Genomic DNA, 1106815 nt, shown 5'->3' on the forward strand with positions numbered 1-1106815 from the left:
AGTGTGCTCCTGATAGCAGTTGGAGACTGAGTCAGATTTCAATCTGACGTCAGCACTGCATATATCCGTGCACGAGGCTCTGTTCCTCAGTTTTTTTCCATCTCCATAGCAGTTCAGGACTTCACACACTCACAGCGTTAGAAAACCAAACTCCAAATTCAAAGAAGAAAGAAAGAATCTTACGTACAGACAAGCCCCGCTCTCCTGCGGAGATACCTAAGGGTCCCTCCCCCAGTCGAGAATTCCTGAGGTGATTTCCGAGATCCCTCAGAGGTAAGCTTCGAGTCCCGGCGTGGACTTAGCCCCCTGTGAAGGGAGCGGCTGAGAGGCAGCCTCGGTCCGGTCGCTGACCTGGTGTGGACTTAGCCCCCTGAAAAGGGAGTGGCTGAGAGGCAGTGGGTGCAAGACCAAGTGCGGCGGTGAAGATATTCCCCTCTTTCCCCCCCCCCCCCCCCATAGCCGGAGACCGCCTGGCAAGAGACCAGGAAGTGCAGAGACAAGGTAAGGTAGAAAACTTCTCTCTGTCTCTGGTCTCTGAGGCTCGGATAACCGCACAGATCGTCCCTCCGGCGTCTGTCTAATTGGATTGAGCAGCCCCGTCCGGGCTAGACCCTGATCCGGCTCGAGGATCCTCCCACGTGGAGACCCTCCGGGGGGGGGGGGGGGGGGGGCACCATCTTGCTCATGTGGTCGCTGGTACCATTTCCCCCCTAGTCGCCGCTTTGTCCGCACAACTGAGCCGTGCGCACAGCAGTGAGCCAGGCGCATAAAATAGTTGTGCGCACAGCACCGTGCGCAAAGGGTACTGAGCGCTCAACTAGGCCCGTGCGCACAGCAAAGCGCGCATCTTCTCCCAGCATGCGCATATGTACAGGATACACGTGCAAATCATGGCACCGCTGTCCAAGACAGCTAAAGGCCCAGTCCTCTGCCCGGCATGCCACCTGAGAGCGGCACAGCCCGAGGTGACCTCCGCCCTGTGCCTGTTGTGTGAAGAAGCTCGGGGGGAGCCGAGACAAGGTCCCCCTCAGCCTGTAGAGGACTCCGGAGTTACCAGCAAGACTACCCCGGACCTCTCTATTCCTAACTCGGCCCTTCCACAGTGGGGGCCCTCGGGGAGCGCCGCTGGACCCAATGCGGTCCCAGGCAACTTCACCTGGGCGGGATTCTTCACGGAACTACAATCCTACATCCACGCACAGACAGGACCACCAGCGGCACAACCACAACCCCCGCCAGTGGCCCAGAACCTCCTGGCCTCCACCAGATGAGCTGCCCCTGGACAAATACCTCCCCTTAGGGGACACAGATGATTCAGAGGAGGAACCAGAACCCCTGGAAGGGAAACTCCCTCCAGGAATGGAACCGCATTGCACCATGATGTGCTTCTTCCCAAAAGACGAATTATCAGATCTCGTAGCCATGAGTCTGAAGGCATTGGCCATCCCGGACACATGCAACACAGCAGAGTCCAAGGCGAGTCCCTTCCTGGCTGGCCTCCGCCAAACCTCACGCTATTTCCTTACGCTACAGGCCGTACAAGAACTGATCGACCTGGAATGGGACGCCCCAGAGGCCACCTTCGAGGAGGAGTCGAGCCCTAGAAGCTCTCTACCCCTTGGACCCCGTGACGAAGGAACTCCTGAGGTTTCCAAAGGTCAATGCCTTGGTCTGCGCCACCACAAAGCACACCACCATAACACTCGAGGGTGGAGCTTCCCTCAAGAATGCCAATGACAGACGGCAGGAATCCATCCTCAAGCAGTCTTACGATGTATCAGCTATGATCCTACAGATCGCTGCTTGCTGCTCCGTGGTATCACGCGCCTGCCTGGCGATGGCCAGGGACGCAACTATGCCAATCGAGGCATTAGACCCGGCAATATCATTCCTCATGGATGCGACCTCAGACCTGGTGCGCACCTCAGCCAGGAACCTCTCGTTCATAGTGGCAGCCAGAAGACAGCTCTGGCTCCAAAGCTGGTCAGTCGACGTGTCCTCTAAGACGAGGCTTACGAGAATGCTCTTTCGAGGATTACTCCTCTTCGGAAGTGATCTGGACAAACTAGCCGACAAATGGGGCGAGTCCCCAGTACCCCGTCTACCGGAGGGCAGGAGCAAGAGGAACCAACACCCCTCCCCCTGGGCACCCAAGGGCAGAGGATCCCAGCGTTATAGACCATACAAAAACACTTAACAAGCCCCCCGCCCCACCAGCAAGGGGCAGTCCTTTTGGAACAGACACAACAAAAGAGGAGCCAGCTCAGGACCAGGCCCCAGCCGCAACACGCAATGAGAATCAGCAGACCCATTTACAGGAAGATATCATAGGGGGCAGCTTGCCCTTTTCTACCAAAGATGGGTCAAGATAATGTCTGACAATTGGGTCCTATCCATCATCCAAGAGGGATACTACCAGGACTTCCACAGCATCCTTCCGGACAAGTTTGTGATTTCTCCGTGCCACGACCTCTCCAAGAGGAAGGCAGTGGAAACCACACTATCAAAACTACTCGTTCTAAAGGCAATAACACCGGTGCCTCCACACCAACAAAATTCAGGGCACTATTCCATCTACTTCATCGTACCCAAGAAAGAGGAAACATTCCAGCCCATACTGGACCTCAAGACAGTCAATCGCTACCTGAAGGTACCCCGCTTCCGCATGGAAACCCTGCGTGCAGTCATAAGAGTGGTACAACCGGGAGAATTCCTGACCTCCCTGGATCTATCAGAAGCCTATCTCCACATACCAATCCATCACATCCACCAGCGTTTCCTACGCTTCGCGATATTGGGCCATCACTACCAGTTCCAGGCCCTACCGTTCGGGCTGGCTACGGCTCCCCGGATGTTCACCAAGATCATGGTGGTAGTAGCGGCAGCACTGAGGAAAGAGGGAATCCTCGTACATCCATACCTGGACGATTGGCTGATCAGAGCGAAATCGCCAGAGGAAAGCCAGCAAGCAACCACCAGAGTCAAGGAACTACTGCAGAACCTCGGATGGGTCGTCAACACACCCAAGAGCCACCTGCAGCCCTCCCAATGCCTGGAATACCTGGGAGTCCGGTTCGACACCAAAGGGAACAAAGTCATCCTTCCCCCTATAAGGAGAAGGAGATTGATGGAACAACTACGAGCAATGTTGAATTCCACTCTCCCCACGGCATGGGACTATCTCCAAGTCCTTGGACTCATGGCATCAACCATAGAAGTCGTCCCATGGGCAAGGGCCCACATGCGGCCCCCTACAACGTTCCCTACTCTCTCAGTAGAACCTTATGTCTCAAAACTGCTCCGCCCTCCTCCGGCTACTGGCAAATGTTTGGAACCAACTACAGAAGTGGCTACAAGAAGAGCACCTGAGCGCGGGAACAAGCCTATCCCCACCAGAATGGATCTTGCTCACCACAGACGCAAGCCTGTGGGGAGGGGGAGCCCACTGCCAGGAGCTAACGGCTCAAGGGCAATGGGACAAAGAAGAGTCGGCATGGAACATAAACCGACTGGAAGCCCGAGCAGTCAGACTAGCCTGCCTAGGGTTCAGCCACAGACTCCGGGGCAAATCAGTCAGTCATGTCGGACAATGCCACAACAGTGACCTGCATCAACCGCCAGGGGGGAACCAGGAGCCAGCAGGTGTCAATGGAGATAGAACCCCTAATGACGTGGGCAGAATCAAATCTACAAGGGATATCAGCCACCCACATCGCGGGAAAAGACAACGTCACTGCAGACTACCTCAGCAGAGAGAGTCTGGATCCAGAGGAATGGACACTGTCGACAACAGCCCTCCAGTGGATTGTAAACCACTGGGGAACACTAGCCATGGATCTTCTGGCAACCAGGTCCAACACCCAGGTTCCCAAGTTCTTCAGCCGAAGACGGGAACTGCTGTCCCACGGAATCGACGCCCTCATCTAGACCTGGCCTCAGGAGGATCTACTGTACCCCTTCCCTCCATGGCCACTACTGGGCGGAATCATCCGCAAGATAAAACACCACAAAGGGCTGGTACTTCTAGTGGCCTCGGACTGGCCAAGAAGGCTGTGCTATGTGGACATGCGAAGACTTCTGGCGGGAAACCCTCTATGCCTACCTCCACACAGGGATCTACTCCAGCAAGGACTGTTCTTCCACGAAGACTCAACGAAATTCTCGTTCACGGTCTGGCCATTGAGAGGTCTCGCCTGAAAAAAGAGTGGATACTCAGGACCAGTGATAGACACACTGCTCCAAGTGCGCAAGGTCTCCACCTCCTTAACATATATCAAATCTCCTCACACAGATATCACTCACCCTCAACCACAAAAAAACCGAAATCCTCCTCTTATCCAACAAAAACACCTCCAACTCCAGCAATGACAGCCCCCCCAACCAGCCACCCTCCACTCTTTCCGACGAGATAAGAGACTTAGGCTTCCACCTTGACTCATCCCTCAACTTGAAGAAACACATCAACCACACAATCAAAGAAGGTTACTACAAACTAAAAATCCTCAAGAAGCTCAAACCACTTCTTTTCCACCACGACTACTGCACAGTTCTCCAATCCCTCATACTATCGAAGCTTGACTACTGCAACTCCCTCCTCCTCCTCGGTCTACCCACCTCTACCACTAAACCACTTCAACTACTCCAAAACGCCGCAGCCAGATCCCTCACAAACTCCAACCGATCCTCCCACATCACCCCTACTTTAAAAGCCTTACACTGGCTCCCCATCTCACACAGATCTCAATACAAAACACTCACTATATTACACAAAACCATCAACAACCATAAAACCAAATGGTCCAAAAACCCTCCCCAACTTCATCAAAGCCAGAAACGCCTACGCTCCCAAAACACAGGCCTCCTGGTCATTCCACACACAAAACTCGCCCACCTGTCTTCCACTAGACAACGCTCCTTCTCTGTAGCCGGTCCTACCCTCTGGAACCAGCTACCTCCCCACCTCAGACTGGAACCCTCTCTCCAAACATTCAAAAAACATCTGAAAACATGGCTGTTCCAGAAAGCCTACCAACTAGCGACCTAACTCCTCCTCCCCTCCCACCCACTCCTCTGTCCTCCCTCACCCCACAAGAAAGCCTCACCTTATATAACAATTAAGACATTAAAAAAAAACAAAAAAAAAACCCCACCACGTATAAAGTTCTCCTCAACTGTTACTATGTACTTACACTGTCCCTATGTCCCACTTAGGTTAACAGTTTAACAGTGAAACAATGTTTCATTGTTAAACTGTTCCTACGCATGTTTTAATGTTACAATGTAAAAATGGTACGACTTCCGTCTTGCTATTATCCTGTTACAATGTGAACCGATGTGATGTACCCCAACGAATGTCGGTATATAAAAGCAAATAAATAAAATAAAATAAATATATACGAGTATGGAGAATATTCGAAGCCTGGTACGAGGACTGCGACATCCTTCCATGGACAGTCAAAATCCCCATGATCCTGGAATTTCTACAGGACGGCGTGGGCAAAGAGTTGTCTCTCAACCCCATCAAAGTACAACTGGCCGTCCTGGCCAGCTTCAGACCCAGGGTGGACGGCAGCAGCCTAGCGGCCCACCCAGATGTCTCCTGCTTCTTAAAAGGGGTCAAGCACATTCTCTCACCTCTAAAGTGGCCGATACCCCTATGGAATCTCAATCTAGTGTTAGACTTCCTAGCTGGAGCCTCGTTCAGACCAATTCGCGGTCTATCCTTACGGCTCCTGACCTTGAAGACTGCGTTCCTCGTGGCAATCTGCTCAGCCCGTCGAATCTCCAAACCTCAAGTACTATCATGCCGGGAGCCGTTCCTCAGATTCACACCGGGATCCATATAGTTGCGCACTATACCCTCCTTCCTGCCAAAGGTGGTTTCTCACTTCCATCTAAACCAGACTATCTTGCTGCCATCTCCAGACGAGCATAAGGACTCGGAAGACTCACACCTTCTTCGCCACCTGAATGTCAGCAGACTCCTAGTCCGATACCTGGAAAGATCGGCACCTGTACGTAAGACGGACTATCTGTTCGTTCTTCGCAGCGGGAAGAAGCAAGGGGAAGTGGCCTTGCAGGCAACCATTGCTCGCTGGATCAAAGAAGTAATCAAGGCGGCCTACATACATGCAGACAAGCCCCCACCTCTACAAGTCAAGGCATTCCACAAGGGCCTTCTCGAGATTCTATCGCCTGGATGTTCAGGCCAAGGAGGACACAGCATTCGCAAAGGCAGTACTAAATGGACCACAGGCAGCCTCCCACCCGGTTCGGGAGTAGCTTTTGTACATCCCTTCTCGAGAAGGTGTGGATGGAGGACCAAGTTGCCACCCGACAGATCTGTGGGTGACAGCATCTTGGTTTCTGCCCAGGACACTGCCTGGGCCCTTGTGGAGTCTGCTGACATAGGGGTGCACAGTTTGAGTTGTAACCAGTCTAACTGTTATTACTCACAAGATCAGTACCGGACAGCAGTAGTCACATTCTGGCAGCCCCAGTACTGCCTTGGATCAGAAAGGTCTCCCAGTAGGAGAACATCACCAACTATGATGGCCGACCTAACTCTTCCCTCCTGGGCAGTAGCCCTGGGAGATTTGTCCTCTGTGCGAGAGGACAATACATCACCTGGAGAGCAGGTCCTTGCTACATCACTTCCTGCTACACCAGCATGATGTTCTCCTACTGGGAGACCTTTCTGATCCAAGGCAGTACTGGGGCTGCCAGAATGTGACTACTGCTGTCCGGTACTGATCTTGTGGGTAATAACTGTTAGACTGGTTACAACTCAAACTGTGCACCCCTATTGTTTTAACTTTATTAATTGTATATTGTATATATTTTCCTTTGCAATAAAAGTCTCCCATAACTTCCAATAAATGTATTCTTTAGTTGCCAAGGCCTATCTTTACATTCCAATTTGTCCGGACCATCAAAGGTTTCTCAGGTTTATGATTCTCTGAAATCATTTTCAGTTTTGCACCCTGCCATTCAGATTGGCAACAACACTGAGGACCTTTCCAAAGGTGATGATGGTGGTAGCTGCAGTTCTTCAGCAGGAGCGTGTCCTGGTCTTTATTCAAGCCATCCTGCAAAAATTCCAAAATGAGGGGAACCTTAACCAAGGAGGGAAGAGTACCTCGATTCTTACACCAGTCCTTAAACACTCTCTGAAGGATGTGTCCAAAACACATGTCCAAATAAAGTCGTAGCTAATAGCGCTCATCACATGGGGATAAGGCTATTAGCTATTTCCCTGTGATGCAAAAAATTCTCTGCTCATAGAGAAGGTCTAGCAGAATGAAAGTAAAAGGCAGTGAGATTTTGATAGCTAGGAACTTCTGATTCCTTGTCACCCTAAGCTTGTGAACAATGAGAAGGGGTAGAAAGTGCAGCAGCAGCATTGCATGCACACACACACTAACATTCAGATGTTCACTCATACTCTTTCACAAGAGACAGCTCACTCTCCCTCCCACACCAGTACCTGTACCCACTTGCACTCTTTCCTCACCCAAAATGCACCACTGACAGCAGCCTCCCCTGTCAGGGCGGACAGGTCTTCTTCCTCTGTGTGGCCTCAATCGATCTCCTCCTCTTTCCTTTTGTCATGGGGGCCTACGTGCCTCCTCTTTGCAGTCACCTGGAGGAGGGGAGGCAGATGCATCCTGTTTTCATGCCAGTGAGGGTACAACTCTCCTGCTCCTTGTGCGCACAGCCCGATGGGTCTCTTCCTTTTGGTTGTGAAGGCCTGACAGATCTCCTCCCAGCTACGGGTCTGGTACGGTAACTTTATTCTGGTGTCTGCTTATGCAGCAGGACCCAGAGTTTTCTGATGTTGGCCCAGAGACCTGGCAATTCTTTAGAATAGTGGCTCCTAGTCTGGTGTCCCTGAGGCCATTCCAGGGCTTCCTCCAGGAGCAATGCAAGAAAGTTTAGCTGGGGTGAAAAGGAGCAGGCTGTTGCCACGGGCCAGGAAATCAAGAGTGGGGCCTATTATGGCCCCGAAACCTTCACATTGCTGCAGACTAGGAGAAGGAGGGACCGAGAAGGGCTATTCACTATTCTCCAACTGCACTGCCACATGTTTTGCGGAGGTCGGGAATAGAGGGATCGATTGCAACCCTAGTGAATCATAAACCCCACTGCTGCTCTGCCTGAGGATGTGGGCAAGAAAAGGGCTGATTGGGGCTGTCAGAAATGTTGTGGCCTCTGCCACACACTGAGGAAAGCAGAGGAAAATAGGGTTACCGCTGCCATCTGCTCTGCCACTGGCCTGATCAAGGGAGAGGAGAGCTGCATCAGAAAAGTGAGAAGAATGGCTCTATGAAAGCAAGCAGGAAATGGGACTGGGCTGAGAGTATGAGGGGAAAGACGGAGGGGAGAAGGAATGAGACAGGAATGAAGAAATGGAGAGAAAAAGAGGATAAAGGAGACAGAATTCATGATTGACCTGATTAAGGGAATGAGAGAAGATGGTAGTCTACCAGGGCAGAAAAGGAGAGGGCCCCCAGGAATCATGCTGGACAGAGGTAGAGGGAGAATCAGAGGACCACCATGGTCCAGGAGGAAGAAGGGAAAGATGACAGCCAGGGATCAAGAATGAGGGAGGATGGGAGAATAGCAAGGTGTGGCTAGGATATTAAAACCAAAAGATATTTAGGGGGACAGACTAACATGGAACAGCTCCCCTATGAGGAAAGACTAAAGAGGTTAGGACTTTTCAGCTTGGAGAAGAGACGACTGAGGGGGGATATGATAGAGATGTTTAAAATTATGAGAGGTCTAGAACGGGTAGATGTGAATCAGTTATTTACTCTTTCGGATAGTAGAAAGACTAGGGGGCACTCCATGAAGTTAGCATGTGGCACATTTAAAACTAATTGGAGAAAGTTATTTTTCACTCAACGCACAATTAAACTCTGGAATTTGTTGCCAGAGGATGTGGTTAGTGCAGTTAGTGTAGCTGTGTTTAAAAAAGGATTGGATAAGTTCTTGGAGGAGAAGTCCATTACCTGCTATTACGTTCACTTAGAGAATAGCCACTGCCATTAGCAATGGTAACATGGAATAGACTTAGTTTTTGGATACTTGCCAGGTTCTTATGGCCTGGATTGGCCACTGTTGGAAACAGGATCCTGGGCTTGATGGATCCTTGGTCTGACCCAGTATGGCAGGTTCTTATGTTCTTTGAGAAGCAGACTGCTTTGCTTTTTCTAAAATTTAAATTATTTCGTGATTATCACTTTCTATAGGTGTTTGTAAGAATCATACAAGAAAATAAAGTATAAAAGCAAAGCAGGTTGAAGGGGAGGGGGGGCATGTCAGTTTTCAGGGAGGGTAAGGTTCAATACTTTGTGTGTGGGTGATCACTTGTTCACCCCAGGGCCAGTGCAAGGTGTCTGTAGCACCCTAGGCAGACCAATGTAACACAGCCCCTGCCCCCACCCTGAGTTGAATGTGCCCCTCTGAAGGTGATATATAGAGTTATGGTCTCTCTCCCTCTCTCTCATTGCACAAACCTAGCGAGTGCTCTGTGACACCTCTCCTTTCACATTTTTAAAATGGCATACCCCAGCGGCATCCCATCCACTGATGCCATCTTAGGGTCCTGCCTAATGGTTGCACCAGCCCTGGTTTACCCCCCTATAAAAGCTGTTTGAATATTGCTCTTCCCCGCCACTGAGGGAGTAGGGACACTAGGATCAGCATCCAGACTTTTACCGGCAGGGGGAAAAGGAGCAGGGCTAGGGTTGGGGAGGGAAAGTGCATGCAGGGCTTTAATTTTGAAATCCCCATGCAGGCTTTCACCAGGGGCTTTGAACCAGGTACAAAGCAGACGAAAAGGACACAGGAGCAAAAGCACCCCCTCTCCCCTGCCGGCCCCAGTTTTCAGAAGGAAACTGCAGGCAGTTTCCCTTTGAAAGTTAGATTGCAGGTCTGCAGGTCCCGGTGCTGATTTTCTGCCAGCTCATGCCAGGTTGCCCATTGGAACTTTTTTGGATTTGCTTCCTTTTCTCCATTGTAGCTGGAGTGGGAGGTTAAATGGCCGCCTCCTTCAATTACCAGGGCAATTTTTAATTTGCTTGGGAAAGTGCCCTCCCTATGAATTCAGTTTAGATCACATTCAGGCCAATTCAGTAAAGTCCACGGGAGAGCAGGCGAACGCCCGCTCTCCCGGTGCGCGCGAAACACTATTTAAATGAGGCCCGGCGGTAGAAACGGGCAAAAGGAGGCGCTAGGGACACTAGCGCGTCTCTAGCGCCTCCTTTTTGACAGGAGTGGCGGCTGTCAGCGGGTTTGACAGCCGACGCTCAATTTTGCAGGTGTCGGTTCTCGAGCCCGCTGACAGCCATGGGCTCGGAAACCGGACGCCGGCAAAACTGAGTGTCCAGTTTTCGACCCGACAGCCGCCGGTCGACTTCCAATTTTTTTTTCTTTTAACTTTTTTTTTACTCTTCGGGACCTCTGACTTAATATTGCCATGATATTAAGTCGGAGGGTGCACAGAAAAGCAGTTTTTACTGCTTTTCTGTGCACTTTCCCGGTGCTGGAAGAAATTAGCGCCTACCCAATTTCTGAAAGTAAAATGTGAGGCTTGGCTGCACATTTTACTTTCTGAATTGCGCGCGAATACCTAATAGGGCCAACAACATGCATTTGCATGTTGAGGGCGCTATTAGGTTTGGCGGGTTGGACGTGCGTTTTCCGCCCCTTACTGAATAAGGGGTAAGGGAAAACGTGCGTCCAATGGCAGGTAAGCCATCGGCCTGATAGTGAATGATCCTGCGGTGCATCTAGTTATTTCTTTTTTTCTGGCATACAAACATTAAAGAGAGCGTCTGGGGGTCTGTGTTCTCTGAAAGGCTGGGAACCCCTTCATGTCTAGTAGCCGCTGGGACTTTTGTTTTGGCAATCTTTTAATTATTAATATTGCTCGGCTGTGACATCCTGCAGGTCAGTGGAGACAGTCTGCTTCTGTTCTTACACTTTCATGCCCATTTTGTCGACAACATAGCAAGCAAAAACCAAGTGCTAGCACAGGCTCATCACACCTTTAAGAAAGCAATAGAAAGACCAAAAAGGGGAAGACACTGAAAATAGATGCAGTTTTTTTTTGTCCAAGAATGGAGCAACTGGGAAACAAGCTTCACTCCCATCACCTCCCTTGTGCTTAAGGGCTATCACCTATCACATGGGCCACTTCTCTCCCAAACCTGTCCTTTTCTCACACCAGCACAGTCTACTTCCCCAATTTGCCAGGGTTTCTTCTGGCAGAGAGGAGGATAAATCTTCGGCACACTAGGCTCACAGGGGTGGGGACCAATGCATGGTCTCTCTTAAGTTGCTCGCTCAGATGTGCTCACTTTTTTGGATGTCCTCGGTTTAGGGTACAACTGAAACTGAATGAAGACGCTGGACTCACTGGGGCTTGCTGCGCGCGCGCTCAACTTCCACCTTCCGGAAGCGGCCTGAGTCCGCCCACTTCCCCTCCCCTCTAAGGACGCGGTTGTCATGGTGACGCCCAACAGTTTTCGGCAGCCGCGGTTGGCAGCGCAATGGAGGGCGAGGGCGACCCCGGGATGGCGCTCTACGACCTGCGCTTAGAATGGATACGGGACCGGGTGTACGCCGCCTACAGTCTCTCCGACCCTGCCTGCTTCATCGAATTGCTGAACCGGGACGACGGGGCGCCCGAGCGGATGATCCTGCAATTCCTCAACGAGTGCTCGGAGGAGGAAGGGGCCTCCTCCCTCCTCTTCTTCAAGCAGATCAAGGAAGAAGAGGTGGAGGTGGAAGTAGGTAAGAGAGGGAGGTCCATAGGTGCAAGCACGTTTAAGTTAAGGAAGAGGAAATGAAAATATGGAAGGAATAACGGTAGCGTGCATTGCATGGCACTGGATCTTCGTGCATGTTGTGCTGTCAACCAGTCTTTATTCATCGCAGAGACTTACGTTTCTTGCATGAACTTTTGGTATTGCTTTGCATGTTTTCCTCTTTCTAGTCTCTTTACAAATCTATGGCGTGACAATTTTCCCTTGGGCCACTCCTCACAATTTGATTCAGTTCGATCATTCTCAATTTCGCTTCTCCCATTCATTATAGTTTGGCATGTCTTTGTTTTGGAAATAGGTATTTTATGCGCTTTTTTTTTTTTTAATTCTTGCTGCTGTAGCTGTGTCCGGTGGTTGCATTTTCTTATTCATTGTTAAACATAGTATTAACTCCTGTACAGCAAGTGCTGTTGTGATGTGGAATTTCTATTTAATATAATGTGTTTAGTTTAGATTTGGAATTGCCTTTATGCTTCCTAATGACTGAATTGGAGCTGCTGAGTTTGTAACTGCTACTTATATTGATCAATCATTCTCTCCTATAACAAATTGTCTCTATACTTTCTTTCAAATTTGTTTTTATTGTTATTATATTGCCAGCATCATTATTGTATTATCATGTAACTCTAGCTACAACAAAGACAAAAACCAATAAACAATCCTTGTGCAGATACACAAACAGTTATATCAGATAGAGGATAAAACCATCAAAAAGCAAGAACATAGGGAGTAGAAAACAAAAACACAGCAGAAACAGATGCATATATGACCCATGTCTGCTAAGTGTTTTTATTGTCATAATAATTGGATGAGCATATTTGACTGTCTAAATGTTCATAAGAACATAAGAAAATGCCATACTGGGTCAGACCAAGGGTCCATCAAGCCCAGCATCCTGTTTCCAACAGTGGCCAATCCAGGCCATAAAAACCTGGCAAGTACCCAAAAACCAAGTCTACTCCATGTTACCATTGCTAATGGCAGTGGCTATTCTCTAAGGGGCGGATTTTAAGAGCCCTGCTCGCCTAAATCCGGGCGGATTTAGGCGAGCAGGGCCCTGCGCGCCGGTGCGCCTATTTTACATAGGCCTACCGGCGTGCGCAGAGCCCCGGGACTCGCGTAAGTCCCGGGGTTTTCAGAGGGGGGCATGTCGGGGGCGGGCCCGATCCGCGCGGCGTTTTTGGGGCGTGTCGGGAGCGTTTCCGGGGCGGGCCAGGGGGCGTGGCCACACCCTCCGGACCCGCCCCTAGGTCGCGTCCCGGCGCGACAAAGGTAAGGGGGGGGGGGTTAGGTAGAGGAAGGGAGGGGAAGGTGAGGGGAGGGCGTTTAGAGAATTCCCTCCGAGGCCGCTCCGATTTCGGAGCGGCCTCGGAGGGGAACGGAGGTAGGCTGCGCGGCTTGGCGCGCGCCGGCTATACAGAAATCGGTAGCCTTGCGCGCGCCGATCCAGGATTTTAGCGGATACGTGCGGCTACGCGCGTTATCTACTAAAATCCAGCGTACTTTTGTTTGCGCCTGATGCGCCAACAAAAGTACGCCAAATCGCGCTTTCTGAAAATCTACCCCTAAGTGAACTTAATAGCAGGTAATGGACTTCTCCTCCAAGAACTTATCCAATCCTTTTTTAAACACAGCTATACTAACTGCACTAACCACATCCTCTGGCAACAAATTCCAGAGTTAATTGTGCGTGAGTAAAAAGAACTTTCTCTGATTAGTTTTAAATGTGCCCCATGCTAACTTCATGGAGTGCCCCCTAGTCTTTTCTACTATCCAAAAGAGTAAATAACCGATTGACATCTACCCGTTCTAGACCTCTCATGATTTTAAACACCTCAATCATATCCCCCCTCAGTCGTCTCTTCTCCAAGCTGAAAAGTCCTAACCTCTTTAGTCTTTCCTCATAGAGGAGCTGTTCCATTCCCCTTATCATTTTGGTAGCCCTTCTCTGTACCTTCTCCATCGCAATTATATCTTTTTTGAGATGCGGCGACCAGAATTGTACACAGTATTCAAGGTGCGGTCTCACCATGGAGTGATACAGAGGCATTATGACATTTTCCGTTTTATTCACCATTCCCTTTCTAATAATTCCTAACATTCTGTTTGCTTTTTTGACTGCTGCAGCACACTGTACCGATGATTTCAATGTGTTATCCACTATGACACCTAGATCTCTTTCTTGGGTTGTAGCACCTAATATGGAACCCAACATTGTGTAATTATAGCATGGGTTATTTTTCCCTATATGCATCACCTTGCACTTATCCACATTAAATTTCATCTGCCATTTGGATGCCCAATTTTCCAGTCTCACAAGGTCTTCCTGTAATTTATCACAATCTGCTTGTGATTTAACTACTCTGAACAATTTTGTGTCATTTGCAAATTTGATTATCTCACTCGTCGTATTTCTTTCCAGATCATTTATAAATATATTGAAAAGTAAGGGTCCCAATACAGATCCCTGAGGCACTCCACAGTCCACTCCCTTCCACTGAGAAAATTGCCCATTTAATCCTACTCTCTGTTTCCTGTCTTTTAGCCAGTTTGCAATCCACGAAAGGACATCACCACCTATCCCATGACTTTTTACTTTTCCTAGAAGCCTTTCATGAGGAACTTTGTCAAACGCCTTCTGAAAATCCAAGTATACTATATCTACCGGTTCACCTTTATCCACATGTTTATTAACTCCTTCAAAAAAGTGAAGCAGATTTGTGAGGCAAGACTTGCCCTGGGTAAAGCCATGCTGACTTTGTTCCATTAAACCATGTCTTTCTATATGTTCTGTGATTTTGATGTTTAGAACACTTTCCCACTATTTTTCCTGGCACTGAAGTCACTCGGAGAAAACTGTAAGGTATCCAAATTATAAAGCAATATATAGGAATTCTCTGTTTCCACCCAATGTTGATCAGTATTTGGATAATACTAGGCATAGCTGCCTTTAGCTGAGCTGCCCAGTAATAAGTTTTTTAAATTAGGTAATGCATGGCTCTATACTTTGTTTTTGTTTTTTGGGGGGTTGGTTTTTTTTTTTTGTTTTTTTTTACGACGGTGAGGGTATACTACTGTTTACCAGGCCAAAATGAACAGATGGATGTGAAATGCTAACAGAAATTAGGCAGCATAGTAATGGGCGATTTCTGTTACCCCATTTCTTAGGTTAATCCACACCAGTGGGTTATGCACCTCTACCAGCAGATGGAGCAAAGCTGATGTCATGGTATATATACCCCTGCACTGACATCAACCTGCTAGTATTTTCCATCTCCAGTAGATAGTGGACATACATCTCCTTTCTGGGGATTGCTTTAAAAAAAAAAGAAAATGAAAGGGGAAAAGAAGGAAATTAATTCGCCCCGCTATCCTTGGTCCTTCCCTCTGTCCAGTTTTCCTGAGGTGATATCTGTGGATCTCTCTCATTAGAGTGCCTCGGTCTGGTAGCTAGTTTTCCAGCATGGACTTAGTTGTAGAGAGAGAAACAGCTGAGAGGCTAGTGGGCGCAGGATACGAGCGTGGCGATGAAGGCCTTTGCCCTCTCTCCCGCAGCCAGAGACCGACTCTATACTCAGCCGGGATGGGCTGAACTTAGGTAAAGAGTAAAAAAAAAAAAGGAACGATGTTTTCCATTTCTCTTCTGGTCTTTGAGCTTCGGTGTACCGATCTGACGTCCATTCCTGCCTCCGAGGGAGCTTGGGGAGTCATGGCAGCTTGGTGGGTTGAGCAGCCTTTTGGCTAGGCCCCGCTCTCAGACTTTGCTTAGATGCCATGTGGTAGGCTGTGGCAACATTTGCACACTTTTCTGTGCAGAAGTCTGCCACAAAATAGTGTCTGACGGTTTGTGCTTGCGTGCCCAGGTGTGCACTCAGGTGGACGCCTACCTGGACTGCATATTGTGCGCCTATGTTTTGGATGCTTATTGGATAGACCTTGTTTTTAGGCGCCCTGTCCATGCTTGCTTGTGTGGGTGCACAGCTGGGCACACAATCATCAGATGCTTTGGAGCATGCTGCTAATGGGTATTACTTTTGTGCTGTTTGCCATATTCAGGCATCTCAGCTTGGCATTCCCCCTAACTTGTGTTGAGGAGAGTTGTCTCCAGTGGCTTTTTCTGAGCCCATCCTTCCTAGCATGATGCGGGAATGGGACCAGATGGGACCTATGAGAGGTTTCACCTGGTTTTGGGACTCCCCTAACTGGTTCGTCAGCAGGGAAGGCTACTCAGTGGGCGCAGGACCGATGTTCCCTGGTTTTGGAATGGACCATGGCAGCGTTGGTGAGTTACACGTGGACCATCTCAGGAAGGGAATTTCCTTGATGTTGGATTGGTTGGTATTCACAATAGATGTGAGCCTCCGGGGCTGGGGAGGCTCACTGTCAGGAATTGTGGTGCAAGGGTGTTGAAATGCAGTGGAGCGGCAGTAGAACATCAACAGACTGGAGGCACGAGCGGTTTGGTTGGTGTGCCTGCGGTTTGCCGACTGGCTAGAGGCTCGGGCAGGCCTGATAATGTCTGGAAAGGACAATATCAGAGCCGATTTCCTCATCAGGAGAAGCTTGGTCCAAGGAGAATGGGAGCTGGTGGACGAGTCCTTTCTGCTCCTGGTGGACCGCTATGACCTTCCTGATCTAGATTTGTTGGCGAACAGTTGCAGGAAGGACCAAAAGCAATGGGCATAGATGCTCTCATTTAGGAGTGGCCACATAGCGCCCTGCTGTATATGTTCCTGCCTTAGCCTTTAATAGGCAGGCTGGTACAGAAGATTGCAAGTTAAACCAACACCATCCTTTTAATGGCTTCAGATAGGGCTTGAAGGCCGTGATACACTGATCTCCAGAGACTTCTGGTGGGCAGTCCCCTCCAGCTACCACCTCAGATGGATCTGTTATGTCAGGGGTCCATTCTGCATGAGAATGCGTGTCTTACAGTTTGGACATTGAAAGGCTTGGGCTGTTGAACTGCGGTTATTCATCTTCAATAATTTCCACTCTTCTTCTGACCCGGAAATTTTCTGCTTATCTAGCTTATGTAGAATTTGGAAGGTCTTTGAGGCCTGGTGTTCTGAGCGAGGTACTCAAATGCTCAAGATGGATATTCCTTTGATTTTGGGATTTTTATAGGATGGTTTGGTTTAGGGTTTGGCCTTTAAATCCTTAAAGGTTCAAGTTGCAACACTGGCTTGTTACAGGGGATGTGTCCCATTTCTTGTGGGGTGTTAAATATCTTTGCTCCTCGTTGCGGCTTCTGGTGGCTTTATGGAATCTTAACTTGGTCCTCGAGTTCTTGGCAGGTCCAACTTTTTGACCACTGCGTACTCTTTCCTTAGTCTGAAGACAGTTTTTCTGGTAACACTCTGTTTGGCACTCGGGTCTCTAAGCTGCAGGCTCTTTCCTGCCGTGAACCTTTTCTCCATATGATTCCAAGTGTGGTTCAGCTTCGGACTGTGCCTTCCTTTTTTCCCCAAAGTGGTTTTGGACTTTCATTTGAATTAGTCCATTTCTCTGCCTGCCTTGGACAGGGACAGAGATGAAGCTCACCTTTTGTGTTCCTTGGACGTCAAGCATCATTTAATGCGGTACTTGAAGGTGACTAAGACTGTTTGGAAGTCTGATTGCCTGTTTGTGTTTCATGGTGGAGGTAAGTAGGGAGCATCAGCGACGTGGGCCACAATTGCCTGCTGGGTTAAAGAAGTCATTATGGTAGCCTATATGGCTGCTGAGGTTGCCTTACCGAAGCAGATTAGACTGCATTCCACGAGGGCTCAGGCGGTATCGTGGGCGGAGTTTCATTTTTTGCCTGCTGAAATTTGCCAAACAGTGACATGGCCATCTTTGCATACCTGATGCTGCAGGAATCTGCTCACTACTGCCACCTCTGGTGAACTCTACAAGTTGTACAATAAAAACTATCTCTGTGTTTGTGCATCTGAGTCTAGCCCGGTACTGCAGTTCCCTGCAGGACTCCTCCCCATGGGAGTGGCCATCACTGCAGCACCTAAGAATCCACCAAACACCTCAAAACCATAACAAGTGCTTTCCTAAACCACTGCTTTATGCACTTCTCCCTGCAACCAGCTCAGTTCAGCAGTGACAATATCAAGACCACTTTTATCCTCTCTCTCCTGGACGGTAAGGCCCTGGCCTGGGCCTCTCCCCTGTGGGAGCAGGGAGATCTCTTACTACAGGATTTACAGCGCTTTGTGCACATATTTAAACAGGTCTTTGACGAACCCGGCCAGCAAACCACAGCTGCCTCAGACTTGTTCCACCTCCATCAGGGCTCTAGGACCTTAGCAGAATATGCGGTCGAATTCCGAACCCTGGCTTCTGAGTTAGTCTGGTGAGAGGTTTGTCTTCTAAGATCAAGGATGAGCTGGCTGCTCTGGAACTTTCGGAAGACTTGGAAGCTCTTATTGCCCTCTCTGGTCGAATAGACTGACATCTCCAGCAGCGTCTCTGTGAGGTTTGGATGCCCTGCAGACCCATGGCCCAGGCACCTTCCTTCTCCTGGCCCATGATGCCTCCCTCTCTGGTGGAGCCTGGTCAAGGGCCTCATGAAGAACCCATGCAGCTAGAGTTGCCTTTCACCGGAGGAGAGACAATGGAGGCACACGTTAGGCTCTGCCTCTACTGCACTGGGAAGGGCCACATGCTGGCACAGTGCCCAGAGAGGCCAGGAAACTCCAGAGCCTAGGTGTCAGTGGGGAGTTGACACTGGGCTGCGCCAACCCTACTCTTCAATGCATAGTACCCATTACCTTCGTCCTGCCCCACGGCACCTTCGCCACCCTGGCACTGATCGAATCCGGCACTGGAGGGATCTTTATCCTGTCAGACCTGGTTAAACGCCTGGCCTTGCCCATGCTACCCAAAGATCTGCCTCACATGATCTCCTCCATCCATGGGGACCCATTGCCTGGCTGGATCACACGGATCACATCCCCGGTGTGCCTGCGTACCGGAATTTTCCATGAAGAGGATCTCTCCTTTCTCGTCCTTGAAGGCAATCCATCCAGTGTGCTAGGCCTACCATGGCTTCAAACGCACTCTTCCTCCATCGATTGGGAAACCTTGCAGTTTGCCTCCTGGGGACAATGCTGCCAGGCCACTTGCCTTTGAAAGATCCAATGTTCCGAGATGCTGCTCACTATGACCCCCCTGGCCTTGCCTCCTCAATACGCCGCATACTCAGACGTATTTTCTAAGGAAAAGGCCGAGATCCTTCCACAACACCGTCTATTCAACTGCGCCATAGACCTGCTCCCGGGTGCTGGGCTCCCCCCGAGGACGGGTATACTCTTTGTCACTCCCTGAAATCATGGCCATGATGCAGTACATCCAAGAGAACTTGGAGAGAGGCTTTATTTGGCCCTCCATCTCTCCAGCTGGGGCTGGCTTCTTCGTGGCTAAAAAAGAAGGGTTACTCCATCCCTGCATAGACTACTGGGGCTTGAATTCCTTCACCAAGAGGGACCGGTATCCCTTACCACTCATTCCGGAACTGCTGGATCGGTTACAAGGACCAAGGTGTTCACAAAGCTTGACCTCTGGAGGATGTATAACCTGGTCCGCATCAGGAAGGGAAGACTGCGTTCAATACCAGAGATGGCCACTATGAATATTTAGTGATGCCCTTCGGCCTCTGCAATGCTCCGGTGGTCTTCTAGCACTTAATGAATGAGGTTTTCCGCGACCTCCTACACACCAGCATCATAGTATACCTCGATGACGTCCTTATCTAGTCCCGGGACATCTATTCCCACCGACAAGAGGTTAAGCGTGTCCTCCAGTGCCTCCGAACCCACAAGCTATACGCCAAATTCGAGAAGTAGCTTTTATTTTATTATTTTTTTGGGGGGGGGGGAATTTTAAAGTTTTTATTCATTTTTGTTACAAAATCCACAACAATCCAAACATTTGCAATCTGAATAAGTATAATGAACTCAATTAAGACATATACAGAAAACTATTGGAGAAAGGCAAGCATGAGTATATGAATGAATGGATATTCTCCTCCCCCTCCCCCACCCAACAGAACAGAGTCACTTGCCCAGAAAACTGCGTTGTTTAAACATATGTTACCTGAAATATAGAAATATGGAAAAAATGAAACATCAATAGCAGGTACTCAAGTGCAAGCCAGTTCCCCATATTTTAATCTAATCCAATGCCGAAGAATCTAAATAAAGTTGGATATGTAAAGCTAGCTAGTTTCCCTTCACTGCTCGTTCCCAAAATCTATAAGAATGGAGGGGGGCGGGGTGGTGTTTCCCCAGTTGGTTCAAGAATGTATCGCAGGTGTGTTATATAATCCACAAAAGGTTGCCAGGTTTTTAGGAAAGAAGCCATTCAGTTATGTTTAGTGGCAGTCAAGGAAGCCAATCTATAGTAAGAATGGAAGTGTTCCTTGACCTCTGCGATCTTGGGAACTCGATCTGATTTCTAGCGTACAGATACTAGGCTGCGAGCTGCAATAAAGAGCTGTGCACACAAACGTTTTTGAGTCTCAGGAATTGTATCAGGGAAAATACTTAATAATGCCATAGCAGCCGATGGTATCACCTCTACCGCCAAATGTTCGCTAAGCCAGGCAAAGATTGCTTTCCAGTAGGGTTGTAGTGTGGGGCAAGCCCACCAGATGTGTAAATAGGTGCCTTGACCTCCACAGTGGCACCAACAAGTATCGTCAAGCTGGGAATAGAATCTGTGAAGTCTATCTGGCGTAAGATACCATCTATAAATAATTTTATAGCAATTCTCTTGCAGCGTGGCAGATATAGAGCATGCCTTCCCCCCATGTACGGGCTTCCAGTTGCATATGCAGATCAGATTCCCAGCGCTTTATGAATAGACATGGAACCATGTCTAATCTAGTTAAACAGTAAGATTCTACCAGCGACCTACCGGGGCGTAAATAATTGTCTGTTTGCTGTGAGCGTATAAAATGAGCAATCTGGACATAAGCCAGGAAATCACAGCGGGCAAGATGATACTTAGTTGTTAACTGGTACATCGAGAGGGGCATATCCTGGGATAATAAATGTCCAATGGTAGTGATTCCCCTTTCCTGCCAGCATTTAAAATGCGTGTTTTGATACCCACTAGGGAAGTGCTCATTATTGAATAAAGAGGTTTGGTAAAAATACCTATGAGTTCCCACCAGCTGTTTCCTGGTTTGACTCCATATATGCAAAGTGACAGCCAAGGACTAACTTTCAAAAAGGAGATAGGGCAGCTTTTAAACTAGAACAAGGGGGAAAGCCGACAGTCACTCAGCAGTGCATGGTTCGGAGAAATGTATCCTTGAAGGATACTAATGAAACAGGAGAGTTAGGGCATCCCAACAGAGAGGTTCCATCAAAAGCAAACATAGTTCATATGCCTATATGTAAAAAATCACCAAAGCTAATGATTTCCGAATTATCCCAAACAACTGAAAAGCAGGTTGTTAAAACAAGCAAAAACCACACTTTGAAATGTCTGTATGCCAATGCCAGAAGTCTAAGAAGTAAGATGGGAGAGTTAGAGTGTATAGCAGCAAATGATGAGATTGACATAATTGGCATCACAGAGACTTGGTGGAAGGAGGATAACCAATGGGACAGTGCTATTTCAGGGTACAAATTATATTGCAATGATAGGGAGGATCAACTTGGTGAGGGTGTGGCACTTTATGTCCGGGAGGGTATAGAGTCCAACAGGATAAAGATCATACAAGAGAGTAAATGCTCAGTAGAATCTATATGGGTAGAAATCCCATGTGTGTTGGGTAAGAGTACAGTGATAGGAGTATACGACCGTCCACCTGGACAAAATGGTCAGACAGATGATGAAATGCTAAGAGAAATCAGGGAAGCAAACCAATTTGGCAGTGCAATAATAATGGGAGATTTCAATTACCCCAATATTGACTGGGTAAATGTAACATCAGGACTTGCTAGAGACATAAAGTTCCTGGATGTAATAAATGATTGCTTCATGGAGCAATTGGTTCAGGAACCAACAAGAGAGGGAGCTATTTTAGATTTAATTCTTAGTGGAACGCAAGATTTGGTGAAAGAAGTAACGGTGGTGGGGCCACTTGGCAACAGTGATCATAACATGATCAATTTTAAACTAATAACTGGAAGGGGGACAATAAGTAAATCTGCAGCTCTAACACTAAATTTTAAAAAGGGAAACTTTGATAAAATGAGGAAAATAGTTAGAAAAAAACTGAAAGGTGCAGCTGCAAAGGTTAAAAGTGTTCAACAGGCTTGGACATTGTTTAAAAATACAATTTAGAGGCGCAGTCCATATGTATTCCATGCATTAAGAAAGGTGGAAGGAAGGCAAAACGATTACCGTCATGGTTAAAAGGTGAGGTGAAAGAGGCTATTTTAGCCAAAAAACATCCTTCAAAAAATCAAATACCCAGTCTTAAAAAATCAAATACCCAGCCTTATACCTATCACCTATTTCCTTAGCCAACATTTGGCTCCGTAGCATTTACGTTATGTTATTAACCCCATATATCTGTATCCAAGTTCCTGCTACCTGTTCATTGTAAGACATTAACTTGTCAATGTTTCTGTTTAGAATGTAAACTGAATTGATCAGTAACTCTGTTATTGGAAAGTCGGTATATAAAAGTGCTAAATAAATAAATAAAATAAATAAATAAAAATTGGAAGAAGGATCCATCTGAAGAAAATAGGATAAAATATAAGCATTGTCAAGTTAAGTGTAAAACATTGATAAGTCAGGCGAAGAGAGAATTTGAAATGAAGTTGGCCATAGAGGCAAAAACTCATAATAAAAACTTTTTTAAATATATCCAAAGCAAGAAACCTGTGAGGGAGTCGGTTGGACCATTAGATGACAGAGGGGTTAAAGGGGCTCTTAGGGAAGATAAGGCCATTGCAGAAAGACTAAATGAATTATTTGCCTCTGTGTTTACTAATGAGGATGTTGGGGAGATACCAGTTCCAGAGATGGTTTTCAGGGGTGATGACTCAGACGAACTGAACGAAATCACTGTGAACCTGGAAGATGTAGTAGGCCAGATTGACAAACTAAAGAGTAGCAAATCACCTGGACCGGATGGTATGCAACCTAGGGTTCTGAAGGAACTCAAAAATGAAATTTCTGATCTCTTAGTTAAAATTTGTAACCTATCATTAAAATCATCCATTGTACCTGAAGACTGGAGGGTGGCCAATGTAACCCCAATATTTAAAAAAGGCTCTAGGGGCGATCCGGGTTACTATGGACCAGTGAGTCTGACTTCAGTGCCGGGAAAAATAGTAGAAACTATTCTCAAGATCAAAATCGTAGAGCATATAGAAAGACATGATTTAATGGGACACAGTCAACATGGATTTACCCATGTTACCCAATGAAGCAGATCTGTTAGGCCCAAGGGCCTAACAGATCTGCTTCATTTTTTTGAAGGGGTTAATAAACATGTGGATAAAGGTGAACCAGTAGATGTAGTGTATTTGGATTTTCAGAAGGCGTTTGACAAAGTCCCTCATGAGATGCTTCTACGAAAACTAAAAAGTCATGGGATAGGAGGCGATGTCCTTTTGTGGATTACAAACTGGTTAAAAGACAGGAAACAGAGTAGGATTTAAATGGTCAATTTTCTCAGTGGAAAAGGGTAAACAGTGGAGTGCCTCAGGGATCTGTACTTGGACCGGTGCTTTTCAATATATATATATATATATATATATATATATATATATATATATATATATATATATATATAAATGATCTGGAAAGGAATACGACGAGTGAGGTTATCAAATTTGCGGATGATACAAAATTATTCAGAGTAGTTAAATCACAAGCAGACTGTGATACATTACAGGAGGACCTTGCAAGACTGGAAGATTGGGCATCCAAATGGCAGATGAAATTTAATGTGGACAAGTGCAAGGTGTTGCATATAGGGATAAATAACCCTTGCTGTAGTTACACAATGTTAGGTTCCATATTAGGAGCTACCACCCAGGAAAAAGATCTAGGCATCATAGTGGATAATACTTTAAAATCGTCAGCGCAGTGTGCTGCAGCAGTCAAAAAAGCAAATAGAATGTTAGGAATTATTAGGAAGGGAATGGTTAATAGAACGGAAAATGTCATAATGACTCTGTATCGCTCCATGGTGAGACCGCACCTTGAATATTGTGTACAATTCTGGTCGCCGCATCTCAAAAAAGATATAGTTGTGATGGAGAAGGTACAGAGAAGGGCAACCAAAATGATAAAGGGGATGGAACAGCTCCCCTATGAGGAAAGGCTGAAGAGATTAGGGCTATTCAGCTTGGAGAAGAGACGGCTGAGGGGGGATATGATAGAGATCTTTAAGATCATGAGAGGTGTTGAATGAGTAGATGTGACTCAGTTATTTACACTTTCGAATAATAGAAGGACTAGGGGGCATTCCATGAAGTTAGCAAGTAGCACATTTAAGACTAATCGGAGAAAATTCTTTTTCAGTCAACGCACAATAAAACTCTGGAATTTGTTACCAGAGGAGGTGGTTAGTGCAGTTAGTGTAGCTGGGTTCAAAAAAGGTTTGGATAAGTTCTTGGAGGAGAAGTCCATTAATGGCTATTAATCAATTTTACTTAGGGAATAGTCACTGCTATTAATTGCATCAGTAGCATGGGATCTTCCTAGTGTTTGGGTAATTGCCAGGTTCTTGTGGCCTGGTTTTGGCCTCTGTTGGAAACAGGATGCTGGGCTTGATGGACCCTTGGTCTGACCCAGCATGGCAATTTCTTATGTTCTTAAGGACCAGGGAATGCTTCTTACCAGCCGCCAAGTATTACGTGGTTGCCAAGGCATTGTAGCTATCGCCATCGAGCCTACTATTGCTTGTTCAATCTGCACCCACTGCTGGGGGAACCGGTTTCTATTAATATCCAATAAGGCCCGTAGCTGAGGCGCAGCATAGTACCACATAAAATTGGGGACCCCCAGACCACCCTGTGATTTAGATAAATATAATATAGATCTTGAATTTCTGGGGGGACGCCGACGCCAGATGAAATTAAATATCTTTTTCTGCCAACTGCGTAAAATTGGAGAGGGGTTATAAATGGGCAGAGAAGAAAACAGATATAGAAACTTAGGCAAAACAGTCATTTTAACAATGGCTATCCTTCCGAACCAGAAGAAAGTACCACTGTTCCACCAACTCAGGTCAACCAGAATCTTATTTATTAAAGGTTGGTAATTGATGCGGTATAGTTCTGAGAGTTTAGAGGACAGCAGCACACCTAGATATTTGATATGTGCCTTTGCCCACTTGAATGGAAATTTCTCCTTAATATGTTGTATAGTAGGCAGCTCAAAGTTAATGTTGAGCAGCTCAGATTTCTCAAGATTAACCTTGAGGCCGGATACAGCACTAAACTTGGTCAACTCCCACATCACCCTCTGCAGTGATGAAATAGGATCAGTTAATATTAACACATCATCCGCAAACAGTGATAATTTATATTGTAAATCCCCGAAAGTCACTCCTTTTGGGGGTAATTTTCAAAGGAGGTACGCGCATAAATGTAACTACTATTGTAGCAATTTTCAAAAGCCATTTACTCACGTAAAGTGCACTTATGCGAATAAATCCTATGGATGATTCAATGGCATATATTGTAGCAATTTTCAAAAGCCCACTTACTCGAGTAAAACCCAGATTTACGCATGTAAATGCTTTTTAAAATCCGCCCCTTTATGTCTATGGAGCAGGAGCTCCATAGACATAGACATAAAATGGCAGTGGTGAGAGGCTCAAGATAAAGTGCAAATAGGAATGGAGACAGAGGGCATCCCTGCTTGGTGCCTCGTCCTATATCAAAGGCCGGACCATAGCCTTTATTAACTTTAACCCGGGCCTTAGGCTGGTCATAGAGTTTCTGTATCCATTGAAGGAAATATGGCCCAAATGCCATCTTTTGCAGGGAGTGAAATAAAAATGGCCAGTGTACCAGGTCAAACGCTTTCTCAACGTCAGTAGAAAGCAGCACGGCCGGTTCCTTCTCCTTGTGTACTCACCACATTAGGTCGAATACTTTGCGAATATTGTCAGCAGCCATGCGGTGTGGGACAAAACCAACTGTGGGAGGAATTTTATTAAGCCTTTGTGCCAGTATACGGGCTAAGAGTTTAAGGTCTAAATTTATTAGGGAAATTGGCCTATATGAGGCATATTGTGTGGGATCCCTTCCTGGCTTCGCCAACACAGTTATTCCCGCCACATTTGCTTGGCTGGTGAGGCTCCCTTCCTCCCGGAGGCTATTGAAAAAATGGATGAGTGGTTCGGCTACCGTATGAGCACATTTTTTATAATATATGCTGGAGAGGCCATCGAGAATGTTGGGAATTATTAGAAAGGGAATGGTGAATAAAACAAAAAATGTCATAATGCCTCTCTATCGCTCCATGGTGAGACCGTACCTTGAATACTGTGTACAGTTCTGGTCGCTGCATCTAAAAAAAGATATAATTGCGATGGAGAAGGTACAGAGAAGGGCTACCAAAATGATAAGGGGAATGGAACAGCTCCCCTATGAGGAAAGGCTGTTCAGCTTGGAGAAGAGACGGCTGAGAGGGGATATGATAGAGGTCTTTAAGATCATGAGAGGTCTTGAACGAGTAGATGTGAATCGGTTATTTACACTTTCGAATAATAGAAGGACTAGGGGGCATTCCATGAAGTTAGCAAGTAGCACATTTAAGACTAATCGGAGAAAATTCTTTTTCACTTTGGAAATTAGTTGCCTCTGGAATTTGTTGCCAGAGGATGTGGTTAGTGTAGTTAGTGTATCTGGGTTCAAAAAAGGTTTGGATAAGTTCTTGGAGGAGAAGTCCATTAACTGCTATTAATCATGTTTACTTAGGGAATAGCCACTGCTATTAATTGCATCAATAGCATGGGTTCTTCTTAGTGTTTGGGTAATTGCCAGGTTCTTGTAGCCTGGATTAGCCTCTGTTGGAAACAGGATGCTGGGCTTGATGGACCCTTGGTCTGACCCACCATGAAAATTTCTTATGTTTTGATGTACCTCAGAAAGCACCTAATATGAATCATAATAGCCAAAGAAGTATGTGGAACAGACAGGCCCCAAAAACACTGTTGCAGCTAAAGAATAGAACAATAAGAACTGTAAACCAGAACTGAAGGATATTTATCAAGATCTGAGTGTTTGCAAGCTCCTGTGTAAATAAAACCAAGGCAGAGGAACAATGCAGTGACTTCAGCTTATGAGCTTAAGTCAAGGACTGGCCAAGGAAAGTCCAGAGGTCAAAAGAACCTCTACCCTTGGATAAAAGGGGAGCATTCTGAAACAGAGAAAACGCTGATGCTGGCATACAGCCTTGGCCAAAGATGTGGCAGGACCCCCCTCAAAGAAAGGGGAGGGGGGAAAAGACCTGCAATTTGCTAGTACCAGCACCAGAAGGAAGCCTTCCTGGACTGCCCAGCAGCTCTTCCAGTACCAGATCCGGAAGCAAGTCTCTTTCCCAGACGGTTCTTCAGACCTCCAGCCAGAGCCTGCTTCAGAGGTAAAACAGAGAGAGAGAGAGGGGTAAGTAAGTTAGCCGTGAATATTAATACATTAGGTAGGCTAAGGTTTATGGCATGTTTGAAACCAGCCATGGTACAGAACTTTCTTCAGGGTAAATTGGTGCTTAATGGCTAGGATTTTAGAGACAGGAATTGTTATCTTCTGAATGCTACTGTATACATTAGCTGGTTTGTAAAGTGCATTTCAGTATACATTAGCATACAGTGCATACAGTGCATACATTAGCATACAGTGCATACATACATTAGCATACAGTGCATACACTATACATTAGCTGGTTTGTAAAGTGCATTTCAGTGGTTCCTTTGTATTTTGCATTCATACCGGTATTCATACCTGTATTCTTACCTGTATTTTGCTTTTTGTATTTTGCATTAATACCTGTATTCGCCTAACCCTGCTACTTACTTTACACTGTAGTGCAACAATGCCTCCTTTACTCGGAGATTGCACCTCAACCTATCAAACAGGATTCCACCCATATGTTTCCCTTTCACCCACACATCAAACCATACACCACAAAACCCCTCACAACAAAAGAAGACTTATCCCTATACACACCCTCACACGCTCTCAAGCTATCAGCCTCTCACTCATTTCCATTATCCTTTTCAATGCACAATCTCTCCAAAAGAAAACCCATCTTCTACACGATATTCTCACTGATTCTAAACCAGAAATATGCGCTGTCACCGAAACCTGGTTCAAACAACATGACACTCCCCTCATCAACCAATTACCCTTAGATAACTACGATGTTTTCTCAATCCCACGGAAAAAGAAGAGAGGAGGCGGCATACTCCTGGCTGTAAAAAAGGACCTCCAACTTCTGTCCCAGAAATGTGATATCCCATATCAATACGAAATTGGCTTCTTCAAATCAAAATCTCTCCAACTGTGTCTCATTTATACCCCCCCCCCCCGGTCTCCTTGAGAAAGATTCATCACCCCTTATTGAATTCTTTGCAAATGCCCTATCACCTGACATACCCACGATTCTCCTAGGAGATTTTAATTTACATGTGGATACCTCACCACAATCCCCGGCCTGTGAAGCTTTCCTTTCCTCACTCGAAGCCATGGGTTTCCAACAGATAGTGAACTCCCCCACACACAAAGCTGGCCACACCCTTGATTTGATCTTTATCAACTCCCCTATTAGCATAAGCAATCCCCCATTATGCATGGCAGTACCCTGGTCTGATCACTCCCTGATCAAGACTAAACTTACACTTCCTCAAAGTGCCATTTCCATGCCCCTCCAGCCCATATCTTTCAAATTTCGCAAATCCTGCAATGTAGAAACCATAACACAAGCATGCTCAGACATAGACAAGCATATTGACCTATCATCCCCAGATAATGCATTCTCCACCTGGGTTAACCTCACCCTTAGCATTGCCAATAAACACTGCCCCCTAATAACAAAAACTGTCAACCCGAACCGTAGAAATAGGAAACCCTGGTACACGCCGGTCCTCAGAAATCTTAAAATCCAACTCAGATCTGCGGAAAGGTCCTGGCGCAAAAACCAATCCCCCGCAACCAAAACTCTCTACTATCAACGCATGCACGACTATAGAAATTCCATCCTACAAGCTAAACGTGAATACTACGCCAAAAAAAAAAATGGTCTGCAATATAACCCCAAGGCCCTTTTCGCTATGGTTGCTGACCTGACTTCTCCCACACACTCACAAAAACCAGCTAACTCCTCTAAAAATCATTGCAACGAATTAGCACAATTTTTCAAAGACAAGGTATCCTCCATCACGGCACAATTCTCGCACAACAACCTCAACATCTGTCTTCCCTCTATGAACTCTCCAGTCTCCCCTCTCCTCTTTTGAATCCTCATCCTCCCTAGAAGTAGAAACAGTACTAAAGAAAATGAAACCCTCAACACATCCCTCTGAAACCATTCCTTCTAAACTCTACTATCTGTACACAAGGTGATCGCCAAACCTCTATCAATATTCTCAACTGTTTCTCTAGAGCATGGCACTGTCCCGGACTTTCTCAAACAAGCAGTAGTGAAACCGCTACTCAAGAAACCGAATCTTGACCCCGCCACTCTGTCTAATTACAGACCGGTTTCCAACCTACCCCTCCTAGCTAAAGTTCTTGAAAAACTAATTAACTCACGCCTCTCCGATCACCTTGAACAAAACAATATCCTCCCTTCCACCCAACATGGTTTCAGGAAGCATTTAAGTACTGAAACGTTGCTGCTCTCCTTACACGATACTCTTATCAGAGGAACGACTCAGGATCCTCTTATCTGATCGCCATGCTTGACATCTCGGCTGCGTTCGACACAGTCAATCACGATGTCCTCCTCAACATCCTCATGAGTATTGGGATTACCGGCAATGCCCTAGCCTGGATTCAATCGTATCTCCAAAATCGCTTTTTTACTGTCCTAGTGGAAAACAATGTATCTGATCCAATCAGTCTTCCCCAAGGTGTGCCCCAAGGTTCTTCACTCTCCTCTACGCTATTTAATATATACATGATTCCCCTTACTACGCTACTCACTAACCTGCACATCAAGCATTTCATTTATGCTGACGATGTACAACTCATTTTCCCTTTCTCGGACTCTATCCAAACTGCTTTACAAAATTGGGAATCCTGTCTTTCATCCATCAACCAACTCCTAAATGACATGCACCTAGCTCTAAATTCCAACAAGACCGAACTATTAATTATTTCTAATAGGCAACCGCTCCCAGACATCCCATTGCATACTCATCCACCAATTTCCCCTTGCACACTCGCAATTTAGGTGTCATTATTGATAATCACCTTACTTTCAAACCATTCATCAAATCCACCATAAAAGATTGCTACTTTAAGCTTCAAACAATAAAGAAACTCAGACCCCTACTACACTTTACTGATTTCCGTACAGTTCTACAGTCTATTATTTTATCTAAAATTGATTACTGTAACGCACTCTTTCTTGGCATCCCCACAAAACACACCAAGCCTTTACAACTTTTACAAAATGCCGCCGCTCGGATATTGTCAAATACAAAAAAAAGAGACCACATCACTCCCACACTTATCGAACTACACTGGCTCCCAATACAGTCACGAATTCTTTATAAAGCGCTTTCTATCATACACAAGAGTCTGTTAAACTCCAACCTCAACTGGATCAACCCCCCCCTCCTCCCCCGCACCTCCAAGAGACCCACCTGCCCAGCCCTCCAAGGAACTCTTCGTGCCCAACCCATCAAATCCTTTTAAACTCTCCTCCACTATAAATAGAGCCTTTTCCACTTGCCGGCCCCACCATATGGAATTCCCTGCCTCATGATATATGCATGGGAGCATATACCCCTACTTTAAAAAAAAATTGAAACCGACCCCAAAGCCTACCCCATGTCACCCCCCCATTACATAAACTCCTCTGTAATTTATTCACTGATATTTTATTAAGAATGCCTTATGTCTGCCGATTTTTGTACTATGCACTCTTATGTATATAGTTATGGTTACAGTTTATCTATTTGCATCTACTCACTGAACTTTGTTATATGTAAGGGCTCCTCCCAAAAGTTAAATTGTATTATTCTAATTATCTGTTATCTGTAAGGGCACCGCCCAAAAGTTTTTGTTTTTTGATGAACCGATGCGATATAAAAGAGACGTTAAATAAATAAATAAATAAATAAAATAAATAAATGCTAAATCCTGCCAAATCCTGATAAATAAAAGTCTAATTCTGAGGAGAACACGTTGTCTTTTTCTGAACTTAGGATTGTGAAGTGGGAGAGGAACTAGAAGTGTTGTAACAGACATGTCCCTGCACCCCTAAACTTACTTACACTCTCATCAATTAAAGCTTTGTTTGTATCACTACATACAATCTGTGTTGTTTTTTTTTAATTTCATTCTCTGTTGCTTTATGGAACCAGAAGAACTTTTAGAACCTCCAGATGAAGATGCAGGGAGCATGATGCCTGTCTCAGAAATTGATGAGTCAGTTAAAATAGCAGACGAAACATCAGTTACTGCATTAGAGGAAAGTAAGTAGTAGTAACTAATAACATGCAGGCTTCACTGCCAAAAATTGGTTTATGGCTGGTAACAGTCTGACTAAATGGTGTATGTATCTGTCTGATACTTATATTTATTGAAGTTTGTGCAACAGGATTCTTAGATTTTCTTTAATCAGAATGTAGAATTATTACTGATACTTGTATTCCTATTTGTACATTTTTAGAAGGAGACAAAACTAAAGGCAAAGATTCCGAATCTATTGAAATGCCAGCTGAAAATCAACCTCCTGAAACAACTGGTGATATTACAGAAGGATTGAATGATGCATCCTTGGAGGAAGAAATAAAACAGGTTCCATTAACTGTGAGTGCTTTCCAGTTTCCCAACTATATTAAGGGCTTGATTTATTAAGGTTTTTCTCCCATTCTGTATCTATGGGAAAGAAGCTTAGTTAATCAGGCCCTAAATGCTTCTTTACTTACCTTTATTTATGATGTATCAGCTATTCATATTTGATACATTTTAATATATTGAGGGTAACTTTCAAACAACTCGGCACAGTATTTTATAACCTGTTTGTATCAGGTATGCCAGATAATCTATCCCACATAGAAAATGTGTACTTTTTCTATCTATTTTAAAAACATATGCACACATATTTTTCACACAAACAAAAATTGTGACTTGCTTATATAAAACTCTGTTTACACGTGGAAGTTGGTATTTTAAAACATGCGCGAGTAATTGAAATCAATTTACAAAAACTTCACCAGTTCACCCAGTCCTTTTCCAGGTTATCAACACTCTGAACTCCCCACCCAGTTCGTCCAGACCTTCCATTCAACCAACAGTAAATTGTAAATGAGTCTGATATCATTTGCGCAGGATAAATATCAAGTATAAAATTACACAAATAAGTTGACAAATATATGCATGCAAATCTCTTATAAATTAGCAATTTGGCCACTTAACCTCTTGGCCCCACTGAAGACTGCCCCTTTGTTCATGCGTAAATGTGTGCGTGAGAACAAAAATACGCACGTACTTTTGATATTTATAAAATAGCATATAAGCTAGTACAAGCTACTTATGTACATATATTCTGTTTTCTGTGCATAAATGTTTTGAAAATTCTCCCCAGCATGTAGATGGGAAAAGAAAAGTTCTAGTGCATGGATAAAGAAAACGTATTGTACTTCAGCACATGTTTTTTACTCACATCTTATTACACCGGTGTCATAGAGGGTAATTTTCAAAACAAACCTGGCAAGAGGGATAAATCTGGTGCCTCTAGCCTGGGTAATTCTGACAGCAGACACCAGTTCAACAGGCTGGGGAGTGCGTTTCCAAGTACAGTAGATTCAGGGCGTATGATCTCAAACAGAGGCTGTTGGGTCTATCAACAGGATGAAAACAAGAGCAATTTGCCTGGTGTTAAGTCATTTCCAGCCATTATTGAAAGGCAAGGATGTAAAGATTCTATGTGACAATGAAATGGCAGTAGCTTACTTTAATAAACAAGATGGGACATGAAGACAAGCAGTTTCAGAAGAAATGTATCAGCTCTTCCAGTGGGTAGAAGCCAGTCTCCTTCAGATTTCAACATTGCATATCGCAAGCAAAGAAAATCTGAAAGAAGATTTTCTGAGCAGAAACTGTCTGGACTCAGGAGAATGGAAATTGAATGATGAAGCTTTTTGTCTGTTTGTAAGAAGATGGGGCATCCAGAGGCAGATTTGATGGTATCGCACAAAAATGCAAAAACTAAATGTTTCTTAGCGTCCAGACAGATGAATCCAGAACCAGTGGGTTATGCAGCAGATGGAGACTGAACAAACTGATGTCATGGTATATATACTCCTGCAGTGATATCAGCCAAACCAATATTCTCCGGTTCTGGCAGATGGTGGACGTGCATTTCCCTACTGGAGATTGCGAGGAAGGCTGAGCTCAGGTATGTTTTGCAAAAAAAAAAAACCCAACAGAGACTAAATGGAGGGGTTAATTTAGGACTTTCTCCGGTTTCTGTGCTTGGCGCACCATTTCGATGTGTGTTCTTGCTCCCCGGGGGGGGGGGGGGGGGGGGGGTGTTAGGGGAACTGGGCAGCCTGGTAGGCTGAATGGCCTGGTTGGGCTAGGCCCCGCTGTTAACCTGCTTTTTTTTTGTGCGCCACATGGTAGGCTGTGGTGGCATTTCACGTGCTTTTTTCTGAATGGTCAGCTGCCCTCTTCAAGATCGTTATTGCATGCAAGTACGTCCTATTTGTGTCCCGAATTGTGCGCGCACTCTCACGCATGTCTGTGAGCCAAGGTTTGGAGTGGTGACAGTGTGCTTAGCTCTTTGGTGCACAAACTTTGGATGCTTAAATTTTGTGTGTAAAAAATGTATGTGTTTAAATTTTGTTTCAATGAGGCTTAGGCTGGGCACACATCTTCAGTCGCTTGGTAAATGTACTGACGGATTAATGGCGCCGGTGGCTAAGAAACCTAAGCGCTTTTTTCTTTTCACTGCTTGTCATATTAGGGTGTCTCAGCCTGGAGTGCCCTCTAACTTATGCTAGTGCTGCTTAGAGGCTCAGGGAGAATTATCTTAATCTGATTTTAAGCCATCATCAGGTCTTCCCAGCCTGATGATGGCTTGATTAAGGATATGTCAGGAAGGATGCTTGACCTTGGAACTCCCTTGACTGGTTCCTCCGCAGGAAACTGTAGCTTAGGTGGGCGTCGTGCAAGCATCTCCTGGTCTTGGCATGGATCCTTCTGCTTTTCTTGGTTAGAGTGTTTTTTTTCAAGGATTGCAGTCCTTCCTTCAGGCGCAGTCCTCAGTGCCATCCAAGCCTGTCAGTTCAGATCCTCAGGCAGTGGCCTTCCCCTCTTCTGGTAAGGCTAAGTGCCGAAGTTCACCTCAAGCTCCAGGTGTAGCTGACAGGCATCCAGATGGCACTGATGAGAGAGATCCTGACTCCCTGGAGGATGGGGAAATCCGCCCCCCCCCCAGGACTGGAACCATATAGAACAATGTTGCGGTTCTTTCATAGAGATGAATTACCGGCCTTGATTTCCCAGACATTGAAGATGCTGGGAGTCCCTGGGGCAGATTCCATGTCTGAGCCAAAGAGAAATCCCATTTTGGTTTCTTTGCGTAAAGCCTCTTGTTTTTTCCCTGTTATGGAGGCCGTTCAAGGATTGATTGATCTTGAATGGGATGCCCCGGAGGCAAATTTTAAAGGGGGGTCGGATCTTGGAGGCCCTGTACCCCATGGATCCAATGGTGAGAGAGCGTCTGAGTTTTCCAAAAGTGGATGCGCTTGTCTGTGTCATCTCTAAATGGATGATTATCCCGTCAAGGGAGGAATGGCCTTAAAGGAACTGCAACATAAGAACATGCCATACTGGGTCAGACCAAGGGTCCATCAAGCCCAGCATCCTGTTTCCAACAGTGGCCAATCCATTTGAAGTGGCCAATCCATTTGAAGTGGCAATGATATGAAGATAGCTTCTTGTTCCCTGGTGGCCCGCTCTTGTTTGCTTCTCTCTCAGGAGGTTGATGACTCTGGTGTGAATTCCAGGGCAGTTATGGAACCTGCTGCCGCCTTTTTAGCAGATGCAGGCTGTGATTTGGTCTGCACCTCGGCCAGGGGAGTGGTGTCAGTAATAGCGGCCAGGTGTCAGTTATGTCTGAGAAATTAGGTGGCCAACGTGACTTGCAAAGCTAATCTTACGAAATTGCATTTTAAAGGCTCGCTCTTGTTTGGGAGTGAGTTGGAGAAACTAGCCAATAAGTGGGGCGAAACCCTAGCTCCTTGATTGCCAGAGGATAAGAAACAGTCACCGCGCTCCTTTGGTATGAGCGGTCGTCTCGGGGGTTCCAGGCGATTTCGTCCCTACAGAGGTGGGACCTTTCAGAGAACACAGCCTTTTGGCAGGTCTCAGTCCTTTTGTCCCAGACAGCCCAAGCAAGGAGTGGACTCAGGTAGTGGAACCTCCCGAGCATCCCAATGAAGAGTTTCTGACCCACCCCCAGGAATAGAAAGATAGGGGTTGCCTCTCTCTTTTTATTAGAGGTGGGTTGAGATTACATTGGATCAGTGGGTCCTGGAGGTAATATGAGAAGGATATGCACTGGAGTTTTGCAGTATTCTTCGGGACGTGTTCATGTTGTCTCCCTGCAGAAGAAACAGGCAGTTGAGAGTACACTGTCAAGACTTCTCAGTCTGAAGGCTGTGGTTCCAGTACCCACATCTCAAGAAAATACGCGTTGATATTCCATTAATTTTGTTGTGCCCAAGACGGACTCCCTTCGTCCCATCCTGGATCTCAAAGGAGTCACCCATCATTTGTGGGTGACTCACTTTTGCATGGAAACATTGCACTTAGTGATAATGGCCATACAGACGGGGGAATTTCTGACCTCCTTGGATCTGTCTGAGGTGAACCTCCATATTTCTATCCAATTGGAGCACCAACGCTTTCTGTGTTTTGATTTGCTGGGGTGCCATTATCAGTTTAGGACGCTGCCTTTTGGTCTAACCACTGCTTCCAGAACCTTTTCCAAGGTTATGGTGGAATGGCAGTGGAACTGAGGCAGGATGGGATTCTTATACACCCGTATTTTAGACGACTGGATGATTCGGGCCAGGTCTCTGGAAGAGAGCCGTCTGGTGACCCGCAAGGTGGTCTCCTTGTTGCAGGAGCTCGGTTGGGTGGTGAACCTAGCCAAAAGCAGTCTACAGGCATCTCAGTCGTTGGTGTGCGGTTATACATAAAGCAAGGCAAAGTTTTTCTTCTGGAAGCTCGTATTCAAAAGTTGATGGCATCCGATTCAATTCTAAAAACATTAGACACTGGTCACTCTTACATACTTGCCCTGCTTGACATTTCCTCGGCATTTGACACGGTCAACCACAATACCCTCATCACTCGCCTCGCACAAATTGGCATTACTGGCACTGCACTTTGTTGGCTCCAATCTTTTCTGAATGACAGGAACTACAGTGTAAAAATTTGCCGACATGAATCCAAACCCAGAAATCTGCTACAAGGTGTACCCCAAGGATCCTCTCTATCTTCAACACTTTTCAATATATACCTCACTCCACTCTGTCGACTGTTGATGAAACTGGGTCTTCCACACTTCATATATGCAGATGATGTGCAGATCCTTATCCCCATCAATGACTCCCTACCCAACGCTCTCAAAACCTGGGATACTGCACTTGCAGAAATAAAAAATCTACTCACTGAAAACTCCTTGGCAATAAATACTAACAAAACAGAGCTCCTCATCATTACGCCACAAAACAACATCCATTCTATCCTTAATCTTCAATCACACTTTGACCCTCACAATTTACAGCAAGTCCACAGCCTTGGCGTTATAATTGACAAACATTTCACATTAAAAAAATGTATTACTTCCACCATTAAAAATGGTTTCTTTAAACTTCATACATTGAAAAGAATTAAACCCCTCCTACACCCACATGACTTCTGGACAGTACTACAAGCTACTATATTGTCAAAACTGGACTACTGCAATTCCATCTTACTAGGACTCCCAAAAAATTCACTACAACCACTACATTTGCTACAAAATGCAGCTGCATGCTTGCTGACTAACACGCACCGCCACGAACACATTACTCCAGCTCTACAATTCTTCTACTGGCTTCCTGTTGCGTCTAGGATATTATTCAAAGTACTTACCCTTATACACAAGTCAATCTATAACCAAGAAATGCATTGGTTCTCCGATCATTTTACATTCCATACATCAGACGACCAACAAGAAAAATGCACAAGGCTAAACTCTCTATTTCAACACTCAAACATATAAAATATGTCTCAACGAGAGAACGATCATTCATGATAGCTGGAACCAACATCTGGAACAAAATGCCCACAGAATTGCGCCAGGAGCCCTGCCATAGGAAATTTAAACAGAACCTTAAATCCTGGCTGTTTAAACAAGCCTACAATTAATGAACATCTCCCCTTCAGATATTGCTAAATATATGATACTCATACAATTATCGTTCTCCTTTCCAAGCAGACACTATACAATAACTCCAAACACATTCCCTGATCTAAATGTCTGCACTACTTTTACTTTTGTAAAGACTATTTTGATCCTTGGAACTATCCTACAATTTCAGAATCCCAAGTTATTTACATCTCCTGTTATTTATTCCCCAAATTATATATAATTGTATTGTCATATATCCTTCACCTGTTAAGTACGTCCCCTTTGTATTATTTGGATTTTAATTGTTTACTGGTTGTATTTTATATCCGGTATGTTCCATTCTAAATTGTTTGGATTGTAAAGCTTGTTGCTGAATTATTGTTCATTGTAAACTGAGGAGATGTTTTCTAATGTGCCGCAGTATATAAAAAATCCTTAAATAAATAAATAAATATCTGGTGAACATTATATGCCTGACAGTGTAGTCCTATCTGCCGGTGCTCGGGTTGATGGCGGCAACCCTGGAAGTAGTACTGTGGATGAGGGTGCATATGCGTCTACTTCAGCGTTCATTGCTGTCTCAATGGAACCCGCAGTCTCTGAACTATTCGATTCAGCTCCACTTGCCAATGGAAGTCTGCTCTCATCTCCATGGTGGTTGCAAGCGGATCATTTGAGAAAGAGAGTTTTCCTGATGTCGCCAGACTGGTTGGTATTACAACAGATGCGAGCTTCCAGGGTTGGGGAGCTCACTGTCAGGAACTAAACTGCGCAAGGGTGCTGAAATACAGAGAAGTTTCTCTGGAACATCAATCAGCTGGAAGCCAGGGCAGTTCAGTGGCCGTGCTTGCAGTTCAGCTGTAGGGTCAAGTGGTCCAAATAATGTCGGACAATGCAACAACAGTGGCCTTCATCAGTCGGCAGGTAGGAACCAAGAGCCAGTAAGTATTGCAAAGGATAGACCAACTTATGGAATGGGCGGGGGTGCATCTTCAGGAGATCTCAACCTCACAAATTGCAGGAAAAGACAATGTAAGAGCAGACTTTCTCAGCAGGGAGAGTCTGGACTTAGGAGAATGAGTATTGTCAGATGAGGCATTCCAGCTGATAATGGATCGCTGAGGCCTTCCATTTCTAGACCTTTTGGCGACTTATTTATTTTATTTATTTATACAATTTTTATATACAGTTACACAGAACACAAGATTCTATCTTTACGGTTTACATAGTAAAAATCATTATACAAAAGTTAGATAGAGGTGTTTAAACTCATGAGAGGTCTAGAACGGGTAGATGTGAATCGGTTATTTACTCTTTCGATAGTAGAAAGACTAGGGGCTCTCCATGAAGTTAGCATGGGGCACATTTAAAACTAATCGGAGAAAGTGCTTTTTTACTCAACGCACAATTAAACTCTGGAATTTGTTGCCAGAGAATGTGGTAGTGCAGTTAGTATAGCTTGTGGTTAAAAAGGATTGGAATAAGTTCTTGAGGAGAAGTCCATTACCTGCTATTAAGTTCACTTAGAGAATAGCCACTGCCATTAGCAATGTTACATGGAATAGACTTAGTTTTTGGGTACTTGCCAGGTTCTTATGACCTGGCTTGGCCACTGTTGGAAACAAGATGCTGGGCTTGATGGACCCTTGGTCTGACCCAGTATGGCATTTTCTTATGTTCTTATGTTCTTAACAGAATAAATACAATAAAATTCAATAAAAATAATAAACAAAATAACTAAAATCTACTCATTTAAAAATAAAATAAAAATAGTTAAGAAATGAAAATAAGAGTCCTTCTGTCAATCTTCTGTTTCTCACAATGCAAAGGTTCCTCAATTCTTCAGTTGCAGAGAGATCTGAAATCCTTGGGGATTGATGCTCTCTTGCAGGCTTGGCCGGAAGGCAAGCTGCTATATGCCTTTCCCCCTTGGCCCTTATTGGGAAGAATGGTTCGAAAGATCAAAGGCAACAGCGGGACGGTGCTTCTGGTGGCACCGGATTGGCCCAGGAGGCCATGGTATGCAGATCTGCAAAGACTCCTCGTGGAAACCCCCCTTTGTCTTCTGCTGCACAGAAACCTGTTGCTACAGGGGCCTGTCCTTCATGAAGATCTGACTTGGTTTTATTTTTCTGTAAAGCCCTTGAGAGAGCTCGTTTGTTAAAGCATGGATATTCTACTGTGGTGATTGCCACCTTGCTTACGAGCATGAAAGTTCTCCACGTCCTTAGCCTATGTGCAAGTTTGGCGAGTGTTTGAGGCTTGGTATGAAGATCGATGAGTGCTTCCTCATCCATTTAAGATCCTGCTCATTTTGGAATTTTTGCAGGATGGGTTGAATAAAAGGTTGGCCCTTAATTCCTTGAAGGTACAGGTAGCGGCTTTTGCCTGTTTCAGAGGCCAAGTGAATGGTGAATCCTTATCTCACCCTGATATAGCCCATTTCTTGAGGGGAGTGAAACATCTTCGTCTTCCCTTACAGTTACCGGTTTCTTTGTGGAGTCTTAACCTGGTGTTTGCATTTTTGGTGGGCCCTATGTTTCAATTGCTGTGAAGCCTTTCCTTGCGATTACTGACCTTGAAAACGGTGTTTCTGGTGGCGATTTGTTCTATGCGAAGAATTCTGAGCTGCAGGCCTTGTCTTGCTGAGAGCCATTCCTTTGGGTGGCTCCAGGGGCAATACGGTTGCATACTGTTCCTTCCCTCTTGTCTAAAGTGGTCTCAGATTTTCACTTGAATTAGTCCATTTCCTTACCATCTTTGGATAAGGACAGAGATGCGGAAGAATATTGCCTTTTGCATCCCTTGGATGTCAAGAGACTTGTCATGAGATATCTGGAGGTTTCTAAACTTTTAAAAAAGTCGGATCATCTGTTTGTTCTTCATGGTGGGGGGAAGACAGGGTGAACCAGCTTTGCGGGCTACAATAGCTTGCTGGATTAAGGAAGTGGTTACGGCTGCGTATATGGCGGCTGAAAAGCCGTTGTCCACTCAGGTAAGGACTCATTCCACTAGGGCTAAGGTAGTGTCATGGGCGGAGGTTAGATTGTTGTCTCTTGTCAACATTTGCTGAGCTGCGACATGGTCCTCCTTACACACCCTTTTCAGGTATTATCGTCTGGATTTGTAGACCTGGGAGATAGAAGCTGCATTTGCACGTGCAAAGACTATCTTCCCCAATTTAGGGCCGGATATTGCTATGAAAGGAATGAGGGGAAAAAAGCTAGTCACTATGGTAAATAGAGGGCGTAGGAAGAATTAGGCTAAGGGATCTTGCAGAGGAGTGGGATCAAGCGGCCATCTTGGTCGCTGCTCAAGAGCACCCCCCCAGCGGAGTAGGTTTTTATAAATCCTCTGAGTCTCCATTTTGGATTATGAGGATCCATATGATGGGAGTAGTTGTGATTCTATTGAGGAAGGGGAAATTCAGTCTGAAAAAAAGGAAGATCCAGTATTTAGACTCTTTCTTAAGGATGAAGTTGCAGTATTAATTTCACAAGTGATTTCATCACTTAGAATCACAGAAGACAAAATGGAGGAAACCCCAGATTGGAACCCAACTATTAAAGTGGTTCACAAAACATCTAGGGCATTTCCCCTTCATTCTGAAAAGAAGATATGTTAACTGCAAGGGAGTCACCATAGACTGGATACAGATGACCAAAGTAATGATGGTACTAGCAGCATTTTTAAGAAAAGAAGGAATTATCCATATTTGGATGACTGGTTTATCAGAGCAAAATCTTATCAAGAATGTGTTGAAGTATCCAGCAGAGTGGTACAGATTTTAGGGATGTGTGTTCATTGGCCAATTTGTTTCATTCTCCTGAATGGAGAGTAGGTGCAAAACTGATGGTATGCACATATGTAGGTGGATAGCCACCTACATATGTACGAGCTTACTATCAATTCTTGAGATATGCACATACTGCTGAAACAAACTAATTGATCAACGAATGCACATCCCTAATAGATTTTAGAAAGTTTAGGCTGGGTAATCAATTATGCAGAAAACAATCTTATTCCATCCCAGTCTCTTGAGTATCTAATTCAATATCAAGGAAGGTTGTGTATTACTGACTTCAAAGTTGGTGACCAAGATAATCGAACAAGTAAACAAATTCTTGACACAAGGAATCCCAAGAGTATGAGACTACCTTTAAACTACTAGGGACAATGGCAGCAACTCCAGACCTAGATCATTGGACCAGAGCTCACATGCAACTTCTACAGAATTATCTTTTTTTATCATTGATCTCCTGAAACTCAAGACTATGAGTGTCATCTTCTCCTTCCTGCTCAAGTAAGATAAGCATCTGTTTTTGATTATCAGAGATATACATCTATTAACCTTATTATTGTGCTTCCATTTACTACTTTTTTCTTTTACGTTTCTGTTAAGTAACCTTTTTTCAAGTTCCTACCTCTATAGCCTTTGTTAACAATTTTATTATAATGTTCTCTGTATTGATTATGGAATATTTTTTCCTGCTTTTTCTGTTTTATGTAAACCGGTATGATTTGCATTTTAATGTAAGAATGTCGGTATATAAAAATTATAAATAAATAAATAAATAAATAAACCTAAAAGCATCATTGTAGATTTTAGTCACCATAGATGTGAGTCTAACAGGTTGGGGAGTATATTGCCAACATCACTTTATTCAGGGATAGTGTGTACAAGGAAAGAAGCCATTTGGTTAATCAATAGATTAGAAACGAGCAATAAGATTAGCTTTTCCATCTTCAATACATTGTGAAGGGGAGAGAGGTGAGAATAGTATGAGACATTGCTACTGCAGTAGCATATAAACAAAGGTGGAACATGAAGTCAAGGAATATCAGAGGAGACAAATCTCTTGTTCACTTGAGTGAAAAGAAATCTTTCACAGATTTTGGCATCATACATTTGCAGATCAAGTAAATGTTCAAGCCAATTTTCTAAGCAGAAGTCTTCTGGATTCAGGTGAGTGGGAATTTGGTGAAGAGGCCTTTCAAAAGATAGTGAATTGATGGGTCACACTTCAGGTGGATCTTATGGTGATTCGAAAAAAAGCTATCCATTTATAACTGACTCACAGAATCTAAAGGATAGATGCACCAATTCAGTCATGGCCAAAGCTAAATTTAATATATGTTTTCCCACTATTTCCATTGATATAAAAAATAGAGGCCAAGGGAAAGGTGCAGTAATGGAGATGAAATTATTCTAAGCACAAAGGAATATGGGGGTAATTGTATTTGATGAGCTTAAGGTAGTCAAACAGTGGATAAAGCAACAGTAAACGCCAAAAAGATGCTTGGCTACATAGGGAGAAGAATAGTGACCTTCCATTAATATTGAATCTTGGAAGAAAAGACTCCTGGAACCTGATGGTTTAAAGGGTGATCAATTAGGTCTACAAACCATCTTTTCTTCCAAGATCCAATATTAATGAAAGATATGTCTCCATTTTATCTTATAGCATAACGCTTGAAAAATCAAATTTTTATAAAAAAAGGCTACGCTTATCTGTAATTTCTACTTTGTTAAAAGCAAGAAAGAATTCAACATCACTAGCACATATACGTGTATGGTGTTTGAGAACCATTTCAACAATTATTCGGTATCCCCTTGTTGGGGGGATACCAAATATTTAATCTTTTTTACAGAAAGGTTTAGAAAAGGGTCTAGTATTACATTCTTTAAAAATTCAGGTGGCATCAATATCCTGTTTCAGAGGCAGAATGAAAGGAAATTCTGTCCTCATCTCATCCTCCTGTCACTCGTTTCTCCTGTATGGGATCAAAATGTTTGCACCCTCATTTTGAGCAGTGTGTATTGTGGAATCTAAATTTAGTATTAAAAGCATATATCAAACTCTTTCAAACCATTGAAGCATACTACTATTAAGGATATAATATTAAAAACAATCTTTCTGCTTGCAATAACATCAAGAAGATGCATTTAGAGATTTAGGCACCATCCTGTAGGGATTCATTTTTAAATTGTATCCATATTCAGTAACACTTCATCCATTTCCTTCATTTTTTACTAGAAGTGATTCCAAGTTTTTCATTTAAATCAATCTATATCACTATTGGCATTTTTAAAGGAGGAATGTGAAGGAATAAATAAGTGTTTGACGTTTGATGTACGACAAAACCTTATCAATTATTTAGACATTACAAATTAATTGTGTAAATTTGATAAATTAGACATTTTATTTGGAGGTCCACATAAAGGTGAAGCAGCATCAAAAGCTACCTTAGCAAGTTGGCTAGAAAACGATACCTTCAGCATACATACAGTAGTAAAGGGATGTCAGGCTTCAGAAATTATTAGAGCCCAGTCCTCAAGAGCTTAATCTTCTTCTTAGGCAGAAACAGTGGCTGTACATCAGGTTAACATTGTAAAGCTGCGACATGGTGTTCTTCACACTTTTTTTTTTTTTTTTTTATAAAACATTATAGATTGGATGTTCTTGTGAAAGAAAATGCCTCTTTTGGAGCAAGTATTATCAGAGTGGGTTTAACATAATTCCACCCAGAAAAATTGGATTTTAGTACTTACCAGTTACTCTGAACTGGTGTAGCAGGATGAGAAAGGAGGGAGAAATTTACACTTATCTGATCATTTCCTTTCCTTTAGTCCTGCTACATCAGTCCAAAAACCTACCTGGGAGGTAAAAATGTTATTGATTACAGATATTTTAGTTATTGAGCACATATTTTAAAAATTAAAATTTGGCATTCCAAAAGATTTCAGAAATTTTGAAGAGATTCCTCTTCTAAACTTTTCTAGTTGCCTTTGAAAAAAATCTTTAATTACACATTTTAACATAGTTAATTATTTTAAACTTCATAGACTGCTTTATCAGAGGAATACTGGCTTTAACTGCCCTGCACCACATGTTAATAGAGATGTCACAGGAAAACATGTGATCTGCCTCCATTTGCTGGGATGGGAAAGTAAACTCAATCATTCTGGACTGGTGTAGCAGGACTAAAGGAAAGGAAATTATCAGGTAAGTATAAATTTCTCTTTTCAGTCCACCGTACAGCATACAGTGATACAAAGTTAACTCCCGATGTGGTAAGCTAAGGGTATGCCAATGCACTTGAAATTTAAACAAAAAAAAAAAGCAAAAGACATTCTAATCATGTTTTATGCTTAGTATGCATAAAACATGATTTGTGAACTGTCATTTAATGCCTTCAAACTACCTCTGACACCCACTGGGTGGTAAACCCTTGGCCTCTTGAGGATCCCAGCAAGCCTATACTATCTACAGTACCTGAATGTAATCTACTTTGAAGTGCCTGAAAAGTGAAATATAAATTAAACAAATAAAAAGCCTACATAGTCATTGCATCACAACAACGTGACGTCACAGGGGTAGATTTTAAAAAACTGCGCGTTCGCGTACTTTTGTTGGCGCACCAGGCACAAACAAAGTACGCTGGATTTTATAAGATACGCGCGTAGCCCGCGTATCCTATAAAATCCTGGATCGGCGCGCGCAAGGCTGCCGATTTTGGGCAGCTGGCGCGCGCCGAGCCGCGCAGCCTGCCTCCGTTCCCTCCGAGGCCGCTCCAAAATAGGTGCGGCCTCGGAGGGAACTCTCTTTCACCCTCCCCTCAACCTTCCCCTCCCTTCCTCTACCTACCAAGCCCCCCGGCCCTATCTAAACCCCCCCCTACCTTTGTCCACGGATTTACGCTTCCTGGAGGGAGATGTAAATCCACGCGCGCCAGCGGGTCGCTGGCGTGCCGAGACGCAACCCAGGCAACAAACAAGGAAAAGAAACAGGATTTTTACAATTGACATTAATACTTTTACCATTGTCTTGTCTGCCAGATTAAACGCTGCAGTTAATCTCGCTGAACTCAAAGACAGACTTCCTAGGCAGTTACATCAAAACAGCTGAGAGTTTTTTTGTTCTGGTTTCTCTCACTGTCATTGTCCAATCAATACACAGAGCTGTTCAACACTCGAATGTTAAGACTGTATACTCTAAGGCTGGATTTTAAAACCCCGGCATGTGTAAATCCCGGGATGCGTGTAAGTGCCGGGTCCTCAAAAGGGGGCAGTCCAGGGGGCGGAGTGGGGAAACCCAGGACAAGCGCCAGTCCTCGCTGTCTCGGAGCCTTGCGCGCCAGCCAGGTCGGGCCCCTGAAGTAACTTGCAAAATAAAAGGTAGAAAATTTTAAAAATGGGCTTCTAAATTGGAGCGGAATGGGAGGGAACTGGGGAAGGCCACAATGTGTTGCTGCGCGAATGTTGACAAAATTTACCCCACCCCCCCTTGCGCATGCCACCACCGATATTTATAATATGCGCACGCAGGGTAGCGTGCGCACATGGACTCACGCTCATATTTTTTAAAAATCTACCTCTTAGCTTACAACTATACATCCCTAAGCTCAGCTCCCAAATTGTTAGTTTGTAATAAGTATCAACTGTGTGTAAGTTTGCTTTGAAAATTGAATAATTTGTGCATGTAACAGTTCACAAATTTATGCAGGTTATTATAAAATTACCTCCTTAATAAATTCTTTTATTGATCACTACAAGCACTATGTTACAACAGACTTTAAATTCTACTAGATGTATTTATTATATAGAAAATTATTTCAGCCAATGCTAGAGTGATTACTTTTAGGAAATATTATCATATGCTGTTCTTAATATGAATTGAATGTAACAGTTATCAAAGTTGCAACATCTGAGCTTTCAAAACTTTTATATAGATCCTTTCCTTAGATATAATAGTAAGTTTCAAGAAAGGAAATATACTGGAGGAGGTGAGGTAGAGCAGAAATTAACACTGCACAAGTCTTCAGATAGTGACAAGTAGTGAGTGAATTAGCTTTAATTTATAAAAGGTTAGTTATTAGATTGGTATTTTTCTTAAGGACAATACAGCTTATGACCTCTGCTCAGTGTTATACTTTGTTTCTTATCTTTCAGAAAACCATAATTCAGAAGATTTTTCGTACTTTCCTGTATGTGGCTTGTGACAGAGTCCCTAAGGAGTTTATGAATGCTAATGTTTTGTATTTTCTCAGAAATACCAAAGGTATGTTACAATACAATAGGGTTAAATCTCAAGAGTTTAATATCCATGAAAGGTGCAGACTGATAGTACTGGAAAACCACAATTGTCCATGTACAAGTAGGACAATAATAATCTACATAAGTGGGTGATGTCATCAATGGTACCAAGCTGGATAACTCTTTTCCCGTTGATAGCAGGCTGAATTAGCCATGCTGTCATGGGATCTGTCAATCAGGTCCGGGAGGCGGAGCTTTACCAAGCAGAGATTAGATTTTAGCTCTCTGCGGCTGCGCGGGGTTTCCCGTGTTGCGGCTCCGGGTCGGCCCCGGTCACTTCACTCACAGTTGCGCAGTTCCGCTCCACTCCAGCCCTCCCCGGGCCTCCGAGGGCCCGTGCCGCCACGTTTCCGGCGTCCCCACGCGGCGCCCAGGCCTGCCTCCGCTTCCCCTGTGCTGCTGCCGTGCCGCCGAAGCAGCCGGCGTCTTGCCGCGGCTGGCTCCGCCCCCTAGGGGCACGCGCGCGTCTCGGCCCGAGATTTAAAGGGCCAGGCGCGGGGAACCTGCCTCCACCCTCCAGTGACGTCAGACGCGACTGGGCTACTTAAGCCCTGCAGCCCCTCTCCTCAGGGCCTTGCAACGAGGTTCCCAGGTTCGTCCTGCTCCCAGTTGCTGTGTTCCTGCTCGTCGCTTGATCTCCTGGTTTTCGACTTCGGATTGGCTTGTGGTTCTTCCTGGCTCCTGACTCTGGTTTGGCTTCGGTGACTTCTGGCTCTCGACTCGGCTTGGCTTTCGGTACTTCTCTGGCTCTTGACTGGACTGGCTGACGACGATCCTCTGGCTCTAGACGCGGACTGGCTGACGGCGATTCTCCGGCACCTGACCCTGGGCCTGGTGAGCAACGACTGCCGTCGGTAGAGGATCTCCTGAGTCCCAGCGGCCGGGTTCCTACGGGCTCCTCCCGGGGGGACACCGGCTTCCCAGGGTGAATCGCCTAAGTCCCAGCGGCCCGGACTCCTACGAGCCTCCTCTCAGGGGGAGTACAGGCTTCCAGGGGCGAAGATCCTCTTCCACCGGGTCAGCCTCTCCTCCTGGTCCTTGGTCGCATAGGGCCCTTCGTGTCTTCCTCTCAGCTGTCCGCGAGCCTGTCTTCGCCGCCTCCCGGTTGAACCGGTGTCTCTACCTCTCTAAGGTATTACCATCTCCTGGTCCGATCGGCCCAAGGGTCCACGAAGCTTACAGATTGCAAGGCCATGGACCCGGCGGTGACCTTGCCGGTCTCAAGGCTATTCCAGGCCTGGCCCAGAAGTTGCAGCAACAACAGAGCTGCCTCGACACGCTGATGTCGACAGTACAACGTCTGGCAGATCCGTTGATTGGAGCCTCCGCAGCAAGTTCCCGGGCGTCTATGTCCCAGGCCAGTCCCGACTCCGCCGCTCCCATACAGATGCCTGCTCCATCCCGATATTCAGGGGATCCGAAGGCATGCCGGGGGTTCCTCAATCAATGCTACATCCGCTTCGATCTACTACCCGCCCAATTCCCTACGGACCGAGTCAAGACGACCTTTATAATCTCCCTACTGGAGGGGAGACCTCTGTCTTGGGCTTCAGCTCTTGGGAACGACAGGATTCCCGACTGAATAATCTGGTTCAGTTTTGTCAAAGCCTTCCGCAGAGTCTTCGAGCCTTCCGGGCCTCCACGGCCGCTTCCGAACTGCTTCAGCTCCGGCAGGGCAATCGGCCCCTAGAGGAGTACGCCACAGAGTTCCAGACCCTGGCCACTGAGCTGGCCTGGGGGACCGACAGCTTGCACGGCATCTTCATGGAAGGCATCTCTCCTCGTCTTCAGGATGAGCTCGCCGGCCGTGACCTCCCCGACGACCTTCAAGTGCTCATTGAACTAGCTGGGCGCGTAGACCGACGAATTCAGCGTCGGTTCCGAGAGCGACGGCCTACTCAGGGCCAAACCACACGCAGGATCACTCCGCCTCGAGTCCGGACGTCTCCGCCTGCAGCCACCACTCCATCAACCGAGGAACCCATGCAGTTGGGTCGTGGTCCTCTATCTTCTGAGGAACGCCGACGCTGCCGTACCCAAGGACTGTGTCTTTACTGCGGGGGCCAGGGGCATTTTCTGGCCCGCTGTACCGAGCTGTCCGGGAAACGCCCGAACCTAGAGCTCAGCGGGGAGTTGACTCTAGGCAACATTTCACCTAGCTCCCCATGTACCGTTCCGGTACGCCTGTGTCTTCCGGAGGGAGGCTTCGACACCCTAGCCTTACTCGATTCTGGGTCCGGGGGGAATTTCGTCTTCCAGGAGCTGGTACAACAGCTACAGCTCGAGGTTTGCCCGCAAGAACCGCCTGTGCGGGTTTCCTCCATTCAAGGGAACCCACTTCCTGGTATAATATCCACTCGCACCAGCCCTCTGAAGCTTCAGGTGGGAGCCCTCCACCAGGAGGAAATCTCGTTTCTTATCCTGGAAAAATCCATCCACCGAGTCATCCTGGGCCTACCCTGGCTTAGGGAGCACTCTCCGGTGATCGATTGGAGGGTCTCTACAGATTACCTCCTGGAGTTCTGCGTGCCACCGTCATTGCCTTCCTGCCCGCCCGCTGCAAACCCATTTCGCTCTGCACGGCCTCGTTCACAGTACCTCCACAGTACCATGCCTTTCAGGATGTTTTCTCCAAGGAGAAGGCAGAACTACTCCCGGAGCACCGACCCTTTGATTGCGCAATTAATTTACTACCAGGAACCACACCGCCCCGTGGGAGAGTCTACCCCCTGTCTCTGCCGGAAACCCAAGCTATGTCTGCCTATATTAAGGAAAACTTGGATCGGGGTTTCATCCGACCCTCCAAATCCCCGGCTGGGGCCGGGTTTTTCTTCGTAGGGAAGAAGGACGGGTCTCTTCGCCCCTGTATTGATTATCGGGGTTTGAATCAAAATCACTCGCCGAGACCGTTACCCGTTGCCTCTGATTCCAGAGCTGCTGGACCGCCTCCAAGGGGCTCGTGTTTTCACAAACTAGACCTCAGGGGTGCTTACAACCTCGTTCGATACGCCCAGGGGATGAGTGGAAAACCGCTTTTAACACCAGGGACGGCCATTACGAATACCTTGTGCATGCCTTTTGTCTCTGTAACGCCCCAGCAGTATTCCAAATCTTATGAACGAGGTCCTCCGGGACTTCTTATATACGTCTGTTATCGTGTACCTGGATGACGTATTGATCTATTCCAGGATCTCAAAGTCACACATCGGCAACACGTCCGGCAAGTTTTCTTTCGGAAGCTAAGGGAGAACCACTTGTACGCTAAGCTAGAGAAGTGCCATTTCGAACAAGAGGCACTGCCCTTCCTAGGATATATTGTCTCCTCTACGGGCTTCCAGAATGGATCCGGACAAGGATGAGCGCCAGCAAGGGTTGGCCACAACCATCGGGGAAGTGAAAGCTCTTCAGCGGTAGCGGTTTTTTTAGGCTTCGCGAACTTCTACCGCCAGTTTATCCCGAATTACTCTAGCCCTGGTTGCCCCTCTGACGGCCCTCACACGGAAGGGTGCGGACGCCCGAAAACTGGTCTCCAGCTGCCAGACAGTCCTTCCAGGATCTCAAGGAGGCTTTCTTACAGGACACTTGTCTCCGGCATCCGGACCCTCAACGCCAATTTATAGTGGAGGTGGATGCTTCCGATGTCGCCGTCGGGGCGGTGCTGCTCCAGACCTCTCGACCGGCAAGACCCGGCCTTGCTCATACTTCTCCTCCCCGCAAGTTTCTTCCGGCCGAGAGGGATTACGGGATTGGCGACAAGGAGCTGTTGGCCATAAAATTAGCGTTCAAGGAATGGCGGCAGTGGTTGGAGGGAGCCCAACATCCTATCAATCGTATATACCGATCATAAGAATCTGCAATACTTGTCTCATGCTCAGAGGCTGAATCCCCGACAGGCCCGCTGGTCCCTCTTTTTTAGTCGGTTCGACTTCTCGCTTCATTATCGACCCGCAGCCAAGAATGTCCGGGCAGATGCCCTCCTTCTCGCACCACAGAGGTTGACGACACAACGGAGTCCCTCAGTACATATTGGACCCAGCTAAAGTCCTACTGGCCGCCACGGACGTAGGACCTGAGGGGGAGGACGGTGGTTCCAGTCCGTTCCCGGAGGAAGGTTCTGGCATGGGCACACGACTCCTTGACGGCTGGTCACCCTGGGATTTCGCGAACCCTTGAGTTGCTCACTGAATTTTATTGGTGGCCGCGGGTGAAGGAGGATGTCCGGCACTATGTTCAGTCTTGTCCCACGTGCGCTCAGCAAAAGCTGCCACCAGGACGCCCGTGGGGTCTACTTCCAGCCGCTCCCTATTCCCACAGAACCGTGTCCCACCTATCCACCGACTTTGTGGTGGAGTTGCCTCCCTCTGAGGGGAAAACCGTAATTTGGGTCACGATTGACCGCTTCTCTAAGATTGGCACATTTCATCTCCTTTACCCAAGCTACCTACGGCTCCTGAGCTGGCTGACCTCTTTGTCCAGCATATTTTCCGACTACATGGACTGCCCTCGCATATCGCTTCGGATCGCGGTACCCCAATTTACGGCTAAGTACTGGAGGGCATATGCAAAAAGTTTGGGATACAGTTGGATTTCACCACGGCATTTCATCCCCAGGGTAACGGCCAAGTGGAGTGGAACCAATCGGTCTCCTTAAGACTTCTTCTTCCGAGCTTTTGTGGATGAGCTTTAAGACAACTGGGTCTCTCTCCTTCCCTGGGCGGAATTTTCTCACAATCGCCATAAGCACTCCGCTACGCTACAGTCCCCCTTTCAGCTAGTCTATGGAGGGTCCCAAGACCCCCACCGGCCATTACCGGTGACCGTTACCTCTCCGGCAGCACAGCTAACGGCTAGCCAGCTTCACACACCTCTGGATTTCCACGCAGGAGAAGCTCCGCAGCACTGCAGCTCGCTTCAAGACGTATGCAGATCGTCTCGACGGCCTGCTCCGGTATTCTTAGATGCCCTTGCCTTCTGGATGCCCTTGCCTTCGGAACACATGTCTGCCTTCTGGAACACATGTCTTGCCAACATCAATGACTTCCTCACCAACATCCACCTCGCTCTAAACTCCTCCAAACAGAGCTGCTCCTTATCTCTCCTCACCTCCCTCCCAAACCACCGATCTCCAACGATCCAGCTTTCAACGTCATAACACCCCAACCCACAGTAAGAGACCTTGGGTTATCATAGATCAACAACTCAATCTCAAAAAACAGATCAACTCCATCCTCAAAGAAGGTTTCTTCAAGCTCACTCCTGAAGAAACTCAGACCCCTCCTCCACTATCATGACTTCCGCACCGTCGTCCAAGCCACCCTTTCCTCAAAGCTGGACTACTGTAATGCCCTCTTCCTTGGCCTACCCTCCTCCACCCACCAAGCCCTTACAAATGCTCCAAATGCCATCGCCAGGGTCATCACCAACTCAGGAAAGCTGATCACATTACCCAATACTCAAAGAACTCCACTGCTCCCCATCGCATCCCGAATTCTCTTCAAAATTCTAACCATAGTTGCACAAGTCCATCCACTCGCACAATTCCAATTGGTTGGATGAACCCTTTCGTCCTATACGCACTGAACGACCCACTCGCACTGTCAACAAAGGCACCCTCTCCATTCCCCCTTTGAAAAAAGCCCACCTCTCCTCTACTAGGGACCGTGCACTATCCATTGCAGGCCCTAAACAATGGAACACCCTCCCTACCACTCTCAGGCTAGAGCCATGTTACGCCAAGTTTCAGAAAAAAACTTAAAACATGGCTCTTCCGACAAGCCTACCCTGATTAAGTACACCGACTTCTGCAAGTATCTTGCCTACGCCTTGTATATTCCTGTAAATAGTCCGTTGCAGTTTTTATTATTGCTTAATTCCTCCACCTTCCTGCTCTTTGTATACTCCTCCTTGTTCGCCCTCCCTGTTCATTGTAATTTTCTACCTTTAAAGTTACATTGTAAACCGGTATGATGTATGCATACTAATACCGGTATATAAAAGTTTTTAAATAAATAAGCACATTCAATTGCGGACCCCCTCCATGAGATTAGCGCCTCATTACATTGGACCCTTTCCGGTGGCCGAACGCATCGGGGCTGTATCCTATAGATTGCGACTGCCCTCCTCGCTTAGGGATCCATGATGTCTTCCACGTGTCCCTCCTCAAACCGCTGGTACTCTCTCGATTTCGGGCTCCCCGCCGGAGCCCTCCAATAGTTGCCTTGGATCCGGATGTCATCTACACGGTACAAGAGGGTCCTTGGATGTCCGGTGCCGTCGCACCAGCTGGGAGTACCTACTGTCTGTGGAAGGTTACGGCCCGGAGGAGAATTCTTGGGAGCCTGCTTCCCACGTCCTGGATAAGGACCTTCTCGGCAGTTCCACCTCCGCCATCCGGACAAACCACGACCCCTCCGGAGGGGCGTAAGGGGGGTGGTACTGTTGCGGCTCCGGGTCGGCCCCGGCCCTTCACTCACAGTTGCGCGGTTCCGCTCCGCTCCAGCCCTCCCCGGGCCTCCGAGGGCCCGTGCCGCCACGTTTCCGGCGTCCCCACGTGGCGCCCAGGCCTGCCTCCGCCTTCCCCTGTGCTGCTGCCGCGCCGCCGAAGCAGCCGGTTGTCTTGCCGCGGCTGGCTCCGCCCTTAGGGGCACGCACGCGTTTCGGCCCGAGATTTAAAGGGCCAGGCGCGGGGAACCTGCCTCCACCCTCCAGTGACGTCAGACGCGACTGGGCTACTTAAGCCCTGCAGCCCCTCTCCTCAGAGCCTTGCAAACGAGGTTCCCAGGTCGTCCTGCTCCCAGTTGCTGTGTTCCTGCTCGTCGCTTGATCTCCTGGTTTTCGACTTCGGATTGGCTTGTGGTTCTTCCTGGCTCCTGACTCTGGTTTGGGCTTCGGTGACTTCTGGCTCTCGACTCGGCTTGGCTTTCGGTACTTCTCTGGCTCTTGACTTGGACTGGCTGACGACGATCCTCTGGTTCTAGAACGCGGACTGGCTGACGGCGATTCTCCGGCACCTGACCCTGGCCTGGTGAGCAACGACTCCGTCGGTAGAGATCTCCTAAGTCCCAGCGGCCGGGTTCCTACGGGCTCCTCCCGGGGGGACACCGGCTTCCAGGGTGAATTGCCTAAGTCCCAGCGGCCGGACTCCTACGAGCTCCTCTCGGGGGAGTACCGGCTTCCAGGGCGAAGATCCTCTTCCACCGGGTCAGCCTATCCTCCTGGTCCTTGGTCGCATCGGGCCCTTCGTGTCTTCCTCTCAGCTGTCCGCGAGCCTGTCTTCGCTGCCTCCCGGTTGGAACCGGTGTCTCTACCTCTCTAAGGTATTCCATCTCCTGGTTCCGATCGGCCCAAGGGTCCACGAAGCTTACATCCCGCACAGGAAAGTAACAGATTCTCCTAAGTCTGTTCTTTCCGCGCACAGGATCGCACGCAGAGCTGACTTCTCCTCAGCATTTTATTATTTTCTTATAATGTCTAAAAAATTGGGGTTTAAACCCTGTACCTGTGGCAAGATAATGTCAGTCACGGATGGCCATGACCGATGTTACTGATGCCTGGGGCCAGAAAACAATTTAAAAAACTGTGAATTTGTGCCCGAATGTCCCCGAGAGCCCAAAAACAGCAGGCTTATTGGATGCAGGAACTTTTCAGTTTATTGGAGCCATCGGAGGCTCATTCTTCGCCTGGCCCCTCGACAACAACGGCTCCAGCTCAAAAACGAGCGTCGTCCTGGGACCTTCAACCCAATTGCGTCAACTTCTCCATGTGTTGAACCATACTCAAAGACCTTCGGCGAGACAAGTTCTAGTAGTCCTAGGCCACATGGTGGCGGCTATTTTCACGGTTCCCAATACCAGGCTACACATGAGACGCCTACAATGGGGACTAAAACGTCAATGGAAACAACACTCACAACCGTTGACACAGAAGTTATCGTTGACCTCCGAGATGAGACGGGACATAACATGGAGGCTCCTAGACTCCACCCTTTCCAAGGGAGCATTATTCAGTCCCCCTCCTCACAATGCAGTCTTAACCACAGATGCGTCTCACAAGGGATGGGGAGCACATCTCGAGATTTACGAAACACAAGGGTTATGGACAATCTCCGAGCAGAACCTGCAGATAAATTTATTGGAGCTCAGAGCAATTCGAAATGCATTACAAGTATTTCAAGAGCACTTAAAAGGCTGCAGGGTTATGATCTACACAGACAATCAAGTGGCAATGTTTTATATCAACAAGCAAGGAGGGTCCGGTTCATGGTCCCTTTGCAAGGAGACCCTGTCAATCTTCAAACATGCTCACCAGCATTGCATACATCTGCAAGCAACTTACCTACCAGGAGTGGCAAATACAAGAGTGGACAGGCTAAGTTGCATCTTTCATCCTCACGAATGGACACTCAATTCGGATGTAGCCCAAGACATCTTCATTCAGTGGGGGATGCCCTTGATAGATCTCTTTGCAACGGAAATCAATGCTCAAGTTCCCAAATTCTGCTCGATAAACCAAGCCAATTCAGGATCGTTCAGGATGCCTTCCTCATCTCGTGGATGACAGACCTCCTGTATGCCTTTCCTCCCATACCACTCATAACACGGACAATTCAGAAGTGCATAGCAGACAAAGCTCAACTAATACTCATAGCCCCAGCCTGGCCAAGGCAACAGTGGTACAGTTTCCTTCTCAGACTATCCATTATGGACCCAATTCAGTTACCGAATCGCCCAGATCTTCTCTTCCAAGATCAAGGGACACTTCTACACCGGCTACACTCATCTCTCCATCTGACAGTATGGAGATTGAGAGGCTCCTAACAGAACAGGGAGTTTCCACTTCGGCACAATTAGAATCCAGGAAACTCTTAACAAGGAAAAATTATAGCTATAAATGGAAATGCTACTCTACCTGGTGCACTTCCAACATCGTACCACCAATGGATTGCTCACCTGAGCTACTCATGGATTATCTTCATACACTGTACACAGCTGGTCTTGCAACATCATCCATTAGAGTTCATCTCAGTGCCATAGCGGCATATCATAGACCATTTAACAATATTCCTATATCCAATCATCCCTTACTATCCATTTCATTAAGGGGTTAACTCACCTTCGTCCTCCGATCTCTAAACCTCCAGTTCCGTGGAACCTGAACATAGTTCTTGAACAGCTCATGCTTTCCCATGGATGTGGCACTTATTAAATACCTCACATGGAAGGTGGTATTCCTGATTGCAGTAACATCAGCACGACGAGTCAGTGAATTACAGGCTTGGTCCATTATTCTCCATATTTACAGTTTCATCACCAAAAGATGGTTCTCTGAACTCACCCGTCCTTCCTACCAAAAGTGGTTTCTCAATTCCATCTCAATCAAACCATAGAACTACCCATCTTTTTCCCTAAACCTCACGCAAATGATAGGAAAAAATTACTGCATACACTAGACTGCAAAAGAGCTTTAGCATACTACAAAGAAAGAACAAACTCGGACTCCCGTGTTTCTCAACTCTTTATCTCTTTCGACCCGAAGGTGCCTGGAACACCGGTGGCTAAACGCACCATCTCCAGCTGGATAGCACAGTGCATCAAGTTCTGCTACGACAAACAGAACCTATAGCTACATTCTGTTCCTAAAGCTCACCAAGTCAGAGCAGTGGTGGCCTCCTTGGCACATCTTAAAAATGTACAACCCATAGACATTGTAAGGCAGCTACATAGTCATCGCTCCATACCTTCACATCTCACTACTGCCTTGATCAACAAGCAGCCACTGATGCGAAAATAGGGCACGCAATCTTGGAATCTCTATCCTCTTGTTCACGGTGACTGCCACACTGTTAATGATCACGTAAAAATAAAAAAGTGATCTGGAGCTTGGGACTCCCATGACAGCATGGCTAATTCAGCCCTGCTATCAACGGGAAAAAAGCAAGTTTGCTTACCATAAACGGTGTTTCCGTAGATAGCAGGATGAATTAGCCATGCTGACCCGCCTTCCTCCCTGATAGTCACTGTCTTTTCGACTACACTACAGCTTAATCACAGACTGAGGAGAATCTGTTACTTTCCTGCATGGGAACACACGAGCAGCCGCAGAGAACTAAAATCTAATCTCTGCTTGGTAAAGCTCCGCCTCCCGGATCTGATTGACAGATCCCATGACAGCATGGCTAATTCATCCTGCTATCTACGGAAACACCGTTTACGGTAAGCAAACTTGCTTCTCAGAGCTCAGAAACTCTGAAAGGTTTTCTGAACATACACAAGGGTTCCCACACAGCTGCTGCCGCATAAGTTTCCTCAGTGCCTTTTTTTTTTTTTTTATCTTCTGCTTGTGTGAAAGGATGTGTTTTTTTTTTTGCTCTCTTTCTTAAGCCACCTATGTTTTTTTCAAATGGAAAATTTTTCTTAATTATTTATTTCCAAACATTTGATATTCTGCCTTTTTTCCAAAAATGGCCTCAAGGCAGATCACAATCCAATTAGAATAAACATAGGGATATTAATAATAACATTAGTTGAATGGTCGAGTACAGACATAATTGAATCAAATGTCCCAACAAAGTAGACATATCTACTTCTGTCAGTTTATTTCTTTCATTTTCTAAGTCTCTAATTGTTTCCTTTTACCTTTTTGTTTACGAGTCTCCTCTTAAAAAAAAAAAAGTTAATTTGACTTAGTCTCCCAACTTTTAGTGAAAAGTCAGACGCTAACCCTGGCTTCAAAAGGTGTCCTTCGTAGACCTACAAGGTGTCCTTGTTGGATTGCCACAACCAATGAATCCAATATTTATTATTGTCCCATGACTTTCCTAATTGTACTGCTGTTGCTTGGCTGTCTCTATATGCCATTAAGTCCAGAGAATATAAGATGAAATAATTCCTCCATTCTCCACAATTCTCTGGTACAACAAAGAGGAAGTCAGTTGAAAGACCAGAGTGTAAATAAAAAAAAATCGGTCCTCTCAAGCTGCACACCCTGACTTGGACAAATCTTGGCGCAGGCGCTATTCCCCCTTAGCAAAAGAGGGAGAAAAGATGTTGCTTTTCCATGCTGAAGCCTTCAGTGCCAAGGGTAAAATCTACTGGTGCCAAAATTCACCGGTGCAGAAAGAAGTGCTATTGGCACCATCTCTTTCTTGCAGAGTTATTGGAACTGTAAACAAGCAAAGCCACAATGTTCTTAACGGCACCATCAACTTCTCAAGGCCAACAAGAAAGTACTGGCATAGGTCAGCAAATTAAGATGTTACGCTGAATCCAGTTACATTAAACAGACTATGCCAATTCTTGTTCCACAATCTGATAGTTCTTCCACTGGGATTCCCCCTTTCAAGCATGATTCCTTTGTAAGAAAGATGTAGCTAGAATTTAAGAATTGTTTCACTAATATACTAGATTCTCCACTTCTTCCATCCAGCTTAGACCTGATGTTACCAATATTGGAGTCCTTGTTGCTAAAGTTTGAGACTCAGTTGTCTATACTGCCATGTCAGACCAGGCAGGAAATTTTACCACCTGGATCACAAATTAAAAGAAAGTGAACTTTGAGATTTAAAGATAGGACAACTCCAGGGGAGCCACCTATTATGCTCTCTGATTCTGACAAGAGATCTCAGTTCTCATATAATTCTCTCTCATGCTGTTCTGATGATAAGAAATCTACCAGCCTATCATCAGATCTCTCAGAAGTAGTTACCAGCAAAAGACATATACCACAAACAGATGGTGGACTGGTGCGCAAAATACACACAGATGAGGAAATAAAAAATATAATTGTGTGCTGCATTAGCATTTAATGTGGTTGCATATATTTAAGAAATTTTGGTAATTTCAAGGAGATGAGTACATCTCATCATAAATGAGCGAATGGGTTGTAAATGTCTTTCCCTGTATGTACCTGGATCAGTCCAGACCACTGAGTTTTGCCTCCCTTCCAGCAGATGGAGACAGAGAAAAACTTGTAGAGCACCCCCTATTATCCTGGTGTGCTACCTGCATCTGCTCAGTATTTCTCTGTATTTCTCTGTCTCCAGCAGATGGAGGTGGTGCAAAACCTGCAGTCTTCACCTTTGCTTGAGGTGTTGGCAGGTCTCTGACAAAAAAAAAAAAAGAAAGATCAGATAGCAGATCAACAAGGCTAACAGGATTACCCTCCCAGAGGGTAGGCAGGTCCCAGTGGGGCTATCCCTCCTGGTTGCAGGGTTTGAGGAACTAGGGTTGGTGACCCTGCGGGGCTCCTCCACGGTAAGGCAGCAGGGGGGATTACCGGTAGTCCGGTTCTTCCCCCCCCCCAAGGCACAGCCGATTGGGAAACCCCCCCCCCAAAAAAAAAAACAGAAGCAGAGCAGCCTGTCAGTCTTCTTCTGATAGCTGTGTCCTCCGGCTACATTTTTTTTGAAGAAAAAAAAAGGAGGCAAAGTGGGCCAGACGGTCTTGGGGTGGACAGGACATTGTTGGGTGGCTGCAGCGGCGTTTACCTACGGGAGCGCTTTTGTCTGCCTGGGCGCGTGGTTTTCCTCTGTTTTCTCGGCGCCTCCCCCCCCCCCCCCTGTCTTTCATGCCGCGTCCGGCGCGATATGTGGCCTGCGGGGAGTCCACTTCGCGGCTCTCCCGATCGGGCCTCTGTATTCGATGCCTTCCCGGCGGGGAAGGTCCCTCAAAGCTGCTGCCTAACCTGCGTGGAGCTAGCAAGCGGGCAAGCCGGTCAGGGTTCTCAGGCCGATCCGTTCCCGCTGAGCGCAGGAATGGCGGCCATTTTGGAAACTTTTGCCGGCGTGTGGAAAAGAGCCTCAGGGGAGGGGATCTCCCGCCTGATCTATCACTGGTTCCCGGCAGTTCTGAGGACCTTCAGGATCCCTCCCTGGGTGATTTGGCTGACAGACCTGATCCCCTGATGGGGGAGGGGAGTACTCCAGTGCATGCGTCGGCGTCAATGAATGCATCGGTGGCTACGATGCACTCCGACGCATCTAATGACCGCTTGACGCACTCGACACACAAAAAACAAAAATCTTACGATCACGACGCAGCATCACATAAATTGACACATAAACAAATTATAACACCTCACAAGTCTTCTAGGAAAACCAAACACCTATTACCAACTTCTGGGGAAGTCTCCATAATACACTCTGGAGGATCCACATTCTGCTTTCCCCCAGAAAAGCTATCAGTCTCTGATATCCATACTTCAGTTCTCTGATATAGACCTAGAAGACTTCCCAGGGAGCTGGGATTCATCACTGGAGATTACATGCCCTTCCAACAATCTCCCTATCCATTCCAGAAAGACTAATTTCCCAGCAGGAGAACATGGAACAAAGCATAATTAAAACTCCAAACAAAAAACCGTGCAAGGCAGGGAGTATAAAAGTTCCATCTCAAAAAATATTGGCCCAAGAAACAATGTCTCAAATCACACCTCTACTTCAAAATTTTTTCCAAAATTTGCCATTACAACATTGCACACATTCTTCCCAGCACCTTCTGGGAAGTACAAAGATCCATCAATATATAGCTCCCCTTTTTCACTTGTGACGGAGCCAACACCACAAGGCTCAGTTCACTTCCAGCCTCTCCACAGCATGAAACTTTGCCAGTGAATTCTCCTTACATCCCCAAGCAGTTCTACCAGAATCTAGTCTGACCCATCGGAATATCAACCACAACCATCCTCACCACCAGAAGATCTTACTTACTCGAAATTCGTAGAAAAATTGGGTTTCAACTTAAAAATAGAAGCACGGAAACTCTCTGACCCCAGAACTGAGGATTTGGGAATCTTACAGATATTAGATGTTCCAGCTGAACCAACTGCTCTTCCTTCTCACCATATTTTGGAAACTCTTATGGATAAAACCTGGGACATACCATATCTAGTAACTCCAGCTTCCAGGAAGTTGGATTGAAAATACAGGATGCAAAAAAACAACTTACTATACTAGAGTTCAGATTTCGCACAACTTGATTGTCGTAGAGTCAGTGATGAAAAAGGCTAAGAAAACCAAACTATATCCAAACAGTCCACCGGGAAAGAATAATAAACTCTTGGACGAATTTGGATACAAAATCTACCAAAACTCCTTGCTCAGTTCCCGTATCCATCAGCATCAGTTCTATATAGCCCAATATTTATATGAATGTGCCCAACAACTGAAGCCATTCTTCACAACATCACAAGGAGATTTGCCTTTCTCTCAACCATTTCAGGACTTACAAGAAGGTTTATGACATCTTCTAAGAACGGCATATGAAGGTTTCGATACATCACCAGATCATCGGCAATCTCCATATCAGCTAGAAGACTAGCCTGGCTACGTGCAAACAGCATATGAGAAGATGTCCATGACAAACTAGCAAATTTACCATGTAGACCGGGCAATCTCTTTGGTGAGAAACTCAGAGAGACAGTATCCCAAATAAAAGAACAAAATTTAGCAGTCCAATCTCTAACATCTCCTTTGGACACGTAAAACATGTCTAGACGATATTACAGCCAATACAAAAAAGGTTATTACTATAGAAGACCATACCGTTATTATCAGCCGTACTATCAAAATTATAGAAACCACCTTAACAACCAAAACCTCAAGCTTAGCAATCAACACAAAGACCTCACCAGAGAACTCTGAGGCAAAAGCTTCAACCAGCTCAGCCTCAACCAAAACAAACTTTTTAAGACCACCCACCACAACAAGTCAGTGGACAGGGCTAGAATTTCCTTTTTCTTGCAAGAATGGTCCGCAATTACCACAGATCAGTGGGTAATAGATATAGTTTCACAGGGTTACAAACTACAGTTCAAATGTTTCCCAAAATTACCCCATCACGTGCAACCCAGAACAGCTCAAATGCAAAACCCCTTCTTCAGGAAGTGAAGATGCTTCTTCAACAGAAGTGATCCAAACTGGCCCCCTTCTCACAGAGGGGAAAAGGGTATTACTCCCATACTTCCTCATTCCCACAATGTCAGGAGGTCTTCGACCCTTCTAGATTTGTATTCACTCAACAAACATCTCATGAAGAAAAAGTTCAAAAATGACCTCACTAAAGACGGTCCTCCCATTTCTACAAGCCAACAATTGGATGTGTTCTCTAGACCTAAAGGATGCTACACGCACATTCCAATCCACAGAAAATTCTGGTGTTACCTATGTTTCCAAGTTGGGAATCAACACTATGGGGTAGATTTTCAAAAAACGCGAATAGGCGTACTTTTGCTGGCGCATCAGGCGCCAGCAAAAGTACGCTGGATTTTAGTAGATACGCGCGGAGCCGCGCGTATCCACTAAAATCCTGGATCGGCGCGCGCAAGGCTATGAATTCTGTATAGCCGTGCGCGCCGAGCCGCGCAGCCTACCCCCGTTCCCTCCAAGGCCGCTCCGAAATCGGAGCGGCCTTGGGAGGGAATCCTCTAACGCCCTCCCCTCCACCTTCCCCTCCCTTCCTCTACCTAACCCACCTGCCCGGCCCTGTCTACACCCCCCCCTTATACCTTTCTCCGGGGATTTAACGCCTCCCGAGGGAGAAGTAAATCCCCGCGCGCCAGCGGGCCTGTTGCGCGCCGGGACGCCGACCTGGGGGCGGTACGGAGGGCGCGGCCACGCCCCCGTACCCGCCCCCAAAACGCTGACCGACACGCCCTCCTAAAATTGCCAATGCCGCGACGACCGGGCCCGCCCCACGACACCCCCCCTCGGGAGAACTCCGGGACTTACGCGAGTCCGGGGCTCTGCGCGCGCCGGTAGGCCTATGTAAAATAGGCTCACCGCGCGCAGGGCCCAGCTTGCCTAAATCCGCCCGGTTTTGGCGGATTAGGCGAGCAGGGGCCTCTGAAAATCCGCCCCTATCAGTACAAAGTACTCCTGTTTGTACTCTCCTCTGCCCAAGAGCCTTCAAGAAATGTCTTGCTGTTGTGGCGCACTTGAGCTGGAAGGGAATAAAATTTTTTCCCTACCTTGACGATTGGCTAATTGTCTCCTCGAATGTTCACACCCTACAGAATAATTTGGAGGAAACAGTCAATTGTCTGGAAAATCTGGGATGGATCATAAATTACGAGAAATCACAACTTCATCCTTCTCAAATTCTTCAATTCATTGGAGCAAGGATTCACACCCCCTTTTCCAGAGTCTTTCTTCCACTGGACAGAGCACAAACTCTACGCTCCCTATGTCTATCTCTTTGACATCAGAAGTATGCTTCAGTACGTCGAATAATGATGTTGTTAGGTCACATGGCTGCAGTAATATATGTAGTCCAAAACACACAATTACACATTAGACATCTCCAATGGGGACTAAAGCCCAATGGATCCAACAGAATCAACCGATGTCCCAGAGAATTCAAATTTCGACATCTATGAGAAGGGACATTCTCTGGTGGCTGACTTCTTCAGTATTAACCAAGGGCTGTCCACTGATACACCTCCTCATCAATGCATCATAACAGATGCATCGACGAAGGGTTAGGGAGCCCATCTCTCCAATTTAGAAACGCAGGGAGTCTAGTCCCCAAGCAAACAATGTCATCAGATAAATCTGTTGGAACTCACAGCAATAAAGAACTCACTCCTCACGTTCCAATCATGGATATGAAACATACATAATGATTCACACAGACAACCAAGTAGCAATGTTCTACATAAACAAACAAGGAGGGTCAGGTTCCTTGATTCTTTTCAAAGAAGCTGTTCAAATAGCAGAATGGGCAGAGAAAAACAGAATATTCCTTCAGGCATCCTATCTTCCAGGACTTGCGAACACGAAAGCAGATAAACTCAGCAGAATCTTCCACCCAATCAGAGGTGGACAATATCTCCTACGCTGGGATACTCAACACATAGACCTCTTTCCATTGGAAGCCAACTAGAAAGTCAAAGTTTGCTTAATTCTTCCCAGTGCACAGAGGTTATGTCAGGATGCCTTCCTGATACCTTGGATGAATGGCCTCTTATACGCCTTTCCACCAATTCCGCTAACTCTCACGCATAGTACAGAAATGCACACAGACAAGGCAGAAATGATTCTCATCACTCCTGCTTGGCTGAGACAACCATGGTATGCTTCTTCATCTGTCCAAATCCAACCACCAATTCCGTTGGGGACTGACCCCATCTCCTTTCACAGGATGAGGGAACCTTATTCATCCATGTACTCATCTTCTTCAGTTGACGGCATGGAGATTGAGTGGCAAGTATTGAAAGAGCTGAACCTCCCTTCCACTATCACAGATGTATTAATAGCAGCTAGAAAGCTTTCTACTAGGAAAAATTACGCTTTCAAATGGAAACCATATTCTGCTTGGTGCAATCAGCAAGGAGTTAACCCCTTTGACTGCCCCCCACAAATGTTACTTTTGTATCTACATACCTTATGTCTTTTGGGTTTAGCAGTTACAATCTATTTGAGTACAACCCAAGTGCCATAGCAGTGTTATCACTCAACCAAAAAACAGATTCGTCCATCTCTTCTCATCTCCTCATTTTCAAAGTTTATGAGGGGTCTAAATCACATCCATCCACCTCTTCAGAAACCTCAGATTCCGTGGGATGTAAATCTAGATCTCTGTTCAAACCCATGAGAGGCCACATCCTTAAAATATTTAACCTGGAAAGTTCTCTTCTTAGTAGCCATCACATCGGCAAGGTGAGTAAGTGAATTTCAAGCCCTAGTAATCAACTTCCATTCTTCAATTCCACCAATATAAAGTCTTATTAAACCCTTCCTTCCTACCAAAAGTGGTCTCAATCCTTTCACTTGAATCAATCAATCTCGTTACCAGGATCTTTTTTCCGAAACCACATTCTAACGACCGTCAAAAGACTCTTCACACATTGGACTGTAAAAGGGGCCTTGGCTTATTACAAGAGCAGAACTCAATCAATAAGACATACATCTCAACTATTTGTCTCTTTTAACCCAAATAACCCAGGACAACCAGTTTCTAAAAGAAGTCTGTCAAATTGGCTTACAGCTTGTATAAGTTCTCTTACTCTCAGAAATCCGAGACTTTATCAAATCAATTAAACCTCATCAGATCAGAGCCACAGCCACTTCCATAGCACATTTACAGGGCATTTCAATTCAAGACATTTGGAAAGCAGCGACATGGTCTTCAACACACACTTTTACATCTCATTACTGCATGGATCAGCAGTCTGCCGCAGAAGTGCACTGGGATCGGCAGTTTTACAACCACATCCAAAACTGCTAATGGCTGTCCACATTACATAGGTTTGCACTTCATCATATCAAACCTTTACATGTGAGCAACCTATTTGCTTGGGACTTCCCACGCTACATGGCTAAATGAACCTGCTTATCGACGGAAAAAAGCCAAGTTTGTGTACCGTAAATTGTGTTTTCCGTAAGGCAGGGAATTTAGTCATGCAAGCCCACCCACCTCCCTGGATAGCCATTCCTTGTGGCACCTACACTCGCATCTAGCTTGAAAACAATCTGAGGAGATGGTTCAAGGAGTACGGGAACACCAGCTAGGAGAATAAAGCTCCGCCTCATGATGACACGGATGATGTCACCCACGCTGCATGGCTAAATTCCCTGCTATCTACAGAAAACACAGTTTATGGTAAGCAAACTTGCTTTTATCTAGTTAAAGGTTGCAGCTGAATATGTACCCGGGATTAGCGGTCACCACTTAGCCAGATAACTACTTATCCAGCTAAATAGGTGACTAAGTAATGGGATTAGAGGAGTAGCCTAGTGATTAGAGCAGCAGGCTACAAACCAGGTAGACCAGTCTTCAAGTCTCACTGTCACACGCATGTTATAAAATAGGGGCATCTGTGTGTGTGCAGTGGCAACTGTGCACACATGGACACCTGCATGCTGGTCTTAAAAATCTACCTTTAATAATACATACCATCTGAAGATGTGCTACTACCAAACTCAAAGAGTAATGATGGTGTCTATCTCCTTGGAGGTGACACACCAACTACAAAATTAAAGGAAATACTAAAAAATACAGTATGTCACTTTTATACCACCATGTGATAGAGTATATGACAGAGAGTCCGGCAATATAACCAGTCCGCTGTTTCTTCTCGGTTCGTCCAGCCAGGAGACAGCACACTAGTGCTACTACAGACGTCGGAAAGTAAATTGCTGTCCCGTTGGCAAGGTCCATATGAGGTGCTGGAGAAGATGGGCCCAGTGGATTATAAAGTGACCCAACCTGACAGACTGAGGAAGGCCCAGATCTTCCACATGAATCGATTAAAAAAAATGGGTTGCTCTGACTTGCAGTCTGGTCCAAGAAGAAGACTTTGGTCCAGACGTTTCACAAACTTCTGAATCCCATATGGGGACCAACTTTCCACAATGCAGAAAGTGGACCTGGATAAACTAGTGACTCGGAATAAAGATGTCTTCTCGACTATTGCCTGGGAGAACTCACTTAGTTTATCACAATATTATTACAACCCTAGGAGTAATAGTTAACAACGGCCCTGCCGGGATTCCCGAAGCCAGGAGGCAGGAGGTAGAAGCTGAGGTGAAAGAAATGCTTCGACTGGAGTAATAGAGGAATCCAATGGTGATAGGTCCTTGCCTATTGTAATGGTACCTAAACCGGATGGTAGTATCCAGTTCTATATTGACCTCCGGAAGGTCAATGAGGCTTCGAAGCTGGACGCATACCCGATGCCCCGCGTGGATGAACTTATTGAACGCTTGGGGAACTGCTCAGTTTATCTCCACGCTTGATTTGACAAGGGGGTACTGGCAAGTTCCCCTGGCGCCAACTGCGAAGGAGAAGACGACTTTTTCAACACCGAAGGGACACTTCCAGTTTACTGTCCTGCTGTTCGGACTTTATGGGGCTCCAGCTACCTTCCAATGCTTGGTAGACCGCTTACTATGCCCACATCAGGGTTATGCAGCAGCCTATCTTGACGACATAGTCATTTACAGTGGAGACTGGGAGACACACCTAAGGCAATTACAGGCCGTACTTACAAGTCTACGAAAGGCTGGATTGACAGCCAACCCCAGAAATGTAAATTAGGGGGTCAAGAAGTACAATATCTGGGATACTCCCTTGGGAGAGGGAAAGTCCACCCACACACATGGAAAATAGAAACAATTACCCGAGTCCAGTCCCAAAGACAAAGAGTAAGGTGAGAGCCTTTTTAGGCCTCATCGGTTACTATCGACGGTTCATACCAAACTTTTCAGAAAAAGTGGAGCCCCTCACATGCCTATTACAAAAGAAAGCCCCAAAGAAGGTTAGATGGTCTGCAGAGGCGGAGGAAGCCTTCCAGGGTTTAAAGAAAGACATATGCTCGGAAACCTGTTCTACTAAGCCCGGACTTTACCAAGCCCTTTATAGTATAGACAGACACATCAGAGGTGGGGCTTGGAGCCGTCCTCACACAAGAGAAAGGAGACGAAGAACACCCAGTAGCCTTCATTAGCAGGAAGCTACTACCCCGAGAGAGACGCTACTCAACAACAGAGAAGAGGCCTTAGCTGTCAAATGGGCCTTGGAGGCTTTTCGTTATTACCTACTGGGGCCGCCAGTTCACACTGATAATAGATCACCAACCCTTGTCTGGGTCGCTCGGATAAAGAGTCCAATGGGCAGATAATGAGATGGTTTCTGGCACTCCAACTATTTTGACTTTAAAGTCCGACACAGAGCAGGGAAGGCGAATATAAATGCAGACTTCCTTTCTAGAGAAGTCTCTCTTGTACAGGCAGGCGCTCAACTAAGGAAGATTGAGCTGAGGGGGAGGGAATGTGATAGAGTATATGACAGAGAGCCTCAGACTGCCTTAACGGACCGGCTCCAGCTATCTGGCCCGGTCCACCTTAAGACAGGAAAGGGATCCTCGGGTGGGGGCGTTTCACTGAGGTAAAAGATACAAAGGTGAGGCCCTGAGAGAGTTAGATAGGGACCCAGGGAGAAGAAGGAAGCTGTAAAGGAGTGATGTGCTCTTTGGAAAAACTGTTCTTGCATTGTCAGTCTGCTGAGGTAAGCAGCCATTTTGATTCTGTCTTGCTGAACTTTTTGTAATTAAACTGTTGAAAAGCAGAACAGACTCCAGCCTGGTCTGTTCTCTGACCTTCTTCCTGTCTTAGACAGCTCCAAGGGCATCACACACCACTAGATTGATCACAACATCAAAAATTAAAAATCAACATTAAAAATTATAGGAAAATTGGTTCTTACCTGCTAATTTTCGTTTCCTGTAGTAACCAAGGATCAGTCCAGACCGCAGGATTGTTGTCTCCCTTCCAGCAGATGGAGTCAGAGAAAAAAACTGAAAGGCACCCCCTCTTACACTGGTGGGCCACCTTCAGTATAATCCATACCATAGCAGAATGAGAAATATCATAATCTTTAACATAAGAACCAATGGCTATATCAAACCACTTAAGAAAAAAGGAATTGCATAATGTGGAACTTATGTACATGGAGGGATCTTCTTAGTGTTTGGGTAATTGCCAAGTTCTTGTGGCCTGGTTTGGCCTCTGTTGGAAACAGGATGCTGGGCTTGATGGACCCTTGGTCTGACCCAGCATGGCAATTTCTTATGTTCTTATGTCTATAAGCAACTTGAATGCTACCTCGTTGAGAATATTCTGCAGAAGGAAAATGATACCAAGCGGACTCTCCAGACTCCAAGGGCAGGCGTCTGGACTGATCCTTGGTACTACAAGGAACGGAAAATTAAGCAAGTAAGAACCAATTTTCCTTTCCCTATACGTACCAGGATCAGTCCAGACCGCTGCAAGCTACCCTAAATGGGGTGGGACCTGGAGAGTCCCGTTTGGAGAACACTGCTGCTGAAGCAGTCAACATCCGGGTCCCGGATGTCAAACGGTAATGCCTCGCAAAGGTATGTAAAGATTTCCAGGTAGCTACCCTGCAAATCTCCTGTGGCGAGACAAATTGACTTTCCGCCCAAGACGCCGCCTGAGACTGATTGAATGCGCCCTTAGACCATCTGGTACTGAACGCCCAAGCCCGATGTAAGTCAAGGATATGGCATCCTTCAGCCACCTGGCAATGGTAGCCTTAGAAGCTTTCTGTCCCTTCTTAGGGCCACACCATAAGACAAACAGTGTGATCAGACAATCGAAAGGCATTGGTAACCTCCAGATAGCGAAGTAGAATCCACTTCACATCCAACCTATGTAATTCGCGAGCCTGAGGCGAGTCGCCGATCCAAATGAGTAAACACAGGTAACTCCACTGTCTGATTCAAATGAAACCCCGAAACTACCTTCGGCAGAAAGGAGGATACTGTTTGAAGGGAAATTCCCGAGTCCGAAATCTGGAGAACGGGCTCCCAACAGGACAACGCTTGAAGCTCCGATATGCGTCTAGCCGAGTGATAAGCCACCAAGAAAATCGCCTTGAGAGTCAGGTCTTTCAAGGTAGCCCGCTTGATAGGTTCGAAGGGAAGACTGGAGAAGCCTATCAAGCCTCGGAGAACCAGGTTTAAACTCCACGAAAGGACAGACCTGTCTAACCGGAGGATGCAGATGCTTTGCGCCCTTCAAAAAAGTGACACATACAGATGAGTTGTGAGAGAGACGCCGTTAATCTTTCCCCGCAAACATACAAGGGCCGCCACCTGCACCCGAAGAGAACTGCACGCTAACCCTTTCTTCCGTCCCTCCTGCAAGAATGCTAGAATATGTACAATGGAAGCACGTCGCAGGGACACATTCACCCCGCCACACCAGGTGTCAAAAACCTTCCAGACCCGAACATAAGCAAGAGAAGTGGATTTCTTGCGTGCCTGCAGGAGGGTTGAAATAACTGTATCGGGGTGGCCTCTTTTCCTCAACTGTCACCTCTCATAAGCCAGGCCGCTAGACAAAAGCGATCCACTCGATCTCAAAATACTGGACCTTGTCGAAGAAGATTCGGTAGATGATGAGTCGAAGCGGGCCGTTGACCATCAGATTGACCAGATCCACGAACCAGGGGTGCCACAGCCATTCCGGTTGCCACGAGGATAACTGGTCCCGTGTGCATATCTATGTGCCTTAGAACCTTTCCCACCAAGGGCCAGGGAGGAAACATACAAGCAGGATGTCACAAGGCCACAGGAGGATGAGGGCATCGACCCCTTCCGACCCGTGCTCTATTCAACGACTGAAAAAACCGAGCCGCCTTTGCATTTCTCTGGATAGCCATCAAGTCCAGGCGAGGCACGCCCCACTGACGAGCCAGGAGGCCTATGGCTTCCTCGGACAACTCCCACTCTCTGGGATCCAGATGCTGACGACTGAGAAAATCCACCTGAACGTTGTCAACTCCGGCTATGTGAGAAGCCGCCAGACGGACTAAATGGCGCTCCGCTCAAACCATCAGACGGTCGGCCTCTGCAGCTACTCTTGGTACCCCCCTGATGATTGATGTAAGCCACCGCTGTTGTATTGTCTGACAACACCCACACAGACCAATGGCGAACCAAAGGAAGAAAACTGTGCAACGCCAGATGCACCGCCCTGGTTTCCAAGCGATTGACGGACCATTTCGCCTGTTGCCCCATCCAACTACCTTACGCCACCTGGGATTGACAAACCCCTCCCCAACCGGAGAGGCTGGCATCCATCGTCACTATTTATTTATTTAACATGTTTTGTATACCATCATTCGGTTTCGCCATCATAACGGTTTACAGTAATCATAATAGATGGACAGAGTAACATCAGGGTTTTTACAGAGATTATTATAGTTGAGAAACGAGTTAGGTAACAATGGAAGAAATAACAGGGAGGGTGTTAGTTATTAAAAAATGGAAAAGGTTCTTGAGAGGCGTATCGTGGGTTTTGTGGTTTTGCTGAGATTTCATGTGTGGACAGATGGTATCTCTGATTTCTTGGTTTTGAAGTGGGTGGGAGTCGGTTAGTGTTGATGACTGAGAGCGTCTGAGTAGGCTCTGGTAAACAATCAGGTTTTTAACTCTCTCTTTTTTTTAAATGTCTTGGTGTCTGATTGAATTCTTAGATTGAAAGGTAAGGAGTTCCATAGAGAGGGGCTGGAGATGGATATAGCTCTCTCACGGGTTGTTAATAGATGCGTGGTTTTTGCGTGAGGGATTTTGAGGAGGCCTTTATTCATTGAGCGAAGGTTCTTTTTTGGAGCATGTAATTCAATGTGTTTGATTAGCCAGTAGTTTTGTTGTCCTGTGATTATTTGTGTAGGATTGTTATAATGTTGTAGTCTATTCTGTATTTTATTGGGAGCCAGTGTAAAGAGATGAGGGTTGGTGTAATATGTCTTGTTCCTTGGTTCCTGTAAGGATTCTGGCGGCTGTGTTTTGCAGAATTTGGAGTGGACGGATGGTAGCAAGAGGGAGGCCAAGGAGTAGGGCATTGCAGTAGTCCTAAGCTTGAAAAGAAGAGAAATTGCAGGACTGTTCTGAAATCATTCTGTGTGAGGAAAGGCTTAAGACGGCTGAGAGTCAGTAATTTGTGATAGCCTTCTTTAATTTTATTTGTAAAATATCACTATCACCCATTGAGGTTCCTCCAGATCCATACCGCACTACAGGTGGGCCGGAATCAACCACCACTGGAGACTGGACCGGGCAGGTTCCAAGAGCAGTAATCGGATCTGGAACTCTTCCGACTTCGGATCCCAAGGAGAAAGCAATGTTCTTTGAAAAGGCCTCATATGGGCGAAGGCCCAAGGGACTAGTTCCAGAGTAGACGCCATAGAACAAAGCACCTGCAAGTAATTCCACACTTGGGGTAACGGTAGGGACAATAGCTGCCGAACCTGCGCCACCAGCTTGGTGGCCCGCTCCTCCGTGAGGAAGACCTTGCCTATTGTTTTATCGAACCGAGCCCCGAGGAAGTTCAGAACCTGGGATGGAATCAACTGACTCTTGGCGTAATTGACGATCCACCCAAGAGATTGTAGCCGGCGGAGCACTGACTGAACCGCCGCTTTGAACAGCTCCTCCGACTTCGCCCGGCTCAGCCAATTGTCCAGGTAGGGATGTACCAAAATCTCCTCCTTCCGTAGCGCTGCCGCTACAACCACCATCAGCTTGGTGAATACATGGGGAGCCATGGCCAATACGAACGGAAGGGCCTGGAACTGGTAATGCTCGCCCAAAATCATGAACCTGAGATACCGGCGAAAACGCTCGTTGATCCCTACGTGAAGGTAGGCCTCTGTCAAGTCTAAAGAAGCCAAAAATTCGCCCGAGTGGATGGCCGCAATGACCGAGCGGAGGGTTCTCCATGCAAAAACGAGGCACCCAGAGTGCCTTTTTCACTTTCTTGAGATCCAAAATTGGGGCGGAAGGAGCCCTCCTTCTTGGGGACCACAAAGAAGGCCAAGCCTGCGATCTCTGCGACGGCTGCTGGGACGTATAGGAAGGCCCTGCCCTGACGAAACCGGCACTGGCCCCTGAACCTAGGGCAAGCCGAACCAAAGGTCCTAGGGAGTTCTAGGCTTGTCCACCGGTAACTTGTACACTTTGTTTTCGCCTAGGGACTTAAGGGCCTCCAGGTCCTCTCCGAACAAGAATTTCCCCTTAAATGGGAAATTGCCCAACTGAGTCTTGGAGAAAACATCGGCCGACCAGTTGCATAGCCATAGGAGCCTTCTGGCTGAAACTGCAGACGCCATATTGCGCTATGACGCCCGCGGAAGATCATACAAGGCATCCGCTGTATAAGCCACCGCTGCCTCCATACTATCAGCTTGCTCAGCTTCCACCGGAGGCAACTGCTGCGTGGTAAGCATCTGCTGTACCCATCTAAGGGTCGCCCTTTGCATGAGGCTACTGCACACCGCTGTCCGAATGCAAAGGCCGAGACTTCAAAGATGCGCTTGAGAAGGACCTCCAGTTTCCGATCCTGAAGGTCCTTAAGGGTGGTCGCCCCTGCCACTGGGATGGTTGTATGCTTGGTGACAGCCGAGACTGCTGCATCCACTTTGGGCACCTTAAGGACTGCTAAGGCGTAGTCTGGTAAAGGGTAAAGGTTTCACCACACAAAAGCCAACTCCTCTCCTCTCCTAATATATATATTTCATGGGAATAGTTTATGAAATGATACAGCGTTAAGAAATATTTTATCTAATCGCCGGCTACTTGAGCTAAGTATCTCTTTTGGAATTAAGTAACTAGACGTTACAACCAAGGTTACAACTAAGTTAAAGCTTTTAACATTGTTAATTAGCTTTCAGTAATAAAGTGAAAAAAAGACAGTAAATAAAACATTTTTTAAAAATGACATAAGGGAGATGGTATATGATTACAATTATGGTGCCATAAGAGCTGATACTGTCTGAGGCCCTATGTGGGCAGGAGATGGTGGATAGACAATAATAGGTGCCGAGTTTTATGATACCTGTCTCCTTATGTATAAATAATTGAAAAACATTTATAAATATTTTGTTTTTGGGAATAGTGTTTCCCTCTCTGTGATTTTTTGGTAAAGGGTAAAGCATTTTCATAGCACGTCCCACCCGGAGGTTGGCCTTGCATCAACATCGGGTGAAACAGAAAGCCTTCGGAGGAGCTTTAAGTACCAAGAGAACCGGATCCCCTTTGGAGACCTCAGTGCTAGGTTGCGGTGCCTCAGTATCCAGCTCCTCCAGCACTTTGGAAAATCGATGTTCTAGCTCTTCCTTCTGAAACAGCCTAAGAACCCTGGGATCATCCTCCTCCACTGGGGCGGCCTCATCAACGTCCCCATCTCCGTTCTCAAGGAGAAGGTCCTGCGCCCCAGGACCTGGTGGATTTGGAGTTGAAAACCCCAAGGGATTAATGGCATTCCGGCCAGACTGCCCCCTAGAGGTATCCAACCCCCTGATGGCCTGAGGATCTTGGGTGGAGGAGGTACTGGCTCCTGCAACTCAACTTCCGCTTCTAAAAAGGCTTTGTGCATTAGAAGCACAAACTTAGAAGAAAAGGAATGCTGTCTCTTTAAGGCCCCCCCCCGGGGGAGGGGCCATATCGGGAGGAGAGGCAGGGTCCTAGGTCAGCAGGCCGCACAGGGCTCAAATTAGGAGGTGACAGTGTAGGAGGGATCTCCCCTCCCCCTGCAGCCAGCTCCTCTTCCTCCCCTCGTGAGGAAGGCAAAATGGCCGCCTTTCCAGCATTAGACGGGGACAGCCCAGCCCGAGTGCAGCGGGAGTGCAACCTGCATCCGCCCCTCGAACATGCTGACAGGCTTCCTCTGGCACTCCCCGATGGTCCTTCACCACCGGGAGACATCTAGCGCAGAGGCCATCGTGGGAGAGCCGTCGGACCGGCTCTCCGCAAGCGGAGCACGAGGCACCCCGCGGCATGGCAGAAGGTAAGGTCAGCAATCCGGTGCCAAAAACGCCCCTCCGGAGCCCCTGGAACCTAGATGGCAAGAATTTAAACCTCTAAAAGTTTCTCTTTTTTTTTTTTTTTAATGCTGTCAACCAGGGGAAAACTGGCGTCCCTGGGACCACTAACACTGCAGGGCACACCCGAGGAATGCGTACATCTCAAGGTAAAGGGAGGAGAGGGACCGGCACCGGTGAATCTCCCCACTTACCAGTCGGCGGGGCTCCAGGAATGCGGCTATCGGGGCATCCCACCCCAGCCGAGTCTCTACCAAGGTGGACTTGGGAGTCGTATTCAACTTCAGCAAAGAACAGAAGTAACTAACTTTAACTTTTTTTTTTTAATTAGCTTGAGGTAGCCAAGGAATCCTTCAGAAAGAATAGGCTTTCTGGTAAATTTAAGTAAACCCCCCCCCCCCCCCTTTTTTTTTTTTTTTTAACAGGATTAGGACCGCAGGTTCTGTCACCCTCATCTGCTAGTCAGAGAAAATACTGGAGGATCACAGGTGGCACACCAGTGTGAGAGGGGGTGCCTTTCAGTTTTTTTCTCTGACTCCATCTGCTGGAAGGGAGACACAACCCTGCGGTCTGGACTGATCCTGGTACGTACAGGGAAAATACGTTTATTTTTGGTAAGCATTTTTTGTTCTATTATTACCAGTGTTATGCACAATGCCGATTCTGTTGTAGTTTAAACATGATCTATTTCTGTTTAGAAACCATCAATGAACCCAATGATATGACTGAAGCTATTGATGAAATGCCCAAGGTTCTTGAATATGGTATTCTAAATGGACATGCTTTATTGATGCTCAAGCCTGTTTTCTCACAGGTAAAGATGGGGTCTTTCATATAAATAAAAGTTTTTCTGTTGCTGTATAGAAGTGAGTCATAGGCATTTAGAGGGTAAATGTTCAAAGGCATTTCCATGGCTAAAATAAGGCTTTCCCTGAGAAATGGTAGTCCTTACACATGGGTGACATCATCGGATGGAGCCTGACATGGAAAAATTATGTCAAAGTTTCTAGAAACTTTGGCACACTGAGCATGCTCAGAATGCCACTATCCACACATCCTTGCGGGGTCCCTCTTCAGTCTCTTCTTTTCCTTGGAGCTGTTGTCTCGCGTTGTGGAGCTTGTGCTTTTTTCTTTTGGAAAACTACATTCCATGGTTGGTTTTTCGACTTTTCTTGTGCCGAGTCCCTCTTCCTTCTCCCCGGCTTTAGTTAGTTTTTCGTTTGGTGCAGTCTGTTCCCCTTTTGCGGAGTCCTTTGGGGTCCGCCGGTCATCGACTGCTCATCAGTTGTTTTCTTTATCATGGCGTCATCGAGCTTTCGTGGCCCATGGATTTTATAACATGCACGCATGCTGGGAACCATGCGCACATGGATGCACGCACACTTTTTAAAATCTACCCCTTGGTTTGAAAATTGCCACCACACCTTAAAAATAAATAAAGCCACATTTCTGTAATAATTATTGCCTGATAATTGCTATGAAATACTGGAGGCATCATACCATGGGTAGAGACAGGATCAGGTGATATGGGTAGACTAGTTACGCTGAGGTAGTTCTGGTCTTTTGACCTAATAGTGATTGTAGTACAACTTAAAAAGCTCAGTTAGTGTATGCAGATCTTTTAAATGGTTAAAATAAATCTTGTACTCATAACCAAAATTTCTACAAATAAATACATGTACAATACGGTGCAAATGATACAAGTTTGCATCTGGTGCTGAACAAGTCTGAGTGATTGTGACATGCTAAGGAGTTAATTTGCTTGGGTACTAGGAAAAAGGCTGACGGTCATGTGCAATTTTCAGATGACGTAGGAATGGTGTAGTAATCTCCAGATACATTTCTGTCCATTTCTTTATTACAGTAGTACTAATAGAAAATAAACTGAGTTGAAAAATGCAACACATGAAAGATAAAAGCTGAGTACTCCCAATATTTATAGAGCGAAAAGGTGACCATTGTATATAAAATGCAATTACTTACAATGTGTTCTGCAAATATATGAAAAAATATATTAAAAAAAGTTTTTCCGACCTATGATTATATCAGTAGATGCTATAAGCAAACATAAGTCACATACAGTGTGAATAATTGCATCTTCTCCTAGGACAAGCAGGATGGTAGTCCTCACACGTCGGTGACATCATCTGATAGAGCCCGGCACGGAAAACGTTTGTCAAAGTTTCTAGAAGCTTTGACTAGCAGACTGAGCATGCCCAGCCTGCTACGATCCACGCGTCCATGCAAGGTCCTCCTTCAGTCTCTTCTTTTGCGCGGTGCAGTTGCCTCGTGGTCAGTGGAGCTCCAACTTTTTCAAAATTTTCCTCTATTTCTTCAAGTTGTTTTTCAGGTCCTCATTGGGTCCCACTTCACAGTCAAAGCCTCCTCGGTACAGTAGGTCTTTTTCAACCATTTTTTTCCAACTTGCAGTCACTTCCCGATTCCCCACCCCACGGTGTCCGTCGATCATTGACCACATGCAGGGTATTTTTCATGGCATTAACTGGTTTTTGTCGGTGCCTGCAGTGCCCACGGACTATGTCCATCACGGATCCACACGAGGTTTGCATCCTGTGCCTGGGGGCCTTGCACAACGTCCGAGGGTGCCGTCTGTGCGACCAGATGACACCCAAAGGGCATCTGGTGCGCCTCGACAAAATGGAGAAACTTTTCGGAACCCCGAAGTCCTCTATGCCTGCGTTTGTTTCTTCGACGCCTAAGGATTGCGGGGAGCCATCCGAACTGCTCCCCCTCGCGATCACTCTGACTGGTACCTCCAAGGATCGGAGAGAGGGAGATCGATCCTCAATGGGTCTCTCCGCTTTCCCGGACCTCCAGGTCATCGGCTTCCTTGGCACCGGGGAAAGACCGGGCCGAGCACTGGAAATGATCCCTTAAACACCATCACCGATCCCCCTCCAGGCACGGTTTTGAGTCCAGAGTGGCATCTGCGACCACCAAGCCACCATTGAAGCGGCACCGTCCATTTGAGGCCCCATCCTCCAGTGCCCCCGGTAGCCTGAGGTGTTCCCCACCAACCCTAGTGCAGGGCGCTGTGCCTCCTCTGGGACGTGAGGATGAGCTGGCAACGCCTCATCCTCCTCCATCAGTCCTGGCCACCCAGGACTTCAAGGAGGAGTTGGACCGCAGGGTGCAATCGGCGGTGCTCAAAGCGCTACAAAGTGTTGAGCTGCTGGTGCCACTGGCCCCTATATCGGTACCCAAGCCTCCGCCATAGATGTTAGCACCACTGATGGAGTACCTGGACGTCCTTCTTGGCATCCTACTGATGCAACCATTGCCCAAAGGGTCCTCTGCCCAATCGGCCACCAATGCCCTCCACCGGAGCGATACCAATTCTCGGGTCCTCCAAGGAGGAAGATGAAGCTGGTAGGGTGTTCCCTCGCTTACGGTTCCCCAAGCTGTTGCCGGACTCCTCCGGCTTACCATGACCAATGATCCCCCTCCATGTCTGGGGAACCACCGGTGCAGTCAGTGCCCTAGGCCTGCAAAGCCTTCAGAGCCCAGGGCTGATACCCCTCATGGACCTCGCCCTCTGTGTCCTTGTCCAAGTGAGGAAGATGGGCCCTATGACCCCTGGGGTGATAACTCCACAGACTCGTCCTCAGAATACTCAGAAAGCCCTCTCTGGAGGAGTGGTGTCTGTTGCCACCCGAGGACCTGTCTTTTTGCGGGGTTTGTCCCAAGAAGCAAAAAGGTAGGTATTCTAAAAAAGCCGTTAGGAAAACAAAGGGAGTAGATGCCAAGGTCTTTTTCAGTTCTTTATTGAAATGGAGATGTATTTAAATTGTTACAGCCCGACTCTGGCCGAGTTTCGCCGTTCTCACAACGGCTGCCTCAGGGGCTTGTATGTCAATATAGTCTGTATATACGTAATCCGCAATGGCATTGAATCTTATCTCTTTGAAAATGAATCAGAATCTTGATATGATTCTTCTATTGGCTCCTTGCGCATCGCATTCGGTTTAAAGGTCATTACAAGTGGAGACCTTTAATCCGAATGTGATGCTACCCATTAAACACAGGATCTTATTCAAAGCTCTCACTATCATTCATAAAGCGATACACAACACAACACAACACAACACAACATCACGTTAAGGACACAACTTCGACCGCATACATCTTCTAGGCCCATCAGAAGCGCCTACAAAGGCACACTATTTGCCCCTCCTGCAAAAACATTATTAAGGAAGAGAGCACTTTCAACTGCAGGACCTCACCAATGGAATGCTTTCCCCCCCAGACCTGCGCCTCGAACCCAGCCTACCAGAGTTTAAAAAAAAGCTAAAAACCTGGCTCTTTAGGCAAGCTTTCCCACTCACATAATGTAACTAGGTTATCATGATCTGATTCCTTAATTTTCAAGTTTCCTAACCCCTTCTCCCCTTGCCATCCTTCCACACTTCCCCCCCTGAGAATGCGATCCAGCAATCTATCCATTTTATGCCCCCATCTTTATCCTCTTCGGCTCCCCCCCCTCCACCCTGTCCATCTGTTTCATGTTAATCCATCTGGCAAGCCACTGATAATTTGAATTATTAATTGTTATTAATTTGTATTTATTATCAATTTGTTATATTCAGGCTCACTGTTTAACTCGTTATTTGTATAGTTTACGGAGACTCACTGTTACTGTTCCATGTAAAAAGCCCTGGTCAGGCTTGTAAGACCAGGGCAATTTGCCGTTCTATGTAAACCGGATTGATTTGTATCTTATACAGGAATTTCGGTATATAAAAATAATAAATAAATAAATAAATAAAGAATTGAAAAAGACCTTGGCATCTATTCCTTTTGTTTTCCTTTTTACGGAGTTTGTCAGGATTATGGCTAAGGCCATTCCCTTTCAGCTCTTTACGGAGGAGAATGCACGTCATAAGATGCTGGAAGTCTTCCAGTTCATTGACGCTCCTAAGGAAATTGTGGTGATTCTGATCCATGATATTTTTAAGGAACTCCTCCTCCGCATGTGGGAACACCCCATCTCCATCTCCCCAGTTAACAGAAAGGCTGATGCCACCTACTTGGTGCAACAGGCCCTGGGGTTTGATAGGAGACAGTTCCCCCACCAGTTGGTGGTCATGGAGTACACCTTAAAAAAAAGGCCAGGCATTCCTGTACCCATGCCTCCGCTCCTTCGGGACATGAACATAGGGAATTGGATGCAATGGGGTAGATTTTCAGAGCCCTGCTCGCCTAAATCCGCCCAAAACCGGGCGGATTTAGGCGAGCAGGGCCCTGCGCGCCGGGAAGCCTATTTTACATAGGCCTCCCGGCGCGCGCAGAGCCCCGGGACTCGCGTAAGTCCCGGGGTTCTCGGAGGGGGGCGTGTCGGGGGCGTGTCGGGGGGCGGGCCCGGTCGTCGCGGCGTTCCGGGGGCGTGTCGGCAGCGTTTTGGGGGCGGGTACGGGGCGTGGCTACGGCCCGGGGGCGTGGCCGCGCCCCCCGTACCCGCCCCCAGGTCGCGGCCCGGCGCGCAGCAGGCCCGCTGGCGCGCGGGGATTTACGTCTCCCTCCGGGAGGCGTAAATCCCCCGACAAAGGTAAGGGGGGGTTGTAGACAGGGCCGGGCGGGGGGGTTAGGTAGGGGAAGGGAGGGGAAGGTGAGGGGAGGGCAAAGGAAAGTTCCCTCCAAGGCCGCTCCGATTTCGGAGCGGCCTTGGAGGGAACGGGGGGAGGCAGCGCGGCTCGGCGCGCGCAGGCTATACAAAATCGATAGCCTTGCGCGCGCCGATCCAGGATTTTAGTGGATACGCGCGGCTCCGCGCGTATCTACTAAAATCCAGCGTACTTTTGCTTGAGTCTGATGCGCAAGCAAAAGTAGGCTGATCGCGCTTCTTTTAAAATCTACCCCAATGGGAAGGAAGATTTTCCAAGGCGCCATACTGGTTGCCAGTATTGTGGCCTACCAACTCTATTTGACTCTGTACAACTGCAGTCTCTGGAAACGAGTCCAGGATTTTGCGCAGGTCATTTCCCAGCAGCAACAGGAAGCCCTTACAGCCATTGTCTCACTGGGTCTGGAAGCAGGAAAGCATGAGGTGCGTTCCACCTATGATGTTTTTGAAACTGCAGCCTGCTTAGCCGCCGTGGGTATCGGCACCAGAAGAATGGCTTGGCTCCTGGCCTTGGGCATCTGGCCAGATTTATTAGTAAAAATTTGTAACCTATCATTAAAATCATCCATTGTACCTGAAGACTGCAGGGTGGCTAATGTAACCCCAATATTTTAAAAAGGGCTCCAGGAGCAATCCGGGAAACTACAGACCAGTGAGCCTGACTTCAGTGACAGGAAAAATAATGGAAAGTGTTCTAAAGATCAAAATCACAGAACATATAGAAAGACATGGTTTAATGGAACAAAGTTAGCATGGCTTTACCCAAGGCATGTCTTGCCTCACAAATCTTCACTTTTTTGAACAAGTTAATAAACATGTAGATAAAGGTGAACTGGTAGATGTAGTGTATTTGGATTTTCAGAAGGCATTTGACAAAGTTCCTCATGAGAGGCTTCTAGGAAAGTAAAAAGTCATGGGATAGGTGGCAATGTCCTTTTGTGGGTTACAAACTGGCTAAAAGACAGGAAACAGAGAGAAGGATTAAATGGACACTTTTTTTCAGTGGAGGGGAGTGGGCAGGGTCATGCCTCAGGGATCTGTATTGGGACCCGTGCTTTTCAATATATTTATAAATGATCTGAAAAGGAATACGACGAGTGAGGGTAATCAAATTTGCAGATGATGCAAAATTATTCAGACTAGTTCAGTCACAAGCGGATTGTGATAAATTGCAGGAAGACCTTGTGAGACTGGAAAATTGGGCATCCAAATGGCAGATGAAATTTAATGTGGATAAGTGCAAGATGATGCATATAGGGAAAAATAACCCATGCTATAGTTACACAATATTAGGTTCCATATTAGGAGCTACCACCCAAGAAAGAGATCTAGGCGTCATAGTGGATAACACATTGAAATCGTCGGTTCAGTGTGCTGCGGCATTCAAAAAAGCAAACAGAATGTTGGGAATTATTAGAAAGAGAATGGTGAATAAAATGGGAATGTCATGATGCCTTTGTATTGTGCCATGGTGAGACCGCACCTTGAATACTGTCACCGCATTTCAGAAAAGATATAGTTGCGATGGACAAGGTACAGAGAAGGGCAACCAAAATGATAGAGGATGGAACAGCTCCCCTATGAGGAAACACTAAAGAGGTTAGGACTGTTCAGCTTGGAGAAGAGACGGCTGAGGGGGGATATGATAGAGGTGTTTAAAATCATGAGAGGTCTAGAACGGGTAAATGTGAATCGGTTATTTACTCTTTCGGATAACACTGGTAAACAACGTTTTTGCTTCCTTCAAGCTTTTTGGTATTTCAAATAGATTTTTTGATGCTGATACTTCGAAATTTGTACATCACGTAAGGTTTTGAGAAATGGCCAATTTTGTGTTACAATAATTGTGAAATTTTAAAACATCTCACTTATATATATTTTCTTGCTGGACAGTAGTTTTTATGATTTTTAAAATTCATGTCATATTTTTGATGGCCATAAGCAACGTAACATGTAACAGAGACTAACTTTTGTTAGAATTAGTAAGTGTATGGGCCCTTTGGCCGAGATGAGAGGTGGTACCCGCCCAGGGGGAGGAGCCCAGCTGGGCCTCACCATCGGGAGTGGAGTCTCAACTGCGGGATGATATACAGCAGATGTGTAGAAGGAGAAAGAGAGGGTGACCCCGGGAGACCTGCCATGGAGCAGCAGTGCAGACACTGTCGTCAGACTCAGCTCGGAAGACTCAAGTCAGGCAATAGCTGCGGCACTACCCAAGGAGCGGGGGTGCCGGAGGAAGTTACAGTCACTGTAGTACACTGGGTCCGTAGGAATGAACACTCAAGAGGGTTCCTCAGTGGGAGATCACTGTAGTGGTCCGCAGAGCTGGGTACACCGGCGAGGGTTCCTCGAGTAGTCACTGCAATGGTCTGCAGAGCGGGGTACACTGGAGAGAGTTCCCCTAGTAATCATGGCAATGGTCCACAGAGCGGGGTATATCGGAGAGAGGTCCCACATAGATGACACAAACAGGGGTCCACAGTGTGGTACTCACAGTGGCTGAAGATGAGTAGAAATTCCGAGGAAAGCCTTGGGAAGCGAAGCAGGCAGGAGGCCGGGTGAAAGGCCTTCCGAGGACCGGATAGCCCAGAGACGAGGAAGGCCCCCGAGGAGCGGGTACCTTAAAGTCTCACGCCACGGAAGCAGGAACCGGAGCAATGCTGAAAGAGAGAGTAGGTAAATGCAGCAAGTGAACTCGTTGCCAAGTTGCCGACTGTCTGGGCTGGCGAGCTTAAATACCGGAGTAGAGTGACGTCATCTGATGGGGTCGCCCCCGAGGTTCCCGCCATGATGTGGTTAAAGTTGGTTGGGACGTGCGCGCCTAGGGAACCCCAAGGGTAAGATGGCGGTCGGCAGCATCCATGCTGCTTAGGTAGGCCCAGGAACGGAGGCCGGAAGGCCGAGGTGGCTGGCAGAGGCTGCGAGTTCTCCCAACAGACCCAATACAGCAAAAAGAGAGGTGAGCAGCAGCGGTCACAGCCGTCTGTGGCTGCGGAGCGTAACATCTTTTTTTAAAAATACACCAAGAAACTCTGCCTGATCATGCCAGAACTTGCTCAGGCAAGCCCCAGCTCGGCTGCAAGATAAGAACATAAGAACATAAGAAATTGCCATGCTGGGTCAGACCAAGGGTCCATCAAGCCCAGCATCCTGTTTCCAACAGAGGCCAAACCAGGCCACAAGAACCTGGCAATTACCCAAACACCTAGAAGATCCCATGCTACTGATGCAATTAATAGCAGTGACTATTCCCTAAGTAAACTTGATTAATAGCAGTTAATGGACTTCTCTTCCAAGAACTTATCCAAACCTTTTTTGAACCCAGCTACACTAACTGCACTAACCACATCCTCTGGCAACACATTCCAGAGATTTATTGTGCGTTGAGTGAAAAAGAATTTTCTCCGATTAGTCTTAAATGTGCTACTTGCTAACTTCATGGAATGCCCCCTAGTCCTTCTATTATTCGAAAGTGTAAATAACGAGTCACATCTACTCGTTCAAGACCTCTCATGATCTTAAAGACCTCTATGATATCCCCCCTCAGCCGTCTCTTCTCCAAGCTGAACAGCCCTAACCTCTTCAGCCTTTCCTCATAGGGGAGCTGTTCCATCCCCTTTATCATTTTGGTTGCCCTTCTCTGTACCTTCTCCATTGCAACTATATCTTTTTTGAGATACGGCGACCAGAATTGTACACAGTATTCAAGGTGTGGTCTCACCATGGAGCGATATAGAGGCATTATGACATTTTCCGTTTTATTAACCATTCCCTTCCTAATAATTCCTAACATTTTATTTGCTTTTTTGACTGCTGCAGCACACTGAGCTGACGATTTCAATGTATTATCTACTATGACGCCTAGATCTCTTTCTTGGGTGGTAGCTCCTAATATGGAACCTAACATCGTGTAACTACAGCTAGGGTTATTTTTCCCTATATGCAACACCTTGCACTTGTCCACATTAAATTTCATCTGCCATTTGGATGCCCAATCTTCCAGTCTTGCAAGGTCCTCCTGTAATGTATCACAGTCTGCTTGTGATTTAACTACTCTGAATAATTTTGTATCATCTGCAAATTTGATAACGTCACTCATCGTATTCCTTTCCAGATCATTGATATATATATTGAAAAGCACCGGTCCAAGTACAGATCCCTGAGGCACTCCACTGTTTACCCTTTTCCACTGAGAAAATTGACCATTTAGTCCTACTCTCTGTTTCCTGTCTTTTAACCAGTTTGTAATCCACGAAAGGACATCGCCTCCTATCCCATGACTTTTTAGTTTTCGTAGAAGCCTCTCATGAGGGGACTTTGTCAAACGCCTTCTGAAAATCCCAAATACACTACATCTACCGGTTCACCTTATCCACATGTTTATTAACCCCTTCAAAAAATGAAGCAGGTTTGTTAGGCAAGACTTCCCTTGGGTAAATCCATGTTGACTGTGTCCCATTAAATCATGTCTTTCTATATGCTCTACAATTTTGATCTTGAGGATAGTTTCCACTATTTTTCCCGGCACTGAAGTTAGATTCCAACTTGTTTCCATGTAGACGCAGCCTTATATAAGCAGCAGCAATGAGTAGTCTCCTATGCAACGTCTGTGTGAATGAGCGAATTGTACTGCTAAAATTGTTGAGTTTAAAGCTTGTGGATTTAATTTTATATACTTTATGAAATGTCACGCCAATGCCGTAATAGCTGTGACACGTTTTGTTACATCTGTGGTGAGTTTACCTCTGAAAGCACAGAAAAGGAGTATGACTGCACTCATTAAGAAGGCATACGAGTTATACTTCGGGTGCAAAATTGGTGACCAGGACAGAGCATGGGCTCCTCATATATGTTGCGAATCTTCGCCAGTTGTCTGCAAGCTTGGCTGAAAGGTGTGCGACCATCCATGCCGTTTGTCATCCCAATGATATGGAGGGAACAGAAAGATCATATAACTGACCGTTACTTCTGCATGACAAGTGTGTCAAGATACTCATCAAAGAACAGGAAGTTTATTGAGTACCCTAACCTTGCATCGGCAATGAGACAAGTGCCGCATGATGACAGTCTTCCCGTTCCAAAACCGCCAGAGGTGTGAATACTTGATGAAAAGGATGAGGAGGTAGGTGATGATGGCGAGCTGTCGCAGATGGAAGCTGTGGCTAATCCTGACTTTGTTCCATCAACATCCAGCGATCCTCATTTAACAACTCAGTCACAGCTGAACGATCTGGTTAGAGATTTGGCTTTATCAAAGAGTCAGGTGAAGCTGCTTGGGTCAAGGCTGCAAGGATGGAAACTTTTGTCATCTGATACGAAAATTTCAGTATTTCGCAGCCGTCATGAAGATTTGACAAAATATTTCAACCAAGTAGACAGTCTTGAATTTTTGCTGTGACATCAATTGATTGTTTTGTGCTTTCGGATGTGACCATGACCCAACAGAATGGTGACTGTTTATTGATTCATCAATCTTGTTTGAAGGCTGTTTCGCTGCACAATGGCAATATCTATCCATCAATACCTGTCGGACATGCCGTTCATATGAAAGAAATGTGTGAGAACATGCAGCTACTGCTGAACCACATTGAATACTTGAGGTACAACTGGAATTTGTGTGGTGATCTCAAGGTAGTTGCAATTCTACTGGGCCTGCAGCTTGGTTACACCAAGTATTGTTGCTTCCTTTGTGAGTGGGACAGTCGAGCAAGAGATTCGCATAACGTCAGAAAAGTCTGGCCTCTCTGCAAGAAGTTGGTTCGAGGGCAGAAGAATGATCCAAGTAAGATATTTCTTCCACCTTTGCACATCAAACTTGGGCTGATGAAAAACTTTGTTAAGGCAATGAACAAGCAAAGTAAAGACTTTGTGGCAAATGTTTCCAGGCATAACTGACGCCAAGATAAAAGATGGTGTTTTCGTTGGCCCACAGATCCGAGCTGTGATGAAGGACAGCCACTTGATGGTCTTCTGCAAGGTACAGAACGTGTTGCATGGACAGCCTTCAAGAATGTCGTTTGTAACTTTCTAGGCAACTATAAGGCAGCAGACTATGTCGAACAGGTTGAAAATCTGCTTCAGGCATACAGATTGATGAAGTGCTACATGTCATTGAAGATACATTATCTTCATTCCCACTTGGACTTCTTCCCAGACAACTTTGGCACTGTGAGTGATGAACATGGTGAAAGGTTTCATCAAGACATTGTCAAAATGGAGACATGGTATCAAGGCAAATGGAACCCTTCCATGTTGGGTGACTATTGTTGGACTTTCATCTGCGAAGCGTCGGATAGTGATTTCAATGAAAATCTGCGGCAAAACATTTTTAGTTTTGTTTTCAGATGCCAACATTGCCATTATAGCTTATGCCACTACAGACACGTAACAATGCTTAATGTATATCGTACTTTTCTGGCAAACAGTACATGATACAGACATAATATTTATTTATTTATTTAAAAAAAACTTTTATATACCGGTATTAGTATGCATACATCATACCGGTTACAATGTAACTTTAAAGGTAGAAATTACAATGAACAGGGAGGGCGAACAAGGAGGAGTATACAAAGAGCAGGAGGTGGAGGAATTAAAGCAATAAATAAAAACTGCAACGGACTATTTACAGGAATATACAAGGCGTAGGCAAGATACTTGCAGAAGTCGGTGTACTTAATCAGGGTAGGCTTGTCGGAAGAGCCATGTTTTAAGTTTTTTTTCTGAACTTGGCGTAACATGGCTCTAGCCTGAGAGTGGTAGGGAGGGTGTTCCATTGTTTAGGGCCTGCAATGGATAGTGCACGGTCCCTAGTAGAGGAGAGGTGGGCTTTTTTCAAAGGGGGAATGGAGAGGGTGCCTTTGTTGACAGTGCGAGTGGGTCGTTCAGTGCGTATAGGACGAAAGGGTTCATCCAACCAATTGGAATTGTGCGAGTGGATGGACTTGTGCACTATGGTTAGAATTTTGAAGAGAATTCGGGATGCGATGGGGAGCCAGTGGAGTTCTTTGAGTATTGGGGTAATGTGATCAGCTTTCCTTGAGTTGGTGATGACCCTGGCGATGGCATTCTGGAGCATTTGTAAGGGCTTGGTGGTGGAGGAGGGTAGGCCAAGGAAGAGGGCATTACAGTAGTCCAGCTTTGAGGAAAGGGTGGCTTGGACGACGGTGCGGAAGTCATGATAGTGGAGGAGGGGTCTGAGTTTCTTCAGGATGTGAAGCTTGAAGAAACCTTCTTTGAGGATGGAGTTGATCTGTTTTTTGAGATTGAGTTGTTGATCTATGATAACCCCAAGGTCTCTTACTGTGGGTTGGGGTGTTATGACGTTGAAAGCTGGATCGTTGGAGATCGGTGGTTTGGGAGGGAGGTGAGGAGAGATAAGGAGCAGCTCTGTTTTGGAGGAGTTTAGAGCGAGGTGGATGTTGGTGAGGAAGTCATTGATGTTGGCAAGACATGTGTTCCAGAAGGCAAGGGCATCTGAGAGAGAGTTGTGAATGGGAATGACGATTTGAACGTCATCTGCATAGAGGTAGAATTTGAGGGCCGAGGTCTGTGAGGAGCTGACATAGAGGTGTGAGATAAATGTTGAAAAGGGTGGGAGGAGAGGGAGGAGCCTTGTGGGACACCTTGAGACAAGGGATAGAGTGTGGAGTTGGCGTTTCCTATCTTGACGGAGAACTTTCTGTTAGATAAGTAGGATTTAAACCATAGTAGGGCTAGGCCTGAGATGCCTATTTCGGATAGCCGGTTGATGAGGAGGTTATGGTTGATGGTATCAAAGGCAGCTGAGATGTCGAGTAGGGCGAGGAGGTAACAGTTGCCTCGGTCCATGCCTATGAGTAAGTGGTCCGTGAGGGAGAGCAGGAGGGTTTCTGTATTGAGGTATTTACGGAAGCCGTATTGGGCTGGATGCAGAATGTTGTTGCTTTCTAGATATTCTGTAAGTTGGATGTTTACAATCTTTTCCATAATTTTGGATAGGAAGGGCAGGTTAGAGATAGGGCGGAAGTTAGCGGGGTCTTTAGGGTCTAGTGTTGGTTTTTTTAGGAGGGGCTTGACAATAGCTTGTTTAAGAGCATCTGGGACAGAGCCTGAAGAGAGGGAGGAGTTTATGATGTCTGCGATGGGTTTGGATATAGTGTTCGGGATGGAGAGGAGGGATTTTGTGGGAATGGTGTCCTGAAGGGTGGGAAGCTTGGTTTAAGTTTTCTGAGAATAGATTCCACTTCTTTAGCGGAAGTCAGGTCAAGGGTTTGGAGGGTGGGTGAAGTGGGGGAAGGTTGGAAGGAGGGGGAAGGGGAGGTGGATGGAGAAGGGTGTTGAAATCTGCGGAGGATGTTGGTGATTTTTGTGAGGAAATACTGGGCGATTTCTTCGCTCTTAGTGGAGGCATCATTCTCAGGGATAGTGGGCTGAGAGGATTTGGTGAGGTTGGCAACATAATTGAAAAGGGCTTTCGGTTGTACATGTATTGCTGGATCTTAGCTGAAAAGTAGTCTCTTTTTGTTTTGAGGGTGGTTATTCTATATTGGTGAAGGGTAGTTTTGAAACTTGAGGCGAGTTGGGGTGAGGGGGCTTTACGCCAGTTTCTCTCACGCTGCCTGAGGGTATTCTTTAGGGATCTTAGTTCAGTCGTGTACCAGGGTTGATGATTTTTTGTGGGTTGGGTAATGTTACGTCTGGAGATGGGGCATAGTTTGTCAGCAATTTCAAGAGTCATGCTGAGCCAGGATTTGATGGCAGTCTCTGGACTGGAGCAGTCAAGGCTAGTGGATGTGTTGGAAATGGCAAGAGCCAGTTCATCTCCAGATGAACTGGCATAATAAATGCATATTTGTGTCCAGCTTGTTAAAATCTACTTGTTTCATCGAAGGTTCTGGAGGAAACAAAATGTTCCCAGAAAATTTGTTTACCAGTGTAATAGAAGGACTAGGGGGCACTCCATGAAGTTAGCATGTGGCACATTTAAAACTAATCGTAGAAAGTTCTTTTTCACTCCGTTAAACTCTGGAATTTGTTGCCAGGAGATGTGGTTAGTGCAGTTAGTGTAGCTGGGTTTAAAAAAGGGTTGGATAAGTTCTTGGAGGAGAAGTCCATTACCTGCTATTAATTAAGTTGACTTAGAAAATAGCCACTGCTATTACTAGCAACAGTAACATGGGATAGACTTAGTTTTTGGGTACTTGCCAGGTTCTTATGGCCTGGATTGGCCACTGTTGGAGACAGAATGCTGGGCTTGATGGACCCTTGGTCTGACCCAGTATGGCATGTTCTTATGTGGTAGCACAGCTGAAGGGATCATCGTGATACCCTTCAGCAGCTGTCCTCGAGTGCCTCGAAAGGGCTGTCCTCAGCCAGGAAATCCTCCAGGCAAGGTTCTTGAAAACCTTCTTTTTTTATCAGCAGAGAAAATATTACCCTCCGGCCGCTCAGACTCGCCCACCTTGAACCAGTTCCATGGGTCGCCCCGGCCAAGGGCTTTTGAGTGGCTGCGAGGAAGCATAAGTCAGCTGGCAGTTCCCCTGGTGCTCAATTCCACAGTCGACTGCAGGCTCCTCAGCTTCCGCCAGGGGTACCATCTGCTCTTCAGCCAGCTCCCTGAGACCTCCCCTCATGTTCATCATGGGGTTCATCCGCCCATTTGGTCATTCTTAAAATGGAACTCTCCGCCCTCCTTGCAGTGGGTGTAGTGGGACCGGTCCCTCGCCATCAGCAGGGCCAAGGGTTCTACTCAAGGTATTTCTTCATCCCAAAAGGAATGGCGGCTTGTGCCCCATTCTCAATTTTGGGGCATTGAGCAAGTTTTTCATAAGAGAAGAATTCAAGATGGACTCTTTGGGCACGCTGATCCCGCTCCTCCGAAGAGGAGGTTGGCTTTGCTCCCTCAACCTCAAGGAGGCGTACACACATATTGTGATTGTCCCCAATCACAGGAAGTACCTCCGCTTTGTGGTGGGGAGCACACTTTTCCAGTACAAAGTGCTGCCCTTTGGGCTGGCATCGGCACCCTCGCATCTTCATCAAATGCTTAACGGTGATGGCTGCCTACTTCAGGCGTCGCTCTCTCCATGTGTTTCCATATCTGGATGACTGGCTAGTTCCAGGGCCTTGCAAGGCTCCGGCCTTGGGGTTTGTTATCTGACCATGGGGTTTGTTATCAACTTCCCCAGTTCGCACCTCTGTCTGTCCCCACAGCTGGACTTCATAGGCACCAGGTTGGACACGGCGCAAGTGAAAGCTTTTCTGCCCAGAGACCAGGCGATTGCCCTTGCTTCGCTGGCTACCCTCGTCCGCAACAGCGGTAGGGTGCCAGCCTGTCTTCTGCTCTGCCTACTGGGCCACATGGCGGCCTCCGTCCATGTGACTCCCTTGGCCTCCCTCCGCATGAGGAGCCCCCAGTGGGCCTTGCGGTCCCAGTGGCAGCAGGCATCTCAGGATGTAGAGCTTCCGGCCACTCTCACGGACCCTCTGAGGATATCTCTGGCCTGGTGGTAAGCTCTCTCCAATCTGGAACGCTCTCTTCCCTTCCAGCCCACACTGCCCCAGATGACTCTCACCACCCAATGCTTCCCCCTAGAGGTGGGGAGCCCACACGAACAGCCTACACACACAAGGACCGCTGCCGAGGCTCATTGCCAGATAAACTTTCTGGAGCTTTCAGCGATACGGTATGCCTTGAGGGCATTGGAGGATCAGTTGTCATCCAAGGAAGTTCTGATCTGGACAGACAATCAGGTCACAAACAGGGTGGCACAGGCTCATTTCTCCTCTGCCAAGAGGTGGTGTAGGTTTGGAACTGGGCCCTCTCCCAAGGGATGTATCTGTGGGCAATCTACCTATCAGATGACTTCAATGTGCTGTTGGACTGCCTCAGCCAGTCCTTCCAATCACACGAGTGGTCCCTCAACCCAGCGGTGGCAGCAGACTTGTTCCGCTGATGGGGTACGCTGGATGTGGACCTGTTTGCCTCCCTTCTCAACCACAAGGTGAGCAGGTTCTGGTTCCTAGTGGTGGGGAATGGCCATCCGGCCTGCGATGCATTCTTCTTCACTGGGGGCAGGGCCTCCTGTACGCATACCCCCATCTACCACTCCTTTCAAAGACTCTGTCAAAGCTTCAGCAGGACAGGGGGGACCCTCCTGGTCTCGGCAGGTTTGGTTCCCACTTCTCCAGGACCTGTCGGTGCATGCATCCATTCCACTGGGGACGGCGCCCAACCTCCTATCACAGAACCAGGGCACCTTGTGCCACCTGAACCTCCAGGCACTGGCCCTCACGGCTTGGATGTTGAGCACATAATCCTCCAGCCATTACAGCTCTCGGACTGTGTTTCCTGGGTTCTGGTAAGTCCCAAAAACCTTCGACCAGGAAGTCCTATGGCTCAGAAGGGAAGCGTTTTTTCCATTTGGTGTGGAGGGCATGGGTTAGACCCATTCTCGTGCCCTCTCCCCCAGCTGCTGGACTACCTGTGGCACTTGTCCAAGTCTGGGTTTCAGACCAGTTCTGTCAGGGTGCACCTTAGCACTGTCAGCGAGTATCACTGGGGTGTCGCTGGTACACCTGTTTCAGACCAGCCCCTAGTTGGCCATTCATGCGGGGTCTCCTCCAGCTGAAGCCCCCTGTTCGGCCACTGATGGTGCCCTGGGACCTCAATGTTTTCCTGGCAAGACTGATGCGGCCTCCCTTTGAGCCACTGCACTTCTGTGACCTGAAGTTCATCACCTGGAAAGTCATATTCCTGGTGCAATCACTTCAGCTCGTCTGGTCAGTGAACTTCAGGCCCTGATTACGTATGCACCGTATAGGAAGTTCTTCCACAACCGTGTGGTTCTGTGTATGCATCCTAAGTTCCTGCCCAAGGTTTGTGACTGATTTCCATATCAATCAGTTGATTGTTTTGCTCACCTTTTTCCCGAGGCCTCATTCCCACCCAGGGGAACGGACTCTCTACACCCTGGACTGTAAATGGGTTTTAGTCTTCTATCTAGATCGCATGGTGAGCCACAGGCAGTCCACCCAGCTCTTTGTGTCACTTGACTCCAGCAGGCTTGGAGTGGCAGTGGGCAAGCAGACCTTGTCTGGACAAGTGCAAGGTGTTGCATATAGGGAAAAATAACCCCCTGCTAGAGTTACACGATGTTAGGTTCCATATTAGGAGCTACCACCCAGGAAAAAGATCTAGCATCATAACATAAGAAATGCCATGCTGGGTCAGACCAAGTGTCCATCAAGCCCAGCATCCTGTTTCCAACAGAGGCCAAACCAGGCCACAAGAACCTGGCAATTACCCAAACACCAAGAAGATCCCATGCTACTGATGCCAGTAATAGCAGAGGCCATTCCCTAAGTCAACTTGATTAATAGCAATTAATGGACTTCTCCTCCAAGAACTTATCCAAACCTTTTTTAAACCCAGCCTCAGTAACTGCACTAACCACATCCTCTGGCAACAAATTCCAGAGCTTAATTGTGCATTGAGTGAAAAAGAATTTTCTCCGATTAGTCTTAAATGTGCTACTTGCTAACTTCATGGAATGCCCCCTAGTCCTTCTATTATCCGAAAGTGTAAATAACCGATTCACATCTACTCATTCAAGACCTCTCATGATTTTAAAGACCTCTATCATATCCCCCCTCAACCATCTCTTCTCCAAGTCTGAACAGCCCTATCCTCTTCAGCCTTTCCTCATAGGGGGAGCTGTTCCATCTATCTATCTATCTATCTATCTATCTATCTATTTATTTATTTATTTAAAGGTTTTTCTATACCGACGTTCATTAGATACATCACATCGGTTTACATTGTAACATGAACAGTAGCAAAAATTTGCTTTTACAGGGAACATCTGAGTTAAAACAATATAGTTGTGGTTACAGGGGGAAGGGAAAGGGGGAGAGAAAAGTGGATGAAACAAACATGAGTATAGATGGAAGGGTATTAGGAGTTTGAGGGTTGTGGGCTCAGGTAAGGTATATATATAACTGGGTAAAGAGTATATATGGAAAGGCAGGTTACTATTTACAATTAGGGTAAATTATTTATAGAAAAAAGCAGTAATTTATTACATCTTGTACAGGTATTGACAGTTGGGGGGGGGGGGGATAATGGTGTGGAAGAGTGTGTATATGATGGGTTAGGTGTATGCTTGCAAGAACAACCAGGTTTTTAGTTTTTGTTTGAATTTTTGTGAGCTTGGTTCTTGTCTAAGATCGGGGGGTAAAGTGTTCCATAGTCTAGGGCCTGCGATGGAGAGGGACCACTCTTTGGTGGAGTTGTAATGGGTAAGTTTGGATGAGGGTGTGTTTAAAATTGCTGTGTGTTGGGGTCGGGATGGTCTATTGGTGCTAAGGAAGGCTAAGGAGTCGTTAAGCCATTTCATATTTTGGTTATAGAGGGTTTGTGTATGATGTTGAGGGTTTGTATTGGATGCGTTGTTGTATGGGTAGACAGTGTAGATGTTTGAGGGTCGGGGTGATGTGTTCATTCCTTCTAGTGTTGGTGAGAATGCGAGCAACTGAGTTCTGGAGCAGTTGGAGTGGGGCGATGTGGATTTTGGGAAGGCCCTTTATCATTTTGGTTGCCCTTCTCTGTACATTGTCCATCGCAACTATATCTTTTTTGAGATGCAGCAACCAGAATTGTATACAGTATTCAAGGTGGCGGTCTCACCATGGAGCGATACAGAGGCATTATGACAATTTCCATTTTGTTAATCATTCCCTTTTTAATAGTTCCTAACATTCTGTTTGCTTTTTTGACTGCTGCAGCACACTGAGCCGACAATTTCATAGTATTATCCACTATGATATATCCAAAATGATAAAGGGGATGGAACAGCTCCCCTATGAGGAAAGGCTGAAGAGGTTAGGGCTGTTCAGCTTGGAGAAGAGACGGCTGAGGGGAGATATGATAGAGGTCTTTAAGATCATGAGAGGTCTTGAATGAGTAGATGTGAATCGGTTATTTACACTTTCGGATAATAGAAGGACTAGGGGGCATTCCATGAAGTTAGCAAGTAGCACATTTAAGACTAATCGGAGAAATTATTTTTCACTCAATGCACAATTAAGCTCTGGAATTTGTTGCCAGAGGATGTGGTTAGTGCAGTTAGTGAGGCTGTGTTTAAAAAAGGTTTGGATAAGTTCTTGGGAGGAGATGTCCATTAACTGTTATTAATCAAGTTAGACTTAGGGAATGGCCTCTGCTATTACTGGCATCAGTAGCATGGGATCCTTCTTGGTGTTTTGGGTAATTGCCAGGTTCTTGTGCCCTGGTTGGACCTCTGTTGGAAACAGAATGCTGGGCTTGATGGACCCTTGATCTGACCCAGCATGGCAATTCTTATGCTCTTAACTGGCTGGTAGATTGCATTGCCTTCTGCTACGTGCAGGCGGGCCTTCAGCTAACCAGCAGGGTAAAGGCTCCCTATGTGCGGGCTATTGGCAGCAATTGTGGCTCATTTGTTGTGCAGTCCCTGTCACAGAAATTTTGCTGGGCCGCAACCTGGAGCTCCACACATTTGAGGTTCACTACTGCCTTGACAGTGATAGCCGTCAGGACAGTGCCCTTCGGTCAGTCCGTCCTGCATAACCTGTTCCAGACCTGAATCCAACTTTCTCTGCTCGTGCTTCTTGTGGGATCCAGGCCATTTTCCTGTTACCCACAGCGCCGCAGTTGTGTTATGCCCGTTGGCATGTTGTTTGGTCGCTGTTGGTCTCTGTAACTGAACATGATGATCTGGAGCTCTGTACTCACCCACATGTGAGGACTACCATCTTGCTTGTCCTAGGAGAAAGCGCAGTTGCTTACCCATAACAGGTGTTCTCCTAGGACAGCAGGATGTTAGTCCTCAGGAATCCCGGTCACCTCCCCACAATGTTGGGTTCACCTTTGATTTGTTATTTTATTTTTTACTCATCTGTTTTTGCTATATTACGAGATTGAAGGGGAACCTCACCTGGACACATAGATAGTAGCAGACTGGGCATGCTCAGACTGCTGGCCAAAGCTTTTAGAAACTTTGACAAAGGTTTTCCATGCTGGGCTCCATCGAATGATGTCACCCACATGTGAGGACTAACATCCTGCAGTCCTAGGAGAATACCTGTTACAGGTAAGCAACTGCACTTTATATATGATGGTCACCTTTTCTCTCTATAAATGTTGGGGAGTATTCAGCTTTTTATTAGAGTCGGGTCTTATCTTTCATGATTATCACAAAACATAGCAGCATAGTAAATGATGGCAGAAAAGATTAAATTGACTCATCCAGTCTTCCCAGTTACCATTCAGGCAGAAGGGGATGTGAGAAACTTGGATAAATATGCAAAGTAAACAAACAACAAATCCTGTAAAACTTACAGATATATGCAGTAACTTTTGATTGGTCAGTGGAGTATTTCACTAAAAGACATTAGAATGCACTTATGTTTTTCTGCCTGACAATCTAATTTAGTTTCCCAAATCTGTCCTAGTGATTCATATCATTATTTTATTTGTGACATACTTTTCCACCAAGAGAGTTCAAAGCGAGTTTCAGACAGCTAAAGAAAGATACAATAGATCAGTTACAAGACAGTATAGTTCAGACAGTTAAGAAAGAGACAAGTACAATAGGTCACACAAGATACATGTATTAGTATAGTTCATTAGCATTTAAATATAGGACCCCACAGCCAGTTCGATTTTCAAGATCTCCACAATGAATGTGTGAAATCAATTTGCATATATTGTAGACCCAGTATATGCACATTTATCTAATGCATATTCATTCTGGATATAAAAAAAAAAATCCAGTTGACTGTGGGGTCCCTAGGACAAAGTTGGGAAGCCCTGATCTAAGTTCTTGTATTTGTTTGTTTTGTAGGTTTTTATGCCTCTGTTGTCCTATAATCATCACAAAAATGAAGAGGTTTCCCTTCTAAAGAAATCTGAAATCAAACCAGGATCTGAAGAACACCTTGTTGCTATTCCTTCCCAACACAAAGAACATGTTTTAGAGTCACCCAGCGTTCATCTCATAAGGGATGAGTTTTTAATGACCATGCAAAAGTTTTATGACCATATTCAGACAACAATACATCAGATAGAGGGCAAGTCTTTTGACTGCTTTGGTGTTTATGTTTTTTGAAGTGTGTTAATATTATTAAACTCTTAGAATAGAAAATGACAAAAAAGGCCTTTTTGAATAAGGCTCATAATAATAAAATAAGTTATAGATGTTGTGACCAGGGAGGTGGACTCTTGGGCCGGCCGTACGGAGATGAGATGGAAGGACAGGTGGACTCCGCTGAGAGGAGAAGGCTGGGGTGGCGGCTCGGAACCGGGTCCCCACGGGAGGAGCCCGTGGGGACCCGGACCGCTGGGACTTAGGTGGATTCCCTTGTGCCGATGGACAGCAGTGTGAAGACGATCCAAGTATTGGGCAGGCGCCAAACCAGGAGCACGGGAAGACGAACCGGAGTCAAGAACCAGGAAGGCAATCCGAAGGAATGGCAAGCTGGAACCTGGAGCAGCAAACTGAAGCAGGAGTGCAAGCAGGATCAGGAGCGGCAGCTGGAGCAGGAACAAACAGCTAGGTCAGGACAGGATCCGGATCAGGAGCAGAAGCGGAGACAGGAACAAGGAGAAGCAAGGAACAGCAACTATCTACTCACCAGGAGTGGACCCTCGTTGCAAGGCAAAGATCTTCGGTCAGACGCCGGGTTTAAATCCCTGCCAGTGTCTGACATCATCTCTGGGGGCTGGTCGCGGTTTCGCGCCAGAGTCTCTTTAAAAGGTTCCCCCTCACGCGCGGGTGCCTATGGGGGGCGGAGCCAAGACTCTGAGCTCGGCGGTGTCCCCTCTCGTGGAGACGCCGCCATAGAGAGGCCCAAGTAGGCCCAACGGATCCCGGAGTCTGCTGCCGACTCCCCGGGGAGGGAAGAGTTAAGGACCCTGTTGCGATCCTCGCGACCGGGACCGCAACAATAGAGGGGCCAGCCCAATGACTCTGGCAGACATGTGTGCTAATGGGTAAAGATCTGGGCTAAATGTCTGATCCTGGTTGCTTAGGTCAGCTGAGGCTGGGGATGCTGTCGAGGAAGGCCCCCAACCATCACACAGCATTGAGAGCTAGAGACTAGACACCGGAAGGATAATTTTCAAAGCCATTTTCATGGGTAGAAACAGTGCTTTACCTGCATAAATGACCTTTTAGAAAATTGCCTGCCCTGTATGTGGATAAATTAAGCTCATAGGGGCTTTTTGTGCGTGTTTATTTATTTATTTAGTACACATTTTCTGCAATTCTAAAAAATCACTGCAGATTACAATAAAACCTACATCAAAATACACAACAAAAGCAAATGTAAATAAATTTCAGTTCCCAAAATATATTAAAATTTAAACAAACCATTGCTTAAGAAGAAGTATTTTTTACCACTGTGAATTTCTAAGGCAGAGTATTCTAAAGTTCTGGTGCATAAACAGAAAATGCTTTAGAGCGTGTAGAATATAGACGATATTCTGCAATGGAGAGGACAGTAAGCAAACACTGTGCTTGTGAACGCAAGGTTCCCCTAGGTATATACCAAGACACCTTATTTTCAAACAAAAGGAGTCCAAATGAATAGCTTTATGAAGTTGTGTTAAAGACGTAAACTTAATCCTTTGAGAAACTGGTAACCAATGAAAGCTCATCAAATATAATAGCTATGCACTGGAGAGAACATAATACAGATCGCATGACAGCATTTTGGATCAATTGCAAATTCCTTATCCTTCTGCCTACCAGTAAGAACATGTGGGTTATGTCCCTTCATCCATTATCTGAAAGAAGAGTTGTATTTATTTTTTTTTTGGATGACGTATGTCATAAATGGAACCGGTTCTCTGCCTCTAGCTACTGGATGGAGGATTGAACAAAGCTCATCCTGAAGATTTTATTTTTAGATGAGATATTTACCAGAAGATAGCTTTTATACTGTTTTCTATACAGCTGCTATTGCAGATCTGCAAAACATGAAGTAAATATTTAGGTAACCTCATATATAATGAGGTAGATCTTTAAAGAGTACGCGCAACTGGCGCGAACAAAAGTACGCCTGATTTTATAAGATACGCGCGTAGCCGCGCGTATCTTATAAAATCCAGGGTCGGAGCGCGCAAGGCTGCACAAAATCGGCAGCCTGCGCGCACCGAGCTGCGCAGCCTGCCTCTGTTCCCTCCGAGGCCGCTCCGAATCGGAGCGGCCTCGGAGGGAACTTTCCTTCCGCATCCCCTCCCTTCCCCTACCTAACCCACCCCCCGGCCCTACCTAAATCCCCCCCCCCACCTTTGTTGGGCAAGTTACGCCTGCTTAAAGCAGGCGTAACTTGCATGCACCGCCTTGCATCCCCCGGCACAGGCCGCAGTGCCGGGGGACTCGGGACCGCCCTCCCCATCCCGCCCCGAACCCGTCGCCACACCCCCGGACCGCTCCGGACCGCCCCTGACCCCGGATACGCCCCCCGGACACGTCCCCTCCCACCCCTTTTACGAAGCCCCGGGACTTACGCGCGTCCCGGGGTTTTGCGCGCACCGGCAGCCTATGCAAATAGGCGTGCCGGTGTGCGAGTGCCCTATGGGGTAGATTTTTAAAAATGGCGCGTTCGCGTACTTTTGTTCGCGCTCCAGTCGCAAACAAAAGTACGCTGGATTTTAGTAGATACGCGCGTAGCCACATGTATCTGCTAAAATCCAGGATCGGCGCGCGCAAGGCTGCCGATTTTGGGCAGCTGGCGCGCGCCGAGCCGCGCAGCCTGCCTCCGTTCCCTCCGAGGCCGCTCCGAAATCGGAGCGGCCTCGGAGGGAACTCGCTTTCACCCTCCCCTCACCTTCCCCTCCCTTCCTCTACCTAACCCACCCCCCCCGGCCCTATCTAAACCCCCCCCTACCTTTCTGCACGGATTGCAGCCTCCCAGCAGGCTGCTGGCGCGCCGAGACGCGATCCGGGGGCGGTTCCGGAGGGCGCGGCCACGCCCACGAACCGACCCGGCCCGAAACCACGCCCCCGGGCCCTCCCTCAAAACGCCGCGTCCTGCCCCCAAAACGCCGTGCCGATCGGCCCCGCCCCCGACACACCCCCGACTGAAAACCCCGGGACTTACGCGAGTCCCAGGGATCTGCGCGCGCCGGCGGCCTATCGAAAATAGGTGCGCCGGCGCGCAAGGCCCGGCTCGCGTAAATCCAGGCGAATTTACGCGAGCAGGGCTTTTAAAATCCGCCCCTATGGGGGTAATTTTCAAAAGGAATTGCATGCATAAGTGTATCTACTATTGTAGCAATTTTCAAAAGCCATTTACTTGAATAAAGTGCACTTACGTGAGCAAATCCTATGGACAATTCATGGCATATATTGTAGCAATTTCAAAAGCCCACTTACACGAGTAAAGTGTATTTACTCGAGTAAAATCCAGTTTTAAGTGAGTAAATGCTTTTTAAAATCAGGCCCTTTGTGCGTAAATCCGGTAGGATTTACGCGCGCAGGGGTTTTTAAAATCTACCCCAAATGAGTTTCAATAATCCAGATGTGTTAAAACAACAGTTTGCATGACTAACCTAAAATCCAGCAAAGAAAGAATATTCTTTAAAGGTTTAAGCAGATGTAGTTTAAAAAAAATAAACTTTGAGTACTCTCTTAGGTCTATATTTTCTAAAACACCATGGCAGCGTGAATCGCGCGGTGAGGGGGCGAGCCTGCGAAAGCCGGCAGCAATCGCACCTCTGCGGTGCGATCGTTGCCGGCTTTCGCATCCAATAGTGCCATCATAAAAGGTGGTGCTATTGGGCTTGAAATGGGCAGCGAAAAGGCTCCTTACCTTTTCGCTGTCCACGCTGTCTTCGCGGCGTCTGCTCCGACTCCTCCTCTTCCAGGGCAGATGCTGCCCCAACTTCACCCCTTTTTAGCTATCGCACACGAAAAGGGACGTGCAAAATGTCCCTTTTTGCGTGCGCTAGCTTAAAAAAAAAAATGACCCCCTTAATCTGTGCTTTTAATTCTAACCTTGAGGCCAATATGACTGCCAGGTTTCTAGCTTCCTCATGAACGAGGTTAGTCTCACTAGGGAAGTTTTATGGTAATTAAAAACATTATCTGCGGGCCATTGTTTAATAATCATGATTTTACTATTAAATGATTACACTGGAAATTCTCCACTATTATCACTAGGAATATAAGATTGCACATCATCTGCATATATATATCAGGTTTAAGGATTTTAAAATATGACTTAAAGGTAATAAAAATATATTAAATTGAACAGTGGACAAAGAAGACCCCCGAGAGACTCACAAAAAAAAAAAATGTGATGTACCAAACAGATATATCATTACCCATTCTAACCTGTTTTCTGTCTTGTGAACCTGAATCAAACCATGCCAAATAGTTCCCCCAATTCCATCCCTACTAGATGATTAATCAATTTTAGATGAGGACAGTGTCAAAGGCAGAAGCAATATCCAATTGAACTAATATCTCATTATGACTACTATTTATCTAGACTGTGATGTGATGTATATCATCTAAGAAGGAGACTAATAAAGTCTAAACCCCTCGACCCTTATGAAAACCAAATTGCCTCTCATCTCAAACATTGTCCTCCATTAAAAAAATCATCCTACTGAATAAAGACCCTTTTCTATTATATTTTAGCAATTGAACATAAATTTGAAAAAGGGAGCAATTTACAAGTGAAAAGGAGGAACCAGAGGGATCCTTTATTCTCACAGGACAAGCAGGATGTTAGTCCTCACAAATGGGTGACATCGAGGATGGAGCCCTGTACGGAAAACTTTTCTGTCAAAGTTTCAACAAGCTTTGACTGACACTGGCACACTGGGTGCACTGAGCATGCCCAGCCTGCAATTATCCCTGTGAGCCACAGGTGTCTCCCTCAGTCTTCTTTTTTCCGCTCTGCAGTCAGCATAGCGGTTGGAGCTCTGTGAGGATTTTTTAACTAATTACCTCATGGAAACACTTAACTTTTCACTTCAAAAAACACTTTTCCCTGCACAGGTCTCCCTCCGCGTACGTTTTTACGACGCTCGGTGAGTACTAATTCTTATTTTTCGGTCGGTTTCTGTCACTATCTTAAGGCTGTTAACTGACTGAAGCCTTCCCTTCCCCCATTTTTCAGTTAGCTTTCAACAGCTTGCGAGTATCTCTGTGACACTCTGCTTGCTTATGCTAGTGGGGTAGGGATTTTTTTCCTTAACTTTAGGACCTCTGTAGCTTCAAGTCCTTCGTTCCCTGGTACCCTCACGCAGTCGATACCCTATCGCTACACCGGGACCCTCCTAAACCGCCCTGGGCTTTTATATGTCATCAGCGCCCCTCCCCCCACGGTGCCCTGATGCCTTTATCCATGTTTTTTGCTTTTCAGTGCTACCAGGCTTTTTCCTCCTACGCACTGTTTTTTTCCTTGGGCTTCCTCGGTGCCGTCCCTACCCGGATGCATGCCATTGACGCACACGCTGTTAGTCACTGCCATGCATACTCGGGTCGCCGCCACCGCTGCCCGAGACACTTTTTAACGATCCCAGGGTCACTTCATCGATGCCACCCCCCCTTTTGGGGATGCCATCGATGCCCCATCCTCCCCACCGATGTCCAGCCCTTTTCCATCGGTGGGCATCGGTGCCACATCGATTCGTCGGTGGGCATCGATGCCGGATGGTCCCCATCGGTGGACATCGGTGCCGGATGGTCCCCATCGATGGACATCGGTGCCGGATGGCTTGTCCGTCGATGGCATTGGTGCCGGATGGCCGTCCGTCGATGGCATCGGTGCCAGGTCCTTTTGCATCGATGGACACCGATGCCCAGGTGTTTCATCCATGGGCATCTATGTTAGAATGCATCCATCGAGGGCAGTCGATGCCAGGCTGCTCCCATCGGTGAAATTCGATGCCCAGGTGGGTCCCATTGGTGGGTATCCATGCCGGCTCGATTCCGTGGATGGGCGTTGATGCCAATGCCAGCCTTATGGCTGGCATCGATGCCCATGCCGATTCCAGGACTGGCGTTGATGCCGGGATGGAATTCATCGACTGGGAGATCCATGCCATCGATTCCATACGTGTCCATATCGATGCCACCGACACACGTGTCTGGGGCAACCGATGCCATGTACACTTGGAAATCTGAGTCTGTCCAAATCGATACCGTCAACGTCTGTGGCCCTATAGTTGATGCCCGTGGCCATGCCACAAACGGCATAAATGCCCGCCTCCATGCATCGATGCCCTCGACACCTCCGTTTTCCTTCGGTGTCCTTGACGCCCTATTGATTCGACTTCGACTCAGTCGATGCCGGTATCTTTTTCAATAACGGCAATGTTTTTCGATTATTCGATTCCACATCGTTTCAAAGATACCTATGCCACTGCTGTCAGTGCCCGTCACTGTCATCATTCTCCTGGCCAGTCATCGACGATTTTTCATACCCATTTTGATGATATCCTCGAAGCCCCTTAGGTTGCCTTCAATATCGTCAATACCGACATAGCACCGCCACATAATACCCTCGCCTCCTCACATTGCTCCACGCTTTGGGTTCTTTTTTAAGCCCCGTATTAGCTTAAGACACTCCATTGTGTCAGGAGCAGAGCAGGCGTGCTGACAGTTCGTCATCGATCGCCTTCCAGGACGACGAGGGCTTCCATCTCGGCGCTGGGGAAAGACCGGGCCGAGCACCGTGGCACCCATCATCGCCGACATCGTGATCGTCCGCCGCTGACGCCATCCAGCACATCGGTGCCATCCTTCTCCAGGCTGGACAACGCTCGGGCAGAGCGACATCACCACTGCCATCAGCACTGTTCCTACAGTTTTGGCAGTCCTTGGTGATCCAGAAACTTCCGGATCCAAGTCCCGACAGCTTCTGCATTGGCGTCACGACACATCGAGCCGCTGTGACGAGGGAAGGGAACATGAGTTCCGTTAGGGCTCCTCTGTTCCTGGCGTGCCCCACTGTCAAGTGGTGTGGGACTATGGCCATCTGTTACACTTAGCAGTCTAAACGCCACTCACGCCTGGCCTGTCTCCTCTGTACCTGTGCCACCATACCGGGTTTCAGAGCGAGATGGACGTTTACGTCCCCGGCCTTACCCTCGAGGACTCCGGAGACCGTCGGAGTCAACAATCTTCACCGGCTCGTCTTGCGGCGATCCACGTCGGATGGTAAGTACCCGCTTCGGCGGCATTCCCATAGAGTTGTGTTCTCCCATTCGGACCGTGGTTCGAAAAGTTCTGGGTCATGTGCCTTTTAGAACTGTATTAGTGTCACATATCGCTATGTTAGCTATGTTAGCCACAATATCAGGAGAACCCCTCTATCTTCTTGGGATTTGCAGCAGGGCTTCTTCTCTTGTCAGTAACAAGTCCCTGTGCCGACCAATGCTCTGACTCTTGGTTCCCTCCCAACCAAGGTCCAGCTGCATTGGCTGATCTGCTAAACATGAGATTCAGCAACCATTGCCCCATGTACAAGTCCACTTGAGGCCTGGCCACAGGTCTCAGTGTCTCCTTGTACAGCATACAGAAATGCGGGTACCACTTACCGCTCACACACTTGCAGGAGCCTACATGATATCCTCCATTGGGACACCTCCTGGTCTCCCATCTGGTCAGATATCAGAGCGGCCACCCCACCTTGTACCAAGTCCCGGTACACTCCCCCAGGCGCTACGAAGTGCAGAGGGGAGAAGGGAGGGGGGGTTGGGGAGTTTAATTGCACTATTCTTTCTTTTACAGAAAATAGTTACTCTCCGCACACCCTGGACCTAAGAAAATCCAACTTTCTTTAGACGTCACAGGTACAATGGTATCTTTGGTTACCATCACTCCATACTGCAGTAAGTACATTATTTTAATGTTTCTATGTGCTTTATGGTGAGTCAACATTACAACCCCAAGCTCTGCCGCTGGCACCAGCTTCGGTAAGTGAACTGTCTCTTGCATCACTGTTGGTGAATGCTGTTTTCTCTGCGGAGTGTAACATCATTCACTTTCCTTGCATAGACTACTGCTAACCACTTTCAGTACATGCAAGGAGCTCTCACTTTTTTCAGGACTCACTATACATTTACTAACTGGGATTACTGTCACTGCCATAAATCCCTTAAGACAAGAGGGTCTTAAGACTGTGGTGTCCAGAACACTTCTGGACACCACAGTCTTAAGACCCTCTTGTCCAGCATGCGCACAGACATTCTGATACATTGTTATATGTCCCCTGCGCATATTTTCCATAACCTCAGCCTTTCAACTTTTCATGGTTGGGCTATGGGGTTTTTTCCCACTATGCATTTTCTCATAATTCAAAACTGCTATGGGTTATATTCAGTGACATTCTATACTCAATGGACCTAAGTGGTTTCATTGCTTTCGTCCCTGATTCTTATCCCAGTTCGAACTAGGACCTAGTCTCCTTCGACTCATGCTCGCAATTCCTTAGGGTTATAAAGGTTTCTCCTGAAAGCTGTCCACCCATTATGCATCTATTGCACTCCAGCATAGTTTTCTCATAACTTCCTGGACGTTGCACCCATGAGTTATGCCCTTATGCCTTCCAATACTGCTTTTGCAACAATTCTTTGTGCATACAGACAGACAGCATAGGGACAATGTGCTTTCCAACTCATAAGCACGCATTACCTCTTAGCTGCTCTGCTAGACAGCTGCGCAGCTCTACCCTTGGCCCTTGTTCACTTCATGCGTCCTTGGGCCACATATCTAAGAGATTTAATGAACGCTCTATCAGACCTTCTCCACGTAGGTTCTATCCTCTTGAATGGTCTCAATTACATGTGTACAGGGCAAATCTTTTAACGCTGATTTTAAACTAAACTTTCCTCGGCGTCTGCATCATTCCATACGATGCACAGGTTCTGCTCCCTGCACATGTTTCCTATGCGTTCCCTTAGATGCCTTTTCTTCCATCAAAGGCCTCTTCAATATATCTCTTCTGCTGCCTCTCGTAGCCAGCATCTTCTAATGTTGAACTGGGATGGGGTTCAGTATTCTTTTCCCCACTCCCTGACTGAGATCAGTATGCTTTCCCATACTTCTCAATCCATCATATCAGTAACCTTTTATTCTCTCACCAGTCAGTCCCAAATCATAGACTTACTGATGTTCTTAGGTTCTGGTAGCGTCACAAAACCTTCTAAACATAAATCTTGCCGTTTAATATGGCAGGCTTTACCTCCTGACGCTAAAAAAAAAAAAAAAAAAAAAAAGAGGTATTACCCCTTTTACTTTTCCACCATTTTTTTCTTACTCCCTCGGATTCTGTTCTCCAGACATCCTCCACATAGATACCCCTTTCTCTTAGGAGGTGTATCGTTTTGGGAGTTGGGTTCCCGTTTTCGGTAATCCTCTCTGAGTCGGCTTACCATGGATTATCCACTGATCAAGCCGCCTCTATTTCTCTAATCACGGAATGAACATATATATTCTCCTTATAAGTCTCATACATTCTACGTTGAGCCTTTCCATTCCTCTCTTCCACAGTTTGGCAAGGGAACTTCTTTCCCTCTTAATGTCATTCCTGCCAGCAGGGTCCGTGAGTTATGCACTCTTTCCATACTCACCTGACTCCGTTCCTCTGCCACTGAGTAGTTCTACGCATTCAACTTTCTATCCTTTTCAGGTAGATGTTGTATCTCCTTTCCTCAGGAAATACTCTATTAATTTTTCCTAACCTCTCTCTCTCGCCCTAGGGAGAGACTGGGTTTTCCACATTCCTGGACAGTAATGCTGCGCTTACATTCTATCTACATTGCACTGCATTCCATGTGAATTCCACTTGACTCTTTCCTTCATGCAAGGGTCAAGCTGCTACTTCCAGTGGCCACACAGACCTAATCCTTCTGATTAAGTGGTCTATATTTCGCTTTCCTACCAACAAGCAGACATTTCACTACAACACTGTGGGTATCCACATACTGTTGTGTCCGTCTTAGCCTTAACAGCTTCCCTTTGGTTACTGCTGCTTGTACTTTTTTATCAGGTTGCAGCCTGGAGTCCTCTCCATACCTTCGCAGCCTATTATTGCTTACATTTGACTAGCCGGCATGCTCCATGTGTTGGCCAGTCCGACTACTCTTACCTTTTCAATTCAGTACCCAACATCCTTCCACGAACCCATTATGGTGTTGCGGATGCCCTCCGTTCCATTTCCACCTCAGTCGTTACGCCTTTGCGCATCTGCGGTGTATCTGGTGCATTCCCGGGCATCCTCAGCTCGGTACTCACCCATTTGTGAGGACTACCATCCTGCTTGTCCTGTGAGAAAGCAAATGTTGCTTACCTGATGTAACAGGTGTTCTCACAGGACAGCAGGATGTTAGTCCTCACGAAACCACCGCCCCGCCACCCCGCGGAGTTGGGTCTGTATACTTTTATTTTAGTTTCGCTTGCGCTTTTTAGCTATAAGACGAGACTGAGGGAGACACCTGTGGCTCACAGGATAATTGCAGGCTGGGCATGCTCAGTGCACCCAGTGTGCCAGTGTCAGTCAAAGCTTGTTGAAACTTTGACAGAAAAGTTTTCCGTACAGGGCTCCATCCTCGATGTCACCCATTTGTGAGGACTAACATCCTGCTGTCCTGTGAGAACACCTGTACATCAGGTAAGCAACATTTGCTTTATAGGCCTCACTATGGTCTTTTTCAAACTCACCTGAACTGTGATTTCCTGGTGTAGGATGAGGGAGGGGTTGCACTTACATGCATAATTATTTCAACAAAACCCTGCAGATGAAAACTACCCCTTAAAGCTTTGTTTCTGTATACCTTTTACATTGTCATTCACATACACAATTCAACAAAATACCTGATTTATTTCTTGCTCAAGCCATTTACTCAGAATAGAAACAACCAGCCTCTGGAGTGTGGCATCTACAGAAAAAATGTGATTCTTCTGCATTCTGGCAGGTCAGTTCTCACCAGTGGGTTATGCACCATTGCTAGAAGATAGAGACGAAGCAAAAGCTAATCTCACGGCTGCATAATCCTGACTTGACATCAGCCCGCCAGTATTCTCTGTCTCCAGCAGATGGTGGACAGGCATTTCCCTACGGGGAATTGCCTTTGAGTAAAAGATAATGAAAGAAGAAGTACAAAAGGAGACATCATGAAGATGAGACATCCATGTAGCACCGCTTGCCTCCTGAGGTGATACTGTTCAGTCCCTCCCTCAGTAAAGTGCCTTTAATCCATAGCCTGGGTGGCATGGACTTCAGAACATAAGAACTTGCCATACTGGGTCAGACCAAGAGTCCATCAAGACCAGCATCCTCTTTCAACAGTGGCAAATCCAGGCTGCAAGTACCTGGAAAGTACCCAAAAACTAAGTATATCCCATGCTACTGATGCTAGTAATAGCAGTGGTATTTTCCATCCTCTTTCCAACAGTGGCCAATCCAGGCTGCAAGTACCTGGAAAGTACCCAAAAACTAAGTATATCCCATGCTACTGATGCTAGTAATAGCAGTGGTATTTTCTAAGACAACTTGATTAAAAGCAGGTAATGGACTTCTCCAAGAACTTATCCAAACCATTTTTTAACCCAGCTACACTAACTGCACTAACCACATCCCCTGGCAACAAATTCCAGCGTTTAATTGTGCATTGAGGGGTAGATTTTCAAAGGGGTACGCTCGTAAGATAACGGCCGTAGCCCCCGAAAACCTACCCCAACCCCCCCCGCAAGCGCCGAGCCTATTTTGCATAGGCTCGGCGGCGCGCGCAAGCCCCAGGATGCGCGTAAGTCCCGGGGTCTTGCATGGAGGGGCATGTCGGGGGGCGTGCCAGGAGTGACGCGGCGTTTTCGGGGGCGTGCCCGGGGGCATGTTCCGGCCGGGGGCGTGACAGTGGCCCCGGACCAGCCCCCGGAGCGGAACATGGAGCACGGCAGCCGGCCCGGCGTGCGTAAAGTTATGCCTGCTTCGAGCAGGCGTAATTTTCGGGATAGAGGTAGGGGGGAGGTTTAGATAGGGCCAGTGGGGGGTTGGGTTAGGTAGGGGAAGGGAGGAGAAGGTGATGGGAGGGCGAAGGAAAGTTCCCTCCGAGGCCGCATGGGTATTTTTCCCTATATTGCATCACCTTGCTTTATCCACATTAAATTTCATCTGCCATTTTGGATGCCCAATTTTCAGTCCCACGAGGTCCTCCTGCAATTTATCACAATCTGCTTGTGATTAACTGCTCTGAATAATTTTGTATCATTTGCAAAAATTGATTACCTCACTCATCGTATTCCTTTCCAGGTCATTTATAAATATATTGAAAAGCACAGGTCCTAGTACAGATCCTTGAGTCACTCCACTGTTTACCCTTTTCCACTGAGAAAATTGTCCATTTAATCCTACTCTCTGTTTCCTGTCTCTTAACCAGTTTGTAATCCACGACATCACCACCTATCCCATGACATTTTACTTTTCTTAGAAGCCTCTCATGAGGAACTTTGCAAATGCCTTTTGAAATCCAAATACCACTACATCTACTGGTTCACTTTTATCTACATGTTTATTAACCTTTCAAAAAAAGTGAAGCAGATTTGTGAGGCAAGACTTGCCCTGGGTAAAGCCATGCTGACTTTGTTCCATTAAACCATGTCTTTCTATATGTTCTGTGATTTCGATCTTTAGAACAATTTCCACTATTTTGCCTGGCACTGAAGTCAGGCTAACTGGTCTGTAGTTTCCCGGATCGCCCCTGGAGCCCTTTTTAATATTGGGGTTACATTAGCCACCTTCCAGTCTTCAGGTACAATGGATGATTTTAATGATAGGTTACACATTTTAACCCTGGGGAGTATATCATCCGGTCCCAGTTGATTTACTACTCTTCAGTTCTCAATCAGGCCTACCACATCTACTTTTGCATTGCATCCAGAAATTGAAGCTATGATTCTTTCTGAATGGGAGACGCCCTGAGGCAGGCTATAGGTGCCTGAGAATTTTTTAATAAGCTACATCCCAATGCCATCAGAGGTGCTGGATTGCCTTTTCCAACAACCCAAGGTGGATGCAGTGGTGACATCTGTGGCCAAAAGGACTACTATTCCAGTGGAAAATGGTTCTTCTTTAAGGGTTCTGCAAGAAGGAAATTAGTTGGTCCTTAAACGTTTTTTCAAGCAAATTCATTTGTTCTGCAGGGGGCAGATTGTGCTAGCTAGTTATCAAGAGCTTTACTTTGCTGGATTCAACAGATTTCTGAAGATGAAGGGAACAGCAAGGCTTGAGTCTGCGACTATCTATTTATCAGACACATTGTTATTAGGATTTTGGCCAGATCTTTAGCTGTTTCTGTGGGAACAAGATGACTTATGTGGCTCTAGAAATTGAGCTGCAGATATGTGGTCAAAGTCTCAGATTTCACCACAACACTTTTTTTTTTTTTATCCATGTATTTATTCATTATCACTTCAAATATTAGGACTCAACAAAAACGCAACAGTATATCCAACTCTAACTAATACAGCAACTTGCCCTATCTTCCCTCCCCTATCCCTTCCCTTCCATTCCTATCCCAAAATTCTTTGTTATACTGAAGCAAGTGAGGAAATTTTTACCAACGAGATAGCCACTCTTGTCTAAAAGTCCCATCTTCCTGGATCTAACAATTGTTGAATACAATCTTGTATAGATTTAGAGAGTATCCCCAGTAACCTTGCCAGATGCCATGCACCTTTTGCCTGTATCCCATGGATCTACTTTTGCCGTCATGCATTCTTATTGTAGTAGTTAATTAGATGAGACTTCCAGTGTTCAATAGTCGGATTGTCAGAGGATATCCAAACTTCCAAGATGGTTTTGAACAGCTAATAAAAAGGATTTCCTAAGAAATATTTTCTTATATTCAGGTAAATCTTCCAATGAATCATCAAAAAGACCAAGTAAACTTACCATCAGAGACCTTGGGATAGCCCAGTTTAACATCTTTCCTATTTTCTTTCTATAATCTCAGACAAACAGGGATATCTTTTACACATTCCCATATACAGTGAAAAAAGGAACCCTTTTCAGTATCACATTGTAGCGAGAGCAGCTGAGTACGGTCGTTTGCTTGAAAGAGTGAGCCCTTAGGCCACAGTGTGACCTTAGGGCAAAGGCTCCAGGGTTGCAAGCCGTGGGAAGGCGAGGACGTGTCCGAGCACAGGTTGGACAGGCTGGAGACGGGGAAACACTCCAAGTCTCCGCTGCCTATAAGCACTAAGATGAGACCCAGCAATGCAATGCTGGTCTCTGAGCTAACCCTCCGGCCTCTCGAAACCCTTTCGGACCTGCTGTTTGGGAGTGGCAAGCACGTCAGGACAGACAAGGTTGAGGACAGAAGAAAGCGTTGGAATACAGGCATAGCTTGATGAAGGTACTGAAGACTCGGATGAAGCACTGAAGACTAGACGAACATGAGCGCAAACGTGTCATCTTCAACAGTGGAGACCCTTCCTTCTACCACTTCAATTTTGCTTCTGATTTCACCCGTAGTGTCCTTTAGTTGTGATAAATATGATTTTATTATTTCAAACTTGTTCTCCAATGCGGCGACAACCACCTGTGTCAACTTCATAACCGTCTGATGTCAATGTCGAGAACTCCCAGGGAATGTTGGCCATTTTGACTTCTGCTTTGCCATTCTCTTTCTCCTTGCATATTGACTGTGTGGATATCTCTTCATTCCCCTTTTACCACAACATTGTCTAGGTACTAATTAACTTACAGAGGACCTTTAAAGTCCCGTAAAGTTCTTTTTCTAATCATAGTAATTTTTTAAAAAATGGCGTGGCACCCGGAGCTCTAGTGACTGCAACCCACCAGGCTCACTGCATCACGTGATCTCTCACAACACAACAACCCTTTAAGGGTACATATGTCTTTTGGAGAGGACTAGATCATTTGGTAAAAAATCTGTGAGATTCAAGATTACAGTATTTACCTGAAAATAGGGCAACTCAAATTTTTGTTCGGAAACGGGGTCCCCTTAGGTAACAGAGGTAAAGAAAAGACTCGGCCTTCGAACGGCAAGAAGACCATAATCTACTGTAACTGACCCTCTAGTATCACAGAATGCCCAATGAAGCCCAGAGGATTAATTTTCCGGGGGAGTCTATAGGGGGCAGCTACAGGCGCTTTCAGGAATGGATCCATATTACATCAGATCAATGGTTTTGAATATAATTCAAAATACATGTGCCCCACAGTTAAAGTATCTGGTAAGACATTGTTATGAAGTTTCACCTGCCCATTGCCCCTTGCAAAGTGGCAGCAATTCATTTGACATTTGATTCTGTACAGGCAATTTGTTCAGTACCCATCAGAAAACATCGAAAAATGTATAATTCAGTTTATTTGTGATCCCAAGAAGTTGAGTCTTATAGACAATCTTGGATTTAAAAAGGGTGAACCAAAGTTTAGATTCATATAGAACACTTGCTCGGTGATATCTTATATGTGCAAAAAAGCATGTTTTTAGCTTTGCTTGATGTAAAGGAGGCTTATTTTTCATATTACAAATGAACCAGGTTTCCAAAAATATCTCCTTTTTTTGTATAATCAGTCAGTATTTATCAGTTCAAGATTTCTATCCTTGGGTTAGTGACAGCTCCAAGAACATTTACAAAGTAATGGTAGTTGTAGCAGCTTTTTTAAGAGAGGAGAATTTTTGTCACCCATATTTAGAGGATTAGTTAATAAGATCCAAGTCAAATGCAGAGGGAGTCACAGCAGAGTCACAGCAGAGTCATTGCTCCAACATTTAGGAGGAATAGTCAATGGCCTCAACTTTGGTATTGGTACCTTGGGCAGGGCACATATGAGGTCTTTCTTCTAACCAGATAGAAACCTCAAAATCAGGGGTAAGAGGTTTGACTTCCACTGTCCAAAGAGGTGTGAAATTCACTAAGTTGGTGGACCACACTCTGAATTTACAGAAAGGAATGCCCTTGGAATGTCCAGACTGGGGTACTTCTGTGCACAGAAGTTGGTGACTCAGGGCTGCATTGAGCAGCGTACGGTCTCCTTCTAAACATTTAGACAGGACCCTCTACATGATCTCACACAATGGATTGTTTTAAAAAATAGTTGCAATAATCAATCGACATGTTTCACAATGATAACCAGGGTCATATTAATGAACCATTATGCTCAGAACTTTTGGACTCAGAGCAAGAGTCAATGGTCCATAATCATCTCGAAACCAGAAGCATCATGTTAGCACTGTTACATTTTCAAGACCTTCTTCAAGGGACTGCAGTAAGAATTTTATGCAACAATGTAACAGCAGTCGTGAATATAAACCAGCAGGGCAGAACACGGAGTCAGCACATTTTGGAAGAGACAGAGCTTCTCTTTTCTTGGACTGAGAGACATCTGAGCCATTTGTCAGCTCTGCATATTCATAATATTCAAGCAGATTATCTGAATCTCAATGTGATAGACCCTAATGAATGGGAATTGAGTTGTCTCATCTGCAAAGATGGGAATCACATCAGATAGATCTAATGGGAACCAGGCAAAACAGAAAGATGGGAAGATTCTACAGTCAACGCTGAGAGAGAGAGGCAATGAGGCGATAATGCCCTGCAGCAAAGTTGGAAAGGAAACAGGCTAGTATGTTTTTCAACTATGACTGCTAATAGTGTAGGTATTAAGGAAAATAGAAAAGGATGGAGTGTTGATTGTTCTAGTGGCTCCAGACTGGCCATAAAGGCTGTGGTATGCAGATTTAAGGACGTTATTAATAGCTCAGCCTTTACGTCTTCCACAATTCAAGGGTCTATTACATCAAGGACCTGTGGAAATGGAGAATCAAACTCCATTCTTGCTTGCAGCTCGGCTCTTGAAAGGGCGAAGTTAGTTATTCCTTTTCGGTGATTACCACAATGTTGAATTCTAGAAAGAGGTAAAGAGGTACACATCTCTTTTTTATATGAGTGTGGCATATTTTATAGACTTTTGTAGTTGAAATAATTTATTACCTTGGCATGCGCAAATAAGTGTTATTCTTTCAATTTTACAAAGTGGTTTGGATAAGGGATTGGCCTTAAATTCTTTAAAGGTGCAGGTAGCAGCCATTTCATGTTTCTGTATCCTTTATGTATGCTCATACTGTATATCACTTAGACCTATTGCAGTGTTAAGCGATTTAAGAAATTTTAATAATGTAATATAAGGGAAGCCAGAAATTTTCCCATAGGGCTATTTCACATTTTCTCGGTGATGTAAATGTGTTTGGCCACCAGTCAAGTTCATAATTCCACAATGGAATTTAGTATCGTGGGCTTTAGCTAAGCCTCTATTGTTGCGCTTGGTGGCTTGCGGGCTCTATTCGTGAGCTGCCACACTCACCTCCAGCCCTGATCCTGCCCAGATGCTGCCCGACTCTGGGGTAGACTTCTGAAGAAAGACGCGGCTGACTGCTGCACTCTGCTGCCTCTGGCCCTCCTGTAATACCGGCACTGCTCCCACTGTGCAGCATGGCAGGCCAGCATGCTCGACCTGCATTCCAACGCCGTAAGCTCTCCAGGCCCTACCTAGATGCATGCATACCCCTCCTCTCTCTTAAAGGGCCAGTGGCGGGAACAGGAGAACTGCGCCCATGGATGACATCACCATCGAGGGACTATAAAAGGTCTCAGCTGCAGTAGCCCCTTGCCTCAGCAATAGGTCGACTCCGTTGAAGAAGCACTTTGCCACTGCGTTCTGTTTCCTGCTCCTTGCATCCTGGTTCTTGATTCCGCTGTATGTCGTTCCTGGTTCCTTGGCAGTCTGGTTTGTCCTCTGAGTTCTTGTCTTCAAGGTCAATCTTCCCTTCATCTGTCTTCAGCGTCTTGTCTTCTGTGGTCCCTTGTCCTCCTTCCTCCTTCTCGTACCTTGTCTCATGGGATTCGACTTCTGGCTTTGACCTTTGAATCAGACTTCTGGCTTTACCTTGGATTGAACCTTGACACTGCTTGACCTCCACCTGCCTCTAAACCCAGCCTGTTCACTGTTACCAATTGTACTCTGCCTGCCCCTGATCAATGCTTGAACCTTAGCACTGAGTGAACTTTGCCCATCTCTGCCCATAGCCTGAACCGACTCTGTTGCATGCTGCGTGTCCCAACCACTGTTTGACCTGACTCTGCCTTCTTCACTGTGCTGGCCTTCTACCTCTTCTACATGACGGATCTTCACCTCCACAGAGGCCCACGCCTAAGTCCAGCCAGCACCCAAGGACTCAACTGAGGGGAATGAGGGCTGGTACTGGTGAGGTTTCAGTTGGGCCTCTGTTCCATCCAGCGCTGCCTGCTAACCAGTGGGAACCTGCAGGGCTCCTCCCTGTGGATTGCGTCAACTCCACCTTGGCCTGAGGGTCTACTTCCGCAACGGATTGTCGAGGCCATGGACCCAGCGGATGCCTCAGGCCTTCAGGCCATTCCAGGCCTATCGCAGAAGATTCTGCATTGCAGCAGTTCTTAGAGCTGATGGTAGCATCGATGGAGCAGCTCAGAAGCCTGTCTGGACACAGCAGCCACGTCGGCTGCTCCCTCAGCCCTGGCCACATCCGCATCACCTCCAACTGTACCTGTGGCACCCATGCCGCGGTTACTGGCCCCACCCCAGTATGCTGGGGATCTGAAGCAGTGCTGAGGGTTCTTGAACCAGTGTTTCATGCTCTTCTCTCTCCAGCCGACACTGTTTTCCTAATGGATCTGTGAAGACCAACTTCGTGCTCTCCCTGTTGAATGGGAAGGCCTTGGCCTCCCCATTGTGGGAGTGAGCGGTCCCGCTGCTGCAGGATCCACAGCAATTCATCAAAGCCTTTAAAATCATCTTCGACAAACCAGGCTGGTTAGCCACTGTCGGTTCTACCTTCTCCACTTACGCCAGGGAAACTGCACCCTAATGGATTATGTTATCGACCATGGCTTCGGACCATGGCTAAGAAATTGAATTGGGAGATGACAGCATCTGCAGCATTTTCATGGAAGGCCTGTCCTCATGAATCAAGAGCGAGCTGGCACTCGCGAATTCCCAGAATCCTTGGATGACCTTATCGACCTGCTAGGACAGCAACGGGCCAGAGAGTTCCATCCCCCACAGAGACCGATTGTTCTAGCCCCCCTGGTTTCAGTGCCCCCCGTTCTCCACCTCTGGTTTTTAGCAGCAGCCCAGAATTGCCCAGAGCAGCTTGGTCAGGAACAACTCACACCCAAGGAGAGGCAGTGTCAATGCCAGTTGTGGCTCTGCTTTACTGTGCTGGGACCAGGCATAGGTTCGCAACATGCCCTGGAGGCCAGGAAACTACCAAGCCTAGGATTAGGAGGGGAAGTGATCCTAGGCTTTGTGACCCTGTCTCCTCAACTGACCTTCCCAGTAACCATCTCTGAATAGCCAGGAGTTTACTACTCAGGTCTTTGTTGACACAGTCTCTGGGAGGAACTCACAATGAAAGGCCTCATTGACTACTTGCAACTCTTTACTGTTCCCAGGTCATTTCCTCTATCCACAGAGATCTTGCTACCCGGTCAGATCACCCACGCCACAGCGTCCTTGACCATATGCATCAGTCTTACGCGTGTAGAAAGCTTGGTTCTCCACATCATCGACAAGGCAGTACACCCCATCGTACTGGGCTTCCCATGGCTACAGCTCCCCTCTCCACAGTTTGACTGGACCTCCTTACAACTGTCTAGTTGGAGCTCATACTGCCACAGCTCCTGCTTGCAATGTGGAACCACCTTCTCACCTGCCCTTGGCGATCATGCTAGTGGGGCTTCCCCCAAAGTACTCAGACTACACCGATGTCTTCTCCAAAAAGGAGGCTGAGACTCTGTCTTCCCACAGAGTTTATGATTGTGCTATCAATCTGCTACCCAACTCCGAACTTCCTTATGGCAGAGTGTGTCCGTTATCCATCCCGGAAACCAAAGCAATGACAGATTACATCAAGGAAAACCTCAACTGGGGCTCCATCCGGCCCTCTGCCTCGTCGGCCAGGGCTAGCTGCTGCTTTGTCTCCAAGAAAGATGGCTCCTTGCTCCTGTTGTTATGAATTTGCACTGCCCGTGGGTTTCCCCCGCGAGCAGGCTCACTGACTCACCATGCTGTTTTCGCCGACACGGCAGGATGCCACCGTCGGCTTGCCCACGCAGCCCGGAGGCCGCCCACCATCATCCTGGCTTCTGCGGCCGGAGTCGCGGCTGTCTTCGGGGCTGGGACCGCCCCTGACGCCGATTCCACCTTTGCGGCTGGAGGCCGCAAAAGCCCCGGGCTGGAGTAGCGGCAGGAGCCGCCCCCGGGGCCTCCAGCAGTGGCTGGAGCCGCTGCTAACGTTGGGCCTGCGTTCCAGGCTAGCCCTGCCTCGTCTGACGCTTCCTATGCAAGTACGCCGGTGCAGGCTGCTGTCTGCGGTCCTGCACAACTTCCTGCTTCTCTTAGGTGCATGGCCGCGTCTTCCTGCTTCATTTAAAGGGCCAGACCCAGGAAGTGTCTTGGCCCCACCTTGGGACTATTTCCTGTATCAGCCCTATAAAGGGCTGCTCCGTCAGTTCTTCAGGGTCTTGCATCGTCGTGAGTCTTCGCTCTGGAGGCTCCTGCCTGCCAGAGCCTTGTAAGGTCTTCTTCTCGTGGAGCTCCTCATCATGATGCCTTCTTGTTCTACCATGTCATGTCTTTGTGCCTGAGGTCCATGTCCAGGTGTCTTCGTGATCTTCTTCCTCCCAGTGTTCCTGCCTTCCTGGATGTTCTTCCCTATGCCACGCCTCGTCTTCGCTCTCGAGCCTTTTGGTCCGGTAGGCCAGGGGTCCCTCAGATGCAGTACTCCTGAGTGGACTAGCCTACCTGTGGACGGTTGTCCTGTGCTCCTGAGCCGTCAAGTCCCGGATGTGTGTTCCTGTGCTGTCCCGCTCCCGTCGTGGTCCGTGACCAGTCTGCAAGGGCTGTTTAGGGCGCGTAACGGACAGGGTGGTCCGCGACTCAGTCCCGCGGGTGGCCTGAGTAGGGCGCCCTGAGAGACAGTGCCAATGTCCATGCCTCGTGTTACCTTTGTGGATGTCAAGAGTATCGTCTTGGATGCCTCGATCCCATGTGTCTTCGTCCCTGGATGCCGTTGCATCAGCCATGTGTCTTCGTCTAGATGCTGTCGCATCACTCCATAGTCATGTCTTTATGTCAAGGCCCGTCTGCCCTCAACCTCAGGCCAGGCCTGCTGCTCCATGCTGCTTGCAGCAGGTCCGAAAGGGCCCGGAATGGTTGGAGGACCATTCAACTTCCATCATCCTTGGATGTTGCCATGGGAGCTTGCCAGCCTGGCGAGGGCACGATTGTTCAGCCATGCGGGGCCCACCGTCAACCCTTGGCTCGGTCCAGAAGGTCTGGTCAGGCTGAGGCCCATGGGCACACGAAAACACCGTTCTCAACACCTGTGTATTGATTACAGAGGGCTAAAAGTAATTACAAAGAAGGACTGGTATCCATTACCACTCATTACTGAGTTATTTGACCATCTCCAAGGATCAAGGGTGTTCACTAAACTGGAACTCGGGGGTGCTTACAACTTAATTCAAATTCGGCCCGGAGATAAGTGGAAAACTGCATTCAACTCATGGGATGGGCATCATGAGTATCTGGTAATGCCATTTGGTTTATGTAATGCACCCACAGTATTTCAGAAAATGATGAATGAGATCTTCAGAGATCTCCTTTGTTTGTGACATTGTGTATCTTGATGACATCCTCATCTTCTTGAAGGACCTCAGTTCTCTTCACCAAGAGTACTCCAGAGGCTGCGAGGCAACAAACTGTACGCAAAGTTAGAGAAATGCCTTTTTGAAAAGAAAAGGCTTCCCTTCCTAGGGTACATCATATCCAGCCAGGGCTTCCACATGGATTCAGTCAAAGACAAGAGTATCCAGGATTGGCACAACTGACATGTTAGGGTTGTAGACCCTTGAGTCGGCTGAGATGGATGGTGATGCACTGTGGGAACCCACAGTGGACGTTGCAGCCGAGAGGCGGCGCTGAGGAAAGGGTCCTGGAAGGCTTCACCCTTGGAAACCTGCGGTCCCCCTGGGAGGAGCCCGTGAAGACCCGAGCCGCTGGGACTTAGGCGAGATCCTCTGCGACCGAGGACCTGAGGAGATAGGCCTGGGAAGTAGCCGGCACCGAGGTCGATGAAGACTTCACCCTTGGAAGCCTGTGGTCCCCCCCAGGAGGAGCCTGTGAGGACCCGAGCCGCTGGGACTTAGGCAAGGGCCCCCTGGTGGGCAAAGAACCGGATACCTGGGGATGAAGAGAGGCCAGAAGCTGGAGTCTAGCCGGGGGCGGAAGCAGAAGTCAGTGGATGAGCCAAGGTCGGGAACCAGGAGTCAGAAGACGAAGACAAAGCCAAGGACGGAAGCTGAAGCCAGAAGTCAGTGGACGAGCCAAGGTCGGAAGCCAGGAGTCAGAAGCCAAAGTCAAAGCCAAGGACGGAAGCAGAATCTGAAGTCCAGGAATGGAGCCAGAGTCAAAAGCCAGAAGCCGAAGAGACAATCAGGGATCCTGATGCAGCAACTAGTAACTCTAACCAGAGTGAACCTCGTTGCAAGGCAAGGTAAATGTCCTAGCTGCAGGGTTTAAATACCCCTGCAGCGTCTGATGTCATCCGGAGGCTGTCCTGCATCTTCCCGCACTGGCCCTTTTAAATCTCAAGCCCCTGCGTGTGCGCGCGCCTAGGGGGGCGAGGCCAGATGCATCTGATCGCCGGCATCTCCCTCGACGAGGGAGCACCGCAGCAGAGGCCAGGACAGGCCTAGCAGGAGGGAGAGGAGTTCCAGCGGCCCGGACCGGCCCCGAGGTAGGTGGAGGGACCAGGGCACGGCCCGGGACCGTATCAGTACCCCCTCTAGGGTTTCGCAGGATGATCCACATGGAACTGATGGAGGAGGTCCTTGTCCAGTATATTGGAGGCTGGCTCCCAGGAATTCTCCTCAGGATCGTAACCCTGCCAAGAGAGGAGGTACTCCCAACGTCTGTGGTGGAATCGCACATCCAGGACCTCTTTGACTTAGTAGACTGAATCCTCGTGTGTCTCAGGTGTAGCTGGTGCAGAAGTCTTCCTATGGAAGATGGACAGAACCAACGGCTTCAGCAGGGAAACATGAAAGACATTGTGGCCCCTGAGCATAGGTGGTAAGTGACTGCCCATACTCGTTCCATGATGGAGAACGGGCCGACATACTTTGGGGCTAGGCGCATGGAGGGAAGCCGCAAGCGAAGATATTTCATACTCAACCTTCATTTATCCCCAGGGAGAAAGAATGGGGCTGGACTTCGTAGACGGTCTGCGTACTTCTTAGTGATAACTGCAGTGCGTTAAAGCTTCTGTCAGGTAGAGTTCCAGAGACAACGTAACTGTTGGGCCGTGAGTTGTACGGCTGGAGACGGCATTACCAACCGCAAGGGAGGTCGAAGCCGTTTTCCATATACCATATAGAAGGGAGAACTGCCGGTGGCCGAGTGTTTGTGGTGGTTGTACGAGAACTCTGCCCAAGGGAGCAGGGCCACCCAATCATTCTGCAAATCTTCCACGAAGGACCGGAGGAAGGTTTCCAATGTCCGGTTTGTGCGCTCCACTTGGCCGTTAGCTTGAGGGTGGAAGGTGGTCGTGAAGTCTAGCTGGACCCCAAACTTTTTACAAAGCACCCTCCAATATTTTGCCGTGAATTGAGAACCATGATCCGAGGCAATGTGTCAGAAGTCCATGAAGGCGAAAGATGTGATGAGTAAACAGGTTCGCGAGTTCAGGTGCTGAGGGCAACTTAGCAAGGAGAACGAAGTGGGCCATCTTGGAGAACCTGTCAATTGTAACCCAGATCAACGTTTTTCCTTCTGAAGAGGGTAGATCCACAATGAAGTCCGTGGACAAGTGGATCCACGGCTCAGTGGGGATAGGCAGTGGTTGAAGAAGACCCCAGGGGCGGCTGGTAGGAGTCTTCTGTTGAGCACAAGTCGGGCAGGAGCTGACATAGAGCCGGACATCCTTCTTAAACTGGGGCCACCAGTAGAACTCGGAGAGTAATTCCTGGGTTCTTGCTACCCCTGGGTGACCTGTGGTCAGGGAGTCATGGGCCCAAGACAGTATCTTCTTCCGGAGGCGAACCAGCACCTCCGTCTTCCCCATAGGAACCACGTTGGATGCTGGAGAAGCACCTTGGTTGGGTCGAGTATGCACTGAGGTGGATTTGGGGTATCCTCCTTCTCCGCCATGCGAGAGAGGGCATCTGCCCGGATTTATTTATTTATTTATTTATTTATTTAGAAGAGTTTATATACCGGGGTATAGCAGTCTGCCTTCACTCCGGTTTACATTTTAAACAACATATTACAGGAGTAAACAAGAATAGGTAACATTAATACATAACATATTTCTGTGTAATTCAATGAGAAAAAGGGAGAGAGAAGCATAATATAAAAATAAACATAGTAGAAACATCAACAGGTAACAGGCATTGTGCCAACTGGGATTGATTGGGAAGTACGGTTTATAGACGGGGAATTAGCGAGTGTGGGAGCAGTACTTGCATTTTCTTCGGAGTGTGGGCGGGCAGCTTAGTCGTCACTAGATGTGAAAGATTGCCTGAAGAGCCAGGTCTTGAGCTCCTTTTTGAATGATTTGGAGTCATTGATCATGATTAGGTAGTCTGGTAGGGAATTCCATGCTGTCGGACCAGCAATGGAGAAGGCTCTGTTCTCGTGTTAGAGAGCTTAGCTGAAGGGAGAGGGTTAGATGTGGTTTGCTGGTTGTTCTTGTTGTTCGTAGTGGATTGTGTAGCTGGATCATGTTATCAAGGGCGTTGTTTCTCTGTTCTGTAGATGGCATTGTGTAGGATCGTTAATGTCTTGAACATGATTCGTTGTTCAAACCGGGAGCCAGTGGAGCATTCTCAGCACTGGGGATATGTGGTCGGTTTTTTTTTTTGCCGTTAATACCCTGGCTGGCAGCATTCTGCAAGAGTTGAAGAGGCTTTAGGGCCCATTTGGGAAGACCGATCAGGAGCGAGTTACAATAATCGATAGTGTTGAAAATCAGCGATTGTAGGACTGTTCTGAATTGTTGTTGGTGTAGGAGCGGTTTTAGATGTTTCAGTATGTGTAATTTGTAAAAACCTTCTTTAGTTTTAGTTGCAATGTTCTTTTTGTGGTTTAGTTCGTTGTCGATCCATATACCGAGGTCTTTAGTATTGTTCTTCAGTTGGATGTTCGTGTTGTCAATTTGTAAGGGTGGCAGAGGGGTGATTTGGTCAGTGTTGTTCCTTTCGATGAGGATGCACTCAGTTTTGGATATGTTGAGGCATAGTTTTAGTTGGTTCAGCATGTTTCTGATAGCGATGAGGTGTTTAGGCTGTGCGACTCAGGGCGTCTTCGATTGTTGAGGTTATCGGAATGAGGAGTTGAATGTCGTCGGCGTACATGTAGTATGTAACGCCAAGACTTGAGATAAGATGGCAGAGTGGTAGTAGATAGATATTAAAGAGGGTGGCCGAGATGGCGGATCCTTGCGGAACCCCAGTTTCAAGGGGGAGGGGGGGTCAGAAGAATTTTTTTAACGGTTACTTTGAAGAATCTGTCTTTTAGAAAAGAGGTGAACCAGTCCAGAGTTTTTCCTGACAGACCTATGTTTGCAAGTCTGGATATCAGGCTATTGTGGTCTACGGTGTCAAACGCCGCGGAGAGATCTAGTAGAATTAGTAGATGGCTTAGTTTATTGTCAAATCCTCTTATTATTTTGTTTGAAAGATTTAGAAGTAGTAGTAGTAGTAGTAGTAGTTGGTCTCTCTCTACCTTTCTACTATAAATTCATGGCTTTCTCATAACCGACTAAAATTAAACTCTTCAAAAACAGAAATCATATATTTATCCTCTATTACAGATTCTTCAATAGGTCCACCATCACAGCTGATAATAAACAATACCTCTATACCTATAACACGCCATGCCACTAACCTAGGAATAATTATTAACTCAGATCTCTCCATGAAACAACATATCTCTTCACTTACCAAAAAATCCTTCTATAAACTACAACTTTTAAAACACCTCCGACCATTACTCTTCTACCGTGATTATAGAACCATTCTTCAATCTTTAGTATTTTGTGGACTAGACTATTGCAATGCACTCTATTTAGGACTGCCAGATTCCTCACCTCATCCCCTTCAACTGATTCAAAATAGTGCTGCCCGAATATTAACCAGGACCCCTCTACACAACCATATCACCCCAATCCTTCAATCATTACATTGGCTCCCAGTAAAGTTTAGGATACAATTTAAAATTTTGTCTATTATTCATGGCTTGATTCATAACCCAACCTCCACCTGGCTCTGTTCTTTACTGCGATTTACAAACCTACCCGCCATCTACGTTCACTTACCCAAATTTCCTAGATATCCCATCTCCTAAACAAGCGAGGCTAGATGTCACCCGAAAAATGAGCTTTCTCGGTAGTGGGACCCATTCTGTGGAACTCCCTTCCCAACCCTCTTCGCTCAATTTCAAATTCTTCTCATTTCAAAAAATCACTCAAAACCCATCTGTTTCAATTAGCATTTAAAACATCTACTCAAGACCAAACATAAACTCTTTTCCACCATCTCATTTACAGTCCCCATCACTCTCATTCATATCTCCTCCCTCCTTCCCTATTTTTTTCCCTTTTTCCCCATTTTTTCTTCCATTCACCTTATTTTTACTATTGTACCTTTCCTCTCTTTCCCCTCCGTCCCATAACAATAGCAAGTCCCACGGCAACAATTTTTATTCTATTGTTATTTACTTTAGTAGATATTTTATTTATTTCTAGCTGGAATTTGTTCCAGCTATTAATTAATTTTATGTATTTTAATTTTTATTTATTTTTATCATTTCTTTATAATTTTTATTTCTATTTTTATTTTTATCTTTTCCAATGTAAACCACTTTGACAAAACCGATTTTATAAAGTGGTATATAAATACTTTTAAATAAATAAATAAATAAATAAATAGTAGTAGGGTTTCTGTACTGCGATTTTTCCTGAAACCATGCTCAGAATTGTGTAGTATTTTGTTGCTTTCCAGGTGTTCATTCAGTTGTATCAGTGCGGCTTTCTCTATCATTTTAGCAAGAAGGGGAAGGTTCGAAATAGGTCTGTAGTTATTCAGATCGACTTGGTCTAGGTTCCTTTTTTTTAGGATTGGGGTGATTGTTGCAATTTTTAGTTTTGTAGGAAGTATGCCTTCTTCAAGGGATTTGTTCATAATTGCTGCTATGGAGGGGGCTATGATATGAGCCATTTCTTTTAAATCACGGGTTGGGATGGTATCGAGATCATGACGAGCTAGGTTTATCTTCCTTAGCATTTTTTCAGCTTCAATGTTTGTGATGGGATCGAAATTCGACCAGGGTGTTATCTTGGACACTGGCCTGTAGCGGAGGAGAAAGTTGAAGCGGCTAAAAAAGAGGGACCACCGAGCTTTCGAGGGTTGAGACGCTGGGCACGACATAGACAATCCAGATTCTTGTGATCCCTATAAACGATCACTGGGCGTTGGGCTCCCTCCAACCACTGGTGCCATTCCTTGAAGGCCATTTTGATGGCCAGAATTTCCTTGTCTCCTATGCCATAATTTTTTTCTGCGTGTGAGAATTTCCGGGAAAAGTAGAAACACGGCAGGGATCTACCATTGCTGGAAATTTGGCTCAGGACGGCTCCGACCGCCATGTCGGAGGCGTCAACTTCCACAATGAACTGACATTGGGGGTCCAGGTGATGGAGACATGTGTCCTGAAGGAAGGCTGTCTTCAGCTCTTGGAATGCTCGTAGCGCAACTGCAGGCCAGTTTCTAGCGTCTGCCCCCCTCTTGGTGAGAACTGTAAGCGGGGCCACCATCCTGGAGTAGTGGGGTGTAAATTGTCGGTAGAAATTGGCGAAGCCAAGGAAACGTTGAAGTGCCTTGACCCCCACAGTTGAGGCCAATCCTTGATGGCCGATACTTTCTCAGAGTCCATATGGAAACCCATGGAGGACACAATATACCCGAGAAAGGGTAAGGACTCCTGCTCAAATTGACACTTCTCCATTTTGGCAAAGAGCCGGTTATCCCGAAGCTTCTGCAGTACCCTGCGGACATCTCTGCGGTGTGTGTCCAGGTTCTTCGAGTATATCAGCACGTCGTCCAGGTAGACGATGACCGAAGTTTGTAACACATCCCTTAATACCTCGTTCATGAGATTCTGGAAAACCGCGGGAGCGTTGCAGAGGCCGAAGGGCATGACCAGGTATTCGTAGTGGCCAGCCCTCATATTGAACGCGGTCTTCCACTCGTTGTCTGGTCGTATTCTCACCAGGTTGTACGTCCCACGGAGATCCAACTTCGTGAACACCTTGGCTCCTTGTAATCAATCCAGTAATTCCGGAATCAAGGGTAGCGGGTATCGGTCGTGTCATGTAATATTATTCAGCCCATGATAATCTATACAGGGCCTGAGAGACCCATCCTTCTTCGCCATAAAGAAGAACCTGGCTCCGGCCGGGGAGTTAGATGGCTGAATGAACCCTCTGTCCAGGTTCTCCTGGATATATGCGGACATGGCCCGAGTCTCTGGGAGTGACAAGGGGTATACCCGTGCTCGTGGTGGCGTAGTACCCGGGATCAGGTTGATAGCAGAGTCAAAGGGTCGGTGCTCCGGAAGGAGCTCGGCCTTTTCTTTCGAAAAGACATCCATGTAATCTTGGTATTGTAGTGGCAGTGCCAGGAGGGATGGTCAGGAGAGCTACCGAAGGTCGAGGGACAGCGAGCGGTCAGACAGGTGTCAAAGCAAGGCAGGCCCCAGGAGGCGACCTGGAGATTATCCCAACGGATACTGGGGAATGCTTCTGAAGCCAGGGTAGTTCCAAGATAACCGGATGCATGAATTTTTCCAGAATGAGGAACGAGATTTCCTCTACATGCAAGAGACCCATACGAAGCGTGAGGGGCTTGGTACAGCTAGAAATGGTCCCTGGAAGAGGGGTCCCATGAATGGAAGACACTCGGATGGGAGACATTTGGGGTTGGACCCCGATCTGAAGTTGTTGGACTAGATCCCAGAGGATTAAGTTTCCCCCGGCTCCGGAGTCAATCAGGGCTAGTGTATCGAAGTTCCCTCTGGGGAGGATTATAATCACTGGAACAGTACACGGGGAGGCAGAAGTAGTGTTACCTAGGGTTAGCTCCCCGACTATCCCTAGGTCCGGGCTTTTCCTGGCCGCTCACCACACTGAGCAAGGAAATGGCCCTTGCCACTACAATATAGGCACAGACCCTGGACACGAAGTCTTCTTCTCTCCTCCTGAGAAATTGGGCCCCGGCCCAACTGCATGGGTTCTGCATCTTGATTTCCTGGGGAGGCAGAAACATAGAAACATAGAAATGACGGCAGAAGAAGTCCAAACGGCCCATCCAGTCTGCCCAGCAAGCTACGCACTTTATCCATTTTTTTCCCCTTTTTTTCTCTCCCACCTGTTACTATTGGCTTCCAGTACCCTCCAGCCCTAATTCCCCTCCACCAATTTAGAGAGCAGCGCCGTATCTGCATCCAAGTGAAGGTCCAGCTCAATTAGGAGTAGCAACTGCTGTAACAAGCAGGCCACACCCTTACCCCATACTCTTACCCACCCCTGTTTTTATTTTTTTGTTTTTTTTTTTTGTTTTTTTTTTTTTTTGGAGATAGCAGCCCTCCATCCTTCCGCTCCGTGAAGGGTACTGGTCGAGAAAATGTGGTTCCAGAGCTCCCAAGTCTCTGAGAGGACCTCCCCTCCCGGAACCGGCATTGGATACGGCGGTCCACGCGACCTGCCAAATCGATGAGACTGTTCAGGTCGTCCGGGAGCTCTCTGGCCGCCAGCTCATCTTGAGGGCTTGGGGAAAGACCCTCCAGGAATACATCGTGAAGCCTGTCATTCCCCCAGTTCAGCTTGGCTGCTAGTGTCTGGAATTCCACTGCATACTCGGACAGGAGCCGGTTGCCCTGGCGTAGCTGAAGTAATTCTGAGGCGACCGTAGGCCTGCGGGAGGGCTCATCGAAGATCTGTTGGAAGGCTGCAACAAATTGTTCCAGGTTAGCCAAGCGGGAGTCCTGGTGCTCCCATAGTGAAGAGGCCCACGCCAGAGGCTTCCCATCCAACAATGAAATAATGTAGCTAGCCTTAATCCGATCCGTGGGAAACTGAGCTGGCAGTAGGTGCTCACTCACAAGGGGGCTAACACCAAGGTCTGGTCACTAGAGGCTATAACAGTCTTCCAAGAATTGAAGGATCCCTTTCTACAAAGACCCTGCCTTCACCATCTGGATCCTACTCATCCCATTCTCTAAGGATATTCCCCATCCATGCTCTTTCTTTTCACAAAAATTTTCCTCTGCGGAGCGTAATTATGGGATTAGCGACAGAATTGCTGGCCATTAAGCTCACACTTGAAGAATGGTATTACTGGCTTGAAGGAGCTCATCTTTGCATTACCATTTACACCGATCACAAAAACTTGGAACATCTCCATCATGCACAAGAGCTGAATGCTAGTCAGGCCTGATGGCCTCTTTTTTTTGCATGTTTTGACTTTGAACTAAGATACCGACCAGCCAGCAAAAAACATTAGAGCAAACTCCCTTTCCCAGCCCTTCCTAATAGAGGATGCCCCAGAACCTCCCAGACATATTATAAATCCAACCCAGATCCTCCTAGCCGCCACTATGACTGTCCCACTAGGGAAGACGGTTGTCCCATGCAAACTTAGAGAAAAGATGCTAAAATGGTCGCATGACTCCCATATTGTAGGTTACCCTGGACGGGCCCAGACTCTCACTATGATCCAACAGTTCTACTGGTGGCCCCAGATGCAAAGAGATGTCCAGGCCTACGTGGACTCCTGTCTCACCTGTGCAGAGCAGAACCCTTTCTGGGATGACCCTGGGGGCTGTTATAGCCATTGCCAGTCCCAAGGAACCCTGGACCCACTTGTCCACTGATTTTATAGTGGGTCTCCCCCCTCTCTATCAGCTGCACAATCATTTGGGTCGTTATCGACTGTTTCTCTAATATGACTCATTTTATCCTGCTTCCTGGACTAACCATGGCTTTGGAGTTGTCTCGCCAATTTACGCACCACATCTTTCGCCTGCACGACCAGCCCAAGCACATTGTCTCTGACTGAGGAGCCCAATTCATGGCCAAATATTGGCACTCCCTCTGTAAAAAAAAAAAAAAAAAAAATTAACATCTCCCTGGATTATACAACAGCTTATCACCCCCAAGCAAATGGACAGTCCAAGCGGACCAACCGTACTCTGAAGGGTTTTCTTTGAGCTGATGCTAACGGTTGACAGTACAACTGGGTATCACTCCTACTGTGGATGGAGTTCTTGCACAACTCCCACATCTGTATTGCTATAGGATTATCTCCATTCCAAATTGTTTATGGGAAACAACCTTCACTACCACTGCCCATTCTGTTGGCCGTTCCTCACCCATAGCCTAGCTTCAACAACTCTGGGTATGCACCAATAACATGCTACAGAGAGCAGCTGAAAGGGCCAGGAAAACTTCAGATAGGCATTGAAGGCCAGCACTGCAGTTTAAGCCAGGGGACAAGATCTGAGTAGCACCCGACATATCCAGCTTCGGATGCCCTCCATTTGGCTTCCCCCCTCGTTACATCAGACCATTCCCAGTCCTATGCCAGCTTGGCCCAGCAATGTACCAACTGTGTTTATCTGCCACTCTCTGAGTCCATAATGTATTCCATGTGTCACTTTTAAAGCCTCTAATCCTCTCATGGCCATCCTGGAAGCCACCAGAATCCCAAGAAATTACCTCTGAGGATGATGTTACCTATTAGGTGAAAGATATTCTGAACATCAGACAACATGGCAAGAAATGGGAAAACTTATCTCCTGGGAGGTATATGGTCTGGAGGGAAACACATGGGAACCTGCTTTCAATATAATTGGATAAGAGCCTCCTCAAGAAATTTCATGCCGCACACCCCAAGCAACCTAAACCCTCAGGGAGGGGTTTAGAGCAGGGGGTACTGTTGTGCTTGGCTGTTTTCAGGCTCCCCCGACAAGCCACCGTACTCACCTCCGACCTTGATCTTGCCCCGATGCTGCCTGATGCCAGGGGAGACCACCAAAGAAAGACATGGCTGACTGCCGCTCTCTGCTGCCTTTGTCTCTCCCACAACGCTGGCACGGCTCCCTCTCTGCTTGCATGTAGGCCTCCATGCTCGGCCTACTTCCAATACCACAAGCTGTCCGGGTCTTCCCTAGATGCACACATGCCCCTTCCTTCCTCTCTTAAAGGGAAAGTGGCTGGAACAGGAGAGCGGCGCCCACAGATGACATCACCGTTGGGGCACCATAAAAGGTCTCAGCTGCAGTAGTCCCTTGCCTCAGCAATAGGTCGACTCCATTGGAGAAGCGCTTTGCCATTGCATTCCTGGTTCCTGTTTCCTGCTCTTTGCTTCCTGATTCCACTGTGTGTCATTCCTGAGTTCCAGTTTCCTGTTCCTGTTTCTTTGGCACACTGGTTTGTCCTTTGATTTCTTGTCTTCGTTGTCAGTCTTCCCTTCTTCTGTCTTCAATTTCTCATCTTGCTTCTGTGATCCCTCATCCTCCTGCCTCCTCTTTGTACCTCATCTCATTGGATTGGACATCTGGCTTTGACCTTGGATTGGACCTTGATGCTGCTTGACCTCTGCCTGCCTCTGACCACAGTCCTTTTACTATTATTGATTTATTGATTGATTGATTGATTTATAATTTTTATATACCGAAATTCTTACATTAAAATGCAAATCATCCGGTTTACATAAAACAGAAAAAGCAGGAAAAAATATTTCCATAGTCAAATACAGCGAACATTTATAATAAAATTGTTAACAAAGGCATAAGGTAGGAACTTGAAAAAAAGGTTACTTAACAGAAAACATAAAAGACAAAATATTAAATGAAGCACAAAGAGTTGCACGAAGGGGTGCACAAAGGGGAGAGCCCCTTTGTTGCGCCCCTTCGGCGCGCGGCGCGCAGTGCCTGATGGTGAGGCGCTTTTCAACCGCCGCCGGAGCTCACAGTGACGTCGGGGGAGGGGCGTGGTCACACATTGCAGTCACCCATTTCCCTCACCTCCTGATGATAGTTCCGTTTCTTTTTTATTGTACTCAACCTGCCTCAACCACTGCCTGAATCTCAATTCTGAGTGAACTCTGCCCACCTCTGCCCACAACCTGAATCTGACTTCGTTTGCCTGCTGCCTGTCCCGACCACTGCTTGATCTGACTCCGCCTTCTTCACTGTGCTGGCCTGCAACCTCTTCTACGCGATGGATCTTCATCTCCACAGAGGCCCACGTCTAAGTCCAGCTGGCCCCGGTTCCCAAGGGCTCAATCCAAGAGAACAAGGGCTGGTATTGGTGAAATTCCAGTTGGGCTTCTGCTCCAGCCAGCTCCGCCTACCGACGGTGGGGACCTGCATGTTGCATCAACTCCACCTCAGCCTAAGAGTCCACTTCTGCAACATCCATTTGAGCCTTTGAGACTGTCGATGAGGATTTAACTTTAAAGACTTTTTCAAATGGCTATTACTTTAGCCAGATGAATTCTGAAATTGCAGTCTTTGTCATGTCAATCACCTTTTTTAAGGTTTACTAGAGATTTGGTTATTTTGAGGCCAGTTCCTTCTTTTCTACCAAAGGTGGTTTTCATTTTTCATATCAATCAAAGGCTTCTATTGGTAGATGGTTAAAGAATGCAATTTCCTAGGCCTATATGTTACAAGGAAGACACATGCCAGAAATAATTAGGGATTCAAAAAAAGACCTGTTATATGGATGTCAATAATCTGAGTGTACCTTCATACGATGCTGTAAAAAAATACGGCTATCGTGACTGTGAAGCCTATGTGTAGGCTTTAAAAATCATTAGGTACCCCAGTGTTGGAATGCAAACTTTTGTAGTGCTCACTGTCCACTGTGCAATTGTTGCTAAAATGATCACGTGGATACTGTTGCAATATTCACTTATCTCAAAATTGTAGTCGGTCTTGCCTCAGCCGACATCCTGATGTTTCGGAGGCTGGCTCCTTCTTCAAGGGCTGGATATGCGCAAGAGAGACCGGTATTCCAGTGAAACATTAGATGTTGTGACAGTGAATTTGATTACTGTGCCAGCAATGTTCAACTTGTTAAGTTTGTTTAGCGGTCTGTGAAGCTCCGTGAAAAACAAGCGGCTGCTCCCACGACTCTGTGCTGGCGCACTGGAATACCGGTCTCTCTTGCGCATATCCAGCCCTTGAAGAAGGAGCCAGCCTCCGAAACATCAGGATGTCGGCTGAGGCAAGACCGACTACAATTTTGAGATAAGTGAATATTGCAACAGTATCCACGTGATCATTTTAGCAACAATTGCACAGTGGACAGTGAGCACTACAAAAGTTTGCATTCCAACACTGGGGTACCTAATGATTTTTAAAGCCTACACATAGGCTTCACAGTCACGATAGCCGTATTTTTTTACAGCATCGTATGAAGGTACACTCAGATTATTGACATCCATATAACAGGTCTTTTTTTGAATTCATAATTTTTTCATGTTATATTGTTTGGGTTTATAAATTTAGAAATAATTAGGGCCCATTTATCCTGAGCTGAAAAAGGTGCAGTAAGTCCAGTTTTAAAAGGGGGACTGTAAACCACCCACCCTTAGATGGGCTTTAGTGGAGCAGAAGGAAGAGGAAGGAGAAATTATGCCTTAACCTGTTAATCAAACTCAACCTAAAGATAAATTTTTTAAACAAAAGAAAATTACTCGATAGGATACCAGTGACTCTATTCCATCTATGAGGGACTGGATATATCTAAGCTGGACTCCACGGGTGCCACAGGGATTTTCCCCATCAAAAACTGTGTTAGTTGAGGGGGATCAAAAAATACATAGGTATTATTAAGATATTTTACCATACATTCACATGGGAACTTCAGGAACCCCCCCCCCCCCCCAATTAACAAGACCTGTAGTCTCAATAGGAGGAATGCTTTCCTCCTCCTCTGGGTCTCACGAGGGACGTCCGGGAATACTCTAACTGGACTTTAGTTAGAGAGAAGAATAAGAGATTGTATGTTTGATATTTGCTTTAAATAATGTATTTAACTTAACTCTCTATAATTTTCTGTTCAAGATTTTTGTCTTGATATTATTGTAAAATGCATAAATTAAAAAAAAATCTGTATTTACTGTTTAACTGAGTTTTCTTCTTTCATTGGCATTTACTGTGACAGTGCAAGCGAAATTCCTAATTAAGATGGAATTAAGACTTGCAATAATTTATTTTATATTTTCATATGCATTTTTTAAATTGTTTAGTTTTTGCATTTTGTTTTTGGCAGTCAAGTGTTTAAAGTTTATAATATTTATATTTTTTTTATCTTTGACAGTATACCTAGTATACTGGCTAGATGTGTTGTATTCATGACATACATACAAGTGATGTCATTATAAAAAAAAATAAATTAGAACTCTGTCTCCAAATACTGGATGAGAGGATATAACCCATAGGTTCTAGACCGGTAAAGGAAATTAACGGGGAAATCATAATTTCTCCTTTTGAATAAAATGCCAGAAACATGACTCTAAATTTTAGCCTGCTATTGTAGAAATATTATTTTAACAATTTGTTACCCTCACAAGTTAAAAAGACAAGCTTGGAAGTTCAGTTCCCAGCACAGACAAGTCATTTCTTTATGCAGTTTTGATATCAATTTACCTAAAGATCTTACTTTCAATCTGCAGATTTGACATGCATGTTTCCTAACAGCTTATGAATATGTTAAATTTAAAAAAGCAACTCTATGTATCCTGAAACAGATGCTTAGGTGGATTGGTTGTATAATTTCTATAGAACATTTAGTGCTATTCAAAAGGAGATGTTTAATTCATATTTCCCAATTTATTTTAATGTAGGAGAGATTAAATTGGAAATGCCATTTACAGATCGAGATTTAGACATGATTCAAGTTGCTAAAGACTCATTCATGGTTGAAAAATTGGGGCAGAGTGTTATGAATTGGCAAATAAAGATATCCACAGCTATTGAAGAACAGCTGAGTAGAAAAGCACAGGTAATATTAAGTCTGTTGCATAAATTCACATTTAACTTTACAACAAATACTTATGACATTTAATAGCAGTAAGCTTTAACAAGTTCATTCAAATGTATAGACTCAGATATTCAAGATGTTAAATTATAACAGATGGTGGCTTGGAAAATAATTATTGTTTTTCTCTCCCCCCCCCCCCAGTATTAAGCATATTTTAAAAAGCTATTATAATGGAGGGCTGTATTCTGTAAGGGGGTTTTCACATTCTCTGTATGTACCGGATCAGTCCAGACTCTCTGGACTGATCCTTGGTACTACAGGAACGAAAATTATCGACGGTAAGACCTAATTTTCTTTTTTTTTTACACCAGTGGGAGAAATTTTCCTGACTATTTTGTAGTTTAGTAGAGCTCTGAATGATTACAATGTTTATGTATGTGTAGGTCTATAATGCAGCATTGTCTATTTCATTTTTAATTATATTTTTTATATTCATTTTCAGATTGGCTTTGTATTTTCTTATTGAATGTTTTCTGTGCTGCTTAGCTTTCTTATTTGGAAGGCAGTTTAAAATCTAAATAATAAATATATTCTACAAATATTTGATTCTTTTTATCCTCAGGGCTTCGGTCCATTAGCAGAAATTGATTTTTGGCGGGAAAGGAATGCCACAATGAGTGCTCTCAGTGAGCAACTGAAATTGCCCTTAGTGAAAACAGTCTTGGATATTGTAGGGAATGATGACCCGGTAGTCATCCAAAATCTAGATTTGGTTATAACTGAACTCACCAAATACCACGTGGAAGCTGCAGATAACGTGCGATTTCTCTCCACCCTGGAGCGCCACTTGAAGGTCAGTTTTTATCTGCTATTTTCAAAAGCCTTAACCTGCGACAGCTTAGAAATATGCGTTGTGGGCCAAATCTAACTTGTCAGACCAATGTTGAGTTTTACTGAATTGTAATGTTTATTTGTTTAGAATTTAACCCATGGTACTGGGTTTAATATTGTCCTGGATACAATTCCATCACTGATGAATGCCTTGAGAATGGTGTGGATTATCTCACGACATTACAACAAAGATGAAAGGATGGTGCCTCTTATGGAACGAATTGCCTGGGAAATAGCGGAGAGGGTCTGCAGAGTTCTCAACATCCGTACTTTGTTTAAGTATGTAGCACAGGTTAAATCTACAAGCTTTGTTGAAGATTATCATTTCATCTGGTTAATAAACTCGAAAGGTCATCTTATTATTTCTTCTGACCTGGTTAACAGGGAAAACAAAGAATACGCAAAGAACAAGACCCTGGAAGCCAAACATACCCTTCAATTATGGAAAACTTCTTATTATGATGTTCGGGAGCAAATTGAAGCTTCAGGGAGGGACCAACGATGGGAATTCGATAAAAAACGTCTGTTTAATAAAACAGATTATTTGGCTGCAATCTGTCAAGATCTTTTTGATATCTTGCAGGTAACGAAGTTTAACTTTTTTTTCTTTATATGAAATCTTGAGGCTCTGTAAGGAAGATATTAATAAGGACAAAGGATTTTTGGGGGGCAATTTTCAAAACCATATGAGCAGGTGCAACGTCCATGAGTGCTTTTACTTACATATTTTGTACCAATTTTCAAAAGAAAACTATGCATATTCTTTCTCTTGAAAAATTTCCCAGGGATAAAGTACCCATAGAAATTTGCATCTGCTTTTCTTGCTGATATTTTTCCTGGCAAAAGCGATGTGCGTAGTTTTGAAAATACAAAATGATGAATTCTGTCTGCTGAACTTAATCCCACCCTGGGATTACCTCCACAAGAATGCAAATAAGAGTACATGCACTTCTACCTGTACACAGAGTGGGTAATTTTCAAAAAGCCCTTTTCCCTGTACGTGCCCGGATCAGTCCAGACTCCTGGGCTTTGCCTCCCCTTCAGCAGATGGAGATAGAGAAGTTTTAACGGACTCCGTCCTATATCCCTGAGGTGCCACCTAGAGTCTGTCAGTATTTTTCTGTTTCCAGCAGTAGCCACGCGGGTTAAGGAGCTCTCTGGAGGTTCCTAACAGGAATCTTCCTCACAGAACTTCATTCAAAAATTTTCAAAAACTTCTACCCCATAGGGGTCCCCCTATCGATATCCATACTCCGCGGTCGAAAGGTAGGGTTTTACCCTGGTTGCGGTCAATTCCCGTTGAGTTATCCCTTCGGGGCCTACCAGCCATCGACCGCACCATGGCTAAATGTTTGTCGGAGCCATGGCGTCGGGTTTTCGTCGGTGTCCCGACTGTACTCAGACAGTGTCCATCACTGACCCGCATGGGGTCTGTGTTATGTGTTTGGGGTCTGGCCACGATGTCCTAACTTGCACCAAATGTGCCCAAATGACACCGAAGGGCCGTAAGGCCCTTTAGAGAAAATGGACTTTTTCTTTCAATTAAAAACCCTGACTCCATTGATAGCTTCGACATCATCCGAGCCGGTGCCATCGACCTCTCGTCAGCACCGGGATACCGCTGCTGTTCGACTGGTGTCGACAAGTCCAAAAGTGTCGATAGCCTCCTTGCCTCCTCAGGAAAGGACCGAGGAGAACATCGTGAAAAGCGTTGACACCGGCTTCGGAAGGCTCAGTCTGTCGATCCAGGCAAGTCCTAGGCATCGACATCAATAGAGCCACCGACAAAGAAGCCCCATCCAGAAAAGGCCCCATCCTCTTCTGTGACCGGGTCACCGAGGCATTCCCCACCTTCAGTGGTGTTGGGATCTGATATTCCAACTTCTCTGGTGGACCCTCAGGCTATGCCAGTGCTGCCTCTTACTCCAGTGCTGGGGTTCCATGCCCCACGTTTCTGCGAGGAATTGGATCAGATGATCCAAGAGGCCATCAGTAAAGCACTTCAGGGCTTCCATCCTCCATCAACGCTAGTACCGGTTCCCGAGCTGGTCACCGATCCGATTCCCATAGCGCTTGCACTGCTACTGGGTAGACTGGATGCGCTGATTGGTGCCCTGCCTCCATTGGAACCGAGAGCACCTGTGAGTCCAGTACCTTCTACACCGATTCCATTATCATCGGATGATGAAGAAACACAGATTCCCATCCCCCGTCTGTGATTTTACCACCGATTCTTCCATCGATGTCACCGGTCCCTTCGGTGCCTCCTTCAATGCCATCGGTGCCTCCATCGATGCCGTCAATGCCTAGGCCTGGTCCTTCAGGATTAGCACCCTTTCTTCCTGCTGGAGACCCACTAGGTGCTGGAGATCAGCCCTACAATCCGTGGACCGATGATTCATCCCAGGATACAGATGATCTACCATCAGAGCCCTCTCCCCCAGATGAAAGACGACATTCTCCACCAGAAGATCTGTCTTTTATCAATTTCATCAAGGAAATGTCTGAAACCATTCCTTTCCAACTTCAGACAGAAGAGGACTGTAGGCACAAGATGTTGGAAGTACTCCAATTTCTTGATGCTCCTAAGGAAATCATGTCCATACCTATTCATGAAATCCTTCTTGATCTCCTGAAAAGAAACTGGGAATACCCATGTTTCATCCCACCTGTCATCCGCAAGACAGATGCCATATACCTACAGTACCTGAATGTAAACCGGTGTGATATCTCAATTGAGATCAAATGTCGGTATATAAAAACAATAAATAAAATAAATAAATAAACATAACTGGTGAAGTCAGCTCCTGGGTTCCAGAAGTCTCAGTTGGATCATCATTCTGTGGTTGTTGAATCAGCCCAGAAGAAGGCATGACATTCAAAACCTCATTCCTCCATACCTCCAGGAAAGGAACAAAAATCCCTGGATGCTTTTGGCAGGCGTGTCTTCATCACTCCATAAGTGTACCAAGTCACACAGTGGCATAGAAGCCCCCAAAGCCAAACGCCTTCTCCAGTCCTTTTTCTGTCAGGTGGACAGTTCAGATACGGACGGGGTGGATGAGGGCGAGTCTTATGAATTTGTTGCCAGAAGATGTGGTTAGTGCAGTTAGTGTAGCTGGGTTCAAAAAAGGTTTGGATAAGTTCTTGGAGGGAGAAGTCCATTATCTGCTATTAATCAAGTTTACTTAGGGAATAGCCACTGCTATTAATTGTATCAGTAGTATGGGATCTTCTTAGTTTTTGGGTACTTGCCAGGTTCTTGTGGCCTGGTTTGGCCTCTGTTGGAAACAAGATACTGGGCTTGATGGACCGTTGGTCTGACCCAGCATGGCAATTTCTTATGTTCTCCTCTGTAAGTCCCTGGTGAGGGACCAGATGCGGATCAGGATCACCAGCTCCAGCCGGCCAAGCCAGTAGATGCACCTTAGAAGGTTTCTGGCTCTTTAAAATAAAAAAAGAAAAAAAAAAAAAAGAAAATTTACTTGAGATTGTGAAAACAGCTGCAGAAGGCGCAGCAAGTTCCTTTGAGCCTCCCAGAGAGTTGGCAGGTCCTGGTGGGACCATCCCTCCTAGTATCAGAGGCAAAAGGGCAGGGGGTTGAAGACCCGGGGACTGCTACAGCCGGTGGGTGATACCGGGGAGCCTGGCTCACTTACCTGTGGCAGGCAGCTCAGCACAGCCTTCGGAGCACTGTGGGGGGAAAAAAAAAAAGGTAAAAGTGAGTTTTTTTCTGGTTGGCTGGTCCAGCGTTCTCTCCAGCTCCTCTCTGCCTGCCTTACCACTGAGTTTTGGCTCGCACGAATGCCCCTGCCGCCTGGTCTATTTTTGGTGCGCTTACCTCAGCTGATCGGAGCTAAATTTAGCCCGAGGCAATGCCTTGTGTTGTGGCCTGCTCCGCGTGCGGCAGCACATGCACCCGCCTCTCTAGAGCCGGCATCTGTGCAGATTGTGTCTCAGGAGGTGAAGGGACCTCGGGGAGGTCCGCTGAAGGGAATCTCGATGGCAGCTGCAGTTCTTCGTGGCGCCCGGAGCCTGGGAGGCTTACAGCTTGTGGGAAACAAACACAATATTCCCTTTCGGGAATGGTAAAAACAGTGAACAGATAAACCATTCAGCGAAAAGATTTTATTGTAGCATTTGCAAATGGGTACACACAAAAGCTGACACCAGCATGTTGTCAGGATTGCAGGCATACTGGTTATTTATATAGAGGGTCTTATATACTTTTTTTAGTTCCTCTTTTAAGACTTGCGGTTAACTTGTTTTTCTGTGTCCTAGTACATTTGGGGGGCCTTAAGGGGGAGGCTAGGAGAAAAGGGGGGGAGGAAGGAGGGGGCCTGTTGCTTTTTCTATACTTCCCTAAATCTGTTGGGAAAAAAAAGAAGGGGGGAGTATGGGGGCTGCTTTTTACATTTTCTTTCTTAATGCCTTTTTAAATATTGAGGTTACATTAGCTATCCTCCAGTCTTCAGGTACAATGGATGATTGTAACCTATCATTAAAATCATCCATTGTACCTGAAGACTGGAGGATAGCTAATGTAACCCCAATATTTAAAAAGGGCTCCAGGGGCGATCCGGGAAACTACAGACTGGTTAGCCTGACCTCAGTGCCAGGAAAAATAGTGGAAAGTGTTCTAAACATCAAAATCACAGAACATATAGAAAGACATGGTTTAATGGAACAAAATCAGCATGGCTTTACCCAAGGCAAGTCTTGCCTCACAAATCTGCTTCACTTTTTTGAAGGAGTTAATAAACATGTGGATAAAGGTGAAACGGGAGATATAGTATACTTGGATTTTCAGAAGGCATTTGACAAAGTTCCTCATGAGAGGCTTCTAGGAAAAGTAAAAAGTCATGGGATAGGTGGCGATGTCCTTTCGTGGATTGCAAACTGGCTAAAAGACAGGAAACAGAGAGTAGGATTAAATGGACAATTTTCTCAGTGGAAGGGAGTGGACAGTGGAGTGCCTCAGGGATCTGTATTGGGACCCTTACTTTTCAATATATTTATAAATGATCTGGAAAGAAATATGACGAGTGAGATAATCAGATTTGCAGATGATACAAAATTGTTCAGAGTAGTTAAATTACAAGCAGGAAGACCTTGTGAGACTGGAAAATTGGGCATCCAAATGGCAGATGAAATTTAATGTGGATAAGTGCAAGGTGATGCATATAGGGAAAAATAACCCATGCTCTAGTTACACAATGTTAGGTTCCATATTAGGTGCTACAACCCAAGAAAGAGATCTAGGCGTCATAGTGGATAACACATTGAAATCGTCGGTACAGTGTGCTGCGGCAGTCAAAAAAAGCAAAAAGAATGTTGGGAATTATTAGAAAGGGAATGGTGAATAAAACGGAAAATGTCATAATGCCTCTGTTTCGCTCCATGGTGAGACCGCACCTTGAATACTGTGTACAGTTCTGGTCGCTGCATCTAAAAAAAGATATAGTTGCGATAGAGAAGGTACAGAGAAGGGCTACCAAAATGATAAGGGGAATGGAACAGCTCCTCTATGAGGAAAGACTAAAGAGGTTAGGACTTTTCAGCTTGGAGAAGAGACGACTGAGGGGTGATATGATAGAGGTGTTTAAAATCATGAGAGTTCTAGAATGGGTAGATGTGAATCGGTTATTTACTCTTTCAGATAATAGAAAGACTAGGGGGCACTCCATGAAGTTAGCATGTAGCACATTTAAAACTAATTGGAGAAAGTTCTTTCACTCAATGCACAATTAAACTCTGGAATTTGTTGCCAGAGGATGTGGTTAGTGCAGTTAGTATAACTATGTTTAAAAAAGGATTGGATAAGTTCTTGAAGGAGAAGTCCATTACCTGCTATTAATTAAGTTGACTTAGAAAATAGCCTTCTATTACTAGCAACGGTAACCTGGAATAGACTTAGTTTTTGGGTACTTGCCAGGTTCTTATGGCCTGGATTGGCCATTGTTGGAAACAGGATGCTGGGCTTGATGGACCCTTGGTCTGACCCAGTATGGCATTTTCTTATGTTCTTATGTTCTTATTTATTTGAATGCATGTTAATGGTATTCTTTACATTTGTATAAAATCAACAGATTCTTGAAGAGTTTTACAATATATTTGGCCCTGAACTGAAAGCTGTCACAGGGGATCCTAAGCGGATTGATGATGTTCTACGAAGGGTTGATGGCCTTGTTAGTCCTATGGAAACATTGGAGTTTGATCCTTTTAATATGGCATATTCATTACAATGGAAGTCTGTTATGGCAAAGATTAAAGCTGAAGTTGTGGTAAGAATTTTATTTTAATGAATGCTAGTTTCTTTAATCTATAGAATATAGATGTATGAAAAGCAGTTTGAGTGTATACCTGAAAGGTACTTATAATGTAGGCCTCACGGCAAAGGCAAGTCTCAGGGGAGAGATCATGAATAGGACAATTTTCAAAAGCCAGATAAGACCTGTTTGAAAATTGGCCATCCTTAACTGGCTAAAAGAATACATGGGGTTAAGAGGAGGCATTCCCAGGGGCATGTTGTGGGCAGGATTAGGAACAAGCATGCAGACATTGCATTTTCAAATCCACACGTACTAGTTCCCAGTCTAATTTATCCCACACAGAAAGCAGTCTAATTTATCCCGCACAGAAAGGGGAAAGTATAAATGGATTTCCTCCATAGACCAGCATAACAAACAAGCCACGCAATATGGGGGTGATGTTATCTAATCGTGCCGAGTTGGCCTGTGTTTTCTCCTAGCCCAGAAACCGAGTCCCTTCTTGGCCTGTGTGGGAACTCCCATTCTAGCATTGCTGTGCGCCCCCTCTCAATCTTATTTTGACCACTTTGTAGACACAGGCTCAGAAGGGACTCAGTTTCTGAGCAATGCTCTCTCATGTCAGCTGTATTTAAAAAAAAAAAAAAAAAAAAAAAAAAAAAAGTCTAAACTTTTCACATTCCGACAAATAACACCTATATCTGTTTCCAAATCTTCCTTAGAGAAGAAGGGCAAAAGCCTGTTTAAATCTTGTGGTAGATGCCATCATAAGTTGGCTTCAGCAGACCAAGATGACTGGTGCCTTAGATGTCTAGGCCCAAATTATGATAGCTTGTCTTGTGGCTTCTGTGGCAGAATGTCACAGAGGACGCTAGTATATCGTGAACCATCATGACCCGTATATCACTTAAAGGCTCTTTGGAGCTAAACATCATAAAAAGAGGGAACCAACCCCATCTTCAGAAACTTCAGCTTCAAAAAAGTCTTGTGATAGATCTTCGCCAAAGCCCTTTGCCTGGATCTCCTGCACCAAAGTATCAAGGCAAAACGGTCCAAATAAAAAAAATGCGTAGAGCCATCGGCGCCAAAAGATGTCGGCGTAGATACATCCAAGCACAAAGAAAATGGCACAGACAACATTGCAAAGGTAAATGGCACCAAGTTAATGGCACAGATAATCATCGGTGCTGAGAACCACAACTTCATTGGTGCAGACAGAACAGTGCCAACAAACTGAAAGAAAATGGCATAGGAACTAAAAAAAGCTCAAACATACTACAGAATCTGCCTCTAAACCATGTTGTGACATCCCCTGTTTGAACCAGACAGGCTAATTTTTAAATGAGCGCACGTGCATAACTGTGTGCGAACAGAGATACACTTGAATTGAGGTGGCCGCTTTAGGCGGCAAAAGTTTGGGATGGCAGAAAGAGCCACACCCAAAATACCCCTGCAGCAGTCACCTTACTTTGCCTTTCAACTCTTGCATCTAATTGGTGCTTGATAAAAAGCTGGCAGGAAGACTTCTGTGGCAGTGCGTAAAAATGATGTGCTGGTGGGGTTCCCATTCCCCACAAGCAAGATTATCACCTGTGCATTGCCGGCACTTAAAAATGACATGTTTGCAGAGTTCCTACTCCGCACCAGCAAAATTACTACCTGCACGGTGCTAGAACTTCAAAATGACGTGCTGACAAGGTTCCCACACCTTACCAGCAAGACTACCACCCGAGCAGCGCCAGCACCTGAATATGACATCATGATGGGGTTCCCATTCTCCTCCAGCAAGAAGACGACCCATGGGATTCTTCTGATGTTATCCTGCTGATAGGAGGAAGAAATACAGGCCCGGGAATGGGGAAATCCAAAGGGAGGAAGGGGAAAAGGGGTGTGAATGAATGAGGAGCTAAGATAAGGGAGGTGAACGACTGGAAGAGAAGAAAAGGAAGTTGGAGGGAAGGGGAGTAAGCGAGAGAGTGCTTGTGTGCAAGAGAGAGTGCATGTGTGTGTATATGAGAGCATGTGTGTGAGAGAGAAGAAAGTTTGTGCTCCCCCCACTATAAACCCATGATATTCTCAGGATGACTGGAAATCAAAAGTTCACAGGTATGGCGTGCAGGAATTTTTTATTCTTATTAATGTTGATTATTGGGTGTTATTTAATGTTCTGCTGTTTTTAAATATTTTATTGGTTTCTGGGAAATATTTCAACATTTGTATGAGTTTATCAGATGTTTCTCCTAGGACAAGCAGGATGGTAGTCCTCATACATGGGTGATATCATCGGATGGAGCCTAGCACGGAAAACGTAAGTCAAAGTTTCTAGAACTTTGACTAGGCACACCTAGCATGCCCAGCATACGCTATACCACGCATCCATGCGGGGTCACTCTTCAGTCTCTTTTTGTGTAGAGCTGTTGCCTCGCGGTGAAGTGAACTCATGTCTTTTCTTTGGAAATTGCCTCTGAAAACTTTTCCACTGATGATTTACGGGGTTTTTGTATTTTCTCCGACGTGGGTCCCTCTTCAGTTCCCTTTAGCTTTTCAGTCAGGGTTTTCGTCAGTTCAGGAAGTTTATTTTCGCTTCTGTTCCCACTGTGGTGGCAGTGCTTCGGTGCGTGGTGGCAGTTCCTTGGCGCCGCTGACTGTCACTTGCCATCAGACTACTGTAACACACTTTTCCTAGGATTACCATATACCACAATCAGGCCACTGCAAATACTACAGAACTCAGCTGCCAGAATACTTACTGGAAAAGGCAGGAGAGATCATATCACCCAAACACTTGCAGATTTACACTGGCTCCCATTAGAACAAAGAGTGCAATTCAAAACACTATGCACAATTCATAAACTAATAAATGATGAAAATGCTGACTGGCTAAATACTGCACTACGATTACATGTCCCTCAAAGGAATCTCAGGTTGGCCAATAAAGCACTGCTAACCATACCCTCAGTCAAAACAGCAAAATTGACCCAAGTTAGAGAGAGAGCACTATCTTTGGCAGGACCATTATTATGGAACACATTACCACTTGAACTAAGACTAATGAAAGAATTAAAACTCTTCAAAAAAAAAGCTTAAAAACTTGGCTTTTCAAAAACGCATTTCACAGTAAAGACACTGAATAACAACAAATAAATACAGCTGAAAGTCACCTATATATATAAAAAAGTAGAATTGATTATTTTATTATTTTACTCATAATTAAATATTAAATTAAAAACAGTATACACATATATGATTATCCCAACAATCATATAAATGGTAACCCAACCCACTTCTCATTTAGAGTATATTATTGCACTAAGTAACCGTAAATATTGGCACACTATGGATAACTTAGAAACCAAACCTATTTCGTGCCTAAATGTAAATCGTTGTGATGGTACATTACTAAATGACGGTATAGAAAAGTTTTAAAATAAATAAATAAATCATTGCCTGTTGTTTTTCCCCTTTCTGTTCGTATCGGCTTGGCCTTATCCGGTTTCCGTCAATGCCCCCAGTGTCCACGAACTATGTCCCATCACGTGCTCGACTCAACAAGATGGAAAAGCTCTGCGGGTCGAGGAAGTTTGAGCTATCGGCATAGTCGGACACCAATGAATGAGCCACACCGATGGACACTGAGCCATCAACATTGGCAGAGCCTTTGGTCCTGTCAATGCCACTGGCGGATAGGGGCACCAGGACCAGCCCATATCTGTTTCTTCCAGGTCAAGGACATTGGGTTCATCGTCATCGACCTCGGTACCAAGGAAAGACTGGGCCGAGCACCAAGTGAAGCCAAGGATACACCAGCAACAGTCGCCTTCGATGCATGGCGCATGACATGATGCCCTCAAAACAATCCCATGGCAAGGAGTGCCCATCTTCCATCAATGCCGGGGTTCCACGATGGTCTCCACTGATCCTGATGTCAGTTGCTCATCCACCTCTGGGTTCTGAGGAAGATTTGGCCACCCCACTTGCCTCCCAGCCTGTTTTGGCATCTGCAACTTTCAAGGAGGAGTTAGAGTACAGAATCCAGCTTGCAGCTGAGCGGGCCCTGCGGGACATCGAGCCAGTAGTACCAACAGTGCTGATACCTGTGCTCTCCCTGCTAGAACTACTGCTGGAACGGTTCAATGTGCTCATCGGTGTGTTACCGACCCAGTTGGCGTTGGTTACCAGGAGGCGTTCGATGCCCGACAGGGTACAGATGCTTCCTTTGACTGATCCGGTGCTCGTTGCTGGTTCTTCCTCTGAAGAAACTCCATCAAAGCTGATAGAGGCATAGAGGCTTGCAGTCCCCCCGTCCAGCTTGCCAGGGCTGACGCCGGTGGCACTGATGCCGATGCCTCTGGATGAAGGCTGAGCACCTAGGGCCCTGTCTCCTGTGGATTACAGTGAGGATGGGGCCCCGGATGACCCCTGGCAGGATGACTCTGCAGAATCCTTCTGTGAAGACAGATGGTTTCCTCTCAGAACAGTCTCCTCCAGAGGAATGAAGGAGGACTTCTTGAAAGGACCTGACCTTTGCAGGTTTTGTGAAGGCAATGGCTGAGGCCATCCCTTTTCAGTTGATGAGGAGGAGGACACCAGGCACAAGATGATGGCAATCCTCCAGTTTGTGGAGGCTTCGGAAGAGATTGTGGTGGTCCCAGTGCACAAGATCTTTTAAGGAGTTTCTGCTGAGATCTGGGAGCACCCCCTCACATTACTTCCCGTAAACAAGAAGGTGATTTCGTTGTCCAACAGGCTACCAGATTCAGAAAGCGTCAGCTGTCACACCAGTCGGTAGTGGTTGAATCCGCTCTCAAGAGGGCCAAGCTCTTTCGGACCCATGCCTCAGCGTCCCTGGGGAAGGATCATAGAGTGATCTTGGGAGGAAGGTGTTCCAGGGGGCCATGCTTATTGCTCGTGTCACCTTCTACCAGCTCTACATGAGCCAATACTCATGCAACCTCTGGAAGCAGGTGCAGGAGGCGGAAGAATGGCTGCCTCAACAGCAGCAAGACAGCTCTTATTGCTGATGTGTCAGGCCTGGAGTGTGGAAAACATGAGGTTCACTCAACCTACGATGTTTTCAAGACAGCAGTGAGAGTCTCTGCAGCGGCACCCACAGAATGGCATGGCTGCGGGCTTCAGATCTCTGACCGGAGGTACAGGAAAGACTTGCTGACCTGCCGTGTACAGGAGAGAATCTCTTGGGAGATCAGGTGAGGCCCAGCAATTGCAAATGATCTTTTCAACAATTCTCTAATTGTTAATAAAGACTGAAAAAACATGCAGTTAACTACTTGAACAAGAGCTGAAACAATTCACAGAAGTCATGAATGACCAGAAGAATATAGAAGACATATCAGATGTTCAATATATGACTCATTTGACCCATCATCCAGTTTCAACTTCAGGAACAGTAGCAAGAAGGTTAGCATGGATTTGGATTTTCTGTTGCCTGCCTCAATCCCTGCTCGGAACTTGGATTGGTTTGTCTGTTGCCTGCTCGACCCTTTCTTGGACTTGGATTTCGATTGTCTGCTGCCTGCTTCGAGCCTTGCTTGGACTCTGGATTTGGTTTGCCTGCTGCCTGCCTCCTGAATTCCTTTCAGGATCAAGGTCAGTTCAGACCTCGACCCCTGACAACATCCTTCAGTCTCTGGTCAGCCTTCAGATTGGAGGTAAGACTGTTACTCTATTCTATTAGGATCTACAAATCATAACAGTTTGCCTAGGCCATGGATCCAGTAGATCTAACAGCCTTACAAGCTATCCTGGGTCTGGCTTCTCAGGTACAACAACAACAAGGAGTTTTGGACCAAGTGAGAGTTCTGGAAAGACAAGAGCCCATATGGATACTCTTGCCATAGCTACCCCACCGCCGTCTCTGGCTACCCCCTCACCTAGTGCTGTTCTTTGCTTGCCTCCTCCTCCTCCTCATTTCAATGGAGATCCACAACAATGCAGGGAATTTATTATCTAGTGTAAAATGCATTTCTCACTCCAAGCACCGCTATTTCCCTCCAACAAAACAAAAGTTACGTTCATTCTTTCGCTACTGGAGGGTCCAGCTTTAGTGTGGGCATCCCCGCTATGGGAGCGAGATGATCTGTTACTGGATTACCTAGATCAATTCCTTAAAAACTTTCACCTAGTTTTTTGATAAACTGAGATGTTTGGCTTCCGTGGCTTCTGATTTGCTACAAATTCGGCAGGGTTCTCGTTCAGTGGGGGAGTATGCAGTGCAATTTCGAACCTTAGCTGCTGAACTTTGCTGGGGAGAGGATAGCTCACAGCCATTTCCGCCAGGGATTATCAGAATCCATTAAGGATGAATTGGCAAGGCTAGATCTCCTGGACTCCTTGGACGAATTAATCCGTTTGGTAATTCGTCTGGATATTCGCTTTCAGGGAAGGTCTTGAGAAAGAACCGCTCTTGAGAAAGAGGTCTTGAGAAAGAATCGTCTGGTGCATTTAGCATCTTCCTTTCAACATCCTCTCCTCACCACCAAACCTCAGGAAGCACGACCTGTCACCGAGAAACCCAATCAAATAGACTGGGTCAGGATCTCTTCCGAGGAGTGTCAATGATGACAACAAATAATCTTTGCTTATTTTGTGCAGGAGCTGGACATTATGCTGTAGCTTGTCCTCTGAAACCGGGAAACTCTCGAACCTAGGATTGGTGGCAGAGGCCTCCCTGTGTCATGCGATCCCTTCTGCGCAGATCTTAATTCCTGTGAGTCTTTCTACAGTTAAAAATGTCATACATCTGCAGGCCTTTTTAGACACCAGAACTTTATTGAAGAAAGCATTGTTCAGCAATATCAGATTCCTACGGAACCACTAAAAGTGGCTCTCACCAAGAGAAAGTTTGTCTGTATGTGCTACTATCTGCGGTAAACCAGATACCCTGGGTCTGCCATGTTTGAAGTTACATCAATCTCATTAGATTGCACAAATAAGGGATATTCTCACTTTTTTACAGTGTGGTTTGGATAAAGTTTTAGCATTAAACTCCCTCCTTCCTCCCCTCACACACCCCCCTCCCCCCCCCCCCCCCACCAATCACCAACCAACTTACACTTCAAAATGCCCAACCCCCTCCCCCTCCCATGCCTGTCTACTCTGAAACAACTATCAACTCAAAATATCAACCCCCCTCCCCCCAGGAATGTCCCACAGACTCAAGCCATATTTTGAAACCCAATTAATGCAGAATGTTAAGCGTCTATATACCTAAATGATCGTGAGATAGTTATCCTTTACTAGCTTGTTAAATTATTCTCCCCCTGTTATGTTCTCCCAGTTCCACACCCTGTTACAATGTAACCCATTTAACTCGTTCCATGTAAACCGATGTGATAGCATATGTTGAATGTCGGTATATAAAAACAAACAAATAAATAAATAAATTCTTTGAAGGTTCAAATAGCTGCCATTGTTTGCTTTCGGGGGCAAATTAATATGAGTTTGATTTCTTCCCATAGGGATATTTCCCATTTTCTAAGTGGGGTGAAACATACACATTCTCCTATTAGATCTTTTTTTCCTCATTGGAGTTTAAATATAGTTTTGCAAGCGTTAACTAAACCTTCTTTTGAGCCTTTAAGTCAAGCTACTATAAAGGATTTAACTTTTAAAACAGTCTTTTTGGTAGCAATTACTTCTGCAAGGTGAATTTCTGAGTTACAGGCCTTGCATGTCAATCCCCTTTCTTGAGATTTACAAAAAATTTGGTTATTTTGAGGCCAGTTCCTTCTTTTCTACCTAAGGTAGTAGAAGGACTAGGGGGCATTCCTTGAAGTTAGCAAGTAGCACATTTAAGGCTAATCGGAGAAAATTCTTTTTTCACTCAACGCACAATTAAGCTCTGGAATTTGTTGCCAGAGGATGTGGTTAGTGCAGTTAGTATAGCTGGGTTCAAAAAAACGTTTGGATAAGTTCTTGGAGGAGAAAGTCCATTAACTGCTATAATCAAGTTTACTTAGGAAATAGCCACTGCTATTAATTGCATCAGTAGCAAGGGATCTTCTTGGTGTTTGGGTACTTGCCAGGTTCTTGTGGCCTAGTTTGGCCTCTGTTGGTAACAGGATGCTGGGCTTGATGGACTCTTGGTCTGACCCAGCATCCCAGCATGGCAGTTTCTTATGTTTTTATGTTCTTATGCTTTTCATATTAATGTTTTGTTCTACCTGCTTTTTCTTTTCTTTTTTTTTTTATTATCAGTTTATACCTTTTACAAGCATAATCTATCTGCTTTTAACAAGAAGGAGTGTAAGGAAGATTTGGACTCATTAACATTTCTGGATGTTAAGAGATGCTTAGCTTTACCTTGAGAAAACTAAGGATTTTTGTAAGTCTGAGAGATTGTTTGTTCTTTATTGTGGACCATGAAAGGGAGAATTTGCTTCAAAGACTTCGATTGCTAGATGGTTAAAAAATGCCATTTCTTCAGCTTATTTATTGCAGGGTAGCATGTTACCTAAAATTATTAAGGTCCATTCAACACGGGCACAGGCTTCATCGTGGACCGAAAGAAGCTCAGTAAGACTAGTGGAGATTTATAAAGCAACACATGGACTTCTTTCGGGTCATTTGCAAGGCATTATAGGTTGGATCTTCTCACTAGACATGATACCATTTTTGGATCTTCAGTGCCTGCCTGGGGGGTCTGTATGTGTGAGTGAAAATGAATGGGTACCTGCCTGGGTACCTGCCTGTGTGTGTGCGATAATGAATAGGTGCCTGGCTGGGGGGGAGAGAGGGTCTTAGAAGGTCTGCGTATGAGAATTTGTGGGTGTGTATGAGAGCATGTATGTATGTGATTGGGACAGTGCATGTGTGAAAATGAACATGGGAGTATGTGTGTGTGAGAGAGAGAGGATAAAGTTTGTGTGCTCCCCTAATCCTTGACAATCTCAGTGTGATTGGAAAGTAAGGGTAGGTTTTATAACATGCATGCCCCGGCGCACGGATATTTTAAAATTAGGTGACTGGCGCAAGGGGGGGACGGGACTTTTTTGCACCTTCTGCGCGGTGACGCAGTAGGGCCTTCCTCAGTTCCCTCCCAGTCCACTCCAATTAAGCAGCGGACTGGGAGGGAACCTACCTACCCCCCTACCTACCCCCCTACCTAAACTCCTTCCCTCTTCCCCTCTCCTCCCCACCCCCTAAACCAGTGTTCCCTGTACGTACCAGGATCAGTCCAGACAGTAGGGTTATGTCTCCCTTCCAGCAGGTGGAGTCAGAGGTCAAAGTTCTAAGCACCTCCCATATCCCAGGGTGCCTCCTGCGATCCTCCAGTATTCCTCTGACTCCAGCAGGTGAAGGAAGACATCCCCTGCGGTCCTGTTACTTTGGTCAGCTGAGTAAATTTACCTTTATTTGTAGTGAAGGGAGTTTTTTGTCCCTGGCTGATCTTTGACTAGATCTTCTTATGTTTAAAAAAAAAAAAAAAAAGAATTTAGAATTAATTTGATGCTGTGTCCGTTGGCCTTGACACCCGGAAGACTTTAATTATTCCCGGGCAAAGAGGGGATTTACCGGTGGGGCCAGTCCCTCCCCCTTTCAGTGCCAGAGAAGTTTATATGCCTCTGAAGGGAGCTTAGAGATTTTTTGTTGATTTCCAGGGAGGTTTCATTCCCCTGAAGAGAAAGCTCCATTAACTGTATAGCAGTTTTAAAAAACAAAAAAACAAAAAACTGTTAAGTTCAAGGCAAATTTTAATATTGGGAAGGACACAAGACAAATTTATTTCAAGCCTTTCTTTTTTTTCAGAGCTACTTATTAATTTTTTTTTTGTTATGCCACACGGTTGTCGCTGTTCTGCCTGTGGAGAGCCGGCAGCACGGCTCTCCAGAGACAGTCTGTGCTTTCGCTGCGTTTCTGGCGGTGAAGGGCCATCTGAGCTACCTCTTACTGGAAGAAAACGGCAGTTGCCGCGTACGCACGATTTAAATGCTTCACAGCTGATTTCCTTACCTATAACGGCCCCGTCTCCGAATCGTGGGGCAGCGGCGGCCATTTTGAATTTAAACGACGATCGCGTTGGCTCGCGGTCAGACGGAGGGGAGCACATTGAATGTTTATCACCTCCTATTTTAGCCCCAGAGCACTCTAGTTTGAACGAAAATGATAATATTCAACCTTCTTCACCCTCGGGGGGGGGTATTAAAGCAGCCATTTTCATCACAATTTATTTTGCTTATGCATAAGGCATATTTGGAGGCTACAGCAGATACAGAAGGTAATCAGCCACCCTCTGCTAATATTCCTAAGCATGCAGAGGAAACTATGTCATATTTAATTAATATGGGTCAGGATCCTGACTTACAAGACCCACTTCTGGATCATCAGCTGATATTATTGATGAAGAGCTTATGGGATCAGCGCTGGTGGAAGGGGATGATCCCCAAGTACTGCGATTGTTCACAAAGAGGAGTTAGATCCTCTTATTCCTTTTGTACTAGAGGAACTGGCAATTCCAGCACCACAACCAGTAACGGATTCCACTCCTGGGGATCCTGTTCTCGCAGGGATTAGGGCTCCGCCTAAATCCTTTTCTTTTCATCCTAAGCTTTAACAGTTGCTTACTAGAGAATGGGATTTCCCAGAAGCTGGTCTTAAGGTTACTAGAGCTATGGATAAACTTTATCCACTTCCACAAGAATTTTTGGATTTGTTAAAGGTCCCTCAGGTTGATTCTGCAGTTTCTGCTATTGCTAAGCACACCACAATTCCAGTAACTGGAGGCACTGCACTAAAGGATTTTCAGGATAGAAAACTTGAGGTTCTTCTTAAGTGTATCTTTGAGGTATCCGCTTTAGGTGTTTGGGCGGCGGTGTGCAGTAGTCTAATGCAGAGGGCAACTCTTAGGTGGGTCCAACAGTTACTTACCTCTCAGGATTTGCCGTCAGCAGAACTTGAACAAGCCAATCGTTTAGAATCAGCAGTAGCATACACTGCTGATGCTTTATATGACTTGTTACGTACTTTGTCTCGTACTATGGCTTCTGCAGTTTCTGCAAGGAGGCTTCTTTGGCTTCGTCATTGGGCAGCTGACGCAACTTCCAAATCTTGCTTGGGTTCTTTTCCATTTAAAGGATCATTACTCTTTGGGAAAGAGTTAGAGCAGCTCATTAAAGATTTGGGAGATAATAAAGTTTATAAATTACCAGAGGATAAACCTTGTTCCTATCGTTCGTTCAATTCCTTTAGAGGCCGTTTTTGGGGCCAGAGAAGATTCCGTACTGGTAGAATTCCAATTTTTTCTACACGTCAACAGCTTTCAAGGGCTCAGGTTTGGGCCCATTCCTTTTGTGGGAGACGGCCTCACCATTCTAACAGCTCCCAAATTTTTCCATCCTCCAAATCTCCACAATGAAGGTGCGCCAGCCCATTCCTTGGTGCCAGAAATAGGAGGACGTCTCTCATGTTTTCACAGGGAATGGGTCAAAATTACCTCAGACAATTGTGTACTCAATATTATAAAACAAGGCTACGCTTTGGATTTGCACCCCCATTAAAGGATCTGTTTCTAGTATCTCCAAGCGGTTCTCTTCTAAAGCAGCAACTTGTTCGTCAAACCTTACATCGGTTGCAGGATCTAGGAGCTATTGTTCCGGTTCCTCTGTCCCAATATCGAACGGTCGTTACTCCATTTATTTCATTGTTCTCAAAAAGAAAGGAAACATTTCGTCCAATATTAGACTTGAAGGAAGTAAACAAGTCACTTCGGGTTCCTCATTTCCGTATGGAGACCTTGAGATCAGTCATTGCGGCCGTCCACAAAAACAAATTTTTGGCTTCTTTAGATCTGTCAGAAGCTTATCTACATATACCAATTCAAGAATCCCACCAGAGATATCTTCGTTTCATGGTATTGGGCGAACACTATCAGTTTCGGGCTCTTCCATTCGGTCTAGCAACTGCGCCTCGAGTGTTTACCAAGGTAATGGTGGTAGTTGCAGCAGCATTCAGATGAGAAGGGATATTGGTTCATCCCTATCTCGACGATTGGCTCATTCGAGCGAAGTCAAAGACTCTTTGCAAACTAGCGATCCAAAAGGTTCTGCATCTTCTTCATATACTTGGTTGGGTAGTCAACTTCAAGAAAAGTCATCTAGTCCCGACGCAAGTTTTGCAGTTTCTGGGTGCTCGATTCGATACGGCTGTGGGAAAGGTTTTTCTTTCACAGGACCGGATGATCAAATTGATGTCTCAAGTCCGTCTGCTTTTGGATCTAAATTTACCCACGGTATGGGATTATTTACAGGTTCTTGGTTCTATGGCATCTACTCTGGACATGGTTCCCTGGGCTTTTGCACATCTAAGACCTTTGCAAAGGGCGTTGCTTTCCAGGTGGGACCCCCAAGTCAAAGGAGTTTCATCTTCCTCTACCCCTTCTGGAGACGGCTCGGTCCAGTTTAAATTGGTGGTTGATACCACGTCACTTGCAGGAAGGAATGGACCTGGAGCCTCCTCAGTGGATATTAGTGACAACGGATGCCAGCCTTTTCGGTTGGGGAGCTGTATGCCAGTCACATTCGACACAAGGTCGGTGGACCAGCTTCACAGCAAGTGGCCTATCAATCGTTTGGAAACCAGAGCGGTACGACTAGCACTCCGCAGATTTCTACCACTTATTCAACATCAGTCGATGAGGGTTCTCTCCGACAATGCCACGACGGTAGCGTACATCAACAGGCAAGGCGGCATAAAAAGTCGCTCCGTCGCCATAGAAGCAGACATGTTAATGACCTGGGCCGAATCTCATCTCCGCCGTCTAGCGGCATCGCACATAACAGGAGTAGACAATGTTCAAGCAGACTTCCTCAGTCGTCAGTATCTAGATCCTGGAGAGTGGGAACTTTCTGGGAGGCAATGAACATTCTCATTCAAAGGTGGGGGACACCCAGGTTAGATCTGATGGCTACCCGTGTCACTACAAAAGCGGCTCGGTTCTACAGTCGAAGGAGAGAACATGGAGCGGAAGGGGTGGATGCCTTGGTTCTACCTTGGCCCAAAGACATCCTTCTTTATGTGTTTCCCCCATGGCCACTAATAGGAAAAGTCGTGAGATGATTAGAATCCCACGAAGGTCCGGTGATTCTCGTCGCTCCAGAATGGCCTCGCAGACCATGGTATGCGGATCTCATCAACTTAGCGATCGACGGTCCAGTCCGGCTAGGCCACCTCAACAACCTCCTTCAACAGGGTCCAGAATATTTCGACCAGGCGTTTCATTTTTGTCTAGTGGCCTGGCTTATGAAAGGAGGCAATTAAAAAAGAAAGGCTGTCCAGACTCAGTCATTACCACCATGCTTAGTTCGAGAAAACCTTCTACTTCTCTCACCTATGTTAGAGTATGGAAGGTATTTGATGCTTGGTGTAGTAAGTCCGGGTTGTCTTCGCGCAAAGCTATAGTTGTAGACATTTTGGCTTTTTTACATGACGGTTTAAAAAAGGGTTTGGCTTATAATTCGCTCTGCGTTCAAAGTTGCGGCAATAGGCTGTTTACGAGGTAAGGAGAATGGTGTGTCTATTGCTATGCATCAGGATGTTGTCCGTCTTCTCAAAGGAGCCAAACATTTGAAACCACCAATCCGGGCTATCTGTCCATCATGGAATCTGAATTTGGTTCTCCGTAGTCTTTGTGCTCCTCCTTTTGAACCCCTTAAGCGAATAACTTTGAAGGACTTAACGCTCAAGGCAGTGTTTCTCGTATCAATTTGTTCTGCTAGACGCATTTCAGAAATTCAGGCATTGTCTTGCCGTGAGCCTTTCTTGAGAATTTCAGATTCAGGTATATCATTGCGCACAGTACCATCCTTTTTACCCAAAGTGGTTTCATCTTTTCATCTCAATCAATCTGTTGAATTGCCAGCCTTCCCAGATTTGGATAAATCTTCTTCTCAATCACGAGACTTAAAAAGACTTGATGTCCGCCGAGTGCTTTTACGTTATTTAGAGATCACTAATGTCTTTCGTCTTTCTGACCACCTTTTTGTTTTATGGAGCGGTCCTAAGAAGGGCTATCAGGCTTCTAAGGCTACCACTGCACGGTGGTTGAAGGAAGCCATTGCTTCGGCATACATTTGTAACGGTCGTTCAGTTCCTGATGGTCTCAAGGCACATTCGATACGCTCTCAGGCGGCGGCGTCTTGGGCCGAGAGTCATTGTGTCTCATCTCAAGAAATTTGTAGAGCGGCGACTTGGAAATCTTTGCACACTTTTGCCAAACATTATCGTTTGGACGTTCGCGCTCCAGACGTCGACTCTTTCGGCAGTAGTGTGCTGAAGGCGGGACTCTCCGGATCCCACCCTGTTTAGGGCAGCTTTGGTACATCCCTACTGTCTGGACTGATCCTGGTACATACAGGGAAAGGAAAATTAGTTCTTACCTGATAATTTTCGTTCCTGTAGTACCAAGGATCAGTCCAGACGCCCGCCCAGTTTTTTTCCGGAGAGTTCGCTATTAAATACTGTTAATTTCTTATTTTGATTTCCTTTTTATATTTTTCCTATGCAATGATTTAAGAAGCTCTGAATATTGTTACGTTATTTTTTTTCAGGTTATGTATTTGTTCTATTCATATATATCGTTGATCTAGTCATTGATTATCCTTATTCATGAGTTTCTGCTTTGTTATTCAAAATACTGGAGGATTGCAGGAGGCACCCTGGGATATGGGAGGTGCTTAGAACTTTGACCTCTGACTCCACCTGCTGGAAGGGAGACATAATCCTACTGTCTGGACTGATCCTTGGTACTACAGGAACGAAAATTATCAGGTAAGAACTAATTTTCCTATGGTGAACTCCAGTCCTCGAGTGCCACAAACAGGCCAGGTTTTCAGGATATCCACAATGAATATGCATGAGAAAGATTTGCATGCACTGCCTCCAATGTATGCAAATCTATCTCATGCATATTTATTGTGGATATCCTGAAAACCTGGCCTGTTTGTGGCATTCGAGGACTGGAGTTTGCCATCACTGCCCTAAACCGTACCAATCTATTTTTTTTTGTTTGTTTGTTTTGCAACTTACTTCAGGGCCGACATGCAAGTCTTCAGGACAGTGTTCAATGGCGCTGTCTTGGCATGGCCCACCCCTTTAAAGAGGCCCAGCACTTGTGTGCGTACCGGGCTTTACATGCGTGGCCGGACCCCTTTGAAAATTCATGCGGCACGCACAAGGCCCAGCCACATGCATAAACCCTGGGATTTACGCGTGCAGGCCTTTTAAAATCTGGCTTTAAGAGTTCACAGATATGGACAACAGGGGCTTTTTTCATCCATAGTTTTAATTGTTAAGGGTTATTTGATGTGTCTGTTGTTTTGAAATATTTTATTGGTGCTTGGGAAATTTTTAAAAAAATTACTTTAATAGATGATGTTTATTTGTAAATAGTTTTGAAATATCTATTCTTTTATTAATATGATTCTACTATTATAATTGATGTTTTATGTTTCTTGATTTTATTGTTTTATGAACATTGGTAGTTCTGTTTTTCCATTGTTACACTGTAGACAGAGTCTGCCTTCTTGGGGTTTCGCCGCCGACCCGACCTCGTCCCGTGGCCCCACGCGACCTGCTCGACGCTATCGGTGGGGTGACCCATTGGGGTCCGAGCCCGCCACGCCGCGATCCACCTCCGGCCTACCTCCTGCACCTGGCCCGAGACGCCCTGAGGACCGCCCCTGGCGCACATCACATCCGGTCCAGGAGGACCTTTTAAAGTAAGCTGCAGGGGCTTGGGATTTCCCCTTTCGCAGCTGCCGCTGACCTGACCTCGTCCCGCGGCCCCACGTGACCGGCTCGACACTATCGGCGGGGTGACCCATCGGGGTCCAAGCCCGCCACACCGCGATCCATCTCTGGCCTACCTCCTGCACCCGGCCAGAGACGCCCTGAGGACCGCCCCCGGCACACATCACATCCGGTCCGGGAGAACCTTTTAAAGTAAGCTGCAGGGGCTTGGGATTTCCCCTTTCGCAGCCGCCGCTGACCCGACCTTGTCCTGCGGCCCCACACGACCGGCTCGACGCTATCGGCGGGGTGATCCATCGGGGTCCGAGCCCGCCACGTCGCGATCCACCTCCGGCCTACCTCCTGCACCCGGCCCGAGACGCCCTGAGGACTGCCCCTGGCGCACATCACATCCGGTCCCGGAGGACCCTCTATATTGAGCACCCAGCACCTGGCGTCTCGCGCCAAAGGAGCGCGACTAAGGGGCCTGCCCCTTAGTGCGCCCCTTTGTGCACCCCTCACTTCACCTCCAATCCTATTTTATGCCACTGACCTTAACTAATCTCCTAAGGCTTTGTAACTCCATTTCCATTTTGCTCCCCTCCTCCCCCCAATTGCTTTATTGCAACATCTACTGTTGAACTGCTGAGATCCTCCTCGCTCTATATTTGTATTTACCGTGGTCTCATCCTCGCACCGCAACCTTCTCCTTTTCACTGTATTGTATTACTGCAGTATTAATACTACATTGTACTGTATGACTGTTCTGCACTGTGATGCTGTCTCAAGTTTTTACGCTGTAAGGCCGTTACCCCTATCTTTGGGTACCCTACCGTCCTCCCCTCCCCCACCCCCCCAGGTTTGCCCCTCTCCTTCACCACTCCTCTCTCCTTCCTCCCTGGGTGCCACCTCTACCCTTCGTCGATATCTGTCCACCACCCAATAACTACCCCCTTTACTCTTATATTGTATGCACCTCTGTACTTTCCTTTTCCGGCCTAAGAGACTTACTTTAGATACAAGCGCCGTACCGACCTACACTGCTGCCAACTACCCTGACCGTCTCCCACCTAGCCTCAACAATGGCATGCAATTCTGGCTTTCCCATCCTGCGTATCCACTACCCTACACGCAGACCACCCCACCCCACCTGTCACAATTCGGCCATCCAACGCAATTCCCTTCTCCCCATCCTCATCTGCCCGCTCACTCAACTCCTAGGACTCACAACACTATCCATTGTTCTGCTAAATGCCCAGTCACTCACCAAAAAACCCGAAATACTCAACGACTTACTAGTCAACTGCAAGCCAGAAATCTGCGCCATCACAGAGAAATGGCTCAGACACAGATATTGTGCTTCTCAATCAGCTACCCACTCACACCTATGACATCTTCACTATCCCGAGACCCAAGAAACGCGGTGGTGGCCTCCTAGCTGTTAAAAAACACATAAATCTCAAACCTGTAACCATGGACACCCCCCACAGACTTGAGATTGGGCTGTACAAATCCAATGATCTCCAGATCTGCATCGTATATGCCCCCCCCTGATCTCATAGAGCTGAACCCCTCACCACTGATCGAATTCATTTCCAGCAATATCAACATTGAAGCCCCTGCCATAATTCTAGGAGGCTTTAACCTCCATGTTGATGCCTCCCCTCGCTCCTCGTCCTGTGAAGCTTTCCTCAACTCACTTGATGCCATGGGCTATAGGCAAATCATCTCCTCTCCCACCCACAAAGCAGGACACACCCTCGATCTTATTTTCATTAACACCAGCATCCACTCCTCCAGCATGCCTTCATGCATCCCAGTCCCATGGTTCGGCCATTCCATCATTAAAACCTCCCTATCTATAAAGTCATCCAATTTGCACAACCCCTCCACCAGTACCTGAATCATCTTTAGAAAATCCTGCCCCAGCGAGGATCTCATCTCAGCCTTTGCTGGATCCATGCCCACACTTGACTGTTCTACCCCAGATGCTGCCCTCAAATCTTGGAACAAACTCACCCTTGACATTGCTGATAAGTTCTGCCCCATCACCAGACGTGAATTGAACCCCTCCGCAAAAAATCAAAAACCTTGGTACTCCGCTGATTTAAGGCAAATGAAAAACGACCTCAGACAAAAGAAAGAGCCTGGCGTAAAGACCCAACTCATCAAAAGGTGTCCACTTTCAAATCCTCGCTACATCTTTACAGACTCTCCACCCTGAAAGCCAAACGTGACTTCTACGCATCAAGGATACATGACTACAAATACAACCCAAAAGCCCTCTTCTCCTATGTATCCAATCTCACTAAGGCTACGCCCCCTGCTATTGAAGACAATGAAGCCAGTAGCAAATGTGAGGAACTGGCCCTCTACTTTCATAATAAAGTTGCTAACATCCTCCTCAGATTTCCCCCTAATACCCATCCACCCTCTGCTAGCACATGCACTAACTCTGCTACCTTTAACTCCATTGACACTGTCTCTTCCATTGAAATTGCATCCATCCTTAAAAAGATCAAACCTGCGACCCATCCCTCAGACACTATCCCCACCAAAGCCCTCCTCCTGATACCTGACACCATTGCTAAACCCATCACTGACATCATTAACTCCTCTCTCTCCTCAGGCATTGTCCCCGACCCTCTCAAGCACGCAGTTGTTAAACCACTGCTCAAAAACCCTCACTAGACCCCAAGGACCCCTCCAACTTTCGCCCCATCTCCAATCTCCCTCTCATCTCTAAAATTATGGAAAAGGTCGTCAACTCCCAATTAGTGGACTACCTTGAGACGAATAACATACTTCACTCCTCACAATTCGGTTTCCGTAAACACCTCAACACAGAGACCCTCCTTCTCTCCCTCACTGACTACCTCATTCGAGGCATGGACCAAGGACACTGCTACCTCCTGGCCCTGCTACACATTTCGGCAGCCTTCGACACCATAAACCATAAGCACCTCCTCTCCCGTCTATCTGACATTGGCCTATCTGGCTCTGCACTCCTGTGTGGTTCACCTCCTATCTCTCCAACAGGCAATTCTCAGTTAAGATAGGCAATGCAGAATCCTCCCACCATTCCCTCTCACAGGGAGTCCCTCAAGGTTCCTCCCTCTCATCTACTCTCTTCAACATCTATCTCACCCCGCTCTGCCAACTTTTAACAGACCTCGGCCTTAAATTCTATCTTTATGCTGACGACGTGCAAATCGTCATACCCATTCAGGGCTCATTAACTAAGGCACTTGAATTCTGGGGGAACTGCCTCGGAGACTTCAATACCTTACTTACAAACCTCCACCTGGCTCTAAATACATCCAAAACGGAACTACTCCTTATTTCCCAACATCTCCCTATCAAACCCTCCATTGCAAACGACCCTGCCTACAACACCCTTCCATCACTGCACCATGCCAGAAACCTCGGGGTACAGATCGACCAGCAATTGAACCTCAAGAAACACATCAACACAATCCTCAAGGAGGGTTTTTACAAACTCAATGTCATGAAAAAAGTAAAACCCTTACTGCACCCCAGTGATTTCCGCACTGTCATCCAAGCCACACTCTCTTCTAAATTGGACTATTGTAACTCCCTCTTCCTTGGCTTACCCTACTCCTCCATAAAACCTCTTCAAATGCTGCAAAATGCAGTAGCCAGAACCATCTCCAATGCACGTAAATACGACCATATCACCCCTATCCTCAAAGGCCTTCATTGGCTCCCGGTATCATCCCGCATACTCTTCAAAACCCTTACCATTACCCACAAAGCCATTTTCACACACAACTCAGACTGGCTTGATCATCCTCTCCGTCTCGCATGCTCTAATCGCCCTACTAGAACCCCCAACAAAGGGACCCTCCATGTGCCATCCCTAAAGAAGGCACACCTTTCCTCCATGAGAGATCGGGCCTTTTCCATTGCCGGCCCTACGCACTGGAACGCACTCCCATCCAACCTCAGGCTAGAATCATGCCCCTTGAAATTCAGATCCCAACTAAAGACTTGGTTATTCAAACAAGCTTACCCCCCGAACAATTAAGAGCTTCCCTGCCCAATCGTGCCCCATGCCCCCTGTCTTCACCCAATCCCTGTATATAGTTATGTTTTTTAATTTTAATTTAATTTTATAAATATATTAATTGTTTTAATTGTATTGCATTGGTTTCCATGTTGCTTTGTTGCCTTGTGCCCGTTTTTGATCCTTCCATGCTTCCTATTGGTTCTTGTACCCCCTCTCCCCCTCCCTGTTCAATGTATTTTCCATTCTTTTGTTCCACTGTAAACCGATATGATGTTTCGACTAATATCGCTATAAAAAAATTCTTAAATAAATAAATAAATGAATAAATGAGCAATGGTAGTTCTGTTTTTCCATTGTTACACTGTAGACAGAGTCTGGCTTCTTGGGGTTTCCATTTCAGTTTTTGTCTACATATTGCTGGTTCTAATTTGTGATCCCTTATTCTGTATTTGGTGAGGCTCTGCTCTGCTCTGTGCATGTGATCAAGTTGAGATATTCTGCTAGTATATAGAGTCTGTATAGTGATCTATAGCAATTAGGTTTGTTTTGTTTCTCCAGTAGGTGATGTATTGGTATTCTGGGACTCAGTATAATAGTTACAGTGCTACTTTTGCACAGGTAGGATTTGTGTTGTTTGAATCCTTGGTGTTACTACTGTTACATTATGATAGGTTTGCTGTATAGATTTTGAATGTCTTTTTTGCAGGATTTTGTGTTAGTTTACAATGTGTCTAACAGTGGAAGGAGTTTGTGCTGCTATTATTGTGAGGTGCCTACCTGGATGTACTATGGTATCTGCCTATGTTTATGTTTTGTGTGTATCTGATTGCTCCTTTCAGCAACTTGAAGAGAATCAAAACTGGAATTTTGAGCTTCTGACTGGCAGTGTGATTGCCTGCTATTTGGTAAACGGTTCAACAGATGATTGGTTGATGATAGACTTTGACACTACGCCAGGAATCCAGGATCCCATTTTGTGTGTGTGTATTTTGTATGTGTGTAACCCAACGTTGGTGGGAGGAGTTGGGTACCCAACAAATTGTATGGATGGAAGTGGGGGGCCATGGCTCAAAAAATTTGCTCACTCCTGGCAGAGCAAGAGTCTTTTGAAGACAGTAAATTTGGGTTCTGTGTGCTCAGTAACATTTATAAACATTTATAAACAACTTCCTGCTAAAATAATTATGGGTTGCAAAAAAAAAAGTAAAAGATAAAACAGAGCAACTCTTAACCTGGGAGTCTCATCTTGTGTGCTCATTTGTTTTGCTTGTCTACAAAGAAAGCAAAATTGCTCACCTGTAACAAGTGATCTCTGTGGACAGCAGAACAAACAGCCACACAATTCCTCCTTTCTTCCCAGGAAGTTGAAGACAATCTAGGAAATGGACTGTGGGAGAGGTGCGCGGCTGCATTAGTGTGGGCGCTGCATGCATGCCCAGAAGGAACTTGAAGAAGTTTCTGGGTCAGCAGAGAATAAGAACTGACTTCACACCATCAGATGTCATCACTCATCTTGTATAGTTGTTTGTTCTGCTGTCCACAAACAACGCCTGTTACAGATAAGCAACTTTGCTTTCTTTATAATTATTTGCTACAAGTTCATGTTTCATTTCAGTATCCTATCGATAAATATTACTTATCAAGAATAAATGGATTACCTTCTGTTGGTATATTATTAAGAACAAGATTTATTGGGGTTTTTTTCTATTTGCAAACCTCATTTTCCCTCCAGCTTGGGTAGGACAAGCATTCAGTTAAAAAAAAACCAACCCAAAAAACAACCCTGTTATATCTTGACTTGTTTCCTTTCCTTAACAGGCTATTGAAGGAGAAGCCAAAAACTTCATAGATGAGTCATTTAAGACCCTTCGATCTGCAGAGGCAGCTTTTGACATGCTTTTGAAATTTAAACATATTCGCTCCCGGGAGGCCATCAATAAGCAGATGATGAAGAAATTCAATGATATTCTAGCACAATATTGCAAAGAGGTATAGATTCTATATTTGTTGAGTATGCATGACACTTCCCCCCTCCCCACCCTACCACCATTACTGCCTGAAGATTTTTAGTTTTCAAAAACTGAAGGATAAATGTATGAAGACAGTAATGTGGAATTGTAATAATCTGAAGAAGCCCATGAAGTCTCGAAAGTTCCTTTATTACAACATCTTTCTGTTGATCCTTTAAAAGATATACACAGCTTCAAAGACTCTGTATTGGCAAACAAAAATTATTGATGTTATCTGTGTTTTAGGATAGAATAGTCTTTCCATGATTATTCTAGAATATTCATTGAAAATGTATAGATATTTTTCAAGTAAAGAAAATATCAGTTTCCTTTCAGAGGTGTTAGTGCATGTCCTTGTACAATGACAACATCTGAAGGCAAAAAAGAATAATCTGAGTAGAAATAAACCACTGAATGGTACAATGAAGCAACTTGCTCAGGGATTTTCAGAAAGCCAGGGGAAGAACTAGAATCCAAAAATCCTTATGTGCATAGGAAGAGTAATTTTTAAAACCTTTTCCACTAGTAAAACAGTATTTTACCCATGGAAATGGGCTTTTATAAAATTTCCTTCCCTAAATGCAGGTAAACTTACATTCTCTCAGGACAAGCAGGATGGTGGTCCTCACATACGGGTGACATCATCAGATGGAGCCCTGTCTCGGAACACTTTTGTCAAAGTTTCTAGAACTTTGACTGGCACACTGAGCATGTTCAGCATGCCACTAACCATGCAGCCAGCAGGGGGCCCCCTTCATTCTCTTTTTTTTTCCGCACATCAGTTGCTTCGCGGTTTAGGAGCTCTGTGAAAAATTTCTCACAACTTTCCTCACAGAACTATTTGAAGTTTATCTTCTCAAAAAATCCCTCAGCAGGGTCCCCCATCGCACTCCATTCCCTCCGACACTCGGCAAGTGTTTTTTCCGGTACTTGCAGTTGGTTCCCGGCGGCTTACCGCTTCGGTGCCAGACGATCACCGATCGTGCGTCCGCCAAATTTTAACATGGTGACCAGGTTTAGAAAATGTCCCGAGTGTCCGAAGACCATGTCCATAATGGACCCGCATGAAGTATGTGTTTTGTGCTTAGGCCCCTCGCATAACGTTCATCGATGCCCTAGTTGTGCACAAATGACCCCCAATAGCCGTCGCGCTCACCTGGACAAAATGGAGCAGTTGTTTGCTTCAAAACAAACTGCTCCATCGACGCCAATTCAAGCGCCACCCACCGTGGAGGGTCCATTGACCTCGGAGACGATTCGCCAGGAGCACCGTGGACAGAGTGACTATCCGTCACCGACTCAATCGAGGACATTGGTGTCATTGTCCTTGGTGCTGGGGAAAGATGGGACTGAGCACCAAGGGAAACATCGTCACTGGCACCGACGGGCAACCCCGACTGGTGCCGGCACCGATATCGCAGTGGCATCAACTTCCATCAAGCCACCTGCAAAGAGGGTCCGGGGAGAGGAGTCCCCATACTCCTCTGGACCCAGGACCCCTAGGCGTTCCCCACCAATACCGGTGCCGGGCACCAAGCCTCCATGGGTCCCCCATACCATCCCCTGGCACCACTCCTCGAGTGCCTCGATATGCTCATCGGTGCCTTATCGACTCCTCTGCCACCGGACATGGTGACATCGAGTCATCCATCGAGGCCTCCGCAGGTCCTGATTCCAGTACTGGGTTTGTCGGAGGAGGAAGGATAGATTCCCAGCCACGTCCCTCCACGGTTACCATCGATGCCGGAGCCCATGCCAGGGCCATCGGGGCTACCGGTACCCAAGCGCACCTCATCTGCCCCGATTCCATAGATGCCAGCGCTGATTCCATCGATGCCAAGGGCCACATTCATCAATGCCTTCCCGCTCTCTCGGCTTTGGCATGCTTCCTCCATTAGGAGCTCCACTGGGAGAAGGTGAAAGTCCCTATAATCCATAGGGTGATTCATCCTCAGGTGATTCATCACGGACATCTGAGGACCTACTCTCACAGCCTTCACCGCTGGAGGAAAGGCGAAGATCTCCTCCAGAAGACCTCTCCTTTGCCAGTTTTGTCAAAGAGATGTCTGAGACTATAAAATGTTGGAGGTCTTACAATTTGTAGATGCTCCAAAAGAAATAATGGCAATACCGGTACATGAAGTTCTTTTGGACCTCATGCACCACCTGTGGGAACATCCAGGTACGGTACCCCCAGTCAATAGAAAGACAGATGCTACCTACCTGGTTCAACAAGCCCCAGGTTTTCAAAAGAGTCAGTTGCCCCACCACTCTGTAGTTGTGGAATCAGCTCAGAAAAAGGCTAAACAGTTGTGACCACCATTCTTCTGCCCCTCCTGGTAAGGAATAGAAAGCATTGGATGCGTTGGGACAAAGGATTTTACAAGGGTCCATGTTGATATCGCGAATTGCAGCATATCAACTATACATGACTTAATATAATAGAAATCTCTGGAAACAAGTCCAAGAGATTGCGGAGACACTACCACAGCAACAACAAGTAGCCTTGTCCTCCATCCTACAAAAAGGAATGGAAGCAGGTAAACATTAAGTCAGAACTGCCTACGATTCTTTTGAAACAGCATCCAGAGACTTGGCAGTGGACATCAGTGCTAGACAAACTGGCAGATCTACCCTGTACTGGAGACAACCTGTTCGGGGATAAGAACTCAGTGGCCCAGTTAAAGGACCATCATGAAACCCTGCACCAGTTGTCAACTCTTTCCCCAGATGTTCCCTCCGTGGCCCGCATAGAGAACCCAAGAAACAATTCTACAGGCCTTGCAGATATTACCCTTCTGCATCCTGTGCACAACCGGCTTGGGCACCTCAGAGGGAACATGCGTGCCAAACTAGAACATCTAGACCACAGCCAGCTCCACAGGCTGGCCCTGCGTCTGGATTTTGACTCTTTCCCAGAGAGCAGCAGCCATATTCCAGTGGGGGTGGGGCCTGCCTGTGCCACTTTGTAACAAATTGGCATCCAATCACCACGGACTAGTGGGTACTGTCCATCGTAACCCATGGTTACCGTCTAAATGTTTCAAAATACCCCTGGACTTGCCACCCAATCCATCCTGGAGTTGGGACGACCACACAGGAAAACTCGAGTCAGAGCTCTCAACCCTTCTGTCGGTCGAGCCGTGGAACCAGTTCCACCGAATCAGCAGGGAAAAGGATTGTACTCCAGATATTTCCTTATTCCAAAAAAGACTGGTGGCCTCAGGCCTATTCTGGACCTCCGAGCCTTGAATACATTTATTTGCAAGGAACGGTTCAGGATGGTATCCCTGGGCACCATGCTTCCTCTACTTCAACAAGGGGATTGGCTCTGCTCTCTGGACCTTCAAGACACATATGCCCATATTGCGATCTCCCCTCCTCATCGCAAATATCTGCGATTTGTGGTGGGCCGCAGTCACTATCAATATAAGGTACTACCATTCGGCCTAGCTTCGGTGCCTCGAGTCTTTATGACGTGCCTGGCAGTCTGGACTGTGCAGTTAAACAGCAGAGGCATATACGTTTTTCCATACCTGGACGACTGGCTCATAAAAAGCCAGACAAAACAAGGAGCCCTCGACAGTCTCGTTCTCACCATAAAGCTTCTAAACTCATTAGGATTTCTAATAAATTACCCCAAATCCCAATTGACATCGTCTCATCTTCTCTCCTTTATAGGATCAGACCTAGACACGACACTGTCCAGAGCATTTTTACCCAACGACCGTGCGATTATGCTGTCCAACCTTGCCAGCTTTATCTGCCATCGAAAAAGAGCCTCAACTGGCCAGCTACTCAGGTTGCTCAGCCACATGGCATCAACTGTTCATGTCATCGTATGGCACGCCTTGCCATGAGAGTGACCCAATGGACTCTGAAATTCCAGTGGCGACAAGCTACTCAGCCACTGTCGTCTATGGTATACATAACCCTCCAGTTTCGTCTTGTCCCCTTGCCTGGTGGACACACAAAGCCAACTTACAAGTGGATCTTTCTTTCCAGCAACCGGTTCCTCAGGTGACCTTAACTTCGGACGCCTCCAACCTAGGTTGGGGAGCCCACGTCCAAGGCCTTCAAACTCAAGGGATTTGGACAAAAGCCGAAGCGACCCATCAAATCAACTTTCTGGAGCTTCGAGCGATGCGGTACGCCCTTTATGCATTTCAGGATTACCTGTCCAACAAAGTTGTCCTGATTGAAACAGACAACCAAATTGCAATGTGGTACCTGAAGAAACGGGGGCACGGGCTCTTATCTGCCTTGCCGGGAGGCGGCACAGATTTGGACCTGGGCCCTGTCGTATTCCATTCTTCTGTGAGCCACTTATCTAGAGGACATACAGAATGCACTGGCGGACCACCTCAGCTGACGTTTCCAGCCCCACGAATGGTCTCTGGATCCCTTGGTTGCGAGCAGAATCTTCCACCGGTGGGGTCATCCGACCATTGATCTCTTTGCGTTCAGTCAGAACCACAAAGTGGAAAGCTTCTGCTCCCTGCACAGGGACCAGCATGCATCAGCCAGGGATGCCTTTGCCCGACCCTGGAACAAAGGCCTGCTTTATGCATATCCTCCAATCGCTAATAGCAAGACTCTCGTGAAGCTACAACAGGACCGCGGCTTAATGATTCTCATAGCACCCTACTGGCTGCTCCAAATTTGGTTTCCCATACTTTGCGACCTTTCTGTCCAGGACCCTATTCGCCTGGGCACCTCTCTGTCGGCCTGGATATTGAAAGGCTGATACTACAACCACTCAACCTTTCAAGTGACGTATCTCAAGACCTAGTAGCTTCACGGAAGCCTTCCACGCGGAAATCCTACCGCTCTAAATGGAAGAGATTTACCTTGTGGTGCACACAAAAGGACTTGGATCCTTTTTCTTGCCCCACATCGAGTCTGTTGGATTATCTCTGGCACCTCTCGGAATTTGGTCTCCAGACATCTATCCGAGTGCACCTTACTGCCATCTCTGCTTACCATCAAGGAATTGGGGATGCCCCGATAACGGCTCAACCCTTGGTGAGTCGCTTCATGAGAGGCTTAGTACAGCTTAAGCCTCCTCTACAGCCACCGATCGTGGCATGGAACCTCAATGTCATACTTGCACGGCTCATGCACACACCTTTTGATCCCTTGCACTCCTGCGAACTCAGATACCTTACATGGAAAGTCCTTTTCCTAGTAGCCATCACATCTGCTCACAGAGTGAGTGAGTTACAGGCCCTTGTGACCTACTCACCCTACACAAGGTTCCTCCATGACCGGGTGGTTCTCCGCACTTACCCTAAATTCCTTCCTAAGGTGGTAACTGATTTCCATTTAAATCAGTCCATAGTCTTGCCCACTTTCTTTCCAAGACCTCACACTCACCCTGGTGAGCGAGCTCTCCACACCTTGGACTGTAAGCGTGCTCTTGTGTTTTACTTAGACCGCACTACAACCCTCAGGAAGTCCACCCAACTCTTTGTCTCTTTTGATAAGAGCAAACTTGGGAATGCGGTGGGCAAGCAAACACTGTCAAACTGGTTGGCAGACTGCATCGCATTCTGTTACCAGCAAGCAGGCCTTCCCACACAGGGGGACAAGTGAAGGCACACTCAGTCAGAGCAATGGCAACGTCAGTAGCACACTACCGTTTAGTACCGATTGCTGACATCTGCAGGGCTGCGACATGGAGCTCTCTCCACACCTTCACAGCTCACTACTGCCTGGACAAGGCTGGGCGACAGGATTCCATCTTTGGCCAGTCTATCCTAAGAAATTTGTTTCCAGTGTAGGAACCCAACTCGTCCTACCTCAACCCGCTGTGAATTTCAGGCCGCCTCATCCTTGCCAACAGCACTCCAGTTGTTCGGTGCTGCTTGGCCTCATACTTATGACTCAGCCTGTAGCTTGCTATTCACCCATATGTGAGGACTACCATCCTGCTGTCCTGGGAGAACACCTGTTACATAGAAATGAAACATAGAAACATAGAAATGACGGCAGAAGAAGACCAAATGGCCCATCCAGTCTGCCCAGCAAGCTTCACACTTTTTTTTTTTCTCATACTTATCTGTTACTCTTGGTTCTTAGTAACCTTTTGGTTCTATTTCCCTTCCACCCCCACCATTAATGTAGAGAACACTGTTGGAACTGCATCTAAGTGAAATATCTAGCTTAATTAGTTAAGGGTAGTAACCGCCGCAATAAGCAAGCTACACCCATGCTTATTTGTTTACCCAGAATAAATAATTCAGTCCTTGTTGGTTGTTGTCTGTATATAGATCCACTTTTCTTCATTCCCCCTGCCGTTGAAGCAGAGAGTTATGCTGAATATGCGTGAAGTATCAGTCTTTCTCCCCTGTCGTTGAAGCAGAGAGCTATGCTGGATATGCATTGAAAGTGAAGTATCAGGCTTATTTGGTTTGGGCATATAACCGCCGTAACAAGCAAGCTACTCCCCACTTTTTGTGAATGCAAATCCTTTTTTCCACATTCCTCTTGTCGTTGAAGCTTAGAGCAATGTTGGAGTCGCATTAACCGTGTGTATGTTTATTGAATAAGGGTATTATCTCCAGGTAGTAGCCGTCATTCCCGCGAACCACCCAGTCTTCATTCACATCCTCTAGACTTTATGAATCCACAGTGTTTATCCCACGCCCCTTTGAAGTCCTTCACAGTTTTGGTCTTCACTACTTCCTCCGGAAGGGCATTCCAGGCATCCACCACCCTCTCCGTGAAGAAATATTTCCTGACATTGGTTCTGAGTCTTCCTCCCTGGAGCTTCAAATCGTGACCACCTGGTTCTGCTGATTTTTTTTCCGAAGGAAAAAGTTTGTCGTTGTCTTTGGATCATTAAAACCTTTCAAGTATCTGAAAGTCTGTATCATATCACCTCTGCTCCTCCTTTCCTCCAGGGTGTACATATTTAGATTCTTCAGTCTCTCCTCATAAGTCATTTGATGAACACCATCTACCTTTTAGGTCGCCCTTCTCTGGACCACCTCCATCTTGTCTCTGTCTCTTTGGAGATATGGTCTCCAGAACTGAACACAGTATGCCAGGTGAGGCCTCACCAAGGACCTGTACAAGGGGATAATCACTTCCCTTTTCTTACTCGATATTCCTCTCTCTATGCAGCCCAGCATTCTTCTGGCTTTAGCTATCGCCTTGTTACATTGTTTCGCCGACTTCAGATCATTAGACACTATCACCCCAAGGTCTCTCTCCTGCTCCGTGCACGTCAGCCTTTCTCCCCCCATCGAATACAGTTCATTCGGATTTCCACTCCCCATATGCATGACTCTGCACTTCTTGGCATTGAATCTCAGCTGCCATATCTTCGACCACTCTTTCCAGCTTCCTTAAATCCTGTCTCATTCTCTCCACTCCTTCCGGTGTGTCCACTCTGTTGCAGATCTTAGTGTCGTCCGCAAAAAGACAAACCTTACCTTCTATCCCGTCCACAATGTCGCTCACAAAGATATTGAACAGGACCGGTCCCAATACCAATCCTTGCGGTTCACCGCTTAAAACCTCTCTCTCTTCAGAGAGAGTTCCATTTACCATCACACATTGTCTTCTGTCCGTCAACCAGTTTGCAATCCAGGCCACCACCTCGGCACTCACTCCTAAGCTTCTCATTTTATTCACCAGTCTCCTGTGCGGGACTGTATCAAAGGCTTTGCTGAAATCCAAGTAGATGACATCGAGTGCTCTTCCTTGATCCAATTCCTTGGTTACCCAGTCAAAAAAGTCAATCAGATTTGTCTGATAGCATCTTCCCCTGGTGAATCCATGCTGCCTCTAGTCCAGCAATTTTCCCGACTGTAGATAGTTAACTATTCTCTCTTTCAACAGCGACTCCATTACTTTTCCCACCACCGAAGTGAGGCTAACTGGTCTGTAGTTACCATCCTCTTCTCTGTTCCCACTCTTGTAAAGCGGGACCACCACCGCTCTTCTCCAATCACTCGGTACCACTCCCGTTTCTAGGGATCTATTGAACAGGTCACACAGCGGACTCACCAGCACATCTCCGAGCTCCCTCAGTATCGTGGGATGAACTTCATCAGGCCCCATGGCTTTGTCCACTTTGTTTCTCCAGCTCTTCCCATACATTTTCTACTGTAAATGGAATTACATCTACTCCACTCCCCTCCAGTTTCTTGTTTATCCCAGGACAAGCAGGATGCTAGTCCTCACATATGGGTGACATCGGTAATGGAGCCCTATGTACGGAAAAACTTCTTTAAAAGTTTCCATGAAACTTTTGAATGGCACCGGAGTGCCTACTGAGCATGCCCAGCATGCCATGATATTCCCTGCCACAGGGGTCTCCCTTCAGTCTTCTTTTTTCCGCGAAGTCGTTAGCATCGCGGGTTTAATTGGAGTCCTGAGGTGATTTTCACCTATTTCAAATTTTCGGAAAAAATTACTTCCACCGCAGGGGTTTCCCACAGTATCACCGGCGGTAACTTTTTCCGTTGTCGGTTTCCGGCTGGGACCGATATTTTTGGGTTTTCGCCGTCGACGGCTGTCTGGCGCCATGGCCTCCGGCTTTAAAAAGTGCCCAAATTGTGTGAGGACAATGTCGATCACCGACCCTCACTTTGAATGTGTTCTTTGCTTAGGCAAAGATCACAATATCCAAACATGTAAATCATGTGCGGAAATGACAGCTAAAGGTCGTCATCTTCAGGCCGAAAAGATGGAGCAGTTATTCAATATTCAATTGCTTCCAAGGCCTTCCACCTCAGCGCAATCTTCTCCATCCGCTTCAGTTCGCCAACTCATGCTGAAGCAGAAACGTCCGGAAGCGGGAGATGCCTCAACGCCATCCCCTTCGGTTTCATCAAAAGCATCGACCTCGGGGAGCGAAAAGCAAAAAGAAAAACACCGCCACCGGCATCGAAGACGCCAGGTAACGATAACTGAGGATCCATCGTCAGGGCACGGCCTCGCCTGCAAAGAAACCCTGGACGGGGACTGAGGCTCCGAGGCCTAGTGATCCAGGGCGATCCGCACCGATATCGGTGCCGGGCTCCGTACCTCCTCAGGGCTCTGAGGAGGTATCGGCATCGCCAACACCGCCTCCCTCCATAGCTGCTCTGTTATCACCAGCTGTGAGAGTGGAACTTGACTCTTTTATTCGTCAAGCGGTGCAACAGGCTCTGCGCGATGCGACACCTCCATCGATGCCGATTCCACCGAGGGAGCCAGTACCATCGATGCCGCAGACACCGACGAGGCCACGAGAACCGGTCCCGATGCCTACTCCGGTACATTCACCGGTGCCACAGGTACCTCCATCGATACCTTCACCGGTGCCACCAATTCCTACACCGGTGCCCACACCGATACCACCGATGCCAGCACCGGTGCCCAGGGAAGAATTCTCCATGCTACATCCAGTTTTTACTAAGCTGGACACACTCCTAGAGATCCTAACTAATAAATTACCAGGGAACCGATTCCAGGCCCATCTGGAGTGCCAAGACCCCAAGGCCTCGTTCTCCTGTCTTACCACCACAACCTATGCAGCCAATCACTCACCACACACCAAGTGAGATGCCTGAAGACACCGGTTCTGATTATTCTTCGGATGAAGAGATATTTTCAGAGCCTTCTCCTCCTGATGACCACAGGAAGTCGCCTCCTGAGGACCTCTCCTTCACAAATTTTGTTAAAGAGATGGCTGACACCATCCCCTTTCCCATTCAAACAGAGGTGGATGCACGTCAAAAGACCTTGGAAGTCCTCCAGTTTGTGGACCCTCCCAAGGAAATGCTGGCAGTCCCTGTCCATGAAGTTTTCCAGGAGCAGCAATATAGGATTTGGGAGCATCCAGGATCGGTGTCCGCAGTAAACAAGAGAACAGAGGCAACTTACCTAGTGCAACCTATCCCAGGGTTCCAGAAGACACAGTTGCCTCACCAGTCAGTGGTTGTCGAATCCGCCCAGAAGAAGGCGAAGCGGCAAAGGTCACACTCCTCTGTACCACCTGGGAAAGAGAGCAGATTTCTGGATAACCTGGGAAGGAAAATCTTTCAAGGTTCAATGCTGGTTTCAAAGATATCATCTTATCAACTATATATGAACCAGTACCAAAGGAACCTTTGGAAGCAGGTTCAAGAACTCTCTCTCTCTCTTCCTGAACAATATCAGGAATCCTTACAGGACATCATTCATAAAGGCCTCGAATCAGGTAAACATGAGGTCCGAGCCACCTATGACTGTTTCGAGACTGCTGCACGACTATCAGCATCTGGTATTGCTGCAAGGAGGTGGGCATGGCTCAAGGCCTCTGATCTGCGCCCAGAGGTCCAAGAACATTTAGCAGATCTGCCTTGCGTGGGGGATAATCTTTTTGGAGAGAAGATAAAAGAAGCTGTGGCAACCCTAAAGGACCACACTGAAACATTAAAACAGTTATCTTCTCAACCACAAGAGACTCAGCCTTCTACCAGGAAATTTCCAAGGCGTGACACTCGACGGCCTTATTATCGCCCACGTCGATATTACCCCCCATCAAGTAGGCCCAGAACTGGCCGGCCAACACAACGCCAGCAGCCTAGACAAAGGCCTGCAAGGGCTCAACCACCTCCACAAAACTGCCACTACATCTGGTTTTTGAAAAGCCCCAGAGAGCAGCAGCCAGATCAACCCATTCCCAAATACACCAGTAGGAGGTCGAATACAATACTTCCACAGCAATTGGACCTCCATCACCACCGACCAGTGGGTGTTATCCATCACAACTCACGGTTACAGATTGGATTTCCTTACTGTCCCAAAAGAAAGCCCACCACTTCCATCTTGGACAGTAAATCAACATTCCATAATTCTTCAAACCGAATTATCCACCCTTCTGAGAGCCAGGGCCATAGAACCAGTCCCTGGACCTCAAAAGGGCAGAGGATTCTACTCCAGATATTTCCTCATTCCAAAGAAAACAGGAGGCCTTCGTCCCATTCTAGACCTCAGAAATCTCAACAAATTTCTCAAAAAAGAAAAATTCAGGATGGTATCCCTAGGCAACATTCTGCCTCTTCTTCAAAGGGGAGATTGGCTCTGCTCTCTGGATCTTCAAGATGCCTACGCTCACATCCCCATCTTTCCTCCTCATCGCCAATACCTGCGATTTCGGGTAATGGATCAACACTTTCAATACAGAATGCTGCCATTCGGCCTTGCATCAGCACCAAGAGTATTCACAAAGTGCATGGCGGCAGCAGTGGCACACCTCCACAAACAAATGATGCGACTCCCATCGCGAATGCCGGTATATAAGAAATTTAAATAAATAAATAAAATAAATAAATAAAGAGTGCACGTGTTCCCTTACCTGGACGACTGGCTCATCAAGAGTCAATCAAAAGAAGGAGCTCTCACTTCTCTCAAGCTCACTATCCATGTGCTTCACTCTTTGGGATTTCTCATCAACTATCAGAAATCCCATCTGTCACCAAATCATCTTATACAGTTCATAGGTGCAGACCTAAACACTACAATAGCAAAAGCTTTTCTTCCAAGAGATCGAGCTCAAACACTTGTCCTTTTGACTCACAATCTTCGCAACCAAGTCCAGGTAACAGCTCATCAGTGCCTAATTCTTCTAGGGCACATGGCTTCCACAGTTCATGTAACTCCCATGGCCAGATTGACCATGAGGCTACTGCAATGGACACTCAAAGCACAGTGGATACAAGCCACTCAACCAATGTCCACGCCCATTCATATCACACCAGAACTCAGAGCTGCACTCATCTGGTGGACATCAATGAACAACTTGCTCAAAGGCCTACCTTTCCAGCAACCAATTCCACAGGAGACTTTAACTACAGATGCATCCACCTTAGGGTGGGGAGCACACATCGGTCAACTAAAGACACAGGGCAAGTGGACAAAACTCGAAGCCTCCTTTCAGATAAACTTCCTGGAGCTTCGAGCTATACGCTATGCGCTACATGCATTCAAGGACTGCCTATCACACAAGACTGTTCTGATACAAACGGACAACACAGTAGCCATGTGGTACATCAACAAACAAGGGGGGACAGGTTCTTATCTCCTTTGTCAAGAAGCAGCACAGATTTGGGACTGGGCCCTAACACACTCAATTCTTCTACGGGCCACCTACCTAGCAGGCATCCACAACACAGTAGCGGATCGCCTCAGTCGTCAGTTCCAACCACACGAATGGTCATTGGATCCAACAATAGCATCCAAGATCTTCCAACGCTGGGGTCAACCGACAATAGATCTCTTTGCATCCCAGCTAAACTACAAAGTGAACAATTACTGCTCTCTACTCCGGCAGCGGAACAGCCTACCAAAGGACGCATTTGCTCGCCATTGGAATTCGGGCCTGTTATACGCGTATCCACCGATACCACTCATAACCAAAACACTAGTGAAATTACAACAGGACAAGGGGACTATGATAGAGAGAGGAATATCAAGTAAGAAAAGGGAAGTGATTATTCCCTTGTACAGGTCCTTGGTGAGGCCTCACCTGGAGTACTGTGTTCAGTTCTGGAGACCGTATCTACAAAAAGACAAAGACAAGATGGAAGCGGTACAGAGAAGGGCGACCAGGAAGGTGGAGGATCTTCATAGGATGACGTACGAGGAGAGATTGAAGAATCTAAATATGTACACCCTGGAGGAGAGGAGGAGCAGAGGTGATATGATACAGACTTTCAGATACTTGAAAGGTTTTAATGATCCAAAAACAACGACAAACCTCTTCCGTAGGAAAATAATCAGCAGAACCAGGGGTCACGATTTGAGGCTCCAGGGAGGAAGATTCAGAACCAATGTCAGGAAGTATTTCTTCACGGAGAGGGTGGTGGATGCCTGGAATGCCCTTCCGGAGGAAGTGGTGAAGACCAGAACTGTGAAAGACTTCAAAGGGGCGTGGGATAAACACTGCGGATCCATAAAGTCAAGAGGGCCGCCAATGAAGAGTGGGTGACTCGCCAGAATGATGGCTATTGACACAATACCCTTATTAAATAAACATACACATGCTTACTGTGACTCCTACATCGCTCTAAGCTTCAACAGCAAGAGGTAATGGAAAAAAGGATTTGCACTCACAAAGAGGGGAGTAGCTGGCTTGTTACGGCGGTTACTACCCCAAACCAAATATGCCTGATACTTCACTTTCAATGCATATACAGCATAGCTCTCTGCTTCAATGACAGGGGAGAAGAATAACTGATACTTCACACATCCAGCAGAGCTCTCTGCTACAACGGCAAGGGAGAAGAAAAAGGGTTCGCACTCAAAACGCGGGGAGTAGCTGGCTTGTTACGGCGGTTACTACCCCAAACCAAATGTGCCTGATACTTCACTTTCCATGCATATCCAGCATGGTTCTCTGCTGCATCGGCATGGGAGAAAGACTGATACATCACGCATTTCCAGCGTAGCTCTCTGCTTCAACGGCAGGGGAAAAAAAAAAAAAAAGCAAAAAACTGATGCTTCACGCATATCCTGCATAGCTTCAACGACAGGGGTGAAGAAAAAAAGGATTCACAATCACAAAGCGAGGAGTAGCTGGCTTGTTACGGCGGTTACTACCCCAAACCAAATGTGCCTGATACTTCACTTTCAATGCATATCCAGCATGGCTCTCTGCTTCTACAGCAGGGGAGAAGAAAAAAAAAACCAACAAGAGCTGTACAACATAGTCTAGGTAAAACAAATAAGCATGGGTGTAGCTTGCTTATCGTGGCAGTTACTGCCCCTACTACCCCTAACTAATCAAGCTAGATATTTCACTTGCATGCAGCTCCATCACTGCTCTCTACATTAATGGTGGGGGTGGAAGGGGAATAGAACAAGGAGCTAAGAGTAACAGATAAGAATGAGAGAAAAAATGTGTGAGGCTTGCTGGGCAGACTGGATGGGCCATTCGGTCGTCTTCTGCCGTCATTTCTATGTTTCTATGTTTCTATGTTTCTATGTTTCTATATTGGCCTCGACAGGTATGGTTCCCTACACTGCTAGATCTCTCAGTCAGGGATCCAATTCGCCTGGGAGTAGCTCCCAATCTGATAACTCAGGAACAGGGCCAGTTGCGCCATCCCAACCTTCAGTCCCTGTCCCTGACAGCATGGATGTTGAAAGCTTGATCTTACAACCACTCAACCTTCCAACCACTATATCTCGAGTACTTATAGCTGCACTTAGTAAACCTTCCACTAGAAAGAATTATTCCTATAAATGGAAATGGTTTACATTGTGGTGCACTCAGAAAGATTTAGATCCTTTCACTTGCCCCACTACCTCGCTACTAGATTACGTTTACCATCTCTCAGACTCTGGTCTTAAGACATCATCGGTAAGGGTACACTTAAGTTCAATCTCAGCTTACCATAACAAGCTGGGAGATGCATCTATCTCCACACAGCCTCTCGTCAGTAAATTCATGAGAGGCCTAACTCACATTAAACCTCCAGTTCATTCCCCAAGAATACAATGGGACCTGAACGTAGTATTAACTAGACTTATGCGTTCTCCTTTTGAACCCATAAATACCTGTGACCTTAAATACCTTACTTGGAAAACGGTATTTCTCATAGCCGTTACATCAGCTAGAAGGGTCAGTGAACTACAAGCACTAGTCACATACGAACCTTTTACAAAGTTCCTACATGACAGGGTAGTCCTCCGTACACATCCAAAATTCCTTCCTAAGGTTGTCACGGAATTTCACTTGAACCAATCAATAGTTTTACCAACATTCTTTCCTAGGCCTCATTCCCATCAAGGTGAAAGAGCCTTACACACTTTGGACTGTAAGCGTGCGTTATCCTTCTATTTAAACCGCACAACAGCCCAAAGGAAATCCAGTCAACTGTTTGTATCCTATGATCCAAACAAACCAGGTAAAGCAGTGGGTAAGCATACTCTGTCAAACTGGCTAGCAGATTGCATACAGTTTTGTTATGAAAAAGCAGGCCTTACTCTTCAAGGGCGAGTAAAAGCACACTCAGTCAGAGCGATGTCAACCTCAGTAGCACACCTTCGCTCTGTACCTATTCTGGACATTTGCAAAGCAGCAACATGGAGTTCTCTTCATACCTTTGCAGCTCACTACTGCTTAGACAAAGAAGGAAGACAAGATTCAGCCTATGGACAATCCGTCTTAAAGAACTTGTTTCCAGTGTAATCCCAACTCCTTCTACATCCAACCTGCTGTGATTTCGGCTGATTCATTTCGACAACAATACTTCACTGTTACTCACCTCAAAATGACTCAGCCTCTAGCTTGCTAATCACCCATATGTGAGGACTAGCATCCTGCTTGTCCTGGGATAAAGCAAAATTGCTTACCTTGTAATAGGTGTTATCCCAGGACAGCAGGATGTAGTCCTCACGAAACCCACCCGCCACCCCGCGGAGTTGGGTCCGATACGTTTTATTATTTTATTTTTGGCTAAAGCTTATTGCTACAAAACAAGACTGAAGGGAGACCCCTGTGGCAGGGAATATCATGGCATGCTGGGCATGCTCAGTAGGCACTCCGGTGCCATTCAAAAGTTTCATGGAAACTTTTAAAGAAGTTTTTCCGTACATAGGGCTCCATTACCGATGTCACCCATATGTGAGGACTACATCTTGCTGTCCTGGGATAACACCTATTACAAGGTAAGCAATTTTGCTTAACTAGCGACGGTCCTTCTCCAGGGTCCTCTTTAGTGAACACAGAACTGAAGTATTCGTTTAATATTTCTGCCATTTCTTCATCTCTCTCCACACATTGATCCATTCCACCTTTCAATTTCACTATACCACTTTGAACTTTTCTCTTTTTATTTATTTATTTATTTAATATTTTCTATACCGGCTTTCACGACTAGTAGTCGCATCAACCCGGTTTACATTTAACATTTAGTGTAATGAACATAAAACTAGATGAATTGAACTGGTGCAGGAATAGCAGTTACAATAAAACAAGGAAAAATACAACTGTGAAATCTTTTCACTGATGTATCTGAAAAATGTTTTGTCACCTCTCTTTACCTCCTTGGCAATCCTCTCTTCCGCTTGACTTTTTGCTGTCTTGATTAATTTCTTCGTCTCCCTCCGTTCTACCAGATATTCTTCGTTGTGCTCCTCCCTTTGGGATCTTTTATATTTCTTGAACACTGTTCTTTTAGCCTTCATTTTGTCAGTCACCTCCTTTGAGAACCAGATAGGTTTCATTTTTCTTTTGCTTTTCTTTACGTTTCTAACATATAGAATAGTTGCCTTGGTAATTGCTCCTTTTAGATTGGTCCACTGTTGATCCACATCTCTCTCGTTCTCCCAGCCTTTTAGTTCTTCCTCCAGATACTTCCCCATTTCATCAAAGTCCGTGTTTTTGAACTGCAAAACTTGGGTCTTTGTGCTTTTCCGTATCCCTTTTGTGATATTAAATCATATCGTTTGATGATCATTGGTGCTGAGGTGGGCGCCCACTTGGACATCAGAGACATTATCTCCATTAGTGAGCACTAAGTTGAGTATAGCTCCTTCTCTCGTGGGTTCCATTACCATTTGTTTGAACAAAGCTACTTGCAGGGCATCCACTATTTCTCTACTATTATTAGATTCTGCAGATGGGATTCTCCAGTCTACATCTGTCATATTAAAGTCTCCAACGATCACCACTTCTCCCTTCTTTCCTATTTTTTGGATGTCTTCAACCAGATCTCTGTCCAGCTCTTCCTTTTGGTTTGGAGGCCTGTAAACCACTCCAATAAAAATGGATTCCCCATCTTTTTTTAGGTCGGCCCATAGTGCAACTCTGCTTTCTTACCTGTAACAGGTTTTCTCCGAGGCCAGCAGGATGTTAGTCCTCACAAAACCCACCCGCCTTCCCTGGAAGTTGGTTTCTCCATGTATTAGTAATATCATTATCTGAGGGACTCTAGGGGGCAGGATGACGACTACAGCTGCACATGCTCAGTAGGGCATGTTTGAAAGTTCTAGATTCTTTGAGATCAAAGTTCCATGCCGAGCTCTATCTGATGATATCACCCATGTGAGAGGACTAACATCCTGCTGTCCTCGGAGAACACCTGTTACAGGTAAACAACTCTGCTTTACATGACCTAGTGTTGAATACTATCCTCTTGCCTCCAGACCCAATGAAATGGAATCTTTTTTGCCAGCTTTCCTATTTGTCCATATGACCTAAATATGATAAAAGAGCATGCAGTGCACCACATCTAGAGTCAATAAGTAATCATTTCCAAGTCTGTACGCAGATACTTTGTGACCTCAGCAGCTAGGGAGGCAGAGTAAAAGCCTCTGGTAACAGAAATGATATATTTGGAAGGGGTACACTATTAATATTTTAATGGGAGTATCAGGAGGGTCAGAAAGGACCTGCATGATTGGTGAACATAGACATTCTTTAGACACTTACACACCTATGATGTGAAATTTCAAAATGTACCATGTTTACATTTGCAAGGGACCGAGATGACACACAGCCTGAGCAAGTGGCGTTCAAAGACCAAGGCGCTGCATACAGCAGCTGCCCGAGATCTCATCGGAGGAGGAGGAGGATGCACTGCTACATCTTGGGCCATCCATAGGGCAGGAACAGCCACAATCCTGTGGCCTCCCACCTCTACAGCAGCAGGATGTAATGGAGGAGGAACCAGTGGAGGAGGAACAGCAAGCTGGCCGTGAGACCTTAGCAGAGGAGAAGGAGGGTGCAGAACACCCACAGGTGGAGGTCAGGTCTGCAGAGAGACTCCTCATCGAGCTTAATGCTTGAATGCTTGAGGAGGTGGCTGCACTGCAGCCCCAAGTCCATAGCCTGCAGGAGGCCATTGAATTTCAGGGAGATGGCCTAAAGGAGGAGCTGAGGGACCTGCGCCAAGAAATGGCAGAGCAAACCGCTGTCTGGAGGGAGCTGCTCACATGCTTCTCGCTTTGGCAGCCCCAGCCAACACCTGCACCACCAACAGCCCCTCCCCAACCAGTCATACCTTCCTGCAGCCACGTGCCTGAGTAGGCTGGTCCTGCGCCATCTAAAGGGCCTTCACGGAGGCGGAGCACCAGAAACAGCATACCCAGTGCCGCCCCCTCCCCTTAGCCCAAGAACTGGAAAGAGGCATCGCAAAACCCATTAAGTGTATATTATACAGTACATTTATTTTTGTGCACATATCTCCAGAATTAAATATTCCTCTTCCTTCTGCTCCACCTATGGGGTATATCTTCTCTTCCAGAACAAATGGTGATTTACAACTCTTCAGTTTGTCAGTCTGGCCTACTACATCTTCCAGGTTCACTGTGATTTGGTTCAGTTCATCTGAATTGTCACCCTTGAAAACCGTCTCTAGAACGGGTATCTCCCCAACATCCTCTTCAGTAAACACCGAAACAAAGAATTTGCTTAAGCTTTCCATGATGATCTTATTGTTATGCCCATTGGTCGCAGACGGCTGTGACCACTCTTGCTCACCTCTTTCTTTACCTCCCTGATTCCGTGGGGTAGACTGGCAGCCTCCGCCAGCTGCTGACGGCCTGCCTCCCGGCGTGGCACGGACGCCGCCGACCGCCATCTTGCCGTCATGGCGGAACCTCGGGGACGTCCCCTCCGGATGACGTCATCACTCTAGGACATTTAAGCCAGCTGAATCTGCCTACTGACGACTTGGCAAAGAGAACCCTTCTTGCTAAATCCACCTCACTCTCAGAGGACCTGCGTTCCAGTTCCTGCTTCCAGGCATGGATGTCTAGGGTACTCACTCCTCAGGGGCCCTCTCCTCATCTTGGCTATCCGCTCCTCGGAGGGCCTATCGCTTGGGACTTCTGCCTGCCCCGTTCCCCGGGGCTTCCCTGGAACCTTCACTACTCTTTCCGTGAGTACCCCGCTCCACGGACTACTTCCTGTTCTACCGAGGATTCCTCTGGTGTACCCCGCTTCGCGGACTACTACCATCTCTACTGAGGACCTCACTGGTGCTCCCTGCTCTGCGGATCACTATCATCTCTACTGAGGACCTTCACCGTGAGTATCCCGCTCCGTGGGCCATTACCATCTCTATTAAGGATCTCATCAGCATACCCTGCTCTGCGGACCACTACCAACTCAGCTGAGGACGTTCTTCGGTGTATCCCGCTCCGCAAGCCGCTACCATCTCTACTGAAGACATCATCAGTGTACCTCGCTCTGCGGATCATCATCTACTCTATGGAGTATTCTCACTCACTCTGGGTATTCTCTCATCCACGGTCCCTGTGTCTCTGGGTCTGTAAGACCTCCTCTCTGGCACCCCCCGCTCCGCAGGCTATGTCACTCTTTCTCTTTAATAAAGACTCTAGACTAATACTGTGTAGAGATGTGAATCGTGTCCTCGATCGTCTTAACGATCGATTTCGGCTGGGAGGGGGAGGGAATCATATTGTTGCCGTTTGGGTTTTAAAAATATCGTGAAAAATCGTTAAAATCGTGAGCCAACCCCCAACCCAAGTTCATGTTCCTGTTCCATGTAAGACACACATGTTAAGTCACCCCAATGTTATATGTAAACCGAAATGATTAGCAACATTGTTGCTAGAACTTCGGTATATAAAAAATGTTAAATAAATAAATAAATAAATAAATAAATAAACCAACCCACCCCGACCCTTTAAATTAAATCCCCCACCCTCCCGAACCCCCCCAAATGCTTTAAATTACCTGGGGATCCAGCGGTGGTCCAGAACGGCGGCGGTCCGGAACGGCCCCCTCAATTGAATCCTTTTGTCTTCAGCCGGCGCCATTTTGCAAAATGGCCGCCGCAAAATGGCGGCGGCCATAGACAAAAACGATTCGACGCAGGAGGTCGTTCCGGACCCCTGCTGGACTTTTGGCAAGTCTTGTGGGGGTCAGGAGGGCCCCCCAAGCTGGCCAAAAGTTTCTGGGAGTCCAGCGGGGTTCAGGTAGCGATTTCTTGCCGCGAATCGTTTTCCGTACGGAAAATGGCGCCAGCAGGAGATCGACTGCAGGATATTTTAAATTGTCAAAAAATCGTCAAAAAACGATTCACATCCCTAATACTGTGTCTGACGTCACTGAGACCTCGCCTCCCGATGGTGAGGCTAACAGGGCTCCTCCCTGTGTGCGGTACCATCTCTCACCTCTGCCCAGGGCCCACACACTAACTAATCCTAACACTTCTCTTAATTTAAGTGGCCTTTTAACCCTTCGATCATCTAATGGTCCAGCTCTTCCTTATCTTTATGCTCTCTGTGCCACAATAAAGCTGAAACGCCTGAAATAAAAATGTTTTTTTTAACTGAAGAGAATTTTTATGGCTATTTCATGGTTGTGATTTAGCCCATAAACTTGTTTTGCGTCAAATTTATCTTAATGGGCCAAGCTCCTGTGGATTGTTCTCTGCAGTGATGAGAGCCAGGACAGCAAAGCAGCTCACTACCCATCTGATAGGGTTTGTTTTCTCTGGGAGAGCACTACCTGTGTATTTTGAGCAGGCCCTTTTCAAAAAAGAGATCCTTTGCTTAGTCTCTGAGGAGAAATGCTTGTGGAGGCCAAGCTACTGCAATCGATAAGCCTTGCAGTGAAGCGTGCCATTGACAGTTTGAAAGTTCACATTTAACTTGCCATTGCTTATGCTTTATCCTATTTTCTTCTGATGGATCCTTCTTCCAGTTTTTGAATGAAGATCTTTTGGCTAAAATAGCCTCTTTCATCTCACCTTTTAACAATGCCGATAATCGTTTTGCCTTCCTTCCACCTTTCTTAATGCATAAAATATATATGGTCTATGCTTCTAGGATGATATTTTTTAACAATGTTAAGTTTTAAGTTGTTATGGGTGTAGGATTGCGTACAATTAGGGTCCTTCAAAGGGCCTTTGTGCACCCCTTCGTGCAATCCGGAGTGCTAACATTCATATTAATATATTTGTAACCTTTCCCATGTTTGTAAACTGTTATGATGGCTTTAAAATGAAGCCGAATGACGGTATATAAAACCTGATAAATAAATAAATATTAGTGTATTAGTGACCTACAAGAGAATGATCAAACTCTTGGTGAGGTGTGGGAAATTTCTGAGTTTGTTAAAAGGCAGATTATTTATTTATTTATTTATTTTAAGTGTGAAAGTGACACCTGCCTATAAATTAAAGGATGAGCTGGGTTGGGTGAGAGAGGGGTGGGAAATACAAACATACAAACTTCTTTGTTGCTTGACTTTCTGACTACCTATTTAAAACAAAACACATGAACACACTAAATAATATACCCCAATAGTTTACTTCTCCCCAATACCTTTCAGTTTTAAAAACTTCTCCAAGCAGTACTGATTCTTTCCAGCCACCAGTAAGATGATCCTCTCCTCTCAGTGCAAGTAAACCCCCAGTAGCAAGTTCGCGTGTGTAATTGCATGCATGTCAGCGCATAAGTCAGATTTTAAATGCATCATTATGTGTGTACCTATGGTCACGCCCAGACCATGCCCCTTTCACGCCCTTTTTACGCTCCCTTTGTACGTGTGTTATGTTACACAAGTACGCATATATACACGCTTACTTTGTTCTTTTGAAAATACGTGTGCCTCACGTGCGGCACACACATATGCATATGTGGCCTTTTTTTGTGCAAATAAGACTTTTAAAATTGACCTATTAGGGACTTTATGCTTGAAAAGGCATACCTAGAACAGGGTTGGGGAGGGGTTTGAAAGTATGTAGAGAGCTACTTTCAGAAAGATTTACATGCTTAAAACTGGGTGTTATATGCAGGAATTGGACTTTTGAAAATTGTTGCAATATAAGCTACTTTTGTGTGTGCAAATCCTTTGAAAATTATCCCTCTTCTTTTTTTTAATCTCTTCATAAAAGAAGGAATAGAAATCAAGAATTCCTTAAACATTTATCTAGACCTTTTTCAGAGAAAAAAGGAAAAAGTCCTTTCAAATCTTATGAAAGATGCTGGTACAAGATGGCTTCAACTGACCAGCACTGCCTGTGCCTCCAATGCCTAGGTCTGCATTATGATAGTGCCAACTGTGGACCCTCTGGAAAAATGTCCCTGAGGTTGTTAATTTACAGGTACTTGAAGTTAAAATACGAGTTTTAAAGCTCTTCTAAACATAAAAGCTCTAAAAAGCATCCTCACAAAAAAAAAGATCTTTTTCTTTCAACGGAATTGCTGACCTTCAAAAAAAAAAGTCAAGAGGTCACAACAGTGAATAAAGAGAAAACAAAAGACTCCGTGCCAAGCCACTTTATAGCGGCAGCTGAAGGAATGATACTGTGCAAAGGCACAGTGTCATATTTGGCACTGACAACTGGTGCAGAATCACCTTCGATAACAAAAATCTGCACAGATCCAGTATTAGCACTGAAAGCAATTGGCACAGAAACAACCATGCTGAAAACACATGGTGCTGACAAGAAAAATCATGCTGGAAAATCAGCATATGAAGGAAAAACAGCACCAGGAACGTCTGCTTTTACAAGTGGACAGCTGTCTCCTCCCATTTTACATCTGGAAGAGCTCCCTTCCACCAGAAGAAAGGACCAAATCTTCCCTTTCTCGCATTATTGGACTGTCATGTTTTTGTGCAAAACTTTAGATTTTGTAAAAACATACATGAAAGAAGTGCCTAATAAGGAGACGGTATTCCATAAACTAGTCTTGGAAAGTTTGAGAGAAAAACTAAGAACCAAGCTTCCAACTTCCTATTTTGCAGAAACAGAAAACAAAATAATAGCAAAAAGCAAAGAGAGAATCTTTGGAAGAAAGAATAAAATCAGAATCACTGATATACATTCCATCAAATTCTGAAGATTTACAAAATTTGTATGATTCTTCAGTCTATACGTCAATAAGCCAGACTCTTCATTGGAACTGTTGCCAAAACCCAATAGAGCATCAATTCCACTAGAGAATACTGCTTTCCCAACCTTTATTCAAATGTCAGAAGCCATCCCCTTTAGTGTATAGGAAAAAAAAACGAAGAAGGAGTTATCAGTTAAAAGAGTTCTTCAGTACATATGGCCAATTAAACAGTTTAAGGCTGTTCCTATGCACCAAGCATTTATAGATGTAAACACAAAAATATGGAAGATGACTTATTCCATAACACCAGTGGCAAAGAATATGGATATCAAATACAGAATACAAAAAATGTTCAGGCTACAATAAAGTCCAGCTGCCACATGAGTCAATTATAGTAGCATCAGCATTGAAGAAAGGACCCAAGGATACTGGGCAACATAGGAAAGAGAGTTTTCTAAGGCGCCATGTTACAATCCAGAATTGAGCATACCAATGTTATGGTTGAGCGGTGTTTGGGTGGATCCTTGGGTACTGTGGCAAATGACCACGCCCACGGGGAGGAGCCCTGTGAGGAGCCACAGTACTAGGCTAGACTCAGAACGCACAAACACACAGGTCAATCCAGTAAAGTGTGGCCGCGTTTACCCCGCTCCTAACCCGCTTTCTACTCACTTTCCTGTGATCCACAATCCCCTTTAACCTACTCTTACCGCGTCCTTAAATCCCCGGGCAACCCCTTCCGCACGCGGCATGTATATTACATGTAAACGATTGAATTAGTTATTCCCTACCATCCAGTAACGCGCGCCCTGACTATCGCTTTTTTACCCTGCCGTTTTGCCACGCATTTAACCTGCTAACTTTCGCCTTCCCTTACCCCTGCGTTAGAGGCAGGGATAAGGGTAGGCGGCAAACTTTCCCCCAGCCCCCCGCTCACCTGCCCTGGCCGCGTCAATGGATGCTGGTCTCCGGGGCAACCCCAGTCCTCTCCCCCCTCCTCCCGAAGCAACGAAAGTGGAAAAAAAATCTAAAAATCGAAAAGCGAAAAAAAAAAAAAAAGCAACGAAGTGGACGGTCGGGATTGCCAGTCCTCTCTCCCCTCCTCTCGAAGCAAGGCTGCTTTACTTTACTTTACTGGATTGACCTGACACGCTTTGAAGCTTTCCCGTATTTTTTCTTCCCCTCCCTCCACCTTCTTCCAGCACTTTGCCTGTTTTCTTTGGGGGACTCTCGTTTTCACCACATCAATTCCCTGCTCCCCCCAGCAGCTAAGGCCTCCTCCCTCCTCATGTGTAAAGCAACGACTAACTTTTTTTTTCGCAGCCGCTCGAGATTGCCAGTCCTCTCTCCCCTCCTCCCAGAGCAAGGCGCGAAAAGCAGCCTTGCTTCGGGAGGAGGGGAGACAGGACTGGCAGTGTAAAGCAACGACTTACTTTTTCGCAGCCCTCCTCCGAAGATGGACATCGGCTCCCCTGCCTCCCGGAGGTGAAGATGGATGCCTGCACGGGCGAAAGCGGCCCCTGTGCGTGCAATTGGGCCGCTCAAGGCGTGATGTCATGACGTTTGGCGTCACGGCATGTGACGTCACGTCTTGAGCGGCCCAATTGCACGCACAGGGGCCGCTTTCGCCCGTGCAGGCATCCATCTTCACCTCCGGGAGGCAGGGGAGCCGATGTCCGTCTCTGCCGATGTCCGTCTTTGGAGGAGGGCTGCAAAAAAGTAAGTCGTTGCTTTACACTGCCAGTCCTGTCTCCCCTCCTCCCGAAGCAAGGCTGCTTTTCGCGCCTTGCTCTGGGAGGAGGGGAGAGAGGACTGGCAATCTCGAGCGGCTGCGAAAAAAAAAGTTAGTCGTTGCTTTACACATGAGGAGGGAGGAGGCCTTAGCTGCTGGGGGGAGCAGGGAATTGATGTGGTGAAAACGAGGCTCCCCCAAAAGAAAACAGGCAAAGTGCTGGAAGTAAGTGGAGGGGAAGAAAAAATAAGGGAAAGCTTCAAAGCGTGTCAGGTCAATAAAGTAAAGTAAAGCAGCCTTGCTTCGGGAGGAGGGGAGAGAGGACTGGCAATCCTGACCATCCACTTCGTTGCTACTTTTTTTTTTTTTTTCGCTTTTTAGATTTTTTCCGCTTTCGTTGCTTCGGGAGGAGGGGGGAGAGGACTGGGGCTGCCCTGGAGACCAGCATCCATTGACGTGGCCAGGGCAGGTGAGCATAGGAGAACCGTCCACTTCCTGGTACCTGTCATTTCAAATGACATTTGAAATGACAGATACCAGCGTGTCCGTGAAGCGTTAGGCCCGCGCACCCAGGTTACTGTATAGGCGCTGTATAGCGCTCTATACAGTAAAATGGGTTGCGCGGGCCTAACGCTTCACGGACGCTTCTTAGACGCAGCTTGCATTTGCAAGCTATTTACATACAGGATCGAGCGGTAGGTGAGCTGGACAGTGCATGCAGCAACCGCGGGTGCGCCGGGCACTAACGCAGCTCTTCCTACCACTCGTTACTGGATTGACCTGACAATTAGTTCTTTATTATACAGCTTGAAGAGTACCACCAGAGGTGGCAGTAGTGAGGCAGTCTGATAGTTGCAGTCTTAGGGACCTCGGCAGGGGGAGCCCTTCTCACCCGATGGTCTTGGGAGTTTCTGAAGCAGGTTTCCCAGCAAGGAAGTACTGTGGATGAGAGAGACTGAGAGTTAGAGTACTCACTAGGTGTTTGCTGTAGATAGGCAATTCCACCAGGTTGTAGAAAGAAGTGCAGGCACCGAGGCAGGGAGAGCAGGCCCTCGAGGAGCGAGAACCTGTTCCCTGTAAGGCACCTGAAATAAAGCAGAGGGCCCCTGAGGAGCGGGTACCCAGGTTAGCAGTTACCCCGAAGGGCAGGGAGAGAGCTTCCAGCAGCAGCACGGAAGCGGCAGAGTAGCGTAGACAGGAACGGATCGAGTCCAGATATAAGTCCTTGCTAACTCAATGAGCTAGCAAATTAGAATAGGTTATTTCTCACAGGACAAGCAGGATGGTAGTCCTCACAAATGGGTGACATCGAGGATGGAGCCCTGTACGGAAAACTTTTCTGTCAAAGTTTCAACAAGCTTTGACTGACACTGGCACACTGGGTGCACTGAGCATGCCCAGCCTGCAATTATCCCTGTGAGCCACAGGTGTCTCCCTCAGTCTTCTTTTTTCCGCTCTGCAGTAAGCATAGCGGTTGGAGCTCTGTGAGGATTTTTAACTAATTACCTCATGGAAACACTTAACTTTTCACTTCAAAAAACACTTTTCCCTGCACAGGTCTCCCTCCGCGTACGTTTTTACGACGCTCGGTGAGTACTAATTCTTATTTTTCGGTCGGTTCCTGTCACTATCTTAAGGCTGTTAACTGACTGAAGCCTTCCCTTCCCCCATTTTTCAGTTAGCTTTAAACAGCTTGCGAGTATCTCTGTGACACTCTGCTTGCTTATGCTAGTGGGGTAGGGATTTTTTCCTTAACTTTAGGACTTCTGTAGCTTCAAGTCCTTCGTTCCCTGGTACCCTCACGCAGTCGATACCCTATCGCTACACCGGGACCCTCCTAAACCGCCCTGGGCTTTTATATGTCATCAGCGCCCCTCCCCCCACGGTGCCCTGATGCCTTTATCCATGTTTTTTGCTTTTCAGTGCTACAAGGCTTTTTCCTCCTACGCACTGTTTTTTTTTCCTTGGGCTTCCTCGGTGCCGGCCCTACCCGGATGCATGCCATTGACGCACACGCTGTTAGTCACTGCCATGCATACTCGGGTCGCCGCCACCGCTGCCCGAGACACTTTTTAACGATCCCAGGGTCACTTCATCGATGCCACCCCCCCTTTTGGGATGCCATCGATGCCCCATCCTCCCCACCGATGTCCAGCCCTTTTCCATCGGTGGGCATCGGTGCCACATCGATTCGTCGGTGGGCATCGATGCCGGATGGTCCCCATCAGTGGACATTGGTACCGGATGGTCCCCATCGATGGACATCGGTGCCGGATGGCTTGTCCGTCGATGGCATTGGTGCCGGATGGCCGTCCGTCGATGGCATTGGTGCCAGGTCCTTTTGCATCGATGGACACCGATGCCCAGGTGTTTCATCCATGGGCATCTATGTTAGAATGCATCCATCGAGGGCAGGTCGATGCCAGGGCTGCTCCCATCGGTGAAATTTGATGCCCAGGTGGGTCCCATCGGTGGGTATCCATGCCGGCTCGATTCCGTGGATGGGCGTTGATGCCAATGCCAGCCTTATGGCTGGCATCGATGCCCATGCCGATTCCAGGACTGGCGTTGATGCCGGGATGGAATTCATCGACTGGGAGATCCATGCCATCGATTCCATACGTGTCCATATCGATGCCACCGACACACGTGTCTGGGGCACCGATGCCATGTACACTTGGAAATCTGAGTCTGTCCAAATCGATACCGTCAACGTCTGTGGCCCTATAGTTGATGCCCGTGGCCATGCCACAAACGGCATAAATGCCCGCCTCCATGCATCGATGCCCTCGACACCTCCGTTTTCCTTCGGTGTCCTTGACGCCCTATTGATTCGACTTCGACTCAGTCGATGCCGGTATCTTTTTCAATAACGGCAATGTTTTTCGATTATTCGATTCCACATCGTTTCAAAGATACCTATGCCACTGCTGTCAGTGCCCGTCACTGTCATCATTCTCCTGGCCAGTCATCGACGATTTTTCATACCCATTTTGATGATATCCTCGAAGCCCCTTAGGTTGCCTTCAATATCGTCAATACTGACATAGCACCGCCACATAATACCCTCGCCTCCTCACATTGCTCCACGCTTTGGGTTCTTTTTTAAGCCCCGTATTAGCTTAAGACACTCCATTGTGTCAGGAGCAGAGCAGGCGTGCTGACAGTTCGTCATCGATCGCCTTCCAGGACGACGAGGGCTTCCATCTCGGCGCTGGGGAAAGACCGGGCCGAGCACCGTGGCACCCATCATCGCCGACATCGTGATCGTCCGCCGCTGACGCCATCCAGCACATCGGTGCCATCCTTCTCCAGGCTGGACAACGCTCGGGCAGAGCGACATCACCACTGCCATCAGCACTGTTCCTACAGTTTTGGCAGTCCTTGGTGATCCAGAACTTCCGGATCCAGGTCCGACAGCTTCTGCATTGGCGTCACGACACATCGAGCCGCTGGGACGAGGGAAGGGAACATGAGTTCCGTTAGGGCTCCTCTGTTCCTGGCGTGCCCCACCGTCAAGTGGTGTGGGACTATGGCCATCTGTTACACTTAGCAGTCTAAATGCCACTCACGCCTGGCCTGTCTCCTCTGTACCTGTGCCACCATACCGGGTTTCAGAGCGAGATGGACGTTTACGTCCCCGGCCTTACCCTCGAGGACTCCGGAGACCGTCGGAGTCAACAATCTTCACCGGCTCGTCTTGCGGCGATCCACGTCGGATGGTAAGTACCCGCTTCGGCGGCATTCCCATAGAGTTGTGTTCTCCCATTCGGACCGTGGTTCGAAAAGTTCTGGGTCATGTGCATTTTAGAACTGTATTAGTGTCACATATCGCTATGTTAGCTATGTTAGCCACAATATCAGGAGAACCCCTCTATCTTCTTGGGATTGCAGCAGGGCTTCTTCTCTTGTCAGTAACAAGTCCCTGTGCCGACCAATGCTCTGACTCTTGGTTCCCTCCCAACCAAGGTCCAGCTGCATTGGCTGATCTGCTAAACATGAGATTCAGCAACCATTGCCCCATGTACAAGTCCACCTTGAGGCCTGGCCACAGGTCTCAGTGTCTCCTTGTACAGCATACAGAAATGCGGGTACCACTTACCGCTCACACACCTGCAGGAGCCTACATGATATCCTCCATTGGGACACCTCCTGGTCTCCCATCTGGTCAGATATCAGAGCGGCCACCCCACCTTGTACCAAAGTCCCGGTACACTCCCCCAGGCGCTACGAAGTGCAGAGGGGAGAAGGGAGGGGGGTTGGGGATTTTTAATTGCACTATTCTTTCTTTTAACAGAAAATAGTTACTCTCCGCACATCCTGGACCTAAGAAAATCCAACTTTCTTTAGACGTCACAGGTACAATGGTATCTTTGGTTACCATCACTCCATACTGCAGTAAGTACAATAATTTAATGTTTCTATGTGCTTTATGGTGAGTCAACATTACAACCCCAAGCTCTGCCGCTGGCACCAGCTTCGGTAAGTGAACTGTCTCTTGCATCACTGTTGGTGAATGCTGTTTTCTCTGCGGAGTGTAACATCATTCACTTTCCTTTCAGTACATGCAAGGAGCTCTCACTTTTTTCAGGACTCACTATACATTTACTAACTGGGATTACTGTCACTGCCATAAATCCCTTCTGTAACACTTCTGGACACCACAGTCTTAAGACCCTCTTGTCCAGCATGCGCACAGACATTCTGATACATTGTTATATGTCCCTGCGCATATTTTCCATAACCTCAACCTTTCAACTTTTCATGGTTGGGTTATGGGGTTTCTTCCCACTATGCATTTTTCTCATAATTCAAAACTGCTATGGGTTATATTCAGTGACATTCTATACTCAATGGACCTAAGTGGTTTCATTGCTTTCGTCCCTGATTCTTATCCCAGTTCGAACTAGGACCTAGTCTCCTTCGACTCATGCTCGCAATTCCTTAGGGTTATAAAGTTTCTCCTGAAAGCTGTCAACCCATTATGCATCTATTGCACTCCAGCATAGTTTCTCATAACTTCCTGGACGTTGCACCCATGAGTTATGCCCTTATGCCTTCCAATACTGCTTTTGCAACAATTCTTTGTGCATACAGACAGACAGCATAGGGACAATGTGCTTTCCAACTCATAAGCACGCACAACCTCTTAGCTGCTCTGCTAGACAGCTGCACAGCTCTACCCTTGGCCCTTGTTCACTTCATGCGTCCTTGGGCCACATATCTAAGAGATTTAATGAACGCTCTATCTGACCTTCTCCACGTAGGTTCTATCCTCTCGAATGGTCTCAATTACATGTGTACAGGGCAAATCTTTTAACGCTGAGTTTAACTAAACTTTCCTCTGCGTCTGCATCATTCCATACGATGCACAGGTTCTGCTCCCTACACATGTTTCCTATGCGTTCCCTTAGATGCCTTTTCTTCCATCAAAGGCCTCTTCAATATATCTCTTCTGCTGCCTCTAGTAGCCAGCATTCTTCTAATGTTGAACTGGGATGGGGTTCAGTATTCTTTTCCCCACTCCCTGACTGAGATCAGTATGCTTCCCATACTTCTCAATCCATCATATCAGTAACCTTTATTCCCTCACCAGTCAGTCCCAAATCATAGACTTACTGATGTTCTTAGGTTCTGGTAGCATCACAAAACCTTCTAAACATAAATCTTGCCGTTTAATATGGCAGGCTTTACCTCCTGACGCTAAAAAAAAAAAAAAAAAAAAAAAAAAAAAGAGGTATTACCCCTTTTACTTTTCCACCATTTTTTCTTACTCCCTCGGATTCTGTTCTCCAGACATCCTCCACATAGATACAACCTTTCTCTTAGGAGGTGTATCGTTTTGGGAGTTGGGTTCCCGTTTCGGTAATCCTCTCTGAGTCGGCTTACCATGGATTATCCACTGATCAAGCCGCCTCTATTTCTCTAATCACGGAATGAACATATATATTCTCCTTATAAGTCTCATACATTCTACGTTTGAGCCTTTCCATTCCTCTCTTCCACAGTTTGGCAAGGGAACTTCTTTCCCTCTTAATGTCATTCCTGCCAGCAGGGTCCGTGAGTTATGCACTCTTTCCATACTCACCTGACTCCGTTCCTCTGCCACTGAGTAGTTCTACGCATTCAACTTTCTATCCTTTTCAGGTAGATGTTGTATCTCCTTTCCTCAGGAAATACTCTATTAATTTTTCCTAACCTCTCTCTCTCGCCCTAGGGAGAGACTGGGTTTTCCACATTCCTGGACAGTAATGCTGCGCTTACATTCTATCTACATTGCACTGCATTCCATGTGAATTCCACTTGACTCTTTCCTTCATGCAAGGGTCAAGCTGCTACTTCCAGTGGCCACACAGACCTAATCCTTCTGATTAAGTGGGTCTATATTTCCTTTCCTACCAACAAGCAGACATTTCACTACAACACTGTGGGTATCCACATACTGTTGTGTCCGTCTTAGCCTTAACAGCTTCCCTTTGGTTACTGCTGCTTGTACTTTTTTATCAGGTTGCAGCCTGGAGTCCTCTCCATACCTTCGCAGCCTATTATTGCTTACATTTGACTAGCCGGCATGCTCCATGTTTGGCCAGTCCGACTACTCTTACCTTTTCAATTCAGTACCCAACATCCTTCCACGAACCCATTATGGTGTTGCGGATGCCCTCCGTTCCCATTTCCACCTCAGTCGTTACGCCTTTGCGCATCTGCGGTGTATCTGGTGCATTCCCGGGCATCCTCAGCTCGGTACTCACCCATTTGTGAGGACTACCATCCTGCTTGTCCTGTGAGAAAGCAAATGTTGCTTACCTGATGTAACAGGGTGTTCTCACAGGACAGCAGGATGTTAGTCCTCACGAAACCCGCCCGCCACCCCCCGCGGAGTTGGGTCTGTATACTTTTATTTTAGTTTCGCTTGCGCTTTTTAGCTATAAGACGAGACTGAGGGAGACACCTGTGGCTCACAGGGATAATTGCAGGCTGGGGCATGCTCAGTGCACCCAGTGTGCCAGTGTCAGTCAAAGCTTGTTGAAACTTTGACAGAAAAGTTTTCCGTACAGGGCTCCATCCTCGATGTCACCCATTTGTGAGGACTAACATCCTGCTGTCCTGTGAGAACACCTGTTACATCAGGTAAGCAACATTTGCTATACCCGGATGGCGTGATGTCAGCAAGGGGGAACGCCCCCGAAGTTTGCGCCAGGGTTGGAATAAAGACGTGGGTGGCATGCGTGCACCCTAGTAGGTACTTGGGAGGAGCATAGCGGGAGGCTGCACCATAGCCGTTCTGGGGATGCTGGAGATGTCGGCTTGTAGACGCGGCGGTAGCCATCTTTCCTAGATAAACGGGAGGAGCCGTGAATAAGGTGAGGCAAACGGGGCGAAGCCATCTAGCACCAACGGACGCAACAATCAATTACAAATGATCCAGTACTTTTCAATAATCTACAAACTCTAAAGGAATTGCAGCAAATTACCTGAACATGAACTCAAGCAATTTACCAACACCATAGTAGACACAGAAGGCTGTGTAAAGCATATCACTCATTCCATCTTTGATTCTTTTGATACGTCTTCCAGAGTTTCAGTTACAAGTATAATTGCAAGAAAACTAGCATGGCTTTGAGCTTCTGGCATCAGGGAGGAAATCCATGAGAAGTTAGCAAACATCCCATATGATGGTGACAACTTGTTCAGAGAAAAGATAACCAAAACAGTAGAATCAATCAAAGTACTGCTCTCCAGTCATTGCATTTCAAAATGGATACTTCCTCCAGCAGAAAATATCATCAGGACTCTTACAGAAGACCTTATTATTTTCACAAAGGAGAAGATATAATCCCTATCCATATTACAGGCAATGTCCCATGCTAATTCAGCAGCTGCAACAGCAGGAGCAATAGCCTCAAGCCAGGCAAAGCATTTGTGGGTCAACCTATCCCTAAAGCCACATGACAGCCTATACTGAGGCTGCTTAGTCTGTCTCTTTTGTTATTGAACACAACCAACCTACATTCAAAACCCATTCCCAAAACTACAAGTAGGGGGAAGACTGAAATTAATTTGAGAAGACTATGGAATCTCATTGCTATGACAAATGGGTTTTGAAGCTTGTTTCATCAGGATATTTGAGTTTGAGCAATTGTCACCTTGAAGTCCACCTTTTACCAACATCAATATAGTCTACAACTAGTAGTTCTGTCTCAAGAACTAAAATACCTCTTGAAATCCCAAACAATGCAAACGGTCCCATAAGCTCAACAAAGGAGAGAATTTTACTCCAGATATTTTCTAATCCCAGATATTTTCTAATCTTGTATCTCAGGGATTTAAACACCTTTCAAAAGAAAGAGACGTTTCAGATGAGCTCATTAAGTACAATTCTCCCACTGATTCAACAGCAAGGCTAGTTGATCTTGTTAGACATTAGGGATGCTTACTCTCATATCAAAATCAACAAACAACACAAGAAATACTTCTAGATTAATATTAGATTAATATTACCAAAACAGACTATTGCCCTCATCTAGCGGTAGCTCCAAGAGTCTTTACCAGATATCTAGCTGTAGTGGCTGTTCATCTAAGAAACAAAATCTAGCTTTTCCATATCTAGATGATTGGCTAATATCAAGTACTTCTTATGAAAATTCTATAGAAGATGTAAATCAAGTTATAAACACTATGCAGAACCTTGGATTTCTAGTAAATTTTGCAAAATCCAACTTGATTCCAAATCAACAGCTAGAATTCATAAGTGCAAAACTAGTCTTGCTCAAGGGAAAAAACCTACCTTCCCTATCAAAGGGCAACAGAATACAGATCTTAACAAAGTCTTTATTTGAAAGCATATGGATTACAGATCAAAAGTAAATGAAAAATTGAGGACACATGGCTTCCACAGTACATTTAAACTCCTATCATGGTTGAAAATGAGAGAGGCACGATCGCAGCTCGACTGGTGGTAGCACACTGGTGGAAAAGAAAGGATCCCCCTCCTATACATTTAGTGGTTGCCAGGCTCACGGGTATTAAAGCTATGGAGAAAATATCTGCATTCTGCAGGGATGCTTTAGTTAAGTACGGGAAAATATGGGAACCTTTTGACAAGTGGCTTCATATATATAAGTCCACCTGCCGGGATTTTGAGCCTGGGCCTGCTTTAATTAAAGCACGGTCATCTCAGGCATGAGTCTAACCTTCGGTTTCTATGTATATCTTCTTTTTCATTTATTTAACAGCTGTCTCCAGATACAATGATATTTTACTGTTCTTGTTTGATGTTGATACTCAGCTATACCGACTGTACAGTATGATGCTCATTGGTATTGTTACTATTATTAATAGTCTGTTGGGGAGGGTGGGGGGGTAGGGAAGGGAGGGGGTTTAATATGGAAAGTTTGGATTACAAGAATGTCTCGGCTGAAACGTAGCTGTATGATAACGTCATAGCATGTATATTTGATGTTGCCCAAATAAAAAGTTAAATTACAAAAAAAGAAAATGAGAGAGGCACAGTGGCACCTAAAGAAATACTGGGATCAACATGTCCAAAATGTAATTACAAAATACCCATAACAAAGGTTTGTTACACTCACTCAAGTGATTGACAAAAAGAAAGAATCTGATACAAGGGCAGAACATGCATCCTTTACAGATTCAAAAAATATTAACAAATGCCTGGAACCAAGGAATGGGTGCATATGTTGACTCCATATTCACACAAGGCATTTGGATAAAGTGAGAGTTCAGTGCTGAGCTGGACAGTTTACGCCAGCAGCATACGCTTCCAGTGCTACCTACTGCCAGAATAACACTAGAAGCACCTGGGTTTGCATTGTACAGTGATCTCGGGTCTCAAAAATGAGCCGTGATTTCAGTATTGGGTGTCAGGAGGTGACGGTGTGCAGAACAGCAAGGAGGCAATATTCTTTTGTATTAATTGGGGAGGGAGTGGGGAGGTCTGGTACACATACATGTATTCTTGTTTAAATTGGAGGGGGTTTAGAAGGGGTCTTTTTAACATTTGTGCTGGGAAGGTGGAATCAGTTCTGGAGGCCAGTGATTAAGGTTTTTTTCTCTTTAGCAAAGGAGGGCCACTAACTCAATATTTATTGAAAATAGATCGGTTAGATTTAAAGTTATCCTTCACTTTAAGCAAGTATATCAGAGGAATAGTTATTCTGCTGAATATCTGGGACAAGTTATCAGACATCTTAGCCTGATAACATTTTTGCTTGCCAGCTTACTGAATATTACCCCCATAAATTATAAAGTCTTTATAACATTGTACCTTTATTAACACTCCCTATGCTAGCTAAAATTATGGAGAAAATCGTCAACAGACAACTTTCTGAATTCCTTGACGACAACAATATCCTCACCAACAACCAATATGGATTCCGAAAGAAAAAGAGCACCGAATCCTTATTAGCCACACTAACAGACACCATTATCTTCAATCTCGAAAAAGGCCAACCTTGTCTTCTCGTGCTTCTGGATCTTTCCTCAGCTTTCGACACCGTGAACCACCCTAGCCTACTACAACAACTAACAGTCATCGGCATCACTGGAACAGCTCTCAACTGGTTTAAGTCCTTCCTAGAGAACAGAACATACAAAGTTAAGATAAACAACAAGGAATCTCACCCCATCCAAGTCAAGATGGGGGTACCACAAGGATCATCACTCTCACCCACCCTTTTCAACATTTACCTGCTCCCTCTCTGTCATCTACTTACTAACCTCAAGCTCACCCATTTCTTATACGCGGATGACATTCAAATTCTCATCCCTATCACGGAGACCATACATAAAACCATATCCTACTGGAAAAAATGCCTCTCATCCATCAACGATCTGCTAACCAGCCTCAACCTGGTGCTAAACACCAAAAAAACGGAAATTCTCATCATAGCACCAGATCAATCTGCCCCGCCAACATCCAACAACTCTCCAGACACCTCAGGATATTCCACCACACCTCAAGTCAGAGATCTGGGTGTACTACTTGACAACAAACTCAGCCTCAATAAATTCATAAATAACACCACAAAAGAATGCTTCTTTAAATTACAAGTGCTAAAGAAACTAAAGCCCCTTCTACTATATAGGGATTTCCGCACAGTACTCCAGGCCATCATTCTAACTAAACTAGACTACTGTAATTCACTCCTGCAGGGCCTTCCAGCATACACTACCATGCCACTGCAAGGATCCTTACCAATGCCAAAAAAAGGGACCATATCACCCCAATCCTACAGCATCTCCACTGGCTCCCCATCAAATATAGGATCCAGTTCAAGACCTGCATGATGGTTCACAAGGCACTACATAACATCTCCCCCCTCAACCTAACTTTCCAGCTTCAACTACACTCTTCTAACAAACCAACCAGAAGGGCATACCAGAACAGAATGATCACCCAACCTGCAAAATCTACCCTGAGGAAACGCGCTCTATCCACAGCGGGCCCGTCACTCTGGAACTCACTACCACCGGACCTCCGCCTAGAACCGTGCCATACTACGTTCAAGGTGAAACTCAAGACTTGGCTCTTCCTTCAAGCTTTCCCAGAGAGCTAAAGCAGGAAGAACAAACATCCAGCCTTGTCTTACCACAATAATGCAATGCTCACATTGAGTCAGTTTTGTTCCAAGTTGTTATCTAAGTTGATCTTAGTTGTTTCTTAATATAATATATTATACTGTATTATAGTTCTTTTGTTCATTATATTTGATATGTTCCATGTAAACCGCCTACCCGGCGATAGTTATCTCTGTTAAATGTGAACCGGAGTGATATGTATTGTATACAGGAACTTCCGGTATATAAAAACCAATAAATAAATAAATAAATAACATAACAATTGTAAAGAGAATTTTCTTCTATTAAAATAAAGTTGGTAATTTGTTATAAGTTTTTTAAAAATTAGTAATACCTTTGTGGTTTAAAATTGCTTTAACAGCCATCGCGGCACATGTAGGTAGTGATGATATGACACAAAATGTTATGCACTTTGTCTCCATCTGCTGGAAGTGGAATGTAACCCAAACTTCTGGATTGGTGTAGCAGGACTAAAGGAAAGGAAATTAACAGGTACTTTTAAATTTCTCCTTTTGGTTATTCTGAAAAGTAGACCTGCTTTGAGCCATCAAGAACAAAAATTGAGGACCCCTATTTTTTATTGATATTTTTCTTATTTTGCAGGTTGATGTAATTAACAATCTCTTTAACAAACACTGCGAAGATCCTCCTATGTATAAAAATCACCCTCCAGTGGCTGGAGCAATATATTGGGAAAGGTCACTTTTTCATCGTATTAAGCACACCATCATTCGATTTCTAGAAGTAGAGGAGCTGCTACTTAGTGAACGAGGGAAGACAGTATGTACATTTTATCATTTTTACTACTGGGAAAGTGCATCAAAGATGATAGGGTACAATGACTGGCTACTATGGTCCCCTGACTGTGAACATCACCCACTTTGCCTCCTCTCTCTTTTATATCCCGCCAGGCCAGTTTGCGCCTCCAGCTTTTGCAGTCTACTACTCCCACCTTGGAAACAGAGGCACTGCAGAGCATACCTGCTGCAAAGACTTCTGTATTCATCCCATAAATATAGCTTGGCAGAGGGCACTTGTTCTCAGTGTAGCACTCTATGCGTAGCCAGTCAGGAACCAGAGAGATGCCATGCTGCCAGGGAAACATGCTGTGGTCTGGACCACACCTGCCTCAGCCTCCTGCCAGTGTCATCTGCTTCACAGCAATGTAGCTATTCCTTTTTCATGTCTCACAGAGGTTTGGAGGAGCTAGGAGGATATGTTTGGGTCAGAATTTTTACAAAGATTGGTTGGGGTGGGGTTTGTTTCATAGGTCGCTACACGAAGTTGCCAACTTCAAATAGCGTGCACTATTTATGCTTTGCACATGGGTATACAGCCAACAGAACATATACACAAATGCAATGAGCACAAACACTGGCAAATTGCCTTTTATATATAGAGAGATTGTTTACAAAAAAGCTGCACTCTAAACTAATGTATTCATTATATGTATTCATTTCATTATTTTAATATAAAATGCCTCTTTTACATAAACAAATATACATTCCCTGTACGTTCTCGGATCAGTCCAGACCGTGGGTTATGCCTCCCTTCCAGCAGATGGAGACAGAGAAAAACTTGTGGGGCACCCTCCATTAACCTAGTGTGCCCTCTGCGTCCCTTCAGTATTTCTCTGTCTCCAGCAGATGAAGGTTGCAGAACCTGCGGTTCCCATTTAAATGTTAACATTTCAGATAGGAAAGCAGAACAATTTTTCTCCTTTCTTCTCATAATAATTTAGTCTTTTGAATGGATCAAGTTAAAAAAAAAAAACAAAAAACCCAAACAGAAGGAGATTCTATTTTTATATTTTCTCATTTGGCTACTTTAAAACTTGCATTATGGCCTGGTTTGAGATTAGGGCTCTAATTCTCAGGTAAGTCCGGGTACTTTTGCTGTTAGGAGTTTTGCCTGGCTCACAGGGGTGCAAGTTGGTGGTCCAGCCTCTCCCCCTGCCCTACGACCGGCTGCCCTGAGAGGCTTCATTCCTCTAGCGCTTGCTGAGAGGCGACATTCCTCAGCTTTTTTTTTGGGAAAAAACCCCCCAAAAACTTGCAAGATCAGTTTTGTCGTCTTGATTTGTTAGGGAGCGGAGGTTTAGCACTGCTTTTACCTGCTCCTGCCAGGCTCCGGGGGTGTTGTTCGGCCGGCTTCTCAGCCTTCTCCTTTCCCCCATGCCGCGTTTAGCGTGATGTTCAGCCTGCGGGGAGCCTGGGACACAGTTCACCTGCGAAGGAATTTGTACGAGGTGCCTCCCCAGCGGGGAGGGCTCCTCGAGGGCAGCTGATTGGCCTGGCGTGTGCTCTCAGGCACGGCTTCAGTCGGGGGGAGTCAGCCCCATTCCCACTGAGCGCGGGAACGGTGGCCATTTTGAATTCTGGTGCGACTGCAGCCACAGGGCAGCCCAGACGCTGATTTCTCCTCCCCTCCACCCGTGTTAACGCCAGTGGACCCTCCAGCCTCAGGAGCAGACTCAGGACACAATTTAACTGATCCTCTGGCTGGACCCACTCCCACCACCTGCTTTTTCAGCGGATTTCATTCTGTTACTTCATAATGCTTACCTTGCCCGCATTACTCATGTAAGGAAAATGCTGTACCAGATTGTGCAACAAGCTGTACCAGATTGTGCAACAAAGACCTTGGCTGCTTCACCGGGGACACGCTGGCCTGATCAACCAGCCTTACGACCAAGGGAGAGATAAATCAGGCTTTGTGGTAGCAACTGTTGGCAGTTGGCAGCCCTGGCAACTGTTGTGGCAGTGACACAGGAGTAGCAACTGTTAACTGTCACAACTGTCATAACAACACAGGGGTAGCAACTCGTTGGCAACGACACAGGGGAAACCATAGTGATCAGCAACTTTCCTCCTGACATGTATAAAATGCAGAGGGGTGGAACGGCAAGACAGGAGTCTTTTGGAGCGCCGTCGTAGACGTACGATGTGCTGCAGATTCCCCTTCTTCGCCTGATCAATTGCCCAGACTTCTCGCATAGACAGGCTGATGTATGAGGGGTGAGGAAACCTGAATATCCATGGACAGGTATGTGACTTTGTATATATGTATAGAACTGTAAGCTTTGAACCATGACATCATGCAAATAAATATCATCATAGAGAGCGTGTGGCAGTGCTTTTATTCTTGCTCCACACAAATCAGCAGGATGGTTTATCTTCAGGGACCCCTCCCCCTAAGGTGAGAAGATTGGATGTCTCCCAAGACATTTCAGGGGTTCCTCAAGGGTTCTCCCAGGTTCGGGTAGTCTCCAACCCTGTTTTTGCCTGACCCGTCTCCTATTGATCCTGATCCGGACCAGGATAAGAACATAAGAAATTGCCATGCAGGGTCAGACCAAGGGTCCATCAAGCCCAGCATCCTGTTTCCAACAGAGGCCAAACCAGGCCACAAGAACTTGGCAATTACCCAAACACTAAGAAGATCCCATGCTACTGATGCAATTAATAGCAGTTGCTATTCCCTAAGTCAACTTGATTAATAGTAGTTAATGGACTTCTCCTCCAAGAACTTATCCAAACCTTTTTTGAACCCAGCTACACTAACTGCACTACCCCACATCCTCTGGCAACAAATTCCAGAGCTTTATTGTGCGTTGAGTGAAAAAGAATTTTCTCCGATTAGTCTTAAATGTGCTACTTGCTAACTTCATGGAATGCCCCCTAGTCCTTCTATTATTTGAAAGTGTAAATAACAGAGTCACATCTACTCGTTCAAGACCTCTCATAATCTTAAAGACCTCTATCATATCCCCCCTCAGCCGTCTCTTCTCCAAGCTGAACAACCCTAACCTCTTCAGCCTTTCCTCATAGGGGAGCTGTTTCATCCCCTTTATCATTTTGGTTGCCCTTCTCTGTACCTTCTTCATCGCAATTATATCTTTTTTGAGATGCGGCGACCAGAATTGTACACAGTATTCAAGGTGTGGTCTCACCATGGAGTGATATAGAGGCATTATGACATTTTCTGTTTTATTAACCATTCCCTTCCTAATATTCTGTTTGCTTTTTTGACTGCTGCAGCATACTGAGCCGACGATTTTAAAGTAATATCCACTATGATGCCTAGATCTTTTTCCTGGGTGGTAGCTCCTAAAATGGAACCTAACATCGTGTAACTACAGCAAGGGTTATTTTTCCCTATATGCAATACCTTGCACTTGTCCACATTAAATTTCATCTGCCATTTGGATGCCCAATCTTCCAGTCTTGCAAGGTCCTCCTGTAATGTATCACAGTCTGCTTGTGATTTAATTACTCTGAATAATTTTGTGTCATCCGCAAATTTGATAACCTCACTCGTCGTATTCCTTTCCAGATCATTTATATATATATATATATATATATAGATATATATATATCTATATATATATATTGAAAAGAACCGGTCCAAGTACAGATCCCTGAGGCACTCCACTGTTTAACCTTTTCCACTGAGAAAGTTGACCATTTAATCCTACTCTCTGTTTTCTGTCTTTTAACCAGTTTGTAATCCACGAAAGGACATCGCCTCCTATCCCATGACTTTTTAGTTTTCGTAGAAGCCTCTCATGAGTGACTTTGTCAAACGAATTCTGAAAATCCAAATACACTACATCTACCGGTTTACCTTTATCCACATGTTTATTAATCCCTTCAAAAAAATGAAGCAGATTTGTTAGGCAAGACTTCCCTTGGGTAAATCCATGTTGACTGTGTTCCATTAAACCATGTCTTTCTATATGCTCAACGATTTTGATCTTGAGAATAGTTTCCACTATTTTTCCCGGCACTGAAGTCAGGCTCACTGGTCTATAGTTACCCGGATCGCCTCTGGAGCCTTTTTTAAATATTGGGGTTACATTGGCTTCTTGCATGCAAGTGGAAGGGGATGATCCCAGAGTCTTGCGACTTTTTCAGAGAGATGAGCTGGATCTCCTTATTCCCCATGTATTAGCGTCCTAGCAGGGCTACGCCCCCCAGTGAAAACTTTTCCTTTTCACCCAATGCTATTACAGTTGCTGTAATAGCTAGCCTTCGGGTAGGACATGCTATGGATAAGCTCTGTCCTCTTCCAGAGGAGTACCTAGAGCTCCTCAAGGTTCCCAAAGTGGATGCGTCTGTGTTGGCGTTCACCAAGAGGATGAACATTCCTGTGATGGGAGGAGCAGCCTTACGGGACCTACAGGACCGCAAGCTGGAAGTACACTTCAAGAGAATCTTTGAAGTGTCAGCCTTGGGAGTCAGAGCTGTGGTATGTAGCTCCCTCATGCAGAGATCAGGTCTGCGATGGGTGCAGCAGTTGCTCAGTACCCAAGAGCTACCACCTGGGGAAGCTCAACAAGCAGAACACCTGGAGGTGGTGATAGCTTATCGGGCAGATGTGCTATATGATCTCCTGCGAGTTCTGGCTAGGTCTATGGTCTCCACGTTCTCTGCTAGATGCCTCCTCTGGCTCTGTAACTGGTGAGCAGACTCTTCTTTCAAGATGCAGCTGGGATCCCTCCTCTTTAAAGGCAAATTATTGTTTGGCGAGGATTTGGAGCAGATCATCAAATCCCTGGGGGAGAACAAGGTGCACAAGCTTTCAGAAGACCGTCCAAGGAACTTCAGGACGTTCAACTCTTCTAGGAACCGTTTCCGGGGCCAGCGTCGCTTTCGTCAGTCAAGATATGTCTCCCAAAGGCCTCCGTCATCTAGGTCTCAGTCCTGGTCACATTCATTTCGTGGCCGCAGAACCTCTCAGGAGGGCTTGCCACAAAGCTCCACTCCAAAATCAACCCAATGAAGGGTTGCTGGCCCACTCCTCGCCTCCCAGAGTAGGGGGACATCTCTCCCTATTTTATGAAGACTGGGTCAAAATTACATTGGATCGTTGGGTTCTGGATATTCTACAGCACGGTTACGTTTTAGAGTTTGCTGAGCCCCTAAGAGACAGGTTCCTCTTCTCTCCCTGCAGACCGTCGCAGAAGCAGTAAATCGTGTGTCAGACTCTCAGCAGACCTCTCGACCTTGGAGCCATCCTCCCAGTACCACCGAAGGAACAAGGATTAGGCCACTATTCTGTTTACTTCGTGGTCCTCAAAAAGGAAAATGCATTCTGTCTGATTTTGGACCTCAAAACAGTCAACAGAGCCCTCAGAGTTCCACACTTCAGAATGGAAACGCTATGCTCTATTATAGTGGCGGTGCACTGCGGGGAATTCCTGGTGTCCTTAGACCTCTCGGAGGCTTATCTCCACATCCCTATCCACAAGGATCATCAGCGATTTCTCCGGTTCATGATTCTGGGCCAGCATTTTCAGTTTCAGGCCCTGCCTTTCGGTCTGGCGACCGCTCCCCGTACCTTCACCAAGATAATGGTAGTGGTGGCAGTGGCCCTACGGAAGGAGGGAGTCCTGGTTCATCCCTACCTGGACGACTGGCTCATTCGGGCGAAGTCCCGGGACCTTTGCAGGCGTTCAGTTGAAAGGTGTTGCACCTCCTAAGCTCTCTCTGATGGGTGGTCAGTTTTGCCAAGAGCAGCCTTACTCCTTCACAGATGCTGGATTTCTTGGGAGCACGTTTCGATACCAGTGTGGGCAAAGTTTTCCTGTACCTGGACTGGGCACTCAATCTCATTTCCTAGGTACAACGTTTCTGGCGCCTTGCACTTCCCATGGTGTGGGATTATCTCCAAGTTCTGGGCTCGATGGCATCAACTAAAGACTTGGTACCCTAGGCTTTTGTGCATATGCGACCTTTGCAGAGAGCGTTGCTTTCCCACTGGAAACCAGTGTCGCAGAAGTCTCAAGCTCCTTTACCGCTTCCGGAACTTGCCAAGGACAGCCTGGGCTGGTGGCTCAGTCTGGATCACTTGCTACAAGGTGTAGACTTGGAAATGCTGCAGTGGATGATCATGACCATGGATGCCAGTCTCTCCGGCTGGGGGCGGTGTGTCAAATGCAGTCAGCTCAGGGGCAATGGTCTCCGGAGCAAGCGAAATGGCCGATCAATCGCCTGGAAACCCAGGCAGTTCGTCTTGCGCTGAAACAATTTTACCCCCTAATGCGGGGCAAGGCCGGTAAAGATCCTATCCGACAGCGTGACCACAGTGGCCTATATCAATCGGCAAGGGGGGATGAAGAGTCGGCATGTCTCTCGGGAAACGGACAAGCTAATGACCTGGGCGGAACACCTAACCTGCCTGGCAGCATCCCACATCACAGGAGTGGACAATGTACAGGCAGATTTCTTAGGCAGGCAGTGCCTAGATCCTGGAGAGTGGGAACTATCCGAGGAAGCAGTAGCGCTCCTAGTCCGCCGGTGGGGGTCTCCCTATCTCGACTTGAGCACTCGAAGGAATGCGAAGGTTCCCCGCTTCATCAGTCACAGAAGGGAACATGGAGCGGAAGGGGTGGATGCTCTGGTTCTTCCCTGGCCTCACGACATTCTGCTTTATGTGTTTCCTCCATGGTCTCTAGTGGGAAAGGTCATGCGGCGGATAGAGGTCCACCGGGGTACAGTGATTCTAGTGGCACTGGAGTGGCCACGAAGGCCGTGATTTGCGGATCTGGTCAACCTAGCGGTGGACGGTCCGCTTCGTCTGGGCCACCTCCCACATCTCCTTCGCCAGGGTCCAGTATTTTTCGACCAGGCAGATCGCTTCTGTCTTGCGGCCTGGCTTTTGAGAGGCGACGACTGAGGAGAAGAGGTTACCCGGAAGAAGTCATATCTACCCTCCTAAGAGCCAGGAAAACTTCCACATCCATCTCTTACGTTCGTGTGGAAAGTTTTTGATTCCTGGTGTGAAGATATGGGGGTTACTCCTCATTGCGCTTCAGTGGCTCAGATCCTCTGCTTCCTGCAGAGAGGTCTAGGTAAGGGCTTGGCGTATAATTCCCTTCGGGTTCAGGTGGCGGCCCTCAGTTCTCTCTGGCATCACATCCCGACGTCGTCTGGTTCTTGAAGGGAGTAAAGCACTTGAGGCCGCCAGTCCATGCTCTGTGTCCTTCGTGGAGTCTCAACTTGGTGCTTCGTGTTATGTGTGAGCCACCTTTTGAGCTGCTGAAGAGAGCTAACCTCAAAGATTTGACTCTGAAGACCGACTTCCTGGTGTCTATTTGTTCGGCCCGCAGAATCTCAGAACTTCAAGTCTTGTCTTCTAGGGAACCCTATCTTCGTTTCACAGATTCAGGTGTCTCTCTGACCACAGTGCCTTCTTTCCTCCCGAAGGTGGTGTCCGCAGTCCATCTAAATCAGTCGGTAGAGCTACCCTCATTTCAGGAAGAGGACTCCAGAGAGCTTCGGCGGCTCGATGTTAAGCGCGTTTTAATTCTTTACCTGGAGGTCATCAATGATTTCCGTTTGTCGGATCATCTGTTTGTCCTCTGGAGCGGACCCAAGAGAGGAAACAAGGCCTCTAAGACCACTAAAGTTTGTTGGTTGAAGGAAGCGATTTCTACCACATACGTCAGCTCTGGTAAGCGCCCTCTGGAGGGTATTAAAGCGCATTCGCTCCGTTCACAAGCGACTTCCTGGGCAGAAAGCCAAGCAGTGTCTCCTCAGGAAATCTGAAGAGCGACACCTTGGAAATCGTTGCACACCTTTGCGTGTCACTATCGTTTAAATTTACAACCACCAGGGTTGGGCTCGTTTGGCAACCAGGTCATTCGAGCAGGGCTATCCGGGCCCACCCTATTTAGGGAAGCTTTGGTACATCCCACGGTCTGGACTGATCTGGGTACATACAGGGAAAAGAAAATTATTCCTTACCTGCTAATTTTTGTTCCTGTAGTACCACGGATCAGTGCAGACGCCCACCCGCAGGTTTTTAGGATTTTGTCTTGAGCAGTACTTTCTTTTTTGGCACAGCTAGCCAGCTCGAAGACACTACTAAAAAAATGCAAACATTCTCGAATGCTCGGGTTTTCCATTTGCAAGTTTTTTCCTAAAGAAACTTTATTTCGTAAGAGAACATGTATATAGTTACATAAACAGTTTGGTTTTGCTTGATCTATTTTTTCTGCTTTGATATTCTTAATATTGAAGGGACGCAGAGGGCGCACTAGGTTAATAGTGGGCACCCCACAAGTTTTTTCTCTGTCTCCATCTGCTGGAAGAGAGGCATAACCCACGGTCTGGATTGATCCGTGGTACTACAGGAACGAAAATTAGCAGGTAAGGAATAATTTTCTTTAAATTACATGTCCCTGCATATCAAGTCGTGTCAACTCTTTACGACAGGCAAAAGCTAAATATCTAGATGTGGCTAAGAAAATGAAAGAATATGAAGAAAAGAAATATGAATTCTGGAAAGAGTACACAGGGCACTTACTTCCATCCCTGTTGAAAAAAAGCCTGCTTGTTAAAGGTCATATGTTTAGCAGCCAACCTACTCTAGTTGCCTTCGAACCAGTAAGTATAATATGTTTTATCTTTTTTTTTTCTTTTTTACATCCATAAATATATTTTTGCTTTGTGTTATATAGTATTTATTTTCTTGCTATAGAATCAGAAAAGGATTACAAGTTGTATAAGGAAAGAATTAATGCAGCAGCCATAATTTAATTTAAAACACGCCAAGGTTTTAAGTTTTAGAATATATAACAATTTTTGTACCTATCAAATTTGAATTGCCTATTTACTGACTTGGTCCTGAAAATCAGCCTTTCTTTACTTTATTATGATAGAAACAATGTAAAAAAGTGGTTTGCTAAGCATCATGGGCTTACGTAGTATGGAATGCTATCTCCATTATAGGAAAGGTAACCTTTTGAATTAAATTACCCTGATGCTTGGCCCATAAAGCCAGCCACTGCCCTCCTGATCCCCAGGGTATGTTGGCCTCTGAGTCCCTTGACCCACTGTCGCCCAAATTTTAAAAGCCCTGCATGTGTAAAATTTGGGGGCTATGCGCATGGCCGGGCCCTGAGTGTGCATTTTCAAAAGGGCCCGGCCATGTGCAGAAGTACCAGGCCAGCTAAAAGGGGCAGGTGGGGGTGTGTGGTCTGGGCAGGGGGGGTGGGCTGGGACAGCGCCATTAGATGAAGTAAGTTATGAAATAAAGGAAAATAAATAGGGAAAGGGGATTTAGGGGTCAGGGAGGAGAGGGGAAAAAGGAGGCAGAGTAGGAAAGGACACGAGGACACTTTAAAATCGACCTCTGTGGATCCAAGAGCTTACCTTGGCCTGCAGAAAATGTTACCTTGCTCCTGTTCCTTCATTTTGGTCTTGGGAGACCAGACCCCACCCTGCAAGCTGCTGTCCTGTCAGCATTGAAAAAGAGAGCCCAGTGAATATGGGGAAGTCAATGTGTACTTGTGTAAAGAATAGGAGGGTTAGTGAGTGATGGTTTACGGTGGCAGTGAATGACATATTGAAGTGTTGGTGGTGGTGGAGTGCAGTATTCTTCTAACAAGTTTTATGGATTTCGTTAATACAGAGCATAGATCTGCAAGATGCAGATATGGAAGATAGAACTGTCCGATATACAATAAATTTTGCTCCTGAACTACGCGAAATTATCACAGAGACAAAGCACATGGAGCAACTGGGGTTTATTGTGCCGGAATTAGCAAGAAATGTTGCTCTACAGGAAGAAAAGTTTCTGAGGTAAATGTTACATTTTTAACAATGACAGTTCTAGTCACAAATATGTAACTGGTTCTAGGTACCATTTATTAATCATTACTAACTATATTGGTCTGTTAGATACTTTTTAAACCTGCTCTATGATGGGGTATTTTATCAAAATGTAGGCTTATTTTGGATCCTAATTGTTATGCTCAGGCTTGTGGCCCCTTGGCCGACGAGAGGGTGGTATACCTTTCGTAGGGTTCGTAGGTTCTCTCGTCGGGTGGCAAGGCAGAGCAGGAGACAGGACCAGCTGGCTCTTGGCACTGGAGGCTAAGGCTGGCGCAAAGGCGATGAAGAGACGAGATTTTGTTTCCTGTAAACCGACGCGATATCCTAGGATGAACGGCGGTATATAAAACCCATTAAATAAATAAATAAATAAATGAGGCGCTGTGTCTTCACCCCTGGAAGTCTGAGGTCCCCCCAGGAAGAGCCCATAGGGACCCAGACCGCTGGGACTTAGGTGGACCTTTGAGAGGTCAGGAAGACGGTGCAAGGGCTGACTGGAGCTTCACCCTGGAAGCCCGTGGTCCCCCCGGGAGGAGCCCGTAGGGACCCGGGCCGCTGGGACTTAGGCGGGCCCTTGGAGACGCTGGTCTGGAAGGAGTCCTAGGTCGAGTGCCAGAGGTTTGTCGCTCACCAGTCCGAGGTCACACAACGAAGGATTACCACTTGCCAGTCCGAAGTCACATGCCAGAGAATCACCACTTGTCAATCCGAAGTCAGGAACCAGAGAATCACCGAAGGCCGATCCGAAGTCAGGAACCAGAGAATCACCGAAGGCCAGTCCGAAGTCAGGAACCAGGAACGTCAAGACGGAGCAGGAGCAAGGTCCAAGGCTTGAATACTCACCAAAGCAAGCAGACTAGGCAGTGCTAGGGGACATTGCCAAGTCAAGGAATGAGCAGAGGAAGCCTCCTTATATACTTCCTCTGCTCTGGATCATTGGAAGCAGGTGAGTATCATTAAAGGGATCAGGTCCCTTTAAATCAAGCAAGGGGGCATGGCCTCGCGCCTATGGCGGCCATCTTGGATCCTGGCCGCGGAGGAGAGGCTGGCCGGCGCCGCAGAGGGAAGCAGAGGCGCTTCCCCTGCCGGCAGCCCCCACGGAGATCCGTACCGGTGCGGGAGCAATATGGGCCTGATTTCCCCGGCTTCCTCGGCACTGCTGCGGTGGCCCTGCCACCACGGGTGAGGTAGGGGGGGTTGTGGCCGCAGCCATCTGCAGCCACGAAACACAACACTAATCTTAAAAATACACAAGAAAACTGCAGCAAGTGAAAGAATTGGAAAGTAATGAAAGGAGTATATTTATATAGACTCAGATTTAAAATTGTTGCTTAGAAAGCTAGAATGCCACATTTTTACAATAAGAAGTATGTCTTATGTGTTATTTTCAGAAAGGGCATATTAAGGGAAATTATGTGATCCAACATTAAAGGTAGTTAAAGGTTACATTTTCTAATTAAGAATTTGTGAGCTGAATTGGTCCTTGGAGTAAACTCAATTCTTTGTAAGTTGTGATACAGATATGAAGATGGGATCTGTGTGACCACGAAAGCACATGTACCAAAATCTCTTCAGTTCCTGTTCATACCCCAGATCAGTCCAGGCGCATGGGTTTTGCCTCCCTAACAGCAGATGGAGACAGAGAAGAAAAGCTTTACTGTCACTGCTATTTAACCTAGTGTGCCACCTGCAGTCCCTCATTATTTCTTTGTCTCCAGCAGATGGTAGAGGTGTAAAACCTGCAGTCTGGAGTGATATAAATAAAAGATCAAATAAGGAAATAAAGGGTTCCCTGTTTCAGGAGCATTCCTCCTGGATGATGTAAGGTGCCAGGCCCATCTCCCCTGGTTGAGGCAGTCGAGCAGAGTGTTGGTATCCCTTTTTTGGAGGCTCGTTTCTGAATCCATGAAGGTGGTCCAGTTCCCTCTTTGCCCCAGATAGGGGCGGCCTTTCTGCCGCGCCAGAGGGCTGTTACCTTAGCCACCATTGCGGCAGAGGTTCAACAGAGCCAGCAGGTATCAGCTTGGCACATGTTGAGGCTGTTGGGCCACATGGGCTCGACTGTCCATGTCTCTCCTTTTGCATGCTTGCACATGTGCAGAGGCCAATGGATCCTGAGGTCACAATGGCGCCAAGCCACTCAGAGCCTCCAGGACTGCATCTGAGACACTCCATATCTCAGGGACTCTCCTTGACCTGGTGGCAGGCACTTTCCATTCTGGAACGGGGATTTCCTTTTGGAGTCTCCCTACTCAAATTTTGCTAACCATGGATGCATCCATCCTGGGGTGGGAAGTTCATGTAGATGGGCTCGGCACCCAGGGCCTGTGGTCTGCTGAGGTACGTTATTGTTAAATCAACTTCCTGGAGTTCCGGGTGATCAGGAACGCGCCATGGGCTTTCAGAGATTTATTTTATCTATCTATCTATCTATTTATTTATTTATTTAAACTGTTCTATATACTGTTTTGTGGTTTTTTTTTTGCAAAATCATTTTTATTGTAAAGACAAGCATTTCCACTAGCACTGCAACATAATCAAAAACAATAGTAACAAGAGAACAAACAGTACAGTAGTGATGCTGGCCTCCTGTTTAGTAACAATACCCACCCCAATAAGCAACCAGAACCTCCACCACTCCCAACACATTCAAACTGCACAAACCAAACACATCACAAACACCTCATTCAGACAACCACCTCACCTTCCAACCACATTCACGCTCCCCCTAACCCCCGCCCAAGAGCCCTAAAAACATTTAGGGAAAGAGAAACCCTGATCAAGAGAATTTAGTAGCAAGGCTACTCAGGAGTTACTCGCCCTGGGAGAGTTGGTGTACCAAGTTTCAATATATCCTGCTGTAAGCAATTGAGTCTGGAAATCCAAGGTGAGAGAAGAGTAATAACAAGCCCAGCAATCTGCATATCGCTTATCCCTAGGCTGAGGAGACTTGGGAAAATCCATGCGTTCCAGTAAAATCATGTCCATCATGCAATGGTGCCAGGCCACAAGTGAGGGTGCAATTCGCAGGCTCAATCCACTCAGCAAGTATTGTTCTGCAAGCTAGTAGAGAAGCAGTCCTGCCAAAGCGATCCTGTGCCCCCGTACATTTCACAAGGAGTGCCTGCGGTCCTGCCAATAGGAGCACAGCAGACAATCGTAAAGGTATCTGAATACATTTATTGATGCAGGCCAGTATATTTTTCCAGAAAGTCTCCAGGGAAGAGCAGAGAATCAGCCAATGCAACATGGTACCCTCTGTTGTGGAGCATTTAATACATAGTGGAGAGGAGAGACGACCCATTCGAAAACGGCGCAAATCGTCACAAATAGTATGATGTATAATCCGAAATACAGGTCACGCAACCCGCAGTCCTTCAGGTCGTTTATGTAGAGAAGTGAAGCATGAAGTAAGGAAGGGAACTGTAACATCCTTTGCACAAAATGGCGTCCAGTAGCGGGCCAGAAGATGAGATGAGGAGTCAATCGCATATTTGAAATCAATCTACTCCAGCCTGTATAGAATTATGTAAGTACGCACACTCAACCAGTGTTTTAGCAAAAGCAGTTTCGCGTGCATACTCCTCTGCCAGCGAAAAGCCTGCAAGTAGTGGCGAGCTTGTAGGTAGGCAAAGAAAAACTTACGGGGTAACTTGTAATTCTCAACCATAGTTGTATATTGTAACACTTGAGGGACGTCTTCTTCAAAGTAATGAAAGGCATAGCTAAGTCCACAGTGAGCCCAAGTCTTGAAGATGCCACTGGTGGTAATACCAGGCTGAAAATCACAGTTACCCACCAGCGAGGTAAACAATGAGAACAAGTCCGGCAATCTATACAGCCGACGGAGCCACCGCCAGGCCCTGCGGCATGGATAAAAAAACATTTGGGAATATTGAGAGATTGTACCATGGCCGCAGGAGCTTGGACCACATAGAGAGGAGACCAGGGCCAAGTCATACGATTTAACATCCCTTCTTCACAGTAAGTATATTCATCAAGAATCCATTCCCCAATAAAACGCATCTGACAAGCAACATTGTAAGCACGAAAATTGGGCAGGCCCAACCCACCCCGAGCCTTCGGGTGCACCAGTGTTTGATAGGCAATCCATGCACGCTTACCCGCCCATATAAATTGGATCAACCCCCTATGCAATTTATTAAGATCATAAACCTTAAGCCAAAAGGGAAGCATGTGTAACTTGTATAGCAATTTAGGAACAATCATCATTTTAACTAGAGCACAACGCCCTGAAAAATTGAGGGGAAGAGTCTGCCAGGCTTGCAACTGCCGCCCCAAGGATCCCCTATGAGGAAAGACTAAAGAGGTTAGGACTTTTCAGCTTGGAGAAGAGACGACTGAGGGGGGATATGATAGAGATGTTTAAAATCATGAGAGGTCTAGAACGGGTAGATGTGAATCGGTTATTTACTCTTTCGGATAGTAGAAAGACTAGGGGGCACTCCATGAAGTTAGCATGGGGCACATTTAAAACTAATCGGAGAAAGTTCTTTTTTACTCAGCGCACAATTAAACTCAGGAATTTGTTGCCAGAGGATGTGGTTAGTGCAGTTATTATAGCTGTGTTTAAAAAAGGATTGGATACGTTCTTGGAGGAGAAGTCCATTACCTGCTATTAAGTTCACTTAGGGGCGGATTTTCAGAGCCCTGCTCGCGTAAATCCGCCCAAAACCGGGCGGATTTACGCGAGCAGGGCCCTGCGCGCCGGGAAGCCTATTTTAACATAGGCCTCCCGGCGCGCGCAGAGCCCCGGGACTCGCGTAAGTCCCGGGTGTCTCGGAGGGGGGCGTGTCGGGGGCGTGTCGGGGGGGCGGGCCCGGTCGTCGCGGCGTCCGGGGGCGTGTCGGCAGCGTTTTGGGGGCGGGTACGGGGGCGGGGCTACGGCCCGGGGGCGTGGCCGCGCCCTCCGTACCCGCCCCCAGGTCGCGGCCCGCGCGCAGCAGGCCCGCTGGCGCGCGGGGATTTACGTCTCCCCTCCGGGAGGCGTAAATCCCCCGACAAAGGTAAGGGGGGGGTGTAGACCAGGGCCGGGTGGGTGGATTAGGTTAGGGGAAGGGAGGGTAAGGTGAGGGGAGGGCAAAGGAAAGTTCCCTCCGAGGCCGCTCCGATTTCGGAGCGGCCTTGGAGGGAACGGGGGGAGGCAGCGCGGCTCGGCGCGCGCAGGCTATACAAAATCGATAGCCTTGCGCGCGCCGATCCAGGATTTTAGTGGATACGCGCGGCTCCGCGCGTATCTACTAAAATCCAGCGTACTTTTGTTTGCGCCTGGAGCGCAAACAAAAGTAGGCTGTTCGCGCTCGTCTGAAAATCTACCCCTGTGAGAATAGCCACTGCCATTAGCAATGGTAACATGGAATAGACTTAGTTTTTGGATACTTGCCAGGTTCTTATGGCCTGGATTGGCCACTGTTGGAAACAGGATGCTGGGCTTGATGGACCCTTGGAATGACCCAGTATGGCATTTTCTTTTGTTCTTATGTTCTTAAGGTTTCACATATGTTACACTCATAGAGCTTATCCAATTCTCTGGGGATCCTTACTCCTAAATATTTTAGTTTCCCAGGTGCCCATTTAAAGGGGAAGGAGCCAGGCCACGTCTGTGGAAGCCATGAATGTAGGGCCAATGCTTCTGACTTGGAAAAATTAATGCGAAGGCCCGCTATATCCCGAAACTGTGTAAAAATAGAGAGTATTACGGGCACACTCTGCCGGGGTCGACCGACAAAGAGCAGAATGTCATCCGCAAACAAAGCAAGTTTAACCGGGATGTCCACTCAACTGATTCCCCAAAATCCTTTGTCCTGTCGTACTTCTCAGCTAGTGGCTCTATTGCCAGTACAAATAGTAGGGGGGAAAGTGGGCACCCTTGCCCGAACCCCCACATTGCAGTAGGGAAGGAGACCGAATAAACCTCCATTAGATACGAATTTTGGCACTAGGATTGTTGTACAGAACTTGTAGCCCATGTAACAAAGTCCCCAGTTATCTCATATTGCTGCAGCACCCAAACATATCGTCCCAGGATAAGGAGTCAAAAGCCTTTTCGGCATCCAACTTAGAATAAGAGCTTCCTCCTGGGGATAGTAATTTAGGGCAGCAATGAGCCGTCTCACATTTTGCACCCCTTGCGACGAGAAACAAAGCCAGTCTGATCTGAGTGCACCAAGGTGGGCAAGATAATGCTGAGCCGAGCTGCCAAAGACTGCTGCAAGAATTTTGATGTCCACATTTAGTAGAGAAAGGGCCGGTAAGAAATCCCACCTCTTGTAAATCCCTCCCTTGTTTTGGCAATAAAATGATAGTGGAACAATTTTCCCATCCGGTGGGAGATTCTTACTCTGAATGAGAGAGTTATAATATGAGGTTAAAAACTAGTCAATAATGGGAACTTTCGGATTTTTGTAAAAACTCGTACTTAGCCCATCAGGACCAGCTTGCCTTGCCCTTTTTTCAGTTTCTGTATGATAGCAAAATTTCAGAGTCCACAATGGGGGCATTTAATTTATTTTATTTATTATTTAATGTTTTTTTATATACCGATACCCGTTTGCACATCGTATCGGTGGTACATTTAACTCAAACATGGTAGGCAGAGCCTTACATAGAACAGTAACTATAACAATTAAAGTTGCAAATTTAATGTGTGGAGAGTGTCTCCAGGCAGGTTTGGCCAATTTAGATGTTGAAAAAAAGCTTCCGACTGCAATCGAGGGAAAGGTTTAGATGCATATAGCGACTTGTAATACTTTACAAAACTCGCTTCAATATTATGGGATCAGTATGATAGGTACCCTCACTACCCTTAACCCCTGCAATAAAAGACTTGGTTTTGCGAGGTCCTGGTTAAGTTCGCGAGAAGCCTACCCGGAACATTCACATGTTTAAATAATTGATATTTAAAATATCTTAAGGATTTCGACGCTCTCTGGTGCAGAGCATTGTTTAAGGCATTCCGTATCCGGTCAGCCTCTTGCTTGTTGGCTGGAGTTGAGTCGCAAGCAGATTTAACCTGCGCCTGCTTTAACTCTGTGGTAAGACGCAGAATTTCTGCATTTCTATCTGCTTGTACGCGTGGCAACGTAAGCAATAATTTTTCCCCCTCATTACTGCTTTTCCAGCGAGCCCAAAGCGTGTGCGGGTCAATGCCGGGCGTATTATTGAATTGAATAAACTTGTCCCATCACTCTTTACCGTATTCCTGAAAGCGCACATCAGAGTCTAAATCTGGAGGCATTCTCCAAGAAAAAAGCTGCAGGAAGGGACCTACCCAATTTAAAGTAACAGAGATGGGGGCATTGATCAAAAATTGAAATAGGCCCGATAGTGGCATCTGAGACGCGAGAAAAAAACCGCTCGGGCACCAAAATATAATCCAACCTTGAATAGAGCTATGAGGATGAGAAAAAAATGTGAAATCCTGTTCCCCTGGGGTGTAGAGTCCTCCAAACATCTATTAAATTGAGTTCATTACAGAGAAAATTAATGCCTTGATGCATTTCATTACTGCTCGTAGCTCTAGGGGGCTTACAATCAATTTGCTTATCCATGACCGAATTGAAGTCGCCTCCCAAAATGAGGGCGCAATCAGGTAATTTCGCTAAAATACCCACCAATGGGTGAAATAATCATGGGAATAGACGTTTGGAGCATAGGCATTACAAAAGCTATTCTTTGATGGCAGAGTGTCCCCACCACAATGACATAACGACCTTCCACATCCTGTAACACCTCATCCAACTGAAATGGTACCTGTTTGTGCAGAAGTATTGCTACTCTCCTCTGTTGCGAAAAATACGAGGATGAGTCGCAGCTCCCAACCCACTGCCGCTTCAATTTGTTATGTTCCAGCTCCGTAAAGTGAGTCTCCTGTAAAAAGACCACCTGGGATTTGGAACGCTGAAACATGGATAGCAATTTTTTCCTTTTGATTGGAGAATGTATGCCATCCACATTCAGAAAGAGTTATCTTAACCGATACCATGTCAGCTGTTTAAAGGGAACATAATAATAGCAGATAGCACAGAAGTGACAATGACAGTGACGGGACCGAGCGCCCCCAGCCTGGGCGCCCCGCCTCCCACGTCCAAAACAATAGAAAAACTTTCCAGACAGATTTAAGAAACCGAAAGGGCTCCTGGCCGTATCTTTGAACCCTCCCCTCTCTCCCAACCTGTTTCCCACACACACACGGTCTGCATCCATACCCACACATACTCCACGCGTACGGGTCTCAGCCAATCCCATAACTTTTTGCTCCACAAGAGGCACGAAATACCATCTGCCCATAGGGCCATGGGTTTTCCCTCTGTCCCCTCACCCCCCCCCAAGCCTTCGCCGCCACCATCCCCCTTCCTTATACTTAAGGCACTACAGCTGGTGACAATGAAACAAACACTTTGAAGTTTACTAAACCACTGAACCGCCCCTCAAAGAACAGTGAACTGTAATAAAAAAAAAAACAAACAAACTGTGAGGAGACGAGAATTGTACCCTTAATTAGGGGCCGAAAGTCAGTCATAGGGTAACTACAGTGAATTGAAAAACAAAGTCTTTTGCAAATGCAGAGCCAGCAGGCTCACACCTCTAGGAATTTGAAGACCTGACTTGCTGGCGAATTTCAGCCCAGCAGAGCTGCGTCATTCAAGTAGCATTGACTTGTTCCAGCGAGGATATAAAAGAATTGGCTTCCTCCTTTTTAGAGAAAAACAGGGTGGTACCATTGTGCTGCACTCGGAGTTTGGCAGGAAAAAGTAGTGCAAACTGGATCCCCCTTTTGTGTAACTCTGTGCATGCAGGAGACATTTATTTATTTATTTATAACTTTTTTATACCGAGGTTCAGGTAACAGAGTTACTTATCACTCCGGTTTACATTCTAACAGGCAATAAATAATGACAATAATATGTCTTACAAAGAACAAGGAGGAGAACAACTTGGAATAAACATAACTAGGAAAGAAACAAAGTGTGCAGGTAGAAAGAGGTGTCCTTGAGGGGATTCAATCCAAAGGGGAAGTTGACTAAAGGAGGAGGAGAAGGAGAAGATAATAAGGTTGAATAAACATGAGAGTGGGCCCTGTATAGGGACAGTTTGTGGAAGCTGTGAAGCAGCTTGAAATTATGGGAAAGCTTGGCTGAATAACAAAGTCGAGTCTTTTTTTGAACGTGATTGTGCAAAGTTCCAGCCTGAGCTCAGGTGGGAGAGAATTCCATTGCTTGGGGCCCGCGGTGGAGGGTGATCTTTTTCTTAAGGATGTTTTGATAGGAGGTGCCTTTGGCGTACCTCTCTGTGCTAATCTTAGCGGACGGGAGGAGGTGTGAAGTTGAAGAGGAATTCTGAGGTCCAGTGGTGTGTTGTTGTGAATGGCTTTGTGGATGATGGATAATAGTTTGTAGAGGATTCTAAATTTGACTGGGAGCCAGTGAAGCTTCTTTAGAATCGGAGTTATATGGTCCCTTTTGTTGGACTTTGTGAGAATCCTTGCAGATGCATTTTGTAACAACTGGAGAGGCTTTAAGGCGTTGTCAGGAAGGCCGTGTAGGAGTGAATTACAATAATCTATTTTTGAGAAAATGATAGATTGTAACACTGTCCTGAAATCATAGAAATGGAGGAGGGGTCTTAGCCTTTTTAGAACTTGGAGTTTGTAGTAGCACTCTTTTACCGTGTTGTTGATGAAGCCTGTGTAGCTCAGTTGATTATCCATGACGACCCCGAAGTTTCTGACCCGGGGGGAAAAAGTTAGGAGCGCTTGAAAGGTGTGAGCTGTTTAGTGGAAGATTGCCGTCCTGTGTATCAGAAGGAACTCTGTCTTGTCGGTGTTGAGTATCAAGTTGAGGTTTGAAAGGAGGTTATTAATGGAGAGTAGGCAGGAGTTCCAGAAGAGTTACGGTTTTGGCAGTGAATCTGTAATCGGTATGAGGATTTGGACGTCATCTGCATATAAGTAATGGGTAGCTTAAGCTCGAAAAGAGATGACAAAGCGGGAGAGAAGGTAGATTAGATGTTGAATAAAGTTGGGTGGATAACGATGTTCCTTGGGGGACTCCTAGATGGATATGAACGTGGTGGAGACTCTTTGCTGTTGATCTGACTTATAGTATCTGTTCTGGAGGAAAGATTAGATTGAACCAGTTAAGGGCTGTGTTTTTTATGCCGATCTCAGATAATCTTTCGATGAGACACTCATGGTTGACCGTGTCAAAGCGGCCGATATAGTCGAGGAGGATGAGGCAAGCAGGTCTGTTTTTTTTCTAGATTCATCAGGATGTTGTCTGACAGTGATAAAAGAAGTGTTTCGGTGCTGCGGGATTTGCGGAACCCAAGTTGCGCTGGGGAGAGGATGTTGTTATTGTCAAGGAAATCAGAGAGTTGTTTGTTGACTATTCTTTCCAGAATTTTAGCGATGATCGGGAGATTAGCAATCGGGCGAAAGTTAGTTGGATTGTCTGTAGAGAGGTTTGGTTTTTTTAATAATGGTTTTAAAATGGCAAGTTTGAGGGGATCGGGTACAAGACCCTGAGATAGTGAGGCGTTGATGATCTGAGCGATAGGCTTGGCGACGTCTTTGGTGCTTGCTAAAAGAAGATTAGCTGGAATTGCATCAAATGGGTGTGAAGCTGGCTTGAGTTTCTTTAATAGGTTTTCTATCTCTAGAGCGGATGTAGGCTCGAAGTCCTCTAAGCTTTCCGTTAGAAGCGAGGAAGCTGTGGGTAGTAGAGAAGGATTGGCACTGAGCGGCGGTGCGGTGGAGAGTAGATGAGGTTTGGCCGGAACTTTATTATCTGTATGGGAGGCAAGTAGGTTCTCTATTTTGTTCTTGAAGTATGTGGCAAGTTCGGTGGCTTTGTTTGCAGCTTTGTCATCTGGAATAGTTGATGTTGGTGGTTTGGTGAGCGATGAGACCAAGGAGAAAAGGGCTTTTGGGTCGTAGATAAAGTGGTGGATTTTTTGAGAGTAGAAGTCTCTTTTAGTCTGAAGAATGACAACGCTGTAATGGTGCATGAGAGATTTAAAGGCCGATAAGTTGGAAGACGAGGGGTTTTTTCGCCAATACTGTTCCTTTTTTCTGAGTTCACGCTTCAAGGTTATTAATTGTGGGGTGAACCATGGGTTTTTTTTTTGTCATTGTTGGAGCTGATAACTTTGGTTATCAGTCTGCCACTTTGTTTGTGATTTTTGACCAAGAGGATAAGGCAGTGTCTGCGTCTGTAAGGTCGATTTGGTTTAACTCCTAAGATAGGTGAGAGATGAGAGTATCCTGGTTGCATAGCTTTCTGAATTGGACAGTGGATTTCTGTGTTGCATTGGGAGTTGGTAGATGGTTTCGGAGAGAAGTAGAAATTAGCTTGTGGTCCGACCAGGGAATAGGCAGACAAACAGTGAGCGAAGCTGGGGTAAGGCCTTGGTTGATGAAAATAAGATCCAGAGTGTGTCCTGCTTTATGGGTGGGTTCGTTGATGAGCTGTTTGAATCCCATGCAGTTGAGAGTGTTGAGGAAGGATTCGCAATTAGGGGAACGAGGTGAGGTGTCCACATGAAGATTGAAGTCTCCTAACAGGATGGCAGGCACATCAGTGTTGATTTGTTTTACTATGCATTCTATTAATGGAGAAGGGTCTGCGTCAAGGCGACCTGGGGGGGCGTAGGTAAGTCCTATTTGTAATTGGGAGGATTTGAAGACTGAAAATTCGAGAGAATGTGATGAGGTTGTTGAATGAAGCGACAGACCAAGTTTTTTGTTGGCTGCCAGTAGAAGGCCGCCTCCTCTTTTTTTTGGTCTGGGGATGGAGAAAATGTCGAAGGTTTGTAAGGGGAGTTGATTGAGGAGGACCGTGTCTTCAGGTTTTAACCATGTTTCCGTGATGGCACACAGGTCTGGCTGCTCATCCATGAGATAGTCATATAAGAAGTGGGGGGTTTTCTCAAGTGACTGGGCATTTAGTAGAGTTAGGGAGAATAGGGTGAGTCCCAAGAGCTGATTAAGAGGTGAGAGCATGATGGGGATAAGTCTTTTTTGTTGTTGTAGTTGTTGGGTGGTTGATTCGCCTAGTTTTTTTGCTGGGTGTCTCCTTCGGTAATGGATGATTGCTATGGCAGAGTAGAACATACCTGAAATCTGTTTTTACTTTCTGACTTCCGATTGGTCCTGTTATCTGTTTTTGCTTTCTAGCTTCTGATTGGTCCGGTTGTGTGCTGCGATCGGGACGGCGGGGCTTGGATCCCTATTGGGGATCCCTATTGGGGTGGCGCCAACTGTAGGTCGCTGTGGGAGCAGTTAGAGGTGAGCAGCGGAAAGGAACGCCGGGAGGGAGAGCTCGATGTTTAAAGGGCTAACCTGACTTCCTTGGCTTCTTCTCGTCACTTCCTTTGCCTTGTTGCATTACACAAAGCCGGCAACAATGCAGGTGTTGGATGGAGGAGGCTGGGGTCATGCGGTGTTGTATATGCTCTGATTGTAGGTGTTCTTTTCACTTGGAGCTGTGGTAAATTGGGCTGATTCGATGAGTAGGGTAAGTGGGGGTAAGTGGGGGATGGTTGAATGATAGGTCTGTTGCCGGGCCGTGCTTCGGGGCTGCAAGAAGGGGCGCACAAAGGGGCAGGCTCCTTTGTTGCGCTCCTTCGGCGCGCGGCGCGCGGAGAGCGATCAGGGATTTAAATCCCCTCCTTGGGCGCGGCTTGGTGACGTCGGCGGTGCGACTCGATCGGGTGCAGGTTCTTCGTGCGGCCGCGTGGCTGGTGGTGGGCCATCGGGGGTAGGGCGAGAATTGAGGGCCTTACCCCGATTGGTCCCGGTGCCGTAGACATAGCTTTACGCTGTGCTGAGACTGCTGCGGAGAAATCATGCGCTGAGGATGACGGTGCCGGTAAGAGCTGTATTTTGAACAGTTGTTCCATCTTCTCCAGCCGGAGACGACATCCCTTCGATGTCATGGTGGCACACAAGGGGCAAGCCCTAACATCGTGGTTCTCACCAAGGCAGAGAACGCAGTCTTGGTGGGGGTCGGTAATCGACATGTTTCTAGTGCACTTAGGGCACTTTTTGAATCCTGAAGCCATTTTAGGCCGGACAGCCGTTGACGACCAATGATCAGGAACAAAAACTCTGTCAAAAAGTGGAACGGAACCGCGAGAGAAGGAGACTTACCGCGATGGTATACTAAGGGGAGACCCTTGCGGCTGAAGTTTTTCAAAACTTTTTAAAAGTTTAAAGTTGTGGAGAATTCTCCACAGGACTCCTAGGAACCGCGAGGCTAACTGCTCCGCGGAAAAAAGAAGACTGAAGGGAGACCCCTGTGGCAGGGAATATCATGGCATGCTGGGCATGCTCAGTAGGCACTCTGGTGCCAGTCAAAAGTTTCTTAGAAACTTTGAAAGAAGTTTTTCCATACATAGGGCTCCATTACTGATGTCACCCATATGTGAGGACTACATCCTGCTGTCCTGGGATAACACCTATTACAAGGTAAGCAATTTTGCTTTATGAACTTTTAATATACCGACATTCGTAGAACACAACACGCCGGTTTACAATTAACTCAAAGAAAGGAAAATTACATTTAATTGGGGGGTGGGGCGATGGGAGCAGGCAAGAAAAGGGGAGAAAAGAAGGGCTGGGAATGAGGGGGAGTAAGAGTAGAATACTGAAACGAAGTAAAGAGGAGAAATTGGAGAGGAACCAAAATAGCTATAGAAACTTACTATATTTACATCATTGGGAGAGTACATAAAGTAACTGGGCTAACTATATACATAAATATATTGTAAGGCGAGTTCTGCGAGGCAGGGTGGGCCTTGTCTAGGTTTGGTTAGTATCTGGGTAGGCCTATTTGAAAAGCCATGTCTTGATACCTTTTTTATTTATTTTTAATTAATACTTTATTAAAATTTTATCAATTCATTATTAATAAAACATAGGTATTCAGGATTAAACCATAATAAAGAAAAACAAAATCTTTAGGCAATTTTGACAAATGTCAACAACCTAATCTAGTCCACATTATGTTTGGGGAGCGCTATAACAAGCAAAAAATTTCCTACATATAATTCACATCTTGAGAGACATTTAAATTTATATTTTCATCAAAATCTCTGCAATTCTCTAGTTTATCCTGGTATCTGCTCTTTATCTCTAAGGAAAGTTTCCAAATGAGTGGGATCATAGAAAACACATTTATTTCCCTGTATTGTAATACGGCATTTACAGGGAAATTTAACGAAAAATAATCCACCTAAAGATAATACCCTCTCTTTTAACACCAAAAAATGTTTTCTTCTAATTTGAGTGCTTCTTGTTACATCCGGAAATATCTGAAATTTTTTCCCACAATAAAGATAATCTTTGTTTTTAAAATACTTTTGTAACACCATATTCTTATCTATTTCACTATTAAAAGTAACTCTAAGAGTGGCCCTTGTAGGGATATCATCAATTGATGCCTCTAGAAATGATGTAAAGTTTGGGCTGTTACCTTGTATTAAATCTAATCCTTCTTCAAGTTCTAAAGAACTAACTTTAGATCTAAGTATATAAAACATTTTTGACAATACCATTTCTTGATATGAGGAAATTTGTAATACTTCATTCATATATTTCCGTAGTAACTCGGTGACTGATAAGTCTGGTGATGGGAAAGTTTAGAAACCGGAGATTCTTAGATCTCAAAACGTTTTCCATACCTTCAAGTTGTCTAGACATCACCAGACTATCTTTAATAAAGGATGTATTTGCTACTTGTAAATTCACCACTTGTTTATTAACCACAGTATAATTACTTTCAATATTATTTAAACGATTAGAATGGTCTTGGAGTGTATTTTTTGTTTCTGTATTAAAGGACACAAATTGATGCCTTTTTTAAAGTTGTGTAAGGATGGTTCTAGACGGAGATCAGTGGGAAGGGAGTTCCAGAGGGAGGCTCCAGCAATGGAGGAGGGGCCAGCAATGGAGGAGGGGCCAGCAATGGAGAATGGCGATATTAAGTCGGAGGTCCCAAAGTAAAATTTAAAAAATTTTAAAATTTTAAAATTACTTAGTGAATCGTGTGGGAATTACTTAGTGAATCGCACGGGAATAACTAATAGGGCCATCAACATTTAAAATTTAAAATTTTAAAATTTTAAAAATTTAAATCAGTGGGAAGGGAGTTCTAGAGGGAGGGACCAGCAATGGAGAAGGGGCCAGCAATGGAGAATGGTGATATTAAGTCGGAGGTCCCAAAGTAAAATTTAAAAAAAAATAAATTTAAAATTGGCTCGCGGGATGAAAACCGGACGCTCAAGTTTGCCGCGTCCAGTTTCCGAACCTGTGGCTGTCAGCGGGTTTGAGAACTGACGCCGGCAAAATTGAGCGTCGGTTGTCAAACTCGCTGACAGCCGCTGCTCCTGTCAAAAAAGAGGCGCTAGGGACGTGCTAGTGCCCCTAGCGCCTCTTTTTACCGCGGGCCTTCAGGAGAGTGACCTGTGCGCGTGCCGGGAGAACGGGCACTCGCCCGCTGTCCTGCGACTTTTACTCAATCGGCCTGTTTGTTTGTTATACTGGAAAGCTGTTAATTCCCTAATTTGCACAGCCAGAGGCACACAGTAGTATGCATTAGCCAGTGGTTCCGTTTGGAGAATAGTAGCTGGATTTATAACGTTAGGGTATTCTGCTAGCACCAGTTCATTTAGTGCAAGTAAGTCTTGCACTAATCGCCACTTCCCTGAAGGTTTCAAAACTGGGAACAAGGGAGGTGAACCACTAGACTCTATTATACCATGTTTAAGAAGTGATGCAATTTCTGGTTTAATACCTTCCTCTGCTTCTCTGGCTAACAGATATTGACGCCGCATAGGACCAGTACATCCTGGTTTAAATTAAATTTCCACTGAATCTACACTCTGTCTCTACCACTAGGTCTATTATATCAGGAATTTCTTTCAGGATTTGGTCTACATTCATTTGCAAAATGTCCAAATTTCCCACAATACCAGCATTCTATATCTGTTCTCCTATCAGATTCAAAACCAGCTCCTTGTGAAGGGCTACCATACACCTCTGCCATTTATTCCCCTTCTACCTTTTACCATCCCTCTTCCACGGGCATTATTCCCTCTAGGTATAATTGCTGCACCTATTAATTGATTCTGGGGATACCAAGCATGACACCTACTTGTTCCATATTTGACATCATCTGAACTCACTGTAACCCCGGTTATCCCAGATACTTTCTCAGCAGCTCTTCTATCTAGAGAAACTTTACTTTTCTCTTCCTCTTTTCGCTTACTCAACTCCTCCATCTGCATAGAACATAATTTAGTTTAGTTAAATCATCAGCTCCTTTACTCTTTTCTCTAACATACAAATCACTGTAATGACAAGTATTGAGAAACATTTCTGACCCCAGCTTACTTTCCAGCCCTACTATCAGGTCGATACTGTAACGTGCGGTTGAAGATTTCCCATCTGTAACGTGCTGGGAGCGCACAATTCGGACGCATAAGGCAATCTAGCGATACAGTCTCCAGTTTCACACATCCTTAGCGCTTCTTAAAACAGACGCATAACCCTTTCCGCACGCAGCATGTATATGATATGTAAATGAATGAATTAGCTGTATAATGAAGGAATTAGCTATTCCCCTCCGATACTGTAACGCGCGCCCCGACTATCGCTGCCATTTTGCCCCGCGTTTAACCTGCTAACTTACCGCCTACCCCTACCCCTGCGTTAGAGGCAGGGGTAAGGGTAGGCGGCAAGTTTTCCCCCAGCCCCCTCTCACCTGCCCTGGCCGCATCCATGGATGCTGGCCTCCGGGGCAGCCCCAGTCCTCCCCCCTCCTCCCGAAGAAAAAAAAAGCGAAAAAAAAAGTTGCGAGAGAGGGGAGAGGATGGCAATCCTACGCTCGGCGACTTACTTTTGCAGCCCCCCTCCTCCGGACATCGTGGCTTCCCCCGTGCCAGTTCCCCCTCCCCTCCTCCCGAAGCAGGGCGCAAAAAGCAGCCTTGCTCTGGGAGGAGGGAAGAAGGGACTGGCAGTGTAAAGCGGCGAAGCGACTTACTTTTTGCAGCACCTTCCAGACATCGGACGACCTCTCCTGCCTCCAGCTGCTCGCGAAGATGGACGCCTGCACGGCCGCTGAAGACGTGACTTCACGACGTTTGGCGTCAGGCATGTGACGTCACGTCTTCGGCGGCCGTGCAGGCGCCATCTTCGCGAGCAGCTGGAAGCAGGAGAGGTCGTCTGATGTTCGGAAGGTGCTGCAAAAAGTAAGTCGCTTCGCCGCTTTACACTGCCAGTCCCTTCTTCCCTCCTCCCGGAGCAAGGCTGCTTTTCGCGCCCTGCTTCGGGAGGAGGGAAGAAGGGACTGGCAGTGTAAAGCGACGAAGCGACTCACCTTTTGCAGCACCTTCCGGACATCGGACGACCTCTCCTGCTGCTCGCGAAGATGGACTCCTGCACGGCCGCTGAAGACGTGACGTCACATGCCTGACGCCAAGTGTCGTGACATCACGTCTTCAGCGGCCGTGCAGGCGTCCATCTTCGTGAGCAGCTGGAGGCAGGAGAGGTCGTCCGATGTCCGGAGGGGGCTGCAAAAGTAAGTCGCTTCGCGCTTTTCGTGCTCTGCTTCGGGAGGAGGGGAAGGGGAACTGGCACGGGGGAAGCCACGATGTCCGGAGGGGGGCTGCAAAAGTAAGTCGCCGAGCGTAGGATTGCCGTCCTCTCCCCTCTATCTCTCGCAACTTTTTTTTTCACTTTTTTTTTGCTTCGGGAGGAGGGGAGAGGGGACGGCAATCCCGACTTCCTGGTATCTGTCATTTCAAATGACATTTGAAATGACAGATACCAGCGTGGCCGTGAAGCGTTAGGCCCGAGCACCCAGGTTACTGTATAGGCGCTCTATACAGTAAAATGGGTTGCGCGGGCCTAATGCTTCCCTAACACTTTGCAGACGCGGCATGCATTTGCATGCAATTAGAAGAGAGTATCGAGCGGTAGGTGACGAGAACTGTGCGTGCGGGGAACGAGGGTGCGCCGGGCACTGCCGCACTCTTTTTACCGCGGCCTTAGAGTATCGACCTGTCTATTATCTAACCTTTGCTGTATACCTTTAGGTAATGTTTTTCTTAATGCTTGGTAAAACAGAGGTAACATACCAGGCTGATTCATCTTTTAAATCTAATCACATGGGAAGACAGACAGCTACTGGATACCATTTCATTTCTAACTAAAGTAGGAAACTACTGAGAATATTTTACCTAACTTAAAAAGAAAGAAATCCTATTCTGTTCTAACCACTTGATTTTTTTAATCCATTAAACAAAGAAAGCCAAAAGCAGAAAAATAAAAAAGGAAGCTTCTCTTATCTCTATCAGATCTCTGTTTAAACAATTACAAGTATCTGCTTTATTCAAAGAGCAAGGCACTCAGAAACTAACTGCATGTGTCAACTCATTCTGCCATACAGGTTCCTTCCCTAAATAAACAGTATCTATAGTATTTCATTACACACAGATATCTAACAGGCATTCTAGTCTGATTCAGGACCCAAACATATATTATATGCAGAGAAAAGGGACAAGAGAGCCTCAAAGCCATTTACCTTCCTTATCTATCTCACATACAAGTATTTATTTACTCATCGTTTAAAGAAACCAAACCTTATTAGTTTCTGCCCAAATTCATTGCTAGCCATCCAGAGAAAGCTGACGAAACCAAACTTTCTTAAAGAATCTACTAAATTAAATTCACTTTCTGTAATATTTCTCCACAACTTTAATTCCTCATCAGTCTGTTTATACCTTTCAAACAAAAAGCAATTCATTTAAACCAGTTCTCCCCACTGTTTCCACCTGTGCATAAGAATCACCTTGAGCTTTACATGCCTCCCACTTTCTCTTACCTTCCAATACAGTTAACTCCCCAGCTCCCAGTGCCCTTTCAAGTTCTGAAACTTCCATGACAATTGTAATTTAGACCCCACTCACTGCAACCATGGCAGCAATCAGATATAAACAGAAAACCAGATTCCAAACTATACTTTTCCAAAAACTTTCATTTTGTATTTTCCTCTAATAATTGCACAGCCCTGCAAGCAAGGCAAGTACTTAAAACAATGGGCTAACTGTTGCTGTTTTTAAACCTCTTTGTATTGTTTTTTTCAGTACAAATTTATTAACAAATATACAGACAATTGAACCAAAATTACTCTTAATAAGTTTTCATTAAGTATACCAACCATAATCTACAAGTGGGCGTCCCCACAGCAGATCAAAATAAATAGTGCACTTTTTATTTACAGTTGGCCAAAGAACATCTTTTACTTGCTAACTAGAAAATTATACTTACAAGTTGATTATGTAGGCCTGATTAAATACTTGCAAACAGATCTGTCATCCCCTACCACAGTGGGGGGCACTTTCTCTTCTGGTATCACTTTAATAAACAGTCATCCAGAAATCTTCTAGGAATTACTATGCAATAAGCAAAACATCCAGAAATCTTCATCTGGGTAACTTCCTTCAGACGAGAGCCATTTTGTCCAAGTACCAGTATTAGGTTTGAACCTGTCCAGCAGATTCAGACACAAGACTGCCCAATTCACAGTAGCCGCAGCCACCAAGTCCCTGTTCGGGCGCCAAAATGTTAAGCGCCAAGCCATTCTTTATGACACTTATATCCAGGGATACAAGAACACTTTGATTTTGTAGAAAGTATAATTTTTTATTGATCAATATAAGTATTCTTGGGAGAGGCTGGATGCCATTTCTCTGACAAACAGACCACCAGCATCTCATTGTATACATGAACTGAACCTTCTTTTATAGGTAAAATTACAATATAGTACTAGGTTAAAAATTCTAAGAGTGCGTGACTACCCAGAAAATAATTTACATAGATTGTCATGTCAACAGCATGATAAGATTATCCCTAAGCTACCCTGATTATTTCTCCAAAGTGGGGCCCGTTTACCATCACTCTTTAGATAGTCTTTTGTTCGGTTAAAATCTTGCTGGTCAAGGCAATTAACACATTTTAGGCTGTGTTTACAGATGCCCCTGTAGTGAGTCTAGCCTGAGGTTCCAACAGTTTCCTTATGCTTTTGTGACCCTATAATTAGGCATCACAAACTGTCGCCATCTTCAACTGCTGTCCAGGTGTCCTTGGAATTCCTCCAGGCTCAGTAAGGCATCTGAAGTTCATATAGCCAGGAAGGATAGCAGAGGATTCTGGGTCAGTTGCCTTTCTCCATGTTGGTCTCCAGCTCAGGCACACGTATCAGAAGGTACAGAAAAGGGCGACCAAAATGATAAAGGAGTTGGAACAGCTCCCCTCTGAGGAAAGGCTAAAGAGATTAGAGCTGTTCAGTTAGGAGAAGAGATGGCGGAGGAGGCATATGATGGAGGTCTATAAAATCATGAGAAGACAGAACAAGTTAATGTAAATTGGTTGTTTATTCTTTCAGATAATATAAGGACTAGGGGGAACGTCATGAAGTTAGCAAGTAGCACATTTAAAACAAATCGAAAAAAATTCTTTTTCACTCAATGCATAATTAAGCTCTGGAATTTGTTGCCAGAAGATGTGGTTAAGGCATTAGCTTCTCTGAGTTTAAAAAGGAATTTGGACAAGTTCCTGAAGAAGTCCATAAACTCCTATTAGTTAAGTTGACTTAGGAAATAGCCATTGCTTATTATTGGTATTAGTATCATGGGATCTATTTACCGTTTGAGTAATTGCCAGGTACTTGTAATCTGGATTGGCCACTGTTTGAAACAAGATGTTAGGCTTGATGGATCCTCAGTCTGACCCAGTATGGCAGCTTCTTATGGCCTATCTGTTTTTAAACAACTGTTTGATTCAGACAAAGTCAGTTACCTCCAGGGTAGTCCAGTTGCTTCAGGATCTGGTTTGTGATCAATTTTCCTAAGAGCAAGTTTCAGCCCTTTCAGGTTTTGGCGTATTTGGGCCCATTTTGACATGCTGGATGGGACAGTGGTTTTCACAACAGAGAGGGTGGACAAGTTTCAGCGTCAAGTTTGGCAGTTTCACAGGTTACAGATTCCCAGAACTTGGAATTAACTGTAGATATTGGGCTTGATGAAATCAACCCTGGTTTTAGTTATGGGGGCAGGAGCTCACATGTGGCCATTGAAGAGGGCTTTTCTCTCATGGTGGAAAAGTGTGAAAAGTGGAATATAAATCTAAATAATAAATAATAATAATAATTCACACTTGCCAGATTACGAGACCAGACTACCACTTTAGGTGGAGGCGAAGCACAACCTAGAGTGGTGGCTCTTGGTCGACAGTTTGTCCAAAGGTATGAAATTAGGGATTTTGAAATAGCCAGTTGTTACTTCGGATGTGATTCTTGGTGGATGAGGAGCTTATTGCTAGGGTCAGACAGCACAAGCTGCTGAAAGATGGTGGAGGTAGCATTTTTCTTGTTTGGTCCAGGTTGGGAGAACCTCAAGTGTATCTACTGGCTTTGAAAAGGAATATCAGGAGCCTGTGCTTTTTCAGCTGGAAAAGGGCACCAGCATCTGTAGGTCTCAACACTTTCTCTCAGGTGTGGCCTAGGGAGGTTCTGTTTTATGTATTTTCCCCTGTGCTGTTGATAGAGTGGATGTTCCAAAAGATTTAAAGGCATTGCAGATTGGGAGTTCTTGTGGCTCAGGAGGAGACTGGAAGACTTGTGGTTCTGGTCAGAGTACAGAGACCCTTGAAGTACAATTGGGTACAGGTTTTGTTGAGACAGGACTTGGTGGTCTGTGATCAGCAGATTTGTTTTTTGTCTTGCAGCCTGGCATTTGAGAGAAGAAGTCTAAGAAATAAGGGCTACTCGGAGGATGTGGTTTCCACATTGCTTCAGATGAGGAATCACCTGACGTCCTTAGCTGATGTCTGTGTGTGGAAAGTGAATTTTGGTATAACGAGTTGAGAGTTTTTCCATTCCAGAGGTCAATATTGGATATTATGGCCTTTTTATAGAAAGGGTTACAAAGGGGTCTTGCCTTGAATTTGCTTAAAGGTCATGTGGCGGTGTTGTCTTGCTCCAGGGGAAAGATTTGGAATAGTTCTTTAGCAACTCATTCAGATGTCATTAGATTCCTAAGAAGGGTTAAGCAGGAGTGGCTTCCAGTTAGGGGGTTGATCCCATGTTGGAGTCTTAATCTGGTTTCGAAGTCTTGGGTAAGACTCAATTTGTATGCCTTAGGAAAGCATCACTGAAGGATCTTACTTTACAGGCGGTGTTTTTAGTTACGATTTGTTCAGCAAGTGTCTAGGAATTGCAGGCCTGGTCTTGCAGGGATTCCTTTTTAAGGATTGCGGAGTAGGGTTTGTTGATTTGCACATTCCCTATTTCTTGCTGAACGTGGTTTCCAGTTCCATTTGGTGCAATTGGTGGAATTACTAGTTTTTAAAAGAGCAATATTTACAAAAGTTCTAAAGAAACCCATGTTTTGGATATGCAAAGAACTTTAAGGTATTTGAAGGTGACAGATGCTTTTCCATACATAGAAACATAGATACATAGAAATGGCAGAAAAGGACCAACGGTCCATCCACTCTGCCCAGCAAGTTTATGGTAGTTTCTGTTGAGCCATACAAGTCCCCCATTCTTATCAGTTTCGCCCCCATTCTTATCAGTTTCCCAGACTGTCAGTCAGGGCCCTTGTTGGTTGCTGTTAGAGTCCAATTCCCTGTTTCCTTCTGCCGTAGAAGCAGAGAATAATGTTGGAGTTGAGGGTAATGTTGTTGGAGTTGCATCGAGAGTTTCAGGCTTATTGATTAAGGGTATTAACAGTCGCACCAGCAAGCTACCCACCACGTTTATTTTTCCCAGACCGCAAAATTCAATGTCCTAGTTATTTGCTGTCTATAATGAATTCCCTTTTCCTCCTTTCTCCTTGAAGCAGAGAGCAATGATGGAATTGTGGCTTATTGTTAAGGGTAGTAATCGCTACACCAGCAAGTTACCCCCATGTACTCATTTCTTCGTTTCTATCCTTTAGGGATCCACAGTGTTTATTCCATGCCACTTTGAAATCTTTCACCATTTTTGTCTTCACCACCTCCTCCAGAAGGGCATTCCAGGCATTCACCACTCTCTCCGTGAATAAATATTTCCTGACATTGGTTCTGAGTCATCCTCCCTGGAGTTTCATTTCGTGACCCCTAGTTCTACTGATTTCTTTCTAATGGAAAAGGTTTGTCGATTGTGCATCATTAAAACCTTTCAGGTATCTGAAGGTCTGTATTATATCTCCCCTGCACCTCCTCTCCTCCAGGGTATACATATTTAGGTCCTTCAACCTCTCCTCATAAGTCATTTGATGGAGTCCTCCCACCATTTGGTTGTCCCTGTCTCTGTCCCTGTCTCTTTTGAGATACGATCTCCAGAACTGAACACAGCACTCCAGGTGAGGCCCCACCAAGGACCTGTAGAAGGGGATTGTCACCTCCCCCTTTTTTTTTTTTTTTACTAGTTATTCCTCTCTCTATGCAGCCCAGCATTCTTCTGACATTAGCTATCACATTGTTATATTGTTTTGCTGTCTTCAGATTGCTAGACACTATCACCCCAAGGGCTCTCTCTTTCTCCGTGCACAACAGCCCTTCGCCTCCCATCACATACAGCTCTTTTGGATTATTGCACCCCCAGATGCATAATGGACCATTTGTTTGTGCTGTTGATCAGACACATGAAAGGACATGTCTGATTCTAAGGAGTATATCACTAGATGGCTTATAGAAGCTAGTGCTTCTTCATGCATTTGCAGTGGACTAGCAATTCCAGAAGATGTCAGGGTGTACTCTACTAGGGCCTAGGCAACATTGTCAATTTGTATCACCACAAGAAGTTTGTAGGACTTCTATTTGGTCTTTATTCCATTCTTTTTACAGACATTATTGTCTGGAGTTGCAGACTCAGGACACAACCTCTTTTGGTTTGAACATTTTTAGAACATGTCTTTTAGGGTCCCTCCCAGTTTAGAGGTGGCTTGAGTACATCCCCATGTGTCTGGACTGGTCTGGTAAGGATGATGAAGATAAAATTAGATTTCTTACCTGCTAATTTTCTTTCCTTCAGTCCTAACAGACCACCTGGTTTTCCTGTAGCTTGCTTATCTGTGCATATGTTTTTGCAGAATAAAAGTTCTTGAGGTTCCAGTATCTTGAAGTTTTTAGGGCCCTTTTGGTTAGGGGGTCGTATATTTGAGAATTCACAGTGTGTGTGTTACAGTTTTCAGGCTTACCCCTGCTCACACTGTGGGGGTTTGCTTTGGGAAGGAAATACAGAAAGGCTGAAGATGGCACTATTCCTTACATAGGCTATTTCCAGCAAAGCTTTCATTCTTTGTCTCCATCTGTTGATAGGGGAGAAAAACCCAGGAATCTGGACTGGTCTGGTATGATGCAAGGAAAGAAAATTGGCAGGTAAGAAACTTAATTTTTACCTTTCTGTGGATAAAGCACAGTTTTACCTGCAAGAAATGCCTTTGAAAATTACTCTCTATAGGATAATATATCATGCTGTCAATTTAAAAAAAGTGCTTGATTTAATTTTCAAATATTTTTGACTCTATGCATGTATTTGTGCAAATCTTACAAAATACCAGATAATCTTTTGTCTCTTTTCCAAGAGTTCTTTCTTAAGGCAGTTGATGACTCTTCTTCAACTTCAATAAGTTGATCATGACGAATTTCAAATGCACAACAGTGACACCTATTGGTCGGATTCAGGATTTTTGCATACCAGGATCTACAGTCTGTTACCCCCTGTCAAACACTGTTGCTCTGATGACTGAATTATAGAGCATGAAGGATTGGGGTATAAAAATGGGGGTAAAACATCTGAAAGCTATGAATGAAGGCTCAGGAAGCTGTAGACTTAGCTTTGGCTGGGTTCCAGTCCTATGAAAATGATTTTAAGTTACTTCATGTGACCATGATAAGCAGTTTTATCCCTGATAAAGGTTCTTCAGAAACAAAATGTCAACTTCTTGGACTGTTTTGTGTGTAATGAATAACTTTTCTTTACGATCTTTACCAAAGTGCCTGTTATTTTTTTAAATCATATTTTAAAGCTAAATGTTCCAGATATAGGGCTTGATTACATTATAATGTTATAGAATTTTGGAATCCTAATTCCATCCTTTTTTCTAGGTACACAGATGGACTGAAACGTATGTTAATGAGTTATGACAAACTGATGGAATCAATAAATGACGCGGAGGCTCAGCTTCTTGACGAACACATTAAAGACCTGTGGAAAGTATTTCGATCAGGTTACAAACGACTGAACTGGAATTCCTTAGGTATCAGAGCTTATATTTACCAGTATATATTGAGTTTTACCTGGCTTCACAAATTTGTAGGGCAATTTTGTTAACAGCCCATAGAAATTTACAGGCAAATTCCACCAGTTTTCAAAGTGAAATTACACATTTAAGATTGCTTTGGAAATGACTCTGGCAAAGCTACCTATTAATTTATATGGGTACTTTTGCTGAGAAAATTTACATGCATCCTTTTTAAAATGAAAAAGTATGTGCATAAATGGAAAACCTGCCGAGACCCCATCCCCGAAATGCCTTTTTCAAATGTGGGTACATTTATGCACATTCATGGCTTATGTGCTTAGGATTTCTCATTTCTCTGGTGGGCGATTTTGCAACATGTCATTTCATGTACGTTGTTTTATATGCGGAAAGGGCTTTGAAAATTACCCCTTTAGAGAGTAATCAACATAGGTTTTTTCATGCATAAACCTGTTTATCGGCATAAAAACCCCTTTTGAAAGTTGTCCCTGTGTATGCGACCAAGAGTATGCACGCTCATTACAGCTCACCTGCTTTTAGCCACATTGAAAAGGGGTAGGGCTGGGGTAGGGAACGTAAAATATACACTAGGATTTCATTTTGAAATTCATGCATGTACTTTTATTATGCGTACTTTGTGCCTGCAAAGTCTGTGGCTATAAAGCACCTGTGTTCTCCCAGGACAAGCAGGATGGTAGTCCTCACATATGGGTGACATCATCAGATGGAGCCCTGTCATGGAATATTTAATGGCACACTGAGCGTGCCCAGCATAGCACTAACCCTGTAGCCATCAGGGGTCCCCTTTCAGTCTCTTTTTTTCCACGCTGCAAGTTGCCTCGCGGTTAGGAGCTCTGTAAGAAATTCTCACAACTTTCCTCACAGAACTATTTGAAGTTTATCTTCTTAAATTCACCCTCACCGGGGTCCTCATCGCACTCCGTTCCCTCCGACGCTCGGTAAGTGTTTTTCCCGTGATTTGCGGTTGGTTCCCGGCAGCATACCTCTCGGTGCCTGACGGTTACCAACTGCGTGCCCGCCTCTTTTTCGATGGCGACCGGGTTTAGAAAATGCCTCGCGGGTCTGAGGACCATGTCCATCACGGACCCGCACAGTATTTGTGTTTTGTGCTTAGGTCCCTTGCACAACATTTGTCAATGCCCTAGTTGTGCACAAATGACCCCCAAAGGCTGGGGCGCTCGTCTGGACAAGATGGAGCATTTGTTTGCTTCAAAACGTTCTGCTCCATCGATGTAAGTTCAAGCTCCATCGACCTCGGAGATGCCCCGCCAGGAACATCGTGGAGCAGATGACCGTCCATCACCACCACAATCGAAGGCATCGGCGTCATTATCCTCTGTGCCGGAGAAGGACCAGACCGAACATCGAGGGAAACACTGGCACCGGCACTGACGGGCGTCCCCAACTGGAGCCGACACTGATACCGCAGCGTCATCGACTTCCATTCAGCCGCCTGTGAAGAGGGCTCGGGGAGAGGAGCCCCCATCCTCCTCTGGACCCGTGACCTCTAGGTGTTCCTCACAGATACCGGTGCTGGGCACCGAGCCTCCACGGGCCCCTGTGGAAGCTCCGGTGACGCCTAGCCTGCTTCCTACCCCAGTTGCCGTGCCATCCATGCTGGCTTTTCGGGAGGTGTTGGACTGCATAGTCCAAGAGGCAGTGCTGAATGCCCTACGAGGCTTCCAATCGTCGCCGGTGCCGGCCCTTATACCAGCACCAGAACTGGCTCTCTCGATGTTCGCACCACTCCTCGTGCGCCTCGATATGCTCATCGGTGCCTTGCTGACTTAACCTGTGCCACCAGACACGCTGGCACTGAGTCATCCATTGAGGCCTCCGCAGGTCCCGATTCCAATACTGGGTTCCTCGGAGGAGGAAAAATTGATTCCCGGCCAGATCCCTCCATGGGAACCACCGATGCCGGAACCCATGCCAGGTTCATCGGAGCTATCTCTGCCCAAGCGCACCTCATCTGCTCCGGTGCCCTCGATGCCAGCACAGATTCTTTCGATGTCACATCCATCAATGCCTTTCCACCCTCTCAGCTTTGGCATACTTCCTCCCTGGGAAGGGGAAAGTCCCTATAATCCATGGGAAGATGCATCCTCAGATGATTCCTCACAAGCTTCCAAGGAATTGCTCTCAGAGCCTTCACCCCCAGGAGAAAGGCGACGATCTCCTCCGGAAGACCTCTCCTTTGCGCAGTTTTGACAAAGAGATGTCTGAAACTACCTTTTCCACTGTTACAGAGGAAGATGCTTGCCACAAGATATTGGAGGTCTTACAATTCATAGATGCTCCAAAAGATATAATGGCAATACCAGTGCACGAAGTTCTTCCTGACTTTCACCGTTTGTGGGACCATCTAGGTACTGTACCTTCAGTCAACAGAAAGACAGATGCCACATACCTGGTCCAACAGCCCCAGGTTTTCAGAAAAGTCAGCTGCCCCACCATTCTATAGTTGTGAAATCAGCTCAGAAAAAGGCTAAACGATCGCGTCCAATTCCTCTGCTCCTCTGGTAAGGAACAGAAGGCATTAGATGCATTGGGACGAAGAGTTTTCCAGGGTCCATGTTGATAGCGTGAATAGCAGCATATCAGTTTATACATGACCCCAATATAATAGAAGTCTCTGGAAACAAGTCCAGGAATTTGCGGAGACCTTACCACAGCAACAGCAAGAGACCTTGTCCTCCATCCTACAAAAGGATTGGAAGCAGGCAAACATGAGGTCAGAGCTGCTTACGATTCTTTCAAAACAGCATCCAGAGTCTCAGCAGCAGGCATCAGTGCTAGGCGCTGGGCCTGACTCAAGGCCTCAGACCTATGACCAGAAGTGCAGGACAAACTTGCAGATCTACCCTGTAGAGGAGACAACCTGTTCGGGGACAAATCCAGGACGCAGTGGCCCATTAAGAACCTCATGAGACCCTGCGTCAGTTGTCAACTGTCTCCCTAGATGTTTCCTCCGTAGCCCATAGGGGCACATGTAGGGACATCAGAAAACAATTCTACAGGCCATGCAGATATTACCCTTCTGCGTCCTGTGCATGACCAGCTTGGGCACCTCAGAGGGGACATGCACGCCAAGCGAGAATGCCTAGACCACAGCCAGCTCCACAGCTGGCCCTGCGGCTGGATTTTGACTACTTTCCAGAGAGCAGCAGCCATTCTCCAGTGGGAGGCTGCCTTTGCCAGTTTGCAACCAATTGGCACCCATTTACCATGGACCAGTGGGTATTGTCCTCATAACCCACGGTTACCATCTAAATTTTTCAAAAATACCCCCGGACTTCCCACCCATTCCATTCCGGAGCTGGGATCATCACACAGGACTACTCGAGTCAGAGCTCTCGACCCTTCTGTCGGTCAGAGCCATGGAACCAGTTCCACTGAGTCAGCAGGGGAGAGGGTTCTACTCCAGATACTTCCTAATTCCAAAAAAGACTGGTGGCCTCCGGCCTATTCTGGATATCCATACCTTGAACACATTTCTTCACAAGGAATGGTTCAGAATAGTATCCCTGGGCACCATGCTTCCTCTGCAACAACAGGGGGATTGGCTTTGCTCTCGGGACCTTTAAGACGAATACACCCATATTGAAATCTTCCCTCCTCATTGCAAGTATCTGCGATTCGAGGTGGGTCACGGGCACTAACAAGACAAGGTACTACCATTCGGCCTGATTTCGGCGCCCCGAGTGTTCACAAAGTGCCTGGCAGTCATGGCTGCACAGTTACACTGCAGGGGCGTATACGTTTTTCCATACCTGGACGACTGGTTCATAAAAAGCCAGTCCAAACAAGGAGCCCTCGACTCCTTAGGTCTCACCATAAGACTTCTAAACTCATTTGGATTTCTAATCAATTACTCGAAATCCCATTTAACACCATCTCACCATCTCTCCTTTATAGGAGCAGAACTGGACATGACACTAGCCAAGGCATTGTTACCCAACGACTGCACCATTACGCTGTTCAAACTTTGCCAGATCTATTCGCTGCAGAAAAAGAACCTCAGCTGGACACCTACTCAAGTTGCTCGGCCATATGCATCAACAGTCCACTTCACCCCAATGGCACGCCTCGCCATTGAGAGTGCTACAATGGACTCTAAAGCTCAGTGGCGACAAGCTGCTCACTGCTTCGTCCCTGGTACACATCACCAGCAGCTTCGTCTGTCCCTTGCCTGGTGGGCACACAGAGCCAGCTTACATGTGAGTCTTCCTTTCCAGCAACCGCTCCTCAGGTGACCTTAACCACGGATGCCTCCAACCTAGGTTGGGGAGCCCATGTCCTAGGCCTTCAAACTCAAGGGACAACAGCTGAAGCAACCTCTCAGATCAACTTTCTGGAGCTTTGGGTGATGCGGTACGCCCTTTATGCATTCCAGGACTGCCTCTCCAACAAAGTTGTCTTGATTCAAACAGACAACCAAGTTGCAATGTGGTACCTGAACAAACAGGAGGGCACGGTCTCTTACCTGCTCTGCCAGGAGGCAGCACAGATTTGGGCCTGGGCCCTGCCACATGCCATACTACTGCAAGCCACTTATCTAGCAGGCACACAGAATGCACAGGCGGACTGCCTCAGCCAACATTTCCAGCCCCACGAGTGGTCTCTGGATCCCTCGGTCGCGAGCAGAATCTTCCACAGGTGGGGTCAGCCGACCATTGACCTCTTTGTGTCCAGTCAGAACCACAAAGAGGAGCGCTTCTGCTCCCTGTACAGGGAGCGACAAGCACCAACCATGGATGCCTTCGCCCGTCCCTGGAACACAGGCCTGCTATATGCATATCCTCCGATTCCGCTAATAAGCAAGACTCTAGTGAAGCTACAACAGGACCGAGGCTTAATGATACTCATAGCCCCGTATTGGCCATGCCAAGTTTGGTTCCCCATACTTCTCGACCTCTCTGTCCAGGAATCCATTCGCCTGGGCACGTCGCCCAACCTCATAACACAAAATCACGGCAAGTTATCCACTGAACCTCTAGACCCTGTCTCTGACGTCCTGGATATTGAAAGGTTGATACTACAACCACTCAATCTTTCTAGTGACATCTCTCAAGTCCTCGTAGTTTCACGGAAGCCTTTCACGCAGAGGTCTTACCGCTCTAAATGGAAGAGGTTTACCTTGTGGTGCACATAGAAGGGTTTGGTCCCCTTTTCTTGCACCACATCGAATCTGTTAGACTATCTCTGGCACTTCTCGGAATCTGGTCTTCAGACGTCATCTATCCAAGTACACCTTAGTGCCATCTCTGCTTACCATCAAGGAGTAGGGAATTCCCTGATAACGGCTCAACCCCTGGTGAGTCGCTTCATGAGATGCTTATTATAGCTTAAGCCTCCTCTGCGGCCACCGGTTGTAGCATGGGACCTCAATGTTGTCCTTGCACAGCTCATGCACACTCCTTTTGAGCCCTTGCACTCCTGCGAACTCAGATACCTTACATGGAAAGTTCTTTTCCTAGTAGCCATTACATCTGCTCGCAGGGTAAGTGAGTTACAGGCCCTTGTGACCTTCTCACGTACACAAGGTTCCTCCATGAAGGGTGGTTGTCCGCACTCACCCTAAATTCCTTCCTAAAGTGGTAAAGGATTTCCACTTAAATCAGTCCATAGTCTTGCCCACTTTCTTCCCAAGGCCTCACGCTTACCCGGGTGAGCGAGCTCTGCACACCTTGAACTGTAAGCGTGCGCTTGCATTTTATTTAGAACGCACCGCAGTCCATAGGAAGTCCACCCAACTCTTTGTTTCTTTTGATAAAAACAAACTTGGAGTTGCGGTGGGCAAGCAGACACTCTCCAATTGGTTGGCAGACTGCATTGCATTCTGCTACCAGCAAGCAGGCCTTCCACTGCAGGGACAAATGAAAGCACACTCCTTCAGAGCCATGGCAACATCAGTAGCACACTACCGTTCAGTACCGATTGCCGACATCTGCAGGGCTGCGACATAGAGCTCGCTCCATACCTTAGCAGCTCAATACTGTCTAGACAGGGCTGGACGACAAGACTCTGTCTTTGGCCAGTCTGTCCTAAGGAATTTATTCCCAGTGTAGAAACCCAACTCATCCTACCTCGACCCACTGTGAATTTCAGGCTGCCTTATTATTGCCAACAGCACCACAGTTGTTGTGCCTGTTGCACATTTTGAGTGCAGATTGGCCTCCTTTGTTATGAGTCAGCCTGTAGCTTGCTATTCACCCATGTGTGAGGACTACCATCCTGCTTGTCCTGGGAGAAAGCAGAGTTGCTTACCTGTAACAGGAGTTCTCCCAGGACAGCAGGATGTTAGTCCTCATGAAACCCACCCGCCATCCCGTGGAGTTGGGTTTGTTACCGTTTTCTTATTTTATTTTTTGCTCTTACTTTTGCTACAAACGAGACTGAAGGGGGATCCCTGGTGGCTACAGGGTTAGTGCCATGCTGGGCCTGCTCAGTGTCCCAGTCAAAGTTCTAGAAACTTTGAGAAAAGTATTCTATGACAGGGCTCCATCTGATGAGGTCACCCATATGTGAGGATTAACATCCTACTGTCTTGGGAGAACACCTGTTACAGGTAAGCAACTCTGCTTTCTCCACTGCCCTTTCAAATGGAAATTTCGCTTAGGGGTTGGGGCTGCTTCCTTTGAACATGAGCTTGCAGGTCTCCAGGTACAAAGCACCCATAGTATTATAACTTCTAAGGGGACATTGAAAATTGCCTTGTAAAGTTCTGAATTATACACCCCTAGCAACTCTCACTGGCTGGAATTTTTGGAATTGTTTTTGTCAAAGTGTTAGCAAGCATTTATAAAACTTCTGACTGCCTTTGGAGAGGATATATTTATTCCTAGAAGGCAAGTGGCAACACCTGTCAACTTATAATACAAGAAAAACAGCTTCTATAGTTAAACATTTTTTTGTTGGTTTGGATAGACACTTGGGTTGGCTTTCTGTGGAAGTGTTGCACTATGCATGTGGTCCCAGCTTTCAGCAAGCAAAATGTACATATGGGTTAAGAATGTTTGATGTAGTTTCCAAAAGCAAAGTTTAATTTTACAAGCCATGAAAACTTACAGAAGGCTACTGAGATACACCCTGCTAGTTCTTATTTACACTGACCATACATTTTTTATTCTCCATGGATAAACAGAAGTCTGTCACATATCTGAGTGATGTTATTTGATGGCACCATAGCTGTGAAGTAAGGCTTTTATTCTTCTGAGCATGTGCAGTGTGCTACACATGTCCAATAGCTATGTCAGCCCTCTGTCTGTTCCTTTCCATGGAGCCAACACGACATAACTCTGTAGTGGTTTGTGATTCTTTTTGAGGCTCCTTGAGGAAACAAAAACTAAAATTAAAATTAAACAGCCGGTTCCTGTTCATATCCCAGATCAGTCCAGATACATGGATTTTGTTCCCTACTAGCAGATGGAGACAGAGAAGAAAAGCTTTACTGACATGGCTACTAAGCCTAGTGTGCCACCTGCAGTCCTTCGGTATTTCTCTGACTCCAGAGATGGTAGAGGTGTAAAACCTTCAGTCTAGAGTTTGAAGTAAAAAAAAAAAAAAGATTTGAGTACTTCCTGGGGTGTCAGGCTTCAAGAGGGGCCATCTCTCAAATTGAGTGGCAGAGCAGGGGCATTGTTGACACCAACTGGATTCAGTGTATTGATGGTAGGGACACAGAAAGCCAGTGGTCTGGTTCCCTCTGTGTCTTTCATGTGGCCTGCTCTCCTTCTCCCTGTTTTCTGACAGAAAAGGGAAGTATTGCTTCCTATACCTTTTGTTTGCCTGGCTAGAATTGCCAAAACAAAAAAAAAGATTGTCTGTGTGTGGATGAGGCAAGGGGTGTGTGCCCAGAAGCAGGTATTAACTGGCTCAGGGAGCACGGCTGAGGGAGCACATGGCTGCACATTAGGGCTGTGGAGACAACTGGGGTCTGGCACAGATTCACCGCGGGTTGGCCTTAGGCATTGCAAAGCAGGAATGTGCATTTATTTTAAATGAAACTGCAAAACACGATGAATAAGGCTAATTCGTTTCATTTGGGGGGGCCCGAAATGATCAGGGGGGGCCTTCAAATAAAACAAATCTTATTTGTTTGTTTCATTTCTTCTCACAGGACAAGCAGGATGGTAGTCCTCACATATGGGTGACATCATAGGATGGAGCCCAATCACGGAACACTTTTGTCAAAGTTTCTAGAACTTTGACTGGCACCTACTGGGCATGTCCAGCATGGCACTAAACCTGCAGCCAGCAGGGGTCCCCCTTCAGTCTTCTTTTTTCCGCGCAGCAGTAGCAACGCGGGTTAAGGAGCTCCACAGAGATTCCTGACAGGAATTTTCCTCATGGAATTACTAAAAACTTTCATACCCACAGGGGTCCCTCCTTCGAATTTTTGACTCTGCGGTACTCTGGTAAGTTTTTACCCGTTTTTGGTCGATTCCCGTCGAGTTTGGCCCTCGTGGCCTACTGGCCGACAACCGTACCGCAGCTCAGTTTTTTCAGAGGCCATGGTGTCGGGGTTCCGTCGGTACCTGGACTGTACTCGCACCATGCCCATAACAGACCCTCATAAAGTCTGTGTAATGTGTCTTGGGTGCGAACATGATGTCTTGACCTGCACCAAATGTGCCTTAATGACACCTAAAGGTCGCAAGGCCAGAATGGAGAAGATGGAACTTCTCTTCTGTTCTCAGACCCCGACGCCATCTATTGCATTGACGTCGTCCGAACCGGCACCATCCACTTCGCGCCAGTATTGACCACCGGCCGGTGACCGCCCGGCGTTGACGACTTCTCGGCCTTCGACTTCGTCTACCCCTTTCAGGACCGAGGGGATCGTAGAGAGAAGCATCGACACCGGAAGTCTCTGACCATTGAGGAAGGAAAATCATCGACCTCGCCATCGTCCGAGCCGCCATTGAAAAAACCTCGTCCAGAAAAGGCACCAACCCTTTCTGCGACCGGGTCACTGAGGCAACCCTCACCCGGACGGGTATTGGAAGCCGCGACTCCGCCTTTAACGGTGGGCTATGCCTCTGCCTCCTTCTTCCCTTCCGGAGCCGGGGCTGCTTGCTCCAGGACTCCCTGAAGAACTGGACCGGATGGTTCAGGAAGCCATCGATAAGGCGATGCACAGGCTCCAAGGTCCCCCGGCGCCGAAATCTGTGCTGATCGCGGAACCGACCATCGATCCCATTCCGGCAGCATTGGAACCACTGCTCTCGAATATGGAAGTGCTTCTAGCTGCTCTTCCACCGATGGATCCTGGGTCACTGATGGCTCCAGTGCCTTCCCCGCTTACCCTGTCATTGGGAGGGGAAACACCGTTCCGCATTCCTCCATCAGGAGTCCTGCCGATGCCTCAACCATCGATGCTGATGCACCCTTTGGCGCTACCGATCCATCCATCGATGCCCTCGATGCCTTCATCGGTGCCTCCAGTACTTCCCTCGATGCCTTCGGAGCCTAGACCGGGACCTTCAGGAATACCATCGTCCCGTCCTTCTCAGGTTCCTAGTGGGGCAGGTGCTGACCCTTATGACACCTGGACAGACGATTCTTCTCAAGACACCGATGACTTGCCATCGCCACCTTCTCCTACTGAAAGCAGGAAGCGTTCTCCTCCAGAGGACCTATCCTTCATAAATTTTGTGAAGGAAATGTCTGAATTGGTTCCCTTCCAATTGCAGACTGAACAAGATGACAGACATTAAATGATGGAGTTGTTACAATTCCTGGATGCTCCCAAGGAAATAACCTCCATCCCTATTCACCAGGTTCTTTTGGATCTTCTCAAAAAGAACTGGGAACACCCTGGTTCTGTTGCTCCAGTCAACAGAAAAGCTGATACCACTTATTTGGTCTAGTCAGCCCCAGGTTTCCAGAAAACTCAGCTGGATCACCAATTTGTGATTGTAGAATCTAACCAAAAAAGGGCAAAAAGATCAAAACCCCACCCTTCCTTTCCCCCAGTTAAGGTACAGAAATTCCTGGAGCAGGAGGTCTCCCTCCTCCTCCAGTCCAGAGCAATAGAACCAGCACCTTACTCTCAACCAGGCCTAGGATTCTATTCCCGGTATTTTCTAATCCCCAAAAAATCAGGCGGCGTTTGTCCAATCCTGGACCTACGTGCCCTCAACAAGTACCTCCAACGAGAAAAGTTCAAGATGGTAACCTTAGGTTCTTTCCTTCCTCTTCTACAAAGAGGAGACTGGCTCTGCTCTCTCGATCTCCAAGATGCGTACACACACATTGCGATAAATCCATCTCATCGCAGGTTCCTGAGATTTCTAGTAGGCCCCAAGCACTGTCAATACCGAGTGCTCCCATTCGGCCTGGCATCTGCACCACAAGTCTTCACCAAGTGCTTCGTAGTAGTAGCAGCCTTCCTCAGGACTCAAGGTATTCACGTCTACCCCTAACTAGACAATTGGTTGATCAGGGCTCCCACTCAGCAAGCTGCTCTGTCGTCCCTACGTCTTACTTTACACACTCTGACTTCGCTAGGATTTCTCATCAACTACGCAAAATCCTGCTTAGTCCCATCTCAAACTTTATCATTCATAGAGGCAGACTTGGACACCTTGCAGGCAAAGGCATTTCTGCCTCGACAGTGAGCTTTCACTCTCATCTCTCTCGCACATCAACTACAGACTCAGCGCCGCACGACTGCACGCCACATCCTCATCCTACTGGGACACATGGCGTCCTTAGTACAGGTTACCCCAATGGCCCGCTTGGCCATGAGAGTCATGCAGTGGACTCTAAGGTCACAATAGACTCAGTCCATCCAACCTCTATCCACCACTGTCCACATCACCGACTCACTCTGTCAGTCTCTAGCCTGGTGGAAAAATCAGATCAATCTCCTCCAAGGCCTGCCCTTCCAGGCTGCAGACCCTCAAATAATTCTCACCACCTATGTTTCTAACCTCAGCTGGGAAGCCCATGTGGCCGAATTGCAAACACAAGGAACTTGGTCTCCAGAGGAAGCCAAACACCAAATCAATTTCCTGGAGCTGCGAGCAATCAGATATGCTCTCAGGGTCTTTCAGGATCACCTTTCCAATCAGGTCATCCTGATTCAGACCGACAACCAGGTGGTACATCAACAAACGGAGGAATGGGCTCCTATCTACTGTGTCAGGAAGCTGCGCAGATATGGGCGGAGGCCCTCTTCCACGCGATGTACCTCAGGGCCACCTATTTGCCGGGAGAGGACAATGTGTTGGCGGACAACCTAAGTCGCGCTTTCCATCCGCACGAGTGGTCCCTCAACCCCTCAGTAGCGGACCCAATATTCCAAGTTGGGGTCATCCTTGCATAGACCTCTTTGCGTCACCTCAAAACCGCAAGGTAGAGAACTTTTGCTCTCTAACTCGCAGCCAACACTCACAGCCAAGAGATGAGTTCTCCCTCTCATGGGCAACTGGTCTCCTATATGCATTCCCTCCACTTCCACTTCTCTCGAAGACTCTCCTGAAGTTACGTCAGGACAAAGGATGCATGAACCTGATAGCACCTCACTGGCCCCACCAAGTATGGTATCCAATACTTCAGGATCTCTCCATTCGCAGGCATATTCCCTTGGGAATGGACCCGCTTCTGATCACTCAGAACGGCGGGTGCCTACGCCACCCCAATCTTCAGGCTTTGTCCCTGATGGCCTGGATGTTGAAAGGTTGATTCTTCAGCCACTTAACTTTCGGAGACAGTTTCCCGTGTCCTGATTGCTTCAAGGAAGCCTTCCACGAGAAAGTCTTACCTATACAAATGGAACAGGTTTAAGTCATGGTGTTCTTCTCAATCCCTTGATTCCTTTACCTGTTCCACCATGAAGTTTCTAGACTATCTCTGGCACTTGTCAGAATCAGGTCTAAAAACTTCCTCCATCAGAATGCATGTCAGTGTGGTAGCTGCTTTCCATAAAGGTGTCAGGGATGTTCCTATTTCAGTACAACCCCTAGTGACACGTTTTCTGAAGGGCTTGCTTCACCTCAAGCCTCCACTGCGCCCTCCGGCCCTGTTTGGGACCTCAATCTGGTTTTGGGTTGACTCATGAAACCACCATTCGAGCCTCTCCAATCTTGTGATCTTCGCTATCTCACATGGAAAGTGATTTTTCTTTTGGCAATCACATCCGCTCGCAGAGTTAGTGAGTTACAGGCCCTAGTTACTTAACTGCCTTACACTAAACTTCATGTGTGATGGAGTCTAGCAACCATCATATATTGCCACAGTGAACTCTGTGGCTTATATCATCAAGCCCGTGAGACACTGGGCTTGTCTAATCATAGGTTGCTGAAGAACAACAGGTGCAGGCACTGTGTAAAAACTACTATGCTAGCACTTATCTTGTTCCACCAATGACAGGGTAGTATATGCAGTCCTGAGTATATGCTCCGACACTTATGATCACTATTGCCAAGCGCCCCCACCACTATTACCTCTCTCACCAAATCCTGTGCTCCACTGAGAATTAGATCTAAAATTGCTCCCTCTCTCGTCGGTTCCTGAACCAATTGCTCCATAAAGCTATCATTTATTCCATCCAGGAACTTTATCTCTCTAGCATGTCCCGATGATACATTTACCCAGTCAGTATTGGGGTAATTGAAGTCTCCCATTATTACCGCACTACCAATTTGGTTAGCTTCCCTAATTTCTCTTAGCATTTCACTGTCAGTCTCACCATTTTGACCAGGTGGACGGTAGTATACTCCTATCACTATAGTCTTCCCCGACACACATGGGATTTCTACCCATAAAGATTCATTTAGTCTCATGCAGGATGCTTATCCTGTTGGACTCTATGCCATCCTGGACATAAAGCACCACACCGCCTCCCGGGTGCTCCTGTCTGTCATTGCGATATAATTTGTACCCCGGTATAGCACTGTCCTATTGGTTGTCCTCCTTCCACCATGTCTCTGAGATGCCAATTAAGTCTGTCATCATTCACTGCTATACATTCTAATTCTCCCATCTTACTTCTTAGACTTCTGGCATTAGCATACAAACATTTCAAAGTTTGTTTTTGGTTTGTATTTTCATTCTTCTTTTTAATTGATAGGGATAAGTTACAATTTTTTAGCTCAGGTAAGTTTTTAGTTACAGGCATTTGGACTACTTTTCTTATTATTGGAACCTCACTGTCGGGTTGCCCTAATTCTAATGCATCATTAGTATCCTTTGAAATCACCTCTCTCTGAACCATGCGCTGCTGAGCGACTGTCGGCTTTCCCCTTTGTTCTAGTTTAAAAGCTGTCTTGAGAAGGGGATTCCTCTTTCTAAGATACTCCTGAGACTATCCATTTCAACCTCATCACAGGACCCCTCATTCTAAAATCTCCTTTCCTTTGAAAAAGGCTGACTTCCTGTGCATGGAAACCTTTGAAATATTTGAATGTTTTAGCTCCTCTGTCTTGCCTTTCCTCTAGGGGTATACATGTTTAGATCTTTGTCTATCTCCATATGCTTTAGAAGAAAAACCACTGACCATTTTAGTAGCCACCCTCTGGACCGACTCCATCTTGTTTATATCCTTTTGAAAATGCAGTCTCCAGAATTGTACACAGTATTCCAGGTGAGATCTCATCAGAGACCTATACAAGGGCAAGATCACCTCCCTTTTTCTTGTGACCATTTCTCTCCCAAGCAAAGCATCTTTCTCCCAGGGCAAGCAGGATGGTAGTCTTCACATGTAGGTGACATCACTGGACGGAGCCCTATCACGGAAAACTTTTCTGTCAAAGTTTCTAGAACTTTTGACTGGCACACTGAGAATGCCCAGCATGCTATAATCCTTGTAGCCACAGGGGTCTCCCTTCAGTCTCTTTTTTCCGTGCTGCAATTTGCCTCACGGTTAGGATCTCTGTGAGAATTTTCTCTCAATTTTTTCCTCACGGAATATTTGAATTTACTTCTCCAAAATCTTCCCTCACACGGGTCTCCCATCGCGACATCAATTTTTGTCGCTCGATGAGTGAATTCCACCATCTTCGGTCGGTTCCTGCCTCCCCCTTTTTTGGTGTCTGCAGGTCATCGATCGTTTTTAGGGCCTCCCTTTTTTCCATCATGGCAACAGGTTTTAGAAAATGCCCTGAGTGTCCCTGTACCATGTCGATTTCCGACCCACATGATGTCTGTGTTCTGTGCCTCTGCTCATGACACGACGTTCGTCAGTGCCCAAGTTGTGCCCAAATGACCCCGAAGGGTAGGCAGGCTCGCCTGGACAACATGGAGTCCCTTTTCAAGATCAAGTTAACTCCATCGACATCCACCCAGTTGTCACCAGCAGGATCATCGAAGAAACTTGCGACAAACCTCGCCAGGAGCACCAGGGCAGCGGTGACCATCCATTACCGACTCCATCTAAGGCATCCGCATCATCTTCCTTGGTGCCGGAGAAAGACCAGACCAAGCACCAAGGGAAGCACAGACACCGGCACCGCCGCGATTCTACTCCCGGTGTCGGAACCAACATCGCATCGGCCTCGATAGCTATCGAGCCGATTGCGAAGAGGCTACAGATAGAGGAGCCTCCACCCCCCTCTCCAATCGAGAAACTAAGGCATTCCCCATTGATATCGGTGCCAGTTACTGAGCCCCCACAAATTCCTGTGGAGGTGCCAGTAGTGCCTAGCCTGCCTCCCCCTATAGCTGCGATATCTACACCAGCTTCAGGGAGGAACCGGACGGTCTCATCCACCAGACAGTGCTCAATGCCCTATGAGACTTACAGCCATCGATGCCAGCCCCCCTACCGGCACAGACATCGGAGCCGTCGATGTTTACACCGCTGCTCAACTGACTGGATACACTCATCGGTGCCCTACCGACACAACCTAGGCCACCGATGCCAAAGCAACCTGCAAAGTCTCTGAAACCCCCAATACCCATTCCGGGGTCCTTAGAAGATGAAGGCACAGACTCCAGTCCTCTCCCAACACCGATTCCACCGATGCCAGAACCAATACCTGGTCCATTGGGGCTCTTGGGACCGAGATGCCCACGTTTCCCCTCGATGCCTTTGATGCCACCGAAATCCACATCAGTGCCACCGTATCTTACATCGAGGCCATCGAAGGATCCATCGATGCCGACACATCCAACCTTCTTCCCTCCTTCAGGATCTCACCCAGAGACCTTTTCTGACACATGGGAAGATGTTGACATGGACACATCTGTGGAGAACATCTTATCAGAACCATCTCCTCCGGAACAAAGGAGAAAATCTCCCCCAGAAGACCTCTTTGCAAATTTTGTAAAAGAAATGTCAGAGACAATCCCCTTTGACCTGATTACAGAGGAGGACACACACCAGAAAACATTGGAAGTTCTCCAATTTGTTGATGCTCCAAAGGAAGTTATGGCTATCCCTGTCTATGAGGTGCTTGTGGATCTCCAACATCGTCTCTGGGAGCATCCTTGTACTATCCAACCAGTGAATAGGAGGACAGATAAAACCTATCTGGTCCAACATATTCCTGGATTCCAAAAGCCACAACTACCCCATAGTCAGTGGTAGTTGAATCCACACAGAAAAAGGCCAGGCATCTGCACCCTCACTCTTCAACACCTCCTGGCAAAGACCAAAAATTCTTGGATATTTTGAGTCGCAAGATGTTTCAGGGCTCTATGCTAGTGTCATGCATAGCTGTATATCAATTTTACATGACACGATACCAAAGGAATCTCTGGAAGCAAGTTCAGGGAATAGCTGACTCTCTTTCCCAACAACAACAGGATAGTCTCAATGCCATACTACAGAAAGGCCTTGAGCCTGGGAAACATGAGGTACGGGCTGCTTACGACTCCTTTGAAACTGCTTTTCGCTTGTCGGCAATGGGAATCAGCGCCAGGAGGTGGGCCTGGCTGAAAGCATCTGACTTGAGACCTGAAGTCCAAGACAAATTCGCTGACTTCCCATGTACCGGTGACAACCTATTCGGGGACAAAATACAGGACGCAGCGGCTCAACTGATGGACCATAACGAGACCCTGTGTCAGTTGTCCATGATTACTACCGAGGCCCCTTCCTCTGCAAGAAGACCCACGAGAAGGGACCCTAGAAAACCATTTTATCGTCCACACAGATACCACCCATCTACATCTTGCGTGAGGCCAACCAAGCCGTTTCAGAGAGGACATCTTTGACAGCCCAAGCCATCCAGGCCTCAGCCAGACCCACAAACAGGCCAAGCCTCTGGATTTTGAAAACTATCCAGAGAACAGCAGCCACTCCGCAAATCCAAAACCAGACTTGTCAGTAGGAGGTCGACTTCACCACTTCATAACCAACTGGCTCAGCATTACCACAGACCAATGGGTTATATCCATCATAACGCAGGGATACAATCTAAACTTCCTCATAGTAACCCCGGATTCACCACCCAATCCACTGTGGATGCAAAAACATCACACAACCCTTCTAGATTCAGGGCTGTGGAAGCTGTTCCCCGGGCATAGCAGGGCAGAGGGTTCTACTCCCGCTATTTTCTCATTCCAAAGAAATCAGGTGGTCTCCGCCCCATCTTAGACCTCCGCAATCTCAACAAATTTCTACAAAAAGAAAAATTCAGGATGGTGTCCCTGAGCACCATGCTTCCTCTTCTGCAAACAGGAGATTGGCTCTGTTCTTTGGATCTTCAGAACGCTTATGCTCACATTCCAATATTCCCACATCACCGCAAATATCTGCATTTCATAGTGGGACATCAACATTATCAGTACCGGGTTCTGCCTTTCGGACTTGCCTCTGCAACCTGTGTATTTACAGAGTGTCTAGCAGTGGCTGCAGCCCATCTACGAAAGAACAGCATACACGAGTTTCCTTACCTGGACAACTGGCTGATCAAAAGCCATTCCAAGCAAGGGGCTCTCGACGCTCTCAAGCTCACTATCAATCTGCTACACTCTTTGGGATTCTTCATCAACTACCAGAAATCCCACCTGACTCCATCTCACCTCCTCACTTTCATTGGAGCAGATTTGGACACCACAGTCGCAAAGGCCTTCCTTCCCAAGACCACGCATTCACACTTTCCAAGCTAGCTTCGTCTCTGCGCACAAAAGTAACAGCCTCAGCCCATCAATTCCTAACGTTGCTGGGCCACATGGCTTCCACCGTCCACGTCACTCCTATGGCCAGACTGGCCATGAGAATAACTCAATGGACTTTGAAATCTCAGTGGCTCCAAGCCACTCAGCCTCTTTCATCTCGGATTCATGTAACCCACCAGCTACAGTTATCGCTTCTCTGGTAGACAAACAAAGCCAACTTGCTAACAGGTCTACTCTTCCAGCAACCAGTTCCGCAAGTAACTTTAACCACAGACGCATCCAACTTGGGTTGGGGAGCTCATGTGAATAATCTTCAAACTCAAGGTGCTTGGACACAGCTCGAAGCAACTTTTCAGATCAACTTCCTAGAGCTTCGAGCTATACATTATGCATTATATGTGTTCAAGGACTGCTTTCAACAAGACTGTTCTCATACAAACAGACAACACAGTTGAAATGTGGTACTTGAACAAGCAGGGTGGCACAGGCTCTTAACTCCTCTGCCAAGAAGCCATGCAGATCTGGGGCTGGGCCCTTGCACACTCCATGCCCCTCTGGGCCACCTATCTAGCAGGCGTTCAGAACATACTAGCAAATCGCCTGTCGACAGTTCCATCCCCACGAGTAGTCTCTGGATCCTGTGGTAACAACCAGAATCTTCCAAAACTGGGGGTCAACCAATAATAGACCTCTATGCATCCGAACTGAATCACAAAGTGGACAGATTCTGCTCCCTGCACAGACAACAAAACAAGTTAGCCATCAATGCCTTCACTCGCCCCTTAAACATTGGCCTCCTATACGTGTATCCCCCGTTACCGCTGATAGCCAAAATTCTCGTGAAGCTACAACAGGACAAAGGATCAATGGTACTCATAGCCCCATATTGGCCTCGACAAGTATGGTTTCCCATGCTTCTCGACCTCTCGATCATAGAACCCATTCGCCTGGGCACAGCACCCATTCTCATAACTCAGAACCAAGGCACATTACGCCATCCGAACCTTCAGACCCTGTCCCTCACAGTCTGGATGTTGAAAGCTTGATCCTGCAACCACTCAACCTTTTAACTGATGTCTCTCTAGTGCTTGTAGCCTCACGAAAGCCTTCCACACGAAAATCCTATTGTTCTAGGTGGAATAGATTTACCATATGGTGCATGCAAAAAGGTATCGACCCCTTTTCCTGCCCCCCCCCCCCCCCAATCTCTATTAGACTATCTCTGGCACCTTTCAGACTCTGGTCTCCAGACTTCTTCGGTGAGGGTACACCTGAGTGCAGTTTCAGCGTACCACAAGGAAGTTGGGGATGCCCCGGTAACAGCGCAACCCCTTGTGAGTAGGTTTATGAGGGGTCTATTAAAACTTAAGCCCCCTCTATGGCCACCAGTCACTGAAAGGGACCTAAATGTAGTATTTACAAGGCTCATGCACTCCCTGTTTGAGCCTTTGCACTCCTACGATGTTAAATTTCTTACATGGAAAGTGCTCTTCCTAGTAGCCATTACATCTGCTCAAAGGGTTAGTGAGTTACAAGCACTTGTCACATACTCACCCTATACAATGTTCCTACATGACCGAGTTGTCCTATGTACTCACCCGAAATTCCTTCCCAAGGAGGTTACTGACTTTCACTTGAATCAGTTTAAAGTCTTGCCCATATTTTTCCCAAGGCCTCACTCCCACCAAGGCGAGAGGGTTTTACACACCTTGGACTGTAAACGTGTACTTGCATTTTACCTAGACCGCACTGCAGTCCATAGGAAATCCACCCAACTCTTTGTTTCATTCGATAAAAAAAAAAAACGGGAGTTGCAGTGGGCAAACAAACTCTCTCCAATTGGCTAGCAGACTGTATTGAATTCTGCTATGACAAAGCAGGCCTTATTCTCCAGGGACGAATGAAGACGCACTCATTGAAAGCCATGACAACCTCAGTAGCACACTATCATTCAATACCGATTGCTGAGATCTGTAAAGCTGCAACATGGAGCTCTCTTCACACATTTGCAGCACATTACTGCCTGGCAAGGAAGGACATCAAGACTCTGCCTTTGGCCAATCCGTCTTTTTTTTTTTTTTATTTAATCTTTATTAAATTTTTTAACAATTATATCAAGATAATCCTCTTGACAATAAATCAAATACATACATGCATAAATTCTTATAGAGTTAAAGAAAGAAAGAAAATACATTAACCTATGTATACATTTCAAGTCCACTATATGAGATCCAGGTGGTCTTTTTTAAAAATAATCATATATAAATCTAAACTTAGCATCGGCAGGAGCTATTTGTATATATGAGGTGGAACAAACTCAGACATTATCAAGGCTTTGGAGCCAGGTTATAGGTACTCAAACACGCTGTGTTTTCAGAATTATCACACAAAAACTGTGTTAATTGGGATGGCATGAAAAAGAGAAAAGATTTATCTCTAAACTTTACAAAACATCTGCAAGGAAACCTTAACGTAAACGATGCCCCTAGCTGTAAAACCCGGGGCCTTAATATCAAGAATTGTTTTCTCCTTTTCTGAGTGTACTTAGACACATCTGGAAATATTCTCACTTGCATCCCCATAAATTTTTCAAGATGATGTTTAAAATATAACTTCAAAATCCATTCCTTGTCCATCTCCAATGCAAAATTAACTATCAAGGTAGCTGGTTCAGCATGGGCTTGGTCTGATAACTCCAGAAAATCTGTAAGGTTCAGACCAACATCTCCATTTATTCCCTTGCCTGATTCCTTCACTGGGCCAGGAATCCCTCCAGAAGATTTTCTTAAATCATCCCTCAAGGGAATATAGAAAACTCGAGTGAGTGGTGGTATTTGGTCTGAGGATACTTTCAGGATTTCCTGTAAATACTTACTAAACATCTCTCTTGGTATTATATGAGAGACCTTAGGGAAATTAATTATTCAAAGATTCTTATTTTTTAACAAGTTCTCCATATTTTCAATTTTATTTAACAAAGCCAAATTATCTTTTACCATAAGATCTTGCTTGCTTTTCAAAGAATCATAAGAAATTTTCCTCTCAGTCTCTTGGCCATGAATTACTTTCACTGAATTTTCCAATGACTTAATTCGAACTTCATGGTCGTCAGTTTTAAGTATAAGTGGCTCAGTCTGTTTTATCATTAAGTTACCTAGCTCAACCATAGTTTCCCATAGTGATTCTAAAGTTATTTGTCCCAGTCTTTGTGGACAATAAGAAGAAATACTTAAACTTATCTGCTGAGGCATAGATGTACTTCCCAATAAACTCAGCTCCATTTCGCCTCTGTCTGGGCTGCCAAGGAGCGTTTCACGCCGTCCTGGTAGTTCTTTCACGCCGCTTTCTCCCGGAGGTAGACTCCCTGACCGGCTCTCCCCGCTAGCACTTTCAGCCTGCAGGGCTTCCGGGTCCCCATCCTGGTCTCCCTGCAACGTTGGGTTCCTTGGCGCCTGGCCAATCCGTCTTGAAGAACTTATTTCCAGTATAATCCCAACTCTTTCCACTTCCTTCTGTTGTGATTTTCAGGCTGCCTCATTTTCCCCAACAGTACACCAGTTGTTGTGCCTGTTGCACAAGTTGTAAGCTGTTGGTCCTAACAAATATGAGCAGCCTGTAGCTTGCTAATCACCCACATGTGAGGACTACCATCCTGCTTGTCCTGGGAGAAAGCAGAGTTGCTTATCTGTAACAGGTGTTCTCCCAGGACAGCAGGATGTAGTCCTCAAGAAACCCACCTGCCACCCCGTGGAGTTGGGTCCAAAATGTTTTATTATTTTATTTTTCACTCACACCTTTTGCTACAAATGAGACTGAAGGGAGACTCCTGTGGCTACAGGGATTATGGCACGAAAGGTTTTCCGTGATAGGGCTCCTTCCAGTGACGTCACCCACATGTGAATACTACATCCTGCTGTCTTGGGAGAACACCTGTTACAGGTAAGCAATTCTGCTTTCTAGCTTTTACTGTCGCTTTATCCACCCATTTGGCCACCTTAAGATCATTAGATATTATTACCCCCAGATCCTGCTTTTCCTTTGTGCTTAAAAGAATTTCACCTCCCATTCTGTACCCTTGGGTTTTTGCATCCTAAATGCATTGCTCTGCTTTTTTCAGTATTAAATCTTAGCTGCCAGACTTTAGACCAATTCTCGAGATTCACTAGATCCCTTCTCTTGTTTTCCATTTCTTCCTGGCCCTCCACCCTGTTTCAGGTTTTGGTATCACTGGCAAAAAGACAAATCTTTCCTGACAACCGTTCTGTTATATCATTCACAAAAATGTTGAAAAGAACCGGTCCAAAGATCAATTCCTGAGGCACCCTACTAGTAACAACCCCCTCATCAGAGAAAACTCCATTGTTCCACTGCCCATTGTTACCTCCCACTCAGCCAGATTCTAATCCAGTCAGTCACTCTAGGATCCATACCAAGGGTGCATAATTTATTTATCAGTCTTCTGTGTAGAACCATGTCAATGACCTTGCTGAAATCCAAGTATATTACATCTAGCGCTCTCCTTTGATCCAACTTTCTGGTCACCCAATCAAAGAAATTGATCAGATTCATCTGACAAGATTTACCTCTGGTAAATCATGCCGCCTTGGATCTTGCAATCCAGTCGATTCCAAAAATTACACTATCCTCAGTTTTAATAGTGATTCCTTGGTGGGTTCCATGCAGAGAAGACAGGATCTCCCTGCTTCTAGAAGAAACTGCATTTGGGATGTCCTAATCAACATCTGGAAGATTAAAATCCCCAAGCAGCAGCACCTCCCCTTTCACAGCAATTCTGTGAATATTCTCCATTAAATCTCTAGCCATCTCCTCTGTCTGTGATGGAAGTCTATGTATTAGTCTTTATATTGGGAGTGGAGGAGTAGCCTAGTGGTAAGAGCAGCAGGCTATGAACCAGGAGACCAGGGTGCAAGTCCCACTGTCATTCCTTGTGACATTGGGCAAGTCACTTTGAGTCCATCAAGCTAGGTTTAGAGAACATTGTACAAATCTCATCGTTGTCTGAGTTTCCTCATCAAGCTAGGTCACCAACTAGTAACAAAACTTCCCAAAATGTCAACTTGCTGATGAAAGAAGATTCTAGCAAAATAGTTGAGTAAACATACCGGCATTGTTGCAGTCTTAAATCCTGTCTGCCGTCCCTACTTCACTTTATTCCATCGCTGGCTTCCCTTAATCAAAATTCCAGAGATAGCTGTACCAAGATTTCTCAAGGACCACTGTCAAGTTAACCAAAATATACATCCCTCAAACCACAGATAAACACATCTTCAGCAAGCACGATTCGAACCATATAATAGTGGTGGTTAAAATCATGAGAGGTCTAGAACGGGTAAATGTGAATCGGTTATTTGCTCTTTCGGAGAATAGAAAGACTAGGGGGCACTCCATGAAGTTAGCATGTGGCACATTTAAAACTAATCTGAGAAAGTTATTTTTCACTCAATGCGCAATTAAACTCTGGAATTTGTTGCCAGAGGATGTGGTTAGTGCAGTTAGTGGAGCTGTGTTTAAAAAAGGATAAGATAAGTTCTTGGAAGAGAAGTCCATTACCTGCTATTAATTAGGTTGACTTAGAAAATAGCCACTGCTATTACTAGCATCAGTAACATGGAATAGACTTAGTTTTTGGGTACTTGCCAGGTTCTTACGGCCTGGATTGGCCACTGTTGGAAACAGGATGCTGGGCTTGATGAACCCTTGGTCTGATCCAGTATGGCATGTTCTTATGTTCTTATAAATTTATACATGATTTGGCAAGGAGTATGCCAAGTGAAGTAAAAAAATTTGCAGATGACAAAATTATTTAGAGTAGTTAAAACAAATAGATTGTGATAAATTGCAGAAGGATCCTGTGAGATTGGAAGACTGGGCATCCATATGTCAGGTGAAATAAATGTGGATAAATGCAACGTGATGCATATAGGGAAAAATTACTCTATTGTAGTTACACAATGTTAGGTTCCATATTAGGAGTTACCTCACAGGAAAAAGATCTGGGCATCATAGTTGATATTGTATTGAAATTGTCGTCTCAGTGTGCTGTGGCAATCAAAAAAGAAAACGATGTTAGAAATTGTTAGGAAAGGAATGGCAAATAAAATGGAGGATGTCATAATGCCTCTGAGCACTGAGAGGAGAGGATCACTTTGCTGGTGCCGGAAATGAATCAGTAAATACTACTTGGGGAAATGTTTAGAACTTAAACATTTTGGGGAGAAGTAAACTATTGTAGTGTATTATTTAGGGGTAGATTTTAAAAGGGTTACGTGCATAAGGTACGTGCGTAACCCTTTTAAAACACCCCTGTGTGTGCCGAGCCTATTTTGCATAGGCTCGGTGGCGCGTGCAAGCCCTGGGACGCGCGTACGTCCCGGGGTTTTGCTAGGGGTGGTGTCGGGGGCGTGTCAGGTGGGCGGTGCGACGTTCGGGGCGTTCCGGGGGGGCGTGGTGCCGGGCCGGGGGCGTTCCGAGGGTGCGGCCGAGGCCTCCGGAACAGCCCCCTGGTCGGGAGATGGCGCGCCAGCAGCCCGCTGGCGTGCGCGAATTACGCCTCCCAGAGGCATGCGTAACTTTTACAATAATGGTAAGGGGGGGGGTTTAGATAAGGCCGGGGGGGGGGGGGGTGGGTAAGGGAGGGGAAGGGAGGACATAGTGAGGGCAAAGGTAGCGCCGGCGCCATTTTGAAGATTGGCAATACGGCCCGCGTGCAGGAGGTCGCTCCCGGACCCCCGCTGGACTTTTGGAAAGTCTTGTGGGGGTCAGGAGGCCCCCCCAAAGCTGGCCAAAAGTCCCTGGGGGTCCAGCGGGGGTCCGGGGGCGATCTCCTGCACGCGTGAAATCGGGAGCCAGGAACCAAAATGGTGCCAGCGCTACCTTTGCCCTGTCAGATGATAAGGGCAAAGGGCTACCGGCGCCATTTCTCAATGCAGCCGTGGCCAGAGAGAGAGGGAGATCGCGTCGGGACCCCCCACTGGACCCCAGGTAATTTAAAACATTTTGGGGGGGTTCGGGAGGGTGGGGGATTTGTTTTAAAGGTTCGGGGTGGGTTTTAGGGTTTTTTTGGTGTGCCGGTTTTCCCGCGCCCTATTTAACGATACAATACAAATGCCCCTGACGATAAATCGGGGGCATTTGTATTGTATCGTGCACTCTAACGATTTTGGACGATTTTAAAATTATCTGACGATAATTTTAATCGTTCAAAAACGATTCACATCCCTACCCAACATTGTGTAATTATAGCATGGGTTATTTTTCCCTATATGCATCACCTTGCACTTATCCACATTAAATTTCATCTGCCATTTGGATGCCCAATTTTCCAGTCTCACAAGGTCTTCCTGCAATTTATCACAATCTGCTTGTGATTTAACTACTCTGAACAATTTTGTGTCATCTGCAAATTTGATTATCTCACTCGTATTTCTTTCCAGATCATTTATAAATATATTGAAAAGTAAGGGTCCCAATACAGAAGGCAGCAGTCTAGCAGGAATTCTTTTACATCAAGTGTCACATGTATGATTTTTTTACCCATCAGTGAGAAGTTGTAAATGTGCACCTCTCTCAGAGAACGAGTACGATCTCTGGAGGCTAGAGTGTGCAGACTGGTGGAGCTGAGGCAGACAGAGAGGTATAGAGACAAGACCTTCAGGGACATAGGAGCCAAGTCCCAATTTGAGTCTGGCAGCCTGGGTGCTGCCTTGGAGGAGGAAGGTCTCATGATCGGAGAACATCAACCTGGTGCAGCAGGAAATGATCCTGTATCAAGGACCTGATCTTCAGATGGTGCATTGTCTTCTTGTACTGAGTATATGTCTCCTAGGGCTGCTGCCCAGAAGGGGGAGGGTTAGGTTGGCCGGCATAGTTGGTGATTTGATTATTAGGAATGTAAACAGCTGGGTGGCTGGTGGATCACCTGGTAATATGCCTACCTGTTGCAAAGGTGGCGGACCTCACATGTCACCTAGTTAGGATTTTAGACAGTGCTGGGGAGGAGCCAGCTGTCATGGTACATGTAGGCACCAATGACAGGAAAATGTGGGAGGGAGATTCTGAAAGCCAAATTTAGGTTCTTAGGTAGAAAGCTGAAATCCAGAACCTCCAGGGTAGCATTCTCTGAAATGCTCAATGTTCCTCACACAGGTCTCCAGAGGCAGGCAGAGCTCTGGAGTCTCAATGCATGGATGAGACAATATATTTATTTATTTAGATTTATATTCCACTTTTCACAGTACTTCAAAGTGGATTACAAGGAGCGACAGCAGCACTTGAACCTTGGTCTCCTGGTTTGTAGCCCACTGCTCTAACCACTAGGCTAGTCCTCCACCTATTAATGGTGCAAGGAAGAGGGATTCAGTTTTGTAAGGAACTGGGGAACCTTTTGGTGAAGGGGGAGTATTTTCCAAAGGGATGGACTCCACCTTAAACATGGTGGATCCAGGCTGTTGGTACTTACCTTTAAAAATGAGGTAGAGCAGCTTTTAAACTAAATCAAAGGGGAAAGCTGACAGTTGCTCAGCAGCGCATGGTTCGGAGGGAAGTATCTTCAAAGGATAATAATGAAGCATTGGGGTATCCCATCAGACAGGTTCCAATAATAAGAAAAGTAGTCCAAGTGCCTATAATTAAAGACTCACCTGAGCTAAAAGATTCCAGTTTATCCCTGTCAACTGAAAAGTAGAATGTTAATACAAACAAAACACACACTTGCCATTTATAATGCCTTAAAAGCGTTCCACAGTTTTATAGACACCCAGTGGTCCAGTCTAGAGGAAGCAAAACCACAGATTTCCTGAGGATAGGTCAAATTTTTAGATTTTACCTAGAGTTGGTTTTCTGAACACCCAACACAATGTTTTTTTCCTGTCGATAGCAGGGCTGAATTAGCCATGCTGTCATGGGATCTGTCAATCAGGCCCGGGAGGCGGAGCTTGTCAAAGCAGAGAACAGAGCTTTGCTCTCTGCGGCTGCGCGTGTGTTCCCGCGCAGGAAAGTAACGGAATCTCCTCAGTCTGTTTTTTCCGTGAGGGGGATCGCACGGGGAGCTGTTCTTCTCCTCAGCATTAACATAGTAAACATGTCAAAATTGGGGTTTAAACCCTGTCATTGAAGCAAGGTAATGTTTGTCACAGATGGCCATGACCGATGTTACCGATGCCTAGGACCAGATCACAATCGGGAAGATTGTGAATTTTGCTGAAGGATGTCACCCAGAGCACTGAAGCAAAGGGCCTACAGGCTTCTGGAACTTTTTGCCTCAATGGAACCATCGGAGGCTCATTCGTCGCCTGGCCCGCCGATTTCATTGGCTCCCTTGAATAAGAGAGCATCTTCGTGGGATCCTCAATCCTTCACTCTTGGAGGTAAGGAGATGTCAAAACGACAAAGGCCAATGGATTGTCAAAAATCCACAGAGCCAAAAGCACCTCAGCAGGACACATTGGCGCCAAAAACCTCGGCGCCTACAGCTTCTGCGCCTAAGGCGCCTTATGCGCATAAAAAGGTATCGGCGCATAATACTTCGGCGCCTGGAGAGGGATTGGCACACATTTCTATGCACATGGCGCCGACGACACTTGTGCGTACGACGCCGAAGAACCCTGCACGCACGGCGCAGAAGAATGCTGCGCACAGGGCACCAAAGACATTGGCGCGCAAGGCGCTGAAGACGTCCGAACGCACAACCAAGGGTTTCGCTGTGCGCACGGCACCATCCATATCTGCGCGTACGGCACCGACATCACCTGCGCCCTCGATGCCAATTGTGTCTATGTGCACGGCGCCGAAGACATCGGCGCCGATAACCCTTGCACGCAAGGAAGCAGAAAGATATGCGTGCAAGTCTACATCCTCGCATAAATCTAAATCCACGCTTAAGAGACATGACTACTCATCTCAGGTATTACAGAATGAGTTGAAACGACGACGTAGCCCTTCACAAGGGTCTTCTTCAGTTTCTCCACCAATAACTTTACCTCGTTCAGGTACTTCCCTTTCTTCGAGAGCTGATTCCAATGAATTTACAATAAAACGTAGGAAACGATCACTGTCTTCATGTAGAAGTCATACAGACTTGTCGTCTCACTATTATCATAAGCACTCCCACCATAGAAGCACTCCCACTATTATCATAAGCACTCCCACTACACTCCCACCATAGAAGGTCGGCAAAGAGGAGTGCTACATGGGAAATAAGCCCTTCGACTTCTAAATACCACCTCCCAATACCTTCTCACATAGAGAGGTAATACAGGTTCCCTGTACGTACTAGGATCAGTCCAGACCGTGGGTTATGTCCCCCGTCCAGCAGATGGAGTCAGAGCAAACTTCCAGGGGTGCTGACATATAAGCCTGTGCACCCCCTAGGGATCCTCAGTATCTCTCTGACTCCAGCAGATGTGAGTGGGGGAACCTTTGCTTCCCCAGTGTGTGGCTTTTGCTACATTTCTTACTCTCTCCTATTTCTTCTTTGACTGGATCAAGCGGACCTGGGCTGCTAAATTTATTAAATAGAAAAAAAAAAAAAAAAGAAAGGGAAATTTTTTCCTCTCACTTCAGGGAGCCTGGAGCCCTGCCCGGGCCTCCCTGTCCTAGGCAGCTTGCCAGCGGGACTGGGTATGTTTTCTTGCCTACCTGTTTCTCCCTCTTCTCCTCCCTTCCGGCGGTGAGTTTTTTTGTGAAATTTTCTTTACAGGGTCGCCGTCGGACGGCTTAGGTGGATGCTGGTGGGGCCAGCCTCTCCCCTTCGGCGCGCCGCGATTCGCACTCTCTTCCCCTTGGCCCCGCGACGTTTCATTCCCCGGGGCCGCGGCAGCAGGGAAGTCTCATTCCCCTGCTGCTCCTGCGGGGAGGGTGCCTGGTTGAGCCTGGGCGGACGAGCTCGCTCCCTCCGCGGCGCGCAGTGCTCAGCTCCGGCCTAGGGGCGGTCGCTGAGGGGACTCTTCGCTCCGGCCGCGCGCCATGCAGCGCTTTAAGGGGTCTCCCGGCCCCGACCCGGGGCAGGGCGGATCGCGAGACGGGCCCCCCGGGGTTGGCCTCCCCGGGGGAGAGACCGGATCGGCTTCCCCGACTTTTTCGCCGTCCAACTCCGATCGCCGCGGCTCCAGGGGAAAGGCCCCGCCCCCTTCTTTGGCGGGAGCGGCGGCCATCTTAGAGCTGGAAAGCGCGGCTGATTCAGAGGCGGAGGAGTCCACACATGGTTTTTCACCGCGTTTCAGGCCGATACCAGCGCCATCGTCCCCCTCCATCGCTGCGGGCCCCTCCACGGACCTCTCGCTCGCAGTCCCTCCACCGGCAGGGGGGTTTACGGCGGACTTTGTTCTTTTGATGCACCAGGCGTACCTCCAAAGCCTGCAGCAGGCGGGGGGACCCCCAGGGGGTGCTCCAGCGAACCCCACGCCCGCGAAGATTCCCCGACTGATGGGGGGGGGGGCCAACCCAGCGCCATCTGGGAGTGGCCATAAGACGCTCCTGGCTCTCCCACCCAGCGGAGTGGATCCCACGCAGGACCCTGGGAACGATCCGGCCTCCACGGCTGACGATGACTCGCTCCTGGCAGCGCACCTGGAGTGTGACGACCCACGGGTGCTCCGGATCTTCCGTAAGGAGGAGCTGTCGGACCTCATCCCACACGTCCTCCAGGAATTGGATCTCGATCCGCCCGTCGAACCGCCGGGGCCCCCAGCCCCCTCCGTAGCCTCCGCTAGCTCAAAAGGGGACCCGGTCCTGGCGGGCTTACGTCCTCTGGCGCGAACGTTCCCGATTCATGAGTCGTTCCTCCATCTCTTGGTGCGGGAGTGGGACACGCCGGAGGCCTCTCTCAGAGTGGGCAGAGCGATGGACAAACTCTACCCTCTTCCCGGCGACTTTTTGGATCTGCTTAAGGTACCCAAGGTCGACTCGGCAGTCTCTGCCGTCACTAAGAGAACCACAATTCCCGTGACAGGGGGAACGGCCCTCCGGGATGTACAGGACAGAAAGCTGGAAGTCTGCCTCAAAAAGATTTTCGAGGTCTCGGCGCTGGGGGTCCGTGCTGCTATCTGTGGCTCCCTTACCCAGCGAGCCGGGCTTCGGTGGGTGCAGCAGCTACTGACTTCACAGCAACTACCACCGGAAGAAGCGGCGCAAGCGGACCGGCTGGAGGCCGTCATTGCCTACGGGGCTGATGCCCTCCACGATTTACTACGAGTCCTGGCAAGGACCATGGTTTCGGCTGTTTCCGCCAGGCGCCTGCTGTGGCTTCGTAATTGGGCGGCGGACGCTTCGTCCAAATCCAGCCTAGGGTCTCTACCTTTCAAGGGTAGGTTCCTCTTCGGTGAGGATCTTGACCAGATCATCAAATCCCTGGGGGAAAATTCCGTACACAGGTTGCCCGAGGACCGCCAGCGGTCGTATCGTCCGTCTACTTCCTTCTCCAGGAATCGGTCCCGCTCTCAACGGCGATTTCGGGGTTCCAGGTCTCAGGGGCCGAGAAATCCCTCGAACAGGTCGCAGTCATGGACTCGGTCCTTTCGGGGCCGCAGACCACCCAGGGACTCCTCGGCTCCGGGCTCCTCCGGCAAGTCTACCCAATGATGTCAGGCCGGCTCACTCCCCCCTCCCGAGAATCGGAGGACGACTAGCCTGGTTTTACGGGGAGTGGGCCAACATCACCACGGACCAATGGGTCCTAGACATTCTAAGGCGAGGCTACGCTTTGGATTTGCGGTATCCCCCCAAAGAAAGATTCGTCTTCTCACCCTGCGGAGCAAGTCACAAGCGTGTGGGAGTACAAAGCACACTGCACCGTCTCCTAGCCCTGGGGGCCATCTCACCCGTCCCCTCCGGAGAAGTGGGCTCGGGTCATTATTCCATTTACTTCGTGGTGCCCAAGAAAGATGGATCCTTTCGTCCCATCTTAGACCTCAAGGAGGTCAACAAGGCCCTCCGGATACCCCGGTTCCGTATGGAAACTCTTCGATCCGTCATCGCGGCGGTTCATCAGGGAGAGTTTCTGGCCTCCCTGGATCTGACGGAGGCTTACTTACACATTCCGATCCACCCGGTCCATCACCGGCTCCTCCGCTTCAAGATACTGGACCAACACTTCCAGTTCCAGGCCCTCCCTTTCGGGTTGGCAACGGCGCCCAGGACGTTCACCAAGATAATGGTAGTTGTGGCGGCCGCGCTCCGAAGAGAGGGGATTTTAGTACATCCATACCTGGACGACTGGCTCATCCGAGCGAAGACCTTCTCTCAAGGGCAGCAAGCAGTCGACAGGGTGGTCGGCTTTCTTCAGTCTCTCGGCTGGGTAGTCAACTTCGGCAAGAGCAGTCTCCTTCCGTCGCAGCAGTTGGACTTCCTGGGCGCGCGCTTCGACACCGCTCAAGGCAAGGTCTTCTTGCGGCCGGACAAGGCCCAGACGCTCAGAGAGCAAATTTGCAACTTTGCCGCTCTCCCGGTTCCAACAGCGAGGGATTATCTGCAGGTCCTGGGATCAATGGCTTTCGCCATCAACCTAGTGCCGTGGGCCTTTGCACACCTGAGGCCCCTGCAGATGGCGCTACTCTCGCGGTGGAAACCTGTCTCGCAGGACTATCAGGCGATACTACCCCTTCCGCCGGCGGCCAGACTCAGCCTTCGTTGGTGGCTGGACCCCAGGAACTTGGCACAGGGGTGCCCCCTGGAGTCGCCGGAGTGGATCGTGGTCACTACCGATGCCAGTTTGACTGGCTGGGGGGCCGTGTGTCTCCGAAGCTCGGCCCAGGGGCAGTGGACACAGGAACAGAAGACCTGGTCGATCAACCGCCTGGAGACCAGGGCAGTCCGGTTGGCTCTCATTCAATTCCTGGCCCTCATCCGACAGCGGGCGGTCCGCGTTCTCTCGGACAATGCGACCACGGTAGCCTACATCAACCGTCAGGGAGGCACCAAGAGCCCGGGTGTGGCCGTCGAAGCGGCCCGTCTCATGGCCTGGGCGGAGCAGTTCCTCGACCGTCTAGCGGCCTCCCACATCGCAGGCGTGGACAATATTCAGGCAGACTACCTGAGTCGGCAGACGCTGGACCCAGGGGAATGGGCTCTCTCCGACGAGGCAATGTCGCTCATCACTCGGCGCTGGGGAACGCCCGCCATGGATCTCATGGCGACGGCGTGCAATACAAAGGCCCCGCGGTTCTACAGTCGCAGAAGGGACCACGGGGCGGAAGGAGTGGACGCCCTGGTTCTACCTTGGCCCCCTCGTCTTCGGCTGTACGTCTTTCCTCCATGGCCTCTGGTGGGCAAGGTGGTGCGGAAGATCGAAGATCATCCAGGACAGGTCATCCTGGTGGCGCCAGAGTGGCCGCGGCGTCCGTGGTTTGCGGATCTACTCAACTTGGTAGTGGACGGACCCCTGCGATTGTCACACCTTCCGCGACTGCTCCATCAGGGTCCGGTATTTTCGGACCAGGCGGAACACTTTTGTCTCGCGGCTTGGCTTTTGAGAGGCAGAGTCTCCTGCGCAAAGGATACACGGTAACCGTGGTAGACACGCTGCTTAAGGCACGTAAGACCTCCACTTCAGTCGCCTATGTACGGGTCTGGAAGGTGTTTGAGATCTGGTGTGCCGGGCACGGAGCATCCGCGACCACACCTTCGCTCCGTCAGGTCCTAGCCTTTCTTCAGGAGGGCTTGGAGAAGGGCCTTTCCTACAACTCCCTGCGTGTGCAAGTCTCGGCTCTAGCTTCTCTGGCTCGTACCACGGGGCATCCTGACCTTTCGTCTCATCCGGACGTCTCGCGCTTCCTCAAGGGAGTCAAACACCTGCGGCCGCCGGTGCGGCATCCCTATCCCTCCTGGAATCTCAACCTGGTTCTCCGCCTCCTTGGGCAGGCTCCCTACGAACCACTGCGGCAGGCCTCCCTCAAAGATGTCACACTTAAGACGGTGTTCCTGGTCGCCATAGCCTCGGCGAGACGCATCTCCGAGCTTCAGGCGCTCTCGTGCCGGGAACCGTTTCTACGCTTCACGGATTCGGGAGTTTCTATTCGTACGGTGCCTTCTTTCCTACCTAAAGTGGTGTCGTCCTTCCACTTGAACCAGTGGGTGGAGTTGCCGGCCTTCCCGTCGGATGCGCCTCAGGCCCTCCGGCGTCTCGATGTGAAGCGCTCTCTGCTACACTACTTGGAAGTGACCAATGAGTTCCGGGCTTCCGACCATCTCTTTGTGCTTTGGTCCGGCAATAAGAAAGGACGGCAAGCGTCTAAGACGACTATTGCACGCTGGCTCAAGGATGCGGTTTCCTCGGCCTACATCGGTGCCGGGAAGGCGCCCCCGGAGGGTGTCCGGGCTCATTCGTTGCGTGCTCTGGCCACGTCCCGGGCAGAGTCTCAACATGTTCCCATTCAGGAAATCTGTCGCGCGGCGACATGGAAGTCGCTGCATACCTTCTCGAAGCATTACCGGTTGCAACTACCGGTAGGTGATTCGGGTTCCTTTGGAGACAGGGTTCTTCGAGCAGGGTCTTCAGGGACCCACCCGGTTTAGGGAAGCTTTGGTACATCCCACGGTCTGGACTGATCCTAGTACGTACAGGGAAAAGAAAATTATTCCTTACCTGCTAATTTTCGTTCCTGTAGTACTTAGGATCAGTCCAGACGCCCGCCCGGGGTTGCTAAGTGCTGGTCAGACGCCTGCTCGTGTACGTTTTTTACCCTCTGTCTCTCATATTTCTACATCCTGATGTTTGTGTTTGTTACTTCGTTCTTTCACAGTTCGCATTGCAAGTTGCATTGGTTATTTGTGTTCTGTGGTTACAATTTGTTTGGTGCTTGATCCATACTACTTTCCTGTCCAGTATTTCTGGCTCTGGGCTTTGATATTCTCGATACTGAGGATCCCTAGGGGGTGCACAGGCTTATATGTCAGCACCCCTGGAAGTTTGCTCTGACTCCATCTGCTGGACGGGGGACATAACCCACGGTCTGGACTGATCCTAAGTACTACAGGAACGAAAATTAGCAGGTAAGGAATAATTTTCTTTTGTTTCCTCTAACACTTCTACAGATTCAGAGAATTCGAGGAACATAATGGGCGATAAAATACAAAAGGACTGTGAAGTATCTAATACTTCACCTCAGAATGCTCCAATGCACCCTAAAGCAGGTGTCTCACGAGAACCAGATGGTCGTACAACAATGCCCCCTCGTACAAAAGAGGCATTTTATCAATTGTCTCAATCCTTAGCAGGTTTTTATGAAACTCTTCAGTCATCATTCAAAATGACTAACATTGTTGCTGACAATTGTCTGGAACACAAAACGCAGATTAATAGAGAACCGTCGGTGGAGCCGCCGACATCTCCCATAACAAACCGACCAGCCTCGCCAAATTATAAACAGGATACATCTTTAGATTCCCGTAGATGATGATGGGGATCATCATCATCTACGGGATTCCCGTCGGATCCGCAGGAACAACCTCAGGAACCGTACTCCCCTCCGGAAGACCTTACATACCCAAAATTCCTAGAAAAATTGGGTACAATACTGCATCTAGAGGTCCAAAAAGAAGCAGACCCTAGGGCAGAAACCCTTGGTCTCCTAAAGATTTTTGATACTCCAGGGGAACCAACATCTCTTCCACCACAAGAACTCCTGCATTCAGTCTTACAGAAATCCTGGGAAATGCCTTACGCAATTGCAGCCGTTTCCAGGAAAACAGACATAAAATTTCGTATGAGGAAAACATCACCATACTCTCTACCACAATTACCTCATGCTTCTATTGTGGTGGAATTGGCGATGCAAAAATTTAAGAAAGTAAAGTCACATTCCTCATACCCACCAGGGAAAGACAACAAATATTTAGACGAGTTTGGCTGGAAAATATACCATAACTCAATGTTGAATGCCCGAATTATGCACCATTAATTCTACATGGTACAATACCTATATGAGTGCATGCAAGCTATGAAGGGTACGCTTTCCTCGACGGCGGATCAGATACCTCCGCCTCTTCATGACATGGAAGAGTGTTCTCGACACCTTTTGAGGTCGATCTATGAAACATATGAAACATCGTCTAGGGCATCGGCAACAGCCATTATAGCCCGTAGACTAGCATGGTTATGCTCAAGTTTCATACGAGAAGATTTGCACGAGAAACTAACAAACCTCCCATGTACAGGAGATAACCTGTTCGGAGAAAGATTCCAGGACACAGTAGGTAAACTGAAGGAAGAAGCTCTAGCAGTACAATCATTAACATCACATCCTAATTATTCGACCACACGTCGTTGTATGGGATCTACTCGTAGGCAATCATATGCCAGGAGACCTTACCGATCTTATCAGTCTTTTCGTACACAAGCATACCCTTCCTACCAGTGTCCTGCTGAACAACAGAATACCTCAAACCAACGTAGAGGTAAACCACGTAACCAGAGACAGCAGGCACAACAGCCGGCTACTGCAGCAAAAGCGACTTCATCTTTTTAGTTACTCAGCCACCACCACAACTTCAAGCTCCACTCGGCAGGATTCGTTCATGCCTGGAAGCCTGGGAGAGAATAACATCCGGTCAATGGGTTTTGGAGATGGTACGTCACGGTTACCAACTCCAGTTTGTTACAAAACCCATACTGCCTCATCTTTCCACACTCAAGATTCACAACCTCCAACCACAACTGGGGGAGGAAATTGCTTTGCTTCGCAAACACAATCAATTCGACAAATTCACCCAGGCTCCAAATCAGTAGCATTTTATTCCCCATACTTTCTCATACCCAAGAAGTCGGGGGGCCTTCGTCCCATACTAGACCTAAGGGAATTGAACAAATTTCTCACCAAGGAGAAATTCAAAATGGTATCGTTGAAATCAATCCTTCCTCTGATTCAAATCAACCATTGGATGTGTTCCATCGACCTGAAGGATGGTTACACACACATTCCAATCCATTCATCTTCTTGGCGTTACCTATGCTTTCGCTACAGGCATCAACACTACCAGTACAAAGTTCTCCCTTTTGGACTATCGGCTTCACCCAGGGTGTTCACCAAATGCATGATAGTGGTGGTGGCTCATCTCAGACAACAAGGTATAACCATCTTTCCATATCTGGACGATTGGCTCATAATCGGCCCAACTCCCAACATCTTACTAGATCACCTCCATCGGGTGATACAATGCTTACAGGAATTAGGATTAGTGATCAATTTTCAGAAATCACACCTACAATCAATACAGCAGTTACAGTTCATAGGAGCATGCCTGGACAGAACTTCCAACAGGGCATACCTACCAGGCGACAGAATATCGCACTTCCGTCACCTTCTACATACCTTGAACCATACTCAGAGACCATCAGCGAGACAGGTGTTAGTAGTCCTGGGCCACATAGCGGCGGCGATTTTCACGTTTCCCAACACTAGGCTACACATGAGACGCCTGCAATGGGGACTAAAACGCCAATGGAAACAACATTCACAACCATTGACACAGAAGGTTTCGCTGACCGCTGAAATGAAAAAGGATATAGCATGGTGGCTCCTAGACTCCACCCTGTCCAAAGGAGCATTGTTCAGTCCCCCTCCTCACAACGCAGTCTTAACCACAGATGCGTCTCGCAAAGGTTGGGGTGCGCACCTCGAGATTTACGAAACACAAGGGTTATGGACAATCTCGGAACAAAACTTGCAAATAAATTTATTGGAACTCAGAGTGATTCGGAATGCATTACGAGTGTTCCAGGACCACCTGAAAGGCCGCGGGGTAATGATCTACACGGACAATCAAGTGGCGATGTTTTACATCAACAAACAAGGAGGATCCGGTTCATGGTCCCTTTGCAAGGAGACCCTGATAATTTTCGAATACGTTCACCGAAATTCCATACATCTCCAAGCAACTTACCTAACAGGAGTTGCAAACACAAGAGCGGACAGACTCAGCCGCATGTTTCATCCTCACGAATGGGCACTCAATACAGAAATAGCCCAGGACATATTCATGCAGTGGGGGACACCTTCGATGGATCTCTTTGCAACGGAGATCAATGCTCAAGTTCCCAAATTCTGCTCGATAAGACCAAGCCAATTCAGGATCGCTCAAGATGCCTTCCTCATTCCGTGGACGACAGGCCTCCTGTACGCCTTTCCTCCCATACCACTCATAACAAGAACAATTCAAAAGTGCATAGCGGACAAAGCTCAACTGATACTCATAGTCCCGGCCGGGCCGAGACAACCATGGTACAGTTTCCTTCTCCAGCTATCCATCATGGATCCAATTCGATTACTGAATCGCCAAGATCTTCTCTGCCAAGATCAAGGGACACTTCTACACCCGCTACACTCATCTCTACACTTGACAGCGTGGAGATTGAGAGGCTCCTTCTGACAGAACAGGGAGTTTCCACTTCAGCACAATTCATTTTGTTAGAATCCAGGAAACTCTCAACCAGGAAAAATTATAGCTACAAATGGAAACGTTACTCTACCTGGTGCACTTCCAAAGGTGTACCACCATTGTACTGCTCACCGGATTTGCTCATTGATTATCTTCATACACTATATGTAGCTGGTCTAGCAACATCATCCATCAGAGTTCACCTCAGCGCCATAGGCGCCTATCATAGACCAATTAATGATATTCCTATATCCAGTCACCCATTACTGTCTCGTTTCATGAAGGGGTTAACTCACATTAGTCCTCCGATATCGAAACCTCCAGTTCCATGGAACCTCAACATAGTTTTGGAACAGCTCATGCTGTCCCCATTTGAACCCATGGACTCGACACACATAAAATACCTCACATGGAACGTGGTATTCCTAGTTGCAGTAACATCAGCACGAAGAGTTAGTGAGTTGCAGGCCTTGGTCCATTATCCTCCATATTTGCAATTTCATCACCAAAAGGTAGTTATCCGAACTCACCCATCCTTCCTACCAAAAGTGGTTTCCCAATTCCATCTCAATAATACCATGGAATTACCCACCTTTTTCCCTAAACCTCATGCAAATGATAGGGAAAAACTACTGTACACACTAGATTGTAAAAGAGCTTAAGGACACTACAAAGAAAGAACAAACTCGAACTCCCGTGTTTCTCAACTCTATGTCTCCTTTGACCCGAAGGCACCTGGATTACCAGTGGCTAAACGCACCATCTCCAGCTGGATAGTACAGTGCATCAAATTCTGCTATGATAAACAGAATTTATTATTTATTTTATTTTAGGGTTTTTATATACCGACTTTCTTGATACAGATCAAATCAACTCTGTTTACATAGAACAATAGCTCATTAACAATAACAAGTCAAAACCTCAATTAGAGGGGTCAGAGAGGGAGTAGAAAGTAAAACGTTACATTATAACAAGGGTTAGCAACTGGGAATTGGAAGTGAAGAGTAAGAAAATCCAAGTTAGAGAGGTATAAACAGAGAGAAGGGGCTTGAAGCCAACCTCTAGAGTTTAACTCTAGCATTATAACATGATTATGCGACACTCTGCTAGTTTATATGGTAATATGAGATAGCTGAATACAGCTGATCGGATACTATATTGGCAGAAATAGTCTAAGGGCTGGGAAAGGCTCGACCGAACAGCCAAGTTTTGAGTTTCTTTTTAAAAGTTTTGAGGCAGGATTCCTGTCGGAGATCCGGGGGCAGTGTGTTCCAGATGGCGGGGCCTGCTGTTGAAAAAGCCCGGTCTCTGATGTTTAATCTATGTACTATTTTGATCGTGGGAACATGTAGGGATCCCTTATAGGCATCTCTTAAAGGTCTAGTCGAAGAATGTAATTGCGCATTGAATAGAGTTAAAGTGAATAAGGCCAGCCGAGAAGTTGGGTAAGCGGGGAGATCATGACTGGAATGAGGTTTCTATGTGGTTTGAGTTGGTATTGCAATGTTGATTTCATCTTAGTAGGGGAACTGTGGTGTAAGAGGGGTATTATGTATCTTTGCATCGTAGATAAATTGGAGCTCTGGCGTCGTCAATGTTGGCACGTGTGGTTATCCTTTGTCCTTCGCGTGTAAGTGGGCAGGGAAAAGTGAATTTCCTGTAAGTAGACTGTCAATTGACGAGTGCTGGTCTGGCGAGGGGGTGGAATAGAGGGATTTTTCGTTCCTAATGGGAGTGGTGGAGGGTAAGCTTCTCAAGTTGGAAAGTAGTAGTACCAGGAAGTGCTAGGGTAGAGCTTGGGTGGTTGATTTCGGGAGAATAGAGATTAAACTATGAGGCCGCACCACGGGGCTGCACGAAGGGGCGCACAAAGGGGCAGGCGCCTTTGTCGCGCTCCTTCGGCACGCGACGCCAGGCGCACCTGGAGGGCGCGCTGGGATTTAAATCCCCTCCTAGTCGCGGCTCGGATGACTTCAGTGGCGGAGCGACGGGATCGGGTTCGGCCGGCTGACGCTGGTGGTGAGAAAGTTACTGCCTCGTGGCTGGCGGTGGGCTGTCGGTGGTAGGGCGAGCTTTAAGGGCCTTACCCCGATAGGTCCCGGCACCGGCTGCGCAGCCCTGGCTCCCAGCACCTACTTCGGTGAATCGGGCGGCGGTGGATGCTCGTCTCGGCCGGGGATCGCAGCAAAGAGATCGCCTGGAGGGCGTGCTGGGATTTAAATCCCCTCCTAGTCGCGGCTCGGATGACGTCAGTGGCGGAGCGACGGGATCGGGTTCGGCTGGCTGATGCTGGTGGTGAGTAAGTTACTGCCTCGTGGCCGGCGGTGGGCTGTCGGTGGTAGGGCGAGCTTTAAGGGCCTTTACAATTTACAATGACATTCTACTCCTAAAGCTCACCAAGTCAGAGCAGTAGCAGCCTCCTTGGCACACCTTAAGAATGTACAACCCATAGACATTTGCAAGGCAGCTACATGGTCATCGCTACATACCTTCACATCTCACTACTGCCTTGATCAACAAGCAGCTACTGATGCGAAGATAGGGCAAGCAATACTGCAATCTCTATCCTCCTGTCCACGGTGACTGCCACACTGTCAAAGATCACGTACAAACATATATATCATACACAACGTGATCGGGAGCTTGGGAATCCCATGACAGCATGGCTAATTCAGCTCTGCTATCGACGGGAAAAAGTTTGCTTACTGTAAACGATGTTTCCGTAGATAGCAGGATGAATTAGCCATGCTGACCCACCCTCCTCCCTGGCAGTCACCAAGTCTTTGACTACACTAAGGCTTAATCACAGACTGAGGAGATTCCGTTACTTTCCTGCGCGGGAACACACGCGCAGCCGCAGAGAGCAAAGCTCTGTTCTCTGCTTTGACAAGCTCCGCCTCCCGGGCCTGATTGACAGATCCCATGACAGCATGGCTAATTCATCCTGCTATCTACGGAAACATCGTTTACGGTAAGCAAACTTGCTTTTTTCCATGTATATCACAGCGAAGGCAATTGCTGTACTGACAACAATATGCAAATTAATAAAGCTAAAATTATGTCCTGCTCCATTTCAAAAGCAAGAGCGAGGATGTTAATCATTATACTTTTGTTCTTAGGGCTATTCTCTCCTCACAATGTATAACTATACTCAATATTCAACACAAATGAGGACTACCAAACTTTTCTATCTAACAAAACATTTTTTAGAACTCAGGAAATTAGTATCAGAATATTAGTGCTCAGTCGTCTAGGCTCTTGCCCTTACAGGGCTACAACCATATTCATGGCAACAACAGCAACAACAGCATGATTGTTAACCTCATTTATGAATTCCCATTAAAACACAATTTTTTATTTTTACACTTTAATTTACTGTGTCACTTATCTTTTGCTTCTTTTCTTTTTTTACTCCGTGCAGAGAGGGTATATCACTGGAGTACTCAGATTAAAAGAGAACAGATGCCTGTTATAAGAGTTGGGAGTGTTCTTTGCCAGGATCATTAGCTCAGGGTTGAGCAAAGAGATTAGAGTATGGGGTTCATAAATAGCTTAGAGTCAAAAGTCATATGGCTATTATTGCTCCAATAAGAGTACTATGCAACAGCAGTAGCACATAAACAAAGAAAGGGATACCCAGAGCCAAAGAACTTTGGAGGAAACAGAGGAACTATTTGAATGGTTTGAGGAAAATCTGCTACAGCTTTCAACATTACACACTACAGATCAGAAGAACGTGCAAGCCGATTTTCTGGACTGACATACAATAGAGTCAGGAGGTAAGCCATTGGGCGCTTAAGCAGATAATACAAAAATGAGTTGAACCACAGATGAGAAATATTGCAGGGGCCTGCAATCTTTACAATTATTAGATGTCAGGAGATATGTAAGTGAATATTTATAGATGACAAATGAATTTCGTAATTTTGATAGATTGTTCGTGTGTTATTCAGTGGCACATGTAAGGGTGAGACTGTCTCAAAGGCAACTATTTCAGGATAGCATCTGTGCATTTACTACAGGGGCTGCAAATGCCAGAGGGCATCAGGGCTCATTTGACTAGAGCACAGTCTTCATCGTGGGTGGAGAAAACTGGTTGATATCAGTAAGCAGAACTTGGACAACTCCGTGGTTCATTAAGTCTATGGTTCATTTGCCTATCAGTATTGATTGGATGTTCTCGTGAGATAAGATGCTAATTTTGGCACAACAGTCTTAAGAGTGAGTTTGCATTCCATCCACCCATTGTAACAGGGCTTATATACATCCCACATGTTCTTGATTGGTGCCGCAGAAGGACAAGGAAGGAGAAACTAAAACTTACCTGATAATTTCCTTTCCTTTATTTCTGCTACACCAGTCAAAAATCCCACTCTGGGATGTACAAATTGTGTTGTCTATATGAGAATGAGATCTGATTGACTAAATTTTATAATAAAAGGGGGAAATAGTTTGATAAGATTTTTAAATTCTCCAAGGAGTTTTAGGACTAGATTTTTTAGTAAACTTGCTTCTTACAATGTAAGTTGATAATATATCTCAAAGAAAAGTATAGTTATTACATTTTTGTGCTTTTATTGAGATTAGATCAAAATTTTAGATTTCAGTTTTAACATTTTTGTGTTTGCTATAATTTAAATTTAGCTTTGACAGTAGTATACTGGCTATATCTGGTTCCATACATGATATATATACAGGTGATGCCATCCAAAAATCTGCTCTGCCTCTGCTAGATGAGGGGACTAAACCCACTTGTTCCTGACTAGTGTAGCAGAAGGAAAGGAAATTATCAGGTAAGTCTTAATTTCTTCTTTCAGTGTTATGGCATTTCTATCCTCTGCACTGTAAGATGATGTGCATTTACATCCCAACCTAAGATTGGGACACATATCATATATTTAAGTTTGCTATTGTATATTTAAATTTGCTACTGTGTATTTATGTTTGCCTTTTCCTTCATGCCTGGTGTTCTCCTTTTCCGTGCATCTTCCTCCTGCACCTCCCAGTTATTCATGACCCTGTAAACCGGCATGATATCTCTGATGATGGTCGGTCAAGAAAAATAAATAAATAAATAAATAAATAAATGATGTTATCCAGATGTGTGACTGACTTGTTCTCCTATTGATGGAGAACACAAGTTGCAGATAAACAATTTAATTTTTTTATACTCCCAAGATAGCCCTGTGTATGAAATGTATTTTGCACAGTGCCAGATTTTGTAGGATTGTTAGCATTATATTCATTTGGAATCAAACTCATTTAACATAAACAGCATAATTCTGAAAGGGAAGAGAACTGTGTACATTACTACTCACTCTTGTCTAGACAAGAAAATATAAATAAGAAAACGAGTGTATTTGTTTTGAAGGTATTGGTGAGTACATTAATCGCTGCAGCCAAGCCATTGGAAAGTTTGAATCCCTCGTTAACCAGGTTCAGAAGAATGCACAAGATATTGATTCCAAGCTTGCACTTATAGAGTCTGCAAATCTGTTTAAATTCCTGCATATGAAAACAGAAGAAGAGCTGCCTGGTATGTCTGGTAACTTCTTATTCTGTCAAGATAGAATATTCTATTTACAACAATAATCTTTACTGGTCTAGTTATTTAATGTTACTCTAAAGAAAACATCACAGCATATTTCTGATCACCTCTTTAGAAAAGGCTCTCTGCCACTATGTTCAGTTGTTAAATGTACCAATTATTTGTTAAAAGCACTATGCAAATTAAAAAAAACAAAAAATACTGAGGACAACTGTCAAAGCCATTTACCTGAGTAAATTGCCTGTTCTTTGTCCAGCTAAAAGTATTCCTGGGCGTCCCAGGGTACAGACCTTGAGCCAGATTGAGGGAAGCATTCCCAAGGGGCAAGTGGAAGAAAACTTAATTGTTTGGATTTTCAAAGCTATGTGCATTGTTTTCCAACACATTTTGGCCCATAGAAAAAGAAGATGCAGAGTCTGTGGGGACTTTGTAACTGTAGGCAGCTTTCAAAGGGAAAGTATCCATGCCGTTTCCCTTGGAAAATTAGCTACAGGCTACCTGCAGTTTTAGCAGCAATGTGGGCTGTCTAGAAATTTACTGGCATCTGTGTACTGTGATTATAACATTTATATAAAAATCTGTGTTAAATAGTTATTTTGATAGGTTTTAAATAATTAAAGATGCAACAAGTACAATCACCTTTGAATACCTATAGTACTTGAATGTAATCCGCTTTGATGTATGCTGAAGTGCCAAAAAGCAGAATATAAAATTCTAAATAAATAAATAAAATAAATCATGCTATTGGGAGATCTCAGGGAATTCTATATCATGTTCTGAGGCGATGCAGTATCAGAGTGACAAATTATGTTCTTGTAGTGGATAACAAAAGTCTCCACAGAAACCCATTTCAAAGTTGAACTAGAAATATTAATTGTTTGACTTTTGTTTAAACGTCTACTGAGAATGCCTAAAAGCCAATGTCACTGCAGAGGAAGAACACAGTTCATTCTAAAACTGGCTCAGTGCCAAGCATTATAATGTATTATCCCAGGACAAGCACTCTGAGCCTACTAAGCATGCCCAGCATGCCATGATATTCTCAGCCACAGTAGTCTCCCTTCAGTCTCTTTTTTTCCGCCTTGCTGTAAGCAAAGCAGATCAGGAGCTCTGGAAAAATTTTCCCTCATATTTTCTTAAGGGAAGAAAACATTTTTCAGTCACATTTCTTCATATTTGGGTCTCTCTTCGACATAGTCTTGATGAGTACATTTTTTGGTTAGCTCTCGGTTGATTCTGGTCACCCCACTATCGATTCCCACCGGTCATTGACTGTTATTAGGCCACAACTTTATCATGGCCTCCGGCTTCAAAAAATGTCCGGATTGTAACTGGACTATGCCCATTACTGACCCACATTATGTATGTGTTCTGTGCCTGGGATCAGGCCACGATGTCCGGGCTTGTTCAACCTGTGCCCAGATGATACCGAAGGGCAGGCGTGCCCGTTTGGATAAGATGGAAGAATTATTTAAAAAAATCACATTGTCATCGTCAACGTCGTCCCCAAGAGTAGCACCTCCCTCTGTTGCTAAACATTGAGGTGAAAAAAGAACCGATGACCATCCGTCACCGGCACCGTCAATATCCTCGATAGCATCTTCTTCAGCATCGAAGGATCAGCGAGAAAAGAAGCGACATCACCACCGATCCATTGGATAGTAAGGCATCGACATCAGCATCAAAAACCATCGAACCGATGCAAAAGAAGGTCCGCGAACTAGAGCCAACTCCACCGGCTGTACACAAAGAACCGCGGCACTCTCCACTGGGCTCGGTGTCAGAGGATGTGCCACCACGAATCATCGTGGAAGTGCCAATAGCGCCAGCAGTACCTTCCCCAGTGACAGTGGACATTGTCCCAGTTTCCAGGGAAGAGGTGACTAATATAGTCCAACAAGCCGTCATCGAGGCTTTACGGAATTTACAGCCTCCGACAGTACCATCGGTACCGGCACTGACACCGGCATCGACGTTGGACCAGTCAATTTTTCAGCCTTTGCTGAATAGACTCTATGCCTTGATAGGAGCCTTTCCTCCGACACCGATGGCACCGATTCCATCGATACAACAATCAACGCCATTGATGCCGATATACCCACCAGTGGCTCCAGTCATCCCAATTCCTGGATCATCGGATGAGGACGATAGGGACTCTGATTCCGTCCCAGGACCATCGAGCCTTCACCGGCATCGAGTCCCGAAGAAACCCTCGATGCCATTCAAGGATCCATCGATGCCAATACATCCAGGTCCATCGGGTGATACCTGGAATCATTTTCCACTGATGCCATCGAGGCCCATTGATTCCCCATCAATGCCCTCATTACCAACGATGCCAAAACACATACCAGCAAAAGCTGTGTTTAAATCAAAGCATCATATACAGCCAGAGGACCCTGACTCCCCTTATCATCCTCAATATACTCCTTGGAAGGATGTTGATATGGACACAGAGTCAGAGGAACTGCAATCAGAGCCCTCTCCATTAGAGGAGAGAAAGAAATCCCCTCCAGAAGATTTGTCATTTACAAATTTTATTAAAGAAATGGCAGACAAAATTCCTTTTGATTTGATCACAGAGGAGGATACCAGACATAAGGCCCTAGAAGTCCTTCAATTCGTGGATGCACCAAAAGAAATAATGGCAATCCCAATCCATGAAGTCCTTTTAGAACTACAACTACAGATTTGGGAACATCCCTGCTCAGTCCCAGCAGTAAATCGGAGAACAGATGCCACTTACTTAGTGCAACATGCTCCAGGGTACCAGAAGCCCCAACTACCTCACCATTCGGTAGTTGTAGAATCAGCTCAGAAAAAAGCCCGAAAACAAAAGCCTCACTCATCTGTTCCACCAGGGAAAGAGCAACGCTTCTTAGATACCTTAGCAAAGAAAGTCTATCAAGGCTCCATGCTGGTAGCACGCATTGCAGCATACCAGCTTTATATGACACAATACCAAAGAAACCTGTGGAAACAAGTACAGGGTATTGTGGATAACCTTCCACAGCAACAACAACTAGCTCTGGCTACACTAGTTGAAAAAGGATTGGAATCTGGCAAACACGAGGTGAGAGCAGCTTATGACGTGTTCGAAACATCAACTCGTCTATCAGCCTCTGCAATAAATGCAAGAAGATGGGCCTGGCTCAAGGCCTCGTACATCAGACAGGAAGTCCAGGAAAGGCTAGCAGATCTCCCTTGTGTTAGAGACAGTCTTTTCGGAGAAAAGATCCAAGCTACAGTATCTCAGTTGAAAGACCATCATGAGACACTCCGACAACTCTCCAAATTGCTAGCAGACCAACCATCCTCCCTAAGACAGTCAACTCGCAGAGACACAAGGCGACCCTTCTATAGACCTTGAAGGTATTACCCACCTGCCTCTTCAGCACATCAGTATCGTCCATCACAAAGAGGACGTCCGCGTCAGTCGAAACAATAAAAAACCCAGCCACCACCCCAAACTGGACCAGCAGCGGGTTTTTGAACCGAATCAAGAGAACAGAAGCCTCTTTTTCAACCCTATGCCCTCCCTACCAGTAGGAGGTTGACTTCATTATTTCCAACACCAATGGAGTCTCATCACAAAAAACCAATGGGTATTAGCCATACTTAATCGGGGATATCACCTAAAATTCAAAGCAATACCCCCGCATTCTCCTCCCATTCCACTTTGGACAAACATAGTCATCACACCTCAACTCCAAGTAGATCTCTCTACTTTGCTGACTGCCAGGGCCATCGAACCAGTGCCCTGGTCTCAACAAGGCACGGGGTTCTATTCCTGATATTTCCTAATTCCAAAGAAAACAGGCGGCCTTTGCCCTATCTTAGACCTCCGAAATCTCAACAAATTTCTACACAAAGAAAAGTTTTTGAATGGTATCTCTGGGAACCATCCTTCCATTGCTTCAAAAGGGAGATTGGCTCTGTTCTCTGGTTCTTCAAGACACTTATGCACACATACCAATTTCCACACAACATCGCAAGTACCTACGATTCGTCGTGGGAAAGAATCATTACCAGTATCGAGTCCTACCATTCGGACTGGCCTCTGCTCCTCGAGTATTCACAAAATGCCTAGCAGTAGTGGCCGCACATGTACGAAAAAACAGCATTCATGTTTTTCCATACCTAGACAATTGGTTGATCAGAAGTCCATCCAGGCAGGGCTCTCTCTCTGCCTTGGAAACCACAATAACACTATTGCACCTCCTGGGATTTCTCATCAATTATCCAAAATCCCACATCGAGCCATCTCAACTCCTCACATTTATCGGAGCAGACCTCGACTCCACAGTGGCGAAAGCTTCCTACCAAGCGACCGTGCCGACAATCTGGCATGCTTGGCGAACATTATAATTCATCACCAGTTCGCATCCGCCCATCAAATTCTGATTCTCGTAGGACACATGGCCTCAACAGTACATGTTACACCTATGGCAAAATTAGCCATGAGAAGAACTCAATGGACTTTGAAATCTCAATGGCTACAAGCTTTCCAACCACTGTCGTACACAGTTCAAATCACTAACCAGTTACGTCTGTCGCTCCACTGGTGGACAAATCAAACAGCACTACAAGCTGGCCTCCCATTCCAACAGGCAAATCCACAAGTCATCCTGACTAAAGATGCCTCCAACCTTGGATGGGGAGCTCACATCAACAACCTTCAAACACAAGGGACGTGGACTACGCTCGAAAAGCAGTATCAGATAAACTTCTTGGAACTTCGAGCGATACGATATGCCCTTTATGCCTTCAAAGACTGTTTGTATCAGCACAGTTTGTTTGAGAGGCAGACAACATAGTAGCAATGTGGTACATAAACAAACAAGGAGGCACAGGCTCTTATCTGCTATGCCAGGAAGCAGTACAGATTTGGGCTTGGGCTCTAGAGCATTCCATACATCTCCGAGCAACTTATCTGACGGGCATCAAACGGTCGATCTCAGTCGACATTTCAATCCCCACGAATGGTCACTGGACCCACGTTTAGCGAGCAAAATCTTTCAACACTGGGGTCACCCATCCTTAGACCTCTGCATCCAAACTGAACCACAAAGTGGAAAGGTTCTGCTCCATCCACGGACATCGACAAACAGTCCCCAGGGACGCTTTTGCTCGCCCCTGGAATATAGGTCTTCTATATGTGTATCCTCCAATTCCACTCATAGCGAAAACTCTCGTGAAGCTACAACAGGACAGAGGAATAATGATCCTCATAGCCCCGTACTGGCCTCGACAAGTATGGTTTCCCATACTCCTCGACCTCTCAATCTCACAACCAATCCGCCTGGGCACAGAGCCCACTCTTATAACCAGAATCAAGGCAAGTTGCGTCATCCCAACTTGACAACTCTTGCCCTAACAGCTTGGATGTTGAAAGCTTAATTCTACAACCACTTAATCTTTCAACACAAGTCTCTCAAGTTCTAGTAGCTTCACGAAAGCCTTCCACATGTAAATCCTACCACTTTAAATGGACTAGATTTACAAAATGGCGCACACAAAAAGGTACAGACCCTTTCTCCTGCCCCACTTCTTCTTTACTAGATTACCTATACCACCTGTCGGATTCTTGTCTCCAGACATCCTCTGTAAGGGTACACCTAAGCGCCATAGCAGCATACCCCAAGGGAATAGGGGATGCGCCAATAACAGCACAACCCCTAGTAACTAGGTTCATGAGAGGCTTACTTCACCTTAAACCTCCCATTCGACCACCGGTCGCTGAATGGGACCTGAATTTAGTACTAACAAGGCTCATGTGCTCACCGTTCGAGCCTCTACACTCTTGTAAAGAAAAATTCCTTACATGGAAAGTACTTTTCTTAGTGGCCATTACATTGGCTAGAAGGGTCAGTGAGTTGCAAGCTCTTGTCACATACTCACCCTACACAAGGTTCCTGCATGACAGAGTAGTCCTTCGCACTCACCCCAAATTCTTACCAAAAGTAGTAACAGACTTTCATATCAATCAGTCAGTAGTCTTGCCTACTTTCTTTCCAAGACCTCACTCTCACCAGGGAGAGAGAGTCTTACACACCTTGGACTGTAAACGTGCGCTAGCTTTTTACCTGAACTGCACGGTGGTCCATAGGAAATCCACCCAACTCTTTGTTTCCTTCGACAAAAATAAACCAGGAGATGCGGTAGGAAAACAAACTCTCTCCAACTGGCTAGCAGACTGTATTGAATTCTGTTATGAAAAAGCAAAGATTCCTCTCCAGGGGCGAGTAAAAGCACATTCAGTAAGGGCTATGCCCACATCAGTAGCACACTATCGTTCAATGCCCATCCTAGACATATGCAAAGCTGCAACATGGAGTTCCCTTCACACCTTTGCAGCTCATTATTGTCTGGACAAAGAAGGACGACAAGATTCAGCCTTTGGACAATCTGTCTTAAAGAACTTATTTCCAGTATAACTGCAACTCCTTCTACATCCATCCTGCTGTGACTTTCAGGCTGCCTCATTTTTTCCAACAGTGCACCAGTTGTTGTGCTTGTTGCACAAGTTGTATGCTGTTGGTATACTGTAAGGATGACTCAGCCTAGAGCTTGCTAATCACCCATATGTGAGGACTATCATCCTGCTTGTCCTGGGATAAAGCAAAATTGCTTACCTTGTAATAGTTGTTATCCCAGAACAGCAGGATGTAGTCCTCACAGAACCCACCCACCTCCCTGCGGAGTTGGGTCAGATATGTTTTATTATTTTGTTTTTTTTAGCTCACGCATATTGCTACAAACAAGACTGAAGGGAGACCACTGTGGCTGAGAATATAATGGCATGCTGGGCATGCTCAGTAGTCTCAGAGTGCCAGTCAAAAGTTTCTAGAAACTTTTGACAGAAGTTTTCCGTACCAGGGCTCCATCTGATGATGTCACCCATATGTGAGGACTACATCCTGCTGTCCTGGGATAACACCTATTACAAGGTAAGCAATTTTGCTTTATCCCAGGACAAGCAGGATGATAGTCCTCACATATGGGTGACGTCACTGGACGGAGCCCTATCACGGAATTATCCAGCTAATTAGGAGCTAATTAGCTGGATAAGAGTAGCAATGTATCTGGCTAAGTGGCAGCTGCTGAATATCTGGCTACATTCAGTGGTCATCACTTAGCTGGATAAGTGACTTATCCAACTAAGTAGTTAGCTGAATATCTAGTTGGTGAGCATTGGGTAGATCAGGGTGGAGCTACTTATCCGACTAACTTAGGCCTAGATTCATCATTTTGCTATAAATATCTCAAATCCCGTTTTGGGCATATCGCACAGCTTAATGCCAGGAAAAAAGGTGTAGTTATTTCCAGTTCTAAAACAAGTGATAATGTGCGTTACGCTATCGCATGCAATGTTGAACACCCCCTCATTTTCATAAACCCCGCCTAAACTCCACCCCTTTGAATAAATTAGAAAATTAGAAAATTTGCATTCGCATCACGCGATGTGAAAAATAACACATGCATTATGGCGTTATCACGGGCGATAGGGTTCTAATGTTCAAGATAACGCACTATCGTATTTCGATAGATGATGCTGATAGGTAGATAATTAGCGATATTCATTCCCATGAGAGGCTTCTAAGAAAACAAAAAAATCATGGGACAGGAGGCGATGTACTTTTATGGATTGCAAACTGGCTAAAAGACAGGAAACAGAGAGTAGGATTAAATGGTCTGTTTTCACAGTGTAAAAAGGTAAACAGTGGAGTGCCTCAGGAATCTGTACTTGGACCTGTGCTTTTTAATATATTTATAAATGATCTGGAAAGGGGTACGACAAGTGAGACGATCAAATTTGCAGATGAAACAAAATTATGCAGAGTTAAATCTCAAATAGATTGTGATAAATTGCAGGAGGACCTTGTAAGACTGGAAGATTGGGCTTCCAGTTGGCAGATGAAATTTAACGTGGATAAGTACAAGGTGATGCATATAGGGAAAAAAAACCCTTGTTGTAGATACACAATGTTAGGTTCTGTCTTAGCAGTTACCACTCAGGAAAGAGATCTAGGTGTCATAGTGTCATAGGTGTCATAGTGGATAATACATTGAAATCATCTGCGCAGTGTGCTGTGGCGGTCAAAAAAGCAAACAGAATGTTAGGAATTATTTGGAAGGGAATGGCAAATAAAAAGGGGGGATGTCATATTCTGTGTGCACACATTCTGTGTGCAATTCTGGTTGCTGCAAGCCCCGGGATACGCGTATGTCCCGGGGCTTGCAAAAAAGGGCGGGGAGTGGGCGGTCTGGGGGCAGGGCAGGGGCGTGGCCAGAGCCTCCAGGAAGAGCGGCCATTTGCCACTGTGCCCGGGATCGCAGGCCGGCTGTTGGCCGGCGCGCATAAGCTACACGTGCCGGGGGGGGGCGCTAGAGAGCAGCGCTAAGAAATGGCCGCCTAAGCCTTCTGCTCCCTGGAAGCCCTGCTCTTAAAGGCAGTGAACCGCTAGCTTATTCGAGGAAATTTACCCGCAAATTATCGCAAGAGTAAGGCGACAATACCAGGATGGCTGTGAGGCGCAAAACAACGGACCTCAAGCAATTTTCTTTCAGTAAACTGTCGGAGGAGATGCTGGCAGACGCTGAGGCTCAGGCCGCGAATCCTCGTGGTGAGTCGATAGTGATGACGGATCCACCTTCTTCTCCAGAGCCCCTAGGGAATGCGAACAATGGCGCCTTACATCCGGATATTCCCACCAGATCCGAAATTCGGAATTGGTTTATGGAGCTGCGCTCTGACATGCGAAGTTACAAAGCTGAACTACAGGCCCGCATGGAAGAAATGAAGGAAGATCTAAATAGCATGGGGCACAGGGTGGATGAATTGGACCTACGTGTAGAAAACCAAAGCGCTCATATTGACGGCTTAAATCAGTCCACGAGTCATTTAGCCACGGAGGTGGAAAATATGGCAGAAAAAATTGAGGACCTTGAGAACCGGTCGAGGCGCTCTAATCTTCGTATTCGTGGCGTACCTGAGACGGAACAATATTCAGACTGCATGGCAACGGCGGCGGCCATTTGCAAGGATCTTCTTACTGCGCATGGGGCCTCCTTGGAGGAGTCGGTTGCTGCCCTAAAGATCGATCTGGAGCGCGCCCACAGAGCGCTGGGACCCCGCCGCGATAACAAGCCTAGGGATATTATTATCAAATTTCTGCATTCTCGCCAGAAAGAGGAGGTCATCGCCGTGGCCCGGGCTGATCCGCGCTGGAAATGGCATGATTTGGACGTTGCTATCTATAATGATTTAGCGCCTTCGACGCTTCAGAAAAGATATCAACTACGCGAAGTTACAGCGGCACTGCGAGCTGAGGGGATTAAGTATCGCTGGTCCTTTCCCTTCGCATTAATATTCCAGCGTCAAGGCACTACTTACAAATTGAAATCGCTTGGTGAGGCTGCCCGGGTTTTTGCTGATGCGGGCCTCCAGGCTGCATTTACATCTACAGCGACCAGCACTGCACAACCCTCTACAGGGCCGCTCCCACGGTGGCAGAGACTGGGAGCGGGACGAGGGCGTCTTCGACGGCAACCCAGCACAACGAGTGGTATTTTCGGCGGAGCAAGGCTGACGGCGTTCTCCTTGATGTTCTCTTCAATGCCGGGCTCTTTTGCCGCGCCGGGACTCTAGCAAGCCTGCAGGCTGCTCCTCCTGCCCTGTTGACAGCCACAGCGCTTTGTTCTAATTTAGCGCTCTCGAATACTGCTGGCTGCCAGGGGCTGAGTACGCCATTACTACTATGCTCCCTCCTTAGGAGATGTTGACTGTTATGGTTCTACTGTTTGATCCTCGACGTTTCTCATTAATATTCCATGGTTCATGCATGTTTGTAGCTTATTAGCAGAGTGGGGTGGGGGGGGGGGGTGCCGGGTGGGTTTCTACGCTGAATCTACTACCCCCAGGAATTTGATTCGCAAGGGGTTAGGCGAATCGCTTTACTACTTAGTGGTGGATATGACACGATCGCCCATTATACATACTGTCACTGTTACCTTTCATTTTTTGGGTTGTTACGTACACGATTATATTGCTTCACTGCCATTACTTTGTTTGCCGCATATCTTATGTCAGGGGCTGCCTCAGGGGTCTTTCGGTAGCGTTGATGCCCTAATTAATCATTTCTATGGTTAAGATCTTGTCTCTTAACGTCAAGGGGCTCAACACCTACAGGAAACGCTTCCTCCTTAAGAAAGAAGCTCTCAGGCAGTCAGCAGACATACTCTTTATACAAGAGACACACCTAAAACGACGGTACGAACACCTTCTTAAATTTAAGGAGTTCCCGCACTGTTATATGGCGGCTGCGGATAAGCAACATAAATACGCGGGTACGGGGATCTTAATTTCTGCACAGCTTGTATTTGAGTATATTTCTCATGTAGTTGACCCGGCTGGGCGTTTTGTTATCCTGATAATTCAAGTGGGTGCTCAAACATACACTTTAGTGTCTCTTTATGGGCCCAATCGGGATCAGGGGCCGTTTTATGCTGAACTTGGACGCCTGCTTTTGGATCACACGCAGGGGGCACTAATCATGGGGGGAGATTTTAATCTTACACTGAAACAGGAGTTGGACAATACACACCCACAATCACGTGACCTTGGGAAACACAGAAGAGCTCTGCGAGCTGTTATGGAGCGCTGGAGCTTAATTGATGTATGGAGGAACAGGTTCCCCAGGTCCCGCAGCTATACATTTTATTCTGATCCCCATACGAGCTACTCTAGGATTGATTATTTTTTAATCGATAAAGCCTTGAGTAACCGAGTCCGCCGTCCTGAAATAGATGCGATAACGTGGTCCGATCATGCGCCTATTAGCATGGAAGTGGACATGAGCAATGAAGACAGGGGGGACCGCTATTGGAAATTGAACGAATCCTTGTTACAGGATTCTGCTTTTGTCTCCCAGTTTGAAAGTCAGCTGCAGGAATACTTTGCATTGAATGATACCCCCAACACTGCTCCCAGTATCCTTTGGGATTGTTCCAAGGCCGTTGCTAGAGGATTGTTGATTTCACGGTCCTCTACGGTCAGGAAATTGCGGCAGCAGAAAAGGGAGGAACTGGCCCGTCAGCTGCAGGCCCTAACCCGGGAACATATGCTACATCAATCTCCCAGATGCCATCAGAAATTGTTGGCTATTCAATCAGAATTGACTAAACTAGATGAAGGCCATTTAGCACATCAGCTAGATGTCGCGAAACAGGCATACTATGAGGGAGGGGATAAAGCGGGTCGCTTACTGGCTAGGCAACTAAAAGCTAAGGCCGCCCAAACCATCATCCCCAAAATCAAGAACAGAAAGGGAGATATCCTAACCGCCTCTTCCGAGATTCGCACGGCCTTTTCTGATTTTTATGGGACCTGGTACAGCAGTTATAATACAATACAGCAGGCCGATGTCACCAGTTATTTGCAGGAAGCTGCTCTGCCCTGTCTCACAGCGACACAAAAGCGCATATTAGATGCCCCCATTACAGAAAAGGAAGTCCTCTCTGTGATTAAATCCTTAAAGCCAGGGAAGGCTCCTGGCCTTGACGGACTTTCCGGGGTTTATTATAAGAAATGCGCCCATTCGCTAGTGGCACCGTTAGTACGGTTCTTTAATGGCTTACGTGAGGCAGACAACCTCACTTCTCAGGCGAATGTAGCTGGGATAACAGTATTAGCTAAACCGGGCCGTGACCCCACACAATGCGCTTCGTATAGGCCCATCTCATTAATAAATTTAGATCTCAAATTATTGGCACGTATTTTAGCGGTCCGGCTAAATAGCTTCCTCCCCCAACTAGTACACTCCGACCAGGTCGGCTTTGTTCCGCATCGAATGGCCGCGGATAATATACGTAAAGTGGTCGACCTGATGTGGTGGGTGCAAAGGGAAAAAATCCCGGCCGTGTTACTGTCAATAGACGCTGAAAAGGCGTTTGACTTAGTACATTGGCCTTTCCTGTTTAGCATTTTGCAGAAGATGGAATTTGGCTCGTTCTTTATACAATGGATAAGGAAACTTTATGACAAGCCCCAGGCACGTGTGAAGGTGAACAATGGATATGGGGCGGCATTCGGTATTGGTCGGGGAACGCGGCAGGGCTGCCCTTTGTCCCCCCTTCTCTTTGCTCTCTACCTCGAGCCTCTCACTACTGCAGTTAGGCGAGCGGAGGATATCACTGGGGTCCGGCTTGGAGATTCCCATTACAAATTGTCTCTCTTTGCAGACGATGTGTTGTTAATTCTGTCTGATCCGCTTTCCTCCCTGCAGGGTGTTATGCGAGAGCTTAGCAGGTTTAGCGCTGTCTCCGGACTCAAGGTAAATCTTGAGAAATCGGAACTACTTAATATTAATTTGGCTACCGCTGCTGTCCAGCGTCTCAAAGAGAGATTCCCCTTTAAGTGGGCACATTCGCATATTAAATACCTGGGAGTCCAACTGTCCTCTAATTTGCAGGATTTATTCCGCTTGAATTATAGACCTTTAGATGATAAACTTACTGTAGACCTCAGCCGGTGGAATAGCGGTTCCTTTTCTTGGTTTGGTAGGGTGGCTATCGTTAAAATGACGGTCCTCCCGAAATATTTATACCTATTTGCTTCCCTACCGATCTATCTTCCAAAATCCATGCTGCGTAATTGGCAGAAGAAAATCTTCGATTTCATTTGGCGACGGAGACCCCCTCGCATTTCACGAGATATTCTTTATTTATCTAAAGCACAGGGTGGCCTTGGGGTCCCGAATCTGACATGGTATTATGCTGCTTCGCAATTACGGGCCTTGTTGGACATTACTAGGACTAGGTCCCCTAAACAATGGGCTCATATGGAGCAACTTATGGTGGGTCCAATGGCGATCGGCGCAATGCCGTGGCAACCTCGATGCTCCTGGCACCCTGTGCACTGTATACCCTGGGCGCTGGCCACTACTTTACGTATATGGGCCCAAGCGAAGAGGACGTTAGTTGGGTCTCACAGGTATTTCTACCACACGTCACTATATCATAATGTACACTTCCCCAGTGGTCGACAGAACACTCAATTTCTCCGATGGGAAGACAAGGGGATCACGACCATTGGTCACATCCTCTCGCAGGGTCGGCTTCTCACTACGGATCAGCTTATTCATAAATATCATTTAACTGACTGCGATTTCTTGGCATATGCCCAGGCTACACACTTTATTCGTGCACAACAATCGGGCGCACATCTTAGGCCTGGGAGGTCGCTATTTGAATCGTATTGCTTAACTAGCGATTACATTACCGGTTCCATATCCAAATTGTATCAATTGTTCTTTCCGCTGACTAGTGGACAGGGTAAATATAGAGCTATGTGGGAAAAAGACCTACAAGTTACCTTTGATACTGGCTGCTGGCGAAATACGTGGCAGCAGGCTCGCACTTGTTCTATATCAGCAGCCATGCAAGAAAATTGCTATAAAATGATTTACAGGTGGCATCTTACGCCCGAAAAGCTTCATAAAATGTACCCGCAGGTGCCTGATCGGTGTTGGCGCCAGTGTGGACAGACAGGTACTTATCTTCACACGTGGTGGACGTGTCCTATTATTGAACCTTTCTGGGTTGCAGTGTTTGATTGGGTGAACACATTACTAGGGAGGGAGATTCGGGGCTCGGCCACTATGGCGTTATTGAATATATACCCAGAGGATATTCCTTCTATTCAGTCTAAGCTATGTGCCCAAATCTTTATTGCAGCGCGCAGTTTAATTGGAGCGTACTGGAAGAAGGCCTCTGTACCCAGTATCGGCCAGGTCATAGAGAGGATGCATGCTTATTATCGATTGGCCTCTTTGACGGCTCATAAACATAAAAGGCTGGCGGTGTTTCACAAAACTTGGCAACCCTTTATACATTATATCACAACAGTATGAAATGATGTATGGCAGATACAATATGCTTTAATGTTTATATTTATTTGTTTCTTATTTCTTATTACTGATCGTGCACTTGGTGATTGTGTCATACGGGGTAGGGTAAGGGGGGGAGGGCTGGGAACTGGATGGGGACTGGGGGACTGGGAATAATCATAATAATGTCTTCTTTTGCAAATGCCATGATGACTTCTTGTTCGGTTGACACTTGTAGAGTTCTTTCGCTTCTGTATATACAATTTGTCCAGAACAGATGTGTCATGATGCATAATCTTGTTCATAACATGGTTTATTGCGATTTTGTCATTTCAAATGAATAAAATTTAAATTTCAAAAAAAAAAAGCTACACGTGCCGGAAGGCAGGCGCAACTTACCCAACAAAGGTAAGGGGGGGGTTCTAGGTAGGGCTGGGGGGCGGATTAGTTAGGGGAAGGGAGGGGAACGTGGGGGGAGGCGGAGGGAACGGAGGAAGGCTGTGCGTCTTGGCGCGCCAAGTTGCACAATTGTGCACCCCCTTGCGCACGCCGACCCTAGATTTTATAACATGCACGCAGGGACATGGAATGGCTCCCATATGAGGAAAGGCTAAAGAAGTTAGTGTTGTTCAGTTTGGAGAAGAGACGACAGAAGTGGGGATATGATAGAGGTCTATAAAATCATGAAAGGACTTGAAAGGTTAATGTAAATCGGTTATTTACTTTCTCAGATAATAGAAGGTCTAGGGGGCACTCCATGAAATTAGCAAGTGGCTCACTTAAAACATATCAAAGAAAATTCTTTTTCACTCAGTTTGTAGTTAAGCTCTGGAATTTATTGCCAAAGGATGTGGTTAAGGCAGTTAGTGTAATTGGGTTTAGAAAAGGTAGAGATAAGTTCCTAGAGGAAAAATCCATAAACTGCTAATAATAAACAATAGTAGCTTGAGATCTATTTAATGTTTGGGTACTTGCCAGGTACTTGTGACTTGGATTGGCCACTGTTGGAAACAGGATGCTGGGCTTGATGGACCCTTGGTGTAACCCAGTATGGCATATCTTATGTTCTAATATTCTTATGTACTTATCTGGTTATGTTAACTGGATAAGTTAGACCCGCCATAGAGCAGGTCTAACTTACCTGGATATAACTTATCTAGGTATGCAGTGACGCAAGCAGCAGGATTTAGGCAAAAGTCCCACAGGACGGCCAGGATAAGAGAGTCTGGGGCTGGGCCAAGGTCAGGACAATTACCAGGTTCAAACCCAAGGGTCAGGGCAGACCGCAAACAAGGCGTAATCGAGGTCTGTAGCACAGGTCAGTGGCAGGCAGTAGGCAAGAGAGAAGTCTGGGTCCAAAGCAGAGGTCAGTGGCAGGCGGCAGGCAAGAGAGAAATCCAGGTCTGAAGCAGGGGTCAATACCAGGCAGCCTGGTGAGGGACCAGGATGAGGCAAGGGTGAAGGAAGGAAGGACTGGACAGAGCAAGGCAGGCTGGAAAAGGCAAGCCAAGATCAGGAACGCTGGAACAAGGCAGGATCAGTAATGCTGGAGTAACATGCACTGCTGGAAGCAGTAGGACCTGTTGCTGAGGTGATGTGTTGTTGCGGAGCCCATGTTTAAATAGCCCAGCAGGGCTGATGTCATCAGGGGGTGCTGAGAGTGAGTTCCCGCTGTGGGGCCTGGATAAGACCTTAGTGTGAATGCTCGTCTAAGGGGGTTGTCTGTGGCGGTGGCATTGTGATGGTGGTGTATCTGCGAAGAGCATGCTGAAGCGGCATGGAAGCCAGGAGGCTGCTCTTGAATGAGTGCTGCCGTTTGTGGGATGCCCCCATGACCGGCAAATGTTACAGTATTGATGAATTTGTAAGAGAACAATGGAAATACAGCAAAAGTCGCAAAGATTACAAATCAAACTGGTTAAATGTAGTTGAACAATACATAGTGAAATTATATTACATAGTGAAATTATATTATCTGTCAGTGATGGATAAATGATCTGAGACTTTATACATTCTTTTTATAGGTGTCAAAGAATTCTTCGAGAACATCGAATCTCAAAGAAGTAAAGATATAGAATATTTGGTCAGAAAGTATAATGCAATTGGCCCATTGTTAACGAAAATGGAAGGTCTGGTTATGCATACAAATACTGGCAGGCATCCTAGAATGATACAATACTATTTATATTGGGAACGTAAAATTTTTACTGCCTTGACAAAAATGATTCAGAAGTAAGTAGAATTGTGAAGTCTGAAAAGTGTCACTTTACTTTTGGCAATGCAGTGTAATTGCTATGGAGCCGACTGTGTCTTGTAAGATTTGGCTTTATCAAATTCATCAGTGTACAAAATATTAGAAAAGGATATTTGGAGTGAGCAGTGTGTCTACAAGAATTTGGATTCTTAATTCAAAAATAGGACGAGAGGGGTACAGAGAAGTGTGTAACTGGGAGATATGTAAATTGTGACCTGTCTCCTGTTCTTGGTTGTGGAATACATTATTGGCCACATTTCACTATTTCATTCCCTCATTATAAATCTTCCATGATAACATCAGACTCATCTAGAAAAGAAAAAAAGAGGCCTACTGAGAATGCCCTAAAAGCTAATGTCACTGCAGAGGAAGAACATAGTTCATTCTAAAACTGGCTCAGTGCCAAGCATTATAATGTATTATCCCAGGACAAGCAGGATAATAGTCCTCACATATGGGTGACATCACTGGACGGAGCCCTATCACAGAAAACTTTCTACCAAAGTTTCTAGAAACTTTTGATTGGCACACTGAGCCCACTGAGCATGCCATGATCCCTCGAGCCACAGGGGTCTCCCTTCAGTCTTCATTTTTCTGCTCGCGTAGCCGTGTAGCCGCGCGTATCTTATAAAATCCGGGGTCGGCGCGCGCAAGAGGGTGCACATTTGTGCAACCTGCACGCGCCGAGCCCGGCGCGCGTTGCCTGTTCCCTCCGAGGCTCTGTTGCCTGTTCCCTCCGAGGCTGCTCCGAAATCGGAGCGGCCTCGGAGGGAACTTTCCTTCGCCCTCCCCCCACCTTCCCCTCCCTTCCCCTACCTAACCCACCCCCCCGGCCCTATCTAAACCCCCCCTACCTTTGTTGCCAGATTTACGCCTGCTGAAAGCAGGCGTAAATCTGCGAGCGCCAGCGGGCTGCTGGCGCGCCATCACCCGACCCGGGGGCTGGTCCGGAAGCCTCGACACGCCCCCGGGCCGGTGCCACGCCCCTGGGCCCGCCCCCAAAACGCCGCGTCACTCGCGGCACGCCCCCGACACGCCCCTCCATGCAAGCCCCGGGACTTACGTGCGTCCCGGGGCTTGAGCGCACCGCCGAGCCTATGCAAAATAGGCTCGGCGCGCGCAGGGGGGGGTTTGGGGTAGGTTTTCGGGGGGTACGCGTGTATCGTACGCGCGTACCCCTTTGAAAATCTACCCCTATGTCTATCACCGACCCGCATGCGGAGTGTGTTCTGTGCTTGGGTGAATCTCATAATGTGTCCTCCTGTTCACAATGTGCCGAAATGACGGCCAAAGGCAGGCGAGCCCGTCAGGTGAAGATGGAACATTTCTTCCATATTCAATTAATACAGTCGACATCGACTCAGTTGTCTCCGGCTGGAGCGGCTAAAAAATGTGTCTTCGAAAGCGTCGTTCTGACGGCTCCGGTGACCAATTATCACCGACTCCATCCCAGTCATCGGTAAAATCTACATCGGTGCTTGAAATGAAAAGCTCCGAATATAGGGAGAAACATCTCCATCGTCATCGACGGACGTCGACACCCAATATCGCATCGATTCCGGGAACCCCGTTGATGCCAAGAGAACCATCGCCAAAAAGGTCTCGAGTGGAAGAGCCATCGATGCCTTCGATGCCTCTCACTCCAAGGCGTTCCCCACCGGTAATGGTGCCGGGTACTGAGCCACCACAGGGACCTGTGGAAGTGCCGGTTCCGCCTTCTCTGCCACCTCCTATAGCTGCTCTGACCTCACCAGGTATATGGGAGGAACTGTATGGTTTTATCCGCCAGGCAGTTAAAGATGCTCTCCGAGACCTTCAACCATCAATGCCATCTGAGCTGATACCCGTGCCGATGCCGGCACCGATGCCAATGTCTGCGCCGATGCCGACGCCGGACCTTTCAATCTTCGCTCCAATTCTTTCGAAACTCGATGCCCTCATCGGTGATCTCCACATACAACCAACGACACCGAAAATGCCGATCCCAATGAGTGAAGATGATGCCTCCGAGGTTTCTCCCATGCCTGAACCCATTCCAGGGCTGTCTGGGATTTCTCGGCCGAGAATTCCGATGTCTCCATTGATGCCTTTTTCTCCTCCATCGATGCCACCGCAAAAACCATTGATGCCATCAATGTCTTTGTTTATACCTCACTCTACTCCTCCACGATGCCCCTCATCAGACACATGGGAGGAGGGAGATATGGAAATTTCATCAGAAGATGTACTGTCTGAGCCATCCCCACCTGAAGAAAGGAGGAAGTCACCTCTAGAGGATCTCTCCTTTTCAAACTTTGTGAGGGAGATGGCTGATACCATTCCTTTTCAACTAATAGCAGAAGAGGATACCAGACAGAAGACCCTGGAGGTTCTGCAGTTTGTGGATCCTCCTAAGGAGGTTTTAGCAATTCCAATCCATGAAGTCCTGGTCGACCTGCAACACACTGTGGGAATACCCATGTTCAATCCCACTGGTGAACAAGAGGATGGATGCCACCTACCTAGTTCAGCATATTCCAGGTTACCAAAAGGCCCAACTCCCACACCAATCTGTGGTGGTAGAATCTGCCCAGAAGAAGTCAAAGAGGATACGTCCCCACTCATCAACACCTCCTGGCAAAGAACAAAAGTTTTTAGACACTCTGGGCAGAAAGGTCTTTCAGGGTTCAATGCTTGTCTCCAGGATAGCATCATATCAATTATTTATGATCCAGAACCAACGCAATCTCTGGAAGCAGATGCAACAACTGTCTGAGTCCTTACCTCAACAGTATCGACTCAGTAAATGACATCATACACAAGGGCCTAGAAGCTGGCAAACATGAAGTCCATGCAGCCTATGATAGTTTTGAAACCTCACCCAGGATGGCTACAATGGGAATCAGTGTACATGGATGGGCCTGCCTAAAAGCCTTTGATCTCAGGCCTGAGGTTCAGGAAAAGCTAGCAGATCTGCCTTGTGCTGGTGACAACCTTTTTGGTGGCAAGGTTCAAGATGCAGTGGCACAGTTAAAAGAACACTCTGAAACTCTGGGCCAGCTCTCTGCTGTTCCAATGGAAACTCCATCTTCACGTAGAACAGTACGAAAAGACACCAGGAAACCCTATTACCGACCATGGAGGTATTATCCACCATCATCCTGTGGTAGGGCATCCAGCCCTGCACACAGAAGTCAGCCTAGGCAACCAAGGGCACCTAGGCCTCAACCACCGCCTCAGACGGGCCCGGCATCAGGATTTTGAGAAGCCACCAGAGGACAGCAGCCACTCCACCAACCCAATCCTAAATCTACCAGTGGGAGGTCGGGTATCTTTCTTTCAACCCAAATGGTCAAAGTCGACGGTCTTGCATTATCCTTGTATAATAGTTTATTTTAACACCATGTTACAAAAAGTGTTTTATATATTCCTCGTTCTATGTAATGCTTCTCAAGCATTTTAAGTTGCTCTATGTTCGATGTTCTTTGTTCTATGTAATGCTCTTAGGCAAATTCTAATGTTTCACTGTAAACCGGTTTGATTTGCATCCAATGTAAGAAGATCGGTATATAAAAAACCAAAAATAAATAAATAAATATCACAACAGACCAATGGTTCTCTGTACGTACCAGGATCAGTCCAGACCGCTGGGTTGTGTCTCCCTTCCAGCAGAGGGAGTCAGAGAAAAAAAAAATACTGAAAAGGCACCCCCTCTTAACCTGGTGTGCCACCTGCAATCCCTCAGTATTTTCTCTGACTCTCAGCAGAAGGGTTGACAGAACCTGTGGTCCTGATTTTTCAATTTTTTAAAATTTAGTTACATCTTTTTTTAACAGAGTTCTGAGGCTCTGGATGATTTAGTTAAAACCTTTGGCTACAGCAAGTTGGTTGTATAAAAAAAAGCTCAGTGCAGTTTTATTTTCCCAGGCTTTTCACTCAGCAGTGGTAGAGGTAAGGCAGGGGCTGGCAGCTCTAAAAGCCTTGTTCCTGGAGGGCCGTCTTTCTCTGGAGGGGGATTAACCAGTGGGCTGGTCCCTCCCCTCGGCGCCCCGAGGCGAGTTTCCTCGGGTGCTGCAGCGTTCCCAGTGCTCCGGAAGGCCGCGAGTCGGCAGGGTATTTTAAGTTCTTCTTTTTTATTTCCTACTGCGCTGTTTGGACCCCCCCCCCCCCCGGCATGCCACGAGGGCTATCGTGCTCAGCATGTGGGGAGGCGGGGTTGCGCCTCTCGCGGGACGGGGTTTGTGCCCGCTGTCTCCCCAGGGGGGGAGGGCTCTTCCGGAGGTGATTTTGGGCCCATTTTGCCTCAAGGCGCGGAACGGCGATCCAATTTCTCCTCCCAGTCTGAGTCCCGTTTGACTGCGCGATCCAGGGCTCGCCCCCTCGGGGAGCCCGGTCCTCCCCTCTTCTCCTCCTCCTCCTTACCTATCGGATCCCTTAAAGGACCAGTCAGTTTTTTCTTCAAAATTTATTTTACTTATGCATAGGGCTTTTTTGGAGGCGGAAGCTCATCAGCAGGATGAGCAGCCCCCTCCCGCGAAGATTGTGCGGCGGGACACGTCTCTGGATGCCCTTTCGGCCCCTGGGGGGGGCTCCAGATCCTGCTCCCTTGGGATTTTTTCTGGATCCTCTCCTCCAAAACCTAGATGGGGGTGTTGATGAGTCCGCTCCAGTAGAGGGGGACGAGCCCCGGTTTTCTCGGCTGTTTTGCCGGGAGGAGTTGGATCCCTTGATCCCCTATGTCCTGGAGGAACTGGAAGTGGAGGCACCAGTCCCCAGTTCGGAGCCAGTTAAGGGGAAACCAGTACTCTCGGGGCTGGTGCCCTGCCCCAAACTTTTCCTTTCCACCCAATGCTTAAGCAGTTGGTCACTCGGGAGTGGGAATCTCCGGACGCGACCCTGCGGGTGGGGCGGGCGATGGATAGACTCTACCCTTTACCCGAGGAAACCTTGGATATCCTCGGGATTCCCAAGGTGGACGCGTCGGTTACTGCGGTGACCAAGCGGACCACCATTCCTGTTACGGGAGCGACGGCTCTTAAGTAATTACAAGATAGGCGGCTAGAAGTTCTCCTCAAGCGCATTTTTGAGGTGTCAGCGCTCTGTGTTAGAGCGGCGGTCTGCAGTAGCCTCATGCAGCGAGCGACTCTTGGGTGGGTCCAGCAAATGCTCACATCACAGGTGTTGCCGCCAGAGGAATCAGATCAGGCGAATAGGATGGAGTCCGTGGTAGCTTACACAACGGATGCATTATATGATCTGTTGCGGGCATCTTCATGCAACATGGCCACTGCAGTTTCAGCTAGACGGCTTCTCTGGCTCCGGAACTGGTCCGCGGACGTTTCTTCCAAAACTCAGTTGGGCAATCTTCCTTTTAAGGGAAAATTGTTGTTTGGGGAGGAACTTGACGCCCTTATTAAGTCTCATGGGGAGAATAAGGTGTATAAATTGCCAGAAGACAAGCCGAAGTCTTCCAGGCCCTTTGGGGCAGTGTGTTACCATTTCCGAGGACAGCGCAGATTTTGGCAGTCGCGGCCTCCCGCTTTTCCCACCCGACAACAGACTCAGAGGGCTCAGTCTTGGCCTACTTCCTTTCGTGGTCGGATGCCATTTCGGGAGGGAGGCTCTCAAGGGGCCACCGGAGGTAAGCAGTCCCAATGAAGGTGTTCCGACCCTCTCCCCGGTTCCAGTGGTGGGAGGTCGTCTCTCCCTGTTTCTTGAGGAATGGGTCAGGATCACATCGAACCAGTGGGTCCTCAATATCATTGCCCACGGTTACGAGTTGGATTTTGCCCACCCGTTAAGGGATCTTTTTCTGATTTCTCCCGCCGGCTCTCTGGCCAAGCAAGAGGTAGTTTGGCAAACGCTGAGTCGCTGGAAATCCCTGGGGGCTATTGTTCCGGTCCCTCCAGAGGAGCACAGGGCCAGGAGGTACTCTATTTCGTAGTCCCGAAGAAGGAGGGGTCCTTCCGGCCAATATTGGATCTCAAGGCAGTCAACCGAGCACTTCAGGTTCCCCAATTTCGCATGGAGACTCTACGGTCGGTTATTGCGGCCGTCCACTCAGGAGAATATTTGGCCTCTTTGGACCTGACCAAGGCGTATCTTCACATCGGGATATGCGAGCGCCATCAGTGGTTTCTCCGGTTCATGGTCTGGGGGAGCATTGTCATTTCCAAGCTCTTTCGTTTGGCTTAGCGACAGCGCCTCGGGTCTTCACCAAGGTAATGGTAGTCATAGCAACGGCCCTCTGGTGGGAGGGGATCTTGGTTCACCCATACCTGGATGATTGGCTCATCCGGGCCAAATCGGAGAGCCTCTGTCGGGAAGCAGTGAGCAAGGTTCTACTCCAGCTCCAGTCCCTTGGTTGGGTGGTCAACTTTGCCAAGAGCCAGTTGGTCAACTTCCTGGGAGCACGCTTCGATACCTCGGTAGGCAAGGTCTTCCTCACTCGGGAGAGGAGGCTCAAGTTAGTGGCGCAGATTCATCGGCTCATGCCCTCACCCCTGCCCATAGTAGGATTCGGAGGTATCTTTGTGTATGGTGCCTTCTTTTCTACCTGAGGTAGTCTCATCATTCCATCTTAGTTAGATTGTGAAGCTTCCAGATTTTCTGGATTTGGATTCTCTAGGCCTCACATGGGGGAGCTTAGGCTCTTAGATGGGAAGCATACATTACTGAAGTATCTAAAGGTCACTTATGATTTCTGTAGATCGGATCACCTATTTGTAAATCAGGTCACCTCTTTGTACTGTAGAGTGGTCCAAAGAAGGGAAGTAAGTTGTCTAAGGCTACAGTTGTGTAGTAGCTGAAGGACGTGATCAAGTCGACTTATATTTCTAAAGGGCGCCTGCTGCCACGGGGTTTAGGGGCTTACTCAACAGGTGACTTCCTGGGCTGAGTCACAACAAGTGTCTCCACATGAAATTTGCTGGACAGCTACAGGGAAGTTGTTGCACACTTTTGCTAGGCATTTTTGCTTGGATGTCAGGGCTCTGTCTTCCATATGCCTTGGTAAGAGTGTTCTACGAGTGGAACTCTCCAGGTCCCACCCGAGTTAAGGGGAGCTTAGGTATATCCCAGGAGTTTGGACTGATCTGGGTACTGGTTCAAACCTGATAATTTTCATTCCTGTAGTACCACAGATTAGTCCAGAGACCTGACCATTTACTATGGGAGAGAGTCAGCCGTTCCTACTTTTGCTTTGTATATAGTGTGGAGTTGCTGGAGGTTTTCAGTGCTGATCTCTTATGTTAAATTTCGGAACCGGTTTTTCATTGTCTTTTTGGGTAACATCACCTTCTTCCGGCTCGTTGGAGGGGAAGGAGAAGTTTGCTTAGAAATTTGCTTAGAAATTTATGGTTATTGCTGTCATCTTGACTTGGATACAGGTCAATACTGAGAGACTGCAGGTGGCATATGGGGTTATGCACAGTGTCAGTGAAACTTTCTCTGTCTCCTTCTGGCAGGGAGGGAAAACCCAGGAGTCTGGACTGATCTGTGGCACTATGGGAGCAAAAATTAGCAGGTAAGAACCAATTTTCTTATAGATAAGGGGAGTACACACTGGGATTATCTAAGAAAAGGGAAAAAAATGGGAGCTGCAGCCAAGTTAATTTATTGGAATAAATATATAAGGTGAAATGGCCAAATAGTTGAAGATTGTAAGTATTTTATTTTTAATCTTTTGTAGAAATTTCCAGATTTTTAATTCTGCAGTTGTTGGAACTACTCCACTGTTCCAAACTGAAACTATTTTGTCTGCTCCGGAAATAATACTTCATCCTAATGCAAATGAGATCTACAAAATGTGTGTGCAGAGCATTAGAGGTTGTATGGAGACCACAAAGGTAGTGACTCTATAAAACTATTTTTCATACATAAAAGCTTGACCAATAGACTAGGACAATGTATAGTATGGAATTAATATTTTCAGAAAATACATTGCATGATATTGAATCATTGAAATACATATACTGTTTATTGGAATGTGATCTGTGTCATAAGATGCAGCTCCATCTTGTTCTCTTGGTGCATGAAAGGAAGTTTACATTTGTGCCAGGCAGATATTTCCATAGGCCATTTACCTAGATACTAGCTGTAGGACACTGAGTATCTTTTTGTTATATTTCATAAAAACTGAATGTACTTCAAAGTTCTAGTAGCCTTATTAGTCCTATGAAACCTCACATCATTTGTGATACTTTTTATTAGGCTAACAAAAATTGTCAAAGTACGGGACTTTTGAGACCATATGGGTCCTTTCTTCAAGGCTGAAGGAAAGGATCATTTTTTATCTAGAGAATGTTGTGGTGTGAGAATTGAATGTGATTCATTGGTGCAATTGCAGAGCATGGTACTAAGATGCATTACTGTTTGAAGAACTCGTTCCATTTTGTTTCACCAAAGAGAAAATCATAATCTGTTCTTTATATTGTAATATTTATGTAGTTCGGAGTGCATATAGTTCATTTATTTAAACCATTTTATAATCAGTGCATTTGTAAGTATCAGGCCTTTACTAATTGTCCTCTTTAATTTTTTATTGTAAAAATTACAGAACTTTGTACGGTGGATGCATGGCACCTGTATTGACTGTCCTCCACAGCATGCAGAGGAAGATGAACTTGTTATATTCAGCTTCTTTAATGACATTTCACAGAATCCTCAGATAATCGAACAGGCAATTGTCATCTCTCAGAATTTTCACAAACTGCTTACCCTGCTTACAAAATACCTGAACCGATGGAAAAGGTATCGTCCTCTTTGGAAGCTGGATAAAGCCATTGTTATGGAGAAATTTGCTGCAAAGAAACCATCTTGTGTGACTTATGATGACAAGCTGCAGTTCTATACAAAGATAACTAATGAAGTGATGCTACAACCTTTAATAAAAGATGAACAGTGCATTAGACTTCATCTGGCACCACTAGCCTTCACAGTACAGGAAAATGCAAGAACTTGGGTGACTTCACTTGGAAAACTTCTTAATGATTCTGCCAAGGATGAACTCTACAGCCTTCAAGAAGAACTTGTGGTACCTATTTGCTCTTTTTAACAAAGAATATCCTTTATAAAATTGCTCTGAATGAGAACACATTTTGGATAACTAGTGGACATTTGATAGGTTAGCAGTAGGCAGCAACTACTATACTCTTGTTGTATAATGGTATAGTGTGGTACCTCTAGAATTGAAAATGGATATCAGACAATAGACAAAACTATATATGAGTTTCTTTTGACTCATCAGAAACTGCTCCTTTTGGCCTTCTAGCTCACTCGGATTCTGGCCCCATGAGCCTCCCTTTGCAGCTACCCAGCGATTATTTCCCTATTTTATAACAGCTCCCCTCACCAACATACCTAATCTGGTCATTGCAGTGATAGTCTTAGTTGTGCCAGGGCTCCTTCTGAAACGCTACAATTATAAGTCCTGAATCTGGCCACCAAGTGCCACCCGAGAGTGATGATCATGACTCCCTCTTTCTTCCCGTGCCTCTCCCCTTCCTGGGGGTTGTGAAAACTGCCTCTGTAGTATCCCCAGCCCCAGCCTACCTAGAGAGTGTAATATCTGATTTTGGAATCAAGCCAGGGATCTTCCGTATGACAATGCACAACACTGCCACTGAGTCACTGGGTCGGCCCTATATATGAATTCTGTGTTTTAATCATTGGACTAACTTGAAAGAAACAAAGAATTAAACAACTTTTAATTGTTAATTTTGAAATGACAATTGTAGTATCAAAATAGTTCTGAATTTTGCATAGAACAAAGAACTCTATAATACCTGCAAGTCTCTGGTTAATTGAACTGAGAACTTGCAAAACACAATTTCCCTGTACGTACCAGGATCAGTCCAGGACACCTGGGTTGTGACTCCGCACCAGTAGATGGAGACAGACTAAAACTTGTGGGTGGAGCCATATATGCCCCTGTGCCAGTCACAGCCCCTCAGTCTTACTCTGTCTCCAGTAGATGGTGCAGGTCCAGTCACAGCCTCGGCTGCCCTGGGTACTGATAGTCAGTTAGGGGTAGTGTGTTTCTTCATTTTCAATTGTTAAGGGTCTGGTTTGTAAGTTCCAGGCGTTTTTATTTCTGTGTTTTCTTCTGGTCCGCCCTGCCTCCCAGGGGGGTTGGAAGGTTCTGAGGGGACCATCCCCCCCTGGTTGAGGCCGCTGCCAGGGCTGAGGGCCCGGCTGGTCAAGTGGCAGCGTTGGGGGTGACACCGGGGAGCCCGGTTCACTCACCCCCACTGGAACAGGGCTCCAGGACCGTGGACAGCGGTGAGTACTTGTAAAAAAAAAACCAAAAAAAAACAGGTTTACTTTTTCTGCAGGCCGGCTCTCCGTTTTCTTCGCGGCTGCGTTTTCTCTTCACAGGGGAGGGGGGCCGCTTGCCGTGGGGCGCTTTTCTTGGTTTGTTCGTTCTTTTTCGGGGGGTTTTTCGCCGCGATCGCGCCTCATGCCACGCAGGTCGGTCTGCCGAGCATGTGGCTCGGCGCGCGCGCGCGCCTCTCCAGGGACGGCCTTTGCACGTCGTGTGTCCCGGGCGGGGAAGGACCGTCCGGGCCGCGTGGGGGGAGCCGTTCCCGGGCGAATCGCTCGCCGCCGAGTACAGCAGCAGCGTCGGGGGGGCCTGAGGAGCCTTTTCCGATTAGCGCGGGAGTGGCGGCCATTTTGAATTCGGCCCGCGAAATCGCGCGGATCCCAGTAGAAGATGGCGCCCTGCCTCCTCCGCTTTCCCCGAGACCGGGTCCGACGGGGGGGGCCGTCCCAGGGGGGGCAGTGGCCCCTGGGGACGCTAGTTCAGGGGAGGAGTCTTCAGCTTCCGGGTCCTCTTCTTTTTCTGCTGACTTTGCATTGTTGCTCCGCAAGGTCCTCAAGCACAAGCGCCACAGGCGCAGGCATGGATCGGAGGCCGTTTCAGGGACTCACAGGTCGGGGCCCAAGCAAAAGAAAGTCAAGGGGTCCGCGGATACCAGGGTGAGAAGGAACCCACGGGGAGTCCCGCGGGGAGTTCCACAGACCTCAGATAGTGAGTCCTCCGTCTCAGATGAGGTGAGTGCCCACGAGGAGACCCCGCGGGGGACCGAGGAGACGCCAGGGGGCGGTTCCACCCCGCCCAGTGTGAGCAAAGGCACGCAGGCCGTGGAGGGCAACGACCCGAAGGTGGTCCGCCTCTTCCGTAGGGAGGAACTAGCCCCGCTTATTCCAGCTATTCTGGCGGAGCTGGGCATTGCGGCTCTGACGGTGGTCGCCAGGCAGGACGCCAACATGGATCCGATGCTACTGGGGCTCACTGGCCCAGCTGTAGCTTTTCCCTTCCATTTCTCGTCGACGGATATTCTGTTTAAGGAATGGGATTCCCCGGAGTTAGGCCTTAAGGTGACAAAGGCCATGGACAAGCTTTATCCTCTGCCGGAGGACGCGTTGGAGCTGTTACGGATCCCGAAGGTAGACGCGGCGGTGTCAGCAGTGACAAAGAGGTCGACGATCCCTGTCACGGGCGCCACGGCACTCAGGGATATCCAGGATCAGAAGCTAGAGGTACAACTCAAGAAGATTTTTGAGGTATCAGCTTTAGGAGTCCGGGCCACCATTTGTACTTACTTCGCCATGAGAGCCAGTCTGCGATGGGCTCAGGTTCTCACAGGCGGATCGCCTAGAGGCGGCTATAGCATATGGGGCGGATGCTCTCCACGATCTCCTACGGACCTCTGCTAGATCCATGGTCGCGGCAGTTTCGGCGCGTCGTCTCCTTTGGCTTCGTAACTGGGTGGCGGATGGTTCCTCTAAGGCTCACCTCGGTTCTCTTCCATTTAAGGGTAAGCTGTTGTTCGGCAAGGAGTTAGATGATTTGATGCTTTCCCTGGGGGAGAACAGGGCTTTCAAATTGCCTGAGGACAGGGCTAGGTCCCGGCCCTCGTTGTCCAGTAGGCCCCGTTTTCGCGGAAGCAGAAGGTCGCGTCCTCAGAGATCCTCGGGTCCCGCATACCGGTCATATACCGCTCGTACCTCCCAGTGGTTGCAGTCCTTTCGTGGGAAAAGATCCGGGCGACAGGGGGGACCCCCATCGGGCGCCGGGTCCAAGGTCCCACAATGAGATGCGGCTGACCCATCCCTCACCTCGGCCCCAAGCCGTGGTTCCCAACGTCGGGGCGAGGTTAACGTTATTTCTCGAGGAATGGGTCAAGGTAACTTCGGATCACTGGGTCCTCGACGTGATAAGACACGGTTACGCTTTAGATTTTGCTCGCATCCCGTCAGACAAGTTCCTGGTGTCGCCCTGCAAGCGTCCGGAAAAGAGAGCGGCCGTGCTAGGGACCCTCGAACGTTTGGAAGGCCTGGGGGCCATTTCTCCCGTGCCGGCAGGTCAACAAGGCACGGGACGTTACTCAATTTACTTCATCGTTCCAAAGAAAGACGGCACGTCCAGACCAATCTTGGACCTGAAAGCCGGTAAAACAGGTGCCTTCGCGTCCCTCACTTCAAGATGGAGATGATTCGGACCGTAATTGCCTCGGTGCGGCCTGGCGAATACCTGGCCGCGCTAGATCTCACGGAAGCGTACCTCCATGTGGGTATCCACCCATCCTTTCAGCGGTTCCTCAGGTTCTGGAGGGGTTCTTGGTACACCCTTACCTGGACGACTGGTTGATCCGGGCCAAGTCCGAGAGCCAGTGTCGCTTGGCAGTGGACAGGGTCCTCCAGCTGCTGCAGTCCCTGGGCTGGGTCATCAACTTCCTCAAGAGTCATCTTGTTCCCACCCAGTCCTTGGAATATCTGGGGGCCGTCTTCGACACGAAACGGGGCCGGGTGTCCCTGTCCGCGGAGCGCGTATGGAAGCTGCAGTCTCAAGTCAAGCGGTTATTGTCTCTTCGGCTACTGCTGGTTTGCGACTACCTGATGGTTCTGGGATCTATGGCGTCAACGCTCGCGTTGGTCCCCTGGGCGTTCGCTCATCTGCGTCCATTACAATCATCCTTGCTATCCCGTTGGAAGCCGGTGTCAGAGGAATTCCACCTTCCGCTACCGCTAACGGATCAGGCGAGGGACAGCCTGCACTGGTGGCGAGTGTCGGAACACCTGACGGGTGGTGTGTCCCTGTTGGTTCCCGACTGGACAGTAGTGACCACGGACGCCAGCCTTTCCGGTTGGGGCGCGGTTTGCCTAGGCAAGTCGGTGCAGGGCCGGTGGTCCGAGACTCAAGCGCAGTGGTCCATCAATCGGCTGGAGACCAGAGCGGCTCGCCTGGCACTGCAGTCCTTCCTGCCGTTGATACGGGGAAGGGCGGTGCGGATATTGTCGGACAATGCGACCACCGTGGCCTACATCAACCGTCAAGGCGGGACATGGAGTCCGCTTTGTAGCGGTGGAGGCGCAGCTCCTGATCAGCTGGGCGGAAGCAACATCTCAGCAAGATCGCAGCGTCCCACATTGCCGGAGTCGACAATGTGCAGGCGGATTATCTCAGTCGTCATCACCTGGATCCAGGGGAATGGGAGCTGGCGGAGGACGCCTTCCTTCTCATCTGCAGGACGTGGGGGGTGCCCCACATGGATCTCATGGCCCACGTGGCAAAACACAAAGGCTCCACGGTTTTTACAGCCGACGCCGAGAGAGAGGGGCCGAGGGAGTCGACGCACTGGCTCTTCCCTGGCCGACAGACGTCCTGTTGTACGTGGTTCCTCCGTGGCCAATGATAGGAAAGATCCTGCGACGTATAGAGCTGCACCCGTCCAAAGTGATCCTTGTGGCGCCGAAGTGGCCACATCGTCCGTGGTTTGCCGATCTCATTCAGTTGTCGGTGGTCGCCCCCCTTCGTCTCCAGGGGTTCCCGGGGCTTCTTCGTCAGGGCCCCGTCTGTTTGGAGGATGCGGATCACTTCTGTCTCGCGGCATGGCTTTTGAAAGGCATCGCTTGAAAAGCTAAGGTTACTCGGATTCGGTGGTGGCCACGCTATTGCGTTCCAGGAAGCAGTCTACGTCCCTAGCGTATGTCCGAGTCTGGGTGATTTTTGAAGATTGGTTGTCTGCAGCGCAGGGTGGTTCCCACTTCGGCCTCCATCGCCGATTATACTAGCTTTTCTCCAGGCTGGTCTCGCCAAAGGGTTGGCGTGCAGTTCCCTGCGAGTACAGGTGGCAGCGCTTGGTTGCTTGCGAGGTAAGGTTCAGGGGTTTCCCCTGGCCCTGCACCCAGATATTTCCCGGTTTCTTCGGGGAGCAAAGCGCCTCCGTCCACCATTGCGTCATCCCTGTCCGTCCTGGAACCTCAATTGGGTTCTGTCTTCCTTATGTTCGGCACCGTTTGAGCCCTTAAAGCGGTCAACGGTCAAAGATCTCACGTTGAAAACGGTATTCCTGGTGGCGATTGCTTCGGCAAGACGTGTTTCTGAGTTGCAGGCGTTATCCTGTAGGGAACCGTTTTTGCGTATTTCCGACTCAGGAGTCTCTTTGCGGACGGTTCCTTCCTTTTTGCCTAAGGTCGGGTCGGCATTTCATTTGATCAGTCCATTGAGCTCCCCGCTTTCGGGATAGGGGTGTCTTCGGACCCAAAATTGAGAGACTTACGGAAGCTAGATGTCCGGAGGTCTCTCCTTCGCTATTTGGAGGTCACTAATTCCTTTCGGGTGACGGTTCATCTTTTCGTCCTGTTTTCGGGTCCAAAGAAAGGTGCCGCTGCGTCCCGCACTACGATCGCCCGTTGGCTTAAAGAGGCCATTGGTTCAGCGTACGTGGTGCGGGGAAAGCCGGTCCCCGTGGGTCTCAGAGCTCATTCGACGCGGTCTCGCGCTGCGTCTTGGGCGGAATCTTCTCAGGTGTCGCCTCGAGAGATTGGCAGGGCGGCTACCTGGATGTCGTTACATACCTTCATTAAACACTATCGGTTGGATGGTCAGGCTGCTGATTCCGGGGGTTTTGGAGCGGGGAGTACTCCGAGCGGGACTCTCTGCTTCCCACCCTCGGTAACTTAGCTCTGGTACATCCCAGGTGTCCTGGACTGATCCTGGTACGTACAGGGAAAGGAAAATTAGTTTCTTACCTGATAATTTTCGTTCCTGTAGTACCAAGGATCAGTCCAGGATCCCGCCCGCAGTGCTGTTCTGCAGTAACGGAGAGTCCGCTCGTAGTCTCATTACCTAATCTGTTTCTGGTTTTACCCCCTCGGTTAGGGGAGTTCTGTTTCCAGTGGGAGTCTTGAGCTGCTCCCTGTTGTGGTTAGGTTATTTAGCTAGTTTATTGGTTTCCTGTTTTTCTACTTTGACATTTGTAAGACTGAGGGGCTGTGACTGGCACAGGGGCATATATGGCTCCCACCCACAAGTTTAGTCTGTCTCCATCTACTGGTGCGGAGTCACAACCCAGGTGTCCTGGACTGATCCTTGGTACTACAGGAACGAAAATTATCAGGTAAGAAACTAATTTTCCTTTTTTCTAAGAAATTTATAAAGAATAGAAACATGATAGCATAGAAAGACTATATGGGCCTTTCTGTTCTGCCCATCAACATCAATTATTCAGCTTTACAATCCCTACCACCTCCTCGGAGATCCTCTGTTTTTATCACATGCTTTCTTGAATTGATACTGTCCTTGTCTCTACTGCCTGCAGGAGGAGGCTGTTTCATGCATTCACTATCATCTCTGTAAATAAATATTTCCTTGGATTACTCCTGAGTGTACCCCCTTTCATCCTTATCCCATGATCTCTTTTTCCAGAGCCTCCTTTTTGTTTTGAAAGAGGCCTTATCCTGTGCATGGAAACCTTGGAGGTATTTAAATGTCTTTATCATATCTCCCTTATATCACCTTTACTTCTTTAAGTCTGTCTACATATGCTTTAGAATGAAGACCACTGACCATTTTAGTAGCCAGCGTCTGGACCAACTCCAAACAATTTAGATTCTTTTAAAGATATAGTGTCCAGAACTGTAACACAGTATTCCAAATGAGTTCTCACCAGGGTCTTATACAGGAGCAATATCACCTCTATTTTTCTGCTGACCATTCCTTGTATAGCCAAGCATCATTTTGGCTTTTGCCATTGCCTTATCCACTAGTTTGACTACCTTAAGGTCATCAGATATGATCCCTGTCAGATCCCTTTCTTCTTTTGTGCTTAGAAACATTTTACCCCTTTATTGTACTTCTCCCTGGGTATTTTTGCATCGCAAATGTATAAACACCTGCATTTTTTAGCATTAAATCTTAGCTGCTAGCTCCTAGACCATTCCTCGAGCATTGCTAGATCCCTCCTCAGTATCCTGGCTGTCTACCATGTTGTAGATTTTAGAATCATTGGCAAAAAGACAAATTTTTCAAGATAATCCTTCCATGATATTTTCACAAAAATGTTAAGAATCAGTCCATAAACTGTTCCCTGTAGTACTAGTATTCTCCCAGGACAAGCAGGATGGTAGTCCTCACATAAGAGTGACATCATCAGATGGAGCCCTGACACGGAATTCTTTTGTCAAAGTTTCTAGAACTTTGACTGGCACACTGAGCATGCCCAGCATGCCACTAACCCTGTGGCTACCAGGGGTCCCCCTTCAGTCTTTTTTTTTTCCGCGCAGCAAGTTGCCTTGCGGTTAGGAGCTCTGTGAGAAATTCTCACACTTTCCTCACGGAAAAACTCAAAGTTTATCTTCCTATTTTACCCTCACCAGGGTCCCCCATTGCACCCCGTTCCCTCTGACGCTCGGTAAGTGTTTTCCTCGTGGTTTGTGGTCGATTCCCGGCAACACTCTTCTCTGTGCCCGATGGTCATCGACCTCAAGCGCGGCCAAACATTTTTGATATGGCGACCCAAGTTTAGAAAATGCCCCGAGGATCCAAGGACCATGTCCATAACGGACCCGCACGGTTTGTGTTCTGTGCTTAGGACCCGTGCACGAAGTTCATCGGTGCCCTAGTTGTGCACAGATGATCCTTAAAGGCAGGCATGCTCGACTGGACAAGATGGAGCACTTGTTTGGGTCAAAACGGGCTGCTCCATCGACTCCAAGTCAAGTAGCGCCGACCGGAAAGGGTCCATCAACTTCGGAGACGCCCCACCCAAGAACATCGTGGAGCGGATAACCGTCTGTCGCTGACCCCCTCGAAGGCATCGGCATCATCATCCCTCGGTGCCGGAGAAGGACTGGACTGTAGCACCGAGGGAAACATCGTCACCGGCACTGACATGTGTCCCCATCTGGTGCCGGCACCAAGACCGCAGCGGCATCGACTTCCACCGAGCTGCCTGCGAAGAGGGCCGGCAGAGAGGAGCCCCCATCCTCCTCTGGACCTGGGACGCCGAGGCATTCCCCACTGATATCGGTGCCGGGCACCAAGCCTCCACAGGCCTCCGTGGAGGCTCCGGTGACACCTAGTCTGTGTCCTGCCCCAGATGCCGTGCCATCCATGCCGGCTTTTTCAGGAGGAATTGGACTGCATGGTCCAAGAGGCAGTTCTGAATGCCCTATGAGGTTTCCAATCGCCACCGGCGCCGGCCCCCATACCGGCACCAGAACTGGCACCAGCCCTGGAACCGGCACCCTCGATGTTTGTACCGCTCCTCGAGCGCCTGGACATGTTCATCGGGGCCTTCCCGACTCAACCTGTGCCATCAGACACGCTGGCACCGAGTCGTCCATAGAGGCCTCCACAGGTCCCGATTCCCATACCGGGTTCCTCGGAGGAGGAAGAGGCGATTCCCAGCCAGATCCCTCCATGGGAACCACCGATGCTGGAACCCATGCCAGGGCCATCAGGGCGATCGGTGCCCCAAACGCACCTCATCTGCTCCGGTGCCCCTCGATGCAAGCACAGATTTCTCGATGCAAGTGCCACATCCATCAATGCCTTCCCGCCCTCTCGGCTTTGGTATACTTCCTCCCTCAGGAAGCCCACCGGGAGCAGGGGAAACTCCCTATAATCCATGGGAGGATACATCCTCAGATGATTCCTCACAAGCTTCCGAGGAATTGCTCTCAGAGCCTTCACCCCTGGAAGAAAGGCAACGAGCTCCTCTGGAAGACCTCTCCTTTGTCAGCTTTGTCAAGGAAATGTCTGACACTATCCCATTTCCATTGGTTACGGAGGAAGAAGCTCGCCACAAGATGTTGGAGGTCTTACAGTTTGTAGATACTCCAAAGGAGGGCACACAACTGGATGCACTCACACGAACAGACGGTCTTGAAGAGGGCAGTCTATTGCACAAGAAAACGCGTGAAAACACCACCGTGGCTTACCACGCAGTGATCAGTGAAGAGCGGGGCCTAGCCAAAAAAGGCTGCTCAACCTGTCAGGCTTGTCTACATTCCTTAAGTTCCCCCGGAGGCGGGGATGAACGTTGGATCGGCACACTGAGCACGGAGACAGAGAAAGGAGGAATTCCTACAAAAACATTTTTGCTTTACTGAGCTCAGCCCGTCCTGGCTGAGTACAAAATCGGTCTACAGCTTCCGGGGAGGGGGAGAGGGCATATACAGTCACAGCCATGCTCTGTTCCCTGCACCACTTGCCTTTCAGCTGTCTTTTATAGCTAAGTGCATGCCGATCCGGGTAACTATAGACCAGTGAGCCTGACTTCAGTGCCGAGAAAAATAGTGGAAACTATTCTCAAGATCAAAATCGCAAAGCATATAGAAAGACATGGTTTAATGGAACACAGTCAACATGGATTTACCTAACAAATCTGCTTCATTTTTTGAAGGGGTTAATAAACATATGGATAAAGGAGAACCAGTAGATGTAGTGTATTTGGATTTTAAGAAGGCGTTTGACAAAGTCCCTCATGAGAGGCTTCTAAGAAAACTAAAAAGTCATGGGATAGGAGGCGATGTCCTTTTGTGGATTACAAACTGGTTAAAAGACAGGAAACAGAGAGTAGGATTAAATGGTCAATTTTCTCAGAGGAAAAGGGTAAACAGTGGAGTGCCTCAGGGATCTGTACTTGGACCGGTGCTTTTCAATATATATATATGATCTGGAAAGGAATACGACGAGTGACGTTATCAAATTTGCGGATGATACAAAATTATTCAGAGTAGTTAAATCACAAGCGGATTGTGATACATTACAGGAGGACCTTGCAAGACTGGAAGATTGGGCATCCAAATGGCAGATGAAATTTAATGTGGACAAGTGCAAGGTGTTGCATATAGGGAAAAATAACCCTTATTGTAGTTACACGATGTTAGGTTCCATATTAGGAGCTACCACCCAGGAAAAAGATCTAGGCATCGTAGTGGATAATACTTTAAAATTGTCGGCTCGGTGTGCTGCAGCAGTCAAAAAAGCAAACAGAATGTTAGGAATTATTAAGAAAGGAATGGTTAATAAAACGGAAAATGTCATAATGCCTCTATATCGCTCCATAGTGAGACCGCACCTTGAATTCTGTGTACAATTCTGGTCGCCGCATCTCAAAAAAGATAGTTGCGATGGAGAAGGAACAGAGAAGGGCAACCAAAATGATAAAGGGGATGGAATAGCTCCCCTATGCGGAAAGGCTGAAGAGGTTAGGGCTGTTCAGCTTGGAGAAGACGGCTGACGGGGGATATGATAGAGGTCTTTAAGATCATGAGAGGTCTTGAATGAGTAGATGTGAATTGGTTATTTACACTTTTGAATAATAGAAGGACTAGGGGGCATTCCATGAAGTTAGCAAGTAATACATTTAAGACTAATCGGAGAAAATTCTTTTTCACTCAACGTACAATAAAGCTCTGGAATTTGTTGCCAGAGGATGTGATTAGTGCAGTTAGTGTAGCTGTCCTCCGTTTGAGCCCCTGCACTCCTGTGACCTCAGATATCTTACATGGAAAATTATTTTCCTAGTAGCCATTACATCTGCTCACAGGATAAGTGAGTTACAGACCCTTGTGACCTACTCACTCTATAATAGGTTCCTACATGACCGGGTGATTCTCCGCACTCATCCTAAATTCCTTCCTACTGTGGTAACTGATTTCCACTTAAGTCCATCGTCTTGCCCACTTTCTTTCCAAGGTCTCACACTCACCCGAGTGAGCGAGCTCTGCACACCCTGGACTGTAAGCGTGCGCTTGCATTTTATTTAGACCGCACTGCAGTCTACAGGAAATCCACCCAACTCTTTGTTTCTTTTAACAAATACAAGCTTGGAGTTGTGGTGGGCAAGCAGACCCTCTCCAACTGGTTAGTAGACTGCATTAAATTCTGCTACCAGCAAGATGGCCTTCCACTCGAGGGACGAGTGAAGGCACACAGTCAGGGCCATGGCACCATCAGTAGGGCACTACTGTTCAGAACCGATTGCCGACATCTGCAGAGCTGCGACGCGGAGTTCTCTCCACACCTTCGCAGCCCATTACTGCCTGGACAAGGCTGGGCGACAAGACTCTATCTTTGGCCAGTCTGTTCTATGGAACTTATTCCCAGTGTAGGAACCCAAGTCATCCTACCTCGACCCGCTGTGAATTTCAGACTGCCTCATCTTTGCCAGCAGCACCCCAGTTTTGTGCCTGTTACACATGTGTGTGCTGCTTGGCCTGCTTCATTATGAGTCAGCCTGTAGCTTTACTATTCACCCATATGTGAGGACTACCATCCTTCTTGTCCTGGGAGAAAGCAGATTTGCTTACCTGTAACAGGTGTTCTCCCAGGAGAGCAAGATGTTGGTCCTCACGAAACCCGCCTGCCACCCCACGGAGTTGGGTTCGATACCGTTTTCTTATTTTATTTTTCGCTCGTACTTTTGCTACACATGAGACTGAAGGGGGACCCCTGGTGGCCACCAAGGTTAGTAGCATGCTGGGCATGCTCAGTGTGCCAGTTAAATTTCTAGAAACTTTGACAAAGTATTCCGTGTTAGGGCTCCATCTGATGATGTCACCCATATGTGAGGTCTAACATCCTGCTGTACTGGGAGAACACCTGTTACAGGTAAGCAACTTTGCTATCCCCTTTGCTTGGAGTGAATTCCATTTACCACTACCCTTTATTGCCTCCCACCCAACCAATTTTTAACCTAGTTGGTCATTTAGGGCTTAGACCAATGGCGCTCAGTTATTTATGTTGTCTATGTGGAACTGTGTAAAGGCCTTATTGAAATCTAAATACACTACATCTAGTGCTGTCCCCTGATCCAACTCTCTGGTCACCTAGATTCATTTGACAAGACCTACTTCTAGTAAAACCAGACTGGTATTATGCAGGCCTTTTGTTTTATGGACCTTTTACTGTGAATTGGCTTAACTTTCATGTTAAACTGGGAATTTTTTTCACTGTTATTTCCTTTAAAAAAATATTTTCCAGAAATTGTCAGACCAGCTAAAGCTAAACCTGACACTCTTGAAGATCTCAAGTTTGTTCTTGCTACAATAGCAGCTATCAAGGATATGTCTTTAGTGGTGGAAATGAGATTCCGAGACATCCAGGAGAGATACCGTACTTTGGAAAATTACAATATTGAGGTGAAAGATCCTTTGACATCTATCAGTTTTTCTATTTAAGCTATTAAAATACTTTTAGCAAGAGAGAATATATGATTTGTAGAGATGTGAATCGTGTGCCAGATCGTCTTAACGATCAGATTCGGCTGGGGGGGGGTGGGGGGAGAAATCTGATCGTTAAGATATGTGAATTGGAATCGTTTCCGATTCCAATTCACATCGCTAATTTTTTTTTAGGGAGGCCCGCTCCGCTAAAAAAAAGCAACCCACCCGACCCTTTAAATCGACCCCACCCTCCTGACCCCCCCAAAACCTTTTAAAATTACCTGGTGATCCAGGGGGTCCTCGGGGAGAGGAGAGATCCAGGGGGGCCTCGGGGACAGATTTCCCGTTCCCAGGCATCAGCTGTTCTAAAAAAAAATGGCGCCGATGCCCCTCTGCCCTTACCATGTGACAGGGTATCCGTGCCATTGGCCAGCCCCTGTCACATGGTAGGAGCACTGGATGGCCGGCACCATTTTTTTTTAGAACAGCTGATGCCTGGGAACGGGAATCTGTCCCCGAGGCCCCCCTGGATCTCTCCCCGAGGACCCCAAGGCCCCCCTGGACCACCAGGTAATTTTAAAAGGTTTTGGGGGGGTCGGGAGGGTGGGGTCGATTTAAAGGGTCGGGGTGATTTATTTTTTTTTTAGCGGCGCGGGCCTCCCTAAAAAAAGGGTGGGGAGGGTGGGGGAGGCTAAGGGGGGTCGATTTAAAGGGTCGGGTGGGTTTTTTTTTTTATTGGGCCATCGGCGCCATTTTAATTAGTGGCAGCCAAAATGGCGCCGATGGCCCGAGAGCGGGAGATCACGCCGGGACCCCCCCCCCACTGGACCACCAGGTAATTTAACATTTTGGGGGGGTTCGGGAGGGTGGGGGAGGGTAAGGAATTGGTTTTAAAGGGTCGGGGTGGGTTTAGGGGTTGTTTTGGTGTGCTGGTTTTACCACCCTCCCCCAAATAATTCCCGTGCCCTATTTAACGATACAATACAAATGCCCCTGACGATAATCGGGGGCATTTGTATTTTATCGTACACTCTAACGATTTAGGACAATTTTAAAATTATCTGACGATAATTTTAATCGTTCAAAACGATTCACATCCCTAATGATTTGTATAGATAAAGTAATATTTTGCTTAAAAGTATCTAGTAAAAATCAAAAAGTATACTAGGTTGTCATGTTTAGGTACAGATTACCTGACATCCATTTAGCATTTTTTAAATATTGTACCCAACATGTTCGTTACTACTTTTACATTCCTTTTTTTCCATAAATCAAAAGCATGTTACAAGGAAGTAGCCAGTCTGTAAAAATAACAGATGATTAGGGAACTTCATATGTGTATGTAGCAGGTATTTGTATTTAAAACATTTATATCCAGCTGGAGAGGGCAATAATTTTGAAAGCTGATTCTGAGGGTAACATACTTTTTATCCATATAAATTGACTCTTTGAACATTGCCAGTCTTAATTCAGGTAAAGCATGCACATTTACAATGTGCATACTTGTACACATTTTCTTCTCTTTCTGTTCCATCAGTCAAGAATGTATATGGGTTCTATCCCTCATCCAGCATCTGGAGGAAGAGTTTTTTTTTTTCATTTTTTGATGACATCACAGGTATGTCATATACGGAATTGTTATAGCCAGTGTTCTCTGCCTCCAACTACGGTCGTGGACAAGGCACACCCTAAAAATTTAAATTATTTGTTTTTAAAGGATGAAAGTTGATATGCTATAGTTTCTATATCAAGTCTGGAAAGCTGCCTTTAAATTGGGGCCAAGCTCCTGCGGTTCTAATCTCCTGCAGTGAGGTGAGTCAATTTGACAGAGCTAGCTCCCTACCTCTCAGTGAGGAATGAGATTGGGCAGTTGCTTTATTTAAAACAAAAACTCCTATTAGTTGTTTAGCTTATCATTTTTGTTTTAAACCTGATTTCTCTGGTGGCAAACCACTAATGTGGTGCCAGTATTAGAGTTTGCTGTGATGCCCCTGAAGTAACCCCGTGGCGAGGAGTGCCTATCCTCTGATGCTGGAGGTCTGCATCAGTCTCCACCGGTCCTGGTGTCAGTTGCCAGTCCATGTCGGGGATCTGAGGAAGATCTGGCCACCCCTTCTGCCTCCCTGTCCATTTTGGCATTGGCAACGTTCGAGGAGGAATTGGAGCGCAGAGTCCAGCTGGTGGTCGATTGGGCTCTGTGGGGCAGCGAGGCCTATGGCACTGATGGTATTGATGCCTGCACTCCTCCCTGCTGGAACCACTGCTGGAGCGTCCTCAATGTGCTCATCGGTGTTTACTGATCTAGCTGATACTGGTTCCCGGAAGGCCATTGATGCCCGTCGGACACTGATCTTCCCCCGACTGATGCGGTGCTCATTGCCGGTTCTTCCGAGGAGGAAGCTCTGTCAAGGCTGGTGGGGGCACTGAGGCCTGCAGCCCCCTTTCCAAGCTTTGCTGGGGCCAGCACTGGTGCCACCAGTGCCTAGGCCTCTGGTCAAAGGCCAAGCATCCATGGATCCATCCCCTATGGATTACAGCAAGAATGAGAACCCTTATGACCCCTGGCAGGATAACACTGCAGAATCCTCCTCAGAGGACTTGGAGGGTCATCCCTCAGAACCGTCTCTCCAGAGGAATGAAGGAGGTCACCACCTGAGGACTTGATCTTTGCAGGTTTTGTAAGGGCGATGGCGGAGGCCATCCCATTGCAGTTGATGACTGAGGAGGACACCAGGCACAAGATGCTGGAAATATTCCAGTTTGTGGAGACTCCTAATGAGATTGTGATGGTTCTGATACACGACATCTTTAAGGAGTTGCTGTTGATGATTTGGGAACACCCCCTCACGGTTCCTCCTGTGAATAGGAAGAATGACAGGGTTTACCCTCATCTAACAAGCTACTGGATTTGAAAAAAGTGTCAGCCGGCAACCCAAGCAGTAGTGGTCGAATCTGCTCTCAAGAGGGCCAAGCGCTCTTGGACCCCATGCCTTGGTGCCCCCGGGGAAGGACCACAGAGCGATGCATGCTCTGGGAGAAAAGTATTTCTGGGGACTATGCTCATTGCCCGCATTGCCTGTCTTACGATTGGGCAGTGGTCAGGTGTAGTGAACACCACCTGCAGGAGTGACTTCGGATGGAAAGAAACAGGAGTTACAGGAGAGCCTCTGATACTGGATGGAGAGGAATCTGGTGCAGGTAGGAGTGTGTAGGGCTGGGTGCTGGCTGGAACCTGGGGAGCTGAGTACTGGCTGGAAAGATGCCTATGGAGCTGGGAGTTGGCTGGAGGAAGTCTGATGCAGGCTGGAGGAAATCTCTGATATCAGGTGTGTGGAGGTAAGGGTGAGCACCATACACTAGAGCAGCATGGTGGTATGTGTGGAAGTGAGTGTAGGTAAACGTGGTCAGAATACTGGAGCCGAGTGCTGGTAAGGATGGACTCAGGATAACGTGCAGGTAAGTGTGAGACTGACTGTAGGTATGTGTGACTGGACTAAGTGAACCCGGGGAAGCAAGACTGACAATGAATAGACAGACTAACCAGACAGCACTAACAGTGAACATAAAACACAAAAACCCGAAGGCAGCAATCAAGGAGGCATGACACAATATCCAAAGACAGCAAGGTAGGGAAGGCAGGCCACAGACCGAAGGCAGGCAAGCCAGGACACAGAGCCCAAAGGCAGCAGGGTAAGACAGAATGCCAGAAGGCAACACAGAGATATGCCGGAGGCTAGAGCAGGGAGCTCAAACAAGCTCGATGCCGAAGCACTGAGGAATTGGCTAGGCAGGATTATAAAAGAAGTCCAGAACATAGAGCAGATAGATAGGATGGACTGGGCCAGCCAGGAGAGCATGCTCGTGAGGGACCTCTGGTGGTGAGCGGTTGCACAGCAGCCATAGTCTCTACATGAGCCAATACTCTTGCAACCTTTGGAAGCAGGTGCAGGAGGTGGCTGAGTGGCTGCCTCAACAGCAAGACACCTTTCTGTTGCTGGTGCGTCAGGGCGAGGAGTGTGGAAAACACGAAGTGCATTCCACCTACAATATTTTCGAGATGGCAGCGAGAGTCTCTGCAGTGGGAATCGGTATCTACAGAATGGCAAGGCTGCAGGCCTCGGATCTGCGACCAAAGATACCGAGAAGACTCACCAACCTGCCGTGCACAGGAGAGAATCTGTTTGGAGACAAGGTTAGGATGTGGTGACCCAGATGCGAGATCACCATGAGACCCTCCAGCATCTACCCACCAGCACTTCGGGACCTGCCCTCCTCAGCCAGGAGGTCTGTGAGACAGGGTCAGAGGAGGTCTTTCTACCACCAGAGAAAGTACTATCCTCCAGCTCATCATGCCCGTTCACAAAGGGTGAGCTCCCGTGGCCATCCCAGGCAGCAGTGAGCTCCCAAGCCCCAACTGGCACCTCAGCCAAATCCCGGGACGGGGGTTTTGATTGGATCATAGAGAGCATAAGCCAGCCACCCATACCCGAGACACTGGACAGCGTGGTCGGGGGCAGTCTATGGTTCTTTGCGAATCAGTGGCCCAGTATAACCTCGGACCACTGGGTTCTGTCCATCGTCCGTCAAGGGTACCGATTACATCTGTTGGGTTATCATGCCAATTCTCCTCCGTGCCTGTTTTGGGGGCTGCTAATATATCAGAAGGTACTGTTAAGGGAGCTGTCTGCCCTCTTAACAGCGAGAGCGGTTGAGTCTGTCAAATCAAGCAAAGGGGGCATGGATTCTACTCCCGGTTCTTCCTGATTTCAAAGAGAACAGGGGAACTCTGTCTCATCCTAGACCAGAGAGCCTTGAACAAGTTTCTAAAAGAGAAAAGTTCAAGATGGTTTCCTTGGGCATCCTGATTTCCCTCCATCAAAAAGGAGGACTGGCTATGCTCCCACATCGAGATCTTTCCAGCTCACAGAAGTATCTCAGATTTGTGGTGGGGGAAAACAGCACTGCAATACAGATTGTTGCCGTTTGGGCTAGCATCAGCCCCACGTGTCTTTACAAAGTTCCTGGCTATGGTGGGGGCGCACTTCCGCAGACTGGGAGTGCATGATTTCCCCTATTTAGACGATTGGCTGGTCAAGAGTACCTCTCAGGCGGGTGCAGATTGGTCCTTGCACTTGAGCATCTGGGTGCTGGTGTCACCAGGGTTTGTCATCAACTACCAGAAGCCCTATCTCAGCCTGTCACCTCAATTGGACTTCATAGCAGTCCTGCTAGACACGGCTCAGGCAAAAGCCTTTCTGCCATGCTCCAAGGCGCTCACTTTGGTGTCCATAGCAGAGATGACTCAGAGCCAGCAGGTATCAGCTTGGCACATGTTGAGGCTGTTGGGCCACATGGGGGCCACTGTCCATATTACTCCCACTTGGGCATGGTTACACATGCGCAGAGTCCATTGACCTTGAGGTCGCAGTGGCGTTAGGGCCACCCAGGAACTTCAGGTTGCATCTGCATCACTTCGTCTCTCTGGGACTCCTTGTCCTAGTGACGGATTTCTCTTAAATTTGGACCAGGGAATGTTCTTTCCAAACTCCCTTACAAAATTATCCTTACCAAGGATGTGTTAACCCTGGGGTGGGGTGCTATGTAGATGGGCTCCAACCCAGGGTCTGTGGCCTTCCCAGGAAGCACAATGTCAAATCAACTTTTTGGAGCTCCGGGCAATCAGGTACGCTCTATGAAATTCAGAGATCGGCTGTCCAACAAAGTTGTCCTGATCCAGATGACAACCAAGTAGCAATGTGGTATGTCAACAAGCGGGAGGCACGGGGTCGTACCTCCTGTGTTGGGAAGCGGTCCAGATATGGTCCTGGGCTCTGTCCCACGGGATGGTGGGTGGGCCGGCCATGTATCTGGCCAGAATGGAGGAACATGATAGTGGACATGAATGATTCAAGCCTTCAGGCCCCATGAGTGGTCGCTGGACCAGGGGAGTGGCTAATCGGATCTTCTGCCTTGGGAGAACCCAGACGTGGACTTGTTTGCATCCCTCTGCAACAGGAAGGTGACTCGGTTCTCCCTGTACAGTCAGACAGCGAACCAGCCTTGGAGATCTTTGCTTACCGTTGGAGCAAGTGTCTTCTGTATGCATATCCTCTGCTTCCTTAGTAACCTGTTGCATTTGGGCATTGTGGACCCTTGGTCGCTGTGGAGATGACTACTCCCATGGGGAGGGGCCCCGTGGGGAACCATAGCGATAGGCTGAACACAGAGAAGCCAGACACTGGAGATGGAAAGCTTTATGTACTGCTGTAGGTAGATGGTAAGATGCAGAAAGGTAAGATACTGATCCGCAATGGTGCCAATACGTTCAAACAGACTCAGATGATGTATTCTCACCCAGATGTCCTAGATAGCCAGAAACCCGCGGTTGCGGGTATACGCCAAGCCTGGGTGGGTGGAGTTGGAGCACCAGATCGTAGAGGGACTCACGGGAGTGTAGTGCACCGTCCTTCTGGTAGTGAAGATGGTGGAACCGAAGTCCAAGGTGCAGGATTGCAGACTTGTAGGCCCTCGAGGAGCGAGTACCTGGTGGTCCAATTCTGAAAGTAGAAATGAGAGAGAGACCCCCGAGGAGCGGTTGCTTAGCTGAATAACGACACAAGGGAAGTTGGGTGCGAGAGACCCCGAGGAGAGGTAGGTATCTAGAGCTTCGTGAGGAGAGAGATCCCCGGATGGTAGCGAGGCATCTAAGCGAGCAGCTTAGAGTGGTCAGAGAAGCTTAATCCTAAGTCCTTGCTAACTCAAGGTGGTAGAGTTAGTGGAGGCTTTAAATACCCGGATGTATTGACATCATGCGGTGGGGACGCCCCCGAGGTTCCCGCCATGACGTGTATATGAGAGTAGGCAATGTGCACGCGTGCGCCCTAGGAGGCCACAGGAAGAAGCATGGCAGTCTGGAACGCCCATGCAGAGTTGGAGACGCCGAGGGTTTTGGTACTCGGCACCGGAAGCGGCCATCTTGCCCAAGGAGGAGGAAAAGGGAAAAAAAAGAGATAAGGCAGAGCAGTCGCAGCCATCTGCGACCGACGGACGCAACAGTACCCCCCTTCAAAGGGCCCTCTTCAAGACCTCTTCCAGGTGGTCTGGGTTTCCACAGGTCGTGCCAGGTGGAATTGACATACCATGTCTTTGTCAGTGATACTGGCCAGCGGTTCCCATGAGTTTCTCTTCTGGTCCATAGTTATCCCAGGAGATGAGATACTCCCATGTCTTTCCTCTCTTTCGGACATCCAGGATGTCATCCATGGCATATTCGATGTTGTCCTCAGTGTCCAGACTGGTAGATTCTGGTGTCTTTTTGGAGAACTCGGAGAGCATCAGTGGTTTTAACAGAGAGACATGGGAATTCATTGTGAATCTTCATTGATGGAGGTAATTTCAAACTGTATGTCAGATTCCCTAATCGCCGCAGGAGAGCAAAGGGTCAACATAGCCAGGTGCAAAATGTGCTGAAGGAAGTTTTAGACTAAGTTACTTGATACTTAATCAGACTTTGTCTCCAGGTTGAAATTGTGGTGCCTTTCGATGATTGGCATCGTAAGTTCTTTTTGCTTCTGTCCTGCTTTGAGTAGTAACTCTTTGTTTGCACTTCCACAGTTGAGATAGCTCTGCTGCAGTGGTCTGTGTGGCAGGAGAAGCCACTGATAACAAAATTGGCAGAGGAGGCAGTAGCTATCGTTCGTAGATGAGCTGCAAGGGAGAAGATCCCGTAGATGTAGCAGGATGTGAGTTGATGGCAAATTCTGCCCAAGGCAATAGTTCAGCCCAATTGTTCTGTCAGGAATTGACATAGGAACATAGAAATTGTTTTAGTGTCCTATTCATTCTCAGTCTGACCATTAGACTGAGGATGGCAAGCGGAGGTTAATTCCAAGACAATGTCAAATTTTTGACATAGGGCTCTCCAAAACTTTTCAGTGAATTGTACTCTGTTGGATAGGATATGCTTAGGCATGCCATGAAGACGGAAGATGTGTTTAATGAAAAGTTAGCTAATTCTGTAGCAGAGGGCAATCCTGGTAATGCTACAAAATGTGCCATTTGGAGAAGTGGTCAACTGTGACCCAAATGGTGTTTCCATTGGACGGTGGCAGGTCTACCATGACGTCGATAGCTATATGTGTCCAGGGTTCATCTGGTGATGGCAGAGGCTGTAACAAACCCCAAGGACGTCTGGCTGGAGGTTTCTGCGTGGCACAGACAGCACAGGAACCCACATAAGCTTGTACATCCTTTTTAATGGTTGGCCACCAATAGTACCTCTGTACCATAGCTAAGGTACGACTCTGTCCTGGATGGCCTGCCAGACGGGAATTGTGTGCCCACTCCAACAGTTTTTTCCTTAGATTTCTGGCCAGCACCGTCTTCCCGGTGGGTACCGTATGAGTGGCTGCAAGAACCACTCTACCGGGGTCAATGATGTGACGGGGTTCATCTGGCACATCCTGAGGGGAGAAGGAGCGAGACAAGGCATCAGCCCGAGTGTTCTTTTCTCCCAGATGATATTTCAACAGGAAATCAAATCTGTTAAAGAACAGGGGCCATCTTGCTTGACGGTGATTGAGTTGTTGAGCATGTCTGAGGTACTCCAAATTCTTGTGATTGGTGTACACTACTATTTGATGTTGTGCACCTTCCAGCCAAGGATGCCATTCTTCAAAGGCCAGCTTGATTGCGAGTAGTTCTTTGTCCCCGATTCCATAATTTCTTTCAGCAGGCGAGAACCATCTTGAAAAGAAGGAGCAAAGATAGAACACTTTAGATTCACTATACTGGCTTAAAACCGCTCCCACACAAACGTCTGATGCATCAACCTCGACGATGAATGGACGATGTGGGTCAGGATGGGGGAGGTATGGCTTCTTTTGAAAAGCCTCTGTGAGTGTCAGAAAGGCTGATATGGCTTCAGGAGATCAATTGGCAGGATTGGCTCCCTTCTTGGTCATAGCAGTTAGAGGGACTGTCAATGAAGAGTATTTTTTGATGAAGGATCGATGGTAATTGATAAAGCCCAAAAAGCGGCACAGAGCCTTCAAACCCGTAGGTTGGGGTCAGTCCTGGATACTTTCTAATTTCTTGGGGTCCATCTGAAACCAATTCTTAGAAACAATGTACCCCAGGAAGGGTACAGACTCCTTGTGGAATTCGCACTTTCAAGCTTTGCGTATAGATGGTATGCACGCAGATGTCTTAAAACTTTCTTGATATCCTCCTGATGAGTTTGCAGATCTTGGGAGAAGATCAATATATCATCGAGATATACCACTACGCATTGATAAAGTAAGTCCCTTAAGATGTCGCTCATCATATTTTGAAAGACTGCAGGTGTGTTACTTAATCCGAAGGGCATGACTGTTACGGCCAGGAAGTGGACCCTTAGTCGAGGTAGGGTTAGCGCTACCTAGGAGAGAATTAACCCTCTTAGGTCCATACCGTCTGAAGGCAAGGCCAGGTAGAACAGCAGTTGAACCGATACTTCGCCACTGGAAGTCTGTGGTCCCCCCAGGAGGAGCCTGTAGGGACCCGGACCGCTTGGACTTAGGTGATTCGTAGAAGACTGAAGATAGGTCTGGATGCCGGTGCCTCCTGCAGGTCGTAAAATCCAGACAGCTGGCGCCTCCAGCGGGTCGTAATCAGTTCAGAAGTGAGGCTGAAGAATAGTCGGAATCCAGTCCAATGGTCAAAGCCAGGAGAATGGTTGGAAGCCAGTCCAATGGTGAATCCAGGAAAATGGTCGGAAGCCGGTCCAAGAGTCAAACCCAGAGAATCCGTCCAACGAGAGAGGAGAAGCTGTAGCAGGAATCTGAAGAACAGGAACGAGGTAGTCCAACAGCTGGGACCAGGATCAGGGAACTCAGGAACCAAACGGATCAGAAACCACATACCAAGGCAAGGTCTGAGGAGCAGACCTTGCCTTTATATTCCAGAGAACTAAGGGAGAAGTCCCCTGGAGGAGCTATGACAACTTCCTGTCATGGCCCCTTTAAATTAAGCCTTCAGCCGCGCGCGGCTCAAGTTAACCTGGAGGGGGAGAAGTCAGCCCGGCTGGGAAGTAGCCATGTGGCTGGGCCTCAGCAACAGCCACCCAGCCGCGAAGAGAGTGACGAGAAAGGCTACCTGCGCCTGCAGGAGCCTCGGAAGCGACCCGATGCTGCGGGTAAGCGTTCGGCCCTGGCTGTGGACCGCCGCGGCCAGCGGCCACAACAGCTGGCTCCGGTCGCGGACCACCGCAGCTGGCGGCCATAACATGACGACATATTCGAAGTGTCCATCATGGGTGTTAAAAGCAGTCTTCCATTCGTCTCCTTCACAAATACGCACCAAGTTGTAAGCTCCTTTAAGGTCCAATTTGGAGAATATCTTGGCTCCCTGGAGCCTGTTGAGGGGATATCTGTCCTTGATGGTGATCTCATTTAATCCCCTATAATTGATGTAGGGGCATAAGGTGCCATATTTCTTTCCTACAAAAAAGAAGCCTGCACCAGCAGGAGATTTGGAGGGTCTGATGAATCTCTTCTCTAGGTTCTCTTGTATGTAGCTGGCCATGGCTTTAGTCTCAGCTACTGACAGAGAGTGGACTCTTCCTTTGGGAAGCTCTGAATTAGGCTTCAGATTTATGGCGCAGTCAAAAACTCTGTGTGATGGAAGTACATCTGCTGCTTGTTTTGAAAAGACATCCTGGAAGGAGGCATATTGAGGAGGTAAGCCAGGTAACGATGGTATAGTCGGCATGCAAATGAGCGGTGAAACCTCTGTGAGGCTCCCACCGGGACAGTTCCACGTGGCCCAATTAAATTGAGGCATCTGATCTTGAAGCCAAGGCAGCCCAGTACCACAGGATGCATGGCCTTTTCCAATACTAAAAATGAGATGGATTCAGAGTGTAAAGCTCCAGGAAATAGTTCTCCATGGATAGATGATAGTAGCAAAGGCTTAGCTATTTGTGTGGTAGGAATCCAAGCGCTTCAGAACAAAGTTACCTCTGGCACCTGAATCGTTGAGTAGCGAGAGTCTGAAATTCAAGGCTTCCGCAGTGCAGAGATACTGATAATGATAATGGAGGAGTAGGGTATGTGAGGCCTAGGAGACGTCCTCCTGCAGATCCTAGGCCCTTTTAGTTTCCCGGACAGATGGGACCAGTTTGGACGGCTTGGGCCCGAATGGCCACAATACATGCATAACCCATGCATTTGCAAAGACGTCTCTCCTTGGAAGTTAAATGGTGGCTTGGCCTCATTGCATAGGCTCTTCCTCTTCTAAGGGAATTGCCGGTTAGACTGGAAGCAGTAGGCACAGGTTAGGAATGGGTAGCTCCCAACCATGGACTTTCATGGACTCTTAGCCTACTGAATTTGTCTCGGATACGGCGGTCAATTCTCCCAGCCAGTTCCATCAGGGACTCAAGGGTATCAGGCAAATCACGAGCCACTAATTCGTCCTTTAAGCGAGAGTTGAGGCACTCCAAGAATATGGCACGAAGACATCCAGTGTCCCAATGTAGTTTGGATGCTAATGTTTTAAACTCGATAACGAAGTCTGTGAGTGGCTTGTTACCTTGCTGGAGATGAGCAAAGCAGATCCAACGACAGTCTGGCGAGCCGGGTCATCAAAGACAGACTTAAAAAGTTTGAGAAATCCTGATAAATTATTCAGGATAGGATCTTCACGTTCCCCATAACGGTGAAGCCCAAGCCAAGGCTCGTCTCTCTAGAAATGATAAGATGTAGGTAATCTTGGAAGCTTCAGTGGGAAAGAGGGTAGGCTTGTAATGAAAAATGCATGCTGCATTGATTAATAAACCCTCTACATATCTTGGCTTCACCCGTAAAGCGGGTAGGCGTAGATAAGGATACAGTGGTCTTGAGGGTCACCACTGGAGACCAGCACTTCTTTCACAGAGTTGCTGAAGAATTCACATTGAAGCTAAGTGACATTTTTGAAACTTTTTTCTCCTTTTTTTGAAATGTGGTTTTGGGTGAACTGTGCCTTCCTGTTGTTGTGTTTTTCACACCTTCGGATGAGGAGTTTTTATGAACAAGCACAAAATGATAAGTAAACGTTTTTTGAAAAAATAAATAAAAGGACTATAAGGTGGACGGTGGTGCTCATGATTAAATAAAGATTAAGTACGGTACACCTGGATGGTGCCCTGAAAATTTATTAAGCATCAACTTACACCTTTTAAATTTTTGTTCAGAATTCTCTTTGAGACTCTTAAGTTAGTGTGAAAAACGTGGTTATAAAACATTTTGAAATTATTAAATTATTACTTGTGAGTGATTAAAAGATCATAAAATATACATATATATATAAAAAAACAAAAAAAAGGAGTAAATAGTTGTTGGAGTGTGGGTTTGTTTTGTGATTTTACTAGAATAATTCAGTTGAGCATGTAACTGATTGAAGGCAGTAGCTAGGCTCTCCAAAGACTTTTGTTGTTCCATGATCTGCTGGGCTAGGCCAGGAATGGCCTGCAAGGCTGCGAGCTGAGCCGAGCCCATGGAGTTAGCAATCTGTTGTGTTTGGGGCATTGTGGACCCTTGGTCTCTGTGGAGATGACTCCTCCCATGGGGAGGGGCCCTGTGGGGAACCACAGTGATAGGCTGAACGCAGAGAGCAGACACTGGAGATGGAAAGCTTTAATGTATTGCTGAAGGTAGATGGTAAGATGCAGAAAGGTAAGGCACTGATCCGCAAGGTGCCAATACGTTCAACAGTCTCAGATGATGTATTCATTGTTTCGTTCCAATGTAAACCGGGGTGAAGGCATGTGCTAAACCTCGGTATATAAAAGCTTCAAATAAATAAATAAATAAATATTCTCACCCAGATGTCCTAGATAGCCAGCAACCCGCGGTGCGGGCATACGCCAAGCCCTGGTGGGTGGAGTTGGAGCACCGGATCGTAGAGGGACTCACGGGAGTGTAGTGCGCCATCCTTCTGGTAGTGAAAATGGTGGGACTGAAGGTCCGAGGTGCAGGATAGCAGACTGGTAGGCCCTCGAGGAGCGAGTACCTGTGGTCCAATCCTGAAAGTAGAAATGAGAGAAAGACCCCCGAGGAGTGGTTGTCTTAGTTAGTGAATAACCCCGAAGGGAAGTTGGAAGCAAGAGACCACCGAGAAGAGGGTGTCTAGAGCTTCGTGAGGAGCGAGATCCCCGGATGGTAGCGAGGCGTCTAAGTGAGCAACTTAGAGCGGTCAGAGAAGCTTGAACGAAGTCCTTGATAACTCAAGGTGGTTAGCTTTAATGGAGGCTTTAAATTCCCGGATGTATTGACATCATGCAGTGGGGATGCCCCCGAGGTTTCCCGCCATGACGTGTATATGAGCGTAGGCAACGTTGCGCGCACGCACCCTAGGAGGCCACAGGAAGGAAGCATGGCGGTCTGCAACGCCCATGCTGAGTTGGAGACGCCGAGGGTTTCGGCACTTGGCACCGGTGACAGCCATCTTGCCCATGAAGGAGGAAAAGGGGAAAAAAAGAGGTAAGGCAGAGCGGTCGCAGCCGTCTGTGACCGGACGCAACAGTAACAAAGACTCTCCTGAAGGTTCGAGAGGACCAAGGGGCTATGATCCTCATAGCCCCTCATTGGACAAGACAGGTCTGGTCTCCACTCCTGCAGGAGTTTTCCATCCAGAAACCAATCAGTCTGGGGACTTCTCCAGATCTCATCAGCAAGAACAGGGCAGGCTGTGGCATCCCAACCTCCAAGCCCTTTCGCTCACAGCCTGGATATTGAGAGGTTAATCCTGAAGCCACTTGATCTTTGTGAGGATGCATCTCGGGTCCTGGTGGCTTCTAGAAAGCCTTCCACAAGAAAGTCCCTTGGACTGAAGTGGAGGAGAATTTCCATATGGTGTTAGTAGAGGGCCCTATATCTGTTCTCCTGCCCCACACAAAAACTGCTTGACTACCTTCTGCACCTCTTGAAGCTGACTTAAAGATCAGTTCCCATTAGGGTTCACCTGAGTGCGATTGGCGCAAACCACTAGGGTGTGGAAGGTGCGCCCATCTCTGTATAGCCTATAGTTGTCTGTTTCATGCGAGTCCTGCATCAGTTGAAGCCTCCCTAAGTTCTTGCTTATGGTGGTGACAGATTTACATTTTAACCAGTCCAATCATACTGTCAATTTTCTTTTCCAAGCCCTATCTGCACCAAGGCAAATGAGCACTGCACAGTTTGGACTGCAAGTGAGCCTTAGCCTTCTGTCTGGAGCGGACCGAAGCCCATTGACAGTGCACCCAACTTTTTGTTTCTTTTTGATAAGAATAGGTTGGTCATTGCCAAACAGACAATATCCAATTGGCTAGCAGATTGCATCTCCTTCTGTTATGTCCAGGCAGGACTGCATCTTGGGGGTCATGTCAAGGCCCATTTGCGTGCAGGTTCCCATGGAGGAGATCTGCAAGGCTGGGACATGGAGTTCTCTCCACACATTGCATTGCACTACTGTGTGGATAGGAATGACCCACATGACAGTAGGTTTGGCCAGTCTGTCTTTCCGGAATCTCTATTGAGGTGTACACCAAACTCTACTTGCCTAGGGCCCCATTGTTTTGGGTTCAGGCTGTCTCCCCCCCTCTTTACCAACAGCACTGTTGTTGTGCCTGTGGCACCTGGTTTGTGTTTGTTGGTCCCCTTTTGTATTGTGGAGCAGCCTGCAGCTAGGGATTCACCCATGTATGAGGACTACCACTCCTGTTTGTCCTAGGAGAAAGCCAGAGTTACTTATCTGTAACAGGTGTTCTCCTAGGACAGCAAGATGTTAGACCTCAAGAAACACGCCTGCCACCCTGCAGTGTTGGGTTCCCTCCTATTTTTTAATTACTATTTTTATTGTAATTCTATAGTTTGAGACTGTGAAGAGGGACCCGTGTGGACGCGTTTTGTAGGGCATGCTGGGCATGCTCAGTGTACCTAGTCAAAGTTCTAGAAACGTTGTCATAAGTTTTCTATGCCGGGCTCCATCTGATGATGTCACCCATGTGTGAGGACTAACATCCTGATGTCCTAGGAGAACACCTATTACAAGTAAGCAAATCTGCTGTCTGCCATGGTACTATAGATTTGGGAGAGTCCTCTAAAATGTCTCATTCCTCCCAAAAAACCCTCCAGTGAATCTGGACTTCCACCCAAAAGGTCAGTGGTGGCAGTTTTCAGTTTTAATGAGCCATTGAAATAGAATGCTCAATTAGTTGAGCAGTTTAAAAAGGAGAGGAATAATGGAGATGATACCAACATTAAACGCCAGCTGCACAACATGAGAAGTCCCGACGGTGAAGAAAAAGGATAGAGACTCCCCTGATGAAGAAAATGGATTGTATAGAAACATGATCATGTCAGAGACCATTGACATAAGTTAAGTTGATCGGGCGTTATAAGCAAAGTACTAATCTTGTTTGTTGGGAATACAAAGGTGGCATGTAAAAAAGTTGTGGCTGAGAGTGTTTAAAGAAAAAAAAAAGGATAATCAAGGTGGCATGTAAATAAAGCTGTGGTTGAAAGCATTAAAAGTAAACAATAAGAGGATAACTATAACTGTTATTCAGATGCAGTAAGCATTGAAGATGTAAGCAGTGTGGCATGTAAAAAAAACTGTGATTAATTGTTCTTTAGACACGGTAAGCGTTGAAGATGTTAGCACTCATTATATAAATTTAAATAAGATTAAAACCTTGGATAAGATTGAGCTTTTTTAAGCCGATTTTAAGCACATATACACAATTTGTTTTTCATGATTTTTTCACATAAAAATTTTCTAAAAGATTTTCAAGGTAGGATGGAGGTGGGTTTATGATTATAAATTGTAAGATTCTGTGTACAAGGCCGTGGAGGCATGTTACAGAAAATATATGAACCTTCCTTATCCTACTTCACTAATTTTTTCAATTAATTTTTGCATATAATTTTTTCATATGAGTGGGGTACATTTAGTTGTTTTTCGACTGTTAACAGAGACATGGTGGCTATTTTGAAATCACCGTGAGAATCAATGAGTGCTATGAGAGGACGCCCAGCTAGGATTCAGGAGACTCAGAAACTTGTTACCAGAGGGTAATATGAGTTGAGCATTACATAGGAAAGTGTTGCTTCTTCAAATGTTGAATATTCGCCCACATTTTTTAAGTTTGCTTCATCAAAGCTTTCAAGCCTTACAGGCAAAGGTGACACAGGTGAACATTCCCTGCCACGCAAAGCTCTTCCCCTGCAGTTCATGGAAGGCAGAAAAAAAGGAAAATGGTTGCAGATGAGCCTGATATATTTATATAGCTTCTGGAAATTCTTCTTTATTTAAAAATGAGGAGAAGTATGCCGAAAGATCCTTCCAGGAGAGGAAGAGGATTTAGTTAGATTATTTCATAAGGTTGAGATGACAGCATTGATTTTCTCAGATGGCCTTAAGACCACCTGAAAGTAAGGGTTGAGTAGCCTCCAGATTGGGACCCAGTTTTAAAAAGACTTGAAAGGCTATCACTACTTTTCCATTATATACAGAAACATGATTGTCTCCGAGCGGGAAATCTCAGAGGCAGGATATAGGTGCTTAAGAAGCTTTAATAAATTATATCCTTTGTGTTTTGATTCACAGGAATGACTGTTTCAACAACCAAGGTTGATGCAATGGTGGTAGCTGTCACAAGAAAGAATACAATTCTCGTAGAGGGTGGAGCCACCTTAAAAGATCTGCATGATAGGAAAATAGAAATTATTTTAAAGCATGTGTTTTCAGCAGACCCTTTTTTGCTGCAGACAGTGATTTGTGCCAATTATATGGCAAGAGCATTGCTGCTCTGGATTCAACAGCTGACTGAAGAGAATTACTAGGAAGACTGGAATTGGCTATGCTTCATTGTAGATAGTTTATATGACCTTATTAGAGTATCTATGTAATGGGTTGAAACATGGCCACTTTTGCCTTGTAGTCTGGATATCACAAACACACTAAGAAAATAATGAGACCTGACTACAGCTTATGTAAAAGTATGAAGAACTATATTCTTTGTATAATATATGCACAAATGCTAAAGACAAAGTCTGACAAATAACAACAAAATACAGGTTATATTATAAATTCTTATATTCAGTTAGATACCAAAGGTTATATACATACAAAAAGCAATAGCAAAATATATTTACAGTGACACTTCCCTCACACATTCCCAGGTGCAAGACAGTATCAGGAAATTGGGAACTCAGTGCTGGAGATCAATCTCAGGTCTGCAGGATGGCTAATGGCACTCTCCTTACCAAATCTGTCTTCTAGCCTGCTATCTTAACTTTTATGTCTCATTTTTGACTACCTGCCCAGTTATATTTGTGCGACACAGCAACTGTTTTGTTTTCTATCCTAATCTTAGTTTCATGCCAGAAACATCCTTGTAGCTGATCTGTGAGTTCTGCTTGTTTCAACTACTCCCACCTTCTGTGTACATCTTGTGTCTTCACATTCTGTAATTAACTGCCTGAAGGAGGGGAAAGGGGTGCTGTGAAGCAACAGCTGTAACACATTAAGTAAACTTAAGCATAAAGCTACATGCTAATAACTGTAATTCACTATAAGCAAATAATAACTGTATAATAGTTTCTCACAGAACAAGCAGGATGGTAGTCCTCACAAATGGGGTGACATCGAGGATGGAGCCCTGTACGGAAAACTTTTCTGTCAAAGTTTCAACAAGCTTTGATGACCACTGGCACACTGGGTGCACTGAGCATGCCCAGCCTGCAATTATCCCTGTGAGCCACAGGTGTCTCCCTCAGTCTTCTTTTTTCCGCTCTGCCAGTAAGCATAGCGGTTGGAGCTCTGTTGAGGATTTTTTTAACTAATTACCTCATGGAAACACTTAACTTTTCACTTCAAAAAAACACTTTCCCTGTACGTACCAGGATCAGTCCAGGACACCTGGGTTGTGACTCCGCACCAGTAGATGGAGACAGACTAAAACTTGAGGGCGAGCATATATGCCCCTGTGCCAGTCACAGCCCCTCAGTCTTACTCTGTCTCCAGTAGGTGGTGCAGGTCGGTCACAGCCCTGTCGGCCTGATTCTGGTTGTTAGTCAGGTTCGCTTTTTGGGTTTTATTTTCTATTAGGCCTATTTGGTTTTTTCTGTAAATTGGGGTTTTTTGTTTAATTTGGTTAATTTTAGTCCCGGTTGCCCTGCCTCCCTGGGGAGTTGAGAGGTCCTGAGGGGGACTACCCTCCCCAGGTGGAGGCCGCTGCTAGGGTTGAGGACCCGGCTGGACTAGTAGCAGCGTCAGGGGTGACACCGGGGAGCCCGGTTCACTCACCCCTGCAGGACAGAGGGCTTTTTCAGTACCAGGGACAGCGTTTTCTGTAAAAAAAAAAAAAAAAAAAAAAGTGTTTGACTTTTGTTTCTGTCGGCTCTCCCGTTGCCTGGCGTTGCGCTCCGTCCCGTCCCGCTCGGGGGGGGGGGGGGGGGGCGTCGTCGTCAGGGGGGAGGTCGCCGATTTTGCCGCGGTGATTTTTTTTCTTTTTCTTCAGCGCCCTCAGTGTTTTTCGGCGCGTCCTTTGTTTTCCCCGCGATTTTCTCGATGCCGCGCGGCTCGCAGTGCAGGGCCTGCGGCTCGGCGCGCGCGCGTCTCTCCCGGGACGGCCTTTGCTCGGCCTGTGTCCCGGGAGACGAGGGATCATCGGGGGCACCTCGGGGGACCCGTTCCCGGGTTGGCACGATCGCCGTCGCAGGGGGGAGGGGCCCCTGACAGGCCTCCTGGTTCTTTCCCGGTTTCCGCGGGAGTGGCGGCCATTTTGTCCACCGGCCAGGTAGTCTCACGCGAAACGGTGGAGGGCCTCGGTTTTGCCCCCTGAGCTCTCCCTGCAGTGGGGTGCGGCGGGGGAGGCCCCCTCGAAGGGGCCCCGGTCCCAGGGGACTTCGGAAATCGATTCTTCGGATTCGGGCGAGCTCTCAGAGGATTTAGCGCTTTGCTGCGCAAGGTGCTCCGATATAGGCGAAGCAAGCGCAGTTGGGGGGACGCCTCGCGCGCTCGGGGTCCACCGGTCCCCGCCGAAGAAAAGCCGGCCAGGAGGACGGCGAAGGTCGCCCAGGCCGCGGGCCGGAGCAAGCGGATTCCGCGAGGGGTGCCGCAGGGCTCGGAGTCCGAAGAATCCGCCGAGGCGGACACGGAGGCCTCTGAGAACCCTGCCGGGAGCCGGGAAGGCAGCGTCAGATGGCTCCGCGCAGCTCGCTACGGGGAAAAGAGCACAGGCCGTCAATGGGGATGACCCCAAGGTGGTGCGTTTGTTCCTTAGGGAGGAGCTGTCGCCGCTTATCCCGGCCATTCTCCAGGAGCTGCGGATTGATGCCCCTCCGGTGGTGGTCCGCCAGGAGGCAAATATGGATCCTGTCCTGCTCGGGCTCACAGGGCCGGCGGTTGCTTTTCCTTTTCATTTTTCGTCCACGGATATCCTCTTCAAGGAATGGGGATACTCCGGAGTTGGATTTGAAGGTTCAGCAAGGCCATGGACAAGCCTTACCCTTTGCCGGAGGACGCGCTGGAGCTCCTCCGGCTCCCAAAAGTGGATTCGGCGGTTGTCCGCTGTCACGAAGAGGTCTAACATCCCGGTCACGGAGCGACAGCCCTCCGGGATATTCAAGACCGGAAGTTGGAGGTTCAACTCAAAAAGATTTTCGAGGTCTCTGTCCTAGGAGTGCGGGCCGCCATGTGCACGAATTTTGCTATGCGGGCTAGTCTGCGCTGGGCTCAAGTCCTTCAGGCGAATGCAGGTCTCTCTGCAGAGGAAGCTTCTCAAGCAGACAGGTTGGAGGCAGCCATTGCCTATGGGGCCGATGCGCTCCATGATCTGTAGCGCACCTCAGCTCACTCCATGGTGGCAGCGGGTGTCGGCGCGTCGTCTTCTTTGGCTGTGCAACTGGGCAGCGGATGGCTCTTCCAAGGCTCACCTCGGGGCATTGCCATTTAAAGGGAAATTGCTATTTGGCAAGGAGTTAGATGATTTGTTGGTTTCCCTGGTGAGAATCGAGCGTTTAAGCTGCCGGAGGATAGGGCCCGTCCGCGATCTTCCTCTCAGGCAGAGCCCGGTTCCGGGGGCCCAGGAAGTCCAGACCGCAAAGATCCTCTGGATCCTCATATAGGTCGTCCTCCTCGCGAACGCTCAGTGGCAGCAGTCCTTTCGGGGCAAGCGGTTTGGCCGGCAAGGAGGGGCTCCGTCGGGTGCGGGGGCCAAGCCTTCACAATGAAGTCCGGCCGGCCCATCCCTCCTCGTGGCCTCGGCACGTTGTCCCAAACGTGGGGGCGCGTCTCTCCTTCTTTCTCGAGGAATGGGCCAGCATGACGTCGGATCAGTGGGTCCTCGACGTAATAAGACACGGCTACGAGTTAGACCAAGAAAGACGGCTCTTTCCGCCCCATTCTGGATCTGAAGGGAGTCATCAGATGCCTTCGGGTTCCTCATTTCAAGATGGAAACCATTCGTTCCGTGATCGCGTCAGTGCGCCCGGCGAATTCCTGGCGTCCCTAGACCTCACAGAAGCATACCTTCATGTAGGCATCCATCTAGCTTTTCAGCGGTTCCTGCGGTTTTGCATTCTGCGCAGGCACTTTCCAGTTCCGGGCGCTCCCGTTCGGCCTAGCGACAGCGCCTCGGACATTCACGAAAGTGATGGTGGTCGTGGCGGCGCAGTTGCGGCGGGAAGGCCTGCTGGTTCACCCTTACCTCGACGATTGGCTAATCCGAGCGAAGTCTCAGAGTCTGTGTCGGCAGGCGGTGACCAGGGGGTACAGCTCTTGCAGTCCCCTGGGCTGGGTGGTCAACTACAACAGAGTCATCTCGAACCTTCTCAATCCTGGAGTATCTTGGAGCCCTTTTCGACACGAAGCGAGGCAAGGTGATTCTCTCTCAGGAAACGGATATGCAATCTGCAGTCTCAGGTGCTACGTCTTCTGTCGCTACACCGGCCACGAGTCTGCGATTACCTGACGGTTCTGGGGTCTATGGCATCCACTCTGGCGTTAGCCCCTTGGGCGTTCGCTCATCTACGACCGCTGCAGTCCTCATTGCTTTCCCGCTGGAAACCGGTTTCCAAGGATTTTTATCTACCTCTCCCTCTCGAGGGTCAGGCGCGAGCCAGCCTGAGCTGGTGGCGGGATTCCAAGCATCTCTCCTGTGGAGTGTCCATTCTGCTGCCCGACTGGACGGTGGTGACCACGGATGCCAGTCTTTCCGGCTGGGGGGCAGTGTGCCAAGGGAAGTCGGTTCAGGGTCTGTGGTCAGAGTCGCAGACCCGGTGGTCTATCAACCGGCTGGAGACCAGAACGGTCCGTCTGGCGCTGCATGCTTTTCTACCCCTAGTATGCGGACAGGCGGTCCGGGGTATTGTCGGACAACGCTACCACCGTGGCTTACATCAATCGCCAGGGCGGGGCAAGAAGTCCTCTAGTGGCGGAGGAGGCGTGGCTCTTGATGCTCTGGGCAGAGCGGCATCTCAGCCATCTCGCTGCGTCCCACATTGCAGGAGTCGACAACGTCCAGGCGGATTTTCTCAGCCGTCACCGTCTGGATCCCGGAGAGTGGAGCTGGCGGAAGAGGCGTTTCTCTTCATCTGCAAGACTTGGGGAACGCCCCACATGGATCTGATGGCCACGTGGCACAGCGCAAAGGCTCCGAGATTTTACAGTCGACGTCGCGAAAGGGGCGCAGAGGGAGTCGACGCGTTGGTGCTTCCCTGGCCGGCGGATGTGCTTCTGTATGTGTTCCCACCGTGGCCCATGATCGGCAAGATTCTGCGGCGCATAGACTTGCACCCGTCCAACGTGATCATGGTGGCGCCGGAGTGGCCGCGCCGTCCCTGGTTTGCGGACTTAGTCCAGTTGTCGGTGGCCGCCCCCCTTCGCCTTCAGGGGTTTGCGGGGCTTTCTTCGGCAGGGCCCCGTCTGTTTGGAGGATGCGGATCACTTCTGTCTCGCGGCATGGCTTTGAGAGGTACCGGTTGAAAAGAAAAGGCTACTCGGATGCGGTCGTTACTCTACGTTGCTGAGATCCTGAAAACAGTCTACTTCCCTGGCTTATGTTCGGGTCTGGGTAGTGTTTGAGGAATGGTGCGTGGAGCGGGGTCTGAATCCCACTTCCGCTTCTATTTTCTGATATTTTGGCGTTTCTCCAGGCGGGGCTCGCCAAAGGTTTAGCGTGCAATTCCCTTCGGGTCCAAGTGGCGGCGCTTGGGTGCTTGCGAGGTGAGGTCCGGGGAGTCTCTCTGGCTCTCCACCCAGATATCTCCCGCTTTCTTAGGGGGGCTAAGCACCTCCGTCCTCCGTTGCGGCCCCTTGCCCGTCTTGGAACCTCAACTGGGTACTCTCAGCCTTATGCTCAGCGCCGTTTGAGCCCCTGAAACGTTATACGCTCAAGGATCTCACGTTGAAGACCGTATTCCTGGTGGCGATTGCATCAGCCAGTCGTGTTTCAGAATTACAGGCGTTGTTCTGTAGGGAGCCCTTCTTGCGCATCTCCGATTCGGGGGTTTCCTTGCGGACGGTTCCCTCCTTCCTTCCTAAGGTCGTGTCGTCGTTCCATTTGAATCAGTCGATTGAACTTCCAGCTTTCATGTTTGGGGAGTCTTCGGACCCGAAAACGAAAGACTTGGGAAAACTAGATGTGCGGAGGTCCCTTCTTCGCTATCTAGAGGTTACTAATCCGTATCGGGTGACGGATCATCTGTTTGTGTTGACTTCGGGTCCAAAGAAAGGTGCTGCGGTGTCCCGCACGACAATTGCCCGTTGGCTCAAGGAAGCCATTGGTTTCTGCGTATCTTCTGCATGGAAAATCGCCGCCAGTGGGTCTTCGGGCTCATTCGACGCGGTCTCACGCTGCGTCTTGGGCGGAATCTTCTCAGGTGTCGCCTCAAGAGATTTGCAGGGCGGCTACCTGGAAGTCGTTGCATACCTTCTTTAAACATTACCGGTTGGATGTTCAGGCTACTGAAGCTGGGGGTTTTGGAGAGAGGGTACTCCGAGCGGGACTCTCTGCTTCCCACCCTCGGTAAGTTGGCTCTGGTACATCCCAGGTGTCCTGGACTGATCCTGGTACGTACAGGGAAAGGAAAATTAGTTTCTTACCTGATAATTTTCGTTCCTGTAGTACCAAGGATCAGTCCAGGATCCCGCCCACAGTGCTGCGCTATAGTAATGGAGAGTCCGCTCTTTATTGTTTCTTTCACTACGCTGACCCTTCTTGAGTTGCTCTCCCGGTTTGGGAGTCTACGCTGACCCTTCTTGAGTTGCTCTCCCGGTTTGGGAGTCTGGTTTCGGTAGGGGTGTTGGATTTCTTTCGTTTCCCTACCAAGTTTGTATGGTTAGTTATGGTTGCCTTTTTGGCTTTTGTCTACTTTGACATTACGTATGACTGAGGGGCTGTGACTGGCACAGGGGCATATATGCTCCGCCCACAAGTTTTAGTCTGTCTCCATCTACTGGTGCGGAGTCACAACCCAGGTGTCCTGGACTGATCCTTGGTACTACAGGAACGAAAATTATCAGGTAAGAAACTAATTTTCCTTTTCCCTGCACAGGTCTCCCTCCGCGTACGTTTTTACGACGCTCGGTGAGTACTAATTCTTATTTTTTCGGTCGGTTCCTGTCACTATCTTAAGGCTGTTAACTGACTGAAGCCTTCCCTTCCCCCATTTTTCAGTTAACTTTAAACAGCTTGCGAGTGTCTCTGTGACACTCTGCTTGCTTATGCTAGTGGGGTAGGGATTTTTCCTTAACTTTAGGACCTCTGTAGCTTCAAGTCCTTCGTTCCCTGGTACCCTCACGCAGTCGATACCTATCACTACACCGGTACCCTCCTAAACCGCCCTGGGCTTTTATATGTCATCAGCGCCCCTCCCCCCACGGTGCCCTGATGGCCTTTATCCATGTTTTTTGCTTTTCAGTGCTACCAGGCTTTTTTCCTCCTACGCACTGTTTTTTTCCCTTGGGCTTCCTCGGTGCCGTCCCTACCCGGATGCATGCCATTGACGCACACGCTGTTAGTCACTGCCATGCATACTCGGATCGCCGCCACCATTGCCCGAGACACTTTTTAACGATCCCAGGGTCACTTCATCGATGCCACCCCCTTTTTGGGGATGCCATCGATGCCCCATCCTCCCCACCGATGTCCGGCCCTTTTCCGTCGGTGGGCATCGGTGCCACATCGATTTCGTCGGTGGGCATCGATGCCGGATGGTCCCCATCAGTGGACATCAGTGCCGGATGGTCCCCATCGATGGACATCGGTGCCGGATGGCTTGTCCATCGATGGACATCGGTGCCGGATGATTTGTCCGTCGATGGCATCGGTGCCGGATGGCTTGTCCGTCGGTGGCATCGGTGCCAGGTCCTTTTGCATCGATGGACACCGATGCCCAGGTGTTTCATCCATGGGCATCTATGTTAGAATGCATCCATCGAGGGCAGTCGATGCCAGGCTGCTCCCATCGGTGAAATTCGATGCCCAGGTGGGTCCCATCGGTGGGTATCCATGCTGGCTCGATTCCATGGATGGGCGTTGATGCCAATGCCAGCCTTATGGCTGGCATCGATGCCCATGCCGATTCCAGGACTGGCGTTGATGCCGGGATGGAATTCATCGACTGGGGAGATCCATGCCATCGATTCCATACGTGTCCATATCGATGCCACCGACACACGTGTCTGGGGCACCGATGCCATGTACACTTGGAAATCTGAGTCTGTCCAAATCGATACCGTCAACGTCTGTGGCCATAAAGTTGATGCCCGTGGCCATGCCACAAACGGCATAAATGCCCGCCTCCATGCATCGATGCCCTCGACACCTCCGTTTTCCTTCGGTGTCCTTGACGCCCTATTGATTCGACTTCGACTCAGTCGATGCCGGTATCTTTTTCAATAACGGCAATGTTTTTCGATTATTCGATTCCACATCGTTTCAAAGATACCTATGCCAGTGCTGTCAGTGCCCGTCACTGTCATCATTCTCCTGGCCAGTCATCGACGATTTTTCATACCCATTTTGATGATATCCTCGAAGCCCCTTAGGTTGCCTTCAATATCGTCAATACCGACATAGCACCGCCACATAATACCCTCGCCTCCTCACATTGCTCCACGCTTTGGGTTCTTTTTTAAGCCCCGTATTAGCTTAAGACACTCCATTGTGTCAGGAGCAGAGCAGGCATGCTGACAGTTCGTCATCGATCGCCTTCCAGGACGACGAGGGCTTCCATCTCGGCGCTGGGGAAAGACCGGGCCGAGCACCGTGGCACCCATCATCGCCGACATCGTGATCGTCTGCCGCTGACGCCATCCAGCACATCGGTGCCATCCTTCTCCAGGCTGGACAACGCTCGGGCAGAGCGACATCACCACTGCCACCAGCACTGTTCCTACAGTTTTGGCAGTCCTTGGTGATCCAGAACTTCCGGATCCAGGTCCGACGGCTTCTGCATTGGCGTCACGACACATCGAGCCGCTGTGACGAGGGAAGGGAACATGAGTTCCGTTAGGGCTCCTCTGTTCCTGGCGTGCCCCACCGTCAAGTGGTGTGGGACTATGGCCATCTGTTACACTTAGCAGTCTAAACGCCACTCACGCCTGGCCTGTCTCCTCTGTACCTGTGCCACCATACCGGGTTTCAGAGCGAGATGGACGTTTACGTCCCCGGCCTTACCCTCGAGGACTCCGGAGACCGTCGGAGTCAACAATCTTCACTCCCCTTGCACCTAATGCTCCCTCCTCCAGCTCCCCCCCTCTTACTCTTCTGCTGCCCCATCTCCCCAACCCCCACCCACGTTCCCACTGCTGCTCCTCATCTCTCATTCTACCAGTGTTCCTCTTTTCTTCCACAGGTCCTCTCCTGCAGCCCCTTCCCATTCTATCACACGCTGGTCTGCCCCTGCATCCCCCCTCTCCCCTCATTCTTCCATTACACTCCCCTTTCCCTCACTGCTCCTCACCTGCCCAGCACCCTTCAATTCCTTATTCTCCCACCCTCTTCCTCCACCTCCTCTGGCCCTTCCCTTTCCTCTTACTATCCTCTTTCCCCTCCACCCTCTCTCCCTTTGCACTCCCCTTGCACCCAATGCTTGCTAAATGTTTTTACTCATTGTTATTTTAAGATATTTCAGACTTAGGGGTAGATTTTCAAACATATGTGCGTGCGTCCAAGGGGGAGTGAATTTTTGAAATTTCTGCATGGCGACACAATCTGGCCTTCCCCAGTTCTCTAACCCCCTGCTTAACCTTCCTTCCCCTTCCCCTCTCCTCCCCACCCCCTAAAGCTAACCTACCTTGCCAGAATTTTTTTATTTTATTACTTGCTGCTCCTTGGTGTAATGATTCCTGCCCGCCTAGTTTCCCCCGTGAGCAGGCCTCTTACCTCCTGTGCTGCTTGTTCCCCGATGCGGCCGGGAAGCCGCTGAGGCCACGCCACCTGACTTCTGCCTTGTCCCACGGCAGGGCGCTGCTGGGTCCGCCGCTCCTCCACGGTCTGAAGTGCCGCTGTTTCCCTTCTTGAACGGCCTGAAGGCCTGGAGGCCGCCTCTGCCGCCGTGCTGCACTTGTCCGGACTGCCATGGACTTGTTCCTTTTTGGCGGCAGAGAGCCGCGAGTCTGCCTTCTGCCGCGAGCGGCATGGAGCCGCCACTGCTGGGCCTGTCCTGCGGCTTGGGGCCACCCATGAGCTCTCCCTTGCGGCAGGGACGCCGCCATTAGGCTCTTCCTGCTTCTGCCTGCCTCTCTAAGATGACGTCATCTGGGGCATCTTTCTAGTTAGCCCTATAAAAGGGCTTCTTCACTTCAGCCTTTGCCTTGCATCAGAGTTCCCTGCTCCTGGAAGTCTCACCTTCCAGGGCTCCGTCAGGTCTTTGTTCCTTGTTCTTCGTTGGAGCTCCATGTCCTGAGTCTTCGTTGCTTCCTGAGTCTTCGTGCCTTCCTGATGGTCCATGTCTTTACGTTCCGAGGTTTCGTCTCTCCATTGCTTGTTCCAGTTCCAGACTCCTGATGTTCCATTTCCTGATGTTCCATTTCTTGATGTTCCGTTTCCTGATGTTCCGAGGTTCTGCTCTGCCTTCACTTGTGCTGAGTCCTCTTGACTCTCCAGCTCCCTTGATTCACCAGATGACATCTTGTTGGGGTAAATCCATCTCGTCTGTTCCTGTTCTTGTCATTGGAGTTTTGTCTCGGCTGGATTCCCTTCCTGCGCTTGTCCTACTCTCTGCGTGGTCCATGACCAGCCTCTCCAGGTTGTGTAGGGCGCGCCGTGGGACAGAGTGGTCCGTGACCAGCCCATCGGTCCGCCTGTGTCGGTGGGCTGTGTAGGGCGCCCTGAGAGACGGTGCCAATACCTGAACCTTCCAAGCTCCTCGTCTTGTCCAGAGTCTTCCAAGCTCCTCATCTTGTCTAGAGTCTTCTATGTTACAAGGCCTTTGTTTGCCCTCGTCCTCAGTCCGGCCTGCTGCTTCTTGCTGATACCTAGCCGCAGGTCCGAAAGGGCTGGGAATGGTCGGAGGACTGTTCAAATACCAACATTGCGTTGTTGGCCTTCCAGAAGCATGCAGGTCTGGCAGAGGGTCAGACTTTGCCCTCACCCATGCTTGGACACGTCTCGCCTATTCTCGGTGTTGTCTTGGAGTCCTCTGGGATTGTGCCGAGGCCAAAGGGCACACAATCCCCTCAAGATGGGACCACTCTCCTAGCACACCCAGAACAGAATGCAAGGCCTCCTAAGGCCTCCCTAACAGAACACTCGGGAGGAGAAGTAATTTATGCACGCCGGCCAGATGCCAGCACGCACTTTCCCGGGACAGTGGCTAATGGCTGCTGTCCAGCCAGCCTCCATCCCACCACTCCCCGCCCCTTTCTCAGGACCCAGCACTTGTGCACATATTGCCACTTATGCGCATGGCTGGGCCCTTTTGAAAATGCTCGCAGTGCACACAGGGCTCAGCCACACTCATAAGTGGCAATTTATTTGTGTGTGGCCGATATAAAATTCGGTCGTTATTGTTTAGCTTTGGGAATTAATGTGAATTGTATTTCAGTTCATTTTAATTCTGCTTAGATTCAGCTTTTAGGCTGTGGTGTTTCAGATTTAATATTTAGAGTTTTGTTATTTAAGTATTTTTCTAATATATTTTAATTGTTAATTTTTTGGCTTTAACAGTAGTAAACTGGCTGAGTTGGTTCTAATCTGTGTTTATGTTCTACTGATGTCGTTTAAAAAAAAAAAGTTTAGAACTCTGCGTCCATTTGGCTGGATGGGGAGGATAAACCCATAGGTTCTGGACTGGTATAGCAGAAGTAAAGGAAAGGAAATTAATAGGCAAGACATAATTTCTCTTTGGTTCCTGAGCAAACTCTATTGGTAAAACATATTCATGGAATTTGCAACTGCCGCGTTCGGTGAATTGTGGGCCCACACATTTAAAGGGCCAGTGGCAGAAATGGCTAGGTGGCGCCTTTTGATGACATCACAGTCTGGCTCCTATATAAAGCTGCTTCAGATGCCCCTCCAGTGCCTTGGCAATAGGTCGACTCCTCTTGTTGCTTTGCCTGCGTTCTGGATTCCTGCATCCTGCTTCTTGGTTCCTGTCTCTGCTGTGGTGTTCCTAAGTTTTGTTTTCTGTCCTTGGCTCCCTGGCAGTCTGGTTTGTCTCTGGAGCTTCTTATCTGTGGTCAGTCTTCCTCTCATCTGTCTTCAGCATCCCCTCGAGTTCCTGTGGTCCCTCATCTTCCTCTTCTTTGTCATTTTCCTTTGATTGATCTTTTGGCTTTGACTTTGGACTGGACCCCGATCCTGCTTGACCTCTGCCTGCCACTGACCACAGCCTGTACCTCATCTTTGATTGAACTCTGCCTGCCTCTGACCCCAGCCTTGTCCAGACTGTGCTGCCTGTCGCCTTTTCTGATTGTGGTCTGACCTGACTGTGCTTCCCACTGTGCTAGCCTGCCTCTTCTACCAAGCTTCGGATCTTCACTTTCACAGAGGCCCACGCCTAAGTCAAGCCGGCCTCGGCACCCAAGGGCTCAACCTAAGGGGAATGAGGACTGGTATTGGTGAAGCTCCAGCTGGGCCTCTGCTCCTGCCAGCTCTGTCTGCCAATGATGGGGACCTGCAGGGAGGAGCCCTGCAGGTTGCGCCAACTCCACCTTAGCCTAAGGGTCCTCTTCCGCATTAGCACTAATGCGGGAAGTTTGATTATTGCTCCCTCTATGTCTAGATTTTGGTTGGAGAAAAGGATAAATTCTTACTTTTACTTTAATTTTCCTAAACCTTCCCCGAATAAAGGGGCATTCTTTATGGGTTCTAGAATCCCATAACATAGGTATTTGTACACAGATGCAATTCATTAATGTTTTTGATCTAAGTTTTATTTTAGTATTCCTAAAAGATGAGAGGTCAATATTGAGTAATCCAGCAAGCGGGAAAGTTATCATGATAAATTTACTTGGATAACTTTATCAGGATCCTCAACAGAATATACTTGGATAAGTGTTTCTCTGAATATACTGGGAAAAAGCTACCCGGATAAAGTTATTCAGGTAGTTTTAGGAAAGGTATTTTTTTAAACTAGATTTACCCAGGTAACTTTAAGGCACTTACCTCTAACTCGTGCTCTCCGTGGACAGAGGACAGATCGGTTACACATACCCTACCATTTCCCCTTGGAATTATCAAAACTTTAGTTCATTGTTACTTTTATTAGCTATAATATATGACTTAAGGGATTTTACATGGCCACTGGGTATGTATAGTTCACTACACGTGGTCAGAAGAGCTTAAAAGTTTTTACTCAGAGTTGTGGTACTCTTGTCCTTAGTGCCATTGGATGATGTCACCCACAGGTCTGACTGACTTACCTGCTATCCAGGGAAAATAGCAGTAAAAAGTAACCAGCTTAATTTTGCATGGGTAAAATACTTTTTATGTACATAAATTACTTTTGGTTTTCTTTTATGGACTTACTAGCCGTAAGCCCGTAACAACGGGCAACATTTAAAAAAATGTTTCGGTCCATTTCCTTCCCCACTCCCTCCCTCTCCTCACCTCACTCCGCTCACCCTCTCCTCCCCTCCCCTCTCCTCCGCTCACCCTCTCCTCCCCTCACTCTCTCCTCGGCTCACCCTCTCCTCCCTCCTCTCACCTCACTCTCCTCCGCTCACCCTCTCCCTCCCTCCACCTCACTCTCTCCCCTACACTCCTCTCCCCACTCTCTCCTCTCACTCTCTCCCCACTCTCTCCTCCTCCCTCCTCTCTCCCCTCTCCCTCTCCTCACTCTCTCCTCCCTCTCCCCCCTCCCTCTCCTCCCTCCCCTCAGCTCACTCTCTCCTCCTCTCTCCTCCTCTCTCAATCCCCTCCCCTTTCAGCTCATCCATAACCGGCAGACGTGGGGTGTCCCTCTTTCGCGCTCATCGCCGCCGCCGCCGCTCCTGCTTGTCGCCGCCGGTACTGCTACTCCCACTCCTCGCTACCACCGCTCCTGCTCGTCGTCGTCGTTGTCTTCGCTGCCGCCGCTCCTGCTCCTAGCCTCCGCCGCTGCTCCTGGACTCAGCGCCATTTTTATTTTTCGGGCACGCTCAGCTCTGACCGACGTGCCCGCGCATGCGCGGTAGAGGTGCTCTCTACTGCGCATTTGCGGCACGTTGGTCAGGGCTCCCTTATCTAGTAGATTAAGTTTTTATTTTTGACCTTAATTTAATTTTTTTAAAATGAAGATTTACATGCTGCTTATGGTTTTTTTGTTTTATCATATGTTTACTTATTTATGGTTTTATTATATATTTTTATTTTTTTTATTGCTTTGTTTACTTGTAGTAAAGTGATTAATTAAATCAGTAAACAAACATTTTAAAATTTCCTACTATATTGATTATCGAGCAAAATTAAGAACTTGAGATTCACATGACCTCCTTGGTGCCTACTTCATTTATGAATGTTATAATCGCCTGCATTGTAAGAGAATGAATTCCATAGTAGCTCTATAGTAGCAAATATATATATTACAACAGTACTGATATGGAATTAATTAATAATTTTTATTTAGTTTACTAACGAAGAGCGAGAATTGGCCCACAATATCCAGTATATATGGGAAAAACTCTGTGATGAATCTAGAGATTTTGATCATTCTCTTGGAGGTGTCAAAAAGAAGTTTACCCAGGTAATCTATTTATCATACATTTTTAAAGCAGCATTTTAATAAGACTTACCCAGCTTAACATTTTTGGTTTAGGTGCCTTAAACATTATTACATAGATCTGTATACCTACGGATGGTGAGCATTTACCATAATGCAAAAGATGTTTTCCTTCATAGTTGAGGCTACCAAGTCAGAAATTTTTAGTTCACTTCCTTGTGTCTGCCTCTAATTCCAAAATTCTTCCTGATTGTGCTTTGTCTCAAAGATTTTATGGCATTGTAAAATAGTGTCATGTACCCCAGTTTTTCAACATAATAGCCATTCAGTCCATCTAGTTTGAAAGGATGCTTTATATTGTAGTTTAAAAAAGAAAACTTTTAATAAAAATCATGTTTCCCATAGATTACCAAAGACCAAATCAACGACTATCAAGCAACGCTGGTAGAGTTTGCAAAGAGATTTCGTTCAGAAGGTCCAGGTGCTGTTGGCAGTAACCTTGATAAAGGTAAGAAACCCCTTCTAGTATGTATTTTCTGTATCATTACTTCCTAAAGCTGTCCTCAGGGACTCTTAACCCATCTGGTTTTCAAGAAATCCACAATGAATATCATTGTTTTACCCACAGAAATAACTTTTTACATTACCTGCCTGATATGCCAGTAAACTTAGATAAGTATGTCCTATTGGAGCATAAGTTCACGTGGTCTATGTGGAGGTATTCTTGGGGCTGGAGTTGAAGAGGGGCTTTGATTTCCCTGCATACTTTTGGATTACCAACAGCATGAGCATAAACTTCCCCCAAAATGTTTCATGCATATAAAAACAGGTATAATTGTTTGCAGGTAAATTTGGTGGGATAATTTTCAAAGTAGACTTCCTTATCATCCAATCCAGATGCATGGGTTTATACCGGAGAAAGAACACACCTTCCAATGACACAACCATTGGTACTATTATTAGTACGGCATAGCTACTTGCCAATATTATTTGTCTCCAGCAGGTGGTGGAAGGTGTCTAGATTGATACAGCAGTAGAGCTCCTGGAGTTTGGTACCTGACTTGGTTGAGCAAGATCAGCTGTCTGTTTGGGCTGTCTTCAAGCAGAACATAATTCTTCTTCTTTGGGGGACTATAAGTCTTTTGTTCCCTGGCAGAGCAGACTTGAATTGGGATTTCAGAAGTTTTTCTGGTTGAGTTTTGTCCTGGTGCTGTCAGGTATCTTTTGATCCTGATTGAGCATTGGGGGTTTTAGGGCTCTTGAAAGGTTCAGTGGCCCTCCTTTCTCTTCTGCCCCATCCTTTTCTTTATTCTCTACACCCCACACCCAACTTGAGGCTTAATTTGGGGAAGTAGCTGGTGGCTGAATAAAGTTTGAAAAAAAAGGAAGAAAAACTAGCAGCAGCTGGTTTGGCCCCAAGCAGAGAGTACTGTGGCTGTGTAATTTTAGTGGTTCCCTTGGAGGAGGGCTGCCATTTACAGAAAAGCTTCCTGGGTGTATCTGGGACCGTTCCTGTTTCAGATCAGGAGCTGCGGCGAGGTAAGTTATCTTCAGCCTGGGAACCTGTGGTGGTTGGGAATTGTATTTGCTGTCAGACATGTCTGACAGAGGGAGACACTGAAGGGAATACGGGGAGTTGACAGTCTGTGTTGCAGCAGGTTCATTTTGTCCTTCTTGTGATGGGACCTTCATCCCAGGGTCAAGTGAAATTCAGATGAGATTGGAGAGCAGCCATGGATACTGTCAATTTGGCAGGAAATTCTGCCACCTTGGATCTCCCATTGGCTTCCCAGTTGTAGTCCTTGTAAGGGTGGGGGCTCAGGGGATTGGCTCTCAGTCCTTTACTTTGTTCTCTCTGGGTTTTTGGATAGCCTTCTGCTAGAACCCTCCTGCCTTTCCCATGCCCTGTGCATCTCTGCAAGGTAGTTCAGAAAGTATCCCAGGGGATTCCCCTCTGCAATTGCCCCTGAGACTTGGCAGGGGAGTCAGAGCCTGAGAGTTCTTTGGACTGTCTGCAGGAAAGGATTCTTGAGTAATTAAGCTGCTTAGAAAAGAGAAACTCCGCTCCTCCCCAGAACACCATCCAGGAATGCCTCTACATATTTGTCTATATTCTAGCCAGATAAAGAGTTATCTGGCAAGAATTTAGCCAGATAAGTCACCGAATATTGCAGCTAAGCCATTTAGATGGATACATTTTCAGTTATCCATCTAAATAGCTTTTGAATATCTACCTTTTCAGCCTCACACCCTTCCTTTTGGTCTTGCCACTGCACCAAGTCTTTTACCAGTATGATGGTGGAAGTTGCAGTCTCCTTGTGCAAAGAGGTATTATGTTGCACCCAGCCTATTGGCTCATGAACCAAATCATTGCAGGAGGGCCAGGTGGCTTCAGCTAGAGTGGTTTAGGTCTTGGAAGACCTAGGCTAGGTAGTGAATTATTCAAAGAGCAATCTCTTGCCTTCCGAGTCTCTGGAGTATTTTGGGTCTCACTTCAGTACCAAGGTAGGATGAATTTGTTAGTTCTTCAAGATTAGCAGAATGTTAGGAGCTAGAAGGCTTCTATGACTCAAGGATTAGACTGCTGGTTTTTATTCAAAACTGCATCTCTGCAAAATATCTTGCAAAGAAAGTTTATTTGGTGAGATACTTGAAATACTAGTCATGAGTCTAGATCAAAACCACAGAGACTTCCTGAGGATAGGTTAAAGTTTTAGATTTTACAAAGGGTGCCAGAAAAGTTAGAATGAATGTTTTACAAAGAGAGGACCCATACTACCATCATTATTAATATAGGAACAACAAGAAGAATTTAATAAATTGACAAACCCCTCCTTTGTCAACAAGTAACATGTCTAGTACCATACGATTATCTAAAACTACTTCTTTAAGAGACTTGATCTCTAATTGCATTAGTCCCATAATCTCTATTGTCTTGTTCATTGTGATTTTCACAGTGGCAGAAAGATTTTTTAAAGCACTTTCAAGTTCAAAAACTCTTAAACCAGGAAAAACAGTCCTCAAAATACGATGAAAGGATCACAATCCATCTGGAAATCGAATAGGTGACCTGGGCAAATCAGTTCTGACAATGTTTGTTGAAAGAAAACAATGGTACAATGTATCCAAAGAAAAACTGAGCAGTAGTATTGAAGGAAATAGTCTTTACTGCTCCCCATGGTGCAAAGAACCATAGTCCTGAGGTATTATAAACTGATAGTCTTCTGTCATTCACTTTTACCTCAGAGGTGGTGAAGTAGATTTTTGATATGTTCCTTCTGGTTACAACAGGAAGGCCCAACACAGAGCAGCCTTGCTCTTCAATATAAGCCTTGGCAAGCAGAAACATGGGCGGAAGGGGTGTACTCATCATGAGTATAGTTCCCAGTACACCTGAGGTTGCGTCCATAACCAGTAGGGCAGGTTCCCTGAATCATTTTCTAAGCTTCCATAGGGCACAGTTGGCGAATCGCATAGACTGACTGGCTGCTCTTGCTGCGGTCACAACGAGGTAGAGTTTTTTTAAAGCATGGAGGATACCTGGGGCATTTATGCTTATAGTCCCCGCAGTATGAAGGATGTGCCCCCGGGGAGAGCCACCACCTTGTTGTAAATCTTATACAGGTGAACAGTCATGTTTAGTTCATGGTCAAAATATTCATGCACAAAGTCCCATCGTGCAGACAGACAGACGATATTTCACCACACAATAGTAACTCTTTTGTAGGTGATGGTCATCATATCGGTACAGTTTGCCCAGAGAAGCAAAAGCAGGGTCATATCCGTTCCAGTAGCCTCGTGAGAGAGTTCTATTTCCCGGAGCTTTCTGCTGTTGTAGTACTGTAAGCCATTTTTCACAGTGAGAAAGGTGTACCCGAGTAGGGTGTCCTTCTAATTTTACTGCAGAATGTGAGTTAAAAAGTACCAGATAGGGTCCCTTCCACCTGGGGGCCAAGGAGTTCTTCTGTTGGAAAATCCTTAGAAAAACAAAATCACCTGGTTGCACACTCTCAGTGGACACAGGGTACACTGGAGGAAAAGATGCTTACACTTTCTGCCAGTGTGAAGTCAAAACTTTCTGCAACATAAACAAATAATGGTTAAGATATACCTCTTGTGAAAAATTGAGAGCAGTGGAGGGTTTTGGCATTAGACCAATAGCCATTGGTCACCTAGTGACTATCTCAAATGGGGTAAGCCATGTCTTGGAATGGGGTGATGCCTGCAAAGTCATTAGAGCTAAAGGGAGAGCTCGTAGCCAGGTTAAGTGTGCTGCAGCCATGATAATGCCCAGCTTGGTTTTTAGCCTGCCTTTGAAGTTTTCTATAAGGGCAGAGGCTTGAGGTCTGTAAGGGGTGTGAAACTTTAGAGAGATTCCTAATGTCTTACTTAATGACACAACTATGTCATTCACAAAGTGTGTCCCCTGATCACTATCAATTGATTCTGGGATTCCATATCTTGGAATAAATTCTTTCAGTAAAATCTTAGCTACAGAGATTGCATCTGCCTTTATTACTGGAAAAGCTTCTCATTCTGAGAAGCTGCAAATCGTTGTTAGTACATACGTGTAAGACAATTCGATAAAATCAACCTGGATTTGCAAGAAAGGACCCAGGGGCGCTTTAGGTGCACAGGAGTAATGACCAAACCCTTGGAGGCTTTGTACAAATTACATTGCATACACTGAGAACATATGGTAGTAGCCAGGGCTCTGACTGCTAAAACCATCCCCCACCAGTGGTGAAAGAACATAATCACTAATGATGCAGGAGCTGCATGAGATGCCTGATGAAGAGAAAGTAAAATATGGGGCAGTATATGTCGGGGGGGCCACTACTTCATCATTTGGGCCGAATCATATTTGATCTTGTTCCTGATTTTGGATAGTGGCCCCTCCTTTTGCCCACAACTTCCAATAATCCTTATCTTGTGCCTGCCACTGAATCAAAATGTTTTTAATATTAAAGTCTTTGTTTTCTCTATGTGTTTTAGTAAAGGGCATCCTGCAATTCCCACAGTATTGTTAGTCAGAGCTGCATGCTTGGCTGTTTTATCTTGCCAAGTTATTCTTTTTGGTTACAGTTGAATCTTCCTTGCTATGCCCTGCACATTTAACTACTGCCAGCTCAAGAGGCAACAAGATAGCTTCTAGCAAAACTTTAACAAAGGACCCATCCCTAATCATTTCTCCATTTGCTGTTAAAAATCCTCTCTTTTTCCATAATGCCCCATAAATGAGACATAATCCCTTTCCTCTGGTGAGAGGTCCAGCTTCCAGTACTTCTCACTGGATACATACAGCACATCCAATCTGCAGCGAGCCTGTATCATCATGGAGAGCAGAGCTATCTACAAAATAAACTGCGTCAGCATTAGAAAGAGGGATTTTTTTTTTTAAGCCTTCCCGGGGCTGCAATTCATATTCCATTAGTACTGCATAATCATGGCTTGGAATCTCTAAATCAATTATTTCTAATAACAAGGTAGCAGGGGAGAGAGCAGAACAGTGATGAAAGATAATATTCCTTGATTATAAAAGGAGTTCATACTTTGTCATGCGTTCCAATGTTATTACCTGAGTCTTTGCATTATGTAAAACTGTGAACAAAGCGTAATATCTTTTTCCCGTCGATAGCAGGGCTGAATTAGCCATGCTGTCATGGGATCTGTCAATCAGGCCCGGGAGGCGGAGCTTGTCAAAGCAGAGAACAGAGCTTTGCTCTCTGCGGCTGCGCGTGTGTTCCCGCGCAGGAAAGTAACGGAATCTCCTCAGTCTGTTTTTTCCGCGAGCGGGATCGCACGCGGAGCTGATCTCTCCTCAGTTTAAAAAAAACAACAAAAACAGAATTAAAGTATCAAAACCGGGGTTCAACCCTGTCACTGTTGAAAATTAAAATCGGTCAAGGACGGACACGACCGCTATTATAAATGTCTCGGACCAAGTCACCATCGAGACAATTGTAAGTTTTGCTCTAAGATGTCATTTAGAGTATTAAAACAGGGGGCCTACAGGCTTCAGGACATCGCCTGGCCCCCTAACTTCATCGGCTCCATCGGGGAAAGGAAACTTTGCAGTCGGATCCTAAGTCCTCCACTCTAGGAGGTAAGGGAAAGGCAAAAAACAAAGGCCAGTGGGTTCTTCAAAATCCCCAGTGCCTATAGAGCCGCAACATACCTCATCGGAGGTGGAATCCTTGGCGCCGATGACTTATGCGCCTATGGCGCAGTCCACGCAGACTGACATTCCGGTGCCGAGGATGGAGTCTGCGCGCAGCCTAGAACTTCCGGCGCGCATGGCGCAGAGGAACGTACGGCGCCGGAAGAACCTGTGCGTACGGCGCTGGAAGAACCTGCGCGTACAGCGCCGGAAGAACCAGCGCATACGGCGCCGAATACAAAGAGGTTTATGCGCACGGCGCCGCCTACAAAGAGGCTTATGCGCACGGCGCCGAACACATCGGCGCCGATAACCCATGTGCGCGCTGCATCAAGAAGATATGCGCATACAACTATAACTGCGCAGAAATCTAATTCCATGCACAGATATACAAGTGCGCATAAGTCCATCATCGCGCATACCCGCGCATAACTCTACATCCACGCATAAGCATATATACGCGCATAAATCTAACTCAGCGCATAGACCACAATCTGCGCGTGGAAACCATAATTATTCAACTGGAAAATTAAAGATGAGCTTGAAGCGGAAACGATACCCTTCACACAGCTCTTTTCCAGAGACTGGAGTCACAAATACTGATACAGCATCTGATGACTATCATAAGTATTCAAGTCACTCCCACCGTACTAAATTACCAAAGAGGAGTGCTACATGGGAGATAAGTCCTTCGACTTCTATATCATCTCGTAAAACTAATACCTGCAAAAAAAAAAAAAAGTAAAGTAGTGAAAAATTCTTCCTCGAACACTTCTTCAGATTCGGAACCTTTTAAAGGAATACTTCAGACAATAGACTACAAGGACACAGTGAAGTTCCTACAACTTCACCTCAAACAGGTATCGCACAACAACAAGACAGTCGTATGGTAATGCCCTTTCATACAAGAGAAGCATTTTTCCAACTGTCTCAATCTTTAACAGGCTTTTACGAGACGCTTCCATCATCATTTCAGTGACTAATATTGCTACTAAACAGCAGTTGGCACCGACATCTCCCATGTTAAACCAACCAGCCTCACCAACTCATGTCCAGGAGACATCTTTGGATTCTCCTTCAATACAAACATCCCCACCATCATCAGTGGGATGTCTCTCAGATCTGCAAGACCACATACGGGAGCCGTATTCCCCTCCTGAAAACCTTACGTACCCAAAATTGGTCTTCTATAAATTTGATACTCAGGTGGAACCAACATCTCTTCCACCACAAGATATCCTGCATTCAGTCTTGCAAAATCCTGGGAGGCCCCTTATACAATAACAGCCATTTCCAGGAAACAGACGTAAAATTTGTATGAAGAAAACGTCACTATACACTCTACCACAATTGCATCATACATCAATTGTAGTAGAGTCGGCGATGCAAAGATTCAGGAAAACAAAGTTGCATACCACTTTCCCACCGGGGAAAGACAACAAATATTTAGATGAGTTTGGAAGGAGGACATTCTATAACTCGATGTTAACTGCAAGAATTATGCAACATCAGTTCTACATGGTGCAATACCTCGATGAGTGTATGCAAGCTATGAAAGGTACTCATTCCTCAATGACGGAACAGATACCTCAGCTTCTTCATGACATAGAGGAATGTTCTCCACACCTCTTGGCGTCAATCTACGAAGCACATGAAACATCATCCGGGGCATCTGCAACAGCCATTGCAGCCCGCACACTAGCATGGCTACGTTCAAGTTCGATACGTGAAGACTTCCACGAGAAACTAACAATCCTCCCATGAACAAGACATATCCTGTTTGGAGAGAAATTCCAGGACGCAGTAAGTAAATTAAGAGACGAAGCTCTAGCAGTACAATCGCTAGCACCGCATCCTATTTATTCGACTACACGTCGTTATATGGGGTCTACCCGTAGGCAACTATTTGCCAGAAGACCCTATAGATCTTATTAATTTTTCTCGTACGCAGCCATACCCTGCCTACCAGCGTCCTGCTCCACAAAGCAATACCTCAAATCAACGAAGGGGTAAACCATGTAACCAGAGGCAGCAAACACTACAGCCGGCTACTGCAGCAAAAGCGACTTCGTCCTTTTAGTTACTCAGCCGCCACCACAACATCAAGCTCCTCCAGGCAGAAGTCGTGCTTGCCTGAGAGCCTAGGAAAGAATAACATCAGATCAATGGGTTCTGGAGATAGTACGTCAAGGTTACCAACTCCAATTTGTCACAAAACCCATCTTGCCTCATCTTTCCGCACTCAGAACTCACAGTTCTCATACACAACGGGGGGAGTAATTGCTTTACTTCGCAAACAACAAGCAATTCGACAAATCCACCCACACCCCAATTTAGCAGCATTTATCCCCCGTACTTTCTCATACCAAAGAAGTCTGGGGGCCTTCCCCCCATACTAGACCTAAGGGAATTGAACAAATTTCTCACCAAGGAGAAATTCAAAATGGTATCGTTGAAGTCAGTTCTTCCTCTCATTCAAACCAACGATTGGATGTGCTCCATCGATCTGAAGGATGCTTACACGCACATTCCAATCCATCCATCCTCGTGGCGTTACCTGTGCTTTCGCTACAGACATCAACACTACCAGTACAAAGTTCTTCCCTTTGGGCTATCTGCTGCACCCAGGGTATTCACCAAATGCATGATAGTGGTGGTGGCTCATCTCAGGAAACAAGGTATAACCATTTTTCCATATCTGGACGATTGGCTCATATTCACCTCAACTCCAAACGTCTTACTGGATCACCTCCATCGGGTGATACACTGTTTGCAAGAACTAGGGTTAGTGATCAACTTTCAGAAATCACACCTACAATCAACTCAACTGTTGCAGTTCATAGGCGCATGCCTGGATACTACGTGCAACAGAGCATACCTTCCAGTCGACAGAATATCACATTTCCGTCAACTTCTACACACCTTGAAACATACTCAGAGGCCGTCAGCAAGACAAGTCTTGGTAATTCCACATGGCAGCGGCGGACTTCACGGTTCCCAACACCAGGTTACACATGAGACGCCTACAATGAGGTCTAAAGCGCCAATGGAAACAGCATTCACAACTATTGACACAGAAGGTATCGATGACTGCAGAAATGAAAAAAGATATAATATGGTGGCTCCTAGACTCCACCCTTTCCAAAGGAGCGTTGTTCAGCCCCTCCATCTCACAATGCAGTCCTAACCACAGATGCTTCTCGCAAGGGATGGGGTGCTCACCTCGAGATTTATGAAACCCAAGGATTATGGACACCCTCAGAACAGGATCTACAAATAAATCTATTGGAACTCAGAGCGATTCGCAATGCATTGCGAGTCTTCCAAGACCACCTGAAGGGACGCAGGGTCACGATCTACACAGTCAACCAAGTAGCGATGTTTTACATCAACAAACAAGGAGAGTCCGCTTCATGGTCCCTCTGCAAGGAGACCCTGACAATCTTCGAACACGCTCACAAGAATTGCATACATCTACAAGCAACTTACCTACCGGGAGTTGCAAACACAAGAGCGGACAGACTAAGCCGCATCTTTCATCCCCATGAATGGACACTCAATACAGAAATAGTCCAGGACATATTTCTGCAGTGGGGAACACCTTCCATAGATCTCTTTGCAACAGAGATCAATTCTCAAGTTCCCAAATTCTGCTCGATAAGACCAAGCCAATTCAGGACCGCTCAAGATGCCTTCCTCATTCCGTAGACGACAGGCCTTCTGTATGCCTTTCCTCCCATACCTCTCATAACAAGAACAATTCAGAAGTGCATAGCGGACAAAGCTCAACTGATACTCATACCCCCGGCATGGCCGAGGCAACCATGGTACAGTTTCCTACTTCGACTATTCATCAAGGATCCAATTCTATTACCGAATCGTCAAGATCTTCTCAGCCAAGATCAAGGAACACTACTACACCTGCTACATTCATCTCTACACTTGACAGCTTGGAGATTGAAAGGTTCCTTCTAACAGAACAAGGAGTTTCCACTTCAGCACAATTCATTTTGTTACAATCAAGGAAACTCTCAACCAGGAAAAATTATAGCTATAAATGGAAACGCTACTCTGCCTGGTGCACTTCCAACGGTGTACCACCATTGGACTGCTCCCCGGAATTGCTCATTGATTATCTTCATACACTATATGTAGCTGGTCTAGCAACATCATCCATCAGAGTTCACCTCAGCGCCATAGGCGCCTATCATAGACCAATCAATGACATTCCTATATCCAATCACCCATTACTGACTCGTTTCATGAAGGGTTTAACACACATTCGTCCTCCGGTATCCAAACCTCCAGTTCCATGGAACCTCAACATAGTTCTGGAACAGCTCATGCTTTATCCCTTTGAACCCATGAACTCGGCACACATTAAATACCTCACCTGGAAGGTGGTATTCCTGGTTGCAGTAACATCAGCACGAAGTGTTAGTGAGTTACAAGCTTTGGTCCATTATCCTCCATACTTGCAATTTCATCAACAGAAGGTAGTTCTAAGAACTCACCCATCCTTCCTACCGAAAGTAGTTACCCCATTCCATCTCAATCAGACAATGGAATTACCAACTTTTTTCCCTAAACCTCATGCAAACGATGGGGAAAAACTACTGCACACACTGGATTGCAAAAGAGCTTTAACACACTACAAAGAAAGAACAAACTCGGACTCCCGTGTTTCTCAACTCTTTGTTTCCTACGACCCAAAGGCACCTGGACTGCCAGTGGCTAAACGCACCATCTCCAGTTGGATAGCGCAGTGCATCAAATTCTGCTACGATAAACAGAATTTACATTTACAGTCTACTCCTAAAGCTCACCAAGTCAGAGCAGTAGCAACATCCTTAGCACACCTGAAGAATGTGCAACCCATAGACATTTGCAAGGCAGCTACATGGTCATCACTGCATACCTTCACATCTCATTACTGCCTTGACCAGCAAGCAGCCACGGATGCGAAGATAGGACAAGCAATACTGCAATCTCTATCCTCCTGTCCACGGTGACTGCCACACTGTCAAAGATCACGTCCAACCATATATGCCATAAATGACGTGATCGGGAGCTTTGGACTCCCATGACAGCATGGCTAATCCAGCCCTGCTATCGACGGGAAAAAGCAAGTTTGCTTACCGTAAACGATGTTTCTGTAGATAGCAGGATGAATTAGCCATGCTGACCCACCCTCCCCCTGGCAGTCACCAAGTCTTCGACTACACTACAGCTTAATCACAGACTGAGGAGATTCCGTTACTTTCCTGCGCGGGAACACACGCGCAGCCGCAGAGAGCAAAGCTCTGTTCTCTGCTTTGACAAGCTCCACCTCCCGGGCCTGATTGACAGATCCCATGACAGCATGGCTAATTCATCCTGCTATCTACGGAAACATCGTTTACGGTAAGCAAACTTGCTTATCTATGACACATTTGAAGTTTACCTTTTAATACTTTAAGACCTAATGAATGCAGGAAACACATCTCTACTTCAATATGGCCTAGGCAAAATTGGATGAGACAATACAAAAAGAACATTAACAAACTAATGTATCTTAACTTTCTGGGATAACTGTCAGGTGAGGTAGAATGTTGTAAGATATAGTTAATTCTGAATCATTTTTGTGTGATTAACTCTAATTACAGACACTACATTACCACGCCATAGTTTATTCTTCTAATGCTAACTTAGTTGGGAGTTTATTAAATCTTCAGCTCCTTTACTCTTTTCTTTCATATACAAATCACTATAATGACAAATATTAAGAAACATTTCTAACCTGGTGACAAAGAAAAAGGTGTCTGTAAGTTTGGAACCTCCATGCTGATACATCAGTTGTGTATCAGAGAGTACCAGTTGGGTTTACCCAGCCTGCCTTTTTGCTAAAGGTACAGACTGCAGCTTTCCAGTTCTCTATAGATTCATGCAGCTGCTGCACTGTTTGTAATTCTGCTTTCCTTTGTTGCTAATTGGCAAGCTTGTTTAGTAATCTCTTGTGCTGCAAAGTCTGCAAATGAAAAAGAGGTTCTCCAGTAGTTGAAACAAAGCCTTTTTACTATTCCATTTTCTTAAGTGTTTATTAATAGATGGAAAAAAAATATATATAATGTGAAGCAGTGAAAACTGTCAGGGGAACTAGAGCACAATTTATGAATTCTGCTCCCTGTGCAGACATTTGTGATGGTAGTGAGAACTGTTTACATCTAAGCAGCAGCAGATCCTGGGTTTGATTTTGTACAGGACTCATCTGTAAACCAAAAATCTCTATTAGGGGTTAAAACAATTAAAATCCCTGGTACATGTGCTTGCAATTTACAGATAGCTGCTGCATATATCACAATCCTTAATTCATAATTTGAAAACCCAAACGTACCAGAGAAATAAGTTATGGGGGTTAAATTGTCATGCTGAGAAGCAGCCGTTGCCCATATTTCAGACCCATAAATCAATCTTATAACTTAAATCAACAAGAACCAAACTAGGTTCTTTTAATACAAAATAGAATATATCTCCTATGTCTGTTGTAAAGTCTTTTAAGTTTTATTGTTTACAAACTGAATAACTTATTAACTTCTAACCAAATGCAATGTTAGCCAGCCAAAAACCTGACAATACAATCTTTCTAAAAATCTACTAAATTAAATCCCTTACTGTAACCTTTCCTCACAATTTTAGTTCCTCAGCAGTCTGCTTAATTCTTTCAAACAAAAGCAAGTCAAGTAAACCAGTTCTCCCCCACTGTGTCCTGCTGTGCATATGAATTGCCTGGAGCTTTACCCTTCCACCTTTGCTTTACCTGCCAACCCAGTTAACTCCCAGCTCCCAGTGTCCTTTCAGGTGCTGAAATTGCCATAATAATTGTAATGCATTATACTACAGCAGAAATCAGACATAAATAAAAAACCAGATTGCAAGCTACACTTTCCCTTTTTTATGTTCCTCTAATAATCCCTCAGCCTCACAAGCAAGGCAAGGGCTTTAAACCATAGGCTAACTGGCATTGTTGTTAAATTTCCTTGTATAGTTTTTTCCAGTACACATTTATTAACAAGTATACAGACAAATAATTCACAATCTCTTTTAATAAGTTCTCCTTAAGTAAAAATAGTCTACAATGGGCGTCCCCAAAGTAGATCAAAAGAAAAGTTCATTTGGCCAAAAAGAAATCTTTCAAACCAATCTACCATAGCAGAAATTCTTGTTAACTGCCATAACTTTTGTAAAGGTACCTTCAGCTTGAAATACCCCCTTAGTGGCATGATGCCATTTAAACATATATTGGACTGATTGTGGTCCATAATTTTTTCCACATATAATGGGCAGGGGTTTTTAATGGTGGTTCTGGTATTTGTTTGCGGGGTAAATCTCCCATTATTTATTTTTTTTTCCAAGTAGCATTCCTTTGTTGGATTACAGACACTCTCCTCTTGTATCACAAATACTCCATGTATGCAAGGTTTCCAAAGAAATCAAGAGTCCCTTGCTATTCCCTGATATACCGTTTACATTTGTATGGTCTACTTTTATTGTATTTTTGTCCCCCTTTTACTCTTTTTTTTTTTATCATAAGCAGGGGTGCACTTCCCATACTTATCCTAGCCTTTTCCTAGGCTATATTCCCAGGGAATTTGTCTCCCTGTATCCCAGTCCTAGACTTTCCCAGAGAATTCGTCTCCCTGATTTTTGGTCCGCCTAGATTGTCCCAGCCTATTTACCTTAGGCTGTATATCCAGGGATTTTACCTCCCTGTATTTCACCGGGTCCGGTATTTTTCCCAGAACCCTAGGACCCTGTCTATTAAGCAGCTGGCTTTACTGCCCTGCGCCCTGTCATGTAAGCAGCAGGGTTTTTTTCATTTTTAAGTTGCCGACGTTACTGGAGGCTTGACCCTATGCTCTGCCTGTTAAGCTGCAAGCTATTTCTAAAGCTGTGTGCCCTTAAGCTAATGGCTGTGACAGGTAACTTTGTAATGCTGAACACTTTGATATTCATAGGAATACACATGTCTCTTAATAACAGTGCAAAAAAATTGAGTAAGCATATGTCCCTTAAAGGTCTGTATGTGAGTGCAATACAAATGGTACAGCATAAAAAATAAAGAGAAAAAGATTAAAAATACCTTCAGGGATCCTGTGTCCTATATTCTGTTCGAATCAAGAGAGGGACGGACTGTGCATGTCCTGTCCCAGGTCAGCAGGCGTCCTCTCCCCGGCTGTACTGCATCAGGCCAGGTCAGCACTCCCTTCTTTGATTCCCAGCCAATGCACCATCTGTGATGAAAAAGTTTAGCAAAGGACAACAGAGACAGTGCATTTCTCATGAACAAAAGCCTTTATTTCTTATGCGCATAAGGAAGTCAGCTCACAAGCCTAAGATTGAATTGGCTAATCTTAAATACAGTTTTGCCTAGTAATTAAAACAACACTTCTTTGATTTAAGGTCACAAGGTGAAAGGAAACATTTGCTTACTTCTGACATTCCAAAGAGCCCTGGGAATCTAACCTTGATTTTATAACTCTTCATTGTGCTGCCTAAAACTACAAAGTGATACATATGTTTTTCTGTTATCTAAGTGTGAGACAGCTTCAGAGACAGTTTCAAGACCGAGCAGTGCCCCCTGGAGCCCTTTTTGTAAATTTCCACTAAACAGATGGCCCTAATAAATTTTATTATCACACTAGCAGGTCTTGGATATCATTCAAAATGTTTATGTCCTAGAGTTGGTTTCCCCATCACCTAGCACCCAACACATTCATGGATTTTTTCATGTATATCACCAGCGAAGACAATTGCTGTATTGATAACACTAAACAAATTAATAAAGCTGAGTTTTATGTTCTACTCTATTTCAAAAGCATGACTGAGGTTATGAATCATACTTTGAAATTCCAAAAGTTATTTAAAAAAAAGGGATTGGATTCACCCAAGGCATGTTTAAAAGTGAATGGGGGATATACGGACCCGTTTTTAGTACAAAGGGGAACACGTCAAGGATGTCCGCTATCTCCTCTGCTTTTTGCTCTGTTTTTAGAGCCTTTGGCTATAGCAATTCGGACCAATCCTTACATACATGGCATTGACATAGCTGGAGTATCCTCAAAAATGGCGTTATTTGCCGATGATATCTTGTTCACCATCACCAATCCCGTAGAATCTCTACCTGAGGTTATCACTGAGATTTCACGATTTAGCCCAATTTCAGGGTGTCTCATTAATTGGGATAAATCCGAGATTCTAAATCTCACAGTTCCTCTTGAACAAGCTAACCACTTACAAACAGCATATGCTTTTAAATAGCCCACTAGTAAGATCAAATATTTGGGGATCTATTTGGGAAAACTGGAGGAGCTTTATATATTAAACTATACGCCCTTGCTAACTAAAATATACAAGGAAATGGAGGAATGGGATAGATATCATATCTCATGGTTAGGGAGAATTGCAGTGGTAAAAATGAACATTCTACCCCGCATTTTGTACCTTTTTCAGACCTGCCCCTATTAATTCCACAAACACAAATAAAAAATGGCAAACCCGACTGCAGAAATATATTTGGAAGGGACGCCACCCCAGAGTATCTAAGAACATTTTGTACCGATCCAAAGGGCAGGGAGGATTGGGAGTACCGAACCTATCATGGTACTATACATCTGCTCAATTAAGATGTATCTTAGACTGGCATAAAACCCCTGTAACTAAGCCCTGGGTGAAATTGGAACAAGCAATGGTGGGGCGTATGCCTTTAACGGCACTACCTTGGCAGCCTGCCAACACGTGGCTCCCTTTTAATTTGAAGCCCTTACTCCTGCAGACTACTTTATCTATCTGGGATAAATGGAAGACCAACTTGTTGGGCTGTAAGAAGTATTCAATGCTATCTCATCTTTTCTATAACTCGGAATGTTTGCCGGGAATAGGGACACGGGCCTTTGCAACGTGGAAAAATAAGCAAATTCTTACTATTGCTAACGTATGGGGACCCCAGAGGATTATGTCTTTCCCGGAATTATGTAGTAGTTATGATCTTTCCAAAAGTGAATACTATGATTACTTACAAATACGGCATTTTCTGGCCTCTCCGGAGATAAGGGTGAATTTGCAGAAGGGCGTTTCATTTTTTGAAGGACTTTGCAGGGGAGCCAACAAAATACAAAGAGCAGTTTCTAGGATATATGGGTTCCTCAACTCTGACATGACACAAAAACCACATTTTATTCAATCATGGGAGGCAGATTTAGGTAAGACAGGAGACATGGATGAGTGGAAAATCATTTATTTAAGAATGGGAAGAGGGTTGATAGCCTCACATTTAACAGAAAATTGTTATAAATTATTATATAGATGGCATATGAGTCCATCACATCTGCACAAAATGTATCCGACTAAGTCTGAGAAGTGTTGGAAAGGTTGCCAGCAAGTTGGATCGATTATACATATGTGGTGGCTATGTCCTTTTATCCAACAATTTTGTAAACGGGTACACAGTTGGATAACAGAAATGTGTCCTGACGTTAGAAATAATACTGTTGGTAGAACTTTGCTATATGTTACTGAGGATCTGCAACCAATTTCACCAAGAGGCTTAGATTATTTTATACTTGTAGCAGCCCGTTGTGTGGTGGCTAAACATTGGGGAACCATACAGGTGCCTACTTTAAATGAGGTACAGACGAAAGTCTCCATGATATATAAGCTTAGCAAAATTACCGCTTGCAAAAATAAATCTCTATTAGCCTTCCAAAAGCGATGGGAACCATATGTACTGTGGCAGGGTAAGCACAACCTTAATAACAAGGTACATGGGAACGCTCACAGGGTATAGAGGCGTCTCTATGAGGTGGGTACAGGATGATGTTTCACGGGAGGAGGTTCCTCGACAGATGGAGGGTGAGGGTGGATGTTCCAGGACATTATAAGGGGGATTGACTTTTAGAATATAAAGCGACGCTGGGTACCGAAGCTGTACGGTCTGAACTGGGGAGGGGGAGGGGGGAAGGTGGTGGGTAAGGGCAAAGAAATTGGGAAAAGGAAAAATAGGGTGTATTGTATAGGGACAGCTATGATTGTACTATAGCTATCATGTTTTGGTTGTTGATCTGCCATGTGTTCAAATTATCGCAGTTGTTTTCTGTATTGTTGTTCATGTTTCTTACACTCAAAAATATTTCAATACAAAAAAAAAAAAAAAAAAGGGATTGGCCTTACAGACCAATTCTGGACTTCATAAGGGTGAACTACTGCTTACCTTACGCTCATGAAATTTTGTCAGTAAGAAAATGCAGGTATCTGATTTTGCTAGACCTATCACAGAAATAAATTAAAATAGACTATAATACTGAATGCAGAGTTTCCTTTAAAAGAAATGGGGCTAGCAATCTTATTTTACTCTCCTTCTAAATTCAGAATTGAGTTTGCATGGTTTTTGTTTTTGGTTGGTGTCACAAATAAAACTTAATTCTAGGGCCTGATTTCAAAAGCAATTACATATTTAATGCTGGGCTTTATGCATGTAAAAGCACTTTCTCCGAAGGCAAGCAGGATGCTAGTTCTCACACATGGGTGACATCATCGGATGGAGCCCAAAATGGAAAAACATCTGTCAAAGTTTACAGAACTTTGACTTGGCATACTGAGCATGCTCAGCATGCCCTTTACCACGTGTCAATGCGGGATCCCTCTTCAATCAGTTTGTTTCTGCGGAGCTGTTACATCATGTTTTGAATGAGCTCTTGGCTTTTTTTCTCTAAAACTTGTGGGAAACATTTTTCCCCGCATTATTTTTCTTTGGGACTTTGCATTCTATCAATGCAGGGTCCCTCCCAAAGCCTTCTCAGCTAGGTTTCTCTGCATTTTGGGTAAGTTTTCTTTCACATCGACCTCCCCCGTGGCAGCAGTGCCTTGGTACCCACTGGCCATCATAGCCCACAGCCATCGTTGTCATTTTTGTGTCCTTCTTTTTTCATTTCTATCATGGCCACAACCAGTTTTCATTGATGGCCCCGGTGCTCGAGGGCCATGTCTATCACGGATCCCCATAATTTGTGTCCTCTGCCTGGGGGCACCGCATGATGTCCGGGGTTACTGCAAGTGCGCCCAAATGACCCTGAAGGGATGTCGTGCCAGACTTCACAAGATGGAGGAACTGTTCGGGTCGGGGAAGTCCGAGTCATTGACCTCAGCATTAGCGGGTCGGCACCAATGGACCTTGGAGCCACACTGATGGACGCCAAGCCATTAACATTGACAGGACTGTTTGTTCTGTCGATACTGCCAGTGAATAGGAGCACCAGAAACAGGTCACACTCAGTCTCCTCCAGGTCAAGGAAGTTGGGTTCCTCATCTTCGACCTTGGCACCGGGGATAGACCGAGGGAAGGCGAGGAAGCATCGGCACCAATCGTCTTTGATGCACATGCTGGGCACAGGGATACGCCAGCTCATGCTGTGATGCCCCCAAAGTGACCCTGCGGCAAAAAAATACCCATCCTCCAATGATGCTGGGGATCAGCGACAGTCTCCAATGATCCTGGTGCCAGTCACTGATCCACCTCGGGGATCTGACCACCCCTCCTTCCTCCCAGCTAGTTTTTGCTTTGGCATCTTTTGAGGAGGAGCTGGATTGTCGCGTCCAGCTGGCATGGAGCAGGCACTGCAGGGCATCGGTCCTGTGGCACTGATGGCATTGATGCTGATCCTGTCTGTTTTGGAACAGCTGTTGGAATGGCTCAGTGTGCTCATTGGTGTGTTACCGACCCAGCTGGCATTGGTTCCCGGGAGGCCATCGATGCCCAGCTTCCCCTGACCGTTACAGTGGTCATTGCCGGTTCTTCCAAGGAGGAAGCTCTGACTAGGCTGGCAGAGATGCCACAGGCCCGCTTCACCCCCATCCAGTTTTTCCGGTGTCTGCACCAGGTTTGACGGTGATTTGCATCTCTGGACAAAGTCCGAGCACCCAGGCCCCTATCCCCTGTTGATTACAGTGATCCCTGGGGGGGATGATACTGCAGAGTCGTCCTAAGAGGGCTTGGAGGGTCTCCCTTCAGAACCATCTCCTCCAGAAGAGTGAAGGAAGTCCCTGCCAGAGGACTTATCCTTCGCAGGTTTTGTGCAGGTAATGGCAGAAGCCATTCCATTTCACTTATTGACTGAGGAAGATGCCAGCACAAGATGCTGGAGATCCTCCAGTTTGTGGAGCCTCCTAAGAAATCATGGCAATCCCAGTGCAAGATATCCTTAAGGAGCTGCTGTTGAGGATATGGGAACATCCCTTCACAGTTCCTCTGGTTAACAGGAAGGCAAACGATGTCTACCTTGTCCAGAAGGCTACTGGATTTGATAAGTGTCAGTTGCCTCACCAATTGGTCACCAAATCCACCCTCAAGAGGGCCAAGGACTTATTCCTCAGTGCCCCCGAAGAAGGACCACAGGGCATTAAATGCTCTTGGGATAAAAGTGTTCCAGGTGGTGATGCTTATCGCCCTCATTGTCTCTTACCATCTGTAGGCTCTGGCAGAATAAGTCCTGTGAAGAATAGTTACCCACTTTCCACAATGTTACCCCTACATAATGGGCCAGATTTTAAATGCCCTGCGCGCACTGGCACGCCAATTTTGCATTGGCTGCCGGCGCGCGCAGAGCCCCAGGATGCGCATAAGTCCCGGGGCTTCGTAAAAGGGGCATGTCGGGGGCGTTCCATAAATGACGCGGCGTTTTGGGGGCGTGGCGCGGCATTTCGGGGGCGGGCCCGGGGGCGTGGTCGAGGCCTCCGGACCAGCCCCCGGGTTGGGTGATGGCGCGCCAGCAGCCCGCTGTCGCGCGCAGATTTATGTCTGCTTTCAGCAGGCGTAAATCTGCCAACAAAGGTAAGGGGGGTTTAGATAGGGCCGGGGGGTGGGTTAGGTAGGAGAAGGGAGGGAACAGGCAGCGCGCGCTGGGCTCGGCGCGCGCAGGTTGCATAAATGTGCACCCCCTTGCGCGCGCCGACCCCGGATTTATAAGAACGCGTGGCTACGTGCGTATCTTATAAAATCCAGCGTACTTTTGTTCGCGCTCACGCAAAATTATAAATCTACCCAAATGCTTTTTCTACATTGGAGATAGAAGAAACCTCAGCAATAGATTTTGATGTGGTTTCTAAAAGGGAAGTCACCCATTGCACCCTAAAGCTCTGCAACAGAACCAAATATCATAAAAGAAAACTGCTTCTGCTGGGAGACTCAATAATCAGAGGAACCAATTTGGGAGCACATTTTGATGATGACACTATAGTTAAATGCATTCTAGGATTCTCAGCCAGTAGAAATGCAGACCAGATAGTCTAAGTCTTTGAAGAAGAAAGTAGAAACTTTGACAATCAGTGTTATTATCCATCTGAGGTCTGTTGACCTCAATAGAAATGGTGTCCATGAAGTTCAAAAAGATTTCCATAATCTAGGCATGAAGATAAGAAACACTGCAAAGGCTATTGCGTTTTCAGAAGTATTGCCTGTTCATGGAATAGGATATGAGAGGCTTTGCCATATAAATCAGTTAATACCTGGCTCAAATCCTGGTGTACAGAAAATTGTTTTGGATACATTGGAGGCTGGGATCGTGTATGGAGCAATAAAAGGCTATATGGAAAGGATGGCCTACATTTGTCTGCAGCAGGAAGAAGGATGCTAAGTGAGAAATTCAGATCTTACATTAATAGACATTTAAACTAAAGAATGGGGGTGGCAGGAGATGGCCCTTGAAATTGTCTTGTCACCCCCAGGCAATACAAACACTACAGGACATGTGAAGTGAAAATAACAAAATCATTCAGCTCAAAAAAACAGAAAAGGTTCCTAGGAAGTGCAATATAACTAGGCAGAAAATTGGAAAGCTATGACTACAAATGCTTGTAGTTTGGGCAATAAAATCCCAGACCTGCAGGCCTTAATGACAGAGGCGAACTTGGATGTTGTCACTGTCATGGAGACATGGTTCACGGATTCTCATGACTGGGATATAGCCATACCGGGCTATAACTTGTTAAGAAATGACAGAAAGGACAAAAAAGGGGGTGGAGTAGCACTTTATGTCAAAAATAATATCCAAGCAACTGAACTGCAAGGAAAGTGAGGTAGAGAAGACGCATTATGGGCTGTCCTAAAAAAAAAAATGTGATGGTACATCCATTTTTACTGGAGTGGTGTACAGGCCTCCGACTCAAATGGAAGAACTAGCAGAGATATCATCAAAGACATTAAAAAGGTGGGAAAGAAGGGGGAAGTGTTGATTGTTGGTGCCTTTAATATGCCGAACGTGGACTAGAGAATCCCATCTGCAGAATCTAACAGACGTATAGAGATAGTGGATGCTCTGCAAAGGGCTCTGTTCAAACAAATGGTAAAAGAACCCACGAGGGAGGGAGTTATACTTGATCTAGTACTCACTAATGGGGATAATGTCTCTATTGTCCGGGTGGGTGCCCACCTCAGCTCCAGTGATCATCAAATGGTATGGTTTGATATTGCAAATAGGATCCGGAGAAGTTACACAAAGACCTGAGTTTTGAACTTAAAAAAAAACAGACTTTGCAGAAATGGGGAAATAGCTGGAGGCAGAACTTTGAAGATTGGGAGAAAATGGAAGAGGTCAAACAACAGTGGGCAAAACTAAAAGGCGCAATTACAAAAGCAATATATGTTAGAAAAGTAAACAAAAGTAAGAGAAATAAGAAACCAATCTGGTTCACAAAGGAGGTGGCTGATGTAATAAAAGCAAAAGAAGCAGCATTCAGGAAATAGAAAGGATCCCAAAAAGTAGAACACAGGAGGATTATCTGGCGAAACCTAGGGAGACGAAAAAAGTAATCAAGAAAGCAAAAAGTCAGGTAGAGGAAAGGATTGCCAAGGAGATAAAGGAAGGTGACAAAACATTTTTCAGATATATCAGAGAAAGGAGAAAGGTCCATAGTGGTATAGGGAAATTGAATGGTGATAAGGATCACTGGGTGGAGAGAGATGAAGAAATGGCAGAAATATTAAACAAATACTTCAGTTCCGTGTTCACTAAGGAAGACCCTGGAGAAGGACCATCACTTATTATCAAGACTGTAGAAGGGGGTGGAGTAGACAAAACTCCATTTACGGAAGATAATGTATAGGAAGAGCTAAGAAAACTGAAAGTGGACAAAGCCATGGGGCCTGATGAGGTTCATCCCAGAATACTAAAGGAACTCAGAGATATGATGGTGGGTCCGCTGTGTGACCTGTTCATTAGATCCCTAGAAAAGGGTGTAGTGCCTAGTCACTGGAGAAGAGCGGTGGTGGTCCTGCTTCACAAGAGTGGGAGCAGAGAAAAGGTTGGAAACTACAGGCTGGTTAGCATCACCTTGATGTGAGAAAATTAATGGAGACTCTGCTGAAGGAAAGGATAGTGAACTATTTACAATCCAGTGGGTTGATTGATCAGAGGCAGCATGGATTTACCAGGGGAAGGTCCTGTCGAATGAATCTAATCGATTTCTTTGATTGGGTGACTAGAGAACTGGATCAGGGAAGAGCACTCGATGTAATTTACTTGGATTTTAGTAAAGCTTTTGATACGGTCCCACATAGAAGACTCATCAACAAAATGAGAAGCTTGGGGGTGAGCTCTAAGGTGATGGCATGGATTACAAACTGATTGATGGATACAAGACAATGGGTGATGGTAAATGGAACCTACTCTGAAGAGAGAATGGTGTTAAGTGGAGTGCCACAGGGATCGGTGTTGGGACCGGTTCTGTTCAACATCTTTGTGAGCGACATTGCGGAAGGGATAGAAGGTAAAGTTTGTTTTATTTGCGGATGATACTAAGATCTGCAACAGAGTGGACACGCTGGAAGGAATAGAGAGAATGAGATGGGATTTAAGGGAGCTGGAAGAGTGGTCGAAGATATGGCAGCTGGGATTCAATGCCAAGAAGTGCAAAGTCATGCATCTGGGGTATGGTAATCCGAAAGAACTGTATGTGTTGGAGGGTGAAGGGCTGATGTGCACGGAGCAGGAGAGAGACCTTGGGGTGATAGTGTCTAATGATCTGAAGATGACGAAGCAATGTGACATGGCGATATCTAAAGCCAGAAGAATGCTAGGTTGCATAGAGAGAGGAATATCTAGTAAGAAAAGGGAAGTGATAATCCCCTTTTACAGGTCCTTGGTGAGACCTCACCTGGAGTACTCTGTTCAGTTCTGGAGACCGATTCTCAAAGGGGACAGAAACAGGGTGGAGGCGGTTCAGAGAAGGGCAACCAAAATGGTGGGTAGTCTCCATCGAATGACTTATGAGGAGAGGTTGAAGAAACTGAATATGTATACCCTGGAGGAGAGGAGGAGAAGGGGTGATAGGATACAGACCTTCAGATACTTGAATGATTTTAATTATCCATGGTTGTCAACAAACCTATTTCATTGGAAACAATTTAGTAGAACTAGGGGTCACGATTTGAAATTCCAGGGAGGAAGACTTAGAATCAATGTCAGGAAATATTTCTTCACGTAGAGGGTGGTGGTTGCCTGGAATGCCCTTCTACAGGAAGTGTTGAAGACTAAAACTGTGAAGGATTTCAAAAGGGCATGGGATAAATACTGTGGATCCCTAAAGGCTAGATGATGGGAATGAATGAAAAAGCTTGGGGGTAACCTGCACGGAGCGGCAGTTACTATCTTGGGAAGCTTGCTGGGCAGACTGGATGGACTATTTTGGTCTTTTTCTGCCATCATTACTATGCTACTATATGTTACTATTCTGGACTGCTGCTCTCAAGTTTGTTCAGTTCCTAGTTAAGTTTTAGGTTGCTATGGGAGTAGGAATGTGACTACTTAGAGTCCTTTAAATGTATTAGTGTATTCACTATATATCTGATAGTGGCCTACAAGGGAATAATCAAACTCTCAATAAGGTAGATTTTTTTTTTTTAGTATGAAAGTGGCACCTGCCTATACATTAAAGGATGAGCTGGGGTGGAATTTGAGAAGTTAATCCTGCAGCCACTTGATCTTTGTGAGGATGTGTCTCAGGTCCTGGTGGCTTCTAGAAAGCCTTCCTCAAGAAAGTCCTACAATCTGAAATGGAGGAGATTTTCTGTATGGTGTGAGTAGAAGGCCCTAGATCCATTCTCCTGTCCCACACAAAAACTGCTTGACTACCTTCTGCACCTCTCGGAAGCAGGATTAATTTCCAATTCTGTTATGGCTCACCTGAGTACAATTGGCGCACAACACTAGACTATGGAAGGGGCACCCATCTATATACAGCCTAAAGCTGCAGGGCCTGCATCAGTTGAAGCCTCCCCTAAGACCTCCCACTGTGTTTTGGGACCTCAGTGTGGTACTAAGTCAGCTGATGAAAGTTCCTTTTGAGCCGCTGTGCACCTGTGACCTGAAGTACCTGACCTGGATGTTCATATTTTTGGTGGCGGTCACTTCAGCACACAGGGTCAGCGAGGTCCAGGCCTTAATGACTTATCCACTTATACTAAGTTTTATCATGATAGGGTGGTCTTGTGCACGCACCCTAAGTTCCCGCTTAAAGTGGTCCTGGACTTTCATTTTAACCAGTCTGTTGTCATGCCAACTTTCTTTCCCAGGCCCCATTCTCACCAAAACGAATGAGCACTGCCCAGTTTGGACTGCAATTGAGTCTTAGCCTTCTATCTGGAGCGGACAGAAGCCCATAGGCAGTCCACTCAGTTTTTTATTTCTTTTGGAGTTCTCTTCGCACATTTGCATCTCTCTGTTGTCTGGATAGGGTTGGCCGATGTCATGGTAGGAATCTCTTTGAGGTTTAGAACCCAAATCTCCCTGCCTAGGGCCCTTTGTTTAGGTTCAGGCTGTCTCCCCCTCTAACCCCAACAGCATTGTTGTTTTTGTGCCTGTTGGCACCTGGTTGCCTGTTTTTTTTGTTGGGAAGCAGCATGTAGCTGCTGGCACCTGCTTTTTTGTTGGGGAGCAGCCTGTAGCTAGGAATTCACTCATGTGTGAGGACTACCATCTTGCTTGTCCTTGGAGAAAGCAGGACATTAGTCTTCATGAAACTGCCCGCCACCCCATGGAATTGGGCTTCTACTATTTTTGTTATTTTAAATCTTATTCTACGTTATAATACTGAAGAGGGACCCCGTGTAGAAACGAGGTATAGGGCACGGTGGACATGCTCAGTATGCCAAGTCAAAGTTCTAGAAACTTTGATAGAATTTTTCCATGCCGGGCTCCATCTGATGATTTCAACCCATGTGTAAGGACTAACATCCTGCTGTCCTCAGAGAACACCTGTTAGAGATAAGCAACTCTGCTTTCTCCTTCCCTGTAGATACCCAGATCAGTCCAGACTTCTGGATTGTGCCTCCCTGCCAGCAGATGGAGACAAAGAAAGTTTCACTGACACTACATAACCCAGTGTGCCACCTTAGTATTTCTCTGTCTCCAGCAGATGGTAGATGGTGTAAAACCTGCCGTCTGGAGAGAAAAAAAAAGAATTCAATAAAAAGACAATATTTGGATTCTCCCAGGGGTTGTGAGGTTCTGGTGTTTTGGGTTCCGACGGTGCAATCTGGCATTCTGCTCAGGTCCTTTGACCTGGGGGCTATTCTCACTGAGGTTTACACTGGGGGCTACTTGAGGGACTTATCACCTGCATGTACACAGGGCTACCTTGGGGGCTTACCCAATATAAACACACAATTACTGGGATTATACCTGTAGGGCTTATTCCCTACATAAATAGCCACACACAAATTTTAATTCAGTACATCACGGTTCCAGGTACTTAGGAAAGTAAGTTTATTTGAGCAATAGGAGGATGGAACAAATAAAATCAGGTCATACAGAAGAAGTAATGGTAGAGAATAACAATTGGTACACACATATGTTTCCAAAGGATCAGCCTGGGCTATCATGTCCGGAAGCATGCTCTCCCTCTCTCTCTAGCTAAGAAGTAGATTTTAAGAGGCGCACGCGCATGTCCATGTGCGTGCGGTTCCTGGCACGCGCACATGGATGCGCTAATTTAGAACACATTTTAAAATCCACGGGTGCACGGGGTGGGGGTGGGGCAGAGTTTTATAATCTAGACACGGCGACGCGAATGGCCGGTCCCCAGTTCCCTTCCAATTAAGGAGTGGACTGAAGGGAACTTCCCTAATCCTAATCCTATCCTTCCTCCCTCTTTCCCTCCCCGCCCCCTAACTAGCCCCAAATTTTTTATTTTCGTACTTACTGCTCCTCTGGAGCAGAAGTAATCTCCACGCCCCGGCTAGCTGCCGGCGTGTGCTTTCCCGGGACAGCATTGAATGGCACTGTCTTGGCCCGCCCCACTTCCCGCCCAGACCACGCCACCGGCCCGCTCCTTTCTTTGGGCCCGGCACTTCAGCACATAACGGGGGTTATGAGCATGGCCTGGTCCTTTGTAAAATGTGTTGTCATGTGCAAGGACCAGCCACCCGCATAATCCCCCAATCTTACGCATGCGAGTCTTTTAAAATGTATTTGTAAATGCGTGGGAAAAGCAGCGATATTCCCTCCTCCTGAATTCTTATCAGTTTCAGACACAGCTGTGTGGCCTTCAGTCTCTCAGGCTTTAGTTTAAGTTAATTGCTTGCTTTCCTATCATAGATCTATTGGAATAACTATAAACAGAATCTTGCCTGTTCATAAGCATTTTACAGTGCAAAACAGTAAATATGAGTTCCCTCAGAGGTTGGCCTGTAGCCTTCAAAATAGTCTGTGTCTGGGTGAGAACTCTGAATCCACATCCTCAGCCAAAGTAGCAAAAAATGGCTCCCAACCCCTGGTAGGGCCAACCCTCCTGGTTTGAGGCAGACAAGCAGGGGGTTGGTGACACTTCTGATAGCTTGGTCCAGAGGTTCGTGGGGTGGACATCTGGTGGTCCAGATCTTTCATTTTCTCCCTATCCCGAGTCAGCATTGGAACCTGCTGGCAGTTCTGCACTGCAAGCCCAGTAGAGCAGGGAAGTATCCCTTTTATACGTTTGTCCTGGGCTGGGTCACTAAAGTTTGGCGAAAGAAGATGAATATAGCCATTGGTCTGACTCGTTTCTGATAAGCCCTGCAGCCTGTACTCCTAGAGCCGGAACCTCTGCACCAAAGGAAAGTATTGGTTTCTATGTTTCTCACAGGACAAGCAGGATGGTAGTCCTCACATATGGGTGATATCACAGGATGGAGCCCAATCACGGAACACTTTTGTCAAAGTTTCCAGAACTTTGACTGGCCCCTACTGGGCATGCCCAGCATGGCACTAACCCTGCAGCCAGCAGGGGTCCCCCTTCAGTCTTCTTTTTTTCCGCGCAGCAGTAGCCTCGCGGTTTAGGAGCTCTGAAGAGATTCCTGACAGGAATTTTCCTCACGGAGTTAATTAAATTTAAATTGCCCCACAGGGGTCCCTCCTTAACTTTTCTCAGGCCGCGGTACTCCGGTAAGTTTTTGACAGTCTTTCGTCGATTACCGTCGAGTTTGGCCCTTGCGGCCTACTGGCCGTTGACTGTACCGCGGCTCGATTTTTTCTATGGCCATGGCGTCGGGGTTTCGTCGGTGCCCGGACTGTACTCGCACCATGTCTATCACAGACCCTCATGGAGTCTGTGTAATGTGTTTAGGCCGTGAGCATGATGTCCTGACTTGCACCAAATGTGCCCTCATGACACCAAAAGGTCGCAAAGCCAGAATGGAGAAGATGGGACTTCTCTTCCGTGCTCACACCCCGACGCCATCCATCGCATCGACGTCATCGGAACCGGCACCGTCGAAGTTGCACCAGCATCGACCACTGTCCGGTGACCGTCCGCCATCGATGTCTTCACGGCCATCGACTCCCGTTACTCCCCCTCAAGATCGAGGGGATCGTAGGGAGAGAAACATCGTCATCGGCAACGTAAGTCTCGGAATGTCGAGGGAGCGAAATCATTGACCTCGCCACCGTCCGAGCCACCATCGAAGAAGCCCTATTCAGGAACGGCACCGACTATTCCTGCAACCGGGACATCGAGGCCACCCTCACCCGATCGGGGTTTGGGAGTCGCGATTCCGCCTGTAAAGGTGGTCCCTCTGATTGTGCCTCCGCCTCCCTCTTCCGTCACTGAGCTGGGGCTGCTTGCTTCAGGTCTCCGGGAAGAACTGGACCGGCTGGCCCAGGAGGCCATCGACAAGGCGATGCAACGGCTCCAGGTTCCTCCGGCACCGACATCAGCACCGAGAGTGGAACCGGTCACCGACCCAGTTCCAGCAGCGCTGGCACCGCTGCTATCCCGGATGGAGGTGCTCATGACCGCCCTTCCACCGGTACTTTTTGATCCCCAAAAAGTCCGGGGGAGTTCGTCCAATTCTGGACCTGCATGTCCTCAACAAGTACCTCCAGCGGGAAAAGTTCAAGATGGTAACCTTGGGCTCGCTTCTACCTCTTCTGCAAAGAGGAGACTGGCTCTGCTCTCTGGACCTTCAGGACGCATACACCCACATTGTGATATCTCCAGCTCATCGCAAGTACCTCAGGTTTTTAGTAGGCTCAAAGCACTATCAATACAGAGTGCTTCCATTCGGCCCTAGCATCGGCACCACGAGTCTTTACCAAATGTCTCGTAGTTGTCACAGCTTTCCTCAGGAAAGAAGGTGTTCACGTCTACCCCTATCTGGACGACTGGTTTAATCAGGGCCCCAACCCAGCAAGCCACTCGGTGGTCCCTCGATTTGACCCTACACACTATAATTTCTCTAGATTTCTCGTCAATTATGAAAAATCACCTTGCAGGGCAAAAGCATTTCTACCTCAACAACGAGCGCTAACCCTTGTGTCTCTCGCTCACACAGTTGCAGTCTCAGCATACAGCAACATCTCACCAATTCATCGTCCTTCTAGGACACATGGCGTCCTCAGTCTATGTCACACCAATGGCCCGCCTGGCCATGAGGCTCATGCATTGGACTCTGAGGTCACAATGGATTCAAGCTGTTCAGCCTCTGTCGACCATTGTCCACATCACCAACTCACTCCGTCTGTCTCTCGCTTGGTGGAAAGATCAGAACAATCTCCAGGGACTGCCCTTTCAAGTGCCAGATCCTCAACTCATCCTCACCACCGACACTTCCAACCTTGGGTGGTGAGCCCATATGAACGATCTGCAGACACAAGGATCTTGGTCTCCAGAGGAAGCCAAACACCAGATACATTTCCTGGAGCTTCGAGCAATGCGATACGCTCTCAGAGCTTTTCAGGATTGCCTGACAAATCACGTCATCCTGATTCAGACGGACAACCAGGTGGCCATGAGGTTTATCAGCAAGCAGGGAGGCACAGGCTCCTTCCTTCTGTGTCAGGAAGCTGCGCAGATTTGGGTGGAAGCGCTCTCCCACTCGATGTACCTCAGGGCCACCTACTTGCCAGGAGTGGACAATGTCTTGGCAGACAAAACTGAGTCGCATCTTCCAGCCGCACGAGTGGTCTCTCAACCCCTCGGTAGCGACCTTCATCTTCCAACAATGGGGTTATCCCCAGACAGACCTCTTTGCGTCCCCTCAGAACCACAAAGTGGACAATTACTGCTCCCTCATTCGCAGCAAACACTCTCAACCCAGAGATGCATTCTCCCTCTCGTGGGCAACCGGTCTGCTTTATGCATTCCCTCCACTTCCTCTTCTCTCGAAGACTCTCGTGAAGCTGTGTCAGGACAAGGGAACCATGATCATGATAGCTCCTCACTGGCCACGCCAAGTGTGGTTTCCTATACTCCAGGATCTTTCCATTCGCAGGCACATTCCCTTGGGAAAGGACCCACTTCTGATCACTCAGAACGACGGATGTCTACACCATCCCAATCTTCAAGCCTTGTCCCTGATGGCATGGATGTTGAAAGGTTAATCCTTCAACCACTTAACCTTTCAGATTCAGTTTCTCGTGTCCTGATTGCTTCACGGAAGCCTTCCACAAGGAAATCTTATTCCTGTAAATGGAAAAGGTATACGTCATGGTGCTCTTCACAATCCCTTGATCCCTTTTCCTGTCCAATCCCAAGGTTTTTGGACTATCTCTGGCATTTATTGGAGTCAGGTCTAAAGACCTCTTCCATCACAATGCTTGTCAGTGCGGTAGCCGCCTTCCATAAAGGTGTCGGGGATGTTCCTATATCAGTACAACCCCTCGTAACACGCTTTTTAAAGGGCTTGCTCCATATCAAGTCACCTTTACGTCCTCCGGCCCCTTCTTGGGACCTTAATCTGGTTCTCCGTCGGCTCATGAAACCACCATTCAAGCCTCTTCATTCCTGTGACCAAAAATATCTCACATGGAAAGTGATTTTCCTTTTGGCTATCACTTCAGCTCACAGGGTTAGTGAGTTACAGGCCCTAGTTACCTATCTGCCTTACACTAAACTTCTGCAGGACCGGGCGGTACTCCGCACTCACCCTAAGTTCTTACCTAAGGTAGTTTTGGAGTTTCACATTAATCAATCCATCATACTAACTATCTTCTTTCCCAGCCCCACTCCAATCCAGGGGAACAGGCTCTGCATACCCTTGACTGTTAACGGGCTCTAGCGTTCTACCTAGACCGTACAGTTGCCCACAGGAAGAGCACTCAGTTATTCATCTCTTTCCATCCCAACAAATTAGGGCAACCTGTGGATAAGCAGACTCTCTCCTCTTGGTTGGCGGACTGCATATCTTTTTGCTATCAGCAAGCAGGCATTCCTTTTCAAGAACTTGTTAAAGCACACTCTGAAAGGGGCCATGACGACTTCAGGAGCACACCTACGATTGATGCCGCTTCCTGACATTTGCAGGGCTGCCACCTGGAGTTCTCTCCACACTTTCGCAGCCCACTATTACTTGGACAAGGCCGGAAGACAAGATTCCATCTTCAGCCACTCTGTCCTTCGTAACCTGTTTACAACATGACGTACCAACACCCTTCCGCCTGCCCGGTGGGGTTCAGGATGCCCTCTACCAAATTCCACCCCAGTTGTTGTGCCTGTTGCATGCCGTTGGGTACATTTGGTGCATGCTCGGACATCCTCAGCTCGGTACTCACCCATATGTGAGGACTACCATCCTGCTTGACCTGTGAGAAAGCAAATGTTGCTTACCTGTAACAGGTGTTCTCACAGGACAGCAGGATGTTAGTCCTCACGAAACCCGCCCGCCGCCCCGAGGTGTTGTGTTCGTAACATTTTGTTGTTTTATTTTTGGGCACTGCCTGTAGCTTTCAAATAAGACTGAAGGGGGACCCCTGCTGGCTGCAAGGTTAGTGCCATGCTGGGCATGCCCAGTAGGGGCCAGTCAAAGTTCTGGAAACTTTGACAAAAGTTTTCCGTGATTGGCCTCCATCCTGTGATATCACCCATATGTGAGGACTAACATCCTGCTGTCCTGTGAGAACACCTGTTACAGGTAAGCAACAATTGCTATCGTTCTTGGATAGTAAAAAAAACCAAAACAAAAGAAGGAACTAGTTAGCTGAGCTGCAGCAGCAAGGTTCGAGGGGAGGAGCTACCTTAGCAGCTCAGTGATGGGGGTTTTCAGCAGCTGGCTGCACCCTGTTATGCTTGAAAGCCTTTGGATTTTTCAAAAGTCATCTGTTTTTCCACTCTTTTTTTTTTTCATGATTTTTTATTTATAACCGCACATACATAGTTTATTTAGATTCACCTTTGAACAGAGATACTTGCATCTTTGAAGTATTAAAATCATTAGCAAAAGAACATTCATAGTAGCTTTTCTGTTTACATATTCAAATTCTGCTTCTTCGTCTTACCATTTACTCAGAAATAGCATCTTGGTTGCGTCACTTCCAGTACAGACCCCACTCTTTATCATATGGATCAGCTTGGTCTCTTAACATATAGATGAGTTTTTCCAACCTTAATTTTTAAGCAGGAAATTTTGGGAAACCTCTTCTACAAATGAGCCACTGTGAGTCGTGCAGCATGCAGAAAATGCCCCACCAACCTTCGATTCCCTTGCATACTGGATTTTTCATGCCAGTATCGTATAAGAGACAGGGCAGTATTCAGTACCAACTTTTCAACAGAAATTTCCATAATTCAGTCTGTGATTTCTAACTATAGCCGGCTACCTTTAGGACAGCTCTTTGTCGCGACTAGACTTAGCTGGTTAAGTCATCCGGCTAACTCTGAATATCATAATTAGCCAGTTAACTTAGCCGGCTAACTCAGCTCCTCTCAGTCACACCCCTGGACCGCCTTTAACTTATCCAGCTAAATTCTAGCCACCTAATTTATTAGCTGGCTAGAATTTATCCAGAGAAATGCTGACTATAGCCAGGTAAGTCATTTAGATATCTAAATGGCTTTTGAATATGGACCTCTTAATATTTAATGATTTAAGGCGTCATTTAGTAAGCTGCAATAGGGCTATAACACACGTTAAACTGCGTTTATTGTGCGATACAGTCTTATTATGGCGATACCTTGTGATATTCACAAAATTGCTCATTGTTGTGATACAAAATCTGCCCCTATTACAACTAGCTGCTTTGCATTCATTTGCTTCTATAAAATTGCATGATGCATGCAAAGCATCTAATGCATAGTAAATTCTATATAAGTGAAATAACACGATTGACATAGAAATTTTTCAGTGATGTTATTTTATCTACACCTTTTCAGAAAATGTTATTCTACTGTGGGAGCACCGGGATCTTAATACGGGTCCTGATGCTCCCATGCTAGAATTAAAGGGTCATGCGGCTCAACATGACCCATTCCCCAAAAATTAGTTTAAAAAGCCACTAGGAGCTTACTAGACACTCCTCTGCCCACCCCAGGGCCGCTATTTGAGTTAGCCCCACAAACATTTAAAAATAAACACTGCGTGGCGACGCCCCATCTCCCTACCCGAAGCCCCTCCATATGTTTTCAACTACTCCTCCCTGGCCCTTTTTTATTAAAATTCACCACCCCCAAGATCTGCCCCCCCCTCTCAGTCCCCAATAATAGTTATCCCAAGTAGGCACTCCCAAACCCCAAAATTCATCCGGTGGCCTTAGTGACCCCCACTCTGGATCCCCCTGCTTTCCCCAACTACCTTTACAAAGCTCATTGGGGTCAGTGGAGGGCCCAAGGCTCAGTCAGCATCATTTTTCAAAATGATGCTGACTGGCCTTTGCCCCTGTTTGTACCATTCCATTACAAACTTGTGCACATACTGTCTCATATGTGTCTACGTTTGGGGCAGAGATATGCAGTATTTTATAAACTGTGCAACTTCCACTGCATATTATATAAAATACAAGCATAACTTATGTGTGTATGTGCTGCGTTCTGCACATTGTTTAAAATTACTGCATTATATATTATTTATTTGTATTTCACCTTGTGCGCTCTCAAGAAAGGCGTTTTAAAATATGATTAAATAAATGAATAAAAACAGGTAAGGGCAATGTTTTACTTTTTACAGGATTGGAAATCATGAAAATCTTTGAAGATGAACTGTTGAAACATGAGAAAAATCGCCAGGAATTAGCCAATGCGGAGAAACTTTTTGACCTTCCAATCACAATGTATTCTGACCTCCTCCAAGTGCAGATTGAAATGAAGGGGCTCAGGCAAATCTATGAAATTTACAGTAAACAAAAAGTAAGTAGGCTTGGAAGTCATTTTCTTGTGTTAGTAAAGATTTTTGCATTAATCCATTAGTGCAGTATTTGGCATCACAAATATCTCTTAATAAATACAGAATTCCCTGTACGTACCAAGATCAGTCCAGACGGTGGGTTATGTCCCCCGTCCAGCAGATGGAGTCAGAACAGACTTCGAGAGGTGTTGCCATATAGACCAGTGCACCCTCTGCAGGAGCTCAGTATCTTTCTGACTCCAGCAGATGAGAGTAGGGGAACCAGTTGCTTCCCCAGGCTTGCAGAGATTTAGTTTTTGTCTGCTCTTTTCTCTTGCCTATGATTTCATAACAGTTTGGATCAAGTTTTTCCAAAAAAAAAAAAAGAGTTAGTTCAATTTTTGGGGAGGCGTGGTTTACTTCTGTGCTGCCTCCTTCTCTCTCGCTCTCTCCTCCTTCCCTGGCCGGGGGTAAGTCACGGTTGTCTTTTATTTTTCAGTATTTTCCTCTTAGGTTATTTTCAGCGTTGTGCCACGTGGAAGCCGGTGGTGCCGGCCTCTCCATGGTTTCGTCTATAGCCCCGCGGCCCTGAGACTAGTCTTCCCCGGGGCCGCTGCTGCTGCAGGGAGGGGAGATTCCCCTGCTGCCTTCAGGGCGTTTTTTAGTGGGTAGCGCAGGCCGATAGGGCCCCCCCCGCGGCACCTCCTCGTTCGGTGGGCCCCCCCCACGCGGCGTTTCTCTTCCTCCCCCGGCGTCCATGATGCCGCGGCCATCCCAATGTTCGGCCTGCGGCGAGCCGGGGTCGAGGATATCGTGTGAGGGGATCTGCGCACGATGCCTTCCCGGGGGAGAAGGCACCTCAGAGACGATCAGCACTTTTTCTTTTCTCCCCTCACCGTGGCCCAGGCGGCGCGGGCCAGCCACTTCGCCGCCTTTGGCGGGAACGGCGGCCATTTTGAATTCCCAGCGCGCCGATGGCAGGCACACAACGCAGGAAGGTGGGGACTTTCGGGAGGTCTCCCTACCGAATCTGTCCCCGGAGGGGGTCTTCCCGGACCTGGGGCCCTCGGATGGCTCCTCCTCAGACTCCCCCCCCCGAGCATGCCGAGATTTTCTCCAGAGTTCATTTTGTTAATGCACAGCACATATTTACAGGGTTTGGAGGCTCCCGGTGGGCTGCCCACGGGTTCCCCCCCCCCCCCGCCAAAACTCCAAAACTCCTCGTCTTCCGGCTGCTCCACAGGACCCCCTTGACCTGGCGGGATCGGTTTCGGGGGCCCCCCCGAGTCACCGCTTGGGTACATCTTGCCCCGGGAGGGGTGGGGGCGGCTCCGGCTCTGGGGGTGGGGATCCACCGGCCCCCCCAGACCCTGTACAGCCGGACACTCAAGCGGAGGGAGACGACCCGCAAGCGCTCCGCATTTTCCAGAGGGAGGAGTTGGATGACCTCATACCTCAGATCCTCCTAGAGCTGGACCTCGACCCACCGCCTGACCCACCAGCACCTATTGCCCCAGCCGTCACCACATCTTCCAAGAAGGGGGATCCAGTCTTAGCTGCCCTCCGGCCGAGGTCTCGGGCATTCCCCACCCACGATTCTTTCTTGCAGCTCCTGACCAAGGAGTGGGACACCCCTGAGGCCTCTTTAAAGGTCAGCCAAGCAATGGAAAAGTTGTACCCACTTCCTGAGGATTTCCTGGAGCTCATCAAGGTCCCAAAGGTGGACTCGGCAGTATCGGCGGTCACTAAGAGGTTGACTATTCCGTTGACGGGCGGAGCGGCATTGCGCGACACTCAGGACCACAAGCTGGAGATCTTTCTCAAACGGGTTTTTGAGGTCTCAGCCCTGGGGATGCGAGCGATCATGTGCAGCTCGCTCACGCAAAGGGCCAGTCTTCGCTGGGTGCAACAACTTCTCACTTCTCAAGATCTGCCGCCCGAAGAATCCGCCCAGGCAGATCGTTTGGAGTCCGCCATAGCGTACGGGGCGGATGCACTGTATGACCTCTTCCGAGTTTTGGCGAGATCTATGGTTTCGGTAGTCGCGGCTCGGCGCCTCTTGTGGCTCCGTAACTGGGCGGCGGATGCCTCCTCCGAGTCAAGTCTAGGTTCTCTCCCTTTCAGGGGCAAGTTCCTCTTCGGAGAGGATCTGGATCAGATCATCAAGTCCCTGGGGGAGAACGCAGTCCACCGCCTTCCTGAGGATAGACAACGTACTTCACGGTCCTTTGCCTCTTCTCGAACCAGGGCCAGAGCGCAGCGGCGCTACAGGAGCTACAGGCAGACGGGTCCTCGGACACCTTCCTCCAGATCCCAGTCCTGGCCACGGTCCTTTCGTGAGCGCAGGCCTGTGCGCGATGCGACGGGACAAGGGAATCCCCCACCCAAGTCCACTCAATGATGCCAGACTCGCCCACTCCTCCACCCCCAGGATTGGGGGTCGTCTCTCAGATTTCTACGAGGAGTGGATGCGTATCACCTCAGACCAGTGGGTCCTGGACCCTATAAAGAACGGCTACGCCTTGGACTTTGTCCGCCCCCCGAGGGACAGGTTCCTCTTCTCCCCCTGCGGGTCGGACCTCAAGAGGAGAGCGGTGCAGCAAACTCTGGACCGGTTGCAGGAGATAGGGGCCATTTCTCCCGTCCCCTTCGGCGAGGTGGGCTTGGCCATTATTCCATCTACTCCATGTGCAGGAGGCTTACCTGCACATACCCATCCTTCCAGCTCACTGGCGGTTCCTCCGTTTCAAGATCCTGGACCAACACTTTATTTATTTATTTATTTATTGGCGCAAACACCAATCCCCCGCAACCAAAACTCTCTACTATCAACGTATGCACGAATATAGAAATTCCATCCTACAATCTAAACGGGAATACTACGCCAAAAAAATAAATGGTCTGCAATATAACCCCAAGGCTCTTTTCGCTATGGTTGCTGACCTGACTTCTCCCACACACACGCAACAACCGGCTAACTCCTCTAAAAATCGTTGCAACGAGTTAGCACAATTTTTTAAAAACAAGGTATCTTCCATCACGGCACAATTCTCGCACAACAATCTCAATATCTGTCTCCCCAATATCAACTCTCCGGTCTCCCTCTCCTCTTTTGAATCCTCATCCTCCCTAGAAGTAGAGAACATACTAAAGAAAATGAAACCCTCAACACATCCTTCTGAAACCATCCCTTCTAAACTCCTACTATCTATACACAATGTGATCGCCAAACCTCTTTCAAATATTCTCAACTGTTCTCTAGAGCATGGCATTGTCCCTAATTTTCTTAAACAAGCAATAGTGAAACCGCTACTCAAGAAACCGAATCTTGACCCCGCCACCCTTTCTAATTACAGACCGGTGTCCAACCTACCCCTCCTAGCTAAAGTTCTTGAAAAGCTAGTTAATTCACGCCTCTCCGATCACCTTGAACAAAACAACATCCTCCCTTCCACCCAATATGGTTTCAGGAAGCATTTAAGTACTGAAACATTGCTCCTCTCCCTACACGATACTCTTATCAGAGGAACCGACTCAGGATCCTCCTATCTGATCGCCATGCTTGACATCTCGGCTGCGTTCGACACAGTCAATCACGATGTACTACTCAACATCCTCAGAAGTATTGGGATCACTGGCAATGCCTTCGCCTGGATTCAATCGTATCTACAAAATCGCTCTTTTACTGTCCTAGTGGACAACTATGAATCTGATCCCATCAGTCTTCCCCAAGGTGTGCCCCAAGGTTCTTCACTCTCCTCGACGCTATTTAATATATACATGATTCCCCTTACCACACTTCTCACTAACCTGCACATCAAGCATTTTATTTATGCTGACGATGTGCAACTCATCTTCCCTTTCTCTGACTCTATCCAAACTGCTTTACAAAACTGGGAATCCTGTCTTTCCTCCATCAACCAACTCCTAAAGGACATGCACCTAGCTCTAAATTCCAACAAGACTGAGCTATTAATCATATCTAATAGGCAACCGCTCCCAGACATCCCACTTGCTTACTCATCCACCAATTTCCCATCGCACACTTGTAATTTAGGAGTCATTATTGATAATCACCTTTCTTTTAAACCATTCATTAAATCCATCATAAAGGATTGCTATTTTAAGCTACAAACGATAAAGAAACTCAGACCCCTACTACACTTCACTGTTTTCCGTACAGTACTCCAGTCTATTATTTTATCGAAAATTGACTATTGCAATGCACTCTTCCTTGGCATTCCCGCAACACACACTAAGCCATTACAATTCCTACAAAATGCCGCCGCTCGGATACTGTCAAACACAAAGAAAAGAGATCACATCACTCCCACACTTATCGAACTACACTGGCTCCCTATACAGTCACGAATTCTATATAAAACACTATCATACACAAGAGTCTATTAAATTCCAACCTCAACTGGCTTAATCCCCCCCTCCTACCTCGCACCTCCAAGAGACCTACCCGCCCAGCCCTCCAAGGAACACTTCGTGCCCAATCTATCAAATCTTTTAAACTCTCCTCTACTATAAACAGAGCCTTTTCTCTTGCCGGCCCCGCCATATGGAACTCCCTGCCCCACGATATTCGCATGGAGACATATACCCCCACTTTCAAAAAGAAACTTAAAACCTGGCTCTTTCAACAAGCCTACCCCATGTCACCCCCTATTACATAAAACCCCTCTGCGAATTTTACACTGTTATTTTGTTATGAACGCCTTATGTCTGCTGATTTTGTACTGTGCACTCTCATGTATATAGTTATAGTTACAGTTCTATTGCATTGCATCTACCCATTGATGTTTTTTATATGTAAGGGCTCCTCCCAAAAGTTAATTGTATTTTTCCTAGTTCACTAAGTTATCTGTTACATGTAAGGGCCCCGCCCAAAAGTTTTTGTTTATTGTGAACCGATGCGATGTGCGAACGGATATCGGTATAAAAGAGATGTTAAATAAATAAATAAATACTTTGTCGTACCCAAAAAGGACGGCTCCTCTCAGCCCATCCTGGATCTAAAGGAGGTCAACAAGTCATTACGGGTCCTCTGGTTCCGCATGGAGATGCTACGCTCTGTAATCGCAGCAGTGCACCAGGGGGGAGTTCCTAGCTTCCCTGGATCTGACGGAGGCTTACCTGCACATACCCATCCTTCCAGCTCACTGGCGGTTCCTCCGTTTCAAGATCCTGGGCCAACACTTTCAGTTCAAGGCACTCCCCTTTGGGTTGGTGACCGCTCCCCGCACATTCACCAAGATCATGGTGGTAGTGGCGGCGACCCTAAGGAAGGAGGGCATTCTCGTTCATCCCTATCTAGACGACTGGCTGATACGCGCGAAGTCTTTCGCCCATGGACAGTCTTCAGTAACCAGGGTCATCCAGGTGCTTCGCTCCCTGGGCTGGGTGGTGAACTTGCGGGAACACATACGACGGTTTTCTGCGTTGCCAGAACCCACCTCCTGGGACTATCTTCAGCTTTTGGGCGTGATGGCCTCCACCATCGACCTCGTGCCCTGGGCGTTCGCACACCTCCGTCCCCTACAGGCGGCTCTCCTTTCCCGCTGGAAACCTGTTTCACAGGATTATCAGATGATACTTCCCCTCCCGCAGGTTGCCAAGGACAGTCTGCGTTGGTGGCTGGATCCGTCGCATCTGGCTCGCGGCGTCTCCCTCGAGGTTCCCAATTGGTGGTGGTGACCACCGATGCCAGCCTCATCGGATGGGGAGCCGTCTGCGATCGAAGCGCCGCGCAGGGGACATGGTCGAAAGCACAAGTGTCGTGGCCGATCAATCGACTGGAAACCAGAGTGGTGCATCTGGCACTCCGGCATTTCCTTCCGCTAGTGCGGAACCGGGAGGTCAGGATTCTCTCGGACAATGCCACCACCGTGGCCTACATCAATCGGCAGGGAGGTACGAGAAGTCGACACGTCTCGCTTGAGTCAGCTCGCCTGATGGAGTGGGCAGATATTCACCTAGCCCGTCTCGCAGCCTCACACATCGCGGGGGTGGACAACGTTCAGGCGGACTACCTGAGTCGCCAACAGCTGGATCTCAGAGAATGGTCCCTCTCCGATGAAGTGATGCAACTTCTTGTCCGCCGGTGGGGGGCGCCGCACTTGGACCTGATGGTGACCTCCTTCAACGCCAAGGCCCCCCGCTTCTTCAGTCGCAGAAGAGAGCGCGGCGCGGAAGGGGTGGACGCCCTAGTCCTCCCGTGGCCTCCACATCTGCTTCTCTACGTCTTCCCTCCCTGGCCCCTGGTGGGAAAAATTCTCCGCAGAATAGAAGGCCATCAGGGGTCCGTGATATTCGTCGCCCCCGAGTGGCCCCGTCGACCCTGGTTTTACAGACCTTCTACGACGGACCGATTCGACTGGGACATCTTCCACGTCTCCTTCACCAGGGCCCGGTATTTTTCGAGCAGGCAGAACTCTTCTGTCTTGCGGCCTGGCTTTTGAGAGGCGTCGACTCAGACGCAGGGGCTACCCGGAGGCGGTAGTCTCGACTCTGCTGCAGGCCCGGAAGACGTCTACCTCGGTAGCTTACGTACGAGTCTGGAAGGTCTTCGAGATGTGGTGTTCGAACCAGGGCACTCGCCCCACGAGGGCATCGGTACCCCAGATTCTACAGTTTCTCCAGGATGGACTGGACAAAGGACTCGCCTATAATTCTCTTCGGGTCCAGGTGGCCGCTCTTGGCTCGCTAGTACAGCATGGCGGCTCCCTCCTGCTCCAGCCGGACATCGCACGTTTCCTCAAGGGGGTCAAACATTTGCGACCTTCGGTGAGGGATCCCTTCAAGCATTGTCCTGCAGAGAACCTTATCTCCGATTCACGGACTCTGTGCTCTCCCTCTGCACCGTTCCGTCCTTTCTCCCGAAGGTGGTATCGTCTTTCCACTTGAACCAGACGGTAGAGCTTCCATCCTTCACTTCCGATGAACCGAGGTCCCTTCGTCTCTTGGATGTCAAGCGCACATTGCTTCGCTACCTGGAGGCTACTTATGACTTCAGGGTCTCCGATCATCTGTTCGTGCTATGGTCGGGTCCGAAGAAGGGTTCACAGGCCTCGAAGACGACGATTGCTAGATGGCTAAAGGACAGCATTTCTGCATCTTAGATTGGAGCGGGACGAACTCCTCCTCGCGGCATCATAGCTCACTCTACCCACTCACAGGCAGCCTCCTGGGCGGAGGTCCGCTCTGTCTCCTCTCAGGAGATTTGTCGCACGGCAACATGGAAATCGCTGCACACTTTTTCGAGGCATTACCGGCTGCACCTGGCATCTCCAGACTCTGGGCACTTTGGCGACCAGGTTCTCCGAGCAGGCCTCTCAGGGCCCCACCCGATTTAGGGAAGCTTGGGTACATCCCACCGTCTGGACTGATCCTGGTACGTACAGGGAAAAGAAAATTATTCCTTACCTGCTAATTTTCGTTCCTGTAGTACCATGGATCAGTCCAGACGCCCACCGCTCTTGGGTTCTTGGTTCTGCTCTGCTCAGTTTTGTACTGCTTGGGTGTTCTTTCCTCTTCAGCAGCGTACTGTATCTTTCAATTTTCATTTCTATGTTCACAGCTCCCTACAAGTTGGCTATTTTGCTTAAGGGTGACTGTTAATGTTACATTTGTGGTTGAATTTATGGTTAAACATATTTGATCCAGACTGTCCTTTTCTCTATTTGGGCTTTGATATACTTTATACTGAGCTCCTGCAGAGGGTGCACTGGTCTATATGGCAACACCTCTCGAAGTCTGTTCTGACTCCATCTGCTGGACGGGGGACATAACCCACTGTCTGGACTGATCCATGGTACTACAGGAACGAAAATTAGCAGGTAAGGAATAATTTTCTTTTTGTTGTTCTGTACATTGAGGTCTTCCTCCCCCATGACTGGGTACTCTAGCAATGGTTTGCAGTCTATACAAGGGTCTTTCTCAGGATGCTGAACCATATGGCTTCAATGGTCTATATACTCCCAAGAGCCAGATTGCACAAAGCAGTCAGAGGTCCCTGTGTCATCAGTAGAAGCAGCCATAGTCTCGGTCACAGCATAAGAATGATCAGAGAAAGTCCTTGGTGGTGTGGCTGGTAAGGGACAATCTGACAGCGGGATACCAATTTCAAATGCCATTATACCATGTGATCCTTACAGCACATGTGTTCCTCCCGCATGAGACCTATTTTAGCATTAATCTCTGGAACTCAGAGCAATATAGTTGGCACTAATAGTGTTCTAGCATGTCCTGTCCAACCCGACATTGCTCATCCAAATAGGCAGTCAAGTAGCCATATTCTACATAAACAAATTTGGCTCAAGGAGAGATCAGGCACACTGTGTAGTGCATGACATCTTCTCCATACACTTAAGATAGAGTCTTTCTATGTTTACCCACCAATACTGCACATATCCAAGACCCTGGCAAAGCTGAAGCAGGACTATAGAACCATGGTCCTCATAGTTCCAGGCAGGTGTAAGTTTTCACTACTCTTTCAGCTGTCAGTAACAGAGCCAATTTGGATCAAGTCATCACCACTGCTAGTCACTCATAATGAGCTGGGGTGTTAGCTCTGACAGCCTTGATGTTGACAGTGAATGCTCTTGCACGGTGTCTGTCTCCAGCAGATGGTAGATGGTGTAAAACCTGCAGTCTGAAGAGAAAAAAAAAAAGATTAAAAGTCAAAATTTCTGGATCCTCCCAGGGAGTGGTTTTGAGGACCTGGTAGGGCCATCCCCCCAGATTTGAGGTGGAAGAGCAGGGGGTTGTTGCCCCTTCTGATAGCTTGGTCCAGAGGTCCGTGGGGTGGACATCTGGTGGTCCAGATCCTTGATCCCCCACGAGACAGCGGAGGTGCCTGCTGGAAGTTCTGCACTGCAAATCCCAGTGGAGCAGGGAAGCATCCTTTTTATATGGTTTGTCCTGGGCTGGATCACTAAAGTTTGGTGAAAGGAGACGGATATAGGCAGTGGTCTGGCTCTTTTCTGATCTGCCATGTGGCAAGTGCTCCTAGAACCAGAACCTCTGCACCAAAGGAAAATATTGGTTTCTATGTATCTTTATTTGTTCTCAGAGTTTAAAAAAATAAAAAAAGAACAAGGAATTAGTTAGAGGAATCTGTGCAGCATCGGATTTCTGGGAGGGAGTACCTTAGCAGCTCGGGGATCTTGGCAATGGAGTTTTTCACCAGCTTCTCTGCCTGCAGAGGATACCGGGTGTGCGCTTCCTGCTTGCCGTTGAGGTCCTGGTGGTGCTGTGTGTGCGCAAAGGCTGGCATGTCATTCGGGGGTCTGCGTCAAGCATGGCCGCACCAGTAGAACGAGCCTCATGGGTGGAAACAGTGGTCATTTTCAATTCCCTAGTAGCTTCAGTGGGAGAGACAGGGAATTCCCTCCTCAACTATCACCAGCAGTTCCCTGTCCTGCGGAGGCGCAGAGAGGCACTAGCACTGAGAAGGAGTCTCTGGTTCTGGTAGAGGTCTTATGCCAGTTTTAATTTGTTTATGCGCAAAGCTTGTTTAGTGGAACAAGCAGTGCGACGTGCTGGCTTTTGGCCCCAGTCTCCATGGATTTGTGGCTGGTCAAGAGGCCTGAGCTGTTGAGAAGCTCTTCAGACCGTGAATGATTTTCGGTTCTGGTTATTGAATGGATCTGGGCCTTAATTCACTGAACGTGCAGGCAGGCTTTGCTTAGCCGCGTGGTATGGTGCGGCCGAGGTTCTTTTCCCGTGTGAGTAGGAGTGTGTGCTTACTCTCGTCGCATGGTGGTTGCTTGCGCAAGGACCTGTGCACATAAGGCCATGGCCTAGATTTGAGCACATAAGTCTGCAACTTAGACTTGAGCGCTTATTTGCGCAGGGACTTAAGCGAGGTTTTACGTATGTACTTGTGTGTATAATGCTGTGACCTAGAATGGAGCGTGTATTTGCGCTGGTACTTCTGCGTATAAGACTACAACCTAAATTTGAGGATGTATTTGCGCAAGTATTTGTGTGCGCACTACCATGGCCTATATGAATGAGTATTTGCACATGTACTTGTGCGCATATTTGCACGCATTCTGGAGGGGTGTGCACATACGCCCAGGTAGCATTGGTGCGCGCAGGAGGCTGCCTAGAGCCAAAGTACATCAGAGCTAGGCACCCGGGACGAACAGGTCCAAGTGCCTTGCCATCTGTGTGGCTTGCTGTCAGATAGCAATTCAGTCCTCACTCTCTCTCCGTTTATCTCAGCTCTGTTTAGGTGCTCAAAGTGATTTGACAGATTCAGCTTTTGCCCATGTTGGGCCATCCTCTCGGCCTATGTTGTCTCTGGAGGGGAGTGGAGTGGGAGGTGAGGCAATGGTCAGTTCTCCTCCTCCCTTGTTCCTGAGGGCAGAAGCTTCCCCAAGAGAGAAAGGTTGGAGAGAGTAAGGTTGAGCCTTTGGGGTCCAGTATAGATCTATCCTCTTTCTCCTGCATGGAATGTTTCCAGGGTCTGTAGACCTTTCTGTAGGGGCACCAGGCGAAGGCGAAGCAACCTACTATATAGTGATCACATGCTCAGGCCTCCCATTTGTTAGTCACAGTGAGCAAATGCCACAGGGAGGCTAGATCCTAGTAATGTTCAATGGGATGTGGTTCATGAGTCATCAGAGGATTCTGATGGGAATTTGGCTTTCTCACCTCTAGAAGAGGGAGATATTGTTTATGATTGAGAGCTGCTTCGGACTCTGTTCAAATTTTTGGTTCAGACTCTGAACACGCTCGGCGTGGCCCAAATCTTGGCTCACTCGCTTAGGGGTTGATTTTCAAAAACGTGCGTGGGCATCGCTGCGCATATGTTATAAAATATGAATTCTGCACGCAAATGTGCAGCCAATTTTAATCAGCGTGCGCATTTGCAGGTGGGTGTTGTATAGCGCGCGAAATGGGGGGGGGATTTAAAAAAAATACTTGCAGTGATGCAAGTGGGCCTTTCCCAGTTCCCTCCTAGGAACAGACTGGGAGCGAACTTCTCTATCCCCCTAACTACCCTTCCTACCTTTTCCTGTCTCCTCCCCAATCTCTAACCCCTACCTAGCTAGCCAAAATGTTTTGTTTTCAAACTTACTGCTCCTTCCGAGCAGATATAATTTCCGTGCACCGGCAGACAGTGTCTAATGGCGCTGTCCCGGCTGGCCCCCGCCCAGATCCTGCCCCTTGGCCTGCCCCTTTTGGATGGCCCAGCACTTCTGCGCATACCGGGAGGTATGCGCCTGGCTGGGCTGCTTCTAAAATGTGCTTTGTGCGCACATGGCCCCGCCAAGCGCATATCCCCTATTTTTTGCACATGCAGGGCTTGAAAATTTGGGTGTCAGCGTGACTGGAGATCAGTTTTAAGTTAAGTGTCCTGTTTCTTCTTCCCCCATATCCAATTCAAGAGATACTGGATTTAAAGAAGATAAATGCAGCTCTCAAGATTCCGTATTTTCACATAGATACTCTGAGGTCCGTCATAGCAGCGCTATGCAAGGGAGAGTTCTTGGCATCTCTCATCTTGATAGAGGCATATCTGCACATAGCCATCAAGCCAGAGCACCAGAGATTCCTGAGGATCATGGTCCTAAGGGAACATTTTCAGTTTTGAGCTCTTCCTTTCGGCTGGTGATGGCTCAACATACCTTCACCAAGGTGACGGTTATGGGGGTGGCCGCATTTTAAAAGGAGGGTGTGCATCCTAGTCTGGACAACTGGCTCATTTGTGTGAAATCAGAGGACCTCTGTCGACATCCAGTACAAAAGGTACCAATGTGCTTGAAGTCTCTAGGATGGGTGGTAAACTTAGCAACAAGCCATTTAGTCCTATTTCAAACTCTGGAGTATCTGGGAGTTCAGTTCGACACGCTTGCAGAGAGAATTTTTCTCATGGAGAGAGATTGCTAAAATTGCAGAGTCAGATTAGGCTTGTGCTAGAGCTTTCGGTGCCCATGGTCTGGAACTATTTACAAGTCCTGGATTCTATTGGCATCAACATTGGAATTAATGCATTAGGTGTTTGCACATATGCAGCCTCAGCAGAGGGCCCTTCTCTCCCGCTAGAATCCATTATTGGAAGAATTTTATCTTCCCTCTCTGTTAGAATGGTATTCTTGATGGCTTACTCGCACTAGTCTTGAGCGTGGTGCGGAATTAGAGGTTCCGAATTGGGTAATAGTCACTACCGATGCAAGCCTCTCTGGATGGAGGGCGGTGTGGTAAGATGAGTTGGTGCAGGGCCAGTGGTTGAAACAAGAGGCCTCAAGGTCTATGAGTCGATTAGAGATGAGAGTGGTGCATTTTGCATTGCTTGCCTGTCTGCCAAGGTTATGCAGCCATTCAGTAAGGATCCTATCAGACAATGTGATGATGGTGTCCTACATCTACCAACAAGGCAGAACCAAGAATCAGGCAGTGGCTCAAGAAGCCCAGGAGTTGGTTCTCTGGGTAGAGCAGCACTTAGAGTGGCTGGCAGCATCTCACATTGCCGGAGTGAGCAATGTTCAGGTGAATTTTCTCAGTTGGAGAAAGACCCCAGGGAATGGGAGCTAACAGAGTTAGCAATGTGTCTCATTCATGGAAGATGGGGGTATCCCAACCAAAGAGAATTTTAAGGCATCACAGTTTTGCATCTGCTGAATAGAACATGGTACAGAAGGAATTGGAGCTCTGATGCTGCCGTGGACTTGAGGGATTCTTCTTTGTACTCCCTCTGTGGCCTCTGGCGGACAAAGGGTTACGTTGGATAGAGAAACATCCAGGCAATGTGATTCTGATACCTCTAGAATGGCCACGTCAAACATGCTTCCTGGATCTGGTCAACATGGCCATAGACGGCCCCTGAGGTTTAGACATCGGTCGACTGTTTTCCACCAGGGCCCAATATTTTTGGGTCAGGCGGCTCAATTTTGTCTTGCAGTTTCTCTTCTTAGAGGAGATGACTGAGATAGAGGGGATGTTGTGAAGCGGTTATTTCCACCTTATTGCAGGCTAGATGACCTTCTACATCCTTGATGTATGTGTGAATCTGGAGGATCTTCAAGTCCTGGTCTGCTGTTGATGGAGAGCAGCCTCAGCCTGTTCAGGTGTGGTGTAGCATATTTTGGATTTTCTACAGAAAGGTGCTTGGTCAAAGGACTCTTTCTGAGAATCCAGGTAGCGACTTTAGGTCATCTCCGGGGTAAGGTGCAAGGGTAGTCTCTGTCTGTACATCCAGATGTTATATAGTTCCTTTGGGGAGCTAAGAACTCAGATGCAGAACATTTGTTCATCTTGGAATCTGAATTTAGTCCTTAGAGGATTGTGTGAGGCTCGGTTTGACCCCCTAAGGAGAGCCCCGGTTAAGGACTTGATTCTTAAAGTGGTTTTCTTGGTGGCTATTTGCTCAGCCAGGAGAATTTCGAAGCTCCAGGCACACTCATGTCGAGATTCCTTCCTACAAATGTCTGATTCGGGGATATCTTTATTCAAGGTGCCTTCTTTTTTGTTTCAGGTAGTCTCAGCATTCCATCTTAGTTAAGCAGTGGAAATTCCAGCTTTTTTGGATTTGGATTCCTCTTCACCTCACACAGGGGACCTTAGGCTCTTAGATGGGAGGTGTGCATTAATAAGGTATCTAAAGGTCACTTATGATTTACGTAGATCGGATCACCTCTTTGTAGATCGGATTATTTCTTTGTACTGTGGAGTGGTCTAAAGAAGGAAAGTAAGGCGTCAAAGGCTATAATTGTGCAGTGACTGATGGAAGCGATTGAGTTGACTTACATTTCTAAAAGGCCTCCGCACTCCATATCTTCTCAGGCAACTTCCTGGACTGAGTCACAACAGGTGTCTCCGCATGAAATTTGCTGGGCGGCTAGTGAGAAGTTGTTGCACACTTTTGCTTGGCATTGTTGGGACTCTGATTTTCAAATGATTTGGTGAGAGTGTTCTATGAGCAGAACTCTCCAGGTCCCACCTTAGTTAAGGGGAGTTTAGGTACATCCCAGGAGTCTGGACTGATCTGGATATTTACAGGGAAAGGAAAATTGGTTCTTGCCTGCTAATTTTCATTCCTGTAGTATCACAGATCAGTCAAGATTGCCACCCATTTAATGTGGAAGGGAGAGTCCCCAGATTGTACCATTGCTTTTTATATAGTGTGGAGTTGAAGGTTTCAGGTTTTCAATGTTGATTGCATATGTTAAATTTGGGAAATGATTTTTCCAATGTCTTTTTGGGCAACTTCACCTTCTTCTGGCTCATTGGAGAGAAGAGAGTTTAATTAGAAGTGTGCTTAGAAATGTATGGCTGTTACTGTTATCTTGTCTGGGGTACAGGTCAATACTGAGGACTACAGGTGGCACACTAGGTTATGTACAGTGTCAGTGAAACTTTCTCTGTCTCCATCTGCTGGCAGGGAGGCAAACCCAGGAGTCTGGACTGATCTGTGGTACTACAGGAATGAAAATTAGCAGGTAACCAATTTTTCCATTAAGGTGGCAGTGGTTCTAACCTGATGGGCTTTTGCTGGTCTTGATAGTGTGTACTTTATGCTTGAATATCAATGAGATATACATTGTGTAATCCATCTAGACAAAGATTGCTTCTTCACAGAATCTACTTTTCTATTGACATCATAGGATACAAATAGTTGGCATGATTTTCTGTATGACTTAGTTTTGTTCAGAAAGAATAAGAGTGCCCTTCTATAATCTAATGTATGTAAAGCTTGTTCAGTTGATGTTCTATGATGTTTTAGAAAAATATTAGCAACATTGCAGCTTGGTCAAGATGAAATTGAGATACTACTTTCAGCAAAATCTTTAGATCAGTTCTAAGTATTTTTGAATATTTGAGTGTACCGTGGGTAGATAATTAGAATCTGTTCACTTAAAGGTGAATTTTAAAAAACCCGACACTCCCATTAATTAGGTAATATGCGAATAAGTTAGGCTTGTTCGCACCAAGGGGTAAATTTTAAGAAATTGCGCATGGGCATCCATGTGCGCGCGCTACCATGGCATGCACGCATGGATGCCCGATTTATAACATGTGCGTGCTAGTGCACGCATGTTATAAAATCGGGGGTTGGTGCACGCAAGTGAGTGCACAATTGTGCAACTTGTGTGCGCCAACGCCCGCAGTCTTCCCCCGTTCCATCCCAGGCCGCTCCGATTTCGGAGCGGCCTTGGAGGGAACTTCCTAACCCCTAACCTACCCTCCCTTCCCCTAGCCCTATCCTAATACACCCCCCCGGCCTTTATTTTACCTCATGTGTGTGCCTCTGGCAAATGGCCGCTGTGCCGGAGGCCTCTGGCTCTGCACCCTCCCTGCCCCTTTTTTGAAGCCCCAGGACCTAGACGTAAATCCTCTGAAAATCCGGGCCCATGCATATTTTAAAAAGCACATAAATGCTGCAGTGTGCACATATGAAACGTTTCCAAAACAGGGTGAGATGTGGGCAGGCTCTGGGTGGGGCATAGGCATTTCTGGGCCTGGCCAAAAGATGCACACGTAAATGCTTATGCACCCTAGTGTAGACCAAGTTCCTTTGCCATTTAACTTTATTTCTGCTATGGATGAGGTGTAAGTTATAAGAGAAAAGGATCAAGCCATTACTGAGGGGTTTAAAGGGTCTGGGGTAACTATGGGGGAATGTAGGCTGTCAAACCAGGGGGGTTTGGACGACCTAGCTGTTAACTGGGTGAACTGGTGGACAAACTGGTAAATTAGCAATGGAGTGGGTGTGTGCCCCTTGTAAAATACCCCGACACTCAATAGAAGCAGGATTTGCATGCCCAATTAAAATTTGGCACACATGGTGCGTATGACCAGGCTATTTATAACATGCATGCAGATTATAAAATCACCACATCCCTGGTTGCGGGCTGACATACCTGTACCAATGTGCGTTGGTTTGAAAGCTACCATTTTTTCTCTTTGTGCTGTTTTGGCAATTAGTAAAAGTGTCTTCCATGAGACATTTTAAATCTTCTGTAGCTAGTGGCTCATGTGGGGATGTTTACCACAGGATTTAAAAGGTCTCTTCCTTTTCTTCGCTGATGAAGCTTTAGATTATATATTTTTTTTAATTCAATCAAAAATTGCCGTTATGACGAGAGAGAGAAAATTTTCAACTATTTGCACGAGCGGACAAAAAAAGACTGAGGGAGGGTTGCATGGTGATGGCAACATGTGAAGTGCTGCACACTTCCCATGTTACTTTTCTCTGAGCTGAGAGAAAAGTAACTGATTCAGCCCCATTGCATGATGTCACCCAACTTGTATAGCTGTTGCATGTCCACGGAAAATGTAGATGCATACTTTCCCTTTAAAAATTGCCTAGGGCAAAAGTATCTGCAAGGCTTTATCTCTCCTTTTTCTGGGGGTTATTTTATTACATCCTGCATGAATTAGCCTGCAGATACATGTGTAAGTTACACAGTTTTTCACAAGAAAAGTATGCACATGCTTTCCCTTGAAAATGATTTCACAATTACACCTGCTAAAACATCTGCACAAATTTCCTATAAAAATTTGCATACATGGCCTTCCCCAACCCCACCCTTAGGAGCATCTCCTGACAGTCATGACATACACCCATATATTTACCTGCATATTGGGTAGGCAGTTTTATAGCAAGCCATTTCTATGAATAAAATGCTTTCTCTCCGTGTAAACGGTTTTGAGAATTATGTTCCCTGTGAGTACTTTTTCTCTGCAAAACCGCACAGTGTGTGTAGTCTCCCCTGACCTAACCTATCCTCTGAGCCCGCCTACTTTTCCCATGAGTAGTACTTGTGTTTTGATCCCTGTTCCTACTTTTACTTGTAGAAAGGGTGAGCAAACGCCTGAGTAAATGGCATTTGAAAGTTTCCCTCATTGTCTTTTAGTCCTTATTCCTTTTTTTAATGCAGAATGTGTGGTGAACTAGATTATTAATCCTTCCTTCTGCTGTTTTGCTTATGTTTTATAGATGGCTAAGGAGGAATGGTCTCAGACTTTGTGGGCAAATCTAAATGTTCAGTTCCTACAGGAAGGAATTGATGGTTTTCTGAAAAGTCTTAGAAAGCTGCCCAGAGATGTGCGTAATATGCCAGTGGCCTTTTATCTAGATCTGAAAATGAAAGAATTCAAAGATTCAATTCCATTGCTTCTGGATTTGAAAAATGAAGCCTTACGAGAAAGGTTGCAATTCTTTTCATGAATTTTCTGTACATTTCTTAAATGTATATAACGTAATTAGAGTATAAAAGTTTATGCAAATAGTAAGTAGGACTGTGTTCTATGCAGTAGAGCAATTTAACATTGCACTTAAAAGAGGCGATTTTCAAATTCTTCGTCTAGGTGCAAAGTATCCATGGTACCTAATTTTCAAAAATGACCGTGGTCACAAAGGATCTGTGAATCTAGCACCTGATTTTTGTGTGGGTGATATTTCAATGGGAAATAATGTATATAGAGTTAAAAATATAATCTACAACTGTTACTTTTTTCTTCCCTGTCCTAAGCAGGGAATTCTAAGTGCAGTGATCTCTCAATCCAGAGGGATTTAAAGAAGTTTGTGCATATCTTGTTATTAACACTTATTTTTATTATATGTAAAAACTAACTGAAAATAATTCCTCAGTGCATTATCATCTTTGTTTCACTATTCTAACTCTACACTATTATGGATGCAACTTTCAAATAGGATGCGGGCGTGCAAGAACATTTTCAAAGGGAAACCCATGTGGGGTTCCCCTATAAAAATCCTGCTGGCTGTAATGAGCAGGTCCAGTGTACCTGCAGGAAGCATATTTGGGGCTTTCAAAATGAAAGCTTCATGCCTACGTTCCCTCCCTGACCTCTCCCTGCCCCTTTCCTGTCCTTATTTTGGTGTGGGTAGAAGTAACATCGCAGGTATTGTGAGGGGAATATGAAGTGGGGGAGGGGAGATTTTTATAAAGGGAAACGGTTGTTTACCCTTGTAAAACGCTTTGAAAATTACCCTTTCCATGTTTTCAGCTCAGGGTACAGCTTTTACTTCTGTCAACGTATAGACTAGACCAGTGGATCTCAAACCAGTTTTTGCCCTCCCGCAACCAATTGAATTTTCAGGGCATTCCTTATGAATATGCATGAGATATATTTATAAGCACTGTCTCTGATATATGCAAATATATCTCATGCATATTTTTTAGGCATGTTCAGAAAACCCAGCAGGTTATGGGAACCTCAGAGACTGATTTGAGCCACAGTACTGTAGCGCAATGTACTTCTTTCTCTGTAAATGACTATTGATAATGGAATGTTGGGTACATTATTTTAGGCATTGGAAAGAACTCATGGCAAAAACAGAAACCAGTTTTGATATGAATCCTGAAACATTCACTTTAGAAAATATGTTTGCCATGGAGCTGCACAAACATGCTGATGTCATCAGTGGGATTGTGCTTCTGCTGTCAAGGAACTTAGCATTGAGAAGGTAATGATTCCTTTTCTTTTTTTTTTTTTTTGCTTGAAATAAATCTAGAAATTATAATCTTGTTGGAAGTGAAAACAGAATTGTGTTTTTAGTTGCCAGTTCTGAGAGAATACTTATCATTGCAGCCATAATTGCTGGTGACCATGGTGGGTACCTTCTATCCCCAAAATGCTAGAAAGCTTCAAAGTTGACTCTATCTCTCTAGATGCTCTTGGGTGGTTTTGAAAGGTTAATCAGATGAATATGGGGATGAGCTTTTAAGTTATCAGTGGAAAGTGGACAGCAGTAGCAGTGCTGATAATGAGGATGGCACTGATGCTGTTTGCTAGTAATGGGGTCATGTTCATGTCACTCCTACTGATGTGGTACTGAATCTTCCTGGTCTTTCTGCCACCGCTGACATCATCTTCAATAAAAAACCCGCATGTATTAGGACTTATTAGAATACCAGAAAAAAATGTTTTTGAGACCTTATTTATAATCATTGTTCTCTTGTATTTTTAGTCCATTTTCTTATTTATGCATCTAAAATACTCTGAAGAAATGAATTATTATAGAAACTTATCTTGTGAACGTTATATCAAAGAGTTCTTTAAAGTACGCCAATATTAGAAGCCTTTCTAATACAACAATATTGAAAGCCCAAAGCCAAACACAATACATGTTTCGAAAAATCTTCCTTCCTCATGGGTTTAAAGAATGGCCGAAAAGTGTGGCAATTTGCCTACAAAAATATAAAATGTAATAACAGTTATGATAACAGATATTATCCCAGGACAAGCAGGATGATAGTCCTCACATATGGGTGACATCATCAGATGGAGCCCTGGTACATAAAAACATCTGTCAAGAGTTTCTAGAAACTTTTGGCTGGCACTGTGGGCCTACTGAGCATGCCCAGCAAGCCATGATATTCTCAGCTACAGGGGTCTTCCTTCAGTCTCTTTTTTTCCACCTTGCTGTAGCAAAGCAGTTCAGGAGCTCTGGAAAGAGAATTCCCTCACATTTTCTCAGAGAAGAAAACTTTTTCTTTTCACATTTTCAGTCACATTTCTCTCATAATTGGGTCTCCCTTTGACATAGTCTCAGTGAGTACATTTTTCAGATAGTTTATGATCGATTTCGATCATCCCACTGTCGATTCCCTCCGGTCATCGACCGTTATTAGCCATAACTTTATCATGGCATCGGGGTTTTAAAAAATGTCTGGATTGCAACCGGACTATGTCCATTACTGACCACATTATGTATGTGTTCTCTGCCTGGGATCAGGCCACGACGTCCGGGCTTGCTCAACCTGTGCCAGATGGACACCGAAGGGCAGGCGTGCCCGTTTAGAATAAGATGGAAGAATTATTCAAAAAGATTCCATTGTCATCGTCGACGTCGTCCCCAAGAGTTACTCCTCCCTCGGTAACCAAACATCGAGGTGAAACACGGGCCAATGACCATCCGTCACCGGCACTGTCGATATCAATGATAGCTTTGTCTTCGACATCGAAAAGTCATTGGGAGAAAAAGCGGCATTGTCATCGATCCATCGACCCAGCGGATGGTAAACCATCGACGTCAGGATTGAAATTCATCGAGCCGATGCCCAAGAAAGTCCGTGTACTAGAGCCAACTCCACCGGCTGTACATGAAGAACCGTGGCACTCTCCACCGGGCTCAGTGTCAGAGGAAGTGCCACCATGAATCATCGTGGAAGTGCCAATAGCGCCAGCAGTGCCTTCCCCAGTGGCAGTGGATACTGCACCGATTTCAAGGGAAGAAGTGACTACTTTAGTCCAACAGGCTGTCGTTGAGGCTCTGAAGAACCTACAACCTCTGACAGTGCCATCGGCACCGGCACTGACACTGGCATCGGCATTGGAGCAGTCGATTTTTCAGCCTTTGCTGAATAGACTCGATGCCTTATTACAAGCTTTTCCGCCGTCACCGACGGCACCGACTCCATCGAGGCAGCCATCGATGCCGATACCCCCACGATGACTCCAGCCATTCCAGCTCCCAGATCATCGGAGGATGACGACGGAGACTCCGATTCTGCCCCAGGACCATCGGGGCTCCATCGACATCGAGTCCCGAAGACACCCTCGATGCCTTTCAAGGACACATCGATCATGTCCAACCAGAAGACGTTGACTTCCCTTATCCTCAATATACACCTTGGAAGGATGTTGACACGGACACTGAGTCAGAAGAACTGCAATCAGAGCCCTCTCCACCAGAGGAGAGAAAGAAATCCCCTCCAGAAGATTTGTCATTTACAAATTTTATCAAAGAAATGGCAGATACAATTCCATTTGAATTAATCACAGAGGAGGATACTAGACATAAGGCTCTAGAAGTACTGCAGTTTGTGGATGCGCCAAAAGAAATTATGGCTATCCGAATCCATCAAGTCCTTTTGGAATTGCAACAATGAATGTGGGAACACCTCTGCTCAGTCCCTGCAGTGAGTCGGAGAACAGATACCACTTATTTATTGCAGCATGCTCCAGGATATCAGAAACCCCAACTACCTCACCATTCAGTAGTGGTAGAATCCGCTCAGAAGAAGGCTTGAAAACAAAAACCTCATTCTTCTGTCCCACCAGGAAAGGAGCAATGATTCTTGGACACCTTAGGGAAGAAGGTCTATCAAGGGTCCATGCTGGTAGCACGTATTGCGGCATACCAGCTGTATGTGACCCAGTACCAACGGAACTTATGGAAACAAGTACAAGGTATTGTGGACAGCCTCCCACAACAACATCAACTACCTTTAGCTACATTAGTTGACAAGGGGTTAGAATCTGGCAAACATGAGGTGAGAGCAGCCTATGATGTCTTCGAAGCATCAACTCGTCTATCTGCTTCTGCAATAAATGCGAGAAGATGGGCCTGGCTTAAGGCTTCTGACCTTAGACAGGAAGTCCAAGAATGGCTTGCAGATCTCCCTTGTGTTGGAGACAATCTTTTCGGGGAAAAGATCCAAGCTACGGTATCTCAGCTGAAAGACCACCATGAGACTCTCCATCAGCTATCAAAATTGCCAGCAGATCAGACAACTTCCCTAAGGCGTCCACCACACAGAGACTCGAGGCGACCCTTCTACAGACCAAGAAGGTATTACCCTCCTGCCTCTTCAGCACGTTTATGCCGTCCCTCACAGAGAGGGCTTCCACATCAGCTGAAGCAACAAAAGACCCAGCCACCACCCCAAACTGGACCAGTGGCGGATTTTTGAACCGTGCCAAGAGAACAGTTGCCTCTTTCTCAACCCTATGCCCTCCCTACCAGTCGGAGGTCGACTTCATTATTTCCAACACCAATGGAGTCTCATCACAAAAGATCAATGGGTATTAGCCATACTAAATCGGGGATATCGCCTAAAATTCAATACGATACCCCCGCAATCTCCTCCCATTCCACTTTGGTCAAATATTCTCATCACATCTCAACTCCAAGTAGAACTGTCTACTTTGCTGACCGCCAGGGCCATCGAACCAGTGCCCCGGTCTCAAAAAGGCAAGGGGTTCTACTCCCGCTATTTCCTCATTCCAAAGAAAACAGGTGGCCTTTGCCCTATCTTAGACCTCCGAAATCTCAACAAATTTCTACACAAAGAAAAGTTTTGGATGGTATCTCTGGGAACCATCCTTCCATTACTTCAGAAGGGAGATTGGCTCTGTTCTCTGGACCTTCAAGACGCTTATGCGCACATACCAATTTCCACACAACATCGCAAGTATCTACGATTCGTAATGGGAAAGAATCATTACCAGTACCGAGTCCTACCATTCGGACTGGCCTCTGCTCCTTGAGTATTCATGAAATGCCTAGCATTAGTGGCTGCACATTTAAGAAAAAACAGCATTCATGTTTTTCCATATCTAGACGATTGGCTAATCAGAAGTCCATCCAGGCAGGGAGCTCTCTCTGCCTTGAAAATCACAATATCACTATTGCACCTTCTGGGATTTCTCATCAATTATCCAAAATCCCACATCGAGACGTCTCAACTCATCACATTCATCGGAGCAGACCTCGACTCCACAGTGGCGAAAGCTTCCCTTTCAAGCGACCGTGCAGACAATTTGGCACGACTGGCAAACATTATGAGTTCGCATCCGCCCATCAAATTCTAGTGCTACTAGGACACATGGCCTCGACAGTACATGTCACTCCTATGGCGAAGTTAGCCATGAGGAGAACTCAATGGACTTTGAAATCTCAATGGCTACAAGCTTTCTAACCACTGTCGTACACAATTCAAATCACCAACCAGTTACGTCTATCGCTCCACTGGTGGACAAATGAAACAGCGTTGAAAGCTAGTTTCCCATTCCAACAGGCAAATCTACAAGTCATCCTGACTACAGATGCTTCCAACCTGGGATGGGGAGCTCACGTCAACAACCTTCAAACACAAGGGACGTGGACTACGCTTAAAAAACAGCATCAGATAAATTTCTTGGAACTTCGAGCAATGAGATATGCCCTTTATGCCTTCAAAGACTGCCTCTCAAACAAGACTGTGCTGATACAAACAGACAATACAGTAGCAATATGGTACATAAACAGGGAGGCACAGGCTCTTATCTGCTCTGCCAGGAAGCAGTACAGATTTGGGCTTGGGCTCTAGAGCATTCCATACATCTCCGAGCAACTTATCTGACGGGCATCAAACGGTCGATCTCAGTCGACATTTCAATCCCCACGAATGGTCACTGGACCACGTTTAACACTGGGGTCGCCCAACCAAACTGAACCACAAAGTGGAAAGGTTCTGCTCCCTCCACGGACGTTGACAAACAGTCCCCAGGGACACATTTGCTCGCCCCTGGAACACAGGTCTTCTATATGCGTATCCTCCAATTCCACTCATAGAGGTAGATCTTTAAACAATACGCGATCGCGTATTTTTGTTTGGCGCACCAGGCGCCAACAAAAGTACGCTGGATTTTATAAGATACGCACATAGCCGCGCGTATCTTATAAAATCCTGGATCGGCGCGCGCAAGGCTGCCGATTTTGGGCAGCCTGCGTGCGCCGAGCCGCGCAGCCTGCCTCCGTTCCCTCCGAGGCCGCTCCGAAATAGGAGGGGACTTTCTTTCGCCCTCCCCTCACCTTCCCCTCCCTTCCCTACCTAAACCCCCCCCCCCCGGCCCTATCTAAACCCCCCCACCTTTATCCAGGGATTTCCGCCTGCTGGAGGCAGACTTAAATCCGCGCGCGCCAGCGGGCTGCTGGCGCGCCAAGACCCGACCCGGGGGCTGTTCCGGTGGGCGGCCGACCATATCCCCCGGAACGCCCCCGGGCCGAAACCACGCCCCCCAAAAGCCGCATCACGCCCCCGAAACGCCGCGTCATGCGGCTACGTCCCCGACACGCCCCCCCCCCCCCCTTTTCGAAAACCCCGGGACTTACGCGAGTCCCGGGCTCTGCGTGCGCCGGCGGCCTATGCAAAATAGGCGCGCTGGAGCGGGAGGGCCCTGCTCGCGTAAAATCCGGCCGGATTTACGCGAGCAGGGGGCTTAAAATCCACCCGATAGCGAAAACACTCTCGTGAAGCTACAGCAGGACAGAAGGGACAATTATCCTCAAGCCCGTACTGGCCTCGGCAAGTATGGTTCCCCATACTCCTCGACCTCTCGATCTCACAACCAATCCGCCTGGGCACAGGAGCCCACTCTCATCACTCAAAATCAGGGGCAATTTGCGTCATCCAACCTGACAACTCTTGCCCTAACAGCTTGGATGTTGAAAGCTTGATTTCTGCAACCACTTAATCTTTCAGCACAAGTCTCTCAAGTTCTAGTAGCTTCACGAAAGACTTCCACATGTAAATCTTATCACTTTAAGTGGATTAGATTTACAAAATGGTGCACACAAAAGGGTATAGAACCTTTCTCCTGCCCCACTTCTTCTTTGCTAGATTACCTGTACCACCTGTCGGATTCTGGTCTCCAGACATCCTCTGTTAGGGTACACCTAAGCGCCATAGCGGCATACCACAAGGGAATAGGGGATGCGCCAATAACAGCACAACCCCTAGTAAGTCGGTTCATGAGGGGCTTACTTCTTCTTAAGCCTCCCATTCGTCCACTGGTCACTGAATGGGACCTGAATTTAGTACTAAAAAAGTTTATGCGCTCACCGTTGAGCCTCTACACTCTTGTGAAGAAAAATTCCTTATAATGGAAAGTGCTTTTCTTAGTAGCCATTACATCGGCTAGAAGAGTCAGTGAGTTGCATGCTCTCGTTACATACTCACCTTATACAAGGTTCCTGCATGACAGGGTAGTCCTTTGCACTCACCCCAAATTCTTACCAAAAGTAGTGACAGATTTTCATATCAATCAGTCAATAGTCTTGCCTATGTTCTTTCCTCGACCTCGTTCTCACCAGGGAGAGAGAGTCTTACGCACCTTGGACTGTAAATGTGCACTAGCTTTTTACCTCAACCGCACAGCAGTCCATAGGAAATCCACCCAACTCTTTGTTTCTTTCGACAAAAATAAACCAGGAGTTGAGGTAGGAAAACAGACTCTCTCCAACTGGCTAGCAGACTGTATTGAATTCTGTTATGAAAAAGCAAAGATTCCTCTCCAGGGGCGAGTAAAAGCACATTCAGTAAGGGCTATGCCCACATCAGTAGCACACTATCGTTCAGTGCCCATTCTTGACATATGTAAAGCTGCAACATGGAGTTCCCTTCACACCTTTGCAGCTCATTATTGTCTGGACAAAGAAGGACGACAAGATTCAACCTTTGGACAATCTGTCTTAAAGAACTTATTTCCAGTATTACTCCAACTCCTTCTACATCCATCCTGCTGTGATTCAGGCTGCCTCATTTTTTCCAGCAGTACACCGGTTGTGCTTGTTGCACAAGTTGTATGCTGTTGGTATAATATAAGAATGACTGTTACGCAACCCCACAACATGTAATTACACTTTCTTTTCTCACCCCTACAAATCATATTCCACACTAGACTATTTTCTTAATAGACAAGCAACTGGTTGGTTTGATCAAAGAAGCAGAATTAGGAAATATTATATGGTCAGATCATGCACCTATCTGGATTATACTGATCATTGGGGAGACGCAGGCCGGGCACCAAGTTTTGGCGTTTAAACAATAGTCTTCTAGAAGATAACACCTTTGTGAAGCATTTGAAAGATGAAATCCAGACCTTTTTAAATAGCAATGATAATAGGGAGGTGTCTCCTGGGACCCTGTGGGACAATTTAAAGGCCTATGTGAGAGGTTTAATTATTGAAAGGGCTGCAATGTAAAGAAAGATAGAGATAAAGAGCAACTAGTATTAATGGAAAAAATTAATAAATTGGAAATTTGGCATAAACGCTCTCCTGATGAGCTTACCCTAGCGTGCCTGAAGGAAGCAAGACGGGCTTTACATAACTTAGAGCTAGGTAAAATTGCCTACCAACTAGAGCGGTTAAAACAACAGCATTTTGAGTTTGGCAACAAAGCAGGACGACTACTAGTGAGGAAGTTAAAGGAGAAGGATGCTCAGACTCAGATTACCAAGATCAGGGACCCTCAGGGAAATTTTGTGTACTCACAGGCAGATATAGGGCACCGATTCACACACTTCTATCAGACATTATACGATGCCGAAACTCAGTGCACCCCACAGAACATAACACAATACTTGGATGGTGTAGACACAGCAAGGTTACCTCCTGAGCATAGGGACAGGCTCAATGCTGAACTGACTGAAGGAGAAGTCCTAAGTATTATTAATCGGAAAAGCCCCAGGTCTAGATGGGTACACAGCTAGATATTATAAAGTATTTAGCGCCGAATTAATAACTCCCCTAGTGAATATGTATAATGCCCTACGGTATGATGGATTGCTTGCACCAGCAGCCAACACAGCAGGCATCACTGTACTGGCGAAACCGGGGAGGGATCATACACTCTGTGGATCATACAGGCCGATCTCATTGATCAACATAGATCTTAAAATACTGGCCCGAACCTTAGCAGTGCACCTGGGGAAGGTGGCGCCACTTTTGGTGGCAGTTGATCAGTCGGGGTTTATTCCTGGGCATCTAGCGTCGGACAATGTTCGTCGGATGGTTGAATTGATGTGGTGGGCTCAGAGTCAGTGTATCCCGGCAGACCTACTAGCAGTGGATGCCGAGAAAGTCTTAGACCACGTGCATTGGCCATATCTTTTTCAGGTATTGGAGAGTATGGGACTGGGCGATTCATTTATCACATGGATTCAGAAGTTGTATGGGCACCCACATGCTAGAATAAAAATCAATGGTGCATATTCGGACCCTTTGAGGTTAAGCGGGGTACTAGACAGGGCTGCCCCCTGTCACCTCTTTTGTTCGCTCTCTCGCTTGAGCCGCTTGTGGCACAAGTGCGGTCTCATAATCAGATAAGGGGAATCCGTATAGGAGCGTCTGACTATAAGATGTCGCTCTTTGCGGATGACTTGTTATTTACAGTATTGGATCCTGGTACATCCTTACAAAACCTTCTGGAGGAACTCAATGTTTTTGGAAGATATTTGGGTTTCAAAATTAATGCTGACAAGTCTGAACTATTGAATGTTTCCATGCCAGTGGAACAGTATGCCGCAGTGGGGGGTCCCTACCATTCCAAATGGCTAAAAATTATATAAAATACCTTGGGGTCAAACTTGGCTCTAACCTTGATAATTGTATCATCTCAACTATGGTTCTCAGATACAACAAGACAGGGATAGGTGGGACAGATCAGATATCTCGTGGTTCGGCAGGATTGCGGTGATTAAAATGAACATGCTACCTCGATTTTGCTATATGTTTCAGACCTTACCGGTAGAGGTACCAGAGGGAACGATGCGTATTTGGCAGAGAAAGATTTTTCCTTTTATCTGGAAAAGGAAATCTCCCAGGGTGTCTAGACAAGTACTTTATAGGGACAGAGAGGGACCCAATATACCTAACTTACTCTGGTATTACTCAGCTATCATGTTGGGGGTGGTCATTAGTTGGCACGGGAAGGGAGCATAGATTAATTTAGATTCTTTAATATCTTTAAACGCTAATTTAAATAAATGACATTTCGAGTGCTTTTTAAAAATTCTTTGGGATCTGAGATGAGTCTAATGTATGGTGGAAGGTTGTTCCAAGTAATGGGACCTGTGATGGAAAATGCATGTCCACAAGTAATGGATAGTCTAGTGAGGCCGCTTTAAAAAATAATAAAATAAAGAAAGGAAAGAGAGTCGGCGAGCTGTTTTTTCTATTGGAGCGGCTCCTGCTGGCCTGTGTACTCGCATTCTCCCAGGTTCCAGAGGCAAGTTTTCATCCCTCCTGTGCCTCTTACCTCAGCCATGTCACGTTCTTCATGGTGCACAGCCTGCGGGGAGCCGGCTGTGCGGCTCTCCCACGAAGACCTTTGTTCTCTGTGCCTCCCTAGAGAGGAGGGTCCATCGACCGCAGCGGGCAGGCCCGCAGCTCAAGCCCGTGGTGCAGGACATCAGCAAGTTGAAGGAGGGGAGTCGGCCTGACCCATTCCCGCTGAGTATGGGAATGGCAGCCATTTTAGATTCCTTGGCTGCCATGGTGACTCATGCAGCAGGGGGAGGGGATCCTCTACTTTCTCTTCCTGATTTGAGCCCTGAGAGTCCTCAGGGCTCCTTGCCAGACTCTCCCGCAAATTTGGGGCCCCCCCCGAGGGGATTTAAAGGACTAGGCCCCTTTTACTACCGACTTTGTGCTGTGATGCACAAAGCCTATATGGCCAGCCTTTCCCAACAGGGTGACCCAGGGGCTCATACAATGTGCGCAGAGCCCCCTCCTTGGAAAGTCCCCAGGGGGACATCTCCGCAGGGGGCTACCAGGATTCAGAGGCTCCGAGATCAGGGGATCCTGCCTTGGGGGCCTCAGACTCGCCAGATCTCCCAGCCCCGGATCCGCTGGAACTCCCGGGCCCTGACCCTCCCCGGTTCCATCACAATGAGGAGCCTGAGAGATTCGTACCGGTGGAAGGTGATGACCCGAGAGTACTTTGTTTGTTCCTGAGGGATGAGTTGGATCCGCTGATACTGCATGTCCTTACCGAGTTGGGGATTGTGCCCCCTCAAGAGGTTCTCGGGCACGACTCAGTGGACACGGTCCTAGCAGGCTTACGTAGTCCAGCTAGGGCTTTTCCTTTCCATCCCATGCTCCTGCAACTTATGTTCCGAGAGTGGGATACTCCGGAGGCGAGCCTGCGAGTGGGGTGAGCTATGGATAAGCTCTATCCCCTGCCTGATGAGTCCTTGGAGCATCTCAGGTTCCGAAGGTGGATGCTTCGGTATCAGCTGTCACCAAGCGGATGACTATTCCAGTGGCAGGAGCAGCAGCTATAAAAGATCTCCAGTACAGGAAGCTCGAGGTCCATCTCAAAAGGATTTTTGAGGTGTCTGCGCTTGGGATCAGGGTGGCGGTCTGTAGCATTCTGATGCAATGAGCAAGCCTGAGGTGGCTCCAACAGCTCAGTGCTAGGGATCTTTTTCCTCAGGAAGCAGAGCAGACTGAGCATTTAGAGGTGGCAATGGTGTATAGTGCAGATGCCTTATATGATTTTCTCCGTACCTTGTCCCGGACTATGGTGTCAGCAGTTTTGGCCAGGACACGCCTATGTCTCTGCAACTGGTCTGCCGATGTCTCTTCAAAGTCTCAGCTGGGAGCACTACCTTTTGAGGGCAAGTTTCTCTTTGGAGAAGATCTGTAACAGTTAATAAAGTCCTTGGGAAACAATAAAGTTCATAAGCTCCCTGAAGACAAGCCTAAGGGCCCCAGGAATTTCTTTCCTTCCCGCTCTCGTTTTCGGGGTCAGCGTCGCTTTCATCAGAACAGGACTCCTTCCTTTGAACAGCAGCAGCCATCTGCGAGATCCCAGGCTTGTTCTCACTCCTTTTGTGGAAGCAGATCTACCCGCAATGGAATTACCCAGGACCCTTCGGGATCCAAGTCCTCCCAATGAGATAGCGCTGACCCATTCCTCCGTCCCACTTATAGATGGTCATCTCTCCCTGTATCATGAGGAGTGGGTCAAGATAACGTCGGACCAGTGGGTTCTAAACATCATAGAACATGATTACGCTTTAGAGTTTGCTCGGCCTCCGCGAGACCTGTTTTTGGTTTCTTCCTGCGGATCCCCAGTGAAGAAACAGATAGTGAAGCAAACCCTCTGCCGGCTGCAAGATCTTGTGGCCATTGTTCCCGTTCCCCCGGACGAGTACAGGACCGGGAGATACTTCGTGGTCCCCAAAAAGGAAGGCTCTTTCCCATCCGATTCTGGACCTGAAGAAGGTGAACAAAGCCCTCAAGGTATCATGTTTTCGTATGGAAACTCTGTGCTCTGTCATCGCGGTGGTGCGAGGTGGAGAGTTTTTAGCTTCACTGGATTTGACGGAGGCATATCTGCATATCAGAATCCACAAGGATCATCAAAAGTTTCGGCGCTTCATGATCCTCGGGAAGCATTATCAGATTCGGGCCCTCCCGTTCAGGTTGGCGACAGCTCCTCATACCTTCACCAAGGTAATGGTGGTGTTGTGGCAGCTCTCCGGTGGGAGGGGATACTGGTTCATCCATATCTGGATGACTGGTTCATTTGGGCGAAGTCAGAAGACCTTTGCAGGCTGGCAGTACGCAAGGTGTTACATCGCCTATGCTCCCTCGGTTGGGTCGTCAATCATCCCAAGAGCCACCTGCTTCCTTCCCAGGTCTTGGACTTCTTGGGAGCACGATTCGATACTCAGGTCGGCAAAGTCTTCCTCATGCAGGAACGGATTGTCAAGCTGATGTCTCAGGTTCAACTTCTCTTGTCACTGCCAGTACCCAGGGTCTGGGATTACTGGAAGGTTCTTGGCTGTATGGCATCCAGTCTGCAATTAGTCCCCTGGGCCTTGCTCATATGAGACCTTTACAGAGAGCTTTGCTTTCCTGCTGGGATCTAATGTCGGAAGAATTCGAGGTACCTTTGCCACTCACGGAGTCCGCCAGGTCCAGTCTTGGTTGGTGGCTTGTCCTCGACCATTTGAAGCGGGGTGTGGACCTAGAAGTACCTCAGCGGGTGATTGTGACTATGGAAGGCAGTCTTTCCAGTTGGGGGGCTGTGTGCCAATCTGTCAGCCCATGGCCAGTGGTCACAGGAGGAGGCGCAATGGTCCAACAATCGCCTGGAAACAAGGGAAGAGTGCTTGGTGTTGCAGAGATTTCTGCCTCTCATCCACCATGGGCGGTGCGAGTCTTGTCAGACAATGCAACGACGATAGCCTATATCAACCGTCAAGGCAGCACAAAGAGTCGTCCAGTAGCCTTAGAAGCGGAAAAGCTGATGGACTGGGCGGACTACATCTAGTCTGGTTGGCGGCCTCTCACAGAGCCGGGGTCGACAATGTGCAAGTGGACTTTCTAAGTCGTCAACGTCTGGACCCTGGAGAGTGGGAGTTGTCCTTGGAAGCAATGACTCTCATTTCTTGTCGGTGGGGTACTCCCCACTTGGATTTGATGGTGACTCAGAGAAATGCAAAGGTACCGCGCTTCTACAGTCGCAGAAGGGAACATGGGAGAGAAGGAGTAGATGCCCTGCTCCTTCCTTGACCCCGCGATGTACTGCTCTACGTGTTTCCTCCATTGAATCTCGTGGGCAAGATTCTGAGAAAAATAGAGATTCACCCAGGGACGGTTATCCTCTTAGCTCCGGAGTGGCCCCTGAGACCATGGTTTGTGGACTTTTGTCAACCTGGCTGTGGACGGTCCTCTGCGCCTAAGTCATCTTCTAAACCTACTGCGTCAGGGTCTGGTATTTTTCGATCAGGCGGATTGCTTTTGTCTAGCGGCCTGGCTAATGAGAGGAGGCAATTGAGAAAGGGTATCCTGAGGATGTTATATCCACTCTCTTACTAGCGTGGAAGACTTCTACTTCTCTTATGTCCGGGTGTGGAAAGTATTTGATTCTTGGTGTAGCGAGCAGGGGGTACTCCCTCGTATGGCTTCGGTACCACAGATCCTTGCTTTTTTACAGAAGGGTCTCAGTAAGGAGTTATCCTTTACTTCCCTCCAGGTGCAAGTTGCAGCTTTGGGGTGTCTCTGAGGCAAGGTTGAAGGGGCATCTCTGGCAGCACACCCTGATGTGGTCCGTTTCCTGAGAGGTACGAAGCATTTGAACTCGCTGGTACGTTCCATGTGTCCTTCTTGGAGTCTTAACTTGGTGCTCCGGGTGTTGTGTGAACCTCCTTTCGAGCCCCTCAGGAAAGCTACTTTGAAGGATTTAACTCTCAAGATGGTGTTTTTGGTAACTATCTGCTCCGCTAGGAGGGTCTCTGAGATTCAAGCCCTCTCCTATCTGAAACCATTTCTACAGTTTTTGGATTCCTGGGAATCGCTAAGAACGGTTCCATCCTTTCTCCCGAAGGTTGTCTCTTCCTTTCACGTAAATCAGTTGGTGGAACTTCTGGCCTTTCCAGATTTAGAATGAGATTCTCCTAACACTAAAGAATTGCAGCATATAGATGTTAAATGGATTTTCATGTGTTACCTTGAGGTCACTAATGCCTTTCGGGTTTCGGATCATCTTTTTGTTCTGTGGAGCGGTCCTAAGAAAGAAACATAGAAATGATGGCAGAAGAAGACCAAACGGCCCATCCAGTCTGCCCAGCAAGCTTTGCACTTTTTTTTTTCTCATACTGTTAGTCTTGGCTCTTAGTAACCTTTTGTAACCTTTTGGTTCTATTTCCCTTCCACCCCCACCATTAACGCAGAGAGCAGTGTTGGAACTGCATCTAAGTGAATATCTAGCTTAATTAGTCAGGGTAGTAATCGCCGCAATAAGCAAGCTACACCCATGCCTATCCACTTACCCAGACTATGTAATTCACTCCTTGTAGGTTGTTGTCTGTATATAGATCCACTTTTCTTCATTCCCCCTGCTGTTGAAGCAGAGAGCTATGCTGGATATTCATTGAAAGTGAAGTATCAGGCTTATTTGGTTTGGGGTAGTAACCACCATAACAAGCAAGCTACTCCCTGCTTTTTTGTGAATGCAAATTCTTTTTTCCACATTTCCTCTTGCCGTTGAAGCTTAGAGCAATGTTGGAGTCACATTAATCGTGTGTATGTTTATTGAATAAGGGTATTATCTCCAGGCAGTAGCCATCATTCCCATGAGCCACCCACTCTTCATTCACATCCTCTAGACTTTATGGATCCACAGTGTTTATCCCACGCCCCTTTGAAGTCCTTCACAGTTCTGGTCTTCACCACTTCCTCCGGAAGGGCATTCCAGGCATCCATCACCCTCTCCATGAAGAAATACTTCCTGACATTGGTTTTGAGTCTTCCTCCCTGGAGTTTCAAATCGTGACCCCTGGTTCTGCTGATTTTTTTCTGACAGAAAAGGTTTGTCATTGTCTTTGGATCATTAAAACCTTTCAAGTATCTGAAAGTCTGTATCATATCACCTCTGCTCCTCCTTTCCTCCAGGGTGTACATATTTAGATTCTTCAATCTCTCCTCATAAGACATTTGATGAAGACCATCCACCTTTCTGGTCGCCCTTCTCTGGACCGCCTCCATCTTGTCTCTGTCTCTTTGGAGATACGGTCTCCAGAACTGAACACAGTACTCCAGGTGAGGCCTCACCAAGGACCTGTACAAGGGGATAATCACTTCCCTTTTCTTACTCGATATTCCTCTCTCTATGCAGCCCAGCATTCTTCTGGCTTTAGCTATCGCCTTGTCACATTGTTTCGCCGACTTCAGATCATTAGACACTATCACTCCAAGGTCTCTCTCCTGCTCTGTGCACATCAGCCTTTCCCCCACCATCGAATACAGTTCATTCAGATTTCCACTCCCCATATGCATGATTCTGCCCTTCTTGGCATTGAATCTCAGCTGCCATATCTTCGACCACTCTTCCAGCTTCCTTAAATCCCGTCTCTCTCTCCACTCCTTCCGGCATGTCCACTCTGTTGCAGATCTTAGTGTCGTCTGCAAAAAGACAAACCTTACCTTCTATCCCGTCTGCAATGTCGCTCACAAAGATATTGAACAGGACCGGTCCCAACACCGATCTTTGCGGTACACCGCTTAAAACTGCTCTCTCTTCAGAGAGAGTTCCATTTACCATCACACATTGTCTTCTTATGTTCTGTCCATCAACCAGTTTGCAATCCAGGCCACCACCTTGGCACTCACTCCTAAGCTTCTCATTTTATTCAAGGCATCTATAGTTACCATATAAACTATACAAGGCCTCTATAGCTACCATTGCCCATTGGTTGAAAGAGGCTATCGCTTCCGCTTACATTTGCTGCGGACAACCAGTTCTGGATGGTCTAAAGGCTCATTTGATCCGGTCCAAGCTGCTTCTTGGGCGGAGACCCAGTTAGTGTCGCTGCAGGAAATCTACAGGGCGGCGACTTGGAAGTCTCTGCACACTTTTTTCAGACATTATCGTTTGGACATCCAGGCACCGGACATCGGTGGTTTTGGGAGCAGTGTCATTCTCCAGGTCCCACCCCAATTAGGGAAGCTTAGGTACATCCTAGCAGTCTGGATTGATCCGGGTACATACAGGGAAAGGAAAATTGGTTCTTACCTGCTAATTTTCGTTCCTGTAGTACCACGGATCAGTCCAGACGCCCTCCCATTGGGGTGGGGGGGGGGGGGGGGGGGTATTCAGTATTCTAAGTCCGCACGATTTGTTTCTATTCACAGCAGTTTCTGTCTAGGTTAAACATACGGATACGGCAGAAGATAATAAAATACTCCAATACTACTCCTTGCCTGTAAATAGTTTATTATTGTTCTTGTCCTTGCTTGATCTAACCATTGGTTTTAAATAGTTTGTTCTGCTTTGGTAATGTTTATACTGAAGGGATGCAAGTAGCACACCGCACTAAGAGGGGGGTGCTCTTCAAGTTTTTCTCTGTCTCCATCTGCTGGAAGGGAGGCAAAACCCAGCAGTCTGGACTGATCCGTGGTACTACAGGAACAAAAATTAGCAGGTAAGAATCAATTTTCCTCTGTCACTTCATCCAGCAGTTGGAGAAAGAGTCCTTTTTTTTTTTACTGACTGACTGGCTAAATTCAGCTATTAGACTGCATGTTCCTCAACGGGAACTGAGATCTGCCAACAAAGGTTTGCTTACAATTCCCACAGTAAGATCTGCACACCTCAGCAAGGTAAGAGACCGTGCGATATCAAGTGCAGGTCCAAAATTATGGAATACCTTACCACAAAACTTAAGACTTCAGTCTAAATTAAGAACATATAACAAGGACCTAAAGACTTGGTATTTTCAGCAAGCATACGGGATTAATTCATAAGACGCATTTTAAATTGCAGATTGAGAGTTAATGTAATATTGTCTTATTTTGTTTTACTGTTTCCTTTACTGTTTCTATTTTAAGTAATGATTTTTAGCTACTTTTAGTGAGATTTTATTTTATTTGTATTGATTGATTTGATGTAATTTTATTCTAATCTATTCTTATTCTTATTGTTTTTATAGTATTATTGTGTAAACCGTACAGATAGACATGTTCCCTCTATAACGGTATAGAAAAGCTGTAAAAATAAAATAAATAAATTACTACAATATGCATAGAGCTTGTATAGTCAGTGTACTACTGTTAAAGCTAAATTATAATTTCCAAAATATGCTCAAAATATAATCTTAAAAATAATTATTAGCAAATTCTTTAAAATTCTGAATTGCTTCTTTCAAATCTTAACCTTTTCTTTAAGAAGAAAATGTTCCCCTTTTATAACTATTCACTTGAGTCCTATAATCAAAAATCTCAAAAATATAATTCATTATTTACAGATAAACTTAAATAACTTTCAGTAGTAAAAACTATAAGTTTTCCCAGGCAGGTTTCCTGACTGGTTATGTAGAAGTAAAGGAAAGGAAATTAACAGGTAAGTCAGAATTTCTCCTTCCTTTTCCTTCTGCTCCACCAGTCAAGAACAGCAGCTGGATTCCAATATGCTCTTGTCTGCAGGTAGCTTGTGATGTCTCTGTTGTGCATGCAGGAAGTCTGCTACATGTCCATGGGAGTTGAAATTGGAAGCAAGGAAGGGAGGGAAGGAGTCATGGTTCATTGTCAGTAGTAGCATGGTGAGAAAACCACCTATTCAAAAACATTGATTTTTTTTTCCTTCACTTCACAGTTGATCAATTGTGGAGCTGCACTAGGGCCTGTGGGAGCCATTGCTGGCCCGCTAGCCTTACCTTGAAGAACATTGCCCTAGTGGCTCAGAATTTATTTATTATATTTATTTATTTATTTATAAAATGTATATCCCGCACCTCCAATACAATTGGACCCAAAAAACAAAGCGGTAGCCGATCCAGTGAGCTGTGTAACAGTGACGACAATAGGAATCGGATGATAACAAGCCCTTTATTAAACGCCCGACTCTGGCGAGTTTCGCTCCCTTGCACAGAGCTGCCTCAGGGCAATTCATTTTGCCAGGACTTGATTTGATCAATGCAGAAAATATCGTATTGATTGTACCTTCGGTGCCGATGTGTTCTCACTCGAATAGACTTTCTCTAATCAGCATAGTATTGCTACGTAATAGCTGCTTAGAAGTCAAAACGTTCTGTACATGACAAATTTAAAATGACGAGCCGTATCTTAGCCTCCAATACAATTATCCAGGGTGGATTACAGGTTTAATATTCATAAAATACAAATACACAAATAAAAAAATAATGCAAACTTAATCACTTAAAAGCATTTTGGAACAATAAAGTATTAAAATTCTTTCTAAAAACTTTTACATCAGACTGTCTTCTCAGAATCTAAAACTTGTTTTCTTTTCACAACCAGGGTGTTAAAGAAATCATAGACACCTGGGAGAACATGAAATTTGTGGTGCAGAAGTACATAAAGGGTACTCAGGAACGAGGTTATATTTTGGGATCTGTTGACGAAATTCTTCAGAATCTAGATGACAATGCTGTGAATCTACAGAGTATATCAGGAAGTAGGTTTGTGGGCCCTTTCCTGCCTACAGTGCAGCAATGGGAGAAGTCGCTTTCATTAATTGGTGAAGTTATAGAGGTAAGAAAGAAAGGGAATGGTTGGGTATTTTATAGATGTTTCTTGGGTGTGAACACAGTTTTGTTTTTTTTGTTTTTTAAATATGGCTTTTAGTTCATTAATTGCGGTTGTTTGATGTATTTTTATTTAGGTATGGATGATGGTTCAAAGAAAGTGGATGTATCTAGAGAGTATCTTTATTGGTGGCGACATAAGATCTCAATTACCAGAAGAGGCTAAAAAATTTGATAACATTGACAAAGTATTTAAAAAGGTAAGTATTTGACTTGCTTTTTGTGTTATAATAAAGCAACACACATTTGTTATAAGCTGTAACACTAATGTAATGTTCTTATATTTAGAACAGATCTTACATTATCATTCCTTGTCCTTTTGATCCACCAGTCAGCAACATGTGGCTTTAGTTGCCTCCTCCAGCAGTTGGAGGCAGAGTTGTTGTTTGAATGACATCACCTGCATGTATGTCATGCACGGAACCAGATACAGCCAGTGTTCTCTGCCTCCTGCTATTTGATGAACAGTTGTGGACAAGCCTTGACCTGGTTTTTTAACTGAAGAGAATTTTTATGACTATTTCATGGTTGAGACATAGCCCTTAAATTTGTTTTGAGTCAAATTTATCTTAATGGACCAAACTCTTGTAGATTGTTCTCTGCATTGATGTGAGCCAGGACAACAAAGCAGCTCACTACCCATCTGATGGGGTTTGTTTTCTCTGGGAGAGCATTACATGTGTAGTTTGAGCAGGACCTTTTCAAAAAAAGAGATCGTCTGTTTACTCTCTGAGGTGAAATGCTTGTGGAGGCCAAGCTCCTGCAATTGATAAGTCTTGCGCGAAGCGTGCCGTTGACAGTTTGAAAGCTCACTACCTCTTGTCAGGACCCCAAGCAAGCCTACTAACTCAAAGGCTTCCATCCCAGCTCCCATCCCTTGATTGTGGTAATAGGTTGAGCAATTGACAAGGGGAGGTAACACTTTTGTTATTCAAACTGCCTTTAACCTTTTTCAAGACAGAAAAAGAACCAGAGCTTTCAGCTGCTAAGATAAGTCATACAGGCTATGATTTAAAAAAATAGAAAAAGGAAAGGGAAAAGATACCTTCAGCTTGTATGGGAATGGTTTTCTAAGACTAGGAGATATTTTCTGAGGATTGCCATGTGCCAGTTCACATGTCTGAGTGCTGTGCTCTCTGTGACCATTAAAAGGCAGCAGTGTCGGACAGCACATAGTGTTCAGCTTGCAAACGCGATGATAAAACAGAGTACATCAAACAGAGAAAGTTTACAATCTGGGGTCTTACTAGCCTCAACATAGTGCATAAGTATTTTTTAAACTCACAGAGACATTCCCAGAGAGAAAGAGAGCAGCTAAAGGCAGTTTCTTCTCTTGTGTCAGGGATGCTGCCATCTTGAGTGCTCTTAAGCAGTTACAAGCTCTGCACAGCTCTATATGATTAAAAACTAGGACCCGAGCCAAGTAAGGCACCACACAGAGGTGGTGCCTTACTTGGCTCGGGAATTCAGAAGGAGCCTTACTCCTTCTGAATTCTCTATCATTGATTAAAAGACCAGACCGGTGCCTATCAGACGATTTTGATCAAGGAGGGGACTGTAAGGTTCGGGCTCACATCAGGAGATCTTCAGCATGCCGTGGGTGGTATGAGACAGCGGCCTGCAAGGAGCAGCGACAAAGCACAGCTAAGATGGCGGCTGTTGCAGAGGCCCCTAAGATGATGGCAGAAGTTTCCAATGAATTACTCCAGCAGATCTCCCAAAGCACTTCCTCGGCATTGGATGCGCGACTAATCATGATCCAAGCCTCTATGAACTACTTAAAAGGGACCCTGGAGGGGCAGGCGAAGCGGCTGGATCAGGCGGAGCAGGTACTCTCTGACCATCGGGACTGGCTGGCAGACTCCGAGAGGCAAGTGGCGATACTATAAGCTCAGCACAAAGATCTGTAGGAAAAGCTGGAGGACCAAGAGAATTGGGGAAGAAGAAATAATCTTAAAATAATTGGGCTACCGGAATCGGTGCAAGAGGGGGAGCTGATAAGGTTTGTGGAAATATGGCTCCCTGGCGAACTAGGCCTGATGTTCTTGGAAGACAAGATACGTTGTGAACAGGCTCATCGGATGGGACCGCCTCGCGAGGCAGCGACTCGATCCCAACCAGTCATGATGCACATTCTTAACTGGACACATTTATTTATTTATTTATTTATTTATTTATTTATTTACAGTTCTTATATACCGCACAATGGGTAGGGAACTATCCGTCTAGGCGGTTTACACATTAATACATACACAAATAATATTATACTAACAATACGTTGACAAATAGATCATAAACATATACAATCATATTAAAATCATAAAATAAACGTAAAATACAAAGGAATATATGTTATGATAAACTTAATACATATTGTAAGCCTGAGTAAAAAGGTGGGTTTTTAGTAGTTTCTTGAATTCTGTACGACTAGCAGTTAGACGAATATGTTCAGGCAGTGAGTTCCAAAGTACTGGACCGGCAACAGAAAAAGCTCGTTTACGGGTGAGTGCCAAACTGACAGATTTTATAGAAGGTACTTCAAGTATACATTTATCAATAGAACGGAGTTGTCGAGATGGTCTGTAGATTCGCAATAAAGAGCATAACCAGATGGAATTGGTATTATAAAGTAGGTTATGTATTGTAGTTAAAATTTTGTAAGTGATGCGATATGTAATTGGTAACCAATGCAGATGTTGTAAAACAGGAGTAATGTGTTCTGACCGTGGCGTATTGTATAACATGCGAGCAGCTGCATTTTGTATTAATTGTAAAGGACGTACAGTTGCTTGTGGTAGACCAAGAAAGAGAGCATTGCAGTAGTCTAATGAAGATAAAATTAAAGCCTGTGTAATCAGTCGAAAGTCGTTGGGAAGAAGAAGGGGTTTGAGTTTCTTTATCATATATATCTTGAAAAATGATTTTTTTACAAGTTCAGATATGTGTACCGTCATTGATAGTTTAGAATCTATCGTTACACCTAAGTTTTTTGCATGTGATTTTATGTTAATAAGTTGATTCTGGAAGGTAAATGTTGATGGTGGTCGATGAACAGAGTCAGGTACAGTGGATAAGTAAACTAATTCTGTTTTATTAGTGTTTAATTTGAGTCTGTTGTGGGAAAGCCATGTTTTTATTATAGATAGGTATAGGTGTAAACAGAGAAAATGTTTTTGACCAGGAGTCGGTAAAAGGAATCGTGAATTGTATATCATCTGCATTAAATTTTGAAATTGAGGTCAAGTGCCTGCAAGCAGGCGGCAAAGAGGTAGTAGATAAGATTAAATAAAAGAGCTGAAAGTGCAGAACCTTGTGGGACACCTGACTTGGTAGTGTACCAGTTAGAGTAATATGGACCAATGGTGATTTTTTGTTTGCGATTGGATAGAAAGGATGTAAGCCATTGTAATGCGAGATCTGTAATGCCAATTTGAGATAACGTGTTGCGTAGAATATCATGGTTTAGCGTATCAAACGCAGCTGAGATGTCGAGTAATACTAGTAAGTAGTTGGAATTTGAATCAAAGCCTCTAATAATTGAGTCAAAAGATGATATTAACAAGGATTCTGTACTGTGGCCTTTTCTAAAACCGTGTTGATTATTGTGTAATATGTTGTTTTCTTCGACGTATTCAGATATTTGATGGAGAACTACAGATTCTATAATTTTTGCAATGGATGGCAAAGAGGCGATCGGTCTATAATTAGTTAAATCATTAGGATCATGATTTTTTCTTTTGGGAATAGGAAGAACAGATGTTTGTTTTAAAGAATCTGGAAAAATTCCTTGGGATAGTGAGGCATTTACTATGTCTGTAATAGCTGAAGCTAAGTGATCTTTAGAGTCCCTGAGTAGGGTTCCTGAACAAGGATTAAAAGGGCTATGTGATGGTTTGGATTTTGACAGTATATTAATTATTGACAGTATATTAATTATTGTTTTATCGGTAACTGCAGGAAAATTCTGAAAAGTATGGATCAATTGAGGGGAAACATTTTTTGGTATGGGCAATAAACTAAATTCAGCTGAAATGTCGTCATAAATCACAGCTACTTCGCGCTTTTCGCCAGAAATTTTCGGTGGAATATCAAGGCCATAAAATATTGCTCTTCAACGACTTCTCTGCAGCCACGGCTGCGCAGCGGAAACAAATGTCACCGGCTTGCTCAGATCTATATAAAAGGGAAATTACCTTTGCCCTTCTATACCCAGCAAAATTGTAGGTACACCACGAGAATCGGGTTCTTTATCTTAACTCGAAGGAGGAAGCCTCAACTTTCCTGGCATCGCTGGATAACCCTGGTGTGGCTTAAATAGGAAGATTGGGTCCTTGTGGAATGCTACAATATGACTACTTGATTAAAGTGGTGAGGGAGGCCGTCCTTATGTTCTCAAATGTGGGCAGAACGTTCAGCTCTCTTAAGTTCAGTTCATGTTATTGTACATGTAGACCATGTTTCTGTTGGTTTGCATAGTTTCTCATTTTGAGAATGTGCAGTACCAGCCTGTGACCATTTGGTCCACCGTGGAGAGTATGTTCTATGCTTGGGCGGCCTATACCTATTGAAAGGCCTCTAAATTTCTGTTGGTCTGAAGCGGGGGAGGTAAGGAGGGGGGCAGAGGCGGGTACTTCTCCTCGTCTGGACGATGGCTCTGGATTGGGATGGCCCCTGTGCCTCTTGGGACATCTGTAAGGGTTGCATGGGTGTATGGATGTGGTTGTGGCTGTGGCTGTGGACTGGGCTGTGGTGGGGAGGGATGGGGGGGGGGGGGGGAACAGAGGGGAGACTAGACAGAGACCAGGGAATAATGCTATATGTAGTAGATTTTCGGGATCCAGAGGCTCAGGCTGGGGAGTCCCAGGATCGCTCTGTATTGTATTTACTGCTGGGGGAGAAAATCCCCCTGGTTGGGCCATGCATGTGTAGTGATCATGGCAACGGTTAAAATTATGTCCCTTAACGTGGATGGCATTCATTCGCCCATAAAGAGGTCCAAATTACTTTCCATGTTGCGACGCCAACATACTCAGGTAGCATTTCTTCAAGAAATGCACCTTAATGGTGCAGAGCATGGGAAACTAAAACGTGATTGGGTGGGACAGTGTATATATTCATTGTTTTCTGCTCGTAAGCGGGGCATTGCCATCCTCATACACAAACAATTGCCTTTTCAGCTTACTCAGGTGTGCCATGATAAAGAGGGCCGTTATGTGGAAGCCGCTGGAGTCCTTTATCAACACCGAGTGGTGTTTTGCAATCTCTATGCTCCAAATGTGTATTCACATGAATTTTTTTCAGGGCTTGTGGGCACTCTAACAAGTTTCTCAGATCATACTCTGGTGGTTGGGGGTGATTTTAACACAGTGGCAAATAAACAAGTTGATTGTCGCCCACCTAAGGTTGCCATGGCCAATGACTCTAACCTGGGGGTAAACTTTTTATGTCAAGAACTCCATATGCTGGATGTATGGCGGATCTTGTGCCCACATGTGGATTTTATCTTTTATTCTAATCCAAACCAGTCGTATTCCCACTTGGATTACCTCCTAGTCTCGGAAAGCATGTTCCCCGGGGTTGTTGATGCTACCATTGATGCTATTTCATTTTCTGACCATGCCCCGGTGACTCTCACGTTAAAAGGGGAGCGAGGGCCACGGGGTCCTTTCTCTTGGCGCACGTGCCCTGACCTGTTTTTGGACAAACAGTTCCATGCTCACCTGCAGGCTCAGTGGACAGAATATGAAGTTTAACACTTCCACAGAGGTCTCTCCTGGAACTCTTTGGGAGGCAGGGAAGGCAGTGATGCACGGCCACATTATAGTGTATGTTGCAAAAGTCAATAAATAGCGAAATGCGGAAATTTTGCACCTTAAGGGCGTGCTTAAAAAGGCGCAACATCAACATATGCGCAACCTGTCTCTAACCGACAAAGATTTGGTAGACCAAGCGTGTATCACCCTTAATTCTTTATTGCATCAGAGAGCTTCTAAATCATTGAGATATGATCAATATCGATTATATAAGTTTGGCAATAAGGCAAGCCGAAATGTTAGCTAACCTGGTTTGACCCCGAAATCAGCAGACGGTCATTATTGGTATTTGAGGACGAGATGGCAGACATAAGACAACCACAGCAGATATAACAGCTAGGTTCTTGGAATATTATATACGTCGCTCTAAGCAAAAAAGGCACTTAATTCGTACGTTACAGAGCAGTTTTTTCAGGGGCTGCAATGGTCGCGGCTGACTGCTGATCAGCTAGCAGCACTGAACACACCTATCAGTGATAGTGAGGTATACGTGGCAAACAGGGGTTGAGGGTGGGGAAGGTGTCGGGCCAAGACAGATTAGGATCTGAATTTTATAAAATTTTGAAATTTCAATTTCTGGACCCCCTTGTCACAACATTATAATGAGTTGTTAGTCCAGTAAAAGGCTCTCTGACGAAGCCAACCTCTCATTCATTGTGGTCCTGCCTAAAAAGAACAAGGGCCCTTTGGAGGTAGGCTCATATATGCCTATCTCCCTGATTAACGTAAGATGTGAAGATTTTAACAACCATCCTCGCCAAACGGTTTAAATGGATGTTTATCTGCTATAATTGACGCTGACCAAATGGGATTTATTAAGGGGCGACAGGGTGTTCGGAATGTGTGGAGTCTAATAGCAGCCCTCAGTTATTACTCGACAAAAGAGGCCTTGATCTTGAGCCTCGATGCCGAGAAAGCCTTCGACTCTATATCGTGGGAATATTTGTTCTGGGCTCTGCTGCAATATGGCCTCTCAGGGCCGTGTATGACCTGGCTTGAGACTTTATATTGTAACCCCAATGCGTGTATTTTGATGAATGGTGCTCTTACAGACCCCTTTACTTTGCACTGTGGAGTCAGGCAAGGATGCCCGCTATCCCCACTCCTATTTGTGCTAGCTGTGGAACCCCTAGCTAACCGACTGCGGGGTGAAAAAGAATTCTGGGACTTAGTATTGGCAGCCATCCACTGAAAACAGCACTTTTCGCTGATGATATATTAATATTTGTTGGGCGACCGCACCATAGCATCCCAGTTATTACTAATATTTTTTACCAATTTCAAAGTATTGCCGGGCTCAAGATTAATTTTTCCAAATCTGAGTCCCTGGTATTCGACCCAGCGCTACCACAATCTTGGGGTGAATCTTTCCTGTTTGCCTGGCTCCCGGTAAGCTGCGATACTTGGGGGTTTGGATCCCAAGGGATTTGGGACAAATGTATGACTTGAATCTCTCTGCAATTATCACTAAGGTACAAGCGCAATTATTGGCATGGCGATCTCTTCCACTTTCTCTGTTTGGCAGGTGCGCACTGATGAAAATGGTAATCTTTCCTAAAATTCTCTATGTACTTCACATGCTTCCATGTTGGCTTACTGTTTGTGATCTACAATGTGTACGCTCTAGTATTTCAAAATTTTTGTGGAGGGGCAAGGCAGTCCATATTAAATATACTACTCTTGAAAACTCCAAGCTGGTGGAAGGATATGGGATGCCTGATTTTCGGCTTTACAATGTCGCCTGCCAGATGAGATTTGTGGGAGAGTGGCTGACGGATAGTTATTGTTATTGTGAACAAGGGCTAGTGAGCAGAATGACGGCCCCTTGGTCGCCGCTCTGTCTGTTGCAGCTTCAACCCTTTCAACTCCGCACCCTGGATTTCCCTAACTGACTCTTGAACCCTTGCATTTGCGCATGGCGGTGGATGCGGGCGCTTTATGGTCTGAAGGCTTCCACTTCTTTGCTGATGCCACTGGCGAGGAACTTGGACTTTCTACTGGGCCAGGAGTCTGGAGGTATCTTTCAGCAGTGGGCCAGTCATGGGGTGGTCTTTGCTTTTCACATATATGACTCAGAGTCTTATAGGCTCTTGGACTTCCAAACATTGAGTAAAGACTACCGCTTATCACCACGCCACTTCTTTGCCTACCTACAGGTCCGACACTATTTGCATTCCCTTGCATGGAAGCTGGAGGAAGTGGCTGCAGAGATTCTTTTTGCAAATGCAATGTTTGATGTGGCATGCCTTCACAACACCATAGCTGGATGGAAGTCGGTAGGCTAGGCCCGTAGAACACATAACTTCCTACAACCGTTGGCTGATCGGTGGTCCCACATCTTGACTTGCGATTTTACGGTGGACTGTATGGCAAACTGCTTCAAATCTCTTCATGCTTAAAACCCAGATGTGGGGATTCGCGAGCTCCAGTTTCGAATTCTTCATTTGACCTACTACGATGATGTTCACAGGTTCCAGATGGGCCTTACTGACTCTCCGAGGTGTATCAAGTGTAGCCTGGAGGAGGGCACTTTGATGCATCGTCTTATGTAGTGTCAGTTGCTCACACAGTTCTGGACGGCGGTACTGGACTCTATTACTCACTGTACAGGTATGGCAACTCAAGCCTCTGGTATTGCCTTTCCGGCACCGTTACCGGGCACTTCCTCTAAGGTAACATTCGGGAGAGTGGCGGTCCTGTTGTCATGCCGGATGATCCTGTCGGTGTGGGTTGACCCAGTAACATCTCCTACCTTACTGGCCTGGTATAACAAGATGGGTATGTTCATGCAAATGGAACGGATGGATTATATTGCGGGTAACCGCAAGGGGGACAAGCTCTATGAGGGATGCTGGCAGGAGTTCTTTGCAGTTTTACCAAAGGAAACACAAGCTGGTCTATTGGAAATAGGCTATACTGTGTCTTGGCATTGATTTCCCTGGTCTCGGGGGGGGGGTTCTGGGGCTGGGGATGTGGAGGTTGGATGAGATATATCTGGGGAACTGGGATGAATGTGATGTTGGCTGTATGTGGGGTATGGAATGCATGGTAGTATAGAGGCTGAAGTGGCGGGGGGACGATAAAAGAAAATATGAGTAGCTGGATTTGCCGTGTTATCATTTTGCTGAGTGTGTTCAGCTATGGAGGTAATGCGAATATACATTATTTCTGTAATATCATGCCCTGTAGGCATTGGTTGTTTACTTAGTTGTTTTGTAATGTATGGCTGCATATTCTTGCTACCAATAAAAATTATTTTGCAAAAAACAAAAACAAAAAAAAAAAACTAGGACCCTCTGCTGTTTAACTCTCCAAGCGCTGGGACAAAGTGATAATTGCTAGCAGTCCTGCCTCTGGAGGGTTTTCTCCCTCAGTTCCTTAAGATTCCTAAACAAAGCCTTTCAGCCTTTAAAGAAAAAAAAATTAATTCTGAGCAATAGAAGATCTCAATAATCCATCTGTTTCACAAAGTTGGAATTTAGATATGCAAAATTCTGCAAACTGAGAATCAGTTCTGAGAGGGACACAAAAGGCATCCATAGGCATTCCACTCTATTCAAAACTGGAGATTAAACTACTTTCAGAATGGACTTTCTCCCAGGAGAAGCAGGATGGTAGTCCCTCACATATTGGTGACGTCATTAGGCGGAGCCCTATTACGAAACACTGAGCATGCCCAGCATGCCATGATCCCTGTGTCCACAGGGGTCTCTTAATTTTCCGCGCTGCAGTTGCCTCGCATTTAGGAGCTCTGTGAAATATTTTCTCACAAATTTTCCTCACGGAAAAAACTTGAAGTTTTACTTCACAAATAATTTCCCTACATGGGTCTCCCTTCGCGTACATTTTCATCGACGTTCAGTGAGTACTATTCTGTGTTCTCCGGTTGGTTCCTTTCACCTCACTGTCTGTTCCCCCAGGGTTACCAACCATTTTGCGGCCCTCTTTTTTCTCTCCCTATGTATGTCACACTCGGTCCACCCCACGATGCCCGTGGGAGTCCTTGCTGCGATCTTTCACTGGGTGCATTGGAGCTAGAGGAATCGGGGCGCCTATAGTTCCCAATGATGCCGTGGAGGCTGCCATCAATCCCGTCGCGGCTACCATCGATTCTGTCGAGGCCCCCATCGATCCATCGGGGCCGCTGTCGATGCCGGCACAGACATCACTGGTGCCGTTGATGCTGCCGTCGATGCCATCAATGTCTCCATCGAGGCTGCCATCTGTTTCGTCGAGGCTGCCCTCGATCCAGTTGATGCCTCCGTCGACACTGCCATCGATGCCGTCAATACTGTCGAAGCCGCCATCGATTACTCCATCGATGCCTCAGTGCCCTCGACTAACAAAAACGCTTCATACTTCGGGACCTCAACCAGAGTCCCCGTGTAATCCTTGGCGAAAAACAACACCAGGAGCAGTAGAGGCAACCGTGACCGTCCGTCACCGTTGCCATCCAGGATAGCGGTGGCACCTTCCTCGGTCCTGGAGAATGACCAGGCCGAGCACTGTGGGAATCATCATCACCAGCACGGTAACCATCCATCACCGACGCCATCCATAACATCGGTGGCATCTTCCTCGGTGCTGGAGAATGACTCGGCCGAGCACCGAGGGAAACATCATCACCACCACGGTGACCGTCCATCACCGACAGCATCCTGGAGATCGGTGGCAGCTTCCTTGATACTGGAGAATGACCGGGCCGAGCACCGAAGGAAACATCGACGCCAGCACTGACAGGGTTCCGCGTTCGGTGCTGGCACTGATACCATATCAGCATCAATGTCCATCAAGCCAGTTGCAAAGCATGCCCATGTACCAGAGTCTCCATACTCCTCTGCACCCTAGGCACCGAGGCGTTCTCCACCGACACCGGTGCCGGGTACTGAGCCACCACAGATCCATGTGGAGGTGCCAGTAATGCCTAGCCTGCCTCCCCCTGTAGCTACGTTACCTATACCAACTCCAGGGAGGAGCTAGACATTCTCGTCCGCCAGGCTGTCCTCGATGCTTTCCGGAATCTACAACCTTAGTCAATGCTGGCCCCATACCGGCACCAACACCGGAGCCATCGATTATTCATACCATTGCGGCACCGCCTCATGCCCTTATCGGTACCCTACTAAAGACAGCTTAAGTCATCGACGCCGACTCATCCTTCTGAGCCTCCACGGGCCCTTGTACCTATCCCGGGATACTCGAAGGGCGATGGGGACTAAACCCGCTTCGGCACCGATCCCATCGAGGCCTAAACCAACCTCCTCTCATAGCCTTCTCCACCAGAAGAGTGGAGACGTTCCCTCCAAATGACATCCTTTTTGACCTGGTCACTAAAGAGGACCAGATGTTTTCAGGAGGGTCTAGGTCGTAAAATCTGCTGGGGAGCCATGTTGGTGTCACATATTGCTGTTTACCAGCTATGTTTGACACAACACCAAGGGAACCTCACCGCCATCAACATAAAGTTCGAATATGTGATTGCTTCGAAACGTCCTCCCATTACCAGCAACAGGACTCAGTGCTAGCTAGTGATTTATTGCTCGAAGTCCAAGATAAACTAGCTAATCTGCCTTGTACCGCAGATCATCTCTTCGTGCACAAGGTCCAGCAGACAGTGGCTCAGTTGCAAGACCACTGTGAGACCCTGCGACAGCTCTCCTCGATTCATGAAAATCCTCCCTCCTTGGCTAGAAAACCAGCGAAGAGGGATGCTAGAAGGACCTTTTACTACTGACATGAGTATTATCCAGCTCCCGCATGAGACCAACCAGTCCACTTGAAAAAGCACGTACACGTCAACAATTGATATCCACCAGCTCCGCCAGACGGGCAGGCTTCTGGATTTTGAAACCTTGCCAGAGAACAGAACAGTCCATCCTACTGAGGACCAGGGCTCGGGACACCGTTCCCTGGACACAGCAAGGCAGAGGATTTTAATCCCGCTATTTCCTACTTCCAAGGAAAACAGGCGACCTCCGCCCATCCTGGACCTCAGAAATCTCAACAGATTTCTTCAGAAAGAAAAGTTCAAAATGGTATCTCTGGGCACTATGCTTCCCTTGCTACAACAAGGAGGTTGACTCTATTCTCATGACCTTCAATACGCTTCATAGTGAATCAACAGCATTTTCAATACCAAGTTCTACCATTTGAACTAGCTTCAACACCTCATGTATTATAACAAATGCTTAGCAGTGATTGCCGCTTATCTACGAAAAAACAGCATTCACGTGTTTCCTTACCTGGACGAGTGCCTAATAAGGAGTCAATCCAAACAAGGAGCTCTAAATTCTCTAAGACTCACTATAAATCTACTAAATTTGCTGGGATTTCTGATCAACTACCATAAATCCCATATGGATCTGTCTCACCTCCTTGTCTCCATCTGAGCAGATCTGGGCACTACAGTCCAAAAGGCCTTCCTGCCCAACAACCGCGCAGATATCCTATCAAACTGTCCACATCTCTGCGCGCATGCAACATATCCTCAGCCCATCAATTCTTCCCATTGCTGGGCAACATGGCTTCCACGGTCCACGTCACTCCTATGGCCAGACTAGCCATGGGAAAAATTCAGTGCACTTTAAAATTCAGTGGCTCTAAACCATTTAACCACTTTCGTCCCTGATCCATGTCACTGATCCAGTAACCAATTCCTCAGGTGACCTTGGCCATGATCGCATCCAATTTGGGTTGGGGAGCTCATATTAACAACCTCAAACCCAAGATGTGTAGACTCCGCTCGATGAACAGTCTCACATCAATCTTCTAGCGCTGAGGTCAACCAACCATCGACCTCTTTGCGTCCAAATTGAACCACAAAGTGGACAGATTCTGCTCCATACACAGGCAACGAAACGCGTTAGCCATGGACGACTTTGCTCACCCATATATATGTCTCCTCCGATACCGCTCATAGCCAAAAAACTCTCGTGAAGCTACAGCAGGACAGGGGTTTAATGATTCTCATACCCCTGTACTGACATTGACAAGTATGCTTCCCCATACTTCTCGACCTATCAATCCAGGAACCAATTTGCCTGCCACAGCTCAATCTCATAACACAATCACGGCAATTTATACCATCCGAACCTTCAAATATTTTTACTAATGTTTTTCAGGTACTTGTAGCTTCACAAAAAACCTTACACAACGTAAATCTTACCATTCGAAATGGACAGGATTTACCAAATGGTGTACACAAAAAGGTATTGGCCCCCTTTTCCTGCCCCACTCCATCTCTATTAGGCTATGTAGGGTACCTTTCGGATTCTGGTCTCCAGACATCCTCTGCACAAGTACACCTCAGTGCCCTTTCAGCGTACCACCAGGGAGTAGGGGATGCCCTGATAACGGCTCAACCCCTTATGAGTCGGCTTATGATGGGCTTTCTACAACTTAAGCATCCTCTACGATCACCGGTTACGGAATGAGCCCTAAATGCAGTGCTCACAAGGCTCTTGCGTTCCCCGTTTGAGCCTTTGCATTCCTATGACATTAAAAATTCTAACATGGAAAATTATTTTCCTCGTTGCCATTACATCTGCTCAAAGGGTCAGTGAGTTACAAGCCCTTGTTGCATACTCACCTACACTAGGTTCCTCCGTGACTGAGTGGTCCTCCGTACTCACCCTTCCTAAAGAGGACACAGTCTGTCCTCTTACTCAGTCTATAGTCTGCCCAATCTTTTCCCAAGGCCTCACTCTCACCAGGGCAAGAGAGTTTTGCACACCTTGGTTTGTACGCGTCCACTTGCATTCTATCTAGACCGCATTGCAGTCCATAGGAAATCCACCCAACTCTTTGTTTCTTTTGACAAAAACAAGCTGGGAGTTGTAGTGGGCAAACAAACTCTCTCCAACTGGCTAGCAGACTGTATCGAGTTCTGCTATGAAAAAGCAAGCCTTCCTCTCCAGGGGTGAGTGAAGGCACATTTTGTAACGGCCATGGCAACATCGGTAGCACACTATCGTTCGGTACCGGTTGCTGACATCTGCTAGGCTGCGACATGGAGCTCTCTTTACACATTCGCAGCCCACTACTACTTAGATAAGCACAGCCGTCAAGACTCTGCCTTTGGACAATTTGTCTTGAAAAATGTTTTTTCCAGTAAAATGCCCAACTCCTTCCATAACCACCTGCTGTGATTTCAGGCTGCCTCATCAGTGCCAATAACACCCCAATTATTGTGCCTGTTGCACAAGTTGTCTGCTATTGGCCTGTTGTAATATGAGTCAGCCTATAGCTTGCTAATCACCCATAGGTGAGGACTACCATCCTGTTTGCCCTGGGAGAAAGCAGAGTTGCTTACCTGTAACAGGTGTTCTCCCAGGACAGCAGGATGTAGTCCTCACGAAACCCACCCGCCACCCCGCAGATTTGGGTTCACTTACATTTTGTTATTTTATTTTTCGTTCGCAATTTTTTGCTGCAAACGAGACTGAAGGGAGACCCCTGTGGACACAGGGATCATGGCATTCTCCGCCTAATGATGTCACCCATATGTGAGGACTACATCCTTCTGTCCTGGAAGGTGCTGCACGTAAGAAATTATGCTTCACCTTTTTTTTCCATCAACTTTCTGTGCAGATGCCATCTGCACTAGTGGCGTAGAAAGAGCTCTATTTAGTAGAAATCTGCAGGTTTTTGTTGGAGAATAGACCGCTCAGTTTGAATCCACAGCTGCCTATCATTTTGTCAAGGTTAATGAATTTGTTCGTTCTTTCACTAGCACATTAGGAGCTAGAAGACCTCTATGATTCAGGTGTTAGGCTGCTGGTTCTTGCTTCAAATTACATCTCTGCAAATGCCTTGCAAAGAGAGATAATGTGGTGAAAGACTAGTCTTGAGTCAAGATGAGTCCGCTTATATACTTTCTGTCCCCTAATGTTCCCTACCTAACCTCCCGAAGACTTTATTAAGCCCATTCTCCTCCCAAGCCTATACAGAAGTTTTATTTTTTCCTCCCATCCTCCGCCCTTCTACTCTTTGCGTAATTCCCACCCTAAATACCTTTCCTCTCCCCTTTCTTAGGTCCATATGATTCTTATAGAATCTGCCACACCAGAATTTTTATCATTCCTATTTTCTCATAGTTCTATAAGACTAAGTTAGTCACATTTTTAATCTGCTTTTAACTTGTCTGTATACTGTATCCACCTTTTCTCGTAGTACTATGAGACCAAGTTAACTACTCTTCTTAAATTGTTTAGCCTATATTCTGTATTGTACCTATATTGTATCGTGTATTATGTATCTTCCTATGTTCCTCTACTTTAGTTCAAATGTTATTCTTATGCGTTCCATGTAACGGTCGTGCCTTGTTCCTGGCCTTCCTCCTGTTCTTTGTAAACCAGTACGATGTGCTTACGGCTATCGTGTATATAAAATACTAAAATAAAATAAAAATAAATGAATCAAAACTACAGAGACTTCCTGAGTTTAAATATTAGAGTTTACAGAGGGTGCCAGAAAACCTAGAACAAATAGTTTTATAAAAAGTGGATCCACATTACTGGAGACTAGTGGGTTTTGGATATGTCCTAGAATTGGTTTCCCCAACAAATTCATGTTTATTTCTTTTCCATGTATATCACCAGCAAAGACAATTGCTATACTGGCAATACTAAACAATTAAGAAAGGCATACCATTATATCCTGCTCTATTTCAAAAGCAAGAGCAAGGATGTTAATCATTATATTTTGAAATTCCAAAAAGATATAAAAAAAAATTAAATTAAATTAAAAAACAAAAAAAAGGGATTGGCCCTTACAGACTGGGTTTCAGATGTATTTGAATTGCTAGACCTATCAGAGCAATAAATTAAACTAGACTATAATACTGAATTTCCATTTAAAAAATATGGGGTCAGTGTTGAGAATGGGTGTTTAGTGTGCCCTTGGGCCTCAGCCCCCCAGACCCCAGACGCGTCCAGGACCGACCCGAGGGTTGACATCGTGTTCCAGCATGGCTAAAGCAAGGACTAGAGAACAAGGTCTGACTCTCAACCGGACCTGCACGCCCAAGACAACCAACAACGCAGTGTTGATTGATGAACGGTCCTCCGACTGTTCCAAGCCCTTTCGGACCTGCCGCTGGGTAACGGCATTGGACTGCAGGCCGGACCGAGGAGGAGGGCAGACAGAGTCCTTGGAACACAGAAGATATCACAGGCGAGGGCTGAAGCGAAGACATCACAAACGAGGGCTGAAGCGAGGATTATCACAGATGAGGGCTGAAACGAAGACATCACGAACGAGACAGGAACTTGGGCGGAAGGACACTGGCACTGTCTCTCAGGGCGCCCTACTCAGCCCACCAGCAGGACTGAGTCGCGGACCACCCTGTCCCACTACGCACCCTACACAGCCCTAAGAGGCTGGTCACGGACCAAGAGGAGAACGGGACAAGCGCAGGGAAGACCCAGGCAAGGAGGACTTCAATGATGGAGCCAATGTCATCCGAAGTTCCACCTATGGCTGCGGGAACAGAAGCTCAGGAGCACAGGGACAAATCCCTCCTGCAGGCCACTCCATTCTTGGGCACGACATCATCCGAGAACCACAGCTCTACAGGAACAAAAGGCTCAGGAGCACCAGACGAAGATGCAGGGAAGAACATCCTGGCAGGCAGGCCACATCAGGACGTGGAAGATCATGACGGAACATCAGGACATGAACAGGGACCTCAGGCAAGACATCAAGACACGAAGACGTGGTACGAAGGCAGACGAGACGAGGAGCTCCATGAAGAACAGGAGACCTTACAAGGCTCTGGCAGGCAGGGAGCCTCCAGAGGGATGTCACTCATGCAAGGCCCAGACAGACTGACGGAGCATCCCTTTATAGGGCTGAAGCAGGAAGTCCACTCCCTAGGTGGGGCTAGCACACTTCCTGTACCTGGCCCTTTAAATTCAGCAGAGAGGCGCGCGCCGGCACCTAAGGAGCAGCAGAAGAGTTGTGCAGGACTGCGGACAGCGGTCTGCACCGACGTACAGCATAAGGGAAGCAGGGCTGAGCCTGGGCGCAGGCTCCGTTGGCAGCGGTTCCAGCCGCTGCAGGAGGCTCCGGGGGCGGCTCCAGCCGCCACTCCAGCCCGGGGATGCGGCCTTTGCGCCGCGAAGATAGCAGTGGCATCGGGGGCGGTCCCGCCCCGCTGATGGCAGGAAAGTCCGTGGCTTCTGGCCGCAGTGAAGAGGATGAGTCCGGGTGGCCTCTGGGCCGCGAGAGCCAGGTGAGACCCACGGCTCCAGCCACGTTGGAGAGAGCCCCACGGCGGGCGTCCATGCCGGGAAAACAGCAGCGAATGGTGAGTGCCTGCTCGCGGGGGACCCGTGGGCAGGGGATTTCATAACAGTCAGCATCTGATTTCACACTCCTTTTAAATTCAGAATTGCATTTTCATGGTTTTTGTCTTTGGTTGGATTCACAAGGAAAACTGTTTAATACTAGCAGCCTGATGCCTCAAAAACATTTACATGTTTAATGCTGAGCTTTATGCATTAAAAACTCATTCCCTGTATGTACCCGGATCATTCCAGACTCCTGGGTGATCGGGAAACTATAGACTGGTGAGACCTGACTTCAGTTGCAGGAAAAATCATGGAAACTGTTATAAAGAATAAAATGACAAACATTTATCTAGACATGGTTTAAGGGGACACAGCGAGCATGGATTTACCCAAGGGAAGTCTTGCCTCACTGATCTACATTTTTTGAAGGGGTGAATAAACATGTGGACAAGGTGAAACCGGTAGATGTGGTGTATTTGGTTTTTTAGATTTTCAGAAGGCGTTTGACAAAATCCCACATGAAAGACTTATAGGAAAAAGTAAAAAGTCATTGGATAGAAGGAGATGTCATTTGTGGTTTGCAAACTAGTTAAAAGACAGAAAACAGAGAATAGGATTAAATAGTCTGTTTTCACAGTAGAAAAAGGTAAACAGTGGAGTGCCTCACGGAACTGTACTTGGGCCAGTGCTTTTTAATAAAGGTTCCATATTAGGAGCTACCACTCAGGAAAAATATCTAGGTGTCATAGTGGATAATACATTGAAATTGTTGGTTCAGTGTGGCTGTGTTGGTCAAAAAGCAAATAGAATGTTAAGAATTATATTAGGAAGGAATGGCAAATAAAGTGGTGGATGTCATAATGCCTCTGTATTGCTTCATGGTAAGACTGTACCTTGAATACTATGTGTAATTCTTGTCTCCGCATCTCAGAAAAGATATAGTTGCAACTGGAGAAAGTACAGAGAAGGGTGACCAAAATAAGGGTCATGGAATGACTCCCCTAAGAGGAAAGGCTAAAGAAGTTAGGGCTGTTCAGTTTGGAGAAGAGGATTGGGGATATGATAGAGGTCTACAAAATCTTGAAAGGACTTGAACAGGTTAATGTAAATCTGTTATTTACTCTCAGAAAATAGAAGGACTAGGGGGCACTCCAATGAAGTTATCAAGTAGCTCATTTAAAACACATCAAAGAAAATTCTTTTTCACTCAGCGCATAGTTAAGCTCTGGAATTCATTGCAAGGGTATAAGTTATGGCAGTTAGTGTAACTGGGTTTAAAAATGATTTGGATTATTTCCTGGAGGGAAAATCCATAAACTGCTATTAATTAATAAGAAATAGTATCTCGAGATCTATTTAATGTTTGGGTTCTTGCCAGATACTTGTGACTTGGATTGGCCAATGTTGGAAATAGAATGTTGGGCTTAATGGACCCTTGGTCTGACCCCAGTATGGCATATTGTATGTTCTTATGTTCTTCTCTTATTTCTAGATTATGTCAGAAACTGTAAAAGATCCTGTGATAAAAAGATGCTGTCAAGCCCCAAATAGGCTCATAGATCTACAAAGTCTAAGTGAAGGTTTAGAGAAATGCCAGAAAAGTCTAAATGATTATCTGGATGCCAAACGAAATTCTTTTCCCCGATTTTTCTTCATTTCTGATGATGAATTGCTTAGCATTCTTGGAAGCAGCGATCCTACATGTGTTCAGGAACACATGATCAAGGTAATGTGACCTGAGTTAACTATGAAACTGCATTCAGGTATTTTAACATCACTTAGTGCTTCTGTGATAGGAAAAGAATAACAGTGAATAAAAAATACTATATATCAGTGCTACTGTATATGTTTTATATTGCAAAGCATGCATTCTTATCTCACACTCATTGCAAGTTTTGTACCTTATTTCTTTATGTGCTTTTTTTCTGACAAGACAAGCAGGATGGTAGTCCTCACATATGAGTGACATCATCAGGATGGAGCCCAATCACGGAACATTTTTGTCAAAGTTTCCAGAACTTTCACTGGCACCTACTGGGCATGCCCAGCATAGCACCAACCCTGCAGCCAGCAGGGCACCCCCTTTAGTCTTCTTTTTTTCGCACAGCAGTAGCCACGCGGGTTAAGGAGCTCTTCACAGATTCCTGACAGGAATTTTCCTCACGGAACTTTGAAATTTTTTTAAAAATTTTACCCCACAGGGGTCCCCTTATCGATTTCTTTGGTCCACGGTTAAATGGTAAGTTTTTTTCCTGCTTGCGGTCGATTCCTGTCGAGTTTTTCCATCGCGGCCTTCCGGCCATCAACCTCACCATGACTAAATTTTGTCGAAGCCATGGCGTCTGGTTTCCATCCGTGCCTTGACTGCACTAGAACAATGTCTATCCACTGACTCTCACACGGTCTGTGTGATGTGCTTAGTGTCAGGCCACGATGTCCTTACTTGCACCAAATGTGCTCAAATGACACCAAAAGGTCATAAGGCTCGATTCGATAAGATGGGTCTTCTCTTTCTGCCAAAAAACCGACTTCATCGATAGCATCGACGTCGTCTGAACCAGTGCCGTCTATGTCGCGTCAGCACCAGGAATCCGCTGCTGTCCGACCGGCCTCGACGACTCCACGAGTGTCGACCCCCTGTTCCTCCTCTGGAAAAACACTGGGGGGAACATTAAGAAAAACATCGACACCGTCATCATAAAGCTCAGGCCCTCGATACAGGTAAACCCTCGACATTCGACGTCGTCTGAGCCTCCGACTAGAAGTCCCGTACGAAAAAGGCGTTGTCCTCTTCTGTCTTGGATCACCGAGGTGTTCCCCCACCTGACAGGTGCCGGATCTGCGATTCCACCTTCACCGTTGGGACCCTCCAGCTATGCCAGTGCTTCCTCCACTTCGGAACCGGGTATTCTTGCCCCAGGTTTCCGCGAGGAATTGGATCGGATGATCCAAGAGGCCATCGGCAAAGCACTCCAGAGCTTCCAACTTCCATCGATGGCTGGTGCCGGTTCCTCCTCTGGTCATCGATCCGATTCCCATGGCGCTGGCACCACTATTGGCTAGAATGGACAAGATAATTGGTGCCCTTCCACCGGTGGATCCGAGGGAACCGAGGGACCCGACTCCTTCCTCGCCGATTCCCTTGTCATTGGAGGAAGATGAAGAAACACAGCTCTTCATTCCACCATCGGGAGTGCCGCCACTGATGCATCCATCGATGTCACCGATTCCATCGGTGCCTATCCGTTGATGCCTCCCTCGATGCCAGCCATACCGCCATCGATGCCTTCGATTCCTCCTTCGGGACCATCAATGCCCAGGCCAGGGCCTTCAGGTATACCCTGTTACTATCCTTATAGAGAACACTTGGGAGCTGGTGATAACCCTTATAATCCTTGGACTGACGATTCGTCCCAGGATTCGGATGATCTACCCTCCCAGCCCTACCCTCCTGATGAAAGGAAGCGTTCTCCTCCAGAGAACCTGTCCTTTATTAATTTGTAAAGGAGATGTCTGAAATAGTCCCATTCCAGCTTCAGACAGAGGAAGACTCGAGACACCAGATGATAGAGCTTCTACAATGTTCTCAATGCTCCAAAAGAAATCATGTCCATTCCTATTCATAACATCCTTTTGAAACCTTTTGAAGAGAAACTGGGAGCACCCTGTCTCGGTGGCACCTGTTAATCGAAAAGCAGATGGCACCTACTTAGTTCAGTCAGCCCCTGGCTTTCAAAGAACTCAGTTGGATCATCACTCGGGTGGTCGTAGAGTCCACCCAAAAGAGGGCCAGATGCTGCAAGCCTCATTCATCCATTCCCCCAGGGAAAGATCAGAAGTTCTTGGATGCATTTGGAAGACGGTATTCCATGGATCAATGCTCATCTCGCGCATTGCAGCCACCAACTTTACATGACCCAGTATAATAGGGCCTTGTTCCAAAGATTCAAGACTTTGCTGAAGCCTTACCTCTGCAGTTCCAGGAACAGCTTAATGCCCTAGCACAAAAAGGATTAGGTGCTGGCAACATGAAGTACGATCAGCGTATGACATCTTTGACAGACCGACTTCCAGGGTGTCAGCAGCTGGTATCAGTGCAAGGAGATTGGGCCTGGCTGAAATCTTCAGACCTCAGGCCAGAGGTACAAGACAGATTGGCTGACCTGCCCTGTGCGGGGATAATCTTTTCAGTGAAAAAGATTCAAGAAGCAGTGGCACAGCTCAAAGACTACCAAAAGGCTCTGCGCCAGCTCTCTTTACTGCCTTCTGATCCCTCTCTTATCTTCCTTCATCCAAAAGATCTTTTAAGAGGGATTCTAAGAGACAATTCTACCGGCAGAGAAGATACTATCCCCCAGGGTCCAGGAATCGCCTTCTAAGCCTTACCAAAAAGGCCAACCTAGACAGCCTAGAGGGCAGAAATCACAGCCAGCCACTCAACCAGATCCAGCAAGCAGGTTCTGACTCCTTTCTAGAGAGCAGTACCCAGCTTCCACTTCCGACCATTCCAGTCGGCGGCCAGTTGTGCCACTTCTCCAGCCTGGCAATAATGTCCAAAGGTTACCACCTCAACTGTCTCTCTGTCCCACCAGATTCCCCGCCTCGGCTGATGTGGGGAACATCTGACCATTCATCACTCTTGGAGCAGGAGGTCTCCCTCCTCCTCCAGTCCCGAGCAATAGAACCAGTGCTCCTCTCAGAACAGGGGCAGGGGTTCTATTCCAGGTATTTCCTGATACCAAAAATGTCAGGGTGGGGTGCGCCCAATATTGGATCTTCGCACTCTAAACAAATACCTACAAAGAGAAAAGTTCAAGATGGTGACCTTGGGTTCTCTACTTCCCCTTCTTCAAAGGGGAGACTTGCTCTGCTCTCTAGACCTTCAGGATGCCTACATGCACATTTCAATCACTCTCTCAGATCTCAGATTCCTGCGATTCCTAGTAGGCCCAAAACACTTCCAATATCGAGTGTTACTTCAGCCTAGCATCTGCCCCATGCGTCTTCACCAAATGCCTCGTGGTGGTAGTTGCCTATCTCAGGAGTCAGTGTCCAAGTCTAACCCCTATCTGGACGATTAGTTGATCAAGGCTCCCACTCGGCAAAGTGCACTGACGTCCCTTCGCTTCACTTTGCATTCCCTGATCTCCCTAGGGTTTCTTATAAACTATCAAAAATCCAGGCTAGTTTCCTTCGCAAACTCTATCATTCATAGGAGCAAACTTGGAAACTCTAAGAGTGAAAGCTTTCCTACCTCAGGATCGGGCTCTCACTCTCGCTTCTCTGGCCCTTCGACTGCAGTCTTGACAACATTCAACGGCACGTCACTTCCTGATATTATTGGGTCATATGGCCTCCACAGTGCATGTCACTCCCATGGCTCGCCTCGCCATGAGAGTCATGCAGTGGACTCAGTCTTCTCAGCCAATGTCCTCCACAATCCGCATCAACAAACAGCTCCATCTATCGCTAGCTTGGTGGGCAAGCAAATCCAATCTGGTACAGAGCCTCAAATAACCTTAACAGGTGCCTCCAACCTCGCTGGGATGCTCACGTGGCACACCTGCAAAACTCAGGGCATCTGGTCTCCATAGGAAGCCAAACACCAGATAATTTCCTGGAGCTTCGTGCAATCAGATATGCTCTCAGAGCTTTTCAGGATCACCTCTCCAACCAGTCATACTGATTCAAAACCGACAACCAGGTGGCCATGTGGTACATCAACAAGCAGGGGGGAATGGGCTCTTACCTCCTGTGTCAGGAAGCTGCGCAGATATGGGCAGAGGCCCTTTCCCACTTGATGTACCTCAGGGCCACCTACTTGCCGGGAGTGGACAATGTGTTGGCGGACAAGCTGAGTCGCACTTTTCATCCGCACGAGTGGTCCCTCAACCCCACTGTAAGCGGACTCAATATTCCAACATTGGGGTTACCCTCACATAGACCTCTTTGCGTCAATTCACAACCGCAAAGTAGGGAATTTCTGCTCTCTCACTCGCAACCAACACTTTCAACCAAGAGATGCTTTCTCCCTCTCATGGACCCTCGGTCTCCTTTATGCGTACCCTCCACTTCCACTCATTTTAAAGACTCTCGTGAAGCTGCGAAGGGATAAGGGACTAATGATTCTCATAGCCCCTCATTGCCCACGCCAGGTCTGGTTTCCAATTCTCCATGATCTATTGGTACAACCGGCACATTCCTCTGGGGAAGGACCTGCTTCTTATCACTCAGAACAACGGCTGCCTTCGTCACCCCAACTTCCAGGCCCTCTCCCTGACTGCCTGTTGAAAGGTTAATACTTCAACCTCTTAACCTTTCAGAGCCAGTTTCCCGTGTCCTACTGGCTTCACGAAAGCCTTCCACAAGGCAGTCTTATTGTTATAAATGGAACAGGTTTACGGGATGGTGTACTTCCATGTCCATCGATCCATTCACTTGTCCCACACCGAAGTTTCTGGACTATCTCTGGCATCTGTCAGAGTCAGGCCTCAATACTTCGTCTAACAGGGTACATGTCAGTGCGGTAGCCTCCTTCCATAAAGGTGTCGGGGATGTACCCATTTCAGTACAACCCCTTGTCACATGCTTTTTGAAGGTCTTGCTTCACCTTAAACCTCCACTGTGCCCTCTGGCCCCTTCTTGGGACCTCAACATGGTTTTGGGTAGGCTAATGAAACCGCCGTTTGAGCCTCACCAATCCTGTGATCGCTGCTATCATCACATGGAAAGTGATTTTTCCGTTGCAATCACTTCTGCCCGCAGAGTTAGTGAGTTACAGGTCTTAGTTACCTACCCGCCTTACACTAAACTTCTGCATGATAGGGTAGTACCTCCGCACTCACCCTAAATTTTCTGCCTAAGGTAGTATCAGAGTTTCATATCAATCAATCCATTATACTATCCACTTTCTTTCCCAGGCCCCACTCAAACCCAGGAGAACGGGCTCTGCATACCCTTGACTGTAATGTGCTCTAGCTTTTTATCTAGACTGTAGAGCTGCCCACAGGAAATGCACTCAATTGTTTGTTTCCTTTGATCCCATCAAATTGGGTAAACCTGTGGGTAAACAGACTCTCTCCTCCTGGTTAGTGGACTGCATATCCTTTTGCTATCAGCAAGCAGGCATTCCACTTCAAGACCGTGTTAAAGCACACTCTGTCAGGTCCATGGCCACTTGCTGACATCTGTAGAGGCTGCTACCTGGAGCTCTCTCCACACCTTCGCAGCCCATTATTTTTTAGACTAGGCTGGCAGACAAGATTCCATCTTCGGCCAGTCTGTGCTACACAACTTATTTGCGAACTGAGGTACCAACATCCTTCCGCCAACCTGGTAGGGTTCAGGATGCCTTCTACCAAATTCTACCCCAGTTGTGCCTGTTGCACTTCTTTGGGTACATTTGGTGCATTGCTCGGCATCCTCAGCTCAGTACCCATATGTGAGGACTACCATCCTGCTTGTCCTGTGAGAAAGCAGAGTTGCTTACCTGTAACAGGTGTTCTCACAGGACAGCAAGATGTTAGTCCTTACGAAACCCCCCGCCCCAGCAACCCCTTGTTGGATTTGCTTTCGTTATTTTTCGCATGTACTTTTACTATAAGACGAGACTAAAGAGGGGACCCCTGCTGGCTGCAGGGTTGGTGCTATGCTGGGCATGCCCAGTAGGTGTCAGTCAAAGTTCTGGAAAACTTTGACAAAAGTGTTCCGTGATTGGGCTCCATCCTGATGATGTCACCCATATGTGAGGACTAACATCCTGTTGTCCTGTGAGAACACCTGTTACAGGTAGCAACTCTGCTTATCCTGAGAACAGGACTAAAACGGAAACAGAGAAACATGACAGCAGAAAAAGAGACCGTATGGCCATCCAGTCTGCCCATCCATCCAGTTCATTTAGCATTATAATTCTCATCACTTCCTTAGAGATCCCTTGTATTTATCCCATGCTTTCTTGAATTCAGATACTACTTTCATTTCCAGTTTTTTCCACCACTTCAGTTAGGAGGGTATTCCACATACCTGCCACCCTCTTTGTAAAGAAATATTTCCTAAGATTACTCCTGAGTCTACCCCCTTTCAATCCTTTCCATTGAAAAAGGGTCACCTGCTGTGCATGAAATCCTTTGAGATATTTGAATGTCTCTATCATGTCTCCCCTTCTTGTCTTTCCTCTAGTCTAGGGTATACATATTTAGGTCTTTGTTTATCCCCATATGCTTTAAAATGAAGACCACTGACCATTTTAGTAGCCACCATTTGGGCACTCCATCCTGTTTATAGCCTTTGGAAGATGTGGTCTCCAGAATTGTACACAGTATTCCAAATGAGGTCTCTCCAGGGACCTATACAGGGGCAATATCACCTCCCTTTTTCTGCTGACCATGCCTCTCCTTATGCAGCCAAGTACAGTTCTTGCTTTTACTGTCACTTTATCCACCTGTTTGGCCACCTTAAGACCATGGGATACAATTACCCCCCAATCCTGCTCTTCCCTTGTGCTTAGAAGAATTTCACCTCCAGTACTGTACCTTTCCCTTGGGTTTTTGCATCCTAAATGCAGTACTCTGCATTTTTTAGCATTAAATCTTGGTTACCATACTTAAGTTTAGACCATTCCTCGAGTCTCACTACATCCCTGCTCATGTTTTTCCACACCTTCCTAGCTGTCCACCCTGATTACAGATTTTGGTGGTATCGGCAAAAAGTCAACTTTTCCTGACAATAATTATCAATTGCTGTAATTCAGCTACATGATGTGGATTATTTGGTCCAGCATTGATGTCCTTACTTTAGGAATGGTATTGTACAATTAGAAAGATACAGCAAAGGCAGTGAGTTAGGGGACACAGACTTGGTCCCAGTTTCAAAGAGAGAGAATGTGTTTACTTCCACTTTGAAACCCATGGATTCTTGCACCTCTTTTCTGCGGGTACTAGTTCCATGGAAAATAATACACGTAGAGTTAAAAATAGAATCTATGCCGGTTAGTTTTTCTCCGCTGACCTATACACACACCCAGGTAAGCTTCCTCTAAATGTAGCTAGATGTATGCATGTTGTGGAACTTCATACATCCTTGTAGCCATATTGAGGGAAAGCTATTTCCTGACAGTTACTTTACATGCATAAATCACAATTTACACATGTATATGACTTTGAAAGTTTTCTTAATAAAGCTAGGTCTACTGGACATAATTATATTATAGAGGGGATGTCTATAGAGGATATGACTACTCTAGACAAGTAAATTTGAGGCAGACATTAATACATTACTCTATTAGGAATCCTGTTCAAATTATTCTAAATGTGTCTAAGACAGAAGGGTTACCAACAAGACTAGTAAATACAAACCTGATTGTATAAATGTAAATGGCACTATTTTATGTTTCAGATGTATGACAATATTGCATCCTTAGATTTCAAGAGGGAGACAATGGTGAAACTGTGGCAGCAGGGATGATTTCAGCAGAGAAAGAGGAAATGGTCTTCCGTTGTTCAATAGCAGCTGAAGGGGCGGGTTGAAGACTGGATGACGTCAGTTCTAAATGAGATGAGAAGAACTGACAGGCTTATTACTAAGGAATCCATTTTTAGATATTGTGAAAACAAAACCAGGTGAATTGATGAATATAAACAATGATCTGTGAACAATATATCTGAAAAATTAAGAGTCTGATATTTGTAATCCTAGAAATCCACTCAAAACATGGAAGAATTTCTTATTTTTCCAAAAGGAAACTGACATTTTTGTTTTAGTTTTAGTCTTTTTATAAAACTCTCATGGTAAAGTTTGTCATGTTCTATAGAGGAATTTACAAAAGTGCATGTCTATGTTGAAACATGCCAGGCTAATATTCTGGAACATTGTATCCCCAAATTTGAGCATTTTCTTTTGAGGTTTTCTAAGAGGTTGATAATCAAATGATTTATCCAATTAATAAGAAAATTATTACTCACCTGCTAATTTTCGTTCCTGTAGTACGACGGATCAGTCCAGACAGTGGGTTTTGTCCCCTTTCCAGCAGATGGAGTCAGAGCAAAACTGTAAGGATGGCCCTAATAAGTTGGAGCGCCCTCTGCGTCCCTTCAGTATAGAGAATATAAAAGCCAGAAAGTACGTGGTATGTGTAAGGGAAACTGCAGAATCAGCTCAGCATGTTTGACATACAGCACAGAGTAGGATGACCTGACTAAACATCCTTGAGTCTGGAATACATGGTACGGACTGGGACTGCTGGCCGAGGTCTGATTCTGAGAACATAAACAGATAAGTGAGTAATCCTGTCCTAACATAAACACAGAGTAATTCGGCACGCACACTTGTTTACATTAGGATATAAAAGACAAGTAGCTGTGGCTGACAAACTGAGAGAGTTCCTTTGCAGAAATGCAAAGTGATGTTTTTTCCTTTGCAGAAATGCAAAGTGATGTTTATCCTTTGTAGACGTACAAAGTGAAGAGAGAGAGACCCCCTTTCGCCTGTGATGTGCTCTCTCCTTGCCAGGCTGATGATGAAAAGGGTGTTTGTGAGTATTGGCCGAAATATTGTGCACGGATACAGATGTATATGCTTAGCAATATTTTAGTGCTTAGAACTGTATATTTTATTGCTTAGATATACAATCTTAACGATTCGAAGTATCAATAAACATATTATTATACTTTACCTTATTCTCGCCTACCTGATTCCTTACAGTATGGATCAACAAATATGAACTTTGAACTGTAAACTCAATTGGAAACAGATAACTCTTAGAAATACTCGTAGAACTTGCAAAAGGAACTGTTATACAGACTGATAAAGCAGAAAACGAGCTGGGCTCAATCCAGACATGGGAGGGCGTCTGGACTGATCCGTGGTACTACAGGAACGAAAATAGCAGATGAGTAATAATTTCTTTTCCCTGTACATACCCGGATCAGTTCAGACAGTGGGATGTACCAGCTTCCCTACATAAGGGTGAGCCTTGGATAGCCCAGCATGAAGAACTTGAGCACTAAAAGAGGCCAAACTCCGGAGATGGAACATGCAAGCGATAATGAAGCGCAAAAGTAAGCAAACGAATTTCCAGGTATCTGCTCTACATATCTCCTGAGTAGAAACAGATTGGCTTTCCGCTCAAGAGGCAGCCTGGGAGCGCAGGGAATGAGCCTTGATACCCGCAGGAGGCATACGCCCAGAACCGATGTAAGCGGAAGAGAAATTGTGGGGTAGATTTTAAGAGGCGCGCGAACAGCCTACTTTTGCTGCGCATCAGACTCAAGCAAAAGTACGCTGGATTTTAGTAGATACGCGCGGAGGCGCGCGTATCCACTAAAATCCTGGATCGGCGCGCGCAAGGCTATCGATTTGTATAGCCTGCGCGCGCCGAGCCGCGCTGCCTCCCCCGTTCCCTCCAAGGCCGCTCCGAAATCGGAGCGGCCTCGGAGGGAACTTTCCTTTGCCCTCCCCTCACCTTACCCTCCCTTCCCCTACCTAACCCACCCACCCGGCCCTGTCTACACACCCCCCCTTACCTTTGTCGGGGATTTACGCCTCCCGAAGGGAGACATAAATCCCCGCGCGCCAGCGGGCCTGCTGCGCGCCGGGCCGCGACCTGGGGGCGGGTACGGAGGGCGCGGCCACGCCCCCGGGCCGTGGCCACGCCCCGTACCCGCCCCCAAACGCTGCCGACACGCCCCCGCAACGCCGCTGCGCTCCGGCCCCGCCCCCGACACGCCCCCTCCGAGAACCCCGGGACGTACGCGAGTCCCGGGGCACTGCGCGCGCCGGGAGGCCTATGTAAAATAGGCTTCCCGGCGCGCAGGGCCCTGCTCGCGTAAATCCGCCCGGTTTTGGGCGGATTTACGCGAGCAGGGCTCTGAAAATCCGCCCCTGTGTCCTTTAACCACTGTGCAATGGTGTATTGGAGGCCTTGCAGCCCCTTTTGGGACCGCCCCAGAGAACAAAGAGATGATCAGTCAGACGAAAAGGATTAGTAGCTTCCAAATAGTGGATGAGAACCCGTTTTAACGTCAAGCCGCTTGAGATCTCTAGAACTGTCCTCCGGGAAGGAGGGAAGCTCCACGGACTGATTCAGATGGAAAGCAGAAACCACCTTGGGTAAGAAAGCAGGTACTGTGCGAACGAGACTCCCAAGTCAGAAAAACGAAGGGAAGGTTCCCTGCATGACAAGCTTGGAGTTCTGAGATCTGGCTAGCCGAGCAAATGGCTACCAGGAAGACAGTTTTTAGAGTGAGATCCTTGAAGAGAGGCGCTGGATAGAGGTTTGAATGGTGGACCACACAGAATCTGGAGGACCAAGTTAAGATTCCAGGACGGACATAGGGAGTGGACCGGTGGTTTGACATGTGTTACCACCCTTGCAAAAATTGGATAATGTTAGGATGGGAAGACAGACGTAGCCCATCAGAACAACCGAGAAGAGCCCCGAGGGCCGCCACTTGGACCTTCAGGGAATTGTAGGCCAGGCCCTTCTCCAAGCCCTTCTGGAGGAAGGAGAGGATATTGGAAATGGACGCCTGCCGAGGCAAGATATGTAGACTGACACACCAAGTCTCAAAAACTTTCCAGACCCTGACATAAGCAATGGACGTAGACGGCTTACGCGCTTGAAGGAGAGTGGAAATAACTTCGTCCGGGTACCCGCACCTTCTCAACCTGCGCCGTTCAAAGCCAGGCCGCGAGACAGAAGCGATCTACCCGGTCGAAAAATACCGGGCCTTGTCGGAGGAGGTGCGGGAGATGTCCCAGCCGCAGGGGACCGTCCACTGCCAGATTGACCAAGTCTGCGAATCACGGTCTTTGAGCCCATTCTGGAGCCACCAGGATTACTGGACTGTGATGGAGTTCTATTCTCCGTAATACCTTCCCCACCAGCGGCCAGGGAGGAAACACGTAGAGAAGAAGGTCCCGTGGCCATGGAAGGACCAGGACATCTATGCCCTCCGTGCCGTGTTGCCTTCTGCGACTGAAGAAGTGCAGGGCTTTCATATTCAGTTGGGTGGCCATCAGATCTAGATGGGGAGTCCCACTAGGAGCTGCATTGCTTCGTCGGAGAGCTCCCACTCACCGGGATCCAAGCATTGGCGACTTAAGAAGATCTGCTTGAACATTGTCCACCCCCGCGATGTGAGAGACCGCCAGGCAGGACAGATGGAGCTCTGCCCGCTCCAACAACTGGTCTGTCCTCTCGGGAGACGTGTCGACTTCTCGTGCCTCCCTGGCGGTTGATGTACGCTACCGTAGTTGTGTTGTCTGAGAGAATGCGCACCACTTGGTCTCGGACTAAGGGGAGGAAACGGTGCAGCGCCAGCCAAACCGTCCTTGTCTCCAGCAGTTGATGGGCCATGTCGCCTGGAGGGGAGTCCATTGCCCCTGAGTCGATTGCATCCTGCACACAGCTCCCCAGCTGTCCAGATCCACCCCTTTCAACAGGTGGTCCAGGCTGGTCCACCAGTGCAGGCTGTGTCTGGCCAGGTCCAGGAGTGGAAGAGAAGCCTGAAAATCTCAGGACAACCGGTTTCCAGCAAGAAAGTAACGCCTGTTGTAATGGACGCATATGGGCAAAAGCCCACGGCACTAAGTCTATAGTGGAAGCCATGGATCCCAGCACCTGAAGGTAGTCCCAGGCCGTGGGAATGGGGAGATCCTGGAAGTGTAGGACCTGAGCTATGAGAGAATCTGCCCGATCCTGGCGTAGGAAGACTTTCCCCTGTCTGGTGTTGAAGTGTGCTCCTAGGAAATCATTCGTCTGTGAGGGGGTGAGATGGCTCTTGGCAAGGTTGACGACCCATCCCAAGGAGCGCAGGAGGTGGAGAACCCTGTCACCAGCCTGTTGGTACATTTCTCTGGACTTCGCCCAGAGGAGCCAGTCATCCAGATAAGGATGAACTAGGATTCCCTCCTTTCGGAGAGCGGCGGCTACCACTATCATGACTTTGGTAAATGTCCTTGGTGCGTTCGCCAGACCAAATGGCAGAGCCTGAAATTGAAAATGCTGTCCGAGAATCTTGAAGCGAAGGAAGCGTTGATGGGCTTGAAGTATAGGAATATGTAGATAAGCCTCCGTCAAGTCCAGTGAGGCCAGAAACTCCCTGTGTGGACTACCGCGATCACCGAACGCACGTTCCATCCGGAAATGCGGGATCTTGAGGGCCCTGTTGACCATCTTGAGGTCGAGGATTGGACGGAAGGAGCCCTCCTTCTGGGAACCACGAAGTAGATGGAGTAGTGGCCTGACCCTTGCTCCAGCAAGGGCACTGGGAGGATGGCCCCCAATCCCAGAAGACAATCCAGCGTCTGCCTTACAATGACTTGCGTCGCACCAGGCCACAGGGGGAGAAGACAAACCGGTCTCTTAGATGCCGAGCAAATTCTAACGCGTAGCCATGATTTATGATATCCAAGACTCACTGGTCTGAGGTGATCTTGACCCAAGACCCCCTATCTTGGGAGTTGAAGAGTGGTCAGCAATACTTCATTGTGTGACTTGGGAGTCCCTTGGCGGGGTGATCCTTGGATTGTCTTCGGCCACGAAAGGAATGGACCAGGACTGTGATCGAGAGGAGGCTGGCCTCTGAGAACTGATCTGGACTGACGAAAACTACGCTGGCCCCTGAAGCGAGTGTGATTTGAGCTGAAGGTCCTGTAACTCAGAGGTTTATCTTCGGGCAACTTATGCACTTTATTCTCTCCAAGGGACTGGATGAGCTGTTCCAATTCTTCACCAAAGAGCAATTTGCCCTTGAAAGGCAAGGATCCGAGCCGAACTTTGGAGGAAGAATCTGCTGACCAATTTTGGAGCCAAAGAAGGCGTCTTGCTGAGATGGCAGAGACCATGGATCTGGCCAGGACTCAGAGGAGATCATACAGAGCATCCGCCCCATATGCAATTGCCGCCTCCAGGCGGTCCGCCTGCCATGCTTCGTCAGGGGGCAACTCTTGAGCCTCTAACAATTGCTGCATCCAACCTAGTCCCACTCGTTGCATGAGAGAGCTGCAGACCGCTGCTCGGACCCCAAGAGCAGATTCTTTTCAAATACACTTCAAGTTTACGATCCTGGATGTCTTATAGCGTGGTACCGCCAGTAACCGGGATAGTTGTCCTCTTTGTGACCACAGACACCGATGCATCAACGCTGGGTACTTTGAGAAAATCCAAAGATTCTTCTGGAAGTGGATAAAGCTTGTCCATTGCTCTGCCAACCCTGAGAGAACCATCAGGAACATCCCACTCTCTTGACAATAATTGGAGAAGCCTGGGATGAAAAGGAAAAGTCTTCGCCGGTGGATGGAGACCCGCCAGGACAGGGTCCCCCTTCCTCCCAGTCATATTGGGCACAGCAGGCTCTTGCGGAGCCTCAATATCTAATTCCTCCAGGACCTGGGGGATGAGGGGGTCCAATTCGTCCCTCTGAAAAAGCCGTAAGACGCGGGGTCATCCCCTTCCAGTTGTGGTGTCAGCTCATCCAGGTCCACATCAGGATTCTGAGGAGGAGGGGGGGGGGGTCTGGATTGGGGGGTTGTGAGACCACCCGTACCTTAGAGGCTCCAGTTCCCGGTAATTGGGTGACCCCTGCCCCTGGAATTACAGGTGGTGCAGGAACTTGAATGAGGTCTGGAGAATCCCCTCTCCCTTCAATCCTGGGGATTTGGGGTGGGGGAGGGATAGCTGCTGCATCTTGAGAGAGGTGAGCTAAATAGGCATTATAAATAAGCAAAATAAACTCCAGGGAGAATGGCCGTGGGGGGGCCCACATTCAGCTGCCCCGATGTTAAATTTGCCTCGGATGGGACTGCCGGAGTTAGAATCGTGGAGGGGCGAAGATCCGGAGTCGGCAGAGCGATCGGGAGGGAGAGAAGCAGGCAGCTACCCGCCGTTCCTTCTTCAGTCGGGAACGGGGCCGACCTCTCAGCAGGCAGGTGCACCGAAGCGCATGAAAAAGAAAGTCTCCCTTGCCTCGAGGAGCCCTCCCCATGGGGAAGGCACCTCGCACATAGGCCCTCGCGGGAGAGTCGGGACCTGGACTCCCCGCAGGCGGAACATCGCATTGGGACGCGGCATGGGAGAGAGAGACAGAACTATTAAGTTCACTTGGAGAATCCTGCTATTAAGTTCACTTAGAGAATAGCCACTGCCATTAGCAATGGTAACATGGAATAGGCTTAGTTTTGGGTACTTGCCAGGTTCTTATGGCCTGGATTGGCCACTGTTGGAAACAGGATGCTGGGCTTGATGGACCCTTGGTTTGACCCAGTATGGCATTTTCTTATGTTCTTAACTAAAACTCTCCTGGAGGCTGTCAGCAGCAGCAAGACAGGAGACAGAGGAATAGCACTTCTCTGTCTCAGCTGCCCCAAGGAAGCGACATCTCAGGGTGGGCTGCTGGGGGGGTAGAGGTCAGATCCACCAACATGCACCCCAGGACAGCTAACTTAACAAAGCTGAAAGGAAAAAAGTACAAAAACTTACCCCCAATGCAGAAAAAACAATTAAAAACTGTCCCTGATAGTTCTGCCTGCAAGCTCAGATGGGAATAAATTAAGAACACTGAAACTTCTCTCTCTTTTTTTTTTTTTAAAAGTTGATCCATACAGGAAAAAAGAACAACACAGGAAAGGAAAGGAAAGAAAACACCTATCCAAACTATTCTGGGGAACCGCATGTGCCACCTTTCATCTGCTGGAGTCAGAGTAATACTGAAGGGACGCAGAGGGCGCTCCAACCTATTAGGGGCTGTCCTTACAGTTTTGCTCTGACTCCATCTGCTGGAAGGGGGACATAACCCACTGTCTAGACTGATCCGGGTACGTACAGGGAAACAGGTTTTACCTGAATAAATCTTAGCCATTCAAAATAACCCCACTTGGATCAATTTTTGCAGATAAAATTGCTACCTGCACCAATTTAGTCAGATAAGAAAGGGACTGGTTCAAGATTTTCTATAGCAGACTTTTACAATGTAGTCAAGTAGTGCAATATTCAATGCTACATAGCTAAGTTAGTGCAGACAGATGATTCAGAGGAGCTGAAACAAATCTTAGTGAAACTGTAAGATGTACTAGGGCAGATTGACAAATCACCTGGACTAGATGGTATACATCCCAAAGTGCTGAAGGAACTGAAAAATGAAATTGCAGGCTTAGTAATTTGTAATCTATCATTAAAATCAGCTATGGTACCTGAAGATTGGAGGGTGGCCAATATTAACACTGTTTTTTAGTAAAGGTTCCAGGAGTGATCAGAGAAACTAGATTGGTGAGCCTGACGTCACTGCCAGGAAAATGGTTGAAACTATTCTAAAAATCAAAATTACTCAACATAGTTTAATGGGAAAAAGTCAACATGGAATTAGCCAAGAAACGTCTTGCCTCACCAACTTGCTACATTTTTTTGAAGGCATGAATAAACGTGGTTAAAAGTGAGCCAGATGATATAGTGTATCTGGATTTTCAGAAAGTGTTTGACAAAGTACCTTATGAGTGGCTCTTAAGGAAATTAAAAATTCATGGAATAGGAGGCAAAGTTCTATTGTGGATTGAGAACTGGTTAAAAGAAAGAAAACAGAGAGTAGGGCTAAATGGTAAATGTTTTTCAATGGAGAAAGTTGAATAGAGAAGTGCCCTAGGGATCTGTACTTGCCAAGTAGTTGTGACTTGGATTGGCCACTGTTGGAGACAGGATACTGGGCTTTATGGACCCTTGGTCTGACCCAGTATGACATATCTTATATTTTTATGACCTCTGCTTTTTAACACATTTATAAATGGTCTAGAGATGTGAACAACAAGTGAGATGATCAAATTTGTTGATGATACAAAATTATTCAAAATTGTTAAATCACAAGAGGATTGTAACAACTTGCAAAAGGACTTTGTGAAACTAGAAAACCGGGCATCCAAATGGCAGATTTATTTATTTTATTTATATATTTAGGTGTTTTATATAACATCATTCCAAAAGAAGATCACAACAGTTTACAAACTCAGCATTCTTATGCTTGGTCAACATTCACTTTCTAGCTCAAAAATCATTCAACACTGCAGCAAATACATAGGTCATTCTCACAGGACAAGCAGGATGGTAGTCCTCACAAATGGGTGACATCGAGGATGGAGCCCTGTACGGAAAACTTTTCTGTCAAAGTTTCAACAAGCTTTGACTGACACTGGCACACTGGGTGCACTGAGCATGCCCAGCCTGCAATTATCCCTGTGAGCCACAGGTGTCTCCCTCAGTCTTCTTTTTTCCGCTCTGCAGTCAGCATAGCGGTTGGAGCTCTGTGAGGATTTTTTAACTAATTACCTCATGGAAACACTTAACTTTTCACTTCAAAAAACACTTTTCCCTGCACAGGTCTCCCTCCGCGTACGTTTTTACGACGCTCGGTGAGTACTAATTCTTATTTTTCGGTCTGTTCCTGTCACTATCTTAAGGCTGTTAACTGACTGAAGCCTTCCCTTCCCCCATTTTTCAGTTAGCTTTAAACAGCTTGCGAGTATCTCTGTGACACTCTGCTTGCTTATGCTAGTGGGGTAGGGATTTTTTCCTTAACTTTAGGACCTCTGTAGCTTCAAGTCCTTCGTTCCCTGGTACCCTCACGCAGTCGATACCCTATCGCTACAAAACCGGACCCTCCTAAACCGCCCTGGGCTTTTATATGTCATCAGCGCCCCTCCCCCCACGGTGCCCTGATGCCTTTATCCATGTTTTTTGCTTTTCAGTGCTACCAGGCTTTTTCCTCCTACGCACTGTTTTTTTTTCCTTGGGCTTCCTCGGTGCCGTCCCTACCCGGATGCATGCCATTGACGCACACGCTGTTAGTCACTGCCATGCATACTCGGGTCACCGCCACCGCTGCCCGAGACACTTTTTAACGATCCCAGGGTCACTTCATCGATGCCACCCCCCCTTTTTGGGATGCCATCGATGCCCCATCCTCCCCACCGATGTCCAGCCCTTTTCCATCGGTGGGCATCGGTGCCACATCGATTCGTCGGTGGGCATCGATGCCGGATGGTGCCCATCGGTGGACATCGGTGCCGGATGGTCCCCATCGATGGACATCGGTGCCGGATGGCCGTCCGTCGATGGCATCGGTGCCAGGTCCTTTTGCATCGATGGACACCGATGCCCAGGTGTTTCATCCATGGGCATCTATGTTAGAATGCATCCATCGAGGGCAGTCGATGCCAGGCTGCTCCCATCGGTGAAATTCGATGCCCAGGTGGGTCCCATCGGTGGGTATCCATGCCGGCTCGATTCCGTGGATGGGCGTTGATGCCAATGCCAGCCTTATGGCTGGCATCGATGCCCATGCCGATTTCAGGACTGGCGTTGATGCCGGGATGGAATTCATCGACTGGGAGATCCATGCCATCGATTCCATACGTGTCCATATCGATGCCACCGACACACGTGTCTGGGGGACCGATGCCATGTACACTTGGAAATCTGAGTCTGTCCAAATCGATACCGTCAACGTCTGTGGCCCTATAGTTGATGCCCGTGGCCATGCCACAAACGGCATAAATGCCCGCCTCCATGCATCGATGCCCTCGACACCTCCGTTTTCCTTCGGTGTCCTTGACGCCCTATTGATTCGACTTCGACTCAGTCGATGCCGGTATCTTTTTCAATAACGGCAATGTTTTTCGATTATTCGATTCCACATCGTTTCAAAGATACCTATGCCACTGCTGTCAGTGCCCGTCACTGTCATCATTCTCCTGTCCAGTCATCGACGATGATATCCTCGAAGCCCCTTAGGTTGCCTTCAATATCATCAATACCGACATAGCACCGCCACATAATACCCTCGCCTCCTCACATTGCTCCACGCTTTGGGTTCTTTTTTAAGCCCCGTATTAGCTTAAGACACTCCATTGTGTCAGGAGCAGAGCAGGCGTGCTGACAGTTCGTCATCGATCGCCTTCCAGGACGACGAGGGCTTCCATCTCGGCGCTGGGGAAAGACCGGGCCGAGCACCGTGGCACCCATCATCGCCAACATCGTGATCGTCCGCCGCTAACGCCATCCAGCACATCGGTGCCATCCTTCTCCAGGCTGGACAACGCTCGGGCAGAGCGACATCACCACTGCCATCAGCACTGTTCCTACAGTTTTGGCAGTCCTTGGTGATCCAGAACTTCCGGATCCAGGTCCGACAGCTTCTGCATTGGCGTCACGACACATCGAGCCGCTGTGACGAGGGAAGGGAACATGAGTTCCGTTAGGGCTCCTCTGTTCCTGGCGTGCCCCACCGTCAAGTGGTGTGGGACTATGGCCATCTGTTACACTTAGCAGTCTAAACGCCACTCACGCCTGGCCTGTCTCCTCTGTACCTGTGCCACCATACCGGGTTTCAGAGCGAGATGGACGTTTACGTCCCCGGCCTTACCCTCGAGGACTCCGGAGACCGTCGGAGTCAACAATCTTCACCGGCTTGTCTTGCGGCGATCCACGTCGGATGGTAAGTACCCGCTTCGGCGGCATTCCCATAGAGTTGTGTTCTCCCATTCGGACCGTGGGTTCGAAAAGTTCTGGGTCATGTGCCTTTTAGAACTGTATTAGTGTCACATATCGCTATGTTAGCTATGTTAGCCACAATATCAGGAGAACCCCTCTATCTTCTTGGGATTGCAGCAGGGCTTCTTCTCTTGTCAGTAACAAGTCCCTGTGCCGACCAATGCTCTGACTCTTGGTTCCCTCCCAACCAAGGTCCAGCTGCATTGGCTGATCTGCTAAACATGAGATTCAGCAACCATTGCCCCATGTACAAGTCCACCTTGAGGCCTGGCCACAGGTCTCAGTGTCTCCTTGTACAGCATACAGAAATGCGGGTACCACTTACCGCTCACACACCTGCAGGAGCCTACATGATATCCTCCATTGGGACACCTCCTGGTCTCCCATCTGGTCAGATATCAGAGCGGGCCACCCCACCTTGTACCAAAGTCCCGGTACACTCCCCCAGGCGCTACGAAGTGCAGAGGGGAGAAGGGAGGGGGGGTTGGGGAGTTTTAATTGCACTATTCTTTCTTTTAACAGAAAATAGTTACTCTCCGCACATCCTGGACCTAAGAAAATCCAACTTTCTTTAGACGTCACAGGTACAATGGTATCTTTGGTTACCATCACTCCATACTGCAGTAAGTACATTATTTTAATGTTTCTATGTGCTTTATGGTGAGTCAACATTACAACCCCAAGCTCTGCCGCTGGCACCAGCTTCGGTAAGTGAACTGTCTCTTGCATCACTGTTGGTGAATGCTGTTTTCTCTGCGGAGTGTAACATCATTCACTTTCCTTGCATAGACTACTGCTAACCACTTTCAGTACATGCAAGGAGCTCTCACTTTTTTCAGGACTCACTATACATTTACTAACTGGGATTACTGTCACTGCCATAAATCCCTTCTGTAACACTTCTGGACACCACAGTCTTAAGACCCTCTTGTCCAGCATGCGCACAGACATTCTGATACATTGTTATATGTCCCTGCGCATATTTTCCATAACCTCAGCCTTTCAACTTTTCATGGTTGGGCTATGGGGTTTCTTCCCACTATGCATTTTTCTCATAATTCAAAACTGCTATGGGTTATATTCAGTGACATTCTATACTCAATGGACCTAAGTGGTTTCATTGCTTTCGTCCCTGATTCTTATCCCAGTTCGAACTAGGACCTAGTCTCCTTCGACTCATGCTCGCAATTCCTTAGGGTTATAAAGTTTCTCCTGAAAGCTGTCAACCCATTATGCATCTATTGCACTCCAGCATAGTTTCTCATAAACTTCCTGGACGTTGCACCCATGAGTTATGCCCTTATGCCTTCCAATACTGCTTTTGCAACAATTCTTTGTGCATACAGACAGACAGCATAGGGACAATGTGCTTTCCAACTCATAAGCACGCATTACCTCTTAGCTGCTCTGCTAGACAGCTGCGCAGCTCTACCCTTGGCCCTTGTTCACTTCATGCGTCCTTGGGCCACATATCTAAGAGATTTAATGAACGCTGTATCTGACCTTCTCCACGTAGGTTCTATCCTCTCGAATGGTCTCAATTACATGTGTACAGGGCAAATCTTTTAACGCTGAGTTTAACTAAACTTTCCTCGGCGTCTGCATCATTCCATACGATGCACAGGTTCTGCTCCCTGCACATGTTTCCTATGCGTTCCCTTAGATGCCTTTTCTTCCATCAAAGGCCTCTTCAATATATCTCTTCTGCTGCCTCTCGTAGCCAGCATTCTTCTAATGTTGAACTGGGATGGGGTTCAGTATTCTTTTCCCCACTCCCTGACTGAGATCAGTATGCTTTCCCATACTTCTCAATCCATCATATCAGTAACCTTTATTCTCTCACCAGTCAGTCCCAAATCATAGACTTACTGATGTTCTTAGGTTCTGGTAGCGTCACAAAACCTTCTAAACATAAATCTTGCCGTTTAATATGGCAGGCTTTACCTCCTGACGCTAAAAAAAAAAAAAAAAAAAAAAAAAGAGGTATTACCCCTTTTACTTTTCCACCATTTTTTCTTACTCCCTCGGATTCTGTTCTCCAGACATCCTCCACATAGATACACCTTTCTCTTAGGAGGTGTATCGTTTTGGGAGTTGGGTTCCCGTTTTCGGTACTCCTCTCTGAGTCGCTTACCATGGATTATCCACTGATCAAGCCGCCTCTATTTCTCTAATCACGGAATGAACATATATATTCTCCTTATAAGTCTCATACATTCTACGTTTGAGCCTTTCCATTCCTCTCTTCCACAGTTTGGCAAGGGAACTTCTTTCCCTCTTAATGTCATTCCTGCCAGCAGGGTCCGTGAGTTATGCACTCTTTCCATACTCACCTGACTCCGTTCCTCTGCCACTGAGTAGTTCTACGCATTCAACTTTCTATCCTTTTCAGGTAGATGTTGTATCTCCTTTCCTCAGGAGATACTCTATTAATTTTTCCTAACCTCTCTCTCTCGCCCTAGGGAGAGAGTGGGTTTTCCACATTCCTGGACAGTAATGCTGCGCTTACATTCTATCTACATTGCACTGCATTCCATGTGAATTCCACTTGACTCTTTCCTTCATGCAAGGGTCAAGCTGCTACTTCCAGTGGCCACACAGACCTAATCCTTCTGATTAAGTGGTCTATATTTCCTTTCCTACCAACAAGCAGACATTTCACTACAACACTGTGGGTATCCACATACTGTTGTGTCCGTCTTAGCCTTAACAGCTTCCCTTTGGTTACTGCTGCTTGTACTTTTTATCAGGTTGCAGCCTGGAGTCCTCTCCATACCTTCGCAGCCTATTATTGCTTACATTTGACTAGCCGGCATGCTCCATGTTTGGCCAGTCCGCCTACTCTTACTTTTTCAATTCACTACCCAACATCCTTCCACGAACCCATTATGGTGTTGCGGATGCCCTCCGTTCCCATTTCCACCTCAGTCGTTACGCCTTTGCGCATCTGCGGTGTATCTGGTGCATTCCCGGGCATCCTCAGCTCGGTACTCACCCATTTGTGAGGACTACCATCCTGCTTGTCCTGTGAGAAAGCAAATGTTGCTTACCTGATGTAACAGGTGTTCTCACCGGACAGCAGGATGTTAGTCCTCATGAAACCCGCCCGCCACCCCGCGGAGTTGGGTCTGTAAACTTTTATTTTAGTTTCGGCTGCGGCTTTTAGCTATAAGACGAGACTGAGGGAGACACCTGTGGCTCACAGGGATAATTGCAGGCTGGGCATGCTCAGTGCACCCAGTGTGCCAGTGTCAGTCAAAGCTTGTTGAAACTTTGACAGAAAAGTTTTCCGTACAGGGCTCCATCCTCGATGTCACCCATTCGTGAGGACTAACATCCTGCTGTCTGGTGAGAACACCTGTTACATCAGGTAAGCAACATTTGCTTATTCAAATAGTTTGTAGGTCAACACAAGGGTATATACAAATTCTAATTCTACTATCATTTCACTTTACATCATTCATTATTCCAGGACAAGCAGGATGCTAGTCCTCACATATGGGTGATGTCACTGACGGAGCCCTATCCCGGAAAATTTTCTGTCAAAGTTTCTAGAAACGTTTGACTGGCATCCTGAGCCTACTGAGTATGCCCAGCATGCCATGATCTCTCGAGCCACAGGGGTCTCCCTTCAGTCTTCTTTTTTCCACGAAGCTGTTAGCCTTGCGGTTATAGGAATCCAGTGTGGTGAATTTTCACTACACAAAAAAGCTTAAAAACTCGTAAAAATTTAAAGCGCCTTAGGGGTCTCCCTTTTTTTCCATTGTCGGTAAGTCTTTACATTTTTCCAGTCAGTTTCGTTACCGCTAAACCTTGTCAGAAGGTCGTCGACGGCTGTCCGGCCTTCGCTATGGTGACGGGTTTCAAAAAATGCCCGAATTGTTTCCGCACTATGTCCATAACAGACCCACATATCGAGTGTGTACTTTGCCTCAGCGAGGAACATGACATTTCGACGTGCCCAAGATGCGCCGAGATGATGCTGAAAGGCAGAAGACTGCACATGGAGAAAATGGAACATTTATTCCATCTTCAACTAATGCTGTCGACTTCAACTTCCACTCAGTCGTCTCCGGCTAGAGCGATTTGGAAGGTCGTTCTCAAAACAAAATGTAGATCGGATGAAGCAGGTGATTGGACTTCACCGACCCCTTCAAAATCATCGATAAAGTCTACATCTGTCATCGAAAAAGGTGTCGAACATTGCAGAAACATCGTCATCAACACCAGAGGCCTCACGATCCTGAAGTGGATCCGATAACCGGAGTTCCATCGACAAGTCTCGAATCAACTCCAAAGAAGCCTCGGAGAGAGGACTCTCCATGTCCACCGAGGCCTTCGACTCCTAGGCGATCCCCACCGATAACGGTGCCGGGAACCGTACCTCCACAGGCCCCTGCGGAGGTACTGGTATCACCTTCGCTGCCTCTCCCCATAGCTGCTCTGGTTTCACCGGCTATGAGGGCAGAACTGGATGGTTACATGGTTCCAGGTACTTAGGAAAGTAAGTTTATTTGAGCAATAGGAGGTTAGAACAAATAAAATCAGATCATACAGAAGTAATGGTAGATAACAATTGCTACATATCTATCTGTCTATCTATCTTTCTATCTATCTATAGCATACATGTTTCCAAAGGATCAGACTGTGCTATCGCATCCAGAAGCACGCTCTCCCTTCTCTCTCTAGCTGTTATTATTTTTTTTTACACTAAATGCTTGGGAAAAGCAGCTATGTTCCCTCCCTCTGAGTTCTTTTCAATCTCAGGTGCCGCTATATGGCCTTCACTCTCTCTCAGGCTTTAGTATAGGTTAATTGCTTGCTTTCTCATCATAGACTTACTAAAATCAACAGACTCTTGCCTGTTCTTAAGCATTTCACAGTGCAAAACAGAGTTCACTCAGAGGTTGGCCTGTGACCTTCAAACTAGACTGTGTCTGGGTAAGAACTGATCCACACGGCCCAACCTCCACACATATCCTCAGCCAAAGTAACATAAAATAACTCCAATAACTTGTGACCTGTATTGGCCACTGTTGGAAACCGGATACTGGGCTTGATGGACATTTGATTTGACCCAGTATGGCAAATCTTAAGAACATAAGAACATGCCATACTGGGTCAGACCAAGGGTCCATCAAGCCCAGCATCCTGTTTCCAACAATGGCCAATCCAGGCCATAAGAACCTGGCAAGTACCCAAAAACTAAGTCTATTCCATGTTACCGTTGCTAGTAATAGCAGTGGCTATTTTTCTAAGTCAACTTAATTAATAGCAGGTAATGGACTTCACCTCCAAGAACTTATCCAATCCTTTTTTAAACACAGCTACACTAACTGCACTAACCACATCCTCTGGCAACAAATTCCAGAGTTTGTGTGTTGCGTGAAAAAGAACTTTCTCCGATTAGTTTTAAATGTGCCACATGCTAACTTCCCCCTAGTCTCTCTATTATCCGAAAGAGTAAATAACCAATTCACATCTACCCGTTGTAGACCTCTCATGATTTTAAACCTCTATCATATCCCCCCTCAGCTGTCTCTTCTCCAAGCTGAAAAGTCCTAACCTCTTTAGTCCTTCCTCATAAGGGAGCTGTTCCATTCCCCTTATCATTTTGATATCCCTTCTCTGTACCTTCTCCATTGCAATTATATCTTTTTTGAGATGCGGTGACCAGAATTGTACACAGTATTCGAGGTGCGGTCTCACCATGGAGTGATACAGAGGCATTATGACATTTTCTGTTTTATTCATCATTCCCTTTCTAATAATTCCCAACATTCTGTTTGCTTTTTTGACTGTCGCAGCACACTGAACCGATGATTTCAATGTGTTATCCACTATGACGCCTAGATCTCTTTCTTGGGTAGTAGCACCTAATATGGAACCTAACATTGTGTAACTATAGCATGGGTTATTTTTCCCTATATGCATCACCTTGCACTTATCCCCATTAAATATCAACTGCCATGTCGATGCCCAATTTTCCAGTCTCACAAGGTCTTCCTGCAATTCTTGTTTTCTTATAATCCCTAATTACAATAACTGCTAAAATCATCAAATGGCTGTGTAAGGAACAAAATTAAGGGTGGATGAACTAAAACCAGGCTATATTATGTGAGATCAAATTTAAAACAGTTTAGATGCCTAATTTTGGGAGTTAGGCCCCTAAATTAACACTTTTGAAAATGTATTGGGGACAAGTACATAAATTTAGCTAGCTAGTTTTACTAGGCTCCTAAATTTAGGACCCTAAAAAGTTGATGGCGTATTTTCAGTGCTAGGCACTTAATTTAGGGCCAGATTTACTAAGGCTTTTCTCCCATTCTGTGTCTATGGGAAAACTGCTTAGAGAATTAGGCCCTTAGATGCTAAATGTAGGAAAATGAATAGTAGGCCTAAATTTAGGGACCTAAGTTTTAGGGTCCCTAAATTTATTGAATTTTCAACTGAAAATAGATACCTAAATTAGGGTCCAAATGTGCATCCTCTGGGTTTTTTTTATCTTCTATGTGATTTGTAGTTTTAACACAATTTCTGTCAAATCAGTGTTCTTTGTACATAGGGTTGACTGGATGCTGGCATACCAGGGGATGGTAGTGCTTGCTGCTAATCAAGTCTGGTGGACCTGGGAAGTTGAAGATGTTTTTAACAAAGTGAAGAAAGGAGAGAAACAGGCATTAAAAAATTATGCCAAGAAAATGCATGAACAAATTGATGAACTGGTAACTCGTATCACTAAACCACTAAGCACAAATGATCGGAAAAAATACAATACGGTTCTCATCATCGATGTCCATGCACGGGATATAGTTGATATTTTTGTAAGAGACAGGTAAGGTGATAACTATAAAGAAAAGACAAGGTTATTTCATTAAAATTTTTGCTTAATATTGATATATTTTTCTCACCTAGTATTATGGATGCTCGGGAGTTTGAATGGGAAAGTCAGCTTCGGTTTTACTGGGACCGAGAGCCAGATGAATTGAATGTACGGCAGTGTACTGGGACTTTTGGTTACGGTTATGAATACATGGGCTTGAATGGGCGACTAGTCATTACGCCACTCACGGACCGAATATATCTCACACTCACACAGGTAAAGTATTGCAAACAATGAGAAATGTCATAATTCTTGTTGATTTCAGTTGCTAGGGTTCTATTTATTGTTGCTTTCTTATCTATCTTTTAGTCCTTCAAAGCTCAAGGTAATATGAGTATTATGTGAACTAAATTAGTTTAAAACACATATTAAACAATTACATGGGAAAGAAGTTATCTGTGGCTACATCTGTGTTGTTAGAGTTATTTGATTATTGGTGCTGGCAGAATGTGCCTTAAATATTTCTACAACATTGGTGATCACAGCCTTCCATTTGACCGAGACTCTCTTAGCTAAGTACTGCTGTGGTTTATCATTGGCTTTTGTACCCACAACACTTGGTTCCCAAGTTGTCTCTTGACCAAATTCTAGCCATGCTAGTTTCTGATTGATGACAGGTTTGTAATCACACAGGCAATGTAGCTGGGAATTTGATTATATTATGTTGTTATCAAAGTATCATGTATCCTCCCACATGGTAGTCCTCACATATGAGTGACGTCACTGGACGGAGCCCTATCATGGAAAACTTTTCTGTCAAAGTTTCTAGAAAGCTTTGACTGGCACACTCAGCATGCTCAGCATGCCATGATCCCTGTGTCCACAGGGGTCTCCCTTCAGTCTCTTTTTTTTTCCGCGATGCAGTTTGCCTCGCGTTTAGGAGCTCTGTGAGATTTTTCTTACAACTTTTCCTCATGGAAACACTTGAAGTTTTACTTCACAAATAATTTTTCCCTACATGGGTCTCCCTTCGCGTACATTTCATTGATGCTCGGTGAGTACTATCCCTGTTTTTCAGTTGGTTTTTGTCACCTCATTAACGGTTCCCCCGGGTTACCAACCGAATTGCAGCCTTCTTTTCACTCTCAGTCTGCCCCACGATACCTGCGGGTGTCCTTGCTGCGAACCTCCACTGAGTCCATCGGGGCTAGAGGGTTTGGGACGTCCACAGTTCCCGTTGCCACCAGAGCCGCCGTAGATGCCGTCCATGCCCCGTCGGTGCCGTCGATACCTGTCGACTCTGTCCATGCTCCCATCGATGCTGTCGATGGCCCCTTCGAATTGATGCCTCAGGTGATGCCATTGGTGCTTCCGTCGATGACACCATCGATGCCGTCGATACTATCGAAGCCACCATCGTTACCTCCATCGATGCCCTCGACTAAAGAAAATGCTCCATACTTTGGGTTCTAAACCAGAGCCTGTTGTAATCCTTGGGCGACAAACAATGCCAAGAGCATTGGAGGCATGGTTACCGTCCGTCATCAATGCCATCCGAGATAGCGAGGGTATCTTCCTTGGTGCTGGAGAATGACCGGGTCTCGCACCGTGGGAATCATAGTCACCGGCACAGTGACTGTCCATCACCAACGCCATCCATGACATCGGTGGCATCTTCCTCGGTGCTGGAGAATGACTGGGCCAAGCACCGAGGGAAACATTGTTACTGCCAAGGTAACTGTTGTCGACCCCATTCTGGACATCGGTGGCAACTTCCTCGGAGCTGGAGAATGACCGGGACAAGCACCGAGGGAAACATCGTCACTGCCATGGTAACCGTCCGCTACCTTCACCATTCTGGACATTGGTGGCAGTTTATTCGGTGCTGGAGAATGACTGGTCCGAGCACCAAGGGAAACATCATCGTCGGCACTGACGTGGTTCTGCTTTCGGTGCCGGCACTGATACCGCACCGGCATCAATTCCATTGAGCCAGTTGTAAAGCGGGCCCGGGTACAAGAGTCTCCATGCTCCGAGGCACTGAGGCGTTCCCACCGACACCGGTGCTGGGTACTGAGCCACCACAGATTCATGTGGAAGTGCCAGTAATGCCTAGCCTGTCTCCCCCTGTAGCTGCGCTACCTATACCAGCTTCCAGGGAGGAGCTGGACGTCCTCATCCATCAGGCTGTCATCGATGCATTCCAGAATGTACTAACACCAGAGCCATCGATGTTTGCACCGTTGTGGCACCAACTACCAATGACAGCCTAAGTCATCAATGCCGACTTGTCCTTCTGAGCCTGTACGAACCCCTATACCTATACCGGGATCCTCAAGGGGCGATGGGCACTCTAATCCCGCTTCGGCATCAATCCCATCGAGACCTAAGTTAAGGACGTGCCTGAAACCATCCCTTTTGACCTGGTGTTGCGACCGTCGGTCGGCGATGGCTTCGCCCCGCCTACCTTACTCTTCTTGCGGCTCCTCCCACTCACCTCGGACTACTGGCTGCCACAGCGTCTGTCTGCCGACCTCTCCGGCGTCCCCGGACCGACTTTGATGCTGCTTCCCCCATGTTCTTCCAAGGTACCATAGGGCGTGTGCGCGCATGCCGCCCTCATCTTTATTTCCTCATTGGTGCGTACCTCAGGGGCGACCCCCTGAGATGACGTCACGCTGCCCGGATATTTAAGCCTCCCTCTTTTGCTAGCTAATCGAGTTAGCAACTACTTGGATTACTACAGATGGGATTTGCTCTCATACCGAAGCTACTTTGCCACTCCAGAATTCTCTGGAACTCTTACTGCTAACGGGGTACCCGCTCCTCGGGGGCCTCTTCTGCTTCTTTCAGGTGCTATCAGGAAACCTGTACTCACTCCTTGAGGGCCCATGTTCCCTGAGTCACTGCCTGCATCTACAATCCTTTCTACTTGGAAGACTTCACTAACAGTATCAATCTGTGAGTACAACTACCAGTACTGCTTCCCTGGAACCAGGTACTCGCTCCTCCAGGGCCTGCCCTCTGTTCCAGTGCCAGACCTCTTGTCTAGTGGAACCGCTGTGTGAGTACAATACCATTGAGTCTCCCTGCTCTAAGGGATCAGGTACTCGCTCCTCGAGTGCCTGCTCTCCCTGTCTCAGAGCTTCACCTATTCTACCTGGGACTCTGTATATTTCTCACTGTGTACTCATAACTCTCAGTCTCTTTCCACTACAGCACAGCCAAGCAGAGGATCTGCTGTTCCAGCGTCCTGTGGGATACTCGCCCAGCCGGGCTCAACATCTTCTAACTACTGCCAACTCTGGTGGTTTCCAAAACTGTTTAAATAAAGATTCAATCTGTGTTTGTGTGTCCAGAGTCTAGCCTGACACCGTGGTCCCTCACGGGACTGCCCCCCATGGGCATGGTCGGCTGCCACGGTGTCCAAGGATCCACCCAAACACCAATAACCATAACACCTGGTTACTAAAAAGGACCAGAAGTTTCGGGAGGTTCTAGGTAGTAATATCTTCCAAGAACCATATTGGTGTCACATATTGCAATTTACCAGCTATGTTTGACCCAACACCAAGGGAACCTCTCTGCCATCCACATGAAATTCGAGCAACATGTGATTGCGAGCAACATGTGATTGCTTCGAAACGTCCTCCCGTTGCCAGCAACAGGACTCCGTACTACATGGTAACCTGGCTTACGGCCTCTGATTTGTGGCCCGAAGTCCAAGATAATCTAGTTGATCTGCCATGCATAATCTCTTCATGCACAAGCTCCAGCAGATAGTGGCTCAATTGCAAGACCGCTGCCTGACCATGTCGGTGCCGTCGATACCTGTAATCGCTCTCTATGTTTCATACAAATCGCTCTCTATGTTTCATACAAATCCTCCATCCTTGGCTAGAAAACCAGCGAAGGGGGATGCTAGAAGGACCTTTTGCCGCTCACGCTCCTGCATGAGACCAACGGGTATCCAGATCACAGCAGCTCCGCCAGTCGGGCAGGCTTCTGGAATTTTCTACCTTGCTAGAGAACAGAACGGTCCACCCCACTGAGGACCAGGGCTCAGGATACCGTTCCCCGGACACAAGGCAGAGGTTTTTAATCCCACTATTTCCTACTTTCAAAGAAAATAGGCGACCTCCACCCATCCTGGACCTCAGAAATCTCAATTTCTTCAGAAAGAAAAGTTCACAATGTCGTCTCTCGGCATCATGCTTCCCTTACTACAACAAGGGGGTTGCCTCTATTCTCTGTACTTTCTATACGCTTCATAGTGAGTCAATAACATTTTCAATACCAAGTTCACCTTTATCCACATGTTTATTAACTCCTTCATAAAAGTGAAGCAGATTTATGAGGCAAGACTTGTTTTGGGTAAAGCCATGCTGACTTTGTTCCATTAAACCATGTCTTTCTATATGTTCTGTGATTTTGATGTTTAGAACACTTTCCACTATTTTTCCTGGCACTGAAGTCAGGCTATAACCGGTCTGTAGTTTCCCGGATCGCCCCAGGAGCCCTTTTTAAATATTGGGGTTACAATAGCTATTCTCCAGTCTTCAGGTACAATGGATGATTTTAATGATAGGTTACAAATTTTTACTAATAGGTCTGAAATTTCATTTCTTAGTCCCTTCAGAACCCTGGGGTGTATACCATCCGGTCCAGGTGATTTACTACTCTTCAGTTTGTCAATCAGGCTTACCACATCTTCTAGGTTCACCCTAGAAGATGTGGTAAGATTTGGTTCAGTCCATCTGAATCATTACCCATGAAAACCTTCTTCAGTACGGGTACCTCCCCAACATCCTTTTCAGTAAACACCGAAGCAAAGAAATCATTTAATCTTTCCGCAATTGCCTTATCTTCTCTAAGTGTCCCTTTAACTCCTCGATCATCTAACGGTCCAACTGACTCCCTCACAGGCTTTCTGCTTTGGATATATTTTAAAACGTTTTTACTGTGAGTTTTTGCCTCTACGGCTAACTTCTTTTCAAATTCTCTCTTAGCCTGTCTTATCAATGTCTTACATTTAACTTGCCAATGCTTATGCATTATCCTATTTTCTTCTGTTGGATCCTTCTTCCAAAAGATCTTCATTCAAAAATTGGAAGAAGGATCCAACAGAAGAAAATAAGATAATTACGTTGACTTAGAAAATAGCCACTGCTATTACTAGCAACAGTAACATGGAATAGATTTAGTTTTTGGGTTCTTGCCAGGTTCTTCTGACCTGGATTGGCCACTGTTGGAAACAAGATGCTGGGCTTGATGGACCCTTGGTCTGACCCAGTATGGCATGTTCTTATGTTCTTATGATGTCTCCATCCCCACGAGTGGTCTCTGACTCCATGTGTAGCGAGCAAAATCTTCTCGCGCTGAGGTCAACCAACCATCGACCTCTTGCGTCCGAATCAAACCACAGAGTGGACAGATTCTGCTCCCTATACAAGCATACAAATGCGTTAGCCATGGGCACCTTTGCTCTCACCTACAAGAAAGGCCTCCTATAGGCGTCTCTTCCGATACCGCTTGTAGCCAAAACTCTCGTGAAGCTGCAGCAGTACAGGTTTTCAATGATTCTCATAACCCCATACTGGCCTCGACCAGTATGCTTCCCCTTACTTTTCAACCTATCACTCCAGGAATCAATTCGCCTGCTCACAGGCCAATCTCATAACACAGACTCGCTGATATTCTCAGGTACTTGTAGCTTTACAACAACCTTCAACACATAAGTCATGCCATTCGAAATGGGCAAGATTTACCAAATTACGTGCACAAAAAGGTATTGGCCCATTTTTCCTGCCCTACTCCATCTCTATTGGGCTATCTTGAATACCTTTTGGATTCTGGTCCCCAGACATCCTCCGCACGGGTACACCTCAGTTCCATCTCAGCATACCACCAGAGAGTAGGGGATGCCCTGTTAATGGCTCAACTCCTTATTAGTCGGCTTATCATGGATTTTCTACAACTTAAGCCTCCTCTACGATCGCTGGTTACAGAATGGCGCCTAAATGTAGTGCTTACAAGACTCATGCATTCCCCATTCAAGCCTTTGCATTCCTATAACATTAAAATTCTAACATGGAAAATTCTTTTCCTCGTAGCCATCACCTCTGCTAAAAGGGTCCGTGAGTTACAAGCCCTTGTTGCATACTCATCTGACACTAGGTTCCTCAGTGACCGAGTGGGCCTCCATACTCACCCTAATTTTCTTCTTACGGTGGACACTGCCTCTCACCTTACTCAGTCTATAGTCTGCCCACTCTTCCCAAGGCCTCTCTCTCTCACCAGGGCGAGAGGGTTTTTCACACCTTGGACTATAAGTGTGCACTTGCATTCTATCTAGACCACACTGCACTCCATACGAAATCCACCCAACTCTTGCTTCTTTGACAAAGACAAGCTGTGAGTACCAGTGGGCAAACAAACTCTCTCCAACTGGCTAGCAGACTGTATCGAATTCTGCTATGAGGAAGCAGGCCTTCCTCTCCAGTGGTGAGTGCAGGCACATTTTGTAAGGGCCATGGGAACAATGGTAGCATACTATCGTTCAGTACCAATTGCCGACATCTGCTAGGTTGCGACATGGAGCTCTCTTCACACATTCGCAGCCCTCTACTGCTTAGATAAAGAAGTCCGTCAAGACTCTGCTTTTGGCTATTCTGTCTTGCAGAACTTTGCTCCAGTATAATCCCCAACTCCTTCCACAACCACCTGCTGTAATTTCAGGCTGCCTCATCATTGCCAATAGCACCCCAATTATTGTGCCTGCTGCATGAGTTGTTTGCTCTTGGCCTGTTGAAATATGAGTCAGCATGTAGCTTGCTAATCACCCATATGTGAGGACTTCCATCCTGCTTGTCCTGGGAGAAAGCAGAGTTGCTTACCTGTAACAGGTGTTCTCCCAGGACAGCAGGATATAGTCCTCACGAAACCCACCCGCCACCCCGTGGAGTTGGGTCCGCTTACAGTTGATTTTATTTTTCGCTCGCACTTTTTTGCTACAAACGAGACTGAAGGGGAGACCCTGTGGACACAGGGATCATGGCATGCTGGGCATGCTCGGTGTGCCTGTCAAAGCTTTCCGTGATAGGGCTCCGTCCAGTGATGTCACCCTTATGAGGGGGGACTAAATCCTGCTGTCCTGGGAGAACACCTGTTACAGGTAAGCAACTCTGCTTTCTTAGCTTGAAATAATCTGTGGAAAATACCAAATATCAATATTCAAATGCTAGCTGGTTATCTATGTTAGCCAGATAGACAAATCTGGCTAACTTACCTCTAGGTTCATTGTTCTGCTATAATTATAATTATAGCTGAATGATGAGCCATGAAAAAAAGGGGTGGAGGGTAATAGTGAGCAGGCGGCCGCATCTTGGCGGTGCATTTTCGCCTGCTGCGGTTGCAGCCGCACTACACACTGTCAACCCCGTAGTGCCAATGTAATAGCTGTAGCTATTTCCAGTGCTATTGAGGGCGATAATGGGCAATACATTATCACTCGCAGCGCTACAGGCACCTAATTTACCTAAACCCCACCCAAACTCCTCTCCTTTCCCTTATTTACATTTTCAAATCGCGATGCGGTAGTTATCATGTGCGTTAGGGTGTTAACGCTTGTGATAACGGCCCATCACAATTTGATGAATGACCCCATTAGATGGGATATTCAGCAGTATTGTTATGCTTGCTAACTTATCTGGCTAAGTAGCGCTGCCTGATCCAACCATTGCCCGCCCACAACTTGTCCAGCTGTCTAGCGTTTGAATATTGACTTCACTGTGTTCTGGCTCACTATGACCAGTGCTATATTAATGATTGATTAATTTATTTCATGTAAATTCCACTTTTCAGGCACTTCAAAGTGGATTACACTCAGGTACTGTAGGTATTTCCCTATCCACTGTGTCACAGGCAAGGTCAGGTAAACACCAGTTTGAAAAATGGTGTTGACAGGCCCAGAGCTAGGCCTCCACTAACTACCGATGACAAATTTTAGAGGTGCGGGATGGGGGGTCAGGGGTCGGGGTGGAGATCTGCCTGCCTCCCCCAAACCACAGGCTTATTTTTTGGGTTGGGATGGGGGAAACCGCTAGACCCAGGGATATAACAATATTTGGATGGAGGGTGGGGAAGGAATGGGGAATTAAAAGAGAGGGGCCTAAGCCAAGGGGATTTCTTTTTGTGGCTTTAGCGGGAGGGGTAGGGAAAGGGAGTTGGCTGTCGCCACATATTTCCCTTGTATCCTTTTAGTCCTTTGGGGACCAGAGCTGTCTCGGTAGGCAATAGGGGTCACCAACGACCCTTGACATGATTTTGTATTAATTTGGGGAGGGGGAGACTATTTTCAGGCTCCATAGCCCTTTAATTTTCCCATGGGAAAATGTCTACAACTCCCTCAAATGTTCTAAAATAACGGGGCTGACTTATTTCAAAGCTATAACCTAATCCTCTTTTTATAAGCTCTCTTATTTGAAACCAATACCTGATCTCCTGGATTTTCGCACTGTACTTCAAGCATTACTCCTTTCAGAAATGGACTGCTGCAATTCACTCTGAGGTCGATATTCAAATGCCATTTAGATGGATAACTGAAAAGCAGTAGAAATTACGAAACATAGCTGAGTTGGTGTTTTTGTCCATTAAGATCCTTTGAGGAGATAAGTACCTTTTATGGGGGATTTTTTTTAATATTAAATGAATTATTTATGGTTGTTGCACTTTATGAAGAGATTGATGAGAAAAGTACCTGTTCCTATGAAACTTTTTTTCACGGGACTTTTCAATATATAACAGAAGAATTTATAAGAGTGTTTTTTCCAGTGATGGCAGCTTAAAGAGCTGAGCACCATAAATTATTTTCTGGAGGTGCATTGTCTGATGTTTTTTCCTTTACGTTGTTTACATTTTTAATAGTGAAGGCTCTTTAATTTTGGAAAAAAATTTTGAAAAAAACTTGCTTTATATGTGTGAAAGAGTTTGATAAGTAGTAATATAAAATTTAAAGAATATAAAAAATATAATCCATAAAAAGAAAGAGAAAAGAGAAAAAAGAAAAAAATGTAAAAATTTGAAAGGTACTAGGTATTCGATTTTGGAATTGTTTTAATGTTATACCAGTGACCTTATATATGTTTTTATTTTATATGAGTGTTCTTTGTATCTCCACCTGAACCAGGGAAGGGCAGGTAACAGTATTTTTTAAATAAGCAAGTAAATAATAAAATAAATAAATAAATAAAGTCTGCTGCAGTATTTTGTTAACATAGGATTGTCTATGCATAAGCTACTTTGCATGCATTAGGCAATTTTATGCATGAAAAGCAGCTTCCATTACCTTCTGCCTTCTGCTCCACCAGTCCTGAACCTATGGGTACATCCTCTCATCAAGCACAAATGGAGGCAGAGTTCTAAAAAATTTTTTTTTAACACGACAGCACTAGAACCTAAGTGATGATTAGAACACATTCAACCAGTGTTCTCTGCCTCCAGCCGTTTGATGGGAGTTTAGAGTTTTCGCTCTTGTTACTGATATAAAAGATTTATTATTTTATACTTTTCAGCACATTTACTATTGTCAATGTGCTTTAGATTGTGGCCATGCTCCTGCAGATGGTTCTCCTGCAGTGAGGCAAGCCTTAGAGACTAATTTATTTACTCCTTGCCATTTTACATACGGGCCGATACAGTAAAATGCGCGGGAGAGCCGGTGCTCCGAGGCGAGCATCCGCTCTCCCGACGCGTGCCTAAGCCACTCTCCTGGGCGTGCGATTTTGTCTTCAAATGAGGGCCCGCGGTAATAAGGAGGCCTTAGGGACACTAGCACATCCCTAGCGCCTCCTTATTGGCTGTCAGCGGGTTTCACAGCCGACGCTTAATTTTACCGGCGTCGGTTGTCGAACCCGCTGACAGCCATGGGTTCGGAAAACGGATGCCAGCAAAATTGAGCATCTGTCTTCCAACCCGCGAGCCGCGGGCTGAGTTTTATTTTTTTTGGGGGGGGGCCTCCAACTTAATATCGCTTAATATCGCTATGATATTAAGTCGGAGGGTGTACAGAAAAGCATTTTTTTCTGCTTTTCTGTACACTTTCCTGGTGCCTTTGGGCAGGCATTAATTTTTGAGAGTAAAATGTGCGGCTTGGCTGCACATTTTACTTTCTGTATGGCGTGGGAATAACTAATAGGCTCATCAACATGCATTTGCATGTTGCGGGCGCTATTAGATTTTGGGGGGTTGGACACACGTTTTCTCGCGCTATTACCCCATACTGTATAAGGGATAATAATAGCGTGTCAAAAACACGTGTCCAGATGGGGGCTAATGGTGCGCTCGGCCGAGCACACCGTTCTATATTGGCCTGTTGGTAAGGAAGTGTGGTCTCTACTTTCCAAATCGGCCAATTTTGGGGATTTAGACTGAGTTACCTGCTTTTCAGCAGAGAATTCCTGTGCCTGCCACAGCTGAGAGCTGAGTGGTGTTTTTTCCACCATGTCTGAGAAGGTCTGTCGTTGCAGCGGTTGCGGGATAAAGTGTAATTCAGCTGTAGGATCCTTATGTTCTCTGTGCCGCAGTAAAGCTGAATCGCCTGAATTGAGCATTTCGGCATCAGCAAAGAAGGTAAATGATGTGGTCATTAAGCAAAAGCCCTTGTCTAAGGCAGCTTTGGTTTCAGAGAAGCCATCAGCAGCAGCCATTCTAACGGCTGCCTTGGATGCAGTGGCCATTTTGATTGACACGCCAGGAGCGTTGGCGTCAAGGGGAGGTTCTATTTTAAGCCAGGGGCTTCCCAAGTTATTTCCTGGTCTTTATTTTTTTTTTATCTGATTCCAAGCAGGAATCCCCTGGAACCAGTGCTGGAGTATTTTCTCCTGAATTTGTTTTTACGTCAGGCTTTTCATGCCTTACAGGGGAGTGATCTTTCGGAGCTTGGCTATAGTGAATTGTCTGCTGATGTTTTTAGATCTCAGAAAAGAAAAAAGAACATCCTTATGAGAGAGAATCTTTTTCTGTGGATCTGGACTCTCCTCCTTATTTTACGATGAGGATAAGTAAGGAGGAAGCATTGTTGAATATTTAGAAGAAGGTGAGATTAATTCAGCAGAGGATGATGAAAAACAGATCAGACTGTACCATAAGGAGGAAATGTCTGCTTTACTGACGCAAGTTATTGCTGCTTTGGGTCTTGAGGAGCATAAATTTGAAGAGGAAGAGGCTCCAGGTTGGGATCCAATCCTTAATGGCACTCGCAGATCTGCCTCTGTTTCCACTCCATCCAGAGATTGAGGCTATGATTATGGCTGAGTGGGATTCTCCAGAGGCTGGATATAGACGCCTGAGAATTTTTAATAAATTGTACTCATTGCCCTCTGAGGTACTGGATCGTCTTTTTCAACAGTCTAAGGTGGCTGCTGTTGCTAGGAAGACTACTATTCCTGTGGAAGGAGGTGCTTTACTTTGTGATGCTCAGGATAGAAAGTTAGAGGCATTACTTAAGAATCTCTTCTCTTCAGGTTCTTTAGTTCTACAGGGAGCAGTTTGTGCAAGTTATGTTGCCAGATCTCTGCTTCGTTGGATTCAGCAGATGTCTGAGGTTTCTAGTTCAACGAAAGTAGAATCGGCCACGTCATATATTTCTGATGCTTTATATGACATTATCAGAATTACGGCTAGATCTTTGGCTCTTTCAGTGGGAGCCAGAAGGCTTCTTTGGTTAAGAAATTGGTCGACTGATTATTTATCAACAGCTAGATTTTCTTGTTTATGTTTTAGAGGTAAATATCTATTTGGGGAAGAATTGGATTGTTTAATGAGAAATTTAGGAGACACACAGGCTCAGAAATTATCTGAGAATATGGTTAAACCTAGTTTCTGCCTTTAAAGAAGCCATAATCAGTTTTTGGAAGCCAGAAAGTATAGACCTGGCAAACGTGTTATGCCTCAGTCTTCAAACGATAAAAGAAAATCTCAGTCCTTTCGTGGAGCAAGAAAGCCAAGGGGAGAGATGGCCCTCTCCGCTGGCAGATCAAATAATGCACAGTGAAGTGAGGAGGATTCATTTTTCAGGGAAGCCTATAGGGGACAGGCTACAGGGTTTTCTTGGAGAATGGATCCACATTACTTCAGATTAATGGGTATTGGACATAATAAAATATGGTTATTGTTGCGTTCGGTCCTTGACGGCTTTGCCCCGTTTGCCTCATCTTATTCACGGCTCCTCCCGCTTACTTGGGAAAGATGTCTTCCACCGCGTCTACAAGACAACCTCTCTGGCATCCCCAGGACGGCTATGGTGCAGCCTCCTGCCATTGCTCCTCCTAGGTACTTACTAGGGTGCACGCGCGCGCGTAACCCATGTCTTTGTACCACCCTTGGCGCGAACCTCGAGGGCGTTCCCTCATGCTGACGTCAAGCCATCCGGGTATATTACCTTCACTAATTTGCTAGCTCGTCCAGTTAGCAAGGACTCAAATCCGTTCTTGTCTACGCTACTCTGCCTCTTCCATGCTGCCGCAGGAAGCTCTCTCTCAGCCCTACGGGGTAACTGCTAACCTGGGTACTCGCTCCTCTGGGGCCCTCTGCTTTATTTCAGGTGCCTTACAGGGAATAGGTACTCGCTCATCGAGGGCCTGCTCTCCCTGCCTCGGTGCCTGTACCTTCTACAACATACCTGGTGGAATCGCATATCAACAGCAAACACCTAGTAAGTATAACTCTCAGTCTATCTCTTCCACAGTATCTCCTCGCTGGGAAACCTGCTGCAGAACCTCCTGTCGTCATCTAGGAGAGAAGGGCTCCCTCTGCCAAGGTCCCTGAGATTGCAACTACTGACTGCCTCACTACTGCCACCTGGTGGCTATCTTCAAGCTGTCTAATAAAGAACTATTGTGTTTTTGTGTAGTACGAGTCTAGCCCAGTGCTGTGGCTCCTCACGGGGTTCCTCCCCGTGGGTGTAGTCATCTCCACAGCACCCAAGGATCCACCAAAACACACGTAACCACAACAGTTATGCCCCAGAATTAAGAAAGTATATAAGGAATCATTTTGTAATCTCTCCTGCTGCAGTTCACAGGACTTTAGACAAGTTGATTCAATTGCATGCATTTTGCCCAGTTCCAATATCAGAACATGAAAAGAAGTGGTATTCAATTTATTTTGTGATTCCAAGATCTTTTTTAGATCTAAAAGGGGTAAATCAGAATATATATATATCCCTCAATTCCATATGGAATCTCTTCGCACGATCATAACCTCAGTACGCAAGGGATCATTTTTGTCATCCCTAGATTTTAAAGAGGCCTATTTTCATATTCCAATGAAACAAGAATTTCAGAAATGTCTTCATTTTTGTATAATTGGCCAACATTTTCAGTTTGTTGCCCTTCCTTTTGGTTTAGTGACAGTGCCAAGAACCTTTTACAAAGAGTGATGGTGGTGGTAGCTGCCTTTTTAAGAAGAAAGGGAATTTTAATTCATCCATATTTTGGACAATTGGTTAATAAGAGCCAAATCTTGTTCCAAAGGGATAGTTTCAATGGAAAAGGTAGTCTCATTACTTCAGAGTCTAGGTTGGATAATCAATTTTTCAAAAAGTCATTTACGGCCTTCCCAGAAGTAGGAACATCTAATGGCACTGTTCGATTCAGAAGGTGGTATGGTATACCTTCCACAGAAAAGAATGTTAAAGCTTTGAGCCCAGGTGAGAGAGTTCTCTGCAAAGCAAGCATCAACTGCTTGGCATTATCTTCAACTTTTAGGGTCAATGGCTTCAACCATAGAGTTAGTGCCTTGGGCAAGAGCCCATATGAAACCTCTACAGATTTTGCTCCTTTCCAGATGTAATCCACAAGTTCAGGGTTACCATGGGGGTCTTCCTTTACCCGACACAATTTGAGAGTCTCTGACTTGGTGGACTCATACGCCAAATTTAAAAAAGGGAATGCCTTTGGAAAGTCCAGTTTGGGCCTAACTGATTCCACATTTTCTGAGTATAAAGATTCTTGGAATGAGTAGTCAGATCCAAGAATCTTTATACTCAGAAAATGTGGAATCAAAGCGAGTCACAGTGGCCAATAAATCGTTTAGAGACCAGGGCTATCAGACTGGCTCTACTGCATTTTTAGCCTTATCTTCAGGGAAAGGCAGTAAAAGTTTTAAGCGATAGCAGTAGCATATATAAACAAGCAGGGAGGAACATGCAGTGAGGGTGTTCTGGAATAGACAGATCGCTTGTTTGTGTGGACCGAGAATCATTTGCTTCAGTTAACAGCTCAGTACGTAGCAGGGCAGGTCAATGTTCAAGCAGATTATCTAAGTCGGAATGTAATAGATCCTGGAGAATGGGAATTATGTCAGGAGGCCTATTTGAGATAGTACAGAAATGGGGGCCATATCAGTTAGATCTAATGGCTTCCAATCAAAACAAAAAGGTAAGAGGGTTTTCAGTCGCCACAGAGAAGTGAACAGAGAAACAATAGATGCCTTTCAACAGAGTTGGAAGGGATACAATCTTCTGTACCTCTTTCTCCCATGGCCTCTAATAGCTCGAGTGTTAAGGAAGATAGAGAGAGAGAGTGTTAGTGGTGCTAGTAGCCCCTGATTGGCCAAGAAGACCATGGTATGTAGACTTAAGAAGACTGTTAGTAGACCAGCCTCTTCTCTTGCCGCAAATCAAAGGTCTTCTACATCAGGGTCCTGTAGAGATGGAGGATTCAATATAATTCTTGCTTATGGCATGGCTATTGAAAGGGCAAGGCTAGTAAAGAGATATTACTCCCCTTCGGTAATTAGTACAATGTTACACGCTAGAAAGAATTCTACTTCTCTGTCTTATATAAGAGTTTGGTGCATATTTGAGGAATTTTGCAAGGAAAGAAATGTATCTGCATGGAAAGCACAAATAAAAGATATTCCAGCTTTTTAAATCTGGTTTAGATAAATGTTTAGCCTTAAACTCTTTGAAAGTACAGTTAGATGCCATTTCATGTTTTCAGGGGAAAATTAAATGTAATTTGATCACTTTCCATAGGGATATTGCTAGTTTTCTAAGTGGGGTGAAACATTTGCGTCCTCCGATTAGATCTGTTTTTCCTCAATGAAGTTTAAATTTAGTTCTGCAGGCTCTAACTAAACCTTCCTTTGAACCTTTAGGCGAATCTTCAATTAAAGATTTAACTCTTAAAACAGTCTTTTTGGTGGCAATTACTTCTGCAAGAAGAATTTCAGAATTACAGGCTTTATCATGTGAATCTCCTTTTTTGAGATTTACTAAGAATTTGGTAATTCTGAGGCCTATTCCTTCCTTTTTAGCTAAGGTAGTATCTCTTTTTCAAGTGAATCAGCATCTTGTTCTACCTGCATTTAACAGGAGTGAGTGTAAGGAAGGTCTAAATTCATTAAGATTATTAGATGTCAGAAGATGCTTAAAATTTTACCTTGAGAAAACTAAAGTTTTTCGAAAGTCTGAAAGGTTATTTGTTAATTTTTGTGAACCACGTAAGGGAGAATCGGCTTCAAAATCTTCAATAGCTAGGTGGATGAAGAATATTATCTCTTCTGCTTATTTGTTACAAGATAAAATGGTTCCTAATATGATTAAAGCCCATTCAAATCGAGTGCAAGCCTTGTCATGGGCTGAAATATGTTTGGTTAAGTCCATTGGAAATATGTAAGGCTGCAACATGGACGTCTTTGGAACATTTGCAAAACGTTATAGGTGGGATCTTCTTGCAAAACAAGATGCCAATTTTGGTTTGTCTGTCTTAAAAGCAGGATTATTATTCACCCACTCTTAGATGGGCTTTGGTATTTCCCATAGGTTTGGGACTGGTGGAGCAGAAGGCAATGGAAGGAGAAATTATGTCTTACCTGTTAATTTCCTTTCCTTTACTTCTGCTACACCAGTCCAGAACCCCGCCCTTTATATTTGAAGATAAGATTTCTAATCAGATTATTTTGAGTGTATTCATTTTTACTGTTGGTTGCATTTGGCCTTGGTTTCCTTCAAATCAGAATTGTGAATATTCATTTTATTTATTATAACATTTTTTCAGCATTTCGACTGTGGCACTATAAGATTAATTTTTAAAACTTGCTATTTTTTCACGATATTTCTTTTGTTTGTTCATTTTAGCTTTAACATCAGTAAACTGGATGCATGTGTTCTAATCACTTATTTCTAGTGATGTCATTTATTTAAAAAAAAATAAATTTTTAGAACTCTGCCTCTCTTTGTGCTAGATGAGAGGATGTATCCATAGGCTCTGGACTGGTGTAGTAGAAGTAAAGGAAATTAACAGGTAGGACATAATTTCTTCTTATTTCCATAGGGGGAGAAAATCTTCATACGACAGTGCCACAATTTTGCATAATAACATTTAACGCATGTCATATGCTGGTTAAGTCGCAATATCGCTTTATCACTTCTTAGTAAATCTAGGCCTAAGTTTGTACCTGAGGCAATGTAGGGTGAATTGACTTGCTGAATGCCACAAGGAGCAACAGTGGGATTTGAACCCTGACTTTCCTGGTTAGCTCTAAATATTGGAATTATTTGGGTAGGTTATCCAGCTAAGGCCTGGATTCACCATTCTTTCGCAGAATGGTGAATCCTGTGAAAACGGGGAGCGGGGGGGGCAGGCCTGCGAAAGCCCGCAGCCTTCACACCACTGTGGTGTGCTGGCTTTAGCACTGTATAGCGACACCATAAAAGGTGTAGTTATTTGGCATGCTACTGCCGACGATAATATTAGTAACATTATCACCAGCAGCGAAAACACCACTGACTCCACCCCTCCCCCTAATTTGCATCATATCGCATGCGAAAAGGCCCTAACGCACGCGATAAGGGTTTAGAAAATAACCCCCTAAGTTTGGCCCACCCTTGAAGCATCTTTGATTTATCCAGCTAAAATATTTTTGGGATAAATCTAACCTGGTCAGCACAACAGGATATTCAAATCCCCTGGTTTGTCTGGCTAAACCTCTTTCCCTGTACGTACCAGGATCAGTCCAGGACACCTGGGTTGTGACTCCGCACCAGTAGATGGAGACAGATTAAAACTTGTGGGCCAGTCACAGCCCCTCAGTCTTACTCTGTCTCCAGTAGATGGTGCAGGTCCAGTCACAGCTCTGCCTGACCTGATTCTGGTGTTGGTGTTAGTCAGGTTTGAATTTTGGCTAGGCTTTTCTATTAGGCTTAGTTGTTTATATACCAAATTGGGGTTTTTTTCTTTTAATCTCTTAGTCCCGGGTGCCCTGCCTCCCAGGGGAGTTGAGAGGTCCTGAGGGGACTACCCTCCCCCGGTTGAGGCCGCTGCCAGGGTTGAGGACCCGGCTAAGCTAGTGGCAGCGTCAGGGGTGACACCAGGGAGCCTGGTTCACTCACCCCTGCAGGAATAAGGGCTTTTCAGAACCAGGGACAGCGTTTTTGTTTGTAAAAAAAAAAAAATATATAATTTTTACTTTTGTTTTTGCGGCTCTCTGTTACCTGGTGTCGCCGCTCCGTTTTTCTCGGTGGGGGGGCGTCATTGGCAGGGGGGAGGTCGTCGAATTGCTCTGTTTGTTTATTTTAAATTTTTTAATTTTTGTGGTAATTTTTTCGCCGCGGCCCCGTTTTTCTCCCGCGTTTTCGCCAGCATGCCGCGTGCTGCACAGTGCAGGGCCTGCGGCTCGGCGCGCGCGCGTCTCTCTAGGGACAGCCTTTGTTCAGCCTGCGTCCCGGGTGATGAGGGACCCTCGGTAGCGACGCGGGGGGCTCGTTCCCGGGTCGTGCGTTCGCCGTCGCGCGGTGGTAGCTCCGCTGACAGGCCTCAGGATCTTTTCCCGGTTAGTGCGGGAGTGGCGGCCATCTTGGCCACCGGCCGGGAAATTTCGCGGGAAACGGTGGGGGCCTCTTCCTTTCCTCCTGCGCTTTCCCCACAGCGTGTCACGGCGGGGGAGGTTCCCTCGGAGGGGCTTCGGTCCCGGGAGGCTTCCGAGAGTGATTCCTCGGATTCTGGTGATTTTTCTGAGGATTTTGCGCTGTTGCTGCGCAAAGTCCTCAAATACAAGCGCAGCAAGCGCATCCGGGGGAATGGCTCGCGTGCGGCCGACCACGGGTCCCCTCCACGGAAAAAGAAGACCAGGAAGGGCGCGGAGATTGCCCACGGTGCGTCCCGGGGGAAGCGGCCTCCCAGGGGGGTGCCGCAGGAATCGGATCCCGAGGATTCCCCTGAGGATGATACGGAGTCCGCCGAGGAGCCCCTGACGGGGGCCGGGAAGGCAGCAGTGGATGGTACTGCACAGCCCATTGCAGAGAAAGCTGCACAGGCTGCAGAAGGGGATGACCCCAAGGTGGTGCGGCTATTCCGCAGAGAGGAACTGGCACTTCTCATCCCGGCCATTCTCCATGAATTGGGAATTGAAGCTCCTCCGGTGGTGGTCCGCCAGGAGGCGAATATGGATCCTGTTCTTCTCGGCCTCACAGGACCGGCGGTCGCCTTCCCTTTTCATTTCTTGTCCACGGATATCCTTTTCAAGGAATGGGATACTCCGGAGTTAGGTTTGAAAGTCAGTAAGGCCATGGATAAACTCTATCCTTTACCGGAGGAGGCGCTGGAGCTCCTCCGACTTCCAAAAGTGGATTCGGCGGTGTCCGCTGTCACGAAGAGGTCTACCATCCCTGTCACGGGAGTGACGGCCCTCCGGGATATTCAAGACCGAAAGTTGGAGGTACAGCTCAAAAAGATTTTTGAGGTTTCCGCCTTGGGAGTGCGAGCTGCCATTTGCACGAACTTCGCTATGCGAGCTAGTTTGCGCTGGGCCCAGGTACTGCAGGCGAATGCAGGTCTCTCTCCGGAGGAGGCTTCCCAAGCAGATAGGTTGGAAGCAGCTATCGCATATGGGGCCGATGCGCTCCATGATCTTTTACGCACTTCAGCTAGATCCATGGTGGCAGCGGTGTCGGCACGCCGCCTCCTTTGGCTGCGCAACTGGGCGGCGGATGGTTTGTCCAAGGCTCACCTCGGGGCATTGCCCTTCAAAGGGAAATTGCTGTTTGGTAAGGAATTAGATGACTTGATGGTTTCCCTGGGTGAGAACCGAGCGTTTAGGCTGCCAGAGGATAGGACCCGGTCGCGCTCTTCGTTTTCTGGCAGAGCCTGTTTCCGGGGTCCCCGGAAGTCCAGGCCGCAAAGATCCACCGGACCTTCGTACAGGCCGGCCTCTTCTCGAAACACTCACTGGCAGCAGTCCTTTCGGGGCAAACGCTTTGGCAGGCAAGGAGGAGCCCCGTCGGGTACGGGTTCCAAACCTTCGCAATGAAGTTCGGCCGGCCCATCCCTCGTCGCGCCCTCAGCACGCTGTCCCAAACGTGGGGGCGCGTCTATCCTTATTTCTCGGGGTATGGGCCAGCATGACGTCGGATCAGTGGGTCCTCGACGTGATAAGACACGGTTACGAGTTAGATTTTGCTCGCATCCCAGCGGACAAGTTCCTGGTCTCGCCTTGCAAGGATCCCAAGAAGAAGGCGGCAGTGCTAGACACCATCCGAAGACTAGAAAGCTTGGGGGCCATCTCTCCAGTTCCGGCCGATCAGTACGGCAAGGGCCGGTACTCCATTTACTTCATAGTTCCCAAGAAGGACGGCACTTTCCGACCCATACTGGATCTGAAAGGAGTCAACAGATGTCTTCGGGTCCCTCACTTCAAGATGGAAACCATTCGTTCGGTGATCGCGTCAGTGCGGCCAGGCGAATTCCTTGCGTCACTAGATCTCACAGAAGCATACCTTCATGTGGGCATCCAGCCAGCCTTCCAGCGGTTCCTGCGGTTTTGCATTCTGGGCAGACACTTCCAGTTCCGGGCTCTTCCGTTCGGCCTGGCGACAGCGCCTCGGACATTCACGAAAGTGATGGTGGTAGTGGCGGCGCACTTACGTCGGGAAGGCCTCCTGGTTCACCCTTACCTCGACGACTGGCTGATTCGGGCGAAGTCAGAGAGCCTGTGTCGGCAAGCGGTATCAAGGGTGCTACAATTCTTGCAGTCCCTCGGCTGGGTGGTCAACTACAACAAGAGTCATCTGGAACCCACTCAGTCCTTGGAGTACCTTGGAGCCGTTTTCGACACAAAACGGGGCAGAGTGATTCTCTCTCAGGATCGGATATGCAAACTACAGTCTCAGGTACGACGTCTTTTGTCTCAACACCGTCCGCGAGTCTGCGATTACCTGACAGTTCTCGGATCTATGGCCTCAACGCTGGCGTTAGTCCCTTGGGCGTTCGCTCACCTGCGGCCACTGCAGTCTTCATTGTTGTCCCGCTGGAAACCGATTTCAGAGGAATATTATCTTCCACTGCCTCTCGAGAATCAGGTGCGCTCCAGCCTGGGCTGGTGGCTGGATTCCAAACATCTCTCCTGTGGAGTATCTCTTCTTCTTCCCAACTGGACAGTGGTGACCACGGATGCCAGTCTTTCCGGTTGGGGTGCAGTTTGCCAAGAGAAATCGGTTCAGGGTCTGTGGTCAGAAGATCAGACCCGGTGGTCTATCAACCGCCTAGAGTTCAGGGCGGTCCGTCTGGCATTGCAAGCTTTTCTACCCCTTGTACGAGGAAAGGCGATCCGAGTATTGTCGGACAACGCTACCACCGTGGCTTACATCAATCGCCAGGGCGGGACGAAAAGTCCTCAAGTAGCAGAGGAAGCATGTTCCTTGATGGCCTGGGCAGAGCGGCATCTCAGCGATCTCGCTGCGTCTCACATAGCAGGAGCCGACAATGTCCAGGCGGACTTCCTCAGCCGACACCACCTAGATCCCGGAGAGTGGGAGCTAGCGGAAGAAGCGTTTCTTCTCATTTGCAGGACTTGGGGAACGCCCCACATGGATCTCATGGCCACGTGGAACAACTCAAAGGCTCCGAGATTTTTCAGTCGACGCCGAGAAAGAGGAGCAGAAGGGGTCGACGCGTTAGCACTTCCCTGGCCGGCGGAGGTGCTACTGTATGTGTTCCCACCGTGGCCCATGATCGGCAAGATACTGCGGCGCATAGAATTGCACCCGTCCAACGTGATCATGGTGGCGCCGGAGTGGCCGCGCCGTCCGTGGTTTGCGGACCTGGTCCAATTGTCGGTGGCGGCACCCCTTCGTCTACAGGGGTTTCCGGGGCTCCTTCGTCAGGGTCCCGTCTGTTTGGAGGATGCGGATCACTTCTGTCTCGCGGCATGGCTTTTGAGAGGTATCGGTTGAAGCAAAAAGGTTACTCGGACGCGGTAGTTGCCACGTTGCTGAGATCCAGAAAACAATCTAGGTCTCTGGCTTATGTTCGAGTCTGGGTAGTCTTTGAGGAGTGGTGCGTGGAGCGGGGTCTTAATCCCACTTCCGCTGCTATTCCCGATATTTTGGCTTTTCTCCAGGCTGGACTGGCCAAAGGCTTAGCGTGCAGTTCCCTACGGGTCCAAGTCGCGGCGCTTGGTTGTTTGCGTGGTAAGATTCGGGGAGTCTCCCTGGCTCTCCACCCGGATATCTCCCGTTTCCTTCGGGGGGCGAAACACCTCCGTCCTCCTTTGCGGCTCCCTTGTCCTTCTTGGAACCTCAACTGGGTGCTCTCGTCCTTATGCTCAGCTCCTTTTGAGCCTCTGAAGCATTCTACGATCAAAGATCTCACGTTAAAGACTGTATTCCTGGTAGCCATTGCTTCGGCTCGCCGGGTTTCTGAGTTGCAAGCTCTATCCTGCAGAGAGCCCTTCTTGCGCTTTTCTGATTCAGGGGTTTCCTTGCGGACCGTTCCCTCTTTCTTGCCTAAGGTCGTATCGGCTTTTCATTTGAATCAATCGATTGAACTTCCCGCTTTCGCGGTTGGTGATTCTTCCGACCCGAAGTTGAGGGATTTGAGAAAACTAGATGTGCGGAGGTCTCTTCTTCGCTATCTAGAGGTCACAAATTCTTTTCGTTTAATGGATCATCTGTTTGTGTTGACGTCGGGTCCGAAGAAAGGTTCTGCGGCGTCCCGCACAACGATCGCCCGTTGGCTCAAGGAGGCCATTGGTTCCGCGTACATTCTGCGCGGTAAAACACCGCCAGTGGGTCTTCGAGCTCATTCGACGAGATCTCATGCGGCGTCCTGGGCGGAATCTTCTCAGGTGTCGCCTCAAGAGATTTGCAGGGCGGCTACCTGGAAATCGTTGCATACCTTCATTAAACATTACCGATTGGATGTTCAAGCTACTGATGCTGGGGGATTTGGAGAGAGGGTACTCCGAGCGGGACTCTCTGCTTCCCACCCTCGATAACTTAGCTCTGGTACATCCCAGGTGTCCTGGACTGATCCTGGTACGTACAGGGAAAGGAAAATTAGTTTCTTACCTGATAATTTTCGTTCCTGTAGTACCATGGATCAGTCCAGGATCCCGCCCGCAGTGTGGCGCTATAGTAATGGAGAGTCCGCTCATTGTTGTTTTTTAATACGCTGACCCCTTCTTTTGTTCGCTCTCCCGGTTGGAGAGTCTGTTTTTCCTGTAGGGGTGTTGGAGTTATTTTACTTAGTAAGTTTCTATGGTTAGCTATGTTGGCTTTTGGATTTTTCTACTTTGACATTACGTATGACTGAGGGGCTGTGACTGGCACAGGGGCTTATATATGGCTCCGCCCACAAGTTTTAATCTGTCTCCATCTACTGGTGCGGAGTCACAACCCAGGTGTCCTGGACTGATCCTTGGTACTACAGGAACGAAAATTATCAGGTAAGAAACTAATTTTCCTATCTTAGCCAGACAAACCTTCTCAAAATCAACCTCTGTATGATTAAAGGATGGCTGTACTAAAGGGTTTTTCCTTTTTCTTGTCTGAGGAAAGGAGATGTTTGTACATTTGGCTCTAAGTGAATTATGTGAGATCTAATTATGCTTTGTCTTTGTGTTCTCTTGGCAATAGGCGCTCTCCATGTATTTGGGTGGTGCTCCTGCTGGCCCAGCAGGTACTGGCAAAACTGAGACCACCAAAGATCTGGCAAAGGCCCTGGGTTTGTTATGTGTAGTAACAAACTGTGGAGAAGGCATGGATTATAAAGTAAGAATTCTAAGCTTTTATTGTTCCATGTCTTGAGGAAAAGAGGCAGATAAAGAAATTAAAAAAAAAGAAAAAAGAAAGAAAAGTCCTGCTCATCATATGTGTCTTTCAGCTGCTAGCAATTTGCTTCTCTCCCATGTGGATTTGCTATGTTGTGGTACATATTTGATGCACTTTGGGCTATCCCTTATTAACAGGTCTGCAATTGTAATTTAGTACAGTTTTTTTCCGTCAATAAGCTTATTGACATGTGGGTGACACATCTGGTGGCACTAAACAGACCTCTTTATTTTAGCTAGTAGAACCTTTGCTCTGCTGAGCATATGTGGGAATTCCTGCTCAGGCATTGTCTCGTGAGCCCCCTCAGTGTTTTTTCATCTTTTTTTCAGGGATGTGAACCTCTTCCTATAATTGTATTTCTCCAAGGACAAGCAGGCTGGTAGTCCTCACACATGGGTGACATCATCAGATGGAACCCAGCACGGAAAACTTTTCTCAAAGTTTCTAGAAACTTTGACTGGCACACTGAGCATGCCCAGCATGCCACCAACCGCACGTCCACGCAGGGTCCCTCTTCAGTCTCTTCTTTTCCGCTAAGTTTTCGCCTCGTGATCGTGAAACCCGCACTTTTTCTTCTTTTTGTGCAGTTTTTGATATCTCCGGTGTTGCATAGGGTCGGTTCAAGAAAAGTCGTGGAAGCATTGCCATTGGTCCTCTTCCTCCAAACCGGACCGTGGGCAGGCATTGACCGCGTCAGGCAGTCGAGCCAGTTCCACCAGGCCAGCAAAGCAAAAGGGTTCTACTCCAGGTTTTTCCTGATTCCCAAGAAAACTGGAGGCTTCGGCCCATATTGGACTTGTGGGCTCTGAACCAGTTCCTGGTCAGAGAGAAGTTCACAATGGTCTCGTTGGGCACCTTGATTCCTCTCCGCAAAGCGGGAGACTGGCTATGCTCCCTCGATCTCAAAGACGCATACTCCCATATCCCCATTTCTCAAGCGGCTCGCTGATATCTATGATTCCTGGTAGATGGGAAGCATTATCCATACCGGGTGCTGCCCTATGGCCTTGTGTCCATGCCCTGCATTTTCACCAAGTGCCTGGCAATGGTCAGAGCCTGTCTCCAGAGCGAAGGGATCCATGTCTTCCCTTACCTCAATGATTGGCTTATCAAGAGCTACTCCAGGCAGGGGCACAGAATGCCCTGTGGGCCACAGTCTGGATCTTGGAAAACCTGGGCTTTCTGATCAGCTATCCAAAATCTCATCTCCAACCGTCCTTGCAACTGAATTTTTTTGGGGCCAGGCTGGACACTGTCCAGGCGAAGACCTTTCTACCACAAAAGGGCAGAGACCCTTGTGACTCTCGCTTGGGTGGTTTCCGGTTGCTTCCAGGTCTTAGTACACCGATTTCTCTGGTTACTGGGTCATATGGCAGCGACGGTGCATGTCACGCAGTTTGCGCGACTTCACATGCACAGGGCTCAGTGGACATTACGATCCCAGTGGTGTCAAGCTACCCAGGACTTATGAGCTCATGTACTAATCACCACGCTCCTACGGCCATTGGAGCATACCTTCAGGGCAAGAATGGTTCTACCATTTCCATCCATCCACTTGTGGGGAGGTTCATGGAAGGCTTGCTACAGCTTAGGCCCCCCACTCAGCTGCTGGCCATTTCCTGAGACCTCAACGTCATCCTGTCTCAGGTCATGAAACCTCCATTTGAGCCATTGCAGTCCCATGATCTAAAGTACCTATCCTGGAAAGTTATCTTCTTGGTTGTGGTTACTTCCGCAAACAGGGTAAGTGAACTACAAGCTCTGGTGTCACATCCCCCTTATACAAAATTTTGCCATGATAAGATGGTTTTGCATACACACCCAAAATTCCTTCCTAAGGTGGTCTCAGAGTTCCATCTTAATCAATCCATTGTGTTGCCTTCCTTTTTTCCGAAGCCGCACACTCATCTAGGTGAGTGGGCTCTGCACACCCTGGATTGTAAAAGGGCTCTGGCCTTTTACTTGGAACGGATGGCACCTCACCACCTAACCACTCAACTTTTTGTCTTTTACAACAAAAATAGATTGGGGGCTATAGTATCCAAGCAGACCGTATCCCATTGGCTTGTGGACTATATTTCCTTCTGCTGTGCCCAGGCGGGCCTACAGCTTGACGATCACGTCAAGGCTCACTCCATATGAGCCATGTCAGTCTCAGTGGCTCACTTGCATGCGGTGCCCATTCATGAGATTTGCAGAGTGGCGACCTGGAGATCCCTCCAAATGTTCACCTCACATTCGGGTCAATACAGTAAGGCCGCGTTAGAAAGAGTGCGGCAGTGCCGGGTGCACCCTCGTTTGCCGCATACACAGTTCTGATCACATACCGCTCGATACTCTATTTAAATTGCTTGCAAATGCAAGCCGCGTCTGCGAAGCGTTAGGTGAAGCGTTAGGCCCGCGCAACCCATTTTACGGTATAGGCGCTTAATACAGCGCCTATACAGTATCCTGGGTGCGCTGGTACCTGACATTTGAAATGACAGGCACCAGGAAGTGGATCCCAACTTTAACCCATGAAAACCTAAAAACCGAAAATCCCCTCCTCCCGAAGTGGCTCGACATGTGCCAACTTACCTTTTGTTGCTTTTCAGCCCCTTCTCTTCTCTGCCGCCCTCCAGAGGGGGCAGCCGGTGGCGAAAGAGGCTTGCAGCGTTCCCCCCTGCGCAGGTCCCGGTTCTCCTGGCTCGGCCCTCATCAAATTGTGAAGTCAGGTGAGAGCCGACTGTTCTGTGCCCTCTCCAGTCACGGCGCGAGCAAAGCGTACTTTCATTGGCCTGAGCACCCGTCAATTTGGGCGCTCCAGCCAATGAAAGCACATAGACAGGCGCGCGTGACGTCACGGCGTGCGTCACACCCGTCTATGTGCTTTCATTGGCTGGAGCGCCCAAATTGACGGGCGCTCCAGCCAATGAAAGCACATAGATGGGCATGCTTTCATTGGCTGAGCGCCCGTCAATTTGGGCGCACATGGACGGGCACGCGTGATGTCACAGCATGCGTCACACACACCCGTCTATGTGCTTTCATTGGCTGAGCGCCCGTCAATTTGGGTGCACATAGATGGGCGCGCGTGACGTCACGGTGTGCGTCACGCATGCCCGTCTATGTGCTTTCATTGGCTGGAGCGCCCAAATTGACGGGCGCTCAGGCCAATGAAAGTATGCTTCGCTTCGCTCGCTCCGTGACTGGAGAGGGCACAGAACAGTGGGCTCTCACCTGACTTCACAATTTGATGAGGGCCGAGCCAGGAGAACCGGGACCTGCGCGGGGGTGGGGAACGCTGCAAGCCGCTTTTGCCGCCGGCTCCCCCCTCCGGTTCGTCTGACTCATCACCCTGAAAACCATCCCCGGAACTGGTATCTCCCCAACATCCTCATTAGTAAACACAGAAGTAAAGAATTAATTTAGTCTTTCTGCAATGGCCTTATCTTCCCTAAGAGCCCCTTTAATCCCTCAGTCATCTAATGGTCCAACCGATTCCCTCACAGGTTTTTTGCTTCGGATATATTTTAAAACGTTTTTATTATGAGTTTTTGCCTCTATGGCCAACTTCATTTCAAATTCTTTCTTTGCCTGTCTTATCAATGTTTTACATTTACCTTGACAATACTTATGTTTATACTATTTTCTTCAGATGGATCCTTCTTCCAATTTTTGAAGGATTTTTTTTGGCTAAAATAGCCTCTTTCACCTCACCTTTTAACCATGATGGTAATCATTTTGCCTTCCTTCCACCTTTCTTAATGTGTGGCATACATATGGACTGAGCCTCTAGGATTGAATTTTTAAACAATGTCCATACCTGTTGAACACTTTTAAACTTTGCAGCTGCACCGTTCAGGTTTTTTCTAACCTTTTTCCTTCGCAGCTCACTACTTCCTGGACAAGTCTGGGCATCAGGATTCTGTCTTTGGCCAGTCTATCCTAAGAAATGTTTTTCCAGTGTAGGTACCCAACTCGTCCTATCTCAACCCACTGTGAATTTCAGGCTGCCTCATCCTTGCCAACAGCACCCCAGTTGTGCCTGTTGCACGTGTTCGGTGCTGCTTTTCCTCATACGAATGACTCAACCTGTAGCTTGCTATTCACCCATATGTGAGAACTACTATCTTCCTTGTCCTGGGAGAAAACAGAGTTGCTTGCCTATAGCAGGTGTTCTCCCAGGATTGCAGGATGTTAGTCCTCACGAAACCCACCCGCCACCCCGCGGAGTTGGGTTCGCTTATGTTTTATTATTTTATTTTTCGCTCGTACTTTTGCTACAAACGAGACTGAAGGGGGACACCTGGTGGTTGCAGGGTTAGTGGCATGCTGGACATGCTCAGTGTGCCAGTCAAAGTTCTAAAACCTTTGACAAAAGTGGTCCGTGACAGGGCTCCATATGTGAGGACTAAAATCCCTTTGTCCTGGGAGAACACCTGTTACAGGTAAGCAACTCTGCTATTTCTACAATGTTCTCTCGCCCTAGCTTGATAGTACCCAGGTAGAGAGTCATCAAGCTAGGGCGAGAGAACATTGTAGAAATCTCATCTTTGTATACATTTCCTCATTCCAAATCGCATCAAATGTTCACTGATGTGTATTGTGCTGTTCGTACGTCTCACTGTGAATGTAAAACTGGCCCCCAAACCCTAGACCACCACCACCAAAACCTCACCTCGAGTTACTAGTTGACCCTCCTACAGTGATATAAACCCTAGCGGAACTAGATTGGTTACGGATTGAACACAGAATTAAATACAAAACCCTATGTACCATCCATAAACTAATTCATGATGAGAAATCAGACTGGCTAAACACAGCATTACGGGTACACGTTCCACACAGAAATCTTCGATCAGCAAATAAAGCACTCCTAACCAACCCTTCAGTTAAAACAGCAAGACTAACCCAAGTGAGGGAAAGGGCCTTATCATTAGCAGGACCCGCAATTTGGAACACAATGCCTCCAGAGATCAGATTACAAAGTGATCTCAAGGCATTTAAGAAAAGTTTAAAAACATGGCTTTTTAAACAGGCATTTTACAAGGAGACGGGAGAATAGAAATTATTCAGGAATAAGCAGATAAACACCGACACACAGTACTTATGAAAATACAGTAGAGTAGTCTATGAACCCCACATCACAACTAGCATATTGATAACACTATGTATAATAAATTTACCCGTAAAAGTACTTTCAGTACACTCGGTCATGACCCACTTCTCTAAAAATTATTTGGTCTAATGATATATTGTAACCGAACCTTTGACGGCACCTGTTAGAATGTACTATAGTACACTTTTACTTACATTAAATATGTGCCTACATGTAAACCGTTGCGATGGTATATAACTTAGCGACGGTATAGAAAAGATTTTAAATAAATAAATAAATAGCCTGATAAAGAGTGTCTCTCTCTCTAACAAGGAAATGCCTGTCTGGGTGTTGAATTTAACATGCGTTGCAGTAAAATACCTATGCAAAACGCTAAAATAGCATGTGTTGCTTTAACTCAAAAATGACACTTACCATTCCCCTTTTTTTTTATCGCGGGCATTATTCATGCAAAATTTATAGCGTTTTGATGAATCTAATTTATCCTGCTATCTATGAAAAATACTGTTTATGATGAGCAAACTTGCTTTACTGGAGTTATTTATGTATAAAATAGAAACATTTCTTTATAATGTATTATGTATATGGAAATATTTAAAGTTGTTTGCAAAATAAAATTCATATATTTTCTCTTCTTTTGGCTTTTTAGGCAGTTGGCAAAATTTTATCTGGCCTTGCTCAGTGTGGAGCCTGGGGCTGTTTTGATGAATTCAATCGTATTGATGCTTCTGTACTTTCTGTAATTTCATCTCAGATACAGACTATTCGAAATGCCCTGATGCATCAACTAGAAAGATTTCAGGTGAGCATGGATTTGAGCATATTTCTATTACTTAATATTTTCTGATCATTAATATAAATCACAAAATCTAGAGTGGGTTTCCTGTATCCCAGAAAACAATGTCAAACTTATTAGCTGTAATTGTTTATTTAGTTTGAAGGACAAGAAATTGCTTTGGATGGACGAATGGGAATCTTTATTACAATGAATCCTGGTTATGCTGGCCGAACCGAGCTGCCCGAGTCTGTAAAGGCATTATTTAGGCCTGTGGTCGTAATTGTTCCAGATCTCCAGCAAATCTGTGAAATTATGCTCTTTTCTGAAGGGTTTCTATTGGCAAAGGTAAAAACGTTTTAAATAACTATTTATTACTGAGGCGTGGTATTTTCATTACAGCATTAAGATGATTATTGGGCATCAAAGGAGAGGTCTAACCTCATGTCTTTCAAAATATAAATGAGAAATGAGAATAATAATAAATGGTAAAGAGGTGTTCAGGCCAGAGATGGACTGGAGGTTAAACCAGAAAGACTGAAGAGAATTGTGGAGAGTTAACTATCAGCATGATCCAGTTTTTGAAATGTTTATGTATATTATTCAAATTATGCTTCTTTGTAAATTTAATTTACTAAATTAATGACACTCATTCATTGAAATTATGTTTGAATTGTCTGCAAGAGCAATCCTACCTAAGCTTAGGAGGAATCTCTTTGCTTAGTGGCATGGAAGGACCTGAGTTTAGATCTTCCACTTCCCAGGTTGGTCAGGACACAGGGGATGTTGCAGAAGCAGTATTCACATCTCTGGGATGGGAAGCCAAGGGTGGAATAATCAACACACAATGATGATACCTAGTGGCTGAATTTTAGGGTCCAAGATTTCAGAAACCTGGAAGAAATCTACCTGGGTGTCCTCCGGCCAAGGCTGTTGCTGCAATGACTGAACTAAAGTAGCTTGAGACAGGATATAAAATAGGGAAAAAATCACTGGGTGGTTGCAGATTATCCCATGATTGAGCTGGAATCTCAAAAAGGAAGAGGAGGAAACTGCTGAACCGACAGAAAAAATCAGCTTGCTACCATATTTTAATTATATTTTTTAGTAAGTATTTTGCCTTTTGAATATAAGTATTTCACAGGTAGATAACATTTTAAGGGCTGACTACAGCTCACAAAGAGGGGAGTAGCTGGCTTGTTACGGCGGTTACTACCCCAAACCAAATAAGCCTGATGCTTCACCTTCAATGCATATACAGCATAGTTCTCTGCTTCAACGGCAGGGGAGAAGAAAAAAGGGTTCGCACTCACAAAGTGGGGAGTAGCTGGCTTGTTACGGCGGTTACTACCCCAAACCAATTGTGTCCGATACTTCACTTTTGATGCATATCCAGCATGGCTCTCTGCTTCAACGGCATGGGAGAAGACTGATACATCACGCATTTCCAGCATAGCTCCCTGCTTCAACAGCAGGGGAGAAGAAAAACAACCAATAAGGACTGTATAACATAGTCTGGGTAAAACAAATAAGCATGGGTGTAGCTTGCTTATTGCGGCGGTTACTACCCATACTACCCCTAACTAATCAAGCTAGATATTTCAATGGTGGGGGTGGAAGGGAAATAGAACCAAGAGCTAAGAGAAACAGATAAGTATGAGAGAAAAAAACGTGTGAAGCTTGCTGGGCAGACTGGATGGGCCGTTTGGTCTTCTTCTGCCGTCATTTCTATGTTTCTATGTTTCTATAAGTAAGGAAACCGCTTCTTTGAGAATAGATATTGTAGTCTATTCTCCTTTCTGTCTTACTGTCAAAATTCCATTCTGCTATGAGAAAAATTCTTTGGAGGTTCATATTCAGAAACGGGTAGATTTTTAAAAAGTACGCGCATGTGCCCATGGGCGTGCACATGTTATAAAATCCAGTCCAGCGGGCACAGGTGGGTAGATTTCCCAAGTTTATGTGCGGCGATGAGATTGGGCCTCCACCAGTTCCCTCCAAATTAAGGAGCGGACTGGGAGGGAACTTTCCTCCCCCGCCCCCCTACCTACCCTCTCTCCCTCTTCCCCTCTCCTCCCCGACCCCTTTGAAGGCCCTACCTTTTGTAGATTTCTTTATTTCGGAACTTACGCCAGCTCCTGAGCTGGTGTAAGTTGTGCCTGCCGGCGCACGATACCCCAGCACAGTGGCAAATGGCTGCTGTACCGGTGGCCTCCAGCTCCTCCCCCTCCCCTCCCTCGGACTGCCCCTCCTCGCCCCCAGGACTGTTCCTTGATAGAGGCCTGGCTCTTGTGTGCGTAACAGGGGTTACATGTGTGGCTGGGCCTCTTCTAAAATGCACGCAGCGCACACAAGGCCCAGTCGCGTGTGAAACCCCCATTTTTAACACGGGGGGGGGGTGGGGTTTAAAATCAGGCCTTAAGCTAGCAAACAGGTAAGCCATTTGGATAACTTTATCTGGGTATTCAGTGTAATTTACCTGGAAACGTTTTCCACTAATTATCTGAGGCAAAATTATCCAGATAACTTTAGACTTGCTATTTGTGTGGACTGACTTGTTTGCACAACTTTAGCTGGATAGCTGTCAATATGGTACTATCCAACTAAATATATTAGCCTGCTCTTGCCACACCTTCAGCCCCATCCTGTTTTTGTCCAAATAACATAGTTTGCACAAAAGATTTGCACGAATAAAGTTAACCTAGACAAGGAAGGGTGGGTGGGCATATTTTTAAAAGGGAAGATTTATGTGGGTAAAAGCCAAGTCCATTTCACCCTGTTACACCAGTCCAGATGAATGGGTTTTGGCCTCCTACAGCAGATGGAGGCATAGCACACAACTTTCCTTTGTGACATCATTCCCATTGTTTAGGGATGGTGTAGCATAGAAAAAGAAAAAAACAGATTTCTCTGCTTTTACTCACATAAATCTTCCCTTTTAAAAATACACCAACCTTCTTTGTCCAGGTTCTTCCCTGCATAAATCTTTTGAATATTGATCTCTTGGTGAACAGTAGCACTGACACCTGCTAGAGCACACGAAAGTTTTACCACAGAGTCACCTTCTAATAAAAGACTCAAAACTTTAAAGAACCTTGCCTTGCTTTTAATTAATTTGCTTTTTCAGAAACTTGCCAAAAAGATGACAGTGCTATATAAGCTTGCAAGGGAACAACTTTCCAAACAACATCATTACGATTTTGGACTTCGAGCCCTAAAATCTGTGCTGGTAATGGCTGGAGAGCTGAAAAGAGGGTCACCTGATCTTAGTGAGGTAATGCTCTCTTTACTGCTTTCTAAGTCTAGTAGGTGAAACTGAATACAATTGTTAAAAAACAGATTCCAAATTTCAAGTTTATATTAAAGATTTACTAAGTCTTTTCATCCTGTGTCTATAGGGGGGGAAAATTATTAAAAAATATCAACTATGTGTATGTATACTTTAAGCATTCATTGCAAAACCAATATTAAACATTTTTTAATACAATTTAATCATATACAAATTGTTCCCTTCAAAAAAAACCCATAGTAGGTAAACATTGAAATTAATGCATCAATTCTACACACACAGAAAACCACAAACATACATATATCACATGCATATAAAAATTGCCAGACTTTTTACATATATTCTGTTACAAAGTTCCTATATACCCAGTACCCAACAACAGGCCCTTGTTTCGCCAACAGCTTCATCAGAGGATGTAAACATCGATATATGTTTCTATCGTTGATACAATTCTCATGTCTTCATAATATCGCCACAATGCATGTACATTGCACAAAAACTCTGATTTATTCAAAACATCCAACACGCTGCTCATTGATTGTACTTCATGCTCAGGGACATTAATTGAATTGTCTCATGATAGCTGCCCCAAATATCAGAAAATCATTATTTATATGTCTTCTAAAAATGGAAATAGTCATATCAAAAAGCATAAAAAAATTGTATATAATATATATCATCTACAGACATATTAAACTGCCTATTATTCAACAGGCTTATTCACATCTCACTAATTCATTGTCAGAGTAAAAAGTAGCTTCTAATAAATTCAATGATGACTTTAAATAAAGCATCTTGCGCCAGCTATCTACAAAAATATAAAATCATTTTAATTCATTTTCCTAACATTCTACACAAAAATTCAAACACATCTAAAATTGGTCAAATCCTGCAAATACTTACTCAGAAAACACTAACCTGACAGCAGCACCGAGATAGAACTGGGTTAGGCACTCATCTCAAATAATGGCAGCTTCCCACACTCAAAACATTGTGCCTGCGCACTACCCTACATCAAGTCCTTTTATATCTGATCATTCGGCATCATTCAAGAATGATGTTTACCCTATTTTATCCAATCAGAAAACTATCTTCACATCGCACATATTCATTTGTTAGTACTGACTATTGAAATGCATTTATCCATTATAAATTTATGACCAATTCTATATATTGGTTCAACCCCTGCAGGTATAAGGTAGTCCAATTAAAAATATATTGCTGTTCTTTCTGTAACAATACACAAAATCTTAGTTCTCCCAGGACAAGCAGGATGGTAGTCCTCACATGTGGGTGACATCAGCAGATGGCGCCCTATCATGGAAACCTTTTCTGTCAAAATTTCTAGAACTTTTGACTGGCACACTGAGCATGCCCATCATGCCATAATTCCTGTAGCCACAGGGGTCTCCCTTCAGTCTCTTTTTTTCCATGCTGCAGTTTGCCTCGCAGTTAGGGGCTCTGTGAGAATTTTCTCACTAATTTTCCTCACGGAAAAACTTGAAGTTTTCTTCACAAAAAAGTTCCCTCATAGGGGTCTCCCATAGCAACATTGTTTTCTCGTCGCTCGGTGAGTAATTTCCACCGTCTTCAGTCGGTTCCTGCTACCTTGTCCTCTGTTCCCGCAGGCCATCGGCCATTTTCGCGGCAGTCTTTTCTGCCATGGCGACGGGCTTTAGAAAATGCCTGGAGTTGCCATGTATGATGTTGATTACTGACCCGCATGATGTTTGTATGTTGTGCCTCGGCTCATCACACGATGTATGTCGATACCCTAGCTGTGCTCAAATGACACCGAAGGGCAGGCGTGCCCACCTGGACAAAATGGAGTCTCTTTTCAAGATTAAACTAACTCCATTGACGTCCACTCAGTCATCACTGGCAGGAACATCATCTGTTCTGTCCCCAGCAGTGGGTACATGTTTGTATCTGTATATACTGTAGTTTAACTGTGTCTAGTGCAGTCCTCCCTTCTGAGGATTTTTGATACTGAAACACTTTGTAACCCATGATAAAGGTCTGTGAGCCTTGCCTTTAAGAGGAGCCTTTGCCCTTAAGAGAAGCTCCCTCCCCCCTCCACTTTCTCTCACTATCGGAAGAGCTTGAATGGCCCTCAATCTAACTTGAGTCTTCCTAGGTGCCTTATAGGCTTAAGGGACTGCCCTTCATGCTTCCCCTGTGCCACATGGTTCTTAGGCTCGCTGCCATTGGACCTTGCCCCCCTGCCCCTAGCTTGTGGAGGAGTTTCCTTTAGCAGCTCTCGACAAGAGCTCAGTCTTGCCCATGCTTTCTTCTGAGCCAGCAGCGCTCTGTAAAACCCTGTGAAACGATCGGGTTTTACCTTTTCTCTTACTGCCTTCGTCTGAAAACTAAATCAGCCTCATATCCCTCAAGCTTCCTACTTAAAAATTTAATACTTGTTACTACTAAAACCATGCTTTATACAAAGTGTATTCTTTGTTTAATTATTGTAAACACTTATAAATAATAAATAAAAAAAACCTTCTAGCCAAAATATTAGCCACTCGCTTGAACTGCTTTATAGCGCAGCTTGTACATCCAGATCAAGCAGGCTTCATCCCTGGATGCATGGCGGCTGATAATGTTCATAAAATATTAGACACCATCTGGTATGTCAAGAAGCACGCTATACCAGCCTTAGCTCTTTCAGTGGATGCTGAAAAAGCGTTCGATATGGTGCATTGGCCCTATCTGTTTCAGACCCTGGCAGGCATGGGATTTGGAGCGCATTTTTTGCAGTGGTTAAACAAATGTATAACGCTCCTAGGGCTTGTATCGATGTTAATGGTGGTTATTCCCCCCACTTTCATAGTAGGAAGAGGAACGCGTCAGGGTTGTCCACTCTCACCGCTTCTCTTCGCTCTATTTCTAGAGCCATTTGCAATCAGGGTCCATCAGAATGAAGACATTAAGGAGATAACTGTGGGCCGATATACCACGACACTGTCACTGTTTGCTAATGATATACTGCTCATGCTGATGGACCCACCTGTTTCCTTACAGGCACTAACTGCAGAGATGGAGAGTTTTAGTAGTGTGTCAGGGTTCTGCATAAACTGGGAGAAGTCCGAAATTTTAAATATTACTGTCAGTGCTGCTCGGGAAAAGATTATACGGGATGAGTTTCAATTTACATGGGGTAAGACTAATATAAAATATTTGGGGGTCCTTCTTAGTGCAGATCAAGATGTATACTCTCTAAATTATGACTCCTTGTGGCGTAAAATCAGCAAAGATCTTGAGGAATGGAGCCGATACCATATTTCATGGTGGGGGCACATGGCTGCAGTAAAGATGACGGTATTGCCCAAACTCATGTACCTATTTCAAACCCTGCCAGTCCGGGTGCCTACTAGACAGATTGCACTATGGCAGAAGAAGATTATGCGTTATATATGGGTGAACAAATGACCAAGGGTGGCCAGGAAGATGTTGTATCTAGCCAAAAATCGTGGAGGTTTAAGTGTTCCTGAATTGGAATGGTATTATTTAGCAGCCCAACTCAAAAATAATAGTTGATTGGCATAAGCAACAATCACCTAAACCTTGGGTCAGATTCAGCCAGGAACCTTTGGGCCTAATACCAATAACTAGCCTGGTATGGCAGCCACGGAAGACATGGCTGCTGGATCCCAAAGTAGTGTTACCACCATCTATTAGTCACATTCTTGATTTATGGTTCCAGAAAAACTCTCGTTTTACGGGAACCAGAGAATATTTTCATAGCACATATCTCTATGCTAACAAAACCTTTGCACCGGGTTATGAAAACTTTGCTTTTCATATATGGAGGGATAAGGGTATTTTGACATGGGGGCAAGTTTGGAGTAATGCTGCGCTTAAGACTTTCCCGAGTCTCCAGCTAGAATTTGGGTTGCCCACTTGTGTCCGTTGGTGCCTGACGCCCTCTCTCCGCCCTCCTTACCTCCTTGGCACCTCCCTCTCTGTCCACAGGAAGATTGGCTGCCGGGGCGTCCATTTGCCGAGGACCCTCGGGCGTTCCCGGACCGGCCCGACGCTGCAATTGCCATGTTTTCTGGAAGCCTTGGGGCGCGCGCTCAGCGCGGCCCCGACTGAAGTACCGGCATTGGCACGAACCTCGGGGGCATCCCCCGAAGATGACGTTACCCGCGATGGATATTTAAGGTCTTGGAATTTGCTAACACAGGGAGTTAGCAAGGGGTTTCGCTACCTCCTCTGACTTACCAGAGGTACCCACTCCTCGGGGGCCTCGCTCTCTCCTTGTTTTTTCAGGTAACAGTCTGGAACCGGTACTCGCTCCTCGAGGGCCTATACTTTCCAGCTCATGGGCTTCATTGGGACATTGTGTGAGTGTTACTATCTGCATATCCTGCCTACTCACTATATCTCAGTATCTCTTGAGCTCAGCCTCCAGGGATCGCTGTTCTAGTATCTGAGGGACTACAGCCCAGCCAGGCTTACCAGCTCACTGCCATCTCTGGTAGTTCAGTATACTGTCTAATAAAGAACTAGTGTGTGTTTGTCTCCTAACTCTGAGCCTGACCGGTGGTTCCTCTCGGGATCATTCCCCAGGGGCATGGTCATCTGCCACTGGTCCAAGGATCCACCCTCAACTCTCATATATAACTACAAATCCCGAATGGATTGCTAACTACTATCTGATTGCTCTTCCCATTAAGCATCAGATTCAGAACAGATTGCTAACTCCCTAGCAAATCCAGAATAGATTGCTAACTCCTTAGCAGATCTCGAACACCACTACAGCATTATTCCCCTACTGCCAGGTGCGTCACTTCTCCTCGACCTGCCTATTAGGGGGCCACTTACAACAAGGTGAACCAGACTTTGAAAAATTATGTTCCAAAGCTGATAGGGTCACTAAAGTGGTATCCATTCTTTATAGGTTGCTAGGGCAGGAAGCGCACCCGAAGGCAGCCCATATCAAAGCATGGGAACTAGATATAGGGCAGACCTTGCTCCCTCGAGAATGGAAATTGATATATCGCTTAATGGGCAGAGGTTTCATAGCTGCAAATCTTATGGAAAACGCCTTCAAACTTTTGTATCATTGGTATCTTTGCCCCACTAGACTAAATATCATGACTAAGACCCATAGCCCGTCTTGCTGGAGGGATTGTGGAGAACTGGAGACCTTTCTACACATGTGGTGGGATTGCCCGGCTATCCGCAAACTTTGGGATGACATCATAACCTGGCTTTCTGATATGGGCTTGGAGATTAGGGCACTGGATCCAAAACAAGCATTATTGGGTATGCTAGCCCCGGGACTGTCAGACAGCGCTAACACTCTAGTCCAATATGTATGTACCGCCACCAGATGTGAAATAGCGAAGAGATGGACTGCCCAAAACCCGCCCAGTATGATGGAAATACAACACAGACTTGGTTCAATATATTTATTAACACAAATCTCAGCCCATAAAGTATTGTTACGAGCTCGAGGAGCGCGATCGCTTCTAAGCAGGTGGTGAGCCCTTGGGTCACGGCAAGACTTAGGGGGAGCCCCAAGCCACACCGTGGGAGGTGAGCCGGTGCAGGCATGGTGAGCCAGGCGGGTACTGAAGCAGGGGGTAAGGAGCGGAGTCTGACCCTCAGCCGGACCTGCACGCCCATGGCAAACAACAATGCAATGTTGGTTGATGAACGGTCCTCCGACTGTTCCAAGCCCTTTCGGACCTGCCGCTGGGTATCGGCATAGGGCGGCAGGCCGGACAGAGGACGAGGGCAGACAGAGTCCTTAGAACACTCAAGACATCCAAGACGGGGCTGAAGCAAGACATCGAAGGCAAGGGCTGAAGCAAGACATCCTAGACGAGGCTGAAACAAGACATCACAGGCAAGGGCTGAAGCAAGAAATGGGCACTGTCTCTCAGGGCGCCCTACACAGCCAGCACGGCTGGACTGGTCACGGACCACCCTGTCCTACAAACGCGGGAGCGGACAAGTGCAGGGAAGAGGAAGCGGTGGGTTACTGCACTCCTGGCAGTCAAGGTAGGGTAGGTTGCTGCACTCCTGGCAGCCTAAAGCAGGTTTGCTGCACTCCTGGCAGCCTAAAGCAGGAAGGAACATCGGGAACTGGATCAGGCACTGGATCAGGAACAGACATCAGGAACATCCGGAACAAACATCAAGGCAAAAGACAGGACCGGGAGCCGTCAAGGCAAGCGAGACCACGGAGGACCTGGATCGAGGAAGAGGTACAGATGACTGAAATGCTCAATCCAATGGCAAACTGGAACTGGAGAGAAAGTCCTTTTATACAGCTGATATGGGCAACTCCCTGGGAAGAGTTTACCTGGACCGCCCCTCACTGGCCCTATAACTGAGATGGAGAGCTGCAGGCCGGCCCCTAGGGAGAAGGGCGTGGCAAAACCAGGAAGTCCAAACCCAGCCAGCAAGCCACAGGCAGGCCTCAGGAACAGCTAGGCCTCCCAGGCCCTGGAGCAAATCCTGGATGGTACACAGGCGAGGCCCTGGCTTCAAAGTGGCCTCCAGTGGAAAGGTGAGATACCTCCTGTAGCGCAGCAACAGAGGGGATCGTAACATAAAGGTAATACATTATCTAAGTTCCAGAAAATATGTCAGGTGTATGTAGACTGGAAAATGAGGACTTATGCTCCAGACGATTGAACAATGAGGCCTCCTCAATGGTATATGTGGTTATATACAATATTTACTGACAGAATTACAGATAGCATATACATCTGGATAGGAATAATCTTCAGATCCCTTCTACTTCATTTATAATAGCAGGGAGGGTAGGGTTGGTGGGGTGATTCTGTAAAGTTGTGTGTTTTTTGTTAATGATATCACATGTGTTCTCATAATGGTTGAGTTAATGTACTTCATTAATGTTCATTTTGCACATGTGACCAAATATACATGTATGCTTGTGATTATATCCAAATTTCCATGTATACTTGTTACACACAATAAAAATTTTGAATTACAAAAAAAAGAATTGTGTGGAGCGGTGCAAGCAGTGGAAATAGTGGAGTTAATAACAGCCGAAATGGACATGCAAATTGATGCTATCCATCTTTACATGGACAGCAAAGTAGTACTGGGCTACATCTACAAGCAGACAAGAAGAAGGTTCCATGTATACGCTCAACTCTGGGGTTCAGCCACTCAGATCGGCTCTGACTGTGGAACTAACTTCGTAGGAACCTGTAAAGAGCTAAACATTGCATCTGTTAAGATTGACTATCCTACCGTTAAAGGGTACCTTTGTGATCAGAAATGTACGTGGATATTCAATCCATCCCATTCGTCACACATGGAAGGATCATGGGAGTGCATGATCAGCATGGCACACCGCATTCTTAATGCCATGTTAACAGAAACCAAGCCAACTTGACTCACCCATGAAGTCTTAACCACACTTCTGGCAGAAGTGGTAGCCATCATAAATGCAAGACCGCTAGTTCCAGTGTCAACCGACCCTAAGTCGCCACTGATCCTAACTCCAGCCATGCTTTTAACGCAAACGACTATTAACATTCCTGTGTTCTTATGTTCTTAACTTTGACAGCAAAGAGCTCCACAAGCGTCAATGGAAACAAGTCCAACAGCTTGCCAACTTCTTTTGGAGTTGTTGGAAGAAAGAGTACTTGCCGACTCTCCAGTATCGAAGCAAGTGGTAATCCAACAAGCCCAATATCCGAGAAGGTGACCTTGTCCTGCCCATCGCAACAGCTGGCCTCTGGGACTCGCCATCAAGACTTACCCCGGAAACAACGGACGTATTAGCAAGATTGAAGTAAAGACTGTGAACCAAGGGACAGCCAAGATTTCTACAGGCTCAATGAGATGGTATTCCTCATGCTGTATGAAGAAACTTGAACTCCGTGGACCATTGTCCACCCCAGAGACTCTCTCTCGTTTCAGCTTGGTGAAACCCTCTGAAGAAGACATCGCCTGGATGACTGAGAGACCAAGATGATCGTGAACCTCCCTGAACGTTGAAAGAGCCAGTTATAATGAACTTTGCACTGTTGCATAATGATATAAGAACTGATATAGTAGTATCTTGCAATACCAGATGGGGAGTGTTCTGTCCCCAGCAGTGGGCACATGTTTGTATCTGTATATACTGTAGTTTAACTGTGTCTAGTGCAACCCTCCCTTCTGAGGATTCTTGATACTGAAAGACTTTTTGTAACCCACGATAAAAGTCTGTGAGCCTTGCCTTTAAGAGGAGCCTTTGCCCTTAAGAAAAGCTCCCTATCCCCTCACTTTCTCTCACTATCGGAAGAGCTTTAATGCCCCTCAATCTAACTTGAGTTTTCCTAGGTGCCTTATAGGCCCAAGGGACTGCCCTTCATGATTCCCCTGCATCACATGGTTCTTAGGCTTGCTGCCATTGGACCTTGCCCCCCTGCCCCTAGCTTGTGGAGGCGTTTCCTTTAGCAGCTCTCGACGAGAACTCAGTCTTGCCCATGCTTTCTTCTGAGCCAGCAGCGCTCTGTAAAACCTTGTGAAACGATCGGGTTTTTACCTTTTTTCTTACTGCCTTCGTCTGAAGACTAAATCAGCCTCATATCCCTCAAGCTTCCTACCTCTACCATAAACTAACTCCTGCAACACAAAGACCTCCTTCTCCCTCCTGCTACCTTGTCTCCAGTTACCAAAGATCTTTGCCTTGGGGCTTGCATTTGAGATTCAAAAATTGTAAGTAGAATTTACCTGTACAATAAATAATTTCAAACTTAAAGAATCTTTGTCTTGAGGACTGATTGGAGAAAAAGTTTAGCTGCCTGGATGGCAAACTCTGATGTCTGCCTGATCCAGAAGATCATCAAAATCCATCGATAAACCTCATCGGGAACAGCAAGGCAGTGGTGACCGTCTGTCACCGACAACATCCAGGGCATTGACATCGTCTTCCTCGGTGCCGAAGAAGGACCGGACTGAGCACTGAGGGAAACACTGGCACCGGCACAGACTCGATTCCACACCCGATGCCGGCTTCAATGGCTATCGAGCCGGTTGCGAAGAGGGCACGTGGAGAGGAGCCTCCAACCTCCTCTGCATCCAGACCCCGAGGCGATCCTCACCAATATTGGTGCCGGGTACTGAGCCCCCACAGATTCCTGTGGAGGTGCCAGTAGTGCCTAGCCTGCCTCCCCCTGTAGCTGCATTACCTATACCAGCTTCCAGGGAGGAGCTGGACATACTTGTCCAACAGGCAATCCTCAATGCCCTCCAGAACCTTCATTCACCATCGATGCCGGCCCCCATACCAGCACCGACACCAGAGCCATCGTTCTTTACACTGTTGCTCAACCGCCTGGATACACTCATTGGTGCCCTTCCAACCCAGCCTGGACCATCTGTACCAAGACGACCTGCTGAGTCTCCAAAACCCCTGATACCCATTCCGGGTTCCTCAGAGGATGAAGGCATGGACTCTAGTCCTATTCCAGCTGTGCTTCCACCGATGCTGGAACCAGTTCCTCGTCCGTCGGGGCTCTCGGGATTGAGGCACCCACGGTTCCCTTTGATGCCGCCTAAGGCTTCATCGGTGCTGCCGCATCCTCCATCAAGACCATAGAGGCCTCCAACGATGCCTGCACATCCTGGAGTATCAAGCCTTTTCCCTCCCTCGGGATCTCAGCCAGATACCCCGTATGATCCATGGAAGGATGTTGACTCTGACACTTCTACAGAGGACAAACTCTCAGAGCCATCTCCTCCAGAAGAAAGGAGATGGTCTTCTCCAGAAGACTTTCCTTTGCTAATTTCATAAATGAAATGTCAGAGACCATCCCTTTTGACCTAGTTACAGAAGAGGTCACACGTCACAAGACATTGGAAGTCCTTCAATTTGTAGATGCCCCCAAAATAATTATGGCAAAAAAACAGAGGGGACTACCTTACACCGTGGAAAGACTTTTATTAGAATTGCCCGACTCAAAATACAAGCTGAATTTCGCCAAAAGGCTGCATCAGGGGCTTTATGCTGTAACCGTATACAGCTACATATATCAGTATATCAATCTGACCATTAGTTGTTGCAGTAAAGCTTTGTCAGTCAATGAAACATCTCGCAAAGACTTGCACTGCAACTGAGAGTCGGGCAATTCTAATAAAAGTCTTTCCACGGTGTAAGGTAGTCCCCTCTGTTTTTTTGCCTTGGCTACGTGGGACCACCTTCTGGTTTGTTTCATTGGACCTTCCCAAAATAATTATGGCCATTCCTGTCCAAGAAGTACTCTTGGATCTGCAACATCGCCTATGAGAGCACCCTTGCACTGTCCAACCAGTTAATAGGGAATCACCCAAAAAGCAAAGTGGTAGTCTGTCTAGAGTAGCCACGGATGTGAGAAACCAGAAAACAAGACCGACCACCTTGGAAAGAAGATTTATTCAATAGAACAGAACCTGCCCGACTCTGGCCGAGCTTCACCCTTACGGCTGCATCAGGGGCTCTTGAAATTGATATTTAGAGTATATGTTGGGGCACTATGTATGGTTTTTTGAAGTATCCACTGTTTTGGTTATTTATAGTGTGGATATATGAATGACTTTGAGATCATCTCTTGGTGAGTAGTCCTCAGAAAATCCACAGTTTAGAGTGCTATAGTATACTGCATACGATGGCACATTTCACCGAAAAAATCTTTTAAGTTCCTTAAGAGCATATCAATTGGACGATATTGTGTTTATGCTCTTAAGGAACTTAAAGATTTTTTCGGTGAAATGTGCCATCGTATGCATTTTCTGAGGATTATTCACCAAGAGATGACCTCAAAGTCATTCATATATCCACACTATAAATAACCAAAATAGTGGATACTTCAAAAAATCATACATTGTGCCCCAGCATATACTCTATATATCAATTTCAAGATGCAGCCATAAGGGCGAAACTCAGCCAAAGTCGGGCAGGTTCTGTTCTACTAAATAAATCTTCTTTCCATGGCATCGGTCTTGTTTTTTAGATTTATATTCTGCTTTTTGCAGTGCATCAAAGTGGATTACATTCAGGTACTGTAGGTATTTCCCTATCCCCAGAGGGCTTACAATCTAAGTTTGTACCTGAGGCAATGGAGGGTAAAGTGACTTGCCCAAGGTCACAAGGAGTGACAGCAGGACTCAAACCCTGGTCTCTTGGTTCATAGCCCACTGCTCTAACCACTAGGCTACTCCTCCATTCCCATCTATGCAAAACCAGCATACATGTGTTTCCTTACCTGGACGACTGGCTAATGAAGAGCCAATCCAAGCAAGGCACTTTCAACGCTCTAGAGCTCACTATCAAGCTACTACATTCGTTGGGGTTTCTCATCAATTACCAGAAATCCCACCTGGTTCCATCTCACCTCCTTACCTTTCGCAAATGCCTTCCTGCCCAACGACCGCACATACATATTATCCAAATTATCTGCATCTCTACGCACAAAGAAAACAGCTTCAACCCATCAATTCCTTACATTACTGGGCCACATGGCTTCCACGGTCCACGTCATTCCTATCGCCAGGCTGGCCATGAGAATAACTCAATGGACTTTGAAATCTCAGTGGCTCCAAGCCACTCAACCTCTTTCATCCCAGATCCATGTAACCCACCAGCTGCATCTATCACTTCTCTGGTGGACAAACAAAGCCAACTTGCTGACAGGTCTACACTTCCAGCAACCAGTTCCACAAGTAACTTTAACCATAGACGCATCCAACTTGGGTTGGGGAGCTCATGTGAACAATCTTCAAACTCAAGGTACTTGGACATAGCTTGAAGCAAAGTATAAAATCAACTTCCTAGAGCTTCGAGCTATACGTTATGCTCTTGTCACGATCAGGTCCCTCCGCTCAGCGTGCTGTGGGGCTTTGCTGGGCTTCAGGCCTCTGGCTTCGCTCCTATGACACGTCTTGTCCCCTTGCACAGCTCAAGCATAGCGCTGCTATGGACTCCTCACAGCCTCTAGTCAGAGTGCCAGGCCCAGTCCTGGCACTCCCAAGCAGTACACAGAAAAAGGATCTCCATCTCCTCCTCCAGAGACTCCGAGGAGCCGGGCTTTTGTGGCCAGGTCCACCACGGGGGCACGCCCTCTTCTTCAGCCTCCATAGAGCATGCTGAGTCATAGGGATCAGTCCCAATTTCCTCCACCTGTTCCTGCTCAGGCTCCAGCCAGGGGTCAGGTGTTGGTTCGGGGAACCTGGGAAGTGTAGTCTTTGCTACCTTCCTCAGCGCCCTCCGGTGGCTAAGTTTGGTACCACTAGCTTCTGCTCGGCTGTGTCTCAGCTGTTTCTGCCCCGGGCCAGGTCGTACTGCATCACACACCCCCCCCCTTTTAAAAACCCTGGAACTCCTCACCCGAGTTCCAGTCTTCTCCCCCAACCGGGAAAGGAAATCAGCATTAACATGATCCCTACCAGCTCTGTGTCTAACCTCAAAGCGATAGGTTTGGAGGGTAAGATACCACCTGGTTAATCGGGCATTGGACTCTTTCATGACGTGCAACCATTTTAAGGGTGCATGGTCCGTCACTAACACAAAGGGGCGTCCCGCCAGGTAATATTTTAGTGTTTCAATAGCCCACTTAACGGCTAGACATTCTTTCTCAATAGTGGCATATTTTTCCTCATGGGGGTGAAGTCTCCTGCTAAGGTACAAGACCGGGTGTTCCTCCCCTTTGTCCACTTGGGAGAGAACTGCCCCCAACCCACACCCTGAGGCATCCGTCTGTAACAGAAATGGTAACGTGAAGTCAACCGCCTTCAACACGGGATCTCGGCACAAGGCCCGTTTAAGTCTCTCCACCCTCTCTACCTCCAGTGGGCCCCACCGCAACTTGTTTGGGGTCCCCTTCCTTAACATGTCATTTAAAGGGGTGGCCAGATCTGCAAAGTGTGGTATGAACCGTCTGTAATATCCAATGAGCCCTAAAAAGGCTCGGAGCTGCTTCTGGGTCTCGGGCAGCGGGTAATCCCGAATGCACTCCACCTTATCCAGCAAGGGTTTCACCAACCCTCGCCCCACCAGATGTCCTAGGTATTTAACCTCTCGTTGGGCAATCCTACATTTAGCCGGGTTGGCCGTCAACCCCGCATCCCTAAGCGACTGCAGTACTGCTCTAACCCTTTTTAGATGTGATTCCCACTCAGTGGAGTATATAATGACGTCGTCCATATAGGCCGCTGTATATGCTATATGGGGGCGTAACACCAGGTTTAGGAGGCGCTGACAAGAAGCCGCAGCTCCTTGCAGTCCAAACGGCATACGCACGAACTGAAACAGCCCTGCTGGGGTAGCAAACGCTGTTTTCTCTCGCGAGGACTTGGCCAAGGGAATCTGCCAATATCCCTTGGTCAGGTCCAGGGTGGTTAAATACTGAGCCCGTCCCAGCCTCTCTACTAGTTCGTCAACTCGTGGCATGGGGTAGGCATCAAAAGTGGATATCGCGTTAACCAACCGGAAATCTATACAGAAACGTAAAGTTCCATCTGGCTTAGGCACCAGGACAATGGGGCTACACCAGGCGCTACTGGACTCTTCGATGACCCCCAGTTGCAACATCTCCTCAACCTGCCTTCTAACCTCATCCTGCATGGCTTCAGGGAGGCGATAGGGCCTCCTCCTAACCACCTGTCCTGGCGGTGTTGTTATCTCATGCGTGATTAGCGTGGTTCGTCCTGGCAACGGGTAGAACACGTCCTTGGCCTGTTCAACTATCTCCTGTATTTGGGCACTTTGCCTGGGAGTTAGCTCCTCTCCTATCGGGACCTCGACTTTTTTACTAAGTTCCCTTACTTGTGGACCTAAATCCACCTCTTCCTCGGATATCGTATCCGCGGACATACTTTGCCTCTCTACCCAAGGTTTCAGCAAATTGACGTGATACACCTGGGGTCGCTTAAGTCCTACCTTGACTTGATAATTTAGGGGCCCCAGGCGCCTTAAAATTGTCCCTGGGCCCTTCCACTTGGCCAAAAGTTTGTTAGGGGACGTAGGCACCAATATTAAGACCTGATCTCCCTCTTGAAATTCCCGGTCCCTAGCCCCGCGGTCGTAGTAGGTCTTCTGCCTTTCTTGAGCCTGCTCGAGATTTTCCTTGGCCAAACCCAGGGCAGTCTCAGCATGCTGCCTAATACCCCCAATGTAACTTATGATGTCCTGAGGTTCCGCCTCAGCCCCTGTCCACTGCTCGTGTATGACATCGAGCAGACCCCGGGGTTGTCTCCCAAAAATAAGTTCAAAAGGTGAGAACCCTGTGGAAGCTTGGGGCACCTCCCTGGAGGCAAACAACAAGAATGGGATGAGGCGATCCCAATTACTAGCATCTTTTTCTAGACAACTGCGCATCATGGACTTCAGGGTTTGATTATAGCGCTCCACTAACCCATCAGTCTGGGGGTGGTACGCTGAAGTTCGTATATGTTTAATACCGAACTGGGCCCATAGGCCTGCTAATTCCCGGGACATAAAATTGGTACCCCTGTCTGTCAGTAGTTCACGTGGAAAGCCGAACTGGCAAAATATCCTTATCAACTCCGGGGCTACCACCCTTGCCCCAGTAGACCTCAAAGGGACGGCCCACGGAAATCTGGTCGCGTAGTCTAATACCACGAGAATATACTGATGACCGCGTTTACTTTTTTCTATCGGTCCAATGATGTCTACCGCTACCCGATCCATTGGTTCATGTACTACCGGCACGGGTACCAGGGGTGCCTTAGGGGGGGCCCTTGGGGCGACCAACTGACAGTTGGGGCACGAGCTGCAAAACTTCTTAACTGTGCTGTAAATACCTGGCCAGAAGAATCGCCGCTTGACACGGGCTAAGGTGCTATGCAGGCCCAAGTGTCCGGCCAGGGGATGGTCATGCGCCAGTGACATAACTTCGGGTTGAAACCGTAGGGGCACTAACAGTTGTTTATGCGGTCCCTGTCCCTGCAGTCCTTCCTCTACCCTGTACAGTAATCCCTTCTGGACCATAAAGTAGGGGTATATCATAGCCTCTTTATTAGCAAGCTGTTGTATAGATACTTTAGCCTTTTCCCAGGCCACCTTCAAGGCTGGGTCCTTAACCTGCTCCTCTTTAAACTCTGGGAACTGTGCTAGCAGGGAGCCTATCATTTCTTTAGTGGACCCCTCGTCCTCACCTTCCTCTGGGCCAGTCTGTCTCCTCTTCTCCCTCTTTCTCTCCACTCGGGGCTTACGACTAACCCCAGGAGTTTCCACCACCTCCCCCTCCTCAAAGGGAAAAATCTCTCCTAGAGGGGGTTCATGCTCACGTACCTCTTGTGTCTGGGCTTGGGCTCTTGTGGTTATCAAAGTTTGCCTGCCCGCCAACACCTCCGCGAGGTGCCTCCACTCTCTCCCCAAAATGAGGGGCACCGGCAATCCTTCCACTATGGCTATCTCTACGATGTCCTCATGGGTTCTCCAACGTACCAGTACCTCATGTACCGGGTACCTAACGGCCGTACCATGTACACATCGTATCACCACCTCCCCTTTTTGGGCTTGGGGCATCTTGAGTCCCAAAGCCACAGCCAGTTTCTTAGAGAGCAGTGCCTGATTAGTGCCAGTGTCTATTAAGGCCTGCACTGGCTGACCATTAACCCGAACCTGCTGAAAGTAGGGATTCGGGTCTCTGGATACTGCTTCCTCCCTTCGCTCCGGTGGGTGGGCATATGCGGTAGCTAAGCGTGGACACTCCCTTTTGAAGTGCCCAGCTCCCCCACAATGGAAACATCGCCCTGGGGCCGGCCTTACCCCCGCCTCCCGTCCTGGGCCTGTCTCTTCCTGCGGTCCACCCCTTCCACCGAGCACCTGTAAGGGACCTCTCTGATTCCTTGCAACCCCTTGACTACCTGCCTTGCTCAGACCTGGTCCTTTAGACCCTTTCTCTTTGTTGGAGGATGCGCCACCTCCCATAGCTGCTTCTGCCTCCAAGTATCTCTCTGTATTCACTATCGCCCTCTCGAGCCCACTTGCTCCTTGGCGAATCACCCAGCTCCTCATTGGAGGTGGTAGTGCTCCTATATACTGTTCTAGCACTATCAGCTCCATGAGCTTAGTCACCGTTTTCCCTTCGGGTTCTAGCCATCTATATGCGAGGTCCTTCAAATGCTGGGCCAGGGCCCGAGGTCTGTCTTTCGGCTGTAACCAGGTTTCCCTGAATTGGCGCCGATACCAATCCTGGGTTATACCCAGTCGGTCCAAGATGGCTGTCTTCAGCAAGGCATAGTTCATGGCCTGCTCCGGGGCCAAAGCCCTATAGGCGGCTTGGGCCTCGCCTGTTAAACAAGGGGCCAACCGGGCAGACCATTGTTCTCTGGGCCAACCAGCCACACTAGCCACCCGTTCAAACGTGACCAGGAAGGCCTCAGGGTCATCCCCTGGACCCATCTTCTCTAGGTGGATACCGTGCATGAGGTCCATCCGGCCTACTCCGCCAGTCCCAGTCATCGGGTGTGGGGTACCTGCTGTTCCAGTAGCCTGCTGGGCGGCCCAGAGCTGGGTGACCTTGCGCTGCTCCTCCAACATCTGGATCAACGGGAGCTGTTGCTGCTGCTGGTGATCCATCATGCGCTGAATCATGTGCTGCATGGCCTCTTGCTGCTGCTGCATCTGGGTTGCCATCCATTTTAGCACTTCCTCGGACGCCATGCCTGGAAACAACACAAAAAAACACCAAGTGTGGCCGTACAACACCAGCCCCCTTCGGCTCTCGCAGAGTCGTACTTCTCCTCGGGTCCCACCCCTTAGCTCTGGACGCTTACCAGAAACTAAAGTGGCAAGACTTTTTTTTTTTTTTCTTTTTTCTTTTTTTTTTTTTTTTTTCTGTTTTCTCCCCGGCTTCAGTGAGCAATCCTGCCCCGACGCCCTCCTTCGCCTTTACCTTCACTAGGTCAGTAGAAGCACAGGTAGTTGACCGCTGGGTCTGCCCTCCAGTCAGCGAGTTTCAAGGATCCCACTGCTGCCACCATTTGTCACGATCAGGTCCCTCCGCTCAGCGTGCTGTGGGGCTTTGCTGGGCTTCAGGCCTCTGGCTTCGCTCCTATGACACGTCTTGTCCCCTTGCACAGCTCAAGCATAGCGCTGCTATGGACTCCTCACAGCCTCTAGTCAGAGTGCCAGGCCCAGTCCTGGCACTCCCAAGCAGTACACAGAAAAAGGATCTCCATCTCCTCCTCCAGAGACTCCGAGGAGCCGGGCTTTTGTGGCCAGGTCCACCACGGGGGCACGCCCTCTTCTTCAGCCTCCATAGAGCATGCTGAGTCATAGGGATCAGTCCCAATTTCCTCCACCTGTTCCTGCTCAGGCTCCAGCCAGGGGTCAGGTGTTGGTTCGGGGAACCTGGGAAGTGTAGTCTTTGCTACCTTCCTCAGCGCCCTCCGGTGGCTAAGTTTGGTACCACTAGCTTCTGCTCGGCTGTGTCTCAGCTGTTTCTGCCCCGGGCCAGGTCGTACTGCATCACACTCTATATGTGTTCAAGGACTGTCTTTCACACAAGACTGTTCTCATACAACAGACAACACAGTTGCAATGTGGTACTTGAACAAGCAGGGAGGCACAGGCTCTTATCTCCTCTGCCAAGAAGCTGCGCAGATCTGGGCCCGGGCCCTTGCATACTCCATGCATTTCCGGGCCACTTATCTGGCAGGCATACAGAACGTAGTAGCAGATCGCCTCAGTCGACAGTTCCATCCCCACGAGTGGTCTATCGATTCTGTGGTAATGAGGAGAATCTTCCAGCGTTGGGGTCAACCAACAATCGACCTCTTTGCATCCAACCTGAATCACAAAGTGGACAGGTTCTTCTCCCTGCACAGGCAGCAAAACCCGTTAGCCATGGACGCCTTCGCTCGCCCCTGGAACACAGGCCTCCTATATGCGTATCCCCCGATATCGCTGATAGCCAAAACTCTCATGAAACTACAACAGGACAAAGGGTCAATGATACTCATAGCCCCTATTGGCCTCGACAAGTATGGCTTCCCATGCTTCTCGACCTCTCCATCCGAGAACCAGTTTGCCTGGGCCCAGCGCCCAATCTCATAACTCAGAACCATGGCATGTTACGCCACCTGAACCTTCAAACCCTGTCCCTCACAGCCTGGATGTTGAAAGCTTGATCTTACAACCGCTCAATCTTTCAACTAAGGTTTCTCAAGTGCTTGTAGCTTCACGAAAGCCTTCCACATGAAAATCCTACCTTTCTAAGTGGAATAGATTTACCACGTGGTGCATGCAAACAGGTATCAACCCCTTTTCCTGCCCCACTCCATCTCTATTAGACTATCTCTGGCACCTTTCAGACTCTGGACTCCAGACTTCTTCGGTACATGTACACCTCGGTGCCATTTCAGCGTACCACAATGGAGTAGGGGATGCCCTGATAACAGCGCAACCCCCTTGTGTAGTCAGTTTATGAGGTGCCTTTTACAACTTAAGCCCCCTCTACGGCCGCCAGTTACCGAATGAGACCTAAACGTAGTACTTACAAGGCTCATGCATTCCCCATTTGAGCCTTTACACTCCTGTGATGTTAAATTCCTAACATGGAAAGTTCTTTTCCTAGTAGCCATTACATCTGCTGGAAGGGTTAGTGAGTTACAAGTACTTGTCACATACTCACCCTATACCAGGTTCCTCCATGACCGAGTGGTCCTCCGTACTCACCCTAAATTCCTTCCCAAGGTGGTAACGGACTTTCACCTGAATCAATCTGTAGTCTTGCCAACCTTTTTCCCAAGGCCTCACTCTCACCAGGGTGAGAGAGTTTTACACACCTTGGACTGTAAATGTGCACTTGCATTTTACTTAGACCGCACCACAGTCCATAGGAAATCCACCCAACTCTTTGTTTCTTTTGATAAAAACAAACCAGGAGTTGCAGTGGGCAAACAAACTCTCTCCAACTGGCTAGCAGACTGTATCACATTCTGCTATGAGAAAGTGGGCCTTCCTCTCCAGGGACGAGTGAAAGTGCACTCAGTAAGAGCCATGGTAACATCAGTAGCACACTGTCATTCAGTACCGATTGCTGAGATCTGTAAAGCTGCAAAATGGAGCTTTCTTCACACATTTGCAGCACATTACTGCCTGGAAAAGGAAGGATGTCAAGACTCTGCCTTTGGCCAATCTGTCTTGAAGAACTTATTTCCAGTATAATCCCAACTCCTTCCACATCCATCTACTGTGATTTTCAGGCTGCCTCATTTTTCCCAACAGTACACCAGTTGTTGTTTCTCTTGCACAAGTTGTATGCTGTTGGTCCAACTAAATATGAGTCAGCCTATAGCTTGCTAATCATCCTGCTTGTCCTGGGAGAAAGCAGAGTTGCTTACCTGTAACAGGTGTTCTCCCAGGACAGCAGGATGTAGTCCTCACGAAACCCACCCGCCACCCTGCGGAGTTGGGTTCGATTTCATTTTATTATTTTATTTTGTCGCTCGCACCTTTTGTTACAAATGAGACTGAATGGAGACCCCTGTGGCTACAGGGATTATGGCATGATGGGGATGCTCAGTGTGACAGAAAGGTTTTCCGTGATAGGGCTCCGTCTGCTGACGTCACCCACATGTGAGGACTATATCCTGCTGTCCCGGGAGAACACCTGTTACAGGTAAGCAACTCTGCTTTCTTCAATCCTGTGACCAACCTTACCCCAAAGTTGCACCAATGGTGCATTTTCCTTATTTGTACATATGCAACTAAGATGTTCCAATATTCTTATTCTAACCAAATTCTTTCTCTGGCCAATATACAGTGGATCCTTAACTTTCGAACTCAATTCGTTTCAGAGGGCTGGTTGTAACTCAAATTGGTTGTAAGTCAAGACTATTTTTTCCATAAGAAATAATGGAAATACCCATAATGCATTCCGAACCTCCCAAAGCACCCCTTACCTAACATTTTCATAATAAAAAAGGGTTGTATAATGTGTGTAATTACCAGAAACACCTATAATTTTCCTAGTGTACTCACCATTCAAGTTGACATCTTTGGCTTGCAAGAAGGGAGGAGGGGGAGGATTCCCCCCTCCCCCCCTCCTCAGATCACATCTCTGGCCCCCAAACACTCTCTTCCCCCCTCCCAACATACTCATTCCTCCCCACCTGATACCTTGCTGTAGCCAGCTGAGTGCTACACTCCCTTTCTGCTGCTGCACAGAAGCTTCCTTGGTCACCAGTGATGCTGTTGCTTGCTGCAATGCCGTGCCGGGTCTGTCTATGTGCTCCTGTGAACATTTGCAGCTCTGCGTGTGCCTGAGATGGACAGGCCTCATTGGCAGCAGCAGCAGCCAATCACTGCAACAGAAGAGCAGAAGTCCCACCCACCAAGCCCAAAAAAATGCGATTGACAGGAAAAAACGTCCAATTAGAAGCAACCGCACACAGGAGCGGATACACATGGCCTTGGCCGGCATTCAGGTTGTAACTCAAGACTTTGGTTGTAACTCAAAACTAAAATTTTGGTTGTAACCCAAGTTGTTCGTATGTCAAGCCGGTTGTAACTCGAGGGTCCACTGTACATCAGTTTACTTGGGCAAATAACTACGTAGATAACCTGAGCCATGTGACAATCAAACCTACCAGGCAAAGAATATGTGTATCCTGTAGAGGGTATTTGTAATGTATTAGTTTCATAGACATAGGAACAAATAGAACATTTGCCACAATTGTATTGTTCTGGGTTATTTTTTCTGTCTTCAACTGTTGGAACTGTAGTAGATATTAAAATATACCACAAAGAATGATTCTTTTTAAATACAAAAACTGGTGGGTTTCGAAAGAGTTCATCATCCTCCAAAATAGACCAATAATTGTAAATGATGGATGTAAGCCTCCCTTTATAACAAGAGAAAATTAATGTCCACACAAGCCTAGACAAAGGATTTTTTACATTTATTAACAGGTTTTCCCGGTTGACATATAGCAACCTTTTATATGCTCTTCTAAGAACATAAGAACATAAGAAATTGCCATGCTGGGTCAGACCAAAGGTCCATCAAGTCCAGCATCCTGTTTCCAACAGAGGCCAAACCAGGCCACAAGAACCTGACAATTACCCAAACACCAAGAAGATCCCATGCTACTGATGCAATTAATAGCAGTGGCTATTCCCTAAGGGGCGGATTTTCAGCGCCCTGCTCGCCTAAATCCGCCCAAAACCGGGCGGATTTAGGCGAGCAGGGCCCTGCGCGCCGGTAAGCCTATTTTACATAGGCCTACCGGCGCGCGCAGACCCCGGGACTCGCGTACGTCCCGGGGTTTTCGGAGGGGGGCGTGTCGGGGGGCGGGCCCGGTCGACGCGGCGTTTCGGGGGCGTGTCGGCCGCGTTTTGGGGGCGGGTACGGGGCGTGGCTACGGCCCGGGGGCGTGGCCGCGCCCTCCGTACCCGCCCCCAGGTCGCGGCCCGGCGCGCAGCAGGCCCGCTGGCGCGCGGGGATTTACGTCTCCCTCCGGGAGGCGTAAATCCCCCGACAACGGTAAGGGGGGGGGTGTAGACAGGGCCGGGTGGGTGGGTTAGGTAGGGGAAGGGAGGGTAAGGTGAGGGGAGGGCAAAGGAAAGTTCCCTCCGAGGCCGCTCCGATTTCGGAGCGGCCTTGGAGGGAACGGGGGGAGGCAGCGCGGCTCGGCGCGCGCAGGCTATACAAAATCGATAGCCTTGCGCGCGCCGATCCAGGATTTTAGTGGATACGCGCGGCTCCGCGCGTATCTACTAAAATCCAGCGTACTTTTGCTTGAGTCTGATGCGCAAGCAAAAGTAGGCTGTTCGCGCGCCTCTTAAAATCTACCCCTAAGTAAACTTGATTAATAGCAGTTAATGGACTTCTCCTCCAAGAATATATTCAAACCTTTATTGAACCCAGCTACACTAAGGGGCGGATTTTCATACTCCGTGAATAGGCCTACTTTTGTTTGCGCTCCAGGCGCAAACAAAAGTACGCTGGATTTTAGTAGATACGCGCGGAGCCGCGCGTATCTGCTAAAAACCTGGATCGGCGCGCACAAGGCTATCGATTTTGTATAGCCGGCGCGCGCCGAGCCGCGCAGCCTACCCCCGTTCCCTCCGAGGCCGCTCCGAAATCGGAGCGGCCTCGGAGGGAACTTCCTTTTGCCCTCCCCTCACCTTCCCCTCCCTTCCCCTACCTAACCCACCCACCCGGCCCTGTCTAAGCCCCCCCCTTACCTTTGTCGGGGGATTTACGCCTCCCTCTGGGAGGCGTAAATCCCCGTGCGTCAGCGGGCCTCCTGCGCGCCGGGACGCGACCTGGGGGTGGGTCCGGAGGGCGCGGCCACGCCCCCGGGCCGCCCCGGGCTGTAGCCACGCCCCCGGAACGCTCCCGACATGCCCCGAAAACGCCGTGCGGTTCGGCCCGCCCCCGACACGCCCCCCGACACGCCCCCTCCGAAAACCCCAGGACTTACGCGAGTCCCGGGGCTCTGCGCGCGCCGGTAGGCCTATGTAAAATAGGCTTACCGGCGTGCAGGGCCCTGCTCGCCTAAATCCGCCCGGTTTTGGGCGGATTTAGGCGAGCAGGGCTCTGAAAATCCGCCCCTAACTGCACTAACCACATCCTCTGGCAACAAATTCCAGAGCTTAATTGTGCGTTGAGTGAAAAAGATTTTTCTCCGATTAGTCTTAAATGTGCTACTTGCTAACTTCATGGAATGCCCCCTAGTCCTTCTATTATCCGAAAGTGTAAATAACCGATTCACATTTATTTGTTCAAGACCTCTCATGATCTTAATGACTTCTATCATATCCCCCCTGAGCCGTCTCTTCTCCAAGCGGAACAGCCCTAACCTCTTCAGCCTTTCCTCATAGAGGAGCTGTTCCATCCCCTTTATCATTTTGGTTGCCCTTCTCTGTACCTTCTCCATCGCAACTATATCTTTTTTGAGATGCGGCAACCAGAATTGTACACAGTATTCAAGGTGCGGTCTCACCATGGAGCGATATAGAGGCATTATGACATTTTCTGTTTTATTAACCATTCCCTTCCTAATAATTCCTAACATTCTGTTTGCTTTTTTGACTGCTGCAGCACACTGAGCCGACGATTTTAAAGTATTATCCACTATGATGCCTAGATCTTTTTCCTGGGTGGTAGCTCCTAATATGTAACCTAACATCGTGTAACTACAGCAAGGGTTATTTTTCTCTATATGCAACACCTTGCACTTGTCCATATTAAATTTCATCTTCCATTTGAATGCCCAGTCTTCCAGTCTTGCAAGGTCCTCCTGTAATGAACCACAATCCGCTTGTGATTTAACTACTCTGAATAATTTTGTACCGTCCGCAAATTTGATAACCTCACTCGTCTTATTCCTTTCCAGATCATTTATATATATATTGAAAAGCAGCGGTTCAAGTACAGATTCCTGAGGAACTCCACTGTTTACCCGTTTCCACTGAGAAAATTGACCATTTAATCCTACTTTCTGTCTCCTGTCTTTTAACCAGTTTGTAATCCATGAAAGGACATCGCCTTCTATCCCATGACTTTTTAGTTTTCTTAGAAGCCTCTCATGAGGAACTTTGTCAAATGCCTTCTGAAAATGCAAATACACTACATCTACCGGTTCATCTTTATCCACATGTTTATTAACCCCTTCAAAAAAAATGAAGCGGATTTGTTAGGCAAGACTTCCCTTGGGTAAATCCATTTTGACTGTATTCCATTAAACCATGTTTTTCTATATGCTCTATGATTTTGATCTTTAGAATAGTTTCCACTATTTTTCCCAGCAATGAAGTCAGGCTCACTGGTCTACAGTTACCGAGATCACCCCTGGAGCCCTTTTTAAATATTGGGGTTACATTGGCCACCCTCCAGTTTTCAGGCACAAAGGATGATTTTAATAATAGGTTACAAATTTTAATTAATAGATCAGAAATTTCATTTTTGAGTTCCTTCAATACCCTAGGATGCATACCCATCCGGTCCAGGTGATTTTTGTGCAATATACATGCATTGTGATGATAATGTGAAGACTTGAGAATTGTATCAGCGATAGAAATATATATAGATGTTTACATCCCCTGATGAAGCTATTGGCAAAACATGGGCCCATTGTTGGGTATTTAGGAACTTTGTAACAAAATATATGTAAAAAATCTGGCAATTTTTATATGCATGTGATATATGTATGTTTGTGGTTTTCTGTGTGTGAAGAATTTATGCATTAATTTCAATGTTTGCCTACTATGAGTTTTTTTAAGTGAACAATTTATATATGATTAAATTGTATTAAAATTTTTTAAATGATTTTGCAATAAATGCTTAAAGTATGCATACAGATATTCTGTGATAATCTATGTAATACCCGGGTTTACCTTCTTTTGTATATTACCACTAGCTGTACCCTGCCACGCGTTGCAGTGGCTGAGCCTGGTTAAGTTGAAAAAACAGGTTACAGTTTGTGTGTTTTTGTTTGTTTTTTTTTTACCCCAAATGAACAGCACCAGCAAAGAATAGTTTAAATATGCAAGCACACCTTCCTGGCCCCCCCCCCCCCCAACCCGGCGAAATAGAGCAACCCACGCTACAGCCCTCCTCTCGGGAGATGAGGAGAATGAGTGCCCCCCCCCCCCTGTGAAAAACGTGCGGCAGAAAATAAGAACGGTCCCCTACCGTGCTCCTCCCCGGTTACCTGTGTAAACTGCCAGCCGGTGGCGAGGGTGTGTGCTAGGGTTTGTTCCGCCGGCTGCCATGTCGCAAAACTTCACCGGTGAAAGTGGTGCGTCAGGATTCCTGACCTAGTAAGGGCAAATGTCCGCTGAGGATATGGCGCCGATGGGCTCTTGCCCTTACTATGTCACATGGTGTACCGACGTCATTGTTGTCTCCATATAGCATAGTAAGGGCAAGGTTCGCCGGCGCCATTTTGGTTGCTGGCATCCGACGGCCCTAATGAATGCGATGTGTCCCGGACCGTTCCTGTGGTGCCGGTGGAGAAGCATGGACTTGTTTCAGGTGTAGTGTGTGATCGGAGTGCAGTGCGTGGGTGGGTGGAAGAGGGTACTTTAAATTAAAATCGGAGGGTGTGCTAAATGCGTGGCTTCCCAATATAGCAGCCAGGAATTCGTATTTTGGTGTGCTTTGGGAGGGTGGGTGAAGTAAGTGACATTGACAGGCGTGTGGGTGAGGGTGTGTGGTGTGATGAGTGTGAATTTCTGTGTGTTATGAGGGAGTGTGAATGAAAGGCAATAGCCCTGTGTGGGGGTGGGGTGTGGTGTGTGAGTGTGTGTGAAACGTGTAAGAGGTTGCGCTTGCGCTGAAGGCCACCAGATGTCGCTGTTTTGTGTAAGCAATTTTTAAACTTGTATTACCTGTCACAGGTGTGACCTATATGTAATGTAAGTGTATAAGATCCTTCCCGTATGGGAAGTGAATGTTGTGTGCAAATTTTGAACGCATTCGGTTAAGCGGTTGGCGAGATTAGCGACGACGTACAAACTATTTAACATTTTTATTTATATAGATTGTGGGAAAAGTTATTAGCCATGACTTAGAGCCTGATTTGCTAAAATAATTGTTGAAAAAATGTTAAAAATATAACTGTTTAAATGAACCTAGTTCTGTAATATTTGGCTATGCACAGAAGCCAAAGGAAATACACATTGATTATAAATTCAAGTCTGTATTCAGAGAAGAGGCTATCCTCTGTTTTTTTTCTCCATTTTTTTTTATCTAGGATGTAGTGTTGATGAGGGCACTGAGAGACATGAACCTACCTAAATTTGTATTTGAAGATGTTCCTCTTTTCCTTGGCTTGATTTCTGACTTGTTTCCTGGACTAGACTGTCCTCGTGTTCGCTATCCTAAATTTAATGATGCTGTAGAAGAAGCATTGAGGGATGGCAATTACATTCTTCTACCAGTGCAGGTAAAAGTAAATGCTGAGGACTTAGATTTAAATACCATGTATGCATTTTGTACAATATTGTGTTCTCTGATGCAGTGATGCCTGTCCTACACTTACTCAGACAACCTGAAATTCTGCATGAACGGTGTTTATTTCATCTTCTCAAAATATGCAGAACCTTTCAGTTACTTTTTAAACATAGGATGCAATTTATAGTTATCTGCTATACTCAGTAAAGATCTTTTGAATGAATAATTTTCTCATCTGGAACTTGGTGAATTGAGCTCTGTGTTTATGTGGAGTTGATGGAACCTTAAAAAATGAGGATCATAATGGGGGAAAAACAATTTTGAAGTTTGAAATTATGAAGTTGTAATAATTTATTTGATCAAACAGACCTGCAGTTAAATTACATTTGTTTTACAGGTAGATAAAGTAGTTCAAATGTATGAGACCATGTTAACGCGCCATACTACAATGGTGGTTGGGCCCACTGGAGGTGGCAAGTCTGTTGTCATTAATAGCTTGTGTCATGCACAGACTCGGTGAGTATATAAGAAAGGAGGGAATGTGGTCCAGTGGTTACAACAGTGAACTGATATACCAAGAAAATTCTCGAGATCTTTTCTTGTTTTTCAACTGACTGTATTTGTGATTCTCAGTCTTAACTTGCCCAACTATAATTAGATAAATTATAGAATTGTTCCTTTTTCCTCTGACCTTTGGCTACTGCTGCATAGAGCATATACCAAAGCTGGTAGCTAAATTTCCACTCTGCACATTGACTGTATTGCAGCTGTGACTTTTGTGCCCCATTTAGATGAAGCTCATTTTATAAATGCAAATTGTAACTAGCTCCACTGCAGTAATATGCCTGAGAAGAATAGTTATGCTTTAAGTTATCCAATGAGACCCAACATCCTAATTCACAATGAAGGAGATAGTGAAGCTTCTGATGGGATCAGCTTATATTGCCACTTAAATCTGTGTAACTCAAGGACATATGTATTATATAATAAGGACAATATATTCTCTGTGGACAAGCAGGACTAAATTCAGCCACACAAGTGGGGTGATGTCACTGGATGGTGTTGAAGTGAAATATGCTCTCTCATAATTCATTAAGACTTTGAAGTTTTTCCAAGCATGCACAAGTGTCTGCAGTCATTTTTCTTTGACCAAGGCAAGAGGATGTTTGCTTTCTTTCTTCTGCTGCAGCCATTTTTTCAAGTTGTCATGATTGTGCCAGCTAGGCAGCCTCCCCGCTGCAGAGATTCTCATGAAACACATACTCTTGCTACCGACTCATTGATCTCATGACTCAGCAAGACCAGCCCTATATAGTCCTAGCCCTTCATTGATTACATTGACTCCTTGACCTGGTTTTTCTGCCTTTCCTTGCTCTTAGCCTTCTTCCCTTTTTCTGTGGTTTTCCAGGCCTTCCTGCCTTGCTTTGTAGCCTTCTCAACCTACCTGCCTTGTCCTGTGGTCTCTTTGGCCTGTCCTGCAGCCTCCTTGGTCACCTTGCCCAGCCTTGGGGCCTTCACACTTGCCTGTGTTGTGGCCTGCATAGGCCTCCTAGTCTGTGTTCTTTGTTATTTATTATTATTATTTAAATGTTTTATATACTGTCATTCAATGTGAGAAAATGTTACAAGGTGGACAAACATAATAAACGGAAGTATTACAATGGTAGACAAATAACATGAAAACAAATCTAGATTATAGGGGTTTGTGAAGTGGGGGGTATAGGAGTAATGAAGAGGCCTATCAGACAGCTTTCATGGCAGGCAGGAAGAGAGAAGGCAAAGAGGGTTTGCCCTCACGAGCCTCTTCCTTTTATTGTACATTCATACAAAGGCAGATGATGTGTCATTACATGATTGGCTACTTTCCCATAGCAACAGAAGAGTCATTACACCATTGGCTTTGGCTCAGGGGGTGTGCACGGATCATATCATTGGCTGCTGAAATCTATACCTCCTGACTTTGTCCTGCCTCTGACTAGGGAAAACCCAGCCCCTCCCCCAGGAATTCAGGGCCAACAGGTATCCTTTCCTAGGCAGAGAGGCTTAAGCACAAGTGATGCTTTTATTCAGGCAAATGTCAGGGAGAAGGGAAGTTAGTGTTTAAACCTGATGAAATGGCTTGCTGGCAAGCGCATATTTCCCACATCTCACCCTTTCTGTTTTTGTTTAAGCAGCTCAGTAAAGCTTTAGACCCTTACTGAAATTTGTTATGTCTTGGTATGGGCTGGAAATAGGGGAAGAGGGATTATGGAGAGAAGAAAGCTGATTCGGCGTGGTGTGCCAGCCACCGATGAGCTTCTGAATCTCCATATCACCCAGAGCTGGTGCAGGTGGTGTGCCAACGCTGCAGGGCTCGTGATTCCCTATTAGGCATCTTACAAGACATCTTTGTATTCGGGCTGAGAGCAAGGTTTCAATATGGATATGAGGTTTGGGTATGCACTGAATACAGCATCACAGGCAAATAATTAAGATAATTACAGTAATTATAATAGAAATCACCCTTTTGAGACCAGAAATATCAGGGAGTCAGGACCATAGCCAGTCCCATGGAGAAGTAGGTATTCTGTCTGAAAGTGGTGCATCAGCAACCATGGTTTCTATCTGCTCTGTGGTATGTGTGAGGTTTGCTTTATAAACTGATATGTACACACAGCAATGAGATCCAATTAATGCACAAACACCACCCTTTAAGGCTAACATGGTTTGTAAGGTATAGCTGTTCTGAATGCTACTTCTCTAATCTGAGAAACTTTTGTTGTAAGTAGTTTTAATGCATGGACTGTCTGATTAAATATGGCAGTCGTCCAGTTAGCTAGGATGTGTAAGTCTCTGTAATTCATAGCTGTTCCCATTGGGGGAAACAGGCTTCTAGCTATCTGAGTTTCTGTATACTTTTCTATGGGATTATTTATCGCCTCCCTTTTGTTACAGAGCCTTGCTTTGGGTAAATTTTTGACTGCATAGTACGAGGGAAGGATGTAGCCTAAAGTGCATCTGTCTCTCCATCTTGGGGAAAGGTACATATATGCTCTATGCCCACATAACATCCATATGTTTCCTAACAGATTAGTGGACATGTCATTGGTTATCATTTGGGCTATATAACTACAAAAGGTAAATCCTTCATCCCCTCTATACTTTCTGTACCTGCTTGGGTCTCCCACTGCCCATCCTGAAATCTGCCAATTGCATACATATGTGGTATAATTATGTAAGTGTTCAGTGATTAATACAAAAGTTCAGTTACAATATGGATATTTCCCACCTGAATCCCTTTCCCATCCCCTGTATCATAGTCCCAACAAAGAGCGGCAGTCTCTTGAATACAGCTACCAATGTGTAGTATGGTATTATTAACTGGAGAGTTAATGAAAACCTCTCTGTAAAGGATAATTAGTCCATACTGTAAGGTTAAATGGTACAGCATGCATCAGTAGTTCTCCGCAGGCTTGGGTTGGCATGTGTGTGCGGATCCAACAGTCTGTTCGATTCAACAGGTGTGAAAAGTTCTGTGCATGTTGTTCTGTCAGAGTCCTTGTTCTGAAATCACCATAGCTGGAGAAATAAGGCAAAGGAGGAGGATGCAGAACACAATTGTTAATGAGTTGGCATTCAGGCAAGAGAAACGGCTAATAAGTTCTCTGGAGTTTTCTCAAGGCCTTGCTGTTCTAAGAGTTGTGCAGATTGATTGGATAGGGCCTTGATCTGTCCCCAGGTCATGTGGTGCTGCTTTTTGCAAGGAGTCCGGTCTCTGTCCTTCTGAGGGCTGTGGAGGCTCAGGGAGAAGTTGGGGATCGGGTCCTGTAGACCTGGACACCTTTCCATCGTTCCACGGCTTGATACCTGTGGAAGCAAGCAGAGAAACATATCCTCGTTCCCCATTTTAAGGGAACGGGACCGTACCAGACATTACATATTCTATACAAAACTGATGGCTGTGGGTGACTAACCCTAGTCCCATAATGATTACTCATGGCTGTGGTCTTAAATTTGATATGTTTGGATGATTTAAAGTGATTTAAAACAATACTTTGTTCTTGTTCAGCCAGTCCTTCTTAGGGGGAAGTCCAGGGGCAATTATCCCTCCTTTTTGTTTTTGTTTTCAAGAGCTCTTAAGGGTATGATTGGCTCTCTCCACAATGGCTTGCCCTGTGGTGTTGTAGGGGATGCCAAATACGTATTTAATATTCAATTATTGACAAAATTCATGCAAAGAAATGGCTGCAGTAAGCAGAGCCATTTTTAGTTTTCAGAACGTAACCCCATTATCAAGAAAGTTTTTATGCAGTGATCAATTTTCATTCAGTAAATTAGCAATAAATGTAAATTAATCGTTTAAAGGAAAAGTCATTTGCTGTAAGCTGAATCAAATGACAAGTATATTAGACATTACATTAAACATATGTTACACAAGACTGACAGATATTCATTCATCTTGCAAATATTAATTTACACAAAACTGACACATATTCATCCATCCTGCAAATATTTCTTGCATCAAGACAGACAACAGATAACACATAATATGAGCTAAAAATCTTATCAAAAAGTTATCAAAAACAAAATTAGATCAAGAATCAAAAGTCAAAAGGCGTTAGAAAAATGTTAAAATAAACTGCAAAGTGTTCATCTTCACATCTCTTCATGGCAGCGTCAATCTGGAAAATATTAAAAACTGGCATACAGCAAAAAATTACTAAGGTAAGGATTAAAGTGAAATTCTTACTTTTTTAACCTTGAAGAAATCAATTCTATTATTCAATTTAATAAAATCAATTTGGATTTGCAAGAAAAGGTTTGGGAGGGATTGCTTTATATGTAGCAACCTCTGTCAGTAAAAATTTTAAGGTTCAGAATTCTGTAAAAATTTTGTGAAAAAGAAAATAAAACTGAAGTGTCCTTAAGACATGAGGACCGCAGATCTGAAAAATAAAAACTATTATACAACAGAATTATTAAAACAATAATATAATATAACTTGTAGAATAACATAGCGCCTCCTAGTGGAGACACCATCATTACTTTATAGATTGCAACTATTGTTCCAGGTTGCAATCAATAATACTCTGAGCTTACTTTCAATGTGGAATATCAGAATAGAATTTCTTCTTATAATTATTAGAATAGGAAATTAAACACGCTGTTTGCTCAGCTCTGTCTGCTGCATGCTAAAGTTTGAAAGTATTAAAAGATTAAAGACATATAGAAAGTAGAGAGAGAAATTGCAGGACTAAGTCCAGTTTTTCTTTTTTTTCAAAAGTTCTCCCTCCCTCCCCCATGAGTGGCTAGCAAGAGTTACAGAAAAGGGGGGGAGGAGCAGTGTTTCTCAAAAGAAAAGAACTGCACCCAAGGAGTTAATCCTTCAGTCAATAGGAACTTAAAGATAGCTTTGTTTAACAATTGACCACAGACAATGGCTTGGCAAGTACTGATTCCTTGCAGACAGGTTCTATTTTTCTCCTGTAGGGCAAATCACAATAAAAGTAGAAGTTCTGTGCACTGGCAATTCAAACTATAAACTTAAATCTCAGAGAAATGGAGTCATTTTAAATGTGAGCCAAATAAACTTTGCAAAAGGGAAATTTTCACATGTAATTTATACAGTATATTATTCAAATTTCAGTACAGTTTGTAACATAAGGTTCAGCATTCACTTTGTGGGGGAAAATACTCTCAAAGTATGCAGATTTTTTTGTAACTGAATTCAAATACTAATAGAAACCATTTTTTTTTTCATAGTGATATTTTCTTTGCTTGTAACGCATGAGTCTAATTAAATCCTTTTTTTCATATTGATATTTTCTTTGCTTGTAACACAGGAGTCTAATTAAATCCTTTTTTTCATATTGATATTTTCTTTGCTTGTAACACAGGAGTGCAGCTGCCTGGCCCAAGGTCTTATACGCTGATTTCTTTGAAGACCTGTGGGCATAGTCACTGCACATGGCACTCCGGGCTGCACTCAACTCTATTGCTGCCACACCTAGTTCTTTGTTTCTTTCTGTAATGGGAAAGGCTTGAATCCCTTTCAATAATTCCTCCCTTGTGAGATTTCCATGTTCAAGGTGGAATCCCATGCTGACCGCTGCACATAAATTGTTACCGGGAGCAGTGGTTTGAGATGGTAATTTACCTGCACAAATTGATGATGCAGAATTAATGACTGTCTCAGGCAATGGCAAATGAATGTTCAGGGAGTGGTTAGTGGGGAAAGGGGTTTGCAGGCAAGATAGAGGAAGGCTAGTTTTTCTGACCTCAGTGTTTTCTATTTCCTGGGGTCTTTTCTCTGAGGTGGATGCAGAGGAAGCCACAGGAGCCATGTGATTGTGTGTCCCCAGATGTTCTATTTCATTTTCTGTCCCCCTTTGTTCATGGTTCTTTTCTGTGATGGGGAAGGCTTGAAGTCCTTCTAACAATTCTGTTTCTGTAAGGTTTTCTTTCTGCAGTTTCTGCTGAAATTCAATGCTAATCACCCCACCCAGGCCAGGTCTTGGCTCTATTGTTCTCAAGGGTTGCTTTTCTGAAGAAATGGGGAAGGTGTGAATTGCTTGTGCTTTGGGTGTAGGTATGGGGAGCTGAGGATACAAAGAATTTGCTGTCTCTGAGGAAGACTGAGAAGATGGGGGAAGGGTATGTCTGCCTGCTTCTAAAAGCACATGGTTTGAAACTGCTGTTTTTAAACCTTTTTTTTTCTACCATGTGTTCGATGGCTTCTGTACATTTTTGCCATATTAATCTTTGCTTTATGGGAGCTCTGGGAGCCGTATGAAGATAATTGCCGATTGAAATCCAATTCTGGGTATTTAGAGTTCCAGACTCCATGGAATACCAAGGGCAACGGCAAGCTATTTCACTTATTAATTTTTCTAAGTCCCCCAGGCTGACTTGCGCTAGTTTTCTTCTGGTGATGAAATAATGATTATTGATGATTTTCTGCAGCTGCTTGGCATGTAGCCTCTGCTGCATAGATAAATCACTGCCCATGCTTACGAGTGTGGGGAACAAACTTGCTGAGAAATACTTTTAAAAATACTAAAAAATACCTTAAAAATACTTACGATTGCAAATCTGTTGAACGGTAGGTACCTAGGCTATGACCAGCCGAAATAAGCATGGAGTTTATCATCACATCTGGGCGGTCACCAGATATAGCAGTAATGAAGAGGCCTATCAGACAGCTTTCATGGCAGGCAGGAAGAGAGAAGCAAAGAGGCAAAGAGGGTTTGCCCTCACGAGCCTCTTCCTTTTATTGTACATTCATACAAAGGCAGATGATGTGTCATTACATGATTGGCTACTTTCCCATAGCAACAGAAGAGTCATTACACCATTGGCTTTGGCTCAGGGGGTGTGCACGGATCATATCATTGGCTGCTGAAATCTATACCTCCTGACTTTGTCCTGCCTCTGACTAGGGAAAACCCAGCCCCTCCCCCAGGAATTCAGGGCCAACAGGTATCCTTTCCTAGGCAGAGAGGCTTAAGCACAAGTGATGCTTTTATTCAGGCAAATGTCAGGGAGAAGGGAAGTTAGTGTTTAAACCTGATGAAATGGCTTGCTGGCAAGCGCATATTTCCCACAGGGGGGCTTATTGTTCAAGACTTATTTTGGTTATCGGAGTCATGGGGAACTGGGAGTTTCTGTCAAATAGAAGGCATTTTTGAATAGTCAGGTTTTTAAGACGCTCTTGTTACATGTGTTTGTGGTCCTAGCTCTGCTCCATGGTCCAGCCCTTGTCCTGTCCTTGTCCAAGTCTTGTCCTGACCTGTCCAATCCTTGTTGCCCAGGACTTGTCTCTAGTTGGCCCTGCCTCTGGTTGCAGCCCTTGTATCCAGTCTCTGCCTGTATCCAGCTCCTGGCAATTCTCCAGCTCTCAGCCAGTACCTTGTTCCAGCTCCCAACCTGTGCTATGTTCCAGCTACTAAAACCCAAGGGCTCAATCTGTGGAGGAGATGGCTGGTATAGGCAGAAGACCCAGTCTAGCCTTGCCCTGGAGTCTGGTTCTACTCCAGCTGGGGGAAAACCTGAGCCTAGAATGCCTGACCTGTTACACAAGTACATTTTTTGATACTTGTTTTGATTCCTACTCCTATCATTTGTTGGAAGAGAGCCAGAGTATGTCACCTATCCTTCCAAAAATGGCAGAAGCCATTGCATACAGAAATTTCATAATACAATCAGTTACCAAAGAAAAAAGCTCATTGTGCTGGGTGACTGTCATCAGAGGCACTAATCTGGGAACTCTTTTCAAGGGAAACACTACAATTAAAAGCCTCCCAGGATCATCAGCCAGCAGAAATGCTATTCAGATAGTCAAAGAGATCAAAGAAGAAAGCAAAGACTCTAAAGTTGATATTATCATCCATCTGGGAACCAACGACCTTGCTAGAAACAGTATCCAAGCAGTTCAGAGAGATTTCCAGTCTCTAGCGAAGCAGATTAGTCACATGGCGAAGACTATTGCCTTTTCAGAACTGTTACCTGTTCATGGAAAAGGACAGGAGAAGCTAAGCCATATTAATAACTTCAATGTATGGCTAAAATCCTGGTGTAAGGAACAAAGTTTTGGATATTTTGGAGGCTGGGGCCATGTATGGAACAGTAAAAAGCTCTTTGTCAAAGATGGCTTACCGTATTTTTCGCTCCATAAAACGCACTTTTTTCCCCCCAAAAGTGGGGGGAAAATACCTGTGCATCTTATGGAGTGAATATTAAAAATAAAAACTAACTACAACCCCTCCTCCCTCCTGACCCCCCCCCCAAGACTTGCCGAAAGTCCCTGGTGGTCCAGCAGGGGTCCGGGAGTGATCTCCTGCACTCGGGCCGTCGGCTGCCAGTATTCAAAATGGCGCCGATATTCTTTGCCCTCACTATGTCACAGGTGCCACCGGTGCCATCGGTCGGCCCCTGTCACATGGTAGGAGCAATGGACGGCCGGCGCCATCTGGTGCTCCTACCATGTGACAGGGGCCGACCAATGGTACCGGTAGCCCCTGTGACATAGTGAGGGCAAAGGCTAGCAGCGCCGATGGACCACCAGGGACTTTTGGCAAGTCTTGGGGGGGTCAGGAGGGTGGGGGTTGTAGTTAACTAAATTTAAAGGGTTGGGATGGGGAATGGGGGCAAAAAAAACATTTTATGCCCTCCCCTAATTTGCTCCATAAGACGCACAGATGCCCGGGAACAGAGCCGGTTTAGCACACCATTTTTTTTTTTTAATTTTCCCGCTCTGAATCCTGGGTGCATCATATAGTCAGGTGCGTCTTATGGAGCGAAAAATATGCTACATCTGTCTGTGGCAGGAAAAAGGATCCTAAGAGATAAATTCAAATCCTATGTCATAAGGCATTTAAACTAGATGCAATGGAAAATGGTGAAGTGGATATCAAAACTCAGTTAAATAAGTCACAAAAGGAGTCCAAGGAAAGCAGTAACCTGAACGAGAAAAGCTGGAAAGCTTTGAGCACAAATGCCCACAGTTTGGGCAATAAAATCCCAGATCTGCAAGCCTTAATGGTGGAGGCGGACTTGGACATTGTTGCTGTCACGGAGACGTGGTTCACGGAATCTCATGATTGGGATACGGCCATACCAGGCTATAACTTGTTAAGGAAGGACAGAGAGGACAGAAAAGGGGGAGGAGTGGCTCTTTACGTCAAAAACAATATCCAAGCATCTGAGGTGCAAGGAAGATAGAGCAAAGAAGAAGCACTATGGGCCAACTTAAAAAAAGATGATGGGGCATCCATTTTTATTTGAGTGGTTTACAGGCCTCCAAATAAAATGGAAGAACTTGACTGAGATCTGGTTGAAGACATCCAAAAGATGGGAAAGAAGGGAGAAGTGGGAATTGTAATCTGCCGGATGTAGACTGAAGAATCCCTTCTGCAGAATTTAATAGTAGTAGAGAGATTGTGGATGCCCTGCAAGGGGCTCTGTTCAAACAAATGGTAATTGAACCCACGAGGGAGGGAGCTATACTAGATTTAGTGCTCACTAACAGAGATAATGTCTCTAATGTCCAGGTGGGTGCCCACCTCAGCACCAGTGATCATCAAACAGTATGGTTTCATATCACAAACAGGATACGGAGAAGTCGCATGAAGACCCAAGTTTTGCAGTTCAAAAACACGGACTTTGTTGAAATGGGGAAGTACCTGGAGGAAGAACTAGAAGGCTGGGAGAGCAAGAGAGATGTGGAACAACAGTGGGCCAAACTAAAAGGAGCAATTACCAAGGCAACTAATCTATATGTTAGATAAGTAAAGAAAAACAAGAGAAAAATGAAACTTATCTGGTTCTCAAAGGAGGTGGCTGATAAAATAAAAGCTAAAAGAACAGCATTTAAGAACTGTAAAGGATCCCGGGGAGCCTTGGAGGAGGAGAGGCACGCCGTGAGTGTGATCAGCGTGCTCTGAGCCACTTGGCTGGAATGGACAGTGAGAAGGAGGTTTGCCGACCCGACCTGACCCCGCCTACCTCTGACGTCATCGAGGCCCTGACTGCATCTACTTAAACTTGGGTGCAGCGGCGTGGAAGCGGGAGCCTTGGAGGAGGAGAGGCTATGCTGTGAGTGTGATCAGCGTGCTAGGAGCCGCTTGGCTGGAACGGACGGTGAGAAGGAGGTTTGCCGATCCGACCCGACCTGACCCCGCCTACCTCTGTCGTCATCGAGGCCCCGGCTGCACCTACTTAAACTCGGGTGCAGCGGCGTGGAAGTGGGAGCCTTGGAGGAGGAGAGGCACACTGTGAGTGTGATCAGCGTGCTAGGAGCCGCTTGGCTGGAACGGACGGTGAGAAGGAGGTTTGCCTACCCGACCCGACCTGAACCCACCTACCTCTGACGTCATCGAGGCCCTGGCTGCATCTACTTAAACTCAGGTGTAGCGGCGCGCAGCTACTGGCGTGCTGCCGAAGCCACATGCCAAAGGGGCGCACCCCTGGGAGAGATTTTGGTTAAGCAAAATATCTCTGCGAGAGAGTGGACTTCAATGGGAAGGAAGAGGAAGGCAAGAATGGTGGTCTCTGCTCCAACCAGGAAAGAAGTTCTTGGGCCGATGGCCAACATCTTGTCAGACGGGTGAGTAAACTCTCCAGGGAGGCTATCCCGGATAGTTCATTCTCATCGGGAGCCTCAACTAGTCCTGCCATGAACCAGAATCCCAATATTTCTGCTGTTAACAATGGGGCTAAGAATAATTGGCTTTAACATCATCTGCCTCTAAAGCAGATCTACTAGTAGGTCAGGATGTGACTTGTCTCACAAATGTGGAAGGCAGTGAGATATCTGATAACTGTTTAGAATTGAATGAAGAGACAGCCAATCCTGAAAATATTACCCTGGTAGATGTTTGGAGGGCGGTTACTAAAATGGAAAAGATGTTATCTTTAGTCATGGTCAAATCCTCCAGTTTTACTATGGAAACAAGGAAAAATCTGGAAGACCACAGTAAATGAATAATACAACTAGAAACATTAAGTGGAACATCTACAAAGCAAATTACAGCATTGCAAGCCACTGGGACGGCCTTTATAAAAGACTCTTTAATTATATACAAAAATTGGAGGGACTTGAAAATGCAATGAGAAGAAAAAATTTAAGATTCTTGAATTTTCCCAATACAAGATTATTATCAGCCCAAGAATTGTTTAGTAAATATACTAGGGAAATCTTGGGTTATTATAAAAGAGTTAATTATATCTAAGATGTATTATATACCAAATAAGAGAAGGGAGGTATTGGCACCAGAGGGGGAAACAGATGTTACATCTACTGATAACCCCAACTTAACAGCATTTTTAGAGGCCTCAGTGGATGATATCCAGTCTAGAGCCACTTTAATAGTGGTGTTCAGTCTGGAACAGGAAAAAAATTTGGTACTTCAAAAGTACTTCAGGAATAAAGAGTTCAGTTTTTGTGGCCAGAGAATCCAAGTGTTTCCAGATGTATCTAAATATACACAATCAAGGTGGAAACAGTTCTTACTTTTGAGACTGAAAGTTCTGGCTCTTGGGGCGACTTTCTATCTCAAATTTCCCTGTAAATGTTTGGTTACCTATCAAAAAAATAAGTTTGTTTTCTCAGAACCTACCCACCTTGAAGTTTTTCTTGCAGATAAGGGAGGACAGGACATAGTAGCAATCCCCGAATTTGGGAATAAATAACTGGTGTATTATAGGCTCATCTAGCTGTGTTTAAAAAAGGATTGCATAAGTTCTTGGAGGAGAAGTCCATTACCTGCTATTAAGTTCACTTAGAGAATAGCCACTGCCATTAGCAATGGTAACATGGAATAGACTTAGTTTTTGGGTACTTGCCAGGTTCTTATGGCCTGGATTGGCCACTGTTGGAAACAGGATGCTGGGCTTGATGGACCCTTGGTCTGACCCAGTATGGCATTTTCTTATGTTCTTATGTCCTATTAGAACATGTTGATATGAGAGTTGTTTTTCTTTTACAAATTATTTCCTTGGATGGTTCCCCTATAAAGTGGGCTGATGTGTTTGAATTTACATTTTTATTTAAATGTTAGTGAAAGTATTTTTGCTTTGAATTATTGATGCTGTAAATCAAAATTTTCTTTATTTCATGTGCATTGTAAAATGTCAAGAAATTTAATAAAGTATAAATTAAAAAAAAAAAAAGAAATGTAATGGATCCCAAAGGGAGGATCACAAGGAAGAATATCTGGTGGAACTGAGGGAGATGAAGAAAGTAATCAAGACAGCAAAAAGTCAAGCGGAAGAAAGGATTGCCAAAGAGGTAAAGCGAGGTGACAAAACATTTTTCAGCTACATCAGAGAAAAGAGAAAAGTCCAAAGTGGTATAGTGAAATTCAAAGGTGAAAAGGATCAATGTGTGGAGAGAGACGAAGAAATGGCAGAAATGTTAAATGAATACTTCAGTTCGGTGTTCACTAACGAGGACCCTGGAGAAGGGCCATCGCTAGTTAACAAGAAACTGGAGGGGAGTGGAGTAGATGAAACTCCATTTACAGAAGAGAATGTATGGGAAGAGCTAGGAAAACTGAAAGTGGACAAAGCCATGGGGTCTGATGAGGTTCATCCCAGGATACTGAGGGAGCTCAGAGATGTGCTGGTGGGTCCGCTGCGTGACCTGTTCAATAGATCCCTAGAAACGGGAGTGGTGCCGAGTGATTGGAGAAGAGCGGAGGTGGTCCCGCTTCACAAGAGTGGGAGCAGAGAGGAGGCTGGAAACTTCAGGCCGGTTAGCCTCACCTCAGTGGTGGGAAAAACAATGGAGTCGCTGCTGAAAGTCAGAAGAATTGCTGGACCAGAGGCAGCATGAATTCACCAAGGGAAGGTCCTGTCAGACAAATCCGACTTTTTTGATTGGGTGACTAGGGAATTGGATCAAGGAAGTGCGCTCGATGTCATCTACTTGGATTTCAGTATAGCGTTTGATACGGTCCCGCACAGGAGGCTTGTGAGTAAAATGAGAAGCTTAGGGAGTGAGTGCCGAGGTGGTGGCCTGGATTGCAAATTGGTTGACGGACAGAAGACAATGTGTGATGGTAAATGGAACTTACTCTAAAGAGAGAGTCGTGTTAAGTGGAGTGCCGCAAGGATTGGTGTTGGGACCGGTCCTGTTCAATATCTTTGTGAGTGACATTGTGGACGGGATAGAAGGTAAGGTTTTTCTTTTTGTGGATGATACTAAGATCTGCAACAGAGTGGACACACTGGAAAGAGTGGAGAGAATGAGATGGGATTTAAGGAAGCTGGAAGAGTGGTCGAAGATATGGCAGATGAGATTCAATGCCAAGAAGTGCAGAGTCATGCATATGGGGTGTGGAAATCCGTAAGAACTGTATTTGATGGGGTGTGAAGGGCTGATGTGCACGGAGCAGGAGAGAGACCTTAGGATGATAGTGTCTAACGATCTGAAGTCGGCGAAACAATGTGACAAGGCGATAGCTAATAGAGATGTGAATCGTGTGCCCGATCGTTTTAACGATCGGGTTCGGCTGGGGGGGGGGGGGGGGGGGGGGTTGGAAATCTGATCGTTACGAGATGTGAATTGGAATCGGTTCCAATTCCAATTCACATCACTAAATTTTTTGTGAGGCCCGCGCCGATTAAAAAAAAACCCCACCCCGATCCTTTAAAATTACCCCCTTAGCCTCTCCCACTCTCCTGACCCCCCCCCCCCCAAAACTTTTTACACATACCTGGTGGTCCAGGGGGGCCGCGGGGACCGATCTCCCGTTCCCATGCTATCAGCTGCGCTAAAAAAAATGGCGCCGATGGCCCTTTGCCCTTACCATGTGACAGGGCAAAGGTAGCACTGGCGCCATTTTGAATACTGACATTACGGCCCGAGTGAGGGGATCGCTTCCAGACCCCCGCTGGACCCCCAGGGACTTTTGGCCAGCTTGGGGGGGCCTCCTGACCCCCACAAGACTTGCCAAAAGTCCAGCAGGGGTCCGGGAGCGACCTCCTGCACTCCGGCCGTATTGCCAGTATTCAAAATGGCGCCGGCGCTACCTTTGCCCTCACAAACACTCTAACTTCTGCTTCAAATCTTCTTTGTGGGCAGCCTTTTCATCCTCTGCAAGTTCATCAAATATTAATTATGGCTGCCTCTATTCAAGGTTAGGGAGGGGGGGGGGTTGCATTTCAGTACTGTTGCTGTCAGGGGACTTGGAGCATACAGGAGCAAAAACTATACATAAACCTTCTGGAACTGATAACCATATTGAAAGGTCTTCTAGTAATCAAACCATGGGAGGAAGGAATAGTACTCAAAATCCAGATAGTCTAGGAAGCTATGTACCACATCAGCAAACACTGATGAATAAGGTCCTTGATGTTTTGCAAGGAAGCATGCAAAATATGGAACTGGGCGATCTCAAGGAACAGATTTCTTGAGGAGAGGACGCAGCGTCTGAAGCTCTGTTCTCTGCGCTCAATTTTTTTCCCCCTCTGACTTCTAATGCCGCATACTATAAGAAAAAGATGGCTAAAGGAAGTATCCTTGGCACCCCCCTTACCTGGAGCCGTTCAGCAGCACATTGAGAGCTTCTTCGCCCCAACGGAGTGGTTTTCACTGGGAGCATCTGTTGCAGTCATTGGTGGAGAATGCACTCCACCCTGCTGGATATGCAAGTCACACTAAGCCCCGGTGCACCTGTAACTCCCTCTTCCCCATCGCATGTACCAACTTCGGATCTTGATGTGCCAGCCAGTCTGGGTTGGAGGTGCCAGCAGTTGCTGAGGCATATTCTTTAGTTGTTGGGATTGAGGGCCTACCTGGAGGTTTGATACTGCCATCTTTGCTGCATTCTGTGGCTACTCCAGTGGAACATCTGGGTCTTCTCCAGGTGTCCGCTCCAGAACAGTATGAGGAAGCTGCACGGCCCCCTGAAGGTTCGGGTAATCATCACAAGGACAGTTTGGCTAGTGCTATCTCTTCTTTGAATCTGATGAAGCCTGATATTATTACCTTGGACTCAGTGTGGGATGCGCTTGTAACATTCTATTTCTTCATTAACATCAGTGATGATTGAAACGAAACATTCTGTTTAAGCTATGGATTCTTTCTCTCATATCTTAGTTAACTGTTGGAGCAAAATGTTGAAAAAATTCAAATGGTTCAAAATGGTCTTGCGCAGTCCGATGTAATAAATATTAAAAGGCTGAAAAATGTGGAAAATTCTCTCAGAATGTTAAATTTGAGAGTACTAAATTTTTCTTGTGTCATATCTTTGTGTTATATCTTTAAGAAATACCTGCAAGAAGTTCTTTTGTTCTCAGCAGATACACTTCCACCAATATCTCGGATTTACTTCACTTCTCAGGAGAGGAAATCTAATACATCTTCAAATATACCTTTGGATAGTTCACGTCCAGTAAATCCTGTCACTGATCTTTATGCCTTTTTGGAATCTTCTGCAAATGATCATATGAAATATCGTGGAACTTTTATTTGTTGCATTTGTATTTCCATCCGACTGGGACTTAGTTCTAAAACTTTTTCTCTGCAATCGTGATGTTATTTTATGGTAAAAAATTATGGATATATCCCAATATCACCAAGGCTACCCGAAGGCGCAGAAAGCGTTTTTTGGATATGTCTTAAGAAGCTAGTCAAATGGGTGCTCATATTGTAATTCATTACCCTTGTAAATGCGTAGTTAGATTCCAAAATAATAGATATGTTTTTTTTAACCTTCTCAACTCAGATTTTTCCTTAATTCACATTTGGCATCTGATAACACTCGCTAGCTAGTTCAGGCAGATAAAGTTGTATACTCTGTTGTCTCCTCAAATATTGCCTTTAATTTAAATTGCTTAACTTCTTGCGTTGATATTTGTTACCTCCCAATATTTCTTTGTAACTGAGTCGATTATGGATAATTTTTGCTTATTTTCTTTTTAATGTGGAATTTCTAATTGTTCAAGTTTTTTTTCTTTTGTCACACGACTCTGTATTACATTGGCATGCTGATATTGCTGTCTAAGGGGTTATTTTACAACTCACGAAAGGCCGTTATCGTGTGCATTAGGTCCTTATTGTGGCGGTAGCATTCATATTAGGTGGAGGGGAGGAGTCGGGGAGGAGTTAGGGAAGGGATTAGGGAAATAGGCCGGCGCACCACTGCCAGCAATAATGTTTAGAACATTATCACCGGCAGTAGAGCAGGAAATAGCACCTTTTACGGTGGCACTATGCCCGCGATAGTGTGCAGCATGGCTACTCCGCGGCAGGCGAAACCACACCACCGTGGTGCGGCCAGCTGCAGGCTATCGCCCGACCGCCCCCTTCTTTGTTCCCCGCCCCCTTTACCGCTGCGTTCATCATTCCGCAAGGAATGATGAATCCTGGCCTAAAATTGTTAAAATTGATAAAAGTAAAGTTTTAAAAAAAAAAGGAACACATTTCTGAATGCCATTCATCTCCTGGGCATAGTCAATGTTTTGGTGGATCCATTAAGTCATCTTCAACCTCACGAATAGTGACTCCATTCCAGCACAATGCGGTTTCTCTTTTGACTCTGGAGAATACTGCAAGTGCACATCTTTGAAGCTCCATTCAACCACAAACTCCCTAGCTACTGCTTGAAAAGACCAGTGCCTGAATCCCTCGCATCAGATGCTTTTTGTATTCCATGGAATCAAGGACTGATGTATGCTTTTTCACCAGTACTGCTCATATCCAAACCAATCTTCAAGTTAAGAAAGGACAAAGCCGAGATGATACTAATAGCATCATTTTAGCCACATCAAATTTGATTTCCTTGGCTTCTATGCCTAGCCATTTCTCAGCCTGTTAAGACTAGTCATATTCCCAAATCTCGTAATACAGTACAACAGGACACGTCTTCATCCCAACCATTAGTTTCTGGGATTGAAGTTAAATTCTATCAGAGTGCACTTAAGTATTATTGTGGTATATCACCATGTGGCACTCAAGCGATCAAGCACGAGCCTGAGGAATCACACTCAGATTCTGCTGTAACTTCAATGCATTTATTTACAGTGCCACACTCAACACAGTCAGGATTGGCTAACACAGTTGCAAACACAGACTAATCTCTAGTGTCAGCTAACCAGGCACTTCCCAGACATCTGCCTGTTATCCACTCTCAGTAATTTAAACACTAGGCACTTTCTAGGTCTGCCCACCTTCACAGTATCTCTTAGGCACTTCCCAGAATTCTGCCTACCCTCTTCCAGAGAAGTGTCTGGAGCTCTTACTCTCAGACAGGACCTGGAGCTCCCATATCCACAGGGTCCATCCTCTTCCCACTGGTTCAGCAACTTATCCTCCACTGTACTGGGCATGCCCTCCAAGCACCTCTCACCTAATAGGGTCACACCCATAGCCATTCTCCCTTTTTTTTCAGGTGACAGTCTGGAACCGGTACTCACTCCTCGAGGGCCCTGATCCCAGACTTGCTTCATATACTCCTCTGCCTGGAAGTCTTCACTACCAACTATATTAGCTACATCAGTGAGTTACCATCATTCTCTCTGAGCTTTCCCTGGAACCAAGTACTCGTTCCTCGAGGGCCTATACTTTCTAGCTCCTGGGCTTCATTGGGACATTGTGTGAGTGTTACCATCTTCATACCCTGCCTACTCACTATATCTCAGTCTCTCTTCAGCTCAGCCTCCAGGGATCGCTGTTCCAGTATATGAGGGACTACATCCCGGCCGAGCTTGCCAGCTCACTACTGCCATCTCTGGTGGTTCAGTATACTGTCTAATAAAAGAACTAGTGTGTGTTTGTCTCCTATCAGGTCGATACAGTACAGTGCGCTCTGACAGAGCGCATTGTTAGCCGGCATTTGGACACGCGTTTTGGACGCGCTAGCTTTCAGTAAGGGGTATAAGCGCGTCCAAAACGCGCGTCCAACCCCCCCCCCGAACCTAATAGCGCCCGCAGCATGCAAATGCATGTTGATAGCCCTATTAGATATTCCTGCGCGATTCAGTAAGTAAAATGTGCAGCCAAGCCGCACATTTTACTTTCAGAAATTAGCGCCTACCCAAAGGTAGGCGCTAATTTCTCCGGGCACCGGGAAAGTGCACAGAAAAGCAGTAAAAACTGCTTTTCTGTGCACCCTCCAACTTAATATCATGGCAATATTAAGTTGGAGGTCCCGAAAGACGCTCAGTTTTGCCGGCGTCCGGTTTCCGAACCCGTGGCTGTCAGCGGGCTCGAGAACCGACGCCGGCAAAATTGAGCGTCGACTGTCAAACCCGCCGCCGCTCCTGTCAAAAAAGAGGTGCTAGGGACGCGCTTGGGCTCCCCCCCCCCCTCACTGACCTCCGCCGTCCCTTATCCGACGCAAGCTGCTCCCTAGGCCATCGACCTGCACCTCCGGACCACCAGCAGGAACCGATCCTCCCACGTTTGGCCCGACCACGTCCCCGACCAATCAGAGGCCGGGCGCGCTGCCGACCTCAGGATCTCGTGCCGTAGGGGCCTTTAAGTGAGGCCTCTTCTCCAGCTGATCCCCTTTCGGCCCGACGGAGCACGACCAGGACTGACAGGACCGATATGACCTGTCATGAATGTCGGCATAAAAATAATTAAATAAATAAATATAATAACATTACTGTCTCGAAATTTACTCCAGTAAAGACAGTTACTTTGGCCAGGCAGTACTTAACAGCTTATTTAACTAAATACTTCAAAACGCCACTCATCTGCTCTACTCTGGGTTGCAATTCCAACATCGCATATCAAAAATCAAATATCTTGCTACCCTCAGCTTGGGAATCCCCACTTATGTGGCTGAATTTAGTCCTGCTTATCCAGAGAAAAAACAAACAAAGTTGCTTAGCTGCAACAGGTGTTCTCTATAGAAGTAGACAATTCAGCCACACAATACCATCCTCCTCCCCAGAGAGTTGAAGTTTAGCTTGTAAAATGAATGAAAAGACTTGTGCGGCTAGCAGCAATGCAGGTATCCCCGTGCATGCTCAAAAACACTTCTAGATCTTTCTGAGCTCTGAGAGAACATGTTCTGTGTTGATGCTGTCTGGGGACATCACCTATTTGTTTGGCTGACTTGTCCTGCTATCTGTGGAGAACACCTATTACAAGTAAGCAACTTTGCTTTACCTTGAGGAGCACTACAGTTATGGTGCAGATAAACAATGCTCCTTTTTCTAACAATACATCAGTCATTCAGAACAATTTTACATTTTCAGTGCCTTATGAAATTTAATTTGCATGCGTTATATTTTTTTCACCATTGGGCACTTATTTTTCCCCCATCAAATCTTTTTCTTAATATTTTTTTAGACTTGGGTTAACTACTAAATTGTATACCCTGAACCCAAAAGCCATGAGCGTAATTGAGCTGTACGGTATCCTGGATCCAACTACAAGAGACTGGACCGATGGGATTTTATCAAACATCTTCCGGGAGATCAATAAACCTACTGACAAAAAAGAGAGAAGGTAAACATCATAAAGTTTCACAATGTCAACATTTAGAACTTTTGTGCAGCATTTTGTTTAACTTCTTGAAAGGAATCATGCAGCAGCAATTGTGATTTCACATTTATGGTTTGTTTTTTTTTGTTTTTTTTTTTTAAATATTATATAGAAACATAGAAAATCGTGGCAGAAATGGACCATTTTGTCTACCCAGCTTGCCCATTTGTGTCTGCCTATAGTACTGTCACAGATCCTATTTAATTTGTGGTCTTCTCCACCCTTCCACAGTTAAAGACCCTTTGGGGTAGATTTTCAAAGCTCTACGCGCGCCGGGCCTATTTTAAAAAAGGCCCGGTGATGTGCGTAAAGCCCCGGGCTGCATGTAAGTTCTGGGGCTTTACAAAAGGGGAGGTCCATGGGCGGGGCAGGTGGGGCCAGAGACCTCCGACATAGCAGCCATTGCCGCTGTGTCGGAGGATCGTGTGCCGGCAGGCTGTCGGCACGCGCAACTTGCACCTGCCCGGAGGCAGGCGCAGAAGGTAAGACAAGAGTCGGGGGGGGGGGGGGTTTAGAGTAGGGCTAGGGGGGGAAGGTTAGGTTAGGGGGGAGGGAATGGAGGAAGGCAGCGCGGCTTGCGCATGTTATAAAATCAGGTGTGTGTGTGCGCGCGCTGGATGGTGCACGTACATGTACGCCCGTGCGCAACCTTTTAAAATCTACTCCTTTGTGTCTATCCCATGCATGCTTGATGAATTCTGCCACTGTTTTGGCTCCTGTAATCTCCACTAGAAATTTGTTCCAAGTGTCCCCTTCTCAGACGGTAATTTTAAACAAGCGAGCATGTACCCATCCACGTCTGTATGAGCACATGAGCAACGGTGTGCTGGAATTTTAAATTGTGCACAGACTTGCATGTGTATGTTTTAAAATACACCAACTGCAGGTAAGTATATTCCTAATTTTAAGAGGTTATTCGAGCAAAGCTAGCAAGTGTCTTCCATAGGACTTTGTTGGCTTTTACACCCGTATGTAAGCGGATTTTAAAACATGCTCGTGCAAGGCACATTCCCAGTTTTCCAATTAATCCTCCAGTCTGTCCAGTTAATATCAAGGCCTATCAGACCCTTCTGGTTCTTCACCCAGTTGACCCAGACCCCCCACCCTGCCCTATAAGCCCTAAAAGTTACGTGGATATCTTGAAAATGCGCGCTGCAGTTTCCAGTTTTAAAACACAGATTTAGCACATAAGTGTTCTCCTGTCCCCAAATGCCCATGCCCCACCCCTTTTCTGCCCTCTTATTTTTCTTGAATGCTTAGGTACATACATGTGGAATTTTGGCTTTTTAAAATCTCTGTGGCTTGCATATGTGCGTATGGAGCATTTTTAAGCTTTCTAGGCTTTTAGCTAATCAGCTGATACTTTCCACATAAGATGCCAGGCGATGACATCACTAAGTATAGGACTGCTCATCCTGTTTCTCCGTAGTGAAAGTGGACATTTTTTCACAAGCAGCACTTTTAAAATCGACCTCCCAGTGAGAAAGTATTTTTTCACATTCTTTTTGTGCTTTCTACCCTTTGGCTTTGAGATGTTCCCTTGTTCTTGAGCTTTTCATGTTATGGAAAATGCTCCATATGCACGTATGCGAGCCACAGAGATTTTAAAAAGACAAAATTCCACACGTATGTACCTAAGCATGCAAGAAAATGGAGCAGCAGTTACTACCTTAGGAAGTTTGCTGGGCAGACTAGATGGACCATTTTGGTCTTTTTCTGCCGTCATTACTATGTTACCATGTTAACAGTTTTGGCTTTTCTGGTTCTGTTATTGCTTAGTTTACATCCTATTTCCCTGTATGTACCCGGATCAGTCCAGACCGTGGGTTGGGCTTCCTGTCCAGCAGGTGGAGGCAGACCAAAACTGTGAGGGTATCCAATATCAGGACAGAGCCTACCCTACACCCCTCCAGTATTCGTCTGTCTGCAGCAGGTGCAGGCAGCTGAACCTACAGTTCCCCCTTCTTCTTCTTCCCTTAGTTTCCCTGAGGGGATTTTCTTTACTTTTGGTCTGGATCAAGCAAGTATTAAATTCTTGTTTAAAAAGAAAAAAAAAGAGGACTTTGAAAGTTTTCTCCCTTTTTTTCCTCACAGAGACAGTTCGGTCTCTTCACTCTGCTGGGAGCCTAGGGGGGGGGGGGGGGCTTGCCCATCCTAGGCCCCATTTTCCCGGTGACCATCTGGGGTGATACTGGTGGTCTGGTCCCTCCCCCATTATCTATCTGTCCACTGTAAAACAGTACCCTCTCAGGGAGTGGTTTTCCCCTGGCTGCTGAGCAGTTTAAAAAAAAAAAAAAGGGTACAAGCAGGGCTGTATTTGTTACTTGTATTTGTTACTTTTTAAGAACTGTGGACAGCTCCCTCAGTGTGCAGAGTTCAGTTGCTGCTTCTGCTGTCCGACTTCAGCCTTGCACAGCTCAGCTGTTTTTACTTTTTTAGCAAATTTATTTTTCTTCAGCGCTGATGCTGCGTTCCAGCGCCTGTAAAGCATGTGGAGAGTCTGCCACACATTTTTCCCGCGGAGGCCTCTGTTCAGGGTGCCTACCGGATGGGGAGGGTCCCTCATCGGTTCCCTCGCCCACAGCGACCCAAGGGCGAGTTCCCCGCTGCGTGGCCTGGCTGTTCCAGGCCCAGAAAACCGCGGGAACGGCAGTCATCTTGGAAGCAGGCTCAAATGCAGAATCGGATGTGCAGGAGGAAGGTGAGCCCGATTTTTTAGTTTCTCCTCTGGATTTGAGACTCCCTCATGCCCTGGAGGGGGTGCCTGACCTTTCCCTATCCCCCCTCCTACCTCTCCCCCCGGGAAGTCGAAGTCTTGTTTCTCCGCGGAGTTTGTGCTTCTTATGCACAAGTCCTATTGAGCCAGCTTACAGCAGGAGGAAGATCCATCCCTGCCCCCCCCCCCCCCACCAAAAAACCCAGGAATTTCTCCTCTGCAACCTCCGAAGGCGCCGGAGGGCCAGGACTCGGTTAGGGTTAGGGTGGTCCCAGGGGTCCCACCGCCTCTGGATCCGCCACAGCCGCCGCCGGTCCCAATTCCAGATCCGGATGTTGACCCGCTGCTTCCTAACCCCCCCCCCTCGAGGGGTACAATCCTCGGGTGCAACGGTTCCTAGACTTCACTAACTATTATCGAAGCTTCATTGCCAACTACTCCTCCATGGTCGCCCCACTTACAGCGATGACTAAGAAGGGGGCCAATACCCGAGTCTGGACACCTAGAGCCATCGCGGCCTTCCAGAGGCTCAAGGATGCCTTCAGCTCCTGTCCGTGTCTCCATCACCCGGATCCCAAATGTCCGTTTGTAGTGGAGGTAGATGCCTCAGCAATCGGAGCCGGGGCTGTCCTAAGTCAAAACTCGCCCACGGGCAAGTTAATTCCTTGTTCCTTCTATTCACACAAGTTCACCCCCACAGAACAACGCTACACAGTTGGCGATCGTGAACTACTAGCAGTGAAGTTAGCTCTTCAGGAATGGCCCCCCTGGTTGGAGGGGGTGCAGTATAAATTCACTATATTCACGGATCACAAGAACTTAGAGCACCTCAAAGAGGCTCAGCTTCTAAATCCCCGTTAGGCCCGCTGGGCCTTGTTTTTTGAGAGATTCGACTTTAATCTCTGTTTCCATCCTGGTTCCAAAGAATCAAAGAGCTGAAGCGCTGTCTCGATCCTTTGAGCCCAAGGATCTTCCGGAAGATCCTAGTTATATCATCGATCCTGCCTGTATATCAATAGCAGCAACCACTACTGTTCTAGTCGAGAAGACTGTCGTCCCTCACCGACTACAAGAGCGGATTTTAAGGTGGGCCCATGATTCAAAGCTGGCAGGTCACCCTGACCATGCCAGAATGCTGGAGATGCTGCGCCGACACTATTGGTGGCCAACCATGGTACAGGACTCTCAGAGTTATGTGGACTCCTGTCCCACTTGCGCACAACAAATGCTGCCAACAGGAAAGCCTTGGGGCTTGCTACATCCACTCTCAGTGCCTACTGAACCTTGGTCCAGTATTTCAACAGATTTCATCACGGATCTTCCCCCATCGCAAGGCAACATGGTGATTTGGGTCATAATCGACTGTTTCTCGAAGATGGGGCACTTCATCCTGTTGCCGGATCTTCCGTCAGCCCCGGAATTAGCAAAACTCTTCTTGAGAAACATCTTTCAACTTCATGGACTCCCCAAGGAGATTGTCTCCAACCGGGGACCACAGTTCGCCACTAAGTACTGGCGCTCCCTATGTCAGAAATTCAGTATTCCTTGAATTATACCTCGGCCTATCACCCTCAGGCCAATGGGCAGGCCGAGATAACTAATCAGACCTTGAAAACGTTCCTACGTTCATACGTCAACGACCAACAGAATGATTGGTCAGACCTTCTCCCTTGGGCCGAGCTGTCACATAATACTCATCTTGCAACAGCCACCAACGTCTCCTTTTTCAGTGGTCTTCGGAAGGCAACCCCGTCTGCCTTTTCCTGTTACTGTGATGGTTCCATCTCCTGCAGCACAATCCATGACTCAAACCATCCGCCAAATGTGGACTTGAGTAAGAGAACTTCTCTCGCAGGCTGCTGAGCACGCTAAACGCACCTCGGATCTCCATTGACGACCTGCTCCATTCTTCCAACCTGGCCAGAAAGTCTGGCTGGATGCCCGACACATCCTTCTCCGACTTCCGACTCATTGGCTGGCCCCGAAGTATATCGGTCCTTTTCCAGTACTCGGAAGAGTGGGAGCCGTTTCCTACTAGCTCCAGCTACCCCTTTCATTGGGCATCCACAACACGTTCCATGTGTCTTTGTTGAAGCCTCTTGTCTTGTCTTGGCCCTCTCGTAAAGACCCTCCAGCTCCACGCGTCTCGCAGAACCTGATACTTCTCTGCAGGTAAGAGAAGTCCTTGATGTCCGACGACATTGACGCAAATGGGAGTATCTCCTAGCTTGGGAGGGCTATGGGGCCGAGGAGAACTCGTGGGAACCCTCTCAGAATATCCTTGACAAGGATCTCTTGAAGACCTTCCTTAGACAGAATCCTGAGAAACCCCAGCCGCGTAGGGGGAGATCTAGAAGGGGGGATACTGTTACATGCCCCACCCGTGGTCGTCCCGCACACGGGACCGCTCACCTTCAGGGTTCCACAGCAGGTCCTGGACCTGTCTCCCTCGCGGTCCGTGCAAGTCCAGCTAGGCCCCGGCGTCCCACAGCGGCGGTCGCCGGGCCTTCGGCTGCACGCCAGGCCTCACACTGAGCCTCGGCGTCACAGCAGCTAGCTACCGCACGCATGTTATAAAATCTGGGGTCAGCGCACGCAAGGGGGTGCACACTTGTGCACCTTGCACGCGCCAAGCCCTAGGGGAAGCCCGATGGCTTTCCCCGTTCCCTCCAAGGCAGCTCCAAAATCGGAACATCCTCAGAGAGTACTTTTTTTTTGGCTCCCCCACCTTCCCCTTCTTCCCCTATCTAACCCTCCCCCCAGCCCTACCTAAATCCCCCCCCCCTACTTTTTGTTGTCAAAGTTACACCTGCCGGCCGGCTGCCAGCACACAAACCTCCGGCACGGCCGCTATGCCAGAGCACTCGGGACTGCCACCCCGCCTATTTTTGAAAGCCCCGAGGTGTTTAAAATCATGAGAGGTCTAGAACGGGTAGATGTGAATCGGTTATTTACTCTTTCGGATAGTAGAAAGACTAGGGGGCACTCCATGAAGTTAGCATGGGGCACATTTAAAACTAATCGGAGAAAGTTCTTTTTTACTCAACGCACAATTAAACTCTGGAATTTGTTGCCAGAGAATGTGGTTAGTGCAGTTAATATAGCTGTGTTTAAAAAAGGATTGGATAAGTTCTTGGAGGAGAAGTCCATTACCTGCTATTAAGTTCACTTAGAGAATAGCCACTGCCATTAGCAATGGTTACATGGAATAGACTTAGTTTTTGGGTACTTGCCAGGTTCTTATGGCCTGGATTGGCCACTGTTGGAAACAGGATGCTGGGCTTGATGGACCCTTGGTCTGACCCAGTATGGCATTTTCTTATGTTCTTATGTTCTTATACGTGCGTCCTGGGGCTTGCGCGCGCCGCCGAGCCTATGCAAAATAGGCTTGGCGTGCACAGGGGTAGGTTTTTGGGTGTTACACGTGTATATTATGCGCATAACCCTTTGAAAATCTACCCCTTAGTTTTTATCAGGGCCAAGTTGTTTTCCTTCATCCAACTGGAAATAACAGTAAGACACTTTGAGATGTATGCAACCAGACTGGGCAACGATGATGTTACTGGAAAATAGAATTGTAAATCATCTGCATACACTCTGAATTCTACTTCTAACTGTTCAATCAAAAAGCAAAGTAGGGTTCAATAAAGCTGCCGATAATATAGATCCCTGCGGGACTCCACACTTCAGTTCATGCTATTCTGAACATGTTGTTTGAAATCTAACTTGTTGCTTTCTCCCTGACAAGTAAGATGTAAACCATTCATAAACTTGTCTGTCTATCTATAACAATATTCCTCAGGCGCTGTAACAGAATGTCATGGGCTATGGTATCATATGCTGAGAAAATATCTAGAAATACTGCATTCACTGTTCCATTAGCATCTAGATGGTGAAATACAAAATCCATAAGAAAAATTAATGTTTCTGTACTATGTTTTTTTCAGAAACCACATCATAGGCTATGAAGGATGTTATTGTTAGTCAAAAGTTTGTTAAACTGCTTATAAATTAATTTTTCCAAAATTATGCCCAGAGTACTTAAATTTGAAATGGGATTATAGCTTAATGACAAGTTTGATGACAAGATCCCTCTTTTAAACACCGTTCTCACAATTGTGTGTCAGGTACAAGACCTTCTTCTAAAGAAATGTTAAATAAACTAGTCAATAATCCACCAAAAATATCTTTTAAGACATAAATTATATGGAATGGACAAGGATCAAGGGGACAACAGGAATTCTTTAAAACATTCATGACTCTTTCTACCTCTTCCAACCACACTGAATCAAATCTTTCCCAAGAACTAGTTGGAATCAATTGGAGTATCTGCATCTAAAGTAGGGACAGTGGCTGAAAATTAACCCCTGAGTTCCTGGTGGATTCAGCATTGCACCCCCTCAGTGTAATATATTTCATGAATCTCAATGGCAGGAAACCTGAAAGCCAATGAGATGCTATCATAACATGAACTTAAGCCATTGCAGAAGTATCTTTTGAATAATCTTCAGTGTCCTGTACATACCCAGATCAGTCCAGACTCCTGGGTTTGCCTCTCTGTCAGCAGATGGAGACAGAGAAAGTTTCACCGACACTGTATATAACCCAGTGTGCCACCTGCAGTCCCTCAATATTTCTCAGTCTCCAGCAGATGGTAGATGGTGTAAAACCTGCAGTCTGGATAGAAAGAAAAAAAAAAAAGATTAAAAGGCAAATTTTCTGGATCCTCCCAGGAGGTTGTGAGGTCCTGGTGTGGCCACCCCCCCTGGTTTGAGGCATACGAGCAAGGGATTGGTGACTTCTAATAGCTCGGTCCGTGGTCTGTGGGGTCCAGATTCTTAATCCCCCATGAGACAGCGGTGAAACCTGATGGAAATTCTCCACTACAAACCCAATGGAGCAAGGAAGTATCCCTTTTATATGGTTTGTCCTGGGCTGGGTCGCTAAAGTTTGGCAAAAGGAGACTGATATAGCCAGTGGTCTCGCTCTTTTCTGATCTGCCATGCAGCCTGATCTCCTGAAACCTGTACCTCTGCACCAAAAGAAAGTATTGGTTTCTATGTATCTTTATTTGTTCTCAGTAAAAACAAAAGAGAACAAGGAACTAGTAGAGGAATCTGTGCAGCAGCGAGGTTCCAAGAGGGAAGCTACCTCAGCAGTTTGGGCGATGGGGTTTTTCAGCAGCTTCTCTGTCTTCAGAGGAGACCAGGTGTTGGCTATGTAATTCCGAGGGACTGTCTCCTGCTTGTCGTTGAGGTGCTGTGGTGCCGCAGGTGCAGGGAGGAACAGCATGTGCGTGCAGCAAAAGCATTCAGGAGTCTGCATCAAGTATGACCACACCGGTAGAACAAGCCTCATGGGTGACTGGGTCTAATATTGAGGCTTTTGCGATAGCGTGGAAATGGCTGCCATTTTTTATTCCATGGCAGCTTAGACAAGAGAGGCAGAGGAATCCCCTCTTCAAGTATCGCCAGTGGTTCCCTGTTCCACAGAGGTGCAGAGAGGCACTTCCACTGAGGAGGAGTCTCTGGTTTTGGTAGAGGTCTTCTGCCAGTTTTAATTTGTTTATGTGAAAAGCGTGTTTAGCGAGATGCTGGCTCTTGGCCCCAGTCTCCATGGATTCTTGGCCAGTCAAGAGGCCTGAGCTGTTGAGAAGCTCTTCAGGCTGATGATTTTTGGTGCTGGATGTTAAATAGATCTGGGCCTAAACCCGCTGAAAGTGCAGGTAGGCTTTACTTAGCCGTGTGGTAGGCCACTGCAGCAGTTCTTTTCTCGTGTGCATAGGCGTGTGTTAGAGATGTGAACCGGAATCGGTTCGGATTCCGGTTCCAATTCACATGTGGGTTTTGTTTTCATCGGGCCCTGTCGTGGTTTTGTTTATCGGCTGAGCCTGAGCCGATAAACAAAAAACCCACCCCGACCCTTTAAAACTAATCCCTTTGCTTCCCCCACCCTCCTGACCCCCCAAAAAAACATTTTACAGATACCTGGTGGTCCAGTGGGGGTCCCGAGAGCGATCTCCCGCTCTCGGGCCGTCGGCTGCCAATAATCAAAATGGTGCCGATGGCCTTTGCCCTTACCATGTGACAGGGTATCCGTGCCATTGGCTGGCCCCTGTCACATGGAGGGAGTTCTGGATGGCCGGCGCCATCTTTAAAAATGGCGTGGGCCATCCAGGTAAGCAACATTTGCTTTCTCACAGGACAAGCAGGATGGTAGTCCTCACATATGGGTGAGTACCGAGCTGAGGATGCCCGAGAGTGCACCAAATGCACCCAAGACGCGCAAAAGGCGCAATGACGGGGGTGGAATTTGGAACGGAGGGCATCCTGAAACCCTTAACGGGTTGGTGGAAGGATGTTGGGTAGTTTAAACCGAAAAGAATCTGAGTAGACGGACTGGCCAAACATGGAGCATGCCGGCTAGTTGTATCTAAGCAATAATGGCTGCGAAGGTATGGAGAGAGCTCCAGGTCGCAGCCTGATAAATATGTACAAGCAGCACCGGCCGAAGGTAAGCTATGGAGGCTGGGACAGATGGAACAGAGTGTGGTTACACACAGTGTTGTAGTGAAATGTCTGTTTGTTGGTAGGAAAAAAGAGTTACAGACCATCAATTAGGAGGAATAGGTCTGTTTGCCCACTGGAACTCGCAGCTTGGCTCTTGCCACAGAAGGAATGAGTTAGGTGGAATTGCTATGGAGTGTAGTGCAATCTAGATAGAATGCAAGTGAACTATTACAGTCCAAGGAGTGGAAAAACCCTCTCGCTTTGGTGAGAGAGAGGTGTTGGGAAAGTGGGCAGAGTATATTACACAGAGTATATGACACTGTAAATAATTATTAATTTATGATAACCCTATACTGCTCTTTTCTCTTTCTCCCAGTTCTATTACCTTTGTTTCATTGTAACTGCAACCTTGATGCACTAGTTATAGTTTTATTGTTCTGTGCACCCCTTGTTCTAATGTAAACTGGCATGATGTGATACAATTTGGTGAGTCACCAAATACAGAATAAAGGGACCATAAAATATGCACAGACAAACTGAACTGGAAATCACAACAAGTTAGACTGTATGTAATGCAGGAATGGAAAAACAGAAAATACCATCATTCCTCATAAAACATCAAATAATAAAATCAAGAATTATAAAACATCACAATAGGAAAATCATACTAAAAATATATATTTCAAAACTGCTGATGAATAGAACCTCCAGTAATTTAACTCAGGCAAATTTTCAAAAATTTGTATATAACACCAATAAAATATTTCAAAAAGAGCAGATATCAAATAATATTCAATAATTAAAACTAATAAGGATTTTAAAATGCCCCTGCTGTCCCCTTCTGTGGGAGCTCTTGATTTCCAGTCACCCTGATATTGTCGAGGATTAGGAGGTTATCCTCTCTCTTTCACACATACTCACATGTCCATTCTCTCTCACACATACACTGTCACATACATACACATTCATGCTCTTATATCCACCATAACCTCTCGCTCTCACTGACACTGACACACTGTCAGCTCTAAGACACTCTCTCCCCCTCCACACACAAACTCTTACTCCCTTGGATTTTCTCATACACACTCATGCTCTCACACATACACTCAAACATACACACCCAGGCAAGCTCCTAGTCATTTTCATACACACACACTGACCCCCAGGCAGGCTCCCATTCATTTTCACACCACTCCCCTCCCATCCCACAGGCATGCACACATTCATTCTCATACACACAGACCCCCAGGCAGGCACCCATGCATTCACACACATACACCCCCAGGCAGAGTCCCATTCATACACATGCACACACTAAAGACAGACCCCCACTCTCTTTTGCCAGCAACCTCGGAACCTCTCTCATTCCTCTACTGCCACTGTCACTGCTGCCACATGGCTATTGGGGAGGTGCCGATTGCTGCTACTGACACTGAAGCCCATTCTGCTGCCTCCTCTGTGCAGGCCCCGTGGGGTCCACTTTCTCCATGCTGATCTCGTACATTGTGAGATCCGCATTGAGAAAGTGCACATTCCCAAAGATTACATGTGCCAGTCACTAAAAAGTAATTTTATTTTTGTTTTACCTTTACCTTTACTGTCTGATCTTAGTTTTCTAATTGGTTGGTGACAGGCTTTTTTTTCCACCTTCCCTTTCTTATTTTTTTGCCAGTTCCTTTCATATTGTCTTTTTTTTCTATTTCTTTTCTCTCCATCTATCTTCTTCCCTCAAACACACAGTCAGGCTCTCACTCTCACATGCTCTCTCTCATACAATCATTCATACACAGTCTCTCTCTTGCACATGCTGTCTTACTCTCACACACACAGGCTCTCTCTAACTCCCACATGCTGTCTTGCTCAAGCACAGGCTCTCACTGTCACATGCTCTCTCTCATACAATCATTCATACACACACACACCCACACACACACAGGCTCTCACTGTCACATGCTGTCTCTCTCACACATACAGAGGCTCTCACATGCTGTCTCTGCAAACATTCAGGACCTCACTCTCACACACAACCTCTCAACTCATATTATACACGCACACACACACACTCTACAGACCCTCAGCCTCTCTCTCACCTCTGGGCCTCCTCTTCGCGGGTCGCCGCAGGATGGGCTCTGCAGCGGCCCTGATCTTCTCGGGCCGCGGCAGCCCTGCTACCGGGCTTCTTCCTCTTCTCTGGCCGCTGCAACTTGGGATTCGGCCCGTAAGCGCTGCTCCTCTTCTGCACGCGCTGATGCTCCTCCTCCTTCTTGCCCACGCGGCTCCGGCAACGTTTACTTCCGGGGCCGCACAGGCAGGAAGGAGGCGGAGCATCAGCGTGTTTAAACGCAATCTTTTTCTTCAGGCCGTGGTGACGTGAGCTCCACCACGGCCCTGCCGATTTGCCTGTCGCAGCGCCGCATTAGCCTCCCTGCGCCCGGGGGCATTGGCTCCCCTCGGGATACCACTGCTCGCGGCACCTCAGGCCCAGGCCTAGTGCTTCCACCGGCCCTGCCCGCAGGTTTCTCTTCGGGCCGCAGCGCCCTCTTCTTATCTTTGGCCGGGAATTTGAAAAAAAAAAAAAAATCACGTGATGGGAGCGACCGGCCCACTGGGGGATGCCCGATCCCCCAATAGGCCAATCCGCCCCTTCCCAAAATGCCTTCCTCCTGCCTGTCCCTGATTTATGCGACTAAATTCTAGCTTCATAAGTCGTTATACAGCTAGAATTTAACCTCATACGGCTTCTCATATCGCTCGCTGATCCGTTAAAAGCGCATTCCCCTTTGTGCACCCCTTCGTGCATCCCCTAGTTTTAAATATTCCCCTTGTTATCTTTTATCCCTTGTTAACAATTTCTTCTTTATAATTGTTTTACATTTCTGACAAAGGTAATGTATGCTTTTTAGTATAATTTGTTGATTGTTCTATGTAATGCTCACATGCGAAGTTATGTTTTATTGTAAACCGGTGTGATTTGTATTTTTATATAGGAATGTCGGTATATAAAAGTTAAAAATAAATAAATAAATAAATAAATTTAGATGGATAATTTTTCAGTTATCCATCTAAATGGCTTCTGAATATTGCCTCTCATTTTTTGCTTTCAGAAGGCAGTGATCTAAAAAGGCAGTACATTGTAATGTAATTCCACTTAATTGTGTTTTTAAATGTAAACAATTATATTTTGTACAGATACATTTTATTTGATGGAGATGTCGATGCTCTTTGGGTAGAAAATATGAATTCTGTAATGGATGACAACAAGTTATTGACCTTAGCAAATGGGGAACGTATCCGGCTCCAGTCACACTGTGCATTGTTATTTGAGGTACAGTGAGTGTTACTTTGTCAATAATTAATGGAAGTGTGTAGCTACTGTGCAGTTTTTAAGAGTCGTTTATTTTCTTTTTATTTTGCGTAGGTTGGAGATTTACAATATGCTTCTCCTGCAACTGTATCCCGCTGTGGGATGGTCTTTGTGGATCCCAAAAACCTGAAGTATGAACCGTTTTGGCAAAAATGGGTTAATGGAAGGCAAAAGGTAAAAATACCAGCAGTTAATAAAATATTCATTTAAAAAAGAAGCACCTTTAAAATTGGTGCTATTATCCATTCCTATTTGTACCCCAGATCAGTCCAGACAAGTGGGTTTTGCATCCCTACCAGCAGGTGGAGACAGAGAACCAAAAACTTTGAGGCTCTGCTACATAACCAAGAGTGCCACCTGCAGTCCCTCAGTATTTCTCTGTCTCCAGCAGATAGCAGAGGTGTAAATCTGCAGTCTGGAGTTTAAAAAAATAAAGATAAAGGATTATATTAAAAAGCTATTTAGGACAAGAAGAAGAGACGCTCCTTGAGGTGTTAGGTTCCTTCATGGGCCATCCCTCAGGTTGAGCCAGGCAAGTGGGGGGTTGTTGATCCCTGAGCAGCTTGACCCGCAGCGGTTCCAGGGATCTGACAGCCAGGGGTCCTGGCTCCCTCTGAAGTATCCTGATTTTTTTCCTCCTGTTGGTTTTGTTCTCTGCTGGGCTGCTATCTCTTTAAGAGATTTAGAAAAAAAGAAAAGAGATGTTTTGCAGCGGCAGCATTCGTGTCTTGCCTTTTGGCGCAGGGCAGGCCCGAGCTGGGAAGGAAGCAATTCGGAGACCATGAGTAGCAGCGGGCTGCTGAGGGAATCGAAGGTAGTGCTGGTCCATGTTCCCCTTTCATTGCCGTGTGCTGCAACCTTGCAGTTCGATTCGTGGTATTTTTAGCAAGCCCACCTGCATGTGTTCAAGATGGCGCCGGCAGCAGGTTTCCAGCACAGGAAAGGGTGTCGCAATTGCGGCCTGCTCCAGGGACAGCTTAATTCAGCGGCATTATGCCACAAATTGTGCCTTGGGGGAGGTAAAGGGACCTCTGGGGGGATTGAGCCTGAGCAAAGGGCCATGCAGTCTCTGGCCAGCAGACTCTGCAGGGGGTTTGGAGGGCCTTTCAGGTAGATGGAAAGCGTCAGCCAGGAGAAGGGCTGACCTGGAGCCCAGAGATTTCCTCCTCCATTGTTGCCAGTGCTTTCTTCGGGACAGGAGTTGGGGGAGGAGGAACAGGCTAGCCCTGGGTCAGATAAAGAGGAGGATGATGTGGGATTTTCCACAGATTTTGTTCTTATGCACAAAGCATTTCTAGCCAAGAAGAGTGCGGGGGCTAAGCGGTTTGAGGGCCATCAGTCTTGTCCCACTAGGAAGGCACCAAGGACCTCTTTGACCAGGGGGTAAGGAGACCACTTGTGTTGCCTGGGCTTGGACCACCCTGGATTGGCTGGTGGTTTGGAGGACTTGGACCTGGATGACCTGGATAATGACATTTCCTGTACGTACCCGGATCAGTCCAGATAGTGGGTTGAGCCTCCTTTCCAGCAGGTGGAGACAGACTAAAACTTGAAGGATGCCCTATATCAGGACAGAGCCTATCCTCTAACCCTTCAGTATTCGTCTGTCTCCAGCAAGTGCAGCATCTCCCCTTCGGTTCTCTGCTGTAGGCTAGTCAGCCTTTTTCTTTCTGTCTTTTGCTAGGCTCAAGCAAGTATTTCTTTTGATTCTCGCTTGTTTAAAAAAAAAAAGAAAGAAATAGAGAAGGGAAGTTGCCCTTTTATTTTTAGTGCTTTTTCCTTTTCTGTGTGGGAGACGGTTCCGTCTCCCAGCTCTTGCCCGGCTCAGGGGGGCTTTGCCCCTTTTGCAACAGGGGATTCCCTGCATAGCCTGAGTCCGTGGATGCTTCCAGGTGTGGGGACCGAGTCTCTCTGGGCCTCGTCCCCCCCTCTGGCTGCCGAGAGGGTTTTTGGACCCGCTGCTGCGCTCAGTAAAAAAAAAAAAGGAAAAAAAAAGTTTTAAACTTTAAATAAGTTGCAGGTACTCACCTACCTCTAACTTATTTGCAGCAGTTGACCAGCATTTTTTATTTTTTCTGGTCAGAGCAGGCCTTGAACTGGCAGCCAGACTAGCAGGAGGCAGCAGGTTTCCCTCCTGCTCTCTCCTGCTGTGCAGGCTGTCAATCAAACCTTTTTTTCTCCTTTTTTTTCTTCAGCCGTGGCTCTGTTATGTCTCGGCAGGCAGCCTGCCTTTCTTGTGGGCTGCCCTCTTCGCGTTTTTCGCGGCAGGGTCTCTGCACTGCTTGCCTGCCGGGTGGGGAAGGTCCCTCCTCGGCAGGACAAGCAAATTTAGCTCGGGGCTCCACTCCTCCCGGCATGGCCAGGCCTTTCCCGGGTCGGCAGAGCCCGGGAACGGCGGCCATATTGGATTTTTCGTCGGGGCCGATTTCAGTGCTCCCTGGGGCTGGGGGGCGGATTTTTTTTATTTAGCCCCCAATTTTGCCCCCGTGGGTCCCCAGGAGGGGGGTCCTGACCCCTCCTCACCCCTCCTCCTCCCCCCCCCGGCAAATCCAGGGTCCCTTTTTCAGCGGATTTCGTCCTCCTCATGCACAAATCTTATTTAGCTAGCTTGCATGAGCAGGACGAAAGCCCCCCCCCTTGCCCCCCCCCCCCGCCAAAAATCCCTTGCTCAGTGCCGTTGACCGCCGGACTGGCTGCGGAGCCCCAGGGACCAGTTCGGGTGCGGGTGGTCCTGGGGGTGCCCCCCCCTTCCCCCCCCCCCCCCCCGGTGTCTCCCGGGTCCTCGGACCCCGCCGCTTCCTCGGATTCAGCAGATGCCCCCCCTAGAGGGGGATGACCCTAGAGCCCTTCGTCTATTTCGTAAGGAGGAATTGGAGCCCCTCCTGCCCTTTGTTCTGCAGGAGCTGGGTCTGGAGAGTCCTTCCGTGGATAATCTCATGGCCTCGCTTCCTAAGGATATGAATCCGGTCCTGGGGGGACTCCGGGCTCCGGCCTCGGCCTTTCCCTTCCACCCCATGCTCAAGCTCCTTATCCTGCAGGAATGGGAGGTCCCCGAGGGTGCGCTTCGGGTGGGGCGTGCGATGGATAAGCTCTATCCCCTTCCGGAGGAGGGTTTGGAGCTGCTGCGATATCCCTCGGTGGATTCTTATGTCTCTGCGGTGGCCAAACACACCACGATTCCGGTGGAAGGTTCCACAGCTCTGAAGGATCCACAGGATCGTAAGTTGGAGGCTCACTTGAAGCGTATCTTCGACGTTCTGGCCCTCGGGGTCCGAGCGTCTTGCTGTAGCAGCCTCATGATGCGGGCAGGCCTTCAGTGGGTTCAACAGTTACTCTGTGCCCGGGATCTTCTGCCAGCAGAGGCAGAGCAAGCCGAACATCTGGAGGCTGTAACCGCCTATGTATCGGATGCCCTCTACGACCTGGTCCGTGTGCAGGCGAAGGCAATGGTTTTGGTGGTGGCTGCCCGGAGGCTCCTTAGGCTACGCCATTGGTCGGCTGATCAGTCGTCGAAGACTCGGCTGGGCACGCTGCCCTTCAAAGGTAAGATGCTCTTTGGAGAGGATCTCGAGAAGCTTATGGACTCCTTGGCTGACAACAAGGTCCATAAGCTTCCAGAGGACCGCCCTAAGTCTTCCCGGTCCTTCGCGCCCTCCCGCTCTCGTTTCAGGGGCCAGCTTCGCTTCGCTTCTCGGGGGCGGGGCGGCTCTGCGAGGGGTTCTTCTCGTGCTCAGTCCTGGTCGCAGTCTTTTCATGGCAGGCGGCCCTTTCGTGAGGGCCATCCCGTGCGTGCCACCTCTAAACCTGCCACGCACTGAAGTTCAGCTGACCCATTCCTCGGTTCCTTACCTCGGCGGACGCCTCTCCCTGTTCTTCGAGGAATGGGTCAAGATCACATCGGATCAGTGGGTCCTTGACATTATCAAAGACGGGTACGCTTTTGAGCTCGTCAGGGACCTGCCGGATCTCTTTCTTTTCTCGCCTTGCGGACGGGCCAAGAAGGACGCGGTGGTCCAGACTCTCTCCAAACTCCTGGATCTGGGAGCGGTGGTCCCAGTTCCGGAAAAGGAGATTGGCGCAGGCCAGTATTCTATTTACTTCACCGTGCCCAAAAAGGACGGGTCCTTCCACCTCATTCTGGACCTCAAGAGGGTCAATCGGGCCCACAAGATCCCCCACTTCCGCATGGAAACCCTGCGTGCGGTCATTGCGGCGGTCCACCCCGGAGAGTTCCTTGCTTCTCTCGTTCTCACAGAAGCGTACTTCCACATTCCCATCCACCGCAACTACCAGAAGTATCTCCGATTCCACATCCTCAACCAGGACTTCCAGTTTCGAGCTCTCCCCTTCGGCCTCACGACCGCTCCTCGCACCTTTACGAAGGTCATGGTAGTGGTAGCGGCGGCCCTGCGCTGGGAGGGGATTCTCGTCCACCCCTATCTGGACGATTGGCTCATCAGGGCCAAGTCGGAGACCTCTTGCCAACGGGCGGTGGATCGCGTCTTGGAGCTCCTTGCCTCCCTCGGGTGGATAGTGAACTTTTCCAAGAGCAAGCTTCAGCCCTCCCAGGAGTTGGAATTCCTGGGAGCCCACTTCGACACCCGAGTAGGCAAGGTCTTCTTACCACGGGCGTGCGCCCTCAAGCTGATCGATCAGGTCCGGAATCTGATCGCGCTACCCTCTCCGACAGCCTGGGATTATCTTCAAGTCCTGGGATCCATGGCTTCCACCATTGACCTTGTCCCCTGGGCTTTTGCTCATATGCGTCCGTTGCAGAAAGCTTTGCTATCCCGTTGGCAGCCAGTGTCGGAGCAGTTTCACGTAGTCCTTCCGTTCTTGGATTCTACTGCCGACGAATTACAGTGGTGGCTGTCTCTTCCTCATCTTCTGCAAGGGATGCCTCTTCAAGCTCCACAGTGGACGATAGTGACCACGGACGTCAGTCTCCTGGGCTGGGGTGCGGTCTGCCTTTCTCCACCCAGGGAACATGGTCGCAGACTCAGTTGCGCTGGCACATCAATCGACTGCAAACCTTGGCGGTCCGCCTGGCTCTTCAGGAGTTCCTTCCCCTGATCCGCGGCAAGGCGGTAAGAGTCCTGTCCGACAACTCCACCACAGTGGCCTACATCAATCGCCAAGGGGGCACTCGCAGTCCCCTGGTAGCCTTGGAAGCCAGCTGTCTCCTCTCTTGGGCGGAGCGTCACCTACAGTGCCTTGCGGCCTCTCACATAGCAGGCAAAGAAAATGTTCAAGCTGACTTCCTCAGCCGGCAGTCGCTCAATCCGGGGAGAGTGGGAGCTCTCGGCACGGCCATGGCTCTGATAGTGGACAGGTGGGGTCCTCCTCACCTTGACCTCATGGCGACTCTGCGCAATGCCAAGGCAAATCAGTTCTTCAGCCGCTGGAGGGAGCACGGCACAGAGGACGTGGATGCTCTGGCTCTACCTTGGCCAGCGGACATCCTTCTGTACGTGTTTCCCCCGTGACCACTGGTGGGGAAAGTTCTCAGGAGACTAGAGCTCCACCGGGGACAGGTGATTCTCTTCGCTCCTGAGTGGCCGCGAAGACCGTGGTTCGCGGATCTCATCAATCTAGCGGTGGACGAGCTCCTGCGACTCGCTCATTTTCCTCATCTCCTCCGGCAGGGGCCTGTATTTTTCGACCAGGCCGATCGCTTCTGTCTAGCGGCCTGGCTTTTGAACGGCGTCGCCTGAGGCGCAAGGGTTATAAGAAGGAGGTCATCTCTACCCTGCTGCGAGCCCGGAAGCAGTCGACTTCTCTGGCCTATGTGCGCATTTGGAAAGTTTTTGAGTCCGCGTGTGCGGAGTCTGGTGTTCCGGCACGCTCCGCCTCGATTCCTCTGGTTCTTTCTTTTCTTCAGAAGGGTCTCTCTAAGGGCCTCTCCTTCCATTCTCTACGCGTTCAAGTCTCTGCGCTCGGCTCTCTCCTGGGTCGGGTGGACGGTCATTCCTTAGCTGCTCACCCGGACGTGATTCGTTTCCTGAGGGGTGTTAGGCACCTTCGTCCCCCCTCTCATGCCATGTGTCCGTCGTGGAGTCTCAACCTAGTCCTTTGTGCTCTCTGTAAGGCTCCCTTTGAGCCTCTTCGCCACGCTACGCTCAAGGATCTAACACTCAAAACTGTCTTTCTGGTCTCTATCTCCTCTGCTCGCCAGATTTCCAAGCTCCAGGCGCTGTCCTGTCGGGAGCCCTTCTTGTGTTTTTCTGATTCTGCGGTTTCTCTCAGGACGGTTCCTTCCTTCTTGCCTAAGGTTGTCTCCGCTTTTCATGTCAACCAGTCGGTAGAACTGCCCGCGTTCTCTCCGGAGGAGATTGCGGGTACGGCTGGTGGCGACCTTCGTTGGCTAGATGTCAAACGAGTCTTGCTTCTCTATCTCCAGGTCACCAATGACTTTCGCGTATCGGACCATCTCTTTGTCCTTTGGAGTGGTCCCAACCGGGGTAAACAGTCTTCTAAGACCACGATTGTGCGGTGGTTGAAAGAAGCCATTTCCTCGGCATATCTTTGTCAAGGTCGTCCGCTTTCTGAGGGTCTCAAGGCCCATTCTCTGCATTCTCAGGCTACTTCGTGGGTGGAGAGTCAATCTGTCTCCCGCAGGAGATTTGCAGGGCCGCCACTTGGACGTCTCTGCACACTTTTGCTCGGCACTACCGTCTGGATGTGCACGCTCCGGTTTTCGGTTCCTTTGGGCGGCAAGTGCTTCGAGCGGGACTGTCTCGGTCCCACCCAGTTTAGGGAAGCTTTGGTACATCCCACTGTCTAGACTGATCCAGGTATGTACAGGAAAGGAAAATTAGTTCTTACCTGTTAATTTTCGTTCCTGTAGTACCACGGATCAGTCCAGACGCCCTTCCCTGTCTGTTTTTCTGTCCTCTCGAAGCTTGTTTTCTTGCAGGTTTGCAGATTTTCATATTTCACTTTGTGCAAGATTACTGAGCAATTATACCGGAAGCCTTGGTCATTTCTATACCAAGTTTATGCAAGAGCGTATGATTATACCATGTTTCTACTTTTTTCTATAGTTGCTCCTTTGAGCTTTATGGTTACTTGCTTGACCCTATTCTTGGGTTTGTTGTTTTTTCTGCTTTGACATACGTTATACTGAAGGGTTAGAGGATAGGCTCTGTCCTGATATAGGGCATCCTTCAAGTTTTAGTCTGTCTCCACCTGCTGGAAAGGAGGCTCAACCCACTGTCTGGACTGATCCGTGGTACTACAGGAACGAAAATTAACAGGTAAGAACTAATTTTCTTTTTCCATGTCTCTGGCCTATGTTAAAGTTTGGAGAGTTTTCGAGGCCTGGTGTACTGAGCGAGATTCTCAGCCTCTCAAGGTGGATATTCCCTTAATTTGGAATTCTTACAGGATGGATTGCATAAAGGGCTGGCCCTTAACACCTTGAAGGTTCAAGTGGCAGCCCTCGCTTGTTATAGGGGATGCCACTTGACTCAGTTCTTGAGTCAGTGTCTCAAGAACTGAGACATCCCGATATGTCTCAGTTCTTGAGGAGAATTGAACATCTTTGTCCTCCTTTGTGGCTTCCGGTGCCTTTGTGGGACCTTAATCTGGTCCTGGAATTTTTGGCAGGTCTGATCTTTTGGCCTCTGCGTGGTCTTTCCATGTGGCTGTTTACCTTGAAGACAGTTTTTCTGGTGGCAATCTATTTGGCACGTCAGGTTTCTGAACTGCATGCCCTTTCTTGCCGTGAGTCTGTTCTACATATGACTCTGGGAGTGGTATAGCTTTGGACTGTGCCTTCATTTTTACCAAAACTGGTTTTGGAGTTTATTTGAATCAGTCCATTTCCCTGCCCACCTTGAACAGGGACGGGGAAGGACACGGAGTATTGTCTTTTGCATTCCTTGGATGTCAGTAACATTTGCTACGGTACTTGGAGGTTACTAAATCTGACCGGAAGTCCTGTCGCCTGTTTGTGCTCCATGGTGTCTGTAAACAGGGGGCACCGGCGACACAGGTTAAGGAAGTCATTATGGCCACCTATGTGACTACTGAGATTCTTTTGCCAATGCAGGTTAGACCGCATTTCACGAGGGCTCAGGTGGTATTGTGGGTGGAACTTTATTGTCACCTGATGAGAATTGCCAAGCGACGACGTGGTCATCCTTGCACACTGTTTCCAAGCATTACCGCTTGGATGTTCGGGCTAGGGAGGACACTGTATTCGTGCAGGCGGTATTGACCACTGGCAGCCTCCTGCTCTCTTCGGGAGTAACTTTGGTACATCCCACTGTTGGGGACTGGTCTGCCTGAATTCAGAGGAAAGAGAAATTACTACTTACCTGATAATTTCCTTTCCTCTAATGAGGGCAGGCCAATCCCCAACCTGCCCTCGGCTGCCAATGTTCGCTTTTTTGGGGCGGACATTGCAGAGTGTTGTTTCTGCTATTCATTGAAGACTGGAAGTGGCTTATCTAGCCCTTCAGTTTAGTGAGTAAGTTACTAATTTTGGCTGAGCTCAATGTTCCTGATGGGTTGGAAACATGAGTAGTTGATTGTTAATAATCATGTTCAAGTATAATCAGCTTGTCCTCAGTTTGGTTTTTACAGAGAATACTGGCAGGCTGATATTGGGGCTGGACTATATATCAGTGACATCAGCTTCTTACTCAGTCTCCATCTGTTGGCAGAGATGTATAACCCACTGGTGGAGATTGGCCTGCCCTCATTAGAGCTAAACAGTAATTTCTCCTTTGTCTCCTATGACTCTAACAATCTGGGGATTACAGTAGCTAAGCAAACTTTATCCAACTGGTTATCTGAGTGCATTCATCGCTGCTATTACTTGGCAGGATTGCAACTTCCAGGCTTGATTAATACTCATCAGGTACAAGTCATAGTTTCTTCTGTCACTCATCTGTGAAAAGTACCAATTGAAAACATATGCAAAGCTGCAACGTGGACTTCAGGCCACACATTTATGTCCCATTACTGACTTGAAAACCTTTCAAGGACAGAGAGCAAGTTTGGACAAGCAGTTTTATGCAATCTATTTTCACTGTAATCCACTCTCCATGGTGGAGTCTGGGTTGTTGATTAAGTATGGCTCTGCTGCAACCCTTAGCTTATAATTTCTAATTCAGTCTGCTTATCAATAGCAAAAGCAAATTTGCTTACTATAAACAGTGTTTTCCATAGATATGAGGATGAATTAGCCATGGAATACCCACCCACCACCCTGGTGAGTCAACTACATAGCTAGATTCAACGCCGATACTGATTGAGAAGGTTCATGAGGAACACCTATGCAGGGACTCCCACACATGTTCAGTAGAGCTCAAAGGTTTACAAGCTTGGAGAAACAAGTCTGTTCTATGCTGCTGGAGTCAAAGAATGTATTTCCCTGCACTGGGTTCTATGCTGCTGGAGGACATTACCCACATTACCCACATGTAATGGCTAATTCATCTTGATATCTATGGAAAACATTGTTTATGGTAAGCAAACTTGCTTTCTGCTCTGAGAATGATGCAAAGCCCCGAATAAAAAGTATGTGCAGTCTTTGTCCCAATATGGACAGTTCCTGTTCATACCCCAGATCAGTCTAGACAAGTGGGTTTTGCATCCCTACTAGCAAATGGAGTCAGGAAATAAAAACTTTTCAGGCACTGCCACTTAACCGAGAGTACCACCTGCAGTCCCTCAGTATTTATCTGTCTCCAGCAGATGATAGAGGTGAAAACCTGCAGTCTGAACTTATTTTAAAAAAAAAAGAAAAAATTGGAGTTCTTTTTTCTCCCGTTCAGGGCTATTTTTGGGTGAGGGCCGCGATATGCTTCATGGTGCCTAATGCAGAGCGCAGGAAAGTTTGTTGGGCCTGTGTCGGGCGGACGCTGCATGCAGTCTGCAGGCCCTGTCCAGGAGGCCCCAGGAGGGTTGAAGGATACAGCAGCCATTTTGCCTCCACATGGAAGGAAGTCTGTAATGGACAGGGCGTGCAGGGATCCCCTCCTTTGCTTTCTCCAATACAGCAAGTGTCTGGAGAAGATAGAGATGTGGCAGGGGAACCAGGAGAGGACCTGGCAGATAAGGAAGACAGTGAGCCTGACAGGTTTTCTGCAGATTTTGTGTTATTGCTGCAGGAGGCCTACCTCGTTAAGAAGGAAGCAGTGGGTAAGCGATCAGCCACCCAGAAGTCCGAGCTCGGCTAAGAAGCCTCGAGCTGAGGCACCTCTCAGGTCGGGGGGGGGGGGGGGGGATTCTTCCCCTGCTGGGCCTGGGATGATCGGGAGTGGAGGTTTACTTTGTGGTTCCCAAGAAAAAAGGTTCCTTTCAGCCCATTCTAGATCTGTATGTTATAATTAGTGAGATCTGAGTGGACCCTTGGACACTGTGGCAGATGACCACACCCACGGGGGGAAGTCCTGTGAGGGGCCACAGGTCAGGCTCAGCTCTGGACACACAAACACAGATTATATCTTTATTTAGACAGTTTGAGAAGCCACCAGAGGTGGCAGTAGTGAATAGAAGATGTAGCCCGGCTAGGCTAGTATTCCCCAGGGTGCTGGAACAGCGGTTCCTCCTGTAGCAGTGGTGTAGTGGAGAGAGCTGAGATAATGAGTACAATAGAACATTCACAGAGTCCCAGATATGGAGAAGCCCCGAGATAGGGAGAACTGGCCCTTGAGGAGCGAGTACCAGATCCCTGGAAGCAGAGAGACTCGTTGGCAAAGTACTCACACAGCGGTTCCACGTAGGAGAGGGCACTGGCACTGGAATGGAGGCAGGCCCTCGAGGAGCGAGTACCTGGTTCCAGGGAGACGGCTCTGAGGAGTAGATGATAATAGTACTCACTAATGGTGTCTGTAGCGAATTCTTCCAAGTAGAAGAGGAGATAGATGCAGGCAGCAAGTCAGGGAACATGGGCCCTCGAGGAGCGAGTACCGGTTACCTGATAGTGACCTGAAAGAAGCAAAAGAGGCCCCCGAGGAGCGGGTACCCCGTTAGCAGAAAGAGTCCAATGGAAGTTGGAGAGGCAGAGTAGCTGAGTACGGAGAGCGAATCCCATCCTTAAGAATTCCCCTTGCTAACTCAACGGCTAGCAATAACCTGTAGGATTAAATATCTGGGCAGCGTGACATCATCACAGGGGGACGCCCCTGAGTAACGCGCCAATGAGGAAATAAGAATGAGGGCCGCGCGGCGCGCGTGCCCTAAGGTACCTGTAGAACATGGCGGGAGGCAGCGCCCAAGCCAGTCCGGGGACACCGAAGAGAACGGCAGGCAGACGCCGCAGCAGCCAGGCGACCGTGAAGAGTAGGAGGAGCCGCAAAAAAGGAAAGGTAGGCGGAGTGAAGCCGTCGGGAAATGACGGTCGCAACACTGCAAAAGGTCAATGGCCTTGTGGGTGCAGTGCTTTCGGATGGAAACACTGCAGATGTTGATTGCAGTGGTGCGCAAAGGGGAGTTTTTTGCGTCCTTGGTTCTAACAGAGGTACATCTGCACATTCCCATTTGAGCAGACCATCAAATGTTTCTGTGCTTCACAGCGCTAGGAGAACATTTTCGGTTTTGAGCAATTCCCTTCGGACTGGCGACTGCACCAAGAACATTTACGAAAGTGGTGGTGGCGGTGGTGGTAGCAGCCCTCAGAAACAAAGCATAATACCTAGATGATTGGCTCATTCAGGCAAAGACAGAGTTAGAGTGTTACTGTTCCATTCAACGGGTTACAAAGTATCTAAGGTCCCTGGGTTGGGTGATAACCCTGGCGAATAGCCTCCTGGAGCCATCTCAGTTATTAGACTATCTGGGAGCATGATTCAACACCCAGTTAGGCAATGTGTTTCTTACCCCAGAGAGGGTGGTCAAGTTGCAGTCGCAAGTGGTTCAGCTGCTGGATATGTTGATTTCCAAAGTCTGGGATTATTTACAAGTGCTAGGTTTCACGGCCTCTACACTGGAATTGGTGCCATGAGAGTTTGCTCACATGCAACCTCTTCAGAAGGCACTCCTGTCTGTTGGAATCCGTTGCCGGAGTAGTTTCAGCTACCGGTGCCACTCCAGGAGGAGTTCAGATCCAGTCTCTCATGGTGACTGTTGCGTCCCAGTTTAGAGAAAGAAGTGGATCTAGAGGTTCCAGACTGGTTGGTTGTGACCATAGATGCCAGCCTCAGTGATTGGGGCGCGGTATGTCAGGGATCGATGGCCCAAGGGCAGTGGTCGCCAGTGAAGACATCCTGGTCAATCAACCATCTGGAAACGAGAGCAGTTTGCAGGGTATTGCTTGTCTTTCTTCCTCAGATTCAGGGGTATGTAGTATGCGTGTTCTCAGACATTAAGACTACAGTGGCCTATATCAATTGGCAGGGTGGAACGAAGAGTTGTTTAGTGGCACAGGAGGTTCAGGAATTCTGCCTGGGCAGGGCGCTATCTAGCAGTACTATCAGTTTCGCATGTGGCAGGTATGGACAATATGCAGACTGATTATCTCAGTAGGCAACAGCTGGAGCTGGGAGCATGGGAGCATGTCAGCATAGGCCTTTGTCCTCATTCGGCGCAGGTGGGGCAAGCCCCAGTTCAATCTCATGGCAATGCGGAAGAATGCCAAGGCAATCAGATTTTTCAGTCACTGAGGGAGGGAAGGTCTAGTTCTTTGGCGTATATCCGAGTCTGGAGAGTGTTTGAGTCCTGGTGTGAGATTCATGACACTAATCCTTTGCATGAGAATGTTGCCCAGGTCTTGGCCTTTTTGCAAGATGGCTTGTCAAAGGATTTACTTTATAATTCTCTCCAAGTCCAGGTAGCAGCCTTGGGCTGTTTCCGACGGAGGCTTCAAGGATGGCTGCTAGCATCTAATTTGGACATGGTATGTTTTCTTAAAGGAGCAAAGCATTTGTGCCCTCCGGTTCATAGAAGTTGTCCATCTTGGAATCTTAATCTGGGTGTGGGCCTCCTTTTGAACCACTAAGAAGGGCATCTTTGAAGGACCTTACCCTGAAAATTGTGTTCCTGGTGGCAATTTTTTCAGCTAGGTGAATTCGGAGATACAAGCCTTATCATGCAGGGATCGTTTTTTGTGGATTTCGGACAATGGAATCTCGTTGTATGTGGTGCCTTCCTTTTTGCCCAAAGTTGTGTCGACTTTTCATCTTAGCCAGAGGGTGGAATTGCCAGGCTTTCCGTGCTTGACTTCTGATTCACCCCATGCAAAGGAGCTTCACCTTTTGGACGTGCTTCGGGTCCTATTGTCGTATCTCAAGGTGACAAATGACTTTTGGAGGTCGGACCATCTCTTTGTTTAATTCAGTGGACCAGAAAAGGTTTGCAAAGCGACTAAGAGCACCATTGCAAGATGGTTGAAAGGGCCAATTGTTTCGGCCTGTATCTGTAAGGGTCGGTCAATCCCGGAAGGATTGCGGGAGCATTCTACTAGGGCGCAGGCAGTCTCCTGGGTGGACTGTCAATTGGTTTCTCCGCAGGATATTTGTCAAGCAGTGAATTGGTCTTCTTTGTACACTTTTACTAAACATTACTGTTTGGCTGTTAACGTTCCAGAAGAGGCCACGTTTGGTGAAAGTGTGCTGCGTATGGGTCTTTCGGGTTCCCACCCAGTATAGAGGAGTTTTGGTAAATCCCACTTAACTGGACTGATCTGGGGTATGAACAAGAAAAGGAAATTGTTTCTTACCTGCTAATTTTCGTTCCTGGAATACCCCAGATCAGTCCAGACTCCCATCCTCTTATTATTTTGAAATACCTTTCCTGCTTCTGGATGCTGCTTGTGATGCAAAATTTGAATAAGTGATGCAGAAATTGAGCAAGATTGTACATAGTTTGAAGCCATTTTGAGATTGGAAGTGTTTTCATTGCCCTAACTTGAGGGTTCAGTTTTGTTGGGGGGTTCCAACTTATTCCTCAGTTCACTCTAGAGGGAGAAATCCTTGGAGTTTGGGTAAGTAGTCATCTTGGCTTGGGTACAGGTCAATACTGAGGGACTGCAAGTGGCACTCTTACAGGCCGATACAGATAGAAACACGGGAGAGCGGGTGAATGCCCGCTCTCCTGGCGCACGCACAGGCCAGTGTCCTGTGCACGTGATACAGTAAATAAAAATATGCTAATTAGGACCCACGGTAAAAGGAGGCGCTAGGGACACTAGCGCGTCCCTAGCGCCTCCTTTTTGACAGGAGCGGTGGCTGTCAGTGGGTTTGACAGCCGACGCTCAATTTTGCCGGTGTCTGTTCTCATCCCATTGGCAGCCCTGGATTCGGAAACCGGACGCCAGCAAAATTGAGCGTCCGGTTTTCAACCCGTGAGCCACGGGTAGATTTTAAATTTTTTTATTTTTTATTTTTATTTTTTACTTTTGGGACCTCCGACTTAATATCGCCATGATATTAAGTCGGAGGGTGTACAGAAAAGCAGTTTTTACTACTTTTCTGTACACTTTCCCGGTGCCGAGAGAAATTAACGCCTACCTTTGGGTAGGCGCTAATTTCTGAAAGTAAAATGTGCGGCTTGGCTGCACATTTTACTTTCTGAATCGCGCGGGAATAACTAATAGGGCCATCAACATGCATTTGCATGTTGTGGGCGCTATTAGTTTTGGGTAGGTTGGACGCATGTTTTAGACGCGCTATTACCCCTTACTGAATAAGGGGTGTAAAGCTAGCGTGTCAAACGCGCGTCCAACCATGGGTTAACAGTGCGCTCCACCGGAGGGCACTGTACTGTATCGGCCTGTTAGTTAAGTAACAGTGCCTGAAAAGTTTTTATTCTCTGCCACCATCTGCTGGTAGAGATGAAAACCCACTTATGTGGACTGATCTGTGATATTCCAAGATTGCAAATTGGCAGGTAAGAACCAATTTTCCTTTTGGCAATTTCTCCTTGAATGATTAAAGATACAAGCATTCAGAACTACTGCAAACATAATTTCCATTCAACTACCTTGTTGGCATCCTTTCAACTTTTATAGTGGGTTAACTTCATACTCATGCTTCATACTCATGCTTCATACTCATGCTTCATTGAATACACCAAACCCTGCTCCAGTGAAGACCTAGCAGAGCTACTCCCGGAAGCACTAAAAACAATCAACCTACATGATGCCAACTCAGCTACAGACTCCTGGATCTCCATCAACGCTGACATAGCCAACACATTATGCCCCACAATAAAAAAGGAAATCAGATCATCTACTAAACAAAATGCTCCTTGGTACACCCCCGAACTGAAAACATCCAAACGAACGCTCAGACAAACCGAAAAACAATGGAGACGAACACCTACACCAAACCTGAAAGACAAATATAGAACACTTCTACACAAATATACAGCTGACCTCAACACAGCAAAGCGCAATTTCTACACATCCAGAATTCATGAATACCAATTCAACCCGAGGACCCTCTTCTCATACGTCAAAGAACTCACCAACCCAATCCAGAATGACACAACGCCAAACTCCAACAACATCTCCAGTGACAAACTAGCTCAATTCTTCAAGGACAAAGTCGACAACATCATTGCCAAGATTCCCCTTTCCCACAACGACTCAACAAATATCCCTCCACCCATCCACATTTGGACCCAATTCACTCCTGTTGCATCTACAGAAATTGAACCCTTCATCAAAAAAACCAAACCAGCATCCCACCCCGTAGACTCCATCCCCATCAAAACCCTAAAACTCATCAGAGAGATTATTGCCAAACCTATAACCCAAATCATCAACCTATCCCTCGAACAAGGAATCTTCCCAGACAAACTCAAAAACGCCATCATCAAACCAATCATAAAAAAACCGCAACTCGACAAATCTGATCCTGCAAACTACAGACCAGTCTCCAACCTCCCATTCCTAGCAAAAATCATCGAGAAAACTGTCAACAATCAACTCACAGACCACCTCGACGCCCACAATCTTCTCCATCCAACACAGCACGGCTTCAGAAAACTCTACAGCACAGAAACTCTCCTCCTCTCCCTCACCGACACCATCCTCAGAGGCCGAGACAGTGGCAAGACATTTCTACTGATCCTCCTCGATATATCAGCCGCATTTGACACCATCAACCACAGAACTCTCCTCACCAGACTTAAAGAGATCGGTCTGCAAGACACTACACTCAACTGGTTCAAATCATACCTCTCTAACAGATCCTTCATTGTCAAGACAAACTCTTCTGAATCCTCCCAAGTGCCCCTCACCCATGGCGTCCCTCAAGGTTCTTCACTATCCTCGACCCTCTTCAACATCTACCTCCTCCCACTATGCAAATACCTCTCTGATGCCAACCTCACCTACTTCGTTTATGCAGACGATATTCAAATTCTCCTCCCCATCACCAAATCCATTGAACTCACCATGGAAAGATGGAACAAACTCAGTTCAAATTTATCTCAACTGCTATCACAACTATCTCTCTGCCTCAAACAAGCCAAAACAGAAATCATTCACATCCAGGACGACCGTCCCGCTTCCCCCCTCGAGAGCACCCCCTCAAACAACACAGGAAGCGCAAACAACACTGGGATGCCAAACTTATCAAGAACCTCACTCACACCATCCACAAAAAACCTAGGAGTAACCATCGACAGCCAACTCAACTTTAAACGACACATCTCCAATATAATCAAAGATGGATTTTTCAAACTTCAAACACTTAAAAAACTCAAACCTCTCCTCCAACCGCATGATTTCCGAACAGTACTGCAATCAATTATTTTCTCAAAACTCGACTACTGCAACTCCCTCCTCCTTGGACTTCCGGAAATCCACATCAAGCCCCTCCAAGTTCTACAAAACGCCGCCGCCAGAATTATCACCAATCACAGAAAATCCTCCCACATCACACCCACTCTCAAAGACCTCCACTGGCTGCCCATCACACAAAGAATCCAGTATAAAACCCTCACCCTTCTTCACAAAAAAATAAACAACAACAGAATGGTCTGGCTAAACAACAACATCCAACCATATTTCACACAAAGAAATCTCAGATCCACCAACTCAGGTCTCCTCTCCATCCCAACTCTTAAAAATGCTCACCTCAATACAACACGCAAACGAGCCATTACAATAGCTGGCCCTACCCTCTGGAACTCCCTCCCCCCACAGCTCAGAAACGAACCCTCACCGCAAGTCTTTAAAAAACAGCTCAAAACATGGCTGTTCTTGAAAGCATTCCCTCCTGAACCCCAACATCCTATAATAAACGCTCTTGAAAGCCTTACCGCATAACTTCTACTCTGCATGAACGCATAACCCCTCCTCCCCTTCTCTACCCTCCCTTTTCCCTGTCCCCCACCCTACTCGTAACCTCCCTTTTCCCTGTCCCCCACCCTACTCATAACCAAGTCATATTGTACATATTGTATATAGGCTATATGCCATATTTGCCATTTCTATATACCCACATCTAATATTTAATATTAATTTTATTCATATGTTACAATGTTCCTTATATTTATTGTTTAATCAACTGTTCTCTTGTTACAATGTAAAATAGGGCAGTTCCGGCTCTATTCAACCTGTTTTCTGGAAACCGATGTGATATCTCGATCGAATGTCGGTATACAAAAGAAATAAATAAATAAATAAATAAATACTCACTTTCTGCTTAATATTGAACTGAATAATCCTTCTGTCTTGCTTTCAGTAGCTCTTGGAAAAAAAGAGCATGGTTAGATTTTTTTTTTTTTTATAGCAGCATATACAATAATTGTGCATCAGAGAATAATTATGCATTAGTTATGATGATGGGGCTCATAAAAAAACTGATGTAGAAATTCTTAAGTACACATCATTGTTTGTTTTGTACAAAAGCTTGTTTTATTTTGCAAAACACTTCATCTTTCAGAGTTATCTTTAATAACTAGCTAGTATTTCTTACCATTGTAATGTGTATTTTTTAAATCATTTGTTGCATTTGGTTTTCCAGCAAGAACGAACAACTTTGACCAATTTGTTTGTAAAATATGTCCCCCACTTAATTGAAATGATTTTGGAGGGAATTATGGATGGCAGACAAGGAGAAAAATTGAAGACTATCGTCCCTCAAACAGATTTAAATATGGTAGGAAGCTATGGCTATTTCTAGTAACTAGAAAGTACAGCATTAAAAATAACTAAAATAATAGCTTTATTGTATTAATTTTTCACTGCTTACAATTTTGAAGTATTTTATAGAAACATATTACAGCAGAACATATATTACTAGCTTCAAAGTAGTTTGTGTTATGTGAAAGGCATTTTTCTGAAGATATAAAAATGACATTCTAATTAAAAGGACAGATACTTTCAGATAGAGACATCTAAATGACCATATTTAATACTAAAACAATAGCTAGTGAAGGGATTCAGTTGTCCTTGAGAAGTGATGTTTTTCAGGATTATATATATATTTTTGTATTCATTTCCTACTGTGAGAACATTGTCAGCCTTTGGATATCAAAGCTTAATAAGGGATGTGCATTCATTGAATCAAAATAGGATATGAAAGAATATTTCATATGTCGTTTTTATAATGTTTTCAAAACAAAACGTTAGAAAAACCAATGAGATTTTGTTATTTTTATTTTATTTTGAAAACAACCCCTCAAAACACCCCCCAAAAATTGCTGGAGCCAGGAACCCCTCTGGTCCCCACACCCCATTAGTGTGGGGGTCTCGATGACACAACCAGTCCAAGGAATGGTTTTGTCACTGAGGCCTAGACCCAGGCCCGGTGGCAGGGCCCAGCCTAAGGCCTACGCCTAATGCTAGGACTCAGCCCAGAGTTTGGATCCTATCACTAGAGGCTGAGTCCCAATGCTGAGGCCTAGGCCCAAGCTCAGGCCCTGTAGCTGGGGATTAGGCCTCCAGACATCATCTTCTGTGGGCATCCTCTTCAAAAAGGCAACCTCTGCTTGGAGGATGTGCCGGAATGATGTTTCTCTGTTAAAAATGATCGACTGTACATCAAAATGTTGCCCTCTGCTCAGAAGGAAGGTACTAGAGAGAATTCACTCCAATGCATCCTCCAAGTGAAGGGTGCCATTTTGAAAAGGATATTGACAGAAGATTTCTCAAGACCTGGTTCCCTGCCTTCCGGACCTGGGCCTAAGCCGAAGCCAAGGTCCCAGTGACAGGGCCCGGCCTCTGGCATCAGACCTGGGCTGGCTGCATTGATGTGACACCCCCCCCCCCCCCCCATGGACGGGTTAAGTTGAGGCTGGTGAAGTCCTGGCCCTAATAATTTTTAGGGGTAGGGGAGATTGGGTGCAGGGGAGCCTGGAGAAGCCCCATATCCATTTTCTTATTTTATTTTTGGGGGTTTTTTAAACGTTTATTTAAATTATGCAAATTACAGAAACAAAATAAACATTAAACAAAATGGTACCTGGGGGAGAAACATTCCAGAAAAGGAAAATAGAACCCCTGAAATGAAATGATTTTTCCCTGCACAATTAATGTTACATGTACACAGATACATGTAGTAACTCAATTACTAACAGAGTAGCATTTGATTGTGAAAATAGATGTCTGTCAGAAAATATGAGTAAACTGTCACAGTTCTAAAAGCCCTTGAAGTGTACTTTATGGTTTTGTCATTGTTCTGCAACAGGTGACACAACTGAGTAAGATGCTGGAAGCTTTACTTGTTAAGGAAATTGAAGAGCCTGAAGTTCTGGAATGCTACTTCATAGAAGCTCTCTATTGTTCTTTGGGTGGTACACTTCTCGAGTCTGGAAAAATTAAATTTGATTCATATATGAAACGTCTTTCCTCAATGTCATTAGCTGAAGATGAACAAACACTGGCGGAACCAGGGACATTACCAGGTAGGATATTCTGCCTGCCTGTAGTTTTATTATTTGGAAATGTAAAACTGTCTTATGTGTATTTGTATAGTGCTGCGTAGATCTAGTAGTGCTATAAAAATAAGTAATAGTAAAACAAAGATAAAAATAAGCAACTTGCATGTGTGGTAGGGAATGGAAGAGTGCACGATGATACCTTGCAATTTGAATCAGCCCTAGCTAGTTACATTTCTTAAAAGATAAATATACTCTTCTGTGTCCTGTGTAGAATTTCAGAAGTACACATGGCAAATAGCACGCACTTTATATCAATTAAAATGTTTAGTATTAACTATTTGTTTTCAAATTCATTAAGCTACTACTCTGCAGTTCTACAGTCATCAGAGTGGTCATGGTAGAAGAGTGTCACACAATAACTAACAATCTTTGGATATAATTGGTCCATACTTGCCTTGATGTCATAAATAATAATATATGTGCTGCATGAAACAGTCAGATCCTGTTCCATTGCAAGTATTGTATGGCATTGTACCAAACATGCTTATACAAAGAGGTTTAGAGGAGAAGCTTAAATAATTTCAACAATAATGATTTGAGAGTAAGATATAGAAATATAAAACCCATTTTTTTTATTTTAATGTATAATTTATTTAGGTTTGAAAGGCTTACTTGCATATAAGCAGAAAGTTTGCATATAAGATAATACTTCATTTATATTTTCCTGCATGTGTTCAAAACCCTTTTGCAGCTTTCTTTTGATGGTATTAATATTGTGGTATTACTTGTCATTCTTCTGCACCATTTCAGAACACTTGGATAATATCCCTTTACCCCAGCTGATGGAGGCAGTGCATTGTTTTTGTTTTTTTTTAAATACTTACAGGATCACTACCTCTGTATAAATCCAGTGCAGAAAGACTAGTCCAGTATTCTCTGCCTCCAGCTGATGAACGAATTTCTATTAGTGCAGCAGCTCTTGAAGCTTATAGAGGAAAACATTTACTTAAACTTTCCAAAGGTCTGTTAAGGGCCATGCTATTGGCAGAATGTCAGTTTTAATGAACCCATACGCTGTTATGCTCCCTTCCTTTCAATAAGGTAAAAGTTGAGCGTCAGATTTATATCTGCCCGTGGCAAGAAGAAGGATCACTTTGAGATATTTCCCCTGAGCTGTTTTTCATCCCTCAATGTTTGTAAGTAAAAATAATTTAAAAAAATTAGGAAGGACTTTGCCTTTACACCCATACCCTCAAATTGAGACAAGGTAAGCTCTAAGGGAGTTTACTGAAATTAAATATTGATAACTCGTATGCTGCCTTGTACCAAAGATGCAGTTTGGTTAGCTTGCTTCCATTTTTTTGAAACTTACAGTAAGTATGACTGAATAAAGCTGACCCTGCCTAACCTGTGAAAGCAAATGTTGCTTACCTGGTGTAACAGGTGTTCTCACAGGACAGCAGGATGTTAGTCCTCACAAATGGGTGACATCATCAGGATGGAGCCCTGTACGGAAAACTTTTCTGTCAAAGTTTCAACAAGCTTTGACTGACACTGGCACACTGGGTGCACTGAGCATGCCCAGCCTGCAATTATCCCTGTGAGCCACAGGTGTCTCCCTCAGTCTCGTCTTATAGCTAAAAAGCGCAAGCGAAACTAAAATAAAAGTATACAGACCCAACTCCGCGGGGTGGCGGGCAGGTTTCGTGAGGACTAACATCCTGCTGTCCTGTGAGAACACCTGTTACACCAGGTAAGCAACATTTGCTTTCTCACAGGACAAGCAGGATGGTAGTCCTCACAAATGGGTGAGTACCGAGCTGAGGATGCCCGAGAATGCACCAGATACACCGCAGACACGCGAAAGCGTAATGACGGAGGTGGAAATGGGAACGGAGGGCATCCGCAACACCATAATGGGTTCGTGGAAGGATGTTGGGTAGTGAATTGAAAAAGGTAAGAGTAGTCGGACTGGCCAAACATGGAGCATGCCGGCTAGTCAATGTAAGCAATAATAGGCTGCAAAGGTATGGAGAGGACTCCAGGCTGCAGCCTGATAAAAAAGTACAAGCAGCAGTAACCAAAGGGAAGCTGTTAAGGCTAGGATGGAAACAACAGTATGTGGATACCCACAGTGTTGTAGTGAAGTGTCTGCTTGTTGGTAGCAAAGGAAATACAGACCACTTAGTCAGAAGGATTAGATCTGAGTGGCCACTGGAAGTCGCAGCTTGACTCTTGCATGGAGGAAAGAGTCAAGTGGCATTCACATGGAATGCAGTGCAATGTAGATAGAATGTAAGCGCAGCATTACTGTCCAGGAATGTGGAAAATCCACTCTCTCCCTAGGGCGAGAGAGAGAGGCTAGGAAAAATTGGCAGAGTATTTCCTGAGTAAAGAGAGATGCAACATCTACCTGAAAAGGATAGAAAGATGAATGCATAGAACCACTCAGTGACGGAGGAACGAGTCAGGTGAGTATGGAAAGAGTGCATAACTCACGGACCCTGCTGGCAGGAATGACATTAAGAGGGAAAGAAGTTCCCTTGCCAAACTGTGGAAGAGAGGAATGGAAAGGCTCAAACGTAGAATGTATGAGACTTATAAGGAAAATATATATGTTCATTCCGTGATTAGAGAAATAGAGGCGGCTTGATCAGTGGATAATCCATGGTAAGCCGACTCAGAGAGGTTTACCGTAAACGGGAACCCAACTCCCAAAACGATACACCTACTGAGAGAAAGGTGTAACTATGTGGAGGATGTCTGGAGAACAGAATCCGAGGGAGTAAGAAAAAATGGTGGAAAAGTAAAAGGAGTAATACCTCTCTTTTTTTTTTTTTTTTTTTTTTTTAGCGTCAGGAGGTAAAGCCTGCCATATTAAACGGCAAGATTTATGTTTAGAAGGTTTTGTGACGCTACCAGAACCTAAGAACATCAGTAAGTCTATGATTTGGGACTGACTGGTGAGAGAATAAAAGGTTACTGATATGATGGATTGAGAAGTATGGGAAGCATACTGATCTCAGTCAGGGAGTGGGGAAAAGAATACTGAACCCCATCCCAGTTCAACAATAGAAAAAATGCTGGCTACGAGAGGCATCAGAAGAGATATATTGAAGAGGCCTTTGATGGAAGAAAAGGCATCTAAGGGAACGCATAGGAAACATGTGTAGGGAGCAGAACCTGTGCATCGTATGGAATGATGCAGACGCAGAGGAAAGTTTAATTAACTCAGCGTGAAAAGATTTTCCCTGTACACATGTAATTGAGACCATTCGAGAGGATAGAACCTACGTGGAGAAGGTCTGATAGAGCGTTCATTAAATCTCTTAGATATGTGGCCCAAGGAGGCATGAAGTGAACAAGGGCCAAGGTAGAGCTGCGCAGCTGTCTAGCAGAGCAGCTAAGAGGTAATGCGTGCTTATGAGTTGGAAAGCACATTGTCCCTATGCTGTCTGTCTGTATGCACAAAGAATTGTTGCAAAAGCAGTATTGGAAGGCATAAGGGCATAACTCATGGGTGCAACGTCCAGGACGTTTATGAGAAACTATGCTGGAGTGCAATAGACGCATAATGGGTTGAAAGCTTTCAGGAGAAACTTTATAACCCTAAGGAATTGCGAGCATGAGTCGAAGGAGACTAGGTCCTAGTTCGAACTGGGATAAGAATCAGGGACGAAAGCAATGAAACCACTTAGGTCCATTGAGTATAGAATGTCACTGAATATAACCCATAGCAGTTTTGAATTATGAGAAAAATGCATAGTGGGAAGAAACCCCATAGCCCAACCATGAAAAGTTGAAGGGCTGAGGTTATGGAAAATATGCACAGGGACATATACGAATGTATCAGAATGTCTGTGCGCATGCTGGACAAGAGGGACTTAAGACTGTAGTGTCCAGAAGTGTTACAGAAGGGATTTATGGCAGTGACAGTAATCCCAGTTAGTAAATGTACAGTGAGTCATGAAAAAAGTGAGAGCTCATTGCATGTACTGAAAGTGGTTAGCAGTAGTCTATGCAAGGAAAGTGAATGATGTTACACTCCGCAGAGAAAACAGCATTCACCATGATGCAAGAGACAGTTCACTTACCGAAGCTGGTGCCAACGGCAGAGCTTGGGGTTGTAATGTTGACTCATCATAAAGCACATAGAAACATTAAAATAATGTACTTACTGCAATATGGAGTGATGGTAACCAAAGATACCATTGTACCTGTGACTTCTAAAGAAAGTTGGAGTTTCTTAGGTCCAGGATGTGCGGAGAGTAACTATTTTCTGTTAAAAGAAAAAATAGTGCAATTAAAACTCCCCAACCCCCCTCCCTTCTCCCCTCTGCACTTCGTAGCGCCTGGGGGAGTGTACCGGGACTTTGGTACAAGGTGGGGTGGCCGCTCTGATATCTGACCAGATGGGAGACCAGGAGGTGTCCCAATGGAGGATATCATGTAGGCTCCCGCAGGAGTGTGAGCGGTAAGTGGTACCTGCATTTCTGTATGCTGTACAAGGAGACACTGAGACCTGTGGCCAGGCTTCAAGGTGGACTTGTACATGGGGCAATGGTTGCTGAATCTCATGTTTAGCAGATCAGCCAATGCAGCTGGAACTTTGGTTGGGAGGGAACCAAGAGTCAGAGCATTGGTCGGCACAGGGACTTGTTACTGACAAGAGAAGAAGCCCTGCTGCAATCCCAAGAAGATAGAGGGGTTCTCCTGGTATAGTGGCTAACATAGCTAACATAGCGATATGTGACACTAATACAGCTCCTAAGGCACATGACCCAGAACTTTTCGAACCACAGTCCGAATGGGAGAACACAACTCTATGGGAATGCCGCCGAAGCGGGTACTTACCATCCGACGTGGATCGCCGCAAGACGAGCCGGTGAAGACTGTTGACTCCGTCGGTCTCTGGAGTCCTCGAGGGGAAGGCCGGGGACGTAAACGTCCATCTCACACTGAAACCCGGTATGGTGGCACAGGTACAGAGGAGACAGGCCAGGTATGATTGGCGCTTAGACTGCTAAGTGTAACAGATGGCCACAGTCCCACACCACTTGACGGTGGGGCACGCCAGGAACAGGGGAGCCCTAACGGAACTCATGTTCCCTTCCCTCGTCGCAGCGGCTCGATGTGTCGTGACGCCAATGCAGAAGCCGTCGGACCTGGATCCGGAAGTTCTGGATCACCAAGGACTGCCAAAACTGTAGAAACAGTGCTGATGGCAGTGGTGATGTTGCTCTGCCCGAGCGTTGTCCAGCCTGGAGAAGGATGGCACCGACGTGCTGGATGGCGTCAGCGGCGGACGATCACGATGTCGGCGATGATGGGTGCCACGGTGCTTGGCCCGGTCTTTCCCCAGCGCCGAGATGGAAGCCCTCGTCGTCCTGGAAGGCGATCGATGACGAACTGTCAGCACGCCTGCTCTGCTCCTGACACAATGGAGTGTCTTAAGCTAATACGGGGCTTAAAAAAGAACCCAAAGCGTGGAGCAATGTGAGGAGGCGAGGGTATTATGTGGCGGTGCTATGTCGGTATTGACGATATTGAAGGCAACCTAAGGGGCTTCGAGGATATCATCAAAATGGGTATGAAAAATCGTCGATGACTGGCCAGGAGAATGATGACAGTGACGGGCACTGACAGCACTGGCATAGGTATCTTTGAAACGATGTGGAATCGAATAATCGAAAAACATTGCCGTTATTGAAAAAGATACCGGCATCGACTGAGTCGAAGTCGAATCGATAGGGCGTCAAGGACACCGAAGGAAAACGTAGGTGTCGAGGGCATCGATGCATGGAGGCGGGCATTTATGCCTTTTGTGGCATGGCCACGGGCATCAACTATAGGGCCACAGACGTTGACGGTATCGATTTGGACAGACTCAGATTTCCAAGTGTACATGGTATCGGTGCCCCAGACATGTGTGTCGGTGGCATCGATATGGGTACGTATGGAATCGATGGCATGGATCTCCCAGTCGATGAATTCCATCCCGGCATCAACGCCAGTCCTGGAATCGGCATGGGCATCGATGCCAGCCATAAGGCTGGCATTGGCATCGACGCCTATCCACGGAATCGAGCCGGCATGGATACCCACCGATGGGACCCACCTGGGCATCGAATTTCACCGATGGGAGCAGCCTGGCATCGACTGCCCTCGATGGATGCATTCTAACATAGATGCCCATGGATGAAACACCTGGGCATCGGTGTCCATCGATGCAAAAGGACCCGGCACCGATGCCATCGACGTACAAGCCATCCGGCACCGATGTCCATCGATGGACAAGCCATCCGGCACCGATGTCCATCGATGGGGACCATCCGGCACCGATGTCCACCGATGGGGACCATCCGGCATCGATGCCCACCGACGAAATCAATGTGGCACCGATGCCCGCCGATGGAAAAGGGCTGGACATCGGTGGGGAGGATGGGGCATCGATGGCATCCCCAAAAAAGGGGGGTGGCATCGATGAAGTGACCCTGGGATCGTTAAAAAGTGTCTCGGGCAACGGTGGCGGCGACCCGAGTATGCATGGCAGTGACTAACAGCGTGTGCGTCAATGGCATGCATCCGGGTAGGGACGGCACCGAGGAAGCCCAAGGAAAAAAACAGTGCGTAGGAGGAAAAAAGCCTGGTAGCACTGAAAAGCAAAAAACATGGATAAAGGCATCAGGGCACCGTGGGAGGAGGGGCGCTGATGACATATAAAAGCCCAGGGCGGTTTAGGAGGGTACCGGTGTAGCGATAGGGTATCGACTGCGTGAGGGTACCAGGGAACGAAGGACTTGAAGCTACAGAGGTCCTAAAGTTAAGGAAAAAATCCCTACCCCACTAGCATAAGCAAGCAGAGTGTCACAGAGATACTCGCAAGCTGTTTAAAGCTAACTGAAAAATGGGGGAAGGGAAGGCTTCAGTCAGTTAACAGCCTTAAGATAGTGACAGGAACCGACCGAAAAATAAGAATTAGTACTCACCGAGCGTCGTAAAAACGTACGCGGAGGGAGACCTGTGCAGGGAAAAGTGTTTTTTGAAGTGAAAAGTTAAGTGTTTCTATGAGGTAATTAGTTAAAAAATCCTCACAGAGCTCCAACCGCTATGCTGACTGCAGAGCGGAAAAAAGAAGACTGAGGGAGACACCTGTGGCTCACAGGGATAATTGCAGGCTGGGCATGCTCAGTGCACCCAGTGTGCCAGTGTCAGTCAAAGCTTGTTGAAACTTTGACAGAAAAGTTTTCCGTACAGGGCTCCATCCTGATGATGTCACCCATTTGTGAGGACTACCATCCTGCTTGTCCTGTGAGAAAACAAATACTCAGCTATAGATAGCAGCTCAGCTTGCACTATTTGTTCCTGTTTGTGATTTAAAGTCAGATGAACACTCAAAAACAGGGCAATCAGCAAGTTCCACTATGTACCCACATCAGTCCAGACTCTTGGGTTTTGTACCCCTGCCAGCAGAGGGAGACAGATAAAGTTTTACTGACACTGCTATATAACCAAGTGTGCCACCTGCAGTCCCAGAGTATTTTTCTGTCTCCAGAAGATGGTAAATGGCGCAAAACCCAGGGAGTTGTGAGGTCCTGGTGGGGCTATCCTCCCTGGTTGAGGCAGTTGAGCAGTTGGTTGGTGACCCTTCTTAGCTCTGTCTGGGAATCCGTGGGGAGAACATCTGGTGGTCCAGATACCTCAGCCCGCACAAGACAGCCTGGTGACCTGCTGCAGTTCAGCCTATGAGCCTTAGAAGGAGCAGGGAAGTATCCTTGTTAAAGTTTGCTAAAGTTGTTTAAAAAAAAAAAAGTCATAAGGCTCTTTATTTTCCTTGGTGTCACACAGTGCTCATATGGCCTTGGCTGGTGCAGGGAGGTTTTCGTAGCAAGGCAGTAGGTGCAATAGGCAGCTCTCAGCTCTCCGTACATGAGCAGAAGCACATGGCGCTAAGCACGCTGTTGGGGCCATGCCATGCAGCACTTTATGTTGGGCCTGCAGGGAATCGCATTTACGCCTTAGGCAGAATTTTTGCTCCGGGTGTGCTGCTCGTGGGGAGGGCAAGTTGTCAGGACTCTCCCTTTGCGTTAGATTGGTTATCTTCAGCATGTTGAGCCACGCCTTCAACCAGGGCTCCCTCTGGTAGTGTGGCATTGGTGGCCATCGAAGATCCTGATGTTTCCCCACCACATTTGTCTCCAGTGGGGTCAAGTGCATGGATGGATGGAGAGGAGTTAATGTGGACAAGTGCAAGGTGTTGCATATAGGGAAAATAACCTTTGCTGTAGTTACACGATGTTAGGTTCCATATTAGGAGCTACCACCCAGGAAAAAGATCTAGGCATCATAGTGGATAATACTTTAAAATCGTCAGCTCAGTGTGCTGCAGCAGTCAAAAAAGCAAATAGAATGTTAGGAATTATTAGGAAGGGAATGGTTAATAGAACGGAAAATGTCATAATGCCTCTATATCGCTCCATGGTGAGACCACACCTTGAATACTGTGTACAATTCTGTCGCCGCATCTCAAAAAAGATATAGTTGCGATGGAGGAAGGTACAGAGAAGGGCAACCAAAATGATAAAGGGGATGGAACAGCTTCCCTATGAGGAAAGGCTGAAGAGGTTAGGGCTGTTCAGCTTGAAGAAGAGACGGCTGAGAGGGGATATGATAGAGGTCTTTAAGATCATGAGAGGTCTTGAATGAGTAGATGTGACTCGGTTATTTTCACTTTCGAATAATAGAAGGACTAGGGGGCATTCCATGAAGTTAGCAAGTAGAACATTTAAGACTAATCGGAGAAAATTCTTTTTCACTCAACGCACAATAAAGCTCTGGAATTTGTTGCCAGAGGATGTGGTTAGTGCAGTTAGTGTAGCTGGGTTCAAAAAAGGTTTGGATAAGTTCTTGGAGGAGAAGTCCATTAATGGCTATTAATCAAATTTACTTAGGGAATAACCACTGCTATTCATTGCATCAGTAGCATGGGATCTTCTTAGTGTTTGGGTAATTGCCAGGTTCTTGTGGCCTGGTTTTGGCCTCTGTTGGAAACAGGATGCTGGGCTTGATGGACCCTTGGTCTGACCCAGCATGGCAATTTCTTATGTTCTTATGTTCCTCCTCTGTGCTGACTCCGCGAATGGGAATTTTGCCCAGGACCGAGAGTCGGAGAACTCTCAGGCCTTTTCGTCGGAGTTTGTTCTTCTGATGTCAAGACGGCATCAGGGGGCTTAGTAGGTCATGCTCTCTACCCTTGGGGGGACCCAAAGCATGCAACAAGTTGGGTCCTGCAAAGCGTAAGCGGACCAATGAGGTTTGGCGTGTATTGGGCCTGAACTCAGTGTCGGGTAATCCGAGGGGGATATTGATAATTCAGAGGATTTACAAGGGTTCCTGGGGGAAGCCGCTGGGGATGATCCACTGCAGGACAGACTGGATCTGGTCGGGGGCTCAGAGGAGTTTCCCGTGGCTGAAGGGGGGATGATCCCAAGGTGGTATGTCTCTTTCACAGAGAGGCGTTCTGGCCACTGATTCCACATGTTCTTCAGGAAATCTGGATCAAGGTGACGCAGGAGGAGCCTGACTTGGAGGGAGCAGATCTGGTACTGGATGGCCTGCATGGACTGGCAAAGGTGTTTCCCCCAGGACAAGCAGGATGGTAGTCCTCACAGATGGGTGACTTCATCAGATGGAGCCTGGCACGGAATACTTTTGTCAAAGATTCTAGAAACTTTGACTGGCACACTGAGCATGTCCAGCATGCAACTAACTACACAGCCACGCAGGGTCCCCCTTCAGTCTCTCTTTTTACATGGAGCTGTTGCCTCGCGGCTTCATTATTTTTTCCCTTCACGGAAGGAAATCACCGTTTTTCATCAGTTTTTTCCCACCTTGGGGTCCCCTGTCACGAATCGGTTCCTCCGGTGTTCGGTAGGTACTTTTTTCGTGTTGATGTGGTCGGTTCCCGAACGTCTGCCTCCTGGTGGCCACTGGCCACTGACCACACACCATCTTTTTTCAATGGCGACCAGTTTTTGGAAGTGCCCTCAGTGTCCGCGGACTGTGTCCATCACGGACCCGCACCACATTTGCATCCTCTGCCTGGGGCCTTCCCACGATGTTCGGTGTCCCAGCTGTGCTCAGATGAGCCCCCCCCCCCAAGGCTGGCACGCCCACCTGGACAAGATGGAGCACTTGTTTGGTTCCAGACAATTGGCTCCATCGACTCCTGTACCGGGTACGTCGAGTCGTGGGATCAATCTGACTCTGGACCTTCTCCTTCGGCGCACCGCTGCGATAATCAAGGTACAGGAGATCGCCCCTCACCGGCATTGGGTCACTCCAAGACCTCCGGGTTATCTTCTTCGGCACCGTAGAAGGTCCGGGCTGAGCCACGTGGGAAGCACCAACACCGGCACCGACAGTCATCACCATCCGGTGTTGGCACCGATACTGAAGGGACATCGGCTCTGGCCCCTGCCGAATCCCCTCCAAAGCAGCCCCGAGGTGAGGAGGCCCCATCCTCCTCCGAAGCTGGGAGCCCAAGGCATTCCCCACCGGTTTCGGTGTCGTGCAATGAGCTCCTGCGGACTCCTTTGGAGGCTCTGGTGATGCCCAGCCTGCCTCCTCCCCCGTGGTGCTTACCACGCCCGCGTTTAGGGACGAGTTGGACCGTGTGGTTCAACAGGCAGTGCTAAATGCCCTCCAGGGTCTCCAGCTGCCACCAACGCTGGCTCCCATACCTGCACCGGAACTGGCGCCCTCCATGTTAGCACCTTTGCTGGAAAGGCTGGACGTGCTGCTCAGTGCCTTAACAATGCAACCAGTGCCCAGAGGTCCTTCGATGCCCCATCCACCATCGGTCCCTCCCTCTGATATGATCCTGATTCCGGGTTCTTTGGAGGAGGCGGAGGATGCTGCTCTGCACCCGCCACCATGGGCAGTGCCATCGATGCCGGATCCCATTCCCGGGCCCTCAGGCCTCCTGGTGCTCTGACTTCCATCGAAGGTCCCAGTACCCTCGATGCCGGTGCAGCCTTTGTCGGTGCCCCCTCACCGACCATCGATGCTTGCGCCCCCTCCTCGACCCAGACAGTTTAGTGGTGAAGAGGAGGGCTGTTTAGGGTGAAGAGGAGTGCTGGCATGGCTCATGTGGCCTCCATTTGGGGAAAAATTCTGAGATGCAGTGGCCCAGTTAAAAGATCATCATGAAACTCTGCATCAGTTATCTGCTACCATCTCAGACCCTCCTCGGCAACCTGACAGTAGTGGGAGCACATTTGCGCTGCAAGGGAGTGCAAGACCTTCATTGGTTACCGATCCACTTCAGAATTATGTACAAAACCATCATGATTATCTACAAAAACATCCATCAACACACTGAACTCGACCTACAAATCCCTTTTAAAAAACACACATCTGCCAGACCCATCAGGGAACACTACAAAGAATCACTACAGGTCCACATGCCAAAACCTACCACCACAAATCCTACAGTTCAAGAGCTCTCTCATCTGCAGGTCCAAATCCTTTGGAACTCCATCCCCCGGACTTAAGACAAGAACCATTGCGCTCTAACTTTTAGGAAAAGACTAAAAACTTGGCTTTTTAAAAAAGGCATTCCCAGATCTGGAATTAAATTCTCCACCCATCAGCATAAACACAAAAGTTAGTGAACTGTAACAAAAACCCACTAACTTCACACGCAGTGACAACAACATATATTATACTTCACTACAATTCATATTTGGTCAATCTTTCCTACCCATCTATATTTTATAATTTTATACATATTTATTAATTGATACAGTGGCTAAAATGTTAATATTCTTTCTTTAATTCCTCCCCTTTCAGATCCTAGTTATTTTTCCCTTGTTTTTTCGTAACTTCCTCACATCCTAAATATTGTTACAATGTTTTTATTTGTTAGTTTCTTATTATATTTGATGTCGAATTGGGAAATGTTTCTACCATGTTACTCTCTGCAGTTATTCACATTGTTAATTGTAAACCGGGTTGATGTGATTCATATCATGAAACTCGGTATAATAAAAATAATAAATAAATAAATAAATAAAATAAATAAATGTGTTCCCATATCTGGACGATTGGCTCATCAGGAGTTCTTCGAGGGAGGGGAGCCCTTCAGTCCCTGAACTCGACAGTGGGGCTCCTCCAATCACTGGAATTCCTCATCAATTTCTTAAAATCTTAGCTGACGCCATCCCAGCGGCTTAGTTTCATCGGAACGGATCTGGACACCACAATGGCCAAAGCATTCCTTCCCAGCGATCGCAAAGTTACCTTGGCTAGTTTAGCCAAGTCCACTTGTGGCCAGCAGATGGCATCAGCTCGCCTGGTCTTGAAAGTTGCTGGGTCACATGGCTTTGTCGGTGCACATCACCCCAATGGCCCCGCCTGTCCTCAGTGGCAACCAAGCCTCTCAAGAACTCTCTGCACTAATCAGATAACTGGATCGCTTCAGCTGTCCCTCGCCTGGTGGGAGCAGGAATCCAACCTGCTCAAGGTACTTCCTTTCAACCCCTGCTGCTCAAGTGATCCTGACTATGGATGCCTCCAACCTAGGCTGGGGTACCCATATCAATGGCCTCCATACGCACGGGGTGTGGTCGAAGCCGAGGCAAGATGGCCAGATAAACTTCCTGGAAACTCCAGGCGATGCGGTATGTATGCTTTACGCGTTCCAGGACTGCCTGTCCAACAGAGTCATCTTGATTCAGATGGACAACCAAGTGGACATGTGGTACGTGAAAAAACAGGGGGGCAAAGGCTTCTTATCTCCTCTGTCAAGAAGCAGCACAGATTTGGGCCTGGGTTTCTGTCACGTTCCATGCTCCTGCATGCAGGTACCTGGCAGGGATGGAGAATGTGGTGGCAGACCGCCTAGTCAGACATTCCACCCCCAAGAATGGTCCTAAACCCCTCTGTGATGGCCAAGATCTTCATTGGTGGAGTCAGCTGAACGTGGATCTCTTTGTGTTATTGCAGAACCACAAGGTGAATCGCTTCTGCTTCCTGCACAGGGAGGGAAAAGGGACCAGCCGTAGATGCCTTCTCCCACTCCTGGAGTGCGGGTCTCCCTGTATGCATACTACCCTCCGATTCCACTCATAGGCAAGGACTCGTGAAGCTACAACAGGACTGAGGCTCCATGATCCTCATGCCCCGCACTGGCTGTGACAGGTCTGTTTTCCGATCCTCCGCGTCCTTGTCGGTCCATCAGCCTATCCGACTAGGCATCTCGTCCAACCTTATCACACAGGATCAAGGCAGGGCTGTGCCACTCGAACCTCTGGTCCGTTGGCCCTCATGTCCTGGATGTGGCAAAGGCTAGTGCTGCAGTCCCTCAACCTTTCGGACAATAATCTCACAAATCCTGGTAGCTTCTCGTAAGCCTTCCACGTGGAAGTCCTACCAAGCGAAATGGAGGAGGTTCTAATTCTGGTGTGTGCGGAACAGGGGTCTTGATCTCTTTCACTTGTCCCACACCTAGACTTTTGGACTACCTATCTGGCATCTTCGGAGTCTGGGTTACAGACTACTTCTATCCGGGTACATCTGAGTGCCATCAGGTGCCTACCACGTGGGAGTGGGTTACACTCCGATCTTGGTGCAGCCCTTAGTGGGGCGCTTCATGAGAAGCTTACTTCAACTGAAGCCTCCGCTATGTCCTTGTTGTGAACCTGGGACCTCAACATAGTGCTGGCATGGCTCATGCGACCTCTGTTTGAGCCCCTGCGCTCCTCTGAGTTGAAACACCTCACTGGAAGGTCATCTTCCTCGTGGCAGTTACTTCCGATCTCAGAGTTCAGTGAGCTGCAGGTCCTGGTAACCTATCCACCTTATACCAGGTTCTTCTATGACAGGGTGGTGTTGCGCACTCACCCTAAGTTCCTGCCTAAGGTGGTGACTGACATCCACCTGAATCAGTCCATCGTGTTGCCCACCTTTTTCCCGAGGCCGCACTCTCACTCTGGTGAGATGGCTCTGGACACCTTGGACTGCAAGCATGCTCTTGCTTTTTATCTGGAGTGCACCGCAGCCCACAGGCAATCCACCCAACTCTTTGTCTCCTTTGACAAGAATAGACTTGGAGTTGCGGAGGCAAGCAGACCCTGTCCAATTGGTTGGTGGACTGTATCGCTTTCTGTTATGAGCAAGTGGCCTTCCGCTCAGAAGCTGAGTAAAGCGCACTCAGTGAGAGCCATGGCAACGTCAGTAGCCCACTTCTGGGTAGTCCCTATTGCTGAAATCTGCAAAGCTGCGATGTGAAGTCTCTTCCATACCTTCACAGCCCATTACTGTCTTGACAAAGATAGTAGACAGGACAGTGTCTTTGGCCAGTCTGTCCTCTGTAACCTATTCCCAGTGTGAGAACCCAACTCTCCCTACCTAGGGCTCAGTATGAGGTTCAGTCTGCCCCGTTGTTGCCAGCAGCATCCCTGATGATGTGCCTGTTGCATGTTATTGGGTGTCTGTTGGCCCTGTATGTTCCACGGGCAGCCTGCAGCTTGGTATTCACTCATCTGTGAGGACTACCATCCTGCTTGTCCTGGGAGCAAGCAGAGTTGCTTACCTGTAACAGGTGTTCTCCCAGGACAGCAGGATGTTGGTCCTCAACAAGACCCACCCGTCAGCCCGCGGAGTTGGTTTCGTCTGCGTTCTATTATTTTATTTTTTGTTCGTCTTTTTCTGCTTTGATATGAGACTGAAGGGAGACTCTGCACGGCTGCTGGGTTAATGGCATGCTGGGCATGCTCAGTGTGCCCAGCATGCCCAGCATGCCAGTATTCCATGCTGGGCTCCATCTGATGATGTCACCATCTGTGAGGACTAACATCCTGCTGTCCTGGGAGAACACCTGTTACAGGTAAGCAACTCTGCTCTCCCTTTTAGAAGTTGGTAAAGAAGCTGGTAGTTCAGAGTGGGATACTCTGGAATCTGGTCAGTGAGTTGGCAGAGCTCTATCCTTTACCAGAGGAGACCTTGGCGTTGTTGGCTGTCCCCAAGGTGGATGCTTTGGTGTTGGCAGTCACCAAGAAAACAACTATTCAGATAGCGGGCTCAGCCGCATTAAGGGATGTGCAAGATCACAAGTTGGAGCTTCATTTCAAAAGGATTTTTTAGATTTTAGCTCTGGCCATATGGGCTGCAGTGTGCAGCAGTCTGATGCAGAGGACATGTCTGCATTGGGTCCAGCAATTGCAGGATTCTCAAGCTTCAGAGGAAGCTGCAGTGTAGCAGGCTGACCGTCTGGAGGCAGTGGTGGCTTATGGAGCAGATGCCTTCTATGACCTGGTCAAGACCTTTTCCCGAATTATGATGTTGGCTGTGTCTGCTAGACATTTTTGGTGGCTATGGAATTGTTCGGCGGACATTTAGTCCAAGACACAACTTGGAACTCTTCCTTTCAAGGGAAAGCTGCTGTTTGGAGAAGACTTGAAGCAGATAATGAAGCATCTGGGGGGAGTCCAAGATGCACAAATTGCCGGAGGATAAGCCTAGGGCAGGATGTTTGTGCCTGCATAGGCTAAGTTCCGAAATGGCAAGCCCCGGTCAGGACTTTGTCCTCGGGTCAGTCCTTTTGGGGAGGGGGGGGGGGGCAGGAAGCCCTTCTGGGACAACTCTGTTGCCGGTGCAGAGGGAGATAAGTCCTCACAATGAAGCGAGGCCAGCCCACTCTTCGGTTCCTGCTGTCTGAGGGCAGTTATCTTTTTTTTTCAAGGAATTGGCCAAGATCATCTCAGACCAGTGGGTGCTCGAGGTGGTAAGAGAAGGCTTTGCTTTAAATTTTGCTTATCCCCCTGCAGTCCTCTTGTAAAGCAAGTAGTGGTTTGAGAGACAGTGGATCATTTGAAGCAACTGGGGGACCATAGTGCCAGTTCCGCTAGAGGAGCAGAGAACAGGGAGGTATTCCATCTATTTTGTGGTGCCAAAGAAAGAAGAGTCGTTTCGACCCATTTTGGATTCAAAAAGGGTATATGCGGCCCTCAGAGTTCCGCAGTTTCACATGGAGACTCTAAGGCCAGTCATTGCAGTGGTAGATCTGACAGAGGCCTATTTACACATAGCCATCAAATAAGAGCACTAGAGGTTCCTAAGATTCATGATACATGGGGAACATCTTCAGTCTTGGGATCTGCCCTTTGGTCTGGCGACAGCACCAAGTACATTGATGAAAGTGATGGTCATGGTGGCGACGACCTTAAGAAGGGAAGAGGTGCTGGTGCATCCGTATCTAGAAACTGGCTCATAAGGTCGGAGTTGAAAGTCCTTTGTTTGCAGTCAGTGCAGAAGGTGCTGTGATACCTACAGTCTTTAGGCTGAATGGTGAATTTCCCCAAGTCATCTTGTTCCCTTTCATTCCCTGGAGTATCTGGGGGCATGGTTCAACATGCAGGAGGAGAAAATTATGAAGCTGTAGGGACAGGTTTGTCACCTGTTAGAGCTCTGATTCGATTATTAGGAATGTAGATAGCTGGGTGGCTGGTGGGCGTGAGGATCGCCTGGTAACATGCCTACCTGGTGCGAAGGTGGCGGACCTCACGCTGGGGAGGAGCCGGATGTCGTGGTACATGTGGGCACCAACGGCATAGGAAAATGTGGGAGGGAGGTTCTGGAAGCCAAATTTAGGCTCTTAGGTAGAAAGCTTAAATCCAGAACCTCCAGGATAGCATTCTCTGAAATGCTTCCTGTTCCACGCGCAGGTCACCAGAGGCAGGCAGAGCTCCGGAGTCTCAATGCGTGGATGAGACGATGGTGCAAGGAAGAGGGAATTCAGTTTTGTTAGGAACTGGGGAACATTTTGGGGAAGGGGGAGTCTCTTCCGAAGGGATGGGCTCCACCTTAACCAGGGTTGAACCAGACTGCTGGTGCTAACCTTTAAAAAGGAGATAGAGCAGCTTTTAAACTAGAACAAAGGGGAAAGCCGACAGTTGCTCAGCAGCGCATGGTTCAGAGAGAGGTATCTTCAAAGGATACTAATGATGCATTAGAATTAGGGCATCCCGACAGTGAGGTTCCAATAATTAGAAAAATAGACCAAGTGCCTGTAACTAAAAACTCACCTGAGCTAAAAGATTCTAACTTATCCCTATCAATTAAAAAGCAGAATGAAATTACAAAAAACAAACTTTGAAATGTTTGTATGCTAATGCCAGAAGTCTAAGAAGTAAGAAGGGAGAATTAGAAGGTATAGCAGTGAATGATGACATAGACTTAATTGGCATCTCAGAGACATGGTGGAAAGAGGATAACCAGTGGGATAGTGCTATACCGGGGTACAAATGATATCGCAATGACAGAGAGGAGCACCCGGGAGGAGGTGTGGCGCTTTATGTCTGGGATGGCATAGAGTCCAACAGGATAAACATCCTGCATGAGACTAAATACAAAATTGAATCTTTATGGGTAGAAATCCCTTGTATGTCGGGGAAGACTATAGTGATAGGAGTATACTACCATCCACCTGGTCAAGATGGTGAGACGGACAGTGAAATGCTAAGAGAAATTAGGGAAGCTAACCAAATTGGTAGCGCAGTAATAATGGGAGACTTCAATTACCCCAATATTGACCAGGTAAATGTATTATCGGGACACGCTAGAGAGATAACGTTCCTGGATGGAATAAATGATAGCTTTATGGAGCAATTGGTTCAGGAACCAATGAGAGAGGGAACAATTTTAGATCTAATTCTCAGTGGAGCACAGGACTTGGTAAAAGAGGTAATGGTGGTGGGGCCACTTGGCAATAGTGATCATAATATGATATTTAATGACTGGAAGAGGAACAGTGTGCAAATCCACGGCTCTCGTGCTAAACTTTCAAAAGGGAAACTTTGATAAAATGAGAAAAATTGTTAGGAAAAAACTTAAAGGAGCAGCTGCAAAAGTAAAAAAAAATGTCCAAGAGGCGTGGTCATTGTTAAAAAAAAATACCATTCTAGAAGCACAGTCCAGATGTATTCCACACATTAAGAAAGGTGGAAAGAAGGCAAAACGATTACCGGCTTAAAAGGGGAGGTGAAAGAAGCTATTTTAGCCAAAAGATCTTCATTCAAAAATTGGAAGAAGGATCCAACAGAAGAAAATAGGATAAAGCATAAACGTTGGCAAGTTAAATGTAAAACATTGATAAGACAGGCTAAGAGAGAATTTGAAAAGAAGTTGGCTGTAGAGGCAAAAACACACAGTAAAAACCTTTTAAAATATATCTGAAGCAGAAAGCCTGTGAGGGAGTCAGTTGGACCGCTAGATGATCGAGGGGTTAAAGGGGCACTTAGAGAACATAAGGCCATCACAGAAAGATTAAATGATTTCTTTGCTTCGGTGTTTACTGAAGAGGATGTTGGGGAGGTACCCTTAATGGAGAAGGTTTTCATGGGTAATGATTCAGATGGACTGAATCAAATCACGGTGAACCTAGAAGATGTGGTAGACCTGATTGACAAACTGAAGCGTAGTAAATCACCTGGACCGGATGGTATACACCCCAGAGTTCTGAAGGAACTAAAAAATGAAATTTCAGACCTATTAGTAAAAATTTGTAACCTATCATTAAAATCATCCATTGTACCTGAAGACTGGAGGATAGCAAATGTAACCCCAATATTTAAAAAGGGCTCCAGGGGCGATCCGGGAAACTAAAGACCGGTTAGCCTCACTTCAGTGCCAGGAAAAATAGTGGAAAGTGTTCTAAACATCAAAATGACAGAACGTATAGAAAGACATGGTTTAATGGACAAAGTCAGCATGGCCTTACCCAAGGCAAGTCTTGCCTCACAAATCTGCTTCACTTTTTTGAAGGAGTTAATAAACATGTGGATAAAGGTGAGCCGGTAGATGTAGTATACTTGGATTTTCAGAAGGTGTTTGACAAAGTTGCTCATGAGAGGCTTCTAGGAAAAGTAAAAAGTCATGGGATAGGTGGCAATGTCCTTTCGTGGTTTGCAAACTGGCTAAAAGACAGGAAACAGAGAGTAGGATTAAATGGACAATTTTCTCAGTGGAAGGGAGTGGATAGTGGAGTGCCTCAGGGATCTGTATTGGGACCCTTACTTTTCAATATATTTATAAATGATCTGGAAAGAAATACGACGAGTGAGATAATCAAATTTGCAGATGACACAAAATTGTTCAGAGTAGTTAAATCACAAGCAGATTGTGATAAATTGCAGGAAGACCTTGTGAGACTGGAAAATTGGGCATCCAAATGGCAGATGAAATTTAATGTGGATAAGTGCAAGGTGATGCATATAGGGAAAAATAACCCATGCTATAATTACACAATGTTGGGTTCCATATTAGGTGCTACAACCCAAGAAAGAGATCTAGGCGTCATAGTGGATAACACATTGAAATCGTTGGTTCAGTGTGCTGCGGCAGTCAAAAAAGCAAACAGAATGTTGGGAATTATTAGAAAGGGAATGGTGAATAAAATGGAAAATATCATAATGCCTCTGTATCGCTCCATGGTAAGACCGCACCTTGAATACTGTGTACAATTTTGGTCGCCGCATCTCAAAAAAGATATAATTGCGATGGAGAAGATACAGAGAAGGGCTACCAAAATGATAAGGGGAATGGAACAGCTCCCCTATGAGGAAAGACTAAAGAGGTTAGGACTTTTCAGCTTGGAGAAGGGACAGTTAAGGGGGGATATGATAGAGATGTTTAAAATCATGAGAGGTCTAGAACGGGTAGATGTGAATCGGTTATTTACTCTTTCAGATATTTATTTATTTATTTATTTTTAGCTTTTCTATACCGATGTTCCTGTAAAATATACATATCACAATGGTTTACAGTGGAACAACAACTTTCGCTCTGGGCGTTACAAAAAACAGAAGTGTCGATTAACAGAAAAACTGGTCATAACATAAGACTTATAAGTTAGTTCAGAACAAATCATTTCAAGGTAGATGAGATGAAAACTGGATAAAACAACGAAGATAGAAACTCGACTAAGGTGTCTGCAAGGAGGGTTTAATTGGGAGGAGGAAGAAGTCAGTGAGGAGGATTACGTGTCCGTGACGGCTTAGAGGATTAAGTGTCCGTGAAGGCTTGGCTGAAGAGCCATGTTTTAAGTTTCTTTTTGAAAGCAGCTGGGCATGCTTCTTGTCTGAGGTCCGGGGGCAACGCATTCCAATGATGGGGTCCTGCTGTCGATATGGCGCGTTTTCTGAGGGAAGTTTTCACTTGAGGGGCATACAAGGTGTTCCTGTAGGCACTCCTGATAGGTCTAGAGGATAATAGAAAGACTAGGGGGCACTCATTGAAGTTAGCATGTGGCACATTTAAAACTAATCGGAGAAAGTTCTTTTTTACTCATCACACAATTAAACTCTGGAATTTGTTGCCAGAGGATGTGGTTAGTGCAGTTAGTATAGCTGTGTTTAAAAAAGGATTGGATAAGTTCTTGGAGGAGAAGTCCATTACCTGCTATTAAGTTCACTTAGAGTTTAGCCACTGCCATTAGCAATGGTAACATGGAATAGACTTAGTTTTTGGGTACTTGCCAGGTTCTTATGGCCTGGATTGGCCACTGTTGGAAACAGAATGAAACAGGATGCTAGGCTTGATGGACCCTTGGTCTGACCCAGTATGGCATTTTCTTATGTTCTTATGTTCTTCTGATATCCAGGGTATGGGACTATTTACAGTTCCTGGGTTCCATGGCATCGACCCTGGAATTAGTTCCTTGGGCATTCGCATATATGCAGTCTCTTCAGAGGGCTCTTCTCGCTTTGTGGAATCTGTTGATGGAAGAGTGCCACTTGAGGGGAAGGCAGGGACAGTGTTACCTGATGGTTGCTTCAGTCCAGTCTAGAACGAGGTGTGGAGTTAGAGATTCCAGATTAGGTGGTGATCCCGACCGATGCCAGCCTTTCTGGCTGGAGTGCTGTGTGCCAGTGTCAAGCAGCTCATGGCCAGTGTTTGAAGGAAGAGGCTTCTTTGTCTATCAGTCGATTAGAGATCAGAGTGGTGTGATTCGCTTTATTTGCCTTTCTTCCATGGTTGCGCAGTCATCCGATGAGGGTTCTATTGGACAGTGTGACTACAGTGACGTATCTCAACCAACAGGGTAGCACCAGGATTCTGGTGGAGCAGAACTTAGAGAGGATAGGGGCATCACATATTGCTGGGGTGGGCAATGTGCAGGCGGACTTCCTGAGTTGGACTTCGGAGAGTGGGAGCTGTCAGAGGTGGCAATGTCTCTCATTTGCAAGAGGTGGGGCTTGCTTCATATGAATCTGATGGCGACCAGAAAGAACACAAAGGCTTCTTGGTTCTTTAACTGCAGAAGAGAGCACGGGGTGGAGGGCATCGACGCTCAGGACCTTCTGTGGCCTCACAACATGTTGTTGTATGTCTTTCCCCCATGGCCTCTGGTGGATAAGGTGATACAACGGATAGAAAGGCATCCAGGAGTCGTAATTCTGGTGACTCCAGAGTGGCCACTCTGTCCTTGGTTCGCGGATCTCGTCAACAGGACCATAGCCTGGCCCCTGAGGTTCAGCCATCTGGAGATTCTTCTCCACCAGGGCCCCATATTTTTGAATCAGGCGGCTCACTTCTGTCTCGTGGCCTGGCTTTTGAGAGGAGACGGCTAAGGTGGAGAGTTGTCCTGAGTCAGTTATTACAACCTTGCTGCAGACCAGGCAGACTTCCACGTCTTTGTCTTATGTGTGAGTTTGGAAGGTTTTCGAGTCCTGGTGTCTGGCTAGGGTTGTGCAGGCATTGCAGCCTCCAGTGTTATATATTTTGACCTTTCTTCAGAAACGGGTGGTCAAAGGTCTGGCCTATAACTCTCTGAGAGTCCAGATGGCGGCTCTGGCTATCTTCATGGAAAGGTGCAGGGTTGTTCCCTGTCTGCGCTTCCGGATGTCATGTTTTCTTCGTAGAGCAAAGAATTTACGGCTGCCAGTGCAGAAGGCATACCCATCTTGGAATAAGAACATAAGAGCATACCATACTGGGTCAGACCAAGGGTCCACCAAGCCTAGCATCCTGTTTCTAACAGTGGCCAATCCAGGCCATAAGAACCTGGCAAGTACCCAAACACGAAGCCTATCCCATGCTACTGTTGCTAGTAATAGCAGTGGCTATTTTCTAAGTGAACTTAATAGCAGGTAATGGACTTCTCCTCCAAGAACTTATCCAATCCTTTTTTAAACACAGCTATACTAACTGCACTAATCACATCCTCTGGCAACAAATTCCAGAGTTTAATTGAGCGTTGAGTAAAAAAGAACTTTCTCCGATTAGTTTTAAATGTGCCACATGCTAACTTCATGGAGTGCCCCCTAGTCTTTCTATTATCCGAAAGAGTAAATAACTGATTCACATCTACCCGTTCTAGACCTCTCATGATTTTAAACACCTTCTTAATCTGGTGCTTACAGCTTTGTGCATGGTTTTGTTTGGACCTCTGAAGAAAGCAACTCTGAAGGATTTGACTCTTAAGGTAGTTTTCTGGTAGCTATTTGTTTGACAAGGAGAATTTTGGAGCTCCAGGCTTTGTCCTGCCGGGATGTGTTTGTGCAGATTTCAGAGATGGGGGTGTCTTTGCGCACGCTGCTCTTTCTCCTAAGGTGGTATCAGGGTTTCATGTTAATCAGAGAGTGGAGCTTCCAGCTTTTCCAGATTTGGATTCCTCTGCTTCTCATGCTAAATTGCTGAGGCTCGGACATCTAGTTGGGCAATATTAAGATATTTGAAAGTCACTAATGAATATCGTGTGTCGGATCACCTTTTCGTCCTCTGGAATGGCCTGAGGAAGGGACGTCAAGCTTCCAAAGCTACCATTGCATATTGGCTCAAACAGGTGATAGGTTTGGCGTATATCTCTAAGGATCAGCTGTTTCTAGAAAGTTTGAGAGCTCATTCAATGCGTTCGCAGGCAGGTTCTTGGGCTGAGGCGCAGCAGGTATTGTTGCAGGAGATTTGCAGAACAGCAACTTGGAAGTCGCTGTACACTTTGGCCAGACACTATCCTTTGGATGTCAGGGCTCCAGCTGGCAGCGTGTTTTGGTGAGATCATTCTGTGAGCGGGACTGTCCAGGGCCTACCCAGTTTCGTGGGCTTAGGTATATCCCAGGAGTCTGGATTGATCTGGGTACATACTGGAAAGGAAAATTGATTCTTACCTGCTAATTTTCATTCCTGTAGTACCACAGATCAGTCCAGAGACCCACCCATGGAAAGATGGGGAGAGAGTCGTCTGCTCGTTCTCTTGGTTTGTAGGTCATGCAGAGTTGTTATCAGTTCACTAAGCTGTTTCATTCTACTTATGTATATTCTGAAACAGAGTTTTTCCAGTGTGGTACAGCATCACCATCCTCCTGTTAGGCAGGGGGTGGGCTATTAAGCTTGGTACAGTTTTCCTCATGGTGAATACTGAGGGACTGCAGGTGGCCTCTCAGTATTCTTGGTTATACTTGGTTTATATAATAGTGTCTGTAAAACTTTATCTGTCTCCATCTGCTGACAGGGGTACAACACCCAGGAGTCTGAACTGATCTGTGGTACTACCGGAACGAAAACTAGCAGGTAAGAACCAATTTTCCTATCTTCTCCTAAGGAGCGTATATCAAGATAAAAATTGCCAAACATTAAGATTCTGCCTTACCCCGAGGTAGTTGAATGGGTGAATTTGGCCATGATGACCATTTTGAAAAATGCACGATTATCACAAAATACTGCCCATGCTCTGTTTTTTTTGTTTGTTTTTTTTAAAGATACAGACCCACCAACATTTGTTCCTGAGGAAAACACTGAGAGGGATGAAATTTATGCCTCTAGCAGGCCCTTAAATAATGCTTATATACTAGAATGTTTTAAATTTTTATATCAAGCACTTTGTGCACTCCAGGGGCAGTATGATACTGTGGAAGCCTCATTTATTTATTTATTTTATTTAACACTTTTCTATACCGACCTTCATGGTAGAGACCATATCAGATCGGTTTACATCGAATTGGGGAACTGAACCATGAACAGTACCAAAAAACAATAGGTTGACAGGAAGAACAAAGTTACATTTAACAGGGAACGTAAACTTGGAAGCATAGACTGCTGGAAGGAAGGAAAGGCTTGAGACAGAAGAAAAATTATTAGTATAAACAAAAGCTGAGTCAGGGGGCTCTCTCAGATTTATCTCTCAGATGCAGTCAGACCAAACATCCTCAATAATTACGAAACCTACAAAGCAATTTGTTGCACTCAGGGGTGGACCCTTGTCCTGGAGCAGTGGAGAACGGCTCCCTGGTAGGGACCAGGAAGCGTCTGCTCCCAGGGGGCGGAGCACTGGAGGAGACAGAGGCTTGGATGAGCTTCACCACTGGAAGCCTGCGGTCCCGTCCCCCCCACCCGGGTGGAGCCCATAGGGACCTAGGCCGCTTGGACTTAGGTGGGCCTCGCAGGGTCTCCTGGAAGAGGTAGTAGACAGGTGTGCCAACAGACAGCAAGGGATCCTGGTCGGTCTCGAGGCTGTAGGTCAAATGGAGCATGGAGGACCAGAACAGCGGAGGCGATGACAAGGCAAGGGACAGAGCCAGAATCAGGAGACTTGGTCAGAATCCGAGGGTCAGTCCGAGGAGTAGTCAACGAAGCAGAGGTCAGGTTTCAGAGGTCAGAGGAGGTCAGGATGCAGGCAGCAGACAGGAAGGTCAAGGAACAGGCCGAGGTCAGTACCAGAGAGTCAGTCCGGGGGTACTACCTGGGAGACGAACAGACAGACGCAGGAACAGAAGGACGCTGGAATGGTAGGATGCAGGAACAAGGCTGGAACAGTAGGATCCTGGAACAAGGCTGGAACGAGACTGGAACAAGACTTAGAATGCAGAGTCAATCTTAGCACAATGCCGACCCAATTGCCAAGGCAAGGAAGTGCAGGCAGGGACTTCCTTAAATAGTTCCTTCAATCAGGGCGCGCCGCGGAGCTAGGACCCGCCCCATGCCCTACAAGAGGCTGGGCGGTCCACGCGCGCGTAGGGGCATGGCCAATGCCACGGGAGACGCTGAACTCCGGCATGAGGCCTGGTGCACAGTGGAAGGCCCGGCGACCGCCGCTGCAGGATGCCGAGGCCTGGAAGAGCTCGCAGCTGCTGCTGAGGAGGCCGACCCAGGACCTGCAGAGGAGCCAGAGAGGTGAGCAGGCCCGTGCGTGGGCTGGACGCAGACAGGGCACACAACACAATCCAGGGCTAGATCCCCCTCACAAAGATTTAACGTCACCAGACCATCTAGGATTATTTCCTGAGGATTAATGGTCATTCCCTGTACATATCCGGATCAGTCCAGACTGTGGGTTATGCCTCCCTTCCAGTAGCTGGAGACAGGGAAAAACTTGAAGGGTACCCTCTCATAACCCGATGTGCCACCTGCATCCCTTCAGTATTTCTCTGTCTCCAACAGATGGAGGTGGTACAAAACCTCTAGTCTTGACCAGATTTTAGGGTTGGGACTATTTCCCTTTAAAAAAAAAAAAAAAAAAGAGAGTACTAAAGGAAACAAAGCTATTGACAATGAAGCAAGCTTTAAAAAAAAAAGTGGAACTTAAAAAGAAAAAAAAAATTCCTCCCAGGGGGTCTGGTGGACGTTCCCCCCTGGTTGAGGGCTAAGGAGCTGGGGTTAGTGACCCCGCGAGTGCTCCCACAAGGTAAGGCTCAAGAGAAGATACCGGTGTCCGGTCCCTCTTCCTTCCTCACTGCCACGAGCCAGTTTAAGCAAAAAAAAAAAAAATTAAACAGAGCAGCCTGCGCTTTTTTTCCTCAAGTCGGGCCGTGCGATTTGGCGTCGGGGGCATTTTTTTTCTACTAACCGCGTGTTTCTCTTGCTCTCTGACGTTTCTTTGCTCACGGCTGCGATTTGTTTTTAGCTTTCCCAATGCTGCCTCAAGGCCTCGGCCATCTAGTCTGCAGTGCCTGTGGAGAGTCTTTCAACAGGCTCTCCAGTGCAGGCCTTTGTTATCAATGCCTCTCCGGTGGGGAAGGCAGTTCGGGCAAGGAGACAGGCAGCTCTTAAAGCCTGAGGCTGCCTTGAAAAGGCTCAGCACTCGAAAGTCTAGGGCCAGATCCGTTCCCCCTCTCCGCGGGAAATGGTGGCCATCTTGGCAATCCTTTTTAAAGCAGCAGAAGCCAGAGCTTTAGGAGCTAGGGAGATAACTCCTGATTCTATTTCCGGTGCCTACCAGTCCTGGGGACCTTTCTGACCAGGATATTTTTGAGGGTGAGCCCGAACCCTGGTGGGGAAGGGTGGTTCTAATACATTTTAACCTGGACTTTGTGCTTCTCATGCACAAGGCTTTCCTGGCTTCTCGGACTCAGCAAAGTGGTGCTTCGCGTGTGGATCGTTCTTCTGACCCTCCAATTAAAGTGGCTAAGCGATCAGATTCCCCAGGCATCCCTTAGGGTCGCTAAATTGCGTGCATCGTCCACAACAGGAGCGGTTACAGTGGATGGTGGAGCTCTGGACGCGCTGGGTCCCTCCTTGCCTCTGCCCGGCCCTGGGGTCCGAGGAGGATCTGATCTAAACACACACCCCTCTGGATGGTGATGACCCTGAAGGTGGTCCGCCTGTTCACAGGGAGGAGCTGGAGCCTCCTATTCCCTCAGTGTTATCTGAATTAGGGGTGGATCTCCACAAGATATCCTCCAGCAGATTCTGTGGATTTGGTCTTCGCGGGGCTGCATGCTCCAACCAAAGCCTTCCCATTTCATCCTATGTTGCACCAGCTGATGACATGAGGTCCCAGATGCCAGCTTGAGAGTAGGTAGGGCTATGGATAAACATTATCCCTTGCTAGAAGATTCCTTGGAGCTTTTGAAGTCTGCTAAGATTGATGCTTCTGTGTCTGCGGTCACAAAGCGAACCACCATTCCCTTCGCTGGGGCGGCGGCCCTCAAAGATCTTCAGGATAGAAAACTTGAGGTTCTTCTTAAACGCATCTTTGAGGTTTCGGCCCTGGTAATTCAAGCAGCGGTGTGCAGTAGCTACATGCTGCGGGCAAGCCTCCGATGGGTACAACAATTATTGACTTCAAGAGATCTTCCTCCCGGAGAGTCAGAGCAAGCGGAATGCTTGGAAGTGGCGGTGGCTTATGGAGCGAATGCACTGTATGTTCTCACAGGACAAGCATGATGGTAGTCCTCACAAATGGGTGACATCACAGGATGGAGCCCTGTACGGAAAACTTTCTGTCAAAGTTTCTACAAAGCTTTGACTGACACTGGCACACTGAGTGCACTGAGCATGCTCAGCCTGCAATTATCCCTGTGAGCCACAGGTGTCTCCTTCAGTCTTCTTTTTTCCACTCTGCAGTAAGCATAGTGGTTGGAGCTCTGTGAGGAATTTTTAAAAATTTTCCTCATGGATACACAACTTTTTACTTCAACAAACACTTTTCCCTGCACGGGTCTCCTTCCCGTGCAGGGAAGGAGACCCGTGCAGTTTTTATGATGCTCGGTGAGTACTATGACTTATTTTTTCGGTCGGTTCCTGTCACCTTCTGGCCTGCTAACCGACTGAGGCCTTCCCTCTCCCTATTTTTTTAGTTAGCTACACATAGCCTGCGAGTGTCTCTCTGTGACACTCTGCTTGGTTATTAGCGCTAGTGGGACAGGGACTTCAATGGTTTCCGTTGCCGCCAGGGCCCCTGTAGTTTCGGGTCCTTCGTTCCCTGGTACCCTCGCGCAGTCGATGCCCCATCGCTACCGTTGGCAACCCCCCCTCAGACCGCCCTGGAGTTTTAGGTGCCATCAGTACCCCTCCCCCGCGGTACCTTGATGCCATCCTACCTGCATCATTTTTATCAGTGCTGCCAGGTTTTTTACTCCTTCGCGCTGTTTTTTCCTTGGGCTCCTTTGGTGCCGCCTTACCCGGGTGAATGCCCTCGACGCACACCTACTTGGGTCGATGCCACTGTTGCCCGGGACACTTCCATCAATGCCAGGGTCACTTTTCTCAATGCCATCCCTTAAGTTATGGATGCCATCGAGGTCCAGAGCCTTTCTATCAAGGTCCAGAGCCTTTCCATCAAGGGGCATTGATGGGTATCGATGCCAGGTCGATTCCATCGATGGGCATCGATGCCAGTGCCCATTCCATCGATGGACATCGATGCCAGTGCTCATTCCATCGATGGCCATCGATGCCAGGTTGATCCCATCGGTGGAAATCGATGCCCAGGTTGATTCCATCGGTGGGCATCCATGCCTATACCTTTCCATGGATGCCATCGATGCCAATGCCAATTCCATGGCTGGCATCGATGAAAAAATGGATTCCATCGATGTCAATGTCACTTCCATCCATGGGGTCCATGCCAACATCGATTCCATCGGTGCCCAGGTCGGTGCCATCGACACCCCTGTCCGTGGCGCCGATTCCACGCACACGTTTGCTACCCAAGTTGGTCCAATCAATACCGTCAACGTCCGTGGCCATACTGTCGATGCCCGTTGCTATGCCACCGAGGACGTCGGCGCCCGCCCCCATACATCGATGCCCTTGACACCCACATCATTCCCATCGGTGTCTTCGACGTTCCTATCGATGCGGTCATCGACTCTATCGATGCCGGTATCTCTTTTCGATAACGATGATGTTTTTTTCGACTATTCGATGCCACATCGTTCCCATAGATACCTATGCCGATGCTCTCAGTACTCCATCACTGGCATCATTACTCTAGCCGAGTCATCGACGTTTTTTTCATATCCAATTTTGACGATACCCTCGAGGCCGCTTCGGCTGCCATTGATACCACCAATACCGACATAGCACCGCCACGTAATGCCCTCACCTGCACACAATGCTCCACGCTTTGGGTTCTTTTTAAAGCCCCGTATTAGCAGAGCAGGCATGCTGACAGTCTGTCATCGATCGCCAACTATGACAGCGAGGGCTTCCATCTCGGCGCTGGGGAAAGACCGGGCCGAGCTCCATGGCACCCATCGTCACCGACACAGGGATCGTCCGCCGCTGATGCCATCCAGCACATCGGTGCTATCCTTCTCGAGGCTGGACAATGCTCGGGCAGAGCAACATCACCACTGCCATCAGCACTGTTCCGTACAGTTTTGGCAGTCCTTGGTGCTCCAAAAACACCGGATCGAGGTCCGATGGATTCTGCATTGGCGTCACGACACATCGAGCCGCTGTGACGAGGGTGGGATCATGAGCTTGTTAATCGGCTCCCCTGTTCCCGGCGTGCCCCACCGTCATAGGTGCGGGATTGTGGCCCTCTGTTTTAATTAACAGTCTAAGCGCCAATCATGCCCAGCCTGTCTCCTCTACGCCTGCGCCACCATACCAGGCATCAGAGTTGAGAGGACGTTTACATCCACGGGCTACCCCTCGAGGACTCTGGAAATCGATGGAGACAGCAACCTTCAGCGGCTCGTCATGCGGCGATCCACGTCGGATGGTAAGTACCTGCTTCTGTGGCATTCCCATTGAGATGTGTTCTCTAATTCGGGCCACATGGTTCGAAAAGTTCTGGGTCATGTGCCTTTCAAGAACTGTATTAGTGTCACATATCACTATGCTAGCTATGTCAGCCACAATACCAGGAGAACCCCTCTATCATTTCTTTGGGATTGCGTCAGGGCTTCCTCCCTTTTCAGCAATGAGGCTCTGTACTGATTAATGCTCTGTCCTCTGGTTCCTGCTTCAAAACCAAGGTTCAGGTGCATTCGCTGATCTGCTAAACACGAGCTTCAGCAAATATTGCCTCAAGTACAAGTCCACCTTGAAGCCTAACATCAGGTCTCAGTGTCGCCTTGTACAGCACACAGAAATGCGGGTACGACTTTACCGCTCACACTCCCATGGGAGCTTACATGATATCCAGGTTACTTCAGCCCCTCCACTGGGACACCCCCTTGTCTCCCATCTGGTTGGATATCAGAGCGGCCACCCCCACCTTGTACCAAAGTTCCCGGTACACCCCCCCAGGCGCTACGAAGCGCAGAGGGGGGAAGGGAGGGGGGTTGGGGAGTTTTAATTGCACTATTCTTTCTTTCCACAGAAAGTAGTCACTCTCCGCACATCCTGGATCTCAGAAATACCAACTTTCTTCAGAAGTCACAGGTACAATGGTAACTCTTGTTTCCATGCTTCCAGATTGCAGTAACTACATTACTCTGATCTTTCTATGTGCTTTATGGTGAGTCAACAATATTACAAACCCAAGCTCTGCCGCTGGCATCAGCTTCAGCAACTGGAGTATTACATTCAATCACTATTAGTGAATGCTGTTTCTCTGCAGAGAGCAGCATCATTCACTCTTTTCCTTGCATGGACAACTGCACAACCGCAGTCACTCCAGGCAAGGAGCTCTAACTTCTTCCTGACTCACTGAACATTTCCTAGCTGGGATTACTGTCACTGCCATAAATCCTTTATACAACCCTTCTGGACACCACAGTCATAAAGACCTACCTGTCCAGCATACGCGCAGACATTCTAATAAAGTCTTACATGTCCCTGCGTGCATATTCCATTACCTCATGCCCTCAATTCCTCATTATCTGGCTATGGGTTTTTTTCACTATGCACTTTCCTCATAGAAAACTGCTATGGGTTACATTCAATGAAATTCCATTATTAGTGGGTCTAAGCTGTGCAACCGCTTTCATCCCTCATCCATATTCCAGATCTAGAACCAAAACCTAGTCTGATTCTGCTCATGCTCACATTTACTCAAGGTTGTAAAGTTTGGCCTAAAAGCTTCTCAACCCAACATGCGTCTATCCGCTCCAGGCACAGTTTTCTCATAAACTTCCTGGAGCTTGTAGCCATGACTTATACCCTTATGCCTTCCAATACTGCCTCTGCAACAAATCTTTGTGCATACAGACAGACAGCATAGGGGCAATGTGCTTTCCAACACACAAGCACGTACTACCTCTTAGCTGCTCTGCTGGGAAGCTGCGCAGCTCTACCCTTGGCCCTTGCTCACTCCATGTATCCTCGGGCCACTTATCTAAGAGATTTACTGAACGCACTAGCAGACCTTCTCCATGTAGGTTTCCATTCTCTCGAATTGTCTCGGACTACATGTGTAGAGGGAAAATCTTCTAACGCTGAGGTCAACCGAACTTGCCCTCTGCGTCTGAATCAAACCATACGGTACACAGATTCTATTCCCTACACATGTTTCCAATGCGTTCCCATAGACGCCTTTCTTCCATCAAGGGCCTCTTAAATATGTCTCTTCTGCTGCCTCTCATAGCCAGCACTCTTCTAATGTTGAACTGGGACGGGGGTTCACTATTCCGCAAACCCACGCCCTGACCGAGATCAGTATGCTTCCCATACTTCTCAATCTATCACACCAGTAACCAATTTACCTTCTTACCAGTCAGTCCCAAATCATAGACTAACTGATGTTCTCAGGTTCTGGTAGCATCACAAAACCTTCCACACATAAATCCTACCATTCAAAATGGCAAGATTTACCACCTGATGCATGCAAAAGGGTATTTCCCTTTTTTCTTTTTCCACAGCACTCTTTTCTCTTACTCCCTCGGATTCTGCTCCCCAGACATCCTCCACATATGTACACCTCTGTTCCAATTGGTGTATCGTTTGGGAGTGGGGATACCCGATTACGGTAAACCCCTTTTGAGTCAGCTTACCATGGATTATCCACTGATCAAGCTGCCTCTATTTTCTCTAGTCACGGAATGGAACCTTTATCTCATGCTTACAAGTCTCATACTTTCTCCGTTCGAGCCTTTCCATTCCTCTCATTTCACAATTTGGCATGGGAAATTCTTCCCTCTTAAATGTCATTTCTGCCAGCAGTGTCAATGAGTTACACACTTGTAGTTACATACTCATCTGACCCTGCGTTCCTCCGTCACCGAGTGGTATTTACATATTCAACTTTCTATCTTTTCTAAGGTAGACGTTGCATCTCACCTTACTCAGAATATACTCTGCCCACTTTTTCCCAACACCTCTCTCTCACCAGAGCGAGAGGATTCTTTCTATTTTTTGGACAGAAAGGCTACGCTTGCATTCTATCTAGCTTGTACTACATTCCATAGGGATTCCACCTAACTCTTTCCTTCTGTGGCAAGAGTCAACCTGCGAGTTCCAGTGGGCAAACAGACCTATTCCTCCTAATAGACGGTCTGTATCTCTTTTCCTACCAACAAGCAGGCATTTCACTACAACACTGTGTGTAACCACACTCTGTTGCGTCCGCCTCAACCTTAATAGCTTCCCTTCGGCCGCTGCTGCTTGTACATATTTATCAGGCTGCAACCTGGAGCTCTCTCCATACCTTCGCAGCCTGCTTACATACGACTAGCCGGCATGCTCCATATTTGGCCAGTCCGTCTACTCCTATTTCTTTCGGGTTAACTACCCAACATCCTTCCACCATCCCTTTAAGGGTTACAGGATGCCCTCCGTTCCAAACTCCACCCACGACATTGCGCCCTTTGCGCGTCTTGGGTGCATTTGGTGCACTCTCGGGCATCCTCAGCTCGGTACTCACCCATTTGTGAGGACTACCATCCTGCTTGTCCTGTGAGAAAGCAAATGTTGCTTACCTGTAACAGGTGTTCTCACAGGACAGCAGGATGGTAGTCCTCACGAAACGCACCCGCCACCCCGCGGAGTTGGGTCTCTATACGTTTTCACTTTTATTTTAGTTTCGCTTGCGCTTTTAGCTATAAGACGAGATTGAGGAAGACACCTGTGGCTCACAGGGATAATTGCAGGCTGAGCATGCTCAGTGCACTCAGTCTGCCAGTGTCAGTCAAAGCTGTGTAGAAACTTTGACAGAAAGTTTTCCTTACAGGGCTCCATCCTGTGATGTCACCCATTTGTGAGGACTAACATCCTGCTGTCCTGTGAGAACACCTGTTACAGGTAAGCAACATTTGCTATCTCCTTTGTACATCCTCCCGCACCACGTCATCCACTGTATCTGCACGGCGGCTCCTTTGACTGCGTAACTGGTCAACAGACGTTTCTTCGAAAGCTCAGGCTCATTGCCATTTAAAGGAAAGTTCCTCTTTGGTGAGGACCTGGAGCAACTGATGAAGTCTCTGAGTGAAAACAGAGTTCACAAGCTCCCTGAGGACAGGCCGAGGCCTTCCAGGGATTTTCCATCAACCCGATCTCGTTTTCGAGGACAACGGAGGTTTCACCAGGCTAGGCCACAGACTATAGGACAGAGAAAGCCGGCGCAGAGGACGCAAGTCTGGAATTCTTCCTTTCAAGGGCGCAGAACAACCCACGACACAAGTTCCACCACACCCCTTGCCTCTAAGTCTTCACAATGAGATCAAGCTGGCCCATCCCTTGCTACCTCGGGATCTTTCCGGCCTATTCTGGACTTAAATAAGGTGAACAAGGCTCTCAAGATACCACACTTTTGCATGGAAACCCTACGTTCCGTGTTAGCTGTGGTTCGCAAGGGCGAATTCCTGGTGTCCCTGGATCTGATGGAAGCATATTTACATATACCTATCCGCGAGGATCATTACAAATTTCTTCGTTTCATGATACTAGGTATGCATTTCCAGTTCTGTGCACTGCCATTCAGTCTGGCTATGGCCCTTCGTACATTCACCAAGGTTATGGTGGTTGCGGCAGCAGCCCTGAAGAAGCAAGGCCTTCTAATTCATCCTTACCTAGACGACTGGCTCATCAGGGCAAAATCCAAGAGTCTCTGCATAGAAGTGGTCAGCCATGTCGTCAGACTCCTGGAATCATTCGGTTGGGTGATCAGGCCAAAAGCAACATTGTCCCCTCTCAGACATTGGACTTCCTGGAGCCCGCTTTCGATACCAACGCGGGGAAGGTTTTCCCTCCCTCTGGACAGAAGAAACAAATTAATGGAGCAAGTTCGGCGCTGCTTGTCACTCCAGCCTCCCAAAGCCTGGAACTATCTTCAGGTCCTCGGCTCCATGGCATCCACTCTGGAAGTGGTCTCTTGGGCCTTTGCTCATATGAGGCCATTGCAATGAGCATTGCTTCCCGTTGGGACCCTAAGTCAGAGGAGTTCCAGTTCCCTTTACCGCTCACCGATCATGCCAGGTCCAGTGTTGGGTGGTGGCTGTGCTGTACAACCCGGGACCTCGAAGTCCCGAAGTGGATAGTGGTGACCATGGATGCCAGTCTCTCCGGCTGGGGAGCAGTCTATCAAGCCTACTCTGTTCAGGGCCGCTGGTCCGAGGAAGAATCCAGCTGGTCGATCAATTGCCTGGAGACCAAGACAGTTTGGCTGGCCTTGTGGCACTTTCTCCCATTGCTGCGCAATCAGGCAGTCCAAGTTCTGTCCGACAAGGCGACGACTGTAGCCTACATCAACCGACAAGGAGGCACCAAAAGTCAGGCTGTAGCCGAAGAGGCGGAAATCTTATGGCTTGGGCCGAAAAACATCTTGCGCTTGTAGCGGCATCTCACATCGCCGGCAAAGAAAACATACAGGCGGATTTCCTGAGTCGAGAAACGAATAGATCCAGGGAGAGTGGGAAATTTCCAAACCGAGCAATGGATCTCATTTCCCGCAGGTGGGGGACACCCCACATGGACTTGATGGCGACACAAGAGAATGCCAAGACCCCTTGCTTTTTCAGTCACAGAAGGGACCATGGTGCAGAGGGAGTCGATGCGCTGGTGCTTCCCTAGCCAACCTCGGTTCTCCTATATGTTTTCCCTCCTTGGCCGCCAGTAGGCAAAGTTCTACACAGGATAGAGGTTCATCCAAGGAGCGTGATTCTGGTGGCTCTGGAGTGGCCCCCCAACGGCCGTGGTTTGCGGATCTAGTCAACACTGGCAGTAGACGGGCCTCTGCGAATCAGTCTCTTCTTCCACATATTCTGTGTCAAGGCCACCTATATTTTTTGACCCGGCAGATCGCTTTTGTCTAGCGGCCGGCTTTTGAAAGGAGGAGACTGAGGAAGAAAGGGTATTCTGAGGAAGTCATTTATTACTCCTCTACAAGCCAGGAAAATGTCTACCTCTCTCATATGTTAGGGTGTGTGGAGAGTTTTCGAGACCTGGTGTCCTGAACGAGGAGTTTTCCAAGGGAAGGTTTCAATTGCTCATTATTTTGGCCTTTTTTGCAAAGCGGGCTTATCCAAGGGCTTGTTTTTTAACTCACTTCGTGTGCACATGGTGGCCCTGGGCTCCTTATAGGTACCTAAGTAGCTTCGCATCCGGATGTTAGGCATTTCCTCAGAGGAGTAAGGCATTTGGTCCCTGCTTTACGTCCTGCCTGCCCGTCCTGGAGTCTTGGTGCTTCACGTCTTGTATGATCCGCCGTTTGAACCCTTTAGGAAGGCGACGTTGAAAGATCTCATGTTAAAGACATTTTTTTTTAGTGGCGATATGCTCGGCTCGTAGAATCTCGGAACTACAGACCCTCTCTTGTATTGAGAATTTCTGACTCGGGTGTATCTCTTAGAACAGCTCCTTCCTTTTTGCCAAAGGTGGTCTCGCTTTTCATTTAAATCAATCTGTAGAGCTCCCAGTGTTTCAAAACTTATCGGCTGATGTCTCACACGCAAGAGAACTTCATCGTTTGGATGTCCGACGTGCCTTATTATTGCTATTTGGAGGTCACAAATCCTTTCAGATTTTCAGATCATTTGTTTGTCTTGTGGAGTGGTCCCAAGAGAGGTCAGAAAGCTTCTAAATCTACGATTGCCTGATGGTTGAAAGAAGCTATTTCCTCCGCTTACATTTGTAAAGGGTGAACCATTCCTGAGGTGTTGAAAGCTCATTCCATTTGCTCCCAAGCGGCTTCTTGGGCTGAATGCCAGTTGGTTTCGCCACAAGAAATCTGTAGGGCGGCTTCTTGGAAGACATTACACACTTTTGCTCGGCACTACCGCTTGGACACGCAGGCTCCAGATGTCAGCAATTTTGGCAGTGGAGTTCTTCGCGTGAGACTCTCAACGTCCCGCCCTGTTTAGGGAAGCTTTGGTACATCTCACAGTCTGGACTGATCTGGGTATGTACAGGGAAAAGAAAATGGGTTCTTACCTGTTAATTTTCGTTCCTCTAGTACCACAGATCAGTCCAGACGCCCGCCCGGGAAGTGGGTGTTTGAAGTCCGCGCTCATATTCACTGTTTAATGCATAACACTAAGGAAAAAATACTGCAGGTTGCTCTCAATGTTTTGCACTTTTACAGTTACAGTTCTCTTATGGCTTGATTCGTTGTTATTCTTATTGTTATATATATTTTGGCTTGGATAATCTTAATACTGAAGGGATGCAGGTGGCACACCGGGTTATGAGAGGGTGGCCTTTAAGTTTTTCTCTGTCTCCATCTGCTGGAAGGGAGGCATAACCCACAGTCTAGGCTTATCCGTGGTACTACAGGAATGAAAATTAACAGGTAAGAACCAATTTTCTTATTTTCTCAGTGGAAAAGGGTAAAAAGTGGAGTGCCTCAGAAATCTGTACTGGGATCAGTGCTTTTTAATATATTTATAAATGATCTGGAAAGGGGAATAATGTCTGAAAAGGGGAATAAGTCAGTAGGATTTTGGACTAGTCATTCTGCACCTGGTTTATGTAAATTTAGTGATGTCATAAGTATAAAAAAACACCAATGCACTGCCTCCATCAGCTAAGAGAAAGGGATATTACCCAAACATTCTGAAATAGTGTAGTGTAGCAGAAATAAAGGAAAGACAATTATCAGGTAAGATTTAAGTTTTTCTAATTTAAAATTCTTAATTGGAATATCAAAATAAGTTAGAGAAAGCCCACATAATTGTATTTTGTTACAGGTCAACTTCCAACCATATATGACTTTCATTTTGATGGGACAGAAAAAAAGTGGGTACCTTGGAAAAGATTAGTTCCCAAATATTGTCATAAACCCGATGAGAAATTTATTGACATACTGGGTAAGTGAGAGTTAAATTCATGTAGTGGTGCACAAAAAGCTCTGGAATTTGTTGCCAGAGGATGTGGTTAGTGCAGTTAGTGTAGCTGGGTTCAAAAAAGTTTTGGATAAGTTCTTGGAAGAGAAGTCCCTTAATGGCTATTAATCAATTTTACTTAGGGAATAGCCACTGCCTATTAATTGCATCCGTAGCATGGAATCTTCTTAGTGTTTGGGTAATTGCCAGGTTCTTGTGGCCTGGTTTTGGCCTCTGTTGGAAACAGGATGCTGGGCTTGATGGACCCTTGGTCTGACCCAGAATGGCAATTTCTTATGTTCTTTATGCTTCCTTATTCAATATGAATTAATTGATGGCGCAAGTAAGGCAGTTTTGATACTTCTTGTGGTGCTTGAAGGCCCATGGGTACTTTATATTTATGGGCCTGCAACCTCAATTTCAAAGGGGAACATAAATCAAATAGGGCAATATCCAATAGTAAGCAATGTGATTACCTATAAAATGTGAAAAAGACACAAATAGTAGAAATATTTTGTCCTAGTAGACATCCCCAAATATTAGTGAGTCAAGAGACCCAATACAATATAAAAAAGAAAAGAAAAATTGCCCAAATTAACAGACAGAAAGAAGTGCAGCCCAACAAGCTGTCTCCAAAGAAAATTAATTCTAGCAGTGTTTAAAAATAATTTTAATTCAGTACCCTAATCCAGCTCTCTTGATGAAGTAGAGCTGATTTCACTCAAGAGGTGAATTAATGAAAATATTCAACAATTTTTCTACTAGTTCACTAGGATCACCAAAAATATAATTGTTAGCCTTAAAATGACCACAATACTTGTCAAGTTCTTTTAGACTGAAGGGTTAGCCCCCTTTTAACAACTTCTGGGTGCAGAAACAAGACCTTCTTTTGGCCTGTGTGATATGGAAACATCTGGAAATAGTCTAACACAACAGCCCATAAAGTTCTTAGATATGTTTTAAAAGAATATTAGTTTTAAAGATTTGTAATTGTATTGTATTTTATTTGGACTTATTTCATAGTTAATATAATTACTGTAAATTGGCAGTGAATTTGTAGAAGCATGTCAAATTCCTTTAAGAGTGTACTTTAAACATGTTGTATTAATCATGGTATGTTTCAAAATAAACTTTTTTGACCATTGAGATTATTTAATTTTACCCAATGTTATTTCATGGTTTTCTAGTTCCTACTGTGGACACTACCCGGACTAATTGGCTTCTTGAACAGATGGTAAAAATTAAACATCCTGTCGTTCTTGTGGGTGAATCTGGGACTTCTAAAACAGCAACTACACAGAGTTTTCTAAAAAATCTGAACAGCGAAACCACTGTATGTACTTGATCAACATGTTTCTTCAACATGGATTTTTATTTGTGCCTTTGTATTGCTACTGAGTGTCCCATTGTGTTTCTGAGCTGACAACAGCTTGAGTTTTTAATTCCTGGACTAGAAAATCTAAATTTGATATTTCAATGCTGTAGCTCCTTTTTATATTTATCCACGTTGTTTTGTTATAGTCTGATTTCTTTGAAAAAGACTTTTTCATCATACTTGTTTTTCAAGCTAAAATGCCATATCTATTGTGTATTTGTTTTCTTTGCATGCAGATGCCATTAGCGATTAACTTCTTCATCCCGTACCACATCCCTGGACATCCAAAGAAATCTGGAGGCAAATGTAGAAAAGCGCACTAAGGATACCTATGGGCCTACAATGGGAAAACGCCTCCTCGTCTTCATGGATGATATGAATATGCCAAAGGTAGGGTCAATATTTGGCCTCTCATCCATGCTTTGTGTTGAACCAAAAACCTTTTGTGCTTGTCTTTTTATCTGAAGCCTGGTCACTGGATTTGTTGTCTTAAACACAGGTTGATGAGTATGGCACACAGCAGCCAATAGCCTTACTGAAGTTACTTTTGGAAAAAGGCGGGATATATGACCGTGGCAAGGAGTTGAACTGCAAGTTCCTTAGAGACCTCGGCTTCATTGCTGCTATGGGAAAGCTGGAGGAGGTCGCAATGAAGTAGACCCTCGATTTATTTCCCTCTTCAGTGTTTTCAATATACCTTTTCCTTCGGAGGAAGCTTTGTGTCTGATATATTCCTCCATTTTAAAGGGCCACACCATGGTAATTTGCATATTATTTTAAGTGTTCTGAGGGCTCATTTTCCTTTTCGAAAACCTACAATATAAACCTTTACCAACTCTTAGAGGTAGTGTTTCTCACAGGACAAGCAGAATGATAGTCCTCGCATATGGGTGACATCACAGGATGGAGCACAATCACGGGACACTTCTGTCAAAGTTTCCAGAACTTTGACTGGCCCCTACTGGGCATGCCCAGCATGGCACTAACCCTGCAGCCAGCAGGGGCCTCCCTTCAGTCTTCTTTTTTCCGTGCAGCAGTAGCCACGTAGATAAGGAGCTCTTTAGAGATTCCTGACAGGAATTTTCCTCACAGAATTACTAAAATTTAATTTACCCCACAGGGGTCCCTCCTTCAACTTTTTCAAGCCGCGGTACTCCAGTAAGTTTTTTACCCGTTTTCCGTCGATTACCGTCGAGTTTGGCCCTCGCGGCCTACTGGCTGTCGACCATACCGCAGCTCAATTTTTTCATGGCCATGGCATCGGGGTTCCTCCGGTGCCCGGACTGTAATTGCACCATGTCCATCATAGACCCTCACAAAGTCTGTGTAATGTGTCTCGGAAGTGGAAGCACGATGTCCTAACCTGTACCAAATGTGCCCTTATGACACCAAAAGGTCGCAATGCTAGAATGGAGAAGATGGAGCTTCTCTTCTGTGCTCAAACCCCGACACCGTCCATTGCATCGACATCGTTAGAACCGGCACTGTCGACTTCGCACCATCATCGACCTCCGGCCGGTGATCGTCCGGCATCGACGACTTCTCGGCCTTTGTCACCCTCTACTCCCCCTCAGGACCGAGGGGATTGTAGAGATAAACATCACCACCGGCGTCGAAAGTCTCGGACCGTCGAGGGAGCGAAATCATCAACCTCGCCATCGTCTGAGCCACCGTCTAAGAAACCCCGTTCAGAAAAGGCACCGACCTTTTCAGCGACCGGGTCACCGAGGCAACCCTCACCCGACAGGGTACTGGGAGCCGTGACTCCGCCTTTAACGGTGGTCCCTCAGGCTATGCCTCTGCCTCCTTCTTTTCCGGAGCCGGGGCTGCTTGCTCCAGGTCTCCGAGAACAACTGGACCAGATGGTTCAGGAAGCCATCGACAAGGCGATGCATCGATTCCAGGTTCCTCCGGCACCAATACCGGTATCGATTGCGGAACCGACCACTGACCCGATTCCAGCAGCATTGGCACCGCTGCTCTTGAGGATGGAAGCGCTTATGGCTGCTTTTCCACCGATGGAGCCCGGGTCACTGATGGCTCCGGTGCCCTCCCCACTTGCATTGTCATCGGGAGGAGAAACACCGTTCCGCATCCCTCCTTTGGAAGTTCTGCCGATGCCTCAGCCGTTGATGCCGATACTTCTGTCGGTGCCACCGATCCACCCATTGGTGCCGACGCGTCCATGGGCACCATCGAGCCATCCCTTGATGCCTGCACCCGGTGCCTTCGATGCCTTCATCAGTGCCTCCAGTTATTCCTTCAAGTCCTTCGGAGCCTCGACCAGGACCTTCAGGGATGCCACCGCTCCGTCCTCCTCTAGTCCCTAGAGGAGCAGGTGCTGATCCCTACGACACCTGGACTGATGATTCTTCACCAGACACCAATGATTTGCCTTCACCATCTTCACCTACTGAAAGTAGAAAGCGTTCTCCTCCAGAGGATCTTTCCTTCATAAATTTTGTGAAGGAGATGTCTGAATTGGTACCCTTCCAATTGCAGACTGAACAAGATGACAGGCATCAAATGATGGAGCTGTTACAATTCCTGGATGCTCCCAAGGAAATAACCTCCATCCCTATCCACCAGGTTCTTCAAGATCTCCTCAAAAAGAACTGGGAACATCCTGGCTCTGTGGCTCCAGTCCACAGGAAAGCTGACACCACCTATCTCATTCAGTCAGCTCCAGGTTTTTGCAAACCTCAATTGGATCACCAATCTGTGGTTGTCGAATCTGCCCAGAAAAAAAGCAAGGAGAGCAAAAACTTCAAACTTCCTTTCCCCCAGGCAAGGAATAGAAATTTCTAGATGCCATTGGTCGCCGTGTCTTCCAGGGATCAGGGATCAGCTTTTAAACTAGAACAAAGGGGAAAGCCGACAGTCGCTCAGCAGCGCATGGTTCGGAGAGAGGTATCTTCAAAGGATACTAATGATGTTTTAGAATTAGGGCATCCCGACATTGAGGTTCCAATAATTAGAAAATAGTCCAAGTGCCTGTAACTAAAAACTCACCTGAGCTAAAAGATTCTAATTATCCCTATCAATTAAAAAGCAGAATGAAATTACAAACAAAAAACAAACTTTGAAATGTTTGTATGCTAATGCCAGAAGTCTAAGAAGTAAGAAGGGAGAATTAGAATGTATAGCAGTGAATGATGACATAGACTTAATTGGCATCTCAGAGACATGGTGGAAAGAGGATAACCAGTGGGATAGTGCTATACCGGGGTACAAATTATGTCTCAATGACAGAGAGGAGCACCCGGGAGGAGGTGTGGCGCTTTATGTCCGGGATGGCATAGAGTCCAACAGGATACAACATAAGAACATAAGAAAAATGCCATACTGGGTCAGACCAAGGGTCCATCAAGCCCAGCATCCTGTTCCAACAGTGGCCAATCCAGGCCATAAGAACCTGGCAAGTACCCAAAAACTAAGTCTATTCCATGTAACCATTACTAATGGCAGTGGCTATTCTCTAAGTGAACTTAATAGCAGGTATTGGACTTCTCCTCCAAGAACTTATCCAATCCTTTTTTAAACACAGCTATACTAACTGCACTAACCACATTCTCTGGCAACAAATTCCAGAGTTTAATTGTGCATTGAGTAAAAAAGAACTTTCTCCGATTAGTTTTAAATGTGCCCCATGCTAACTTCAACGAGTGCCCCCCTAGTCTTTCTACTATCCGAAAGAGTAAATAACCGATTCACATCTACCCGTTCTAGACCTCTCATGATTTTAAACACCTCTATCATATCCCCCCTCAGTCGTCTCTTCTCCAAGCTGAAAAGTCCTAACCTCTTTAGTCTTTCCTCATAGGGGAGTTGTTCCATTCCCCTTATCATTTTGGTAGCCTTTCTCTGTACCTTCTCCATCGCAAATATATCTTTTTTGAGATGCGGCGACCAGAATTGTACACAGTATTCAAGGTGCGGTCTCACCATGGAGCGATACAGAGGCATTATGACATTTTCCGTTTTATTCACCCATTCCTTTTCTAATAATTCCCAACATTCTGTTTGCTTTTTTGACTGCCGCAGCGCACTGCACCGACGATTTCAATGTGTTATCCACTATGACACCTAGATCTCTTTCTTGGGTTGTAGCACCTAATATGGAACCCAACATTGTGTAATTATAGCATGGGTTATTTTTTCCCTATATGCATCACCTTGCACTTATCCACATTAAATTTCATCTGCCATTTGGATGCCCAATTTTCCAGTCTCACAAGGTCTTCCTGCAATTATCACAATCTGCTTGTGATTTAACTACTCTGAACAATTTTGTGTCATCTGCAAATTTGATTATCTCACTCGTCGTATTTCTTTCCAGATCATTTATAAATATATTGAACAGTAAGGGTCCCAATACAGATCCCTGAGGCATTCCACTGTCCACTCCCTTCCACTGAGAGAATTGCCCATTTAATCCTACTCTCTGTTTTCTGTCTTTTAGCCAGTTTGCAATCCTCGAAAGGACAACGCCACCTATCCCATGACTTTTTACTTTTCCTAGAAGCCTCTCATGAGGAACTTTGTCAAATGCCTTCTGAAAATCCAAGTATACTATATCTACCGGTTCAACCTTTATCCACATGTTTATTAACTCCTTCAATAAAGTGAAGCAGATTTGTGAGGCAAGACTGCCCTGGGTAAAGCCATGCTGACTTTGTTCCATTAAACCATGTCTTTCTATATGTTCTGTGATTTTGATGTTTAGAACACTTTCCACTATTTTTCCTGGCACTGAAGTCAGGCTAACCGGTCTGTAGTTTCCCGGATCGCCCCTGGAGCCCTTTTTAAATATTGGGGTTACATTTGCTATCCTCCAGTCTTCAGGTACAATGGATGATTTTAATGATAAGTTACAAATTTTTACTAATAGGTCTGAAATTTAATTTTTTAGTTCCTTCAGAACTCTGGGGTGTATACCATCTGGTCCAGGTGATTTACTACTCTTCAGTTTGTCAATCAGGCCTACCACATCTTCTAGGTTCACCGTGATTTGATTCAGTCCATCTGAATCATTACCCATGAAAACCTTCTCCATTACGGGTACCTCCCCAACATCCTCTTCAGTAAACACCAAAGCAAAGAAATCATTTAATCTTTCTGCGATGGCCTTATCTTCTCTAATTGCCCTTTTAACCCCTCGATCATCTAACGGTCCAACTGACTCCCTCACAGGTTTTCTGCTTCGGATATATTTTAAAAAGTTTGAAAAGAAGTTGGCTGTAGAGGCAAAAACTCACAGTAAAAACTTTTAAAATATATCCGAAGCAGAAAGCCTGTGAGGGAGTCAGTTGGACCGTTAGATGATCGAGGGGTTTAAAAGGGCAATTAGAGAAGATAAGGCCATCGCAGAAAGATTAAATGATTTCTTTGCTTCGGTGTTTACTGAAGAGGATGTTGGGGAGGTATCCATACTGGAGAAGGTTTTCATGGGTAATGATTCAGATGGACTGAATCAAATCACGGTGAGCCTAGAAGATGTGGTAGGCCTGATTAATAAACTGAAGAGTAGTAAATCACCTGGACCGGATGGTATACACCCCAGAGTTCTGAAGGAACTAAAAAATGAAATTTCAGACCTATTAGTAAAAATTTGTAACCTATCATTAAAATCATCCATTGTACCTGAAGACTGGAGGATTGCAAATGTAACCCCAATATTTAGAAAGGGTTCCAGGGGCAATCCGGGAAACTACAGACCAGTTAGCCTGACTTCAGTGCCAGGAAAAATAGTGGAAAGTGTTCTAAACATCAAAATCACAGAACATATAGAAAGACATGGTTTAATGGAACAAAGTCAGCATGGCTTTACCCAGGGCAAGTCTTTCCTCACAAATCTGCTTCACTTTTTTGAAGGAGTTAATAAACATGTGGATAAAGGTGAACTGGTAGATGTAGTATACTTGGATTTTCGGAAGGCATTTGACAAAGTTCTCATGAGAGGCTTCTAGGAAAAGTAAAAAGTCATGGGATAGGTGGCGATGTCCTTTCGTGGATTGCAAACTGGCTAAAAGACAGGAAACAGAGTAGGATTAAATGGACAATTTTCTCAGTGGAAGGGAGTGGACAGTGGAGTGCCTCATTGATCTGTATTGGGACCCTTACTTTTCAATATATTTATAAATGATCTGGAAGGATATACGACGAGTGAGGTAATCAAATTTGCAGATGATACAAAGTACAAGAGTACGCTGGATTTTTAATAGATACGCGCGTAGCCGCGTGTATCCTTTAAAATCCGGGGTCGGAGCGCGCAAGGCTGTGCAAAATTGGCAGTCTGCGTGCCGAGCCCCGCAGCCTGCCTCCGTTCCCTCCGAGGCCGCTCTGAAATCGGAGCGGTCTCGGAGGGAACTTTCCTTCCACCCCCCCCAGCCCTATCTAACCCCCCCTACCTTTGTTTGAAGAGCTACGCCTTCCTCTTAGGCAGGCATAACTCGTGTGTGCCGGCTGCGCAATTTCCCGGCCCGGGAGCTGTTTCGAAGACCTCGGCCATGCCCCCGAAATGCTCCGGGCCAGAACCATACCCACGGCCCCACCCCCTTATGATGCACTGCTGCGACACGCCCACGACACACACCCCAGGAAAGCCCCGAGGCTTACGCGCGTCCCGGTCTTGCGCGTGCCACCGAGCCTATTCAACATAGGCTCGGAGCGCACAGGGGATCTTGGGGCAGGTTTTCGGGGGGTACGCGCGAATCTTACGCCCCTTTGAAAATCTGCCCCTTTATGTCTGGGAGGGTATAGAGTCCAACAGGAAAAAAGATCATACAAGAGACTAAATGCTCAGTAGAAATCTATATGGGTAGAAATCCCATGTGTGTTGGGTAAGAGTAAAATGATAGGAGTATACTACCGTCCACCTGGACAAGATGGTCAGACAGATGATGAAATGCTAAGAGAAATCAGGGAAGCTAACCAATTTGGCAGTGCAATAATAATGGAGATTTCAGTTACCACAACAGTACCGAAGCGAAACCTTGCATATCAGCAAATACCCAACAACAATGGTGCAGGAACAAATCTTCAATTCCACAAGTTCTCAAAGCAGATTTTTATTTATTTGGTTCAAAAGGATAAAGCTGGCAACTGCACAGGTAAGTCAGTATTCATTTGTATAGAGTCCCCCGACATGGTCCCGTGTTTCGCGGCGGCTGCATCGGGAGGGACCACAAGTATTCAAGCAATCTGTAAACAAAGGATAAACATGTAGTGGAATCTAAAAACAAGCTACTATTTTCAGAACATTCAAAAAGGTAGTACATACCATTCTTAGCCGTCATGGAGTGCGAGCGCCCTCAGTCTGACAAACATTTAAAGCAGAGAATTGGCGCGAAACAGAGATCCCTCGCGAGATCCTTCAACCAATCACCACAGAGCACACATCAATTAAATAAATGCCACTCAATCTCCTTGTTGAGACCTCCCGGGCTGACAGTATCCAGCGTGTAAATCCATCTTTGCTCTCTCCTCCCCAGTACCTCTGAAAAATCTTCCCCCCGAGATGGGCGGGAGAACCACCTCGAGCACGAAGAAGAAGAGGTCCGAGATGGAATGATTAAATTGGAACCAGTGGGTCACAAGGGTTCATCCATTCTTAAGTGTCGTATGTTAGAACAATGTTCAGACATCCTTGTTTTTCACCATTCTGATAGTCTTACCCTACATACAAGAGTGGGCAGGGACACTGCACTATGTATATCACACCTTTAGTTGTACAGTCAGATTTGGACCGTAAATGGAATATACGCTCGGTATTTGGATGTTTAAATACAGTAACCACATCAGTGTGCTCACACATAGTACAGTGTCCACAGGGGCTATGAACCCCTTCCGAAACAGGCTCCCTTTCATATCTCAAAGAATTAGCGTGCATAAGTTGGTCACGGAGGTTCCTCCCTCTCTGGAAGGTAAACCGGAGGGGGCCGTGAAGCAGATTAGAAAGTGAAAGTGCATTCAAATGTCTGCGAATCATATCAGAGATTAATTTGCCCACAGTTGAAAAAGGAAGAATACAATTATAACAGACCTCTTCCTCCGGACCCCCAGAGGGAAGGAAGAGCCAATCCCGATTCGAATAAAGAGCACGTTTAAACGCTCTTCTAACCACCCGTGCCGGATAGCCCCTCTGTAGAAACCTAGCAGTCATGCTTTGTGATTGAAACAAAAATTCAAGGCGAGAGGAGCATAGTCTCCGCAACCGTAAAAATTGACCGGTGGGAATGTTATTACAGAGTGCCCTCGGATGGCAGCTCGAGTATGCTAATAACGTGTTCCGATCAGTGTCCTTGCGGTAAAGAGTGGTAATAAAATGATCATCCGCTACTGAAATGAGGATGTCCAAAAAGGCTATTTAGATGGATGGATACAAAAGTTAAACTGTAAATGGGTGTTCAAAGAGTTTAACCAGTCCATAAACATATAGAACTGGATGTCCGTGCCCACCCATATCAAAAACACGTCATCTATAAAATGTAGCCACAAGTGTATAAAAGAGTACCACTCCGAGGGATAATCAAAGAGGACTCAAAATGATCCATGTACAGGCAAGCAAGACTGGGGGCCATAGTGGCCCCCATCGCTGTGCCTTTAACCTGCTGATAATGAATATTGTCAAAGCGAAAAAATTTTTTTGTCAGGCCAAGTTCCGAAAGTTGTAACAAAAAAGATGTGGGAACTCGGTGGGGCTCAGGACGTGAATTTAGAACATTCTCTATGACCCGGAGGGCATCTACCTGAGGAATATTGGAATATAAAAGAAATGACCATCTAGGGGTACAAAGAAGAAAACTTTCCGATGGCACCGTTAGTTCAGACAAAATAGAGATAAGATGAGAAGAATCTCTCACATATGATCTAATCTTGGGTACAAATGGCTTCAAAAAAATATCCACGAATTTGGATAAAGGCTCCAATAAGGAGCCAATACCCGAAACGATAGTGCGGCCGGGAGGGTGATCTAGGGTTTTATGAATTTGGGGAGGGTTATAGAAAAAACGGCATAATGGGATGAGACGTCACCAAAAATGTACCTTCCCTGTTAGTAATGATATTACGATCAAGTGCCCCTCCGATGCAGCCGCCGCGAAAACACGGGACCGTGTCGGGGACTCTATACTCTATACAAATGAATACTGACAATACCTGTGGAGTTGCCAGCTTTATCTTTTTGAACCAAATAAATAAAAATCTGCTTTGAGAACTTGTGGAATTGAAGATTTGTTCCTGCACCATTGTTGTTGGGGAGATTTCAGTTACCCCAATATTGACTGGGTAAATGTAACATCAGGACTTGCTAGAGACATAAAGTTCCTGGATGTATAAATGACTGCTTCATGTAGCAATTGGTTCAGGAACAACAAGAAAGGGAACTATTTTAGATATAATTCTTAGTGGAACACAGGATTTGGTGAGAAAGGTAACGGAGGTGGGGCCACTTGGCAACAATGATCATAATATGATCAAATTTAAACTAATAACTGGAAGGGGGACAATAAGTAAATCTGCAGCTCTAACACTAAACTTTCAAATGGGAAACTTTGATAAAATGAGGAAAAATAGTTAGAAAAAAATGAAAGGTGCAGCTGCAAGGTTAAAAGTGTTCAACAGGCATGGACATTGTTTAAAAATACAATCCTAGAAGCGCAGTCCATATGTATTCCACATATTAAGAAAGGTGGAAAGAAGGCAAAACGATTACCGTCATGGTTAAAAGGTGAGGTGAAAGAGGCTATTTTAGCCAAAAAAAACATCCTTCAAAAATTGGAAGAAGGATCCATCTGAAGAAAAGAGGATAAAACATAAGCATTGTCAAGTTAAGTGTAAAACATTGATAAGACAGGCGAAGAGAGAATTTGAAATAAAGTTGGCCATAGAGGCAAAAACTCATAATAAAAAACTTTTTAAATATATCCAAAGCAAGATACCTGTGAGGGAGTCAGTTGGACCATTAGATGACAGAGGGGTTAAAGGGGCTCATAGGGAAGATAAGGCCATTGCAGAAAGACTAAATGAATTCTTTGTTTCCGTGTTTACTAATGAGGATGTTGGGAGATAGCAGTTCCGGAGATGGTTTTCAGGGTGATGAGTCAGACGAACTGAACGAATCACTGTGAACTGGAAGATGTAGTAGGCCAGATTTACAAACTAAACAGTAGCCAATCACCTGGACCAAATGGTATGCATCCTAGGGTACTGAATGAACTAAAAAATGAAATTTCTGATCTATTAGTTAAAATTTGTAACCTATCATTAAAATCATCCATTGTACCTGAAGACTGGACGGTGGCCAATATAACCCCAATATTTAAAAAAGACTCCAGGGGCGATCCGGGTAACTAAAGACCAGTGAGCCTGACTTCAGTGCCGGGAAAAATAGTGGAAACTATTCTCAAGATCAAAATCATAGAGCATATAGAAAGACATGGTTTAATGGAACACAGTCAACATGGATTTACCCAAGGGAAGTCTTGCCTAACAAATCTGCTTCATTTTTTTGAAGGGGTTAATAAACATGTGGATAAAGGTGAACCAGTAGATGTAGTGTATTTGGATTTTCAGAAGGCGTTTGACAAAGTCCCTCGAGAGGCTTCTAACTATTTTCTTGAAATTTGTTCTCAATTGATTTATTATGTACCCACGAGTTTCCTTTCGATTGTAAAGCTTGTTGCTAATTTACTGTTGATTGTGAACGAGGTGATGTTATTAACGTGCCGCGGTATAGAAAAAACTTCGAAATAAATAAATAAATAAAAAGTCATGGGATAGGAGGTGATGTCCTTTTGTGGATTACAAACTGGTTAAAAGACAGGAAACAGAGAGTAGGAGTAAATGGTCAATTTTCTCAGTAGAAATGGGTAAACCTTGGAGTGCCTCAGGGATCTGTATTTGGACCGATGCTTTTTAATATATATATAAATGATCTGGAAAGGAATATGACGAGTGAGGTTATGAAATTTGCGGATGATACAAAATTATTCAGAGTAGTTAAATCACAAGCAGATTGTGATACATTACAGGTGGACCTTGCAAGACTGGAAGATTGGGCATCCAAATGGCAGATGAAATTTAATGTGGACAAGTGCAAGGTGTTGCATATAGGGAAAAATAACCCTTGCTGTAATTACACGATGTTAGGTTCCATATTAGGAGCTACCACCCAGGAAAAAGATCTAGACATCATAGTGGATGATACTTTAAAATCGTCGGCTCAGTGTGCTGCAGGTGTCAAAAAAGCAAACAGAATGTGTAATCGAATCAATGAATACTTATAACAGTTTCAGTCTCTCCACTCCTGACCTCTCTTTCTTCAATTTCAGGTTTCTTCCCCTGATTACCTTTATATTATTGACCTCTCCTTTCCATGTACATTGTATTATTGACTGCTAATTTTTCCTATTTTTACCAGTTAATACTTTCACCACTACTTTATTCCTCTGCTTTCTACCCTTCCTTCCTCTGATGAACCCCCTTTACTCGCGTACCTCTTTCACAGAATTGTGTTTGTTCAATTTTCTGTAATTTCTCCCTAGATCCTCTCCTCACGAACTTTATGTAACCAATCATGTCAGCTCAGACTTTTTCGTTTTATCTCTTTGCAATTGATCCACTACCGTTGCTTTGGAATTATCAAGAGCTTCTGTACCTTGTATTATATTCCCTTGTATCTTGTATTATAGTATTTAGCATGATACCATGTATTTAACATATATTTATTTCTGTTCCTCGTCTCATATAGTTGTTACTGTTCCATGTAAGGGCTATGCCTAAAAGTTCCTAGTATATGTAAACCGATACGATGTGCAAACGGCTATCGGTATAGAAGAAATTCTAAATAAATAAAATAAATAAATTATTAGGAAGGGAATGGTTAATAAAACGGAAAATGTCATAATGCCTCTATATCGCTCCATGGTGAGACCACACCTAGAATACTGTGTACAATTCTGGTCACCGCATCTGAAAAAAGATATAGTTGCGATGGAGAAGGTACAGAGAAGGGCAACCAAAATGATAAAGGGGATGGAACAGCTCCCCTATGAGGAAGGCTGAAGAGGTTAGGGTTGTTCAGCTTGGAGAAGAGACGGCTGAGGGGGGATATGATAGAGGTCTTTAAGATCATGAGAGGGTCTTCAACTAGTAGATGTGAATTGGTTATTTACACTTTCGAATAATAGAAGGACTAGGGGGCATTCCATGAAGTTAGCAACTAGCACATTTAAGACTAATCGGAGAAAATTCTTTTTCACTCAACACAGAATAAAGCTCTGGAATTTATTGCCAGAGGATGTGGTTAGTGCAGTTAGTGTAGCTGGGTTCAAAAAAGGTTTGGATAAGTTCTTGGAGGAGAAGTCCATTAACGGCTATTAATCAAATTTACTTAGGGGATAACCACTGCTATTAATTGCATCAGTAGTCACTAACCAACCTCTTTCCCTTTTCGAAAATACACCAACTGTAACATACAAGGGAATGCTTGTTTGGTGGTAATCTTGTACGGAGGTTATTCAATGAGGGTAACCGATTTTCAGTTATCCTCTCCTTAGCCTCCGTCTATTATTCTTTTATTAAATTGAACAATGTCTCTAAAGTTACTCTTTTTTATAATATTTCAATTTTTCTTAAAATCCCTTCTCCCCTGCTGCTTTTCCGTCCCACTACTGTTTCATTTTATACTTATCAGGGTCGTCGCCTCTAGTAGTGTCTCATGGGTACGGAGCTGCACGTCCATTAATTGCATCAGTGGCATGGGATCTTCTTAGTGTTTGGGTACTTGCCAGGTTCTTGTGGCCTGGTTTGGCCTCTGTTCGAAACAGGATGCTGGGCTTGATGGACCCTTTGTCTGATCCAGCATGGCAATTTCTTATGTTCTTATGGCAGATTGTCCGACCTCCCCTGTGTAGTAGACAATCTGTTTGGCGAGCAGATTCAACGGACGGTGGCGGAACTAAAGGACCATCATGAGACCCTAAAACAGCTCTCTCTCATGCCTTCCGAATACTCTTCAAAACAGCCTTTTAGGAAAGACTCTAAGAAGTCATTCTTCCGCCCGAAGAAGTCCTACCCGCCAACAACTAGAACCCGTTTTACGAGACCGTTTCAGAAAGCCCAGTCTTGTCAGACACAGAAACAGAAACCGCAAACAGCCCCTCAGCCGGGCCCTGCTTCCGGTTTTTGACTCTTACATAGAGAGCAGCAGCCAGCTTCCATTGCCCCACATACCAGTGGGAGGTCGATTGTGCCATTTCAACAACAGGTGGCACGCAATCACCTCAGACCAGTGGGTCCTAGCGATAATTGCTCAAAGTTATCGTCTGAACTTTCTCTCCTTTCCACAGGACTCCCCACCTCTACCGACATGGAGAACATCCAACCACTCACTGCTCCTGGAGCAGGATGTCTCTCTCCTCCTCCAGTCCAGAGCAATAGAACCAGTGCCAAACTCACAACAAGGCCTAGAGTTCTATTCCCGGTACTTTCTAATCCCCAAAAAATCGGGAGGCGTTCATCCAATTCTGGATCTACCTGCCCTCAACAAGTACCTCCAGTGAGAGAAGTTCAAAATGGTAACCTTGGGCTCTCTTCTTCCTCTTCTACAAAGAGGAGACTGCCTCTGCTTTCTAGACCTCCAGGACGCGTACACTCATATCGCGATAATTCCATCTCATCGCAAATACCTGAGGTTTCTAGTAGGCCCCAAGCACTATCAGTACCAAGTGCTTCCATTCGGCCTTGCGTCTGCACCATGAGTCTTCACAAAATGCCTCGTCGTAGTTGCAGCCTTTCTCAGAACTCAAGGTGTTCATGTCTACCCATATCTAGACGATTGGTTAATCAGGGCTCCCACTCAGCAAGCTGCTCTGTCGTCCCTACATCTTACTTTACACACTCTAATTTCACTCGGATTTCTCATCAACTGCGACAAATCCTACATAGTCCCTTCTCAAACCTTATCATTCATTGGGGCAGACTTGGACACCTTGCAGGCAAAGGCTTTTCTGCATTGACAGTGAGCTCTCACTCTCATGTTTCTTGCACACCAGCTGCAGTCTCAACACTCCACAACTGCACACCGCTTTCTCATCCTCCTGGGACACACGGCGTCCTCAGTTCAGGTCACCCCAATGGCCCGCTTGGCCATGAGAGTCATGCAGTAGACTCTAATGTCACAATGGACTCAATCCATTCAGCCCTTGTTGACCATTGTCCACGTTACCGACTCACACCATCAGTCTCTCGCCTGGTGGAAAAATCAGATCAGTCTCCCCCAGGGCTTGCCCTTTCAGGCTCCAGACCCTCAAATAACTCTCACCACTGATGCTTCCAACCTTGGCTGGGGAGCCCATGTGGCTGATCTGCAGACACAAGGATCTTGGTCTCCAGTGGAAGCCAAACACCAAATAAATTTCCTGGAGCTGTGAGCAATCAGATATGCTCTCAGGGTATTTCAGGATCGCCTCTCCAATCAAGTCATCTTGATCCAGACGGACAACCAGGTGGCCATGTGGTACATCAACAAACAGGGAGGGACAGGCTCCTACCTTCTGTGTCAGGAAGCTGCACAGATATGGGCAGAGGCCCTCTCCCACTCAATGTACCTCAGGGCCACCTACTTGCTGGGAGTGGACAATGTGTTGGCAGACAAGCTGAGTCGCACCTTTCAACCGCATGAGTGGTCTCTCAACCCCTCAGTAGTGCACTCGATCTTCCACCAATGGGGTTATCCTCAAATAGACCTTTTGCCGTCACCTCAAAATTGCAAAGTAGACAAACTTCTGCTCTCTCACTCGCAGCCAACACTATCAGCCAAGAGTCGCGTTCTCCCTATCACGGGCAACCGGTCTCCTATACGCATTCCCTCCACTTCCACTTCTCTTGAAGATTCTCTTGAAGTTACGTCAGGACAAGGGAACCATGATCATGATAGCACCTCACTGGCTGCGCCAAGTGTGGTTTCCAGTACTTCCGGATCTCTCCATTCGCAGGCACATTCCCTTGGGAAAGGACCTGCTTCTAATCACTCAAAACGACGGCTGCCTCCGCCCCCCCCAATCTTCAAGTCTTGTCCCTGACGGCATGGATGTTGAAAGGTTAATCCTTCAGCCACTTAACTTTTCTGACCCAGTTTCCCATGTCCTGATTGCTTTACGGAAGCCTTCCACGAGAAAATCGTATTCTTACGAATGGAACAGGTTTACGTCATGGTGCTCTTCTCAATCCCTTGACCCCTTTACCTGTCCAATCACGAAGTTTCTGGACTATCTCTGGTACTTGTCAGAGTCAGGTCTAAAAACTTCCTCCATCAGAATGCATGTCAGTGCGGTTGCCGCCTTCCATAAAGGTGTTGGGGATGTTCCTATTTCAGTACAACCCCTTGTAACACATTTTTTGAAGGGCTTGCTTCACCTCAAGCCTCCTCTGCGTCCTCCGGCCCCTTCTTGGGACCTCAACTTAGTTTTGGGTCGGCTCATGAAACCACCATTCGACCCTCTTCAATCCTGTGACCTTTGTTATCTGTCATGGAAAGTGATTTTCCTTTTGGCAATCACTTCCGTTCGCAGAGTTAGTGAATTACAGGCTCTAGTTACTTACCTGCCTTACACTAAACTTCTGCAGGATCCGAGCAGTGCTCCGCACTCACCCTAAATTCTTACCTAAGGTAGTTTCGGAGTTTCATCTCAATCAATCCATTATACTACCTACCTTTTTTCCCAGGCCCAATTCCAGTCCAGGAAAACAGGCTCTGCATACCCTTGATTGCAAACGGGCTCTAGCGTTCTACCTAGACCGTACAGCTGCCCACAGGAAAAGCACTCAGTTGTTTGTCTCTTTCCATCCTATCAAATTGGGACAGCCTGTGGGTAAGCAGACTCTCTCCTCCTGGTTAGCAGGCTGCATATCCTTTTGCTATCAGCAAGCAGGCATTCCACTTCAAGACAGTGTTAAAGCATATTCTGTGAGAGCCATGGCAACTTCAGTAGCATACCTACGATCGGTGCCATTTCCTGACATTTGCAGGGCTGCCACCTGGAGTTCTCTCCATACCTTTACAGCCCACTATTGCTTGGACAGAGCCGGAAGACAAGATTCCATCTTCGGACAGTCTGTCTTGCGCAGCCTGTTTACAACGTGACGTACCAACACCCTTCCGCCTGCCCGTTAGGGTTCAGGATGTCCTCGGCCAAATTTCATCCCAGGCCTAGTGCCTTGCAAGCCTGGTCACATTTGGTGCATACTCTGACATCCTCAGCTCGGTACTCACCCATATGTGAGGACTACCATCCTGCTTGTCCTGTGAGAAAGCAAATGTTGCTACCTGTAACAGGTGTTCTCACAGGACAGCAGGATGTTAGTCCTCACGAAACCCGCCCACTGCCCTGCGGTGTTGGGTTCGTAACATTTTCTTATTTTATTTTCGGCACTACCTGTAGCTTTTTAACAAGACTGAAGGGGGACCCCTGCTGGCTGCAGGGTTAGTGCAGAAGTGTTCCGTGATTGGGCTCCATCCTGTGATGTCACCCATATGTGAGGACTAACATCCTGCTGTCCTGTGAGAACACCTGTTACAGGTGAGCAACATTTGCTATATATGGATAAAAGAGGGTTATTAATTTTCTTGTTCGCAGGTTTTTCCTGAAGACATTCAAGCAATCTGTGACAAGCTGACTTCCTGTACATTAGATCTTTATAATATGATTGTTCGGGATCTTCCTCCAACCCCTTCAAAATTCCATTACATATTTAATCTTCGGGACCTCTCCAGGATCTACAATGGGCTCACTCTAACAACCCGAGAGCGGTATAATTTATATTTTTTCAACTCCATTTTCACTTGCTGTTTAACACTCATATGATATAACGCTTGTTCCTGTTCGTACCCCGGATCAGTCCAGACAAGTGGGTTTATGCATCCCTACCAGCAGATGGAAGCAGAGAACAAAACTTTGAGGCACTGCTACATAACTGAGAGTGCCACCTGCAGTCCCTCAGTATTTCTCTGTCTCCAGCAGATGGTAGAGGTGCAACCTGCAGTCTGGAGTTTAAAAGGTAGCTGTAAGTTTCTTTCTTATTGTAAAATTCAATAAAAACCGTTTCAACATAAAAAAAAAGAAAACGTTTAGGAGATTTTGGCTCTCTGTGGTGCAAGGTACCTTCGTGGGCCATCCCTTGGGTTGAGCAGGGTGAACAGGAGGTTGGAGATCCCTGTTCTGACTCAGCCCTTATCATCCAGGGGTGGGGGATGAAAGGCAGAGGTCCTGGTTTCCTCACCCCCTCTGTCCCTGGTACCCTCTGTGCTCAGTCTCCTTTGGAAGCAGGGAAGTATTTGAATTTTCTTCCCTTCCCTGGCCCTATTTATGAGCAGCTGTATGTTTTAAATTGTTTGAAAAATAAAATGGCTGTTTCCAGGTAGAAGAGGAGTAGGGCTGAGGCAGTTGAGCAGCTGGATTTCTCTGCTGGGAGGCAGGTAAGGGTCCGAGGAAGGGGGGGGGGGGGAGGGCGAATTCATTCCTTGCTCGGGCCCAGGGGCTGTTTTCAGTGCCAGACAGCGCCGTTTTCTCCTCACATTGGCAGGGGCTATTTTTAGGCTCCATTGCGCTGGCATGCCACCTCTTGCGCAGCGCAGCAAAGTTTGTCGTGATTCGAAACAGGCTCTCCTCGATTCAGCCGTATTTTGCAGGGAATGTGTCTCTGGGGGGCCTGGGACCTCTTCAGGACCTCCGGAGGAAGCGGCAGGAACACAAGGTAGGCTGGGCCGGTTCTGGAGGCCCTGGGGGGGGGGGGGGGGGGGTGTCAGAGGAGCCGGCAGCCATTTTGTCAGCACATGCCGGGAGTCAGGCTACTGTGGCAGAGCCTCGGAACTCCCCTCCCATGCTGTTTCCCGCAGATCAGGATCCTGCTGGTAGCAGGGAAAGGGAAAAAGCGCAGGGGGATGTGGACCCGGACCCTTCTTCTTCAGATCCAGAAGCTTATTCTGAGGATTTTGTCCTGCTCCATAAGGCTTATTTGGCCAGAAAGGGAGCAGGGACCAAGAGGCTTTCGCCCAGAAAGTCCCAGATGGCTAAGAAGCCTAGGGATCTGGGGCATGCAGAGTCCGGAAGGATCCTGCAAGATTTGGGCCTCAGTTGGGCCATGGTCGAAGAAGACTCTTCAGAGGAGATGGATGATCCGGATCAGATGTAGGGAGGGCCGGTGGATCCAGACGCAGACCCTATTAATACCTTAGTGGATCCGATACAGGATCCGGATCAGAAACCTGTTAGTGTGTTGGGGGATCCAGTGCAGGATCTAGACAAGGGCCAATCACGGATGGTGATGACCCTTGGGTTGTTCAGCTGTTCTGTAGGGATGAGCTGGGCCTGCTAATTCCCCAGGTGCTGGAGGAGCTGGGGATTAAGGTCACTCAGGAGGATTCGGATAATGAAGGGGTAAACTTGGTCCTAGAGGGATTACGGGGACCCCCTAAGGCTTTTCTGTTGCCGAAGAAGGTGAAGAATCTGGTGGATCGGGAGTGGGAATCTCCTGAAGTGGGTTTTAAGGTGACCAGGGCTATGGCTAAGTTATATCCCTTGCTGGAACAGATGTTGGAGTCGTGGAAGATTCCCAAGGTGGATGCGGTGGTGTCCATGGTTACCAAGAAGATGACCATCCCGCACTGAAGGATGTCCAGGATCGAAAACTAGAAATTTTACTTAAAAGAATGTTTGAGGTGTCAGCCTTGAGTCTGCGTGCAGCAGTGTGCAGAAGCTTGATGCAGAGAGCCTGCTTTTGCTGGGTGCAGAAGACACATGATAAGCGGTTGGGATCGGCAGCTGAGGCGGCTCAAGCTACCTGCTTGGAAGCGGGAGCGGCCTATGTAGTGGATGCCCTTTATGAAATGATCCAGACCTCCACCAGGAGCATGGTCTCTGCGGTGGCAGCACAGAGACTCCTATGGCTGCAAAATTGGTCAGCAGAGGTATGGTCTAAAGCCCAGCTGTTTATCCTCCCCTTCAGGGGCAAGCTGCTGTTTGGGGAGGATCTGGAGCAGCTTATGAAGCAGTTCGGGAAGTCATAGGATATTCAGTTGCCTTAGGATAGGAAGACCCCCAAGAAGTCTTTCCTCCATGAGCTCATTTCTGAGAGTCTAGGAGGTTTCATGCTGGCAGGAGCCCTGGCCCGGCAGTGCAAAAACAGAATTTGGCAGGCAGCAGTCCTTTCGAGCCCAACACAGACCTCTGAGGGGGTGGAAATAAGATTGGCCAATGAAGGCGGACTAGTCCACTCCTCTCTGATGGCTATCAAAGGGAGGCTGTGTCCCTCTTTTACAAGGAGTGGACTAGGATCACCTCAGACCAGTGGGTACTGGAAGTGGTAAGAGACAGCTATGCCTTAGAATTTTTTCGTACACTCAGGGATGCTTTTGTAATCTCCCTCTGCATCTCGTGGTCTAAGCGAGAGATGGTGCGGGATACTTTGCAACAGCTCTAGCTCCTGCATGCCATTGTTCCAGTGCCCACTCAGCAGACAGGACAGGGTCGGTACTTCGTGTACTTCATGGTGCCCAAAAAGGAAAAGGCTTTTCGACCCATTCTCGATCTGCAGAAGATCAATGGTGCTCTTCGGGTGCTGTGGTTTCAGATGACGACGTTGCGCATAATGATAGCGGTGGTGCACAAAGGGGAGATTCTGGCATTGTTGAACTTGTCGGCAGCTTATCTCTATATCCCCATTCGGGCCGAACACCAGAGGTTCCTGATGTTCATGGACCTGGGGGAGCATTTCCAATTTCGAGCCCTTCCCTTTGGGCTGGCAACAGCGCTGCTCATGTTCACAAAGGTGATGGTGATAGTGGCAGCGGCACTCAGGAAGGAAGGTATCCTGGTGCACCCATACCTGGATCATTGGTTAGTACCTGCGAAGTCTAAAATGGAGTGTTGTTGCTCAGTCCAGCGGGTCCTGTGGCTCCTGGATTCATTGGGTTGGGTGATGAATCTGGTAAAGAGCCATTTAAAGTTGACCTAGTCATTGGAATATCTGGGGGCATGTTTTGATACCAGGATGGGGAAGGTGTTTCTGATTACGGAAAGGGTAATAAAGTTGTAGAGTCATGTCCTTCGGCTGCTGCGTCTCTCGATTCCCAGGGTCTGGGACTATTTGTAGGCCCTGGGTTCCATGGCTTCTACACTGGTGTTAGGAGATGGACTCTTGGGCCAAGACAAGGTTGACGCTACCTGCAGAAGGAGCCTCCCCCTGCAGGTCTCTGTGGTCGACATTGGAACTGAGCGGTGTGTAGACCCAACTGGACCTTCACCAATACCAGCCCTTGTTCCCCGCAGATTGAGCCCTTGGGTACCAGGGCCAGCTGGACTTAGGCGCAGGTCTCTGGGTGGCGAATCCGATAAAGGCGACCGGCAAAGCAGAGTCCAGGAGGCAGGCAGAAGGTTGGGTCAGGCAGCAGACAAGCAGAAGTCAGGAGAATGTACTGAGGTCAAGCCAGAGAGTCAGTCCAAGGGAGCGGAAACACAGAGCCAGGAGCAGGAACATGGAGAAGCAACTCGTTACTCAGGAGAGCTCGACCTGTTGCTGAGGCAAGGGTTTGGCAGCAAGGGCTGCCTTTAAATAGCCCCAGGGACTGACATTATTCGGGGCCATGGGAAGTTTCCCGCCGTGGCCCCTTTAAATATGGGTGGAAGCCAAGCACACATGCCTAGAGGCAGCAGTGGCAAGCTGTGCATCGGCGTAGGTATCAGCTCCCTGCCGTGCCGGGAGGAAGCAGCGATAGCGGCTCCCCAGTGCTGCGAACAAGGCAGGGACACAGCCGGCTCGGTGGGTGTTGAGTGAGGCTGGCCGCATGCCTCCGCAGCCAGCTGTCGCAACAGTACCCCCTCCTCTAAGCCCCCTTCCCAAGGGCTTGGGCTTCTTCGAGTGAGAGGCATGGAACTTCTTAAATAGTACTTTGTCCCGGATATTGGATGTGGGTTCCCAGGAATTTTCTTCTGGGCCGTACCCCTTCCAGGATATTAGATACTCCTATCTTCTGTTTCGGTGGCAGACATCTAATATTTCTTTTACTTGATAAAGCTGGTCTTTGAAAAAATCCTTTGCGGGTCGGGGACTCTCCGGGTCGGTCATGACAGAACTACTGGTTTGAAAAGGGAGACATGGAAGACATTGTGAATTCTTAATGACGTGGGGAGTCGGAGCTGATAAGTGACTGGGCCAATCTGTCAGAGGATGGAGAAAGAGCCAATATAGCGAGGTGCCAGTCTCATGGAAGGTACACAAAGTCGTATATTGTGAGTACTCAACCAGACTTTATCCCCGGGTTTGAACTGCGGGGCAGGACTCTGATGTTTGTTCATTGTCTTCTTTGCTTTCTGGTTGACCTTTTGGATCATGACCTCAGTTTGGGCCCACAATTCTTGGAACTACTGCATGGTTAATTGGACCACCGGCGAGGGAACGGACGAGGGTGCAGGAAGTAGAAGAAGTGGTTGTCTCCCATACACAATGAAAATGGGGGATGATCTAGTAGCCGTGTTGATGTGCGAGTTATGGGAAACTCTGCCCATGGAAGGAGAGTGGCCCAGTTGTCCTGTCGCTCATTCACAAACACTCGCAGGAAGATCTTCAGCGTACAATTTGTTCGTTCTGCTTGCCCATTAGCCTGTAGATAATAGGCTGTGGTGAGGTCTAGTTTGATGTTAAACTTACGGCAAAGCGATTGCCAGTACTTGGTGGTGAACTGGATGCCCATGGCAAGGTAGCCCATGGAGGTGAAAGATGTGAGAGGTGAACAGTTTGGCAACTCAGGTGTGGATGGAAGATGTGGGAGGGTGACGAAATGAGCCATTTTGGAGAAATGGTTGGTGATGACCCATATTATGCGGTTGCCGCTAAAAGGGGGAGGTCTACCACAAAGTCGATAGACAAGTGGGTCTAGGGATCTTTGGGGGATGGCAGTGGCTGTAACAGCTCCCAAAGTCGTTCCATCAAGGGCCCTTGTTGGGCACAGGTGGGATACGAATCCACATAGGTCTTCACGTCCCTGTCCATTGTTTGAGCAGGAAGAGGTTCTGAGCGCAACCTGGGTGACCTGTAACTTGTGAGTCATGAGACTGTTCCAGCACCCGCTCATGGAGTCAGGTTGGGACCACTGTCTTTCCAGGAGGAACTTTCTGCAAGGTGGCTAGTAGAATCCATGCTGGGTCGATGATGTAGCCGGGAGGATCTGGGTTATTCTTGAGAAGGGCTTAGACTCAGATATTTTTGGCAGCCGTTCTATATTTTACCACAAAGTTGAAGCAGCTGAAAAACAGGGACCAACGTGCTTGGCAGGCATTCAGTCACTGGGCATGGTGAAGGTGCTTCAAATTTTTGTGGTCAGTATAAACAGTAATGGTGTGTTGTGCCCCCACAAGCCATTGGCGCCACTCCTCGAAGGCTAATTTTATGGCCAGGAGTTCCTTATCCCCGATGCCATAATTCCTCTCTATTGGAGAAAACTTTTGGGAGAAGTAAGAGCATGGGTGAAAGACTCCCTTGCTGGAGAGTTGGCCCAGAACTGCACCCACTGCGATGGAGGAGGCGTCTACTTCCAGAATGAAGGACCGAGTAGGATCCAGGTCACGAAAACAGGGCTCTTGAAGGAAGGCCTGTTTTAGGTTGTGAAGGCGGTGGTTGCCTCTACAGGCCATTCCTTGGGATTTGCCCCTTTCTTCATGAGCTCTGTAAGTGGAGCGACCAGCTATGAGAAGTGGGAATGAAATGTCTGTAGAAATTAGCGAATCCCAGGAATCTTTGCAAAGATCAAAGTCTGGAGAGCTGGGGCCAGTCCCAGATGCAGGCTACCTTCTCCGGATCCATCTGGAATCCCATGCTGGAAATAATGTATCCTAGGAAGAGAAGAGATTCTCTTTCAAACATGCACTTCTCCAGTTTTGCTTGAGTTTATGGTCTCTCGGTCGTTGGAGGACCTGTTAAATGTCGTGACGGTGAGTATGGAGATCCTTAGAGAAGGCAAGGACGTTGAGATACCCTCTATGCTGGTGTATAGTAGATCCCTGAAGATCTTATTCATCATGTGTTGGGTGCTACACAATCTGAACGGCATAACTAGGTATTTGTAGTGGCCATCCCGTGTATTAAAAGCGGTTTTCCATTTGTCACCAGGTTTGATTCGAACTAGGCTGTATGCCCCCCCCCTCCCCCGGAGATCTAGTTTGGTAAACACCCTGGCTCCCTGTAGGCAGTCCTTCAACTTAGAGATGAGAGGCAAGGGGTACCAATCCATTTTTGTTATAGCATTGAGCCCACGGTAATCAATACAGGGCCAGAGGGTACCATCCTTTTTGGTCACAAAGAAGAATCCTGCCCCCGCAGGTGATGTTGAGGGCTGAATGAATCCTCTTTCCAGGTTCTCTTGAATATACCGAGCCATGGCCTTAATCTTGGGAAGGGACAAAGGGTACACCTTTCCCCATGAGGAAGTGGTACCGGGAATCAAGTTGATGGCACAGTCATAAGGGCGATGCTCTGGTAGGATCTCTGCTCTCACTTTCGAGAAGGCGTCTGTGTAATCAGCATACTGTGGTGGTAATTATATCAAGGGAAGGCGCCTGACAGAGAGAAGGCAATCCTGATGGCAGCGGGGACCCTATCTTGTTAATTGGAGTGTCTCCAAGTCAAAAATGGGAGAATGTAATTCCAACCACTATAACCAGAGGACAATAGGATGGACCGCCTTCTCAATGATAAGGAGCATTATTTCCTCAAGGTGCAGCATACCGGTCCAGAGACACAAAGGGAGAGTGATCTTGATGACTCGACCCGGGAGGGGATCCCCAGAAATCGAGGAGATCACGAGTGGTGTATTCCGCAATATCATTGGTAATTTCAAGTCATCTACCAAGGTCTATGATAAATTCCCTCCTGCGCCTGAATCTATGAGGGCTAAGGTAGAGAATTCTTGGTGGTCCCTGAGGAGGGCCACTGGGAGCACAAGTTGGGGAGTGGGATCTGGTGCTGGCAAGGGACCATATTCAAGGGAGATACTTGATTTACTTCATGGTTTCCAAGAACGAGGGGACGAACTGCAAAAAGTCAAGGCGGGACTGCAAGTTTCCCAGTTTCGTATGGTGACGCTGCAAACATTGATAGCTGCGGTACGTCAAGGAGAGTTTGTGGCCTCATTGGACTCAACTGAGGCTTACTTGTATGTACCAATTCGCGCAGATCAGCAGAAATTTCTTTGGCTGGGTCAGTATTTCCAGTTTCGAGCCCTTCCCTTTGGATAAGTGGCAGCTCCACAGACTTTCACAAAGGTGATGGTCGGGGTGGCTGTATCACTCTGGAAGGAAGGGTTTTAATTTATCTGTATCTGGATGACTGTCTTATTTGAGCGAAGCCAGAAGAGGAATGTCATCAGTCTATTCAGAAGGTGCTGGAGATGTTGCAGTCTCTGGGCTGTGTGGTGAACCTAGCCAAGAGTCATCTAGTTCCAGCCCAGATTTTGGAATACCTGGGGGTGAGATTCAACACCTGACTGGACAAGGTGTTTCTTACCTTGGAGAGGATTTTAAAGCTGCAGTCACAGGTGAACCAACTGCTGTGGATGCTGGTGGCCAGGGCCTTATCTACAGGTTCTGGATTCTTTGACATCTACGCTGGATTTGGTTTCATGGGAATTTGCCCATATGTGTCCGCTCCAGAGGGCAATTCTGTCCCGTTGGAATCCATTGTCAGAGGAGTTTCATCTGCCCTTACCACTGCATGATGTTTCCAAATCCATTCTCTCATGGTGCTTTTGCGACACAATTTGGAAAAAGGAGTAAATCTGGAGCTACCAGACTGGATAGTGGTGACCATGGATGCCAGCCTGAAAGGTTGGGGGGGGGGGGGGGCGGTCTGTCAAGACCGTAAGGCCAAAGTTTGTGGTTGCCCAAACTAGCATCCTGGTCTAACAATCATTTGGATACGAGGATGGTGTGCAGGGCGCTGGTAGGATTCCTTTTGAAGGTCCGAGGGCGATCGGTAAGAATGTTCTCAGACAGTGCATCAACAGTGGCCTTTATCAATCAGCATGGCAGGATGAAGAGCCAAGCTGTGGCTCTGGAGGCTGTGTGGACCGATTTCTGGAAGGGATTGTGGCATTTCCTGTGGCCAATTAGATCTAGGAGAATGGGAGTTGTCGATGAAGGCCTTGGACCTCATTCGGGCCAGGTGGGGTAGTCCCCAGCTGGATCTGATGGCGTTGTGCAGCAATGCCAAAGTGGCGCAGTTCTTCAGTCACAGAAGAGAAGTAGGAGCCAAAGAGTTTGACACTCTGGTTCTTCTGTGGCCAACAGGAATCCAGCCGTACGTATTCTTTCCTGGACCACTCATAGGCCAAGTGTTGAGGTGAATAGAGTGACTTCTAGGTGGGGTGCTTCTAGTACTGCCAGAGTGGCCATGTTGTCTTTGGTTTGCAGAGCTCATTCATCTTGCAGTGGATGGACCCATCCTCTTGGCTCATCAGTCAGGCCTGCTCAGGCAAGGGCCTGTCTTTTTTGATCGAGTGGCTCGCCTTTGTCTCACTGTTTAGCTTTTGAGAAGAGGCGCTTAAGATCTAAGGGGAATACCTGGAGTCAGTTGTAGCTACTTTCCTTCAGGCAAGTAGGCCTTCCACTAAAGACTTTCCCTTTACCAAAGAAGGTGATTGTCTGGGAATGGAATACTCCTGAAGTGGGTCTAAAGGTAGCCAGGGTGATTGCTAAGTTGTTTCCCTTGCCAGAAGGGACCTTGGAGCTCATGAGGCTTCCTAAGCTGGATGCGGCGGTGTCAGCGGTTACCAAGAAGACAACCACCCCGTTATGGTCCACTGTGTTGAATGATATTCAGGGCCAGAGGCTGGAGATTCAGTTTAAAAGGATGTTTGAAGTCTTGGCCTTGATCAAGTCTAATGCAGCAAGCATGTTTGCGCTGGGTGCAAAAGACGCAGGAGAAGGTATTGGTCCCGGCGGTGCCGGCAACCGATGCCAAGCAGGCAGCCTGATTGGAAGCAGGGGTGACCTATGTGTCAGATGCATTGTATAACATGGTGAGGACATCTGCCAGGAACATAGTCTCTGTGATGGCATCCTGGAGACCTCTAAGGTTGCGTAATTGGTCGGTGGATGTCTGGTATAAAGCACAACTATGATCAACTCTGCTCTTCAGAGAAGATCTGGAGCAGTTAAAGAAGCATTTGAGGGAGTCAAAGGGTAATAGGTTGCCCAAGGATAAGAAGGTCAGCAAGAAAACCTTTCCGCCGTGATCTCGTTTTCAGGATCTGAGGAGATTTCATTCCAGCAGAAATTCAAATGCTCCAATACAGAAGCAGAACTCTGGAAGGTAGCAGTCCTTTCAGGGGATGTGTAGACCTTCCCAGGACAGTTCTGGCCAAAGGGCTGGAGGAGGTAAGACCTCCCAATGAAGCGGGCTGGTCCACTCTTCCTTGGAGGCCATTGGAGGGAGACTAGCCCTCTTTTAAGAAGAGTGGACCAAGATCACATCAGATCAGTGGGCTCTGGAAGTGATAAGAGAAGGCTTTGCTTTAGAAGTTTCTCACCCAGTCAGAAAAGCCTATGTAGTGTCCCATTGCATCTCCCACATCTGACAAGAGGTAGTTTGGGAGACATTGCAGAGGTTGCAACAACTGGACGCAATTGTCTAAAGGAGAAGGGACAAGGAAAATACTCTGTGTACTTCATGGTTCCCAAGAAGGAAGGCACTTTTAGGCCCATTCTTGCTCTTCAGAAGGTCAATGTGGTGTTGCGGGTTCCATGATTTTGCATGGAGATGTTGCAGACGAAGATAGCAGTGGTTTGCAAAGGGGAATTTATGGCATTGTTTTTCTTGATGGAAGCCTATTTGCACATCTCCATACATGTGAAACAGAAGTTTCTGTGGTTCATGGTGCTAGGAAAGCATTTTGAATTTTGGGTTGGTGATGACACCTCGAACTTTCATTGAAGTAATGGTGATGGTGGTGGTGGCGGCGCTCAGAAGAGAGGTATTCTAGTTCACCTGTACCCAGATGACTGGCTCATCTGGGCAAAATCTGAGTTGGAGTGTTGGCACTCGATTCAATGGGTCATAGAGAGTTTTTGCAGACTCTGGGCTGGGTGGTGAACCTGGCAAAGAGACACCTGCAACTGTCCCAGTCGGAGTATCTGGAGGCGAAGTTCGATACCCATATAGGTAAGGTGTTCCTTACCTCGGACAGGATTATGAAGTTGAGGGATAGGTGCTTCTGCGTCTATCGGTGCCCAGGATCTGGGATTATTTGAAGGTCCTGGGTTTTATGGCTTCTACGTAAGATTTTGTGCCATAGGCATTTGCTCACATGCAGCCGCTTCAGAGAGTGATTTTGTCCCATCGGAATCCTCTCTCAGAGGAGTTTTAGTTTCCTTTACCTCTGCAAGAAGGTTCCAAGTCCAGTCTCTCATGGTGGCTGTCCAGACCCAGTTTGGAGAGAGAACTGGAGATTCTGGATTGGGTGGTAGTTACCATGGATGCCAAAGGGTTGGGGGCTGTTTGTCAAGGACAGGCAGCCCAAGGTCAGTGGCCAACAATGGACGTGTCTTGGTGAATCAACTGGAAACAAGGGCAGTTTGTAGGGCCCTATTGGCCTTTCTGCCACAGATTCTAGGGTGGACAGTGCACGTATTCTTGGACAGTGCAACAGTGGTGGCCTGTATAAAATATCAAGGTGGGATGAAGAGTTATCAAATGGCTCAGGAAGCCCAGGAGCTATTTGTCTGGGTGGAAAGTTAACCAGCGATCTTAGCGGCATATCACGTGGCTGGAGTGGGCAATGTCTAGGCGGATTATCTATGCAGGCAGCAGCTAGGTCCGGGGGAGTGGTAGTTGTCAGCAGAGGCCTTTGCCCTCCTCTGGTCCAGTTGGGGAAGTGACCATCTGGATCTTCAGCCACAGAAGGAAGGTCAGGTCCAAGGGGATTGACACTGTAGTCCAGCCTTGTTTACCCCGTGGCCCCTCATAGGATGAGTGTGGCATTGCATAGAGCAACATCCTAGTAGAGTGATTCTTGTAGAGCTAGAGTGGCTGCACTGTCCATAGTTTGCGACCTGATTCATCTAGTGATAGACAGTCCCATCTATTCGGTTCATCTGCAGAGGTTGCTGCGACAAGGACACATCTTTTTGGATTGGGCGGATTGCTTTTGTCTCATGGCTTGGCTTTTGAAAAACGACAATTGTGCTTAAAAGGGAATTCTGAGTTGGTAATTGCCACTTTGCTTCAGGCTAGGAGACCGGCTAACTCTTTGGTGTATATCTGTGTGTGTAAAGTGTCTGAGTCATGGTGTGTGGAGGGAGGCCTAGAGCCCTTACGAGTGGACATTTCTCAGGTCTTGGCCTTTTTGCAGAGGGGCATGGCAAAGGGATTGGCTTATAACTCACTCCAAGTACAGGTAGTAGCCCAAGGGTGTCTTTGAGACCAGTTACAAGAAATGCCTTTGGCTTCCCATCCGGACGTCTTTCATTTCCTTAAGGAGCGAAACATTTGCGTCCGCCGGTCCATAGATTGTGTCCATCGTGGAATCTTAATTTGGTACTTTGGGTCTTATGTGGTTCCCCTTTTGAGCCGTTAAGACGAGCATTTTTGAATGATCTCATCCTGAAGACCATCTTCTTGGCAGCGATCTGTTCAGCTAGGCGGATTTCAGAGCTTCAAGCCTTGTCATGTAGTGGTTCTTTTCTGATGATTATGGACAATGGGGTTTTGTTGTGTATGGTCCTTTCCTTTTTGCCGAAGGTTGTTTCCTTTCCATCTCAAACAGACTGTGGAAGTTCTTCTCACCTGGGGGTAAACATGCCACATGCCAAGGAATTCCACTTATTGGATGTTCGCTGGACGCTCTTGCATTATCTTAAGGTCACTAACAGTTTTCGGCAGTCATATCATGTTTGTCTTGTTCAATGAAGCAAAGAAGGGAAATAAGGCTTCTTAAACCACCATTGCTCGCTGGTTGAAGGAAACAATCTTTTTGGCTTATATATGTAAGGGTCAAACGGTTCCAGAGGAGTTGCGGGCGCAGACAACATTCCTCCCTCAACCCAAACTCCATAGATTGACCCTGTTGCCTCATCTCCAAAGAGCCCAAATCAGAATTTTTAAAAACAAATACAGGCCAGGGGTCAGTGCCAGCCTCTCCCCTCTCCCCACGTCTGATATTGCTAAGGAGCTACACTGGAAATACAGACTATCACCATAGTGCTCATAGGAGCTATGCTAGAAGTTTATGCTTACAACGTAGCTCCTTAGCGTTACCAGATGTGCCGGCCTGAGTCACGGTAGGAGGCTGCTGCAATCCGAGCTGAAGAGAAACCACTATTTATGGTACACGGAAGGGAAGAGTTGGGGTGGGGGGAAGGAGGGGGCTTACAGATTTAAAGGTTGTAGAAAGTAAAGCTGGACCTTGAGCGTGGAGTGGGGAGAGGCTGGTGCTGATCCCTGGCTTGTATATTTTTTAAAAATTCCGATTTTGGCTCTTTGGGGAGGGGGCAGCAAGGTTGATTTATGGAGTTTGGCTTGAAGGGAGGGGGAATTCTAGTTGGGGCCTATAGGCCCGTGTTTTGTTTTGTTTTGTTTTTTTTAAATTAGGTTTGCTACTTAATTGGATATCTTTTAAAGATATCCGGTTAAGAGACTGGTTATCTGGCCACACAAGCTGGATAACTTTATACATAACCAGCTATATTCAAAAGAATATCCGGTTATGTTTAAAGTTATCAGGTTATCAGACTACTGTTAGCTGCATAACTTTAATCAGGGATATTCAGTGGGACAGTTATGCCACTAAATATCCAGGACAAGTTATCCAGCTAATTCTAGCCGGATAACTTGTCTACTAAATGGCCAGCTGAATATTGGCTTCATCGTATCTGTCCAACCAAATGATGGTGGGCATCATAAGGGGGTGAAGGTAATCCAAGAAAATGGTGGTCTACAGAACAAATAAAAAGGAACCCCAAGAAACTGTTAATTTAAATGTAATATGTTACAAATCTTTTTGATATATTGGGTAACTCACTTTTCATCTCACATGTTAATTTTCAATCAGGTTTTTCACGGTTCCACATATGGTGAGAGTATGGAGAAATGAGTGCTTGAGAGTTTTCCATGATAGATTGATTAATGAAGAGGATAAGACATTGGTGAGTACAGGAAAGTTGCTGAAATTTGTGGGAAGTGCAAGAAGAGAAAAGGTGGTAGTGAAGGGAAGAGAGATGTAAACTGAGAAGAGAAATGTGAAGAGACCTGAAATGAGAGAGAATCAGGGAGAAAGGAGGAAACTTGGGTGTCAGGCAGCAGTAGATGGTGGTTCTATGGTAAAAAAAAAAAAAAAAAGGATCTGATTGGGGTGGGACAAACTGCAGACTTGCAAAGTTATGTGCATGCCACCAGAAAAAATTAGAAGGAATATTGATCATGTTCAATTCTACTGTCTAATGAGGACAGCACGGCTCATGCACCCCAGAGAGGTGATGCATTTGAACCTAGGAAGTGAGGTAAGACATCTAGTGCAGCTGCAGGGACTCCTGCTTACCACAGAATGAGGCTGAGGAATAGTCTCTGAAAAGATTTCCCTTCAGTCTTCTGAATCAGTCAGAATACCAGTGCCCCTTGGGCATGCTATCTATGATGTGGGGCTTACATAACAAAAGGAAAATGGAGCGAATAAAGCAATGTTCATGCTAGCAAAGCAGATAATGTTACAAGTTTTTGTTTGCATTACTAGTGTATAATCTTATTTTTTAAGGTGCAAGACTGCATACAGCAATTGATAGAAGAGCATTTTAAAACTGATTTAGAGACGGCCATGCGAAATCCTATTCTATTTGGAGATTATAGAACTGCACTGCGTGAGGGGGAGCCTCGTGTTTATGAAGACATCCAGGATTATGATGCTGCAAAAGCTCTCTTCCAGGTACCCTGTTGGAAAGAAATGAGTATGCTATTGTACAGGCTTATATCCTCTGTGTATCATATGACAGCAGGTTTTATGTATGAAATTTTACACTCTTACCCCCTTCATAGCCCTAGTCCCATTTTACTGCTTCTCACTCTCTTCTTAGCCCCTCCCAAGTTCCATCCTCTATCAACCCTTCACTGCCCTAGTCCCATTTTATTGCCTCTCACTCCCTTCCTAACCCTTCAGTTCCTTCACATCATGTCGTAACCCCTTTCCACCTTTTTGCCCTCCCCACTTTACTCCCATCTCACATTCCCAACCCTGTCTTTCTCCCCACTGATATCCCTTCCCACTCACTGAGTTGTTACTGTTCCTCCACCCATCTCCAAGTATCCTTTTTATTGCCCTAATCCTAGTTCCCACACTATGCCTCAGTCCCCTCAACTCTAGCCCTGAATCCCCTCCCATAGCTTGAAAGCTGTTCCTCCAGCATGTTAAAGCTGTTCTCTCTCCCTGCTTCCCAGGCTATCTCACTCCCCCCCCCCCCCCCTTCTCTGTGGTGGGCCTCCAGCCAGCAGGACAGCAAGGTATGGACTCAGCACTTCTTACCCACTTCTCCTATTGACTCATCTTCTTCTGATATGATTCAAACAGCTGATCTGAACTATGGGGGTGAGAAGAGGAGTCAGCACAGGAATAGTGGGTTAGAAGGCTATGTTGCCATCCTGTTTTCCTGTTATCCTGGACTGTGTTGGGGAGGGAGGAAGTGAGAGAGTTTGAGCAGGGTAGTGCTCATTCCTTGAGCTTGGTGGAATGTGTGGGAGGGGGGCCCCTACATGCAACATCAGGAGAGGGAAATGCAATGTCTTCTTTTTGGCCGCACTAAAGGCCACAGGGCGGGAGGGGAGGGAGGTGGGCGATGACGTCACTATAGCCCACTACAGACTATATCAGGAAAGGGGCAGGTAGTGATGTCACTCTGGCCTCACTATAGGCCACATCAAGAGGGAGCAGGTGGTGAACATAAGAACATGCCATACTGGGTCAGACCAAGGGTCCATCAAGCCCAGCATCCTGTTTCCAACAGTGGCCAATCCAGGCCATAAGAACCTGGCAAGTACCCAAAAACTAAGTCTATTCCATGTTACCATTGCTAGTAATGGTGATGTCATTATTGCCCCACTCTAGGCCATACTGGGGGGGGGGGGGTGATATCATTCTGGTCCCACTATAGGCCACATCAGGAAGGGGCAGGTAGTGATGTTACTTTGGCTGCCTCTATAGGCCACAGTGGGAGGGTGGCGGACAGTGATGGCACTCTGGCCTCGCTATAAGCCATGTCAGGAGGGGGGTAGGTGGTGATGTCTCTGGCACCAGAACTAGGGTAGGGCTGGTGGCTTTCCTTTGGCCTTGCTACAGGCCACATTGGCTATGGGGCAATAACTTCTTTGCTCCGCTCTGGCCCACATCAAAGGAGCAGCAGTAGATCTTTCTTTTACAAGGACAAAAAGGATGCTAGTCCTCACACATGGGTGACATCATCAGATTTATTTTTATTTATTTATTTATTTATAATTTTTATATACCGGCATTCAATCTGAGATATCACATCGGTTTACATTCAGGAAGAAGCCTCGACATGGAAAACTTATGTCAAAGTTTCTAGAACTTTGTCTTGGCATACTGTGCATGCTCAGCATGCCCTAAACCATGCATCCACATGAGGGTCCCTCTCCAATATCTTTTTTTTCTGTGGAGCTGTAAGCATCATGGTGTGAATGAGCTCACTTTGGTTGTTTTTTGGCCTTGAGGAAAGCTATCTTTTTTTCTCGCGTTTTTTACAGATTTTTTTCGTGGTGTTCAATGCTGGATCCCTCTTGGTGCTTCCCCATAGTGTTACTAGACAGGGTTTTGATGCTTCTGGTAAGTTTCCTTTCACAGCAATTCCCCCCACGTGGTGGTGCTTTGGTGTCCGCTGGCCATTGACGCCCCCTACCATTGATTTTGATTTTGCAGCCCTTTTATTTCGTCCTGCCATGGCCATGTCCGGTTTTTGGCGTTGCTCCTGGTGCCCGAGGACCATGCCCATTACGGGAGGAGGAGCTGGAGTAGTGAGTCCAGCTGGCGGTGGAACGGGTGCTGCAGGGCATTGGTCTTGTGGCACTGGAGTCGGTACTGTCTATCCAGGAATCGCTGCTAGAGAAGCTCAATGCGCTCTTAGGTGCATTACCAACCCAGCTGGTGTCAGTTCTTGGGAAGACATTGGCTATGCACCCTTGATCTAAAGAACACGTGCACTCACATTGAGATCTTCCCCTGTTACAGGAAGTATCTCTGATTTGTGGTGGGTTGACAGCACTTCCAATACTGGATGTTGCCATTTGGGCTAGAGTCAGCCCCTCTAGTCTTCACAAAATGCCTGGCCGTGTTGGTGGCACATCTCCACAGATAGGGGGGTGTATGTTTTCTCACAGGACAAGCAGGATGGTAGTCCTCGCATATGGGTGACATCATCAGGATGGAGCCCAATCACAGAACACTTTTGTCAAAGTTTCTAGAACTTTGACTGGCACCTACTAGGCATGCCCAGCACAGCACCAACCCTGCATCCAGCAGGGGTCCCCCTTCAGTCTTCTTTTTTCCGTGCAGCAGTAGCCACGCGGCTTAAGGAGCTCTCGAGATTCCTGACAGGAATTTTCCTCACGGAACTTCTCTCAAAATTTTCAAAAATCTTTACCCCATAGGGGTCCCCTTATCGATATCTATACTCCGCGGTCGAAAGGTAAGGCTTTACCCTAGTTTCGGTCGATTCCCATCAAGTTATTCCTTTGGGGCCTACTGGCCATTGACAGCACCGCGGCTAAATTTTTGTCAAAGTCATGGCGTCGGGTTTTCATCGGTGCCCCGACTGTTCTTGGATAATGTCCCTGACTGACCCGCATAGGGTCTGTGTTTTGTGTTTGGGGTCCGACCATGATGTCCAAACTTGCGCCAAATGTGCCCAAATGACACCGAAGGGCCGCAAGGCTCGTTTAGAGAAAATGGAGTTTCTCTTTCAGTCAAAAACCCCAGCTCCATCGATAGCTTCGACCTCATCCGAGCCGGTTCCATCGACGTCTCGTCAGCACCAGGACACTGCTGCTGCCCGACCGGCGTCAACTATTCCAAGGGTGTCGATCACCTCCTTGCCTCCTCAAGAAAAGGACCGAGGAGATCATTGTGAAAAACATCAACACCGTCATCGTAAGGCTCAGTCCGCTGATGCAGGCAAGCTCTCGTCATTCATGTCGACAGAGCCACCAACAAAGAAGCCCCGTCCAGAAAAGGCCCCATCCTCTTCTATGACCGGGTCACCTTCACCGATGGACCCTCTGGCTACGCCAGTGCTGCCTCCTACTCCGGAGCCGGGGTTACTCGCTCCAGGTCTCCGTGAGGAATTGGATCGAATGATCCAAGAGGCCATCGGAAAAGCACTTCAGGTCTTCTAACCTCCATTGATGCCGGGGCCGGTTCCCAAGCCGGTCACCGATCCGATTCCCATAGCGCTTGCACCGCTACTGGGTAGACTGGATGCGTTGATTGGTGCCCTTCCACTGCTGGAACCAAGAACACCGGTGGATCCAGTACTTCTACTCTGATTCCAGTATCATCGGATGAAGAGGAAACACCGATACCCATTCCACGAATGGGATCTTAACACTGACTCGTCCATCAATGTCACTGGTTCCTTCTATGCCTCCATCGATACCATCGATTCCTCCATCAATGCAGTCGATGCCTCCATCGATGCCGTCGGTTCCACTTCCAGTGCCATCGACGCCTAGGCCTGATCCTTCGGGATTGACACCATTCCTCCCTTCTGGAGATCCTATGGGAGCTGATGACCAGCCTTATGATCCTTGGACTGATGATACTTCCCAGGATACCGATGATCTGCCTTCAGAGCCCTCTCCCCCAGATGAAAGACGATGTTCTCCACCAGAAGATCTGTCTTTTATTAATTTCATCAAGGAAATGTCTGAAACCATTCCATTTCAACTTCAGACAGAAGAGGACTCTAGGCACAAGATGCTGGAAGTACTCCAGTTTCTTGATGCTCCTAAGGAGATAATGTCTATACCTATTCATGAAATCCTGATTGACCTCCTAAAGAGAAACTGGGAACACCCATGTTCAGTTCCACCTGTCAACCATAAGACTGATGCCACTTATCTCGTGCCATCAGCTCCTGGATTTCAAAAGTCACAGCTGGATCATCACTCTGTGGTTGTTGAATCAGCCCAGAAAAAGGCACGATGTTCAAAACCTCATTCTTCCATACCTCCAGGGAAGGAACAAAAATCCCTGGATGCTTTTGGCAGACGTGTCATCCATGGCTCAATGCTCATATCTCGCATTGCCTCTTACCAGTTATACATGAGACCTTTTTTAAGAGGAGTCAGGATTTTTCTTATTCTTTACCAGAACAACTCCAGAGTCAACTTTATGCTCTGGCTCAAAAAGGTCTGGATGCTGGAAAACACGAGGTACGCGCTGCATATGATATTTTTGACACTGTCTCTAGAGTGTCTGCAGAGGGTATTAGTACAAGGAGATGGGCCTGGCTCAAACCTTCAGACTTAAGACCAGAAGTGCAAGACAGGTTAGCTGATCTACCCTGTGTAGGTGATAATCTCTTTGGTGAAAAGATCTGAGAGACTGTGGCGCAGCTGAAGGACTATCATGAAACGCTGCACCAGCTTTCTTCTGTGCCGTCTGAATTTCCATCCGCCCCAAAGAGAATTTTCAGGCATGACTCTAAACAGCCAGCTTACAAGCCCAGAAAATTCTATCCTCCGGCTTCTAGAGGGCATCCTTCCAGTCCTTACCAAAAGGGTCAGCCCAGACAGTCTCGACCTCAAAAGTCTCAGCCAGCCTCTCAGCCTGGACCAGTGTCAGGGTTTTGACTCCTTCCTAGAGAGTGTAAGCCAAATTCCTCTTCCATCCATACTGGTCGGCGGTCGGCTCTGCCACTTCAACAACATTTGGCATACTGTCACCACAGACCAGTGGGTGCTTGCGGTAGTCACTCAGGGTTACCACCTAAATTTCCTGACTGTTCCACCGGACTCCCCACCTCGGCTGACGTGGGGGACTTCCAACCACTCTCTCTTGCTCGAACAGGAGGTCTCAATCCTCTTCAAAATCCGAGCAATAGAACCAGTGCCCCTCTCCCAACAGGGGCAAGGATTCTACTCCCAGTATTTTCTGATACCAAAAAAGTCAGGTGGCGTACATCCGATACTGGACCTTCACGCCCTAAAAAAATTTTTGCAGAAAGAAAAATTCAAAATGGTAACCTTGGGCTCTCTACTTCCTCTTCTACAAAGAGGAGATTGTCTATGCTCTCTAGATCTCCAAGATGCTTACACACATTTCCATAACTCCTTTTCATCGCAAATTCCTGCGATTCCTGGTCGGCCCTCATCACCTCCAGTACCGTGTACTACCATTCGGCCTAGCGTTCGCTCCATGAGTATTCACCAAGTGCCTGGTGGTGGTTTCAGCCTTTCTCAGGAATCAGGGAGTGGATATCTACCCTTATCTCGACGATTGGTTGATAAGGGCTCCGACTCAGCAGGATGCATTAGCCTCCCTGCGGTCACTAGCCATACCCTGATCTCCTTGGGGTTTCTAATCAATTATCCCAAATCCAAGATAGTTCCATCTCAAACCCTTTCCTTTATAGGGGCCGACCTAAACACACTACAGGCGAAAGCCTTCCTCCCCCAGGATCGCGCTTTCACCATAGCCTCTCTGGCGTATCACATGCAAACTCGAGCATCACCAACTGCTCGTCACTTCCTCATACTGCTGGGTCACATGGCATCCTCTGTGCATGTCACTCCAATAACTCACCTTGCCTTGAGGGTCATGCAGTGGACCCTAAACTCCCAGTGGATTCAAGCTTGTCAGCCAATGTCCAGCATTATCCAGGTTACCAAACAGCTCTGTCTGTCCCTAGCTTGGTGGATGCACCACTCCAATCTCATTCAAGGCCTTCCATTTCAGACTCCAGAACCTCAAATTGTCTTAACAACAGACGCATCCAACCTAGGGTGGGGTGCACATGTAGGCGACCTGCAGACTCGGGGAACCTGGTCTCCAGAGGAAGCCAGACACCAGATACATTTCCTGGAGCTACAGGCGATCAGATATGCCCTCAAGGCCTTTCAGGACTGCCTATCAAATAAAGCCATCCTGATTCAAACCGACAATCAGGTTGTGATGTGGTACATCAACAAACAAGGGGGAACGGGCTCCTACCTCCTGTGTCAGGAATCTGCACAGATATGGGCATGGGCCCTTTCCCGCTCGATGTACCTCAAAGCAACCTACTTGCCGGGAGTGGACAATCTCTTGGTGGACAAGCTGAGTCGCACTTTCCATCCGCACGAGTGGTATCTCAATCCCATGGTAGCGGACTCGATATTCCAACATTGGGGCTACCCTCGCATAGACCTCTTTGCGTCAGTCCACAACCACAAAAGTAGCCAACTTCTGCTCTCTCTTTCGCAGTCACCACTCGCAACCAAGAGATGCCTTCACCCTCTCCTGGGCCAGCGATCTCCTTTATGCGTACCCTCCACTTCCTCTCATTTCAAAGACTCTCATGAAGCTACAGAAGGACAAGGGCTTAATGATTCTGATAGCCCCCCACTGGCCACACTAGGTGTGGTTTCCAATCCTCCAGGACCTATCAATACGCTGGCACATTCCCCTGGGGAAGGATCCCCTTCTGATAACTCAGAACGACGGGTACCTGTGCCACCCCAACCTCCAGGCTCTGTCTCTGACGGCCTGGATGTTGAAAGGTTAATACTCCAACCTCTTAACCTTTCAGAGTCGGTTTCCCGAGTCCTGGTGGCTTCACGAAAGCCTTCAACGAAAAAGTCTTATTGCTCTAAATGGATGAGGTTTACGGTCTGGTGCATTTCCATGTCCATAGACCCCTTCACTTGTTCCACTGCGAGGTTCCTGGACTATCTCTGGCACTTGTCAGAGTTAGGCCTGAAAACTTCCTCTATCAGGGTGCATATCAGTGCAGTGTCTGCGTACCATAAGGGTATAGGAAATGTCTCCATTTCGACACAACCCTTAGTATCATGCTTCACGAGAGGCTTGCTCCATTTAAAACCTCCACTGCGCCCACCGGTCCCTGCTTGGGACCTTAACGTAGTGTTGGGATGGCTTATGAAACCTCCGTTTGAGCCTCTCCACTCCTATGATCTCCGTTATCTCGCCTGGAAGGTAGTTTTTCTTCTCATGATCACATCCGCTCGCAGAGTTAGTGAATTACAGACATTAGTTACCTACCCGTCTTACACTAAAATTCTACCTGACAGAGTAGTGCTCCGCACTTACCTTAAATTTTTACCAAAGGTAGTATCGGAATTTCACATTAATCAATCCATTATCCTACCTACTTTTTTTCCAAGGCCCCATTCCAATCCAGGGGAACAGGCTCTGCATTCCTTAGACTGCAAGCGTGCTCTAGCCTTCTATCTAGAACGCACGTCAGCCCACAGGAAATCCACTCAATTATTTGTTTCCTTTGATGCCATCAAACTTGGAAATCCTTTGGGAAAGCAGACCCTCTCTTCCTTGTTGGCGGACTGTATCTCCTTTTGCTACCAGCAAGCAAGCATTCCACTCCAAGACCGTGTGAAAGCACACTCTGTCAGGGCCATGGCGACATCGGTAGCGCACCTCCGTTCGGTGCCGCTTACTGACATATGCAAGGCTGCTACCTGGAGTTCTCTCCATACATTTGCAGCCCAGTATTGCTTAGATAAGGCTGGCAGACAAGATTCCATCTTCGGCCAGTCTGTTCTATGCAACTTATTTTCAGTTTGACTTACCAATATCCTTCCACCGACCCGTTAGGGTTCAGGATGCCCTCCTAACCAAATTCCACCCCTGTTGTTGTGCTTGTTGCACGTCTTTGGGTGCATTTGGTGCTTTGCTCGGGCATCCTCAGCTCGGTACTCACCCATATGTGAGGACTACCATCCTGCTTGTCCTGTGAGAAAGCAGAGTTGCTTACTGTAACAGGTGTTCTTACAGGACAGCAGATGTGTTAGTCCTCACGAAACCCACCTGCCACCCCACGGAGTTGGGTTCGTTTATGTTTTCTTATTTTATTTTTTCGCACATACTTTTGCTATATTATGAGATGAAGGGGGACTGCTGCTGGATGCAGGGTTGGTGCTGGGCTGGGCATGCACAGTAGGTGCCAGTCAAAGTTCTAGAAACTTTGACAGAAGTGTTCCGTGATTGGGCTCCATCCTGATGATGTCACCCATATGTGAGGACTAACATCCTGCTGTCCTGTGAGAACACCTGTTACAGGTAAGCAACTCTGCTTTCTCCTATCTGGACAACTGGCTGATCAAGAGCACATCTCAGGCAGAGACCATCAGGTCCATACACTTGACCATCCAGGTGTTGGAGTGGTTAGGGTTTGTCATCAACTACCCAAAGTCCCATCTCAGCCCATCACCTCAATTGTACTTCGTAGGAGCCATGCTAGACCCGGCTTAGGACAAGGCCTTCCTGCCTCACCTAAGGGCCATCATTTTGATGGCCATCGCGGCAGAGATTCAGCAGAGCCAGCACCATGTCAGCCGGCACATGTTGAGACCTCTTGGGCCATATGGCCACAACCGTCCATGTCACTTCCCTTGATACGATTATACATATGCAGAGCCCAATGGACACTGAGGTCGCAGTGGTGCCAGGGCCATGCAGAACCTCCAGGACTGTATCCGATTCGCTACCCATGGTCAAGGGACCTCGTTGGTCTGGTGGCAGGAACTTTCAAATCTGTACGGGGAATCTTTTTTCTAAGGCCTCCTACCCAAATTTTCCTAACAATGGATGCATCCAAGTGGGGCTGGGGAGCTCATTTAGATGGGCTCAGCACCCAGGGTCCTCTGGTCTGCTCAGGAGAAAAGCTGTTGTCATATCAACTTCCTGGAACAATGAGGTACATGCTATGGCCTTTCAGAGATCAGCTGGCCAACAAAGTTGTCCTGATCCAAACCAACAACTAAGTAGCTATGTAGTATGTCCAACAAGCAGGGAGGTATGGGATCATACCTCCTTTGTCAGGAAGCGGTCCAGATCTGATGACAGGCCCTGTCCCACAGAATGGTACTCAGGGCCATTTAATTGGCAAGGACGGAGAGCGTGCTAGTGGACAGGCTGAGTCGTGCCTTCAGCCCCCACGAGTGGTCCCTCAACCGCGGGTAGCAAATCAGATATTCTGCACCTGGGGGAGCCTGGACATAGATCTAGTTGCATCCCCTTGAAAACAGGAAGGTGCCTTGCTTCTGCTCTCTTTAAGGTCAGATAGCAAACTAGCATTGGACACCTTTGCCCATCCTTGGGGCCAAGGATCTTTTGTACGCATATCCTCCATATCCCTTAGTGTTGAAGACTCTCCTGAAGATTCGCAAGGACAAAGGACTATGATCCTCATAGCCCCTTATTGGTAGACACAGGTCTGGTTGCCCCTCCTATGGGAGTTGTCCATCCGGAGACTGATTAGTCTGGGACTTCCCCAGATTTCATCGTGCAAGATCAAGGCAGGTTGCGGCATCCCAACTTCCAGGCCCTGTCACTCACCGCCTGGATGTTAATTCTGCAACCGCTCAATCTCTCAGAGGATGTGTCTTAGGTTCTGGTGGCTTCTAGGAAGTCTTCCGCTAGAAAGTCCTATGGACTGAAGTGGAGGAGTTTTTCCATGTGGTGTGAGCAGAAGGCCCTAGATCCATTCTCTTGCCTCACACATAAACTGCTTAATTACCTTCTGTACCTACCAGAAGCTGGCTTAAAAAACAACTCCATTAGAGATCATCTCAGTGCAATTCATGCATACCACCATGGTGTAGACTGGTACACCCATCTCTGTACAGGCGTATAGTTGTACATTTCATGCAGGGCCTTCTTCAATTGAAGCCTCCCATAAGGCCTCTTGTTGTGTCTTGGGACCTCAGTGTGGTGTTAGTTTAGCTGATAAAGCTCCTTTTGAGCCGCTACACAACTGTAACCTGAAGTACCAGACCTGGAAGGTCATATTTTTGGTGGCGGTCACCTCAGAACGTAGGGTCAGCGATCTCCAAGACTTAGTTACTTATCCACCTTACACTAAGTTTTATCCTGACAGGGTGGTCTTGCGTAAGCACCTTAAGTTCCTGCCTAAGGTAGTGATGGACTTACATCTTAACCAGTCCATCATCCTGCCAACATTTTTTTCCAGGCCCTATTTGCACCAAGGCAAATGAGCACTGCAAAGTTTGGACTACAAGCAAGCCTTAGCCTTCTATTTGGAGCAGACAGAAGCCCATAGACATCCAACCAACTTTTTATTTCTTTTGATAAGAATAGGTCGGTCAATGCTGTTGCCAAACAGACACTATCCAATTGGCTAGCAGATTGCACCTCCTTCTATTATGCCCAGGCAGAACTGCATCTTGGGGGTAATGTCAAGGCTTATTCTGTCAGAGCCATGGCAGCATCACAAAACCCATCTGTCACCCCGCAGAGTTGAGTTTTTCCTAATTTTTCTTTTATGTATAATTCTATGTTATAAGACTGGAGAGGGACCAAGTCAAAGTTATAGAAACTTTGACATAAGTTTTTCGTGTGAGGGCTCCATCTGATGATGTCACCATTGTGTGAGGACTAAACATCCTTCTGTCCTCGAGAACACCTGTTACTTGTAAGCACCTCTGCTTTCTCCAAGGCAGTAAATATTTTGCTGTGTCTGCCGCCCTCTGAGGTTTGCCTCCCTAGGCACAGGCCTAGTGTGCCTGTTGACAAATCCAGACCTGGTCATGTTTGCATATATGTTTACCCAGACTGAGTGGGTGTGTTCCTAGGGATGGAGTTGCGGAGGGCTTGGGAAGTGATTTTTGTTGCAGAAGTGGACCCTTGGGCCGAGAGGGAGTGATGCAACCTGCATGGAGGAGCCCTGCAGGTCCCCACTGTCAGCAGGTGGAGCTGGCTAAAGCAGAGGCCCAACTGGACCTTCACCAATACCAGTCCTCGTTCCCCTTAGATTGAGCCCTCGGGTGCTGAGGTCAGTTGGACTTAGGCCTGGGCCTCTGTGGAGGTGAAGATCCATCACTTGGAACTTGTTGCTGGCCAGCACAGTAGAGGAAAGTGGAGTCAGGTCAAGCAGTGGGCAGGGCAGGCAGCAAGCACTCAGAGTCTGGTTCAGGTTATGATCAAGGCAGGCAGAGTTCTCTCAGAGTTGAGGTTCAGGCAGAGGTCGGGCCAGGTGGAGTTCAGTCAATCATGGAAAACAGGCAGTGGTCAGAGGCAGGCAGAGGTCAAGCAGAGTCAAGATCCAATCCGAGGGTCAAGCCAAAGTGAAATCCAAAGAGACAAGGAACAAAGAGGATGAGGGACCACAGGAGCAAGGAGGGACACTGAAGACAGACTAGGAAGACTGACCAAGAAGACAAGAACTCAAGATGAACCAGATTACCAATGGAACCAGGAACAAGACACAGGAACTCAGGAATACAGCAGGAACCAGGAACATCAAGGCAATGTACTTCTTGAAAAAGACGAACTATTGCCAAGGTGTTGGAGAGATCTCTGCCTCAGCCCTTTAAGAGTGGTGCAGTTGGCATGCACAGCCTCCTACCACATTCAGGAGAGAAGGCCCGATGAGGGAGCCCAGTGGGAGTTCAGGCAGGACTGGCATAGAGCTGTGACTCGCTGGGGAGGTTGGCCGAGCATTGGGAGGCAGGGCATAAGGGCCTGGCCAGAAGGTGAGAGCAACGGGCCGCAGGTCTATCCTACGGTCCGCCAAGTGCAACAGTTTTAAAAAGTATATATGTAAATTTTCACAAAAAATTTGTAGGGACGACTTAGTAAGGGTAAATTGTGTGGCCTGGGTTTGGTGGGATAATTTTTAAAGCAAATTTTGCCTTCTGCTCCACAGTCTTTCATCCAGTCACTGGAGACAGAGCTCTTTTTTTTTTTTTTAAATGACATCACTGCTATGTATGGCACTGTTAGAATTAGTATAATCAGTGTTCTCTGTCTCCAGCGAGGGAATGAGAAGATTAGCTTAGGCATATCCTTAAATTCTGTTAGTTAGATTTTTAGAAACATAGAAATGTCGGCAGAAGAAGACCAAATGGCCCATCCAGTCTGCCCAGCAAGCTTTCACACTTATTTTTCTCATACTTATCTGTTACTCTTGGCCCTTATTGGTAACTTTTTGGTTCCAATTTCCTTCCCCCCTGCCACTGATGCAGAGAGCAGTGCTGGAGCCGCATCAAAGTAAAGTATCTAACTTAATTGGTTAGGGGTAATAACCGCCGCAATAAGCAAGCTACTCCCACTCTTATTTGTTTACTTAGCCTGTGCAGTTTAGTCCTTGTTGGTTGTTGCCTGAATATAAATCCTCTTTTCTTCATCCCCCCTGCCGTTAAAGCAGTGAGCTGCGCTGGATATGTATTCCAAGTGAAGTATCAGGTTTATTTGGTTTGGGATAGTAACTGCCGAAGCAAGCAAGCTATTCCCCTGCTTATTTGTGAATGCAAATCCTTTTTTCCACATTTTCTCTTGCCATTGAAGCATAGAGCAATGTTGGAGTTGCATTAACCATGTGTGTGTTTATTGAATAAGGGTATTAATCACCAGGTAGTAGCCGTCATTCCCGCACGCCACCCCCATGCCTCTTCTCCTCATTCACATCCTCTAGATTTTATGGATCCACAATATTTATCCCACGCCCCTTTGAAATCCTTCACAGTTTTGGTGTTAACAACTTCTTCCGGAAGGGGATTCTAGGCGTCTACCACCCTCTCCGTGAAGAAATACTTCCTGACATTGGTTCTGAGTCTTCCTCCCTGGAGTTTTAAATTGTGACCCCTGGTTCTGCTGATTTTTTTCTGATGGAAAAAGTTTGTCGTTGACTTTGGATCATTAAAACCTTTCAAGTATCTGAAAGTCTGTATCATTTATTTATTTATTTAAATTCTTTTAATATACCGATGCTCAAGACCAGGTCTTATCGTACCGGTTTACAATGGAACTGGGGGAGAACCAATAAACAACTACATAGAAGATAAAGTTACATTAAACAAGGGAGCATAAACATGGGCGTTGGAAGAAAGGAAAGATTTCAAACGAATACATTGGAGGGTATTGAAAATAATCAGTGAAAGGCAATTAAGTAGCGAGACCTAAAAGGATAACATAAGGTAGCTGAAATTCAGCTGGAGAATTTATCGTATGCAATTATTAGCATAACATTTCCTGTGTAAGGAGGAACAGGGGATGTAAACGGGGGGGTGGGGGGATGGTGGCCGGGCAGGGCTCGGAGCGAGGAGGGAGGGAGGAGGTAGGGAATGGGAAGGGAGGTGAGAGAGTCAATATTGGTTAATGGAAGCTCCTTTAACGGTAAGCTTGAGCGAATAGCCAGGTTTTCAGTTTCTTTCTGAAGGATGGATGGCATTGTTCCTGGCGTATATCTGGGGGAAGAGAATTCCAATGTAGCAGACCCGCTGTCGAAAGTGCTCGTTTATGAATGGTGTTGTGGACCGAGGATTTGTTTGGGGGAGCCTGGAGAGAGCCTTTGTATGCGGATCTGATCAGCCTTGTGGAAGCATGAAGTTCGAGAGGGATGGAGAGTTGGAGAGAGGATTGCTGGTAGACGGATTTGTGAATGATAGTAAGAGTCTTGAAGAGTATTCGGTAGTGGATGGGTAGCCAGTGTAGGATTTTTAGGATTGGTGTGATGTGGTCCTTATGACGGTGTGTTTGTAAGAATCCTGGCCGCTGCGTTTTGCAGCATCTGTAGAGGTTTAGTAGATGAGGCGGGAGACCGAGTAGTAGGTGCATTGCAGTAGTCTATCTTTGAAAACAGTATGGCTTGAAGAACTGAACGGAAATCGTGGAAGTGTAGGAGTGGTCTTAGCTGTTTTAGGACCTGTAGCTAAGAAACTTCTTTTGTTGTGGTATTGATGAACTTTTTGAAGTTCAATCTGGAGTCTAGGGGTGGCCCCAAGGTCTCTCACCTGGTTTGCTAGTGGTATAGTTGCATTGTTGGCAACGGGGTTATTGTCGCTGGGGGAGATGACGAGGAGTTCTGTTTTGGATGTATTATATCACCCCTGCTCCTCCTTTCCTCCAGGGTATACATGTTTAGGTTCCTCAATCTCTCCTCATAAGTCATTTGCTGAAGACCATCCACCTTATTAGTCGCCCTTCTCTGGACCGCCTCCATCTTGTCTCTGTCCCTTCGGAGATACGGTCTCCAGAACTGAGCATAGTACTCCAGGTGAGGCCTCACTAAGGACCTGTACAAGGGGATAATCCACTTCCCTTTTCTTACTCGATATTCCTCTCTCTATGCAGCCCAGCATTCTTCTGGCTTTAGCTATCACCTTGTCACATTGTTTCCCCGACTTCAGATCGTTACACTATCACCCCAAGGTCTCTCTCCTGCTCCATGCACATCAGCCCTTCACCCCCCATCGAATACATTTCCTTTGGATTTCCACACCCCATATGCATGACTCTGCACTTCTTGGCATTGAATCTCAGCTGCCATATCTTTGACCAGTCTTCCAGCTTCCTTAAATCCCATCTCATTCTCTCCACTTCTTCCGGCGTGTCACTCTGTTGCAGATCTTAGTATCATCATTAAAAGACAAACCTTACCCTTCTATCCCTTCCGCGATGTCGCTCACAAAGATATTGAACAGGACCGGTCCCAACACCGAGCCTGCGGCACTCCACTTAACACCGCTCTCTCTCTTAACGAGTAAGTTCCATTTACCTTCACACATTGTCTTCTGTCCTTCAACCAGTTTGCTATCCAGGCCACCACCTTGGCACACTTTTGAGGGTGTAATTTTATTTTCAAGGAACTGATATGGTCAGGTGAATACTGCTGTTGGCTGAACCTTGCTATGGGCCATTCTCCTGCTTTACTTAGGCAGTGAAGCAAGCTGTTTTTGACTTAGAAGATCACAGTCCGCTGTTTAATTTAGATTTTGGTGTGAGCAATGAAATTGCCTTTTTTTAAATTTAAAGAGGAGGCACTCTTGTGCTTGAATATTTTGGAGGGTAAGGCAAAAAAGCTTACCATGTCCGAAAAATCGAAATGCTGTTCAGCTTGTGGAGGTAAGTGCTCCTCAACTGATTCTTCCTCTGCTCTGTCTGCTGTAACACGGGGGATAAATCTGAGTCGGCAAAATCAGCTCAACAAATTAAAAGGCAAGTGAATGAGCCAGTGGCTAGTCAAAATGTCGGGGAAAGCAGTTTTTAAATCCTGCAGAGGCCATTAATTTGGGGGAATTTGACGGTTGCTGAGGATGTTGTGGCCATCTTGAAATAGTTGAGATCAGCAACATAGCTGTTCCAGGGTGAAAGTATGTGCTACCACAAGCCCCAAGATTGTTACCCAGAGAGAAAAAAGTGAAGTTTCTTACCTGTAAACAGGTGTTCTCCATGGACAGGACGCAAAGAGCCAACAAGTGGGAATGACAGCCTCCGGCGAAGAGTTCGGGCATACTCGGTATAGATGAGGCTCAGAAAGTCTTGAAGATTTTCTTAGCATGTGTGTGGTTTTCCACTCAGCTGCTAGTAGCAACGATTCTTCCTCATTTTATTACAATAGCTTTAAGTACAGAGTTCTATAATATCATCCATTTTCTCACTTCTTTCCAGGGAGGAGGGAGGGGATTGTGTGGCTGTTTGCATGCTGTTCATGGAGAACACCTGTTACGGGTAAGAAACTTTGCTTTCTCCATGGACAAGCACACATTAATAGCCACACAAGTAGTTCTCCAGGCTATGGATGCTAAAGTTTTTAGATAGTAATGTCTTGGTGCTTAGCGTTCATAGACCTTGTGTAGAAAGTGTTGACAGTCTTGACTTAATGATTTATAGTTTCCAATATTGTCTTTCTAAATTCCGTGCTTTCTCTCAGGTAACGGTCCAAGTAGTAATGCTTGATAAAGGTATTGGCACTTGATCACGTTGCTGCATTCAATATCTCTGTAAGCGGTCTCTGATTATGAAAAGCTGTTGTGGTTATGACTGCCCTTTTTTGATGAGGTCTAATATCTTCTGGTTTAGACTTATTTTCTAGAGTGTTACATAAGTTTATACATTGCTTTAACCAATTTGAAATTGTTTGCTTGTATGCATTCTCACCCTTTTTAAAATCAGAGTAGGAGATGAAGAGCTAAGTTGATTTTCTAAAAATTTGAGTTCTCTTCAAGTAGAAGAGCAAAGCCCTTCTGCAATCTAGATTGTGGAACAATTGCCTGCATTTTGTTTTGGTGTGGTTTCGGAAGAAAAGGCAATTTTATAGGATGATTAAGATGGAACTCAGAGATAATCTTTGGAATAGATTTAGGGCTTGTTCAACTTATTTAGTAAAGGGTCAAACAGCTCCTGATTTGATTAAAGTGCATTAGACGAGAATATAATATACACAATGGACAGAAAGGGAACAATAAATTTCATTGAGATCTGTAAAGTGTCAATATGGACAACTTTAAATCCATTTGCCAAACATTTTAGGTTAGATGTTCCTGCCAGAGAGGAGGAAGCCTTTGAAGCAACTGTCTTGAAAGTGGGATTAGCAACCATCCACCCTAGTTAAATGGGCTTTGGTACTTCCCATCTGTTCCTGACTGGAGAAGCAGAAGGCAAAGAAAGGAAAAATTATGTATTACCTTCTAATTTTCTTTCCTTTACTTCTGCTACACCAGTCAGGAAACCCACCCAGGAAGATGTAATAGTTTTTTGGGTTTTTTTTAGAATTTTCCATTATGGTAAGTTGTTTGATAATGTATTGCCATAAGAAATATTGGGGTAGATTTTAAAAGAAGCGCGCGCGGCCTACATGTGCGCATGCTACTTGATGCGCGCGCATGTTATAAAATCAGGGGTCGGCGCGCACAAGGGGGTGCACAATTATGCACCTTGTGGGCACTGAGCCGCGCTGCCTTCCCCCGTTCCCTCCCAGGCCGCTCCAAAATCGAAGCAGCCTGAAAGGGAACTTCCCTTCCCCCTAACCTGACCTTCCCCCCCCTTCCCCTAACTTTTCCCCCCCTAGCCCTACACTAACCCCCCCCCCCAAATTATTATCTTACCTTTTACGCCTGTCTCCGGGCAGGCGCAAGTTGTGCGTGCTGGCAGCTTGCCGGCACACGATCCTCTGACCCCGCCCCCGGACCGCCCCACCCCGGGACCACCCCTTTAGTAAAGCCCCGGGACTTATACGCGTCCCGGGGCTTTACGCGCGTCACTGGGCCTTTTTAAAATAGGCCAGGCATGTGTAACCCTTTTAAAATCCGACCCATAATTAAGTCAATTTTGTTTCCTCTTAAGGAAAGGTTAGCATTGTTTGTTTTGTTTTGTTTTTTGTTTGTTTTAGAATTCTTTAACTCAGTTTATTATATTTTTTTTCGGGAATTGTTTTGTTTGAATGTTTGCTTTGACATTTATTCACTGACTATACTGGTTCTAACAGTGACATACATAGCAGTGATGTCATTAAAAAAAACCCCAAAAACAAAACTCTGTCTCCAGTGGCTGGATGAGAGAATAACCCCATCTGTTCCTGACTGGTGGAGCAGAAGTAAAGGAAAGAAAATTAACAGGTAAGAAATCATTTATCCTTATTCACATAAGTCTGCTTTGAAAATTGGTGTAATTTACTTGTATATTTGCTAACTTTTTCATGCACAATGTTACAAAAATTACCCTGTAGAAGGAAATTTTAAGTCACTTCTGTGGATAAAAAGGTGCCTTCCTGTGGAAATGTTTTTTTAAATTACTTTTTAAATTGCCCGCCCAATCTGCAGGCTATCTTATGTGCATACATTTCCCAGAGTATGTAGAGGCATTCCGAGGGGAGAAGTTTGGGCTTATGTGCATTACTTTGAAAATTCAAAGATGCACACAATAACAGATGTAATTGTGTGCAAGTTGTTTTCCTTGGGTAATCTTCAAAGCAGATTTATGCATGTACGTTTGCTTAGAAAATTGATGTAACTTATGTTTGTTTTTGCCATGTAACTTAGGTGGCTGCTACAAAATTACCTCTATAATAGGAACACACATTATATGCTGCATTCTTAGCAGACAAGCAGAACAGTAATCAGCCACATAAGTAAGTGATGTCATATGATGCACAACAGTACAAATATTTGATATATCAAAGTTGGTTACAATAACCCATGACGCTGATATTCAAAAAAGCTAAGATCCCAAAATTAGACATCTGTTTTCAGCAATGTTTGGTTTCAGCGGCTTCTGTCTAAGTTTAGGCCTGCTATCCACTCGCCTCACTTTAGGGTCTTAAATTTGGTGACTAGTGCTGGGTTCCTAACTTTATTCCCCATGATCTTGGCCCTCTCCTATCCCTGCCCACTTTTGGACACCTAAGTGTAGGTGCCTATTAAAAACAGGTGCCTAAATTAGGGACTTAGACAGGGAAAATGTTCAATATGCCAGTCCAGGCACTTATGTTTAGATATCTAGATCTTTTGAATATTGGCCTACATGTGCCTGCCCAGGAGATAGCAAATTGAATATATACTGTTGTAAGGTGCTGGATCCCTTGTCTTTTGATGTTACTTATCATTGTGGCCTGTTTCTGGTAGGAGATTCTTGAGGAGTACAATGAAAATAGGACCAAAATGAATTTGGTGCTTTTTGACGATGCCTTGGAACACTTAACTCGCGTGCACCGCATCATAAGGATGGATCGTGGCCATGCACTGCTTGTAGTTGTTGGAGGCTCAGGGAAGCAGTCCCTTTCGAGGTTGGCTGCATTTGCAGCTGGATACGACGTAAGTAGCAGTTTTATATTTTTATATTTCTTGTTGTATGCGAATGCTGCTGTCTGGCATTCTTGATGCAGATTATCCTCTTATGAGGGAGAGAGGACATGTTTTTGTAGCTGCTATAATCTTATACTGTGATGAGGTTTCTGACTTTGAACTCGGGGAAGCTGTTGCTCTTTCTTAATGTCAAGCTGTTTTGTTAGTTCTCCTTTGCTCATTGGTAGAACCAAAGAAGGCAAGCAGAGGGAAGGCATGATGCATTGCCCAGTACATAGGAAGGAGCAGATAGATAATAACATTAAACTCATTGCAGGTATCTTTGTTAGAGAGGGATTACTTATAGGATTGTAAGAAATATGACTGCTGTCCAGACTTAGGTTAATTTCCTTTCCTTCCACTTATTTTAGAACAAATAAACAGTTAAATTAATTCTTTTTTTCATGGATTATTGGCCTAATGATCAATATAACTAACACACTAACCTGCCACAAGACCTCCAGCTGTCTGATTCTAGGAATTTATTTTTTTAATGCTAGTGTCAATTATAGATGGAGACTTCATGAAAGCAATAATCAAAGATATTTCTGTGGATATATTGAGGCTTTTCTGCACCATGCTAGCTCTCGAGAGGCATCTAGCTGAGGGTACAGACCTAAGTTTTCCTTCTCATTGGGGGGTGGGGTGGGGGAGAAAAGCTTGTCGTAATTGTCCCCTTATGCCTGCACTGTTTAAGACGTGGAGGGGGGTTTGTAAGAGATTGCACATTAATAGGCCGGGGCCCCCTGGCCTTTTTCCCCTCTGGAAAAACCCCGCACTCACAATTCACTCATTTGGAGTTGCGACTAAGCAATGGTGGGAGACAGATCTATGCTGTTTGGCAATATGTATGAAGGGGAACATTTGTTATCCTTCACTGACCTTCAAGAAGAGTTTGACATTTCTGATTCTACTTGCTCTTATTATGAGAGATTAAAACAAGATCTCTTGAGGAGAGAGAGGGAGGGCTGGAATTGGTCCACTCCTACTCCTTTGGAGTTGGTGTTAGCGGAAGGTCCAGCTAAAAGGAAGACTCGCTCTGTTTTATATCGGGCCATTTGCCGGACTGGGCTAGATCTCCACCCAGTGTGAAGGTGGAATGACAATGGGAAGCTCCCCATGATTTGGGACTCCCCATGTCTCCAAAGGAGTGGATGAGAATATGGTGATGTGCGCACAAATCATCCATTTGTGCTAAGTGGGCAGAGCTTTTGGTCCATCTAATTATGCACCCCTACCATTGTCCCCTTTTTTTCTCTTAATTTTCCTCTGCTTCCTCGCCTCTTGTGTTGGCGAGATTGTTGTCTCCCCAGGTCATACTTGTATGTTTGGTGGAGCTGCCTTCGGATTGCTGTTTTATGGGAAAGGCTTGGCTGCTTAATTGCACAAATTATGGCCTGCCTCCTCTCTCTCTCTCTGGCACTTTGCCTTTTAGGTTTATGGAGGGCTCCTCAGGTGAGTAAATATGATTGGATATTAGTGCACATTGCTCGTTTTGTTTTTGCTTGGAAATGGAAATCGATTCGATTCCCATTTTAGGGGATTGGAGTACACAGCTGTATTCTGAGGCTTTGTTAGAGAAACTGACTTATATGTTACGTGACCAGGTTAAATTGTATGACTTGATTTGGGGCCAATATTAGAACTTCTATAACTCTTTAATTCTTTCTTTTATAGGCGGGTAGCCTGTATTTTGTTTTGTATATTATGGGGTACTGCTTGTTTTGCTCTTCTTGTTGTCATTCTAATGCCTGATGATGTTCCGACTGTGATAAAATAAAAAGTTACAAAAAAGATATTTCTGTGGATAAAACAGCATTTACTAGTGAAAATTAGGATCTTTGAATATTGCGATCCTCGATGTGGGATAAAATCATGCATATTGTTCATCACCAATGCGCGTAATTTTATCTACATTGTTTAGAGTCATTCACACATGTGGGGTTAGGTCAGGAGCATAAAAACCATGCATAGTTTTGGATTTTCAATAGTTCACACATTGTTTTTGGCCATAAAAAGTACCTGCAGAAAAATACAGGTACACATTTCTGCAGGTATTTTTTCCCCACAGAAATAATCAAAGCAAAATTACCACTTAAGTTTTGCTTTGATTATTGGTGCAAAATCTCTTGGGTTAAAAACTACCTATGGAATTTCTGTCAATGTGGGCAGTTTAATTATTGCCCTCTCCCCATAGGAATGATAGTTACTATTATACAGGAAAGCCTTTATGACTTAATCTTGCCACTAGTCCCATGGATTTACATGACTGGGTCTAACCCTAGGGTTTTCTGAGGTACTGTAAACAAGATGATTGTATAAGCTTCAAAATATACTTTATGCTTTTTATGATAGGACTAAACTGTACCAGATAATTTGAATTTTTTTCATGCATTAGATATTTGAAATCATTCTGAGTCGAGGATATGGAGAGAGCAATTTCCGGGATGACTTAAAGAATCTGTACCTCAAGCTTGGCATTGAAAACAAGAAAATGATTTTCTTATTTACAGATGCCCACGTGGCAGAAGAGGGATTCCTGGAACTCATTAATAATATGTTAACATCAGGTGAGTAGGACAGCAGGGTTTCTAACTACCACTTATTGTACGTGTGTAATCTTTTAAAGGTTTGCCTCATTGCTGATTTACCAATTCAACTTTAAAATCAACCCTTTGAAAAACTAACTTTATAATATCCTCCTGTGTTTTAGCTTTCTACGCCAGAATGATGATTAGATTAGGGTGAAATAAAGAATTTAATGGTGTTAGCACATTCCAGTAAATAGTCGTTAGGTCATTCTAAAGTGCTATAACATTTCAACTTAATGTAAAATACACACAAATGACAAATAATTTCTTCTTAAATGAATACAACTTTGAACATAAGTAGGGCTGAATTAGCCATGTTCTATCATTAAATGATGCCGGCATGGACCCATCTCTCAAAGCTCCGTACGTGAGCATTGGAGGCAGAGTTCGTCATTCTTTTTTTTTTTTTTTTTTTTTTAAACATCATCTCTACATATGGCATTATTAGAATCGTACATGCCAGTGTTCTTTGCCTCCAGCTACAAAGAGGATGGTTGGTTATCACACTACTAAAGACTTTGACAGCTAATATTTTTGTTTTTTTGAACCAAAAACAAGTGAGAACTGATTGACTAAATGTTATAAATTGTAAAAAGAAAAGAAAAATAATGAATAAAGGGGGAAATGATTTAAGGACAATTTTAATTCCTCCAAGGATTTTAAAAATAGATTTTTTAGTTAAGTGCTTATCATAGTATAAGTTGATGATTTATTTCAAAAGAAAGTGTAGATATTACATTTTTGTGTTTGCTAGTTGCTATAATTTAAACGTAGCTTTGATAGTAGTACACTGCTGTATCTGGTTCTGTGCATGATATACATTCAAGTGATGTCATTAAAAAAAACAAACCTCTGCCTCCAATTGCTGGATGAGGGAACTAAACCCACAGTTCCCTGTACGTACCCGGATCAATCCAGACTCCTGGATTTTGCATTCCCCTCCAGCAGATGGGGACAGAGAAGTTTGGCGGACTCTGTCCTATACACCTACAGTCCGTCAGTATTTCTCTGTCTCCAGCAGATGGTGGAGGTGCAAAAACCTACAGTCTGTAGTTAGTTACCGTATTTTTCGCTCCATAAGACACACCTGACCATAAGATGCACCTAGGGTTCAGAGGGGGAAAATGTAAAAAAAAAATGGTGTCAAAACCAGCTCCGTTCCGTGCATCTGTGCATGTTAAGGAGTGATGGGGTGTGCATTACAATTGTTTTTCATCCCTGTTTTGTTTTCAGGTCAGGGGAGGGCCATTTTGGTCCACTCCCCAGATTGGAAAACTTTTATCATGCTATTTTGTGAAAAAAAACACAAAACACTCCACCTCAACCCTTCAAATTTAATTAACTACAACCCCCCACCCTCCTGACCCCCCCACCCCCCCAAGACTTGCAAAAGTCCCTGGTGGTCCAGCGGGGGGCCCTGGGAGCGATCTCCCCCTTGCGGGCATTCGGCTGCCAGTAATCAAAATGGCGCCAGTAGCCCTTTGCCCTTACTATGTGACAGGGGCTACTGGTGCAGTTGGTCGGCCCCTGTCACATGGTAGGAGCAATGGACAGCCGGCGCCATTTTAAAAAATGGTGTGGACCATCCATTGATCCTACCATGTAACAGGGGTCGACCAATGGCAACAGTAGCCCCTTTCACATGGTAAGGGCAAAGGGCTACTGGTTGCCATTTTGATTACTGGCAGCCAAATGCCCGAGAGGGGGAGATCACTCCCAGGACCCCTGCTGGACCACCGGGGACTTTTGGCAAGTCTTGGGGGGGGGGGGTCAGGAGGGTGGGGGGTGGTAGTTAATTAATTTTTTTTTTTTTAATATTCGCTTCATAAGACACACAGACATTTTCCCCCCACTTTTGGGGAAAAAAGTGCATCTTATGGAGCAAAAACTATGGTAGTTGATTAGTGTAAAAAAAAAAAAGAAGACAGAATGATTGATAGGAATTCAAGCTTAGTTCTGTAAAAAAAAAAAATAATTTTCTGGCAAAGAGGATTCTTTTCCCATCGATAGCAGGGCTGAATTAACCATGCTGACATGGGATCTGTCAATCAGGTCTGGGAGGCGGAGCTTGTCAAAGCAGAGATCAGAGCTTTGCTCTCTGCGGCTGCGCGTGTGTTCCCGCGCAGGAAGTAACGGAATGTCCTCAGACTGTTCTTTCCGCGTGCGGGATCGCACGCGGAGCTATTCTTCTCCTCAGCATTAATAAATCAAACATGTCAAAATCAGGGTTTAAACCCTGTAATTGCGGCAAGGTAATGTCGGTCACGGATGGCCATGACCGATGTTACCAATGCCTAGGACCAGATCACAGTCGGGAAGATTGTGAATTTTGCTCGAGGATGTCACCAAGGGCACTGAAGCAAAGGGCCTACAGACTTCAGGAATTTTTTGCCCTCACCGGAGCCATCGGAAGCTCATTCGTCACCCGGCCCTGCGATTTTATCGGCTCCCTCAAAAAAGAGAGCATCATCGTGGGATCCTCAGTCCTCCAATTTGGAGGTAAGGGGATGACAAGCCGACAAGGCCATCGGATTTTCAGAAATCCATAGTGCCAAACTCGCCGGCACAGGACACATTGGCGCCAAAAATCTCGGCGCCGAAAACTTCTGCACCTAAGGCGCCTTATGCGCATACAAACGTGTCGGCGCATAACACTTCGGCGCATGAGGAAGTATCGGCGCACAACAGTTCTATGCGTATGGCGCCGAAGACACTTGTGCGCAAGATGCCGAAGGACCCTGTGCGCACGGCGCAGAAGATTTCTGCGCGCCGAAGACATCGGCGCGCAAGGCGCTAAAGCAATCCATGCGCACAACCAAAGTAAACCCTATGCGCATGGCGCCGTCGACATCTGCACGCATGGTGCCGACACCACCTGTGCGCCCGGTGCCATCCATATCTATGTGCACGGCGCCGGAGACATCGGCGCCGATCACTCTTGCGTGTACGGAAACAGAAAGATATGCGCATAAATCCAAATCTGCGCATAAGACACATGAGCACCTATCTCATGTATTACAAAATGAGTTGAAACGAAGACGTGGACCCTCTCACAGGTCTTCTTCAGCCTCTCCATCAATAACCTCACCTCGTTCCGGTACTTCCCTTTCTTCGAGAGATAATTCGACAGAGTTTACAATAAAACGTAGAAAACGATCGCCGTCTTCACGGAGAAGTCATAAAGACTCGTCGTCACACTATTATCATAAGCACTCACGACATTCCCACCACAAAAAGTCGACAAAGAGGAGTGCAACATGGGAAGTAAGCCCTTCAACTTCTAAATCATCTCATATACCAACTTCAAATACCTTCTCTCACAGAGAGGTAATACAAGTTGCTTCCTCTACCGCTTCTACAGCTTCAGAGGATTCGAGGGACATCATATGCGATGAAAAACGGAAAGACCATAAAGTATACACTACTTTACCTCAGAACACACCAATGCACCCTAAAGCAGGTGGGGTCACAAGAACCAGATGATCGTACAGTAATTGCCCCCTCGTACAAAAGAGGCATTTTAACAATTGTCCCAATCCTTAGCAGGGTTTTATGAAACTCTTCAGTCATCATTCAAAATGACTAATATTGCTGCTGATAGTTCTCCGGAACATAAGACGCAGACTAATAGAGAACAGTCGGTGGAGCCTCCGACATCTCCCATAACAAACCGACCAGCTTCACCAAATTATAAACGAGATACATTATTTGATTCTCCTTCACTGCAAAACATCCCCATCATCATCTACGGTATTCCCATCGGATCCTCAGGAACAACCTCAGGAGCCGTATTCCCCTCCAGAAGACCTCACATACCCAAACTTTCTGGAAAAATTGGGTACAATACTGCATCTAGAGCTCCAAAAAGAGACAGACTGTAGGTCAGAAACCCTTGGTCTCCTAAAAATTTTTGATACTCCAGGGGAACCATCTCTTCCACCACAAAAACTCCTGCATTCAGTCTTACAAAAGTCCTGGGAAACACCTTACGCAATCTCAGCAGTTTCCAGGAAAACGGACATAAAATTCCGTATGAGGAAAACATCACCATACTCTGTACCACAATTACCTCACGCTTCAATTGTAGTAGAGTCGGCGATGCAAAGATTTAATAAAACAAAGTCACATTCCTCATACCCCACCAGGCAAAGACAACAAATATTTGGATGAGTTTGGCAGGAAAATATACCATAACTCAATGTTGAATGCCCGAATTATGCACCATCAATTCTACATGGTACAATACCTATATGAGTGCATACAAGCTATAAAAGGTATGCTTTCCTCGACTGCGGATCAGATACCTCCACCTCTTCATGACATGGAAGAGTGTTCTCGTCACCTTTTGAGGTCAATCTACAAAGCATATGAAACATTGTCTAGGGCATCGGCAACAGCCATCGCAGCCCGCAGACTAGCATGGTTACGATCAAGTTCCCTACGTGAAGATTTGCATGAGAAACTAACGAACCTCCCATGTACAGGAGATAACCTGTTCAGAGAACGATTTCAGGACACAGTGGGTAAACTAAAGGAAGAAACTCTAGCAGTACAATCATTAACATCACATCCTAACTAGTCGGACCACACGTCATTATATTGGATCTACTCGTAGGCAATCCTATGCCAGGGACCCTACAGATCTACCAGTCCTTTTGTACACAGACTTACCCTGCGTACCAGCGTCCTGCTCCACAACAGAATACCGCAAACCAACGTAGAGGTAAACCACGTAATCAGAGACATCAAGCACCACAACTGGCTACTACAGTGAAATCGACGACTTCTTTTTAGTTACTCAGCCACCACCACAACATCAAGCACCACCCGGCAGGATTCATTCCTGCCTGACAGCCTGGGAGGATAACATCCGATCAATGGGTTTTGGAGATAGTACGTCACAGCTACCAACTCCAATTTGTCCACAAAACCCATATTACCTCATCTTTCCACTTTCAAGATTCACAACTTCTAACCACAACTGGGGGAGGAAATTGCTTTGCTTCGCAAACAACAGGCAATTCAACAAATTTACCCAGGGACCCAATCAGTAGGATTTTATTCCCCATACTTCCTCATACCCAAGAAGTCGGGTGGCCTTCGCCCCATCCTAGACCTAAGGGAATATAACAAATTTCTCACCAAACAGAAATTCAAAATGGTATCGTTGAAATCAATCCTTCCTCTGATTCAAACCAGCGATTGGATTGTGTTCCATTGACCTAAAGGATGCTTACACACACATTCCAATCCATCCATCCTCGTGGCGTTACCTATGCTTTCGCTACAGGCATCAACACTACCAGTACAAAGTTCTCCCCTTTGGACTATTGGCTGCACCCAGGGTGTTCACCAAATGCATGGTAGTGGTGGTGGCTCATCTCAGACAACAAGGTATAACCATCTTCCCATATCTAGATGATTGGCTCATAATTGCCCCAACTCCAAATGTCTTACTCGAGCACCTCCATCGAGTGATACAATGCTTGCAAGAATTAGGATTGGTGATCAATTTTCAGAAATCACACCTACAACCAATACAACAGTTACAGTTCATAGGAGCATGCCTGGATACTACATGCAACAGGGCATACCTACCAAGCGACATAATATCACAATTCCATCTTCTGTTACATACCTTGAACCATACTCAGAGACCTTCAGCAAGGCAGGTTCTAGTAGTCCTCGGCCACATGGCAGCGGCAAATTTCATGGTTCCCAACACCAGGCTACACATGAGACGCCTGCAATGGGGCTTGAAATGTCAATGGAAACAACACTCGCAACCATTGACACAAAAGTTATCATTGACCGCCGAAATGAGGAAAGATTTAACATGGTGGCTCCTAAACTCCACCCTATCCAAGGGAGCATTGTTCAGTTCCCCTCCTCACAATGCAGTATTAATCACAGATGCGTCTCGCAAGGGCTGGGGTGCACATCTCGAGATTTACGAAACACAAGGGTTATGGACAATCTCGGAACAGAACCTGCAAATAAATTTATTGGAACTCAGAGCAATTTGCAATGCATTACGAGTGTTCCAAGACCACCTGAAAGGATGCAGGGTACTGATCTACACGGACAACCAAGTCGCAATGTTTTACATCAACAAAACAAGGAGGGTCCGGTTTCATGTCCCTTTGCAAGGAGACCTTGACAATCTTCAAACATGCTCACCGAAATTGCATACATCTCCAGGCAACTTACCTACCAGGAGTTGCAACACAAGAGCGGACAAGCTAAGCCGCATCTTTCATCCTCACGAATGGGCACTCAATACAGAAATAGCCCAAGGACATATTCATGCAGTGGGGGGTCACCTTCAATAGATCTCTTTGCACAGAGATAAATGCTCAAGTTCCCAAATTCTGCTCGATAAGACAAAGCCAATTCAGGATCGCTCAAGATGCCTTCCCTCATCCCATGGACGACAGGCCTCCTATACGCCTTTCCTCCCATTCCCCTCATAACAAGGACAATTCAGAAATGCATAGCAGACAAAGCTCAACTGATACTCATAGCCCTGGCTTGGCCGAGGCAACCGTGGTACAGTTTCCTTCTTCGACTATCCATCATGGATCCAATTCGATTACCGAATCACCAGGATCTTCTCTGCCAAGATCAAGGGATGCTTCTACACTTGCTACACTCATCTCTACACTGACAGTGTGGAGACTGAGATTATCCTTCTAACAGAACAGGGAGCTTCCAACCTCTGCACAATTCATCTTGTTAGAATCCAAGAAAACTCTCAACAAGGAGAGAATTACAGCTATAAATGGAAACGTTTACTCTTCCTGGTGCACTTCAAAGGTGTACCACCATTAGACTGCTCACCTGAGTTGCTCATTGATTATTTTCATACATTATATACAGCTGGTCTAGCAACATCATCCATCAGAGTTCATCTCAGTGCCATAGGGGCAATATCATAGACCAGTTAACAATATTCTAATATCCAATCACCCCTTACTATCTCGCTTCATTAAGGGCTCACCCACCTTCATCCTCCGCTCTCCTAGGCCTCCAGTTTCATGGAACCATCAACATAGGTCTGGAACAGCTCATTGCTTTCCCCATTTGAACCCATGGACTCTGCACATATTAAATACCTTACATGGAAAGTGGTATTCTGGTTGGTTGCAGTAACATCAGCACGAACAGTTAGTGAATTGCAGGCCTTGGTCCATTATTCTCCATATTTACAATTTCATCACCAAAAGGTAGTTCTCCGAACTCACCCATCCTTCCTACCAAAAGTGGTTTCCCAATTCACCTCATCAGGCCATGGAATTAACCCACTTTTTTCCCTAAACCTCATGGCAAATGATAGGGAAAAATTACTGCACCACACTAGATTGTAAAAGAACTTTAGCATGCTACAAAGAAAGGACAAACTCGGACTTCCGTGTTTCTCAACTTTTCTCTCCTTTGACCCAAAGGCACCTGGATTACCAGTGGCTAAACGCACCATCTCCAGCTGGATAGCACGTGCATCAACTTCTGTTACAATAAACAGAAACTACAACTACATTCAGAGCCAAAAGCTCACCAAGTCAGAGCAGTAGCAGCCTCATTGGCACCACTACAGAATGTGCAAACCCACTAGACATTTGCAAGGCAGCTACATGGTCATCGCTTCATACCTTCACATCTCACTACTGCCTTGATCAACAAGCAGCCACGGATGCGAAGATAGGGCAAGCAATCCTGCAATCTCTATCCTCCTGTCCACGGTGACTGCCACACTGTCAAAGATCACATATAAACATATATATCAAAAACAACGTGATCGGGAGCTTCGGACTCCCATGACAGCATGGCTAATTCAGCCCTGCCATCAACGGGAAAAAGCAAGTTTGCTTACCGTAAACGGTGTTTCCGTAGATAGCAGGATGAATTAGCCATGCTGACCCACCCTCCTCCCTGGCAGTCACCAAGTCTTCGACTACACTAAGGCTTAATCACAGACTGAGGAGATTCCGTTACTTTCCTGCGCGGGAACACACGCGCAGCCGCAGAGAGCAAAGCTCTGATCTCTGCTTTGACATGCTCTGCCTCCCGGACCTGATAGATCCCATGACAGCATGGCTAATTCATCCTGCTATCTACGGAAACACCGTTTACGGTAAGCAAACTTACTTTTTCATCCTCCTAGGGGGTTGCCAGGTCCTGAGGGGACCATCCCCCCTGGTACTTGAGGCAGCTATGGCTAGGGGTCGAGGGCCCTATTGCCGAGTCTGAACAGCACTGTGGTGATACCAGGGAGCCCGACTCACTCACCCCAGGAGGACCAGGACCCATAGAGAACTGCTGGACAAGTTTAAAAAAAAAAAAAAAAAAGCATCTTTATTTTTTGCTTACTCGGACTCTCCCTTCCCTTGCTATTGGGTTGGTCACCGCTGTCAGACTTTCGCCGCCATTTTTCCGCCTTTCCCCAAGATTGTTTGCTCTTTTTCTTCTCCTCAGAGATGCTGCGAAGCACAGTCTGTTGGGTGTGTGGGTCGGCGAGCGGGTTTCACGCGAAGGCCTTTGTTCCTCTTGTCTTCCCGGGGGGGGAAAGAAACTTCCTCAACTGCCGGGGACACTGTTTTGAGCGCCTGCAAAAGTTCTAAGGGGCAAAATTTCAGGTGAATGCCAAATACTAGTGTTTTTGTTTGTGATGATATTTCTTTCTTACTGAAATTTTTGTATTTTATAGGAATGGTGCCAGCACTATTCCCAGATGATGAAAAAGATTCTATCTTAAATCAAGTGAGAGAAGAAGCAAATAAAAATGGAGTGGGACCAGCTAAAGAGCATGTGTGGCAATTTTTTGTAAACAAGAGTGCCAACAACCTCCATATTGTCCTTGGTATGTCACCAACTGGTGAAACTCTTAGAACAAGATGCAGAAATTTCCCAGGTAAGTTTTATTTTTCGACTACATTTAAATACAGATGTCTGAAGAATCACCTGGTTATTTGATGTTGTACTTGTGGTGCTCATATGTATTGAAAAAGCATGGAATACTTCAGTTAACCTCAAACTCACCTATTTCATTTATGCGGATGTCGTGCAGATCCTAATCCCCATCAAGGATCCCATTTCCAACACTCTAAACTATTGGAATAGCTGCCTTCACGCTATCAACCCTCCTTCTCACAAGCCTCAGCCTTGTTTCTCAATACGTCCAGACTGAACTGCTGGTCATCTCCCCCAACGATAACAACCCACTAGCCAACACTACAAATATTCCATTAGTAAATCAAGTGAGAGGACCTTGGTGCCATCCTAGGCTCCAGAATGAACCTTAAAAAATTCATTAACCACACCACTAAAGAAGGCTTTGACAAACTACAGGTCCTAAAACAGTTAAGACCTCTCCTACACTTCCATGACTACCGCTCAGTTCTTCAAGCCATACTATTCTCTAGGGATGTGAATCGTTTTTTGACGATTTAAAATATCGTCCGATATATTTTAAATCGTCAAAAATCGTTAGGGGCCACGATACAATACCAATTCCCCCCCGATTTATCGTTAAAAAATCATAAATCGGGGGAAGGGGGAGGGCAGGAAAACCGGCACACTAAAACCCCCCTAAAACCCACCCCCGACCCTTTAATTAAATCCCCCAACCTCCCGAACCCCCCCCCCCCCCAATGCTTTAAATTACCTGGGGATCCAGCGGTGGTCCAGACGGCGGCGGTCCGGAACGGCCCCCTCAATTGAATCCTGTTGTCTTCAGCCGGCGCCATTTTGCAAAATGGCCGCCGCAAAATGGCGGCGGCCATAGACAAAAATGATTCGACGCAGGAGGTCGTTCCGGACCCCGCTGGACTTTGGCAAGTCTATGTGGGGGTCAGGAGGGCCCCCCCCCAAGCTGGCCAAAAGTTTCTGGGAGTCCAGCGGGGTTTCAGGAAGCGATTTCTTGCCGCGAATCGTTTCCGTACGGAAAATGGCGCCGGCAGGAGATCGACTGCAGGAGGTCGTTCAGCGGGGGTTGAGGGGGGGCCATTCCGGACCGCCGCCGTTCTGGACCACCGCTGGATCCCCAGGTAATTTAAAGCATTTGGGGGGGGGTTCAGGAGGGTGGGGGATTTAATTTAAAGGGTCGGGGGTGGGTTTTAGGGGGTTTAGTGTGTCGGCTCACGATTTTCACGATTTTCACGATAGTTTACACACCCAAACGGCAACAATACGATTCCCTCCCCCTCCCAGCCGAAATCGATCGTTAAGACGATCGAGGACACGATTCACATCTCTACTATTCTCAAAGATTGATTATTGTAATGCACTGCTGCTGGTCTCTCCCGGTCTCTTCGACCAAACCTCTTCAAATGCTACAGAACGCTGCAGCCAGGATCCTCACAAACTCTCGCCGTATGGACCACATCACACACCGATTCTAAAAATACTTCACTGGCTACCCATCCGCTACAGAATTCTCTTCAAGACACTGACAGTCATTCACAAAACCTTATTTCAGCAATCCTCTCTCCAACTCACCATACCCCTCAAACCACATTCCTCAACTAGACCCACCAGATCGGCATACAGAGACGCACTCCAGGTCCCACCGAACAAATCTGCTATACACCACGCCATTGAAAAACGAGCGCTATCAACTGCTGGTCCGCATCACTGGAATTCTGTCCCGCCAGATCTCCGCCAGGAACATTGTCATATCACATTCAGAAAAAAATTAAAAACATGGCTGTTCGCTCAAGCATATCCTTGAAGAAGTCTTATGGTAACTCTCATGGACCAACACCCCACGGTCGCGTCCTCTTTCCACCCCACAAAGGAACTGTTTCCTGCTAACTATGCTATTATATAACGTGACCAATTGACTCCTCTGTTTAAATTGTATATAAGTTTACCATGTAAGCAACTGTTCTCTGCTCACATGCACCGCTCTCCAGTTAGAAATTGTTAATCTATCCCTTTTTTTCTAACATCCTTGTTCCACTTTCCCTGTTGTAATGTAACTTTTCGCTCTCAGTGTTAACTGGTTTACCCCCCTTTAGTTTATTGTAAACCGGTACGATAAGACCTGGTCTTGAGCATCGGTATATTAAAAAGAATTAAATAAATAAGTTATTTGATTCAGAGTATTTAAAATCATTTTAGAATTTTTAAATAACAAAATCTGAAAAACTTGCAAATAGAGCAACAGTTTACAGCCAATAGCAAAATGTAACATGATATATTTTACATGTCACCAATTTTATAATCTTGTAGAGGAATTCTTGCTTCAAAATAATTCTTTTTTCTATAGGTATGGTAAATAATACAGGTATTGACTGGTTTCTACCTTGGCCACCCCAAGCTTTGTATGCAGTTGCTAAGTCATTTTTAGGTAAGCAAAATGCCTTTACTTTTGCCTGTTAATTACTATGTGCAGCGTGTGTATTATACAAGATCAAAAGGTTTTTAGGTTAATGAGCTATACAGTTGGTTCTTGTATAGGATGTATTGGATCTAATTTGACAAAACAGCTTTTTCAAATAGAGCCCCCCTCATCTTTCTGCTATACTAGTCCAGAATGTTGAGGTTTGTCTCATCCTAGCTGATGGAGGCAGAGAATACTAATCATAAAAGTTTGTATACGTTTGTCGAGTTCTAATTAAATACTTACTAGTGAAACATTCATTCTGAAAGATGGATAAATTCTTTTGGTTTGTGGGAAAATGCAAAGGGGAAGCAGCTTTTAAGGCAACAATTGCAAGATGGCTCAAATAAACAATTTCTTCAGCGTATGTATTCCAGAAATGAAAATTAGCAGGTAAGAACCAATTTTCCTATATATTTGCATGCATAATTTAAAAAAATAATCACCTGAAAATAATGGTAAGATTTTAGTTGATGTACAGACTCCGTGAATGTTGCAGAGGGGAATAATACTCGAGTATCTAGTTTGGATAATAAGACAACAGATACCCATTTGAAAAGACTGGGATGCCTTTTGCCAGAACCGTTTAGCTCAAGGTTGAGCAAAGTGATAGAGTGCAGGGTACATAAATCAGTTAGAGTCAAGGGTCATAAAGCTACCATTACTCCATTTTCAGTCAATGAGTAGTTGAAGAACAGTAAGAGGTCAATTTTAAAAGCCGCATGCGCGTCCATGGGCACACTCTCATGGACAAGCCAATTTTATAACATGCTTGCATCACTGCGCGCATGTCATAAGATACAATATCCGCGTGCATGTGCGCTCCCGATTTTATAATCCGCACACATGTGGGCGGGTTTACACTCACGCACACAAAGGAGGGGATTTTGTAAAGAAACGCATGGCGAAGCAATAGGGCCTCCCCCAGTTCCCTATACTCCTACCTAACCTTCCTGCCTTTTTCCCTCTCCTCCTTGACCCCTACCTAGCTACTTTGTTTTTTTTTTTGTTGCTGTTTTATAACTTACCTGCTCCTTCGGAGTAGATGTAAGTTACTAGCACATGCTTCCTCAGGACAGGGCCTAATGGCCACTGTCCCGGCTGGTACATGCCCCTTTTGGCTGGCCCGGCACTTCTGCATGCATCAGGAGATACTCGTGTGTGGCCGGGCCCTTTTGAAAATGTGCTCGGCATGCACAGGGCCCAGCCACATGCATATCCCCCATTATTTGCACACGGGCTTTTTAAAATTAGGGCTTTAGTATACTATGCAACTATGAAACCAGCAGTAGCATACATAAATAAACAAGAGGATACCCGGAGACAAAGAGTTTCAGAGGAAACAGAAAAACTATTTGCATGGTAGGAGAAAAATCTGCTACAGCTTTCAGCTTTACACATTGCAGGTCAGGAGAATGGGCAAGCAGATTTTTTGAGCCAAAATACGAAGACCCAGATGCTAGGCCATTGGGCATGCTAGCAGAAAATACAAAAATGGGGTGAAACATAGATGATTCTATGAGCAACCCACCAGAATTCAAAGGCAAGAAGGTTCTTCAGCCAATGAAAAGACTACGAATGCGCTGATTCAGGGGTGGCAAAGGGAAACATTGTTTTATGCTTTCTCACAGGACAAGCAGGATGGTAGTCCTCACAAATGGGTGACATCGAGGATGGAGCCCTGTACGGAAAACTTTTCTGTCAAAGTTTCAACAAGCTTTGACTGACACTAGCACACTGGGTGCACTGAGCATGCCCAGCCTGCAATTATCCCTGTGAGCCACAGGTGTCTCCCTCAGTCTTCTTTTTTCCGCTCTGCAGTCAGCATAGCGGTTGGAGCTCTGTGAGGATTTTTTTTTAACTAATTACCTCATGGAAACACTTAACTTTTCACTTCAAAAAACACTTTTCCCTGCACAGGTCTCCCTCCGCGTACGTTTTTACGACGCTCGGTGAGTACTAATTCTTATTTTTCGGTCGGTTTCTGTCACTATCTTAAGGCTGTTAACTGACTGAAGCCTTCCCTTCCCCCATTTTTCAGTTAGCTTTAAACAGCTTGCAAGTATCTCTGTGACACTCTGCTTGCTTATGCTAGTGGGGTAGGGATTTTTTTCCTTAACTTTAGGACCTCTGTAGCTTCAAGTCCTTCGTTCCCTGGTACCCTCACGCAGTCGATACCCTATCGCTACACACCGGGACCCTCCTAAACTGCCCTGGGCTTTTATATGTCATCAGCGCCCCTCCCCCCACGGTGCCCTGATGCCTTTATCCATGTTTTTTGCTTTTCAGTGCTACCAGGCTTTTTCCTCCTACGCACTGTTTTTTTTCCTTGGGCTTCCTCGGTGCCGTCCCTACCCGGATGCATGCCATTGACGCACACGCTGTTAGTCACTGCCATGCATACTCGGGTCGCCGCCACCGCTGCCCGAGACACTTTTTAACGATCCCAGGGTCACTTCATCAATGCCACCCCCCCTTTTGGGGATGCCATCGATGCCCCATCCTCCCCACCGATGTCCAGCCCTTTTCCATCGGTGGGCATCGGTGCCACATCGATTCGTCGGTGGGCATCGATGCCGGATGGTCCCCATCGGTGGACATTGGTGCCGGATGGTCCCCATCGATGGACATCGGTGCCGGATGGCTTGTCCGTCGATGGCATTGGTGCCGGATGGCCGTCCGTCGATGGCATCGGTGCCAGGTCCTTTTGCATCGATGGACACCGATGCCCATGTGTTTCATCCATGGGCATCTATGTTAGAATGCATCCATCGAGGGCAGTCGATGCCAGGCTGCTCCCATCGGTGAAATTCGATGCCCAGGTGGGTCCCATCGGTGGGTATCCATGCCGGCTCGATTCCGTGGATGGGCGTTGATGCCAATGCCAGCCTTATGGCTGGCATCGATGCCCATGCTGATTCCAGGACTGGCGTTGATGCCGGGATGGAATTCATCGACTGGGAGATCCATGCCATCGATTCCATACATGTCCATATCGATGCCACCGACACACGTGTCTGGGGCACCGATGCCATGTACACTTGGAAATCTGAGTCTGTCCAAATCGATACCGTCAACGTCTGTGGCCCTATAGTTGATGCCCGTGGCCATGCCACAAACGGCATAAATGCCCGCCTCCATGCATCGATGCCCTCGACACCTCCGTTTTCCTTCGGTGTCCTTGACGCCCTATTGATTCGACTTCGACTCAGTCGATGCCGGTATCTTTTTCAATAACGGCAATGTTTTTCGATTATTCGATTCCACATCGTTTCAAAGATACCTATGCCACTGCTGTCAGTGCCCGTCACTGTCATCATTCTCCTGGCCAGTCATCGACGATTTTTCATACCCATTTTGATGATATCCTCGAAGCCCCTTAGGTTGCCTTCAATATCGTCAATACCGACATAGCACCGCCACATAATACCCTCGCCTCCTCACATTGCTCCACGCTTTGGGTTCTTTTTTAAGCCCCGTATTAGCTTAAGACACTCCATTGTGTCAGGAGCAGAGCAGGCGTGCTGACAGTTTCGTCATCGATCGCCTTCCAGGACGACGAGGGCTTCCATCTCGGCGCTGGGGAAAGACCGGGCCGAGCACCGTGGCACCCATCATCGCCGACATCGTGATCGTCCGCCGCTGACGCCATCCAGCACATCGGTGCCATCCTTCTCCAGGCTGGACAATGCTCGGGCAGAGCGACATCACCACTGCCATCAGCACTGTTCCTACAGTTTTGGCAGTCCTTGGTGATCCAGAACTTCCGGATCCAGGTCCGACAGCTTCTGCATTGGCGTCACGACACATCGAGCCGCTGTGACGAGGGAAGGGAACATGAGTTCCGTTAGGGCTCCTCTGTTCCTGGCGTGCCCCACCGTCAAGTGGTGTGGGACTATGGCCATCTGTTACACTTAGCAGTCTAAACGCCACTCACGCCTGGCCTGTCTCCTCTGTACCTGTGCCACCATACCGGGTTTCAGAGCGAGATGGACGTTTACGTCCCCGGCCTTACCCTCGAGGACTCCGGAGACCGTCGGAGTCAACAATCTTCACCGGCTCGTCTTGCGGCGATCCACGTCGGATGGTAAGTACCCGCTTCGGCGGCATTCCCATAGAGTTGTGTTCTCCCATTCGGACCGTGGTTCGAAAAGTTCTGGGTCATGTGCCTTTTAGAACTGTATTAGTGTCACATATCGCTATGTTAGCTATGTTAGCCACAATATCAGGAGAACCCCTCTATCTTCTTGGGATTGCAGCAGGGCTTCTTCTCTTGTCAGTAACAAGTCCCTGTGCCGACCAATGCTCTGACTCTTGGTTCCCTCCCAACCAAGGTCCAGCTGCATTGGCTGATCTGCTAAACATGAGATTCAGCAACCATTGCCCCATGTACAAGTCCACCTTGAGGCCTGGCCACAGGTCTCAGTGTCTCCTTGTACAGCATACAGAAATGCGGGTACCACTTACCGCTCACACACCTGCAGGAGCCTACATGATATCCTCCATTGGGACACCTCCTGGTCTCCCATCTGGTCAGATATCAGAGCGGCCACCCCACCTTGTACCAAAGTCTCGGTACACTCCCCCAGGCGCTACGAAGTGCAGAGGGGAGAAGGGAGGGGGGTTGGGGAGTTTTAATTGCACTATTCTTTCTTTTAATAGAAAATAGTTACTCTCCGCACATCCTGGACCTAAGAAAATCCAACTTTCTTTAGACGTCACAGGTACAATGGTATCTTTGGTTACCATCACTCCATACTGCAGTAAGTACATTATTTTAATGTTTCTATGTGCTTTATGGTGAGTCAACATTACAACCCCAAGCTCTGCCGCTGGCACCAGCTTCGGTAAGTGAACTGTCTCTTGCATCACTGTTGGTGAATGCTGTTTTCTCTGCGGAGTGTAACATCATTCACTTTCCTTGCATAGACTACTGCTAACCACTTTCAGTACATGCAAGGAGCTCTCACTTTTTTCAGGACTCACTATACATTTACTAACTGGGATTACTGTCACTGCCATAAATCCCTTCTGTAACACTTCTGGACACCACAGTCTTAAGACCCTCTTGTCCAGCATGCGCACAGACATTCTGATACATTGTTATATGTCCCTGCGCATATTTTCCATAACCTCAGCCTTTCAACTTTTCATGGTTGGGCTATGGGGTTTCTTCCCACTATGCATTTTTCTCATAATTCAAAACTGCTATGGGTTATATTCAGTGACATTCTATACTCAATGGACCTAAGTGGTTTCATTGCTTTCGTCCCTGATTCTTATCCCAGTTCGAACTAGGACCTAGTCTCCTTCGACTCATGCTCGCAATTCCTTAGGGTTATAAAGTTTCTCCTGAAAGCTGTCAACCCATTATGCATCTATTGCACTCCAGCATAGTTTCTCATAAACTTCCTGGACGTTGCACCCATGAGTTATGCCCTTATGCCTTCCAATACTGCTTTTGCAACAATTCTTTGTGCATACAGACAGACAGCATAGGGACAATGTGCTTTCCAACTCATAAGCACGCATTACCTCTTAGCTGCTCTGCTAGACAGCTGCGCAGCTCTACCCTTGGCCCTTGTTCACTTCATGCGTCCTTGGGCCACATATCTAAGAGATTTAATGAACGCTCTATCAGACCTTCTCCACGTAGGTTCTATCCTCTTGAATGGTCTCAATTACATGTGTACAGGGCAAATCTTTTAACGCTGAGTTTAACTAAACTTTCCTCGGCGTCTGCATCATTCCATAAGATGCACAGGTTCTGCTCCCTGCACATGTTTCCTATGCGTTCCCTTAGATGCCTTTTCTTCCATCAAAGGCCTCTTCAATATATCTCTTCTGCTGCCTCTCGTAGCCAGCATTCTTCTAATGTTGAACTGGGATGGGGTTCAGTATTCTTTTCCCCACTCCCTGACTGAGATCAGTATGCTTTCCCATACTTCTCAATCCATCATATCAGTAACCTTTTATTCTCTCACCAGTCAGTCCCAAATCATAGACTTACTGATGTTCTTAGGTTCTGGTAGCGTCACAAAACCTTCTAAACATAAATCTTGCCGTTTAATATGGCAGGCTTTACCTCCTGACGCTAAAAAAAAAAAAAAAAAGAGGTATTACCCCTTTTACTTTTCCACCATTTTTTCTTACTCCCTCGGATTCTGTTCTCCAGACATCCTCCACATAGATACACCTTTCTCTTAGGAGGTGTATCGTTTTGGGAGTTGGGTTCCCGTTTTCGGTAATCCTCTCTGAGTCGGCTTACCATGGATTATCCACTGATCAAGCCGCCTCTATTTCTCTAATCACGGAATGAACATATATATTCTCCTTATAAGTCTCATACATTCTACGTTTGAGCCTTTCCATTCCTCTCTTCCACAGTTTGGCAAGGGAACTTCTTTCCCTCTTAATGTCATTCCTGCCAGCAGGGTCCGTGAGTTATGCACTCTTTCCATACTCACCTGACTCCGTTCCTCTGCCACTGAGTAGTTCTACGCATTCAACTTTCTATCCTTTTCAGGTAGATGTTGTATCTCCTTTCCTCAGGAAATACTCTATTAATTTTTCCTAACCTCTCTCTCTCGCCCTAGGGAGAGACTGGGTTTTCCACATTCCTGGACAGTAATGCTGCGCTTACATTCTATCTACATTGCACTGCATTCCATGTGAATTCCACTTGACTCTTTCCTTCATGCAAGGGTCAAGCTGCTACTTCCAGTGGCCACACAGACCTAATCCTTCTGATTAAGTGGTCTATATTTCCTTTCCTACCAACAAGCAGACATTTCACTACAACACTGTGGGTATCCACATACTGTTGTGTCCGTCTTAGCCTTAACAGCTTCCCTTTGGTTACTGCTGCTTGTACTTTTTTATCAGGTTGCAGCCTGGAGTCCTCTCCATACCTTCGCAGCCTATTATTGCTTACATTTGACTAGCCGGCATGCTCCATGTTTGGCCAGTCCGCCTACTCTTACTTTTTTCAATTCACTACCCAACATCCTTCCACGAACCCATTATGGTGTTGCGGATGCCCTCCGTTCCCATTTCCACCTCAGTCGTTACGCCTTTGTGCATCTGCGGTGTATCTGGTGCATTCCCGGGCATCCTCAGCTCGGTACTCACCCATTTGTGAGGACTACCATCCTGCTTGTCCTGTGAGAAAGCAAATGTTGCTTACCTGATGTAACAGGTGTTCTCACAGGACAGCAGGATGTTAGTCCTCACGAAACCCGCCCGCCACCCCGCGGATTTGGGTCTGTATACTTTTATTTTAGTTTCGCTTGCGCTTTTTAGCTATAAGACGAGACTGAGGGAGACACCTGTGGCTCACAGGGATAATTGCAGGCTGGGCATGCTCAGTGCACCCAGTGTGCTAGTGTCAGTCAAAGCTTGTTGAAACTTGACAGAAAAGTTTTCCCGTACAGGGCTCCATCCTCGATGTCACCCATTCGTGAGGACTACATCCTGCTGTCCTGTGAGAACACCCTGTTACATCAGGTAAGCAACATTTGCTTTCTTCCCACCTTGGACGTTAATAGGCCATGTAATAAAGAAGCTTAGGAAGGATTAGGTATATGAGGTTCTAGTGGCACCACACTGGCCACGAAGACCATGGTTTGCTGATCTAAGCAGGATGATAGTGGTTCAGTCATTGCATTTTCAAGGCATAGGGGGTCTCCTTCACCTGGAATCAGAGGTAATGGGAAACTCATCTTCATTCTCGCTTATGGCATAGCTATTGAGCGGGCGAAATTAGCCAAGAAGGTTACGTTTTGAAGAGAATTCAACAAAGAGAGTTTATGTGAGGATATGGCAAGTTTTTGCAATATATTGTAGACAGATTAACTGTTCGCCATGGTGTTACAAATAGGAGATATTCTGACATTTTTACAGAAGAGTCTCAACAAAGTGTTGGCCTTGAATTTTTGTAAAGATACAGGTTGCAGCGATTTTTTGCATTAAGGGGAAAGCTTAATGGAACATCTATATTGTCTCACAACAAAGTGTCATGCTTTTCGACAAGGAGTTAAATGCCTTAATCCTACATTGTGGTCTATAAAACTGTTATGGAATTTGAATTTGGTAGTAAGTGCATTAGCAAGCCCTTAGCCATTATAATAAGCAACTTGGAAGGATTTATTATTTATTTAGTTATTTATTTATTTTTAGTCTTTTATAAACTGTTGTTTGGTACTGGCCTTCACAACGGTTTACAGATATAACAACAAAACATAAGAATTTTACAATCAGAGTACAACCAAGAACAGCAGTTAACGGGAATAACAATACAACATCAGAGGTTTACAATCAGTCAAAACAACAGAAAACAGTGGTCTAGAAAATAATAAAATGTCATGCTATATATACATAAATAAGTTAGGTGTGAATATATAAAAGAACGTAAAAGGAAACTAAATCTACTCTCATGGTTAAATTAAGGGATCTAACCTTCAGATCTCAAAGAATCATAAAGAACCTTATAATTATCTACTGTATACATGATAGACCTGGAATGTTGGCAATACAGAGGAAGGAGAGTATGTTCAGTGGAGTGTGTTTTAGTGTAGTTTATCCTATGCCATCTCTATAAGTTTGTTGGAACAACCATGTTTTGAGGAGTTTCTAAACAGCTTGATATTGCCCTGTAGCCTTATGTTTTCTGGTAGTGTATTCCATAGAGCAGGGCCAGCCAGTGACATCGCTTTCTCCCATACCATAGTGAGTCTGGCAGATGCAACTGGTGGGATTGATATTAATGCTTTATTTGCAGATCTCGTGTTACGTTATGGAGTATGTAACTGGATAACAGCGTTTAGCCACCCGACTTCATTACCATAAATTGTTTCATGTATAATGGAAAGTACTTTGAATGCGATCCATTTGTCAGTAGGTAACCAGTGAAGTGCTTTGAGGACAGGGGTGTGATGTGTTCTGTTTTTTTATGACCAGTTAGAATTCTAGCAGCCGCATTCTGTAATATTTGAAGCGGTCATGTAGTTGATTTGGGTAGGCCTGACAGCAGTGAATTACAGCAGTCAAAACTCGTAAAGATCAGGGATTGTAGTATGGTTCTAAAGTCAGGTTGATTTAGGAGTGGTTTTAATCGTTTAAGAATTAAAAGTTTGTTGAAGGCTTCTTTGATCTTCATGGATATGTGTTTTTTGAAATTTAATTCTGGATCGATCCATATTCCGAGATGCTTCACTTTATCACCTAGTTTAATGATGGTATTGTCAATTTGTATAGTGTTATTTGGATTGATTTTTGAAGTTTTTTTTCCAAGCATTATGCATTTTGTCGTGTCCATGTTGAGGCAGAGTCTCTTTTGATTTAGGAGTTTTTTTATGTCATTGAGTTATATGGCTGAAAGTTTGCACGCATTCTCTAGTGTATCTGTCACAGGTATGATTAGTTGGATGTCATCGGCATACATGAAGTAGGTGATGCCCAGACCAGAGAGGAGCTGACATAATGGAAGGAGATAGATATTAAACAGAGTGGCTGATAAGGCTGAGCCTTGTGGGACTCCGGTGTTTAGTGGAATTGAATCTGATTTGGAATTGTTAATATTTATCTGAAATGATCTATTGCTGAGAAATGAGATGAACCAATTTAATGTTGTCCCAGCTAGGCCTATTTCTGCTAACCTGTGTATCATACTTTTATGGTCGACTGTGTCAAATGCCGTGGATAGATCCAGCATTATGAGAAGGTATCGTTGGCCATTATCGAAGCCTCTTATAATTGTGTCGGATAGGGTGAGAAGCAAGGTTTCTGTGCTAAAGTGTTTCCGGAATCCATGTTGCGTTGGGTATAGAATGTCATTTATTTATTTATTTATTTTATTTATTTAGAGTTTTTCTGTACCGGCATTCGTGATTAGAAACCACATCATGCCGGTTTACATATAACAAGGGGGTGTAAACAAAAAACGGAACATAAACAAGTGCAAAGAGATCAAAAGTTACATTACAACAAGGGTCTTGTAACTGGGGAGAGAATTAGAATAAGAAAACCAAGAAGTTAGGATTAAATTATTTACATTATATTGTGAAAGTCTCTATAAAATTTGCTATCTCTTATAAAAGTTGCTATCATTCAATTCGGATCTGGGAAGGCTTGTTAAATAGCCAAGTCTTAAGCCTTTTTCTAAAAGTAGGTGTAGGCATGGTTCTTGTCTCAATCCGGAGGAATAGAATTCCATAGTGAAGGACGGCTGTGGAAAAGGCTCGGTCTCTGAAAGTTATGGTGGTGAGTGGTTTTGGTTTGGGTGAACGAAGAGTGATCCTCTGTAGGCTTCTCTGATGGGTTCTAGTGGATGTATGTTGTCTGAGTGGTATTTGTAAATCAAGCATTGCTTGGTGATGGATAGCCTTGTGGATGATAGTGATGGATTTGTGGATGATTCTAAAGTGTATAGGCAACCAGTGCAGGTTCTTGAGAGTAGGGGAAATGTGATCTCTTCTCCTGGTGTTAGTCAGAATTCTCGCAGCTGAGTTCTGGAGCATCTGAAGGGGTTTAATGGAAGCGGAAGGGAGACCTAGTAAGATAGAATTGCAATAGTCTATCTTAGAAAAGATAACTGCTTGAAGGACCGTTCTGAAGTCTCGCACGTGAAGGAGCGGTTTGATTCTTTTAAGTACCTGAAGTTTATAGAATCCGTCTTTAGTAGTTTGTTTGATGAAGGATTTTAAGTTAAGATGGTTGTCGATAATTATTCCTAAGTCCCTTGTTTGGGTGGTAGGTGGGTTGGTTGGAAGACACGGAGATGGGTTGCTATTTTCTGGTGAGATGATAAGAAGTTCCGTCTTAGCCGTATTTAATATCAGGTTTAAACTCGTGAGGAGGAGATTGATTTCTTTAAGACAGAGTTCCCAGAATTCAAGAGTTTTGGTGATGGTTTCTTTAATAGGGATCAAGATCTGCACATCGTCTGCGTATAGGAAGTGAGTTAGTTTCAAGTGGGTTAGCAGTTGACAAAGCGGAAGAAGGTAAATATTAAAGAGTGTAGGGGAGAGGGAGGAACCCTGAGGAACTCCTAAAGATGAAGAATGGCGGGAAGATTCCTTGTTATGGATCTTGACCTTATAGCCTCTGTTACTGAGGAATGAATTGAACCATGATAGAGCAGTTCCTGAAATTCCTATGTTCGACAGTTGATTGAGGAGGGTGGAGTGGTTGACGGTATCAAACGCAGCCGAAAGGTCTAAAAGAATAAGTAGAAAGGATTGGCCTTTGTCTAGCCCCATGATGATATGGTCTGTCAGGGATATGAGTAGAGTTTCCGTGCTTAATGCTTTACGGAATCCATATTGTGAGGGGTAAAGTATTTTATGGTCTTCAATGTAATTGGAGAGTTGAGTGTTGACCAGCTTTTCCATTATCTTGGCAATAAATGGAAGATTTGAAATTGGGCGAAAGTTGTTGGGGTCCTTAGGGTCTAGATTAGGTTTCTTTAAGAGTGGTTTTAGAGAAGCTAGTTTAAGTTCTTTTGGAAATAGTCCCTGGGATAATGAGCAGTTGATGATATCTGCCAGAGTTCTGGAGATTGTTTCCGGTATTAGAAGGAGGAGCTTTGTAGGTATTTGGTCGAAAGGGTGGGAGGAAGGTTTCATTTTCTTAAGTAACCGAAGGATCTCAGAGGCTGTGATGGGTTCGAATGATTCAAAAGAGGTTCCTTTGTTTAATATCTGTAGAGCATTAGTGTGAGGATTGTTACTGGGGGACAGTCGCTTTAGCAGGTTAGATATTTTGTCTTGGAAGAAAATAGCTAATTCCTCGGCTTTGGATTGAGCTAGGTCTATGGGAATATCCGGAGTGTTGATGTGAGTCAGGTTGGATACGTAAGCGAAAAGAGCTTTTGCATCAAATTACAAGGTCATGTATCTTGCTCGCATAGTAATCCCTTTTGATTTAGGGTGGAGTTCTTTTAGTGATGTAGAGCTAGTTTGTAGGCGGCTAAGGTGCTGGGCATGGGGCCTTACGCATTTGCTTTCTTTGGTGTCATTAGCCTCTGTTTAAGTTATGGAGGTTGTTTGAGAACCAGGTTGTCTTTTTGTTGGTTTGTGTTTAGTTTTTTTGCTGAAAGAGGACATAGTTTGTTTGCTACTGCTTCGGTGATGTTGTTCCAGGATAGGATGGCTGAGTTAGGGTCAGAGAGGTTAAGGTGAGGGAGCTCTGAAGTGAGCAGGCTGTTGAGGTCGTCGACGAACAGGGGTCTTCTGTAGAGAAATGAGGATTTCGAAGGGGGATTTTTCCTGAATTGTGTCGAGAGAAAGTGGCGGTGATTAGTGAATGATCTGACCACGGGACCGGAGTGCAAGAGGGAGGGGAAGTGTATTTGATCCCTGCATTTACGAAGATGAGGTCCGGGTGTGGCCGGCCTTTATGGTTGGGCTAGTTGACGATCTGCTAAATCCCATAGCTGAAAGGGCAGTGAGTAGAGCCTCGCAATTGGTGTGTAAGCGTAGGGTTGTCCACATGTAAATTGAAATCTCCAACAATTATAGCCGGGGATTCCAATTCAAAGTGTGTTGTAATTATTTCTACAAAGGGGGAGGCATCTGAATCCAGAAGGCCCGGAGGGGCGTAGACGAGTAGGACTTGGAGTTGGGCTGTTTTGAAAAGTCCTACTTCAAGTTTAGAATCTGATTTTGACTGAAAGTTGGGAAAATTTCAAATCTTTTTGGCTGCCAAAGAATGCTCCTCCCCTTTTTTTGAGACAAGGGAGGGAGAGGAAGTCATAGCGGTCGGTGGGGAGTGATTTATTATTGCAATGTCCTGTTGGTTTGAGCCAGGTTTCTGTATGGCACAGATGTCAGGGGTTGGAGTCTAAGATATAGTCATTGAGAATCAGGATGTTTTGGTGAGAGATTGAGCGTTGAATAGCGTAAGGGAAAATAGTGTTAGACCTAGTAATTGGGTAAGAGGAGAAATCCATAATAGGATAAGGGCTGTGTAGTTGCAAGATCTTTTGTAGCATAGTGGTTTTTCTTGTGGTGAGGAGGTTGTGTTGAAGAATTGGGATAGGAAATCTCAGTGTCATTCTGAACTATTGTATTAGGGACGCTCAGTTGAATTAGAGTGCGTAGATGATTGTGTAGGAAGGTTGGGTGGATGCTGGAATGGCTGCCTAATGCTGGAACAGACTGGGTGAGTGCTGTGAAGATGATTATGATCACGCTGGGTGAATGCTGCTGAGGATGAAAGCTGATGACGCTGGGTGAATGCTGTGAGGATGAAAGCTGAACACACAGTGTGAATGCTGTGAGGATGAAGGCTGACACACCAGTACTGAATGCTGTGAGGATGAAAGGCTGAACACACATATGAAATGCCTGTGAGGATGAAAGCTGAACACGCTGGGTGAATGCTGTGAGGATGAAAGCTGAACACACAGTGTGAATGCTGTTGAGATGAAGGCTGAACACACAGTGTGAATTGCTGTGAGGATGAAGGCTGAACACACAGTTATGAATGCTGTGAGGATGGAAGGCTTGAACACACAGTATGGATGCTGTGAGGATGAAGGCTGAACACACAGTATGAATGCTGTGAGGATGAAGGCTGGAACACACAGTATGAATGCTGTGAGGATGAAAGCTGAACACGCTGGGTGAATGCTGTGAGGATGAAAGCTGAACACGCTGGTTAATGCTGTGATGATGAAGGCTGAACACACAGTGTGAATGCTGTGAGGATGAAGGCTGAACACACAGTATGAATGCTGTGAGGATGAAGGCTGAACACACAGTATGGATGCTGTGGGATGAAGGCTGAACACACAATATGAATGCTGTGAGGATGAGGCTGAACACACAGTATGAATGCTGTGAGGATGAAGGCTGACACACAGTATGAATGCTGTGAGGATGAAAGCTGAACACACAGTGTGAATGCTGTGAGGATGAAAGCTGATAACGCTGTGTGAATGCTGGGTGAATCACCAAACTGAGTGCAGCGTTGTGAGTCTTGGGTGGCTGTCCGTGTGTATGTGAGTTGCTGAAGAGGTATTAGGTGCCGTTTTACTCACTGTGAGATTATCTAATGTCTGTGATGGTTGGACGTCTGCGCGTCGTTCAATGTCCGGTTGCGGGCTTCCAATGAAATGGGTTACGGAAGAGAGGCGGATAGGTTTTAATGGTCCTGGAATGTGAGTTCTGCTCTATTCTTAGGGTCTGCATGAAGGGGCACACAAAGGGGCGGGCCCCTTTGTCGCACGGCGCCTGGGAGCGCTCCGGGTCTTTTAAATTCTGGAATTGGTCGCGTCGAGTGAGGTAAGCGGCGCGCCCTGATGATGCTGCTAGGCCTCAGCTGGTGATCGTTCCGCTCGCGGTGGGAGGGCTCGCAGTGGGAGGGCCTGTCTGGGAGGCAGTGGAGGCGAAGACGAAGCAGGTTTTCCCACGTAGTCGGCGCAGGGGCCCACGGAGGTAGGGCGAGAGTAATGGCCTTACCCCGATGGGCTCAAGCGCCGAACGCGCGGGCCTCTCTCCCAGCTCTACCTGGCTCCTGGAAGTCTTCCTCGGGTCCTGCTGCCGCTGCAGTGAGCATCTGTTGTAAATGTTCATTGAGTTGCTTAAGTACTACTTTTTTGGTTATTTTGACGAGAAAGGATAAATTTGAGATGGGTCGATAATTATTAAGCTCTACAGGATCAAGATTCTTTCTTTTTTTTTTAAATGGGTTTGATTAGAGCCATTTTTAAACTGTCTGGTAGAGCTCCTTCCTCTAAAGATTTATTTATGATCTTTGTGATGACTGGAGTAATGGAATGTGATATTTCTTTTAGAGTGCGTGTTGGGATTTTATCAAGTTCATGGTTAGCAGGGTTTAAGGATTTAATTAGGCTTTCAATTTCAATGGTCGAGACAGGTTCAAAGGTGGCCCATGGCGTTACTTCTTTAGTCATTAATTTCGCGTTTTGGAGTGGGATTTTGTTTAAGTTTTCGGTTATTTTATTGATTTTATTTTTGAAAAATTTAGCCAGATCTTGGCTCAGATTTTTATTGTTGTAGGTGGTTGCAGGTTTAATATCAGAAATTAGATTATTCACTATATTGAAAAGTATCTTTGGATTGTGAGAGAAGTTTTGTATTTTTTTGCTATAGTATTCTCATTTGGTTTTGTTTTTCAAGTTTTTATAGTATGCTAGATAGGTGTGGTAGTTTGTTAATGTTAAGGGGCATTTCTTTTTGCGCCATGCATTTTCTTTTCTTCTTAAGATTATTTTAGTATCTCTCAGTTGTTTATTGTACGAAGGATTGGAGTTCGTTCTTGTGTTATCAGAGCGCTTAGTTTTTTCAGGGTTAATAGCGTTAGCAACTTCAGCTGTAATTTGAAGCCAAGATTGGGAGGCAATGCTGAATATTAGAAAGGTCGAAGTTAATTAATTGTTTTTCGAGTTCTTGTTGTAACAGATCTAATGAGAATGGTGGTCTATATTTGAAGCTGGTAATATTAGAGTCTTTTGATTTATTTTTTGTGTTAAGTACTGTCTGATAGTGTAGTAGATAGTGATCTGATCAGGAATTGGGAGCAGGATACAGAAGAGTTATTAAAAAAATGTATCATTAGTGAAGATTAGGTCTAGCATGTGGTCTGCTTTATGGGTAGGGTCATTTACTTGTAGTGTAAAGCTGAGAGCAGATAATACATCTATGAGAGTTTGGCATGTGTGGGATAGAGAGGTTACATCAGTGTGAAGTCTCCGAGAATAATTGTGGGTTTTTTATGGTTTAGATGGACTCAGGACATCTTCTAATCTCTCTCTTTTACTTGCCACCCCCTATCCCTGTCTATCTATTCTTTCAACAATAATGGGACACAACACTATTCCAATCATTTACAAAAGCAGGAGATACTCACCAATTAAACAAGTCACACCTTTGGATATTCAAACACAACAAAAAAGACTCTTACCCATTATGCTCTCTCCACTAAACCAACTTCTTGGTCTTACCTTATTCTCAGTAACTCTACTGAACGCTCAATCCCTAACGAAAAAATCACATCTACTCTATGACTATCTCGTTGATGAGCAACCAGATCTATGTGCCATCACCAAATCTTGGCTAAAACCAGAAGATTCAGTCCTGCTAAACCAACTTCCTCTCTAATCATTTGATATCTTCTCGATCCCTAGACCAAAAAAAAGAGGAGGTGGCCTGCTATTAGCCTCTAAAAAAAATTCTTGGATTATCCCTCCACACAACCAACTCGTCCCCCTCTCTCGAATTTGCTGTCTTTAAATCCCCTCACCTGCAACTAGGCCCCATTTACACTCCTCCAGTCTGACTCGACTCAGACCCTTCTCCTCTAATAGAAAGTATTGCTAGGCACATCAACAAGGACTCGCCGGCCTTACTGCTTGGAGATTTCAATCTCCACGTGGATGCTAATCCCCGTTCCTCCAACTGTGATATTTCATCAACACTCTCAACCTCATGGGCTTTCAACAGCTAATAAACGAACCACCCACCAAAGCAGGTCACACATTAGACCTAATCTTTATCAATCAAGGTCTCACCCTCTCTTCTTCCATAGTCTGCTTGCCAATCCCATGGTCTGATCACAAGTTAATCAATACCTCTTTAGCCATCCACCATCCTAGCACTTCAACCTCACAGAAAACAGCGATTCATTTCAGAAAATTATGCAACCAGGAAACCCTCATCACAAATCTTTCTGAGGAACTTAAACACATTAACATAACGGACGCGGACTCAGCCATCGCATCCTGGACCACTATAACAAATAAAGTCGCAGATCTGACATGCCCTCTAGAATCCAAAACCATCAACTCTAATAAAGAAAAGAAAAAGCCATGGTTCACCCCAGACCTCAGACTCTTAAAGCGGGAACTTAGAAACAAAGAACACATCTGGCGAAAAAACCCTACGTCTGCGAACATCTCAGCCTTCAAAACCAGCATGCACCAATACAGGATCTCCATTCTCCAAACAAAAAGAGATTTCTACTCCCGAAAAATCCACCACTTCATTTATGACCCAAAAGCCCTTTTCTCCCTGGTCTCATCCCTCACAAAACCGCCCACAACCATCATCCCGGATGAAAAAGCCGCAAACAAAGCCGAGGAACTTGCCATCTTCTTCAAAGGAAAAATAGCCAACCTCCTGATCCCTCTTCGGAATCATAAAAATCCTTCCCCCCAACACCTTCTATCAATAACAACGCCATCACATGCATCAAGCCTGGAAGCCTTCGAACCAGCATCCTCTTTAGAGATTGAAAACATACTAAAGAAACTTAAACCTGCTTCCCACCCTCTTGATTCAATTCCTGCGAATCTTCTCATAGCAAGTGCCAAAGTTATTGCTAAGCCAATCGCTCAAATCATCAACGCCTCCCTTATCCAGGGCCTAGTGCCAACCTCACTTAAACTCGCCATCTTGAAACCACTTCTAAAAAAGCCAAATCTCTCTCCGGATAACCTAGCTAACTTTCGACCAATAGCAAATCTCCCTTTCATAGCTAAGATCCTTGAAAGAATTGTAAATCATCAACTCTCCGAATTCTTAGACGACAACAACATTCTAGCCACAACGCAATTTGGCTTCCGTAAATCCAGAAGCACTGAATCCCTTTTAATTTCTCTTACAGACAACATTCTTTTCAACCTAGAGAAAAAACAACTGTGCCTTCTCATACTCCTCGATCTATCAGCGGCATTCGACACTGTAAACCATGAGATCCTCCTTAACCGACTAGCAGAGATCAGAATCAAAAACACTGCTTTCAACTGGTTTAAATCCTTCCTTCGAGATAGGTTTTATAAAGTTAAGATCAACCACAAAGAGTCCCAGCCTATCAGCTCAACGTTAGGCGTCCCTCAAGGTTCCTCCTTATCTCCGACCTTATTCAACATTTACTTGCTCCCTCTCTGTAACCTACTATCTAATTTGAATCTAACACACTACATATATGCGGACGATATCCAAATTCTTATTCCAATAACCAAATCACTGCAAGAAACCCTCCATTTTTGGAATTCTTGCTTCTTTTCCATATCCAATCTTCTTGAAGACCTCTGCCTAATTCTCAATGCCACCAAAACCGAATTCCTCCTCATCACCCAAGATGGCAACTACCAGCTCTCTAATTCTCATCCATTGACAACCCCCTCTCTATCTCCCCTGGTCAGAAATCTAGGAGTTATCATGGACAACCAACTGAATCTCAAAAGCTTTATTAGCAACACAGTGAAAGAATGCTTCTTCAAACTCCAAGTCCTAAAAAGACTTAGACCCTTACTCCACCCCCAGGATTTCAGATCAGTTTTGCAAGCAATCATATTCTCAAAAATTGATTACTGCAATTCTCTTTTACTTGGTCTCCCAGCTATCTCCCTAAGACCTCTACAAATGCTACAAAATGCCACTGCTAGGATCCTAACTAAAGCAAAAAAAAAGGGACCACATCACTCCAATCTTAAAGAATCTCCATTGGCTTCCTATAAAATATAGAATACTCTACAAATCTCTTTCAACCATACACAAATCTATCTACAAAACCTCACACCTCGATCTCAGGATCCCACTGCAGCTACATTCATCATCCCGTCCATTGAGATCGGCACAAAAAGGCTCGCTAAAAGCCCCTTCAATCAAAATATCCTCAAACAAAAGAGCCTTCTCCACAGCGGGCCCTAAACAATGGAACTCTCTCCCTTCAGACCTTAGGCTCGAACAATGCCCAATAAACTTCAAAAAAGACTCAAGACTTGGCTTTTCACCCAAGCATACGCCCTGATTCGACTTCATTAACACTCTCCCTTCACTAACACTCTCCCGTCTGGGTCAACACACCATGTGTCCCACTACTTAATAATCCCAGAAACAAATACAATCTCCTCCTGCCAAAGACTGACTACTTGTTACTTGACTGATCCGAATCGCTAGTATGTTAGATTTCAGTAATTTAAAAATGTTGTTTCTCTTAATGTTTAATTTAATTTAATGTTTTATCTCTTAATGTTTTATGCAATTTAATTTAATTTAATTTAATTAATTATTCACCCAGTTCTTCATTTCCTTGTTCTATGTAAGACACTTGTGTTATGTCATCCCAAAGTTATATGTAAACCGAAGTGATTGGTAACATTGTTACCAGAACCTCGGTATATAAAAAAAATGTTAAATAAATAAATAAATAAATAAATAGATTTGATAAAAAGAATTCTATAAGAGGTGAGATATTGCGTTCGAGTAATCTGGGAGGACAGTAAACTAGCATATCTGTAGCTCGACTGAGTTCAACAAGGCTACTTCATATTGGTGTGGGAGTGTATTTTGGATTAATTTCATAGCGAAACTGAATTTTTATTGTCAGTTTCTTCAGCAACAGAATGTTGGGAATTATGCAAACAGAATGTTGGGAATTATTAGAAAGGGAATGGTGAATAAAACGGAAAATGTCATAATGCCGTGAATACTTGTGTACACCTTGAATACTGTGTACAATTCTGGTCGCCGCATCTCAAAAAAGATATAGTTGCAATGGAGAAGGTACAGAAAAGGGCGACCAAAATGATAAAGGGAATGGAACAGCTCCCCTATGAGGAAAGACTAAAGAGGTTAGGACTTTTGAGCTTGGAGAAGAGACGGCTGAGGGGGGGATATGATAGAGGTTTTTAAAATCATGAAAGGTCTAGAACAGGTTAATGTGAATCGGTTATTTACTCTTTCGGATAATAGAAAGACTAGGGGGCACTCCATGAAGTTAGCATGGGGCACATTTAAAACTAATCAGAGAAAGTTCTTTTTCACTTAATGCACAATTAAACTCTGGAATTTGTTGCCAGAGGATGTGGTTAGTGCAGTTAGTGTAGCTGTGTTTAAAAAAGGATTGGATAAGTTCTTGGAGGAGAAGTCCATTACCTGCTATTAATTAAGTTGACTTAGAAAATAGCCACTGCTATTACTAGCAACAGTAGCATGGGATAGGCTTGGTGTTTGGGTACTTGCCATGTTCTTATGGCCTGGATTGGCTACTTTTGGAAACAGGATACTGGGCTTGATGGACCCTTGGTCTGACCCAGTATACCATGTTTTAAGATGCAATTTGGAGTTTCAGTCTTTATCTTGCAAGGCTCCCTTTTCAAGGCTTAGTAAGAATTCTGTAATGCTGAGACCTATTATTTAAATCAGCACATAATAATTTATTTATTTAACATGTTTTATATTCCACAGTCTCCATAACAAGATAGATGCTGAGTTCAGTTTTACAGGCATAAAACAATAATAAAACCATTAAAACAATGCATATTTTGATGAAAAGGATTGCAGGGGCCTACAATCTTTAAAGTTCTTAGATGTAAGGAAATGTGTAAGAGAATATTTAAACATGACAAGTAAATTTCTTAATTCTGATAGATTGTGTTAAGTAGCGCTCATAAGGGGGAAACCGCCTCAAAGGTGACCATTTCAAGATGGATTAAGAAAGCCATAGTGTCTGCATATTTTACTACAGGGTCTGTAAATGCTGGAAGGCATCAGGACCCATTCGACAAGAGCATAGTCTTTATCGTGAGTGGAAATACCCTCAGTAAATCCGTTTTATATAGATAAAACAACAACTTGGATAACTCTGGGTCCATTTGCCAAGCATTATAGGTTGGATGTTCTTGTGACATAAGATGCTAATTTTGGGACAGCTGTCTTAATAGTGAGTTTGCAATCCACCCACCTGATGTAATGTTCTTTGATACATCTCACGATTCTTGACTGGTGAAGCAGAGGGACAAGGAAGGAGAAATTAGACATACCTGATAATGTCCTTTCGTTTACTTCTGCTACACCAGTCAAGAAGCCCATCCCGGGATGTGCAAACTGGGTTATCTCTATTAGAGTGATATCTGATTGACTAAATGTTATAAATTGTTAAAGAAAAGAAAAAGATTAATAAAAGGGGGAAATGATTTGAGGAGAATTTTCATTCATCCAAGGATTTTTAAGACTAGATTTCTTAGTTAAAGTGCTTCTCATAATGTAAATTGATGATTTATCTCAAAGAAGGTTTTGCATGGGTTGTTTTTTTTAAGAGATTAGGTCAAAATTTTAGATTTCAGTTATTACATTTTTGTGTTTGCTAGTTGCTATAATTTAAATTTAGCTTTCACAGTAGTACACTGGTTGTATCTGGTTCCATGCATGACATACATACAGGTAATGTCATAAAAAAAACAAAAATAAAAAAAACTCTGCCTCCAATTTTTGAATGAGGGGACTAAACCTACAGGTTCTTGACTGTTGTAGCAGAAGTAAAGGAAAGGAAGTTATCAGGTAAGTCTTAATTTCTCCTTTTTTATCTAATAGCCAGCCCAGCATCGTGAGTGGATCTGGAAACTTGGAAACAATGTTCAGGATGAGTCCCTTAGCATCACAGACTACTTGCATATTGAAGGAGTAGAATCCATTGCGGATGCGATAGGTGGCCTCATCTCCCCTGGTGCCTTTATTAGGGATGTGTGTGCAATCGATTGCCCTCAGGACGGAGGGAAAACATGCCACCTGATAGAAATCCTGTATGATTTTGGTGCATCTGCACTGCATGATTTGGTGCCATCTGCACTGAAGAAAGGATATATACTGGCATGGCCTCTTTAGCAAGTAGCACCTGATCAAAGCACATGGAAGTGGTGGACTGGCTTATGCCAGCTGTGACCCCCCCAGAGGAATTTGAAAGGTGCTAGTAGCAAAAAATGCTAGGGCAGTGGTAATCTTGAGATGTGCTGGCAAGGCACAGCCCCTGTGGTTGCTTGGTTTTAGGTCTTCCTGTAACTGCTGGCATGGGTACTGTATGGTTTCCTTATTAAGCCTGAACCTGTGCATGACTTCCTCCTCTGAAGCATGGCTTTCTCCTGTAGACTCTATGTGCGGGATACCTTCTCTTCCTCCTCCTCTCCTTTCTCTTTCTCCTGCGTCTTAAAGCCATGAGTGATTATATTCATTTGGCTATGAAAGTGTGTCTTCCTGTCTCAAAGCCCTCAATATGGCACTGCTGCTACCCCCTCTAACCCATCCATCAATGAGTCACAGTCAGCAGTAGAGGTCTTACCAGCCCCCAACTGGCAGTTCCTGTTTCCAGCTGGCAAGAGAAGGTGGCCTGACAAACGAAAAGAGGTTAATTGAAAGTCTCTTGGGCACTGTCGGGCAGATTTAAAATGCCCAGCACGTGTAAATCCTGGGGTTTACGCACGTGGCCGGGCCTTATGTGCACTGGGCAAATTTTCAAACAGGCCCGGCCACGTGCGTAAACCCCGGTACGTAAATAAGTGCCAGTCTCAGATAAAGCGGTGGTCCGGGGGAGGAGCGGGGCTGGAGTCAGCTGGTACAGCGGCCATTTGCCACTGTGCCAAAGAAGCGCGCGCCGGCAGTCAGCTGGTGCGCGCAAGTTATAAAATTGGCGCAGCCATGTGTGCATGCTGGGAAATGTGCACCTTTTAAAATCTACCCCTGTATGCTTAAACCCCCAGTAGCAAGTTCACGTGCATAAGGGCGTGCATGTCAGCGTGTAGATCTGATTTAAAATACATCATTATGCACGTACCTATAATCACGCCCAGACCACACCCCTTCCTTGCCCCTAATATGCCCCTTTTGTACGCACGTACTGTTGCGCGAGCACGTGTATATACATGCATATTTGGCAGCTTTAAAAATACATGTTCATTCCGAGCGATGCACAGTATGTGGCCGTTTTTGCATGAGCAACGCTTTTAAAATCTACCTTTTATTGTTTACTTCCTATACAGTTACTTTATTTTCCAGTTCAGTTTTTCAATTTAGATCAGGTGAAAATGGAAGTGTCTGGAAGTTTTGCCAAGTTAGCCATAAATTCAAAGCAATCTTCTTCAGGGCCTTGGAAAGCCATTAGCTCTGCATGGCGGTGGCCATTTTTCATACCTTGCAAGATTCAGCAGGACCCAGGAAAGAGAGTACTTCTCAAATGCTGGAACCACCGTACTTATCCCTCGAAGGATCTGGGCAGTTTAAGTTATCATATGCGTTTCCAAAAAATCTCAAGAGAAGAAAGGCAGACTCAGAAGACTGTTATGTTATTTATATGTCACTAAAGAATTTTGTCACTCAAATAGATTATTTATTCTGTTAGAGGTCCAAGAAAAGGAGAGGCAGCTTCCAAAGCAACTATAGCTTGGTGGATTAGGCAAACTATTTCTGCAGCCTGTTTGTTAAGTGGAAAAGAAGCGCCAGAGGTGTTGAAGGCACATTAGACTGGAATGCAAGCAACTTCATGGGCAGAAATAGGATTAGTAAGACCAATTTACATTTGTAAGGCCACCACATGGATGAGCCTGAATCCATTTGTAAAACATTACAGATTAGATGTACTCGCTAAACAAGATGCATCATTCAGTGCTGCTGTACTAAGAGCGTGTATTCTGGTACTTCCTACATGTTCTTGACTAGTGGGTAGAAGGACAAGGAAGAAGAAATTTAGACTTGCCTTCTAATTTCCTTGTCCTTCTACCCACTAGTCAAGAAGCCCACCAAGGAAGAGTTTATGGAAGAATATAGAGAAATACGAATAGTCAGTATGCTATTAGCTAGTTAAGGTAGTTATTGTTAATTTTAACTTTTTCATTGATGAGGCGGTTAAGCTCAAACATTGCTAAATATTGTTTGAAATAGGTGTTTATATATTTACTGTTTAGAAAATGTCTTCATAAATTTCAAATTTATTTAATATATTTACAAAATTTTAGTGCCATTAAGTTTTTGAACAATGTTGTTTTCTGTTACTAGCATGAAGGGTTCTATCCAGAGGGTTGTGGATGCCCGGAACGCCCTTCCGGAGGAAGTGGTGAGGATGAAATCTGTGAAGGATTTCAAAACGGCATGGGATAAACGCTGTGGATCCATAAAGTCTTGAGGATGTGAATGAAATGAAATGAAGAGAAGAGGCATGGGGTGGCTTGCGGGAATGATGGCTACTACCCTTATTCAATAAACATTCACAAGGTTAATGCAACTCCAACATTGCTCTGTGCTTCAACGGCAAGAGGAAATGTGGGGAAAAAGATCTGCGTTTACAAATAAGCGAGGGAGTAGCTTGCTTGTTGTGGCGGTTACTACCGCAAACCAGATTAGCCTGAAGCTTCACTTTCATTGGATATCCAAGCAGCTCTCTGCTTCAATGGCAGGGGGGAACGAAGAAAAGAGGATTTATATCCAAACAACCAACAAGGACTAAATTGCACAGGCTGGAAAAACAAATAAGCGTGGGAGTAGCTTGCTTGGTGCGGTGGTTACTACGCTGAACCAATCAAGCCTGATTCTTCACATTGAATATATATATACAGCGCAGCTCACTGCTTCAGTGGCAGGAGGGAAAGAAGAAAAGAGGATTTATTTTCAGACAACAACCAATAAGGACTAAATTGCACAGGCTGGGTAAACAAATAGGGTTGGGAGTTGCTTGCTTATTGTGGCGGTTGCTACCCCTGACCATTTAGGCTTGATACTTCACATTAATGCAGATCTGGCACTGCTCTCTACATCAATGGCAGGGGTGGAAGGAAATTGGAATCAAAAAGTTACCAATAAGGGCCCTGACCTCAGCGGTCAGAGTAACAGATAAGTATGAGAAAAATAAGAACGAAAGCTTGCTGGGTAAACTGGATGGGCCATTTGGTTGTCTTCTGCCGTCATTTCTATGTTTCTATGTTTCCTGGGTGATGTCAGCATGAAAAAAAAAAAAATCCAACTCTGCCTCCAGATTCTAGATGAAGGAAACATACCCACATGTTCTTGGCTGGTATGCAAAAGTAAAGGAAAAGAAATTAGCAGGCAAGTCTAATTTTCTCCTTTCTTTCTGTGATTCATTTTCCAGCAAGCAGAATCAAATAGCAAACTCACTCAGCCATCATCTGCAACCTCACAAATTGTCTCTAAATGATGAAATAGCTGCAAAGATTTTTCTTGTGTGGGGAACTCTGCAAATAGATCTATTCACAGCACCATTCAACAACAAACTACCTCTATACTGTTTGAGGAGACCAGTAAGAAACAGCTTCATGACCAATGCTTTTCCCATTCTATTCAAGGTCCCCTGTATACTTTTCCTCCAGTTCCACTAATAACCAAGGTGATCCTCATGCTAAGGACAGAATAGATCTCATGATATTGATAGGTCCATTTTGATTTCACCAGATATGGTTTCCCTGACTTCAACAGATCTCTATATGTCAATCCATATTAGGGATATCTCCAGACTTGATTGTATAATTCAATGGGAACTTTTACATCACTTCTTGGGTGTTGAAAAACACCTAATTAATGTTCTGCATTTCCCTTCAACCATTGCACAAGTTATTCTAGCAGCAAGAAAGCCTTTTACAAGAAAATCTTATAATTTTAAATGGAAGAGATTTTCCATTTAAAATGATAAAATTTGGTGTCTAAAATGAGGTGAAGACCATTAGAGTTTCCATTTCCTCTACTCCATCAATACCTTTTCAATCTTTTGGATATTGGATTAAAATCCAACTCTGTTAGAGTCCATCAGAATGCTATAGCTGCCTATCGTCAGCACTTCAAAGGTATTCCTGTGTCTCCATACCCTTTGGTATCCAGATTTATGAAAGGTCTTCATCATTTCCATCCCCTGGTTAAGGCTCCCCCTTCACCATGGGATTTAAATATAGTCGCTGCTGAATTTCTGAAGCCACCCTTTGAGTCTTCAGCTACATCAGACTTAAAGTTCCTTTCCTGGAAAGTACTCTTCATAATAGCAGTGACCTCAGCACATACAGTTAGTGAGCTGCAAGCCTTGGTAGCACACTCCCCCTATCTGAAAATGTACAAAAAGAGAGTAATCTTAAGAAGTCATCCAAAGTGGTTTCTCAATTTTGTTTGAATCAATCCATCATTCTTCTTTTTCTCAAAACATGCCTGGCACCACCGGATGTGCAAACCGTGGAATTGCAGGGGGCAGCACACCCCGGAGGGGGGGGGAGACACATTGTCAAGAGCATGTAGAGGCCTATGCTACCGCTGGTGAACCCAGTCCAACTGGTGGTGGAAGAAGCAGGAAGCCCATGGAGCCGCCAGTGGACCCCAATCCACCGGCAGTGGAAGAAACAGAAGACCCGTGCAGCCACCGGCAGGCTTCATCCCGCTGGCGGCAGAAGAAGCCCATTGTGCAGTTCCTCCTTGGGTGCTGGCCCAGTGGCAATTTGCGGTGCTGGCACTGCAGGTGTTGAATTGCCACAGGGCCAGAGTGCAGAAGGAGCTGCAAAATGGCTGCTCTCCCCAACTAAGTTGGTACAGGCTGGCGGCTACAGCAGCAGAGGAGGAATGATCCATGGACCCTGACTGCCTGGTCTGCATGTATGTGTATGTGTGTGTGTGTGTGTGTGTGTGAGTGAATGGGAGGATGCCTGGGATGGGTGTGTGTGTGTGTGTGTGTGTGTGTGTGTGAATGAGAGCCTGCATGGGATGATGTTTGTGTGTGAATGGGAGCCTGCCTGGGGTGAATGGGAGTATGAATGGCAGCCTGCCCGGGTTTTGTGTGTGTGTGTGTGTAAATGGGAACCTGCCCGGGTTTTGTGTGTGTGTGTGTAAATGGGAACCTGCCTGGGTTGCAAGTGTTCATGTGAATGGGAGCCTGCCTGGGATGGGTGTGGTGTGTGTGCACATGCATACATGGGAGCTTTCCTGGGAGTGTGTGTGTGTGTGTGTGTGTGTGTGAGAGAGAGAGAGAATGGGAACCTGCAAGAAAATGGTAGCATGAGAGAAACCCCACAAGCATATCTCAATTTATGATCCACCCTTGCTACAAATTAATAACAGGAATTAATCTAGCGTTCAGGAACTCCTGTAAATGTTCAACAACAAAGAAAATATGTGTTACTCTGTAATTTCAATATGCACTTACATGGGTATTTTAAAAGAAAACTTGCACCCAAAGAAACAACTTCAGGTTTCATATCAAGAAAAGCCTTCCGACGTATCTGGGTGGACCTGGCCAAGTCTGGATAGACACGCACCAGGCCACCCAGATATGAAATATTTATACTCTTGAAATAGGAACGCATTACTGTATTCAAATCTTGCTCAGAAAAAAAGTCACTAACAGAGTTGTTCTGCCTGTAACTTCTGCTGAGGAATTCTATAAATATTCAGTTAAGTTGGACAGATTCTCTACAACATTAGGCCTTGGTGAATTTTGCTTCTGAGAAAGGAAAACAGTTTTCTTATCAGCAGGAACTTTATCCAGGGGTATCTTTAATATACACCCAGGTATTTTTTAAAGGTAATCAAGGGTAATTCACCATTAACCTTTGGGAAATTTAATAGCCGCAAGTTAAGATGTCGAATAGAATTTTCCAAAAATTCCAGTCTCCTTACTGAGGATAAATGCTTCCGGGTAATAATTGCAGTTGTGTCCTTTAGGTTTCTTACATCTTCCTCCAACTTCTGAATAGCGGTAAAGTGATCCAAAAGACTTTGCTGGTGGTCTTCGGCAACCATATCCAATTTAGAAGAAACAGTCTATAAACAGTGGGACTGTTCCTTAAAGATAGTAGAAAGGCCTGCTATTAAATCCCAAAGGGATTCGAGCGTGACAACAGCCGGTCTCATAATCTCCAAAGGGGCTTGACTCACCATTCCAGTTCCAGTTGCGAGAACATTCCCACTAGATGTTGCCAGTAGGGCTTCTCTGGTATCTCCACCACTCTCTCCAGAGGTCTCCAATCGCTGATCCGGGGTAGAGGTCCACACCTGATCAGGTACAACGCCGACAGCTCCATCCGGCTGAGGAAAACCGGTACAGCTTCCTCCCGGCACCTCAGCGCTAGCAATGTCCGCTGAGGGAGAAGCCAACAGTCGTTGTCGCGGATCAGGAGGTCTCAGCAATATTTCCCCAGGTGAAAACAGAGCTCCTCTCTCTGTTTCACCAGCGGGGGTAGGAGCTCTCAATTCCTCTGTGGGGACCGCAAACTCCTGAATTAGATGCTGATCAGCAGGGGGACAGGGTTCGGGCAGATAAACCCTGGCCTTTTCTTTTCTCTTATGCGGCATAACTACGAAATTCAAAGAAATCTCCAAGAGTTCTCGAGGGTAACGCTGAGCAGCGGAGAGTTGCTTTCTCTCAGGCAGCCATCTTGGATCCGCCCCCTCCCAGTATATCTCAAATTTACATCCATCCCTGAAAACAACAAGCTTATTTCTCTATTTGCACCTTCTCTATGCATTACTGCCTGGATAAGACTTCAAAGAAACACAGTAGTTTTGCCCAAGCAGTTCTAAAAGGTTTGTTCAACTAATTGCTTCAGCTTTTACCATCAGCCTTTTCAAATCATGGGTTGTCGCTCAAATTCCATTAAAAGAGAAAAAAAATTATTTTCCTTGCAACCCTCAGCTTGGGAATCCCCAAGTGTGTGGCTGATATTGTCCTGCTTGTCCACAGAAAATGCAAAGTTGCTAAATTGTAACAGATGTTCTCCATAGTGAGCAGGACAGTTCTGCCACACAATCCCACCTTCCTCCTCGTAGAATTGAAAGATATCTTGAAAACAAAATGAGAAGTTTCACGAGGCAGCAGTTGTGCAGGCATACCTATGCATATTAGGTAAAGACTTCTAGGTCATTCTGAGCTCTCAGAGTATGGTCTGTGTTGGTGCTATAGAATGATGTCACCTACTTGTGTGGCTGAATTGCTTACTGTCTACAGGGAACACCCAATATAGGTAAGCAGGCACTTCCTTTGTTGGTACCATCAGATGAAGTTGCTCACAACAGTGACCGATTTGTCCTTCTGTCCATGGAGAACACTAAATACAGGTGAGCAATTTAATTGTACTGTGAAAATTATATTTTGTTATTTTTGTTTCCATGTCATGTTGATATAATTTGATCACAATTTATGCATGCATAACACTGGTTAAAGTCTGTTTTCTTAAGTTGATCATATTTATATGACATTTACTCTTGATTTCTAATGTTTTAAATACTACTTTAGGGGACAGTCCTTTGATTCCATCCAATCATATACAGTCGATAATAGGTCATGTTGTTATGGTACATGAATCTGTGGGTGATTTCAGCATTAAATTTCAGCAAAAACTGAGACGTAGCAACTATGTCACACCGAAAAATTATCTTGACTTCACCAATACCTATTCAAGACTGCTGGAAGAAAAAAATCAATTTAATTTAGGTAAGATCAGCCCAAATGTTCAAGGGTATGCAAACTTTTGAACAGGACCATTTTATTATTTCCTTCATTGCTATGGTTTGTTTAATAATTGTGGTAGTTTGTGATGCATAATAGTTTAATTTGAAAAACATTAAAAATATCAGACATGTTTTGTCTTATCACTCATGTTTTCTTAAAATGCTACTCATCTTAGATTTACATTTACATTTATTAAAATGTATTAGTCACTTAACTCAAAAAAGGTCTAAGCGGCATATAAAATAAAACATTCATAAAAACAAAATGTATATAACAGAACATAAAATCTATACAAAACAAAACATATATTATAGCTTGTCATAAGTCCTGGGCTAAGAAAGGTGTCTTCAAAGTTTTAATGTTCAACCTGTTATAGTTAAGGGTAAGTAGTTACAAATTCTTCCAGGGGTATGTAAACTTATGATCATAACTGTATATATGTGTATATATAGATATATATATATATAGTGCAATTGCTATCACTGATATTTGTAAATGCAACTAAACTTTCTTCTATTTAAATATTATTTAATATTTGAAAAATCTACAAAGTTAAGACAAATGCTAGCTTAATTTGTTCAATATGAAAAACAAATACAGTGAACAAGAATCTTAAAACTTAGGCAAGTGGAATTTGAATGGATCTGTTTTTCTGTCCAGCACAATGCAAGCGCCTGGAAGGTGGCTTGGATAAGCTGAAGGAAGCCAGCATTCAGCTGGCTGAATTAAACCTGAAGCTAGCAGAGCAGAAGATAGTACTGGCAGAGAAATCGGCTGCATGTGAAGCATTGTTAGAAGAGATAGCTATCAACACGGCCGTGGGTAAGCAAGGCGTCACTGTACGCTATCTACTATGATTCAGCAATATCTTTATTTTCATTGGAGGCATGCGTGGAGTTGGGAGGGGTATAGGAAGCAGAGCAATGCCTCCCCTCCCTGCAAAGTAAGAAGAAGCCTGTGAGGGCTGGAAGGAAGAGAGCATCACTAGTGTTGCTGGGTCTGTGGTTTTTCCATACTTGAGGCCATCGTGAGATTTTATTTTTTACAACCCCAACAAACCGGGATTGCCTGTCATCAAATGTGCTATTATTAATTGGATCTCAGATTTTCTAGGAGAAAGTAGGGTTTTCTTTACAGGGCCATGTCAAGATCCATGTGTTAGAGCCATGGCAACCTTGATGGCTCACTTGAGGTCAGCATCTGTTGAAGAGATTTGCATTTGCAGACAAGTCACTTGAAGCTCTCTGTATATCTTTGTATCACACTGCTGCCTAGATGCTGACTTGTGGTTGGACAGCTAGTATGGCTAGTTAGTACTGTGAAAATTGTTTTGTTTTAAAAAAAAAAGTTTGTTTTAACTCTTTCCTGAAAACACCAATTCAGCATGGAATACTAAGGGCAAAAAAACAACCCACAGTATGGGAGCCCCCACAAGTGTGACTGGCTTCCCTCCTTGTCCATGGAGAAACTTAAGTTGCTTACTTGTATCTGGTATTCTTTGTGAACAAGCAGGTTAATGTCAGCCATACAAATAGATGATGTCATTTGATGGCACCGAAATGGAAAAGCTCTCATTCGAAGCATGAGAGGACCTTCCTGTATAACCATCCATTCTGTAAGTCACCTCAGTCTTTTTTTCCCCATTCTTGTGAATGAACACAAATTGCACTTTAATTTTTCTAGCCGCTCATTGTTTTTTCCCTAACAAATTTTCTTCAACTTTAATGTATTTTTTTATTTTTAGTAAATTGCTAAAAAAAATATATATTTTTTTTTTCTTTCTTTTTGCATTATCCAACAATGCTTCCCAAACTGAGTTTAATATTGCCTTAGTTTGTTTTTTTTTTTGGGGGGGGTGGGGGGGGACGACCGAGTTAAATCAACTTCTATTATGTACTGAGCAACATTGATTTTTTTTTAATGTTTAACTGTGGTTATTAGAAAACCAATAACATTATAGCAACTAGACATGGTAATGCTTGTTCCTTAACATACCATGTCACTGATAGATAAGAGTACATTTTAAAGATAGTATAGTTTTCTCACAGGACAAGCAGGATGGTAGTCCTCACAAATGGGTGACATCGAGGATGGAGCCCTGTACGGAAAACTTTTCTGTCAAAGTTTCAACAAGCTTTGACTGACACTGGCACACTGGGTGCACTGAGCATGCCCAGCCTGCAATTATCCCTGTGAGCCACAGGTGTCTCCCGCAGTCTTCTTTTTTCCGCTCTGCAGTCAGCATAGCGGTTGGAGCTCTGTGAGGATTTTTTAACTAATTACCTCATGGAAACACTTAACTTTTCACTTCAAAAAACACTTTTCCCTGCACAGGTCTCCCTCCGCGTACGTTTTTACGACGCTCGGTGAGTACTAATTCTTATTTTTCGGTCGGTTTCTGTCACTATCTTAAGGCTGTTAACTGACTGAAGCCTTCCCTTCCCCCATTTTTCAGTTAGCTTTAAACAGCTTGTGAGTATCTCTGTGACACTCTGCTTGCTTATGCTAGTGGGGTAGGGATTTTTTCCTTAACTTTAGGACCTCTGTAGCTTCAAGTCCTTCGTTCCCTGGTACCCTCACGCAGTCGATACCCTATCGCTACACCGGGACCCTCCTAAACCGCCCTGGGCTTTTATATGTCATCAGCGCCCCTCCCCCCACGGTGCCCTGATGCCTTTATCCATGTTTTTTGCTTTTCAGTGCTACCAGGCTTTTTCCTCCTACGCACTGTTTTTTTCCTTGGGCTTCCTCGGTGCCGTCCCTACCCGGATGCATGCCATTGATGCACACGCTGTTAGTCACTGCCATGCATACTCGGGTCGCCGCCACCGCTGCCCGAGACACTTTTTAACGATCCCAGGGTCACTTCATCGATGCCACCCCCCCTTTTGGGGATGCCATCGATGCCCCATCCTCCCCACCCATGTCCAGCCCTTTTCCATCGGTGGGCATCGGTGCCATATCGATTCGTCGGTGGGCATCGATGCCGGATGGTCCCCATTGGTGGACATCGGTGCCGGATGGTCCCCATCGATGGACATCGGTGCCGGATGGCTTGTCCGTCGATGGCATTGGTGCCGGATGGCCGTCCGTCGATGGCATTGGTGCCAGGTCCTTTTGCATCGATGGACACCGATGCCCAGGTGTTTCATCCATGGGCATCTATGTTAGAATGCATCCATCGAGGGCAGTCGATGCCAGGCTGCTCCCATTGGTGAAATTCGATGCCCAGGTGGGTCCCATCGGTGGGTATCCATGCCGGCTCGATTCCGTGGATGGGCGTTGATGCCAATGCCAGCCTTATGGCTGGCATCGATGCCCATGCCGATTCCAGGACTGGCGTTGATGCCGGGATGGAATTCATCGACTGGGAGATCCATGCCATCGATTCCATACGTGTCCATATCGATGCCACCGACACACGTGTCTGGGGCACCGATGCCATGTACACTTGGAAATCTGAGTCTGTCCAAATCGATACCGTCAACGTCTGTGGCCCTATAGTTGATGCCCGTGGCCATGCCACAAACGGCATAAATGCCCGCCTCCATGCATCGATGCCCTCGACACCTCCGTTTTCCTTCGGTGTCCTTGACGCCCTATTGATTCGACTTCGACTCAGTCGATGCCGGTATCTTTTTCAATAACGGCAATGTTTTTCGATTATTCGATTCCACATCGTTTCAAAGATACCTATGCCACTGCTGTCAGTGCCCGTCACTGTCATCATTCTCCTGGCCAGTCATCGACGATTTTTCATACCCATTTTGATGATATCCTCGAAGCCCCTTAGGTTGCCTTCAATATCGTCAATACCGACATAGCACCGCCACATAATACCCTCGCCTCCTCACATTGCTCCACGCTTTGGGTTCTTTTTTAAGCCCCGTATTAGCTTAAGACACTCCATTGTGTCAGGAGCAGAGCAGGCGTGCTGACAGTTCGTCATCGATCGCCTTCCAGGACGACGAGGGCTTCCATCTCGGCGCTGGGGAAAGACCGGGCCGAGCACCGTGGCACCCATCATCGCCGACATCGTGATCGTCCGCCGCTGACTCCATCCAGCACATCGGTGCCATCCTTCTCCAGGCTGGACAACGCTCGGGCAGAGCGACATCACCACTGCCATCAGCACTGTTCCTACAGTTTTGGCAGTCCTTGGTGATCCAGAACTTCCGGATCCAGGTCCGACAGCTTCTGCATTGGCGTCACGACACATCGAGCCGCTGGGACGAGGGAAGGGAACATGAGTTCCGTTAGGGCTCCTCTGTTCCTGGCGTGCCCCACCGTCAAGTGGTGTGGGACTATGGCCATCTGTTACACTTAGCAGTCTAAACGCCACTCACGCCTGGCCTGTCTCCTCTGTACCTGTGCCACCATACCGGGTTTCAGAGCGAGATGGACGTTTACGTCCCCGGCCTTACCCTCGAGGACTCCGGAGACCGTCGGAGTCAACAATCTTCACCGGCTCGTCTTGCGGCGATCCACGTCGGATGGTAAGTACCCGCTTCGGCGGCATTCCCATAGAGTTGTGTTCTCCCATTCGGACCGTGGTTCGAAAAGTTCTGGGTCATGTGCATTTTAGAACTGTATTAGTGTCACATATCGCTATGTTAGCTATGTTAGCCACAATATCAGGAGAACCCCTCTATCTTCTTGGGATTGCAGCAGGGCTTCTTCTCTTGTCAGTAACAAGTCCCTGTGCCGACCAATGCTCTGACTCTTGGTTCCCTCCCAACCAAGGTCCAGCTGCATTGGCTGATCTGCTAAACATGAGATTCAGCAACCATTGCCCCATGTACAAGTCCACCTTGAGGCCTGGCCACAGGTCTCAGTGTCTCCTTGTACAGCATACAGAAATGCGGGTACCACTTACCGCTCACACACCTGCAGGAGCCTACATGATATCCTCCATTGGGACACCTCCTGGTCTCCCATCTGGTCAGATATCAGAGCGGCCACCCCACCTTGTACCAAAGTCCCGGTACACTCCCCCAGGCGCTACGAAGTGCAGAGGGGAGAAGGGAGGGGGGTTGGGGAGTTTTAATTGCACTATTCTTTCTTTTAACAGAAAATAGTTACTCTCCGCACATCCTGGACCTAAGAAAATCCAACTTTCTTTAGACGTCACAGGTACAATAGTATCTTTGGTTACCATCACTCCATACTGCAGTAAGTACATTATTTTAATGTTTCTATGTGCTTTATGGTGAGTCAACATTACAACCCCAAGCTCTGCCGCCGGCACCAGCTTCGGTAAGTGAACTGTCTCTTGCATCACTGTTGGTGAATGCTGTTTTCTCTGCGGAGTGTAACATCATTCACTTTCCTTGCATAGACTACTGCTAACCACTTTCAGTACATGCAAGGAGCTCTCACTTTTTTCAGGACTCACTATACATTTACTAACTGGGATTACTGTCACTGCCATAAATCCCTTCTGTAACACTTCTGGACACCACAGTCTTAAGACCCTCTTGTCCAGCATGCGCACAGACATTCTGATACATTGTTATATGTCCCTGCGCATATTTTCCATAACCTCAGCCTTTCAACTTTTCATGGTTGGGCTATGGGGTTTCTTCCCACTATGCATTTTTCTCATAATTCAAAACTGCTATGGGTTATATTCAGTGACATTCTATACTCAATGGACCTAAGTGGTTTCATTGCTTTCGTCCCTGATTCTTATCCCAGTTCGAACTAGGACCTAGTCTCCTTCGACTCATGCTCGCAATTCCTTAGGGTTATAAAGTTTCTCCTGAAAGCTGTCAACCCATTATGCATCTATTGCACTCCAGCATAGTTTCTCATAAACTTCCTGGACGTTGCACCCATGAGTTATGCCCTTATGCCTTCCAATACTGCTTTTGCAACAATTCTTTGTGCATACAGACAGACAGCATAGGGACAATGTGCTTTCCAACTCATAAGCACGCATTACCTCTTAGCTGCTCTGCTAGACAGCTGCGCAGCTCTACCCTTGGCCCTTGTTCACTTCATGCGTCCTTGGGCCACATATCTAAGAGATTTAATGAACGCTCTATCAGACCTTCTCCACGTAGGTTCTATCCTCTCGAATGGTCTCAATTACATGTGTACAGGGCAAATCTTTTAACGCTGAGTTTAACTAAACTTTCCTCGGCGTCTGCATCATTCCATAAGATGCACAGGTTCTGCTCCCTGCACATGTTTCCTATGCGTTCCCTTAGATGCCTTTTCTTCCATCAAAGGCCTCTTCAATATATCTCTTCTGCTGCCTCTCGTAGCCAGCATTCTTCTAATGTTGAACTGGGATGGGGTTCAGTATTCTTTTCCCCACTCCCTGACTGAGATCAGTATGCTTTCCCATACTTCTCAATCCATCATATCAGTAACCTTTTATTCTCTCACCAGTCAGTCCCAAATCATAGACTTACTGATGTTCTTAGGTTCTGGTAGCGTCACAAAACCTTCTAAACATAAATCTTGCCGTTTAATATGGCAGGCTTTACCTCCTGACGCTAAAAAAAAAAAAAAAAGAGGTATTACCCCTTTTACTTTTACTTTTCCACCATTTTTTCTTACTCCCTCGGATTCTGTTCTCCAGACATCCTCCACATAGATACACCTTTCTCTTAGGAGGTGTATCGTTTTGGGAGTTGGGTTCCCGTTTTCGGTAATCCTCTCTGAGTCGGCTTACCATGGATTATCCACTGATCAAGCCGCCTCTATTTCTCTAATCACGGAATGAACATATATATTCTCCTTATAAGTCTCATACATTCTACGTTTGAGCCTTTCCATTCCTCTCTTCCACAGTTTGGCAAGGGAACTTCTTTCCCTCTTAATGTCATTCCTGCCAGCAGGGTCCGTGAGTTATGCACTCTTTCCATACTCACCTGACTCCGTTCCTCTGCCACTGAGTAGTTCTACGCATTCAACTTTCTATCCTTTTCAGGTAGATGTTGTATATTCTTTCCTCAGGAAATACTCTATTAATTTTTCCTAACCTCTCTCTCTCGCCCTAGGGAGAGACTGGGTTTTCCACATTCCTGGACAGTAATGCTGCGCTTACATTCTATCTACATTGCACTGCATTCCATGTGAATTCCACTTGACTCTTTCCTTCATGCAAGGGTCAAGCTGCTACTTCCAGTGGCCACACAGACCTAATCCTTCTGATTAAGTGGTCTATATTTCCTTTCCTACCAACAAGCAGACATTTCACTACAACACTGTGGGTATCCACATACTGTTGTGTCCGTCTTAGCCTTAACAGCTTCCCTTTGGTTACTGCTGCTTGTACTTTTTTATCAGGTTGCAGCCTGGAGTCCTCTCCATACCTTCGCAGCCTATTATTGCTTACATTTGACTAGCCGGCATGCTCCATGTTTGGCCAGTCCGCCTACTCTTACTTTTTTCAATTCACTACCCAACATCCTTCCACGAACCCATTATGGTGTTGCGGATGCCCTCCGTTCCCATTTCCACCTCAGTCGTTACGCCTTTGCGCATCTGCGGTGTATCTGGTGCATTCCCGGGCATCCTCAGCTCGGTACTCACCCATTTGTGAGGACTACCATCCTGCTTGTCCTGTGAGAAAGCAAATGTTGCTTACCTGATGTAACAGGTGTTCTCACAGGACAGCAGGATGTTAGTCCTCACGAAACCCGCCCGCCACCCCGCGGATTTGGGTCTGTATACTTTTATTTTAGTTTCGCTTGCGCTTTTTAGCTATAAGACGAGACTGAGGGAGACACCTGTGGCTCACAGGGATAATTGCAGGCTGGGCATGCTCAGTGCACCCAGTGTGCCAGTGTCAGTCAAAGCTTGTTGAAACTTTGACAGAAAAGTTTTCCGTACAGGGCTCCATCCTCGATGTCACCCATTTGTGAGGACTAACATCCTGCTGTCCTGTGAGAACACCTGTTACATCAGGTAAGCAACATTTGCTATATCTCTCCATTCCGCCAAACCCATCCAGCTTGCAACAAAAGCCTCAGTGATTTTTAAGATGGCAGATTTGAAATTGGGCTTCAAGAGATGTCCTAATTTCTCTAAGAAAATGTCTTTAATGAAGCTTCCATGATTGCTACATCAGATATCTGAGGCCTTTTCATGACATGCTAAATTGTGCCCATTGACTTGTATAACTCTGAGGGCCAGAAGAGCCAGGAGCTACACACTGTTTAGATTCACCACAATGAAATGGGTAGAGTTGTCTTATGCTTGTAGTCATGACTCCGGTGCAGCCTCGATGCAAGTTCCATTCTCCCTCTGGTAAAGAGGGAGGCAAATCATGCACATGACACAGAAATGCGATCAGTACAGGAGCTGACTCTATAAATTGAATCTAAAGACAGATAAAGACAGATAAAGACAGTAAGCCAACATCATTAACAAGTAAAGGCACCAGTTACTCATTAGGCACAAATCTTTTCGATGTCAGTGTATTGTCTTCAGCTCTGAGCAGTTTCAAATTCAGTATAAAATTTTACTATTAATTCATAAAGGGCTTGATTTTAAAAAGCATTTACTTGAGGAAAACTCAGTTTTACAAGAACTCTTTAAACACAGCAAAGAGGCCTCCTCAAAGTTCCTTCAGTTGGGGGTAGATTTTCAGACGAGCGCGAACAGCCTACTTTTGTTTGCGCTCCAGGCGCAAACAAAGTACGCTGGATTTTAGTAGATACGCGCGTAGTCGCGCGTATCGGCTAAAATCCTGGATCGGCGCGCGCAAGGCTATCGATTTCGTATAGCCTGCGCGCGCCGAGCCGCGCAGCCTACCCCCGTTCCCTCCTAGGCCGCTCCGAAATCGGAGCGGCCTAGAAGGGAACTTTCCTTTGCCCTCCCCTCACCTTCCCCTCCCTTCCCCTACCTAACCCACCCGCCCGGCCCTGTCTAAACCCCCATCCTACCTTTGTCGGGGGATTTACGCCTCCCGGAGGGAGGCGTAAATCCCCGCGCGCCAGCGGGCCTTCTGCGCGCCGGGCCGCGTCCTGGGGGCGGGTACGGAGGGCGCGGCCACGCCCCCGGGCCGTAGCCACGCCCCTGTACCCGCCCCCAAAACGCTGCCGACACGCCCCCGCAACGCCGCGCGCTCCGGCCCCGCCCCCGACACGCCTCCCGACACGCCCACTCCGAAAACCCCGGGACTTACGCGAGTCCCGGGGTTCTGCGCGCGCCGGTGAGCCTATGTAAAATAGGCTCACCGGCGCGCAGGGCCCTGCTCGCGTAAATCCGCCCGGTTTTGGGCGGATTTACGCGAGCAGGGCTCTGAAAATCCGCCCCTAAGAGCGAGCAGCAAGATTATTTGAGACAAGGGACAATGCATTTTCTGTCAACGCGCCACTGCTATGGAATACAGTTCCTGAGGCCCTAAGACTTATGGAGTGCACAAAAAATTTCAAGGCACTTCTAAAGTCATTTCAAGGCACTTCTAAAGTCATTCGTTTGACTCTTTGCTTTTATTCTGTTTTGATTGTGCAGGCAACTGGAATTTAACCTTGAAGTTGGCTACTACTATTATTGATAGCAATTGTCATAGTCTCTGTACAATTGTGTTTTAAATATGTTTTAAAATTTGTTATTGTATTAATTATGTATGTTTTTATGTATATCGCTTAGGGCCTTGGTACAAGCGATTTAATAAATTTTAATAAATACAAATTCTCACAGGTCAAGCAGGATGGTAGTCCTCACATATGGGTGACATCACAGGATGGAGCCCAATCACAGAACACTTTTGTCAAAGTTTCTAGAACTTTGCACCTCCTGGGCACCTCCTGGGCATGCCCAGGATGGCACTAACCCTGCAACCAGCAGGGGTCCCCCTTCAGTCTTCTTTCTTCCGCGCAGCAGTAGCCACATGGCTTAAGGAGCTCCACAGAGATTCCTGTCAGGAAATTTCCTTACGGAATTACTATTCAACTTTCTACCCCACAGGGGTCCCCCTCTTTCATTTTTACGCCCGTGGTGGTCCGGTAAGTTTTTTTTTACCCGATTCCGGTCGATTCCCGTCGAGTTTGGCCCTCACGGCCTACTGGCCGTCAACCGCACCGCAGCAAAAGTTTTTCACAGGCCATAGTGTCGGGGTTCCGTTCATGCCTGGACTGCACCTGCACAATGCCCATTGCTGACCCTCACCAGGTATGTGTAATGTGTTTGGGTAGCGAGCATGATGTCCTTACTTGCACCAAATGTGCCCTCATGACACCTAAAGGTCTAGCTGGTGGTGAAGCGAGCACTACGGGGCTTCAGTCTTATGGCACTGACAGCACCAAAGCTCGTGCTCCCCATCCTTGTACCTCTTCTGGAGAAGCTCAGTGTGCTCATCAGTGTGTTACTAACCCAGTTGGTGTCTGTTCCCAGCTGGGAATCAAGGCCTCCCCCTACCGATAAGGTGGTTGTTGCCAGTTCCTCTGAGGAGGAAGCTCGCTGAAGCTGGCTGAGATACCGATGCCTGTCGTCCCTTGTCCAGTTCCATAATTGCCAGCACCTCTGGATGTAGGCCGAACACCTATGGCCTCGTCCCCTGTGCCATACAGTGAGGATGAGGGTCCCTTTGACCCCTGGAGGGATGATCAGATGGAGTTCTCTGCGGATTCAGATGGTCTCCCATCAAACCCTTCTCCTCCAGATGAGTGAAGGAATTCTCCGCCTGAGGACTTAACTTTCACAGGTTTTGTATGGGTGATGATGGAGGCCATCCCATTCCAGCTTTTGATTGAAGAAGACGCCAGGCACAAAATGCTTGAGATTCTTCAGTTTGTGGAGCCTCCTAAGGAAATCATAGCTGTCCCAGTGCATGAAATCCTTAAGAGTTGCTGATAAGGATTTGGGAACATCTCACAGTGCCTCCTGTGAATAAGAAGGTGCATGGGTTTACCTCATCCAGAAGGCTGCTGGATTTGATAAACGTCAGCTGCCCCACCAGTTGGTGGTGGTCGAATCCACCCTCAAAAGGGTCACATGCTCTTGGACGCACTCCTCTGCCCCCTTTGGAAGGACCACAGAGTGATGGATGCTCCTGGAAGGACAGTGTTCCAAGTGGAGTGCAAGATTTGGTGAAAGAGGTGGTGGGGCAGCTTGGCAATAGTGATCAAAATATGATCAGATTTGAATTAATGACTGGAAGGGGGACTTTAAGTAAATCCACAGCTCTAGCACTAAACTTTCAAAAGGGAAACTGATAAAATGAGAAAAATGGTAAAAAAAAAAAAAATTAAAGGTGCAGTTACAAAGGTTAAGAGTATGCAACAGGTGTGGACAATGATTTAAAAAAATAACACACTGGGGGGAAGGAGAGGTGCCAACTGTTGCTGGGAACCTTAGACTAGCACTGTACGCGGTGAGAGTACCAAAAGAACTGTAACTCCTCATCGAGGGAAAAGGGAGGTGAGGTTTGAGAACATGCCCCCTGGTGACGTCACTCACAGGAGCCCCGGAACACCTTAAAAGAAGGGACCTGTGGCGTGCTAGTCGGGGGAAGGAGAGGTGCCGACTGCTGCTGGGAACCTGAGACGAGCGCTATATGCAGTGAGAGTACCAAAAGAACTGTAACTCCTCGTTGAGGGAAAAGGGAGGTGAGGTTTGAGAACACGCCCCCTGGTGACGTCACTCACAGGAGCCCCGGAACACCTTAAAAGAAGGGACCTGCGGCGTGTAGCCGAAGCCGCGCGCCAAAGGGGCACGCCCCTGGTAAAAAAAATTTCTTCTTTTCTTCTTTTCTTCCTTTGATTGATATTTGTAGTAGTTTACCATGGGAAGAAAAACGAAAATCCAAGACCTGGACCTCCTCGCCAACAACTCCCGCATCAAGGAAAGGACCCATGGACAACCATATAATACATATGGCTGAGTCCAGTGTTAGGGACGATATAGAAGGTCACTCTCAATTGGGGGTTTCCTTAAGTCCCAGGTCCGGTGAACCCCCCTTACAACCTTTAAGGGAAGGTATTGGTGAGATACAAACAGCTGAAAACCTTCGGTTGGAGACCCAAGGCTCTTTAGGTATTGGGAATACTACTGAAGGAGATAGGCTGTTGAGTAATGACATAGGAGGGGAAAGAGAAATAGTTAGTAATAACTTAGTTCCATGTCCTTTGAGATTGATAAAATACCAGTATTGTCTAGATTATATTATTTGCCTTCCAGAAGGATTATCCAAGCTCAAGAGGGGGGTCTTGATACTTTGAATAGTCCTGGAATCTCCACCTTTTTGGAGGATTCCATGGACAATATTCATACTAGAGCCACTTTGTTGGTCTCTTTTTCTTTAAGGAAGGATAAAGATAGATTTTTTTTCTAAATATTTTCAAGTCAAGGATTTTATATTTTGTGGGCAAAAAGTCCAAATCTTTCCAGATGTTTCGCGAGCTACACAAGCACGTAGGAAACAATTTCTTAATTTGAAAGACAGGCTCTTGATATAGGAGCCAGTTATTTTCTAAAATTTCCTTGCAAATGCCATATAACGTTCCAGAATAATAAGTTTATATTATAATAAGTAATAAGTTTGTATTGTATACAGGAATTCCGGTATATAAAAATTAAAAATAAATAAAATAAATAAATATTTACAGACCCCACTCACTTGGAACGATTCTTAAAGGATAAATCTAAAAATGAATGTTGTTTTGTTTAAGGAGTTAAGGTTGCATAAAGAATTAATGACTTAGGCAGCAGTCAGGACCCCCACCTTCCACCCCTAGATTTGGACTAGGAAATGTTATAAATTGTGTAAAATATAAGGTGAGAAATTTATTGTTGCTATATTTTCTTGATTATTGCATTTGTGTATAAATGTTATAATTCAATAAAAATATAAATTACAAAAAAAAAAAAAAATAACACACTCATTAAGACAGGTGGAAGGAAGGTCAAATGACTGCTGGCATGGCTAAAAAGTGAGGTGAAAGGTTATTTTAGCCAAAAGATCTTCATTCGAAAATTGGAAGAAGGATCCATCAGAAGAAAATAGGATAAAGCATAAGCATTGGCAAGTTAAATGTAAGACATTGAAAAGACAGGCTAATAGAGAATTTGATAAGAAGTTGGCCCTAGAGGCAAAAACTCATAATAAAAACTTTAAAATAAATATCCAAAGCAGAAAGCCTGCAAGGGAGACAGGTGGACCATTAGATGATGAGGAGTTTAAAGGGGCACTTAGGGAAGATAAGGCCATTGCGGAAAGACTAAATGAATTCTTTGCTTCGGTGTTTACTGAAGAGGATGTTGGGAAGATACCCATTCCGGAGACGGTTTTCAAGGGTGATGATTCAGATGAACTGAACCAAATCATGGTCAACCTGGAAGATATGGTAGGCAAGACTGACAAATTAAAAGAGTAGTAAATAACCTGGACTAGATAATATATACCCCAAGATTCTGAAAGAACTAAAAAAATGAAATTTCAGACCTATTTCAATTGATTTGTAACCTGTCATTCAAATCATCCATTGTACCTGAAGACTGGAAGGTGGCCAATGTAACCCCAATATTTAAAAAGGGCTCATGGGGCAATCCAGGAAACTATAGACCGGTGAGCCTGATTTCAGTGCTGGAAAAATCATGGAATCTGTAATAAAGAATAAAATTACAAAACATTTAGATAGACATGGTTTAATGGGATACAGCCAGCATGGATTTACCCAAGGGAAGTCTTGCCTTACAAATCTCTTATTTTTTTGAAGGGGTGAATAAACTTGAGAACAAAGGTGAACCAGTAGATGTGGTGTATTTGTATTTTCAGAAGGCGTTTGACAAAATCCCTCATGAGAGGCTTCTAAGAAAACTAAAAAGTCATGGGATAGGAAGTGATGTCCTTTTGTGGATTGAAAACTGGTTAAAAGAAAGGAAAAAGAGAGTAGAATTAAATGGTCTGTTTTCACAGTGGAAAAAGATGGAGTTCCTCAGGGATCTGTATTTGGACCGGTGTTTTTTTTAAATATATTTATAAATGATCTGGAAAGAGGTATGACCAGTGAGATGATCAAATTTATGGATTACCCAAAATTATGCAGAGTAGTTAAATCTCAAGCAGATTGTGATAAATTGCAGGAGGACCTTGTGAGACTGGAAGATTGGGCTTCCAAATGGCAGATGAAATTTAACATGGACAAGTGCAAAGTGATGCATACAGGGAAAAATAACCCTTGCTTTAGTTACACAATGTTAGGTTCTATCTTAGGAGTTACCACCCAGGAAAGAGATCTAGGCCTCATAGTGGATAATACAATGAAATCATCTGCTCAGTGTGCTGTGGTGGTCAAAAAAGCAAACAGAATGTTAGGAATTATTAGGAAGGGAATGGCAAATAAAACAGTGAATATCATAATGCTTATGTATTGCTCCGTGATGAGACTGCACCTTGAATACTGTGTACAATTCTGGTTGCCACATCTTTAAAAGATATAGTTACACTGGAGAAAGTGCAGAGAAGGAAAACCAAAATGATAGGGAAGCCATTCCATGCCCTTTATAAGGAAAGGCTAAAGAAGGTAGGGATGTTCAGTTTGCAGAAGAGATGACTGAATGAGGATGTGATAGAGGTTATTAACTGCTCCATCGCACATGGGATAGTCCCCTGACCCACTCAAGCATGCGGTAGTCAAACCCCTCCTAAAGAAACCCTCCTTAGACCCAAAAGACCCCTCCAACTTCCGCCCTATATCCAACCTCCCATTTATCTCCAAACTGATGGAAAAAGTTGTTAATTCTCAACTCATGGACTATCTCGAAAATCATGCGATCCTCCATGGTTCCCAATTCGGATTCCGGAAACACTTTAATACTGAATCTCTACTCCTCTCCCTTTCCGACCATCTCCTCAGAGGCCTGGGCCAAGGCCACAGCTACCTCCTTGCCCTCCTCGATATCTCGGCCGCATTTGACACCATCAGCCATCATCATCTCCTAACGCGACTCGAAAGCGTTGGCATTTCTGGACTTGCCCTTGCTTGGTTCAAATCTTATCTATCGAAAAGAAATGTCTCTGTTAAAATAGGGAAACAACCTTTCTGTCTCACACCCCTTACAGCAAGGAGTGCCGCAAGGTTCATCTCTTTCCTCAACCCTTTTCAATATTTACCTAACCCCGCTCTGCCATCTCCTCTCTGACCTCAAGCTCAAGTTTTATTTCTACGCTGATGATGTTCAGATTATCATCCCCATATACACCTCCATTTCTGACGCCCTAGAGCACTGGGAAAACTGTCTTGCAGCCATCAACTCCCTGCTCACCAACCTACACCTTGCCCTTAACACTAACAAAACCGAACTCCTACTTATCTCTTCACAATCCTCCCCCCCCCCCCCACCCCCAGTCTAATGACCCCAAGCTTAACCTTATCTCAGCGCAACCATTCGTCCGGGACCTCGGAGTTTTCCTCGACCAACAACTAAATATGAAATCGTACATCAACTCCATTCTCAAAGCAGGTTTTTTCAAGCTCAACGTTCTTAAAAAAACTCAGACCCTTACTATACACCCAGGATTTCCGCACAGTGATTCAAGCCACCATAACCTCCAAATTAGATTACTGCAACGCACTCCTCCTAGGGCTCCCCCTCTCTCCACAATAAAACCTCTCCAAATGTTACAAAATGCCACAGCAAGGCTTATTACAAACACACATAAACACGAAAACATTACCCCCATCCTTAGAGACCTACACTGGCTCCCCATTCTCTCCCGCATTCACTACAAAACCCTGACCATAGTACATAAATCCATCCACGCCCATAACTCCAATTGGCTCAACATCCCTTTCAATGCCCCCCAGTCCACTCGACCCACTAGATCCGCCAACAAAGGCACCCTTCATGTACCCTCTCTGAAAACAGCCCATCTCTCCTCCACTCGCGAACGTGCCCTCTCTATTGCAGGCTCCTCCCTCTGGAACTCCCCTCCTGTGCACATGCGCCTGGAACCATGTGTGATCAAATTTAAAAAGAAATTAAAAACACTACTGTTCAAACAAGCTTTCCCAGAATAGATTACCCCTTCCACTCCATCCCTGCACCATGTCTTGGTGATCACATATTCCTTACATAAGGACCTAATTATATTGTTATCTTATTTTAATCTTGTTATTTGAATCTATTCTTCCTCACTGCTCCTTGTTAACCCTCTCCACATGTATTTTCAAGTCTTTTGTTCAAATGTAAACCGGTATGATGTCCCCCACTAATACCGGTATATAAAAGTTCCTAAATAAATAAATAAATAGAGGTCTACAAAATCATGAAAGGACTTCTGCAAGTTAATGTAAATCAGTTTTTTACTTTCTCAGACAATAGAAGGACTAGGTGGCACTCCATGAAGTTAGCAAGTAGCTCATTTAAAACAAATTGAAGAAAATTATTTTTCACTCAGCATATAATTAAGCTCTGGAATTCTTTGCCAGAGGATGTGGTTACGGCAGTAGTTTGACTGGGTTTAAAAAGGTTTGGATAAATTCCGAGAGGAAAATGTATAAACTGCTATTAATTAATAAGCAATAGTAGGTTGAGACGTATTTAATGTTTGGGTACTTGCCAGGTATTTGTGACTTGGATTGGCCACTGTTGGAAACAGTATGGCATATCTTATGTCCTTATCTTATGTTCTTATGTTCAAGGTGCCATGCTTATTGCCCGCATCGCTGCCTACTAGCTCTACATGAGCCAATACTCACAGGACATCTGGAAGTAGGTGCAGGAGATGGCTGAGCAGCTGCCTTAACAGCAGCAAGACACCCTTATGTCGCTGGTGCATAAGGGTCTGGAGTGCAGAAAACACAAAGTCTGTGTGACCCTCGATGTTTCAAGAATGCATTGAGATTTGCCTGCAGCGCGAATCGGCACCTGCAGAATGATATGGCTGTGGGCCTTGGATCTCCGACCAGAGTTAAAAGAACAACTCACTGACGTGCCATGCACTGGAGAGAATCTCTTTGGAGATAGGGTGAGGGAATCTGTGGCCCAACTCCAGGACCACCATGATACCCTCCAATAGCTCTCCACAAGTATTCTGGACCCAAACCTCCTCCTCCAGGACATCATCAAGGCCAGGGCCAAGGAAATCTTTCTTTCCCAAAGGAAGTACTATCCTATACCTCCTCAATCCTGTCAACACCATCAGAGCTCCCACGGCTGTCCCATGCAGCAGAGAGCTCCAAGGCCCAGCCGACTCCTGGGACAGGGTTTTGACTGGGCCATAGGGAGCATAGGCCAAGTTTCCCATACCCGGGACAATGGACCCTCCGGTCGGGGGCAGTCTGCGGTTCTTTGCAAATCAGTGGCCCAGTGTAACCTCACACCAGTGGGTTTTGTCCATTGTCCTCCAGGGGGTACCAATTAAATCTATTGAGTGGCCCACTAAATTGCCCTCTGTACCCATACTGGGGGCCAGTAGCGCATCAGGAAGTGTTAAAAGTGGAGCTCTCCTCCCTATTAACGGCCGAAGCTCTCGAGCCTGTACCTCCAGGTCAAAGGGTGGGGATTCTACTCCAGGTACTTCCTGATTCGAAAGAGAAAACAAGAGGACTCCGTCCCATCGTAAACCTGAGGGCCTTGAACAGGTTTCTAAAAAAAAGAAAAGTTCAAGATGGTTTCCCTGGGCAACTTGATCCCCCTTTTGCAAAACAGGGACTTGCTATGCTCTCTCAACCTAAAGGACGCATACACCCACACCGAGGATCTTCCCCGGTCACAGGAAGTATCTCCGATTTTGTGGTAGGAAAGCAGCACTTCTAGTACCAGGTGTTGTCGTTTTGGGTTCACATCTGCCCTGCAGGTCTTTACAAAATGTCTGGCCGTGGTGGTGGCGCACCTCTGCAGACTAGAAATGCATATTTTCCTGTATCTGGATGATTGGCTGGTCAAGAGGACGTCACTGACAGGGGCCACCAGGTCTATGCACTTGACCATTCGCATGTTGGCGTCACTAGGGTTCGTTCTCAACTACCCAAAGTCCCATCTCAGTTCGTCACTTCAATTGGACTTCAACGGAGCCCTGCTAGACTCGACTCAGGCCAGGACATTTCTGCTATGCCAGAGGCTGTCACTTTGATGACCATTGCAGCAGAAGGTCAACAGAGCCAGCAGGTATCAGCTGGCACATGTTGAGGCTGTTAGGCCACATGGCTGCGACCGTCCATGTCACTTCCTTGGCACGCTTGCACATGCGCAGAGCCCAATGGACCCTGAGATTACAGTGGCACCAGGCCATTCAGAGACTCTAGGATTGCATCCGAGTCACCCCATCTCTCAGGGATTCCTTGTCCTGGTGGCGGGTACTTTCATATCTGGAATGGGGGATTTCCTTTCGGAGTCTCCCTATTCAAATTGTGCTAACCAGGGATGCCTCTACCCTGGGGTGGGGAGCTCATATAGATGGGCTTAGCACCCAGGGACTGTGGTTCCACTCAGGAACGTTCTTGTCAAATCAGCTCTTGAAGCTTCGAGCAATCAGGTACGCACTAAGGGCTTTCAGAGATAGGCTGTCCAACAAAGTTGTCCTGATCCAGACTGACAGCCAAGTAGCTATGTGGTATTGTCAAGAAGCAGGGAGAAGCGGACCAGGTTTATTCTTGGGCCCAGTCCCATGGGATGGTGCTCAGGGCCATGTACCTGGCCAGGACGGAGAATGTAGTAGCGGACAGGCTGAGTCGAGGCCTTCAGATTCCACAAGTGGTCCCTGGACCGGGGGAGTAGCAAATTAGATATTCCGCCTCTGGGGGAAACCGACGACGTAGATCGTTTGTGTCCCCCTGCAACAGGAAGGTGCCTCAGTTCTGCTCCCTGTACAAGTTCAGTTGGCAAACCAAACCTCAGATGCCCTTGCCCCCTCCATTGGGCGGCAATGGCCTTCTATACACGTATCCTCTGATTCCTCTAGTGGTGAAGACTCTCTTGAAGCTTCATGAGGACAGAGGGACTATAATTCTCATAACCCCTCATTGGCCTAGTCAGGTCTGGTTTCCATTCCTGCAGGAGTTGTCTATCCGGAAACCAATCAGTCTGGGGACTTCCTCAGATCTCATCATGCAAGATCAAGGCAGGCTGCAGCATCCCAACCTCCAGACCCTGTTGCTCACAGCCTGGATGTTGAGACTTAATTATGCAACCAATTGATCATTCAGAGGATGTGTCTCAGGTCCTGGTGGCTTCTAGAAAACCTTCCACTAGAAAGTCCTATGGACCGAAGTGGAGGAGGTTTTCTGTGTGGTATGAGCAGAAGGCTCTAGATCTGTTCTCCTGCCTCACACAAAAGCAGCTTGATTACCTTCCACACCTATCGGAGGTTGGCTTAAAAACCAACTCCATCAGAGTTCATCTTAGTGCAATTGGTGCATAGCACCTCAGTTTAGATGTCCATCTCTGTACAGCCTATAGTTGAACATCTCTGTACAGCCATCTCTGTACAGCCTATAGTTGAACATTTCATGTCCATCTCTGTACAGCCTATAGTTGAACATTTCATGCGGGGCCTGCTTCAATTGAAGCCTCCCCTAGGGCCTTCCACTGTGTCTTGGGACCTCAACATGGTGTTAGCTCGGCCGATGAAAGCTCTTTTTGAGCTGCTGCGCACCTGTGACCTGAAGTACGTGACTTGGAAGGTCATATTTTTGGTGGCGGTCACTTCAGTGTGTAGGGGCAGCGAGCTCCAGGCCTTAGTGACTTATCCACCTTTATACTAAGTTCTATCATAACAGGGTGGTCTTGCATACGCACCCTAGGTTCCTGCCTAAGGTGGTGATGGATTTCCATCTTAATCAGACTATCATCCTGCCAATATTCTTTCCCAAGTCCCATTCGCACCAAGGCAAATGAGCACTGCACAGTTTGGACTGCAAGCGAATCTTAGCCTTCTGCTCGGAGTGGACAGTCTACCCAACTTTTTGTTTCTTTTGATAAAAATAGGTTCAGCATTGCCATTGCCAAACAGACAATATCCAATTGGCTAGCAGATTGCACCTCCTTCTGTTAATCCCAGGCAGGACTGCATCTTGGGGGTCATGCGAAGGCTCATTCTGTCAGAGCCATGGCAGAATCGGTGGCCCACTTGTGAGCAGTTCCCATGTCAGAGATCTGCAAAGCTGCGACATGGAGTTCTCCCACACAATCGCATCACAATACTGTCTGGATTAGGGATATCTGACGCACCCAATAGGTTTGGCCAGTCTGTTCTCCGGAAACATTTTGAGGTGTAGAACCTAACTTCTCCCAACCTAGGAACCATTGTTTGGGTTCAGACTGTCTCCCCCTCTGATACAAACAGCACTAGTGGTGTTGTGCCCATTGGCACCTGGTTAGGTGTCTGTTGGTCCTCATTTGCATTGGGGAGCAACCTGAAGCTAGGGATTCACCCATGTGTGATGACTACCATCTTGCTTGTCCTCGGAGAAAGCAGAGTTGCTTACCTGTAACAGGTGTTCTCTGAGGACAGCAGGATGTTAGCCCTCTTGACACTCACCTGCCACCCTGTGGAGTTGGGTTTCTCTATTTTTTATTTTATCATAATTCTATGTTATGAAACTGAAGAGGGACATCGCATGGACATATGGTATAGGGCATGCTGGGCATGCTCAGGGTACCTAGTTAAAGTTTCTAGAAACTTTGACATTTCCACATAGGGCTCCATCTAACGATGTCACTCATGTTTGAGGACTAACATCCTGCTGTCCTCAGAGAACACCTGTTACAGGTAAGCAACTCTGCTTTATACTTCCTCAGAAATTGAAGGGTGGCAGAAACTGATTTTCAAACATCGTTCTATTTTAACTTCTAAACCCAAGAGAATATATTGTGTAGATGGAATTTGTGACATCTAACTTGTAATTAAATCAATGCATGTTCAAGAAAACAATTGACAAGTACATCTGTTAAACCTGGATCTTATTACAGCTGAGGAAAAGAAGAAACTTGCTGAAGAAAAAGCCATAGAGATAGAGGAACAAAATAAGATCATTGCAGTGGAGAAGACAGAGGCAGAGAGTGCTCTGGCTGATGCGATGCCCTATTTAGAAGCAGCTAAGCTTGAACTGCAAAAGCTGGACAAGTCTGATGTTACTGAGATCAGGTAAGCAGACTAGGACCTCTCAAAGCAAATATACCAAATGACGGGTATATAAAACTTGACAGATAAATAAATAAATAAATAAAATATAATTTGAAATAGAGTAATTTACTCTTCTTGCCCCCTTTTTCCCTGCCCCGTTCACACCACCTCCATTCCAAATGACATGCCTGGGCAGGACTAGAATTGTTGTTAACCTTCAGGACTTGAGGGAAGTCTCTTTGAAACTATGCTTCAGTGACACTTTACAGCCAGCCAGTGTTGCTGCTTCAGTGCAGCCATCTTCTATCCCTCCTCAGATGTGAACATGTCACTTCCATGCTGTATCAGATGAACGTATATCAAGTTTTCCTCAGCATTCAGCACAAGTTATTCCACACCAGTGGATTATTCACCTCTACTAGCAGATGGAGATGGAGCAAAGCTGTCATAGTTAATATATCCCTGCTCTGACATCAGCCTGCCAGTATTTTTCATCTCCAGCAGATAGTGGATGGCATTTCCCCACTGGGGATTGCTTGTTTAAAAAAAAATAAAAAAAGAAAGAAATGAAAAGAAGGAGAAAAGGATTAACAAATGTACCGTAGTTCCCTCAAATGTCCACGGAAAGGGAGGTGAACAGAGTGTGTTTGGGTAATTTAGAAACTAACTTTCTGAGGTTGCCATTAAATATACCACAAGTTACATTACTAAATAAACCAGATATAGTGACCCTGGATGTTCTGTGGAATGCTGTATCAGTTATTGAGAAAGCTATTGTTTCTTTGACACAAGCTTTTCAAAGCTTCCAGGACCAATCCAGTGTTGTTAATCCGGTGGTTTTAGGCAATTCAAATAAGATACAGGAATTGGATAATAAGGTACTACAAAATAAGGGAGTGCAGGCTGGCCTAATTCAGGGGGAACTAAGGACAGATAAAAGAATTGAATATCTGGAAAACTAATCTAAGATATAACAATCTTAGATTGATGAATTTCCCTAAATGTAAATAATTTCACCCAAGGAGCAATTTAATAAATATTAAAAGAGGTCTTATCTTTTCCTCAGGTGATTTACCTTCAATTTCTAAAATATTTTTTCCTCCCTGAACCAAAAAGAGAGGTGATAGGAAAACAGATGGAGAAATGGCTAGACAAAACTTAGAAACGTTTTCTCCATTAGAAGATCTATCTGCTTTCCTAGAAACCTCTCAAGAAGAACAGATTGAGCGGAGGGGGATATTATTAGTTACATTTAATATATCGTTGAAAGAGATAATGTATTAAAAACTTTCTATAAAAATAGAAATAAAATGTACTTGGGTGAAAAGATAGGATGTATCCAGATATTATTAGATCAACCCAGATACGTAGGAAGAAATTTTTGAATTTATGTCCTAAAGCCCGCTCTATGGGTGCAGGAAATTTTAATAAAATTTCCCCTGTAAATGTTTGTTAACATTAAATAATAATACTAATATTTTTTATGGAACCAGACCAGTTGGAAAAAATTCCTCAATTCAAAAAGTGAAACTACTCCCACATCTGAGAATACTGGTTGATTAAATTGAAATAACCCAACCACCCTTATGTTTTCAATAATATTAGGGGAAAATTTATTATTAAAATTGCTCCCATGGTTTTCTTTTGAATTAGGCTCTTTCAGTTTCATAGTATACGGCAGGTGAGACATTATGTTGCAGATAAGCTGTGTATTAGGTTTCTTTCTTTCTTTTTATTTCTATGGGAAACAAGTTGTAATATTACAGTTGTTGCAATATATGTACCTGATTTGTAAGGTATGTGATCCTTAATCTGTAATTTAAAAATTTAATAAAGAGATAATAATAAAAAAACAAATGTACCGCTTCTCCTGAGGTGATACCTTGTGTCTTTCTCTGTCGAATTCTCCTGAGCTAATATCTGGTGATCCTGCCCTCAGTTGAATGCCTCAGGCCACTAGCCAGTTTCTGGCATGAACTTAGCTGCCAAGAGAGAATCAGCTGAGAGGCTAGCGGTTGCAGGTAGCTGAGCACAGAAGTGAAGGCAATTGCCCCTCTCCCCCCGCTCCTGGAGCCCGACTCTGTACTTGGTCGGGACAGGCTAAGCACATGTAAAGAGTTTAAAAAAAAAAAAAGGAGTCTAGAAGAGAGAGATTAGGGACCCCTGTTCTGTTTCTAGTCTCCAAACTTCAGCTCACTGACTTGGGTAGTTGCGGCAGCGTGGCGGGTTGAGCGGGCCCCTTGAGCTAGGCCCTGCTCTTAGGCTTCACTGGGATGCTGTGTGGCAGGCCATGACGACGTTCACAAATCTTTTAGTCTGCGCAAGTCGCCCACGAAAGTGATCGGACATTGGTTCGCGGCCTCCACGTCCAGTATAAGCATCTGTCTGGACAGTGTAGTTGGACCGTCCAAGTTTCGGCGTGCATTGCACGGCCGTTCAACGGAAGTATATATAAATATATAGGTGTCCTAATTCTGGGCGTCCATTTTTTTGGGCATTTGTTTTATGGGTATCCTTCCCAGGCTGGCCAGGGACAGATGCGCTGTGGACGCACGGTTAGACGTACAATTGTTGTTGGATGTGCTGCTTGGATGTCCCTTTTTCCATGGCGCCAGTAACAAAGAAGCCTAAGCGCTTTACTATTATCATGGCTTGTCATATTCAAGCATCACAGATGGGGGTTCCCTCTAATTTTTGCCAATGCTGCTTGGAAGCTCCGGGCGAGTTGTCTCCAAACTGATTTTGCTCAGCTCGGCCCCTTCCCAGAGGGAAGGGAACCGGAGGGGAACCTGTCACAAGTTTCACCTAGTTTTGAGACTCCCCCTAACTGGTTCATCAGCAGGGGAGGGCAGCTCAGTGGGGTGCCAGACTTGACGGACCCCTGGTTTCTGGTAGGACCATTCCGCCTTCTCTTGGGTGGAAATTTTTCAGGATCATGCAGTTCTTTCTACAGGCACGTTCAACAGAGCCATCCAAACCTGAAAGTTCAGGATCACAGACTTAGGAACCCTGCAGGACTGGTGCCACAGGTAAATGTGTGGAAGGCATCTTGGCCTGTTGCAGGTCACATTAATGGGGGACCCGGATGGCACGAATATGAGGAAGGAGATCCTTACTCCCTGGAGGATAGGTAAATTCCTCTGAAGTTAGAACCTTATGAACAATGTTGGGCTTCTTTCATAGGGATGAGTTGCCGGCACTAATCTCTCAGACACTGAAGATGCTGGAGTACCGGGTACTGATCCTATGTTGTGAGCCAAACTAAAATCCTATTTTGGTTACTTTGCGTAAATCATCTTGTTTCTTCCTTGTTATGGATGCTATTCAAGATGTTGATTGATCTGAACAAGGCACTCCGGAAACTAATTTTAAAGGGGAGGAACATACCTTGGAAGGGCTGTACTCCCTGGATCCAGTGACGAGGGCAAGCAGTTGCTTTTTCCAAAGGTGGATGCACTGGTGTGTTCCATCACCAAGCGAATGATCTTTCTGGTTAGAAGGAACGAGCAGCATTAAAAGATGCTTCAGGATAGGAGAATTGAGGCTATTCTTAAACAGGACTTTGAAGCAATAGCAATTAATTTTGCAAATAGCTTCTTGCTGCTCCCTGGTGGCTCGCAGCTGTTTGCTTCTATCTCAGGAGGTTGATGAGTGAGTCTGGTTTGAATTTCAGAGCAATCATGGAACCGGCTGCCACCTTTTTGACGGATGCAGGCTGTGACCTGGTCCATACTTCTGCCAGAGGGGTGGCTTTGATGATAGTGGCTAGAGGTCAGCTGTGGCTGCGGAATTGGTTGGCCGATATAGTTTTTGTCTAATCTTACAAAATTTAAATGATCACTTTCATTTGGGAGTGAGTTGGAAAAAATGGCAGATAAATGGGGCAAGTCCCAGGTTCTTCGGCTACCAGAAGATAAGAAGCAGGCACTGCACTCTTCGGCACGAGAGGCCGTATTAGGGGTTTCAGAAGTTTTTGACCCTTCAGATGTGCGGCTTCGCAGAGGGCTACCTTTGGGTAGATCTCAGTCCTTTCGGCCCAAGCAGTCCAAACGGGGCGCAGGCTGGGGTAGCTGTGCCTCCTGACCCCCTCAATGAAGATGTACTGACCCTCCTTCCGGAACAGGGGATAGGAAGTAGTCTATCTCTATTTTATTGGAGGTGGGTCAAGATTCTCATCAGATCAATGGGTTCTGGAGGTGATAAAGGATAGCTATGCTCTGGAGTTTCTCAGTGTACCTCAGGATGTCTTTATGGCATCTCCTGCAGCTCACTGCAAAAGAGACAGGTGGTGGAGACTACATTGTCGAGGCTCCTGAGCTTGCAGGCCATGATTCCAGTGCCCAAGTCACAAGATATTACAGGCCGTTATTCATTATTATTTCTTTGTGTCCCATCCTGGATTTGAAGGAAGCCAATTGTCATTTGCGAGTGACTTGGTTCCACATGGAAACCTTACGCTAAGTCATAATTGCAGTACAGTCAGGGGAGTTTGTCTCTGGATTGTCAAAGGCATATCTACATATTCCCATTCATCTGGAGATTTAATGATTCTGCGGTTCACCATTTTGGGGGACATTATCAGTTTCGAGTGATCCCTTCAGTTTGGTCACCGCTCCCAGAATCTTCTCCAAGGTCATGGTGGTGGTAATGGAAGCTTTGAGAAAGAATGGCATTCTGGTCTACCCGTACCTGGTCGACTGGCTAATTTGGCCCAAAAACTTGGAAAAGAGTCTTCAGGCCTTGCACAAGGTGATCTCCTTGCTGCAGGAGCTAGGTTGGATGGAGAATTTGGTCAAGAGCAATTTACAGCCATCACAGGTGCTGGAGTTATCTCGGTGTTTGTTTCTACATGAAGCAGGGCAAAGTTTTTCTGCTGGAGATCCACATTCAGAAGTTGGTGGCTCAGGTGTGGCTCTTGATAGAAGCAGTTCGCCCAACAGTATGGTCTTACCTGCAAGTACTCGATTTGATGGCGGCCATCCTAGAGGTGGTTCCATGGGCAAATAAATAAATAAATATGTGTCCTCTTCAGCGCACTCTGCTTGCTCAGTGGAGTCCACAGTCTCAGGACCATTCAATACGGCTTCACTTACTTGTAGAGATCGGCACCCAAGTGAAATGGTGGTTGCAGGTGGACCATCTGAGGATGGGAGTTTCCTTGCAGGCTCCACAATGGCTGGTGCTCATGATGGACGCAAGCCTCCAAGGTTGAGGGGGGGGGGGGTGTCTCATATTCAGGAGCAGATGGCACAGGGGCGCTGGAGTGAAGAGTAGTCATTCTAGAGCATCTATCACCTGGAAGCACATGCCATTCGGTTGTTATGCTTGCAGTTTGCCGACTGCTTGCAGGATCAAGCGGTCTGAGTGATATTGGACAACGTGACAACAGTGGCTTACACCAATCGCCAGGGAGGCACCAAGAGTCAGCAAGTATCGCAGGAAATAGACATCTCCAGGAGATCGCTACCTTCCACATTGTGGGGAAGGACAACGAGAGAGCTGATTTCTCAGCAGACAGTCTGGATCCAGGAGAATGGGAATTGTCGGACAATTGGGAATTGTCGGACACCCAGCTCATAGTGGGTGCTAGAGCCTACACTTGCTAGCAATGTCATGCAAGATGAAGATTCATCGTTCTTCAATCGCAGGCAAGATCCAAAGTCTCTGGGCATTGATGCCTTGGTGCATGAGTTGCCAAAGGGGGCAAGCTTCTGTATGCCTCCCCCCCCCCCCCCCCCCGTGGCCCTTGTTGGGTAGGTTGGTTTGAAGGATCGAGAGACAAACAAAGATGATGCTTCTAGTGGCTTCCGTCTGGCCTAGAAAACTGTGGTATGCAGATCTGCGGAGACTCTTGTCCAGGTCTCCTCTATGGTTCCCGCTCAGAAGAGATCTGTTGCATCAGGGGCCTATTCTTCACGAGGATCTGACTCTATTTGTCTTGAAAGGGCTCAGTTGCTGTAGCAGAGTTATTCCGTAGCTGTGATTTCCATCCTGCTTCGAGCTTGAAAGTTCTCAACCTCCTTGGCCTATATTCAGATTTGGTGAATGTATGAGGCTTTGTGTCAGGAACGAGGGGTTCATCCTCATTCGGTTAAGATCCCCTCTCATTTTATACTTTTGCAGGATGAGTTGATTAAAGGCTTGGCCCTTAATTCCTTAAAGGTATAGGTGGCGGCTATGCCTGTTTCCAAGGCCAGGTGAATGGTGGATTCTTACTGGCCCATCCAGATGTGGCCCAGTTCATGAAGGGGGTGAAGCATATTCGTCCTCCATTGCGGTTGCTGGTGCCCTTGTGGAGCCTTAATCTGGGGTTGGATTTCCTGGCGGGTTCCACCTTTCGACCTCTGCGTTCCCTCTCCTTGAGCCTACATACCTTGAAGATGATTTTTCTAGTGGCAATTGTTTTGCACGTAGAGTTTTCCAAATGGCAGGCTCTTTCTTCTTGCTGGGAACCTTTCCTGCGAATGATTCTGGGGGTGGTTCATCTGCAAACTGTTCCGTCTTTATTGCCCAAGTGGTTTCAGACTTTCACTTAAATCAATCAATTTCCCTGCTAACTCTGGACAGGGAAAGAGATGTGGAGGAATATCGTCTGTTGCAGAGCTTGGGTCAAGCGACATCTCTTGAGGTATTTGGAGATTTCTAGACCTCTTAGGAAGACTGGCTGTTCGTGCTCCATGGTGAGAATAAGCAGGGCGAGCTGGCATCGCGGGCTACAATAGCCCATTAGATTAAGGAAGTGATCGCGGCTGCATATGTAGATGCTGAGCAGCCGTTACCTAAGCAGGTTTAGGGCTCATTCCACTAGGACTCAGGCAGTTTCATGGGCAAAACTTCAATTGTTGTCTCCTATCAAAATTTACTGAGCCAGTGATGTGTCTTCTTTATACATTTTCTCCAGATATTACCATCTGGATGTGCAGGCCCGGGAGGAACACAGCCTTTGTGCATGTGATGTTGGTTGGACCAAGGGTAGCCTCCCCACCTTTTTGGGAGTAGCTTGGGTACAACGCACTGCTGTGGATTAACCTGTCTGAATGCTGAAAATGAAAAATTATTACTTACTTTTCTCTAATGAAGATAAGTTAAACCATCTTCTCACCCTTGTCTGCTGGTTTGTGATTATATTGTCCTCCTGAGTGGCTGCGTTCTGGGGATAACTGGTAAATGTCATTTCAGTCCCTAGATTAATGATCTTACATTCTTTTTCTGAACTCAGTGTTTCCTGTTACTGAGTGTTCGAGTGGTTATCTGTTACTAGTTATAATCAAGTGCTGTTAGTTTGTCCACAGTTGGCTTTTGCAGAGAATACTGGTGGGCTGATATCATAGCAGGGGTAATTTACTGTGACATCAGCTTTGCTCCATCTCTAACTGCTTGTAGAGGTGTATAACCCACTGGTGTGGATTAAACTGTCTTCATTAGAGCAAAGGAAATTATCAGGTAAGTAGTAATTTCTCAATAACCAACTAATAACTATTCAAATGATGTTCAATAAACGGGATCAGTTAATTATGGGTTTTTTTTATTTTCTTGTTAAAAGTAAATTTGTCAGTACTCTTTTAGGTACACAGAGACCAATATTCAGAAACCTAGAAAAAGATAGCCAGATAAGTTATCTGGGCTATTCAGTGGGATAAATATCTCACCAAATATACCCAATTAAAGTTATCTGGCTAACCTTAGCCAGATAACTTAAACCTAACTAGATATTTTTTCAGTATCGCTGGTTAAATGTAAAGTTATCCAACTAGAGTTAGCCAGATAACTTTAGCCTTAACCGGATATACAGTATTCAAAAGAATATAGCCTGTTAAGTGGAGCTGCAGGGTTTAAAAAAGAAGATTGTGGGCATATAGACTCTATCACAGTTCCCCTCTCCTGAGCTCCAAATGCTTGACCCTGCCAGGCTGAGCCTGCAGTCTCCCTCCACAAGCCCTTCCATCTCAGAAATATAAAAATAAAAGGGCTAGTGCTCGTGGTAACAATGAAGAAATAGATTTTCTTTAACATTGTAGTTTATTTACAACTTATTTTGTTTCTTTTTAATAATTTTTGTAGAATATTCTTAATAAATATTGCTCTTCTTCTGCTACCCCAGTCTAGAACATTGGATATCATCTCTTTGTCCAGCAGATGGAGGCAGAGTTGTTTTTTTTAGGTTTTTTTTAATACTTTGATGACCATCATTAGTTCTTATGGCATTATCAGCTCCCAGTATAGCTAGCTAGTATTGCCTGCCTCCAGCAAGATGGATGGATGTTTTGATTTCAAACATACCTCTTTGTTCTGTCATTGTTATTGTCAATTATTTTTGTCTGATAGAGGTTTCTGGATTATAGCCTTGAGTTTCTGGTATTCTGATGGCCATGCTTCTGCGTTTGTCACCCAGTGAAGTGAGCCAATTAAGTTGCTAACTCCCTGTCTCAATTCAGAGGTACAGGTTGAGATTTCTGATTTCTGCCAGGAGACTGTAAACTAATAACCTTTACTTTCTTACCACATTAAAAAAAAAAGAAAGTTTTTTTTGTTTTTTTTTTTAATTTATCATTATTTTGCATATTAATAAAAAAGAAAACTTTGCACAGAATTTCAAGAGATACATGATTTGTTCCTTAACACAATATTTATTTCTTTTCTTATCAAATACAATCAATAAGTAAACATAAACATATCCAAGATCTCTTCTTATGTAGGAAAATGAGAGGAAAAGAAAAAAAAAATGGAGAACATTAGAACTTCATGTTAACTAAATAAAGGCTGGTTTTAACTCAGGTATATTAATTTATGTATCCTTCTCGATGGGATGCAGGTTATTGCGCCGTGCCTCTAGGAAAGCCTGTAGTTGTTCCGGACTGAAGAATATATACGTATTTCCTGAAAGTTTTATAATGCACTTACAGGAGTACCGTAATATATGTACCCCTAGTGCTAAACTTCGGGACGCATAGCTATAAATTTCTTCCCATGCTGTTGCGTGGATTTTGCTAAGTCTGGGAAAAATACAAACCTGACCTCCCAAGAATAGGATTAGAAGCCAATATGTCCAAATTCCGATCTTTTATTGAAGACTTAAAATATGACAACGCCCTTCAATAAATCGGAATTTGGACATATGGCTTCTAATCCTCCTTTTGTTGCCCCAACGGCTTTGTTAGACAGCCTTCCTTGTTGCTTTCTCTCCCAAGAATAGTACATTCAGATTTTTAAAATAATTCTTCATAATTAGTCCAACATCATTTTCAGAAAAAAAAGTTACAAATAAAGCAGACCTCTCTATTATTTCTGTTATTGTTTGGGATAGTTGTGGGTGGATCCTTGAGCCGGTGGCAGATGACCACACCCCCGGGGAAAGATCCAGAGGGACCACAGGTCAAGCTCAGAGTTGGGAGACAGACACACACTAGTTCTTTTATTAAACAGTATATTGAACCACCAGGGTGGCAGTAGTGAGCTGGAAGCGCCCAGCTGGGCTGTAGTCCCGCAGATATTGGAACAGCGATCCCAGGATGGCAGAGCTGTAGAGAAACTAAGTATAGTGAGTAGGCAGGGTATGCAGAGTTCAGGAATAGAACCTTGATGGTAACACTCACACAATAGTCTCTTGAAGCAGCCCAGGAGCTGAAATGGATTAGGCCCTTGAGGAGCGAGTACCTGGTTCCAGGGAAAGAGAGAAAGATGGTAACTCACTGGTGTTGTAGGCAGCGATGACTTCCTGGCAGAAGTGGTATTCAGAAGCAGGTCCGAGAACGTGGGCCCTCGAGGAGGGAGTACCGGTTCCAGACTACGACCTGAAAGGCAAAGAGAAACGAGGCCCCCGAGGAGCGGGTACCCCTGGTAAGTCCGAGGAGGCAGAGTAGCTAGGAGCGTAAGAACTTGCTAACTTGATTAGTTAGCGAATTCAGAGACCTTAAATATCCGGTGCGGATGACATCATCTCAGGGGACGCACCTGAGGTTCGCGCCACTGCTGGTAACGCGCGCCCGTAGGCTTCTGGGAAACATGGTGGAGTGCAGCGTCTTGCCGGTCCGGGGACGCCGAAGGAGGGCGGCATGATGACGCCGCGGCAGCCAAACATCCAACAAGCAAAGAGGGAGTCGCCACAGAGGTAAGGTTGGCGCAGTGGAGACGTCGGGGAGCGACGGCCACAACAATTTCAACCTCAGACGTCTTCTAGGAAATTTGGACGATTAGCCATATCTATCCCTAAACCAGGTAATATAGGAGTGCATCTTTGTTTTAAGAAAAATATTTTTTTAACAGAGGGAAACTTTATCAAGAGGTATTTTTAGAATCTCAACAACATACTTTTTAAAAGTCTGAAAAGGCAACTCTCCCATTACCTTAGGGAAATTAAGCAGTCTCAGATTTAAGTGTCTCAAGTAATTTTCTACTGACTCAAGTCTTCTCAATGACAAAAGTCTTTCAATCACGGAGAGACCACACTTAAATCTTGTAACTTTTTAACTTCTTCAGTTACCTTCAATGTAGTATAGCTTGATTCTTTTGGTCAAGAGTCCAACTTATCCATTCTTTGCGACACTGCCTCCAGTTGTAGGCCCTGCTCGTCGAGTTTCGCCACGTTCCCTGCTTCCAAGTCCCATAGGGCATCGAGTGTAACTATCGCCAGTTTTATTATTCTCTGCGGGGTAAACGAGCCAACCCTCGGCTCCGATGTTACCACTCTGAGGCCCTCTCTCTCCAACACTCTCTCCGGTGCCTCAGCAGGGGCCTGGTTGCTCCTCTCTCTGAACTGGTGCCGGGAATGCCTCCCAATCTGATCATGCTCGAAGGACTCACCCATTGGTGTCTCAGCAAACCGCGGCATCAGGCAGTAGAGAAAGCTTGCGGCAGTATTCTTGGATCGGAGGCGTCAGAGATAGTTCCCAGGTGAGTATGGGCTCCTTTCCCTTCCTCATCGATGGGGCTAGACGACCTCGTTCCTGACATCTGGGTCGCATACTGCGATATTAAACGTTGCCCTTCAGGATTCTCCGGGATGGGAGGATATACCCGGATTTTTCCTTTTCTTTTATGTGGCATTTGGTCAGAAACTTCAAGGAAAAAGCTTCTGAAGAGGCACAGAAAACGGAGCAGATCAATGTGCAACCTCTCCGGCAGCCATCTTGATTCCTCTCCAAAAAGAAAGAAGTTAGAGGAAAACAGGAGACTAAATTTCATGGCAATTAGAGTTAGCATGTCCGAGAAGAGCCATCAATGTCAGCTGTACTGCTTGAAACTGCCAGCGGCTTCTACTGGCACTGTCTGTCCCGCATGTTGGGTGATTGCCGAGATTGGGGAAACTTTGACGGCAGCACAAAAAAAAAAAGGCTCAGTCAAAAATGATGATAACTGTATAGGGACTCCATTGAGAACCAGGGTTCTGTTGTTCCTGAGGATGCAGTAGCCATGTTGAGCAAATCGCAATCAGTGAACCAGGAACCTCAGTGTTTAATTCCAGAAGGAGGTATTGTTGGCATGGTGACAGACGATAATTTGGCTTCAATGAGGGATTTTTGTCCTGAATGTTTTAAGTTTCTGCAGCAGGTGTTTCAAGCTTGCAGACTCCAGGTGATATTAAAGAAGGTTGTTCTTAAGGTTTACCTTCTCCCTCAAGGCTTGTCCCATCTATAATTAATAGACCTCAAAAGAGACAGAGGCTATTTAGGGAAGCCTCTGACAGTTATGCCACACGGTTGTTAAGATCCATTATGGGGGATCCAGATGAGGATTTAGTTGGCAGTATGAATCCCTAGAAGAGGAGGAAATTTACCCAGAGGGTGATGAAAATGTGATGATACTTGAAATGTCTGTATGCCAATGCCAGAAGTCTAAGAAGTAAGATGGGAGAGTTAGTGTATAGCACTGAATGAAGAGGTAGATATAATTGGCTTCTCAGAGATCTGGTGGAAAGAAGATAACCAATGTCATAGTGCTATACCAGGGAACAAATTAAACTGCAATGATAGGGTAGATCAACTTGGGGGCCTGGTGGCATTTTGTTCTGGATTGTTATGCTCAGGCTTGTGAACCCTTGGGCCGACGGGAGGATGGTATACCTTAGGAGGAAGATCCGTAGGTTCTCCTGTCGGGTGGCGAGGCAGGACAGAAGACATGACCAGCTGACTTTCGGCACTGGAGACTGAGGCGACTGTGGAGGCAGATGAAGAGTCGTGACGTCGAGGAAATGAACTGTGTCTTTGCCACTGGAAGCCCGTGGTCTCCCCAGGAGGAGCCCGTAGGGACCCGGACCGCTGGGACTTAGGTGGACCTTTGAGAGGACAAGGAGTCGAGCGTTCGGTGCAAGGGCTAACTGGAGCTTCATCCCCCTGGAAGCCCGCGGTCCCCCCGGGAGGAGCCCGTAGGGACCCGGGCCGCTGGAACTTAGGTGGGCCCTTGGAGATGATGGTCAGGAAGAAGTCCAAGGTCAAGTGCTAGAGGGTCGTCGCTTACCAGTCCGAGGTCACACACCAAGGGATCGTCGCTTGCCAGTCCGAAGTCACACACCAGGAATCACCACTTGCCAGTCCGAAGTCACACACCAGGAATCACCGCTAGCCAATCCAAGTCACACACTGGGAATCACCGCTTGCCAGTCTGAAGTCACACACCAGGAATCACCGCTAGCTAATCCGAAGTCACACACCAGGAACACCAAGACGAGACAGGAACCAGGAACAAGGATCCAAAGCGCAAGAAGACTCACCGAAGCAAGCAGACTTAAACAGCGCTACAAGAGAGGTTGCCAAGTCAAAGAATGAGCAGAGGAAGCCTCCTTTTATACTTCCTCTGCTCTGGCTCATTGAAGACAGCTGGAAGTAGTTAAAGGGATCAGGTCCCTTTAAATCTAGTGAGGAGGCGCGGCGGCCATCTTGCATTCCGGCCGTGGGGGAGAAGCTGTTTGATGCCGCGCGGGAGGAGCAGGGGACGGCTCCCAGCCCGGCTGTCACCCCGGGGGCCCGCGCCGACGCACGGGAACAATGGCACCGGACCACGGCTCTCCTCCCAATGCTTGCCGCAGCGGGTCGCCATCAGCGGTCAGGTAGGGGGGCGCCCCGTGGCCATCCACGGGCGCGGAACACAACAGGGATGGCATAGAGTCCAACAGGATAAAGATCCTGCAAGAGACTTTCTCACAGGAGAAGCAGGATGGTAGTCCTCACATATGGGTGACGTCAGAGGACGGAGCCCTGCTACGGAAAACTTTCTGTCAAAGTTTCTATAAAGCTTTGACTGACGCTGGCACACTGATGCTGGCACACTGAGTGCACTGAGCATGCTCAGCCTGAAATTATCCCTGTGACCACAAGTGTCTCCCCTCAGTCTTCTTTTTCCACTCTGCAGTAAGCATAGCGGTTAGGAGCTCTGTGAGAAATTCTCACAATTTTTCCACACGGAAACACTTAAACTTTTACTTCACAAACACTTTTTCCCTGTGCGGGTCTCCCTTCGTGTACATTTAATCGACACTCGGTGAATACTATGCCCTGTTTTTTGGTCGGTTCCTGTCACCTCACTACGGTTTCCCCAGCCTACCAACCGAATTGCAAGCCTTCCCTCTCCCTTTGTTTTCACAGTTAGCCCAACATAGTCTGCGAGTGTCCTTCTGTGACCCTCTGCCTGGTTATTAGTGCTAGTGGGATAGGGACTTCCACGGTTACTGTTGCCACCAGGGCCTCTGTCGAATTCATACCTTGGTACCTTCGTGCAGTCGATGCCCCCCATCGCTAACATCGGTACCCCCCCTTCCAGGCTTGTCTATGCCGCCATCGATACTGTCAATACTGACATAGCACCTACACGCAATGCCCTGGCCAAAACACAGTGCTCCATGGTTTGGGTTCTTTACTAAAGCCCCGTATCTGTTGCAGACCCCGGTCGCCGCGTTAGCGACCAGGTCATTACCTCCACCGCGTGGTCCCGTTGTCCTGCCGCGAGCCGCGGGATCCGGGGCCGGCCTGGCCGCATGGCAGCGGCCTCGTCCACGTGGGAGACGCCGCCGAGCCCCGTGGATGACTCCTCCCCCTGCGGGGGAACGCGCGCGCGAGGGCCGGGCTTTTGACGGTCCAGCACCCGGATGTGCTGAACTGCCCCCCGGCTGACATCAGCACCGTCGGGGAATTTAAGTCGGCACCAGCCCTTCCTGCTTTGGCCTTGCAACACGGTCACTCCCTGAGGATTAGTTGCTGTTCCAGGTGCTCCTGTTCCTGCTTGCCAGTTTCAAGCGTTCCTGTCTCCGTATTCCTGCTTTGTTGCCTTGACCACGGTTTGTCTTCACGCTTCTGATTCCTGCTGCCAGCCTTGATCACGGTTTGTCTTCACGCTTCTGACTCCTGCTGCCAGCCTTGACCACGGTTTGTCTTCACGCTTCTGACTTCTGCTGCTAGCCTTGACCACGTTCGTCTCCACCCTTTCTTCTTCCATCAGTCCTGTTCCAGCTCCGGTCCGGGTTCCTTCCACGCCAGTCTCTCTCCTAAGTCCCAGCGGTCCGGGTCCCTACGGGCTCCTCCTGGGGGGACCTAGGACTTCCAGGGCGAAGCCACCTAAGCCCTAGCGACCCGGGCGTCGACAGCTCCTCTGGGGGCGTCACGGGTCTCCAGGTGAAGATCCGTCTTCGGCTGAGCGTGTCTGCCTCCCGACCGCCACTCAACGCCGGTCGGCCTAAGGATCCACTTCCGGATCTCAACAGTATCAGCCTACGACACTACATAGTGCCAGGAGCAGTGCAGGCATGCTAACAATCCATTGTCATATCGCCATCCAAGACAGCAAGGGCATCCACCTTGGCGCTGGGGAAAGACTGGGCCGAGCACGTGGCACTCATTGTCACCCGGCACAGTGACCGTCCGCCACCGACGCCATCCAGCACATCAGTGCTATCCTACTCGGTGCTGGAGAATGCCCGGGCCAAGCAACATCGCTACTTGCCACCACCACTGTTCCACACAGTGCTGGCAGTCCTCGGTGCTCCAGAATGACCGTACCGAGTTCCAAGGAATTCTGCACTGGCGTCACAAAACATCGAGCCGCTGCAAAGAGGGCCGGGTTCGTGAGTCATAATGGCTCCCCTGCACCTGAGGCGTTCCCACCGACACCGGTGCTGGGTTCTGAACCTCCACAAATTACTGTGGTAGCACCAGACACGTTCAGCCTGTCTCCTCTGTACCTGTGCTACCATACCAGGTTACAGAGTTGAGTCTGACGTTTACGTCCTTCAGGCTATCCCTCGATGACTCCTGAAATCCACGAAGCCATCAATCTTCACCAGCTCGTCCTTCTGCGATCCACGACGGATGGTAAGTACTCTAATCCCGCTTCAGCGACAATCCCATTGAGACCTGTTCTCTAAATCGGGCCATATGGTTCGAAAGGTTCTAGGTCGTCTGGTCTTCCAAGAACCGTATTAGTGTCATATATCGCTGTTGCCAGCTATGTTGGACACAATACCAAGAGAACCTCTCTACCAATCATTTGGGATTGCATCAGGACATCCTCCCGTTGTCAGCAACAGGACTCTGTACTGATTAATACTCTGGCTTCTGGTTCCTAATTAAGGACCGAAATTCCAGATGCATTCACTGATGCCATGTGAGCCATGTTCACCGTCACACCATGGACACCATCACACGCCAGGGTCACCTTCCATGTTGAGCACTGTGAGTGCCCGCCGCAGTTGAAGGGCACCTACAAGCGAGGTAAGGTGATGCAGTTGGCGTTTTTTACCCTCGCTTGAGTGATGTGAGAGCATCTGTCACCAAAGAGCATCATCGGGACAGTGAAGCACTGAAAGCAGGGTGTCACTGGCTGGGGTTGTCTATGACTCTAATCACCATGAACACTGACAGGATGCAACCATCGCTGATGGCACTGTGGAGCCTGGGCATTGTGTGCAGCAATGTTACCATTGGCACCGTTCGATGCCATTCCTGTTGTGGTGCGAAAGGGAAGCACCTTGGCCAGGGATCTGGCCCAAGCAGGGAAGGATCATGTACCCCTCAATCATCTAACGGTCCAACTGACTCCCTCACAGGCTTTCTGCTTCAGATATATTTTTAAAAGTTGTTACTGTGAGTTTTTGCCTCTACAGCCAACTTCTTTTCAAATTCTCTCGTAGCCTGTCTTGTCAATGTCTTACATTTAACTTTCCAGCGCTTATGCAATATCCTATTTTCTTCTGTTGGATCCTTCTTCCAATTTTTGAATAAAGATCTTTGGCTAAAATAGCCTATAAATTAAAGGATGAGCTAGGGGTGGGTGGATGAGGGGGTGGAAGGGTTGGGAAATACAAACAGTCTAACTTCTGTTTATTCACTGCCTTGCTGACTATTAAAAGCACAAACACACTAAATAATATTCCCCAATAGTTAACTTCACTCCAAAATTAAAAAAAAATAATTTCCAAACAAAACTTACTGATTCCTTTCAGCCACCAACAAGGTGATCCTCTCCCCTCAGTGCTCCCACTGGATATCTGCAAGGCTGCCACATGGTCTTCTATTCATACCTTCATTGCTTATTGATACCTAGAAAATGATTCACATCAAGGCAATAGTTTTGGCCAAGCACTTCTTAAAAGCTTAATTAATTCCTTTGATTCTCCCTCTGTCCTCTACCACCATACAGGTTGCATGTTCCATTGCTGTTATAAAAACATGAAAAAATACTTACAATCAACCCTCAGTTTGGGAGTCACCACGTGTGTGACTAATTACTGATCTGCTTGCCACAGAGAAAGCTAAATTGCTTACTGGTAACATAGACAGCAAGACAAATCAGCCACACAATACCACCTTCCTCCCCTTAGAGTTGAAGGTTAGCTTGCTAAAAAGACTGAGGAGACTCAGGCAGTGATGACTGTTTGAGAAGTTCTGCACATGCTCAGAAAAATTGTGTTTTTTATGAGCTCTGAGAGAGCTTTTATCTATCTCTTGGCACCATCAGATGATGACACCCGTTTGTATAACTGATATGTTCTGCCATCCAAAGAGAGCACCTGTTATGCAAAAACAGCTTTTTAAAAAATTTTTTTTTATATTCCACCTTTTGGCACTCCAAAGCAGATTACATTTAGGTACTGTAGGTTTTTACCTATCCCCAGAGAGCTTACAATCTAATTTTGTACCTGAGGCATCAGAGGGTAAAGTGACTTGCCCAAGGTCACAAGGAGCAGCAGTGGGATTTGAACCCTGGTTTCCCTGGTTTGTAGCCTACTGCACTAGGCTATTCCTATTTACTTACCTTTACTTGCATGGGAGGTAACAAGAGGCCTTTAATAATTTTCTGGGAAAGAAAAAAAGGTGCCAGGGTGGAGCCAACAGTGAGTTCCATCTTCCATTCCAGCTGCAAAGACGAAAAGGAAGCGAGTTAAAAAAAAAAAAAAAATTTCAAGCTGGCAGAAAATCACAACTGGCATTGTCCTCTTCTCTATATTGCATTTTGCCTTACTATAAATATCTTTATGAAAAGCCTTTCAGAAAGTAGCCATAACAAAGATAATGCAGTTATGATCTATTTTTTATTTTGTGATCATGTTTTTTCTTTTCAAATTTATTTCTAGGTCTTTTGCTAAACCCCCAGACAGGTGCAGGCTGTTTGTGAGTGTATTCTTTGGATGAGAGGGTACAAAGAAATCAGTTGGAAAGCAGCCAAAGGAATGATGTCTGACCCAAATTTTCTCCGCTCGCTATGGAAATGGATTTTGATTCAATTTCTCCAAGTCAAGTAAAAATGTCAGAAGTACTGTATCGTTCAAGATTAATACTGTAGACTGAGTGTTTAAAATGCCATTTAATACTTTTCAGTGTGAACCTTATTTATAGTCATGGAGTTTATACCTGGATTCAGTTCCCTGGCTAGAATTCTGCTCTATGGGCTGGCTAGGGGTTGAGAAGCTGCAGAGGCAAAGTTCACAGCCCCTTGAAGGGGAAGAAGTCCCAGCTGTTGCTCAGTGGTGACATCTGGTGGCCAGAATCAGGGAGCCTATCACTGCAATGACTGGGCTAGGTGAATTGGGGGGGGGGGGGGGGGGGAGAGATAAAAAAAAAAAAAAAAAAAATCCCTTGGTCATTACAAATGGAAGCCAATTCTAACTGAGCTGGGAACCCAAAAGTAGGAAGAATCTACCATTTTACTGTTTGCTTAGTAACAACTTATGCTAAAAGCTATTTATTTGTTTGTTTGTTTTTATATACCGGTATTCTGGTACAATCATACCGGTTTACAACAATATAAAATACTTCAATTTAAAATACAACATAAAATGCATAAAATATTTAAAATACAGAATAAAGTACATAAAACACATCAATATAAAATTTAAAGTTATCAACCTTAATTTACATTAGTGTAGCTAAAACTGCACGTTTTGAACACCGAGTGTGCTTTTTAGCTCCTTTGAGGATAGCAGTTTTCATGTAGGCCAGTTTACCTGGGTAAATCTATATTTTCCCATGTAAATGGCTTTGAAAATTGCCCCCAGCAGATTAATTCTAATAAGATTAGCTGGGGTGATGTCTTAGCCTGCAACCTTTTTAGAATAGTTGGGTTTTGATTTCAGACTAAAGAGGAACCGAAAAGAAAATTGGTTTTTACCTGATAATTTTCGTTCCTGTAGTACCACGGATCAGTCCAAACCATGGGTTATGCCTCCCTTCCAGCAGGTGGAGACAGAGAAAAACTTGAAAGGCACCCTCACTTAACCTGGTGTACCTCCTGCATCCCTTCAGTATTTAGAATATCAAAGCAATAAAGGATTAGCAATGAATCAAGCAAGAACAGAACTGTAAACATGAACAGATAAACACGTAAACTGTATCTTTCTTTCTTAGTATGCTGCAATAACATAAACATAACATGCGCGCAGACTCCAAAAATTTCCCTGTTACCCACTCCTAGCCTTTGGGCGGGCATTTGGACTGATCCATGGTACTACAAGAATGAAAATTATCAGGTAAGAACCAATTTTCTTTCCCTGTATGTACCCGGATCAGTCCAAACCATGGGATGTACCAAAGCTTCCCTAAACCGAGTGGGACCTTGCGAGTCCTGCGCACAGCACCCCACTGCCAAAATCCTCCAGATGCTTGAACGTCCAAGTGGTAGTGGCGAGCAAATGTATGGAGCGTCTTCCAAGTAGCAGCTCTGCAGATCTCCTGAGGCGATACCAACTGGCATTCAGCCCAAGAAGCTGCTTGAGAACGAATGAATAGAATGGGCCTTCAAGTCTTCAGGAACTGGACGTCCCTTCCAAATGTATGCAGATGAAATGATTTCTCTCAACCATCGAGCAATCATTGTCTTAGAAGCCTTCTGATCTCTCCTGGGACCACTCCAAAGGACAAACAAATGATCTGAGAGTCTGAAAGAATTTGTGACTTCCAAATAACGAAGCAAAGCACATCTAACATCCAGCCTACGAAGCTCATGCGCGTGCAGGGCATTGTTCACTAAATCAGGAAAGGCTGGAAGCTCAATTTACTGGCTTAAATGAAAAGAAGACACTACCTTGGGCAAGAACGATGTTACGAGCGCGCGCGGGCGCGGTCGTCTCCAGCGGGTGGTGAGCCCTTGGGCCACGGCAGGACTCAAGGAGGAGCCCAAAGCCACACCGTGGGAGGTGAGCTGAGCAGGCATGGGGAGCCAGGCGGGTACAAAAGCAGGGAGTCCGACCCTCAGCCGGACCTGCACGCCCATGGTAGCCAACACTGGGAAGTTGACTGATGAACGGTCCTCCGACTGTTCCCGGCCCTTTCGGACCTGCCGCTGGGAACGGCAATGGGCAGCAGGCCGGACAGAGGCGAGGGCAGTCAGAGTCCTTTACACTGAAGACGTCAGACGGGGGCTGAAGCAGACATCCAAGACAGGCTGAAGCAAGACGTTGGAGACATCAGGGCAAAGGCTGAAGCAAGACATCGTAGCAGAGGGCAGAAAGGAGACACGGGCACTGTCCGTTAGGGCACCCTACTCAGCCCACCCACGGGACTGAGTCGCGGACCACCCCGTCCCATACGCGCCCTACACAGCCCAGGAAGGCTGGTCGCGGACCACGCTGGGAACAGGAGAGCGCAGGGAAGATCCAGGCGAGCAGGAACTCCGATGCTGGGATACTGACATCCGAAGCCCCTTCGGCTGGCAGGAACAGAAGCTCAAGAGCCCGGGGGACGAATCCCTCCTGTTGGCCACTCCAGGGCCCAACAGGACAGAAGGCTCAGGAACCAGACGAGGACATAGGGCAGAACAACCGGAACTGGAACAGGAACAGGATCAGGCAGCTTCAGGAACAGACATCAAAGCAAGGTCAGGAACAGACATCAAGGCAAGGTCAGGAACAGAGAGCCATCAACGCAAGGCAGACCACGGTAGACCTGGATCGGCAAGGTTACAGGCAACTGTAGAGCCCGATCCGCCGGCCCGTTGCAAGTGACAAGAAAGTCCTTATATACTGGAGGTTGAAGGCAACTCCCTGGGAGGAGTTTATCTGGACCGCCCCTCGCTGGTCCTATAAGTACGGTGGAGAGCTGCGGGCCAGCCCCTAGGGAAACGGGCGTGGCTGGAAACCAGGAAGTCCAAACAGCCAAGCAAGCCACAGGAACAGCTAGGCCTCTCAGGCCCTGGAGCAAGTCCTGGATGGAACACAGGTGAGGCCCTGGCTTCGGAGCGGCCTCCGGTGGAAGGTGAGAGACCACCTGTAGCGCAGCAACAGGGGGGATCGTAACAAACGATGGCACCATTCGAAGAGAAACCCCTGATTCAGAGATTCTCAGGAAGGGTTCCCTACAGGAAAGCGCTTGCAACTCTGAAATTCTGCGAGCTGAGCATATGGCCACCAAAAACACTGTCTTCAGAGTGAGGTCCTTCAACATTACCGACTTAACAGGCTCAAATGGCGGATCACACAATCCACGAAGAACCAAATTAAGACTCCATGATGGACATATCGGACGGACAGAGGGTTTCAAATGTCTTACTCCTCTGAGGAAATGTACCACATCAGGATGGGACGCCACCGAGCTACCAACCAGATTGCCAAGGGCCGCCACCTGTACCCGAAGGGAATTAAACGACAAGCCCTTGACCAAACTATCTTGCAAAAAACTCAACATCTGAGCAATCGTAGCGTGTCTGTGAAGGATTCCTTGCCCCCGACACCAGGTCCCAAAAACTCTCCACACTCTACTATAAGAAAGAGAGGTACACGCCTTTCTGGCTTGTAGCAATGTAGTGATAACTGCCTCAGAATACCCTTTCTTTCTCAATCTCAATGGACCTGGCATGATCTGTGAGTGGCCTATCGGGAAAGCAATGCACATTGTAACAGACTCATATGAGCAAACGCCCAAAATACCACCTCCAGAGTGGATGCCATCGAGCCGAGAACTTAAAGGTAGTCCCATGCCTTGGGCATTGGAAAAGCCAACAATCGACGAACTTGCCCCATCAGTTTGTTCAGTCAATCTGTCGGGAGAAAGACCTTCCAGACTGCAGTGTCGATCCGGGCTCCCAGAAATTCCAATGTATGGGAGGGGACGAGGTTGCTCTTGGACCGATTGATCACCCATCCAAGGGATTCCAAGAGAGTGGTCACCTGGTGTATCACTTCCACACAGCAATCTCTTGATTTTGCTTGGATCAGCCAATCATCCAGGCCTTGCCTCCGGAGAAAGGCTGCCATCACCACCATGACTTTGGTGAACATGCGAGGTGAGGTTGCGAGGTCGAAGGGTAGAGCACAGAATGGTAATGCATTCCCAGCACCATGAAGCGAAGGAACTTTTGGTGATCCTCACATATGGGAATGTGCAAGTAGTTCTCCTTCAGATCTAGAGAAGCCAGAAATTCACCTTTGTGCTCCGCCACGATGACTAAACGCAGAGATTCCATCCGAAAGTGGGACACCTTGAGAGACTTGTTCACCCCCTTGAGGTCCAAAATTGGCTGGAAGGAGCCCTCCTTCTTTGGAACTCCAAAGTAAATGGAGTACTTCCCTGTTGTCCAGTGCTCTGGAGTCACGGGCTTCACAGCTCCAAGGGCCAGTAGATGTTCTAGAGTTTCTCAAACAATCTGTTGTTTGGCCTGGGGACCGCATGGAGTTATGATGAAGAACTCTTTGAGAGGACAAGCAAATTCCAAAGCGTAGCCTCATTCTATTATGCTTAGCACCCACTGATCTGAAGTAATTGTGGCCCATGCCTCGAAAAACTGTGACAGGCAACCCCCAACCCGCAGGATTGTGGGATGGGCCGACCGCATCTCATTGTGTAGGCTTGGAGGCGGGAGCGGGAGAGGAACCACCTCTGCGTCCACAGAAGGATGAGGACCAGGCTTGGCCTCTTGTAAACAGCTGTCACTGTCCGGCCGCTTGCTGCCTGTTTTGCCAAAATCTCAGTTGCCCCTGAAAACGAGATGACGGAAAACCTCTAGAGCAGTGGTTCTCAACCCTGTCCTGGGGACCCCCCAGCCAGTCGGGTTTTCAGGATATCCACAATGAATATGCATGAGAGAAAATTTGCATGTTATGGAGGCAGTGTATGCAAATTTTCTCTCATGCATATTCATTGTGGATATCCTGAAAACCCGACTGGCTGGGGGGGTCCCCAGGACAGGGTTGAGAACCACTGCTCTAGAGGGCTTCGGTCTGTCCTCTGCCAACTTGTGAACATTCTTCTCCCCCAGGAACTTGATCAACTGCTCCAAATCATCCCCGAATAAAAAGCCACCTCTAAATGGGATAGCTCCAGCTGAGCCTTGGATGAAACATCTGCTGACCAGTGGCGGAACCACAAAAGACACCTTGCCGACACTGCAGATGACATGGTGCGAGATGAGGTGCGTAGGAGGTCATATAGAGGATCCGCCCCGTATGCCACTGCAGCTTCCCGATGTTGTGCCTGTTCAGACTCTCCTGGAGGAAGATCTCTAGACGTGAGCAGCTGCTGAACCCAGCGCAGGTTCACTCGCAGCATGTAACTGCTACACACTGTTGCTCGGACACCCAGGGCAGAGACCTAAAAAATACGCTTAAGCAGGACTTCCAGCTTGCGGTCCTGGAGATCCTTGAGGGCCATCGAGCCTGCCACAGGAATGGTGGTCCATTTGACCACAACCGAAACTGCAGTGTCCACTTTAGGGGATCGGCGGAGCGCCAGAAAGTCATCTGATAACGGATACAGCTTATCCATAACGCAACCCACTCGCAGACCAGCATCTGGAGCCTCCCACTCCCTGGTCACCAGCTGCTGAATCATGGCATAAACAGGAAAAACTTGGGCTGGCGTATGTAATCCCGCTATAACCGGATCCACCAAATCCCGCGGCAGAGCTTGTAGGAGAAGCTTGACCCCCAGCTCAGACAGAACTGCCGGAATGAGGGGCTCTAATTCCTCCCTCTGCCGGAATGAGGGGCTCTAATTCCTCCCTCTGTAACAGCCGGGCCACCTTAGGGTCATCCCCCTCTAAGGGGTTTTGTTTTCCTTGCTCCTCATCCAATCCCCCATCAGTGGGAGGGAAAGGAGAAATTCCTGCACCTGTCGCCGCACTGCCCGGAACGTCCGGAGCGGCTGTGCCACCTGAAGCCACAGCGCCTTTCAACTTCGTGACCCATAGAGACGTGGGAACATCTGTGCGCTTGGCTATCTTGGGGGGGGGGGCGATCCCTGCACAGGTCTCATTGGCAAGGGAGCACCTTGTGGAGATCTGGAAGCCAAAAAGGCTTTATGCATAAGAAGGACAAAAATCCAAAGAAAAAGAATCAGAATCAACATCCTGTCCTCCAGGGAAAACAGGGTCCTCTTGTAAATAATCCTGGTCCTGATCCAAAATATCATCAGGCCCCGCAGGGACCGGAGATAATGCAGGAGGAAGTTCCCCCTCCCCCCTAGCACTTGTCTGAGCTGCAGCAAAAGTGTTTAAAATGGCTGCCTCCCTGCACTGAGGGAAAAAGGATCAGCACTGAGCTCTCATGGAGCCGATCTTTTCAGTGCCCCTCGAGGCTTGGGCAATGCTGCAGACCCTGAAAAAGAGCTGCCCTCCCCACCAGGCAGACAGCGGGAGCAAATTGCAGCCCTAGAAAGCCGCACGGAAGATTCTCCACATGCTACACACCAAGATGGCTGCGACATCGTGGGGGGGGGGGGGGGGGAACGGCTCAAAAAATGCTAAAAACATGGCGAAATTCGGCAAAAATTTGGCGATTCAGTTGGGGAGGGGTCCTGGATTGCAGCAGACTAAAAAAGAACATTTTTGAAAATTTTCGATTTTTTTTTTTGTTTGTTTGTTTTACACAAGTGCTCAGGAACACCACAGGGTAAGAAAGGGTCTAGACCACCAGTAATCTCTTCTCAGGCTGCTTACCTTGCTGGAGCCCCGCGGGGCACCAACCCCAGCTCCAATACTTGCTACCAGAGAGGATGAACCCGCATGATCTCACAACCCTCTGGGAGGATAGGGAAATATTCCCTGTAGAATGATTACTATATGCAGCCTGAACATAAAGAACAGCACTGAAAAAAAAAAAAAAGTAAGGAAGGTTATAACCAAAGCTAAAATTGATATTCAAATGTATTTATCTATAGAATGGTATCCTAAAACTTTAAGTCCAAATTCACCTCCATAATACATCAATAGAGCCAGAAACATATCTGACATTGTCTAGAAGAAGCCCATTGATCAGGAAATTGTCTTGTTCTGATGGCCTTACAAGTAAGATTTTTCTGTAGGAGATACAGAATGGGAGAAAGCCTTTTGTAAATCTGTTCCTGAACATACCCAGATCAGTCCAGAGAAGAGGGTTGTGTATCCCTACCAGCAGGTGGAATCAGAGAGCAAAGAACTTTGGGCACTACCATATATAGAAGAGTGCCAACTGCCGTCCCTCAGTATTTCTCTGACTCCAGCAGGTGGTAGAGATGCACTCCTGCAGTCTTAGTTAGATTTTAGCAATAAAACACATAGATGGATCGGTGTAAACAAATTTTACACCGATCCATCTGGCCGAGTTTCGCTCAAAGAGCTGCCTCAGGGGCTTGTAAAACATATAAAATGACACACATACATATAAAATTAAAACCACAAATAAAATGTATATTGACCTCTATAAATAATGTACACAAAAAGTATAAATAATAATAAAACATATTAAAACATGTAATACAATTATAAAACAGAATAAATCTTGATATCAATACTAGAACTAAACTGTGAAGGTCAAACGTATATTGTGTCATAATGCTGCTGAATGATACTTGTATGTGTGTATGCTAATTATATAGGCATACACTTGAAATGAAGATACGATCTCAGTGGAGTGTACGTATAAATCTAAAATAATACTTTAATAATACAAAACATGAACACTAAAATTGATATATATAAAAAGGAAAAATATATTATATAAATGATCCAGTGTGAAATAAAATAAAATAAATTAAAATAAAATAATTAAGTAATAAAGTAAATACGTTGCAAGCCACATGGGTTGGCTTAAAACAACACAAAGTGCAATCAGGAGGAGGTTCCTTCAGATTCGAAGCGGAGCTTTAATGATATCAGTATTGCATACCTTCAAAAAGAAGGAGGACTATTATATGAATATTTGTCAAATGATATCTTTAAGTGAAGAACTATTAAATAAATATATATATATGTATATATCAACTGATGTAGCATCTAATGACATTTTATGGAGCATCATTAATTGTATGACTATAAGGATTTAATGAGTCTTGTGAGCTGGTGTGACAGCTATTCATCTTAGTCGGCTTAGTTTTAACGTTGAATCTCGGCTTGTATCAGAGTTGGTTAAATTAGGCTAATAGCAAGACATAACATGTAGCTTTAAATGTATATATCGAATTTATTTAGAGGCAACTAAGCCGGTTTTATGTCTCTAATTATATTTGAACACTAAACATAAGAAACAAAGAAAACTTATCGGGCAGACTCTGGAGCTCGATAGAAAATGTGCCGGTCCCGCAAGTTTGGTAATAATTGTCGGCTGCTAATAAAATCGAACATTAAACAATACATGCCGAAGTTGCAAACCAAAAATCGTCAGTATATTGTTTTTATATATATATATGATTTTTTAACTGACTATTTAGATAAGCATACTATCGATTAAAACTTAATTCGACAAAGTCGGTATTGTTACTATAAACAATATAAATGAGTTCCCAAGCATCATTTATTGCCCGCAACATTCAAACTAAGTATAGTTTATAAAAACAAAGTAAAGTGCGAGTTTTTTTGCACAATTGCCGATGTCAAAATTTGGCGCCAAATATCTGCGTCTGATGAAACTGCATAGTGGAGGACTCATAACGGGGTAAGAATCTTACTATCTATGCCGATCCTTTAAAAAGAAAAGTGAAGGTAATCCTGATATGATGGATTTGTAAAAAATGAAAAATAAAGTGAAAACTTTTTCATTTTTTCTTTTTCTTTTCTTTTCTTTTCACTTTTTCTTTTCTTTTCTTTTCACTTTTTCTTTTTCTTATTTGTTAATTTATGATATTTTGTTATTTTTTGATTTTTGGTTACTTTTTGATTTTTGTTTATTTTTTCAATCTATGTAGAGTTTGGTTCATCAGTTATTCAGTTATTTTGATGGGATCATTCAGCAATATGATACATAATTCTATCAGGTTTATACATATATATAATATCAATCAATCAATACACATATATGTATGTATATATCTTCTTTTCATTTACAATAATGATTTTTTCAAACTTATATATAGACGATTATGGTGTAGCATTAGACGACATCCCATACACTTATATATAATGTGAACTATCGCGAGACTTGGAAGAGTTATAAAGTTTACCGGTCTGTCTGCCCACTCATATTTGCAAGAACCCGCTGTTGAGTGTTGATTTCGCGAGCTTTGTTCCTCCGTATGTTCTCTTTAATTGGTGAGTTGCTTTATACATATATTTTTTAAAGGATCGGCATAGATAGTAAGATTCTTACCCCGTTATGAGTCCTCCACTATGCAGTTTCATCAGACGCAGATATTTGGCGCCAAATTTTGACATCAGCAATTGTGCAAAAAAACTCGCACTTTACTTTGTTTTTATAAACTATACTTAGTTTGAGTGTTGCGGGCAATAAATGATGCTTGGGAACTCATTTATATTGTTTATAGTAACAATACCGACTTTGTCGAATTAAGTTTTAATTGATAGTATGCTTATCTAAATAGTCAGTTAAAAAATCATATATATATATAAAAACAATATACTGACGATTTTTGGTTTGCAACTTCGGCATGTATTGTTTAATGTTCGATTTTATTAGCAGCCGACAATTATTACCAAACTTGCGGGACCGGCACATTTTCTATCGAGCTCCAGAGTCTGCCCGATAAGTTTTCTTTGTTTCTTATGTTTAGTGTTCAAATATAATTAGAGACATAAAACCGGCTTAGTTGCCTCTAAATAAATTCGATATATACATTTAAAGCTACATGTTATGTCTTGCTATTAGCCTAATTTAACCAACTCTGATACAAGCCGAGATTCAACGTTAAAACTAAGCCGACTAAGATGAATAGCTGTCACACCAGCTCACAAGACTCATTAAATCCTTATAGTCATACAATTAATGATGCTCCATAAAATGTCATTAGATGCTACATCAGTTGATATATACATATATATATATTTATTTAATAGTTCTTCACTTAGAGATATCATTTGACAAATATTCATATAATAGTCCTCCTTCTTTTTGAAGGTATGCAATACTGATATCATTAAAGCTCTGCTTCGAATCTGAGGGAACCTCCTCCTGATTGCCCTTTGTGTTGTTTTAAGCCAACCCATATGGTCAGGCGCTCGATTCGGCTAATCTTTGTTCCGCCTGCCATTCCGGGATGGAGGGCTCGTCGGAACCGTCCGCCCCCTCCGGAGGGGGGGTTCATTGCGCCGAGAATCGCATGAGGAGGATTCTCCTCCTGTTTTAGCTCCTGTGGGACAGGAGCTTGATTTGGGGACTGGCGATTCGCCTCCAGACAATTCCCTGCAGGGGGATGGTGTCCTGGAGAGCTTTTCTTCTGATGCATCAAGCCTTCCTGGCCAGGAAGCATTTGGCGCTTAGAAGACCCAGACAGCCTCTTGACTGGACGGAACCTCCAGCAAAGAAGTGTCGGGTCGCAGAACATCTGCAGCGGCCTGTGGAGCAGCCTCGTCCGAGGAATAACATCCCCTGAGCGTCACTGGATCCAGTTCTGGGGTCAGGGTCACTTTTAGCCCCGGATGCAGACACGGGTGCAGATCCAGACCCAATTCCTGATATGGGCGACGTTGATACGGACGATCTGGATGGTAATGATATCCCACCTGCTGAGGGAGAGGATCCCAGCGTGGTTTTCCTTTTTAAACGGGAAGAACTGCGGCCCCTTATTCCTCAGGTTTTGGATGTTTTGGGCCTGAAGGTTTCTCAGGAAGAATCCGATAATGAAGGTGTTAATCCAGTCCTTGATGGAATTCGAGGTCCCACATCTTCCTTTCGTTGCCTAAGAAGGTCCGCAAACTGGTAACCCGTGAGTGGGATGCTCCAGATTCTGGGCTGAAGGGCAGGGCTATGGCAAAGCTTTATCCTCTGTCGTCTGATGTTTTAGATCTGAAGATTCCGAAAGTGGACGCAGCTGTTTTGGCGGTCACTAAGTAAACCACTATCCCGGTAGCTGGAGCTGCCGCTTTAAAAGGATATGCAGGACCGCAAACTGGACATCCAGTTAAAGCGTGTTTTCGAAGTTGCTGCTTTGGGCCTTCGAGCAGCAGTTTGTGCTAGCCTTATGCAGAGGGCGTGCCTCTGCTGGGTTCAGGAGACTGCTTCCAGTTCCGGGTCAGGTGGGGCTGGTACATTGCAGTCCGCCCGGTTGGAAGTGGGCGTCGCATATGTTGCTTATGCGCTTTACAATCGGGTGCGGATCTTGGCTTGGAGTATGGTATCCATGGTAGCGGCACGGCAACTCCTGTGGCTGAGGAACTGGGCGGCGGATTTGTCCTCAAAGTCCCAACTTTGTAATCTACCCTTTAAGGGCAAGCTTCTGTTTGGGGATATCTTGATCAGCTGGTTAAGCTGCTCGGGGAATCCAAGGGCAATAAGTTACCAGAAGATAGGAGATCTTCTAAGAAGGTTTTTCCCCCTTGGTCTCGCTTTCGGGATTCTCACCGTTTTCAATCTGGCAGATATTCCACGCCTTCTGGTCCTAAGCAAAATTCGGGAGGCCAGCAGTCCTTTCTAGGAGGTTGTCGCTCTGGTAGGGACTCTGGGCACCTCGGTACAGGAACCAGTAAACCCTCCCAATGAAGCCATTAGCACCCATTCTGTCGTCGTAGCTGTCGATGGCAGATTATCCAACTTTTATGCGGAATGGGAAAGGATTACCTCGGACCATTGGTTTCTAGAGGTGATAAAGAGACAGCTATGCTCTAGAGTTTTCGCTGCTGGTTCGGGAGGTTTTTGTGGAATCACGCGTGAACTCAAGCAGCAAATGAGACGTGGTTTGAGTAACTCTACAACGTCTTCACGAGCTTCAAGCGATTGTCCCAGTTCCAGAAGCGCAGCTGGGATGCGGACGTTACTCGGTTTACTTTGTGATTCCCAAGAAGGTGAGCACATTTCGTCCCATCCTCGACTTGCAGAAGGTGAACCGTTGTCTACGGATCCCTCGTTTCTGGATGGAAACTCTGAGGACGGTAATGGTGGTTGTACGAAAAGGGGAGTTTCTAGAGTTCCTAGATCTCATGGAGGTGTATCTTCACATTCCCATCCGACTAAGCCACAGGCAGGTTCTATGCTTCAAGGTCTTGGGTCAGCACTTCCAATTTCAAGCCCTTCCATTTGGCCTCGCAACAGCTCCTTGGATGTTCACCAAAGTGATGGTGGTAGTAGCGGCTTTCCTTCGCAAGGAGGAGATTTTTTTCCATCCTTACCTGGATGACTGGCTTATTCGTGCGAAGTCTCGGGAGGACTGTGAGAGATCCGTTCGCATGGTGATGGTCACTTTACAGTCACTCGGTGGGTCATCAATGTGCAAAAGAGTCACTTGGAACCCACCCAAGAACTGATTTATTTGGGAGCACTGTTCGATACCTTGAGCAGCAAAGTTTTTCTGGCTGCGGACCGAGTGACAAAGTTACAAGGTCAGATCCATTCTCTTCTTCAGAGGAAGAGTCCCACAGTCTGGCATCATCTGCAGGTCCTGGGTTCCATGGCTTCCACTATGGACCTGGTCCCATGGGCGTTCGCTCACTTATGACCTTTACAACGTTCACTTTTGTCTCAATGGAGTCCGATGTCGGAACAGTTCCTCCTACCAATGCTGCTGCCTCCAGAGTCAGTCTGTTGTGGTGGCTATCGCATGACAATCTGGAACAGGGTGTGGATTTGGATCCTCTGAATTGGCTGATAATCTCCACTGATGTCAGCCTGTCCGGTTGGGGAGCAGTGTGTGCAGACAAATCCGCTCAAGGTCTCTGGTCACAGACGGAGAGCTCCTAGTCTAACAATCGACTCGAGACAAGAGCAGTTTGGCTTGCCCTACAAGCTTTCCTACCCGAGATACAGGGCAAAATGGTAAGAGTATTCTCCAACAATGCGACAATGGTGGTTTACATCAACCGGCAGGGCGGAACAAGAAGTCGCGCGGTTGCGCTCGAGGCACGACTCCTGTTCGCCTGAGCGGAACGGCACCTCGGGGGAATTGCTGCCTCTCATGTCACGGGAGTGGAGAAAGTGCAGGCGGACTTTCTCAGCAGGCAACAACTCGATCCAGGAGAATGGGAGCTGTCTCCCGAAGCCTGGAATCTAATTTGCGCCAGGTGGTGTGTTCCGCAGTTGGATCTGATGGCAACGCGGACGAATGCAAAGACAGATCACTTCTTCAACCGTTGATGGGAACACGGCTCGGTGGGTCTCGGCACTATGGTGTGCCCTTTGCCCACCGGAATTCTACTTTATGTGTTTCCACCTTGGCTCCTCATCGGTCGGCTTCTCCATCACATAGAACTTCACCCAGGCAGGGTGGTGTTGGTGGCACCAGAGTGGCCGCATCACCCATGGTTCGCGGATCTGGTTCACTTGGCTCTAGAGGGTCCCTTGCAGCTAGCTCATCTGTCGCGTTTGCTTCGTCAGGGTCTCATATTTTCGGATCAGGAGGATCACTTCTCTCTCGCGGCTTGGCTTTTCAGAGGCGACGTTTACGCTTGAAGGGTTATTCCAAACAGGTCATTTCCACACTCCTGCAGGTGAGACGCCCAGCCACCTCTATAGCCTATGTTAGAATCTGGAAACTGTTTGAATCATGGTGCCATCAGCATTCTTGTGATCCCTTAGCTGTGGACATTCCTCGGGTCCTGGAGTTTCTACAACAGGGACTCGCTAAGGGTTTAGCGTTTAATTCCCTTCGTGTTCAGGTGGCGGCTCTGGGTGCTTTGATTGGAAAGTTTAACGGTTGTTCGCTGGCTGTGCACCCGGATATTGCTCGGTTTCTCAAGGGTGTTAAACATTTGCGGCCTCCTGTCCGTTCTGTGTGCCTGATTGGAGTTTGAACCTAGTGCTTCGGGTACTTTGTGGTCCTCTTTTCGAGCCTATCTAAAGAGCTTCGCTGAAGGATCTGACGTTGAAAACAGTCTTTTTAGTGGCCATTTGCTCGGCGCGTTGGATTTCAAAGTTACAGACATTGTCGTGTCGTGACCCCTTTCTTCGGATCTACGATGATAGGGTGTCATTGCGCATGGTTCCGTCCTTCGTTCTGAAGGTGGTACCGTCCTTTCACGTCAATCAGACTGTGGAGCTTCTGGGGTTTGCTCAGTAGTCTCGGGAGTCCTCTCAGGGCAGGGACCTTCATCTTTTGGACGTTCGACGCATTTTATTGAGGTACCTGGAAGTTACCAATGATTTTCAACGTTCCAATCATTTGTTCATTCTGTTTGGTGGTCCTAAGAAGGGGGACAAAGCGTCTAAAGCATTCATCTCTCGTTGGATTAAAGAGGTCGTTTATTCGTCATACATAGCCCGTGGACGCCAAGTGCCTTTGAAACATATAGAAACATAGAAATGACAGCAGAAGAAGACCAAACGGCCCATCCAGTCTGCCAAGCAAGCTTTCGCACTCTTTTTTTTTTCTCATACTTATCTGTTACTCTTGGCCCTTAGGCCAAGAGTAACAGATAAGAGTGAAATATCTAGTTTAATTAGTTAGGGGTAGTAATCGCCGCAATAAGCAAGCTACACCCATTCTTATTTGTTTACCCAGACTATGTAATTCAGTCCTTGAGGTTGTTGTCTGTATATAGATCCACTTTTCTTCATTCCCCCTGCCATTGAAGCAGAGAGCTTTGCTGGATATGCATTGAAAGTGAAGTAACAGGCTTTCTCCCCTGCCGTTGAAGCAGAGAGCTATGCTGGATATGCGTTGAAAGTGAAGTATCAGAATTTCTCCCCTGCCGTTGAAGCAGAGAGCTATGCTAGATATGCGTGAAGTATCAGTCCTTCTCCTCTGCCGTTGAAGCAGAGAGCTATGCTGGATATGCATTGAAAGTGAAGTATCAGGCTTATTAGGTTTGGGGTAGTAACTGCCGTAACAAGTGAAGTATCAGTCTTTCTCCCTTGCCGTTGAAGCAGAGAGCTATGCTGGATATGCATTGAAAGTGAAGTATCAGGCTTATTTGGTTTGGGGTAGTAACCGCCGTATCAAGCAAGCTACTCCCCGCTTTTTTTGTGAATGGAAATCCTTTTTTCCACATTACCTCTTACCGTTGAAGCTTAGAGCAATGTTGGAGTCGCATTAACCGTGTGTATGTTTATTGAATAAGGATATTATCTCCAGGTAGTAGCCGTCATTCCCGCGAGACACCCACTCTTCATTTACATCCTCTAGACTTTATGGATCCACAGTGTTTATCCCACGCCCCTTTGAAGTCCTTCACAATTCTGGTCTTCACCACTTCCTCTGGAAGGGCATTCCAGGCATCCACCACCCTCTCCATGAAGAAATACTTCCTGACATTGGTTCTGAATCTTCCTCCCTGGAGTTTTAAATTGTGACCCCTGGTTCTGCTGATTTTTTTTCCGATGGAAAAGGTTTGTCGTTAACTTTGGATCATTAAAACCTTTCAAGTATCTGAAAGTCTGTATCATATCACTCCTGCTCCTTCTTTCCTTTGGGTCTCAGAGCTCATTCTACTAGGGCCCAGGCTACTTCCTGGGCAGAATGTCAGTTGCTGTTGCCTCAGGAAATCTGTAGGGCGGCTGTGTGGTCCTCGCTTCACCCTTTCACTAAGCATTATCGATTGGATGTTAAGGCTTCTGATGAATCGTCCTTCGGTGAGAGTGGCTGCGTGCGGGTCTTTCGGGTTCCCGCCCAGTGTAGGGTGGCTTGGGTACATCCCACTTCTCTGGACTGATCTGGGTATGTTCAGGAAATGAAAATTTGTTCTTACCTGCTAATTTTCATTCCTGTAATACCATAGATCAGTCCAGAGGCCCACCCCTTTTCTTCAGTTACCGAAAGACTGTCTTGCTAGACTTTGCTATATTTCTTTCTTTTTTCACGATGCTTCTTTTGCAGATAAATTTGATGGAGCGGTTCTTTGAAGTTTGTTCGGTTTATGTGTTCATGGGGCAAAGTGGTAGTTAGTTTTAGTTGGTTTCTACCCTTTGTTCCTTAGTTCTGTTTGCATGGGCTTGGGTACAGGTCAATACTGAGGGACGGCATTTGGCCCTCTTCTATATATGGTAGTGCCCAAAGTTCTTTGCTCTCTGACTCCACCTGCTGGTAGGGATACACAACCCACTTCTCTGGACTGATCTGTGGTATTACAGGAACGAAAATTATTTATTTATTTAGCGTTTTTTATATACCGAGGTATAGCAGAGTTGCCTTCACTCCAGTTTACATTATAACAAACTGTTACATTGAAATTTTGAGATTACAATAAACAGACTGAGAACTGACATATAAAATTAGTCTAAACAAAAACAGGATATACCAAAATTTAGGTATACTGAAAAACAGGGTTCATAGATAATAAGAGATATCTTTAGTTAGGAAGTAGGATAAATATTTCAATCAGCAGACTGATAGTTATGAGATCAAGAGTTTGAGCTGTCAGTAAGAGATTGGCTTAGAAGCCAGGATTTTAGGTCTTTTTTAAAAGATTTAGGGTTTTCTTGACCAGCGAGGTACTGAGGTAGTGAGTTCCATAACTTTGGGCCGATGATGGAGATGGCTCTATTTCTGGTGGAAGAGAGTTTGGCGTGAGGAAGAGATGGAATCACTAGTTGTAGTTTACTAGTTGTTCTTGTAGTGCGTAGGGAGTGGTGGATATGTATGACATCATCAAGAGCAGTGTAGTCTGTTTTGTAAATTGCTTTCTGCAGTATTGAAAGGACTTTGTATTCGATTCTTTTCTCAATTGTGAGCCATTGTAGTTGGTTGAGGACAGGAGTGATGTGTTCAGATTTTCTTTTCCCGTCAAGACTCTGGCAGCGGCATTCTGAAGAAGTTGTAAAGGTCTTAGGGATGACTTGGGTAGGCCAATCAGAAGAGAATTGCAGTAGTCCAAACAGGAGAATATTACGGCTTGAAGGACTGTTTTGAAATCATGGGGGTGGAGTAGTGGTTTTAGGTGTTTGATTACCTGAAGTTTGTGGAATCCTTCTTTTGTTCTTGTGGAGATGTGTTTTTTATAATTTAGATCATTGTCCACCCAGATGCCTAAATCTTTAACATTGTCTTCAAGTTGGATGATGGAATTGTCAAATTGGAAGGGTGGAATAGTTTTAGAACTGGAGGTAAGAAAGAACCAATTTTTATTTAGAAACAATGTTTGCATATGCCATAGTATGTTTTTTCGTTCAGATTTTAAAAAGAAAACAAACCTCGGGATGAGCCATCATATTGTTTGTGGTCTAAAAGAAGCAAACTTGCAAGTAACTCAGTATTTCTCTTCTGTTCAACATGTAGCTTCCTTAAAGTCGCTGAATACTTCCTTTGAAGAAATGGAAGCCATTAGTAGAGCAGGTTTAGGGATGCTAAAATTTGTCGAAGCTGTAATGGGCTACTGTGATGTGGCAAAAGAAATAAAACCCAAAAGAGAAAAGGTATGGAATCATAATGAAAACCAAATACTCTGGCAAGTCGCTAGTTATGCTTTTGACAAAGGACACATTTGTTATTGCCATATATACCCTTTAGTATTCTGTCTCTCTTCTCACCTTGGTTGTCTCATTTCTTTTCTCTTGCCAGAGTCATCTATTCAGATGCAGATTATTTAATGCATTATTTTGTTGTTCCTTTATTATTGCAATTTGTTGGTCACATATTTTTTTCTAGCAGCCAGACCATTCTGCATGAAGAAGGCGATGTTAAAAGCCATTTACCCAGGGGAATTGGCCTGGCTGTAAACCACTCTTCTTTCCCTGGCTAAACTTGTGCAGGGGCCTCCATAGAAACACCTAGTCAGGTGTTCCCTAGGGGAAACATACCTGCAGAGATTTGAACCTGCTTTTTCTTTGGGCACTTTTTCCCGACTAACAATGCATGTAATTTTATGCTCTTTTCCTGTGGAAAATTGTCGTCTTTATAAATAATGATTATACAAAATTATCATGTATTGTTTTAACTGCCCTTTTTCCTGCAGCCAGGGCTGGTAAAGGTGTAGACAGTGAAACACTGCAGTACTTCTACTGGCCATATCTGTAGCTTGGATGGGAAGAAAGTAGCTAAAAAATTGTACTCAGGCAATTGTAAAGTGTTAGTACTATACATGCAATGGAAAAAAATTCAGTTAACTTGTATTGGAAAGTATTGTGTGATAAACTCATGCTCTCAGAACTAGAATTGTGATGCATTAATAACATAGGATTATGTTTTTAACCCAGGTGGCAAAGCTTGAACGAAATTATTTTTTAAGTAAACGTGAGCTGGAAAAAATTCAGGAAGAGCTCTTGGCCATTCAGAGGGAACTTGCAGCTCTGGGGGCGAAGTATGAGGCTGCTATGAGAGAGAAACAACAGCTTCAGGAGGAAGCAGAAATCATGGAGAGGAGACTGATTGCTGCTGATAAACTGATCTCTGGTTTGGGATCTGAAAATATTAGGTAAACTGAGTTGAACATATCATTTTATGTATAAAATGTAATTATAATGAAAATTGTGAGGATAGATGATTGAGTGTTCCAGGTTCAGACCAAGATGCTAGAATCACTTGTCTTATGTTTGTGACTAGCAGGGCTAGCACCAGTAACTGACAAGTTTTACCTTAATAACACACACGCAAACACGCACTGCACTGCACCACACTACACCACACCTGTAATAGTGTATTTTTTTATTAGTTTATAGGAATAACAAGACAAAGGGAATTACTTCTTCAATAATCAGGCAAGAAGAACAATTACAACAATTAATACAGTATTATATGAAGCAAAGCATATATTCCTTATCAGGTTTCTTGACCCAAGTTGTCATTTTCTCCTTAAGTGTGCAATGTTCTGATCATTCATGCTTTGCTTATTCCTATGCTGCTTATCAGAAATCTAACACTGCCTGAGACAGGAATTGGTCCCCCTCCCTCTGTGTTATTATCAGTCCTGACCCCACAATTCAGCACATCGGATCCTAGAGCTGCTTTGATGTTTACTTTCATACAGGCCGATACAGAATGGTGCGCTTAGCCGAGCGCACCATTTAAACCCCGTTTGGCCACGCATTTTTGATGCGCTGGTATTACCCCTTATACCATAAGGGGTAGTAATAGCGTGTGGAAAACGCGCGGCCAACCCCCCCGAAACTAATAGCGCTTATCACATGCAAATGCATGTTGATGCCTATTAGTCCCGCTCGTAAAAATGTGCAGCCAAGCCGCACATTTTACTCTCAGAAATTAACGCCTGCCCAAAGGCTGGCATTAATTTCAGACGGCACCGGGCAAGTGTACAGAAAAGCAGAAAAAACTGCTTTTCTGTACACCCTCTGACTTAATATCATAGCGATATTAAGTCGTAGGCCCCAAAAATTAAAAAAAGCAAAACTTCTTAAAAAAAAACCAAAAAACTGCCGGTGGCCCGCGGGTTGGAAAACGGATGCTCAATTTTGCCAGCATCCGTTTTACGAACCCATGGCTGTCAGCGGGTTCAACATCCACTGTCGGTAAAATTAAGCATCAATTGTCAGACCCGCCGACAGCCTCCTTATTAGCGCCAGCACTAATTAAATACTGTATCTCATGCCCAGGAAAGGTGCCTGGGCGCGCGTCAGGAGAGCGGGTGCTCGCCTCGGAGCGCCAGCTCTCCCACAGTTTTTTTTTTTTTAATTCTTTATTTATCATTTTTCTATTACAAAAACTAAACATTTTTGCAAATTCGCAATAGCTGAGTTTAAACAATCCACAAATTAAACAAAGAAACAGCCTAATAAGCTTAATCTACTTAAATATTTTCCCATAAACCAATAATTTCTAAATTGAACTCCCCACAATTTAAAGAAAGAAATACAGGATTAAATTAATTAAACAGGAAAAAAACTTAGTACGCAAACAACAAAACATTTTCCTTTTCCATGTACTAGAGGGCGTAGATGTAGCTGGTTTCCTTAAATCTATAAAAGTCCTTAATTGCTCAGAAGCAAAAAATATATAGATTTTTCCCCCTCTCTTTAGGACACATTTACAAGGAAATTTAAGCATATAGGAAAAACCCAAGTCAAGTACCTCTTGACGAAGGGTCAAAAATCCCCTTCCCTGTACGTACCAGGATCAGTCCAGGACACCTGGGTTGTGACTCCGCACCAGTAGATAGAGACAGAGCAAGATCTGTCGGACTTGGCTACATATAGCGACGTGCCTCACACAGCCCCTCAGTCTTACTCTGTCTCCAGTAGGTGGTGCAGGTGCAGTCACAGCCTCTGGGTGCCCTGAGGACTGATAGATAGTTAGTCAGGGTCATTATTGGTTTATTGGTTTTGGTTAAAAAAAAAGAGAAAATTTATTATACTAATTTAAGATGAGAGTAGGAAAAAGAAAAGAAGCTGTCCGTCCTGCCTCCCAGGGGGGTGGGAAGGTTCTGAGGGGACCATCCCCCCCAGGTTGAGGCTGCTGCTGAGGGTCGAGGACCCGGCCTACCAAAGGCAGCAGCATCGGGGGTGACACCGGGGAGCCTGGTTCACTCACCCCCAACAGAAGCAGGAGCCCCAGGACCCTGCTTTACTTTTTTTTTTTTTTTTTTCGTGTGCCGGCTCTCCGTTTCTTCGCCGGGGAGGGAGTCGCTCGGCGAGGGGAGGGGAGTCCTTTCGGCAGTTAGAGTGGAATTTTGCTTTTATTTTGTCCATCCGTTCCGCCGCGACCGCGAGGATGCCGAGGGGAACGGTTTGCCGCGCTTGCGGCTCGGCACGCGCGCAGCTCTCTCGTGAAGGGATTTGCTCCGCCTGCGTCCCGGGCGGGGAGGGTCCGTCCGGGACAGGCAGGGGGGGCTGATCCCGGTCGGAACGATCGCCGTCGCGCAATCTTGCCGCTCCTGTCATGCCGGCTGACCCCCTTCCCGCTCAGCGCGGGAGCGGCGGCCATCTTGGGGTCAGCCCGCGAAATCGCGTGGGAACCTGCAGGGGATTCCGGCGTGCCTCCCGCGTTGTCGCCGCAACAAAGACCTTCGGGGGGGGGTCGCCCCGGGGGGGGGGCTGAGTCCCCGGATGAGGCTAGCGAGGAAGGGGACTCCTCGGATTCGGGGTCGTCGTTTTCTGCCGATTTTGTGCTCCTCCTGCGCAAGGTTTTAAAATACAAAGGCCGCAGGTGCAAGGAAAAGCATAGCCACACTAAAAGGGATGGTCCACGGAAGAAGAAATCCCGGGAGGGCCCGGAGTTCTCCCCGGCTCCAGCAACAGGAAAGCGGCTACCAAGAGGTGTTCCGCAGGATACGGAATCTGAGTCCACTTCATCCTGTCCTCAACTATCTATCAGTCTATCAGGATGAGGTGGATCCGCCCGGCGAGCCCCTGGGGGGGCCGATGGAGCGTCAGGGGACAGTTCTGCCCAGACTGCTCCGGGCAAACCATCGCAAGCCGGTGATGGGGATGACCCTAAGGTGGTACGGCTTTTCCGCAGAGACGAACTGTCCCCGCTTATCCCGGCTATCCTCAACGAGCTAGGGGTAGAAGCTCCACCGACAGTTTCGCGTCCTGGAGCGAACATGGACCCAGTCCTCCTGGGGCTCACTGGTCCAGCGGTGGCCTTCCCATTCCATTTCTCGGCGTCGGACATCTTGTTTCGAGAATGGGATACTCCTGAGCTGGGGCTGAAGGTGACCAAGGCAATGGATAAGCTATACCCACTGCCAGAGGACGCACTGGAACTTCTACGGCTTCCGAAGGTGGATTCGGCGGTGTCGGCGGTAACGAAGTGATCAACGATCCTGGTCACAGGGGCCACGGCCCTTAGAGACATACAGGACAGGAAGCTGGAGGTGCAGCTCAAGAAGATCTTCGAAGTTTCAGCGTTGGGGGTCCGGGCTGCCATCTGTAGTAACTATGCCATGCGGGCTAGTTTGCGCTGGGCCCAAGTTCTACAGGCGAATGCAGGTCTCTCTGTTGAAGAGGCCACGCAGGCAGATCGACTAGAGGCTGCCATTGCTTATAGTACGGATGCTCTCTACGATCTACTGCATACTTCGGCTAGATCCATGGTCTCTGCTGTCTCGGCGCACCGCTTGCTTTGGCTTCGCAACTGGGCATCGGATGGATCCTCCAAGGCTCACCTTGGAGCGCTGCCCTTCAAGGGAAAGTTGTTATTCGGTAAAGAGTTGGATGATTTGATGCTTTCCCTTGGAGAGAACAGGGCTTTTAAGCTCCCTGAAGACAGTTCCAGAACCAGGTCCTCCTATTCTGCTAGGTTCCGTTTCCGAGGTAACAAGAGGTCTCGTCCCCAGAGGTCCTCTGGTCCTTCTTATCGCTCGAATTCTTCCCGGGCCTCCTCGTGGCCGCAGTCCTTTCGGGGGAAGCGTTACGGCAGACAAGGAGGAACCCCCGTCCGGCACGGGGTCCAAGGTCTCTCAATGAGATACGGCTGGCCCATTCCTTACGGAAACCTCAGGCCTTCGTTCCAAACGTAGGGGCGAGGTTGACCTTGTTTTTCGAGGAATGGGCCAAAATAACGTCCGACCAGTGGGTCCTCAACGTCATAAGGCACGGTTACGCGTTAGATTTTGCACGGACTCCAGCAGACAAATTCCTGATGTCGCCCTGCAAGTGCCCAAGGAAAACGGCGGCAGTGCAAAGCACCCTCCGGCGCCTAGAAGACTTAGGAGCAATCTTCCCCGTACCTCCCAATCAGCAAGGCACAGGTCGTTATTCCATTTACTTCATCGTGCCAAAGAAGGACGGCACGTCCCGGCCAATTTTGGATCTCAAAGGGGTAAACAAATGCCTGTGCGTTCCACACTTCAAGATGGAAACGATTCGGTCAGTGATTGCCTCGGTACATCCAGGCGAATTCCTGGCCTCCTTGGATCTCACAGAGGCGTACCTCCATGTCGGCATCCAGCCCTTTTTCCAGCGGTTCCTCAGAATTTGCACCTTGGGCAGGCACTACCAATTCCGGGCCCTCCCCTTCGGACTCGCCACGGCTCCTCGCACGTTTACGAAGGTGATGGTAGTGGTGGCGGCACAACTTCGACGAGAGGGGTTCTTGGTACACCCCTACTTGGATGATTGGCTGATTTGGGCCAAGTCCGAGGGTCGTTGCCGTCAGGCGGTGGCCAGAGTCCTCCACCTGTTACAGACCTTAGGTTGGGTCGTCAATCTCAACAAGAGTCAGCTAGTCCCTACCCAGTCTTTGGAATACCTGGGAGCCCTATTCGACACAAAACAGGGCAAGGTATTTCTTTCCACGGATCGTGCACACAAGCTTCAGTCTCAAGTGCGTCGATTATTGAGTCTTCAGCTGCCGCTGGTTTGCGATTATCTGACGGTTCTGGGGTCTATGGCGTCCACACTGGCGTTGGTTCCTTGGGCTTTTGCTCATCTACGACCATTACAATCTGCGTTGCTTTCCCGATGGAAGCCAGTGTCGGAAGAGTTTCACCTACCGCTTCCGCTCACGGCCCAGGCGAGGGACAGTCTTCACTGGTGGCTCGATTCGGACCATCTCACTTGCGGAGTATCCCTGCTAGTTCCCGACTGGACAGTGGTGACGACGGATGCCAGCCTCTCCGGTTGGGGAGCGGTCTGCCTAGACAAGTCGGTACAGGGCCGGTGGTCCTCCGTCCCGTCGCAGTGGTCCGTCAACTGTCTGGAAACCAGAGCGGTACACCTGGCTCTGCAGGCCTTCCTCCCATTGGTCCGGGGGAAGGCGGTCCGCGTGTTGTCGGACAATGCAACAATGGTGTCGTACATCAATCGCCAAGGAGGGACAAGGAGTCCACTCGTGGCGGAGGAGGCGCAGCTTCTGATGAGCTGGGCAGAGCGCCATCTCAGCTCCATCGCAGCGTCCCACATTGCCGGGGTCGACAATGTTCAGGCGGACTTCCTCAGTCGACACCACCTAGACCCCGGGGAATGGGAGTTGGCGGACGATGCGTTTCGCCTCATTTGCGAAAGGTGGGGGCTGCCCCACATGGACCTGATGGCCACGTGGCACAACGCGAAGGCTCCTCGGTTTTACAGTTGACGTCGGGAGCGAGGAGCCGAGGGCGTCGACGCGTTAGTTCTTCCTTGACCGACGAACGTGTTACTGTACGTGTTTCCTCCGTGGCCAATGATAGGCAAGATCCTAAGGCGCATAGAACTGCACCCATCCAACGTGATCATGGTAGCACCGGAGTGGCCACGGCGCCCGTGGTTTGAGGATCTCGTTCGGCTCTCGGTGGATGCTCCCCTTCGTCTCCAGGGGTTTGCGGAGCTCCTCCGTCAGGGCCCCGTTTGTTTGGAGGATGCGGATCACTTTTGTCTCGCGGCATGGCTTTTGAGAGGCAGCGCCTGAAGAGAAAAGGCTATTCAGATGCGGTGGTGACCACGTTGCTGCGGTCCAGAAAGCAGTCTACGTCCTTGGCTTATGTCCGTGTCTGGGTAATCTTTGAGGATTGGTGTGTACGCCGAGGGCTGGATTCCATCTCCACCTCCGTCTCCAATGTCCTGGCTTTTCTTCAGGCCGGTCTTGCCAAAGGTCTTTCGTGTAGTACTCTTCGCGTACAGGTGGCAGCAATTGGTTGTTTGCGGGGTAAGGTTCGCGGTTCCTCTCTGGCCCTGCATCCGGATGTCTCTCGTTTTCTTCGGGGGGCTAAGCATCTTCGCCCGCCGCTACGTCATCCGTGTCCCTCTTGGAATCTTAATTGGGTCCTTTCCACTTTGTGTGCAGCTCCGTTCGAACCCTTGAAGTGGTCTACTCTTAAGGATCTCACTTTGAAGACCGTTTTTCTGTTTGCGATTACCTCGGCTCGGAGAGTCTCGGAGTTGCAGGCTTTGTCTTGTAGGGAGCCGTTCTTGCGGATTTCAGATTCAGGAGTTTCCCTTCGGACCGTTCCGTCTTTTTTGCCAAAAGTGGTTTCACCGTTTCATTTGAACCAGTCAATAGAGCTCCCCGCATTCGCGGGTGGGGAATACTCGGACCCGAAATGGAAGGAATTACGGAAGTTAGATGTGCGGAGAGTCCTCCTCCATTACCTGGAAGTCACTAACCCTTTCCGGGTGTCCGATCATCTCTTTGTTCTGTGCTCTGGTCCGAAGAAAGGGGACCCGGCCTCCAGGATGACAATCGCCCGGTGGCTTAAGGAGGCCATCGGCTCAGCGTACGTTCTACGGGGGAAGCCTATCCCGATCGGTCTCAGGGCTCACTCCACGAGAGCTCATGCTGCGTCTTGGGCAGAATCTTCTCAGGTGTCGCCTCAAGAGATTTGCAGGGCGGCTACCTGGAAGTCGTTACATACCTTTATTAGACATTATCGTTTGGATGTTCAGGCTACTGATTCCAGGGGTTTTGGAGAGAGGGTACTCTGAGCGGGACTCTCTGCTTCCCACCCTCGGTAATTTAGCTCTGGTACATCCCAGGTGTCCTGGACTGATCTTGGTACGTACAGGGAAAGGAAAATTAGTTTCTTACCTGATAATTTTCGTTCCTGTAGTACCAAGGATCAATCCAGGATCCCGCCCGCAGTGCTGCGCTGAAGTAATGGAGAGTCCGCTCTTTGTTCTGAATTTCTCTGTTCCGCTTGTTTAGCTCTCTCGGTTGGAGAGTCCGTTTCCAGGAGGGGTGTTCTTTCCCCGTTCTATTAGCGGTTTATAGTTAGTTTTAGTTCTCTGGTTGTGTTCTACTTTGACATTCCGTATGACTGAGGGGCTGTGACTAGCACAGGGGCATATATGGCTCCGCCCACAAGTTTTAGTCTGTCTCCATCTACTGGTGCGGAGTCACAACCCAGGTGTCCTGGACTGATCCTTGGTACTACAGGAACGAAAATTATCAGGTAAGAAACTAATTTTCCTTTCGTGCTGTCGAGGAGGCACTAGGGGCAATTACGTGCCCCTAGGGCTTCCTTGACAGCATGTGCTCGAGAGGTCTGCTGTTGGCGGCTGTCCCCCAGTTAAGAAAACGGATGCTGAATTTATCACTAACCACATCACTAACTGCACTAACCACATCCTCTGGCAACAAATTCCAGAGCTTTATTGTGTGTTGAGTGAAAAAGAATTTTCTCTGATTAGTCTTAAATGTGCTACTTGCTAACTTCATGGAATGCCCCCTGGTCCTTCTATTATTTGAAAGTGTAAATAACTGAGTCACATCTACTCATTCAAGACCTCTCTTGATCTTAAAGACTTCTATCATAACTCCTTCAGCCGTCTCTTCTCCAAGCTGAACAGCCCTAACCTCTTCAGCCTTTCCTCATAGGGGAGCTGTTCCATCCCCTTTATCATTTTCGTCACCCTTCTCTGTACCTTCTCCATCGCAACTATATCTTTTTTGAGATGCGGCGACCAGAATTGTACACAGAATTGAAGGTGCGGTCTCACCATGGAGCGATTATAGAGGCATTATGACATTTTCCGTTTTATTAACCATTCCCTTCCTAATAATTCCTAACATTCTATTTGCTTTTTTGACTGCTGCAGCACACTGAGCTGACGATTTTACAGTATTACCCACTATGATGCCTAGATCTTTTTCCTGGGTGGTAGCTCCTAAAATGGAATCTAACATCGTGTAACTACAGCAAGAGTTATTTTCTCTATATGCAACACCTTGCACTTGTCCACATTAAATTTAATTTTTTATTTATTTTATTTATTTAATTTATATACCGGCAACCGTTTGCACATCGTGCCGGTTCACAAGTAACTTACAACAGAAAGTATATAGGCATAGCCTTTACAGAGAACGGTGTATAAACGTAAAACGCAGTAACAGAACAAATAACTAAGTAACTGGGGAGGGATGAGGGGGGAGGGGTCGATACAAAGGGGGGGGCAGGGGGAGGGTGCAAACAGATACATGGGGATAAAATGTGAATAGGACCAGATACATGGTCCTATTCACATAAACATGGTCCTATTCACATGAACAGATACATGGGGATAAAATGTGAATTAATCTGCCATTTGGATGCCCAATCTTCCAGTCTTACAAGGTCCTCCTGAATGTATCACAATTCACTTGTAATTTAACTACTCTGAATAATTTTGTATCATCCTCAAATTTGATAACCTCACTCGTCGTATTCCTTTCCAGATCATTTATATATATATATAAATATTGAAAAGCAGCCTTTTTTAAATATTGGGGTTATATTGGCCACCCTCCAGTCGACACTTTAATATTGATTTATTCACTCTTTACAGTGCGGGCAGTCAGGTTCAGAAAATGGACGCTGAATTTATCAGCATCTGTTTTCCTAACCCGTGGATGTGCCAGGGGTTCAGGTACCGGACACTTGTCAACTGAGCATCCGCTTCCTGCACTCGACTGCCGGCGCTTTTTTTGAAACTTTTTTTTATTTTTTTTAAAGAGTTGTTCCTCCTACCTAATATCCTAATGATATTAAGTAGGAGGCAATACAGAAAAGCTTTTTTTCTGCTTTTCTGTACTAGTTTTTAGGAGTGCTCAGCAATTAACGCCTGCTCCGGGCAGGCATTAATTTCTGATCGCTAAAATGTGCATCCTAGAGGCACATTTTTTTTGCATTGGGAGTGAATAGCTAATAGCCTCATTCACATGCATTTGCATGTGATGAGTGCTATTAGTTTCACTCCGCGTTGGACGCGCGTTGTAGAGGCTCTAATCCCCTTATTGCATGAGGGGATTAGTTAGCGCCTGTATAACCCACATCCAACTGCAGGTTATACTGTGCGCTTGGCTGAGCGCAGGGTATTGTATCGGCCCCATAGTGTGGTATTTGTAGTCCCTGATTCTGCCCTTTGAAATCAGTGCTCCATGTCCAATAATGCATCAAAATGGGGATGTCAGAAATCGAGGACTGGAATAAAAGTCCCTTCCTCGAACTGGATATCTTGTTTTTGTTTTTGTATTTTAAAATGCCACCAGAACCCTTTGATAGATATATATTTGTGGTATTTTCCTGTTACTCTGTGCTCTGTGTAAATATTTTTTGATTGTTCTTAAGTTTACTAACCTGCAGTTGTTAAATGAAAATGATTTCCCCTAAAATATAAATGTAAACTGCTATCTTCTTGCTCCCTTAGATGGATGAATGACCTGGAGGAGTTAAAGCAGCAAAGGGTGAAGTTGTTAGGAGACTGTCTGCTTTGTGCCGCATTCCTGAGCTATGAAGGGGCTTTCAATTGGGATTTCCGAAACGAAATGTTGTATTCTGAATGGCAGGAAGATGTTCTGAACAGACAAATTCCTCTTAGCCAGCCGTTTAGAATAGAAAATCTTCTTACTGATGATGTTGAAATTAGCAGGTATGTTAATATTGTTTTGCTAGTATCTGTGGCATCAGATAAATTAAAAGAACACTCTTCAATATGCACTTTAAGAAAAGAGTCACTGAAAATGGTACTACAAAAATGTAGCCATTAAGGCTTTATATTGTATATATCCATGTTTATTTCCTGAGCATCCCTTAGATCAGTACAGACACATGGGTCTTTCTCCCCTACCAGCAGATGGAGACAGAGAAGAAAAGCTTTTCTGAGACTGAGTTACTTAAGTCAGTGTGCCACCTTCAGTCCCTCAGTATTTCTGTGTCTCTAGCAGATGGTAGGGGTGCATACATATAGTAACATAGTAATGACGGCAGAAAAAGACCAAACTGGTCCATCTAGTCTGCCCAGCAAGCTTCCCAAGGTAGTAACTGCTGCTCTGAGCAGGTTACCCCCACATCTCTGTTAAGGGTAGTAACTTCCGCTCCGTGCCGGTTAAGCTTTTTTATTTATTACCATCCTCTAGCCTTTAGGGATCCACAGTGTTTATCCCATGCCCCTTTGAAATCCTTTATAGTTTTAGTCTTCACCACTTTCTCCAGAAGGGCATTCTTGGCATCCACCACCCTCTCAGTGAAGAAATATTTCCTGACATTGGTTCTAAGTCTTCTCCCTGGAGTTTCAAATCGTGACCCCTAGTTATATTAAATTGTTTCCAATGAAAAGGTTAGTTGATGACCATGAATCATTAAAACCTTTCAAGTATCTGATGGTCTGTATCATATCACCCCTGCTCCTCCTCTCCTCCAGGGTATACAAAACCTGCAATCTGGAGATCTCAAAAAAAAAAAAAAAAAAAGAGGAAAATTGAATTGTCCTAAGGTGTTAGGAACCATGAGGGATCATCCTCTTTGTAAAGTAGGGTGAGCAGGCTCGGCCTGTAGATGTGAGGAGCTTGAAAGCCAGTGGTCTCCTTTACTTCCCCATGGAGGTCGCATTCTCTCCCCTTCTCAACCACTACGGACAGGGAAGTATTCCTGCTTTATATCTTTTTTTTGTTTAAAAAACAAAAAGTGCTGCTGAGGGGGCAGTTTGTTAACAGGGCCATAGGGAGAGGTGTCAGTAAGCGCGGACGGCTGAGGGGGTCTGGGGTCCGGACGTTGCCGCAGCAGGTCATTTTCATGGGCTTTTGGAAGTCTCACGTAGAAGCCATGCAGAACGTCCATTTTAGTGCACAAGCCACAGAAGAGCGCACAACTAGCACGCACAGGCCGGGATCAACTAATACCGTGAAGGATATCCAGGCTGGGCATCCATCTTAGGCACAAATGGTAGCTGAGCATGGAAAACGTTGCTGGACCTGCCCAGAGCAGAAAGCGCACCTAAATGCAGTGGGGCCGTGTAAGAGGTGTGCGCATGGAGGGGAAAGCAGTTTGAAGCAGCTAGTTCGAAACACATGGGCAAACAGTTTACCCATTTGGCGGAGGTCGCAAAGATGGTGCTTCCCAGCAGTGCAGGGCCATTGTAGAGATGGCTCCCATAGTACAGGAAAGGATGGGGGAAGGGCCTTCTCCTTCACCATTATCCCCAGCTGTGGAGGTCCTTGACAGTACTCCAGAAGAATTGGAGAAGTAAGGGACTCTTCAGGTTCTGAGGATATTTTGGGGGAGGCATTTTCAGCTGATTTTGGCTTTTATTGCACAAGGCATATCTGGCCAAGAAAGGGACAGAAGAGGAGGAAACACTCCCGTTCTAGCAGGCTCCCATGTCTGAATAAGGCACGCAGGGTAACACTTGCGGGGGGGTGTCAAGATTCCTCTGCATACCCCAGCTGTAAGAGTAGGACTGTGGCTTAGTCAGAAGTCTGAGGACTCGAGGAAGGGGGAGGGAGATCATTCGCCAGAGTGACCAAGAGGATGATGATTCCGCAGGGAAGGGAGAGATCCCAGTAGCAGAGAAGGACGATCTCAAAGTGGTTCAACTTTTCCCAAAGGAGGAATTGTTTCTCTTAATTCCCCAGGTATTGAAGGAGCTGGGTATTAAAGAAGTTCAGTAGGAGTCAGCATGAGGGAGTTGATCCCATCATGGATGGGTTCCAGGACCCAGTGAATGCCTTTTCCTTCCATTGGACTATTAAGAAGCTAGTGCTTTGGGAGTGTAATACTCCAGAAGCTGGGCTTAAAGTGGGTATAACAATGGTGAAGCTTTACCCACTGCTGGAGGATACGTTGGAGCTCTTGCAGCTACCTAAGGTGGATGCATCGGTCTTGGCGGTCACCAAGAGGACTATTTTTCTGGTGGCGGATTCACTGGAGTTGAAGGATGTTCAAGACCAGAAGATGAAGATGCATCTTAAGAACATGTTTGAAGTCTCAGCGCTGGACATACATGCAGCGGTGTGCAGTAGCTTCATGTCACAGGCTTGCTTGCACTGGGTTCAACAAATCCAGTCCCAGTCGCAGTTGGGGAAACATTCCCTTTAAAGGCAAACTTTTGTTTGGTGAAGACCTGGAATAGTTGGTAAAGCACTTGGGGAAGTCCAAGGGGCATAAGTTGCCAGAGGTTAAGCCGAAAGGGAATAAGAAAAGTTTCCCAAGTAGGAAAGGGAGCATTAATTGCAAAGGCATGGGGTGGACAGGTTGCAATCCTTTTGAGTCTCACATAAGCCTACCCAGGAGAACACTGGCTATGGAGCCAGAGGAGGAAAAGGCACACAATGAAACAAGGCTGGTCATAGGAGGAAGTCTGGTCCTTTTTTATGAGGAGTGGACCAAAATTATGATGTATTAGGTTCTAACAATCATAAGAGATGGCTATGCTTTAGAATTTGCTCGTCCGATAATGAATGCTATATGGTACCCCTTGCACCTCCAGCACCAAGTGAGAAGTGGTTCGATCCACAGTAGAAGGTCTTTGTGCTGGAAGCAATAGTCCTGGTTCCCCAAGATGACCGGGACCGTGGGCAGTAGTTAGTCTATTTTGTGGTGCCAAAGAAAGAGGGGACCTTTCGGCCCATTCTAAATGGAGACTCTGTGCTCTGTAATTGCGGCAGTCCACAAAGGGAAATTCCTGGTGTCTCTTGATCTTACAGAAGCCTATCTTCATAATCCCAACCAGACAGATCTGCGCATTTCTGTTCAGACTAGCGACAGTCCTGCATATATTCACCAAAATTGGTGATAACAGCCACTCTGCGAAGGGAGGGCATTCTGGTACAACCATATCTGGACAACTGGCTCATTCAAAGTCGAAGGAGCTGTCTCAGCACTCGGTCCAACGGGTCTTGCAGAAATTTCAATCTCTGGGATGAGTGGTGAATCTGGCAAAGAGCAAATTGGTCTCCACCCAATCGCTGGAGTACCTAAGTGCGCACTTCAACACCGATCTAGTTTTTAGGAGACTCAAGTGATTCACAAGTTGTTACTTTGTTTTCTTCCTCTGTTGAGTAAGCGTGCAGTGAGAATCCTTTTAGACAATGCAACAGCAGTGGCTTACATCAGCCGCCAGGACAGTACAAGGAATCAAATGGAGTCTAGAGAGATTTTCACTGGGCAGAACAGCATCTTGTGGCTCTAGCAACTTCTCATGTCGCCGGGGAAGACAACGTTCAAGAGAACATTCTCAGCAGGAATGTGCTTGACTCTGGTGGAATGGGAGCTGTTGGAGAAAGTGATATCTCTCATTCACTCCAGGTGGGGAATTCCTTTATTGGACCTAATGGCATTGAAGAAGAGCACCAAAGTGCAGCACTTTTTCAGTCGCAGACAAGAGTTTGGAGGAGAAGGCATCGACACTCAAGTCCTCTCATAGCCACCCAGGATTCTCTTGTGTTTCCTCAGTGGCCTCTGATCAGCAGAGTTCTATGATGGTTCGAGACTCATCTGGGAAAAATTATCCTAGTAGCTCCAGAATAGGTTGCGGTGACTGTGGTTCACAAATTTGGGAAATCTCAGAGTGAACGGACCTCTGCGGCTCAGGCATCTGCCCAGGCTTCTTCATCAAGGACCAATTGTCTTAGAACAAGCGACTCACTTTTGTCTCATGGCTTGGCTTTTGATAGGAAGCACCTAAAATTGAAAGGATATTCAGAGGAGATCATTATGACATTACTGCAGGCTAGGAAACCTTCCACATCTTTGTCTTATCTCCCGGTGTGGAAAGTATTTAAGACATTTTGTTTTGGGGAGGAGATTTCTCCTCTTTGAGCATCATTTTCTCAAATTCTTGGCTTTTTGCAGGAAGGCCTGGCAAAAGGCTGGCATTCAACTCTTTCAGGGTACAGGTAGCAGCCTTGGGCTGTTTTCAGGGTAAGTTGCATGGATTATCCCTGGCCTCGAACCCAGATGTAGTTCTATTCCTTCGATGGGTGAAACATCTATAGCCTCCAATGAGGTAGGTGTTTCTCTCGTGGACTCTGAATTTGGTTTTGAGGGCTCTTTGTGGTCCTCCCTTTGAGCCATTGCGGAAGATGTTGTTGAAGGACCTTATGCTGAAAGTGGTCTTCCTTGTGGTGATATGTTCAGCTAGGCAGATTTTAGAATTTTAGGCATTGTCTTATAGGGACCCCTTTTTTCAGATTTCAGATGATGGAATGTCTTTACTTATGGTGTCTTTCTTTTTGCCAAAAGTGGTGTCTTCATTTCACCTCAGTCATATGGTAGAACATCCAGGTTTTCAGGATTTAAATTCTTCAGATTTGCATTCTACAAATTACGTTTATTAAGACACATTAAACCATTACTTAATCTGCCTGATTTTCATACCATTCTTCAATCTCTGATATTATTTATTTTATTTATTTAAAGTTTTTTTTTATACCGACATTCGTTTGCACATCACATCGGTTTACATAGAACAGGTATAACAACAACATATGAGATTTACATGGAACTAATATATTATAACAAACATTGATTAATGCAACTCTCTCTATGAAGGACTACCATTAACCACAATACAACCTCTACAACTGATACAGAACGCTGCAGCAAGGTTACTGTCAAACAGAAAAATAAATGATCATATCTCTCCAACATTATTCAATTTACATTGGCTCCCAATAAAATGGCAGATAAGATATAAAATCTTAACTATAGTATGTAACATCGTCCACAATAATAACGACTGGCTATCAGCCAGTCTCCACATATACATACTTGCAAGAAATTTAAGATCCAAAAATCAATTATTACTATACACCCCTTCACCGAAATCCCCCAGATTAGTTATAACAAGAGAAAGGGGTTTTTTCCATCTCAGGACCAATCCTCTGCAGTTCAATTCCATCCACTCTCCGAATCCTATCCGAAGTTAAAAAAAAAAAAAGGCATTACAATATTACTTATTTAAACAAGCATTTCCTGAATTATGCAATAATACCTAAGTTTTCCACACTTTGTAATGAATGTTTTATTTGCATACTTATGTATCCCATTTATTTTATTTTATTCAATTTTCAAATATATACAAAGCATCCACTTTGCAAAAGAACATGCTGTTAAGTAACCATACATATAGTAGCAATATTAACGTCCAAGAAATAAACTTCTATATTTATTTATTTATACATTTTTATATACCGACATTAGATCAGTGATGTTATCCATTAGACCACAGTTTCTTGGGGGGGGGGGTGGACAGGAAACAAAAGGAGAAAGTAGTAAGAAACACAATAATAGTTTAAGGCTTCCTTAAACCCCTTCATTTATTAACCATGATGAACGCTAAATTCTATCAATCTGTAGCATAGCTCTCTTGGGCCTGAATTTTCTAAGGTCGCAGATCTTAGAGAATCCGGCTGTAACGGGGGGGGGGGGGGGGGCGAAGCAGAGGGTGGGCCTGCGAAAGCCGTCAGCGATTGCACCACCGCAGTGTTATCGCTGCTGGCTTTCGCACCCAATAGCGCCACCCTGACAGGTAGTGCTATTGGGCGCGCTACAGGCGGCGATAAGAGGCCTTTCCTTTCGCGGTCAGCGAAGTCATTGCAGAGTCCGCCCCGACTCCTCCCTTTCCGGTGCAGACTGTGCCCCGACTCCACCCCGATCTAGGTATCACACGTGAGAAGTCCCTTTTCGCGTGCGATCCCTTTAGAAAATGACCCCCTTGGTTTGTAAAAAAACTTTAGTTGTTCTGGTTGAAAGAATATATAATTGTCCCTATTATATTTGATAGCACATTTGCAGGGGTACCTTAAAAAAAAAAAAAAGAGGCTCCCAAAGCCAATGTTTCCTGCCTCAATGCCAGGAAACCTTTTCTTTTTAATTGCGTCGATTTAGATCAGGGAAGATTCTAATTTTTGCCCCCATTTATTTATTTATTTATTCATTTTTATATACCGTCATTCAGTTCAGCCATCATAACGGTTTACAGAGTCAAACAAAAACAGATAAATTATACATAGTTACAAAAAAGTATGCTTTCATTACTTCTCCCAGATCTTTTTCATCTCTCAGCAATTTCATAACTTGACGACTCAAGAAAATCAGTCAGATTATCTAAGTCTCTTGGGGTTTCTTGCATTTGTTGTTTATTCTTGTTTGGTAAAAAAATAAACTTTGTCCAGCAGTAAATTCCAACACTTCAGAAAAATAATGCTTAATTGTAATTCGGGGAAATTCCCCCACTACCCTGGGAAAGTTTAGAACACGTAAGTTCAAATGCCTTAAAGCATTTTCGATGTTTTCAATCTTCCTGTTAATATTGCCACAATCTTGAATAATAGTAGTTTGAACAGTTTTTACATGTTTTAACTCGCTTTCCATTCTTTCAAATTTTTCTGAGGCTTCCTGTCTTTGCACATAAAAAAAAGTTCTTACTCATTAATTCTATTTGTTGGGACAAAGAATTTATTTTAGTTGAACAATCCACAAAAGTTTTAGCCATGGATGATGATAAGTTCCATAGTGCATCAAGAGTTACCACTTCAGGCTTCTGAAAGCCCAAACATTCTCCGGGTAAAGGAAGGGAGTAAGTTACCGGCCTCTCACCTCCTACTGCACCTTGAACTTCTCCACCTTTCAGGTCAATAACTCCGGAGACACTCTTTTCAATCGTCGGGGAGTTCAGCACAGGCAGTTCCTCCGACGCTGCTATCTCTTCCTGCGCGGCTTGAAGTCCAACTCAAGGACTCAAACCCGAGCGAGGCGTCAAGGTCTCCCGTGCTGCAGGAGGTGATCGTTCATCAAGCGGGCTAAGCGATACATCCTCCGAGGTTTGATCACACTCTCCTCCGTGCAGAAAAACAGCCGGAACGCTTGCCCCAGTTTTCGTGGGTATAGAGGTGCATTGCAAGATCATTTTTTATCCAGAAGGTAGAGCAGGAATTGAGGGATAATTCCTTATTTTTCCCTTTCTCTTTGGTGGCATTTTAAACTATTTAGAATAAAAAAATTAGAAAATAACGCCGGAGCAAAATGCAGTGCTACCTCTCAGGTCGCCATCTTAGCTCCACCCCTTTCATTTATTTTATATAAGTTTGATTCTATTTTATCTTATTTTTTTATGTTATTTTAGTTGTCTCATTGTTATGTTTAAAATTATTATGTATTTCCCTGTACGTACTAGGATCAGTCCAGACTGTGGGTTATGCTCCCATTCCAGCAGGTGGAGTCAGAATCAAAAGCTCGAGGGGAGGTCCTATATGACCTCACACCTTGTGCCTCAATCCTCAGTATCTTCTGACTCCAGCAGGTGTGAGCAGGGACTGACCAGTCCCATCACAGGTTTTTAGGTTTTAGGCCTTATTTCCTGTATTTTTGAGGAATCAAGAATTAAAAAAAAAAAAAAAAAAATGTAATAGTTCTTTAAATCTTAGTGGGATAATTGTTTGTTGGGTAGAGAGGAACTTGCTGACTACTGTCTCTCTGTTCCTTTCCCCTAGTCGTTTCTCACTGTCGTTTTTGGTAAGTGTTTAAAAAAAAAAAAAAAAAAAGATTTTCTTTCAGGTTTCCCTCTTGCCAGTTTTTCTCGGCACTGGAGGACGACGACATTTGTTGTTTTTCAGTCAGTTTTTCTGACTGCTACCTTTCAAGACACCCCTACCTCCCCCTTCCTAACTAATTTGTTTTTGTTTACCGACCCGCGGCCCCGCGACGCAACATTCCCGGGGCCGCCGGCTTCTGGGAGATCCTTTCCCCGGCAGCTATCTCGGTCGGTAGGAGGGGGTCGAGGGTTTTTCGGCCGTTGGTTTTCAGAGCGCCGGGGTTCTTTTTCTTTCAACTGCCGCGCCGCCTAGTTTCCTGCCTCTCCGAGAGAAGGGGTTTTTCCCTTCTCATGCCGCGAACGTCGGCTTGTTCGATTTGTGGCCGTTTGGGGAGCCGCCTCTCCACTGAGGGACTGTGCTCTGACTGCGTTCATACCGATAAGGTAGATGCACCGGCTGGAGATGGCACAGGAAATTTAACGGAGGAGAGCACTTGTAAGCAGCGGCAGGCCCCGTTCCCGCTAAGTGCGGGAACGGCGGCCATTTTGTTTTCGGAAGATGAGGCTGGAGTCTCAGACTGTGAGGAAGAGAAGGATCCTATTCCTTTACAGACTCCTGTTTTGACGAGCACAGGGGCCCAGGGACAACATCTTACTCTTGGGGGACTCCCTGGGGGAATTCCTCCGGGTTTACCAGGATTTTCCCCGGAATTCATCATCCTGATGCATCGCGCCTTTTGCAAACCAGCGGTCAGTCTTTGTTATCTCCCTCGGAGCCTCCTGCCAAAGTTCCACGTATAGATCCCTCACTAGGGGGTCCTTCCTACAGGGTTCAAACCAACCGATAGCTACGGCGCAGATGCCACTCAGACCTCTTTCGGGTCCGTCTCAGGGATCTCCAATAGTCCCAGGGGGGGGATGTCAATCCAGATTCAGCTGGTGATGATCTTTCTCTCTCAGTGCAGGTAGAGGGAGACGATCCGAGGGTGCTACGCATCTTCCAAGCGGATGAGTTAGAGAGGCCTCATTCCATATATTCTCCAGGAAATGGACATTGATCCCCCCCCGGATCCAATGCCTTCGGATCCCAAGGTAAGGAAAGGGGACCCTCTCCTGCGGGGCTTCGGCCCTTGGCAAAAGCGTTTCCTACACACCCCAGCTTTCTACAACTTATTTCCAGGGAGTGGGATACACCAGAAGCCTCCCTCAGGGTAAGCAGAGCCATGAGAAAACTGTATCCTCTCCCGATGGATTTTCTGGATCTTTTAAAGGTACCGGCAGTTGATTCTGCGGTCTCGGCGGTTACAAAGAGCACCACCATTCCGGTTACTGGTGGTACGGCTTTTAAAGGACCTACAGGATAGGAAATTGGAAGTCTACCTTAAGAGGATTTTTGAGGTTTCGGCTCTCGGAGTTCGGGCTGCCATTTGTACCGCCCTCGCGCAGAGGGCTGGCTTACGTTGGGTACAACAACTCCTCACCTCTCAAGATCTTCCTGCCGCCGAGGTCATCAGGCAGATAGATTAGAGTCCGTGATGGCATACGGTGCGGACGCACTGTATGACCTTCTCAGGGTTCTCTCTCGATCAATGGTGGCGGCTTGTTTTCGGCCCGCCGTCTCCTATGGCTCCGCAACTGGTCAGCAGATTCCTCTTCCAAGACACGTCTCGGTTCATTGCCTTTTAAGGGCAAGTTCCTTTTTGGTGAAGATTTGGACCAGATAATCAAATCTCTGAATGAGAACGCCGTACATAAGCTTCCGGAGGATAGACCCCGGTCAGCTAGATCATTCAGTTTCTCTAGAAACCGTTCCCGGAACCAGAGGCGCTCTCGAACGAACAGACAACAACCGATATCGAGGACTCCCTCCTACCGCTCACAAGGATGGAATCGGTCCTTTTCGAGGGCGACGTCCGGGAAGAGAGACTACGGCTCCCCGCTCAGCCTCCAAGCCAGCGCAATGATGCCAAGTTAGCCCGCGGGCTGATCCCGCGGGTTGGGGGGCCGGATCTCTCTCTTTTACGAAGCGTGGTCCAGAGTCACCCACGGACCAGTGGGTCTTGGACATATTAAAACAAGGTTACGCGTTGGATTTTGTCCGCGCCCCCAAAGACAGATTTCTTTTCTCCCCTTGCGTTTCGCTTCACAAACAGCAAGCCGTACGCCAGACTCTACAACGCTTGCGGGCCCTAGGGGCAATAAGGCCAGTATCCGTCACCGAGTTGGGACGAGGTCAATACTCCATCTACTTCGTAGTACCCAAGAAGGAGGGCACTTTTCGACCCATTCTGGATCTCAAAACCGTCAACAGAGCGCTTCGGGTCCCACGCTTCCGCATGGAAACGCTCAGATCGGTGTTAGCTGCGGTCCATCGGGGAGAATTTCTAGCCTCATTGGACTTGACGGAGGCGTACCTCCATATTCCGATCCATCCGGATTTCCAAAAGTATCTGCGTTTCAAGATACTGGGACAGCATTTCCAATTCAAAGCGCTGCCTTTTGGCCTAGCAACGGCTCCTCGAGTATTTACGAAAGTAATGGTCATAGTCGCAGCGGGCACTTCGCCGGGGAAGGGATCCGGGTGCACCCGTATCTAGACGACTGGCTCATTCGGGCAAAGTCCCAAAGCCAGGGGGTCCAGGCTGTGGGACCGAGTAGTGTCCTTGCTTCAATCGCTGGGCTGGATAATCAACTACGACAAGAGCCAACCTAACACCCTCTCAGTCAATAGACTTTCTGGGCGCTCACTTCGACACAAGGGAAGGAAAGGTGTTCTTGCGTCCAGAACGGGCGCAATCATTGAGAGAGCAGGTTTTTTCGATTCTTGACACTCCAAGTCCCAACAGCCTGGGATTACCTCCAGGTTCTGGGGAACGATGGCCTCCACGATAGACCTTGTACCTTGGGCGTTTTGCGCACCTCCGACCTCTACAGAAGGCGCTGTTATACCGGTGGAAGCCAGTATCTCGAGATTACAGTGCGATTCTGCCAATCTCCCCCAGCGGCGAGACTCAGTCTCCGTTGGTGGCTGGATCCTCGCTCCTTGGCTCGAGGAGTTTCTTTGGAAACGCCGGACTGGTTGATGGTTACTACAGATGCCAGCCTCTCAGGTTGGGGGGCGGTATGTCAATCGAGTTCCATCCAAGGCATTTGGACGAAGGAACAGAAACAGTGGTCCATCAACCGGTTGGAGACAAGGGCAGTACGTCTTGCTCTACAGGGATTCCTTCCGCTGGTTCGTCGGCGAGCAGTCAGGATCCTCTCGGACAATGCAACTGCAGTATCGTACATCAACCGTCAGGGAGGCACAAGGAGTCGCCTGGTCGCGTGGGAAGCGGAAAAGTTAATGCAGTGGGCGGAGCGACACTTAATCCGCTTAGCGGCCTCTCACATTGCAGGTATAGACAACGTACAGGCGGATTTCCTCAGCCGTCAACGTCTGGATCCAGGAGAGTGGGAACTCTCCAGGGAAGCGATGTTTCTGATAGAGAGGTGTTGGGGTCGTCCTCATGTGGACCTCATGGCCACTGCCAAAAACGCAAAGGCTCCGCGCTTCTTCAGTCGCAGGCGGGAGCATGGTGCAGAGGGAGTAGATGCCCTGGTACTTCCGTGGCCCAAACAGGTCCTCCTTTATATTTTTCCCCCGTGGCCCCTGGTGGGGAGAGTGCTCCGTCGGATAGAGAATCACCCAGGACCGGTAATTCTGGTAGCTCCAGAGTGGCCAAGGAGACCGTGGTTCGCGGATCTTCTTCATCTAGCTCGCGAGGGACCGATTCGTCTCGGACACATTCCTCGACTTCTAAAGCAGGGGCCCATATTTTTAGAGAGGGCAGATCGCTTCTGTCTTGCGGCCTGGCTTTTGAGAGGCGCAAGCTGAGGCGTCAAGGATATCCAGAAGCGGTTATTTCCACCTTATTGCGGTCTAGAAAGTCTTCCACCTCCATTACCTACGTGCGGATATGGAAGGTTTTTGAGGATTGGTGTGTGACCCGTTCCATTTTTCCGGGTCGCGCCTCAGTGAATCAGATTTAGCTTTCCTCCAGACCGGACTTGAGATGGGTCTTGCCTATAACTCCCTTCGAGTGCAGGTATCGGCGTTGGGAGCATTGTTGCAGTCTGGTTCTCTCTCGTCGCCTGTACTCTCCACCCGGATATCCCTCCGTTTTCTCAGGGGTGTACGTCATCTGAAACCTCCTTCCAGATCACCCTGTCCGTCTTGGAGTCTTAACTTGGTGCTCGAGGCTCTCGGAGGTCCTCCATTTGAGCCTTTACGGGGGGCCACCATCAAAGACCTCACCTTAAAGACTACTTTTCTTGTGGCCATAAGTTCCGCGAGACGTATCTCGGAACTTCAAGCTTTGTCTTGCCGAGAACCTTATCTCCGTTTTTCGGATGACGGAGTTTCCATACGGACGGTACCTTCTTTTCTCCCAAAGGTGGTTTCTTCTTTCCACTTGAATCAGTCGGTAGAACTCCCTTCCTTCTTACCGTCAGATTCCAGACAGCTCCGTAGTCTGGATGTAAAGAGATGTCTAATGCAGTACTTGGCATCCACTAATGACTTCCGTCTTTCAGATCATCTTTTTGTTCTATGGTCGGGCCCCAGAAGGGGTCACATGGCTTCTAAAACAACCATCGCCCGATGGCTCAAGGGGGCAATTGCTGCTGCATATATAGGAAAGGGGTGCCCTCCGCCTATAGGAGTTAAGGCACACTCCCTTAGGGCGCAAGCTGCTTCGTGGGCAGAAAGTTCGTCCGTGTCCTCTCAAGAGATTTGCAGAGCGGCCACCTGGAAGTCCATACATACTTTCTCTCGACAATATCATCTGGATGTTCGTGCTCCGGGTTTCGGATCCTTCAGCGGTAGTGTTTTTGAGAGCAGGGCTGTTATCGGCCCACCCGGAGTAGGGAAGCTTTGGTACATCCCACAGTCTGGACTGATCCTAGTACGTACAGGGAAAAGAAAATTATTCCTTACCTGCTAATTTTCGTTCCTGTAGTACTCAGGATCAGTCCAGACACCCTCCCTGGTGATTGGGATTTATTCAGGGATAAGCCTCTGCTCTCTAAGTCTACTCCTTTTTCTTCTTCTAATCTAGCCCTGGGGCTCCAGGGCTCATTGTTTCACAGTTTGGTTTACAAGTTCCATGTTGGAGTTGTTTTATCAGTTTTTTAATCTTCGTTCATTCTTGTTGAATAAGTGTTATTCTTGATTCCTCCGTCTCTTCTCTTTGGCTTTGTAAGTCTAGTTACTGAGGATTGAGGCACAAGGTGTGAGGTCATATAGGACCTCCCCTCGAGCTTTTTGATTCTGACTCCACCTGCTGGAATGGGAGCATAACCCACAGTCTGGACTGATCCTGAGTACTACAGGAACGAAAATTAGCAGGTAAGGAATAATTTTCTTGTTTTATTGTAACCCGCCTTGAACCTTGAAGGGTGCAGGATATAAATTCTTTTAAATAAATAAATTGTTGTGGGAGTCTCAGTTTAGTGGACCCTTGGGTCGATCTGCTGGAGACTGGGAATAGATGGTCAATGTCTCTAATGAATAGCAGGCCGGGAGGCAGATGTTCAGGCGGGACGAGATGCTCTTCACCCTGGAAGCTGGTACCCCCCGGGAGGAGCCCGTAGGAGCCCAACCACTGGGACTTAGGTGGCTTCACCCTTGGAAGCCGAAGCCCCCCCCGGGAGGAGCCCGTAGGGGCCCGGCCGCTGGGGTTAGGCGGGGTTGTGGATCAGGACAGGTAACTGGAACCAGACTAGGACAGTAGCAATACTGTAACTGGGTTAGGGTTCTGGAACCAGGCAGGAACTATAGCAGGACTCGGGTACTGGAACCAGGCAGGAACTGTAGAAAGACTCGGGTACTGGAACCAGGCAAGAACTGTAGCAGGTAAAACAAGAACCAAGCAGGTACTGTAGCAGGAACGGAGCGACGAAGCCAAGCGAGTCACTCTGGGGGCACAGCGCAAACAGGGAAACCGGGAAGCTAACCCGTTGCAAGGCGAGGACTGGATGGCCGCAGCCGGCTTATCAAGGCCGTGGCGTCTGACGTCAGGAACTAGGCGAAGTCACCACTGGCAGGAAACGGGCTAGAAAGGTGCCCAAGTGGGCGCGCGCCTAGGAGCAGGGCGTCCTCATGCACCTTCTCGGCAGCGCAGCCCCAGTGGGGACACCGCCAAACAAGCCGCAAGCCAGGGCTCCGGAGGCAGGAGCAGGTCCGGGAACAAGGAGGTAAGGGCCTGGTCACTGTGCTCGCGGCCAGGACTGCAACATAAATGTGTGAGAGCTTAATTTGTTGGATATACATCGTGTTTTGCTGATCTATCTGAAGATCACCAACAGTTTTAGAAGAATAGATCATCTTCTCATAACGTTTGGTGGAGGGAGCACAGCTTCAAGGCTACCATTGCATGTTGGCTAAAAGACTCCATTGTGTCTGCTTACGTTCTGTATGTAAAGGTTGGTCCGCTTTCAATAGGCTCTGCAGGCTCACACTTACTAGGGCACAGACCTGCATCTCCTGGGTGGAATTATCAGCTGATTTCCTTGCAGGAGATCTGTCAAGCGGCGATCTGGGTCTTTGCTACCACACTTTTACAAGGCATTACCAGCTCGATGTCCAGGCGCCGGAAGCAACAAATTTTGGGGAGAGTGTCCTGTGCGTGAATCTGTCAGGTTCCCACTTAGTTTAGGAGTGCTTGAGTACATCCCATGCATCTGAACTGATCTGGGGACACTCAGGAAATTGATTCTTACCTGCTAATTTTTCATTATGTAGTCCCACAGATCAGTCCAGAGTCCTGCCCTCTCTGGAAAGACCACTTTATTCTGTATGTATATAGTAAGAGGGGTTTTTTTTTTAGCTATATTAAATTATTTCAATCTCCTATGGGCCAATGGGTTCAGCTTTAGGAGTGTGCCATTTCTCCTGCTCAGTTGGTAGTGGAGACATATACTTCAGTTGTTTTCTTGGCTGGAGTACAGTGAAATGCTGAGGGATTTCAGGTGGCATACTGACTTAAGTAACACAACCTCAATAAATCTTTTCTTCTCAGTCTCCATCTACTGGTAGGGGAGAAAAAGCCCATGCATTTGGACTGATCTGTGGGACTACAGGAAGAAAAATTAGCAGGTAAGAACCAATTTCCTTTTCTTGGCATGTTTTGCTAGAATGAGAGCATCTGTTGTGGAAGGTGCCTCCATCCTGTCTATCCCATCTGTATATATCAGTAAAGTGCATGCATGGTCATGCATGTCTCATGTAAAGCAGTACAGGGCCCAGGAAGAGCTTGGGAGGAGCAGCCAGTGTCTGTGCCCCACTGATATTCCTAATCTCTCCTGAAGCCATGGAATGTTTAGAAGGGGAGGGTGTATAGGAAAAGTAAGTGAAGGAAAACATTGTCTCTGTGCAATACACTTTCCAGCTTGCACTAATGTAGAATACTTGAACTAACAGAATTGTTTCCATAGCCAAACATAGATGCTACTTGTAACCCCAAGGGACAGAAATACAGGACTTTTCATGTATTGAATTTCTAGGTGGGGTTCAGAAGGGCTGCCTCCAGAATGAGCTGTCGGTTCAGAATGGCATTCTAACTACGCGAGCCAGTCGTTTTCCCTGTGTATAGATCCCCAACAGCAGGCATTAAATTGGATCAAGAAAAAGGAGGAGAAAAACAATTTAAAGGTGAACCACAAACTTTCATGGAAATATTAAACCCATAATGTCTGATCCAGTAAGACTCTGTTGACATAATCAATAATCATGGCAGTTATTTGAGTGTATAATAAAGATGCATCTTTTGAGATTTGATATTTGTTTAAAATCTAATTGAGGCCAGTCTGATGTCTCAGTGGCAATGCCATGCAGAAGTACCCTGATCGATCCTTCTGTTGGGACTTCTGCTCCGTCCCATAGACATGTGGACATCTGGCTGTCCCCTAATCCACCACAGGTTGGTGTGGCATTGCCGTGCTAATGTTTGACACCCAGCATGGTGACTTCTCATGGGCATCTTGCCTATTCTGCCTATGGGTAATTCTGCCACTGGTCAACTGAGCATGGGATGCTACAGAGGCTGCATCATAGCTTCCTTGTAGGCGGGAATCTTGATAATTGCTTAATGGGAACACCTAGTGGCCAGATTGAAGGCCCGTGATTACAATGGTTCCAAAGGGAGCCCTGTTGCATGGCATTTGGCCAGGAGTGTCACTGAAATGACCAGATCATATATGTTGCGGGGGGAGGAGATGCATAATAGGAGAAAATAACCAAGTTAGTTTGCAAATGAAGGTGTCAGAAACCTAGCCCTGGTTCCAATTGAGTTGAAAGTACAAAGCAGCAGGAGGAAATTGCTAGGTAAAAAAAACCATCAATCAAATGTAGGAAAATAAATTAAGGGTAAAGTTTTGTTTAAAATATACCATTATTCTTATATTGACCTCTTTAAATAGAAATTCAACACAAATGCTTCCATATTTAGGGTACTGCATGCTTGTTGTTGAAGTATCCCAAAGATATGGCATTTGTGGTGGGTTAGAAGCATAGCACAAGAACATAAGTGCCTGACTAGGTCAAACCAATGGTCCTTCGAGCCCAGCATCCTCTTTGATAGTGGCCAGTCCTGGTCACCTGGAAAAACTTAGGAAATCTCAATCTGATAGTCTGTTTTCATGTTCTCCCCAAGAATTAAGAGATAGAGAGGTCCATATTCAAAAGCATTTAGCCAACTACTCAGAAGTTAGCTAAGCTAAATAATATTTTGGCACTTATCTGGCTAAATTCTAGCTGGCAAATAAGATAACCAGGTAGAATTTAGCTGGCCTAAGTTAGGGGGCATTCCAGGGGCATAATTGGGGGGGAGGAGTTGGAGTTATTAGCGGGTTAAGTTTGCTGGCTAATTCCGATATTCAGAGTTCCCTCTGCGTAGCCAGATCAGTCCAGACTCCTGGGTTTTGCCTCCCTTCCAGCAGATGCTGACACTGAACATTACCCAGTGTTCCAGTTGCAGTCCCTCAATATTATTTATTTATTATTTAAGGTTTTTTTTTTTATACCGGCATTCATGAAAGCGTTCACATCATGTCGGTTTACATGAAAACAGGAGTGCTGAAGAATACAACCAAGAACATAAAAAACGTGATGAAGAGATGCAGTTACAATTAACAGGGCTGATAAACTGGGAGGAGGAAATAAAAGAGCGAAAGATGAGGTTAATTATATACAAGGTCAATTATATACAAGAGTACAGTATATATATATATATACAGTATATATACACAATCCGAAATATACAGCTGCTGAGTGGAGTCTTTATTGGTGGGGCATGTTAAGTGGAGTTCGGGAAGGCTTGCCTAAACAGCCATGTCTTAAGTCTTTTCCTAAAGGATATTGACCTGTAACCAAGCCAAGATGACAACAGCTACCATAAATTTCTAAGCAAACTCCCTCCCCTCTAACGAGCCTGGAAGAAGATGAAGTTGCCCAACAAGACAATGGAAAACTCGTTTCCCAAATTAAACATAAGTGATCAGCATTGAAAACCTCCAACAACGCCGTACTATATACAAAGCAAGAGTACGAGCGGCGGACTCTCCGCCCCATTAAATGGGAGGGTCTCTAGTCTGATCTGTGGTACTATAGGAACGAAAAATTAGAAGGTAAGGAACCAATTTTTCCCTATACGTACCCAGATCAGTACAGACTCCTGGGATTGTACCTAAGTTCTCCTTAATTCGGTTGGGACCTGGAGAGTTCCGCTCATAGAACCCTCTCACCAAAGCACCTTCGAAGCTAGTAGCCCAGACATCAAAACAATAATGCCTATCAAAATTTATGCAACCAACTTCGCTTCTGAGAGGAGATGACTGGAGATGGAGGGGATTTTCCAAAGTGGTTATTTCTATTTTTTTGCAGGCTAGGTGACCGTCTACATCCTTAACATATGTGCGAATTTGGAGGATCTTTGAGTCCTGGTCTGCTGTTGATGGAGTGCAGACTTAGCCTGTTCAGGCGATGGTGGCACATATTTTGGCTTTTCTATAGAAAGATTCTGGGCAAAGAACTGGCCTATAACTCTCTGAGAGACCAATTAACGACATTGGGTTGTCTCCAGGGTAAGGTACACACATCCGGTATAACACATCCGGATATTATAAGGTTCCTTCTGGGAGCTAAGGACTTGCATCCTCGGATGTGGAACATTGGTCTGCCTTGAAATCTGAATCTAGTCCCTTAGAGAATTGACTCAGATGCAATTTGAACCACTATAGAGAGCTATGGTTAAGGGAGAATTTCCAAAGCTTCAGGCGCTGTTATGTCAAGAATCCCTTCCTACAGATGTCTGATGCAGGGGTATCTTAATGCATGGTGCCTTCTTTTCTGCCTGAGATAATCTCAGCGTTCCATCTTAGATAGTGGAGCTTCCAGCTTTTCTGGATTGGATTCCTCTATGCCTCGCCCAGGGGAGCTTAGGCTCTTAGATGGGAGGCGTACATTATTGAGGTATCTAAAGATCACTTATGATTTCCGTAGATCAGATCACCTCTTTGTACTGTGGAATGTCCAAAGAAGGGAAGTAAGGGCATCTAAGCAACTGTCGTGCGATGGCTGAAGGAAGCAATCGAGCCAACTTAAATTTCTAAAGGGCGACCACTGCCAGGGGGTTTAGGGGGGCTCACTTGACACGTTCTCAGGCGACTTCCTGGGCTGAGTCACAAACAGGTGTCTCCGCATGAAATTTGCTGGGTGGCTACTGGAAAGTTGTTGCATACTATGCTAAGGCATATTACTTGGATTTCGGGGCTCTAGATTCCAAGTTGCTTTGGTGAGTGTACTAGAGTGGAACTCTCCAGGTCCCACCCAAGTTAAGGGGTGCTTAGGTACATCTCAGGAGTCTGGACTGATGTGGGTACATATAGGGAAAGGAAAATTGGTTCCTACTTGCTAAAGTCTGTTTATATAGTACCACAGATCAGTCTAGAGACCCTCCCATTTACTGGGCGGCGAGAGTTTACCACTCGTACTGTTGCTTTGTATATAGTGCGGCGTTATTGGAGGTTTTCAATGCTGATCACTTGTGTGTCACTCCAGGAATTAAAATTAGCAGGTAAGAATCAATTTTCCTTTAGCTGGATAACTTAGCTGGTTAAGTCTGGTCGGGCCAAAGATCTGTCCTAAAGTTGAGCAGCTATAGTTAGCCAGTTACCTTTAAGAGAGCCAGCTATATTCAATGAATATACCTCTAAAGTAGCTGGATACGTTTATTCTGGCTAATTTTGCTAGCCGGACTATGTCTGACTATGGACCTCAGAGAAACTAGACTATCTGGCTAGTAATCAATATATGAGTTGTACTCCAAAAAACTTGTCCACACCCTCTTTAAGCTCAGTTATACTCCTAGCCTTTTGAGACATTCTGATAGAGGGAAATAACTTATTTTTATCCTTTCGAAAAATGCTTATTCCATATGTCCCCAAATATGCAGTAAAAGTCTATAACATTCAGCATGTCTTGTTCTCTTCAGATCTCTTCTTTCAATGACCCTGATTTTCTGAAACCAGCTAGAAATTGGCCATAAAGTATGGGTTTCCTTTTCTGTTCAGAGAGTTGGGATGAATATATTGACCCTGTGATTGACAATGTCTTAGAAAAGAACATCAAAGGTGCCCAAGGAAGAGAGGTTTATCGTATTGGGAGACAAAGAACGTTGACTATGATCCAAATTTCAAGTTGTATTTAAATACCAAATTGGCTAATCCTAAATATTCTCCTGCTGTGTTGGAAAAGCCATGGTTATCAACTATACAGGTAAAAGTTGTAGACATTTCTGAGGACAAAAGAATGACTGCAGTGATAGACTGCAGTGATAGACAAAAGAATGACTGCAGTGATAGACATCCTTTGCTCACCCCAGCTGGGTGAGCAAAGGATGCCAAATATTTATTTTGGGAAGATTAGAAATATAGTAAACAAAAACATAACAATACATCAATGATCTACACAGCAGTTCAATTATTGAAACCAATAGAGTACCAGCCTTGATAATCATAAATGAATGGAAATTACTTTCACTGGAGATTACATAATGCTTTTTCCACAAAACTTGATTAACAAGCTGTTAGGAAACTGTTTTCAATTGCATATATTTTAATGTTTCATAAATAGTGACATTAAAAGGCTCTTAGAAGATCAGGTACTCAGTTTTATGTGGGCTTGAAAGAAAAGAACTTGAAGAGCAAAGAGAGAACCTTATCCTGGAGACCAGTGTGAGAATAAAAGCTGTGAAAGATTTAGAAGACTCCCTTCTTCGTGAGCTGGCAACATCCTACAGGAAACATGTTGGATAATGTGGAGTAGTTAGTCAGTACCCTGGAAGAGACAAATCTAAAGCCACTGAGGTAACAAGACTTGTATTGCCATAGCTGTATTGAGTTTACCAGCACAACTGTGCTACTGGCTGGAGAGCTGCTTTGAACTTGTTTTAAAAAAAAAAAAGTAAATTAAATGTCTGACTTCCTCCAAAGAAATTGCAGAATTACAACCTCAACGCAACCGAATGGGATTTTTATAGCCATATAGATGATCTGAAAGATTTCCCTCAGATTTGTCTTTCTGCTAATAAGGTATTTTTAAAGCTATTTAGATGGCTAAATAGCAATTCCTCTTATATCCAGCCAGACCAGTCCAGAAGCTTGGGTTATGCTCACCAACCAACAGATGGAGACAGAGACCACTGATGTCATTCTTGTAGGCTCCCATGCTGATCTCAGCCAGCCAGTATTCTCTTCCATTTATAAGAGAACTTTCTACTGACATCTTTGAGAGTCAGCACAAACTCAAATTGGCTTGTTTACTATCAAATAACCTGGATGAGCATATTGCAAATTTTTATAACACAGAGGGTTTCAGATAGCCTTCTTTATAGGAAAATACTTGTATTCTTCTGCATTCAGGCAGGCCAGTCCACACAAGTGGGTTTATGCAGTCCAACCAACAGATGGAGATCAAATGACTTGCTGATGTCATTCTCATAAGGCACAACACAGGACATCAGTCGTGCCAGTATTCTCTGTCTCCAGCAGATGGTGGACAATCATTTCATGCTATGGACTGAGGCCTAGATAGGCTGAATCAGTTAAGGAGTGACTCCTGAAGTGAAAGTTTTAGCGCCTTCCTTCAGTTGAGCAGGATCTTGGGTCAGCATTCGGTTTTTTCTCTTTTAGGTAGATGTGATGGATGATAGCAGGTCCCAAGGGTGACAGCTTTTTCTTCCTCCTTTGGAGAGCAGTTCCAGAACTAGGGAGGCTTCCAGCTGGGATTTGGGGAAGGTTTTCTGTCTTGCCCTGGTCCCTCCCCTCACCCTGCTGACACCCCTCCTTGTGGTCCTAGAGGCACCCATAAGAGGATTTAGGTTCAGCTGGGTGAGCCATGGAGGGAAATGTTTGGAGGGAGTGTGCTGCTTTTGGTGCCTGAGGGTATAGTGAACTCCCACGGGGAGATTTGGTGACATGCTAGCTTGTCCTGCAAATGTGGGAGGAAGCACGTCAGCAGCGGCATGTTAATAAAAGCGTCTAATGGGGGAAATGGAGTTGCTGTGGCTGTTCAGAACAGTGGAGAGTGCACCAAATTGACAAGTGGGCTGTAGGAGCAGCTTCCTTTTCTCCATATAGTCGCATAATATGACTGGCTCCAGCAGGAGAGTCAGTGCCGTTTTGCCAGAAGAAGGCGAGGTAATTGTACAATGTAGCTCCGGCGTCGGAGCAGAAGGCCCGTTCAGCCCTGCTAATTCATGGCTGAAGACAGCCATGGTGTGTTGAAAGTGATCACTCAGGCACCCGATCAGCGAATCTGCTCAGGCAGCTGGGGATTCACCAGAAGGCAGATCTCCATGGCAATTCAGTCGCACTTCTTTTTCTGCCAGCGATTTCAAAGCGGGAATGCAGCCATATTTGTTTAGCAGACAGCAAAGAAAAAAAATAACCTCTCTCCTGCTCTGTATTCATCAGAGCAGTTCAGTTTGGACCCTGTGCACAGATGGTTGCTGTTCCCCTTTTGGGGTATCCAGCTCCTGCATGGCCTTAAACTCAGTTCTGATTTAAGAGTTTATATGCTTCTTCAAGCATTGGGTTGGAATTGCTCCTGGATCCAGGTTCCCCTCCTGCAGTTTCTCTTGGCTCAGGATAGTGGAATAGTAGTCTCCCCTAAGCATTAGATATAAGTACTGCTTGCGCCCTGCCCTGCTATGCCAATATCGCAAGGCAATTCGAGGGGGGCTGTAAGCCATAAATCAGGGGCAAGGCACAGACTCATGGGCCTGTTCAGCGAGTCTGTGTTTGGGAGGCCTGGGAATATTTATGCTATGATTGTGAAGTACCTACATGATGATAGGCATGCTTTGAGTCCTTCTTGGAGGCAGAAGTCTCAAGGAGTTTGCTCCCTGCTGGGTTCAGGAGGCAGGAGAGGTTGCTTAATAATGGCAGCAGTGGCAAACCAAAAGGTTCCTTCTAGTCTGCCATCAGGTTGCTTAGGCTAATGGGTTCTCCCCATGCCTACTGTTAAGAGTAGTACCATACCATATAATCTCCTATACCATACAGATTACCCCGTGCATTTTGTTAGGCGTAGTATTTATTTATTTGTTTGTTGGTTTATTTGGATTTTTAGGCCGCTAAATGCTTAGCCCAAAGTGGCTTACAACTCATCATACCCAGTCCAATGTAAAATGATGAAACAACACCAAAAAATGCCATTATAATAAATATAAAACCTGCAAACTAGATCACTAGCTACATACAGGTTACTTCTATGCTTTCAGTTAAGGGTAGTGGCTGCTGCTCTTTGCAGATTATTCCCGTGCCTTCTATTGATGGAAGTGACTGCCACTCCATGACGTCTGGTCCCATGCCTTCCGTTAAGAGTAGTAACTACTGCATCCAAGCAGTTTGCCCACAAGCCTTCTGTTAAGGGTTGTAACTGCCACTCTGAGCGGTTTACGCAGTTGCCTTTCATTGAAATAGGAATTGGGCATAACTGTGGTCCATGGCCCATACTTTTATGGGTATACAGTTTGTGGGCTTGGAGATGGTGTAGATGAGCATGAAGAACCCTGGAAGTCTTCGCTGCCAGCTCTGATGCTCTTTCATACCGAAGTATGAAGTTTGAGGTCATGCACCTTTCATTCCAAAAAGAATAGCGAAGATCCCCTCCTCCAGATCAGCGTTATCCGGCTGTTTACAGACACTTTTATGGTTTCCCCATGCAACTCTGTAGAGAAAAGAGCTGCCGTGCAAGCCACGTTGCAGCGACTGATTGCATTAAAGCCTGTAGTCCTAGTTCCAAGGGAGCAGGAAGGTATGGGTCAGTATTTCATTTATTTTTGTGGTTCCCAAAAGGAGGGTTCCTTTCACCCCATTTTGGATCTGGAGAGAATCAACTGATTTTTATGAGTGACCCACTTTAGTATGGAAACTTTGTGATTTGTGATCGTAGCCATGCAGAAAGGGGGAGTTTCCCACATTGCTCGATTTGACAGAGGCCTATTTGCATATCCCAATCTGGTAGGAACATTAGTGGCTTTTGTGTTATGCAGTGCTAGGCCATCATTACCAGTTTCAGGCCTTGCTGTTCAGATTGGCTATAGCACCCAGAACCTTTTCCAAGGTAATGGGGATGATAGCAGCTGCACTTCTCAAGGAAGGCATCTTGGTCCACCCGAATCTGGACAATTGGTTAATCAGGGCCAAGTCAGCAGCGGAGAGTCATATCATGTCTCTCAGGGTAGTCCAGCTGCTGTAAGAGCTAGGTTGGGTAGTAAATCTAGCCAAGAACAGTTTACAGACTGCCCAGACTCTGGAGTATTTGGGGTCAGGTTTGATGCTGCACAAGGCAAGATGTTTTTCCCAGAGCAGCATAGCCAGAAGCTTTGGGGGCAAATACGAGCCCTGAGGGTGACAGACCATTCGACAGTATGGGCTTACCTGCAGATTTTGGGATCCATAGCAGTGATGTTGGATGTTGTTCTGTGGGTGATGGTGCACATGCGTCCACTTTAGAGGATGTTGCTGTCAGGGTGAAGTCCTCAGCCTCAGGAGTAAATGATATGGCTGTCTCTTCCATTGTAAGTGAAGCAGAAGTTGCTCTGGTGAAGGTTCCCGACTGGACAGTGGTCAGTACGGATGCGAGTCTCCAGGGCTGAGGAGCCCACTATCAGGAACTTTTGGCACAGGGTCGGTGGCCCCCCGAGGAGATGGGGTGGTCCATCAATCGGTTGGAGGCTTGTACAATTCAATTGGCATTCTTGAATTTTGTAGCCTGGTTGAGTGGAAAAGCAGTGAGAGTAATGTCAGACAATGCCACAGTGGTGGCCTACATAAATTATCAAGGGAGAACCAGAAGTCAGCTGTTTTTTCTGGAAATGAACGACTTGTTGCCATGGGTGGAATAGCAGCTTCAGGCACTGTCGGCTTCTGACATTGCAGGGGTAGACTGTTCAGACAGATTATCTCAGCTGTCATGCCTTGGCCCAGGAGAATGGGAACTGGTGCATGGGCCTTTCAGCAAATCGTCTCTCGATGAGGTTATCCTTTCTTGGCTCTGATGCAGGAATGCGAACATGTATCAGTTTTACATCTCAGACAGGACTCTGAAGCGCTTGGACTCGATGATCTCATTTGGACTTTGGTTGCAGGAAGAGTTGCTCTACATGTGTCCCCCATGGCCCATGATTAGCAGATTGCTGCCGACAATAGCCCAGCATCTGGGCTTGGTTCTTCTGGTGGCCCGGGATTGACCATGAAGGCCTTGGTATGCGGATGTTCAGTGTCTGACAGTAGGCAAGCCATTGTGATTGGCAATGCAAAAGGACCTGCTGCATCAGGGGCTGATTCTTCATGAAAATCCAGATCAGTTTTGTCTTATGGTTTGGCCCTTTAGAGGGCTTGGCTGTTGAAGCATGGTTATTCCTCAGTGATGGTGAGCATCTTGTTACAAGCTAAACAATTTTCTACTTCATTGGCTTACATACGATTTTGGAGAATTTTTGAGAATTGATGCTGGGAGCAAATATGTCTCCCCTCAAGGGTGACAATTTCCTTTGTCATTGAGTTTTTACAGGAAGGTTTGGTTAAGGGGTTGGCCCTTAATATGCTAAAAGTACAGGTGGCAGCTTTGAATTGTTATAGGGGGGTAAGTTCAGGGTAGACCTCTCTCCTTGCACCCAGACATTTCTAGTTTTTTAAGAGATGTTAAGCATATTTGACCATCCTTGAGAATACCAGTGCTGCTTTGGGTTCTTAATATTTTTTTTAGCTTCTTGGTAGGTTCCACTTTCCATCCTCTTTGGCAGCTTCCCTTGCACTTGCTAACTATGAAGATGGTGTTCTTTGTCGCTATATGTTTGGCAAGGAGAATTTCGGAATTACAGGCTCTTTCTTGTTGAGAGTCTTTCTTAGTGATTACCCCACACAGAGTGCAGATTAGGACTGTAACTTCCTTCTTGCTGAAGGTTTTTCGGGTCTGCCATTGTTGAGACATAAGAACAGAAGAAATTGCTATGCTGGTCAGACCAAGGATCCATCAAGCCCAGCATCCTGTTTCCAACAGAGGCCAAACCAGGCCACAAGAACCTGGCAATTACCCAAACACAAAGAAGATCCCATGCTACTGACGCAATTAATAGCAGCTTCCCTTGCACTTGCTAACTATGAAGATGGTGTTCTTTGTCGCTTTATGTTTGGCAAGGAGAATTTTGGAAGTACAGGCTCTTTCTTGTTGAGAGTCTTTCTTAGTGATTACCCCAGACAGAATGCAGATTAGGACTGTAACTTCCTTCTTGCCTAAGGGTTTTTGGACTTTCACTTGAATCAGTCCATAGCAGCTTCCCTTGCACTTACTAACTATGAAGATGGTGTTCTTTGTTCTCCTCCAAGAACTTATCCAAACCTTTTTTGAATCCAGCTACATTAACTGCACTAACCACATCCTCTGGCAACAAATTCCAGAGCTTAATTGTGCATTGAGTGAAAAAGAATTTTCTCCGATTAGTCTTAAATGTGCTTCTTGCTAACTTCATGGAATGCCCCCTAGTCCTTCTATTATTTGGAAGTGTAAATAACCGATTCTCATCTACTCGATCAAGACCTCTCAAGATCTTAAAGACCTCTATCATATCCCCCCTCAGCTGTCTCTTCTCCAAGCTGAACAGCCCTAACCTCTTCAGCCTTTCCTCGGGGGAGCTGTTCCATCCCCTTTATCATTTTGGTCGCCCTTCTCTGTACCGTCTCCATCGCAACTATATCTTTTTTGAGATGCGGCAACCAGAACTGTACACAGTATTCAAGGTGCAGTCTCACCATGGAGTGATACAGAGGCATTATGACATTTTCCATTTTATTAATGATTCCCTTCCTGATAATTCCTAACATTCTGTTTGCTTTTTTGACTGCTGCAGCACACTGAGCCGATGATTTTAAAGTATTATCCACTATGATGACTAGATCTTTTTCCTGGGTGGTAGCTCCTAATATGGAATCTAACATTGTGTAACTACAGCAAGGGTTATTTTTCCTTATATGCAACACCTTGCACTTGTCCACATTAAATTTCATCTGCCATTTGGATGCCCAATCTTCCAGTCTTACAAGGTCCTCCTGTAATGTATCACAATCCGCTCATTCTACAAGAGCATAAGCTGTATCTTGGGCAGAGTTACAGTTGTTATCCCCACAGATCTATAGAGCAGTGACAAGATCTTCGCTGTATACCTTCTCCTAGCATTATCGTTTGGATGTTAGAGTTCAGGAGAACATGTCTTTTGGCAGAGTAGTGTTGCAGGGAGCACAGGCAATCTCCTGCCTGAGAAGAAAGTAGCTTGGTACATCCCACTTGTGAGAACTGGCATGCCTGAATGTAGAGGAAGGTGAAATTATTGCTTACCTGATAATTTCTTTTCCTCTAGGACAGGCAGGCAAATCTACAATCTTGCCCTGGGCTACCTGTACTGTATTGTACTAGATTGTGCTGTACACTATTTTCTTTGTCCTCATGGACATTCTCAAAGACAGAACTCGAAAGCCAATGTGGATTTCCGGGTTGCGGAGGAACCTGGTAAGTGTGTGCTTTCTTTACCTGTTACGTTATGTTTATTTCATTTCCTTCCCTTCTGAGCCCAGTCCCTTTCCTCACTGAAAGTGAAAAAAAAGGTAGATGGTCAGGGTAGGAAATCTAGTGTTGAAGGCTGATGCCTGTGCTGTGCTATATGAGAGTGACATCAGCAAGTCAGTTGATCTCCATCTCCACCTGCTGACTGGAGTGCCTAAACCCACTTTTTCTTGTCCTTCTGCCCATCAGTCAAGAATATGTGGGTATATTTATCTCATCCAGCACTGGAGGCAGACTTGGTCTTTTTTTTTTTTTTAAACAATCACCTCTGCATATGACATTTAGAATCCTACATGACAGTGTTCTCTGCCTCCAGCTACAAAGAGGACGGTTGGTTATCACAGTCCTAAACACTTTTACAACTACATTTTTGTTTTTTGAACTGAACCTTTATGCTGCTGCTTTCAGAGTTACTATATTAACTTTTGGCCACGCACCTGCAGATTAGATCTCCTGCAGAGTAGCAAGCCATTCTCTGCTTGTCATTCTTCTGACAGTAGTTTGAGTCCAATGCTGACACTTATATTTCACACATTTTCTTTCAGCGTAGCAGCTTTTGAGCAGAACTTAAACAGCTACCTTACCTCCTTTCACTTCATAAGCAGCTCAGCTTTGATCTGCCTGGTTTTTTTTCTACATCGGAGGTGCACTTCCTGTGGCAATTCCAACTATTTCCCGAGTCATCTAAGCTGCCTTTTTCAATGGATCAGTCAGGTAATTGAACAAAAGTAGGAGTTTTCAAAATCCTCTTCCTCTGAACCGTGCAAATTTACTTCAAAGTCTGCACATTTAAAAAAATCTTCAGCAGCTTCAGTTTTCCTGCATAGCGAAATCATTGAAGCCAGTCGCTCAACAGTTGCAGACATCTTGCCTCCTTCTTGTTTCAAACTGAGTCGCCAGGTTTATCTCCTGAAGACTTTTTTGTGTCACAATTTACTCCAGAAAAGGATACAGGTATTTACACTCCTGATTTCTTTAAATTTCTATACAAGGCTTACCAAGCTCTAAAAGAAAGCCATGAAAATGCAGCCATTAGAAACAAGTTAGCTTGTGAAAGGTCATTGCCTAATATTAGGAAAAAACCTTTTTCAGAAATCCCTTATACATGAAGTGTGTTGCGGTCCCGGTCGCTAGACTAGCGACCGGGTCCTTAACTTCTGTTCCCTGCTGGGAGCTGCATCAGGCCGTGGCAAGTTCCGGGCCTACCAGGCCGCGCTGCGGCGGCGTCTCCACGAGGGAGACACCGCCGAGGTCCGACTATAGCTCCGCTCCTTCAGAGGAACGCGTGCAGGAAGACCTTTTAAAGGTTCAGCACCCGGAAGCAGCGAACAGCCCCTAGGATGATGTCAGACACCGGCAAGGTACTTAAGCCGGCGTCTGCCTGCTTAGAATCGCCTTGCAACAAGGTTCCTCTTCTGAGTGTTTAGTTGCGTTCTTGTTTCTGTGGTTCCTGCTCCTGCTGATCCTGCTCCTGTGGTTCCTGCCCTGCTGATCCTGCTCTTGTTGTTCCTGCTCCTGCTGATCCTGACCCAGTCCTATGGTACCAGTTCCGGATTTCTTGATTGTTTCTCTGGCTCTTGACCTCGGCTCTGCTTCCGTTACTCTTGACTGCCGCCTGCCTCGACTTTTGGATCGTCTTCTCATCGCTTCTCACCGCTCAAAGACCTCATGCTTAAGATGATGTTCCTGGTGGCTATTTGTTCGGCCTGGATGTTAAGCAAGTTCTCTTGCACTACTTACAGGTCACTAATGATTTCAGAGTTTCCATCATCTCTTTGTTTTATGGCAGCGGCCCCTCATAAGGGGCAGAGGCCTCTAAAGCTACTATAGCTCGCTGGCTAAAGGAAGCTATTGCGTCCGTGTATCTCTGCCGGGGCCGGATTGGTTCTGGAGGGTCTAAAGGGCCCATTCGTTGCGCTTGCAAGCTACTTCTTGTGGCGGAGAGCCAGCTGGTTTCCCCGCAAGAAATTTGCAGAGCGGCCACTTGGAAATCCTTACATACGTTTGCTCGGCATTATTGTCTCGAAGTTCAGGCACCTATTTTTGGTTCCTTCGGCAGACAGGTACTCCGAGCGGCAGGGCCGGTGCAAGGGGATTTGGCGCCCTAGGCGAGCCTTCTTCCTTGCGCCCGCCCCCCCCCCCCCCCCCGGTCTCGGCCCCGACTCCTACCTCATTCTCAATCACGCCCGCTGACTGGGGTTTTCTGGGGTCGCGAGCAGATTGGGCACTGCTTGCGGCCCGCCAAATCTCCCACTCCTCTTGCCACCACTTGCGGCCCCATATGGCTCGCACCCAGTTGGCGCACCAAGGGTCTCCAGCGGCCCAGGGGCCAATGCATTTGTGTGCCACAGAAAATCAGTGGCATCTCTAGACAGAAGAATTTGTTTTGGGTGGGGGGGGAGCCAAAAGTGACATTTCTTCATCACACCCACCTCTATAGCATGGATCATGCTTTAAAATTGGTTATAAAAAAAAAGTGTTGTTAAAAAAAGTCCAAAGGGTCCTCTGCATTATTTTAAAAAGCTGGCCAGTTTCACACTTCTAGTAAACTACTATAAAATTATTTGATAGCCTCATTCAACTAATTCTATATGATTATGAGAATGAAGTCTGGAATATATAGGAAGGGACAGAATGTCAATACAAATCCTGCACCTCCAGTTCTGTATCTCTGTGCATCCACTGAAATTCCCCCAAACAATGGAGCTTGGATGTTTCCCTTACAGCTCATCATACTAAAAGATATTTTCAAATTCTGGTGTCACCTCACAGTAACAGCAGCACAAACACCTTCCACTGCCAGACACATTGTGAACTAACATAAAGCACCGCAAAAGAGACACCCAAAATCTATACTGCAATCCCATCATAACATAACAGTAATAACACCAAGGATTCAAACAATAATACCCTACCTGTGAAAAGCAAGGGTAAATATTACACTGGGTCCTGGGATAACAATACACCACCTACTGAGGGAAACAAACAAACCCGATTGCTATAGATCCCTATACAGACACTACATGCTAGCAGAATCTCTCATCGTGGTCACACACACAGAGCAGAGACAGACCCTCACCAAATACAGAATACAAAATAAAGGAGCACAAATTTGGGGCGCTGTCGAGCCACGAAACAAGATGGACGCATAGCTGTCTTGCTCCTCGACCCCAATAAGCTAATCAGGCAAAAAATAATTGATAACCGTACCAATACTCACCTGGGACAGTGGTACTACTGCCGAATCAAACAAGGATGACCTCCAGAAAGAGAACAACGGACTTAAAGCAATTTGCTTTTAGTAAACACGCAGAGGAGCTGCTTATGGATGAAACAGAGAAGGCCGCGGAGCCTGCAGACCATGCGGGCACGGAAGCGGGACTGAGCGAAACGCAGTCGGTAGCATAGCAATAAATACTGAAAGCAATTACTTGGATCTTCCCTCCAGAGCGGAAATAAGATCCTGGTTCATGGAGCTGCGCGAGGATCTAAAGTCTCATAAGGCTGAATTGTTGGCATCGATGGAAGATATGAAGGAAGATATTAACTCTATGGGGCGAAGGGTGGACGAGTTAGATGTAAGGGCAGACAATCAGAGTCTTGCGATTGAAAAGTTAACAAATCAATCCACACAATTCTCTCAGGAGCTGGATGCACTCACCGAAAAGGTTGAGGATCTTGACAACAGGTCGAGGCGCATGAATATTCGAATTCGGGGAGGTGCCGGAGACGGCGAACTTTTCAAGACTGCACAGAAACTGTCACCTCACTGTGCAAATACTTGCTCAATAATAATAATTCTGAAGCAACTGCAGATCATGGGGGTGAAATAAGTGTGGAGCTGGACCGGGCGCATCGCGCGAACTGGACCGAGGAGAGATAATGGCCCCCGGGACATAATAGCAAAATTTCATTATTTTACAACCAAGGATGCAGTCATGAGAGCAGCACGAGAGAAACAGGAATGGCACTGGCAAGATTTCCTTCGGGTGTCTAGTTATAATGATTTAGCCCACCACAAACACTGCAGAAAAGATATCAGCTGCGAGAAGCCATGCCACTTCTAAGAAACGCGGAGATCCGATACAGATGGGCATTCCCGTTTGCCCTGGTTTTTTCAGAGTAAAGGGATCACTTACCGCATGAAGTCGGTGACAGAAGCCGTTAATTGCTTCAAGCAGGCGGGAATCCGCAGTTAATTTTCTTCGCAGACTCACCTGCATCGGCAGAAACGCAACGAGGCATTTCCAAGATGGCGCCGGACGGTCCCCGGGAAAGGAAGACTGCGCAGACAACGCTCTCAAATTGGAATGCAAAATGCTGAGGAGGGCTGAACTTTATAAAAACTGTCTTGAAAGTCTTTGTGTTCTAGGGACAGTTTTGCATTCCAGATGATGGTAGGGTTTGGCTCGTTTTAGTAGGTGGATCATAAGTATAATGATAATGTTCTTTGTTGGGTATTGGAAAGTTTTTGTTTCATTTTCAATTTTGCCGAGTTCCATAGCAATTTTCAGAGGGGGGAGCGGGACAGCTGTGGTCAACGGGTGGTTACACAGGGGCCCTCAGATCTAAGATTCGCTAAGGGATGGCGAGTTATTTTTTCAGGGTGGGTACGGGACGGCGACATGAAAGCCTTGCTGTTTTCTGTTATTTTTGCTTCTGGTACTATTCCCATGGCTTTTCAGAATACTGGGCTTGTAATTGGGGGGGATATGGAATGTGTGCGATGGGTGGGGAAGTCTCTTGTGTAGAGGTTGTGCTCCAGTGGGTGTATATTGCAAGATTTTACTTTTCAACATTAATAAATGGTTAAAATTATTTCACTTAATGTAAGAGGTCTCAACACCTACAGAAAGCGTTTTCTCCTTCGTAGGGAGCTACGCCTTTTACAGGCAGACATAGCGTTTCTTCAAGAAACACATTTGAAGCAGAAGCATCGTCACTTATTAGCTTTCAGGGAATACCCTCACACCTTCTTAGCAGCGAGTGGGAGTGTAAATAAATATGCAGGCACTGGTATACTTATTGCTGCTCAACTGGTATTTGATCTCCTGGACCATGTGGTGGACCCTTGTGGCAGATATGTTTTATTAAAAATACGTATAGGGGATCAAGTATACACGTTATTGTCTGTGTATGTTCCAAATCGTGCCCAAGAGTCTTTTTTGGAAAACCTACAGAAGATTTTGCTAAAACACGCGGAAGGAGCTTTGATTCTGGGGGGCGATTTTAATATTACATTGGCCCAGAACCTTGATTCCTCCAGTGGCCAGGTCACCTCAGGACAAGTTAGTCGTCTTAAATTAAAAAATTTAATGGAGGAATGGCAGCTGGTGGACGTGTGGAGAAATCGCAACCCACATTCTAGATCATACTCCTTTTATTCAACTTCACATGCTAGTTACTCTCGAATCGACTATCTGCTAGTCGATAAAGTTCTTTGTAATCAGGTACAAAAAGTTAATATAGAAGCCATCACATGGTCCGACCATGCACCAGTTAGTTTAGAGATGGAAATGGGCACTACAGATGCAGGTGATCGCTTTTGGAAGTTAAACGAGGCTCTGTTGCAGGATGATAAATTCACTGCATTATTGGGCTCCCAGATAGAGGAGTACTTTGTGCTTAATGATGATTCTCACACATCTTCAGGCACTCTTTGGGACTGCTCTAAAGCGGTTGTGAGAGGCCTGCTTATATCCAGAGCCACCGCTTGCAAACGCTTTAAAACTCAGAGAAGAGACACTTTAATGGCCCAGATTTCTCAGCTAACAAGGGAGCACATGAGAACGCAGTCTCATCGTTGCTACACAAAATTATTAGCGTGTAAAGAGGAATTAGCCCAGTTAGATAACCATGCACTACTACATGCTATGAATATTACTAGACAAATGTATTATGAAGGGGGAGATAAAGCGGGTCGGTTTCTCGCCAGACAATTGAGGGCTAGGATAACGCAGAATAATGTGTCTAACATCAAAGGGACAAACGGGGTCGTGATCACGGACTCACCAGGTATCCGTAGGGCTTTCTCTCAGTTTTACCAACAATTATATAGTAAGGATGAGAATATTCACGATGTCCATATTTATGATTATCTACAATCGGTCGCTCTGCCAAGTCTTACAACAGAACAATGTCAGATACTGGAGTCTCCGATTTCAATTAGTGAAGTTCTATTTGTCATCAAGTCATTGAAGCCGGGCAAGTCTCCAGGGCTTGACGGACTGTCTGGAGCCTATTATAAAAAATTTGCACACATATTAGCAGAACCACTAGCCGCCTATTTTAATAGTCTCCGCGAGGAGGGGTCGATAAATGGCCAAGCCAATGTGGCAGGTATTACGGTGATAGCCAAACCTGGGAGAGACCCTTCGATTTGCAGCTCCTTTCGGCCAATATCCCTGATAAATGTTGACCTTAAAATACTAGCCCGTTTATTAGCTTTAAGGCTTAATAAGTTCCTTCCAAATTTAGTCCATTCCGATCAGGTAGGCTTTGTACCCCAGCGAATGGCAGCGGATAATATCCGAAAAGTGATGGACTTAATGTGGTGGGTGAGGGAGAAGCAGGAGCCAGCCGTACTTCTGTCCCTCGATGCCGAAAAGGCATTCGATTTAGTACATTGGCAGTTTCTGTTCATTACATTGCAGAAAATGGCATTTGGTCCTTTTTTTATTCAGTGGATCAAAAAGCTGTATACCCATCCTCAAGCGAGGGTCAAAGTCAATAATGGGTATGGACAGGCGTTTGCTATTGGTAGGGGGGCACTAGGCAGGGGTGCCCTTTGTCTCCCTTGCTTTTTGCGCTATATTTAGAACCGTTAACATCCCGCATTCGTGCGGCAACAGATATAAAAGGTGTGGTCATGGGGTGATATTCAATATAAGTTATCCCTCTTCGCGGACGACGTCCTCCTAATGTTGACTGATCCCACTGCATCTCTAAACGGGGTGATGAGGGAATTACAGGGGTTGGACGAGTGTCTGGACTTAAGGTAAATTTTGAAAAAATCAGAGATCCTTAATGTCACTCTTCCCTCACCGGACACCATGGTCATTAAACGGCAATTTCCTTTTAAATGGGCGAAATCTTCTATTAAATACTTAGGAGTTCGCATATCTGCAAAACTATCTGAGCTATATGCACTGAATTACACCCCTCTAATTCACAAAATAACTATTGATTTGAGTCGTTGGAATAAGGAAGCGTTTACATGGATGGGGAGGATAGCTATTATTAAAATGTCTGTGCTCCCCAAGTTTTTGTACTTGTTTTCCCTCGCTTCCTATACATATTCCGTCCGCTATTTTGCGTTCCTGGCAGAGGAAAATATTCGACTTTATTTGGAGAAGGAGACCCCCCAGGCTAGCTCGACAAGTGCTATATTTACCTAAGCCTATGGGGGGTATGGCGGTACCAAATTTTGGCAGGGTATTATGGGGCAGCCGCAGCTGAGAGTGATATTTGATTTTCATCGCGTTAAAGCACCAAAACAATGGGTACAAATTGAACAGCATATAGTTGGGGCCTATGGAGTTGGCTGCGCTCTGGTGGCAACCTAAATCTACTTGGCGCCCGATGCGTAAAGTCCCAGAGTCACTGAAGGTTACTTTGCGCTTATGGACTAGCCATAAACAAAGGTTGCTTGGGAAATTTAAGTATTACTATCAGTCGTCTATTTTGAACACCACCCAGTTGGAGATGGGTTACCAAACCAAAAGACTAGTAATGTGGAAGAAGATGGGTCTTACTACATTAGGGCAGTTTTTACATATGGGTACCATTATTCCACGTGAGGACCTCTTTTTCCAAATTTGCTTTGGATTACCGTGATTTTTTAGCTTATGCACAAGTCACTCATTTTGTGCGAAGCCTGCAGCGGGATCGGTCGTTGCGGTCCGGTCGCTCAATGTTTGAAACTTATATCCAACAAAGTGATAGTCTTTCAGGCACTGTATCTAAAGTTTATCAGCTGATGATTCCCTCGAAGCTTGAGGCTAAGTGGTTTATAACTCAATGGGAAGCAGACTTAGGTAAATCTTTAGGGCAAAAGTCATGGGAAGATATTTTTCTATGGGCCAGGCGTAGCTCAGTCTCTGCTAGGCTCCAGGAGAACTGTCTTAAAATGATATATAGGTGGTATATAACGCCAGATAAGCTACATCGATATTATCCCATATTCCGGATACTTGCTGGCGTAACTGTGGATTGCGTGGTTCATACATACATATATGGTGGGAGTGCCCACGTCTTCAACCTTTTTGGGGCTCAGTTTTTGAATGGTTGGGCAAGCTTCTCAACTGTCCTGTGATACCCTCCATGGGGGTGGCACTTTTGAATATGCTTCCGGAGATGTGAGTGAATGTTATCATAAATTTTGTATTCATACCTTTATTGCGGCCCGAGCTTTAGTGGCTTTGCATTGGAAGACAAGTAACTTGCCCAATCTTAAAAATGTAATCGATCGTCTGCACTCCTATCATACGTTAGCCTCAATAACGGCCGTAAAAAATCGAACTTTGGCCTCCTTCCACAAAAGTTGGAAACCTTTTTCAGATTATATCAAGCTTCAATAAGGGGAGTCTGTGGATAATGGTGTAACGTACAGTGGGACCCTTTTATACGTGTCGTGATGTTCTTTATCATTTACCCCACTATCTCACAATTTCAGTTAATTTACACTGATTGATATTCCCATGGCATTAATCCTTACTTTTCTTACACCCATAGAGATAATGTTCATACTTCGCAACAGGTTACATGATATTGATTTTGATAATGTCTATTGGCATGGGACTATATTATGTATGTATCAACAGGGCAATTAAATCTGTCGTTGTCTCCAGGGGGGGGGGGGGTAGGGGTAGGGGGGAGGGATGTTATGTACAACATTTGCTTATTATTATGGCCTTTTGTCATTACATGGTTACATACATACTCTGTTATGCGTGGACCTGTTAGAATTGTATAACTACAGGAAGTCATTGATAAATATGTGCCAGTGTTATGTATGTTGACAATTTCAAAATATTAATAAAATTTGAATTGAAAAAAAAAAAGGAGCACAAATTAGACAAAAACTGGAATGGAAACCCAAGAAGCCAGACTCTGTGTATTAATAATGGAAAAAACAGAACCACCATTCCTCATAAAACAATAAATCAAGAAACAAAGCATCAGTTATAATAGTAAAACCATACTAATAAAATATTTAAAACTACTGATAAATAGAATTTCTATTAATTAAAATCATATACATTTTTTACAATTTCCCAAACACCAATAAAATATTTCAAACAGTACATATATCAAATAACACACAATAATTAAAATTAATAAGGATTTTAAAAAGCCCCTGCTGTCCATACATGGGAGCTCTTGATTTCCAGTCACCCTGATATTGTCGAGGATTAGGAGGTTATCCTCTCTCTCTCACACATACTCACATGTCCATTCTCTCTCACACATACACTGTCACATACATACACATTCATGCTCTTATACCCAACCATAACCTCTCGCTCTCACAGACACTGACACACTCAGGCTCTAAGGCACTCTCTCCCCCTCCACACACACCCCCACACAAACTCTTACTCCCCTGGATTTTCTCATACACACTCATGCTCTCACTCTCACTGGCTCCCTCACATACACACAAACACACACTCCCAGGCAAGCTCCCACTCGTTCTCACACACACACACACACAGGCAAGCTCCTAGTCATTCTCACACTGAACCCCAGGCAGGCTCCCATTCATTTTCACACCACTCCCTCCCCATCCCCCAGGCATGCACACATTCATTCTCACACACACAGACCCCCAGGCAGGCACCAATTTATTCTCACACACACCCATACACCACAAACAGGCAGGCACCTATTCTCACACATACAAACCCCAGGAAGACACCCATACATTTTCATTCACAGACACACCCTCAGGCAGGCACCCATGCATTCACACACATACACCCCCAGGCAGACTCCCATTCATACACATGCACACACTAAAGGCAGAGACCCCCTCTCTTTCTTTTGCCAGCAACCTCAGAGCCTCTCTCATTCTTCTGCTGCCACTGTCACTGCCGCTGTATGGCTATTGCGGAGGTGCTGATTGCTGCTATTGGCACTGAAGCCCATTCTGCTGCCTCCTCTGTGCAGGCCCCGTGGGCTTCTAGTTCCTCCATGCTGATCTCGTACATTGTGAGATCCGCATAGAGAAAGTGCTACTCTTGCACATTCCCAAAGATTACATGTTCCAATCAGTAAAAAGTAATTTATTTCTTTTTACATTTGCTGTCTGATCTTAGTTTTCTAATCGGTTGGTCACAGGCTTTTTTTTTTCCACCTTCCCTTTCTTATTTTTTTGCCAATTCCTTTTATAACATATTTATTTTCTCTCCATCTGTCTGCTTCCCTCAAACACACAGTCAGGTTCTCATTCTCACATGCTTTCTCTCTCTCACATACACAGGCACTCATTCTCACATGCTGTCCCTCATACAATCATTTATACACAGTCTCTCTCTTGCACATGCTGTCTAACTCTCACTCCCACATGCTGTCTTGCTCAAGCACAGGTTCTCACTGTCACATGCTCTCTCTCATACAATCATTCCTACACACAGGCTCTCACTGTCACATGCTGACTCACACACACAGGCTCTCTCTCACTCCCACATGCTGTCCTGCTCAAGCACAGGCTCTCACTGTCACATGCTCTCTCTCATACAATCATTCCTACACACGGGCTCTCACTGTCACATGCTGACTCACACACACACACACACACACACACACAGGCTCTCTCTCACTCCCACATGCTGTCTTGCTCAAGCACAGGCTCTCACTACCACATGCTGTCTCTCACACACACAAAGGCTCTCCCATGCTGTCTCTGCAAACATTCAGGTCTTCACTCCCACACACACACACAGTCTCTCAACTCATCTCATACACGCACACATACACACTGTACAAACCCTCAGTCTCTCTCTCTCACCTCTGGGCCTCCTCTTCACGGGCCACTGCAGGATGGGCTCTGCAGCGGCCCCGGTCTTCTCGAGCCGCGCTGATCCTCTTCTGAACGTGGCAGATGCTCCTCCTCCTTCCGGCACGCGGCTGATGCTCCTCCTCTTTCCTGCCCGCGCGGCTCCGGCAACATTTTTCTTCCGGGGCCGCGCGGGCAGGAAGGAGGAGAAGTTCCTGCATTGGCTGATGCTCCTCCTCCTCCTTCCTGCCCGCGCGGCTCCGGCAACATTTTTCTTCCGGGGCCGCGCGGGCAGGAAGGAGGAGAAGTTCCTGCATTGGCTGATGTTCCTCCTCCTTGCTTCTCCTCCTTCCTGCCCGCGCGGCTCCGGCAACATTTTTCTTCCGGGGCCGCGCGGGCAGGAAGGAGGAGTAGCACCAGCATGTTTAGACGCGACTGTAACAGGGCCCTGCGATCTTCTTGCTGTGTGTATCTGCCATTGGGATGACGTCCACCGGCGGCCATTGGCCGTCAGCGGCTCGGCGCCCCCTAATGCTCAGCGCCCTAGGCGATCGCCTAGTTCGCCTAGTGCTTCCGCCGGCCCTGCCGAGCGGGCCTATCTCAGTCCTACCCTAACTAGGGAAGCTTTGGTATATCCCGCTGTCTGGACTGATCCGGGTACGTACAGGGAAAGGAAAATTGGTTCTTACCTGCTAATTTTCATTCCTGTAGTACCACAGATCAGTTCAGACTCCCTCCCAGTCTACTTTTTCAGTTCGCTCAAAGTCTTTTATTCCTTTTGCAGCGCTGGTAAATGCCTTTTTATCCTACAGAAGTATTAAATAAAGGATTCATAAGGCACCGGATGTTACTTTCACAATTGTTAAGAGCTATGTATAACACTGTTCCAAATTGGCATTATATTATTACTGTTGAATTGTTACTTGCTTGACCTTATTCGATTTCTTTTTCTGATTTGTTAATATTTATACTGAGGAGCACAGGACAGGGGACACAACCCGCTGTCTGGACTGATCCGAGGTACTACACGAACGAAAATTAGCAGGTAACCAATTTTCCTTTTTTTCTTCAAGTAGTTCTGACAGTAGCATACTGGCATGTAGGATTCTAATGATATCATATGTAGAGGTGATGTGTTAAAAAAAAAAAAAAAAGAATGAACAACTCTGCTTCCAATGTTGGATGAGAGGAATATACTCACATATTCTTGACTGGTGTGCAAAAGTAAAGGAAAGAAAATAAACTGATAAGTAATAATTTTACCATGTGGAGTGGCCTGCCTTAGAAAAAAGGAAATTTATCAGTTAAGTTGTAATTTCACCTTTCTTCTTTAAATTTCGGGACTTGGAGTTACCTTAAAAAATATCTTGATATTTTGTAAAAATTGTCTCCCAGAACTAACGAGGTACTATAATTTAAGGAAGTATCATATGAGTAAAATCTTACAAGAGACGTTCTCAATTGCTGACACAGGTGACAGAGAAACTGAAACTGGCCGAGAAGACTGCAATAGACATTGACAAGCTCCGAGATGGCTACAGGCCCGCCGCCCAGAGAGGTGCCATTCTCTTCTTTGTCCTCTCTGAGATGGCACTCGTAAACACCATGTATCAGTATTCACTGTCCTCCTATCTATCTGTCTTTGATTTATCACTTCGCAAGTCCATGCCTGATACTATTTTGCCCAAGAGACTGAAGAACATCATGGATACGCTGACCTTCAATGTATATAACTATGGCTGCACAGGTTAGTATGAGGAAGTAGTAAAGTCTTGGTGTTTTTAACATGCCCCAGATCCTATAGGCTAATTTTAGTGGCACAGAACAGAAGAAAGTATAGACCTAGGTTTGATTCTTGACTCAGGTCTTCCGTTCCCTGGGTGGCTGGGGCTGGCAATGCTCCAGAGGCATTATCACACAAGGGTCAGAAGAGCAAACAAACAACCTCTTCGTCACAGTGATGCAAAACACAAGAAGAGGACCTATTCAACAAATAAATTTGTTTATTCATATATATATACCCTATCTAACATTAAAATCTATCTAACACACTCATCCATCATACATACACACCCATATAAAATCAATGTTCATTAATAAACATGAAATATACTGTATACAATGTATATAATAATGTAATTATACAGTGTAAATATTCAAACCGAATTTTTGAATACTTGACAATTTATGTAAAGTGCTGATATTTTATGTAAAGTGCTGATATTATATAAAGTGCTAATATTATAAAACAAACTGATGTAGTCCAAAAAATCCAACAAAGATCTTCGTTTCGCCAGATTTATCTCAAAGGCTTCTTCAGGGATGGACTTAAACATCGAAAAACAACCAACACATGTTCCCAAAAATATTCTCCTAATTCTTTTCAACAGGTGTCTTTATGAACATCATCAACTCTCGAAGAGCCTTCAAACAGATCAATCACCATTATTCATATAGGGGTGGATTTTCAGAGCCCTGCTCGCCTAAATCCGCCTAAATCCGGGCGGATTTAGGCGAGCAGGGCCCTGCGCGCCGGTGCGCCTATGTTCAATAGGCCTACCGGCGCGCACAGACCCCGGGACTCGCGTAAGTCCCGGGGTTTTCCGAGGGGGGCGTGTCGGGGGCATGTCGAGGGGGCGGGCCCGATCCGCGCGGCGTTTTCGGGGCGGGCCGTAGCGTTTCTGGGGCGGGCCCGGGGGCGTGGTTGCGGTCCGGGGGCGTGGCCGCGCCCTCCGGACTCGCCCCCAGGTTGCGTCCCGGCGCGCTAGCGGCCCGCTGGCACACGGGGTTTTACGTCTCCCTCCGGGAGGCGTAAATCCCCCGACAAAGGTAAGGGGGGGGTTTAGACAGGGCCAGGCGGGTGGGTTAGGTAGGGGAAGGGAGGGGAAGGTGAGGGGAGGGCAAAAGAAAGTTCCCTCCAAGGCCGCTCCGATTTCGGAGCGGCCTCGGAGGGAACGGAGGTAGGCTGCGCGGCTCGGCGCGCGCCGGCTATACGAATCGATAGCCTTGCGCGCACCGATCCCGGATTTTAGCGGATACGCGCGGCTACGCGCGTATCTACTAAAATCCAGCGTACTTTTGTTTGCGCCTGATGCGCCAACAAAAGTACGCCAAATCGCGCTATTTGAAAATCTACCCCATAGTGTCCCAACAGAGACTACGTCATCTTCAAATATCTAAAGATTGATAAAAATATATAATAATCATCATCTCATCTCTGGACAGGTACCTAGTTAACAGGTTTCTACTTCTTTCCTACCTACATACTCAGAATCCTGGTCACAACCCCATTACATCACACTAATGTTAAATTCTACAAGTCATTACAACTCAAAATCCAAAATCCAAAATTGAGGCAACCTACAATACCTTCAAAGCTCTTCAGCGATTTTCTCACATAATCAATCCCGATTATTCATGCCAAGACCCAACAGAGAGTTCACCATCTATAACAAAAAATGTCTAATTGGTCAGATCTTTTTTTCAATAAACCAACATTCCCATGTTCCCTCGTTCACTATCAAAGAATACAATACCTTCAAAAATTCTTCAGATGCATAATTCTGCGATCAATTTAGAATATTTCATAACACATCCGTTCCCAAAAAAGATTCACCATCTAAAACATATAATATCAAATAATCAAACCCGGTAAACTAGTGAATATACAGCTCCTCACCAATGCAATCCTTCAGCGAACACCTACCTGGAAGTGACGTCTACTTCATGTTTGAAAAAGAGCATAATGAACGTACATCTCCCCTTCCTATATATATATTCCCGACAATCAGCTGACCCACGCTATCCTTCCCTTTAAAGCCAAACTCAAAACTTTAGTCACAGAAAGGCATTCCATTCAACCGGTCCGTTAAGTCCGTGTGGAATCGTGGTGTTCCATTTGAAAATAAAGCTTTGTTCTGCGCGCTGCAGAGCAGCAGATAAATCTCCACCATTCTTCAAACATTTTTTTGATAACAAAAAATCTGATATCCTTCCAAGAGTGATTAACCTCCCTCCAGTGATCAACCAGAGGCGCGTGTTCTTTTAAAGCCTTAATCCGGCTGCGGTGCTCTACAATACGAATTCTCACTGGTCTGCACGTTTGTCCCACATATATTAAGCCACATGGGCATTGAATGATATACACAACCCCACTACTTTCACATGAAAATAAACCAGGTAACGTGTAAGTGTAATTCATATTTGGAGGACGAAAACTTGGACAGTGAAAAACATGTTGACAAACCGAACAGGAACCGCAAGCAATCTGACCCTGAACCTGATTGCTCTCAATACCCTTAAGAGTAGATCCCTTCAATCTTTCACGTAAGGATTGGCGTTTTTTTTTTAGATGGTGAATATTTTTTGGGTTGGTGAATCTTTTTTGGGAACGGATGTGTTATGAAATATTCTAAATTGATCGCAAAATTATGCATCTGAAGAATTTTTGAAGGTATTGTATTCTTTGATAGTGAACGTGGGAACGTGGGAATGTTGGTTTATTGAGAAAAAGATCTGACCAATTAGACATTTTTTGTTATAGATGGTGAACTCTCTGTTGGGTCTTGGCATGAATAATTGGGATTGATTATGTGAGAAAATCGCTGAAGAGCTTTGAAGGTATTGTAGGTTGCCTCAATTTTGGATTTTGGATTTTGAGTTGTAATGACTTGTAGAATTTAACATTAGTGTGATGTAATGGGGTTGTGACCGGGATTCTGAGTATGTAGGTAGGAAAGAAGTAGAAACCTTTTGGTTTTTGCATGTTAACTAGGTACCTGTCCAGAGATGAGATGATGATTATTATATATTTTTATCAATCTTTAGATATTTGAAGATGACGTAGTCCCTGTCGGGACACTATATGAATAATGGTGATTGATCTGTTTGAAGGCTCTTCGAGAGTTGATGATGTTCATAAAGACACCTGTTGAAAAGAATTAGGAGAATATTTTTGGGAACATGTGTTGGTTGTTTTTCGATGTTTAAGTCCATCCCTGAAGAAGCCTTTGAGATAAATCTGGCGAAACGAAGATCTTTGTTGGACTTTTTGGACTAACATCAGTTTGTTTTATAATTTTAGCACTTTATATAATATCAGCACTTTACATAAAATATCAGCACTTTACATAAATTGTCAAGTATTCAAAAATTTGGTTTGAATATTTACACTGTATAATTACATTATTATATACATTGTATACAGTATATTTCATGTTTATTAACGAACATTGATTTTATATGGGTGTGTATGTATGATGGATGAGTGTGTTAGATAGATTTTAATGTTAGATAGGGTATATATATATGAATAAATGAATTTATTTGCTGCAATGCTCCAGAGGCAGCATTTACAGACCATGGGGATAGGGGGTGGGATCATTGTGCAGTGGCAATCCCTAGTGACTAGATTTTAGGCCAATGCAGAATCATTTCCATAGTAAAATTCTCGCAGTTTGACATGGGCATATTGTATTTTCACCACAGGACTGTTTGAGAAGCATAAATTGCTATATTCATTTAATATGACCATCAAGATACAACAAGCGGATGGCAAAGTCCCACAAGAAGAACTAGACTTCTTTCTGAAAGGTAATGAATTGTTGTGTGTGTGATACTATCATTTCGTTTTTAATTATACGTACTCTTAGACATATGTACTAGATAGTATATCAGGAATTTTAACTTGATCGATATTAATGCTAGACTATGATTACCACCCCTGTAACCAATCTTTGTTTGTTTGTTGGTTGAGTTATAACTGTGAATGTCACTTTGTAAACCATTGTGATCCTTACATTGAACGACGGTATATAAAATGTCTAACTAAATAAATCACAGACAGCAAGTATAAGTAAATGCACAATAATTTTACAAGAGAGTTTACTTTTATATCTTCTGATTATATTCATAAGTGGTTGTGTCTCCAGATGGCATAATTATCCTTACAAAAATAACAAAAATTATACCTGACAACATTACATCTATATTAACACTAAATTTGTTTTAATATACAATGTTCCATAAAATACAAAAATATATTTTATCATTGTTAATTTTTACAATCAAATTCAATATTCCTCTTCATTCAGACAAGTCAGTCCACACCAGTGGGTTGTGCACTCCAGTCAGCAGATGGAGACGGAGAGCAATGACTCTCTGATGTCACCCTCATATAACTCTGCTTAGGCACCATGTTCAGAAAGTGGTGGACATGCATCCTTACTTGTGGATTTCGCCCTGCCAGGATTGAACAGGCTATTTTGACCATTTGTGGTGACAGCTTGTGCTCCCTCCCTCAGTTGGGAATCTGGAAAAAATTTCAGGAGACAGATCAGGACAGGAGTGATGTGAAGGCTGTGGCCCTAGACCTCCTCCCGACAGGAGAGTTGCTCTGGTAGGGTAAAAAGGCCTTGGGCTCAGCCCTGCTGCATAGTTCTCTTCTCTGTCTGGTTCTGTTCTCGTCCCTCTGCTCTCTGCTCCCTGCCATTCTGTCTGCTGCAGGTCGGTTCAGTCTTTTCAGCGCAGCTGGCCAAGAAAGTTTTTGATAAAAAAAAAATAATGTGCGCATTGAGCAATGCTGAAAGTGTGATGCGATTATTACTAGGCCGGTCAAAAAGGGAACTATGATTGCAGCTGTGCCGGACCATGTGATTGAGGAGTGCTGCGGGGCTATTTTTGGACTGACTGGGTATTAGCACAACAGTGCAGGGACACACGGCAGGCGCCATTTTAGTTTGCAGGAGCTGCTGAGACACAAGTGGGAAGTGTTTGCTCAGCTTATTGGGGGAAGAGAGAGAAAGAGTGAGATGACATCATGGGAGCAGAGCAGGAAGAAGCTTTGCATCTGCTTTGCATGCGATATGAGGGTCCTTGGACCCAGGAGTTCCTTCAGTGTGTGCCAAAAGTTTGTTGAGGCCCAGGGAGATATCTCCTCAGGGGAATTTATCCCTGCAGGGACTTCAGAGGCTCCCGTTTTACAGGAAGAAGGTATGTGCCTGCTCCTACCAGGGAGGATCAGGAGTCTTCTCTGCCACCTATCTTACTAGTCCATTGGGAATGGGTTCAGAGCAGGTTTTGCCTACCCTGGGGATAAATATTTCTGCCATTTTTTGGATGGAATTTTTTAAGGGCCTCCAGGCTTTCTGTCAGGGGCAGGAAGGGCCCCGGGAGGAAGCTAGGGATCACCCACTTCAGAAGTCTCCCTCCTCAGGGCCTAGGAAACGTTCCATAGTGTCCTTGTCTCCTCTCAGGATGAGGAAGAAGAGAAGGAGACAGACTGAAGTAGGAGAAGGCAAAGACTGGGATTGTTTAGGAGGCTCAGATGGGGAGTTGGGGTCCTCGGTCAAGGATCCCAACAAGCCATTCTTGGAAGAGGGGGAGATTCCCCCAGATGCTGAGCCTCATAGAATGATGCTTCGGCACTTTCACAGGGATGAGATGTCCAGTTTAATTTTGCAGACCTTAAAGGCCCTTGGATGTGAAGAGACCTTGCCAACAGCTGCTAAGGATCCGAAGAAGAACCCCGTAATGGTTAGCTTGCGCAAGGCATCCTGTTTTTGACTCTGCACAAGGCCATCCAGGAGCTGATAGATTTGAAATGGAGCACACCTGAGGATAATTTTAAAGGAGGTTGCTTTTTAGCAGGATTGTATCCTATGTACCCTAAAGTTAGGGAGCAACTCCGGTTTCCCAAGGTGGACACCTTAATTTGAACAATGACAAAGCAGACCAGCATTCCAGTAGAAGGAGGTGTGAATTTAAAGGATGCTCAAGATTGGAAGATTGAGGCCATTTTGAAGCAGGCCTTTGAAGTGATGGCCATGAATCTCCAAATCTCCTCTTGCTGTTGTATGGTGGCTAGGGCCAGGTTACAGGGGGCCCAGGAAGCTCTGGAAGAGAATGGCCCATACCTGGAACCAGGAGCTGCCTTCCTAGCGAATGCCGGCTATGATTTGGCACACATGGTGGCTTGTGGGGTGGCTTCAGTGATTGCAGCCTGATGGCTCCTTTGGCTGCGAAACTGGTCTGCTGATACTATTTCGAAGTCAAACCTTACCAAGTTGCCTTTTAAGGGGTGCTTGTTGTTTGGGGAGGAGTTAGAGAAGATGGCAGATCGGTTGAGAGAGTCAAAATTTCCTCAGTTACCAGAGGATAAGAAGTTTACTCCCCGGTTTTCTCAGGCAAAGGGGCAATTTCAGAGTTCTCGGCATTTTGCTCTTCCAGAGATTCGAGTAGTCAGAGGTCTCGTATGTTTTGTAGGTCTCAGTCCTTTCGTGCAAAGAAGCCAGTAAGGGTGATGTCTCTGGATCCAGAACTCTTCAATCTTGGGGGTCCATCCTCTGGTTCTGGAGATAGGTGGATGCCTATCTCAGGTTTTTGTTTTTTTTTTTAATTTTATTTTTAATGCATTTTTACAGATAAATACTAGAATCCTCTTGTACAGAATACAGGAGATAGACAATCATAAATATTCCATAACAAATACAATAAAGGTAATACGAACCACTAATACAAGTACATGCTATCTCCTCTTAAAGGTAACTGAGAGGGGCAAGTGTATAAAAGCGGTTAATTCAGGAAAAAAGAAATATCAAGAAAGTCCACCAAATATACTCTAAACACCCGAACCTAAAATGAGAGTCCTTTAGGCATAGGAATCCAGGAATGTTTGAAGTTGAGAAGGTTCAAAAAACACATAATTAGAGTTTGAATATTTCACCATACACTTACAGGTATACCTCAACATAAACTTAGCCCCCGTGACACTACCTCAGATCGCATAGGGGTAGATTTTAATGTGCGCGCACTATCCGGCGTGCACACATGGATCAGCGATTTTATAACATACGCACGCATGTTATGCACCTTGGGCACGCTGAGCCACGCTGCCTTCCCCCGTTCCCTACCCCCCATCCCATCTTCCCTTCGCCTACCTCCCCCTACCTTTTTCTTCTTTTTATTTTTGTTTTAAAACTTAACTCAGCCCTGGGGCTGAAGTAAGTTGCCCGCACCGGCCAACTGCCAATGCGTAATCCCCGGCACAGCAGCAAATGGCCGCTGTGCCGGGAGCCTCTGACCCTACCCCTTTTTGCAAGCCCCGGGACTTACACGCGTTCCGGGGCTTTATGCACGTCACCGGGCCTTTTGAAATTAGGCCCGGCGCACATAAGACCGGTTACGCGTGTATATTCTCCGGATTTACGCGCGTAACCTTTTGAAAATCTGCCCCATAGTGAGAAACTTCTTTCTGCGCTCTTGAGTAATTCTGGAAATATCAGGGTACAACCAAACTTTATGACCATGAAATGAGAGCAAACGGTTACGAAGAAAAAGTCGTAGTATAGAATTTTTATCAGAAATAAAGGCAAATTAAACTAACATAGTTACTCTCTTGGAAATAATTGTCTCTTGAGATAACTCAAGAATATTTGTCAAATTCAGCAAAGAATCAGGTGATTGATTTTCAGACAATTTTTTTAAATTATCAGTAATGCTTCAGATGACATTTTCCAAATTTAAATAAGATAGGATTTAAATATTTCATATGGCGATATCAGCTTAACATATGGAAAGTCTAGAATTTTTAAATTCAAAGATCTTAAAGCATTCTCAACATTTTCCAATTTCTTAGTGTTACTACGCTGCTTGCAGGCCTAGCCACAAGCAGCCTCTCACCTCCACGGCTCCGAGGCCACCGCCATCTTTTCCCGTGGCTCAGAGACCGACACCGACACTGTCTCTTCCCGAGGCCAGAGGCCGCTGCCCAATGCCATCTCCAACGCGGCCCGAGCACCACCACCTGTTCTCTGCGGCAGGCAGAGCCGCCGCTGTTGTCTGCCTTCGCGGCATGGAGCCGCCAACGTGACAGCTCCGTTTCGCGGCTTAGTGCCACCTCCAGCCTGATCTTCACGGCATAGATGCCACTGCCGCTGTCCCAGGTCCTGGCCTTCCTCTAGGCGTGCGACCGCACCTCTCTCTGCTATTTAGAGGGCCCACGGTGGGAAAAGCCCCTCAGCCCCGCCTGATGACATCTCCAGGGCATCTTCTCTCCAGCCCTATTAAAGAGCTCCTTGTCAGTCCCTCGGGGGCTTCGCAAGGAGCCATCCTGCTCTTGGATTCCTCGTCTGTTCCAGCTCTTCGTTCCAGGAGGCTCTGAGGTCCATCTCTGCTTCTTCAGGGTCTTCTGTTCTTTGTGGGAGCTTCCTTGTCTTTGTCCGTGATTCCTGGTCTCTCGTCGGATTCTATGTCCTCGTCCGTCCCATCTCCAGATGTTCCTGATGTCCCGTGTTCCAGTCCTGATCCCGATGTCCTCATCTCCAGCTCTTCGTCCTGCTTCCAGGTTTCCTACTTGTTCATCCTTCATGGCGTGCCACTGTCCTGGTCCGTGACCAGCCCATGGGGGGCTGTATAGGGTACTTCGTGGTACAAGGCCTATCTTCACATCTGCAGCGCAAGTCTCCGGAAGGCTCCTGTTTTTAATGCTGAGGTCTGTTCCTGAATCCGAGTTCCGAGTCTTGAATCCTGTTTCCAGTCTTCGGAGAACCTTACACCTGCTTCTGTCCATTCCCAAGACTCAAGCCAGAACCTGCTCTGCTTCTGCGTGGTCCACGACCAGCCACGGGCGGCTGTGTAGGGCGTGCCTAAGTGCAGGCCTCTCCTGAATCTTTGACATGTCTCCGGATCCAAGTCTTCACTTCCTCGCTTGGAGTCTGCTTCGCTTCCTGCATGGTCTGTGACCAGCCATGGGCGGCTGTGTAGGGCTCGCTGCGGAGCAGTACTCAACCCGTACTAGTGCCTGTATCCTGAGTCCTTGTCTAAGTCTCTGAGTATCCTGAATCCTCGTCCAGGTCTCCAAGTACTTTGTCTTGTCCAAGTCTCCGAGTGCCTATGTCTTGTTTCGTTCCAGTACCATCGCCTGTCCTCAACCTCTGTCCGTCCTGTCGCACCTGCCATTCCCAGATGGTGGGTCTGAAAGGGCTATCGAGTGGCCGGAGTGCTATCCCAGAGACCAGCATTGCATTGTTGGATCTCTTCTGGTGTGTTCAGGTTTGGCCGAGGTCAGGGCCCCTAATCTTCAGCCTGTCTGCCCGTGCTCGGACACGTCTTGCCTGCCTCGGCGCTTCTCCTTAGTTCGACTGGGGTCATGCCATGGCCCTAGGGCACACTCCCTCTCCTGGATCGGGACCGCTCCCTAGTGCTTCCCTAACACTTAGAATGTACAAGCTCTGATTGCACCAATTTATACTGAGAATTCTCTACTGTTATTATACGGGACTTCAACTGTTCCAATTTAAGTCCCATGAGTGGTAACCGTACTCACCGATGCAAGGACCTGATGACTAGAATGCAAAGCAATTTTACTTAAAGTAGATCTGGCAGATTCCAACACTACAAGAGCACTCCATAAAGAATCCAAGGTAATTACGGCTGGCTTTACCAAACTAGGAAATGAACATTACTTGGAGTCCACATTGCCTACTCCCATAGGGATGATATTGCCTTCCTCCGATCTAATAGAACTTGTTGCAGCAAAAGCACCGATTCGTTGAATAGGGCTTATAGGCTCCAGCTATGATGGTACCAATTTATCTCCTCCTGGGCCCTCCATTCCCAGATCTCCTGTCGACTGCACCCAATTCCCTCATAAGGGCATAGGGACTGAGCAAGCTGACCCACCGGAGAAACAGTGTAGGGAGGAGAAGGCATTGTCGGGGCACCGGGGCTCAACGATACTCCTTCGGCCAGCAGCACTGACGCCCGCTCCACGTCAGCGTCTGCAGCGGCCCTCCCTTCCGGCGATGTATTTGGTGGAGTCGCAAAGAAGCTCTCAATCCGCAGTTGATGACATTCCAATAAGGGAGATGAGGAGACAGAATGTCCCTTAATTTCGCCTTGCATTTAGTATGAGGCATTCCAATAAGAAGAAATAGGCAAATACAAAGTAATGCCTATCTCATTTTTATCTGAGGTGGACCCACATCACTTAAGACCAGTGGGTTTTGGAAGTAGTGCATGATGGATATACTTTGGAACTTATTCATCCTCTCTCAGATGCTTTCTTGGTTTCCTCTTGCAACTCTATGGAAATAAATCAGTGGTCTAGTCTACACTGCAACGGCTGCTTGCCCTGAAGGCCATGGTTCCAGTTCCAAAAGAGGGCACAGAGCACTATTCCATTTACTCCATAGTTCCCAAGAAAGAGAGTTCGTTTTGGCCTATTCTGGATCTCAAGGGGTTAGTTGAGCCCTTCAGGTTCCCCATTTTTGGAAGGAAATGTTAAGATCAATGATTATGGCAGAAGGGAGAATTTTCTCACTTCTCTGGACCTCTTGGAGGCTTACCTTCATATTCTGATACGCAAGCAGCATCAGTGCTATTTGTGCTTTGCAGTTGTAGGTTGGCACTACCAGTTTATAGCATTGCCCTTTGGCTTGCCACAGCACCCAAAACTTTTTCCAGAGTAATGGTAGTCATGGCTGCGGCCTCAGAAAGGAGGGTATTCTTGTTCATCCATAATTGGATGACTGGCTAATCAGAGCCAAGTCATTAAAGAAGAGCCAAATGGTGTTTGGCAGGGTGGTTCAATTGTTGCAGCACCTGGGATGGGTAGTGAACTTAGCCAAGAGCAACCTGCAGCCATCTCAGGTTCTGGAGTATCTGGTTCGATATGACACAAGGCAAGGTGTTTCTTCCGGAGTGTTGCATCCAGAAGATCTGGGGTCAAGTCCGGAACCCTGTATTCGGCAATCGGTCCGAGTGTCTGGTTGTATCTGCTGACATTGGGATCAATGGCCGCGATATAGAGGTTGTTCTTTGGGCACATGCTCATCATATGCATCCTCTGCAGTGGTCCCTCCTGACTCGATGGAATCCACAATCTCAGGAGTACAATGTGGCGATGATCTTACTGTCTGAGGTGAGGTGGAAGTTGCTTTGATGGTTACAAAGGAAGCATCTCAAAAAAGGTATGGATTTGGAGACTCCCTACTGGTTGGTGGTCACAATGGATGTGGGTCTCCAGGGCTTAGGAGTGCACTCCCAAAGAGGCTTCTTGGTCCATCAATCGGCTAGAGGCCCAAGTGATCCGGTTAGCCTTCCTATAGTTCGTGGATCAGTTGGAAGGAAAGGGGTGAGAGTTATATCAGACAACATGACAATGGTGGCTTAATTAATCACCAAGGGAGAACTCAAAGTAGCAAGTCTTTCTAAAATTGGATGCCCTCCTTCTATGAGCAGAGCTTCATTTTCAGGTACTGTCAGCCTTGTATATAGCAGGAGTCGACAGCGTGCAGGCAGATTATCTCAGATGTCACGAGTTGGATCTGGAAGAATGGGAAGTAGTTCCCAAGGTTTTCACCTCATTGTGGATCACTGGGGTGTCCCTTTCTGGATCTAATAGTGAGTCTCAAAAATGCAAAAGTAGAAAGATTCTACAGTCGGACAAGCGATGTTCAAGCACTTGGAGTAGATGTGCTAATTCAGGCTTGGCTGCAGGAGAAGTTACTCTATGAGTTTCTGTGGTGGCCCCAGATTGGCCACACAGGCCATAGTACACGGATCTGTCTTCTGATGGGAGTCCCATGGCAGCTCCCTCTTCTCAGGGGGCTTTTGCGGCAGGGCCCAATATTTCATGATAATCCAGGTCAATGTTGTCTTACAGTTTGGCCTCTGATAGTGCTTGGCTCTTAAGGCAAGGTTACTCAGGGGCAGTAGTGGAAACTTCTGAGAGCACATAAGTTTTCCACCTCAATGGCATATATTCGTGTTTGGTGGGTTTTTGAGCATTGGTGTCAGAATCACGCTTGTCTGCCCGCTTCAGCGCCTGTTCCTTAATCTTGGATTTTTTACAAGAAGGTCTGAGTAAGAGTTTGGCTTTGAACACACTGAAGGTGGAGATGGCTGCTATAGCGGGTTATCGGGGCATGCACGGGAAGCTTCTCTCATCACACCAGACATGCCTAGGTTCTTGAAGGGAATAAAATACCTTAGATCCCATTTGCATTTCCCAGTACCCTTGTGGGATTTGAATCTGGTCCTCTCTTTTCTGACGAGTCCAAACTTTCATCCTCTTCGGGGCATTTCCTTGCATTTACTGACTCTGAAGACGGTGTTTTTGGTTGCCATGTGTTTGGCGAGGCGGATTTTGGAATTGCAAGCCTTGTCGTGCAGAAAGCTTTTTTTTTATTATCATTCTGGGTAGGGTGCAGATTCGGACAGTATCTGTCTTTCTTTCGAAGGTGGTTTTGGATTTTCACTTAAATTAGTTGGTTTTGTTGCCATCCTTAGACAGGGATATGAATGGACAGGAATGCAGGAAATTGCGACCGTTGGACGTGCGACGGCTTTATTATGTTATCTGGAGGTATGAACAATTTTCAGAAATCTGATCAGCTTTTTGTTCTTCATCGGGGGGTGAAGAAGGGGGAGGTGGCTTCTCAGAGCATAGTAGTTTGTTGGATTAAAGAAGTGGTGTCAGCAGCCTATTGGATTCCGGGAAACCTCTCCCGAGGCAAGTTTGAGCACATTCGACCCAGGCGCAGGTGATTTCCTGGGCAGAATTGTGTTTGCTTTCTCTGGCAGAGATCTGTTAAGTGGTGATGCGGTCTTCCTTGCATACATTTGCCAGGTATTGCCAGAGAGAGAGAGAGGATTCTGCCTTTGCTAGGGCAGTACTGCTTGGGCCTCAGGCAGCCTCCCGCCCTTCTGGGGAGTAGCTTTGATATTTATTTATTTATTTATTTACTTTATTTATTTTTCTATACTGACATTCGATTTGACATATCACACCGGTTTACAGTCAACAGGATGTCCAAGGCATGCCTTATAGTGACATGATACAGTATAACAGTTTAAACTAAATATATATAACTCGCTTTACAATATAATGTTTTTAACCGTAAAATGTTCTGAATTAACTTACTATGTACAGTGATAGAGGGGGAACTAGCAAGCCGGGGGAGAGGATGGCAGAAATTATTTATCTGGAGGGAATGCTTTCCGAAAGAGCCAGGTTTTGAGATTCTTTCGGAAGAACGGAGTCGAGGGGTCAGTTCTGAGAGAGGGAGGGAGGCTATTCCAGAGGTGTGGGCCTGCTATATAGATGCAGTGCGTTCCCTTGTGGAGACTTTGTGCACTTCCTTAATGGAGGGGGAGTTGAGTAGGCCTGTGTTAGTTGAGCGGAGATTCCTGGTGGGGTTGCAGTGGGACAGTGGTCCCAGTAACCAACTAGCTTTATCATTATGGATTGTAGGGATGTGAATCGTTTTTTGACGATTTAAAATATCGTCCGATATATTTTAAATCGTCAAAAATCGTTAGGGCCACGATACAATACCAATTCCCCCGATTTATCGTCAAAAAATCGTAAATCGGGGGAAGGGGGAGGGCAGGAAAACCGGCACACTAAAACCCCCTAAAACCCACCCCCGACCCTTTAAATTAAATCCCCCACCCTCCCGAACCCCCCCCCCAAAATGCCTTAAATTACCTGGGGGTCCAGCAGCGGTCCGGAACGGCAGCGGTCCGGAACGGCCTCCTGCAATTGAATCGTGTTGTCTTCAGCCGGCGCCATTTTTCAAAATGGCGGCGCAAAATGGCGGCGGCCACAGACCAACACGATTCGACTGCAGGAGGTCGTTCCGGACCCCCGCTGGACTTTTGGCAAGTCCGGAACCCCCGCTGAACGACCTCCTGCAGTCGATCTCCTGCCGGCGCCATTTTCCGTACGGAAAACGATTCGCGGCAGGAGATCGTTTTCCGGACCCCCGCTGGACCCCCAGGGACTTTTGGCCAGCTTGGGGGGGCCTCCTGACCCCCACAAAACTTGCCAAAAGTCCAGCGGGGGTCCGGAACGACCTCCTGCAGTCGAATCGTGTTGGTCTATGGCCGCCGCCATTTTGCGCCGCCATTTTGAAAAATGGCGCCGGCTGAAGACAACACGATTCAATTGCAGGAGGCTGTTCCGGACCGCTGCCGTTCCGGACCGCCGCTGGACCCCCAGGTAATTTAAGGCATTTGGGGGGGGGTTCGGGAGGTTGGGGGATTTAATTTAAAGGGTCGGGGTGGGTTTTAGGGGGTTTTAGTGTGCCGGCTTACGATTTTCACGATTTTCACGATACTTTAAACACCCAAACGGCAACAATACGATTCCCTCCCCCTCCCAGCCGAAATCGATCGTTAAGACGATCGAGGACACGATTCACATCTCTAATGGATTGCTTTGTGTATGAGCATGAGGGTTTTGTATTGGGATCTGAAAGGGACGGGCAGCCAGTGGAGTTGTTTGAGTGTGGACGTAATGTGATCTGTTTTTTTGGTATTTGTTAGTGATCGTGCAGCTGCATTTTGAAGAAGCTGGAGGGGCTTGAGGGTGGTTGCAGGAAGGCCTGTTAGGAGGGCGTTACAATAATCTATCTTGGCGAAGAGGAGGGATTGCAGTATTGTCCGGTAGTCCGGGGGGTGAAGTAAGGGTTGGAGTTTTTTGAGGATTTGTAATTTGAAGAATCCTTCTTTTATCAGTGTCTTGATATGAAATTTAAAGTTTAGTTCCTTGTCCAAGGTGACTCCTAGGTCTCTGACTGTTGTGAGCAAGTTGTATTTGGATGGTGTTGTGGGTTCAGTATTGGGTGTTGACGTTTTTCTGGAGAGATGAAGAATTTCTGTCTTACTCTGGTTAAGCATTAATGCCATTTAGGTGAGGATGGTTGTTATATCTGTCAGGTAGGATTCCCATCGGTTTAGAGTATTGTTGATGTTATCTCTGATGGGAAGTAAGATCTGTACGTCATCGGCATATAGGAAATAGGTGAGCCCTGTTTTGTCTAAGTAGTTGCATAGTGGCAGCATATAGACGTTGAAGAGGGTAGGGGATAGGGAAGAGCCTTGTGGAACTCCCTGTGAGAGGGGAATTCTTTCTGATGTTGTACTTTCGTGGACTACCTTAAAAGATCTGTTGGTGAGGAATGATTGAAACCATTGGAGAATGGTGCCATTGATACCTATTTCTCTTAGCCAGTGAATTAAGATCTTATGATTGACCGTGTCAAAGGCGGCGGAGATGTTAAGTAGTATTAGGAGGAAGGATGTGCCTTTGTCGAACCCTCGTAGTATTGTATCTGTGAGGGTGAGTAATAGGGATTCCGTGCTGTGGGATTTCTTGAAGCCATGTTGAGTGGGAACCAGTATAGTTTGATTTTCCAGAATTCTGAGAGTTGGTGGTTGACTGTCTTTTCGATGATCTTGGCCAGGAACAGTAGGTTCAAGATGGGTTGGTAGTTGGACAGGATGGTCGGATCCAGTTGGGCTTTCTTTAAAATAGGTTTGACCACAGTGCATTTAAGGGAATCCGGGAGAACACCTTGCTCGAGGGAAAGATTGGTGATATCTGCGATGGGTCTTGCTAGGCAGTTCGGGATTAGTTTGAGGGCTTTCGTTGGAATGGGGTCGAGTGGGTGTGCTGCTGGGTTGATCTTCCGGACAATGGTTTCTACTTCAGTGGAGGCAACGGTCTCAAATTGTGACCATGTTGGTGCCTTAAGGGATGGTTGTTCAGTGGGTTCAAGGTTGATCGGCGGGCTTTTAGGACTTAGTTTAGACGTTCTGTCTATTAGGTATTGGGCAAAATTATGACTGGATATTGTTGGCGTCTCTTTTCGCAGAGGATTGTTGATGGGTCGTGTCAGCTGAGTAACATATTCGAATAGGACTCTCGGGCTGTATTGGAAGTTATGAATTCTTTGAGTGTAGAAATTCCATTTGGCTTTATTGATGTCTGTGGTATATATGTATAGCAGTGTTCTGTATCGGTCACATAGTTGGCTTGTAGGGTTGTTTTCCAAGCTTTTTCGGCTTGTCTTAATCGACGTTTTATGTTTTTAAGTTCCTGGTTGTACCAGGGTGCTTTGTGTCTTGCTGTGTTTCTGATTTCTTTTTCGATGGTTGGGCATATCTTTTTTGCTGCCTCCGTGTTGATTATGGTCCATGAATTGACTGCGTTTACGGTATTTGATGTATCGAGTTGTTTTAGGGCTTCAGGTAAAGTTTTTTTCTAGGATTTCGCTGGAGCATGTTTTAGTGAACACTATACGCTTTTTGTCTTTGTGAGTGTGGATGTGGGCATTAAGGATGTGCATTCGTTTCATACGTTTCCTATACAAGCATGTAATAGGAAACGTATGAAACATATGAAACGAATGCACATCTAATTGACATGTAATGGGAAACATATGAAACAAATTAAACGAATGAAACTAATGCACATCCCTAGTGGGTATGGTCCACTTGGAGTTTGGTTTCTATTAACATGTGATCTGACCAGGGGACGGTGGAGGTAGTAGGTGGGGAGTTGAGTGTTACTTTGTTGTTGATGAATATCAGATCCAGGGTGTGTCCTGATTTCTGTGTGGGAGAGTTTATTATTTGTTGGAAGCCCATAGCAGTTAGCGAGTTGAGGAGGAGCTCGCATGATGGGGAGTGGGGAGATTTGTCGAAGTGGAGGTTGAAATCTCCGAAGATGATGGTGGGGTGATTGGTGTTGATGCTAGATGAGATGGTTTCGATGAGAGGGCAGGGATCCTTGTTGAGAACACCTGGGGGGGGGGGTGGGGGGGGGCATAGATCACCAGGATTGGGTGTGGACTGGCTTGCCCGGATGAAGAGGAAGGTGAAATTACTTCTTACCTGATATTTTTCTTTCCTTAAAGTAGGGCAAGCCACCATCCCGCCCTGGGCTGCCTTTGGGGTGGCCGACTTTGTTCTGTTTTCTAGATCCTTATCAAAGAAGGAATGAGATTTAAGGATCTCTTATGCAGCTGGACTAGCACAAAACCGGATAAGTGATTCCCATTTTTTTTCTAGGATATTCTGGTTTTCTGATTGTCCTAGATGACTATTGTTAGCAGAGCTGAGTCCAGTGTTTCTGTTAAAAAAAACAAAAAACCCACTATGTTAATTTTGAATAGTGTATGTAGGATGTGATGTTTCTTGTTAATGTATAGTGGTTAGTTCTACAGTTTGCTTTTGAAGAAATACTGATTGGCTGGTGCCTGAGCAGAGCTATATGAAGGTTACAACAGCGAGTCATTGTTCTCTGATTCTATCTGCTGGTTGGAGTGCACAACCCACTGATGTGGACTGGCTTGCCCTACTTTGATAAAAGGAAATTATTAGGTAAGAAGTAATTTCACCTCCAATTTGATTGTAAAAATTCAATATTGAATTTGCTTGTAAAAATTAACGGTGATAAAATATATTTTAAATTTTGTGGAATATTGTACATTAATAAAAATTTAGTGTTAATATAAATGTAATATTGTCAGGTATATTTTTAATTTTGTGTGCACATTATACCTGTAGATTTTACCTTCCATATTTGTATTACCATTATAGTTCTCCTTATTACAGAACTAGAGTGCATCTTAGCACTGTCAAGCATGACATCTTGAGGCAGATATTAAAAAAAAAAAAGTTGAGCTCCAAAATTTAGGAACCTAACTTACAGGATAAAAACATAAGAACATGCCATACTGGGTCAGACCAAGGGTCCATCAAGCCCAGCATCCTGTTTCCAACAGTGGCCAATCCAGGCCATAAGTAACCTGGCAAGTACCCAAAAACTAAGTCTATTTCATGTTACTGTTGCTAGTAATAGCAGTGGCTATTTTCTAAGTCAACTTAATTAATAGCAGGTAATGGACTTCTCCTCCAAGAACATATCCAATCCTTTTATAAACACAGCTATACTAACTGAACTAACCACGTCCTCTGGCAACAAATTCCAGAGTTTAATTGTGCGCTGAGTGAAGAAGAACTTTCTCCGATTAGTTTTAAATGTGCCACATGCTAACTTCATGGAGTGCCCCTAGTCTTTCTATTATCTGAAAGACTAAATAACCGATTCACATCTACCTGTTCTAGACCTCTTATGATTTTAAACACCTCTATCATATCCCCACTCAACCGTCTCTTCTCCAAGCTGAAAAGTCCTAACCTCTTTAGTCTTTCCTCATAGGGGAGCTGTTCCATTCCCCTTATCATTTTGGTCGTCTTATTCTCTATGCCTTCTCCATCACAATTATATCTTTTTTGAGATGCGGCGACCAGAATTGTACACAGTATTCAAGGTGGGGTCTCACCATGGAGCGATACAGAGGCATTATGACATTTTCCGTTTTATTCACCATTCCCTTCCTAATAATTCCCAACATTCTGTTTGCTTTTTTGACTGCCGCAGCACACTGAACCGACAATTTCAATGTGTTGTCCACTATGACGCCTAGAACTCTTTCTTGGGTGGTAGCACCTAATATGGAACCTAATATGGATAACATTGTGTAACTATAGCATGGGTTATTTTTCCCTATATGCATCACCTTGCACTTATCCACATTAAATTTCATCTGCCATTTCGATGCCCAATTTTCCAGTCTCACAAGGTCTTCTTGCAATTTATTACAATCTGCTTGTGATTTAACTACTTTGAGCAATTTTGTATCATCTGCAAATTTGATTACCTCACTCGTCGTATTTCTTTCCAGATCATTTATAAATATATTGAAAAGTAAGGGTCCCAATACAGATCCCTTCCACTGAGAAAATTGTCCTTTTAATCCTACTCTCTGTTTCCTGTCTTTTAGCCAGTTTGTAATCCACGAAAGGACATCACCACCTATACCATGACTTTTTACTTTTCCTAGAAGCCTCTCATGAGGAACTTTATCAAACGCCTTCTGAAAATCCAAGTATACTACATCTACCGGTTCACCTTTATCCACATGTTTATTAACTCCTTCAAAAAAGTGAAGCAGATTTGTGAGGCAAGACTTGCCTTGGGTAAAGCCATACTGACTTTGTTCCATTTAACCATGTCTTTCTATATGTTTTGTGATTTTGATGTTTAGAACACTTTCTACTATTTTTCCTGGCACTGAAGTCAGGCTAACCGGTCTGTAGTTTCCCGGATCGCCCCTGGAGCCCTTTTTAAATATTGGGGTTACATTTGCTATCCTCCAGTCTTTAGGTACAATGGATGATTTTAATGATACGTTACAAATTTTTACTAATTAGGTCTGAAATTTCATTTTTTAGTTCCTTCAGAACCCTGGGGTGTATACCATTCAGTCCAGGTGATTTACTACTCTTCAGTTTATCGTTAGACACTATCACCCCAAGGTCTCTCTCCTGCTCCATGCACATCAGCCCTTCAGCCCCATCAAATACAGTTCTTTTGGATGTCCACTCCCCATATGCATGACTCTGCATTTCTTGGCATTGAATCTCAGCTGCCATATCTTCGACCACTCTTCCAGCTTCCTTAAATCCAGTCTCATTCTCTCCACTCCTTCCGGCATGTCCACTCTGTTGCAGATCTTAGTATCATCCGCAAAAGGACAAACCTTACCTTCTATCCCGTCCGCAATGTCGCTCACAAAGATATTGAATAGGACTGGTCCCATCACCGATCCTTCTAGCACTCTGCTTAACACCGCTGTCACTTCAGAGTAAGTTCCATTTACCATCACACATTGTCTTCTGTCCGTCAACCAGTTTGCAATCCAGGCCACCACCTCGGCACTCACTCCTAAGCTTCTCATTTTATTCACCAGCCTCCTGTGCGGGACCGTATCAAAAGCTTTGCTGAAATCCAAGTAGATGACATCAAGCACTCCTCCTAGATCCAACTCCCTAGTCACCCAATCAAAAACATCAATTAGATTTGTCTGACAGGACCTTCCTCTGGTGAATCCATGCTGCCTCTGGTCCAGCAATTCTTCTGACTGTAGATAGTTCACTATTCTTTCTTTCAGCAGCGACTCCATTACATATGAGAGAGAGAGAGGATGAGCATGTGTTAGATTCATCTCAAATCTCTCACATGGCTGTGCATGATGCAGCCACTGCACAAGCCACTTCCACTGGAATCAGAAGTGAAGGTACTGGGGTTGCAATTGGTACAGTTGCATTAGAGCTCATGCAGATGAGCCTAGTGTCACTGAGGGTGAGTGGTGCTGGGCACTCAGAGAAGACTAATTGATTCTCAAATGAAGAAGGTAAGCATTCTCTATAATGTTTGATACTTTCTGCCAGAAGGAAATCAGTAAGTGAGAAAAACATGAAGGCTCTGTGTTTTCTGTACTGTTATTTAAATGGAATTACTGGATTGCACTGAAATGTAGGATGACGATGTACAAAAATACTGTGTTATTTTGACAAATGTGCAAAATTTTGTAAAATTTACAGAATGCACAGAATTTTCAATTTTTTGGTGCAGAATTCCCCCAGGAGTATATGTAAATAAGTGCCTTCCTGACCACACCCTCACCAACACATACGGGATGAAGTAGGAGAGAAACTAGCAAAATATGTCTAGTATTTATAGGCTCTATGTAGAATTTTATTCCTAATTTCAGCCTTCCAGCTATAGCTGGATACCGTAAGCAACCAGCTTTCAAAATTGGGCGCTCTGTGCCTAAATTTAGGCCGGCAGTTCGTTTGCTTAGATTTAATAGCCTAAGTTAAATGCCTAATGATGAAAATAAGTGCCAAGCTCCTAACTTATTTTCCTAGCCCTAGACTCTGTCCCTGTAGACACCCACTTTTTAGGACCCTAAATTTACAGTATGTGAATTTTAAGCTGAAGACTTAGGACCCAAAATTTGGCAGAAAATAGGTGCAAAATTAGGAACCTAACTTACTGGGTGATGCATCAAACTGTGATAGTGCTCTAATGTGTGCTAAAAACCATTTCCAGTGAGTAGTGGGTTTTGCATCCCTACCAGCAGATTGAGGTAGATAACTAAACACTTTTCAGGCACTGCTATTTAACAGAGAGTGTCACCTGCACTCCTTCAGTATTTCTTTGTCTCCAGCAGATGATGGAGGTACAAATCTGCAGTCTGACAAAAAAAATGGAAGGAAAAAGAAATTGGAACACAGGAAGGTTAGAAGAGACACTCCCTGAGGTGTTAGGCATCTTTGTAGGCCATCCTTCAGGTTGAGCTGGGGGAGGGGGGTAGAGATCCCTGTTTGGCTCTAGCCTGCAGCTTCTAGGGGTCAGAAAGCCAGGGGTCCTGGTTCCCTCTGTTCGCCTGAAGTCTTCTTTCCCGGGTCTTCAGCCAGAGTCTCTCTATTTGCTGTGTGATGCACTGTCGCTTTAAGAAAATCAATAAGAGAGAAGGGACAGCTCAGCCGCTAAGGCGGTGCTCAGCCAAAGCATTTTCGCAGCAGGCTGTGTGAGGAAGAAGAGGCAGTGAGTGCCTTTGGCGACAGATGTATGAGGCAGTCTTGCCGGGAGCTAATCATGCCGTGGCAGGGTTCTCTTTCATCGCGGCAGGCCAACCATATATAAGTGCCACATGTGCAAAAGATGGCGCCGGTCGGGGACCATGGGAAATTTTGCCGGGCCTGTGGCGCAAGCCAGGTGCACCTCAATTCTGCCACGCTGTTTAATGATTGTGCAACATGGGAAGAAGGACCCTCCTTGGGAAAGGCAATCGACAAAAGAGCCACCCACTTCTAGGGGCCAGTCGGGATTCATTCAGGGAGCGATTTTGATGTGGCTAGCCGGAAACCTGCGTATGTAAGCAAGCAGGTAGCTCCTCAGGGGCCCAGTGACTCCCCTCCTTCGCTCTATCAGGCGGTTCATCCTGAGTGGGGGGGGGGGAGGTTGGTCTGTCGGGGGAGCCTGAGCTGTTTGAGGGGGGCAGTGAAGGGGAAGATTTTTCCACAGTTTTGTTTTACTGTTGCACAAGGCCTATTTGGCCAGGAAAGCAGCAGGGAATAATCAACCTCCCAGTCAAGGCTCCCAGTGGGGTGTAAAACGTTCTAAAGAACCCCTGTTCATGGATGAGGGGAATCTTTTCCGCTGGTTGAGCTTTGTCCATTCGGTGGGAGATGTGGAGTCGGATGGATTGGAGGATTTCCAGGATGGATCTGGGGATCCAAGGAATAATCTTGGGGATGACCCTGAGGATCCAGTAGAGGACATGGCTGGGCTGGATCGTGATGGAGTCAAGGATTAGTCTGATCCGGAGGAGATTCCGATGGTGGAAGGAGATGGCTCTCGGGTTGTCCGTCTGTTCTGCAAAGAACTGAAAGCCCTAAGAAGGGGGCGTAACCAAGATGGCCGATCGAGTGGCAGCATCTCTCTGAGGCTCCGGCTGATTCCAGATTTTCTTCTGTTGAAACTTCGGTTTTACCTCGAATCATGCCCCACAAAAGGAAAGGTAGAGTGCGAGTATACCCCACCGAATCCACTCTACCTTCGGACCAGAGATTAATCAGGGAGTTCGCTACTTCGACAGGACGGGCGGCAACTCCCGCTGGCGGAGTGACTGGAGGAGAGCCATTTTCGCCGGGAGAAATATCATTGAGCCCGCCGACGCCGAAACAATTGCTGCAAGCTTCCTCCCTGGTATCCCCGGGAGCTACTGGAGAGCCCCGAAGAAACACGGGTGAAGTGACCCAGTCGGGGGGAGCCGAAGGTGTGATCCCATGGGATGCGACGACTTCTACCCCTAAAAGCCAGAATGGAGGAGAAGGAAGGAGAGAAGGCGTGGATGACGCAGTGGTGAGGACTGATACGACTCTAGGAGCCAGCGGGGTGAGTCTGAAAGCATGTAGGATTGAAAAACCAGCAATTGTAACTCTAGACTCCATTTGGGAGCTTATAGCTGGAATGGATTTTAAGCTACAAGAGCAGTCTCTAAAGTTACAGGGAGTTTCTGCTAAACTTGATTTAGTAGCACATGACCACCAGCAAATTTTGCAAGAACAAGGAACTGTTATCCAAAAAGTAGAAATGGAGGTTAAAGAACTGAAAGAGGTAACTGCTGCCTTTTCAAGAGAAAGACTAGCTACACTACGTAAAATGGAATCATTAGAAAACTCTATCAGACATCTGAATATACGGATACTTAATTTCCCAGTGGTTAAAGACGAATTATGTCTAGTAACTCTTAAGAAATATCTGGGAGATTTTTTGAAAATCCCTCAGGAGAAGATTCCTGTAATAAAAAAAGTGATACATCTGTCTCAAAAACAGGACAATACCAGAAATAATATTTTGGATAACTTAGCAAACTGACACAATACCTGGAAGCTTCGGAAGTGGAGGTAACGAGGAGAGAGACACTTCTTGTAACTTTATTTTCTGAAGAAGATATAAATTTGATTATGCGTACCTATTACAAGAATCTGAGTGTTTCTTTTTGTGGTGGCTTGGTAAGGATATTTCCAGACCTTGCCAAAGCCACACAATTACGCCGCAAGGCTTTTCTTCAGATGAAGCCTGAGGTTTTGGCCTTGGGCGCAAGTTTCATTGTGAAATATCCCTGTAAATGTGTTGTAGGTTGGCATGGCTCTACATATATTTTCTTTGATATACCTCAACTTAGAGATTTCTTAAGTGCTAGAAATCCAGTAACAGTAGTAACACCTTGACGGATTAATATTTAAGAAGATGCCACTCGATTGATCATTATTTGTTGTATTTCTTATGAGAACTCCTCAGTGATTTCTGTTACTCCCCCCCCCCCCCCCCCATTATTACCTCTATAATGAATCAGTGCTTAAAGATAGAGGGTTTTTCTTTTTGTATAGAGAATTCTAGTTTCAATGTATGTACATTGAGATTTTCCTTATTGTATTAGCACTTATATTGCAAGATGGCAAAGAATATTTGTTATTGTAAAATTTGAAAAGTTTAATAAAATATAATTAAAAAAAAAAAAGAACTGAAAGCCCTTATGCCCAATTTTCTGAAAAAGCTGGGTATTAAGGTACTCCAGGAAGAGTCAGATAATGAAGGGTTGGAACTGGTGCTGGATGGGCTGCAAGGTCCACCTAAGGCCTTCCCATTACCTAAGAAGTTTAAGAAGCTGGTTGACTGGAATGCTCCAGAAACAGGTCTTTAAAGTCACCAGGGCAATGGTGAAATTATATCTTTTGTCGAAGGATATTTTGCAACTGTTGGTGTTGCCAAAGGTTGATGCAGCTGTCTCCGTGGTCACCAAGAATGCGACCATTCTGGTGGCAGGGTCAGCTGCTCTTAAGAATGCTCAGGTCCAAAAGTTGGAAATCCGGTTGAAGATGTTTGAAGTTTTGGCATTAAATCTGCAAGCAGCTATCTGTGCTAGCCTTATGCAGAGGACCTGTTTACGCTGGGTTCAGAAGGCTCAGGAGCAGGAGTTTGCCACGACTGTCCAAGGAGCGCAAGTGGCCTAGGTAGAAGCCGGGGTGGCATGTGTGGCAGACGCCCTGTATGATTTGGTCCGAACCTTGGCCAGAAGTATGGTCTCGGCAGTGTCAGCATGCCGGCTGCTGTGGTTATGGAATTGGTCAGTGGATATGTGGTCTAAGTCTCAGCTGTGCAATCTTCCCTTTAAGGGAAAACTTGTATTTGGGGACAATCTGGAACAGTTGATAAAGCATTTGGGGCAATCAAAGGGGAACAAGCTATCAGAAGATTTATTTATTTATTGCTTTATTATACTGACGTTCGTTGACACATCACATCGGTTTACATAAATAAAAAGGCATAGAAAGGAAATAAAATACAATGTTGCATCTCAAAATTCAGGAACAGTTAATATCATTAAAATAAGCATAAAAAATACAAATAAGAACATAAACATTATAAACAATCAAAAATAAAAACTAATAAAGCTATAAGAAAATAAAAACTATAAAAGACTAAAAGAAGACTCTGCTTTTAGGCTTTATCTGTCAGAGAAGGTACGTATTAGGAAAAAGCCTGCTGAAAAAGCCAGGTCTTCAACTTTTTCTTAAGAGTTCGAATTGGTCTCAAGTCTCAATTCTTGGAGCATTGTGTTCCAGATAGAAAGACTTGCAAGTGATAGTGCTCGATTGTGAACGGAGATGAGGTGAGCTTGTTTTAGTGATGGTATTGGTAATGTTCCATTACTGGCAGATCTGGTAATTCTTTGAGGGGTCTGAAAGTGAAGGGAGGCATTGAGCCATTCTACTTTTTGATTATATAGAATTTTATGGATTAATGTTAGGGACTTGAATAGAATTCTATATGAAATCGGAAGCCAGTGAAGATCTTTTAGAATGAGTGAGATATGGTCATTTCTTCGTGGCATTTTGTAGCAGTTGGAGAGGTCTGAGTGTGGATGCTGGCAGTCCTAACAGTAAGGTAAGAAGAACATCAGGAAGACTTTCCCTGTTCATGCCCAGTTTTGGGATACAAGAGGATTTCGCCCCAGTAAGGGCTCGGTGGCGACCCTACAGAAACAGGGATCAGGTAGGGGCAGCAGTCCTTTCGAGGTTCCCGCAGACCCCCCCAAGGACTGCACCAATCATGGAGCTGCAAACACTAAATCCTCCCAGTGAAGCCAAGGTGGTTCACTCCAATATGGAAGCAGTTCAGCGGACATCTGACACGTTTTTACGAGGAGTGGAGCAGGATCACCTTGGACTAGTGAGTACTGGAGCTGATAAGAGAAGGCTATGCATTAGAATTTCCGCACCCCATTGGAAAGGCCTTTCATGGTGTCTTGCGCTTCCCACAGCAAACAAAAGGCAGTTCAGGATATGTTACAGTGTCTTCAAACACTGGGTGCAATTATCCCAGTACCGGTGGCAGAGCGGGGTTGAGAGAGGTATTTGATCTGTTTCGTGGTTCCCAAAAAGGAGGGTACCTTTCGGCCCATCTTAGATCTTCAGAAAGTCATGCGGCTCTACGAGTTCCACGCTTCTGGATGGAGACCTTGCAAACAGTGATAGCGGTAGTCTGGAAGGGTGAGTTTCTAGCCTCATTGAATTTGACAGAGGCCTATTTGCACGTCCCCATACATGCAGACCATCAGAAGTTTCTTTGCTTCATGGTGCTGGGGCAGCATTTCCAGTTTCAGGCACTTCCTTTCGGGTTGGCGACAGCTCCATGGACTTTCACAAAGGTGATGGTTGTAGTGGCGGCTGCACTATGGAGAGAAGGGGTTCTGGTTCATCCTTATCTGGATGATTGACTTATCTGAACAAAGTCAGAGAGAGAGTGTGGTCGATTGGTTCAGAGTTCTTGAGATGTTGTGGTCTTTGGCTGGGTTGTAAATCTAGCAAAGAGTCATTTGGAGAGAGTATTCTGCGAGCGGGTCTTTCGGGTTCCCACCCAGTGTAGGAGGGCTTGGGTACATCCCACTTGTCTGAACTGATCTGGAGTACAAACATAAAAGAAAATTGATTCTTACCTACTAATTTTCATTCCTGGAATACCACAGATCAGTCCAGAGACCCACTCCTTAGTTTCAAAAGGCCGTATTAGAATGAAAGCAGAGCTCAGATTTGTATATAGTTGGATCCATTAGACCAACAAACTGTTTACTTTCTGTGTCCTATTGGATGTGGGGGCTCCAGTTCATGGGTTTCTGACCCAGAATAAAATATTCGCCCTAAGAGGTTTTTCTTATGGGGAATCTTCATTGGCTTGGTACAGATCAATACTGAGGGACTGCAGGTGGCATTCTCGGTTAAGAAGTAATGTTAGAAAAGTGTTTAGTTCTCTGCCTGCATCTACTGGTAGGGATGCAAAACCCACTTCTCTGGACTGATCTGTGGTATTCCAGGAACAAAAATTAGCAGGTAAGAACCAATTTTCCTATATTGCACAATAGAGCACTATCGTGGGGAGGCTCCATTTGAAAACCGCATTCTCTTCTTTTCTTTTCTTTTTTTTTTCCCTCAGACTGCAGGTTTTTCACTATCTGCCATTTGCTGGAGACAGAAAAATAATGAGGACTGCAGGTGCCATACTTGATTATATAGCAGTTTCAATAAAACTTTATCTGTCTCCATCTGCTGGCAGGGTATAAAACCCCAGAAGTCTGGACTGATCTGAGTACATACTAGAACGCACAATACAGCACTATTGCGGCGATATTGTGCAATATACATGTCATTTTGCATGGCCATGCCAAGGGTGTCTTCCCAATTACAGTGAGCTGCTTTGCATGCGTTAGTGGGACCCTCTCATGAAAAAACATTGAGACTTAGGGACCCTAGACCCTAGGAGCTTGCATTTAGGGGCTCAGCTTTTTTGGAATATCAGCCTCTATGTGTACTATTTCATGGCACTGTACCTTTGTATATAACATGACTGTACTCTTGTATATATTACTGTACCCTTGTATCTACTTAATATACCTGATCCTGTTAATACTGTACAAGTTATACCCCCCAAGTTCCAATCTCCTGTTTTTTGTACTTTCACTGTTCAGTTCCCTGTAAACTGATATGATGTTTCGACGAATACCAGTCTATAAAAATGTTTAAATAAATAAATGGCAGAGGCTTTTTCAAGAACCAGGAGCCATTGATTTAGTTTTCTGAATGTGTGACTAGGCAATATTGCTCTGGAGAAAGGGAAATTGAAGAAGGTTTGCGCTTGGATTCCTGATCAAGGCTGGGAGGACATTATTCGGCTATCAGAATTGTTTCCTGAGATGTTTGATTCTCTTCCTGATGATTTGGAGAAACATCATACTGAATGGAAAGATGTGAGTTTTGGTTCCTTTCTCATCGAAAGGTATTTTATATCCATACATTCATGTGACTGATACCTCTTGGAAATAAATCAAGCTGCCACTAGCCCATCCGATCATTTTTTGATTTGATCATAAGGTATGTTATAAACAAAATTCAAAGTTTACAAATTATTTGGAAATGCTTAGGGAACAATTATATTTAAGAACATTTATCTGGAGGTATGACCAAACCAAGGACAGATATTTTTGAAGGCCTTTCTTAATGATTCACGTCAACATAGCCAACTCCAGACTTTGGCTAGAATGAAAAGATACTGTAAAGTCTATAGCCCTAAAATATAACACTTAGAGCAATTAACCTTTATTAAAACCTTTTCATTTGACGTTTGTGGTGAGTGCGTGTCATATCCATAATTTTATAGGAACATGAGGTTCAAATTGGGCTGTAAACCAGAGAAAATAAGGTGATTTATTTAAGCCTCATTTACTTGAATGAAGGGAAAGATATCACATATAGAAATTGCAAATAATTGTTGAGCATCAGCCTTTTCAATTTTGATCAAATTCTGTGCATGTCACCAGTCACTGTTACATGCAAAGTAAACTGTTGTAGGCATTAATGAATACTGGCTACCAACAGCCAGTGAGAGAATAGTCTTTTATTATAAGACAAGCCGTTAAGCCCGTTAAAACGGGCTACATCCCTCTGTCTCTCACCTCCCCCTCTTTCTCTCTCCCCTCACTCCTCCCCACCCCCCTCCCTCACCCACTCCTCCCCACCCTCCCTCTCCTATCACTCAGTCCCTCCCTCCCACTCAGTCTCACTCACTCCCTCCCCCCTCTCTCCCTCCCTCTCACTCACTCAGTCCCACTCACTCTCACTCCAGTCCCCACTCCCTCCGTCCTCTCCCTCAGTCCCACTCCCTCCCTCAGTCCCCTCCCCCTCACTCACTCCCTCCCCCCTCCCTCTCACTCACTCACACTCACTCTCCCTCAGTCCCACTCCCTCCCTCTCTCTCCCACTCCCACTCCCTCCCTCAGTCCCCCCTCTCCCTCTCACTCAGTCCCACTCCCTCCCTCTCACTCAGTCCCTCCCCCTCACTCAATCCCTCCCCCTCACTCAATCCCTCCCTCTCACTCACTCCCTCCCACTCTCTCTCTCCGTCCCTCCCTCCCACCCTCCCACTCAGTCCGTCCCTCCCTCTCTCTCTCTTCTCCCTCCCTCGCTACCGCCGTCGCCGCCCGCTACCGCCGCCGCCACCGCCGCCGCTCGCTATCGCCGTCGCTCGCTACCGCCGTCGCCGCCCGCTGCCGGTACCGCCGCTGCTGCCACTGGACGCCGCCATTTTTTTTTCTTTCTGAAGCTGCCTCAGAGCGACGTGCTCGCCCGCACATGCGCGGTAGAGCTGGTCTCTACTGCGCATTTGCGGGCCGTCGGTCACAGGCCATTTATAAGGTAGATATCTTATAATAGGAACAGTGCTTACCAAACAATGCAGGGACAATAACTTTTAATTGAGTGCACATATCTGGGTGCACGGCCACATATACATGAAGCTTATATTATTATATATCTTATATATTTGTCTTATATATTGTTATTTCTCACAGGACAAGCAGGATGGTAGTCCTCACAAATGGGTGACATCGAGGATGGAGCCCTGTACGGAAAACTTTTCTGTCAAAGTTTCAACAAGCTTTGACTGACACTGGCACACTGGGTGCACTGAGCATGCCCAGCCTGCAATTATCCCTGTGAGCCACAGGTGTCTCCCTCAGTCTTCTTTTTAACGCTCTGCAGTCAGCATAGCGGTTGGAGCTCTGTGAGGATTTTTTAACTAATTACCTCATGGAAACACTTAACTTTTCACTTCAAAAAACACTTTTCCCTGCACAGGTCTCCCTCCGCGTACGTTTTTACGACGCTCGGTGAGTACTAATTCTTATTTTTCGGTCGGTTCCTGTCACTATCTTAAGGCTGTTAACTGACTGAAGCCTTCCCTTCCCCCATTTTTCAGTTAGCTTTAAACAGCTTGCGAGTATCTCTGTGACACTCTGCTTGCTTATGCTAGTGGGGTAGGGATTTTTTTCCTTAACTTTAGGACTTCTGTAGCTTCAAGTCCTTCGTTCCCTGGTACCCTCACGCAGTCGATACCCTATCACTACACCGGGACCCTCCTAAACCGCCCTGGGCTTTTATATGTCATCAGCGCCCCTCCCCCCACGGTGCCCTGATGCCTTTATCCATGTTTTTTGCTTTTCAGTGCTACCAGGCTTTTTCCCTCCTACGCACTGTTTTTTTCCTTGGGCTTCCTCGGTGCCGTCCCTACCCGGATGCATGCCATTGACGCACACGCTGTTAGTCACTGCCATGCATACTCGGGTCGCCGCCACCTGCTGCCCGAGACACTTTTTAACGATCCCAGGGTCACTTCAATCGATGCCACCCCCCCTTTTGGGGATGCCATCGATGCCCCATCCTCCCCACCGATGTCCAGCCCTTTTCCATCGGTGGGCATCGGTGCCACATCGATTCGTCGGTGGGCATCGATGCCGGATGGTCCCCATCGGTGGACATCGGTGCCGGATGGTCCCCATCGATGGACATCGGTGCCGGATGGCTTGTCCGTCGATGGCATTGGTGCCGGATGGCCGTCCGTCGATGGCATCGGTGCCGGGTCCTTTTGCATCGATGGACACCGATGCCCAGGTTGTTTCATCCATGGGCATCTATGTTAGAATGCATCCATCGAGGGCAGTCGATGCCAGGCTGCTCCCATCGGTGAAATTCGATGCCCAGGTGGGTCCCATCGGTGGGTATCCATGCCGGCTCGATTCCGTGGATGGGCGTTGATGCCAATGCCAGCCTTATGGCTGGCATCGATGCCCATGCCGATTCCAGGACTGGCGTTGATGCCGGGATGGAATTCATCGACTGGGAGATCCATGCCATCGATTCCATACGTGTCCATATCGATGCCACCGACACACGTGTCTGGGGCACCGATGCCATGTACACTTGGAAATCTGAGTCTGTCCAAATCGATACCGTCAACGTCTGTGGCCCTATAGTTGATGCCCGTGGCCATGCCACAAACGGCATAAATGCCCGCCTCCATGCATCGATGCCCTCGACACCTCCGTTTTCCTTCGGTGTCCTTGACGCCCTATTGATTCGACTTCGACTTAGTCGATGCCGGTATCTTTTTCAATAACGGCAATGTTTTTCGATTATTCGATTCCACATCGTTTCAAAGATACCTATGCCACTGCTGTCAGTGCCCGTCACTGTCATCATTCTCCTGGCCAGTCATCGACGATTTTTCATACCCATTTTGATGATATCCTCGAAGCCCCTTAGGTTGCCTTCAATATCGTCAATACCGACATAGCACCGCCACATAATACCCTCGCCTCCTCACATTGCTCCACGCTTTGGGTTCTTTTTTTAAGCCCCGTATTAGCTTAAGACACTCCATTGTGTCAGGAGCAGAGCAGGCGTGCTGACAGTTCGTCATCGATCGCCTTCCAGGACGACGAGGGCTTCCATCTCGGCGCTGGGGAAAGACCGGGCCGAGCACCGTGGCACCCATCATCGCCGACATCGTGATCGTCCGCCGCTGACGCCATCCAGCACATCGGTGCCATCCTTCTCCAGGCTGGACAACGCTCGGGCAGAGCGACATCACCACTGCCATCAGCACTGTTCCTACAGTTTTGGCAGTCCTTGGTGATCCAGAACTTCCGGATCCAGGTCCGACAGCTTCTGCATTGGCGTCACGACACATCGAGCCGCTGTGACGAGGGAAGGGAACATGAGTTCCGTTAGGGCTCCTCTGTTCCTGGCGTGCCCCACCGTCAAGTGGTGTGGGACTATGGCCATCTGTTACACTTAGCAGTCTAAACGCCACTCACGCCTGGCCTGTCTCCTCTGTACCTGTGCCACCATACCGGGTTTCAGAGCGAGATGGACGTTTACGTCCCCGGCCTTACCCTCGAGGACTCCGGAGACCGTCGGGGTCAACAATCTTCACCGGCTCGTCTTGCGGCGATCCACGTCGGATGGTAAGTACCCGCTTCGGCGGCATTCCCATAGAGTTGTGTTCTCCCATTCGGACCGTGGTTCGAAAAGTTCTGGGTCATGTGCCTTTTAGAACTGTATTAGTGTCACATATCACTATGTTAGCTATGTTAGCCACAATATCAGGAGAACCCCTCTATCTTCTTGGGATTGCAGCAGGGCTTCTTCTCTTGTCAGTAACAAGTCCCTGTGCCGACCAATGCTCTGACTCTTGGTTCCCTCCCAACCAAGGTCCAGCTGCATTGGCTGATCTGCTAAACATGAGATTCAGCAACCATTGCCCCATGTACAAGTCCACCTTGAGGCCTGGCCACAGGTCTCAGTGTCTCCTTGTACAGCATACAGAAATGCGGGTACCACTTACCGCTCACACACCTGCAGGAGCCTACATGATATCCTCCATTGGGACACCTCCTGGTCTCCCATCTGGTCAGATATCAGAGCGGCCACCCCACCTTGTACCAAAGTCCCGGTACACTCCCCCAGGCGCTACGAAGTGCAGAGGGGAGAAGGGAGGGGGGTTGGGGAGTTTTAATTGCACTATTCTTTCTTTTAACAGAAAATAGTTACTCTCCGCACATCCTGGACCTAAGAAAATCCAACTTTCTTTAGACGTCACAGGTACAATAGTATCTTTGGTTACCATCACTCCATACTGCAGTAAGTACATTATTTTAATGTTTCTATGTGCTTTATGGTGAGTCAACATTACAACCCCAAGCTCTGCCGCCGGCACCAGCTTCGGTAAGTGAACTGTCTCTTGCATCACTGTTGGTGAATGCTGTTTTCTCTGCGGAGTGTAACATCATTCACTTTCCTTGCATAGACTACTGCTAACCACTTTCAGTACATGCAAGGAGCTCTCACTTTTTTCAGGACTCACTATACATTACTAACTGGGATTACTGTCACTGCCATAAATCCCTTCTGTAACACTTCTGGACACCACAGTCTTAAGACCCTCTTGTCCAGCATGCGCACAGACATTCTGATACATTGTTATATGTCCCTGCGCATATTTTCCATAACCTCAACCTTTCAACTTTTCATGGTTGGGCTATGGGGTTTCTTCCCACTATGCATTTTTCTCATAATTCAAAACTGCTATGGGTTATATTCAGTGACATTCTATACTCAATGGACCTAAGTGGTTTCATTGCTTTCGTCCCTGATTCTTATCCCAGTTCGAACTAGGACCTAGTCTCCTTCGACTCATGCTCGCAATTCCTTAGGGTTATAAAGTTTCTCCTGAAAGCTGTCAACCCATTATGCATCTATTGCACTCCAGCATAGTTTCTCATAAACTTCCTGGACGTTGCACCCATGAGTTATGCCCTTATGCCTTCCAATACTGCTTTTGCAACAATTCTTTGTGCATACAGACAGACAGCATAGGGACAATGTGCTTTCCAACTCATAAGCACGCACAACCTCTTAGCTGCCTCTGCTAGACAGCTGCGCAGCTCTACCCTTGGCCCTTGTTCACTTCATGCGTCCTTGGGCCACATATCTAAGAGATTTAATGAACGCTCTATCTGACCTTCTCCACGTAGGTTCTATCCTCTCGAATGGTCTCAATTACATGTGTACAGGGCAAATCTTTTAACGCTGAGTTTAACTAAACTTTCCTCTGCGTCTGCATCATTCCATACGATGCACAGGTTCTGCTCCCTACACATGTTTCCTATGCGTTCCCTTAGATGCCTTTTCTTCCATCAAAGGCCTCTTCAATATATCTCTTCTGCTGCCTCTCGTAGCCAGCATTCTTCTAATGTTGAACTGGGATGGGGTTCAGTATTCTTTTCCCCACTCCCTGACTGAGATCAGTATGCTTCCCATACTTCTCAATCCATCATATCAGTAACCTTTTATTCCCTCACCAGTCAGTCCCAAATCATAGACTTACTGATGTTCTTAGGTTCTGGGTAGCGTCACAAAACCTTCTAAACATAAATCTTGCCGTTTAATATGGCAGGCTTTACCTCCTGACGCTAAAAAAAAAAAAAAAAAAAAAAAAAAGAGGTATTACCCCTTTTACTTTTCCACCATTTTTTCTTACTCCCTCGGATTCTGTTCTCCAGACATCCTCCACATAGATACACCTTTCTCTTAGGAGGTGTATCGTTTTGGGAGTTGGGTTCCCGTTTTCGGTAATCCTCTCTGAGTCGGCTTACCATGGATTATCCACTGATCAAGCCGCCTCTATTTCTCTAATCACGGAATGAACATATATATTCTCCTTATAAGTCTCATACATTCTACGTTTGAGCCTTTCCATTCCTCTCTTCCACAGTTTGGCAAGAGAACTTCTTTCCCTCTTAATGTCATTCCTGCCAGCAGGGTCCGTGAGTTATGCACTCTTTCCATACTCACCTGACTCCGTTCCTCTGCCACTGAGTAGTTCTACGCATTCAACTTTCTATCCTTTTCAGGTAGATGTTGTATCTCCTTTCCTCAGGAAATACTCTATTAATTTTTCCTAACCTCTCTCTCTCGCCCTAGGGAGAGACTGGGTTTTCCACATTCCTGGACAGTAATGCTGCGCTTACATTCTATCTACATTGCACTGCATTCCATGTGAATTCCACTTGACTCTTTCCTTCATGCAAGGGTCAAGCTGCTACTTCCAGTGGCCACACAGACCTAATCCTTCTGATTAAGTGGTCTATATTTCCTTTCCTACCAACAAGCAGACATTTCACTACAACACTGTGGGTATCCACATACTGTTGTGTCCGTCTTAGCCTTAACAGCTTCCCTTTGGTTACTGCTGCTTGTACTTTTTTATCAGGTTGCAGCCTGGAGTCCTCTCCATACCTTCGCAGCCTATTATTGCTTACATTTGACTAGCCGGCATGCTCCATGTTTGGCCAGTCCGCCTACTCTTACTTTTTTCAATTCACTACCCAACATCCTTCCACGAACCCATTATGGTGTTGCGGATGCCCTCCGTTCCCATTTCCACCTCAGTCGTTACGCCTTTGCGCATCTGCGGTGTATCTGGTGCATTCCCGGGCATCCTCAGCTCGGTACTCACCCATTTGTGAGGACTACCATCCTGCTTGTCCTGTGAGAAAGCAAATGTTGCTTACCTGATGTAACAGGTGTTCTCACAGGACAGCAGGATGTTAGTCCTCACGAAACCCGCCCGCCACCCCGCGGAGTTGGGTCTGTATACTTTTATTTTAGTTTCGCTTGCGCTTTTTAGCTATAAGACGAGACTGAGGGAGACACCTGTGGCTCACAGGGATAATTGCAGGCTGGGCATGCTCAGTGCACCCAGTGTGCCAGTGTCAGTCAAAGTTTGTTGAAACTTTGACAGAAAAGTTTTCCGTACAGGGCTCCATCCTCGATGTCACCCATTTGTGAGGACTAACATCCTGCTGTCCTGTGAGAACACCTGTTACATCAGGTAAGCAACATTTGCTATATCTTATATATCTGGGTGCACGGCCACATATACATGAGCCTTATATTATTCACGCAAGTGCCAGCATGTGTAATATAAAATACGCCTAGTGTGCATATGTGTGCCCCTAATTTTGAACATTTACACGAGCATCTGCAATTCACGCATTTCCTTAGGAATTGTCGGCTTTTACACACACACATGAGCTCATTTTATAACAAGCGCATGTGAAGGAAATGACCAGTTTTACCAGTTAGTCCACCAGTTTTGCCCAATCTATCTCTGACATCAAGACCCCCCCTGGTTCTTTAGCTTGCACTCTCCACAGTTTACCCAGACCCCTCTCGCAATACAGATTTGGCTATAGTTTTATTCAGACTGCATCTGATAAATAGCAAAAGTAAGTATGTGCAGGTAATAGATGTATGCGTGCTGCATTCGCAGGATGTAAAATCGCAACTTCCTCTTCATCCAGGCAGGCCAGTCCACATTAGTGGGGTATGCACTCCAACCGCAACAGATGGAGATAGAAATCACTGACTCCCTGATGTCACTCCTATTTAGCTCTGTACAGAAAACAGCCTGCCAGTATTCTCTATCCCCAGCAGAGGGTGGACGTAGACCTGCCTTTGTCAGGTGGACTTACTGACCTCCTGAGGTGAAAGTAAGTGCTCCCTCCCTCAATTGACCATCCTGCAAAGAAAGGACAGTAGTGAGGTGAAGGCTGGTAGCCCTTGCCCTCCTCTTGCAGTAAAGGTGATCCTGGTAGGCTAAGGAAGCCTTGGGCTCAGCCCTTCTTTTCTCCTTGCCTCCTTAACTGTCTGTGTCCTGCTCCCTTTCTGGCGTTCTGTCTGTCCTTCTCTTCCCAGGGTTTTGTAGCTTGCAGGCAGCTAGCCTTGCTGCACCACAGCTGACTGATAAAGTTTGTTTTACAAAAAAGAAAAAAAGTAAGGGAACAGCTGTGGCTGGGGATTCAGCAGCAGTACGGCCGTTAGGGCCATCAGAATCGGGCAGTTCATTGCAGCAGGGATTCGGGTGCGAACTGGTTTGTGCTGGGCCGGTGAGTAGCGTGTCAGCAGAGCTGCAAAGAGAAACACGTGGCAGGCTCCATTTTAAGCTACAGGCAGGCTGAGTGCATGATTCACCACTCAGAGGGACACGAGGCAGATGCTATTTTAAAGAAGCTGCTCGCACTGAACAATTAGCATGGTGTCGGAAGGTCAGCAAGGGAAGAAGCTCCATATTTGTATAGCCTGCCATATGAGGGTCATCAGCCCAGAAGGTCTCTCAGCATGTGCCAGAGAAATGTAGAGGCTCAGGAGGAGGTCCTGCCAGGGGAGTTTACCCCTGCAGGGAGCTCTGGTGATCATATGGAGATATTGGTGAGAACTACCTTACTGAAAGGGAAGGATTCTGCTGCTTCTTCCAGGACAGGAGAGGAGCTCGCCATACTTACACTACTTCCCATTTCTTCTGTGCCTACTGGATTGGGCTCGGAGGGTATTTTACCCACCCCTGGGCATGGACCTTTTGGCCATCTCATGGGTGGAGTTTTTCAAAGGATTTCAGTCCTTTTGTCAGGGGCAAGAGGGATCCCATTCAGTTCCTCAGGAATGCCCTCACCAGAAGTCTCCCTCCTCAAGGCCCCAGAAATGCTCAGATCCTCCATCTTCCCCACACAGACAGGCGAAGCAGTGGAATGAACAGAGGGAAGACCAGACGGAGGAAGAAAAGGACAGGGTTCTTTCAGAAGACTCCAGGGTAGAGTCTGGTTCCTCTTTGAGGAATGCCGAGGAGGATTATTGGAGGATGGTAAGATTCCCCCAGATGTGGAACCACATAGAACTATGCTGCAGCTATTTCATAGGGTTGAGTTGTCTGGTTTAATTTCTCAGACCCTGAAGGCCATTGGGTGTGAGGAAGTGGTTCTGGCTATATCTAAGGATCAGAAGAAAGATCCTGTTATGGTCACCTTGTGAAAAGCATCAGGTTTTTTCCTTCTCCATGAAGCCATGCAAGAGCTGATTGATTTGGAGTGGGAGTGCACTAGAGGCTAATTTTAAAGGGGGGTCAATCCTTAGTGGGTATGTACCCTATGGATCCTAAAGCTAGGGAGCAGTTCTCTTTCCCAAAGGTGCATGCCCTGGTCTGTTCAGTGATGAAAAGGACCACCATTCCAGTGGAAGGTGGAGCGACCCTAAAGGATATCCAGGATCAGAAGATTGAAGCGATTCTGAGACAGCGTATGAAGTGGGGGGCTTGAATCTGCAAATCTCCTCTTGCTGTTGTGTGGTGGCTTGGGCAGTTTGCGTTTGGCCCAGGAGGCTCAGGAAGCACTGGGTGACAAAGGCCATTATTTGGAGCTGGGGGCCACATTCCTGACCGATGTCAGCTATGATCTGGCACGTATGGTGGCTTCAGTGACTGCAGCTAGATGCCTGCTTTCGTTGTGAAATTGGTCTGCTGACACTATTTCAAAAGAAAATCTAACAAAGTATCCCTTCAAGGACCATCCATTGTCTGGGGACGAGTTGGAAAAAAGGGCGATTCAGTGGGGAGAGTCCAAGTTTTCACTGTTGTCAGAGGATAAGAAGTCAGCCCCTCCATTTCTTCTATGCAAGAGGGCATTTTTGCAACCCTCGCCATTTTTGCCCTTCCAGTGGCTCAAGTAATCAAAGGTCCCAATCATTCGGAAGGTCATTATCCTTTTGAGCCTGATAAGGATTGGTTCCAGAGCTTCTTGTTCCTCCCAACAAAGTTTTGGGGGGGTCCTTCCTTTGGTGTCAGAGATAGACAGCCACCTGACTCAATTTTATCGGAGATGTACCCACATCTCTTCCAACCAATGGGTTCCAGAGGTGGCGTGGGATGTTTACACTCTGGAATTTATCTGTCCTCTTACAGACACTTTAATATTTCTCCTTGCAACTCTGTAGGAAAAAGAGCGGCATTACAATTCACATTAGAGTGGTTGATCGATATGAAGGTCGTTGCTCAAATTCCAAGGGATCAGGAAGGTACAGGCCGCTACTCCATGGTCACCAAGAAGAAGGGCTCCTTTCATCCTATTCTGGATCTGAAAGGAGTCAGTCGGTCTCTTTGGGTTACCCACTTCACAATGGAGACCTTAAGGTCAGTGTTCATGGCAATTCAAAAGGGAGAGTTTCTCACTTCGCTCGACCTCACAGAGGCCATTTACACATTCTGATTCGCAAGCAGCATCAGCGTTTTTTGCATTTTGAGGTACTGGGCTGCCATTACCAGTTTCAGGCATTCCTTTTCGGTTTGTCCACAGCACCCAGAACCTTTTCCAAGGTCATGGTGGTCATGGCTGCTGCACTTCACAGGGAAGGCATCTTAGCCAATCTGTACTTGGGCAACTGGTTAACCAGAGCCAAGTCAGAGGCAGAAAGCCGTATGGTATCAAATAGGTTGGTTCAACTTCTGCAGCAGCTGGGATGGGTGGTGAATTTAGCCAAGAGCAGGCTACAGCTATCCCAGATTCTAGAATATTTGGGCATCTGCTTCGATATGGCTCAGGGCAAGGTGTTTCTTCCAGAGCAGCATATCCAGAAGATTTGGGGACAAGTCCAGGCCTTGCAGGAGGCAGTCCATCTGATGGTATGGACATGCAACACTAGAGGTAGTACCATGGGCGAGGACACACATGCACCCTCTTCAAAGGTCTTTACTGGCCTGGTGGAATCCTCAGTCTCAGGAGTATGATGTGTGGCTGACTTTGCCACAGAAGTTACTTTGGTGATTACAGAGAGATCATCTGAGCAGGGGAATGGACGTGGAAGTTCCCAACTGGATAGTGGTCACAACAGATGAGAGCCTCCAGGGCTGATGGTGCCTGCCAGGAGTTGCTGATGCAGGGGTAGTGGTCTCCTGAGATGTCTTGGTCCAAGAATCGTCTGGAAACCTGGGCAGTTCATCTGGTGTTCTTGGAGTTTGTGGACTGGTTAACCGGAAGAGCTGAGCAAGTGATGTCAGACAACGCCATGGCGGTAGCTTACATAAATCATCAAGGGGGGACTCAGAGTCAATACAATCAAGAAATATAAATCAATCAGAATAGTAAAACCATACCAAAAATATACATTTCAAAACAGCTGATGTATAGAATAATATTCAATAATAGAAGCTCCTGTATGAATTTTTAAACATTTCCTAAACATCGAAAAAATATTTCAAAACAGCGGACATCATAAGAACATAAGAACATAAGAATATGCCATACTGGGTCAGACCAAGGGTCCATCAAGCCCAGCATCCTGTTTCCAACAGTGGCCAATCCAGGCCATAAGAACCTGGTAAGCACCCCAAAACTAAGTCTATTCCATGTTACTGTTGCTAGCAATAGCAGTGGCTATTTTCTAAGTCAACTTAATAGCAGGTAATGTTCTTCTCTTCCAAGAACTTATCCAATCCTTTTTTAAACACAGCTATACTAACTGCACTAACCACATCCTCTGGCAACAAATTCCAGAGTTTAATTGTGCGTTGAGTAAAAAAGAACTTTCTCCGATTAGTTTTAAATGTGCCACATGCTAACTTCATGGAGTGCCCCCTAGTCTTTCTATTATCTGAAAGAGTAAATAGCCGATTCACATCTACCCATTCTAGACCTCTCATGATTTTAAACACCTCTATCATATCCCCCCTCAGCCGACTTCTCCAAGCTGAAAAGTCCCAACCTCTTTAGTCTTCCCTCATAGGGGAGCTGTTCCATTGCCCTTATCATTTTGGTAGCCCTTCTCTGTACCTTCTCCATCGCAATTATATCTTTTTTGAGATGCGGCGACCAGAACTGTACACAGTATTCAAGGTGCGGTCTCACCATGGAGCGATACAGCGGCATTATGACATTTTCCGTTTTATTCACCATTCCCTTTCTAATAATTCCCAACATTCTATTTGCTTTTTTGACTGCCGCAGCACACTGAACCGACGATTTCAATGTGTTATCCACTATGACGCCTAGATCTCTTTCTTGGGTTGTAGCACCTAATATGGAACCTAACATTGTGTAATTATAGCATGGGTTATTTTTCCCTATATGCATCACCTTGCACTTATTCACATTAAATTTCATCTGCCATTTGGATGCCCAATGTTCCAGTCTCACAAGGTCTTCCTGCAATTTATCACAATCTGCTTGTGATTTAACTACTCTGAACAATTTTGTATCATCTGCAAATTTGATGATTTCACTCGTCGTATTTCTTTCCAGATCATTTATGAATATATTGAAAAGTAAGGGTCCCAATACAGATCCCTGAGGCACTCCACTGCCCATTCCCTTCCACTGAGAAAATTGTCCATTTAATCCTACTCTCTGTTCCCTATCTTTCAGCCAGTTTGTAATCCACGAAAGGACATCGCCACCTATCCCTTGACTTTTTACTTTTCTTAGAAGCCTCTCATGAGGAACTTTGTCAAACGCCTTCTGAAAATCCAAGTATACTACATCTACCGGTTCACCTTTATCCACATGTTTATTAACTTCTTCAAAAAAGTGAAGCAGATTTGTGAGGCAAGACTTGCCTTGGGTAAAGCCATGCTGACTTTGTTCCATTAAATCATGTCTTTCTATATGTTCTGTGATTTTGATGTTCAGAACACTTTCCACTATTTTTCCAGGCACTGAAGTCAGGCTAACCGGTCTGTAGTTTCCCGGATCGCCCCTGGAGCCCTTTTTAAATATTGGAGTTACATTTGCTATCCTCCAGTCTTCAGGTACAATGGATGATTTTAATGATAGGTTACAAATTTTTACTAATAGGTCTGAAATTTCATTTTTTAGTTCCTTCAGAACTCTGGGGTGTATACCATCCGGTCCGGGTGATTTACTACTTTTCAGTTTGTCAATCAGGTCTACCACATCTTCTAGGTTCACCGTGATTTGATTCAGTCCATCTGAATCATTACCCATGAAAACCTTCTTCAGTACGGGTACCTCCCCAACATCCTCTTCAGTAAACACCAAAGCAAAGAAATCATTTAATCTTTCTGCGATGGCCTTATCTTCTCTAAGTGCCCCTTTAATCCCTCGATCATCTTACGGTCCAACTGACTCCCTCTCAGGCTTTCTGCTTCGGATATATTTAAAAAAGTTTTTACTGTGAGTTTTTGCCTCTACGGCCAACTTCTTTTCAAATTCTCTCTTAGCTTTCTTATCAATGTCTTACATTTAACTTGCCAATGTTCAATAACATCCAGTCATTAAAACTAATAAGGATTTAAAAAGTCCCCCACTCTCCATACATGTCACCCTGAGATTGTCATGAACTAGGGGTACACACACACAGAGACAAACAAAATATGCTCCATCTCTCACCAAGCGTGTATATGTGTGAGAGACAGAGGGAGCTTGAGTGTGTGTGTGTGTGTGTGTGTGTGTGTGAAAGAGACAGATTCTGTATGCATTTCATTCCATTGTTGCAGTGCATACAGGATCTGGCTTGTGGTTTTCAGTTCAGTTTTTGTCTGCATGTGTGAGAGACAGAGAGAGGTGGCATACATGTGTGTATGTGTGTGTGTTAGCATGTGAGAGAGACACAGAGGAACGTGTGTGTGTGTGAGAGAGAGAGAGATGGAGGAAGCATGTCTGTGTCTGAGAGAAGTACAGAGCAAGTTTGTGTGTGTCTCTCACACAGACACACGCTCCCTCTGTCTCTCACCAAGCATGTATGTGTGTGTATGAGAGAGAGGAAGCATATTGTGTGTGCATGCATGCCCCGAGTCTACAACAATCTTAGGATGATAGATATGGAGAGTGGGAGATTTTTAAAATCCTTATTAGTTTTAATTATTGGGTGTTATTTGATGTCTGCTGTTTTGAAATATTTTATTGATGTTTAGGAAATTTTAAAATTATATATTGGGAGGAGGGTGCCAAAGAAGCATCGCCTCTGGTTCCCACCATGGCCGCTGATAACATGGGAAAATAGAGAAAGAAGGAGCAAGGTTAGTTAAAAAAGGTTATTCTATGTCAGTAATTGGCACAATGTGAAATTCTAAGAGAAGATTCACCTCTCTGTCTTATATAAAAGTATGGCGTACTTTTGAGAATTTTTGTAGTTGGTATAATTTCTCTCTATGGTGTGCACAAATTGGCGACATTCTTTCATTTTTGCAGAGAGATCTTGATAAGGGATTGGCCTTAAATTCTTTAAAGATACAGTTGGCAGCCATTTTATGTTTTAATAGGAAGATAAAGGGGAGCCTTATATCTTCCCATAAGGATATTTCATATTTTCTCAATGGGGTAAAATTTATTTATTTATTTTATTTATTTAGTGCTTTTTTATACTGGCATTCATGATACAATCATATCATGTTGGTTTACAAGGAACCGGGGTACAAAAACCTTAAACATTAACATAACGAAGAGAGGCAAAAAGTTACAATGAAACAGGGGTAATGGAACTGGGGGAAGAAGAAGACAAATTAGGACCATGATTCCGCAACGGAATTTAAACTTGGTATTGCAGGCTTTAACTAAATCTTCTTTTGAGCTTTTAAGTCCTTCGACTATAAAGGATTTATCTTTAAAAACAGTTTTTCTTGTAGCAATCACTTCTACCAGACATATTTCTGAATTTCAGTCCTTGTCAAGTCAAGCTTCCTTTTTGAGGTTCGCAAGAGATTCAGTCATTTTAAGACTGGTACCTTCCTTTCTACCAAAGGTAGTATCCACTTTTCATTTGAATTAAAGATAGGTTCAGGACTGGTGGAGCAGAAGGAAGAAGAAGGAGAAATTATGCCTTACCTGTTAATTTCCATTCCTTTACTTCTGTTACACCAGTGAAGAACCCCACCCTTAATGTAAAAAAAAGTTGGAAAATAAATAAGAGGATTTAAAACAGAGCAGCTGCATTCCAGCTGTTTAAGTTAAAAGATTTGGTACACTCTTACAGAGAAAGCATTGTTTTGAATTAAGAATGTGTCTAATTTTTTCCTCACGAACACATAGCTATTGTGTTGTTTAGGTTTTCTTTAGGATGTCAAGTTATATTTAAGATTGTTTTGTTTTATAGCCGGTGTTTTGGGCTTTTCTTGTTTGCTTTGACAATAATATCTCAGGGGTAGGTTTTCGGGGGTTACGGCGCGCACAAGCCCCGGGACGCGAGTATGTCCTGGGGCTTCCGAAAATGGGTGGTCTGGGGATGGGGGCGGGGCGTGGAGGGGTTCCAGGAGCCGGGACGGGGCCGGGGCATTCCCAAGTCCTCCGGCACATCAGCCGTGCCGGAGGTTCGCGTACCGGCAGCCCGCATATTATAAAATCGGGCATAGATTTGTTCGTGCCAGGTTGCACGAACAAATCTACGCCCGCGCATATGTTTAAAAATCTGGCCCTCAGTGTTTTATGCTTGACATACATACATATGATGTCATTAAAAAAAAGAACTCTTCCTCCAACTGCTGGATGAGGGGATATAACCCATAAATAATTAACTGGTATAGCAGAAGTAAAGGAAAAAAAATTAACAGGTAAGACATAAATTTTCTTTGTGCACACATTGCTGTTTATGTGTGCACATCTCTTTTAGAATGCACCTTTTAGTTATGACTCCATCTGCTGGTAGGAATGCACAACCCACTGGTCTGGAGTGATCTGGGTATGTTCAGGAACATTCCTAATTGGTTGGCATTATAATTTTATCTCATATATGCTAATAAGATTGGATTCTTGTAAACTGAGCCCAGAAGACAGAAATAAAACTCAGTGCTGACCCTTAACATACTTTTTGATCTTTAGCATACTTTTTAGCATTTCAGCAGCCTTGGCTAACCTACAAGTCTGGTGCAATTTCTTTTCCTACAAGCCTGATTAGTGCACACTCATTGCTGTAATTATCTATATTTCTTCACCACTACCAAACTAGTCTGGTTTCATAGAAAAATCTTCTTAAAGCACTCTTTAAAACTCTTTAAAAATCCCAGACTAATATCATTAATTTGCGATGTTAATGTGGGGAAGTAGTCATGACATGCCTATTGTTTTATTAAAGGAAACTGTTGTATAAGGGCAAAAGAACTGAAATTAATAGTTAAAGTATCCTATTTGCCACAGTGCACATCATGCAATCCACACACATTAAGTGAATCTCCAGTAGCAGGCACATACACGTCAGGAATTTTCTTAGTTCTTGGCTTTTGTTAGCAAGAAATCTGATATTACATACATATACATAGGTTAACTAAGAGGAACTAACCAACGTAAGCAAAAGTAAAATAGACATAGGGCTTGATTACTAACAAAAACCTTAGTAAATCAAGCTCATAGTTAAATTAAAATTGAATTCCATCTCGTAACAATAATCCTTAAAATGATCATTTTAAGCAAAACTGTCTTATGCGCAAGAGGGATTATCCAAGTGAATTCTCAAGTTCTCTGTGGACAAGCACAATAAACTGTCATTCTCACAGGACAAGCAGGATGGTAGTCCTCACATATGGGTGACATTATCAGGATGGAGCCCAATCACGGAACACTTTTGTCAAAGTTTCCAGAGCTTTGACTGGCACCTACTGGGCATGCCCAGCATAGCATCAACCCTGCAGCCAGCAGGGGTCCCCCTTCAGTCTTCTTTTTTCCGCGCAGCAGTAGCCACGCGGGTTAAGGAGCTCTTCAGAGATTCCTGACAGGAATTTTTCCTCACGGAACTTCTTCAAAACTTTCAAAAGATTTTACCCCACAGGGGTCCCCTTATCGATTTCTTTGGTCCGCGGTCGAACGGTAAGTTTTTTGCCCGTTTGCGGTTGATTCCAGTTGAGTTTTTCCCTCGCGGCCTTCCGGCCATCGACCGCACAGTGACTAAATTTTCTCGAAGCCATGGCGTCGGGTTTCCATCCGTGTCCCGACTGCACTAGAATAATGTCCATCACTGACCCTCACATGGTCTGTGTGATGTGCTTAGGGTCCGGCCATGATGTCCTTACTTGCACCAAATGTGCTCAAATGACACCAAAAGATCACAAGGCTTGGCTCGATAAGATGAGTCTTCTCTTTTGGCCAAAATCCCCGACTCCATTGATAGCTTCGACGTCGTCTGAACCAGTGCCGTCTATGTCGCGCCAGCACCGGGAATCCACTGCTGTCCGACCGGCCTCGACGACTCCACGGGTGTCGACCCCCTCTGTTTCTCCTCTGGAAAAACACCGGGGGGAACATTGAGAAAAACATTGACACCGTCATCATAAAGCTCAGGCCATTGATACCGCTAAACCCTCGACATCGATGTCGTCTGAGGCTCCGACAAAGAAGCCCCGTATAGAAAAAGCTTCATCCTCTTCTGTCTCTGGATCACCGAGGTGTTCCCCACCTGGACAGGTGCTGGGATCCGTGATTCCACCTTCACCGGTATTCATGCCCCAGGTTTCCGTGAGGAATTGGATCGGATGGCACTGCTATTAGCTAGAATGGACAGGTTAATCGGTGCCCTTCCACCAGTGGATCCAAGGGACCCGACTCCTTCCTTGCCAATTCCGTTGTCATCGGAGGAAGATGAAGAAACACCGCTCTTTATTCCACCATCGGAAGTGCCGCCACTGACACATCCATCAAAGTCACCGATTCCATCGGTGCCTCCGTCGATGCCTCCCTCGATGCCAGCCATGATGCCCTCGATGCCTCCATCTCCTCCTTCGGGACCATCGATGCCCAGGCCAGGGCCTTCAGGAATAACCCCGTTATTTCCTTCTGAAGAACATTTGGGAGCTGGTGATGACCCTTATAATCCTTGAACCGACAATTCATCCCAGGATTCGGATGATCTACCTTCCCAGCCCTCCCCTCCTGATGAAAGGAAGCGTTCTCCTCCAGAGGACCTGTCCTTTATTAATTTTGTAAAGGAGATGACTGAAACAGTCCCATTCCAGTTTCAGACAGAAGAGGACTCTAGACACCAGATGCTAGAGCTTCTACAATTTCTCGATGCTCCAAAGGAAATCATGTTCATCCCTATTCATGACATCGTTTTGGACCTTTTGAAGAGAAACTGGGAGCACCCAGGCTCTGTGGCACCTGTTAACCGAAAAGCAGATGCCACCTACTTAGTTCAGTCAGCCCCTGGCTTCCAAAGAACTCAGTTGGATCATCACTCGGTGGTTGTAGAGTCAGCCCAGAAGAGGGCCAGACGCTCCAAACCTCATTCATCCATTCCCCCAGGGAAAGATCAGAAGTTCCTGGATGCATTTGGAAGACGGGTATTCCATGGATCAATGCTCATCTCTCGCATTGCATCCTACCAACTCTACATGACCCAATATAATAGAGCCTTGTTCACGAAGATTCAAGACTTTGCTGAGGACTTACCTCTGCAGTTCCAGGACCAACTTCATGCCCTAGCACAAAAGGGCTTAGATGCTGGCAAGCATGAAGTATGATCAGCGTATGACATCTTTGACACCGCTTCCAGGGTGTCTGCAGCCGGTATCAGTGCAAGGAGATGGGCCTGGCTGAAATCTTCAGACCTCAGACCAGAGGTACAAGACAGATTGGCTGATTTGCCCTGTGCAGGGATAATCTTTTCAGTGAAAAGATTCAAGAAGCAGTGGTGCAGCTCAAGGACCACCAAGAGACTCTGTGCCAGCTCTCCTTACTGCCTTCTGATCCCTCTTCTTCATCCAAAAGATCTTTTAAGAGGGATTCTAAGAGACAATTCTATCGGCAGAGGTCTTCTAAGCCTTACCAAAAAGGCCAACCTAGGCAGTCTAGAGGGCAGAAGTCATAGCCACTCAACCAGGTACAGCAGCAGGTTTTTCACTTCTTTCTAGAGAGCAGTACCCAGCTTCCATTTCCGACCATTGCGGTCGGCGGCCAGTTGTGCCACTTCTCCAGCCTATGGCACACAGTCACCACAGATCAGTGGGTACTGGCAGTGGTGTCCAAAGGTTACCACCTCAACTTTCTCTCTGTCCCACCAGATTCCCCGCCTCGGCTGACATGGGGAACATCCGACCATTCACCACTCTTGGAGCAGGAGGTCTCCCTCCTCCTCCAGTCCCGAGCAATAGAACCAGTGCCCCTCTCAGAACAGGGGCAAGGGTTCTAATCCAGGTATTTCCTGATACCAAAAAAGTCAGGTGGGGTGCACCCAATATTGGATCTTCGCACTCTGAACAAATACCTACAAAGAGAAAAGTTCAAGATGGTGACCTTGTGTTCTCTACTTTCCCTTCTTCAAAGGGGAGACTGGCTCTGCTCTCTAGACCTTCAGGAAGCCTACATCGCAGATTCCTGCAATTCCTAGTAGGCCCAAAACACTTCCAATTCGGCCTAGCATCTGCCCCACGCGTCTTCACCAAATGCCTCGTGGTAGTAGCAGCCTACTTCAGGAGTCAGAGTGTCCATGTCTAACCCTATCTGGATGATTGGTTGATCAGGGGTCCCTCTCGTCAAGGTGCACTGACGTCCCTTCGCCTCACTTTACATTCCCTGATCTCCCTGAGTTTTCTCATAAACTATCAAAAATCCAGGCTAGTTCCTTCGCAAACTCTATCGTTCATAGGGGCCGACTTGGACACTCTAAGAGTGAAAGCTTTCCTACCTCAGGATCGTGCGCTTACTCTCGCTTCTCTGGCCCTTCGACTGCAGTCTTGACAACATTCAACTGCACGTCACTTCCTGATATTATTGGGTCATATGGCCTCCACAGTGCATGTCACTCCCATGGCTCGCCTCACCATGAGAGTCATGCAGTGGACTCTAAGATCGCAGTGGACTCAGCCAATGTCCTCCACAATCTGCATCACCAAACAGCTCCGTCTATCGCTAGCTTGGTGGGGAAACCAATCCAATCTAGTACAAGGCCTTGACAACAGATGCCTCCAACCTCGGCTGGGGAGCACATATTGGAAATCTGCAAACTCAGGGCATCTGGTCTCCAGAGGAAGCCAAACACCAGATAAATGTCCTGGAGCTTCATGCAATCAGATATGCTCTCAGGGCTTTTCAGGATCACCTCTCCAACCAGGTCATCTTGATTCAAACCAGCAACCAAGTGGCCATGTGGTACATCGACAAGCAAGGGGGAACGGGCTCCTACCTCCTGTATCAGGAAGCTGCATAGATATGGGCGGAGGCCCTTTCCCACTCGATGTACCTCAGGGCCACCTACTTGCCAGGAGTGGACAATGTGTTGGCAGACAAGCTGAGTCGCACTTTTCAACTGCACGAGTGGTCCCTCAACCCCACTGTAGTGGACTCAATATTCCAAAGTTGGGGTTACCCTCTCAAAGACCTCTTTGCGTCAATTCACAACCGCAAAGTAGGAAACTTCTGCTTTCTCACTCGCAGCCAACACCGCCAGCCCAGAGATGCTTTCTCCCTCTTGTGGGCCAGTGGTCTCCTTTATGCACACCCTTTACTTCCACTCATTTCAAAGACTCTCGTGAAGTTGCAAAGGGACAAGGGTCTAATGATTCTCATAGCTCCTCATTGGCTACGCCAGGTCTGGTTTCCAATTCTCCATGACCTATCAATACACCGGCACATTCCTCTGGGGAAGGACCCACTTCTCAACACTCAGAACAACGGCTGCCTTCGTCACCCCAACCTCCAGGCCCTCTCCCTGACTGCCTGGATGTTGAAAGGTTAATACTTCAACCTCTTAATCTTTCAGAGCCGGTTTCCCGTGTCCTAGTAGCTTCACGAAAGCCTTCCACGAGGCAGTCTTATCGTTATAAATGGAACAGGTTTATGGAATGGTGTACTTCCATGTCCATCAATCCCTTCACTTGTCCCACACCGTAGTTTCTGGACTATCTCTGGCACCTGTCAGAGTCAGGCCTCAAAACTTCTTCTATCAGAGTACATGTCAGTGCGGTAGCCGCCTTCCATAAAGGTGTGGGGGATGTACCCATTTCAGTACAACTCCTTGTCACACGCTTTTTGAAGGGCTTGCTTCACCTTAAACCTCCACTGTGCCCTCCGTCCCCTTCTTGGGAACTCAACATGGTTTTGGGAATGCTCATGAAACCGCCGTTTGAACCTCTCCAATCCTGTAATCTTCGCTATCTCACTTAGAAAGTGATTTTTCTGTTGGCAATCACATCGGCTCGCAGAATTAGTGAGTTACAGGCCTTAGTCACCTTACAGTAAACTTCTGCATGACAGGGTAGTACTCCGCACTCACCCTAAGTTTTTGCCTAAGGTAGTATCAGAGTTTCATATCAATCAATCCATTATACTACCCACTTTCTTTCCCAGGCCCCACTCAAACCCAGGAGAACGAGCTCTGCATACCCTTGACTGTAATCGTGCTCTAGCTTTTTATCTAGACCGTACAGCTACCCACAGGAAAGGCACCCAATTTGTTTCCTTTGATCCCATCAAATTGGGCAAACCTGTGTGTAAGCAGACTCTCTTCACCTGATTAGCGGACTGTATTTCCTTTTGTTACCAACAGGCAGGCATTCCGCTACAAGACCGTGTTAAAGCACACTCTGTCAGGGCCATGGCAACATCAGTAGTGCACCTACGCTCGGTGCCGCTTGCTGACATCTGTAAGGCTGCTTCCTGGAGCTCTCTTAACACCTTCCAGCCCATTATTGTTTAGACAAGGCTGGCAGACAAGATTCAATCTTCAGCCAGTCTGTGCTACGCAACTTATTTGCGAACTGAGATACCAACATCCTTCCGCCAACCCGTTAGGATTCAGGATGCCCTCTACCAAATTCCACCCCAGCTGTTGTGCCTGTTGCACGTCTTTGGATAAATTTGGTGCATTGCTCGGGCATCCTCAACCCATATGTGAGGACTACCGTCCTGCTTGTCTTGTGAGAAAGCAGAGTTGCTTACCTGTAACAGGTGTTCTCACAGGACAGCAGGATGTTAGTCCTCACAAAACCCGCTAGCCACCCCGCAGAGTTGGGTTCGCTTACGATTTATTATTTTATTTTTCGCATGTACTTTTACTATAAGATGAGACTGAAGGGGGACCCCTGCTGGCTGCAGGGTTGTTGCTATGTTGGGCATGCCCAGTAGGTGCCAGTCAAAGTTCTGGAAACTTTGACAAAAGTGTTCCGTGATTGGCCTCCATCCTGATGATGTCACCCATATCTGAGGACTGACAGCCTGCTGTCCTGTGAGAAAACCTGTTACAGGTAAGCAACTCTGCTTACAGATGGGTGACGATCCGATGGCGCCAAGCTGGGTCATTTTGTCTCTCAAAGCCCAGAAAGTTGTTCTTTGCTTTCTGAGTATGGATGGGCCTTCCCACCCTGGCATCTCCACACAAGTCTCCTCAGTTTGTTGTTCATATCACCAGTGTTTTGTATTCTTTTGATGCTTTATTTTGAGGATAACAAAAATGTCAACAAGCAATATGGTACATTAATTAAATCATTGTTTTCTGTGTGTTGTGTTAAATGTGTCTCTTTTGTTTAGTGGTATGATGTGGACAACTTGGAACAATCTCCATTTCCTCTCAGTTACAAGGACAAACTTACAACTTTTCAGAAGCTGCTTCTCTTACGCTGCTTTCGCGTGGATCGTGTTTATCGGGCAGTGACAGATTATGTGACTGTTACTATGGGAGAGAAGTATAGTGGTTTTTCCTTTATTTCTAAAAAACAATTTCTCAAATTATTAAAACAAGAAAAGTTTGAAACTGGTTCCTATGGTCTTAATCCTGGGCAGTTCAGATTTTCCATAAATATTTGTGTTTACTGCAAATTAATTCAGAATCTTTCTATATTTCTATTTGGGCTTATATACCATCTTGCTCTCAAGAAGGGACTGAAAGTGATTTACATTTTAAAAACAATAAAATACATCCATATAGTATAATAAAACAGTAAAATATATGAAAATAGCATAGAAAAATATCCCATCAGCTGACCACAACCCTCCCTCTTACCAAGGGAGTGAATAGCAATATTACATACCTAAAAATGATACGCCCTCCACATATAAATATTAGGAGGCCAATGTACTTAAGTGCATTTCTCGCAGAAATTGCAATTTTATGTGCGTAAGTTTTTACCAGTACTTATATGCAAATAAGCCTAGTAGAAAATGTATGTGTATAAATTTCCTATGGACAGCTTTACAAAAAAAGAAAACTACTTTGAGGTGTAGTTGTCTTCTCTACAAAAACCAACCTGCAAAAGCCTTTTTCCATGTATTTTAGCATTGCAACCATAGATAATTAGTTGCTGTGTATGATTTTGCGTCGCAACAGCTCATTAATTTTAAATGTGTATAACATTTCACATGAATTAACTCATGCATATGCTTAATACATGCAAAGCCATAAACTTTCATAAAATCTGATTTGCATGGAAAAAGAGAAAATCGTGCACCTAAGCCCAACTTAGATGCACAAGTTGCCATTCCTTGTCTTTCTGCTACACCTGTCCAGAACATTGGTGGGTTCTCTTCCACTCCCAGCGGATGGAGGCAGAATTCATTTTTTGTGTTCTCACAATGAACGATGCTAACTATGGGGCAAGCATTTTAAAAGTGGGATTAATATCCACCTACCCTGAGTAGCTAGGCTTTGGTACATCCCCAATATTCTGGACTAGTGAAGCAGATAGACAAAAATTAAAAATTAAACTTACTTGATAATTTTCTTTCCTTATTTCTCTCCAGAAACCCACCAAATAAAAAAAAATAAAATAAAAAAAGGAAAGTTCAAGAGAAACACCTCCCCTTTACAAGCTATTATCATCATTGGAGGTCAAGTTTCAAGTTCAGTAAAGGAATTTTGAGCTTTGTCAGTAGGTTAGTGGTATATGGGGTTTCATGCATAGGTTAAGTAGAATAGTGAAGCCTTATAAAAAAAAAAAAAGAATTCTGCTTCCATCAATTGGGGAGTGGGAGAGAACCTCCCCCCCCCCAACATTCCGGACTGGTGAAGCAGAAATAAAGGAAGGAAAATTATCAGGTAATTTTGTTTTCTTTTTACACATGAAGTAAACTTTGCAAAACTCGTGCACTTTATTTTATTTATTTGCCAAATTTCTATACTATCATATTTTCTAGGTGGTTTACATTAAAACAAAATCCACAGTTATCAAATTTAATAAAACAGTAAAAATAAACTAAAAATAAACATAATAAAAAATGGCCTAAAAATAATAATTGAAAGAATAAAAACATATCAGAAAAAATAGATAAAAAATATGAACTCAAGACCATAAAATTACACATGAAAGGCCTGCTGCAATTACTACTTTCAAAATAGTACCATCCTAGTTCATTTCTAGTCTCCTGAAAATTCAGACATTGAAAGCTTGTTAAAAGAGATGAGTCTTTAAGATCTTCCTAAATTTCACTACGAGGGTCCATCTTTAATCTCCTGTGGAATATCTTTCTCCTGTAGAGAGATCCACAGTTGAGGTCCTTGCACAAACAAGAGTTTCTCGCAGAATTCATCTAGATGGATCTGCTTGAAAATAGGTACAGTTAACAGATTCTGGGACGAAGAACACAAAGTCTGAGAGTGCTGGTAAAGTTTTAGAGCTGCATTAAATGATGCTGCTGCCAAACCCTTCACACCCTTAAAAATTAAGATAAGATCTTTAGTACAGTGGCCTCTATGTGTAGATTTCAAAATTTGAACCTAAAAGTTTTATTTTCTTTGGGAAGTTAGGTGGAGATATACTTCAATATGATTCTTTTTCGTAGGTATGTTCAGCCTCCAGTAATAAGTTTTGAAGCTATCTTTGAACAGAGTGTTCCAAATTCGCCAATTGTTTTTATTCTGAGTCCTGGATCTGACCCGGCAGGCGACCTTTTGAAATTGGCGGAAAGGACAGGATTTGGGGGAAATCGTCTTAAATTCCTTGCCATGGGACAAGGTCAAGAAAAGGTAACTCTGTTTCTAACACTAAGGTACTTAGCCCTTTCAGCTGGAATCTAACAGTCAGGCTCAGGATAATTTGATGCTTCGCTATGGTAATAAAAAGTAAGGCAATCAGAGTGCAGGTTTGTTAGTGTTTTCTAAACTAAACACAAATTGTTAGCTTTGGTAGTGCTCTTATTTGAAAATCTAAAGAGTTTATTCACTGGTGAAATTGTGACTATCTTTGAATATCCACGATTTGATGTTGATTCGCTGTCACGTTTAAAGAGCTGGCACTATATGTATTGTGTGCACACCTGTAATATATTCCAGAAATATGCCTTTGGAATTTTATAGATTGTATTTTATACAGGAACCTCAGTATATAAAAGTTAAAAATAAATAAATAAATAAATAGATAGATATTTTTTCACGTAGATAAGCAGCTGAATTAGCCATGCTGTCTGGGTACGTCTTCCGTGCCACTAGGTGGCAGAGCTCTAGTCTCTCAGTCTTTCATCTAGGTGCTCCCTCCTGTATCCTGACAGGATTAACTCAGTCTCCTCAGTCAGTTTTTTTCCACGAGACCGTTGGGGCACAGGGAGCTCTTTCTCCAGAGAAAGTTATATTCTGTGAGGAAAACAGTCTTTAAAAAGTTAAAGGAAATGATTAATACAGGTAAAAATATCTTAACATCCAAACCAGAAAAGCCTTGTCTAGGCTTAAAATTCTGTTCCTGTGGTAAGTTAATGTCGGCTACAGATAGCCACATCTCCTGCCACTTCTGCCTCGGGACCCACGACCAGTTGACTTGTGAGGACTGCAAGAAAATGTCCCCTCAGGACCCTGGAAGCAGAGGGAACATCATGAGCCGAGATCCAGGAATTTGGGCTCTTATGCCTCTTCAGAAGTCTGTCAGATCAGTTCCAGCTCCAACGCTGAAGAAAAAGTCCCCTTTGAAGAAGAGGGCCTCTTCAGTCGACCCCCACAGGTCAGGACACCGTCTGCTAAGCGCCAGCTGAAAATCGGCTCAGAGCGCGGGAGATGCGTCAGGGGCATTGTGGCCGCATGCTTCACTGATGCATGCGTCGAGATTGAAGCATTGACGCATCGACACCGGACTCGACACGACACATCAAAGCACCGACGCACTGCCACATCAACGCATTGACGCAGGGAAATGTAATGTTACCGATGCAGACGCCTTTGCTCGATGCATTCGACTCTGCATCGACGCATTCGACGCAGAAACTCCCTAAGAAGCATCACTCAGGTCACAAAAAACGCAGAGAAGCTTCGCCAACACAGGAGATGAGTAGCGCTCAACCTACATGTCCACTTTCTATTTCAGACGAGTTCCCATCTTCACCTGGGGCACTGTCTCATATTTCCATTGACTCTAAGGGTTCGGATAATCCTCCTTCACCAACCAAGGAACCTCTTCCACCCGCTCTTCCACCCCACGTAAGACACTTACAAGATCAGTCTACATCGGGCTTAGCAAACCAAGCTATTTCTCAGATTACTACTCTTCTGACTCAATTTCTACAGTCAATAGAGCAATCTCAGTTACCACCGAAACTGCTTCCATCTATACCACAAGCAGATCCAGTACAACCAGCTAAGATTCCTCTAATGCCACGGGATGTCCCAATCTCCCCAGCATCTCCCTTGGAGGATCCCTCTTCAGATTCATCCACGGGTTACCCGTCTGACCCAGATGAGATACCTCCAGAGCCTTCATCACCACCAAAGGACCTTACCTATTCTCAGTTCATAGACAAGGTGGGTCAATTACTCAACATACAGACCAAGAAGATACCAGATCCTTGTCAAGAGATGCTGGGTGTCCTCAAAATCTTGGATATATTTATTTATTTATTTATTTATTTATTTAACATTTTTCTATACCGACCTTCAAGGTTGAATACCATATCAGGTCGGTTTACATCGAACAGGGGTAGATCAGTATAACATAACGTAACATAAGGAACAACTTTTTATAATTAGCGGAGACAAAAGCAGAGAAGCAAAAAGTTACATAATAACAAGGACCTTGAACTTGGAAGCTGATTCAGCTGGAAAAAGAGAAGCCTTAGGAGGGTATTAAATTAAATATATTGTGAAATGTCCGAGCCTGGTCTAGAGCTAGTTAACTTATTAGGGTAGCAAACTAGTACATGAGGTGAATATTGGAGGGGCGAAGTTCCATATTCATAAGCTGAGTAGTTATCTAGTGAAAGTTTGATGGATCAGGGAAGGCTTGTAAGAAGAGCCAAGTTTTGAGGTTTTTTTTAAATGTTGGTAGGCACGGTTCCATTCTGAGTTCTGCGGGGAGGTTGTTCCAGATGGCTGGACCTGCTGTAGAAAAAGCTCGGTCCCTGGTAGAGATGAGTCGTGTGGCTTTAGATGGCGGGGCTTGTAGTGCTCCTTTGTAGGTTTCTCTCATTGGTCTGTTGGAAGTGTGGAGTTTGAGTGGGAATTCGAGGTCGAGATGGAGGAGGTTATGAATTGATTTGTGAATTAGAGTTATAGATTTGTGTAGAGCCCTGTGACTGACTGGTAACCAGTGTAGATTACGGAGGATGGGCGTAATATGGTCTCTCTGGTTGGTGCTTGTCAAAATTCTCGCTGCGGCGTTCTGTATCATCTGTAAGGGCTTGGTTGTTGAGCTGGGTAGGCCGGTGAGGAGAGCGCTGCAGTAGTCAATTTTGGCAAATATTAGGGATTGAAGAACAGTCCTAAAGTCATGAAAATATAGGAGAGGTTTGAGTCTTTTTAACACCTGAAGTCTGTAGAAGCACTCTTTAGTTGTGGTTTTGATCATATTCTTTAGGTTAAGACGGTTGTCTATAATTACTCCAAGGTCTCTCACATGAGTGTGGGTGAGAAGGTGTTTGTGATGGATCTGAGACGGGAGGTTTTCTTGGTTGGAGGAAATGAAAAGGAGTTCAGTCTTAGAGGCATTGAGGACCAGATTTAGACTGTTGAGGAGATTAGTGATGGCTTGTAAGCTGTTGTTCCAGAGTGCGAGGGATTTGTTAATAGATTCTGTTATGGGAATCAGAATCTGAACATCGTCTGCATAGATGTAGTGAATGAGGTTAAGACTAGTTAACAGTTGGCAAAGGGGAAGGAGGTAAATATTGAAAAGGGTAGGTGATAGGGATGAACCTTGTGGTACGCCAAGAGAGGAATTTGTAGATGGTGATTCTTTATTGTTGATTTTGACTTTAAAACTTCTATTACTGAGGAACGACTTGAACCAATTGTGGACTGTTCCAAAGATGCCTATGTCTGAAAGGCGATTCAAGAGGATGGGGTGGTTGACGGTGTCGAAAGCCGCTGAGATGTCTAAAAGGATTAGGAGAAAGGAGTGTCCTTTGTCTAGACCCATAATAATATGGTCTGTTAGAGATATGAGTAGGGTTTCTGTGCTGCGAGATTTGCGGAACCCATATTGGGAAGGGAAAAGCAAGTTGTGATCTTCTAAATAATCCGAAAGCTGGATGTTGACCAATTTCTCTGTGAGTTTGGCTAAAAATGGTAGATTCGAGATAGGGCGGAAATTAGCCAGAACACCAGGGTCTAGGTTATGTTTCTTGAGGAGTGGCTTCAGGGAAGCATTTTTTAGACTATCTGGGTAGAATCCTTGAGTTAGAGAATTAGACATGCCATCTGAACCAGTGGCTCTTCCACAACACACTGCATTGACAGTTTTACTGGAGAAATCTTGGGCTACTCCCTTGACAGTTCCTCCAACATCTCGTAAAGTTGACCTGAAATACAGAATGAAGGATTATACCACTGTTCAACTTCCACACCAGTCAGTGATAGTTGATTTGGCGATGCAAAAGGCTCACAAATCTAGAATTCACTCCAACACACCGCTGACTAAAGATAATAAGATATTGGATGACTTCACAAAGAAGGCATATTCCTCTGTGATGCTCAATGCCCGCATTCAAAACCACCAGTTTTACATAACACAATATCTTTTCAAGAGTCTGCAGCATTGCAACCACATCTTCAGCAATCCTCAGCAGATTCTTCCTTACCTCCTCAATACTATAACCTTGAGGAAGGTTTGCGTCATTTACTGAGATCCATCTACAAAGGTTTTGATGTTTCGTCTAAGACTTCAACAAATGCCTTAGCAGCCAGACGCCTCGCGTGGTTGTGATCTAGTGCCATAAGGGCGATGTCCACGACAAATTGGCTAATTTGCCATGTCATCCAGACAATTTGTTCGGAGATCAGTTCACTGATACTGTAACAAAACTCAGGGAGCAAAAAACTGCAGTTCTTTCCTTAACATCGCCGCAACGTCCACATACTGCACGATGTCAGTATTCTGCCTTGACTTCTTATTGTAGGTCTTCTTATAAGACCTTTAGACCTTACACTTATTATAAGGCTCAGTACAATCAGCCATCAAGGCAACAGACTTATCAACAGCAGCCTGCATGCCAGCGTACTAGAAATCCTAGGCAACCAAGGCAACAATTCGATCCTCAACTGGCAAAAGCCCAGTTGAGTTTTTAAAAATGACAATGCCACCGTCATCACCAGTCAGAAGAAGGTTATCCAACTATCTTCCAGCCTGGAATCACATTACTTCGGATCAATGGGTTTTATCAATAATAGGGAAGGGGCATGCCCTCAATTTCTCATCCCTCCCAACTCTCCCACACTGGGTTCCTCAGAAGTTCGTAACTCAGAAGGAACATATCCTACAAGAAATCCAACTTCATCGGGCTTCTAGTCCCAATATTTCCTAATTCCCAAGAAAACAGAAGCAAGACCTCCGACCCCCTCGCAATTTGGCTTCCGTAAAGGTTGTAATACCGAAAATCTCCTCCTAGCAATCTCTGACACCATCCTCATAGGCATGGACCAAGGTAAATCATACCTCCTTGCCATCCTTGCTATCTCTGCAGCCTTTGACACCGTCAACCACCAAATTCTTCTTTCCCGGCTGGCAGAAATAGGCATCTCTGACACTGCACTATCCTGGTTCTCCTCTTATCTCACCCACAGAGAATACTTTGTACAAATTGATAAGTGTAAATCCTCACACATCCCACTGACACAAGGGGTCCCCCAAGGATCTTCCCTATTCTCCATGCTTTTCAATATCTATCTTCTCCCCCTCTGCCATCTCCTATCTGACCTAGGCCTGAATTTTTTCCTGTATGCTGACGATGTGCAAATCCTCATCTCCGTTCAAACAACACTCAAGGCTTCCCTGCAATATTGGGAATCCTGCCTTTCCACCATTAACTCCCTATTAGCCAACCTCCACCTTGCACTCAATGCAGCAAAAACTGAAATCCTCGTCATCTCCAATCAACCTGAGTACACAACTCTCCCCACTGATTCCGTCCCCACCCTAACCCACTCACCTTTACCCTCTGTAAGAGACCTAGGAGTCTTACTAGACCAATACCTCAACTTTAAACCACACATTAAGTCCCTACTAAAAGGAGGCTTCTACAAACTCCACATACTTAAAAAACTGAAGCCACTCCTCCATGCCCAAGATTTCCGATTAGTCCTACAGACGACCATCCTTTCCAAACTGGACTATTGCAACTCCCTTCTGTTAGGCCTCCCTTATTCCACCATCAAACCCCTACAATTCCTACAGAATGCTATGGCGAGAATTACAACTAATACCCGTAAGACTGAACACATAACTCCTATACTAAAAGACCTGCACTGGCTAACAATCCCTTTCAGTATTCAATACAAAACCCTCACCATCCTGCACAATGCCCTGCATAAAAATAATTCTGCATGGCTCAAGGGCATGCCACACTTCCGTACCTCTAATCGCCCGACTAGAACTGGCCTCGCAGGCACCCTGCACACCCCACCCCTCAAAACCGCACACCTTACCAATACCAGAGAAAGAGCTTTCACCATAGCCGGCCCCACCCTCTGGAATTCACTGCCTCCCTATCTACGACTTGAGCCCTCCTTACATACCTTCAAAAAAGGCATTAAGACATGGCTCTTCAGGCAAGCCTATCCAGATGTTAATCAAACATAGCCCTCATCCCCCTCTACATCTGCGGCTGGCCTCCTTCCTACTCGCTCCTATCTCACCCACTCTCTTTCTTCTCACCCCGTCTTTACACCCCGTCTGCCTCCGAGGTATTACCCTTCCTTCCAATTTCTCTCTCCGCTTCCCACCCAGTTCCCTTTCTACTGTATTCCATCCGCCATGGAGACGTCCCAAGCAAATAATGTAAATAATGTAAATAAGTATTTCGCCTCTTACTTTGTCATTTAAGAAAACAGTTACAGATATATTGTTTCTCTTACTGTTCATTTATTGTTTAATCCTGTCACTTCTCGCTCGCCAGCCCTTTATCCTTCCAGCTGTTCTTGCCCCTTGCCCCCCCTCCCCTTTTCTCGCCTGCTCCCCTTACCCCTACCATGTTGTAATTTCTGCCTGCTTCAGTTATTTGTAAACCGGCGTGATGTGTCCTACGAATGTCAGTATAGTAAAAGCTTTTAAATAAATAAATAAATAAATAAATAAGGTTTACGCCCGATTCTAGACCTACGTTCCCTCAACAAACACTTACACAAGGAGAGGTTCAAAATGACTTCTCTCAAATCCATTCTTCCATTCCTTCAACCCGGGGACTGGATGTGCTCACTGGACTTGAAAGATGCTTATGCTCACATACCAAAGCACCCCAGTTCCTGGTGTTACCTTTCTTTCCAGGCGGACAATCAACATTTCCAGTACAAAGTTTTTTCATTCGGCCTGGCTTCGGCCCCAGAGTTTTCACCAAATGCGTGGCAGTGGCGTACCTTCGTCGTCAGAAGGTGCAAATCTTTCCCTACCTGGACGATTGGCTCCTAGTAGCATCCAAACCACACCTACTATGGGACAATCTTCTCAAAACGATTTCTTGCCTGGACAGCCTCGGACTCCTCATCAATTACGAGAAGTCGAAACTGGAGCCCACTCGAACTTTACAATTCATAAGAGCCTACATTAATACGATCCAAGACAAGGCTTTCCTACCTCACCCGAGAGCACTAGCTCTCTCTACAATCTCTACGACACTACTTCACAGTGCGATAGTACCAGCTCGTCAAGTGCTCACTGTTCTGGGTCACATGGCGGCAGCCATTTATGTGGTTCCACACACACGCCTTCATATGCGCTGCCTAAAATGGGGTCTCAAACTTCAATGGATTCAATATCTACATCCATTGTCCACGCCCGTTTCCTTGACCACCAGCATGAAACAGGACCTGCAATGGTGGTTTCTCCGACAAACACTTACCTTGGATTCACCACTGAGACCCCTTCGACATCAAGTGGTACATGTGGGCACCAACGACATAGCAAAAACTGAGAGAGAGGTTCTGGAAGCCAAATTTAGGATTTTAGGTAGGAAGCTGAAATCCAGAACCTCCAGGGTGACATTCTCTGAAATGCTTCCTGTTCCACGTGCAGGTCCCCAGAGGCAGGCAGAGCTCCAGAGTTTCAATGCATGGATGAGACGATGGTGCAGGGAAGAGGGATTCAGCTTTGTAAGGAACTGAGGAAACTTTTGGGGAAAGGGGAGACTTTTCCGAAAGGATGGGCTCCACCTTAACCAGAGTGGAACCAAGCTGCTGGCAATAACTTTCAAAAAGGAGATAGAGCAGATTTAAACTAGAACAAGGGGGAAAGCCGACAGTCACTCAGCAGTGCATGGTTCGTAGAAATGTATCCTTGAAGGATACTAATGAAACAGGAGAGTTAGGGCATCCCAACAGAGAGGTTCCATTAAAAGCAAACATAGTTCATTTGCCTATATGTAAAAAATCACCAAAGCTAATGATTTACGAATTATCCCAAACAACTGAAAAGCAGGTTGTTAAAACAAACAAAAAACACACTTTGAAATGTCTGTATGCCAATGGCAGAAGTCTAAGAAGTAAGATGGGAGAGTTAGAGTGTATAGCAGCAAATGATGAGATTGACATAATTGGCATCACAGAGACTTGGTGGAAGGAGGATAACCATTGGGACAGTGCTATATCAAGGTACAAATTATATTGCAATGATAGGGAGGATCAACTTGGTGGGGGTGTGGCACTTTATGTCTGGGAGGGTATAGAGTCCAACAGGATAAAGATCATACAAGAGAGTAAATGCTCAGTAGAATCTATACTGGTAGAAATCCCATGTGTGTTGGGTAAGAGTATAGTGATAGGAGTATACTACCGTCAACCTGGACAAAATGGTCAGATAGATGATGAAATGCTAAGAGAAATCAGGGAAGCAAACCAATTTGGCAGTGTAATAATAATGATGGGAGATTTCAATTACCCCAATATTAACTGGGTAAATGTAACATCAGGACTTGCTAGAGACATAAAGTTCCTGGATGTAATAAATGATTGCTTCATGGAGCAATTGGTTCAGGAACCAACAAGAGAGGGAGCTATTTCAGATTTAATACTTAGTGGAACGCAAGATTTGGTGAGAGAAGTAACGGTGGTGGGGCCACTTGGCAACAGTGATCATAACATGATCAAATTTAAACTAATAACTGGAAGGGGGACAATAAGTAAATCTGCAGCTCTAACACTAAATTTTAAAAAGGGAAACTGATAAAATGAGGAAAATATTTAGAAAAAAACTGAAAGGTGCAGCTGCAAAGGTTAAAAGTGTTCAACAGGCTTGGACATTGTTTAAAAATACAATCCTAGAGGCGCAGTCCATATGTATTCCACGCATTAAGAAAGGTGGAAGGAAGGCAAAACGATTACCGTCATGGTTAAAAGGTGAGGTGAAAGAGGCTATTTTAGCCAAAAAAAAATCCTTCAAAAATTGGAAGAAGGATCCATCTGAAAAAAATAGGATAAAACATAAGCATTGTCAAGGTAAGTGTAAAACATTGATAAGACAGGTGAAGAGAGAATTTAAAATGAAGTTGGCCATAGAGGCAAAAACTCATAATAAAAACCTTTTAAAATATATCCAAAGCAAGAAACCTGTGAGGGAGTCGGTTGGACCATTAGATGACAAAGGGGTTAAAGGGGCTCTTAGGGAAGATAAGGCCATTGCAGAAAGACTAAATGAATTCTTTGCCTCCGTGTTTACTAATGAGGATGTTGGGGAGATACCAGTTCCAGAGATGGTTTTCAGGGGTGATGAGTCAGACGAAATGAACGAAATCACTGTGAACCTGGAAGATGTAGTAGGCCAGATTGACAAACTAACAAGTAGCAAATCACCTGGACCAGATGGTATGCATCCTAGGGTTCTGAAGGAACTCAAAAATGAAATTTCTGATCTATTAGTTAAAATTTGTAACCTATCATTAAAATCATCCATTGTACCTGAAGACAGGAGGGTGGCCAATGTAACCCCAATATTTAAAAAAGGCTCCAGGGGTGATCCAGGTAACTATAGACAGTGTGCCTGACTTGAGTGCCGGGAAAAATAGTGGAAACTATTCTCAAGATCAAAATCATAGTTCATATAGAAAGACATGATTTAATGGGACACAGTCAACATGGATTTACCCAAGGGAAGTCTTGCCTAACAGATCTGCTTCATTTTTTTTGAAGGGGTTAATAAACATGTGGATAAAGGGGAACCGGTAGATGTAGTGTATTTGGATTTTCAGAAGGCTTTTGACAAAGTCCCTCATGAGGGGAAAACTAAAAAGTCATGGGATACGAGGTGATGTCCTTTCGTGGATTACAAACTGGTTAAAAGACAGGAAACAGAGTCTAGGATTAAATGGTCAATTTTCTCAGTGGAAAAGGGTAAACAGTGGAGTGCCTCAGGGATCTGTACTTGGACCGGTGCTTTTCAATATATATATAAATGATCTGGAAAGGAATACGACGAGTGAGGTTATCAAATTTGCGGATGATACAAAATTATTCAGAGTAGTTAAATCACAAGCAGACTCTGATACATTACAGGAGGACCTTGCAAGACTGGAAGATTAGGCATCCAAATGGCAGATGAAATTTAATGTGGACAAGTGCAAGGTGTTGCATATAGGGAAAAATAACCCTTGCTGTAGTTACACGATGTTAGGTTCCATATTAGGAACTACCACCCAGGAAAAGGATCTAGGCATCATAGTGGATAATACTTTAAAATCGTCGCCTCAGTGTGCTGCAGCAGTCAAAAAAGCAAATAGAATGTTAGGAATTATTAGGAAGGGAATGGTTAATAGAACGGAAAATGTCATAATGCCTCTGTATCGCTCCATGGTGAGACCGCACCTTGAATACTGTGTACAATTCTGGTCGCCGCATCTCAAAAAAGATATAGTTGCGATGGAGAAGGTACAGAGAAGGGCAACCAAAATGATAAAGGGGATGGAACAGCTCCCCTATGAGGAAAGGCTGAAGAGGTTAGGGCTGTTCAGCTTGGAAAAGAGACGACTGAGGGGGGATATGATAGAGGTCTTTAAGATCATGAGAGGTCTTGAACGAGTAGATGTGACTCGGTTATTTACACTTTCGAATAATAGAAGGAATAGGGGGCATTCCATGAAGTTAGCAAGTAGCACATTTAAGACTAATCGGAGAAAATTCTTTTTCACTCAACGCACAATAAAGCTCTGGAATTTGTTGCCAGAGGATGTGGTTAGTGCAGTTAGTGTAGCTGGATTCAAAAAAGGTTTGGATAAGTTCTTGGAGGAGAAATCCATTAATGGCTATTAATCAATTTTTCTTAGGGAATCGCCACTGCTATTAATTGCATCAGTAGCATGGGTTCTTCTTAGTGTTTGGGTAATTGCCAGGTTCTTGTGGCCTGGTTTTGGCCTCTGTTGGAAACAGGATGCTGGGCTTGATGGACCCTTGGTCTGACCCAGCATGGCAATTTCTTATGTTCTTACTCACCATGGATGCATCTCCCACAGGATGGGGTCATCTGCAAACGTTACAGACACAAGGTCTATGGACCCCGTTCAAGCGAACACTTCATATCAACCTTCTGGAGCTCAGGGCAGTAAAAAACGCCCTTTGAGCCTTCGAAGATTCCTTACAAGGGAAAATAGTCATGGTGCACACAGACAACCAATTGACCATGTTTTATATAAACAAAGAAGGAGGGTCCGGTTCTTGGAACCTCTGCAAGGAAGCAGTGCAAATGCTGGAATGGGCTCATCAAAGATCTATCTAACTACAGGCAACTTATGTGCCAGGGATACACAATTCCAGAGCGGACAAACTTAGCAAAATTTTTCGTCCACACGAATGGGAACTGAATCCAGAGGTGACTCAGGAACTTTTCGCGACAAGGGTTCTCCCTACAGTCGACCTGTTTGCAAGAGAGAACAACAGGAAACTAGAGAAATTTTGCTCAGTTTACCCAAGCCCCCTTAGGCTCGCCCCAGATGCCTTTCTCATCGATTGGTCACAAGACCTACTCTATGCCTTCCCCCCGATACCACTCATCTCTCGAACAATCCAGAGATGCATCGAGGATCAAGCGGATCTAATCCTAATTGCACCAGCATGTCCTAGTCTACCATGGTACAGTTAACTACTATGACTATCAATCCACAGCCCGATTCCCCTGGGCGACAGTCCACACCTTCTCACCCAGGACAAGGGAACACTGCTACATCCTCTACACTCCTCACTTCACCTCATGGCGTGGAGATTGAAAGGTTCACTTACCAGCATCTAAACATTTCTCCTACTCTTAAGGACATACTGCTGTCCTCTAGAAAACTATCAACCAGACTGGATTACCAGAGAAAGTGGACACGCTACACTTCTTGGTGTACATCACTAGGTGTCGACCCGTTAACTTGCCCACCTGAACGGCTTCTTTCATATCTCCATCTACTGTACAGCAAAGGACTTGCTAAATCCTCGCTATAGCTGCTTATCATACCCCTCTAGATGGAGAGCCTATATCATGTCATACCTTAGTATCCAGGTTTATGAAAGGCGTATTACACCTCCGTCCACCTGTACACAAACCACCAGTACTGTGGGACATTAATACAGTTCTTGAACAGTTGATGCTTTCTCCCTTTGAACCCTTGGAAACTTGTCACCTGCACTACCTTTCCTGGAAGGTGTTTTTTCTGGTTGCTTTAACTTCTGCAAGGAGAGTTAGTGAATTGCAAGCCTTAGTTCACTACCCTCCTTATCTTTCAATTTCACCATGACAAGGTGACCCTACGCACTCACCCTAATTTTCTACCAAAGGTGATCTCCAGTTTCCACATTAACCAGACCATCACCTTGCCTACATTCCATCCTAAACCTCATGCTAACACTAATGAGATGAAATTACACACTTTAGATTGCAAACGTGCACTAGCGTACTACAAAAAACGCACACTTTCACCCAGTCGACCTTCACAACTATTTCTTTCATTCAATCCGAACGCTCCAGGGTGTCCTGTGACAAAAAGAACTTTATCCACTTGGATATCGAACTGTATACAGTTTTGTTATCAACAAAGGTTGCAAACTTTACCTGAAATACCTAAGGCGCATCAGGAGCGTGCCATGGCAGCCTCAATCGCCTCTCTACATCAAGTCCCTATCATAGACATATGTAAAGCGGCGACATGGTCCTCGCTTCACACCTTCACATCCCACTATTGTTTAGATAAACAAATGGCGAATGATGCCCTAGTGGGACGGACTATCCTTCAGAAGAGCACAGATTCCATATAATTACAGCCTTCATAGGAATTGTCCGCTCTGTTTCCACGTATTGAGCAAAAAAAAAAAAGATTATTCCACATTAGCTGGGGACTCCCAGATAGCATGGCTAATTCAGCTGCTTATCTACATGAAAAGAGCAAGTTTGCTTACTGTAAACGGTGTTTTCCGTAGATAGCAGATGAATTAGCCATGCTGACATCCCCCCCCCCCCCCCCCCCCCCAACAGTTCTAGCATACCTTACTCGCTTTGATACTGACTAAGGAGACTGAGATAATCCTGTCAGGATACAGGAGGGAGCACCTAGCTGAAAGACTTTGAGAGACTTAGAGAGCTCCGCCACATAAGACGAAACCAGACAGCATGGCTAATTCATCTGCTATCTACGGAAAACACCGTTTACGGTAAGCAAACTTGCTCTTTATGCAAGTCACAAAGTAGCAATTATGCAATGCTACTTTACATTTCCCAAAGGATTACATTTTTCTCCTAGGACAAGCAGGATGGTAGTCCTCACATATGGGTGACATCATCAGATGGAGCCCTGTCATGGAACACTTTTGTCAAAGTTTCTAGAACTTTGACTAGCACACTGAGCATACCCTGAAGCCAGCAGGGGTCCCCCTTCAGTCTCTTTTTTTCCACGCAGCTCTATGAAAAATTTCTCACAACTTTCCTCACAGAAATATTTGAAGTTTATCTTCTCAAAAAATCCCTCAGTGGGGTCCCCCATTGCAAACTGTTCCCTCCGATGCTCGGTAAGTGTTTTTTCTGGTAGTTGCGGTCGGTTCCCGGCAGCTTACCGCTTCAATGCCTGACGGTCACCAACCGCACGCCCGCCAAAATTTTAACATGGCGACCGTGTTTAGAAAATGTCCCAAATGTCCGAGGACCATGTCCATAACTGGCCCACATGAAGTATGTGTTTTGTGCTTAGCCCCCTCGCACGACGTTCGTTGATGCCCTACTTGTGCACAAATGACCCCCAAAGGCCGTCGCACTCACCTGGACAAAATGGAGCAGTTGTTTGCTTCAAAACAGACTGCTCCATCGATGCCAGTTCAAGTGCCACCGACCGTGGAGGGTCCAATGACCTCGGAGACGATTCGCCAGGAACACCATGGACAGGGTGACCGTCCGTCACCGACTCCATCGAGGACATCAGCTTCATCGTCCTCGGTGCCGGGGAAAGACCGGACCAAGCACAGAGGGAAACATCGACACCGGCACAGACGGGTGACCCCGACCGGTGCCGGCACCAATACTGCAGTGGCATCGACTTCCATCGAGCCGCCTGAGAAGAGGGCCCAGGATGAGGAGCCCCCATACTCCTCTGGACCCAGGACCCCTAGGCGTTTCCCACCGATACCGGTGCTGGGCACTGAGCCTCCACGGGCCCCCGTGGAGGCTCTGGTGATGCATAGCCTGCTTCCTACCCCGATCGCCGTGCCACCCATGCCAGCTTCCCGGGAGGAATTGGACCTCATGGTCCAAGAGGCAGTGCTGAAAGCCTTACGAGGCTTCCAATCGCTGCTGGCATCAGCCCCCATACTGGCCCCAGAACCGGCTCCCTCAATGGTGGCACCGCTTCTCGAGCACCTCGATACGCTGGCATCAAGTCGTCCATCGACACCTCCACAGGTCCCGATTCCCGTACCGGGTTCCTCGGAGGAGGAAGGATCAATTCCCGGCCACGTCCCTCCACGGGAATCGTCGATGCCGGAGCCCATGCCAGGGCCATTGGGGCTACCAGTACCCAAGTGCACCTCATCTGCCCCGATGCCCTCTGCTGGCGCCAATTCCATTAATGCCAAGGCCGCATCCATCAATGCCTTCCTGCCCTCTCAGCTTTGGCATGCTTCCTCCATCGGGAGCTCCACCGGGAGAAGGCGAAAGTCCCTATAATCCATGGGACGATGCATCCTCAGATGATTCATCATGGACATCCGAGGACTTACTCTCAGAGCATTCACTGCCGGAGGAAAGGAAAAGATCTCTTCCAGAAGACCTCTCCTTTGCCAGTTTTGTCAAAGAGATGTCTGAGACTATACCTTTTACACTGTTCATGGAGGAAGATTCTCGCCATAAAATGTTGGAGGTCTTACAATTTGTAGATGCTCCAAAATAAATAATGGCAATACCGGTTCATGAAGTTCTTTTGGACCTCATGCACCGCCTGTGGGAACATCCAGGTACGGTACCCCCTGTCAATAAAAAGACAGATGCTACCTACCTGGTTCAACAAGCCTCAGGTTTTCAAAAGATTCAGCTGCCCCATCATTCTGTAGTTGTGGAATCAGCTCAGAAAAAGGCTAAACGGTCGTGTCCACATTCCTCTGCCCCTCCCGGTAAGGAACAGAAAGCATTGGATGCATTGGGACGAAGGATTTTCCAAGGGTCCATGTTGATATCACGAATTGCAGCATTTCAACTGTACATGACCCAATATAATAGAAATCTCTGGAAATAAGTCCAAGAGATTGCGGAGACACTACCACAGCAACGACAAGAAGCCTGTCCTCCATCCTACAAAAAGGAATGGAAGCAGGTAAACATGAAGTCAGAGCTGCCTACGATTCTTTTGAAACAGCATCCAGAGTATCAGCAGCGAGCATCAGTGCTAGACGCTGAGCCTGGCTTAAGGTCTCAGACCTACGCCCAGAAGTGCAGGACAAACTGGCAGATCTACCCAGTACTGGAGACAGCCTGTTCAGGAATAAGATCCAGGACTCAGTGGCCCAGTTAAAGGACCATCATGAGATCCTGTGCCAGTTGTCAACTATCTCCCTAGATGTTCCCTCCGAGGCCCACAGGGCCACGCGTAGAGAACCCAAGAAACAATTCTACAGGCCACGCAGATATTACCCTCCTGCATCCCGTGCACGACCGGCTTGGGCACCTCAGAGGGGACATGCATGCCAAACTAGAACATCTAGACCACAGCCAGCTCCACAAGCTGGCCCCACGTCTGGATTTTGACTCTTTCCCAGAGAGCAACAGCCATATTCCAGTGGGGGGCCGCCTGTGCCACTTTGCAACAAATTGGCATCCAATCTCCACGGACCATGGGTACTGTCCATCATAAACCACGGTTACTGTCTACATTTTTAAAAAATACCCCTGGACTTCCCACCCAATCCATCCTGGAGTTGATGACCACACAGGAAAACTAGAGTCAGAGCTCTCAACCCTTCTGTCGGTCAGAGCCGTGGAACTGGTTCCACCGAATCAGCAGGGAAAAGGGTTCTACTCCAGATATTTCCTAATTTCAAAAAAGACCTCCAGCCTATTCTGGACCTCCGTGCCTTGAATACCTTCCTTCACAAGGAAAGGTTCAGGATGGTATCCTTGGGCACCATGCTTCCTCTTCTTCAACAAGGGGATTGGCTCTGCTCTCTGGACCTTCAAGACACATATGCCCATATTGAGATCTCTCCTCCTCATCGCAAATATCTGCAATTTGTGGTGGGCCACAATCATTATCAATACAAGGTACTACCATTTGGCCTAGCCTCAGCGCCTCAAGTCTTTACGAAGTGCCTGGAAGTCATGGCTGCGCAGTTACACAGCAGAGGCATATACTTTTTTCCATACCTGGACGACTGGCTTATAAAAAGCCAGTCAAAACAAGGAGCCCTCGACTCCCTCGGGCTCACCATAAGGCTTCTAAACTCGTTGGGATTTCTAATAAACCCAATAGACACCGTCTCATCTTCTCTCCTTTATAGGAGCAGACCTAGATACGACACTGTCCAGAGCATTCTTACCCAACGACCGTGCGCTTACGCTGTCCAACCTTGCCAGCTTTATCTGCCATCGAAAAAGAGCCCTAGCTGGCCAGCTACTAAGGTTGCTCGGCTACATGGCATCAACAGTCCATGTCACCCCTATGGCACGTCTTGCCATGAGAGTGACCCAATGGACTCTGAAATCCCAGTGGCAACAAGCTACTCAGCCTCTGTTGTTCATGGTACACATAACCAGCCAGCTTCGTCTGTCCCTTGCCTGGTGGACCCACAAAGCCAACTTACAGTAGGGTCTTCCTTTCCAACTACCGCCTCCTCAGGTGACCTTAACTACAGATGCATCCAACCTAAGTTGGGGAGCCCACGTCCAAGGCCTTCAAACTCAAGGGACCTGGACAAAAGCCGAAGCGACCCATCAAATCAACTTTCTGGAGCTTCTAGCGAGACTGAAGGGGGACCCCTGCTGGCTGCAGGGTTAGTAGCATGCTGTGTATGCTCAGTGTGCCAGTCAAAGTTCTAGAAATTTTGACAAAAGTGTTCCGTGACAGGGCTTCATCTGTTGATGTCACCCATATGTGAGGACTAACATCCTGCTGTCCTGGGAGAACACCTTGTTACAGGTAAGCAACTCTGCTTTATTTTAAGACATGAACATATATTGGATATATAATAAAAGAAACAAAAAAGGGGTTGAATTAGCAGAAATTTGAAGGAGGGCCTATGTAATTTCGAAAGCTCAAGATGGAATGGCCTGCAAAGAATTTGGTTTTCCCCAGCTATAAGAAATCTGCACCACTTTTCTTCAAAACACCATCTCCTCATTTCTTCTCTTTTCCTCCCATTGGACAGGTTGCACTGCAGCTGCTGGAAACAGCCGTGTCACGTGGTCAGTGGCTGATGCTACAGAACTGCCATCTTTTGGTACAATGGTTGAAAGATTTGGAGAAAGCCTTGGAGGGAATTAGCAAGCCCCATCCAGACTTTCGGCTGTGGCTCACTACTGATCCTATCAGGGGCTTTCCAATTGGGATACTTCAGAAATCCCTGAAGGTAAAATGATACAAAAGCAGCTTTACTCTAATTTCCTCATCCATTATGATTTCTCATCATTGGACACAAAATCAGTGATCTTTGCATAACTTATTATGCTAAGTTCTTCCATTACTTGAGGTATATTAATTTAAAAGCAGATTTAGAGGACAATTTTTAAAATAATTTATGTAGGTATTTATGTATCCACATAAATCAGCAGTCTGAAACTTGTCTTCCCTCAATGCAACTAAAAGTTCGTGCTTTGTTCTGCATCGTGCTTACATTTAGCCACATTGAGAAGAAGCGTTTCCAGGGGCATATTTAGGTCGGATGAGGAAACGTATATGTGTATATTACATTTGCAACTCTACGCACATACTGATCGGTTTTAAAAGCCCTATACGTTTGAGTTGGCTTGGCGCACACTGGGGTAGATTTTCAAACCGCGCGATTTGGCCTACTTTTGCTGGCGCATCAGGCGCAAGCAAAAGAACGCTGGATTTTAGTAGATACGCGCGGAGCCGCGCATATCCGCTAAAATTCGGGATCGGCGCGCAAGGCTATGGATTCTGTATAGCGGGCGCGCGCCGAGCCGCGCAGCCTACCTCCGTTCCCTCCGAGGCCGCTCCGAAATCGGAGCGGCCTCGGAGGGAACTTTCTTTTGCCCTCCCCTCACCTTCCCCTCCCTTCCCCTACCTAACCCACCCGCCCGGCCCTGTCTAAACCCCATCCTTACCTTTGTAAATCCCTGCGCGCCAGCGGGCCGCTAGCACGCCGGGACACGACCTGGGGGCAGGTCCGGAGGATGCGGCCACGCCCCCGGGCCGTAGCCACGCCCCCGTGCCCGCCCCCGGAACGCTCCCGACACGCCCCGAAAACGCCGCACGCTTCGGCCCCGCCCCCAACACGCCCCCTCCGAAAACCCCGGGACTTACGCGAGTCCCGGGGCTCTGCGCGCGCCGGTAGGCCTATGTAAAATAGGCTCACCGGCGAGCAGGGCTCTTAAAATCCGCCCCACTATGTAGATTTTAAAACCTGGGCGGCTAGGTCTGTATCTCCCGGTACGCACATAAATTTTTTCTCCCAGGACAAGCAGGATGGTAGTCCTCAAATATGGGTGACGTCATTAGGAGGAGCCCTATTACAGAACACTGAGCAATCCCAACATCCCATGATCCCTGTGTCCACAGGGGTCTCCCTTCAGTCTCTTTTTTTCTGCGCTGCCATTGCTTCGCGTTTAGGAGTTCTGTGAGATTTTTTTCTTACAACGTTTCCTCATGGAAAAACTTGAAGTTTTACTTCACAAGTAATTTCCCTACATGGGTCTCCCTTCGCGTACATTTTCATCGACGCTCAGTGAGTACTATTCTGTGTTCTCCAGTCGGTTCCTGTCACTTCACTGTCGGTTCCCCCAGGTTACCATTCGTTTTGCGGCCTTCTTTTTTCTCTCCCTATGTCTATCACACTCGGTCCACCCCACGATACCCATGGGTGTCCTTGCTGCAATCTTCCACCGGGTCAATCGGGGCTAGAGGGATCAGGGCGTCCACGGTTCCCATTGATGCCGTGGAGGCCGCCATCGATCCCATCATGGCTACCATTGATGCCGTCAATGCCACCATCGATTCCGTCGAGGCCCCCATCGATCCATCGGGGCCACCATCAATACCGCCATCTTCATTGGTGCCGTCGATGCCGCCCTCGATCCGTCGATGCCGCCCTCGATCCGTCGAGGCCGCCATCGATACAGCCGTCGAGGCTGCCATCAATACAGCCGTCGATGCCATCGACGTCGCCATTGATTCTGTTGATGTCACCATCGATACCGTCGAGCTGCCATCGATGCCTCAGTGCCCTCGACTAACGAAAATTCTCCATACTTTGGGATCTCAACCAGAGTCCCCGTATAATCCTTAGGCAAAAAACAAAACCAGGAGCAGAAGAGGCATGGTGACCATCCGTCACCGATGCCATCCAGGATAGCGGTGGCACCTTCCTCGATGCTGGAGAATGACCGGGCCGAGCACCGTGGGAATCATTGTCACCAGCACGGTGGCGTCTGTCATCGACGCCATCCACGACATTGGTGGCATCTTCCTCAGTGCTGGAGAATGACGGGGCCAAGCACCAAGGGAAACATCGTCACCGCCACGGTAACCGTCCATCACCGTTGCCATCCTGGACATCAGTGGCAGCTTCCTCGGTGCTGGAGAATGACCAGGCCGAGCACCGAGGGGAAACATCGTCGCCGGCACCGAAACCACATCGGCATCGATGTCCATCAAGTCAGTTGCGAAGCGGGCCCAGGTACAAGAGTCTCCATGCTCCTCTGCACCCAGGGCACTAAGGCGTTCCCCACCAACACTGATGCTGGGTTCTGAGCCAGCACAAATCAATGTGGAAGGGCCAGTAATGCCTAGCCTGCCTCCCCCTGTAGCTCCGTTACCTATACCAACTCCAGAGAGGAGCTGGACGTGTTCATCCGCCAGGCTGTCCTCAATGCCTTCTGGAATCTAAAACCTCAATCTATGCTGGCCCCCATACCGGCACCAACACCGGACCCATTGATATTCGCACCATTGCAGCACCGCCTCGCTGCCCTCATCAGCACCCTACTAACGACAGCCTAAGTCATTGACGTCAGCTCGTCCTTCTGAGCCTCCACGGGCCCCTATACCTATCCTGGGATCCTCGAAGGGCGATGGGGACTCTAATCCCACTTCGCCACTGATTCCCTCGAGACCTAAACCAACCTCTTCTCGGAGCCTTCTCCACTAGAAGAATGGAGACGATCCCTCCAAATGACATCCCTTTCGACCTGGTCACTAAAGAGGACCAGAAATTTTCTGGAGGGTCTAGGTCGTAAAATCTTCCGGGGATCCATGTTGGTGTCACATATTGTTGTTTACCAACAATGTTTGACACAACACCAAGGGAACCTCACTGCCATCAACATGAAGTTCGAACAACATGTGATTGCTTCGAAATGTCCTCCCGTTGCCAGCAACAGGACTCAGTTCTAGATGGTGAAACCTGGCTTACGGCCCCTGATTTACACCCCGAAGTCCAAGATAAACTAGCTGATCTGCCATGCACCACAGATCATCTCTTCGTGCACAAGGTCCAGCAGACAGTGGCTCAATTGCAAGACCACCACGAGACCCTGCGACAGCTCTCTACGTTTCTTGCAAATCATCCCTCCTCAGCTAGAAAACCAGCGAAGAGGGATGTTAGAAGGACCTTTTACCGCTCACACGAGTATTATCCAGCTCCCGCATGAGACCAACCAGTCCACTTCAAAAAGCACGTATACGTCAACAACTGATATCCAGATCACACCAGCTCCACCAGTCGGGCAGGCTTCTGGATTTTGAAACCTTGCCAGAGAACAGAACAGTCCATCCTACTAAGGACCAGGGTTCGGGACACTGTTCCCCAGACACAGCAAGGCAGAGGATTTTAATCCCTCTATTTCCTACTTCCAAGGAAAACAGGCAACCTCCACCTATACTGGACCTCAGAAATCTCAACAGATTTCTTCAGAAAGAAAAGGAGGTTGACTCTATTCTCATGACGTTCAATACGCTTCATAGTGAGCCAACAGCATTTTCAATACCAAGTTCTACCATTCGAGCTAGCTTAGACACCTCGTGTATTACACCAAATGCCTAGCAGTGATTGCCGCTTATCTACAAAAAAACAGCATTCACATGTTTCCTTACCTGGACGACTGCCTAATAAGGAATCAATCCAAACAAGGAGCTCTAAATTCTTTAAGACTCACTAGAAATCTACTAAATTTGCTGGGATTTCTGATCAACTACCATAAATCCCATATGGATCTGTCTCACCTCCTTGCCTCCATCTGAGCAGATCTGGGCATTACAGTCCAAAAGGCCTTCCTGCCCAACAACTGCGCAGACATCTTATCATACTGTCCACATCTCTGCACGCATGCATCATAGCCTCTGCCCATCAATTCTTCCCATTGCTGGGCGACATGGCTTTCACGGTCCACGTCACTCCTAGGGCCAGACTAGCCATGGGAAAAACTCAGTGCACTTTAAAATTCAGTGGCTCGAAACCGTTTAACCACTTTCATCCCTGATCCATGTCACCGATCCAGTAACCAACTCCTCAGATGACCTTGGCCATGGTTGCATCCAACATGGATTGGGGAGCTCGTATTAACAACCTCCAAACCCAAGATGTGTAGACTCCGCTCGATGAACAGTCTCACATCAACTTCCTAGAGCTTCGAGCCATATGTTATGCCCTATATGCCTTCAAACACTGCTTCTCACACAAAACTGTATGGATACAGACAGACAACATAATGGCAATGTGGTACTTGAACAATCAGGGATGCACAGGCTCTTATCGGCTCTGCCAGGAAGCCGCGCAGATCTGAGCCTGGGCCATTGCACACTCCATGCATCTCCAGGCCACTTATCTAACAGGCATACCCAACATACTAGTAGACCATCGCAATCGATGTCTCCATCCCCACAAGTAGTCTCTGAATCCATGTTTAGCGAGCAAAATCTTCTAGCGCTGAGGTCAACCAACCATCGACCTCTTTGCGTCCGAATTGAACCACAAGGTGGACAGATTCTGTTCCCTACACAAGCAACGAAACGCGTTAGCCATGGACGCCTTTGCTCACTCCTGGAACAAAGGCCTCCTGCATAAGTCTCTGATACCGCTCATAGCCAAAAAAAATCTCATGAAGCTACAGCAGGACAAGGGTTTAATGATTCTCATACCCCAGTACTGACCTCGACAAGTATGCTTCCCCATACTTCTCGATCTATCCAGGAACCAATTCGCCTGTCGACAGCTCAATCTCACAACACACAATCACGGCAACTTATACCATCCGAACCTTCAAATCTTTTCACTAATGTTTTTCAGGTACTTGTAGCTTCACAAAAACCTTCTACACGTAAATCTTACCATTTAAAATGGACAGGATTTACCAAATGGTGTACACAAAAGGTATTGGCTCCTTTTCCTGCCCCACTCCATCTCTATTAGGCTATATAGGGTACCTTTCGGATACTGGTCTCCAAACATCCTCTGCCCAGGTACACCTCAGTGCATTTCAGCGTACCACCAGGGAGTAGGGGATGCCCTACAATCGGTTACGGAATGGGACCTAAGTGTAATGCTCACAAGGCTCATGCATTCCCCGTTTGAGCCTTTGCTTTCTTATGACATTAAAAATTCTAACATGGAAAATTCTTTTCTTCGTAGCCATTACATCTGCTCAAAGGGTCAGTGAGTTACAAGCCCTTGTTGCATACTCACCCTACACTAAGTTCCTCTGTGATCGAATGGTCCTCCGTACTCACCCTAAATTTCCTCCTAAGGTGAACACAGTCTCTCCTCTTACTCAGTCTATAGTCTGCCCACTCTTTTCCCAAGGCCTCACTCTCACCAGGGCGAGAGGTTTTTGCACACCTTGGACTGTACGCGTGCCCTTGCATTCTATCTAGAACGCATTGTAGTCCATAGGAAATCCACCCAACTCTTTATTTCTTTTGACAAAACAAGCTGGGAGTTGCAGTGGGCAAACAAACTCTCTCCAACTGGCTAGCAGACTGTATCGAATTCTGCTATGAAAAAGCAGGCCTTCCTCTCCAGGGGTGAGTGCAGGCACATTTTGTAAGGGCCATGGCAACGTCGGTAGCACACTATCTTTCAGTACCAATTGCCGACATCTGCTAGGCTGCAACATTAGAGATGTGAATCGTGTCCTCGATCGTCTTAACGATCGATTTCGGCTGGGAGGGGGAGGGAATCGTATTGTTGCCGTTTGGGTGTTTAAAATATCGTGAAAATCGTTAAAATCGTGAGCCGGCCATACGCGTATGGCCGGCGCCATACGTGTCGACTGCAGGAGGTCTTTCAGTGGGGGTTCCGGACCCCGGCTGAACGACCTCCTGCAGTCGATCTCCTGCCGGCGCCATTTTCCGTACGGAAAACGATTCGCGGCAGGAGATCGCTCCCGGACCCCCGCTGGACCCCCAGGGACTTTTGGCCAGCTTGGGGGGGTCTCCTGACCCCCACAAGACTTGCCAAAAGTCCAGCGGGGGTCCGGAACGACCTCCTGCAGTCGAATCGTGTTGGTCTATGGCCGCCGCCATTTTGCAGCCGCCATTTTGCAAAATGGCGCCGGCTGAAGACAACACAATTCAATTGCAGGAGCCCGTTCCGGACCGCCGCTGGACCCCCAGGTAATTTAAGGCATTTGGGGGGGGTTCGGGAGGGTGGGGGATTTAATTTAAAGGGTCGGGGTGGGTTTTAGGGGGTTTTAGTGTGCCGGTTTTCCTGCCATTGGTTTAGGGCAAGTAAGTAAGTTCCTGCCCTCCCCCTTCCCCCGATTTACGATTTTTTAACGATAAATCGGGGGAATTGGTATTGTATCGTGGCCCTAACGATTTTTGACGATTTAAAATATATCGGACGATATTTTAAATCGTCAAAAAACGATTCACATCCCTATGCAACATGGAGTTCTCTTCACACATTTGCAGCCCACTACTGCTTAGATAAGGACGGCATTCAAGACTCAGCCTTTGGACAATCTGTCTTGAAAAATGTTTTTCCAGTATAATGCCCAACTCCTTCCATAACCACCTGCTGTGATTTCAGGCTGCCTCATCATTGCCAATAGCACCCCAATTATTATGCCTGTTGCACAAGTTGTCTGCTATTGGCCTGTTGTAATATGAGTCAGCCTGTAGCTTGCTAATCACCCATGTGTGAGGACTACCATCCTGCTTGTCCTGGGAGAAAGCAGAGTTGCTTACCTGTAAAAGGTGTTCTCCCAGGACAGCAGGATGAAGTCCTCACGAAACCCACCCGCCACCCCGCGGAGTTGGGTCCGCTTACGTTTTGTTATTTTATTTTTCGCTCGCACTTTTTTGCTACAAACGAGACTGAAGGGAGACCCCTGTGGACACAGGGATTATAGCATGCTGGGCATACTCAGTGTGCCAGTCAAAGTTTCTAGAAACTTTGTCAAAAGTGTTCTGTAATAGGGCTCCGCCTAATGACGTCATCCATATGTGAGGACTACATCCTGCTGTCCTAGGAGAACCCCTATTACAGGTAAGCAACTCTGCTTTCTCACCAAAAACGGCAGGGCATGGGCATGGTCTGGGTGGGGCATGAACGGGACATGGGCAGGCTGGAACTGCACCATGAAGTCTGCACGTATCTTTACTTCTGCTATGGATGGCGTGTAAGTCATGTAACAAAAAAAACTAGGCTAGTGAGCAGGGTTTTAAGGCTCAGGGCTAATAGGGTAAAAGGGAGGTACGTTAGCTAGGGGGTTTAGGAAGTCCTCTCCTTTACTGGGCCAAATTGGAAACAAACTGGGGAAACAGGTAATTGTGTCAGCATGCATAGCTACTAAAATTCCCCCACTTTCGCACTCGAGGGTCCTCATGCATGCGGATGCGTTCGTCAATATAAAATTGTGCGCACATTTATGTACGTATAGCCTATTTTATAACATGTATGTGTGTGTTATAAAATCGCTACATCCAGGAGTGCACACCGGGAAACACACGCACATGTATGCCCGCGCGCATGTCTTAAATTTTACTTCATAATTTTCTGGCAAAAATCTACCTCAGTAAAAGCAGGTAGAAGTGAACGCACGTCCTTGTACCCATGGTAAGTTTCACAGCCTTGAGAATTGATGCAAAGCCCATGAGTAAAAATTACATGTGGTCTTTGTCCAGTACAGACAGTTTGAAAATAGTTTCCATAGAAAAGGTCTCTGAATCTTGCTTTTGTACTCATGGATCTGCAAGGTCATTTTCAAAGGGAAACTCCTGCCGATGTGCATAACGCAGGTACAGTGTATGCACTGGAAAGTCTGCACAGAGATTTGATTATGCAATTTTTGCATGGACTTTGCCTCCCCCAAACAGTCCCTGAACCATTTTTTGTGTGTTTCGTGGACAGCACACATACTTCTCCCACAATGGGGAGGTGGAGGGCAATAATTAAACCCCCCTTTTTGTGTGGGTAAATACAGTTGTATTGGTCCCATAGTTCATAGTATTTGCTTTTTATAAAGTAGCAATAAGTGAACTGATCTTTCTCTGATTTACTGCTTTTAAATTTTGGCATGAACTTCAGGTGAGGTTTGCCAGAGGTAGTTTGTCTTCTTGTCCTGTACAATTTGAGGGAGAAATATTCCAAAACCTCTTGTGCAGACTTTGTCGTTCTTGTCAGGATCTGAAAGAGTCTGTACATTTTACAATTGCAGTGAATTTAGTGTGTTATGTGTTCTGCCTTTTATTTTACACAACTATACACCATATAAAAAGAAAAGTGAAGCTACTAAAGTTGTGATTTTAGGAAATAAACATTCAATTTCCATTGCTTCAAGCACCAGCTTAAAGTGTATGCCCTCTGGGGCAGAGAAATGCCTATGGTACCTGAATAAAACTTGCCCGGAGCATGAACTAAATCTAAATATATACATGAGTAAAATAATGTAATAAGAAAACACTAAAGTGAATTTCTTGATTTCTCAAGCTCCCTTCCAGCTCTTTAATTCAGCGATTCTGTGAGAACATTTGACTTACCTTATTAGACCCCCTCTTGTAATGTTTACTCTGTTCATTCTGGCAGGTTGTGACAGAACCACCGAATGGTCTGAAGCTGAATATGAGGGCAACCTACTTCAAAATCTCGGTTGACGCACTTGATGATTGTCCTCACCCAGCTTTTAAATCATTGGTCTATGTCCTTGCCTTTTTCCATGCAGTGGTCCAAGAGAGAAGGAAATTTGGAAAGATTGGTTGGAATGTGCCATATGATTTCAATGAATCAGATTTTCAGGTATAGAAGTCAGGCCTAATACAATATATATGTGCTCAGCAACTATTACAAAACCCAACAACAGATTTTCAGGAACAGTTATATGCATTTATTTATTTGTCTTTAAAACTGTAATTACCCCTTGGAATGGGATGAAATTTTTTTCTAACAAATTAGCTGTAACTGATATTACAGGATTTTCTGTTTTCATGCTAGTTGATGATTTCACTAAGCACCTCTGACAGATATAAAAAACAGCTTGAAACAGATGCCATGGGATCTCACTGAAAGTGTTATATAACATAACATAGTAAATGACGGCAGATAAAGACCAAAATGGTCCATCCAGTCTGCTCATCAAGGTGTTTCGGGGTGTAACCTCCATTCTGCATAGGTTACCCCGTGCAAGTTCTGTTTAGGGTTATAACTGTCTCCATGCAGATTGCCCCAGTGCAAGTTCTGTTTAGAGTTATAACTGCTGATCAGTGCAGATCCCCATACTGTAATGGTGTTAGCCCTTAAAATAATGTTTTCAAGTCCTAATGAAGTTTCATTATAGAGTAATTTCTCGTGTACTAGTATCACAACCATAGCTTTGTCCAGGTATCATCCACATAATATTGTTTGGCCTTTGGCCTTGGAGAGGTGCATCATTCCTCCAGGAACCTGCAGAAAAAATAGGTATTCCCTGCTCTCTGTATTACTCCAGTTATGTGTCTCGTGTGTTAAAATCGGCCTGTTTCTATTATCCTGTAGTGTTACATCAGCTCCAAAGAAAATAATAGAAGATTGGAAGAACTTGCCCATTTCCTGGGCAGGTAGAGTTAATGTAATTAAAATGATTGTTCCTTTTGCTCTGCAATTTCTTATCATCTGTGCTCTTTCATTTGGATAGTAAAATATCTAGTTTTATTTGGAATTATAGGCCCCCTTATCAAGTTTAATTAATTATTATTGACCAAATCAGATGGTAGCTGTCCCCAATTTAAAATATTACTACAATTTGAGAGTACTGTGTATAAGAGGCTGGCTAGGAGCAGATACTCCTTTGTCCTGAGTTCCTCTAAAAAACATCAGGCTCAAAATTACAGTTTAGCAGTTTGTTGTATACCCTGGTTTATAATCTGGAAGTTAGAGGAATAATCCTTTTATAACACACACTTACAGTATGGCAAAATTTTAAATTTCACTTCAGCCTTGTCACTTCTCTATGAAATCCATGTTCTCTGTATGTACCCAGATAAGTCCAGACTCCTGGGTTTTGCCTCCCTTCCTGCAAATGGAGACATAGAAAGGTTCATTGCCACTGCCACATCACCCAAGGTGCTACCTGCAGTCCCTCAGTATTTCTCCGTCTCCAGCAGATAGTGGAGGTGCAAAACCTGCGGTCAGACTAATTTAAAAAAAAAGAATTGGACTATTTGAGATTGCCTCCCAGGGTGTTGCTAGATCCTGGTTAGACCATCCTCTTGTTTTTTTTGAGGCAGACGAGCAGGGGATTGGGGACTCTTTATTGCTCAGTCCTTGAGCATCGGTAGAGGCAGAAAACTGGTGGTCCCAATTCCCTAACCCTCAGGAGGACAGATAGAGCCTGCAGCCAGTCTTCATTTTGCAGGGAAGTGTTCTTTAGTTACTCTTTGTAGATTTATCAGCTTTATTAAAGTTTGTTAAAAAAAAGAACAAAAGTGACAAGCAGTGTGTGCGCTTGACTGTGGGCTGGCAGAGGAACCTGTTCCTCTTGAGAGGTTCAAGCAGCTCTCCTTTTTTCTTCCCGATCCTCCAGCAGCTGTTAGTGGTCACGGTCCCAGCGCCCTGGTGACGTGCTGCGTGGTTTGAGCTGCATGATCTGTGGTGACACGCATGCTCGTCTTTCCTGCAAAGGCCATTGCTCCCAGTGCTTCTCCAGGGGAGAGGGCACCTTGGGAATGGTCGCAGCAGATTTGGTTAGGTGGCACAAGCCTGGAAGGCTTTCTGGTGTGTTGCAAACTATGGAGGACCCCTTCCCAGTAAGTACGGGAATGGCAGCCATTTTGTCCACATTTGCGTCTGCTTCACGGGCTGCAGAGGGGGAGGAGGATTTCCCTCCTCCTCTATCCCCAATTGATAAGGGGAGGCCAGTAGGCTCAGGGAGTTCAGTCAGAAGGTGAGGAGGACCTCCTGGAGGAGGCTTTGGACGACTCTTCTAATTTTTCCTCTGACTTTGGCCTATTGCTACACAGGACTTACATGGCCAGAAAATCCACAGGGCGACACCCGGCTGAGCAGGGGGTGTCAGTTTGTCTGTGGCTGGAGAAGAGAGCTAGATCCTCACGGGCTGCGAGGGATCAGCAAGTCCCAGGGATGCCCGTATTGGTAAGCCCAGCAGATAACATCTCTGATGTTTGAGAGGCTGAATATCTGTGGGCGCAGGACCAGCAGGATGCAGATCCAGCTATGGTGGACCAGGACCCAGAAGAAATGCTGGGGAAGGCCCTGGCTGTAGAGGGGTATGATCTAAAGCTGGTTCGGCTGTTCCACAAGGAGGACTTGAGTCCCCTGATACCTCTTGTTCTGGAAGAATTGGGGGTGAAGGTTCCACGAGAGGAGTCATATCAGGAAAACGTAGACCCAGTCATGGATGGCCTACCGGATCCGGCGAAGGCTTTTCCTTTCCATAAGTCGGTCAAAAAGTTGGTATTCAGGGAGTGGGATACTCCTGAGACTGGCTTGAAGGTTAGCAGAGCGATGGAAAGTTATATCTTTTGCTTGAGGATAAGCTTGAGCTCCTGAAGGTTCTAAAGGTGGATGCCTTGGTTTCAACTTTCACTAAGAAAGCGTCCATTCCGGTGGCTGGTTTTACAGTGCTAAAGGACCTGCAGGATAGGAAGCTTGAAGTTCATCTTAAGAAGATTTTTGACATGTCTGCCCTTGGCATATGTGCGGCGATGTGCAGTAGTTTTATGCTGAGGGCAGGTCTGCGCTGAGTGCAGCTGTTGCAGACAGACAAGGCCATGTCTGACTCAGAGGAAAAGCAGGCAGAGCGGCTGGAGGCTGTGGTGGCCTATGGAATCAATGTGTTATATGACCTCATTAGGACTTCTTCCAGAGCAATGATATCTGTGGTTTCAGCCAGGAAGACTCTTCTGGTTGACACAAATACAAAACGCCTTATCTGTATCACATAAGTATAAAGCTCTGGTGAAAGAGATTGATGTGGTATCTGAAAAGAAAAAAGAAATCCAATGCATACAGAAATTCCAAAATACAATCAATAACCAAAGAAGAAAGCTTATTATGCTGGGTGACTCTATCATCAGAGGCACTAATTTGGGAACTCTTCTAGAGGGAAACACTACAGTTAAATGCCTCCCAGGAACTCTTCTAGAGGGAAACACTACAGTTAAATGCCTCCCAGGATCATCGGCTGGCAGAAATGCCTTTCAGATAGTCAGAATGATCCAAGAAGAAAGCAAAAACTCTAAAGCTGTGGTTCACGGAATCTCATGATTGGGATAAGGCAATACCGGGCTATAACTTATTAAGGGTCCACACCCCTTCACTCAAAATTGCTCACCTCACAAACACCAGAGCGAGAGCCTTCTCCATCGCCGGCCCCACCCTTTGGAACTCCCTCCCCACCGAGCTCCGACTAGAACCCTCACTTAATCAATTCAAAAAAGGAATCAAGACCTGGTTATTTAAACAGGCCTATCCCAATGCCTCTCAACCCTAGCATTTGACTTCTCCACAACACTCATTATTTCTCTCTCCCTAGTACAGTGTCCCCCCGCCCTCCTACACACCCTCCCTCCCTCACCACCCCATCCATTTTATGGCTTCCTGATATTCAGTCACCACCTCTCCTTCCCATCGCCATCCCCTGCCCCCTTGTACAGTTCCTACCCCACCCCGCCTCCCCTGTGCGCTTCATCCCCCACCCCCGCGCTACCCCCCACTTTGTCGTCTCTTGTATATAATTAATTTATGTCCAACCTGGTTAACCACATGTAATCTCATTTAATAACTGTGGCGCCCGTTGGCTCTACAGTAAAGTTGTCACCTTTTAACTTCCTATCCTTCCTCCATCTATCATTGTAATTTCCTTTCTCAGTTGTCTGTAAACCGACATGATGTTTTTTTTACGAATGCCGGTATATAAAAGTTATAAATAAATAAATAAATAAAGGAAGGACAGAGAGGACAGGAAAGGGGGAGGAGTGGCTCTTTATGTCAGAAACAATATCCAACATCTGAGCTGCAAGGAAGATGGGGCAAAGAAGAAGCACTATGGGCCAACCTAAAAAAAAAGATGATGAGGCTTCCATTTCTATTGGAGTGGTTTACAGGCCTCCAAATGAAATGGAAAAGCTTGACAAAGATCTAGTTGAAGACATCCAAAAGATGGGAAAGAAAGGAGAAGTGGTGATTGTTGGAGATGTTAATCTGCCTGATGTAAACTGGAGAATCCCTTCTGCAGAATCTAACAGTAGTAGAGGGATAGTGGGTGCCCTGCAAGGGGCTCTGTTCAAACAAATGGTAATGGAACCCATGAGGGAGGGAGCTATACTTGACTTAGTTCTCACTAATGGAGATAATGTTTCTAATGTCCAGGTGGGTGCCCACCTCAGCACCAGTGATCATCATACAGTATGGTTTCATATCACAAATAGGATACGGAGAAGTTTTGCAGTTCAAAAACACGGACTTTGATAAAATGGGGAAGTACCTGGAGGAAGAATTAGAAGGCTGGGAGAACGAGAGAGATGTGGAACAACACTGGACCAAATTAAAAGGAGCAATTACCAAGCAACTAATCTATATGTTAGAAAAGTAAAGAAAAGCAAGAGAAAAATGAAACCTATCTGGTTCTCAAAGGAGGTGGCTGACAAAATAAAAACTAAAAGAATAGCGTTCAAGAAATATAAAGAATCCCAAAGAGAGGAACACAAGGAAGAATATCTGGTGGAACTGAGGGAGATGAAAAAAGAAATCAAGAAAGCGAAAATTCAAGCAGAAGAAAGGATTGCCAAAGAGGTAAAGCATGGTGACAAAACAAGCCTTTCCCGAATCCAGTACCCAAGGAGAAACCCTACGGCAAGCGAGACCTACAGAATCCACCATCCATTGAGAGACCTTCGGTACTATGTAAATAATTACCACAAAGAGACTTTACTGCAAAATGTAAATAATCTACCTCTGTAAAGTTTATATTTATTCCTTTCTTTTCTTGTCTCCTTCATTTCCCAGTTTCAATGACCTTGTTATATTGTAACTTTTTGCCTCTTCTGCACTGGTTAAAAGAACAAAGTTATTACACACCCCTGTTATTTGTAAACCGGCATGATATGATTGTATCATGAATGCTGGTATAGAAAAGCCTTAAATAAATAAATAAATACATAAATAAATAAATAAATAAAACATTTTTCAGATACTTCAGTGAAAGGAGAAAAGTACAAAGTGGTATTCTGCAATTGAAAGGTGAAAAGGATCAATGGGTGGAGACAGATGAAGAAATGGAAGAAATATTAAATGAATACTTCAGTTCAGTATTCATTAAAGAAGACCCCGGAGAAGGACCGACAAGAAACTGGAGGGAAGCGGAATGGATGAAACTCCGTTTACGGAAGAGAATGTATGGGAAGAGCTAGGAAAACTGAAGGTGGACAAAGCCATGGGGCCTGATGAGGTTCATCCCAGGATACTGAGGGAGCTCAGAGATGTGCTGGCAGCTCTGTGTGTGACCTGTTCAGTAGCTCCCTGGAAACGGGAGTGGTGCCAAGTGATTGGAAAAGAGAGACGGTGGTCCCGCTTCACAAGAGCAGGAGCAGACAGGAGGCTGGAAACTACAGGCCGGTAGGCCTCACTTCGGTGGTGGGAAAGGTATTGGAGTCGCTGCTGAAGGAAAGAATTGTGTACTATCTACAAGCAGCAGAATTGCTGGACCGGAGGCAGCATGGTTTCACCAAGGGAAGGTCCTGTCAGACAAATCTGATCGACTTTTTTGATTGGGTGACTAAGGAATTGGATCGAGGAAGAGCACGCGATGTCATCTATTTGGACTCTAGCAAAGCTTTTGATTTAGTCCTACACAGGAGGCTGGTGAATAAAATGAGAAGCTTATGAGTGAGTGCCAAGGTGGTGGCTGGATTGCAAACTGGTTGACAGACAGAAGACAATGTGGGATGGTAAACGGAACTTACTCTGAAGTGACAGCGGTGTTAAGCGGAGTGCCGCAAGGATCGGTGTTGGGACCAGTCCTATTCAATATCTTTGTGAGCGACATTGCAGACAGGATAGAAGGTAAGGTTTGTCTATTTGTGGATGACACTAAGATCTGCAACAGAGTGGACACGCCGGAAGGAGTGGAGAGAATGAGACGGGATTTAAAGAAGCTGGAAGAGTGGTAGAAGATATGGCAGCTGAGATTCAATGCCAAGAAGTGCAGAGTCATGCATATGGGGTGTGGAAATCCAAAAGAACTGTATTCAATGGGGGGTGAAGGGCTGGTATGCACAGAGCAGGAGAGAGACCTTGGGGTGATAGTGTCTAATGATCTGAAGTTGGCGAAACAATGTGACAAGGCGATAGCTAAAGCCAGAAGACTGCTGGGCTGCATAGAGAGAGGACTATCGAGTAAGAAAAAGGAAGTGATTATCCCCTTGTACAGATCCTTGGTGAGGCCTCACCTGGAGTACTGTGCTCAATTCTGAAGACCGTATCTCCGAAGGGGCAGAGACAGGATGGAGGCGGTCCAGAGAAGGGCGACCAAAAAGGTGGAGGGTCTTCATCGAATGACTTATGAGGAGAGATTGAAAAATCTAAATATGTACACCCTGGAGGAAAGGAGGTGCAGAGGTGATATGATACAGACTTTCAGATACTTGAAAGGTTTTAATGGTCTAAAGACAATGACAAACCTTTTCCATTGGAAAAAAATCAGCAGAACTAGGGGTCATGATTTGAAAATCCAAGGAGGAAGACTCAGAACCAATATCAGGAAGTATTTCTTCACGGAGAGGGTGGTGGATGCCTGGAATGCCCTTCTGAAGGAAGTGGTGAAGACCAAAACTGTGAAGGACCTCAAAGGGGCGTGGGATAAATACTGTGGATCCATAAAGTCTAGAGGATGTGAATGAAGAGAAGTGGCATGGGGGTAGCTTGCAGGAATGACAGCTACTACCTGGAGATTAATACCCTTATTTAATAAAGCATTGCTCTATTCTTGCTCTAAGCATTGCTCTATGCTTATTCAATAAAGCATTGCTCTATGTTTCAACAGCAAGAGGAAATGTGGTAAAAAGGATGTACATTCACAAAAAAAACGGGGAGTAGCTTGCTTATTGCGGCGGTTACTACTCCAAATAAGTCTGATACTTCAATTTCAATGCATATCCAGCATAGCTCTCTGCTTCAATAGCAGAGGGGAAAGAGGAAAAGAGGATTTATATTCAGGCAACAACCAACAAGGACTGAATTACATAGTCTGGGTAAACAAATAATTATGGGTGTAGCTTGCTTGTTACAGCAGTTACTACCCTGAATCAATTAAGCGTGATACTTCACTTGGAATACATATCCAGCGCAACTCACTGCTTCAACAGCAGGGGGAATAAAGAAAAGAGGAATTATATTCAGACAACAACCAACAAGGACTGAATGGCACAGGCTGGGTAAACAAATAAGCATGGGAATAGCTTGCTTATTGCAGCAGTTACTACCCCTAACCAATTAAGCTAGATACTTCACTTAGATGCAGCTCCAGCACTGCTCTCTACATCAATGGCGAGGGTGGAAGGTAACTAGAACCAAAAAGTTACTAATAAGGGCCAAGAGTAACAGATAAGTATGAGAAAAAAAAAAAGTGTGAAAGCTTTCTGGGCAGACTGGATGGGCCGTTTGGTCTTCTTCTGCCATTATTTCTATGTTTCTATGTTTCTATATGAGGTACTGGTCGGCGGATGTTTCATCCAAGTCTCAGTTTTAGAGGGAAGCTGCTCTTTGGATAGGACTTGGAGGAGCTGATCAAACATCTGGGGGAGAATAAAAATCATAAATTGCCTGACGATAAGCCAAAAGGAGGAAAAGAGTCCTTTCCTTCGTGCTTGCGGTTCAGAGGGAATAAGTGTTTTTGTCCTAACAGGGCTTCAAGTGGCATCCAGAGGCAGTCCTCGGGGAGGCAATCATCCTGGAACCAGTCCTTTCGCAGGTGAAGGCCAAATAGAGATGTCTCTATCCTGGGCAGTGGTGGAGCCAAATCCGCCCAATGAAGTGAGGCTGGTCCACTTCTCAGTTCCGGCTATAGGGGGTCAGTTGATTCTTTTTTTTATGAGGAGTCGGCCAAGATCATGTTGGACTAGTGGGTCTTAAGTGTGATAAGACAAGGTTCCACTTTAGAATTTGTTTGTCCACTAAGAGGCGTGTTCATGGTCTCCCTGTGCGCTTATGAGGGAAAAAGGCTGGTGGTGCAGCAAACTGTTACACACTTTCAGATGCTGAGAGCCAATGCTCCTGTCCCCCTGAAGAAACAGGCTGCAATTCAATTTATTTCATCGTTCCCAAAAAGGAGGGAAATCTCCACCCAATTTTGGACGTGAAGAAAGTAAATGTAGCTCTCAAGGTTCCTAATTTTCGGCCGGAGACTCTGCGAGCTGTAATTGTGAAGGTGCATAAGGAAGAGTTCCTAGCTACCCTGGATTTGACCGAGGTGTATTTGCACATAGGAATATGGCATGATCATCAAAGATATCTAAGATTCATGGTCCTGGGAAAGGATTTTCAGTTTTGCACCCTTCCATTTAGTCTGGCAACAGCTCCCAGGACTTTCACCAAGGTGATGATCGTGGTGACAGCAGTCCTTCGGAGGGAATGCATCTTGCTTCACCCATATCTGGATGATTGGGTTACTCAGGTGAAGTCAAAAGTCCTTTGCCAGCAGGCAATGAACTTGGTCCTTCAGCGCCTGAGATCTCTGGGGTGGATAGTCAAACTATCCAAGAGTAGCAAGGACCTGCTCTCCAGGTGATGTATTGTCCTCTCGCACTGAGGACATATCTCCCAGGGCTACTGCCCAAGAGGGAAGGGTTAGGCCGGCCATCATAGTTGGTGATTCGATTATTAGAAATGTAGATAGCAGGGTGGCTGGTGGACGTGAGGACCGCCTGGTAACTTGCCTGCCTGGTGCGAAGGTAGCAGACCTCACGCGTCACCTACATAGGATTATAGACAGTGCTGGGAAGGAGCTGGATTTCGTGGTACATGTGGGCACCAACGACATAGGAAAATGTGGGAGAGAGGTTCTGAAAGCCAAATTTAGGATTTTAGGTAGGAAGCTGAAATCCAGAACTTCCAGGGTGGCATTCTCTGAAATGCTTCCTGTTCCACGTGCAGGTCCCCAGAGGCAGGCAGAGCTCCAGAGTTTCAATGCGTGGATGAGACGATGGTGCAGGGAAGAGGGATTCAGCTTTGTAAGGAACTGGGGAAACTTTTGGGAAAAGGGGAGACTTTTCCGAAAGGATGGGCTCCACCTTAACCAGAGTGGAACCAAGCTGCTGGCAATAACTTTCAAAAAGGAGATAGAGAACCTTTAAACTAGAACAAGGGGGAAAGCCGACAGTCACTTAGCAGTGCATGGTTCGGAGAAATGTATCCTTGAAGGATACTAATGAAACAGGAGAGTTAGGGCATCCCAACAGAGAGGTTCCATTAAAAGCAAACATAGTCCATATGCCTGTATGTAAAAAATCACCAAAGCTAATTATTTCTGAATTATCCCAAACAACTGAAAAGCAGGTTATTAAAACAAACAAAAAACACACTTTGAAATGTCTGTATGCCAATGCCAGAAGTCTAAGAAATAAGATGGGAGAGTTAGAGTGTATAGCAGCAAATGATGAAATTGACATAATTGACTTGGTGGAAGGAGGATAACCAATGGGACAGTGCTATATCAGGGTACAAATTATATCGCAAAGATAGGGAGGATCAACTTGGTGGGGGTGTGGCACTTTATGTCTGGGAGGGAATAGAGTCCAACAAGATAAAGATCATACAAGAGACTAAATGCTCAGTAGAATCTATATGGGTAGAAATCCCATGTGTGTTGGGTAAGAGTATAGTGATTAGGAGTATATTACCATCTACCTGGACAAAATGGTCAGACAGATGATGAAATGCTAAGATAAATCAGGGAAGCAAACCAATTTGGCAGTGTAATAATAATGGGAGATTTCAATTACCCCAATATTAACTGGGTAAATGTAACATCAGGACTTGCTAGAGACATAAAGTTCCTGGATGTAATAAATGATTGCTTCATGGAGCAATTGGTTCAGGAACCAACAAGAGAGGGAGCTATTTTAGATTTAATTCTTAGTGGAATGCAAGATTTGGTGAGAGAAGTAACGGTGGTGGGGCCACTTGGCAACAGTGATCATAAAATGATCAACTTTAAACTAATAACTGGAAGGGGAAAAATAAGTAAATCTGCAGCTCTAACAATAAATTTTCAATAGGGAAACTGATAAAATGAGGAAAATAGAAAAAAACTGAAAGGTGCAGCTGCAAAGGTTAAAAGTGTTCAACAGGCTTGGACATTGTTTAAAAATACAATCCTAGAGGCGCAGTCCATGTGTATTCCGCGCATTAAGAAAGGTGGAAGGAAGGCAAAACGATTACCATCATGGTTAAAAGGTGAGGTGAAAGAGGTTATTTTAGCCAAAAAAACATCCTTCAAAAATTGGATAAAGGATCCATCTGAAGAAAATAGGATAAAACATAAGCACTGTCAAGTTAAATATAAAACATTGATAAGACAGGCGAAGAGAGAATTTGAAATGAAGTTGGCCATAGAGGCAAAAACTCATAATAAAAACTTTTTAAAATATATCCAAAGCAAGAAACCTGTGAGGGAGTCGGTTGGACCATTAGATGACCGTGGGGTTAAAGGGGCTCTTAGGGAAGATAAGGCCATTGCAGAAAGACTAAAAGAATTCTTTGCTTCTGTGTTTACTAATGAGGATGTTGGGGAGATACCAGTTCCAGAGATGGTTTTTAGCGGTGATAAGTCAGACGAACTGAACGAAATCACTGTGAACCTGGAAGACATAGTAGGCCAGATTGACAAACTAAAGAGTAGCAAATCACCTGGACCGGATGGTATGCATCCTAGGGTTCTGTAGGAACTCAAAAAGGAAATTTCTGATCTATTAGTTAAAATTTGTAACCTATCAATAAAATCATCCATTGTACCTGAAGACAGGAGGGTGGCCAATGTAACCCCAATATTTTAAAAAGGCTCCAGGGCGATCTGGGTAACTATAGACCAGTGAGCCTGACTTCGGTGCTGGGAAAAATAGTGGAAACTATTCTCAAGATCAAAATCATAGAGCATATAGAAAGACATGGTTTAATGGAACACAGTCAACATGGATTTACCCAAGGGAAGTCTTGCCTAACAAATCTGTTTCATTTTTTTGAAGAGGTTAATAAACATGTGGATAAAGGTGAACCGGTAGATGTAGTGTATTTGGATTTTCAGAAGGCGTTTGACAAAGTCCCTCATGAGAGGCTTCTTCGAAAACTAAAAAGTCATGGGATAGGAGGCGATGTCCTTTCGTGGATTACAAACTGGTTCAAAGACAGGAAACAGAGAGTAGGATTAAATGGTCAATTTTCTCAGTGGAAAAAGGTAAACAGTGGAGTGCCTCAGGGATCTGTACTTGGACTGGTGTTTTTCAAAATATATATAAATGATCTGGAAAGGAATATGACGAGTGAGGTTATCAAATTTGCGGATGATACAAAATTATTCAGAGTAGTTAAATCACAAGCAGACTGTGATACATTACAGGAGGACCTTGCAAGACTGGAAGATTGGGCATCTAAATGGCAGATGAAATTTAATGTGGACAAGTGCAAGGTGTTGTATATTAGGAGCTACCACCCAGGAAAAAGATCTAGGCATCATAGCAGATAATACTTTAAAATCGTTGCCTCAGTGTGCTAGAGCAGTCAAAAAAGCAAACAGAATGTTAGGAATTATTAGGAAGGGAATGGTTAATAGAACGGAAAAGGTCATAAGGCCTCTATATCGCTCCATGGTGAAGACCGCACCTTGAATACTGTGTACAATTCTGGTCGCCGCATCTAAAAAAAAATATAGTTGCGATGGAGAAGGTACAGAGAAGGGCAACCAAAATGATAAAGGGGATTGAACAGCTCCCCTATGAGGAAAGGCTGAAGAGGTTAGGGCTGTTCAGATTGGAGAAGAGATGGCTTCTGGGGGGATATGATAGAGATCTTTAAGATCATGAGAGGTCTTGAACGAGTAGATGTGACTTGGTTATTTACACTTTCGAATAATAGAAGGACAAGGGGGCAGTCCATGAAGTTAGCAAGTAGCACATTTAAGACTAATCGGAGAAAATTATTTTTCACTCAACGCACAATAAAGCTCTGGAATTTGTTGCCAGAGGATGTGGTTAGTGCAGTTAGTGTAGCTAGGTTCAAAAAAGGTTTGGATAAGTTCTTGGAGGAGAAGTCCATTAACAGCTATTAATCAAGTTTACTTAGGGAATAGCCACTGCTATTAATTGCATCAGTAGCATGGGATCTTCTTAGTGTTTGGGTAATTGCCAGGTTCTTGTGGCCTGGTTTTGGCCTCTGTTGGAAACAGGATGCTGGGCTTGATGGACCCTTGGTCTGACCCAGCATGGCAATTTCTTATGTTCTTATGTTCTACTCAGGTCTTGGAATTTCTGGGGCACATTTCAATACCAAGGTGGGGAAAGTTTTTCTCACCAAGGAGCACATTACAAAATTGCAGGCGCAAGTCCGCGGATTGTTGGAGAAGCAGGTGCTCAGGGTTTGGGATTGCTTGCAGGTTCACGGTTCTATGGCTTCCACTTTGGAGTTGGTTCCTTAGGTATTTGCTCATATGTGGCCTCTACAGTCAGCATTGCTTTCCCACTGGGACCCGTTGTCAGAGCAGTTTCAGCTTCAGCTACCTCTTACGGAGTGAGCCAGGTCCAGTTTCTCTTGGCGGCTTGTTCAGGACAAGTTGAGGCGAGGAGTGGACTTAGAAGTTCCTGATTGGATGATTGTTACCACCAATGCCAGTCTCTCCAGCTAGGGAGCAGTATGCTAGGACCAGTCCATACAGGGGAAGTGGTCAGCGAGGAAGCAATGTGGTCCATTAATCACTTAGAGACGAGGGCAGTGCATTTGGCACTGCAGGCATTTCTACCTCTGTTGCGGGGGAATCCAGTGAGGATCCTTTCGGACAGTGGCTTATATCAACCTTCAGGGTGGCACCAAGAGTCGGGTGGTGGCTCAGGAAGCCCAGGAATTAATCTGCTGGGCAGAGCAGCAGCAGCCTCTCACATCACCGACACGGACAATGTACAAGCAGATTGTAGCTATCTTGCCTTGGGTACTTATCAATACTGAGGGACTGCAGGTAGCACGTCGAGTTATGTGGCAGTGTCAGTGAAACTTTGTCTGCTGGAAGGGAGGCAAAACCCAGGAGTCTGGACTGATCTGTGGTACTACAGAAATGAAAATTAACAGGTAAGAACCAATCTTCCTGTCTGTCACTGATTTCTTACTCCCCATCTGTGATAATATGGTATGCCCATTGGCCTACAATATGTCAGTCAAATGAATCCTGGTGCTGCTGTTAAGAGTTTTACAGAACTGTGTGCCATGTTTGAATACATGAGATGACTTGCATTTTTAGCTCTGAAATGATATTCTCTGGCTAAGGTGTGAGAGAGGTGATGCTCAGTACTCCATATCATCCCACAAGACCAGTCCAGAATGCAATGGTTTAGCCCCCTTGCCAGTAACTACTGAAAACATCCTCTCTTCTTACTGAAAATGTATATTTTGAAGAAGGGAATATTTTAAATTTTTTATTTTAGAAAATTCTTTATTAGTAATGCTCCATTTTGGAATGTTAATTTTAGGGATATGAAATGTGTGCCTGTGTGTACAGCATGAATAGTCTGTATAATATATACATGCTCTGTTTAATCTGACCATCGATTTAGGTCTGCATGGAAATTTTGAATACATATCTGACGAAAGCTTTTGAGCAAGGTGATAACAGAATTCCTTGGGGCAGTCTTAAATATCTCATTGGTGAGGTAAATTTAATTTAAAATTGTATTGGATGAGGAATGTGGGTAATTATAGCAGAGAATGATTTGGGTTTTAGCTTTCATTTCATTTTGAGCAAAAATGTTTTTAAATTGTTGGATGGTAGATGAAATATGTGTAGCACATTGTTTTTCCATTCAAGGTAATTCAAACCTTGACACAGAATATCCTACTTTAAAGAAGGGCAGTAATGTTGTTGTAAGCAGCTGGGAAAAATGTATATGCAAAAGCAGAAGCTTATGAAATTATTATAATGTTGTTCTGGATGGAATAAAATACATAAAAACATGTTCCTTTTCTTTCTGCTACACCAGTCCAGAACAATTAGGTTTAATCCCCTCTTCCAGCTGATGGAGGCAGAGCTCTTACACTACTGGTAAAGCCAGTATTCGCTGCCTTCAGCTAATGGAAGGATGTATGGTGCAGCAACTTTATGTTTGTTTTGAGAAAGCATAGATTTGTCTCACAGTCTGTCTTCTGATCTCATGCTGTATGACACTTCTTTTTCTGCTAAGATAAATTGACTAGTGAAACAAAACTGGAGTACAGGCCAGTTCAATAAAGACTGTGGCAGGAATGCTTACTGTAGCCAAGGTCAATTTCCAGCTCATGTATGTAGACTACCAAAACTTTATTTCAGTTAGCAGTAAAGAAAGGGTTTTTTCTTTTCATTCAGTCCAGGGCTCTACAAACTCGTTCAAAACTAGAAGAGTCATTTCACATTTTTTTCTTTGTCCAAAATTATGTAGAGAGCTGCCAACCCCTAATTACAAATCGGGATGCTTATCTCCAGCAGTCAGTCATGCTCTCACTTGTCCCCTCCCCCAGCAATCAGGTCACTCTCTTTCTACTATTCCCTTTCTCATACCCAGCAGTCAGTCAACTCTTTTATTCAGTCCCCCTCCTCGCAATCACTCACTCACACTCCCCTCATCCCTCCACCCCCCCCCTCCCGTTAGTTGGTCACTCACACACTCTATATCCCTACTCACCCCCAACAAGCACTTCCTTTCTGTCGTCCCCCCCACTGCAACAGTCTCTCACTTTTTCTCTATTCCCTTCATCCACCAGCTGACAAGCCCCCTTTTCCCCAGCAATCTCTCGTCCTCCTAGTCTTCATCACTCAATTTCTTGCTCTACCAGCTATCTCTGCCATCCATCCCCAGCAGTCTCTCTCTCTGTCTCGTCCCCCTGTCCCCAGCAGCATCTCTCTCCCTCCTCCCACTTGCAATCTCTCTTCTCCCTCTCCATTCACAGCAGTCCACTGCCAAGTTGTCTCTCCTCTCCCCCCAGAGATCTATCTCTCTATATATCCATGCAGTTCTCTCTCTCTCTCCCCCCTCCCCAGCAATCTTGCACTCCTTGTCCTTTGCTCCCCCAGTCAAAACATGGGTTTAATCCCCCTAATACCAGCAGTTGGAGGCAGATTTTGTTTTTTGATGACATTCACATGTATGTGTGACATGCATGGAACCACATATATCAAACTTGCCTGAGGCGACCAATAGTGCTGTGAGAATGCCGACAGATTAAAACTTCCCAACTCAGAATATCAACAATATTTCCAAGAATCATGTAAGATCATATTAGACGCAATTTTTGACCATCATACTAGGCATCATCGTATAGTTCTGACAACTTTAATACTCTGCCTTATATATAATCATTGGTCAGATGACAACTTTTTTTTTTAACTTTTAAATTGCTGAAAGTGAAACACCACCACCTTTAAGGTTTATAAGTATGCCAGTTTGTGTAATTACACATAATTTGACTTATCTTTGGCGTGTAGAAGTCAATTCATGCCCAGAAATTTGCAAGGTAACAATACCAATGCCCGACACGGGGCCATGTTTCGGACAGCAAGGTTCCTTTGTTAAGGGCTCATACTCTGCATCAAAAAAAGAAACCACAATTATTGGGTATCATTTGAAAAACCTAGCACTGGTTTCTATCGCTTCATAACAATTTTTAGAGCAACCGCAGTCTTACTTACAATCAGGGCAACATCATGGCGTTTCTTAGCGTTCTTCTTCCGGTATATTCTGGAACTCTCTTAAATCCAAAAAAGGTTACTTACGTCATTGACCACATGACGCACCAGATTGTATCTTTAACATAGGGAATTCCAGTCAATAGCGCTATTTAAACCCAGAGGAATAACTGTATTTATATGGAAAATCCATTGTTCCTTCAAGTTTAACAGAACTTGGGATCACCCCCTCAAGGATTTGTGGGGAACTTGTTCCAAAATGTGCCACTATAAATCTTGAAAAGAATGTCCTTCTCTAAACCATGATTGACCATTGGTGCTTAAGTTTCTTGCTGGTGAGATACAACTTCGATGTTCTGTTAGCCTTACTCGAATGGAACGTTTTGTGTGACCGATGTAATACAAATTGCAGGGGGAAACTATTAAATAAATTACCGTTTTGAAGAACAATCAGTATGTATGCCCAGGCAAAATGAATTGTGCCATGACAGTCAGTCCATTGAGAGCCTGTAATAACTTGGTTGCAAAAAGAGCAATGATGACAAGGCCAATTGTCCATATTGTTGAGTCACTAGATGATCCGGAATGGGGTACAAAAAGGAATGAGTCACCTGGTCACCCAATATTTTTTCCACGGGCTGTACATTATAATGGGTACTTCAGCAAAACTCCATGTGTTTTCAAAACTGGCCAATGAAAATGAATTAATGATGCTATTGACGTGGCTTTATCAGAGAAAGGTATAGTACATACCAAAGGTATTTCTGTGTTTGCGGAAGTTTTTCTAAAAGTAGCCACTGTCTTTCAGCATGGTATGCCCGTTTAAATGCTGCTTTTACATACTTATGCGGGTACCCACGAGCTAGTAACAACCGCCGTGTGTAGATACTCTGCTTGTATAACAAATTCCTTGTTTTGAATAGCAAAGGCGTCGTTAGACGCAAAAAATTGGCCCACCAGCAAATTTTTGCAGAGCTGGTACGGATGGAAGGCTGGAGAAATGTAGTAACGTATTGCCCTCACATGGTTTTCTGTACAAGGTAGTAATCAATGATCCTTCAAATTTGGAAATCTGGATATCAAGAAAATGATTGTGGTTTGATGAAACGAGATTGTGAACTGTAGATTACCAGCTAAAGTATTTATTCCACTGGTGAAATTGAAGGAGAACAAATTTCATCCAATGCACAGGAAAAAAATATCATCTATATAACCTTGTCCAATGTGACACGTTTTGGAACTGGGGGGCAATGTACAACAAATCTTCTTCGAACGCTGTTAACATATAAATTTGCAAGGCTTGGAGCCATAGTAGCTCCCATCGCTGTGCCTCGTTTTTGTTTATACCCAAAACCTCTTGAAAAATAAAAAAATTTTCACATAAAAAACTAATTCAGCTAGAGTTGTCAAAAAATTGGTAGGAATACGGTGAGGACGAGATCTTTTCTCCCAATGTTCGTGTTAATATTTCTAAAGTAGCCTGCTGGGGTATACTTGTGTAAAGCGCTTATTGAATGTCTAATGTAACCAAAATGGCACTGTCCATATTTTGAATTGACTATGTAAAATATTGAGCATGTGTTTCGTATCTTTACGATAAGACTGAGCTTGTGACACAAGTGGACAAAGGTTCTAACACTGATCCTATTGTGGTACACAATGGGCCAACCCGGTGGATTAAGAGGGTTTTTATGCACCTTTGGCAGCATATAAATCGTCGGGGAGATCGGATGTAGTACACGCAAGAATCTTATTTCTCTGGATGACAAAAAAACCATAAACAATGCCTTCTTCGATTATCTCGTCAATCTTTATCTGTAAAGCTGAAGTAGGAGCATTCAAGAGTTCTTCATAATTGATTCATATCTTTACATGGGCTGTCACCATAGCAATGTATTGGGAATGATCTAATATTACTACGGACCACCCTTGTCCGCTTTTTTGATAACAATAGTGTGATCTTTAAGTTATTTATTTATTTATTATTTATTTAAAGCTTTTTTATACCGACTTTCTTGATAACAACTCAAATCAGATCGGTTACAGGGAACAAAGACCCTTAACAATAAACATTAAAACCATAACTAGAAGAGGTAAAAAGTTACAATAAAACAAAGGGAATGCAACTGGGAGGTAGAAATGTTAGAGGGGGCAGTATTCGATAGCTAATTACATTATGTATGAGGGGGGAGCTTGGGAGGCCTACGTCTGATCTATGTCATGGCTATGCTCATAGCAATGATGGTCTAGGAACAGGAGAAGGCTTGACCGAACAACCATATCTTGAGGTTTTTTTTAAAAGTCAGAAGACAAGATTCCTGCCGGATGGTCAGGGGGTATGGCATTCCAGATGGAAGGACCTGCTGTTGAGAAGAGCCCGTTCTCTGATGGTTTGATCGTGTACAACTTTGTTTGGAGGGGCGTGTTTGTAAGTTAGGATCCTTTATAAGCTTCCCTAATAGGTCTAGCCGTGATGTGTAGTTTGAGCGGGAATTGCAGGTCAAGGGGGGACCTGGTGGTGGATGCTTTTGTGACTATAGTGAGAGATTTGTGAAGGATTCTAAAATTAACTGGGAGCCAGTGCAGATCCTTGAGTATAGGTGTAATGTGATCTCTCCTATTAGTGTTCGTCAGGATTCTCGCCGCCACATTTTGAAGCATCTGGAGGGGTTGTTTATGGTAGATGCAGGGAGACCTAGAAGAATAGAATTACAATATCTACCTTGGAGAACCAAAATAGCCTGGAGAACAGTTCTGAAGTCATGATGTATAGTAGAGCTTGAGTTTTTTGAGCACCTGTATTTTATAGAAGCAATCCTTGGTAGTGTGGTTTATGAACTTCTTTAACTCAGGTTGTCTATCGATTATGACTCCCAGGTCTCTTGCTTGAGTGATTTGAGAGTTAGCGTGCGACTGTTGTGTGGAGGTCCACGGCCTTCTAGTGTAATAAGGAGTTTCGTCTTGGCTGTATTAAGCACCAAATAAAGACTAGTAAGGTGAAGGTTAATCATTTGTAGGTATGTGTCCCATTGCTTGACTGATTTTGCCAAAGAATCAGTTAAGGGGATCAAAATTTGTACGTCATCCGCGTATATATAGAATTTCAGGTTTAGAGTCGTGAGCAGTTGGCAGAGAGGGAGAAGGTAGATATTGAACAGGGTGGGAGATAGAGAGGAGCCCTGGGGGACTCCGAGTGGGCAATTGGTGTGTGGTGATTCCTTATTATTGACTTTATCTTTATAGCCTCTATTGCTGAGGAATGAGTCAAACCATCTGAGAGCTGATCCTGTGATTCCAATGTCTGATAGCCGATTTAATAAGATGGAGTGGTTTACTGTGTCGAGCGCTGCGGAGATATCAAGGAGCGCTAACAGGAAGGCATGTCCTTTGACAAGGCCCATGCTAATGTGGCCTGTAAGGGAGATGAGGAGGGTTTCAGTACTATGTGATTTACGGAATCCGTATTGTGAAGGATGGAGAATTTTATGTTCTTCAAGATAGTTTGATAGTTGATTGTTAACCACTTTTTCCATGATCTTGGCTACAAACGGCAGGTTGGAAATAGGGCGGAAATTATTAGGGTCGCCAGGGTCCAGGTTCGGTTTCTTGAGTATGGGTTTGAGAGTAGCCAGTTTGAGCGCATCTGGGTAGATTCCTTGTGAAAGTGAGCAGTTAATAATATCTGCTAGATATTTGGAGATCGAGTCCGGCACTAGAAGTAGTAATTTGGTTGGAATTTGGTCGAGTGGGTGTGTAGAGGGTTTCATTCTCTTTAGAATGGTTTCAATCTCTTTGGTATAAGTAGGTTCGAAAGATTCCAACGAAGCTTCCGAGTTTGAAAGGGAGGATGAAGAAAAAGGCGGTGTGTTAGAGCTGGGTGGCAATCTTGTTAGAGTGTTGGAAATTTTATTCTGGAAGAAGAGAGCCAGGTCGTTGGCTTTCGATTGGGCTTGGTCATCAGGGATGGGTGACGTGGCGGTTTTAGTGAGTTTCGAAACGTAAGAGAAGAGGGCCTTCGCGTCGAATATCAGATCATGGATTCTGAGGGCATAAAAATCCCTTTTTGTTCGTAGTGTCGCATTCCTGTAATAGTGGAGAGCAGCTTTATATATGGCTAGAGAGTTAGGGTTAGGGATCTTCCACCATTTCTTTTCTTTCTGTCTCAGGTCTTGTTTTAATGAGCGGAGCTCCTTTGAGAACCATGGTTGTTTATTTTTCTGAGCAGGATTCATTTTCTTTGTCAAACGGGGGCATAAGTTATTGGCTATAGCTTCCGTGATGTTTTGCCAAGAGAGTAGGGCTGAGTTGGGGGTTTGTTAGATCAAGGTTGGGAAGTTCTTTGACCAATGAATTGCTGAGGACTTCTGAAGTGCAGGATTTCCTGTAATGCAGTAGAGATGTGAATCGGAACCGGAATCGGTTCGGATTCCGGTTCCGATTCACATGTGGTTTTTTTTTCATCGGGCCCGATCGCGGTTTTGTTTATCGGCTGCGCCCGAGCCGATTAACAAAAAACCCACCCCGACCCTTTAAAACTAATACCTTAGCTTCCCCCACCCTTCCGACCCCCCAAAAAACTTTTTACAGGTATCTGGTGGTCCAGTGGAGGTCCCTGGAGCGATCTCCCACTCCCGGGCCGTCGGCTGCCACTAATCAAAATGGCGCCGATGGCCCTTTGCCCTTACCATGTGACAGAGTATCCGTGCCATTGGCCGGACCCTGTCACATGGTAGGAGCACTGGATGGCCCGCGCCATCTTGTGCTCCTACCATGTGACAGGGGGCTGACCAATGGCACCGGTAGCCCCTGTGACATAGTAAGGGCAAAGGCTATCGGCGCCATTTTGAATACTGGCAGCCGACGGTCCGAGTGCAGGAGATCGCTCCTGGACCCCCGCTGGACCACCAGGGGCTTTTGGCAAGTCTTGGGGGACCCTCCTGACCCCCACAAGACTTGCCAAAAGTCCAGCGGGGGTCCGGGAGCGACCTCCTGCACTCGGACCGTCGGCTGCCAGTATTCAAAATGGCGCCGATAGCCTTTGCCCTTACTATGTCACAGGGGCTACCAGTGCCATTGGTCAGCCCCTGTCACATGGTAGGAGCACAAGATGGCGCCGGCCATCCAGTGCTCCTACCATGTGACAGGGTCCAGCCAATGGCACGGATACCCTGTCACATGGTAAGGGCAAAGGGCCATCGGCGCCATTTTGATTAGTGGCAGCCGACAGCCCGGGAGCGGGAGATCGCTCCACGGACCCCCACTGGACCACCAGGTACCTGTAAAAAGTTTTTGGGGGGGTCAGGAGGGTGGGGGAAGCTAGGGTATTAGTTTTAAAGGTGCTGCGTTGGTAAGCTCATCCTAGTGAGGGAGCTGTAGTGTAAGATAGGTGTTGAGTAGCCTTGAGTCATGAGAAGAAGACTTAAGTAAACCCGTACTAGTGTTGTCGAGGGTGGAGGGTAGTGAAGATCTTGAGGTATCTGGTGTGACTGAGGGTTGGTTAGCCTCTGTGATCTTGTCTCCATCTATTAGAGGAATACTGGTGAAGGATTTGACCAGTAAATACTGCTGGGCCCTGGGTCTTGCACTGGGACGCACGAAGGGGCGCACTAAGAGGCCGGCCCCTTAGGTCGCGCTCCTTCGTGCAAGCGACGTCCGGCACGCGGCGCCGCAGACGCGTGCCCTGCTTTAAAGGGCTGCTTGCCCTTCCTCCCAGGCGCCTACGTAGGCGCAGCTCCCATCTCCTGATTGAAGGCTGGGGTGCCCAGGGAGGGTGGGAAGGCAGCAAAGGAGGTTGGCACGTTGCTTACTTTATTTTCTTGGTGTCTTATTTGTTTTCGAAGGTGGAGGAGGGGACAGCGTCTTTTTGGGGGGTTTTCGGTGAGGTCTTTTCGTTTTCCTCTCTCCTGTTGCGTCCCAGTCTCTTTCTCAGTCACTTCCCAGTTCCCAGTCTCTTTCTCAGTCCCTTCCCAGTCACTTCCGGTTCGGGGAGCCGGTCAGGTCTCTGCTTGGCAGAGGCCTCGGTCTTAGGAGAAGGCCACGTGTCGCTGGGGCCGGTCAGGTCGGCGTGCTGAAGGCCTCAGGTTGCTGGGGTAAGTCGGGATGGCACGGAGCGAAGAAGGTTCTTGTAAAGCCAAAAATTCAGAACTAGTATTATTTTATGCTTTCAGCACTTTTACTATTGTCAATGTGCTTCAAATTGTGGCTATGCTCCTGCAGGCTGCTCTCCTGCAGTGAGGCGAGCCCTAGAGACTAGTTTATTTACTCTTTGTGGTTTGGCAAAGTAAGGAAGTATAGTCTCTACTCTCTAAATCGGCCAATTTTGGGGGATTTAGATTGAGTTACCTGCTTTCTGCAGAGTATTTCCTGTGCCTGTCACAGCTGTGAGCTGAGTGGTGTTTTCCCACTATGTCGGAGAAAGCCCGTCGTTGCAGCAGTTGTGGGGCAAATCGCAATTCCACTGAAGGAACAGGATGCTCTTTGTGCCACAATAAATCAGAAACACCCGAGTTGGGCTCTTCTGTTTCAGCAAAGAAGGTACTTGATGAAGCAAAAGCCTTTATCTAAGGCAGCTTCGGTTTTGGAGGAGCTGTCAGCAGCAACCGTTCTAACGGCTGCCTTGGACGCAGCAGCCATCTTGATTGACACGCTGGGAGTGGCATCGTTAAGGGGAGTTTCTGTTTTAAATCAAGCTCCTCCCAAATTACTTCCTGCTCTTGATTTCTTATCTGATTCGAAGCAGGAACCCCCTGTAAATAGTGCTGGTGTATTCTTTCCTGAATTTTTTAAGTTTCTACATCAAGTTTTTAATGCTTTACAGGGGAGTGATCTTTCTGAGTCTAGCCATATTGATTTGTCTGCTGAAATTTTTAGATCTCAAAAAAGGAAAAGAATAGATCTAGATGAATCTGAAACTTTTTCTGTAGATCTGGACTCTTCTCCTTATTTTAGGATGGATGATAAGAAAGGAGGGAGCATTGTTGAACATTTGTATGAAGGTGAGATTAATTCAGCAGAGGATGATGATGAACAGATCAGACTATTCCATAAGTAGGAAATGTCTGCTTTACTGTCGCAGGTTATTGCTGCTTTGGGTCTCGAGGAGCATATATTTGAAGAGGCTTCAGGCTGGGATCCAATTCTTAGGGGCCCTCGCAGAACTGCCTCTACTTTTCCACTCCATCTGGAAATTGAGGCTATGATTAGGACTGAGTGGGATTCTCCAGAGGCTGGTTTTAGACGCCTGAGAATTTTTAATAAATTGTACCCATTATCCTCTGAGATATTGGATTGTCTTTTCCAACTGTTATGAGCGCGTCCTTCACGCTGCAGACGAACCGAGGGCTTGGAGGCCTATGGATTCTGTTGCGAGAGCGAGGAGCGCGGTCGCCTCTAAAGCAGGTGAAGTGAGCCCCAAGCCACACCATGGGAGGTGAGCTGGTGCGAGCATGGAGAACCAGGCAAGGCATAGCTGAAGCAAGGAATAGAGAACAAGGTCTGACCCTCAGCCGGACCTGCATGCCCAAGACAACCAACAACGCAATGTTGATTGATGAACTGTCCTCTGACTGTTCCAAGCCCTTTCGGACCTGCTGCTGGGTAACGGCATTGGGCAGCAGGCCGGACAGAGGACGAGGGCAGACGGAGTCCTTGGAACACAGAAGACATCACAGACGAGGGCTGAAGCGAAGACATAGACGCTGAAACAAGCAGGAATGTGGAGGGATGTTACAATGGCACTGTCCCTCAGGGTGCCCTACGCTGCCAGTACCACTGGTCAGGTCATGGACCACCCTGTCCTACACCCGCAGGAGTGGGACCAGCGCAGAAACGGTAAAGCGCTGCACAAGCAGTCTGAAGAGGGTTACTGCACTCCTGGCAGTCTGAAGCGGTTTACTGCACTCCTGGCAGTCTGAAGCGGGTTAAAAACATCAGGATCAGAATCAGGAACAAACATCTAGGAACATCTGGAACCAACATCAAGGCAAGAGGCAGAGACACAGGACAGGGAGCTATCAAGACAAGAGACGACCACGGAGGACCTGGATCGATGAAGAAGCACAGACGATTGTGAGACTCAATCCGAAGGCCAACAGGAACTGAAGTGAAGGTCCTTTTATACTGCTGTATGCAGGCAACTCCCCGGGAGGAGTTCACTTGGACCGCCCCTCACTGGCCCTATAACTGAGGAGGAGTGCCGCGGGCCGGTCCCTAGGGAGAGGGCATGGCCCAAACCAGGAAGTCCAAGCAGAGCCAAGCAAGCCACAGGCAGGCCCCAAGAACATCGAGGCCCCCCAGGCCCTGAAGCAAATCCTGCATAGTACGCAGGTGAGGCCCTGGCTTCGGAGCGGCCTCCAGAGGAAAGGGTAAAATGCCTCCTGTGGCACAGCCACAGGAGGGATCGCAACACCAACAGCCTAAGGTGGACACGAAAGTTGCTGCTATTGCTAGAAAGACTACTATTCCAGTGGAAGGAAGTGCTTTCCTTCGAGATGCTCAGGATAGAAAGTTAGAGGTAGTACTTAAGAATCTCTTTGATTCAGGTTCTTTGGTTCTATAGGGAGCAGTTTGTGCAAGTTATGTCTCCAGGTCTCTTCTTCGATGGATTCAGCAGTTGTCTGAGCTTTCTAGTTCAGCAAAACTAGAGTCGGTGACAGCATATATTTCTGATGCCTTATATGACATTATCAGAATTACGGCTAAGTCTTTGGCAATGTCCGTGGGAGCCAGAAGGCTTCTTTGGTTGAGAAATTGTTCAGTTGATTCTTTGTCAAAGGCTAGACTTTCTCGTTTACCTTTTAGAGGTAAATATCTCTTTGGAGAAGAATTGGATCGTTTAATGAGAACGTTAGGAGACTCAAAGATTACCTGAGGATAAGGTTAGACCTAGTTTCTGCCTTTATAGAAGTCATAGTCAGTTTATGGAAGCCAAGAAGTATAGACCTGGCAAACATGTTATGCCTCAGTCTTCAAGAGATAAGAAAAAATCTCAGTCCTTTCGCGGAGCGAGAAAGCCAAGGGGAGAGTTGGTCCGCTCCGTTGGCAGATCAAATAATGCACAATGAAGACAGGAGGATTCATTTTCCAGGAGAGTCCATAGGGGGCAGGTCACAGGCTTTTCTTGGAGAATGGCTCCACATCACTTCAGATCAATGGGTATTAGATGTAATAAAATCTAGTTACACCCCAGAATTAAAAAGGGGAATTGGAGATTATTTTGTAAGCTCTCCTACGCAATCTATTGCCAAAATTGCTGTGGTTAACGAGACTTTAAACAAGTTGATTCGATTACAGGCAATTTGCCCAGTTCCAATATCAGAACTTCAAAAGGGGTATTATTCGATTTATTTTGTGATTCCAAAAAGGACAGATATTTCAGACCTATTTTAGATCTAAAAGGGATAAATCAGAATGTATATATCCCTCAATTCCATATGGAATCTCTTTGCACGGGCATAGCTTCAGTACGCAAGGGAGAGTTTTTATCATCCATGGATTTGAAAGAGGCCTATTTTCATATTTTAATGAAACAAGAATTCTAGAAATTTTTTAGTTTTTGTATAATTGGCCAACATTTTCAATTTGTTGCCCTTCCTTTTGGTCTAGCAACAGCACCAAAAACCTTTTCAAATGTGACGGTGGTAGTAGCTGTCTTTTTAAGGAAGAAAGGAATTTTAATTTATCCATATTTGGAAGATTGGTTAATAAGGGCCAAATCTTATTCCGAAGGGATAGTTTCGACAGAAATAGTGGTCTCTTTACTTCAAAGGCTAGTAAAGCAAAGTAAAGTAAAGTGCAAGTATAGTGCAAGGCTGTCCCTGCTCGAGTGGCTCGCAGGATCTCGCTTTTGTGTGCAAAGTTAAACTTTTTCGCAATGCCCAGGCGATGTGCCCTCTCAATATGGAGAGGGCCATATGCACGTGAAATATTCAGTTCCTGCTGCAACCAGCCCTCTAGGAATGACGGCAAGTCCCGTTCAATCAAGGACTCCGGGAGTCCCAAGAATCTGAGATTGGGCCTCCTGGAGCGATTTTTGAGGTCCTCCAAGCGCTCCGTGTGTTTCTCAAGCATGGTTTTAATCGCCATGATATCGTTTTGGGAGACCTGGCAGCCATCTTGTAGGTCGGACACCCGCTGTTCAAGCTCCAAGAACCGGGTCTCAAAGCCTGTGACTGCCTCATTTAGCTTGGTAAGTTTCACTGAGATTGTCTTTCGTTCAGGCCTCAGCAATTCGGAAATCGCTGCCTTAATTTTCGCTATCGCAGTTGTATTCAGTTGTGCCGGAGAATCCGGCGCCATATTGGGTACTGCTTCTGTGGCTCGTGGCCGTTCTTTCTCTTTCTCTTTTTTCATTAAGCGGGATGTCATCTGGCTTACCGTATGGTGCAACAGCACGAGAGTAGTCTCTTAAGGGTTTCCAAGAAAAATCGCTGCAATTTGACCTGTGGATGCGGCTGGTTTAGAGAGGCGCTGCGAAGGGCTGCGCTGCAAAGGGAAATCACGTCTATCCCTTACATTGCATCACTTGCCCCCCCCCCCCCCCCTATATTTTTAAATAGCAAAATACACATTCAAAGAATTTGAATAGCTAAAAGGTGTTTCTGCTTTATATTAGATAAATAGCTATGATTATTTGGAAATTTGTTGAGTTTTGAAATATTTTAACAATATAATATAATTGTATTGAAACCTTTTTGCCAGGTGATGTATGGTGGGCGTGCAATTGACAGCTTTGATCGCCGAATTCTAACTACATACATGGAAGAATACCTTGGTGACTTCATATTTGACACTTTCCAGCCTTTCCATTTTTTTATAAATGAGGAGGTTGATTACAGAATTCCAGAAGGCATTGAAAAAGACAACTTTGTGGGTAAGAACATTCTGTTAAATCAGAATCTAGAAGTGCTATGTAGTGTACTGTCTAGCTTGTGTACTGAGGACACAATTTGACTAAATGGTTTGACTTTACTTAAATATGCTTAATAGAAAGTTGATAGCACATGCAAATGATGTTGGTACAATTAAAAATTATGGGGCGGATTTTCAGAGCCCTGCTCGCCTAAATCCGCCCAAAACCGGGCGGATTTAGGCGAGCAGGGCCCTGAGCGCCGGTGAGCCTATTTTACATAGGCCTACCGGCGCGCGCAGAGCCCCGGGACTCGCGTAAGTCCCGGGGTTCTCCGAGGGGGGCGTGTCGGGGGCGGTCCTGGTCGTTGCGGCGTTTTCGGGGCGTGTCGGCAGCGTTTTGGGGGCGGTACGGGGGCGTGGCTATGGCCCGGGGCGGTCCGGGGGCGTGGCCGCGCCCTCCGTACCCGCCCCCAGGTCGCGGCCCGGCGCGCAAGAGGCCCGCTGGCACGCGGGGATTTACGTCCCCCGACAAAGGTAAGGTGGGGGCTTAGACAGGGCCGGGTGGGTGGGTTAGGGAGGGGAAGGGAGGGGAAGGTGAGGGGAGGGCAAAAGGAAGTTCCCTCCGAGGCCGCTCCGATTTCGGAGCGGCCTCGGAGGGAACGGGGGTAGGCTGCGCGGCTCGGCACGCGCCGCTATACAAAATCGATAGCCTTGCGCGCGCCGATCCAGGTTTTTAGCAGATACGCGCGGCTCCGCGCGTATCTACTAAAATCCAGCGTACTTTTGTTTGCGCCTGGAGCGCAAACAAAAGTAGGCCTATTCGCGGAGTATGAAAATCCGCCCCTATGTCTTTATTAAATAGTGTCCAGGTGTCCTTACTTTGCATTATCTGAATTAGACAAATTTCTGTGTTTCTTTTTTGAAATTTTAATGTCAAACGAAACTATAACAAACAAGTATCACTATCATTCAAGATGTCAAAATTTAAAACGTCTGTCTGAAGTATGGCCGCCGTTGCCTTGTATTACCCAGCAGAAATAAGACACGTACACAGAAAGGTACTAGCTATATATAGAGAGAAAAAAAGCAATGATTACAAGCATGCAATATATGCAACAACAATGTACTGATAAGCAGCATTATTGTGATTATATAATTTATTTATTTATTTAACATTTTTCTATACCGATCTTCAAGGTTGAATACCATATCAGGTCGGTTTACATCAAACAGGGGAAAGATAACTGTAACATAGGGAACAACTTATTGTAATCAGAAGAAACAAAAGTTACATATAACAAGGACCATAAACTTGGAAGCTGATTCAGCTGGAAGAAAAAAGGCCCGAAGAGGGTATTAAATTATATACAAGAGAGTCATGGCAGAATTTGGTCTAGTGCTAGTCAAATTATTAGATGAAAAATAAATGAAGAGGCAATGTGTTGCGGTAATGATCTCTGATCTACTATGGTCTTGTCTTAATCTTAAGAGCGGCATCCTGTGGATTGCTGGTGTAGAGAGATTCTACATCTATATTATATTTATTATTTTTAATTTTTATATACCGGAATTCCTGTATGCAATACAAATCAATCCGGTTTACAAGTAACGAAAAGGTTGCCCTAGTCTTGGGGTTAGACCGGGGTTTTTTTACATGGAACACAGAACAATAACTAATCAACCATTGAACATTATTTCAGGGAATATTGAAAGTAACAATAAAATTTAACAAATTTAACAAATTTAAACATAATAACATAATAACAAATAAACTTATTCGTGTATTGAATAGTATGTGTGTGTTCACCTTTTTACAAGGAACTTTAGTAGCGTAAATGGTCTGCAGTAAGCGGTAATATAAAGGTGAATATTGAATGTTAAATAGACATGCGAGTAAGCAAGGACGGGTATGCAATTAAGTGACAAGGTGTTAGAGACACCCTGCAAAGGTTGGATCTGAAAGTCAGGAGGAGGTGCCTAGTTACACTCTGGGAGTTGGAACGCTTGCCTGAAGAGCCAGGTTTTTAATCCTTTTTTGAACTCTGGTAGATTGGGTTCGAGTCGTAGGTCTGGAGGTAGCGCATTCCAATGGTTTGGTCCCGCCGTGGAAAGTGCTCTTTTTCTTAGTGTTGATTTGGCAGGAGCTGCGACTAATGTGCCTTTGTAGGCGCTTCTGATGGGTCTGGCAGATAAGTGTGGATGAAGTTGGGTTTGTAGAGATATAGGTGCGACGTTATGAATTGCTTTATGAATGATGGTTAAGGCTTTATATAGGATTCTCTGTTTGATGGGTAGCCAGTGGAGGTTGCACAAGATGGGGGGTAATATGGTCTCTTCTATTAGTGTTGGTTAGGATTCTGGCTGCGGCATTTTGTACCATCTGTAGGGGTTTGATGCTGTTGGAGGGGAGGCCAAGTAAGATTGAGTTGCAGTAATCAAGTTTCGAAAAAATAATGGATTGAAGGACGATATAAGACCACTAGTGTTTTGTGAGATATATGTAAACTTTATTCCTACACAAACTAACAGCAGTAATATAACCCACAGCAATCACTTCCCAAAATCTTAAAACAATGTAATTAAAAATGTAATGCAATAGTAAATATTTGATAATATCTTAGCCTAGCTAGTATTTATTTATTTATTTATTTATTTAAAAGTCTTCTATACCGATGTTAGTTGAAACATCACCTCGGTTTACATGGAACAAAAGCAACGAAAATTACAAGTAACAGGGGAAGGGTAAGGGGTACAAAACCATAAGGAGAGCAGAGAAGCATAGGAACAAACAACAAGTAAACTATAATGTCATAAGAACAAGGTCATAGTCAAATTCAGGTCATGATCCATCACAATTCAATATTCATCAAGGGTGTTGGGGAAAGGCTTGTTTGAATAGCCAGGTTTTGAGCTGGGCTCTGAATTTGGTGATGCAAGGTTCAAGTCTGAGGTGGGTTGGGAGTGAGTTCCAGTGCATAGGTCCAGCAATGGAGAGCGCCCGATCCCTTGTAGCTGTGAGGTGTGCTTTCTTTAGGGATGGCACATGGAGGGACCCTTTGTTAGTGGTCCTTGTCGGTCGATTCGAGCAGGCAAATTGGAGGGGATCTGCCAGCCAGTTGGAGTGATGGGAATATAAGGCTTTATGTATAATGGCCAGGGATTTAAAGAGGATGCGGGAGGGAATAGGGAGCCAGTGTAGGTCCTTCAGTATAGGGAAAATATGGTCGTATTTGTGAGCGTTGGAGAGGGTTCTGGCTACAGTGTTCTGTAGCATTTGGAGGGGCTTTAAGGAGGAGTAGGGTAGGCCAAGAAAGAGGGAGTTACAGTAATCCATCTTGGATGCCAGTGTAGCCTGGACGACAGTGCGGAAGTCACTAACATGAAGGAGAGGTTTCAGGTTTTTTAAGACTTTAAGTTTGAAGAAACCCTCTTTGAGTATGGCACTGATATATTTTTTGAAGTTCAGTTGTTGGTCGATTAGGACCCCCAGGTTCCTTGCGCAGGGCTGTGCATGAGGAATCTTGATAGCAGAGTCAATTGAGAGTGCGGGATTAGTAGGGGGGTGATGGGATATAAGGAGGAGTTCAGTTTTGGCAGTGTTTAGAGCAAGGTGGAGGTTGGTAAGTAAGGAGTTGATGGCAGCGAGATGGTTTCCCCAGGATTCAAGGGTGTCAGATAGGGAGCCTTGAATGGGTATGATGATTTGCACATCATCAGCGTAGAGAAAGAATTTGAGGCCAAGTTCTGATAAGAGTTTGTACAAGGGGGTGAGGTAAATGTTAAAGAGGGTAGAAGAGAGGGAGGAGCCTTGGGGGACTCCTTGGGCGAGGGAGTAGTGGGAGGACTCAGCATTGCCTATTTTCACGGTGAATTTCCTATTGTTGAGGTAGGATGAGAACCACTTAAGGGCTGTGCCGGAAAGGCCAATGTCGGTTAGGCGGGCAAGGAGGTGGGTGTGATTTATGGTGTCAAAAGCTGCTGAAATGTCCAGTAGAACAAGAAGGTAGCTGTGACCTTGATCCATTCCCCTGAGTAAGTAGTCAGTCAAGGAAAGTAAGAGGGTCTCAGTGTTGAGGTGTTTACAGAAGCCAAATTGAGAGGGGTGGAGAAGGTTGTGAGTTTCAAGGAATTCTGTAAGTTGCGAGTTGACGACCTTCTCCATGATTTTTGAGATGAAAGGGAGATTGGAGATAGGGCGAAAGTTGGCGGGGTCCTTGGGGTCAAGTGCAGGTTTTTTGAGCAGTGGTTTGACCACAGCATGCTTGAGTGGGTCAGGGACAATGTCTGAAGAGAGGGAGCAATTGATAACATCTGCAATGGGTTTGGAAATGATGTCAGGTATGGTGAGGAGGGCTTTGGTGGGGATAGTGTCTGATGGATGAGTCGCAGGTTTCATCTTTTTGAGGATAGATGTGATTTCAGTGGATGAAACGAGTTCAAGGTCGTTAAAGGAGGACGAGGGTGGGTCAGTGCCTGTAGCAGCTGGGAGCAAGGAGGGAGTAGAGGGAAATCGGAGAAGGATGGTTGCGATTTTGTCATGAAAGTAGCGTCCCAGTTCTTCACATTTGCTGCTGGCTTCGCTGTCAGGAATGGTGGGGGGATGTGTGTTTGGTAAGGGAAGAAACATAGGTGAAGAGGGCTTTGGGGTTATATTTGTAATCGTGGATTCTTAGGGCGTAGTAGTCTCGTTTGGCTTTAAGGGTGGCTAGCCTGTAGAGATGTAGTGAGGATTTGAATATGGATTTTTGCGGGGATGGGTCTTTACGCCATGTGCGTTCTTTCTGCCTGAGCTCATGTTTCATTAGTTTGAGGTCTGGGGAGTACCATGGGTTTTGTTTTTTTGCAGATAGTTTAGTTTTATGTGTGGTGATAGGGCACAGTTTGTTTGCAATATCTAAGGTGAAGTGGCTCCAAGAGTCTAGGGCTGTGTTTGGAGTTGAGCAGTTGAGTTTCAGAGAAGAGCTGGCAAAGGCTGAAGTGAGGTCCTCACTGGGGCAGGATTTTCTGTAGGCAAAAGATGTGGTGGAGGGGGATTTGGATGGTTTGGGTATCTTTATAGAGATGGAGGATTTGACAATAGCATGATCGAACCATGGGACAGGGGTACAGTGTGGTTTAGAGGGTAGGCTAATGCTGGAGTTGACAAAGAGGAGGTCCAGGGTGTGCCCTGCTTTGTGCGTGGGGGAGGTGATAACTTGGGTAAAGCCGATGGCTTCGAGTGTGCTGAGGATGGCTTCACATGAGGTGGAGCGGGGGGTGGCATCAACATGGAGGTTGAAATCCCCAGGATAATGGCAGGGGCATCGCTGTTGATGTTGTTGGAGATAAACTCTATAAGGGGGAGGGGTTGTGTTCGAGAATGCTAGGGGGGGGGGGCCAGGGCCGGCGGAAGCACTAGGCGAACTAGGCGATCGCCTAGGGCGCTGAGCATTAGGGGGCGCCGAGCCGCTGACGGCCAATGGCCGCCGGTGGACGTCATCCCAATGGCAGATACAGCAAGAAGATCGCAGGGCCGTGGTACAGTCGCGTCTAAACATGCTGGTGCTACTCCTCCTTCCTGCCCGCGCGGCCCCGGAAGAAAAAATGTTGCCGGAGCCGCGCGGGCAGGAAGGAGGAGGAGGAGCATCAGCCAATGCAGGAACTTCTCCTCCTTCCTGCCCGCGCGGCCCCGGAAGAAAAATGTTGCCGGAGCCGCGCGGGCAGGAAAGAGGAGGAGCATCAGCCGCGTGCCGGAAGGAGGAGGAGCATCTGCCACGTTCAGAAGAGGATCAGCGCGGCTCGAGAAGACCGGGGCCGCTGCAGAGCCCATCCTGCAGTGGCCCGTGAAGAGGAGGCCCAGAGGTGAGAGAGAGAGACTGAGGGTTTGTACAGTGTGTATGTGTGCGTGTATGAGATGAGTTGAGAGACTGTGTGTGTGTGTGGGAGTGAAGACCTGAATGTTTGCAGAGACAGCATGGGAGAGCCTTTGTGTGTGTGAGAGACAGCATGTGGTAGTGAGAGCCTGTGCTTGAGCAAGACAGCATGTGGGAGTGAGAGAGAGCCTGTGTGTGTGTGTGTGTGTGAGTCAGCATGTGACAGTGAGAGCCCGTGTGTAGGAATGATTGTATGAGAGAGAGCATGTGACAGTGAGAGCCTGTGCTTGAGCAGGACAGCATGTGGGAGTGAGAGAGAGCCTGTGTGTGTGAGTCAGCATGTGACAGTGAGAGCCTGTGTGTAGGAATGATTGTATGAGAGAGAGCATGTGACAGTGAGAACCTGTGCTTGAGCAAGACAGCATGTGGGAGTGAGAGTTAGACAGCATGTGCAAGAGAGAGACTGTGTATAAATGATTGTATGAGGTACAGCATGTGAGAATGAGTGCCTGTGTATGTGAGAGAGAGAAAGCATGTGAGAATGAGAACCTGACTGTGTGTTTGAGGGAAGCAGACAGATGGAGAGAAAATAAATATGTTATAAAAGGAATTGGCAAAAAAATAAGAAAGGGAAGGTGGAAAAAAAAAAGCCTGTGACCAACCGATTAGAAAACTAAGATCAGACAGCAAATGTAAAAAGAAATAAATTACTTTTTACTGATTGGAACATGTAATCTTTGGGAATGTGCAAGAGTAGCACTTTCTCTATGCGGATCTCACAATGTACGAGATCAGCATAGAGGAACTGGAAGCCCATGGGGCCTGCACAGAGGAGGCAGCAGAATGGGCTTCAGTGCCAATAGCAGCAATCAGCACCTCCGCAATAGCCATACAGCGGCAGTGACAGTGGCAGCAGAAGAATGAGAGAGGCTCTGAGGTTGCTGGCAAAAGAAAGAGAGGGGGTCTCTGCCTTTAGTGTGTGCATGTGTATGAATGGGAGTCTGCCTGGGGGTGTATGTGTGTGAATGCATGGGTGCCTGCCTGAGGGTGTGTCTGTGAATGAGAATGTATGGGTGTCTTCCTGGGGTTTGTATGTGTGAGAATAGGTGCCTGCCTGTTTGTGGTGTATGGGTGTGTGTGAGAATAAATTGGTGCCTGCCTGGGGGTCTGTGTGTGTGAGAATGAATGTGTGCATGCCTGGGGGATGGGGAGGGAGTGGTGTGAAAATGAATGGGAGCCTGCCTGGGGTTCAGTGTGAGAATGACTAGGAGCTTGCCTGTGTGTGTGTGTGTGTGTGAGAACGAGTGGGAGCTTGCCTGGGAGTGTGTGTTTGTGTGTATGTGAGGGAGCCAGTGAGAGTGAGAGCATGAGTGTGTATGAGAAAATCCAGGGGAGTAAGAGTTTGTGTGGGGGTGTGTGTGGAGGGGGAGAGAGTGCCTTAGAGCCTGAGTGTGTCAGTGTCTGTGAGAGCGAGAGGTTATGGTTGGGTATAAGAGCATGAATGTGTATGTATGTGACAGTGTATGTGTGAGAGAGAATGGACATGTGAGTATGTGTGAGAGAGAGAGGATAACCTCCTAATCCTCGACAATATCAGGATGACTGGAAATCAAGAGCTCCCATGTATGGACAGCAGGGGCTTTTTAAAATCCTTATTAATTTTAATTATTGTGTGTTATTTGATATATGTACTGTTTTGAAATATTTTATTGGTGTTTGGGAAATTGTAAAAAATGTATATGATTTTAATTAATAGAAATTCTATTTATCAGTAGTTTTAAAATATTTTATTAGTATGGTTTTACTATTATAACTGATGCTTTGTTTCTTGATTTTATTTGTTTTATGAGGAATGGTGGTTCTGTTTTTCCATTATTAATACACAGAGTCTGGCTTCTTGGGGTTTCCATTCCAGTTTTTGTCTAATTTGTGCTCCTTTATTTTGTATTCTGTATTTGGTGAGGGTCTTTCTCTGCTCTGTGTGTGTGACCACGATGAGAGATTCTGCTAGCATGTAGTGTCTGTATAGGGTTCTATAGCAATCGGGTTTGTTTTGTTTCCTCAGTAGGTGGTGTATTGGTATTCTAGGACCCAGTGTAATATTTACCCTTGCTTTTTCACAGGTAGGGTTATTATTGTTTGAATCCTTGGTGTTATTACTGTTATGTTATGATGGGATTGCAGTATAGATTTTGGGTGTCTCTTTTGCGGTGCTTTATGTTAGTTCACAATGTGTCTGGCAGTGGAAGGTGTTTGTGCTGCTGTTACTGTGAGGTGACACCAGAATTTGAAAATATCTTTTAGTATGATGAGCTGTAAGGGAAACATCCAAGCTCCATTGTTTGGGGGAATTTCAGTGGATGCACAGAGATACAGAACTGGAGGTGCAGGATTTGTATTGACATTCTGTCCCTTCCTATATATTCCAGACTTCATTCTCATAATCATATAGAATTAGTTGAATGAGGCTATCAAATAATTTTATAGTAGTTTTACTAGAAGTGTGAAACTGGCCAGCTTTTTAAAATAATGCAGAGGACCCTTTGGACTTTTTTTAACAACACTTTTTTTATAACCAATTTTAAAGCAGGATCCATGCTATAGAGGTGGGTGTGATGAAGAAATGTCATTTTGGCTCCCCCCCCACCCAAACAAATTCTTCTGTCTAGAGATGCCACTGATTTTCTGTGGCACACAAATGCATTAGCCCCCGGGCACTGGAGACCCTTGGTGCGCCACTGGGTGCGAGCCATATGGGGCCGCAAGTGGTGGCAAAGAAGAGTGGAGATTTGGCGGGCCGCAAGCAGTGCCCAATCTGCTCGCGACCCAGAAAACCCCAGTCAGCGGGCGTGATTGAGAATGAGGTAGGAGGCGGGGCCGAGACCGGGGGGGGGGGGGCACAAGGAAGAAGGCTCGCCTAGGGCGCCAAATCCCCTTGCACCGGCCCTGGGGGGGGCATATACTAGGCAGACCTGGAGATTCTGAGATTTGAATAGCCCAATCTCTAATTTGTGTGGTGTGATGATTTTTACAGGTTTGAGATTCATGTGCTTTTTAGCAGCGAGGAGGAGACCACTGCCTCGTTTCTTCGGTCTTGGGATGGAGAAAAAGTCATAGGTGTCAGAAGGGAGCTGATTGAGGAGGACAATATCAGAGTCCTTGAGCCAGGTTTCAGTGACGGCACATATGTCTGGCTTATGGTCATCTAGTAGATCAGACAGTATGACAGTTTTCTTGGATAGGGACTGAGCATTCATAAGCATGATGAAAAGGGTGGTGAGACCGAGGAGCTGAGTAAAAGGGGAGACGAGGATAGGGAGGAGGAAGGATCTGCGCTGGGTGGGCTGGGTGGTTAATAGGGGGTAATGTGTTCTGTGGGAGGGGTGATGGATGCGTGGGATAGGGAGGCTGGAAATGCAGGCCATGGTGGGGGGATAAGGAGGAATGGTCAGTGCTGTAGGCAGGGGGCAGATAGCAGGAGGAAATAAACAAACAGTGAGGTTGTGGTCACAAATAGTATATCGGTGTAAAGCGGAGACTGTAACAGTGAATTAATAGAGGTTGAAGCATATACAACGGTGTCAGAAGAGTCAAGAGCAGATATTAAAGGTACATACACTAACAGCAAGCTGTAAAAGATAGAAGTCACCTGAGGCATGTGAAGTTTTTGCTGAAAGTAGGTGCTTGGGCCAGGTAACCTTAATGGGTGCCTGGAGTCACAGAGCTGTTGGCAGACGGTGGAGCATAGAGGAAGGGTCAAGCAGCGGTCAGGTCCTGTGGAGCAGCGGTACAACCGCTGCTCCACAGGACCTGACCACTGCTTGACAGAGAATATAGATATATATATAGGGCCACTTATGAGAATGGCCCAGAGAAAAAGGAATCACAGGAGATACTTCTCTGATCAGTGATTCCCCCCAAACACCATCAGCAATGTCTTTGGAAAAGATGGACTTGATGGGGGATGCTCAGTGCGCTAGATTATAGGGGCTAACTCAAGTGGTCTCGTGGTTGGTGCTTGATCTGTGCCAATGGTATGTAGCTGTGATCTCCATTTTATTATTCTGAGACTGGATCTGGCTTGAAGCAGCTGCAATTCTATTTTTTTTTGTTCTCTGCTTCTCACAGACACCACTCCAACCAGGAAATGTGGGGGGATAAGACACAAGTCCAGCAACTACATCTTAGAAGTCATGTACACATTCTTAGCATTTTTTTTTTACTAAGGCAGAAAAAAATGGTTCTTCATTTTGGGGGTCATTTTCAAAGGAGTTACGCATGTAAATGTGACATACTATCGTAGCAATTTTCAAAAGCTATTTACTCGAGTAAAGTGCACTTACTTGAGTAAATCTTATGGACAATTCAATGGCATATATTGTAGCAATTTTGAAAAGCCCACTTACTTGAGTAAAGTGTATTTACTCGAGCAAAAACCAGTTTTGCTCGAGTAAATGCTTTTTAAAATCTACCCCTTTCTGAACTACAGAGCCCTACAGTAGGAACGTCCTCTTTTCTGAACTATGGCATCTCTTAAAAGCAAAGCATTTTCTTCTAAAATATTTCAGAGCAATGTTTCAGAGCTGTGTTCTGTTATTTTGGTTATAATATTTCAAGGCAGTTTCTTATCACTGAACCTATAGAGTCTTTTCTTGCCTTTCTGGGCTTACATTTATTCCTTAGACAAATAGTTTCTCATTCTCTCATTTGCAACAGAGGTGCTTAGCTGAAACTTAGTTTCCTACAATAGCTGAAACTGTCAGCTTCACTGTAAGCACATGATTTCTTTCTCTAACTGTATAATGGTGACAGGGCTGTAACTGATCAGATTAGATCTCCATGTTTGTACTTCTCTCTCATTATGGGGTAAAATTGTCCCTCTCATGTAACACCAAATTTCTTCCCATCCTCTCACCCTAAGTCACCATCATTTCAAAATTAAATGATGTACATCCTAGAATGTCAGAAATGTGAAGTCTCAGCTGGTTCACTGTGCCCTGCTATAACAAGAATGAAGGATATATTAAGAAAAGACTGCTTAACTTTAAAACCAAGTTATAAAAGCAATATGATGAATATGTGTACACGAATGGGTTGAGTCGTTCTAGAAAGGAAAACAAAATTCAGCTTTAAATCTCTTGAATCTCTTACGTGAACATTGAGGTTTGCTGACCCTTAATATTTCCTTTCTACAGACGAAATAGAATCACTTCCACTTGCTAATACTCCAGAGGTGTTTGGTCTTCATTTGAATGCGGAAATTGGATATTATACTCAGGCAGCCCGAGACATGTGGACCCATCTTTTAGAACTGCAACCTCAAACAGGTATTTGTATTTTTCCACACGCAAATTCTTTATTTTTACCTTTCTTATTTATTTATTTCTAAAACTTATATTTTGTAGCTTCCAACATTGCTGTTCAATGCGGATTACAAATCTACATAGTGGCAAAAATACTCCAAGGCTTAGAATATAGGGTATAGCAAAGTGGCATTTTAACCCATAAGGCATAGAGTTCAGTGTATGGCAAAGAACAGAGTGGCATCTGAATCAGTAGTTCTTGTAGGATCAGCTACAGATATTTCTCAGAAAGCATCAGGGAGAAGCACTGTGCTGCTTATGCTGTTTCACTCCTAGTACTGCCCTTGCCCCTACACTGCCAATGCTAATGCCACCCTCTACTCCCTTCTCCTGCCCCTGCACCTTAGGAATAGAGCCAACATTAGCAGCAAGCAGTACATGTTCTTCCAGCCTTGGCTTCTTCTTACTTGATGCTGCCTGTGCCTGTCATTTCCTCCTGAGAAAAAAATGTCTTTGGCTTGTTTTGGGGAGAGCTGGTAGTTCTACTTGTGCTACCAGATGTACTGAGATTTTCACTTTTAGGTGCCTTTTCAGAAGGAGGAAAACATTTTCCTTTCCCTATGCCATTGTTTCCACCGCACTTTCCTCTTCCTTCCATTCCATGTGGCATGATGGAAATATGATGCAGTCACTGAGTACCCACTAGGGGTTTGTCTTTGTACAAGTACTGTAGTATTAGTGTATGTACTCCTCTTTCTTCCATAGGTAAGCATAGTAATACAGCTGCATGGGATGGGTGGTGTCATCCAGCAGCAGTGGGTTGGTTATCTTTCTTGACTTGGTGTGGGGCGGTTTGACTGCACTTTCAAGGCGTATGCAGGAGTTCCCCCGTTGCTGTTGGTACATACCTCTCCTTCTGTCTTTTTTCATCTGCTTTGCAAATGGTCAAAATATTCTTTCTTATTACACTTTTTTTTTTTTTGGCAAGCAACAATTAAAGAATTCAAAAATAAAATTCGTCTTTAAGTACCATAAATCCTTTTTGGACATAAAGGGCAAAAGTCATTTTAAATGTTGTGAAAAGTGTTGGCATAAAATAACAATAGTGGATCTGCATAGCCTATGGCCTAAAATGCCTCAGGCCTTGTGGCAGAATTTCCCCCGCAGGTGTTGGCATTCTGAGAACTCAGACTCAAATATGAGTTCATAAGCGCATCCAAGTGAGATAGGACAAAGCATCATGATAAAAAAAAATGTTGATTCTCTTTGACGGATGCCTCAGCAAAAATGTTCTGTGCAGAAGAAACATCATTGCAGAATAAAAATCAGTGCCAACACACTAAGAATCTTAGACACCAAAGGACTGAGGTTCGAGAACCTTGGTGCTGACGCATCATGGCACACACTGTTTGTTATGTTCGTGGACCCTTGGGCCGGTTGGAACACTAGATGGAGTGCTGTAGAGATCCACAGCGATTGTCCCAACCAGGAGGCGGGTTCGGGAGGCTCGGAAGCAAGCTGACACACTGGCCTATGGTGAAGTCCTATGCGACCAAGGACTAAGTACCCACTGGAAGGATGGACGATGTTGGACCTAGGTGATAGAAGACTTTTCACCCTGGAGAGCGGCACTCCCCCGGGAGGAGCCCTTAGGAGTCCAGCCACTGGGACTTTTGGAGATTCACCCTGGAAGCCGAAGTACCCCCAGAGGGGCCCGTAGGGACACGGCCGCTGGGACTTTAGGCGACTTCCTGAAGGTTGAAGATGGTCCGGATGCAGGCGCCTCCTGCAGGTCGTGGTTCCGGTCAGCTGGCGCCTCCAGCAGGTCGTAGGTAATCCAGAAGTCGGTCCAGGAGTCGGAGTCCAAGAGCAGTCCGCAGCCAGTCCAGGGGTCGGTATCCAGAGAGAGCGGTCCAAAGCCAGTCCACGGGTCGAAGCCAGAGAGCGATCCAAAGCCAGTCCAAGGGTCGAAGCCTGAGCGCGGGTCCAAAGCAGTCCAAGGGTCGGAGTCCAGAAGAATCAATCAGCGGAGGGAAGGCAGAAGCAGGATGAAGAACAAACCAGGAATGCAGCAACAACAAACCAAGACCAGGAACCTTGTTGCAAGGCACTGGAGAGGTGTAGGTGCAGGGTACTTATACCCTGGGGCGTCTCACGTCATCCCAGGCACTTCCTGTCATTTCCCGCGCTGGCCCCTTTAAGAGACTTAGCCCCCCCGCGCGCCGCGCACCTAGGGGGCGGGGCCAGCGATGGGAGTCGGCAGCGTCTCTGACGCTGTGCAGGAAGCCGTGGCAGGCTGCGATTTCCGGCTCCGGGGGTCGAGGAGCTCCTCTAACCGGGCAGGGCCGCCTCGAGGTAGGAGGGGGAGCCGGGGGCACGGCCCGGTTTTGTAACACTGTTCGGCGCTGAAACATCATGGTGCAGAGGCATCAGAGCCAAAACATGGTGCACAGACTACGGTGCTGAAAAATCCAAAGCATCTCAATGCAGAAGAGTTGACCTCAAAGATTTGAAACGTAAAATCTTCAGAGTAAAAACTTCCATCTTGGATCATTATAGTAACAATGCAAAAATGTCAGGCTGGGGAGCCCATCGCTAAATAAATTATGTCCAGGGTCAATGGACCTCAGCGGAAGCCACATGGTCAATCAACAGGTTAGAGATTTGAAGTATCCATTTAGCTTTGTTCAATTTTCATCAAGTTCTAAAGGGAAAGCAGTCAGGATCCTAAGCAACACAATGGCAGTAGCATATATAAACAAACAAGGAGGAACACTGAGTCACAGTGTATTGGAAGAGACAGACCTCCTTTTTCCATGGGTGGAAGCAAATTTGCAACAAGTTACAACCTTAAACATTGCAATGAACTAGAATGTAGAGCAAATTTTCTGAACAGAAATAACTTAAATCCGGGGAGAATGGGAACTGAGCACCCAGGCCTTCCAGATAATAGTGCAAACATGGGAAATGCCAGAAATAGATTTAATGGCAACTTACAAGAATGCCAAAGTAAGACTATTCTTCAGCAGAAGTGTAGGAAAGGCATCAAGGGAATGGATACTCTAATTCTGACCTGGCCAAACAGAGTCTAACTGTATGGCTTTCTGCCATGGCCCTTGATTGGGCCAGGCTTAAGAAAAATAGAGATGGAAAAGGCAATAGTAGTATTAGTCACCCCAAATTGGCCAAGGTGACCATGGTAGGTAGAAGTAAAGAGACTAAGCACGGATTATCCCTTATTATTCATCGAAGTCCATAGATTTTTACACCAGGGACCAGTAGAAATTGAAGATACTTCTCCATTTTGTCTTACAGCCTGGCTACATAGAGGAAAAAATTATTAAAGAAAGAGTATTCTCTATCAGTAATTTCTACCTTTCTCACAGGACGAGCAGGATGGTAGTTCTCACATATGGGTGACATCATCAGGATGGCGCCCAATCACGGACACTTTTGTCAAAGTTTCCAGAACTTTGACTGGCACCTACTGGGCATGCCCAACATAGCACCAACCCTGCACCCAGCAGGGGTCCCCCTTCAGTCTTCTTTTTTCCACGCAGCAGTAGCCACGTGGGTTAAGAAGCTCTTCAGATATTCCTGACAGGAATTTTTCCTCACGAAACTTCTTCCAAAATTTCAAAAGATTTTACCCCACAGGGGTCCCTTTATCGATATCTTTGCTCCGCGGTCGAACGGTAAGTTTTTTACCTGCTTGCAGTCGATTCCCGTCAAGTTTTTCTCTCACGGCCTACCAGCCATCGACCGTATTGCAGCTAAATTTTGTCAAGGCCATGGCGTCGGATTTCTGTCGGTGCCCTGACTGCACTCAAACGATGTGCATCACTGACCCTCACACGGTCTGTGTGATGTGTTTGGGGTCCGACCATGATGTCCTTACTTGCATCAAATGTGCCCAAATGACACCAAAGGGTCGCAAGGCTAGGCTGGAGAAGATAGGACTTCCTCTTTCGGCCAAAAACTTCAACGCCATCGATAGGACCTGTTAACCGTAAGGCAGATGCCCACCTATCTAGTTCAGCCAGCCCCTGGCTTCCAGAGAGCTCAAATAGATCATCATTCAGTAGTAGTGGAATCAGCCAGAAGAGGGCATGACCGCTCCAAACCCCACTCTTCTATTCCCCAGGAAGGAACAGAAATTTCTGGATGCGTTTGGAAGACGAGTATTTCATAGGCTCGTGCTCTATTCTAGGGGCCAACCCATTTCAAGGAGCTCTTTCCTGCGCAAAGAAAAGGGACTCTCCCCAAGTGTAGCCAGCCTATCTCTTAGCACCCTCTGACCCATTTGAAACCGCTGTTCACATGGAAACCTCCCTCCATGTCGACTCGCCACACTTGAAGGCTCATGCTCCACTCTAGGGGACAACCCATTCTAGGGAGCCATTTCCTGTGTAAAGGAAAGGGAACTCTCCCCAGGTATAGCCAGCACCCTCTGACCCATGTGAACTGTTGTTCACATGGAAACAGCATTGAACATTACCTATGAATTATTCTGCCATATTTCATTAGTCTGGAAATGAAGGTTAAACATGATGGGATAATTTTAAAAGAAATCCAGCAGGAGTTGTTACTTCAGCTGAGAATGAGACAGCTCATGGCACATATTCAGTAAACTGGTGAGTAGAAAATATAAACCAAACAAGTTATGTGTGTAAATATTCTGAGATTTTAATTGGGACTTATGCACATAAGTCTGCCATTGAATATACTTGGATACATTTAGCACAACTATTTTTACATCCAGACTTCTGCACATAATTTTAGATGGAGAGTACTTAAAATATGCATTCACTGGCTGAAAGGTGGGAAATAATTGTAATAAATACAATTAAATATTAATTTGCTCACAGGTTGAATCTCCATTAATATCAACATCTCTTCTTTTTTTATTTTTGTCATTGAGGAGATCAAACAAAATACTCAGAATAATAGGACTAGGGGACATTCATGAAGTTAGCAAGTAGCACATTTAAGACTAATCAGAGAAAATTCTTTTTCACTCAATGCACAATAAAGCTCTGGAATTTGTTTCCAGAGGATGTGGTTAGTGCAGTTAGTGTAGCTGGGTTCAAAAAAGGTTTGGATAAGTTCTTGGAGGAGAAGTCCATTAACGGCTATTAATCAAATTTACTTAGGGAATAGCCACTGCTATTAATTGCATCAGTAGCATGGGATCTTCTTAGTGTTTGGGTAATTGCCAGGTTCTTGTGGCCTGGTTTGGCCTCTGTTGGAAACAGGATGCTGGGCTTGATGGACCTTGGTCTGACCCAGCATGGCAATTTTCTTATGTTCTTAATGCTCATCTTTCGCATTGCTTCCTATTCAATTATACATGACCCAGTACAATAGGGCCCTGTTTACGAAGATTCAGGAATTTGCTGAAGCATTACCTCTGCAATTCCAGGACCCAACTTCATGCCCTAGCACAAAAGGGTCTAGATGCTGCCAAACATGAAGTACGTTCGGCATATAACATCTTCGACACCGCCTCCAGAGTTCGGCATCAGGAATTAGTGCAAGGAGATGGGCCTGGCTAAAGTCTTCAGACCTCAGACCTGAAGTACAGGACAGGTTAGCTGACTTGCCCTGTGCTGGGGATAATCTTTTCAGAGAAAAGATTCAAGAAGCAGTGGCGCAGCTCAAGAACCACCAAGAGACTCTGTGTCAGCTCTCCTTACTGCCTTCTGACCTCTCTTCCTCTTCCAAACGTTCTTTTAGAAGAGACTCCAAGAGCCAAATCTACCGGCAAAGGAGATTCTATCCCCCGGCGTCCAAGGCTCAAGCTTCTAAGCCTTACCAAAAAGGCCAATCCAAGCAACCTTGAGTACAGAAGTCACAGCCATCCTCCCAGCCAGGTCCAGTGTCTGGTTTTTGACTCCTTCCTAGAAAGCAGTACCAAGCCTCCACTTCCGACTATTCCTGTCGGAGGCTGGTTGTGCCACTTCTCCAAATCATGGCACACAATCACCACAGATCAGTGGGTACTTGTAATAACACAAGGTTACCACCTCAACTTTCTCTCTGTTCCACCGGATTCCCCACCTCGGCTGACGTGGGGAACATCCGACCACTCACCGCTCCTGGAGCAGGAGGTCTCCCTCCTCCTCCAGTCCAGAGCAATAGAACGAGTGCCCCTCTCCCAACAAGGGCAGGGTTTCTATTCCCGGTATTTCCTGATACCAAAAAAGTCAGATGGTGTCGCCCAATATTGGACCTTCGCATCTTAAACAAATACCTTCAAAGAGAAAAGTTCAAGATGGTGACCCTGGGTTCTCTTCTTCCCCTTCTCCAAAGGGAAGACTGGCTCTGCTCTCTAGACCTCCTGGACGCCTACACACACATTTCCATTACTCCGTCTCATTGCAGAATGTTGCGACCGTAGGTCTTCGGCTTCGCCCCGCCTACCAGTAGTCCGAGGTGAGCGGCTCCTCCTGCTCACCTCGGACTACTGGCTGCTGCAGCATCTGTTTGCCATCCTCTCCAGCGTCCCCGGACCGGCTTTAGTGCTGCCTCCCGCCATGCTCCTCCAAAGTACCTTAGGGCGCGCGCACACACGCCGACCTCATCTTTATTTCCACGTTGGCGCAAACCTCAAGGGCATCCTCCTGATATGACATCACGCTGCCCGGATATTTAAGCCTACAGTATTTGCTAGCTCATTGAGTTAGCAACGGTAACGCTACGGTTGGGATTCGCTCTCCGTACTAAAGCTGCTCTGCCACTCCAGCATTATCTGGAACTCTTATACCCTTCAGGGTTGCTAACGGGGTACCCGCTCCTCGGGGGCCTCTTCTGCTTCTTTCAGGAGCTATCAGGAAACCGGTACTCATTCCTCGAGGGCCCATGTTCCCTGAGTTGCTGCCTGCATCTTCAAACCTTTCTACTTGGAAGACTTCACTGATAGTTTCCATCTGTGAGTACAACTACCATCTATTCCACAGTACTGCTTCACTGGAACCAGATACTCGCTCCTCGAGGGCCTGCCCTCTGTTCCGGTGCCAGATCTTCGTCTAGTGGAATCTCTGTTACTGCTACGTGAGTACAATATAACTGAGTCTCTCTGCTCTAAGGGATCAGGTACTCGCTCCTCGTGGGCCTGCTCTCCCTGTCTCGGAGCTTCTCCTAATTCTACCTGGGACTCTGAATGCTTCTTATTGTGTACTCATAACTCTCAGTCTCTTTCCACTACAGCACAGCCTAGCAGAGGATTCGCTGTTCCAGCGTTCTGTGGGAGACCTGCCCAGCCAGGCTCAACATCTACTACTCACTACTGCCACCTCTGGTGGTTTCCAAAACTGTTTAAAAAAAGATTCAAATCTGTGTTTGTGTGTCCAGAGTCTAGCCTGACACCGCGGTCCCTCACAGGACTGCCCCCCGTGGACGTGGTCAGCTGCCACAGTGTCCAAGGATCCACCCAAACATCAATAACCATAACACAGATTCCTGCGGTTCCTAGTAGTCCCAAAACACTTCCAATATTGAGTGTTACCATTCGGCCTAGCATCTGCCCCATGATTCTTCACCAAGTGCCTCGTAATGGTAGCTGCCTTTCTCAGGAGTCGAAGTGTCCACGTCTACCCCTATCTCGATGATTAGTTGATCAGGGCTCCTACTCAGCAAACTGCACTGACGTCTCTAGGTCTCACGTGCCATACCCTGATCTCCCTAGGGTTTCTCATAAACTATCCAAAATCCAGGATAGTTCTCTCTCAAACCCTATCGTTCATAGGGGCCGACTTGGACACTCTAAAGGCGAAAGCCTTCCTACCTCAGGATCGAGCTTTCACTCTCTGGCCCATCGACTGCAGTCTCGACAACACTCAACTGCATGTCACTTTCTGATCTTACTGGGTCATATGGCCTTCTCGGTGCATGTCACTCCCATGGCCTGCCTGGCCATGAGAGTAATGCAGTGGACTTTAAAATCGCAGTGGATTCAGTCTTCTCAGCCATTGTCCATCATTGTCCACATCACCAACCAGCTCCGCTTATCCGCTTGCTTGGTGGATAAACCAATCCAAACTGCTTCAAGGCCTTCCATTTCAGGCTCCAGAACCTCAAATATCCTTGACAACAGAGGCCTCCAATCTCGGCTGGGGTGCACATGTTGCAAACATGCAATCTCAGGGCATTTGGTCTCCAGAGGAAGCCAAACACCAAATAAATTTCCTGGAGCTTCGTGCATTCAGATATGCTCTCAGGGCTTTTCAGGATCACCTTTCCAAACAGGTCATCCTGATTCAAACAGACAACCAGGTGGCCATGTGGTACATCAACAAGCAAGGGGAATGGGCTCCTACCTCCTGTGTCAGGAATGGGCGAAAGCCCTTTCCCACTTGATGTACCTCAGGGCCACCTACTTGCCGGGAGTGGACAATGTGTTGGCAGACAAGCTGAGTCGCACTTTTCAGCCGCACGAGTGGTCCCTCAACCCCACTGTAGCGAACTCAATATTCCAACATTGGGGTTACCCTCACATAGACCTCTTTGTGTCAATTCACAACCACAAAGTAAGGAACTTCTGCTCTCTCACTCGCAGCCAACACTTTCAGCCAAGAGACACTTTCTCCCTCTCGTGGGCCAGCGGTCTCCTTTATGCGTACCCTCCACTCCTTTATGCGTACCACTCCACCCTCATTTCCAAGACTCTCATGAAGTTGCGAAGGGACAAGGGTCTAATGATTCTCATATCCCCTCATTGGCCACACCAGGTCTGGTTTCCAATTCTCCACGACCTATCAGTGCACCGGCACATTCCTCTGGGGAAGGACCCACTTCTGATCACTCAGAACAATGGCTGCCTTCATCACCCCAACCTCCAGGCCCTCTCTCTGACTGCCTGGATGTTGAAAGGTTAATACTTCAACCTCTTAACCTTTCAGAGCCGGTTTCCCGTGTCCTAGTAGCTTCACGAAAACCTTCCACAAGGCAGTCTTATTGTTACAAATGGAACAGGTTTGCAGTATGTCCATTGATCCCATGTCCATCGATCTCTTCACTTGTTCCACACCGAAGTTTTTTGACTACCTCTGGCACCATATTTCTAAAACAACCGAAAAACTTCAAAACCCGCAGGGGTCCCCTGTTTTTTACCATTGCGGTAAGTTTTTTCCTTTTTTCCGTCGGTTCCATACCGTCTATTAGCTGAAAGTCGTCGACGGCTGTCCGACTTCATAATGGCTATGGGTTTTAAGAAATGCCCGATTTGCTGTCGAACAATGTCCATCACGGACCCACACTTAGAGTGTGTGCTCTGTCTCGGTGAGAGACACGATGTCTTAACCTGCCCAAAGTGTGCCGAAATGACGCCAAAGGGCAGGAGACTCCGGATGGATGTGCTCAACTTCGACGTCCACGCAGTCGTCTCCGGCTGGAGTGATCCGCAAAGTCGTCCTGAAGAAAAGACAACCGGATGCAGCAGGAGATAGACCATCACCAACTCCATCTAAATCCTCGATAAAATCAACGTCGGTCATCGAGAAAAGCACTGACCACAAACAGAAGCATCGGTATCGGAGGCCTCATGATCCCGAGACCGACCCGATATCCGGCGGTCCATCGAAGGATCCTGCACCAGCGTCTAAGAAACCTCAAAGAGAGTATGCTTCATCAAGGCCTTCCACCCCACGGCGATCCCCACCGATATCGGTGCCGGGAACCTACCTCCTCAGGGCTCTGCATAGGTACTGGAATCACCTTCACTGCCTGCCCCATAACTGCTCTGGTCTCATCAGCTATGCGGGCGGAGCTGGACGGCTATATCCGCCAGGCAGTCAGGAATGTGCTCCTTGATACTTCGATGCCACCACTGACTCTGCCTTCGAAGCCAATGCCAGTACTGTCTCCATCATCCATTCCATCGACGCCAGTACCGATGTCCTTACTGGTTCCATCCCCGGGTCCATCGATACCAGTACTGATGCCCCTACCGGTTCCGCCCCCGGGTCCATCGATGCCAGTACCGATGCCCTTACCAGTTCCATCGATGCCAATACCGATGACATTTCCGCATCCATCGTCGATTCCACCGATGCCGATGCCCGATTTATCCCTTCTTGCACCGATTTTAGCAAAATTAGATACAATTATCGGTGCAATTCCTATAAAACCTTAGGAACTGCCAATACCACTACCGAGGGGAGAAGATATTGCTGAAGAACCACCGATTCCAGATCCAATTCCGGGTCCATCGGGGGGTTCCACGACCATTACCACCAATATCCCCATTGTTCCCATTGAAACCTAGGGGACAATCATCAATGTCAAAGGTGTCTTGACCTCATACACCTGATACATGGAAGGATACAGACACTGATACCTCTTCCGAAGAAGTCCTCTCGGAGCCATCTCCTCCAGAGGAACGTAGAAAATCCCCTCCGGAGGACTTATCCTTCTCCAACTTCATCAAGGATATGGCTGACACCATTCCTTTTCAATTACAGTCTGAGGAAGACACCAGGCAAAAAACCCTGGAAATGTTACAGTTCGTGGACCCTCCTTAGGAGGTTTTAGCCATACCAGTCCACAAAGTACTCGTAGAACTGTTACAACAGATTATGGGATTATGCTACCATACCAGAGGAAGACTCGGCAATTATTAAATGCCAAACAGATTTTTATTCAATATACAAACAATTTTTACATTTGTTGTCCGCATTATGTGTGGACTATTTATGCATCTACAATTAATAAAAATCTAACAAATACATGTTATACATCATCATTTATCACTCATACTCATCTCATTCACACCATTCATTCATAAAACATATAATACATGTGCATCTATATACCTTTATACATGTGTAATTCTCCAACAATTATACACATAAATCCACTAACTCATTATATATTACACCCAATTGTTCATATAAATCCACTAACACATTATGGGGCGGATTTTAAGAGCCCTGCGCGCCGGTGCACCTATTTTACATAGGCCTACCGGTGCGCGCAGAGCCCCGGGACTCGCGTAAGTCCCGGGGTTTTCCGAGGGGGGCATGTCAGGGGGCAGGCCCGATCCGCGCAGCGTTTTCGGGGCGGGACGTAGCGTTTCGGGGGCGGGCCCAGGGGTGTGGTTACGGCCCAGGGCGGTCATGGGGCGTGGCCGCACCCTCTGGACCCGCCCCCAGGTCACGTCCCGGCGCGCTAGCGGCCTGCTGGCACGCGGGGATTTACGTCTCCCTTCGGGAGGCGTAAATCCCCCGACAAAGGTAAGGGGGGGGTTTAGACAGGGCCGGGCGGGTGGGTTAGGTAGGGGAAGGGAGGGGAAGGTGAGGGGAGGTCAAAAGAAAGTTCCCTCCGAGGCCGCTCCGATTTCGGAGCGGCCTCGGAGGGAACGGAGGTAGGCTGCGCGGCTCGGCGCGCGCCGGCTATACGGAATCGGTAGCCTTGTGCGCGCCGATCCAGGATTTTAGCGGATACGCACGGCTACGCGCATATCTACTAAAATCCAGCGTACTTTTGTTTGCGCCTGATGCGCCAACAAAAGTACGCCAAATCGCGCTTTTTTAAAATCTACCCCTATATATAGTTCCCAACGAGATTTCTCGTTTCGCCTGAACTAGCAGACTTCATCAGGGACACTCTGTAAATTAGATATTGTGGAATTATGGGTTAATGTAAACGATGTTTAACCCTTGAATTCATCAATTAATCCATTGAACCGTTGGATGAATTTCAACATGATGTCGTTGATCTTCCTCTCTATGATTCTCTATCTCACATCGAGACGCCGTCTTCAAAACTGTATACTATACACATCTCATTAAGGTGCATATGGTCCCCACAAAGCTTTGGACTACGATTAAAAAATATTAAATATTACTCACAGTCTTTTTCTAATGAAAATAATTTCTAAAGAACACCAACCATTTATTTAATAGTGCCAGGAAAAATTTCTTACCGTCGGTATAAATATTTCATGTATATCGTATGACCAGCTTACAGCATATACTTCCCTATAATTAATCCAATGTTAGACGATATCATCTCCTCCAAAATTTGAATTAAATATCTGCCGTATGCTTTCATTTCATTTACACGACTTCATATCAATAACGGATCTTGCCTTTAAAGTTCCTACATTATAAACAGCCAAACTTTAAACTCCTAATACACTCTGTTCCCCTAGTCACTATACTTTCTACTGTTGTACTCTTATCCACAAATTTACAACATGAATTCTAAATACAAGTACACTTACCAATCTCAAGAATGTTCTTATGACCGAAGCTTCACCATCTGTATATCTTAAATGTCACCTTACTTCCTTTCAAACAACTTACTAACCGCGAACCGCGTCAACCTTTTAAACAACCTTCATCCTATCACCTACGGCTACGTATCGACGTTCATCTTGCGTTTCTCTTACATTCTCAACGTCATTTCTAACCCAACCCTAATACGTATCCACGTACTATGCTTACATACCTTTAAATACGTAACCACCACGCATCCACCGGCGTCCACCAATTCATTCACAAAATACAGTAAACTGCGACTCAAACTTACTTCATTTCAAATCGCAAGGATATCTGTAATGTTAACCCCATCTACTGATTATGTGCCATAAAATGCTTCCCACTCTATCTTATCGTTAAGGCCTCGGGGATGTATTGTGTCCCATTGATATATGAATTTTTGTTCAATTTTCCTGATGATATTAAAAATATCTCCCTGTTGTCGCACCTGACATTGCTGAACTACAAAAAACCTTATATTTTCTATACTATGCTTAGCTTCCACCCAGTGTGAAACCAGTGGAGCCCCAATCTTATGAGTTCTTAGTCTACTCTTATGTTCCACAATGTAGGGATGTGAATCGTTTTTTGACGATTTAAAATATCGTCCGATATATTTTAAATCGTCAAAAATCGTTAGAAGCGCGATACAATAGGAATTCCCCCGATTTATCGTCAAAAATCGTAAATCGGAATCGGCTGGCGCCATTTTGCACAAAATGGTGCTGGCCGTACGGCAAAACGATTCGACTGCAGGAGGTCATTCCCGGACCCCCACTGGACTTTTGGCAAGTCTTGTGGGGGTCAGGAGGCCCCCCAAGCTGGCCAAAAGTCCCTGGAGGTCCAGCGGGGGTCCGGGAGCGATCTCCTACGCTCCTGACGTCGGGGGACAAAAAACAAAATGGCGCCGGTGCTACCTTTGACCTGTCATATGACAGGGCAAAGGTAGCGCCGGCGCCATTTCTACAACGCAAAGCAGACCCGAGAGTAAAAGATCACACCGGGACCCCCGCTCTGGACCCCAGGTAATTTAAGGCATTTTGGGGGGGTTCGGGAGGGTTGGGGATTTATTTTAAAGGGTCGGGGTGGGTTTTAGGGTTGTTTAGTGTGCCGGTTTTTCCGCCCTCCCCCGATTTACACGATATTTACAAAAACAAAACCGCGACGATCCAATTCCCTCCCCTCCCCAGCCGAAATCGATCGTTAAGACGATCGATCACACGATTCACATCTCTACCACAATGCGCTGTCTTACACTCCTCGTTGTGCATCCTATATAAATGAGCTCACAAGGACAAAGTATTGCATAAATCACCATTCTGGATTCACATGTAAAATGACCTCTTATAGTAAAAGGATACTTCCAGTGTGTAGCTTGAAAGATTTTAATCTCTCATGCATTTTCACACACTGAACATTTTCCACATTTAAACTGTCCCCAATTATCCTGATCACTTAGGGGTAGATTTTCAGAGCCCTGCTCGCCTAAATCCGCCCAAAACCAGGCGGATTTAGGCGAGCAGGGCCCTGCGCGCCGGGAAGCCTATTTTACATAGGCCTCCCGGCGCGCGCAGAGCCCCGGGACTCGCGTAAGTCCCGGGGTTCTCGGGGGGGGGCGTGTCGGGGGCGGGCCCGGTCGTCGCGGCGTTCCGGGGGCGTGTCGGCAGCGTTTTGGGGGCGGGTACGGGGCGTGGCTACGGCCCGGGGGCGTGGCCGCGCCCTCCGTACCCGCCCCCAGGTCGCGGCCCGGCGCGCAGCAGGCCCGCTGGCGCGCGGGGATTTACGTCTCCTTCCGGGAGGCGTAAATCCCCCGACAAAGGTAAGGGGGGGGTGTAGACAGGGCCGGGCGGGTGGGTTAGGGAGGGGAAGGTGAGGGGAGGGCAAAGGAAAGTTCCCTCCAAGGCCGCTCCGATTTCGGAGCGGCCTTGGAGGGAACGGGGGGAGGCAGCGCGGCTCGGCGCGCGCAGGCTATACAAAATCGATAGCCTTGCGCGCGCCGATCCAGGATTTTAGTGGATACGCGCGGCTCCGCGCGTATCTACTAAAATCCAGCGTACTTTTGCTTGAGTCTGATGCGCAAGCAAAAGTAGGCTGATCGCGCTTCTTTTAAAATCTACCCCTTAATGCTTGTGGTCTAGCCAACAAGGATCTAATACTCAATCCACGACGCATTGCCAAAATAGGTGGCTCTTCAAAACCTGGCAGAGACTGAACTATATGCCAATGTTTTCAAAATACTTTGCTTAATTTGATGGGATTTAGTTGAGAATGGTAATGAACAAATTGATCTTGTAACTTTGTTGCGTGGACTCAATTGTAACAGGTTGCTCCTGTCTGCGTACAAAGCTCTTTTATATGCTTGTTTAATACATCCCGTCGGATATCCTCTTTCTTTAAACTTAAGTGTAAGTATTGCAGCATGTTGTTTGTACTCTTTAACAGTGGAACATATTTGTCGATATCTTAAAAACTGGCTAATTGGTATGCTTTCCCTTAGTCTCTTAGGATGAAAGCTTTGATAATGCAACGTAGTGTTCTTGTCAGTGGGTTTAGTATAAATGGACGTCACAATATTACCTGTCTGTAACCTAACCATGATATCTAAGAATGGTAATTGCTTATCACTAGATTGAAAAGTGAATTTTAAATTTAAATCACAATCATTCATGTATTGTTCAAATGCAGATAACTCATCTATGTTGCCAATCCATATAAAGAACAAATAATCAATGTATCGCTTGTAAAAATGTATGTGATTGAAATGTGTAGATGTATACAAATGTTTGTCCTCATATGCTGCAACATAGAGACAGGCAACCGAAGGCGCTAGGGGTGAACCATGGGGATTCCCTTTATTTGTTTAAACAGATGATTATGGAATTCAAAATAAAAATGAGATATTACAATTTCTGCTAGTTGATTGATTACATATTTTTTTGAGGTACGCACCCCTAATTTAATTAACGCTGAATCTATAATTATTAAGGCTTCCTGTTGAGGAATGTTAGTATATAGGGATGTAACATCCGCTGTGACCAACCTGCTATTACTCTCCACTGTTTGCATTTGTGTCAACAAATTAATAAATGCAGTAGAATCCCTCACGTATGATTTAATATTTTTTACTAACGGTTGCAACATATTAGAGATGTGAATCGTGTCCTCGATCGTCTTAACGATCGATTTAGGCTGGGAGGGGGAGGGAATCGTATCATCGCCGTTTGGCTGTTTGGGTGTTTAGAGTATCGTGAAAATCGTTCAAATCGTGAACCGGCACACTAAAACCCCCTAAAACCCACCCCCGACCCTTTAAATTAAATCCCCCACCCTCCCGAACCCCCCCCCCCAAATGCCTTAAATTAACTGGGGGTCCAGCGGCGGTCCGTAGCTAAATCGGGAGAAGGGGGAGGGCAGGAAAACCAGCACACTAAAACACCCTAAAACCCACCCCCAACCCTTTAAATTAAATCCCCCACCCTCCCGAACCCCCCCCCAAATGCCTTAAATTACCTGGGGGTCCAGCGGCGGTCCGGAACGGTCTCCTGCAATTGAATCGTGTTGTCTTCAGCCGGCGCCATTCTGCGCCGCCATTTGCAAAATGGCGGCGCAAAATGGCAGCGGCCATAGACCAACACGATTCGACTGCAGGAGGTCGTTCCGGACCCCCGCTGGACTTTTGGCAAGGTCTTGTGGGGGTCAGGAGGCCCCCCCAAGCTGGCCAAAAGTCCCTGGGGGTCCAGCGGGGGTCCGGGAGCGATTTCCTGCCGCGAATCATTTTCCGTACGGAAAATGGCGCCGGCAGGAGATCGACTGCAGGAGGTCTTTCAGCGGGGTTCCGGACCCCGGCTGAACGACCTCCTGCAGTCGATCTCCTGCCGGCGCCATTTTCTGTACGGAAAACGATTCGCAGCAGGAGATCGCTCCCGGATCCCCCGCTGGACCCCCAGGGACTTTTGGCCAGCTTGGGGGGGCCTCCTGACCCCCACAAGACTTGCCAAAAGTCCAGCGGGGGTCCGGAACGACCTCCTGCAATCGAATCGTGTTGGTCTATGGCCGCCGCCATTTTGCGCCACCATTTTGCAAAATGGCGGCGCATAATGGCGCCGGCTGAAGACAACACGATTCAATTGCAGGAGGCCATTCCGGACCGCCGCTGGACCCCCAGGTAATTTAAGGCATTTGGGGGGGGGGGTTCGGGAGGGTGGGGGGATTTAATTAAAGGGTCGGGGTGGGTTTTAGGGGGTTTTAGTGTGCCGGTTTTCCTGCCCTCCCCCTTCCCCCGATTTACGATTTTTTGACGATAAATCGGGGGAATTGGTATTGTATCGTGGCCCTAACGATTTTTGACGATTTAAAATATATCGGACGATATTTTAAATCGTCAAAAAATGATTCACATCCCTACAACATATTGGGGCGGATTTTAAAACGAGCGCGAATAGCCTACTTTTGTTTGCGCTCCAGGCGCAAACAAAAGTACGCTGGATTTTAGAAGATACGCGCGGAGCCGCGCGTATCCACTAAAATCCTGGATCGGCGCGCGCAAGGCTATCGATTTCGTATAGCCGGCGTGCGCCGAGCCGCGCTGCCTACCCCCGTTCCCTCCAAGGCCGCTCCGAAATCGGAGCGGCCTTGGAGGGAACTTTCCTTTGCCCTCCCCTCACCTTCCCCTCCCTTCCCCTACCTAACCCACCCGCCCGGCCCTGTCTAAACCCCCCCCTTACCTTTGTCGGGGGATTTACGCCTCCCGGAGGGAGGCGTAAATCCCCGCGCGCGAGCGGGCCTCCTGCGCGCCGGGCCACGACCTGGGGGCGGGTACGGAGGGCGCGGCCACGCCCCCGGACCGCCCCGGGCCGTAGCCACACCCCCGTACCCGCCCCCAAAACGCTGCCGACACGCCCCCGAAACGCCACGACGACTGGGCCCGCCCCCCGACACGCCCCCCTCCGAGAACCCCGGGACTTACGCGAGTCCCGGGGCTCTGCGCGCGCCGGGAGGCCTATGTAAAATAGGCTTCCCGGCGCGCAGGGCCCTGCTCGCGTAAATCCGCCCGGTTTTGGGCGGATTTACGCGAGCAGGGCTCTGAAAATCCGCCCCATTGTCTATATATTTGGCAGTATTTTCAAAGACTGAGCCTCTACCAGAGACAATCGGACGTCCCGGTGGTCTCTCCATAGATTTGTGGATTTTTGGAACAAAATATATATATGGGGTTACAAATGTATCTACTTGCAAAAATTTAGCTTCTTTGTTGGTAATATATCCCAATGTTCCAGCTTCTAAGACTATGTCATTAATGTCTCTTCTAATGTCTTGCCCTGGATCTTTATCAATGCGCTCATAAAACTGTTCGTTATTCAATTGGTTCCAAGCTTCCATTTCGTAATCTAAGGTATTCATTATAACTAGGGCACCACCCTTATCTGCCCCTTTGATGGTAATACTAGAATCCTGACTTAAATCATAAATGGATTTCATTTGTTCCCAAATGTATTATATCCAATCCATTCTTTCTGATCTTCAATATTGGATATTTCCCGAAAAACAACAGTTTCAAACGCCACTATCAAAGGATTGGGGGGTTCCACTGGCATCCAATTAGATGGTTTTGACAATTTGTCTTTTATATAGCTTCCATCATCCGGGCCAAAAAAATCTCTTAATCTAAGACATCTAAAAAAAAATTTTAAATCGACATGAGTAGCAAAACTGTCATATTTTCTAACCGGTACGAACAATAGTCCCTTACTCAGTACCTCTAACACAGATTATGGGAGCATCAACAAGAGGACTGATGCGACATACCTGGTCCAACACATCCCAGGATTCCAGAAGACTCAACTACCTCACCAGTCAGTGGTAGTTGAGTCAGCACAAAAGAAATCAAAAAGAATAAAAACTCATTCTTCACCTCCACCAGGAAGAGACAACAGGTTCCTAGACAACATAGGTAAGAAGATGTTTCAGGGATCCATGTTAGTTTCCAGGATTGCGTCCTACCAATTATATATGACGCAATACCAGCGAAACTTATGGAAGCAAATACAAGAACTCTCTGAAACTCTTCCCCAGCAAGTTCAGGAGTCTTTCTCTGACATAATTCATAAAGGTCTGGAAGCAGGCAAACACGAGGTTTGTGCGGCATATGATAGTTTTGAAACGGCATCAAGACTATCAGCCACAGGTATAAGTGCTTGAAGATGGGCCTGGCTCAAGGCCTCAGATTTGAGACCCGAAATACAGGAGAAACTAGCTGATCTCCCTTGTGTAGGGGACAATCTCTTTGGAGATAAAGTGAAAGAAGCGGTTTCCCTCCTAAAGGAACACTCAGAAACCCTGAAGCAACTATCTTCGGTACCTCAGGAGTCTCAAGTACCATCAAGAAGACTCCCGAGAAAAGGTTCCAAGCGTCCATACTACCGACCAAGGCGTTATTATCCACCTCCTGCCCGTGGACGTTCATCCAGGCCAACTCAGAGAACACAGTCAAGACAACCAAGAGCGCCTAGAGCTCAACCCCCTCCGCAAACAGGAGCCACATCGGGGTTTTGAAGTAATACCAGGGAACAGCAGCCTCTCTACCAATCCAACCTCAAATCTGCCGGTAGGAGGTCGGATTGCCTTCTTCCAACACAATTGGTTACACATTACCACAGACTAATGGGTACTTTCTATCACATCTCAGGGGTACCACTTGGACTTTCTCACTGTACCAAAAGATACTCCACCCATCTCATTTTGGATGGTAAACAACCAATCCACACTTCTCAAAACAGAATTATCCACCCTTCTGAGAGCCAGGGCCGTGGAACCAGTTCCCCGGCCTCAGCAGGGCAGAGGATTCTACTCCCGTTATTTCCTCATTCCAAAGAAAATAGGCCTACGTCCCATCCTAGACCTCAGAAATCTCAACAAATTTCTCAGGAAAGAAAAATTCAGGATGGTTTCTCTGGGCACCATGTTACCTCTACTTCAAAAGGGAGATTGGCTCTGTTCTCTGGATCTTCAAGATGCTTACGCTCACATTCCAATATTCCCTCCCCATCGAAAATATCTACGATTCCTAGTAGGAAATCAACATTTCCAGTACAGGGTACTACCAGTCGGCCTTGCCTCAGCACCTCGAGTGTTCACAAAGTGCCTGGCAGTGGCAGCTGCCCACCTACACAAACAGGGCGTGCTCGTGTTTCCTTACCTGGACGATTGGCTCATCAGAAGTCAAACAAGGCAAGGAGCTCTCACCTCTCTCAAGCTTACAATATCTCTACTCCATTACTTGGGATTCCTCATCAACTACCAGAAATCCCAATTCACACCATCTCACCTGTTACAATTAATCGGTGCAGAATTAAACACCATAACAGCAAAAGCTTTCCTTCCAAAGGACCGTGCACAGACATTAGCCTCATTAGCAGGCTCTCTCCGAGCACGCACACAAATAACAGCTCATCAATGTCTCACACTCTTGGGTCACATGGCATCCATAGTTCACGTCACTCCCATGGCAAGATTAGCCATGAGACTCACGCAATGGACACTCAAGAGACAATGGATACAAGCCATTCAACCGCTTTCTTATCCAATCCAAGTAACTCAACAACTACGATCCTCACTCCTATGGTGGACAACCATGAACAACTTGCTCAAAGGCCTACCCTTCCAACAACCAATTATTAGGGATGTGAATCGTTTTTTGACGATTTAAAATATCGTCCGATATATTTTAAATCGTCAAAAATCGTTAGAGCCGCGATACAATAACAATTCCCCCGATTTATCGTCAAAAAATCGTAAATCGGGGGAAGGGGGAGGGCGGGAAAACCGGCACACTAAAACAACCCTAAAACCCATCCTGACCCTTTAAAATAAATCCCCCACCCTCCCGAACCCCCCCAAAATGCCTTAAATTACCTGGGGTCCAGAGGAAGGGTCCCGGTGTGATCTTTTACTCTCGGACCTCCGGTGCTTGTAGAAATGGCGCTGGCGCTACCTTTGGTTTTTCCGTACGGAAAAACGATTCGCATGCAGGAAGTCATTCCCGGACCCCCGCTGGACCCCAGGGACTTTTGGCCAGCTTGGGGGGGCCTCCTGACCCCCACAAGACTTGCCAAAAGTCCAGCGGGGGTCCGGAACGAGCTCCTGCAGTCGAATCGTGTTGTCTACGGCCGGTGCCAATGGCGCCGGCCGTAGACAACACGATTTGGCGCCGGCCGTAGACAACACGATTCGACTGCAGGAGGTCGTTCCGGACCCCCGCTGGACTTTTGGCAAGTCTTGTGGGGGTCAGGAGGCCCCCCCCAAGCTGGCCAAAAGTCCCTGGGGTCCAGCGGGGGTCCGGGAGCGATCTCCTGCCGCGAATCGTTTTTCCGTACGGAAAAACGATTCGCATGCAGGAAGTCATTCCCGGACCCCCGCTGGACTTTTGGCAAGTCTTGTGGGGGTTAGGAGGCCCCCCCAAGCTGGCCAAAAGTCCCTGGGGGTCCAGCGGGGGTCCGGGAGCGATCTCCTACGCTCCTGACCTCGGGGGGACAAAAAACAAAATGGCGCCGGCGCTACCTTTGACCTGTCATATGACAAGGCAAAGGTAGCGCCGGCGCCATTTCTACAAGCACCGGAGGTCCGAGAGTAAAAGATCACACCGGGACCCTTCCTCTGGACCCCAGGTAATTTAAGGCATTTTGGGGGGGTTCGGGAGGGTGGGGGATTTATTTTAAAGGGTCGGGGTGGGTTTTAGGGTTGTTTTAGTGTGCCGATTTTCCCGCCCTCCCCCCCACTGGACCCCAGGTAATTTAAGGCATTTTGGGGGGGGTTCGGGAGGGTGGGGGATTTATTTTAAAGGGTCGGGGTGGGTTTTAGGGATGTTTTAGTGTGCCGGTTTTCGATTTACACGATTTTCACGATATTTAAAAAACCCAAACGGCGACGATCCAATTTCCTCCCCCTCCCAGCCGAAATGGATCGTTAAGACGATCGATCACACGATTCACATCTCTAATATTTTCACAATCGGAAATTTCCACCACTGCTTTGAAAGGCACCCTTAATATATTTTTCACTTTGAAACACTTTCCTGGCCTTCATAATTAAGGCACATGACCAAGCTTCTTAGCTGGTTGGCTGCTCAAAGAGCAGCCTTGTCTGAGGCTGGCCACTTCATTGCCCTTTTTGTGCCCACAGAGATTCCCATAAAGTAGATAGCTGTCAGCCACACCCAAACTGATTGCCTCTGCTTTCCTAGTGTCCTGAAGGATGGTCTACTCAGACTTGGTGATAGGGCCGACAACTATGGATATAACTAAGATATATTGGGGTAGATTTTCAAAGGGTTACACGCGTAACCCTTAAAAAAAAAAAAACCCAGCGCGCAAGCCCCAGGACGCACGTATGTCCCGGAGCTTGCAAAAAGGGGTGGGGTGTGGGCGGTCCGGACCGGGGCGGGGGCGTGGCCGGAGCCTCCAGGCACAGTGGCCATTTGCTGCTGTGCCCGGGATCGCGGGCCGGCTGTCGGCTGGCGTGCGTAAGCTACGCCTGCCGAGAGGCAGGTGCAACTTACCCGACAAAGGTAATGGGGGGGTTCTAGGTAGGGCTGGGGGGCGGGGAAGGTGGGGGAAGGCGGAAGGAAAGTTCCCTCCGAGGCCGCTGTGATTTCGGAGCGGCCTTGGAGGGAACGGAGGACGGCTGCGCGGCTCGGCGCGCACAAGGTTGCACAATTGTGCACCCCCTTGCACCTCCTTGCGTCAGGTTGCGCGAACAAATCTACGCCCACGCGCACCTTTTAAAATTTGGCCCTTTATGAGTGGCAAGAAGTTGCTAGTGTTTAAAACAAGTTGGTAGCCACAGTCTGGATAGATGACATTCCAAACTAGGGCAAGAAAGGTAACAAGAATGGTATACTATAGAAACCTGACTGTTGTTTTTTTTTTTAATCTATTTTTTCCTCTATTAGGTGAATCCGGCAGTGGAATTAGTCGAGATGAATATATTGGACAGATTGCAAAGGACATAGAAAACAAGTTACCTGAAATATTCGATCTTGATCAGATAAGAAAGAGTTTTGGAATTGATATTTCACCTACAACTGTGGTGCTGTTGCAGGAACTAGAACGTTTTAACAAACTGATCATTCGTATGGGCAAATCGCTGGCTGAATTACAAAGGGTAAACATTTTAAATTGTTTGGAATAATGTGATATCATTGATTGTATTGTGTATCAAAGGGTATAATTTCTTTCTCCATAGACAAGTGGGAAGACATCATCCGACTTCATTGAGACGGAAAGCTCTTTCCCAACTCAGAAAAACCTAGAAGGTCTTTCTGAGCATGCATGGACATTCCCAAGCAGCCATCTACCATACTAGTTGTCTCAGGCATTTTCTTTCCCCTCTTTTGAATGGACATGCATTTATCTGTCATTTGTTTTTTCTAGTGGCTTGGGGTTTTTTTGCATTTTTATTCAGTCTTTCACTTGTTTTTTTTACATTTTTTACTTCAATAATTTCTGTCTCTCTTCCAGGCCTTGGCTGGAGAGGTAGGTATGAGCAATGAGCTGGATGATGTGGCCCGTTCCCTCTTTAATGGACAGATCCCTAACATCTGGAGAAAACTTGCCCCGGATACATTAAAGACACTGGGTAACTGGATAATCCATTTTAGGAAGCGGTTTGTGCAGTACACATTGTGGGTAAGAAACTTTATATGGAAATAATTTACATGCTTGCTCTTCTTGTTCCCGTCCTGCTTGGATCTTTTACAGAGAATAAAATCAAGCTCAGTAATGACAGAAAGTGACACATGAGATTGAAACTGTTCTCATTGGGACAAAGACCGTGTGGACTTTGCACCAATTTCCAAACCAAATGTATATGCATAATTTCAGTTTGAAGCTTGCTTTGTAGCTGCTCACATTTGCACTTGTTTTTTGTGTGAGTATTTTTTAAATGGAAAATAATGTGTGTGGAATTGAAAATACTATCAGAGTTCCTGGGATTTTTCAAGGTTCTGCAGCAAAGATTAACATATTCTGTTGAAAGGTTTTTCAAAATTTTCAGGTAGTTATGTGACAAATTTGCATAAAGATTCTATCAAAAAAAAGTCAAGGTTTTATTAAAAACATTCACCTTTTAAAATCAGCTATTCACCTTTTAAAATCAGCTATTCATCAAGTAAATATAAATTCCAAACTTAACTGTGCACTATCATTTTTGTTTTGACGTGAAACACAGTGCAACTATTCTTTATATTTTCCCGAGAAAGTCCTCATTTTCCTAAATATATAAGGTTATATATGCTGAAGCTATGCTCAGTGTCAGCAGAATTCATCACGCTATATAATTTTGTATTCCTTTTCCTTCTGCTCCACCAGTCCCAAACCTATGGGTTTAGTCCCCTCATCTAGCATCTGCAAGGCAGAGCGCTTTTTTCTTTTTTTTTTTCATATGACATCGTATCTATGTATGTCATGAATAGAACAACCCTAGCCAGTGTTCTCTGCCTCCAGCTTCTGGAAGGACATTTGAGTTAGGACTTGTTGAGTAGAAGGCTATTTCTCATAAAGAAAAAGGTTTTAAGCCCTTTCATTATTGTATAAACTCAAGAGGTATTTAGGGCTATGCTCCTGCAAATGTTTTTCCTGCAGTGAAGCGCACCCAGACTGCTGCCTTTATTGCTCCCTTGTTTCTGTCACAGACGAGGTAGCCCATTTCAGCATCTAAGTGTAAGGAAAGGATAAGGAAATCCTTACCGGCAGCTATTGGCATTAAATCTCAATTTAAGCCACTTGTGCTGGAATCAGTGCTCAGATGGCTGAGAAGAGTCATCATTGCAGCTCCTATGGCTCAAAGTGCACTTCCTCGGGTGAAGGAAGTTTATGCTCTGGGTGCCACAGTAAAACGAATTTCCGGAAACAACTCTGATGACACCTCTAGGTAAGAAAGCAGCCCCTGCTGAGGCAGGAAATGTTCAAAAGCCATCTCCCAGGACGATTTCTACAGCCAGCTAACCATTTTGTTATTTATCCTGCCCATGCCCCAAGCAAGGTGGCAGCAATTCAGTGGATGCTAAGCAAGTTGATTCAGTTACAAGCAATGGGTCGGATTTTAAAAGCTCTATGCGCGCCGGGCCTATTTTATAAAGGCCCAGCGATGCGCATAAAGCCCCGGGACACGTCTAAGTCCCAGGGCTTTAAAAAAGGGGCAGGGCGGGGCCAGAGGCCTCCGACACAGCAGCCATTTGCCGCTGTGCTGGGGGATTGCAACTTGCGCCTGCCCAGAGGCAGACGCAAAAGGTAAGATAGAGGTCAGGGGGGTTAGAATAGGGCTAGGGGGTGGAAAGATTAGGGAAAGAGGTGGGAAGGTTAGAATAGGGGGAGGGAACGGGAAGGCTGCAGGTGTCGACACGTGCAAGATGCACTAATGTGTACCCCCTTGTGCGCGCCAGCCCCCGATTTTATAACATGCATGCACATGTCATAAAATCAGGCGTACATGTGTGTTCGAAGGGTAGCACGCGCACGTGTACGCCCGCGCGCATGTTTTATAATTTACCCCGATGTGTCCAGTTCCTATCAGAGAATAGAGAATGAGATAGTATTCAGTTTACTTCGTGATTCAAAAGAAGGACAACACATACCCATTTTGGATCTAAAGAGGGTGAACTGAAATTTATATATCCCTCATTTTCACTTGGAAACTCTTTGCTTGGTGATAGCTTCAGTTTGCAAAGGTGAGTTTCTAGCATCTCTCGATTTAAAGGAGTCTTACTTTCATATTCTGATGAGATCTTCGTTTTTGTGTAATCGGTCAACATTATCAGTTCAAAATCCTACCTTTTGGGTTAGCAACAGCACCAAAAACATTTACAAAGGTAATGGTAGTTTTCACAACCTTTTTAAGGAAGAAAGGAGTTTTAGTTTGCCCTTACTTAGATAATTGGTTAATAAGAGCAAAGTTGTTTGCAGAGAGCATTTCTTCAGTGGAAGCAGTAGTCTCTTTGCTCTGTTAGGTTAGATAATCAATTAAGGAAGAAATTAATTTGTACGTTAGAAAGAGTGCGGCAGTGCCAGGCGCACCCTCGTTCCCCGCACGCACAGTTCTCTTCACCTACCGCTCGATACTCTCTTCAAATTGCATGCAAATGCAAGCCGCGTCTGCGAAGCGTTAGGCGAAGGTTAGGCCCGCGCAACCCATTTTACTGTATAGAGCGCCTATACAGTATCCTGGGTGCGCGGGCCTAACGCTTCACGGCCACGCTGGTATCTGTCATTTCAAATGTCATTTCAAATGACATTTGAAATGACAGGTACCAGGAAGTGGACAGTTATGTTCTCCGATGCTCGGCAAACTTTCCCCCAGCCCCCGCTCACCTGCCCTGGCCGCGTCCGGTCTCCAGTGCAGCCCCAGTCCTGTCCCCTCCTCCCGAAGCAAAAAAAAACAAACCGAAAAAGTAGCAAGAGAGCGAGGGGAGAGACGGGCAATCCTAGGCTCGGGCCTGCTAGTCCCTTCTCCTCTCCTCCCGAAGCAGGGCGCGAAAAGCAGCCTTGCTCCGGGAGGAGGGGGGAGGGCAGTTTAAAGCGACGAAGCGACTTACTTTTGCAGCCCCCCCCTCCGGACATCGGCGACGACCGCGGCTCCAGCCTCCAGCTGTCAGACAGACGCATCGCACGTGGGAAAGCGGCCCCTATGGGTGCAATTGGCTGCTCAAGACGTGACATCACGACGTTTGGCGTCACGGCATGTGACGTCACGTCTTGAGCAGCCAATTGCACGCATAGGGGCCGCTTTCCCACGTGCGATGCGTCTGTCTGACAGCTGGAGGCAGGAGCCGCGGTCGTCGCTGATGTCCGGAGGGGGGGGGCTGCAAAAGTAAGTCGCTTCGTCGCTTTAAACTGCCCCCCCCCTCCTCCCGGAGCAAGGCTGCTTTTCGCGCCCTGCTTCGGGAGGAGAGAACAAGGGACTGGCAGGCCCGAGCGTAGGATTGCCCGTCTCTCCCCTCGCTCTCTTGCTACTTTTTTTTTTTTGCTTCGGGAGGAGGGGACAGGACTGGGGCTGCACCGGAGACCGGACGCGGCCAGGGCAGGTGAGCGGGGGCTGGGGGAAAGTTTGCCATCTACCCTTACCCCTGCCTCTAATGCTGGGGTAAGGGTAGGCGGTAAGTTAGCAGGGTAAACGCGCGGCAAAACGGCAGGGTAAAAAAGCGATAGTCGGGGCGCGCGTTACTGTATGGGAGGGAATAGCTAATTCGCTCGTTTACATTTAATATACATGCCGCGGGCGGAAGGGGTCACCCGGGGATTTTAAGAGGCGGTAGGGATGAGTTAAAGGGGATAGTGTATCGCGGGAAGGGCTAACGCGGCCGGAAAGTGAGTAGAAGGCGAGTTAGGAGCAGGGTAACCGCGGTTGCACTTTACTGTATCGATCTGTATATTGCTTCTCCCATTGTCCCAGGATCAGCATAGCCTTAAGGGCTCCAAATATAATTTATTTGCATTATTTTCCTCCCCCAACTTAAATACAGCCCTAGAGGTGCTTCCACCTAATGTGGCTAAAAGTACTCTTAGGGAGATTAGGGAGGTACCTGCATACATGATTTTGAAGATTACCCTATGTATATTTATATTTGGATGATGGATCATCAAATGGAAATAAGTCAAGGACAGAAATATATTTATATCTGTTATCCAGAGCCACAATTATCAGCTATCAGAATTTGCTAGACTGAGATTCGGTAATATATATAATATAGCACTAACTTTTTTTACATACCTTTTTGTTGTCTCTCAAATTTTACTTGATCTGATTTAACTTCTATAAAACATATTGATCACACACACACACACAATTTTTTTTTAAATGTTGCCATTTTAATTTTATATGTAGTTTGGATTTTATGTATTTCCAGGTTACTGACAGTGAGCCAAATGTCATGTGGTTATCCGGGCTGCATATTCCAGAGTCTTACTTGACAGCCCTGGTTCAAGCCACCTGTAGGAAAAATAGCTGGCCCCTGGATCGCTCCACATTATATACCCAAGTGACTAAGTTCTGTAATGCAGAGGAAGTTGCTGAGCGCCCTGGACAAGGTATAAAATGCTTTCAGTAATATTGAGAGCTAATAATGTTTACAAAAAGATGACATAATGCTCATTGTTTGCATATGCAAAATCATTTAAGGGATAGAAAAGGTGTAACCTATTGCTAACTTTAGGTGTAACATTTCTGAATGGGGGTAACTTGCAAGAAGCGACAGTTATCACCCAAGCAACCATTTGGGTCTTCACCTGCCATCACTTACTATATTACTATAATAAAATGATGACACTTTCCTGCCCCTTGGGTAATTGCAGAGGTGCCTGGGGTTAGTGTATTTTATAATTTACCTTGCATGTATATATTGACTGATTGCCTTTTTATAATAGCATAATCATTAAGGATGTGCATTTGTTGGTCATTCGTTTCACGTTACGTGTGTATTTCTAGTACATGGGTAGCCTACAATAGCACACACACAACTTACACACGTACTAGAGATAAGCATGTAACATGAAACAAATAACCAACAAATCCACTTCCCTAATAATTATGGAACAAATGTCATAACATTTTTCAAAACTGAGAAATCTCAGTTCCCAAATATCAAAAAGCCTTGTTCTCAAGTGTCCCCTGTTTCTTATCAAATGGTCACAGTCTGCAGAAGGTAAAGGTCAGTCCAGGATGGTAAAATGGTGATTATATGTGACCCTTAGACTAGCCAGCATTTAGAGTGCATGTTTTAAGGAAGCAGATAGAGTTTGATATGCATAAGAGAGACATAAGTTTATTGGAAACACCAGGAGAAAAAACTAATATAAGCCATGGTTTATTTAACATTGATAATTTGTGCCAGGAGTCAGGAGACTTTTATCATCTATGCATTTGTTTTTCATTTGTCATAACCTTTAGAATTTTTCCTTAATCACTTTTACAACCCTCATAACTAAAGTGTAATGAATGCCAAAGTCTTTTTAAAGCAGCATTATGCTAATATGGAGCGAACAGTGCCAGATCTGATTGAAAATCCATATAGACATTTAACATGATGATAGAGAAAACTATTAATACTTGGTTAGTAGAACTGATATCTGCTTGTTTTAGGGTGTTTCATTTCTGGATTGTATCTGGAAGGAGCAGGCTGGGATACTGAAAATGCATGTCTTGTTAAGAGTAAGCCCAAAGTCCTGGTGATCGAGTTGCCTGTTCTTAAGGTTATTCCCATTGAAGCCCATCGTCTCAAATTACAGGTAGGAAAATGTCAATCATGTACAAGTCACATTTAAATGATTTGATATATCAGTAAGACATGTTCCCTGTACGCACCCAGATCAATCCAGACTCCTGAGTTTTGCATCCCTGCCAGCAGATGGAGACAGAGAGAGTTTTACCTTCAGATTTATCTTCTATCTATAGAAGATAAATATGAAGGTTCTTTGCTACTACAAAATTCACCTCATGAATGATAAAACGATTCTTCAACCAATAAAAAAGATTGATGTGCATGGAAGCATAACTTGCCACTGATAAATTGCGGAAGCATAATTTTCCTACTAATATATGTGGAAGTACACCTAGTCACTGACTCTAATTGATCCTTTGAGACTTATATGGACATCATTTTTGTTGGTGATTTTGTATTAAGGGACTTTTGTAGGAATATTTTATTATAGGACTACCGATTTTATTAAATTTGTTATAATAAAAAATGTTTCTGTATAAGAATTTTGATATATTTGTTTTCTCGTTTGTATTAGTATATATGGAGGATGGGGAGCCAGGGAATGTGGAGGCAGCCTCTTTTGCCATGCAGGTGATGTTTTTAGCGGGGAGGTGGAGTTAGCAACCGGCGACTTTGAGACTTCAGGTGATTGAGCCTGGCTGCTCAGCCAGTAATGCCTGGATGCATGTTTCTGTGGTCTGTGGGCGGGCAGGCATTCAGTGGTGTCTTGGTGGACTCATCCAGTGCAAAGCAATTGTTTTACAAATTGTTTTAATTGCAAGAGAAAAGAGGGCCATTGTGCTCGATACTATTGGTAGTGGGAGCGAGAAGTCGCCTCTCAAATTAATATTGCATCGCCGCCTTGCTAGCTCCAGCTGAGAGTGGGAGAAGAGGTTTGCCGATGGCGGGCAAAGCATTCCCGCTTAGCACAGGCAAGGTGTTTGGGCCGTGATTATGTGCACTCCTGCTGATGATGCCATGACGGTCATTTGTTGCAGTACCAGTGTGCTCCATCTGCATCAGGGACTCACACAGTTAATTTAGAAAAGTGTGCCCACTCTTTGGAGGTAGGAAGACAAGGCCGGCGGCATCAAGTCAAGTGGAGGCTCTCATTGCACACTTTTAAATTGGCAAAGTCCAGGGGTGCTGTTGAGGGGTTTTCCCTTTTATGGTAATGGCTTGGGGGAAAGCACTCCCACGGGAAACGGGAGGAGAAGTTCCATGGGGCCATGACAAGTTCCAGTCATAATAATTGCACCTGATGTACATAGAGAGGATCTGCAGGGCAGGTTTAGCGTCTCTGATTTTAGCCTGTGGGAGGAAAATAGTTTCATCCCAGCCACCACAGGCTGGAGGGGGGAAATTTGTCTCTCTCACTCTCTCTCTCCTGGTAAAGTTCAGGGTAGTGGTCCAGCAGGCAGTGGTCTGACAGCCATGTTAATATCTTGGGCAATGGGCAAATCCTACAGATCTCTGACAGGGGTGAAGAAATTAGGACACAGCAGATTATTTCCAAGGGAAATTATATGGGGGCTGGCTTTGATGCACCCCTTCTCCTTTTTCTGTGCTATTTTAGTTCCCTTGTGCTATTTTAGTTCCCTTCTAGAGCATTTCTACTGCATACCCTACTCAGGAGAGTGCTTAGTGCCCTTTCTGGAGAGAGAGTCCCCTGTTAGTGCAGGCTGATGATTCCTGAAGGAGTTTGGGTGCACTTCTCTCTCGCTCAAAGAGAAAGGGCTGATAGGTTCTAAGCCCTGGTGGGCATTGCAGAGGCTATTTTGTTTGCTCCCTGAGATGCACTTGGCGGCACAATGGCTTGGGAGAGCTCTAGTCTCAAAAAGGGGGCAGCCTTTCCATTGAGTTCAGGCTGTGTGGGATTTTTTTGTGACAATTTAAGGTTCTGGTTAACATTCTGGTTTAGACATTTGATCCATACCTTGGTTCTGCATGTCTTTCAGGAGCTAGAATCAAGGTTTCGCATGAGATTCCGGGAAGTGGGTCCAGTATATGGTAGCAAAACTGAGAATGGATAAAGCCCTTACTGGAAGGTCTTGTAAAGAGGGGCTATGCCTCCCAGACACAGTTCTGGAGAGGCGCAATCCTTTCTAGGATGATGTAGGTCCATCCGGGGAGACCCCCTATGAGGGGGTTCTGAGGTGTAAGATCCAGACAGGGAGATGGGGAGGGTCCCATCTTACCTAGGTGTAGTAGGGGTGCAGTTGGCCTCTGGTTGGTACAATGGACAAGATACCCAGTAGACTTGTGGGTACTAATAGTCTTCAGGGAGGGCTGTGCCTTAGAATTTGTTTGACCGATCCACAAAGCTTACAGGATCTTTCCTTGCATTTGCTTGTCCTCAGGGAGGGCTATGCTTTAGAATTTTCTTGCCCAGTCCCAAAGCTTACAGGGTTTCTTTCTGGCATTTACTTGTTTGGTCCACAAGGCTTACAAGATTGCTCCTTGTTTCTCCAGTCATCAAACAAGGCACAGCTTTCGCCACCGTATCTCTGTTGTCACTTTTGCGGGTGATTCTTTCCCATCACAATGGAGACCAGGAAGTCATTCTTGGAGTTGAGTGCAGGGAGGAGCTTTTCTGGCATCTCTGGATTCAACAGAGGCTTATCTGTATAGCCATCAGGCCAGAGCACCATTGGTTTCTGAGATTTAGGTTCCTAGGGGGAACATTTTTTCAGTTTCTGGCCCTTCTGTTTGCACTGGCTACAGCTCAGCATAGGTTCACCAAGGTGATGGTAGCAGTGGTGGCACCCTTACAACGAGAAGCTGGGCTGGTGCATCCATTTCTAGATTGGACGAAGTCTGTGGACGTATGTTGGTGGACGGTACAGAAGGTGATTCTAGCGGAAAGTCATCTTGTTCCCTCTCAGACCCTGGAGTATCTGGGGGCTTGGTTCTACTCGCTGGAAGGGAGAGTGTTTCTTCCAGAAGAGAGGATGCTGAAATTTGCAGGGTCAGACCTGACACCTGTTAGGGGCTTTTGATGCCCAAGGTCTGGGACAGTTTGCAAGTCCTGGGCTATATTGGCATTACAATCGGGCCTGATGCCTTGGTTCTGTGGCATTGATATTGTTGCTGGGGCCTTGGACATTTGCGCATATGCTCCTTTTCAGTGCACTCATCTCTCCCGGTGGATTCCGTTGGCGGGGGAGTTTCATCTTCCCCTTTTGCTTATTCAGAGCAATCTGGAAGTTCCGGACTGGGTGAGACTCACCATCGATGCCAGCCTTTTGGGCTGAGGAGCAGTGTGTCGGAAACAGTCAGCACAAGGCTGGTGGTCAAAGAAGGAGGCTTCAAGGTCTAGTATTCAATTAGAGATGAGAGCGAGGCATTATGCTTTGCTTGCCTTTCTGCAATGGTTACATGGTGGTCTGGGGTGGTCCCTATTGGGCAATGCGGCAACAGTGGCCTAGATCAACCAACAGGGAAGAACCAAGAGTCGGGTGGTGCTCAGGAGGCCCGGGAGTTGATTCTCTGGGTAGGGCAGTACCTGGAGCAGATAGCAGCGAGCTGGGATGGATAATGTTCAGGCGGATTTTCTCATTCATTGGAAATGGGTTTATCCTCATTTGGGATTAATGGTGACCACACTGATCATCAAACCATCTTGTTTTTCAGCTGTCACAGAATATGCAAGCAGAAGGCATCAGTGCTCTGGTTCTACCACGCCCTCAAGGTGTTCTTTCAAGGCTCATGTTCTGCCGTGGCCTAGAGGCATTCTTCTTTATGGAGAGCTATCCAGATAGTGTATTTTGATGGCTGTGGAGTGGATGCATCTTCTATGGCTCTGGAGTGGCCGCATCATCTCTGGTTCTCAGAACTGGTCAGTGAGGCCATAGGAAGACTGCTGGCATTCGCTCAGCTATCGAGTCCTCTGTGCCAGTGCTCACTATTTGTGGAACAGGCGGCTCACTTTTGTATTGTGGCCTGGCTTTTGAGAGGAAATGTCTGTGACGGAATGGATATTCTGAAGCAATTATTACCTCCTTATGGCAGACCTGGCCTGGCTTTTGAGAGGAAATGTCTGTGACGGAATGGATATTCTGAAGCAATTATTACCTCCTTATGGCAGACCTGGCCTGGCTTTTGAGAGGAAATGTCTGTGACGGAATGGATATTTTGAAGCAATTATTACCTCCTTATGGCAGACCTGGCCTGGCTTTTGAGAGGAAATGTCTGTGACGGAATGGATATTCTGAAGCAATTATTAACTCCTTGTGGCAGACCAGGCAAACCTCCACATCTTTAGAATTTTTTTTTTTTAATTTATAAGATATTTAGATTACAAACAAAATAATTTACTTAGAAACAGATGGATTCCAACAATAGAAATCAAAATAATAAAAACATACTTATAAAATGTAACAATTACAATGAGAATATCCACTTCAAAGTAGGGAAAAAAAAAGCTGGAGAGAGAAAAGATCAACAACAAGGAATCTCCGCTCATCAACACCACAAGAGGAGTTCCACAGGGCTCCTCTCTGTCTCCTACACTATTCAACCTATACCTTCTTCCCCTTTGCCAGCTGCTTACGAATCTAAAACTCAAACACTATCTCTACGCCGACGATATACAAATCCTGATCCCAATAACCGAATCCCTCACAAAAACACTGACGTTCTGGGACAACTGTCTCCAAGATATCAACGACCTCCTCACTAACCTAAACCTTGTTCTTAACACGTCTAAGACAGAAATGCTCTTATATATCTCTCAACCACAACGATAACCTGCAGTCAATTCACACCAACACCCTGGTCAGCCAAGCAAGAGACCTCGGAATTATAATTGATAACCAGCTAAATCTAAAAAAGTTCGTCACCAACACAACCAAAGACTGCTTCTTCAAACTTCAGGTACTAAAAAGACTCAAACCACTCCTGTACCATTATATTCTCCAAATTAGACTACTGTAATTCCATTCTGCTAGGCCTTCCCGCCTCTTCCACCAAACCACTTCAGATGCTACAAAACTCGGCTGCCAGAATTTTAACAAACTCCAACAGAAGAGACCACATCACACCCATCCTAAAAAACCTGCACTGGCTCCCTGTAAACTTTAGAATTCTACACAAGTGTCTCACCATCATCCACAAAGCTATTTACAACAGAATACCCATCGATATACACTACCCACTCACGCTACACTTCTCTTCTAGACCCATCAGAGAAGCCTACAAGGGATTGCTACCCCCCCCCCCCCCAAGCCAAATCCACACACCTCTCATCCACCAAAGATCGAGCCTTCTCAACAGCGGCGCCAACCATCTGGAACGCCATGCCCCCTGACCTTAGACAAGAACCTTGCATTCTGACATTCAGAAAGAAACTCAAGACTTAGCTATTTCTACAAGCCTTCCCTGATCTATGACTTCCCCAACTACAATAACTTGCCATGGTCCTCTAGTCGATGTACCCCAACCCTGATATGGCATTTGACCTGACATTAGTTAGATCTGAGTTTTATGACCTGATACTATTTAGTCATGAATATACGATATTATTACAGTTCTGAGTATATGATATTATTTATATATTTGATAGTATTCAGTCCTGAGTACATGATATTATTATAGTCCTGAGTATATGACCTGATATTATTTAGCTCTGAGTTACACTTGCCTCTGGCTCTTCCTCCTCCCAGTTCGAGTGCCCCTGTTTTATTGTAACTTTTCACTTTTCGCCTTATTGTTCATGTTGATGTTAATGTTATTGCCCATTTTTTCTTGTAAACCGATATGATATGATTGGTATCATGAATGTCGGTATAAAAAAGCACTAAATAAATAAATAAATAAGGGAGTATACTAAGGATTACCATAATCAGAAAGGGCAATAACATAGTGATAACCAGCTGGATAATACTTACAGCTCTAAAATTCTTGAGATACAGGTGAGGAAGTAAGCGGCCTATGGGTTTCTAAGAAGGATTTTAACTGCTCAGGCAGGAAAAAGATAAAACATTCACCCCCCTTTTTAATGACAACGAGTAACGAAGAACAAAGAAAAACCCAAGGGAAATAAATTCTTGCCGAAAAGTTAAAAAGACTTTTCTCTTAACCTGAGTTGCATGAGCAAGGTCAGGGAAAATCCGCACAAGTTGACCAAAAAACAAAATAGGAAATTTCCTGAAATAATTTCACATTACATTATTTAAATCCACAGTTGAAATAAAGGAAACTAATAAAGTACTCCTATCCAAAATCTCCAATGAGGAAATTTCAAGGAAAATAGACAAATTATCTTGAAATTCAGTGTTAACTGGCAGTCCAGGAATTTTCCTTTTAGGAAGAAAATAGCATGAATAAATGGCATATTTTCAGGCAAAAAACCTAAAACATCCTGAAAAAAACCTCTTCAGCATTGAATAAAGAATTTCCCAAACAACTTTGAGGAAATTCAAAAAACGCAAAATAAGATGTTTCATGTTATTTTCTAAAAATTCAATACGCCTCGAAAGGGCCACACGATCTTTCACAATAGCAACATTAAATTCCTGGATAGTTTTTAACGTGTCTTCAACTTTAGAAACTCTAGAAACAATGGAATTAACTTGTTCCTGCAGGTCAGACTTTTTTTATGGAAACTGGAAGAAAAAAGGTCCATGTTTGAATTAAGCAGCTTAAGGGAACTCCTGAAGCCGGCTACTAAGTTCCACAAAGTTTCAAGAGCCACTGCCTTAGGACGAGATGGAACAACAAAGAGCTCCCCACCTTCGATGACTGCAGCTTCCAGGAGTAAAGAAAGCAGGGAAGGTCCCAACACCGGCCCCAGCAACCCAACAGAAGGAGTGGCCAAGGAAAACATTGCTTTATGTTTTCTTCCCATCTTGGGCGTTTATAGGCCATGTAATAAAGAAGCTCAGGAAGGAGTAGGTACATGAGGTCCTAGTGGCATCACACTAGCCAAGAAGACCATGATTTGCTGATCTAAATAGGCTGATAATGGATCGACCATTGCATTTTCAAGGTATAGGGTTCTCCTTCACCAGGAAGCAGAGGTAATGGGAAACCATTCTCGCTTATGGCATAGCTATTGAGCGGGTGAGATTAGCCAAGAGAGAATACAAACCATCAGTTATTAGAAAAAGGTTACATTTTAAAGAGAATTTAAAAAAGAGAGTTTGTGAGGATATGACAAGTTTTTGCAATATTTTGATTTTTTGCATTAAGAGAAAGCTTAATGGGACATCTATATTGTCTCACAAGGAGATGTCATGCTTTTCGTCAAGGTATTAAACGCCTTAATCCTACATTGTGGCCTATAATACTGTTACATAATTTGAATTTGGAAGTAAGTGCATTAGCAAGCCTTATGAACCATAAGAATATGCAACTCGGAAGGACTTGATATTGAAAATTGCGTTTTTATTGTCAATTACCTCAGCAAAATGCATTTTGGAGTTTAGACATAAGGAAGCTTCAATGTTCCATTTAAATCAGCACATATCATTTATTTATTTAGCATGTTTATATTCCACAGTCTCCATAACAAGTTAGATGCTGAGTACAGTTTTACAGGCATAAAAACCATTAAAACAATGCATATTTTGATGAAAAGGATTGCAGGGGCCTACAATCTTTAAAGTTCTTAGATGTCAGGAAATGTGTAAGAGAATATTTAAACATGACAAGTAAATTTCTTAATTCTGATAGATTGTGTTAAGTGGCGCTCATAAGGGGGAAACCGCCTCAAAGGCGACCATTTCAAGATGGATTAAGAAAGCCATAGTGTCTGCATATTTACTACAGGGTCTGTAAATGCTGGAAGGCATCAGGACCCATTCGACAAGAGCATAGTCTTCACTGTGAGCAGAAATACCGCAGTAAATCCTGTTGATATAGGTGAAATGGAAACTTGGACAACTCTAGGTCCATTTGCCAAACATTATAGGTTAGATATTCTTGTGAGATAAGATGTTAATTTTGGGACAGCTGATGCAATGGTTCTTTGATACATCCCACAGGTTCTTGACTGATGAAGCAGAGAAGCAAGGAAAGAGAAATTAAGATTTACCCAATAATTTCCTTTCCTTTACTTCTGCTACATCAGTCAAGAAGCCCACCCTGGGATATGCAAATTGGGCTACCTCTATGAGAGTGAGATCTGATTGGCAAAATGTTATAAATTATAAAAGAAAAGAAAAAGATAAATAAAAGGGAGAAATGATTTGAGGAGAATTTTCATTCCTCCAAGGAGTTTTAAGACTAGATTTCTTAGTTAAAGTGCTTCTCATAGTAGTGTAAGCCAGGGCTTCCCAAACCTGTCCTGGGGACCCCACAGCCAGTCGGGTTTTTAGGATATCCACAATGAATATGCATGAGATACATTTGCATACCATGGAGACTCAGTATATGCAGATTTATCTCATGCATATTCATTGTGGATATCCTGAAAGCCCGACTGGCTGTGGGGTCCCCAGGACAGATTTGGGAAGCCTTGATGTAAACTGTTAACTTATCTCAAAGAAAGTATAGATATTACATCTTGATGTGTTTTTTGTTGAGATTAGGTAAAAGTTTTAGATTTCAGTTATTGCATTTTTGTGTTTGCTAGTTGCTATAATTTAAATTTAGCTTTGACAGTAGTACATTGGTTGTATCTGGTTCCATGATGACATAACTATAGGTGATGTCATCAAAAAAAGAACAACTCTGCCTCCAATTGCTGGATGAGGGGACTTTCCTTCCTCCATGAACCGCCCTCCTGAAACCACCTAAACCTTTGAGTACACCTCCTTTATCTTCCAGCACTCCTGCTGCTTTTAGCAACACTCTCCTTCCCCCCTCTTCCTCTCCTCACCTGCCCTCTGATCTTAACCCCTTTGCAACCTAACGTTTGTCTAATATTTTGTAAATTGTCCATCCATGCCTTGCCAGTTACCGAAGTTGCATATCTTCCCGATTTGCCCCGTTTGCCTTCCTAGTTCCCAAGCTGTAATTAATCTATTCTGTCTCCTACCTTTGTAAATACGATTAATGTGCTTTTAGATGTTTGCTGTTCCCTAGTTCACAGTTTCTGTTCCATGTAAAGGCAATGCCTAAAGTTTTTAGTTATCTGTAAACCGATACGAAGTGCAAACGGTTGTCGGTGTATAAGAGTTTCTAAATAAATAAATAAATAAGTTCTTGACTGGTGGAGCAGTAGTAAAGGAAAGGAAATTATCAGGTAAATCTTAATTTCTCCATCTCAGTTTCTCATTCTTGTCAGGATAGACTTTTTTTTTTTAATCAAACGTCATTGGATCCTATTTGCTGACGTCACAGAAGATATATGTCCGACTAATATTTTTAAGAGTATAGATGATGCCTCTTCCATGAGGGGTTCTAAGGACTCGTAATTTTTAATGAAAACATCTTGATGAACTAGAAGAGAGTGGTTAACTGAGACAGAGACAGTAAAACTACTTTTCTAAATTAAAATTTGGTAGAGATATTTGTTTTCCTATAGTGATAATATGTATGATTTCATAACTCAGTAACTGACCTATTATATCAGCCCACCAGGTCAGATAATTGGAAAAGTCAAATGCCTAGACAAGTACAAAATAAATAAATGATAGCTACTAGAGTCAGATTAAAGGACCGAGTATATATTTTTTAATGGAACTGCTTAAACATGTCATAATATAATTTGAGTGTTATCCACCTTTTCAAGGATTGACAATCTTTTCACTGTGGCATAAAAAATCTGGAATCGTTCTGCTGTCTTGTAGAGAATTTTTGGTCTCGTAAATTTCAGGTTGCTTAAACATGCCAACAGCACAAGCCTGATATGCAGGCAAAGGGCTATGTGAGAGAGAGACTGAGGACAAGGGTCACAGAGGCCCAAACAAAGCAGCTAATGCTGGATGATTACCTGAATTTAAACTAATCTCAGGACATCAGCCACTAAAATAGGCCAATTGGATAGTTTGTGGTCAATTACTGCAGTGATAATGTCCTTCAGGGTGTGTCACGGGATATAATCAGGTCCAGAATAAATGATGTTTGCCTCAGAAAACACAATGTGCTGCCATGTAGTACCGGCCAGCTATTGGATCTTTTTGAATGTGTAGCTTTCAGTTACAACCACAATTATCATTTTAAAGTAAGGTTGACTTAGTGTTATTGTTATTTTTTAGTGATCTTTAAAGGCATCATAAAGTAGAATAATTAGAGCACTTCATTTACTTATCAGACACCATCTGGTGACTTCAGTACTGCAGAACACTGCATTGATATGATTGATTCTTATTTCTGCAGAACACTTTCAGGACACCTGTCTACACCACATCCTTGAGACGAAATGCAATGGGAGTTGGCTTAGTGTTTGAGGCTGATCTTTTCACCACAAAGCACATTTCTCACTGGGTGCTCCAGGGTGTATGTCTCACACTGAACTCTGACTAGCCATGGACTCTTGAATTTTCTGCAAACTACCAAATATTGAAAGGGAGAGAGAGAAAATGTAAATGCTTTTGTAATTCAGCAGAAATAGCAAATAACCACTTGTATAGCTAAAGAATAAATGTATAGCAGCTCTCTAAAAATTACACGGCAAATTAGGGGGGTCTGTTTACTAAGCTGCAGTATCATGGTTTGATCATGCGTTAATGCGGTGTCCGATCTTGCCAAAATAAATGATCCAGAACGAGGAAAATATGCAAAGCAGCTCATCAATATTAAAATGGATTGCAATAAACCTTGCAATATTAACTACAGCTCGCGAGGTGTGGTTAACTTTCCCCCCACCTGGGAATCTATAAAGGGGCACTAGCTTGAGTTGAAAGTTCTTCCCCATCACCCCTTACCCCCCAAAAATAACACCATCTCCCCCAAGAGAAGCACTGCTGCTAGCTCCATCCCTGGCTCCTATTCCAGTCCCCATCCAATACAACAACTAAGGTACACACACATACACCCAAGTTCCCCTCCTACCCCAGAGCAGGGTGAGGGGGTTTCAGGCAGGAGCAATGCCCAAATTGCTGCTGCCCTGCTAGTACTGAAATTCAAAATGGTGCCAGCTGACCCACAGCTCTCCTTTGCCCTTGGCATGTGGGGCAAAGAGGAGCTGCAGGTCATCTGGCACCATTTCAAATTTTAGTTCCAGCAAGACCGGTGTGATGGAAATTGCTTCTGCCCACAACATCCTCGGCCTTTTCCGAAGTAAAGGAGGATTTCGGGAGACTGTAGAAAGTAGTGTGCATCTTGGTTGATGTAGGCAGTGGAGGTGGGTTTATGAGCCAAGGGCAGGACCACTGGCACAGCATTTCATGGTGGTGATTTGAGATGAGGGAGGATTTTTCTTTGAGGGCTCGTGTCCTTTTAAAGATGACAGCTCTAAGCCATGATTACTACTTATTGCTAGGAATGCATGAACTTTCCTGACTACGGCATTACACATTCCTAGCACAACTGTGGAATATACTAAACTGTAATACTCATGTACCATAATTTATAACTCCTACAGGAAATTACTTGCATTAAAATGATGCATTGATGCATCTTGGAAAATAGGGCCACAAGTATATAATATAATATAATATAATAATACAAATAATAAGTATGGGTATTTGAAGACCCATGTAAGCTAAGCACCAAGAGTCTTTGGCTCTTAGCCCAACTTTTCTTATTTGTTTTTTCCTGTATATGTATGCTAGTACTGCCTAGTGTTACATATACAAAAAATCCATTGCCAACACTTTATATACTGCCCTCCACAAACAACATGAGTGAGCCAGAATGGTTTACAAAAATACAAGAAATCAATAAAATACAGTAAAAGATCAAGAGTGAAGGAAACAAGAGAGAGAATAAAACAAATGTCAAAAATATATAGGGTTATTATTATTGTAACTTGCCATGAGTACATGGTTGTTTCGTGAGTGATAAATGTGACAAAATACATTTCCTGCTATTCTGTGCTGATGGGAAATTTGTATAAATCAGGTTTATGATACAGTTCTTTTGTATATTGGGGCAATTGGTTACTGAGTAATAGATCTCCTTTTACTCTTTCTAGTGTTTATACCTTTGTTCTAAGGCTTGCTTTTGACTTCTCATATTTTGGATGGAAGTATGTGTTAGTTATTTCATAATTAAACATTGTCCATAATCACTTTTTCTTTATGTGCACTTTATTTTGTTCAAATTCTATGTGATTTAAAAATTTTAAATGCGTATAAAAAAATTAAAATGTTTAAAGTGTTTTAAATTTAGACAGATAATGAAATGTGCGCATTTTTATTCTCATGAAGTCTCTACAAGTTGTGTTGCCTTTTATTGGACCAATATTAAAATGACAGCCTGCAAAAATACTGAGTCAACAAAGCTTTTTATTGTTAATAAAACTATTACAGCATTAGTATTTCTGAGGCCTTTTCATTCATTTATTTATTTATTTAAAAGATTTTATATACCGTCGTTCGTAATTACATCACAACGGTTTACAAAGGTCTAAAACACAATTCAAAGAAAATACATTGCAGTAACAAATTCAAAAAGACTTTAGAATAAATACAAAGGACAGGTATTAAAGGAAACTTTAAACAATCCATAATAAAGTAAAAATGTAGAGAGATTATGCAGTTTGTAGATTATCTGAATAGGCTTGCTCGAAGAGCCAGGTCTTTAAGCCTTTCTTAAATTTTTTTGACTCTGTCTCCAATCTTAGGAGTGCTGGCAAACTTGTGCCTGCGATTGAAATAACTCTGTCTCTAACTAAGGCTAAGTGAGCTGTGCTTATTGGAGAAACATAAAGAAGCCCTTTGTTAGTGAGGAGTGTACAGGCGGATTGAAAAATGTAACCAGTTTTTTGTCCGTAAATGGCTTTATACAGAGTACAGCATAAGAACATAAGAAGAAAATGCCATACTGGGTCAGACCAAGGGTCAATCAAGCCCAGCATCCTTTTGTATGCTATTTTGTATGCTATTCTCTGGGTTATCGGGAGCCAATGAAGATTTATCAAAATTGGGGTGATGTGTTCACGTTTATGGCAATTGGTTAAGACTCTCGCCACGGAGTTCTGCAGTACTTGGAGAGGACGTAAAGATGATTGGGGCAAGCCTAGTAGTAAAGAATTACAATAGTCAAGCGAAGAAAATATGAGCGCTTGTAACACTGAACGGAAATTGTTGAAATCTAAAAGGGGTTTCAGCCGTCTGAGGACTAACAGTTTGTAGTACCCTTCTCGTAATTTTGTGGAAATATGTTTTTTAAAGTTTAGTTTGCAATCAATGATTATTCCCAAGACTCTCACTGAATCGGCCAGATCTATCTTAATATTGTTGGGCAGTAATATTGTATTTTGATTATTGTTTTTTTGTTTCCTAGCTAGGTGTATGAACTTGGTTTTCTCCATGTTAATAGCTAGTTTCAAATGGCAAAGGAGTTGTAAATGTTGATTAATTTTAAAGTCTGTTCAAGTATATCAGTAATAGGGATGAGTATCTGTATGTCGTCAGCATAAATATAGAAGTTCAGACTAAGGCTGGCCAAGAGATGGCACACTGGTAATAAGTAGATGTTAAACAGAGTGGCCGACAAGGCAGTGTTCTATCTTGAGTATTCTGCTTAATAACCAAGAAAAATGAAGTATGGAGGCTTTCTGACGAGCCTGCCACTAGCTTCACACACACCGCAAGCCTGGCTGTCCTGAGACTACCCCTCTGACAGCCCCTGCACTGCACAGCCAGAGGGGCCTCAGGTATTGTGCTCAATTAGAATACCTTCCTATCTGGGTGCTGTCATTTACTTGACCTTATATAATTATGTGCGACCAATATTCTTTGTTATATATAGTGCATTTGCTTCTTAACACACTGCGTTATCACTTCAACAAGAGATGGCAAATGAACCCAAAGTAGTATTTACACAGCATGGGGCATGGTGCTGGTTATATGAACAGTGTTCCAGTGGCCATACTGTTCTTAGAGAAAGCTGAAATTCCTTGTTGTTCATAGCACAAAATGTGTACATGTGGCATTGTGAATTTGAGAAAAGCAATTATTGCATGTCCTTAAAACAAGCTTTCCCTACTCAGGAACCAAAGCACAAATTGATCAAGTAGGCCAGAGGTTCCCAACCCTATCCTGGGGATCCCCCAGCCAATCAGGTTGTCAGGATATCCACAATGAATATGCATGAGATAAAATGTGCATGCTATAAAGGGAATGGACACATTGTGGGTATCCTGACACCCCAACTGGTCCTCCAAGATAGGTCTGGGAACCACTGAAGTAGGCAATAGGAAATATGATTAGATTATGAATCTTAGATCAGAAGAAACCATGCAGCAAGCCAAGTGATAACTGTTAGGAAGAACAATACAGACAAGTAGGAGGTAATTTTCAGAAGGATTTATGTACATAAAACTGATTTTTATGCATGTAAATACTCTCAAAAATTACTACTTTTACATGCAGACGTCAGGAATCTAGGAGCATGGCTTGACAACCAACTTAACCTAAAAAAATTCATAAACACAACCACCAGGGATTGCTTCTTTAAACTACAGGTCCTCAAGAAACTGAAGCCACTCCTTCACTTCAATGACTTTCGCTTCGTCCTTCAATCCATTATTTTTTCGAAACTTGATTACTGCAACTCAATCTTACTTGGCCTCCCCTCCAACAGCATCAAACCCCTACAGATGGTACAAAATGCCGCAGCTAGAATCCTAACTAACACTAATAGAAGAGACCATATTACCCCCATCTTGTGCAACCTCCACTGGCTACCCATCAAACAGAGAATCCTATATAAAGCCTTAACCATCATTCATAAAGCAATTCATAACGTTGCACCTATATCTCTACAAACCCAACTTCGTCCTCACTTATCTGCCAGACCCATCAGAAGCGCCTACAAAGGCACATTAGTCGCAGCTCCTGCCAAATCAACACTAAGAAAAAGAGCACTTTCCACGGCGGGACCAAACCAATGGAATGCGCTACCACCAGACCTACGACTTGAACCCAATCTACCAGAGTTCAAAAAAGGATTAAAAACCTGGCTCTTCAGGCAAGCGTTCCAACTCCCAGAGTGTAACTAGGCACCTCCTCCTGACTTTCAGATCCAACCTTTGCAGGGTGTCGCTAACACCTTGTCACTAAATTGCATACCCGTACTTGCTTATTCGCATGTCTATTTAACATTCATTATTCACCTTTATATTACCGCTTACTGCAGACCAGTTACGCTACTAAAGTTCCTTGTAAAAAGGTGAACACACACATACTATTCAATACACGAATAAGTTTATTTGTTATTATGTTATTATGTTTAAATTTGTTTAAATTTGTTAAATATTATTGTTAATTTCAATATTCCCTGAAATAATGTTCAATGGTTGATTTGTTACTGTTCAATGTTCCATGTAAAATAACCCCGGTCTAACCCCCCAGACCAGGGCAACCTCTTCGTTACTTGTAAACCGGATTGATTTGTATTGCATACAGGAATTCCGGTATATAAAAATTAAAAATAAATAAAATAAATAAATAAATAAAATGCATAACTCCTTTGAAAATTCATTCCATAGAGCTGAATTGTCAACACATTCTATGCATGTAAATGGACTTTTGAAAATTGCTATAAGATATGCTATTTTTAAATGTGCAAATCCTTTTGAAAATTATTTCTATGTTTTTATTATATGATTTATAAGGCTCCAGGTAACCTTTGCATTGTCTGTGCAAGCGCAATGCAATGACCTCACCCCTTCTGGGTGGGAGGGCCTGGAGGCAGTGAGGGCGGAGCACCGACATCCAAAGCACGGGCCAGTGATTGCAGCCGTGATGCCGCACCAGCACAGGAAATGCTGGTGGGGATTCCCTGGCTTCACAAGCTAAAGTGAAACAGCCACACAGACAGCAGAGCAGCTGGTGGAGGTGTCCCTGGTGCCAACAGCAAAATGAAACAAAAAATAAAAAGGACTCGCTGAGAGATGAAGAGCTGGTAGGATTTTCTCAACTCCACCAGTACTGCACAGAACAGAAATGCTGCAGGTAAAGACACTAGGGGATGAGGAGGCTAGGAGCTAGGGGAGAGGGAAGGGAGGAAAGAGATAAAGGAGAGGGTAATGGGGCTAGAGCCTACGGATTGAGGATGAGGAAAGAGAATGGGGCTAGGAGATACTGCTGGGACTGGGGATGAGTCTAGGGCCTGGCTTGGGCAGGGGCTAAGGAATGGGGCTGGAGCTGAGGGATGTGGCTAGGGCTAGACTGGGCCTGGTGCTAGGGCTACATCTAGGGCTGGGGCCAAGGTTAGGAGAGACTGAGGATGGGACTAGGGAATGTGGACGGGGGTTAGGTCTAGGTCTAGTGCTCTGGCCTGGAGCTAGGGAAAGGGGCTGGGGTAAGGTTAGGAAAGCAGAGCTTCCCAAATCTGTCCTGGAGATAAATTTGCATATACCAAGTCTCCATTATATACCAATTTATCCCATGTATATTAATTGTGGATATCCTAAAAACCAGAATGGCTGTGGAATTCCCCAGGACAGGTTTGGGAAACCCTGGGCTAGGGAATGTGGCTGAGGACTGGGGCTAGGGCCATGCTCAGGGGATAGGGAAAAGGCTGGGGGTATGAATGAGGCTAGTGGATGGGGCTTGGGCTGAGACTGGGAATGGGATAGTACTAGAATAGGGGGATGGGATAATGCTGGGACTGGGACTAGAGCTAGGAGCTGGCGCTAAGGGATTGGGATCAGGGGGGCTAGGGTTTGGGCTAAGGATGAGGGATGAGACTGGGCAAGGGGGTTGGGCTAAGACTAGGGGCTGGGACTGTCTCTAGGAATTGGAGCTTGGAGATGGGGCTGGTACTAGTGATAAGGGATAGGGGATGGGACTGGGCAAGGGGGTTGGGTCTAGGAACTTGGAGCAAAGGGATGGGGCTGGTGCTAGGGTAAGGCTGGAGCATGGGGCTGTGACTAGGGGCTGGGGCTGATAGTTAGGGGAAGGGGCTGGGGATGAGGCTAGGGACTGGAGTTGGGTTGGGCCTTGGGCAAGCATTAGAGGATGCAGCTGCGGACAAGGAATGAGGCCAGGGGATGGAGATGGGGGCTGAGAGATGAGGCTAGCCCAAATCTCATGGGTCTGGGGGGATATGGCTAGGGCTAGTGGATGGGTATGAGGCAGGCCTAGGGGTTGAGGCTAGGAGCCGTAGCTAGGGGCTAGAGTATGGGGATGGGAATAGGGTTGTAACTAGGGATAGGTGATGGGGCTAAGGGTTGGGCTTGGGGCATAGGGGATGGGACTAGGAATGGAGAGGGGGATGGGACTAGGAAATGAGTTGGTCAGGAACTAGAACTAGGGGGTTGGGATGGGCTAGTGCTAGGAGCTGGGGTTGATGGGGCTAGGGGAGGGGGAAGGGGGGTGAAGTGGTGCTGAAAATAGAGAGATGGGCTAGGAAAAGGGGCTGGTGCTAGGGCTAGGAACTAAGGCTGTGGCTGGGGGCAGGGGCTGCATGTAGGGCCAGGGGAAGGGGTTGGGCTAGGCCTTGGGGATCAGTGTTGTGCTGGGGCTGGAGCTAGGGGATGAGGATGAGACTAAGGGATGTGGATGGGACTGGGGGCTGGAGCTAATCCTAGGGGCTTGGGCAGGGTACTAGGGGATGGGGATGTGGCTAGGGCAAGTGGGTAGGAGACAAGGGATGAGAGCTAGGGCTGGGATATGAGGCTCAGAGATGGAGCTAGGACTAGGGGCTGGCGGTGGACCCAAGGAATGAGAGCAAGGAATGGGGCTCAGAGTTGAGGCTAAGGGATAGGAATGTGGCTAGGGCTAGAAGCCAGGAGATGTGGCTAGGGGCATAGGTCAGAGCTAGGGAATGGGGATAGGACTGGGGTGAGGGGCTTGGGATGGGGCCAGAGGCTAGGGGCTTGAGCAAGGTACTAGGAGATGGGGGCTAGTGCAAGATGGTAGGGGGCCAGGGGATGAGGCTAGGGGCTGAGAGATGAGGTTAGGGAGTGGGGATGTGGCTAGGACTAGAGGATAGGGCTGGGACTGGGGCTAGTGGATGGGGCTGGAGACAAGGGATGAGGCTGGGAGGTATGGGAGCTGGAGACAAGGGATGGGCTGGGGCAATGTTATGGAGCTAGGGGATGGGGGTTGTGACTCGGCAAGGGGATGAGGCTAGGAGCAAAGGCTGGGTTAGGGGTTAGGGCTAATGGATGAGACTGGTTCAAGTGCAATGGGATAAGGCTAGTCCTGGGGGCTGTAGCTGGGACTAGGGCTATGACCAGTGCTATGGGATGAGACATGGGGATGGAGCTAAACAATGGGCTCAGAGGAGGACTAGGGCTAGGGGTTAAGGTTTGGGGCTAGGAGATGGGGCTAAGGGTAAGGGATGAGGCTGGGGCAGGGGATGGAGCCTAGAAATAAGTCCAAGAGATGCAGCTGTTGCTAGAAGATAGGGGCTTTAGCTGTGGCTAGAGTTAGGGGCTGGGCCTGGTGCTCAAGACTGGGGCTAGGAGTTTAGGCTAGGTGATGGGTCTGGGGCTAGTGCTGGGGGCTGTAGCTGGTGCTAGGGGCTAGGACTAGTGCTATGGGATGTGGTTAGGGAATGAGGCTCAGGGTGGGGCTGGGGCCCAAGTGACGGCTAGTTTCTGGGACTAGGAGTAGGGCTAGGGGCTGGTGCTAAGAGATGAGGCTAGATCTAGATGAGGTTGGGACAGGAACTGGGCCTAAGGATGAATGGCCAGGGGCCAGGGCTGGGGCTTAGAGCCAAGGGGAAGGGACTGGGGTTGGGGCTAGGGCTAGGGTTGAGTTTAGGCCAGAGGCTGGGGGATGGTTTGGGCTAGGGGATATGTCGGGGGCTAGTGTTAGGAACTGGAGCTGGTCATGGGGGGGGGGGGGGGGGGGGGCTGGGGCTAGGGGCTGTTGCTGGGGCTAGGTGGTAGGGCTATGGGCTAGGACTATGACCTAGGGCTGGGGCTAGGGTGTAGCTAGTGATAGTGGCTCAGGCTGGGGATGAGGCTAGGGGTTAGGGGACAGGGCTAGATTTAGTGGATGAGGTTGGGATAGGGGCTGAGGCCTATGGATGAATCCAGGCGGATGGGGCTGTGGCTTGAGCTAGGGATAGGGGTTGGGTTTGTTGGGGCTAATGGCCGGGGATGGGAAAGGGGGTTAGGGCTAGGGGATAGAGATAGGTCTAGGGGATGGGTCTGGTGCAATGGGCTAGTGCTGGGGGCTATAGCTAGGGATGGGGCTAAGACTTGGACTAGTGCTTTGAGCTGGGGCTGGAGCTAGGGTTTAGTGACGAACTAGGGGCTAGTGCTGGGTCAAAGGGATGGCGCTAAGGTGTTGTGCGCATGCATATCTCCATTGATCTTAAAAGGGCTGCGGCAGGAAAAGTTCCCATGGCTCCCACTGATGATGTCAGCCCTTCTGCCTACTTAAGTCTGTTCCTGCCTGCAGTGCCTTGCCTCAGCAACAGGTCAAGATCCTTGCGAGTAGCTGGTTGCCTGACACCTGTCTCCTTCTGGATTGCATCTCTGGCCTTGGCTTGGATTGTTTCTGGACTTGTTGAATTGCCGCCTGCCCTGAATCCTGGTATGCCTTTGGGCTCGCTGGACCGCTGCCTGCCTTGACCCTTGGAACTCTCACTCTGTTCTCGCCAGCGCCCTTTGTGGAGTTGTTCTCCGGAGACCTGCTCCTAAGTCCAGCCAGCCCCGGTACCCAAGGGCTCAAGCTTCAGGGAACAAGGGCTGGTATTGGTGAAGGTCCTGTTGGGGCTCCACACTGGCCAGCTCTGCCAACAGATGAAAAGAACCTGCAAGGCTCCTTCCTGCAGGTAGTGTCAACCTCGTCTTGGACTAAAGGTCCACCCTTGTAATATAAGAGATGAGGTTGGGGGCGGGGGCTTGGCTCTACAGATAAATCCAGGAGATGCAGCTGGGGCTTGGAGCTAAGGCTAGGGGGCAGGGATGTGGCTTTAGCTAGGAATGAGCCTGAAGCCTAGGTGCCAGGGATCGGAGCTAGTGCCAAAGGTTAGGGCTGGGGCTGGAGTTAGAAGTTGGGTATAGGGGATGGGTCTGGGTCTGGGGTAAGAGCTAGGTCTAGTACTGAGAGCTGTAGCTGTGGCTAGGGGATTGGACTAGTGTTATGGGATGTGGTTAAGGAATGGAGCTGGGGCTAGATCTAGAGAATAAGGTTGGGACAGGGACTTGGGTCTAGGGATGTCCAGGGAATGGGAATGGGGTTGGGGCTAGGGCTGTGGCTTGAGTATGGGGCTGGGGATCAGGCAAGGAGCTTGAGGCTGAAGCTAAGGTTAGGACTGGGGCTGAGATATGGGGATAGGCTAGGGGCTAGTGCTGGGGGATGGTGTTAAAGGCTGGGGCAAGGGAGGCTAGGGCTAGAGCATGAGGAAGGGTCTGGGCTTGGGCTAGTACTGAATGGATGAGCCTAGGGGTAGGGCTAGAGGCTGCTGGGGCTGCAGCCGGGGGTGGGGGAAGTGGCTGAGGTGGATTGGATGTAGCTAGTTTTAGTGGCCGGGGATGAGGCCAAGGGCATGGCTAGGGCTTGATGTTTGGGTCTAGAGCTAGTGTTGGGGTTGTGGATGGGAGCTGGGGGATGTGGCTAGGCTAGAGCTAGGGAATAGGGCTGAGATTGGTGCTAGGGCTGGGGACTAGAACTAGGGCCAGGGAATGGGGTTGAGGCTGGGGCTAAGGGATGGAGCTAAGGTTAGGGGATGGGGAAAGATCTTGGAGATGGGGCTAGGCTGGAGCTAGTGGCTTAGCCTGGGAGCTGGGGGTTGTGACTAGGGATCTTGGTAGGGCTAAGGGCCGGGGTTAGAGGATAAGGCTTGGGCTAGGGGATGGGACTGGGATTGGTAAGGGCTGGGCACTAGGAACTAGGGCTAGGACAGGAGGGTGGGGCTGAGGCCAGGCACTTGGGCATGTACTTGGAGCTGGAGTGAGGGATGTGGCTGGGGCAGGGCCAAGGATAAGGAAAGAGGCCAGAGGCTGGGGCTGGGGCTGAGGATATGTCTGGGGTTGTGACTAGAGCTAAGGGCTGGGACGATGGCTGTTAGTGGGGTGGGGCTAGGGGATGGGGCTGGGGCAAGAGGCTAGGACTAGGGACTGGGACAGAGGCTGGGGCTATGGTTAGGAGATGGAGATGGGTCTGAGGCTCGGCCTGGGGATCAGAATGAGGCTAGGAGACAGAGATGCAGATGGATCTGGAGCTGGGTGCTAGGAGCTAAGGCTGGGGGTTAGGGGATGGGAATGAGGCTTGGACTGGGGGATAGGGTTGGAGATGGAGCTAGGGAATGGGGCTGGGGCAAGGGCTAGGAGTCAGGTCGAGGAGAGGATGAAACTAGAAGGGGCTGAGGCTGTGGCTGGGGATAGGGCTGGAGCTAGGATAGTGCTACTGGCTAGAGCTGGGGCAGGGGGATAGGGACTAAAGTTAGGAGTTAGGGCTAGTGGCTGGTGCTGGGGACTGGTTGGGGCTAAGGCTAGGTCTAGATAATGGGAATGCTGTATGAGGCTGCAGATCGCGATTGGGGATAAGGCTGGGGTTAGGAGCTGGGGCTTTAGCTAGGGGATGGGGATAGGGCTAGGACTAGGCCCAGGGGACGGGGATGGGACTGGGGCTAGTGGCCAAAGTTCAGGCTATTGGCTGGGGTTAGGGGCTAGAGGGGGTGGGGCTGGGGATTGGGACCAAGTAATGAGAAAGAGGCAGGGGCTGGTGATATCTCTGATGAGGGTCGGTCAATAAAAAAACCACAAATAAATAAATATGGATGGGAATGGGGCTGGGGTTATGACTAGGGGATGGCACATGGTGCTAGGATCTGGAGCCAAAAGAGGTCAGGGGACAAGGTTAAGGCTAGGGCCTAGGGGGGGGAGCTGAGGATATGTCTGGGGCTGGGTGCTAGGAGCTAGATCTGGGAGTAGGGCTAGGGCTAGGGGATGGGACTGGGGCTCAGAGGATTGAAATGGGGTTGGGGCTAGGGGCAGTGGCAAGAAGGGCTAGGGATATGCAATGAGGCTGAGGCTATGGCTAGGGGAGAGAGCTAGGGATGGGGGATTGGGCTATGGCTAGGGGCTGGAGGATGAGGCTAGGATATAGGGATGCAGATGGATATGGGGCTAAGGGCTGCGGATGTTGTAGGGGTGAGCTAGGGTTAGGGTCTAGGGCTCTGGGCTAGAACTAGGGTTAGGGATTGGGGGTAGAGCCAGGGCTGGGGGCTGAGTCTAAGGCTAGGCTTCTTAGCTGGTGGTAGGGCTGGGGCTGAGGCTTGGCCTAGTGACAGGGAATGGAGCTGCGGGATAGGGCAGAAGCCAAGTTGAGGTGTAAGGGATGGGAATGGGTTACGAGGCTGGGGCTATGGGTTAGGTGGTAGGGCTTGGGATAGGTCTGTGAATGGGGCTGGAGGATGCAGCTGGGGCTAGGGCTAAGGTTGTGACTGGGGCAGGAGCTGGGGCTGAGGCTAGGGAATAGGGCTGGGGCTTGGGCTAATGCTAGGGTCTCGAGTAAGTGGATGGGGAGGACTAGAGCTGGGCTATGTGGGATGGGGCTGGAGCTAGGGGATGTGGCCCAGGCAAGGGACAAGGGCTGGGGTTGATGCCTGGGCTAGGGTGATGGGGTGGGAGTGAGGCTAGGAGCTAGAGCTGGGGCTAGGACTTGAATTGGCCACTGTTGGAAACAGGATACTGGGCTTGATGGACCCTTGGTCTGACCCACTATGGTAATTCTTATGTTCTTATAGGGGCATATCTGGTCACCAGGAAGGAATGTTTTCTTCCAGTTCAGAAGATGAACACCATAATCCAAACAAACATCTGTATCAGCCAAATTTTTCATGAAAATGTTGGGCTTCATGCTGGCCACTGTTCATTTCACACTTCATGTGAGGCAAACTCAGTGGCTCTTAAAAGTACTGAGGAACTAGCATTTCTCACAAGATCTCTCTCTTCAAACTCCTCATTCATTCTTTTAAGTGAGGCCCCAGCTCTTACATCTGCTCTCTGCTTCATATTCCGCAGATTCAAATATTTACTACAGATGCCTCATTAAGGATGGGGATAACAGCAAAAGCTTCACCTAAGCTTTCTGGAACTAAAATCAATCTTCAAGATTGTTCAGAGGTTTGAACCATTGCTAAAGTCCAGACGGACAACCAAGTAGCAACGCACTAAATAAACTCACAAAGAGGGGCAGGTCTGCAAAGCTATGCAGGAAAGAATGCAAGATCGGGCAATGTGACAGAACATACAAGGCCAGATTTTCAAAGGCTTACGCGCACCGGCCCTATTTTTAAAAGGCCTGGCGGCGCACGTAAAGCCCCGGGACGCGTGTAAGTCCCGGGGCTTTACAAAAGGGGTGAGAGAGGCGGTCCGGGTGCGGGGCAGAGCATGGCCAGAGGCCTCCGCATTGCCACTGGGCCAGGGATCGCACACCAGCAGTCGGCCGGCATGCGCAACTGTTTGGAGATTAAAAAAAAAAAAAAATAGAAGACGATAAAGTTAGGGGGAAAGGGAAAGGAAGGGGAGGGGGGGGGGGGGGGGGGGGGGGAGGGAAGTTCCCTCGGAGGCCGCTCCAATTTCGGAGCAGCCTGGGAGGGAATGGGGGAAGGCTGCGCGTGCCAGTTATAAAATCGGGTGTACATGTGTGTGCGCCAGCCACCACGTGCACATATAGAGGCCCGTGCACAACCTTCTAAAATCTACCCCATGTTTCTCAAAGCCATTCATCTCTCAGCAAGACCCTAGCTTAGCAGAGGCCTTGGGTTATTGCCTTGAATCTCACAAATAGCTGCTCGATGACAACAAACAGGAGAGTTCCTGGGACAGACTTCGCTGCAGCTCCGTTCAACCATAAGGTCTCGCCCTACAATTCAAGAGAGCAGTGCCCATTTGCCTAGCGGCGTATACTTTTTCCATCCCATGGATTCAAGTTCTAATCTATGTGTTTCCCCTGATACTGCTCATATCCAAAATGATCCTCAAATTAAGAAAGAGCAAAGAGGAAATTATCTTAATTGGCCATGTCAGATATGATTTCCATGGCTTCAATCCCTAGCCATTGCTCAACCAGTACAATTAAGAATATTCTCAGATCTCACACAGCACAACAAATCTAGTCTCTAACCCAACCTTCAGTCTCTAGCACTTATGGTATAGATATTGAAAGCAAATTAGTACATGTTATGTCTTTACCCTTAGAAGTTAAGGAAGTTATCCTCACAACAAGAAAGTCTTACGCCAGGTATTCCTATAAACTTAAAATGGAAAAGGTTTTTGATTTCGTGTACTTCACAAAATTTGAATCCATTTATCTGTCTAGCTTTGCTTCAACAGCTGCTGAGTCTCGTCAAAGCTGGTTTGGTCAGGGCCCACCTAAGTGCTATTACTGCTTAGCTCCACACTTAAGAGACTATTGATCTTCCCAATCCAATAATGTTTCCTCTACACAATGGAACTTAATTGTCATTCTTTCTCAGCTAATGAAATGACTTCAGTGTATCTAAATTTTCTTTCCTGGAAGGTTTTATTTTTAATAGCTGTAACCTTGGCTTGTACAATAAACAAACTCCCTCTACACATATTTTTAAGAATACATCCAAATTTCTACCTAAAGTAGTTTCTCTCGTTCATTTAAATCAAGCCATAGTTTTACCAATTTTCTTTTTAAAAATCCCATAAAAATAAAAGTGAAGCAGCTCTTCATACACTGGACTGTAGAAGAGTGTCGTTATTCTACTTAGAAATATAAGGTGGCATGGAGTGGATCCTTGGGCCAGTGTGAGAAGGGAATAAACATGAGGTAGCGCTCCCCCACGTGGCAGGCCTATGGCAGAGCAAGAGTGAACAGAGTCTGGCCTGGGATTGGGGCAAATGGCAGGCAGGGCGAGGTCATAGTCCAGGCTGAGGTCAAGGCACCGTCAAAGGGCAGGCAAGGCGAGGAAAAGGTAAAGAATGAGGTCAGTAACTGAGGAGTGAAGGCAAGGAGACAGAAAACCAGGAAGGCAGGGCTGGAAACAGGAAGAAGGCAGGAACAAAAAGCAACTGGCACTGCAGGCAGCAGCGTGGCAGGAGTCCTGTTGTGGAGGCACCGAGTGGTTGTGCTGAGTTTCCTTTTATACTGGAGCTGAGATGACATCATTCAGCACTCACAGGAAGTGCCGACTACCTGACCTATAAAAGGGCTTCAGGAGCTGGAGGTAAGTGGCTTACAGGAAAGATCTAAAGCTTACAGAGATTCACCTCAACTCTTGGTCTCCTTTAACCCAGTAAAACAGGGGTTAGCAGTCAACAAAGAGTCTCTAAACCTGGCTATCTGATTGTATATAATACTGTGCCTCAAAATCTGGCATGTAGCTCCATGGTAAAGTAAATGCACATCAAGAATGAGCCATGTCAACGTCTTTGCTCCGCTTCAATAGACTAAAGCTGCTACTTGGTTGTCTATTCAGACTTTAAGATTTATTACCTTAAAGATGACTCTCAAAGTGAAAGTAGTTTTGATTTATTCGACCAATTGCTTCAACTTTCCCTCCATCCACTGTAAATTCTGTGTTGCTATCTATAACAAAAAATAATTTTAAACATTTTTTTTTAATTAACATGGCAACCCTCAGCTTGGGAGTCCCTATTTGTGTAACTGAAATTAGACCTGGTTGTCCAGGCAGAAAGCTAAGTTGCTTACCTGTACGTAGCTTTCAACCTGTAGACACCAGAACAATTCAGCCACACCAATCCTCCCACTTCTCCACAAAATAGAATAAGTAAGACTTGTGGGATGATGGCTGCACGATAATACGTGTATATACTCGTTCTGAGCCAGCGTGTTCGGTGTTGGCACCACCCGATGACCACCCACTTGTGTGGCTGCAATGTCCTGCTGTATACAGAGAACATCTGTTACAAGTAAGCAACTTTGCTTTCTCCATGCTACCTCTCCTAGCATACCATACATTCATATTTCAGAACCGCTAAGAAACCCCACAGCCTTCTTTCTTAAAGCTCACCTCAGACAGAGGACTTGACCTCTCTCACCGAAGCCCTCTGGCAACTCTTGGAAACCTACAGAACAGTCACACTGGAAGTACCTCAAAGATACAGGCAATCATGGGGGCAAAAAGGACGGAGCAAAGCCCCTCATCTGTTCCATCGAGCATTGCCTGGAGCCAGCAGGCCGGTACTATTTATAAGTCAGCTCTTACAGTTAGTCTGGGACAAGTGAATCTCATACAATGGTTCTAAATCAGTGACTGATGCTCCTGAGCCAAAAAGACATTCACTTTGAACATTACTCCAGCTTTCACAGACTTATTGGCAGCCCTTTCTAGAAATCCTTTATTCATCATTGATATCTGACCAATTCACCCAAAAGATCCTATAAAAGCCTTTTCTTTGCAGGGTAGCTGCAATCACATTTTTAATGATTTCTGAATGAAATGCAGGATGCTCTCTTCCTAGGGCTTCAAAGTGAGATGGACTTATGAAAAAGGGTTTGAAAAATTTGCGCTGTAACACGGTGAAGGTAATACAGAAGAGAAGAGAAGATGTGCCTGCCTGTTTTATAAATTCATGTAACTGCTCAGGTAGGGCCAAACCAGTATTTGAAGAGCAAAACAGTATGAAGAGCAGCAGTGGAACATGAAGGCAGCCTTTAAAGATAGAAGATGTGGCGGGAGAGAGGAGAGTTCATTCATGTGTGCTTTCATACTTTGCAAAGTGTAAAAAAATTATCAAAATGTCAAAACTGTTCCCATCGGAAGCGTTGGGAGTCACCCGCTGCCACCGTCCTGCGGGCCCCGACTTCTCCAAGCCTCAGAAAGGACTGCAGCTGGGGGGCAATGATCAATCCGTCTGCAGACAACGCCCATGGGTACTTTATAACCATGGCCTGTGCACCGGTTTTCAAAGAGAATGCACCCGCATTACAAAGTCCCCTGACATTTGCACCTCCTTTTGTGTGTGGTTAGCACCTGAATGTAATCCACTTTGAAGTGCTGCAAACAAGTGGGAAAAGCGGAATATAAATAAATAAATAAATAAAAAACACACCATTAATAATCCAATCTATGCCCTTTACTTTCCTGCCCCTACCTAATGCTCCCCAGAAGATCTCTAACGCAGGCTGAACGTCCACGCCTGGAACAGCAGCTGTACTTTTAGCTGCACTGAAGGACACCCATGTTGCACACATATATTGCTATTTGCCTGTATAAATGGGTTTGAAAGCTGTCCTGTATACTTGGGTCGGAGGTGCTGGTGCGTGTGTCTCCGTGGACAAGCAGGATAAAGAGTTCCACGTCCGGTTGATGTCATCACATAGCGCCACACACAGAGAATATCAGCTCAAAGCCTAGGCCCTGCAGACATCCACTGGGCGCTATGCCAAGCAAAGCCCCCCCCCCAGATCAGACAACAACGTACACGCTTCCTTTGGGGTTATTTATTTTTTCTTACTTTTCTTCAGAATTTTCTTTTTTCTCTTGCTTTTAATCTGGCAGGTGCCCTTTTTTTTTTTTTTTCTAACCATGGCTGAAAAAAAAGCTTCATGGTTGTAGAGGGTGCTCAGCTTGTAATTTAAAAAATGTTTCTCACAAGCATACAGAAATATATTTGCTGCCTGCGAGTGGCCCATGATACTGCGCGTGGTCCCACTGAAATCTCTTAAAACAGCAAAGGTGCACCAGTAAAAGGCGGCGGACGGACCCCTGCTCTCTAACCGCTTCCTTCCTGCACAAATCAGGTAACAGTGAAAGAGAGCTGCAGCCGCTGAGCCAGGCTCACTCATCTTCTCGGTGACCCCAAACACACAGTCAAGGGGGAGAGAGAAAAAAATCAGGCATTGATCCTGCCCACTTTCTTTCTTAAAGCAGATAAGTAACAAGTTACATACACTGGCTTGTATAAAAGAGTTTTGTCCTTCGGTTTGGAGAGGATGAAAGAAATCTGATTCTCCACACAGCTCTTCAATCGCTTATAACCCAAACAGACCAGGAAGGCCTGTGAATAACCATACAGTAGCTAACAGGATCTCTTCTATTATCGACCATCAGGCCTCCCCTTGCAGGGCCATACACGTGTTCATTAGCTCATGGCAATGGCTACCTTCCTCTCCAAAAACCTTGTTCCGCAGCCATGTGGACTCCTGTCAGGATCCCAGGTTTGTTCAGTCAAGTTCTCAAAAACCTCTTTAAAGCATAGGTGATTAAACTCTTCCTTCAACTGCCCATCTGGCAAGCTGGCTCGCAGAGGGCAGATGGAAGGGGACAGCAAGATAATGCTTTGCTTGGGAATCCCCACCTGTGGGACTGCTCATCCTGCTTGTCCATGGAATAAAGCAAAGTTGCTTACCTGTAACTGGTTTTCTCTGTGGACAACAGGATTAAGAGGCCCACGCTCTCTCACCTCCCCATGACTTGTTGAGGGTTGATTGGTGAGTGCATACTGCATGTCTGCAAAGTCTTCTCAGGCAGTGAGCGGGCACTCTCCGTATACGATGGTGTATGGCATCACCCACCTGTGGGGCCATTAATACCGCTTCCCACAGAGAAACCCAGTTCCAAGTAAGCAATTTTGCTTTCTGGGCATTTCTGAACACCTATAGTAACATTACCTGTTCCAAATATCTTCGTTCAGAGCATGACAAATCTTAAGTACAGGAATTTAGAATCCATTTTTAGTGCTTTCTTACCTACCTACCTAGATCTAGTATAATCCCCAGGACTGCTAATGGTCAAACCAATAGCATCTGACAGACAGTTACTAAGCGACTATTACAGACAAATTATCTAACGTGACTGCATGTCTCCTGGATTGTACTGCATCTCAATACATAGTGAAAGGAAATGATTTAAAGCCACTTCAAACTGTGTTCCAAACTTGCAAGAGGCGTGCTTGCTTCTGAACTTCCTGCAGCGATTGGAGCACTTTGCTTAAATTAGTTAATCCAAGCCTGCTGGGCTCTGTAGCAACCTTTTGGAGAAATCAGAAACCACACTCTCAGGTCTGGGTCACAGGAAGAGTCAAGTCTTATAATTAGCTTCACTTTGACATATACATACATCTGCGTTAATGTTCAGGGCTGCTGCCAGGAAGGCACAGCACTCAGCGAGTATGGCGTACATACAGGTAATGAAGACAAAAGGAACATGTTCACATTCTAACAGCAGGTATACATTGCTGCAACTTTAATATAAGGTAAGCTCATACCTACAGTGATATAGGCTGAAGTGATGCAATCTGTGGCCTGTACTTTGGTAGATTCCTGCAGGTAGATGGAGTATTATTTAGAAGCCAGCCGTACACTATACTTGTATTTGGCCACAGAATTGAGTGATTAAGTATTTGCAACCCGGGTACAAACCTATTTGTAACCTAGTGATGGGGTGGTCTGAGAACATTTGGCATGCCTGGGCACTTAAAAGAAAAAGCTGCAGACAGTATTTTGTAATGCTATCTGTGATCACAGATGAAAAGCAACATAACAGTTTTGAAGTAGTAACATAGTTTTGTTTTAAGTAATACAATCTTAAACAGTTCTGTCAGTCCCCGAGTGCTTTCGAACAACTTTGCTGCCGTTCACCTGATCCACGGCCAGGGTTTCCACCTCAGGCTGAGCCTGGGGGGGGGTCACGTGGTGAATGCGATGGGCCACCCCAATGTGCGGCTTCTGCGGCTTCTCTCGCACTGGGCTGTGCGGCTCGGCGGAGGCACGCTCGGAGTGAATGGGGGGGATAACCAGAGGCCGCTCTTTTATGAGGTGGGTCTCGGGAGATTCTCTTGCTAGCAAAAAAGGGGTGGGATCCGGCATCGCATCCAAGGGCTCTCGCAGGACGACCCTGCGGCCGTCCGAGCCCAGTCTGTACACCTCGGCAAACTCAGAGTTCAGCGGCGTGGAAAGGCTCTTTTTCATCCTACGCCTGGGCGTCTCGGGGAGTTTTTCTTTGGGAGGAGCCGGCTTATAGCCCGACAATACTGGACTTCCGGAGGGCGTGACTTCCACTGTCCCACTTGAGCTCATAAACTTTTTCTTTGTTGCATGCAGCTGGGATGTTAAATACACAACCGTGCTTGCACGCTGCTCGAGTTCACTTGATAGCATATTCAGCTTATGGCTTTTCATTTTCAATTCTTCTAAATACTTCTTCTCTCTCTCTTTAATGGTGTTTTCAAGCACCAGTATCATAGCATTCTTCTGTTCCAACTCCTTTACCAAGTCATCGTTTTCAGTCTCCTTGACTTTTAGCTGCGCTTCAAGTTCTTCACATTTTCTTTTCAGCTCGTCGCTTCTTGAATTACCACTCCCTAAAGACAAAAAGGCATTAAACTGTATCAAGATTTTATGCAAGTCTTATTTCAAATGCAAAATGAAATAGAATTTACAAGCAGCTCTTGGAACTGTAAAAGATTTCTCCTTTAGGCAAAGGACAGGAAAATTCATTTTGAACAACAAAACCCAAAGCTTCCCTTCACCCTTAAGATGCACAGAACTAGTCTGAACTTCATCAGTGTCAGGCAACAGAACTTGAACTTCCTGCCTTCAATAAACACTTTTGGGGTAACCTTCTCCCCAGACTCAGAGGACAATTCTCACTGCCATTTACAACGATAAATAGGGATTTAACAGACTAATAGACTAGTGAATCACTGATTATATGAAATCATCATGCACTAAGGTGTCCTGCTTATTTTGTTTTGAACAGATAACGGGAGCATTACTCCCAAAAGCTAGTCAATAAATGTTTTAAGTTAGTGCAATAAAAAGAGATCACTTTACATATTTGTTTGTTGAACTTTATTTTCACATTGTGGTTAGCTTGGTTCTGTGCAAGTACCACATGGGACAAGGTTGCAGGTCCAATTCTGCAGGCTGCAGCCTACTCACGCTAACGTCTATGAACCAAGATGGAAAGCCACCAACTGTGACATGAGGGGAAAAAGCCAAGAATACGTTTGCTGAAACTGCTCAGAACTGTCTAGAGCGCCTGTGCAGACATCGAAAGGCCGCACTCCAGTTTTACTAAAACAATGGAATGGACCCAAAAAACAAAGCGGAAGCCAATCCAATATTGCTGAGTAGCAAAAAAACAAAGAAGATCGGAGTATCAAGGGACTTTTATTAGAATTTGCCCAACTCTGGCAGAGTTTCGCTCACACAGGAGCTGCCTCAGGGGCTACTGAGAATAAAATTAAAATCAAAACACACATACATAAGACATATTTAACATTTATTTATTTATTTATCCGCTTTTATATATCGACATTCGTGGGTACATCATGCTGGTTTACAATATAACTGAAGGAGGAAATTACAAAAAACCAGGGTAGGGGGAGAGGGAGCGAGAGAAGAGAGGGAAAAACAGGAAGAGGAGAAAAGGAACAGTACCTGATGGAAAAGAACAGAAGAACATAATAAGTAACACTGCAAATTTTACACTCAGTAAGGGACTGTGTATAACCTTATACACTATATATAAATTATACACTCCAAAAAGTATTATATACAATAATAACAAAAAGTATTATATACAATAATATACATTATCTTTAACTAGTACATACAGGAGACACTGTATATGACATTACAAATTATACGTTCAGAAAGGCAACTATATATATATATATATATATATATATATATATATATATATATATATATATAGACCAGCAGGGTTGCTATAGGGAAAAGTAAGGTTTAAAGGATAGCGGAGGGGGTAAATAAAAGGGGTATGAAAGGGTTGCTAGAGGGAAAAGGTAGGGTTTAAGGACAGTGTGTGCATACATAAGAAATGATGTAAAACTGAGTTTGTTTTATTTTACTATATAAACATATTGTTACAACATTTCTTATGTATGCACATATGTATGTGTGTTTTGATTTTAATTTTATTCTCAGTAGCCCCTGAGGCAGCTCCTGTGTGAGCGAAACTCGGCCAGAGTCGGGCAAGTTCTAATAAAAGTCCCTTGATACTCCGATCTTCTTTGTTTTTTCACCACTAAAACAATGGGAGACATCTCTTCATGAAGCCAGAACACAGCCTGGACAGAAACGTCCAATGACCCTGTCCAGAGGGCATGCAATGTGACTCAGGATTGACAGGGATGACATCACCCATGACTGCTAGACATGCTACCAAAAAGCTATAAGAAATGAAACAAGACGGAGACTTTGCAGTTATCACCATCATCAGCATTATGAAGCAAGCCTAGGGGCAAACTGATCACTTGACCTCCTCACCCATCTGATCTACAAGTAGTAATCTGACCAACTACCAATAAGTCCTACTATATTGTTTACAATAGCAGAGCCTTGCCTTCTGTTTACATATTCTGTCTCTAATGATCCCTAGTGAATGCAAAATATTGAAAACCATACGTTAAATCTGATTTCTCCAACTAATTAGAACCAGAGAATATCTCAGCATATAGGCAGACTGGTCCTTATCTGGGCCTGCCTACTATACTATCATAGCTTTTACTGGCTCTCCTTCCCAATTTCTGTTCTCTTGGAAATGTGTGAAAGACTATAAAGACATATTTAAGCAGTAGTGTTACAAAAGTGATTTAGTTTATAATTAATGTTGATGGCATTTACTGTCCAACGTTTCTGCTTCAGCTCTATGCATACAGCAAACCTCTTCAAATGGAGCCCATTTCCTATCCTATTGTGCCGACACCTAGGAGCCGGCGTGCTGGACTGCCCATTGGGAACACGCTGTCAGCAAGGGATGGGACCTAGGAGGAGACCGGCGCTAAAGTGGCTTAATCTTACAGTTTTGAAATACCAGGATTGTGCATCAGCAGAAGAAAAATCACTGCAGGGGATTAATTTTAAAAAAAGTGTTCAGTGCCTAAATGAGAATCCTACATTTTCAGTTGAAAATGCACCTACAATCGGGGCTCTAAATGTAAACCAATTTATTTTCCTAGATTGCAGAAGCTTGATTAGGTGCCTACTGCTGAAAACCAATACAGGGTCTCTACTTTTCCCCCCCTAACTTCACCCCTGCTGCTGCCTACTCCTCAGGCATCAAAGTTTTGGTGCTCTGGCCTAGTCAGTATTCAAAAGGGCTGATTTAGGTACCTACCTCCCAAAGTTAGACACCTAAGCCCTTTGAAAATTGACCTCCCAAGAGTGAATTGTGGTCATTTTAAAAGGAAAAAAAAAAATCACATCTACTTTTATGGAAAGCAAAGATAACTCTATCTTGGCAGCTTGCCAGCCTCACACATGGCATAAAGAGCCATTTTCAGTGGCTGCATGTACAGAGTAAGTGCAGTCTTTAGACCGGAGTTTCAAACCAGGCCTCCGCATCAAGTCAGCTTTGAAAATTTGCGAGTGTGTGTGGAACCCAGCACAGCATGTGTGTGCACATTTACATCCGCTCGTTAGCGGGTATAAACGCACGCGTAGATCTCTGCACATGCTTTCGAAAATCAGAAGTATGCACATATATGGTTTCCCCACCCCCCCCCCCCGAACATGTGTGAAATGTACACACACTAACGGCCTAATTTTAAAAGGCCTGCGAGCCGTGGGGATTTTCAAAGGCCCGTAGCCACGCACATATCTCCCGGTACGTGCCGAAGACTGGCTCGATAAACTAGGGGCAGGCCTGGACAGCGCCATTAGGCACTGTCCCGCTGAAGCGCACACCGGCAGCCAGCCAGCCCGTGCAACCTACTACTGCTCCAGAGAGCAGGTACGTATTAAAACAAAGTTAGGGGTCCTTTACTGGAGCAGACTGGGAGGGAACCGGGGAAAGGTCCTAGAGCGTCACTGCGTGATTCTTATAAAGTTTACCCCACTTACGAACACAGACGGCACTCGCGCATGTGACATAGGTAGCGGATTTTATAACATGCGCCAGGAACTGCGTGCATATGGATGCCCGAGTGTGGGTTTAATAATTTATCTTTTAATGCATACACTTCATGGAGAAAAAAAAAATTCGGGCCCTAGAGCCGCTAGTGCTAAAGGGGGTGTTGCTGAGTTTTGGCTGTTTTCCTACCAAAAAAAACCCCCACCCCTATTTTGGCAAAATAGAAAAAACCCCAACTTTTAAGTATTCAGTTATTTTCACTACATTCTTAGTGCACAAGTAATTCTTAGTCATTTCTCACCAAACCTTACAGAATGAACAGATGATCAGAGGAACTTTCACAAGGGTTTATGGGCAATTGTCAAAAGAAACCGCAAACTGTGCACAATAAAATAATTCTTTGCCCTTTCAGATGAGGTATGAACTGTAGTACGTGTTTCACTAAATCTGCGTGTGGTTGACACCAGTTCTTAACCGGCTCCCTATTCTCTCTTTTTCTAAAACGTGGATTAAAGATCGGGATGCTGTAAGCCCATCTACCCAGGAAGGCAGAGGATCAAGGGGGAAGACTATACAAGCAGATCTGGATAAGGAGCGAGATCCTTCTGCTGGGATAGAGCCTTGGCAGTATGGACAGACGTAACTGGATAGGACTGGATGGGCCAGACTGTCTTCATCTGCCATTATCTACCCGCATTGCTAATTTAATTCTGATCATAAAAGGGAAAATGCTTTCCTTTGATTTCTAGATTTCCTTATAAGAGGACTTCTCTGGTCCACTGTGGAATATCAATATTGACAAACTAGCCTCTGCAGTTTTCTAATGGAAAGAGAATCAATAAAGAAAATCGATGGTTCCACCTATTTTATTGTGTGGTCTTTACAATCACTGCGTTTCTGAGCTCATTGGTCTTTGTTGTCACCTAACTTAGGTTTATTATCTGATGCTATGCCCTTTCCTCTATTCCTCTAACTATTCTATTTCCTCTAACTGCCACCAAGAAATCAACGGACTCCTCACAAAACCTAAACCTGATTCTAAACTCGGCCAAAACGGAACTCCTCCTCATCACCCCTGACAACAGCAACTCCCACAAATTGCCCCAATTAACACAATGGGTTACACAAGCAAGAGACCTAGGGGTAGTAATAGACAAACACTTGAATCTAAAATCATTTATTAACAATACAACCAAGAACTGCTTCTACAAGCTACAGGTAATCAAAAGAATGAAACCACTTCCTACACCTTCCCGATTTCAGAACAGTCCTAACAATCCGTAATATTCTCCAGATAGATTACTGCAACTCTAGCTTGCTAGTCTCCCGTCCGCATCTATCAAACCACTTCAGATGCTCCAGAATGCGGCAGCCAGAATCCTATCTAAATTCCAGAAGAAGAGACCACATCTCTCCCATTCTAATTAATCTACACTGGCTGCCAATACACTACAGAATCCTACACAAGTCCTTCACCATCATCCATAAATCATCCACTCCCAAGCCCCTCTCAACCTCCAAATCCCCTCAGAACTTCACACATCATCCAGACCCATCAGAGAAGCATACAAAGGGATCCCTGACTGTTCCCCCACTAAAAACTACACACCATATAACACTCAGAGACCGGGCCTTTTCTACTGCGGGGCCCAGCTCTTTGGGATTCCTTACCACCAGATCTCAGACTTGAACCTTGCCTATTACATTTAGAAAAAGGCTTAAGACCTGGCTATTTAAACAAGCCTTTCCCCGAGTCTAATAGCCAGGGAAGAGATCCTACGACAGGGAGAGACCCTACAGCAACATCCACTGAGAGACCTTAATGCACAATTGAGATACCCTACTGCACTATGTAAATAGTATCCTTAAAGAGACATTACTGCACAATGTAAATAATCTAGCTCTGTAAAGTTTATATAATTCTTGTCTATTCCTGTCTCCTTCCTCCCCCCTCCCCCAGTTTCAACTACCTTGTTATACTGTAACTTTTTACTTCCTCGGCACTGGTTAAAAGTTCTTGGTTATTGCACCCCCTGTTATCTGTAAACCGGCATGATATGATGCCGGTATAGAAAAGCTTTAAATAAATAAAATAAATAAATTTTACATGAAATAGCTACTAAGAACATTTTAGAAATCTGAACTAACCCATCAGCTGACTTGGATGTTATCCTTCTTATAAGCGAAACAGACCCTTGCATGTTAACCCATCCCAGTGTTTAATTCCTGTGCAAAGGCAATTTTGGCATATAAATCCCCCAATAGGCCAGTCAGACTCTCCACTGTGGCCTTTTCCGGGGTGCAAATTCACATTCTACTTGGCATCAAGCCCTGTATAGAAATCCATCACAAACATAAGACTTGCCATACTGGGTCAGACAAAGGGTCCATGAAGCCCAGTGTCCTGTTTCCAACAATGGCCAAACCAAGTCACAAATACCTGGCAGGATCCTAGTGGGTAGAGAGATTCCAAGCTGCTTATCCCAGGGATAAGAAGAGGATTTCTGCAACTCTATCTTAATAATGATTTAGGGACTTTTCCTCCAGGAACTTATCCAAATCTTTTTCAAATCCAGCAACTCTAACAACTTTCACTATATCCTCTGGCAATGAATTCCAGAGCTTAATTATGAGTTAAGAAAAAAAATATTTCCTCTTATTAGTTTAATTGTACAACTTAGTAACTTCATTGTGTGTCCTCTGGTCTTTGTACTCTGAAAGAGTAGAGAACCAATTCATGTTTACTCGTTCCACTCCACTCCTCATTTTATAGACCTCTATCATATCTCCCCTCAGCTATCTCTTTTCTCAAGCCGAAGAGTCCTAACCTCTTTAGCCTTTCTTCATAGCAGAATTCTTCAATTCCCTTTATCATCTTGGTCGCCCTTCTCTGTACCTTTTCTAATTCTGCTATATCTTTCTTGAGATGTATGACCAGAACGAAACACAATACTCAAGATGAGGTCACACCATGGAGTGATGCAGAAGCATTATGATATTCCCTGTTTTATTCTCCATTCCTTTCCTAATAATCCCTAGCATTCTATTTGCTTTCTTGGCTGCTGCTGCTGCACACTGAGCAGAAGATCTTAATGTATTTTCAACTGGCAGCTAGTCTGCTAGTCACAGGCAATAGACAGCTAAATCCATCTCGAAGCTAGGGAGTAGAAAGAAATTGCCTATAGGGACAAGTACAGTAAAATATTCTGTACTAAAAATGTCAATTTACCATTCATTTTAATTCATGAAAATTCTCTTTTTATATATAATGGTGCATATTAAAGTGTAATACAGGCCAAGCATCTTTTTCTAAGTAAATCAGAATTGTTTTAAACCTTGCTACTAGAACATAAGAACATAAGAAAATGTCATACTGGGTCAGACCAAGGGTCCATCAAGCCCAGCATCCTGTTTCCAACAGTGGCCAATCCAGGCCATAAGAACCTGGCAAGTACCCAAAAACTAAGTCTATTCCATGTTACCATTGCTAATGGCAGTGGCTATTCTCTAAGTGAACTTAATAGCAGGTAATGGACTTCTCCTCCAAGAACTTATCCAATCCTGTTTTAAACACCGCTATACTAACTGCACTAACCACATCCTCTGGCAACAAATTCCAGAGTTTAATTGTGCGTTGAGTAAAAAAGAACGTTCTCCAATTAGTTTAAAATGTGCCACATGCTAACTTCATGGAGTGCCCCCTAGTCTTTCTACTATCCGAAAGAGTAAATAACCGATTCACATCTACCCATTCTAGACCTCTCATAATTTTAAACATCTCTATCATATCCCCCCTCAGCCGTCTCTTCTCCAAGCTGAAAAGTCCTAACCTCTTTAGTCTTTCCTCATAGGGGAGCTGTTCCATTCCCCTTATCATTTTGGTCGCCCTTCTCTGTATCTTCTCCATCGCAATTATATCTTTTTTGATATGTGGCGACCAGAATTGTACACAGTATTCAAGGTGCGGTCTCACCATGGAGCGATACAGAGGCATTATGACATTTTCCGTTTTATTCACCATTCCCTTTCTAATAATTCCCAACATTCTGTTTGCTTTTTTGACTGCTGCAGCACAGTGAAGCGACGATTTGTAACAGTACCTAACTCCGGTATTCTAGAGGTTGCTACCTAAATAAGTGTCATTCCAGTAACAACTGTCCCTAACTTAAAGATGACATAGTAACATACGACAGAGGTGACCAAGTCTGGTCCTCAAGAGCCACAAACAGGCATGATTTTCAGGATATTTACAATCAACATGCATGAGATAGATTTGCATGCACTGCCTCCATTGTAAGTAAATCTATCCCATGCATATTCATTGTGGATCTGCAGAAAACCAGGCCTAACTGAGGCTCTTGAGGACTGGAGTTGGCCACCCCTGATATAGTAGAAAGAAGATCAGTTGTCCCATCCAGTTTGCCACTTAACCCTGTCCAAGCTGCTAAGGATATATTCCAAGCTGTCAGCCACAGGGTGTGACTGCCTATAGGATATCACTCCTCATCCAGGGCAGTTTTTTTTTTATCATCTTCATTATTTGAACTCCATCCTCTTGGCATACAAGACTCTTTATTTAGTTTTGACAGCTCTTCTCTGGACCACATCCACTCTATCCTCCTGGAGACATGGCCTCCAGAACTAGACATGATACTCCAGACGAGACCTCACCATGGCAGAATCCCTTCCCTTTTTTCTACTAGTCATACTTCACTCTAGCATCCCTCTGGCTCTAGCCACTGCCCTATTGCACTGTTTCGCTATCTTGAATGAATATAAATCACCAGGCTCTCTTTTTCACTTTGTAGGCAGCATTATCTCATGTCCCACCATGCATGTCTATGATTTAAAAAAAAAAAAAAAAAAAAAACCATTACAGAATATCGAGTAAGCTAATTTCTTACCTACCAAAAGTTACTCCTTTGGAAAGGTGCAAGTCATTGGTAGTTGGCAATTAAGAACATAAGAAAATGCCATACTGGGTCAGACCAAGGGTCCATCAAGCCCAGCATCCTGTTTCCAACAGTGGCCAATCCAGGCCATAAGAACCTGGCAAGTACCCAAAAACTAAGTCTATTCCATGTAACCATTGCTAATGGCAGTGGCTATTCTCTAAGGGGCGGATTTTCAGAGCCCTGCTCGCCTAAATCCGCCCAAAACCGGGCGGATTTAGGCAAGCAGGGCCCTGCGCGCCGGGAAGCCTATTTTACATAGGCCTACCGGCGCGCGCAGAGCCCCGGGACTCGCGTAAGTCCCGGGGTTCTCCGAGGGGGGCGTGTCGGGGGGCGGGCCCGGTCGTTGCGGCGTTTCGGGGGCGTGTCGGCAGCGTTTTGGGGCGGGTACGGGGGCGTGGCTACGGCCCGGGGCGGTCCGGGGGCGTAGCCGCGCCCTCCGTACCCGCCCCCAGGTCGCGGCCCGGCGCGCAAGAGGCCCGCTGGCGCGCGGGGATTTACGCCTCCCAGAGGGAGACGTAAATCCCCCGACAAAGGTAAGGGGGGGGTTTAGACAGGGCCGGGCGGGTGGGTTAGGTAGGGGAAGGGAGGGGAAGGTGAGGGGAGGGCAAAGGAAAGTTCCCTCCGAGGCCGCTCCGATTTCGGAGCGGCCTTGGAGGGAACGGGGGTAGGCTGCGCGGCTCGGCGCGCGCCGGCTATACAAAATCCATAGCCTTGCGCGCGCCGATCCAGGTTTTTAGCAGATACGCGCGGCTCCGCGCGTATCTACTAAAATCCAGCGTACTTTTGTTTGCGCCTGGAGCGCAAACAAAAGTAGGCTATTCGCGCTCCTTTTAAAATCCGCCCCTAAGTGAACTTAATAGCAGGTAATGGACTTCTCCTCCAAGAACTTATCCAATCCTTTTTTAAACACAGCTATACTAACTGCACGAACCACATCCTCTGGCAACAAATTCCAGAGTTTAATTGTGCGTTGAGTAAAAAAGAACTTTCTCCAATTAGTTTTAAATGTGCCCCATGCTAACTTCATGGAGTGCCCCCTAGTCTTTCTACTATCCGAAAGAGTAAATAACCGATTCACATCTACCCGTTCTAGACCTCTCATGATTTTAAACCCCTCTATCATATCCCCCCTCAGCCGTCTCTTCTCCAAGCTGAAAAGTCCTAACCTCTTTAGTCTTTGTCATAACAAATCTGATAGTTTTCCCATGAAATACATTTGGTGAGATCCCATCAAACATGAATGTTTTTCTTAATCCAAATATCCAGGCTGCTTGTTCAGAAGTCCTTTAGGGTCACCTTCTTTTCATTCCCCACAGGAACATCGAATCCTTAGACCTACAAGCTCGTTTTCTAAGGGATAAAACCCACTGGCGCACACACCATGGATACGAAAATGCAGAAGGGTTTTGTAAAATGTGAGCCAGAAAGCAGAGGCAGTGATTTCACACCGCTTGCTATAAAACAATTAAAGGCAGATTTTAAGAGCTGCGCGCACATGGACACGCGTGCTTATATTATAAAATCCACTACTCACGCGCACGATTTTATATCAACGTGCAAATGTGCGCACGAATGCCTTCTCGCACGCGTCAGTGGGGGGATTTTAGTAGATGCGCTAGGGCCGATTTCCCAGTTCCCTCCCAGTTCGCCCCAGTAAAGGAGCAGACTTCCTAAACCCCCTACCTATCCCGCCTCCCTTTTACCCTAACACCCCGCTGACTACCCCAAATGTTTTTATTTTACTACGGGTTATGCGGTTGTGGAATCCCAGCGCGCGTTTGTGTGTGATACTGCCTTAACGGCGCTGTCCCGGCCCGCGCCACATACACGCCCCCCCCGGCCCACCCCTTTTTGCAAAAGCCTTTTCAACGCACCTATCCGAAGACACGCACGTGGCTGTGAGCCTCTTAAAATCCGCGCAGCCCGTGCGCGTCCAAGTCACGTACGTAGTTCCCGGATTGGCCACGCGTAAGGCTCTTAAAATCCGCCCTGTTATACGGATGACTGGTCACAGCCTCCTGGTTTCGTATGTCGGCTTTCATACTCCCTCATGTGTCAAACCCAATGCCCGAGGGCAATTCTCATGGGAATGAGCTCTTCAAAAACTGCCCACCCTGTGCGGAGGGGCAAGTCGGCACGGCACTCCGCAAGGCGCGTACTTGGGTGGCGTTAGGTCGGGGGAGAAAACCCCGCACATAAGTTTGGTTGGAAAAAAGGATCCGCAGGAAAAAAATAGAAAAAAAAAGCAGGTGAGAATTTCTGTGGGGACTTTTTCCTTGGGCGATTTTCAACATAAGAGTATGTGCATGCCAGAAAACTGGTGCAAAGAGCACGGCGACGCAGGCTGCTCGAATACCGCCCCTCCTGTCTGCTGAGCTGTCTTCCTGTTCAGTTTACTCCCACTGTGGTCAAAATGTGCAAATAAATTCTCCAGCAAACCGGCACGAGCTCCCCCTGTGTCATTCACCCAGCCTCCCAACCCCGTTCCAACCCCTGAACTCCGAATCTGTCCCAAGAGTGTCTGCGTTCCGTTATGGCGCTGGTCCCCACCACCTCTGCCGGCAGGCCCTGCCAGGCCTCGTCATCTCTCGTTGGCGCTTACAAGTCCCCTACTTAATCCAAGCCCCAGGTTCCCTTCCAGGTCTTACCACGAAGCTTTGTAATAAGCCCAAACAGTTACCAATTCATGCAGGACATCCCAGCCTTCTTGGAAGCTTGATGCTGCCATAGTGCTGCTCTCTGCACGCTGGCTTGCATTCTCCCCTGCTTGCAAACCCTGCTCTCCATTTTCCTACTTGTTATCCCCCAACTGCCAAGTTCTTACCAGAGGTAAAATACATAGGCGATCACATGCAAAGAGATACACTGTATTATTTCTTACCTAGACGACAAGAGAAGCTCTCAGAACGGCACAATACAACTCTGCACAGGAAGTTCCCCATGGGTGGAATCTAGTCACCTTCTTTCGTGGCCACTAGTTTCTCTCACTACCTCACCTCAACACACTCTCTGCTTGATAATACTTATGGCAGTGGATGTTTGGGATATTCACAACAAACATACATGAGAGAAAGGTGAATATACATTTATTTCCTGCACAATTGTGGATATCCTGAAAACCCAACTGGCTGTTCAGGAACCACTGACTTAACACTACGTGTTCGCTCCTTCCCCTTAGGGTTTTTTACATTATTCAAGAAGGCAGCGGAGGAAGGGAATTAGACTCACCCGGATAAAGAGAGCATTGTCCATCTATTGTGCGAGTTATTGTGCAGCCTGTGTAAATTTAGCTGCATGGCTGGTTTATCCCCAAGGCCTTTTGCAGAAACCGTGCTACGGGAATGACTTAGAACTCTGAACTATTAACAGAGCTAGTCTTGCTGTTTTACCCTGTCCCCATCCGCGGCTGCTGGGTAAATCATTCGACACCTGCAACCATGGCTATAATGTTTGCTGAAACATAACCTCCTGGTAACCAATTTCATTCTCTGCCTAGTATGACCTTCACTTTATGTTACATACGAGTGGACACAAAGATCAGCAAAGGACGAGAAAGCAGAATGGCAGGCAGCCTATTATACATGAATGTAATTCGCTCTGAAGAGTCAAACAGCAGAATATAAATAAGTAAATAACCCTTCCCTCGCTCAAAAGCAAAAGAAGAGCTGCAATTAAGATCAACTGTTTTATTTCTTTTCTCTTAACCTGTCATTTTTAGCCTTGCACCATCATGGTTATGCAGCAAAGCTAAGCTATGTGGCCTCATTGCCATCTCACACACACATTAGAATCTGCTACTCTTCCATTCGTGGCACAATAACAAGCAAAAGACCGCCACGAAGATACAGTGACGCGTCTCTGATCATTCGATTAGCAACGGTCACATCCAAGTCGAGCAAAAGAACTGAAATCTAGGCTTGGAATGAGTTTAACCAACAGCAATACATTTCACAGGTTTCTTACCTGGCGGATCAGAACTTTTAAGAGTTAATTCATATGTTAAATCTGAAAAACAACAGAGAGGTTTCAGATTTGTCAGCAGTGCATCTAATCAATCTGTAGAGGCTAAATTCTACATAACCTTTTAAAAAGCTCTCATTCAGAAGAAACAACTGTAAACCTCAAAGCTTATAATACATGGCGGGCAAGTGACTTACTCACATTAAAAGGGTAAATTTAAAAAACATTTACATGCTTAAAACTGGCTTACACACTTGTAAGTGTGCATTAGCCATGTAAGTGGGCTTTTGAAAATTGCTAGAATGATATGCCATTGAATGGTCCCATAGGTTTTACATGTGTAAGTGCACCTTACAAGCGCAAGTCGACTTTTCAAAATTGCTATGATAGCATTTTACATTTACACGTGTAACTCCTTTGAAAGTTATCTCCTAAGTGCAGGGTAGATACAAAGGACTCCATTCCAGGCAGCATACGTGCACCACACAGATTACAGGCTTTACTATAATGGCCAGTAAGTGCTGAATTAGTAAATGAATAAGAAAGCACCGAGGGGGCGGCGATTCCAGCCACGGACTGTGAATCTAGAGCTATGGTGCAATGCAAGCCACCACACAGATTTTTTCTTAGAAAAACTAAGGGAAAGGGCACGCCATGATGGATTTTGGTTCAAATGGCTTGGGCCACAATGGGAAAGCAATGGAAACACAAGAAGGGGAATTATTTTCATACCCAAATCAGGAGTCTATTTGGCAGATGCATAAAAGCAATTCTCCTCGCTGTCTCAAGGTGGACGAAAAAAGAATGTGGAACTGAAAATCCATTTCTATAATTGGCCAAAATGACCGTGTGCACTGAATTATTTACAGCACTGGCCCACTTTAGATGCTGATTAATACTTAATTATCTTTAAAAGTGTCTGTCTGCCGAACTGCTATTAAGCTACCAGATGAGCCGATGCACATCTTGTGCACATCTGGGATCAGCAGTTCCACAGCAGGCAACTGTACAATATATACCAACAATGCCTAAATTGATATTTATATTTTCAGGATAAAATGGCTGCTTGAAATTCTCCATTAATAGTCTAAATACACTGAACAAGGCTCCTGTCAGCACTCGAGAAAGCAACTGGAAATTCCTAATTCACCTTTCTTAAAAATGCCTATTCAAGCAGCCTTCAGGGTTTCAAAGGACCTAGCAGGGATGGATAAGACAGACATTAGACAAACACAATAGCAGGGAGATTAATTCATTAGTCGGACAACACCACCGTGTTTGAGGGATGGTTTTAAATTTGGGTTCATTAAAATGTACTACAGGCTGTATACAGGAATTCTCCTTGACATGTCATCAAGGCCTCTCATTAGGGAAAATGCCTATATTGTATTTAAAAAATAATAATAAATGGATAAAACATAGCCCAAAATGCTTTATCAGCTACACAGTGATCAAACTGTGTAGCTGATAAAGATCAAACGCATTAACTCCTACAAGGAATTGCCATGAATGAGATTTCAAGATCCTTCCAAGATCAAACGCATTAACTCCTACAAGGCTTCCAAGATCAAACGCATTAACTCCTACAAGGAATTGCCATGAATGAGATTTCAAGGTCCTTCCCAACAGGTCTGCTTTTTAACTGACCGAAGCATGCACATTAATCTGGGTCTCGGTCCCAATGGGCCAGAATGTGCTGGTGAAAGGAGGCCGGCCCGGAAAGCCAGCGGCAAAGGCGCTACCCCCTTGGATGCCCCGGGCTGGCTGCGTCGTGGCGCCGTTACCTGTGCAGTGCTGCTGCAGTCGGCGGATCTCAGCATGCAAACCTTTCAGCGTGTTGGCATGCTCCTGCTGAAGAAACAACAAATTCTTCTGGGCACTGTGTAGCTGATTCTCCATGTTCGAGGCTGCCATGCTGGCATCCAGCTAATCTATTATTAAAAAGAGGGTGAAAAATGAATCAATATTCATGCAGACAGAACAGCATTAAATGGCTTAGCTGCTGAAACAGAAATATGAGCCGCGGTCAACAGGACATGTTTCTGATTAAAATGCATTTTGGTTCTTGACAAAGAAATATTTAAAACCATAAAAAGAATATATGCTGGCAAGTCAAGATCTCAAGACCCATCCTGTCTTTCTATTTCCTACCTACTGCAGTGCCCACAAGCTCAACTTGATCTCTGGTTTAATCTCATGCCCCATCACTAAGGGATCCTCTTTGTTGGCCCCATGCTCGGTTGAATTTTCTTTCCATTTTCATCCAAGTACTTCTACAGACAAATGTTAAATGATCCCATAATACCAAAAATGCAGTAAGACATGAAATGTACAGTTCCAACCAAACGTGGCTGAGTACAGCCTGGCCAGACGGTCCTAGGACATTGCAAAGAGCAGAAACGAGCAAATCCTTCCACATTTGGGTCAGTCCAGACTTCATCGCGCCTCCATTTCAAATCTCGCCAGAGTAATAACAGCTGAACAAAGCTGATAGTCTAATCCTGTCGCATGCTAAACAATTCATTAGCAATTCATGGAAAGTACAAATTAGGATTTAAAGCCGTTATCCTACCCTTGCACAGTAACCTCATTATTTATAAATTTCAGCTTATTCTGCAGGGAAGTGCTGAATGGAGCAGAGCTCTGGAAAGCTGCTCACAAACATGCTCACGTTCCTCCATTAAAAAAAAGTGTCATCTGCAACTTGTTACTGAACCTTTATTGATACATAAACTGTAGAATCAAAAGACATTTTGTAAAAATTGCATTTCACAGTTCATGCTAACATTTGCAAATGTTGTGACAATCAGACTGAATGTCCTATAGGCCCAAGCCAAATTTACAATGAATGGAAGAATAGCCTTAGGCTTGATTTTCAAGCGCATTACACACTTAAAACTGGGAATGACATGTGCAAATGCACTTTACCTGCATAAGTGGGCTTTTGAAAATTGCTACACTCTAGGCCATTGACTGTCAATAGGTTTTCTCCCCACTTAAGTGCACTTACATGGGTAACGGCTTTTGAAATTGCTACGTTACATTTACATGGAGGAACGCCTTTGAAATTCACCTGTTAGTGAGTCTGCCTCTCTCTGAAGGCATTTTCCCAAATGTTACACCAGTTTTGGACTGTTAAGCGGCCCGATGATATTTTCTAACCCGACTGGAGCAGTTACAGTGACATTTCACAGTTAACGCTAATGAAACCGTGCATCCTGCAGGTTTTCGTGCTCATCAGGAAAGGCCCGCACACGTCTGGGAGATGCCATCTGATGGCGCTAAGAAAGTCAAGTTCTGCTCTAGGTTGCAATGTACGTTGTTGCAAGGGCCCTTCAATTGGTGATTTCCACGGAGCCATCAGGACACACTCCACAGTGCTCTGTTACCAACTGCGAGGCCCTTTCACAGGGCACAATTTAAACACAGATCTTTTACTGTATTTCTCATTGCAGTTCTGCCTGGCATTTGTCTTCCACTGGGAAAAAAAAAAATTGACAGCATGGCTAAAATTATTTTGCCATGGCAGAGGAAAAACCTCCTCTGGATTAAGCGGCATCAAGAACCGCAAGATAGGCCTGCCCTTTAGGGGCAGTTTTAAGCTGTGTGAACCCCATTTACAGCCGGAACTGAAAAACGTGCCACTTATTCTCAGATGTCTGTCCGGTCCTTAAGACTCAGGATTCAGGGCATTTTTTCAAAAAAACAATCCTGAAGCCTAGTCTTCAGGAATCATCTCTTGCAGACATGCACAAGCCCATACAATCCTTACATCAATCGCTTAGCTCTAGATTCGCCTCACATAAGCAACCTGTGCCTAAACATGACAATGGCAATGGTAACGTCTACTTTACAATACCGATTTCAACAAAAGTTTCAAGACGGTGGTGCAATCAAATAATAATACAAAATCATCAGAAACAGAGCTGCTCTCTCCTCAGAATACCTTGTACAAGGCACAGTCTAGTGAGCGAGCAAGCGTCCTGTTTTCGTGCAACAGGTTGAGACCCAGTCAGTCCTCAGGGGCTAAGGAGGGACGTCCTTCCAAGCGCCCTTTATAATATTACTATTAATGACTCAGTACAAGCAGAAACCACAAGCTATTGAACGAGATTCTGGCTGAAGGGCTCAGTTTGACAATGCAAGGTTCTAGAAGAAGGAAACCAGATTAGGCAGCAATCTCAGCTTTCCCTCAAGCACACTGCAGAGTAATCTCTCTGCCTCTCATCGTGTCCTTGTCACAAGTCAATGACCAGATTTAAGCAGAATTCATATATTCATAGGAATTGGACAGAGGCTGTAAGGTGAATGTTTTTGCTGTGGCCCCTGAAAATGGATTGAGACTACCATCTCATTGAGCGTTGGCCATCTTAGCTGGGATTTGAATGGGTGGCCTAGAGGTCAACGATTCTGTAATGCCCGAGCCATCTGATCCCCACAATGGAATAATGGTACTCGCCACACCAATGCTCCTTACAAGCTCTGAAAGGAAGTTCTCTTGGCACAATGAAAGTATTGAGAAGCGTCGGTTTGAGAGAATGGAATTACACCCAACATGTCCTGGCTTATGAGTGAAGGTCATTCCTGTCATGGTAATTGCATTTGGAGATACAACCCCGAGAAAATCCTGCAATATGGAGACAGCACATGCTCTCTCTTAACCAGTCTGACTTCTTTGTGGTTATAAAACAGTGGGCATGGTGTTACGCGAATAAAACATCTGAAGCCAGTGAGGTTGTTAAGATGGTGGGTTGAGCCTCCAGGAAAACTGGGTGAGAATGAGAGGCAAATGTTTCAAACGCGTCTCATTTTCACACTTCCTGGAGTCTTCCCAGAGGATTCCCCTTCGCCTCCACAGCGCGAGTGGGGGCAGCAGAAGGAACCTGTCTGTGCTTGTGTGTCTGTATAAAGTAAGGGAGTTCACTTTTGCTGGTCACTATAGGGCTGCTTCACTAAGCTTCCCCCCCCCAAAATACAGAATGGGAAAAAACCCGAATGAATCACGCCATATATATTTTAAGATGGTGCATGGATGCAAATCATCAAAGGGAAGCAAGTGTGTGCTTAGCACCCAAGGAGAAATATTCAATAGAAGTTCTTATGAAAACATTCCCAGCTGCCCCGGAGAATACCTGTAGGAGTTATCCGCTGGCCTCATGCTGAGGTGTAATGATCTATATCGCTAACATCATGAACAATTTGACAGTGTAATTTACATGCACGATCCTAAGTTTGCTGACAACAGAATTCGAACTCAAAAGACAAATTTCAGATGGACCTTTCTGCATCACTCAAATCTTTTCACTCATAAAACTCAGAGTACAATCTGTAACACTGCTCCACTCTTCCTCTGTCTGCCTTCATGCTGCAGTGTTCTCTTATTCTGTGTTCATAAGGTAAACTATAAAGGCGTCTGGTGTCCTCTTTGGGTATGGACATCCTGAAACATAAGAACATAAGAAATTGCCATGCTGGGTCAGACCAAGGGTCCATCAAGCCAGCATCCTGTTTCCAACGTGGCCAAACCAGGCCACAAGAACCTGGCAATTACACAAACACCAAGAAGATCCCACGCTACTGATGCAATTAATAGCAGTGGCTATTCCCTAAGTAAACTTCATTAATAACCATTAATGGTCTTCTCCTCCAAAAACTTATCCAAACCTTTTTTGAACCCAGCTACACTAACCACATCCTCTGGCAACAAATTCCAGAGTTTAATTGTGCGCTGAGTGAAAAAGAACTTTCTCAGATTTGTTTTAATGTGCTACTTGCTAACTTAATGGAATGCCCCCTAGTCCTTCTATATCTGAAAAGAGTAAATAACCGATTCACATTTACCCGTTCTAGACCTCTCATGATTTTAATCACTTCTATCATATCCCACCTCAGCCGTCTCTTCTCCAGCTGAAAGTCCTAACCTCTTTAGCCTTTCCTCATAGGGGAGTTGATCCATCCCCTTTATCATTTGGTCGCCCTTCTCTGCACCTTCTCCATTGCAACCACATCTCTTTGAGATGCGGCGAGCAGACTGCACACAGCACCCAGGGTGCGGTCTCACCATGGAGTGACACAGAGGCACCTCGACACCCTCCGCGCTCCATTCACCAGTCCCCTCCCAAGAATCCCCGACATTCTGTCCGCCTCCCCGACTGTCGCTTGTGGTATTCCTATCAGACAGCTTCCTCATGGGGAATGACAATAGCACAGCCCATTGTAATACAGTACAGATGGATGACAAAATGATGAACTTGTATATGCCGTCAAACTTCTGATATGCTCATTACCACCACAGTTGTAGGAACAAAAAAAAAACAACAAATTGAGCTGATAGTAGGAAAGCACAAAATCAGCAAGCTATCCCGTTTTCTGACTGGTGTCACTCCTAAGATAAATGCATTTAAAGTTCTGCCACTTGTGATAAAATCTGGGTTTGGTATACAAACCACTCATCAGAAACCTATATATAAATACATCAAGTCACATTTTTAAAAGCCCAAGAAGGAGGCAAACAGCCAAGAAAGCAGCCATTGCTTGTTTTAATAACGAGGGTCCCCAAACCCTACTAAAATATTTCTATCACAAAACAGATTCTCCGAAGGTAACTCATTTTACCTGGGGGCTCCGGGTTTGTGAAGTCACTGCAGTTCCCCGGTACCAGCCCAGTCGTGGTGTGAATGACTCTGGATTACTCGGTTCTGGTCACGCCGTTTCCTGCTCCTCCTTTGGCTTGTTCAGCATCTCCGCCCTTCGCTAGGCCAGTCCTCGACGGGCGGTCACAGATCGCTGCTCCCCCTGGACCTTGGTCCACGTGCAGCCCCAAATCCGGCCACTAGGAAACGCCAACCGTGGGATGGCCCAGACCCCCTCCTCTAGGGCTTGTGAACATTGATTAGCTTTCATTCATTCAGGTAAGACATACCCTGCTATTTTAGCCTGGCCGGTCATCTTCTGTTTTCCTAGCCTGATGGGAAAGGATTACACTGCAATACGTTTTGCTCAATGAGTTCCAAAATGCCGATGTCCTCTAGGGCTCCCGCAAATGGGTCCTTCCACCTGCTGCTCTGGCAGTAAACTTGGCGAGGACTCTCGATCAATTTCATTCTGACCGCAGGGGCAGAGAATTCCTCAGTAGGAGTCTCAAAGCATTCATGAAGGCATTATACACTTCCCAAAAAAAAAAAAGAAAAAATCCTTTCAGGACAAAATAATTTGAATCTCGCAGACACCCCCTGCAAAGAACGCAACCTTGCCGCTGAAAAAAATGCAAAGCAATTCATCTCCGTTCGCATTCTCCTCTCATCCGAAGAAGGGACAAAGGTGGGGGCACGACAACCCTGGTACCACATCACCTCCGGAGAATTCTTCTTATCGGAGCCTGCCAAGAATCCGGCGCAATGGGACACGCCATCGCTTTCAGCGGGAGAAGGGGGACAAAAAGTAGACTGCTCTTCTCCGTGAGCGGGAACACGGGGTGGCCTTTCTGGTTCGGTCTCTCCCGCACACCAGCGCTTCCTTCCTGGTCTCCGTGCTGAAGCAGGGGACACATTCTTATTTATTTGTGCCATGGAGGCCACAAGCGTGAAACGATGAAGCACGGTTTGATTGCAGAACGGATTTCTTATGCTACAATACTTGTCAAAGGAGAAAAGACTAAATTAACAAGGTGCGCTGGCTTCATGCCAAAATACAGTTCAATCCTAACACTAGCTAAGCTATAGAGAAGCAGTGTAACACTCTGTGGGTGCTTTAAATAGACACAAACTAGCCAGGTCTTACAGGAAATACAATCAAGTACAAAGCAAGCACATGAAATGCCTGAGCCTCCATTTGGATAATTTATTCCGTCCTTGCTTGATTAAAATATGGAATGTTCAAACAGCACTGACATAATGAGAGATGCTTTGGGATGGGGGGCGGGATTAGAAAACCAGGATGGTTGGTAACAATGAGAACTCGTTCCGCGAATCCATTAGCAGAGATGCTGCAGCATTCTTCCTGAAATGGAGCCAGGAATAGAAGATAAGAAGATGACAGATAAGGATCAATTGGCCTACCTAGTCTGCCCAGTTATTCTTGCCTAAAATGGTCACGCTAAGGATATCTCCCAGTTGTCAGCCACACAAGTTTGGCTGCCTGCAGGACATCCACTCCTTATCCAAGCCTGTTCTGATTTCCCACTTTGATTGTCTCCATCCCAGACAGAGACGCATACAATGCAAGTGTTAGCAGTAAATGAGAAACTGAGATTGTACCCAGCATACCCTGGTTTATGAGCATCCTGTCATGGTATTCGGAAAACAAAACCCATTAGAAGACACCACCCTCAAGAGAAAACTATTTTGGAGCATTTCTCCATTAATCGTTCTGGACTCTGAGGCGCTACCCTAACCAGACAAAAGTCTTTCTGGCTCAGCTACAAAATAAATACATAACCAAATCTAGGTAGATTGAAAGGGATGTCATTATAAACAAAGATCATCTAGTCATCCAGCATTAAGAAATATGCCCCTCAAAATAAATCTTCGTCATGTAACACAGAAATGTTGGCAGAAAAAGACGAAATGGTCCATCCAGTCTGCCCAGCCCACGGCAGCATCTGCCACGCCGTGCAGGTTACCCCTCGTTGGTTGCTGTTTAAGTAGCTGGGGGAAAGCCATAATAAATGAGCCCTTCTGAAAATTCAATCAAATCATCCAGATCTCACTGAAGGGCTTGTCAGTTGAAAGAGCGCGTAAAAGTTGTAATTTAAAGCTGTTTCCCATGGGAGCGTATGATATGGTGTTTGCATTGAATTCAAAGGGTTTTTTTGCAGCCGCTCTCTCCAGCTACATCCCAAGCTGCTGGGTCTAGACTTGTATTTGGGGAAATCATCTGCGACGGAAGAGCAATGAAACTACACATCCAGATCATCGTACAAGCAATTTCATGGTGGCAAACAAGGTGGCGAGCTGGACCTGCGGTTCCCTCTCAAGGCACCCGCAGCCCGGCCTAAGAGACGGCTCTGGGAAGAAGCTGCTCGCTTCACTGCTGCGAGTTTTGCCAACACAATTCTGCTCGTCTCTGGGTAAAAGGACTGGGGGAAAATACTGGAGGGAGAAACTGTGGAGAAGGCAAACTAACCACGGACCAAGCAGTAGACAGACAGAGGGATGGCAGGGAATGTAACGAGATATAAACCAGGGAAAAATGCTGGAGACCTTTCTGCCTCCACCCTGAATCTCCCTCCATGAAGAGCAGCCCCGGGGGCACAGCCCCAGCCATTCCTGGGGTGTCATGCTGTGGGCAGAGCTGAATTAGGACCCACAGAGAACCCAGTGAAAGAGAGGTTTTCCCAGTACGGTGGACTGGCTTTTGTATTGCAGAAGGCACTAGCGATGCAACTGCGCAATCACACCCACTTGCCAATTACCAGTAATTAAGGAAACACGAGCACATTTGGCACGGAAGAAGGCATTTTGTTAACGGTGATGTCATGAATGGCACACATGATGTCTTACTTAACTGCCTAATCAGCGAGATGCTTCTTTATTTTACATCTGTGCACATCTGCATGGTGCCACGGTGAGCAAGAGTATCAACTAGTTTCAGCAGGTTGGTACTGACGTCAGAAAGGTCTCTCGCCAATGGCAAGCCCAGGAAATGGAATGACTCTTTTCAAGCCAGCTTGATTACGTAATAAAGTAAATCTTACAGAAGAATAACAAAGGAAGCTGGGTTTAATGCCACTGTGGAGCTGATTTACTCTTGTTGCCCATATCCCATTTGATCACAGTCTAAATGGGGCTGTGTGTCGAGTGGCCCGTGTCATTTCTAAAAGGAAGGAGGATTTATCCAGCCCCCTTCCACCTCCTCCATCCATTCTTCCTGCAGGTGATATCATTATCTAGGCAGTGACAGACAAGAACCACTTAGCTGATGCCGAAAGCTTCCTTCCTTCTGCAATTAATCAGCCATCACAGAGTTAATTCCAGCTTTCCTGTCTACTCAATCCTGTTCTCTTCTTATTACTGCAGACACAATTCTGCCTCTAGAAAACATATAAATCCTCCAGTTCTACAGCCCAGACAGTATCAGTTTGGTCATGAAGTCATCACCAGCCATGCTAAGCTTAGAACAGCTCAATATGAGAACAATTACTGACAATTACAATAAAGAACAAGACTTTTTTTTCTCATTGATTCAAATATTTTCCAGTTAGGCTAGGACATCAAATACCTTCATTCACAATTACCTGGGGATTCCCTGCCCGCAATTTTTATATCTTCACCAACTCATCCCAACGATCAGAATAATATCCCAGGGTTAGGGCCACAACCCACAGCTCCTTCCCGCATGATGTCGCCATTGAGCGACATCTGAGACCTCCCCCTATCCCCAGCCAGTCCAGGGGTCAGGGTCCCGGTCCAGGCCCTCTGCCTGGTCCTAGGGATCATGACACTCAGAAAGCTGACACTATCTATCTGCAGACTGACATCTTGTAAAAGGTTAGGAAAATAAGAAACCAAAAGCTTTGTTTTGGGTGACCTCTTCCAATTATGGTTCAAAGATTGGAAGGTAGTAAGGTAAAAAAAGGCATAGTTTGACAGTTGAAATACAAAGTTTGTCCAAGTGCTTATTATTTTCCACATTATTCTCACTGAAAATGTTACATACAGTCTGGAGTCCAATATCACCCCCAATCTGCTCAGAAGCAAGCCCACTAAAACTTGCAGCAAAACTCACAAGAGAAAACAAAATGATAACGTTTACTCAAATTACAAAGCACTTACAGTTTAAACAGACAGCTTTTGTACCTATTCAATGCCTTCTGAATACCCGCATTCCTGGCACCGCCACAGTACAGACGCAGGAGCCAAGTTACAAAGTGCCCTGTCCGGCCCTTTCCAGTGCAGCTCCCACTTACTAAACACGCTAAAATCCCGATCAGACCAGGGTGAATTACATCCCGCCGGCCATTTCTGGCCCATGGCCACGTGAGAGGAAGTGACATCACCACAGCAGGCCAGCTCGGGATGTAGGTCCCCACTCCGAGGGGGTTCTCCCTTCGCCCAGAGTGCCATGTGGACCCTCCCTCCTTCCCGCTCCGAGCAGGATCCCTTTCACCCCCGACAGAGTGCCCTGTGATTTGGGCAGGACTGCCAGTGCACCCCTGGCCTAGTGTAACAGCCCAGCAAAAATGACAGTAAAAGAAAACTGTTATAATTTAATGTAATATAATTTAATATAATATAATTTAATCTGTTATAATGGAAACCGATCTGATTTGATATTTGTATCAAGAATGTCGGTATATAAAAATTCTAAATAAATAAATAAATAAAACAGCGCACATGTAGATTCCCTCTCCTTGCCTCACCAGCCAAAAGGACACACACTGTTCCACAGCATCCATGCTTTGCCCAGCAGACAAATGAGCATGTCCCCAGCCAATGTCCACACCTCTCCCAGCAACAGAGACTGGGCAAGGATCAGAGAATGCTGGCCTACAGATGTGCCCATACATTGGTACCCGCATGGAATGCACAGAAAATTGCCACAAGAAAATAACTTTAACTGAAGATGAAATACAAGAAAAATGATCAAGATACAACTGTTGGTGGCATACTGAAAGTTGCCCCTAAGGAAACCAAGTCAATCATTAAATATTCCGAAAAGGCAGCGCATTATGGTTCTTAGAGCATGACTGACACACAAACACAGCAAATTACAGAGAGAGAAAGACAGCCTGAACTATGTGAAAAAAATATCCAGCTCTGATTTTAGAAATGACATTTAATTGTTCTATACTTCTGCATGCTTCTGAGTAACAGTCAAAATGACATTTTCTTTTACTCTGAATATTCAAACCCCAACTGCATCCCATGCTGGGCTCTTAAAATCAGTAAATGCCCCAGTGAGGGTCATGAGGCTCCCAAACCTGTAGGAGAATAATGAAAGGTTGGATTGCAGTGCGTGAGGTATGCTGGGGAGACAGCCACATTACTGGGAGATAAGATGTCAGTAACACAAGAGTCCCAGCAGTCAACCATTGCCTACTTTAGCATTTCCAAGACTAGAAGTCTCACTGGATTTCACACACATTCTGCAGTGCATGCTACCTGTCCCTCACCGCCTGTGTCTGACCCACTGGAGATGGGTTGAATGTGTTAATTACTTCTAACAACTCCTGCTTTAAGGGGCCTATTTTGTGTCTATGGGAAAAAAAGCTTAGCACATATAGCCTCTAATTAGAGCAAGGAGTCAGCTGGATATTTGGTTTTTGTCATTATATAAAGGTATAATTAGTGTCTTGCACATGTATTTCTATTCTTCAGCAAGTAATTATGTAGCTCATGCACACAGCCAGAGTTCAAATCTGAGGTTTTTAAGTACTTATACACATTTATCCTTCATCCAAAATGCAAAACTATTTCCTCTGTTTATCATGCACAATTTGTTCCTTCTATCAAAAAAATTCAGATTTTTTTTTTTATTTATAGTGTGCTGCAAAACCACGAAAATGCAAAAGGCACAGGAGTTGCATGCAGTTGGTATTAATAGGAAAACTGCAGAACTCCTGTATTATGTTAGAGTTGACTTCTTTTTTAACTTCATAAAAGCAGTAGAAAGTTAATCTGAATGACTGGAGCCAAACATTTAAAAAAAAAAAAAAAAGTTCAAAGCACTTCTATCTTGCTATCTTCCCAGTGCACAATGCTGAACGTTTCAAATCCAACTGCACTGTGTTGGGATTTACAACAGGCTGGAAATGGACCAGGCATGTCGTGATCTGCAGAGTGCAAAGAGACCATGCACAAATTCAGGAAGCCCTCGATGTTCCTGCGATGAATGTTTGCTAATCACACCATCACATTATTGATACAGTAATACCACCATCACCGGGGAAAGCTGGCGACTCGAGCGTGCCAGTTTTCTCTGGGCTCAACTTTCCTTGCTGTTTCGCCCAAACTTCCAGATCTTGATCAGTTTTTAAAATCAGTGCCCCAGACTGCTCTTTGCTTTCCTGTTGCCTTCATTCATGCCCTTCAGTGCTAGATTAGTCCATTTTGTCCCCAAAGCCTCGGGATACATGACCAGCAAATCTCATCTTCCAGGGATCTTCCACCGTAAGAAACTAGCTAAGCAAACCGGATTGACCATTTGGTCTTTTTCTGCTGGCATTACTGTGAATCTCCTGCATGCTTTCATCTGAGTTCATGTCCTTCAGAAGTCTCCTAGAGCACCACCTCCTAGAGCACTGGATTTTCTTCAAGTCTCCTTTACGACAAGTCCAAGGTCGATAAATAAATGTTTCACTTCTGTATCCTATCTCTGAGAAGATGTCTGCATCAGCAGCTCTTTCTTTAGCTTTAAATCTAAGTTCCTCCTAAAACACCTTACAGTTCCAAAAATCTATTTTTGCAATGCTGATTCTTTTCTTATTTCTCAATATGAGATAAAGAGCAGATCTGCTTAAAAATCCATACACTGCAGAAAAGTGAATAGTGGCATTTCAATTATTTTGTTAAAAAAAAAAAAAAAAAAAGGGAGGGCTAGCCATGTTAGTGACAGGAGTCGAGTGGCACCTTATAGCCTATCCAATTTATTGAAGCATGAGCTTTCAAGGACAGAGTCCACTCCTGTTATTTTTTCTCTTCAGTCTTTGTTTAGAATTAAAGCAAAGAAGTATTAGAGATTAAAATAGCAGCCTCTGGGGTTACGAGGACACCCTAGGGAAATTAAGAAACAGTGCACTTAAGATGTGAGGTGTAACCAGTACGGAACAACTAAAAGGTATTATTTCTGTTACCAAAATTAGTTTTCTTTTGTGTCAAAAAGTTATACTTCAAGCAAAAAAGGAAGCTAGTGGATATTTAAGTACAATGCATTTGTATGCCACCTCAGGCCTATGGTGCCTAGGTGGGATAGCAAATATATAAAATAAATATTAAGCTAAACAGAATCCCAGATAATATTTTTTTTATTTATATTAACTGGCTCTATAGTAAGTTCATGTCAGCAGTTTGCATGTTTTTGCATTCTCCTGTGTTTACAATCCACTTCACAAACACACAACCTGAGACTATTTGTATTGCAAGGCCTTGAAAAGCACAAAAGCCTAGAAAAAAATGTCTTATTTAGAACTATCCAAGAGACCGGGTGATATGATTACCTAAGGGAACAGAAGTGTACTCCCAAGAGAGTACGTGAATTAGCTCATCAGAAGAAACCCTTGGGAGGTGACTCTTTGTTGTCCCCAGTAAAATCACTTTTTTGGGGGGCCAAAGAAGAAACTGCTTGGTTTTCAGCTCCACAACTTAAAAATTACAAACCATATTTTCATACCTGGGAGCCATCATATCTAAAATAAAGTAAATATTATTATAAGACCAGGTGCAAAAACTGCTTCTGCAGAACACAGTGCCATGTCAGAAAGACTGCTTACTTGTAACACTAATCGCTTAAAACATACAGTGCCATACTTGTAAGGGACTTCAGGCTCTCAGATATAGGTAGAAAAAGCCAGCAATTTACAATCATGAGCAAAAAATACAACACTCTGATAACAGTTGATATTTGTAGCAAAATACAGTTAGGTTTGTTGTATAATTTCTATTAATCCATTTAATTACCAACTACCACCTAACAAGCTTCTTCAAGAGACAAAATAGCTTAACCACATATTCATTTTTAGGTATTTCTAATATACAGTACAAACCAAATTCTAACTGTATTGCAAATTTAAAAGCATCATATTGAAATACTCACCCTACTGTACTATCACTCAATATCTAGTAAAGTGAAGGTATCTGCGAAGGGGCGGCTGAAATATTCCTTACCGACTTAATGTAATTAAAAAAACATGAGATCATATCGCACTTATTCCTCCCATACTAAAACAAAAATCCAATATTTTAAACCAAGCAGCTCCAGGAAGCCAAAGGACGGGAAGGAGACGCTGATCGTGCACCTGCAATGCGGATCAGAGGCTCCTCCAGCCCGATCACACCCTTCCAGGAAACCTCCACCCCCGGGATCCTTCAGCATCTCCTGCCGGCCACTTCTTCCACGAGCGGTTTTCTGGGCCGTGGGAGTTAAAGGGCCCCTTTACCCCTACTGCGGCTCCTTGGATCGGACTGAACGGGACGCCCCTCCCGGATCCTGCCTGCTGGGCCAGGGGAGGGAAAGGAGAGAGAGAGAGTATAAACCAGAGCCATTCGGCTGCTCACTTTCTTTGGGTGGACGGCCCGGCGGGTCCAGTTCGGAGGGGGAATGGTTATCTCCTTGGGATGAGGCGCAGCATGGCAGCAGCAATTCTTCTTTCCTGCAGCAGCAGCAGCGGCGGCGGCAGCTCTCCCTCCCTACCCCCCTTTTCAAGAAAATCTGCCCTTCCTCTTTATTGCCCCAGCAGATTTTCACTTCCTTTTTAAACTTCAGATTTTCCCCAGCTCCTTTTTTTGCCCCAGCAGCAGATCGCCTCCCAACCTCTTTTCCTTTTATCTTAGCAGATATATATATATATATATATTTTTGCCTTAATAGCAATAGCTCTCCTTCACACCAGTATGTCTCCGGTTTCTCTTTTGACCCAGTAGCAGTAGATCTCCTCCTCCCAACCCTCTCTCTTTGATCACCCACCCAGCAGATCTTCTCCAACATATATTTCCTCCCACTCCTCTTTTTTCACCCCAGTAGCAGGTCTCCTCCGGCTTTTTAATATTTGCCCCAGCAGCAGCAGATCTCCCACTCCCTTCTCTTTTTCTTTGGCCTCGGTAGCAGCTGATCTCCCCCCACCCCTCTCTCTTCAGCCCAGCAGTAGATCTCCTCTGGCTTTTCCCCCCCTCAGGAGATCTCCTTACACCCTTCCTTTTTTTTTTTGTATGCCCCAGCAGTAGTTCTCCCCCGGTTTTTCTCTGTTTTCGAAATTTCGCCCCAGTGGCTATAGATCCTCCCACCCCCCTTCTCTTTCCCTTTCACCCCAGCAGCAGATCTCCTCCCTTTTTTTTTTTTTTTACCCCAGCAGCAGATCGCCTCCCTCCCCCTCTTCGTTCTCTTTTGCCCCAGCAGCAGGTCTCCTTCCTCGGCTGCACTCAGAGGTCAGCCTGCGCCCGCTCGCATCTCCCTGAGCTACCGGCCACAATAAAGCGGTGCATGCTGGGCCGGCGGCCGGGCCCTCTCCGCTCTCTACCGCGTTGCGCCCATTCTGCGCCAGAGACGGCGGAGCTCTCGGCCGCTTGGCGCTTTTCTCTCTTTCCCTCCCCCTCCCCGCCCCCCCCCCTGCCACGGCCGCCCGGGGAGGGCTGTTTCTTCGCTTTTGTTTATGCTGAAATCGTTGACGTTTCTGGCTGAGCGCGCAGGCGCACGGCTCAGGTGCAGTTCCCCGTTGCCATGGGAACGAGGTAACAGCGCTGAAGCGGCGCCGGTACCTGAGGGCGGAGGATCCGTTGTGCCCGAAATTCTTCCACCCTCGGAGGGGCCCATTGGATGGGTAAAAACGGGATGTGGCCCTCTAGAGGGGCCCCCTACACCAGCCTCTCCTCCTCCTCCAGTTTCCAGATCCAGAAGGCCTAGTGGGAGGAGGTGACATTGAAAAAGTAGAGGCAGGGGTAGAAGGCCTGGTTTTGCACCAACGGTTGCCCGCTGGTTCCACGTTTTCTGGACAGACAGAGCCGGTCCCGGTTTTTCCCACTGCATGCTGGGAGTTGGAGTCTTGCTTTTCTAAGGAAATACAATGGAGACGTCAGACCTATAAGCCCCCATATGTAATGGGGGATAAACCAGAAAGGGATCAATCAGTCTACAAAATTTGGATCCAGGTGGCAACTCTTATTTTGCAGCCAGATCCACTCGGAGATGTCAAGGCACCTTCTTCAAGGAGGGAGGTTGTAGGTCATGTCTAATTTGCTAACAACCCCATCCGGATGCATTGTGGTAGCTCCAATGCTGATTTTTCAAATGACAGAAGCAGGGACTACACATACCTCAATGCATTGGGATGCAAGTTCAAGAGACAAGACTGGGCGCCGTTCTCATGGCTCAGAACTTTTGCTCCTTGGATTGGTGGGGGTTGGGGATGCTGTGCAGGCAGCGGACACAGCCTTCAGGAGGAGGATGGACTCCCACTCATTGCATGGGCCTCATGATTACATGGTTCTGGAAAGAATGCTGGCATACGCTGGCACACAACCCCTCAGCCAAGGACTATCGCTGCAATGCCAATTAAAGAAAGTTGAGAGGAGATAGAAAATAAGGGGGAAAAAATCCCCAGGTAGTTACAAATTAAGGATCATGGTACCAAGATCCCAGCCCTGGTTCTGATTGAGCTAAAATCACAAAAATAAGCGAAGAAGGAATCTACTGAGCTAAAAAAAAGGAAGAACTGGCCAGAAGTCTCCCATCTTGTACTAGGGCACATGGCAGCTCTGCATTTATCCAAGTTACGTGGGGATAGGAAAATACTTACAGTACTTGAGTGTAATCAAAGGAGGAATATAAATACAATTATTTTTAAAAGTTCTACAAATTTGAGATGTTAAAATGATTTGCCCCTGCGCTGCACCAAGCATTTGGGAGTGTAAACCATAACAAGCCTCATCCCCCTGTCACCCCTTGAAGCAGCAAGTCAAAGATCCAGATGGACATTTAGACAATCTAATGCTGACGGTGTGTCTGTATCTGCGCACAGTCCCACTTAGGTGAAAAACTGCACATCTTTCAAAATGTTTCCTCTAATGCTAAACCGAGTCAAGTCTCATAACGCTTGCCCCATGAAGGCCAGATCATCAAGCACTGAAGCCTGGGTTGGGGAAGAGGACTTTCACTGTTAACTAGACCAATGCAATAAGACGTGCATAAAACAGTGTGTCCAAACTGGGCGCCCGTTTTTTTTTAATGCATGCATAGCCATGTCTCCTGGGCAACATATGCAATATTTACATGAGCTGCTGCATTGAAAAGGACATGCTAGGGAAGATTTGTGCGTCCCTAGCACTCAAATGCATTGAGTGACCAGGAGACGTGGCTGTGCACAGGTTAGGACAATGGATGCTCAATAGGAGCATTTTTATCGCACCGCAGATAAGTTACTGGTGCAATATACACACAATACACACGGCCTGAAGCGTGTATATTGTGCACCCAAAATAATTTTTTTTAAATGAAGCCTTTCATTTTTTAATAATTTTTAGTCATCGCAAGGAGTAGATCTTAGTATCGCAACAATACTAAGTAGGAGAAAACCACAGAAAAGCAGTATTTTTTTAGTTGAGCCCTTGATGTGCAGACAAGACTTTGCACCAACTCTGGGGCTAGTGTTAAATTTACTGTGTTAAAAAGTGCGTATCAGGTGCATGGCGATTTTTTGCATCAGGGAGTAATAGCTAATTGCTTCATCGACATAGTATTTACATGCATTTGTCTAGGGCATCCAAAATGCGTGTCCAACCGCGGATTAACCTGTGCACTAGTACTTTATTGCATAGGCCCCTCTGAGTGCTAAACTCAACACAAATTATCCCTACCTGAATGAAGGAGTTCACTCAATATTGGGTTGTTGAAGCACCCACAGAGCTGGCTCCTATGCCTGAAGGGTTTTGGGGGTTTTTTTTAAACCTGTATCAGATCTCTAATTTTAAGAGGGTGAAAAAAGAGGCTTGGAAATATTTGGGGGCAGGGAGGGAGGAGAGTTTGGTCAAACAATTTCTTCCTGCTCCTTAGAGCTTCCAGCTCAATTGGGCTATGAGTCTGTATTTGCAACTAGATGGGGTTTTTCGTCTCTATTTTATATCCCTCCAATTCAGCTCAGCTATCACAGTAACAGTCTTTGCAGGCCACAAAATAAAGAAGCTTGGGAGTGGGTGCCAAAGTGGTGGCGTGGACTGCAAACTGGTTGACTGATAGGAGACCTCATATAATGGTAAATGGAAGAGAGATCGGAGTTAAGCGGAGGGCCACAGGGATCATTTTTGGGACTGGTTCAGTTCACTATCTTTGTAAGCAACATTGCAGAAAGGATAGAAGGTAAAGTTTGTCTATATGCAGATGATACTAAGATCTGCAACAGAGTGAACACGCCTGAAGGAGTAGAGAGAATGAGATGAGATTTAAGAAAGCTTGAAGACTGGTCGAGGATTTGAACATAAGAACATGCCATACTGGGTCAGACCAAGGGACCATCAAGCCCAGCATCCTGTTTCCAACAGTGGCCAATCCAGGCCATAAGAACCTGGCAAGTACCCAAAAACTAAGTCTATTCCATGTTACCGTTGCTAGTAATAGCAGTGGCTATTTTCTAAGCCAACTTAATTAATAGCAGGTAATGGACTTCTCCTCCAAGAACTTATCCAATCCTTTTTTAAACACAGCCATACTAACTGCACTAACCATATCCTCTGGCAACAAATTCCAGAGTTTAATTGTGCGTTGAGTGAAGAAGAACTTTCTCCAATTTGTTTTAAATGTGCCACATGCTAACTTCATGGAGTGCTCCCTCCGAAAGAGTAAATAACCGATTAACATCTACCAGTTCTAGACCTCTCATGATTTTAAACACCTCTATCATATCCCCCCCTCAGCCGTCTCTTTTCCAAGCTGAGAAGTCCTAACCTCTTTAGTCTTTCCTCATAGAGGAGCTGTTCCATTCCCCTTATCATTTTGGTAGCCCTTCTCTGTACCTTCTCCATCTCAATTATATATTTTTTGAGATGCGGCGACCAGAATTGTACACAGTATTCAAGGTGCGGTCTCACTATGGAGCGATACAGAGGCATTATGACATTTTCCATTTTATTCACCATTCCCTTTCTAATAATTCCCAACATTCTGTTTGCTTTTTTGACTGCCGCAGCACACTGAGCTGACAATTTCAATGTGTTATCCACTACAAAGCCTAGATCTCTTTCTTGGGTTGTAGCACCTAATATGGAACCTAACATTGTGTAACTATAGCATGGGTTATTTTTCCCTATATTCATCACCTTGCACTTATCCACATTAAATTTCATCTGCCATTTTGATGCCCAATTTTCCAGTCTCACAAGGTCTTCCTGCAATTTATCACAATCTGCTTGTGATCTAACTACTCTGAACAATTTTGTATCATCTGCAAATTTGATTATCTCACTCATCGTATTTCTTTCCAGATCATTTATAAATATATTGAAAAGTAAGGGTCCCAATACAGATCCCTGAGGCACTCCACTGCCCAGTCCCTTCCACTGAGAAAATTGTCCATTTAATCCTACTCTCTGTTCCCTATCTTTCAGCCAGTTTGTAATCCACGAAAGGACATCGCCACCTATCCCATGACTTTTTACTTTTCCTAGAAGCCTCTCATGAGGAACTTTGTCAAACGCCTTCTGAAAATCCAAGTACACTACATCTACCGGTTCACCTTTATCCACATGTTTATTAACTCCTTCAAAAAAGTGAAGCATATTTGTGAGGCAAGACTTACCTTGGGTAAAGCCATGCTGACTTTGTTCCATTAAACCATGTCTTTCTATATGTTCTGTGATTTTGATGTTTAGAACACTTTCCACTATTTTTCCTGGCACTGAAGTCAGGCTAACCGGTCTGTAGTTTCCCGGATCGCCCCTGGAGCCCTTTTTAAATATTGGGGTTACATTAGCTATCCTCCAGTCTTTGGGTACAATGGATGATTTTAATGATAGGTTACAAATTTTTACTAATAGGTCTGAAATTTCATTTTTTAGTTCCTTCAGAACTCTGGGGTGTATACCATCCAGTCCAGGTGATTTACTGTACTCTTCAGTTTGTCAGTCAGGTCTACCACATCTTCTAGGTTCACCGTGATTTGGTTCAGTCCATCTGAATCATTACCCATGAAAACCTTCTCCAATATGGGTACCTCCCCAACATCCTCTTCAGTAAACACCGAAGCAAAGAAATCATTTAATGTTTCCGCAATGGCCTTATCTTCTCTAAGTGCCCCTTTAAGTCCTCGATCATCTAATGGTCCAACTGACTCCCTCACAGGCTTTCTGCTTTGGATATATTTTTAAAAGTTTTTACTGTGAGTTTTTGCCTCTACGGCCAACTTCTTTTCAAATTCTCTCTTAGCCTGTCTTATCAATGTCTTACATTTAACTTGCCAATGCTTATGCATTATCCTATTTTCTTCTGTTGGATCCTTCTTCCAATTTTTGAATGAAGATCCTTAGGCTAAAATAGCTTCTTTCACCTCCCCTTTTAACCATGCCAGTAATCATTTTGCCTTCTTTCCACCTTTCTCAATGTGTGGAATACATCTGGACTGTGCTTCTAGGATGGTATTTTTTAACAATGACCATGCCTCTTGCACACTTTTTACTTTTGTAGCTGCTCCTTTCAGTTTTTTTCTAACAATTTTTCTCATTTTATCAAAGTTTCCCTTTTGAAAGTTTAGCACGAGAGCCGTGGATTTGCTTACTGTCCCCCTTCCAGTCATTAATTCAAATTTGATCATATTATGATCACTATTGCCAAGCAGCCCCACCACCATTACCTCTCTCATCAAATCTTGTTCTCCACTGAGAATTAGATCTAAAATTGCTCCTTCTCTCGTTGGTTCCTGAACCAATTGCTCCATAAAGCTATCATTTATTCCATCCAGGAACTTTATCTCTCTAGCGTGTCCTGATGATACATTTACCCATCAATCTTTCCTTTAGGAGTTGCTGCTGGCATTCAATTCCAAGAACTGCAGAGTCATGCATCTGGGGATCGGTAATCCAAAAGAGCTGTATGTGATGGATGGTGAAAGACTAATGTGTACAGACAGGGAGAGAGACCTTGGTGTGATAGTGTCTGCCAATCTGAGGTGGCAAGGTTATGTGACAAGGCAGTAGCTAAAGCCAGAAGGATGCTGGGCTGCATAGAGAGAGGAATAAGCAGTACAAAAAAAGGAGGTGGTGATGCCCTTGTACAGATCCTTGGTGAGGCCTCACCTGGAGTACTGTGTTTAGTTCTGGAGCCCGTATCTCAAGAAGGATAGAGACAGGATGGAGGCGGTCCAAAGAAGGGTGAGCAAAATGGTGTGGGGTCTGTGTCGGAAGACTTATGAGGAGAGGCTGAAGGATCTGAATATGTACACCCTGGAAGAGAGGAGGTGCAAGGCGGGATATGATACAGACCTTCAGATACCTAAAAGGATTTAATGATGCACAAACTTCGAATTGTTTTCATTGGAAAGGAAACAGTAGAACTGGGGGTTATAACATGAAAATCCAGGGGGGAAGACTCAGAACCAACATAAGGAAATAATTTTTCACGGAGAGGATGGTGGATGCCTGGAATGCCCTTCTGGAGGAGGTGGTGAGGATGAACACAGTAAATGAATGCAAAAGGGCATGGGATAAACACTGTGGATCCCTAAAGGCTTGAAGATGATAATGAAGAAAAAGGGTGCATGGGGGCAATCTGCATGGAATGGTAATAAGTACACTTAACCAGAAGGTATGGGGGACTGCTACCCTTAACCAATTAGCCTTGATGATATAGGTACAACAGTGACCGCTCTCCGCTTTGATGGCAGGACAGGGAATAATGTGCATTGGATTCTGAAGACAGCCCATGCTGGGCCCCGACTTTTATGGTTTGGGGTGCTGATACACGGACACTGGAGATAAAGATCATACAGCAGCTCCTAAAGCAAAGAACGTTCGAGCAGCAATGTCAGTGTCATCAAGAAGGCGGCTCACCACATAAAATGCTACAGTAATTGTGTTATGGGTTTTGCAGGTGCTTGGTCTTGCTTGTAAGTATACTATTCTTAACATGACGCATGCGGTAATCTGCACAGAATGGCAGTTAGTACCACGGGAAGCTTGCTGGGCAGACTAGCTGGATCGTTTGGACTTTTTCGGCTGACAATTCTATGTTACTCTGTTGTGTTACTGCTTCTTCTAAAACCTGACTGATAAGGACTCTTAAGTTCAGCCATGCAATAAAATTTTCTCTAAAAAAGTTAGCATGCACATCTAAAGCACCATTTAACATGGTATGCAAAAAATGCTTTTATACAGATGCTAAAAATTGCCTCCAAACCTTGTGCACAGTAATAGTGTGTATGTAAACCTAAAAAAATACAGCAGATATGCTATCTACTTCAAACATCCTCCTGTGAACTGGCCCAAAGTGACAGGACTGGTTAGCACTGGGGAGGGAGGGATTTAATTCTCTCTGACGCCCAACAGTAAGCATCAAGGGGCCTCCCCATGCCTGGATTCCCCTTCCCACACAGAAGATGTGGGTGCCAGTTTCCTCCCTCTGATAGGGAGAAGACACATATGAGAGAGGGGGAGGGGAGTATAAGAGGGCCAATTATTACAGCCCTTGGAATTGCCTTCCTCCCCTCTTCCACCCCCAAAAATGTTGAGAATAGAATTTGAGGTATTTTAGCAGTGGATCATTTGGTGGCCCTTGCCTATGTTCTCTTTGAAAACCCCTATTTGAGAAATATGCAAATTATGTTTCCTGAAACTTTAGAAAAGGTGGCATTCCAACCATTTCTAATGACTAGAACAGGAGAAAGCCCAAAAAGCTAAGAAGAGAGACATTAAAACATAAGAACATGCCATACTGGGTCAGACCAAGGGTCCATCAAGCCCAGCATCCTGTTTCCAACAGTGGCCAATCCAGGCCATAAGAACCTGGCAAGTACCCAAAAACTAAGTCTATTCCATGTTACCGTTGCTAGTAATAGCAGTGGCTATTTTCTAAGCCAACTTAATTAATAGCAGGTAATGGACTTCTCCTCCAAGAACTTATCCAATCCTTTTTTAAACACAGCCATACTAACTGCACTAACCATATCCTCTGGCAACAAATTCCAGAGTTTAATTGTGCGTTGAGTGAAGAAGAACTTTCTCCAATTTGTTTTAAATGTGCCACATGCTAACTTCATGGAGTGCCCCCTAGTCTTTCTATTATCTGAAAGACTAAATAACCGATTCACATCTACCCATTCTAGACCTCTCATGATTTTAAACACCTCTATCATATCCCCCCCTCAGCCGTCTCTTTTCCAAGCTGAGAAGTCCTAACCTCTTTAGTCTTTCCTCATAGGGGAGCTGTTCCATTCCCCTTATCATTTTGGTAGCTCTTCTCTGTACCTTCTCCATCTCAATTATATATTTTTTGAGATGCAGTGACCAGAATTGTACACAGTATTCAAGGTGGGGGTCTCACTATGGAGCGATACAGAGGCATTATGACATTTTCCATTTTATTCACCATTCCCTTTCTAATAATTCCCAACATTCTGTTTGCTTTTTTGACTGCCGCAGCACACTGAGCTGACAATTTCAATGTGTTATCCACTATGACACCTAGATCTCTTTCTTGGGTTGTAGCACCTAATATGGAACCTAACATTGTGTAACTATAGCACGGGTTATTTTTCCCTATATTCATCACCTTGCACTTATCCACATTAAATTTCATCTGCCATTTCGATGCCCAATTTTCTAGTCTCACAAGGTCTTCCTGCAATTTATCACAATCTGCTTGTGATTTAATTCATTTCTTCCTTGTCGGCAGGTACGCACATACCTCGCTAACTTTCAAGTACATGTGAAAAAACATAGGCACATATCTCATTATTAAAAACACATGCACAATATCCATTTCTCTGCGGGTACTAGAAAGTCGGCGACATGCGTGCAAATCCGCCGAAATGGAAGAAACGGATCCAAAGCCCTATTAAAAAACCAGGACTGGCACAGAGTGTCACTATTGGCTTTGATGCTACACGTGACTATGCCTGATCAGAGATTGTAACTTCTAAGCCTGGCTTCTCAGAGACACAAGGGATTGGAGAAGCAGTCTAAATGAAACCCCCTTTTTCTATGCACTTCTAGAAATAGGCTAGGGGGATAGCTTGACCCCCAAGGAGACTCATATGCAAATTCTTGGGGGAAAAAACCCCAAACAGTCCAAATCAAGAAGTAAAGTTTACTGAAGCAAAATTAATCAATTCAGCAGTACAAAACAAGTAAAGCAGGATGCAAAGTTTTAACAGTTCAAAAAACTCAAGAGATGTAGCTCACAGATAGACAATGCTGGTCTTCAAGTGCCACAAACAGGTCTGGCTTTCAGGATATTCACAATAAATACTCCATTGTATGCAAATCTATGCCATCCATGTTCATTGTGGATATCTCGAAAATCTGGTCTATTTGTGGCTCTCAAGGACCGGAGTTGGCCACCCCTGCACTAACAGGTGTTATGCGTGCCATCCGCAGCAGACCCGCGGCACGACCCCCTCACCTTTCTACAGTGATTCCAGCTCCTGGTTCCTCCTCACTGGTGGCAGTGGGCCGTCAGCTCTGTCCTCGGGCCTCCCCCGGTGCCTCCGGCCCAGCTGCAGTCCCTGGTGTTCCGAGTCCAGCCACCACGTTCATTGCTTCTCGTTGGACTTCTCTGCTTGGCCGGCAGAAAGATGCTGCTACTCGGCGCTACGCCCCTCCCTAGGCGTGTGCACGTGTATCACCGAGGTTTAAGTAGAGACCGCGGTGGGAACCTAGCCGCAGCCCCGGATTATGACGTTGACGGAGCTTCAGTATTTAAGCGCAGGCTCCGCTCCCTAGCGTTGCCTTTGCAACAGGTCTCCTCGCTGGTCAAGTACTCGTTGCCTCCTAGAGATTCGTATCACTCCTACATTCCTGTTCCTCGTTTGTTCCTGGTTCCTATTTCCTAGTTCCTGCCTTGCTCCATACCTCGGATTGCCTACACGGACTTGACTCTGCTTTGCCTGACTATGCCATTGACTCTCTCCAAGCCCAGACTTCTACTTCACCTGACCACGTCATTGATTATTTCCAGACCCAGACCTCTGCTTCGCCCGACTATGCTGTTGCCTCTCTCCAGACCCAGACCTCTGCTTCGCCTGACAACGCTGTTGCCTCTCTCCAGACCCAGACCTCAGCATCATTTGACTATGCTTGACTATCTCTGTGATCAGACCTCAGCCTTGCTTGCCACTGCCTATAGATTGCCACCAGCCCTGACTCAAGCTTGTTCCTCGACGCCTCTCCAGCTTACTCCCTGGACTTGGTTTATTCAGGCTTCGGCCTGCTCTTGCTCGGGCGCCCTGTCTTCCTCCGTTCCTTTGGCACCCGAGTCTCCAGAACACTACCTTGTCCAGTGAAAGACTGTGCCCTGTTACCTGCTGTCTCTGGGCTGAACCCGATCTCTAAATCTCCACATCACAAACAAAACCAAGGAAGGTTACCACAGACTCCTTACCCTAAGACACCTAAAACCATTCCTCAACCCCCACGATTTCAGATCTGTACTCCATCTCCTAATCTTCTCAACCTTTGACTACTGCAACTCCTTACTAATTGGATTACCTCTCTCAGCCCTCAAACCACTCCAAATCTTACAAAACTCAGCTGCCAGAATCCTAACTGGTACAAAAAGAAACGAACACATCACACCAATTCTGACAGCACTTCACTGGCTACCCATCAACGCACGGATTGCATACAAATCAATGACTATTATCCACAAAATCCTAAATAATGATAATAAAGGTCTTAACTCACTAAACATAATCCCTCAAAAGCCTGCAAGAAACCTACGATCCAATAACTCTGGCTACCTAAACATTCCCCCTGTCAAGGATGCTCATCTGGCAACCACAAGAGAAAGAGCCTTCTCAATTGCCTCACCCAAAATGTGGAATACCCTACCTAAATTCTTACGAATTCAACACGACCTAAAAACATTCAAAAAGGACTTAAAAACAATATTGTTCCGCAAATTCTTCACTGACTTTCAACCATCTAATCATACCGACTTTCAACTGAACTCCCAATTGCTTACCCCATAATTCACCCCTATTCCCCCTATTCCTACTTCCCCTCCCCATCTATCCTAATATTATCTCATTCTGGACTCGATATCCTTTTCGCTAATTCTGTTCAATGGTTCAAATGTCTCTATACTACTACACATTTGTTAAGAATCTGTTTACTGTTCTTACTAATGCTCAGTTACAAAATTTTGTACACTTTTGTAAACCGTTATGATGGCTCAACCGAATAACGGTATATAAAACTCATCAAATAAATAAATAAATAAATACATACATACATCGACTGCATACAGAGGCCCACCTAAGTCCAGCCGGCCCCGGCACCCAAATGCTCAACCCAAGGGGAATGAGGGCTAGTATTGGTGAAGCTCCAGCTGGCCTCTGTTCATCAGCCCACTCCGCCTGCAGACAGTGGGGACCCGTAGGTCCCTACCTACGGGTTGCATCAACCCCACCTCGGCCCAAGGATCCACCTCCGGCGCAACAACAGGTCAGTGATCCAGTCTCTTGGATGAACACTTCTACCTCTTCAGGACTAACACTAGTGACCTGAAGAAGAGAATAATATCAACGCTCTTATTTCAGAAGTTCCCAAACTTGTCTTGGGGGACCCCCAGCTAGTCGGGTTTTCAGGATATCCACAATGAATATGCATGATATAAATTTGCATGCAGTGCCTCCATGGAATGCAAATCTTATCTCATGCATATTAGAATGCAAATGTTATCTCATACATATTCATTGTGGGTATCCTGAAAACCCGACTGGCTGGAGTTCTCCAGTACAGGTTTGGGAACCACTGCTTTATTGTATCACATACATAGTAACATAGTAACGATGGCAGATAAAGACTAAATGGTCTATCTAGTTTGCCCAACAATTTGCTTATGGTTGTAATTACTGCCCTGTGCAGGTTATCACCATGCGTTCTGCTAAGGGTAGTAACTGCCATTCTGTGCAGGGTACCCCCAGCGGAAATGTTACACCATCCCTGTCTTCAAGCCTTTAGGGAACCGCAGTATTCCATACCCTTTTGAATTCATTAACTGTTCTTGTCTTCAACACCCCCTCTGGGAGGGCATTTCAGGCATCCATCACTCTCTGAGTCGTCACCACTGAGTTTCATTTCATGACACCTAGTTCTACTGTTTCCTTTCCAACGAAAAAGTTTGAAGTTCATGCATCATTAAAACTTTTAGGTATCTTAAGGTCTCAATCATAAGAACATAAGGCTTGCTATACTGGGTCAGAGCAAGGGTCCATCAAGCCCAGTATCCTGTTTCCAATAGTTGCTAAACCAGGTCACAAGTACCTGGCAGGATCCCAAGGGGAAGAGAGATTCCAAGCTGCTTACCCAAGAATAAGCAGTGGTTTTCTGCAAATGTACCTTAATAATTGTTAATGGACTTTTCCTCCAGGAACTTATCCAAACATTTTTTAAACACAGCTATACTAACAGCTTTCACCACATCCTCTGGCAACAAATTCCAGAGCTTAATTATGTGTTGAGTAAAAAAATATTTTCTCTTTTTAGTTTTAAATGTATTACCCATCAACTTCATTGTGTGTCCACTGGTCTTTGTACTTTTCAAAAAAGTAAACAACTTGTACTTGTTCCATTCCACTCGTTATTTTATAGACCTCTATCATACCTCCCCTCAGCTGTCTCTTCTCCAAGCTGAAGAGTCCTACCTCTTTAGCCTTTCTTCATAAGGGAATTGTGCATCTCCTTTATCATCTTGGTCACCCTTCTCTGTACCTTTTCTAATTCTGCTATGTCTTTTTTGAGATGTGGTGACCAGAACCGAACACAATAGTCAAGATGAGGTCGCACCATGGAGCAATACAGAGGCATTATGATATTCTCTGTTTTATTCTCCATTCCTTTGACCCATGAGTCTGACCCATGGCGGTATTATGAATACCGCCATGGGTCAGGCTCACGGGCAGCTCTCTCACCTCCCTTCACGGCCCCGAGCCACCACCGCTGCGTCTTCGCGGCAGGAGCTGCCCCTCTTCTGCTTCACTGCCCCGAGCCGCCAGCCTTGACGTGGCATCTTTGTTCTTCGTGGCCTGGGCCACCGACTCTGCTCAGACACCACACCATTGAGATCTGGCTCCTGCGCAGCTCCTTCCTATGCTCGCGCATGCGCATCTCCTGCAGATTTGAAGGGCCCACGGTGGGAAAAGCCCCATGGCCCTTCCTGATGACATCAGCCTGCTTGCCCTATAAAAGGGCTCTTCAGTCTGCTGTTCTTTGCCTTTGCAAGGAGTTGTTCTGCTCCCGGAGTCCTGTTCCAGTTTGTGCTCCAGGAGTCTTCAGAGTTCCATGGCTTGTTTCTTCAAGGTCTTCTGTTCCATCTTGTTTGTTCCATGTTCCTGGTCTCTTGACGGTCCCTGCATCTTGTTCCTGATGTCAAGTTTCTGTGCAGTCCTCATCTTCAAGTCCTGCCTTTCCAGTCTTCTCTTTCATCTACTCTTCCAGGTGTGCCAGCGTTATGGTCCGCGACCAGCCTACGGGTTGTGTAGGGTGCCTTGTGGTATAAGGCCTGCCTGCTTCACTGTTCAAGTCTCCAGAAGTCCCTTGTTTTTAAACGCTGGAGTCCCATTCCTGGTTCTGAGTTCCTGAATTCTGTTCCAGGTCTTCGGAGCTCCTTTTCCAGATTCTGTTCATGTCCAAGTCTCAAGTCCAGAGTCTGCTTTGCATTCGGCGTGGTCCAGGACCAGCCTCAGGTTGTGTAGGGGGCACAGTGGTGCAGGACTCTCCCAGAGTCTTTGTCATGTTTCCAATGCCAAGACTGTGTCATGGTCCAAGCCTGCTTCACATTCGGCGTGGTCTGTGACCAGCCTACAGGCTGTGTAGGGTGCACTACAGCTCAGGGCTCTATCCGAGTCTGAATCCTGAATCTGAGTCTGAAACCTGAACCTGAGTCTTCATCTGAGTTCCAAGTCTTCTGTGCCAAGTCTTCGTACCTTTGTCTAGTCCTTATCTTCAAAGTCATCTTCCGTCCTCAACCTCCGTCTGTCCTACTGCACTTGCCATTCCCAAGTGTCAGGTCTGAAAGGGCTTTCCAGTGGCTGAAGAGCTACCCCAAAGACCAGCATTGCGTTGTTGGGTCTCACTCTTGGTGCGTGCAGGTTCAGTGGAGGCCTAAGTGAGCGATGTTCCACGCCCAGCCCGTGCCTGGATACCCTTGCCTCCTGCGGTGCATACCTTGGAGCCTTGCCCTGGGGTTGTACCACAGACAAAGGGCTCACTCTCCCTCGAGCAAGCGATCACATTCCGCGCTCGCAACACTAATAATCCCTAGCATTCTTTCTTGGCTGCTTCTGCACACTGAGCAGAAGATGTCAAGTGTATTTTCAGTGATGACACCTAGATCCTTTTCTTGAGTGGTGACTCCTAATGTGGAACCTTGTATTTTGTAGCTATAATTTGGGTTTCTCTTCCCTAAGTGCATCACTTTGCACTTGTTTGTTTTACATTTCATTTGCATGTCCAGTCTCCCAGTTTTGCAATGTCCTCTTGCAGTTTCTCACAATCCTATTGTGATTTGACAACTTTGAATAATTTTGTGTCATTGGCAAATTTGATTACCTCACTTATTGCTCCCGTTTCCAGATCCCTGGGGTACTCCACTATTCACCTTTTTCCATTAGGAACATTTATCATTTAGTCCTACTCTCCGTTTTCTATCTTTTAACCCAGTGGTTCTCAACCTTTTCCTCATCGTGGCATACCTGACAGACCACACTCACACATGTGACACACTGCTCATACAATTCATGGTAGAAATAAAAAATGAAGGCCCAGTATTATTTTTATTGTTAAGAATGACTCAAGGGAAAGATAAGTACTCGGTCTGAACAGAAATTGCATACATAGTAAACCTTCCATACCAGAACAGCACCAACTTCAGTACTCAACAGTAACCACCTTACCTAAGAAAAGGCAACACTGAAAATATTACACCAGGCCTTAAAACTCCAATACTACTCCTAACGGACCAAGCCAGGCTGCTATAGAACCCTACACAAACTACATGCCAGCAGAATACCTCACCTCAGCTAAGAAAGAATAAAGAGACCATAAAGCATAAATAGAAACATGCAGACCAAAACTGAACTGGAAACCGCAACAAGCCAGAGAGACTGTATACAGTGTAACAAAGGAAAAATAAAAACACCACCAGTCCTCATAAAACAAATCAAGAAATATAAAATCAATAGCAGTAAAAACATAGGGGGTCATTTTCAAAGGAGTTACGCATGTAAATGTGACATACTATCGTAGCAATTTTCAAAAGCTATTTACTCGAGTAAAGTGCACTTACTTGAGTAAATCCTATGGACAATTCAATGGCATATATTGTAGCAATTTTGAAAAGCCCACTTACTTGAGTAAAGTGTATTTACTCGAGCAAAAACCAGTTTTGCTCGAGTAAATGCTTTTTAAAATCTACCCCATAATAATAAAAAGAACAGATTATTTCAAAACAGCTGATGAATGGAATATCCAATAATTAAAAGCTCATATCAAACATTTCTAGAGACCAATAAAATATTTCGAAATAGGCACAAAGACCCAATAATGAAAAATAATAAGGATAAAAAAAATGCTTTGCTCTGCATACCTGGGAACGGTTGAAATCCAGGTGCCCTGAGATTGTTTTGAATTTGCAGGAGGAGGGATGCTTTGCATGCAACTTTCTCCTCTCTCTGTTACACACAAGCTCTCTCTGTCACACTGGTTCTCAGTCACACACATATACACATGCTCTCTCTCTCTCACTTATATAGGATCTCAATCACGCACATATACATAAGCTTTTTCTCTCACTTATATAGGCGTGTGTGTGTGTCTTTTCACACACACACACACACACGCTTTCAATCAGACACATACATGACTTTCATTCACACACACTTTCATAGGCGCTCAGTCACGCACATATACATATGCTTTTTCTCTCTCACTTATATAGGCTCTTAATCACACATTTTCACAGATATTGTCTGTCTTTTCGCATAGGCTTTCAATCACTCACTTACATACATGCTGTGTCTCTCTTACATACACATACACACACAGGATCTCAAACACATATGCTTGCTCACTCACTCATTCTATCTCTCTCTCCCCACTGAACTGGCGACAGCAGCAGCCTCCTCCATTTCCTGCCTTAGCAGCAGCAGCAGCAGCAGCCTTATCCACTTCCAGCCCTTGCGGCCTCGAGAAAGGTCTCCCATTAGCCGCAGGGGCTAACGTTGCTCCTCTTGTGCTTCGTGTTGCGCTGTTCATTCTTCTGGCCGCGTCTCTCTTTTTCTGGCCGCACTGCTCACACTAGCATGGTATCTTCTTCCAGTGCACACAGCCGCTGCATTCCACTTCCTCTTCTGGGCTGCGGGGGGAGGGGAGGGGCAGGAAGAAGAGACTATGCTGCTGACTGCAGCTCTCCTGCCGTGTTCCTCCCGGGCTATCAGTATTTTAAGTCTGGGCAGAAGATAAGTTCCTATTTCGTTGGAGCAGGGGGAGCAGTTGGGCCAGCAGGGGACTGGGAAGTGTGGCGACACACCTATGTGTGCTTGGCGACAAACTGGTGTGTTGCAACACACCGGTTGAGAACCGCTGTTTTCACCAGTTTGCAGTCTACCATAGGATACTGCCACCTATCTCATGACTTTCTATTTTCCTAAGAAGTCTCTCATGAGGGACGTTGTCAAATGCGTTCCGGAAATCCAGATACACCATATCAACTGGCTCACCTTTATCCACATGCTTATTTCCGCCCTCAACAAAATATATTTGTGAGGCAATGTTAGCTTTGACCCATTAAATTACCTTATCTGTATGTTCAGCAATTTTGTTCTTTTTGATAGTTTCTACCATTTTGCCTGGCACAGACATCAGACTCACTGGTCTGTAATTTCCTGGTCTGGATTATGCCTTGATCCCTTTTTCAAAATTGGCATTACATTGGCAACCCTCCAGTCTTCAGGTACCATAGATGATGTAATTGATAGTTTACAAATTTCCAATAGCAAGTCCACAATTTCATTTCTCAATTTTTTCTGCACTCTGGGATGTATACCATCTGGTCCAGGTGATTTGCTACTCTTTAGTTTGTCAATTTGCCATCATACATCTTTCAGGTCACTGAGTTGTTTCATTTCCTCTGAATTATCACCTATGAATATCATTTCTGGCATGGGTATATCTCTTGCATTTTCCTCAGTGTATACTGAAGCAAAGAATTCATTTAGTCTTTCTGCTATGAGTTTGTCATCTCTAAGTGCTCCTTTTACCTCTTGATCATCTAATGGTCCAACTGACTCCCTCGCAGGCTTTTTACCTACCTGAAAAAGTTTTTATTATGAGTTTTTGCTTCCACGGCAAGCTTCTTTTAAAATTCTCTTTTTGCCTTCCTTATCAGTGCTTTGCATGCTGTTTCCTGTTTTCTTCTTTCAGAACCCTTTTCCATTTCTTGAAAGATGTTCTTTTAGATATTATAGCCTCTTTCACCTCACCTTTCAACCATGCCGGTAGTCATTTAGCCTTAAGAACATAAGAACATAAGAAATTGCCATGCTGCGTCAGACCAAGGGTCCATCAAGCCCAGCATCCTGTTTCCAACAGAGGCCAAAACCAGACCACAAGAACCTGGCAATTACCCAAACACTAAGAAGATCCCATGTTACTGATGCAATTAATAGCAGTGGCTATTCCCTAAATAAAATTGATTAATAGCCATTAATGGACTTCTCCTCCAAGAACTTATCCAAACCTTTTTTGAACCCAGCTATACTAACTGCACTAACCACATCCTCTGGCAACAAATTCCAGAGCTTTATTGAGCCTTCTTTCCACCTTTTCTAATGTGTGGAATACATCTGTTCTGGGCTTCCAAGATCATATTTTTAAACAACATCCATGCCTGAGCTAAACTCTTAACCTTTACAGTTACTCCTTTCAGTTTTTTCCTAACCATTTTCCTCATTTTATTATGGTCACCTTTTTGAAAGTTAAATGCTGTCGTTGTAGACTTATTTTTTGCGCTTACTCCAGTTATTAAGTCAAATTTGATAATGTGGTGATCACTATTTCCAAGTGGCTTCAATACTGTTACCACTTGCACCAAATCCTGTGTTCCACTAAGGACTAGGTCTAAAATAGTTTTCCCTCTTGTTGGTTCTTGTACCAGTTGCTCCATCCCACCCCTCCCCACCTAGACCCATATGTGCAAATACCAGGAGATATGCGCGTGACTGGGCCATTTCTAAAATACACTCGGTGCGCATACGGCCTGGCCATGCGCATATCTCCTGGTATTTGCGCATATGGGGCTTTTAAAATTCACTTGTTTGAATCCTTCAAAGACATCATTCTGAGCCATGCGCTTCTGAGTGCCTATTGGCTTCCCCCCATCATCTACTTTAAAAGCTGTGCTATCTCCTTTTTAAAGGTTAGTGTCAGCAGCCTGGTTCCACTCTGGTTAAGGTGGAGCCCATTCTTTCAGAAAAGGCCCCCTTTCCCCAAAATGAAGCCCAGTTCCTAACAAATCTAAACCCCTCTTCCTTACACTATCATCTCATCCATGCATTGATACCTTTGAACTCTGCCTATCTTTGGAATCCTGCATGTGGAACAGAGATCATTTCTGAGAATGATACCCTGGAGGTTCTGGATTTCAGCTTTCTTCCCAATACCCTAAATTTGGCTTCCAGAACCTACCACCTGCACTTTCCTATGTCATTGGTACCCAACATACCAAGACAGCTGGCTCCTCCCCAGTACTATCTAAAATCCTATCTATGTGATGCGTGAGGTCCGCCACCTTCACACTAGGCAAGCAAATTACCAAGAGATCCACCATCCACCCAGCTATCAACCTTCCTAATAACTGAATCACCAACTATAATGGCTGTCCTAACCTTTTCCTCCTGGGCGCATGCCCCTGGAGACCTATCCTTGGAATGAGAGGAGGTGGTTAATAAACATGTGGATAAAGGTGAACCGGTAGATTTAGTGTATTTGGATTTTCAGATTGCGGTTGACAAAGTCCCTCATGAGAGGCTTCTAAGAAAACTAAAATGTCATGGGATAGGAGGCGATATCCTTTCATGGATTACAAACTGGTTAAAAGACAGGAAACAGAGAGTAGGATTAAAAGGTCAATTTTCTCAGTGGAAAAAGGTAAACAGTGGAGTGCCTCATGTTGCACTGATGGTGGACCCTTGGCCCGAGGTGGGGTTGAGCTCCCGCAGGGCAAGCCCTATGGGTCCCCACCGTCAGGAGGTGGAGCAGGTTAGGAGACGGAGGCTGACTGGAGCTTCGCCAATACCAGCTGTTCCCCTTAGGTTGAGCCCTTGGGTGCCAGGGCCAGCTGGACTTAGGCAGATCTCCTTGTGATGACTCCCAGTTGGGGTAGACAAGGGTACTTCAGGAACCAGCAGAGGTATTGGAGGGCCGAGGACGGTCCGGACAAGGCAGGGTTCCAGAGACCCAGACGCCAACAGGAACAGCGGAAGACAGGGGGCGTCCAAGTAAAGATAGGCCGAAGCCTGAGAGGCCAGGTCCGTAGGATACCAAAGGAGAATCCAAGGCAAGCTGGAGTCAGAGCCAGGAGATCAGATCAAGCGTAGTCCAAACAAAGCAGTGGTCAATACCAGAGAATCAGTCCAAGTGTAGTCCAGACGAAGCAGGGGTCAATTCAAGAGAATCAGTCCAAGGATACAAGGAGCAGGCGAAGGAACAAGCAGGAAAAGGAACCAGGAAGAACGACAGGAACAGGAGTCAGGAACGATGACAGGAACAGGAACCAGGAATGAGCATCGAGCACATGAACAATCATGGAGACCTGTTTCCAAGGCAGGGAACAAGTGGCTGGGATCTGCCTTTTATACAGAGGCCCAGTGATGTCATCATCTGGGGCCGCGGGCTACTTTCCCGCCATGGCCCCTTTATGAGTGTGCGAGTTGCGGGCCTAAGCCAGGGCCCAGAGGAAGCAGGACGGCAGCGTCACTCTGCAGCCCATGCAGGGAGACCCGCCGGGCGCAGGGAGGAACCGCACAGGAGTCAGAAGCGGCAGAGGTGGCTGCAGGCACTCAGGGACTGAGGCGGCTGCCCACTGCTGCGAGCGAAGGTGAACCAGAGCTGGCAGCTGGATTCCTGGGGTGAGTAGGCCCGGGCATGGGCCTACCATGGCCAGGAGGCGTAACAGCTTTACCTCTCTGGCAGTCCTTTCCTCTGCTTGACCTTTTGCTTTCCTGATTTCTTTCTTTTCTCTCAGTTTCACCAGTTATTCTTCCCTGTGGTCCTCTTCTCGGGATGCTTTATACTTCCTAAATGCGGTTCTTTTTGCCTTAATTTTTGAGCCACCTCCTTTGAGAAGCAGATCAGTTTCTTCTTCCTCTTGTTTACTTTTCTAACATGTAGATTTGTTGCCTTTGTAAAAGCGCCTTTTAATTTGGCCCACTGTTGTTCCACCTCATCCATTATCTCCAAGTCTTCTAGTTCTTCCTCCATTAATATTCCCATTTTAACAAAGTCCATAGTTTTCAAATTCAAAACTCGGGTCTTTGTGTGACTTCTCTGTATCTTATTTGCAATATCAAACCGTAACGTCTGATCACTGGTGCTCAGGTGGGCACCTACTCTGACATTAGAGACATTATCCCCATTTGTGAGCATTAGATCGAGTATCACAACTTCCCTCGTGTGCTCCATTACCATTTGTTTGAGCAGAGTCCCTTGAAGGGCATCCACTATCTCTCTACGTTTTGTGGATTCCACAGAAGGAATACTCCAATCCACATCCGGCAGATTAAATTCTTCACTGAGCAACAACTTTTGCTTCTTGACTTGACTGATCTCAGCCAATCAGGAGACTGAAATTGTGGCAAACATGTTGCATTATGTAATAATAGAAACAAACTCAAAGCATTTCCTGATTTTAGGGTAGATGAAAATTGTTTAAGGATAACTTAGTATGGCTCTACTGTTTCTCTGAGAGGATAGCCACCATGGAGAACTGAGAGGATTTAAATGTTTAGGTTACATGCTTAGCCTGTTATTGGTCAGGAGGAATAACTCTGTTACTAAGGCAGAGGTTCCCAATTTTTTCCATATGGTATCTGCTGCTGGATTATAACAAAATCACAGGACATGCCACCAAATAAACTGAATTTAAAATTCAGATCCAAAGAGTGGTGCTATCTGTGACGTTAATAATAAGAATGCCAGGCTCTGTGGTAAGCATCAGTCACAAAGTGCTTTTTTGGTGTGCTGCTTCACAATGGTGCATCTTTAGCTCGTGGCCTGCCTTCAGGTTTTCTGGGACCTAATAATGGGTCTCATTTGGACGCCCAGTTTGACAATTCCTGACCAAAGACAGCTACTTATAACACCCATGTAAACTCTTGGGTCTTAAACTCAGCCTTTCTTCTGAGGTACATGAACCCAAGTCTTCCTCAAGGCAATGCAACATCACTTGCTGCAGGGCCGGTCCCTGTCCTCTCATACTTAAAAACTCCTATATATATCAATTTCTCTTATGCACGCTTCTGTGATCAAAATATTTCCTGAAACAGAAAAGAAAGTAATGATTAGGCCATTTATGTGAAGACACACACCATTGTCCAGCATGAAGTCTTTGCCTATACTTTGCAGTGTGTGCATGGCCTGAATAGCTATGTTGTATAATTCTAAGCAAAATTTATTACCACTTGTATTTTATTGTGGCCAATGATACAGTTTTGTAATAAACCTAAAAATACTCAAAAGAGTAAACAGAATGTCACTGACCTCTATTTTATGAACGCGAGTGTAGAAGAAAAGTGGTTGCTAATATAGTTTATTACGGAAAGGCCTATGGAGCATTATCTAATACAGTGAAGACTTTTCAATGCGGGGTTTTTTTTTTCCAGACTTCTGCAGATTCAGCACACAGGTGCCCCCAGCATTTTTTCAGTCTGGCTGGACAGTGAGAAGATGGAAACTCCGTGATCTATCGCTTCAAACTGAGCCTTGAGACCTTCTTTCGGTCATGTCTGGGAAGATTTCTGGGCATAAATATTAGTGTTGGAGATGAGTCTACAGGATGTTTAGTATTCCTGAGAGAATGCATACAGACATGAGATAAAAGTTTGTACTCTGCTGCCTGACATATGGGAGACTTTCGGATTTTTGCCCCTTGCCTTATGTGTCCATACTCCTGGAATTCTCCTAGATCCTTAATTATCCTTTTCCCACTCACGTTTCACTCATCTGTAGAACTGTCTACATTCATGTACATCTTGCACATCCTTCCAGTGCTGAGATATTCATTTATGCCTTAGCTCATATCTATCTATAATATTTACTTTCCGCCTTCCTCTGTGGCAGACCCAAAGTGGTTCATAACAGCTAAAATTACACATATGATATCATTTTCAATAATATACATCAATAATACAAATAAAACATCATACAAATGTTTAAGAATTTAAATAGCACTAATAAGTAATCATACCTCAGCCCCACTCTCAGTAAAGAGGGGTTAGATTTCTTCACATGACTCAAATAAGAATATGACTATTAAATGAACACTTAAAAATTATAAAGACAGTCGCTCAAGAAAATATCTACAACTCCCCAACCATCAAAATATATTAGGGAGAAAGTGGAAGCATTCAGTTACGACTCTGGTGTATGCACAACCAAACTACTACAGTAAACTCTTCTAGAGTCTCGATTCATTCATGGTGCTTCACTACCAATAGCGCTTAAAGAAGAATCATTTTTTAAAAATTTTCTGTGCAAGTAAAAGCTTGTCTTAAAATGAGCTGGAACAGCTTCATATCCAAAGCAGTGCAGATAAACTTGCTATTTGGAATGTCCCAAAACTGGCCACGTTTGGTGGAATATTCTTCAACAGAGGACAAAAACTTCCAATCTTTCTGGTGTTGTTTGACAAGCCATTGTAGCAGCATGCAGCACGAGAAAGATTGGTTTCTGTTTTAGCATTCCCTTTATTTATATTATTGTATTTCTAAATTATGTGCTCGTAATCTGCAGTCAGCATTTTCAAATGGAAAGGTGACATACAAATGGATTGCAAGAAATAGAAAGCCTGTAAGTCAGTTTGCTGTCACAGTTTTGAAGGAGTGCATCTTTTGGACAAGGATTTGGTTTCCTGCAACTGCATTCAAGGTAAATATCTGCAGAAAAAAAAAATTACTGTGCTAGCAAACACTTGTGCAGAAGGCATTGTGAGAGTTCTTGTCTCCAAATTTAAGAGACCAGACAAAAGCTGCACACCTTGCTTCTGTGTCCTGCCACATGAAGAATCCCCCCAAATCCCTAACACCTTGTACCTCAATCTGTAACTTTTAAAACGTGGCTCTGCAACATGCTGTTCATACACAGCTCTATCAGATTTGTGTTCTTTTTTTTATTTGCAAACCATGTGGGACAAATGTTTTGAAACAACCATAAATGGAATGTGTTAGCAGCTGGCAGGTTTGGTAACTCATTTGACTAGTTTTATTTTTCATTGACAAAAAAAAAAAAATCATTTTTAAATAAATCTATGCTGTAACCAGCAGGTGGCACCAGAGGTACATCGTGCCGCAGGTCACATGAAAGTGCCAGTAATACTGGACATCAAGGGGGCAATTTGTGAATAAATTGAGACCGATTCCATGGGTACTGCTTACCTGCAGACATTGCCCCAATTTTCAGAGAAAGCATGCACTTATTTATATTATAATCTCTATTTCTTTTGTCGCCTTCTCTTGCCTTGAGGAACCTTTTCTCAGAGTATAAGAGGTATTTTTTCTTTAATTTTTATTTTTTCTCTACTCAGTTACTGTGATTTGTTCTTATAAACTCTGTACTGCTTTGGTTGTAACTTTCATACTGTGAAAGTATAACAAATAGGGGTGCGCATGGTGGAATTTTTCGTTTCATTTGGGTTTTCAGTTCATTTTTGTTTGTTTGGTTTCTTTGTGCTTTTTTTCTTATTGCTTCACTTTTGCAACTAGCACACACTATTTCAGGAAACGAAGTGAACAGAATTACATTTCATGGGTTTTAGAAATGATATTGCTGATACTTCTTACGTTGTTTCAAACAAATGCACATCCCTAATAAAGTGAAAGTTAAAAAAAAAAAAAAAAAAGATGCATTCCCGAAGGCATGTTCAGGTTGGAGGAGTGAAATGCATCTATGAGTGGTTTTCTACTGAGCATGCACTGTTTGGCCCCCGCTCAGGGCAAAGTAGGTGGACTCCTAGCGCATGGACTGTAGTATGATACTGTGCCTGCTAAAGCATCTGAGCTATGGCACTGGTCCTGGGCCAGATTCAAGAAGATGAACCTCCATGGAGGAATGATGGGGACAATTCTTCCACTGTAAGATATGAATCTGGAGAATAAGTACAAGATGTGATTGCTTAGTCATGGACTGAGTTCCCACCTTTGCTGTCTTGGACATTCTGGCCATTTACCAGCATGTACACTTTGATCATCATATGAACATTATTGACCTTTGATTTGCAAAAACAAAAAAATCACATTCAATTTTGTGTAATCCACCCCCTAAAACCATAGATATGCAAATAGTAAGCAATATTACAGGAAGTTTAAGATATGTCTATATCATGACATCTGCCGATGGAGCACTGAGGTTGGATGACCAATCTCAGTGCTCTAACACGAGTAATATTCATCTTCCAACACGAATCATGGTTTGATTACTCTGAAATCTATTTACCTCCAAATGTTTTGCGGTAATGAACTAGGATGTTCTGTTGGTCCCATTTTGTTTTATAGGTCTTTAATTTTTTAGATCATACACATATGACTTGAGTGGAAGAGTAGCCTAGTGGCTAGAGCAGTGGGCTATGAACCAGGAGACCAGGGTTTGAGTTGCACCTTGGGTAAGTTACTTTACCCTCCATTGCTTCAGGTACAAACTTAGGCCTGGATTTTTGCCATAAAAGGTGTAGTTATTTGGCGCAAAACTGGCGCAATAAAGGTCCTTACCTTTCGCCGCCAGCAATGTCTCCGCAGAGTCGGCCCCGGTGCCGCACCGACTCCTCCTCTTCCGGGGTCAACTCCACCCCCATTTAGTGATCGCATGCGATCGCTTTTGAAAATGACCCCCCTTAGATTGTACCTCCAGTACCTGAATGTAATCCACTTTGAAGCGCTGCAAAAAGCGGAATATAAATCTAAATATAAAAATAAATAGAGAGCAGAGGCTGAAATTGGACCTCCATATGCCTTATCCTGTCTGAAACAATCAACATCCTTTCAAGGAATGATGTAAAACCTTCACAGTAAAAATCCTCCAAAACATTACAGAAAATATAAAAAGCATGCATCCTGTATATCCATAGTCATTTATCATAGCTGTGTACCAAAAATGTATTCACATCAAATCACAGTGTTTTGGGCACACACATAGTGTTGCATATTTTTTGTGCCATTGTCCAGTTACTCTGTATGAAAACAACTTGGCCCCATAGTCACACCATTACCCATACACCGGAAATGATTCAGGCTTGCATCAACCAAGTCATTTGTACTTGGCGCATTACCATTGTAATTTCAGCATCTACTGTAAGATTTTATTTTATGTATTGGGTAGGACCATTTTCTGAGATTACTTCTTACTATTTCAGTTTAGCCATCTGTTAACCCTTTAGAATTTTTTATATTATTTAATGTACATGCTGTTTCTAGAATCCCTTAATCAACTAGTTAGCGCACCCTAACTTCTTGTACTGTGCCTCAGGAGTAGTACAGAATGAGGTGAGTTACCCATGACCACCAACATGAGAGAAATCGGGAGATGATCATATTTTATGACTTCAGTATTTGTAAACAGTGCAACGCGGCGATGAGGAGAGCCAGTGAGATAGATGCATGCACAGGGAGAGGTTATAATCATCAGAAAAAAGGAGGTGATTATTCTTCCATCCAGATCATTGGTGATACCTCATTCAAAGTATTATATTCAGTCCAGTTCTGGAGCTCATATCTCCAGAGAGACATAAAACAGAGGCAGTCAACTGGTAGTCTAGCAAAATAGTGCTGAGTCTGCCTCATGAGCCCTGAAAAAGAGCAACTCAAGTACTGCAGATAGAAGCAAGCATTTTTTTCTATGGAAAAGAAGTTCTAGAACAAGAAAGGTTTAGACTCCGGTAACCCCCACCTTGAGTACCGGGTTGGGCTCTGGAGAGCAGACATTGACAAAGCAGAGGCAATGCAAATGGGAAACACCAAAATGTTGTCTGCACTATGAACCATGCATAGAAAGAGCGAAGGAACTTAAGATGTCCAAGAGAAAGAGGAGACATGATGCAACCATTTACAATATTAAGCAAGTTTCAATAAAGTACCAGAAGGAGGCATTGCTCATGGACAAGGGGTCATGAGCTGAAGCTGGAGAGTGAAAAGCTCAAAATAAATGGGAGAAAAATAATTTCTCACTGAGAAGGCGGTGAATATCTGGAACAGATTCCCGGTGGCACCGACAGGAGCCATGACAGTGGCAAAATTGAAGTATGCATGCGATAGACACAAAGGGACCTCAGTGGTGGAGGGAGGGGCAACATCACAGATCGAGTAAGACCCGTGACAGCACAGCAGGCAGGCACAAATCACAAAATCAGCAGTTTGGGTGGTCCTTTTCTGCTAACATCTATGTTTCTGTGTCAGGGGGAGGTGCATGCATGGGACAACTTCATGCTGGAGGACTTGAAGGCAATATGGTTTCAGAATTGCATTTTATGATATCGATACAAATGATCCTTAGCTATGGGCCAGTAAGGGTAAAGTCTGAGATCAAAAAGGTCCAGTGAGCTAGCAGTCAACAGATTGGATAATCCGGTTGCCTTTATCTGACTGCATTTTAAATGTTCCTGTTTTTCTTGTCATAGAGCCTGCTGCTTATTTGGTAGACAACTTCAAGACAGACTAACATTTTTATTTTATTTTTATGAAAGACCACACTGTATTTTTTTCCCAAAACAGTTTACCTCACAGACAGATCCAGGACAGGATGGTCTGTTTTCTGTCATCTACTTCCTGTTGGTTCAGCTGCAGTCCAATTTGTCTGCATACTTAAATTCAAATCACATCCAAGTAAATCTGGAAAATGTGAATCTGCAAAATGATATTGATAGATTCACTTACGGATGGGGAAAAAGTGAACTAATATTTAAGGTTCCAAAATAATTGGCAGGTAAGAGATTCTGTCTGAAAGGCCTTGTTTGCAATCGCTGTGCAGGTACAACTAAGCGCTGGATGAGGTTTATTGACAGAAGCAAGTCCTAGAATAAATAGCCACTGAAAACCAGGGAGAGAAAAGGAAGTACATTCTCCAGTGTTATCGTGCAGCCCTTGAGTACGCAGGTCGTCAGCGTCATGGGAACCGTTTGCGCTCTAATCCAGAAAGAGGTCACTTGATAACTGGTGTTTCCGGACACCAATGGCAGCATTGCCATCTCAGAGCAGACTAGCAAAGCTGACAAATCATATGGCGAGTGCACACAGAGGGCTGAAAATCGCCCAATCACAGCCCCTCTCCTTCCCCCAGCAGGTTAATCTGGCCACAGAGTTTCACCAGGGGGTTAGATTTAGCTTCTAGCTGTGGGGGAAATGGGAGAATTCAGGGGGAAGTAAAGAGATTTGACTTTCAAATCTCTGGGTGCACCTGCCCTGCAGAAAACAACAGGTTTCAAAAGCCACAGGAACTTTGAACCTTTTTTAAGTGCAGGCCTTGCAGCTCACATTTTCAAAGCCTGCAGGTATGGAAGCAGCATGGACCTTCAAACTGCCAGAACCTTCAGAAAATTGCCCCCATAATACATATAAGCAAATGGTTGGAGAGGAAGAGGCATGGCCAAATGGTCAGATCAGTGAACATTTAGTCAAGACAGCTCAGGATATGGGGGCTCAGGGTCTGTGATGTCACTTAGCAAATCCCTTTATCTCCCCAGGTTTTTTTGGGAAAGGCGGAATATAATTTAAAAAAATGACTCTGTTTACCCAGCAGTAATTGGTTACTGCTCCATCCTTAAATCCTGAAGCAATACAAGCAGGCAATGAATCTGTCATCCCTGAGCATCTGCTTCTGAAGTATTGTAACTGTACACAATGTTGGGGTTCTGTTCAGATGAATGAGCTTAAACAATTGTCGAAGGTTATTATTATTTGTTAAAAGAGAACTCTTACCTGCAAAGAGCTCCAGGACTTCCTCCATCATACTTCCAAGTCAGGATAGAGGACAAGGGAACATCCAGCCCTTTCACCAAGTCACAGCACTGTACAACTGTGCTAGGCATGAGTGAGGTGCATCTGTGGCTACGTAGCAGGACAGCATCTTCATTTATTACAGATTTTTGGTGCAATAGTCTGCCAGAAGAACTGCAATAGCAAAGGGACTATTTACAGTTTAGGCAGTGCACAGAAACATGGCTGCTCAGCAGGGCTATTCCTGATTATCATGCACTGGTTAAGTTTTAATTTATGAGCACTTAACATAGGGAGTGTAGATTTTCTTTGGAGAGCTAAAGTTTGCACAAATAAAGTGCATGCAGACTTTAGGATGAATTTTCAAAGCAGACTTCTATACTTATATTTAATGATCGTACGATCTAGTTTTACATTATCCCGGTAATTTTGTAACATCACGCATAAATTGGTCAATAAATATATGCATAAGTGAACTTGTATGCAGAACTCTGCTTTGAAAATTATCCTGGCAGAACTATGCATGCACAATTACACCTATTTGATGCACAATCTTTTGCCGAGAGAATTAATGTGCACAGAGTCCACTTGGGAGCAGGTATACGTGTTCATGTGTACAAAAACACAAAACAAAAAAAACCTCAAAATAAATAGAAAAAAAGGAAAACAAAGTGAAGCAACATTTTGTTTACCATGCACACCTCTAACATTTGAGAACCAGTCCTACTCGTGCTTGCTGTAACCCAGCATTAGTAGAATTGGCAGGTTATTTTGCATAAACTGTATACTTTCTTTCTCCTTAATTGATATCCTCTCTTTAAATTCCTCTTTCTTACAAAGGAGACCAATGACAGACCAGTGCACCAGGAAATCTGCTTCACTGAGATGTACATTGTAAGGCTGTGCACTGCAAGACCCAGGGACTGAAATCACTACTTGTGCCAGTATTGGTGCATAAAGTGCAATTTACCACAGCCATCCCCCAAGCTACAAGGGCCTTATAAACTTTATCTATGCATTGCAAGTGCTGTGGAGTTCTGAAATCAATTATTTCAGGGGATGGCCTCCCCCCCCCCCCCCCCAGTTTCACAACTTTGCACCAGGGCCCCCATGTGTACTGGCATGTATTTGAATTTTCAGTTTATTAAAAATTATTGTCCGCACTTATCATAGATAATTATTTCAAGACAGATTGCTTGAAAAACATACATATGGTAAAAGGTTGCAATACATAAATACTAGCCGTTAAGCCCGTAACAACGGGCTACATTTAAAAACAAAATTTTCGGTCCATTTCCTTCCCACTCCCTCCCCCTCTATTCTCCCTCCCCCTCTATTCTCCCTCCCTCTCCCTCCCCCTCCCCCTCTATTCTCCCTCCCTCTCACCTTCCCCCCTCCCTCTCACCTTCCCCCTCCCTCCTCTATTCTCCCTCCCTCTCACCCTCCCTCCTCTATTCTCCCTCCCTCTCACTTCCCCCCTCTATTCTATATAAAAATTTTAAATAAATAAATAAATAAATATTCTCCCTCCCCCTCTATTCTCCCTCCCTCTCACCTTCCCCCTCCCTCTATTCTCCCTCCCCCTCTATTCTCCCTCTCCCTCACCCTCTATTCACCCTCCCCTCACTCTCTCCTCCCTCCCCCAATGCCCTGCCCTTTCAGCTCATCCGCAGACGGAAGATCTCCGGGGTGGAGTGTCCCTCCCGCACGCGCGGCGCCGCTCCTGCTCGTTGCCGCTGCCGCCGCTAATGCTCCTTCCACTCCTGCTAATCGCCGCCGCCGCTGCTCCTGCTTCTCACCGCCGCCGCCGCTCCTGCTGCCCCAGCGCCATTTTTTTTTTTCGGGCACGCTCGTCTCTGACCGACCTGCTCGCCCGCGCATGCGTGGTAGAGCTGCTCTCTACTGCGCATTTGCGGGCCGTCGGTCAGAGCCCATTTATAAGGTAGATACATCACAAAGAAAGATATATGCAAGTACAAATACAATAGTTAATCAATGTGACTCTGCTGTAAATATAAAACAAAGAGAGCTTAAGCAAATTAAAGACTGGCAGTTTAGGCCACTGTTGGAAACAGGATGCTGGGCTTGATGGACCCTTGGTCTGACCCAGTATGGCAACTTCTTATGTTCTTAGGTAGAAGGCTCCAAGTTATAAGCCTGCCCATACAAATATGTTTTAAAAAATGTTTTGAGTGACTTGTTGCAGGAAGTAGATCATATATAGTCTTGTTGCAGGAAGTAGATCATATATAGTCATGGGCCTGCAACAGAAAAGGTTCTCTCTCTTGTTAGATCCAAATGTGCTATCTTTACCGAAGGTATTTCAAGTATTTCCTTGTTGAACTTAAAAGTGCATGCAGATTTATAAATCCAGCCAGCAACACCTTCATATACGTATTAAAACTTGTAATTTTATATTGGATCCACCACTTGACAGGTAACCAATGCACTGAAGCCAAAGTTGGAGAAATTTGCTCATGCATAGGTGTCTTAGCTGAAGCACACGCTGCTGCATTTTGTACTAACGGATGGAAATCCTACCAAGTACAGTTAACGGTTCGTACAGCTGGGTCCCACGCCTTTATGAAAATGCGTCTTCTCACATTCATCCAGTCCATCTAAGAAAAAGGTTTTTCCTCATTAACTACAAACTCCACAAATTAGCTGACATACATTATCATGCTGCTTTAAAAATAAACAGACACTTAAAGAAAATTTCAGAATCTTTAGCCTGTGATGTCTGCCACTTTCTGCTGTCACATTTATTTATCTATTTTATTTTTCTGGCATAGATCTGAAATCTTGTTCGGAGCTGAAATGGGATAATGAATGACACTTGATCTGATATATTTTTGGAAAGGCGCTTTTCTTTCACTTCTTTTCTTCACATTTTTTAAAAAATATTTGTACTAGTCAAAGCACCAGTGAGACTTCACAAGCATACTAATAAGCTCTCATCGCGAGCCAATGAATTGTGAGTGCATTCCACTTATATACACACTCCTGGAAGTGATATTAATTAAAAGTGATGTTAAAATGTGCTAATTGAGCTTTCTGCAAAAGTGTCAAAATGCTCAGTATTATTAACATAACAACCAAGGGAGCTCTGTGAAATGAGAATCCCTTTTGGGAAACATAAAATGAAATGTACAAGATCTTGTTACACATCATTCACCCTCAGTGGTAGAAACTGAAAAAATATGTCCTGCATCTCGTCTGGCTCTGAAACATCCCTTGAAAGTCACATCTGAATGAAGGTGGCTAAGTAGCACAACAGTAGGGTTAGTGCTTTGTGTGTCAGGTTGAACAAGGGAGTCCATTGAGGAACAGTTATGCGACCCAATGGCCTGCTTAAGTACCAGGTCTGCGAGTACTTTTGTATTTTACAAAGACAAAATGCCTGAAGGTTTCCTTTTTGAAAATTCACTTGCATGTAGGGCAGGTATAAAAGTCACTGCATCCTTTTCCCCTGCTATATCCGTGGCAGGAGGAATGGGGGCAAAATTATACAGACGGGTTTGAAAATTTTATTCTGGTATGGTGGCATAGGTGGTAAAAGTGCTGTGCACTGCCATGTGGAAGATTCCCGTTTGATCCCCGAGTTGAATTTTCCGGTCGGCTGGGGGCGCTACGGAGGCAGTGTACATAAGCCCCCAAGGATGCTGCGGAATCGTGAATTAGTTGGTGTGGATGGGCAGACTAGATGGGCCATACGGTCTTTTTCTGGCATCACATTTCTGTCTCTATTCCTTAAGGATGACAGCTAGTGACCATCCCTGGAAACATTTCAGTTGTAGTCACCCTGAGATTGCTGTTGATTAACGGGGGGGGGGGGGGGGGGGAGAAAGCACGGGGATGGATACATATCAGCTTTCTCTCTTCCAGCTTTTCAATTTCAACCCTCCACCCCCGCCACCACACACACACGAACAAAATTTCTCTTTCTCCATCACCACCGCTTTCCTCCCCTCCAGAGATGTCCCCAGTACTCTCTTTTCTCCTTACCTATAACACAGCTCCTCGATGTGCACCCTCTCTTTACCCTCAGCCGAGCTCCAGGTCCTGAAATCACAGCTGTAGGTGATCTGTGTGTGTTGCAGCCCCGCTCCAGTTTCTCCCCACATGCTGCCTGCAGTGCCTGCTCCAGGCTCACCTCTCCGCTCCTGTTCCCTTCAGGCTTCCTGAGAGGGAGAGGCCGGGAGCTTTCCAGTGTTTCTCTGGAGACCTGGCAATTGATACAATTTCACTGAGTCTCCGAGCGAAGTCCAGGGAATTCCCAGGTATGCTAGGGGCTGGATTCAGGGTCCACGATTACAGGATTCAAGAAGGAGCCCTGACGCATGGCTCTGGCCCAGAACAGTCACTGTGATAGACTACTTCTGTTGGAGCGGATGTAATAAGTTCTTGGCGGAGAAGTCCATTAATGGCTATTAATCAAGTTTACTTAGGGAATAGCCACTGCTATTAATTGCATCAGTAGCATGGGATCTTCTTGCTGTTTGGGTAATTGTCAGGTTCTTGTGGCCTGGTTTGGCCTCTGTTGGAAACAGGATGCTGGGCTTGATGGACCTTTGGTCTGACCCAGCATGGCATGTTCTTATGTTCTTATGATATGGGAGAAAAATCAAAGTGCATTTGAAAGTGAAGGCTCATGGTTCCAGAATGCTTGCAGTTGTCTCTGGACTACTTCACCACAGCAATGACCATTCCCATACACGAGCAAAACATGTTCGGGCAACTGACTCCACCACTGGGTGCCCATACCCTGATTCCACTCCCCACCCCCCTCGTCCCTATCACCCATTTCCTCGCCACACAGGAGTGGCCATCTCAGAGGGTTACAGGCCAGAGACTGGAGGGGGCTGCCCTATGAGCATCCCTCCTAACTGCCACTTGATGCCTTCTGTGAGGGACGACGCATCCACTACAGCACCTGCTTCGAAGGCTGTTCATACCAACTTAGAACTTGCAGGGCAACGTTTCTGCACAATCATGTGGTTCAACTGGAACTTGTGGGATAGGCCCTTTCTTTGCAGTAGTTACAACGCCACACCTCATTCACTGTACAACAATGTTGGGAAAAGAGTTGTCATCGGTGAACCTTTGGTCTGAAAATACACATTCTTGTCTAAATAAACACATAAGCACTCATGTGTATGTTGCTACCTCTCCTCCATCAGGAAACCCCAAAGCATCCTGGTAGCTGAGCCCTTGAAAAAGCGTGCAGGCCAAAAAGTTAATGCCTGGTTTGTCGTAGGTGTTAAATGTTAGGCCTTAGTGAATGTGTGCTATTTAGCATGCACCTCCTAAAGCCTCATTTGCATATTACTTTCCTTCATTTACATGCACTTACATGCTAATGTCTTTTTATATTAACTCAGTGTTAGAATGTGCCATGCTGGGTCAGACCAAAGGTCCATTGAGCCCAGCATCCTGCCTCCCATCATGGCCAATCCAGGTCCTTAGGAAGTGCATGGCAGATCCCTAAGAGTAGATCCACTTCATTGTTGCTTACTCCCAAGGATAAACGATGACTTTCTCCAAGTCCACCTGGCTAGTAATCGTTTATGGACTTTTCCTCCAGGAACTCGTCCAAACCCCCTTTAAACTCAGCTTTGCTATCTGCCTTAACCACATCCTCCAGCAACAAATTCCACAGTTTTATTGTATATGGATTGAAAAAAACACTGTCTCCAATTTGTTTTAAATCTGCTGCCTGCTGGTACCAGGAGGGCTCCCTACTCCTAGTACAATCAGAAAGGGTAAGTAACTTACAGGCAAATTTTAAAATGAGCGCGCGTACACCAATACATGCACATATCGGTGCGCAAGTGGAGATACGCTGCAATTCTAAATTGTGCATGCACTTGCACGAATATGTTTTCACATACATCTCCCATATGTAAGGATGCGCCTTATCTTAAGAGACTGCTTTGCTTTGCCTCTTGTCCCACCTGAGGCTCCGTTTCGCCTGCCTGCCTGCCGCGGAGACAACCGCTGGCCCAGGAACCTTCGCGCAGCGCTGTTCCCCCCTCGGCTGCTGCAACTGACATCATTGAAGCACACCAAGGGGGCCATAAGCGCAGGGCCTGAAGGTGCCATGCGCCAAAGGAGCACCACTTAGTACAGCCCCTTCATTATCAAACATCTTCAAATAAGTGTTCTAACAATGTCCATCAACCCACAGCACACTTTTCCAATCCCGGTATGCACAAATCGAGGTATTTATAGCAATCAATACTCAAGGGAAATGAAGATACACCACTGCCCAAGGGAAACAAACTATTCAAGTAATTTAGTTTCAATCAAACCAAAGGAGTCCGTTCTCATCAGTAATATTCTATTATCATTTTTACACTAGTAAATGCTCAATCGAAAACAAAAAAGTGGCCAATTGTTTCAAATTTACTACAAGACTATAAACCGGACTTCATTACAATTACTGAAACCTGGTTAGAGAAAACAGATTCCGTTATCGTTAATCAAATTTCTATAGGAAACTATGAGGCCTTCTCAATACCTAGGGAACAACGCAGAGGACGCGGACTTATGCTCATAGCAGATTAAAGACTTGGTTTTAAACTTCTACCTTTGAATATTTCTCAGCATTACAAAATCGCACTATTTGATGCATTTAATCTGCAATTATGTCTTTTATACTGCCCTCCGGGACTACTCGACCTTAATATTTCTCCTCTTATAGAATTTTTTGTGGCCAATCTTAACCCTGTCAAACCTACTATTATTGCCGGTGATTTTAATCTTCACATGGATGTTAATCCACTTTCCAATCCCTGTCAAACTCTCATTGAAGCACTTTCAGCATTAGGTTTTGAACTAATCACTAACCATACTACACATAAAGCTGGTCATACTCTTGATTTTACATTTATCTATTTTAGTGAAATAAGCAATGCACATTCAAAATATATACCCATACCATGGTCAGATCATTTCCAAATTCACTCAAGCATAACATTTAACTATAACTCAGATTCGGAATCAAGACACCCCATGAAGTTTAAATATCGCCCCACATATAAAATTGAAGACCTGCAAAAGGAAATTATTGATAACATTAATGACTTAGACATGTCCAATGAAAATGCTGCAGTAAATGCATGGCTTAACATGACAACCGAGATAGCAGACAGGGTGAATCCAATTATAACTATCAGCATATCAGGAGGAAAAAATCAACACCCTTGGTATAATAATCAAGTTAGGGAAGCCAAACAAATTTTGAGGAAAAAAACAAAAGATTTGGAAAAAAAAATAAATCCACAGAAACACTAGCCAATTACCGCTCCTTTCTTGCACATTATAAGAAATTGATAGCCAATAGGGATGTGCAATCGTTTTTCCTGAATTAGGCAATTTCAACAAAATTGTCTAATTCGGAATAGTTCGGGAGAACCGAAAAACGGTTGAATTTTTTCCGAAATTTCTACGCTTTTTAATATATACATGATGCCGTTATGTCATCTTTTAGCAGGATTAGGGATTATTCACTATTTATACTCAGATGATATCCAGCTAATTTTACCTATTACTGACACTATTGAGAATACTTTTAATATAGCAGCTGATGTATTTAAATATAATTAAACAGTTTTTAACACAAATGGAACTAGTAATTAACACTGATAAAACAGAATTTATTCACTTAGAAAGTCTTCACAGATTATTCAAACGTCGATTGTGATTAATGACAACCTAACAGTTAAATTATCCGATAAGGTACGCGATCTTGGAGTCATGATCGATACTGAGCTTAGTTTAAAACAACATATATCACATAAAGTAAGGGAAGGCTATGGGAAACTAATGATACTAAAATGCCTTAAACCACTATTAAGTCATAAAGACTTCAGAACCATTCTATAATCCTTATTTTTTGCCAGTACCGACTTCTGTAAGTCGCTCCTACTTGGTCTCCCAGCTTCCACCATTAGATCGCTACAAATTTTACAGAATGCAGCAGCAAGAGTATTAACTGGCAGCTGAAAAAAGGACCATATCACACCAATATTAGCTGAACTACATTGGCTTCCCAGTTGAATACCGTATACATCACAAAGTTCTCAGTACACTACACAAAATAATTTATGATGAGCATGCAGATTGACTTAATACGACAATTTACACCCGAAAGGAATTTACAATCAGCGAATAAAGGCCTATTACCAATTCCATTGGTAAAATCAGCCCATTTCACACAGGTCAGAGACAGGGCAGTTTCCCTTGCAGGACCTAAAATTTGGAATGCAATGCCACTGGACTTTAGATTGCAACATGAGTACAGACAATTCAAAAAGGATCTGAAAACTTGGCTATACACAGAGGCATTTAAACATACGAAAGGAGATTCCCAGAGCAAATAATGCTGTCACTTCTTACTATCTATGATTTTATTCTGTATTTTTATTTTTTTTCATTTTGGGCCAGATTTTCTAACCTATGCGTGGGCTTAGATTTGTGCGCGCAACCTGGTGCACACAAATCTACGCCCGATTTTATAACATGCATGCACTGCCGCGCGCATGTTATAAAATCTGGGGTTGGCGCGCGCAAGGGGGTGCACACTTGTGCACCTTGTGCGCGCTGAGCCCTAGGGGATCCCTGATGGCTTTCCCCGTTCCCTCTGAGGCCACTCGGCCCTTTGCCCTTACTATGTCACAGGGGCTACCGGTGCCATTGGTCGGCCCCTGTGTAAGGGCAAAGGGCCGTCGGTGCCATTTTGATTACTGGCAGCTGACGGCCCACATGCAGGAGATCGCTCCCGGACCCCTGCTGGACCACCAGGGAATTTTGGCAGGTCTTGGGGGGGTATCAGGAGGGTGGGAGTTGTAGTTAGTTGGTTTTTTTTAAATATTTGCTCCATAAGACGCACAGACATTTTCTCCCCACTTTTGGGGGAAAAAAGTGCATCTTATGGAACGAAAAATACAGTAATTAGAAATTTTGTATTTTATATTCTTGATTATTCGACTTGTAAACAGTTGTGATGATACTACTAAACGACAGTATAGAAAAGCTGTGAAATAAACAAATAAATAAATAAAACCTACTTCATGTATCTTTCCTAGGTACATATGTAGGTGGATTTTAAAACATGCTTGCACGAGGACAACCCAGCTTTTCCAGTTAGTCAGCCAGTTCGCCCAGTTAATATCAAGGTCTTCAAGACCCCTCTGGTTCTTCATCCTGCACACCCTCCAGTTGACCCAGATCCCTCACCCTGTCCTGTAAGCCCTAAAATTCAAGGTCTACAGACTTGCTCCTCATCTGGAGCATCAGTAAAGTTATGCTGCTAAGAAGCCACTGCTTGCTGAGGTCTCCGGTTTTAAAATAAGGAGTTACGCGTGTAACTGCTGGCCCCGCCCCCAAACACCCAGGCTCCACCCATTCCCCGCCCCTTTTCTACCTTTTTATTTTTGACGCACGCATGAGTACATATGTGCATACTTTGCAGAGTTTAAAATCCTCGCTGCAGGATTTAGGCGCAAGCAACGCTTTTAAAATCCACCTGCACGCCGAGGCCCTTGTGCATAGCACAATATTTTTTTGGTCACATTAAGCTTTAGTGTATAGGCCCCCATTTCCTCTCTTCTTTCTTCTAATCATTGATTGCCACATTATCCATCCCTTCCTGTATCTTCTTGTTTGTCATAGCTGTATTTGGTATTGACAAATCTCCCAGACATACATTTTCAGTTATTTGTTTTTCATTGGGAGGATATGTAGGGCTAGAAAACAGAGCCATCCATCCACAGGGAGCATTTTAACCTAGCTGATTTTTGAGTCAGCGCTTTAAAGTGAGCAGGGGTAGGATTGGGTGCAGGGGGAGGCTAGAAAAAAAAACACCTTGGCAGTTTTCTTCAACTGTAAGATATTCAAGCTGTTTAAACATCATGGCAAGTCCTTTGAATCTTATTTAACTAAATCAGAAATTGGAGGGAGACTCCTGTATTAAAAATGTGAATTGTGCAGAGATAACTGTACCTGAATTTGAACTCACTCAGGTAGAAAGGCGCATAATTAAAGCCACGTTATAGTCAATTATAGTTAACTGGGACTGGGCTTGCATCCCCAGCGATCACAATCCATCTGATCTTCTGACGCCCTACAGTCAGAAGAAAATCTATTTTACCGTAGATTATTTATTTCTGGCTAGTGGCCGGACATTTTTTACATTTAATTTTTCATGTAAAAACTTCAGGAATGACAGTTAAAGAGGAACAGGCACACACACAGCATGCGAGTCACCCCATGGCAGTAGCAAAAGATCGACTTAGGTCAGCAAGCACCGGCATCAATGATTTCCTGTGATGCACCGAGATGGACCAGGAAAAGGTCCCCCCACCTTCATCGGGCTGCCCCTGCTGACTCCAACGATTAAGGATTACTGCATCCTTATAGCAGTGTAGAATCGGTTTTCCAGAACGAGTCTGAAGTATCCAATCAAAATTCCTCTTTGCATTTTAGACCCACTAACCGCACTTCAGGAATTAGGTTTATTTCTTCAGCTTCCTTATTTGTAGTCAATGGATGAATGAAAAAGCAAAATGTTTGAGCAAACTCCCATAGCGCCATGGTTGCAGATTATCTGAAGAATGCGCTTGTAAAGCAGTGGGAACCAAATGAGGAATTTCTTTTACCCAACATTAGAACCTCGTAGGATTTGATATTTAGAGCAGGGCTTCTGTAGCCAGTTCTCGGGGTACATCCAACCAGTCAGGTTTTCAGGATATCCACAACGAAGATGCACGAGATAGATCTACATAGAAGGTCTCTCCGATGCATCTTCATTGTAGAAACCTGAAAACCTGACTGGCTGGGTGTGCCCTGAGCACCGGATTGAAAAGCACTGGTTTAGATCAGCACTTTGCATTTTCACCTAAGTATGGGAGAACTCAGATGTTCCAAAAGAAACCCCAAAATATCTCCTTTTGAGTTTTTTAGAACTTCTAAAACAAGATCTGAGAAAGCATTTTAGGTTTCATAAAACACTTCTGAACTGTGAAAATTTACAAAATAATAGTTTTTTTTCAAGACATAAAAAGCAGCAGAAGCTGTTCATAGTAAACGATACTTGCAGTAGAACCTAAAAACCCCTCAACCTTCCAAGTCTAACACTTCCCACATTGGCTGCTCTAATCTTGTTGTAATCCACCTCTATCTTCCACTGCATGGCGCTGACATGAAGAGAATGATTCACTAAGGCTTTTTTTCTCATTATGTGTCAACAGGAAAGGAACCTTCATGAAAGGGGATGCAAGCTGCTTTGAGAAACTCTTCTAGTGGTCGAGCAGGCCTCGGCTTTCCCAAACATTGCCTACAGAGGAAGACAAAAGTCAATAAAACGCAAATAGTTTATTTGTTTTGCCGAAACTTGAAGCCATGGAGTTCTCATGGACCTCAATCAGGCAAGACAAGTGCTCATGTCCTCATCTTGTCCCTCCAACGCAGGGCAGCTGTCCATCCTAAACATGCCCCTTTAACATATCATATACTGCAAAATATGCAGAAACACGGATATGGTCCAAGAGAAACTTTGAAAAGTCTTTGTAACAGAGTATTGAAACTTCATTGCCGCTAGCTAGTGGAGTCCTTTGAAATCTCCCTGCTATGCTTCAGAGATACTGAACATGTTCACTTTCCATTAGTTTGCTGAAAATGCCAACAAAAGTAAAGATGATCTGCAGGCATAGCATTTTGTGGTCAGGTTGTAAATTATAATCTCAGCTCACATATTTTCGTTATGCTCAGTTTAGGAAGACTTTGAAGAATTTGGCAGTCACTAGAAGACTGGTGGCAAAACTATAAATTATGAAAAAGTCTTTAAAAGTGCTCCGGACTGATCCTTGGAAAAAAGTAGAGGAGGAAAAATGCTTTTTCATTGTACAAGATGTTGGTTGTGAAACAGACAAACAGGCTTTGGCTTTCTCCTGGCAGAGAAAAAAAGATTCCCTAAGTCTAAAAACATACAAGTAGTACAAGACCCTGTTTATTTTTATTTACACTTTTTTTTTTAAAGAGACAGGCATCTGTTCACAATGGGATCCCTTTAAAGGAGCCTCTTGTCCATTGGAATTCCCTGGAATTCATTAAAACAAAAAAGGCTTTAGTACATCTGATCGGTGGTCCTAAACTCACCCGAAGTCAGGAGCAGGGAACTTTATACCCAAGACTATAGGCACGCATGCCCTTGAATGACTCTTCCATTCACTCCCCCAGAAGATGGTTGTTCTTCCATCAAATTGTGCGCTTGATGAAATTCTGAATAAGCATAATTTTAACACAGAGCAGAGAATTATGTGCATGTATTGTCTGTTGTTCAGGCAAGTGCATGCAAACTCTGTGCTGGGACCCAAGTGATCTGGAATAGTTGTTTTAAATCAGGCCTTTTGATGCCAAACTGAAAATACCCTACTATTGCGTCCGGTCTCAGACAGCTTTGCCCTGTATGCCTCACCTTGTTCTCGGCTCCTCCTTGGGAAAATGGCTACCGCCGCGTCTGCAAGCCGCCCCCTCCGGCGTCCCCGGAACGGCTATGGTGTTGCCTCCCACCATGTTACTCCCAAGGGCCTACTAGGGTGCGCACACACGCACGCTACCCACGTCTTTATTCCAGCAATGGCATGAACCTTGGAGGCGTCCCCCTCAAGTGACGTCACACCATCTGGGTATATAGCCTGTACGATGTTGCTAGCTCATTGAGTTAGCAAGGATTGGTCTCAGCCGGTCTAAGCTTCTCTGCCGCTTCTGTGCTGCCCTGGAAGCTCTCTCTGCCCTTTGGGGTATTGACTAACCTGGGTACCTGCTCCTTGGGGGCCCTCTGCTTCATTTCAGGTGCCTTACTGGGATCAGTAAGAAAATGTAAACAGAACCTAAAGACCTGGCTATTTAAGCAGGCATACACTTGAACATACCCTCTAACTCCATCCTCACGAGACATCTTCCTCTGTTACCCCGTCCTCACAAAATAACTTTCTTTCCACCCCTGTTCACCTCCCTCCCCTTTCCTCTCACCTCGAGGGCCTGCTCCTCGAGGGCCTGCTCTCCCTGCCTCGGTGCCTGTACCATCTACTTCAACCTGGTGGAATCGCCAACCTACAGCTACCATCTAGTGAGTAATCTAACTCTCAGTCTGTCTCATCTACAGCATTGCCTTGCCTGGGAAATCTACACTGGAATCCCCTATACCAACGTGGTGAGATGGGTTCCCTCTGCCGAGGGTCCCGGGACTGCTACCTATGGATCATCTCACTACTGCCACCTCTGGTGGTAACACATCAAGCTGTACAATAAAAGAGCTAAAATCTGTGTTTGTGCATTCTGAGTCTAGCCCAGTACTGAGGCTCCCCATGGGGCTCCTCCCCGTGGGCGTGGTCATCTGCCACAGTACCCAAGAATCCACCCAAACACCGCTAAACCATAACACCTACATCAAGATGGGTGAACTGGTTGATATTTAATCTGAACCATATCTGACCCTGGAAAGAAGGTAGGGGGCAGCATAAAATGTCCTTTATAATTTATCAGTAAGCATATCTGAACCAATTATTCTTTAAACATAATTTTATTGGCATAGAATTTATTGGCATAGAAAGAATAAAATATCACACCGCATAGAAAGAATAAAATATCACACAGTCACTATGTTGAAGTGTACTGTATAACAGACAAACATCTCATATAATAAAGCACTTCCTACATGTACTTCAAACCATTAATTTTTATATATATATTTTTTCCTTAAAGCGGCAACAACTTGACCATAGAGGGGAATATATTTAAAAATAATAAATATCCGTGGTATCTTACCACTACTGCCATTTTCTTCTTTGTGAGCCAGACTGAGCAATGACAAAGGTACCATGAAGAAAGGCATCATGTTTTACAGCCCAACACACAAAGATAATATATTCAGAATAAATTGTTGCAGCCAGCAATTTAACGATAAATAATGGTACAGCTACTTGTGTAATGGAGGGAGGAACAGCTTGACCCCTGCCATGCACCAAAGCAACACTCCCTTATGAGAAAAATCTCTCTCTGGAATATCTGTTTCCAGTTTATGTGGCAGTAGGCATGAGGCCTGATTTACAAAGTTTTGGTGGCACTTTATGCTGCCATCAAAGCTTTGTAAATCGGGCATCATGTATTCCTGATGCCTAGGCCTCCCTTGCACAGTAGGGATATGCATTCAGATGATCTGAATGTGAAATCTGATCTGAATGAGAATTTTAGTTTGGATTTGGGTCATCCAAACCAAATGGGTACAGTCTCCTGAAAAATATGAATCCTTTAAAGCCCATCATGGAAGCAAAGCCAGACAGCCAGGAGCCAGGTGGGGATGGGACCAGGAAGGAGCAGGACCAACCATGTTGCAACACCTTTTCAATCAGCCCATCTCAGATGACACAGTTGCATGAATTGAATTCATGATTCTTTTAGGTGAACGTTGAGAATAAAAACACTTTGAGTAGCCAGTGACTATTTTGTTCTCAGTAATTCCTCTGATGGATCACAGAGGGAGAAGGCAGAGATTTGAAGCTCCTTGTTTCAAAGTTCAAGAGTTAAAGAAAAGATTATTTATTTATTTAAAACTTTTTTTATATCGACGTTCATGGACATATCACATCGGTTTACAAATAACAGGGGGGATAAATGTATTGAAACTGAGAGGGAAGAATAAAGTTAAAAAAAAAAAGAATAAAGATTAGAAAAAACCTTTAGATTTAAAGAAGAAAGCAAGGTGTGCTCTTACAGTAACTGTCCCTGTGTGCTATCTATGCTGCTAACAGCAGGAGAAACTATAATCTCTCTGGCAGGGGGTTACAGTGTAACTGTATATCAGCAAGGTAAGAATGCACTTCTCTTCCCCAGCAGGTAGACAGGGTGTATCAGTATCTGTAAGAAACAGAAAGAGACTGATTTTCTCTTGCAGCATAGGCAGAGTAGCCAATGACTGTGACATTTTATCTGTATAAAAGAGTCAGTGACATTGTAGTAATTTTTCTGTGTGTGACTCTTATTAAGTTCTTAATGTGCATAGAAAGCATACCTTGGGGTGTTGATGCCATTGTGCTTATAGATATACCCCTTACTTGATGCCTTGGGTTGTTTATGCCACCGTTGGCACCCTTTGCCCTTGTTTTGGTGTCCTGGACTGTGTCTTGGAGTGCTGTTGCCTCTGCTACTGATGCTTGCCAAAAACTTAGATGGAAAACTCCAAATTTAGAGTAAAAAAATAGGTGTATTGTTTCACCCATTGATTTTAATGGAAACGAATGACTGGAATGAAACAAATGTGCTTCTGGTCCAAACTGAACTAAACAGAAAACTGAACAAAAAATGATTTCTGTGCACAACTCAAATACACAGCATATAGGCATTGTGATTTTCCAGTAATCTACCATGAATGCCTACTTAGTTATTTTTAACTGTTCATTGTAGTACACTCGCTGGTCACAATTCATTTTTATTTAATTCACCTTGTCACTGCTTGAACATGTTTGTTGCTGTTTGTTTTCCTTCTGATTTATTAATAATGAAGCGGTTTGGGACATTATCGATCACATTCACTATAGTACCACAGTCTCTAAGCAATAGTGTAAGGTAACAAAACTTTTCATCTTGATTTATTTCTTAAAATTCCATGTTCTTTAATTTCTTCAACAGATGGCAACTGGTGAGCTCCACACTGTGACTGATTTAAATTACAAATTTCTGTGACATTCAAATATATACACATGGTTTGGACAATATACATTTCCTAGGCCTACCCAAAAACGCTATCCATCCTCTTCAAATGATGCAAAATGCTGCCGCCCACATACTTACTAATACCCGCAGAAAGGAACATATCTGCCCCGTTCTCAAGGAACTACACTGGCTCCCTATCTCATCTCGAATCATATACAAGACTCTCACCATCATTCATAAAGCTCTACATAACCCCAATATGCAATGGTTCAACGACTCCCTACTATTTCGCACTACCACAAGACCAACCAGAAGTCAGTACCTAGCAACATTACACACCCCATCACACAAACTCACCAACCTCTCTACCACCAAAAATTGTGCACTTTCCATTGCAGGAGCTGCACTATGGAATTCTATGCCTAGAGAACTACGCCAAGAAAATGTAAACAGAACCTAAAGACCTGGCTATTTAAGCAGGCATACACTTGAACATACCCTCTAACTCCATCCTCACGAGACATCTTCCTCTGTTACCCCGTCCTCACAAAATAACTTTCTTTCCACCCCTGTTCACCTCCCTCCCCTTTCCTCTCACCTCTCTCCACTACATTTTTCCCCCTCATTACACCCTTCCCTCTCCCCTTAAACTCCCATTCGTTCCACCATGTTAAGCTCGCTGAAGAAATGTTCCCCCTCTAAACCCGCTTACCCGCCAATGCCTCCCCGCAATCTCCCTCACCCTCCTCTTATCGCCTTCCCCACTTCACCTTTTATTATGCAAACAGCTGGTTTCTGTTTACCTTGTATATTTTAAATCTGCACCTTTCATCAGGCAAATATCTGGATTCCGCTTACATTGTATATATTAAATCTTTCCTGTTCATCCTGTAAATATTTAATTTTCCCTTTCTCACATACACTGTGCTTAATCTTTGTTATAATCCCTGTTCTAAACCCTCATTGTAAATTGTTTTTATTTATTCAATTCCCTGTAAACCCTCATTATAAATTGTTTTAAATTATTCAGTTCCCTGAAAAGCCTTTTCGGCTCCTTTCATGTTTAGTGTAAACCGATGTGATGTTCACAACTAAGGTTAACTTGGTATATAAAAATGTTAAATAAATAAATAAAATTAGTAAAATAAAAAAAAATGTACTCATTGCTGACAACATTGTTTGCATTCTTTTTTTATAGTTGTATTTTCATGGTTTCTATATATTTTTTTTTTATTTTACACAGTTTTCTATTATCTAAAAAAAGGGCCTGAATTACTAAAACATTTTTCCCCCATTTTGTGTCCATGGGAAGCAGAAGCTTAGAAAATTAGGCCCTAAGTGTGTAAAGCCGGCAGGAAGCCTGTCATGCTCTCTCTTCCCTTCAGTGTAATGACTTAGGAGGATCCTGATTTATAAGGCAGCTCGGCTTCTCTTCACTGTCCTAAACATTTCTGAATCCTCAAGAGGCATGGACTCTGACAAGAAGGATGTCTCCTACTGATTAGATAAAACCATAAATCATGCTCTGCTGCCCCAGTTCTACAATGGGTGGTCCAAGTCCTCAGCTCAATGGTGGTCTCTCTTTAGCAGATTTGATAATCCATTAAAACAAAAAAGGCTTTATTTAGAACATCTAATTGGTGGTCTAAACTCTCCAGGAGTCAGGAGCAGGGAACTTTATACCCAAGGCCATAGACACACATGCCCTTGAATGAGTCTTAAAAAAAACAAAACAGATCCAGTTATGATGAGCAGGTCAGTGAATAACGAGGCTGAAAGCCAGTAATGGGCATAATAATGATGAGGGCTAAGTCAACATCTTTTGTTACCGCTAGAGCTATGAATGTGAAAGACACTTTCATGTGCAGCTGCATGATTTTCTTTGATTAAAAGTGCATTTGAATCATTCCACAGGTACTTTGTGGTCCACTTCCTCATACTATGCTGAGTGGGTAGGTTGATTTTTTTGTACAAATTCTAAAGTTTACAGCTGAGAATAAAATGCTGTTCTTTTTGCAAAAGGGAAGTGCATCAAAAGCACAATAAGTGTGGCAAACACTCCTGGCCGCTCTGGTTTGATTGCGCATCAAGAATGTGTTTGCATCATTAGCAGGCACGGATTTGGTTAGCTGCCTCCCCCACCAGGCACCAATACAGCGCTGGTGCCACTCTGTGATCCCCCCCATCCCTCCTAACTCCAGCCCTAGCAAATCTCCAAGATATGCGCAGTGCCCTGAGCCGCAATCCTCAAGGTGCAGTGAGTGCAGGGACTAAGCAGGCGCTCACAGGCACTCCCCCCCCCCCGCCCCCCCGCCGCTCTCACAGAGAAACCCACACACCTTTGTCACTCAAGAAAAGAACCCACCCCCGCTATGGCTCTCCCACCAATATTCTTCATTTGAACTCTGCTGACCCCACCTATCATATTTACATTTATTACATTGCCAAATACTTAGAGGCAGATTTTATAAATCTGCGCACATGCGTACTTTTGTTCGCGCACCAGGCGCGAACAAGAGTACGCGGGATTTCAATAGATACGCACGAGGCCACGCGTATCCATTAAAATCCGGGGTCGGCGCGCGCAAGGCTGCCCAAAATCGGCAGCCTGCGCACGCCAAGCCGCACAGCCTGCCTCCGTTCCCTCCGAGGCCGCTCCGAAATCGGAGCGGCCTCGGAGGGAACTTTACTTCGCCCTCCCCCCACCTTCCCCTCCCTTCCCCTACCTAACCCACCCCCTGGCATTATCTAAACCTCCCCCTACCTCTATCCCGAAAGTTACGCCTGCTGGAAGCAGGCGTAACTGGACCAGCCCCCGGACCGGAACATGGACCGCGCTCCATGTTCCGGTCCGGGGGCTGGTCCAGGGGTCGCTGTCACGCCCCCGGGCCGGAACCATGCCCCCGGCCATGCCCCCGAAAAGCCGCGTCACTCCCGGTACGCCCCCGACACGCCCCCCAACACGCGCGTCCCGGGGCTTGGGCGCGCCGCCGAGCCTATGCAAAATAGGCTCGGCGTGCGCAGGGGGGGTTTGGGGTAGGTTTTTGGGGGGTACGCGTGTACCCCTTTGAAAATCTACCCCTTAGGTTGTACCTGATATTTTGTGTGGCCCCCACCTATTCTATCTAGTTAAATTGTACTTATTCATTAATGACTCATATCCTGTTTCGTTGTTCTATCCTATTTATCTTATGTCACAACACTGTTCTGAAAGTGAACACGGATACCACAACCCTGCTGGCTCTACTTGCCGATTAGTATTGACTATACTTGAGCCCCTGCTGTATCTTAAAGTGCCAGACTATACAGACATTGCTTATCCAACTCACTAGGTACCCTTTGTACCTCCTTTACCTGTCCTAACACGCTTTGAACTCTCCGTGACAGAAATAAATGATGGTGAGAAGCTGCTCGCTGTGTATGGGTTCTGAGTTACTTCAGAAAGAGGCCGATTCAAAAAAACTCCGCGGGAGAGCCAGCGCTCCGTGTTGAGCACCCGCTCGCCCGACGCGCACCCAGGCACCTCTCCTGGGTGCGTGATTCTTTATTTAAATTAGGGCCCGCATGTCCCTAGTGCCTCCTTATTAGCGGAAGCGGCGGCTGTCAGCGGGTCCGACAGCCGATTGCTTAATTTTACCGGCGTTGGTTTTCGAACCCGCTGACAGCCAGGGGTTCGGAAAACGGACGCCGGCAAAATTGAGCGTCTGTTTTTCAACCTGCGTGCGGGCGGACAGCTTTTTTTTTTTTTGGGACCTCCGACTTAATATCGCTATGATATTAAGTCAGAGGGTGTACAGAAAAGCAGTTTTTTCTGCTTTTCTGTACACTTTCCCGGTGTTGCCTGTGATTAATGCCTACCTTTGGGCAGACGTTAATTTCTGAGAGTAAAATTGTGCGGCTTGGCTGCACATTTTACTTTCAGTATCCCGCGGGCATAGCTAATAGGCTCATCAACATACATTTCCATGTGATGAGTGCTATTAATTTCGGGGGGGAGGGGTTGGCCGTGCCTTTTCCACGCGCTGTTACCCCTTACTGTATAAGGGGTAATAATAGCGCGTGTAAAACACGCGGTCAAACGGGGGCTGAGCGCACCGTTCTGTATCGGCCTGAAAGGTTGTAATAATGGAGGGAATCTGAGTCACTGTTACTGAGGTGACAACAGAATTCCCCCCCCCCCATGGTGATTAGGAAGGGGAAACTTCCTATTTCAGCCCAGCCTGTCATTTCAGAGATTACCTTCAACTAATGCACGATGAATTCCTTTTAATCTATACTTTTATGTATTTCTTGATTTTTTTGGGAGGGAATATGCCCTCCAAAACAATTACAGATGACGCATTCATCAGACACTGTGACATGATTTCTGAAAAAAATTTATATTATGTATATTCTGTATGTAATATAGAATTCAAATTAATCCACCACTAGAGATCAGGCTTGCTCCTGAGCTCCTCACCTTTAGAATACAATTGAAACCTTGGCTATTTGCAGCAGCCTTCGGCCCATAGCCATAACCATGAACCGGATCCCTTCCCCCATAGTCCGGCCCCTTTGATGTGAATAAATCGCATCGCCATACGCCCACCAGTTTACTATCCACTTATCTGAGCTGACTTGCAATCACTGATACATTCATTTAAGGGTGAATTTTAAAAGCCCCGTGCGGGCCAAAAGCGGGAGATACGCGAGGATGCCCGGCCGGCGTCCGCCGAGCAGATTTTAAAAGCCGCCCGTGTATGCACACAAAGAGCCAGAGTCCGGGCAGGGCATGGGCATTCCAGGACTTTAACATGAAATGTGCGCGTAACTAATTTATGCGCACAAGCGTGTGCGCCGGAGTGCCCTGCCACATAATTTCACTCCTGCTACGGATGGTGTGTAAGTCATAAAGTTAAAAAATCTAGCCACGTCAGCAGGGTTTTAAGGGTCAGGGCTAACAGGGGTGGGGAGAGAGGCTATTAAACCTGGGGGGGGGGTTGGAAGTCCTATCCCTTGCCTGGATGAACTGGGAACGAACTGGGAAAACTGCTGATCGCGTCGGTGCGCGTCTACTAAAATCCACCCGCTTATGCGGTAGAGGTGGCATTTGCGCGCCCATGCACGCACGTTCATATAAAATTGTGTGCACATATACGTGCGTTCAGTCTATTTTATAGCACGCGTGCATTTACGTGCATATGTTATAAAATGGCCACGCCCTTTGGCGCAAGCCAGCATACGCGTGGACCTGTGCACCCAGGTGCTGGCATCAAAGTCACCATCCCAGGGTTTATTTCAATTTTTTTTTTCATTGGCCGAACAGAAATAAGCATTCAATTTAAAAATAAAAACAAAAAGAAATGGTCACCCCCCCCCCCCTTCCCGCAGACCCCTTCCGAAGGGGGTCTCTGAATTAGAAAGGGAGGGCAGAGATTTCCGGCTGGTTCCTGCCTCGCTGGCTTCTGGTTCGAAAATGGTGCCAGCTGGACCCCACCGAGGCCAGCGTCTTTTCTTACACAGCTGCACGGCACATGGCCACGTGTGAAAGTGGCATCAGCCTCAGGTCTCGCTGGCATCAGTTTCGAACCTGGAGTTGGCAGGGCAGGAACAACTAAGGATTGCTGCTCCCCCGTTTCGGTATCAGAAACACTTGCAGTGGGATTAAGCACCGTTTGATTGGAGGAGGTGAACTTTGGGTCTTTTAGAGGGTTTTTAAATTGTCTTTCTCAAGTTAAAATTGAAAAGAAATTGGGGGGGGGGGGGATTTTCATTTTTAAACAAAATACAAGTGTTTTCTCTCATTTTTCATTGTGTTTAAAAATGAATGCACACCCCTAGTTATGCGTCTTTACAGGATTGTTCTAGGAGGATTGGTGGTAGGGTCATGATGATTGTTGAAATTAATTATCAAAAATCTCAGGGGGGAAAGGGGTCCATGGGCCTCGAAATGTAATTGGGGAGGGTGCAAGGATGACGTTTCACCTGGGACGTTGGTTCCCCAGTCTGTCCTGGGACCCCCAGCCAGTCAGGTTTTCAGGATACCTGCAATGAACACGCGTGAGATAAATTGGCGCGCAACGGAAGGAGCGCATGCAATTATATTGCGCTGGGCGGGCCCATGCGGGCCAGACGAAGACAAGGGCGCGCTCGCTTCAGCCTACGAGGGCCGGAAAAAAGGTGTGGAAGGGCACTCGTGTTGGCCCTCACAGGCCAGAAGTGGCGTTTGGCCGCCCTCCCCTCAGTGTGGGGTGGGAAGGACGACAGTGCTAGGATCGGGGAGATGTTTGTCCTTGACTGTGGGGTGAAACCAGCCACATTCGCTGCTTCTACATAAAGCGTTGCTGGAAGTATTGAATATAGACAAGGTTTGTGGGGGGGGGGGGGTATAGAAATAGTGTCAGGCAGAGTAAAATGTGATGCTTCTGCCCGCATACAGAATGCTCGGAGGTAGATAGGCCTGGCTGATGAATTTACCCTAAGTGACAGGAAGGAAAGAATTTATTAATAATAGTCCATCATTTCCACATAATTCAAGCTCAGATGTCATGATGGGCTTTTTCCTGCTGATTTATAGCATCATCATCATTACTCCTCTTCACTGATTTCATACAGGAACATTGTGTACGGGATACACAGATTTGTACATAACTGTTCAGTGGTCTCTTGCAAAACATGTCACTGTGTTGCCAGTAATATAAATATCATCTTAAAACTGAAATTAATCGCCCTCCTACTGCTAATGGAAAACAATCCTACTTCTGTGTTGCTCCTGGACTAGCTCCAGTTCTTATTTGCTGTTGACAGCAATCTAGGCCAACGGGGATCTGTAGAGGTGGGCTGCCCTGGATTTTCATTTTCTGTGCTATGCAGAATCCAGGTTAAAGTCTTAGATGTAATAACATTAGACTACATGCAGATGCAATATTATTATTATTTATTCATTTATATTCAACATGTTCCAAGGTGGATAATAAATGAACATAAACAGGCATAAAATGACTTGCAAACATAACTACAGACAATGGGATACATTTTCAAAGGGTTTCCTGCGTGGAGTAGCATATGTTATTTGATAAATGACAAGAGTACATGTCTTTTCGGTTTCGCATGGACATTTTACTGGGGGCGTTCTGGGGCGGGGTTTAGAAGTACACGGTAGCTGCTATTTCGTAAGAGATGTACGCTTCAATATTACCAAAAACATGTTTGTTTGTTTTTTTTACACCTGCTGACTTGCACACGTGAAATCGGACTTGTCTTCTGTCTGTAGTTTTTGAGTGGGAGGTCTCAGGGAACTGACGGAGGTTCAGGGCGACGTGCTACAGCAGTCTAGGGGAACTGGAGGAGGACTGGCTGAACTGGGGATTTCAAGTACGCGCATGCAAGTATTTTCAAAACAGTATGCACACATACAATTTATAAAATACTTGCCTCTGTATAAATAAGGGTTAACACATGTACATGTTATATTTTTTTATACACCTAAATTATCTATGAAATAGATAAAGTATATGTTTTCTAGGGTAGGAAACATTTCGCGTGCACGGAAACATACATGCAGACCTTCGGAGCAGAAATACGCAATATTTTGTAAACTGTGCAGCTCCCGCCACACAGTTTATAAAATATTAGCATTAATCTCCGCACGTCTACTTATGCATGTAAACGTTGTACTGTGGTTAGGTTTGAAAGTTCGACTCAATAAAAATATCAGATAAAACATATGCAATAAAAATATAACAGCAGCATTCAGGCTCAAAATAAATCTGTTTTTAATAGCTTTCTAAATCATAACAAATATTGTTCAGCCCTTAATAGTAACAGAAGAGCATTTCACAATCCGGAAGCAGACCCAATAAATGCTCTCTCATGAGTAAACTTGTAATTGAATATCCTTACACAAAGGACTGACCAAAAGCAACGTTTCAGCGGAACGCAGTGCCTGTACTGCTGCATATTCATGAAGAAACGTCTTCATATAAAGCAGGCCATCTTCTTTCAAAGCCTTGAATACCAGTGTTAATACTTTACACTGTGTCCTCATGGTAAGAGGCAGCCATTGTAGATCAAACAGACACGGCTTACAGCAGAGGTGGCCAACTCTGGTCCTCGAGAACCTCTAACAGGCCAAGTATGCAGGATATCCACAATCAATATGCATGGGATAGATCTGCATACAATGGAGGCAGTGCATGCAAATCTATCCCATGCATATTCATTACAGATACCCTGAAAATCAAGCCTGTTTGTGGAATCACAGGACAGCAGTTGGTTACCCGAGGTGTGCTGTGTGTCTAAAAAGCATGTTCCTTTTTATCAGTGCTTATTCTTCAAAGCTCATTCTCAAGCTAAAAGGTTTGGGAGCTGTCTAGGCCAGGGAGCTCAACTTTCAAATGCTTTCTTTGGCAGCTATTTTGACAAACACAGAGGCTGATATTCAAGGAAAGCCGAGTTCCTGAACTAAACACCTAAGCTTTGGGTTGAAAATTCACCTAACGTTTGGTGCCTAAAATGGAAGCAACTGGATTTAGGGCTGCTATTCATTTGCCTACATCTAATCATCTAAGTTAGCTGCCTAGCACCAAAAATCATCACTAGGGGTCTAACTTACCCCTTACTTGACCCCCATCTCCGCCTATTCTTTAGAAGCCCTAGTCAATATTCAGAGGGGCCAATTTAGGTACCTAACATCCCATACTGTACTGTATTTTCATGGCATTTGTATGTATTGTAGAGGAAGGATGGGTGCAATATTCAGCCCCTGAGTGGCTTGGCTAGTTAGCTAGATAAACGTATCCGGCTAACTAGCAGGGTACATTCAGCTAACAGGGTATATGCAGCTAACTTTTGATAGGTAGGCGGCACGTCCAGAGTTAGCCACATAAGATAAGCAGCTAACTCAGAATATTGGCGTTAGCCATTTAACTTATGCAGCAAATTCCACTCCTCTCCAAAACCTCCCGCCCGCCTCCAGAATGCCCCCGATTTATGCTCCTAAATTCTAGCTGCATAACTAGTTATGCAGCTAGAATTTAGGAAGATGTTTTAATATGCCAGTTTTGCCATTTAGATGGATAACTTTTCGGTTATCCATCTAAATGGCTTTTGAATATTGACCTTGTGATGTCTAAATTAGGATTCCAAATTGGCTCCATATCACTTGTTGGTCCTGATTTTACCTCATTGCATTTATGGACTTCTTGTCCCAAACATTCTATGAAAGGCAAGGCTATAAGTCTACAGAGGCACTGGGCTAAAACCAGGAATGCCTCAGCTTGTCTAGATGTCGTGGATTCAGTCGGTAACCCTAACAGAGTGGTTTCCAGCCCTGTACTAGATGCACACCTATCTTCTCTCATTTTCAGGATATCTATAACAAGTAGGCATGAGCTACATTTGCATGCATTGGAGACCTGGTGCATGCAAATCTCTCATGCATATTCATTGTGGTAATCCAGAAACCTAGAGTTTTATGTGTTCCTCCAGGACTAAGTTAAGAAACACTACCCTTGTCATTTACTGCATTTATACCACTTATCAAGTTTCTAAGTGGTTTACAGATAAAACATTCATAATGTAATACAGGAAAACAAACATGTATAAAACACTAAAAACATTTGAGTAAAAGAAAAATTTAAAACAAATACAAACATATAATAAAACAATAAAAAGTAAAATAATAAAACAGTAGAGGGCCCTGTTGCAACTGTAACCAGGGGACCATCAGGAAGATAAAGGCATTAAATACTTGTTCAAATAAATATGTTTTTAAAAGCTTTCTAAATTTCAGAAGGGCCACTTCAGCTTTAATAACTGCAAGCAGACTGTTCCAGAAAAGCGAGCCTTAAATGCAAAAAAGCTGATCATGAAATTCATCAAATCTAATCAATTTAAAGAAGGGGACACGGAGTAAGTTTTGAGATGTCGCTCTCAGGCTTCGCACACGCTGATAAAGTTTCAAAGCGGCAACAATGGTCGCCAGAACCAAACCATTGATGCCTTTAGGCACTAACAGGAGGATTTTAAATTTGACTCTGCAGCAAATAAGAAGCCAGTGAAGCTTCATGAGAGCAGGGGCAGAACAAAATCAGTAATGTCTAGCAATCAAAATATTTGGTTACTGTGCGTTGCTAACTGCCTTCTTATATGAGCAGAAGAATGGACCTCAAGTCTTCCGTGTAGACAGCTCTGCAGTTGTTAGAATAATCAATAAAAATAAATCAAAGAAAAAACCCTAAGATGCTTATGATTCATGTTCTTCTTTCAAAATATTCAATTGAAATCTACTACATTTCGAGACCAACTAGCATCCAAAAATCCATTATATGGAAAAACAAGCACCAATGATTTGACACAAGGGAATAGCCAGACTTATTACATATGCTTGCAACAGGCTGAGAGAGATGGCTGCCCCTGAAGAAATGGCCAAAAGCTGTTGAGAAAGGAACAGTTTTTGCAAACAGCTACACGGCACTGGCAAGCTGCATGACCGATTTGGCAGCTGTGCATTTGCAACAAGCAAAAGAAAAACCCAGCAATTATTTTTATATCTGCTTTTATGCAATGCTCTGTGGCAGGGCAACTTTGCAATAAATTACATACAGGTACACGAAGTCCCTTCCTGAAAGAGTTTACAAATCTACAGGGTCTATTTACTACTCTGCAATGCACAGGGATGCACATTATTACTGAATAGGCCCCATTGCCAGTAATGGAAGCCTCAAGCCATGGCAAATAATGGCAGTTATCTCAACTATTAAGATAGGTCTGCAATATTCTTTAGTTTAAAGAGACAACTTTTCTTTTCAGAGAAGAAAGACAAGGTAGGCAAGGTGCTGTACGAATTTGAATGTAAGAGTGAGAATCAAAAATTGACAGGTTCCTAGAGCAAGGAGGGGCATGGGTGTGTGTTGGGGAAGTTGGAAGACCATGTGAGCAGCTGAGTTTGGAAGGATCTGGAGGAGTTGAGGAGCCAAGTCAGGTAAACCAGTGAGAAGGAGATTACAATATTAATGTAAGCAGACGATGAAGAGGGAATGGCCTGCACCAGGAGACAGGAAGGGTTGGATTCGATGAGCGAGGGAGGAGCAAAGCTTGGGAATCTGTTGGGCAAAAGAGAGAGAGGGATGGAAGACAGCACTGACCTTTCCAGGGCCGGATTGAAGATTACGGTGCTGATAAGCAGAGAACCAGGGGCAGGAGATTCTGCCACCGGAAATAAGAAAACAGCAAAGGGAGTTCCAGTTTTTGGGCAACTTCAGAACTGGGTGCCCTTGGCACGTGCTTACGATGCTGCTGCCTAAATTCAGCTCGGGACAACTTCTAGCAGAATCAGAGAAGGAAAGAGATGAAGAGTCAATGCAGATAAATATATGGCAGGGATTCAAGAATGGAAGTCTCACAGCAGGGAAAAACAGAATTTTATTGAAGTGGAATTTAGAAGGAAATGGCTAAAAGGCATTATAAGAGGCAGAGAGTTAGATATAGAAGAGGACAGAGAAGTAAAGTGAGTGTACAGATGTACTCATCGGTGAAGCAATGATACACACATGGCTGGAAATGAGAGATAACGAGATAAAGAGAGAAGAGAAGAGAGTCATGAGGCGCTTAGAGAGGAGAATAGAATTGGCCACAGAAGGGTATGAAAGTGGTCAATCCAAAGGGATGACAAGGCGTGTCCGGTCACCTGCTGGTAGAGTGGAAAGAATGGGAAGACGGAATGACAGGAATCGAGAAATGACATAAGAAGGTAGCAGGCTTGGACTTGGCAGTCTCCAGCTCATTCAAACACCTTGTGAAGCCTGTGAGGGAGTCAGTTGGACCGTTAGATGATCGAGGGGGTTTAAAGGGGCACTTAGAGAAGATAAGGCCATCGCGGAAAGATTAAATGATTTCTTTGCTTCAGTGTTTACTGAAGAGGATGTTGGGGAGGTACCCGTACTTGAGAAGGTTTTGATGGACAATGATTCAGATGGACTGAATCAAATCACGGTGAACCTAGAAGATGTGGTAGACCTGATTGACCAAACTGAAGAGTAGTAAATCACCTGGACCGGAATGGTATACACCCCAGAGTTCTGAAGGAACTAAAAAATGAAATTTCAGACCTATTAGTAAAAATTTGTAACCTATCATTAAAATCATCCATTGTACCTGAAGACTGGAGGATAGCTAATGTACCCCAATATTTAAAAAGGGCTCTAGGGGCGATCCGGGAAACTACAGACTGGTTAGCCTGACTTCAGTGCCAGGAAAAATAGTGGAAAGTGTTCTAAACATCAAAATCACAGAACATATAGAAAGACATGGTTTAATGGAACAAAGTCAGCATGGCTTTACCCAAGGCAAGTCTTGCCTCACAAATCTGCTTCACTTTTTTGAAGGAGTTAATAAACGTGGATAAAAGTGAACTGGTAGATGTAGTGTACTTGGATTTTCAGAAGGCGTTTGACAAAGTTCCTCATGAGAGGCTTCTAGGAAAAGTAAAAAATCATGGGATAGGGGCGATGTCCTTTCGTGGATTGCAAACTGGTCTAAAAGTCAGGAAACAGAGAGTAGGATTAAATGGACAATTTCTCAGTGGAAGGGAAGTGGCAGTGGAGTGACTCAGGGATCTGTATTAGGACCCTTACTTTTCAATACATTTATAAATGATCTGGAAGAAATACGAGTGAGGTAATCAAATTTGCAGATGATACAAAATTGTTTCAGAGTAATTAAATCACAAGCAGATTGTGATATAATTGCAGGAAGGACTTGTGAGACTGGAAATTGGGCATCAAATGGCAGATGAAATTTAATGTGGATAAGTGCAAGGTGATGCATATAGGGAAAAATAACCCATCCTATAGTTACTCAATGTTAGGTTCCATATTAGGTGCTACAACCCAAGAAAGAGATCTAGGCGTCATAGTGGATAACACATTGAAATCGTCGGGTCAGTGTGCTGCGGCAGTCAAAAAAGCAAACAGAATGTTGGGAATTATTAGAAAGGGAATGGTGAATAAAACGAAAATGTCATTATGCCTCTGTATCGCTCCATGGTGAGACCGCACCTTGAATACTGTGTACAATTCTGGTCACCGCATCTCAAAAAGGATATAATTGTTAAATGTTTCAATGTAAAACGCCATCGAGGTGACAGTTTCTTTCTTGTACACCGGTGTGATATGTATATTTTACAGGAACATCGGTATATAAAAATTAAAAATAAATAAATAAATAAATAAATAATTGCGATGGAGAAGGTACAGAGAAGGGCTACCAAAATGATAAGGGGAATAGAACAGCTCCCCTATGAGGAAAGACTAAAGAGGTTAGGACTTTTCAGCTTGGAGAAAGAGACGGCTGAGGGGGGGATATGATAGAGGTGTTTAAAATCATGAGAGGTCTAGAACGGGGTTAGATGTAGAATCGGTTATTTACTCTTTCAGATAATAGAAAAGACATAGGGGGCACTCCATGAAGTTAGCATGTGGCACATTTAGAACTAATCGGAGAAAGTTCTTTTTTACTCAACGCACAATTAAACTCGGGAATGTGTTGCCAGAGGATGTGGTTAGTGCAGTTAGTATAGCTGTGTTTAAAAAAGGATTGGGTAAGTTCTTGGAGGAGAAGTGCATTACCTGCTATTAATTAAGTTGACTTAGAAAATAGCCACTGCTATTACTAGCAACGGTAACATGGAATAGAAGTTTTGGGTACTTGCCAGGTTCTTATGGCCTGGATTGGCCACTGTTGGAAACAGGATGCTGGGCTTGATGGACCCTTGGTCTGACCCAGTATGGCATGTTCTTATGTTCTTAAGCATTACAGTGACAATGCATCACGAGACAGCATAATAGTGGCTAGCTAGAGGGGGGAAAGGACAAATTAGGAGGCACCATAACCGAGCTTGTCTGGAAGCATCATGATACACCGTTCCACTGAGTGCCAGAGGAGAAAATGGTGCACCATTCCAGTGGCCGACTGTGTTGAAAATGATAGTGGAAGTGAAACAGTGACCGTCAATATTGCATTTTCGCTGGACCTTCACATCTTCTTCCCTCCATTCCCTGTCTTCCCCTCCCTCATTCCCAACACGCAAACTGAACTGTGAACTTATTTCAATTGTTTACCTTTCAACAAATGCATAATTTCTAATTTCAAGCAGGCACACCCACTAATGAGACTGCACCCTTTGCAAAATATAAATGAACAGATGGCAAAGATGAGTGCACACCTCAGCCAACTGCTGGAAGGTTTGTTTGGCTGCCTTTTCAGAACCAGAGTCAATTGTGTTTAAATTCCACAGTCAGCACCATTCCCTCCCATAAAAGGGTGCAATCCAAACAAAGAGAAGCCGAGAAGGAGTTTCTGAGCCTCTGCTACAATATTCAACATTTAGTACCAAGCAGAGACGGGGTCCTCTTCAAGGTCTTTTTTTTTTTTTTTAAGTGACAATAACGGGAGAAAGAGATTCATTTTTCAGAAACAAATGACAACTGCTAGAAAAGCAGATGGAGGGCCCGTGCTTGCAGCCAAAATCAACTTCACGGAATTTAAAGATTAGTTCTATAAAAGCTGAAAACTCTGTCAGCATTGTGATAGATTGAAGCAAAGAAATAGTGGAGAGGTATTAAAAGAAAAAATATAGCTTTATCGCGGAGCTGAAATTGTGAACGCTCTGCAGCCATTATTTTGATAATAGCTGGAAAGTCTTTCAACAGTGTCTCCGGACACATCAACGCCAGATTCGGAGAGAAAGAATGCACATCTGGCAGAGTACAGTATATGCTTCGGTCGAGTTATTTAGAGCTGTCTTTGGTTGACTGGTCCGGATTGGAGCGTGAACGGCACTGACTGACTGCAGGGCCATAGCAAGGGGGGGGGGGGGGGGTTGGCAAGAGGGAAGGATACAACCAAAGAGGAGATAATATTTATTTTTAGTAATTGTGGGGTCAATAACGAAAGCCCTTTCAGTGAGTAAAATAATAAACCTACTCACGGAAACTGGGCCTTTAAGTTTTGCCCATCCTGTCTGCAGGGCAAGAGTACCCGCATGGTTTAACAACATGGGTTGCTTTATTACCCATGGACAAAACAGGCTGTCCCATGGACAGAGACTGGAGCAACGCACACAGGATTGGCTCTACAAAACTACGAATGTGATTTTGGATGGCAAAATTAGTGGCAGAGAAATCAGGCACTGATCTCTGCGGGTAATTTTTCCTTAGATAATACTGAAAACAAAACCACCCGCGTAGATTTGCTGTCATTATTGCTGTTACCAACTGGATTTGCAGAAACTCGCCAAGACTGATGGTTGCCCTTGTACAGTCAGGAAGGATACCTTGACAAAATGTCATGCTATGGCTGTGAGTGACATTTTAAACAAAGAACAGTGGTTTCCCTGGCTGATCTCTGCTTCGAGACCTCCTTAACAAGGTATGGCAAAGTCATGAAACTCATTAAAGACCTTTGTCCCCAAATACAAAATTATATTACTTCAGAGTTTCTCTTTTTTCTTTTCAAAACTTGATCCCTTTATATGGCACAGCGTGAGAGATGGAGATGAGGATGGGCAGACTGGATGGGCCCATATAGTTTTCATCTGCTATCATCTTCTACTTAACCCACTCATATTTTCTGGGTCCCATTTTCAATGTTCATATATTGTATATTTACTGTTGTGAGCTGCTTTGAGTGCTATGGAAAGTACCAGAAGATGTGGTTAGTGCAGTTAGTATAGCTGTGTTTAAAAAAGGATTGGATAAGTTCTTGGAGGAGAAGTCCATCACCTGCTATTAATTAAGTTGACTTAGATAATAACCACCGCTATTACTAGCAACTGTAACATGGAATAGATTTAGTTTTTGGGAACTTGCCAGGTTCTTATGGCTTGGATTGGCCAATGTTGGAAACAGGATGCTGGGCTTGATGGACCCTTGGTCTGACCCAGTATGGCATGTTCTTATGTTCTTATGTACCTGGTAGGATCCCAAGGGGTAGATAGATTCCAAGCTGCTTATTCCAGGAATAAGAAGTGGATTTCCTCCAAGTCTACCTTAATAATTGTTTATGGACTTTTCCTCCAGAAACTTGTCCAAACCTTTTTTTTTTAAACGCAGCTACACTAATATCTTTCACCACATCCTCTGGCAATCAGTTCTAGAGCTTAATTAGCATTGAGTAAAAATAATATTTTTTTCTTATTAGTTTTAAATGTATTATCCAGTAACTTCATTGTGTGTCCCCTAGTCTTTGTACTGCTTGAAATCGTAAACAACTGACTAACATTTACTCGTTCCACTCCATTGTTCTATAGACCTCTATCATATCTACCCTCCGCTGTCTCTTCTCCAGGTTGAGAGTTCCCTAACCTCGTTAGCTTTTCCTCATAGCGAAATCGTCCATCCCCTTTATCAGTTTGGTGGTCGCCCCTTCTCTGTACCGTTTTTAATTCATGCTGTATCTTTTGAGATGTGGTGACCAGAACTGCACACAGTTCTCACAATAAGGTTGCACCATGGAGCGATACAGAGGCATTATGATCTTCTCTGTTACACTCGGCCTACGTATATTACAGCAGTTCTCATAGGGGAATGTGGCCATCATCTACATATTTGCAGGGTGGGACTTTACACAAGGATCAGGGAGAGCTGGCCTTATGTAGTTTCATGATAACAGTAGAAATAAAAAAAATAAAAATGTTTGAAATGAGTAATAATTATTTGAAGTTGTTGATATAAAGTTTACTGTTGCTTGAATGGGTCCAACGAGATTATTTAATCGTAATGACTTGAGGGCTGGTCTTTTGACTCCAGGACTGAGTTTTCGACCCCTGTCTAGGGTTACAACAACATATTGCTGTAAAGATTCCCCTGGAGGATGAAAGGAACATTTTGGCAAACCATTTAAAATCTTTGAAAGCTCTGCAAATAGCATTTTTAGTATTCTGTGGTAAAGGACTATTAAAGAGAGGCCGAAAGAATTTATCACCGTTTAAGTATTCCCTCTGCAGCTGTACTTCTCAGATTTTCACACAATGCCACAATTACAGCTCATGATTTTCTTAAAGAAAATAGAAGCAAACGGCAGACAAGGTATCCCCTCTGACTGCCTTGCTTTTCTTAAGGGTTTTGTCTTGGGAGCTACCCTTCAGCCTCCTACAGGATGAGAGTCGTAGAAACCTTGATGATGTTGGCAGATAAGGATCGCTTGGGTCTACCCGGTCTGCCCAATAAATTCAGTGCTTACAAAAATTCTCCAATAGCTTGTTTCTCTGTAACTGCATTATTGGAGGGGGCTCTGCTCAGGTACACAGCGGCCGGGAAAACTCCTCCGCAAAGCATAATCCAATTTTGAAATGGGAAACTGCTGCAATGTCTAACAGTGCACAGAGAGAATTCAGACGGAGGATGGTGCGAGTCCAGAGCACGCAACAAGGCGGGCGGTTTCACATACAAGAGGAGCACCACCAACACAGCTACGTGACAAAGACATCACACATTTCCAAAATGGCCTTCGCAGGTACAGACCACTCTCCAACAAGGGTAGGCAACTTCAGTCCTGGGGTGCCACAAACAGGTCTGCTTTTCAGGATATCTAGAATGAATATGGATGAGGCATATTTGATGCACTGCCTCTGCTGAATGCAAATTTACCTTATGCATATTCATTGTGCATATCCTGAAATCCAGGCCTGTTTATGGTAGTTCAGAAAATCAAAAAAGATGGTTAAACTGGTATATATTCACAAGCGAATCCATATAGCCATCAAGTTTTGTAGGCCCCTTACTCATAGAGTCAGTGATCCACAGCAGACTCTGATGTGGTGTAGGGTCACATTACTTTATTTAACTTTTATGCATTTTTTTGTATATATATTTTTGTCAAATTAATAAAATCAATATCCAGAAGTGCTGACGAACTCCAGGCTATAACATTAACTTTTGCAACTAACACACCATGTTCTGAAACTGTAATCACAAATCAGTCATAAACTGATTCCAGCAAAAATACTCATCTCATTTTATGTCCCTGTCCCGACACGATCGTGTTTCGGACCAAAAAAGGTCCTGCCTCAGGGGAATAACTCCTTCCAAACTGCTTATCTGTAACAACCCACAAAGTCCATCATCGTTCCATCAGCATATTTCAAAAATGGCTTTTCCTTGAGCGAGTCTGAATGCAGACCGCGGGAATATATACCAGTTTAACCATCTTTTTTGATTTGTTGGATACAAGCAATGTTAATGGAATACACTTGTGTGTTTGTGGGTGTTGTATATGGTAGTTCAGAACCAGAGTTACCTTCCCCCTACTCTAAAATCTCTGAGGTGCACAGGGAGAAAACTGGTCTGCGGCACAGTATTACCTGCCATCGGCCAGCAGTTGTCATTTCCTGGAATTTGAGCAGAGATTGCAAATATTATTCTGTATATTTGTGCAAAACACCCAAGTGAGTGCTCGAAGCAGCCTTTGAAGACTCACCACATGCCCCACCAAGCCAAGCATTAGCTGGCACAAACTCACCAATAATATTGATTTGCTCCTCCAGCTTGCTGTGTTTGGAAGAAGCAAAAAAAAAAATATGCATAAAAGATTTTGTGTTCACATATTCTTGGTCGTAACATCACCGATACCCTGCTAATATTACCTACCAAAGCATTTTGCAGTGGAAAAGCAAAGCTTCTGCTGAATGATTGCCAGGGGCTTCAGACCCCAACAGAGGAGTAACAAAGTGGTTGAAATTCTGCATCGCCAGAGCACAAGCCAAGGGGCTAGGCCCGAATCTGGGAATTGTCCAAGTGGATTTCCAGTTTTGGATTATTATCTGTGCTCTGAATTCTTTTTATCCTACATTTGATGGGGATAATCCCCTTCTCCCCTCTACTAAATCCCCAAATGTATTGAATTCTTCTGGTTTTGGTACTCAGCTTGATTTTTTTTTTTGGTTGCAGAATTCAAATCACAGATTGTGCTCTAAAAATGTGAAGCGCATGAATGTACCCGGTCTGGGAAGCCCCTTTTCGGAGAGGGGGTGTGTGTGTGTGTGGAGAAAGTGGCTTACCTTTAATACTGACCAACGGCAAAAGCCCCGTTCAGAAAGGAACTGGTATCACAAATTAAAAAGCGTTTCTTGAAGGGTTTTAAAATGTTTGGGGTTTTTTTCCTTTCCCAGAAGCCACTGCTGGGGACAATGCCAGACATTTCATAATAAATAACACCCTCTCTTCCACCCGCACTAATATTCGCTCATTACGAGCCGATTTTATTTTGATTTCTATGGAAACCCTGAAGCTAACTTGAGAGGCAGGAGTTTGGGAGAGAGGTGGTCCTGTGTCTCTGGGCTCCCAGCTCGGTCAGAACCAGGCCTGGAAGCCTGAGCCTGAGCCTGTATTGACCACTCTCTGGATTTCTCCCCCACCCCATCCTCTCTCCATTCACTTAGCCAAGTCATTGCAATGACAGTCGGGGGCCAGAAATTGGCATTTGAACTTTTGAAAACCTTGCATGCTTGGCTGCTCTGTTACAAATCTGATGCTGAGCCCCAGCAGAACCCCATCCTCTACCTCCCCCCCATCTCCTTTCCCTCCAGACCACTCACCTCGTGTCCCCTCCCTCCATGTATCCTCTCTGGTGGTGGGAGGGAGCGAGGGAGGAAAGAACAATAGCAGCAGCTTCATGGGCCAGACCCTCTCCTCCCTCCCCAACATCACTACATGGACCTCCCCAGGATCCGAGGGCGGCTCCTCCTCCTTCCCTCACGAGCAGGGGCCGCCTTACTTCTGGCCTGCTGCTCACTCCTGCCCCGGCCGCCCCACACCGGTCACCACCTCCCCCGCCCTGCTTCTCACTGGTGGTTGGACGCGCCCTCCTGGCTCTCCTGAGGAGCAGGGGGTTCTGCTTGAGTCCACCCCCCCTGAAATGTACAGAGCTGCAGAGTTTCCAATGCCACCTGCCTGGGGGAGCCAAAATTCAGCTAGGACTTTACAGTACTGCAGCCAGGTCACACTTTGCCTTGCCTGCCCCAACCAGCAGCACTGCTGCCCAGCCCACTGGGGGATGCTGATGGCCTCCAAATTTCACAGCACCCCCGGTCAATCACCCAGCTCACCCTACCCAAAACCAGTACTAGCAATGGGCTCAATAGGACAAGTCTGGAACCAGTGCCCTATGCTGCTCTCTCAAATTGTTGAATAATCCTGTCCCAGATCTGCAATTAACTGACAGGTTGATAACCCACATGGAGATGAACGTACTAAAGTACATTAACATGGACCCTTCACACACCTTAATTAGCTTGCATTACTAGCCCACATTAATAACATGCAGATCACTTTGGAGTTCATTTTCTTGCATCAATGACACCTGATGTTAATTCAGAAAAACCTCCTTGAGCTGGTTACGTTTCTCATATTAATGGGTCTGTTTGAAAAATGTTCATATTTTAATGCACAGAGCTCCATATTCAAGAGGCATTTTGAATATTTTGGGCACTTATTTGGTTAAACTTTATCCATATCTCTCATTATCCGGCTATAATCTAGCTGGATAATGGAGGGGAATTCCAGGGGTGTTTCTGGGAAGAGGCAGGATAGCTGGCTAATTTATTCAGCTGTCGGGCCGATACATTAAAAAACATGGGAGAGCAGGCGAGCGCCTGCTCTCCCGGCACACACACAGGCCACTCTCCTGTGCGCGCAATACAATATTATAATTTATTTAAATTAGGCCCAGCGGTAAAAAGGCGCTAGGGACACTAGCGCGTCCCTAGCGCCTCTTTTTGGACAGGAGCGGCGGCTGTCAGCGAGTTTGACAGCTGACGCTCAATTTTGCCAGCGTCAGTTCTCGAGCCCGCTGACAGCCACGGGTTCGGAAACCGGACGCTGGCAAAATTGAGCGTCCGGTTTGCAACCCGCGAGCCCATTTCAAATTTTTTTTTTTTTTTTACTTTTTTAAACTTTCGGGACCTCCGACTTAATATCGCTGTGATATTAAGTCGGAGGGTGCACAGAAAAGCAGTTTTTACTGCTTTTCTGTGCACTTCCCCGGCGCCGGCAGAAATTAACGCCTACCTTTGGGTAGGCGCTAATTTCTGAAAGTAAAATGTGCGGCTTGGCTGACATTTTACTTTCTGTATCGCGCGGGAATGACTAATAGGGCCATCAATATGCATTTGCATGTTGCGGGGGGGGGGGGGGGGGGGGGGGTTGGACGTGCATTTTGGACGCGCTATTACCCCTTACTGAATAAGGGGTAAAGCTAGCTCGTCGAAAACATGCGTCCAAATGCGGGTTAACAGTGCGCTCCGCCGGAGCGCCCTGTACTGTATCGGCCCATGTGATGTTCAGTTAGCCGGATAAGATATCCAGCTAACTCTGGTCGTGTGTAGAGCTGGCCTAAAGTTAGCCAGATAAACTTATTTGGCCATCTTTAAGATGCTGCTGCACCACTGAATCTCTCTCCAAAGTTAGACGGATAAACGTATCCAGCTGACCTTGCAATCTGGCCAGGGGCTAAATATGGACCTCACCCAGCTTTACTATGTGTTCAGAGGTAAGAGACTGATGTGCACAGTTCTGCATAGGTTTATATCGATGTTCACAAACGCTAAGGTTACACGCATTAGCAGTGCTTTTAGCGTGTGTTAACGGCTGGGCAAACATTCAGTTTCTTCTTAGACTTTTGAGTTGTTGGCATCTTGGCCGGATACAGACTGTAGGCGGGAGTACATTTATTTTGTCTGTAGGTACCTGTATGACTGGTTGCAGGCTCAGGAACTTTTTCTTTGCTGCCTCTGTGGCACTAGCATTTGGCAGACCCGAGTCCTTTATTTTGTTTTACACTCTGAAAACATAAAGAGAAACTTATATAACCAAGTACAGCTTTCACCTGCCTGAAAAATAAAGATTACTTAATTTTTTAGAAATGTGAAAATACCTGTAAAACTTATAATAAGAAAAGATAAAATCAAGAAGCACTAAATATACATATCCAGGCATTTGAAATTCTGAAAGGGGACTGGCCCTTTCACTGACGTATTGTGACGATACTAATAGGAGGAATCACAGAAAGCAGGATTTTTGGGGGGGTTTTTTCGGTGAGCCCTTGAGCGCGGCATGCTTTAATGCCAGCTCCTGGCCAGGCGGTAGATTTACCACGTTAAAATGGGCACCTTTGGCCACGCAGCAATTTTTGGCATTGCGGGGTGATAGCTAATAGCCTCATCTACCTGGAATTTGCTTGTGATGAGCTCTATTGGCTACGCACTTGATTGGATATGCATTTTGTATGCACTAATCCCTGTATTGCATCGGGGGTTATTTTAGCTCGCCCAAAACATGCATCCAATAGTGTGTTACCCAGGGCACTAGCCTAAGCGCTCTAGATTGCATCGGCCTGATTGAACGTGAGCAGCACTGCAGGACATACATTACATGCATCTTTCTGAGATAAGGAATCAGATCTAAGGGGACCCACAGGAGCAGAGAGAGAGAACTTTATCTGCCAAACCAAGTTCAGACCGCCCGGCCTGGAAGAGACAGAGAAGGAGAGGATTATCTCAAAGATTCTCTCTGGTGCCTGACACAGCTCAGTCTGTACCCCAGCGAGGCTTCAGAACCGTTCTATTCTTTCTCACGTGCAACAGTTGGATCCACGTTGACACACGAGCTCTGACTTGTAAAGTCCTACTGACAGTCAACAGACTCCCTTCATTTCTGTACCTGAAGTGCAAAAATGCCTGGACAGGAATGGAACTAACCTGGCATGCTTTTGTAATATCAGTGGCAAACTCACCATGAGGCATTCGCGCGTGGTTAGAACTACGTGTTAAGGTGTAGACAACTGCTACCCTTCTTTTTATTTTTACCTGCCGGCTTGGCACCGATTCTCAACCTGAATTCATGCGTATACTTTCGCTTCCAACTGGCCATGGGCCCAGAGTACATGCAGGTCATTTGCCCGTTTTTTGTTTTTTGTTTTCCTGCAGGTAGATTTCTGCTGGAAAAGCATGCCTGGGGATTTGAGAGCACCCGTCTACACGTGGACATTTCCTTCCCCGACCTTAACGCACTACCCCGGGAGCGCCTCCTCGCTACGCAGCTACAAGTCCATGCGTCGTAAAGCAAGGAGCACGCGTTCACGCCGCACCGCCGGAGGGCAATTCCCAGACAGCCGATCAAGGCAGGTAAAATGCTTTTTACCCACATAAAATGGCTTTCAAAATGATCCTCCTCGCTACTTAAGTGATCCATAAGAGTGGGCGCACATGTGTATATTTCTTTTATCCTATTCATAACATCGACCAGGAGGAGATCCCAACTGTGAGGTGACGGAGGTCGAAATTTTCTCATGCGCGTTTGCTTTTCTGGACCTCGTGTGTGGTTGCTTTGCCAGTTCCTCACAGTTCTGCCCTATCAAGCTCCTAGTGTGTCACACACTGAGGGTCTGGTTCATGAGACTTGCCCCCGACCGCCCCCCCCCGACGCAGACAGAAATCAGACCTTAAATCTGTATATAATATCATGGACTTCCCTGGGCTCTGCAGTCTGAGACGCTGCACAGTCCTGCATGAACGACCTCCCTGTGGATGCTGCAGCTGTGTGTTTTTATACCGATGAAATTTATGAGCGCAGTCACGTATTGCTCGTTCAGCTGGCCTCCATGTGACTAATTCCTGTTTGCTATTGGTGCTGGCGAGAGAAAGTGTGGCAATTCACTGAGAGCGGCACACAAGAGGGTGATAATGAAAGTGCACTCTTCAAGATAAACACAGGGCTAGCAATATGTATTGGGGAGCAAATGAATCACTACGTAGTCAGCAGGGCTGGATTCACATTCCATCCAGTGCCTAGGGCAGGGCTTCCCAAACCTGTCGTGGGAACCCCACAGCCAGTCGAGTTTTCACAATATGCGCAATGAATATGCATGAGATAAATTTGCATATACTGAGCTTCCATGGCTGTGGCATCCCAAGGACAGGTTTGGGAAGCCCTGCCCTAGGCACAGGATCTTCACCTTTCATCACCGCCTATGCATTCACTCTTTCTCTCCCTCCCTCCAGGCACCCATTGCCACCCCGTGCCACCTCACTCCTGTTACTGTCTGCATTTATGGTAGCAGCAGCAGGACCACTCCTTCCTTCCTTCCTTCCCCACAGTGGCCCTACCTCCTTATAACGAAAGCCATGCAGGAGGAGGTAGGGTCACCCCATGTGCTCACAGTCCCCATGCACAGGGAGGGAGTAGTGATAGTAATACTACTATTGCCTGGTGCCCAAACAGCAGAAGCACATGGAGCTGCCCCGCTGAGGTGCAGGATGCTGGTGGGTGCTTGGAGGGAGTGAGGTAGAGAGGAGGCACACAGAAGGTGACAATGGGATTAGGGAGGGAGAGCAGTAGTGGGTCATTTTTTTTAAATCACCCCCTGCAGCTTGCCACACCAGCTCTGTTTATGATCGGGTTGCCAACAGGCTCCAGATTTTCATGACAGGTTGATCCAGTCCTGGATTTACCTCCATTGCATGCTGGGACTCGTAGTTCTGACTTTTCTAATGCAATGCCTTAGAAAAGCAAGACTACAAAAGTCCCAGCATGCTGTGGGGTAAAACCAGTACCGGATCAGCCTGTCCTGAAAATTGGGAGACAGTTGGCAACCCTAGTTTGTGGGTTAAGAAGGGACAAGAAGGAGAGCGGTGAAAAAAAAATAGCATAAATCTATTTTGTATAGAAGCCTTGTCTTGGAAAATGTTGCAATATCCTGGGACACAAACTGTCCAGAAGACTAATTCTGTGGGAAATGCTGCCTCTCTATTCTCAGGGACCCTTTGTTCATAAGTCTCTAAATATAATTTTTGTTAAATCCACCACTGTCCTGTCAGCTCATCATTGAGATGTGTGCCTTAGCCTTAACATTTTCATAAAATTTAAAGAAAATGTGTCCGAATATTCATAGTCCTAAAATAAGGTTTGGGATTTTTTTTTTAATTTAAATAGAGACAATGCTCAAATTTGAGAAAGCACAACAGTAAAGTAAGCAGATTGCGAAATTCTGCCATGTCAGTCGGTTTTCCATGGGAAATCCCTCATACCTACAAAGAAGCATTGTCTCTGCGCCAGGAAATCACGGAGGAAGGGTGACAGAAAACTGGACGCGTCGGTCACGTGCGCTCCTGGGCCTTTCATTAGCAGCTGGGAGTTATTGAGCAAACCCCCCTGAGCCACACGTGACTACAAATAATAGGAAGAAGAATACTGAGCCTCAAGGGGCTCTCTCATCTCTTCATTTCTGGAGACACTAAGAACAGTCGCTGGTCTCTTTCAGTACAGATCACCTGCTAATCTATTTCTGCAAAGTTCTTAAAGCATTTCATTTTATGCTTTTTTGCCTAAAAGCTTTGAGAGATCATCACCAACCCTCAAATAACTTTTGTGTTCGGTGTCCGAATGTTAAGTACTTTTTTTTTTTTGGCACATGACATTCAGATTGTCTGCCTTGTGGATACAGGAGAGTATCAAAATCAGCGTGATTAATAATGGACTGGAATCGATTATGAGGGAGTCGAAGATCAAACAACTTAAACGTGGGCAAGACAGAGGCACTGTGGGTGTGATGGGCGGACTTAGGAATTTCCTTATCTGGAACCTTGCTTCTTCTATAGACTATTGCCCGTAATTTTGGGGGTTATTTGACACTCCAGATGGTCTTTTGATAAACATGTTTCAGCTCTTGCAAAGTCAGTTTCTGGTCAGTGGCAGGTTGTACGCCAACTAAGGCTAAATCTAACCGTGATGCATGCATTGCTAAGTTCTAGATGTGACTACTATAACTCGGCTTATGTTGGATTGCCAAAGATGGTGATGAAAAAGGCCATAGTTACTTCAGAACAGTAGGCGGTGCAGGGGTTTAAACCACTCTACTGCTCCAAAAAGAGGACCGCTGTAAATTTAATTTTTAGAGGTATCAGAGGGTCAGGTCCAGACTGTCTTGCAGATAAGCTATTTTCCTATGTCCCTATTAGGGACTTACAGTCACCTGGAGCAAAATATTTTTGTATTTCCATCTAGCAAGGAAGTAACTTTTGCAGAAATTCAGATATCGAGCGTTTTCTGTACTATGTCCAGTCCTTTGGAATAGTTTTGTTGTAAATTGCCTCAAGCTACTGATAGTGAGTGGGACTTCTGGACTCTGTTTGAAGCTTGCTGCCTTTTTGGAAAGTCCTGGTACCACATAAACACATTTTTAGTCTTGTAACCTGTGGCAAGTGCGCTTCTGTTTGTTACAATGCGCACCCTGGGATAGATATTGAAACAGACCAAGTGGCAGTGCTGAATATCCATTCTCAGTTAACCGGATATCTTTGAATATCTGGCCCTATACTTCTTACGGGACATGACTTCAGTATTGTATAACCATCGTTAGAAGAGAGTCTTAAGATTTTGGGGTTTTTTTTTATGAAGAGTGACCCCCTGTAGCTTTGCTTTTCTGCTGGGTCCCTCATCTCAGAAACCCAAGCTACAGAAAAAGCAAGAGCCTTAGCGACAGAGTGCGACACCCACCAGAACAGATGAGGTATTTCCTGCCAGGAAACCCGAGCTGATTCAGCATAAAGTAGCAGAAGGATGAAGCCCCTGGGGAATCCTCTCAAACCAGATTACAGATTCTGCTTGTACACTCTCTCCTGTTCTTTCAGGTTTTCCTCGTCTGCGCCTAGGATTTCTGTAAATGGGGATCTACATCTTTGGTGTTAAGATACTCTGTGATCTTATTTAACTGAATAATTTGGCACTGGTCCAGAGAAAGCGAGGTCGAGAGATGAAGGGAAGGAATTCTCTAGCTTTCTGAGGTGTAAATAAAGCTCGAGGAAAGCGTTTTTCAGTGGAAAAGGTTCTAGGAGGAGGTCACTGTATGAGGTGGAGAGGAACCTCTACGGAGAATGTGCTAGATGCATGGAACCGCCTCCCAGTGAAGGTGAATGATGGGAAAGCAGTAACTGCATTGATATAGTTACCCTTTCGTTTCTCCTTCTATTTTTTTTTTCATTATCTAGTTCAATCTCCTTATATATTTTAGTTTTGTTCTTCTTTTTCGCCCATCCCCCCTTACCTGTTCCATGTAATTTCTACCTTCAGTTTATTGTAAACCGATATGATGTTTCACACTAATGTCGGCATAAAAAAAAAGTTAATAAATAAATAAAGCGGTATCAGAATTAAAAAAATAAATAAATAAAAGTACGGCCGAGACGAGCACAGAAGATCGTAAATTGCCAGGGCACAACCCGAGATCAAGTAGAGTCCGCGGTATCTCACAAGAAAGGGAAAATGGGAGGCCCTGGCTGTGCTCACATTCTTTCTCTCTTTCCAGTTTTCTGTTTAGTGTCAGGGGAAAGAAATCTCAAAATGCGAAAGAACTCTGCATTGAATTAATTTATCTGCAGCAGTGTAACCCAAAATCTTCAAATAAAAAAACAATAGCTAAATTAAAAAAAATTAAAGCGTGTAACTCGGGGATGGGAACGTTCAAACCAGCGTGCAGGCAAACATTTGCGCCTGTGGGTCGGCCCACGCCCAGGGACGCTGTCATTTTATAACTTGCGCTCGTATATGCCTGCATGTTATAAAACAGCTTGGCCGTGCGTACATGGGCGCCACATTTTAAGTGGGTGTACGTGCAAATCCCGCTTCTCCTGTCAGGGGATTTTAAAAGTGGCGCACGACGACACCAGGGCCAGTTAAGCACTTCACACCCAGTTCACCCAGTTCAGAGACAGGTCCTCCAGACCCCCCCCTAGTTTAATAGCCTTCACTCCCCCCAATCAACTCCGACCCTTAAACCCCCCCCCCAGATCTACCTATTTTTCTTTATTTTATAACTTACACCTCCTCAGTAGCAGAAGTAGTCGCACAGCAGGGATTCTGAGCACGTGCCCAGGCACATAAGTATTTATGCACACATCCCTGGTTCACGCACCAAAACGTCCAAGCCACCGCCCCCCCTTCTGAAATCTCTGGAGATGTGCACGCTGCAGGAGGTACATGCGGATCTGGGTGAATCCCCTGCTGTAAAATCCACTTGGTGCACGCAAGCCTGACTTATCTGCATCCCCTGATTAATGCATGTGCCGGGTTTCTAAAATTCACCTTTAAAGAAGAAAGACATTGAGTGGCATTAAGTAAAGAACCTTTATTGCGTCAGTTCGTCCCCGGCTCTACATTTTGAAATATTTTGCTCTGCTTTCCCTTTCACTACCTTCTGCTTGTGGCGTAAACCAGATCATCTTTCGTAGGCGCACTCTCCTGTAAATGTGGCATGCAGGGGCGGATTGTGGGAAAATTATTGGTCTGGGGGATTTTTCTCCTTACTGGCCCATGGTTGCCCAATTACAGACAAAATAGCATTTATATATTTATACATATAGGGGCGGATTTTCATACTCCGCGAATAGGCCTACTTTTGTTTGCGCTCCAGGCGCAAACAAAAGTACGCTGGATTTTAGCAGATACGCGCAGAGCCGCGCGTATCTGCTAAAAACCTGGATCGGCGCGCGCAAGGCTATCGATTTTGTATAGCCAGCGCGCGCCGAGCCGCGCAGCCTACCCCCGTTCCCTCCGAGGCCGCTCCGAAATCGGAGCGGCCTCGGAGGGAACTTCCTTTTGCCCTCCCCTCACCTTCCCCTACCTAACCCACCCACCCGGCCCTGTCTAAGCCCCCCCCTTACCTTTGTCGGGGGATTTACGCCTCCTGGAGGGAGGCGTAAATCCCCGCGCGTCAGCGGGCCTCCTGCGCGCCGGGACGCAACCTGGGGGCGGGTCCGGAGGGCACGGCCACGCCCCCGGGCCGCCCCGGGCCGTAGCCACGCCCCCGGGCCCGCCCCCGGAACGCTCCCGACATGCCCCAAAAACGCCACGCGGTTCGGGCCCGCCCCCGACACGCCCCCTCCGAAAACCCCGGGACTTACGCGAGTCCCGGGGCTCTGCGCGCGCCGGTAGGCCTATGTAAAATAGGCTTACCGGCGCGCAGGGCCCTGCTCGCCTAAATCCGCCCGGTTTTGGGCGGATTTAGGCGAGCAGGGCTCTGAAAATCCGCCCCATAATTTACATATATACGCACACACACACAGAGAGACCTCGAAATTAACAAGCATAAAGATATTTCCCAGTCCCACGCTCCATACCTGCGAACCGCGCCGTTCTACAATTAAGCAGGGCCTGAGGCCAGGAATGGAACAAAAATTGAGGAAAAACATCACTTACATCACTTACAAAAACGTGTATATATACGGTATATATATATATATATATATATATATATATATATATATATATACATGCAGCCAAAAAATGCTTCAAAAATGTCACTTGGTATTCATATGGTATTAGGCCTACTGTAATACATTTTGGGTGTGGGCTTGACCCTTAGAGAGCCATAAGTAAATTGAATTACAATATAGTAAACCTTCTATACCAAAACAGCCCTAATTGTCTGCCTTCAAACAGTAACAGTGTTGCCATCCTATGGAAAAGACAATATAGCAATTATTACACCAGGCCCTAAAACACCAATACACCTGCTATTAGGAAACGGAACATGCCAAGCTGCTATAGATGTGCATTCGTTTATCACGAATTAGGCAATGGTCGGCCCCTGTCACATGGTAGGAGCAATGGACAGCCGGCGCCATCTTGTGCTCCTACCATGTGACAGGTGCTGACCAATGGCACCGGTAGCCCCTGTGATATAGTAAGGGCAAAGGCTATCGGCGCCATTTTGAATACTGGCAGCCAACGGCCCGAATACAGGAGATCGCTCCGGGATCCCCGCTGGACCACCAGGGACTTTTGGCAAAAACATTACCATTCCTCACAAAAACATTAAACAATAAAATCAAGAAATATAAAACAATCATAACAGTAAAACCATACTAATAAAAAGAAAAAATTTTAAAACAGGTGACAAAAAACAGGTGACAAACAGAACATCTAATAATTAAACATTTTTAAAAATTTCCCAAACACCAATAAAATATTTCAAATTGCAGACCCATCAAATAACATCCAATAATTGAAACTAATAAAGATTAAATATATTCCTCACTCGCCATACCTGGGAACTTTAGGTTTCAGTCACCCTGAGATTATCATGGTCTTGTGGGAGGAAAGAGACCCACAAACTATCTCCTCTCTCTCATAGGCACACACTCTAACATGGACATGCTCTCTCTCACGCACGCTCCTTCCCTCTCACTCTTTCATGCATTCCCTCCCTCTCTCTCCTACTCACATGTATGCTCTCTCTCTCTCTCATGTACGCCATCCCTTCCTACTCACACGCATGCTCTCTCTCTCATGCACTCACTCCCCTCCCACTCACACGCATGCTCTCCCTCTCTCATGCACTCCCTCCCCTCCTAGTCACACGCATGCTCTCTCTCATGCACTCCCTCCCTTCCTACTCACACGCATGCTCTCTCTCTCTCTCATGCACTCCTTCCCCTCCTACTCACACACATGCTCTCTCGCTCTCATGCACTCCCTCCCCTGCTACTCACATACATGCTCTCTCTCAAGCACTATCACCCTCTCTATCCTACTCACAAATATGGAACTCTCTCATGCACTCCCTTCTCTCTTATTCACACACACACATGCTACCTCACTCAAACACACACACACCAGGGTCTCTCTCTCACCTTCCTTCCGCTACCAGCTGGATGGGCTTTATTTCTTTGGCTACCAGCCCCTTCTTCCTCAATCTCCTTCCCTACTTTGGCTGTGATGACCCCACCAGGCCTCCCCTCTCTTCTTTCACTGCTGCTATGCGCCCCCAGTAATGCGAGGCCTAATTCTGTCTTCCCTACTCACCTATGCCCTCTTTCCCTTTCCTACCCCACCCATCCAATGTTCTTCCTCTTCCTCGGTTGTCTGTCTGCTGGGAGGAGGAGAGAGCACCACTGATGCATGGATCTTCTTTTTCTCTCCCTCCACGCACCCCCTCAAATTCCCAGCCCTCTCATTCACTCCCTTCCTTACTTTCTCTCTCATTTGGTTGTGCTCCCCTCCCTTGGGTCTTCTTTCGCTTGCGGGGCCTGGCCTTCCTGCCAGTGGCTCTTCTCTGGGCTGGGCCTAATGCTTTTCTTTTGCTGGCGGGGCCTGGTCTTCCCGCCAGTGACTCTTCTTTGGAGCGCTCCATGCTCAAGTGCTGGAGGGGAGGCCAGGTACCGTCAGCCAAACGAGCATTGGGGGGCTGCTCCAAAGTTGGGACCTGGCCTCCCCGCCAGCGCTGAGCGCCTCTGGTGTGGGATGTACTCTTTCTGCCTACGCAGCATGCACATGAATCGTGCCTCACTTCCTGCAGGGGTACTTTTTAATGGGGGGGGGGGGGGTGGCTGCAGGGCTCATCACTGCGAAACAGCCCCAGGGCGCCCTCAATATGAGCAGGCGCAGAGCAGGCCACGTGATCAGCTAGACTGGCCCACCGGGGGAAGCCTGATGCCCTGCTAGGCCAATCCGCCCCTGGTGGCATGCACGGATAGCTTCATCCTGAAATAAAATAAAATACACAGTAAATATCTCTAAAAGAACGCCCTCACTGCTTTTCCTCTACGCATATGTATTGTCTTTATAATGAAGACGAGGATTTTATTTAAAGTTTATCTTTTCTCAGGTCGGGCTCTCTTAAAAGTAAGGCGCTGCCAGCTAGGTGGGTGCAGTGGGTGCTTGAGCATCCCTGATATAGAACAAACTCCCTCACTGTGTCCCGGGAAGGGTCATTTGCGTGGAGCTTAGCACCGCCAACAATTCTGAAGAGTTGGCTCCTCTGCCAAGACTTATTTTATCATTTTTCCGGTTTTTCTTTGTACAAGCTCTGCTCATACTCCTGCTGGGGTGATCTGTTTACATTCTGCCCCTGGGGAGTTGACCTCGGGCCACAATGAGACTCTCTCCATGCACGTTACTAAGACCGCTGTTTAGACTATGACATGTTTTCAGTGAGAGATAGTAGCCTCTGTGAAGTGGCCGATGGCCAGACTCTTTGATGGTTAAAAAAAGAAAAAAAAGCCTTCTCTTTATCCTGGGATCCGTGCGCAATCTGAGGAAAATGCATGAAGCATTTTTCCCATAGATGTGAAATGGCTGAAATACTCTAGCTTTTATTTTTTCCCCGTATTTATTACACGCCTGACTGACATAACGCTCCAAGCGTGGTACAATATTAAAAAAACAAAAAAACAAAAACAGCCTATATAGGATTTACAAAGAAACAATTTTAAACATACAAAAAAAACCAACAACCCCAAAACAGACAAAATACATTTACAAACTCTCTTTTGTATTGTATTTTATCCTTAATTGCTAATGTTAATTTAACACATGGGCATGAGGCGAGGCCTTGGGGCATTTGATCTGTGCCCACTACAATAACATTTTCTAAACCCTGCTAAAGTGATTGGCTGCCTGAGATCACCTGGTTACCTGCACATTCTAATGGATGGACTTTGAATCCAGGGGGGCTCCCTGGACAGGGGCGTTTTGTAACACTGCACATGAGTTGTGGATGGTAAAGAAGAAAAGGGTGTGTGGGGGTAACCCACACAGAGTGGCAGTTACTATTTCCCCTAACAGAAGGCACGGGGGACTGCTACTTTTAACCAATTAGCCTTCATGCTTTTTGACATAACTACAACATCGCTCTCCGCTTTCACGGTGGTGGTGGTGGGGTAATGGGGTGGAGGAAAAGGAGATTTAGCTTCAGACAACGGCCAATGCTGGGCCCCAAATTTTATGGTCCGGGGTACCGATAACCAGACATTAGGGAAAACAAAGCACAGGACTGCTTCTACGGCCAAGTCCAAAAGCAAAGCACGTTCAAGCAGCAGCCTTGTCTGAATGAGCTGCTCATCACGTAAGAATGCTGCTAGCGGTAAATCGTTATTGGTTTGAAAGTTACTGGGCTTTGATTGTAAATATTACTACCCTTACCACAAGGCACGGAGCGGCAGTTACCACCATAAGAAACTTGCTGGGCAGACTGGATGTGGACCATTTGGTCCTTTTCTGCCATCGTTACTGTGTTCCCATGAGTTGGCCAGGAAACAGACGCACAAGTTCATTCCAGCTATTTCCCTTGCACAGTTCCCATCGCCCCTCCTTCGGGCCCTCTGCTTTTGCACTCTCCCCCCCCCCCCCCCCCAGCTGATCTCCCCCAGCCTCATGCCTCTGCCTCTTTCAGCCTGACATGCAGCAATTGGCACGATTTGTTCTGGCAGCGCCAGTTCCTTCGCGTACAGCAAGGCATAGCCCTTCCCCTCTCCCTCACCCGGAAGGTGCCAGCCGCTGGTGAGACCCACGGAAATGGGCAAGCCGAGGCAGGTGGCAGACAGACCCGATGGACCAGGAGGAAAGACTTTTCCATGCAGAAAGAACAACTGAAAATGCCAGTATTTAGTGGGGTGCTCATGGGGGGGGGGGGGCTCCCAAAGTAATTCACAGAGGAGGAGAGTTAGTGAGAGCCCCTGGACAATAAACCGGCAGCTCAGGGCTAGCAGCATTGTTGTTGCTTTACATTGTAGGGAAAGGAGCGTAGGAACTGTTGGGTCTGAATCAGGAACTTGGCTCGGTCAAGATCTTCAGAAACGTTGACCATGACCTGACCGACCAAAAAAAATTAAAAGAAAAAGGAAGCGCATCTCTGGAGGAAACAAGCAAGAGGAATTACAGTCCCTGCTTCTGCTGCCCTCATCCCTCAACGGTTCAGGCACTGCCCAGCCAAAAATAAAAATGAACTTTGAGGGGGGAGAAAAGCTGCAAATGCGCAGCTGAGGTTTCCTTAGTCATGGCCTTGTGAACATCGCCGGGCTTTACTGGTCGCAACTAGAAAAGTCCAGAAGAACACATGTCTCGGTTAATAGATTTCCTTTTATTTGCTTTTCAGAACACAAGTCCAGGGGAATAAAAAAAAAAAAAAAAGACCTTCAAAAGAGTTTAGCTTGGCTCCGTGGGCTATTTTAGTTGGAGAACAATAGGAAAATAAGAAGCACCAGCATGAAATGCCAATGGAGCTTGACAACTTCTTGACGGACTTGCAAGTGAAGACAGCGAGATCCATAGCTCGGTCTCTGTGAATTTAAGGATAGGGGACAGGAGGCAGGTTCAGGGAAACTGCCTCGATGCGTTTACCAGACCCAGGGCCTGATTTGCCAGGGTTTGTTCTCTCTGTGTCCATGAGAAGAAGAAAAAAAAAAGGTGAGTGAATTGTGCCCCTAGTCTGGTAACCACTGTTAATGGAAAAGACTGCTTAAGTGCTTTTTGTAGCTGCGGCAGTCACGGAGCTCCCCCGTTTCTCATTAGGAGGATCAGTCCACCTACAATGGATTAAATCCTAATCTAATCCAATGAATGCACTTCGATGGAAGCCTGGCATATTTTATGGCACGGAGCAACAAACAGCGAGCAGCCACACTGGATCCACACCCCTAAGAAGCTTACAATCTATGGGGTGAATTTTCAAATCATTCGTGCTGGTAAAATTAGCATATAAGTGCATAAGTAGCTTGGAGCTCTGTCTGCGCTAGTATATAAACATCTAAAGTGCGTGCGAGTTTTCGGTCTTGCGTGCACCGAAAACATACAAAAAATACCAAGGGGTGGTCTAGGAGCATTCTGAGGCGAGGCTGAGAGCTACACATGTAAGTTGCTATTTTATCAGAGGCTTGCGTGCATACATTTGTCAACTTATTCCTGTAATTGTACACCTGCTAATTATCTCGTGCAATTGATATCAGACTCGTCTATTGTTTATTATTGGTAGTGTGGGAGGTCTGGGGGGAGTTCAGAGTGAAGAACTAGGAGGGTCACAAGAACATAAGAAATTGCCATACTGGGTCAGAGTAAGGGTGCATCAAGCCCAGTATCCTGTTTCCAACAGTGGCAAGTCCCCAAACTTTAGATAGATCACAAGCTACTAGTGCTTATTAATTAATAGCAGTTTATGGATTTATCCTCTAAGAACTTATCCAAACCTTTTTTAAACCCAGTTACACTAACTACTGTAACCTGATCCTCTGGCAATGAATTCCAGAGCTTAACAATGTGCTGAGTGAAAAAGAATTCTCTTCAATTTGTTTTAAATGAGCTACTTGCTAACTTCATCGAGTGCCCCCTGGTCCTTCTATTATCTGAGAGAGTAAATAACTGATTTACATTAACCTGTTCAAGTCCTTTCATGATTTTGTACACCTCTATCATATCCCCCAGTTGTCTCCTCTCCAAGCTGAAAAGTCCTAACCTCTTTAGCCTTTCCTCATAGGGCAGCCTTTCCATGCCCCTTATCATTTTGGTCGCCCTTCTCTGCACTATCTCCAGTGCAGCTATATCCTTTATTGAGATGCGGTGATCAGAATTGCACACAGTATTCAAGGTGCAGTCTCACCATGGAGCGATACAGAGGCATTATCACATCCACCGTTTTATTTTCCATTCCCTTTCTAATAATTCTTAACATTCTGTTTGCTTTTTTTGATTGACACAGCGCACTGAGCTGACAATTTCAGTATATTATTCACTATAATGCCTAGATCTCTTTCCTGGGTGGTAACTCCTAATATAAAACCTAACATTGTGTAACTACAGCAGGGGTTATTTTTCCCTATATGCAACACCTTGCACTTGTCCACGTTAAATTTCATCTGCCATTTGGAAGCCCAATCTTCCAGTCTCTCAAGGTCCTCCTGCAATTCATCACAAGTCACTTGAGATTTAATTACTCTGCTTAATTTTGTGTCATCTGCAAATTTGATCACCTCACTCATCGTACCCCTTTCCAGATCATTTATAAATATATTAAAAAGCCCCGGTTCAAGTACAGATCTCTGAGCCACTCCACTGTTTTATCTTTTTACACTGAGAAAACTGACCATTTGATCCTACTCTGTTTCCTGTCTTTTAACCAGCTTGCAATCAACAAAAGGACATTGCCACCTATCCCATGACTTCTAGTTTTCTTAGATGCCTTTTATGTGGGACTTTGTTAAATACCTTCTGAAAATCCAAATATATCTCAGCTGCCGGTTCACCTTTGTCCACATGTTTATTCATCCCTTCAAAAAAATGTAGAAGATTTTTGAGGCAAGATTTCCCTTGAGTAAATTCCTCCTATCTGTGACAGTCACTCCAGCAGTGCTCCTTCCTATCTGTGGTAGTAGCTCCAGCAGTGCTCCCTCCTATCTGTAGCAGTTGCTCCAGCAGTGCTCCCTCATATCTGTGGCAGACGCTCAAGCAGTGCTCCCTCCTATCTGTGGCAGTCACTCCAGCAGTGCTCCCTCCTACCTGTAGCAGTTGCTCCAGCAGTGCTCCCTCCTATCTGTGGCAGTAGCTCCAGCAGTGCTCCCTCCTATCTGTGGCAATAGCTCCAGCACATCGCTCCCCCCTATCTGTGGCAGTCGCTTCAGCAGTGCTCCTCCTACCTGTAGCAGTTGCTCCAGCAGTGCTTCCTCCTATCTGTGACAGTCGCTCCAGCAGTGCTCCCTCCTATCTGTGGCAATAGCTCCAGCACATCGCCCCCCCTATCTGTGGCAGTTGCACCCGCACATTGCTCCCTCCTATCTGTGACAGTCGCTCCAGAAGTGCTCCCTCCTATTTGTGGCAATAGCTCCAGCACATCGCTCCCTTCTATCTGTGGCAGTAGCTCCAGCAGTGCTCCCTCCTACCTGTGGCAGTAGCTCCAGCAGTGCTCCCTTCTACCTGTGGCAGTAGCTCCAGCACATCACTCCCTCCTATCTGTGGCAGTCGCTCCAGCAATGTGCTCCCTCCTATCTGTGGCAGTCGCTCCAGCAATGTGCTCCCTCATGTCTGTGGCAGTAGCTCCAGCACTTCGCTCCCTCCTTTCTGTGTCAGTAGCTCCAGCAGTGCTCCCTCCTTTCTGTGGCAGTAGCTCCAGCAGTGCTCCCTCCTAGCTGTGGCAGTCGCTCCAGCACTGTGCTCCCTCCTACCTGTGGCAGTAGCTCCAGCAGTGCTCCCTCCTTTCTGTGGCAGTAGCTCCAGCAGTGCTCCCTCCTAGCTGTGGCAGTCGCTCCAGCACTGTGCTCCCTCCTACCTGTGGCAGTAGCTCCAGCAGTGCTCCCTCCTTTCTGTGGCAGTCGCTCCAGCAGTGCTCCCTCCTAGCTGTGGCAGTCGCTCCAGCAGTGCTCCCTCCTACCTGTGGCAGTCGCTCCAGCAGTGCTCCCTCCTTTCTGTGGCAGTCGCTCCAGCACTGTGCTCCCTCCTATCTGTGACAGTCGCTCCAGCAGTGCTCCCTCCTAGCTGTGGCAGTCGCTCCAGCAGTGCTCCCTCCTACCTGTGGCAGTAGCTCCAGCAGTGCTCCCTCCTTTCTGTGGCAGTCGCTCCAGCAGTGCTCCCTCCTTTCTGTGGCAGTCGCTCCAGCAGTGTGCTCCTTTCTTTGGTATTGGCTTTAGCACAGCACTTCTTCAGGTCTTGTACTGACAGGATTTTGCAGCCAATCCCGCACCCAAATTTTGGAGCTCTAGGCAACTGCCTTGTTTGCCTAATGGAAGTATCGACCCTGATTATGTGAGGGGGGGGGGGGGGGGAGTACCTAGCCCAGTGTTTCCCTTGCCTCTGTCAGTAATATTCTTTAGCTTGGTATGCTGCCTTTCCAATTAATCAAAGCATTTTTACAATCAAAATTTCAACTTGCAAACATAATATACACATGTCATACTACAGCTGAACAATTAGAAGTAAACAAACATTCAGAAATTTTATACAACATAAAACTTCTAAAAATACAATATGCAATAAAATAGATACAAAACAAATACCTAGTATAATACTCTGTTATTATTTTATGAATGACAGTATAAACAACATCCTAGCTCTGTCCCTTAAATACTTGATTAATCAGCCATGTTTTAATTGCTTCCGTAAACTCCAAGTAGTTTAACGCCCCCCCCCCTAGCTCTACAGTAAGTGCCTTCCACAGCATGGGTCCATTATAACTACAAACTGTTCTTCTTGTCCATTCCAAGCCATTCAACCTGAATCCAAACTTGAGATTTCTTTTCCAAAGGGTTGGTCCCATTCCATGCCTCCAGGGGAAACAAAATGGCTTCCAAATAGGGCCTGTACTGTTCTGCTGCTGTCTCCTTGCCAGGGCAAGGCACTCATCTTAATCATATTATTCTCTGGCTTCCCAAATGTTTATTGTAATAAAAAACAATGTGAAAATATCATGTCTGGCATCGTGGTGGATTATGATTTAAAGGTCTGTTTCACAGAGGCTTTTTTCTCCCCCATTCTCTGTCTATGGGAAAAGATCCTGATGTATCAGGCCCCTTAGTGGGTCTTAATTTTTTTTTTAAATATTTTTCACTTGGCAGTTTCCTCCTGCTCCTTCTGGGCTTTCAACTCCATCAGAATCAGCCTCTGCAAGGCAATGGCATCATGAGCCTGTTTTTCACCTGAGGTGGTTTCCTCTATTTTCATAGCCTTCCTTAGTCCAGCCACATTCAGGCCAATACATATCGGTGCGCTCGGCCAAGCGCACCGTTAGCCCCCATCTGGACACGCATTTTCGATGCACTATTATTACCCCTTATACCGAGAAAGTGTACAGAAAAGCAGAAAAAACTACTTTTCTGTACACCCTCTGAGTTAATATCATAACAATATTAAGTCGGAGGCCCCAAAAATTAAAAAAAAAAAAAAAAAATTCAGCCCGCGGCTTGGGGGTTGGAAGATGGACGCTCAATTTTGCTGGCGTTTGTTTTCTGAACCCGTGGCCATCAGTGGGTTCGACAACCGACACCGGTAAAATTAAGCGTCGGCTGTCAAACCCGCTGACAGCTGCTGCTTCTGTCAATAAGGAGGCGCTAATGTCCCTAGCACCTCCTTATTACTGCGGGCCCTCATTTGAATACTAAATCACGCGCCCAGGATAGTGGCCTGGGCGTGTGTCGGGAGAGCGGGTGCTCACCTCGGAGTGACGGCTCTCCCGCGCATTTTACTGTATCGGCCCGTATGTTGCTAGTTCCAGCCAGTAGACGTTCCATTGAGCAATGGGACTCCTTCCCTTCCAGGGATTGTGAACCCTGCCTCTGCTGCATTTCCAGCCCCGGCCAGCCCTGGGAATCGAACCCAGGTGTTCTGCACGGTAATGCACATCACTACCCACTGATGAGAAAGACACTAACTCTTGAAAACTTGTCACAGATGTATTAAGTTAGTCCAACAAAAGGTCCTCATCTACAGCTTGTTTGTTGACTCTTGATTCCATGTATAACAAAGCCTAAAACACAGACTATTTTATTTTCTCAGTATCACTGTTCTGGTTCCTGCTGCTCATGCAGATTTTAAAGCAGAGTTAAAAAGTGAAAAAAACCCAAACTCTGAAAGCATTTTGTATCCTCGTTTGATTTTTTCCATTTTTGGAGTCAGAGATGTCGTCTCACTTTATATCATGCAATCTCCTTATTTTTGGTGATCATTGTAAACAACACAAAAGTCATCTCATGCGCTGTCATTTTAAACTGACAAGGAAATAAAAACATTTGTTCCATTCTGTGTCGTTTTCCGTTTTGAAAATGGCCAAAAAGTAACGCAATGCGGTTTTAGTTCCTGTTGGTTTAGCGTGTGCTAAAGTGTCGAAAACAAAACAAAAATCCAGAACGAAACAAAAAGTCGTGCAGCCTTATCGTGCTGCTCGCCCTGCAAGGAACAATCACATCGCATGGCCTGTGAAGTAATTTGGGACTTTCTTGTTCGCGCGGCAGCTCCCGGGGTCTTCTAGGAAGCACGGGGAAGCTGCTTCAGGAATTCTCAGAAATAATGACTTCCAGGTAAATTTCTACTGGACAGGAAGCTAAACGTAGGACATGCTGTGCGCGGCTCTGAATTACTGCCCAGCACAGAGAAGCTGAGGTTTCCTTTTACAGGTTTAAATCAACTTTCTCTAGCCAGCTCTAGAGTAATCCCTGGTTTTATAGGCATCTTCAATACTTCCTTGTATATATATGTTTAGTTTTGGAGTTTTCTTAAATCTAGTAGGAAGATGGAATAAGGCGGGGGAGATGAGTGGAAGAGTGAAGCAAAATGGAGAAGAGGACTGAGTGTTTGATAGAGGGAAGAGAGCATGGAGGGTAGTGAGAGGTTAAAGATGGGTGGAGGTATGAGTGGGGGGACCTGAAGGGTGACAGCTGGAAGGAGATAGGAGAGATGAGGAGAGGGACTGAGCCCAGGCCCTCAGATGTCCGTACTCGTACAATGCTATTATCATACCTTCCCCTCTTGTTACTCTTTTCATGGCACAAAACCAAATCCGGATTCTACTTAATTTTTTTTTTTTTTTGCACAAAGTTTGGTTTTTAACCCATTCAACCACGACACTAGCAAGATGGCCCAGCTGGTGCCTCAAGTTTATTCTGCGGAGCTGCAATGTAAATCGAGTTTTTCAGAAAGGATGAATAATCATAACTTCCTCTTGTTCTTTGTTTTAAGATGTTTGGAAAAAAGGTTCACTTATTAGGCAGCGCTACCACCCAGCTAGCTTTTCATCTGGACGGTCACAGAACATTTTAATTCTGCTCAGTGCCTGGAACAAACAGATGTGTTCGGCTTAGCCTTCAGCCATCCTAAAGTGGCGGCAGACGTTTTCCAGGTGCTGCCCATGAAAGCTTTGCTTAAACAATAGGCATAATTCATTTTAATCAAGGCCAAACGTTTTGCATGAAACACTGCAAACCATGGTCAGAATTAGTTGGAAACTCAATAGATTGTCCTCAAACGGTTAGGAGTTTTGGCCGCCACCTTGTCCCAGGCTGGGACATCTGTGGAATTATGCGTAGATAATGCTAAAGATGAGTACTTCCTTTCTCCAGGGTCCTTAGTGGCGCAGTTTTTAGAATTATGGAAGATAAAGTTAAATCCTCTTCACCCTTTTTCATCGAATCAGTACAAAATTCTGAATTCTTGCAGATGGCCCAATAGTGTGGACACCCTGCAGGAGCAGATAGATTGAGAAAGCTTGGGGAATGGTCGAAGGCTTGGCAGCCAAAATTCAAAGCAAAAAAAAGTACCGAGTCATACATTTGGGCTGTAGAAATCTGAGGGAGTGGTTCAGGATGGATGTGCGAGAAGCTAAAGTCTCTACCAACCAGGAGAGGGATCTTGATAATCTCAAGGTAGTGAAAACAGTGTGAGAAGGGCAGAGGCCAGAGCAAGAAGGATGCTAGGGTGACTAGGGAGAGGCATAAATAGCAGAAAATAAAAGCGGTGATAATACCTCACCTCGAATATTGTGTTTAGCTCTGAAGGCCGTACCTTTGAAAGGATAGATGAGGCAGTCCTGAGAAATACTACCAAAATGGTGCAGCGTGTGCCAAATGAGATGAGACGAAAGGACCGAAAGAGGAGAGACAGAGGGAGTGTGAGCTAATAAGCGGGAAGGTTTTAGTTTTAAATTTAATTTTATATGGCACCATTGGTCTCTCCTTAGTGAAAGTACAGTTTGGGTCCCAGTGGGTGTAAGTCTATATACTTTAATGACTAGTTATTTTATTTACCTCTGGCTTTTATGGATGTTATAACTTGTAAACCGCTAACACATTCTGATTAGTGACATAGAAATCTAAAATATATGTCTGAAACATAAGAATATAAGATCATGCCATACTGGGTCAGACCAAGGGTCCATCAAGCCCAGCATCCTGTTTCCAACAGTGGCCAATCCAAGTCACAAGTACCTGGCAAGTACCCAAACATTAAATAAATCTCAAGCTGCTATTGCTTATTAATTAATAGCAGTTAGGGATTTTTCCTCTAGGAACTTATCCAAACCTTTTTTAAACCCAGTTACACTAACTGCTGTAACCGCATCCCCTGGCAATGAATTCCAGAGCTTAACTATGTGCTGAGTGAAAAGGAATTTTCTTCAATTTGTTTTAAATGAGCTACTTGCTAACTTCATGGAGTGCCCCCTAGTCCTTCTGTTATCTGAGAGAGTAAATAACCAATTTATATTAACATTGTCAAGTCCTTTCAGGATTTTATAAACCTCTATCATACCCCCCCCCCCACCCCCCCCCCCCTCCCCCTCAGTCATCTCGTCTACAAACTAAACAGCCCTAACTTCCTTAGCCTTTCCTCATAGGGCAACTGTTCCATGCCCTTTATCATTTTGGTCATTGTGTGTGTGTGTGTATATATATATATATATATATATATATATATATATATATATATATCTACATGAACTGTATTAATGATGCATGAGAAGTAAGCCTTTTTGAATGAAAAGGAAGTTGTAGAAGTTGGGGTCATGACTTGAAGCTCCAAAGAGCTAGATACGAGAATAATGTGAAAAAATATTTTTTCATAAAAGGGTGGTGGATACCAGGATTGCCCTCCCAGAATGGGTGGTAGAGGCTAAAACTGTAACAGACTCCAAAAAGTTATGAGATTAACACAGAAGATCTGAACCAGCAAAACAGAGAAGGGATAGCGGAAGCACGACCTGTCCTAGTGCCACCACAGGCCATGGGGTTAACAGATGGCTAATCTGCCCCGAGCAGCAGTGAGGACCCCATCGGTAGTGGCAATCCCGCACTGGGACCCCAAGAATAGCATTGGGGTAACCTCTACATATAGCAGTTGGTTTCACGCAGCTCAGCCAACTGCATTTTTCACATGCAACAAACATCAGGCCAGTCTTCAGGTAAAGGTCAGCAGGATTTTATTAGCTGGACATCTGGTCAGAAGCTGGAAGAAACTTCTGAATAAATGACATCAGATTATACAGTATAACACAGCAAGTGATCGTATAGTGGATTTTTTAAAAACATAAGGGGCCCAATATTCAAAACACGTTCAGGTTTATTTGGCTGGATAAGTGGGACTTATGTGGCTAATTAGTGGCTGCTGAATATATGCTTATGTTTATTTATTTATTTATTTAAAAGTATTTATATACCGCTTTTTAAAATAAAATTTTATCAAAACGGTTTACAACAGGTTAAAATAAAGTAAAAATAAAAATAAAATATAACTAAAATAAACATAAAATACATAAATTTAGCTAAGTAGCTAGATAATTGCTAGCTAAAAGAAATTATTAATTAAAAAAATAAATAATAATGTTTAGTGGCTGACACTTAGCCGCACAGGTCCCTTATAGGGATAAACGTTACATGCACAAAAAGTAGGCTTGTTCTGAGCAGCCCTACATAGGTATTTGAATCCCTATGGGAGGGCTACCTACTAACTCGGGGTGGGGATTAGGTATGAGCGTCGGGGGTTGGGGGCCACTTTTGCATTCCACATGAGACCTGCTGGCCATCGGAGTGAGGACGCTCACACCAAGAAGTGGTTTGGGCAACGTTCTCTCTACCTAGCTTGATGGACACTCTACCTGGGCAACAACATGCTAGGTGGAGAGAATGTTGGCCAAATCTCCGCTTGGAGTGAGCGTCCTCACTCCGACGGCCAGCAAATCTGCACTAGAGACCACTGTTCTGTCCATAGGTCTCATGTGGAATGCAAAAGTGGCCCCCAACCCCCGACGCTCATACCTAATCCCCACCCCGAGTTAGTAGGTAGCCCTCCCATAGGGATTCAAATACCTATGTAGGGCATAGGCACTATAGTAAGTCTCTCTCTCTCTCTCTCTCTCTCTCTCTCTCTCTCTCTCTCTCTCTCTCTCTCTCTCTCTCTCTCTCTCTCTCTCTCTCTCTCTCTCTCTCAGCCTGCCCGGAACTACCGTGGATGGTGATAATCCTTTTCTGGCCCGTAGCGCAGTCCATAACTTGGAGTTGTAGTTAAAATCCGCGCGCTAACACTGCGGTTGTTTCGCCGCACACGATACACAGGTTCCCGCTTTACGGTAAAGTGCTTTGAAAATGAGGCCCTTAGCCAGATATGTTCTAACCAACTAAGGGCTAGATTTTCTATCGTCATGCGGCTCTGTGAATCGCACGGTACCGGGGGCCGAGCCTGCGAAAGCCGGCAGCGATCGCACACTGTGGGGCGATCGCTGCTGGCTTTCACAAACCAATAGCGCCACCGTGAAAGTTGGTGCTATTGGCCGCGTTACTGACGGCGATAAGGCTCCTTACCTTTTCACCGTCAGTAATGTCGTCATGGCATCCGCCCCGGTGCAGACGCCGCCCAGAACCTGCCCCGATCTAGGTATTGCAAGCGAAAAGTCCCTTTTCACATGGGATACCTTTAGAAAATGAACCCCTAAGTTACTTAAACGGCCAGCTCTGAATACCTGCCCCATAAAGTACCAAAGCATGCAAAAGGGAAAACAACTGCAATACATTTCCCCTGCTAATCAATCCACAGAAATGCAGTCTGCTGTAATTCTGCATCCTGAGCTCTCTAAGTTATTTCCAGGGTTTGTAAGAAAATAAAGAAATTAACACATCTTGGCTGGCCAGAAGTCAAAAGAAACGCTCTTAATGACTCTGACCCACACAGCTTGAGGAGGGGAAAGAGAGGAGAGAAGCAAGGAAATTCCCCAACAAATTATTCATGCTCAAACTGATTTAAAAACAATGAAATAATACAGTGCTTCCATTATGACGGCCTTCATATTATGAAACGGAACGATTCCAAAGGAATTGTCACAACAGCCTATCTCCCCTGCAGGTTGCACACTGGAAGAGAACAGCTCGACTCAAAGGTGCCCCCAAAGAAAATCCACTCACAATCAGAGGGAAAAATGGCCTAACAGCAGAGAGGCTAGCATGTTCATAGACTCTGGTCACGCTTGGGATCGATGTGGAGGAGAGCAGTGTTGGGTTGAGTACGGGAATTTGTATTCTCGTGTACCCAAAGAATTACGACTGGGCAGATGGGATGGGCTCATTTGGTCTTCTTCAGCCGTCATTTACCGTGTCACTATGCGAAAATGAACTGCAAAAATCTGTCATTCAGAACAATCCTCTTTTTTTTTTTTTAGGGCTATGTTTTTGTAAACCTTTCTTTTTTCCCCTTATGACGCACCACTTTAAATTCTGGGGAATCGTAACTGGACAGTGGAATGCAGTTATTTTCTCCATAAAAGCGCTGCAAAAAGGCCGCAAAACTCTTAGGGGGTAATTTTCAAAAGGAGTTACATGCGTAAATGTAGCTACTATTGTAGCAATTTTCAAAAACCCACTTACTCAAGTAAAGTGAATTTACTCCAGTAAACCTGGTTTTTACTCGAGTAAATGCTTTTTAAAATCAGGCCCTTAGCCTTCGTCTTTCTTTCAAGGAGAGAGGCTATGTGCAAAGTAAGTTGGATTTGGCTCTCTGGAGTATGTAGTGCTGCCGAGAACATGGCAGTGGTGATGCTGTGACCTAGAATCTCCCTGGCAGAGAAAGGCGAGACTGGATGCCTCGTTTTGAACAGGGATCTTTTCCCCAGGCAGTGTCCAACTTCAAATTCACCTAAAGTTTAAAACCTTGAACGTACATGTGATTAAGGGGGGCCATTTTCAGATTGTTCACGATGGGACAAACTAAGTCAGAGAGTACTTCTTACCTGCCGCCTGTGCACCAAGTCTCAAAGAGGAGGTCCCTGCATACCCTTCCTTTGAAAAGCTGCCGTGAGCACGAGGTACCTGTGCTTTTTGGCACAGGAATACTTTCTATGGAGCCCAAGACACATAGATTTGAAAACAGAATCCACATGCGCTATTTTCCAATTCCGCTTGAAACCCCGCTTCCCCTGGGAACACCTCCTATAAGCATGGCTAAATGTGCCAGACACCACACTGAAGGAAGGGACGTTTTCAAACAGCCGATTTGCGTGAAAATTGCTCTCTGAAGCAGCAGTGCCAAGCAGTCGTTACAGAAAGTAAAAAACTATGGTGAGAACATGAGAACAAAGCAAGAACAGATAAAGAGAGGACATGGCCAGCATTATCTTATCTCGTTCCCTAAAGTTGTGCATGGTGCGCATTTATAATCGGCCTCTTTTTTTTTTTATTTAGGTACATATAAAAGGTTGAGAAATTTTTAAAAGTTTTGTCTGCTTCTGGGAGCACACATGCCCCTGGAGGAGCCCCCTGGGCCAGGCTCTGGAGAGGCAGGCAGGCAAACTAAAAGGAAAGTAAAAAGAGAAAAGAAGCAAAATAAATGAAAATCCAAGGAGAAGGAGTGCAGGAAGTTTATTTATTTATTTATTTGTTTATTTATTTATAAGCTTTTAAATATACCGACATTCATGGGTACATCATGCCGGTTTACAATGTAACAGAAAGGCGGAAAATACATAAAACAAAGGGGGGGGGGGGGAGCAGCTGGAAGGAGGAGAAGGGAGAAGCAGGAAGAAGCGAGGCATGGAGGGAAGGACCAGTGGCGGGAGGGGGCCACCAGAGAGGTTAACAACTATGACATCGTAGAGTGCGCATTAGGCGAAAGGCACTGCAATCAGTTTTATACAGATTAGAATAGTGTTATACATCTATGTACAAAAAGTGTATTCACAAAAAAGGCACTACGTACACTGGAAAGCATTAACTTATGGGGGGGAGGGGGAAGAAAGGAGTGACGGGAGTGATGGGGGGGAATGCAGCTAGCCTCCACTGTATGATGAAACAGGGACCCTCAGCCCCGCGGAGCACCCCAGCAATGCACCGGGGGCACAGGGAGGAGATGGGACTGAGACCACCGCACAGCGACAGACAGAGGCTCAGTGCCACAGAGAAGTGTGCGGCTCACAGCTGAGCGACTTAACTTAGGTCTGGCCAGACTAAAAAAAAAAAAAAAATCACTGTGCTCAGTAGGAAAGTGACGAAAGACAGACAACACAGAGAAAGAGAAACACAGACAGCCAAGCAAGACCAAGATACTTACCATAAGAGGGACGCTCATCTTCTTTCAGCAGAGCCTGAAAGAGAAAAGCTAACCCACAAAGACTCGATTTCTCAAAATATAAATTATATCAGTTTGGGACGCAGCTAGAGTAAACTAAAAGTGATACTTATCTGACTGAGTGCAATAGCGCTTGAGGTTCTACAAGAGAATCACATTAATAATGTTGGTTTGGTACTGCTACATGTAAAAGAAAAGTAAAAGCATTTACATTCAAAATATTTGCTTAACTGTTGGTTAATGTAAAAGAAGAAAAATGGGGAATTTTTCTCACAATAAGTTGGTAAAAATAAAATTGTTAAATCTTTTTATCTCAGGACTTGTTTATTACTGAGGTTCTCCAGATAGCAGCCTCCCTCTGGACGGTTATCCTAACTTTATTCCTGTTTCCCCTCCCTTCCCCCCCCCCCCGGGGGACTTTGCTGGGTGGGATATGGACCCCATTTCGGCACAGGGAGACCCAGTAGGGAAGAGGGCGCCAAACAGAACCCCCTGTGAGGTTCCATCTGGAGACCTTACCAGCATTTCACACCCCACCCCACCAACCTGGGCCACGACAGCGGGAGAAGGTCTCTGCCACAGGAAGGCACTCTTTAGATCCAGATTTCTAATAGCTGTATTGCTCGTGGAGGGGATTGGATTCCTGAGAGTAAAGACAGACCTCAACGGACCAACCTAAGATTCTTTTGTTTCAGCCATCTCAAACGTTCACGTACAACAACCTCTCCAGAGAATTCGTACGTATTCATACATCTAAAGTAATCCTATGCATGAAGGCAGCATTCATTCCACCGACATTACAAGGAGATCTCTGAAAACAGCCTTGGACTTAGGAGCTGGTACCATTTTTGGTGGCCCAGGCAATCACAAAGACAGCTGGAAGATGAGGGAGACTGGGAGGCCAGTGACTACTTTTACTTAGTTTACTTGGTTTTTGGGTGCTTGCCAGGTTCTTATGGCCTGCATTGGCCACTGTTGGAAACAGGATGCTGGGCTTGATGGACCCTTGGTCTGACCCAGTATGGCATGTTCTTATATTACAAGAGCTGTCTGAAATGCTAAGATGGAAATCCTCCTTGCTGATTAGATGGCACGTCACATTACCTAGAAATGTAGAACATGACGGCAGATAAGGATCATTGGACCAGTCCAGGTCTGCACAATTTCATTCTTGGTGTAATGTCACAGACCCCAGTTGATCTCTGGCATCCCCCTCACTTCTTTACAACTAGGGGTCCCTCTGGGCAGATCCCATGCTTTCTGGAGTTCTGGGACTATTTTTTGCCTCCACCAACTCCCCTGGGAGGAGTTCATGCAAACCCAATCCAACTTCTCAGTTATTTCCTGCAGGAAAGAGCTCTTCCAACTATAAGGCCGAACGGGAGATGTGGATGGGCAGACTGGATGGGCCACATTGTCCTTATCTGCCTCCATGCTCTGCGTTTCTAAATCGCGCTCGAGATACATTCGCAGCACAGGGGATGCTGAGTTGTTAGGGGTTCACCTTTTCCCAACCCCAGTTAATTGTATCACTGGCTTTGGGCTTGCGGTGGAGCGCAGCTCTTGCTGCGTAATGGGTTAATCCTCTCACTGAGCCCTAATGCACGAAAGGGTTTTTCCCTGTCAGCAAAGAAGGGGGCAGTGGTCTGAGATGAATTAGGCCCGTAGTCATTGACCGTGCAGGCAGAAACAAAACTGCTGACACTGTTGTGCTGGCAGAAGGAAAAAAAGAACAAAACAGATCTTTGTAATTGTCTACTGAGATGGCCATGACATGCAGGCTGAAAATGTTTGAAGCTGCAGTGCATATACAAAATAATTCGTGATTTAATGTTTTCCACATGCTATGGCTCCTTTCAGTAATGGTATTTAGGGCAACACAAGGAGCAAGTAGCTATTTCTCTTTTCTACAAAACATGTCTTTCCACTGTGTGAAGTCTACAGATCATTTAACAGTTGTATTTTTTTTAAAGAGCTGATGATGAGAGGACAGTCATGTTAAATAACCCAAAATATTCTATGAAGAAGTCTCATCCCAATATGATTATTTCAGAGTTACAGGTATTTTAGAGGGCTCTCTTGTAGTCACACGTGTTTTCCTTAACATGTACATCTAGGAAGTCAATAAGAAAAGTGAGACATTCAGGTTGCAGCTCATGTTGCATCATAATGTACAGTCTTTGAACCCATCAGGTTAGGATTTTTTTTTCCACACACTTTTAACAGCACAGAGAACATGGAGGAGGAAGCCCAGGGTGTGTTTTCTCTGTAGACGATGTCATGTGACAAAAAGAATAAGTTGTTCAACCAATGGCCACAAGTATCCTGCCAACCCCAGCATTTAAAGAAACCTCCTTAGTACAGAAAAAGCAGTGGAATAAGATGAAGATAGGAGAACTGTTGTTGAGCCTAGGGAATGACAACACAATAACAGAAATAAATAACTTTCACGGAGCCTAATTCAGGAGGGGTTTTCACCAAGGGTGCATCCCATGAAATAATTTGGAGAAATCAGAGATGAATACTTTTTGATTCAGAACTCTGGTCTATGACAGTTTTGTTGAGAGCAACCACCACGACAAAAGACACAGGCTGGTCTGGTCCTGGTTCTGTCCCAGTGCATGCCTGGAATTGTATTTCTGATTTCCCCAAGAAATCTGCAACGGGGTAGAGCCAGAGTTGGTTCAGCCTGCCCCTTTAGTCACAGAGCTATAGGGTCACCCTTCTTTTAGAGGGGAACTGGAGAGTGCGCTTTTGCACCGGTGCCCGATATTTACAGGCGTTTTCTGAAAAGAAAAACAGATGTGAAACAGCAACTTCAGACCAGCTTTGCTCATCTGAGAGAGCCTTGGTTTTTTTGGAAACATTGGGTGGCGTGCACAGTGCTGTCCGGCCAAAGTCTGCAAGGCCTTCTAACGCAGGAAAGAAAAAAAAAATTCTTCCAGCGAGCGCACGTCGGGGGAAGAGCTCGCCCTGGGAGCAATAAGACGTATACTGGTGCGTGTGAACGGGGCGTGGGGCGGAGGCTGGAATTTCATGGGTGAAACCCTGCGTAGCCAGCTCCGGTGTCAAAGCATTCCAGAGTTTCCCATAATTCACATTCAAGGGCAAAAAACAAAACAAAACAAAACAACCCTGTGTGGCTGGAAAAGGGAGATTTAAAAAAAAAAAAAAAAAAAAGCAGCTGTCTTTAACTTTACCATTCCATCGCAATAAAAACAACGAATAGTTTCCATCTTTGTCTGAGGGCTTTTGACTTTGGCTCGCCTGAGCTCACCTGCTCAGCGAGAGTATTAAATGTGAGCGACTTAAACTGCTTTCAATGAACAGAAAAGGCTGTGAAGACAAATATCTGCAGTTTCCAGAACAGCAGGAATCCTGGTGAGAGGATATCGGATCTCACTTCAGAGGACAGGCGAGTTTCTGAAATGCTTTCCCCTTCAGTCTTTTTTTTTTGGTTTTTATCTTTTTTTTTTTTCCCCTCCTCGTTCAAAGTTGGAACTACATGCAGACAACATTTCAAATACTGCGGGATAATACCAGAATTTTTCTTTCTTTCTTTTTTGAATTTGCAGAGGAAACCAAGACCGACACGTCACTTAATAAAATGTGGATTTCAAAAAAAAAAAAAATCATTTCAGATGTGCCCGGTAATGAACACATCTTGATAATGGTTTATTAGGTATTTATTTATTTATTTACTAAAAATAGTTATTTTTCATCTATAACAAAATATGTTAGGTGAGCCACAAATATAATTCATAAAATAAGATGCAAACATAAAATCAAACAGACATTAAAACGCATATCCAAGAAGAAACATTTATCAACACAAAACATATGGCTACCTGTCACATGCAGGATGCATGTTTTGGGGGGTTTTTTGGCAGGGGGGGATTTTAAGGGACTACGGGGCAAATCAAGCAGGTGGAAAAACAAATTGCTGGTACTCAGTACTGGCACATACCCCCTGAAAAAAAACGCCCTGATTACAATCCTATACCATGAAAGCTGTATGGACGAAGGATGGATTAACAGGATAAGACTGTATTCCTCTGACTACATTGGAAAAAGCAAGAGGATAAGAGACAGGTACATTATTAAAATAGTACCAGCGCTTTGTAATAGATTGCCAGCAATAGGGAATCTGGTGAAAGCAAGGAAAATGTCTCCCAACATTGTCTGCCATAGCTCCAAAGGTTAGCATTTGGGATTTTTTGGCACAGCACAAAGGGCAAGGCTGTCGGCGCGCAGAACGCTGAAGCAGGCTGCCAGACTCCGTGCAAAGCGCTGAAGGCAGGTGTGCCCGCCTGCATGTAGACCTCGGAGGGCGGCAAGAAGAGCATTTGCGAACTAAGGGGCCGATGCAATACCATGCACAGTGGCTAGCGCACGCTTAACACACGATTGGACACGCATTGTGGTGGACACATGTCCATAATCCTGCGATGCAATACGAGGATTAACGTGTCCAACTCACCGCATAGCTAGTAGCGCTCATCGCATGTAAATTCCATGCAGATGAGGCTATTGGCTAATCCTTGCGATGCGAAAAATGTCCCACGTGGCAAATTCCACGCCAGCCTGGGGCTGGCATAAAGGTATGCCATGCTCAAGGGCAATTTGAAAAAAAAAGAAAAGTCCTGCTTTCTGTGATTCCACCTAATAATCGGGCCAATCCTGTATCGTGCGGTAG

General features: G+C 46.0%; 2 protein-coding genes across 5 annotated transcripts; one reads left to right on the plus strand and one right to left on the minus strand.

The window, feature by feature from the left end:
- Window positions 1–11523: 11523 nt before the first annotated feature.
- Window positions 11524–963845, plus strand: DNAH10 (dynein axonemal heavy chain 10). Its single transcript, XM_029571350.1, is given in 98 exon segments — window positions 11524–11802; window positions 31345–31455; window positions 31653–31792; window positions 46348–46456; window positions 74531–74646; window positions 95340–95565; window positions 131499–131656; window positions 132258–132488; window positions 132615–132805; window positions 132911–133109; window positions 138616–138810; window positions 160388–160558; window positions 197312–197488; window positions 205930–206100; window positions 207128–207297; window positions 232508–232659; window positions 274517–274681; window positions 290607–290814; window positions 298506–298662; window positions 299373–299849; window positions 301688–302414; window positions 303080–303271; window positions 303414–303965; window positions 312096–312253; window positions 343339–343455; window positions 343837–343939; window positions 377028–377206; window positions 394141–394352; window positions 395476–395597; window positions 395600–395631; window positions 413488–413721; window positions 413852–413974; window positions 432371–432604; window positions 440272–440287; window positions 440290–440390; window positions 440392–440495; window positions 457977–458246; window positions 458327–458510; window positions 481150–481284; window positions 487095–487247; window positions 487380–487568; window positions 490348–490494; window positions 516202–516393; window positions 516799–516917; window positions 536185–536343; window positions 548794–548929; window positions 549023–549142; window positions 566896–567030; window positions 568561–568777; window positions 605545–605664; window positions 606867–607012; window positions 607291–607311; window positions 607313–607444; window positions 607554–607686; window positions 607689–607813; window positions 623695–623867; window positions 637155–637248; window positions 637854–638021; window positions 656699–656887; window positions 659316–659487; window positions 668213–668416; window positions 670775–670855; window positions 699902–700099; window positions 700778–700939; window positions 720992–721166; window positions 738703–738719; window positions 738722–738826; window positions 738829–738891; window positions 756125–756261; window positions 757042–757259; window positions 766840–767061; window positions 782488–782515; window positions 782517–782565; window positions 782568–782635; window positions 786474–786512; window positions 786515–786559; window positions 786561–786629; window positions 786631–786654; window positions 786656–786725; window positions 786728–786757; window positions 787115–787275; window positions 787277–787325; window positions 787328–787347; window positions 806580–806853; window positions 810594–810698; window positions 834465–834619; window positions 857498–857652; window positions 859745–859928; window positions 877173–877373; window positions 886011–886220; window positions 900230–900325; window positions 913030–913201; window positions 924227–924358; window positions 946541–946752; window positions 947109–947276; window positions 951491–951671; window positions 952723–952868; window positions 963104–963845. Coding segments are annotated over 98 exon segments (15375 nt in total). The 5' UTR covers window positions 11524–11558; the 3' UTR covers window positions 963251–963845.
- A 17960-nt stretch (window positions 963846–981805) lies between these two features.
- On the minus strand, window positions 981806–1027009 carry CCDC92 (coiled-coil domain containing 92). 4 transcript variants are annotated; one of them, XM_029571343.1, is made up of 4 exons: window positions 1026976–1027009; window positions 997323–997469; window positions 995542–995583; window positions 981806–983105 (listed from the first exon to the last, which is right to left on the minus strand). In XM_029571343.1, exons 2-4 carry the CDS (start codon window positions 997450–997452, stop codon window positions 982330–982332), a joined length of 948 nt encoding a protein of 315 aa, XP_029427203.1. In that variant the 5' UTR covers window positions 997453–997469; window positions 1026976–1027009; the 3' UTR covers window positions 981806–982329. The 4 variants fall into 4 exon arrangements, with proteins under 4 accessions (XP_029427203.1, XP_029427204.1, XP_029427201.1 ...); XM_029571344.1 differs by lacking the exon at window positions 1026976–1027009 and adding an exon at window positions 1011948–1012134; XM_029571341.1 differs by lacking the exon at window positions 1026976–1027009 and adding an exon at window positions 1010751–1011845.
- Between the last annotated feature and the right edge of the window lie 79806 nt (window positions 1027010–1106815).

Source organism: Rhinatrema bivittatum, chromosome 11 (assembly GCF_901001135.1).
Source record: "Rhinatrema bivittatum chromosome 11, aRhiBiv1.1, whole genome shotgun sequence".
Taxonomy (NCBI): Eukaryota; Metazoa; Chordata; class Amphibia; order Gymnophiona; family Rhinatrematidae; genus Rhinatrema; species Rhinatrema bivittatum.

Coding starts and splice junctions, on each gene's coding strand:
- CCDC92 (XM_029571343.1), bottom strand. CDS start 997,452: ATGGCAGCCTCGAACATGGAGAATCAGCTACACAGTGCCCAGAAGAAT. Junction 995,584..997,322: donor ACTGCAGCAGCACTGCACAG/GTAACGGCGCCA, acceptor GTTGTTTTTCAG/ATTTAACATATGAATTAACT. Junction 983,106..995,541: donor TAAAAGTTCTGATCCGCCAG/GTAAGAAACCTG, acceptor TTTTGTCTTTAG/GGAGTGGTAATTCAAGAAGC.